Source organism: Equus caballus, chromosome 15 (genome assembly GCF_041296265.1).
Source record: "Equus caballus isolate H_3958 breed thoroughbred chromosome 15, TB-T2T, whole genome shotgun sequence".
In the NCBI taxonomy this organism is placed as follows: Eukaryota; Metazoa; Chordata; class Mammalia; order Perissodactyla; family Equidae; genus Equus; species Equus caballus.
Window position 1 is genome coordinate 59,723,126 of NC_091698.1, and position 1,144,953 is coordinate 60,868,078.

The 1,144,953-nt window shown below is 38.2% G+C and overlaps 10 protein-coding genes, 2 long non-coding RNA genes and 5 other non-coding genes across 90 annotated transcripts; 10 read left to right on the forward strand and 7 right to left on the reverse strand.

The window, feature by feature from the left end:
* Window positions 1-808: 808 nt before the first annotated feature.
* On the reverse strand, window positions 809-180,766 carry CCDC85A (coiled-coil domain containing 85A). Of its 17 annotated transcripts, none has more exons than XR_011426058.1 (7): window positions 179,660-180,659; window positions 171,781-172,742; window positions 39,899-39,975; window positions 13,860-13,994; window positions 10,575-10,694; window positions 6,862-6,960; window positions 809-2,678 (listed from the first exon to the last, which is right to left on the reverse strand). XR_011426058.1 is itself a non-coding variant. In XM_014731157.3 (7 exons), exons 1-7 carry the CDS (start codon window positions 179,921-179,923, stop codon window positions 2,589-2,591), a joined length of 1,743 nt encoding a protein of 580 aa, XP_014586643.1. In that variant the 5' UTR covers window positions 179,924-180,766; the 3' UTR covers window positions 809-2,588. The 17 variants fall into 17 exon arrangements, 8 of the variants coding, with proteins under 8 accessions (XP_014586643.1, XP_014586645.1, XP_014586644.1 ...); XM_014731157.3 differs by having other exon boundaries at window positions 171,785-172,742; window positions 179,660-180,766; XR_011426059.1 differs by lacking the exon at window positions 13,860-13,994.
* An 11,401-nt stretch (window positions 180,767-192,167) lies between these two features.
* On the reverse strand, window positions 192,168-192,262 carry LOC111768259 (small nucleolar RNA SNORD66). Its single transcript, XR_002800438.1, has one exon. It is a non-coding gene; the product is annotated as a small nucleolar RNA SNORD66 (small nucleolar RNA).
* Window positions 192,263-244,105: 51,843 nt separating this feature from the next.
* Window positions 244,106-633,249, reverse strand: LOC138917691 (uncharacterized). 7 transcript variants are annotated; one of them, XR_011426069.1, is made up of 5 exons: window positions 632,936-633,249; window positions 604,002-604,102; window positions 490,267-490,483; window positions 471,033-471,156; window positions 330,448-334,272 (listed from the first exon to the last, which is right to left on the reverse strand). It is a non-coding gene; the product is annotated as an uncharacterized lncRNA (long non-coding RNA). The 7 variants fall into 7 exon arrangements; XR_011426068.1 differs by lacking the exon at window positions 330,448-334,272 and adding an exon at window positions 426,986-429,860; XR_011426072.1 differs by lacking the exons at window positions 330,448-334,272; window positions 471,033-471,156 and adding an exon at window positions 244,106-244,253.
* MIR216B (microRNA mir-216b) lies at window positions 325,423-325,508 on the forward strand. Its single transcript, NR_032946.1, has one exon. It is a non-coding gene; the product is annotated as a microRNA mir-216b (primary transcript).
* On the reverse strand, window positions 325,438-325,493 carry MIR1461 (microRNA mir-1461). The gene has a single exon (NR_032944.1). It is a non-coding gene; the product is annotated as a microRNA mir-1461 (primary transcript).
* On the forward strand, window positions 336,023-336,080 carry MIR216A (microRNA mir-216a). Its single transcript, NR_032945.1, has one exon. It is a non-coding gene; the product is annotated as a microRNA mir-216a (primary transcript).
* Window positions 343,214-343,270, forward strand: MIR217 (microRNA mir-217). Its single transcript, NR_032947.1, has one exon. It is a non-coding gene; the product is annotated as a microRNA mir-217 (primary transcript).
* Window positions 403,289-462,850, forward strand: EFEMP1 (EGF containing fibulin extracellular matrix protein 1). 7 transcript variants are annotated; one of them, XM_001917597.5, is made up of 11 exons: window positions 403,289-403,528; window positions 404,753-404,842; window positions 409,236-409,284; window positions 409,451-409,852; window positions 443,888-444,010; window positions 448,834-448,953; window positions 449,932-450,051; window positions 451,543-451,662; window positions 455,593-455,716; window positions 455,801-455,996; window positions 461,221-462,850. In XM_001917597.5, exons 2-11 carry the CDS (start codon window positions 404,762-404,764, stop codon window positions 461,380-461,382), a joined length of 1,497 nt encoding a protein of 498 aa, XP_001917632.2. In that variant the 5' UTR covers window positions 403,289-403,528; window positions 404,753-404,761; the 3' UTR covers window positions 461,383-462,850. The 7 variants fall into 7 exon arrangements, with proteins under 7 accessions (XP_001917632.2, XP_070091576.1, XP_005600028.2 ...); XM_005599971.4 differs by having other exon boundaries at window positions 403,421-403,592; XM_023619660.2 differs by having other exon boundaries at window positions 403,442-404,189.
* Window positions 564,607-610,976, forward strand: PNPT1 (polyribonucleotide nucleotidyltransferase 1). 2 transcript variants are annotated; one of them, XM_005599973.4, is made up of 28 exons: window positions 564,607-566,751; window positions 570,620-570,680; window positions 571,269-571,343; window positions 572,013-572,118; window positions 573,457-573,506; window positions 574,521-574,584; window positions 574,676-574,723; window positions 575,670-575,783; window positions 580,897-581,083; window positions 581,943-581,994; window positions 584,989-585,046; window positions 587,054-587,150; window positions 587,589-587,691; window positions 591,493-591,563; window positions 593,628-593,664; window positions 595,629-595,695; window positions 595,779-595,868; window positions 597,131-597,184; window positions 601,719-601,825; window positions 602,287-602,358; window positions 602,449-602,512; window positions 602,922-603,005; window positions 603,543-603,626; window positions 604,481-604,587; window positions 604,675-604,730; window positions 606,324-606,402; window positions 608,297-608,344; window positions 609,712-610,976. In XM_005599973.4, exons 1-28 carry the CDS (start codon window positions 566,591-566,593, stop codon window positions 609,868-609,870), a joined length of 2,355 nt encoding a protein of 784 aa, XP_005600030.1. In that variant the 5' UTR covers window positions 564,607-566,590; the 3' UTR covers window positions 609,871-610,976. The 2 variants fall into 2 exon arrangements, with proteins under 2 accessions (XP_005600030.1, XP_023475427.1); XM_023619659.2 differs by having other exon boundaries at window positions 566,466-566,751; window positions 571,273-571,343.
* On the forward strand, window positions 629,731-697,145 carry PPP4R3B (protein phosphatase 4 regulatory subunit 3B). Of its 2 annotated transcripts, none has more exons than XM_023619652.2 (16): window positions 629,731-633,816; window positions 635,177-635,232; window positions 644,601-644,699; window positions 650,017-650,640; window positions 656,605-656,682; window positions 658,273-658,389; window positions 659,841-659,957; window positions 671,846-671,977; window positions 673,062-673,164; window positions 675,938-675,979; window positions 677,638-677,796; window positions 681,504-681,673; window positions 683,458-683,597; window positions 684,001-684,185; window positions 685,926-686,128; window positions 695,482-697,145. In XM_023619652.2, exons 1-16 carry the CDS (start codon window positions 633,675-633,677, stop codon window positions 695,587-695,589), a joined length of 2,475 nt encoding a protein of 824 aa, XP_023475420.1. In that variant the 5' UTR covers window positions 629,731-633,674; the 3' UTR covers window positions 695,590-697,145. The 2 variants fall into 2 exon arrangements, with proteins under 2 accessions (XP_023475420.1, XP_023475423.1); XM_023619655.2 differs by having other exon boundaries at window positions 684,022-684,185.
* A 2,378-nt stretch (window positions 697,146-699,523) lies between these two features.
* Window positions 699,524-728,969, reverse strand: CFAP36 (cilia and flagella associated protein 36). 2 transcript variants are annotated; one of them, XM_001496377.7, is made up of 10 exons: window positions 728,591-728,969; window positions 725,467-725,531; window positions 724,724-724,825; window positions 714,107-714,221; window positions 707,155-707,242; window positions 705,369-705,420; window positions 703,618-703,720; window positions 700,558-700,697; window positions 700,218-700,364; window positions 699,524-699,691 (listed from the first exon to the last, which is right to left on the reverse strand). In XM_001496377.7, the coding sequence occupies exons 1-10, from the start codon at window positions 728,703-728,705 to the stop codon at window positions 699,590-699,592; spliced, it is 1,029 nt and encodes a 342-aa protein (XP_001496427.1). In that variant the 5' UTR covers window positions 728,706-728,969; the 3' UTR covers window positions 699,524-699,589. The 2 variants fall into 2 exon arrangements, with proteins under 2 accessions (XP_001496427.1, XP_005600031.1); XM_005599974.4 differs by having other exon boundaries at window positions 705,348-705,420; window positions 728,591-728,952.
* Window positions 728,970-798,239: 69,270 nt separating this feature from the next.
* Window positions 798,240-921,408, forward strand: CCDC88A (coiled-coil domain containing 88A). Of its 14 annotated transcripts, none has more exons than XM_070235454.1 (33): window positions 798,240-799,378; window positions 799,475-799,575; window positions 826,184-826,292; window positions 835,049-835,118; window positions 837,017-837,075; window positions 844,847-844,930; window positions 846,480-846,620; window positions 851,899-852,071; window positions 861,573-861,654; window positions 863,800-863,958; window positions 865,419-865,565; window positions 866,166-866,310; window positions 869,301-869,485; window positions 872,763-872,900; window positions 874,138-875,208; window positions 876,917-877,044; window positions 880,244-880,385; window positions 883,580-883,744; window positions 887,373-887,534; window positions 888,511-888,788; window positions 889,015-889,158; window positions 891,937-892,123; window positions 895,826-895,971; window positions 899,758-899,850; window positions 899,978-900,192; window positions 903,536-903,619; window positions 904,609-904,809; window positions 905,404-905,475; window positions 906,463-906,543; window positions 908,392-908,660; window positions 908,855-909,317; window positions 912,888-912,987; window positions 919,795-921,408. In XM_070235454.1, the coding sequence occupies exons 1-32, from the start codon at window positions 799,316-799,318 to the stop codon at window positions 912,950-912,952; spliced, it is 5,622 nt and encodes a 1,873-aa protein (XP_070091555.1). In that variant the 5' UTR covers window positions 798,240-799,315; the 3' UTR covers window positions 912,953-912,987; window positions 919,795-921,408. The 14 variants fall into 14 exon arrangements, with proteins under 14 accessions (XP_070091555.1, XP_070091556.1, XP_023474848.1 ...); XM_070235455.1 differs by having other exon boundaries at window positions 908,395-908,660; XM_023619080.2 differs by lacking the exon at window positions 919,795-921,408 and adding an exon at window positions 913,519-916,810.
* Window positions 917,301-920,758, reverse strand: LOC100052533 (prolyl-tRNA synthetase associated domain-containing protein 1). Of its 2 annotated transcripts, XR_011426066.1 has the most exons (3): window positions 920,620-920,758; window positions 918,679-919,475; window positions 917,301-918,001 (listed from the first exon to the last, which is right to left on the reverse strand). XR_011426066.1 is itself a non-coding variant. In XM_001496684.6 (2 exons), exons 1-2 carry the CDS (start codon window positions 920,701-920,703, stop codon window positions 919,041-919,043), a joined length of 519 nt encoding a protein of 172 aa, XP_001496734.1. In that variant the 5' UTR covers window positions 920,704-920,758; the 3' UTR covers window positions 917,301-919,040. The 2 variants fall into 2 exon arrangements, 1 of the variants encoding a protein (XP_001496734.1); XM_001496684.6 differs by having other exon boundaries at window positions 917,301-919,475.
* A 12,759-nt stretch (window positions 921,409-934,167) lies between the features above and the next one.
* On the forward strand, window positions 934,168-955,655 carry MTIF2 (mitochondrial translational initiation factor 2). Of its 13 annotated transcripts, none has more exons than XM_070235467.1 (16): window positions 934,654-934,787; window positions 935,130-935,324; window positions 936,324-936,423; window positions 936,549-936,774; window positions 937,150-937,261; window positions 939,901-940,072; window positions 940,767-940,927; window positions 941,807-941,983; window positions 944,081-944,220; window positions 946,469-946,593; window positions 948,279-948,483; window positions 948,853-949,105; window positions 950,016-950,156; window positions 951,316-951,480; window positions 953,735-953,875; window positions 954,488-955,655. In XM_070235467.1, exons 4-16 carry the CDS (start codon window positions 936,556-936,558, stop codon window positions 954,658-954,660), a joined length of 2,184 nt encoding a protein of 727 aa, XP_070091568.1. In that variant the 5' UTR covers window positions 934,654-934,787; window positions 935,130-935,324; window positions 936,324-936,423; window positions 936,549-936,555; the 3' UTR covers window positions 954,661-955,655. The 13 variants fall into 13 exon arrangements, with proteins under 13 accessions (XP_070091573.1, XP_005600036.2, XP_070091567.1 ...); XM_023619083.2 differs by having other exon boundaries at window positions 934,674-934,787; window positions 935,059-935,324; XM_070235466.1 differs by lacking the exon at window positions 936,324-936,423 and having other exon boundaries at window positions 934,503-934,787.
* RPS27A (ribosomal protein S27a) lies at window positions 955,651-958,779 on the reverse strand. The gene is made up of 6 exons (XM_001496791.6): window positions 958,253-958,779; window positions 958,087-958,151; window positions 957,554-957,608; window positions 957,059-957,144; window positions 956,268-956,399; window positions 955,651-955,834 (listed from the first exon to the last, which is right to left on the reverse strand). Exons 2-6 carry the CDS (start codon window positions 958,132-958,134, stop codon window positions 955,685-955,687), a joined length of 471 nt encoding a protein of 156 aa, XP_001496841.1. The 5' UTR covers window positions 958,135-958,151; window positions 958,253-958,779; the 3' UTR covers window positions 955,651-955,684.
* CLHC1 (clathrin heavy chain linker domain containing 1) lies at window positions 957,787-1,020,866 on the forward strand. Of its 17 annotated transcripts, none has more exons than XM_070235479.1 (13): window positions 957,787-958,178; window positions 964,085-964,343; window positions 974,253-974,440; window positions 977,485-977,618; window positions 979,252-979,453; window positions 979,568-979,680; window positions 980,043-980,127; window positions 981,543-981,649; window positions 1,001,243-1,001,417; window positions 1,014,833-1,015,035; window positions 1,015,912-1,015,953; window positions 1,018,965-1,019,144; window positions 1,020,550-1,020,866. In XM_070235479.1, exons 2-13 carry the CDS (start codon window positions 964,167-964,169, stop codon window positions 1,020,744-1,020,746), a joined length of 1,803 nt encoding a protein of 600 aa, XP_070091580.1. In that variant the 5' UTR covers window positions 957,787-958,178; window positions 964,085-964,166; the 3' UTR covers window positions 1,020,747-1,020,866. The 17 variants fall into 17 exon arrangements, with proteins under 17 accessions (XP_070091580.1, XP_070091583.1, XP_070091589.1 ...); XM_023619088.2 differs by having other exon boundaries at window positions 957,830-958,007; XM_023619087.2 differs by lacking the exon at window positions 957,787-958,178 and adding an exon at window positions 958,631-958,737.
* A 17,861-nt stretch (window positions 1,020,867-1,038,727) lies between these two features.
* On the forward strand, window positions 1,038,728-1,039,172 carry LOC138917749 (uncharacterized). The gene is made up of 2 exons (XR_011426194.1): window positions 1,038,728-1,038,852; window positions 1,038,941-1,039,172. It is a non-coding gene; the product is annotated as an uncharacterized lncRNA (long non-coding RNA).
* Window positions 1,039,173-1,144,953: the final 105,781 nt, after the last annotated feature.

Below are 1,144,953 nucleotides of genomic sequence, written 5' to 3' on the forward strand. Positions count from 1 at the left end.
CACTTTTATTGATCAACATATTGGACAATATCAATATTTAGCCTCTGGGCTGTCCATCTACTATGTCATTTAAAGTTGAGAATAATGCTAAGTATAGGAAGCCTTATTCCACAGTCTTATTAGTGATTTCCAAGAAATATGTGTACTCTCTGAGCATGTGTGTATGAGACCAAGTTTTCCATTTCTTCAGTATTTCCCTTCCAGTATATTTCCTTCTGATGACTCATGTTTTAATAATAAATAATCAAATTAAGTTTAATTTTAATCTATATGAATTAAAAGAACAAGTGAAAGATTTTATAACGCAAACTAATTTTAAAATATTCTTAAATATCATTCTAAATTTTTTGTGTATGTGACAAAGACTAGCCCTGAGCTAACATCTGTTGCCAGTCCTCCTCTTTTTGTTTGAGGAAGATTGTTGCTGAGTCAACATCTGTGCCAATCTTCCTCTATTTTATGTGGGATTCTGCCACAGCATGGCTTGAGGAGCAGTGCTAGGTCTGCGCCCAGAATCTCAACCTGGGCCACAAAAGCATGCAAACTTAACCACTATGCCACTGGGCAGGCACCCTCATTCTAAATCTTTAACTACACTGTAATAGAGAATGGTGTGAATTGAGGCATCTCTGAATATTAAATCCCTCATTATGAGAATATTTAAAAACATGGCTTTGTGTTATATTTGAGATAATGAATCATCTGTATTAGTATCATTACCATCATCATACAGGAGCACTAGGATATTTAGTGAACATTAGAAATCTACTCAATTTAGGAAAAATATTTTGAAAAAGAAAAAACACTATGAGATTAAATAATTTATTACCATTGCTAAGATGAACACATATACTTGATACTCAATTTTATGCAGAACTTTAAAAAAATAGTTTTAATACAGTATCAAAATTTACACAAGTATTTTGTCAAAAGACCAGTGTTCCTTGTATTAGCTTCTGCAGGCTCTATGCAGGCACAAAAACTTGTTTTCAACGTCTTTCTGGTGTAGGAATACAACAATTTAAGGATAAAAGCTTTTCTATGAGGGAAGGTGTAAATAGAGCAAGCAATTTTCTTTTACAGAGTAATAATATTTTAAAAATATATAACATTTTAAAAGAAAGATAGACTTAAATGGTAACCCAATTACAATAATTAGAGAGATAATTCTATACTAAATTAATTCATAAATATTTTCTGAAAACAGAGGGCTGGCTTTTCATCACAGTAACATTTAAAAAAAGTATAATGAAATTTCTTCACATTCCTTCTAAATGACAATTAATACACTGTATAATGATTCTGTTTAAAAACGACAATAACAGCAACAGAGAATATCTGCTATGAATAAAATCTTAGTAATTTAGAAGAAATCTGAAAACTGGGAATTGTTGCATTCCTACTTTTATAATCTTAAACTACAGTAAAAACTTAGCATTCTGTCACAGGCCTCTTGCACATTCATACAGGAAACTATCATTGCATTTGGATAAACATAAAATACCTATCATAGCATTTCCAATACACACAGTCTAATATTTTATATATATATATACCAAAAATAAGAAAGAAACTAAGCAAAGCTAGCACACCTCTTTTTCAAACCTCAAGCAATCTGAACAAGAGCTTTTAGCCTCAATAATGGACATGCGTCAGCTTCATAAAACGTTAGATAGCTGCTGTAGGCAAAGAAAGCTTTTTTCATAAATGCAGTGCAATATTTTAAAGTTTACATAAAGTTTATTAAATATAACAGCATGTCTAGAAACTAAAGTGTAGAAATTGACATCTCACAGCTGGAAACACTTAGAAAAATTATGTTTGCTTCTTCTTTAATTGAAATTGTTAATATTAACATCAATGGATATGCTGAATGAATATGGAGGTTGATATGTCCCCAAGATGTGTCTTCATGAACAATACATCAAGATTAAAAGAAAAGATATATTTATTTTGATCAGCTGAAATAAATGGTACTCTCTGATAAGCACTCTATAAAGTCTTGCTACCCTTCTAGCTGGTAAGGAGAATTTATGTGGCATTTTTAGCACCTCAAAAGTCAAAACAAAACAAAATCCCAGAAACCTAATCTTATCTTGCATCCAAATTAATTATGTAACAGGAACTAGTATTTTATTGACTAAAATATAAGAAATAGGTGCCCAACTCTCAAACTTGGGAAGCTGGAAGACACCTCTTCTTATCTTCAACACAACATGGTAGAAAACTCCCACCGTTATATGCAATGAGTCAACTCTATCAAAACCACTGAGGCTCTACTAGACTCTCCCAATCATGCAGGTTTCCCAATAACAACCTTAGATCTGAGGAGTCAAAAACGTTTTAGTTCTAATGAAAATATTAGTACCAAAATGGTGATCTTCAAAGCTACCTTGAGATTGACTGTCCTAGACATTGAAGTGAGAGACATTAAATACAGCTTTAGTTATACTAAAGGTTTTAAAGGGAAAATATGTGCAATGTACAATCACTCCATGTTATTCCATGAGTCCAGGTTTGTGGAAATCCACTCTTTTCTTTTCTCTCTCTCTGGCAGTGGTGATCTCATGTTTGAAAGAGAGTGCTTCTCACATTGGTCCTTTGTACTGGTTTCCAGACAAATGTTGCCTAATTCCAGGACAGGAACCTGCAGCATCTCCAAGTTTCCTCCATACAACCTTAAAAAAGATAAAAGGAAAAAAGAATAAGTACCTTTATTGTCCTCTTCCACAAAGAGATCTGTGGTTTTCTTATGGGGGATGTATGAGAGGTGCAAAGAGGAATGCAAAGACAACAGACAAAATATCCACATGAATAAGCTCAAACACAAACAAAATGAAATGTGATGCAAGCTTCTAAATCACAAGAATTGGTCAGTAGATGGGACTACTACCCTTGTTAGCAACCAGCGTCAAAATTAAAGAACCATATGCCAACTTAATCTAGTTACATGAGTGGTCCTTAACTCTGGCTGCACACTATGCATGCACTTGGAGAACTAATCTTAAACAGTAACTCCCACCCTCAGAGATTAACTGCATTGGTGGAGGTGAGGCATGCTCATCTGTATTTTTTTTACAGCTCCCAATGTGATTCTAACATGTAGCCAGAATTAAGAGGCCATGAGCAAAATCATCCCGGTTCCTATATTATACCTCCATAACAAGGGATACCAAAATGTTTAATCCACTAAGAACCAAGAAGGAGCTTTTGTTCTTGAGCCATTTAAACCCAAGCTGGCAGATTAGGGCCAGTAGTAAATTTCCCTGGTTTTCCCAGGCACAATTGAGGGGGCCTCAATTGTCCTAAGTCTTAGCTACCAAACAGTATGATCTCTAAGATTACCAAAACAGAAAGCATCCAAATGCGGGGAAAATATAAGAATAAATTCAAGCAACAGTGAGATAGATACAATTACAATATGTTAAAAATTGGGCCATTTTAGAGGAACAATAGCAAAAGGTGAGACTAAGACTAATATAAGTGTAAAATAAAACCACTGAATTCACCAACGATATACCAATATACTAACATTAACTGGAAAACACAACACATACACAGAATAATAGTCATAACCCTTCTAGAGTGTTTCACTATAAGGATTATGTTCAGATTGATAAATTCCACAAAAATTTACATTGCTTTAATATGAACACAAAACCAGTTGGTTCTTTAATTATTCATAGATTGCGTTTCTTTCTTTTTGTTTTATTTTTCTTTTAAATAGAGCATGAACTCCAGGGAAACCCAATACTATTCATAGTAATACACAAGAATATAGGGTTCTGTCTACCTTCATTTCTAAGCCAATGGAACTATTAGTCTCTGTTTTAGCAGACACTATTATGCGGTAGAAATGTCCCGTCACATTTGAAGGGAGTTATAGTTGTGGTCCTGAAATATTTGGAAAGTAATGAAATAGCGATAGATGGCTCAAGCTGTACACAAGGGAGTTAGGAAAGTCTCATTTCTTAATAATTGACTGTGAAGAGGTACAAACACTTAATCAGGAAGCCAAGGGATGCTATGGACTTCCCTTTTCTAGTCCTTAAATGGCATATACAATTACTTCTACCCAGAATGCTGTGAATGCCTGGTTTAGAAGCAGAGAATGACTCAAAGACCTCAAAGGATGATAGACACAAAGCATTAGATGGTTACAACTCAAAAGTGCAACTCCTCAAGTATTCAAATATAGGATGCAATGGGCCTTAACCCTGAAATAACTTAACCCTGAAACCACAACTCAAAGCAGGCAGAACTCTGAAATAAGCTGATGATACTAAGGTGGACACAGAGTAGTGACTTGTTAATAACTAAAAGAGCAGAACAGATGGGTGTCTGCGATTGTGGCTAAAATGACCAGTCAAGTGCTTCAACGGTGCTCAGGAAATTTACAAGAGCCAAAGAGACACACCTAAGATAAAACCATTACTACAAAAAGATAAATTTATTGTTTCTTAGAGGGCAGTTTATTGATTTCTGTGGCAGTTTAGGAAGAGAATAAAAGGACTGTGTGCTTACTAATCACCACGATGGTGCTGTGAATAACAGTCTTCCTTCTACAGATATCAACAACTCCTCTCCAAGAGGAATATTAGAAACTGAGGCAAAACTATTGTCTTAAGCTCTACCCGAGTCTTCATATTGATCTCACATTATGAGAAAGCTTTATACTTCTGTGACATTTTTATAAAGGCACATAGTTCCTCCAATAGGTTTGATAATCTTAGTTTCTAAGAAATTACTTATCTATGAAACTGTCTCACAATCTGTGGTTTTCTTTATTCTCCAGTATTTGCTATGTGTTTTTAATGTTCGTATAATTTATAATTGTGACACAAATATTTTAAATCAACACATTTTTTTCCTGGCTTTCAAATAGTTTTCAAATATGAGTACAAATAATCAGATCTAGGCTGTCATGCATTTTTCTCAAATTTGGGGGATTAAAGACAAGAGTGGACAGTTAGAAAAGCCCTAGAGAACTTTTAAAGGTGAACAAAGAAGGCAAGCTTTTCTCTTTCTGAACATATAGAGAAAAACAACAATACCACTGCATGTGGCCTTTTAAGGCATTTTTGGAAATACAGGCAAACAAAAAGATCAACGCAAAATGAATCAAGATCTAATCCATTAGTGGGTCCCTATTGTGACTTTGAAATAAATTTTCTAATGTCCAGAAATCTTTCATCTAAAAAAAAAATAAAGAAAAGAAATAATCTGGCATTTTGTACGCCATGGAGATGGTCACCTCTGTAAGGTGCATTGGGAAGTCCCCAGATTCACCACACTTAGGAAAGTGGAAAGAGCCGATCCCCAGAGGAGATCTGGGCATACTCCTGACTTCACTGTTCATTAGAGAATAATCTGAGCAAGCAACAACTTTGGGATCCTAGTTTCCTCAAACACACCATGTGAGTATGGGGTTCTTAGCCAGGGGTTCCTATCCAAATCACCCAGGGTCTAGGGGGAAACCCATACACCTGAATTATGAAGGAGCTCCACATACTACTCTTCGGAGAGCCACTGGGGGATGACCACTATGATCCCTTCTAGTTTGATACTTCCTAATGTCTGAACTTTATTTCTCATTCTATTGCCAACAGAAGAGAAGCAACAGGCATTCCTAGGTGTGTGGCTCAACTTTTAAATTTATCTGAGGGAAATATTCAAATTGCAAACCTTAAGGACAGGCTGAAAAGCTACAGAAGGTGAACAGTGATGCATTAGGAAATTATGACATCTAGAAATAACGACCTTTTGAAAACAGACAAAAACAGATATGCAGGAAAGAAAAACAACTGGGAAAGGGTTGCAAAAGAAAAACAGCCACAACATAAGCAAGTGGGAGACTAAAACCCTTGCCCCAGCACATAGAAAATGCCCATGGGATCTATTATGTAACATTTACTGGATTCCAAGAAACTTAAAGGTAAATAAGTGAGAAAAACCTAATAACCTAAAGCTTAAAGGTATTTCTACAGTTCTCATATCCTAATGGACAAAGAATATGAGGATAAAAGTACAAATATAAAGCAAATTAAAATCAGTGCTTAATATAATCTACCATGAATTTTTGCTTTTAACAAATGCCTTCCTTTACAATGTTCTATTTAGCTATTAAGCTTCACTAACTATATTCTTGATTAAATGATACATCCATGCATATTACTCAAAAAATTAAAATTTAGTCAGAGATTAATAATAAAATCCAAAGCACATTAATGATTACATAGAACATGTACCATGAAAATGGCATGTGAATTGTTTCCTGTCTTCCTTCTCTGACTTCATAGACAGATTTCTATCTATCTCTTAAGTTTATATCTATCTCCTCTTAGTATTATCTGAGTTTGTGTCAAACACTGAAAGGTAACTACTTTGCATGACATGAGGCACACATACGATATGCATGAAGAACTAAGCAAATATTACCTATTAAGATGGTGACTTTTTTGCCAAGTACAGTTAGAAAGAAATCCGAAGAAGGCTTTGTTTTCTTTGTTTATCACAGGTTTTTAAACACTGATCTTAAAAGTTTGAGGCAAAGACCCATTTATCTTTATCAAAACTAGTAACATTTTAGACAATAAAGTGATTATTTAGAACTTTCATCATTCATTGTGAAATACAGAATTGCCTGATTATCACTTACCTGAATATTTTATAACATGATTATTGTGTTAATAAAACTGCAATAAAATATACTCAAGATAAAAACAAAGGGAGTTGGTTTTATTTTTATACAAAAATATGAAGGCATTTGGCCAGCATTTTAAAAGTAGGTATTCACAAAGCAGTGACTAAGCTACGATGAGGCTTTAACACAGAATACACAATAAAGCACGTTAAACTTACATTGCACATTTCTCTGACTATAGCTTTTTCTGTCTCACTAAGGTCATGTTCATACTCTTTACCCTGTTGACGATCTATAGTTTCCTGAACATCCAAGACCTGGATTTGTTGAAAAAGAAAAGCAAATTTCACATGGAAAAAAACTTGTTAGTTATGAATAAAACCATCAAGGAGCTCCACTTTGTAAAACCTTTAGTTTTCTCCGTGTCTGCATATCAGAGTGGATTAGTATAAGGCAAAATCTTTTAAAATAGTTGACTGTTCTGAAACCTATCTGGAATCAATTCTGCTTGATTTTCAAATGGCCATTATAAAGCAATCTATTGCATTGTTAATAGTCAATTGTATCCATTAAAGTCTAAAATAATTAGCTACATTTGGTTAATTTGGTGATTAAGATAACCTGTGTCAACCATTTGGAGACAGTCAATAATTCTTGCTCCATTGTAAAGATGGGCAATATAATTAATTATATGCCAAACAGTCCAAATGATATGTAGACATGGCCTAGAGAAAAGATAACTAAAAAAGATGATAGTGATAGGTGAAACTGGTCAGAACCCAGGAATATGTACAAAAGAACTCTTGTTAACATTAACACTACTGACGTCACAGCTCTTGCCTGGACATGTTCCCGGTGCCTAGGAAAAGACTAGAGAGACAGCTTTTTGATAGTAGCAAAGAGAAACACTGGTTCCTTATAGAGAAAATATTTGAGCAACACTTTGAACATTTTTCATTACAGCAAAGTGTCTGGGGATGAGATGCTTTTAAACAATTTTAGAGGCTTATGATTGCACTTCTCTACATTATCCCTAAATGGATTGAAAATAATATTTCTTTAAAACTGTCTGTAGAGTTTACATGTCAATACTTTCTATGGTAAAAGAGGGACAAAATTTTGGCTTTGAGTGCTGTTTGTTATTTTTCTATCAGTTTATAAACCAACATTAATGTAGCACAAAATAACTGATGCTTTTCCTAAAAGCTCCTGCAGAGTTCACACTGAACTGTGACCCTACTCAACTCCTTGGTTCTGTTGTCATCATGGTCAATGCTGATGGCCATGTCTAAAGGTGTCACCTGAGAATTTGTACCAAGAAGTAGTTGAGCCAAAATAAATTACTTAAGCATGCAGTGGGACCTTCATGTCAAGTTCACAGATTCTGAGACTACGTTGATATTTACTAGAGATCAATCCTGTAATAATCTAATTCACAAACTACTCTCTTGTTAACTCAAAACTTCTAGCCATTATTATTATATAGATACCACTTCTTTAAAGTAGAATACGACAGTAGTAAATGAAAGGCTCACCTGGCACTCAATTCAGTTAGAGTAGTTTACAATCTTTATACACTTAGACGACAGCATTGACTACGCTCCGTGAATATTCACAGAAAACTTAAAGAACTCCTGGAACAAGCTCATTGCCTACAAGTTCAACTCATAATGCACCTTAGAAAAGGGTACTTCAAATCAGTTAATTTCTACTAAATGAAGTGGTGCTCCAATTAATAGTTAGAAATTTTAAAGCAAGAAAAATGTGCCGTTATTGCAAGTGGGCTAATTTCTGACACTGATTTACAACACTTCCCCCAACCATGACCATAAAGTTTATGAAAGCATAGAGATTTTTTTTGTGAAATCCATAGATGAGAAACTGAGCTATTGTTCTAATTATTCCTTCAGAACAGAAAAATCTTAGGATACAAATCAGCTCTAGATTGGTGACTTTCAAAAACAAAATATGTTGGGCGCCTACATCTCTTTTTCACGTTGTCACATTCTTAAGATGCATTTCCCATAGGTTATGTTTGCACATATTTCTGTTTCACGACACAGTTAACTAATGGAAGCAAAGACATCCTATATTCAAGAGCCTCCAGTTATCCAATAAAGACACTTCAGTTGCTCAGTATTACCCATTCTGCCAAGCAAGGACACTTACATGCTCTGATTATAACATAATATCTTCCTCTCTCGAGATAAAATTTTATATGAAAATTAGAAAATGAATCCAGAGAAAATTGAAGAGCTCTTCCCTGCCCTCCCTTTCCTCTTAGGCCATACTAACACAGCTGCACTGAGAAATTTAGGAAAGACTGCAACGTGACCCACTATGCTGATCTGATTCAAACTGCACTTCCCATTTAATAAGCAACAGGACGTAACAACCTTCAATTTGAAAAGTAGGGTAACGTGCTGCTTTTGGAGTATGTGCAGACACTAATACTACAGGAGTGAAGTCACTCTCTGGTCCATTTTTCATTGCTAAAACATTTTTCAGATAGCTAGCGCCTGGTTTATGCTAAAGTAACAGCATGTTAAACAGGCTGTTCATGCTAAACAACATCCCAAATGCTGTTAGAGAGAGCAAGATGGTTGTCATTCGATAAATCAGCAACTACCAGACGCAGGGCAGCACCCCTCATTCTGGTGTGCCTTCTCACAAATTCATCTAGGTTGCTCATTTTGTGCGTTATCTCAGCCAACACAGGAAATGCCAAGTGCGTTGCCACCAGCCACCAGCATGGTTCTGCTACCTTCTCTCTAAAATCAGTATATGCTTGGGAGAAGCAAACTCATTTCGTCTAAATTACAGCAAAATATAATGAGGGAGCTAAATCTTCTGCTAAAATCTAATCATCCCAAATCAAATAAATATTTTGAAGTTCCCATCTACTTCATTGCTTTATGCATGCCAAGGAAAGTGGGGCCCACTCCGCAAGAGAGAATCTTCAGGCTGTTGATAAATCATTCTGAAACCAAAACAATTTTAGAAAAGTTGTGAAACTCACGTGGCAAGTACAAGACTGAAGCACTTGACCTACTCTTTGGCTCAGCAAGGTTTGATCACGGCTATGTGTTAGGAATTACACATAATTTAAAGGACAGTGTTTCATACTTTGGAATTGATGAAACTTTAAGGAACTGTCTTAATTTTTAAGATGATTTTTATTGCCTACATCAGTTTCTTCTCTTAGATGGGTAAACATTTATATTGCTTATTTATTATTAATTTTACCTATTGTGCTTATTTATTAATTTTACTTATTGGAAAGCTCATTATTGGTAAAGAAAAATAAAGGATAAATTTCAGCCAAATCTTTTTTGAAGTCATTGCACAATCTGAAGTAAAAGCCAAAAATAAAATAGCCTTATGAATAAGACCATATATCTATTTTCTAATACTTTAGAGAAAGGAGCATTAACTAGAGTTTGAATTTCTATTTAGTGGAGAATAGAGCAGGTTTTTGTTTATTTCAATACTTTCTTTTAGTAAGTTGCACAATGTACCTTCAATTGCATAAAAAAAATATGGTATCCTTCCTTATTTTGGCCAACTATTAACTCCCTATATTTGAAGACATCCCTGCTACAAACAGTGCACATAAAATACCTATAACAATATTTTACACACATGTATATACATGCACATCAGACTTGAACTTCGATGCAGATAGATATGAATCACATTACTCAAAACAAAATGGTAAAACTAGAGATTCAACCATAAGTACTCAAACCCACTGTTAGTTTAAAAAAAATTAAAATCATACTTCAAAAATTAAGATAAAAAAGTTATAGCAAAAGGGGTCAAAAAATAAAGTATCTGTGGTTAAAACAAGACTGTGAGGACTACCAGACTACAGCGAACAAGCCACAACACAACTGAAGTTCTGGATAAACGGTTGTACACAGTTGGTTACCTTAAGAGAATGTACCACGGGTTCAGGCTGCTGAGAAGGTGTGGCATGTCCACTGAAGCTAGCTGGAGAGTTGGGTGAACTGTTACTCCCATCAGCCCCTGATGACAACCTAAAAGAACCCTTAGTAGAAAATCAACAACTTTGTTATTAAAACAAAAGTCGTTTATAACTGCATAGATGTCATTCAATATTCAATTTCACTGCCAAATAAGAATTAGCCACTGTGTTAATTTTTTTCTAGCCTGTCCTAAGATGCTGTCCACCTGTTAATTGAAATACACTTGCTGCTTGACCAGCAAGAAAACTTAACCAAGAGCCATCCCTACACATATCCAGATGTCATTTCTGATTTACCACAGAGAGCAATGCCCCCTAAGGAATGCCCATTAAGAGCATTTCAAGAATGACTTTTGAAACTTAAAGATACTCAAGAGTAGGGAATTTGTGAGTTACTCCACAGTGGAGTTAAACATGCTCACTCAGCAAGACAAATGCCATATTCCATATGTCTCAGAAAATGCAGACACATCACATTCTTGCATTGGAGAAACTGTGTCTCTTATAAAACCCTTCTTTGAGGGAAAGCCCTATAGCGGAGCATTTTCCAAAGAGATTTAACTAAATTCAACACTTTCTTTAAGAAAGAATTCTCTTATTTTCTGGTCTTTTTAAATATGAAAAACAAAATAGATCACAAATTACGTATTTGTAGCTTAATGACTCTTCAAATTAATTGCTGAGAAATCAGAACCTGGGCATGATTAATGTGACTATGAGTGAGTCATAGTCACTCATACAGGAACTGGGGAAAAAAGCAAAAACTGCACTTTTTCTAGGGGTTGCTTGGGGAAAGACTAATGGATCAGGAAAGAAGAAGAGCAGTAGTTATCCACCCTCCTAGAGAAAACAGTCTAACAGGAATTTTCCAAACCTGTTTTTATGGAGATCATTACAGAGAGCCTGAGAGATTTTAATTTCTGTTCATCAACAAATCTAATTTTTTTCAGGCCTAATAGATTAATAACTGCTCTATTTCACTTGATCCTATGAATCTAATCCCCTGAGAAGGAGCCACTGAAGGTGCATCATGTGTGGATTCACAAAAAGAAGAAAAAACTGCAGTCTGGGACATTTATTATCCAGCATCTACAGGAGAGTTTCTAGGGTGTGCATTTTAGGGATAGGCGGGAGGAGCTGAGCACAGCAACTGTTATAGGTATGGGTTTTATGCAAACCATACTATTTGTACAGAAATTGACAATTCCCATTGATTTTTACAGATATTATTATTTATGCAACTTGGAATATCTTCTCTCTTCCCTTGTTACTGCCATTTCTTCCTAGGTCCTGGAAGGCTATCCTTGCTACCTCACAAGCCAACTGAGGTCATGTTATCGTCCATACTCAGAGTTATGCAATCAAATCAGGTCCTGCCCCTACCTTCACTAGCCATCAGGGAGAGGAAGCCGTGGATTATGACAGTTAGGTGACCTCTCCAGCTTCTGTCCTCCATTGCTACTAATGATTACATTAATAGCTGATGATAACACAGGACAGCCAACTATATTAGCCCCAACCCTCTCTGGGAAAAAATACTTATAAGATTTGTCCTCCTGTACTTGTAATTCAGATCAAATCAGACATAATAATACCCGATACAAATAATAGAAGAGAAACTATTTGAAGTTTAAAGATGGTTAACACCCATTCCCCCAACCCAAGCACCAAATTTTGGACTCCTCTTCCTCTGTGGAGAGCAAGTGTTTCCAAAACGAAGGAGTTATAAAGGAAGCTCTTCTTCCCTGAATAGCTCTGCTCCTCTACTGTTCTCTTTCCCTACTGGCACCACCCATTTGAACTCTCTTGAAAAGGCTTCTGAGGTTACACAGAATTCACGTCACTTCTTGGGACCCACCACGGCACAGCCGTTTTCCCTCTGACCAGTAATCTAACTTGGCAGGCAATCCTCCTTCCCCTCTGCACTACCCTCCTTCCGGTGCTTCCTTTCAAACCCTTTTCTGCCCAGCCCCTCTGTTTCAAATGTTCCTTTCCCAGACCCAGCAAAATGGTAGGCATATCATTGCCAGCATGCTTTTGCTTGGACATGGGGCCTCCAGCTTTCAGGGCATTTTGGTTTAAAAGAATTTCTAAAATCAATGATAAGTTGCTTTCCTAAACCAAGTCCTCTGGGAAACTGAGCACTGTTTAAACTTGAGGAGAGTCCTATTCTACTCTTATCTATTCAGAAAAAAAAAACACTCTTATTAAAGAAGTTTCCTTAAAATAATAATAATAATAATAATAATAAAAGGCTACAATAGGAACTACACAGAGGGGAAAAACATCATTCAGGGATTAAAATTCTACTACAAATTTATTTTGCAAGCCATGGACTAGTAATCACCAGAAAGACCAAGTTTCCTTTTCATGTGGTTTTTGTGAAGTCGCAAAGGTAACCAAATGCCTGGTAAAGTTTTACACCAACAGGTGCTAAACAGTTTTCTACATTAGAACAAAATCAAGCACCACATTCTATCACATCTAATTTATAGTTACTATAAAATAAAAGGTTAGATTTCTATGTGCTTAGTCGAGTCAGAATATTTAGAGAATTATCTATGTTCAATCAATATATACTCTCAGTTGACTAATACATTTTCACTAAAGTATTTTTTTAAAATATGCTACTGAGTGAAATAGCAGTACAACAATGATTTTAAACAGTCCCTTGGAGTTTATTTGAATAAGATTAAGCCCATTTATTTAAACTGTAACTTGGCTGGCTCAGGAGACAGGGAATTTTAAAAAAAGGGAAATCTTAATAAAAGTGGAAATGTGATTCCCAGCTTCAGGGTGGCTTGTTTTCAAGCTCCACATGGTCACATGGTGCACGTACCACCTCTTGGGGCAGCAGGCAATTTGAAAGGGCAAGAAATATTTCTGGGCTGGTCTAGAGACATTTGATGGTGTCTAACAATCCATTTTCAAGGCTTCTATTCTTTTTAAACTCCTTTCTATGAAAGGTGCAGGGTACCTTTGTGCTTCTCCAATGTTTGGGGTTACTCAATTTTCACCCCTCAGGTTCAGGAAAGAAACACCGAAGGTGACTGTTAAGGAGATGAGAGATTCTACTCCCATCTTCCCTCCCCAGATTTAGATACAGAGCAAATTTCTTTCATGTGTACAGACTTGCTCTCTACCCCCCAAGTATAACTTTTCCTCTAGCAATAGAAGTCATCTGGTTATGCACAAGACAAATGCAGCAGCTGACTCATCTTCACTCACCGGGAGAGTGGGCAGGCATCGTCCTATTCCTCGGCACCCTTGCCACCACTGCAAGACCCGTCGGGCTCTGGGCCCCCAGCCTTTCTCCATATTTGAGCTGTTTCTAGTTGGAGGTTGCCTTCTATTCTGGGTGGCCTTATATTTGGAACAATATAGTACAATCACTCAGAAAAATACTGTTTCCCAAGTCTCAAGAAAGCAGATAGAACAAGAAGCTTAGTGAAATGAACCACAATGACCACAATGGCAAGCTATAACATGCACCTCTAACTAGGGAAAAAATTAAAATAAAAACAAACTGAAGTTCTGTATATTAGAGCTAAGATCGATTTTTTAGAGTTTTTGACAAAGATGTAACTAATTCTCAAGCTATCAAAAAGGGGTAGACGGTACTGCCAAAATTCCAGAAAAAACAGAAGCTATTAAAACAACTTTATTTTGTTGGTTTTATTTGTGAGAATTATCAGAAGTCTTCGAAGTATTTAAAACTGTACCTTCAGAACTTAACAAAATTATTTGAAATGCAACTGGAAGCACTATGCCCTTTTGTTAGGAAACACAGGTTGGGTAGATTATATTCAATAACACTCAGAAAAACTTACACTGCATCAAATTCTCAGCAAAATGTCTGCACATTAAAGAGTATATAATGAACTAAGAGGTCACTATTGCATTAAAATAACTATTTTACATGAGACATAGACATAATTATCAAAATTTCTATTAATAGGTTAATTCTCAAATTTCTGTATTGGTTGGAACTAGAGATATCACATAACTGGAATAAAAAGAAAATACAAAAAAATTTTTTCCCTAAATTTGTTTTTTCCATGACCAAACTGTGTAATTCTATTAAAATGATTGGAAGCAAAATAAACTTATTTGAACATAATTTCTTCTCCCTGCCAACTTTCACTAAGACCTTTATCTAACAACGCTATGTCCTAAGGAATAAAAAGAAAATTGTAAATATAGAAAGTTCACAAAATAGCCCAAAAATTCCAGTGTGTAAATGTTTATGTAAATTTTAGGAGATTAAAAAATGAGAAAATTTTCTAGTTCTCATTGATCTGTTTTCCTAGAAGTATGTGCTCTATTGTGAATAGCACAGTCTTATTGTCACTATTCTCTGACTTTGGGAGGCTGAACAATAAAGAAAATGTACCATGGTCTTAAGTGAAGTAAAAAAGAAGAGCAATGATGACTAGCAGTTGGTACCCACAAAACTCTCTTCTGAATCTATGAACTCAGTACCAGTCACCTATCAAATAAATAAGTCACACATATTCCTCACACATAACAGAGAAAATTACGTATTTCCACTTGGACCATAATGATCATTTCATCATAGCAACACTGATTTGATTTTAATAATCATTTCATAAGTCAGTGTCTAATTTATTTTTATAATCAAAAAAAGTATGTCCAATAATTGGTAAAACGACTGATGGCTTAAAATTCACCTCTCACCTCAATCTGGATAGCTCCATTTCTGAGATGATCATTGACAAGTAATGCAAATTTTTTACAAATGAGTTCTATCTTCCAGATTTGGTTCTCTCCATGATTTACATATCTTTCAGATCTTACGTTTTTTGGATTCAACAAGTGAGTAAACCATACAGGAATTCCTACTTTCATTCTTCCTTAATGTGTAGTGAGGTTCGATCCCAATGCCTCTCCACTTTAACAAAGTTTATCATTATCATACCCATGAAATCTAAGATCAAATCCATAACCATTTAGAAGCCTGCTGGAAACAGTAGCTAAATCATTTAGCTAGAATGTAAAGAATGCACAATATTTTCCCATTTTCAGGAAGTAGATAGGACACAAAATAATAGCTATGCCTTTAAGCATCTTGTAAAAGGTTCTTTTTAAACATATTAAATATAGATTGTATAGTGTAAAATCTCATTAGAGGGGACAATAAACGTGAGCCAGATTTTGGAGGAAGAATAAACTACTTGATAATATAACCATTTTAAAAGAAAAGGTGATCTTCTAGAATCAAGATTATTGACTTTCTACTCATGCCAGCAACTTCTTTTTTTAATTCAAGTCATGGAAAAATGTGTTCTGGATCAGCTATCATTTTTGACCTTCAAGTAAACTATATATGAATGGTATTTATACACTAATGAAAGCTTAGCTCTTGGCTAGCTCTACAACTGTCAATCATGCTACTTGATAAAGAGAGCTTCATAAAATATAACAAGCCTTCAGTAACTCAGTGGTTGGAGTTGTTTCTGGCAACTTCGGAACTCAAAATGGGGGAACCCAGATTCTGGCTGTCAACTGGGAGAATAATTCCAAATAACCTTAAGAAAGTCAGCTTCTATTTTCTGAGGAATTCTGTTTTGCTTAGTTTTGTTTTCTGCAGTTTTTCAAAATTCCAAATTTATAAAAAAAGAATGCCTGAATGACCCTACCATTCCAATAGAAATCTGTACTCGTCGGCCATTTTATATAATGGTACAGAGAGTAATTTGCAAATTATTTTAGATATCAGGATGGTCCACCCTCAATGTTAATAGTAATGTTCTGCATCAAGACTGTGTAGGAGATAAATTACAGATTACTTACTATGTGACTATGTGGTAAGTACTCATTATAGAAATCATGAATCCTAATGCTGTTAGCAAATGCCCTAGATCAGGAAACAAAAGCATGCCTTCATATCAAAGAAGATAAAAATATAGTGGTATTTCTATGCCACCTCATATGACATCTGGAAGACCTTCTTCCATAAAAATTGAGCTTTGGGACATTTTCTAGTGTTGTCCTTAAAATAATTGACTTCTCCTTCAAAATTAAGGGGAAAAAATGAAGCCATTCAAATTTTTAAAAGATCATCTAAACAAAAAGAAAATATACTACTCATGGTCTCACTGAGTAAAATTATTATAATTCATAATATGAGTTTTAAGAGAACCGGCAAGATGAAACTATTGTGATTGAGTTGTCTTATTTTGTGGTTATATTTTATTTATTGCTATTTTAGTACAATTATTTTAATTAACACTCTGGAAGTTTCCATTCTTTTGCCTTACAGAAGTATACATTTAAAAAAAAAATCTTCTAAAAGAATAATAGAATATCATGTTGCTATATTTTGTCATGCAAAATATAGCTTCCCATTTAGATATTAGTCAGATGTAATGCATTTGTCACAAACTTTAGAGCCCAGCCCTCTTACCTATTATAGGAAGCCAAATACGGAAGTCTGAAGATTGATCGGCTAAAGTGGTTTCCTGTTAGTTAAAGATGTTTAATTTTTCTAAGTCCTCAGGCTAGGTCAAACCATCATACGGTGCATGATACCTTATTAGAACACATACCTAGTTTAGAAGGGAGGATGAATTCTCTCTTCCCTTATTACAGGGCAAGAGCAGATCCTTTGCTTAATCTCATCAAGATAATAATATTTTGTTCAGTTTGACCAGTCTTCATTCTGACATACTGCAAAGGTAAACTAGTATACAAACAGAAGCTCAGATTAGAAGAGATTTTAAAGTTAACTTTGACAGACGTTTTCCAGAAGATGCCTGTGAATGGGCTTAGAAATGCCAAGAGACCCTCAGCTTTGCTCTAATAGATAATAGTGAGTTGATTACATTCAAAGAAAAGGGCAGTTTTAAATTTAAATTAAGAATCTATTCAATACTGATTTAAAATATCAAATAATTTCTTTTATTTATAGATATTCATTCATTTATTTATTTAACAAATATTTACTAAGCACCCACCTGAGGTAATATCCCATGCTATGCCAGGTAGGTATCTATTCCAACAAAGTTTTTGAAAGAGAAGCAGAGTAAGGCCAAATCATTAACTCTAGGGTCACCTCATCTACGTTCAGATTCTTGATCTGATGCTTAGCAGCCATATGACCTCTCTGTGCCTCAGTTTCCTCACCTATAAAACGTGGGTAATAATGTCCAATGGGACTTTACTCTACGGGTTTGGGTACTTATATGAAAAGAGCTCTTAAAACAGTGCCAGGCTCACATTACATGCTCTATCTATAAGTATTGGCTGTCATTATCATGAATGTTTTTGCTTTGCTTGTCAACCTATTTTATAACTTGTTTGTCAATCTACTTTCACATGTTTATTATTTAAAGCAATACTTCTCAACCCGGGGTGAGTTGGCCCTCCAGGGGGAACACTTGTCAAAAATGTCTGCAGACATTTTTAGCTGTCAAAACTATCCGGTTTCCATTGGCATTTAGCAGGTGGAGGCCAAGGCTGCTGACACTGCACAGGACAGCCCCCACAATGACGAATGATTCTGCCCAAAACATCAACAGTGCTCAAGGTGAGAAACCCTGATTTAAAGAAAGAGATCTATGCTGGAAAACTGAAAAGCAAAATTTCTGGTGACAACTCCGTAGCAGATTTTTCATATGAGGACAAGTTGCCCACATGATTTGGAGCCTGTGATGATTTTCAAGGAAACTCTCTGAGCTTCAGCCCTCAAGTGGTCTGAGTGTAAAGCTATCCATATCTCCACCTTCACAAAGGAAATTACTCTAACAAAAGGAATAGAATTAAAAATACCCAAAACATCCTACTGTAAGAACAACTCAAGCAGAAACAGAATACAAAATGGGCAGGCCCAGTGCAGTGGTCATAAGAACAAAGAGCCCTACGAGCGGGGACAGACAGCAAGTTGCAGCACCCTGAAAATCCAGACACCACTTCCACAGAGGATAAAACTGGCAGAAGATGTTTTGTGGACGTGACGAAAGAAAATAAAGCTCCTTTGGCAATACAACAGGTAAAGAGTCTGCACTTAACTTCAAGCAGTCACACTAGGAAAGAATAAAATTGCCAGCAAATAGAAACGAGGGCCCTGACGTACGAAACAACATCCCAGCGAAGATGAGACCATCTTTTGACACGCAGAGGGAAATCAGACAGAAATCTGGACCAGAACAGCGACCATCCTCTCCTTCACATGTGGCTAAGGGCTGTAGTCCATTTAGACGTGGGTCTCCTCAGAAGGTAGGGGACTTCTTGAGGACATCATCTTAGTCACAACAGTTTTCCTACTATATGTTAACACCTATTAAGGCACTAACTGTTGGCCTGGTGCTATTCTCAATAATTTATACTCCATAACGATTTTTTTGGTTTGCGGTCCTAGAAGTCTCCTTCTATTCCATGTACTCATCATTTAGCTCCCTGGGCTGCAAAGAGATCCTGGGGAGGATCAAGATGGTTGGGATGACCCAGGGGTCTTGGGGGGATCAGAGCACAAGTGTGTTAATATTAATAACTGATACAGAAGAACTGGTGCACACAAGCTGAACATCAGCTCTGTGCTCATTTGACTTTCTCCACTTCAGGCACAACTGTGACCATGACAGTTACCTAAAGTCTGCATCTATAATAATAACCCAAGGATTCAGAAACTTGGGATTTTACAAAGTAGCCTGAAAGGTTTGTAGGAATTGTTGATGACTCACTTTGGAAGATTATATGAGTCATGCTATAAATTAACTGTATTGTAATAGAGTTCCAGCTAAAGACAGTTATCTGATCAAGAGAATAGGCTATCTCCTGTTTGATTTAACTTTCTTCTTTTTGGGTTTGGGTTCCAGTGATACTTTTCTGGATCCCATGCTTTTTTTGTCCCACACCAGTGTGATCCAGGATGTCACTCTCTTGATTCTGGTCCCTTATTCATATTCACATTCTCTCTCAAGTCCTGGAATAGATATCTAAAAAAGTTCTTTCAATCCTGGCTCTCCTGATGAACTAGTCATGATCATGCGAACTTTACTTTCATTGACGGATGGAGGTAATTACTACCCTGACTATCCACCTTAAGGTGAGTTGACTAGACTCTTTCATAGCTCAATTTTAAGCCCTATAACATTTTACAGTTAATATTTCCTATATCCTGGAGTTCACTGATGTCTCTGCACTTGACTTTTATTATCTCTGTAATCACGATGACTGGCACTCTATCTGCACATAGTAGTTGCTCAATAAATACTGACTTACTATATTAATGGATTATCAAAATCTTTGTGAGACTGTGGTTTTCCCTGTGTCTCAAAAATGATTGTGTAAATGCTTTGTGTGCCTATGTACTTTGTAATTAGTAGATATTCAATTATTTGTCAAGTAACTAAAGCACACTTTAATGCTAAAGTGGATCAAAATAAGCAAAGCTGACATTTTTCTGCAATGGTCCATATTTGGCAAAACCACACAATTTAAACACAGACTAAATTCCCTCCATTCTTTCTCTCATTAGCCAGTTACTATTACTTGAGCAAAACAAATTTATGCTGAAAGTTTCGAATCACTTCTATCTATTTCTAGGGCTACAGTGAAGCTCAAGTATATTAAAACAGCAATGAAAAAGAGTCTAGGGATGGTTAGCAGATCAAAAGTAGAAATAGACCTTATTATTGGGACATCTAAAGTATATGCTGATTCCCATCAAAATCATTATGTAATAGCAAACATTAAGTGGTGAAAATAAAAAATTATCAAAAGGGATTTCCCAATTTCATTGAGGCCAATCTATAAGTATCAAAGTGTTTACAGCTAAGGAAACTAGAAGGTAATATTTATGCACTCACTCATTTATTATTGTGCCACATAATGGCTAAGACTAAGGTCTGTGGGGTCACAGTAGAGGTGGTAACAAGTTTCAACTCAGAGAACCTGAAGTTGTAGACAATTGTCATGTTCAGGGAAACAGAAGGAGTCCAGAAGAATGTGAGCCTAGGATGCAAGGCACAGTGTAGCAAGAGCTGAGGTTGACATGAAAGGCAGGAGTCAGATCGAGAACATTCTACACCATATGAAGAATTTGAAATTTATTCTAAGCTGAGGCATGAGCTGTGACGAGACCTCATTTGTGTTTTACAGATCACTGTAATAATAATGTGGAGAATGATTTGGGTGGGACCAGGCTAGCTGGGATGAAGTCCAATTAGGAGATTAACAAAGACATTCAAGTGAAAAATGATTACTCATTGTCTACACTGGACAAAAGCAGAAGCAATGAAAAGGATGATATTAATGGATAAAAGGGCAGGACCCTGTGAGCCTTAATGTTTATTTGAATGAGGCAGTGAGGTTGAAAGAGGAATCCAGGATGGCTCCCAGCTTTTTGGCTGGGTACCAGCTAAATGGGCATGCCATTACCCAGGATAGGAAATACCAGGGGAAGTAATATATCTCACTCCTTCATCAGGTTTTTATAACCAAGATCAAAGAGGTAATTAGCAATATAAAGCCCAAAAGCATCTTTCTTACAGGCGCCCCAACAAAAGGTTTTCTTCTGACATGTAAAAGGAAAGAGTTTGCAAAATATTTAAATTGTAAATGATTTTAACTTCATGCCAAGATGAAAATATCTGATCAAACAGTACAATGTTCTTGGAAGGAAAATAAAATAATTTTGAAATATCTGCAACTCCAGGTGAAACCTGCAGATACCTAAATATAGTTCCTAGAAAAAAATAAGTGAAAGTAATTACAGAGGTTAGCAGGATGCCTTTTTACAAGAATTAGGGAGGGCAAACCCCAGGAAGATAAGAATTAATATCTTGAAAGAGCTAAGACAGAAAACACCCGTATCTCTGTAGCCAGAGTGACAGCAGACAAAGAACAATGAAGGCCTGGTAAAAAAACAGCTGTTAAACAATAGGTAGGAAATGGGGACAATTAGTTTACGTACATTCTGCTTCTAGGTGATGAGTTTATGTACTTGATTCTTATCCTTTATTAACCATACAATTCCCAGTCAGAAACACTGAAATTTCTAGGAAAAAAGGAGAATGATACATCTAAACGGCTTTCCAATCAAAGTTGACATTAAATAGCAAAAGTTCATGGCTGAGCGAAGCGTATTTGAATACTTTTAGGTCTTGGGCTTATATCAAAGGGGGCTCGGAGGGGGACGAGAGTAGGACACAGTCAGGGCATGGAACTGACCTGCCAGTATACATGGAAAAGCAAAAAGTCATGCTAATCACATTGCATTTGGCTTGCAGAGCAGAGCCCATTAATGACTGTGTTAAATACCTCAGCACTCCATTCGAGCCCAAGGGAAGATGAGCACAGAGCTAGAGCCCCAAGGACTAAACAGCTATTTAAGATAAACACTGTTGAGTTGACTAAGAAATATTACACCGTGAGGTGGGGTTTGCTGCCCTAGCTTTAGCAAAAGGAACGGTCTTCAGTTTCCTCAAGGAGTCTTCCAGTACACAAAGCTCCCACACGAAATGGGAAGGTCAAGATAAGAGAGGCTGACAGGGAGGCAGAGAGAGTCAGCTTCACCACAAGGGCAGCTACCACTCTAGGCTACATATTAATAATACAAATAAGTGCAGCTGCTTGTTAGACTGCAGATCCACCCATGCCATTGTTGGAAGCCCTACCTTGGCGCATTCACAATGATCTTATGCTTAAAGGTTCACAAAAACAAGAGAGGCCAAAATGAATCTAGGCAGTGTAGCCGCTGCACGCGTGCTAGGAATAAAATCACCTGCAGGGAGAAATAAAATCTCCCATTAGTGACAAGACCATCTGAGCACAAAAGCAAGCATCATGAAAGCGTGAGCTCTATTTTCACAAACGACTCTTACTAGGAAGGAAGAAAATAAGTGATTTAAAAATACGACTATTTGTGCTCTACCTGTTAACATAAATAATTTATGATGGAAAACAAGATTTTTTGATTCAAACTGTTTATGCTCATTTAAGTAAATAATGTTCAAAAAAGTAAGTCCAGGACCCATCAGAGTTAAAAGGAAATAAAGTATAAAACAACTTTGCAAACTTAGTACATGAAGTAAGTTAAAAAATCATCCATAATTTGGGGAGATTCAAAAAGCTAAATGGGCCTCTCCTTACAGTCTGCACTGCATTCCTTTCTCTTCCCTATCTTCAAATCTCAGGGTCCCAGGGCACAGTCCACAAACCTCGTCTCTTGTTCTCTTAACACTCATTCACAAGAAGTTCTAATTCAGTCCCATTGTCATGTAAGCTTCCAAATTTTTATCTCCAGCCCCGATCTCTCCCCTGAGGTCCAGATGTATATATCTAACTCTGTCTGTGACATCTCCTCAGAGATGTCCAACATCTCAAATTCACCATGCCCCTAATAGAACTTGATTCCTCCGCACCTCCTAAGCTGTTCCGCCCACTCTCTCCCTTCTTAGTAAACAGCACCACCAATCATACAGTTGCTTAGGTCAAAATCCATGGAGTCCCTTGATTCGTCCCAGGGCTGCCACACTTAACCACCCTGGGCTGCCACTCGCTGCACAGTCTATGAGAACAGTTCCTCCTGGGGTTGTCAGTGCCCAATCCATGAAGCCACGAGGTCTCTTTCCCTTATACTCCACCATTCAATCTGTCATAGTCTCAGCTCTACTTCAAAATATATTGTGAATCCAAATCCTCCCCACCATCTCCACCCTACCACTTAGTTCAAGCTACTATCATCCCTCTTAGACTACCAACTAGCTCCCTACTGAGTGTCCCTATGTCCCCTATCCCTGCCTCTACCTTCTTTAATCGGGTCTCTACCCAACATTGACAGTGATCTTTTGAAAATGCAAATAGATGATATGGCACCTTTGGCCAATTCCTCCAATGGCTTTTCATCAACTCAGACCCAAATCAAGCACGACCTTAGTCAACAAAGCCCTCTGGGTCTGCTCCCTCTCTGTCTCTGACTTCATCTCCTGTTACTCTCCATCTCACTCACTCTGTTCCAGCCACACTAACCTTCTTGCTTCTGTTTCCTCAAACATGCCTAGCTCATTCCTATCTAAGGCTTCTGTCCTTGTTGTTCTTGCTTCCCACAATGCTCTTTTCCAGCCATATTCCGTTCCTTCCTTCAGGTCCCTTCAGATGTCACTTCTTCAGAGACACCTTTTCTAACCCCATGTAAAATGCCTCTCATTCCAGTCACTCCCCAATTTTATACCTTGCTCTTGTTTTCTTCACAGTGATTATCACTTCCAGATATTACATATTTATTTCTTTAAATAATAATCTATTAAATCTAAGTTGCATGAATTGCTTATTCAAGGCTGTATTCCCATTGTTTAAAACAGTACCTGTACACAAGAGAAACCCAAAAAATATTTGACAGGTAAAATATTGAATGAATGGCCAACACAAGACATCATCCTTCCATGGCCTACAGAAATCCCACTCCATAATTGTTAAGGGTTATTTCCGTTACACTAAGAAAAGCAGTGGAAGCCCACTAATTACTTGCCATTAAACCAATCTCCCTGTACCAATCTAATGATAAATGTCAACATTTCTCCTTCCAAATGGCAAGGTCACTGCTTTTGTCTATCCTATATGAGATTCTGAGGATAAAAGCAAAAATTACTGATGTACAAAGTAGTTCCTCCTCATCCCCCCTAATGACACAGACCAAGTCTGTCTAGTTAAAAATTTTTCTTTTCCCTGAAGTCTCTGGGTGAAGAACTTAAGAAGAAAAAAAGAGCAAAAATTCTGAGAGCATTACCCAAATAAAGGACCTGGCTAAATCTTAACATGCACAGCTAAAATTTTCCAAAAAGTTGACTGAAAAATTCTGAAAAAGTGACACCGTAAAGCTTTAGGAAAAGCAAATTTTAAAAATGAACTGCTTAAAAATTGGAATTCTTGCAATAATATGATCTTGGATAACAATCAGGTTAACCAGTAATAATAAGTTTTCCGTGGCTGGTTAGAGCTATCTTTAAAAAAAAAGAAAGAAAGAAAAAAGTAAAAATGTAAAGATTTTGCTTCCTTAAGAGAGAAATGACGAAGTAACAAATGAGCTCCATAAGCTATTCAAGACCTGACCCTCAGCAAGTCACATGTCCTCAATGCTAAAATAAAGAGGCCCATCAATTAGCTTCATGTGGTGGTTGTGAAGGGTGACTAACAAATCTGATAGTGAGGTACCCTGAGAACATTAAGTGCTGTAGAGAGGCTTGATAAATGCCAGGTTGCCATCAGGCACCATCTAAGCATGCAGACACATTTGGCTCTGTTTAAGCTCTCTGCCACTCCTTGGCTCTTCTGATGTCAATTCCTAGCAACAAAGACAAAAAGACAAGTAAGTGAAGATTCTTCTCACTTTCCTACGGTCTCATCCTGCTCCACAGGAAACATGCTACAGACCAGAACTAGCCTTGCTCTTCTCTGTTCTTTCCAGAGCACCTTCCAGATCCCTAAAGAAGAGACACTGCATGCACAGCCAACTGAAGGCTTTTCCTTTCTTTCCTCCCTTTTCCAAGCACATGTACATAGTAATTAAAACCCACATATTTGACAAAGATCATAGGAAAGAAAAATATTAATATGAAGAACCTGAAAAATACAGAATTCACTTAATTCTTATCAATGATCTTCTGGTTTTTCATTCTTTCATGACAATGCCCTCACTTACGGGAAAAGGGAGATTAACTGGCTTCTGACCTCCTCCTAAACTAGAAATAGTTTTCCTCATTCACTGATAAACATTTAGATTTTCAACTTTAGAATTAAATTTAAAACTAAATTTAGGATTTAGAATTTCACTTATCTATGAAGGACTATATAGCAATTCATGTTCTTTCCAAGCCGCCAGCCATGTGGTATCTACTTTAAAGACAAGCCTGCCCCATCTTATCTTTCCAGCAATCTCTCTAAGACATGCAAGAATAGCCAGGACGCAAAAGTAATATAATCAATCAATCACTAAAGGACAGCTTCAGTCACCATACACATGTGTTTCAGAAAAGTACAAATTTCCTCCCTGCTAGTACCACAACAATTATCCCTCCAAGAGGGGCGGGTCTTGACTTTTCAAGTCAAATGCAAGCATCCTGATCTCCAAAAAATTTTCATCGTAAAGCTAAGTGGTTTGTTAGATAAAAATAGCTTTGCCTCTTGCTCAACTACTCCTCTGGTTCAATCACAGAACATTTCAAATCCCAGATACTGATACTTAGGGCAGGTTTGGGGATGATAAGACAAAGGAACTTAAACCAATAAAAAAATAAATAGGGGCCAGCCTGGGGGAGCAGCAGTTAAGTGCGCACATTCTGCTTCTGTGGCCTGGGGTTCGCTGGTTCAGATCCTGGGTGCGGACATGGCATTGCTTGGTAAGCCATGCTGTGGTAGGCGTACCACATATAAAGTAGAGGAGGATGGGCATGGATGTTAGCTCAGGGCCAGTTTTCCTCAGCAAAAAGAGGAGGATTGGCAGCAGTTAGCTCAGGGTTAATCTTACCCCTCCCCGAAAAAGAAAAATTGAGAGAAGTATTTGTGTATGATTAAATTCTTTATGTACAAACGAAAATTTAAGTAACAATATGAGACCAATTTTTTTTAAAAAAACCATATTAAGTGATAACCCAAGTAATTGACAAACAAATGATTTTAGTGTAGAGCAGAGGTCAGCAAACTACTGCCAGAGTTAAATCCAGCCCCTTTCATCTGTTTTATCAGTAAAGTTTCTAGAACACAGCCACACCTATTCATTTAGATATTCTCTGTGGCTGTTTTCAGCTGTTCTGGTGCTACAATGGCAGACATGAGTAGTTGCAACACACCATTTGGCTCACAAATTTGAAAATGTTCACTATCTATCCCTGTACTAAAAAAGTGCCAATCTCTGGCATAGAGGGTGAAAAGGTACTTACAGATGGGAATAGTCTGTGAAGTGTCTGGAGAAGGAGGCAAACAGCATAAAGAGAAACCATAATTGAACCAGAAGATTAGTGATAAGTAGACAAATACTCTTTCCTGAGTAATTATTTATCTAGGCGCTAGAAATGTCCTTAAGACTGATAAAAGGATGAGATCTTTCCATGCTATGAAAATCATTACTACAGTGATGAAATCTCTCAGTGAATAGCAAAACAGATGGACTAGAAACTAAACTGGTTTTCTTGGCTAATTCCCAATTCAGACCCTGATGATACCACACCAGAGGTTTGTTTTGGATGATGGTGGCAGTGGTGTTTTTTTCATAACGATCTTGCTTCAAGAGAAACACACTTGCCCCATGACAGGTTTCAGTAAAATGGGAAAAACACTACACTAGTGGTAACAGAAAATCTGGGTACAAACCTTGCTTCTGCCCATTAATGGACATTCTCTCACCTGCAAAACAGAGATAATCTTAGGGACCAGGGTCTGAATGGAAATCAGTATCAAGGTGGACTCAATGTTGGTCCATATCCAGGACCTCAGGTGATGCCAGCTTGCGACTAGCACTTGTGACAAAAACAAACCTCCAGGGAGGAATGGGCAAGTCAGCCACCCCATGCTGTATGCTATCTGCAGCCTGAGGGAGACCCAGCTGCAAGGCTTACAGATTCTTTAAGTCATCCATCCTGCTGTGGCCCAAGCTGTGCTTCTCAGAGAGAAAAAGGTCCATTCAGACTGCAATCCATCATTTACAACAATTGCACACTATCCTTTGCATGATCTAAAATGTCTCTCCTTGGGCCCTAAAGACTTAATATTCTGAACACTTAAGAACAGTAGGATTGGATGCCTTCAGAAAGAATTAACGTAAAAGATACATCTAAAATAAAAAGCATAATCTAATATGGCAACAAAAGATTAAAAATCAATGTGATAACAACATTGAACACTTTCTACTGGTTTAAAGACCAATTAAAGTCCTATTGATTCACAAATCACCATGGCATCATTTATAACCCTGAGAAACCACCTAGAACACAAATATGTCTTATCACATTCTTATGATTGATGCTGAAGAACTTTGCCAATATCAAGATCCTGAGCAAGGTACTTATTTTAAGTGAAGAAATGCTGGAGGGGCAGCTGCCCTTACCTGCTCTCTCACGCCCATCTTAATCTCGTTGTCAAAGCCTCATATAACCGGTTTCCCTAACCAAGAGAATCCTCTTCAACAGAACGAATGTCCATGCGGCCACAGGAGCCACTTTCTTCACAAGTGACTATTTAGAGAGACCAGTGTTAAATCGACCTCTCCAGAGTCCTTTTCAATTGGCAAAGAACCTGAGCTGCCATCACCCACTATCTTACCATTTGCGGAACTTACTGACAAAAGCATGTGAGTTTTGCTGGCACTGCTCCCAAACAAATTTCAAAATGCAAAATTGCTAAAGCCCCCTTTGTCTAAAACTCTTTGTCATCCAAATTCTAACTGTAGCTTCTGTTAACTTTTGGTACTCGTTATATGCTTGGCACTCAAAAGGATAAAGACCCATAATTCCCACACAGCTTATTTGTGATCAAATTTATTAAAGTTATGATTTGTTTCTGAGTGTGCATTTTGTTTTTCTTTTATAATATTTCTGTAGTTATGAATACTAAACCTCCTAACCTACGAAAATATCTTTTTTTAAAATTTTCTGTTTTTGACATGAAGATACACCTGCCTTGGGTGTCAAGAACAGCTGATATATCTTGGCTATTAAAAAGCCTCCCTTCTTAGAGCCAGCTTTTATGTGAGTTCAGGATGGCTCCCATCTGGTCCTGGGTTTATTAGTTATTTGTTATCTGTCAAACATTAGAAATTCTGCCTCGCATGTTGTTCAGTTGCAAATGAGAGGTATTTTAGGCCAAGAAAAGACAGTTACCAAATTCCTTTATTTGCTATACTACATTTGAGTCAGATATGCATTTCTTTTGTGATTCTTACCTTTCAGTATCCAATCTTCCTCCTAATAAAGCTGCTAAGAGCAGTAGCTACATGAATAGAACTACCAAAAGAATTAGTCCAAGGGGTTAAGTGAGCTTAGTTATCTCTGTTGTTATATTTTTCTCATGTTTAAAAAATAATAATTCAGAAGTTGCTTCTACACCACTGACCTATATTATAGACGAGACAAAAATCTCAGAGTATAAAAATCCTGAAAGAGGGCTTGATTGTTCGTGAGCCTTGACTAAGCACTCCTGAAAGCACAAATTTCTGAGGTAAGTCGATTTTTGTGAAGTACTGAGAATGACGACAACTAGTTCTCTCAGAGGAAAGAATTAGACCAGGTAGGCACACTTGCATCAAGAATAATGGAGTATTTTCAAAAGGGAGGAACATTCTTTGAATAGATTGTCCCTTTACTAACTGTTCCTTCCTACCTCCATTTCTGGGCTTAAACTAGAACTCTGCGGTGAGGAGCTACTTTTTCTGTGGGTTTTGGGCCTGGAACAAGGCAGAACCCAAGTAGGAGTGAGGGATTTTCTCAGCCCAGAGAATGTTGAGAACCCTGATCCCAGGAGTCACGGGGAATGGCCAGGACATCACGGTAGCAGCCAGTCAACAGCCAAAGTCAGGACCAGGCTTGGAAGAATAAGTGAAAACCTGTATACTTGAGGAGGGAGCAGCTCCCAAAGGTAGGCTCAAAAGGCCTATGAGAAAAGTGATTCCATCTCTATAACTCCAATCTGGGCTGGTGTGGCCTGAGGCAACAATCCACTATAATTTTCAATAACGCCACATTTACAAATGTGGGTGGGCTGTTTTTCAAAATACTCCACTGCTGATTATGTAGAAACTACTTTGTAGAATTTCTAGAATAAACTCTAAAATAAACCCTAAATCTTCTCCCACTAAGAATTACTTACCTAGCCACTAAAGGCCCTTACATCATAAAATAATTAAGGCAAAGCCTATAATTTATTTCATATGCTTTCTTCATACTCTTCCTCTACACCTGCTTGAATTAGCTGCATATGTTAACATGCTACCAGGGTCACTGGTACGCAATTTGAAAGATACTATGTAAAAGCTCTTTGTAAACTATAAAAGTGACACTGATCATAGTCTTGCAACATACCTCCTACAATTCCTCTTTCATTCTCTACGTCGACATCAAAATCTAAAGAAAGGCCCCGTCCACTTCCTCCTGGCTGTTATTTCAGATGCTTTAGTCTACAGAATGAATCCAATAAATCAGATATCCTTTGAAAAAATATGGTCTTCCTCTAGACACTCTTCTTTCTGTGTATCACAAGCACAGGGGACTTCGATTTATATGCAGATCCTCTTTCTAGTCTCCTCTGTCTAGTTTCACTGCAAAAAACTAACGTATGATAGCTCATGTTTCTGTCGTCTCCTTTTCACAGTAATGAATTTCGGCTTATCTCAGAATTGAATTCCTGAAGAGTATGCTACATTTTAAAATAAGGACCATACATTGTTTAGGTATGAATTAGAGGTAAGTAAAAGTTAATTTTCTAATATTTCCTATATTGGTATTCTCTTTCATCCTAATTTAAATTCTCCCTGTGAAATGTCATATCTCCATTCTATGAAATCCTTTGAAATATTTTTGAATATGATCTTTTAAAAAATGCTTACATGAGTTTATGTGCTTGGGAGAGACTATCCTAAGTTCAGGTGATCTTTAACTACCATTTGTACCAACTTTTAAAAGATAGTTTCTTCTCAAATAATATTACCTAATAAATAACACTGTATTTCCTAAAAGCATTAAGACTGTTCATAGTTTTGGGCTCTCTTTGAAATGCTGTGTTCACAAACTGGATGTAAAGTACAGGTCAATGATGTCTGTAGGATACCACAGAGACCATGGCAGAGCAGAGTGCTGAGCTCACTGGGCGATGAGTGATCCTCCATCCATACTTCCTAGGGGCTCCTCTTTACCACTGGAGAGAACCAGCTCACTCTTCACCGCATTTCTCTACCTGTTCTTGAATAAAGACCCATTCATTCCAGGGTATGGTAACTTTGCATGGGTATAAGACATGGACACAGCTTTTATTTACCCTTGGGCTCAGAATGTTCAGGGCCAGAAGAAACGACACTTACCAAAGAAGAAACAGAGACCTTTGCACCTGACCAGAGAGAAATCCATAAGCATTTATTACCCTCATCTTGTTTATTTTTAAATATGTATATTGTTAGGAAAAACTAGTGTCTTTATGTTCATTACAAATGATTTTATCTCAACAAAAATAACCATTAAGGGAATTTCACATTGTCTCTTAAAATACTCATAAGCTAACTCTGCTCAGACTAGGATGTAAGCCCCACTATACACATATTTGATGTAATATGAGCCTCAAAGACATAAACCCTTGACTGTATGTTACTTAAATTTAACAGCTATCAGATGAAATTTTACTAACTGTAGACCCAATGAGGTAGAATCATCCACAATGACATAAATATGCACCTGTAAATAAAAGACCCAGTATGGCGTAAAGTTGTATTTTGAGGGAATTTTATATCAAAATAATAAGGGGCACACCTATTTTGTGTATACATCACACATAAATACAAACTTTCTCAGGCTAGAGAGTCTGGATTTGCAGAACTGTGTAGAACCTTCCATACCACCCAGGACAACCCTCTTTTTCAGTCAAGGCATATAAGGCTTACAGAGGTTAGAGGATCATCCTGGTCTGACAGCTAATTAGGGAAACTCCTAGTTCCTGTAATTCCTATTCTGTTTGTTCTAGTATATTCACAGTGACTTCTTTAATTATTTGATTACTAACAGAGTCCAAAGTCACTGCTGACTATGTCTCAGTTTTCTAAAAATGATGCAGTTATGTTCTGCTTATTTTTCACACAATGATAGCTTTTTAAATATAATTTAGGAAAGTCTCAAATCAAAAGTTTATTTACCTAAACTGTCTTGTCAAAGAATACAATTATTTGCCTATATTACACTTATATTTAGACAATATAGACATTGCCTCTATTACGTTTATAGTTGCCTACTTTACATTTACAGGATACAGGTAACTACCAACTATTAAGAAGCACTAACTTTAATTTTTAATGTGTTAAAAGCATGATCACTTTGCTTAGGCTACAGCAAAGAAAGAAACTGAGTACAAGACTTTTAAATGAAAAAAAAAAAAAAACCCTAAACCCCACTGTAGGAAAGGTGTGAACCAGAGAGAGGAAGACAGCGTGGTTTAGAGTCTTTGACATCAGTCAGAGAGGGAGTGACCTCCAGCAGGAGATGGAGATCAACCTGAGACTGTGCTCAAATAGGAGTCGTCACATCTTTTTTTTTTTTTTTTGAGGAAGATTAGCCCTGAGCTAACTACTGCCAGTCCTCCTCTTTTTGCTGAGGAAGCCTGGCATTGAGCTAACATCCGTGCTCATCTTCCTCTACTTTATATGTGGGATGCCTACCACAGCATGGTGTGCCAAGTGGTGCCATGTCCACACCTGGGATCTGAACCAGCGAACCCCAGGCCGCAGAGAAGCGGAACATGTGAACTTAACCGCTGCACCACCAGGCCGACCCCAGGAATCGTGTCACATCTTTACAAGCTTGAATTAAGCCAAGTTTTCATAATTTACTATTGTGGGTTTTTTTCGAGTAAGATTAGCCCCAAGCTAACATCCACTGCCTATCTTCCCCTTTTTGCTAAGAAAGATTAGCGCTGAGCTAACATCCATGCCCATCTTCCTCTATTTTATATGTGAGATGCTTGCCACAGCATGGCTTGATAAGTGGTGCAGAGGTCTGCACCCAGGATCTGAACTGGCTAACCACGGCTGCCGAAGTGGAGAGCATAAACTTAACCGCTGCCCCATGGGGCCAGCCCTTTAATTTACTGGGTTTTTTTTTTTGCTATCCATATTCCAATAGTATTTACATTTAATTAATTTAATTTCCAAATCAAACACCACACAGTATTTTCCATCACTTTCCATGAGCCTGTTTCCTTACCCTATTAGAAAAGGGAGGGCCAGCCTGGTGGCACAGCAGTTAAGTTCGCACGTTCTGCTTCTCGGCAGCCCGGGGCTCGCCGGTTCGGATCCTGGGTGCAGACATGGCACCGCTTGGTAAAAACCATGCTGTGGTTGGCATCCCACGTATAAAGTAGAGGAAGATGGGCAGGGATGTTAGCTCAGGGCCAGTCTTCCTCAGCAAAAAGAGGAGGATTGGCCCTCGTTAGCTCAGGGCTATCTTCCTCAACAAAAAAGAAAAGAAAAGAAAAAGAAAAGGGAAGACTGTTTCATCTTTAACTTTTTAAAGATTTTTTACTTTATTTTGGATTAAAAAGGGGAAAAGAGTAGAAAGCCATTTCTGCAAGGCAACATTAATTTCTCTTACAGTTCCATCTCAGATTTTTCCCAAATATTCCTCTATATTGCTTCTCATTAAAATATCTATGCTTCCAATTGATGTTACTACACAGCAACACTTTTTACTGAGAGTCCTATAATTTTTTGTGGCAAATTCTGCCAAGGATAGGTAACAAAAATGCTACTATTTTTATGGCTAATTATAAACAAAAAAAATTTTTTTAATATGCCCTAGTGATAGATTAATATGAAAGTATAGATACAAAAAGATAACTCTGTTAAATATGAATCATTGTTACCACAGTTCCTAATAACCTTTTAAATGCAATAATTCTATTAATAAGTTTAATAAGTAGCATAGCTATATTTTCTGTTGCATTTTTATTTCACCTATTTTCTCTCATTAGAATGAAGATTTCTTACATATCAGACAGAGATTCTCAAACAAGAACTCTCAAGCATGAATGGGTCACAGAATAATGTCGTAAATCCCCTACTTTGAGCCTCCCAGTTGTCTTAGATATTTTTCCTATGAATTTCACTCTCTTCAACATTTTCTCTGACAGACTTCAGCTTTTCCCTTAATCTAGTCTCCATTTACTTAGGTTCTCCAACACAACTTTTTCCCCATAAATTTATTTCCATATCTATTTGCCTCTTTTATTCCAATACACCCACACCACTTGTGTAGCTCCCATCTGTCCTCTGAAAACTCTATTGAACTATACATAAAAGCTTTTTTGTTTTCTTCAATTATATAAATCATGGTGATTTAGAGAAAATGGTAATGCACATGTACTACTCTTCTGGCGGAGTCCATTTTTTTTCTCAAATATGACTCCAGCAGCAACCAACCCTTAATGGATTTAACTAGTTTCTCCTATCAGTTGCATCCAGATTCTACTCAGGTTGGGCAACATTAGAGTCGCTATCCATGAAAAAAATTGTTTTTGCACAACTTACTCCCCAGGAGTGCCAGAATAGCAATTTCCATGCAAATAACAACTGAAGAATACCTGCACTTGCTTTAAACATCCTGGAAAGCATTACTCTGTACCTGTTTTTTTGTGCAATAGCTATTGATATATTTTTTTTTCAGAGAAATTCCAACCCTAGAAGAGCCATATATTTATGGCCCTATAAGACAAAAATGACTTGCAAAACATAAAATCAGAAAATGAGAAAAGGCAAAAAGCAACAACAATAAATATCTCCATAGCAAAAAAGGAAAAGCACATGAGGGAAATGTGTGTGTCAGGCCATGTCAGAGCGACTCCTCCCATCTCTGCCCAGCATGCTGGTAATCTGCATACACACACAGGTGAGGGAGCTTTGCAGAGATGTGATGCTGGACCTGGGGTGTGTTGCCATGGAAGTGAGAAGCTTGATTTCTTTAGCTCCTGTGTACTCCCCTCAGCACTTCTGGCAATGGTGACAGGTTCCTTTCCTTTGTTCGGAAAATGCTCTGGAATTAGCCCTGCCTCTTTCCCAATGCACTGAAAGGCTGCATTGTGAGGCCACACTGTAACCAAATTATATGAGAGGGAGATTTTTCATTTCTTTTCCTAAAATTAGACTCTGATGTGTGTGCTAGCACAACAGAAATAGAAACACTTGCTGAAAGGGGCCCAACTCAGCGGTGATCCGAGTTGCCATGCCTTTCAAACACAGTCGCTGAACCCACAGCACACTGGCAGGCCTATGACACTAGGCAGGTCACGGCACCTTTACTGATTCTGGAAATTGCTCTAAAACGTTGGTCTCGGGAGGTGGGCAGTTTGTATTGGAGAGGATCTCCGGGGCACAAAGGTGTATAGCGCTTTCCAAGCAGATGTTTGTGCCAGAGCATTGATGAAAGGGAACAGATTCCCCGGTAGGACTTTTAACAAATGACTTTGGAATCACAGCAAACTGCTTGTTTCTTGTCTCTAGCTCTCTTCATGACACAAAATCCAAACCCAACACAGAATAGGTGAGAATAGTTTTAAAAAGTAATAGTTTTTACCTCATGGTTATGTCTGACTAGGTACTGATATCTTCAAAAGGCAGTCTTATTTATAATAAAATCATCAGATAGGTATTCTGTATCATCCACTTTAAGGTATCTAGTTAGACTTCATTGCAGTCATAACATACAAACATATGGGCTAGGTCTGGACTGAAAATCCCTGTGACCATAAAGAAAAGGACAATGGAATGAGTAGAGAGATCTAAGCAAGGTGTTTTGAATTTGGGCTAAAATATCAAATTCTATGGGTACATACTTTGAAAACCACTACTGTAACTGTCTGTTCCCCTCCCTGCCTACTTCTAATTCACTCTGAAGACAAAGGCCCTCTCTGACCACATTCTGTGAAGTATCAATTTTTCATGCAGATATTGGTATATGTGCTTGTACAATAAAACTTCACGATTCTGAATTATTTCGGAAATGTGTCCAGGGGAAGAAGATTCTGTAAAACACATTTTTTTTTATGATGGATACTATGGCTTTAAGAAAAATTGAATATTTCCCTTAAAGCAGGAATAGAATAAACATCTAACAAATCTTAGATGGTTATACAGATCCAATGTTAATTTTTAAGTTTAAAGAAGAATTTGACAATAAGAAAAACATATTTAGCAGTTTATTACCTTGAATTGCATTAATAGTATGAAATGATTAAAGGAAGCACTGTGCATATGCTAGAAAGAACACTCAACAGGCTTACATCTTGGCCTGAGTGTCCTTAATTAGCTGCCTGACCAGAACTATACCCCTAATCTGTGAACATTTATATGCCTTTACTAAAAGAGCTTGTCCTCAATGTGATACGTAAGGTTCTATCCAGCTTTGAAAATCTATGACTCTATCCAGAGAAAGTTTGTCTATGTGTAAATGTGTATATGAAATAGGTATGCTCCTTTTAAATTCGATATAACATTCCTTACAACCACAACTTTACACCCTATTGAGTCTTTTATTTATAAATGCCTACTTATGTCATTGTGGGTGACGCTATCTCATTGGATTTAAAAGGTAACAAACGTTTCATAGATAGCAGCTACATTTACTTAAGTAACAATCTTCATTTAGGGTTCATATCACATTAAACATGCACATAGTGAAGCTGAAAAATCAGTCTGTGCAGTTTTAGTGTCATGTGTATTATGAGAGTTTAGACGCAATCCTTTGAAATATTTTTAAATATAATCTGTAAAAAATGTTCACATTAGTTTGTTTTCAAGGAAGTATATCCTAAATTCAGGTGATCTTTAGTGATCATTTGCGCCAACTTTCATAAAAGCATTTTCAAGTTTCATCCATGTTGTCACATATTGCAGGATTGCTTTTTTTTTTAAGGCTGAATAATATTCCATTGTATGTATGTACCACATTTTCTTTATCCATTCATCTGTTGACGGGCACTTAGGCTGCTTCCACATCTTCGCTACTGTGAATAATGCTGCAATGAACATAGGAGTGCTAATATTTCTTTGAGATCCTGATTTCCATTCTTTTGTAAATATCCAAAAGTGGGCTTGCTGGATCACATAGTAACATTATGCCAAGTGAAATGAGCCAGTCACAACAGGACAAATACCACATGATTCCACTTACATGAGGTATCTAAAATGTCAAACTCATAAAAGCAAAGAATAGAATGGTGGTTTCCAGAGGCTGGTGGAAGGGGAAGATGGGCAGTTACTAATCAACAGTATAAAATTTCAGTTATGCAGGATCAATACATTCTAGAGATCTAATGTAGAACATTATACCTATAGATAACAGTACTGTACTGTACACTTAAAAATCTGTTAAGAGGGTTGATCTCATGTTGTCTTCCTACCAAAATAAAAAGGCACTTTTTTTTTCAAATAATACCTAGAAAATAATACTGCATTTTCTGAAAATAATGAGACTGTTCTTACTTTAAGATGCCTTTGAAATATTGTGTTCACAAACTGGATTTAAAGTACAGCTCAGTGATCTTTATAGGATATGGTAGAGATCACAGCAGAGCAAAGAGCTCTGGCCTTACTGGGTGATGACATGCCATGGTGTCTGCACTGATATTTCAACCATGCTTCTTGTGGGTTCCTCTTCACCACTGGATGAAACTAACTCAATCTTCACTGTATTTTTCTATCTTTTCTCAAATAAAAAACTCTTCATTCTAGGACTCGGTGACTTTGCATGGGTATAAGTCTGGACCCAAGCTTTATTTACACTTAGGTCTACAGAATGTCAGAGCTGAGAACCTTCTTATTTACTAAGAAGTGGAAGCCTTTGCAACTAACCAGAGAGAAATCCACAAGCATTTATTACACTCATCGGTTTATTTTTAAACATGTATTGTTAGGGTGAAGTTGCGACTTTCTGTTCATTATACACGACGTTATATAAAGAATAAAAATAAGCATTAAGGAGATTTCTCCTTCCAGGAAAATGCTTTACATACTAGTCTAAACACTAAACTATCAGTAAAAGACCTAGCTACAGCAATGAAAGATATCTGATATATTTGGAATTATAAACTTTAAAGTAAAAAAGACTATCTTCTAATTAAGGCACAATGAACAAGCTCTAACAACTGAAAATCAAGTGTTCAGATACTGAGACTACGTTATGCAGGGATGTCAGCTTGTTGCATTGAATTGACCTTGCAAATCAGCTAACATCATGCAGTCAAAAATAGCCTCTGCAGGGAAATCTCATAACTGTTTCTTATAGCATGCATAACGTCTAAGAATAAGTTGCAATGCCTTTGTGTTATCCAGCCCAAGCCTCAGTCTTCCACAAGGTCTCCCTTTAAATGATTCTCACTGCTCTGAAATCCATCTATTGTCTTCCATCCTTAGATCTCATCTACTGTCTATGTTCATTTCAGTTGTGTTTATACAAGCAGTTGCAACTGGTGGTTCTATCACATCTATCTTAGCTGTATATGAAGCCAACACCCTCAAATACAGAAATTTAACAGAAATATTGTTTTTAAACTGAGACAGATCTATTGTATTCTTTGCATATGTCCAATAGCATATTTCAAACAATGGCTTTTCTTTGGATTAAAGTACTCTGGACACATAAAAAGTTGTTTAATTCTAAAACATTGTTTTTCCATTTTAACATCTCTGAAATCAGTAAGAATCTGACATGGTAAGATTGACATTTTTTTCTTTCTTAACGGTACATATGATAATATACATCCCACATCAATAACGTCTTAGATTCAATAAAACATGATCTTTCCTAGCCCTTTCTCGTGGAGAAGAAAAACAATCTTCTTGATAGAAAATAACAATGTATTTAAAAACATATGATTGAACACTAACTTGAAAAGTTGTTTAATCTTCTCCACTCTTAACTACGCAACTACTATGTACTTAAATATGCAGGCACATCAAGTATAGTTGAGGACTCTTCTGATTTCCCTTCAAGACGTCTAACACTCAGTTTTACAGATTTTTAAAAACCTATCTTGTAATCATTTTCACATTTGTTGTGACTTTTCCAATGGTAGCATACAGGCTAGTGTTTCAGTGGTGGATTCAATGGTGGATTCAATTCCCACTCAAGGAAACTAAGAAATCTCTCTCTTTTCCTCTTTTTCTTCATTTGCATTCCCAGTTGCCTCAGAGATGATATAACCATACATAACATTCACAATAAACTAATTATATTTTTTAGGTTTCTTGGAACAAAGACGTTAGATGTTTTCAGTCAAGGGTCCGAGCACAATCATACTGTGAATCCAACATAAAAGGAAAAATGGCAAAGAAAATTTTAAAAATGAAAAGTATAGAAGAGCAAACAAAAACTCTACCAGCGGTATTTTATTTCATGATGCAAACAATCCCTTCTGTCACCATGAGTATTGATATATGTATAGTATGAGAGGGAGAGAAATAGATTCATTTCACTTAATCTCATGATTTCTAGCCAGATGGTTGGCCAGTAGAAGAGAAAGGCATTCTTACATGCAGTACCTGACAGACCAAATCATCGTTAACAAGCAAAAGTAGTTTAAAAACAAAACAAGATTAAAAAGACCTAAAATGTCTTCCCAAAGCATCTTTGCATTAATGTTTACATATCTTCTCCTGACTTACAGCCAGTTTTTGTCTTTTCATTTAAACTACTGTTTACTAGCTGTTTGAGGTTTAATTTTTCCTTAGTCACTTATGAACTAGAAATATCACTAGAATGTGAAAAGAACACTAGTGACTAAATGCTTAGAAAACTCCTTTTTATGAAATATTAAAACATATTACTGTCTACATGTCTGTAAAGAAAACCAACCTAGAATCAGTAGATTTGTTCAACTCCTCAATAAAACATTTCCAAGAATCACCACCTCAACCAACATCATTCTGACCAAGATATCAGCCCTTGGAACTCATTTTATAAGTAAAACATACAGCAAAGCATTAAATCTCAGAAAGAGTGCCACTTTACATTCACCAGGGAAAAGAAATTTTAAGCCCCAAAGTAAAAACTGTCAAATACTGTCATCGCTTTGTTGCACTGAAAGAGTTCAATTATATCACAAAGAATTTTAGAAAGTACTAATTTAATTAAAATATGAAATCTTCAAACTACCTACAGCTTTCCCCAGCTCATAAATTAGCAAATTTTCCATTTAAATAGGAGTCCCTTCTCTATATTCACCAACTACATGCAGGATGTATATGAGTAGTACCATCAAAGTTCTTCCTGCTTCTTTTCATTTTCTTTCTCTTCCCTTCTTCCTTTCAACATTATTTTACATTCTTATTTCAGACATCTGCATCCTTTAGTACTACACTTAAGAATCTGCATCCTTTAGTATCATACTTAAGAATCTGGATATGATGGTCATTATGGAAAGTAATCATACTCCGCACTGATGAATGGCTATTTACAAAATGATTTCTATCATTTAAAGGAGAAAATGTAATCAAGACTTTAAATTCCAAATAAAATGCTACAACTCAAATGACACTGACTAGCTATGAGCTTCTGGAAGTCACCCACCTGGGGCAGCATGCGATTTTCTTCCTCCAGCTGTCTTACTCTTGCCTCCAGCTGCCTAACATAGGACAAGGTTGATTCTAAAATTAAAAAGAAAGAACTCACATTATACACACAGGTCTTGTTTGCTGCACTGTCAGGATATTTCTGGCTCTTTTCATTCAAATCAGGTAGTGACTACTTTTTTATTTAAGAAAAAAAAAGATTTCTTCCTAGAAAATCTGTAACAGAAGCCATTGAAACTACAAGCAGTTTGAACAATTGTACAATGTTAAGGAGAATCAGAGACATGTACAGGTGGTGAGCTGTTGCAGGCTTTTGCTTACCATGCAGCCCTCAGAACATCAGACATGTTGAACTCGAAGAGAGTTATTCTCTTTTTTCTACTTATTTTGTGCATTTTGAGCTTTCAATGATTTGCTCCACACAAGAGACTTTTTTGGTAAAATTATAACCAAAATAAATTACAAGGTCATATTAAAAACAAAAAATACTTCAAATATCCAGCTCCCTTCATTTTCCCAATATATATTTCATGACTTCAAATCTACAGATATCAAGCCCATAATTCAGAGAACTGCTATGAAAGGGCTAAATAAATAGAGTTAGGCTGAATTTTGACTTTGATTTTGGCTGAGTGTGACAGAGACCCAAGTTTTCCCCAAATCTTCATGTAAACCAGGGTCAGACTTGAAATTCCTTCTTGTTTTCATATCTTCACAAGCTCAGGTAGGTGTATGCTGAAAGCTCAGAATCAGCATCATGCTTAGCGTCTGTTCCATAGTGAAACTCTGAAGCGTATAACTTTATGTCAGGAAAGGGGTCACACATAGGGGAAAGTAGAGTTTCATTCTGAGGAACAAGCTGATGGTAACTCTTCTTCATTAAAGTAAAAATATTCAAGCACATCATATAGCAACATAGTTGTAAATCATTCATTAACCAAAGACAAATATATTTCAGATATAGTGAAATGTACATGACAGTAGAATCGCTCCAGAGCATATTTCCACAGTTAATATTAAAGCAGCAGGTCCTCCTCAGTGCATGTTCTTCAGCCTCAGAAAGGCAAAAGAGCAAGAGGTAAGACCAAGACAGTAGTGCATTTAAGAGGTAAGTATTTGGAGCCCTTAACAATCTGAAGTTAGGATGGCTATTGATGTAAAGTAATACCTTGATCTGAAATTCATCATGGAAACTCTACATTTTTTGCAGGGAAATTGGTTATATGAACAATTTCATTTTTATGACCTCCAAAGCAACAAAATAACATTTTCTTAAAATACATAAACAGCCTCAGTCCTTAATTCACAAATGTAACAATAAAGCTCATCCCGGACCAGTTTACAGCATGCTTGTTTTCACAAATGTTTGCAGAAAGTCCCCATCACTGCCATTAATATAACCATCCACTGACCTCACATCAGTGAAGAAGACTTAGCCTTGAGCATTCCTCACAAGCGAGAACTAGAAGGTAAAGGAAACTGAAGACATTTGCCAGAAATATAGTCTCATTTTTTAGCTCAATGAAATGTTAAGCACTTGCTTTATGGACTCTTCGAAATGGGGAAAAAAAGTACACAGCATAAATGAATAACAAACATATTGATTTCATGAATCTGCTTTACTCTAGCAAATGAATAAGTGATTCGCAGATCATCAAGATGTGAATGTAGATTGCCTGATTTACACAGTTTTGCAAGCCCCACTCTCCACTCTAGAAAAACAACCACTTGATAAGGGCTATCTAAGTGAAAAGCTGCTCAGAAATATTCTGTTTAAACCATCGGTAAATACAATTCTTTTTCTTTTTTGGTCACAATTTATATCTTTATCATCCCTATATTGTACCATCCCTAAGACTGTGATACTTAAAGTGGCTGAGATGACTCTATACAGAGTGATTCAGGAGACATTTGAAAAATGCCACTGAATGGATTTTAATTAACTATCTTCAGTCACTTTAATCAATTTCTCTTTTAGATCTTTGCGGCTTACATATTTGATGGTTTCACTAAGTTTCTACTTATATTACGAAAGTTATGTCATGTCGGTATAAAGAAAAGGGTGTAAATTCTTGAATTTGGAAAACATTCCTCAACTCCAATTTTTAAGGTCAAGTTACATTACATGAAGACCAAATCTTTGTTTCCAAGCATTCACTGTAAATATGGGCTAGGACAGGAAAAGGTAGGGAATATTTTTAGATGGATAAAATAATGAAAAAATAAGCTTTATAGTGAAGGCAAAGCTAAGGAGAGTTTTGAGTTTATCCATTCAACAAATATTTATTGTGTCAGATTTGGATCAGCCAGTGTTCCAGGGTTGGGATGAAGAGAAGACCAGTTATTGCAAGTCTTATGTTTCTCATAATACAAATTGTTTTAGGATTACATGCCCATGTGCTGTGTTCCAGAAGGTCCTGTTGTTCCAGGCTCAGTCTCTATTGTAATTATTACTTAACAATGAACGGATACAACAAATGAGAAAACTCCCTCTGGTGGGGGGCTGCGGGGGAGGGAGACAGGAGGAAGAGCCCATCTGCAGGCATAAGTAAGAGAAGCCATGCTGTTGGTTGTTTTATTCATCAAGAAACTGACTGCATAATCCTTTAACGGGAGTGAGTAGGTAAACATTTTTCTGGAATGTACGGTAAGATCATCACTGGGTCCCCAAGTTCCTATATGAAAAGCCATTGAAGAAACCACTCAATCCTTCAACTGTGACATGAGAGGAAAATAAATATTTGATTTGTTAAACCTTGAAATACTAAGGCTTGTCATTGCACCATAGGCTAGCCAAGCCTGACTACTAGTACATAATCGATAACGGAAGAGGAAAATACGTAAACATTTTAAAATAAAACATAAAAGGATAAAGCATAAGAAACTCCATACTTTTACAATATTCACATCACAATCCACGTCCCAGTCCTAGTTGATTATTAGAAAAAAGCTGATGAAATTTTCTTGTAAGAAAGTAAAAGAAGCCCTGGTATGCTGGAGCCTATTTGGCCATGTCTGCAACCCCTTCACCACATTGCTTCTTCCTTTTTCTTCCTTACTCAAGGGACTTCCAGAGTGGTGCCAACTATAAAATAAGCTGGGCTTCCATTACACCCAGGGAATGTGGAGTATGGTTGTGCATTGACCTAAGAGGAATGTCTCACAAAAACTGGCATTCTTTTTATTTTACTATAAGGTGACACATGCACACACACACAACTGCATTGGAATGTACTATAATTTGAACTGATCATTACATTTTATACTAGTGACTGACAGCTGTTAAAACTGAGATTTCAGAATGTCATTTTGGCTTTCAGACCTCCGAGAATGAGGCGCCAAAAGAGCATCAAGGTGCCCCTTGAAAAGGAGCCAAATACTCTGCTCTACTCTACACAGATATACAACATATTAAAGAAGGATCCTATCTGCAAGAGGTGTATAACCAGTTGGGGGGAGATGAGAGGGAAAAAGTAAAGATAACAATAAGGTAATATGAAATTCAGTGCTAAAGCACATGAAACAGGAGTACAGAAAGGTCAATATTGGCTGTAGTTCTTCTGAAGGAGAAATTTGAGCTTAATGGATCAACACAGGTTTGATAGGCCGGAGAGATGCGAGTGGAGCTACAGGATGGACAAGGACCAGCAGTCAAGAACGATCCTGTTGTAAGCAGGGAAGAGGGAAAGCAATCACATGAAGGAAGAGTAAGGGACCTATGGTGGAGCAGAAGGAGGAAAAGTCAAGCTGCATCCCACAGTCACAGATCTGAGAAGCCAACATCAAATCACAGCTGCACTGATGGTGATTTGCTCTTACCCTCCCCAAAAGGTATTTTACTTCTCTTTCCAGACTGGGAAACTCTACAGACATCTTCACATTAAAAAAGCAAGGTTAAGCAAACACTACCAACGTGAAAATCCAACAACATTCTCAACATGTTCTGTGGGTACGTCATTGGCATATTTTCGAAGCAGAAACTATTTCTTTCCACGTAGCTCACTTATCTTTGAACCTACATGTAAAAGTTCACCGCACCTCTCGCAATAAAATAAGTGTAAGAAATAGTCATGAGAACTCCACTCAGTTCACATCTTCTAAGTAGCTCCAATTTTAGAACTGGAATGTACCTTAGAGACTTCCTAATCCAACCTGCCCCAGATCTCCTGACTCATTTGGCAGATGAGAAAATAAATAAAGCCCAGAAAGTAGTGAGCTTGACTTCTAACACTAGGGACTAATCAAATATATTCAAAAGATTTTGTGTCATTGCTGGGCATCACAGTGACTCCTATCTTGGATCTCTAACCATTGAGTGATGTCAAGCTTCTGAGTTCTTTTTTCTTTTTGATTTTAGATATTCTGGATGGGTTTTTACCTTTATGATAAGTCGATATTTTCCTTGGACAATATCCTGGACTTGATTTCACTTCAATTTACCTGAAATGCATTAAATCATATAAAGTAGCTCAACTTTTTCCTCTGCTAGTTTGAAAATACTCTGATCAAAATATTAAGCCCTCTTATCTCCCTTTAGTCTCTAAAGCAATGTTTTTCTCCCAGGGAAATACTCATCCTTGAAATCACTCATGAATTACTCTGATTATTGTACATAAAAGGATTATCATTGGTAGTTGCAACTGTCTAAGGTTTGTCAAACTTCTAAGAGGTTTTGATCGGACGTAGTGTCGTCTGGTCTCCAAAATTTCAGGGCAGAAAATAAAATCCGGTCCATTTTGAAACAAATTACAGCATTTGGAAGAGTGTACAGGAGGAAAACTTTTTAAAAGACTATTATGGCGATGGTTTTACGGGTTAGCTTTCCTGTGGCTAAGAGTTAGTCTCCCTCGGCCAGAAAAAGTTGAATAACCTGGAGGCAATCTCTTCAATAAATCCCAAGCTCTAAAGACACTGCTTGGATTAGTTCCAAATTAATCCCACCATCCACAGGCTTTTACATATTCCTAAGGAAATTACTTCAGAACTATATATTTAAAAGATTTTTGCTGTTCTGACTAAAAGTGTTTCTCTTTCTTCCTCAGGCAAGCAAAGGCCATCCTCCTACTTAGAATTCATATTAGCTCCAGAAATATAAGTGATTACATTTCTCACTATAATTTGATGTGTTTCTTATTAAAAAAGAATCTTGTTAGAATCTGCATTTTCAGATCAGCCTGGATATTTAACTCAGAATGCTTTATTGGCAGAGAGAGAATTCTTTTTTAATGGGAGCTTTAACTGTGCTAAGTAAAAAATGATGTCAGGTCTTGCTTGAGTCCATTACCTATAAAGCTAATTCCAGTCTTCTCAGACCCTTCTCTCTGTGCCAACCTGAAAGAAATATGAAAGCTATTTTCTATCCTATTTCTCCCATGGAAACCTGTTCACTGTTAGTCACCAGCCCCAAGTTCTCTTAGCTCTGGGTCCCTGCCCACACCTTCCCCTGGTCAAATACTCATTCCACTCTGCCTAATCCAATACTCCTCATTCTTCTATGCATGGTATGTGAAATAGCTTTCCAATAATTAGAATATCCAAAAATCGGAATATGCTGCTTTGTATGATAATGTGCTTCATGCTTATTAGAGGTGTTTGGAGAAAGCTCAAGGAGATGCTGCAAAGATTGCTATCTGTAAGCGCTACTGGGCTGATCCCTTTAACTCTGAAGTTCAATAATTCTACAATTTAAAATTCTTCCCACTCCATGAATCTCTTTCAAGTTTTCCTTCTCAACTCATTGAGTGTCTTGTGATTTCCCTTCACCTACTTTCTTACGTTATTTTTCATGCCCAAATATGCTACATGCAAATATTCCCCCTAAACCCTACACAGGGACTGTTGGCGTTCCTTGCAGGGTTTAATACGTACTTGTAATTTACTTCAATTTCAAGACTTCTTCACCCAATAATGATTATTTGCTGTGTGCCAGACACTGATCTAGATACTGAGGACACAGCAGCAAGCAAGAGCAATAAGGTCTATGTGTTCGTGGAGCTCACATTCCAAGGGGGAAGACAGACAATGAAAAGCAAATACAATCTTTTGCGAAGGCGACAAGTGTGATACAGACAAAACGGAGTACAGCATAGAGAGTGGGGAAGTATAGCTTTATTAGGGAGCAGACCTGGAAAGAGCTCTCTGAGGACTATGACCCGCAAATAAGCCAACTATGCAGAGAGCTTGGAGAATAGAATTCTAGGCACAAGGAAAGGTGACCTGGCTGGGAAGACTGGATTCTGGAATCTAGTCAGGAAGGGAGAAGTGACAGCAGCTTGAGAGGGGGATCTGCCTGTCTTGTCACCTTCCTCCACTGCTTAAATTTTTAAAACCTTGTGCTCTTTTTAGCTCTTTACACTTAGACCTAGACTTCAGGCTTTGATTATGAGGCTTTCCTTGTGACAAAAGCCTTATTAGCATTACGTTTGGCTCTACTCTTTCACACACCCCACGTCCCATCCATTGGGAAATTCTGTTGACTCTTCCACCAAAATATCCTGAAAATCCAACCTCACAATTGTCTTCTAACATGTGTCCCTGCTTCTCTTCTTGCCTCCTCTCTCAGGTCTATTTTCATTTAGAGTCTATTTCAAACCCACAGCAGCCAGGGTGTTCTTTCCATAATGCTAAGTCCAATCACGTCATTCTCTATTCAAAGCCCTGTAGTAGCTCACCATTTTGTGCCACAGAAGAGCCAAAGTCCTTAAAAAGTCCAGCAGGGTCCCACATGATCTGGCCACCTGGCACCTCTCCAACTTCATGTTGTCCCACTTTCTGCTCCAGCCATGCAGCTTCCTTTCTGTTCCTGAACACCCCAGCCCTGCTCTTGCTTTAGTTGTCCCTGCTTTCTGGAATGCTCTTCCCCTAGACAGTTGCCTGGCTAACTTCCTCACCTCCTACAAGTCTTGGCTCAAATCTCAGCTTTTCAATGAGTCTCACTGAGTGCACCTCATTTAATCCTACAACCTACCCCGACCTCCAACCCGCACCCCTGATCTCCTTTAGCCTGTTGTACTTCTTCAAAATACCTTACCACCTTCTACCGTATAAATTTGCTTGTCCATATGTTATGTTTATTGTATGAGATCTGTCTCTTCCCATCAGAGTGTCAACTCCACAAGGCAGGATCTTTGTCTGTTGTGTTGAATGATGCACTCCAAGTGCCTAGAGTTGTGTTTGACACAACAAAAACTGAATGAGTCAACCAACCAGTTATGTAGATTGAGCCCTGAAAGGAAGTTATTTCACAGTATAGGTCTACACTTTTCAGTCACTCCAGGCAAGACAGGATTTGTATTTAAATGGAGCCTAGTATCAATTCTGTTGTGCCATTTGAAAAACATTCCATGAAACAAACTTTGGATGGAAACTTTGAGGTTTGCAAATTAGGTCAGATCTAACCAATAAGAAAATTTGAAATGTACTTTCACCAGGCTCAAACAAATGAGCGTGTGTGTTGGAGGGAGAGGGAAAGCGGAAAGGAAAGGGAGAGAGTAGAAGTCAGGGAAGAGAGAAAGAAAAGAGAAAGAGACAGAAAAACAGTTGTGGGGAATGTGCAAAATATGGACCATGTCTACCACTAGTATCTTAGAATGTAATGTAAGTGCGCTTCAGCTGCAAATCTGCTTAAGTTAATAAGCTTCCCCTTTGGTTAGAAATAGTCACTGGTAGGAATTTAAACTTCACCTGGACATTCTCCTCCCAGCCCCTCCCTGCAAGGGGTGTACAGAAGGCACTGGAGCAAGCACGTTTGTGGCGGCACCCGGCAGGTGTCAGTTGGGTCCAGTTCTGAGCCGTCAGAGAGCAGCCTGTGGAGGGCAGTGGGCAGTGGTCCATATCAAAACAGGCTATGTTTCTTTGTGAAGAGAAAAATCTGTCATTTTGAAGGAAAAGAAAACAGAGCAATGCGCTGTCCTGGTTATCTTAATTAGAAGGAAGCCTGGAAATACTACATCATTTCTAAGAATGCTTTGACAAGAAAAAGTCATGAGTGCTATTCTCCTAGTGCTGTGCAAGTGCTCTATTTTTCTGAAACAGTCCAGACTTTGTTTCTTGTATCACTTTCTATAAGAGTAAATAGTCAAATGAATATTGAAATCCAATGATTTGTATATAAATTAAGAAATTAAAAAAACCTATCAGGGTCTATGTGCTAGCTTTTGACCCAGAAAATAATTACCATACATTGTTAAAGTCTCTCCACTTTCCAAATGAAAGTGTTACTAAAACGGGAGAAAATGGCACGTTGTTGCATTTTTGCTAGCATCCACTGTACCTATTCCTTGGGAATTTGTACCTCGTTGTTTCAGCTTCCATTTCTTTCTCTCTAACCTGGAGGCTCCATGGGCAAGCCCTTGCCTGACAGCTCTTTTCTGAGCTGCCCGACAACTAGCACAGTGCTACACGCTAGAAGGTGTTCAACAGCTTATTGTTGAAGGAATGAACGAACGAATGTCCTTGTTGTTCTGTTCCCAACTGTGCTGGCTGCTACTCAAAGTTTTGTGCTCCCCGGACAGCCTGAAGCAGTTAACTCAAAAGGCACTCAGATTTCCACCTAGAAAACACACTAGCAAGCAATCTAAACTGAAGTCTGGCTCAGTGGAACTTTTTGTGTCCCCAAATTGCCTTCACTTCTACTATTCCCTTTGAAAGCAACAGCTTTGCATAGAAGGTACTAGGTAAGTAGCCACAAATTGGGCTAAAGGACAGGGGACTATATGGAAAATATTTCAAACTCTAAGGAGCTGTTTAGCACTAGTGCCATCTTTACAGCTATTCAGGGTGGAAATGTGTCTTACTTTCCACCGTTATGTTGCTGCTGTTTTGTTGTCATTTCCCAGAGAAAATAACTGCCTTTTCCCAATGCCAGAGGATAAAAATTGAAGTCATTTTAATAAACATAACAATTTTCTTCAATGTATGTGGCCCCCTTGAAAGTACACCTTGTCGGTATTGCCAACAAATGCACAAGGAGGTAAATCTGTAAAAACAAGTTTTCAAAAGACAGTAAATCTATAAAAATGTTATTTCCTCTTAGGATAATTATTTTGACTTTTTATGTCTATTTAGATGTTTTCAAAAGCCTACATATAGTTGCTTTTTTACTGTCATATTTTTCAGCAAAATAAAAATAATTTTGTCAAATTATACAGCAAAGCCTCATTAATTTGGCTTTTCTCAATTGGGAATTCACAAAAATTTTGTTCAATTTAGCCAATACACATTCACTGCACTGGCGATGAAACAATATTGGGCAAAACCAACTCAATGTAACAAGTAAAAAATAGTTCCCTTAAATAAGAAAAGCAAAGTTTTCACGATGTTTTAGCATTATTTATCCACACACAAAGTGATACAGATAGATAATGGATGAATCTAGTTAGATAATGAATGAATTTAGTTAGTGTAGATAAATGAAATTGGAAAGACCACAGACTTTGGAACTTTTTTGGTATGTTGGTTATTTTGGTATATTTATCAAACACTTTGTAATCATAGTCAGTTAACATACACTTATTGAGCATTTACTATGTATTAGACATTCTTTCATGTGCTACAAACATTTCACTGAAAACAAACAAAAAGGGCTCCTCTGCTCAAGGGACATTCTAGTAGGGAAGACATACAGACAGACACATACACAGACACACAAATAAGTGCACTGCTCCCCTACATGCCCTCCATCACTTCAGCTTAGACCTAGATGATCAGAGAAGATCTGGAGCATCTAAGTTGAAACTTGAATGTAAAGATCTGGGAATGAGCTTTTGAAATAGCAAGAATAGAATTTGCAAAGTCCCCAAGGTGGGAATGAGCCTGTGGCACTCAAAGAATGGAAAGAAGGCTGCAGCGGCCAAAGGGAGGTGAAGCAAGTGAGGAGAGACGGGAGACTATCAAGTTGGAGCATAGGCAGGGGGTGAGACCCACGGTATCAGTGAACCAGCGTAAGGAGCTTGGACTGTTGTACTGTTTGGAGTGGGGAGCCATTGGGGAAGGGAGGAGTGGTACATTATAGTGACACCATCTGACTTACACTTTAAAATAATCATCCTAGCTGCTCTGTAGAAGGCAGAGAAAAATGGACCAAGAGTGAAGGTCAGGTGATCATTGAGGGAGCCTCTGCAGGAGGTGGGCTGACAGATGGCTGTGGCTTGTAAATGAGCCACTGCAGTGCTGCAGAGAAGTGGCCACATTCAATATGCCTCCTGGAGGAAGAGCCAACAAAACACATGTATGGAGTAGATGTGAGGTATTACAAAACAGGAATCAAAGATAACAGCCACATTTTTGGCACGAGCAACTAGAGGATGGTGGTGGTAATTGTGAGATGGCTTGGAGAAGCAGCAAGACTGGGGTTTGAAATCGAGAATTCTGTTTTGTTCATTTTAGACTGGACATCTAGGGTGAGATATAGAGCAGGCAGTTACAAATATGAGTCTGGAGCTCAGAAAAAAATCAGGGGTTTCGGTTTAAACATGAAAGTCAATAGAAGAGAGCTGTTGTTGAAAGGAAGCATGGGGGTTGGAATAGGGTCTGAACACAGCAGCCTGGTGGAGGAGGAAGCGCCACACGACAGACACCCACACAACACCCTCCTCCCCAGCACCCAGCCTCCCTGGTAGACCTGGCACAGGTCTTGAGTTTCTTCCACTTGGGGAAATTTTGATGCGATTTCTCTATCCTTCCTCACTCTCACCTCTGTTTCATTCCTAAATTCAATCCTCCTATTTTCTGGTTTCTCTCCTGCTGCTTCCTTTTAGCATGCCACTCTCATTCTTCTTCATTTGGGACCTCTTGTTCTCCTACAGTCATTCTGGAAGGAGTGAAGTAGAGCACATGACTCAGAGTGCTGGCTCTATGGGTTTTAGTTTTCTCTTGTCAAACAAGAATATTGAAGTAGAGGATCTTTAAGACTCTTTAAGACCCACAGTTCCTGGGTTACAATTATCATGAATTTTACAGTAATCCTTATTAGTGGTTTAACCGCTACAAGCGGCTAAGACAGAATTTCTAACAGTGTACGTATTTTATGTTGTTATTCTTTCAATCATTCATTAAACAAACATTTACAGAATATCTATCATGCACAAGGCCTTGAGGAAGCAGAGAATACTTAGGACAGTGTTGTAATGTTCTGAGAAAGGGAGTCAGGCACACCCATGTGACAGCTGCACACCAGTTCTGATTACGGCAGTTAAATACATTTCTCTGAGGCTTGTTTACAGTTAAAAATACTATTCTTTACGAATATCTTCTTACAGATTTTTCTCTTAAATTCTGTATACTTAAAAACTCCTTTCACTAAAGAAAGTTATCACAATAAGGAAAAAAAAACCTTAATCTCAGTATAAAGGAATATTAGTTTATCATTGTTGAGAATGAAATACTGAATGATTGCAAAACCAGAGACTGAAAAAACTATAAATTAATCTAAGCATTTTATTTGACAGTGGTATCCTAACTAAACTTAAGATATTAGGGTTTGTTTTCTGCCATTAATAAAATTATAATAGGAAATAAATCTCAAAAGTCCTCTTAAATAAAGCCAACAGATGGCAACCTGAACGTGTTCACCCTATTTTTCATGCCCTTTGGTTTTAGAGACACTTTACAACAGTACAGTAGGGAGAGTGAGTTCTGCCCAGGAAAATTCCTGCTGACCTTGAAATTCATTTGGGCTCGTCTAGATTCACAAGGATTTGACCATTTGGTCTTCACTGATCAGTTACTAGGCAACAATAGACTAATCAATTTGGTCAATCAAATACATCAGATGATACAAATAACAGCTAATAACTTTAACATGATTTATCATCTATCAAGCACTTCGCTTAAAAGGCATGGGCATTTTTCACATGCATTAATACATTTAATCCTCACTGCAAAACTAAGAAGCAGGTATTATTGTTCCCATCTTAGAGATGAAAGACCGAAGGCTTAGAGATGTTGAGTAACTCCTCAAAGGCACAGGATTAGTAGAGTGCAATTCTGGAACTCAACCTGAGGCCTGCCCCAGCAAAGCCCATCATCGGCAACATTAAGAACACTCCTCACTGCTGGAGAACACAGACCCTGTGGAGACACAGAGCGAAGACGAGATTAAGCAATTATCAAAGAATTTGATCAGCAGCAAGAGTCTGATTTAAATTCTCTTCCTTATCATTATACTTGAAGTACCACACCAGTCAACTGATGCATTTGTTGAAAGAGTGATAACTGTATTTTTACTAAGATGCAGATAAGTGCATCATCTCTTCAGTTCATTTATTGGTGCCTCCAGGTAAAGAAAAGTCAGCCAAAGTGAAGACTTTATTTCAGGCAACAACCAAACCTCCAAAGCTAAGTGCCTGGATCTGCTAATTCATTAGTGGGCTTAATAAACACAGATGCCATTCACAATGCAATCTTTGGAAAGTTTCACAAACTTCTTACAACCCAAGTATCAGCAATCTATAGGCTTAGAAGAAAATGATGGACAAAGACAAAGGGCAGTTTCTTCTGGCTTTTAAACGTCTAATTTTAGTTTTCAAAGAAGCTGCTTTCCTGAACCTCTCCTGGATTCTCTTCTGGACAGCTGGGGAACCCAATAAAATGTTCACTCTGCTATCACTGCTGTTAACATTCTTCCTGGTGATAACGAAACAGAATTTGATGTATATCACATAACAGAAATAATCACATGCATTTGGACAGAAGTTGGTATTCCTCCAAATCAAATATCTCAATACTCTATTTTTAAAGTAATCATTTTCATCCACAAAATCCTATAGACTCCAAAAATATGCATCAATACTTATGACACATGAGAAAGTAGGGTAGGTACAATAAACTTCTATATCTAAAATAAATGTAATCTTCAAATAACGGTTTCCCAAGCTCCATACAGCCTGAAATTACACACACAATTGAAAGAATGTTTTAAATTCATTTTGGCCATACAATGAATCTATTAAATTCTGTTCTGCTTACATAAGTTTGAGATTGATAAATATTACCCTAGAAATGTTATGTGCTATATAATAAAATGGCATTCTTAAAGCAATGATTTTTATTCACCCTCCCCAAATATAAGAGTGCTTAACTTTCAAAGCAGATGGAACTGAGAATCTTTAAGTTTTCACTTGAGTTACCTCTTGTCAGTGCATAGTCATTATAATTGTTTAGGGAAAACTTTAAATTACAAATAAAGAAATTTATAAATCAACAAGTAAAAGAAGGAATAAAATAGACTGTGAAATCCTGAAATAGACTCTGAACTCCATGATCCTTAGGGAAAAGACTGTATTTTATTCATCTTTATAACCCAAAGTCTGGCACCAATACCAAATCCCAAATAGCTGTTTAACTAAGATGGATACCTCTTCAACATGAAAATAATGACCTTTGCGTATTTTAAGAGTTAAAAATGTCTCTACGAAGTTCAAGTCTATGAGAGCTGAAAGAAAATGCAAGCAGTTGACTTTAAGAAAGAAACATAGTTGTGAATAAAGTAGAAGTGCAAATAAGGTCACAATAAAAACATTCCCCTTTAGAGCACATTAAGACAAAAAAAAATACTGTATACCTGCTCCCAAATGGCTTGAGTGAGGCATTCTAATTAAAAAATAATACTAATAATTAAATAATGTTTTTACACACTTGGGAAAATTCCATTCTAACAAGATACCTCAGGGCCTGCTGGGTGGAAGGATGCTGGTCAAAGCGTATCTCCTGCCTGTGTGTTTCTTCAATTAATAATTAACGTCATTCTATCCCAGATCCTCTGGGAGTACACAGCTATGCGGGCACCATCATTGTGTAAAGGGAATTACAAGTCTATTCTCTTCCTGAGAATAAACAAATTTGCACAAGAATTTAAAACAATGCAGGAAAGAGGAGCATCTGCCAAGAGAATTGCTTATAAACACATCCTTCTGCCCTCTGTGGACAGCTCAGCTGTCTGCCGTTAGCACCAACAATCCAACCAGAGCTTCTGTCTGGAGCTACTGGCTTAGTAGATTTACTGAGAAAAGGCTTCTTAAATCAGCACATTAGACCCAGGAACGGGACAAGATCAATTGTTTTTAATTTGCCATCTGTCCTTAAGAAGTACCCAGGAACATTAAGGTAGGATAAAACCACAGGCCCACGGCCCACATAAATTCAAATCCACGGAAAATGATGGACACCTCTTACACTTACAAATGTATATATCTCTTCATAATGACCATTTTAACAAACTGATCTATAGATAGATTAATCTTCTCAGTCTAAATAGTAGCTCACTTGAAATTTATTTTCCTACTGCCATCTATGCAGGGGTGACTGAGAAGTCAATCTCTCATAAAGAGACACAAACTATCCTATGACTGCTATCAAGCTAAGAATTTAGCTCCTAATATATATGGGGAAAAATGAATTACTTAGAAGGACTGTGCATAATAATTCTGAAGATAGTACTCAGTTCTATGTAAATAAGATTAAATCAACATATTTTTTAATAGATGCCTAGAAAAATACTTGCTTTGTGATCACCACCATCACTGCATATTTGATACATATGTAGACAGGGAAAAAATGTTTAGAAGCTTAGCCAAGTCCTCCATATCAGCACAGAGGTTCTACTCCAGGAAGGGAGTATCAAATGGAACTTTCTCAAAACCACAGAGTCAGGAACTGCCTGTTACTATCTTCTGCTCACTCTGATCTAAAAAGCGAGCAGATGGTAGAGTAGCTCCAAAGTTAACTTCAACACAGAATCTCCCCAGAGCTCTCAGTCTCCTTCACAGTAGTTGGGTTCAGCCTCCATTTTTACACTTTCAGAAGCTAAGTTCTGTCTTGCTTTTCAGTCTCTCAGCACCTGGGGTCTATGCTCACTGCCCACTTTGTGTGTGAGGTCCAATGAATTCCGTAGCCAATTTCCAGGACATTTCACAGGGTCCTAGTCTCTGGTGCTTGGGTCTTCTGCATGATTTCAGCATCATAATAGTATCAGCTGTCCCCATTGTTTCTTAATTTATTCCACGCTCTTTTACATATATTTTATTCCACTTTCATCAGCACCCAGAAAATGCATGCAATATTTATTTCAAAACAACGCTTACCAAGAGTTAATGTATTCTTTTAAAAATCTGTTTGGCCTCTTGAAAGTTACTCTTAATAAAAGGTTTGTACCCTCTAAAAAATCTCTTAATTTATGCTACTGCATTATATACTTTCATACATTGCTTTTATAGTAAAATGGAGCATGTCAGGATCCAAACTCAGGATATTCTTTCTTGGACAAAGGATTATGGTCTAGGGCCAGAAGACTCGGCCTGACTCATCCCAACCTACTGTACTCTTGAGAAGCTACACACTGTGGATGCTTTTAATCTGCTCTGAGAGTCTAGATTCTAGCTCAGGATCTGGACCCAGACTCAAACCACAAATCCAGTCAGGTTGGGGAACGGAGAACTCTACCTTTAAGGAAACCAAAGGCCAGGTAGGAAGGCAGGCACTAAATCTTCAAAGGAGGCACCTTAGAAACAAAGCTCAGGCTTGGAGATTACTGAGACTCCCTGTGCCTGACTTCCAGGACTAGGCATCTTCCTCTTTATTTGCTTCTACTAACTTTAACTAGAAATCTTCCAGACTTTTATCTGACACTGCTCTGTCTGTGCAATGTTTCTCTTTTTGCTACTGTAAGAATCAACCCCCTGAAGACATTCATCTGGGACCTGGTATAGACTAGTGGTTAAAAGCATAGATGCTGGAGTCAGATTGCCTGGGTTTGTATCCTGGCTCTGCTCTCTACTCTGTGGCCTTGAGCAAGTTATTAAACTCCTGTGTCTCAGTTTCCCCATCTGTAAAATGGATTAATAACAGTACCTATCTCATAAATGGAGAAGTGAGTTATTACGGGTAAGGTACCTAGGAGAGTGCCAAGCACTAGCCCTAGCTTTTATTATTACCTGCCTCCCTTCTAATGCTAAATATGGTTTTGATACCACCACCACATCTTTGGCTCTCTCTAGTGGAGCAGATTGCTTGCTTTGCTCTGCCCTCCTCCTCCAGGGCTATGACGGCAGAGAGGACTATGCTCAACATTTGTGTAATCTTCTCCCCACTGCAATCCACATGGTCTTCGGTCTAGCTTCCTGTCCTAGACCTTCATGGGCTGCTCTGGCTCAGGCATCCATACATATTTGTCAAGTAACACCAGCCTTCGTGAGTGTACCCTGACTACCGCATCGAGCACTGAATATCAGCAGAGGGAATCTGTGAAATGGGAGTGAAAACCAGATGAATACAAATGGATAAGAAGACTCAAAGGAAAGTAAATACCTTGTTCTGGAGCAGCATTGACTAAATGACTAAATGTGACCAAAATTTGTTTGACTAGTCTTAGTAAACTGATTAGTCACATTCTGGCCGTTAATAAACACTGAGTTTAAGCCAAAACAAAGGTCACGTACAAACAGTATATTTATTTATTCAACAAATATGTGAATGTTGCAGATATTAGGATTCTAGATATTGGGAGACCAAAAATTAGATAAAGGTAAGAAAGAAGAAAACAAAATCTTCTCAAATTTGTGAAAGGGGATGAAGGAACAATTGGATGGTCATGGAAGGTCTCTTTGAGGAATGGGCATTTAAACTGATAAATGCTGAAGGAATGAGGGCTAGCCATGATTAGAGGTTGAACATTCTGGACAGAAAAGGCAGCACAAGCAAAGGCCCTATTGTAGAGATGAGCAAAATATTTTTTTAAATACAGAGTCCAATCAGAAAGAAGAGTGGAAGAGTGTTAAGCATCAAGTCTATATCTGCCTCAAACCAGGCTGGTGATTAAGGTCATGTGATCCCTTCCAGCTCTAAAATTACATAAATCTCTGCAGAAAGTGATGTGTCGATAGGCAAAGATAAGGCAGGTTATATTGGCTCTAGCACTTTGGACTGACTATCAAAACTGCCAGAGGAAGGCGTTTCACTAGATGACACGCATAGCAGTCATCAGCCTTCATTACAAGAGTAAAGATGATGGATGCAATTTTAGAAACTTCATGGTGACCTGGTTAGTCAAAGAAAGAGTAAAGTAGTCATGGATAATCCCTCAACTTCACATCAAAAGGACTGCAGGACTTAAGGATGGAGATGGTGTGGATAAAGTGGGAACTGGAGATTACACAGAAATAGGTAAGCAGATCTACGAAAAGCTTGGAATTTAAAAAATTATTTTAATTCCTTTTTCTAAATTGAGACGGAGATTTTAAGAAGTTTAAACTCCAAAGACTGTTTCAAGAGCATCAAACTACACTGCAGGGGGCTTTGAAACAAACACCCTTTTCAAGTCCCTTCTGAAAAACTCATTTCCAATTATGAACATAACTCCAGTATTTCAGGTAAAATTTCCTGTTAATGAGGAAAGACAAGAGTCTAGGGACAGATGAACTGGGTTACCCGGCTAAGTATTTAATTTCCCACTTAGTTTTGCAAGTCAAGATAGACAACCTTAGTTCAAACATTAATATTTATGAAAAATGGCATAATGTTTCATTTAGGGAAAACAGTGCATCCAGTGATGCCAGTTTAGACTTTTCGGACTGCTACATACTGGTGTAGATGTGTTCCTTCATGGAGAAGGTAAACCTCCAATTAACGTGCAATTTATTTTGTGAAAATATCTTTATAGATAAATTGCTCAAATGGATGACTTGGAAACCATAGCAACTATATATTTTAATTAAAGTTTTCTGCTTGAAAGGAAAATCTTAAATAATTGGTACCTCCAAGTCTTTGCTGAATTGGCTTAGCTATGGGAATAGAGGCTTTTAATAATAGGAAAAGAAAAATCTTCCACTTTACCATCCTCCATTCACTATGTGCATCTTTCATAACACGAGATACCTGAGTTAATTCTCCAATATACGAAGCTAAAATGTGCCCTATAAATAGAAAGCCCACTTGAACACAAAATAGAAGAAAAATTATAACTCTGGTTTAGGAATGTTTTTCTAGCCATGGATAAGACACAAAAAAGACATTTTAAAATCCTTTGACAACTATCATTAATATTTCCAATTTACTGAACATCAATGACGTCTGTTTACATAGAAAAGTGACATTTTGCCATTTTGTGAATAACTGTCTGAAACAGAAGTAGATTATTCAACAAACATTCATGAGCAGTCAACCATGTGTCTGTACTGAAATTCTCGCAGGTCCTATACAACCACTGGCCACCTCAAAGAGGGAGTTCTAGTTATCATGCCGGGATACAAAGTGTGCTGCCTACCACACGGCAGGGTTTCTAAAGTATTTTATTTGAGGAGATTTGATTTGCTTATGCTTTTGCCCATCTAAACATTGTTCCTTTTCTTTGCAAAATCCACAAATCCCACCTATCCTTCAATAGCTGGTCTTCACGCCCTTCCATCTCAGCAGAGCCTCTGTTGAGTAAGTTAGCCCATAATGGTCACTCTCATCTCTGAATTCATACCACACTTTCTCTTAACTCAATGAAATACTATGTAGTTTAACACCGGATTCCATTCCAATGTATCCATATGGTGGTTTTACCTCCCTAGTTGCATACATTCCCTGAGGGCAGGAGCTTGGTTGATACCCTACAGTGTCTGGCACAATGTTAGACATGTGGTATAAACTGCATAAATACTTGCTATTTGAGCAGATATTTTCAATCTTAAAGTCATTACCATAACTAAATTAAATCACCAAAAAATAGTCACATTTACTTCCACCAAGTTTATTTTATGAAATTTCCCCCTTGCCAAAACACTACTGGGGGAAAAAAGTCAAGCTGTTCTTAAGTTATTTATGCAAAACACAGCCTGACAAAACAATTAGTATTTTTTCCTACTCTTGATTACAAAACATTTAAACAGATTGCATTTAAGGAATTACCTCAGTCAACCCCATGGGAGGTGGGGTAGATGGGCAGAATTCCAAAAGTTTACTTGTAAATCAGTTGTTTGGAAAGAGGAAAACACTTTCCCAGTGATATTATTCCCAGAAGTAATACCCCATGTGGGGGTTAGTTTTCCAGAAGTCTGCACCACATGAAGTAAAAGGGGCTGGGAGGAAGAGAAGCAGATCTGGGGAGACTGACTTCACACCCAACATCAAGGTTCTGGGAGGGGAAGGAGGAACAATTACAGGCACTCTCCACACCCCTTCCTCTATGATGTGATCTGGGAATCAGGGACCAGTGCTCCAGTGCTGGGGGACAGGAAATCCCAAGTAGCAGCTGGGTCTCCTCTATAACTTTCAAGAGGAAAAAGAGAAGAAAATACCAGGTGAAAGTTGAAGGGAAGAGACCACATGTTGCTACTCAACTGGACAGGCCATTTAACAGCCTCATAAATGAATAGGAGCGTACTTGAGGGTAGGCTCAAATGGCAGACATCTGAGAAATCACTGAGCCCAGTCTTTCTTAAATTGTGTGCTTCCAAACTTTAGATTGCCACACCAAGTCAACAGCTGCTCTATGGAAAAGACCTTCCATGGTCCATCAGTTTGAGAACTACTAGGCTAAATAAAATCAATCACAGGTCATCACTGGCTACTTTAAGAAAATAATGAACGTTGTAAATCTTGGCGATGTTGGGGGAAGATATGGTATGCAACATGTCCAAAACTATTTTAACACAGAATGGTTTTTGCAAAGGACAGCACTAGTTGGAAAATGCACATCAACCCATCCTCTACATTTTACAGATGAGGAAACTGAGGCCTAGAGAAGCAAAATAATTCCTTGAGATAGCTGGGTTACCATGTGGAAGAGCAGGGACTAGAACTCAGAATTTTCCTACTCCAGGTCAGTACTCTTTCTACTATAGCACCACACAGCTTCTAACTCCAGCTCTGAACACAGGTGTCATTCTGTTAGGCAGCTCTGCCTTAGTCCCACCTTCTTTCATCATGATCCTGAAGTTCTGCCTTTTCCCACCCTCCGTGGCTAAGCGCCTAAGCTTACTTAAGACTGGCCTTGACTCCCGTCCCTAATCTAGTCTACTTAATACCAGATCCAATCTCAACTGCCAATCTCAACTAGATCCCTGTAGATTACCTGCCCCTTGAATCCCCATCACAACATGGCTGATCACCAGCGAAAACACACCTGCTCCCCTTAATAGACCTCTTCCAGTGCTAATTACTGCCTGCAGCAACACCATCTCCTGACATCACACACTCCCTCCACAGGCCCAGCCCTGACTACCCGACTAGAATACCATCCATAGTCTCTGCTAGGTCCAAACAAAGTCCCTGCCCTCCCTGTGAATACCTGGTTCTCACATCCCATCCCTATTCCTGTGCCGCCCACTGAGCTATTTGTTGCCACAGGCAACATCGTGTACCAGTGCCTGTAGGACAACCTTCTGTCACAGGAAGTATCCATGGCAACCAGATGGGGCCAACAAATAGAATTAAAGTCCAGAGATAATTCCCCAAAGTTAGTTTAGCCAATAGATGATTTATCAGAGCAGTGAACATTTGGCAAAACTGAGTATATTAGGCTCCAAACCCTCTTTGTTGCACCATGGTCTGCTGGGCAACCACATGGCTTAAAGCGGGAGCCTGGAAAGGAGAGGCAGCAGTCCCAGCCGTGACTGGCCTCGAGAAGAAACACTGCCTAGGAAATGAAACAAATGAGTGCAGGATGCAAATCAGGATGTCAGTCCTCCTTACTCCCGCTTCAGATTCAGCTAAATTTATGGAGGGCTTATGATGTGCCAGGGAATCTAAGGAATACAAGAAATATAGCACACATGAGACTTGCACAGGCTAGTTGGGAAAATAAAACTGAAATGTATAAAAAGATAAATATGATTTAAGTGACTGTTAAGATAAAAATAGAAGAGTTATCACAAAAAGGATTATGATTAGTTGCCAACTGGATTGTACAAACAATAACAGCCATGAAGTTTCAGAACAATAATATGACAATTCCTCATTTGGGGACATAATAAAAGGTGTTCAGTGTGCAAAGGGCGATAAGATCATCTGACTCATCCATCCTTCCATAAAATGGGCATGGTAAGACCTAACCCACGTGAGGATTCAATAAGATGGGGTATATGCCTCATTTTGGAATCATAAAGAGCTCTACAAATTTAGTTATTATGCTTCTGTATTTCAGGGTCAGAACCTAGACTAACAAGTCTATCCTTTTTATATAAAACTCCAGAAATATTATATAAAATCAGTTTCAAAATTTGTGAATTTTGTCAGATTTTCAAAATTAGAGACGTAACTAGCACACAGTAGGCGCTCAATAAATATCAAATAAATGAACGCTAAAAGTGCTGTACAGATATTTCCTTTTTCGCCAAGTTAAAATCCTTAAAAATCACTTTATAAAGTGGATGTTCAGAAAGCAACTCATGTTTTCCCATTGAGACTATACTGTAATTGGGTGTTTGTTTCTAACCAAGGATTTGGCATTACAGCTGTCACAAATATGATCTACAACGTCATAAAAGCAAGGACAAAATAATCATAAATCTTTATAATCATGTAAGTACTAAAGATATTCTTCAAACCCTATAATACGATCATCATGCATGGTACTCATTGATTACACAAAGGGCCCTAAAGCATCATAAATTATACCTACATCACAAAATATTATAAATTCAAACCCAAACTACTGTGGTAACTATAATCAACATTAAACATTTAATTAACAATGATTTTCTTGCCTTTTAGCACTATCTCCCAGTGTTCACCCATAGTCTAAGAAATTCTGATTTAGGCTCCCATATTCTCCTGATAAATGTCTCTTGTAAAAAATGAGACATTCTAAATCATTTCATTATTTTTTAAGAGTTACCCTTAAAAAAAAGGTGCTTGGTAGATGTTTAATATTGATAATGATAGTGATAATAGCGTTTCTACACCTCAAAAATTAGTCTGTACGTCACTATTAATGCAACACTTCTTGTCATTTTCTATGATCTCCTGCTTCAGTTAAAGCAGAAAAGTAGATGTCCAACAGCACATTCAAACAGTGCCACCAAGAAGCAAGTGTCTCTCACCTTCTTGATCTATGCAGTCTCAAGTTTATCTCAACTTCTCAGTGCTTCTCAAACATTAACGGGCATTCAAATCACCTATGGAGTTGGTTAAACCTTAGCTTTTGGTTCAGTGGGTCTGGGCTGGGCTGGCACTCTTGTCCTAGGCCGTGGACGACCCCCTGAGAGGCGAGGTCTCAGAGCACTATGGATGCTTGAACCCCTGCTCCACCGTGCATCAGCTGTGAAACCTTGAGCAAGTTACACAGCCTTCAGAGCTCATTTTACATCTGCAAAGGGAAATTCTATTGCTACACTTTTGGAATTATTGTAAAGGGAAATTGAAACTCACATAAAAGCTCTTAGTAAGGTTCCTAACAGCTAGATTCTCATTAAATTTTAGTTACCTTCACTTTATTGCAAAGTCATTAAGAACATCCACAACGACCACAACAATGATTAAGAGATCATTAGCTTGAGCCATCAGAGGAGTCTCAAAAAAACTCTCACCAGAACTTTTAAAGGCCAGCAAAAGCCAAAATCCTGTTTAAGCATTGATGGAAACCATCAAATGGAGTAAGACACTGAGACCTAAGAAATGGTGTGAATTATGCACTGTGAATGAGGGGAGGAGGGAAATAGGAAGCAACTGAAGAGGAAGGCTGCCCCAAATGGAATGATTGACTACAGATTTCCAAACATAAACGTTTGTATTCTCTCTCTCTCCCCCTCCTTCCGCCTCATCACCAGAGAGAATCAAGAATTCCTAAGAATTAAAACTGGAACAAAATACAAATCAAATTTATTCTTCTCCTCCTATGTCATAAGTCAAAACACCAGCTTGTAAGGAGAATACATCCGTGGGAATGTCTAAGAACACTGTCACAGAACTTATGGGAAATTTGGGTGGAAAAGGTCATATTTTACATTTTCTACCTAAATTAAAAGTCACCAGCATTGCAAGGATCAAGAGTTCCTTGAGTGTCTGAATTCAAGAGAGACAAATGACTCGAGCTGTGGGAGGAATAGGGATTCCGCAATCTTCATGTTTCCTGTCTATTCAGACCTGTAAACCTGAAGTGGGAAATCAGGTGGAACTAACCCTCTCTTCCTGAAAAGCACGTGCGGTTGTCCATACAACCTTGCTTGCATTTTGCTTCCTGGAAGAATTCCTGGCTACTTCTTTTTCTCAATGGTACAGAGTGTTGTAGACCTTACACAGAAGTGAAGAAAACAGTTCTAACAACAGGAATCCCATTTTTCTTTTCCCATCTTTGGGGCACATTCTTAAATGGGCATTCTTATTTTTAAAACAAAATTTTTTGCTAATAATCACAGTAATACTAAGTCCAGAGAACATAAAACCAAATAAAACTGTATTCAGATACTCCAATAAAGCTGAAATAGACCAATTTTTTTTGTTGTTTGCTTGATCGGTCTGGTTGGATGGATTTGGTTCTTAACATATAATCATCATGGTGGTCCAACTTTGCAAGAGGCTTGTTATAAGTTTAAATAGGGGAAATCTATATGGTCTAAAAAGAATTATTCTGAGATTCCTGTTGCATCCTAGGTGAACACTGGGATTTCTTGTCGCTTTTGGTAACTGCAGTTGACAGGACTGAGTAACAGAAAGTTCAATTTCAGCAAGAATAGGTGCCAACCAACTCAGCATCCTAAACTAGTCTTCAGTCAGTCAGAAGCTGCTTCCTATATTTGGACTTCTCCCTTTCATCAAAACAGGCAAACATATACTCAACAATCACTTCCATCAGTGAACATGCTTATGACATTTCACCCAGGGCATGTCCCTGTCTCCCCCGAGATTTTAAGGGCAGGTTAAGCAGTGGCTGCAAACAGAGACAGCAAATGACTCCAATCCTGTCCAAATCAGATGGGACCTGGAGTATGTAGTTTCTTTAGGCCTCTGGGTTTTCTTAGGTCGTATAGGACAAACTGAGGAAAAAGTTGCTGGGTCTGAGTAGTGTGACTTCTCCAGGGCCTTATGCTAATGGATAAAGGGCCAAGAACTGAAGGAGAAAGAAAAATAATCTTTTTCTCTATTAGGCAAAGTGCACATTATAACAACTTAAGAAGCAACCATAAATTCTAGGCATGGAGATGACATTCTGCCAACCACGCAGTCATGAAGCCAGACAGAAATCCCACTGCCAACACCCCAGCGCCTTCTCGGGAGCATTCAGTTGTTCAGCTAACAACCTTTCGGGCCCTGTGCTAGCAGGAGAGTCAAAGTCAACGACAACCTTTCACAATGGAATAAAGGATAGCTTCTGTATTTGTTCAAATCCTTGCTAAATCTGTTTTCTAAATGTGGTGGTCAAAAGACGAACCATTAACAAGTAGACTCAGACCACCAAACTGCCCCAAAGTTTATTTTAAAAATCCCTTTTATCGTTAACCAAATGTTACACACACAATCTTGTTACCTCTCATATCAGCATCGCCATTACTTTCTAAGCAATATTTTACATTGTGGCATTACCTAAGCTATCACTATACCATAAAACATTTTAGAGATCAAGCCTGTAATGCCAACTAGGGTCTATGAAGCTTTTATGATAATTAAGCTGGCAGTGTCACTTAATGTGTCGCAAGCTGAAGCTCATAAAACATGTTTACAAAACTGCTATGATCCGCTTAGCTGCCTATCAGGTTTAAGAGCTGGGTCTGACGTCAAGAAAAAAATTAATTTTAACCATTACAAGGACTCATGTCATAAACCACTTTTCTTTCTTCTGAACAGTCTTTGAACAAGAAATAAAATTTAGAATTTTACTCTTTAGTTATGTTCTTATGAAAAAGTTTCATTACATAAGTTCATATATTATCTTTTTTTCCAGAGGGATGCCTAAATTCCCATCTGACCAAAATAAATTATTAATTCTCAAAACAGAATTATCATATTAATATTTTCATTATTTCTATAGGAAACCATCTCAAGGTCCAGTTGAGAGTTTAGAACTTTAGAAGCTGGGAACCCATCTTTCCTTTCTACCACCAAAAGAGAGTTCTGGTTTCTAAAGAAGACTTCCTTCACTCTTCCCAAAGGTGCATCCTTCTCTCTCTCTCCCTGCAGTAGACTGTAAGCTGCAAGGCTAGGATTCCACCTTAAGTCTGTGTGACCCCAAAGCCAAAGAAGCTGGAGTGTAGAGAGCATGGTGTAACAGATTAAATGAGACAGTACGTGCCATAGACCTGCCAAAGGGCGGGGCTCAGCAGACATCCAATGAATACGAGTTCTCTTTCTTCCTGTTCATAAATAAATGCCATTCAGGTTGAAGCCCCCTTTTTGCTTTCAGTGAAGGGTAGCATCAGTAGAGATAGAACCTTAAAGAAAACATCTATGGTAGGTATTATTAGGTTCAATTTTCCAGTTGAGGGAAACTGAAGCTCAGAGAAATTAAATCTCCTTTCACTCCCCACCAACATTCACACAACTAGAAGGAAGCACAGCCAGGATTTTAATCTAGGTCTTTCTAAGTCAAAAAGAAAGCTCAATCTTTCTAACTCTCATCTCAAGTAGATCTCACAGTTCCATAGTGCCCGAAATAAAACCCATTCCCTCAAACAACACTGGCTGAATCCAGAACCCTTGGATAAATCTATTGATGACAGTTCCTCCGACTGTCCTCCATTTTGTCCAAAATAATTTGGGCAGGGGACACAGTGGGTAGTTCTTTCTACAGAGGTATAGACAGCTCAAAGAGTGGGCTTCAGAACAGCAACATTAGGATGAACATCAATTAAACACCTCTCTTGTGGAAGCAGCCGAGATGTCCCTCAGTAGTTGAATGGATAAACTGTGGCACATCCAGACAATAAAATATTACTCAGTGCTAAAAAGAAATGAGCTATTAAGCCATAAAAAGACATGGAGGAATCTTAAATGCATACTACTAAGCGAAAGAAGCCAATCTGAAAAGGCTACATATTATACAACTCCAACTATATGACATTCCAGAAAAGGCAAAATGATGGAGACAGTAAAAAGATCAGTGGTTGCCAGGGGTGGAGTGGGAAACGAATAGGCAGAGCACAGAGGATTTTTAGGGCAGTGAAAATAACCTCTATGATATGTTAATGATGGATATCTATCATTATACTTTTCTCCAAACCAAGAGATTGTACAACACCAAGAATGAACCCTAAGTAAACTATGGACTTTGGGTGATTACGATGTGTCAATGTAGGTTCATCAGTTGTAACCAATGTGCCACTCTGGTGAGGGATGTTGATAATGGGGGAGGCTATGCATATGTGGGGGCTGGGGATATTTGGAAAACTCTGTACCTTCCACTCAATTTTGTTGTAAATCTAAAACTTCTCCAAAAACTAAAGTCTTTAAAAAGAAAAAAAATGTCTTACTTGAAACAATGTCTGAAAATGGTGAACTACACTGGCTTCCCATGACTAGTTCAATGAAATGTCAAGATTTGCCCAAGATACTTTGGGCTGCTGTCAAACCACCAGGTCACCAGAGATCCTCCTCAAATGTCTCTTCAATGAGAGTACAAACAGGATGATCTTGGATTGAACGAACTTCAGAATGGGAGTGACTCATGTAAAATGTACTTCGTAAAGACACTTAAGTGTTTGCTATTGACAATTATGTCATCATGGCTGTTAAGAACCAACTTTCTTTCCTGCATTGTTACTCACAGCCAAGCTTACCCTAACAGTCAATAGCCACTGCTCAAAGCACTCGAAAAGTCAGTCCTATACATGAATCATATCCACCTGCCTGTATATAATAGATGCGTTCGGACAAGACTTTTTGTCTGTGTAAATCAACATTTCTATATGTCAAATCATTTTCTATCAGGTTTGCTTTAGTCATGGGTATTACATCTTCTGCAGCAATGCCGGAAGCAGGCAGGAAGATCCTGTCACTGGAAGGAGTAGAATTAAGTAACAACCATCACAGGCTATTCTGTCAGCTTTGCTTCATTGCAGGCCAATGATGCAATGCCCTTTGGCTGTGTGTGCATTCTGTTCTTTCAACCTAAGCCATCACTGGACAAGGTGTGGGCTGTAAAGCCATAGAGACATTCATTCTAATCCCGATGCTGCCAATCACTGGGGACACTAGTTTGGGCAGTCTTTCAGCTCCCTGAGCCTCAGTTTTCTCACCTGTAAAATGAGGATAACAATATTTTGTAGAATTGCTAGAAGGATAAGAAATAAATAACTGGAACAAAATAACCATTCAATCAGTGATATGCTATTATTACTTTTACATGCATATATCAATAAAGAAGAGCAAACTCAAAGTCTCTTTTAAAAAGGGGCCACTTATTCAACAAATATTAGTTCATTAAATTTCTATACTACTTCTTATCATTGGGTTAGGTACTAGGGTTCACTCCTGTGAATGAGAGAGGCCTGCATGGAGCTTGGCTCCAGTGAAAAGATGATCTGACTGTGTTGGACTTGAACCCAGTTTGTTTTTTTTAAATATAGATGATAATTTCTGCATTATGGAATAAATACATTTCATCATGGTAAACTTCGTTATCTACCATTTTTCTTGCTTTGCATACTTAAGTATGTTTTGCATACTTAATGAAGAAAGAGTTGAAAAATATTTATAATAAACTGTTTATTTACAAAGACTCCAATTTCATCTATTCAAAGCACATGAATTTATAAAGATAACCCCCTAGATTTCTTTGGTTTAAGCTGTAATTCTAGAAATTTTTAAGTGTTTAATCTTATCACCAGTTTAAAGATCTAAAAACTTTGAATCGCCACATGCAAAACCACTCATTCTGAATTTTCAATCAACCTGAACTAGGTATAATGTCTTCCTAACGTAAGAACAGCTGGGAAAGGAAAAATGTAACCACTCTGGACAATAATCTTAGTGAGTCTAGCAACATCCTACTAGATCGTCCTGTCCAGAAGGACAGGTGCTGCACCTTGCTCACTGCTGTAACTCAGCACTCAGCCTGGGCCTGGCACACAGTGGTGTTCAGTAAATATTATGGCCTCACCAGTGGCAAACATGCCTACTTGAAATTTCAGTATACCTGGCAGATGTCCAGCTAGAAACAGGTGGGCCATGCTATGGACTGAACGTCTGGGTTCCCACAGACCCTACGGTAAAGCCCTAATCCTCAGTGTGATGGTATGTGGAGGTGGGGCCTTTGAGAGGTCATGAGGGTGGAACCCTCATAAATGGGATTAGTGCCCTTAAAGAAAAAACACAAGAGAGATGCTCTCTCTCTCTCTCTCCCTTTCTTTCTCTCTCCCATGTAAAGATACAGCAACTTGGCAGTGGGCCTTCATCAGAACTCAATCATGCTGGTGCTCTGATCTTAGACGTCCAGTCTCCAGAACTGTGAGAAATAAAGTTCTGTTGTTAGGCCACCCAGTCTTTTATATTTCAGTTAGAATGGCCCTAGCTGTCCAAGACAGGCCACGACGTGGGGTTACTACATGCAATAAACACAGTAAAGAAAGCATTTCTAATTTATACTTTTCAGTGGCTTAAACTTACACACCCACAATTTCTCTGACTTAATTAAACTGGATGTGTGATTGTGTAAGTGGTTACATAATTAATTAAAATTGGAGTATTTCTCTAAAATGTTTTGTTTAGGAAGCCGTAAGCTCCTCTTGCTCCGTAAGTCTCACAGAGCTTACAGCACAGGGGGAGAGGACACGACCTTCCTGTTCCTGTTCATCCTTGTAGCCGTATCCTCTAGCACAGCTCTGGCACCTGGCAAGCATTTGATAAAATTTTTGTGAAGGAACTGAAAGAAGGAAGAGAGCATGAGACAAGAGGGAAACTCTTCTTGGAACAAGTTTGTCGTTCAATTAAAACGAAATGTGTCAATCTTCAAATTGTCATTTTTAGTATCTAATGTCATTATCTGGGAAACAAGAGTACTTGATTATTAAATCAGCAATGCTGATTACAGGATCAGAAGTACTCCACGCTGAATTAAATTCAGCAATTAATCAAAGCCAATGTGCTTACTTGTAAATATCAATATTGAATTTTAAGCATATAAGCCAGACAATCAATTAAAATCAAGACCATGACTTTAATCAGTGAATGTTGAGATACACTTTGCTCACTCCTGCAGGTAATCAAACTTAAATCATTGTTGAAGTCTGTTAAAAGGTAAACTGAGGCACATTAAAATTTAAGAGTTTGAGCAAACATTGATTCAACTGGCAGCGCCAAGCTAGAAGTGGTTAGGAGTGCTCCCCCGACAGGAGCCAGGGGAATGGTTTTTATAGAGAAGACTGGAAGCAAAGCGAAACAAGGCAAAGCAATCATTCGATTGGTTATACCTAAGCCTCTGCCTTATTTGGGAAAGCCTAGCTGGCTGTTTGTGATTGGTTGTTCCTAAGTTTCACTTTCTTGGATTCAAGTGTATTGACTCTGGCTTAGGTTTTGGTTTGCTTAGCAGGCTGCCAAGCATTAGAGCCACCTCAGTTAATGGTCTCCTTGTTTAAACACTTTAGCAAGCCTACTTTTGCTGTCTTTGAGGCAGATACACAAATTACAGAATCTTTTGAAGTTCTTACCTACTAGCTGTGCCCTTGTCTTTTGAATAAACCTGGTAGCAGAGGTTGTATACTATAAAGACTGCTCTCCCAACTGCAAACACAGAGAAGTATAATGTTTAATAGCACAAGAACTAGAGACTGCCCAAGTTCAAATCTCAACTCTGCTCCTTACCAGCTGTGTGACCAAGGGCAGGTTACTTGACCTCTCTGTGCCTCAGTAAAATAGAGATGATAATAGTACCTACTTCATAGGCTTGTTAGAAGATCAAATAAGTTAATACCTATGAAACACTTAAAATAGTATCTGCTAAATTGTAAATGTTCATTAAATGTTAGTCATGATAAACATATGCATTCACCTCCCTTCCTTAAAGTGGCAATGTGTCAATAGCATTGTCTTAAATATATTTATGACAACCATTATTAGTCTTTATTATTTTACTAATAATCCTAAAGATAATCTTCTGTGGATTATTAAATATTTTTAAAAATTTCTTAAACATTTAAAAACAATTTGTGTGTGTGTGTGAGGAAGATTGGCCCTGAGCTAACATCTGTACCAATCTTCCTCTTTTTTTTTTTTTTTTTAATGTGGGATGCCAGCACAGCTTGGCTTGACAGAGCAATGCTAGGTCCACACCCAGGACCCCAACCTGAGAACCCTGGGCCACCTGAGTGTGTGAACTTAACAACTATGCCACTGGGCAGGCCTCTAAAAATAAATATTTTGAAAAGAAGTTTACTGAAGTCAGATATTCTCTTTAAAACATTTGGGAAATGTTTACCTCCCAGATTCCCCCATGGATAAAATTTAGAGTGAGCATCAGGTGATTAATTTTTTTTTTTTGTACATTTGCTATTTCAAGATTTCTGAGTTTCACTTATCACAATATTAATGTGGGTGGCCCAACAGTTCTTCCCATAATTTGAATTTCCTATTCTGCCACTAGCACAGATGCAAATAAAAATCACCAAGTGTTATTTCACCTCCTAATTAAGTCTACTTGGCCCGGTGAACTCTCGTATAAATGCACCAGTCCTAGAGGAAATTATCGATGCCACTGCACAAAAGTCAAATCTGCATGCATATCATATTTCTCAGATTTAAAATTCTGCTCAGGACCCATCTTCAGTGCCACTGTTCAGTGTTAGCATGAGTGTTTCAAAAACATTGTGTTTGAAATGTCAGGTCTGTGAATTCTCCTTAAGTCCAGAAAGCTCAAATAATAAGTGCTATATTCAATTAAAACTACAGAATCAAAGGTGAACCCTATTGTCAGTGGCACTGGTGATGAAATGGGATGGGATTTCAGATAACACATATTTCCTAATGAGAATGCACTTAGAACAGCTCAGCTCATAGCAACGTAAGGCACAATCACAATTGCTACCTAATTGAAATAACTTATGTGACTGCTCTCATTTGATGAAAATCACTAAGACAGGGATCCAACATCCACTCTTTCCTCTTTTTGTTCCAGTCTTTATCTCTTTCACAGCTCCTCCTGGCTTTACTTGATATGATAAACTTCCTCAACTCTTAGTGTCAGTTTCCAAAGATGCCCTTGCTGACTGTTAGCTCCTAAGCAACCTTCATTAGGAGATGCCCACATCCACCAACATATTGCTTGTCTATTAAGATGCCAGAAACTAAGAGTCTAAACCATACTTTATACTTATCAAAGAATTACTCCTTGCATTCACCAAAGACAATTCAAAACGTTTATGGGTATCATAATTTTCTTCCCTTAAAAAAAAAAGTGCTTGGTAGTTTCTCATCTGCACTATAAACACAGCAACCACTCAGAGAGGCAAAATAGTGATTCAGCTCTCATAAAGACAGACTCCTCATTCTCTAAGTCTGTTGCTCACAGCAATTACCAGCCTTAGAATGCCTTTCCTGCTTGGCGTCCTTCAAGCAAGCCTACTTATTCTGCCAGGTTCAGGGTTCAAATAAAGTTCTTTCCTACTTTGTGATAGTCTTTGCTGACCTTCACACACAAAGGAGCAAAGGCAATGCCAGGAAGTTGGGCACAGGCCAGGTGATGAAGAACCTCTGCCCGCCTTTACATGTCCTCTGGCCAGGGCAATGCAAAGTCACTGAAAAGAAACAGAAGACCAGGTCAGATTTGTATTATAGGAGGACAGGGATGTAACAAGTTACAAAACTAGTAAGTAGTTAAGAGGACAGTATAGCTCTATAAGTACCTGCTGGAGAGAAAGAGTAAATTTAAAAAATATTCAGAGAACTGATGGAAATGAAGACAGAGTCCACATGAGGAGTGAAGAAGGAAGATGATGGATACAAGACACCTGTATTCCCATCTATACTTTACATTCCTTGACAGTTGGTGCTACACTTCAAACTTCTTTTGTATCACAATACTTTTCTACTGCACTATAGAGCACACAGGAGAAGGCATCAATAAAATTTAGCCTATTGATCCTTTGAGAAAACAAATCAACAAAATATTTATTTTAACTGGTTTGAGCTAAGTCCAGAGGAAAACAAAAGAAGAACTAAGACATGTCAAAATAAAAATGAAGAAAGTCAAGTCTACTAATAAAATACTGAATAGTAATATCACTTCCAAATGTTTGTAATTTTACTTTAAATGGGAAAGAAATTATCCGCTGGAGAGTTTAAACCTCACTCTTTATTTTCAGCTCCACAACATACACATTAAGATGTTATGGTAAGCTTTTTGGGACCCATGATTTACAATCCTATATATGCCCCAAATGCCTTGTACGTGGAAGTTAGTAAATAAAAAATGAAATATTTCTGTGACACTGCAATTAACAGAAGTCAATCAGAAATCTCTAAACCTACTAAATATCATCCACTTTGCAATCATCAGCATATCCCATGAATTAGATACTATAATCAGCGTCTCAAAAGACAGCACACTTCAGAGTCACGGCGAGGAACGAAGGCCCATTAAACGCTCACTTTAGCAACATTTTATTCCAGCCTAGATACCCCCCAAACAAACTTTTTCTTGGCTTTCTTTGCCCCCTGAGCAATCTTAAGCAAGTTACTTATCAATTCTGTGCATCTGTTTCTTTATCTCCAAAATTAGGATAGAAATAGTTCTTACTTCATAGGGTTAATATAAGGATTAAATAAATCAATATATATAAAGTGTATAGAAAAACAGTGTAACTGTTCAATATTTTTTTCTTATTATTAAGGATGGATCTAAGTCTATGACAAAAATCTAAAGAATGTTCTAAGTTTCCGAATTCTAAAGAATGTTCTAAGTTTCCGAATTTTGTGAGAAATCTCTAACTAGAAAGCCAACCACCATTATTGCCATTACACTTGTGCCAAAGTCAGAATTTCCCGGGAGTTCCAGAAAAGAAATTGGCAGGTCCATTCCATGGAGGCCTGGCCTTTCTCCTCCCTCACTCAGCTCTGCCTGACACTGCACACAGGGCCTAACTTCTCCCTCACTCAGGTTCTCAGCTTAAATCCCCTAACACAGTTTGTCTATTTCATCTGTCTCACAGGGTTATTATGAGCAACAAACTAGAGGAAAAAAGAAGGAACTGCAATTTCCTAAGACCCTGTTCTCAATTCTTACACTAGGCTGGCTGTAGAGAAGGGGATGAAAGGAAGGCTTGTTAGAAGAGCTAACCTAACACACACTGATAAACATAATGCACATGCACACAGTGAATCTGACTTGATAGCTGTAAAAATGAGCTTTATGTTGAAATTACAATATTAATCTAAGATTAGGTTCACCTCAGGAACAGTGGAAACAAAGATGTCTTTGTATTGGAAAAACAGTATCTGGGCACACTAATCTCTGTCGGGATCTCTTTGTAATAAGAAAATAGTACAAAACCAAATATATTTCTCCCACATAGTTTTCCTCCCATAATCACATAGTTTTTCTGGTTCAAAATTCTGGAGGCCATGACTATTTCATTTTCTGACAGGTGAGCTACAGGAAGGAAACTTATGTGGGCCAAAGTATGCCATGGTTCTCTCAGTGGTTTTACAACCCAGTCTTGCTCCTGCCCCTCAAGCTCGACATCAGTCAGTTTCTCTCAGAAGCCCCTCATTATATCTTGCCTCATCTCACCCATCCAAATGTCTTCTTCCACTGCCCCAGGCGAAACAAAGCTTTTCATCTGTTGAAGCAGATATATTTACTTTCTTTTAAACTCCCCTTTTTGTTTAAGCCATTCTTTACGCATAAAATGCCTATCGCCTGCCTTAGCACCTAGAAAAATTCAGATTCCACATCATCTACAAAGTTTTTCTCAACACCCGAACATCAGGTCCAATGACCTTTCCCTTTCTTACTTCCTCTTCATTTGGTGGTAGTCACATATTGCCCCAAAATCATTATTCTGCCTGATATCCCCCATGTATCAGAATCATGGGTAGCGGGGGTGTGCTTCTTTAAAATCGAGAGTCCCAGATTCCCCAAGAAATTCTGATTGGAAAGGTGTGGCCGAAGAAACTATATTTTAACCAGCACCCAGGGTGATTCTGTCTCAGGTGGTAGAAAGGTGATACTCAGAGAAAGAGGCCTGCCACAAAGCCATCCTATAACAGAATGCTGCACACTCACGTGTGCACACACCACCCCCATCCCCATGCACACACCCCGTCCATGCCCCCACACACACACACCCACATCCAACACACAAGCACACACACAGAGGCCACATTTGGTAACCACTGAGTAATTTGGTTTGCCTCAAATACTTTGTATGACACAAATACTATATTGAGTGGGAAAACATTTTAGGGTAGACCTTGTAATTAGTTCAGTAAAAGCAGCATCCAAAGTCTAGAGGCTGATTTCTTTTACAAAATTTCTGGTGTAAAAATTTTATTTGCAGTTTGGACAGATTTAAAAAAAGAGGCGGCTGAATATCACTCTTTCCATTCATTGCTTCTAATAAAATAAAACCAAGGTTTCAAAATCCGGATTACTCAGATGGTACTTTAGACTAAACTTTGCAGTGTGTGTTTGTAAGAAAAATTAATGCGATTAAATGTGTCTCAAAATAGACTTGTAAAGCGAGATTCACTGACCTTCCAGGGCAAACATCTCAAATGCAATCATACTCAGAAAAAACACCATCCCCAGATGGGAGATGACAAGAGTTGGCCAGCACATCCACACTTACTGGTAGGCCTAATACTGTCATCTGTTTTTATCACACCAGGTTATGTTGTACTTTAGAGAGGTTCCTTAAATTCTCTGCAAAAAAGGAAGAGTATTAAGTTCACTGAGTTTATAGACTGAAAGGAGTTCATCCTTAGAAATCAGGCAGCGGTGTGCTAGAGTAACCCATGTTTTCCTCCTCTGTATTTCTCTTCCACCCAACTAGGATCACTTGATCAGACTCTAGTAAGCTCCCTTCCCCTCAACCAGGCTCAGCCTTGCTGCCAGGTGACTAAAGCTGCCCTTATGGGAGGGAGAGATGGGTGAGGGGACTGCTGGGAATGTCTAAGTCAGCTGACTAACAAATCAGCATTAAATTACACTTACCCATGGACTACACCTGAGTCTATTTTCAGCAACAAGAAACAGTTTTCTCCATGTTCATTTGCCTATTCAACAAGCATTTATTTAGAACCTACTTTGTATAATACATGGTATTTACTCTGAAGGGTCTTAGGATCTTGATACTAAAGCCAAAATCCACCTATCTCTTCCCACTGGAGAACTGTGTCCCATCTCATTCCCCTAATATCTGATACTGTGTCTTGATAACTTGTCCTACAAGCCAGTTCCTCTAGGTCCGGGAGCCACGGAGCCCTTTCTGTGAATCCCAGTCACCTTGAAGGGGCCTGGTCTGCCTGGATCTATGTCCTATCTGTTTCTGAATGCTGGCTTTCCTCAGGCCACCACTAGGATACACATTTACATCACTTGGGTGCCTCTCTTATCTGCCACCATTCTCTCCAGACACTATACTCCTTTCTTCCCTAGAACAGGAGTCTACTGAACACATCAAAGGTCAACTCTCTTGTCCAGCTGCTCACCTCTTTCAGTTCTTCCCAGCCTGGTCAGGTTAACTCTTCTAGTCCTTATTATGCCGTTAGAGTCACCACACCTGGGCCCTCTAAGAAACATGTCCTTTTTGTACTCTTACTTGAAATAAATCACTGCAGGTCTTTAGTTAGTAAAAACTCAATCTCTAGCCCCAAGTGAAACGTATAAATACAGCTGTAAAATGCAGTGGGGATGGGGCAGGGAAGCATCAGCTCATATCATGAGGACAATGGCAGGGAATCACAGCGAACATTATTTCAGGGATCTAATGTAGTCTGTCTGCTTGCTTATAATGACCTGTTCCTCACCCTACCCCAGTTTCTTGATTCAGCACAAGTGTTCCCCGGCCCTTGTCCTTTCTAACCTACACAGCCACTGGAATCTCCTGAGTCAGACTGTAATTGATCATCCTCCATTCCTAGTATTTTCTTTCTCATGCTGCTCATCCAACCACCAGCCAACTTGTCAGGAAATTTGCTTCCAGTGGCAAAGCTAGGAAACAAAAGACATCTGGGCTCCAGAATAGAGTACAGCCTCGGGATCCCAAGCAGAGATGATGAATTTTAATTCTCTATTACAGTACAGATGCGCCCAGGCAAGAACATTAGAAAAGACTAATCAAGGAAGAAATCAGCAGGGGGCATCCGTGCAGCAGATCACTGACAGCACTCTAAACTTAGCACAGTCAAGGCTAATAGCCTCCTTATATCCTCTCCTCCCATTAAGGATGCCCTGAAAACAAGCTACCCAAGAATATTGCTGCAGTTATCACAGTTACCGAATTGGCAGGCGATATTCTCTAAGTGCACTAGGCCAAGAGCTGAGGATTTCCTGTGCACCCTTTACTCTTTCCGACTGAGTGCAGTTATGAGAAGCAAGAGCGGAGGTACAAGTGATAAATAATGCATGAGAACTACAGGTGCGGAAAGCTTTATTCAGACCTGCCACGCTAATGCATGCCTAAGTCTGGCATTTGCCACAATGTGACTGGATTTGCTCCTCTCTGTGTCCGAAATGGTAATGAGAATGGCAGAATTGAGGAAGAATCTGTACCTTTGATCAGGCCTTTAGCCTCTCTGCAGCTGTTCTGTCCACTTTGCATTGCAACCCTCTCCCAGGTCTCTCCTCGCAGATGTTTGAAATTTGGCTAGCTAATAAAATCACAGCATTTCAAAGGCCACAAAAGTATACAGAACTGGTGAGCATGGTAAATACTCTATTAGTCAGACCCTAAATTTCTAAACTTGCAAAGCTGTGTCTGCAATTAAATTAGCTGCCTCTGCTCATTTCCAACTGATCCCTACTCTTTGGATTAGTGATGTCACCACAAACCATTCAAGTCATCTCTTGGACTCCAGTTGTCCTAGAAAGAGTTGGAGAAAACGTGTAACTGGAAAAAGGATAGTAGGCTTAAAATACTCCCTAAACTTGGGCCGACCCAGTGGCATAGTGGTTAAGTTCTGCTTTGGCAGCCCGGTGTTTGCAGGTTTGGATCACATGCATGGACCTAGCACCACTCATCAAGCCATGCTGTGGTAGGCGTCCCACATATAAAGTAGAGGACGATGGGCACAGATATTAGCTCAGTGACAATCTTCCTCAAGCAAAAAGAGGAAGAGTGGCAACAGATGCTAGCTCAGGACCAATCTTCCTCACACACACACACAAAAAGATTCCCTAAAGTCATCAAGTCCTCAGGGAATGCATGATACCATATATATTGAAAGATTTTCCTTAAGAATTTCTAAATTAAGAAAAGTCCAGCCAAACCCGGAAACAGAATTCAGGATCTAAAAACTTAGTGGAGGGGCCGGCCCAGTGGTGCAGCAGTTAAGTGCACACGTTCCGCTTTGGCAGCCCAGGGTTCGCCAGTTCAGATCCTGGGTGCAGACATGGCACCACTTGGCAAGCCATGGTGTGGTAGGCATCCCACATATAAAGCAGAGGAAGATGGGCACAGATGTTAGCTCAGGGCCAGTCTTCCTCAGCAAAAAGAGGAGGATTGGCAGTAGTTAGCTCAGGGCTAATATTCCTCAAAATAAATAATAAATAAATAAAAACTTAGTTGAAGTGTTAATATCTGCCTAACCAACTGTGGAACAAGATCACTTTTTCTCCATAATGCAGCCTAACATGTTGAAATGAGGGCTCTCCTGCATTTAGGTTCATGTCAGATCTGAAATTCCATGATGCTTCTCAGGCAATACAGGCGTCTGACTATAACTTATTCACACACAAGAACTCTCATTTCTGCACTTACTTCAGTATCAAACTCTGAGCACTGAGTATTATTTCAGTCTTGGCGTATTCTCTCTCTCGCTGCCATTTCTCAACCAGTATTACTCTGTCAGCTTCAAATTACCCAAAGATACCTCCTTGGCACAAATTGCCATTTAGCTAGTGCATCCACAAACAAGGAATCATCGTTTCTCAATATAACATCAACCCCAGGAAAGTTCTATGTCAATGCAAGACAGCTCTGGTGCCTGGGGCAGGAGCTTGTAAATCTCTTCTGCAGTCAGTGTGGGATGGCACAGCCAGGGAATAACACCTCAAACCTTTCCCAGAGATGAATATGTGGTTAATAGCAGATCATAGTGTCTCAAACATAGAACAGGTTAGAAGGTACTACCATTTCACAGCCTTTTTTTTTTCCAACAGCCCTAAACACTACCAGTGGTTGGTGCCAAGCTCTTTTAACCATCTGCGAAGTGCCACCCAGTCTGGCCAAATGGCTGAAGGAGAATGAAGCTCTGGACCCAGTTCCATGCACTAACATCCAAGTCCCCCAAATCACCTCGAGCAGCAAACTCTGACCTTACCTGAATTTAGCAAGCAAATATTTTTCCCACTGCCCCGTGCTACTGGAATTGACCAAGAACAGGGCACACTCTGGTCCTTGAGACCTCACAGTTTAACACAGAAAAACCTACCAACGAGGAGCAACTTTCCATGACCCTGCACTGTGATTCCACTTGAAATCTATCAAGACTAACTCTTGCTTATTAAGTAGCAACATCATAAATGCCCCAAATCTTGGCCCTAAAACCTGATCATATAAACATGCTGTGGGAACAGCAAAATATGCAAATGTCACATAATGGGAAACACAGGCTAATATGAGGACTGGTGCCCAAAAAATCTAAGAGAAGGATGTGGTTTTCTAAACACCGAGCTAGAAGAGAGTCATTGCCTCTCCACTGTCCCAAATAAGTCTCCCCAGCTCATCCATACTCCACTTAACATACCATACCGGTAAGAGCCCATATCAGGGAAGCAACCTTACCCAGTTCGCTTCTCACTTCCTCCGACCATTTTAGTGCTACTGTGGGAAGCATTTGTAATGTGCTTACAGACACACGCCCCTACTTCTCAACAAATAAGTATTTCCTCAGTAAACCCCATTGAGAGTGTACTCCAGAAAGAGCAGTGCTAGCAAAACATCTTGTGTTCATTTTTCATAATTCAGAATGAAGTGACTAACCCCTGATATACAATAAAAATGATCAAATGCAAACTCTGAGCCTCTATAATAAATATTTTATATATTAATATATTTTCAAAAGTCTTAGTTCATTTTTACTGCTTTTCTGTATGGCATTATTCTATTTTAGTACATGCAATGAAATAATCTTCCACAGAAAAAAATAGGCAGTTTCTGGTCCAGTTTAAATAAGCAAATGGATAATTATTGTGCTATTAATTTGCTACATAAGTTGTTTAAATTGCTAACTCTTTCCTCTTCCCATTATTAGAGACGGTGTGTTCCTTCCCAATGAAAATAGAAAATTCTCTTCCAAAGTAAACTGTTTCCTCCCTCATGCCCAAGATACACAATCCAGGTGCTCTGTCTTATGATTCTTTTACAAAACAAGCTATAACCTCAATGAAAAGTGTTCAGTATAATGCCTGCTTACTACTCATTCAATGTCAAAATCCACCAAAATTCCCTTCCCTACTCTAGAAGCTATCACCTTGCTTTAGGAAAAAACACACTGGTTGGGGACCACTTGAATGACCCCATATAGTAATAACAGGCTGCCTGGTGACAGTGAGGCTGCCTTCTCCTTTGACAGGCTTAGGTATGCTTCAATAGTCTCCTTTTCTTGTTTTCATTTGCTGTTTATGGAAAAGGAAAAGAAGAAAACTGCCATATTCCAGAGACTTCTCAGTAGGTATGTTATAAACAGTTTTTTAATTTATTTCACAGCATCCTGGCACAGTTCAGCAAAAAGAAATCCTTTTCTAGATTATTAATGATTCTTTGGGATAAATCTTTTATGCAGGTGCTGTTATGGTAGCCAGAGAGGCACACATGGCCGTTAGACACACATTTAGAAGCTTCTATTAAGTGGGAAATATTGAGGAGGAGAATAAAAAGAGGTAATGAAAGCTATACCCATGCGATCTTGCCAATGTGCTCAAGTTCCTGATGTTATTTTCACATAGAGGAAAGGAAAATTGCTGCCTGTAGATTTCACATTTAAAAAACTGACTTCTTTTTCATTTTCAGGGCTGCCTGCCTTCCCTCTCCTTATTGTATATGTAAGAAAGATGTCAACACTTTACAGACTTAATTGGAAAGTAGTAGAAATCCCTGTCAGCTAGATTTGCAGAATCCTAACACGGAAATCCTCAGGCACATAGCACCTGGGCAGTGACACTGGTGCCTCTGCACCTCGTCCTCTCACCAGGCCTTTGCCTGAAGCCAAGAGCTAGTACAGTGTGGGAGGAAGAGGGACTCCTCCAGGCATGTCCTTCTCATTCTACCCCCCCCACCCCCGAGTATCCTGACATTAGATAATGATGCTAAAGCTCATGGGAACAAGTGACTACACAGACACCACCTTCTTAATTTGGACAGAAATAACCTGGAACAAGACTGAGTGGCAGCAGAATCCCACACTTCCAGAGAGAGGGGTCATTTCTCTTTATTGGAGCCAGGCATTGCCACCCACACCTCTTGTCAGTCCTCCAAGGGCCCTTAGGGTGGACTCCTGCGGTATCCTTTCAGAAAGTCAACCTCCTTTCCATTAACCATGTTTCTGCATCACAGAGTGAAAAAGCTATCAGCAGGCTGTTAGCCAGAGCTATGCTTATGTCATGACCCATATGTAAAATGCGGCCCTTTGTAAAGAAACCAATCTATCTTGGAAGATCACAGTTTAAAAAAGGAAACCTTGATTTAGGTCTCACTACACAAAAGAAAAAAAAAATCTTAGGATAAACTTCAGAAACAATGATCTAATGATCTTAAAAACAAGTGTGAGGAAAAAATAAATAATAACTCAATAAATATACTCGTCAAAAGGACTTCTTTCTTCGAAGCTATGAGTCAACTTTTTGTTTTTTTGAGTGGGAGGCATTTAGGGAGGTGACTGATTCATTCAAAAAAAAAAAAAAAAACCAGTCAATTCAAAAGAATCTGAGCAGAAAAAAGATAGCCACTAATATCTGGCACATGCCTTCAGCAATCTAGCACTTTCCTTCTTCAGATACGGGAAATACAATGCTTTGAATCCTACACTCACATCAGGTAATTCATACAATTCAACGACTCAAGCTTCTGCCATCATGTGTCTAGTGCTTGTGACTTCCAAAAATCACAGCTGTAATTACTACTATTAACAACACCAACCGATCTTGGGTATTTCAGGTACCCAGCAAATGGAGGTCCTGGCCTTATGAACCGCCATGTACTTCCTCACAGCTAAAGCTCTCTTCAAAAAAGCAAGTCTTACATTGGACTCAGGGAAAATGTGAACTTGTGTTTCCACAAGTTCTTCCCTATAGCCCAACAATGTGGAAACATTATTTCCTTTTCATACACAAATTCTGAGGCTGCTTAAGTGTTTTATCCGTCATCATCAGTCAGTCTCTACACCATCATAGAGCAAGTGACTGAAAAAAAAGGTGAATCCTCAATTCTGAACAGAGTTATCCAGTTGACGTGGTCAAGAAAATAAACTAATTCCAAGAGAGGCCGGCCTCGTGGCTGAGTGGTTAAGTTCGCACGTCCCACTTCGGCGGCCCAGGGTTTCGCTGGTTCGGATCCTGGGCGCGGGCACGGCACCGTGCATCAGGCCATGCTCAGGTGGCGTACCACATAGCAGAGCTAGAATAACCTACAGCTGGAACATACAACTATGTACTGGCGGGCTTTGGGGAGAAGAAGGAAAAAAAAGAAACTAATTCCAAGAGGAAACTCCCAGACTAAGAGTGTCAGTGATTGCATAACGCTGGCTGTAACTATTCCTACAGAATAAAAAACAAACACCATGACCTAGAAAATCAACTTTAAAAGTCCCATCTCTGGTATATCTTTGGCTTTTCTCTTCACAGAATCCTCCAGACTAGAACGTTCCAACTGGTACATCTGGTGGGCAGCAAATGGGTCACTAATATGCCACAGATACTGCTCCCTTCCCTGACTGGAGCAGCCATCCAGGGCCCAAGAGGGCCGAGCCCTCACTCTGGTCTTGTCCAGCTGGGAATGGTCTGGTGCACTCACTCCACTGTGCTACACAAACGCTAGCATCTTTTTTTGTGTTTCGTGACATGAAAAGGCTGGAGTGCTGTTCTACTCTGCCCTCTTCTCCTCCAACTTGGCTATTCACTGGGTTCATAGGATTATCCACTCTAGAATATCTGGGAAAAATTACACCTATAGAGTTTGCATACTACCTTATTTTCAGCTTCCTTTTATAGACAATCTCATCAATGTTAGCCATAATGGGATAGGATGATACTTAGCCAGGAACCAAAACGCACAATGCTGAAATCCTGTCCTGTAACAGTCACAACGCCTTCATGGCCTCTTTGGAAGATATTTATAAATGGCATTATCCAAGAGAATTGTGCACTAAGGTAGACCCCTGGTAACCCAGAATGGATCACATGGAGTATTTTTTCATTTTCCTGCCTAGGTTTGAGGTAGGTAAAGTGGCCTACAACACTAAAAGCAGGTCACACTAATCTGTTATCCCTCTCCTACCTTAAATCCAACAGATTATTCATATCACCCTGTCTTCCCAGGGGACTGAGAGAGGGTTGTGGAAGATAGAGAGGTCTGTAGCCCCCTCTGAAGGCCAAAATGAAATGGTTTGGACCAGAGAAAACTAAGAGAAAATGTATATCCTTTCTCAAGTTTAGAATTACACTGCAACTCAAATTGTGACTTTCCTGCAATAATAAATGTTTTTATTGAACCATTGGTTTTACTGAAGCGTATGTCTCAAATTTGCCTAACCCTCTCCATCTCCATAAATATCAGCCTAGTCCAATCTAGCCTTCACCATCTCTCACTCAGGCCTGCACCAGCCTTCAAGAGGCCTCTATACTTCCACTCTTTGCCCTGCAATTCTCTCTACTCCGGAGTCAGCATGAGCTCTCAACATGTAAATCAGGTTACATCATCTCCTCCTTAAAATTCCGCAAAGGCTTCCCGTCTTTCTTTGAATAAAAGCTAAACATGTAACTCAGTCTGCACAGCCTTATATATAGTCTACATTTCCGACCTCATTTCATGCTATGCACCCAGTAGTCCGCAAAGCTCTAACCACACTGGGCTCTGACAGCCTCTCAAACTTTCTTTCCCACTTCAAGGGCTTTGTATTTACTGGTCCTCTGATCTTCTCCCAAATTTTCAAGGGAACAGCATCTTTTAATTTTTTAAGTCTCAGCTTAAACGTTATCTAGTCAGAGAGGCCTACTCTGACCTCCCCTAGCCAGAGTAGGTCCCACTGTTATTCTCTCTCACAGCCATTGTCACTTACTTGATAGCACTTACCACCAGCTGTTTTCATTGTCTATCAAAGTGTTCAGCCCTTTATGACTTTATCTCACTCATTAGTACCGTCTTGTCCACTACTGTGTCTCTAGTGCCCAGCACAGTGCCTGTCTCATAGTGGAGGGCTCCATCAGTACTTGCTGAGTGACTAATAAATGAATCAATGAGAATTCACAATATGGCTGGATCCATCTATGCATATTTAGTTGTTGTTGAGCCTCTACTCAAAGATTAATACATCAAGATTTTCTTAATTCTTTCACTATACTAGTTGTACTCTTCAATATTTATCTCTAAATGAGAAAGCAATACATTTAAATTCTCCAAGATTAGAGTTTCCCAAAACACCATCAGTTGTGCTAATAGTGATTTCCCATACAACCCATATTAGTTCTGAAATTATCACCCAAAGAGAGTTACATGGTCAAAAGAATCTGGGAAACACTCCACATTCTTTTCCTGCCTTGGATATTCACAATGCAAATTAGCATATTAAAAGCTCTAGAAGAATTATAGTAAAGAAGCCTGATTAACTTTAACCCAAGATTTTTCATACTTATTTGATAAACAGAACCAATTTTTCTACCAATGCTAATTAACATCCGTAAGAACCAGTATTTCACAGACTACACTTTGGAAACAATTTTCTAAATAAATGTGTAGAAGAAAATGCCAAATGTAGTTCTTAAGAGAAATTCACTGGGTTCAAGGTAAAGATGCTGGTGATACAAATTTGAAACCCTAACAATGGTAGTAAAAGTTAATGATCTATAGACCAGAGGTTAATTATATGATTTTATAATTATCTGCACCATTTCCTCCTTCTGTTTGTTTTATGGATAGTTACCTGATCACCATCAGTGATGTTACTATGAGTTCAACCCAAAGCTGAGTAAATCTGGAAGAATTAAATAGCGAATTTCACCACAGAGGCAAATATAATTCATTTGACTTCATTTGCCACAGCTGAGAAGCAAACAATCAAGAATATTTAATCATAAACACAGGAACTGACAAAAAGCTGTTCTTTCCCCCCCCCACAAATGAGGAACCTTCATAGGGCCCCACCCACTAAAATCATGAAAAAAAGTAGACTGGGAAAGAAAAAAAGAGAGATGGGTCGATCATGTTAGCATTGGCAAAAAGTTATACCTCCAGCATTTACATGGATTATATCGTTAATGGATTAAATCTAAGACTGATCTTTGAGTGATTATAGACAGAAAGACTGAGAATTCACTACAGCTGAAATGCCAGCACTGATGCAAGAATTAGAGAAGACAATTGTGGAAGCATGTAGCCCACAAAAGTGCTTAGCAGAGACACAGTAGGGAGAGTATCTCAGAACTAGATCATGGCAGGGAAAGAAGGTCAGAACAAGGACATTCACCACCCCAGCCTCTCTCGCATAAGGTCTGCCTGAAAGTCTAGTACCAGAATAAACTCTTCAACTTGATCTGCAGTTGAAATATAAAATATTAAAACAGAAAGCACCTGAAAAAGTGATTATATCTTTCTACTAGCATGTTCTTATATGACTAGAATGTCCCGGTGGGCTTTAACTGAATCCCTCAAAAATAATAACATTAAACTAAGCTTCACTAATTGAGAATTCACGCCAATTCAGACAACAGAGCTGAAGTTTACATACTGTGTAAAGAGTATGCAGTAAACAAATGAACAGGAGAAGAGAAGATGGCAGAGGTAACAAATGAGAGGGCTCTTCAAGATCAGGAGTGTGCCTACCTCTCCAGCCCCAACTCTCACTGCCAGCCCTCTCACCTCTACCCTAACTGTTTTGGACTCTCTATTCCAGGCACACTAAACTATGTAGTTTCCCAAGGATGCCATGTTTTCTAATGCTGCTCCCTCTGCTTAGAATGCCTTTCTACCACACATATCACCCCCTCTTTGCCCACATAAATCCTACTTATCTTTCAAGACTTGTCTCAGATGCTTTCCATGAGCTCCCCTCCTTTTCAGTCTGGGTTAACTGCATCTCCCAGTGCTCACACAACTATGACACAATCTTTATACTGGGTTGTATGGTCTATTTACTTGACAATTTATTTGTCAGGCTTATGTCCCCAGTGAGTGCTATAGTAAACAGTAAGCAGTGATTGGTAAATATAGGTAGAATGAATAAATACAAGACAAAAATCCACACACAAAAAGAGACTAAAGAGTGATAATCTGAAACTGAATTCAGAAATAATCAGATATTATGGATCCTGGTGTTGAGTGGATCCATGGATCACTGGATCAATGACTTACGAATCTCTATACTTTCATTTGATGTGCTAATTCCAGCTTGGGCAGTTCTCCCTACACCCAGGAATGCTGGTCTGCATCCCAGGCCCCTCCCAGCGCTACTCTTATACCATCCCTGCTTACACTATGAGACACTTATTGCCATCTTAGTGACACTCACAGCAACTAAATGGTCACCATATACTGGCACAAGGCTCTCTGCCCACAGACCTTTAGAAATAATTATCACTTTTCCATTGCAGAGAACAGATGTGATTGCCCCTCACAAGTCATTTGAACTATTAGTGCAGACACCGGAGTACAAATTTGCAAGGTTCATTGATTAGGAAAATGGTGTTAATTGTGGTGCTCTGGTCTTGGGATCTACAATTTAGGCACAACCAGATTTGTTTTAAAAAAAAAATACTGACTTGACTTTAATGATGGTAGGGCAAAGCAGAAACAGGGCCCTAGGAGATGAAAGTTATTTCTCTACTGGTGTGTTAGAAAATATACCCCTAACTTGGTTCTGGAAATGTCATTTTCATGCCATATTAAAGGTAAACATAATTATGTGTAATACATCAAAAGTACCTAATTAAAAACACTGAGGCTAAAATATGCAGACAGACATAACTAATTCTGACTTATTTCATAATAATATCATTATTTATTTATTGAAAAGTGTCAGTCAAAAACATTAAACTAGTTTGTGCTTAGAAGAAGAGCTTAAAAACTGGCAGTGATTTTCATTGTAATTCATTCCTGGTTTTCTGCTTTGGGAAATATGTAAGCATCTGATTATTTTGATGCTCAAAGGGAAACAAAAGAACAAAGGAAATTTTAAGCATGGAGAGGTGGCAAGAGAAGATAAAGCCTGAGGAGTTATGATGAGCTCCATGCAAATAAAAATGCTGGGATTGTGACCAGATGTAAAACTATTCATCACACTGAAGACCTCTCAGTCCACTCTGTTCCTCTGCAATGAATAATTACCATGGCATTAGGGCTCTGTCCCAGCAGTGGGGAGCGAATTGTCGATCATACCCCAAAGCATTGTGTCCAGAGGTGAGGCTGACACCAGGCTCTGTAAAGGAGCCTCCCAGAAGGTTTGGAAGGAGATAGGCCCCAAGCTTCCCCAGACAACCTCTGCCACGATTCATGGCAACTCTCTGGGGAAAAGGGAAAACCTGAGGATAACAGGGAAGGAACTTCAGAGGTCCTGCTCCAAATTGGGAAAAAAAAGGTCACACTCCCAAAAGTAGTTCACGTTTATATGCACAGAATGTTGTGTGCTAGATGTTACAATGTCCCATTTCTTAAAATCAGGCAAACAGTGAAATGGGAAAGAATTCAAACAGGGTAAAGGTGAGAAAATAAAGGATAAATAATAGCTTTAGACCCAAGAAAGAAGAGCCACATAAATAATGGATCTGAAAGGCTGAGCCTGGCATGGCAGAAAAAGAATGTAGGATGACAGAGAATTAAACATTCAACAGCGAATGTTACTTCTCCTTTTAGTCGTGACAGAATCATTGGAACTGGACTTGCCCTCCTGGCATAAACTAAAAAGCTGGATAAAATGTTGACAACTGTTTTCAGACATTAGACAATAGGCAATGAAAAACAGTAATTTTTGAGAGCAGGGAAGCCCACAACAGCCCATGTTTGCACAATGGCTTTCTGCCTAGGAGCACTTTCAGAATTGCCACAGGGAGGTGGAGCCCAACCAGAGCACTGTGTTCTTGAGCTGAGGAGATGAAGATTGGAGCTTGCAGCCACTGAAGCAAGTGGACTTTGTGGGGCTGGGAATTGGGAAGGAGAGAGCTCCCTAGCGTATTACCCAGAAGTTTGGAGGTCTACCTCAGGTCCTGAGTAAGGATTGGGTTGTACAAAGCTAGACTGAGACTCTGTCAGGCTTAGCAGAGAGCAGCTGTTGCAAGGTTGAAAGATGAGCAAAGATCCCAGAAGTTGCCCTATGCTGAGAGACACTGGAGCTCTGCTGTAGCCAGAGTGGAGAGACCTTACCAAATCCCTCAGCATTCAGTTAAGACCACAGAAGGGCCACATTTTGATAAAACATCACTCCCTAAGTAAGGGTCATCCCCTAGGACTAAGAACAAAACCTAAAATAGAGCAGTCCTAACAGAGAATAAAACCAAGTCTGACAGTATCAAGAGGCTCTACCACTAATTTAACCACCAGCCAGAAGAAAATCCAGTCTCCTTCAAAGAAGACAATATAATTCAGATCCCCTACAAGGATTAACCTAGATATCCAACCCATAATGAAAAATAACAAGTTATACAAAGAAGTAGGAAAATGTGACTCATAATAAAGAAAAATAAACATCTAACACATAAAGACACCAAGAGATGACCCAGATGTAGAAATGAGTAGACAGGATTTTAGAATAGTTATTTTAAATATGTTCAAAGGTTTAGAGGAAAATATGGACATATGAGTGAACAGATGGAAAAACCTCAGCAGAGATATGAAAAATATAAAGAGAACCAATTCTAGTACTGCAAAGTAACAAATTAAAAATTAAAAATTCACCAAGCAGGCTTAATAGCAGATTGGAGACTCAAGAATAGGGGACCAGTGAACTTGAAGACAGATCAATAGAAATTATCCAATTTGAAGAACACGGAAAATTTTAAAAGCTAAAAAAGAGCCACAGTGAAGAGAATCTCAATCATACCAATGGCCTAACGTGCAATTATTGGAAGAGTAGAAGAGAAAAGAGAAAATGAGGCAGAAATATATTTAAAGAAATAATGACTTAATATTTCCCAGTTTGATGAAAAACATCTACGTACAGATCCAAGAAGCTCACTGAACCATAAACAGATAAATACAAAGAAGATCACCCACTAGCCATGTGATGTCACACTGCTCAAAACTAGAGACAGAGAAAAGTGAAACGCAGTAAGAGGGAAAAAAAAACCCTACAGAGGAACAATGATTAAAATTACAGTTGATTTGTCATCAGAAACAACAAAGACAAAACAATAATAAAATAGCATCTTCATACTGCTGGGGGGTGGGGGGGCAGAGGACCCTGTCAACCCCTAATTCTATACCTAGTTAATACATCCTTCACAGTTGAGGCAAAACAACATCTGCAGAGAGACAAAACCTAAGATTCACCTCTAGCAGATCTGCACTACAAATAGATATTTCTGCAGGCTGAAGGAAAACCATGCCAGCTCAACACACACAGCACAGGAAGGGAAGAGCACTGCCAAGGATAAATATGTGGGTTAATGTAAAAGATAAGTTTTCCTCATTTTTGTTAACAGAAAAGTTACTATTTAAAGGAAAAAAACAACATTACAGTGTATGGTATATAATGCATATAGAGGTAAAATATATGACACAACACACAAGGACAAGGGGAATAATTATATAGTCAAGTGTACAGTATAATTTCTGAGGATATCAGTGATAAACTCAATATTCAGCATGTAATTCTCAGAGCAATGATTTAAAAATATAAAGCATTATAAATATATTTGATTAATCTAACAGTAAAATAATCTAAATGTTAGATTAAATAAATATGAAGTAAAGGAGAAAAAAAGAAAAATAAGATGAGGCAAATAGAAAACAAATTGTAAAAAGTCAGACCTCAACTCAATCACATTGACAATTACATTAAATGCAAATGGACCTAATATGCCAACTGAAAAGCAGACTGCCAACTAGATAAAAAAGCAAAATTCAACTATATACTGCCTAAAACAGACTAATATAAAGACACAGACTAATATCAAGGCAAAAGGGCAGAAAAATGTATACCATGTGAATAATATGCATAGGAAAGTTGGTGTTAACAAAAAAATAGACTTCAAGACAAGGAGTCTTATTGTAGATAAAGGATAATTCATAACAATAAAAAGCTTATTTTTCAGGAAGATGTAAGAGTTATAAATATTTACGTGCATAATAACAGCACTGCAAAATAAAAAAAGCTGCTAGAATTAAAGGAGGAACAAAACAAACCCAGAATCATAGCTGAATATTCTAATACATCTATCTTAGGAACAGACAAAACAGTAAATCAAAAATTAGTAAATTAGGAGATTTGAACAACAATATCAACTAATGGACATTAAGAAACCACTACATCCAGAAATGTCAAAACTCACCTTCTTTAAGTGCAAATGGATTATTCAAGAAAGAGCAATAAAAGTCATAATAAATTTTAAAGTGTTGAAATAGTAAAGTATATATAAAAACAATGGAAGTAAATCAGAAGACAATAAGAATATCTAGAAATCAAACAATTGTAGGGGCTGGCCTGGTGGCGTAGTGGTTAAGTTCGTGTGCTCCACTTCGGGGGCCTGGGCTTCACCAGCTTGGATCCCAGGCACAGACCTACACACCACCTATCAAGCCATGCTGTGGCAGGCATCCCACATATAAAGTAGAGGAAGATGGGCACAGATGTTAGCTCAGGGCCAATCTTCCTCAAAAAAAAAAAAAAAAAAAAAAATTAAACACTTGCAAATCTATTTATCAAAGAAAAAAATCACAAGGGAAACTGAAATAAATTAACAAAAACAATATATCAAAATGTACGAGATGCAGATAAGAGGCCTCATACTGTGTGATTCCAACTATTTAATATTAAAGAAAAGACAAAATTATAGAGACAGTAAAAAGATCAGTGATTGCCATGGGTTGGGATTGAGGGAGAGGGATAATAGGCAGAGCACAAAGGATTTTTAGGGAAGGGAAACATGTTAATTTTGGTGTAGCCTTTTCAGATTGGCTCGTTCATTTAGTAATAAGCACTTAAGTTTCCTCCATCTTTTCAAGGCTAAATAACTTTTTAATGCTGAATAATATTCCCTTGCCTGAATCAATGAAACAGAGCCAGTTTTTGGAAAAGATAAACAAAATTGAAAACCTTTTAACTAGACTAAGAAAAAAGAGAAGATGAATAAAATTAGAAATGAAAGAGGAGACATTCCAATGGCACCACAGAAATACAAATGTTCATAAGAGACTACTATAAACAACTGTACACCAAAAATTGGATAACCTAGAAAAAACAGATAAATTTCTAGAACATGAAAACTACAAGGACTGAATCATGAAGAAACAGAAAGGTTGAATTAATAGACTAATAGTGAATAAGGAGCTTGAAATAATTATCAAAAACCTCCTAACAAAGAAAAGCCCAGGACCAGATAGCTTCACTGGTGAATTCTACTAAAGATTTAAAGAGAATTAATGTCAATCCCTCTCAAATTCTTCCAAAAACGTATAGAGGGAACACACTCAAACTTATTTTACTTGGCCAGCATTACCCTGACACCAAACCCAGAAAAGGCCACTATAAGAAAACTACAGGCCAATATCCCTGATGAATATAGATGTAAAAATTCTCAAAATACTAGCAAAGCAAATTCAACCCATTAAAGAATCATACGCCATGATCAAGTGAGATTTATCCCTGGGAAGCAAGTATGGTTCAATATATGCAAATCAAGAAACGTGATATACTACATCAACAGAAGGAAAGATAAAAATCATATGATCATCTCAATAGACGCAGAAAAAGCATTTGACAAAATTCAACAGACTTTCATGATAAAAACTCTCCACAAAGTAGGTGAGAAGAATAAAAAATTAGACCATGTCACTCCCAAGCCAAGCCCCTCAAACCAAGCACTAGCATAACTGGTGACTTGCCCATGAGAGTAATGCCTGCAGGGTGTCAGGAGCCCAGAGGTGGTCTCTCAGAGGGCCTTTGGAAGCTCTGCAGTCTAAGGCTTCCTCTCTTCCAGTCTGCATCTGTAGCTCTATTATGAAGAAATCATTTTCTTGATTTTTTTCCTCAAAAAAAGGGAGAACAGAGTAAATACTCAAGCCAATACAGAGGATGTAGAAACTCCAGCACAGTGGAAAGACACACAGGTTCTAATGACGCTTCTACACTGACAATCACCTACCTGTGCCTCTAGCCAGGACTGATGTCCTGAGCTCCTGACCTGCATCCCAAGTGCCCACTAGACATTTCACTCAGGTGTTTTGTAAGCTCCCCACACTCAGCAAGCTCAAGATTGAGATCGGAATCATCTACGCTTACCCCACATTCACCTCCTATATTCTGAGGTGACTCAACCATGCAGTTCTGGAGCCCTTGCTCACCTGCATCAGCTCTCTCACCTGGACAGCTGCTTTCCTTGCACACCTCCTCCCAGTTGCTCCTCTCTAAGTCATTCTCCATGCTACTGTCACGCTGATCTTTCCAAAAAGCAAATATGATTACATCATATTTCCCACCAATCCTTCAAAAGCTTCCTGGTGCCTTCTTGGGCATTCAAGGTCCTGGAAGATATGGGTCCTGCCTACCTCCTCAGTTGCATCCCCGACATGTCCTCACCTGCTAAACTAGTCCCAACCATGCCAAGCAGTTTGGAACCCCATGACCTCTCCTGAGTTACTTCTCCTGCATGCTATTCTGTCAGGTATGTCCCTGTCTAATATCTTGTCTGAGTTACTCCAACTCATCTTCCTAAACTCAGAGCAAGAGTCACCACTTCTCAGAAACCTATGTGAGGTAAATGCTACTCTCACTACATTATGGTGTTTCCTAAGACGGAAATATTAAAGGGCAGCTCCTTAGGAGACTCTGAGCTGACAATCTAGAGACTCATGTTAACACACCCTATGCTGAGCAGAGTGCCTTGAAGATATGGATTCTGTCAAGGATTTCTTCCAGAAAATTCTAAAATGTAATGTATAAAGCTATCATCATATTGCAAATCAAACTTTGAGTACCGCCCTAAGACTTTAAACAAGTCATGCGAATTTTTTATGCTCCCATGTCTCCATTGTCAAATGCAGAGTTTGGCAAAATAATGTCTAAAAAATTCTTTTCAGCTCTCAAATTCTATGGTGGTATGATTCTTCTGTGTTAATGTAGAATCAATAAGGAACGGGGCTTAATTGAAAGCAGGTGAGATTTTAGTTGGCCCTAAGAGAGAACCTCTTAACAAGGCAGAGAAAGACGGTTTTCTGTTCCCAGAGTTTCCAGGAGAAAAACAACCAACCATCTGCTCTAAAAGGTTCAGTCATGCTCCCCAAACGAGGGGCCATGCAAGATGATTTTTAAGTTTTACCTCCTTTCTCACTTCTTAATTTTTAGAATACAAATCAAAGGCACAGGTATAAGCTCACCATTAGCGGACTTTTTTTAATCAAAGGGGAAAATTTTATCAAAGAACTGCCAACTTGGGCTCAAGATCCAGCTTTCTCATTTAAGCTGCTGAGCTGTAGGGAAACAATCAAAATAGTCACTGAAGGCAGAAAAGTCAAAATGAGAGGACTCTGCGGCCTCACAGAGATCTAGCAACTCAGAGCATCTGAAAACTTGCCTGCTCTTGGAGGGTCTGGAGACTATGTTCTCCGCTCCTCGGGTCATGTAATAATTCTGAGACCTATTAGGGTCCTCTGCACGGACTAGAAGCTGAAAACAAAGTCAGCTGCCGAAGCAGATGATGTTTGCCTAATTGATCACTGGTTTGCATTTTCAATCCAGATGGACATCAACCTTCAAGTTAAAATACACTCACCAAGACTTAAAAACTGCCCCAGGCCACTCTAACTAGTCGTCCTCAGAAAGCAGTGTATCAAGAGCCAGTAAGCAAAATAAGAACCACTAAAGAAAAAAAAAAATCCCTAGGTCAATAACCTTGCTACCCAATCCAGACATATTCCTGGGAATAATTCTACATTTACACCCAATAGTTCCAGTAGGTCAAAAAAATTAATGAGTTTCTAAATTTACCTAATAGGAATATAAGGAGGGGAGATGCCCTATATCTATTTCATATAGTGTGAAATTCTCTCCAAGCTATCAATCTGACTAAACTGATTAAGTGTGAAATCTTTCTTTCTTATAGAGGATGAGGAAACACGAGGCTAGCCCACAAGATATTAATTTTTCCAACTCATTGTCTCAGTCTTTTATTCTAAATAGCAAAACTAGACCTACAAAAGGTACCAAAAGGACAGATTTACTCAGACAGCTTGCAATGGACTTTTGCCTCCTGTTTTCCAGAAATGAGAGCCAACTTACATTTTGTTTGCTGCAAACTCAATTATGCCCCACCAAATTCCTAGTTGAAGCCCTAACCCCTACTGTGATGGTATCTGGATGAGGGCTTTGGGAGGTAATAAGGTCTAGATAAGGTCATGAGGGTTGGGCCCTCATGATGGGATTAGTGCCCTTACAGGAAAGACTCCAGAGAGCTTGATTCATCTCTCTCCCCCCACCTGCACACACCCCCCCGAGGAAAGGCCACATGAGGACACAGTGAGAAGGTAGCTGTCTGCAACCCAAGGAGAGAGCTCTCACCAGACACTCAACTCTGCTAGCATCTTGATCTTGGACTTCCACTCTCCAGAAACATGAGAGAGAAATTCCTGTTTAAGCCATCCAGTCTATAGTATTTTACGTCAGCCAAGCTAAGATACAGGTTATGCTCAACAAATTGCGATGGTTAAGTCCACGTGTCAACTTGGTTGGGCTATGGCACCCAGATGTTTGGTCAAACACTAGTCTAGATGTTTCTGTGAAGGTATTTGCGAATGTGATTAATATTTACAGTCAGACTTTCAGTAAAGCAGGTTACCCTCCACAATGTGTATCCAGTCAGCTGAAGGTCCTAAGAACAAAGGCTGTGGTTTCCCAAAAAACCAGCAATTCTGCCTCAAGACTACAAAACAGTAACTCTGCCCAAGTTTCCAGCCTGCCAGCCTGCCCTACAGTGTGACTAAAAATGGCAACATCAACTCTCACCTAATTTCTGGCCTGCCGGCCAGCCCTGCACACTTTAGACTTCCCACCCTTCCTCAATTGTTCCTTAAAATAAATATCTCTATTTCTGTGTGTGTGTGTGTGTGTGTGTAGCATATATATGCTATTTGGTTCTGTTTCTCTGTAGAACCTTGTCTAATACACAAGTTAAGCGAAATGGTATAACACAAAAATGGAATATATCAAATAATCAGTGACCACAGTGGGGAAGGAGGGAACAATGGGAAAGAAAACATCACACAGGGGGCTGGCCCCGTGGCCGACTAGTTAAGTTCGTGTGCTCTGTTGCGGCGGCCCACTGTTTCGCTGGTTCGAATCCTGGGCACAGACATGGCACCGCTCATCAAGCCATGCTGAGGCAGCATCCCACATGCCACAACTAGTAGGACTCACAACTAAGAATGTACAACTATGTACCGGGGGGTTTTGGGGAGAAAAAGGGAAAAAATAAAATCTTTAAAAAAAAAAAAAAGAAAATACCACACAGATCTTTCCCAAGTTATCTACAAAGGTTGGGGTAATTTACAGAGATTATTGCTATTTTAGATTTATCATTAAATCATAAGTCTAAGCAAATATAGTTAAATTAAAACTTTTAGTATTGTCTACTATGCTCATGTTTACTTTAACTATGTATTTTACTTAGTGATAATAATGGCCCAGTGCTCTCACTTGCATAGTTTTCAATCCATTCATCTTTAATGTTTGCCATCAGATATGCCATATGCCTGACAAAAAAAATTTTTCCCCACAATGAATAGATATTCTATCAACTCCCTTTTTTCTGGAAACTTCCCTCAGTTACTTCCAAGTCATCCTACTCCTAGACACAGCTCTGCTACACAGCTGTCATCCTGAGACTTCCCTTTCCTCTCTCTAGTGCTGCATTGTCTTTTTTTTTTTTTTTTCTGGAACGCAGATCATCTTCTTTCTTGGTTTACTCACTCATTTTGTTGCAGCACACCCTCTGGTAACTTTCCAGGAAACATCAGATGGAAGGTACATTTTTAAACACTTTTATTTCTGGAAATATTATTTTACTTCACACTTGATTATTTGCTTGGGTATGAAATATTAAGTTGAAGATAACCCCCCCTCAATTTTAAAGACATTATTTCTTTGTTTTCTAGAATCCAGTGTTATCGTAAAGTCTGACTCAGTTCTTTTCTGTTTCTTTCTTTTCCCCCATGTTGTGAAATTCTACAATGGTTTTCTATTGTCTAGGTTTTACCCTCGAATACTAAGGCAATCAGCGTACCCTTCAGAAACACATGGCTTTATGAATTTTGATGTATTCCAAAACACATCTGGATTTTTTTTTTAATTACTTCTACATGAACTTCCTGTCCTCCTTTTTTTGTGGTAGCTCTATAATTCACATTGGATTTGAACCTCACAGATTGATCTGCTAGTTTTCTTATCTTTCATCTCCTGTTTTCCTCATTTGCTTTTTATTTACTTTCTAGGAAAATTATCTTCCAAATCTTCCTTTGAATTTATTTTGGCTAAGCATGTTTTCATTTACAAGACCTCTTGTCTATTTCTTAATTGTTCCTTTATCATAGCATCCTGTTCTTAATTCATACATGCAATACCATCCCAAATCTCCTTAAGAATATTAAATATGGTTATTTTGACATTTTCTTATCTCCATTTCTCAATTTGTTCATATCAGTGTTTCTTCTATTTTGAAAGCCTTCCCCTAATGCCTTGTGACATTTACCTGCATATTCACATTTACAAGTTAAGGCACTAAAAATCTCCATGGAAGGTTGGAATGTACGGGCTGGGCATGTTGCTTTGTAGGATTCACTGAAGAGCAATCAGCCAGAGAGAAGGGCTTTTTTTTTTTTTGAGAGAGAGAAAGAGAGACTATCAAATGTAAGGATCCGGAAATCTTTTCATCCAGGAGTTATTCTGTTTCTCAAGACACTAATTTTCTGCTGTCCTGCCTCAGGAGCACTTACTGTGTAGATTTATTGAATCTCCTTCTTTTTAGCCCTTTGATTTATCTTTGCCCTCTGCTATATACATGATACATGAGTGTGGAGCTTCCAAGTTAATTTCTTCAAAGAAACCAACCTCAGTTCTATGAGAAAGGAATGGGAGGCTGGTGAGGCGAGTATCATATGACATGTCAGGTAGAAAGGGGGCCAAGGATCCAAAAACTCCCTGTTCCTTATGAATTTCTGAATAAATGTATTTTGGTGGTTTTCAGACCATGTCATGGCCACCTTCTGTGGTATGTGCTACTTCTAAGACCATCAGAGTTTCTATAAGATCAATCTACTTGCTTCTTCTGGTCAGTATACCCCTCTGCAAGATGACAGGTGGTAGCTTCCTCTGTTTTGTTAAGTTGTTTACCACTCCTCATTCTTTTTTATCTTGCTAACTTTATTAAAGTCTATTACCCACTGATGCCCCCTAAACCATTTTTTTAGCCTTAGGGATTAATATCATTTAATAACTTCATTATTTGGTAGTATTTGGGGTGGAGAGGGAGAGGAGAAAAAAGCAAGTGGTCAATTTGTCAAATTAAATTATGTCCAAAGCCCAGGACTGTCTTCTTAGTCTCACACACACACAGCTGGGCTAACACATTTGGAGATAACCACCACCAACCCCTATCCACCCCCACTCCTCTTAGCTTCCAACCAGGGTTCTTGCTCTAGGCAGAAATTGGAAGAAGACTGGAGGAAAGCTCACAAATCCAAATGGTGCAGAACTTGAGCCTTTTCCCTCCATCTCATCAATGCCATCATTTGCCAAAGACAGCAGAGACCTGTCGAGGTACGGCCAGCCACTCACAGGAATAGCCAAGATCTGATGTATTTCTGCCCCTTAGCTTACTGTCTTTACGCTATATCTGAAGCAGGCCAGCCCTTAACCTAGCTTCCTGATCTGAGCCCTCTCTACTCCCCAGACACAGAGGAAATGCCTGCCCTTGTCTCCGTGCCTCAGCTTCCATCAGGAAGAGAGAATTGTTCAGCAACAGAAACCTCTTAATTTGTCCAAACTTTTCAGATAGAATGACGGATCAGGAGGAGCCTGACAAGAAGGGGAAAAAAAACTCAAGGATTTAGTACCACTAGCCTGTGTCTTTATAAGGCAACCCCCAGCATCTCTGCCCTGAAACTCACCTGCATACCTCTGACACCTGTTGTGTAGTGTCTATGGACCCAAAACAAACAGGCTGTATAAAACAGGGCAGGGAGCAGCTCTAGCTCATATACAATGCCTCCCTTCTCCAGTTAGAATTCTTGCCTTTCCAGAGTCTGAGCCCTGCCAGCCTAGCCAATGACACTTGCCTGCTCCTTTCCTACGGAGCTTAGCTGTCTGGATCCAATCCTGTGCTTGTCTAAGCACACACAACCCTCCCACTGTGCTCGGTCCAATGGTAATTCATTACTCAACTTGCTCTTATCTCTACTGAAGACCAGTTCCTGACCAAAATCTACAGCTCCTCAGAACTGACCCACACCTGACCCCAATCTGACTCTAGCCTCATCACTCCAGTTTAGTAAATCCTTCAGGAGAGATGATGTAGTATACTAGTAACAGATTACACACTGGAGCCAGACAGACCTGGGTTCAATTCCAGCTCTGACACTGACTAGCTGTGGGATCTTGGACAAGTTACTGCATCTCCTTGAGCCTGTTCCCTCATCTGGAAAATGGAGATAATAATAAATCCTAATATAAAGAGTTATGAGGATTCAAAGAAATAATACAGCAACTATCAATTAGCAGAGTACCTGGAACAGAACAAGCACTTGATAAGTATCAACCTGTCCTATCAAAGCTGGCTTGAATCAGCAATAAATTCAATAGTTTCCCCATGGAGGGCTGCATCAACTGACTAGGAAGCATCCCATGGACCCTGTCTGTCTTGAGTTCCTAAATTAATCACCTTTATCTTTGGTGTTGATTTCCGAATGCTTCTACATCTCTCGACCTTCAAATACACAAGCAAAGTCAGTATTTCAGATTCATTACAATCTAATACACGTTAGAATAACAAAAAACTAAAATGGAAGATTAAAATTAATTTAAACTTATAAAAATAACTCCTTTAGGTTTAACAGTTATTTAAATGGAAAACAAACTGCTCATGGGTACCCAGTAATTGATGTAGTATTGCAGTTATCCACAAAGTATTACTTTTCATCCCAGGTGTTTAAATGGAAATGGTAGGATACTATTCCATTCTACTCTACTCATCTATTTAATAATTCAATCCAAGGACTATTAAAAATCAGCCTTCAAAAGTATCTAGTGAAATAATAGGAGAGCAAACTAATTTTTTTTTTAGGTATTGTTCTTCGCTATCAAAATTATGAAATTAAATGAATAATACTTAAGAAAATGATGCTAATTCTTGCACAAGTCCTGAAATTTTGTCAGTTTCTCATCACTAAGATAACTCATCAAAGCTTTCTGGATCCTACCACTAATTAATGTAATGGAAAGGTACAAATCAGCCAGTCTACATCGACATAAACACATGTATACATTTACCCACCAAGACCTTAATAATTCCTGCAGTGGAATGAAAACAGGTGGGGCATACTTGACAGGCTATTTCTGCACAAAATGAATCTGACACTCACTTAGCCTGACGATGCCATTACTGTGAGAAAGCATTTAGCAGACAAGACTCCTAACAGCAGTCCAACTGACAGATATGCATACCCCATGTTGAGTATAAAAATCAGCAGCAAAGCTAATGTGGAAGGAAAATATAATAGAGCTATTTATGGTAAGGGATCATCTGAGATAACAAACATTCATTCCCTTGGGTTAACTCCACCTTATACCCAGAGTCAGCCTAACATTTGCAGACCCTTACTTAAATAAAATGAGGGCTTTCTTTCCAAGTATTTTTTAGCGAGGGGGAGGGTGGTGCTAATGGGAGGAGTGAGACAGCAGCACTTAAATACAAGGAGATTTTAAACCACGTGCTTAAATTATAAGAACTCAATGTGACCCTGGGGTTTGGAGTTTCTGGTGAGGGAAAGTGCCATAGTCTTTCTCTGGAGAGCACTCTTGGTGATGGATTTGATGAATCATCAATACATATTAGCAAAGGCAGATTTACTGTGACAATAATGAAGCTTAAGCTTTAGGACTCTCACTTGCATGGGCCTCTTCCAAGGACTTGGGAGAAGCCCTATCAATGTGTTCATACAGACTTACGTTTTTGTAAATTCTGCGAAAGTGAGATTTTTCACTACCATTAAAATTGCTTCCTGCTACTCCAAGTTTTCCTCCTTCATACACTCTGTCAAACACTTACATCCTGCCACATGGTGTGGTAACATCTATGGGCATTTTGGGGCTCAGCTAAGGAACAGTTGAGTTGGGAATACATTTAAATACTTGGGATTTAGTAGGAGACTTTTACGTGCTTCTGTGTAAGGTAAGTTATTACCTGGGGTCCTGGCGTAAAAATGATTCCCAGGAACACTCCTGCCACACACTGTCCTAGTCCCCCTGCATCATGACCCAAAGATATGGGCCAGAGATTGCAAAATAAATGTAGCCTACATTGCCCAGCATCAAAAAGGAATGGGGTGAAGGAGAAAACAAGTCTTTAAATAAACATTCAGAGCCAGAAATCTGTCTACGAAAAAGTCTTCTAAATCTTATAGAAAGATATTTACACTGAAAGAAACTGAGTTTCCCAAATTTGACAGCAATGCTAAAAATGTATATGACATTAGTAATAAAATCTAAAATTTTTCTAAACTAGTAATAAAAAAAGTCCAATCAACCTTGAAAGAAGACAATTATGTTTCTAAGCTCTCTGTAGGAAATATTACAAAAATCATCATTGTATGAAATGATCAAAGACTATGCAGCCAAAAATTTTTTCAAAAAACTGGACAATGGAGGCAATTAGGTAATATGTTACATAATTTTTCTAGACATAATGATAATAATGGTATTTGCTTTTTAAAAGTCTGTAATTTGTTATGATTTCTTTTCTCATTCTAAATATTCCATTTGTTCCTAATCTTGTTTTCCTTTAAGAGACCCTCCAAAATTTTATGTTTCAGGCCCCATAAAACCTGAATCTGTCTTTGCATATTAGATCTTTGTCTTCAACATTCCATAGGATAATTGAATATCATTCCTGATGTATATATAAAAGCCCCAGAAACTTAGAAACTTGACTTAGTGTTAACCTGAATAGCTCATGTAAATCTTCCAAAAATATTGAATACATTAATCTGAAATGTATTAAAAGCATAATTTGGTCTAAGATTCTTTAATACGTACGTAAAGCTTCAAGGCATCATTTAGGCATCATACAGAGCAGTCAACATAGAGATTTATCCTTATAATTGATTTTTAGGAAAAATTGTTGATATAGGCTTTCTGAGCCTACCAAACATCACTAGCTCTACCATCATGACCAATTTAGCCTGTTTCTTTAAATTATGTTTAAGAAAAATTCCAGATATTTCTGAATCCTGGTAGTTAGATTTTGACTAATTAAGTTTGTAATGTAAGTTTCTGGGGGGAGTTCAAAATAGTCCTGAATTACACTGAATCCCACTTACTAGTGTTCCTAGTGAAATATGGGTCTATTTAGTTGTCTTCTGAGGTTAACTGTATAAAACATAGCCAGTTTTATGCTCCATGAGGGCTGTGAGGACTCAATAAACCTGCTCAAAAGCCCCCTGGGCTCACCCTGGGTGCCAACATGCCCGAGCCACGTTGGCATCTCACATTTACCCCATCTGGTCCCAGTCAGAAAGAATGTGAAGGTCTGTGCACTATGACGGATACACCAATTACCTTTTTGAAGAAGCATCACAAAACTGCATGGATAAAAACATAGTTAAAATGATTCAGGTATGCACCATATGTAAAAAGGCAATGAGCACTTGAAACTCTATCATTCCCAACAGGTGGTTTAATCAATCTTTTCACAGATCTGAGTTTTCGCTTAAAAAAAAAAAAAATCAAAAATAGCAATACTGGTTGTTAAAGAGATCTGCCCAGGGAGCTGGCTTGAATTCTGTTCGGTAGCCTTGGCTGGGAATGGTGAGTGGAGAACTGGCAGGAAAGCTGGGTCTGGAGGCTGGAGGAGGAGGAGTTCATCTCTATTTTTAGGGGCAGTGAAAATTGTTCCATTTTAGAACAGCTTCTACTTCTCAGTTGGAAATACCACAAACCAAGCCCATGAACATATTTCATTGTCCATAATTACATATTACACTATCTCCACATTGCATATTTTTAAAAAAGATAAGGCTGCCTTCATGTGTGCAAGCACATGTAGATTCACAAATAGAAAAATCTTCAAAGATCTTGTTCTCAATAGGGAGTGGGTCTTATAGCTACACTTTCTTCAAAGCCAACCATACTCCACTGCCCTCAACCTTAATGTTAATTGTCTTTCATCCTATTCTTCACATTAACAACAGTAGAGAAGCCTTAATTAACTGGTAACATATTTGAAGCATCCTTATTTGTACAACTTGCTAATAGTCCTTCTTAATGAAGAGGACATAACTCAGGGTCAGGGGGCTATAATTAGTTGACAATATCAGCCACAGAGATGCCAAGGGACAGAGAAGCTTGAGTAACAACAGGAATCAAGAAGCTGTTAACCCATGCAAGACTCAGTGAAAATTCAAAGCCGTGAACCCTAAATTCTAAATTTCAAGGCCTTCTTCAATTCATTTCATACAAATCACCATTAATCTTTACTGGTAGCTGTGTCACTAGAGCTGCTCTCCACAGAAGAGATTACTATGGTAAGTTGGTTCAAGAACTGCCAACTTGGACACTGGTGGCAAAGTGGCATCAGAAGGACATCTTTTCTTTCTACAGCTTGTCTTTCTCCTTTCAATGCCTCTTCCTTTCTCCCTTTCCTCTTCCTACTCCTTGAGTCAGACTTGGGAGTGCCAGTAGCATCTACAAGCAATGCCTACTCTCCCCAACCCCACTCTCAGGCGCTCTGGGTGATTATATCATACAGTCGTTTGTGGTATGGAGAAAAATAAAGGCAGGGAAGGGGCAGAGGTAACGCTAGGATGAGGAGGTTATTAGTGTGTTTTTCACTATAGGCAAGTCCAGGAAGGCCTCCTCAAAGAGGTGACATTTCACCAGAGATCTGAATGATATAAGGGCCTAAACCAGGCAAAATACCTGAAGATGAAAGACAGAGGGAACAGGAGAGCAAAGGCCCCAAGGCAAAAGCATAGTGGTGTGACTGAAGAGCAGAAAGGCAAGGATGGCCTGGAGGGCAGTAAACGAGGTGAAGCTGTTGGGAGGGAAGGTCAGCGAAAGCAGGGGCCAGATCAGAGAGGGTCTGCCTTTTCCCTTTTCGGTCCTAAGAACATCTAGATGCTTTCAGACTCTAAGAAGGGAAGCAATTAGGAGGGTTGTGAAGAGAAGGGTGGTATGACGACAGATCACTCTGGCTGCTATGTGAAGAACAGATAGTATGGAGCAAGGGTGTGTGCAGGGAAACCAGTGAGGGAGCGACTGCAATAATCCAGGAGAGAAATGATGGGGACTCAAATCAGAGCGCTAGTAGGTAGGAGGGGAAAGTGGATGGATTCTGGATGTGTTTTGAAAGCAGAGGCAATAGAATTTGCTGGTAGTTTGGATATGAAATTTCAGAGATTGCTAAGATACGAGAGGGTCAAGGGTGACTCGTAGATTCTTGGTCTGGGAAACAGAAAAGATGGCATTCCTGTCTATGAAGACTGGCCAGGCAGTCAGAGGAGCAGGTTTTGGGGGGATGGGGATATTAGAAGCTTGGTTTTGGACACGTTAAGTTTGAAAACCTACTAGATATTCAAGAAGAAATATCACACAGGCAGATAGATATAAGAATCTGGACTTATGGAGAGAGGTTCACATTGTAGATAAAATTTCAAAGTCGAGAGCATAGAGATGATATGAAGGCTGTATAAACACCATGAGACTGGATGAACTCCCCTAGGGAATGAGTGGAAACAGAAAAGAGAAGAGGGTCAAGGATTGAAACCCTGGGCAGACCAATGTTTTAGTTTGTAAGTTGGGGGAGATGAAAAGAAATTAGGAAAAGAGACTGAGGAGGAGTCCCTCATAAATTATCCTATTTGCCCCATTGTAAAAGGAGAAGGAATCCATTCACAGTTCCCAAGAGCCATGCTGCTAAAGAAGGCTGCTCAAGTGTCCACACCACTCCACTTATCTCTTTTCAACACACATTCTTCCTATACACACAAACACACTCTCATACTCTCAAGAACACACATTCACACACACCCTCACATCCAGGTTGCACATCCACATGAGCAGCCCAATACACAACTAGAGTGCAAACTTAGGAGAACATACTTGGGACAATCCCAGCCAGGGCTCCATGGAGCCACAGACTACCTCAGGGCATCACTCCACTCACCTGAGAAGGCAGGCTGGGTCGGGGGAGGGGAATGGAGGACTCACTGTGGACTTCAAGGTCCTGTGCTGATTCAATTACACAGAATCTGCTCCCAAAGGGAACAAAATCCACAAAGTAATTTATTCTACTTGTCTCCAAGCATGCATTCGAGTTTTAAAGAAGAATTTATTTCTTAATCAAGTTTTAGTACTTACAGACACTCACACTATGGAAGCTCTCTGTAAGTGTGTACGGCAGTGCAAGACCAAGAGCCCAGGATATCAGCTCCCCTTACGCATCAGGACCACAGCAATCCTAGGGGTGCTGGGCTCTCTAGAGAAACTTTGCACCTCTGGATTATACTGCATTTCCACACGATGTCATAGTGGCAGAGAAAGGTCAAGTTTTACACACTCTAATTAAGTACTTTCACTTGCTTTGTGCTGCTTGCAGTATTTCCAGTGCTATTGTGAATGAAGTATTCATTTGGTCCCTGCTGGTGTCTTTGTTAATCAACACTTTAAGTGGTCCTGAAAAAAAATGTGCTGAGGCGCCTCTTATTTTCCAAGCAACATAATTGAAGCTGTAGTTATAATTTGCCAAAGTAATGGAATGATCCAGTGGGGGAAAAAGTAGGCAAACCAAATGCCCTGTTTCGAGACTCATGGCTGAGTACTTAAATTTTCTACTTGTGAGCTGTTGTGCTGGCATCATATGGACGTTCTCTTTGCTGTGCAGCTTGCCTGTGGTGACTCTACTGAGAAGCAAGATGCAGCGAGGCTCCGCCGAATCCTTGCTTTGAACGTGAGGTCTGACCCTGCTGCTGTCTCTCACAAACACAACTACTACTAGTTACCAGATACCACAGAGAATCTAAGGAACCCTTAGCAATGTGTGGATTGTTTATTGATGGCCACCACTGGGGATGAGCATTTCCCAGTGAGGGAAAGACAATTCTTGATTACCTGGGGGCACTTGGGTTACACGAGTTTATCCAGCAGTACTTAATGACCCAATTCCGGCTGCCTCATGCAGAAAACCCCTTAGAAACCAAGGAAAGCTGGGTGAAAGCCAATTTTATACTAGACTAAAAGAGACTTACATTTCCAGCAATTAGTTGCAGAAAGAGTGAAACAACTCTTTATGAGCAAATCTTATGCTGTTTGAAATAAATCCCCAGAATATCTGAGGCATTCTTATTATTATCAATTTCTTTAAAAAAATCCAAAACCAGTAATAAGTCAGTTCTGAATAACCTACCCTTCAGTTATCCGAACCTCAGTCAAGACTTAAGTAAAACAATCAGTTTAAAATATAGGAGAGGTAATTGCACAGCTACAGGAAATTAGCCCACACCTCTAATACCCTCTCAAATTTCCTCTACAATTCTATTCCTAGCATGTGAAATTTCAACATTTGAATGAAACTGGGCTCATGCACAGTTGTCTCCTCTTAGATTCAAAATACTCCAAAGCCTGCAATACAACATGTGGCAGATGTTCACCAAATACATACTGAATGAATGTATGGTTAGTTGATTTCATTAGCTCTTTCTCAGTTGCCAGAGGAGCTAGGATAGTGGATGCTAAAAAGGGGTTAAGGGTGAAGGGCTAGCACATGGCTTGGACTGGGCCTCTGGGCAATTGAGAGCTATAGTACATGAGTAAAAGGGCATGTAAAGAGGCTCCAAAAATTCGTTTCATCTACAACACAATTTGCCTCAAATCACTAGCAGTGCTTCTACTTTTCAAATAGCAAATATGTAGTTAGCTTATTCTCATTTCACCAGATGGTAAGTCCTTGAGAACAGGGGCCATGTCATGCATATGCCATACACCATACCTTGCATATATTTGATGCTCACTCATTAAACACTGGGTAAATAGAACTAAGTAAAATGAGGCATAGATTTTTGTGAATACAACCAGAACAATCCTACTGGGGTGCAATGTATGCAGAATTTCAGATTGGCTCAAATGAGGAAAATCTTAGCATATGAATTTGGTTAACTGATGTATGAATGTTCAAAATGGCAGCAGAGCTGTGCCAGAATCACTTTGGATGCAGCAGGATGTGCACACAACATCCATAAAGGAAGGAAAGAGGATGGGAACACCTGAGTTTGTAAACTACCTATCTTGCTGCCCTATTTTTTTCTCTGCAAGGCTTAGGGTTTTAGTTCTAGCCCAAGAATAGCACTGTGTGTTTATATAGCCCCACAGTTTTCAGTGTGCTACGACAGGTTTCTTCACAATCTCCCTGACTCATTTCATTATCCTCATTTAAGAGATGAGAAAACCGCATTTCCAATAGGCTTTGCAAATTTCCCAGCATCAACCAGGACAAGACTGATCTAGGATGCATATCCAGAGTCCTGATGCCCATTCAGGGCTGTGTCAACTTCATCACTAAATCAGATTTTTTTTTTAAGAGATGAAAACAGAATAAATTTGGACAAGATGGTTTTGTAACACCAAGGTGCATTTTTTAAATCCTGTTAGTTCTTGTGAAAGCAAGATCTATGAGAAACAGATCTAATAATCAAAAGTTAAATGCACTGGAACAATAGAGACAATTCAGGCTAAACAAAATATTCAACCAACAAATTGAATCACTAGAAATGTTCTAAAAATGACACTCTTTTATATGTCCAAATGACTTTTCCCTTACACTAAAGTAATAACCTGGGCAGGTATCGTATATATACTTCCAGAGCTTAGTGGAGTTAATGCCAACTCCAGGCAACCTCACCCCCAAAAGATGCTTCCTGGCAGCAGCACCTAGAGAAGAGATTACTCGGGTCATGAATGCAACATGATTACTAACGCAGCCCTGTCCTGCTCATTAGGCTAAACTACAGAGCCACAGCACACTGCTACTCCTGCTGGCAGATAAGCCACCATGACATTAGAGCAGCTCAAGAAAAATTGGACAAATTTATCATGTTCATGTAAGCCCAGGTTTGAATAAATTAGTTCCACTAAAGTTTATTTTAAGGATGACTTCTCACATTATGGACAGTGGCAAACAGCTTCTCAAAGAGAGAAATGATCAAAGGAAAGATTCTTGTGATTCTTTGTCAGAATCTACCTTTATTTATTTGCTTATTTATTTTTACCACTGCCCCCCCCACCCTGATTCTAGCTGAAATTCCTAGGAAAGCTAGAGAAAAATGTCTTCTCCAGCAGGAGGCTAAACGGTGTTTTGGGGAAAGCATGAGTTACTGATCATCTTCTTTTATCTATTGTCCTGTCCATTTTTCACTATTTTTTTGGTTCCATACTATCTTCCCAGACTTCAAGATGCATGCTGATTTTCACATTTGTATTTCTCTGCCTTCTGTTCTCTCGACACTCTGGTTCCCTTCACATCCTACTTCTCTTCTCTTGTTTTAAACAGTAGTTTGGTTGCTAACCCACTACCTTAAATTCCCCTAGTCAACATAAACATTTGAGCAGGTTTGTATTGATGTCTTACAGCAACATAGACTTCTAAGAAAGCAGGCCAAGTTGGGTTTGATGCAGATGATCCAACTATCAGACTGGACCCCAAGATGAAGAAGGGGAAGTTCAGCATTCAGTGTCCAAAGAGACAAGAAGTCAGATCTGACCTGTGCCATCATCAGTATCTGAAGAGGCCCAATTAGGCAACAAGGATACAAGAGCTCTGCAGTTTTTAGTCCATTAAGGGCAGGACTTCAGCCAATGGCTAGGTTTCTAGTCCCTGGAGAATAGGCTCTAGGAAGACCTAGGAAGGTGACAGAAAGTTAGCCACGCAGGCAGTTTCAGATGATCGCAACCTCAGGGAGGAGCACTAAGCAGAAATTGAAGCAGAGGCCCAGACAGAGTCTTTAAATGCTGAGAGGATCCAGTGAAGGCTCCAACTCCATGGACATCAAAGGGCCAGGATTCACCACATCTATATCAGCCTATTAGCCACGGGAATACAGAAGCAGAACTCCACCTCCACCCACCAGTGGACTGGAAGCTCCCAGTGTGCACATTCCCTGCTGTGCTCAGGACAGTCAGGGGTTGGATGGGCCTGAGCAGAGAGAGGGAGGCCTAGGAGGCAAGGCTGGGGAAGAGATGCTGGGGACACCAGGGCCACTGGCTCTGTGGCACAGCTTTCTCTCATATCTCCTCTGTTCTCTACCATCTTAATATATTAATTCCAAGATGTCAGCCTCTAGGAGTACGGAAGAATGAAGCAATCAGTGCACGTGATTTTGTCCACAAAAAATGAGCCACATCTAAAATTAATAATATACCCCTACCACCCCAGGCTCCCCAGTCCCTATTCCTCAACTTTCCTGCTCTGTTCCTCCTCAGTACTAGATAACCTTAACGGGTAGGCCCAGCATTGTCCCCCAGTTGCCAAACATTGCAGGAAAAAGCCATAACCTAGGTAACTAAAAATACATGATGTGCATCCTTGCCTGGCCCTCAAGGTTGCCCAGTCCTTATTCACCTCACATTGACCCTGAATCACTCAACCTACAGCTATTACTCTAAACTTTCGCAAAGGCCTTAGCACCACATCTTACCCACCATTCACTCTCGCAGAGGACTTTGACATGTTACTGAAAAAGTTTAATAAATCCAACTTAAAATGCTAATTTCCTTCCATTCTGCTTCAAAATGTCTCTGTATATTTACCTTCCCTTTCACATCTCAGGAAGAAATATCCCATCTCCTTGCCAAGCCAAATCCAGACCTGATCTCTTCCCCTCTGGACTTTGCAAAGACAACTTGATCAGTTAGTTCTTTTCTCTTGTAATTCAATATCATTTTTTCTACTGACTTTATCCCTCTCAAACTCATATTCAACCCTCTCTTGGCCTAGATTCTATTTTCCCTTTTAAACTACCACTTTATTCTACCAAAATTCTGGATGGAAGAGTCTATACCAGGATGTCAAACAATCTCATCCCTCAGCCACCACTAGTAGAGGCTGTTCATAATTCTCTACTTAGAAGGACTCATCCCAAGGCCAGGCCATGGCCGATGGTTGAATAGATGGAAGGGGAGCAGCATCGAGAGTGCTAAACACACTGCCTTTATCTTCCCACTACCCACTCACTCTTGAATTTCTTACATCCTGACTTTCCATAAGATCCTAATGGGTAAATCCACATTTTCTCATTCTTCATTTTCCTTGGTGTCCTCCTCCTGCAAACTCCTTCTTCCATTGGTCCTGCATCATTCCATTGGCTCCATTCTTCTTCTCCCTCCCTGGCCACTCCTCCTCTGTCTCTTCCCACAGCTATGCTTCCTCCCTCACCTCTTAAATGCAGGTGTGCTGCTGGACCCTGCTGTCCACTTTCTTCTACATCCTCATACTCCATCCTCAGAAACTGATTCACTCCTTCAATGTCTTATCCATGGCTCCCAAGTCAACATTTCAAGGAAGAACATCTGGTAAATTCTAACATGTCTATGATTTAAGATGGAGAAATCCAAACTTGTCACTTCAGTTGAGCCCAAATAAAAAACAACCCTTCCTCTTGATTTACCTAATTCTGTGGATGGAAAGGATATCAACATCTTATCATCTTCAATCTCTTTTTCTTCCCCTCCATCAGCAGCTAATATACAAAAATTTGGCATCTATAGCATCTTTTGTATCTCCTTCATATGATTCAGAATGGAATTCTCCTTGTTTAGATCTTTACCATTTCTCATTTAGATCATCACAATAGCTTCCTAACTCATTTCCCTGTCTCCAGTATCTCTTTCTCTAATCCATCTAAAAATACTTGAATACACACCTGATTAAATTTCTTAAATATGTTTTATCGCCTCACTCTTCCACTCAAAAATGTTCCAATTCCTCACTCAGAGATCTAAGAGTCTCCAAATTATGCCCAAACCTACCTTCCTCCCGATTGTTTTTCACATGGCTTCTCTACCTCTCACTTCTGCAAGACGGCATGACTACATACCCCTCACCTTTTCACTACTCATGTTGTCCTCCCACTGCTGTCTGCCCTTCCTTGTACCCTCACCCCCATCTCCCCACATTCCCCTTTCACCATCCAACCATAATTTAGGTTCATCTTATAATTTAGGGCTCACTTTAAATTCTTCCTTCTTTATAAAAACTTGTCTGGTCCCCTAATTAAAACCATTACCTTCCTTTTTTTGAACTCTTATAGTACTCTGGGTCTCATTTATGCCATCCTTTACATCCTGGTTTGCGTTATAATTATTTATGCCTTGCTGTCATCTCCCTGATACATACACACAGATGGTAACATGATCCATGAGCTCTCTTAAGTCAAGGATTGAGTCTTAAATTTGTGCTTCTACTCTGTACATACCACAACACCTTGCACACATAAGGTACTGATTAAATGCTTTGAAAACTGAATAAAAGCAAACTGAGATCTATCTATGGTTACTGGTAAGGTCATGGGTCACTTGAGTTATTCTACATTCAAGGTATTGGAAAGGTGGCATTATGTAGACTTCAGGTACACATTCTCGCTACAAATGAGCTCTCTTCTTTCCCTTTTGACAAGTTGAATCTGTTTGAGACTACTACCAGTTATTTTTAAAACTCCCAAGCACAAGATAAAAAATAAACGGCATTCATCCAGCAACACTTTACAACTGGTGTCTGAGTTTTTTTTAATCTTTTCAGATGAGTCTGCAAAGCTGTTCACTCTTTTCACAACCTCTGAAGTCACAGGGAGTTTACCAAATGTACATGGCAGTCATTTACCCAGCTCAGTCACTGGGCTAGAAGGTCTATATTTATCTGGCTGGGCAAGAGAGTCAAATCCAGCCAAACAATACCTGAGTCAGCTGCAAGGCTCTCCAATTAGGATAAAAATGGCCTGCCCTACTTTAGTGAACAGTGAAGACCTAATCCTCTAAAAAATATCTGACTTAATACTGCAAATGAATTCTGATGGGTGTAATTCATTCCCTCCTTATGCATGAGTTATTTTAGTCAACCAATTTATAATTGAATTTTCTTTAGGCAATTCTCAGCTAGGTTGACTGACACGTTTTAAAGTGATAACACTGATCAATAGGCCACCAAGGACACGTTGTACCCACTTAATAAATAGTAATAATAAACAGGTGCCTGACATCTGAAAGATATTCTCATTAATTAATTCTTATACCCAGTCCTACAAGGTATCCTGACTCCCCTTAAAAAGATCTGTAGTCAATTCCACCCAGAAATTTGGCTCTATAGTCCCATAAAAACAGCACAATGATAAATGCACATTATTCAAAATGCGAAATTTACTACTGTTTTTAACTTTCCCAATAATAGCCCTTTCATAGGGTCATCAGTATTTTGGCCTGAAATTGAGATATACTTGAATTCTGATTTTTGTGAGCTAACCTGAATATTTAGTCCTGACGTGCAACTTACTGTACATTTCAGGATTAGGAACAGGCAACCTGAAGGATCTTGAATTCTATATAGCTATGCACGTCTTTTGATCTCCTCAAATATTTCTCTATTTTCAAGGTCTCCTTCCATCTATTGCTCTTATCTCTAAGAAAGAAATGCCCCTGCTTGTTACCAAGGCTAGCTCTGTATTCTGTCTGCTCCTGTCTTCTCTAAATCCTATTCTTCCTGTGTTTTCATTTTCTCTTTCTCCACATAATTCATATTCTCTGCCTATCATCATGTCTAGGATTCACTCCCTCCTCCCAAAGAAACCCTGACCCATGACTTTAATGATCTTCCATGATTCCATCATTTCTTTCTCCTTCCTGGCATATCATCAATGATATCCTCAATTCTCCAACCTAATGACCTGGTCCCACTCTCCATGTTCCGTAATGTCTACAGCGTTTGACAGTGCTGGCCACTACTTCCTTCCGAAATGTCCCTCACCCAGTCTACTGTAACTCCATGAGCTATCCTTTGATTCCTCCTCTTCTGTCTCTTTGGATGACACTTTTCTCCTGGTGCCATCTGCATAAAAGTGTTCCCCAAGGTATAGTTCTTACCATCTTCTCTCTACTTTAGTTTAACCTATCACTCCTTTTTGTACTTCTCTCAAAATGCCATCTCCAACTCTCACTTCTCCGACAAGCTCTAGTCCTGTGTTTCCAACTGCCAGTTGGACATCATCTCCTAATACGCCCAGACTAAACATGACCTCAACCAGACTTATCTCCCCTCTCCCTAAAAGCCTCTATCATTTCCTTAACTTTATGAACTGTGCTTTAGTACTTTACTTCTACATTCACCCAGGTACTAAAGGCCACCTCCTTCTCCTTGACTCCTCCCTCTCCTCCACCCACACATCATCAGCCATGCAATCGTTCTGAGGCATCATTTGAATGGTCATTGAGAGGCTTTACTCCTTCGACACAGCCATAATCATCACTTCAGTGAATGTTATTATCACCTCATATAGAAACTATACCTTCCAGTCCCTTGCAGTTAGGTGGGGTCAGGTGATCAGTCTGGCCAATGGGCAATGAGTAGAAGTGATGTATGATACTTCTGGATGGGAAGAGAGAAGAGCAAGGTGTGAGAACTCCATGTGTTCTCCTCTCATGCCACAGTGACCTGAAATACTCTAGAAGGGGAAGCCTCCATCAGCTAGGGTTCCTCATGACCCATGAAGATTAGAACCTCCCCACTAAGCTACATCATTCATGTAAGGAGAGGAAGAAACAAACCTCTGTGATGCAAGCCCCTGGAATCTGGGGGTTAATCTGTTCCTCACACATAACCCAGTCTGCTTTTTCTCTCATCTTTTCAAACTGCTCTATTAAGACAAAATGCTTTTCTCACCACCCTCTCTTGTCCAAATGAGACTGTTCTTCTTGCAACTTTATCATCACTTCCCCAGGGAAGCCTTTGCTCATGTGCTAGATCCAATCCCTATTTATATGTTCTCATAACATCATATATTTCTCCCTTTTGGTACATATCACTGTTATTCATTTGTTGTTTCTTTAATTAATGTACACCTCCACTACTAACCTACAAGCTCCATGAGAGCAGGGACATCATGCTTGTTTTAGTTCACCATTGAAACCCGATGTCCAGCACAGCATAAAGAAATAAAGAAGCACTTGTTAATTGAGCTAATGTATCTTTGTATCTATAGCGGCTAAGACAGTACTCGGTACAATACTTGGTTTTTAATATGAAATAATCAATATAGCACTATCATACACAATAGACATTGCCATAAATGTCTTATCTCTATTCAACTGTTTACAGGGCAGGATCCACATTTCTATCCTTGACACCACTGCTGCCATCACTACCCTAAGTACAGGGAGATAGCATCAATAAACTTTGCACAGCATCACCAAAGGGACTGCTGGAGCCCATCTGAGAGCTTGCTAAGAGTGCTTTCTGAGCTGCGAACAGGAGGTAGGTATTAATCTTTTCACATTCAAATTCAACAGCCCTTATCACTCCTTCAAATACCATCACAACTACTCCAATGAACTCCTACCTGCTAAAACGGAAAATACACATAAACCACACACTGAAATACGTACATACACATGTGTATGTATACATGTGTGTGCACGCACATGTGTGTGTCTCTCTTCCTCAAGAGTAGAGTTGAGAGGAGTAAGTTAGGAGATACGAGTAAATGTGGCACATTCTTTTAACATGTGATGTACCAAACTGACTTGCTTTGATAGGCACAAAACTAGTCTTTACGCCCTGTCTTTTGTTCTGCCAACTCTGTCTCAATCTAAATTCTGTGGAGCTTTTTTAGTTGAGCTGGCAGCCAATCTTAGCAGCTGGCATCATTATTCTTTTATGTTTCCAAGCTAGAAACACAGAAGTCATCCTTGACACCTTCCTCTTCTGGTCTCCATAGATCCATCAACAAGTCCTATCAATCTTTGCTCTTAAGCATCTCTCAGATCCACCCATTTCTCTGCATTGCTATCACCACCCTTGACCAAGCCACTTTCTCCCCAGCTTAGAATATTGTAATAACCTCCTAGCTGGTCTCCCCTGATTCACTCTGATTTCTCTTCAATCCATTCTCCAACCTGCATCAAGAGTGATCTCTTTGTAAAACATATCTGATACTCCCTTACGCCAACTCCACTGCTCTTAGGATGAGTCAAAAACCCAGTTTAATTGCCCATGAGACCCACTATGGTCCAGCCTTATCTTCCTCTCCAGCCTCACCCTGTACCAGGAACCCTCTCTTTCCATACCTTGCTTGTCTTCTTTTAGTTCCTCAAATGCTTTCTGTTCTCTCCTGTCACAGGACCCCTTGCCTGGAAATTTCCCTCAATCTTTGCCTTAATTCTTATCCTCCTCCTCCTTCAGCTCTCAGCTCAAAGCAACACTTCCTCAAGAAAGCCTTCCCTGGCTTATTTGATCCATTCTCCGAACCAACCTGCAGTGTTAGAAGCTCCGATGGTAGCTGTATCCTTCAACAGGGAATAGGAACTTGAAGGGTACACCAGGGGGGTTTCTAGGTGCTGGTAATGTTCTGTTTCTTATCTGATGCTAGCTGCACAGGAATGTTGTGTGTGAAAATTCATCAAGCCGTGTGCTTATAATATGTGCTCTCTCCTAAATGTATATTATACTTCAATGAAAAGCTTTTAAAAATACCCAGAGCACTCTGATCATAACGTATTTCTCCTTTTATGTATTAAGTCTTTGCACAGCTGCAATTTTACATCATTAGATTAATGTCTAACACTCTCCCATTAGATAGCTCCATGGAAGCAGGCTGGGTTTGCTCACCATTAACCCTGCAATGCCTGGCCTAGGTAAGTACTCAAGAAACATCAGATGATTCAGTCATCTGATGGAATGAAATCTTATAGAAATAAAAGAATAGGTCAAATTGAATGGCACCGACTACCTGCCGTAAGAAATAATGGTCACTTTCTCTCCCGCTGTGGGCCTTCTACCCTCTCACAATCCCTCCCACCCCAGCGTTCATCTGGTGTGATGAAGTACAAGCTCCTTCTTACAGACAGGCCAGGACCCATGTCGTTCAGGAAGACAGAATGAAAGAGTCTATAAAGGCACCAAAAAGAGAAGGAAGTAGAGAGATCTCAATAATAAGGGCAGGAATAGCACAACGAGGCAGCACTGGCAAAGAGGGAAAAAGGAGCTGGCACTGAGACAGCCATGAAGGTAGGCGTGTACACAGCCCAAGTGAGGTTAAGCCAAGAGGAACATGCAACTTGATATAAAGGACATTAAGAACAGAGAGGGGAAAAGAAACGGCAGAATCCACTGAAAGTAAACAATTATGAAAGAAACAGAGTGCCAAGACTAAACAGCAACCAAAAGGGCAAAACCCCCTTACCCAGAGGCAAATGCAAATGAAACCTGCCAACACGCTCCCCAAGAGCAATTCTTATTTTCCACTCCCAATGGCCCCACTTTTTCAGAGAATACAGCTACCTGTTTAATAAATAGTCACACTAAGCACCTAATACGTGCCAGGCAATGACTGACTTAAGCACACAAAGCATTTGCTACCTACCAGGAGGAAGCAGAGCCATCTCAAGGCGGAACTCCCCGAGGGAAGGCCTAATGCAGCCACATCCCGCCCTTCGTTTCCCAAGTCGACTAACATATTGCAGCATTACTTACAGGCTCCAGGGGATGCGCTGAGGAGGCACACGGCACATATAATATCAGATGCGCAAGAGTTCTTGACCAAAAAAACATCCAAAAAGGAAAATAAAAGGCGGGGGGGGGGGGGGGGGGGGGAGGGGATAGAATTAAACTGAAGTGGAAAGAGAACAAATAAAAAGAGATTAGAGTGAAAAACAGAACAAGAGAGAAGGGAGGTCAGGCAGGCGTATTGGGAATCTGGCAGAAAGAAAAAAGATGACATTTACAGTAAGAGACCTCTGCATCTAAAATCCTTCAAATGCACTTCTAATATTCCTCCATCCGCTCTGGTTCAACAGACTCTCTGGCATTGATAAATGGTTGCTCAATGAACAGAGACCTGATTTTTTTGAATTAACCAAATAACTCAATTTTTCTGGATGCTTTGATTTTTTTTTAAAACAGCATACATTAGTTGGGCTGGCCCCGTGGCCGAGTGGTTAAGTTCGCGCACTCCGCAGCAGGCGGCCCAGTGTTTCGTTGGTTCGAATCCTGGGCGCGGACATGGCACTGCTCATCAGACCACGCTGAGGCAGCGTCCCACATGCCACAACTAGAAGAACCCACAACGAAGAATACAGAACTATGTACCGGGGGGCTTTGGGGAGAAAAAGGAAAAAATAAAATCTTTAAAAAAAAAAAAAAAAATAGCATACATTAGAAACTTGAATCACATTACAATCCTTCCCCTAATACATTCACTTCTCAAAACCCTGAGAAGAAACCCCTATTCACTGTTTCTCAGGAAACCTGGAATTCTTAGTCCTCAGGTTGAATGTTCTGGCCTGGCTGCTCCTACCTTCCCCTGACTACCTCCCTCCTTCCTTCTCTCCCTCCCGGTTTCTTCCCTGGTTAGGTTGACTGCCAGGTCAAGAGCCACATCAAACACTTAAGGAGTGCTTTTCCTTACTTTTTTTCTGGCCAAGTCTGTATCATCTTATTCCTCATAGACAGTGCAATATTTTTCTCAACAATGTTCCCAACAGAACAATTACTTTGTTTTTCAAAGTTTGCATATACACAGGCCTGGGTGCATGGAAATAATTGTAAAAATTCCCTGTAGTCTCTTGTGCCAATTACAGAATAGGATCCAGGGGACGTTTCAATTGCTGATGCTTAGAAAAGTATTCTAACTTAAAATCTTACTATATTTTCAGTGGCTTCCCAAAAATCAAACAAATACCAAGCCCTTAAATGAATTAACACTTGCTTCCAGATGCTTCCTGCCATCCCACAGGGCTCTTCCCATCCACCTCACTCTCACAATAACCCCACAGTCCTTGCCTGCATATCACAGAGGAAACCTGTGAACACAGACCTCATCTATGAGCCCCACCTGCCCTTCACAGCTGCCCACACGCTGAAGGCATTTACCACCTCAAGATCCTCAAAAGCAGAGGCAATGCAAACAAGGAGGCAATGAAACCACTTCAACAGAGCTATGGCTGGGCCTGGCAATGTTACAGCAAATTAAATTTTAATGAGACACTGAAAATGCTGAACCTTCGGGAAGTTTATCAGAGGAAGGGGCATCTGAAGGACAGAAATGCCCCAGGGCCCAGGTGTAGACACAGAATGATAACTACATGCCAGGGCCACACAAGGTCAAGAATTTGCAAGCTACACAGACATCTAGATGCGTGGAGAACAACCCTCTGCAAACATGCTGGCTTTTACTCAGAAGGCAAAGCAAACTGACGCAGGTTTCTTCCAGAAGGCTCAGAGAAAACTGATATGTAACAAGGTCAAGTGAAAGATGCTGGATATACAAAAGCTGATCTAAAAATACAGCTGCTGACCAACGACCCAGTGGCCTGGAAGCTGCACAGTGCGTCTTCTGAGGTTGCTCTTCAGGGACGGATTCACAGATGGGCTCTGAGCAAGATTTTTTCCATGTGCCCCTCTGGATTCACTCTACCCTCCTTCACCCTGCTCTGTGCACCAGAAGACTGCATCACCTCAGCTTCCCCTGCCTTCTAGAGCTTCTCACTGGGTTCAGCCAATAAGAGGCCCGGTAAGAGACGGGAATAAAGAAAGAGAAAAACAGGGGTTCTCTCCCCAGCACGCTGTGATTTGGCAGTGGGTACATCCCTCTACCTAAGGCAGAGCTCGTGTCAGCGGACCCCTCTCCCATGGCAACTGCCACCTCCTCCCCCCGTCCCTGCAGGTCTGATCTATACCGATTGCAGCAGTGGGTTCTCCTGGCATCTGGATTCCCCCTGGTCTCAGTCAGCAAGCAGCAACTGCAGGACACTGGACAGAAGGAAGAGAGTGAGGTCCTGGTATTTATTCCCGACTGCTCCCTCCAGTGGCACCTTGGGCTGGCGAATTTATTTCTTGACTAAGGGGTACAGCCCCTGTCCTTAGCTTTGCCAAGAGCACTACCTGTTCTCACGGGGCCCCGACTGATACAGATACCCACCCGGTGTGATCTTCAGGAGAACTACAATAGCTAAGAGTATGGGTTTTAGCATCCGACTCCCTGATCTGAATCTTGATTTTGCCAGTCATTATCTACGTGACCGTGACCACTGATCTGCCCTCTTCAAGATTCCTCACCTTGGGGATCCTATGGAATCCAGCTCAGAGTGTTGCCATAACAATTAAATCATGTACGTGGCATTTAGCTTAGCCCTAGCCACATAAAGGTGCTCGATAAATGTTAGTAGTCATTATTATCACCGCTATTATTTACGATGATCACTCCCTAGCTCCCCCCTCACTGACTGCTACTATTGCCCGAAATCCCCACTTTTGTGATGAGTGGCTTCACTGCTAGAAGATATCTGTTAAAACAGAAACACCTTGGGAGTATATGGGAAATCTCTGTAACTTCTGCTGAACGTTGTTGTCAACCTAAAAGTGCTCCAAAAAATAGTCTATTAACAACAAAAACACACCTTAGGTAGACATGACACATTCAGCAGCTATGACCATTTATCACTCTAAGCAGGAGTCCACCCAGAAGTGATCAGCACGTGGGCCTAGGCAGGCAAGGACTGAGTGGACTGTCACAATGGGAGCCCTGGATGCCTCTGAGTAAAACCTGAGGCCTTGAGAGACAGACTGGCCACAAGGCAGAGAAGACAGGAGGTAGGTGGGGACCAAGGGCCAGTGTCATCTGCTTCCTCCTTTTCCCAAGGGCAAGCCATACCGGTCCAATGAGCATGTGAGTCTCCTTGATATGCCGCCACATCTTAGCAGCAGATCAGGAGGCCAGGGCTGCCCCCAAAACAGAAGTCACCAAGGCCGGATACCTAAGCAAGGGAGCCCCTTCCAGGAAGAGCCATGCCTAGAATACGCCCTTCACCCTAAATTCATCATTCTTCCCGCCAGCTGGCAAGACATCCTCCCTCCAGAGCTGATGATTCTGTGGAATATTTAGAGAGCAGAAGCATTTATCACGGTGATATATCCTGACTTCTAGAAATTGAGACATCTAAAAACAGCCATCTGAGTAATATCACTTATAACCCCCATCACCTTCTGAAATGATCCAGCGAGAGAGAAAGATAAAGTTGCTGTAACTTTCTGCCAAGGAGGTAAAGCATGAGTACACCTGACATGTCTCCCTACTCCCCAGCGAGTGAGTGGATATTTCGGAAGCATTCTCTTTCCTCTCTGAATGGCTTGTCTCTAAATAGCTTCTGGTGCCAGCAAAACAGTGGTCCCAATTCCAACGTCCCCAGATTTTCCACTTGTTCATTGAATCAATGCATCCCTCCCTTTTTCCTGTGATCCAAAGGTGAGAATTCAACAGGGCTGTATTTCACAGGGCTGTCTTAGAAGGGAAAACATATCTTTTATCTTCAGTGTCCTTCATATCCTCCATGATGTCTTTTCATTTGTTTTGTATTTTTTAATGATCTAGTCTTTTCCATGTCATATTTTTATCAAAGCACAAAAGGTGACACCTATTAGTCGCCATCAAAACAAGGCACCGTTTGGAGATACCCAAACAAAAGACTCCAAATATAAAAAGGTGGCTTCAAGAACCCCATTACTCTTTGTGGGTTCCTACTGCATTAAAAGCCTAAATACGCTCGTGAGGAAAAGTAAGACAACACTCTAACTACTTTAAGATTGTATACGAACACCTTTTCCTAGTACCAGGTGCATGATCTATGCAAGGAAGAATTACAGAAAGAAAATGTATCTTCCAAGTTTCTTTCTTCTTCCAAGAACAAAAAATATACCTGTAATGTTCCATGTCTGTAATCTCCAGATAAGTATTAAAATAAATTTTAAATTTCTCAGTCTTCACTATCACTGGATACCAGTGGGTTGCTGTTATTCTCTCAAGCAACGTATTTTCATTGCAACCCAATGTCAGCAAGCCCCAGTGTCAACCCAAGTAAGGGATCATGACACAGATAGGAAAAGATCTACAAACCCACTGTGTTCTGGTTATCTTCAAATTACCCCAGAATAGGCAGTCATCCTCTTCACACACCCAGGCCAGTCTTGGTCCCCAGGCAGAACCCATACTATGGCACAATCATGTTTTGCGAGGATATCATTTAGCATGTAGTATATCTGAATCCCTGTAATAATAAAAATATTATCAAGTAGAGCTTCACTGAATTTCATAGGAAAATATTGTTGAAAATTGGAATAACTGCAACTTCTTCAAGTCCTTCACACATACTTGGGTTGTAAGGCTGACTGGAATGAATTATTCTTTCTCAAAATAAATATATTTTCAAACCATGAAGTCAGAAGTGAAAAGTCCTGAAACTGTCAACCTTCAAACAAACCTCTGTCCTTCTTTCTCCAAATGTCACCACTTAAAATTTCAAAGGTGCATACAGATTAGAAGAGGAACACATACATACACACAAACACACGCACACACACACATACAAGGGAAAAGTCTCCTGGCAACAACACAGCTTCTCTCCACCTTCAGCACAGTCTGGCTTTCCAGTGACTCAACTTCTCTAAAACCAGATGAAGCAAGGATCTTCTAATGGCTACCCAATGTGGATGCTACAATTTGCCTTCCAATGCCAATTCAGATCACACACCTCCATCCTCTCTGATTATAGCCCAAATTTCACCAAATTATGTTAAAAATTACAGAAGGCATTCCAACATAAAACCTTTTCTTCTCAAGACAGTAACCTAAACACCAAGTTGAATTTAAATATAAAAAGGATCATACACCATGAGCAAGTGAGATTCACCCCAGGAATGCAAGGTTGGTTCAACATATGATAACCAATGTAATACACCATGTCAATAGAATAAAAGACAAAAAATGCATCTGATAAAATCCAATAACGTCTCATAATAAAAACACTCACTAGCAATAAAAGGACATTTCTTCAACCTGATAGAGGACATCTATGGAAAAACCTACAAGTATCATCACACTTAATAGTTAAAAGCTAAAATTTTCCCTCTAAAATCATGAAAAAAGAAGGATGTCCCCTCACTACTTCCATTCAACATTGTACTGGAGGTTTTAGCTAGGAAAACTGTGCAAGAAACCGAAGTAAAAAGCATCCAGATTGGAAAAGAAGGAGTAAAACTCTCCCTTTGAAGATGACATAATCTTGTATATAGAAGATCCTAAAGAATCTACAAATAAACTATTAGAGCTAATTAGTGAGTTCAGCAAGTTTGCAAGATACAAAAATCAGTTGTATTTCTATACACTAGCAACTGACAATCCAAAAGTGAAATTAAGAAAACCATTCCATTTACAAAGGCATCAAAAAGAACACAATGCTGGGGAATAAATTTAATGGAAGAAGTGCAAAATATGTACACTGAAAACTACAAAACATTGTTGAAAGAAATTAAAGACATTCTAAACAAATGAAGATATATCCCATGTTCATCGATCAGAAGACTTAACATTGTTAAAATGGCAATATTCCCCAAACTAATCTCCAGATTCAACACAATCCCTATCAAAAATCCCACCTGGCTTCTTTGCAGAAATCAACAAGTAGATATGAAAATACATATAGAAATTCAAGGGACCCAGGACAACCAAATAATCTTGAAAAAGCTGGAAAACTCACACTTCCAAACTTCAAGACTTACTGCAAAGCTACAATAATCAAAACAGTGTGGTAGTGGCATAAGAACATATAGATCAATGGAACAAAATGGTCCAGAAATAAACTCTCACATTTATCGTCAACTGATTTTCAGTACGGGTGCCAAGACAATTAGTAGAAGAAGAACAGTCTTTGCAACAAATGGTGCTGGGACAACTGCACATCCACATGCAAAAGAATGCAGTTGGAACTCTATCTCATACTATATATAAAAATTAACTCAAAATTGATCAAAGATTCGTAGTAAAAGGCAAAAATTTGTAGTATGAGGCAAAACTACAAATGTCTTAGAAGAAAACTCAGCTGTAAATCTCATGACTATGGATTAGACAGTAGTTTCTGAGCTATAACACCAAAAGCACAAGTAATCAAAGAAAAGGTAATCTTAACTTCATCAAAATAATTTCTATTGAGCTTCAAAAGACACTATCAAGAAAGTGAAAAGACAGCCCATAGAATGAAAAAAAGTATAGCCAAATCATCTGCTAAGCACCTTGTATCCAGATTATGTAACTCTTATAACTCAATAAAAGTAACCCAATAAAAATGGGCAAAGAATTTAAATAGACATTTATTCAAAGAATATATGCAAATAGACATTAAAACTTGAAAAAATGTTTATTAGTTATTAGGGAAATGGAAATCAAAACTACAAGAGATACCATTTACTTACTAGAACAGAAATGATCCAAAGGACAGACAATAACAAGTGTTGGCAAGAATGTGGAGAAATTGGAACCCTTGCATATTGCCAATGGGACTGTAAAATGGTGCAGCCACTTTGAAGAACAGTTGGCAGTTCTTCAAAAACTTAAACATAAGAGTCACCATATGGTGCAGCAATTCCACTCCCAAGAGAATTCAAAACATATGTCCACACAAACACTTATACACAAATACTCATAGTGGCATTATTCATAATAGACAAAAGATGGAAACTCAAATGTCCATCAACTGATGAATGGATAAATAAAATATCCACACAAGGGACTATTACTCGGCCTTAAAAATGAGTGAAGTATTGGTACATGCTAAAACATGAATGAACCTTGAAAACATTAAGGAAGTAAAAGATGCAGACACAAAAGACCACATATTGTACGATTCCATTTGTATGAAATGTCCAGAACAGGCAAATACATAGAGGCAGAAAGTACGTAAGTGGTTGCTAGAGGTTGAAGGAAGGGAGAGATGGAGAGCAACTGCTAATGGATATGATGTTTCTTTTTGGAGCGATAAACAGGATTACATCTGGGACTAGATAGTGCTGGGGGTTGCACAATTCTGTGAACTTAAAATCATTGAATTGCACATTTAAGAAGGGTGAGTTTTATATATGTGAATTTTATCTCAATTTTTAAAAATTCAACATTAGTGGTATGTAGATTTTAAGAGTCTGCAAATCTTGATAAAAATCAAGAAATTCTATTAAAATCTTACCACAGAACAGACATAAATATATAAAATGACAAATTGATAAAAAGATCTCAAGTTACGATGGTCCTTAAAACTGTGATTCCAGAAGCCTTCCAAGGGAATTCTCCAATAAATCATCACCTCACACTGCCAGAAGTTGTCACTGAAGGGTCAGGACAATGTGCTTTCTGAATGAGGCCACACCATGCCCTTTCCAAAACCCAAAACCTGGGAATCTTCAGCCTGGTCTGAAGAACCAAGTTCACTAACTGTTGATGAATGTCCTTAGTAAAGCAAAACTCACTCCAAAAATATTGTTTAATGAATCTTCATCATAAAAATGAATACCTCCAACTTACTCCCCAAGTGTATTTCAGAGCTGTTTTACAAGACTCCAGACCCTAACCTATTATGTGATTCAAACTGAAATGCACTTGGCTACCTCTCAGCAATGAGTAGTTCCCTACAAAGTTATTCTGAAGAGGAAATAGGAACACGTCAGCTAAAACCTCAGAGGGTAATTTGCCAGCCAACACAAGGCATCAGTCAGCCCAGCTTCATAAGTATATCATTTTAAGCCATTTCTTTTTTGGGCTTCATCATCCAGAATTTTCTCTCTCCTGCCCACTTTTAAACAAAGAGAATAGTATGACATGTACCTTGAGTGTGAGGACATTTAATTACCTCTTTTTCTGACCCAAACATGCTGTCTGTGCAGACTCTGCAGTCATATAGTGACCTTGACATCTGGCTCAATAAAAAGACAGTCAATGTCTACTCAGGGAACCTCAAAAGGCACACTCTTCTCTCTTCAACATTTTGAATTTTAGGACACTTTGAAAACGAAACCTGTCTCTCTTTCCAAGCTTCTTTGCACTTATTTTCAGCTGCCAAGGAAATTTTTAAATATAAGGATCCATTTTGCACTTGGATAAGTACCAGTCATACGAGAATGATGCTCCATCCCATGGGGAAATCATATAATAAAAAGTAAGATATAAAGTAGTTAAATAATCTTTAGCAAACACCCATTTCGGAGCCATACAACTAAGATTACATGTGTACACGATGCCTATCAAATGAGTCAATCCTCCGTGCAAAGGACTGGTTTTCTGTAGACTGAGCCCATGATTCAAAAATAGTATGAGTTTTTCACTCTTGCATAGTATCTAAATAGGAGGTCTTATATTAAGAAAATGATCAATTCTTTGTGGAGAAAACAAATCTCTGATTATGTGAACAAACTGCACGCTTTGGCCACTCCAATTAACCAGCAGCCTCAATAAAACAAAGCCTCCAAATAATTTTCAAAGATTTTTTTTCATATTCTATTTTTTTGTACTACGTTCAACAAATGAAAATATGGGCTACATAGATTGTGCCAGGAATGAGTCAAATAATGAGCCCTATTTTTAAGAACAGGATGTATTATATATCATCTTTGTATTTTTTTAATGAAAAAATTGAAAGCTGAGTGCTGTTTTTATGTCAACCTGCTGCCTCCTGGCAGCATGACACAGAAGAGCAGAGATAAACAGGACAGTGAGGCAGACCTGGGTTCAAAGCCCAGCTCTGTCACTAACTGGCTGTGGGTGATCTTGAGGAAGCTGCTTTCCCTCTTCAAACCTCAGCCTTCAATTCTGTAAAATGGAGGTAACATCTACCCCTTTTTTGGTTTTTTTTGGTGAGGGAGATTGGCCCTGAGCTAACATCTATTGCCAATCTTTCCCCTTATCTTTCTCCCCAAAGCCCCAGTATATAGTTGTATATCCTAGTTGCAAATCATTCTAGTTCTTCTATCTGGGATGCTGCCACAGCACGGCCTAATGAGCACTGCATAGGTCTGTGCCCAGGATCCAAACCAGCGAACCCTGGGCCTCAGAAACAGAGCACAGAAACCCAACCACTCGGTCACCGGGCCAGCCTCATATCTACCTTTTAAAGTTGCCATGAGAACACACCAAGAAAATAAGCATCTCATGCATAACACAGCATGTGACACTTGAGCCACCAATCCGTATTAGGGCACTCACAGTAGGAACCTAACCAATTTTTTCTTCATTTACAAAAGAAATAACACTTTATTAAGCATTCTACCACAACAAACTCTGTTCTTTTTATTACTATAATTCAACAGTTAGAGGTAGTATAGCGTCACAGTTAAGAGTTCCAGCAAACCAACGAGGAGACTTGAATCTGTATCTTAGCTCCACTGCCTATTAGTGAGTAGATCTGGACTAATTTCTTAACCTCCCAAACTCAATCTCCTTGTCTTTAAATTAGGGATGAGACATTCGTGTGAATTGCTTAACATAGTGCTTGATACATGTTAGGGATTGTTGTTATTACTTATCAAGATTCTTATATAAATTTTTTTCCTACTGAATCCCTTTAGACATAAATTTGCTGAATCTCCATCATATTACACAAAAGCAACATCATGACAGAAACACCTGCAGACACCTGCTTTCTGCCTCCTGCACCCAGCCTTCTGGCCAAATGAACTAGGCCTGCCTGTTAATTGAGTTTTAATGATAACTGTAGCAAGAATAAGCTTGAAGAACTAATTGTAGCTTACATGTGCTAAGTCATGCCAGCGATCTAAACAGGACATCTGGCTTTGGTGAAGTGCACAAGCCATACCTGAGCAGGAGGCTCTCCACCCCAGGCAAGGTCTGCGGTTAACCCCACTGAGAATCCCAATATAACCAACTGCTAAAACAAGCACCACTTAGAAATGCCCCTCTGCATCAAAGCAGCATTTCTCATGGATTAGCAACCAACTAAACCCCATTTTGACGAGCCATGTAAATAAGTTCATAGGAAAGCTGGACCAGACAGAATGTGATAGAATCAATATTCTTGCGGGTAAGGGGCCCTATTTTGTTACTTCCGCGAAAGATAATCTAGCACCTTCTGGGTAACTCCACATTACACTTGGGCATGAGAATGGGAACGAGAATGATGGCAACACAAGGAACCTAATAAATTTGCAAAAATGTGAGGCCAAAATGCTGAAGCAGCCATTTACAGGGAGAAAGGGACTCATTTAGAAGATCTGAGGGGCCGGCCCCGTGGCCGAGTGGTTAAGTTTGCGCGCTCCACTGCAGTGGCCCAGGGTTTCACTGGTTGGGATCATCGGCGCAGACATGGCACCACTCGTCAGGCCATGCTGAGGCGGTGTCCCACGTGCCACAACTAGAAGGACCCACAACTAAAATATACAACTATGTACTGGGTGGATTTGGGTAGAAAAAGCAGAAAGAAAAAATAAAAAGAAGATTCGCAACGGTTGTTAGCTCAGGTGCCAATCTTTAAAAAAAAGAGATCTGAGGTCTCTTCATTCCTCCACTAGGTAAATCAAATGCTTATTTTATCTCATCTGCCGAGTCATCACCCCTTGTCCTGACACTGTAGGACATTTTTAGATTCTAAAATGGAATGTGTAAAATGAGGGTGGAGAGTTAAGGAAAAAAAAATGAATTTCTCATAAAAGGTCAAGAAGTGTGAGGTCTCACGCCGCCTCTATCCTTCATTAGTTGCTCTTCCCCTTCTCTCTACAGTAAATCTGCCTCTCACCTCCTCTCTCATTATCATCTGCCCTGACTTCCACCGCAAGAGAGAGGCCAAGTCCAGAAATGGAGGCTAGAAATCAGGTGCAGGTCATACCTTGTTATCTCCCCTGGTCTCCCAGCTGCCTCAAGTCTCTCCCCACTCCATTCCATCAGGCACAGGATAACGTCACTTCTCTGCACAAACACTGGGATCAGTTTCCTACCCTTCCCCCCGCCCCAATACCAGTCACAGCAACTCATGGAATGCATACTCGGTACCAGGTACTGCACAAGGACTTTTGCTTCATTATTCTCAATGCTCACAATGACCCTGGAAGGAAGTTATTACTGTTATTGTTATCTTCAGTATTATTCGAACTCCATGTTTGGTCACACCTATACTTCCAGCATTGCTCCTTGAATCCCAACCAAACTGAACTTCTCACTGTTCCTAACTAAGCCTTGTGGTTCTTCCCCTTTGGTTCTTGCTCGTGGCTTTCCAGCCAACAGGAAAATCCTCTATTTACCATGCACCCCCTTTTAAAAGCTGGTCTCAAACACACCTCTTCCACAAGTACTTTTCATAATTCTTAGACAAAAATATTTTAATTATTACAGATTTTTTTGTGCCACCATCATGGGACTTCCATACAATTTTATGCTAGACTGTCCATTTTTTTTTAAGAGACAGAATATCATGATATCAATGCCTGTGGATGGAATTTGGTATACAACACACCCTTGCTCAAGGAATCTCTTATGGATAAACACAAACTTTGAGAATAAAACCTAATCTCTATTTTTAGTGTCTTATACATTCTGCTTCTCTCATTGATTAGTTTTGTCTTTCTCTAATTTACCTTTTTCATTCATGTGTAAAAACCAATATCAAAATAAGCCTCCTACAGTATTATTTTTTCAAAGTACATTTAATGATGGTTATTTAATCAAGGCTCTGGTTGGTTCTACAGTAAGTGGACCTTAACGAGAAATTAAGGGAAGAATCTATGCAGAAAACTTTCTGTGCCTAACTCTATTTATTGCAAATAATGAGATCATCCACATTTTCATTCAGACAAGCTTTCAGATTAGGAGTTTTAAGTTAGTATTTAGTTTCATTCTTTTCCCCTATCACATCGCACACCTTTGAAGATGGCACTTCACATAATTCACTGAACGTATTTTACCTTGTTCATAGGTCTCCACGGATGTTTAACAGAAATTAATGACCCCAAAACCTTACACCTGTTTTGATTTCTTTGACTTTAGTAAACTGTTTTTCACAACCTAAGATGAACTCATTCATGCCCAGGCTTATAGGTATATGAGCACATCTCCTAAGCTATTTCTATCAGCAGAGATAAAAACTGTTCAACCTTTCATAATGTGGTAATTATTATCCAGCAAATAATTAAAACATAGTGTCTTCCCTAAGTCAGCAAACAGGCAGGACAAGAAAAGAATGTGTAAACACCCAGGTGAAGGAAGATGAATACAGAATCAAGGAGTTATAAAGATTAGATCAATTCTGAATATCTTTAAGAAGGGTCTAAGCTGGCTCTGGAGGACATGCATATTTGAAAGAGGAATGAAACCCAGAGAGGAGAAAAAGGTAAATGATAAATATATGAGTGACTGAATGAAACAGGCAAATCTGAAAAAAGACTGAGGAGTTAAAGATGAACCAAGATGGGAATAAGCATGCAGTATGACAGAAAATGAAAATCCAAGGAAGTTTATTTTTTTTTTTAAAATCATAAAAATTATAGCCAAGACATTTTGAAGTGATAAGACCAGCAGATAGAAATGAAAGGCTAAGCAAGTTCAGGGGGGGGCTGGTTCAATTCAAATTTTATTTACTGAGGTCCAAGTAAGGGCAAGAGGCCATGCTAAGAGCTGGTGAGCTAACAACCCAGAAAGATCCTGCCCTCCAGAAGCCCAGCGAAATGACAACAAAGCTAGCACTACACCTCAGAACGATGATGTATGGCAGATTGAGACGACGGCCAGGACAGAAGCACCCAGAGACAATGAGAAAAGGAGAAAGCTCCCTAGTCAAAGGAGTGACTCATAAGCATGCTTGAGCATGGGTGCTATTCTCATTCATGGAGAAAAAAGAGCTCACTACACATGCAAAAAAAGTCTTCTATTAATAAATGAGTAGTAGACTTTCTCATTTTAATGAGGTTAGGCTTAGAAGCAAGAATTTGGAAATAAAAGACCAGAACAAGCTCTAGGATCACTGAGTGTTAACTATACGGACAGATAGCCTCTCTTTTAAATGCTGATGAACAGTATCAGCAGACGAAGAATGTTCCAGCTAGCCTTAGTGGACAGAGTATTTTTCAGGTGCTATACCACTGAACCTTTAGAGTAAATTTTATCAGTCAAGATCTTAGCTCAGAAGTTTAAAAATAATACTTGAAAACAACTCAGCCCTTGGTACAATTTGATTATGCATCAGCTGATTTTTTTCCTTTTTTTGACCTAAAATGTAAGGAGCACCTTTTTTCCACAGACTGCAAAACAGTACACAAGAAAATGGAATCAACTCAAACAAGCATCAGTAAAAGAATGTGGGGAGAAACGCAGCATAAGGGCCTGCCCTCAGAGAGCTTACAGCAGCTGCAACGTGGGGGTTAGCCACAAAGGCCATTCTTAGATTCACAAATAGAGCATGGGAACTCTGATGATATCCCCTAGAGCAGGGTCAGCAAAATACGGCCCCGGGGCTAAATGCAGCCCACTGCCTGCTGTTGTAGAGCCCATAAGCTAAGAATGAGTTTTACATTTTTAAATGGTTGAAAGAAAGTTTTAAAAATATTTTGACATATGAAAATTATATAAAATTCAAATTTCAGCATCCATAAATAAAGTTTTATTGGAAGACAGCCACATCCATTTGTTTACTGTTGTCTGTGGTTTCTTTGGCACTATAATAGCAGAGTTAAGTAGTTATGACAGAGACCTTTTGGTCCAGAAAGCAAGCCTAAATATTTACTATCTAGTTTTTTACAGAAAAAGCTGGCTGACTCCCACTTTAGAGCATGCCAGGATTCCTCAACACGAACGGTTAGATGAGTTCCCTTTGCTCTTTTTCAGGGGATGAGACAAGGAAGCGGTGCAGTCTCGTCCTTACAGAACAGCCTCTGCAGTCAGAAAGCGGCACCTCAGCCACCAGCTATGTAATCCGCCAAGTGATGTAACCTGCCAGAGCCTCAGTTTCCTCGCCTGTCCAGGACAGTACGATCAATCCACACCAGCCAATCAGCAGCCTAGGTCTACCAGGAGCTGGATAGGCTGGTGAGTTCTTGGCCTTGTCTTGTTAGCTCACAAGCAAACCTTTCTTCTTTCACGTGGACATTTCTGAGATGTTTATATTTGCACAACACAAAAGGCATTGGTCATACAATGGCATAAAAGAACTAAATCCCAAACCACAAGTCAACTGTTTTGCTGCTATCAGTCATTCTCAATGCCTTTTAAAATCACAGATCCCTTTGACCATAATCACGCGTCATTCATTCAACAAATAATTGAGCTCTCATGATGTGCCAGGCACACTGCAGACAGTGAGGACAGAGCACCACACAACTGACAGTCTGTGGGAGAAACAGATAACAAACACAAATGTGAACCCTAATTCACATTCATATATATATAAATTTACTATATGTAGTAAATTGATAATAAAAAAATAAACACAAAATCCCAGAGAACAGAAAGTGCTCTCTGAAGAGACGACAGTTAAGCTGAGATCTGAATGACAAGAAGCAATAGTCATGCAAGGGCCTGCCAGAGGAAGAGCTTCCCAGGCAGGGGCACTATCTAATGCAGGGCCCTCCAGGGGCAATGGGATCAGTGAGTTCAGGAAAAAAAAAACGAGGACCGTGTGGGCTGGGGCATTGCAATCAAGGTAGAATCCTGTAGGAGAAGGTAAGGAAATTTTGATACAATTATAAGCCACCATTAAGTTTTAATCAAGGGAGTGATCTACTGTCATTTGTTATATAGTGATGAAAAAGTGGCAGTTAGGAAACTAGGAACTAAAAACTGTTCAGGCAGCAACAATAGTGGTGGCTTGGACTAGGATTGTAGTAGAAAAGGAGAAATATGGGAACATTTTAGAGGCAAAGTTAAGAAAATGGATTTGCCGATGGACTGGAAGTGTAGGGGAGAGAACGCAAGAAATCAAATGCAACTAGTCGATTTTTGGCTTGAGAAACCGCTACCATTTTCTAAGATCACCAATTCCATGGGAGAATTCCATGGGGGAAGCAGCTATGGGGAAGAAATTCTAGAGTCTGGCTTTGGGCAAGTTTCAGACACCAATTAGACATCTAGTGGTGATGCTGAATAAGTATTTAGATATAAGAGTCTGAAGTCCTGCAGAAAAGTGATGGCTATATGCATAGATTTGGCAGTCATCTCTATTAAGATGGCATTTAAAGCCATGGGACCAGATGGAATTACCTAAATATGCAGGTAGAAAATGGAGGTGCACAAGAGAAAGCCCTGGGACTCTCCAACACTGACAGTCAAGAAGAAGACTGAGATCCTGTCTACACGAAAGAAGAGCCAGAGAAGTAGGCAGGGGGAACGTGATGCCACAAAAGCCAAGAGAAAAAGTATTATGAGGAGAGCATGGCCATCCCTGTCCAATGCTGCTGAGTGGCCAGTAGGAGAACAGTGCCTTTTGGGATCACCAACATGGAGGTGTTTGGTGACCCTAACGGAGCTGTCTCACTGAAGCGGGGGGAACTGAAGAACTACTGGAGTGGGATAAGAAAAGAATGTGAAGTGGGGAAGTAAAGGGACTACAAACATCACCGATGAAGCCAACAACATTTTTCCTAGGAGAAAAAAAAAAAAAAGCATACTGACACATGAAGCATCAAATATAGGAAGGACTACATGACAGCCAGACCTCTCTAAAGCCATGAGCTCTCTGAGGTTCCAGGCACTCCCATTAAAAATCCTTGGTCTATAGTGAAAACGTACTGCCAAGGCTAACTTACTTCACTCAACTGAAACCAAGATTCATGAGTCCAGACACAATTCTGATTTTTCGTGGGGTCTCCTGTCTTTCCCATGAAGTTCTTTCCCTTTATAAAGTGTCTCTTCTTCATAAAATGGAGTCACCTAAATTCAGAAAGAAGCCATAGGCTTACTTATGGAGAGTCTAGTCAGATTTACTCCAGCTGTTTCACTGACGTCTCTAAGAGACACTGTTAGAATGAGGGGCCATGCAGAAGCCTAGGTCCCCGAGAGACTATTTCAGGGCTCAAACACATTATCCTATTACCGAACTTTCTTTTCCTCCCATTGCAGGCTGGGGAGACGATGATGAACACAAGGTGTTTTACCAAGAAGGCAGTTGAGATGTTATTTTTCCAAATTCCGCCAGAAGAGACTAGCGTCATGCTGACTGAATGAGCAGTTAGGATATCGGAACATCAGACCGCACAGAGTCTTAATCTGAAAGAGATACAGTAGTATTCGAGGAACTAAGTTTTATACCTTTCGTTTGCTCCTAAATCTACACTGTGGTTGGCATGCTGCCCTTTAGTATAAGGGAAAGATACCAGCCTGATGACGGGTTTACTGAATCTCTTGCAGCAGTCCTGAGATGTACAAAACAGGTAAGAAGGGCTTGTCTGCATCGTGCTTCTGAAACTCACTTAAACGTCCCTAAGCAGACTTTCAGTAGCAAAAGACAAAAGCAGTTATCTGAACTGGAAGCAGTTCATTCTTGTTCTCATTTCCTCCACCATACCTTTACCTAGCACTTACTGTGCCCTTTTACCAAAGGCCAGTACAGGGCGAGGGCCAAGAACCAAGCCCTGAGTAACAGCCACGGTCCCCGCACTCATGGAGCTCCCATTTTAGCAGATGGAAGACAACCAACAAGTGAAAATAAATAAATTTTCGAATGCCAATTATTGCTTTGAAAAAAATAAACAAGAGTCCGAAGCAGAGAGGCTGCTCTAAGTTGGGTGGTGAGTGGAGGCCTCTCTCAGAGGAGGTAACGCAGGAGCTGAGACCTGAATGATGAGGTGCCAGCTTCAGGAAGAGCTGGAGAAGAGGGTTCCATTTATGCTTTTAAAATCTCATTTCCAACATCGAACTTAAAACCACTAAAAAATAATCTAAGCTTTGCAGTTTAGCAGTATTTCTAATAACAGAAAATAAATATGAGCTCCTGGGCTCGCCTATAAAAAGGAATGAGTCATTACTACTTTTATGATGTTTTCAATGACTAATTAACAGAGTTCGGAAACACAAAAAAATAACTGCTTGGACTTTTACTGCCTGTGTCCAGGAATTTTATTATCTGTCCTAGGTATCTTTCCCTAGAGAAAGTCTATGTTCCTAAATTATCAGTCACGAGTTCCTAATACAGTAAGCAGAGAAGGGTTTGGCTCCATTAGTCTAAGTAATTATGCAAACTTCACCCAGCCTCAAGAAAATGTTTGAGACACAAAAAATGAAACTAAATATGAGATATAGAATGTGGAATATTGAATATGCTGGGCTGGATGTTGCCAAATACCTGCTAAATTTCACTGGCTCGTTCTTCTAACAAGACTGCTCAGAACTTTTTAAATGTTGGCCCAGCATTACTCACTTGAGCATAATTTTACTGACAACATTAATACCCGTATGAACCTCATCAAATCTGAAAATAAACAAATTTTCCTAGTGTAACATCAGAGTCAAAATGCAGACACACTGTTGCTGCTAAAGCAAAGTGAGCTCGAGGTGGCGTCGTGTTGATTCCCTGGCGAAAACGCGTTTATTGGGGCTGAGTCACCTTTGCCTCAGATAAAACACAAAGACAGTGTAAGCTCTTTATGCCTAATTTGTATCATATATTGTTTGGAAAAAATTGATCTCTTTTCATGTTTCATTTAGAAAAAAAATCTAGACTTGTAGATTTGGCTGTTTGTAACTGTGCTTCAATACGGTTCTACCTTAAAAAAAAAAAAAAGTGTATGCACCTAGAGCAAAAGGTCTATGATCCCAGCAAATGCGCAGCTCCTTGTCTTCTTCCTTCTGCTCTCCTCTCCTTTTCTTCTCTTTCCCTCTCCTCTTCCCTATATTCCAGGCTTTCCCTCAATACTCAAGTTTTACAAAACTTTGAAGAACTAAGGTCTAAAATGACTGGAAATCACTGACCCATAGCTTTTGCCATAATTACTAGCTACAATGTCAGTAATCTTACCTAAAAAATGCTTCCTTAAGGTCCTCTATTAAAAACCAGAGAAACTATGACACATGTCCAAAAAACTCAGTCAATCAAAAGGAGGAAATAAAATGCATAAGAAATACGACAGATATTCAGAGACATAAGCCTGTGTCTTGATCATGTAGGATTAAGCATCTTATAAGCTAATACTGGGAGGGAAAAAAAAACTGCGTATGAAATGACAAACGATGCTTTAGATACATCTATCTCTACAAACAGAGGGGACAGGTCTTAATTCTGCTATCAAAAGTACCCATGGGATGGGGGGAGGGCACAAAGGGTGAAGTGGTGTACCCACAACATGACTAACAATAATGTACAACTGAAATTTCACAAGGTTGTAAACTATCACAATCTTAATTTAAAAAAAAAAAAAAGTACCCATGTCCCAGCAACCCTGGACTATGGTAGGAAAATCCTGTCATTGGCTTCATTTTGCATAAAAAAAGAGACTCCTAAGCAGGAAGAAGTTTAGGGTCTTCAGAATCATCACAGGTATCCAGTTCTATTTCAGTTGTGCAATGGGAAAGACTTGCTGTGAAAGCCCATTATTTAAACATATACTGTCCAATGAACATAAAGTTTAGAAGGTAGATAAAACCTTATCTTCTCTCATCTTGATTTTGAATCTTAAAATGGTCAAAGAGTGGAATTAGAGAAATAGGAGCAGGACCGAGAAGATAATATGTAGGCTTTCATTGCTTTTAAACGGTTATATCAATAATAAAAGCAAACATTTATTGTACACTTGCCTTGCGCCAGGTAGCATGTCATTTCATTTAATTCTGAGAACAGCCTTACAAAGGTGGGTACTATTATTACCCTCAGTTTGCAGATAAAGAAATCGGGGCACAGGAAGTCAGGCACTTTGCTTCTATCTCAGAGCTTGTCAGTAGCAGAGGCAGAAAGCAAGAGTGGACTAGCTGGCTTTGCAAGCGAAGTTCTTAGATACAGTTACTCCTTGATGCTCAGTGGGAGACCTTCAGTCCTCAGCTCTACTGCCTGTCGTGTCCTTAAGAAAAGTATCTCAGACTCTCAGCAACTCAGTTATTTTCTGTGATTCCAAAATATGTCACATCTACCTTATAAGTCACAATGAAGGCTCACAACAGAGTGATAGGTACCGTGTGGAGAGCACTGGCAACCACAGTACTGAGTCTTTCACAAGTCTTGAAATCTAAGTGAGCATACTTCGAAAAGGCAATCAGATCATCAACAAACCTCATAAGAAACCCAGGGGGTGAGCGGGGGTGGGGGGGTGGGTTTCTGAGAAAGGCCATTAAGTACCTTGAACTCTGACAGGGGAGAAAGGTTGACCAGTAGGTAGTCACCATAAATACACAACTATTAAAATACACCAAGAAGATAAGGCAGGTCCTGATGTGTCAGACAAGGGGTATGGTTAGGTCCAGGAAGGTTTCCTGGAGAAAGAGGGCCTGTGGGCTGTAATTTTTTGGAAGGGAACAATGAAAAGAAAAAATAAATATATTCCTCTGCGCATAACGGGGTGGACTGGGCAAATCTTCAGAGTATGAGCCTGAGTTCCCACCAGGTTATCTATACAGCTCAAATGGATAAAAATCAACTCCTGCTAAAAACATTTCTTAGAAGACAAATAAGATGACAGATAAGAAAGACATTACTGCCATGGTCTGTTTTCTTCTCCCTCCAGGCTATTTTTCCATGAATAATGAAATCATTTTAATAAAAAAAATGAATAAAACCCTGAATTATTTTTAAAATCTGAAAACATTATACCTTTCCTTCTGTTGCCAAGCAACACACTTTTGCTATGATACAATCTGAGACCTTGATTAACATTCTCAGTTGTATAGAAAGAATACAGAAACAGGATATCTTCATTACAGAATGAAGTTTTTAAAAATAAATAAATGAAAGAAAAGTAAGAAAAATAGCACTCACATCAAATCACTTGATCTTCACACTGGAAACAGAAAGCCATGGATTCTTCAATTTCATAAAACTCAGTATGTAGAGCTAATAATAAAGGGGGATTCTATGCAGCTCCTCAAATTGCTGAAGCCACATAAAAACATAGCAATGTCACTCTTACCACATTAGCTATAATTATGCATTTTCAGTTACTCGATGGCTGTCATTAGCTTTTGCACCTTTTAGTGCTAGAATTTGCCTGCTGAAATTAATCAGGATGCATCCCCATGAATTAAGAATTCAGCTAACAAAGAAAAAGTTACAAATACTCAATTACAAAACTCTGAAGTTGCAGACCCAGTCCATCCTAACAGCCTTCCACTTGAGGTAGGAACTCAGATATCAAAACTGTGGGCAGAAATTTCAGATAGAGATTCTGCAGGTGTGACTACCATGGTCATTGAATTCATTCATCCTATAAAGCTGACAGGGAGAGTGGGAGGACTGGGGAATGGTTGCCACTAACACATTCGGGAGATATAATGAAGATGCAAGAGTCCAACAAAACACAAGGAAGAGATGAAACTCAAAATATTAAAGTTAACACCACCAAATGTAATGATGTGCACTGAGGTTAAAAAGCTCGAACCAGGAGGGCCGGCCCCATGGCTGAGTGGTTAAAGTTCCATGTGCTCCACTTCCGTGACCCAGGTTAGCAGGTTTGCATCCCGGGCACGGACCTACTCCACTCATCAGCCCTGCTGTGGAGGCATCCCACATACAAAGTAGAAGACAACCGGCACAGATGTTAGCTGAAGGCTAATCTCCCTCAAGCAAAAAAAAGAGGATTGGCAACAGATGTTGGCTCAGAGTGAACCTTCCTCACAAAAAAACCCCACAAAAGCCCTCAAATTGGAAAAACATGATTTAAAAGAGTTCATGAGTGAAAGATCATGGACTTTTAGTCCACAATGGAGGTTTAATATGAGATAAAGTGTCAACTGTTGCTTAAAAAGCATTTTAGGGGCCTGCCTGGTGGTACAGTGGCTAAGTTTGCACATTTTGCTTCAGCAGCCCATGGTATGCAGGTTTGGATCCCGGGCGTGGACCTACACACCACTCATCAAGCCATGCTGTGGCTGAGTCACACATATAAAGTGGAGGGAAGTCTGGCACAGAAGTTAGCTCAGCAACAATCTTCCTCAAGCAAAAAGAAGGAGATTAGCAACAGACGTTAGCTCAGAGCCAATCTTCCTCACCAAAAAAAAAGCAAAAGCATTTAAAAAATGACTGAATGCTTACTAAGTTCTGGGCACTGTGCTAAATGTTTTCAATTATAGTAAGAGTTCTAGGTGACAAGCATCCATTCTCTCATCCATTCAATAGATATTTACTGAACATCTACTATGGTCTCTGGAGACTGTACTAAGAACTGAGTAACTGATGGTAAGCAAAGCAAAACAGATACAGTTCCTGCCCTCATGAAATCCAGTCTAGAGGAGCTCCCGTGCTTATCATCCTTATTTTACAGATGAGGAAAGCAAGGCACATTCAAGTAACTTCCCCCCAGAGCTAGTAAGTGACAGACCTGGAATTTTAACTCAAATCTGTTTGTCTCCAGAGCCTAGAGCCGTAACCACAGTTCATTATATGTGCCCTGGCTTAAGAGGTGGTAATTCCATTGTACCTTGAAATGATAATCACACCTGGAAAACTGTATTTGGTTCTATGTGACTCATTTTAAGAGGAGCATTGAGTTCCTCTAGACACATTCCAGTTTGTTAATCAGGTTAATTGAATATCTGGAAAATTCTCCGGATTGAAAAATCAGGAATATTCTCCAGGTCGTTTAACCAGGGGAGAAGATTTAGGTGGAGATGTGGTAAGCACCTTTACGTAACAGAAAGATTTTTACATAGAAAAAAGTATGTGATTTACTCTATAAAGCCTTGAGACAAGAGTAGAACCAAAGAGAGGAAATAACAGGAGGAGGATAGCAAGGGGCTGACTTTAGTTCAACAAAAAGAGCTTTTTGACACAAAATCTGCCCAAAATTCATTGAAGAACTAAAATTCCTCAAGTGGAGAGTAGTCAATAAACCATTTATGGTGATATGGATATGTGTGATCTGGAGGTTGGATCAGTTTCTAAAAATGCACCCAACTTTAACATCCTATCATTCTAGAAGAAATTCATATATTTTATTTTCTGACACATACACACGAAATTCAGGTAGCTGGACATATTTCTACACATAAAAGAGAAAACTTATTTTTAATTATTTTTTAAACTTATGTTGATTTTATCAAGGAAAAGAGCTCAATTAGGTGCCAATCTATTTTTAACAACTCTCTTTAACACTTGCTGCAAAAACAACAATAGCCAAGAAATGGCAAGAGTGGGCTGAAGCCAACAACACAAGCACTAGAAATGTAAGACGAGTTGATGAATACACACGAATATTCAAACTGAATTCTCTACCAGAAAATCTAAAAGGCTTCCAATTCTGACCCTATATTTGTAATCCTATCACAGGACCACTGAGCGTAATCGTGCGTTTTGGAGTCTATGTGAATTGCACCCCCTAGAGTTGTTCAGTGCACAATTTGCCAGGCCATCTGCCCCGACCCTGCCTGTCCTTCATAAACCCAGAGAACATGAATGGCCCTCTCCCAGTTAGAGTAGACATGCTGAGTTTCATTTCTACTGGTGCCCATGGCCTTGTAAGCTCAATTTACCTTTTCACCAGCACCTCATGACACATGATGGTACATATTTACAAGACTGGCTACCACAGTGATCAAGTTAATGATCCTGATCTCACTGGCCCAGTGCTCCAAGTAAATAACATAAGAAAGCACCTTTGTCTGGTTATGACCGAAAAAAAAAAAAACCTCACACGCACAAAAAAATCAAAAAACAAAAAAGCTCACCATTAATAAGAACACTTTCTTTTTAAATGCTCTCACTACTATTCTGACCTTGGAAACTTTTACAAACCAGCTACAAAAGATAGAATGTTTACTTTTCAACCTCTCCTTGACTTTCAGTTAAGGTTCTGGTAATGCAAAATTGCTTGAGGTTTCCCCACACCTACAATATTATTTATCCCTCTGACTTTTTGTCATCCTAGGAGATCTGCTAACAGCAGAGGGTACAGCTGCTGGGAAGGAGTCTTTACTATGGTGAATAAGGTTTGAAATAGTTACAGAGGGGAATGAAGGGTGTTAACTGATTCTAACAAAATAGATTCTTAAAATGCCTAATTTGCAGATAAGATCTCAAATAAAGAAAATTCTAAGGAATCCAACTCTCAGGACTAATAAAGGAATTCAGCAAGACTGCAGGATACAATAAACAGAAATCATTTCTATTTCTATACACTAGGCATGAACAATCCAAAAATGAAATTAAGGAAACAATTCCATTTACAAGGGCATCAAAAAGAATAAAGCACATATGAATAAATTTAACAAGAGAGGTATAAGACTTATACACCAAAAACTCCAAAATATTATTGAAGTAAATTAAAGAAGACCTAAATAAATCGAAAGACATCCCACGTTAATGAATCAGAAGACCTGATATTGTTAAGCCTGGCAATATTCCCCAAATTGATGGGAGAGTCACTGGAAATCCTATCATAATCTCAGCTGCCTTTTTTGATGAAATTAAACTGGTACTAAAATGCATGTAGAAATTCAAGAGACCCAGAATAGCCAAAATAATCCTGGGGAAGAAAAACAAAGTTGGAGGATTCACATTTCCCAATTTCAAAATTTACTAAATAGCTACAGTCATCAAGACAATGTGGCACTGGCATAAGCACAGGCATATACATCAATGGAAGAGAACTGAGTCAGAAGTAAACCCTTGGATTTATGATCAATGATTTCTGACACAGTTCCCAAACCTATTCAACATGGAAGAGTCTTTTCAACAAATGGTGCTGGGACAACTGGATATGCCGATGCAAAGCAATGAATGCAGACCCTGTACCTCACACCACACCCAAAGATAAACACAAAATGGATCATAGACCTAAATATAAGATCTAAAACTATAAAACTCTTAGAAAACAAACAGTTATAAATCTTGATGAGGTTGGGTTAAGCAGCGGTTTCTTAGCTATGATACTAAAAAAGCACAAGCAACAAAAGAAAACAGGTAAACTGGACTTCATCAAAATTAACGACTTTTGTGTTTCAAATGACACTATCAAGAAGTGAGAAGAAAACCTACAGAATGGAGAAAAATATTAGTAAATCTGATAAATATCTGTCTATCTGATAAAGGACTTGTATCTAAAAAAGAATATTTACCATTCAATAAAAAGACAAACCAATTAAAAAGGGGCAAAAGACTTGAATAGACATTTCTCCAAAGACAACATACAAATGGTCAATAAATACCTGAAAAGATGCTCAACATCATTAGTCATCATGGAAATAAAAAACAAAACTACAATGAGATACTATACTTTATACCCACTAGGATGGTTATAACAAAAAAGGCAGAAAATAACAAGTGTTGACAAGGATATAGAGAACTGGAACCCTCATGCATTGCTGGTGAAAATGTAAAATGGTGCAACTCCTTTTGAAAATGGATAGCAGTTCCTCAAAATGTTAAACATATATCACATGGGTGTCATATGACCAAGAAATTCCACTCCCAGGTATTGCTCCAAGAAATATGAAAACATATGTCCACACAAAAACTTTTACATGAACGTTCACAGCAGCATTATTTCTAATAGCCAAGATATGGAAATCCAAATGTCCATCAACTGATGAATAGATAAAAATGTGGTATATGGATACAATGATATATTATTCAGCAATAAAAAGAAATGATGTACTGATACATGCTACAAGATGGATGAACCTTGAAAACATTATGTTAAATGAAAGAAGCCAGTTACCCAAAAAAAAAAAGATCTAATTCCATTTATATGAAATCTATAATAGGCAAATCTAAGACAGAAAGTAGATTAATGGTTTTTGGGGGGTTGCAGGGAAGGATGGGGATTGACTATTAATGGGTATGGGGTTAAATACAAACTCGTTTGGGGGTGATGAAAATGTTGCAAAGTTGTTAGCAGTAATGGCTGTATGACTGAATATACTAAAAACCATTGAACTGTACACTTTAAATGGGTAGATTTTATGATATGTGAATTATATCTTAAAGATATAAAACGGACGGAGAATGGATACAGGGGAAAGGAGAGGAGGAGGCAGGGAGGAAGGAAGGAAGGAGACAAAAAACACCAGGAGGCAGCTAAAGTGGATTCTAGAGGATTATTTAAGGAAATGGAAAGACCAATCTCATTACATCTTAAATCCCTGATGTAGCCATTCCAGATATCTGTACAGCCAGTTTTGAGGCAGCAACAGTGATGGTCCAAATAATACAGTGGTAATGAGCACTTTTAGCAGATTAGATACAGAAGTAAATTCCCCTTTAGACTTCTACTAAAGCTACTGGCTAAGACTATCAGATTGTAATTACATGTAGCATGGTCAGAAACTTTCTTCCCACCTTTGATGTAAGCAGTTGTCCTTTAAAATGGTAATTATTGTATCAAAGATGGAAGAGATGATTCTATTCTGTATTTTCAGTGGATGAGATTGAGATAGAACTATGGAGGGTCATTCATTTTTCAGGACTCTGTAGAGAGCAATGGTTGACAAACTATGGCCCAAGCACCAAATCCAACCTCCTGCCTGTGTTTGTAAATAAAGTTGTCATGAAACAGAGCCATGCCTATTCATTTACATATTGTTTATGACTGCTTTTGTGCAAAGTTGAATAGTTGGGACAGAGACCTAAGGCCCACAAAGTCTAAACTATTTATTACCTGGCCCTTTAAGGGAAAAGTTTACTGTTTCTGCTTTGGAGCAATATAACTAATTTGACTTTTTGGCAAATAATTTATACATCCAAATTAATAGTCTCCTCTTCAAAGCACTCACCTTGTTAGATGGTTTTTACTTCAGTAGTGCCACCAGTGCTCAAAGCGTTTTTGAAACTCGCCTTTGGGATCGTCTTTAAGACCTGAAATGCATGCTTTTTAATATCCTATCAATGGAAAACCTCGGCACTTATAGGTAGACAAGTAGCTATTTGGAATCAATATGGCAAATCAAGGTAGGTAAAATTACAGTTGGCTTAAAATCAGGTACGACTCAAACAATTCAGCTGGTACTCCCAGGAAACAAGCAAATTGTCTTCAAAAGCAATTTTAAATGAGTTCCAAAAATGATTTTTCAGTCGAGACAGCATCTTTGGAATAATTGTTGAACCACCTACTGTCATTATTCTGAAAAAGAAAGCTCAATTGAGTGTATAAATTATGGTATATTAGTTAAATCTGTCTCTTTACTTCCCAGTCACATCCCATATTGGGGACTCAGGATACATTTATAATCAATGGGTGGGAAAATGTGTCTGATATGCCCCTGAATATTATGCGCCAGAAAAACAGATTTACAAAGACATGAACTCTCTGTGGTTCAATTATCCTTGATGGGCTCCCTAATAGCTGGAGGGCCTGCACATCTCCTTCCCTGACTAGGTCCAGCAATTTATTCTTCTATAAAAGAGAAGCGTTCCAGCCTAATGGTTCTAACAGGGAATACTCCTCTTTGCATGATTGCACATAAAAAGGGGGTCTCCTATATTTCAAACACTTCCCAAGTCTTTTGCCTAAGATACAACAGGGATTATCCCATTAATTTCAAAAGTTGGGAATTATTTTTTAAATGATATAGGCAAAGACCTTTTCTCAGCCTATTCTGTAATCCTCACAAAAGCCAATGCAAAATTCATCACCTAGATTTTCTAGTTCTGCTTTCTTCTTTATAGTGATATTAACACACATACATTTAGAAGAGGAGTGAGAAGTCTATAACCTCGCAAATTTTTCTAAATTTTTATGATTCTGTTTCGAAATATTTTACCATCTTCTTGCCCATCTCTAATTTGACAGCAGTTTTGTTTTTTTTTAAAGATTGGCACCTGAGCTAACGACTGTTGTCAATCTTCCTTTTTTTTTTCCTGCTTTTTCTCCCCAAATCTCCCCAGTACATAGTTCTATATTTTAGTTGTGGGTCCTTCTAGTTGTGGTATGTGGGACGCTGTCTCAGCATGGCCTAATGAGCGGTGCCATGTCCATGCCCAGGATCCGCACCGGCAAAACCCTGGGCCACCAAAGCGGAGCACAGGAACTTAACTACTTGGCCACAGGGCCGGCCCCTGACAGCAGTTTTCATTAAACAACTTACATTTACAGAATCTTTCCATAGCATGTGATTTACTTTTCAAAGAAAAATAACTCTCATTTTACTGTTATAGTTCAATCTGTAAATCTGTATAGTTTTACAGTTACAGATCAATCTACACAATAGTTCTTTAAATTTCAAGATTATAATAACAAGTACAACTGATATAAACAGGTTTGGGAATACACACAGATAACTCCTGGTAAACAACTCAACTAGTGGGACAAATGAGTTTCCTTCTAGCTGCAAAATCTGTAGGCATCAATGTTGTACGGCAAAAATGAAAAGCCTCAGTCTCTTAAGTAGAGTAAGTGGAAGATAGTTAAGTGCACATCCGCTACACAGTAAGTGTGTATGTGGCACAGCTTCATGAAGGGACATAAATGACTTGGCCGCTGACGGTTTAAAATGCCAAGAGAAACCTTGCACACAGGTTGATTCTATTCCTGAGTAGCCATCTACAAGCCCAAACTATCTTAGACATTTCTGTGAAATGATCTGTGGCTCATCTCTTATTCATAAGCTACTGCTTGTTATTTGTGTATCAGGAAATGAAGTAAGAAAAGCAAAGAACCACAGAAAACACCAAGAGAATTAGGACCTTAAATGCAGATGTTTTCACAAAATAGAAATTTCTCTTGAAAAGAGGGAGATGCAGTCCAATCCAATGGGCCAAATGTCGGGAGTGGGGGAGGAAGGAGGCGGCGAAGGCTTTGGTGGGAATGAAGAAGCCATATTCAAGTCAATCAAGAAACCCTATGTCCCTGGCCACCTGCATATTTCTTTCCTTCTAGATTCATGGAAAAATTTATTACATGCTATTTTTGGTATCCAGGAGACAAAAGAGAAGAGGTTATCAATGGAGATCAACTTTTATTGCTGTTTGGTTAGGTAAAGCCAGTCTTACTGAGCTTTTAGACAATCCATTTGTGGTTTGTCCTATCATTAAGCACACTGACATTTCTGAAGAGCAATCTTCCAGAATGCCACTTAGCTACTGAGAAGAAATGATGAAATACAAGCTGCCTTCTCAGAAATGTCTGACCTGCTAAACTGTCTGCAATGAAAGGAATATTAAGCGATAGAGTTTCTGGAAAACAAAGTACCACTCCCTCTATGTTTTCTGTTTTGTCCTAGTTTATTCTTTGAAATTACATTTGTCTTTCTTCAGAATTATTATAAAGGTAAGCTGTTTTCAAATGGTTGGTGATACTTTACTGACTTGTTATATAATCACATCTTATTCTCTGATATGCCAATCGTGTTTTGTCTTTATGTTATACAAGCTTGGCTTCATTTTCTAAAAATCCCTAACATATTTATTCAGCACATGATGGGTACCTGACTTACCAGCCTTTTAAGGGAATACAAAGGTGAGCAATGGAGTTTAAGATTAAATAAAAATGGAATCAAAAGGTTTTACAGAAGGTAATATTTGTGTCTGTGCCGATAAATACACTCAAATGCAAAAAAGGATCTTCCGAGTACACTAACATTTCAGATTTCCCAGAGTACGTCCTGACTTCAGAACACCATGCTTCTCTCCACACTGTTCCCTGTACTCTCATGGCCCTCCTCTTCTCTAGCTAGCAAATCCCAGAATCTTTAAATCTTTAGCATTATCCTCAGTGAGGCTCTCCTCCCCAACATGGTCGATCACTCGCTACTTCTTGCTCCTGTAGATCACAGCACTTCTCTTTTACATTCATCATACTGTATTATGATTGATTGACTCTGTCACCCCTACTGTACTGCAGTCCCAGGAAGAAAGGGACAAAGCCTTACACTTTTTCACCTACCCCAGCATCTAGCATTAAGCCTGCTATACAATGGAAACTGGAAAAATACTCAGAGAATGGATGAGATAGAAAAAGGAAAAGAAAAATCATTGTTAACAGGAGGCAAAAGTAAAGATACCATTTGAGTGGAGGAACATTATGCAGACACTTTCATTAAATGGTGTTACACACAAGGATCTCTGAGAGCACAGAGGAGGGGTGAAGAGCCAGGTGTGAGGCTAAAGGTGCAGGAGTGAATCTTGTCAAGCAAGTGGGGTGGACAGCATTCCAGAGGAAAGCAGAAAAGGCACAAAAAATACTCACTAGTTGGAAGGGCAAGGAGAAGGTGGGATCTGTGAAAGACTTTACCAGCAGTTTGTTATTGCAGCTGGATGAAGCAGGGGGTGGTCAAAAAAGGAGGCAGGACACTTAAAATGGGTGCATTTTACTATATGTCAGTGATACCTCAATAGAGAGGATTTTAAAATGCAAGGTCATGGAGTATTTTTAATGCCATCTTGTTTAATGCCTCATGCGTGTCCTCTAACATTGCATTTATTTATTTCTTCATGTTTCTGATAGATCTTTTCTCCACAATTATTCTAGAGATCCCGGAGAGAAGAGACTGTGTTCCTCATCTTTGCGTGATTCACATTTACCTCCCATAACAGCTAACAAGGCATGGTTCACTGTAGGTACTCTATACGATTGCTTTTAGAAGAGGGCCTCACAGCCCAGAAAAAAATATACACCTGTGTGTGTGCACACATGCACATACACATAAAGTCAGTGTGAAGGCAAACAGTCTAAACAAAATCCAACAAAGGCACTCCTGCATTACCATCAACTTCTTTAGCATATTGATGGTAAACGATCGGCCTGCTTAATATAGTAAGAAAAAGAGGATGGGCTTGGTGAATTCAGAGCTTCACAATTTGGGAGACAGCATCTCATAGACTAAACATGTAAATAAATAATTAGCATACCCTTGCAGATAAAAGGATTTTCTCAGTTAAGTACTATACTTAGGTTTACCTTCCCTTTACTCTTGCTTCTGGTCCTCCTTAAACCTTACAAGTAGTGAATTTTTAATGATTCAAGAAGTTAAATACTATCTCCAAAACATTTAACATTAAAAATCTATGAGCACAAGACAACTTGGCCAGTTTCTTCCTGTCTAGCCTCTTCAGCAAGTCAGTGTGTTACAGGAAAGGTGGGGACTGTGCTAGATGAAAGAAACTTAAAGGAAATAATAACTAGATGCAAAGAGTGGACTAGAATAGAATCCTGACTGCACAGACAAGCTCTAAAGGATATTTTGGAGACAACTCGTAAATGTCAAATGTGGATCAGGTAATATCTAAGATGTAAATTTACTGACATGAAAAGCTGGTGATTACTAACTGGTAAAAAAGCAGATTACAAAATAGCATGTAAAGTATGATCTTTTTTGGTTACATAGATATACGTGTACACAGAAATGAAAATAAAAACACATACAGTGTTAACAGTAATGGTGGTATGAAGACGGTGTTTTCATTCTTATATTTCCTAATTTTCAACAATATATACTTATTGCTATTCTAATGGAAACTTATTTTTAATTTTAAAAATAGCAGTGAACTACTTTTCTGCTTCTTTAACATGTCTAGTTTTGATTTAAATTATTTTAGATTACTATATTAAGACCATAGTTCCTATTTTCAAGTTTGTTTTTAAACTCTTCTTTCTCACAAATAGCAGATATTTAGTACCGTTATCCACAGTCACAACGTACGACATATTTGCTGAAATTACTTAAAAGCATTTTGACTACGGAAAATTTTACGTTGCTGAAGTTTCTTATTTTTTGTTGCTTTTGTTTTGGTTTCTAAGCAAGATTTTTCACACAAGATGTTGTATCAGACAAGATGCCATATGTCCTCAACCTCAGCAGGAACAACTCAGTCTGTGAAACAAATTTAATGATGCTTTTCCATAAATTGACTTCCCTATGATCCTTAAAATATGCACATATTTTAAGAAACCAATAATCAGCCAAACCTAATTAAGGAAGAGATAATTATGACTAACAAAAAAAGTTGGCAAATCACATTCAGGGATGTATATTCGGATGTTTGCCATGATTTTCATGTACAATTAATATAATAACTGTACATCATATGCTTTAATCCTTGGATAATTAAGATATACTACATTAAGCTTTTAGAAAGAACATCATTATTTTGAGCATTTTGCTTTTCTTCCGTACAGAAAAACGGCTTCTTCCATTCTAGATGTTTATGCCTTTGGGAAGAAAACACCTTACAAATGCTGGCTTTCTTTACATGGAAACAACACATGTGGATAAAAAAGTGAACTAATTATCCACTTATTTTTGTCTACCATCAAACATTCACATATTTTACAGCACCAAAAAGATATGTCACGACTTTCAGTTAAAAATGGCTATGCAAAGGAATTCCTCTCCTTCAAAGACAACCGAACAAATATAGAAGAAACTTCTTTGGAACAAGGACACAGTAACAACTCTAAAATGCAAACTATGAAGCAATCTAAACAATAGAAGGGATGTCACTACCCATACCTTCTCCCATGTTAGTGGAAACAGGTTACCCTAAAAGCTCAGGTCAGACTAGGCCTCCAAGGCGGAGGCCTATACAGTGACAAGGGCAACCAGATAGAGAGGTGCATGTCTGTGGGGATGGTTATAGGGAATATATCTGGAGGCAATAAAATACAGAAGGAGCCACAAAACATCATGGGAGATACAACAAACAGAAACCCTTTTTCACATCCGTGTTTCTATTACCTCTGACCTAAGTTTAGAAGAGGGTGACTGCCAGAGGAAAAGGACCCAGGAGAATCCAGACTTCAGTGGCTTTGCTGTGAGTCCATCATCCATTAAAGGCTAAAATCTAAGGGAAGACAAACTCATAGGGCAAAGAAAATAACCTCCTTGGCGAGAGGAGTTGTGAAACAAAACCAAAACTCAAACTTCAGATTGTCCCAGTTCACACTCCCCTCACCCCGAGAGCAAAAGATGAAGAACATAAAAAGAAAAACGCCATGAATCAGAGGAAATTTCCAGGCAAACAGTTCCCCATGTCTACAGAGAAATTTTAGATAAAAGAGCTCATACAAGGAGAAAGAAGTTTCAAAAAAATAAGATGGCAGAGTCCAGATAAAAAAATGAAAAAGTAAAACAAAAATATTACTGAGACAAAAAACATTAGGAAGAAAAATAGCTGTAATGAATACAACTAAAATCACACAAAAAAACCAAGGTGGACATGATTGAGTAATTCACCAAAAACCAAGGTGGACATGATTGAGTAATTCACCAGAAAAGTAGCATGAGGGGGGTAAAAAAACACAACACATACAATTGATATTTTGGAAGAAGAGAAAAGGAATTGTGAAATAAGAGAAACATCAACTAAATTGGAATCAAGAGGCCTATAGAGGGATCTCTCACACCCTATCATACATCATCAATTACACCAAACAGGAAGAAAAGTATGCTTGATTCTTTGACAGGAAGTTAAACTACTTTACTACTGAAGGAAGATTTCTCTCCCCAGCCGGCAGTAGCCCAGCCAATGAGAAACGCCACGACTCACCCAATTAGAAGGTGTAGCTGCCTTGAACTGTTCCTCTCCCTTAATGGGCTTTCATTTAGAGCAGCTCCTCCCTATTCTCCCTTTTTCTCTATAAAAACAGTTCCCCTCCTTTGTTTTTGGATTTGCCTATGGTTGACCATAGCATGCACATCCCGAATTGCAATTCTTTTGGTTACTACTGAACAAATCCATTTTGAGGGTAAAACAACAGGCGAATTGGCTTTTTAAGCTGACAGAATTAATGCAGAAAAATACTCAGAACTGTAATAGGCCTCATTGGTGGTCAGGAAGGAATAAATTAACACCCAAATGAAATACTAGGTTACAATTATCAGACTGAGTGACAAAAATTTTGTCATAAAAATAGCGATTATCGGTGGGCATATGGAGCAATGAGGAGTTTCACCCACTGCTGGTGACAATGTAACTAGAAATATCCACTCTGGAACATGTGACATTATCTAGTAAAGCTGCAGACAGACACACTCCATGACTCACCAATGGCCACGCCCAAGTACACACCCAGCAATGGTACGCACACTCACATGCACCAGTATACACATACAGATGTTCATGACAGTTTTCTTCATAATTGCCAAAAACCAGTAACACCCTTAAGCCCATCAGTAATAGAACAGGTACATATTTTGTGGAATACTCATGCAGTGGACTACCAGTCAGCAGAAGTCAGCAAACTTCTTCTATAAAGTGCCAGAAAGTAAATATTTTCTCACTTTAAGAGCTATGATGTCTGTTGCAATTACTCAACTCTGCCATGGAAACACAAAAGCCATAGACACTATGTAAATGAATGAGTGCGGCTGTATTCCAATCAAACTTTATTTCTGGACAATGAAATCTGAATTTCATAATTTTCACCACAAAATTATTAGAACTTTTTCAATCATTTAAAAGTATAAAAAACCATTCTCAGCTTGCAAGTCATATAAAAACAGGCAGCAGGCTAGAAATGGCCTGAGGCCAGAGTTTACCAACCCCTGCTGTACAGCAATAAAAATGTACAAAGCACAACCACCTGCACCAGAGTGATGAATCTTCAAACATAAGACTGAGTTTAAAAAAAAAAAGGGAGCAAGTTCAAAAAGTGCACTAAAAAAATTATATGTCCATATGAATATAGAAAAAGCATTTAACAAAATCCAACACCCATTCTTGATAAGAACGCTAAGCAAACTAGGAATGGAGAGGAACTTCCTCAACTTCATGAAGAACATCTTCAAAAAGCCTACAGCTAACATCATACTGGCTCCTTTGCCCCTAAGATCTAGAACAAGGCAAGAATGTCCTCTCTCATCAATCCCATTCATCATCATATGGAAGTCCTAGCTAGTACAATAAGAAAAAGCATACAATTTGGAAAGGAAGAAATAAGACTATCTTTGCTCACAGATGAAATGATTCTCTATGTAGAAAATACAAAAGAGAAAAAAAATCCCTCCTGGAACTAACAGGCCAGTATAGCAAGGTTGTAGGATACAAGGTTAATACATAAAAGTTTATTGCTTTCCTCTATACCAGAAATGAATAACTGGAATTTGCAATTTCAAAGACAACAGCATTTACAATAAATGGAGAGAGAGTCTGTGTTCATGAATTGGAAGACTTAACATTGTTAAGACATCAATTCTTCCTCACCTGATCTATAGATTCAATGGAATCCCAACCGAAATCCCAGCAATTATTTGTGAATATCAACAAACTGATTCTAAAGGTTATGTGAAAAGACAAAGATCCGGAATAGCCAGCACAGTACTGAACAAATTTTGAGGACTCACACAACTAAATTTCTATAATTACAAATGTGCAGTAATCAAGACAGTACAGAATTAGCAAAAGAAGACACATCAATGGGACAGAATAGAGAGCTCAGAAATAGACCCACATAAATACAGTAAATTGATCTTTGACAAAGAAGCAAAGGTAATAGAGAAATAGTGCTTTCAAGAAATGATGCTGTCCATATGCAGAAAAAAAAAAAAAAATTGACACTGACCTTACACAAAAATTAACTCAAAATCGATCACAGACCTAACTGCAAAATGTAAAAGTAAAAAACTCCAAGATAACATTGGAGAGGATCCAGGTGACTTTGGATTTAACCATGAATTTTTAGATACACCACCAAAAGCATGATCCATGAAAAAAGAAAATTGGTAAGTTAGACTTCACTAAAACTAAAACATTCTTCTCTGCAAAAGATACTGTTAAGAGAATGAAAAGACAAGCCACAGACTGGGAGAAAATATTTGCAAAACACCTGTGATTAAAGGACTTGTATCCAAAATATACAAAGAACTCTTAAAAATTCGATATTAAGAAAAACAACTCATTTTAAAATGGGTACAAGATGTGAAAGGACATCTCACCGAAGAAGATACACAAGTGGCAAATAAACACATAAAAGATGTTCACCATCATTTGTAATGAAATACCTACAGTACGAGTTCAAGAAAACTAAACTATACCATTTCAGGAAGTGAACGCTGGTGCTGAGACTATAAAGAAAACGGTAACTGTCAAAGTCAGGAGAGGGATGTCACCAGGGAAGGAAGGGGTTGTGGGGGGGGGGGGATGACAGGGAGTTTCTGGGGGGGGGAGCAGTTACGATGTGTGTCTTCACTCAGGTCGCACTTACTTGGAGATTTGCTTTATAAACAATTCTTGGAACTGTACAATTTAATTTCATTTTCTCTGTTATGTTACAATAAGAATGTTAAATATTTTAAAGATATAATAGAAGATACGATCCTAAAATTAAAAAGTAACCACATCCATAGGGCCCACGCCATCCCAGGAAAAGGAATTCTGAACTATCAACAACAAGACATACATGGAGTAAGTCTACAGGTCACATTCATGGGGAGGAAAAAGCCAGATTGGCTTTCTATTTCTCCACAGTAACCCTCAAAAAAAAAGGGAGGGAGGACAGATTTCTCTCAGTTCGTAAACCGATTTCTATCCATCGACCTTTCTTGCACGCTATGCACGAGAAGATGTGAAGAAGGCTCACAATGGAATGATGTTTATTTCTGAGTGACACAATGTTGGCTTTTTCTTGCTTTTTTCTTTCTAATTTTCTGGGTTGCTTAAGTTTTTTATTATGATCTTGTGCCATTTTTACAAAAACAAAGTCATTACTCTTGGAGCTTGGGGAGGCATATCACTTTCCACTTTGAGGAGGTTCACAGTCCAGACTCTAGACTCAAACTGCCCGAGTTTGAATTCAGGTCTGCCTTTGACCAGTAAATAAATTCACCTGTTAACCAGGATTTACACATTTTCTTCCTTTCCCATTTTTTTTCTTTAATTGTACCATCTTCAGCTCATCTTCAATACCAGCATTTATCTAGGAAATAAATACAGGAATTTGTCCAGCAAGGTGAAGGAAAATTCACCCACTAGGTAATCTGCCTCACCTGTTACCACTGATCCTCACCTACGGTTTCCAAGTAGTGTGGCAATCAATGGAAGATCCTAATTCATCTTAGACATTTATGCAACACTTACTATGGGCAAGTATCAATCTAAATGCTTTATATATATTGACTCTCTTAACACTCAACATCCCAAAAGAGAAATTTTTACTATCCTCTTCTTATAAGTGAGGAAATTGTGGCCCAAAGAGGCTAACATAATGTGTCAAAGGCCACAGAAGTAGCGAGTGGAGAGGCCAACACTCAAAATCATGTCTGGCCCCAGAGCTGATACCCCTAACAAGTTTTATCTACTAATGTCAACTTTTTCCCTAGGAGACTGTGCTTAACTGTGTAGTGCTGTCTCAGGAGAGTAATCAAGACCACCACCTACTATCGTGCATGCCCAACCGCCAGTGTCTATTCAGCCTTATTGGACACATCTAGTGTGACATCTTGGTCCTCCACCCATCTGCCACATCCTGCATCTGACTGTGTTCCCTTCCCACCAAAACTGCAACTCACTGCTAAGGGTTGCCCTACCCAAACCAGGCCATCCATCATCAGGTCATGTTAATGAGAACAGACTGGTTTTAGTTGTTCTATTTTCAGTTATTAGACTTCGCTTCTATGCCTGAGTTGAGGCAAGGGAGAAAAGATAATCACTTCAACAGCAACTTTTTATACTTGAAATAAATACTCCTTAATATCCAGTCATTAAAAGTGCATTAGTCTCCTTTCAAGGGGTTCCTAGAGTGCATAATAATAAAAAATTTTAAGAGGCAGCTCAATCCCTGTTTGGCCTACATCCTAGAGTCTGGGTATTCAGACAAAAGTCATCTATCTCGGGGGCTGGCCCCGTGGCCGAGTGGTTAAGTGCGCGCGCTCCGCTGCAGGCGGCCCAGTGTTTCGTTAGTTCGAATCCTGGGCGCGGACATGGCACTGCTCATCAGACCACGCTGAGGCAGCGTCCCACATGCCACAACTAGAAGAACCCACAACGAAGAATACACAACTATGTACCGGGGGGCTTTGGGGAGAAAAAAGGAAAAAATAAAATCTTTAAAAAAAAAAAAAAAAAAAGTCATCTATCTCCCCTCTTCTTCCAACCTCCTAGAAAAAGGCAGTTCCCAGAAAAAGTCCTTTTGTTTGAAACATGGGTAATTTTAGCTTCAGGTCTTGGCAACACAAAGAACCTGCTGCCAGTAACAGCCAAATCTAAACTTTCCATTAACAAGACTGTGGATCCCAACTGCTGCCGTATCGCCTTGCCACCCAGCCATCCTGAGCTTGTACCTACAAGGCGGGAATGAAATACAGGTAAGTGTGAAATATTGACCTAATACCCTAACAGCAGGCAACAGGGGCCCAGGGCTAAGCAGAGAGCTTGAAACTGAAATTCTGAACACACTCAAAGCACACTGAAGTGCTTATTCCTCCTTATGCAAACAATAGTGAGCAAGCAGCATCATTTGCAAGCTGTCAGCTGATAAGTGTGGCACCCTAACCAAGGCCATATAGCCATGGAGAGCTCTCCACCTCTCATCCCTTGATTCCGTGATGTTATATTCTCTTTACACAGTTAGTGACAGATTAGCTTGCAATCTGAGGTTTACCAGCTTCTAAACTGCTGAGATTAAAATGACAAAATAAGGAGCTAAGAGGCGAAGGAGACGGCTTTATCTAACTGTCAAACAAACATAAAATCAGATGCTCTACTACTTCTCCTCCTGGGGAAGAGAGGGACCCAACGTTTATCAACTGCCACTAGTATTTGCTACCTACATTTTCTAAGCAAAGTGAGGTTCTGAGAAGTGGAGTAAGCTGTCCTCCAGGACATGCAGCTTAGGAAGAAACCAGAACCAGAATCTGCAGCGTATCTGGCTCCAAGCTCATGTCCCACCTACTATACAGGGATGCTTCTGACAGAATGTGTGTGAAAATTCAGGCTGCTCACTGAGGGAACCAAGAAATACGCAGGTACACACAAAGGAAAGTTTTTCTTGACATTTACCAGGGAGAACTAGATTTAATACTTTCTACTTTAATAATATACACAAATCTATCATCAGGATACACAGATTTTAGAAAAACATCTTTCACCATTCCCCTCCCAAACTTTTATTTCTATGTTCCCTTCCAGTGTGAAGAGCACATAAAATGATTCCTTCCCCTCACACACCCTCATCAAACACCAGTAGGATCCTCTAGCCCATTAAACATACTCTCAATACTGCTGTTCAGCAAGAGTAATATTGGAATGAAATGATTGGTGGGCTTCTGTCAGCTAGCCATTCCATTAACATTTACCAAAAGCCCTACTTAGGCCAGGCATTGATATATAGAGACAAAGGATGGTTCCTGCCCTCAAGAAATCTAATGAGAATAGGAAAGACAGGTAATAAATAGTTATTATACTGAATAAATACTCTGGGATGCTCAAGAAACCCAGAGATGAAGCATTTGACACAGAATGGGAAAAAACCACCAGCAAAGGCTTCCAGTGTACGATTTTGGCCAGGAGTACCTGGAAAGTACTTGAAAACAAGTGGCCAGTTATAACTAGAGCATCTTAGGGTGTGAATGTATCGGAGGGGACAGAAGCACTTAGATACGAGGTCTAAGAGCTAAGCTGGGTGCAGATCCTGTAGGACCTCCCATGCCATTTACAAAAGGAGAATAAGTTTTAACCAGAGGCATAGAGAAGCAACTGTCAGGTTGTTAGCAGAGAATTAACATGATCTGATGGAGATTTTAGGAAGATCAGTCTAAAAGAGGTCAGTTCAGAATGGGAGATATCAGAGATAAGGGGAACACCTGTGTAGGCAGCCTACTGCTAGAAGTCTTAACTATGTGGGTCTGAGCTAAGGAGGTAACAGTGGGAACAGCAGACAGTGAAGGAATATTTAGGAGAATAAACTGCCAAATTTATTGACAGTCTAGGATGATGGACAAGGAAGAGACTGGGATAACACCAGTATTCCAACCAGGACAGCCATGATACCTTCACTGGAAGAAGAAAATTTGGTGAAAATGAAAAGGAAGATGATAATACTAGCACGAGACTTTTTCTCAGTTGTTTTTTTAAACTGTGGTTGCTTTAATTCTAACATTCCTAGTAGGGTAGCACCACTAAATAAGATTTCATTATTTACAAAGATATTTCATATTTACAGGATATTTTAAAAATAATACAACAAATGGCTTGGCCCATATTCCCCAGAAAAAAGAAATGAAGGAGGATATGCACATACCCAAGAATAAGAAAATGAATACATGAATAAGATAACACATCTCTGCAAGTGCAGATACAGGACATGACAAGGAGCAGCACGAATCATACCTCAGTGTATTGTCTCCCCCAGCCAAAAATCATACAGCTTCCCAAAAGGAGTGTGTAGTGTGAGTCCATGTTGCCTTCCTCTCTTTTCCTCAAAGGGAACACTTAGATTTATCATTATGAATATTTGCAAAAGATGAACTCTAAATTCCACTGAGTGTTTATCAAAACTTGGAAGTACCAAGGAAGAATAGTAATCCCTAACTCAAATGCCCTCGGGGCAGTCAGATAATAGAAACCAGTAAAGCAGCCTGGATGTAATGTAATAGGGAGTGGTGAAGACTACAGCAAATGGAAACGCGTTTGCCCCCTTTGGTGGTTTTAAAACATATTGCAAATTCCTTGACACTTAGCTTGTTGAGAGGTGGGGTCTACAACCCTTCTCCTTACCTCTTGGTGGGCTCGATACTGCTTCAACCAATAGAGTACAAGAAAAGTGACATTGTATGACTCCTGAATGCGGGTCCTAAAAGGCCAGGTGGCTTTTGCCTTGTTCAGTGGGAACACTGGACTTCGGATCACTGAATCACCACCATGTAGGAAGACTGATTATCCTGAAGCCGCCATGTTGTAGAAGGCACACAGAAAGACCTCATGAAAAACCTGAAAGCTGTACAGAGATTTGGGGGGATGCCCAAGGAGCTTCAAGTCATCCCAGCCCAGGCACATGATATGTAAATAATGACTCCTCCAGATGATTCCAGCCCCCAAAATTTAAGTCTCCTCAGCTGAGGCTCCAGACACTGAAGTAGAAACAAACCACCCCCACTATGCGTTGTCCAAATTCCTGACCCTCAGAATCCATGAGCATAATGAAAGGGTTGCTGTTTTACAATACTAAGTGCTGAGATGGTTTCTTACACAGCAATAGAAAACTAGAACACCTCCACTAAAGAACCAGCCACTGCTCTCTCTGTTCCTACTGACTGTTGCTATGTGGGGGTGCAGGGCCAGTGTCAGAAGACCCTTCCATTCATTAAGAGAAGTCAGAAACTTAGATTTGTATGTGACTTTTCCAATTGTTAAAACACTAAGTGAGCTAAATAAAACATGCTTGTGACTGGATTTGGCCCTTAGATCACCAGTTTGCAGCTCCTCATGTAGTATATAGATTCTCTGGATGCAAACAGATGTGACCCTGATGACAGCCACTTTCAAAGAGCACACTGTCAGTAGCTCAGACCACCTTGCCATCACCACTCAGCACCACACCAGCTTTTGTTTGTGCTTTTCCTTAGACATTAGACAAGAGTCAGCTCTAGTTAAGGCTGAGAAATTCCACAAAAGATTCCTAAAAACACTCCAGGATTTGCTTTGGTTTTAAACCTCCAATGGATTTTAAAGACCGTATTTCTAAGACTGCAAAGCCATGGTGATGAGAAAAGAAGTCAAGAGCCAGTAAGTTTGCAAGTCACACATATGAGCTCAAGTGGAGCATGGAATCCATGACCTATAAAGCAGAGCAGAAACTCAGTTGTGGACTAAAAGGTGAGCACAGAGCCTAGTATGCAATAGTAGCTCAGTAAGAGAAATGTATAAATGAATGGATGGATAAATAACAATTTCAACAGATGACCTGTCTGATCTTCCCTTATGTCACTGTATTTTGGCATCTCCACAAAAACAAAACCAAGATCTAATCTAGGTGTGCTTAGGTCTTAAACTGATGCCAACTGTTAAATCTCTAAAACAGAAATGACAAATTCTCCCGAGTTTCCGAATCTAACGGAGACCCCCAGTACAGCTAGTTCTTTATAGTCCACTATAGTTTAAACTCTTTGCCCAAAATAAAAGTATTAACCAACCAACCAGAAAAGGCCATTCTCACTTAAACTATTAAATAGGGAGTTTCATATACAAGTCACCATTTAGTTCTGAAAGGGAAAAAAAAAAAAAGAATAGATTCCTATTTGGATCTCTGTAATTTTTACCAAATATCACTCAGGCCTGAATTAATCTTCTTGTAAGTGGCTACAGTTTTGTTTGTTTCAATTTTCTTTTTAAGGAGCAGAGAAAAGTCACATGAGACTCAACGAGAATGTTTACTTTCAAATAGGTTGCATTCAACAAATTAGCATTCTATTTACTTTCTGTGAAATCACAGTACCGCAGCCATCTGTAGAAGGGAGCCATGATATAAATTATCATATCAAGGCTGAATGTTAAAGAAGACTTGGATATGAACTCAGACAGCAAATTCCAATCTGCCACCATTCTGCGATCTGGTCAGGAGGCCTTCAGAGAAAGATGACTCAGAATGGTCCGACTTTGACACCATGGCCAAAACGTTTCCTCCTTTCCTTTCTGCCTGTCTGAGTTAGACAGACCCCAGGCCTGTGTGCACAAGAAAGCCCCTGAGACAGGTAAAGAAAGCCTGCTGCCTCCTGTCTGGGTTATAAACAGCGCATTTTTGAGATTCAATATGGGGTACGAAAGGAAATTCTGGCTGTTTCTGTACTTACGAGCGGATGCTGAAGACCACAAAGTGCCAAGAATTTACAATCAGATGAGAGGAAACACCTGAGACTAAGAGCCAAGGCTGCCAGCTCTCCTAATAATGTTCCCTTCTCCCCTGCATCCTTACATCACATGTACTAGGTGAGCCTGGAGGAGCAGAATGAGGTGGAAGCTTGAAAATATTATCATCTTGAAGCCTATAAAATCACTGTGAAAGTTTCTGTCTGAGTTAAGCTGGGCTCAAGACATTGCTTGACCCCATGGCAAGTGATTCACCATGTGCCCAGTAAATTCTAAGGTTCCACTCACCAAACCAGACTCTTCTTGATTTACATTAACCCAGGATTCCAGGAGCCACAACGGCACGAAAGGAAAGGATCCTGTGTTGCTCTAACATACACCACTGCTTCAAAATACTCTGCTACAGTGAAGCTATATCATCAGTGAGTTAAAGTTGCTGTTGCTAAAAGACCAGGCATATATTTGTGTGTGTGTGTGAGACAGAGAGAGAAAGAAGAGACCTACAACAAAACTGCATTTTACAGATGAAATTAGCAACTCTGTTTATTTTTCCTGAGCTAATAAAATTTAATATCTTGAATACTATAAGCTAGCTCTTAAATAAATAAATAATCTTCCTATAAGAACTCAGAATTGAGGTAGAAAATTACAGAAACCTAACACGCAAACTCAACCTTTTCGAATGGCAACCCAGTGACGTCACAATAAAGATCACATTTATCTAATCAAAACATTAAAATATAAATTCTGCCCAAATAGTTCCACAGTAAAGAAAGGGAAATAAATGGGAGGTTCCAACAGGAAAAAGCCATGTGCTGGCAGATTCGAGGATAAACATTAAGTTACGTTTCTCCAGAAAAGTTACTTCTTATTAATAAAAACATTAAAAATTATCAGCACCTCAGCAGCACCTGAAAAGCTTGGTTTCCATTACAGAATTTATATTTTGTTTCCTCTCCGGCCCCAGAAGGCATCACAAAATGAAGAACAGATGGTGGAGACTAAAGGAGAACTTGAAGGTGGAAGTTTTCAAGAATGCTCCAATTTAAACGTCTACCTCAGAAAAACAAAATCCCCACGCCTATACATTAACTCAATTGTTTGGTTTCATAACTTGTCTGTCATCACAGCTGAGACCAAGCACACACACTCAGTGACAAGAAGAATCAAGAAATGGTGCTATCTGGAACCACGTATTCACTGCTCCAGAAATCTGGCTGGTGTTTCCAAAATGTTTGCTTCTTTTGGTGTTTCTGGGTTAGACCAAAGGTTTTCAAACTTTGTAAAGTCACCTTTGTTCAAGTAAAAGCTTAAGCAAAAGTGTGAACAGGGAAACCAGTTGAGTACAGAGTTGCCCCAGTTGAAAGGCACCCGCGATGGCAGAGCCTGCCTACTTTCCCCTCCTCCCCGCACACCCCCTGCCCCAAGGAGGCCCCACAGTCCTGAGGAGTCAGTGGAGTGCAGTTTAAAAACCACCTGAGACTTAATATACAACACCACAGGCTAAAGTGAGGTCCAATACTAAAGTGGAAAAACATCAAAATGAATGAAATTTAAAGGCTAAATTAGGTTAATTTTACTATACTAGATCAACCAAAGGGTCAACAGGTTCCAGGATTATTTTTCTCCCTTTATTGTTTTAACAGAATTAGTTTATTGATTTTCACTCAGCAGTATATTTCTGCCTTCCGGGCAACCAAGCCATATTTTCCCCGAAACCTTATAATATCTTCATTACTGACTCAGAAGATATTAGTCAGAAGATGGATTTTCTTAACTGATGACCCCCATTGTAAAACTTCCCCACTAAAGAAGAACAGTAATTCAGCATAACCTTTGCTAGAAAAATAAAACAAAATAATGGAAGAGGATTAAATGATGGCATAAATCTGCGTATATAAAGCCCTCAAGCACTGATCCTTGTAAAACTTTTATTTCAGGAACCCTTAAAAAAAGGAATAAGAAAACAAACTATTAGAATTAAACTGCGTTATAAAATCCTAACAAGAGATTTTTTTTTTAATGCTAAGGAGCTGGCTTTCCTGGTCCACTTAGTTTAATCATAAGGTCTGAAGAATGGAGACCATTTTACATTCTTCCCTATATGAGAAATGAATGTCACCATTAGGAAACACTCTCAGATAGCATTTAACACCCCATGTAATCTAACCTCTATCTACTTTCCAAAATTATCTGCCACAACATAACAAAGTCCTCAGCACAGACCTACTCGCATCCTTATCATTCCTGTAATGCCATTTGCTCCTTTCCTCCTTGACGCCATCTCTCCCAGGCATCCTCACGTCTCCTGCCAGCCTATCCAAATCCAACCACTCCCCAGGACTCAACCACAAAACATACTCCTTTGAGCAGCCATCCCTGCCAGTGCAGCCCATGAGCCATCTCCTGGGCACCCATAGTTCATTCTGCTCTTAATCATACACCTTCACTGTTACTTCCCTCCACCCATGGCCATGTCAGACCACGAAGTCCTAGTATGAAGGGCCTGTGGCTCACTTTTCTGTTCTACCTCATATGGTTTCTATCACCAGGCTGCACCCACATGGAACATACAACAAATATTCGTTGAACAAATGTGTGTTTACACATGTATTATTCTCAATACTCTCAATTCACACATGGAACAGAGCAGAAATTTATACAAAGTGAAATAAGTAGTTTGGTTTTCTACTACTACCCATACCCATGAGTCTTTTACCAGCTCATGCTTCCCCTTACTGTCATTTATGTTTGTTTTACTATATTGTTTGTCTCAGGACACACTCTGATTAGCCTTTAATTTGTTATAATAAATCTCTATTATCCCTGACACTATTTAGAACTCATGGCTGCCTGATGAGTCAAGGCAAATGATTACAATGAAATTGCTATAGATTTTGTCCTTCGCTTCAGTTGCTACCCTCCCAATTTCACTGCAGAGCCTCACTGCAAACTCATTCAAGCTCCAGCTGTAAAGTAATAGGATTAAAGTGCCAAAGAAGAAGTGAATGTCTTACCTTCTGCCCAACAGTTCCAGCAAAAGAGACCAAAATGTGGTAAGAATGGACATAAAAGCACATGAAGGTCTGGTGCCACTGCCATGTCATTGGCTTACTCGCTTCCAAACTTTAGTCGATAAGCCATACTTTCCTATCTGGTGCAGGGATGGCAGAGAGACTTGAGAAAATCTAGTCTACCATGGAGTAGAAAGTGAATCCTTCACTCTGATTTTCCAGAGCACTATCCCACCAAGCCCCGTGGGAAAATAGGTAAGAGTCTAGACACAGAATGCACATGGGCAGCCCATTTGCAGTCTGACATCTGAGACCTGCCCAAACAAAAGTCTGACATCAACTGGACAAATTCCAAGTTAGCTCCACTATAGCCTCTTTAGCTCCCTGTTCACCCATAAGGTGTTCATACTCACCACTTCAAAGGGGACGGGGTCTATTCTGACATTGCTAGGTGAACTACTGCAACTCTGATAAGTTCCCTACAAGGCACAGCGGTGCAGAGGGGACTTAGCTCAATGGTTCTCAGGTCCTGCCACAAACAGTGAACTTTCCAACTAACCACAGAATCTCTCTCAGATAACGTCCTCACTGTTCCCTGCTAGGAGCCCAGGCCCAGCTGAACAACCTCTGGAGAAGTCCGGTGGGGTGGAAAGCAGGGAGAGGAGCCCCCATCCAAGCTGGTCAGTGCTCCACGCTATGAATCTCCTTTCTTCCTGTCCTGGTGAGAGGAGGGGAAGGAGCTGGAAGCCGTGCATGAGTTGTGATTCCTGGCTTCTGTCAGCAGCCCAGAAGCTGCCTAAGTGAAATTAACTTAACACTGGATTCTAAGTTTATCAGCATACAAACTTGTGTGAAACCAGATTTTCTACACTGCGTGGGATAACATGTTGGACACTAGAAATGCACTCTGTATAGTATTGTTGAATCTGAACCCTGGGCTATGTGTTGTTATTATTCCAAAAATTTTTAATAGAGATGTAGAGACGTATCAGTACAATGTTGCCAGCTGTTTCACTGAGGAGAAAGACTGCCTCTTAATAAATACATATTTTTTGTTTTTAAATGTTCAAATGATCTTTCATGAAATGATAGTATCAGTAGATGAAGACTGTTATTATTTTATGGTCCATATCTAACAAAAGGAAAAAGTTGGCAATCCCAGGTTTATTCTCAGGTTTTAAATATCTGTGAAATCCAAATTCTGGGACTACCGACTTAGAAAATCTCTACTCCAAGCCTCTTACCAGAGGGATAAGTTATTTTGCCCACAGAAGTTGATGGTGTGCTAAAGGTCACACAACAAGAAAGCAGCAAAGTCAATTCTACATACAACTCTGCAGGCGGGCAAGCGTGCCACGAGGCCCTTTGCAAAGTTAGTGCATCAGGCTATGTTTTTTAACTCCATGAAAAATTTAAATCACTTTTAAATGCTTTAAAATACATTTTAATAAACACTTTTATTCACAATTAAAAGAATTTGGCTGGAGGAGATTTATAAAATTGTTTTAAAGCTATAAATAAAGCTTAGATGCCATATGCCAATTTAAGGATGGGTATCTACATATCACTTTAACATATGGGTGAAATTCCAGATACCTACAAATGGAAAAATAACTAGATATGCTTTGTGAATAGGTCTAACAGTACCAGCCTAGCTCTCTTTTTTAAATGAATGCCTATTATATACATGGCTGTAGAGAATCTGGCAAGAAAAATGTTTCCATCAAAGGTTTATGTGCGAGGCCAATAAACCCCAAGGTGGGTAATTTTGAGATTGCAACAGGAAAAAGCAAAGAAAATCAATGGCAAAAACCACGTGGCATATAGTTTTAGGGTAAGAAGGCCTGAAGTATTGGTCTCCATTTAAGTGCTAAAAAGATAAAACTAAAAAAGCAATTTTCAGTCCTGTTCTTCCATGGATTTTGAAAAGCTTGGTTCTAAACTATTTCACATGAAAGTCACTATACTGGGGGAGCTATTCATGACAAACCACCTGGATAATGTTTATTTCTAGACCTCTAATTGATCATAATTGTAAATGTATTCTCTTCCAAAGTACCCTCATATGTAAAATAAACAGCTAAATTCAGCCAGTTCCCCCCATGGCTCCATAACCAGGACAACTCTGGTTGGTTCCTACAACAATCAAGAGACCTGCCCTGCCAATCAGCCTAAGACAGGCACCCTTTAACAGCGTGCACCGCCACAGACAGATCCTTTGAGATTCTTCATGGCATCCCCCTGACACCGGTTTTGTCTATTTTCATTCTCTCTTCCTTACTGTAAGTTGACTCTTACCCCACTTTCCGGTTAGTCACGTCTAATCCATCATCTGCAGATATGACTAATGACTTGTCTTTCAGGGTCTTATTATTCTGTTTGGGTGAATGGGTGATTTGGCACTTACTATCTAGGGAAAGAGAAGAGATGCCGAATTAATGAGCATGGTTAATTTGAATTCTCAAGAGTGGTTCAACAGACCAGGCTGCTTTGAACAGAAATCTGCAACTCAGATATTTTGACCTTTTAAATGCCACCAAAAGTGTAACATAACTGTACTTTACTTCTGCTTATAGTAGCATAAATCAGAATAACTGGCTTAATTAGTTTTGTTTGCAGTAAGCTGAGTTATTAAAAAACACAACTTCTTGAGAGCAGTTGGTGTTGCCATCTGGCCCATCCCTTTGCTCCTGGTCTCTTTCCCTGCTGTTTCTTGCCATCCAGAAGCTGACAGTTCTCCAGACACACAGCATTTTGGCTGTGAATAAAAGTGGATGCTTGAGGACAGGACTAAGGTCAGTCCATCTTCACAACAATATTCATCTAGAAGTAATGTGGTCTTGGGGTGAGGACAGTCCATGTAGGAGGAAAAAGGGTAGTAAGGCCGTTGGCCTCTTAGGCTAGGAGCAGGAAGACTCCTTCTACTAAGAATGCATTTCAGCAGCTGTCCATCCAGCACCCCACCTGGCGGAATCAGAGGTTCTCAGGCAACAGATCCAAGCTCACATCCTAGATTACCAGGTCTTCTCTGGTACCTCTCTAAGCCAGTCTATCAATGTTCACCTTGTCTCACTCTCATCATTGCAGGTGTCTGGTTTTCTGGAATTTCCAAAAGGAATAGTGGAAGAATGGTTCCTATTCCATTTGGGGCCTTAATTATTAACATTACCCCTAACTTCAAGTGGCCTCCAAGTCTGGAGGATTAAATATCTTCTTCATAAAACTGATTCAGTGCCCTGGGAGTCAGTTTTGATTCTAGTCCTCTACTAATTGGCAACTAGCCTTGGGCAATTCACTGAACTTCTCTGAAAGTCAGTTTTCTCATTCAGAAAATGGGAAGGTTGAACTGGATAAAATGTCGAGTACTTTCTTATAGCTCTATGTTCTATTATTCAGTGACTTCCTGAACCAAATACAAATATAGTGTCCTAATTTCTTTCTATTCTTTAGCATTAAAATCCATTATCAATTAACTGAATAACAAAATATATACACACATTTGTACATATATACACACAAATACTCACCACTAACTGGTTTTTTTTCCTACTGGTAAGAAAACACATGTCCCCAAATCCAATTCATACTTCTCTTTTTTAACAAACTAGCAATTATGGACACTCAAGAAGCTGTAGTCACACACAACGCCTAAGACCTCTCAATGATTGGAAGAAAGATGAGAAGACCTTTCAGTTTCCTTTAGAATCAAGACTAGAAGACAGAATTCCGAGTTTAATGTAACAGTTAATATACCTGACTAGAAAAGACAACTTACTCAAGAAGCACCAGAGAACACCTCCAAACTCCTGCTCATCAAAACTTAACCAAAACACTCTATCCCTCACACAGCAGTAGGCATGATGGTGCTATAAATATTTTTTTTGCGGATTTTAAAATGTAAGGATTTACATTCCTTTATGTAGTTGAAAATGAAAGTGGAAAAGGTATTTAAAACATTAAATATCTTCAAATCCAATGCATGTATGTTCTATTAAACATACATACAACACTAAATGCTGTGGGAGTGTATGTGTGGGTGTGTGCAGAGAAGGTAAATAATTAAAATAGTCTTTGAGCAATCATCAAACCCAACCTTTGTGCCTAACATATCCTGTGTCGTAGACAAGCCTACAGTAGGCCTACATAACTAAGGATGTGAAGACAAAAAAACTAATAACTATGATTCCTGAAGATTTCATTTCCATGGTAATTGGATGTGTGCCTAGTTTCAAACCAGGGCCAAGACCAAGTCCCAAGACTCTTTACACCTTTCCGTAATGAGTGAAGTACAGAAGCTCTAGAATACATAACTCTTTGTTACGTGAAAACTGTCAATGATTGTGACTGTGTGAATGACCCAGTAATTGCCTTTTATCTTGGGGAGGACAAACCAGTATTGCTTTTACAAGGATGATAATGCAACCTGCTGTTCCTCTGCCGTTTTATCTTTTCTAAACACCTCTCCTGCCTCTCCAACGAGTAAGGATCCTCCACCTCAGAAAGAGCAGCCACTTCTATATTGGAAACTCTTGAATGGCACTCTAACGAGGAGGCAATTTATGTCAGGAGCAGCAGTAATCTGAACCTCCTCAATCTTTTGCAGATTAGAGACTTATAAATTAGAGCTGAGATTTCATGTCTGTGTTCTCAAGTGTCCCATAGTCTACGCTTGATATTGAATCTCAAATTTCCTAGAACTCTTGAAAGCCAGCCCATTTCAGAATAGGAAACTATTCTTAATATTTCCCAGAATCAAATTCAAAATAAGTAATTTTCTCTCAAAGATGCACAATGCTAGCACTAAATATTATGTATTAAAGTACTGTGAAGGGCAAGAAGGGCAACTTGGTTGAGCCAAAGTACCCAGAAACCAATATTTCTGAACTCTTACAGTATTACAGAAATACCTTAATTCTCTGAAGCATAGTCAAGACCCAGAAAATAAGGAAACATGAACCTCGAAAAGCCAAAATACTTATAGATGCATGACACAGGGACCATGCACTAAAGCTCATGCATTTTACTCACAGAACGACACTTCAAGGCCATTTACTGACTCTAAACACAGTACTAATCAGCATGGTTATGCACTTTCCCACAGTATGACCAGCCATTAGCAACAGCAGAACTTAGAAACAACAGTGAGAAAATGAGTTAAAGTCAGACCAGCTGAGGGCAGCAAGGACTAATACTGACAGCATGCTGGTACCTGAAGTGACTGAAAATCTCTTATTTTAAAAGCAGATATTGAAAAGAAAAATAGCCATCTGGTAGCATTTAATATAGGCACTCACAGATGTAACAGTCCCTGAGGCCTCCAAGCATCAGAAGTTGCTAAAATTTGAGAAGTTTTAGAGCCTAAGGTCACAAATTTCAGTCTGGAAAACATATTCCATCTAACAGACACTGGTCCAGTGATGCTACACAAGTAAAACCTTCTCATTATTTTAAAAACTTGGGCAAAATCTGACTTCACACTCTTATTTCTGACCAATGGAGCTTGACTAAGATCCCTACACCAATGCCTCCAGAATAACCCACTATGAGTAAATGTATATCTTATAGCAAATCACCGTATTTGTACTCATTTGACACTTGTGAAAAGTTATCTGATGAAACGGAGTACTCACCATAACTTTTCACTTCCCCATGCTTTGTTCTAAATTATTTCAGCTAAAAAGATAAATGCATCACTAACTCAAGAATCATTTTTTCTATTATATCTTTCAAAAAGTTGCAATGAATCAAAAAACATACACACTTAATTGATTTCAATTGGGTCTAAAGGACACAACCATAATCAGCTGAAAGGGATTCTTGGTTGACTTCACAGCCGGACCTGGCTTATGTCACACATTTGAATATTTGTTTGACTAAAGAGAATCAATCAACCGAATGTTAGGCATGGTATAGGTACAATATTAAAGTTACTAAAATATATATATACACTCATAACACAAATTATAGATATAGATAATCTCCTTTGGAAAAAGATGAAAATGGTTCCCCAGATTTAAAGAATGTTTATTGCTCTGTGCTATTATTGCTAGTGGAGTTGGAAATCTTACATTCTCCTAGAAAATACCTTTCTAAGCCATTTAGGTTTACCAGTAACAGTTCAACTCTCAGATTACTTTGCAATTTCTTAAACTGTATTTCCAATATTAAGCTTTCTATGTCATTAAATCAAAATGTATTCTTACAAATGTATTATCAGAAATGCAATTTGTACACACAAGTACAGTACAATAATCAATTCTATTTTTCAAAACTTCTCAATTTGGTGTCCTACCAAAGTCTATATAAGGCGATCAGATTACCACATTGAAGCTTAAAGATCAAAAACTATTATCTAGTTCTTTAACCATGTATGTGTCAGTTCACACGATAGAAAATATACTGAGTTCCTCAGTGAAAATCAGTTCTAATCTATAACTGTAACTGTTGAAATTTTTCTCCCAGGAGACATTCAATTTCTTTTATCCAAATTCATTCATAAGCGATATTCTGATTCTTCCTAAGCAAAATAAAAGATTTATGGGAGCGATTATTCGGGCTATAGTGCATCCCTACTCAATTCACAGACAACCCTGCTTCAGAGAAACCCTGCTGGGCTCCTCCACACACAGCTTATCTTACCCCACGGAGACAAGGCCATTTTGTGTTATCAGCATTTTTTTCATTCACTCATTAATAACCTCAACAGAGAATAGGAGCAATCTTAAAACTCAGGGTAAAATCTATAAGCTGGGAGATTTGAAACGCAGTATTCTCTCGTGGGAAATACTCATTAGCACTGCAGGCACCGCATGATCGACATACGCCATTGGTGTCTACCGTAAATGGGTTAGGCACTCATGTGCTTCTTTTTCCATCTGGATGTGAAGCTTTCAAAAGTACTTTCAAATTGCTCATATGCCGGGGTCTCCCCAGATTAACCTAACAATCCCATCCACCAAAAACTCACATTTTCAACCCATACCCAAAGAAGTACTTTATCAGAGAGCTTGGTCTGGGGTTGAGAGGCGTCAAGTTTCACAATATGTGCCAGGGTCAGTCCACCTTAGTCCTGGAGCTCAGCAAAGGAAGGGAAGAAGTTAACTTTCTTCCTCCCAGGAAGCTTGGGTGCTTGAGAGCTTCACTCACACGAACCCATCTTATACACCACTCCCTCACCTAGAGCAATGGTTTTCGCTGGTCTGCTCATTAGAATCACCTGAGAAACTCTTTTTGCAACATTCCCAGTGCCAGACCAATTCAATTTGCATCTTAGTGTGGGCCTCAGACGCTGGTTATTTTTTCAAAGCTACCACAGTGATTTTAATCTGAAGCCAGATTGAAAAGCACTGCTCTAAAGCAGTGGTTTTGAATCAGGGGCAATTTTGCCCTCTCCCTACCCCCCTGGGAACATTTGGCAATATCTGGAGACATTTTTGTTACAGCTGGGGGTTGCTCATGGGTAGAGCCCAGGATGCTGCTAACCCTCCTAAAACACACAAGGCAACCCCTCATAACAAAGAATTATCTGGTCCCAAATGTGAACAGCGCCACTGTTGAGAAACCCTGCTCTAGAGAAAGAGCTGGTGGGAGAAACAGCCTGCTCTTCCTATCTTTAGAGATACTCTGACAAAATAAGAAAAGCAGCAAGAGGCAACTTTCAGGAGGAAGACTTATAACCCTGACACTCCATCCAGAAAGACCAAATGTAGTTCAAAGTGAATCTTGTCTAACACAAGTGAATAATTCCCTCATGTGTGCTCTCATTGGCTAGGGTGATGCTGAACGAGGGCATGAAGCTATTGTTCACTGGAACACACTCTAAAGCAAAGAAAATTAGACCCATCCAGATAAGTAAGAATTTTTTAGAAGAAAGATAAAATAAAGAATAATGTTTCTTCTATTTGTTCTTTCTCAGTTGCTGGTAACCAGCAATATGTGCCTCTAGAATTAAAATAAAACATTACTTTTTCATGTGGATTCATAATGTCCAATGGTAGACTATTTGTAAGGGCCTCTGATCATCAGAATCATCTTTGTCTGGAAGGTCAACAGCAAACAAAGCTATTGTTAGAAGAACCTGACTCATCCACGACATCCATGAGCTGGCCTAAAAACTTATCTGTTAAAAAGCAAAGATCTGCTAGCTGGTATCTGGAAGCAAAACCCCTTGGTTTCATCGTGGAAGGGAACACTTTCACCTAAGAAAGTTCGCCCCAATCTTGGATTTCAATGAAATCAGGCAAGTGAATCCTCCATTCTCAATAGTTGAGGCTGTCAGTTTGCGTATATTTCTAGCTAGAAGTGGCTATTCAATTAGTTAACTTACAAATCTGGAATATAGCTAGTAATTGAATAAACAGACAAATATCTTCGTGTTTAGATGTGATTAAGTGTTGAATCCACTTCCTCTTTGCAAATGTTACTCTCTACAAATTGAAAAGAAATAGTTGAATAACTCCTAACGAAGTAAGTTCCCTTCATGAGCATTTTGTTCAATTTAGAAGGTTTTTTTCTGTTTTGTCTCTGCTTTTGTTGTTTTTTAAGCAGCTACTAATTTAAACATGTTATACAGGCTTAGATATTTTGAGAGAGGCCAAATACCTAAAATTCATTTTTGCATTACAGTTGGAAATTAAGCCAACTGTTTTAACCAAAAGAAACTCTTGAACATCAAGTTCATCAACTACTTCATTCACTGACTTTGTAATTGAAAGCACAAGAAGATTTAAATATGCCCAAAGCAGTCATCCTTTTCACTGATGTTCCCTCAGCACGTATGTATGTGTGTGTGTGTTTGGAAGGAATGCATATCTTTGCAAGGAGGACAATATCCCGCCAATACAGATTTCATCTCCACTGCATTCTACCATAATGTAGACACACTTTCACTTGCTTTCACCTGCTTTTAGTTCATACAAAAACACACAAGTGCTCATCCAAAACACTCAAATCTCACACCAACTCCAAAAAGAATGACTGTGTAAATGACTCAGCAAATCTATAATTTGGGATTTACCTCCCTATTGGTTCCTATCAGTTTATAAGCCAATGATTCAACCAAAGTGTGTGGGGATTTAAAAATATGAAAAATCATGTCTTACCATCCATATCAAAAATTAATTTGTAACTGCAAGATAAATACAAGCTACCGATATCCAAGTTTACGAGCTGCTGATCCATAAACATCTCATTGTGCCATTTCATTTTCCAATTGATTACTGAAATAAAAACACAACGCAAATGTACTACAGATATACTTTGGTGAGATATCAACTGTCAGAAGATTTGTCACTTAAAAGAATGAGAAAACCTGAAGTAAACACAAGAAAGAATTATACTACAGTGTCATTCTAAATCATGCATCTATGTTACATCAAATTTTTAACTAAACAAAATTTTTAGATTTTAAAAAATATTTTGCCTGACCCACTATGTTTATCTGACTCCAGGCAATAATAAGCAACGATGTAATATCATCCTTATCTAGTGATATATCCTACTTTATGCAAGGTATTGCTTCAAAGTTGCACCTAAAATCTTTTCTTATAAGTTAAATGACACGTTGATTAAACTGGACAAGTTCTTTATTTAAAAGAGGGCTTTTGGAAAGAGAAGAATTGCTTTGTAAGCGGAGCACCTGCCCCTAAATCATTTGTTTTGGTTCAAGATACAAGTTTCTTTAAAATAGTGCAAACATTCCCTTCTGATGCTCATTAAAAAGTAATCAAGAAATGGAAAAGTCATTAACTTTACCTTCCCATTAACCCATTACCCACTGAAGACAAGCTCCATGGCCAATAACCCATCTCATAATAACACAACCAAAATATTTTTTAAATCCCTTTCATCTCTCGTGAAAACTGCACGGCCAAGGCTGCCTACAGCATTCAGGGCAGCATCTCTGCCTTTCCTGGAAAGAGTGAGGGAAGGTTCAAAAACGTGGCAAAAGCCCCAGTCAGTCAGGAGGCCTCAACACAACAGATGAACTGGCTTCTCCTGGCTTGAACCTTCCAACACAAACAACCAAGAAAACAGCAGCATCCCAGCTTTCCCACCTTTTCTTAGGGCCATTTGCGCTTAAAAGAACACTGGATGCATTGGAAGCCAACCTTCAGGAGTCAATTTTCGGCACTATGAGACAAGGATTAGGATGAAATGGAATCCAACAGGTAAATCCCTACGTACAATATTGAAAATTTACCCCTGTGTGTCACTGCTAAAATTGGCAGCCTCCACCACTGCTCACAGCTGACTGCAGGAAGACTCCGGAGTGGCTTTCACACAAAGCGAAAAACTAAGATATTTTGAATTTTAAAAACCCCACAGTTTACAAAACCAATCATTTTAGTTCTACTCAAGCATAGGTAACATAAAAGGATTGTGAGAGTTTTCTGGGGTTTTTTTTAAGAAATGATTTTTTTCTCTCTTGAGTTCAAAGTGGTTTCAGAACCAAGATGCAGAAAATTAAACCTCTTCCAAAAGGTTTAAAAGCTGGGGTTTAGAGCTGCCTCAGCAAATGCTGCGGATGTTACACTCTGGAAACCAAAGGAGCGTCCAAACACATCTGCACATTTTAAAGAGGAACATTTAAAGGGCCAGGAAAGATGTCTCGAGACGTACAAGAGCTTGCTATTCAGAATGTTGACGGAGTTTGGTGAGAGGGTTGGGTGGGTTTTGAGTGAGTAGGGAAGGGAATCATTTGATGCATTTTAGATGCAAAGAAGAGTCACAGATTCGTGCTAAAGCCCCCAACACAATGGAAAAAATCCTCAAGGTAAAGTAAGGCATATTTATAGGCATTCAGGAAACCCAACATCAAGCCTGTTTAGGGACACCATATTTTTTTTTCATGTTATTGTTTTTCACAATAAATATTCATTTCTTCCTGCACATGGTAAGCTGAAATCAAAAACCTGTTGGTCAACAGGTTCCACAAGTGCACCCCAGTAGAAACTGCACACAATTAGGAAAACGCTCAAGTTCAAGATGGAAGAATTTGAGAATGGTTCCATTTTTATCTTCAATACCCACAAATCTCACCCTGATTCCTCAGGGTTCCACGGAATTACTGTTCCCTTCCCTCCCCTAACCCCTCATTCCTAATCTTCTCCAGGCTTACTTGACTGATTAACTGTATAAACTAAACAAACCGAGGGGAAGAAACACGTCACGATTTGGAGGCAAATGTTTTCTCCTGCCCACCTCACCTCCCCAGCCAGCATCTGCACTTTCTAATCCGGCTGGAAAGCCCTTCATCATTCAGAACTATCTGAGCTGCCCCAGCCAAAGCAGTTCCCCAGCACATACTGACCCACCATTCATGCCACTGTAGACATTCCGGTGATGGGGTGACAGGTCCTCTTGCGCCTGCCTTCGCAGGGTACCCTCCCTGCTGCCTCCGCCGCTGCCTCCGCCTCCTCCGCCCCCGTGTTTGTGATCAGGGCTCCCTCCAAAATGCTGTTTGAGGTGCTCAGGGCTGGTGCCCCTGGCTCTGGGTAGATGCTCCAGGCTCCCACTCAGGGCATGTTTCTGAAGATGCTCGGGGCTCCCTCCACTGTGCCGGGTGTGTTCAGGGCTGCCCCCAGGCCTGTGCTTCTGGAAGTGTTCAGGGCTCCCGCTCAGCACGTGCTTGGGTAGCGTTTCAGGGCTGCTCCCTGGGTGCGGGTGCCTTTGCTGTTCAGGGCTGCCTTTGCCCAAGGGTTTGTGGTGCTCAGGGCTGGGTCCTTTGAGTGCTTTTGGGTGATCTGGGGTCCCAGAGGCCCTGGGTTTCTGTAGGTGCTCAGGGCTGGTGCTCCTGTGCTTGGAATGCTCCGGGCTGCCCTCGCCCCGGGGCTTCTGCAGGTGCTCGGGGCTGCCACTGCTGGCGTGGTGCTTGTGGTGGTCCGGGCTGTCGGTGCTGCCCGTGCTGGAGGTGCTGCTGCCGTCACCCACATCCCGCACATAGGGTGCTGTGCTGGCAGCGAGCTGGCACAGGCTGGCCTGGCTGTCGATGGAGCAGCGGCTGCCTGCACAGCCGGTGCCCTTCTCCTCATCCAGCAGCACACAGAGCTCCTTGAGCTCCATGTTCTCCTTCACCACCTCCTCCTGCTTCACCTCCAGCTCCTTCAGCTTCTGCAGGTATAAGGCCACTTCCTTGTGCATCACCCCAGCCGTGTAGCGGCCCAGTCTCTGCCACTCCCGGGACACCCTCTTGCCTTTCTGCCGGTCATCATCCAGGAAACAGCAGAGGTCCCTCAGTTCCTGGTTGTCCTCCTGGAGTTTCTGGTTGATATCCTGAAAAAATAGAGACACAACCATTCAAGGAAGGTACACATATGAGGTGTCACCAGGCTGACTTCCTGGGAAAGCGCCTGGAACTGGTGAATTCTCTGTGATGTTAGGGGAGGAGACGAGAGGAAGCTGAAGGTTTGTAGCTGTCCATAAAAATAAAAATAATAGGTACTGCTTATGCTCCCTGCCCAATGCTTTACCTGTATTATCTTATCTAATTTTCACCAAAACACTTAGGGAGATAAGGATTATTATCATTCTTTTACAGAAGGGGAAACTGGATCTGTCAAAGCTGCACTTGTCCAAGGTCATCCACTCAATACTTAGGGAACCGCCTGTTAATTAACAGGAAATCAGTAAAAACAAGGCTCCCCTACCCCACCTTCAAGGAAGAAAGATGGCTGCTAAGGCCTGGGAAATGCTCGAGAGCTCTGAGGCTACAGGCCTTTCATCAGCGCAAACAGCATTGCCTAGCTTTCCAGCCCATGGTGCAGGATGAGCAGCCCCAGTCCCCCCACAGGGAACAGCACAGTTGCTCTCTAGTGGTGTTTCAGTCCTGCACATCCCACCCCTACCTCCCATACCTCCTACACGTCTCCCAGGCATCTCACTCGGAACACAAGCAACGCTGAGCTCTTGTGTTCAAACTCCCCTCCCCAAAACGCACCTCTCAGCAAATGCCACCCCCCCCCACCCCCGTCCTGTTGCTCTTTATAAGAATCTACAGCTATGCTTGGCATCTCCTTCTCCCTCACCTTCCACTTCCTAACTAAACAAGTCTTCTGAGCTCTGCCTCTGAAATTTATCTCATCATTTCCAAGCTTAAAACCCTTAATAGAGTCCGGCTGCCCTTAGGATCAAGTGCAAAGTCCTTCAAGTCTCACAAGGCCCCCAATCCTCCAACCCAGCGTACTTCTCCAACATGAATGGTGATTCATTTGTCCATTCACAAATATTTCGTAAGCATCTATTATGTGCCAGGTACCAGTCCACGGATATATCAGTGGACACAGCAAAGACCTTGACATCCTATGGCTTTCATTCTGGTGGGAAAGATTAGCAAAAAGTATAGAACAATGTCATGTAGTGAAAAGTGGTGGGAAGCTAACTAAAGCAGGTTAAAGAATACTATTTTTTAAAAGAAGGCACCTCTTCAGAGAAGGAAAACATCTGAGCAAAGACCTGAGTGAAATGGAGAAGCATTTCCCTGAGTCAAATGAGGAAAATGACCCCAGGCAGAGAGAAGGGAAGCATAAAAGCCTGAGACCAACGTGGCTCAAGCTGTGGCGAGGCCAGCGTGCCTGCAGCACAATGAGCAAGGAGTGAGAGTCAGGAAAGGAGGTCTGAGAGGTGTCAGGGGCTAGGGAATGCTGGCCTTGTCAACCACGGGAAGGACATTGGATTGCTGGTGAGCTGAGGATAGAGGAGTGACATGATATTATTCATTTTGTAAAGAATCACCATAGTTCTGTATGGAAAATAGACTGGTTGTGGGAGTTGGGAGGGTGGACAGAAGAGGGAGACAGGATAAAGTGGAAGCCAGGAGACCGGCTAGGAGGCTGCCAGGCTGGTCCAGGCAGAGGGAGATGATGGTGGCTTGGACATATAACGGCAGGGGAGAAGATGACAATATCCCCTCCCCATCACACACTGAGCCCGACCAACGCTGGCCTTGTTTCAGGGCCCAATGGACAAGCCTTTCCCCTTTCACTTGGCATGCTTTCACCACCCTTCTACATAACCTTCAGGTCTCACTTGATGTCACTTCCCCATAGAAGCTGTCCCCGGCCACTACCCCCAATCTAAAGGAGGTCACCTTCTGTGCTCTATCATTCTTCCTTAGACTTCCCCTCAGTGGCACATATTACAATTTGTAATCACATATGGTTGTGTGGCTATTAGTCATGTCTCCATCCTTACTAGACTAGAGCATGAGAACAGAGACCCTGTCTACTCTGTTCACCTCTGTGTATCCAGAACACAGCACCCCCCGCTATGAAGACCTGAAACCAAGGAATTTTAACAATTGTCAAATCCCCATTTTTTTTCTCCATTCGCACATATAGTAAAGGGGCCAAGTGTTTTTTGAAGGACGGTGGCTTGTTGGGGGTGAAACAGGGGCAGCTACCTAAGATTTCCCCTGCTCTACAAAGCCTGAGAATCTCTGGTCTTGTGACTCTGTCATTCAACCCAGAACTTGAGGTACTTAGAGAGGGGATGTAATTCTCTCAGACTCAGATTGATTCCAACTCTTCCCCTGAAACTGACTAGCAAATAAACTATAAAACATCTGCGAGCCACACCCTGCACCTCCCAAAAGTCCTGAGGCCTAAGATGGCAGTGATTTTCAAGGCCTGAGGAGGAGGAGGAGGATCTGTGCAGCTTGGTTTCAACTCCAATTCTGACTCCCAGCATTACCAACAACTCTGTTTCCTTGTCTGTAAGGCCATCTCTTCCTTTTGCTTCTCTTTGCCACTTTCTGATGTCAGCCCTGGCCATTTCCAAAAGCTTCCCACCCAGCCCCCCTGCCTTGCTCCGCCCCATCCTCACCTTTCCTCGCCCACTCCAATCCAAGCCCCCTTTGGCCAGACTGATCTTCAGAACACTCCCTGCGTGTTATGTCTCTCCTGCATATCAACCCCTGTCACCTATGCTTTGCCAGGGAAAAGGAGTAACGCCTTTGGCCAGAACTGAAAGGCTTTCTCCTGCCTTCCCACCTTTAGCTCCCTCTATATCAGCTAATTGCAAACCCTGATTATGCCCAACTTTCCAACTAGAAAGTACTATCTTCTCCCCTACATGAACTTACCTAAGAGGAGAGATTCCTCAGAAGCCTCTCCCAGCACTAGGATAGCACTGGCGTGCAGCAGCGCCATGCATGAATGGATGAATGCATGAATGAGGTAAACCTCCCACTCACTGCCTAATGCCTATAAGACACATTAGCTGGAACACTCATTGGGCATCTTTTTTATTCTTTTCTATTGTAGATATCTTAGCTTCTGGGGGGCAGAGTCCGTTCTAATGTCTTTCTTTGCATACTCAACACACCCAGCAGGGTGTCTTGCATACAGTAAGCACTTAATATGTGTTTATGGACTGACCAACCCTTCAAAGCCCTAGGCCTGTGGCCAAAACAGCATACAACTCTAGCTGCCGGAAAGAACTTCTTAATGTTTTCAGCAAGTCCCCACTACGTTGGAGTCTACAGTAATAAAGGACTAAATTACCCCTTGACACTGATGCTTTAGGGGAAATCGGAAACTGTGGATATTCTGAGAAAACAATACTAATCAAAATTAATCTTTCTAAGCTTCAAAAATTATTCTACAATTAGTTTAATCCTGGCATTTCATAGAAAGTCCAAGTCATGTTCTTCTTCATTTAACTGAATTTCCATCTGAAAATACTTACCTGTGACTATACTACAACTACTCCTGATTTCTCCAGAACTGGAAAGTGAACAGAACTTGTGCTACCGAAGGCTTCAAGGAGTTAACGTGCTTTCTACACGGAGCGAAACGTTACTTCTCAGATTCCAGTTGGGGGGGAAGGGGCAGGTGTCGGCCCATTCGGTTTTCTTCATTACAGCTCCTTCTTCCTATTATTAGTTTTCTTGGTAATATTATTTACTCTCCAATTCTGAGCTATTTCCGTTGCCTTCTGGTGAACAGCTAAGCAACCAGCTTGACAATAACCTTGTGAGGCAGCTTCTTCAAATCTGCCACCTTGAGACTTGGGCTTTCTTTTTCAAAACACTAAGTGTCCTTTTAACACTACCACAGCCACCTGATGTAATCCATCTGTCTAAAGTGGACTTGTAAAAGATTAAAGCCACCTCACAGCATACCCCCCAAAATGTCATTCATGAGACTCTCAAGCACCGTACCTTTGGCCGGAGAAGAACTGTTTTATTTTTTCATCATTGCAGGGCGGGGAATTGGTGTGTTGGGGAGCCAGGAGGAAAATTAATATGCTGCAGATAACAAATCTACAGAGACTCAGTTCCCCCGAATCCAGCCCCTACCTCCCGAAATTCCTGGTCCGAGCAGCCTGAGTGTTGGCACACGCTCAGCAGTGCACAGCCATGGTTCTCTGGGCTCCACTCCCTACACCATCAGAACCCTAACCTGAATCTCCTTTCTCCACCCACTTCAGGACCACACATTCCGACCAGAGAATGTCAAGTAGCCCAAAGAAAAGATAGTCGGCCTATTTCGAACATTTTATATCTCTGTGACCTTGAGAAAGCTGTTTAACCTCACTGGGGCTTCTTGATCTACGTATCATTTAATTCTTATCAAATCTCATGTGGAATTAATATCCCCATTTAGCAGATGAGAAAACTGAGACTCAAAGAGGTTAACAGTTTACCCAAGCTACCCAACTGTAAGACTCCAAATCCTTTATCTTTCCACTGCCCCACACCACACTACCTCCTAAATGTTTACACACAAACAAGGCAGCCCGTGCTTGGAGTCACAGGCCCCCCAAAGAGAAAGAACTGATGCTCCCATCTCCCCATGTCTACAGCTGCAGTACCATCTAGTAGCTTTGAAAATATTTAGATGCAATTTCAAAGGCAGTTCACAGAAAGGGGAATAAAAAAGAAAAATGTCATGGGCTTAATTTACAGTCCTCAACTGAGAGTCCCAAACCATCAGAGGCAAAAAAAAAAAATCCCTTCCTTCCAGTTAAGCCAAAACAAAATAAATGTAGCTATCATTTATTCAGTCTTCCACTTCTAAGGATCACTACGGTGTCCAGGGAAGCGCTGAATCGAGACAATGAAGAGAAGGGAGAAGGCTGGCCTCTCAGCAGGCCTTCACCACAGCCCCCTCAGGGGTGGGCCAGGGGCCTTGGAGGTGCCACCCTGCAGCTGCCCCCAGATGAAGGGAAGGAGAAGTAGAGGCTGCCTCAGAAAGTACCCAGCCCCCACTATTTCTGAACTTGATAAGGACATGGACTGGAAAGTCTTTTAATGCCAGGTCATGAACCTAGACCACAAGGAGACTCTCCTAGGTGGAGTGTAAGCACCCTTAACTGGCCTAATAGGTATTTCTCTAAATGAAGCTACTAGAAGGAAGAGCAGGCCCCACACACACACACGCAATCCATGAAACCTGAAAGAACTTAAGTATTTCCGAAGTATGATGTCGATACGCCATACTATTAACATCTCTAGGAAACTGATTAATTAAAAACTTGTCCAAGACACATTATAGTTCAAACCATTGAAGACTAAATTGGAGGGTACTTTGGTCCAGCTGTGCCTAAGAAACCCACATCCAGGAGATGCACAGCTATATGTTTGCGCATCCTCTCCTGACGACCATAACTACCATTTTTTGCAGCCAAGTCCAGTGGTTAACCTCCCCCTACATTATCATAACTTACTGCCACACCCCCCTAGGAGATGCTTATTATCATTTGCATTTTATCGATGAGTAAAATGAGGCTGAGAAATTAATTATCCAAGCTCACCCTCCTGGCAAATGAGGATTCTAGATGCAAACCCACCTCTGAGATGATCTTCCCACTACACCAGCCTGCCTCTAATCCCCCAAGAGTCTGGTACTTAATAAAGACTCCGTTAGTAATGAATTAAGCCAAAAGAGAGAGTAAGCCTTGGGATTTTTCTGACTGCGGGATCTTCCTAACTGCACCCGTGCTAGGGAATACATGACAGCCAGTTGGGGCCTCGGGGGAGAGCCATCTCCACCTGGATTGGACCCAGCACCCAGGTGAGCATCTAGCGTTCTGCCCCTCCCACTCTTCTTTGCACCAGAATCCCAAAGGTGAAGCGCTGAGGCAATTAAGAAAGTGTCTACTGCCAGAGAAGTGGGGTGGGAGTGGAAAGGGGACAAGAACAGCCTGTGCCTGCGGGAATTCGCCCCCTGAGATCCCTGCAATGATTTCGTTCGTGTCTGGCTTCCTATAAACAAAGAAGAACAATGAGAGGAAGGAATACCAAGAGGCACCAGCGCAAGCGGTGAGAAGTTTGTGGTGCACGCAGGCAGGGCGGTTCCCGGCCCTGGTCTGCTACAGTCAGGCACACTGAGAGCTCTCCAAGGAGAAAAGAAAGTTGTGGGCGTTTGGGATTTTTGTTGTTTTTCTTTTTGCTTTTTTCTTTTCTTTTTCCTGATAGCAAAGAGGGCTGGAAATAAAGCATCACTGGCTGACACCTGGGGTACCCTTTAAAAAGCCTGCCTCTCCCATACTGAGTCCCTTTGCCCCCTCTCATGCTAGATGAAATTAAAATCAAACTGGGGGTGAATGGGAGGATCGGGTAACCCAGATGACGCCATCCGAACCTGGGGAGAAGGAAAGCAGAGGAGCAGGGAGAAAACGCCAAGGCAGACCTCAAGCTCCTGTGCACCGGGTAACATACACCAGCTCCAGGGTGGCGCCCCGTCAACCTGTCTCCCTAGCATTGGCGCCCTTTCCTCACTCTCTGCCTGTCGGTGAAGACGTGGCGCCAGAGCAGCCGTATCCCCAACGCCCTAGGGCAAAGATGCCTTGGACTTGCTCCCTTGCTCATCTTTTCCCTGGACTGGCTGTAACCCGGCTCCCCAAAGCACTGATTTTCCAGGCTCCCTAGGAAATTAAATGTTCCGCGTGCCCATTACCTCCCTCCCTATCTTTCAGCATCCTAACCGCCCGCTCCTCAGGCCCAGAGGACCTCGAGTGAGAGCTCCACGCTGGCGCGCCCCGTATGGGGAAGAGGAAGGGACCAAAGGAGTCCAAAGTTTAGAAAAGTTTCCAAAGGTCTGAGGATGGAAAACAGAAGACGCTGACCAGGAGAATGGGGAGGATCACCTGTTGATGGAGGGAAGGGAAGTTTGCCTGGCCCCACCTCCCCGGGGTGTCCCGCTCCCCGTCCCGACGGGCCGAGCCTCCCCACCCGGCCCAGCGCTCACCTTGAGCCCACGGATCTCGCCGAGATGCAGCTGCAGGCGGCGGTTCACCTCGCGGATGAGGTTGCTGTGGTCCAGCATCGCGCTCACCTTCTCGGCCTCGGCGCGCCGCAGACTGCGGATCAGCTCCTCCTTGCTCCACTGCAGCAGCTCCTCGTCCGACACTTTGGACAGGTCCTCCACGGCCGCGGCCGCGGACGGGCTGGCAGAGGCTGAAGGACAACTTTCCGCCGCCGCCGCTGCTGCGCTTCCAGCCGCCTTCGACATGGTATCCGCGTGGTGGCAGGTGCGAGTGGGTGGAAGAGGCAAAGCGACTCCCGAAGGCGCGGGCGCGGCGGGGCCGCCTCCGCCCACACCCCTGTGCGCTCGGCCGAGTCAGCTGCACCGCCCGGGGGCCGCTGGGTCGGGGCGGCAGGGGTCGCGCTGGGCGGCCATCCTACCTCGCCATCCCTGAGCGCGCGCCCGCGCACCCCCAGGGCCGGGCCGCCCCCAGCGCGCTGCTACCGAGGCGCGTCCCAACTCGGCGCAAGTCCATGGTGAGGGGTGCTGGGGATCGGCCGCCGCGGCTAGAGAACCTCGGGGACCAGCGGGGGCCCCGAGGGGGCCGCACCCCGGGTCCCCTGCCCTCTCCTCCGCCCTAATTCGAGACTGTCGCCCCCCCCCCCCACACTCCCGCACACACGCACTCACACGCGCGCACTTTCCTCCCCCTGGCCCAGCTGCAGCCCCCGGCTCCTCTCCTCTCCCAGCCCCGCGGCGCTGCCGAGGCTGCTCCAGCTGCTGCCCGAGGGCTCGGCGCGGCCGGTCGGCTGCGCTCCTCCTGCTACGTTCGCTGCGCCCGCCGCCGCTCCTATGCTGCTAAGGGAAGCCTTGCATTGCAGAGCCGACCCGAGGAGGGGTGGAGGCTGGTGGGTAAAGGCTGGACCGGCAGGAGGAGGGGCCTGGAGCCGGGGACACCGCAGCCGCTCGACCGCCTCCCGGTCTCCGAGGCGCGCTCCCCACTGTCCCGCCGGGGAAGGCCGGGGGCGCGGCTCCGTCGGCGCCGGGGCGCGGGCGGGGCGGGAGGGGGTGCAGGGCGGGAAGCTGTGGCCGCCCGGCTCTGGGAGGCTCGCGCGCGCCACCGTGTGGGGGAGGAAGCTCCCTCCTCCGCCCCCTGCACGCCTGGCTCGTTCCCAGGCAGGGGCAACAGCTGCCCACCCAAAAGAGAGACGAGTATCTAGAGGTATTGGGGCTCAGGAAAGATGCGTAGGAGGACCTGTCGGGCAACCGTCTGCTTGTACTTTAGAGAATGGAAGAAGAGGTCGTTGGGAAAAAGAAAAGGGGGGGAGGGGTTGGGAAAGGAACGTTTAAGAAAATCCCAGTGCTCCGAAAAGAGGGAAGACAGGCTTGAGGCGCGGCTCTTTAGGGACCCCCTACCCCCCGCCTAGGTCTTTGTCTTTTCTAAAAATCCACTACTTTGTGAAGAGGGTTCAGGGGAAGGTACTGGATCTTTTAAATTTTTATTTGAAAAATATCGAAGACTTTAGGGGAAAATAAAATACCTTCATCTCCTGCTTCCCGAGGTCTGGATTTTAAGGTCAGCACAGTCACCTCCCCTCTGAGCAAAGCGCGGCCCCTTAGGCAAACTAAAACGCCAGCCAAGGAGATTTCCGTTTTCCGCTGTGCCGCAGGCGGCCAAGCACTCACTGGTTTGGCTCTTTATGATGGTAATTTCTGGAAGGTGGTACTCTGTCCCTGGTTTCCGTCTTTGGGCTACAAGATTCTCTTCCCCCCTCCCCGATACTACCCTCTTGTCTCATGGAATCATCTCTGAGCTGAAAACGTGTTTTTCGCCTGAAGAAGTGGATGCATTTGGTCCTGGGCATGTCATTTAGGTGAATGTTCTCCTCTCCAGGATGGAGATGGGGCCAGAAAACTGCAAGGATCTACACCCACGGGGCTTCAGAAAACCAGGCTGCAGAGGGAATCGTTTCCACCTGGTTGGATGAGGCTGGAAGTCAGAGTCCCTTCGCCAGATGATCGTGAGGTCCCCCGCTGTTAAGGGAAGATCAGTTGGAGACTTCTGAGACCTGGCTTCCTGGAGAGCAAGGAAAGGCCGGGTGGTCTGACCTAGATGGCCTTGGAGTTCCCCTCAGCTGGACTACTCTTTAGACAGATTTCTTCCTAACATAAGTCCCTGAGCGCCCTCTTCTTACAGCGTTTACTTTAGAAAACTTTCCATTGTAAATTCTTTCTCTACTCCCTTGAGATGTAAATCATCTCCCAGCTTCTCACCAGTTTTCCCGCCCAGGAAAGTCTTTCTCAAGGACCTGGGAGCCATCCCTTGGAAGTGGAATCATCAAGGAAGAGAGCACCTCTCTCTCTCTCTGCAAAGGTAGAAGCCAAACTACAATAAGCACCAATTAGCAAACAGATGGCCTAGTCACCTTGACCAACGCCCCCTCCCACTCCCATCATCATCCAGGACTTTTCCAGTAGCTCACCCCAGGGCTTAAAAAGCCTCCTGCCTTTTACATCAGTGGACTTGAGTTCAGTCTCTGTCTGTCTGTCTGTCTGTCTGTCTGTCTCTCTCTCTCTCTCTCTCCCCCTCTCCCTCTCCTACCGCAACGTCTTGAATGAAGTCTTCCTTGCCTGTTGAACTATGTCCAGTGCCACTTTTCTTTGACCCTCCCCTTCTCTCACGAACACGGGAGGCTCTCCTCAGCACAATTCCTAAGACCACTTTTGGCACAGGAAGGGAAAATATAAGTGAGAAAAATATGAGTCTTGTCTCTGTTACTTGTTAGTTCTCCTTGACTCAGTCCTCTAAACTTACTGGCCCTCAGGCAGCCAGTGAGATAATAATGTACATGAAGTGCTTTATCAAGTTACCTGCAGAAATGAGACTTTCTTCCTACTGATATTACATTTGGGCAACCCCTTATCTGGGAATGGAACCACCACATCTATTTTCTTTCTCCATCACAGGTTTGTTCTTCAAGAGTGCACTTCACGGCTAACTCTCGCAGATCAGTAACATCTAAGTAGATATTAGGAGACAGATAGATGGCTGAAAGGAGGAATTGGACTTTGTTAGGAGGACAAGGAAGAAGGAAACCAAAGAAAACTTTCTCCACAAATTTATATACACTAGCAGCTGCTTACTGTTGGGCTAGGTCACCTAGATGAGGTTTTAATTTTTCTGTGTTTGGTCATTGATTCAGGATAATTATTTCATGAATTATGTGGCTTCATGCTGCGAAGGTTATGTGTGGTGTTGGGAGCTTCACTTGGCTGCTAAAAATGAACTCAAGAAACAATCACTAAGAAGGCATTTATTTTCTCTCACATAACTGATATTCTAAAGATAGGTGGTTGAGGGCTGGTACGGTGTCTTTATGACAAAGACAGGTACCTTCTCTCTGCTCAGCCATCGTTAGCATGGTTGCCTCCTGGCCACAAGATGGCTGCTGGAGCGTTAGCCATCCATCTACATTGGAAAGAGTAGGAAGATAGAAAGAAGCAAATGCAAGAGGGCACAGACCCCTTTAAAAAGTTTTCTTGGTAATTTAACCGAGTGAATGTCATTTATATCCTAATAGCCAGGGCTTGCCATGTGACCACCTACCAGCTGCAGGGGAAGCTAGGAAATTTTTTTTTTTAAGTAAAATCAGAGTTTTTTTACTAGGAAGTGAGAAAACAGTTATTGGATGGCCAACTAACAGTTTCGTATGCAACCTCAGCAGTGGACTCTATGTACAGTAAGTAAATGGAGGTATCTAAAAGCCAGCCATAAATGACTCTAAGTCGTTAAGTCCTGATGGTGTTATCTCATGTGCTGTTTTTTTGTTTGTTTTTGAGGAAGATTAGCCCTGAGCTAACTACTGCCAATCCTCCTCTTTTTGCTGAGGAAGACTGGCCCTGAGCTAACATCCGTGCCCATCTTCCTCTACTTTCTATGTGGGACACTTACCACAGCATGGCTTTTTGCCAAGTGGTGCCATGTCTGCACCCTGCATCTGAACCCGGAGCCACCAAGAAGCAGAAGGTACCAACTTAACCACCCCACCACCAGGCCAGCCCCTCTCATGTGTTGTTTTGAACTAACTCTGTTCCATCGCAGCTCACCATTGCCCAGCCCAGGATCTCACTAGGTCTCACCTGACTCTCCTCACTGGTCCTCTTGACTTCAGTATCACCTCTCTTGAATCTGCTTTCCACACAACTGCCCACATGAACTATCTAAAAAGTCAAGTCCAGCTGCTTCACTCCTAAGGCAGACAGAATCATTGCTCATCATTCTTCACAACCTCCCTGTGTAATTCATCCCACTCTCTGACATGTGACTTTGCAGTAGCTCCCACTGCGGGGGCAGAGTTTACCTCCCCTCCCCAATGATATTGTACTTGGCCATGGGACTTGCTGTGCCAATGGGATGTGGGTGCTCGCAAGGGTGTAAACCTCCTCTGATGAGGCCTCCAGAGACATCTGTTTGTCCACTCACCTTCCTGTACTTCCACCCTTCACTGGGAGAAAAGCTAACCTTGGGTAGCTGGTATTCCTTCGGTTGGCCCCACACACAGCCATCCCAGGCAACCTGAAGTGGACCTCTGAAGTGGAGCTGCCCTCCTGTTGCAAACTCACAGATCTTTTGCAAGAATATGTGATCTCTGTTTATGCCACTGAGTTTTGGGGAGATATGTTGTGTAGCATCAATGCAGTCATTAGCAGATAGCACTCCCCTGCCTAAATCCCTTCAGGGGCATCTCAGTACAGCTCCACAGAGCAAAGCCACATTCCTTTGCAGAGCACATAAGATGGGCACAGTCCGGCCCTTGCCTACTTCTCCAGCTCCACCCTCCGCCATACCTTGCCTCATATTTCATACTTGACCAGTACCAAGCTGCTTGTAGCTCCCTATTGGCATTCACCATACCTCTGTGCCCTACTGATGCTATTCTCTCATGCATGGAATGCCTTCCCTATCTTTTTCCCCTGCACAACTCCCACTGGATCCTTCCACAGGCATCATCTCCTCCAGATCCCTGGCATCAGCCCACACTTCTCCAACAGAGGCAGAGGTGAGTCCCTCTTCACTCCCATAACATCCAGTGCATACCTCTAACCCAGCACCTAAACCAGAGTCTAGAACTATAGGAAATTATAGGTGGAGGTTCAGACTAATCCAGCCCAATACCAACAGAACAGTTTAGCTCCAGCTAGAATTTAATACTATCTCTTTTTTGCTTGCTCCAAACCCTATGGATTTCTGTCATGCCCTACTGAACTCCTTGATGCAATTAGAAATGCTATTGAGGATATTGCTGAGTATATCCCATAATGCCTTCTTATGACACTGCACTCTATATGGTTTCTTGGCAACTCATTAGTTTTAATCTTACAGACATTGTGGATTATGCAATTGGTGTGTATTCCTCTTTGCACTGGCTGCTGGGGTGTCAGGTCTAAACTTGTGTGCCCCCTCAGCAATTTAGATGAGAATTCCATCATTTTCTGACTTTCAAATTTCTCCCTCCTAATTTCTTCTTTTTTGCCTTGTTCCTTATGTATGTTTGTAAGTTACCTGATATATATTCTCACACACATGTATATATGAATGTATGTATGTATATGTAAGGCAGAAAAGAGAAGAAGGAAGGGGCAGAAAGGGAAGGGAGGTCTGGTCTCCAATCATAGACGCTATAATGTTTTCTCTCTCTCTCATTTACTTTGATGTCTTCTCCCTGTGTTAGCCCCTAAAGTCCATGAAGACAAGGACCACTTCCTAACCTAGAGTCAGCTCTCAATACAGAAAGGAGGGAAAGAGGGGAGGAACAAGCTTGCTAAAGACCTTTGTCCAAATTTTTTTATCCCACTTGTTTGGAGTGCCTCACCACCCACAACACATATACAAGGCCTCTTCCTTTTGAAAATATTAATCACTGTTTAGTATATGCTATTTTGGAAGTCAGAGGAATGCTGTGCAGTTTAGAAAATTTTTCAAAGTTGTTTAAATGTGGGATAATATGATGCTTTAATGATTTAGCCTCAAATCGCTGCAGAATACACTCAAGTGATGGGATTATTCATTGATGATGCCAGATGTAAGTAATCGTACTGCATGAACAAGGCTGAGGCTTATCTCATTGTATCTGTGTTGTGTCAAGTAATACAAGCAGCTACAGAAACATCCTATCTTGCTCCACCACGAACCAATTTCCCAGGCAATACTTCAAAACTCAATGGAAGGGCACTGGATTTTAACTTTGTTACCTAATTCTCAGTCTGGAACCAGGGAACACAGCCCTTGTGCAGAGCTGGGAAGTAGCTGGGAGTCCCAGTAGTAACAGGAACCTCTGGTGGTGGTGGGTATTACTGATGGATGCCTCCAAAACACGCTCGCACTGTGAACCATGGCGGAAGTGCTTTGCCTCGATTCAGCCCCACAAACCAAACATTCAGGAGCTTGCTGGCCTTTGTCGTGTTTTGTTCTGCCAGATACTATGGCAGAAACTGCTAGGGAAGGATTGGTCTTACTGCCAGAAACACCCAAGGGAGAGAGGTTCAGCCAGCCTAACCCTCAAAGTGTTGAGATCCCAGGTGTCTTCTGACTCATGGAACCAGATGCTTTGCCCCGGCCCACCCCCCCACACCCCCCCGCCGCCCCCCAACTGGAAGCTGCACTCTGGGTGGGGTGAGGCAAGCCTGAAAGCAGAGAGTACTTCAGAAGCCCGCATTTTCTGTTGTTTGTAAAGACACAGGCATACGCGTTTGTGATCATCCCTGGACCATTAATGCTATTTCCACTATTACCCCTCCTCCAGGTCTCTGCTCCATGGATTCTCAACCCTGGCTGCATATTGGCATCACCCGGGGAGTTTAAAATATGCTCATGCCTGGGCCTCTCCCTAGAGATTTCTGATTTAATAAGTCTGGGTGCAGCCTGCATATTGGGGTTTTTAAAACTTCCCACATGATGCTGCTGTGCAAGAGTTTGAGAATTAATGTTGTAGTTGACATAGAACACTGCCTAATAGAAATATAGTACAAACCACAAATGCAAGCCACAGATACAATTTTAAATTTTCTAGTAGTTGCATTTAAAAAGTAAAAAAAAAGAGGTGATACTAATTTTAATAATATATTTCATTTACCCTAATATATCTGAAATGTTATTTCAGTGTGTACTCAACATAAAAAATTATTAATGAGATATTTTGCATTTTTTTGTGGTACGTCTTCAAAATCTAGTATTTTACACTTGCAGCACAACTCAAGTCAGACAAGCTATATTTCAAGTGCTCAATAGCCACAGGTGACTGCCAATATTGTGGCTACCAATAAGTGGCTACTGTGTTGGACATCACAGCGGTAGACCATTTGGTTGGGGGAGGGTGTAGAAGAATGAGTGGCACCTACAGTGGGCTGAATAATGACCCCCCCGAAAGATAGCCACATGCTAATTCCTGTGAATGTTACCTTATATGGTAATAAAGGACTTTGCAGATGTGATTATGTTAAGCATCTTGAGATAGGGCAATCATCCTAGCTTATCCTAGTGGGCCCTAAATCAATCACATGTATCCTTGCAGGAGGGAGGCAGAGGGAGATGCCACCAATGGAAGAGGAGAAGGCGACGTACCCATAGAGGCAGGGACTGGAGTGATGAGGCCACAAGTAAAGGAATGCTGGCAGCCACTAGAAACTGGAATAGTCAAGGAATGGATTCTCCCTGGAGCCTCGGGAGGAAACACAGCCCTCCCTACACCTTGATTTTTGCCCCATAAAGACTCATAAAAACTTCAGATTTCTGGCCTCCTGGGAGAGAATAAATTTCTGTTGTTTTAAGTGCCAAATTTGTGGCCACAATAGGAAACTAATACAACCCATTTGTAGCAAAGCACTTCCTTTTTATCTGTATTGCTGTAGTTATGACAGTCTTTCTTCTTTTATAGCTAGTTGGATACTATTGATTTTTTAGTTTTTCAAGCGCAGGGACCTGTCTTATTCATCAGCAAGCCCTCCACCGCACCTGGCAAGTAAATTGTTTGTTGTAGGAGCACAAAAAAGGTTGTTCACATGCATCAGAAGTGCAGTCTCCGAGGTGCCCAGATTCTGGTGTGCACTCAGGAAAAGAATGAAAGGAAGGCTGCCTCCTGAAGAGATCTCTGTATGGGAAAGCGACAGATCACAAACATCCCAGACTTCCATTGTAATGCCTGCCTGCCCTGCTCACTTGAAGTGTCTTTGAGAAGCGGTAACCCCAGGAGTAGAGAAAAGGAAGAAAGTGCGCAAAGCTGGGACTGCCTACAGGTCTGATCCGCGAGGCAAACTCCTGTGGAGCTGGCCTACCCCTGCCCATCCCATTGCAGACCCACCTGACTGGATCTGGAAATTTTCAGTCCCTCTGCTAAGCTGCCTGAAATAGACGTAGCTAAGAGTCTCACAAGTGAAAATGCCTCTTCACACATTTGCTCTATAAGATTGCTTTTCTCCTAACACAGAAATCAGCTGCCACGAGGGTGTGTGAGTTTCATTAGGAAGCCTGCTCTCAGGCAGACGGACAGTATAATAGCGCAACCCTGGCAGCATCCATATCACCTGGGATGTTGGCTTATAATGCCCCCATTAAGCAAAAATGATAAATGACAGACCAAAAATTGAGGTACATTCAGTGCCTTTCAGAATAGAACCTTCCAAGGTGCCATAGTCACATGGTGGCTGGACAAGAACTCTCGTGGATGAGGCACACGATCTTATTGAATCAATATGGGACAGGCATTTTGATCCCATTTTACAGATGAGGAATCTGAGGCTCAGGCCAGTATGTATGGCGTATCATCCTGACGACCACCTCCACCAGAAGAGAAAGGAGGAGTCTGAGGGCTCCCCAGGTGGCTCTCAGGACCGCAGTCTTCCACGCCGCCTTCAAGGAGTGGCATGGGGGTCTTCAGTGGTGTATTCGATGAGACTCAAGTTTTTGACATTAGCAGTATAGCAAGCAAAGAATGAAATCAGGCTCTGAAGCTCACAGAAAGGGAGTCCTTATGCCTTTGGCACCTAGGAAAGGAGTCCTAATCACAGAATAATTTGCAGGGAAGGAGTTGTAATTGTTTCTTTGGTTTGGTGGCATCTACAGAAGTTCCTAAAGCTGCTCTTTCCCGCAGGGTTGTTCACATATGACGCTGTCTGCCTAAGCACCCCTGTGCCGCTGGATAATTCCTACCCCTTCAAGTCACAGCCTAATGTCACTGCCAAAGAGACACCATCGCTAATCAGGTCATCTAAAGGACCTACTCCTTCATTGTGAGTTTGTCACCTTGTTTGTTTCCTTCATAACACTTACCGTTTGCAATTATTCTTATTTTGTTTGTTTACTTTCCACTTTCAGGTGGAAAGGCACGAAGGGAGGAGCTGGGTTTGTGTTATACATGACCTGCAGTGGGTGCTCAGTGGCTGTTTGAGTGACTGGATAAATTGCAGGTGTTGGATATTTGCTGATCATCACAGCAAGCCCCTAGGCACTGTGTGCTTTATAACAATAGAAATTTCCCCAGGGACACCGATTCAGTTGGTCAGGGGTGAGGCTGTGGAAATGTGTTTGAAAGCTGCTTCTTGGCTGACTCTGATGTAATCAGGAAGTAGAATAGCATGTGAGACCCCTGTGCCTGCCTCCCTCACACAATTTGTGTTTGTTCTCTTTGCAGTGAGAGTCATGGCAACAACCTAATTCACACACTCATTTCTGGGGGTTTGGGATGCCTGGGAGTATCCTATGAATCCCATTTGCATTTGTACCACTTGTCTACCCACGAGAGGCCATGAATTAGATTTTTAGGCTAATGTTACCTCCTGTATACAGTGAGTTAACACTCCCCAGCAAGAAGAAGAGACAAAGACCACCACAGCCTTTGAGGGAATATTGAGGGCAGTGGAGGAATTTCACTTTCTGGGAAACTCACTCCAAGTTCTTTCAAACCTGAAAGTAATTGATATCCTTTAGGGGCTTGTAAAAGAACTAGAAACTAGACCATTTAACATTGGCCAAATGAACTAACTCTAAGCAGGCCTGAGTGATGGGAGACCAATCTTAAACACTCTTAGCAATAGATGGGGAATGAGGCTGGAAATGGCAGCAATAGGGAGTAGAGGCCCCAGCTACACAGTAGTGGCATCAAAAGAAAGAGCAGAAAGGAACCAAGTACCTGAGGAATTAACTCCACTCTGGGCCTTTACTATTCATAGTGTGGTCCATGGACCAGTAGCATCAGCTTCACCAAAGACCGTGCTGGAAATTTAGAATCTCTGTCCCCGCTCCAGAACTACTGAATGGGAATCTGCCTTTTGATGATCTCCAGGCTATTTCTAAGAACATCAAAGTTTGAGAAGTGCTGCCCTAAACCAATGGCAAATAGAGGGTTGGGGAATTAGAGGAAATTCCTTAATTTCCTCTAGAATTTAGGAATTCCCTGGCTTAGAGGAAATTCCACTGTGGATTTATTCAAGCTTCAGTCCTATGTGAGGACAGGAGAAACAGGGAAACAGGGCTTACTGCTCTTCCATTCCTGGATGTCTCGTCTCTTCCTGGAGGGTATAAGTAAACTGGGGCCAAACAGTGTTCGCTAAACTCCTTTCTGTCCCTCACAGGGTGCAGCCTTGGGAACTAGAATTAGATTTTTGGTAAGCAGTGACATTAGGTAAAGATAATTCTCAGGGTTGACTCAGATCTGCATTTACCATTTTCTCTCAAACATTCTCAGCCTAGAACTTTAGCCAGCCCTCCTAGGATGATGTGTGTATATGAAGATCACAAAACTTTAGAAGATGATTTAGGTATTTGTTATGATGCTCAGAAACATAATGTGCCATTCCTCAGAGGTGTTCTTTCCAAAGTTGGAAGTGTGGCTGACTGTGTTGCTTTAATCTGCATTAAATGCTCCAGAGGGCAGGTTACGTAACAGTGCAAGAAATCATGAAACCAATTTGGGTAGCAGCTGAAAACAAAACAAAAACAAAACACTGGTTCTCTGGTTCATTGACTTTCATCTTCTCCCTAGGGCACAAAGAACTCTCAACTGCGTGGCGATATCACTGCTACTCTTTCACACCCCCTGTGGCTGAGCACCAACAATAATTCTTATTCTGAAGGCAATATGTCAGGTACTGCCAGCATGACCTCACATTTAGCCTCTACTGCAGTGTTCTGGGTGCTACCACAGTGCCCTGAGTATGTGCAGTTCGAGTCCTCTTTTAGAAAATTGCTGAACAAAACAGTCCTGAGATGTGTGTGTGTGTGTGTGTGTATGCATGTGCGCACATTTGTGTATGTGTGGATTCTTGCCTTCACAGTAATTGAAAGAGAAGAGACTTTGGACAGTGAAAATAGAAAACTAGATTAAAACATATAATTACAGTCCAAGTAAACATGACCATTTTCTCAGGAAAAAAAAATTAAATCTGCACCAGCCAGGATCTCTGGTGTTTGTTCTTTAAGGAAAGTATGTTCTTAATCAAACTATTGTATTTTTTCTGAGAAATAAAATGCTTAGGAAGAATGTGCTAGTGTTCTGAGTGTTCCATCAGGCCTATGAAGAAGGCTGGAAAGAGCCCAGGAGCCTGGACAGCAGCTCAACTAGAGAAGAAACCTGACCTCTAGCTACTGTCTAGCCACAGGGACATCCAAATGTCCCCTTTGCAGCTGTTTCTGCACTTTACAATGAGAATGATAACAAGCATCAGTCATATCTCTTTGTATTAAAACAGTGATGGGAACATGTTTTGAAAAGTACACATTGCCCCACCGAAATGCAAAGTTTGAGTATTTTTTATGGATATTACTCATCCCTATTTTGCTCTCTCTCTCTCCAGCCAGCAAACGTATTCTCAGGGTTCACCATTTAAGAGAGGAACCAAAGCTCTTAATTGTTTCCATCCCCTTGTAGTTGTAAGAATCACCTATATTATGACTCATGCTGAGACCAGGAACTTTGAACCACAGCCAAACTCTAAGCTACATGGGAGTGAAGGGGAACACAATTCTTCAAATTATACATGTCAGCCCCCTTCCTACTTCTTCACACCCAACTCCACACCCACTGCCAGAGCCTTGGTTAGTCCACAGGGAAACTTTATGCGAATTAACAAAAGCCATCTCTTCCTTGAGTGGTGCTTCAAGTAGTGTATTAGTGTGTCTCTTTATCAGGAATTAGCTCATACAGTTATGGAGGCCGAGAAGTCCTAAGATCTACAATCCACAAGCTGGAGACCCAGGACAGTCAATGCTGTAGTTCCAGACTGAGTCCCAGGCCTGAGAACCAGGAGAGGTGATGGCATAGGTTCCAGTCAGAGTCCAAAGGCAGGAGAAGATGTGGATGTCCAAACTTGAAGCTGGTCAGGCAGAGAATACGTTTTCACTTACTGGCCGCTTTATTCTATTCAGGTCTTCAGTGTTGATTGGATGCAGCCCACTCACATCGGGGAGGGCAATCTGCTTGACCCAGTTTACTGATTCAAATTTCATCTCATCCAGAAATACCCTCGCAGACACACCTGGAATAATGTGTAGCCAAATATCTGGGCACCCAGTGGCCCAGACACGTTGACACATAAAATTAATCATCACAAGTAGGGTACGTGGTGGACCACAAGCTGCATTCCAGGCCCCATCTGCCCCTCAGCTGAGCACCGTAGTGTAGAACACAATCTACACAAGCATACACAGTGGCCCTGCCCACCAGGTTAAGAACTCCTCTAAGAAATGGCCTCTTCTCCTCTAGAATCAGGGACCTTGGAGTCTTGCCTTTGTGGCTCCCTCAATCCCACTATAGTTTCTTTGGGCTCCATATACTCCAACAAAGGGTATTTCCCGTTACAAGTTTTTCAAATGAAGTCTCCTATTAATTTTTTACTTGGGGCCACACAGACAAGCATCTGAGTTACATGACTTACATAGGTCAAGGGTACAATACTGAACCCTTCCTTTCAGTGGGAGAAGCACAGCTTTCCCCAGGACTGGCATGGCAAGTATGTGCAAAACATTCAGTTTCTCTTCAGTGAGGAATAAGAGAACAGAGAAAATCAAAAGGGAGAACAGCAGGAAGAGGACAAAAAACAAAATGAGTCCACAAAGTAAGGAATTATGTAAATGAACAGGGAGATAAACAGAAATAACAACTGACAAAGCATTCAATGAGTACTACCTCCCAGAAATGACACTTGTGCAGAGCTACAGCATACGGAATGAATCACTATTTACCAGCCATGGACAGGGTGCTGTCAAGTTCAACACATGTGCAACAATTAGGAGTGGAATGTGTGGTGCCTGGAGAACAGTGGTGTAGGTCTGGCATCAGAAAACAAACAATACCTACCTTTAATCATTTCTCCAAAAAGAAAGGAGGTGGCATGGAAAATCAATACATAAATGTTTCATGAAGAAAACGGTTGGAATAAATGGCAGTTCCAAGTGAGTAAAATAAAAGGTTTAGATGTTGTTGGTTAAGAAATATAAACAATGCAACCAGGGAAAGCTGAGGAATATAGTTCTTGCTATGGTAACAGATTTAGAAACCAAACATGACTTTGATGTGGAAATGCAATTTTTTACGCTGGAAGAATAAGCATAAATTGCCTTGCCTTAAAATATACTTTCAGTGTTCATCCCTGAGTTCTGGAAACCTGGAAATGAATCCCAGAGTCAAGGAGGCAGAGGCTTTGAAAATAGTGGTTTTAGGTGATTTTTCACACAGAGTGTGAAATTCTGGCCTTTTGGCTGCCAAATGGATGGCTCTCATGTGGAGATGTATTTGCTACTACATCAACAACTAGTCTTGTAGAAATTCAGCTTAATCCTAGTGATTGGGAAACTCAGTTCCAGGCCAGTCTACCCAATAGAAATCAGGGATTGGGCTCCCAAATGCGCTCAGTCTCCACTTAGAGAACCTGGACCTCCATCTCCTAGGTAAAGAGTGTCATCATCCCTGTCATTCTCACCAGTCCAGTCTCCTTGCCAACATAGCCTGGTGTAGTCTCCCTTCATCAACATGTGCATATCCAATGGGCATCTCAAACCTAACCCATCCAAACCTGACCTCCTGATAGTCCCCCAAACTTGCTCTTCCTACAGTCTTCGCCGTCTCAGTGAATGGCAACTCCATTCTCCCAGTTATACAAGCCAAAACCAGGGATTCATCCTTGACTTTTTCTCTCATACCCCTCATCTAATCATCTGCAATTCTATTGGTGCTACCTCCAAAATATACCCAGAATTTGACTGCTTCGTACCACTTCTTCTTTTATCATCCCACTCCAAGCCACCACCCTCCCTTGCCTGGAATATTGCCGTAGCCTCCTAACTGCACACCCAGCCTCTTCCCTTTGCTGGCCCTGATCTATTCTCAACATAGGTTAAATGTAATCAATCATGTCACTCCAACATGCAAAACTTTCCAATGCCCCCCATACCACTCAAGGTGAAAGCCACAGTCTTTATAATGACCTGTGAAGCCTTACAATCTGTTCTCCCCCACCTCCGGTCACCGTCTGGCCTTATCTCTATTACTTCCCCTCTTGTTCACTCTACTTCAGCCACACTGACTTTGTCCCACTTCCTTTAAATACCAAACTCCGTCCCATTTTGGAGCCCTTGCACTTGCTGCTCTGTCTGCTCAGACTGCTCCTATCCCAGATGCTGTACTTTCTCACTTCCTTTAGGCTTTCAGGTCGCCACCTCCATCTCTATCATGGCTTCCCTGGCCACATTACTTAAAATGCAACCCCCTCTTCCCACATTCCAAACCTGCTCCCAATGTGGATTGGCCAGGGTGTAAGGTGGTCTCTCTCCACACAGTCCCAAGGCTGTCTGTCTAATGTTTGCCATCTTATAGCTGCACAATCTGGAATGTTTGACCTCCTAGGTTGCCAGAGAAGAGAAGAGAGAGCTTGGAGGTGGCACACTGGCTCCTACATGCCTGAATGTAGAAATGGCAAGTATCAATTTCATGCATATTCCATCGGCTTCAAGTGTCAGGCAGTTTCATCCAGTTGCAAAAGGGCTAGAACATGTAGCACCCTAAGTGCTCAGAAAGGAAAGAACAAGACATGGGTGAATTACCATGAACTACAAGCTGTTTCCTTGGAAGTCCGTCACTACTTAGGCAGTAGGGATCCTTGTCTCCCGACCTTATTGCTCTAAGATTCATCTTAGGCTGATTCCTTTTCACTCAGCTATTCAACAAATATTTTTGAGTGCCTCCTTGAGTGCCACAGTATGTGACACCAGCTGCCCCCAAAGTCAGTGGCATGCTGCACATGCCCCACTGGATGTGCAGGATAAACAGATCAGCCTTACTTCTCCCAGGAATGTTGATACTCTAGGGGTGCTACCAATTTAAGCTTTCCTAAAACTTCACGCAGCCCTCTCCAGTGGTAGACATGTGTAGTCACGTAACTAATCATGATCTCTCTTATTCAAGAAATAACACAAAAATGTTCCTTTGATCCTCCCAGAATGATGCATTGAGCACAAATGTTTTCCTCCTTCTTTGGACCTCAGGTGTACACCATGGAATTTTTTGTACAATTAGAAGTAAAAGTCTAAACATGCTCACAACAACAAGGATAGAGTTTAACTTTTTTTTTTTGGTGTAGTGTTTAGTACTGGAAAATGTAACATAATGCAAGATTTATGAATACAATTTGTGTAAATTTAAAATGCATACACCGAAAACCACAAAACACTATATATTCTTCAAGGAAGCATACATATCCAATATATATGTTAAACATGCCAGAGTGGCTGCTTATGAAAGAGATCAGCTTAAAAGGAAGGATCAGGATGAAAGGCGGGGAAATAATAAAACAAGAGAGCATCCTGGCATGGACAGTCATGCTAATGTGCCATCAACTGAGGAATATAACTAACTTGCCAAATATAAAATTTTACCTTCTAAATTCTTTTTTTGAAGAAGTACTCAGAAAACATTTGTTGAATGGATCAGTGAAAAGGCATCAATCTAAAATTAGTATTTAGAGCAATAAGACAGACTGACAAGGCTTCCTTCTCTACTTCTGTGTTCTGTGTTCTGATCTAAGGCTAGAGTTAAGTCTATAAGTAGATAACAGTGATATATCATACTTTTTGTCCATCAAATTGACAAGCATAAAAAATTGTAACACTCTGTGTTAGCAAAGATGTGGAGAAAGGGGCACTTTCAAATTATTAATGGGAACATAAAATGGTACATTTTTCTGAAAAGCAATATTTATTCTAACCCATAAAAATATTTATAGCCTTTAAGCCAAGACTCCACTTTTAGGAATTTATCATAAGAAAAATAATTTAGGTTCAATCATATTGATATAAGATGATTTTTTGAGGTAATATTACTGAAATAACAGAAAATTGCAAATGATGTAAATGTTCAGCAACAGGGATTGGTTAAATAAATTATGATATATCTATATGATAGAATTATATATAATTAATATGTAATGATATAAAAAAATGTTCATGATATATTATTAAGCAAATATAGCATTCTAAAATATGCCATGTAATGCCAATTTCGAGAAGAGGAAGGAGGTACATTAAAATGTTAATAGTACATATCTGTGAATACTTATTGAGTCGTTGAATTCTGTATGGTTTTTATATTCTTTGTTCTGATCTAACGTGGATATGTATTTTAATGGAAAAATACTATAATAACAAACATCAGTGAATATATCAGATTATAATTTCACCCAGTATACTATATTATGTCTCAAAGGCATGAAAAGATTATTTCCATGCTAAATTCTTAAAATATGTCCTTGCCTATTTACAGGATTCTCAGATCTTTTTCACGTGTACATTTCAGTCATTACTCAGTCATACTTGACTGTGTCACCTTGAGCCACTGCATCATTCCCATGTTAATAATTAAAGAGAAAGTCATTTTGAGATAAGAATAAGGATAAACAAAATATTCCCTGTAATTTTCTAGACCTTAACCAAGAATTCATTAAACATTTTATGAAGGTTCTGTTTGTGATTAGAACCAGGGGAATCCATGTTATCAGCAACGTGGGTGTTCTACAGTTCGGTCATGTCAGGACAAAAGAGAAATGACAAGGCATTATGACCCATTTGAAGCTAAGAGTTATATTAAAACCCAGGTTGGCTTTTACTTTAATAATAAAGAACAAATGTTATTTAATTTTCTTGTTTTTTAACTCTGAAATATAAGACCCTGGAGGGGTGGAGAGATAAGCAAGAGCTGGATGGTGTTGAAATTCAAACACTGACATATTTTCTATGTTTCTATGGGTAAGAGCTATTTCTAGTATCTTATCACTTTTATAAATGAATCTTCTTGGGGGAAGATAAAAAACATCACACACAAAACAAAAACTAGCCTAGATTTAGATTTAAATTCACTGAGAGCAAATGTTACCTTAAGAAATCACATTTTTTAATTCCACTGTAATGTATATAGCCGTAAAAACAAATGTAATATGTTCTGTCTGTTAAGCACACACCAATACAAAAATGAGGCATGTTGGTAGTTAGAGGAAGGGTGGCATATTCCAAGTCAAATAGTGTGCAGTTAACATCATTTGGAGGGTGTATTTTTAATGGTTAGTTATTATTTTCAGGTGTCACTAAGATTTAGATAATTACCTGATTTTTTATTAAATGTACATTTGCAAACCCATCTACCACCTGTTACTTTGAACTATTGGCTTCGTTGATATAATTTTTTTAAATTGTATTATATACGTTACTTGAGTTACTATGAACAACCTATAAGATCAGATGTATTTAAAACTCATAAAGGCAGCAAATGGGAAAAACATTAATTAAGAAATTGATTTTGATGTCTTGCTTTTTTAAAAATTATAATCCTACCTAGTTCTGTAACTCCTATGCTATCCCCTTCTCCAAATAGGAGACATAAACCTATCCTTTGTAGCACATATTGCTATGGACTGAATGTGTTCTCCCAAAATTTATATGTTGAAGCCCTAACCCCCAAATGTGGCTATATTTGGAGATGGGGCCTCTAAGGAAGGAAGGTTAAAGGAGGTTAAAATGCTGGGGCCCTGATCCCATGGGCCTTAGTACTCTCTCTCCTAGAGAATACAAAAAAGAGGTCAATGTGGTACAAAAGGCAGCTGTCTATAAGCCAGAAAGAGAGCCCTCACAGGAACTGAACTGGCCAGAACCTTGATCTTGGACTTCTAGCCTCCACAATTGTGAGAAAATTAATTTCTGTTGTTTAAGCCACCTAGTCTACTGTATCCTGTTATGGCTACCCAAGCCAACTAATATATAATTATTTCATGTAATTTATGTATTTGTTTGGTACTTACTTTATACCAAACAAATTTGATTAAGTTATTGATTGATTGGATTCTACTAAATATAAGCTTCTTCTACTATCTAGACTTTGAATTCATTCTACAAATGGGGGATTGTGGCACCCATGTTACCATTCTCCATTTCTAAATAAATGGTAGACATAACTAATTGATCACAGCATTCTTTCCTGCTGAATCTAGACCAGAATTCATAACCCTTGTCAGCAATCCAAGCAGCCACCATCAATTGATAGAGGTAAACATTAAGTTGACATCTATTCATCATTCATGTTTTAGACTATAAGCTCATTGAGTCCTTGGATACTATCTTATTTATTTTTTATAGCCTATAACCCTTCATATGATAGAAGCTCAGTAAATATTCACTGAATTAAATAAACTGTATTTTGAGTATAAATCTTCTATAAAGAAAGTTCCCTACACAAGAGCTTTGGGTGTTTAGTCAAGATAAACTTGTCTTGACTCTACACAAATGCATAAGAAAGAAAGCGTCATGTGTACTTATAACTTTGACAGAATCATCATCAAGTATGAATAACGAGTCATAATAAGGATCATAAGAATAATTCATAACAATAATGCATAATTCATAATAATGAAGGGTACATTATGCATCATTAGGTATGAAGTTCAAAGCTGGAAGACACAAGGACACAAAGGAATGGAAAGCCCAGCCCCTTGCCTTGAAGAACTCCCCATCCAGTTGAGATATCAGACTCTTACACATGAAAATTTCGCTCGCAATATGAAGAGAATGTGACAAGTGCCACTGCTAAATGAATGGTTTTGACAACAGGAGCATAAGTGTTCAGAGAAGGAGAGGAAGATTTTTCTTTAAAGCTAAAAGGAAATTCAATAGATAAACCAATGCTCCCCTGTGGTCTTCTGTTGATTTATCAGATTAGCTATTCAGAATAGTTGCATATTCCCCAATAGGTACATACTCTCTCCACTGCCCTACCCCATCATATGCAAAGCAGATAGAGGAGAATGATTTTCTAAATCCTTGAGCAGCCTGGGAGATGCAACATGTCCTCCCTTTGGTGACTCAGTATCCTGTGGTCAAAGTCTTGCCATCCTGATTTAAGATGTTCTCGTCCTCAGTAGCAAATTCACAACAGAAAAGTTGTGAGGCTCCCAAAACATCTGTGAGGCCAAAATTTTAAAAACCAGCAAGTTGTTTCGTTTCCACCCTCAGACAGGCGCTTAGGGCAATACCTAACTTATTAAGTCAGGAGAGCAGAATTTAAACTTTTAACTAGAAAAGAATTTGGTCTTGCTGGACCAGTGGTAGTGAATCATCATTATCCTTAAAATTACCAAGAAAGTAGCCTTTCATCCATCACACAGTAAGCAATAAGCAAATCACCAGTACATTTCACTGATGCGGATATTTATTAGCATTTGATTACAGAGAAATTCTAGATCATTCTGTGAGTCTGTTAATTTTTTTTAAGTGGAAACTAGATGGAGAAGACAAAGTATTAAGCTTCCCATGCATGAAGAGTCGCAATACGCTTTAAGACCCTGAAACTCGTACTGCATGGCAGCCCAGAGTTTTCTGAGTACTTCACTATAGGAGGCATTAAGAATCATCGTGTCCCAGATTTTTTTCCCCTGGCAGTCATCCAGTTTATTTATAGAATGAGATAAAAGAAAAGAAATATCCCCAGGCTCTATGCTGGGTGTCATAAAGAGGCATTGCCTATTTTCCTCTAAATTTAAAAAAACAGAGTCTTGTTTTCAAGACATCGAACCACATCCTCCCACCTTCAGTCTTTTACTTTTAACCCCACTGCCCTAGGACCCCTGGCTCTTAGGATAGGAGGAACTCAGAATTTGGTTGGTGGAGCCACATATTTTTAAGAATGAAGGTTAAAATGACTTCATTCTTGATAAGAACTGGGAATTGGTAGGGCTTTCCCTGCTTTAAAAGGAGAAAATTTTATATTATCAAGTTAATCACTTTCTCCAGATGTAAACAAACAGCTAAACAGCACTAAGGACAGAAATATTGCAAAAGAGGAGAAGGAAAAGGTGAGGGCTATCACTCTTGTTTTTGAGGAGGTAAATAGGCACAGGACTCTTTCTGGTCCCCTCCCTCACGTCTCCCAGCCCTGCAGTGGGCAGACGGGCACAAGCGGGGCTAGCAAGAGAAGGTGTCCTCCACACCACCAGCTTTCCCTCCCATCACCTGCTTGGCTGGAGAAATCATCGTGTAAGTGGTTTTCTGGCTCTTCACAAAAGAGAAATCCCCACAGGAATCCCCGAAAAATGAACAGTTATTTGTCTGTAGTCCCAGGGGTGAGAAGGAGGATGGAAAAGAGAAAAGAAAAGAAGAGGAAGAAAATCAACATTATTAAGCTCCTAGTCAACGCCAGACATGTTATATACTGTTTAATTCTAGCAATCAGATATGAGACACTGGATTCAAATTCAGATAAGACCTAGATTTGAATCCCAACTCTGCCACTTACTAGCTATAAGACTTTAACCCCTCTGAAAGTCAGTAGTCTCATCAGTAAAATGGAGCTGCTAATAATAATCTTCCAGTGTTATAGAAAAGATTATGTGAGGTCATGCATGTAAAGTACTTAATAAAATAAATGGTAGCGACAATTTATTAAAAATTAGCTCTACTTTATACATGAAGGATATCACTCTGAAGGGTAGGTAACTCTCCCAACAAAGTAATACCCAGAAGATGACGCATTTCCTCCTGAGATGATGCTTGACTAGTTAAAAATGTTACATAAGATGCATATGGCTTTTAAAAGCACATGCATTCTCTATACATTCAGGAGTCACTTATTAAACTCCTTTCGTAATAGTGTGAAACAATGATCTTTGAAAGTGACTTTCAGATCCTGCATGTCAGTCCTTGCCCCAGGCCATCTAGTGGTCAGAATGAGAACTCAGCTTGCTGAGGGCTCCATGGAACTCCTTCCCGCGAGACCAGGCTCTCCTCTTGCTTTCCGCCACCTCTCTTTTGGATGGGTGCCCTTGCACTTTCTTCCCCAACTTCTGACCTGCACTTCAGCAGTAGCACCCCTGCCTCACTACTTCCGATGAGATTCTTACCCATGGATCTTGTGGTAGAAGCAGAATTCTCACCAAATATACTTACTCTCCTGCATTTCCTGACCCCCTTAAAGTTACAGGGCTATCTGACTGGTTCTAGCCAATAAAATGTGACCAGAAATGACATATATCACCTTTGCACTGAGGCAGTGAAAAGTTCATGCCATATTCTTCAGTCCCATTTCTCCTTCTGTGGAGAATAAAGTCTACATGACCCAGATGATACAGGTACTAAAACAGCAGAGCCTTGGTTAGCTTGGATCCCTGAGTGACTGTGTGGAGTGGATCATCACACCATACCACGCTGGATACTCTATATAAGAAGTAAAGTTTCATTTTGTTAAAATAATGATTTGGGCATCTGTGTTATTACAGCACAATCTAGCATATCCTGATTTATATAAAATTTAAGCCCTGCCTGTAAATTAGAACGAGGTCTCTTGCTCTTGGCCACCTCTCCAAGACACCCATATTGGCTTTCATTTGGCCTTTTTGATCCTAGCGTGCTTTACAGCTAGTGTATAACCTGAAGTTCTAGACATCTCCCCGGAGTTAATTATCTGAATCTCCCCTTCCGTTTTCTCCCCTAAATCTTACCTCAACCCCAAGGAGGTGAAACACTGACCCAGCTAGAGATTAGCTAAGTCGCTAGAATACAAAATGGAGCAGGGAGAGTCACAGGAGCAAGGAAGGGAAAGAAGAGAGAGAGCTGACCCAGGGAGCAGGGGTAAGTGCGCTAAATCTGAAGAGGTCACTCAGAAGTAGGAATTAAAGTCAGAGTCTTAGAGCCAAGTGCTTCAAGATGGAAAAATGAGGCCAAAGGGAAAGTGAGTCATAATCAAAGGTTGGATGGTCCTGGGTAATTTTCTCTAGCCCTGGTTGGTATAGATGGCTCACCCCTACTGGGTCAGGAGATAAGTTTGCAGAGGTAATGCTGGCTGACTTCAAGGATCAGGTATCTACTAGCACAGAAACTGACCAATCCACTGTGCTAGGTGATCTGTTAAATGCTGTCATGCTCATTAATGCACTGGGCAACTTGGTTTATTCCATGCTCCTTGGTACAGGGTTCCTCTTTTCCCAAAAATCCAGCAATTCTTACATCTCTCACCAGTGGGCTCCAACCCAACATGCTTAATAATTTGCTTCATATTCTAAAAGCTTACAATATTAGTCACTTGTGTAATGCAATTTCCTCAGAATAAGCACAGAGCTAATTGAAGAACTTAATGACTAATTTCTCAAGCCAAACAAGATGTTCACATTACCTTTTAACATTCAAGTTTGTGATCAGATTCTCTAATTTGGCTATGAAAGCAATAATCACACCTTATACCCCAAATAACATTAAAAATCAATGTGCAGTGGAAAAGTTAATTAAGATTATGAAATATTAATTATCCTTTTTGATCTTTTCATTTAAAAAATCCATTCTTCTTTTACTTGCTCTATATTCAAAGCCGAACTGTAGATGTTGTATGTATGAATTTACAAGGCTATAACCAGTAATATTTACAAGATAAATCTTCACATCACGCACTGAATATTCAATGAGAAGCAGCACACTGCCTGGTAGCTCCTCCATGATTGATACCCTGCATATCTTGAGAGATTGTAAATCTTTGCATATAGACCAAATTAAGTTTGTGATTAAATGAAAAGTCAAAAAATCTGTATATTTCAGGCCTCGGGAAGTAGTGAGAGACGATGTTGTCCCCAAGAAGATTTCTAAAATGATCCCTTTTAAACCAAGCCAAATGCTTTTACCATGAAGGAATATTGAGTTCACCTCTGGAGTGGCTCCCACATCACTAAATTCCACCTTGCTATATTTAAGAACAGATTCCATTGTTCAATTCTTTTACCTTTCAAAAATTGTTTTTCACTTTGTGCATATGGGACCTCATATGTCCTATTCACCTTCTACCAGCAAAATACTGTTCATTCCTACTGAAACTGGGGAAGGCAAGAGTTTATGAAAATGTGTGCATTTAGAATCTGAAATTTTAAGATATCTTCAAATTCTAAACCCCTTTCTTTTATACAAAAGCTGGTGCTACAGTTAGAATCTGTGGAGGTGGTTTCAATTTAATTTTTGTTGTGCTTCAATTTAAATTTTATTGTGTACTTTAATTTTTATTCAATTTAATTTTTAGTATTTTATTTTAATAATAATTATCATTATTCTGAATAATAATTTTATTATTCAGAAGACACAAAAGTTTTATTTGATGTTCTTGGTACATTGGATGGTCAGTATTTTATTAAACAGACAAACCAAGTTGAAATGGGGTAGCTTACCAGAGACATGGCCCTTGCCCTAGATTTTCCAGTTGTAGCAGATGCTACTTCTCTTGTGAGAAACTCCTGGGGGTGCTGTCTCTAGAAGAGGAGGCCTGAGCACCCCAGAACCAGGTAAACTGATAACCATCATTTCCCATAATCGCTGCACTTTTTCACCTCTGAACCTTCCCTGTGTCTCCCCTACACCACCTCTTTATCATTTTTGCTTAGGAAAATCTTTCTCTTCCAGACTTAATTCAAACAATCATTCTAGGAAACTGTGTTATCAGGAAAATAATTTGTAATGTAAAGCTAAAGACACCATTCATAACGATGCTTCCTAAAATGATCTCTAATATAGTGTGATACCGTCATGCCAAAGTACAGTTCAATGAAGGCCATTCTATGTGGGCCAAGCTATGATGCATTCCTAGTCTAATTCTCTGATAGGCCTAAATCAGGGACAAATTTTAGAGTGTGGGTGGATGAATTACATAGGCTTCAGGTTGTTTTCCATTAATATTCTCTCTCTCAGCTCCACTTTTAAAAGTAAATGAGTACTAATGAGTGCTGACAGGTACCCTTATTCCATGTTTCAGTTAAACTGAGCTGGGAATAGTATTGATAAGTTTGCATGAAATCTGAGGAGCCTGACTAAGACTACTGTGGACATAGAAGGACAACTCCCATTCAGTGATAATTCAGTGATAAGAGAGCCCATCCTTCTATCAGTCTTGATGAGGTGCTGTACCTAGGATACAGCAATCTGTCTACTAAAAGCATTTTTAGTTCATCATCATAAAACCTCGTCATTTGCACAAAAGAGAATGCTTCAGTGTCTACTGCCTGTTGCTTCAGGGTCTACATCCAGTTTATTAAAAGAAACAGCAAAGTATTCCCCAAAACAGTTAAAAAGGAGGAGGCCACAACACATTTCTGTTGTGTGTGTGCCTGCCCCCCTCCCTTGGTTCACAGGTAATGAATACAGCTTCAGACTGCTATTGCTTCTGAACTGTTTACTCCTGAGTTTATTATTGACAAGAACCCCTAGAATTTTTTTTATGTTGCTACTCACCCACATCTTTCTGCAGTGGTTATTTTAGGACCCAGGTATAGGAATATATACACACAAATACAAACATACCCAAATTTTGTTCTCCCGCTGCTTTATGTCAGGTGTGAATTTTATAGGTAAGGCTCCATGGCTTTATTCAAGTCATTTATGACTGTTAAACCAAACAAGGGCCAAGAGAGCTTCAGCACGCCTCTAGTCTCTTCCAGTTGACATTCATTATCAGTCAGTTGCCTAATCATACCTCAACAAGCTGTTGGCCATCGTATCCAGTTCTTTGACATGAAAACATTAGACAAACAATATTGAGCTCCTACTATGTACAAGGCATCTTGCTAGGTACTGAGATTTCAGCAAATAAAAAGAAAAAAGATCATTTCTAACCTCATGAAGTTTCTAGCGAGGCTATAAGGATATCTATTAAGTAACATTTAGTGGATCAGGCACTATTTTAAGCACTTTAGGAATATCGTATCATTTAGTCCTCACAAAAACAAAACAAAACCCTGAGGAAAGTGCCATTATTTATATAGAAGGACAAGGGAAACTGAAATGTAAGGAGATTGAGTAATTTGCCCAAGTGCACACCTCTAGAAAGTGGCAGAGGCAGGTTTCAAACTCCAATGGTCTGGCTCCAAAGACAGCACATTTAACCCTTCTGCTATTTAAGGCCATGGTGTCTGGCCGTGTAGGTTGTACACCACACAAGTCAGAGGAGCACGTTCAAATGGACTACAGCCCGTACAATCTCATACAACAGCCTGAAGCCTAGACACACCACCATATTTCCTTGACCTGTCACTTTCTACTGCCCAAGATGAAAATAAACACACAGATGGAGGTAGGTGAAATGGCCCAATGCCTAGAAAGACACAAAATACTGAAACCAACAAAAAAGAAATGGGAACTCTGAATAGACTTATAATAAGTAAGGAGATCAAATCAGTAATTTAAAAATTGGCCGCAAGAAAATTCTAAGCCCAGATGTCTTCGCTGGTAAATTCTGCAAAACATTTAAAGAATTAATACCAACTCATCACAAACTTACAAAGAATAGAGAAGGAGGGGACATTTCCCAATTCATTCTGTGACACAAAAAGTATAAGCAACCACAGAAAAAAGTAAACTGGACATCTTCTGTGTTGCAAAGGACACCATCGAGAAAGTAAAAAGATATACAGAATATTTGGAAATTAAATAACTGATAAGGGGCTAATATATATATAGTATATAAAATCCCTTGCAACTCAATAATAAAAAGACAAATAATCCAATTTAAAAGAATAGACATTTCTCCAAAGAAGACATATGAATGGGCAACAGGCATATGAAAAGATGCTGAGGCGGTGTCCCACATGCCACAACTAGAAGGACTCACAACTAAAAATATATAACTATGTACCAGGAGGCTTTTGGGAGAAAAAGGAAAAATAAAATCTTTAAAAAAAAATCCCAATAAAATAATGAGAAAAGAACTTTTTTAAAGGCCATAATCCCACATGGACAAATAATATGGGAGAAGAGACTACAGCAAACGGGAGATGTCAACACAATTTTGGATGCTGGAAAATAGATGCATGAGTGTCTCCCTGACCTAGCAGACTCAGGAAAGCTAAAAACCAAGCTTTTAGGGGGAGACAAAATGGAATATTTGCACTCCGGAAAGCTCCAGAAAGGCTCAGAAATTAAGGCATCAGTTACTTCTGAAGAGTGGGGTATGGGATGAGGCTGAAAATAGCAGTGTTGGTTGAAAGTTTATTTAAGGAGGAGTTAAATCTCCTTCCTAAACCCATGGAGCTAGACTACACACCCCACCCCCACCCCACTGCCTTAGCTGGAGAAAGACAGGTGGTTTCCTTTCTGCAGAAGTGGTGGGTCTCAGACTCTGGGCTCAGGACTTAGGCGCTGGACCCAGAGACCCAAGACACAGATGAAGGAGGAGGGAGATAGTCAGCTAAAACCAGCAGAATTGAATCAAATGCTATGTATTGAAAGATAAAGTATAGGAAATCTCACAGAAAGTAAAACAAAATGGCAAAGAAATGAGAAATCAGAGAGAAAAGAGAAGAACATTGGAGGATCAATCCAGATGGTCAAACATCAGAATAACAGAAGTTCCATGGGTGGGTGGGTGAAAAATGAGATTAGAGAAAATGGAGGGAAGAATATTACAAAAGAAATAATGCAAGAAAATTTCCCAGAAAGTAAAAGAATGCGTTTCTAAATGGAAAGGACCTACCAGTTGTCCTGCAAAATGCCCATCATTGTGAAATTTCCTAACATGGGGATTCTGGAAGACAGTGGAACAGTTCTATCAAACTTCTAAGAGAAATTCTGTTCACCACAGAATTCTATACTTAACAAAATCATTAGTTAAGTATGAGGGTAGAATGTAGACCAAGAAAGAAGAAGTCATGTAATCCAAAAAGTTGGGATTAAACACCAGAGAGAAGTAAGCAAAATTCCCAGGATGATGATGAAGGGGAGCCTCTGGGTGACAGCTGGGCTGCAGGCCTGGAGAGCAGCCGGAGAGATGGGAATGTGGGGTAGGAGAATTCAGGAAGTCATGAAAGGTACGTCTCCAAGATCCAAGGTCAGAGAGGGGTGAGGAGTGGGGTGTGCAAGAGATTACTTGAAGTGATGACCTTATAGAGAGTTTTCAGCCTTCAGGAGTTTAGGGATGAGGTATAAGAGTTCTACAGGAAAAGAGGGGTACATTTAGAGGCACTAAATTATACTTGTTGGGTCCTTCCAAGAGACCTGGTAAATCATTTTCCTCTTGCCCAGCCAAGTTTTGAACAATTTGATAAGTAAAACTAGGGAATTTAGATGAAGGACAAAATGTCACCTGTTTTTTTTCTTCATGACAAAGGCTTATTTGGCTAATGTAGTTTAGTTGTGACAGCCACGTGGGCTTTGAGACCCAGAATTAGGCAGCTTTTCCCACTCAGCCAGGGCAGTGTTCCCGGGAAGCTTGCTTCTTGAAGACAAAGAGCTTCCAGGCAGGCAGAAGGAAAAAGGGCGGATCCAAATTTACCACCGAAGTTAAGCCACTCCTCCCCTAGGGAGAAGCGACTGAGTAAGTGAGTAAAGGGGTAGAGAAAACACAGAAACGTGAAGAGGAAAAACCACCTCATGGAAGAAAATATTAGGAGCCAGGAGTGTTGTGCCTCCCTCTGGACATAAACAATGCCAGCGTACGGAGTGAATGCACCAGACACTATCATAGAGCAACGTAAGAAGAGTCAGGGACTCCAGATATTTATGACAGCAGTGGAGTAAGAGAGCTAAATCCCCATCCTCATAACAGAAATCCAATAGATAGTCTTAAAATGGAAAGCCAAGAAATGACAACAAAACATATTATGAAGCAATAAGCAGCCAAAGAAACAGCTAAAAATGCTCTACGAGTTGCATGTGGCGGCTTTGGGGGGAAACGTCAGGGCTGGGGAGATGCAGAGCAGAGAACTCCTGCCCTTTCCACATTAAGACTTGTTTGTCCTGTTCCTGGACTTTCAAGACTTTGGGTTAGGTTAGATGATATGAAATTGCCAAATTTGATCATTTATGGCCTACAAAAACCCAGCAATTCCATATGTTCATATAGTTCAACCTAAAATTTTAACAGAAATTTAATTTAAAAAACCTTTTTAATGAAAGGAAAAGAACACAATTTCCCAGGAGCCTTCTCTGCCCCTTTCTCCCTAGTCCCCTTGGCGTGCCCCCCAGGGCCCCCAGCACCTGTGCTGATGTATTTGTACCGAGCAGCGTTACAGTCATCTGTGGCCCCGTCTTCCCCACACGGGTAATGACTACTTGGGGGTGGGGGTGGGGGCGGGCACTGTTTATCAGGGTGCCTGGCACAGCAGCAGGCACAGAGTGGGCCCCCAGTATTTTCTAAACGGCATAGCCTGTATTACCAACCCTTGCTGGGTGCTTGGATCATTGTTTCCTTTCCTGGGTGTTTATAATAACCCTTTTTCAGTCTATCTTAGGATTTTACCCAGAATCTATATCAAGCTCACTAGTACTTTTCAGTTTGCAGAATCTATTACAGTCTCCTTTTTTTAGGGAAAAAAAAAGTTTACAAACAGAAACCTACTTTCCCATCCTTATATCTCCAGCTGCTCACCATGGTCCACAACATCTATTTGCAAGTTCTGTCGGAAGCTGGGAAGTGGTGGGTCTGCACCAGCAGACCTGACCTCCCATAGGAGCTCTGGAGGCGGGATAATTGAGTAGCTCAGCTCTCAGGCTCCAGATCAGACGGCAGGATATAAATTGTGCCCCTTCCCTTCCCCTAATTACATAAAAATTAAACCAATAGCTTCACCACTCTAAGTCTAAGCCTCCTAATAACTAAATAAAATAGTGCCTAAAACCACAGAGTTATTGTAATACAGGTAAATGAGGTGACGCAGGTAAAACATTGAATGCAGGAAGCATTCAAATATGTCTGTTACTGTCTGACATGGGTTTCCTCCAGTCTGGACTTCCCTTTCCCCTTCATCAGTGTTTGTTCTGTGCCTTTCAATCCAAAGATCATTCTTGGTTGCAAAAACTGGAGGTGAATGGAGGTGGAGGAGCTCTGATTTTTTTGTATTATTGGTTGGCACACAAGAATTGCCCACTGCTCCACTCCCACCACTATCCACCCCCCGCCCCCGCCTCGTGGGACTTACTCTGAACATAATTTTATGGGTTTTCTTGCCCTGAGCATTTCTTACAAGCTCATGGGAATTAAAGCCTGTGTAATACTGTTCCCACAGGTTTTGCCTGTGGCTCCAAGCACCCATTTCTATCTTTTCTAAATGTTCTGTTGAAGTCAGAACTCATCAGAGAGCTCTTGCATAGCCACCCTGGCTTCTCTAAGCACACACTCATTTAATTACCCCTCATTGGGTGAATTTGCAGTTGCGCAGTCAGAGCCCAGTGGTTCTGAGAGCTCCCCATCCCTGGTGCATGATCTTTCCTCCAAATACCTGCTTTTCTCTGAACTCTAGAGCCCAGGATCTGTCTCCCCGGCCTGGCTTTCCTCCCTGGCTCTCACTGCCTCAGGGATGCCTGGCCATTTCTCACAAGATTCATCTCACTCCTCATCACCCTCTCTTGGTTAGAGTTAGATCTAAAGCAGCAATTCTGCTGGTTACTTTCTACATAAACAGGGAAATAAGGCTAATCAGAAAAACCCTATTCACATGAAGGTGTTCGTTGGGCGTTATAGTGCAAACAAGCAAGGACCAATTTCCACTCAAAGGAGACACTCTAATGATGAGACTTTCTAACAGTCTGTGTAGCCAGCAAGAGAGGTGATGGTTTGGGTTCTGGATAATTTCTTGGCATCCCTTAAATCATAATGTTTATCCAAATAGTCACTAAATCTAAGTGAGGACCATATTGGTGATGAGAGAACCCAGTCCTCTGCAGTTACCTAGCTGGAGAGCGTGGACTAATCCCTTCTCCCCTCTGAGCCCCTGTTTCTCATCTGTGACATGAAGGGGTTGAACTGGGTGATCTCAAAGCTCTCATCCACAAGAAAGTTTTGGGATTCTAAGTATGGACTGAACATTTTTCCTGATATCTAATGTTTGACCTAATGTTAAAACAAAATATTATATCAAAGAAGTATATTAGAGTTCAAATTAAACTTTTCCAATATTAAGCAAAATGTAAACTTCCCATCTCTTTCCATGTTTTCTTTTTTACATATTCATCAAGTTCTTTTTCTAAGTATTTACTCTTTTGCGATGAGACCCCATCATCAATTTTGATCTATTGTTCTATTTCCCCAGTAGATGGCACCACGTTACAACTTTCAGTTACCTTCTGCCTACAAAGTGCAGACCTTCCAGAAAATAAATGGAGTGATGAGAATGTGAGGAGCATTTGTTTATCAAACAGATAAATAAGAGGAACTTTATATTAAACATACATCTGATATTAATTGACTTTTCCAAAATTTAAACAATTAGGTTCTACATATAAGGTGTCATAAAGTAATTATAATGTTTTGGTACAGACACGTCGTATATTAGACCTGTCATATATTAGAATTGAGTGCTACCCTTCAAAATGATAAAACTTTGAGATTATAGCGGATCCAAATGATGCTGCCACATTGCTATTTAAAAAACATTTAGAAAAAAACATTTTCTGGAAAATACTCCCAGGATCAATTTCTAGCCTGCATGAGAAAAATAGTCTCAATGCCTCCTTTTTGCCATTCCCTCTCCAAAAGCATCATCTTCCTTGATAATCCTCACATTCAAGAGCTGCTTTTTTCCCCCCTGGGAACAGCTATTTCCAAATATTGCACACTCAGTGAAATTTGACCAACCACTTTTAATAATTTTGGAAAGACTAGAACTCAGCAAAGCATTGCCACATTTTCAGCCCATGTGTTCTGTGTTCCAGCTGGCTGCTTTTGCCATAGTGGGTGGAGCATGGCCCATATTGTAGGAAGATTTATTCTGGTATACTGACAAGCAAAGAAGCCAGTAATAAAGGAGATGGGAAAGGACTCCAGCACTGGGAAATGTGAGCCTTAAAAATACAAGTAAGAAGGTAAGCAAAGATCTCACCAGCCTCAGGTCATGAAGAACCAGCCCCAGCTTCACGCCTGGCATGGATTAGGAACCCCAGTTCTACCCTTATAGGTCTTACCAGGATTGGTCTTGCTGCCCTCAGCCCAGATGCAGAGTCCCTGGCACAGGCCTGGCTACCTGAGACCCCTGGGGCTAGAACCATTCCCAATCCTTAACTTAATGCATTCCTGTTCCCCTCTTGAAAGGGAAGACCTAAGATTTGAATTATACTCTAAAACAACTGAGCCAACTTAACTCTGAAGATCAGTTGCAAGATCTTCTAGACTTCTAGTTACTTGAGAACGAAGTTTCCTGGTTGCTTAGTCCAGTCTGGGATTTTTGTGACTTGCTCCCACAGCTCCCTCTGGTGGTCGAAGCCGCACCCACAGGAGACCACACAAATTAGTAGCTTTGAAGCTCTGCTTGTTTATGGTCACAGTTTAGGGGCATCCTAAGGATATGAAGATACATATTTTAGTTAAGTGGTACCGGAACTATCCCATCTGATTATCAGGTTAAGTTTCCTTAGGCGAACCTCACCGACTCTGAATGACTTTCATTTTAATCTTCAATATGTTTTCTCCACAGCCTGAAAATCCTCTGCCACGGGAACATGCAACCTAGGATGGCAATGACGATTCTGTCAACAGCCTATATGTCTATAATGCTATTTAAGTTTATCTTTTTCCTAGTATTTATTATTTATTATATGCTAGTTCCTGTTCTAAGCACTTTTCTTATATTAACTTACTTAATCCTCAAAACAACCCTCCGGGGTTGGTATGATTGTTATCCCCCTTTTTTAGAAGAAAAGATTGTTATACATTGTCTCACATGCCACAGGCCAGAGAGAACAACAAATATCAGTCTCTCAGATTCATCCACACAGCATCAATCAAAGGAGCTGTTGAGTCCATAAGGGGGCACCAGGCTTAGGGCAGTGGCCCAGGCAGGTCTTTTTGCAGGAGCTAAGGAGCCCAAGGAGAGATGTTTGGCCTGTGGGGAACACTACCATCAAACTCTACTCAGAAATTTCAAATCAGGGTCCAGCCCCATGGCCAAGTGGTTAAGTTCATGTGCTCTGCTTGGGTGGCCAGGGGTTCACCGGTTAGGATCCTGGGCACGGACCTATTCAGCACTCATCAAGCCATGCTGTGGCAGCATCCCACATAGGGGAACTAGAATGACTTGCAACTAGGATATACAACTATGTACTGGGGCTTTGTGGAGGGAAAAAACAAAAAGAGGAAGATTGGCAACAGATGTTAACTCAGGGCCAATCATCCTCACCAAATATAACTAAAAAAAAAAATTTCAAACCAGAACTTTTAGGAGGCTAATCAGTAACACATGGGTAAGGGCCAGCTTCCAAACAGACTTAGGAACACAGAAGAGAAAGGATCTAGAGATACATATGACATCTGAGATGGGCCAAAATTGTAATCTTCCAATAGCGTGATCAACTGTCCCAGTTTGCCTGGGACTGAAGGGTTTCCCAGGATGCAGAACTTTCAGTGCAAACACCAGAAAGGTTCCAGGAAAACTGGGACAAGTTGGTCTCTCTGTCTTCCAAAACACTTAGTTCTACTTTGAACTATTGGCGACCCCAGGTGTCTCCTTTCTCACCTCAAAGTTCACAAGACTCCTGATTTCATTGGCTTCCATCTCCCTCTGACATTCAAACAGCGATGGGGTCTAAGTATCAAGTTCTACATCACCTTCTGAGGGCTCTCCCAGCTGTTTTAGTACAAAGGAGGAAAGCCCTGCTTCATGGAAACAGTAATAAATTTGTGGAACTTATTGTCCCCAAAAATAGAACTGGCAGGAAATATTAAAGAAAAATGAAAAAAGTTTGATGTGAAGCAGTTTAGGACATGCTGGCCCAAAATATGGCACTTTGGCATATTGATTATTTTTAGCTAAAGGCACTTTAAAAGCAGTAGATTCAGCAAGGGCACTCTGAGCTTCCTTTTTCTTTCTGAAAGCAGGAGATAAAATTCCCATGCGAAGGGTGCCTCCCTGTAGTAGAAGGAAGAAACATTCTTATCAGCAGAGATGGGGAGATGAGGACGAGAGAAATTTGTAAAAACAGATCTTGTCAAAATGACTCCTATCTTTCTTTAGTCTCCCCATATGTTGTAGTTACTTTTCCACAATTGCCACTCTTTGTTCAACCTAGTATATAAGCACTTAGGCCTAGTCACTTCTTTGGGTCTTCATTTTTCTTGTGAGAGCTCCCACATACATATGAATAAAATTTCTTTGCTTTTCTCCTGTTAAGCTGTAGGAGACCTTAGGAGGATGGAGGAATATTTTCCCTCCCCTACAAGTGAACTAATGGAATTCAGATCTTTAAAAGATTGGGAACATTAAGATGAGTGTAAAGAAAGGAAGTGATGTCATGCTACGAATGTCCCTCAGGCCTCTGTTAGCCATTAAAATGGTAGCCCAAGTGGACCATGGGTCTGAATTAGTGCAGATTCTTATACACACCAATTCTTATGGGTGTTTTGGGGGAAAAACAAATTTTATGAAAATAAACACATGACTGAAAGAATTCAGAAAAAGAAAAACAATTTGATATAGTCAAGTGATTTTATTTATCCTTTCTTCCATTTTGCCAAACTTAAAATATTCACAAAAACCAAAAAGAAAAATAATAACTCCAGTCTCTGATTTTCTTATCTCCATCTTATTCCTTAACTTGTAAGACTTCAAATGACAAGCCTTCCTGAGTTTGGGTAGACACATAAAATCTTATAGGTGAAAGGACCCACTGAGGACTTGCCTCCTAAAGAGCCAGCCCTGGTCCTTTGGTAAGCCCTACCACCCAAGTCCCACCCAGTTGCAGTTTCAGACAATTGTCCTGGACACTGAGCATTTCCAGCTTGCCATATTCAAATCCATCTTCTTCTAACTCTTACTTTTGGCTCTAAACTCTGCATTTAATTCCTGCCTTTAGCCCCTGTAGACATGGTGTTTAAATATCTTCAATCAAGATTTTAGCCACAGACTTTGTCTGGCTTGTCCTTTAGTTTCCTGGGGTCTTCCATGGGCTCTGATAGGAATTCATAGGCTTAACCTTAACCCCACAAAACCTAACCCACTCCCCAGTTACTTAGCTGGGTAAGAGTGGCCACTCCTATAGGGAGTGAGGCCTGAGATTCAGGAGGTCTGGAATGTGGTACTAAATCTTCTACCCACTGGGCCTCTATTTCCAGATTAAAATTAAAATTCCCTGCCCTTCTCCTTAGGACACTTGGACTCCTAAGAACAACTTCATAAACCCATGAGAAAGAACATTATGGTCCTAAGAACCTCTTTCTACACAACATTGCCCTTGACTGTATTTAAGATAAGCCCCATGTTTTCCAACTTTAAATAAAACAAAAACAGATAATGCTGACCCAGACGAGCAAAGTAAATAAAAAGATTTAGGTAAATGCTTTGAACTGTTAAAAAGAAAGACACTGTCTAAAATTGATTCCCAGGCTTGGTTTGTATTCACGTCTCCAGCCTAGAACCAATCAGCAGTATAGCATTAGGAAACCATCCTAAACCCCATTTGGCATAATAAAATGATGACCATTATTATTACTCCAAGAGAGAAGACACAGGTAGTGGAGACATCCCTGCCTAGAAAATTGCTAAACAGGGTTAATAGAAATGATCCGGGCAATTCCAGTTTTCCAGCTTCAATGAAACCATGTCTCTTGCTCAGCACTTTCTTCAGAAGCGTCTGAGTCAGCGCTTTGGTGTCCAGGAGGTCTGCTTTTGTACTAGTGCTCAGACTCTCAGGTTCAAAAATTAGATTCCTAGTGGGGAGGGTCCTCATCCCAGCAATGTACAAGCTTTCTGATTAAGCACTCTTTGCATCCTCTGGTGCCTTTTTCATTTGCTCTGCCTTCCTTACACCTCTCTGGGATAAATTTCGTTCAATTGTTTCAAATAGAACACATCTGCTTAATGCTGCCCAAAATAAATTTCCACTGCCCTATTTATTTTAATAGCCACGTGATCTACTAATGAACTCTAAACAGCAGAGATTAAACAGAGGAAATCTCTCCCCAGTCATGCTTTATCCATTAAACATGTGTGAATCTGTGATGATCTTAGCTTTCCTTGTGCCTGATGACTAATTGAGTTTGAGACAGGGGCTGTCAAATGCTGGAAAAGGAATGATTTATGCTAAGGATACTTCTGGTCTCTGATATACCCAGCTTCAGAGGGAATAAAATAAGTCATTACTGTATCAGGATTGTGACAATAGGCAGTTTCCAACAATGGACTTGCCCTCCCACAGCTGGCCAGTCTATTAACTGAAAGCTTTGAGTTTCTGTATTTGCTTTCACCCCTGCTCCTGGACAAGTGATCCTGTGGATTTTTACTTGCATTTATTTCAGTGGCAACATTTATTCCATTCCCAGTTATCCTTCCCCGAGATCTTATTGAAGCTGCCCTGGGAACAAGGGAAATAAGCAGCAGCCTGAGTAAAGAACCAGCTGCGGAGCCCAGCCCGCCGTTCAGATGATGCCTGCCCAAGCCTGGCCCTTCTCTCAGAAACAGCAACTCAGAAATACTCTGGTTACCACGGAGGAAACCCATTTCTGCCCCGTAATCTGATTACCATTGTTCTCACGTGGGACTGTAAACTGGGTTTATAATACTGCCCTCCTGGAAAAAAAGAAGGGTGGAGAAGGGAGATAGAACTGATTTTTAACATAGAGTGCACAAGTCATAAATGAAACACATCAACCTGTAAGCTTTAGAAATGTCAATAACATGTAAAGGCTGAATTCTGGTGACTATATATTTGCCTGACTGTTTTATCACAGGAATAATTTAATCGACTAGCTAGATCAGAAAGACTGGCATGGATCACAATGCTAAGAGACTTTTGACTTTTTGTGACATTGCTTCATTGGATCTTCTGCTGCCCCTGGGAGTTGGTGCTCATGGATCCAGGAATGGTATCAAGGTTTTCCCATCTGCACTCAGCTCCCAGCTCCATTGCCCTTATGCCATCAGTTCTGGCCCAGGTAACACTGACAGAGCACTCTCCAGCCAGTCCACTCTCCAGTTCCTCAGAGGGGCCCTGAGGACAGTGAGGAATTCAAAGGATAGGTGTTCACATCTTAGGGTATCAGAGGGAAACTGTTTTCATCTCATCTCCCTTCTTGTTCCTGTTCTGCCCCCTTGTCCCCCATCAGGTGTCCAGTACCTTCAAGCTGCCTCCACAGCTCTGCAGCCCCTCTCAATCTTGTTTGCTTCTCTAGGGAGGGCCCAGTCTTTTCTCTTTCCCCAACAACCCTGCTCAGAAACTTCATCAGCAAAAATCATGCAGTGATTGGGCTGTGACTCTCAGCGGTAACAGAGAGAAATTCAACTCACACTTAAACACAAAGGAAATTTACATAGATGGGAAGTTCAAGGGGTAAACTAACTCCAGAAAGAGCTGAGTCCAGGGTTTAGACAATGTCCTCAGAAATCTATTGCCATTTCTCAGTTCTGCCTTTTTGGTCTTGGCTTCATTTTAAGGCATGGTGTTCTTATGTGATGGCAAAGAGGGCCACCAGCAGCTCTAGATTTACCTCATCCTTACAGCTAGTGGTCCCAATAATTCCAATAAAAATCTCAAGATGGGCTCTGATTGGCCCAGCTTAATCATATATCATCCCTGAATCCTTTACTATGGCCAGGTGAATTACGCATACTCATTAGTCAGCCTTGGGTCCTATACCCACCCTAAAGCACTGGGAATGGGCTCCCCACTGGAAATAGGGGTTTTGTTACCACAAGGAGGTCAGTCAAGAGGCACAAAGGGCAAACACAACCATAGCTATGATAACATTCCTGTATACTGATTAAAATGCTTCAGCCCAGATCAATAGGTCTATAATGGAGAAATTTCCTTCAATAATAACAGGCTAGTAGGAATCAGGGCCTTTTAGAACCATTCTAATCATATTTCCTGCATGTGGTTGTTTATTGCAGCCATAGTTCACTCTCTCAAAATACAATTATAAGTGTGGTATGTGCAGTATTCATGCTGTAATTGGCCTTGCTTGGGCATCATTCTCTCAACCAACAATATTCAAATCTGTTTTTAAGCACCATGACTTTCTTCAAATAAAATTGTATGTAAAATTCCAATAGATAAAATAGATAAAAGTGAGCTGCTCAGTTTACAGCTGAGAGTTGGAGATGATGAAGAATAGAGGGGCAGACACAGATATGGGGGCCCAGAACTCTCCCACTTGGTGGTCCCTGGAGTACATCCTTGGAACTCCTGGGGTTCCTGAAAGACAGTTTGAGAACAATAGATCTGATTACTCCAGGCACCAGGCTCTTGGCTACAAATGTTAGCTAAAGCCTACCTGCCTGAGTTTCCTTACCACAACCAAATGCAAAGGAGATCAGTGATCACGCCAATTCAGCAGGGAAACTGAGTCTCACAAGGGTTAAGTAGGCTTCCCAACGTCACACAGTTGTGTATATAAGTTGGAAAGCTAAATTCAAACCCAGCCCTGCTTATTCTAAACCAATCCTCTCACCTCTATCCCATTAGAAACTCAGCACATAGGGTAGAATATTAATTGAAAAAAGCAGGGCCCAAAGTTGCGTATGTCTAATGTGATCCTGCCTATTTAAAAATATAAATGCATGATTAAAAGATTGAAAGGGAATATACTAAAGCATGAATAGATCATCTGAGTTGGTGAGATTATAATGATTATGATAATAATAGCTAAAATCTAAGTGCTTACTACATGTCAGGGACTTTGACAAGGACATTACATAACTTGCCTCATTAAATCCTCATAACAACCACTTGGGGCAGATATGATTATTCTTCTCATTTTATAGAAGACAAAGTGGAAAATGACTGGTCCAAAGTCACAAAGCTTGTGAGTTCTGGGCTCAAACTCAACCTCCCAAGACCTTGCTCATAACAATACACTCTGGTGCCTTTCACTAATAACAGACGTGTACTTATTTTTTAATTAGACAAAAAATTAAAGGTTAAAGTGAAATCAGACCTGGAATTAAGTTTTCTTCAATGCATGGTTACCTAACAGGACATGGGAACCTCCTGGGCTTGGCCCATTGTCCATATAAAGATTAATCTAGGCTGCAGGGCCTTTTAGCCTTACCCCAGGACCCACCACCCTGCAGTCACCTTCTTCAGCTGGCAGAAGCACCCTCGCTCATGGTAGGTCAGCTCATGGCCTCCCTAGGAACCCTTGCTGGGAGATCTGCTTCAGAACCCGCATTATAGGACAGGGATCTAATCATTGTTGGTCTGACCCGACCTGTTTTCCTTGACTCTGATGTCCTGCCTGCCTCACCTCCATCTCCCTTTTGCTGCCAAGTCTCTGGTTCACCTGCAGGCAGAACCTACATTGCTCACTTGTAGGTAGCCTTCAAAGGAAGGGCTGCCAAGGTATACAGATCAAAAGTTGGCAGAAAAGAAGGCTAAACAGCCAGCATAATTTCCCCTTGACCAACTAGTCAGCTCCTCCCTGTCTCCTGAACTCAGGACTGCGCCCTAACCCAGGCCCCGGCACCTCTTTGCTCTTGTCTATTTCCCTGGTAACATGTCTACTCCAATAGCAGGTGGCTGGTGAGTGTTCCCCAATGCCTGCCTCCCTCATGGCTCTTCCCTGGCTCCACCCTTAACCACAGCAGTCCTCATGTCTTCAGTGGGACGTTGAGCTGACTGTCCCTCCCTGGCACACTCTACACTGTACTTTAGGCTTAGCAATTCTGAGAACTGAACTTCTGCGTCCAACAGGAGTGGGGCTGACACCCACCCTGTCAGCCACTCTGCCAGCCAGCTCACAACTATTCCTGGCCTGTGGGTTCCTTCTCATGGGAATTGGTCACCTTGGTCCACCTGGAGTCCAGTGTGGCAGTTTAGGTGTCAGAGGTGGCTGGTCCAGAGCAAGTATATGTGAATTCATATCCTTCTGAGGACTCTAGTCTTTGGTGACTGTGGACTCTCTCTGGCTTATCTCAGGGCAACACAGTGTCTTACAGCAATCCCCCTAACAGTTTTCCTTAGAATAGTGTCCACTGAGATGCCAATATGTTACAAAAGGAGGGAAAGTGTCTGCTATTAAATGAGTTTGGAAAACTCTGCCTCCATAACCTCTATTGGAGCGTCACAATTTGTATTAGAATATCCAAGCATCTGTGAAATCCTGCAGCAAAGAAACCTGCTTAACTTGGCTACGTCCAGTGTTTCCCAAACTTATTTATGAGGCCACAGCTCAACCTTTTGTCCCCCAGAACACCTATTGACCTCGCTTTGGACACTGGTGTTCTAATGAACACAGTTTGGAAAATCTCAGTGGCCTGAGAACCAGTAGAGCAGAGTGTTCATCCAGTTATGTCTCTAGCCAGCCTTAGGCAAGTCACGTCACCTCTCTGGGTCTCAATTTCCTCATCTGTAAAAGAAGAGTGAGATTAAGAGTGTTTTCAAGTGAATTCTGAAGGAACCCTGAAGTGTCCGTGGATCTACCTTAGGAGCTTCCTCAAGGGATGAACTAGAAGTGCAGTCCGCTTGGAGCTCCCCAGACCCCCTCAGCCCCAACTGGCATAGATTTGCCAATAGCTGTTTTACGTAAAATAAAGTTTCCTTGTAAGAGATCTTTTAAAGAAATTCCTTTTGTAAGAGAAGGTGGTGGGAAAGGAATAGAAGAAGCAAGGAAGAGTGTGAGAATGTAGATTGCTGTCTTGTTTTCCCTGACTCCTGCGCTACTCTCTGACTCCCCATTTGGGCATCAGTTTGGCACTGCCATGCAGCTCCTCTGCCATCCAAAGGCTGGATGTGACATGGTCTAACACCGCAATACCACCAGCAAACCTCTATTTCTCAAAGGAAGCATATGGACTACCCGGGACTACCCTGAGCTCCACCTCAAACCTACTGAATCAGAATTGGAGGCAAGAGGGGCCGGCCCGGTGGCGCAGCGGTTAAGTTCGCACGTTCCGCTTCTTGGCGGCCCGGGGTTCGCTGGTTCGGATCCCGGGTGCGGACATGGCACTGCTTGGCAGCCATGCTGTGGTAGGCGTCCCACGTATAAACTAGAGGAAGATGGGCACGGATGTTAGCTCAGAGCCAGGCTTCCTCAGCAAAAAGAGGAGGACTGGCAGTAGTTAGCTGAGGGCTAATCTTCCTCCAAAACAAACAAACAAACAAACAAAACAAAAAACAAAAAAAAAGAATTGGAGGCAAGTGGAACCTGAGAATCTGCATTTTAACAAAGCGCTCCCTCCCCCCACCCCCACCCCCAGGTGATTCTTAGGTACTCTGAAGTTTTAGATCCAGTGCCCAGATCTTAGGAGCTGGGAAATTCCCATCACACCAAGCATTTGATGCCCTCTCTCCTCCGGTAATGTTGGTTCTTCCAGGGAGGTGCTAGAACTCGGTGACATGCCCTCCCACAGATGTGGTGCATGGGCCCAGGGCAAACCCCATAAACATGCCCAGAAGACACCAAGAGTGAGGCCTGGAGATGAAGCTCCAAAACTGGTATGCACATAGGAAGCCACAACACTGTAGGAATGGGGATTGGAGCTGGAAAAGCAAAAAGCAAGCTATGGAAAGTCTGTGTGGCCAAAACTAGAGAGCAAGTCTAGCTGAATTCCAGGGATAGAGGTCAATGCCTGGCTGGGTTTGGTTTTGTCCTTTTAAACTTATTCCGACTGGGTATCTATGTATTACTAGCTTATGTTTACAGGAGCAGAACAAATCTATTGGCAAGATGTCAGGAAAGTGACAGACACAGATAGGATTAGAAAGAATTGTTTTATCCTCCTTTCCTGCACCTCTAAAGTGCAAGTTACTCCATAGATTCCTGGGAAAATACAAACAGTCTTTTGGATAGTTCCTCCCTCATCTCCAAGCTGCACAGGGGGTCGTGAGGTGGACAGCCCCCAGAACACCCCACAAGGATGGTGGGACTTGCATTCTGCTTTCTAAATCAGCAAATGGTAGCTGTCTCTGTGGGTGCTGGGAAGTCTCCTCCTATAGCAATGGAAACAGCAGAGCCCCCATCTTAGAGAAGTGGAGCTTCTCTGTCTTTGTGAAGGCTAAACAGCAGTCAGACGGACCCAGTCCACACACAATGGTTAGAGAGAGCTTTCCCGGGTTCATGAGCACGTGACTGAGCTGAGGGCAGATCATGATGAAATCACCAAGCAGAGTCTCTAATCCCAGCATCCAGTTTCTCTCTAGAATCCCTGAGCAGCCGGTTCTGGCTTTTCTACCTTAATGATGTCAGTGGCCTCAGATTTCCCTCACTCCTTCCTCCTTTGTCACATAAAGCATGTGGCTAAGAGAGTGGGCTTTGGCATCAGACAGACGTGGGCTTGAATCCTGGCCCTGCTGATCACACACTGGCAGGTTAGGTCACTTTCAAAGCTAAGGGTGGGTAAGTGTCCTCATTTGCATTGGGGATAATAATGAGAGTACCGCCTGCCGCACTAAGACCATTACGAAGATTCAATGAAGCAATGACTGGGCACCCCATGGCACTGGGCTTCATACACATTGAGACTTTTATTGTAATTTTTATGATATGCTGCAGGCCTCCAACAAGGCCCTTTCAAATTCCTGCAGATAGAGTTCAAAACCATCCTAGATGCAGAAGTTATTGAACTGAATTGAATGACTACGAGAGGACAACCTGCCAGAGGGGCCAGCAGGAACTGACATTTGTGGTATAAATTAAGGAGAACATGGATTTGAAAGAGACTTGGGTGCCTTTTATACTAGTTCATATGCAATTCAGAGCAAGAAGGGGTTTCTTATTTATTCCATTGGAACCTGTAACACAAACTAAAAAACAACAGCACAAATCAACCAATTTTCCTCTTAAACAGGAAAAAATATACACAGAATTCCAAGATGAATACTGGAAGAAATAGAAATCAAAAAAGTTTCAGCAAAGGCACTCACGCTTCCTTGACGGGGAGGTGCCTTCTCTAATTTCATCAGGTCTGCCCCCACTTGGTCACAATCTCACTCCCGCACTTCTCCTTGCCCAGCCGCTCTCCTTTGCCTTCTGGCTTGTAGTTCGGATAGTTTAATGCACCTCAGAATCACCTGGAGGGCTTGAGAAAATGAAGATTTCTGGGCCCACCCACAGAGTTTCTGATTCAGGGTGTTGTGGGTGGGGCCTGAGAATTTGCATGTTTTACAAGTTCCCAGTGATGCTGCTGCTGGCAGGGCCCTCATTTTGAATAGCACTGGCCTGACTCCATCCCTTATGAGTTACTGAACCTCTTTACGCCTCAGGTGCCTCATCTATAAACTGGGGATAAGAACCTTTACACTGTAGAGTTTTTGTAAGGATTCAGTTAGTTACTCCTCATAAAGTGCTTAAGACACTTTCTGGAATTAAGCCCTCAATAAACATGAGCCGTATAAGCCATAATTTCCAGAGAAGGGGTGCAATAAGGACGTACTGTGCTGTGAAATCCTCCACGCTTGCTTTCTAGAACTCAAATGCTCCCTCAAAATGGATCCTTTTCCCCTCCTTGTATTCATCATCACATCCTTTCAAATTGTATCAAAATAACACATCTAAAATGTATTGAGTATCCACTATGTGCTAGGAATACTAAGCAATTTACATGCATTCTTTGCATCACCTTCACAACAATCCTTCGAGATGGGACTATTATCCCACTTTTGCAGATAAGGAGAATGAGGCTGCAACATTACCTAAATATTGTAAGTATCTTGCTCTATGTCCCACAACTTCTAAGTGGCAAAACTGGGATTTGAACCTCCTAAACACATTTGCCTGCAAAGCTTATGCCCTTCACCACCCCAGACACAGCAAAGAGGTTTCATCATTCAGTCGTCCCATCTGCTAACAGCTGCCTGGGGCACAGGACTCTGAGGCATAAATATCCTGGGTCAAGAGGAAGGATTGCTGGAATTGATTAGAAATGTCTAGCTAGAGAGGGCAGTGTCAAAACATAGACCAGATATTTGCTGCCCCTGTACTTTGCTATGGCAACACAGATGGTGGTAAAGGTTTCCTAATTTTATTGAAGATTATATTCAAATACACACAAATCAGGTGAATGCTCCCAGGAGTTGCTAATGATTTCAGATCTGTAGGTCAGCTCCCCTGCCCGCTGTAATTTAATTCACATGGTATTTCAGTGCACACCAATGAAGGCTAATAGTTATGTGACTAAGCCACATCTGTAGATGATCCAAAACCATTTTGAAGGAGAGGGTTTAGAGTTCCAGCAGAGTGTTTTAAAATTGTCAGTAGACTATCTGACGTGATTGATAGGTGTTCTAGCAAGTTTCTGGACAGTATGCAAGGATTTAAAGAGGAAAAATATATTCCATCTTCACGTAAGACTTGAAAAAAATAAAGCTTTAACCATCTGTAGCTGATACCTGATTGTGTGAAGGTCTTTTCCAATTTCCTTAAGCCCACGGTTCTCAAATTTAAATGCATGGGAAAACTGACGTTAGAAAGTTTGTTTAAAGATCAGATTTCTAGGGGCCAGTCTGGTGGCATAGTGGTTGAGTTTGCACACTCTGCTTCACTGCCCTGGGGTTCGTGGGTTCAGATCCCAGGCACCGACCTACGCACCCCTTGTCAAGTCATGCTGTGGTGGACATCTCACATATAAAATAGAGGAAGATGGGCACAGATGTTAGCTCAGGGCCAATATTCCTCACCAAAGGAAAAAATGAGAGCAGATTTCCAGTTCCTTACCTGGGAGATTCTAATCCAGACAGTTAGGGATGGAGCTGGGAAAACTGCACTTTCAACACGTACCACAAGGTCTTGGGACCACACCTGGGGAGCCTTGCCTTAAGCGATGCTATCGCACAGCAGCTCCCCCTGTTTTTCAATATAAGGAAAACTTTCCTACTCAAAAAACTTCTCAGACATCACTTGTTAGCAGTTACAAACCATTTTGTAATTATTATAAATAAATATGTGTTTTATTTACCAAAATAGTGTGTATATCAATATTTGAGAAAGAGTAGGAACTCAGTGTGAAAGTTTAATCCGTCTATATGCAATGCTCAGCGCGCATATAGATTTAAAATCTTTTGCAGATGACTCTGCAAACCTTGCCTCCACCCCTCCCCTAGCCCTGCCTGCCCACCCCGCCTGCAAAGGTGCGCAGGCCAAGGTGGGGAATCACTGAGAGCAGTTTCGATTTCTGCTCATTCTTTAGTACGGTTGTCCCTTGGCATATGGATGAGCCATCACTCAACCGAGGAGAGGAGAAGAAAAGTCACATTCCTAGGGCACTTACGTGACAGGAGTGGATCCATATTGGTTGCTTTACATATATATATATATGTATGTATGTATGATTTTGTTTTCATTTAAAAGTAGGAGTCCATTTCTTTCTTCCATCATCTACACCAAGTAGAAACCCAAATTTGATTAATAAATTCTCATTTTACTGTAAAATCAGATAACCCTACCTCTTATATCTCCATGCCAGTTTTTATGCTTTTTGTGGCTAAAATTCACATTTGTAAATAATACTGAATCCAAAAAAGGTGTTGGGCATCTACTATGAGCAAAGAACATAAAGACCTCATCAAAATTCCGCATGGGTTGAATACAGGGGATTCTCATCACTAGCGAGGTATGCATTTGGATATTTTTGGATGGTCCCTATTCTGTTTGCCAAACTCAAAACTCTTCTCAACTTTAGAAACTGAGAAACACGAAGGCAGGATTGTCTTCCTTAGGAAAGAATTACGGGTTCTAGCAGACGTGACTTAAATAAGGTTATGTCCCCAGTTGCCTTTAGTTGAACTCACATTCAAATTATCTTGGGTTTTCTGAGAATGTGGTGGGAAATGCTGATCTAGAATTCAAAATTCACAGAGAACACAAATGATGAACGTACGTAAAAGACAAAGGAAAAGGCACCACAATTAACAATAACCAGGAAGTGTTTGCCCCGCGTCTATCTCAGTCCTGCCTGGCTCTGAAAGACGGGCTTCACATGACTACATGTTTGTTTGATATTGTCATAAATAGTAACAGTGAGGACTTGAATTGTGATAAAAGCCCAAATTTAATAACACGGACAAAAGCACTCAGACACCTGGCTTAATCGACTAAGTTCTGATCATTTCTAGTGAGGCTACCCTTGGACTTAAAACCATCAGGCTCATAGATAATTGAGATGTAGTTCATTAAGAAATGCTTGGAGGGTGATGAGAAAGGAGAAAATGAGAACTGCTTCATTGGGAGAATTTTTTTTAACGCTATTTGTCTTCATGACACCAAGGAGAAGCACAAGGAGATTCAGCAGCTGCATTTAGTTTGTAGTGACCTTTCACCTCTGTTGATCTCTGACCCGGCTGTTTCAATCACGCAGACACGGAAGCTTGACAAGGAGATGTTTTAGGAGACGGTTTTCCTTTGTCGTGCACTGGGAGGGAAAGAAGTTGAGAAGAAAATCTCTTCAGCAAGACAAATTGCCTCTGTGCTTTAGCTGACAAAGGGTTAACAGAACCTCAGGTCCAGTTTCCTGCTCAGCAGTTTAATTGCTGCAGGCCAGGGAGACATTTGAGGGAGAGAGGACCCTTACTGGGGACCTCATTTTTCAAAGACCTGTCAGAATGCTGGTCCACTGAATGGGTTTGATACAGAAACCAGGAATTGGGTCTCTTTACCAAATTCGAACCCTATTGACTAGTCCCTCAGCAGGAATTCTCTAGTCGTTGGCTAGGATGGTCCTTTCATCTGTTAATAGGTTGTTTCCCAGAAGAGATATACCTACCATACAGTATAAAGGGGGCAGGGGTAGGGGTGGTGTGCCTGTGTGTGATTTTCAAGCCGGGTTCCAAAAATTGAGACTGTATCAGAATCACCTGCAGGGCTTATTAAAACAGATGGCTGGGCCCACTGTTAGAGCTGTTTCTGTAGAGCTGGGTGGGGCCCAGAAACATGCATTTCTAGCAATTCCTATACGATGCTGCTGCTGCTGGTCTTAGGACAACTGTGTGAGAACCACTGTTCTAAGATATACTTTCCACTGTCTTCTTTCTGCCTTAATAATTACACTCACACACACACACACCCCAGCATAATAAATGTTACATATTATACATTATAAAAATGCTCAATAGGAGCCAGCTGGGTGGTGTAGTGGTTATGTTCGCATGCTCGGCTTCAGCGGCCCAGGGTTCCCGGGTTTGGATTCTGGGCACAGACCTACACACCACTTATCAAGCCATGCCACGGCAGCATCCCACATACAAAATAGAGGAAGACTGCCACAGATGTTAGCTCAGTGACAATCTTCCTCAAGCAAAAAATAGGAAGATTGGCAACAGATGTTAGCTTAGGGGCAATCTTCCTCACCAAAAAGAAAAAAAAAGCCAAATATTATTATCACTAATAGCTACTTTGAGTACTCGCTGTGTGCCAGTGCTCTTAATCCTCCAAGGCAGGTATTATTGCCCATTTTACCAAGTAAGTCCTGATCCAGCCCAAATCTGACTCTTAAGCCCATCCTTGTAACTACTTTAATATTTTCTTAAAAAGTAATAAAACAATGAGTCAAAATTAACCAACCTGCAAGTTTCTTTTTGAGGAAGATTAGCCCTGAGCTAACTACTGCCAATCCTCCTCTTTTTGCTGAGGAAGACCGGCCCTGAGCTAACATCCATGCCCGTCTTCCTCTACTTTATATGTTGAACACCTGCCACAGCATGGCTTGACAGGCAGCGTGTATGTCCACATCCAGGACTCCAACCAGCAAACCCCGGCTGCTGAAGCGGAACATGTGAACTTAACCACTATGCCACCAGGCTGACCCCCAACCTGCAAGTATTTTTAATCAGTCTTTTGTATATTCTAATAAAATCTATACTAGTACTAACTCTAAGTGGAAGAGTATAAACTTTATTTTTCCTTGCGTGACTTAGAACCAAAAAGGGAATATCCAAGGAATGTTGCAAAATCAAGCAGTCAACAAATGTGTACGTCCTGAGTTCTTCCTGGATGCTTTAGGACCACAGGACAAGCCAGCGTCCTAACCCAGTGCACCTGAAACACTTAGGGAATAGTCTAAGATTAGTGTAAATGTTGAATATGAGTGCCACAAGTTTTTGGGGTTTTTTGCCTTGACAAATAGTAGTAAGTGCAAAAGATAACATGGCACCAAAACAATGACTTAGAGCAGTGGTTTTCAAGCATTAGCCAGCATCAGAGTCACCTGAAGGGCTTCTTGAAACAGACATGGCTGCCTCCCAGTTTCTCATGTAGCAGGACTGGTGTGAAGCCCAAGAATTTGCATCTCTAACAATTTCTCAAGTAATACTGAAGCTGCTGGTGCAGGGGCCCCACTTTAAGAGCCATTGTTTTAGAAGAAGCCTTCCTAGATTAACTCAGCCTCTCTACTCCATTTTCCATTCACTGATTCAGCAGACATTGCTGGAGTGCCTACTATGTGTGAAGCTTCCTTCTAGTTCCAAGCATAAAACTGTAACCCAAAGAGAAAAATCTCTGCCCTCCCAGAGCTCACTATCTAGGAGGGACAACAACTGGAAATAATAAATACGTAGTGTTAACAAGTGATGCAAAGAAAGAAAAACGAATAAAATTGGGCTGGTGGAGAGATGCTATTTCAGTAGTGTTCTCCTCTCTGAGGTAATATCCATCAGAACAGATACCTAAAAGGTCAGGGAGCAAGGCAGTGTGGCTATCTAGGTGAAGAGGGTTCCAAAGAGGAAGTGCAAAGGCCCTGAGGCAGAAACGTGCTCAGTGTGTTCAAAGAAAAGCAAGGAGACTAGTGACAGAGGGGAGTGTGCAAGAGGGAGAATGGTAGGAGATGGTATGACTTCTCAGATGTGCTTATTTCTGAAGCTCATCCAACTTTTCTCAACTCTCGTGAACACTATTTTGGTGTGGGATCTGAGAGTAGACACATCTCTGGAGCACAAAACAAAGGGTCCTCATAGGGTAAGGTTTATTGGGCATGCCCAGGAACTAAGCTTCGCATAATTTTTATTCAAAAAAAATCATTTCTCTCTCTTAAACAATAGTCTGAGCCAAGCTTATTTATATATTGAGTGTGGAAATGGAGGGAAAAGCCTGAATCCAAAAAGGAAGGGGTGGCTCTGGGTGACAGACAAGATATGGAGGGCAAAAGAGGGAATTAATGGAAACGCATAACTACGAATGGAGATTTAGAGAAGGAATGGAATTTCCATGGGGATGACAATGAGTTTGGTTTTATACATCAGTCTATGTGAATCAAATGGAAGTGTGTGTGTGTGTGTGTGTGCTGGGGAGTAGGGGAGATAATAAGATTTGGAAAAAAGGTCATGGCTGTATGTAAACAGGTGACAAATGAAGCCCCCAAATTAAATAAGTTCTCTAAAGAATTCAGTGTGGAGGATGGAGATGGAAGGCCAGGACTAGGCCCTGGTGGGGAGAGATGACTAGCGGAGCAAGGAGAGATATGGAACCAACAGCAGAGTATAAGAAAAGCAGAGCACCCCACCAGCCTCTACCCCAAATTACTGTTTCTGACAGAGCTGCAGCAAACACAAAATGGGCAAAGGTCAGTTCTCCCGTCCTTCAAGCCTATGGGTACGTAACCAGCTGCCTTTGTAAAAGGGATCTCCCCTTATGGAGAGCACCTTATCCCATAAATAAGTCAGACTCAATTATTTTATATCAAAACAATATCTTAGCTTTTAACGAGCTCATCTGCCAATACCCAGAGTCATGCATTATGAATCACTATTTGCTCCTTCCTACACTTTCTAATTTCCTGCTAAGGAGACAGGGCTGAATGGGGTCATTAATCTGAATTAGAAATACTGTGACCCGCTTTGCACTTTGCTTGCTAACACTGTGTGGCAGAGCTGGATCTGTGGGGCTTTGACTTGCCATACAGTTCTGAGAAAGAGGTGAGATGAGAGGGAGGTACTGAGCTAGTTTTAGTTTTTAAGCCCTTTTTAATTCCAGATGTTATTTGGGTATCTCACATTGGGCTTGGAAATCATTGCTATTGTTTCAAAGCTTTTACTGGAGCTGTTGTCAAATGACAAGCTTTGCTCAGCCTCTGTCTGGAACTCTAGAAGACCCACCTAAGCAGCCTGAAATAATATGCCACCTTTATTGGAAAAGGGAGACGTGTATTTTGCTGGCTAAATTGACATAACTCAATAGATGTTCCACTGGTGATGCCATGAAGGGAAGAATCTGAATGAAGCAGGAGCATCCGTAAGGCAGTTAGTTCAAGGAATCTGTCTGACGACTGCCTGCTTACTGCAGAGGAAATACAATGAATGGCCCTTGGAAAAACATAACTGCAAACCCATCATTTATAGCTTTCAGATATTTATTTCACTTGCATTAACCACTTACTGTGTGGGCTGGGAAAAAACACAGGGAGAAAACTCAAGTTTATTAATTTACCTTCTTGTTTAGGACTCGAGTACGGATTTTGATGGAATTGCTGGAGCTAATGGGAGTTGGGGATTATCTTCAGAGTTACACCAGTCTTGTTTTCCCTAGTCCCCTGAAACAGAGTCACAGATTATAGCAGACACCTAGTGCAGCAACCTTTGGCCTAAAGATGCCTTTCTTGACCTACCCCACCCCGCTCTGACTCCTAATGGGTCACAGACCTTACTGCTAACAATACTACCAGAGGAAACTCACTAGAAATAAAAGTAGGTTTCAAAAGGTTTGGATAAATCCCCAGCAGGCTGGTCTGTTAGGGTCTGTCTGCAAGTGCAGTCACAACCTTCTGAAGTCATCAAGGAGCACAACAGTATTCCCTCGAGTTAATTCTGGATGTCTCTCCCAGACCTAGAAGGCAGAGCTGAAGGAAGCGTGGATCTGAGCTGAGGGTCACTTATTTGTCTGTCCTGTCCACTGGGCCCTACTGCACCAGTCCAAAGTCTTTGAAAGCTGCCAGGATGGGACCCTCAGATTTTCTTTATGGCTTGTGCATGAAAAATTTTCCCTTGCGGACTCACCTCCTGTCTCCCACACTCCTTCCGCAGTCCTTGGTGGTTAGGTCCCTGAAACAGCCCCAGCTGCAGCTTTCTCCCGAACCTCTCCAGCTGGCCAGCACCCCACTGCTCCCTCCACGTGCCCCACCTCCTCCTGAGAGACCCAGGGGTGACTGTAGACAACTTGTTTTGGAGCCTTGGGCTTTGGGGTTTTGTTGCCGCTCCAGGGCTGTGGAAAACTCGAGTAATTTTCTGTGGTCACAACCCCAGGGTCCCCAGTCAGTGTAATTATAAGTCAATCACTTCCCTTCCAACTCTGGCTCCTCTTCCCTTTGGGCAGGTAAAATCATTACCCTGGCTCCTTTCTCTCTCAGTCGGACATGTGTACAGGCCATTTACCTCACGTCTCATGAATCTTCTCAACTGAATGTTTTGGGGGGAGGGGTTACTTATTTATTTAACTCAGAACAGCAGAAGGCCTGTCATCGATTTCCTGCCCTCCACAGCCTCTGGCTGCCTTCTCTTTTCCAAAGTGAGTGCAGGGAGGATGATGGGGAAGAAACCTTCCTGAGGCACAGCCCCAAGGGCCCTCAGTCCACCACAGCCTGGCAGGAGATGCCCCCGGGGCATAACAAGGCTGAGGAAGCAACATTCTCTCCTCATGAGAGGCACTTGGGGCAGGACAGGGAGAGACAAGGCTTTCTGTGCATTGAGAAATGTGAAGAACCCCTTCCAAACAGGTCCAAATCTCCCTTACTACACTAACGAGAAAAAAGCGAAGGAAATGCCTTCTTGAGTCAGGTAAAGCAGTTCCAAATACAGGACGGTCATTTATGAGAGTTAGTTTTGTTGACCCAGAATTGAGGGGGCTGTTTAAATTCTCCCTGGGACACTCTCCAGTGGCCCTCCCCCTCGCTGCTCCATCAGCGATCCCATGAAACAACCGTGCAGAAAGCCTTCCTGTGAAGGTGTCTCAGGAGGTAGAAGGGGTTCCCCCCTTGGCCTGAATCCAGCTCACAGAGCTCAGAGCTGGGAAAGCTCCGTCCCTGGAAGGCCCCTCCATCTCGGAAACTTTAAACTTCCCCGAGTGACGTGCATATCTGTGGCCCCGGGCTTGCAGATTTCCTTTCTGAGGGTGTGAATTTTGCAATGGAACCTGGAGCTAGATTCACTGTCCCTTCCTGCCCCTGTGGCACGTGCTTCAAGAGGCCTTGTTGCATTTTTAATTATGTAGTCTAGCTGTTGTCAGCATTCCCACAATCATTTCTCATGCTCCTTCCCTCTGCATTTTACAACGTAGCAGCAATTCCTCAAAGAGGATGACGATAGAGCAGCATCAAGTAGAAGAGGAGTGTGCTCATAGAGTCTGCGGCACATGGCTTCAAATCCCAAGTCAGCATCTTAACTGCATGGCCTTGGGCAAGTTATTCAACCTCCCTGAATTCTAGTGTCTTCCTGAATACATTGGGGTTGATAATAGTACCTACCTCATGGACTAGTGGTGAGGCTCAAATAAGATAATGAACAGAAATACTTATCCAGGATCTGGAGCAGCACCATCCAGTAGGTACATAATGTGAGCCACATATATAATTTTAAATTTTCTAGTAGCTTCATTTTTTAAAAAAGAAAAGAAACAGGTGAACTTGATTTTACTTATATATTACAAAGTATTATCATTACAAAACAACATCAAAATGTATAAATGCGATGCCTTTAAATATTTTTTGTTGCACTAACTCTTAGGTATTTTATACATCTCAATGCAGACTAGCCATCTGCCAAGGGTTTGTGGAGTGGCTACGATGTGGGGCCGCACAGGTCTAAAACATGGTAATTATTAGGTAAAGGCAAGTTCCTCTCTCTAAGACTGTCTTTCCATGCCTTGAGTTCAGAGATATTTGGAAATGAACTCTGAAATCACCTTTAGCCCCAGTACTGAAAGCCGTTTCTGAGTTCAGTGCTAGTCTTTTCCTGCAGGAGAACAGGCAAGGACTTGGTGTCCAGCCACCTGAGCACAGGTAGAGAGTTCTGTGGGTTCTCTATGATTCTGCTCTTCACTCAACAGGCAGACATTGATTTCCTGGAACCCTACACCTCAGAATTGCAGGCACCTCTGGTGGTCTAGCCTAAACTCTTATCGGATGCTTGAGCACCTTATACAACGCCCATGCTAATCCCTCAGCCTCTTCTTGAATGCCCCCAGCGATGAGCAGCTCACATACTTCCAGGAATGCCCACTCCACCTTCAGGAGGCTTTGGTTCTAAGGAAACTCCTCCTTTAGAAACCTGTCCTTCTTCTCTCCCCCTTCTACTTATTGGTCCTAGTACCAACCTGTGGGGAGAGAGCAAGTCAAACCCATTTTCTGTTACAGCTCTACCTATGTTTGACGCTGGCTCTCAGGTACCCTCTAGGTCTCTCTGTGTGGAGGATAAACAGCCCCGGTTATTTCCACAGTCGCTCGAAATGATGCGGGGTCGGTGAGCCGAGGAGTCGAAAGAAAGATTTCTTGGACTCTTAAGATCTGGCAGTAGTGCTCTTTTATTTAGAGAATAGTGTGGAACAGCATGGGGACAGGACCCATGGGCAGTCAGAGCTTCTGCTGCCGCTTCTGCTGCCCCCGCTGGCATGGGGACAGAGCCCATGGGCAGGCAGAGCCGCTGCTGCTGCCCCCGCTGGCATGGGGACAGGACCCATGGGCAGGCAGAGCTGGTGCGTGGTGACAAGACCCACGGGCAGTCAGAGCTCCTGCTGCTGCCCCGAGTTGAGGGTTAGGGCTAAATTTAAGGCATGGGTATGTGAGTCATCTCTTTACAAAACAAAGGAAAAAAAGTTAAAATGGTACCAGTGCCGGTAGGGTTCGGCCATTGGGCGGTCTCACAACTTTTAGATAAGAATCAAACCTGATTGAGTAAATGGCAGAAGTCACCGCTCAAATATTATCTTCAGCTAAAGACAAAGGAGGATTTTGGGGGGGGGGGTCAGTTACATGAGGTTGCCAGACAGTAAACAACTTAAGTTCTTGCCTTCCCCATTAAGAGTTTCCAGAGATAAAGCCATCCCCCCTTCCTCCTGGCGCAGAGAGGGAGGCATGGAGATTTCCTTCACAAATGCAATTGTCTCTGATCAAAGGGCAAACGAATTCCACTCCTCGGAGCCTGCTTCTTATCTGTAGTTTTAAAAGTAACCAGCCTAAAAATCCTCATCATAAACTGTTTTAAAATTAAGCAGCCTATAAATCCTCATCAATATGACAGTGTGAAACACTCTCTCCATACCATGTATCTGTAGCAGTTGTTATGTGTCCTTTGCAAAGTGCAGCCCCCAGAAGTAAACATAAAATGTGCAGTGTGGGCCTTGAAGACAAATGTTGCTGATTACAGGCAGCCTCACCACGACTGCCATCTTACCCACAGCCACACTGCACCCTAAGTGCCTGGTGGCAGGCAGCCTGTCAGCCCAGATGAGGACCCGCATGCTCAGCTCCATGTGGGATGCCAGGCTCTCCCCACCTACCAGCCGGAGTGTGACCTTGAGGCTGGCTTCTCTCCCTTTCAGCCCAGATGCAAGGAGGGCCAGGAGTGCCACTGCCACCTCTCCCGCTACATGCCAGGGTCTGTGAGCCCTTCCCAGCCCCTTCGCAGCTTCAAACACGGACGCAGCGGGCTCAGAGCTGCCTTGGCCTGTCCTTTCTCGGGGGGATTCCGGTGGCTCCCCTTGTGCCTTTCTGGCAGTGGGAAATCCTTTGGCCAGCTTTCCCCTTGTGGGATAGGGAGATTCTTGCCCTGCCAGGAGCCCAGCACTGGGGCTGCAGGTTTGGTCCCTCCTCTTTAGAAGCTCTACATGTTTCTCTGCCACTGATTAACTTCACACCAAACTCCCATTAAGGCCCAGTTCAAAAGAATGGGGTGGACAATGCATGGGGACGTTGGGCGGGGCCGAACATACTTCTCCAGAGATGTGGAAGGAAAGGAGCAGCTGCAAGGGAAGATTAAGCTCGGCCTCGCTCACATTGATCAATAAATCAGTCAATCTTTATCGAGCTCCTTTGCCTGCACATGCTCATTAGTCAGCATGGCCCCAAGAGTTGCAGCTCTGAGTCTGGGATTTGAGGGGGAGAGAAGAAGGCCTTTGGTCAAAATATTTTTACCTTGCAAAGGTCAGTGGTTTCCCTGTAGGGTCATTAGCTAATTTACTCTAAGGTGTTAATGACTTATCAGCTTTCATTCTTTCTAAAGGGACTCCAGCCAGGATGGGGGGCCTGGATAGGGACCACCTAAAAGGATAAAAGATGGAGAAGACAATACTAAAGGCAAATGTCTCTATCTTGCCATTTTCCCTAGGGCTTGGGATGCTGAACGTTAATTAGGGTCAAGATAGAAGATAGGAGCAGGGCTGTGGTGACAGTCCTGCTTTCATTCCCCGGCTCTTCCTCTCACCAAATGTGACCTACAGCTGGTCACTTAGCCTCTTGAGCCTCTGCTCCCTCACCAGTAAAATAGGAGTGTCCACCATATAGAGTTGGGAGAATAAAACACTTAGCACAGCTCTCAGTTTAAAACAAAACAAAACAAAACAAAACACATGGTGGATACTTTTGTTCATATTGAATAAACCCAGAATGACAAGAGCTATGACTTTCGAAAAAGAGGATGGATAGTGGCTCTTCCTTGGCCTCCGCCTCTGACAATTCCTCATCCAGGCCTCATTTGGTGGCCCTTTATAATGCTGTCATTTGCAAAATTGTCCAAACCTTTTTGACATTCATTCCCATTCATTTATATATCCTCCTTAGATTACCTCTTAATTAACATCTCGCAAGTTTATTTTTCTAAAATCACCTCCCTGAAATGTCAAAGGCAGCCTCTCCAGCCCAGTGTTTTGGGATTTGGTGACCAAACTGCATTTTCCTTTTGATTTATAGATTTGTAGTTTATAGATTCTGACTGTGTCTTAGTTCAGGCTTATCTCTCTGCAGAGCCTGCAGTGTATGTTTATGCCACATTCATGCCTGCTTCACATTATTCATTCATTCATTTGGTAAACATTCATTGGGTTCCCTCTAAGTGCTGCTGCTAAGGGCAGGACCACAAAGATGGCCCCTTTCCTCAGTCATTACATACTAGTAGGCAAAGACAGACAAGAAATAGGTAAACAAGCAAATGAATAAAATAATTCCAGTGTCATGAAGTGTAAATAAGTGTAACGAAGAAAACGAACAAGAGGCTGAAATGAAGACTACTAGAGAGAAGGTTGTGTACCTTAAGGAAGAGGTCCTCAGGTGGGAAAGAGCTCAGAATGAGACACTGAAGTATATAAGTAGGGTGGCTACAGCCCAGTGAGCTCAGGAGAGAAGGACAAAAAGAGGCAGTGAAGGGCTAGGCTGGGATCAGGTCCCAAAGAGCTTTGTAGCTCATCAAAAGGAGATCGAACTTTATTTTAAACTTGTTGAGAAGTTGTTGAAAGGTTTTAATCATGGCAGTAACATAATCAGATGTGTGTTTTGAAAGATTAGCTTTGCCATCAAGTGGAACATGGCTTAGGTTTGGGAAGAAAACAGATTTTAATTTGGAGACAGTTGCCTTAATCTAAATGAGAGACGATAGTGGCCAGGAGCAGTGGAAAGAAGTAGATAGATTCCAAGAACATTTACGAATTAGAGGAGAGAATTGACAGGACTTGCTGATGGCTCAATGTGTAGAGTAGGAGGAGGGAAAGAAAGAATTATCAAAGATGATTCCTAGGTTTCTCTGCGGAGTAATTGGATCCACGTAGGAAGATATCACTAATGAGATAGGGAAAATACAAAGCAGGGGCTAGAGAATCAAGTGTCCCGTTTCGGACATACATTAATTTTGTGATGCCTATGAGGTGTCATGTGTCAACTAGGTGGATGAATATGTGAGCCCCGAGCTGATAATCCTGACCAGAGATGAATTTGGAAGTCACAGCACAAAGATGACCTGTAATCCATGGTGGTCGATCTACTCACCTCCCTCCTGCCAAGCGTTCCAGTTCCTCTCCTGGAGACACGATCTAGTGCTATTGTATTGGTTGGGCAGCCACAAAGTCTGGGCCCACAGATTTCCAGTTCTGACCAGGGAGTCCCAGAAAACAAAAACTGAGAGAAGCAGGAGCAACTGCTCTTTCCTGGGGAACGACATCCTCTCATTCAGTTCCAGGGAACTCTGCTCATTGCCCTGTGTTGTTCTAGGAGAGGTTGCTTTTCTCCCAAAGTTCATTACGGGTGTTATTTTATGTACTATTTGGTAAAATGGCCATCTCAGTAGGTAGTCCATAAAATACGTGTTATGGTTTTGAAAGTGAAAGTAAATCATCATTCCTATGTGTGAAATCCTCATACTCTAATTGGCACTACACCCTTTTGGGTGGATAAATTTATTTCCCACTACTCCTGGCTTGTTGAGACAAACATATTTTAGGCATTACATAGGCCCGTGACTAGGACGTCAAATGAAAGGAAATATAAAGTTTAATAAACACAAGAAAGGGCAAGAAAAGAGACTGGGGCATCTTTTACTCTGAGGATGCATCTCTGGAGGCCCAGACTGCCACAATGCTTCTGAGTGAGGGGCTCCAGGAATCATGAGCTGCCAGAGAAGAGAAACATTACTTATGACTTCTAGTTCTTTCTAGCTCTTACATTTCTCTCATTTTAGCAACTAAAAAAATGTGGGATTATTTTCCCTTGTGTATAGAATTGACTCCTGGGCAAAGTTTAACAAAATTTAAATTTTATATTTTCTTAAATATTTCCAGAGGGTTGGGATTTATAAAGGAGATTCTGGTGAACATGCAGTTTGAGCAAAAAAATCATTATACTATTAAACATTTTGCATACTGTTGTAATGTTTTTCATATAAGACTACAAAAATTATGTGCTCTTTACCTGCTTGCTTTCAGCCTAAGGAGAGAAACAAAGCCATCAGCATATGCCACGCCAGCAACTTTTTTCTGTTTTAAACTGCACTAGGGAGCTTGAATTTGCATGCTAAAATAAATGAAACAATTTGATTATACTTGCTGAAACAGCCCATTACTGTGTATCATTTCAAAAGACCACAAAATTTAGCACATGTAATCGAAATGGATTGTCTTCTTCTAACTGTGAGAGCATTAAGGAGAAACTATAAAAACACTGATATTATGATGAATTGAGTTCTCTAAAATGAAACCGGTTACTTTTCTTACCACTTCTCTTGCTACTACTTGAATACACTTCAAATACCATGTAAGTCTTAAGTCTTTGCATCTTCCCTATGAATATGCTATTGTTTCCCTTAGAAAGATTTAACTCCACATTTATTTCTTTGTACTTATTCTTCTCGGCCAATTAGATTTCTTTTAGCTTCTGATGCCAAAAGAAGTATTGTTGGATGTGATAAGCTGCTTACTCTATTGAGAAGATTCTCCAGCATGTAACAATTTAAATTTTAATTTAGAAGTTTCTACTGTATTCATTTTCTAGTTAATATACAAAGAAGATGTGGGTTAAAGAAAGGTTTCTTAATCTTTCTTCATGGGAGTTCATGTGCCTAAGCAAACCAGCAAGCTAAAATTAGAAATGTTCTCTCACTCCACAAAAAAGCACACAAAGTCTCTGAGAGGCTAGGAATTGAACAGAGTGGGAATAAAAAACTAACAAGTCATGATAGGGAGATGCTTATGTGTTAGCTTTCTGTGCAGATCTTTGTGTTCACCTTGTAGAACTCTCTTTTGTTCTCCTGGTTTCTATCTGAGATTTTGATTAAGAAATCATCATCAAAACAAGCAGGTGTCTCAACATAATTCTGGGCTTTTCGTTTGAATTCAGTTGGGGGAGGACTTTTTTCATGATCAGAGAAGGAAGCATACCGTCCAAAACATCCAAAACAAACAAAAAAATCACCTTGATAAAACATGTCTCAAGAAACTTTTCTCACAAATGCTTCTTGACACAGAATACCTTCACAAGAATATGAATTCAGTATTGGGCCAAAGATAAAATAATGAAACAGGAGTTTTATGAAAAGGGAAACTGAAAACTTATGGAAACAAACTGAAAAACCAAAGCAGCGTCACTAAAGAAATATCAAATAAGTTAGAACAGCAAGGAGCAGAATAAGTACCACTGACAATCAAATTATTGGCATGGAATAAAAGCTTGAGATAATTAGAGTGCATGCATATTTAAAAGGATAAAGTATTGAGAAAAAAGGTAATTGATGTAAAAGACATAGTAACTAAAGTTCCTGAAATAGCCTACTGCATGGAATAATGTATTCAAAAATATAATACAGGAAAAGTTATCTGAATTGAAGGAAAAATTTTAAGTTATCTATAGTTGGAAAGAACGTGTGTTCTGAGAAAATTTAATACAAGATTCTCTACACTGAGACACATTCTAGCTAAGCTCCTGAATTTCAGGGATGAAGCAATTTCAGGCATCTGGACAGAAAAAGCAAATAACTTACAAGGAGTTAAAACCAGGCCACCTCAGATCAGTCAAAGCTGTAAGACAATGGAATGATTGTTCTGAGGTGAAAACAGCATGACCCAATAATGTTATACCCAAGATGGCAATCAAGTCTAAAAGCATTATAAACCGTGAAGCGACCAAGGGCACATCACAGCCATGAGCATGTCTGAAAAAAACTAGACAATGAAAACCTGCTGATCCATTTTTAATCAAAATAAAAAACTTAGAAACAGAGAAGGTATGATTTTAAAAGAAGACTAACAGTGAGCATTCAATTCACTTAAATGTTGACCATTAAACATATAAATTGAAGTTAAAGAATAAAATGCAATATTATAAACCCAAACAATGTAAAAATAATATAAAACATATAAAAATCGGCTTTGAAGGGGAGAGAGAAGACATGAAGTGTGTGGCCGTGCTGATGCCGGCCCTGATATCAGTTCCCCTACATTAAACCCAGCATATGTGGGGTTAAAACCAAAGCTCTCATTCCGTGCTTACTCCCTGTCTCCCTGGCTCCAGAATCCACTATGCGTCGTGGAGACAAATGGCCAAGGTTACCCACCTGCACATTCCCTTATCCTCCTCCCTGTAAAAAGCTTCCCAAGGCTTAATGCAGGCTGGTGGGAAGCTCCGACCAGCAAGGCCATTGACTTCCCCCACTCCTATAAGCAGCCACATTCCTCACCAACCTTTAAAAACCCTCCCCTGGCTGATGTCACCTGAAATAAAAACGCTTTCCTTGCCATAAGCGTGGCGTTCCAGTTTTTATTTGGCCCCCTTGGGTGGCAGGTAGGGAACCTATGTTTGGAGGCAGTGACTGCACTAGGGCCTGGTCTTTCACAGCAGGGAGCAATGGTAAAATGTTGAAAATTAAAATATACAGCTTTAAAAATTTGATTCCAACATCAGTATTTTTCACGTTTTCTTAAATTTAGAAAGCCCTTTTATGAAATGATATTTCCTGAGATAAGGAAATACGTATTTGAAGTTTAATAGCTCCTCTAGTCTTCTATAAGTTCAAGGAACATTACATTTATTACTTTTTATTTCAAAATAGCATTTATAATTTTGTAAACATAATGATAAACTCTTGTTTTAAAAAAGACCGAAGCATATATGCCAGGATATTAACAATGGTTCATTTTAAGTAATGGACATAGATTATTATAATTTCATCTTTGCTCTTTTCTGCAATGTTTAAATTTCAAAAAAATAAAAAAACAAGTTAGGGCTGGACCAGCAGAATCTGATAAGAAATTTTTCTCAGACTTTCCAGATTCTACGTAGTTCTTTAAGAATTTTTGTCGTGAGCATCCAAGGACCTGTGTAGCTGTTTGTAGACTAGTCATGCACATATTATAATATGTATGTGTGTGTGTATGAATGTTTTTACTGCCAGAAAAGGAAATAAGTAGCCACTTCCCTTTTTCATTCTATGTTTACTCTTCCAGCTCTCCCCCCTTCAGGCCCTGGCTCTCTTCTGTTCTTCCTGCTCAGTGGATTAGAGGAAACACGGCAAACACAGCTGTAATGAAAAGATCGGTCCTACTTCGTCGCTTAGCCTCAAGTTAGTAACTTCATTTCCAGGCCTTGCTGCTTCATCTACAAGACATTATCTCCTGCCTGATGATAGGACTTTAGTAAATTACTCTGCGATGACACTTGGACTGGAATTGGGGAGCATGGAAGAGGACTGAGTGGTCCCATTTGGACTATATTTCCAACAGCCACAGCGGGAGGCCCCAGGAGGACTGTGGTTAGAGAGCGGTAGCTGGTTTGTGGCTGCACCAAGATGCTCAACCTTGGAAGGTAAAGGCCAACAGCACAAACATACGGGTTAGTTTTCTCAATCCTTAAACTTTCCTATTCTTTTTCACAGATTCAAGAGGAGGGAAGGTTGGGAGGAAATAGTTCAGAGAGCAAGAAAGCACATTCCATAAGTTCGTTATTATGCAAAGAAAAGAGGGTTGGGAGAGACAAAGATGCAAAGCAGCTGTATGGCAGCTCTGGCAGTAAAATGTTTGCATAGTTCGGTGCTTCACACCTGTCCCTTCCTTGTCACTCCCAACCCTGAGAGTTAAGGAGAAGTGGCAGCACCACGGTCCCCACTTTGCACTCAAGAGAGGCTCAGCCCAGTCAGGGCTTTCCCCAAGGTCCCAGGTCAGTGAGTGGTAGAATAAGGGTTCCAAGACAGATCTGCTCCCCGCAAAGACAATGCTCTTTCTAGTACTGCACACTTTCAAATATAAAGCCATCACGGTCTTCAATTCATTTAGCAAACAAAGCAGAAAACCTGAAGAAATGCAGTAAAGCGTCAAAAAAACCACCCTCCAAATTTCCCTATCTCAAGGCGTGAAACCTCTTTCTCCTGACTTGCCCTGTATCTTCTCCATGAACGGCATTCCATCCACATAGCTCAGAGTTCTCCACACACAGCGCACGGGCTCAGCTAAAGCCCTATGGAGAGGGAGGGAAATTGTGTGCGGGCAGAATTTGCGCGTCACATATGAACTCCTGAATACTCCAGTCCCCACATCCTTTCATGTCCGTATGTATACAACTTTATTGATCTGCTTACAGCCTCACAGGACTAACTGGAAGGTACCAGCAATTTCTCTTTTATCTAAAGAAGAGAATAAAGTTTTTAGAAAATATTGACATGCTATGTATTTCTAAGTCCCTGAGAGACTGCAGTTCTGTCAGTCCTTCTAATATCCCTTTTAGACAGGACTCCAATGCCTGCTTTCCTCACTTACCTTCATTAATGTAATCTTTGGTAGTTTGAAGCAGGATTGTAGTGTAATAATAATAGCTCACATTTCCTGAGCACTTACAAGCACTGTGCTAAGTGTTTTGTTAGCATTATCACATTTAACGGAATTATTATCTTGATATTTTAGATGATAGAATTAAGGATCAGAAAAGTTAAGGAACTCACTCCTGATCACACAGCTTTTATGTAATGAGGATGAGATTCAAGTCCTGGTCCGGCTGATTCCAGAGCAATATTCTCAACCAGTAGACCAGCATCCTACACATGTCCTCTGGTTGGCACCACAGCTGAAGAGCGCACAACGCCCGCTGAATGCCTGAATAACCCCTGAGAACAGGCGTGGGAAAGCTTTATAGCAGCATGGCATTGTGGCTAAAAGTTTGGGCTTTGGAGTCAAGAAGGCTCAACTTTGAATCCCGGCTCTGACACCTACAACCTTGCCATATATTGGAGCTTCAACTTCCTCGGTGAAACAAAGATAATGACAGCGGCAGCATCATGGTCGTTGTAATGATTAAATGGGGTAACATCTAAAACATATTTAGCTTGATGGCTGTTGTGTTGCAGAGTCTCAGGAATGTTACTATTATTCATATTAAGTCAAAATAGAAGCAAATACTCCTTTCTGTCAACCTCCATTAGCAACTTATTGAGAATAAAACTAATGAGTTCGCAAGTTTTAAACCTTTTGGCTGAAATGAATTAATCACCTATCAGAGATTGTATCATTCTAGTAACACATTTTAATATCTACCCTAAAATGGCAATGCAAAGACTGTCCAGTAGGTAAATCAACCAACTAATATTTATGAAACACCTAATATTTGCAAAGCATTTTGAGACACACAAGCGAGTATAGATCTAAGAGCCTGCCCTCAAGGTTTTCAGGCCTTGTTATATAACAATAGCATGTTAGATAACAACATTAACAACAGCACAAAAGACAATCCAACGTAGGTGACCTTGCAAAGCAGTATTTGATAAATCCTACCTGAGGGGTCAGAATAATGACACACTTAGCTTAATGTAAGGTCTTATGAGCCAGAAAATTTGTTAAGGTTAAGAGGGAAAGAGAATTTTTAAAAAGAGCAAAGACAGTGAAAAAGAAGACATAGTTCCTGGTGGTGCAGTCAGGGAAGGGGAGAGAGGTGGGCCGGCAGTTTGTAGATAAGTAGCTGTAATGGGGCATGTCTAAGGAAGGGGTAGAATAAGAATAAATAATGAGGTTCTTATACCCCTTCTGCCCTTTACTCACAGACCTAGCTAAAGAGCAGGAAAAAAATCAAAGCCCTATCATAAAGGGAAATTCTAAAAATAACTTTCTTTGGGGAATCACAGCAGCACTGTCTCTTGGAGGAGTTTTAAGGTGATGACTGCTTGCCAACCAAATCTGTTTTGAATTTGGAACCCATTAGGAGAAATTAGACACAAAAGCCAAATAGTCAAAATACAGTATTATCATCTCATAAACGGATAAAGCTTGGTAAAAAATGGGGTTAGGTCTTGGACTTTTTTTTTTTTTTTTTGGTGAGGAAGACTGGCCCTGAGCTAGCATCTATTGCAAATCATCCTCTTTTTGCTTGAGGTAGATTGTTGCTGAGCTAACATCTGTGGCAGTCTTCCTATATTCTGTATGTGGGACACCTCCACAGCATGGCTTGAGGAGTGGTATGTAGGTCTGCACCCAGGATCCAAACCCGCAAACACCAGGTCTCCAAAGTGGAGTGCGTGAACCACTATGCCAGCCAGCCTACCCCAGATCTTGGTCCAATTTTGTAACTAATTTATTGGCCCAATTAGGGACAAAATTGTATAACCACAGCCTCCCCCCAAGGTCTACCCCCAGTACCCATCCAGGGCAGGTCCCTGCACATTGCAGAAAAGGAGACCATATGCACTCCTTGGGCAGGTGGTTCTGAAAATAAGACAGAGGATGGTCTCGGTGCTCTTATCCTCCTCCTAAACCCACCAGTCAGATGTAGAGTGAGGAGGAGAGGAGGAGAGACATTTCTCTCCTAATACTGGCCCCTCTTGGGGAGAGAAAAGTGTATTTATGAGTCTGGTAGAAATGCTAGGAGGTAGAAAAATGAGTCTTTCTCTCTCTGTCTCTCTCTCTCTCTAAATATGTATATATATATATATATAATATACACACACATACATATATAAAAGTTTTAGATTGCAATAAATAAAAACTAAAGTAGACACTTCACTTTCCGTATTTTCCCTAGGAATTTATTACTAAGATTTTATTTTTATCTGTTATCTAGTATTTTTTTAAATACCCTTCTCTGTTTTAAAGGCATTGCGTCCATTTCTGCAGTTTTGAATAAGCAACACGATTTCACTTTCTGGGAAAACCAAAGTAACTGGAATTTTAAGGGCCATTTTTTATGCCTTAGTTTTTGCAGATTTGAACACATTGAAATTTGGGATAAAATATAATTTTTGTATTTTATAAAGAGACACTGGAAAATAAGTTAAGATATATTTGAATACTGATAGTATTTGAAGGCCAGTGTCTAAACTTGAACCAAATTCCATATCACTTCTGAAGAACTAAAGGAATGAAATCTATCAGAGGGAGCAAGCATTTCAATTGTTTTATTTTTGTTTAGGTTTTGCAATGGAAGACTTGAAAATGTGACTAGTTTCAAAGGACTATCTGTTTCTCTCTTCTTTTTCCTTCCTTCTCCCGATACAATTTAAGATTCCAATGTCTTAATTACCTAAGCTAAGTGTTGATCTGATTAAAGCTAACAGTATCAAATGGACTGACCAATAGCCCCAAATGTCCCAATGTGCATTTATACTCCAAAGATGCGCTTACTCACTCAAGTGACTCTGATGGATGGAACGCGGGTTGCTCAGCAAAGTTCCCTCCCAGTCTAGAGCACAGTGACGCTTCTACTCACAAATCCTCCAGGAATGATAACTCTTTCTTTTTAATGTTCCAGTTGCTCAGGTCAGCTCCATGGTCAACTAAGGAAGAGAGATGATAGTGCCACTTCAGCCACAGGAACTGCAACCTGATGCCCAGGGGGTCTAACCACCTGGGAGGGGATGGGAAATTCCTCATGGTTTGGTACAAGTGAGTTTCAAGCCTCTAAATATAACCTGAGAAATTCAAGCATTTCAGGTGCCTGAGGGTAACCAAAAAATTACACCCCTTGGGAAGAGGCCTTTATCCAGTTGGCTTGGATCTCTGGGTATCCTAAAGAAGTCACAGAAGATCACATCCCTGAGTTGGTGAGCTCAACATTAGTACTGACATTCCAACTATGATATGACAGTAAGAATTGCTCAGTCTCCACACACTCACACACACACACTCACACACACACACACACACACACACACACAGAGCAGAAGACATTCAGTATCAGATTTGAAATTTTTTCTTCAAATAGCCTTTTTCTATTTCTAGAAAGACCTAGTATCTCTCTGATGTTACAGACATTATCACCCTAAACCAAACCCCTCTAGACACAACACTTCCACATCCTCTCTCAAACAGAGCACACATTCATCATCTCTCCTAAGTTTTCTCACACTAAACGCTCTTTTTTTCCCTCCTATGTTACCAGGCACCTTTTACAAATTATCTCACCAACTCATTCTGAGCTCCACAATTATACAAAATTGTTTAAACAAAGCACATGCTTTATTAAGGTCATGGGGACACCAAAAAGATGGTCTGTTCATCTTCCAGACCCCTTGTTGGGCACAAGCGTCCTTAGTTCAGCAATGTCCCAGTTATTAGTGCCCTTGATGGTGTCTTGTGGACTAAGAGCACAGGCAGCCTGAAAGCAAATAGACTCTACTCCTCTAGAAGAGGAGCATCAAGGAGGCACGGCGTGTCTGATACGCAAAGGGAACCATCTGCATCTTAAGACAAAGCACTAAAAAACAGAAAAATGGGGAAAATTTATTGGTACTGAAGTACTGGCATACAAATGTATCAACTTTAGTCATTCTGTTGTTATAAACAGCTCCGCTTCTCCTCTCTCTCTCCTTTTCAAATCCCCCTAGACTTCAGAGCAGTGGTTCTCAGTGGTTTCCCAGACCAGCAATATCAGTCTCTGCTGGGAACTTGCTAGAAATGCAAAGTCCTGGGTCTCATCTCAGACCCACTGAATCAGAAACTCTGGGGATGGAGCCCAGCAACGTGTGCTTTAAGGAGCCTTCCAGGTGCTCTGATGCTCACTAAAATTTGAGAAGCGCTGCTGAAGAGCATCTTCCAAGCATCCTCCAGTTTCTCCTCAAGCTACGGTTGACACCACCAGTCAACAGTCCTCTTCCCCATCCCAAACCAGATACTGTCTTCTCTTTGGAGAACCCTGGAAGCCACAAGTGAGAAATACTAGAAAGGTTTATATTCAGGGCAGAGGGGACTGGGAACAGGTTTTTACTTCCCCTTGGGGTTTTTATATACAAAAGAATAGGCCCTAAGACTACAATACCAAGCCTCACTCACACCGTGGCTTTTGGAGATTAAAAATACAGCTTAGATTAGGTTAGACTTATTACAAATAAATTATTTTAAGGAACTAAATATCCATTATTTAATTTCTGGTTGGATCCCAGGTGAACAAATGACACTTGACCTTGATTTTAGCCCCTCTACCACCATGACACAACTAATTTAAATTGCACAATTTTAGAAGCTCATTTATTCTTCCAAACATTACCTGAGTATTTAAAAATCTGATCAGTAAAGACTGTTTTACTTGTCCTTTCCTTCCCTCTACCTTTGTCTACCTTGTTTCTAACTTGTGGCCTCATCTCTCAGCCAGCAAACTGTCTTATGCCCTCAAACACCTGGAAACAATGAGAGTTTTCACTTTGTAAAACTTTGTAAAGTTTGTACTTTAAAAACTTTGTAAAGTTTTTACAGTGGGTGAGGGAGGGCCAGCTGGAAAAGGAGATGAAAATGGAACTCAGAGAGGATGGGTGAAATTCTAACTCAGGAGGGTGAGGAAGACAAAGTTCAAAGACAGGCATGAGCCTTGAGCGAGGAATTTGGGGTCTCGATGTAGCCCTTCAGCTTAGTGTTGTGAATTAGCATCATCAGTAAATTGAGCTGGAGATGAGTCAAGCTGCTTAAAGGTCTATTCCAATGCAACTTTTTGCCTTCTCCAGATAAGCATGAGCTGGTTGAGATTGCTAGGGGCTAAACAGATTTCCTTGCCTCCACTTCTCATTTTTTAGGTAACTCCCATCTTTTTTGAGTATATTTCTGAGGACTGCTTTGGGCATTTTCAGACAGGAAATGTTGTGCCACTGAGTCTTATCCAGCTTTTCTATAGGTGCGTTGAAAGAAGAAGGACTGGTCCAAAAGGTAGAGTTTGATTGACCTGGAGACCTTGGACACACATTTGAGACATTTTGCTCTGTGTGATGCCTGAGGAAACAATTTTCTCTGACACAACAAATGGAGCTTTTCTACCTTTACTGGATGTGATTTTCAAATGCCAGTCGTACATAGGGTGGCTAAAGATTGGGGCTGATGAACTCTATTCTCCTGTGACCAAAACAGTAGAGTATTGATAACAAAAAGTGCAATTTACAAATGTCATTTACTAGAAATATCTCATCCTTGAAGAGTAAGAAATGAACAATGCATCAGAGCTCTTTATTTCTTCTCTTATCATTTCTTTCCCAATCTTCAAGTGTAAAAAAGACTTTCACCTTTGTTTTTGCCCCCTTATTGTCCTGATTTGGTTCTAATGTCTACCCAGTTCATACCCCCTCCCACACACAGCATAAATATTGAGAGGAAGTTCTGTTACCTTTAATCATTTAGAATGTTAACTTTTGGTCTCCACTGCTGCAGTATTGCATAGATGACCCCAAATATGTGTCTGATATAAGAGAAAAACCACAGAGAAAGACCACTAGAAGAGTACACAGTAGAGATACAAAGTCAAACAAATCTCTTCATTTCCTCTTTTACTTAACAAGCAAATGTTTTGCAAAGTTATTGTTCCCTTGGATGGCATTGGCAAGCTACATATTCAAGGAGAAATGCATTCGTATAATGTGTGGTAAGAGGTTAATCAATATTTCATTTCTATCTCATAGCAACCAAATGCTCACACAGGTTATTTGCTTGTTCTTTGGCACTTTATTAGTTAAATGAAATTAATTTATTCCACAAATATTTATTAATGCCTACAACCATTCTTGTTATACAATAGGAATTTAGTTAACTATTGATGCAGAAAATATTTCTTGAGAACTTACTATAAGCAGATTCAGTACTAAGTTCCCTGACTCAAGTGATTCATAAGCAGAGATGGGAATTTTTTGCTCTCAGAGACCTGAGTCTATGACTGTGAAATCGTTTGCATACCAAGCATCTCTGGCCTCTTCCTTCCTCTACCCCTAGCCATTCCCGCCACTGCTAATGAGATAAGTAATCTAAGAGCTTGAGCAATGTGCCCGTAAATCCATCTCTAAGGCTCTGCTCAACAATATGTCCTCCCCTGGGCCCATTGCAGGAAAATATGCACCATTTGAAACCTGAACCATCCGCTGCCATAGAAAAGCATATGAATCAAATGCCCACAGCAAAGTCTGATGCTCACTGGCTCATGCTCTACAGTAACCCCAATCACTGAGGTTTGACGGCTTGCCGAAAAGAGTAGACTCATCAAAAGTTACTGCCCAAATAGCTCTTGCACTACTGGGGACCTTAGAGATGAAAATAATCCTAGTCCTCCCCTCAAGGATCTCCTCACCTGACACCAGGGCCTTCCCTGACACCCTACCCCCTTTTCTTCAGCAGGAACCCCTCTGTTCTTTGTGCCTCCCCCTGTACTTTGAAAAACCCTCAGTAATACCAATTATCACATTCTACTAAAATTACTTGTTTGCATGCTTCTTGAGAACGGCACTCTGGTCTCTTCATCTCTGAAGCCTCAGCACTTCACACGGATGGTGGTGAATAAATGGTTTTCAGGTAGATTTTCTTTGTTCTTAATGAGTCAAGGAACAAATATTATTTTGCTGGAGCCCACAAGACACATAAACTTTGGAAGTGTCTATTCAACCTGCTGTCTGCTGCCTAACAGTCCTGAAAGATCCTTACCGTAGTTCATCATTATATGCAAAACCTAGGAAATATTTTGCTCCATTATTCTATTAAAATAAAACCACATAATCTTTGAATGGGCATGACCTTGGAGATCTAGTACAAGTCTCTCAATTTCACAGATGAGGAATTTGAAGCTCCAAGAAGTAAAGTCAAGACGATACAGCTAATGAATGGCAGAGAAAGGATGGAATTGAAGTGTCCCTGCTCCCTGCCCAGGGCTTGGTTTACCAGTCCACAATCCAGATTCAGCTTGTTGAGGTTCCATTTCTTGAGAAGCTCATGAAGGGGTTTGGGGAAGACACTGGCAGTTGAGCTGGATTCAGAAAGAGAGAGACACCTGCCACCAGCTACTCTATTTCTTTTTCCTCTCCAAGGAGGAATGTCCAAGACATGAACATTGGCCAAAAAGCTGTCTTAGTACAAGGAATAAGAAAGAGAAGAAATGATGGAAAGCTACATAATATGCAGCTAATGAGATATAAGAAGGCCCTGAAGGGCAGTTTCAGATTTATGACCTCGTATCAAGAGGGGCTGCCCCCAGGTCAGATTTTCTGCAGTAACTGAGCTCCAGAATAGAACCTTCAGGCCTGCCCTTGTCTCAATCTGTGTCCCTAAGATGGATCTAGAATGTGAATAGCCCATGACTTTAGACAAAAGCTTTCACCAGGCAGTGCTTCATCCATTAACTCACCAAATTTAGCATGTGCTAAATGCCAGGCAAGGAGCTGAGAACTGCAGCTGCAGAGATGAACGAACAGAATCCCTGCTCTCAGGTGCTCACTGTCTGTGATACCTCCCACCAAGAGCACCTTAGAGGGCCTAGTATACCACACACACATGCACACACACTCAAACACTCACACACACCCACTACACGTATTAGAGACACATGAGCATCTATCACACCTCAGGATTTGACACTCTGTACTGGCGTAGTACCATCCAGAACCCTAAACTTTCTGTCTCATGACTAACACCATTTAGGCTTCTCCTTATCTCTTGTCCTTTGTCCTCAAAACAGAAGGCAGCTGTGTCTGAATGCTGGGAAGCTTTGTGGATTGTGCCACCACTGCAAAGGTCAAAATGGACGCTGCTTCAGAGCAGAGGAGAATTTGAGCAGAAAAGGTGCTTAGGCAAGAGAAAGGACAAATTACTTCCCTTATCAAACCGCGCCTCTCAGAGAGAATGAATTTGATAGATTCTCACATAACCAAGAATTATTGCTTCTCTTCAGGTACCAATCTGTGATTCGGGAGATACTCACAGTTAACACTATATTCACTATAGTCGCAGAAAGAAATTGAAGAATATTTCACATTATTAAGCAATTCATATTACTCTTAAGTTTATTTATCTCTCTGTAGATATAGACATAATATATGTGAAAAATAATAAAAATTCTTTATATTGTCAACCAGATGAACTTTCAATATTGGAATTGTGAATAATTTTATATTTATAAAAATAGTCAAAATTTAAAGTAAATTTTAAGTACCAGCTTTATTTAAAAATTGTTATATTCATAAATTACAACTTATATTTTACCTCTTACTTTTAATAAGTCTTGAATATTTTAAGATAAATGTAACTTTTAAAATCTATATCATAAATAATTTTATCTTTTTATTTTCACATTTACTCTAATTTGTATTTGACAAAATATAATCAAATTGTATACTTTTGAGTACAAATATATTTTGTTTTTAATCCTTTAGCTCATTTCTCTAAACAGCACTTGAATTATAGAAAATATTAAGTATAACAATATAAGTAGTGATTTTGCTAAAATAAAGAGAAAAATATATCTTACAGAATAAATACATAACTGATGAAACATGCATGTATTTTATTACTCATGCAAATGTCGCTAGCCCATAACAGAACACAAAGTATGCACAATAATAATTAAATTTAGTCATCTTTAACATTTGCCCACTTTCTATCACATAAAAATCATGGTTTTACCCACATTATTTTTGTTTTGTCATTATGAAAGTATATCTGTCAAAGTAGAAAGAAAGATCATATTTTGTTTCACAGTTTGTTAGCTTGCTTTAGAACCTTTATGTGTGTAGACATATGGTTTGTGGGCCTCCGTTTGTCCTCTCATAGCAGGTGCTGAAATGGTAGGGGCGGCCAGTGTATGAGTCACCAAAAGTTAACATAAAATGATTGAAGCCCCAAAGTAAGCCAACAAAGTAAGTAAGAAAATAAGCCTCTTCCCTTTTCTTGAAGTCAGGACTCTTTTTTCTTGAACAGTTTCAGCTTCAGGTGGAACCACGCAGGGACACACGGCTGTGGAAACTGAGTTTTACCGTTCATGGAGCAAGTATCAGAGAAAGACCGATCTGGCTTTGTCAAATGATCCTGGGAGGACTGATCTGTATGGATAGATGTAGTTTGTGTCTATGTTGAAGGGCTCCATAAAGTATCTAGGATGCAAAAATAACAAAGGGACTTTTCATGTTTAGAGGCCCTGCCAGTGGCTGCCATGTCCCAGTTGTGCTGGGACTTGAAAGTGATAATCCTTGTGAATTCTCTGCTTGGCCATAACTGAATAGTCTCTGTGTGTCTGATTCATTGCAGTGCGCTCACAAGGGTCTAAGTAAGGCTATGGTGAAACACAATTATTCTATTTTTAGTTTCCATTTCAGAGCTTTTGGAGAGAAACACATTAATCTTTCATTCATACATTATTGTCTTACTCTTTCTTTACCTTTGGTGAATCTTTCAACATTTTTTGACTTCTCCAGTTAATCTCCCAAATCAACCTTATTCTTGGATTTTATCTAATTTTTTCATAAATAGACATTATTACCATCTGGTAAATTTTCTCTCTTTGGCAATTTTTACACAGTTATTTTGAAGTTGGCTAAAATGTCTCTCATTTGACCCAGGGCTGCCCGTGTCTGTCTTTACACCTTAACCACCTTTCACATTGTATAATAGGGTCCTATATTATCAAGCACCCATCGACCTTAAGAAAACTTAGATAAACAAAAGACGAAGAGAGTGACAGTGTGAGCAAGAAGGGAATCCTATTAAATAGTGCAAGCAACCCCCACACTACCCCTTACTCCATCCCACCCAAAGAGTGCATGCTGAGTGAGTCTGAGTTGAGAGCCTTGAATCTGCCATGTCCCGTGCACTGAATATAATTCCGGTATTTAAAGACATACCTTTTTCAGGCATTATCCCTAAATGCAAGCCAGCCACATGTGAGACTCCACTGCAGAAGCAGCATTCTGTTCCAAAGTTGGAAAAAAACGGTGCTAGATGTGTTGAAGACATGTTGGTCTCCAAAGTGTTGCCCTCCTTAGTGATTCGACTAGTTATGACTTGCACCTTATAAACCAGTTTTAGAAGTGAATCTTGGTGTAAGCTATGAATTGTTTAATGTTCAGCCATATCTGCCTGTAGGTTCTTAGTGAATAGCACCTATGTTTGATTCATCCTTTGTATCTCCTGCAGCCCCAACACAGTGCCTTAAACCGAGAGGTGGTAGGAAAACTCTTTTGAATGAATAAATAACAAAATAAATTTCCAAGTATTGAAAAGTGTGTCTCTGGTGGCCTCTAATCCATGTAATGAAGTGGTCACCAAATGACTACTACCATATTGATACTAGCTGTCTTTAAGACACTATTAAAAATAGTGTTTCTTGGGGCTGGCCCAGTGGTAGTGGTTAAGTTCGTGTGCTCCGCTTCAGCCACCTGGGGTTCATGGGTTTGGATCCCAGGCATGGATCTAGCATCGATCATCAAACGACGCTGTGGGGGCTGGCCCCATGGCCAAGTGGTTAAGTTCTCATGCTCCGCTTCAGGTGGCCCAGTGTTTCGTTGGTTCAAATCCTGGGTGCAGACATGGCACTGCTCATCAAACCACGCTGAGGCAGCGTCCCACATACCACAACTAGAAGGACCCACAACGAAGAATATACAACTATGTACTGGGGGGCTTTGGGGAGAAAAAGGAAAAAATAAAATATTTTTAAAAAAAATTAGAGTTTTAAAAAAAAAAACCACGCTGTGGCAGCATCCCACATAAAGTGTAGGAAGATTGGTATAGATATTAGCTCAGTGACGAGGAAGATTGGCAAGAGATGTTAGCTCAGGGCCAATCTTTCTCACACAAAAAAACAGACAGTGTTTCTCAAAGTGTGGTCCAGATCACCTGCTTCAGAATTAGTCTGATGTACTTAAAAGTAAACGTAAGGGCCCAGCCACGTCTCTTGATTCAACGTCTCTGGGAGTGAGGTCCCAGAGCCTGCAGTTCCTGATGCTCTCCAGGTGTTCCTGGTGCACTCCCAAATTAGGAGACCAAAGGTTCTCAAGAGTGTCTGTGCATTAGAATCACCTGGGGAGATTTTGTTAACTAAAAATACCTGCCTTGCCCCCCCAGATTAATAAATCACAATCTCTGGGATGGGCCTGGCCATCAGCATGTCTCTAAAACTCCTCTGGTGATTCTAATGTGCAATCAGGCCTGAGACCCACTGCTTCAGATGTTTCTTTCTCCCACGGTAGCCCACTTACAATCTGCAGCATCAGCTACACTCAGCCAACAGTGGGCATGTGGAAAAAATGAGATAGGATCAAGGAAAACATACAAATGCCAGGGTCTGTGGGAAAGCTAAGCTCTGGGCAAACTGCCTCACAGAATGGCTTTCAAAAGCAGCAGCCTCACAGTCAAAATCACTGGCTCTCAAGCCAGTAAGAGAGTGACATTTGATGGAGGCACCATAAAGAGGCTCTTTGCTACCTTATGTGTGTTACCTATTAATAATTAAATTGAATCCAAGTCACTATTCCTAGAACTGGCCCATGGAAACACTTCATTGGAATTAGAAGAGGAGAAATTAATCTCTTGTTTTAAAGAACAAAATATTTATTCTCTGAAAGAAATAATGCCTGTTTTGCATAAGCTGTTTATGAAAAAGTGTAGCTATTGTCTCTTATGAGCCTCCCAATAACTATGTGCTATAAGCAGGAAAAGTACTATTGTCCCCACTTTGGAGACGGTAAACCCAAGTGGAAAAGGTTAAGTGGCCTGTCCAAGGCCACATATATAGTAAGTGTAAGAACCAGGACACAGTCCAAGCCTTCTGATTCAAATCCAACTTTTTTCCCACTCCATTCAAGTTCATCAGTACTATCTTCCCCTAAAAAAGAAAAAGATTCAGATTATATGCAAGAATCTCACCTGCATGCATCTCTCTTATGATACTTATTGCTTTCTGCTTTATATTTTTAAATTATTGACAGAGCTAGAGCTCTCTTACCATTCTACTTAAAGAGGAGTGGTATGTGTGTGATTCATCTTTATATTGCCCACAATGCCTTGCTCTGAAAAATGGTAGGCAGTCATTAAATGTTTCGTGGACAATTAGATGAAAATAAGATCTGTTTAAATTTTCAAATTGTTAAAACCTTCAACCCGAAAGCAAACATAAGCCTGCTAATCACCAACTAACACACTCTTTTCTTTAAGAACTTTCCTGTGTCTTCCTCTTACAGTGGCAGTATAACTAACACCATTACTAACCTTATTGTCAGCCCAAATTTTAACCAAAGTGGGAATTATACACCAGGAGTCAATGAAGGTTTAAGAAATCAATATTTTAATTCCAGACCAAAGTGTTCTTTCTTTCTTTTTTTTTTCAGTTTTATTGAGGTATAATTGACAAGTGAAATTGTAATACATTTAAAGTGAACAACATGATGATTTCATACACATGTACATTGTGAAAGGATTCTCAACACCAAGTCATTTAACAAACGCGTCACCTCAGATGTGTACCTTGTTTTCTTTTTTGGTGAAAACACAAGTTCTACTCTTTTAGCAAATTTCAATTATACAGTACAGTATTATCAACTATACAGACTATCAACTATAGTCACTGTGTTATTCATTAGATCCTTAGACCTTATTCATCTTATAACTGAAAGTTTGTACCCTTTTACCAATCTATTCCTACTTCCCCCAGATCCCAGCCCCTGGCAACCACCGTTCTACTGTTTCTATGAATTTGACTCTTTATTTTTTAAGATTCCACATATAAGTGACACCATGCAGTATTTGTCTTTTTCTGGCTTATTTCTCTTAGCAGAATGCTTTCTACGTTCATCTATGTTTTGCAAACGGCAAGATGTCCTCCTCTGTTTAAGGCTGAGTAATATTTCATTTTATATATAATGTATATTCTATATTATAATATACATCGACCTATATATACTTATATATAACACATTTTCTTTATCCATTCATGCATCAATGGACACTTAGATTGTTTCCGTACTTTGGCTATTGTGACTAATTCTGCAATGAATATGGCAGTACAGATACCTCTTTGAGAGAGTGATTCCATTTACTTTGGATATATACTCAGAGGTGGGATTGCTGGATCATATGGTAGTTCTATTTTTAACTTTTTGAGGAACTTCCATACTGTTTTCCATAGTGGCTGAACCAGTTTACGTTCCCATCAACAGTGTAAAAGTGTTCCCTTTCCTCCACATCCCTGCCAGCATTTGTTATCTCTTGTCTCTTTTAGAAATCATTCTTTTTTAAAGATTTTATTTTTCCTTTTTTCTCCCCAAAGCCCCCTGGTACATAGTTGTGTATTTTTAGTTGTGGGTCCTTCTAGTTGTGGCATGTGGGATGCCGCCTCAACGTGGCCTGATGAGTAGTGCCATGTCCGCGCCCAGGATTTTAACTGGCGAAACCCTGGGCCACCACAGCAGAGCTCGCGAACTTAACCACTCGGCCATGGGGCCGGCCCCTAGCTCTTGTCTTTTTGCTAATAAGCACTCTAATAGGCAGGAGGTGACATCTCATGGTGGTTTTGATTTGCATTTCCCTGATGATTAGTGATGTTGAGCACCTTTTCATGTGCCAGTTGGCCATTTGTATGTCTTCTTTGGAAAAATGTTTAGTCAGATCCTTTGCCCATTTTTTAATTGGGTTATTTGGGGGTTTTTTCTATTGAATTGTATGAGTTATTTGTATATTTTAGATACAAACTCCTATCAGATATGTGGTGTGAAAATTATTTACCCAATTCCAGAGGTCGCCTTTTCATTCTGTTGATGGTTTCCTTTGCTGTGCAGAAGCTTTTTAGTTTTCTGTAGTCCCACTTGTTTATTTTGTTGACTTTGCTTTTGGTATCAAATCCAAAAAATCATTGCCAAGACCAGTGTCAAAGAGCTTACCCCCTATCTTTCCTTCTAGGTGTGTTATGGGTTCAGGTCTTATGCTCAAATCCTTAATCCCTTTTGAATTGATTTTTGTGTGTGGTGTAAGATAAGGATAGAGTTTCATTCTTTTGCATGTGGATATCCAGTTTTTCTAGCACCATTTATTGAAAGGACTATCCTTTTCCATTGTATATTCTTGGCTTCTTTGTCAAAGATCAATTGACCATATATGCATGAGTTTATTTCTGGGGTCTCTATTCTGTTCCATTGACTACATGCCTGTTTTTATGACAATACCCTCACTACTTTTTTTTATTGAGGTTATGATAGTTTACAACCTTGTGAAACTTCAGTTGTACATTATCATTTGTCAGTCATATTAGAGGTGCACCACTTCACCCTTTGTGCCCACCCCCACATCTCTTTCCCCTGGTAACCACTAATCTGTTCTTTTTGTCCACATGTTTGTTTATCTTCCACGTATGAATAAAGTCATACAGAGTTTGTATTTCTCTATCAGGCTTATTTTGCTTAACATAATACCCTCAAGGTCCATCCATGTTGTTGTGAATGGGACGATTTTATCCTTTTTTATGACTGAGTAGTATTCCACTGTGGGTGTGTGTATATATATACCATATCTTCTTTATCCAGTCATCAAGTGATGGGCACTTAATTTGCCTCCATGTCTTGGCAATTGTGAATAATGCTGCAATGAACATAGGGGTGCATGAGTCTCTTTGAATTGCTGATTTCAAGTTTTTTGGGTAGATATCCAGTAGTGGGATGGCTGGGTCACATGGTATTTCTATCTTCAATTTTTTGAGAAATCTCAATACTCTTTTCCATAGTGGCTGCACCAGTTTGCATTCCCACCAGCACTGTACAAGGGTTCCTTTTTCTCCACAATCTCTCCAACATTTGTTATTTTTTGTCTTGGTTATTTTAGCCATTCTAATGGGTGTAAGGTGATATCTTAGTGTACTTTTGATTTGCATTTCCTGGATGATCAGTGATGATGAGCATCTTTTCATGTGCCTATTGGCCATCTGTATTTCTTCTTTGGAGAAATGTCTGTTCATATCCTATGCCCATTTTTTGATCTGGTTGTTTGACTTTTTGTTGTTGAGTTGTGTGAGTTCTTTATAAATGATGGAGATTAACCCTTTATCAGATATATGATTTGCAAATATTTTTTCCCAGTTGGTCGGTTGTGTTTTGTTTCATTCCCATTTTCCCTTGTCTTGTAGAAGCTCTTTGGTCTGATGAAGTCCCATTTGTTTGTTCTTTCTATTGTTTCCCCTGTCTGAGAAGATCCTTTTAAGACTGATGTCAAAGAGTGTAATGCCTATATTTTCTTCTAGAAGGCTTATGGTTTCAGGTATTACCTTTAAGTGTTTAGTAAATTTTGAGTTTATTTTTGACCCTCACCACTTTTATTCAACATAGTATTCACAGTCCTAGACAGAGCAATTAGGCAAGAAAAAGAAATAAAAGACTTCCAAATCAGAAAGGAAGAAGTAAAACTGTCACTATTTTTGGATGACATGATATTATATATACAAAATCCCAAAGATTCCGCCAAAAAACTGTTAGAATTAATACAAATCCAGTGAAGTTGCAGGATACACATCAATATACAAAAATCTGTTGCATTTCTATACATTAATAATGAATTATCAGAAAGAGATATTAAGAAAACAATTTCATTTACAATTGCATCTGTTTCTCAATTTGAGTACTAGGTACAGGGTGTACTTACTTTGAAAATTTATTGAGCACTTTTCTTCTATTTGTGTTAAATGTAAATAAAATGTTTACTTAAAAAAAGAGTGAGATTCCTGGCGCCATTTAACTAGTGGTGCACTGATTCAAATAAACTTATAATTGGCTAGAGGTGGGGGTTATTTCTCCACAAATGGAAGATTTTAACAGCAATGTTTCACATCTAATCAGAAATCAGTTACCTTGATTTGGAATTTTTATAAATTCACACTTCACATTCATCTGGCTTTTACTTATTACAGAGTCTCTTGATACTATCCACATTCAGCCTCTCATTGCTCCCACTCACCCACTCAGCCACCAAACACTCCTCAGAAATCTTCAAGGGTGTGACAAGGATCTCTATCTGTACAGGGACTTGGTCCTCTGTACCTAGACAGCCCAGAGAGAGGCATATTTAGGAGCAGGCACTTCAACATCATTGATGGTTTTTACTCCAAAATCTCCTTTAGCCTCTACTATCATTATCCTCTAGAACCATCACAGTCCAGGGAACATGGTCATCAATAGTTCTTTCAGCTTTTCCACAGCAGCGCAATGCATTTTCAGAATGGGCAAATAAAAGAGCTCTTCCAAGAATGCATAAAGAATATTCCTAATCCAGTGGGTCTTGGAGCCACCTTCCATCACTTCTATTTTCTGGCTTGGCTGCCACACACAAACTTTGTCTCCACACCTCCCTAGGCATCATTTCAGTCAACTGCCTCTCCTTTTAGGAGACAGTTTTTATACTCGAAGGTGGAGGAAAAAACATCTTCCATAAGTTTGAAACTCCTTCTAGAAACTGCCAGCAGCAACACATGCTCCTTTTTCAGTAAAGACCCTCTACTCCTTGGCCCCATGTGGTGATTTCCAGAATCCAATAAATTCATATGTTGCAATTAAAGTCCCTATCAGGAATTGTACTCTGTCCCCAGACAACTCTTGAGTTGTAGCTATTGAATCTCTTTTGATGATGAAATAAGGACCCATTCCCAGTACTTAGGATAAGGATACCTGCATGGGGCCAATGCAATACTAGCAATTTTTGCAGCTCCATTAATTTCAGGTGGTGGCTTAATTCCAAGTAGGTTATGAAATCAAATATGCAGAAAGAATATTCCAAATTCAAAGCAGAACTCTCGTGTACATTAGAGTAAATGCTTCCTCTCTAATTAAGTTCTGGGGATGTCTTTAAATTTTAGATGTATATTTTCTCTTTTGCTATCAATGTCTACCAATAAGCCAAGAATTTCAGGGGGGCTCCAATTCAATATTTTTGCCCAGAAAATATTTTTACTTCCTTTTCTTTACTCCTCATTTAAATGGGTTTGAGAAAGAAAGGATAGGACATGAGTAGGCCAAAGATTTGGGAAATATCCTAAAGATGAATGGCATATGAAATTACACTAATAGATAAAACAGAAAAGAGAAAAAGGCACTACTCAGAATATAAGAGAAGGCACAAGAGAAACTACAAGAAAAGTAAGAGCTGTTACTCCACAAAACGACCCCTGGAACTGGGAACCCGGAAGGAAGCAGACACTAATGCAGCTCACTGAAGAATCTGTGGGCTGATTTTCGGATGGTACATAAAGAGGAGGTTTATGTTTCTGATGTCAACAAGAAAAATTAAAGGAAACTGGAAATTCCAGGAAAAATAAAATGCTGTACAGAAATTCACGGCAAAAATATGAAGCATGATTATAGTAATTTATAGAGTCTAGATAATCTTGAACTTGGAACTTGAAATATTCTACTTCAAGCAGACATGGTTTAAGAACAAAAATTACGTCTCCTCTACAGTCACACTCTGGATCTGCAATGAATAATATTGAGCAATATTACAATATTGTCAGCGATGTTTATTTCTTTTTGGTTTTCAGAAACAATGTATAGATAAAGCATGGAGGATTTAAATAAAGTTACCATTTGGAATGTAAATGCTTTAAACCTTGGCAATGTAAAAATAATGGTAGAACTGATCAACAGTAGGTGTTAGAGGTGGGGAGGAGAGATGGGAGAAAGTATAGGGGTGATCAACTTCACCACATCTTATAACATGGGTAGTTAATCACCTAATCTGTCTGAAGTTGATGGAACCAGAAATAAAAGCTAAACATATCATTAAAAGTATAACCAATAGAAGGGCCAAAAGCAAAAAAATTGGGAGTACAAAGAAAATGGAAGAAGTGTGGTAGATGTGAGATGAAATAGTCATTTTTTACAGCAAGGAGTTAAAAGACAGGCTTGAACTTATGAGCCAAGAAATAGATATTTAAATTTCTATAGAATAGATATTTAGAGTTATAGTGATAACCATTGGAAGAACTAAAAACAAAAAATAACATGGATGGTAGCCTCTTGGGAATAGGGCTATGGATAATGGGAAGAGACATAATTTTCATTTGGCATCGTATCTTTGACTGAAATTTTATTTCCATGAGCATGTACTTTTAAGATTCTCATTAGTATGCTGAATTATAGCATCCCAAGTTCTCTACCTTTTCCATTTTCTAATCCTCAACCAGTGAAGCAATGACTCCAAACAATGATCAAAACTTGACAGCCGGCTAAATTTTCATGGTCTTCAACTCTAAGGTCAGTAGCCATTTCATGGGAACTCTCCAAGTCTGCATATATTACCTTATGGACTGTAGAAGCAGATACTTCTGAACCACCTCCAACTGTCTGCTTGTTTTCCTGGCCAGATTCACCAGTTTTCTATGGATGTCATCTTATCTTACAACCAAGCATCACAAATCTCTCAGTAGGTCTTTTTAATAAGGTGCACTGGTTAAGTCCATGGTTTTCTCACTTTTGAACTACCAGAAAAGAAAAAGCTGCCAGAACTGAAATCCTGACAAAAAGATGTTCCCACATTGAGCTCTAACAGAGGATACTATTACACTTCCGGAGTATTTGCAATCTTAGAAACTTCTGGATCCTAATATCAAGAATGGAAACCACAGCTATTAAATCCTAGAAATATTCCCTCTGCCTACATTACACGCCAAAGCCAAATGCTAAATAACCAGAGGATAAAATACAACGCTGTGCAATCTGCTTTGGGAGGTACAAGGCCACCATATTTTTGCCTCTACTCTTCATCTACGTCCACCCTCTAAGCAGACAACTAGCAACAATTTACTTGGTTTAACATGTCTTAGCATCACTTCATCTTATTTGGTTTAACACAGGATATAATACTGAGAGAAGAACAAAATGGAAACTGTAGCTAAAATGATCAAAACTTTTTCTTTAAGGTATGCCTGTTTTTTTTGGTGAGGAAGATTAGCCCTGAGATAACATCTGTTGCCAATCTTCTTCTTTTTTCCTTTTTTTTTCCTCCCCAAGGCCCCAGTACATACTTGTATATCCTAGTTGTAGGTCCTTCTAGTTCTTCTATGTGGGACGCCACCTCAGCACGTCTTGACAAATGCTGCTAGGTCCACACCCAGGATCTGAACCAGCAAACCCTGGGCCACTGAAGTGGAGCACGCAGATTTAACCACTACACCACTGGCCCAGGCCCCTCAAAACGTCTTAAAAGAAAAGATATTCAAGTTTGGCACAGTTGAAAAAAAAAGCATGTAGGTGTTTAAGTAATACAAACCTATGGTAGGGTTTCAAATCAAAAATTTACGTGAGTTGAGTAAGGTTATACAGCTTGCAAATGTTAGAGTTCAGCCCAGAATTGTTATTTTCTTAGCAAAATAATGATTAGACATGAGGGGAGATGATAATCCCCAAACCTGTAAATCTAGCAAAAACTTAATGAATATTGCCTGCCTTGAAAACTGATGATGGTACAAACATTTTTCTATGCATTGGCAAATTTCTACTGAGGTTTATTCTAAGATTTGAGGGGCTACTTAAGTCCAGGGAAATCAAAATTTGGATTTGTCCCTTCAGATAAATCACAAGGAGTTTTGGACAAAAATCATTCCATCTGATTATACCAATCTCTGAGAATATTAAGCAGTAGAGTGTTTTATTTCTGAATAATAAAGATTTTTAAAAGACTAACCTATTTTCATTCCAATACTGCAGAATTAGCATAAGGTATCTTTTGGTATCAACCTTTTTGTCAAATTGTTCTCCTCTTAAATGGCTAAATTTGAAATGTAAAATGTTTTAATTATTATGGACTGCAGTCAAAAAACTTCTAAGAACACTGCCCTTAATCTACACAGCCACTTCCATAACATAGCTCCTCCATTTTACCTTTAACCTAGGAACTTACATTGCTTGCTAGAATTAACTGAAAATAGGTTACTTTTTTGGAGCAGGGAACGATTTGCCCTGAGCTAACACCTGTTGCCAAACTTCTCTTTTTTTCCCCCTCCCCAAAGTCCCAGTGCATGGTTGTATATATCCTAGTTGTAAGTCCTTCTAGTTCTATGTGAGCTGCCACCACAGCATGGCAACTGACAGACAGGTGGTGTGTTTCCGTGACCAGGAAATGAACCCAGGCTGCCAAAGCAGTGAGAGATCCAAATGTCAACCACTAGGCCATCAGGGCTTGCTCGAAAATAGATTACCTTTTACCAAGCAATACCAACTGTTAATAGTTGCTTGGAGCACTGTGTTAAGAAGGATTCTGATGTCGTATCCAAGTTCAGTGGTCAGGGAAATACTAATCAATTAACATATTTACTATGGAAGCAAAAAGAGAAAATCACAGTATGTGCTGATTCTCTCAGTCAGGTGCTCAAATCTAGCACATTTTAAAACTCTGGAGGGTTTTGTGTTTTGTAAAATAAAAATTTCATAAGTTGAAATTCTGTAATATAAAACTATACCAAGTCTTCAGAAATTACCAAAATTCTCAAGGTTACCCAAGCTGCCCCAGGAGAAGATAGAAATATCCCAATATAAATATCAACTTGTCTTCAGAGTCCTGGGTGGTAAGGTCATAGAAATCGAATGACTTGATGACCTAGGACCTCCAACTTAACATCATCCTACCCCAAATCCAGTTGATTTTTCTAGGGGTCATCACTGTCCATAGACTAGAAATATTTTCTTTTGAATAAATAGACTAGATAGCCTAGCAGACTCGTGTGAAATATATATAAACTTAATCAAGGAGATACCACAAATCAGTGGGAAAGAGGAGGATGATCTGGGACAGCTGATTAGCTATTTGCATTTTTAAAAAATGCTTCAGGTGGCCTAGTGGTGAAGTTCAGCACATTCCACTTGTAGCTTATTTATTTTTGTATTGAAGTAACATTGATTTATAACGTTGTATAAATTTCAGGTGTACACCATTATATTTCACTTTCTGTATAGACTACATCATGTTCATCAAAAGTCTAGTCACCATCCATTACCATACATGTGACCCTTTACCGCTTTTTCCCTCTCCCTACCTGCCCTTCCCTCTGGTAACCACCAAACTGTTCTCTGTATCTATGTGTTTGTTTATCTTCCACACATGGGTAAAATCATATGTTGTTTGTTTTTCTCCATCTGACTTATTTTGCTTAGCATACTACCCTCAGGATTCATCCATGTTGTCACAAATAGCATGATTTTGTCTTTTTTATGCCTGATTAGTATTCCATTGGATATATATATATATATATATATATATATATATATATATATACCACATCCTTTTAATCCATTCATCTGTCAGTGGGCACTTAGATTGTTTCCAAGTGTTGACTATTGTGAATAATGCTGCAAAGAACATAGGGGTGCATAGATCTTTTCAAATTAGTGTTTTCACATTCTTTGAATAAATACTCGAAGTGGAATAGCTGGATCATATGGTAGTTCTATTATTAGTTTTTTGAGGAACCTCCATACTGTTTTCCATAGTGGCTGCACCTATTTACATCCCCACCAGCAGTGTACGATGGTTCCCTTTTCTTCAAATCCTTTCCAATAATTTGTTATTTCTTGTCTTTTCAACAATAGCCATTCTGAGAGACTTGAGGTGATATCTCATTGTGGTTTTGATTTGCATTTCCCTAATAATTAGTGATGTTGAACATCTTTTCATGTGCTTGCTGATCATCTGTGTATCTTTTTTGGAAAAACATCTATTCAGATCCTCTACTCATTTTTTAATCAGGTTGTTTTTTTGCTGTTGAGTTGTATGAGTTCTTTATATATTTTGGATATTAATCCATTATTGGATATATGATTTGCAAATATCTTCTCCCATTCTGTAGGTTGTGTTTTTGTTTTGTTGATGGTTTCCTTCGCCATGCAGAAGATTTTTAGTTTGATGTGGTTCTATTTGCTTATTTTTTCTTTTGTTTCTCTTGCCTGAGGAGACATATTTAAAAAGATATCGCTAAGACTGATGTCAAAGAATGTACTGCTTATGTTCTCTTCTAGGAGTTTTATGGTTTCAGGTCTTCCATTCAAGTCTTTTATCCATTTTTGAGTTAATTTTTGTGTATAGTATAAGATAGTGACCTCCTTTCATTCTTTTGCTTGTGACTGTCCAGTTTTCCCAACAGCATTTGTTGAATGGTGTTCTTTCTCTATTGTATTTTCTTGGCTCCTTTGTTAAAAATTAGCTGCCCATAAATGTGAGGGTTTATTTATGGGCTCCCAATTCTGTTCCATTGATCTCTGTGTATGGTTTTCTGCCAGTATCATGTTGTTTTGATTACTATAGGTCTGTGTTATATTTTGAAATCAGGGAGTGTGATATCTTCAGCTTTGTTATTTTTTGTCAGGATTGCTTTGGCTATTTGGGGTCTTTTGTTGTTCTATATAAATTTTAGGATTCTTTGTTCTATTTCTGTGAAAAATGTGGTAGAGATTTTAATAGGGATTGCATTGAATGTGTATATTGCTTTAGGTAATATATACATTTTAACTATGTTAATTCTTCCAATCTACGAGCATAGAATATCTTTCCAATTCTTTGTGGCTTCTTCAAGTTATTTCAACAATGTCTTGTAGTTTTCAGTGTACAGGTCTTTCACTTTCCTGGTTGAGTTTATTCCTAGGTATTTTATTCTTTTTGTTGAGGTTATAAATTGGATTGTATTCTTGATTTCTCTTTCTACTAGTTCATTGTTAGTGTATAGAAATACCACTGATTTTTGTATGCTGATTTTGTATCCTGCAACTTTACTGTATTCGTTTATTATTTCTAATAGTTTTTTGGTGGATTCATTAAAGTTTTCTATATATAAAATTATACCATCCACAAATAGTGGCAGTTTTACTTCTTTTCTAATTTGGATACCTTTTATTTCCTTTTCTTGCCTAATTGCTCTGGCTAGGACTTCCAATACTATTTTGTATAAGAGTGGCAGGAGTGGGTACCCTTGTCTTGTTCTTGTTCTTAGGGGGACAGCCTTCAGTTTTTCACTATTGAGTATAGTGTTGGCTATGGCTTCATCATATATGGCCTTTATTATGTTGAGGTATTTTCATTCTGTACCTATTTTATTGAGAGTTTTTAAAATAAATAGATGCTAAATCTTGTTGAATGCTTTCTCTGCATCTTTGCAATGATCATGTGATTTTTATTCTTCAATTTGTTAACAGGGTGTATCACATTGATTGATTTGCAGATGTTGAACATACTTGCATCCCTGGAATAAATCCCACTTGATCATGGTGCGTAATCCTTTTAATCTATTGTTCTATTCCATTTGCTGATATTTTGTTGAGGATTTTCCCATCTAAGTTCGTCAGCAATATTGGCCTGTAATTTTATTTTTTGTGTGTCATCCTTGTCTAGTTTCAGTATCAGGGTAATGTTGGCCTATATAATGAGTTAGGAAACATCCCCTCCTCTTCATTTTTTGGAAAGTTTTGAGAGGACAGATATTAAATATTCTTTGAGTATTTGGTAGAAGTCACTGGGGAAGCTGTCTGGTCCTGGACTTTTTTTTGGGGGAGGTTTTTCATTACTGTTTCAATCTCCTTGCAAGTGATTGGTCTATTCAGATTCCCTATTTCTTCTTGATTCAGTTTTGGAGAGACAAAGATGGACATTATATCATGATAAAAGGGACAATTAATCAAGAATACATAACATTTATTAACATATATGCACCTAACATAGCAACACCAAAATATAGAAAGCAATTATTAACAGGCCTAAAGAAGAAATTGACAGCAACACAATAATAGGAGAGGACTTTAATACCCCACTTACATCAATGGATAGATCATCCAGACAGAAAGTCAACAGGGAAACATTTGCCTTAAATAAAACATTAGACTAGATGAACTTAATAGATATATGTAGAACATCCCATTCCAAAGCAACAGAAGAATACACTTTCTTCTCAAGTGCACATGAAACATTCTCAAAGATAGACCATATGGTGGGAAACAAAACAAGTCTCAATCAATTTAAGAAGACTGAAATCATATCAAGCATCTTATCTAAACACAGTGGTATGAAACTTGAAATAAACAACAAGTAGAATGTTAGGAAAGTGACAAATATGTGGGGACTAAACAACATACTACTGAACAACTATTGGATCAATTAAGAAGTCAAAGGATAAGTCCAAAAATACCTGGAGACAAATGAAAATGAAAACACAACACACCAAAATCTATGGGATGCATGAAAAGCAATACTAAGAGCAAAGTTTATAGCAATACAGGCCTACCACAAGAAACAGAAAAATCTCAAATAAACAATCTAATATTTAACCTAAAGGAACTAGAAAAAGATCAAACAAAGTCCTGCATCAGTAGAAGGGAGGAAATAATAAAAATCAGAATGGAAATAAATAAGAGACTAAAAGGACAATTAAAAATATCAATGAATTATTTACAATAGCCAAGACGTGGAACCAGCCTACATGCCCAGAAACTGATGATTGGATAAAGAAGATGTGGTATATATACACAATGGAATACTACTCAGCCATAAAAAAAGACGAAATTGGCCCATTCACAACAATGTGGATGGACCTCGAGGGCATTATGTTAAGCGAAATAAGTCAGTCAGAGAAAGACGAACTCTATATGACTCCACTCATAGGTGGAAATTAGCATATTGATAAGGAGATCTGATCGGTGGTTACCAGGGAAAAGGGGGGGTGGGGGGAGGGTACGGAGGGGGAAGTGGTGTACCCACAACATGACTAACAAAAATGTACAAGTGAAATCTCACAAGGTTGTAATCTATCATAACATTAATAAAAAAAAAAAAAAAATCAATGAAACTAAGAGCTGGTTCTTTGAAAAGATCAACAAAATTGACAAACCTTTAGCTATACTCACTAAGAAAAAAAGAAAAGGCTCAAATAAATAAAATCAGAAATGAAAGAGGAGAAATTATAAGAGATACCCCTGAAATACAAAGGATTATGAGAGCATACTATGAAAAGCTATATGCTAACAAACTGGATAACCTAGAAGAGATGGATAAATTCCTAGAATCATACAACCTTCCAGCAGACCAGTTTTGAATCCTAGCTCTGTTACTTACTAGTTGGGCAAATTGTTAAGCTTTTCTGAGCCTCAGTTTCCTCATCTTTAAAACGGAGGTGACAACATCTTTCATGCAGAGTTGGTTTGAGGATTAAAGGTAAAAGATATAAAGTGGCTGGCACATAGTAGGGATTTAATAAATGACAGCTATTATTCATATTAGGATTATTAACTTGATTGATGAAATAGGTAAGAAATACCCAGAGAGTTGTGTACTCATGGAAAATACATGCTATTTGAATTATTTCTCAAAATATTAAAAGGGATTTCATCACCAAAAATAACTAGCATATTTATAAATGTATAGAAAATCTAGAATGTACAGGACTGGAAAAATTATGTGAAATCTTAAAGACATTAGGATTCACAGGGGCTATCTGGTCAAATTTTAGCACTCAACCCACCATTTCAGACAATGTTTTTCAGCTGAAAGGCCATTAATCCATTAAAGCATATTATTCAGAACAAACATCATCTTGTCAAAGTCTGCTATTGCATGGTCCTAGTAAGTGGGGTCAGATTTTTCCTGTTTTCTTAGCTGTGACCATTACAAAGCACAATGGACTACTTATCAATAAGAACACTCTAAGAAGAAGGAACAGGCCAAGCCATCTAAGACAGAGAAATTCATCTCCTGACCTGGTGTATGATGTGCCAAGGAGAGAGACACAATAAGAAATTCTGATTCTGGGTCAAATGGAATCCTCCCAAAGGCATGGTTCTGAGGGGACAGCACCTGCTGTAGGTGCACTTTCGTGGGAACCTGTGAGTGGAGATGGAGTCCATTTGGTTGGGTGCTAAATACTTTGTGTTTTATTATATTTATGCTCTTTTTAAATATATACTTACTGAGCACCTATTGTGTGGAAGACCCCACAAAGGGAAGTGGGCAGGATACAAAAGGAAAGATAGGGTCCATGTCACTAGGGAGTTTCCACTCTACTAAAGAAGCATGACAAACCCACAAACAGGTCCAACATAAGATCGTACAGCACATGTGTCACAATACTTACATTTTAAGTACCCTGGAAACATTACACGGTTTCAAAGGACTCTTGTTGTCTCAAAGACTATCGTATAAGAAAAAAGTTCAGAACACTTACTGAAAAGTTATTCAGTAACAAACACAGCAGTCCTAGGATTGGATTAATAAGATTTTTATAGCAAATGCTTCCTAAAACTTATGCATGCAGTAAATATTTTCCTCTACAAAGTAGATGCATTTAGGGGCTCTGCAATTACTCAAAAAGTGCTAGACTTGATGTTGTCTATGTTAATGATTTTTTATTACAATAGTTACATAACTCCCCTTCTTGGGGTCTTTGTGCTTAACAATCCTTCTCCTGAAAGATCTCCCTCCAGATTTCACATGTTCTGCTCCCTCATCCATTCAGGTCTCTGCTCAAATGCCACCTCCTTAGAGACACTTTTTCTCCCATCTCTTCAGTCTCTCTTTCTCCTCTTCTCTGCTTTGTTTATTTTTCCTGTGATATATACTATTACTTGATATTTTATTATATATATAGTGTTTGTTTATTTTCTGTCTCCCTTTGCTGAAAGACAAGAGCACTTCTATCTAGTTCACCACTGAAATCCAAGACCTGGAATATTACCTGCTCATAAAAGTCACTCATAAACATTTGTTCAATGAATAAAAGAAGGAAGTGCTTTCTTAGGAACATTACATTCCTTCAAATATCCTCGAAAATGGAAAATCTTCATCTGTGGGATGTGAATTTGAATTTTGGAATCAGCCAAGTTTACTTAGAGCTTTCTGGTTAATAAGATGGGTGGATGAGGCTAGATTCATTCATTCATTCATTCAACAAATAGGTATTGAGGATGACTGTGTACCAGACATCATTTTAGGGGCTAGATTATCTAGTTGGTCCAAACTGAAATGGGACTATAAAGTAAGATGATGGGCTTTATTATGTGATGGTAAACTGATTCTGAAGAATTCCAAAGACACTTCACACAATAGCACCACAACTGAAATAGAGGCAAAGCTTTCAAAAATGACCACTCATGACTTTAATGTGGAGATTCTGGTATGTTTGTTTTTAAAAGATGAGTTTCAGCCTTTTATGTTTCCATTTTCTAGAAATAGGTTCTTTCCGGTGCCCACAGTGAGTCTTGTGGAGGCAGGACAGGGAGGCATTGTAGTGAGGTCTCCTCTACATTATTCTGGACATTCCAGCGTACGACAGACTCACCTTCCACAGCTATTTGTGTGTGGAAAACGTGCCAACCTGCAAGTTGAAGCTTAGACATTTTGAGTGTTCACAAATACAGAAGAAAGTATTTTCAGATGTAAGTAAAAGTCCTAAAGACATACATGCAAATAATATAAGCAAACACACATATCTTGTTTTGTTTTTTATTTTTGCCCCAGAATCCAGAAGAGAAATTACTTGGTAAGTTATCCTGGCTTATAATAGGGTCCCTTAGAACAAGGATATCTAAATCCAATCCTCCTGGTATCGAAATGGTGCTAAATATTTGCCTACATCTAACAGTGCTGGAAGGTTCTAATGTATTGTGTATGTGTTATATTCTAAGCCAGGCCACCTCAGCATTTATCAATAAGAAATTGTGAAGCACCAGATTTTGTTTGCCTTTCTCTAAATCACTATCTGCATCAGGTTCTTCGTTCTCGACAAAACTTTGCACTTTGTGTCTAGTTACAACAAATATTTTCCTGAAAATCTCCACAGGATAGCCTTCTGGTAGAAACTATTTTCGGTGTCTTCTCTGCCTCAACAACACTTTGAGCGCAGCAGATCCTGGAGAGCTGGACGTCCAAATTAAAACAGTTAAAACCACATGGCTGCAGGATCCATACAGCTGTGGCTTCTGTCAGCTCTTAAATAAAATATTAGATGTGTGCCTATTGTTTGTGAGCTGTCCATGGCCCCTTGTTCAGCTGGCTGGGGTTAAAGGGTATGTAGATTAGTTGGCCAGCTGTTTGGCAATTGTCACAGCCAGTCACTTGGTAACCCATAGAAAAGCATTCTCTGGAGATAGGGTCTTTGTTGCTAAGCAATAAATTCAGGTAAAATAACCTTTCCCTGGTTCTTATCGGTCCAGTTTTAAAACACAGGGTATAGGTTGGGTTGTCTCCCCCACAGGCTGCCCACAGCTCTTTTGTTTTTCATCCCAGGCCATGAAATGAGGGCTGGTAACTTGGACAGCCCTTGTTCACTGGAACTAGTCTACTGCTGACACAGGCCAGGGAGCAAGCAAATGGCTGGAAAGCAGGGTTTATCAGGGTGTGCTATCAGGTTACCACTGTCATAATGTACCTTCCAGACCCAGTTTTTGGATTGGCCAATGTATCAGTCAGATGGGCAAAAAAAGACCAAAAACAGTGACAGACATTTAATGGAAAGGAAGGAAAATATATGCCTGACGATGTTTTTTCTACATTATTGGCAACTCTATAATAATAATTATTATTATTTCTTATGTTTTGAAACATCTCCTTGCCTTCAATACTTGCATAAAAGCTTTATAAGTCAGTCACTCTATGTTACAGAGACCAAGAGCACTGAGAAGGAGGGCACTCAGGCAGGAAAATGTCACTTTGGTCCCTCCAGGACAGGTTTGAATGGGCTTCCTCCTCTAAGGGATGGTTGCAAACGAGATAATCAACCTGCCCCACAACTACACTTCTCCCTGCCTCACAATCTTTGAAGAGGTCAGGAAATAATGTTAGAGGTGAATATCTCAGGTGAATTCCACTCACTATTTTTGTTGTCTCACCTGGCAGTGTTTGAGTAGAAGAGAAATAAAAAAGATGGTACTTTGGTTCCCTTAAAAACCTGTGAATTCAACTGAGCGTACTTGCCACTTGCCATGGAAAGTCACTGGTCCTCAGAGGCAGTGTTTGGATTCCCATTGGTCAGGCCTGCCACTGTCACTTCCACAGTGAGCCTAACCTTAGGTAAATCCCATTCACAAATATCCAGACTTGTTCTAACAGATAATTTAATAGGTAAACATTTTCCTTCCCAAAAGCTATATTCATGGTTAATAAGGGTTCACAAGAAATTCCTTCCAATAGCAATCTCCACCAGTAGATTTAAAATGTTTCTTTCTTTCTTTTTCATAGTGAAAGTAGACCCATAGGTTGCAAAAATTATGGGATGCGACCTACATCAGGGTCAGCACAGAAGCCATTTCCTCAGTGACACCCTTTCTCAAGACTCCCAGCTGGAACTAAAGGGCCTCTGACAGCTGCCACTGCTGTTTCACACTGGGTGATGGTTAAGAGCCCCAGGAGTCTGAAATTCGATTCACCCATTTATTATCTGGGCAGCCTTGGGCAAGTGACTTGACCTCTCTCCACCTCAATTTCCTCATCTTTAAAATGGGCATAAAAATAAGGCTACTTAAAAACAGGGTTGTTGTGAGAACTACATGAAATAATGCATGTAACTCTTTACCACATTATAATTGTTAGCTTTGACTATAATTACCTCTCTTTTTGGGCCCACATCATTCTAAACCAACAGTAACAAATGCCAGTTGAATGTGCACTGTGGGCAAGGCTCTGTGCTGGTCACTTAAAATCTTGTTAGAGTTAATGAAGATAAAACATTAAAACAAAGACCACTCTGGGTATTCATTACTCAATGTAATTATATGATTTTTCTAGAGAAACAGGCCTATAATGAGCAGGAAGGAGCAACACAGCAGAAGGCCCACCACAGGAGGGTCACTCCTCCGCTTGGGCAGTGGCTTGGATGCCTTAATATCTGCTCAGCAAGTTCCCTGTGCTGGGAGAGGGCATGGGCATTTAACTGTGCAACTTCCTGTCGGCCCAGTCAATCACCAGCCCAGAGTAAGTGGTCAATAAACATTTGCTCAAGTTGTTGAATCAGGAAAGGATGAGGCAGAGAAAAGGAAGTGGTCAGGTTCAAAGGTTTCCTATAGCTTTTGTTGTTGTTCTCTTCCCTGTTTCCTTTTTAAATCTAAAATGCTCAAAGTCCTTTATGGACTCCTTCACCAGGCGGTTAGATCGAGAGGCATCTTACTATCCCCAGTACATGGATATGAGATTATTCAGATAACATGCAACTGGGCTGGAGCCCAAAACTATAACAAACATACAAACAAAACAACGAAACATTAATTTCGTCAAAATTCCAAGTAGGCCTTCTCCCACGTCTTCACAGAGTTTTCCTTGAAATGGCAATTTAGATAAACCAGTACTTTTACGCAAAAAGAGATGCTCAAACCCTATGTCATTAGTGGAAAAACTGGTGAGATTTGAATAGAGTCTGTAGTTTAGTTAATAGAATTGCACCAATGTTAATTTCTTAGTTTTGATAAATGTACCATAATTATGTAAGATGTTAACATAAGGGGAAGCTAGGGGGAGGTATATGGGAACTCTCTGTACTATCTTAGTAAATCCAAAATTATTTCAAAATAAAGTTTGTTAAAAAAAGTAAAAAGAGAAAAGAGATGCTCAGAGTCTTTCAATAAAAAGATCTAGACAATAAGAAGAGAGAGAAGTATTACTCTGTGCATGGAAGGGCCAAACACCCAGATGGGTAGCCCACAACTCTGCATATGTGCCCCATGTAGCTCCACTCCAGAATCTTCTGTCAGGCAGACCCTATCACAAACAGGAAGCAAAGACCAAGGGCCACAGGGCAAATTGACAGACCAGATGAAAAAGACAAAAAAAATTCCCCAGCACAGCTTCTGTGAGGCAAAAGAGGAGAAATCCCAGTCTGACTTCTGTGGTCAGTAACATTTTAACTTAATAGAGTCTGTTTACGTACAGAGTAAGTGTTTGGGGTTAAAAGGAATTATTTTAAGCCATAAAGTAGGTTAAAGAAGCTGTTACACTTCTCATCTGCAATTTGTACGTAGTAAATTTGCGAGTTGATGGCTCTAAGCAGAACCCAAAAGAAAATATCCTGTCACCTGTATAACATGCTCAATTGCTTTTTTCTCTAAACTTCACCCTTTGTTAGACTGATAATCAATTGTCACAGAGGTTTACAAAATTAAAAATGGGCTTTTTACCATCTTTTCATGCCTAATATTTGCACTATAACCTTTTTATGACGATTTCCCCGTTATCACAATCTCCTTGTATATTGGGACTATCCTTGGATAGCATTACCTGATAAAGAAGTCATTTTGATATTTCAGAAATAAAACCCCTTAGGACAGAGTCCAAGAGCCACTACCACTTTAAACAAATTGGTCTTTGTGACAAGTCATATATTAAGACTCCTGTGTATTTTAACTTTGGTTCTGAAGAACACTTTATTTCTGATACTCAAACGTCAGAATCTTAAACCAAGACATATTCACTTTTTTTGCTACGTCCTCTCTCTGAGTATTAAAAGACAATATTTGGACAGCTGAGGCACATTCTATATTTATACTTCACACAAACAAGGCACACTTGTACACTTTATCACCACAGAAAATAAACCTAAATAAACATCTCTTTCTTCCTGTCCTGTATGTGTCTTTTGGCGGTGAGGCATGATTTTTGCTTCCTTATCCTCGTTTTTTGACCGAGTTGTGTTCTAACTAAACTTTCTTTTTTTTCTGGAGTTGGCAGCGATCAATTAGATGTCTCCTTGCCTTGCACAATTAGAGAGTGTCTCCCTCTCTGTAAATTCTCCCTACTTCCTGAACCCAGAGCTCTTCGCAACTGGGAACAATTGTTTTTTATTTTGAGTCAGGGTTGTCTATAAGCATATGCAAACAGACAGTAAAGGACCTCCCAGAAGTATACTCTTTCTAGAACATGCTATCGTTAGCATAGTACAAATCTGCTTGATTATTTTTTATCTAGACAAAACTCTGGTGAGGATTTTTTTGTTTGGTTTAGATTTATTTTTCTTTTCTGTCTCACAAAAACCAAGTGTTCTCCAGCAATGAGGCAATGGAAAAAATCAATACTTGCCATGTACCATGTAACCAATAGAATAAGGGGAATGATTTATGTATGGATGGATGCAGCCTGAATCAGCTGGGGCCTCGCACAGAGAGCGAGAAAGAGAGAGAGGAAGAGACAGAGAAGGAGAGAGAGAGAGAGGACAGGGGGGTGGGGGGTGAGCTGAACTGCGGTGATTATCTCTACAGTGTGGCCAGATTTTTTTTTCTGCAGCAATCATCCCCTTCTCCAGCACTGCAGGACACAGGGAAAGCCTGCAATTTGTGGAATATGTGATGGCTCAGCTCCCTCCTTTCCTCAGAGTCATGATGCCATGTTCATATTAAGGTACTCTGAGAAGGGCAGAATGATGTATGGCCTGCAGTCCTGCAACCTCCCAGTCAACTCCACCCTAAGAAAGGCTAGTGATGGGTCGACAAGCACTAGTTGACAGAGTCAAATTATCAACAGGATTAAAAAAATAAAACGTTCCAGCACCGCTTCATGAGAAGACCAGCGGGAAGGGCTTACAGACAAGAACTACTCTATACCTCAGGAGTTTCTGCTGGAAATATAGTTTGGTTAACTGGAAATCCAGGGCGCTGCGCAATTAAAGGTATTTAATCCTGAAGGTAACTTTCAGCGTAGCTGATACTCCTGTGCAAAGCTTAGATATTAACTGTAGTTACGAGCTTGTGATGTGAAGATGCAAATAGACAGCACCAAACCCAGCTACTTCACGGCTGGATACATGGTACTATTGTATATTGAATTCTGGTGGTTGTGACTGTAAACTGGGTTAATCATTTACTTTAGAATGACATAGTATATACCTTTACTTGACATGTTTTGTAAAATTCCTACTCTCTGCTTCAAACTCAGGATGAACCGTGTAAGACTTTGTAAAAGGCAAATTGGACCATTTCTTTGGAATATCTTTGTTTTTTGAGATGTATTTCAATAGATCTAAATTTATTTTTGTAAGTTACCTTCTTTCTACATGTGCCTGAAACTGTAGGAAGCTTGACAGCATTAAATTTCCATCATTCTGTTGAAGAAGACTGAATTATGTCCTTTCATGAGGAACACTGACGCTATACAAATTTTTATAATGTTTTTATATCTTTGAACCCAGATACAGTGTTGACGTCACAGTTAGGTATTCCCCTAAAATATCCTGTATTCTATATATGACTCGTTACACTGCACATAATACCTGAAAAGATATTTTAAATACTGAGTGTGGCAGAATAATGCCACATGGTTAGTGTTTGCTTAATTTGGAGCTGGTAGCATTAACACCCATAAGCTATTAAAATGGCTTTTTTCCCCTTCAGCTGAAAGTATCCATTCAACTCAACGTTATCGTAAACTCTCTTGACAAAATGCTATGTTATTTTTAAAACATATATGTTTACTTTATACAAATTATGTTAAACTCTGTTGACAAAATGCCATGTTGTAAAATATGTGTGCTAACCCCATAAAAATTGTCTTAAACTGTTTTAACAAAATTCTATATTGTTTTTTTGAATACGTATATTCAAAGTGTATTGGATGGCAATTTTTAGCCTTTTTCCACATATATATTTATTATCTAATTTTTTCTTTCATTTATTACAAAATTATCTTTTTGTTTCTGGCATATTGTATTTAGTTCCTCATTTACATTTCATGGTTTGTGCATTTATTTAGTAGTTAAGTTTGCATACACAGGATTAAGGATTAGAAGTAAAGTATAGATAGCTAGTAAAGAACTATTCTCAGTAGTCCTCATCTTTTCAATAACTCTTAATACTTTAATACCATTTTTTATGGATGTTACTAAAAGCAGTTAGGTTGAAGTACTATTAGTTATAAATCAGCAAATACTCTCATGTTTTCATTTAAATATCTAGTTATTGACAGACTTGATCTACCCTGCTCCTTGCAAAATTATTTTGGGAAGATTTCTATAGAAACTAAATAAATACAAATGATGTCTTTCCTCTAAACATTAGAACAGTAAAAATGTACTCCACAGGTAAACTACATGTAGTGCAATATTTTTTTGTAATTATAATACAGAACTGATTACTCAAACCAGCAGAAACTATGCATAATCGTTTTGAATGGGGAAGACCAAGCAGATATCGGTTGCCTCCACATAAAGATAGATGAGCATTGCTTTGTACATTTTGATCTTGATCATCATTCTCCCTCTCACTCTTCTATTGGCCCAAACAGGTAAAACAAGAGAAACCCCTTACCGTCTTCACTTTCGGTTCAGCTGTCCAGCTGAGGGTTAATAAACACAGAAAACCTGGAGATGATCCAAATATAGTGAGGACTGTGAAGACCAAGCTCAGCACTGCAGGTACCTCAGCCAGAAGGAACATTCTTAACACCCTACAAGCAGGTATGGGCTCATTAAAAAAAACTAAAGCACATGGAAATGAAGAAGCATGATCACAAGCAAGGGGCTGCTCACTCTAAGGTAAGAACAACTAGAACCTTGTTGCAGGTTTATTTTTAGAGATGTGTTGCTACCACTTAAGAAAAACTGTTATCTATAGCAGAGAAAAAGGTTATAAGCCTGCCAAAGGCCACAGAGAATGTTTAATGAGTCTAGCCATATCTATTATATGATTTGAGACGGGGCCTTACAACCACAGGACCTGGAGTGTTAGCAAACAGAGAATCCTGGCCCTAACAATAGGAGATACACACAAAACGAGTGATAAACTAACCGTGGGCAGGAGATGGATAAACAAGAAGCCCAGGACCTGGATTTCATTGTCAGTTAACAGAGTGCCAACAGCATCCTTTTATTTAAAAAGTTTATGTCTATTAAACATAACTTTACAAGTTCTAAAGAAAGCCGAATAATCCTTCTCCCCAATATGAGATTAATTTCCTATAAATATCTGGAGTTAAAATGCGTAAATGAAACTCATGTCGGTGTCTCATGTTATGACAAAAAAGCAAATCTTCTCATTGTGAACAGGGCCTTCAGTGAACACCTGCTATAGTTTATGCTCCTTCATCGGTGGTTACAATTCACTGATGAAATACCCATTAAAGAGAAAGTCAATATCTGAGCTTAACCGCCTGCTTTGTTTTAGTACCTCAAATTATTTTAAAAACTGATTAATATAAATAACTCACTACTTAGGAAATACAACAAATGAACGTTTCACATTGCTAATCTAGCATCCACCAAAAGAAAAAAAAAGGAAAAAATAAATATAGGTTGATATCCAGTTCTTATTTACTTAACAATTCATTAACCCACTTAATAAAAATAAGTAAAAGAACTAATAAAAACATCCAAGTTTTTATTTTTTAAGTCTAATTTCATTCTTGCATTAAAACAAAACAAAAATGAAAAATAAAATGAATACAAATGAAAACATTCTAAGGTTAAAAATAAATATTGTTACTTCTAAATAAGTCTGCCTATACCTAAGAGGGAACTTGTGGACTCTCCATAAAAGATTATTTCTTGCTTACTCTATTTCTTTTTCCTTCAATTAGTCTACAGCAGCGGAACATCTTGGGTTAGTCTAGTTTAATCTGAACATAATTGGATGGTAAGTGTCTATCTTCTACTCTAAACGAGCTCACCTTAAAAATGCATAGAACTTGGATTCTATTTAACAGAAAAGTTAAATAAGGACAACGAAATGTGAAAATACATTTCTGTTCACTGATCTACTGTTAAATATGATTACCTATACTTTCCAGATCTTGCCAAGGCAGAGAAGCACAGGCAATAGTCTACTGAAAATATTAAGAGGTGAATGAATGTCCAAACCCACACCTCAACAGATTCGCCTGTTAGCATGAGGTTCCTTGGCTCTCATCCAGGCTGTTTATATTTGCATCTTTATAGATTATGAGAAGATATAGATCCTTTCATCTCTCAAAAAGCTGTCTAGTTCTAGTCACAACTTAGATGGTTTTACTGTATGGGCTGCTTCATTTATTAGAGCAGAATTTTTCTCTTATAAAATCTAAATGAGAGCACATCTTCCTCCCCACCCCAAGGGAATAATCCAAAAGATGGGAGGTTCTTAATAAAACAATTAATTGTGATAAATTTCTGATTTTAGCTCCTTCATCCAGGCTATTACCATGGCAACATCCTCTCATCCTATTGTTGGGTTGTTCTTCATTCACACAGCAGGTTAAGCCCAGGGCAGCCAGGGCAGGCTGTTGGTCAGCCTTTATTTTCTCTGGCCCTTCAACAAAGGTTAGTTGAGGTCACGAGAAGCCAAAGGGTAATTACTTTTCCTCTGCAGGGTTAAAGGTACACAGATTGCTATTGGGACAACTGTATGGATGACCTTCAGCTTTTAATGTTCAATCTTCTTTGCTTTCATCAGAGTGAATAGGTATGATATAACAGTGCTGATGCGCCCCCATGCCTGAAATTCAGAATGTCTTTTTATTTTGTAAAGCTACTATCTACTAGGGTAATATACTCTTGGAATCAATTTGGAGCCTCCGATGCATAAAAGGTTTCCTATCCCTTAAATAGAAAGAAAAAAAAAAACCACCTCATGGCAGAAAATTGCAGCTGTTCACTGGTTTTCTTATTCAGTTAATCCGATATTCATAATTTCCCAGGCTTCAATCATTTTCCTGAGGGTATGTTCTTTAAGGCTGAGAAGCAAATGGAAGCTTTCCTGGCTCCATGAAGCATCTGGGTCTCTATTTTATCCCCCTTAAACACCAATTGCGGACCTATCACTCTAAACTCACTGAGAGTAAGTCAGATTAAAATGAGTTTCCTCTCTTTGCTTCTCTATTCTTAAAGAAAGACAGCCTCTAAAATAATTTGGGGGAAACGGTCTTTTGAAACTGAATACAAAACTCTTTGTCCACTCATTTGAAGAGTCGCTTTGAGATTTCAGCTCTTTATTTCAATCTGGAATTTTAAAGAAATGATTGTTATGGGCTCCAAAGTGGAGCCTGCCACCAGCCCAATGCATGCATTTGCCATTGTTCTACCACGAGACAAACAGATTTTCAGCTCCTTGGACATGATGGCTTTGCTGATGGTTCATCACAACAGAGATGCGCAGAGGGAGCCTGAACCCCTTTTCAGGGGAGGGGCTAAAATCATCTGAAAGAGCCACTTGACCCACGTTGCAGCCTTAGCCAGAGGCACCTATGCCTCTGAGTCTCATCAATTCTGTCCAAGAAGTTGCCTTGATAAGAGGAGCATTGGGGGAACTGAGAGCAGACTCCCACTCACATCCCCAGAGCGAGGTGGAGACATTGTTTCTGCTCATTTTCTCAGATTCACCCATGTGTGATCTGAAAGCAATCAGACACTTTATTTCCCTCCAGTCCTCTGTCTCCCACGCCAGCACTGACCTAGCTGCCTCTCCAGCCCTTCCCTCACACTCTCCATATTAAGTCGTCCTTCTGCTTGAGCTTACTGGGAACCCTCCAGACCCACCTCCCACAGCTACCACTCTGGGTTGCTTTATCAGTTGGTCCCTCCACTTGGCTTGAACTTACTGTCCCAGCCTCCCCTCACTGGCCACTCTGCCTTAGTCAAGCAGCTTGTAGCCGCCTGTGTGTGACTTCACCTTCCCTGGGCTTATGCCATCCTCTCTAAATGCCAATCCGCCCTTTCAATTTCTATTTCTTTGAAAAGTTTGCTTAAAATTTAGTTCCTTCCGGAATTCCTCCTTATTTTATCCTCTGCTACATCTAAATAAATAAATGCATTTAATAAATATATATACATATTGTATAGTATTCTATATATACTATTATACATAATGTGCATAACTATATAATGAAACTGTAGAAAATGCATCCAGATTTTGAATCTTACTGAATAGCCATTTTTTAAAAACAAGAAGCCCTAAATTTCCCCACTTGCAAATTTTGGAGCCTCTTAAAACACTGCTGTTTTACGTAAGACAATGTATTACATAGCTGCCCTCAGTATTTATCTCGGCAAGTTCTATTTTTTTCTTCACTTTTGTTTATTCTCTATATCTCTACAAAGTGCTCATGGCCGTCATTCTTAAGAGTGAAACATTTTGGCACCATCACATCACAATCTCCCCAAATAATCTCCTTCTTGCTCTCAATGACCATCAACTAAAATTTACTATTATTAATTGATAACTAAAGAGATAGAGAATAAAACAAAGTATACACACACCCAGGGATATTTTATTTTAGAAGGGTTGCTGAAGTCTTGCAGACCTGTAGAACATGAGCTCTAGCTGTGGAATGGTCAGTGGTGGAGACAAGATTTGGAAAAGGAGACAAGAAACCTAAGGAGGCCTGTGTCAGGGTCTGGCATGTGACCTGGCTGCATATAACCAGGGGAGGGAAGAGAGGGGAAGATCCAGGCCTGCCCACAGCTAGTTGACAGCAATGCTCCCCACTGGTCAAAGAAATCACCCTTTCTTCAGTTACAGACTAAAGCCAAAGGGACCACTTGTGTTCTCTGTTCAGGATTCCCTGGCCAGTGGCATGCAACAAAGGTAGGGCTGTCAACTCCTAAAGCTGACTCTAGGTTAGTTAGCTGGGGCTTAAAAGAGTGAGAGGGAGAGTGATGGGTTCTCATGAGGTAAACCTTAGGAAAGCTGTTCTTTTCCTTTCTGCATAATTTCTCCCCTTTCTAATTCCCTCTCCATTATCCCCAGATGTCCCAGCTCCCCAGAGTCTTATCTCACATGGGAGTTTTAACGTCAATAGGCCATATTTTCTCCAGATCTGTTAAGAAAGATTCCTGGATGAAATACTTAGCCATAAGCAATGCATCTCTAATGATGGCATTTCAGGCATTTTGGATTTTGGTGAGGGAGATATTTAGAAGTGAGTACCACCTTTCACCCTTTGAGTGCTCTCTGGACCAAAATTGAAGGTAAAGTACTTAGGATGTATGGGGTCAAAGCTTCCTGCAGCACAACAGATCACACACTTTCATTCATTCCAAAGTGGACACAAACATTCTTCCTCTTTAGGCAAGAAATTCAAGCACTTGTCCTCAGCTGCTTCTTACTACTTCTTAAAGCTCTTCTATTTTCTCTTGAAATACAGAGCCATTGGTTTCTCTGTCCTATAATAGCTTCTCTCTTTGCCATTTTGTAGAGAAAGTGTTACTAAAAGGTTCAACGGAGGGACATTTTCACAATTACAATTGGTTCTTCCTCATGTGCCAGAAATAGATGTTGATTTGTCATCTCTTCTAATTGGTGTCTTCATATGTAGGATGTAAGGCTGTCTCCTCCAGAACCTGCAGCAGAAATTTCTCTAGAAATTGTTGAGTAGTTACAGGGAGTGATATGGAAGTGCCATGGTCCAGAGCATCAGGCCTCAGTGCCAAATAAGTGATGAGTGTTCAGGGTTATGGCGTTGACTGCCTGGCATCTCAGGGTGATGTGGTGTCCTAAAGCTTGGAGCACTTCCAGGGCTGACATGAAATGGGACCTGGGAAGAAGACTGTAGCACAGTGCTGCTCAAATTTAACATGTGTGAGGAAGAGATTTCTGGATCTCACTTCTTGAGAAGCTGATTCAGTAGGCCCCAAATCAGCATTTCTAACAAGCTGCCAGATGATAATGATGCTTCCCAGCTGTGGTATCCAGTCGGAGTAGTACTGTGGTAGATTTCCCTTCTCTAGACTTCACTCATCGTACCTCTAAAATGTACCACCACCTTTCCATTGGTCAAAGGGTTTCTCACCTGTTCAAAAATGCTTGTGATTTCTAGATACCACTCTTCCACTTTCCTGCTCTTCTGTTCTGGTTTTCACTTCATTTTGACATAGCCTTTTAGTTTGTATGGATTATATGGGCTTTTAAGAATAGCACTTTTCTTATTTTTTTTCAACTACAAGGCAACTCCAGTTTCCTGCTATTAAGTCAGGAGAATATTCTTGCCCTCCACCAATCCTCTGTATCTAGAGAGCCCATTTCCACAAATTCCAAATCCTCACCTCTCTACCAACCCTAAGGTGATCCTTTCCCTTCTACCATTTTAGATGACTAAGAGATTTCCAAGACATACAAGGAGACATAATCTCTTTCCCAAGAAGCTTGTACTGTTAGGGGGCAACTTAGGCTAGTGGTGAAGTACATGTCCTAGCGCCAGACAGACAAGTTGTGTTTAGGTCCCCACTATGCCTTTTATTAGCTGTGACCTCAGACAGATAATTTAACCTTTCTTAGCTTCAATTTACTTTTCTGCAAAGTGAGAATAATAATAATAATAATACATACCTCATAAAGGTTATGTAACATTGAATAATATAATGCATACAAAGAGCTTAGGCACAGTGCCTAGAACACAGTAAGACTTGAATAAATGGTGGTTATTATTTGTATAAAGCCCACATTATGAACAGATGGCACAGGCTTTAAATTCCAGCGCAGTAGCTCCCTTTTTAGGTAATTTTGGGCAAGCTAATACATCTTTGAGCCTTAGTGTCTTCATTTTTAAATAGGGATAATTCACCCACCCTCTTGCCCTTTATCCAGCTGGAGTCAGAACATAAGTTTTGCCTTTGACTTTGAACTCCAGGCTCTGAAGGGTTCCTTGAAGACCCTCTCACAGCTTTGAGCCTCCAATTAAAGTAATACTACTACTAATTTTTGTGTTCACAGAAGCCTAGACAAGCCATTTCCACAGATTGTCCCCAGATTTTGGGATTTCACAGACCAGTAAATTTATATTTTATTTTTTTATCATAGGGCTCAAAATAGGGCATCAACTTTTTTCCCAGTAAAAAGTTTTTGGCTTTTTAAAAAATTTTTTTGTTTCTGACTACCATTTATCAACACTGTCATTTCATGAAAGAAAAGATATTTTATCATTAAGAAGTGGAAACACAAATCAAGAGGAAAAAAAGTCCACCTTGCACACACACACCCACACCCACACACACATACACTGTGTTGTCTTCTCGATTTACTGTTAACGTGGGAAATGTTACCATGGAGTGCCAAGTGGTCCACAAATGTGCATAGGAACCCCTGACTCCATTATCTTGGAGGTGACCTCACCTGCGCTCTAGAGTGCTTTCATGCCGTTCCTCAGCATAGGTAAGCAGGACAGGGATGCGCCTCTTCCAGGTCCAGGACCCCTTTGCCACCTCCTCTTCCTGAGCCTCTGAGGAGTGGAAGGGTTGAAGCCCCACTGGAGCCCCTCTAGCTCTGCAGCTGTGCAATGATCTCACATCCTCTGAGGCTGACTGCCAGGTGCCCGGGTGCAAGCAGCTCGGTGGTGCTTCCTGCTGTTTTACTCCCCCTCCCAGCATGTCTACCTCAGGTGGTTACACATTTTGCAGATAGATGCTCATTTATCTGCCGGATGTTGTGCATATTACTATTCCCCTTTCATGAATACATAACTTGAGGTCCCAAGAGGTCAAGAGGCTCTCCCCAGGGACCCAAGAATGACCACCTCGCTACATCTTGTTTGAGTCCCAGGACAGGGTGGAAACAACATGAAATGAATGTCTCTACCAGGCACAGTGAGGCTGCAAAAATAGAACTTTTCTCCAATGTCACAAGCTGAGCACTATTTTATTCCATGTCAATTCAGTGGACATTTACTGAGTCTCTATTAGATGCTGTACCAGGTGCCTAGAACATGAGCATGAAGAAATGTAGACTCCACACTCAAGGCAACAGTCTACAATTTATTTCCTCCTATAGCCCAGGGAGAACCTTGTGTAATTTGCATTCAATATGCCAGAGACCCAGACCAGCAGGTACGATGTAAGTGCCTCAGGCAGGGGAGAGACGCCAACCACAGGGAGTAGTTCCGTGTGAAGGGCTCTGGGGAATTTACATGATGTTAATCTCCATGTAAGGACAGATTCTACACAGTTCTTCCTGAGAGGCTCTTCCTTCTCCCTGTAGATACTTGATTTGTTTCCCCTTGGAAGATACTTGAAAGATTTTGGCAGACTTTCTCTTCACTTCAGAATTTTCATCAGAAGCCAATCTTGCTGACTGAGTAAACAGAGGACAGTGGGAGGAAGTAGAAAGACACTGACCTGGGGTCATGTAAACATGTTCCAGTCCTGGCCCTGCCACTGAGGAAATAAATGCCTTGAGCAGTCACTTCACCTCTCCAGGCCTCAGTTTCCTCATCTGAAAAATGGGTCAGTTGACCTAGCTTTGACGGTGCACTGACGCACACAGGTTCTCATGGTTCTGCATGTATTAACTCACTTAATCCTCACAACAATTCTATGAGATAGAAAGCATTTTTCGTATCCACTTTACAGAGGAAGAAACTAAGGCACAGAGAAGTTAAAATAGTCTCGCTCAGATTCATGTAGCTAGTAAGTAGCAGAAATGGTATTTGGACACACTCCATCTATTTGCAACATCTACACTCTTGACCACTGTGGCATGCTGTCTTTCAGCAGGTGAGGAGAACTAGATGGGACTAAAATCCCTTTTAATGTTTACAGTCTATCTATCTATCCATGAGTTTAGAATGAACTGTAAAGGCTCAGATTCTATATTTTAGACCAGTGTAGTAAAGAGCTTATAAAAAACAATTTATAATTTATGAATCAAAACTACCACCCATACTAGCACTAAAAATAAAAATTTTTGAAGTGCTTTCACAGATATGATCACTTTACATACTAATTGGATCTTGTATACACAGGGAAGGTAATACCACCATCCACTAGACCAGGAAAAGGAAGCTCAGAGAGGTCAGGACTTGATTACGTCGCTCAATAAAACCAGTGTCTAAGCCACGGGATGAGTCTTACTTCTCTAGCAAATCAGAGGCATCCAGGCTGGTGTCCTTGGGCCCATCCAACCTGAGTCACGCGTTTCCTCTAGGACTTACTCTTGGATTCAAAAAGACCTCCTGAATTCTGAGTAGTGACAGAGAAAGGAGCCGTTCTCTCTGAAGCTCTCCTCTGTGCCCTTCCATTGCTGTCTCTCAGAGGGACACCAAGTTGTCTGGCCCTGCAGTCAAGGGGATCAGCTCACACCACCCTTCAACATTCGGATGCATATGGGGGTCACTGCAGAATGAGCTTCTCTGGCCTTGAACTCCATTTCAGGCCTTCCAAAGAGGTGTCTAACCTTGCAGACTCAGCTATCTCTGCTCCTCCTACTTCCCCCATGTTTACAAGGTAGCTTCTCCCCTCCACAAGAGGAAACTGAGCTCCCAAACGTCACCTGTGACTTCCTAGTCCAAGAAGCAGCTGCTTGTTCCCTTAACACAGCTGGTGCTTTCCCAGGGACGAACTTCTGCTCATATCCTTGCCTCCCCCTGGAATATGCTTCCCACCATCCTATCTTCAAATCTTACCCTCGTTAGCAAGACTACCTCACGTGTCACCTCTTCCAGGAAGCCTCTCTTAGTCCTTCCAAATCAGATGTGATCTATTTTTCTTTGATCACCCACAATACTTTTCCTATGCCTTTCTCATGACACACTCAAATTCTGCCTTTTTACTGCAGTTGAGCTTATACTTTCTTATCTCCTTCACACTCAAACTGCTTTTTACTTCTTGGCAATGTCAGGAGAGCTAATAAATATCTGCTTGACCTTAAATTAATCTCCCATTCTGTAGAAGGAGTCACTCAGCAAAAACACATGGCAAAGAAAAGGGATCATTAGACTCTGTCTTTCTCAGATTTCATCAATTGCTTCTTTTTTTTTTTTTATCAATTCTTTCTGACAGAGCTCACCCCCAGAGGTGAGAACATCTTTTTAGTAACTGCCACGTACCCTGTCTCCAAAGAGGTGTCCAAGTGTGAACATGTCAGTCTGAGACTCTGTTAATTGGACCTTCAGCTGCTCAAGGTCCACACTGCACAGCTGCTGTTTTACCCCAGCAACAGAAAGCTGGGGATGATGTAAGCAAGGGAGGTGGGATCAGGAAAATGTCCCTGCTGCTCCTCCAGGGCACTCAATTTTCAATTAAACTTGTCCTTACGTAGGGAGAGGCTGGGACTAAGGATAGACTAGCTGATGTGTTTCATTCTCCTTTTTCCCCTCCCATTGTAACATATTAGAGAAGGGGACCCATTATTTGGAATTTTGACATTTACAAAGAGTTTAAGTTTAAATTATTCTGGTAGAAATGAAAAACCCAATCCTTTCCTCTAAAGTCAGCAAAACTGGCCAACAGAAAAATGCTCCCAAGATTTTCAAGTCTTTTAGGGTCTCTCCTTATGAATAACTCCGTGTAGCTCAAAACACTCCAACTAGTATTTGACTGGTTTTTCAGCCCACCAACATGTGGATCTGGAGAACTGGAACCAGAGGACACCATGTATGGACAGTGCTTTGGGGATTAGGTTTGGTGGAGAAGAGAGTCACCCAGGCCTCTCCCCATCCCACATCAAGGCAAATACGGGGCCGCTCTGAGACTTAGACACAATCCACCAGCAAATGGGCTTCCGTTTGTTCAGTTGATCAAATCAGGTGCTTTGGAAAGGTTGAGAGAAAGGCAAAAAGGGCCTGCCTTCCTCTTCGCAGATCAGTGTTTCTCAACCTTTTTTTCATTATCACCTCTCCAAGGAGTCTCTTTAGATGTTTTTTCCTAATTCCTCCCCCTTGACATTTTAATGCCTCGAATATACTGTATATCTGTTTGTGTACTGTTACCCTTTGGAGGCCACAAGCCGTTGTCATGACGCTTAAACACTGATCCCCTATACCCCCTGGGGGCGCAATACCTTTCCCTTAAGAATGCATGTCACACACCTGCTCCATGGGTTCAAAAGAAACAGGACACTTCCAGGGCACCGCCTCTCGGTTCCTTTTTCATCTTTTCTCTCACTCTCCTTCAGACTCAGTATGAGCCTTGCGGGCAACAGAGCTAGACGGCCCAAGGTGACTGAGTGTCTGCTCTATGGAATGCCATGGCAATGTGAGGGCATTGGGGCAGAGAGAATGACATGTCCAGAGAAACAGTGTGTTTCATTCAGTGAAATCTTAAGTTCCACAGTAGCAAGTGTTGAACTAATAATTACAACACATGGATTAATGGGTAAAACTTTCTGAAATAAAATTATCCAAAGAATAGCATTACAGAGTTCAGGAATTGGTTATTCCATTGCCCCTTTTACCAGCAAAAGGGTATGAAATTGGATTTTTTTCTTCCATCTAATTCACTTTTCCAATATTATAATTAATTAGAAAAATAGACCTCAACTTCTGCACCTTCCCTTTTGCCTGCACACTTTATAGGCACAACACAATGACTCTAGTTATTAGTTCACTTCAGGCTAAAAATACGAGGGCTAACAATACATTAACATTTCCATTATCAATCAGAAAATTGCACTTCAGCTCCTTGAATGATATGTTGCTCAGCACATTAAATCCTTGCACTCAGCAAAAATGTATAAATACTTTTACTCCTGAAATTATGTTTTAAGAGAGACGTGTGGTAGGGTAAATGGGAGACGAGGACGATAATCAATTTAGATTGGTCTAAATGGAAGAATAATGGATTGCTATTTTTTTTCCTTTATCTACTATAGAAATTGAGCGTCCACGGTACGCATTTGGATACTCATTTGATACCCATTTTGGTATCAAAGAGGTGGCAGTGAGTAACCAATCAAAAATAAACTTCTCAGCCTTTGGCTCTGTGCTAGTACTTAACCATCTGTTCTACACACATCTCCTTGGGAGAGTGCCATGAACATTTATCAACTGCTATCACTAAAATGGGGTTATTCTCCTTTAACCTAGGCACCACTGGACCTGATTTTTCTGTTTGAAGCTAGTGCCAACTCTGTGTGCCAGTCACTTACCGATTCCACAGGTTTATTACTAATCTCCTCCTAAATATTCATTACTGCCAACATTTTGAGATCTCAGTAGTGCTTCCAGGTGAAACTCCTTCATAACACCAGCTTTCTTCACAAAATAAAGCAAAAAATAATAATTTTTTTTTTGGTTGACATTTCTATAAGAGGGGTAAGGAAACTAAGGCCTGTGGGCTAAATTTAGTCATGCCCATTTGTTTCCATATTGGCTGTTTTCTCCACAAGGGCAGTGCTGAGTAGTTGAAACAGAAACTGACTGGCTTGCAAAGCCAAAAATAATTACTGTCTGGCCCTTTACAGAAAAAGTTTGTTGACTGTTTTGCGACATGAATTTTTTAAAATAAAAATGAAAAACAAAAATTAAAACCTTTTACATTTATAGTTTTAGAATTCAGAGTTTAGGATTTTTTTTTAGAGCAGAATAATATATGGTTGTTTTTCTATTCCTGGGAAAGAAATCTGGAAATATAAACCCAGAAATGTAGTAAAAAACGTCATTGATAATGATATGAGTTGGTTATGTATTGGCCAGCTGTTGTTTTCTTTGAAAAGCAATAGTAAGTTTTCTCTGAACAATAACCATGGATGCTCATTATAGAACAGGCTGACACTTTCCCAAAATATAGACATTCTTTTCTTAAGCAAGGAAGCATGTTTGAGAAATGGACATCTATTAGAATTTCTTTATACATGTGTAGAAAGTTAATATTGATATCTCAAATGATCTCTTAAAGAATATCAAGGCAAAAAATACAACGCAATTAATGTATATTGTTGCTGAATGTGATATTAGTTAAGGAGAATCAGAGATCTGAAAATATGAATATACCGATCAATGATTGTTTTCATCTGCACAATAGTATGTTAGCATCTAAACTCTTTGAGGATATCAATACACTCATTATATCTATTAATGTTTATTAAATATTATATTAAGTATATTAAATATAAGTATGTTAAATATCTACTAAATAGTAGTAAGACACAAAGTTATAAAAGACACGCCTCTGCCCTCAGAGAACTTAAAATCTAATAGAGATGCTCAGATTTGCAGACTCCCCAAATTCAGTTTTACATACATTTTTAAATTTCAGCCTACTGAACACACAGAGGTAAGAAAAGCTTCATGCTTGATTTAGGCAATTGCTTGGTTATCATAACTCAAAGAGTATGAAAAAAGCCAACCGCATGCACCCTGAAAAAAGTTCTCTTTCCTTCCAAGGTGCTATAGTGACCGAAATTCCATTGTATTTTAGAAATTCATTCCTTTAGGTTAAGCATTGCCCCAATTTTCTTCCAATATCAATGGGTCATTATTTAGATTTTTCTAGGCATCTTTAATTTCTGACATTTTAAATATGAATCACTTAAATAAATTACTGCAATAGATTGCTTATATTTTTTCTGATAATTTCTCTTAAGGTGGAATTGGACATAGATGATTTAATATGCTGTCGTTATTTATTTACCAGATCACTTTCCACTATAAGAAATAGGACCCCAGCCCCATGAAGGCACTGGGAATTTTATGTGAAGGATCATTAAAAGGGAGACAAGATACACGAAGGGGAAGAGGGAGAGAATCCCACAAAATAAGCTTAAACTCCTCACAATCTATCAAGACTAAGTATGTATAGGGAGTTAATGTTACCAAGAAAATCAAGAGTCAGAAATGGAGAGAAAGGTGGTCTTCTCAGTTACCCCCACACTCCTAAAAATCAATCAGAGTCAATAGTCATATCGAAGTGGGATGGTGGTGATAAAGGGAAAGAGAAAAAAGAGACATTTCCCACAAATTCTGCGTAATTGATGACTGACCACATAGAGGCTAATGTCCATAACAGGAACAAGCTTCTATAAATTTGTACATTAAAGCTCTGTTCTATTCTAATGCAAAAAATAACCCTTTGTTAACTTAAAATTCTTGATCATAGGCAGAGGCACATGAAATTATTGACTAAGCCAGAAGCAAAATGCAAGGTATTGAAATTATAACTTAGTTGTAGGGAATTCAATGCATTATCATTCATCAATAGGCACTAAAAACTTTAATAAAGCAGAAGACTTCAGTGAACATATTTCAGTTGACATTGAGTGTAAACATGACTTGACTAAATGACTGTGTTAATTTGCCTGTCCAGCCACAGCTAAGAAGGCTACTCCAAATCTTAGCAATGCGTTTTTTATTTACTTTCTACTTTATTTGTTGTATTTATGCATATTTGACTTAACATATAACACATAATCATCTTACTGGGATTGTTTTTCTTTTTTTCTTTCTGTGTGTGTGTGTTTACTTCTATGAAATGTTGTCACATGTAAAGATTTGTGTAACTTCCACCACAATCAAAACAAGAACTGATCCATTACCACAAATTGTTGCCTGTCTATCCCTTCATAGTCACACCTGTCCCTAACACTTGGCAACCACTGATCTTGTCTCCACCTCTATAATGTTGTCATTTTGGGAGTGTTATATGAATGGAATCATACAGGATATATCTTTTTTTGAAGATTAATTTATTTTTTAAAGTACATATAAGGCTCGTGTATATATATATATATATATATATATAAAATCACATACGTATATTTACTTGGTATGATCTTGCCTCAAATTTTATAAGAGTTTTTAAGTTCAATTTGATCCAAACTACAACAGGACATTAGAGACAGCCCCGGGGATAAAATTGCCAGAGTGTGGTCTGAAGGGTGAATCATTCCCCAACAGACAGCAGAGCTCTATGCTTCGAAAATGGCTCAATAGCTCTGAGAGCTGGATTCTATGATGAAGTGCAAAAGCACCTAATATTAGAGTATCTGGAGCAAATGTCCACAGCCTAGAGTGCTGTCTTTGGGAGGGATCATTGGAGAGAATGCACTACTAAAAGAAAGGCAGCTTTGCTTCCCAAGTGCAATGTTCATCCTGCCTTAATTCGGATTTTCTAGCAACAGAAAAGCTCCATAAGTGATTTTGCTGAACAAAGTGAAGACGAAGAGTTAATGACTTCTAACCAGGCCATAAATTCACCTGTTTTTTACAAAGTGAAGGAAAAGGCACTCAGGAGGACTAATGAACACACACATCTAAAAATAACTCCTCATTTAATTAACAGCACGCTACACACTCACTCTAATTAAAACTGCTGACTAGGCTGAGGACTATCAGTTCCACTTTTTTTCACCTTAAAAAGTTCACTGAAACACTGAAATCATTTGAACTTCATGCAGAAATAGCAGGTAGGTGACTGAGGAGAAGGGTGTGAGAGAGGGAAATTAATTTCATTTTAAGCAAAGAAGAGGCAATAGACTGGAAATCAAGCTGTGCAGAAGATCAGGGTGAGAAAGAGAGGGACAAAGATGGAACCAAAGTGGCAAAAAGCCAATCTCCAATTCCAAGCAATTTCCACAGACAGTCTGTGAAGGGAAGAGGGGCCACCTGGCACAGGAAGCATCCACCTCTGCTTTTGGGAAGCTGAGCCCAGCCCTACCCAGAGGAAGAGTAGGCAGCTGTTCAAAATGGGAGGATTTCAAGACTACTCTAAATAACGACGACAGCCAATATTTGTTTAGAGCTCGTTTTGTACCAGGAATTGCACTAACTGTGCTAACATATATTACCTCACATAATACTCACAATAAACCATTTTACAGATCATAAAACTGAGGATTAAAAAAGTTATGTTACTTGCTCGAGGTCCCAGAGCAAGTCAATGGAAGAGCCAGGAAATGGACCCAGGCAAGTTGAGACACTGTGCTGCCTTACTAAGCAGGGACAATACCTATTTCCAGAACTGTTGTGACAATTCAAGAGGGCCTTACAGCCACTAGGTGCTCAACACATAGCCCCCAAAAATCTCCTCCAATCACCTATGTCAGATCCTAAAGAAATCTACCAATGAAATTTGTTCCTTTTGGGTAAGACTTTGTATCTCCAGCAATACCTGAAAAACAAACAAACAAATACAGGCGGGACATATTATATGCATAAAATGTTCCTGAAAACTTCTACCAGATTTGAAAATGGAAAAGTGGAACCATATACATGTGCTCTAAGAGTGCTTCCATTCTCAGAAAGCTAAAATATTTGTAAATACACCTCTTATTGTAGACCTGGTTTTTGATGATATCTTTTCTACATTTGACACATGCTCTTAAGTTTCCACCTTAAATCCCAATCAGCGGCTGAATGAGCAACTGGGATAACTTCTGAGAAATTACTTTCTAGTGACATTAAAAAGTATTGCACTGAATGATTTCAAACTTTATAACATCGGCATTAGTACTTTTATTGTCTCCATTAACTTTTACAACATTTCAAAGAGAAAAAGTAAAAGTTAGACGAAGATTCATGTGTACCCAAATCCTGATATAGGAAAAGATAGTAATACTCTTGAGTCTAAACTGGCAGGCAGTATCATTATGCATCAGCTTGAAATGTCTGTTAATCATGCTAATTCGGCATGAAAAAAGCAGTTCATCTATATCGATGTTTAATACACGGGGAACATGGGCAAGTCAGGTATTTCATTAAGCCATTCCACCAACTGCTACCTTTTGGGATTTAAATTTGTTAGGTTACAGAAGCAAATGACTGTAGGGTCTGGACAGGAAGGCAAATAATAAAGCAGACCAGGTAAAAGGCTTTAGGGATGCTTAGAGACCACGGTGAACTTGGGCGGGACCTAGCTATCTGAAGAGGACAGCTGCTATGCAGCTAGTGACTACCATTAGGAAGGGTGGGCCCAGTGACACATACCATTCCTTGGCTTTCATGTGAAATTTCCTAACTGTTAAAATTTACAACTAATAGTTTTCTCAAAAAGTCAAACACTGTGCTGACCATAGAAAATACTTCTGAGGCTGGATCCAACCTGAAGACTACAGACTACTACATCCTCTAGGGGGAAAGCACCTAAGGATAAATTTTGATTGATTGAAAAGAAAGAAGAGTCCAGAGGGTGGGGGCCTAGGTAAGCAGAGGGGGTGGTGCCAGAGACCCAGGAGTGAGTGTGAGCCCCTACCTCCCACACTCAGAGCATCTCTAAAGAAGGGCAGAAGAAATACAAGGTGAAAAGACAAAGGAAGGACGTTATCCCTTCTTCACACTGTGTATATTTTTAGCAACAGCTGGAGCTGTGGAAAGAAAAAAAATAGATGGAAAAGGCTGGGGATGTCTGTGAGCATGTTCAATACTGTGAAGCACAAACCAGATGAGTGAGCTAAAGCACTTCATTTTCACCACTCTTGAATGGTGACCTGATGACAACCACAGCAGCAGATGTTTCTAGGCATCACTGTGTCCAGCTCCACACTATGTGCTTTATAAAGATTATCACATATTTAATCCTGACAACAAAAACAAGTAGATATTATTCTCTCCACTTTACAGATAAAGAAACTGAGGGTTAGAGACATTAAGTGTCTTGCCCAAGTTCATAAAACTGGGAGGTGGCAGAGCAGGCATTGAACCCAGGACTATATGATTCCAGTGGTTGAGTTCTGAACCAGTGTCCACTGTTGTCCCACTTGCTGGTCTTGAAATGGGGCCAGAAGATGGATGAATAAAGTCCTTCTGAAATGTTGCAGGTGCTCAACCCTTCAGGAGCTTAGCTATCTGGAGAGAGCTAAGGAAGCACATGTTCTCCTTTTCTTGACAATGGTATTTTTTGGGTGGCAGTATGAGGTGGTGCTAAGAGCAGTGTATCACTAAATCAGCATTTCATTTGCCCTCAGCTGCCATTTCTGTGTGGTGTGACAATGGCAAGGTCACTGGAGCGCTCTCTAAATTTCTCTGGGATTCAGTTCCTCCTCTGTACAATAAGAACAATACCGCTTTAGCTGCCAAAGAAAGGAGGCCCCAAGAGGATTTCTCAAAGTCCCTCCCAGTACATTTTCAAAAACAGATTTCCATCAAATGCCAGCATTTCCAAATGCCTTCAGAATTCTATTACTCTTTAACGCCGGGGAGAGTTCACTGCCATGTGCCAATTCTCAGGTCCCTACGGATCCTGGTTACTTCAAGAGGCCATAACCCAGTCAGTAATCACCTCCGAACCTGTGAGTTTTTAGCTTTGCCTGCTTTTAACCAGAGGAATGGTAGAAAATTTTACAGAGAATATAAAATTCCAAGGTCCATGACCCCTGATCTAAAGATGAAGGCAAATGATAAAGACATATAAATTGGTTTTCAAAATTCTGTTACACCATCCCACACCAAAATATTCACTTAGGCACCCTTTCTTGAGGTAAGAGAATAAGATTTTCAGAGAAAATCACTTTTAAAACTTCACAGCTGAAGACCTCAATAGTAACCTAGTATAGTGACTTACCTGAGTATCTAAAAGTAGGAGAAGCTTAATAAATGTAGGTTGATGGTGATTAGCATATCTAGCACTATAGTTCAATTAATATTAATGTATTTTATTGTGTTTAATCTTGTTTGAGTGAAAGGTATTGAGGGGAATTACATGAACCACTATGAGATGACCCATCCTAGCCCTGTCTGTGAACTGACTCCAGTCCACCTGTATGCTTTGCGTTTGGGAAACCTCCCATCCTGCGGGCACCCTTCTTCTGACACATTGTAATACACAATTGTGCTGCTGAGTTTAGGAATGTATTTCCTTGACTCCTACTCTCCGAAATTCTGAGACACTGGCTTCTTCAACAGTACCTGCATTTTTTGAGAGCCAAATGTATTCAGTGCTGAAATTTAAAAAAATTTTTTATCCTGGTTTTTTCAACAAATACATTGAAAGAAAAAAGGAGAGAGGGGAAGGGAAACGTACATTAAAATAAACTTTGAGAGACATATCAACAGATTGCAATGTATGAGCCTTATTTCCATACTGATTTCAATAAATTATAACTTTTAAAAATTATGAGGCAAGGAAATTTAAATGTTGCCTGGATATTAAGGAAGAAATATTAAGGAAGGGATATTAGATGGGATAATGATATTGTGCTTATTTTTTTTTTAAATAATGTTTTATCTTTTAGAGATACATGCTAAAATATTTATGGATTCATTAATATAATGTCTGAGATTTGCTTCAAAATAATCCTAAGAAAGAGGAGAAATAAGTGGGAGTGGTTTAGGCATAATAAGGTTGGATATGAGTTGATAATTGGTAAAGTGAGGTGATAGTAAATGGGGGTTCTTTACATTATTCTCTCTTTTTCATGTATGTTTAAAATTTTCTATTAAAAAAAGACAAAAAAGACTCTATGTATCAGCTTCCGTCAGTTAGAAGAGACATTTGGGAGTCAGGGAACTCCTATAAAAGGGGATGCCCACACACTCCATGTCATCTGTGGCTGATTTCTCATAATTAAAGAATGTGTTAATTTTTTTAAATTTTTAAGTGGCTTTAATGCACAGATCCTCTCTTTGAGTAGCCAAACTCTTATGTGTCTGAGGTATGGATCTTCTTTCCAACAGCCTGTTTGTGCATCCCCACATGAAGGATGGTCTGAAGACAGAGAAAACTAATGTCCAAAACAGAATTTACTAATTTTCCAACTAAACCTACTTCCTCATTCCATATCTTAGTTATTACAAGCCCTATCTACTCAGTAGCCCAATCTATAAACCTAAGAGTCATTTTCAATTTCCCCCTCTCCCTCCTCCTCACATCCACCTACCTGTCATGTCCAATCTATTCTAGATTAGATAGGGTTCATCAAAATGAACTAGACTTGACTCTGAGAGTTGCAGAACTGAAGGAAGAGAGCAAAGGGCCTGCTGATCACCCAGTCACACCTAAACAGTTCAACCCAGTGTAGTCAGAGTTTAGGTGCAAGAGCACATAAACACAAGGAAGAGCAGTAGAGATAAGAAGCCTGCTGCTTTGTGTGAAGGTATCTCTAACCTCTTTGAGGGCCCTGATATTGTGAGAGCAGACTGGGCATAACCCTATAACCCATCTACCAGGGACCTCAAGCACACGATGAAAATGATGAATAAAACTATCCCAAATAGGACCAGACCACAACCTACAGAATACCAAAATGGAAGAATGAGAAATGCTGAGCTGCTCAAATGGCAAAAGGAGACATTAACAAAATATAAAAATAGCAAGGAGAATAATAGAATTTAACTGCTGTCTATAAATAGTATCTGAATCTATGTGACAATGCTACCCTTTATTCATCTCCACAAGTCAAACTTGGAGCCAAATGAGCAAAAGAAAAAAACGGCATTTGACAGGAAAGATGCTTACAACACATTTAATTTTGCATAAAGAATGTAAATTTTCCAAGGATTTGACCTAAAGCATTAAGCCAGCCCGTATATTGTTCTAATCAATTAGGCCTTCCTGCATCAGTACTTTTGCCGTGCAAACAACCAAAGACATCATGTTCTCTAATCAGGAGAAAAAAATTCGTACAGATTGATTTAATTCCATTTATTTTTTGTTATATTTCTAGAAAAAAAGAATAACTTCTAAAACAGGTTTGAGGATCTCTGCAAGCGAAAAGGATGAGCTGTCATTTGTACCACTTGAAAGGGAGAAATGACCAGATGCTACTTAGTGTTTGTCTTGGGGCTTCTCAACATTATGAAATTTTAAAATGTAGATTTCTATACATGAGAGATATCATTTAAAATTATCCAATTCCGAAATAGAGAGCCTTTAACACTGTTCTGATACTTACTACCTTAGATTTATCAAAATTACCAAAGTGTATGTTTTATAGCTAGAATGAGTTTAGAGATAATCTGTTCCATACTTTTAACATCCCTATGGAAGTACAGCAACTTCTGTGGTAGGATCTTTATCAATACTGTTAATAATATTAATCAAGTATTTATTGAACACTTGCTATGTGCTAGGTTGTATGCAAAGCTCTCTCTATACTTTAACTTGTTCAGTCCTCACCAAATCCTGTGAGACTGTCGTGATTACTAACCTCACTTCATAAATGATAAGAGTGTGGCTACCAGTTAATGAACATTCTATTGACTCCTTCTGTAGATATGAGAGTATAAGAGTAATGAATAAATATCCCAACACAAAATCTTCCAAAAATCACTTTGGTCCTATACCTCAATGGAATGACGACTTTCAGGTTTTCACTTCTTAAGCCTTCAGAAAATATCTTCATAAGGAACAAAAGTTCATATCCAAGTATTTCCCTATGAAATTTCAATTATATCCCCCTGAGCTTTATTCAGTATCTTCTTCAGCATTTAGGTCATTTCATTGCTCATTATACTCTCCAGAATGTACAGTTACAAATTAGACTAATGCTTAAGGGTTTACTGTGTACCAGATATTATGCTAGATACTTTGTAAATTATTTTATTTCATTTTCACAATATAACTATGAGATAATATCTTTCATATTCTACAGGTGTAAACCCAGAGCGAAGAGACAAAAAGCTGATAAGGGTTGTGACTGGCATTTAGATCTAGGTCTTCTAATTCCAAAAGGAGGGTAGGAGACTGGGACTCCAGTTAATTGGCCTGCAACTGTTGAAAAAAAAATATTTTGTGACAAAAAATATATTGAAACAAAGAGCCAAAGGGTGGATAGTTTATTGAAGGGTTTTAATTATTTACTCAATTCCTGGATCTGAATGGCAATACATAGTATGTTGTCCTGGTCCCAAGTTTCTCTTGAAAATTTCAACATGGACCACATAAGACATGATTTTTAAAAACTGGCAACCCAACGCTCTTGCTTTCTACAACATGGAGTCGTTTGATCCCCATATTTCCATGCTGATCAGCATTAGGAGACATAAAAAAGGTGCGCAAATCTAGAGCAAAGAAAAAGGGAAATGAGAAATCACACCAACAGGAACACTCAGATTCCACTGATCGTTTTTCAATCTGTACTATGCCCGATACTATTATCGTGAACTTATAATTTAACCAGTGAGGTCAATAATGCTAGATGACCTACATTGTTGACATTTTATGGCAACTGAATTCTGCATTCTGCTATTCTAATAGCAGTAGCAACAAATACTCAGAAATGTATAGCATGAAATGTGTTCACCAGTGTCTTCTCATTCTGAATCCCCTGAATTGATCTCCCAGTTTCAAAAAGTACCCCTGAACCCCAAATACCAGGTGAACCATACAATGCAGATCAATAGCTTTTTCGAGTGCAATAATTGTTTCTCTCTGGGAGATTTCCATTAGTCCCAGAAGGAAGAATACTTTGATTGACCTCAAGGAACACAGCAGATGTGGATAAGCTGTGTGTGCTGCTGACCTTATCAGAAGAAAGCCAGGCCTTGAAAATCACAGGGGAACACCCTGGGCATGTGCATGTTGCTGTGAGAAACCAAACAGCTGGTAAACTGTGTGCTCTCTTTAAAAACCAACCAAACCAAAAAAGGCTGACCATAGGAGGGAAAAGGAGAAAAAGGAGTGTATGAATCAACAATATCTCTTTATGTTTAAAAATATTCTCAGGAAATAATACAAATGGGGGAAGAAAAGGAGGTATGTTTAAGCATCTGGGAATATTTAACTTACTAGTAAAAAAGATTTTCTACATAAAATCCTGGAGGCGCATTTGCTTAAGCTCTGGGGGACAAAGGAGTTTACTCTGTTACCTTTGAGTGCCACATTTCCTGCTCTGTTTAGGGGCTCTGTAGCCGAGTAAGATGGCAGGAAGAGGGTGGAGAATCAGAAAAATTAATTTCTCATGGATAGTTCCAACTCAAAAGAACAGGATAAAACTAAGAGAAAGTGAGGGAGGGAGGGCAGGAGGGAGGAAGAGGAATCTAGGAGACACTCAGGGAAGTCTTGACTTCAGAATGGGAGGAGTTTTTAGCTCCACTGAAATCCCTACCCAACACCAATGAGGCCAGATCTGCCTGGCACAGAGGCAATCTTTTGTCCCCTGCCATGAACTGAAACACAAAATTGAGCACATCACTAGTATAGAAGAATCACGAGCCACTGCACCCTGACATCTCTGAGAAACCAGCATGTGATCCTGGGCAAAGCACAGCAACAAGAGTTCATGAAACAAGCTTTTACAACCTCAGCTTAAAATTATTCCAGTTGTGCAGCAAAACCAGCACACTATTGAACAAATAGAACAGATGCAGGGACATGAAAATAAGCCCTGATCCATGTTTCAGGAGAGAACTTAAAGGAAACCCAGAGATGCCTCCTAAGGACCCACAGCAGCTATGGACTAAGGGGGAATTTAAAACCATCAATGTCCGTCTTATAAACTCAGAGATTGGTAAAGGCCTAAAAAAATTTTCATTCATTCATTTATCCAGCTAACATTTAAGGCAGGTCTACTATGTGCCAAGCACTATATTAGGTGCTAGAGAGACAAGGACAAAATAAGACAAGGAGCCCTCAGAGAGCTCACAGCTTAGCAGAAGAGAAAAACCACATTAATTCACTACAATACAGTGTAACAGGTAGACCATGGTTAAAGGAAAGGGTCAGGGTGATGGAAAAGAAGAAGGGGCAGATGGAAAAGCAAAGGCCAGGAGGTGGAAGGGGTGATCCTGACACAGTGAAGGAGTTTCAAGGAGCTAACGTCTGTTAAACTTTGATTTTGCTGCCTTTTCTCAAATTCATTCATCCAGGCAGTATTTATTGAGAAACCATTAGATGTAGGCATTATTCTAGGCCTGCGTGAAGATAGCAGTGAACAACAGAAGCAAGGTCCCAGCTCTCAAGGAACTTAGAGTCTAATGGGGTGAAGGGAAGACAGATAGATAAAAAGTGAACAACAAAATAAAGATGAACAAAATTGTTTAACCGAGCAAAAAATACTGCAAAGAAAATCAAACAGGGTACTAGGCTAGACAGTGATGAGGGAGGGGTGATGAAAGACAAAGGAGCTTTTGCATTTTGAGGCCACAGCACCTAGGTTCATATCCTACCTCTGCCATTAATGAGCTGTGTGACCTTAGGGGAACTGTGTCACCTCCTTGTGCCACAATTTCCTTGCCTATGAAGTGGAAATAATATTATATGCTTCACAGGGTTGTTTTGAGGGCTAAATGAATTAATAAGTGCTTTCTATAAGTGCAAAGAATAGTGCCTAGCATTAATTAAGACTTCAGCAAGTGTAAGCTACTGGTCCACTACTTCTGCTACTATCCTCATTATTACTTACATTGCGTGGTGGAGAAAGGCTTGTCTGAGGAGGTGGCATTTGAGCTAAACCTAAATGATGAGCAGAAACCAGATGAGGAAAGATTTGGCAGAAGATCATTTCAGGCTGAAGAAAAGCCAAGGTGGAGAAGAGCTTGAGAGGGTCTTAGGAATAGAAGAAAGGGCAGTGTGATGAGGCATGATGGAGGATGGCGAGAATGGTGAGAAATGAAGTCAAAGCGGTAAGCAGGGCCAAATCAAGTGGGGCCTTATGAGAAGATAGAGTGCCTCTCCATTTTGTAAATAACTGAAAAGTTTTCCCATCCACATGGATTTTAGCAGGCTGTTGTCCCCACAAAGGCAACTCACACCATAACATAATCACCTGCCTTTGCACAGAGCTTTGCGTCTTACTGACAATCATAAAATACTAGAGAGGTGGTCAAGGGACTCTGATGTGGTCCTTACCGGTTAAGTGAGAGAAGACAAGTGACATAACTTCTCTACGTTTGTTTCACAAACTCCAAAATAAAATGGATTGAATTGGATGATATTCAAGGTCATTTCCAACCTACAATTTTATATCTCTACTCTTACATTTCCGCTAGATACGAACACAGACGTAGGCCAGTAGGGTTACAGCATACTTTACATAAAGCCATATCATGTCTTTGCTTTTCTTATTAATGGGTCTGTTAATTAGAAAATAGTAATCTTCTCAAGCTATATTGCTATGTAAAAGTAAAAACAACCGCAAAATCTGCCTCCTTTAAGACTCTGATTTTACAAGAAAATCTTATCTTCTGGCAAATAGGAGATTCAATCGGGAGATTGGTCGCTCCTTTCTGTGTGCAATTAACAGCAAACACCTTGTCATAAATGTTTTTGAAAGGTCAGAGATGGCAAAAATTTTGCTAAAGAGATAAATAGTCGAATAAAACACTACCCTGGTAATTCCTAGGCTTCAAAAAACAGCATAAGTCTGATCAATAATGAGACACACAAACAGGATTGTGGGATAAAGGGCGGGTCCAATTTGAGGTATTAAAAACTTGCCTAAGTCATTTCTTTCCCCAATGCAACACATGTTGCAGCGGATACTGAAGCTATTAATGGTAAATTCAGACTTACAAAGGTAGAAAAATAAGATTCTGACTGTGAAACAAAAGATTGTTTTAATTGAAGAAATAAATAATAGTAAGAATAAGGAGTTTTGCAAAAGTCAAGGTAAGAATATTTTCCCTCTGTAATAAATCAATTATTGAGCTCAAATTTTGAATGTTATTTTAATCATATTTATTATTAATGCGTTTACCCTTATCCTAGCACAAACTACAAGAATTCAAAGGATGATAACATATTGCTAAATGTGTATGTTTATATTTTAAATATGCTTTAGAAATAGCATGTTTTATTTATATGTTCCTATCTATTGTTATTGTCTTAAGAGTAAATTTAAATTTTTGTACATTGAAGAGATAGGTTTCCTTTCTAAATTTTTCATTGTAAATTTTAATTTTTTTAATGAAAGCATTTCCAGTCCTTATGACAGATTTTATATTCCTGGCAAAAGTGTTTTATCACTTAAACTGCATTACACATTGATTATCTATTATCTTCTCATATTAAGAAGCCTCTATCAGCAGCTGATGTTTACTAAACAATCAATAAAATCTAAGTGAAACCAGAATAAACTCAAACAAATAAGTGGGCTGAAATTCAGAGAAAATTGAGACCGTGTCCACTTTAAAAGGGCAGCCTTTGTGAGAACTCATTTCTGCCTAAAAGATCTAATATATCTTTTTTAATGTCTTCAAAGTTAATAATGGATGACATGTCTTATAGCTTCAGTGATGCAACAACTTGTCGATAACACAGAAAATTTAGAAACCAATTCAGCAATTCATGATTTTTTAATTGGACCATGGATGTTTAATTTTAAGTCATTAGACTCTCCAATAATAAAACCCTAGAAAGAGAGAGTTAATTAATACAAAAGCGGGTAGCTGTCCCCTATCTCTTCTGCTTCACAACAGGTGGCACTTTTCACTTCAAGACTTTTTGGGTGGAGTGGGGATAAGGTATGTGGAGTAGGAGGAAGTGAAGTGGTAAAAAAAAGAGGGGCTTATATAGAATGTATATAATTATATATGTTTGTATAGTTACAGGCCTATATATATGTATAATTGTATATATATTTGTGAGGTATTTATATGTAATATATTTGTATTTATAAATTTATATTTTTCTACATTTATTTACACATAAATATATTCATATTGAGAGGTATTTTGTTACATGTGCATATACTTCACAAATACCCCTCTCTCACCCACAGTAAGTCCCATATATTCTGGGAAAATAGGAAGGAATGCAGTTTTCCCTTATTCCCTTATTCGGAAGGGAGGTCGAGTGGTTAAAGGATTTCCTCATGTCTCACACCGAGGCTTACATATTTGCATACTGATATTTCATTATCCCTTGAATGTGCACCCTGGAAAGGACGTTGGTGATTATCTGGTCCACCTCACCCCCTTCACAACTAGGGAACCAGAGGCTCGAGGACATTAAGAGATCTGTCCAAGGTCACACAGACAGTTAGAGATAGAGTCAGTCTTCCTCCCAACTCCCACAGCCAGCAATCAGTCCACTCTACCAAGCTTCTCTGGTCTCCTCTACCTAAGAACACATCTTCTGAAGCTCACAGTGGAGAGATTAATGAGTCTGCAAGTTAAAGATTTGTTTTAAACAAATTGGTTCATTATTGTTTAATTGAGGAGGCTTCAGAGCAATAAAAGCTTTGCTAACCAAAACCAGAGAAGCAGTTCATGAAACACTGAGCTCAAGAAATGCAAAAACTGTCACAACTCAATATGTACTGCCTTTCTGTTTGATAAATGCCACCCAATAGCTTCAGAAGTATCAGAAACTAATGGTGTTCTGGCACTCTGTAGGCATACATTAATGGCACCAGGAGCATAAAATATAAACAATAATGTGTGTATCGATTGTTCTGGACACTTGAAGCCCAACAAACGTTTGAAAAGTCAGTCACTTCACTTGCATCAAATTACAGATAAGTCATTTGCTTGAAGCTGGAAACTTGGCTCTCCATGTAAATTTATCTCGTGACCCATAAACTTAATCATGCCATACCTCTGTTAGCTTCCTTAGGTTGTCTGGTATGAAAAATATAGCAGAAGTGCTTAACCCCATAAAACATACACAAATAAATAACAATTCACACATTGCTAGAAAGGATATTGTGTGGGAGAAATCTATTCCATAGGCTGAACAAATATCACGAAACAGCATTTTATTCTGACAGAATATTTTCAAAGGTTTCTGTAAGTCAATTACTACATGAGCTTACAAATGAATATGTATGCTTTCAGGATGTTTCAAAAACATACAAGTTTAGGAAGTGCAATGTCATAATTATCTTTTACCTAAAAACTAAATTTGGTTTGAGCAGTTCACAACTAGAGTTTATCTTTAGGCAATTTTTCTGCAACGAAAGGTTTACGCCTTTTTAGAGCTCCTCCAAAACAGAATTTAAAAGCTCATTTGAAGTTTGTGTGGCTGTTCTTGTAGAGGAGGCGTCTTTTTACTGGCGCTTTCACACCAAAGTCACCTCTCTGGGCTTCTATCGAGCAGTCTCCCTGGTGCTCCCAGGTCTGGCAAACTGGATAGGAGAAGGAGAGAGTTCCCCATCCCCCAGCACCAGTTCCTTCCCTGAAGGGATAGGTTCCTCTTTGGAGTAAATATCACCCTGCTGACTTTTTTTTTAAGGTCAGCACCTGAGCTAACAACTGTTGCCAATCTTCTTTTTTTCTTCTTCTTCTTCTTTTCCCCAAAGCCGCCCAGTACATAGTTGTATATTCTAGTTGTGAGTGCCTCTGGTTGTGCTGCATGTGATGCCCCTATGGCCTGATGAGCAGAGCCAGGCCCACGTCCAAGATCTGAACCAGCGAAACCCTGGGCTGCTGAAGCAAGCAGGGTGAGCTTAACCACTCAGCCATGGGGCCGGCCCCACCCTCTGCTGACTTTAAAAAAGGGCAAGAAGGACTTTGAGAGGTTTAAAGAAAGACTTGTAATTTATGCCCCCTTTATGAGAAGAGGCAAGAGTTGGAAGTATTCCACCTCGCCCTTGACAAGGGCTCCTGTTATCCTGAGCTTGGAGAGTTCCCCCATTCACTGCTAAGGAATGTTTGTCAGGGTAAGAACCAAGCCTCCAGCGATGTCTCCCACCAAACAAGGGGATAAGGGAAACCAAAGCAGAACAACTTCCTCTGCAAAAGGCCTTGCCAAAAACATACTAGCATTTCCTCTGGCAGAAGACATTCCTCTATCTGTAGAAGAGTGTGTGAAAATACACCTGCTTTTAGGTTGACAGTTTTAATCCTAAGCATTTTCAACTGGTTGCTTTGGGTAAGGTGACTAGATTTTCTTTTTCTGAATTTGGATATACAGATCTTTTACACTGATTCATCCAAGGTTGTACAACAGCTAAAACCAGCCCTTTTGAAGACTAGATGTCCTTACTCATGAATCATACCAGTTTTAAAAAGACTTTCTAAACTCTATTACATTCATTAGTAGTTGATAACCATTGTAAAATCATATATCTGCAATTTACATTAAAAGACCATAATTCTACTAATACACAAAATTAAAAACCCCAAGGGAAAATAATGGTAATTTATTTGGTAGCCAAATGACCTGATTTTAATGTTAAAGACATAATTTTATAGTTTTTTAATAAAATAATCTATGAGAGATTATCCTATTTTAAAATATACATAAAACCTTACGACTAAATGGACTAAAGGAATTACTGAATATCAGTTTAACCAAAACCTAGTTATTATACTTGCTCAAAAAGGGAAGAACATTTCAAAGGCAGACCTTTTATTTCCTGCTTAAAGCAGATTCACTATGAATATAGTTCCTAAGTGTAAATTGCATTCCATTAAATAAATTAAATAAGCTTGCCTTATTGTTTTCCTATTATTTAGATTTTAAAAGGCTCAAAAAACCTGAGTAGCTCAAATATCTCTTATCACAATCAAAACTCAATTAAGTCAATCATGTTAATATTTTGAGTAAAGAAAATACAGGACCCTGATAGTAATTACATTTTTGATAAATTATATTCTGAAATCCAGGCCGTAACTTCATTTCATTCTAAAGTCATTAGGATGAGGGATATTCATGCTAAAGAAAGGCAGCAGCATTTAATTGCAAACACTATCTTCTAGCATGTCAAAAATGTATATTTTACACAGTGAATTTCTAATCACATAAGATCTGCTGGCTAAGCATCCCCTTAAAGGTAGTCCTCTGTATTTCAGAAATTATTTTCTGCCCTTTAAATTTGAAACTGAGACATTGATGACCAATGAACAAGAAGAAAAACTTTTAATTTGAAACAAAAGAATTCTATTTCTCCACTGCTTATAATAAGATGAATACAAAAAATGTTGAAAGTCATGTCTTTATTATATCAAAAACTGTTCATATGTTCTAAAATGCAGGTTTATAACAGCATTTAAGGACAGAGTTCCTTGCACTATCAAGGTAAAATAACTGTGCACTTCTACCAAGGAGGTCTTCAGAGCAAAAATTTAAAAATTAAAGAACATTCATCATATCCTCCCTCTGAATGAATCCTTGAAAGCTACGTTAATCTTTCAAAGCTCAAGTGTAATTTACAGATGGACGACTTTTCCTGTACTCTCAACCTAGGAATCTTTCCTTCTTCTTGAAAATGTACCATGCAACTCTCTAGGCAATAACCTCCCAGGGCCTGATGGCTATGTACCTCCAAGTCCTACTAATGGCATTTCAGTTTTAGAAAAATGAAACTAGGCTATCAGCATCACCTGAGTTTCAAAAGATTGTTCTCTGCTGCAGTACCTAAACTCAAAAGATTTCCTTTTGACATGAGGCTCGTGGTGATGTGAAAAGGGAAATGAGAGTCCCTACTGGGACTGTGAACATCCTCACATTTGTGAGGCCAATTGCCACACTCCCGGCTTTTCTTGTTCCCTGACAAGTCTTGTCCCAGCCCTCTCCTGGGACGCTTTTGACAGCAACAGCAAACAACAGAAGCCAGCAGGAATGTGTAAGAACAGGTGCTGGAGCCTCCTGGGGCACTCTGCCTGCAGAGAAAGGGCCTCCTCAGAGCAGCGCTGGGACATCCCGCATCAGAGATGCCCTCTTGCCCTCAGCCATTGCAGGATCTTCCTTCTTTTCATGCAGCAGATGTTTGGAAAGATTTGTAACAATGCATTAAGGCTTTTAAGTTGCTGCTGGCAAATTTCCTTGGTCAGCTTTTAAGGGGACTTTGGTGGAATCTCTGACAATATAAAACAAGGATGGAAAAGGTGGTTCTTGGGTTTGTGTTCAGATAAGGGATATGATAATAATGAAAGGCTAGGACCTTTTCCTATTACTCCATTATTCCAGGTTACTGCTTTCCACATCCTACCACATCTCAGGAAAGGGGACATTCCTAGGTTCAGGGGATCTCCAGCATTCAAGAGGAAACAGATCAGATAACACTTCCTCAATAAACAAGTCGGGAATGTTCACACACTCCAGCATATTAGACTCCATTTCAGGAGCATCTAGCCAACCACTTTTAATCCTTATCCTTTTTCACTTATTAAAATTGCTCCCCATAGTGCAGGGTGCTCTGCACCATGAGGACAGTCACCTGTGCGAGTGAACAACCACTCAGTGTGGCTGCTATGTCCTACTTCTCAGAGTGTGGTCCCATGGACCAGCAGCAGGAGCAGACATCACCTGAGAGCTTGTTAGAAATGTAAAATCGTAGGCCTACCCCAGACCTTTTGAAACAGAATTTAACAGGATCTCCAGATGATTCATATGCAGATTCAAGTCTGAGAATCACTATACTACAGCTTCTTAGAGGAACTCAGTGCTCAGGATTCAGAGAGAAGATGTTGCCCTACACCAATGCAGTGATCTACACTGCTCCAAGAGTACTCAGGTGCATTATCTAAGCCTAAAACTCCCCTGGAAATATGGGCAAGAATGAATGAATCTATGTTACAGTTGAAAAGACCAAAGTCAAACAGTGGATGATTGGTGGTAGAAGGACTCGAACTGCCAACTCCCAAATCCTAGACTTCTGCCCTTCCTGATGCCTCAGCTAGTCTGTAAGGAATGGCTAGCTCTTTCACATCTGGGCTGTGAGAATTTTTTCCCCATTGGCTTCACTGGTTTAGCAGAAAGTAGATTTCAAGTCTTGCTTCTGCTGTTACTCACCCCCATGACCTCGAATAAATCACTTCTTTAAAAATAGGTTGGAAGCCAAATAAAACAAAGGACATTTATAAAATAAGGTTAATAAACTAAGAATAGAAAAGCAGAGCCATGATTTAGTAATAAGTAGCAAACACTACAAAAATATGCAAGTTCTAATCTAATTTATAATTTCTGAAAACGTATCCTAAGAAAATACTCTCAAAGAAAATGTTACATGTACTAAAATGGTTATTAAAATATTATTTATAATATAGAAAAACTGAAAGAAACAACATATTTTCTGTTCAGGATATGGCCAATAAAATTATAGAACATTTACTCATTTAAAATGACATTCACCAAGAATTGGCAGCAACATAAAAAATTCTGGTATAATGTCAAGAGGAAAAGCAGGTTATAAAATTGTGGTACAATTCCAACTATGTAGAAATAAGCACACTTCTAGAAAAAAATGGAAAACATTTGTGAAAACTATCATAGTCTATCCAGATAAATAGGATATAGATGATTATTTTCCTACTTTTCAGTAGTTATTAAATTGCTTTTACTATTTCTTTAAAAGAAAGTAAGTATTATGAAAAGGAAATGAAAAAAAATACAGTAACCAAGAGGTCTAACGTAGCAACTATAAATTATCTCAAATCTGGCTCTGAATTCCATGGATAATATTAAAAGACAATGAACAATTACTGATTCATCAGCATTGCTCAGTAAATCCTCTGAGGTCAGTAATATTATGATCCCCATTTTACAGATAAGGAAACTGGAACACACAGCACTCAGACTCTATGAACCTCAGTTTCTTCTTTTGTGAAATAGAGACGTTAATAATACCTACTTTCCAGGTTTCTTATGAGGATTAAACAAAATATTGGCTTGCTAACCTGTATGGTTCTATATAAAAGTCACAGAGAGATTGAAGCTAAACTGGGGGGAAGACTTTCCACTTTTCTGTCAAGAGGGAGACAAAAATAGCTCCCCAAATGTGATGGCCCCTACAGACTGTCACCACACCAGGCTGCCTGCCTTGTATAAGTACATGGATTCAGGTGGCATCCTCTCAAACATCCCTGAAGCAATATTATTTTCAGGGCACACATGCAAAGGAACAGAAATCTGTGTTACATTTAAAGGTGGGATAGTTCTGCCAGCAATACCTGGCCTAGGAATCAGGAGACATGGAATGATGTCATTTCTTGAGCCTCAGCTGCCCCATCTGTACAATGGGGACATGTGTTGGTAGTGCTCACCCAATGAGCAAGTCAGCTCCTCCCAGCCAAGTCTCCACTCTTGCCCAGCCAATGCTTTTCCCACATGGCTGCCAAAGCAGTGATCTCAAAACCCAATCTAATCACGTCACCATACTTCCATGTTGCTTCAAACCATCCATTTGCTTCCATTTTCTCTTAGGATGAAGCCCAATAATCACAGCCTGGCAAGGTCTTCCCCACTCGTCACTCTCTACTTTGCATTCCAAGCTGCCCTTACACAAGCTTTCTTTCAGGTCTTCACACTGGTTTGTGCGCCCTCTGCCCTTGCACACACTGTTCCCTCTGCCTGGGTATCTCTCTCCTCTCTGCCCTTCCCCAGTTCGCCTCAGTTCAGTCATAACTTCTCAGGGAGCCTGGCAGACCTGTTTGCCAGGAAAAGCTCACCCTGTGGTACCCACTCATAGCTTCATATCTCTCTCCCTTATGCTACTGAGAGTGGCTGTAGTTTTATAATATTTATGTGATTCTGTAATTAATGTCTTTTTTGTGTCCTGTCATCATCACCCTACCTGCTAAAATGTAGCCTCTATGATTGCAGGGCCTTTTTTTTCAGTCTCCCCAATTCTTAGCACATAGCAGTACTTTGATAAATCTTTGTTGAATAACTGAGTGAATGTTATTCTTCCCGCCCCCTAGATTACCACAGAGCTGTGTAACTAGCAGATGCTCAATAAAGGACCTGCCTCCACTGTCTTTCGGAAACAGCTACATTATAAATATTTACATAAAATATAAAATACAGGGTATAATATTACTGACAGACTGTCGAGCAAATTATTAAGTTAAATTCTCTGGAAGGATTTAAACACGGTTTAAATGAAACACGGCTTTTTTTGTTTGTTTGTTTACCCCAGTTTGGATAAACCGGAGTAGACTCGTCTGGGTCTCAGTTTCTTCATCTCTGTAATGAAGGGTTGCACGAGATGATCCTTAACATCCCTAGAACTCTGAGATTTTGACAATTAACAGCATGACATTGAGAATCAAGAAAGTCTACACATGCATGATGCAAAGCAAGGCTCCTCTACGGACACTGACCAGCCCTCCTTACGTGAAATCCAGAGGAAGCGCGAGCTTGCCTCCCCTGTCTACACTCCTTCTCCATCTGAAAGTGTCTCCCCTCCTGCTCCTCTCTGCTTCTCTTTGCTCTCAGAATAACTGTCAGCAAGATTAATTTAAGTCCACGTGCTTCCTTTCCCTCAGGGCTTTTGCCTTTGAATCTTCTCTCTCAGTGTGGTAAAAGTTGTTTCCTGCCCCCAGGAGAAAGAATTTCAGGCATTAACACACTGGTGGAAGAGGTGTTTACTGAGCAGGGACCCTGTCTGCCAGCAAAGGCAGCTTCCTTCCTCAGCCTCTGAATGAGATCAATCCCTCCTAGGACAAAGGGCAGGTGAGGGAAGCTCAGAGAAGGGGCAAAGCCCCAGCTCAAATAGTACCCATTCAGACTTTACTCAAATGCATTTATGTGTATATTCATGAAAATATGTAAGGCTGATGTGTCTTGCAAAACTGATACACAAAAATCCTATCTTATAATATTAGAAACTATTAGCTAGTTTTGACATTGCAAAATAAATCACCTCTTGGTTGCTCTAAACAACAAAATCACCTTCTGGGTGTACAATTTATTAAAAATATTTTACATAAAGCATTTCAATCATTTACATGTAAGGGCTCTCAAATTTCTGTAAAATTTTTACATATGGCACATTGAATAAAATATAAAAAGTATACACTTATGTAAATATAATCATCAATTAACTAAAATACTTCTTCACAATGTCTTCTTGTGACATTGTGTTATCCATTAAACAATGAATAATTACTTGCTATAGTATAGTATATCTAGTACATATAATATATATAGTATTATTCTCATGATATAGTATTTTAAATAACTATTTTTTAGCATTGGGGAAAATTGGAGGAAAGATTAGGCAAAACAAAAAAAGTCAGAATAAAACAGAATTTAACTGAAAAATTCAAATTTGGAATAATTATGCTAAAAGAAGACTTCACTTTCTCTAACGTTTAAAATCTAAACTTCTATATTTTATAATTCTGTATTTATGGAAATGTACTCTAAATTTCTGAGTGAACCATGTGCTAAAAATGATATTCTAAATTTAAAGATTTTAAATAAATAATTAAAATTATTCATTAAACGTAAAAAATTTCAAAATGTAATGCAAACTAAAGTTGCTCTTAAAAAAATATGCAGCATTTTGGTAGCACTTAATCAAAAGCAATGCCATTTCTAGCTCCTCTGTATTATCAGTTGATATACTGTCTTCTACATAAGTGCAGCATGAGCTATACTACACTTGATTTAATTGATTTTCTTATGATTAGGCTTGTTAAATTTTTAAAATTGATTATGCTAGAGAGGGGGCAAGAGAGAAAGTGTTATGAGTGAAACTTCATTTTGTAAAGCAAGAATTTAATTAATTAAAATCTCTATTTTTGGAAAGAAGCAAATTTTGTTGTTTTTATACGTTTAATTAAACTATATTAAGAAAAAAAAAGAATCTTTAGAGTTGAGAATTTCCCAAACCATTCATGATTTTAGCTACAGAGTTGGCAAAACCATACCAAACTATGTGCAATTTCCTCATTTTGTAGTATTAGTTGTTTGGACTGTAATTACGGAGTTCCTCAACCCACACTTTCATCTTTTGATAACCATTAAGAAAGAACATAGAATATCTAATTCAGTTCACTCAAATTTGGTAGATGGCAGAGTGAATTTCTTAGCACAACATCAGTGTTACAATTACAAGTTTAACTGTAGTTAGCGACTTTCATTTATCCCTCTTTTTAGCATCTTCTGGTAAACGCGTGGATAAGAAGGAGGGGGGAAATAAAGCTTTGACAGATGGTACTCAGCGTTTGACTCCTGCTGAGCTCAGCAGGACCTGTGGTTTCTAAGGTTAGGGCTGTCAAAATGGCTCTGTCTATCAAGTGAATAACAAAGTGTAGACTGCCTGTCTGTTTCCTATACAAATCTTAGATTTCATGTGCCATTATTGTCGGTCTTTCTGCTGATTTAATAACTTCCAAAGAGAAGAACTGAGGGTTCTGATGCAGCCTCACTATTTAGGAAACTACTTGGAAAGGGAATTCTCAAGGGCTGAAAGAGGTAGGCCGAGATCTGATCTCTTTTTCTTTAGTTTCTTTCTAAGGTTTCACGACTTGAAAAGGATTCAAAAGCCACCAAACGTTCACTTTTGGCTAACAGCTAAATGTGAAGTTTTCAAAATGAACTTGATGTCTGCCTCTCAAAAATGGTAAAATGTGTTTATTAAGAATCTCGGGGTGGTGGGTACTTATTCAACTAGAGATTGAGAATGAAAAAGAAAATGTTTCTATTATGAAATACATTGACGTGTGTAGATGTGTTTGTCAGGGCCCGTTTCTCACCTTTCGTAGCTCTTAATATTAAAATCATCCCGTTTTTTTCCACTACATCTAGAGTCTTCAGATGGTCAGAGAAAGTACCTGATGCTGAAAGATAGAAAGCTGAATAATGTCATCAAAATTTGCCTTTTGTCTTGCGTTGTTACAGCTATTTTTCTTGGTAAGTCTTACATTTTTCTTTATGCATATTTTGTGATTTCAAAATTGTTATTAACCTCCTGAGATTCTAATCAAAGGCCTGTTAGTGGATTTTAAAACCCAGGCTTTTTACTAAGATGATGAAGAAATTAGGTTTGTGGTAGTGCCCCTGAATAAGCTAGTAATTGTATTTCAATGTTTAATTTATGAACATTTAAAGCAAAACTTCTGATTGTTATTTCAAAAGGACGGATAAAATTAAAATGTGGCGTTTTGAAAGTGACAGACTTGGATACATTTTAATCCTATCCTGTTACTAAGCATTTTCATTGCTACTTTTTTGACAAGCTGATAAAAGATAAAAGATTCTTATCTTGTCTCTTTTTTGACGCTGGCTTGAGCAGATACATCCACCAGTGTGGTGATTGTTCCCTACTAACATGTTTGAAGGAACACATTCCTGTTACAATATAGTTGGAGAATTTTCCTCTGCAAATATTTAGTTTATATAAGTCCCATGATCAAAAAGGAAATGTTATTTGGAAGTATAACAATTTATTATTATTCCCAGTATATTTAATTACTTTGAACATTAAAAAAAAAAGTTTTGAAGTATTTACCTTCTTTTAAACCTTTTTTTTTAAAACTCCAACCAAGCAGTCTCGTCTCTGAGATACAGGGCTTTCACTACACAGTAAATATTCAGTAAATGTTATTGAATTGAAATAAAAAGGATATTCAATATTGAATAAAAGGAATTCTTGCATTGAAATAAAAGAGATACAACTTTTACAGCAGCTTGTTATAAGAAATTATCAAATTCCAATTTAGCATAAACCCTTTTCTAGTTGTGCTTGCTTTTGGTCCTGGAAATGTATGATGCTTTTAACCATCTTTGTAGACAATAATGATAATTAAACAGAAATTTGAAAAAAAAAAAAATCCTAAACCAAGATGAAGTTTTCTTCTTTCTTCTTCTATACTTCTTTGCTTGCTTTGTTTAATAGGGCAGTTTCTAAGCTTCTTTCTAACAGCCTACGCCATTCCCCCCAAAGGAAGTTTTATTAATTGTAAAGTTGCTGAATGAAATTTGCTTTTCATGTGTTTTCATTTTCTGAAGAGTCTCTGTGGACTTTATTCATGTGTCTGTGGGGAAAGTGCACTTCTGTAATTTCATCCAAGTCCGTAAACTATAAGGCCCTGGAAATTAAGTCCATCCTTGGCAGGAAGTCGGCAATCCTAGAGGAAGGAAACAGAACTAAAACAGATACGATGTTCAAGAACTGCTATCAGACATTTACCACCCACCAAAACCTTTTTGGTTCTAACCCACAGCACTGGCCCAGAACTCTGGGATCAAGAAGTCAAAATGTCTAGGGTTAACTAATAGAACTAATATGCTCTAACTGCATTGTTTATTTTTTTAGAATTTTTAATTGTAGTAAAACACATAAAATTTACCATCTTGGCCATTTTTAAGCATACAGTTAAGTAGCGTTAAGTACATTCACATTGTTGTGCAACCAACCTCCAGGACTCTTTTCATTTTTCAAACCTCAAACTCTGTACTCATTAAACAATTCCCCATTTTCTGCTCCCCTCAGCCCCTGCCAACCACCATTCTACTTTCATTTTCTCTGAATCTGACTTCTCTAGCTACCCTATCTAAGCGGAATCATACAGTATTTGCCTTTTTATGACTAGCTGATCTCGCTTAACATAATGTCCCCAAGGTTCATCCTATTTGTAGCATGTGTCAGAATTTCCTTTCTTTTTAAGGAAGAATAGTATTCTATTTTACATATATATAATATATGTAATATACATATATATGTATCTCACACTTTATTTATCCATTCATCCGTGGATGGACACTTGGGTTGCTTCCATCTTTTGGCTATTGTGAATAATGCCGCTGTGAACATGCAGATACAACCTTCAGTTGTTTTAGATGTGATTACTATATGCCACAAAGTAAATGAAGACCACAGCACACACTGGAGGAAGAGTGGCAGAAAATTACAATAATAAAAATAATAGCCAATGTTTATTAAGTGCTTACGCGGTGCCACGCACATCACTGGTATAGACTCTATAAGAGATGCACTATTATTATCCTCATTTCATAAAAGTGAAAACTGAAACACAGAGAGAGGTTGGTTAACTAGCCCAAAGTCACTCAGCTAATATGTCATTGGGATGCAAATGTGGGAAATGGGGGGCGAGAGTCTGTGCACTTGGAGGAGAAAAGAAATCACAGAATCCATATTTATGGAGCCACAGCCAAGTAGTGAAGAACTCCTTGACCCCTGCAAAGGGTGTGGCCTGGCCAAAAGAGTGCTCAAATAGGACTCAAAAAAACCATTTCTGTCACCACCTAACTGCAGGACCCTGAACAAGACAACTACCCTCTCTGGGCTCAGTGCTATGAAAGGGGAAGTTGAATTGGATGCGCTACAGTCTGTGGTTTCCAACAATCCCTTATTCCAAATGAGATTTACTGTCTAATACTTTATTACATGGTTTTTCACCTACTTAGAGATAAGAAAGTAATTATAAATTTTCAAATGTATGCTTAAGTCCCCAAATTTTGATAATGAATAGTTTTCCAATTCTTATTCCAGTATATTCAAGTTATTCCTTGTAGCCCTTCAATGAAACTAAAAAGAAAGAATACAATGACACAGTACCAACAAGAGTGTTTAAGGTAAAATATGGCTTCTGTTTCAACAAAAGCAAAGCAGAGAATTGTGAACAGTACTCATTTAATATATATTCACATAATTAGGGTCACAGAATCCCAAACACCCTGCACTAAGAGAAATGAGAGGGGTGAGTTTGAATGAATCCATGTTTTCCTCTTCACAGTCAAAATTTATCATTTAAGGGGCCAGTGCAGTGGTGTAGTGGTTAGGTTCACACGCTCTGCTTCAGCCTCCTGGAGTTTGTCAGTTCAGATCCCAGCCATGGACCTACACACAGCTTATCAAGCCATGCTATGGCAGGCATCCCATACATAAACAGAGTAAGATGGGCACAGATGTTAGCTCAAGGCCAATCTTCCTCAGCAAAAAAGGGGAGGATTGGTGGTGGATGTTAGCTCAGGACTAATCTTCCTCAAAAAAAAAAAAGAAAGAAAAAAATTATCACTTCATCACATCTCTAAGAACAAAGACGGTAAACAAGCACTCTCATCATCATAAATAGTTTTATTAGCTTGTTTGGTTCTATGGTTATGAGTTCAGGCTCTAGATTTTTTTATGTTCATTTTCAGAGCATAACCCTAACTCTTGCTGTAGTGATTAAATGGGACCCAAGGAAAGAAAGGAAAGATTTAAAAACAAATGTTTTTTAAGCATTTAAAAAATTCTAAGGTCCTGGAGGAGGGCATTTGAATGCCACTGATCTAACTTATAAGTAGGTGCATGTTTGAAAACCCATTAAGAACACTTAACAGAAAAGACTTTGCCTCAGGCTCATGAGAAGTCTTGACTTGCAGTATTGTTTGAATTCTGTGCAAATCAAGTGACAAATGCTTATTTGACCAAAGTCAGGGTATTTCAAATAGAGTTTGGGATTGATCAGGTCAGCATTTTTTTCAGTGATATCTATAGATAAAATTCAATACTAACTTAAAAGAATGTTTCCATTTACTTTCAGCCAGTATTTACAACAGGGTTCATGATTTTATTTTAAACCAAATTATTACAATGGAAGCATCCTCCATGTTTCAATTCATAAATTTGCTACGATAGTAACTACATTCAACCTTCAGCCTAGCTAGCGAGTTCTGTGATACATACTGCATCTTCCATCTGTGGTTTCAGAAGATGCAAATTCTGCAAACCAGACAGAAGAGGGAGCTATCCATCTGGAAATTAACTGATCCTTTCAAAAATATGTCAAATGCAGAAGGAAATTCTAACACGATCAAGTCTTATTTGGTCTTGTATTTTATAGCAACACTATAAATTTTCTGATGTATTAAAAACAAGAAAGAAAACTACTAGTAAAGGCAAAAATATTGAGCTAAATTAGTTAATGAAGAGGCAAAATATACAAACCATTAAAAGGCCAATTAAAAATACATTCATGTTTTATGGTTTGATCTCACATTTTATGGCAAAAATATAGAACCAGAACACATCCCCAAAAGACCAAAACAATATTCTGCTACCATACACATCACTAATGTTACCTTCCTATTAATCCTGATCATAAAATGAAACTGACTTTAAAATTGATAACATCTGGAAATAATGGCAAAATAGAAAAACTGCTGGGCTGCATCTGTCTTGAAAATGCTACGTAATAAGATTTACTTAATATATTTGAAAGAGAAAAAAATGTTTTGTTCCCCAATTTGTTGCAACATCTGAAAGTTCATGAGGTTATGACCCCTCTTTAAGAAAGCATCTCCCACCACCTGCAAATAGCCCAGGAAAAGCAGTTGGAAACAATAAAACACGTGCTAGTTAACTGTTACCAGGGTAACGGTTCTGGTTCACCAATCCGAGTGCCTGCACTTCCCAGTGGCTTTGTCCGAGGGAGACATGCGCCAGCTGTTAGTGAATAACCATTGTTATAGATCATCAGGAAACCACAGTCAGCAGGCAACCCAGCCCCACTGGAAGTTTATTTCTCGTATTTGTTCATCACCAGGGCAATCCTCCACCTTTAAAACATCCCCTAAGGCTTAAATAACACCCTGCACCAGCAGGATAGTTTAAAGGAGGCAAGTTGCAAAATGGCCTTTTTGCGCAGCAAACAGATTTCTAACTTTGATTCCAATTTCATCACCCTCCTGCCCCCTTCACTTGCCAGCGGCAATTACAGGGCAAATATCTGAAGTCAGTGCCCCTTTGAGTGCTGTCCCTCCTTGTCCTGATTGGCCACCCAGATACACACGCATCCCCACCTCCAAGAACTTCCAAAGATCATTGGCTTACCCCATGCTGGAGAGAGCAGTATGATTAGCGAATGAGGGACTCTGCAGAGGCAGTTTGGGGCTGCACCAGGGGAGAGTTTGAGAAGATAAAGCTCTGGATCCCTGCCTCACCAACACACACACTTCAACCAGAACAGCCCCACTTTTACCAATTTTATATATTTTTTTATAAATTCATAGATTTTCTTTGAAATAAGATGGCATTACATTTTTAAAGTTTAAAAGCCAATTAGCTCTAAAGCCATCCAATCATCAGATTCACCTTGAAAAAGAGACTTCTAGACTTCCAGCTTCCCATTTGGCATGTTAGGAGCTCAGAAGTCACCACTCCGTCTTAAAAATAAGTGAAAAGCTAAATAAACTGAAAAATCAACACCTCTTCTTAGTTTCGTCAGACAAGTGGGTTCACCAGGTAAACCACTGCCGCAAAATATGGAGAGACAAGTGGATACAGAGAATTACAACTTACTGGAGCAGAAACCTCCACCAGAACCAGTGCCAAGGTAGGAAAACCTGAACTGCAACGGATGAATTGCTGGAGGCTCAGTATGGACAAGTCTGAGAGTCAAAAACTCTAGTCATAGAGAGGGACTCCATGCTTTTGTGAGTTTTACCTTCAGGAGCTTGACCGGGTCCTCACAGTATATATCAGAGAAAAATCTCCTCATGCTTCCAGCAGGTGCAAGATGAAAGGAACCATTTTGAAATATGCCAGAGCATTCTGTTCTTCTTAACAAGGCTTGCCCTCAGGTGAAACTATTCTATCAGAGCCTGACCTGCTGGAGTTTTATCAGAGCCCAACTGACTTGGGGAAAGGGAAATACCCAACTCTAGCTCCCTCTAGCCATCCTATCCTACCTAAGGTGGGGGAATAGGGTATAGCAAATCACTGGTGAAGTTCACAGTCTAGGGACACAGGCTCACCACAAGACTGAAGCCTCATCACAGGACTATAGAACACTTCCCCTTCCCCTGCATCTCACCACCATATTACTAAAGGCCTATTTATCACAGTTCCTTTTACCCAGGACATTATGTCTACCTTCCAACAAAAAATGGCAAGGCATACTAGAAGGCAGAATACACAGTTTGAGGAGACTAAACAAACATAAGTACCAGAGTCAGATATGGCAGAAATATTGGAATTATCAGGTCAGGAATTAAAAAAGAAAAAACTATGACAAGGGCATTTCTGGAAAAAGTAGACAACATGAAAGAATAGATGGTTAATGTAAGCAGAGAGATGGAAATTTTAAGAAGAATCAAGAAGAAATGCTAGAATTAAAAAAACACTGTAACAGAAATGAAGACTGCCTTTGATAGGTTAATTAGTAGACTAGACACAGCAGAGGAAAGAATCTCTGAACATACAGATATAACAATAGAAACTTCCAAAACTGAAAAGCCAAGAGATAAATGACTGGGAAAAAAAAAGAATAGAATATCCAAGAACTGTGGGATAATTACAAAAAGTATAACGTATGTAATGGGAATACCAGATATAGAAGAAAGAAAGGAATAGAAGCAATATTTGAAGCAATAATGATGGAGAATTTCCCCAAGTTAATGTCAGACATAAAATGACAGATCCAGGAAGCTCAGAGAACACCAAGCAGGATAAATGGAAAAACAAACCAACGAACAAACAAAAACTACAACTAGGCATATCCTATTCCAAACCCAGAAAATCAGTCATAAAAAAAATCTCAAAAAAGCCAGAAGAAAAAAATCACTTTATCTATAAAGAAGCAAAGATAATTACATTAGTTTTATCCCCAGAAACCATGGAAACAGGACTATAGTGGAGTGAAATATTTAAAGTGTTAAGAGAAAAAACCACCAACCTGGAATTCTGTACCCTATGAAATTATCCTTCAAAAGTTAAGGAGAAATAAGACTTTCTCAGACAAACAAAAGTTGAGAAAATTTGTTGCCTTGCAAGAGATGTATAAGTTCTTTGAGAAAGGAAAATTGATATAAGCCAGAAACTCAGATCTAAACAAAGGAAAGAAGAGCATCAGAAAATGGATGTGAAGATAAAATAAAAACTTTTATTTTTATTATTCTTAATGGATCTAACAGATAGTTGTTCAAAATAATAATAGCAACAATATATGAAATTATGTATGCTTATGTGTGATATATCTATACCTAGGTCTATCTATATAGATGTATGTTTATGTATAAGTGAAATGAATTATAACAATGATACAAGGGATGAAAGGGAGGAATTAGGAATATTTTGTTATTATAAAGTACTTATACTATCTGTGAAATGGTATAGTGATATTTGAAAGTGGACTTGGATTAGTTGTAAATGTATATTGCATACTCTAGGGAAACCACGAAAAAAGTAAAAAAAGAAATAATCTATATGCTAAGAAAGGAGAAAAATGGAATCATATGAAATGCTTAATTAAAACTACAAAAGGCAGAAAAAGTGTAGAAGACAAAAATAGGAACACAGAACAGGGCAATGAACAAAAAACAACAGCAAATATGGTGGATATTAATCCAACTATATCAATAGTCACTTTAAATGTCAATGATCTAAATACACCAATGAAAAGAGACTGTCAGAGTGTATCAAAAAATAAGACCCAATTATATATATTGTCTACAAGAAACCCACTTTAAATATAAGACACCAATAGATTAGAAGGGATGGAGAGATATAACCTGCTAACACTAATCAAGAGAAAGTCAGAGTAGCTATATTAATTTCAGGCAGAGCAGAATACAGAGCAAGGAAAGTTATCAGGAACAAAGAGGGATATTATGTAAGGATAAAGGGGTTAATTTTCCAGAAGACATAACAATCCTTAAATGTGTATGCACCTAACAACAGAGCATGAAAATACATGAGACAAAAACTGATAGAACTGCAAGGAGAAATAGATGAACCCACTGTTTTTGTTGGAGACATTGACACCCGTCTGTCAGAAATGAACAGATCCAGCAGCCAGAAAATCAATAAGGACATTTTTTAACACAACAGCACCATCCATCAATTGGAAATAATTGACATCTATAGACTACTTCATCCAACAACAGCAAATTACATTCTTCTCAAGTTCACGTGGAACATTCACCAAGACAGACCACATTGTGGGCCATAAAACACACCTTAACAAATTTCAAATACTAGCAATGGGTACTCAGACCACAATGGAATTAAACTAGAAATCAATAACAGAATGATAAATGGAAAAATCACAAAATACACAGAGATTAAACAACACACTTCTTAATAATACATGGGTCAAAGAAGAAATCTGAAGAGAAATTTTAAAATATTTTGAACTAAATTAAAATGAAAACGCAACTTATTAAAATTCGTGGGATGCACTGAAAGCAGTGTTTAGAGGGAAATTTATAGCACTGAATGCATACATTAGAAAAAAAGGAAGCTCTAAAATTAATCATCTAGGCTTCCACCATAGAAAACTAGACAAACAAAAACAAGTTAAATCCCGAGTGAGCAGAAGAAAAGAAATAATAAAAATTAGTGCAGAAATCAATGAAACTGAAGACAGGAAATCAATACAGAAAATCAATAAAACCAAAAGCTGGTTCTTTGAAGGGGCCGGCCCCATGGCCAAGTGGTTAAGTTCACGCGCTCTGCTTCGGCAGCCCAGGGTTTCACCAGTTTGGATCCTGGATGCAGACATGGCACTGCTCATCAAGCCATGCTGAGGCGGCATCCCACAGGCCACAACTAAAAGGACCCACAATTAAAAATATACAACTATGTACCAGGGGGCTTTGGGGAGAAAAAGGAAAAATAAAATCTTTTTTTTTAAAAAAAAAAAAGCTGGTTCTTTGAAAAGATCAATAAAATCAATAAGCCTTTAGTCAGACTAGTGAAGAAAAAAGAAAGACTCCAATTACTAATATCAGAAATGAAAGATGACATCATTACAGATCCCATGAGCATTAAAAGGATAATAAAGGAATATTATGAACAACTCTATGCCTACAATTTGATATTCTAGATGAAATGGACCAATCTTCCAAAACTCACCCAAGATTAAATAGACAATCTGAATGGACTGTATCTATTAAAGAAATTGAATCAATAATTAATAACCTTCCAAATAGAAAGCACCAGGCCCAGATAGGTTCACTGGAAAATTCTATGAAACATTTAAGGAAGAAATTATACCAATTCTCTACAATCTCTTCCGGAAAATAGAAGGAGAGAGAATACTTTCTACCTCATTTCATGAAGCCAGCATTACGCTAATACCAAACCAGACAAAGACTTACAAGAAAATAAAACAATAGACCAATATCTCTCATGAACATAGGTGCAAAAATCCTCATCAAAACATTAGCAAATAGAATGAACACTGTATAAAAAGAATTATACACCATGACCAAGTGGAATTTATCCCAGGAATGCAAGGCTGGTTCAACATTCAAAATATCAATGTCACCCATCACTTCAACAAGCTAAAGAAAAAATCACGTGGTCATATCAATTGATGCAGAAAAGCATGTGGCAAAATCCAACACTTATTTGTGATAAAAACTCTCAGCAAGCTAGGAATTGAGAGGTACTTCATCAAGTCTATAAAAAAAATCTATAGCTAATATCATACTTAATGGTGAAAAACTTGAAAGTTTCCTGCTATGATCAGAAAGAAGGCAAAGAGGTCCCCTCTCACCACTCTTTTCAATATTGTACTGGAAATCCTACCAAAATAACTCCTGGAACTAATAAGCAATTACAACAAGGCTGAAAGGTACAAAGTTAATATGCAAAAGTCAACTGCCTTCCTATATACCAGCAATGAAAAAGAGGAATTTGAAATTAATAACACGTTGCCATTTACATTAGCACCTGAAACAAGTGAAATACTTAGGTATAAATCAACAAAAGATGTACAAGATGTATATGAGGAAAACTAGAAAACTCTACTGAAAGATTTCAAGAAATAACCAAATAAATGGAAAGACAGTCCATGTTCATGGATAGAAAGACTCAAGATGTTAGTTCTTCCCAACTTGATCTATTGATTCAATGCAATCCCAATCAAAATCCCAGCAAGTTATTTTGTGGATAGCAACAAACAGATTTGAAAGTTTCTATGGAGAAGCAAAAGATCTAGAGTAGCCAAGTCAACGTTGAAGGAGAAGAACAAAGTCAGAGGGTTGACACTACCCAACTTCAAGAGTTACTATAAAGCTACAGTAATAAAGACCGTGTGGTATTGATGAAAGAATAGACAAATAGAAAAATGGAACAGAATAGAGAGCCCAGAAATAGACCCACATAAATGCAGTCAACTGATCTTTGACAAAGGAGCAAAGGCAGTACAATAGAACAAAGAGTCTTTTCCACAAATAGTGCAGGAATAATTGGACATCCGTGTGCAAAAAGAATTTAATCTAGACACAGACCTTATACTCTTCACAAAAATTAACTCGAAGTGGATCACAGACCTAAATGTAAAATGAATAACTATAAAACTCTTAAAAGGTAACATAGGAGAAAACCTAGGTGACCTTGGGTATGGTGATGACTTTTAAGATATAAGGCCAAAGGCATAATCCATAAAAGAAATAATCGATAAGTTGGGCTTCGTTAAAATTAAAAACTTCTGCTCTGCAAAAAAACAATGTCAAGAGAATGAGAAGACAAGCTACAGACTGGGAGAAAATATTTGCAAAAGACACATTTGATAAAGGACTGATATCCAAAATATGCAAAGAATTTTTAAAACTCAACAATAAGAAAACAATCCTATTAAAAAATGGGTAACAGACCTGAAGAGGCACCTCGCCAAAGAAGATATACAGATGGCAAGTAAGCATATGGAAACATCATATGTCATTAGGGAAGTACAAATTAAAACAATAATGAGAGACTGCTACATACCTATTAGAATGGCCAGAATTCAAAACACTGACAACCCTAAATGCTGATGAGGCTATGCAGCAACAGGAACTCTGGTTCATTGCTGGTGGGAATGCAAACTGGTAAATTCATTTTGGAAGAGAGTTTGGCAGTTTCTTAGAAAATTAAATATACTTCCACCATATATCCAGCAATTGTGCTTCTTAGTATTTACCAAAATAAATTGAAAATTTTTGTTCACACAAAACCTGCACATGGATGTTTATAGCAGCTTTATTCATAATTGCCAAAACTTGGAAGCAATTACGAAGTCTTTCAGTAGGTGAACAGATATTCACCTACAATAGGACAGTGGGATATTATTCAGTGCTAAAAAGAAATGGGCTATCAAGCCATGAAAACACACGGAGGAAATGCATATTACTAACTGAAAGGAGCCAGTCTGAAAGGGCAAAATACTGTATGATTCCAACCTTATAACTTTCTGGAAAAAACAAAACTATGGAGACAGGAAAAAGATCAGGGGTTAGGGAGAGAGAGGATGAATAGGTATAGCACAGAAAATTTTTAGGTCAGTGAAGCTATTCTGTATAATACAGCAGTGGTGGATACATGTCATCATGTATTTGTCAAAATCCACAGAACACCAAGAATGACCCTAATTTAAACTATGGACCTTGAATGGTAATGATGTATCAATGTAGTTCTTCAATTGCAATGAATGTATCACTGTGGTACCTGATATCCATAGCAGAGGAGGTTGTGTGTGTGTGGGAATAGGGACTATATGGGAATTCTCTGTACTTTGCACTCAATTTTGCTGTGAACCTAAAATTTCTCTAAAAAATAAAGTTTATTACCTTTTTTTTAACAGAGACTTCTCAAATTCACATCTTGGATGTTCAGATTCAGGACGTCTCAGTTGGGGCTTGGGAATTTGTTCCATAGTTGAGAACTCCTTGGTAGATCTTGACCTCCTGATCTTTTAAAATATACTGTACTGTCCGATTTTTTTCAGACCTTTAATCTCTGCTAGGCATAGTCTTGTAAATGCATCTGTTCTAAATATGCTGATGTCCGATAATGTTTATATATCAAATATTTGTATTTATAAAAAGGTCTCTCTCCATGGAAGTGTTTAAACTAACAGGAGCCCTGTATTATAGGTTGGCTGTCTGTAAAGAACCTAGTCATAGAGCTAAAATGATGATGCTGTTCCAAAGCTCTGTTCCATCCATGCTTTCCCATGGAGCAAAGAAACAAACAAGATATCAACAATCAGGGACATGGCAACTATGATTCCATCATTCAAAAGTTCAATTTTCCTTCAAAAGAACAAGTGATACTGTTAACCAGGCCTTGCAAGCACATATAAAACAAAAAGCATGATTGGAAAAGAGAAAATGAAAAATGGCATAAGGAGGCTTATCTTTCTCCCATAACCAAAGTATACTAGTCCCACCCTTTGGAGCTCAGAGGACAATAATGAGGGTCATAGAGTTCCTAACATTAGCCCCTTCCTTCTACATAATTCAGGATGATGTAGCTCTCTATTTAAAAAGCAGTAAAAAGGATGGAAATGTTCTCCCTTGAAACCCAGATGTTTTCTATCTTTCTAAGCTCCAATTATTTCAACACATTATTTAGCTCCACTCACGTCATATCAGGGCCACCTGTTATATCCTCTACGCTTAGATTTAATGTTAAGTTTGTATTTATGGTTTATCTAGAAAAGTCAGAATGCAATTGAGAGGATGCTTTTAAAGTCATCTTGAGGTCAAAGGATGTGTATACGGCAGATTAACAGATAATCAAGACACTGTGTTGTGCAGTGTAAACACAATCAAACCTAATTTTGTGATTCATTATTACACAAATTTGGATACAATCCAGGACTAAAAAACTCATCATCTGAAATAAAACTACATGCCAGAAAGGCACAATATAACTTTGTTAGACTTTAAGGAAATTATTTTTAACAGTTTCATTATAATGCATTTTATTATAAGTATATGCTTCATTACCAAGATGGATTTTTCATATTTAAATATTCTTTTATCTTGTCTGAAATTAAATATATTCACTCTGATATCAATAAAATATGTGACTTTATGTATATGTATTACCCTTCTAATGGTAAACAGGAATTGCAAAAAAATATCTTCAGTAAATTAATGGCCATTCAGTAAATAAATGTTTATTGAGTACCTATTATGTGCCAGGAACTGTTCTCTGTGCTGGATACAACAGGAACAAAATACACAAAGTCCTTTCTGCAGTCAAATGTTGAAATTAAATTACAGTTAACATGGAGAAACAACATTTTTTCTGACAAATGAACAAAAACAAAAAGAACATTGTAGAGTTAATGATATCACACTATTCACAAAGTAGATTATTCTTGAACTTCTCCTGAAGTAAAATGTTGCTTATTATGCATTATTCCAGCACTTTAAAATTAGCAGCTGGTGATGTTATTTATCATAAGACGGCTAATAGGGAGAAGAGAGATGGGGAAAATTGAGAAACACACTTCCTCCTACTCATCTCTCTTGTGATTAGTTAGGCCTAGGGTAAATTAAGAAAGACATTGAGAAACCTAATTGCAAAGTCTAACCTTTAGATAAAATTGCTTGAAACTCAAGGGTATTACTTAGACTGACCATAAGATGCTTTCAGTATGGGTAAAACACTGTTACAAAAGAAATCAGTGGTGGTTTGGGAAAGCTTCACTTTTCCCATTTTCCTTCATTCTCTATGGAGATGTGTGGCAGAATTAGAGAGTATCCATTCTCATTTATCTCCTATCTGAACCCCAACTATAACTCCTTTTTCCCCTTCAATTTTAACCTTGGATAAATATAGTTTTAAAATCTAGCAGTCCTGGAAAGATCACTGTAGAAAGAAGACAACTTTTTTCCATCTTAAATACAACTTCAAAGTGGCAGACTGGAAAATCTCTGCAGGCAAATGTGATGTCACTAAAGAAATCACACACTTACCCGTAGAGATTCTACAGTCTGACATCTTCAAGCTTCGAACGGTTTCATCAACCTTGCTTTCTCTGTGCAGTTCTTTGATTTGAAATAAATCAGGAGTGACCAAATAATCAGACTATAGCTAACACTTAACTTTGGTTTCTTGTAAACCTAAGGGGCATATATGCCTCAGGATGGTTGAATCCCACCAAATTAAATTGTAAAATAAGAAGACTAAAATGGCTTAAAGCTGTTATCAGCATCATCTGAGAAGCTATTGGAAATGCAAATTCTCATGCCCAGCGCAGTCCTCCTGAATCAGAAACTCTGAGCATGAGCCCCAGCAATGTGGCTGAACAAGCCTTCCAGGTGATTCTGATTCATACTCAAGTTTGAGAACCACTGGTTTAAAGAAAGCAAAAGATTATTGCTGGAACACTGAACTCAGAGGTCTTCTAATGTTATATAACATATGAAAAAATAGGACAAAACAAATGTATTCATTAAAATATTATTGTTTAGGATAAATTTCTTTTCTAAAGTGCTTATCTTAATAATAAGCATAAGCATTAATAAGGGAATGAAACATCTTCCTTTAACTCTTACTTTGCTGATGCAATTGCAGAGCTCTGTTTATTTCCTTAGAAATAAAGAGTTAAGAAATCTTATTTAGGAGGAGAAAACGTTTTCATGTTTGGGAGGATTAAAAGGGTACTGACATCATTCAAGTCATGAGCCATAATTCTTATTAGATTTTATTGCTACATTCTTTACACAGCTTTGGAAAGTTATTCCTAAGAGCACAAAATATGCACTTAGACTGCACACAGAGAAGGAAAATGCTCTCACAATGAAATTATTTTAGCCTGACCCAATAATATTTGAAAGAGTCAAGACTTGTCCTCTATGTAACATATTTTTAAAAAATAAGAGATGAGATTATACAAATTTGTCTTTTTCAATATCCTTTATAATTTTCCCTCTTAACAGTGGAATTTGGCTATAAAAGATCTAATTTCTGTATACTAAAAGAAATTATTTTTTTTCTTTTCTGGTAGTATAAAAATTGGATGGCTAAAGGGTAAAAAAAATTATAAATTGTAATTGAATTTGGCCTTTAATGACAGTGAATAAAATATACACTTTAGTTCTTATATATCAGAATGTAGTATCTGAAATGTTGGTATGCCTGCTAATCAATAACTTGTGGTAGCATGCTAAAAACTCATCTTCAGTTTCGTTCTTAATGAATTCATTTTTGTTATTTCTGGACCACATCAATTTCCCATGATGCAATGGAAAAAATTGTAACATTGAAAAATTTGAATTAGATCACACACAAAATGTCAACTCACTCAGATTATAATATTAAGGGTTGGCTTATTCATTGAAAAGTGAGAGCCCAACTATGTCCAGAATCTGCAAAGACTGTGTTGGTGATCAGCAAGATGTTTTAGACAATTCAAACAACCTGAAGGAAGTACATTTACTTAGATAAGGATGGAGAGGCTTTCTATCTATCAAGTTTCTTTGCTTTTATTGAAATTAAATCAATTCAGTATTGATGCAATAACAAAATTAAAAAGTTATTAACCGATATATGCGATTTAATATACAAAATCTTTCAAAACATGGGGTTCATTGGAGGAAACAATAAAAAGTCATGCTAGGAGTTTAGTATCCTCCTAGGCAGTAGAGAAGCTCTCACTTATCTGACAGCAACAACTAACAGCTACTACTGCACGAAGCACTCTATACATATTACCCAGTTTAGCCCTTGCCATGAACATGGTGAGGACAGTATTATTAACAGCCCCATTTTATGAACAAAGAAAATGAAGCCCAGAGAGACATAAATGGAAAGGAAAGAAATGATCTGAATCTACACAACTATACATCTGAGACAAAATAGTATGGAGGAATAAACATGGCACTATGGGCCAGGAAACCTGGGTTTTGAATGTTTGACTCTCCCTCGACTTACGCCTTCCTGGATCTCAATTTCCTCTTCGATGTTGTTATGCTTGGAGTGAACTGGGCAAGTTTTGGGGGTGGCCTGATCTCCTGCTATCTCCCTCCACCATAGCTGTGGAAACTGCAAGCGAGAGGATGCTGATGGGAATATTAATTTACCCCATCATTGGCCCCTCCCAAGGACACCGGCCTCTATCTTTGATCACTCTCCTTCCCAGGTCCAGACATGCTCCTTGGTCCCACTCTGGTGAGCCCAAAGCCACTAATCCTTAAGGCAAAGCAAACAGCTTCTCTTGAAGCACTGTGCCAAACCAGTCCACATGGTCTTTCCTCTTCTGACAGGGTAGCAGATTTCCTCCTCTTTCCTTTCAAGGAATGTCAGGGTTTTCAATAAATGTGTAACTTAAATATACCAATGCCCGAGGGCGATGCGGAAGTAAAGCTTGGCTACAATGTGCCACCCTTCAGGAACTTGAAATTCCTAACTGGATACAATCCTGACAGACACTTCAGAAACTCTATCATTCACAGAATCCTAACATTTCAGATCTGAAAAGGAAAATAGTGACTACTTATTCCAACTCTAATGTTTATTAAGCACTGACTGTGTGCTAGGCATTTTACATGCACTGTCCCATTTAAGCCTTATAACAACCTTGTATGAAGTTGAATTATTAATGGTCTCACTTTGCAGATGAGAAAACTAAAGCTCCTAGAGGTTTAATAAGGGACTTGAACTAGATCTGTTTGACTGCAAAGCCCATTATCTTAAACACCATCCAATTTTAAGGCCCAGAGGCTAAGTGGCCTTGGGTCATACAACTGGTTAGTGGTAAACCTGAAACTGGACCTCAGGGGCTTTTTGCACCATATGACACTTATTCCTACTTGAATGGTCTATATTCTTGTAAAAGTGCCCTAAAGAATTATTCAATTTGTCATATAAGCCAAATGGCTGACTCAAAATCAAAGCTGCTAAATTATAATCTACTGGCTAGAGTGAGCACCAGTGAAGAAAGTTTATGTAAATTCTGCATCTATTTATAGTTTAACCCCAACAGGTAAATGCTAAAATCGTGCCTTACTATTGCTGAGGACATGACAAACCAACAAATTCACACATCATTATGAAACAGATGCCTCATCCTTTCCTAATTTCTGCTGACAACCTAAAAATGAAGGCAAAGCAAATCATTAATATACTTGTAGCACAGTGGGGATCACTTTATGGTTTTGTAAGACCTGGCTTGAATTAGCACTCATAAAGAGGTAAATGTTATCAAATTCATTGCTCATTGTCAAATTTACACATCGCTTGTCAACCCCGTCTTCTGTAAAGTTTCACCTGAAGGGCCCATTAAGGATATTACAATATATAAAAAATAGATAGCTTTTCCATTTGACAAAAGGCTTTTAATTTTGTCCTAGTAGTGACGAACCATGGTGGCTGCCATGGAGAACTTCCTTCACCTCACAAATGATTACCCACCAAAATAAGAGTAGTACCCAATAAAATCTGATCTAACAAAATATATGGTGAATTGCTATGCTAAATTGTAGCATTAATTCCTTGAAACAAAAGAAAGTACAAAGGAGCCTTTCCTCAGTGGCTTTAACTTGGCATTTGTTCTCCTCTCCCATACTTCTGCTCCTCATCGTCTTGCCTCTTATTTTCTTTCCCTCCTTCCATTCTCTGCCTCATCTCTACAAAACTCAGAGCTGTGTTTGGTTGTGGGAGGGGTGGAGGTGAAGGGAAAAATCATTTCAACTGGTGTGTAAAACATATCATCACTAATTCACATAGATTGTTCTTTCCCCTGAGGTTCCAACCAGGAGCTTCAGAAGAACTAAAAGTCCTATTTCTTTGCCGCAGGTTATTGCTTTAGGGAAACCAGGAATCACCATGTATTATATTAAAAAGGTAACTTATCACCATTATGATTATTGACAAATATTTGCTGAGCTCACCATGTGGTTGGAACAGTGCCAAATGCTCTATGTTCTTGAGGGCTTTAAGCAAGGAAAATGAGGTATTCCTTTTTTTAGTGGGGATTCCGCTCTGAATCTTAATTTTCAGTGCCCTAATAAGTTTGGGAGATGCATAAAATTATCCCTTATTTCAGAAGTCAATTGTACTTTATTCAGATTTTACTATCTCACTTTTATGAAATGTTATGAATTTTAAAGTGTTTTTCCCAACAAGAGAGAACAAGCCCTCCTTTCTCACTTTATATATAAACTATCCTAACTGACCACATTTGACTTTAAATATCCATGTTAGAAGGACACAAATTCATTTAAAAAACTAAGCATGTGAAAACTATGAGGAGTAAATATTTATAAAGATGGTAATATTCTCTTTCTTGACCTGGGTGGTGGTTACATGGGTGTGTTCACTTTGGATAATTCATCAAGCCATAGACTTATGACTTCTGCATTTTTCTGTAAGGGTATTTACCTCAATAAAATAATTTTATTTTATAATATATATCTATGAAGAGTCCTGACATCTCCTCCCCAAACACATGCAAGCCCACAAACAAAATAACTGATTTCACACAGAGTATTTACTCTCCCTCTCCTAAAGCCCTTACTGCTTGCCCTAGGGACTTTAATTTTTCAGTTTCAATCCTGAGATTTTTTTTTATTTGATTTTTTTTTCCTATTTCTCCCCAAATTCCCCCAGTACATAGTTGTATATTCTTCGTTGTGGGTCCTTCTAGTTGTGGCATGTGGGACGCTGCCTCAGCGTGGTTTGATGAGCAGTGCCATGTCCGCGCCCAGGATTCGAACCAAGGAAACACTGGGCTGCCTGCAGCGGAGCACGCGAACTTAACCACTTGGCCACGGGGCCAGCCCCCTAAGAGATTTTTTTTTTGGGGCCTCCCTCTCATCAGATATTCTCTCTATAGGCTTTTTTCTTAATGGGCTTTCTTCTGTAGACTGGGCATCTATCTTCTCTAACAGGTCCCAGTCGTTTCCTAATATCTCAAAAGCAATGCAAAAATGTTTCCTTTATTTTTTCCTCACAGTCCTATCTCGGTCCACCCTTGCACTGCCCACAAAGCTCCAGGTGTCCGTTCACAAATGCTGGCTAGGTGGCGTTCTCAGGCTCCTCTTCAAGAAGGGCTCATATAATCATAAAATGACTACGCCTCCTGGTATCTCTCTCTATCTGCCTCTATCTCTCTTTCCTTTTCTCACTGTACCTCTGGAACTTGTTTTTCCAGAAAATGAGTCCCACATTTCTTTGCAACTTTAAGGAAAAGTACTGCTATTGGACATTCTTCCATTTTCACTTTGATTTTTATGAGAATTTTCCTGCTGGGTTGTTGTCAAGATCAAATGAAATAATCTACATAAAATACTTAGTACAAGGTGAGGCACATGGTAATCACTCATTAAATAGCAGCTTTTTATTATTATTATTAATAGTAGTATGCTTAGCTAATGTTGTTTTTTGTTTGTTTGTTGTGATAATAAGGTCAACTCAAATTCTTAACCCGTACAAATTATTGTAATGCTGAGGGAATAATAAAATAGCAGCTACAATTTCTTGTGTTCTGTATCAGGTATAAATTAGGCACTCTATAGAAATAGTCTTATTCAAGCCCCTAGCAATCCTATGAAACAGAAATTGGGATCCTATTTTAAAATAAGAAAACTATGCTTTTGTAGGTGTTAAGCCAATTTGCTGGGTCAAGAGCCAGTTAAATTGACTATGGGCATACATTTCCTTCTGAAATAACCACCTTCTTGCAGGAGGTGAATCTTGCCAGATTGTGGCATGACATTCAACCCATCAATAAGAAGCCACTGGCCCCAGTTGGGTACTGTGAGAATTACAGAAGAATCTCAAACCAGACCCAGCCTCAAAGGAGCTGACAGTGGGTAAGTCAACCCTGTTGCAACCTTGTCCATTTTGTCATTCAAACTTAAAGGTTTGCAGGCTTCAAGTACCTAATCTTCCACTATTCTCTGTTTGTTGCCTTTAGCATCTCCTCCATCACCCCAAACCAAGTATCATCGTAGAAAACTGTGACAAACTAACAGACTGAAGTTTATTCTCTCTTGCAAGAATCTTCAGAGGTCTGGGATTCTAGACACTCTCTCCTAAAAATTTCCAGGATAAAATTCCCTTCTTGTTCTACTGCTGGTGTACTCTACAAAAGATGGTAGGTTTAAGCTGATTCAGCCACTACAACTATAACTCCATTGAGCCATGATCAATGCCTCATGTCACTGAAACTAGTTATTGCTATGTCTCTTGTCTTCTGAAAGAGGACCTTCAAAATACTGTTTCTTTTTTAAGAAAGTGAAGGTGGCATATGCCAAGTCTTAAGGGTTACAATCCAATTATACATAGGCAACCCTTAATGACTGTTCTAATAGCAACTACTTCATTTATTTCTCTCCAATTACTCATGTTAGTATCATTATCCAACCTGCTAATGGCTTTCCATGAAGAGGTTATTTATTCATCTACTTGGCTCCAGTTACAGGGGATGCACTGTGTCCCTTGAAGTAGAGCTGGCTTCTTTTTAAGGCTTTGTAGAAGCTTGAACTAGAGAAGGATAAAGCCTTTTTTATGAGAACCATCCTTTATATCAGTTACACTTCTGCTCTGTGACTACCTATTCAAGAATGTCTCCACCATTCAGAATGTGGAAAACATGCCAATGGGAAGCTCAGCTCAATGGCAGTTCTGGCTTTTGCCTTGGGCTGGACACCCACTTATGCACAGTATGACTCAGACTCCCTTCTTGTAACGCCTTATCTCTGGACACCATTCTCCATGAATCCTTTTCTCTATTCGTAATCACTTCTAATCCTTATGCTCCTCTGTCTGACCTTCTCTTCCCACAAAAATCCAGAAAGTATGCACTTAATAAACAAACAAATCCATTGACAAGGATAGATGTATTCCGAGCAGCTTTACCAAAATTCAGCTTCAAACTGGTATTTAGCAAAATTCCAACCAAAATGCTTATTTGTAACTCCAGCCAACTATTTTATTGAAACCAATATGAAGCCAAACATTTTCTGAATGCCTACAAGGCTACAAAAATAATAAATAATGTTTGGCAATCTTTCAAACCTTGGGGGATTCAGAGTCCCAATCCCAGAAAGAACAAGAAGATAAGGTAAAAGGAAGCAGACCTGAAAAAGGTTATTGCTTGCAGAGTGACTCCTACCCAGAAAGCAAAGAGAGGAAATTTGTTTGGGGAACCTTCAGGTGGTCATCACAACTGCTAGGAAATTGGGATACAGAAGCAAGTCATGTTGGAACAGTTCTTATAAGTCCTCTCATCCACCAGCACTTTTTTAGTTGGTTTTTATCGATTTGCTGCCTTTGTTTTGAGTTAATTTCCAAAAGGAGTATTGCAAAAGACACCCAAATGTGACCAAATTAGTACTACTTCAGTACCAGTGTGAGTTTGAGTGCCCAAAGACCTGAGATGTTTCAGAATTTAGACTTGAAGGCTGAGGGAGGACTAGATTTCTAAACATGTCTCAAATGATGGAGTGCTCATATTCATAAAGAAGACAAAACTGCATTATAAATATGCTTATATCAACTCTAGATACCATGGGGTTTTGAGAAACCATAAACATCATGTAAACTCAGAAGCCCCTGACTGTAGAAATAGATACACCTCTTGACCTACACCCTAGTACACTCTGGTACATCAATAATAAATGAGTAGCTTAAGAAAGGTACAAAAAGCAGATATGAAAAACTTCTAGAAAGGAGGAGGATAACAAAGAAGATACAAGCATGAAAAACAAGAGTGGAATTTGGGTAACTTTTTTAAAACCTAGAGGTTGGAAATTTGAAAAAAAATAGAAAAAGTAATTTAGTTAATCATAGCACATGGTGGTAAATTAAAATAAAACTAGAGTTTATTGAGTATCAGATTCTGTACTAGGTAGACATTTTCTCAAATATTATCACATTTAGTTCTTAACAATATCAGACACAAGTATTAACAACACAGAAACTGAGACTCCAAGAAACAAAATAATTTGCCTTAAAGCCCACAGCCAGTAACTGGTAGAACCAGGAATCACACCCATGTCTACCTCGCTCCAAAGCTCACAAGCTTCCCAACACCTTGTGCTCTGTTCCACAGTCAAGCTTGCAGCAGGAAGGATAAACCTTCTAAGTTTTCAGAAGATATCTAAATAATTCCAGTTTTGAATAAATGACACTAGTCTTCAAGGAAATATTAAAATTGTCACTATTTGAACAGATTCAACGACCTGACAGGAATTTTTTTGTTACATCCAAGTACAAATCTATAGAACGTCTCCAGTAGAACTAAGATCACAAATGCATAAATTGCAATGCCTCAAAAGATGCCTGTAGAAACATCTACTATGGATTTAGAGGCCTCCTTCCTTTGGTAATCTCCCTAAAATCTTTGAATAAGATGTATAGATAGCGTTAGAAAAGGCTTACTCCTTGATACTTTATTCTGTTACTACTTTTTTAGTTTATCTGGCCCATTGACTATTTAACCACATTGGCATAGCTTGGTTACCAAAACTACCCTATGCTAGTTTCATCCTTTTTCTTTTTAATTGTCCAACAAAGGCAACCTGGTAAGGTAGGCAAGGTAGCAATGTGTGTGTCTGTGCTTTCCCTTCAGAGCCCTCCCCACTACAGTTGTGGGCATGACATACCCTATTTCAGGTTCACCTGCAGCTATCTCATCTTCCTCATCAATGTATAGTGTTTCCTTTATGATCTTCTTTTTCTATGTTTTCCAGTAGAGGGAAGAAGAACTACATCTTTATTCTTGCTATCTCTTTACAGTCACTTTTCAGTGTTAAACCTAGGGAGAAAGGAAAACCAAACCTAAGGTTAAGAGAAAAGAAAAAATGAACCATCACGCATGTTGCTTTGCAGTTGTGTCATTCATCCTAATGCCTTGAGAGGAAAGACAGGAGAAATGACAAGCCAATGGTTTTTTATTAGGATAAAATCCTCTATTTATTTTCTATTCTGAGCAATTTGACTCCAGAACATAAACTTAGAACTATATTTTAAATGTTAAATTCCAATAAGCAGACATTTTTATTTTTCAAAGAGTATTCTTTTACTTAGGAATTCATATGAAAAACAAGATTTGATTCACTTGTGCTTTCTCACTTGTTTTGTAACTTTATAACTACCTGATTTTTTTTCCATGAAAAGCCATTTTCTAACAGCAAATTATCACTATTCTAATTTTGTCAAGTCTCAGTTATTTAAGGACAAGTTATGAGCTGGAATCGATAATTCTTTGCTTCAATGAATATTTGATTTAGTTCAACAAATTTTATTGAGTACTTGCTAAGTATTAGATGCTATACTGAGAATTGTATGGCTGGGAATATAAAGATGAATAAGCACAGTCCCTACATTTAAAAGTTCACAGTCTACTGATGGAGACAACATGTAAGCAAGAAAACACCATTGTGTATAATGGGTGCCAAAACAGGAAGAGTAAAAGTCGAACAGGATGGCAGAGAAGGGAGACTGAAGAGAGAAAGCAGTGTCTGATATGGGTCTTAGATTCAGCACGTGTGTCAGTCACACAAGGTGTGTATGGCCTGTGCGCATGTGGGTGTATTGGAGGAGGGAGAGAGGAAGCAGAAACCATTCCACATATGGACAAGGCATAACACAGCTCATTGGATTCTTGGAACTTCACGCAGTTTGTTATAGCTGGAGCCTACAGTGTAGGGAAAGAAATGTAGTATGAAATGATGCTAGAGAGAAAGGCAGGGAAAATCCCCGCCAAAGTGTAAATCCCAGCCCCTAACCCAGACCTGCTGAATCTAAATCTGGACTTTCGTCCTGGGGAATCTACATTTGTAACAAGCTCCCCTGGTGCTGCTTATGCTCACTGAAGTTGAGAATCTCCTCAGCAGATGGTGGAGAACCTCTGCAGGCGCAGGCGTCTCCTCCTCCCACCTTTCTTGATTCCTGCCACTGATTGCTCCCTCCCAGTGGACTGAAGGGGCTAAGGCTCATGGCCCAATCAGATGTAGCTATAATAAAGCAGCATGGGCAAAGGGAAGGACACAGAAACTACCATCTAAAAAAGATAGAGACCTGGACCTCCGTTATCACACCTGCCCCTTTGGTGAGTACACGGTCGTTACTTTTTTCACTTATATAATTACTGGTTTTCTTGAGATAAATAAATATTTTAGGATGTTTGGCTTTGGTAGTCCCAAATTCTTTACAAAGCTCGTTTTAAAATGGTTTTCAGATGATTGGTTTTACATTTACCTATACTCCAACTTAATTGTGTTTCACATTACGTAAGGATTAAGTAGAACAAATCCTTTCTAAATGCAAAGATTGTACTTTTATGACATTATATGAAATGCTGCGTATGCCAGAAATGTGTGAAAATAAGGTTCCCATTCAGCAAGAAGAGTAGCTTGATAATGTCTCATCAAGAAAAAAGGAGGAGACAAGATTTCAATGCCAGGTCTTCAGCTGATGCACTCAGTGAAAGAAGCCATGCACCCATATGCCTCTGCTCACAAGATTCTTCTTGCAGATCTAACCTGGATGGCTGTGAGTTGGTTTAATCTCAGCTGGCAACTGTGAGATGTTCATAAATCCCCACAGTGGTCTCTGGGATTATGCTAAACAGAGCAATTTCCTTGCCCTCAAGGACCAAAAGACTTGCATGGCTCCAAAATTAGAGTATCAAATTTCTATTTCATGACCAAGAAAAAAAAAGCTGTATAGTTACTGTTTCTTTCTCAACCTCTTTTAATCATATGCAAATCTTTTTCTCAAGTCCTGTCATAATGGAAAGGCACCCAGCCTTGGGAATTAATTTGCCATTATTAGATTCACATACTATTTATAGTACTCCTTCAATGCTACTTGGTTTGTTTTTGTGCTTTTTTTAAATTGCAACCAAGGGAGTTTGGGTGTTAGAAGCTGAACCTAAAATGTTTTCCTTCTGAAAGCTCCTCCCACTCTATATGTGAATGCTACTCTGTCAAATTCCAAGGAGTTCAAAAGAGGAGAATCTCCTGCCAGGCCCTCTCAAACTTTGCTGCCCAGATTATCACATTGAATTGCCCTTCCTCATTCCTCTATGAATGTTTCCCATTCAACTGTCTTAATTAATATTGAAATTTAGTATCAACTGTGGCTCAGGCTAAGGTTGCCACAAGACTTTTGAGCTGGACCCAACTCCAATTCTTGGTGACCCCTGGAAACGGGCAGAAATCCATATTCTGCAAAAAGAATGAAAATAAATGTAAGGTATTACTGCAGGGTGAAGAAATCAGGGCCAGTTATCTTCCTCATTCACCCAGCAATACAAAACAAATTAGATGGAGCAAATTTGTGATTAAATATAAGACTAACTTTAACAAGAAAAATTATTAAAGATGCTATTTCAAAGGTTTTGACTGACACATAGCTCCTTGGGTATCCTCGGGAAGAGAAGCCTGTGTCTGCCTGATTAAATTACGGATATTTCTGCTACTGAGGCAGATTAGTATAGTATGACCTATTCAGTTTTCTTGCCAGAAATTGATGTTGGGTAGTACGAGGTCATTTTGAAGATTAGTTATCCCCAGAATAACAGTAAAAATATGGAACCAAACCAGAAAATAACACCTCTGGTAAGAAGAGGGCTTCATATTAATCTTCAGGGCTCATTAGGGCCCTTTAAAGCTGCTGAAACTCTCCAAATGTCATCAATATATTCCTGCTAGTTGAAATAACCATTTTTTCAAACATTAAAAAATTCCCAATTCCAATTCTTGGTGACAAATTTTCAAAAAGGATAGAAAATTCTTGTTTCAAAAGGGAAGAAAATGAATGTAATTCAAGAGGGTAAGAAATATTTTTAAAATAGTTGAGTACATGCTATGTGTCAGGAACTGTGCTTGTTGCCATGCTTGTACACGCGGTAAGTATATTGTTGCTGTCTGTAAATGTTCGTACTACCCTCTACTACAAAGGCACCAGGGGAGCTTTTAGAAATGCCAGTGTCAAGGGCTCCACCACAGACGAGTTAAATCAGAATGCCTTGGGGTGGGGCCATCAAAGAGCCACTAGGGGATTCTAATGTGCAGCCAGAGGTGAGAATCATTGTATTTGAGCCCAACAAGAAGTCTGTGGATGGAGTGCACTGAGAGAAAAACTAGTAGGAAATGGGATTCGAGGGTAGCTGGGTGGACCATGATAAGGATTTGGGGTTTTAATGAGAATGGCTTAAGAAGCAAGTGGCAAGTTTTAATTAGAGAAGTGGCATGGCTTGTTTATAGGTAACATAGATCGAATAGGATTTTCTGAGAACCTAATCATTTATAAACTCTCTCTAAAAAGAAATACTTATCATGGGTTCCAAACAACTTCCTTGCAATTAAACTTTAGGAGTGTAGACCACAGGATAAGCTGGTTCCTACCAAGAGGAGAGCTAGTATGAGAGAATAAAAAGAAAACTGGCTCAGGAATCAGGAGCCCCAACTCCTTTGGGCAACTAATTAGTTGTGTTGCTGTTTTTAGAAAAAAGTCACCTATCTTTTCAACCATATAGAATCTGACCCTCTTTTTTTTTTTTTAAACTTAAAAATTCCAGAATTGTATCTTGGTGGTAATAAGCATCAAAATAAGGGATGGATTTGGCATCTCTGTCAATGAAACATTCAAAACTCTATTGTTAGATGGGGTTTGTTTATGCCAGTCCTAACTGAAGATGGAGTACAACAGCCTTTTAGTAGTGAGGCTCTCTCTTGCTCCCTATCTGAGATCTTGTTAGGGCTCCTAGGAACTAAGTCCTCACCTCAATCACCAGCATCTACAGAGTGGCACTTGTTACTCCTCCTCCACCTACACCAGGAAGACTGTGTAAGTCAAAGTGGAATCTGCCAGCCTCTCTCCAAGAGCAGGCAGGCAGAGCCTATTGCCAGTCTATAGGTCTGCATCTTAGATGTGTACTTAATCTGTGATTGTAAGCTGTTACAGTAAGCTTGAAGTCTATTTCTGCTCAATACAGGTGGCCATGTTCCCTTCATCTGTCAGCCTATGTGTTCCTGTTTGACCATAGATCCCAACTCACTGAGGCTCTGAGCATTGCTCATGTCAGATCTCACCTCTAGGCCTGGAGTTGGCTTTGCCCTCAGGAGCCACAGTGACCATGTGCCTCCCACATCCCTTAGGTATTTGGGGTCCCATGCAAAGAGCATCCCAAGATTGTCTCTTTAGATGCTGCCTGATTCTGCCCTGATCAGGTGTCCTAGCACATACTGCAAAACAACCTGTGGTGCCCAAAGCTTGTACTGTGAGTGTTCTCTAAGCATCCTGACTTCCTCTCCAGGTATAGACTTCCAGCCCCCGGGTGCCCCACCATCACCCAGCCCAGGTGCCTACCAGAGTGGCAGAAGTCCAGAGGTCAAATGATTTCTCCATTGATTTCCTGCCTTTCCATACTACCTGTCAGTTTCCCAACTGAGAAAAGTTCCCCTCCTGAGCTCATTCCCACAGACAACTCTAAACTGTGCCTCCGTAGTGCTAGAAATCAACATTTCTCCTGGACTAAAAAGTCAAGTAAGATTTCCAGCCCTGTCTAAGGCTGGTGCTGGGGGCTCAGCTGGCTCAGGAGGCTGACCTGGCACTTCAGTTGTTGTAGGGAGCCTTGTGCTGCGGGGAAGCCCCAACTTGAAAGCAGGTTTTACTCCGTTATTGAGAAGAAGCTAGCCGGATGGCACCCTTCTGCCTTTGAAGGACTTTATTGTCCTCTGCATCTGAATAGATGTGGTAAGGAATATGAGCAGGCTCAAATCAGGTCAGTAAAAGTTCCATCTACGACCAAGAAGGCCTGTGAAGTCACTGAGAGTCAAAGCAGCTGGGGACATCCTAGCAGCACCCCCATAAAAGCTGTGAAATGGCTCCAGGCTCACAGTGTCTGTCTTCCGTAGACATACAGATTAGAATTTTCTGTGACCCTCCCCCATGCTGTACCACTGCAGGATGAATAGTTTTTGAATGCCCAGAAAGTCGATCTTTGTCTTCCTTTTCAAAACCCCACTCCAAAAAAAGAGCAAAAATCGAAACCAAAACAACAAAACTAATAAAACAAAAATGGCTTATATTTTCAATGATCATTGCAAGGTCTCCAAACTCTAAAGCAGACCGTCTTACCCAAGCCACAGCTGTCTTCCATTAAGGTAGAGCCTGATTAAATAAACCTTTCCTGATTACAGACAATCTTGTATCAGCTAGAACCCCTCATATTGGCAACCTGGCTAGGTACACAATTTGTGCCAATATTGCCAATTCCTCTGAGTAATCCTCAAAGCCCAAACTTCTAAATAACCACACTCTCCTTTGGGGGTTATGACATTATTTAATTCATATTCTCAAAACCTGCTGCACCAGCACCCCACACTCTACTAGCAATGAACATGGTGGCCTGGAGTGGGTAAGGATGGGGAAGGTGCTAAGCTCAGCCAACATGCTTTACCAAGAAGAAACCCTAGCTTTAAGTTCTGCTCCCCATAAAATAGAGCTGCTTTTCATTTTCCATCCAACAAGTACTTAATGCCAATGAGGTACCAGGCTCTGTACTGAGAATATAGCAATGAACAAGCCATCCTTGCCCTCAATCTAGAGGAGGAGTTGGTCAGTAAATTAATCATGTAAATATCTCCATTGTGATTACAGGTGGTTAACTGCTATGAGCAAAGGATAGGGAGACCTCATCTAGACTGAAAGTGAGGTAGAGACTTGAAGAATGAGTAGGAGTTGCGTGAGCAGAATGGTGAAAATCTTGGGAGAAGGGAGGAGTTTAATTAATTCTAGGAACAGATAAGGCTGCACCCTGGTTGACTGACAGTCTTGTCACCTGGAATGGACATACCAGAAGAATCTCTCTAGAAAAATCTCTGGGAAATACTCTGGAAAGGGTGACCTTCTGCTTTTTAGTTCTATTACAGATCCTTCAATTACTGGAAGATGCCTTTAGCCTATATAATACTCTAAAGATTGCTCAAAATTGTGACCTGGATTTTAGGATTCTCCTGTTTTATGGTGGCCTATCTCTGAGTTGTCTTCCCTTACTACCATTTTGTACTGTCTACAGGCATACTAGCCATATTTCCAGACTCAAGTAATACAGAGAATGGCAGAGTTTCTATTCTATGATTTTTCTGGGGTGAAAGGAAATGAAAATGGGAAGTTGCAAACGTACTCCTAAAAGATCTCTAGTAATATAACGATGTCTAACAAGCAACATTCCTGAACTCCAATAATTATTACTGGACGTGCACTTCTCTAGGTGCTTCATTCTGGCCTTTTTCCTTTTAAATCATCACACTTACTTATCACAGTCCTGTTTAAGATCACCTGTTTCCAATAGGCCACATAGTCTAAGACCAGGCTAGAGCAGTGGTTCTCAAATTATCTCCCTGGACTACATCACCAGTGAACTTATTAAAAATGCCAATTCTTGGGGCTGGCCCGGTGGTGCAGTGGTTAAGTTTGCATGCTCTGCTTCGGCAACCCAGGGTTTGCTGGTTCAGATCCCAGGCACAGACCTACACACGACTTATCAGGCCATGCTGTGGCAGCAGCCCACATAAAAAATAGAGGAAGATTGGCACAGATATTAGCTCAGTGACAATTGTCCTCAAGCAAAAAGAGGAAGATTGGCAATAGATGTTAGCTCAGGGTCAATCTTCCTCACCAAAAAAATATAATAATAAAAGCCAGTTCTTGAGCCCTGTTCCAGATCTACTAAACCAGAAACTCTGAGTGTGTGTCCCAGCAATCAGTATTTTCACAAGCCCTCTGGCTAATTCTCCTACATGCTCAAGTTTGATAACCACTGGCCTATATAGGTCCTTTCATTCATCTCCGTGAATCCCTCTTTCCCCACCTGATTCCCTGCAGCAGTTTGTAATGAAAGATGATATTGCCATATCTAATCATCCCAACCACCATATCCCAGTCCTCAGGTTTTCCAAAAAACTTGTTGAATTCTTATATTAGGCACTCCAAATAGTCAATAGAAGCTTAGAGTCATGACATGGGGGAAGTTGGGCTCCTTTCCTGTTACTTTTGGTAAATGACACTACTTAGAGAAAATCCCACAGAGCATATCTGCAATAATCAAATCTTGAGGGAAGAACCCTGTTCTTCACCCACTTTTATTTCCTTATCACATTCTTCCCACCTCACAAAATGACACATCACCAACTAATTTTCCAGCCACTGCTAGAGTTGTTAACTCAGTTTCCTAATCTGTCAAATCTAGCTGCAAAAACAAAAACTATACCTACAGAGACCATGAAAGCTGTAGGGGAATATCATGGTGGCTGACTTTTCAGGTACTTCTCCTGGGGTTCCTCCTCTAACAGAGGTCTTTAGGGTCCCCAATACCATTCTGCTTACAAGTCCTCTGGCTTTACTGAATTACTCTCTGAAAAGCATATAAACTTTAATAGAATATCTAAACAATTGAGATAACACACTTGATCATAGATAAGAACTCTAGAAAGAGAGACAATAAGCTGGAAATTATGTCCCTGGACTACTTTAATGTATTCTAAAATTTTGCCATCTGTAAAATAAAAAATATGGTAAAACCTTAACTCTCAGGCCTACTTGAGATCCAGATAAATGAAGACAGACAGATACCAATCAGTGGACTTTCCAGTCTCCATTCTGTGATCTCCACCTCTCAACTCCAATTCCATTCCACTTCCAAATTCCCTACCCAGTTATTTCCTAGCCTTTATATCCAAAATAGCCTATGTAAAACAGAAGTTCCATTGAACAGAAGGGTGGATTTGCTAATACAAAAGCCTTTCATTCATTCTATATTTGGGAGTATTCTAGAGGATTAATTACAATTTCCTAATTAATCCAAAGCTGACCTGCAAAATGATCAATAAGGTAGAAAACCAGTAACATTCTTGGGATTGTGTGGTTGGCCACTAATTCTTCTTGGTGTCATGTGCCTCCTATATCTACTAACTCTAATTCTAACCTTATCATTTCAGTGAGCTGAAATTCTAGTGTGGTTAAAAAGACATGATAAACTTGTCTTGAAAATGTAGGATAAACATGAAGTTTATCCTAATCAGTTAATCTGAATCTGAAATTAGATGACCATCAGATTGTCTCATTCAAATCTACCTTAGGATTTTAATATTTTTAAAATTATCATCAGAAAACAGGAATAAGGGGCTGGCCCAGTGGCATGGTGGTTGAGTTCGCATGCTCCGCTTCAGTAGCCCTGGGTTTGCAGGTTCAGATCCCAGGCATGGTCCTAGCATGGCTCATTGGGCCACACTGTGGCAGCATCCCATATAAATTAGGGGATTACTGGCACAGATGTTAGCTCAGCAACAATTTTCCTCAAGCAAAAAGAGGAGAATTGGCAAGAGATGTTAGCTCAGGGCCAATCTTCCTCACACACACACACACACACACACAAACCAAAAAAATAGGCTTAAGGAAAGCTATTTGTAAAATATGCTTTCTAAAAAATACTTTTATCCATACTAGTTTACCATGAAATAAATGATTACAATAATTGAGTCTTACACATATTATATTTACAATGTCTCTCTTGATAAATTGGGGAAATTATTCATTAGTGTGACTTCGGATTGATTTATTACATGACATGTTAAGAGTTACTTAATTGCAAATTTCATATGTAGGAACAAAAGTGAACAAAGTTGCTTCATTTGGAAATAAATTATACTTAATATAAATTATTACAGTGTTTTTGATGTCGCAGATACTGCATCAGGAACTGATTGGATAAGAATCAGTCACCATCAGTTCCTAATGCATTGCCTTCAGCATCTAAACAAGCATCAGTTTTACTGTGATGTGATTATAGTTATAGAATAAAATAAGCCTAAGAGAAATGTTTCTAAGAGATGTGGTCCCAAGATGCTAAAACACCTATCATTAGCCTACCACTCTTACTAATTTATCACTGATACCAGAGAAGTTAATCTAGTTTCAAGTTTATGCCTCTAATACGCTTGTATCTTCCTTGCTAAATATATTACTAAATAAAACAGCATTAAAGTTGCTGATCAGTTTTATAAATTGGAAGAAAAATGAGTAGACTTTTTTTCTTTGCTATCTTTTTTTCCTTTCTTTGCTATCTTTGCTTATCTTTTTTTTAACTTAGTTTATGGAGTTTAAATAAGTATTGTTATTTGAATAGAGATTATTTCCTACTATTACCACTAAAATAAATGTTATAAGAAAAAAATGCTACAAAGCAATTACTATAAAAGATAACATGTTGGTTAAATTCTGCTTTCAACTGGCCTAAATTCATTTGTACTTTCAGTATTTTTTAGTTGAAGGGACAAGCAAGTTCATTTTACTGCACTTCCTAATTCATTAATCAAACATTCATTGAGCACCTATTATGTGCCTGCTGCCATTCTATGCACTTGTGATACAGCAGTGAGCAAAGTCGCCAACCTAATGGGGCTTACATACCAGTGAAGGGAGCATGCTAAAACCCAATTTATAATAGTCTGTGTGAAATCAAGAGTTTTCAGAGGAGCAACAGTCCTGAAATAGATATACTTTAACATGGAATGAACATTATTGTGTACAGGCAATAATATAACTTTTGTGTCTACTTGTAAAATAAATTTAATAAACAATTTAAGTTAATTACAATATAGTATATACTATGTATATTTTCGTAGTCTCAGCTGAATATGTTCCCCAAAGGGAGAAAAGGCTACTATGCAGGATCTCTAAATAGTAATTCCTGCAGGTAATATGAGACATAAATTTAATGATTATTAAATTTAAATATAACCCAAATATGCACCATATGGCCTAGTTCCAATAGAGTTGTTAGATCATAAGAAACACAGGCCAATGACCACAAGTAATTGTAAAAAATAATCCCCACTTCTAGTCATATCTGACAAGGATTATTAAAGGAAAAACAATTCATAAACTTCAGCAATACTTCTAGGAATCTCCTCTCTTATTCTTAATGCCCCCACAGTTGCTCTGGAGCCTCTCAATCTCAATTCTCTAACCTTTGCCATCTGTAAAAGCCCAAGCCCACCAGGCTTTTCTATATCTTTTTCCCTCTCCTCTCCTTCTGCCTCCCCCATTCTCTGAAAACTCTCTCTCTCCCTCTCTTCCCACCCTCTAAGACTCTACAGAATCAGACCCTAGCTTTCCTTTCAGCCAGTTTCTTCCATTCTTCCCTGTTTGCCATACCCAAATCTGCTCCATTCTCCAGACATTCATATAACTAATTTTCTCACTTAAGTCTCTGCTCCTTTTCAGAAACACCTTCCCCAACTATCCTATTGAAAATAGCCCCTCAATCTATCACCCTCTATGCCCTTGCCTGGCTTTATTTTTCCTCATACTACCTATCACTACTTGGCATTGTGTTGTGTACGTGTTTGTTTGGTTTTTTTATCATCCGTCTTCCTCACCAGAATGTAGGTGCCTTGAGGGCTGGGACTGTGTAGTGTTCACTGTGGTATCCCTAGCACCTAGAAGATTTACTGGCACATAGCAGGCTCTTAGTAACTGTTTGAATAAATGAGTTGTTTGTACTAGAAATCATTATTTTAATTTTTCTTTCCAGGGCAATAGTGCATACCTGAATATGAAAGTTTAGAAACCTTCCTAATTACATCCTCAGGCCTTTTCTCTATCTATGGTCTCTCCTGAGGGGATAGGGAGTTTTGGTATCGAGTCCCAGATCTTTAAAAACTATCTATATGCTAATGAATCAGAAATTCATATCTCTAGCCTTGACTATTCCCTGAGCTCTAGACCAATATACCCAACTCTTGGATTGGATTGATTGGAATAGGATCCTGAAAGTTGAAGTGGGGACGTGTGGGAAGACCCTGATGAAGCTGAGAACCTCGAGCCCCTAAATTCTAAAGAGTCTTCTTTGCCAATGGGAGTGGCCTCTCCACCCTACCTCCCACCCCCATCTGAGGCAATTAACCCTATACTGCCTAAGGAATCTGTAACGGTCTCCACTGAGGCAATTTCCATGCAAGACAATTCTGGGTCTCTTTAGGACCTACTCCTCACCTAAGATATAACTTTGCTTCTAGATCTATAACTAGATACAAGTACCAGAAGGTTCTAAAGTTGAAATACAAAGTGTGACCCATGAGGAGGCATGCTAGACTCCAAAAGACCTACTTGAGTTTTCTAACTCATACAGACAAAATCCAGGGAATATGTGTGGGAAAGAATAGTAAGAGTGAGGGACAATGGTGGAAGGAATATAAAGTTGAATCAGGCTGAATTTACTGATATGGGCTCACTGAGTAGAGATTCTGCATTTATTGTGCAGCGTGGAGAGTTAGAAGGGGCTCTAACAGTCTGTTTGGTTGGTTGGCCAAAGCATGGACCAAAAGGTGGTCCACAGTAAGCGAGTTTTGGCTTAACGTAGAGGAAGGGATTCAAAGACTTAGGGAGATTGGAATGTTAGAGTGGATTTGTCATTTAAGACCTGCTCATCCACCCTGGGAGTATCCAGAGAAATACTTTTCAACATGACTATGAGAAATAAACTCATGCAGGATCCTTGAAGAACTCTGTGATCACTCTTATCTGTAGGCCAGACCTAACTGTGGGAACTGCAGTCACTGAATTGGGAAACCTAAATGTGATGGGAGTAATTGGATCCCCAGGTGGCGGGGGCCAATTGGCAGCACTCAACCACAAGAGGCAAAGTGAGCATGATTACCATAAGGGACAGCAGAGTCAAAGCAGCATTCAGGATAGCCTGACTCTTGCAGACCTATGGTGTTGGCTACTTAATCATGATCTTCCTAGAAATGAAATAGATAGGAAGCCTACAAATTCTTACTTATCTGTATACGCAGAAAAGTTCTAGGTCACGTGAACAAAAGTCTAACCTGAAACATAAAAATAGAGAGTCATGACCCTCAATCAATTTCCAGAGTTGAGCCAATTTACAGACCCAGAACCCGTTGAATGAAGGAGAGGCTAGGTAACCTTGAGGAAGAGCCCCTGTATTCTGCCAAAAATTTATACTGTTAATCTTTCTCCCAGCCATACCCAAAGCCTTTTACCAGGGTAACTGTGTATTGAGGAAAGGAAATAATCAGACCTTTTGAGGACTACTGGACACTAGCTCTGAACTAACACTAATTCCAGGAGAATCAAAACGTCACTGTAGGCCCTCCAGTCAGAGTAGGGGCTTATGGAGGTCAGGTGATCAATGGAGTTTTAGCTCAGGTCTGTCTCATAGTAGGCCCAGTGGGGACCTATCCTGTGCTTATTTCCCCATTTCCAGAATGCATACTTTGAACAGATGTACTCAGCAGCTGGCAGAATTCCCATATTGGTTCCCTGACCATAATTGGCTATTATGGTGGGAAAGACTGCGTGGAAGCCACTAGAACTGCCTCTACCTAGGAAAATAGTAAACCAAAAGCAATGCCTCACTCCTGGTGGGACTGCAGAGATTAGCGCCTTCATGAAGGACTTGAAAGTAGCAGGAGCGGTGATTCCCACCACATCCCCATTCAACTCACTTATTTGGCCTTTGCAGGAGACAGATGGATCTTGAGGAATGACAGTGGCTTACTGTAAGCTTAACCACGTGCTGACTCCAATTATAGCTGCTGTATCAGATGTAATTTCATTGCTCAAGGAAATTAACACATCCCCTGGTACCTGGTATGCAGCTATTGATCTAGCAAATACTTCTTTCTCCTTCTCTCTCAATGAGGATCACCAGAAGCAATTTTCTTTCAGCTGGTAAGGCCAGCAATACATCTTCACTGTCTACCTAAGGCGTATATCAACTGTCTAGCCCTATGTCATAATTTAGTTCACGGAGATTTTGGTCACCTTTCCCTTCCACATGATGTCACCCTGATCCATTACATTGATAACATTATGGTGATTGAGCCCAGTGAGCAGGAAGTAGCAACTACTCTAAGCTTATTGATAAAAATTCAGGAGCCTTCCACCTCTGTGAAATTTCTAGGGGTCCAGTGGTATGGGGCATGTCAAGAAAGCTCTTCTAAGGTGAAAGATAAGTTGTTGCATCTGGCTCCTCCTACAGCTAAAAAAGAGGCACGATACATAGTGGGCCTCTTTGGATTTGGAGGCAAATATTTCTGATTTGGGTGTGTTAATCCAGCCCATTTACCAAGTGACCTAAAAAGCTGATAGTCTTCATTGGAAATCAGAACAAAAGAAGATTTTGCAACAGGACCAGGCTGCTGTGCAAGCTGCTCTGCTACTTGGGCCACATGATCCAGCAGATCCAATGGTGCTTGAAGTGTCAGTGGCAGATACGGATGTTCTTTGGAGCCTTTCACAGGCCCCTATTGGTGAATTGCAGTGCAGGCCCTTAGGGTTTTGGTGCAAAGCCCTGCCATCCTCCACAATTACTGTCCTTTGAAAAATGGCTTTCAGCCTGCTACTGAGCCTTAAAGACTGAATGCTTAACCATGCGCCATCAAGTCACCATGTGACCTGAGCTGCACATGATGAACTGAGTATTAGCTGATCCACCAATCCATAAAGTTGGGCATGAACAGTGGCACTCCGTCATCAAATGGAAGTGGTATGTATGTGATCTGGCCCAAGTTAGGTCCTGAAGGCACAAGTAAGTTATATGAACAAGTGGCCCAAATGCCCATGGTCTCCTCTCCTGCTACACTGCCTTCTCTCTCCCAGCCTGAACCTATGTTCTCATGGAGAGTTCCCTACGATCAGTTGACAGAGGAAGAGAAGACTCAGGCCTAGTTTACAGATGGTTCTGCACCATATGCAGGTACCACCCGAAAGTGGACAGCTGCAGCACTACAGCCTCTTTCTGGAACATCTTGAAGGACAGTGGGGAAGGGAAATCCTTCCAGTGGGCAGAACTTCAAGCAGTGCACACTTTGGTTGGAAGGGGAAATGACCAGATGTGCAATTATATACTGATTCATGAGAAGTTGCCAATGATTTGGCTGGATGGTCAGGGATTTGGAATGAATGTGATTGGAAAACTGATAACAAGGAAATTTAGAGAAGAGGTATGTGAATAGACTTCTCTGAATGGGCAAAAAATGTGAAGATATTTGTGTGCCACGTGAATGTTCACCAACAGGTGACTTCAACAGGGGGTGATTTTAATAATCAAGTGGATAAAATGACTCATTTATGGATACCAGTCAGCTTCTTTCCCCAGCCACTCTTAACACACAATGTGTTCATGAACAAAGTAGCTATGGTGGCAAGGATGGAGGGTTTACATGGGCTCAGCAACATGGATTTCTACTTACCAAGGCTGACCTGGCTACAGTCACTGCTGAGTGCCCAATCTGCCAGCAGCAGAGACCAACACTGAGTCCCAATATGGCACCATTCTCTAGGGTGATCAGCCAGCTATCTGGTGACAGGTTGATTACATTGGACTGCTTTTGTCGTGGAAGGGGCAGTGTTTTGTTCTTACTGGAATAGACACTTATTCTGGATATGGACTTACCTTCCCTGCATGCAATGCTTCTGCCAAAAGTACCATCTGTGGACTTATAGAATGCCTTATTCACCGTTATGGTATCCCAAAGGGATTTCTTCTGATGAAGGAACTCACTTCACAGCAAAAGAAGTGCAGCAATGGGCCCATGCTCATGGAATTCTTACCACATTCCCCACCATCTTGAAGCAGCTGGCCTGACAGAATGGTGGAGCGACCTTTTGAAGACTCAGTTATAACACTAGCTAGGTGATAATACCTTGTAGGGCTGGGGAAAGGTTCTACAGAAGGCTCTATATGCTCTGAATCAGCATCCATATATGGTGCTGTTTCTCCGATAGCTAGGATTCATGAGTACAGGAAACAAGAGGTGGAAATGGGAGTGGCACCACTCACTATTACCCCTAGCAACCCATTAGCAAAACTTTTGCTCCCTCTTTCCATGACCTTCTGCTCTGCTGGCCTAGAGGTCTTAGTTCTAAAGGAAGGAATGCTTCCTGCATGAGACACAACAATGATCCCATTGAATTGGAAGTTAAGACTGTTGCCCAGCCATTTTGGACTCCTCAGCCTCTGAATCAACAGGCAAAGAAGAGAGTTTCTGGGTGGATGGGGTGATTGATCCTGACTATGAAGGGAAAACTGGACACTACTCCACAATGGAGGTAAGAAAGAGTATGTCCAGAAAACAGGATATCCCTTAGGGTGTCTCTTAATATTACCATGTCCTGTGATAAAGGTCAATTAAAAACCACAATTCAATTCAGGCAGGACTACTAGTGACCCAGACCCTTCAGAAATGAAGGTTTGGGTCACCCTAACAGGTAAACAACCATGATGAGCTGAGGTGCTTGCTGAAGGCAAAAGAAATACAGAATGGGTTGTGGAAGAAAGTAGTTATAAATACCAGCTATGACCATGTGACCATTTACAGAAATGAATACTGTAATTGTCATGAGTATTTCTTCCTTATTTTCTTATGAATATATTTGTGTGTATTAACATGTATATATTAAGCAAATATTTTTATTTTCTTTCCTCTTGTTCCTTTATCACGTAACATAAGATGTATTGACTTTAGATCATATTATTTAAGTATTGTTAATTTCACATCATAGTATTTAAGTTACAGGATATTAAGGAGAAGAATAAACATCACTCAAGGACCTACCTCTTCTTCTCGAGAAAGGATTAGTGCATTTTTGTTGTATGCAGGATAATTGTATCATGTTATGTGGAATTATGACCTTGTTATTGTATTTATTTGGAAATTAAATATGGATTAGGGAGAGGCATGTGGGTGGCCAAGTTGACAAGGAGTGGACTTGTGGTAGTTAATTTTATGTGTCAACTTGATTGGGCCAGAGTACCCAGATATTTGGTCAAACATTATTCTGGGTTTGTCTGTAGTGGTGTTTTTGGGTAAGATTGATAGTTGAATTGGTAGAATGAATAACGTGGAAGTGGTCCTCTCTTGGACACTAGGACCTCCTAACCCATCCAGTCCAGGTTTTGAAGGAAAGAAGGTCACTTGCCTTCTATAATTCCTTAGGTAGATTATTAGGTAAAATGGTGAGAGAAGGAAACCCCACCTTCACCCCTCAAACATGAAGAGTGCCTGTAGGGTCTGATGGATGAACACCCTGCTCTAGAATGTTCTTTCCTCAATCTTTACATGGCTTGCTTCTTATTTCTGGACTCAGCTCAAATGTGACTTCCTCAAAGACCAACTGTTGTCTAAAGTAATGCACCCTCCCCACCCCTACAATCATGCTCTATCTTATTACATGTTTTATTTCCTTCCTAGCATTTCACATACTCTGAACTTTTTTATTTCCTTGTTTAGTCTATTTCTTCCCCCACTCCCAGAAGCCTGCAACTTTGTCTTAGTTCTTCAGTATCTAGAACAGTGCCTGGTGTATGGAAGATGCTCCCAAATTACTTTTGAATAACAAGAACCGATGGCCTCCAAGGACATAAGGCAAGAGGAAACCACATGCCAAAGTTCAAGTGTGATCCTGAAGATTCCTGGAGATGGATTCCTTTTGCTACAAGGAGAAACTCGGAAGTATATTTCTAGAAGTGATGAGAGCATTCTAAAATATTCTGTAATTATTTGTACTCTCTATCTTAAAGTGTTCATGATGGTATAAGGATTCAGAAGGGAAACCTTTAAGCCTAGTGCTTTGATTTAATTATGGGGACAGAATGAAAATATGGATTTTTGAGAGAAAGAACACTAAAAGTGGCCGATATTGGCCCTGGGATAGCCCCTCTTTAAAGAGGCAAAATGCAGTTTGGAATATGTAGTTTGAGAAGGACTTGCTGCATTGTAAGGACTGTGAAGAAATTTGTGAGGTCTGTGAGAATGACACTGTCTTATTCCTCTATATCATGCCATCACCCAGCAAAACTCCTGGCAGTAAAGATGGGAGGTGGAAACATTTGAGGAACTTCATGAAATGCTTTAGCATCCACATCACAGAAGTGAAGTCAGGCCAACCCAGCAACTACCTGCCACTGTGGCAAATGTACCATCTGAAGTGACTTTCATTTTCTAGGAGGCAAGTGACAAACCACAATGCTGTAATTTCTTACTCATTTGACCAAACAATCCCAATCGTGTTGTGCTAATTTGGACCAAAGGCATAGAATGGGCATGTCTGCTCCCTATTCCTAACTCACTGAACTGAGCTTAGGAACAATTTGGGAATGGGGACTGTGGCCCATATTGTATCTGTCACAGACAAAAAAAAACACACACACACATAAGTACCCTAGTTTATAAATAATAGGCCCTCTAAGAACCCACATGACACCCTGAGCACTGGATAGTACTTCTGAAAGTTCTGAGACAGCTGAAAATCACACACAGGCAAGCAAGTCCCTGCTTAAAACATATCTAAGGATCTGTGCATGCATTGTTTATTCCAGCAACTTTACGGAATAAATTACACACAACAAATTAGTTTCAGATGGTAGGATATGAATAGCTTTGTGCAGTATAAGGGAAAGTGAACTCCCTCTTTTGACCCAACTACTTCCCATCTCGAGCATCTCAGACTCAGAATCCAGAGGTAATTCATTTTTAAAAATGCAATGGAGATCATAAAGTTAATAAGTGGTGAGGATTAAAGATTTCAAAATGCAATTTATGAGTATTGTTAACTCATTATGCTGTTCTATGATTTCTGGTTGTTGTTATATGCAAAACCATGCGTAAAATTGAACCCCTCCTTCCTCCTTCCCTTCCTTTGCACAACAATCAAAAATAAATCTCTTCCTGGGGCCGGCCCCGTGGTCGAGTGGTTAAGCTCGTGTGCTCCACTTCAGCGGCCTAGGGTTTTGCCAGTTCAGATCCTGGGCGCAGACATGGCACCGCTCATCAGGCCGTCTTGAGGTGGCATCCCACATGCCACAACTAGAAGGACCCACAACTAAAATATACAACTGTGAAACTGGGGGGATTTGGGGAGAAAAAGCCAAAAAAAAAAAAAAGAAGAAGAGTGGCAACAGTTGTTAGCTCAGGTGCCAATCTTTAAAAAATAAATAAATAAATAAATCTCTTCCTGACATTTCCTACCTGTACAGAAACTCCATAAAGGATTCAACTGAATGCACATTTTAAAATCTCTCTGCATACCCCACTGAGACAATCATTTGTATTCCAGAAAGAGATATAGTCTCTTTTTCCCTACCAATCTTTTGTTTGTTTGTTTTTAATTAACACAGTAAAATTGACTTCTTTTGGTATATGATTTTACCACATGTATAGAGCTATGGAACCACCACTGCAATCAGGGTACAGAACAACTCTATCACCCCCAAAATTCTCTGGTGCTACTACTTTATTATCCCCTACCTACCTTTAACCACCAGCAAACCACTGATCTGTTTTCTGTCGCCATGATTTTATCTTTTCAAGAATGTCATATAACTGTCATGTCACTTTCCACTAAGCAAAATGCCTTTGAGATTCATGCAAATTGTTGCTTAATAGTTTGTTCCTTTTCACTCTTGAGTTGTACTCTATTGTATGAATGTATCAGTTTGTTTATTCACTCACCCACGAAGGATACTTGACTTATTTCCAGTTTGGGGCAATTATGAATAGAGCTGCTATAAACATTTGTGTACAAGTTTTGTTGTGAATGTAAGTTTTAATTTCTCTGGTGTAAATACCTAGGGTTGGGTTACTGGGTCACCTGGTACATGTATGTTTAACTTTATAAGAAACTGCCAAACTTTTTCCAGAGTGGCTGTACATAAAGTCTTTTTCATAAGTAAAATAATAAAAATTATTAGAAGTGATACCCTGATAGCTTGTTCACTCATGTTTAGCTGATTCCAATAATGTTATTTACCATAATAAAATATTGTCCCTAAAATAATAAAAAGCATTTGACTTCATTTTTTTTTCTTTTCACTTTTAAAGCTTCAATCAAGTCTTTTAGGTTTTAACATGATTTTTTAAACAAAATTAGATGCTTGACAACTGTAGAAACATAAAGCCTGAGTAATCTACTTATAAATGAGGAAATTTTAATGAGAGGAAGAACCAGGGGAAAGTTTTCATCACAGCTAAGTTGGAGCAATTTAACCCAGTGTCATATGCATCAAGTCCAATTTTCAATTCATAAATAGGCCTCCCCCTCCCTTCCTCCAAAAACTTCCACCCCAGGCTAATTACAGAAGAAAACAGACCATGAGCACCAGCCAGAAAAGATTCACAGTTGCCACTCTTTAGTTGCTACTTTAATGAGAAACACATGTGCAAGATACCACCCAGGAGACAACTGACCAGTGTGCTCTGAAAAAATGAACGTCACCAGAAAATGAGCCACACAACATGGCTTATTCTCTTGGACAGGCTGAACTTAGAAACAAGGTTGATAGCATTTCTGTTCTTATATAAATATGCGCTGGTCCAAAGAAGAGATTCTGAGACAGAACTTAATCTGCAGCAACAAAGTTGAAAGGCAATGACGTGAACTAACCCTCACGACTTATCATCTCATCCACACACCCCGGAATCAGTTACCATCAAATTTGGGAAATTCGTAGCAAAGTTAACATGAGGAGAAATTCTGCAAAGGAATTGGAAGAAAGAGCATGACTGTAATTATTAAGTAATAATGCTAATACTCATTAGCTGCTTCCTACTACAGGTAGCCAGCACTATCCCAATTGCTGTACACACAGCATCGCATTATATCCCTATTTTATAGGGCAGGTATTATCTCCACTATATTTGCTCAGGCTGCCATAAAACAATACATAGACTGGGTGGTTTAAACAACAGAAATTCATTCTGGAGAAGAACAAGATCAAGGTGCCAGCTGATTAGGTTCTTAGTGAGGGCTTTTTCCTGCCTTGCAGACAGCCACCTTCTTGCTATGTCCTTACATGGTGGAGAGAGAAAGAGAGAGACAAGAGGAAGCAAGCTCTCTGTTCTCTTCTTAGAAGGAGTCTAATCCCATCACGAGGCCCCAACCGAAAAGACTCCATCAAAACCTATCTGCCAAAAACCCCATCTCCAAATACCATCGCATTGGGCGTTAGGGCTTCAACGTATGAATTTGGGGGAACACAATTCAGAACATAGCACCTACTTCACAAATAAATGATGTTTTGAGAAGTTACAGAGTTTACAATGGATCACTCAGTCAGCAATCAGCAGAGCTTGAACTTGAATCCAGAACTGTCTGACCCTAGAGAATAATATCTACTATTTATTGATTGCCCACTAAGGGCCAAGTGCGTCTACACAACATCTCTAATCTTCACAGAAAATCTTCCAAGTCAATGTTCTTCCTATTTATAGATATGGAAACTCTGGCCCAACTCTGGAACCATCTGAACCTAATTTATTGCACACAATGTATCCTAGTGGTTCTCAAAGTATGGTCCTCAGACCAGCATAATCACCATCTTTACTTGGCAACTTGTTAGAAATGCAAATTCTTGGGCCAAACAGCAGACCAACTGAATCAGAAACCCTGGGAGTGGAGTCCACAATCTGTGTTTTAACATGCCTTCTAAGTGATTCTGATCCATGTGAAAATTTGATAACCATTGGTTCCACAAATTTATTGGAATAATTAATACATTAAAAAATCAATAATAAGTGGTATATCCAAGATTCAAATACAGATCTGTCGGTGCCAAAGCTTGTGGCCTTTTGCTTTACTATACTGCCTCATCCCAACTTTACCAAGGGAAGGTCTTGGGGATGGGATGTTTTAAATGAACTGTAATTGTAGAACATGATTCTGAATTCTGCTTTGCCACTATAATGTTGATCAGTTCTCCTACCTACAATAGCGTAATACAGGGAAATGTATGAAGGACAGTCTCTGAGAATTGACAATGGTGCTTTCCAGTGATCCAAAAAACACCTCGTTGGGGGCTAGCCCAGTGGTGCTGTGGTTAAGTTCGCATGTTCTGCTTCAGCGGCCCAGGGTTCGCCAGTTTGGATCCCAGGTGCAGACCTATGCACCACTTGTCAAGCCATGCTGTGGCAAGTGTGCCACATATAAAGTAGAGGAAGATGGGCACAGATGTTAGCTTAGGGCCAGTCTTCCTCAAAAAAAACCACCACCTAGGGGCTGGCCCCATGGCCGAGTGGTTAAGTTCGCGTGCTCCGCTGCAGGCGGCCCAGTGTTTCGTTGGTTCGAATCCTGGGCGTGGACATGGCACTGCTCGTCAAACCACGCTGAGGCAGCGTCCCACATACCACAGCTAGAAGGACCCACAACGAAGAATATACAACCATGTACGGGGGGCTTTGGGGAGAAAAAGGAAAAAAAAATAAAATCTTTAAAAAAAAAAAAAAAACCACCACCTTGTGGTATGAACTAGAAAACCAAGCTTTGTGAAATGTTTATTTGGGCCCCACAATTTTTTATCCCATTTAGTGAAAATGAGAAATAACCTAGCATATGGAAACAGTAAGTATGGAACAAAGTTACTTCTTAAAAAAAGTGAATTTCACCCCCTTTGATTTATATTTGAAAATCATGTTTAATTCATGTAATCAATCACTGCATTATCTATAGATAGTTGCTGTATAGTTACACCATTTTTTCCCCTCCAAGGAACAAGACAATATTACATCCCATTTTGGAAGTCTAGATAATTTACAGAAAGGGATAGAAGTCTGTCTATAATGGAAATGGATAATTTTCAGAGAGTGGTGAATGAAGGTGCTTGATCTCACACCAAGAGCCTTTTAAAATTAGTTACAAAGTCAAAGCACATTTAAATAGGTTATTTCCAATGCAACTATGATCACTTGATCTCATGATCAATATCACCTCTAAAACAATTTATTAATATTAACGTTATTAATGAACATGTGCTAGACCCTGTGCTCAGCCTTTTACATGTGGTAAAACTCATTTAATCATCACAAACATGTGAGGTGGGTTCTAGGATTATTCCCATTTCACAGATGAGGAAATTGACCCAGAGAGGTTAAGAAACTTGCCAGAGCTCCTTCAGGCATGACTCTAGATTAAGCCTATTAAAAAGTACTTGAGGGGCTGGCCTGGTGGCGCAGCGGTTAAGTGCGCACGTTCTGCTTCAGCGGCCTGGGGATTGCCAGTTTGGATCCCAGGTGTGGACATGGCGCTGCTTGACAAGCTATGCTGTAGTAGGCATCCTACATATAAAATAGAGGGAGGTGGGCATGGATGTTAGCTCAGAGCCAGCCTTCCGCAGCAAAAAAAATAAAAAAGGAGGATTGGTGGCAGATGTTAGCTCAGGGCTAATCTTCCTCAAAAAAAAAAAAAACAGCACTTGCTGAACATTCATTCAGACATGAACCCTTGGCTCTGGATGGACTCAGTGTTGCTCTGCACCTGGATTAGTTCCAAAGGTCCATCTGTGAGGCTGCCTGACCCCCAGGGTGGTTCAGCACAGCCTTCATTGCTTTGGCACTCCATCTGGGTAGAATGAAGAAGAACAGAAAAGTGATGATGTGGTGGACCCAACAGTACCCTCATTCGCATGGGAGACAGAGATCAAAGTGATATAAAGAGACAGAGTGGGAACTGTAGTTCTATTTGCCTGTTTGTTTTCCACTTGGTTTTGAAAACAGGGCTATTAATCATTTAGTTTGTGGTTTTGGTAATTTCACTGACTCCTAATACATTTGAGTCAATGAGGCAACGATTAGCAAGATCTGTGAACATTCAAACTTATATGAAAGACGAATTTTTCTGCTTCAGAATTGTAGATGGATGTGACTTAAGCCCTAATTGGGAGAGACTTTATGTAATTTATAATAGCAGATATTCTTTTAAGTAAACTTCTCCTGCTTTTTAATTCCATCTACCAAAAACAAAAGCTGTTTTCAGCAGAGCATGTTGAGGTGAAAAGGGCTTTCCAAAGAAACTGTTGTGTGTGAATTTTGATTCTGTCCTAATTTGGGAAGTTCATCTGAGCCTGAGATCATTTTGTGCAGCTGACAGGAAGTTTGCTCAATGCCTTTTGCCTTTCACATCCACCCCCTCCAGCTCTCTTTATCTCTACAGACAGATTTCCCACTTTCATTCTTTTCTCCCTTCCTTCTTCCTTCACTTCACACGTGCCTCCACTCCTCCCAGCCACTCTGACTGTATTCGTTGACACCATAAGGAACACTGTTAGCAAAGTAGGAAAGGGTTTTGTAACATTTTGAGAGCTTTTCTTGCAGTAATTAAGGGCTTATACCTGGCCTGGCTAGACTTGTCATCGCATGTCATGTCCAGACTCTCTAACACTGTGTAGACTGAGAATCTTAATTGAGTCTCTCTTTCATCATTCCTTTGTAAGCATTTGAGCTCACTGAATACACTGAGAGCTTCAGAGAGAGCAAAGTTCCAGTGTCTGCTCTCAAGGAGCTCATACCCACCTGGGGCAGGGGCAGGGGTGGGGCGGGGGGAGCACTAGGTGTATTGGTAACAAAGCTCTCCATAGTTAATCTGGACCCAAGTTGATTCATTTAGAAGGTGATTTTCTTTAAATTCCTTTATGAAAAACGTCCTGTTGGGCATCAGACTCACAACAAATCTCCCTGGGTTAAAGGTGATAAGTTATTGGTTAAATGATGGGTTTTGGAATCAGATCTACTTAAGTCCAAATCCCAACTCTGCCTTCGACAAGTTACTGAACCTCACGGAGTCTCAGTTCTCTCTACTGTAAAATGGAAATGAAACCTGCCTCAAGAGTCTGCATGAGGATTAAATGAGAAAATGTTATTCAAAGCACCTGGCATAATTCCTGGTACACAGGAGGTGCTCAATAAAGATTTGTTTCCCCTTGTTTTCCTCCTCTCTTCCCAGGCATCACAGGAAGAGGGGTGTGACCTCTTAGTGAGAGGACACAAAAGAGGCTCTAATAATATTAAGCACCTCAGTGTCACCTAATCCATCCCAGGCCCTATTGGAAGCACTTAACTCACTTGATTTCCCCCAAACCCTATGAGATAAGTGCTATTATTATCATCTCCGTTTCATAGATGAAGAAACTAAGGCACAGAGATGCCAAGTAACCTGCCAAGGTCTCACAGCTAGTATGTGGTGGGACTGTGATTTGTACCCAGGTTATCTAGCTCTTAACCATCATGCTATTAGGAGGCAGATCATGAGAAAGGCACTACCTACAGCTGGAGTCTGAGTATACAAACTGGCAGTCCTCAGATAATGGACTCTGATTTGCATGGTATATTAAAAATCAGAAGAGTTCCCATTAAAACCTATATTTCTGACTTCTCTCAAAAAAAGTTGGAAGATATGGCAATACGCAGCACACATCCTCATGGAAACAAGCCCCTGACTAGTGACTATTCTCTGGACTGAGCATATGCTCTCTAGATCACCACAGTTGCCAATGTTCACAGTTGTATTAGGCAGGCCCTGCTTTACTTCTTATCTGTGCATGCGTTTGAGCTTGTGATCCAGAATTAGGCAATGCTCTAAACGTAGTTTTTTCCATAAAGACACAAGAACTATGTTCAATAAAGTACGCCCAATTATTGAAATGTTTGAATGACATGAAAGAACAAATGAATGTAGGAAAGAGGTCTGAGTACAAAAGCAATCAACAACCAGGTTCAAATCATAACCACTTGCTTAAGCTTGGATAAGCCTTTGAGCCAAATGTGCAGGAACTGTAAACCTCTGCTGTTATTCTCCACATCCCCACACCTAAACAAAAAGTCAAAAATGCAGGTTTCCTTATAGGTCATGGGACTGAGACCCATTTACTGTCAATGTTAAAAATATCCTTCTTTGTTCAGCATAGCTAGAAAAGGCAGTTTAAATTTTCATGTACTGCTTAACCTGAACAACATCATCTAAACACTTTTCTTCTTCTAGCTCTTTAGGCCTTGCTTATTGGCATAATCTTGGACGGCAGACAAAAATTCAGCAAAACTCTCCTAGAAACCTGGAAAACGTAGGGAGGGAAAGGCATGGAACCTTCTCTGGACAAGCCTCTGAGATAAGAAGAATCAACTTGATTTACAAGTAAAGAAACTGAGGCTAAAAAGTTACCCAAGACCACACAGCCAGCTGACCCAGCATATTCTGAACTCAGTCTGTGTTCTTTCCAAGACTTCACACTACCTTCCTCAGAGCCTATCTATGTGAAAATCATGTTTAAAGAAGGAATCTGTAGTATCACCATTTGTACCAAAATGATATCACACATCCTGTATTTAAAAGTCTTCCTGACAAATATATCTTTGGTCAAGAGAGAGCTCTAATATTACTTATCAATGATCCTGCCTTTGTAACATGTGAATTATTTTTTGTTTTAGCTTCTCAGTTTTATTAAACTGAAATCAGGAAAAATCTCATCTTTTTACCAATTTATGATCATTTTTTAAATTATGAACCTGCAGTAATGCTTATTGTATTTACAAATTCTCTAAGTGAAAATTTTAAAACCATTTTCCTCCTCTAATCTCTCCCATTCTGCCTTCTTAGAAGTACACAAAGCATTTCAACCACTCCCAAATTCCCTCTTGTAATACCCTTAATGATTCTGAAATATTTTGTTATTCCCCAAACACCGCCCTAAAGACAAATCATTGGACTCCAGGCTCTTTACACTGCCAAGTTGAATAGAGTTCAAATGTTCTATCTAACCAAACTCTAACTTACAACAAAGACACATATAGTAGATGACGTGTAAGATATTCCGAAAATACCAAGGCAACAGGAAAAAAAAGTCTGTGTCATCAAGATGTCCTCCCAGAACTTCTTGTAATCTGGAATAATCATTTGTATCAAGATCCTATAAACTGATCATAGCACACATGTGTATATCCATATAACTAGTAACACAAATTGACTTTCATTTTAGTAATGTGTAGCTTAAGATTTCACATATCCAAAACAATTAATATTATAAAATTTATGACTGTTTCTCTACTTTGGATATCAAAGCATGCAAAAGGACTTGAGAAGAAAGCAAAACAAGAAAAATAATCTTAGCCTGATGAAATAAAAATTTTAAATAAAATTATAAATGATTGAAAGTATAACCTCGCTTTCCGAATTAACCATTCCAAAGCATGGTATGAAACAGAACACAGAAAAGACATTTTCCAAAAAGATGTGGGACCTACTAGGATTTCCTTTTATGTTAAAAAATGATTCATGGAAGAAGAGTTTTCAGAATGACCAAAGCATAGCCAGGCACTTCTTCCACCAGAATATCCACCAAAAGGCACACTTCCCCTGACCTGGAAGTTTTATTTCAGACCCAGTTCTTGCCCAACCTGATCCCACCTAGAAGATCTCTGGAGACATTTAAAGTTTATGGTAAGTTCCCTTATTATTTTCAGAACCATATGAACATAAAAGCAAACTGTGTAAAGCCACATAAAGTGATTGAATTTAAATTTCTCCAAACTATAAGCACTTGAAAACCAAGATTCTCCTTTTCCCCATCACTGTTGTACTGCTTGCACCTAGAATAATGCACAGCACATAGCGATACTTAATAAATTCAGTACTTGTATGAATACTGACAAATTCTCACAAGACCAATGGGGCAGTTGTACAAACCTCCCTGCAGCCCTGCTATTTTCAAAGGTTTCATCATACACTTCCCCTAATGGCTCTTCAGTTCACTAATCATAAAGCCACATAGCCAGGAAGGAAAGAAATCCCAGAGACTGAAAAGCAGTTTGCCCTGTCCATCAACTCACATATTTATAGAGTTTTAAGTTAAAAGGGATGTTGGAAGTTGCCTTTGAACTCTCCCCTTTTCATATGAGGAAACTGAGGTCTAAGCTCTGGGGTTAAGTGACTTGGCCTGGATTATCTCGCTGAGAGCTGCCAAAGCTCTTCCTGTTATTTCCTACATCTACCTCTGCAGTTAATTCCCACCATTTCCCCCAAAAAAGTATTTGTAGACATGAGGATTTCCTCTTTAAAATCCTCCCAGAAATCTTCCCTGGGGCATGGTAGAAGGGGCCACAATGTTAATATAATCTACCAATAGCCGGGGAGGGGGTTGCTCAACTGAAAGGTATGTGTTGACTGACCTGCAGGGTTTCACTTTTTGGGGTAAGGTCTTTTGAGTCCATCTGAAAACTTGAAATGTTTTATTACTCTTACATTATTTTGTGAATAACTCCAAGGGGAAAAAAATACCATTGTTTCCTGCAAGTATTGAGACAGAGGCAAAAACCTCCCATTTGGCCACAAGAGGGCAGCTACAACATTTCCTCCTTGATCATTGCAGTTCCAAACCATGACAAATGGCATTTTAGGGCGCAGCCTGCCATAGAATCACAGAGAGCACCTTTCAAGTGAATTCTCAATATGTCACAAAACATTCTCTCACGGTGTTTCTTGGGACTTTTCTTGTTTTATTTTTAAACAAATTATTTTCCAACTTCTTTCTAGATCTAGAGAGCCCTCTTTTAGAACTCTATGCCAAGATTACCATCTACAAAGATCTTTGGAGACCAATAAATCGTTAGGCTAATTTGGAAACCCACAGAAAATGTTTTATTTTAATTATGTTTGACCCCAGATAAAAATAAAAAACAGTAATGATCATCTCATTCTGCCACACTTAATAAAGTTTGTTCTAAGCGCCTTACAGGATTTGCCAAATATTTGCCTCGTCTCATAGCCTTCATTCGTCATTTCCATTTTCGTGATATCCTGAAATCTTTCAAGTCAAAATTTACTGTGGAATTTTATCACTGAGCTAAACAGTGGGAGGTCTGCAAACAAAAAGCAGAGATTAGTGAGAGCTAAATTCCATATCCTTATAGTTCTACAAAAACACAAAATCAAATTTATTTCATTTTTTAGGTGACTAGAGTAGGGAGTTAAATTGAAAAGTAAATGCTAAGTTTTGCATGTGTGTGTGTACTCACTAATAATTATTGATAGCTAGTTTGGATGTTTACTAATTTTTTAATAGTTTTTGAAGATGTACATAGAGGTGTATTTCCTTCAAGTTTTCCATGGGGGCCTTCCCTAACCATCTATTTAAAGTTGCAACCCCTTGCTTCCCCCACATATCCTGTCCCCATTCCCTACTGCATTTTTCTCTATAGTATTTATCAACATCTGACATACTTTATATTTTGTTTGGTTTCTATTAGTCTCCTCCACAAACACCCCCTCCTCAACTAGAACAAAAGCCTATGACAAAGGGAATATTGTCTCCTTTTTGCCATGATCTCAAAGCTTAGAATAGTGCTTGGCACATGGTAGGAACTCAATTCAGCAACATGGTGAAATCACAAAAATTGAAACATTTTTACTAGAAACTGATATTTCTAAATCTCTGGTATTGCTAATCTGCTTTAGGACATTTAAGGAGGCAGCCTTAAAATAGATAATAACCCACTTAATCAGAACTGAATCTATTTCTTAAAGCAAGTAACTTAAACAATAACTTGAGTTTGTCATTATTGCCGAGAGTATCCTCGTGAATGCTCAGACTCAGCTGGGTCCTGTTTTCCAGAAGTCAATCAAACTTGGGCTGAATTCTCAGCGAACATGGTCCTCCAAGAGCTGTCACAGCATCACATTAGCAAAGCAGGGGCATAAGGGAAAGAGTAGTGACTTAGCAATAGATCGTAGTTCTAGTACTGCCTGTGCCACTAGCTAACAAGGGGTGAGGAGATCTATTTAAATTGCCTGTGCCTTAATGTACTTATCCAAAAAATGGGTATAATACCATCCTGGCCTATATCACAGAATTCTGGTATCTCATGAAATAGTGAAATGTGAAAGTGTTTTGGTAAGTATGGAGTATTTTTCGAGTGCAAGACATTACTAAAATTAGTGTTCTTGTTCTCCGCTATGTAGTGCCACCATTTGGTATGGCCAATCAACTATATTTAACAGTTTAATGGACAGCAGTAGGCTAGATGCAGTTCTATCAGTTAAGAGATATTTGTCAGGCCCTTCTTGGTGCCCAGCCCCCAGACCTCTTCTCATCACAGCTGGGTTTATTTGACCCTGAAAGCTCTGCCCTGTCTCTAGGATAAATCCTGATTGGAAACAGAAGGCATTTAAGAGAGTTGTAGCCCTATAACAAGGAATTCACATCATGTCACAGTAGTAACCATGTGCCCCAATGCTGGTAACTAAGCATCTTTTTTCTTTTCCTACTGATAATCAGATCAAGAATTCAGCTCCTGGGGGCCTGACTGGTGGCACAGCGATTCAGTGTGCACATTCCCTTTGGCAGCCTGGGGTTCGCCAGTTCGGATCCCGGGTATGGACATGGCACTGGTTGGCAGGCCATGCTGTGGTAGGCATCCCACATATAAAGTAGAGGAAGATGGGCACAGATGTTAGCTAAGGGCCAGTTTTCCTCAGCAAAAAGAGGAGGATTGGAAGCAGTTAGCTCAGGGCTAATCTTCCTCAGAAAAAAAAAGCATTCAGCTCCTCTTGGAAGTATTTTCACAGTAGGTATTTGCCTTAGTCCATTCAGCTGCTATAACAAACTACTTTAGACTTGGTGGCTTATTTACAACAGAAATTCATTTCTTATGGTTCTGCAGGCTGAGAAGTCCAGGATCAAAGAACCGGCAGATTTAGCATCTGATGAGAACCCGCTTCCTAGTTCATAGATGGCTGTCTTTTTGCTGTGTCCTCTCATGGGGTCTCTTTTATGACATTAATCTCATTCATGAGGGCTCCACTCTCATGACCTATGCACCTTCCAAAGGCTCCACCTTCAAATATCACCACCCTGGGAATTAGGTTTCAACATGTTAATTTGGCGGGACGCAAGTATTCAGTCTATAGCAATATTCAATAAATATTTGCCAAACAAATGAATGATAAATGGCTTTATGCCAGTCTCCCCATAGGTTTGGAACTCTACTAGGCCCTTGCCAGTATTTCCTTCACATACACACCTCTTACCTGCTGACAGAATCCCTAATGCTGTCTGACCAATCAGCAAATTACACTTCTGAGAATCACTTCTTCCTCAATTCCTACCACTATCCTCAACCACCTTTGGGACTTCTCACTTAGTCCATTAGACTCTGTAAAGCCACTGCTGCCTGATCTGTTCTTGGTTGCCACACCCAGGGGATACCATGTTCTAATTGCCATTCTGTACTCCATCAGGACAGCTACAACAGGTCGGTATTCTCAGGGCCTGCCTCACTTTGTTCCTGTTCCAACTCATGGTTTGTCTCAGACCCCACGACCCTCATTATGGTTAACTAAAAGGAAGCTGTGTAGTCACGCCTATCATGGGCAGGGCCCTGAGAACATACCAAACAGTGCAAGTGATCCCGAACTTCAAAAAATGTTATGTTCCAAAAGTTTGTTTGTAAATAGGTTCTCTAGCCCCGGGGAATGCATTTCCCAAGCCATCACAACAACTCATCTATTTTAATAGTCATTCCTTCAAAAATATTCATTGAATATTTCCCCATGTGCACTAGTCACTGTTCCTGGCAAAAGAGAGACAAAGAGAAATGAGACTCAGTCCCTTCCCCGCAGAAAGTCACAGAACAACAAAAGAGACAGTAGTAGAAGCAAATATTATATATACAATGTTGCATGTGTGAAAATAGAGGACTGTCCACAGTTCAGCAAGACCAAGAAAGAAGAGGTGATCCCTCTGCCTAGGCCAATCAGGAAGGTTCCACAAAGAGACATTCCTGCTGAGGCCTGAAGAATGAGGAAGTGCACCAGACAGATGAAGGGAGAAGGGTGTTCCTGGTATGTGATTGTCAGGCTGCCAGACCAACACCCAAGCATCAATTTAACCCCTAATGTAGCTCTGCCAATGCTGCAGCACTGTCAGAGACAGACAGAGAACAGGTTTCCATAGGCTGGCCTGGGAAAACTTGTTTCTGCTGGGAAATTAGTTCTAAAACCTTCAATAAAACAGAATTGGCCCTGGGCTCATGCCAACACACACATACATGCACACACCCCACTACCACCACTCATCATCTGGGGCAAAAAAGAAAAGTGACTCAGTGACAGCAGCAGCAATTCTTGTGCCTTTGCTTTCTTGAAAAATACTAGCTGATCCTGTGAATGCAAGGTCATGAGTAAGGCTTGGTAGAGACTGCAAATGCCAGACAGGTCCACACCCCGAGGAGCTTAATAACTAGCTGTATAGGCAAGACTCACGCATATAAAGTAACTAAGAGCTTAAGGCAGTAGCTGCCAAAGGAATGACGCATGCTATAAGCACTATACTCCTAGTCATCACTGCTTTCTTCAGAGAATAATTCAGTTTAGTTCAACAAGTGTTTTATATTAATGCCCACTGCAGGTCTGTTGATGATGTAAGGCTGCACTCTGAATTTCACAGGGCAGCATCCACCAAGTTCTGTAAATGCAAATAAGTTTTCCTCCCAAAAGTATTAGGTTAAGTCAACTCTGGAAAGACTGTGGGGGGCCTAATTAATCGGAATTCTGTTTTACTCAATACGGTAAATACATCAACACTGAATAGGTATGAGAAAGAATTTCCCACCAGTTGGAGCTGTCAGAATTAGAATGAACCGCCTTGGGAGGTAATAAGTTTCCCGTCAGCCTAGATAATTACTTGGCAGTGATTTTGTAGGGGTGACTCAAGCATTCAATGACCAGTAGGCTCCCTTCCAATCCTGCGATTGTGTGAACTTCTGCAGCTCCCACGTGATAGCACAATAGACAAATCTGGGAACCCACACTGCAGAACTGTCACAATGTTGAAGATTAGCCATGAGTTAGGCTCATTTAGGGTACAAGAGCCCAGTCTGAATAGTGGTGAGGAAACAGAGAGAATGGGAATGTATAACTTCTACCAAGAGACTGACCATATTCCTGGGGTTAGAGTGTCTGGGAGAGCCTCAGACTGCCAAAAGTCATTAGTACTCAAAGTGGATCATGGATATTACATAAGGAGCATCCCATGACAAAGACTAAAGAACTAAATATGTAGCCCCTTGAAGAAGATATATGTAGGGTTCTAGAGTATTTTGAAAGGCTCATCAGATGTGAGCTCTCCTGGTCCCCGTAGTGAGAGGCCATCCTGGATGTTAGGACATTCAAATTCTTGGGAACATCCAAGCAAAGGTGTCGGCAAAGATGTGCCCAAGAAGAGATCATCTTCAAAGTGAAACAAGCAGGGGGTGAACAAGGCCAAGTTATACAGGCCCCCTGAGTAAATGATATAATCATAGGATGGTGGTTGTAAAAGAGAGGCAACAGGGTGAGGGTCCTGCACAACCAAGGAACAAGCTGCTGAAAATCCTGGTGTCATGTGGCACATCAGAACAAACTGGAAAGAATGGAATTCGCTGGGCTCCAGGTTTCCTGTATCTAAAGCAAGGCAACTGCATCGACGCAAGCATGTTGGCTAACATGCTATCAAGTAAGAAAAAGAGCCCACATTTGGATCCCTATTTAACCAATTCCAGGTTCTGTAACTGAGAGTGTTTAAATCCTGTGAGCTTCAGAAAGTAGGGGACTGAATTAGAAAATTTTCATGAAGTCCCTTCCAACTCTAAGATCTATAATCCCAATTCACAAAGGAGAACATCTTATAGTAGAAGAAAACAGTTATCAAACAGATCATCACAAAACATTCTGGAAGACTCTAAATAAAGCCAAAACCTTGATTCCTGAATTTTCATCTGTGACTTCTCCTTTTTATTCCTGTTTGGACTAAATTGTGGTTTAAATAGTTAAGCCAAATGAATGGAAGTGAAACTAATACACCGCACACCAGCAGCATTCTTATTTTTGTGGGGAAAGAAAGCAAATATGTGTTATTTGATCATGTAGGAAAGATCAATCTACAAAGCTCCCAAGGATAAAGCCCAGTTAAATCAATAGGGGTTCTGCCCAGTGCCCAGGGAAACCCATCAAGAGGAGCCAAATTATTTCTTTTTTTAAAAAAGCTATCAACTAACATTACAAATCATTTTCTATTCTCAAGAGAATTGCCTAGGATTGCAAAACTTGATAATTACTGATTCATGACTGATTTAGGAAAAACATCGGCTTAAGTAATCAGGCCAGAGTACTGCTGCTGACCGCAATGCTGGCAGGAAACCTATCCTTTCTTTCATCATTCCTTTCATGAATGTTTAACATTCTACAAAATTTAGCTTTTAGCCTATTAACAGTGGTTTGATTTTTCCAAAAGTTGGGAATACAGAACATACTAGTTCCGTGTTATCAAGCACCTATATATTCTCTGACTTTTATTCAAGCATCACTAAGCAGAAACCTAGGAAGTTATGGGAAAGTGATTCCAGAAATCAGACTTGGTAAGACATGGACTGTTTTCTGTAACATATCAGACCTCAGACTCTTTGAAAGGACTCTACAAACACATAAACATCTCCTCTATAAACTGACAGTACGTTCTGTATAAACCAGCAGGAAGAATTTAATTAATGTTTTGAGCCAACCCTACACATCACAAGCTGCACATACCTACACCAGGGTAATGCACGCTTCTCTTATATAAGCTTTGCTAAACAATTACTTCATTTGGTGGGCAGATAACACGACATCAGAAAATGTTCATCTGTATATGCCTCTGGGAAGACGTTTCCTATAAGGATAAGTGAATCTCATGTCTGCAGAGAGAAAGTTATTCCCTCTCTGTTGGAATTGTTTTTCTGCTTAAAATTAAGAAATTAAGAATATTTTCTTTTCTGCAGAAGAATTACAGAGAAATTCAAGCCAAAAGACTGTCCCACAGATTCAAAGAGACTGCCTCTAAAACCATATCAAATTTTCTTTTCAGATCTTTTTTTTTCTGAGATTCTGCTTTCCAAGTAAACACTTTCTTGTTAGTGAAAAGCAAATCCTTGTCATCTACTAGTTTCTACTATCAGTCCTTAAATGCATGTATTAAAAAAACATCTGAATTGTGGGTCTATCCACTAAGACACACCATCAGTGTTCTTGGAGGAAAAAAGTCAAGTATCTAAAGAGAAAATTTAAGTAAACATTTTAGCAGGGTGGTGTAAATAGGTAGTCTTATAGATTGCTGAGGTGCAAGTTGGCGAACTCTGTTACAAGAAACTGGACAAAATATATTAAGGTTTTAAATGTTTATACCCTGGATCCAAAAAGTCCATTTTGGAGAACTTATCACTAAAAAAAAAAAATCTAGACTAACATAAAGCTTTGTGCACAAAGATATTTACTGCAGCATTATTTAAGAAAAACACAGAAACAACTTAAATGTTGAACATAGGAAAATGATTAAGGAAAAATTAATATAATCTCTCAACAGAATATTTGAGAAATATTTGTGAACATTAGTAATAACAATAAAATGCTTATATTATAATATTAAACTTAAAAGCAGAAGACAGACATATTATATATTATAGATACATACACATACACATTTGCTTTTAATTGTGCTTATAAAAATAAACACTAAATCTCTACCTGTAAAAAAAAAAATGAAAGAAAATACTGAGTAAATTTTTTCTCCTTTCACCTTCTCTATATTTGAGGAATTCTAAACAGACACAGATTAGCATTGATGCTCAGTATTCCTGACCAAAATTAGATTAGACCTGAGGGAAGTCAGATATGAAGAAAAAATTTGGTGGCATTAATATGTATTGAATTAATTCAGAATTAATTCATTCAATGAATAGTTGTATGAATTGACTGTGGGAGGGAGGAAGGGAATTATAGAAGTCATAGTTAAACCAAGGGAATCATCTAGTCCACATTATGCAGCAGCAGGAAGAATGAACCTTGGGGAGACCAAGATGTAATTTAAGAACTGGAATAATATAGCAGCAGAGAATTCATAGGAAGAGAAACTTTCAACCAGGCAAAGAAGATGACAAACGGTAATGCTGCAGAGATGCGGTGAGGTCAAGGAAAACAAGGAGAGGGGGAAAAAGGCATTAGATTTAATAAGTTAAAGGCTAATGGAGAAACTAAGGAAAGAAATCAAATCGCAGAGGATGAGTGGTGAGGAAATGGAGGCAGTGGCTGCAAAAGGAGATGAGAAGGGGCAGCAGATTAGACCCAGGGTCATTTATTTTATCCTTTACAAAATGAGAGACCAGTGTTAGTTTGGAGGCAAGAGGGGGATAGGCCAACCATGAAAGACAGAAGACTCCTGTCCCCTGCCTGCCCCTAACAGTCAGAGGCTGCCCACATACCTGCGTCTGACACAGAAATGCACCTCAAACTGGTTCTAAGTACATTTGGGACCCTAAACCAGCCATTGACACAGATCATCCCTTCTAATCAAACCGTGCTTGTGCTACTCCACATCTGTGCTCACATGGCTCTTCCCTCCCTCTGACACTGTTCCTTCTCTGCCTCTTTCATGGGTTCTCCTCCTCTGCTCCCCTCAAATGTCAGGTTCCATGGTCCATCTGTGCTCCTTGTATTAGTCTCCTAGGACTGCCATAACAAAGTGCCACAAACCGGGTGGCTTGAAACAACATAAATATATTCTCTTAGAATTCTGGAGGCTAGAAGTCTGAAATCAAGGTGTCATCAGGGCCATGCCCTCTCTGAAGGCTCTAGGGGAGGATCCTCCCTCATCCTGATAATCCTTGATGTCCCTTGGTTTATATTGGCATGACTTCAATCCCTGCCTCTGTCTTTACATGGCCCTTTCCACTCTGTGTGTTTCTTTTTTCTCTTGATAGAAGGACACAAGTCATTGGAATTAGGGACCACTCTAATCTAGTATGACTTCATCTTAACTTAACTGATTACATCTGCAAAGACCTTATTTCCAAATAAGGTTACAACCTGAGGTTCTGGGTTGACATGAATTTTGAGGGAACACTATTCAACCCCATACAGTCCTCATGCATTCCTCAGCGAATGGCCATTCCAGTGTGGTCTCATCTACCTCCAATCCATCTACTCTCTGCTCATGACTCTGAAATCTGTATCCCAGGCTCAGTCTCAGCCTCTCTGTCCAGGCTTGTATTTCCTGTGGCCTACTGAACATAGTTGAGTGAGAAATCCACAGGCCCTTTAGACAAAACATGTTCACTTCCAAAAGAGAGCCCATTGTGCCTCTTGCGTTTTCTGTTTTAATTTGTGATAAATCCATCTGGTCTTCCAAATGAAAAATCTTAGCATTATCTTCAACTTTCTATTCTCCCTAATCACCTCCCACCACATCTGATCCAGCAATAGACCCTATGGATTCCATTTCACAAACTTTATTCAAATTTGACCTCTACTTTCCACCTCCACTGCTGAGGCCTTAGTCTGGGCTCTCAATCTTTCTTTAGACTATTCAGGCAACAAATGGGTTCAACTCAGTAAAATAATTATAGGGCACCTACCATGTGATAGTGTTGGGAATACCAAGAGGGATTAAACACAACCTTGCCTTTGTGTAGCTTTCAACCTCAGCTGTTCTCCCTGCCACCAGGCTTAATGTATTTTCTTGGAAGAAATAAGAATCCAAATCTGAAACCAAATCTGAGAATGTCACTCTGGGGCTTACAACTCTCTTTTGATTCCCTTTTTCCTACAAGATGAAATGTTGGTCCTCCCCTAGTCGTAAAAGATGTTTCATAATCTCCTTCTCCATGTGCCACACCCCTCACCCCCAGCCCTCTGTCACTGCCATGGTAGCATCTTGCTCCTTCTAGATCCATGCCTAGGAGGAGTGCTTTCTTTGATCTAAAGTGCCTTCTCCCTTTTGTGCCCTGGCAGGCCTCCGCCTAGCTTTAAAGTGCAGTTCAAATGACCCCTTTCTTCTTACCTCCCATCAAAATCCAACAGAGTCCGTGTGCCTCCACAGGACTTTGTTCCAATCCTTATATGAGCACATTTAACACACTGTGTTTAAATTTATCTTTTTATCTGTCTGTCTCCATCACTAGACATGAACTCACAGAGGACCAGTACCAGATAGTACTCATTTATCTTGGTCTTAATGAATGTGATTATTAATGCATCCCAGCCTCTGCTTTATCTGAATCCTACCCAAGATTCAGGGTAGGACTGACTCAATCCCAGCCCCTTCCCCAGACTTTTTTGGGCCACTCACTCCAGGCCATGAGTCTCTCTCTCCTTGGAATGGCCACACCACTTACCTTCTGTTTCACTAGCTTGGCATTTAAAACATGGCGCTTTGTGCTATTAGTTGTTTTCCTTTCTGATGCACTTCAGAGCTTCTTTTCCAAAGCTTAGTCCAATACTTCTCATTGTAGTAGGTGTTCCTTAATATTTGCTGATTGATAAATCTTTTAGGGGATGGAACTTTAGAGGAAAGGAGGAGAGGGATCCAGGACAGGTGGTGATTTTAACTTATAGAAAGATAAGTTATATTTCCTCCCATGAAACTAAAAGGATGAGAAGGATGATATAGGAAAATGATAAAAGAGAATACAAAAGTTCTGAATAGGAAAGCTTCAATCTTATAAAAATAATCATGAAAAAATAATATACTAAGCTAATCATTCCACACAAATTTTAAATGCAGCCAAATAAAAACAAATCATAATATACTATCTATGGCTAAATAGAGAAAGAGATAGCAAGACTATGTTAACTTATATACAGTGGAACATGTCATACACATTTAACTTATGTAAAGTCACCTCTAGAGGCTTGCTAGAAAGGAGAGGGTGAGAGAAAAAGAACTGTAAAGTGTGGACAATTCTACCTGCTATTCCATTAAAGGAGCAAGGGATGCCAACTCAGTCAGATCCTCTTCCTATGCATCCCTCAAAGTACAAACAGCTCGTGATGCTGAGGCTGATTGTAAGGTCTGAAGATAAACTCAAACCAGTTTCTTCAGCAATCTATTTGTACAGTAAAGGAAACACTAACCATGCAGAACTTACTGAGACAGAGTGTATTTCAGTATCCAGTGTAGCACATATTTGTGACTACATATATTGATATTTATGGGTGATTTAAGAGACTTTCGAGGTTATGGACTTCACATAGTTTTTATATTGTGTATTGATTTTGATACCTAACCCCAAGGAAGATGTGACTCCCCTGGTTAAGTCAAATGTCTTCTACTGATACTTAACTCCCATTAGGAGCTCTTATAGTACCTGCTGTTTATACTGCTTATTTTGACATTTAGTCGTATGCTATCTTATACCACTATTTAATTGCTGAATGTTCAGATATTCCACACTCTAAGTAAGCTGGTGACAGTAACCACATCTTACGCATTTATACCCCACAATCTATATGGCACAGTACCAAGGACAAAACAAAAGTGTTTAATTATTGAAAGGTCATTTTATCAACATCACTTTCTCTGTAATCCAACTCAGAGTCTAAAAGAAATAATAACTCAACTAAATGGATGAGTTTCATAGTCTGTGTTGTGCTTTCTAGGATAGACTTACAGCTGTAAAATGACTGGCAGAAGGAGAAAGGCTCTTGTTTGACCCAAAATCATTCATTAAATATTAAGTAATTGACTGTTACCATATTCAATAGAGAAGGCACAAAGAGACTCAGTATAAACGGTAATAAAAAATGACTTTGTCATCAGCATTTTTCTGGAGGGATAATAAAAAAAGACATTTGGGAAAGAGGCCACCTTTATGAGTGGCTGGGAGGGAACATCAGATCAAGCTAAGACCCACCCATTCCTTTAGAGAAAATAGAAAACAACAGGGTAAAATCTCCCAGGATTAATCAACAAAATATAGATATATGAAGATATTAATCAGGATTTCTTCAGGCTTAATAAATTATCATGTATCATCTCTAATTTAAAAATAACACTTTTAAAGTAAAATGAGCCTTTTGCTGCTGATTCCTGACATACTATTTCCTTAAATCCTTTCATTTTATTAATATAACTCTGTCCACAAGGCAGCAGGAATCTGATGAATATTGAGCAATTACTTAGTATCATGGGATTATAAAGATAAGCTATTTGGATAATTTAAACTAAAAAAAATAACTCTCCATTATCTCCAGCATGGGTTTTGGGACCTGGGTTATTCAGACAATTTGGCCAACCTATGCTTCATATTACCAGAGTAGACATTCTAAATGTGCTTCTAATGCTAGAAAATTATTTCAAACTGTTTTCAACATGTTCTGTGATGAAGAGATGTAAGGTTAAATACCATCCCAGTTAAAAAGTAAGTTTGCTGCTATTTTTACTCTATTGGTCAGCTAGCTCCTTTTAACTCTTGGGTCAAAGTTTTGGGACATTAAAACAAATAAATTCACTCTGTTTTTTCAAGCATAAATGATATGCAGTAAGCCTCAGAGAACAGAGGTTACTCATTCTGGTTATGTTTTACTTTCTTGCAAACACATACTCATGTTCAATTGAACTGCCACCAAGTGATTTTTAAGTATTAAAGGTGAACACAGCCCTCCTTTTTCAAGGCTATTTTGGGGAACTGTTGTGAAACAAAATGCAAATCACTTTTTAAAAAAACTCATGTTAAATAAAAAAGTGCTAGTCAAGAAATCACTCAAAGTTTAAGCTCATATAAAAACAAGCTAAAATTAATGATGGGTAAGCACCTCATAATGTTAAACAGGAAAAACATTCAGAACTCCTGACAACGGGTTCGAATTTCCTGACCTACTGGACAACCTTCCTTTTCCACTTCTTTCCTAGATTCCATCAGGTCATATTTTTCTCTCTACAATAAACTGTCATTTATCTAGAATGCAATCAACCGGAAAGTTAAAATAAACAGGGTGATGTTTTCCTATGCTCCCTTTTGAGTTAATTTACATGTGTTTATTGAATGCCTACTGTGCTCATAACACTGTGTTTCATTTGCCATGGGCATACAAAACATGTCACAAATGTTGCTTAGAATTGTGTAACTTCTCTTTTACGAGGAAAAGATAATAAGTAAACAAGCTTGCAGAAATGTAGTCCATAAGCAATTTCCAACACATCAAAAATGTAATTCTGATTCAATCTCTAACTGCCTTGTTCGTCTATAACCACAAGGCAATAATAGTAAATGCTCTGACACTAACAGCATTACCACCAATAATTGTGTCACAATGAGGAATTTAATATAAGCAAGATTCTGATTTTAGAAAAACAGAAAGAATCTATACATGAGGTCAGCAAAAATTTTTAGTTTCCCAGGGTTTCCTGTTTTAATGCCCTATTTGAGGTTATCCTGGGAATTTTTGAGGAAAAAGCTATCTTCCACAGTAGGCACTGTCAAATAAAACCAAGGAACTGGAAGTCCTTCCTTTTTCCAAGAGTACAAAGGAAATTAATATAATTTTAAAAACATTAAACCATTCATTTGATAATTGGTTTTCCATGATATTCAGCTATTAAGTAGGGTGAAAATAACTTCAGCCTTTCTTATTTCATATTTCTATTTTTTGACAAATTACCTAGATGTTGGGACAACAAGTTAACTATTTGGGAAAAAATAAAATTAGATTTCTACTTTTTGTGTTTCATCAAAATACATTCTAAATGAATTATATAATATTTAAGACATAAAATGACAAAATAAAAATATATGTACATATTTGAATATTCTTGTATTTTGGATCAAAATATCCTGTCCACAGAAGGAACACTCTGGATTTTAGGTTCTAGATAAAGGAAAAAAAAAGAAGAGAATGCCTGAAAACTCATAACCTCGTCAATTATCATTTGCTTTAGTAACAGAAATCACACTATCTATGTAGCCTGTTAAAAAAAAAAAAAAAAGATTAACAATGAAAGTAGACTAAAGTAGCTCTTGATTTCGTAGTGTCCCAACTGGCATGCCGAAGCAAATGAAAATTCTTTTTGTAGAAGGTACCTGTAACCCAAGCTTCATAGACTTCCCACAGATAGAGTTCCAATGATTGTGAGTTCACAAATACAAATCATAAAACATATGAGGAATGAAACTACCATGAAAAAGAGTCAGCATAAAAACCAAGAAATTCAATCAGGCTACAGAAATTGCTGGTGTTGGAATTCATGAAGAAATAAAAGACTATAAAAAAATGGACAGGCTTAAAAAAATTAAATGTTACTTCTAGGAATGAAAACTATAATAATTAAGATTAGAAACTTAATTGTCAGGTTAATCATCAGATTAGACAACCTGAAAACCTGAAGAGAGAACCAGTGAATTGGAAGATAAATCTGAGTGCTCACATGCAGCAAAGAAAATCAAAGATTGCCATATAAAAGGGAAGTCAAAAGAGTTGGAGGAGAGAGAAGATAGAGACATGTTTAACAGGACAACCAAAAGAAAATAATAAAGAGGATGCAAGAGAATTGCTAGAATTGTGGAAAGGCATAAATCCTCAGATATAGGAATCACAACAATGATAAGAAGGACAAATGAAAATAAATCCTTACCTACACCTCATGAGAAACTGCAGCATACCTGAATTTAAAGAGGTCATAAGAGAAGCCAGAGAGAAAAGAGAGATTATCTACAAACGAATAATTAAAATGACTGCTGACATCTTGAGAGTAACCACAGACGCCAGAAGATTACAAAATACCTTCAATATGCCAAATGACAATGCTATCAGCCTGGAATTGTATACCCAGCAAAGGTATCTTTCAAGATAAGCATGATGAAGATATTTTCAGACAAACAAATATGGAGAGAGTTTACTACCAACAGATGCTTACTAAAGGAACTTCTAAAGGAAGCACTCTAGGACAAAGCTCCAAAGAAAGATGTGAAATGCAGGGGGAAATACTGAGAAAATATAGTAAGCATGTTGACAAATTCAAAAAACATCGATTGAAATGATAACAATGTTTAATTTGTGGGGTTTTAAAATGAACAAAAATAAAAGAAAATGATAGTACAAAACATAGTTATCAAAGTTAAAGTGTTCTAAGGTGCTTATATTGCTCGAAAGGGTGAAGACAATGATTATCTTTTTGAACATTTTTGAGTAAAATATGCATGCTAAAATTTTTAAGATAACCGTAAAATCAATAGAAATCGTCGTAATGACCAAATACATATTTCTTATAAATCACAGTATCACAGTAAGACAAAGAGAAAATGAAGGTTAAGATGGTAGAGACAAACTCAAAAGCAACAATAATCACTATAATTGAAAATGACTAAACTCTCCCTTTCAAAGAATAAAATTGTCAGACTAGAATTAGAGGAAAAGAAGATATGCTTAACACATAAGGATCACAAAATAGGTTGAAAGTAAAATGATGAAAAAGGTACATACTAGGCAAATACTAACCCAAAGAAAACCAAAAGACTAGAGACATGACTATATAATGAAAAGAGAGACAATTCCTTTTCCTGCGATGGGGGGGGGGGGGGTAAGAAGAAATTGGATCAGCATTTGCATCCATTAACTATTGTTACAAACCCAGTGGCTTAAAGCAGCAATGGTTTGTTACCTCTGACAAGTCTGTGAGTCATCTGGGACTGAGTTGAAATCAACTGGACTCAGCTCAGCAGCTCGGCTTGGGTAGCTCTCCTCCCTTTGGGACTGGTGGACTAGCTTGGACGTTCTTCTTATAGCAATGGAAGAAGCAAAATACACAAGAACTCTTAAGGCCTATGCTTGGAACTGATGTCTCTTCTGCTCATTCTGTTGGCCAAAACAAGCCCTGTGAATGATCCGAAGTCAAGAACTGGGGAAATATCATATAACTTTGTGGGAGGAACTTGAAGCCACATAACAAAGGGGATACAGGAAGGGGTGAAGAATTGGGACTAATAACGCAACTACCACAGCACATGGAACCACTCACAAATATCAATTTCAGATGTGTAAGAAACACAACTATGAAAGCCAAAATTTTTTATCTTCAAAAAAAATAGAAGAATATCTTTATGTCCTCAGAGTAGAAAAAGATTTTAAACAAGAAATCAAAAATCACAAATCATGAAAACAAAGCTTGATAAATTAAATTATGACATCAAAAGATACCATAAAAGGAAGTGGGAAAAATGTCACAAACTGAAAGACAGCATTTTCATAAATAAAACTGACTTAAGATTAATATCCAGAATATATAAAGAACACCTTGGAATCCAAAAAAGAAAAAGAAAAACAACCCATAGAAAAACGGTCAAAAGACATGAAAAGCCCTACCTTAGAGGAGCATCCACAAATGACCAATAGACATATGAAAAAGATGCTCATCCCATCAATAATCAGAGAAATACAAACTAAAACCACAGTGAGAAACCATTTTACAGGCACCAGTGATTTTAATGTCTGACAATATCAAATGTCAACAATAACATGGAACAATAGCAATTCTTAAACACTGCTGGTGTGAGTATAAAATGATGCAAGTCTTTTGGAAAACAATTTGGCTTTTTTAAAAGTAGAAAATATGCCTACCCTGTGACCCAGCAATTCCAATACTAAGAACGTATTTTTTGCACATAAGCACCAGGAGATATGTACAAGAAGGTTTATGGTAGCTTTTTTTTTTTTTTTGGAATAGCAAAAAACTAGAAACAACAGAAGAGTAAATCCATAAATTCTGATATGGTCATATAGTACAATACCCATATATGCTTTAAAAAGGATACATCAACATGGGTGATTTTCAATAGATAATGTTAAATAAAATAAATAAATAAAGGAAATCACAAAAAAATTCAGATTCTAGTTATATATAGTTCAAAAATATACAAAACTAAATAATATATTATTTAGGAGTTGTCCATATGTGACAAAACTATAGAGAAAATAAGAACAAAATTAAGGAAATTGGTTACCTCTGGAAAGGAAGGGAAACGTGATATAGTAGGCTCATACAAGCTTCAAAATTTTGGAAATGCACTATTGTTAAACTGGGGTGTGAGCACAGGGTTATTTGTTTTATTACTATTATTCAAACAATATATGTATGGTATTTACATGTTCTTTTGCACAAATGATATATTTAATTTTTAAAATAAAAGTTAAAGGTTTAAACTATATGTCAAAAATATCACAAACATTAAAAGGCAAATGACAAAGCAAAAAAAAAATCTTGTATTATATCAAATAGACAGAGATTTATTATATGTTTTAATTCCTACAGATAAATTTAATAGAAAAATAAGCTAAACACTGAAACAGACAATCCATTTAAAAAATTACATATGTATAAGTAAACATAAAAAAAGGCATTCCACCTCACTAGTAATTAATGAGATGGAAATCAGAGCAAGCATGTGATGCCATTTTCAACCGTGAGAATGTCAAAGATTAAAATGAAAGAGAGGATAGGATAAAAGACCACTCATATTCAACAAGAGGGACTATATATTGATGTAACATTTCTGGGGAATAATTCATCAATACATGAAAAAAGCCTTAATATGTGCTTACCCTTTAACTTAGGAATTACACTTCTAAATATTCATCCTAAGAAAATAATCAGTTAAATGCACGAGATTTATGTATAAGCACACTGATTGGAAAACTCTTTATAACAATATAAAGTTGGAAACAATTTAATGTATAACAATTAGGAATTGGTTAAATAAATTATAGCAATCTATACAACATCACATTAAATGATCATTAGATGATAGTAGATACCTAATTGTGGACAGGAAAATGTGTTGATAATAATATTAAATGGGAAAAAAACAGTTGCAATATAAGTAGGCCTTGTATGACCCCATTTAATATATATTATTATTATTATTATGTATGTGTGTGTATGTATGTATGTAAGTAGAAAGATAGTAAACGATATATATCAAAATGAAAATGTTGGGGCCAGCCCAGTGGTGCAGCAGTTAAGTGTGCACGTTCTGCTTCAGCGACCAGGGGTTCGCCGGTTCGGATCCCGGGTGCGGACATGGCACCACTTGTCAAGCCATGCTGTGATAGGCATCCCACATATAAAGTAGAGGAAGATGGGCATGGATGTTAGCTCAGGGCCAGTCTTCCTCAGCAAAAAGAGGAGGATTGGCAGCAGTTAGTTCAGGGCTAATCTTCCTCAAAAAAAAAAATTGAAAATGTTAACACTTGTTACCTCTGGATGGTAGGATTTAAGGTGATTTTAATTTACATTTTTTGCTTGTCACTATTTTCTTATTTTCTACAATAATCATGTATAACGAATAATTTTTAAAGAAAATTAAATTTTGCAATTAGAAAAATAATATTTCGTGTAAACAGCACCAGAGGAAATACCATTACAGCTTTTTAAAACTTTGCGCTTTTCTTTAGGGTTGATCTGGCACTTTTTGAAGGGAAGATGCTGAGGCTCACGAAGTACTGTGGAATCCAACACAAGACCATTAAACTACAGAATATAATGGAAGTCACTAATGAAAAGATTTTTAAATGCCCCATTGTAACACTGCCACAATTTAATACAACAGAGTCAGGAAGTCACAAAAATTAAAATCCAATATAAGGGAAAAAATTAGAAAATCTGCAGAAATTTAACAAATTTAAAAAAAGTTATCTAGAGTTCAAAGACGGTATATATTAAATTTGAGAACCCTACAAATAGAAAGAGAAATTGTCTAAGTTATAACTTGTTTATACATTGTGCTTCCATTATGGGAGTTTGATATATCCCCTGACATTATACAGTTAATGTAATGAGAAGAAAAACAAAAGGAACCTAAGAGACTGTGGGGATTAGTAATAGGACCTAGGGACTTTCACCTCTAGTTCATTGCTTGGAATTTAGCCTACATCAACACATGACTAAGAATTATAACCTACACTTCATTCCCAGTGGTTACATGGTCCTCCTTGCCCGGAAAAAAAGGATTCAATCCAAAGAGCAACCTACTGAGGTGCACTTCTACTAGGACCCAGCAGACTCTGTAGAAAGTAAATATCAATCCCGATTTTTGTCCATTCTCTAAATAACTGTGTGTCTATGAAAAGACGAAAGAGAGAGTGAAAAATTCAGGGATACAGGTGGCTTAAATTCCAAGTAAAATCATTCAGCTCTAATTTTCACACAAGTGCTTGATGTTTTCATTAAACACACAAAACCATACTGTAATTAGAAGACAAACTTGATCAGTCCAAAAATATTTCAAATTTCACTTTAAATTTGACGCCCTGGCATCAGAAGTCCAAGATTTCTGTTACATTTAAAGATGGTTAAATCTGCCAATGAGTGCCTCTTGGTAAGGACCCCCAACTCACACATTTTATATTTTCATAGCAAAACATTTTCCCAACAGAGTTAAGAGTTTTCTATCAGATAATGAACAATTATGCTACAACTTGCTAACAAATGTTCTTTACAGTGAAGACCCAATTAGCTGTGTCTGTTTGACTCATGCTGGCTTTCATTCAGAGACTGAATTTATGTGGCGAGACCTGTTCTTTCCTAGAGATATGACTCTGGTGATTGAATAATGCTAAGTATACATGGCTACGATCCCAAAATCTGACAAACTGGATTATTGCTTGTAGAAATTTAAATTCCAGTTGAGAGCATCTCACAGTTCCCAAAGGCCATCACAAATTGTAATCATAAACGTTATTTATTCATGACTAAATAAGACAAAATTAGTAGGTAGGGAGTTAGAGGGGCAGGGGTGGGAGGTTATTGGAAGGATAAATCTGTCAGCTATTTAGGTTAAATATAACATGCAGAAGCAGCTCTTTCAGCTATAAAATGATTTGGTAAATTTCTAAGAGGAGATTTTTTTTGTAATTTTACCAGATAACAGAGACCCTAACAAGCGTTTTATGGTAACATTATAGAGCGACAAGAGCCCTCAAAAATTCACTTGTTTCAACCCACTGCCTACCAAACCTCTGAAGAAAATTTTATAATCAGAAAAGAATAAGAAAAAAGACAAAACCAACTAAAAAAATGCTACTAAAACTAGCAGATTCTAGATCCCAGCTGTTGGATTTTTTTTCTTTCTAAAAATCAGATTTCAGATTTGAAACGTGAAAATAAACTATGCTCAGAGTACCAGGTGCTCTTTAAAAACAAAACATTGCTGGAGTAGAAGGAAAGTAAGGGAGGACTTAATGGTCTGGGAAAAGCCTATAATAAACAATTAAACCCCTTCCAGGATTCTAGAAAGAATTGTGAAGACCAGGGACCAGCCTGAAAACACAATCACCACAGGAGGATTCAATTAAACATATTCTTGGTTCTATGGAATAACATGACTCCATGTGGGTAATACGAATGCTTTCATAGCTGGGTAAAAAAATAGGATGATCTGTTCTTCAGCTACTCATGGATGGCTTTAGAAGAGATGAGATTCCTGACTCTGGTTATGTGTACCATAAGCCACATGCACAGTGAGTATTTTAGCGACAAAATAAATCTTAGCTGTTTGTATGACAACAGGTATCTGGGTTATATAAGAGAGTATTCAAGGGGATTTTTATTAAATGTTTTTATTGACTGTTTCTTTTTTCCCATGGACATAGTTAACTTAGGTCCATCTCTTTCATTTTATTTTGTCAGAAGACTATATCTTTACCCCTCCTTTCCTAAAAAGTCAATTTCTTGATTAGCCATTCAAATGTCCTAAAAAGTTTCTGATATGGACAACTGGTGAATTTTTGAGTGGTTTAATGCTCTCCTGGGGTGGAAAATCAACAAAATACTTTAGGTAGAACAGCTATCTAAAATATGACAAAGTAATAAGGCATCATTCATATATGCTAATGATACCACAGACAGATGCACTCTTGAAGAGACATGTGCTTGGAGTCCCTTTTCCTGTGTGGTCATGAGCCAGCCATGGCCCCTAATAATTCCCTATGACCAAGGGCATTTGCTTTACGATATATTTCTCCGTGAAGAGTTAAGTTTGTTCAGGTATCAAACAGGCAGATCTGACCCCTGGAACAGTGTGTATTGACCATTTGAACAATACGTGGAAGAGTTAAACACATACTTAAGAGAGTTTCACCTCTCTATGCCTCAGCTTCCTCATCTATACAGTGGAGACAGTAATAGATCCTACCTCATAGCTAGCATTGCTGTGAAGATTAATTTAAGCCTACGTCACAGTTAGCCTCAAAAATTATGTCCTCTTACTACGTCACAAAGCCACACAAAGATGGAATAAAATAACTTAGTTGTAGGAATTTCTTGCTTTGTTGGTTTTCAAGAATATTCTCTACTTATTAACACTTGTTTAAAATTTAAGTTTGTGTGTTTCTCCCTTCAGTAGTCTGCTTTTCCAGTTTTCTTGATAAAGTTCAAATTAGAAGCTTTAAATACTTGCATTGAAGGTTCTTTATCTAGGGAGTATCTATTATAGAGAAATCAGGGCAGACCCAGACTTTTGTTGGCTTGAAACTTATACAAGTTGGGGGCCCTCTTTAAGAAAAAGAATGTGAAATTATGAGTACAAAATTAGGTACAAGGCTTAGAAGTTAAAAATACAAAATTAGGTAGAAGGCAGTGCAAGTGAGGGGCCTCTGAAGTTTCATCAACTTCATGGTAAATCTACCTCTGATAGCAGTTTTAACATCAAAAGCTTCATCTATTAGTTTCATTTTTAATGCTTATAGCATGAAAAAAATAATTTGTGCTGAAAGGTAGACAACGTGGTACTTACAGTACAGGTGGGCTGCTTTGCATAACACTAGGAAAGCAGAATTCTTGTTAAACAAACAATTTAATATGTACAAAAGAGCCAAAGAAATCCAAGAGCCAGTGTCTTTTACTATGTCAAGAATTTTTGTATGAAATGAATAAGCTGTTTTCAAAAATTAGATTCTTGTGACCTACTTTGTTTATAGTAGGAACTATAATTACTTTTAAGTTGTCTCAATTAGGCACTGAGACAGAACTATGTAGGAACTTATCAAATCTCAGATACACCATGATTCTTAAGTAGTAGCCATTAACTGTGATTATAAAAAGACACTTCTTTTTGAAGGAAACATTTTTATCATCTAACATGATTTTTTTCACAATACTCTTGGAAAATAAAATTAGCATACCTCAAGAGAGGTTGATGGTGGTAAACCTATCATCTGTTATTGTAGCCAACTATAATTCCATACTAATCCTATACATTTAATGACATACAAACTTTAAATGTTTCATAAATTGAAATAACTTCTTGACTTGACAGCAAGTCACTGTCTCTAGGTCATGATTTTTTATTCACTCTTCAACTTACTGCAATCTGGTTTCTACTTCCATCCCTCCCATTAAATTGCTCTCATCAAGGTCAAGTATGACCTCTGCTTCTAAATCCAGTCGACACTTTTTGAGACAAATATACTTGAAATCCACTTAGATACCACCATGCAGACCCCAGATTGCCTAGTCTGGCAAACAGGGGCTTCATGACTCAACCCCAGTTTGTCACTGCAGACTCAACTCCCTTTTACCCCCTCCTTGACCTCTTTACTCCATTCCTACAAAACTGCTTACAGCTCCCCTGGAGCCTTCCTGAGCCCTTGTGAAGGGCCATTTCCTCCCTTGTCCTGGCTAACTTTATTTATCCTCCAGGACTTACCCTTACATTCCTCTCTTTCCAGGAAGCCAGCCTTCTTTGACCTCCTAAGGTGGAGTTAATCGCCTCTTCCTCGGCTTTCTTGTGCTGTCCCATCAAATTGCATTATAATTGCCTGCCTAGAGGTTTGCCACCCCTCCAGACTGTAGTATTCTCAGGGGCATGGTGGTAAACCCAATGCTTAGTATTTAGTATGTGTTCTACAAATATTTGCAGAAAAACTGAGGAACCAATAAAAATGTTTAAAATAAACAATTTTTAAAATAAATAAATAACCCACATCCACACACACAAACTATCCAGATGATTCTACATAGAAATTTGGCTAAGTTTTACCTTGTATTCATAGGATTCAATTATAACAACTAAATCTATTTAATAATTTCAAATAAAATGCATTACCAGTTAATCATCACATAATCACCTAATTAAATCTAATCACAAAATTAAACACTTGTATCTCTGTACGGCAGTCTACATTACTACCCATAATTTAGTCTACATTACTTCCCATAAATGGTTTGGCTATTAGGTTTATTTTTCACAGTTTACTGACATAACAGCCTACTTGAAGAGCAGACAGTCACGATTTTCTAGTGATTTTATAATTTAGGAACAGTCTATTAATCTGTTTCAACTATATGACTAAGAGCTTTCTCAAATAAACATCATTTCCGTCAATTGGAAGCTAATCAGACTTACTGCATTACTGCTTACAAATAATGGAAATACACGTTCACTTCTATTTACAAAGGACTTTTGAGTTTGGATGTATCTTAAACATTCTATTTGTTTTAAAATCTCACCATTGTCCAAATAAAATAGTGAATCAAAAGAATGAGACATGAACCTTCACCTTTACAAATTTGCACTTTAAGAAATCTAATTGGAAAGACTAAAACATACATAAATTAATTCTTCCGTATTTCCGAGATCCATTAAGCAAGCAGTCCCTTCATGTTTTTCAATATTCTGAAGAAAATCGTAACAAAACAGTCACAAAAGAAAGCTGATAAACATTTGTTGAAGCCAATCACTCTTGATCAGAGGGTGGGAGGAAGGGAGCCATATTCTTGACAATATCCACATGATGTTGTGGGGACCTGGAATTGGCCACCCCAAGATATGTCTCTTTGGCATCAGGATTATTTGAGGCTGATTGCTTTTGATAAACTGGGACAGGGAAGGAGGCTCTGAGGAATGGAACTTGCCCTTTGTTAGGACACGTTTACATTTGTAAGGTAAATCTCTATCTGTAAAAGGTGGCTCCCTCTCTGTACCAGGAAGAAGAAAGGAGATGACCTTCTCTCTAAAAACTCTTAATCAATACCAAAGGCAAGAACTTAAAATCTGCATGTTATTGTGCTTGTCTGGTAACCTCCTGTAACTAACTTCCCTCCCCCTCCCAACGCTGGCATTTCTTTAAGGATTAAGCTTCTTTCCTTAGGCTAGGAACTGATTGCTGCGCTCACCTGTGACCGCCCAGCTCCAGAAAATCGACTTGCCTCCGGCTACGCCCTCTGAGACAGCAGACCACTACCTGCTGTGTCCATCAAGCACTGTGCTGACAGGGCAATCTTGTGACTATTGTGGGAGGGACATTTCAATCACATGTGAAACACCCTGTTTGGGGGTATATAACCACTATGTGCACCCCACTTCTTCAGTGCCCTTTCTTCCGTCGGGAAGAAAGGCCCCGGGCCATGTTCCTCATAAAGCTTTGTTTAATTTTCTCTTGTTATTCTGTCTCATGTGAATTTAATTCGTTCTCCAGCCAGATGAACCCACAGTTGGGAAGAGGAAAAGTCTTCCTCCCCTACAATGTTCTACGAGATTATTTAACTAAACCGCAACTTCCAAGAAAAAAACTAATTATTCATTCAATAATTCACCCAACACATTTTTCTTGAGACTCTATTCCATGGCAAGCATTAACACAGAACTGAACAAGCAGAAAACAGTCCCTGCCCTCATGGAGCTTAGATTCAGATGTAATGAATGTTTGACAGCAGTTTATTACTGGGGAAAAAAAATCTGAATCTCGTAACTCTTACCCCAATAATATGCCTTTATAATTTTACTCTGTATTACAAACCACTTCCCAGACCTGGATAACTACCTTACAAATGTGTAGTATGTATCTCAAAAACTACCTTTGATTCCTCCAGAAAGGATTAAGTGTTATATGTCTCCCCTTCCAAATTAGGGTGGGACAGAGACTAAGCTTCCTTCTTTGTATCCCAACACCCAGTTCAGGGCCTGGAAGAAAATAAGTCCTTATCTTATTATATAGGATAAGAATCAAGAAAACAGGATTCCAGACCTAACTCTGCTATTAAATGTGAGTGTGTGCACGGGGTAGTGAGGCAAGTATGTCTGTTTTCTGGTAAATCTCTTCATCTATAGTATAGCGGAGTGGGATTAAACTTCCAGCTCTGAAATATAATCATAAAAAGAATATGAATGGCATAGGAGGTCAAAGAATTAAAGATCTACTGCCTGTTTAATGTTGCAGGACCTTTGATAAATATGAGAATATGGGAATAAGAAGGGTCTAAAAAATGATCCTCAGGCTGAAATGTAGAAGACAGGAATCCCATTCCTTTTACATGACTCTGAAATGTTTTCTTTCACTTAAACTAATTCTTAACTTGTTCAACTCCAATTTCAAGGCTATTTGTAGAAAAATGAGTAAGAATGAAAAGAATGAAGGCACCCTTATTTTCTGTGGCCCAGTTCTTACTTATCCCTTGTAAAAATGCAATGATGTTGGTTAAATGAATCTAGCTTTCCTCAGCAGCTAATGGAAAAATAAATGAAGAGCTAAAAGATGGTAGGAGGCAGGTGCAATGGGGAAGAAGAAAAAAGGTAATAGTAATTAGGCATAGCAATAAAAGCCAGCACGTAGCAAGAATAGCAAAACTTTTCAAAGAAAATCCAAAGGAAGTCTAGAATTAGCAAGTGTTCAAAGGTTCTTCACTCTGTGGTAGAAGTTCAAAATCCTTTCTACCTTCATTACCAACCAACAGATCACCCTTGCAGACTAAAGTATAATTTGATATAAAGATATACATGCTATGTTCTCCCTTGTAATTTAGACATAGGAGTTTTTCTGGTGAACTGGTAGGGTGGGCCTGTTGAAAGGTGATTTGCATTGGAAAACTGAGGAGCCTCCTAGGAAAAACCTAAGCTTGATTCAGGAGCAAAGACACACTTGTTGGGGAGGAAGTGAGGAGCATAGCAGTGTGTCCTGAGGGTAGTTTCATCACCCAGATTTGTCCCCTTGGCCAAAACCTCACACAATTATTCCTAAGGAAAGGTACTGATGAATAGACTCAAAAAGTTGTTTTTGCTATTCACTGCATAAATGTTGATGTCCAATGCAATGCCACTTTTGTGCCCATGTGACAAAATGTAGCTTGAGAGGGGGCAAGAGATATTTTCCTCACTTCTACATGGGTCCAGGGTGGTGTTAGAACATTGGAAACTCCAGAACACAGTTTACTTTGGAGTCTTGAGGCTTCCAGCACAACCATGGGAGCTGCAGTGCCCGATGGAATATTTCACACTGTGTTTCCCAAGACAGTTACACCATTTTGCAGGCTCAGCAGCTCTCAGCTATCAGAAGTGAGAAGGACTCATTCATGAGCTCATGTGAGATGCCCCCCCAGACCTTCCCTGCCCAGAAGGAGAAAATTTAATATCTCTTAAATTAAGAATTAAGACCACTTAATATCTGGGCCTCCATTTCTTCATTTTTCTTTAATAAACACACATGAAGTACCAACTACAGCCACACTACTGAGTGCTGAGGGCATCAAGATTAATGACCTGGCCCCTTAAGGAGCTTTTGGTCCCACAGGAGAGACAGACAAACAAAGACACATACATGCAGAAATCATAGATTGTAGGTCAAATGTAATAAAAAGGGAAATGCATGTGGTGCTGCTATAGTGTAGACAAGTATTTAATCCAAACTGTAAGTGTCATAAAAGGGGAGAGGTAATTTTTCTATGAAAGCTAGTTTTTCAATCAACTAAAGTGGAGCATGGTTATTATCCAGGAAATTATGGTAGTCCAATTCAGTAATGACCAGAACCTAGTGCTAGAGATTGTTCATAGAGAAAATCAAAGATAAAGTTTACAAAACATTACACAATATGAGGAAATAATGTTGAGAAAGAAAAAGCAATATACAAGATCTTGTACATATGTATAATGTATATACTCCAAAATAACAACAATTGTCTACATTTGCATATATACTTAGAATAAATACAGGTGAAAGAAAGAAAGCGAGAGAGAGTGAGTGAGCATATAGAGAAGTCTGGAAAGAAATACAACAAAACGTTGTCTCTTAGGGTGATAATATTTAAGTCATTTTCATTATGGATAATTTTAATTTACATCTTTATATTTTTTTATATTTATATTCCTTTAATATACTTCTGCAGAATAAAAATAAGTACTCTTTTGTCTAAAATATAGCTGATTCATACATTATTTTCAAATTGCTAGTTATTAGTTAGCTCCATGCCAGAATTTCTGAAAGTGTTGGAAAGAAGACTAAGTGAGAGAAACACAGCATGACATACAGCACAACACCATTTTCTTCACTGATTAGATAGTTCCTTAGAAGAGAAAATAACCTCTTAATATAGCACAAACTTATATCTAAACTAAGTCTTCACAATACACAGAGAAGGAGAAAAATAACCAATTACACTGACAATTTGCCAGGTATTCAGACCAGCTATCTGGAGATTCAAGGCTAAGAGTAGGTCTTATTTATGTATCTGAGTGTGATCAATTGAACTAAGAGTCATTTTATATCACATACGGTGCTTAACCTCATCTCTTCAAGCTAAATATTCAATAAAAAGATGAAAAGTTACATCCTTCTGTTGGATTGTTTCCTTTATCATTATGTAAAGCCCTTCTTTGTTTCTTGTTATAATTTTTTTGTTTTAAGTCTATTTTGTCAGATACAAATATTGCTGATCTAAGTATTGCCTGATATATATTCTAACACTTGTACATATCTATGCACCCAACATAGGAGCACCTAAATACATAAAGCAAATGTTAATAGACATAAAAGGAGAAGCTGAAAGTAACGCAATAATAGTAGAGGATTTTAACATCCCACTTACATCAATGGATAGATCATTCAGACAGAAGATCAATAAAGAAACACTGCCCTTAAATCACACATTAGACAAGATGGACTTAATAGATATATATGGAACATTCCATCCAAAAACTGAAGAATACACATTCTCTTCAAATGCACATGGAACATTCTCCTGGATAGATCACATATTAGGCCACAAAACAGATTATGAGAATGCTATGGAAAGTCACCAAATCTCAATAAATTTAAGAAGATTGAAATAATATCAAGTATCTTTTCCAATCATGACGGTAGGAAACTAGAAATTGACTACAAGAAGAAAACTGGAAAAGTCACAAATACATGGAGATTAAACAAAATGCTACTGAAGAGCCACTGGGTCAATGAAGAAATCAAAGGAGAAATCAAAAAATATCTGGAGACAAATGAAAATGAAAATACATCATACCAAAATCTGTGGGATACAGCAAAAGTTGTACTAAGAGGGAAACTCATAGCAATACAGGCCTACTTGAAGAAACAAGGAACTCTCAAATAAACAATCAGCATTATACCTAAAGGAACTAGAAAAAGAAGAACAAATCAAGCCCAAAATCAGTAAAAGAAGGTAATAATAAAAATCAGAGCAGCAATAAATGAAATAGAGACTAAAAAGACAATAGAAAAGATCAATGAAACTAAAAGATGGTTCTTTGAAAAGATAAACAAAATCGACAAAACTTTAGCAATACTCACTAAGAAAAAAAAAGAGAAGACTCAAATAAAGGAAATCAGCAATGAAAGAGGAGAAATTACAATGGATACCACACAAACACAAAGGATTATGAGTACTATGAAAAGCCATATACCTACAAATTGGATAATCTAGAAGAAATGGATAAGTTCTTTATCCTTTATAGAACCTAAATTATACAATCTCCCAAAACTGAATCAAGAAAAAATAGAGAATCTGGATAAACCGATCACTAGTAAGGAGACCAAAACAGCAATCAAAAACCTGCCAAAAAACAAAAGTTCAGGACCAGATAGCTTCCCCAGTGAATTCTACCAAACGTTCAAAGATGTAAAACCTATCCTTATTAAACTCTTCCAAAAAAGTTGAAGAGGAGGAGACACTTCCTAACTCATTATACAAGGCCAAAATTACTCTGATACCAAAACCAAAAAAGGACAATACAAAAAAAGAAAATTACAGGCCAATATCACTGATGAACATAGATGCAAAAATTCTCAACAAAATATTAGCAAATCAAACACAACAATACATTAAAAGGATCATACACCATAATCAAGTGGGGTTTATTCCAGGGATGCAAGGATGGTTCAAACTCTACAAATCAATCAACATGATACACATTAACAAAATGAAGAATAAAAATCACATGACCAACTCAATAGATACAGAGAAAGCAGCATTCATTTATGATGAAAACTTTAAATAAAATGCATATAGATGGAAAGTACATCAACAAAATAAAGGCCATATATGAACAAACCCACAGCTAACATCATACTTAATGATAAAGAACTGAAAGCTATCCCTCTAAGAATAGGAACAAGACAAAGATGCCCACTTTTGCCACTCTTATTGACCCCAGTATTAGAAGTCCTAGCCAGAGCAATTAGGCAAGAAAAAGAAATAAAAGTATCCAAATTGGAAAGGAAGAAGTAAAACTGTCACTATCTACAGATGATATGATTTTATAAGCAGAAACCCCTAAAGAATCCACCAAAAAACTACTAGAAATAATAAACAAATACAGTAAAGTTGCAGAGTACAGAATCAACATACAAAAATCAGTTGCCTTTCTATACACTAACAATGAAATAGCAGAAAGAGAAATCAAGAATACAATCCCATTTACAATTGCAACAAAAAGAATAAAATACCTAGGAATAAATTTCACCAACTAGGTGAAAGACCTGCACACTGAAAACTATAAAACATAGTTGAAAGAAATTGAGGAATTCACAAAGAAATGCAAACATATTTCATGCTCATGAATTGAAAGAATTAATATAGTTAAAATGTCCATACTGCCTAAAGCAATCTACAGATTTGATGCAATCTCTATCAAAGTCTCAGGGACATTTTTCATGGGAATAGAACAAAGAATCCTATAATTTATACGGAATGACAAAAGACCCTGAATAGCCAAAGCAATCCTGAGAAAAAAGAACACAGCTGGAGGCATCACATTCCCCAATTTCAAAGTATACTACAAAACTGTGTTAATCAAAACAGCATAGTACTGGCAGAAAAACAGACACACAGTTCAGTGGAATGGAATTGAGAGCCCAGAAATAAACCCATACATTTATGGACAGCTAATTTTTGACACAGGAGTCAAGAACATACTATGGAGAAAGGAAAGTCTCTTCAATAAATGGTGTTGGGAAAACTGGACAGCCACAAGCAAAACAATGAAAGCAGACCACTATCTTAGACCATACATAAAAATTAACTTCAAATGGATTAAAGACTTAAATGTAAGACCTGAAACCATAAAACTTCCAGAGGAAAACATAGGTAGTATGCTTTGATATTGTTCTTAGCAGTATCTTTTTGAATATGTCTCCTCAGGCAAGGAAAACAAACAAACAAAATTAAAAATGCTTTTAAAAAACTAAAAAGCTTCTGATAAAGGAAACCATCAACAAAACAAAAATACAACCTATTAATTGGGAGAAGATATTTACAAATCATATATCTGATAAGGGGTTAATATCCGAAGTATATAAAGAACTCATACAACTCAACAACAAAAAAACAAACAACCTGATTAAAAAATGGGCAGAGGATCTCAACAGACATTTTTCTGAAGAAGATTACAGATGGCCAACAGACACACGAAAAGATATTCAACATCACCAATCATCAGGGAAATGTAAATCAAAGCCACAATGAGATATTAACCCATGCCCATCAGAATGGCTATTATTAAAAAGACAAGAAATAACAAGTATTAGAGAGGATGTGGAGAAAAGGGAACCCTCATACACTGCTGGTGGGAATGTAAACTGGTGCAGCCACTGTGGAAAACAGTATGGAATTTCCTCGAAAAATTAATACTAGAACTACTATATGATCCAGCTATTCCACTCCTGGGGATGTATCCAAAGAACATGAAAACACTAATTTGAAAAGATATATGCACTCCTATGTTCATTGCAGCATTATTCACAATAGCCAAGACTTGGAAACAACCTAAGTGCCTATCAATAGATGTGGGGATAAAGAAGATATGGTATATAAATACAATGGAATACTACTCAGCCAAAGAAAAGGTGAAACCTTGCAATTTGCAACATAGTTGAATCTTGAGGGTATTATGCTAAGCGAAATAAGTCAGAAAGTGAAAGCCAAACACTGTATTATTACACTCATATGTGGAAGATAAAAAACAACAAATAAACACATAGATACAGAGAATAAATTGGTGTTACCAGATGGGAAGGGGGGGTGGGGGTGGGCAAAAGGAGTAAAAGGGCAAATTTGTACGGTGATGGATGGCAACTAGACTTTTGGTGGTGAACACGATGTAGTCTATACAGAAGACAAAAATATAACAATGTACACCTGAAATTTATATAATGTTATAAACCAATGTTACCTCAATAAACAAACTAAGTTGAAAAAAAACAGGAAAAAAAAAGAGGAAGGAGGGAAAACTTGAAGAATCAATTTTAAGACTAAAAGAAAAATAACCATTCCAGAGAAATATTCATGAAGTGTTGATCGATTGTTTTGCACAGTAGAAAAAAAGATTAATCTCTACACCTATACTCATAACCCTCATCAAAATCAGCTTTCTATGAGAGATAGCTATATCCATGTCTGGCTTCCTGAGAATGTGAGCTACTTTGGGCAAATTCTGTCTCATCCTTCTTTTTCTGTATCTGCTACTTTCCTGACATAATACCTCACACTCAGGAGGCTTTCCTAGATATACTCTTCTAATTTAGTAGAGACAGAATAAAGAGATATTTTTGAAGGTTGCACCATGAATTTATAAAGAACTAGACTGTAGAGAGCCAATTGAAATCCATTTGTACCCATTCAGAGGGAGTATTTGTAATATTGAACTCAAGATTCAGTTGACTAATGAGTTCAGTAATACGTTAGGAGGAAAGAAAGAAGAAAACATTCAAATTAAGTAGCCATTAATCTGATCCAAAACCTTTTGAATCTTAGAATTTCAGTGTTGAATGTTGGAAATCATTTGAGTGATGAAAATGTGTTTCTATGTTTTCCTGGTAATTATTTTATAAAATGTTTGAAAAGGTTTCTATTTTAAAATTCTTTATAAGGAGACAAACTTACTTACTATGACAAAGGCATATGTATTCATGTAAACTTAAAGGCCCTATTCTTTGTCATAGAAATATCACAAGTTCTTGGTTCAGCTTTGTATGACATTGTACATGCTACTTAACACCTTTGTTTACCACAGTTTATAAAATGGGAATAACAGATATCTTATACAGTTTTGTGATACTCAAGATAACTTACCTAAGAAATATTTTCTATTGGATATTTGAATGTTTTAGTCTTCCTACCTTTCTAACTAGAAAGTAAAGAAATTTTCTAAGTTGTATAAATTTTTCTTCTTATGTCTTCAATTTTGTCAAAACAAATAGAAACAAAAATTTTATATTTAAAAAAATAAAAAGAGGAAAAGGACAGAGATGACACTATGGAGTGCCTTTACTGTTTATTCCACAAACATCTGTTGAGTATCTACAGGTACCAGGTTATCCTCATTTCCTCAGCAATACAAAGATAAGACTATCAATTTCAGCTCCCAGAAAGGTGGAGTCTCAGCATTAATATGGGCTGGGGGCAGTGTCCTGGGAGCTTACAGTAGGGACAGATATGGGGATCACTTGTCTAAGGTCTGCAGAGGATAGTGTTAAGCAAAAATAATATAAAAGGTATCCTCTAGGAGAGATACCAAAATCAAAGTGAGGTTGAACAAGTAAATTGTCAGTCCAAGGGAAGTATAGGCTGAGAGGAGGACTCCTGGTAGGAGGCAATGGGACAGAATCAAAACAGACAAGAGGATCCATAGAATTAGGACAGGTGCAGAAATTTCCTGAGGTAGAGTGCATTCTGCATAAAGCTTCAAAGAGCATGTTCTGCAATGTGGGCTGGAAAGGGAAGTGGACAAACACAGTTCCTTCAAGATCACAGCCTGGCAGAAAAGAGAGATAACACCCATTTCATTCTGCACACATACCTGTCAGCTCCACACAACAGCTCCCTAAGCCTGGACACATGCCTCAGTAAAATGCTCAGTTTGTGTTGCATGGATGGATGATAATAATGAAGATTATGTCAAACAGACAAAAGAGGCTGTTGATGAAGAGATAGGGGAGGGAAGCGGAATGCTGCAAAGACAAAAAGTCAGGACACCTGGTTCTAGTCCTTGGCTCCGCCACTAACTAGGATTAACTTGGACAAGTCGTCTAAGCTCCAAGTTTCATGAAGGAGTTGGAGCAGAAGGTTGCAAAGATCCCTTTTTTCTTCTTTTTTCTTTTCATCATAGAATGAATTCATCTACCTTAAATCAGATTGGAAAGTCCTTTCTGATCCTGCCATTCTTCCAACTGATTTGAACAAATTTAAGTGTTTTATAACTCTCGGCCCTTTTAAAAATTAACTACAATTGAAGCATCTGCTTGAACAGAGTTATTAAAAAAACACACTTAAATCTAAGCAATATCCTTACAATATCTCTCTTGTGGATATGTAAACTTTTAACCTCTTACCTTGAGTAGAGTTTCCACATTTGCCCTATTTAATCAACAATAAAAGTCAGATATGTCATTCCTTATATTTTTTTTCATTAGCAGCATACTGTAAATTGCAAATAGAAAGAGGTGGGGTTTTTTTGGCCTTTCTACATTCTACAATGAGAAAGAAATTAATGCTAGTTTATCAAAATAATTTATGCTTTAAAATTCCTCAAAGAGCAGAGAGAAAATAGTAACATCCATTCCATTTTAGGCTTTGGTTTCAGCAATTACACTGGTATAGGATATGACATACTAAGGGAAAAAATCATAAATCAGTATTGCCAATGCTATTACACCATTTTGTTTTGTTTTGTTTTGTTGAGGAAGATTAGCCCTGAGCTAACTACTGCCAGTCCTCCTGTTTTTGCTGAGGAAGCCTGGCCCTGAGCTAACGTCCATGCCCATCTTCCTCTACTTTATATGTGGAACGCCTACCACAGCATGGTGTGCCAAGCAGTGCCACGTCCACACCCAGGATCCAAACCGGCAAACCCCAGGCAGCTGAGAAGCAGAACGTGCACACTTAACCGCTGAGCCACCAGGTCAGCCCCTATTATACTGTTTTTTTGATTTTAGATTTCAACATACACAATATCTTTGATTTTTGTTTGAACCATTGCTCCCTCTAAAATTAACTTAAATATTTTCAAAGAGATTTTAAAACCTACTTTATCTGTAATCAGCATCAAGATAAAAGATTAGTATTCATAAAAGGACAGATGAGGAGAATTTTTTATTTTAATAAAAATCCACAAAGTGAAGGAAAAAATAATTCAAGTAAGGTGAAACAAAGTTGGAAAATAGAACAAAGGAAATTCTAAAAGTCATCAAAATATTATGGAAAGATTCCAAACTGGCAAAAGTGGGAGAGTGATGATCCATTTCTTTTACATATCGAAATAAAATTACTGATTTTCAGGGGGTATTATTTCTAATTCCATACTCCATAATGCAATCATCTTGAAACCCCATCAGCCTTGATTAGCCAAACGAAGTTTCCGGAAAAGCTAAGTTTGAAAGGAGAGAAGGAGGAACTTGTAGCCGAAAACAAAATAAAGCTTCACATCTGTGTTCGCATCTGAAGTTGCTCTGTAAGATCTGATAACTTGCTAGAAAGCAATCTTTTTTGCAAGGCAATGGATTTACATCATACATTTTATCTCTCCAAGGAAATTCTAATTACTGGTTCCAATCATTTCTGATTGATTTGCTTTTTATTCATCCAAGGTATTCTCTGCTCTATGATGAAATCAAGCCTTCAATAAAATTCCAAAAATTTCAGAACAATTTACAAGCTCCAGATGACTGAAAGTTTTCTCATGTCCTTTTGGCATTCAGAAAGAGAGTTTCACCAAATATATTCCGCAGAAAAATACATCTGGCACTCACTAAAACAAAGAACTAACCAATGACATACTTGAAGCAAATTAATGTCACATAAATGCAAATTTGCCAATGTTCTTTGAGGCCAAAGCTGCAATCCAAACTCCGTGTATTTCAATGAATCCTCTTCTTAAGCACAGGCCACCAGTCACAGGGGTTAATGTTTGAGTGTATTTTAACAATCAACTTAACAAATACACATTCTCTTCTGTGTACAAGTTTATAATGGTTTATATCTCTGCGTGTGTGTATTAGAAAAGACTTAGCATCTGCTGAAAGCCCACTTAAATTCATCTTTTCTCTTGGCCTGAGGCTGACTCAAATTCAGTGACAAAAGATGAAACAGAATCAAAGAATTTTAGCACTAAAAAGAATATTAGAAGCTATCTCTTCCAAGGACTTGTTTCAGTAATGGCAAGTATATCAGAAATCCATATGTGTATTCATCATGAGACTATTTTCATGGATAATATGGTAAATCTAGCTATTTAAAAATATTGAAGTTTTAAGCATCAATATGAAAGCAGCCCAAGAAAATAAATAATCAACATTATTCTTGCAAGAGAATGTTACAGGGCTATCAGTAATCAGTGAGCAATTTTTATCGGGTCACTAAGAATATTAATATTTAACAAATAAGCTCTTTCTATGAAAGGAAGAAGCTTATACAGCCAATTCTGGCTCCAGCGTTGGCTTCTCCTTCAACAGCTTTCTAAGAGAATATACTTTTACAAACCAACTGGACCCAAACATTGCCCAGTTTGGCTACATGGCCAGAAATTGTAGGCTAATTCTGTGATTCATGTTTTGGTCTCTAGAATGCCAGGAAAACCCAGTGTGGGTCCTTGTTGGGCACAGTTAGCCTACATCTTCATCAGCCACTCTTAGAAATGAGTCACACTGATAGGACATCTTTGATTCAGATAGACACTCCAAAGCACATGGAAATTTAAAGCATAGTCATCAACATCTGTGAATCTCTTCTGAAATTGTGATTTTTTTTCGCCAAACAGATCTTCAAATCTTTAAAATTTCAGATTCCTCTGAGCTCATAGCAATTCAGCAACGTGAATTTATTGCAGTCTCCCACTGTAGTCTGCTCAATCTATGCATCCAGTTTGAATCTCTGTAACTGCACTACACTGAAGAAATCATCCATGCCTCTGTGCTGTCCCTGCAAGCTTAAATTCAGTTGGTTGAGGGTAGGGAACAACAGAGAGGAGCAGACAGCCTGCTTTTGAACTCTACTCTGCTGCTCACTAACTATATGACCAGGGTGAGTTACTAAACTACTCTGTGCCTCAATTTCCTTTTTAGTAAAATAGGCATAATAATAGTGCTGTTGAGTTAACACATACTAAGTGCTTACTAGTTCCTGACACAGTGTAAGTACTATATAAGTATTAGCCATTACTATTTACTATCAGTAAGGAAGTATAGTTTTATAAGCCACTTGCAATTCAAAAAATTAGGTATCTCAGAGCCATTTATTCAAAATTACCATCATCTCAGGATGTTGCTCAGTATAGGGCCACACATGTCCACGACACACTCATCAAACTGCAGTGGACTAAGTATGTGGACCCTATTTCTCCTAAATATCCCATAAACTAGAGACAGTTACACACAAAAATATTAAGAAAATTTTCAACCTTAATCATTTGTTTTATCCTATCATACACTGAATCTGATTCACTAAGCTCACGGCGTAAACTCATGAGTGATAGGTCACTGTGATTAATAATCACAAGAGCAGCTAAAGCTATGTGCAAGGAATTATACTAAGGACTTTATGTGCTTTCTCTTATTTAAAACTCATAAAAACTCTACAAGATAGTAATTATCATTTTCCCCCTTTTACATATGAGGAAACTGAGGCCCAAAGAGGTTAAGTAACCTTCCCAAGTTCACATAGCCAGTGATTGGCACAGTCAGAACTTGAACCCAGGCTCTCCAGACCCAAGCCCAAATGCTACCCTGTTCTCTCATTGGGGATTATCTTAGGGTGTGTCTATCATTTCTGAACCAATCACTGTGGCAATAGGAGAACTGATGCTATGATTGACAGAGGCTAAGCCACATGCTCACCCAAAGAGTCAAAGGAAAAGTAAGCTTCATGCAAATCATATAGACTGGAAATGGTCTAGGTCAAACCATGGTGTCTGGATTCAAGGATAGTAGGGATCAGTAGGCAAAGGATATAAATGAAATAAGAGCCCAGGGTGGATGCCCCAGCTTGCAGCCTGCCTTGTAGTTCACAGAGGCAGGCCTAAATCTAGAAGTCTTGACAGCCCATGTAAAATGGGCTGTCTTCCAGTCAGAGAAGCCTGGAGTTGTGGGCCATTGCTCTTTGTATCCTCAGTTTCATCAGCACACAGAAACAACTTAAACCACTACAGAAGACAATAATTCTGCCATATCACCAGGCCTAATAGCCAGGTTCTGGGCCTTGACATTCTTGTTGCACTGGCACGGAGCCATTTCCCCCAATTTTCAGGACCTAGGAGTTTTCCCTTTGTGTATACTTAGGGCATTCTATGGGCAGGCCTGATCATGGCCAACCATTATAAGAGTTGGTTTCTAAAGGAAAACCAGGATATTATTACTAGAAGAAGAGGGAATAGATGAGGAACAGGCAAAAGCAATGTGATAAATACAAGTACAATATAATAACTACACATAAATACTGTTACCCTGGTCAACGTTTGTGCAGAACTGACTCAAAGAAGCTGAGTGACTGCCATGGTTACCCAGCTAGAGCAAAGCAAAGGCCAGGCAAGAACTCCTGGCTACCTGTCCTGTTTTCTTTCCACTACACAAATCTTTAACTTTGCCCAGGACTGAGGGGTTTCCCAGGACCCAGAACTTTCAGGACAAAAGTCCTGAGCAAACCAGGATGAGTTGATCACCCTCTTATTAATCCCCGTGTAATTGTTCCATCTTTACTACCTTCTTACTGAATTCATTTTTTCACAGATTTAACCTCCCAATTACACACATACCAGTGAATATTCTTATTCATGTTTTAACCACAGAACTTGTTGACTCCATTAATTAAAAAAAAAAACCCATGTGGATCCTTGAGACCTCTAATTATTTTCAGGAATTTTTTTTAAAAAGAAATATTAAAGAAAACATAATAATGTAACTTTTTCTTTTTGACACATATAGTGTAATAGCTGGCAAACTGGGAAGCAGAGGGTTCCCTTATAAAAGTGGGTCACTGGTTACCTTTTAAATCACACAAAGAGAAACCAGAGTTGTGTTGCCTTCCTGAGGCAGTGACTCCTACAGGGAGTATTCAAGTCTTAAATCTTTGAAAATCACACTCACACAAAAAAGGCAAGGAGGTAGTGGGGGGACTCAGAAGCTGATCCAAGCAGAAGTGGCTGAAATGCTCAGCTCACCCAAGGAGAGAAAGGCTGAGAATCTCACCCAACAGCCTCTCCCAAGAAACACTTAAGGGCTGCCACTCTGGAGTGCAAGACAACAAAGGCCAAAGCTCCCAGAGTAGGAGGCTTCCTCACGCTAGCAGTGACCGCATTTTCTGCTGCAAGTAACTGAACACCTGACTCAAAACTGGCTTGATCCATGAGGAAATATATTGCCTTATAAAACTGGAGTGCACAGGTAGAACAGAGTCCACATTTGGCTGATTTGGAGGCTCAACCATCAGGGCCACATTATAACTTTCATGGTCCCTAGGCACTTTTGCCTTCATGGGCCTCTTCTTCCATAAAAAATTATATTTTATGACTGCAATGGTATAAAGACAAATATAATTCAGGCTGGATGACATTTATTTTTTCCTTCTGACTCTAAAAGAAATTAAAACTTTGTGGAGGACTCCTAAAAGTATCATGGGTCCTAGGGTCAGTTGGCCTTATGAACAATCCATCAAGACTCCAGGTTCTCTCCACGTGCTGGCCACTCACAGCATGTATCACCTTTGTGTTCAGGCTGGCTTACCTCCAGACTGTAACATGGCTCTCAGTGGCAACTGAGGCAAATGGCTCTATTGTTCCCCTTCCCTGTGAACTTGGAAGGCCTTTCCCCTAACTATGGAAAAGAAATACTTCCTTTCAGTTCTGATAGGTCCTAAGCAGGACAAAGGCCTACTTGGTAACAACATCCAGAGAATGCCATTGATGATTTCTTTTTTGTTTGTTTGTTTGTGTTTGTTTTTTTTTTGTGCTGAGGAAGATTCACCCTGAGTTAATATCTGCGCCAATCTTCCCCTATTTTGTATGTGGGTCACTGCCACAGCATGGCTACCGACAACTGGTGTAGGTCCGTGCCTGGGAACCAAACCCAGGCCACCAAAATGTAACGTGCCGAACTTAACCACTAGGCATGGGGCCTGCCCCCATTGCTGATTTCATTATCCTTGGAATAGTCAGGACATAGCCTATTGTTAGGAAGAGGAATCATACCTAAATAATACTGGGTGATGTTAGGATGGAGGAATGGTCTAATATAGCCCCCCACATGATACATTCTAATATCTCAGAACAATCATTCACATGTGTTGGATATTTGCTATGAGCTTCTCACTTAGTCCACAACATTAAGAAGTAGAAAGTATTATTCTCCTCATTTTACAGAAGCAGGAACTGAGGTTTAGAGAGCTTACAAGATTTGCCCATGGTAAGATTTTTGTAAATAACACATAAAAAGGAGAAAACATAAAAGAAAACAATAATAAATAAGACTTCATCAAAATGAAAAATGTTTGCTCTCAAAAGAACATTAATAAAATGAAAAGGCAAAGCAAAGTCTGGGAGAAAATACTAAAAAAATATATATCTGACAAAGGACTTTCTGGAAGACTATATTTTTTAAAAACTCTTACAATTAATAAAATAGCAAAAAAAACAAACAATAAAGAAATGAATTAAAGATTTGAATGAGCTCTTCACAAAGGAAGCTATATTGATGGACAAGAAGCATATAAAAATGCTCAGTATCACTAGATATCACAGAAATATAAAATAAAACCGCAATGAGATGCCACTTACACACCCATCATAACAGCTAACATTTTAAATGACCAATAATACCAGGTGTTGGCAAGGATGCAGAGCAAATGGAATCTCACATATTGCTGGTAGGAATGTAAAATGGTACAGTCATTTTGGGAAACAGTTTGGCACTTTCTTATAAAATTAAATATACCCTGACCATATGACCCAGCAGTCCCACTTCTAAATATCTACCCAAAAGAAAGGAAACATATGTCTACACAAAGACTTCTACGTGAATGTCCATGACAGCTTTATTCATCAACAATCCAAATATCCATCAACAGTGAACAGATAAACTCAAATCAGGATTTATCCACACAATGGAATACTACTCAGCAACAAAAAGGAATGAACTTCTGATATACCTAACAACAAGGACACATCTCAAAAGCGTGCTGAGGGAAGGAAGCCAGACATAAAAGAGTACATACTCTCAGATTCCATTTATATGAACTTCTGGTAAGAAAAGCCTGCAGGGGAGCAAGGGTGTAAGGAGGAAGACCAAGTAGGAGGCAGTTGTACTAATCCAGATGGAAGATGGTGGTGGCTCAGATCAGAAGTGGTGGCTCATCACAAAAGAAGTGATGAGAAGTGGTCCAATTCTAGACATATTTTGAAGATGAAGCCAACAGAGTTTTCTGAAGAATTGAATGCAGCCTGTGTGAGAAAAAGAGAAATCAAGGATGATGCCATGATCTTGGACCTGAGCAAATGGAAAGAAAAAATTGCTATTGATTGAGATGGTGAAGCAGGTCGGTAGCATAGGTTGGGAGAGAGGGGGAAATCAGCAGACCTGTTCAGTTTGAAACGTCCTTTTAGGTGTACAGATGAAGATAACAAGTCAATGGCTGGATATACAGAAAGATTTCCAGGCTGGAGATAGAAATTTGCGAGTTTTAATCCACTTTCTCCAGGGAAAGGGCTGAGGAATGTAGAAAGAATTCAAAAAGAAATAGAAGAAAATGTTTGGACAGATCTTTTTATTATACAAAAGCAAAGATCCATTTTTTTAAAAAAGCTTGGAGGTCATTAATGATTGGGAAAACAAACATTTGAATTTTGGTAGTAAAAATCTTCAATACTACTGGCAAAATCCCATATACTCAAGAAGGTTCGGGGTCATGAAGCTCTTCTGATCTTGTCCAATATTGTGGCTTGCAACCAAAATGACAAGGTCTGGGCAATCCATTGCCTACCCCCAGATAAGGGGAGAAGCTTCCACCTGACTGCTCTCTCTCTCTCTTCTCGCACTGTCTACCACATTCCCTCTATAGTAAGCAGGGAAGGGAAAGGAGCTATTCCTCTCCCTCCCACCCTCTGTCTCCTTCTCTCTGTTAAAGTCTTTAACACCTTCAGTTTGCACATTGTCTCATTCATGAAATTGTATTTGGCTGTTTGCTTCTTAGAAGACATGACTGCCTTGGAAGCAAACTATTAATCTGACTTTAGAGTTGGAGACTTTAGAGATAACTGCAGTCTGTGTGGGATGACTTAAAGAAGCCAAGAAAAAAGAAATTTTTCTCTCCAGATTCCTGAAATTCCACCATTAGTGTGAAAGGTGGGAGTAAAATGCCCAACTTGGAATGACCAGTATTGGGGACTCCCCTAAGTGAACCAGTGGAGTACAAGCAAAGCAGTAAATGAGAAAAGGGGCCCATAAAAAAGGGAGGTTTGAGAGATCAAAAACAAACCCAACCTCACAATTTTGTTAGTGTGAGTTCTACTTGGCCCATTCCCAACACTTGCCATACAGTAGGTCACAAATATTTGTTAAATGAATGAATTCTCTTTTTTCTACATTTGACCTTCCCCCACTCCAAAAAAAAAAAAAAAAAAAAAAAGGACCTGAAAGAAAAGGCAAAAGAATCAGTTCTTTGAATGAGGTTAATTTACTCTCTTAGCGTTGACTTACTGGGGGAAAAAAATTAAGCGACTTCTCAGGACCCTCAGAAGCTCTCTTCGAGAGATGTTTTCCCCTCTGCCGGGCACGAGAAATTAATTGCCCGGGAGGCTGGAGCATCACCAAGGGTAATTCAAACCCCAGACATCACACGCCAAATGTGCCATCTTCGGCCTGGGGTTCCGGCGTGTCTGGGAACTGGGGGTGAGGTGCTGGCAGGGGAGGGCAGGCGGGGTAACGGAGACCGCCCTAGGAAGAGGGATGCGGCCAGAGCTGCGCAGTGCGCTCTCCCGACCGGCTTGCAGCGCTTGGCTCAGCCGTTGCGCCTCCCTCAGCTTTCTCCTCCGCCCCCCTCGCCCTCCCCCTTTCCCTCCCTTTCTCCTCCTCCTCCTGCCGCCGCGGCCGCTGCCAGACCTCGCCAGTTCAGACCCACGGGGCTGCCCTACCCTGCGCTCTCCCCTCGCTGCCCGGGCCCGGAGCGCAGCGCGGCCGCGCAGGTAGGAGCCCCCGACACGGGGGTCGCACCAGTGCGTCCAGTGCCCGCGAGGCCGGCGCAGGGGAGTAAGTGGGGTGACCTGAGGGGTGCAGTGTAGAGAACTACCTCAGATTGTGCAGGATCTCATAGGCAAAAAGGGAGGTAGAGGTGTGCAGTCTCGGAATGCGATCTGTCAGCATGTGCGAGTACCCGGGTGACATCTGTTTGGATGGGCATGTGTGTGCGCGCCGACAATCACCCGACCGGGCTTTGCCCATAAACGAGGTTTTGAAAGTTTCAGGGGGCCAATGTGCGAGATTTAAGCCACACCTGAATTCCACAGGAGCTGGTTAGAAGCTGCAGCGCTGAGTAGCTCCTGGGGACTGCCGCCTGTTAACTGTTCAGGAAGGGGACCTCACCTCCCTGGGGGCGCCAGGCCGGCCGCCCCGAAACTGGTACCTCAGGTTGCGGTATGGTCCCCTGGTTCCGCTCTTAGGCAGCCGCGATCCTGAAGGTAGCAGGCGAGGACCGAGACACTGATAGGTACAAGGGAATCAGACGCTTTGGGCGACTGGCCCCACACAACCTGGAGCTTTTAAACAAAGCTGCGCGCAGAGAACCGCGTGGAAGTGCCACTTTGAGACTTTGTGCTGGGAAATGTGAGAAGGAGCTCCGAAGGGCAGGTATTCTACTAGGGGAGGAGATTGCTCCCCGAGTTTTGTTTTGGTGTTTTGTTTAAAAAAAAAAAAAAGTTTGAAGCCAAGGTAATTCATATTGGTTCACAGGTATTTCTGCTGAGTTGTGCAACGAACTTCCCTAGCATATAGGGAAAGACTTAACGTTCAAGGGAATATGAGATTTGCTGCCCCGCCTCCACCCTCGCAAAAAAAAAAAAGCACCATCTCCTTTGAAATTAATTGCCCCCTATTTTTTCTCTTCCACTCCCTTTCTGGAGTCTGTTGTGTAGATGCAGTATAAAACGCACGCTGTACATCCCTTGTATATATTCAGCGGAGCCGGATGGACTAAAGTGAAATGTAATCCTGCAGCCGTTTTTTCGTGCCTCCTTTGCCCACAGGAAGGTTGAGGAGGGGGAGGGGAGGGGAGATGAGAAAGTAGACTGGAAGTTGGATATGATGGAGCCTCAGCCTCCCCCGCACTCCCTTCCTTGCTTGTTACTTCACGGCTAAGGTTTTATTTCCCCCGCAGCAGATAATAAGCATTGGTTTGTGTTCTGTTTTCTTAGAGGTTCAAGATGTTGAAAGCCCTTTTCCTAACTATGCTGACTCTGGCGCTGGTCAAGTCACAGGACACCGAAGAAACCATCACGTACACGGTAAGGGGCGATGGAATTTGAGATAAGTGCGGTTCAGCGGGATTCCGCGACACAAGGCAGACTTTATCCACTCCTGCCAGTGCATGCGGGCTGTACTCTGTGGGGGGTAATAAATTAAACAACGTTTTAGCATGGCTCACGTTTAAGATTTGTTGTAAAGTGCCAGTGGTCCTTTCAGAAGTTCATTTAGATCATTAATTGAGATAGGGACCAAAATGTCCCTTGCACAAGTGGGATTTGTGCAAGGCCAAAAAAGGGAACCCTTTTAAAACAAAACCCAAAGTAAGCTACATGTTTCCAACACGTTCAATAAATTAATGGGTATAAAAAGTTGGAAAACCTGGATTCCTATATACATGCAGATGAAACCAAAACTTGCAGAATAAGACTCAAATCAAGTAAGAAAGTTAAACATCAGAAAAGCACATTGCCTCATTTGTGCATGTGTCTTGTGTTCTCATGTAAGTGGCTTTTATTGACTTTATAAAGGCTATATATTCATTTATAGTATAACTGATAACTCATAAATGCCTTTCAGATAGACATTCTGTGTTACCAAAACGTGGTATTTGCTAAAATGGTTTTAAAATGCACTTTTTAAATTTGGTTTTACAAATAAGTATATCTGATATTTTCTAATTAGCATATCTGACATTTCCAAGTAATAATCGATTAATTAGTTAATTTCATGGGTATAACCAATGTTTAAAAACTAGTGAAAGTATCCTCTGGCCCCTCCCCCTGCCAGGTGTGGATGTGGTGAGGACAGAGGGCAGTACTCACCTCACTTCTGGTGAGTTTGTCTGCACCTCTATTTTGTGTTTTCTAGTCTTTAATCAATGTGAGGCAAATGACATTTGTCCTGGATCAGAATATGAAAAACATATTTTTCTACTTGTTCCCAATTTAAAATTAAGCAATTTACTCAAAAGAATGTGAAAAAATTTTGAAAATAAAACTCAAAAGTGAGCTTATGTCAATTACTGATAATAAACATTATCTCACTTTTTGGTACCATATTATCCCTAGAATGCTAGTATTCATCTGGCACATGTTCTTTGTTGTTGTTCAGATCAACTGTAAATCAAACAATGTTTAATATAAATATTTTGTTAACTTAATGGTAAATCTAGTTGCTTCCTCTGCTGAAGATAAATAAAGCAAGAGAAATGAATACATGTGTTGTTTATCTTCAAACGAAAATGTTTTGTTATTCAGGCTAAACTTACTACTTTCTTAGGGAGCTAAAATTAAATTAGCTACCCACTTTTGTGTTCATCTAATAAAAGACTTTATTGCTTTTACAATTGCTTATCTTATACCCCCTTCCATTTGCTCATCACCTAAAGCTTATTCCTCTTTAGCAGAGAAAGTTCCCTGTGGATTCAACACTATAGTTTTAAGACCACAAACTAGGGTTCACTATTATTATAACATATTTCTCAGATATGGCACCCTTTTTGTGCTAAGATTAGGTCTATTCTCTTTTGAATTCTGTATGCCTATTAATTCATGGTTAAAGGACAAGATGTAACTATTTTTTGAGTACTCCACTGTGGAGAGACTATCTCCTTTTAGCCTCACAGTAAAGTATGAGGTCAGTGACATCATCTTCCTTCTGCTGACAGTAGAACTGAAGATCAGAGAGAGTAGCTAACTTGCTAAAGGCTACACAGCCAGCAAGTGGTGAAGCTAAATTCAGTCTAGACTTGTTTGATAGTAGATTCATATTATATGTACTGGAACTAAATACCTAAAACAAACTGCAAGTCTTCTCTATTTAGCATAGGGACTATTCACATGAACTGTTATTTTGCTTGGCTTGAAAGATACTTTTCAGAAGGATGGGCTTATATCCACAAGATAGCCTTATAGTCCCCTTCCATATTAAAGATGGGGTCCATTAAGCTATTTACTTGCCGAGTATCTGCCATGTGCAAAAGCAATTCTCACCACTATCAAAAGAATTTGTTTATTTGTTTAAGAAAATTCAGATCTTAACCTCAGGGAATTTACCCTGGGAAAATGGTGTTGAAAACTACAAAGTTCCTAAGCAAATGCAAATATTATTATTATACAAATTATAATAAAGTTGCTAAAGAAATAGAAAAGTAAGGGGGTAATTAATGTCAATACTGGCATGTTGGAGGAGGTAGAACCTTGTGCTGGTTCTTGAAGGAAGTGATAACTTTGGATTAATCTGGAAAGTCTGAAGAGGAACCTGAATCAGAGAAAGTGGCATAATCACAGGCAAAAGTAAAAACAACCAAGTCAAGTCCAGGAGGCGACAAGTTCAGATGGGCTGGAGTTGGGTAGTGGGGAGAACCTAGAGATGATAATAATGGGAGATGAGAGGTCTGCAGGCTGCTGTGAGTGCTTAGATGGAGGAACAACATAACCAAGAGAGCAAGAAAGATTGTCATGGAGGCTGTGTGCAGCATGCACAGATATGGACCAGCTAAGGAGCCTTGCGTACTCATGAGGCCAGAAAGTCCTTACACCAATGTGGTAGATACAGAAATGGACACAAAGTCAGCAGAACTTGAAGGAAAATAATTGGAAAAGTTGATGTTAAAGTTGTAATCCTGGGTCTTAAGAAAAGTGGTAGTGCCTTGGGCAGTGTTGGGGAAACTAGAAAGAATTAATTTGGGAGATAAAGTGAGTTTAGTTCCCCCCCAAGTCTAAGATATCAGTAAAATATCTAAACTGATCTCTATCTCCATTCAGCTATTCACTTGCCAAGCATCTGTTGTGTACAAAAGCAACTCTTGGGTCTAGTAAAAGAACTTAAGTTCATTTGTTTGTTTACTCTACTTTTGCTCAATCCTTCCTGAAGCATCTTCCTCAACTCTGCATCTGATCAAATGTTTTCTTGAGCTTAAAAATTCCTCAGGGTCTCTTATCATTTAAAGCAGCACTTCTCAAGAAGTAACCCGTAGATGACCTGTATCAGAATCACGTGGGATGCTTGTTAGGCATTCAGATTGCAGGCCTCCTCCCCAGACCTACAGAATCAGATCTTTTGGGTGGGCTCAGGAGTCTGTATTTTAATAAGCACCTGAGGTGATTCTTAAGCATAATAAAGTTTGAGATTCACTCATCCTCAAAGTAGAATTCAGTTCCTGCTTGTCCCAAAGAAAGGCTTCCTAGATTTGGCCCTTCCTACCTTTCTAACCTCAACCCCACCCACCCAGGAGTACTTGCGGCCCCTTCCTTCTTTAACGGTTTTGTGCCTTTGATCACGTGATCCCTCATCCTAGAGTTCCAACATCTGCCTAGAAAGTCCTGTAAGGCCCAATTCACTTGTGACCTCCCCCATAAAGCCTTCCTTTCCATCCTGCCACACCCACCCACAGCCTCAGGCAGAGCCCATCACTCTTTCCACATGCATACTTATATCAGGGCACCTGACATCTTGCTCCAACTTATCTACCTGTCTGACTCCTCTTCTGGTCTGTGAGCTGCTTGAGGACAGGGACAAGGTCTTCACATCTTTGCATCCCAAGGGACTAGGATGCTGTCTGGTATGAGAAGGTACTCGATAGATGGATAGATGGTTTGCTCAGCAAGTGAACTAGGGAGGAGCTGTAGGAACTGAAGCTAGAAGGCAGGCCAGGGTGTGAGAGGGAGGCTGAGCATTCAGCTGAATAGGAATGATGAGGAAAGCTAGGTGCTGGGATGCTCTAAGAAAATTTGGAGGGGCCTGCCCGGTGGCGCAGCAGTTAAGTGCGCGCATTCCGCTTCGTCAGCCTGGGGTTCGCCGGTTCGGATCTCAGGTGCGGACATGGCACTGCTTGGCAAGCCGTGCTGTGGCAGGCATCCCACATGTAAAGTAGAGGAAGATGGGCACGGATTTAGCTCAGGGCCAGTCTTCCTGAGCAAAAAGAGGAGGATTGGCAGCAGATGTTAGCTCAGGGCTAATCTTCCTAAAAATAGAGTTGTTGATTTAAAAAAAGAAAGAAAGAAAGAAAAAATTTAGAGAGAAAGACAAGAGTCAAGGGCTGAAAAAAAGAACTCTATTGAATTTTTTTTTTTTTTTGGTAAAATTTACAATGTGGAAGAAGGAGCAAAAAAAGAGTAGTCAGAGAGATAGGAGATTAACATCAAGACAGAGAGAAAGGAATTCCAAGAAGATGGTTATGGGCCGCTGTACCAAACACAACAGAAGAGTTGAGGCAGCTGATGATTGAGAAGGGTCCCCTGAAGTAGTCCAATGCACAAATTTATCTTAAAAAAAGAAAAGCTAGAGACTGTTAAACTACCCATCTCATCATCTATCAAGGACTCCAGCACAAGTATTGTTGCCACATGTGTGAAGCTTTTAGAGGGACTTCTTAGGGAATGAATACTCAATTAACTGTCTCCTGGCCCCATCTTGATGTTCTCTTCACAGCAATGCACAGATGGATATGAGTGGGATCCTGTAAGACAGCAGTGCAAAGGTGAGCCAACTTCAAAGACTTCCCATCTGAACATAGCTTTCTGTCCCCACCTCATGTGTCATTCTTCATGTCCTGTTTATATTATACCAAAAAGGCATAAGCATATATTTACATGTTCAGTTTCCTCTCTAAGAAGATTCCTGACTTATTTTATTACTGACCACAGATATTGATGAATGTGACATTGTCCCAGACGCTTGCAAAGGTGGAATGAAATGTGTCAACCACTATGGAGGATACCTCTGCCTTCCTAAAACAGCCCAGATTATTGTCAATAATGAACAGCCTCAGCAAGAAACACCAGCAGCCGAAGCTGTAGGTGCAGCTGCAAATGCAGCCGCAGCCTCGGGTGCAACCCCTGGGAGTGTAGCAGCCAGTGGCATGGCAGCCACTGGAGTGATGCCTGGGGGTGGTTTTGTTGCCAGTGCTGCTGCTGAAGTGCAGACTGGCCGAAATAACTTTGTCATCCGGCGGAACCCAGCTGACCTTCAGCGCATTCCCTCCAACCCTTCTCACCGGATCCAGTGTGCAACAGGCTATGAGCAGAGTGAGCATAATGTGTGCCAAGGTAAGCATGACTTACAATACTAACAAGAAAGTTCTTGCCCAAGTGCACATCTTAGTGAGAATGATAGCAACTCACATTTATATAGAGCTTCCCACTCACCAGACATCGTGCTAAGTGCTTTGCCTGCATTATCATATTTAATTATCACAATAATCCTAAAAGGTAGTTGCTGCTGGTATTATCATTTTACAAATGAGGAAACCTTGGCTCAGAGAGGTCATCAGTGGTTCTCAACCTTAACTGCGCATATTTAGAGTCACTTGGGAGCCTTTAAAACTTCTCCATGTCCAAGCCACACCCCAGCCCAATTAAATAACAGTCTCTAAGGGTGGGTTCCCAGGCATCAGTATTTTTTTAAAGCTCCCGGTGTGGTTCTAGCGTGCAGCCAAGTTTGAGAACCAGAGGTCACAGAGGTGGTGAGTGTGGAGTCAGCCTTCAGACCCAGGCAGGTGGGGCCAAAGTCACAGCTGTCAGAAGGAGCAGTCAGGTTCTTCATTTGGAATTTGAAATTGTGCTGTCAAGCTACTCCATAAATATCCCCCTTTGGATTCTCAAGCTTCCTTTTCATTGAACTTGTCATTGACTTATTTTCCTCAGTGAGGAATAAAAAAATAGGACTTCTGCTTCTCATTACCTTTGAGGGAGTCTCCTCCGCTCACATTTATCTCTCTTTTAAGCTCCCATTTGAGCACATTTCGCTTATATCACTTGCACTGTGGCACCCTCTGCCTGGGTTTTTCTGTTTATTTTCACAAAGAGTACACATCACTGTGTATTCTAGAAACAGCTGTAGACTCATGTTAGCAAAGTGATAAGAATCTAGGGCTTAGAAGACGCGTACGATATTAACTAAATGGACTGTCCTAAGGGATTTTGTTTCCCTTTTCCTACTTAGCAAACACTTTCAGATTTGCCTGGTATGGAGATTGTGTTACTGAAATGGGCCACAAGAGCCCCAGACTCCTTTTTCACTGCCAGGGGTTGACTGGGTAGATCCCATATTACACCATAAGTGTCTGGTACACAATGGCCAATGGAAAGAACCCAGGAATTCTTACTTTCTACCTGCCCATGAATGAGGAAGAGAGAATCTTCCCCTCTCAACACTGAGGGGTTCAATGAGGATCACTTGGCTCCTGCATTTAGTGAAAGAAGCATCTTCAGGTCCCCTGAGATGCTTATTCACCAGTGTTGAGTTTTATCTTCTGTATAAAAGATAGGAGATTTTAAGTGGCTTATAAATGAAGTCAGGAAACCTATCATGCTCTGAGTTTTATGATTTTATATTTTCCGTCCAAATTTTAAGTACCCCACATCAAGAGCTATCCCATGCCGGAATGGTGTCACTTTTCAGAGGGTGCATCATATTAGCATCTGTTTTCTGTTACTGTCATGAGTCAGAATTCCAATATGGATGATAAATGCTTCAGCATCTGCTTGATATTCCAATATTTAACTTAAGGGTTATGTTAAGGAGATAACCTCCTGAGGTTATTTTATATGCATGTATTTGAGTGAATATTGATAAAAAAATCTTGAGTTTATTTAAGATATTGACTTTAATTGTGTTATTTAAATATATAATTAGATTGGATAGATTGGAAGCTTTTGTGGTACTTTTCCTGAAACTGAAAAGTTTTGCTGAAATTTTTTTAAGTATTGACTTTTATGTGCTGAATTATTTTTCACATTTCAGATGTATATTTTAATAATACTTAGGAGAAAAGATGCAGATAAATAAGTAGGTCATTTCCCAAAGTAGTTTATAGTCCATCATTGACTATAATGTCCATCAATAGTGGTTGAATTCAAGAACAATGCCTAGAACTGAATGAAGTTCTAGAATAAAACATATTCAGGACTTACAATACACATTAGTTACAGCAGGAACTATAATAAAAATGAAATCTTAATTAATTTTTCTTAAAAAGATTTAGACTACCTTACAAAGAAAGTTACTTTTCACATATTAAAACATTTACAATTCTTACTTCTTTGGGAATTTTTTTTAGTTATAAGCTAAAACTATTAAATGCCTTGCTTATGGTAGATGCTAAATACATACTTACTGATTGTTTGCACACAGGGTATTTCCAACCCAAACTGTTCTGTATAATTCAACCAATTTCTAAAATTTGGGATTGGGGGTCTGTATCATTGAAAACAGGGTTAAAAGTTTTTTGGATGACTTAAGGCTTAAGTTGGATTTCTTCCCACCTCCCAATTTTGCAAAGTGCCCATAAATGTGGATTTACTTAATTGTTGATAAAAGGGGGTTATTTCATATGATAACAACAGAATAATCTGTCTAGGGAATCTGACTAACATAAGTCGAGTCACACTTGTGCCCGTTTATTATTGAGCTAATCAAACATGCAGTCCAGCTTCTTCTAATTGCCTGCAGATGTATGACATTCTCATTCCAGGCCAGCAGCACAAAATAATGTTTTATAACCAATATGAAAGTGTAGGGACCTCCGTTTAAAACAATAATGTGCTCCAAGGACCTATATTTCTGACATCATTGTGGAGTTTCAGGAGCCTTCTGTTTTAATAAAGATCTCCACTCCCTTTTAAATGTTACGTACTTGTCCAATAATCCAAACACATTTACCATGGTTGCTGGATCGAAATAAATGAATGCCTGCGGATGAGTCATATTTGTATTAAAATTATTTCTTTTTTCCACATATATTTTTGAACAGGTACAGTTTATCATTACATAACCTAAAGCTGAGGACATTTTTCATGTAATGGCTGAATCTGTACTGTGTTTCAGTGTTAAAGCCAACTGTGCCTTTGAATGCACTATTACCAGTCACAGATGGCACCTAATGATTTAATACCACTAGATATTTTTTAATATATTCTATTTTATAAATATATATTTTAACCAGTTGTCTGTGTTTTAACATTTAGTGAAAGCATGATCCTTTTCATGTATTTGTCCAGAGTTTTTTAATTTTGTGCAAATACAAGGGATTTAAAATGCAACATAACATCCAAGTATCAGTTCACAGTCAGCAGGTTTTTTTCAGGTAATTTTTGCAACTGAGGCTGCTGCTGGGGGAGCCATTTGCACTGAGAATTTCAAATGTCAGGTGCCATCCTTGGCAGCTATAAAATTACATGAAGACCACTTTGGTGTAACATACCTGGAGTTATGTATAAATAAAGTTTCAGAAATTAATTGTTTCTCAGTGAGATATCATCTACCTCAAAGACAAAGGATATTCATCTGCTCCAAAAAGAAGTTGGATGAATGGGGCATGTTTTATATGTAACCTATTAATGGCTTACTTTATTTTTCTACATCTTTATTGCATAGTCTCTATGTAATCTTCCTCAAAGGAGATGGAGTTAGAAATCACTAATTCAAGTTGAGAAAGGAATTTTTTATCATATATAACTTTCTAATAGCCCCATCCTTATAGGAAAAAAAATCATTTGGCAACTAGCAAGTAAGAGAAAGCATCAAATGTGCAATTTGAAGGAATTTGTTCACTTCATTGAACTTTCAAAAAACTCAACATAGGGTATTTTGTATAGCTGGTAATTAAGCCAAGACTAAACTCAGTCACGACTTACAGGTATTATTTCTAACTTGCTAAAGAAATTACACCATCAAAAAATGAATTCAGTACAAATGCCTAATGAAGCTGATTATGGAGCCAAATCCACAGTGCAGTACCTGGCTTCTATTCCATAAGGTGTAACTGAGAGATGTGAAACATAGCCTAGGATTTCCAACCATCCCTGTCTATCTGAGACTGTCCTAGTTTTAAAACTGAAAGTCCCACATCCCTGGAAACGCCTGAGTCTTGGGCAAATGGGATGGTTGATCACCGTAGCACACACCCAATAACCAAATCTCCTGCACCTCACAGCCAAGAGTGAGAAAGTCCCAATGTTGGAGCCACTTTTTCAGGTTAAGGCATTGTTTTTCCAGTGAGACTGTTTTTTCCTGTTTGTTTTGAACTTTCAAAAACCAGGCTTCATTGATTTGTTTATATTTGGACGGAGCCTTTCTTTGCAGTTGTCAGGGTCTCACTTGCCAGTTTGTCATAGAGCTGGTTTCTACATTGTTCTAGATCAAATGTGTAGGATATCTGGACATTAGCACCTACATAATAAGATACATGTCATACTATAGTTAGCTCATCTTTCCACATTTCTGCTGGGAAAAATTTTACCACACAGCCAAATTAAATACAAACCATGTTTCAACTATAAAGCTTTGTTGCCAAAATTTTTATTTTTTTTTCTTTTCAGCTGTATTTTCAACGATTTGATTTGATTTTTATCATTATTACCCATGATGCAGGAGCAAATAAAAAGCTAAAACGAAAAAAAAAATCCTTTTATAAAGCCTAAAGGAACAAAAAAACCATACCCAGGGTTAAAAAGCTCTACAGTCTTGGGGACCATCTATTATCTTCTGCACATTTCTTTATAAACATAAGGATAACTAAAATACTATTTTGAAAAGGAAAGAAGTTATTATTTATAAATCTACTTAAAAAAAGAAACTTGAACTAACATGTACAGATTCTCAGATGCCAGGGACGTCTTTCTTTGACTTCTTTCATTTGAAACTTAAATGATCTCATATTCTAAAGAGGATTTATAAATTATAGTGTAATAAGTAGCTTAGCATAACTGGCATTGTCATTACTAAACAGCTTTCAAACACTACCCTTTTGTAGATCCTCACTAATGTCATTAAGGTCTCTGGTTGCTTCAGTTAGTTTTGTGAGGAAATGTCTAATTTTTTGCATGTAATTATATAGCCCGTGAAGAGCTTTGATCTCAGAAAATAGATATTTTGCAAAAGGAAGACTGTAATTGAGTAAATTATGATATTAACAGAAAAGAATACTTCCAGCAGAAAGTAAAATGAGTATTTAGCCTGCTTACAGTTTTTCATTGTTTTCAGTTGTTAATTACCTTTGAGTATTTGAAAATTCTCAATAGGCATACAGATGGACAGGAGTTGAGTTTATAGAGAAAACCCAATCATTTTTTAAATAAGCTGATGTAGTGTAATAGATATGATTGATTTCCTCCTGAAAAATCTAGCATTGTTTCATAATTTACTTTTCCAAATACTGGAACCATCAAATTACTAGTTAATTTAAGACTCGTTTTTAATACACATTTATGAACAGTATGTATATGTATCTGATTCATGCACAGTCAGGAAGTGTCCTTAAAATTTCTTCATAAAAATTGAATGACAACTATTTGAGGTGGAAGGATGGAAGAGGTCAGTATGATCACTCTTCTGCAACAAAAGACTCTACTATGTAACTACCTAACTCAATGATTCCCAAAGTGTGGTCCCCAGACCAGAAGTATTAGCATCATCCAGTAACTTATTAGACCTGCTAATTCCTGGGCCCCATCAGACTTACTGAATCAGAAACTCTAAGGATTGGGCTCAGCAATCTCTGTTTTAACAATCCCATGATTTTGATGCCTGCTCAAGGTTGGGCACCAATGCCCTAATTTAATCTTAACTTCAAGAAGCTGCATTCAGTTACAAGAATCAGAGGGCAGGGTCATAACACTTTACATGGGATATGGGAAATAGTGAAGAGAAAACATCAAAAAATATACATTCTGCTTCTAAGATAGAATAATATTTCTGTTTTACATCTCTTACCTTTCTTATTGTCATCACCAGTACTCTGATCCCTAAACATGAATGGTCATGAGTCCTGCTTGGGACTATGTCCCTGAACCAAGGATACGATATATTCAATCTAGAGGATATGCAAATGTGATATACTATAACTGCCTGTATTGTCAGCAGGTGAAACTCTAAATTATGTTCTGGCTATGGTAATGATTGATGCTAAGAGATACCCATACCTTCTATAAGCATCCCCCTTACACTCATGGCACAAACTTGTGAGATGAGGAAATGCTGGGTTTGGAGGTTCAGTTCATGTAGAGTCACAAAAGAGAAGGAGGTTGACTCTGACTTTGGCCTTAAAGTGTCTTTCAGTTACCAAAGTGATAGGAGATCCATCCAATAGCAGATGCACAGCTGACATCTCATTCTATTTAGACTCTGTGAATATTATCAGATATTAGAAAAGTTTCACATAAGTGTCTTCTGTTCAATTTAAACTTGATCAAAGATTTACTTCCCATCAAAGACAAGGAGATTCTCGTTAAAACTAGTTAACACTTAATCTGTGGAATGAATTTCCTTCTCCCCATAGAAGCAACAAGAAGCAGATTAAAGTAGAATTGCAAGCCTGGGTAACTTCAGGAATGTGCACTGGTACTGGCTCATTATTTCCTTCTCCAGCAGAAAGTCTCAAACTATATTCTCTGAAATCAACAAGTTGCCCCATTTGTAAGGATTGCCTTTGCACTTTTTGAATTACTGGCACAATTTTATTCTTTAAAACCAAAGAGTAAACAAAATTTGTCCCAAATGTGTTTGATTTTGCACGAATGTACAAATAAGTAATTCATGCCACATCTGAAATTCATTAGCATACTTCTTTTTCCAGGAGGTAACTGCAAATTGCATACTCAAAAATAAAACTGATCAAGAAAACTGCATTCAGATACTGGCAGAAAAAAATGGCTGTCATTGCAAGCATTTAGCCACAATGGCAGGCTTGTAGCTTGAACCTAAATGATTTGCAAACATTTAATAAAGATGAAGTGAAATGACATGAGAGGATGGCTGAGTGCCAAGATACTGGAAGCAGCATGGATAGCTTATTGTTGTCAATTTCATATGACCACAGATTAAAAGGAGGGTGAGACAGGGAATCAATGTTATATAAATGTGTACTAAATAGACTAAAAAACTTGAGATTTAGGCTGAATTAAATTCTAAAACTTGGACTGCCTTTCAAATACTTGCACATCTGTACTTGTCAAGGGTAACCAGGCAATATCACATGTGAAATTGACCAAACAGAACACAAAACCCTTCAGTTAGTGTTCAATAAATTCAATCAAGTTTGAGAACCACTTTCTGTTGTAAGGCACTTTGATAGAATCAAAGTAGAAGGAAGGAGTGGTCATAGTCCTTAGGGAACTTGGCATCATCAACCCATGAGTTATAAAATAACAATAAAAGAAACAAACAGCAGTTCTGTAAAGTAACACATAGGACATCACAAGAAGTACATAACGAATTGCCAAAAGTAGAAGTAAAACCAGTGTGTGATACAGGTATCCTTGAAATTTACTAAAATTCATATTTAGACAGAAAAAGAAAACATGTCTCCAGAAATGTGGTCAAGAACAAAAGTTTGGTTCCTCCCTAGAACTGGTCATTTAGAAGAGAATGATGAGGGCAAGTCAAGAGGTCTGATAAGGAAATTAAGATTCAGGCAGCAGAGGAAGTAACCATCCTATAGCCAAGAAGAACAAACGAGAAGCAGCACTGTGTCCATGTTCCTTCTGCCCTAGAGTGGCTTCCCTGCACAGTCCCCCAGAAGCAGTGTGCTGCTGATAGGAATGCTAACGAGGTAAGGAGTTGGGGTACTTGGAAGAAGACCAAATCAGAAAGTATACATGATGCTGAACCACTGCACAGCAAACATCCATGACTGGTTCTGTCCTCAACACATGTCCCCAACAAAATACAAATGTGTTCTCTGGCTCTGTCTAAATATCTTCCTGAACTGTGTCCCATTTTACTTATTATGAGTAGGTACTAAGCAAATGTTTTGTGAGTGTATATCTGTATGTGTTTGTTTGAATAAATGAATGGTTTTTAATCAACAGAGAACTCAGGCTTAAAGTTTACTCTGAGTTCTAAAACCATCCTTGAAAATGAGCTATTGAATACGATAGGTATATAAAGTATATTTCCCAGCTATATGTGTTATCAAATTTCTCACTAATAGTAGAGGTCTTAGATATCTTGTTCCCATTTTAAACTTAAGCCACCTGAAAGAAGGAGCTATAAATTCTATTCACTATATCCTGGATAATTAAGTTTTTAACAAACATTGGTGAATAAACAGGTTGCCTTTATTCCTAGAGCAAGACTAAAGTTGGAAATACTAGTTATTTTTACTTTCTGTCAAGCTGTTTAAACAGCAAACTCATCACTTTATCAAATATATCCTTCCTCAGAAATCTAATGGGAAATAATGAAAATACAGTTGAGTTTGCAGTGAAATAATCACAAAGCTGGAAAATACTTATGTGAGCTTTGTAATATCATGAAGAAACTCAAGGTACTTTATGAAGCTCTACAAAATAAGAGTAAGAAAGGAAGAAGGGGTCAGAGCAGTCCATCTTGGTCATTTCCCTTGACTGCAGGCCAGAAATTACCCTTTTAAAATCTACTTTGTTTAAACGCTAAAGGGTAGACTCCAGGAAAGTCACTTAGTTGGGCGTAGGTCACTTAGAGAAGCGCTGTTCTGATCTGGTCCCAAGGCATAAAGAGCTGAATTGCTAGAGAAGTGAGAAGGAAATCCATAGATCCCAGGGGGCCAGGAAGAAAGAACCCAGCTTACTGAGGGCCCCTTGGGAGCTGATAACTAGCTTATACTTTAACGGTAGGTGACATAAGAGTGTGAAGTAGGGAATGGATCCAGAACTGACCATAAAAGCTGTGTGTATAGCTTTATGTCTGCCCAGCTAAAGTGAAAATCATAATGGGAACTGGAACCGCCTTTGTGCATATAGTTAAACCTCAAAAAGCTCCAGGGACTGTAGTGAACTAAGTTTTGTACTCTAAACAGCTACGTGTGCTGCAAGGAATCTAATCCTACTCCCCTGAGTGGAGGTGTGGAACACAATCCAAAATGGGAAACAACTCAAGGGGTCCTAGTCAGTGTCCACCCAGGAGACCAGGTCCGTCACAATCTAGATTAGGGAAGAATTTTTGTTCAATGGTGATTAGTTAGATTTCACTTGTGAAATATTTTGTAGCAAAGCCCTCCTATACATACATTCACAAAACAAGTATGCCATTAAATTGTCATTGACATTTCTACTATTAACTAAAAAACTGAAGTGTCTCAATATATTTTAATATGCCAAAATTATGAAGAGCAGTATAAATTTTTCAGAATCTGTGATCAAATCCTTCAAATTTTTGTTGACTTGCAGAAGCTTCTTATAGAATTAGTTCAGCTTTAATCATTCTCCTAAAATATGTGGGCAATTTAGGTATCTGGCATCATTCAACTTTGCAAAACCCCCCAATGAACTTTTTTCTAATCACTGCTTTTCCCAATTTGAGGCCTGAAGAGATACTGTTGTGTAAGATGGCTTTTTCTCCTTATCCATGTTCTTTCCTGAGCAGTTTGTGATATCAGAAGATACCTCATCTAAAAAAGAGAAAGACATTCCAAAAAAAGTTGTTAAAAGACATCTTAGAAACCTGCCTATGCAGGCTAAATGACCTTTTTCTTGCCTAGATTTAGTTTATTCCAGCTATTTACACTCACACGGGCACACATACACATACCCACTCAAGTTCATGTCCATATACACACATGTGCACAAACATATAACACACCATTATTTTTGGTAGGAAAGTAACATGTATGGAAGTTAAACTGATCAAAGCTGATAATTCCTCTAAAATGTTCCCCTATCATTATTCCCATAAAATCAATACTGGAAACTGCTTTCTAAATTCATGTGTTTACCTATCACAAGAGAATGGGGCACCTTGGACAGCTACTACACTATTTTAATCAACAAAGAATTTTGTTAGATGGAATATAGAAAGGGTCAACAAAATATGAGTGATGGTGTTAAAGTGTAACCTCTAAGGCTCTTTGTCTTACACTTTGGCAGCATCCTGGTCATTTCTTTACTAATTGTTCTTAGAGATTTACCTGGATTCTATCCCAACCCACCTTCGTATTCTATAATGAGCAACTGAATTTTTAACAAAATAAACTTTTTAGATAGACTATCATAGAGTGGATTAGGAAATAACTTATCTGGGATTGACATTGAATTCCTAAGCTCCTTCATTCTTCAGACGTTGGTAAATTATATAGTCAGGAGGTAGCCCAGAATAAAACTTCACTCAACAAGCAAGGCAGAAAATTCCAGTCATTCATGATTAATTAAACTTCCTGGTAAAAGCTGTGGGCCCTTTCTGTAAAAGTAGTTCATGACCTAGCACATCAGAAGAACCCTAATCCAGGGAGTGAGCCAGAGAAAAAGTCCTCCCGCACAAGCTGGGAAAGATGCAGGGCTTTGTCCGGAACCTCAATTGCATGATCTCCCTTCTTAAATGATGAAAAAAACCTAAACTAATGATAAAAAGAAGCTAAATAAAAGAAGCAAATTTAATTGTGGTGCAATTTAAGTAGCTAATGATAATTCTAAAAAACCAGGGAAGATTATTTGGTGAATAGCTCATTCAAAAAAAAAGTTAAATAGCAAAGCCATTGTAAATTAGAGTTCAACTCTTAGTAAACTAAAAAATCTTCTCATTGATTTTTCAATTTAGGCAGAAAAGTGGATTGTGTAAGCAGACCAGAGCAATAGTTTCCAATAAACCAAGTTATCACAGATGGTTCGTACCCCAAATAAACTGTCAGAATATCACTCTATTAGAAAAAGAGCTTTAGCTATTTAGTTGTCATTGTAAAAACCTGCCACAAACAGCATTAGGATTCTAATAGAGAGTTTTAAAGAATTATTAGAAAATCTAGTTATAATATCAAAGTCAGGAGTAGGCAGAATTACACATTACCAAAAGTATTATGAATTTGTATGCTTTTCTTGGTAAAATACAGTTTCTGGTCTCATGTTAAGGGAACAGCTTATAGTGACGGGGAAAATAAGAAAGACCTCAGTAAAGAAGATTTCATGAATTATTTGATTAAATATGAATGGTGTTTTGAATATTCTCAAGAGCTTAAAAAATCAAATAAAGGTCCTGAAAAGTGGGCAAAACTAATTGCAAGCAATAAGCCTGCCTATTCCTCAGTGTAAATCTCAAATTAGAAAAGCAGAATCAGTGCAGATTCAAATTCAGACCAAGCCTTTGCAGTTGATTCAAAGAGCTACATTTAAAAGTGATTCTAATAGATGACACACCACTGTTATGTCAACTCTATTACTCAGCAGAAAGAAAACACCATTTCTCTTAAAGGAGAAGAAATCATTTTTCTTCTCTGTTACAGTTAGGTGAACCTTTTAACCACAAAAATCACAACTGGGTAACTGTAGTCACTGAAAATTCATGACTTAAGTGTTCTTTGCCCATTGATCAATTTTAAATAAATATCACATATTATTAGAATGAAGCAGTGAAGCTGGTTATGAGACTTCCCTGGCTCCTCTGTTGAGTGACTCAAGTAACGGTGCCACTCGCCCCCTAACATCACCTACCATCACCACACACCACTCAGTCTGAAAATCAGTCACCTAAGGAAAAGCAAAAATGCAGTGAACATCTGTTAGGGTAGAGGCCAGGACTGTATTCACACATTTGTGGAGAAAAAAGCAAACTAGAGCAAACAGCTGAGTCATATCCTTTTCTTCCAGGAACTTCTTCTTACCCTGAGAGACAGGTGCAGCTGTAAGAGGAATGAAAGTCAGAAAAAAAGAGATGTATGATGGAACTGGAAGAAAGATAAAAAGAGAGCAAGATAGGAGAGTAGAGGACAATGAGCAAGTGTAAGACTATACTAATCGAAAATAGGTTCTACTGAAGTATCTCATAAAATAGTATTACAATTAGCAACTTTCCACCTATGTATATATGTATAAGTGCATATTTCCCTCAAAAGACTGATGAAAGAAAAAAGAAAAAGTGGCACTTTAATAAATCAGTTTTACTGTTTTTATAAAATTGGCTAGAGGAATCTTTAAATTTGGGATTCAGTTGTCTAATATGTTTTTGAGAATCTCCTACTTCTGTGTGTGATAGACCAGTGCTTCTCAAACTTTAATGAACACACAAATTACCTGGGGATCCTATTAAAATGAAGACTCTGATTCATATGTCTGGGGTGATATCTGAGATTTCACATTTCTAACAAGCTCCCAGATTTTGATGGTATATACAGATCCTATCTTCCAGTAGCTCACACTTTGTGCTTCCCATCAAGAAGTTGATGTCTAGTGATTCTTCATTTTCTATTTTCTGCAGTTAGCAAAATGTGATACAATTTGATAGAATCAGATTTGTGTGTGGTGGGTTTTTTTTTTTCAAAAAGATATTTTTTTCCTCTGTTTAGATACTCAGTCTCTCCAATATAAATTCCATTGTAACAGCTACAGCTGTAATACATAGATATTTCCCTTGCTTACTAATTAATAGAATTTTCTCCTGCAGTGGAATGTTTTTATGCTTGAATGCTCAGGAGGATCCCAGAAAGTAGTCTTTGGCAGCAAAGAGTGGCAGAAACCCCATGAAACTCAGCAAGAGACAAAAGTTCCCATCTGGGTCTTCCCCTAAGAGAGTCTGACTGTATTAAACCAGTTAACCTCTCTGGGCCTCAGTTTTCTCAGCTGTTAAAATGAAGAGTTGTCCTTTCCAGCGCTTATTCAAAATAATTTTAAAAGAATGAGAGAAAGAGAGAGGTGGAAAGAGTGCACTTTGTCTGGGTTACAAGCCTTGGAAGTGTGGTCACTATATGGTTCTTCATTGATACGTGCCTGGCATTTGAACTGTTTCTATTGATAGGAGTTCTTTGCCTTTCAGATGGCATTTTTATCAGGAAAACATACCAGAGCGAGTCAAAATCTGCCCTGGGAAGAATGCAGGTGCATTCTGTGGTTATAATAGCCTTAATGACTCAGAACCAAAAAACCAGACAGTTCTAATGACTTGAAGCTTTATTGACAAAACAGTTCACACCTAGTACTGGTTGTTTGCTAAAAGTCTGGACCAAATCACTGAAGCTTTAAAAGCTTGCTCACTGAACTCTTTTCCCCAGGCACTGACGTGGGTAATTATTGTGGTTCATGCCACAGTCCTGGACTCCATTTCAGTCCTAGCTTGGAAAGAAGTTATTTTTATTTTGGTGCACAGTACGTATACTTTTTGTGCATATTAATATAAACTCCTTTAAAGTGTAAAGGTGCCAACACTAAATGTTACAAACTTTTTGTTATTTTCTTGATTTTGAATTAAGATTTTCTGCCTCATTGGGGTAAATGAGTACCTTTCAGCAAAGAACAATCTGTTTAAAAATCTATACTTTGTTCATTTTACATTTTGGGATTTTTTCAGCCTCAGACTCAAACCAAACTTACAACCAAAGCAATCAGTCTTTCCTGAGCTTATGCATTATTATCCATCACATAGAAACCATAAGGAAGTCTATGCACTAGTTATCTGTTGCCACATAACAAATTACCCTAAAATTTAGTGGCTTAAAACAACAAACCTTTATTATCTCACAGTTTCTCAGGGTCAGCGATAGAGGTGTGGCTTAGCTGGGTCCTCAGGCTTTGGGTCTTTCACAAGGCTGCAGTCATCTCCAGGCTTGATTGGGAAGGATCCACTTCCTAGCTCACTCACTAGTGGTGTTGGCAGGATTCACTTCCTGCCTCCGTTCCTCATGAGTTCTTCCTCCTTCAATTCCTTGCCACATACACCTCTCCACAGAGCATCTCACAACATGGCAGCCTTCTTCATAAGAGTAAGCAAGTGAGGGGGCAAGAGAAGGTGCCAGCAAGAGAGAGAGTGCTAATAAGTCTGAGGTCACAGTCTTTTGTAACTTAATCACAAAAGTGACAACCTATCACTTTTGCCATACTCTGTTCCTTAGAAACAAATCACTAGAGCCAGCTCACATTCAAGGGCATGAATGCCAGAAGTCTAGGATCATTGGGAGCCATGTCAGAAGCTGCCTACCATAAGCTATAATTAAAATTCCCCCTGAATTGATTCCAACCAGGCCTTTAGAGTTAAATCTAGAATTTTAAATGGTTTCAAAAAGCAAAATATGAGTTAAAAAGCAAAACGCACCCACCTCCCCAGCGGTGCAGAAGACTGGATGACTCATTCAGATACACAGCCTGAAGGGTGTGGTTGAAACAGGCAAAGTACTGTGCAAAAGAAGAACCTCACTGCTTCTACAGCTCCTTTTGAATGAATGTACCCTTCTCTTCTTCATGGACTTGGGACTTCTAAAATGCTATCAATCCTCACCAAAACCACTCCAAAGTAATTATGACTGTATCCTTTGATTTACAAATTTCTGTATTAAATTCCTTCTTTACTCCACTCTACAAATAAATAATATCCATGAAGCAAATAATTTATCAACAAACACAAAAACTCCCTTTACTTTTGCAGATTAGCATGTACCCAGATGCCAGTTACATAAAAGAAATTTAATAAACACTGTTCTTGCTTCATGTTAACTTTTGTCCTAGACATCTATATTAGTGTATTTGTTAGGGAATCGTAGAAAATGTTCTCTGTCTCTCCTATAGAAATGTCTGGTCTGTTTTGGTCACATTTTCCTTCCTACAGCCTATTCAAAAGCCTACTCCTAGAATCATCATATTTATGTTTAAATATGTTTAAATCTTTTCTTTTGCCTCAAAAGTCTACTAGGAGACATGTGCTGAACCTATCTTAAGGTTACAGTAAATAGGTTTGTAAAAGTCAAAAATTCAGCCATAAAATTCAATATGAACTTTCTTGGGATTCTAAGGAGTAGGTGTCTTGATAAGAGGCAGAATAGTGACTTATTTTTCAACAAGAAGGCAATAGTCAAGTAGAGTAGCACTGTAAGGAAAAGGAAGAAGAGGAAAAAATATATGAGCAAAAACAGAAAAATCAGTGAAGGTGGAAACCAGGAAATCGAACAATGTATAGAAGGATCTATAAAATCGGATGGTGACATGTAGGGAAGGCCACCAGCCACATCCAATCTCCCCTAGAAGAATTTTCTAGTAGCCAGATTGCAAATGAACCAGAGGGAAAGAATAGAGAAAAAGCTAATGCACCTACTAAAAGGAGTAACTAAAATCCAAAGTAAGGGCTTTTTTTTTTTCTTTAAAGAAGATGGAAATGGACCAAATATTCTTAAATTGCTTTTTAAAGTACATAATACAGCTCTGTATGGAGTGCAATACACTTTCTCTTTGGTTCACTCTCCCCCAGACTTATTTTCCAGATTTGCCCAGGTGTCTCTGATGCCAATAATAAAACCTCTGTGGGCCTGCTGTGTGGGCAGTAGGATAAATGGGTGCCTTGGCAGCCAGGTGGAGGCCAGCCTCTGGCCTCCGGCCTGGAGCATCTTGGGGAGGCTGGTCTGGTCCATGAAGCAGGCAGTGAGAGCTGCGGCAGCCCTCAGCGGGGCTCCCAGTCAGATCTGGTTCCTTTTACTGTGAAGTCCAGAGGGAAAAAAAGCATTACGTTCATAAGATTTCCTCATATTCAGCCATCCATTTGCTAATACACTCTCTTGACATAAGTAGCCCCACTAAATTCCTCTTTCCTCATCACTAACTCTAAAATGACAGTTTAAGGATTATCCTTTCTGCCACTTACCATGAAACATGGCTCCAAACCAGTTTGTTATAGGTTTCTGAGCTTAACCACATAGCTCACAACTGAGTGGATAATCAATCATTTTATGACTAAATCCATCTGGAACAAATTTGAAGAAGTAGCCATGTAGGTTTCTTTTGGAAAAAAAAAAAAAATTAAACTGAAACCAGAGTTGATCTTTTCAAAGGTTCAGAAGAAAAAAAAATTACAAAACTCAACAATAACTTTTCCCCCCAGAACTCATGCATGTTCTCTGAGTAAGTTTGGTGCTGTCCGGTCCCCATTTTACATTTCATTTAATCTTTCAGAGAAGCAGTCCTGGAATGCTTTGGAGGAGAGTCCATTTCCCAGAGAATGAGGTCATGATCCCTCCTTGGGTAGATGGAAAGGGGGACATTGTGTGGTCAGGTTGTAACCATAACTTCATGCTGATCTTAAATTCCCAAACACGCAGGGCTCAACTGAAGAATTATGGAACCAAAAGAGACTGTTTCTGGCCATTCTTGCTGGACCCACTACTTTTTGCCCTGTAGGCATTAAAGGATAATTTAAATATCAAGAGCCTTAGCTTTTAACTGTGCCTTTCTTTCCCTCACGAGACCCCAAATTGTTAGTGTAAATTTGGATATATTTTTCAATGTATACCCTGAAATCCACACCATTCATGCATTCATCTTTTTCAATTTTTAGTCACTTATTCATCAGTTTATGCCTGAATGCATTCAGTTAGTATGTGTTCAAACTGCACTAGATGCCTAGACACACCACCTTTCTTGCAAAGACTTTTCAGTCTATCTGAAGAGGTAAGATAGAGCCAGATTTTAAAAAATTAAATGATAGAAATAATTCAGCTCAACAATTAAGTCAAAAAAGCCCAAGTTGAGATCCTCCAGTCCCCGTGTAGTCAATGGTAAATGGTGGTTACCGAAAAGCACTAGAAGAGTCAAGAGGAGGGATTGGTTGCTGCAACCAGGGGCCAGTGAGGGCTTTGTGGATGTGATCTGGGTCATGAAGGATGAACTGTATGTGAATAACCCTGAGAAGAGAAAGGGCAGGCATTGCTAGGTGGATGCCCTGTATATAGAATAATGGTGACAGTACTGTGTCGCTGTTTGGGGTGAGGGAAAGGAGGGCTACTGTGGGGGGCAGCAGGAAACAAGATAGGAAAAGTCATTGGAGGACAGTTTATGTAGAACCTTGAATTCTTGGTTAAGCCATTTAGATTTAGTACTGTCATAACTAGTGAAAGATTTTGAGCAAGGAATGACATAATGAAAATGCTACCTCCAGATAGTTGTAGGATGAAGAGGAAAATATGTATACATATATGGTTAAATGTGTTAAATCATCCTAATAGGACTGGGGTGGAGTTTGGGGTGGAGAGGGCATTTGTCAATCTGCTTTATAGAAAAGTGAATGAGTTTCTCAAGAAAGAATTGCACTAACTTTCAAGTACTATACATACAGTAATGATGCTAATAAGAGACATAAAAAGAGAGTTTGATCCACAAGGACTATTTTCAGGATTAAAATAATTTGTTTAAAACTATTTCTAACAGATATATTCATTATTTTTGCATGCAAGTGCTTCTCCTGTCTCAAATGATGATTCTAAATAAGTTCCACTCCAAGTAGGATAAATAATTAGGTTCCAAAAATTTAAAAGGTAGGGTAAAACTTTAAGTTTAAATAGTAGGTTTATAATATTGTTTAGCAATATAGTTATTCATAGGTATTACAAAGGTAAACATCAAATTGTAAGTTAATAAGATTTTGGTATAATTTCAGCTCTTGCACCCCATGAAATAACCAATTAGGAGCTAAATAAGCCCTTAAATGATCTTCTGAACAATCAGCCTTTCTGCCTTGTGCCCACAACCATTAAACTGTAGAATGTTCATTAGTCATAATATATGGCTGAAGGAATATGGAGCAAGTCTCTAGCCATAAACTATGTCTAAACATAGACCTTTAACAGCAATTACTCTTATTTTAACATGTTTAAGACTGTGATGCTGCAAAATGCAATGAACGCAACCTAAGCAGAGTCATGCCCTGATTATAATAAAGGTTTTGCAATTATAGGAAATTATGGCAAGCGGCAATTATCCATAGGCCCACTCTCCCTTAGGAGTCCCCTACCTTTTACTTTGCAAATAAGCATTAACTAAGGAGTAATTTGGTTATAAATAGAGGAGAGCAACAAGTTCTCCCAATATGTCTAGAGGAAATGCATTTTCCACTTAAAAATTATCTTCATTTAAAAATAAGAATTTGGGGGCTGGCCTGGTGGTGTAGTGGTTAAGTTCACACACTCCACTATGGCAGCCCAGTGTTCGCAGGTTCAGATCCTGGGCACAGACCTATGCGCTGATCATTAAGCCATGCAGTGGTGGCATCCCATATACAAAATAGAGGAAGATGGGCACCAATGTTAGCTCAAGGCTAATTTTCCTCAGCAAAAAGAGGAAGACTGGCGATAGATGTTAGCTCAGAGCCAATCTCCTCACCAAAAAATAAAATAAAATAATAGAAATAGAATTTAAATGGAGTACAAAAAGGGGAATGGCAGTTTGGTAGTGGGGGTGAGGCTGGACTACTAAACTAATAAAGTAAGAACTTAAGAGCATGTGAACATATAATTTAGCTTATGGAATGATCTACAGGAATTTTAACTGGATTTAATTTCTCTTCACTAAGTCATGATATTGTTTTGTTTTGTTGTTGTTTTGAAGACCTACCCACAGAATTTTGCAAAGGTAAAACACCTGGTTCATCTGTTTATTGGTTTATTTGAGTTTCCATTCTGGAACTCTTCATAAACAATCGTCATGCCTGTACTTTTCCTTTTTAAGAATGGGGTCTGCTGGAGATGATGTATTAGTTGTCTGGATTTACTTTTTTATTTTATATTGGATTTGGGAATAATAAGATGGGAAAAGAAAATTTTAATATTTGCTTTGCTGCTTACAGTTTGGGAGATGGCACAAAACCATAGACTAGGTATCCTGTAGCTGGATCCCTAAACACAATTTCAAAGTGTGAGATTATTCAGCAAGCCTGAATTGAGTAAATACTGTATGCAAAGCACAGTAGCTGCTGAGAATATAAAGATAAAAGCTTATAGGGCCTGCCCTCAAAGAGCTCACAGTCTATAAGGAAGTAGACAGTAATTACAATGTGGCATTCTGAGTCCCATTTTAGAGACTTCCCAGAGAAGGTGACACCAGGTATCAGTCTTAGAAAGTTGTGGAATTGGCAGAAAGGAAGGAGGGAAGGCAAAAGATTGGTACATGCAAAGGGAAGTGCTTTTGCTAAGGTTGTAAGTAGAAGACAAAAACAGAGAACAAGTGTTCTGTATGATTCAGTATGCAGTACACGAGAGTAGGAAAGAGATCATGAAGGGCCTTCCATGTCATGTTAAAAAGTTTGGATTTCATCCTGAAGATAGTGGGAAGTGACAGAATCAGCTTTCCTCTACACCAAGTGAACAATGCCCTATACCAATCTGAAACTTACTTATGCAAATCTTAATGAAGTACACTCTCTTTGCTCATACAAGAAGTAAATAATACATCATTTTACCTTAAAACTTATTTCTGAATTCTAAATTTGTTAAGCCAGCTACATAGTTTTTGTAACTACTTAGGACTGGATTTATTCTCCATTTATAACAGTATTACAAAGGCAAATTAAGCATGGATTTCATTCTAAAAATAGCACATCTCTGTTTGTAAGCTTAAATTTTTATCAAATATAATGCAGTAGGGAAAATGTCTTAGCTCAAGGTAAAGCTACCAAAGTCAAGTCTAGCCTTAAAAGTCCACTTAGCATTTAGTGTATTGTTCCAGGCCGTTATGATTTTATCCACACAGACTATAATTGTAACTCTTAAAGGATTTTTACTACTTGGGGTTTGTTCCATCTTAGAGTTTGTACTAAAACATATTGGAAGACTAATGTGAAAGTAAAATTATAACTCAGGCTTTGCAGAAGCTACAAGAGGTTCTATACATCTACCTTATTTGGCACAGCATCCTTTAGTCTATAACAAAATCGTTGTAGTGACAATATAATTATATAAATACTATGGAAGCTTTGAGTGTTATTTATCTTAAGTGTTTTTCCACCTTATAACAGTGCTTGAATTTATACATCAAATCTAATGAAGAGCTCAACTGGTACCTTCAACAAATTGGGGCTACAAAATTATAAAGGCCACTGATGTGTGCCCAGGGTTATCCAGTCACTGGTTTCCTAATGGAGAATGTCAGAATTCTGTAGTTGGAACAAAACTTGTTTAGGACCCTGAGCCAGACAAAGTGCCAGGGACACTCCTTCCTCCTTAAGGTGGCTCTAGCTAAGGAGGAGGTGGGGAGCAGCCATCCAAGACCTCTACAAGGCAGTTGACTCCAGAGATAGCAGTTTGCTGCTACCCCTCTTTCTTAACAAGGATACTTTGTGGATACAGCTGTCCCAAAGGTCAGTTAGACAAGCTGCTTTCTGTAGTGATCTTCCATTGGCCAAAGGAACCTGGGAAAAGAAGCATAAACAAGGTGGGTGTAAGCCAGACCTTGAAGAGGAATCTATCCTGTTAAGGTAGAGGAGTTGGAGAGAGGCTCATGGGCAAAGGCAGATAAGTGGCAAAATGTGTGTTGCACATGGCAGTAGGTAGCCTGGCTAATGTGGAGGGTTATATAAGATGGCATTGATAAGTTGGAATCTAAGGGAAAGACTAGTTTTTATGTGAAACCACCTGTTATGTTGCAGTAAGTTTCAAAACAATCATACAGGACCTTCTGCATTTTATCGACATCTATGTACAAGGTCATAAGATTAGCTAGCATATGTTGGAGTCTTGGGGGCCTGGACAGCAGCCCACCATCACTGAGGAGATGAAGATGGCCCTGCTGAGCTCCCAAGGGGTGCCCTGAAGAGCCACACTGCTGGGCCAGGGAAACAGCATTCACAAACGAATGCTGAAGCAGCAGTGCCCAAGGTCTACAGATCAGTAGGAGATGGCCCTCATACTACCTTGGATGTGGCAGCAGTCAGAGCTGTCAAGTTAAAAGAATGGTCTGTCCAATCAGGGTGAAATAGAGAAAGGGCAAATGGAAAATCAAATATTTAAATAGGAAGGAGTCAGAAATGCAGGTTAGAGAAAGGTAGGATAAGAAGACAGAGAAAGAAGTCAGCCTAGCCACCTGCTGATTTGTCACATTGTCACCTTAAGCATAGAGTTCTTCCTCAGGCTTTAAATTCTTTTGATTTTCCTGTTAATTCTCTCTGTTATACCCTTAATATGTGCACAGGACTCTTATCATATACACGTATACAATTTACCTATGGCTATAATGAAACCATTTCGAGGAGGTCATTTGGTGTTTGAAAAAACCAAAATTAATTTTCCAAAAGAATATTTTTCTAATATGCCACGATTTTACTATATTACTAGCATAGCATTTAAAAAACAAAAATTGGCTCCAAATCACACTCTCCTGTGTGATATGATTGAATGGATGCTTCATTACTTCATTAACTACAGATGATGTAGGTCACCACTACGTTTTGTGGACCCCTTAGCCCTGCTTATTTGAAAAGTCAGGCATCCAATGTTTTCATCTTAGAGTTTAACTCTGAGCCTTGTTCTTATGAACAAACAACCAGAAATATTTGTCCTGACTTTATGTGCAGTTATTTCCACTATGTTTGAAAATATTCCCCATCTGTTCTCTAGTTCTGATTTATAATTTCATTACTGCTTTGAAAGATGATGACCATAGTGTCCTTGACAAAACAATTATTATAATAAAAATTGCTGCTGAAATTTACATTTTCATATCTTTTTCATAGCTAGAACTTGTTCACACAAAATTTCTCTCTCAGAGTTACATATAGGTTCTAATTAGAGCTCTAGTTAAAACTATGTTTGCTAAGTAGGCTTTATAAACACTAACACTCCATTGCTGAGAAGGGGTCCTATAGCCATCAACTGCCCTTTCAGATCACAAAATAGTATGAAATGCAAAAGATGTTAGATTCTTTTTGCTTTGCCAGATCCCTTTTGTTTGAATGTTTGCAATTTCCCTAATGAGAAATAACTTTAAAAGGCTGATTTTGCCTGTTCTTGTATCCATTCATCTGGAATATGCCAAAGGAAGTGAAGTCATTCAATGCTATGGTGTTCCTCCTGATTGGATTTCAGTTATGATGGACCACATTCAAATATGAGCAAGGAAACAAACATAGGATGTGTAATTACATGCAAGTACATGGAAAATTATATTAAAAGCCCTGACTTTTCTACGGTTTTCTTTCCTCCTTCCATCTGTGTACAAAAGAACTACCAACCTGATGTACACCAATTTATAGTAATTTCACAAGGTTTACTACACTTTATTGGGCACTTAGTGTCAACCAGGTACCATTTGGGGTCTGTATTATGTCAGTTAGTTCTCAAAATAACATTATGGAATGGATATTATCCCTACTTGACAGATGGTGCCAGTGAAATTTAGAAAGGTTAAATAACTTTCCCCAGGCACATACCTAAAACATGGTGTTACTTGGATTTGAACTGAGACCTATTTGACTCTGAAACCCGTGATCTTACCCACTCTTCTGTCTCAGTCATATTTCATATCTTTCTGTCAGCGAGTTGCATAATAAAAAAAACTTTTCTGCAGTTCTCAGACTTTCTAAAAAGATCAACAAGTCCTCCTGTAAACTCTAATTCTTGGTATAATAAATTCTTGGTATAATAAGGCTAGAAAAAAAAGCTAGCACCAGCAACTAAAGAAAGATACAATCTCAAATAATATAATTTAGAACTTAAAAACACTGCAGTGAGAAAATGGTATGATTGTTCTAATTCTGGAAGCCATGGAAAGAGATCCATAGTTGAAGGTCACTCACTGACAGGTGACCTCCTTATACCTGTCTGGCAGCCTATCAGTCATCCACACTAACCACATATGTGCCTGAAGCCAAAGGTTTTCATTTAAAGATTTCCATAAACAAATTATTACATTTCTAGGGAAAAATAATTCTAGGCTAATTTTAAAATTAACAATATGAATTGCTCAACTTTTCCATTTTCTTCTAAAATGAAAACTTGGAATATGATAGACTCCACGGATGTGCTCCATACAGTAACCATTTTAAGTATATATAATACATCTAAGAACATAGACTGTTTTTCTTTTTCATCTGTGTTTATTCATTCCAAGAAAATCTCTTAAGGACTGACTGAGTTTGGTGACTACCTTTAATACATCAACTGCATAACTGGCGTGGGGCCATCTCCCTTTGTACTCCACAGGCATAGAAACAGTGTACGGGGTGTTTCCCCATGAGATTTTTTTCAGAGTTTAAGCCACCAAACAGGCATAAAGCTACTCTAAATTCCTAACTTTACAGGTACACAGTAGTGCATTTAAACATTAAGGAGAACTTTCTATTCATTCCAGAGCCATTTAATCCTGTCCAGAAGGATGAGTCCATTTTTAGACCCTCCTTTGATTCTATACATTAGAAGGAAGGAGAAGTGACTGCTGAGAAATGAAAAAGAAGAGAAGAAGAAATAGAGACCTATGATCATGGCCCCCAAAAATCAAGAGCAAGTTATTTAGGTTTCTCAAGATCCACCATCCTAAATTAAAGAAGGCAGAAGAGATAAGAGCTGGAAAATGAATACTTTTTACAATAACATTCAGGAAGTCAGCAAAGTGAGCTTTAATTTCAGATTTTTAAAAATGAAAGACATCTCAGAGAATATATGGTCCAAATGTATTTTTGCCTCCAATGGAAATGTAAAGTAAAATGCCCCAAACTCATTTAAGAGTCTAAAGACCATTTTATATGCCAGCTTGAGAAGTCTTTAGAATTGAAACACTCACAGGGTCAGTAGTCTTACTGAACAGTATTTTCTTTTGTCCCCTATTGTCTTTAGGTACTCCTTGAATTAATACTCAGGAGTTATTTGAATGCCATTGCTTCAAAACACTGAAAGTGTTTTAACAGAGTGGGGGATAAATCCCACAGCCTACATATGTCAAACACAATCTACCAGCAAATTAAATTCAAGTATGAATGATAATTCATGAGTAACTTGAGGAAAATGGTAACTGGAGTATCATTTTGGAACAAAAGCAACAAGTCAAATCTCACTTGGTTTAATGGTACATGAAAGATTTGGGCACAAGCTGATAGTTGCTTACATTTAACATTTTCATCACTGAATATTCCTATGCCTTAAAATGATGAAGACTTCAGAGTCTTCCTTCCTGAAAAATCCTTAATATGGGACAAGGAATAATAAGTCTAGGATTTCTTAACTGCTTCCTTGCTCAAGGAAGAGGGAGAGAATAAATAACCACTTAAGATGAGATCTGTCCTTGCTGCATTTTATCATAGAGCAAGTTTTTCAGACATTAGAGGATAAATTATAAAAGTATAAAAGTAAATGTCATAATTACAAAGATATATGTATGTATACCATGTGTCAAATGAAAGTATAGATATTCAATTTTGTTGACTCCTCACAACTTTCTCTTTTTTTTTATTTTTTCCTTTTTCTCCCCAAAGCCCCCCGGTACATAGTTGTGTATTCTTCGTTGTGGGTTCTTCTAGTTGTGGCATGTGGGACACTGCCTCAGCATGGTCTGATGAGCAGTGCCATGTCCGCGCCCAGGATTCGAACTGACGAAACACTGGGCCGCCTGCAGCGGAGCGCGCGAACTTAACCACTCGGCCACGGGGCCAGCCCCCCTCACAACTTTCTCTTACAGTGGATGCAGCATATATTTTTCAAAATTTTTATCAGCATTTTCAAACTTAAATGTACAATACAATGAACATTGAACACTCATCATCCAGATTCAAAAATTATTAACATTCTGCTATATTTGCAGGCAGCACCTTAACACTATTTTTAAAAACAGATGACTGGTCACATCCTCACCCACTACTGGGATCTCACATTGCACCATTTGCATATTCCCAGTGATAGGAACCTCATTACTTCCTAATATATTAAAATGTCCAACGACGACAACGTTTTTTTCCTTACACTGAGCTAAAATCTGCCTTCCTTGAATTTCTACCCATTTATTCTAGTTCTGCCCTTTGGAAAGTCATGGTCAAGATCTTTTTCTTCTTCCCTAAGCAGCCCTTCAAAACCCTAAAGTCCACTCCCATAGCAGACTATCCTCAGATACAAATCTCATCCATATTTTCTGCTCTTGTAAATTGAGCTCAATGGGGAAAAAGGTAAGGATGATGTAAGGAGAGAAGGAGGGACTGTACGCCTTCTTATGGGCTGGCATTTTTTCCCACAAGTTTTGATTTGTAATATTTTAATTTTCATTCAGTTTAAAGTAGTCTCAAATTTCAATTTTGTTATCTTCTTTAAACCATGAGTTGTTTTTGAAGTGTACACCTTTTCCAAAAGAAGGGGATTTCTAGTTTTGTTGTCATCATTGTTGTTTCTATCTTATTTGCATTGTAGTTAGAGAAAATAATCTGTATATTGCAATTTTTGAAGCTTATTTAGACTTGCCTTAAGGCCAGCATAAACTAATTTTCTTTTAATATTCCCTTATTACTTGAAAAGGTTATGTATTTTGTACAGTGTTATCAATTAGATCAAAGTTTTTAATCATGTTATTTATATTTTCTATTCATTTCTGAAAATGTATGCTTATTCTTTTAGTTACTGGGAGAGGTATGTTAAAATCTCTTACTGTAATTATGTTTATTCATTTTTCCCTTTAGTTTTATCCATTTTTGCATTATCTGTATTGAAGCTAAGTGATTAAATTCAGTTAAATTTAGAATTTCTACATTTTTCTGATGAACTAAAACTTTTATCAGTACATAGTATACTTCTTATTCTCTAGTACTCTTTTTTCCCTTAGAGTCAACTTTGTCTGATATTAATATTGAAAAGCCAACTTTCTTTTGGTTAGTGTTTGCATCGTTATTTTTTCCATCTTTTTTCTTCAATGTATCTGTGTTCCTATATTTAAATTGTTTTTCTTGAAACAGCAGATTCCGGTTTTGTTTTTTTAATCAATCTGAATTTTTGGTTTTCAATAAGAGCATTTAATCCACTTACATTTAATGTAACTATTGATATGTTTAGGTTTAAACTACCATTTTACTATTTGCCTCTATTTTTTCAGCACATTTTAGTTTCCCTTTCTTTCCTTTCTTGCCTTCTCTCTAAAATGATGAACTATTTTGTATTATTTCATCTCCTGTATTAACTTTGTAGTTTTATACTCTTTTACTATTCTTTGATTGTTTTTCTCTAGGGATTACTTTAACATGCATCCTTGACTTATCAAAGTCTAAAATAAATTAATATTTGTACCTCTTCCCAGACTATGCAAGGACCTTAAAATACTTAAACTCCATTTACTTTGCTGCCAACCTATGTGCTATCATTCTCATGTGTTTTAATTCTAAATATTTTATAAATCCCCAAAGACCTTACTATTATTGTTTTATACAGTCAGTATTTATTTAGATTTACCCACATATTTATCCTTTCATTGCTTTTCATTGTGCTGGAATTTTGAATCAAAAAGAGAAAAGAAAAAGGAATTTAGTGCAAATTTGGTGAGTCAGCCCGCCCCCCCACCCCCCCCAATCCTACCTCTCTGCTCCATTTGGAATTCAGAAAAACATAAGGGCCCTGAGGCATATGGGGAAACATTGTACAGAAACATCATAAGTAAAATGTAATGAAATGGTTAGGAAAATACACACAAGAAGGTAACATGCTCTGAAGGCAAGAGGCACAAAGGTATACTTTATTTAAAAGCCTTAAGCAGTTGATGATTTGGGGAAGTATTGCCAAATTACACTCAGCAAATTTAGTAGTAAGCCTCAATATAGTGGGCACGAAAGCTGTTTACTATTGAATGAACAACAAGTATAATGAGAGTGGTCTCATACAATTATGAGGTCACCAAGCCATGCTTGTTATAATTGGCATTGCCATAGCCAGGGGCTTATGCGACTTCAAGTGAAGATTGGCCTAAAGGAATAAGCCAGGAATGTGTGTGCTTTGGGCTATGGAGACTGACTAATCTGGCTGTGAGGACTCAGGGAGGGGGGCCAGGAATCAAATCACAGTGCTCAGGCAGGGCAGCGTGGACTGAGTTGAATGTAGTTAGTCTCCATTTAGTTCCTCACTCTCCAAGGATTTAATCTGGTGTTGGGGATGGGAGGTAGGTGGGAGGGGCAAGGTGAAGCTCTAGGGCACTAGGCAAACACAACTGATACACTACTGCAAAGGCATCCCCTAAGATGGGATCATAATTCCTCAAAAAGCCATCCAGCATGAGGCAGGTCCCCAGCTTGTACGGGATGGGCTTGAACTTTCACACGGAGGGTCTTTAATTCCTGGTACTGAGCTACCCTAGAGCAAAGACTGATGGTGCTGCTTGTTTCAAAATAAAGTTTTACCTCCACAAGGTTGTAGATTGATGATTGGGTGTAATATAATTCCAAATACCAGGGTCATCTTTTCTCAATTTTTTAATGGATAGTTAAGTTTAAGAAGAAAAAAAGGGAGGTTAGCTGGGTATGACATATTCACAGAGATGTTGAAGAACACCCTTGACAATTAACAATCATTTATCAGTAGATAATGTTTTTTCTTAAGATTCTAAAAGCAATAACCCTCATTTTGCCAGTGTGCAAAAAAGGGCTGAAAATGAGAATTAGGGCCTTTGTTTCTTTTCTTGTCCTGTTTTAGCCTATGACCGACCTGTTCATTTGGTTTGTGTATAGTACAGATGAGTCAGGAGTTGATTGTTCACATGCACCAGTTGGTTTTTCTCCCCCATGTTCATGAACTATATGTCTAACCTAATCCAATCATCTTGCAAATGAACACCACTAGCCACAGAGGAGACTGGGTGAGAGAGGATTGATTTGCAGTGTAAATCCATCATCATTGCTGGAAAATCAACTCTAAGTACATGTAGCATGGTTTTTCCATATGGAAACAGCATGTTTCAAAGTTCTAATAGAACACAGTGCAATGCCAAAGACACTTGATTCTCCACTTCTCCACTCCTAAAAGAAAGAAATGAACTATCAGGGAGGCTAATATTTGTTGATTTTGGTGTTATTTTTGTTTATCATTTAAAGCACACCAAATTATTAACAATCTGTTTTGCCAGAACAGATAAGAATCTAGAACTATAAATCTACTGCTGGCCATCGATGAAGACAGTTCTCTTTTGTTACTTAATATCAGTATTTATTTTCTTCACTAGAACTGCTTAGCTTGGGTGAATTCTAGCTGATAATTTCAGAAGGGTGAAAAGCTAACTAGAACTGGGCGTTTAGCCCAGATAAATCTGATTCCAGTACTATGAAAGAAGCAGCAAGGGAAATAGAAAGTCTTTGACAAAAATTGTTGATAATTGGCTAAGGACTAGGGAGGGAAACAGAAGACTTGGAGAGCTATGAATGTTATTCTAATGTAGAAGAAAGACATAAGGGAGGAATCAAGGCGCTACAGATTAACAACACTCTCTTTAATTCTAAGAAAAATTAAATATATATATACAACTACAGTAAAACTTCTGTTATCCAGAACTCTTAGGAAATAAGTCTTTCTGGAGACCTAAATTGCAGAGGCAAAATGGAAATCTTGGGTTTGAATCTCTGTTCTGTGTGACCTTGGGCAGGTCACCTCACCAATCTACATTTCAATGACATCCTCCTGCCTCATGCATAAATTATGGATGATGCGACCACTTATTCCACAGGGCATGATTAGGATTAAATCAGAAGCTTGTAGATCTGATTTTCTAATCCAATAGGAGAAGTATAAATATTGCAAAGCATTTACCTTTTTTTACACCAATGAATTTTAGAATTTTAACAAATTTCTATATGAAGTTATATAAACTTAACTTATATAGAAAGTTACACACTTTCTTCTTAATCAGATTTCAATCAACATAATTTAATGTCATGATTACTCAGATTATCATTATCAATAGCCATTAATGGATGCAGCAGTAGTAAGACAGCAACGCCCTCAGCTCTTGCTGAAATAATTCCTACCTTCCAGGATTATATTGAAAAGTAGGATGAATATCCAAAATAACTGTAAGATCTTCATCCAGTGAGTCCCTTTTATTTAAAGCTTCATAAAATAAGGAGAAAAATTACTTTGCTGGAAACTAATTTATTGGCCTTCACTAGAAGGCACTAGGACCAATCATTCTGAGCAGATGGGTATCTATCCAAATCGTTAAGAATGTGAAGGGAAAAAAAGCAAGAACAAAAGAAAAGGAAAGCAAGAGACCAGGAGTAAAGCAGCTCCTCCTTACAGCAAACACAAATGCTTGACCTTTTTTTCCCCCTACTTTACTCCATTTATGAGATTAAATCAGTATAGTTGGGGAAGATACAAATAAGTCTTAAATCCACATAGCAGCAACTTGAATTTAACCACTGCCTTTTCTTTAATCACAGGATTTCAGAGGACAGCACCATCAAATAATATTTACAAGGCATACACAGTGTCCCACACAGAACTAGTAAAGATGTTGTTATTTTATTCTAAGGGTTTTGCGATCTGGAAACAAAAAGATATATTTTGATGTTTCTGAACACTTTTTTAAATCTGTGCATTATCATTAAAGATAGACAGTCTGTTTTACAGATGGAGAAACAGAGAGAAAAAGAATTGATACCATGGCTCTGACAGAGGTCACATAGGCTGTGACAGAATCAAAATAATTTGAATCCTCTTCCCCCTATTTCAGTGCATTCGTATTACTGGTCGATGGTGGCTTATTCCAAAGTAGTTCTGATTATTCCTTAAACCTAAAGCAGCACAAATTAGAAAAGTCTAAGTGATAATCGACAGCATTTAAGGTACAGAAAGTTTTTGCTCATGAAAATACACTGAAGTGACTCCATGTCGTGGTAAGTTATCAAATTATGGAAAGAACATTGCAGAGATTAAAATGTTGCATAAGAGAGAGAAAGCAGCATGAGTCAGGGGTTTGGGAAATATGAGTCAGACTGAAGGGAAGGAGCCAAAAACATAGCGAATGAGGGCCTAAGCAGGGACTTAATGGACACCACAAAGATGTGGACACAGTTGCCTCCATTAACTTTGAGAGAAAAACCAAATATGCAGTTCCATAGACTGGGGGTCAGTGTGATAAAGAGGCTAGGAGTGAGAGCTGAGCGAAGATCAGACTGGATTATTTAAAGCAATGATGGTGCCAAAATCAGCAAGAGAGGGACCTACAATAGTATAAATCACTAGGAGGGAGAATGTGGGCACATTTTTGAAAAATGAGGGAATCACCAAATATTGCCATTAGCTATTCTTAACTCCTTAGAATGATGAAATATGAGTTGATTTACGTGTTGTGATATTTTAGGAAGCACATTCTATTATTTTGTTCTTTGGTAATGTTTACATTAGGCTATGTCTACATAGTTCAGAGCTGCTCCCTGTGGTGTTCAATCCAAACTTTAATCCCACCTTTAAGGCCCTGAATTTTGCTCATAACTTGAGCTACCATTTTATGAGCGCTTTCAACCAGGCACTGCACCAGGCTCCTCATACACATGAGGGAGGCCCCTCCATGCTGATTCCAGCTGTCTGCAATTCTCATGCAAACCACTTTTGTCTTATCATTGTTTCCTAATGTGACTTGTCTTCTGCCTAGAAATAGCCTCCTATTTCTTCCAATCCATGTACCTCACCTTCTTCAAAATTCAGTTCAAAATTCACCTCCTCAGGCAAACCTTCCTGGGCCTCCCACCTCTGATGCTGCCTTATTCCCCCTATCTTCTGAACTTCCCAATTCCATTGCTTTCTATCCATTTCCTTTTGCTGACGTCTTACTGGTTTTGCCATGTTTCTTACATCTTGCCTGTTACTCTGCCTTGTAAATGTTTAGTTCCGTGAGATAAAACACTGATCCTGCTTCCCTTAAACTCTAGGTATCAGTTCTCAGCAAACAATCATGATTCATTCATCTATTTATTGAACAAATATTTGTTGAAAACCTATCATGTTTCATATACTCTGCTAGGTGCTGGGAATATAGGAAGAAGTAAATCATAGACCCCATCCTCAAGGAGCTTGGGTCCAGGGCCCAGGGAGTGTGTTAACTGACTGCCTAGAGGACCTAGTGAGCGTAACTGTCACAGGTAACTTATAGACAGTTTAAAAACAAAACAAAAACTCCTCTCCCCAGAGTACTTTTTCCTAGATTCTCAGGAAAATCATGACTGACCTAAGTAATTTCCCTTATGAATAAAGCATTTCTTTGACCAGTACAGATATTCCCACCACAGAGGGCTTTCATAAACACACCTGGGAGAGCTAGGTCTTCTGGTGCATCTGCACAGGGATGGATATTCTGCTCTGAGTTTCTGACATAGTTGTATATTTTAGTGATTTTCTTATCACATTGAACTTGCTGATATTTAAGAGAAATATAAATGCATACAAGTAGAAAAAAACAAGCATACAAACGTTTAACAATGTATAACAATTCTTATATGACTTTCTATAGACATATGAATAAGTAATAATACTATCTCAAGGGGCTGACCCCATGTCACAGCAGTTAAGTTCACATGATCCACTTCGGTGGCCTGGGGTTCACTGGTTTGGATCCTGGGTGCGGACCTACACACTGCTTGTCAAGCCATGCTGCGGCATGCATCCTCATATAAAGTAGAGGAAGATGGGCACAGATGTTAGCTCAGGGCCAGTCTTCCTCAGCAAAAAAAAGAGGAGGATTGGTGGCAGATGTTAGCTCAGGGCTAATCTTCCTCAAAAAAAATAAATAAATAAATAAATAATAAAAATAAATGTAAAAAAAGGATCTCAAAGCACACTTTCAAAATAATAAAATTGTGTATTTAAATAAACTAATAAAATTGATGGTACAATTGAAGATAGTTCAAAGAAATTCAGTCTATCTATATATCCTTCAGCATTAGATAAGCTGCTAAGGGCAAAGGAGAGGATAAATATTCTAAACTCGAGTCAGAAAAGCCATAAATCAAAATATAGTCAGTTCATTTACTAGTAGATCCAGCTCAAGGCATACGATGAAGCATGCACTCAACTCCTTTGGAATAATTTCTTGAAAGAGGATTTCACGCAACTGTGTTTTATTGAATTTCAGGAGGTTTCCCATCAGAAAGAATTAAAAATAAGTGAGTCTAGGTAAGTAGAAGAAAGTGTATAAAGTAGAAGAAAGTGTATAAAAAACATCATTCTAGGTGAGGTGAGTCCTATTACAGTTTAGATTGTTTTTTGATAGAGAAATGGAAAGAATATAGCAGCAATGGAGGCAGTGGTATTTTATTTTTTGTTTATTTTTATTAAATTACTCTAACTCATCTAATATTTTAATTAAATAACCTTTCTCAAAAAGTAAATGTAGCTGGTTCTTAAGAAGGAGTAGATCCAGGTAGCATGGTTTTCATGTTTAGAATCTATTTAATGATATATTAATTTCACTGGAAATGTTAGCTTATTTTTCAAAGCGACTTAGAATTGAACGACAAGAAAGTAGGAAGGAAATTGTAGGACATCAGGAATGCAATGGGGTGGAGGCAGTTTGCAGAGAGATGTCTCGGGAAGAAAAGCCGCACTCACTGGTGAGGCCTCCCTTAGAAAATGCAGCAGCCAGCCTGCGCCCTTGATCTTCCGCCAGCATGTACTGAGGAAACTTGCCACATCTGAATCTCACATTGCCATATCTCTCAGGGCTGTTATCACCGCAAATGCTGGCAAATGTTCTTGACATAAAACAATAGGAATTCTGTTGTCATTTCTGCATTAGCGAGTCATAAAACTCTGAAAGAAACCCCAGTAGAAATGTTTTCATCAAGCGTATATGAGAAAATAATAAAAGACCAAAAAAAGAGCAGATAATTTTAAAGCAAGATGACTGCACCTTTTCATACTACCTAAAATGGACAGTTATAACTACTGATTTGAAAATATTAATAGATTTCAAAACAAAAAATAAAAAGCAATGACAAAAAAATTCACCACAACTTTAAAACCAGGTTCAAAGAATTATGTAATAGATGCTTTTATAGGTTATCATCCAATAAACAGCCATACGTCCCTAGAGTATTTTTCATCTTCCCTCCCTCTTTCTTTTGGAAAGAATGCCTCTTATCATTTCCACACACAGCTAATTGGAAGCCGATATCTGAGAACAACTTCCTACATTGTTACACTCGGTAGTGTAAGTGCAGCAATTCTTCTTGGGAATATAGAAAGATGAAAGGCAATACACCAGGAGCCGCTGCTCTCTGAGCTTCTTAAAGGGAAGGCAGGAACTGAATAAATTCTAATGGCTCATTTTTTCTATTGATTCTTGGCCCATTATATCTTCCAAAGCACCACTGTGGGTCTACCACAGTGATGATCAAAGGCCCTCTAAGCCTTCCTCAGTTTTATGCAAAATTTCTCATCTACGAATTACGAGTTTTATGATATTTTTGAACAAAGCTTAGTGTCTTCAGTTGTTGAAGAATGCCAGAATACATAATCCTTTCATCTGTGCTATTTAACTTCATAATATGCGAGATCTGAATGAATGCAAAGGTGGTGTAGATAGGGCAAAATTAAATTTCACTTATAAATTACTGTAATATGAATGCACACATACAGATTCACATCAGATTTTGATCCCAAATAAATTTGTTATAACAGGTTCATTAAATTATGACTGAGCATTTTTTGCTTTTCTAGAACTATAATCTACCTACTCCTTAAGGCACAGTTAGTAAATTATCCCCAGAAATGAAATGCTTTGGGAAAATATGTACTTTAAACTATACCAGATTCTCTCTCCTGGAGGATTATGATCAAATTGAATCCTTCGCATTTTGAAATTTGCAATGAAAGGTTTATACATTCATATTACACTAAAGTAATGCAAAAGTTTGCAAAAAAAAAAGGGAAAAAGAACAGCAATAAGGAATGCATAACATTAAAGTTTGATTTATACCCAGTTATTAGGCAGATTTTTAGAGATTTGCCAATAGAAATTATCTCAAATGTGACATACTGGGTGAAAAAGCAAATATCATACAATTTATTTACATTTTAAAACAAAACAATACTGTATATTCTAATGGGTGCATATCTGTATAACAGAAATATAAAAACATCTCACGGAAAGATTCGTCCCTCTGGGTTAGTGGAACGTGGTAAAGGGATGAGGATAGAGTAAGGCTTCAGCTATATCTCAGATGTTTCATTTCTTAACAAAATTAAATGATCTGAGGCAAGCATAGCAAAATATTAGCATTTGTTAAATCTGAGTGGTACACACTGGTATCTGTGAAATTACTTCCCCAAACTTGAAATAATTTATAATTTAAAACATTTTCAATATATCAATATTATAATGTTTTAAGAATAAAGTAAAAACTTAGTTTCTTTAAGAAAAGTATGACAGCAAAACAGAGGAAATAACATCTTCACAACCGACTCAAACTCCTTCTTTGCTGCATGTCTTTAACAGACATAGATGAGTGCACTGCAGGGACACACAACTGTAGAGCCGACCAAGTGTGCATCAACTTACGAGGTTCCTTTGCCTGTCAGTGCCCTCCGGGGTATCAGAAGCGAGGAGAGCAGTGTGTAGGTAAGTACAACAGTGCAGTAAGCAAAGTCCTATCTTGAGCATCTTAATTGTTTAAACCTCAGGCAATCAAAACAAAGCCATCACATTTATTTGAAGAATAATAGCTAACAACAGCTTATTCTTTCATTGACTACCAATCCATTTTCCACATTAATGAGAAAGAACTAACCTTAAATGTTGAGCATATTCTGGATATAAAGTGTTGGTTACATGTTAGACTAAGCAAAAGCAGAAATTTGGGGTATGAATGGGACCACAAAAGCAACCAAGAAAATAATTTTAAATTAGCTATTTGGGGGCCATAGCACTAAAACACCAATGAAATGGTCTTCATTCACTTGTTCATAGCATAGCATAGTTTATAGGGCAAATGGTGAGGTTCAAATCCCAGCTCCATCCCTAACTCACTTTGAGGCCTTGGGCAAGTTATTTAAATTCTCCGTCTCACTATGGAGATAATACTAGCCCCTACCTCAGGAGCTCTGTGTGGGAATGCTTAGAACAGTACCTGGTCTTGGGCTGAAGAGCTGTGTGCTATCATTAGGTAATGAGCTAATAGACTAGAATTTATGTTGCCAGCTGGTGCAGTGCTAGGACTGCAACCCTAAGTGCAGCATGTGCCTCTACTTGAGAGCTCTACTTGAGCTCCCTGAGGGCAGGGGCCAGGTCTGGTTTGTGTCACTGCTGTCTCCCCAGTCCCTGAAGAGTGCCTGCCAAATAGATGCTCTGTGTGTGTTTTTTTTTTTTTTTTTGAATAACTGAAAGAACATGGTATGGGGACGCTGACGGGCAAATAAGTAGTAATCTAAAGTGTTCTTGGCTCAATCATGATGCCCAGCACTAGGCATGAAATCCTCTAATTGACTCCTTCTGTCCACTGATTTACATAACACCTTATACCATAGATCAGTAAAAAGTCCTTGACATCAGGATGTCTACACTGAGCTCCTCATGGGCCCCAGGTCAGTTCTGCCTGACACAGGTCTGCGCCTAGATGCTGGGGTTAGTGCCCAGCCTCCAAGGAAGGCCAGGGGTTTGCAGTGACTGAAGCTGTGATTTAGGAGAAGATTGTGTGGAAAACTCCACAGGCACCAAAGTTTTGCCCCTGTATCAGTCAGGAAAGTAAATAATTGAGGGAATAAAAAGTCCAGAAAAAGAACTAACCCAACCTACTGTGGGAAGAATCAAAGAGAATGGAATATGTGGATAGAGCCTTTCAGATCTAATCATGTGGTTTCCCTGTTATTTCCCTCACCAATAGAACCAATTCTCAACAGAGCATATAAGGTCTTCCTTAATTTGATCTTTGCCCAGCTCTGTTGCATGAAGACCCCTCTCCCCATATAAAATTACACTCCAGCTTTATCCCACTAGTTATAGTTCTCCACATACATCACACCGTCATACTTTGGTGCTTCTATATGAGCTCTTTTGGCACCAGGAACATGCACTCCTAGCAAACTTCTATTCAACTTTCAAATCCCAGCTCAGGGGGCACTTCCTCTGGGAAGTCTTCCATGATTTACCCCAATATAATTAGTCACTCCCTCCTTCATCTCAGTACTTCTCAAACTTTGATGGATCCTTTTTGTAAATTTCCAATCTGTTGCAGATCAATTCTTTTGTAAAGTACGATAAAAATATTCCAGTGACACCAAATTGCTATTCCTAAACACATACTGTCAATTTCTATACTTATTCATTGCAGACTGGTCCAAATAGTCCATGGACCAGCAGTGGTCAGCAAGCCACATTCTTTTTTTTTTTAATTTTTGAGGAAGATTAGCCCTGAGCTAACATCTGCCGCCAATCCTCCCCTTTTTGCTGAGGAAGACTGGCCCTGAGCTAACATCTGTGCCCACCTTCCTCTACTTTACCTGTGGGATGCCTACCACAGCATGGCTTGTCAAGCTGTGCCATGTCCACACCCGGGATCTGAACCAGTGAACCCCGGTCGGCTGAAGCGGAACATGCACACTTAGCTGCTGCACCACCGGGCCGGCCCTAGCAAGCCACATTCTGAGTAGTACAGTGCTCCCTTTGCCCTTTATACACCTTTCTATTGTCGATCTTATCATTCCATGCAGTAATTCGTTTTCATGCCCATCTTCCATACTTGACAGGGGTAGAAAGTATCACTTTTTCATTAAATATTTATTGAAGGCTGACTGTGTGCCAGGCACTGCTCTAGGTGCTGGGTTATCATGGTGAACCAACAGATTTACAGAATCATGGCCCTTATAGAGCTATTAGAAAGTAACATTTATACAAATTAGCTATTGATACTGACACCTGGCTGTAATACTTGGTAGTAGGAAGAAGCATGCTAAAATTGCTCTTAATTAATATGAAGTTTCCATTCATTCAACTAATGCTTATTGAGCACCCACTATGCCAGGCTCTGTTTCAGATATTAAGCATACAGCAGTGAATTGACAAAAAAATACTCTACCTCCACCTCAAGAGGAGGAGACAGGTCTTATTTGGAATGCATTATAGTGAGGGAGACAGACAAGAAGCAAACAAACACATAACACAATGTCAAGGAGTGTCAATGGCTACAAAGAAATACAAAGCAAGATGAGGGGATAGACAGGGCAGAAGATGCTATTATATGAATGGACAGAGATAGCCTCCCTGAGGTGACATTTGAGCAGACTCCTAAATAAATGAGGGGGGAAGCTATGTGAATATTGTCATTGTTTATTTCAATACAGTCATGTGCCACATAACAACATTTCAGTCAATGATATATCACATATACAACAGTGGTCCCATAAGATTAGTACCATATAGCTTAGGTGTGTAGTAGGCTACACCATCTAGGTTTGTGTAAGTACTGAAGAGGAGGAAGAAATTTTCTTCTACCCTTCTAGGTTTCTCTGGCCAGTCTAAGAATTAAATTGACATGAGACAGATTAACAGGAGAAAAACAAACAAAAGTTTAATAATGTATACACATGGGAAAAACCCAGGAAATCTGAGTTGCTCACCAAAATGGCCAAAGCTTTCATCTTAAATACCATCCTCAGCTAAAGACAAAAGAAGATGTTGGGATGGGGAAAGTCAGGGACTTCAAAAAGAAGGAAGGCAATTCACAAGAAGGTAAAAAGGAGTAAACGTTTGGAAAACAAATGTTTGGCTGCACAGAAACAGAAGAACACAGAGGGAAGCCCAACAAACAGGCTTTTCTAGGTTCCTCCCTTTCTATTACCTTGTTCATATTATGCTAAGATGATAGCTCGTTTTCTGAGACAGGTTTTTTTCTTTGAATTCTTTTAGGCAGTTAAAGGAGAGGTAATAAGAAAAACTTTCTGAGTCTTTTGTTTCTTAAAAATAATCAGCCTAAAATAATCCTCTCATCAAAGAGATACATTTTGGGGTGGCAAATTTTGTTCCCCTTCAGTATACTCTATAATGTTGACACAACGAAATCACCTAGTGACGCATTTCTCAGAACATATCCCTGTCGTTAAGTGACACATAACCATATTCAAGTTAAATCAAATGTATTTTGCAGCTTAGTAAAAATAGCTCCCATTTACTTTTACCTGTTTTGTTCAAGGAAGTTTGCCTATGTAATCCTCCAAACAAGTCCACCACATTGTTGTATTATTATTTACAGAAAAGGAACTGGAAGCTCTGAGAGGTTAAGACCAAGCTAGTAACTGGCAGATCAAAGATTCAAACTCAGTTACCCTGAGGCCACTTGAGCACACTGCCTCCCACACTTTTAATTATGAACGTACCAGAAGAGCTCAGCATAAAGTTTTGTTTTCTTTTCCTTTTTTACCATAAGATAGTATCATTACACTGTCTTACATTATACATGCAATTATTTCAAATTACGCATGCCATGTTGGAGTTGTCACAAAGTGTAGAGTTATGAATTAATGAAATTTTATTATGCTTCTAAGATGTTAATCCTACCCTGCAAGTTCTCAATTGAGCGTTTTATAGTTGGAAATATTTATATGAGAAGGACACGGGCTGGAATGCTTCATCAATGTGTCAGAAGAGCACTGTCAAGAGGTAACTTGTTCAGCATCCTATTCCTTCCACAGTGTTCGTCCATTTGATTCTCACAGAAACTTCATAAGATACACATAGCAAGGATTACTGTCTACATTTTACAGAAGAAAAAATCAAGATACTGAACTTTTAAGTAGCTTCACCAAAGTCACCAGCTGAACAGCAGCCCATACCTCCTTTCTCTTAGTTTTATGCTACATCATTCAGTTCTTCCATAGTTCTTTTTTAGTTCTGTCATTATAAATAAGCTTTAGATTCCCAAACTGAATATTCTCATGTATATGTGAAATAGTTTTAATTACTTTTCTGTCTTTAAATTTCAACTCACCCAATCAGGTTTATGAAATCTTTATTCTTAACATCTCACTTAACTGCAGAATGCAGACCAAAGTATATTTAAAACACACATATCTTAATTTGAAAAAAAAGAAGAGGAGCCAACCCAGTGGCATAGTGGTTAAGTTTGCACACTCCACTTCAGCAGCCCGGGTTTCACATGTTTGGATCCCGGACGCAGACCTATGCCTGTGGCGGCATCTCACATACAAAATAGAGGAAGACTGCCACAGATGTTAGCTTAGCAACAATCTTCCTCAAACAAAAAGAGGAAGATTGGCAACAGATGTTAACTCAGGGCCAGTCTTCCTCACCAATAAAAAAAAAGAAAGAAAAATAACTACTTTTAAAATGAGGTCTTCTCTACAAAGATCTCCTAGATAATTTTCTGCTTAGAACTTGAGAGTGGATAGTCAATAATTTTGTTCTTCTTGTGTGTGTGCCTGATAACCTAGATATAGATGAATGCACCATCCCTCCATATTGCCATCAAAGATGTGTGAACACACCAGGATCATTTTATTGCCAGTGCAGTCCTGGGTTTCAGTTGGCAGCAAACAACTATACCTGCGTAGGTAAGCCTTTTCGGAATTGCCATCCTAACTGATCTCTGTCTTCAACAAAAGTAAACCTCATGCCATGTCGCACTATTTCCAGTTTTCTATTTTCTTGAGTGAACTGGTTTCCATCAACATTCATGCAGAAAGCTTAAATGACAATGACCAATCTGTTTCTTAAAATACATCAAGATGTGAGTGGAAAACTTTGTTAACCTTGGTTTTAGTTCTCCTCTGTGGGTATATCAAAAAATAAAAAGTTATACATCAATTGACATACACACACCAATTAGTCAGCAATGTGTGATATAAATGCTGAAGGTGCCAAAGGGGTTACTGTAAGTTCAAGTACATAAACTTTCCACTGAAAGGGCATCTGATTTTTACATGCTTCTTCTCCCCTTTCAGAATGCAATGTCATGGCACACAGTTTCAAGATTGGCATGACATGGAAAGCGTCTAGCACAGGAAAAATGCTTTTTCACAATATTTTCAGTGCCTCAGAGCATTGCAAAACTCTGTATGGGTCTCAAAGGCTTATGTTATAATTGTAATGGAATTTAACAGAGCCCATTTAAAAAGTAATAAATAGCACAGATAAATCTTCACTACAGCATGCTGAGAGACCATATCAGTATGAGTGTCTTATATCAATTATTTATAGACTTGGCATTTTGCATCTGAACAACAATAAAAGAAAATAGATACTGGAATGTATATTTATTAGAATCATTAAATTCTTTTGGAAAGATTCATCAAACACCAAACTGTTGTTCCCAGAAAAAAAATACTCTGGTATTTCTAAAAGAAGTATATGACAGATATTTGAAGTTGTTCCAACAAATATGAAACCTGAATGGATGTTCTCCAATGAGCTTCTGCAGGGCAAAGAATCCAGCTAGGATATTACTCACATCATCAGGTGACATAAGTACAAAAGAACAAGAATATGTTTAAAGACATAGGTATATAAATGTATATAACCTTTCTTTTCAGACATAAATGAATGTGATGCCAGCAATCAATGTGCTCAGCAATGCTACAACATTCTTGGTTCATTCATCTGTCAGTGCAATCAAGGATATGAGCTAAGCAGCGATAGACTCAACTGTGAAGGTAAAATATTTCCCAAATAATTTGTATTGAGTGCAATCTCTGTGGTTGCTGTGGTTTATCTGATTATGTATCTGTTTATGGAAACAATTTTTTTTGAAGATTAGTCCTGAGCTAACATCTGCCACCAATCTTCCTCTTTTTGCTGAGGAAGACTAGCCCTGAGCTACCATCTGTGCCCATCTTCCTCTGTTTTATGTGGGATGCCTGCCACAGCATGGGTTGACAAGCAGTGCATAAGTCTGCACCCAGGGTCCGAACCGGCAAACACCAGGCCACCCAAGTGGAATGTGCAAACTTAACTGCTGTGCCACCAGGCCAGCCCCCTGGAAACAAATTTTTATCCACTGAAATTCTATTCTAAATCCAGTTAATTTAGTTCAGTTGCAATATTGGCTTTTTAGTATGTTATCAAGAGAAAGGAGAAGAAACAAAATAACTGAAATATTAGATACAGGCTGGGTCTAATAATTAGGGTGCTCTAGTGTCTTGCTTTTCAAAGTGTGATCCAAGAACCAGCAGCTTGTGAGAATGGAGAATTTCAGTCCCAGCCCAGACCTACTGAGTCAGATTCTGCATCTAACAAGAACTCCTGGTGAATGGTGTGCACATTTAAGTTCTAAAAGAGCTAATTGCATGTCAGAAACATTAGAATAGAAACCAAGAGACCTGGCCCTTAATCTTATTCCTGCCGCTATGTGACTTGGGCACATTTCTTAAGTTACCTGGGTTTCACTTTCCACATGAGTAAAAAGAGGTCCATTTAACTGAATGGATGACCCTCAGAGTCTTTTGCACATGTACATTGCACTGTGTAATTCAGAAAGCATAAGACATCCTGAAGGGGGTGCCATCAACATTTGATGCCCCTGACTTCATCATGAACCCTCTCAGCTTTACTTGGGGCCACAAAAGTCATACCCCATCCAGAGAGGCCTCCCATCATGCTACTGTGCTCAAAACTGAAAGAGGCTGGCTCTGGACAGCTGCCTCTGCCCTTATGAGCAAACTATAAAGACATCACCATTGAGAAATGCATTCTTCCCCTGAAGGCCAGACCCTGTCAGGATGTCACCTCTAGAAGCTAGCACAGGGATGGGACTTGGAGTTCAAAGCTCAGATGAACTTGGCAGCAGAGCCACCCATATCTGAGAAAGCAAATTTGAATCTGCATCATGGGTAGGACTGCAGAGCCCAACATGAAGAGCATCAACCATAAGCCAATTCATTCAGTCTGGACAGCTAGTATGGTTAGGTCCAGGATTCACCAAACTGTCAGCTATGATTGAGTAAAACTTATGGTAAGAAAAACTCTTCATGCTGTGAAGTTCTAGGGGAAATGAGCTGATTAGAATTGTCCTTGAGTTTCTTATAAAGTATTTCTGTTTCAGAGTTTGCCATGTTTTTACTTTCTTACCTCCTAAAAAAATATTACCAAAGTAGTGATGTGTCAGTTTTTTACCTCTGTGTTCTTGCTCTTGCCTTATTCAACAGACATTGATGAATGCAGAACCTCAAGCTACCTGTGTCAATATCAATGTGTCAATGAACCGGGGAAATTCTCATGTATGTGCCCCCAGGGATACCAAGTGGTGAGAAGTAGAACATGTCAGGGTAAGTCTATTGTTTTCATATCTGTTAAGTGTTCCATTTTTAACCAGGAAGAGCAGGGAGGAAGTGATAGGATTCTCTACTTTCATCTTGTCCAGCTTGAATATACAATTTGAGCTCTTTTCCCCTGTTCATCATGAGACATACACATCTCATAAAGACAGTATTCAGTGTTAACGCTGACTTTCCTTGAAATTCCAAGTAATTGTTTTTCTTTCTTAAAATACAATTTTGATAAAATAGTGATATCCCTTCTATATAGCCTATATAATCTCTATGATATACATCTTCTAATTATCCACCAGAAAAGATTTACTTATTAAAATATTTCACGAAGAGTTTGAGTCTAGAGCATAAGCTTAATATGTTGGTTAGGCATACCTCAAAACAGTCTTAATTCTCTAAAACACTAAGTTTACAAATTGGTTAGTAGTTTCAGTGCTGAGAAAATCAGCTTCAAGTGTCTTAAAATGTGCTTGAATTCTTCAGCAAAAACCTATTGATCTGAAAATAGCTAAGGGCCTTGGGTCCAGTTGTAAAATAAACATTCAGGTGATCTTCACTCCTACACATAGGTGGAAGAAGCTGCTCTCTATGTGGAATGATCTCAGAGTCTCTCCAAAAAATCAGAAAATACACACCATCTTCTCCCTACCTTCAGTGCTACATGTAGCTTAAAATTTCTTTAACAGGGAACAAGACTGCTCAGATAAAACCAAAAATGTAGATGATCCTGGAAAAGCTACTACAAATACTTACATTTACATAAAGCAATGAAAGAGTGAAAAAAAATGACTGAACTCAAAGACAGAAAATCTGTTTGAGTCCTAGCTGTGCTGCATTCTATCTGTATAATCTCAAACAAATTATCAAATTTCTCTGAGCCTCAGCTTTCTCATTTGGAAAAGGAAGCTGACGGAATGAAATGGAATAATGTACATAAAAATGATTTATAAACTATAAAGCTGTATAATTCAAGATGTTTTATGAAATTTACATAGTAATGTAAATAACTAGTAGGAAATCTTCTCCAGAGAATCCTTTTTAATCAGAATTGAGAGAGGGAACACAAGGGTAGTAAAATTCTGGTAAGAAAGGAAAAGATCAAGGAGAGGAGACACTGGGGATTGTCAGTCTACGTCGTGATTTTACAGGAGAATATTAACTCGGAGGAGCATCCATGACCTTGGATTTTATGGTATGCATATGATCATTCTACTAGACTCCAACCACTAACTGTGAGCATACATAATCAAAATACTGATAATTGCACAATGAACATCTTTATACCCCTTTCCAGGTTACTAGAGACTGTAATGTTAATTGCAGAAAAACATTTCATTCCAATGGTTTTACTTTCTGAACCTTAATTGAGACTTTTACATGAATATTACATGCAGGAAAATGTTAGCAGTGGGCTATCCTAACCTGGAGTCCTTCAAACAAATGTCTCTGTGTTTCTGATCATAAATGGAATTGATACCTAGCAAAAGACAGAAACAAATTAACATAGAGTGGAATCTTACCTGCCTACTCTCTCTCTCTATAGAAACATTTATATCTGTTATAATTAAAGGTGGAAAATGTACTGGAATTGCAAATAGGGGATTCACGAGTGTTATGTCTTGAAGATACGCAGCTTCAGAATGTTTGGTTAAGCCAAAACATTTTTGTGAGACATAGCATTCTGTTAAGGTACAAGGCAATTTGTTTCCCCCATTGAAACCATCCCTTCTCAACCTCATCCACAGACTAAAGTCAAATCGAAAGTTTGGATTCTTACCTTCCCCTAAAAGGCTTATTTTGGGAATGAAATAACTATTCTCATTTCCACAGTCTTGCAAAAAATGAAAACTCTGTTGGCGTCGGGGGGAGTGGAGGCAGCAGGGAGAGAGAGAGACAGAGAAACAGAGACAGAGAGAGAATACACATACACACAGACAGACACCCATCAAATATTTTAATACTATGAATAATTTCTGAAAAACCTTCCAGAATGATTAGGGTGTTGATTATGCTAGGCTCTAAATTACTGGAAGTAATAAATGAAATTATTACATAAAGTTTCCTTTTGCTCCTGTTGGACTCCATGTAACAAAACAGTCTTAGTTTTCCCTGTAGCTAAACACCATCTTCATTTTCCAAAAAAATGAAAAATATTGAAAGGACAAGTCAATTGTGATTTCTTCTGAGGAACCTAAGTTCTTTTTTTAGCTATAGCCAGTCTAAAAGAAGACACTTCTTTTAACTGACTCTTGGAAACTGCATAGCTTTTCCAGTTTCTTCTGGGGTTCCAGATAGCTTTGGCTAGTTTGGAAGCTAAAAGAGAAATTTTTCCTCCAAAGACAAGGCATGGAATTATTCTCATTTAGAGGATGCAGTACCTTGCAGTGGAAAGATGCCTGTCACTAACTGTATGAACTTGGGTCAGCTGCTTAACCCTTATTTGCTTTTCCTCCATGTCAAATAGAGATAATATCTTTCTCACCTATCTCCACATGGTTTGTGAGGAGCAACTTAGTTGAATTTAATATCTCTTAAAAGTCAGGTGCCCTAGTGCATTACTGCTAGGTGATGAAGGGATAAAAATATGGGTATGATAGCCCTTGCCCTCAAGGAGTTTACAAACTAATAGAAGGATTAAGACAAACAGGCAGATTTCAGTAATGCAAAGCAGAAAGCAATAAAGTCCCCAAAAGAAGAACATGAGGTGTGAGAATTCATAAAGGAGAAAGAGATCATATCCCAGCAACTAGCCTATGCCTGACTTTCAGCAAGGATTCAGTAAATTACATTTGGAATAAGTAAATTAATGAATGGAAATATCCAATTGTAGGGAAAGAATATTCAGAAAAGGCTTATATTGGATAAAATCTAAATCACTATCCAAATGTAAAGGAAGATAGACATAGATAGGGAGGTGGATATTGACATAATTTTTACTGTTGTTGTTGTAAATGTAATAGCTCTCTAGTGAAACTGTTCTCTCGGATGTCATCAGGCATCTCCTAATTCCCAAATCTAAAATCAGTCTTTGTCCAGCCTGGCCTATCTACAACCCTCCTTCCCAGGACTCTCTCCCCCTCTGACTTTCTTGCACTGCCTTTTGCTGGTTGCCTCTCACCTCTGACAGCCTCTTTCTTCATTCCTCTTCTTCCACACTGTCTTTAAATAGCTATGCTCTACAAAGTGGAACACTTCCTAGCGTCATTACTATGCTGTGCTTCCTCTGAACAGTATAATCCACTCCCAGAGCATCAACTCTCCACCAGCGTGTTACTGCTTACCAAAACCACATCTCTAGCCTTTACCTCTCTCCCCTCTCTCCAAAGCTCCTGAGCTAGACAATAAATTGCCCTCTGCATAGTTTTTGCTTGCTGCTTTCTCAGTCTGGAAGGCTTTCCCCACCCCAGCCATGAAAATCCCATCTAACTACCACCCTTCAAGACCAAATTGAGATGCTCTGTCCTTCCTTCAGCTGTCCCTAATCCCCCAGGCAGAATTAATAGGCTTTGCTTCTAATCTTCCAGTGCACTTATCTATCTCTTATTTAATTCTATCTTATTTTATAATTATCTGTTGCCATATCTATATTCCTAACTAAATTACAACCTCCCTGAGGGCAAGATGTGATGTCTTTCACTTTTATATATGCAAGGTCAATGGCTGACATTTGGCTTTCAGTTCAACAGATGAACAATAGGTGCTTTATAAAATATCATGAAATGACACATATTAATCTGTTTAGAATAATTCAGCTACTTCCATCTGTCCTGAATTAAATACAATGAACTCAGGTCCCACCCAGTCTTCTGTCTAAAAGCAAATTAAACACAGTCCAGATTCCCACACACCTCTTTCCTTGCAAACCTGAATCTGCCACTTATACAATTCACTTAGATCAGTAAACTCTTTGACCCCATGTCTCTATAGATATAAATGAGTGTGAGACCACAAATGAATGTCGGGAAGATGAAATGTGTTGGAATTATCATGGCGGCTTCCGTTGTTACCCACGAAATCCTTGTCAAGATCCTTACGTTCTAACATCAGAGAAGTAAGAAAAATCAGAACTTTTGAAAGTGAGACTCTTCTTGTCTTACCAAGCCAAATTGGTGAATATTATTGTTTGTCTCTGCAGCCGATGTGTTTGCCCAGTATCAAATGCGGTGTGCCGAGAACTTCCCCAGTCCATAGTCTACAAATACATGAGCATCCGATCTGACAGGTCTGTGCCATCAGACATCTTCCAGATACAGGCCACAACTATATATGCCAACACTATCAATACTTTTCGGATTAAATCTGGAAATGAAAATGGAGAGTTCTACCTAAGAGTAAGTATCCTGAGGGCAGCCTTAGCTAAGACAGGTTCAAGTTTGTTGGTGGTATTGTTTGTTAGTGTTCACCTGGAAAGAAAGCTAACATTTAAAGAGTTTTTATTTGCAGACATTGTGTATGGCCTTCCTATGTTCATTATCTCATTTAATCCTCTTGGTAACACTGTCAGATATTAACATTTATCTCCATTTTTTACAGAAGAGGAAAGTGAGACTGAGAGAGATTGAGTAGCTTCTCTAAAGTCATTCAGACACCAAGTTGCAGACTCTAATGGAGTTGTGTGTGACTACCAAAACACACAGCCTACATAAACACACACACACCAAGCAGATACCACAAATCAGTGATAGTTATTGAATTGTAAAGAGAAAAAAATAATTCCTGATGAGCTTTTTAAAAACCATGAATTCCTTATTGTTACATTCCCAAGATTATTTACATTTGCACCAAAACTAAAATCTGGAAGTCTCTGAGAAGTAACTCCAACCCCCTGCACTATATGTGTCAGTAGTTGCACCATTCTTGCAAACTTCCAGGCAGACAATGTGAAGTCACCTTTGAGTTTTCCCTTTCTTTCAGTGCTTATATGAAATCTTTATCTGAATTCTGCGTTTTCTTTCTCCACAGTGTCTCCTGGGTTATCTTTGCTTCACCATGCCTCTGCCTCTCTTCCATTAAACTGTCTCTTAGCATCTCCCTAATCCCTCCAAGGGCTTCCAAGCAGATCTCCCTGACTCCAAGTGCCTCAGCCGTCCAGCACCCCCTTCCCTCCTGCAAAATCTCAGCAAGTTCATTTTAGGTTAAAATTCTGACATATTTTAAATAAGGCTCACCACTTCATGTGAAAATGATGGCACCCCACCAAGCAGTTTGCAGGGTTACGGTAACTGTTTCATGCTAAGGATGTTATTCATCCAGTTACGATTTTCTCAAAACTCCTTTGGGCACTTTTCATTTCTAATCAAATTTTAAAGTTAATATTTCACTTTGAGAATATGAAAAGTTAATTGGGAAATTCATCCTTGTGGTAAACTTTACAGATTTTTAATGTTTACACATTTATCCTGTTCCTTGATGTATTAAGTTCTCTTCCAGCTCCAGAATTATGTGATTCTGTTTCTTTGCCAGTAAATTGGAAATGATTAATTTCTCATGACCAGCTTCTGAAGAGAAAAGTCCAACTCAAAATACAATCTATTTCTAATAGCTAAGAATAAACTTCTTTAACATCTGATGCTTTAAATTTGAGATATACTAGATATTTGTAAGAAGTTTACTCTAAATGAATTTCACACAATTCAGATAATACCAATTTAATAATTCTAGCCCAAACAAATAACATTATTTGTAACCCATGGCAATAAAATAGGTTCATCTCAAAGTCTTCTTTAAAAATAATTTTCCATTTTGAACTCATAGCCATAATTTAAGAAAATTAAATTTCCTAGCAGAACCAACCATTAAGCAAAGTTCCAGCATGTTTTTTTCCTCACAATAAACATGGCACTTAAAAAATTTTATGATTCATTATCAGTGCATTTATCAACTTGATATTTTCAAATATAAATACAGTGTGTTTCTCAAGTAAATCCTTTTCTCTCGTGAATGATATAAAACATTGCCAATTTTGATAATCCCAGAGTTAAATATTAAATTATTTGAAACAAAAAACTATTTAAAATAAAAAGGTATTTCAAGACTATTTCTTATCACATAATTTAAAAAGTAGTCAGATCAAATCCTACAAAATTTCGCCACTGAAATTCCACTTGTGCAGAGGGCATTTTAATGCATAAGAATCAATCAAAGACATTAATTAAGCACTTACTGTATGCTCAGGTCCATGCTAGGTGCATGTAATGCACAGTTCCTTATTTCAAAGAGCTTTAACTATTACTGTGTGGCAGAAGTTAACTTTTATTAAAAAAATAAGGGGACAATTTTATGTTTAATTCCATGGTCCAAGACATCAAAGAACTAATGTGGGCTGGAATAGTCAAAGAATGTTTCTTGACGGTCATGAGACTAGACCTGATCCCTGAAAGGATCTGTGGGATATAGGATTTTATTTATATTCCTTTTGGGAGAACACTGAGAAAACCTTCTCTCTAGAAAAGGGGACATATTGTAAAGAAGTAGTACATGAAACTGAAGGTAGAATACCATCCCCTCACCCCACCCAGCATCTATCCTCTCTTACTGAGCCTTATTTTTCTTCATAGCCCTTATAACCACCTTGCATAGTATTCATTGCTCTGTGTTGCCCACTAGAGTGTGAGTGTAATGAGAGCAGAGACTTTACCTGTCTGTTCATTCTTCCTGCTCAAAAAATATTTTTAAACAAATAAGTAATTCAATCAACACCTTCAAGGTATGTTACCTACAGCTATTGCCTACAAGGGGCGAGCACTATGCTAGGTCCTAGAGACACAACAGTGAATAAAACCAAGTTAATTCCTGCTCCAGTGGAGCTTATAGTCAAGACTTTGAACAGGGGCTCACAAGAATGCTGAGTATTACAACAGAGAGTTGCAAGTTGCTCATGAGTGCATAACAAATTGACCTAACCCAGACAGGAGTGGTATGGGAGCCTCCTGGAAGAAGTGGGTTTAAGGTGAAGACCAGAAATTAAAGACTAGCAAATGGAAGGAATAAAAAGCGGTCCAGTTGGTCTTGAACTCCAAGTGCTACAAGCAGAGTGCCTTGAGAGGAGCCTGGAGAGATGAGCAGGGCCTAGATCATACAATGCCTTACAGACCATATTAAGGGTTTCAAGTAGAGGAGTCGCTATCAGATTTTCATGTTAAAAAGATGCCTGGCTACGCTGTAAATCCTGGATTCGAGTAGGGCAAGAATGGAAATGGAGAGACCAATAAGCAGTTCAAGAAATGGGGGATTAGGATGGTAGCAGTGAGTCCAAAAGAAGTGGACAGACTTGTGAAGATATAGGAAGAAGTATATGACTTGGTAATCCATTTGCTATGGGGAGATGGAGAAGGAAGCATCAAGGATAACTTCCAAGTTTCTGTCTTGAGCAACATTAAATGGTGGTGTCATTTACTGAGATAGAAAAGGAGCCAGTGTGGAGAGGAAGGTGGAATTCAATTTGGACATATTGAGTTCTGGTCCCCATGAGACACTGAAGTAAAGATGACTAGAGAAACGGATAAGTGGGCTTGGAACTCAAAATATAGACTTTCAAGTCACTGGCAAATACATGATAATTGAAGCCATGGCTATGGATGAGCTCATTCAGGGAGAATGTATAGGGAATGGGTGAGATTACTCAGAAGAGAAGAGGGCCAGGGATAAAGAGAGGCTAGATTATGAAGAGTTTTCCTTTCTGTAACCTGATCTGAGCACTATCATAATCATCCAGTGCCTTAACCTACAATTGCCTGGCCATCTCATCTCCCATGACCTTCAGCTTCATGCCACGCTGCCACCAACCCCATAGCCAGACCCTGGACTTTGTTATCATTCAGAACAGTTCCACATCAGAATCTTAGTCTTCAATGACCCACTCTCCTTCCTCTCTCTCATGCTCTCACTCCCACTCCATCTGCCCTTCACCTTCAAGTGATGTTAGTCCCCTGACCCCTCACCCCCAGCATTTTCTTCCAGTCTATCAACTGCTTGGTAAACCCTTCAACTACTCTGTCACCAACACCTCAACTCCCTGCCCAGGAACCCTGGATCAATCCCATAATCCATATCTATTTTCATACTCAGCTTGTCAGCACAAATTGACACTTATAAGTCACCAATTTCAGATGGGTCCTCAGTATGTTCAACAATCCTATTACTTTCTTCTCTTCAGCCCCTGATCGCAAATGTCCCCAAACTCTTTAAGTCGTTATACCCTTCATTTTCAGTAGGTGACCTACTCTAAACCACTGAAGCCAACAGGCATGGATTTCCTGAACTTTCCATCCCACTGTCTGTGAACTTAAGTCCATGTGTCCCCCTTCTTACCTCCTCCCTTCAGTTTTCCAAAGACAAGATTCCACTTCTGTCAGTCAAGGCCAACCTACCACTTGTATTCTTCACTCCATCTTCTCTGGAAATTTGTTCCATTAGACTCCCCTCTACCTTCTACATATTCAACTTGTTTTTTCCTCTAGATGTTGCTCTCTCTCTCCTCTTCCTTCCCCACCAAAGTTCTTAAAGCACAGTCTGTAATCACGGTCTCTGTCTTCTCACTTTAGTAGTGGGAGCAGAAGACAGAGTTGCTCTGGAAAAAAGCCACTGATAACATCCATACTGCATTTTTCAGTTCCAGTCACCCTCAGCCTCCCCTGCTCTGTTGGTCAGTGCTGGCCGCTCATCTGCTTTCCACTTAATCATCTATTTTTTCTCAGCTTCCTTCAGTGGTTTCTTCTCTGCTCACTCCCTAAATGTTGACTTGTCCCAGACCCAGCCTTATCACATATACATTCTCTCCCTTGGTTTAATATCCACCTATTGAAGTGATTGCTAAGTCCTAATCCACTTCTTTATCCCCGCCCTCTCCTTGACATTCAGATTCACACATCTACTTACCTGCCCCTCGAATCTCATCTCTCCCTACTCTCTAGCACCCATCACATTCTTCATCAAAATGAAACTACATCCAGTTTTCTCCTGAATGTACTTCTTTACAAAACCTCCATTTATCCTGGTGCTTCCCCTCAGGCATTCAAAAGCCTTCCCTCAATGCTTCATGGTTCCTCCTCTTTTTCACTGTGTATACACACTTTTATGTATCTTCATGTATACCCTGCATATACCCATATATCTTAGCATTTGCCACATACTATTGAAATTAATTATTTACATGTCTCTTCATCTACTAGAATGTAAACAGATGCACAATGTTGAGACTGAAAGATGACAACTTTGTTTACCAGTTCAAAAATTATCAGGTTCTCACTTGAACTCCAGTCTCTATAAAGGCTGGAACTATTCAATAAAGGTGAAGAGAAACATTAACATAGAGGGGAAGAATAGAAAACAAACAATTATCAAAAAAAGCAAGTCCCTGTTACTTGGAACTAATGACTATGTGTGGACAAGGGATAAGAACCATGAAAAGTTGGAACCAAGAAGGAACTAGGAAGTGACTTTTATCCCCCCTCAAAATTGTCCCCTGAATTCTCATAGGTCGTATACTCACAAATAAAAGAAACTCCAATCCAAGAAAAATTGTTCTCTCTCTACCTCTTTTTTCTTTTATTTTAGCAAACAAGTCCTGTAAGTGCAATGCTTGTGCTGGTGAAGTCACTATCAGGACCAAGAGAATATATCGTGGACCTGGAGATGCTGACAGTCAACAGTTTAGGAACCTTCCGCACAAGCTCAGTGTTAAGATTGACAATAATAGTGGGGCCATTTGCATTTTAGTCTTTTTAAAGAGTTCACTATAGGCTTTTAAATCAGCCAAAGAATATTGTTACCTTAAAGCACTATTTTATTTATAGACATATCTAGTACATCTACATCTATATACTGTACACTCACCAATAATTCAAACAATTATACCATGGTATGAAGTGGGCATTTAATCTGTAAAGATTCAAAGTTTGTTTTTATTACTTATGTAAATTAGACATTAATCCACTAAACTGGTCTTCTTCAAGAGAGCTAAGCGTACTCTATGTGGTGAAACTTGGATTCTTTTCTGTAAAAGTGGGACCAAGCAATGATTATTTTCTGCGGTGCTTAAGGAAACTTACTAAAGCTCCACTGACAGTCTTATAAGGAGGCAGCCATCATTAACATTGAATAGCATGCAAGTTCAAGAATGAGTTTTTTAACTGCTTTGTAAGAAAATGGAAAAAGTCAATAAAGATATATTTCTTTAGAAAATGAGGACCTGCCATATTTGTTTTGGGTTTTATTTTCATGATCAATCTAAACGTGGTTGTTTATTACATAGTAATACATCATTACTGTATAATATGCTGGTTTCTGTAGGATATTTTAAATTTTGTCAGAAATTTTTGACTATGAATGTAAAGAAACAGTAAGCAAAATTCCCAAAATGAATAAGGTATTCCCTAGAAAATTATTATATTGAGAAGTTTACAGGGAGGAGGTGCAAAAACAAAGTCTTTCTAAACCACATTGGAGTTGACCTGAAGAAGCAAACTCAGTGTCTTAGTCAGTTTGAGCCATTATAACAAATACTGTAGACTGAGTGGCTCATAAAACAAAAGAAATTTATTTCTCAGTCTGGAGGCTGGAATTCCGAGATCAGGGTGCCAGCATGGTCAGGTTCTGGTTAGAGCCCTCTTCTGGGTTTCAGATTTATATCCTCACATGGTAGACATCCTCACATGGTAGACAAAGAGGAGAGAGGTCTCAGGGTTTTCTTTTATAAAATCACTAATCCCATTCATGAGAACTCCACCCTCATGACCTAATTACCTCCCCAAGGCCTCAGCTCCTAATACCATGACATTGGGAGTTAAGATTTCAACATATGCATTTTGGGAGGACACAAACACGCAGTCCATAACATTCAGTAAATGTAATAACATCCATGAATTCAGAACTTCCACAAGATGTGGAGTAAAATGAAAAAAGGTATTTTACTAAAAAGAAGTTTCAATTTCTGAATAAAATTAAAACCCTAAAACTTCACTAACTTATAATTGAAATTTCTCATCTTTGTATTTGACACTCAGAGAGGAAGAAAATGGTGGTGGGTCTTACTCCTGGCATACAGAGTGACAGTGAACTAAAGCAAATTACCCTCCCTCCCAAGACTATGAAAAGGTTTTATGTCTTCTTATTTGTTTAAAGTGTAACTGCTTCACTTCTATGTATCACATTTTTAAATAAAAATAAATATTCTTTTGGAAGATCACCCAATCATTGGAGGTTTTTTTAATGTAGCCAGTAAGAGCCAATATAATTTTTGTGTCTGGGAAAAAAATAGTTATAGCTGCCAGAGCAAGAATGACCATTTGATTTTTTAAAAAATAAATAATCTAGGAGATGAGGAAACAAAAAGACTGTTAAAATCATGCCAAAAAAGGTGTGCAGCCAATTTTCTCTTAAATCCAGTTTCAAAGCACATATGAATAACCTCTGACACCAGGTAACCTTGCCACTGAAAACAAATGTTTTTCAAAGAGTTGACTACATGTGCAGTAATTGTCAAAAAGAAAGTTCACCAAGAGACCAAAGAACAAAACACAAACTACTTGTGTGAGTAGAGCAGGGAATGGGCTTTTAAAGGTTAAAGGGGCATAGAAACAGTGATGAGAGAATGGGTCTAACCAAGGACCAGGCAAGGAAGCAGAGTAAACAACCAGCCACAACACAGCAGAACGGCTGAGTGCATTACTGTCACTCCATCCACGATTACTTATACAGTTCAGATAAATTAAGACTTGATCGAAACGTTTTTGTTTTTAATCAGTCTAGTGATTTTTCTATATATAGACACAATTCTCAAGTCGGATCTGAGAATGATAAGAGGTAAAAAAAAAGGCCAGGACCTTCTTTTAACAGATTTCCCATTCTCAAACAGGAAGGCAGGGTCTTATCTATATCTTCACAGAGGATAGTAGAAGAAACAGGAAACTCTCTGAAATATTCATATATAAGCCCTGACCTCCACCTCCACCTATAAACGTATATGTTATTATATAATTATATATAGTATTATTACTTTATTATATATCAAATATTATTATATATTAATATAATAATTACATATAATATAGTTATATATATTTTATATATAGTATATAAGCAATAATTTATATATGTAATTATATATTTATACACTATATAAAATTATATATAATAATTTATAATATATAATAAAATAGAATAATATGTAATATATATTTATATAGTATATATGTTATATGTTACATATAGTAATTTATATGTTTTTATAATAATAAAATAATAATAAGTTACAAAATACATATAAAATTCACCACTTTAAAGTGTACAACTCAATGGCATTTAGTACATCACAATGTTACACAAATATCAGTACTATCTAGCTCCATAACATTTTCATCACTCAAAAATAAACCTCGTACCTATGAGCAATCATTCCCCATCCCCCTTCCCACAAGCTCTGGTGGGAGTTACCACTAATCTCTAGTTTCCGTCTCTATAGATTTGCCTATTCTGGAAATTTCATATAAATAGAATCATATAATAGGTGGCCTTTTGTGTCTGGTTTCTTTCACCAATAATGTTTTCAAAGTTCAGCCATGTTGTAGCATGTATCAGTACTCCCTTTTTAAGACTGAATAATATTCCTTTGTAAAGATATACCACATTTTGTTTATCCATTCATCACTTGATAGACATTAGTTGATAGGTTGTTTTCACCTGCAATTTCTTTTGATCTTCAGTGTCAAAAAGGAATCTGATTCCTAGACTATTCATCCACTAATTTCACAGCCTAAATCATCCATTTTTAGTTTCATTTTTAACTACAAAGTATAGCAAGTGAAAAAAATGTCTTTTTTTCATTCACAGAAGCAAAATCCTGGAAAGAAGTCTGAAAAGCTAACACATGAGTTCCTTTACAGGTCCTCAGTAAACATAAAAATCTCATGCTCTCTTTCAATGTAATTTGAAATTCAAAATAAAGTAAATATCATCACTAAAAACAAACCAAAGCAGTAAGACAAAGCTCTGCTTTGTTTTCAAACCACACATGATTCTCTCCTCCACTCCTCCATTAGAATCATTGATTTAAACCAACTCCTATAGATGGGAATTATGGGAATAATTCATTGTGAGAGTCATTATTATTCAGCAGCAAATATTTATTGAGCAACTTCTAAGGTAATCTCTTCTAACATCTGACAGTATGATGTAGTTAGAAGAACCAGGGTTCTAGTTTCAGTTCTAACATTAATCAGTTATGAGACTTGGCTTCATGGGACCCTAGTTTCTTTATCCATAAAACTGGGATATGGAAACAAGGTGTTTTTCCAGCTGTAAAAACTGTAACTAATCCCTACCTAGGGTTGCATACAGAGAAAAGATGGCTCCCTTTGCCAAATTTTTGAAAGCATGTGAGTATTCTTGGTGTGAAGTGGCTGTTGAGAAGCATTGAACATTGTGAAAGAGAAAACTAATATTTCCCACCCCAAAACAGGTCTTCACAATGTGGTTCATTATTGGGGCCAAGGACATGATAAATAATCCAATTTAGCTGTAAATTTTTAAAATTATAATTCAAAATAAAATTTTTTTAGTGTTCACTCTGTTAAATTATGCATGTTTTTGCTCCTTTCCACTGATATTAACTGAAATATGGTTATTCATGTTAAACTGAAAGTCATTTTAGCTTGTTTCATCAGTGAAAAAAGCCCAGCCATGAGTTCCCACACTTCCAAACATGCTTCCAAGGATTTTCATATGTTTTACTCAGTAAGCCTCCATAATGAGGACTGAACTAGTCATTTCAATCACTTTACCATTCTAATGTGTGTGCCTGGGCTCTAAGACTTCCATACTCTCTGGCTAGACAGACTTGTTTTCTGATGGTGGTTAGGAAAGGCTTCTTGGTTGTTAAGACTTATCAAAAGGAGAATAACTTCCCTTCTACTGCCAAATTTCACTCAAATAGTTTCTTTGACAACTTGCGATTTCCATCCCATCCAAAAATAAAATCTTCTATTACATACCCTTCTTTTTAATAATAGGATTCTAAACTTAAATGTCACCTAGTCAAACCAACTTATTTTTAAGACTTGCTCAAGGTCACAGTCTGTTGAACAAGAGCACTGTGCCTAGAACGTAGGTCTTACGAATTAGATTAGGGCTCTTTTCATTGGCCATGCTCCAAACTTCAACACCAATAAGCAATCCCTTTCCTTCCAAGCTTCTTCCTGCAAAATGTCCACCCCAAATCATAGACCAGTTTTGCTGGTTGCCATGACCAGTTGTCACTCCTGCTGTTACATACAGTCGGGTTGAAATAACACAGATACCAACCTGAATCTTATTTACTCTCTTAAAATTTAGCTGATTTGTTCTCTTTAAAAACTCCAAAGAGGCAGAAGTAATTGTGTTACACAAAATACTCCTGAACTCTAGAAACTAAAACTCAAGGACCAATCATGTAGACCTTACTATACTTGAAAGGACAGCAACTTCCAAAAGAAAAAAAGCCTATTACTAAAGATCCAAATGGAGCTCTCTGCATGTGGGAGCTTTAGAGCAACAGTGGTGAAGATGGAGTGGGCCTAATACTCTCCTGGTTCAGAAGCTGGACCAAAAGGCTTATAGAGTCCTTCCTTCCACAGGATTAGAGTAAGTGGTTAGTGTAAGGATTACTGCCCTTCCTTGACATTGGTTAATATCCATTAGGTGATTTTTGAAGGGGCAAACAATGAACATCATCACTGAAAAGATTCTTGCTTTAGAGGCCTGGAATAAGATAAGATTCCACATTTTATTAACAACTTAGTCCTTAATGGGGCTTTTAGTTCTTTCATAATATGTTTAAGAGAAAATGGCAAAAACAAGTAGGGTTTTTTTTTTATTTTGATTAAAAAATACAAACACTGGAAGGTAGAAATCAGCTAGAAACAATCCCCATATCTAATAAATGTAGTCATCTCTACCACTCTGCCTTTACAAGGGAGATGTTTTAGTGAATCCAAATGATAGAAATAGATTGTTCAATACTCTACGACCACCTGAACACAGCCCAGTGGGATTATTATTTTTGGGAAGCTTCACAAATACAAGTTTATTGTTGAATCTTGTTTCCATGACTCCAAGCAGTTGCTTATGTTTTGAATAGCCATGTATGCTTCTAACTTTCTAACTCTTTTAAAATATATAACAGCTGCTGGTCTGCTCATATGTTATGTATAAGAAGCCCACAAGGGACAAAGCCCTCCATTAATATGTCGAATTATTTTTAACACACTTTTATTTCTACCCTGAATCATCATCTCAGAAAGATGGCAAGTTTCCATCTTCCCAGCTGGGGGGAGCACCTGCAAAATGCAAACCCAAACTGTGACACATCTGGTACCAAAAAAACCAATCTTGTTTCATCTGGCCGGCAGACTAAAATATCAAGATTGTTGAACAGAAACAAGGCAAAAAGTTAACTGCCATTTATATGTAGTCAACACAGATGTCTAGTTAAGCTGTTTATATTATAAGTGCACGTGTATGTTAAATGGAGCACAGACTCCTTTAATAAGCCAGAGCTGGAATATAAATGCAAGAGAATTTTAAAGACCTGAATGCAATAATTCGGTTCTTTTTTATCTTCCCATAGAAACTAAATTAGTTTCTGCAAAATCTCAGCATTATTTTTAAACAGATGCATATAACACTAATAAATAATTTTGTTATTTGGGTATCTCCAGATTATTTATTTATTTCCTTTAAAAACTATTCCATGTTTTTTATTTTAACATTTAGATTATGTTTCTTTAAGTGGTAAATTACTTGCACATGACTTAAACCAGGTGTCTTGGTGTGTGTTGCCCCAAAAGCAGATCCTGACACAAGAATTGAGTGTGGGTAGTTTGAGAGTTAACTCAGGAAGTACAGGTGAGGAAGTGGGGAAAATGAGTCAGGGAAGGGAGAGATGCCAACAAATGAGTGAGTTAATGAGTGGGTCACTTATGTGGGCAACTGGCTCTCAGTTCCTCTGGGGAATCCTCTGAGAAATCATGTGGCACTCACCTCAAAGGCATCCAACCAGAAGCTGCTTAGGCTGGGCCATTTATCTACCAACTCCCATCCCTGTGGTGAAGGCTGTCCCCAGAGGCACTAATGCCACACCCACTTATAACTGCCTGAGGGAGGGCAAGCTCTCTGGCACTGGAGAAAGTCCTCAGGAAGAGAGGAAGAGAGACAGAGGCTTGTTGTAGGGTGCTGTCATTGAGCTAGAAATTTCTACTGCAGCTCCCAATAAACTCATGTGGCTGAGGGGATGTGGGTTGTGGCAGGCCTGGAAGTGGCTCATCTTCCTTTGGACACACCTGCGAGGAAGGCTGGGAAATAGCATCTAGCTGTGTATTCAGGAAGAAGAGCAAACAGGTTTTGTCGCTAGCTAGCAGTCTTTGCCTCAATGGGGAAGCTAGAAAATGACTATATTCTTTATTATGGAATGGAATTGTTCCACTAGAGCAGAGAACAGTTTTCTAACTCCCAGATTTATTTTTAATGTCACTTATTTTTCTCTGTATCCCTTTTCTTAATGTACTTCTTGTGTTCAAGGGTAAGTAGAATTCTTACTTAGTTCCACACTTCCATGTATTAATTTTTAATGAAGGCAAATCACCTTTTCAATGCCTATTTATCCATTCAATAGATATTTAAGTGTCTACAATTGTCTCAGCCTAGTTGTTTCTTTAGGCTTGTTGTCTCACTCCTTGTCCAAGGATGGCAGAAAGAAAGAAAACTGCTCTTTTACTCCTAAAAGAAGGGTATTAGAACAGAGTTTTAAATTTATAAGAAAAATGTTGATGCACAAATATGATTTCTTTAGTGTCATTTCTAATAACCAAACAAATTAAAACAGTTTAAATGTACAATAATGGGGGAATGGCTTAGTTAAAACTATGGCACGTCTATATGGTAGAATATTATGCAGTGATTAAAATGCTTATAAAGAGATTTTTGTAGAGTGGGGAATGTTTATGATATAGTGTTAAGTGGAAAATGCAGGAGGTGCTATCTCAATTACATAAATACATGCACAGAAAGAAGAAAGTACATCAAATGTTAACTGTAGTTATTTCTGGGATAGGATTGAAAGAACATTATATTCCCCTTTTTGTACTTTCTTATATCTGCAATTTATTATTATTATTTTTTACAATGAGTTTCATATCAGATTAAAAAGTTCTCTTTTTTTAAAGATTTTATTTATTTTTTTCTTCCTTTTTCTCCCCAAAGCCCCCCAGTACATAGTTGTATATTCTTCGTTGTGGGTCTTTCTAGTTGTGGTATGTGGGACGCTGCCTCAGCGTGGTTTAATGAGCAGTGTCATGTCTGCACCCAGGATTTGAACCAACAAAACACTGGGCCGCCTGCAGCGGAGCGCGCGAACTTAACCACTCGGCCACAGGGCCAGCCCCTCAGATTAAAAAGTTCTTTTTTAAAAAAACTCAAAGCAAACTCAAGGAAGACATAAGAGACTTGGGAATATGATAGGTAATCAAAGCCAGGCCATATTAAAGCTTCCTAAGCAAAATGGTCATTAAACTAAAGCTGGGAGGCCAAAATCTGGGAGTGAGTTACTAGAATCGTCCATATGAGTGCTTGTTCAGTAGTGTTTTAGTATAGAATCCACCAGTCCCATTAAGTGAGGGCTTAACATCTTGGTGTCCAATATGCAGCCCAAGGGACTGGTCCATCCATGCTGACCTGGTAGGGCAAAACCAAAAACACAACTCAGGCCAGAGGGTCAGACTTAGAGGTGGGGTAACAAAGCCAAACCTCCTGATAAGAGAGAATCAGGGGGAAAGGCCAGACTTTGGCTACTACAACAGCAGAGGCAAGAGGTTCCAGACGTCAAACAAGTAGATCAAGAAGGAAAAGCTGTGGCAACAGTTTGGATTCAGAAATGTTAAGTGAAGTTCAGCAGCAATGATTCAGGTGCCAGGCAGTTCACATTAATCTCCTAGGATGGGATTTAGGCTGGGGCCTTAGTTGAATATGTAAGGCATGCCTTTAACATCTTAAAGTTATAGCTTAGTGTCAGCAAATATGTGTCAGCCTTTTCCGAGAAAGGCATTTTCAATGGCTAGATATTTAAACAGCAATAATGAGAGCTAACGTTTATTGAGCACCTATTATATGCCATATAGTGTGCCTTCACACCGTGCTAAGCACTTTATGTGCTTTATAGGTATTATCTCATTTTAAGACATGGGCATTTCCATTCCATTTGCAAGATGAAGAGACTGAGTCTCAGAGAAATAAGAAAGTGCCCTAGTCACACACAGGTAGAGCCAAGTCTGTAACTCAAGTCAGTTTGATTCCAAAGCCCATAGCCCTAACTATCTCATTACTAGTCAGTGGTTAATTCTAATGTGGTCTTGATATTTTCTGTGCTTCTTTTTACAAATATGCCAGTAAGCTAAAAACCCTTTCTATCAGGAGTGAGGCTAGTAATACCACGGGTAAGTAAAATGCATTAGGATCTTTGGTGCCTGCTAAAGGAATATTACTAATAAAAAATGTTTATGAGAGTTAATTTGGGAAATAAGAAAGTCTCAGCACCCCTAATGTCACACCATTGTGTCTGGAGATGACGCTTCTTCATCTCTAGTAAATAAGGAGGAAATGAAAAGTTTATGCGAGGGAAGTCTAAGTCAGCCTTGAAAATTAGTCTGTATTCAGGAAGGATCTAAATGGAGTAAGTAAGGCATTAAACAATTAAGATTTCTATTTAAAATTGAAAATATAACATACAATCCATGTGATTCTTCTTTGGATCACTGAAATGTACCCCCTTTGAAACAAACATCTTTGATTTAACATTTGTTAAATATAAAATACAAATATAAAAAGAAACCTTGGGGCCGGCCCGGTGGTGCAGGAGTTAAGTGCACATGTTCTGCTTCGGCGGCCCGCGGTTTGCAGGTTCGGATCCTGGGTGCAGATGTGGCACCGCTTGGCAAGCCATGCTGTGGCAGGCATCCCACATATAAAGTAGAGGAAGATGGGCACAGATGTTAGCTCAGGGCCAGTCTTCCTCAGCAAAAAGAGGAGGATTGGCAGCAGCTGTTAGCTCAAGGCTAATCTTCCTCAAAAAAAAAAAAGAAACCTTTACAGTGCAGTAAACATCTCTGTGGATTAAAGAATAAAATCAATTGTGCAAAGTTGAACAATGGGTAAAAAGAGTAAATACTCCTTTGTTGGCTTCTTAGAGAATAGCATAGAGCTGTTGAATATCAGTTGCAACTTAATAACATGCTCAGGTGCTTTTTTTTTAATTGCCCAAGATTTGACATGTTTTCTTCTTTTGAGTGAAAGTTTGTGCAATTAGACATGCAGAAAGCTACTGACATGCTTGGGCACTTTACCTTAAAATAAGGTACATCTTCAATTGCATACTCATCAATTGCGTACTCTCCATCGCTGGTCCTAAATCTAGCAGGCCACCCCAAAAGTAACCATGGGACTTCAGTACATATCATTCACCAACTCCTGTTCCGAAAAGAAAAAAGATTAGTCCCTTCAGTAGCAATTATTTTTTTCCCCAAGAGATGTTCCAAGCACTGTGTGATGAAATTATGCAAAGAAAATAGAAAAGAAACGATGCTGGGAGGGTCCAGCCCCTTGGCCGAGTGGCTAAGTTGGAGCACTCCACTTCAGCAGCCCAGGGTTTTGCCGGTTCAGATCCTAGGCATGGACCTACACATGGCTCATCAAGCCATGTTGAGGTGATGTCCCACATAGCTCAACCATAAGGACCTACAACTAGAATATACAAGTATCTACCAGGGAGCTTTGGGGAGAAGAAGAAAAGAAAAGAGGAAGATGGGCAACAGATGTTAGCTCAGGGCCAATCTTCATACAGACACACACAAATAGTAACTTTAAAAAAAAGAAGTAACAATGCTGTGAATGTCACAAAATGGCAGTGGGGAAGTCTCATAGCAGCCCATGATCACCTTAGAGAAGGGAGAAATTAAACATCTGTTCAAAGACACTAAGGAAATTTCTGTCTTATTTTATTTTTTAATAGTCAAAGAGCCAATCTAAAGATTCCATTTTGAAGTCACTGCACTGATATCAAGATAGCCTTTTTAGTCTATGAGGCTTAGAGGAAGGTGGGGCAAGTTTCAATGTCAAATAAATTGAAGTAGAAGATAAATAAAAAACAAGAATTGAAAAATGATGTAATACAAAACTATTTAGCTCTGCCAGATGCTTCTGTAGCAAACAAGGGATCCTAGCAAGTCAAACACATGCCCTGTTATCTTCCCAATAGCTTCACTAATGAGCTATTTGGTGTAGAAGCAATCTTCGGTCCCAGGTCTTGACAGTTTTATAGCCCTTGGTCAAAGTTTTCAACAGCATTTGAGCAGGCGTGACTAGGCAGCTAGATTACACATACTAACTTTCCACTTACAGATACACAATATTTACTTTTCAGGGTGAGCCAGTAAACCAGCTGACCAATTAGGCCACAGATTGTTTGAGCTTCATGAAAGCTTAGCAAAGACTGTGACTATAAAAGCCTCAGGAACACATGCAGGCTGTACTTCCTTTTAAAGCGTCTTCATATAATCTCCATGAAAAAGAATGCCAGTGACTAGTAGTCTTCTACATCAGAGCCACTTTGGTGTAAAAAACACTAAGAATGTCTTTCAAGTGGAAAGTTCTAGTTCTGTCGGATTATGGAGACCCATACTCAGGCGGTAGACAGGATTAGACTTCAGAAATAGAGGCAAAGTTTTACAAGAAATCTCCTGAACTTCTCTAACCTCCCTCTCATTTGGTCTGTCATCCATGTCCCTCTACAATAAATTTTCCAACTTTTAAACCAATATTTCCTTCAATGAATCCTCTCTTCTAGCCAAATTGATCTTTTCATGGTCCCCTAAACATGTGGTGTGTATTTCTACCTCTCTGCCTTTGCTCAAAATATTGCTCCAACTGAGAATGTCATCATTCCTCCATCCCTATCTCTCCTTCCCAGTCATAGATCCTACACTTCCATCTAGACCCCACTCAAATGCTACCTCCTCCATAAAGACTTCTTGGCCACAGTGATTTCTCTCTTCTCCGACCTCCCTTAGCATTAACTGTTTATATATCCATTTGATACTTATATGCTGTATAACCATCCTTATATCATTATATAAGTTTTTATTTATATGTATTTTGCCCTCCTGAAAAATTGCCCAGCCACCTGTAGGCCACTTCTACTTGAGTGGCAGCCAAACTGAAAATTCAACAACTCTCCCACCAAGCCTGTATCCTTCTTAAATTTCTATTACCAGCACCACCATTCTTACATTTCAGCCAAATTTAAAAACTTACAATCATCTTGAGTCTCCTTCCTCTTCCATACTTCACATATTTAATCAGTCCTCAGGGCCTGTGAATTCTAGCACTGTCATATCTCTCGCAATCAAAACCCTGCGTTTTCCATTTCCACTGTCAATACCTTTGCTCAGGCCTTTATTCCCTCACCTGGACTATTTCAAAAGTTTCCCACTGTCTTCTCAGCCTCTAATTTCTCTAGCTCCAATCCATTCTAAACACCTCAGCCAGATTAATCTTCCTAAATAGAGCTATGAATCACATTACTTCTCTGTGTAAACACCTTCAATGGCATCCCAAAGCCTATTAAATAAATTTTAAATTCCTTAGTGTGGCATAATCTAGGCCTAGTGTCGTGGATGCTGTAATGTGCCACCCAGATCCCCATTTACTACCAAGGCATTCATTCCCCTGATGCCAGTAGTGTTGACTTTTGACAGATCATAATTGAACTCTTCCCCAGAAAGTACCATTGGCCAAAGGGAATTGTTTGGCCCAAGTTTTGCCCCCTCTCCAGAGGCATTCCACATCCAATGACTAATTGCTATGAGAATAAAAAGGCCCATCCTCCTTGTCTCAATTCAGGACAACTTTATAGGGTTATGCTATCTTCTGTATGCCATATGGGATTAGCTGAGGGCCCTGTTGCAATCTCATTTCAGTTCAACTTCTCCCTCTGCCATACCCTGCTTCCCTAAGTCCCTCACAGGAGTTGACCCCAAGAGCATTCCCCAATAAACTTCCTGCACTGGAATTTTTATCTCAGAATTTCTGTTCAAGGAACACAATCTAACACACCCAATGATCTTTCTTTCAGATCTTTCACTCCCGTCCTTTATATATCCTACATTCCAGTCAAACTGGATGATCTGTCATTCCTTAAAGACATCTCATACATGAGCATCACTCATTCATCCAAAAATTATCTACTGAACATCTAAGTTGTTCTAGAATCTATAAGAGGTATTGACTGACCTAAAGGGATATAGGTAAACAAGCCATTAGAATACAGTATGAGCAGTGATTTCCCAGCTGAGACCAGAGGAAGAGGAAGAGAGAAGAGTGTTAGATAGTCCTGGAGCTATGGAAACTCACCTGGTGTGTCAGTGAACTGCAAGTTCACTCCAAAATGGCTGAAGCTCAGGAAGCTTGAGTGCTAGTGGCAAGAGATGAGGCAAGAGAGGTCAACAGGGCCAGAACAATAAAGGAGAGTAGCCTTAGTTAGGGAGCTATCAGAGGGCTTTAAAGAAAGAAACAACACAATGATCACATTTGTGCTTTAGAAAGATTCCTCTGGCTACAATGTAGAGAAGAATTAGCTAGAGGAAAGATTGAAAGTAGATGGCTACTTCAGTCATCCAAACAAAAGATGATGGAGAGCTGAGGTGGCAATGGAGATGGAGACACCTGAACACATTCAGGAGATATTAAGAAACTACAATATAAAGGGTGTGATCACTTATCATATGGAAGGTGATGGGGAGGGAGGGGTCAAAGATTATACCATATTTCTGACTTGACTAACTGGATGTACATTATTCACTAAGATAGGAAACACTGAGGAAGATGTAGACCTGGAGAAAAAGATAATGAGTTCAGTTTTAGACATGCTGGACTGAAGGTATTTAAGTAAGAGTTGAACATGTGAGTATGAACAGCAGACAGTAGATATATAGGTCTGACCTTCAAGACAGCAGCCTGGCTAGAGGCACAGGTGAGGCATCATCAGCATATATATGGTCATAGAAACCTGGGGTGAGTTTGAAAAGAGCTGTCAGAAAAGCAGGAGAAAACCCAGGGAAATGTATTGTTACAGAAGCCAAGGGTATCCTTCAAGATGATGCAAGTGGTCAACAGTGTCAAATATTGTTCAGGCCATATAAAATAAGAACCAAAAAGCAAGTCCACTGATTAGACACACCTCTGTGCCTTTGCTCAAACTATTCCACAACCAGAGACCATAGATATGTTTTCCATCTTTCAAGGTTCAGCTCAAAATGCCTCACATTTGCATAGTGACTTACTGAACATGATCATACATTACCTCATTTACTGACTGTAAGATTTCAAGGGTTAAAACCATCTCTCACATATCTTGGCATACCCCTCAGCTCATTAAAATGTGGATGCCATAGGTTCAGAAAAGGAGCCAAATTTGCAGGGAAAGCTTCATGAAAGAAGAGACTCTACAGATGGGAAGAGCTGGTCCACAGGCCAGAATATTGCTTGTCCCTGTCAGCAAGATGGCACAACTAAGGCAAGGCCATGGCCATGTGGAAATAGTCATGAAAAAAATGCCCTTGATTGTTTAGAAAGGAACATCAGCCAGTATTCATCCTCATATACAAACTTAGTAAATGAAATGACAGTGACAAGGCCATCCTGCCTTTTCACTGTGACATTAACTTCATATACTGCTTTAGTGCTAGATCTGAAGCAAAACGCCCACATCTTCCTGACTGTGACTGACCTCACTCACCCCAAAAGGGAGTCCATGAGCAGCCACTGATAAGGAGGCATTCATCTTCTGACCATTCTTTTTTCTGGAGTGTAAACATCTAAAAAGGAAAGTCTATTTGAATAGGTGCAACTGCCAACTTCACTTGCCCCTTCATATTTAATGAGCCTATTTTGCTTTATAGGTGCTTCAAAAGAGCTCACAGAGAAGAGGCAGCTATGAATGGAAAACATGAAACAACTTGCTGAGCCCTTATTGTGAGGTCCATGGCTTGCCTTGTCGTGCCCTTGCAGACTTACGTTTCCACAATTCCCTTTTCAAACACAGATCAAAATCCAAATGAGAAGAGAATTCTTGCCCTCCTCCAAAGTGTTGACATGAAAGAGCATTTCAAGGCAGCTTGAGGGCAGTGCAGCCACCGACACAGTAATAGTTAAAGCAGTAGTAATGTGGTACATTGTTTGGAAACATTCAGCCCAGACCTCCAAAATTGACTGCACAATGTCAAGGCCAGGAATTATTCTGCCTTTCTCCTATCCCTGCCTAAGCAACATTCCTTTAAAGTTCTCAAGAGGCTCTGGCATTTAGAACATTGGCAAATATTTACTCAATGCCCAGAAGAGTACCTTGAAAATGGTGCCTCCTTGATGGTGGTGACACTCAACATCAGTAACAAATAGCCCTTTAAGCAGTAGTTTTTTATAAATGGAGAGAGGACAGAGTAAGGAAGATGAAAGTTTAAAGCCAAAAATTCCCAGCAGCTTCTATCTGGAATATGTTGGCTAAAGAAACTTCAGCTCAGTAAGAAGTTAGTAAATGCCTATTAGAATTAAGCAATGCAGGAGTTAGGGTAGCTCCCCCTTTTCGTCACATCATTTCGTCATTCAGCACTGCCTCTACATTATTATTGCATACTTTACTTCTGGAAGTCTTTACCCTTCATACTGTGGTTTCCACTGAGTGGGTTAAAAACAGATGATTCACTTTACACTGGTCCATCCTACAGGTGTCCAAGGATACACGGCATGATTAATGTGAGACCAGCTGTGCAAGGAGAGCATTTATAATCTAAAGCTTAGGAAGGAAATTTGGGATTTAGTCCAAGCCAGCATTTTACATGATTTTTAAAAATTTTTAAACAAGCCAAGACATAAGAGAAAGTTTTTTTATCAAGGTCACATAGTTATATGTATCTTCTCAGAATTAGTTTTATTCTATGAGTGATCCCACTGTTTTAATACCTGCAATATTAGATTCCTTCACAATATAATAGTGTGCTACATTTTATAATCATAATGACCACACACATGTGTGCACATCCACACACACAGATGGCCCACAGCTGTCTAGAATGCCTTCAGGAAAAAATATAGATATAGAGGTTAAGAAAGATTTAGGTGGAGAAAAGGGGACCATTGTACAATACTGGTGGAAACATAAATTGGTGCAGTAACTACAGAAAACACTATGATGCAGCCACTATGGAGATTCCTCAAAAAATTAAAAATAGAACTACCATATGATCTAGCTATCCCACTTCTGAGTATTTATCCAAAGAACATGAAAACATTAATTCAAAAAGATATATGCACCCCTATGTTCATTGCAGCATTATTTACAGTAGCCAAGACTTGGAAACAACCTAACTACCCATCAACAGATGAATGGATAAAGAAGATGTAGTAGCTATACACACTGGAGTACTACTTAGCCATAAAAACAGATAAAATCTTGCCATTTGCGACAACATGGATGGAGCTTGAAAGTATTACACTAAGCAAAATAAGCCAGATGGAGAAAGACTATTACTGTATGAATTCACTCACATGTGGAGAATAAAAAACAACAACAACAACAACAAACGAACACATAGATACAGAAGATAGATTTGTGTTTACCAGAGGAGAAAGTGGGTAGGGGGAGGGCAAAAGAGGTAAAGGGGAACGTTTGTACAGTGACAGATGGAAACTAGACTTTTGATGGTAAACATGATGTAGCCAATATGGAAGTCAAAATACAATGATGTACACCTGAAATTTATGTAATATTATAAACCAATGTTACCTTTATAAAAAAATAAACAAAAAAAGAACAATTTAGGTAAGAAAGGATATTCTCCAAACACCAACTATATATTAAATTGAGAACAAGGCTATTTGTAATAGTCCAGAAAATTCTCTCCTGTGGCTAGTAATAATAATAATAACAGGTAGAATTTTTTAGATGTATTAACACATCTAATCCTGACAGTGGGATTTTTTTATCCTATGAAGTGGGATTTTATTATCTCCACTTTAGAAGTGAGGAAACCAGGGCTCAAAGAGGTTAAGCAATTTTCCCAATTGTTCACAGGTTCTCTAGCTAATAAATGAGAAAGCAAGTATTTGAACCTAAGCTGTCAGGCTCCAGAGGCTGCCCTCTTAACCACTATGCTGAACCGACTAGGCTTAATATACACAACCATAAACAACATGCATGAGACTTGTTTGCAAATGGATTTCCCAGAGTTTAAAAAAAAAAAAGTTTCATCTACATACAAAATTCAAGATTTTTCTTCTTTTATAGTATGCCCTGGAACTGCCGACCTAAAACAGTAGAATACGTCAACATCTCACAATTCTTAAGCTGCCCTTTCCACTGATAAGTTGCATTTCATTTCACTAACTTTTATAATGAATTGATGTAAGATTGCATCCAGTTTAAGAACTATAGCTATGCACTTATTTTAATATTTTTCAAGAACTTCAATTTTTTTCTCTAGAAGATTGCTTTTTTTAAGTAAACATTTAGCATCTTATCTTTTGATCATGACTTGTTCCAGTTCTTATAATTTATTAATGGAAATTATGCTTTGTTTGGGAAGAACCCACGCAGATTGTTTTAAGTAACGTTACTTTTCACTAAAGGTAAATGAAAAATTCCAATAGTTACTACATATTTTACCAATGGAAAATTAACTCCAGTTTCAGGTGAATCTTTTTTGAAACAGAATCTGAATTTTTTAAAAATGATCAAAGCAGGCTATGGCTTTTCATACTTTTAAGCTGATTAGAATTCTCCAAGCTGTCAAATTATAAATCACTGTCATAAATTACAAATTAAATTCACTATCAACTTACAAAATAATTTAATTGAGTGATTATAGTTCAACAGAATTTATTAGGTGACTAATGTTACTAAATAGTTAGTAGCAGTCCCAAACAAGTACCCATACTATTTACAAGCAGAAATAAAAGCGTTATTTTTTGATCAAATGTGAAAGATCAACCTCTTTTTAGCTCTTCCTTTCCAAGTAGCATGTGTATCCCAACAGTTAATTTTTCACTCATTTTCCAAATATGATAAAGCAAACATTTGATTTGAAGGAAAAAGAATGAAAAACTAAGTATACCTATGATGAACCCTATATTAGATGCACCTAATTCAAAAATTCAAAAACAGGTCCAAAATAATTTTATGCCACTGTTTTGATCTTGTCATTTTCACCCTGGGCTGTTTTGATCACATTTTTATGGAGAAAAATAATCTGATATAACCTAACTAAGGAGGTAAAAGATTTATATACCGAAAACTACAACATATCAATGAAAGAAATTAAACAAGACAGAAACAAATGGAAAGACATCCTGTGTTTATAAATTGGGAGACTTAATATTGATAAAATGTTTGTAGTACCCAAAGTGATCTACAGATTCAATGCAATCCCTATCAAAATCCGAAAGACACTTTTTTACAGAAATATAAAAACAAATTCTACAATTCATGTGGGACCACAAAAGACCACAAATAGCCGAAAAAATCCTGAGAAAGAAGAACAAAGCTGGAGGCATCACATTTCCTGATTTCAAAATAGATTATGAAGTTACAGTACTAAAAATAGTATCATACTGGCATAAAGACAGACATATAAACCAATGGAATAGAGTAGAGCCCAGAAATAAATCCACATACATACAGTCAATTGATCTTTGACAAGGGTAACAAGACTACACAATGTAGAAAGGATAGTCTCTTCAATAAATGGTGTTGGGAAAACTGGATATTCATGTGTAAAATAACGAAATTGGACCCTTATCTTGCACTATAAACAAAAATCAACTCAAAGACAAGACCTGAAATTGTAAAACTCCTAGAAGAAAACATTGAGGAAAAGCTTTATGACACTGGCTTTGGCAATGATTTCATGGATATGACACAAAAGCACAGGCAACAGAAACAAAAATAAGCAAGTGAGACTATATTAAACTAAAAATTTTCTGCATAGTAAAAGAAATAATCAACAGAGTGAAAAGGCAACCTAGGGAATGGGAGAAAATATTTGCAAACCATGTATCTGATAAGAGGTTAATCTCCAAAATATATAAGGAACTCCTACAGTTCAGTAATAAAAAAAAAAAACTTACAATTTGATTTCAGAAAATAGGCTAAGGACTTGAATAGACATTTCTTCAAAGAAGACATACAAATGGCCAACAGGTATATGGAAAAAATGCTCATCATCACTAATCATCAGGGAAATGCAAGTCAAAGCCACAATGAGAGATCACATTATACCTGTCAGAATGGCTACTGTGAAAAAAACAAAAGACAACAAGAGTTGGAGAAGATGTTGAGAAATTGGAACCCTTTAATACCGTTGGTTGGAATGCAAAATGGTGCCGCCACTATGGAAAATAGAATGGAGGTTCCTCAAAAGAATTAAAAATAGAACTAACACATGATTCAGCAATGCCACTTCTGGGTATATATCCAAAAGAATTGAAACTAGGATCTCAAAGAGGCATTAGCGCTCCCACATTCATTGCAGAACTATTCATAATGGCTAAGAGGTGGAAACAACCTAAATGCTCGTTGACAAATGAATGGATAAAAAAAAAAAAAGTGTTACATTCATACAATAGAATACTATTCAGCCTTAAAAAAAAAAAGAGAGAGGGAATTCTGCAGTATTTGACAACTTGGACAGACCTTGAGGACATTATGCTAAGTGAAATAAGCCAGACACAGAAAGACAAATACTACATGATTCTACTTATATGAGATATCCAAAATAGTCAAATTCATAAAATCAAAGAGAGGAATAATGGTTACCAGGAGCTAGGGTAAGGGAGAAATGAGGAGTCATTTATCAACAGGCATAAAATGTCAGTTAAGTAAGATGAATAAGCTCTAGAGATTTGCTGTACAATACTGAGTCTATAGTCAGCAATGATATATAGTACTCTTTCTTTTAAACTATACCTGTCTTTTCTTTTTTTTCTTTTCTTTTAAAGATTTTATTTTTCCTTTTTCTCCCCAAAGCCCCCTGGTACATAGTTGTATATTTTTAGTTGTGGGTTCTTCTAGCTGTGGCATGTGGGACGCCGCCTCAGCATGGCCTGATGAGCGGTGTCATGTCCGCGCCCAGCATCTGAACAAATGAAACCCTGGACCACCGAAGCAGAGCATGCGAACTTAACCACTCGGCCATGGGGCTGGCCCCTACCTGTCGTTTCTTAATGTTTTATTATTTTTATTATTTTTTTAAAGGTATGCTTTTTTTGGTGAGGAAGATTGGCCCTGAGCTAATATCTGTTGCCAGTCTTCCTTTTTTTTCTGCCCAAAGTCCCAGTACATAGTTGTACATCCTAGTTGTAAGTCCTTCTAGTTCTTCTATGTGGGATGCTGCCACAGCATGGCTTGATGAGCCGTGTGTAGGTCCATGCCCAGGATCCAAACTGGCAAACCCTGGGCCATCAAAGCGGAGCACACGAATTTAACCACTATGCCACTGGGCCAGCCCCTACTGTACTCTTAAAATCTATTACGTGCATAGATCTCATGTTAAGTGTTCTTACCACAACAGAAGAAAAACAGAAAAAAATCTCAGTTTTAAATGTTTGAGGTCTTCTAATAATTGATAGGATGCTTATTATAATATCCAAATAAATATTTTTGACATGTAAGTTTGATCACTTCTCCTACTCTATCCCCAAAGCATTTTTATAGCTTCCCATTGTTCTGAGGATTAAAGACCACAATCATCCATAACATTGCCTTTGAGTCCATGGATGCTGGCCCCTGCTGCCCGTCCTCATATTGCCCCTTGCTGGTGCCTCATCTTCACTCTACTCCAGCTGCACGGGCCCCCTCTCTCTATCTCTCCTATCACAGAGCTTTGGCACTTGGCCACTGTCTCTAGGGAACTTCTCACCCTACTTTCCAACCATGCAACTCCTCTTCTTCCTTCAGATGTTGTCCCAACTCACATCTATGTCAAACCCACTTATCTTATGCTCTGTAGAACTCCATGTACTTCCCTTTTTAAGTACTTATTACTGATACCATTTTAAATGTATATATGTGATTGTGTGATTACTGTTTGTCTTTCCCACTGGACTCTATACTCCCTGAGTGTGGGAGCCCCATATCTGGCTTTACTCACCATTGTTCACCACCATTTAACAGTGTGCCTGGAACAGAGTAGGTGCACTATGAAACAAATGAATGAATATTATTTTGCCTCAACAAAATGAGTAGATTTGTATTTATGCTTATCACTTGAGACATACAACTTTGCAGCCTCCCTTTTTAATGGCTCCCATATTGGACATGGTTCCATACAGGCAGCAACGTTTTCACCCTAAATAAAGCCCTCACCACAGGAATCCAAGGGAGGACATGGAATGCTACAGATATCAATGCCCTCTAGTTCCCCTGGAAGGATTTAAAGTTATCATACAGGTGAGGAGAGCCAAGGTGTACCAGAGAACGACCTTTTAACAGCATTAGGAGTTAATCCCTCTACACTCTCCCTTCTGAGAGCTCATCTCCTTTCAGATATTATAAGGATTGCTAACCATCTGACAATATTGATCTTTTGGCCTCTCTGAAAAGAGCCAAATTTTTTTTTTGGCTTGGAAATTTTTTTGTCTGTTTGTTTTTCAGCTCAGCATAACTTAACTTCAAACTATAATATTTGAGTTGGAGACTCTAAATGCACAAAAAATGTTTACCTGATCCACCAATCCCAAGAGCATTTCTTCATGGAATCATGGCATCCTAAGGGTGGAAAGGACCGAAGGGAGATCATAACCCATCACCTTTCACACCCACAACTCCAAGTCATTCCATGCCTCTCACTGGAGTGTTCCTTGAACTAGGACAATCTGTTCCACATAGTTTAAGGAGACTTGGAGCAGAATTTTATGAAAGTTCTAAGATAAAAAGAGCAAAGAAGGTTGTATCTCTTCACAAAGGTCTAGAGACATAAGAAGAGATGATGCAGAAAAGGGAGGATATATGGAAATAGGAGTTGGGGAATGAATAACAGGAAAAAGAAGAACTAGGGAAAACACTGAAAATTAAAAAAAAAAAATTCTGGAAACATGCGCAAATTGAGATAGCCCAGGATATGAGTCAGAAGAGGCTTGGTAAAAAAAAGACAACCAAAGAAAAATAAGGAAAATGAGGATGGCTTTGCTGTTTTTGTTGTTGTTTTTCTCTTACAAACATAAGTTTACAGTGACTAAACAAGCAAAAATTAAAGTTTTTATAATGTACTGTATGTGTAGGGAACTAAATTTTTGAGGTAAAACATGACAGTTCAAGGATATATGCAAATCAGATGACAAGACTTAAGATGAAAAATAAAGCATACTTTACATTTGTTTTTAAAGAAATCACATTGAGCAGTGAAGAAGATCCCTTCCAAAATGTTTAATTTTCCTTCACTTCACCACGTTCCTCACAGTGGGTTGACCCACACACCCAGGATGTTAGTGGCACATAAATCAAACCTTTCATAAAAATCAGAAATAAAAAAATACATGAGCACAGGAGGTTCCTGATATTGGCAAGACTCCAATCCACATATACTCCTGGGCCTGATCCACTAATATTAAGAAGCTAGTTTGTTCTTAGTTCAGTATGGGGAAAGTGCTACCAGCCTTAATTTGGATGCTCTAATGTACTCTCTATAAGGAGCAAGATGTCTCCAACAAATTACTTCAGAATTGTCATACAAGATATTGCCACAAGGTGTGTAAAGTCCTCCTGACTACTAATTTGCAACCAGGCAGTGAGTGAAGTATTAGAATATTTAGAAAATCTAGCTCAATGTATTTGTGGCCATGGCAGTGTAAGGAAAGGATGCACCATTGCGTGGGTGTGGCATCTGTAGTAGGGAAACCATCCCTTAGGACAAGAAATTTGCATGCAATACAGGACATTCCACAAATCAGGAAGATCTAGTGCTGATCAACAATAAAGCAATAAATGTTCTCTCCAAAAAACAAACAAAAACTCTTCAAAAGGGACAAGCTACAGATCATATAGAATAATCTTAGCTGAAAAAATGTCAAAAAGGAGGCACAGTAACTCCCTTTCAGCCAAAGTCTGACTCCCTGGGAGGGGCTCCCAGAGCAGTCTTCAAGTCTGTTGACTTGTTTTTTCAAGCTATTAATGTAACTTGAAGCTACGTTGGTTTGTTTTGTTGTTGTGACATGGTCTCCATAGATGTGCATTGAAATTGTGCCCAGCTGCAGTGAAGCCAAGAACCATGCAATCTGGAGGTTGTGCAAGCGAGATTACAAGGCTCCAAGGTATCCAGTGCCTGTGTTGCTCATCTCTTCCGCTTACCTCCAACCTTGGCTTGTCTAGCCCAGGCAGCAGAATGCTGCATTGGGACCAGATCCAAATGCTTTAGGAAAGTGGCTACATTTGCAGAGAAGGAACAGAGCTTTAACTTCACACAAGGGCTTTATTTAAATGTCTAGGGAATAGTCAATGATAACCAGGACCAATTTAGTGCCTCTTTGTTTTTAGTTGTCCTTCTTCGTTTCTGTATATAGCCCAATTTGCTCATCTTTATTCCTCTCAGGAATTCATTACCCTCATGTTTCCTTCAACTCCTGTCCCTCTCAAGAAATAATTTATTCAGCTCATTCACACCAGACTTAACAAATAAAAACATAGGACATGCAGTTAAATTTGAATTTCAGATAAACAATGAATAATTTTTTAGTGTAATTATATCCCACACAACATTTGGGACATATTTATACTAAAATTATACTAAAAATTAGTCATTGTTTATTTAAAATTCAAATTTAATTGGTTGTCCTATATTTTATGTGGCAACTCTATATTAAAGAGTAAACTACCTGTGATTTTTTCACCTCTCCCAAGGATATCAACTGAATTTTAACTTAGGGTCAAAGTCCCCATACCTTAAACTAAATTAATAATTAGGAGATTTTAGCAACAAACTAGAAGAAAAATATATTATATCAGGTAACCAATCACTTATTAGGGCTAGCCATAAGGAGTCACCTTTTTTTAAATTGCAAAGACTACAATCCAGAGATAGAAAGTATAGCTCAACTCTTACCCACTTGGACGTAGGGCTACTGATCAAGGTTTATTTCAAATCAGACTACGTGATTATTCATAATAATTGGTGCTCCATTTTTCTAGATAGAGAAAATATGATTCAAAGACACAAGTCTCTGCCCCAAAATATCTATTCCCACAGCATTTTGAATGTCTAGAGATACAGGTGGTATTGAGTATCCTAGGCCTCAGCCCACATCTCACCAACAAAGATTTTTCATGTCATGTCTATTGAAAAAGCCAAGTATGAAATACATAAAAAGTGTTATATAAAAAAGATATAAAAGGGGCTGGCCCAGTAGCACAACGGTCAATTTCACATGCCCTGCTTCAGCAGCTGGGGGTTCACCGGTTTGGATCCTAGGCACAGACCTACTCACCGCTTATCAAGCCATGCTGTGGCAGGCATCCCACATATAAAGTAGAGGAAGATGGGCACGGATGTTAGCTCGGGGCCAATCTGGGCCAATCTTCCTCAGCAAAAAGAGGAGGTTTGGCAGCGGATGTTAGCTCAGGGATAATCTTCCTCAAAAAAAAAGATATAAAAGCTGTAAATGGTGAGTGAAGAGGACACTTGGGCCAACCTCAATTACCTAGATTGGACGTTACCTAGTGGTGTAAGTTAAGGATCTCTGGAAAGAACCTTGTGGGAGATACGAGAGATGAGGTCATTCAACATCTATTCCAACCTCCTTCTGGAACGGCTTCCTGTGTAGTACAGAGGCTGGTAAACTAAAAACTGCTTTTTTTCCATGCTTCCTGTGTATTACAGAGGCTGGTAAACTAAAAATTGCTTTTTTTCCATGCTTCCTTATAACTAGGGTTCTGGGTATGATGTAGGCTCTGTCATCAGGTTCACTTTCAGAACATGAATTCAGACTGAGTGAAGCAAAGAGAGAGGCTGGACACGAGGCATTGTTGTGCTGCTACCGATGGAGTGTTGACTCCCCAGTTTAGCAGAAGGGGCTTCCCGACCACAGTTTCTCCATTTGACAGGCAGCATCCAGATAAAGGCAAGCACAGCAGTTCTTTTGATGGCTCAGTTGTGGTGTGGCTTCAGGATTCATTTCTGGAAGTTTACCAGCCTAGAGTCTGTTTCTTCAGCCCACAGACTTGTTCTGTAGACCATTGAACATCCTGTCATTAATATATTTCAGCTTAAGCCAGCTAAAGTGATGTCTGTTCTCTGCAACTGAACACTAACTGATACAAGCTGCTCCTCCAAAAATATCTGTTTCACCAGCCTAATAGTTCTCAACTGGGAATAATTTTGCCCCCTGCCCAGAGGACACTTGGCAATGTCTGGAGACATTTTTGGTTGTCACACTGGAGGGATACTATTGGCATCTAGTGGTAGAGGCCAGAGATGTTGCTAAACATCCTACAATGCACAGGACAGCCCCCCACAACAAAGAACTCACCCAGTCCAGAATGTCAATAGTGCTGAGACTGAGAAACCCTTCCCTAGCCCAGAATCTAATTTGAAACTTTATCATTAAAAATGCAATATTTGGTTTAAAAAGTACCCTCATTCACAATGCAAACAGCCCTCAAAAAATTAGAAGTAAAATTTTGTTCTCAGTCAATATAGTACTAAAAACCATATTCTCTTTATTCTAAGATTTACATGATTTCCACATTTTAATATTGCTGAAATCATGTCATAACTTAAAATTAAGGTATGCTTTTAAGGCAGTGATATTTTTTCTTGTTTTTTTTGTTTTTGTTTCTTGCTGAGGAAGATTTGTCCTCAGCTAACATCAACTGTCAATTTTCCTCTTTTCATATGTGAGTTGCCACCATAGCATGGCCACTGACAGACAAGTGGTGTAGGTCTGTGCCCAGCAACCAAACCTGGGCCACTGAAGCAGAGCATGCCAAACTTAATCACTAGGCCACTGGGGCTTGCCCTTGGTGTTTTTTTTTTTCAATCAAAAAGCTATTGTTAAATCTATAGTATATCTTAGGACTGGTAGCATTTTGAATCAAAGAATTAGGATAATTTAAGTAGGTACATTCTTGAGGATGAGCTTGACAAACTGCAAGTGGTGAAATACTGTCAGTGGGCAAAGGGCACCATAGTCTCAACCCTAGCTACACAACAGAATCACTGCAGTGGTTTTCATTGGTTTGGGCTTGAGGCCCAGACATCAGTATTTTTTCAATGTTCTTTGCAGCCAGGGTCAAGAACCATTAATTTAGTGCACCTTGAAGAATTTAGACTCCTGAAGATAGAGAAAAGGGAAGAAAAGGGTGCCACTAATAGGAAAGATAAGCAAAAAGTGATGTCAGATAATCAGACAGACTTCAGAACTCACTCTTCTGCCCAGGACCAGACCTCATTACCATCGCCAGGCAATTTGCTAACACTCCAGCCTTATATCTCTTCAGCAACTTTCACAAGCTCTCTTGGACCCAAAGAAAATCACAACTGGAGAATTTAACTAATAATGGATCCTGACAAAAAGAAACAGAAGATGCTTTCGTCTACTCCAAACTCAGCACATTTCCAGAAGCAAGATGTATCTTATAAATACATTTCCTGTAACATACAAACGTCTCATTTCCCTATAAAGTCTAGCTCCTGCCTTGAATGAAGAGGTGCTCAGTAAATACTGGCGAAGTTGAATTAAATCTACTCCTTAAAAGTGCTACTGACTCAAAATGTTTGAGGAAGAGACACAAGTCCCTTTCGTTGGGGAGAGCAAAAACTCAAGAGAGAACAGTAAGAGGAGACAAAGGAACTAGTACATTCCAATTACCTCCTTTCTCCAGCAGTAGGAAGAGATCCATACTGGTCCAAATAAATGTTGTCTCAGAAATTTGCTACTACTGCCAACCTAACATCCCTATTATTTCTTTATTATTTTTTTTAAAAAAGTCAAAATTGACACAACAAATTCTACAGGGTCCCCAAGTGCCTTAAGACCAAGAGTGTAGACTTTTGAATAAGATCCTGAAGCCATAATCTGTTATACCCAAAGGGTATGTTTAGGTGACAGCCCACAATATTGCAGAGGAGTTAGTCTAAAGCAGTAAAGTCTAAAGCCTTAATCTATCTTTTTAGAAACAATCACTCTCATCATTCCAGCAGAGTCAGTTTTCCCTTGCTTTATATTTATTTATTCAGAGACTTCTAAATATATGCTGGTCTGTCGAAACAGCCTCTGGGCCCAAGTACAATAAAAACATTAATTAAAACACATGATTAGAAACACCCAGCAGTGAGCCTGGAACAGCATCACATGAGCTCTGCCATTTAAGTATTGGTCATAGAAGATAAAGCCACCTACAAGTGACCTGCACCTTGCCCCTCTGGCTTCTCTGTGGATTCCTGACCAGCTGATGCTGAGGCAGGTGTTCTCTGCCAATGGATGGACACACTCATTATTCCATTTTCCCTTAACTCTTGATTTGGCACAGTCTCTACCTGCTCTCCTTTTAATCTGCAATGGGCTAATGAGAAATTCACAGAATCCCCAAATTTGGCAGAAGTCTGGGCATGGGAATCTTACATAACAGTTGGGCTTTGGTAGGGGAGGACCTGAAGGGCTGAATGTCCCCTGCTAAAATGTGTCCTCCTCTTTGTGGGCAGTGTAACTCTCCCTGAGATGGTCTACCCTTGGTGCTGGTTCTGAACACTTCTGAATGCAGAAGCAGCAGCAGAATTAACACAGAATATACAACATAAGAGTCAAAGGGAGTACCATAGGGAATAGTGTGGATTTCAGATAGTGTGGACACTTCAAATTTGGGGGGATCCATCTATGAAACAGACCCATCTACAAAACAGGTAATTAATCTTCACTCCCTTGTGATATACAAAATTCCCTAAATTCCAAATTTGTTTACACAGCTAATTATGGATGAAAATTTTGAATCTACCACAGGCCTATTAAGAAGATCTTGTTATATGCAGACATGTTCTGTCAAGGGCATATATCCAGTCAGGGATTCCTTCAATGGGTGATATGACTTTATTATAAGCTCTATCCTTTTCTTAAATGCTCACAAGTAAAACAAAAGCAAAAGATTTTGGCCTCCTTCTTTTATGTATGATTCTCCCACAAATCCCCCATGTTAGAAAAATGAGAAAAGAGATTCAAAAGAAAATAATAGCAGATCAATGCTAGATAGGAATGATATTTCAAAAGTGGTGGGAACATATTATTTGCTGTTCCATTGGATTCTGTATTATTCATTCCTCTTTTTTTTTTCTTTAATGACAAATGCGCCCATATCTTATTACAAAGAGGCTACCACTAAAGAAGATAAAAATGCCTTTTATCATGCATCTGGCCCAAATTATATCTCTTGAACCCCTTTTCAATTAGCTGTGGTGTTTTTCACAATTTTGCGACTTAGTCAAATTGGCTAAATCTCATGTGCTGCCTGCTACTACATTCTGAAGTGCCAGGCTGGTACCTAAGAAGAAAAATAACATTTTCCTTCACTCTTAACCCACATTCTGACTTCTCCTGCTGAATTCAATCCCTAGCTAATTAGTTCAAGAGCAAGCAACTTTAACCGAGATTTTGTATCACTTTCCTGTTTCTGAGAGCTGGGCTTTCCTCAAATGTAGCTCTCTTGTTACTCTTTGCATTTTAAATAAGCCATTTTAGAGCATGGCTCTTTCTTTTTCTTTAATATATGCACCCCTTGGGGCTGCACTGAAGCTTGTGATGGCTCTCTGCCGGCAGTCAGGGCAACAAAATGGCTACAAGATCCGGCTTTATCCTACAGTTGGCATCCATTGTGCAGCCCCAGTAGAATGGGGAGATTGTAAGTCAATTTCTCGGAAATGCAGGGTCCCTAGTATTCCAACATAGAGTCCTGAATCTCACTTCGTTTTTTCCATTTTGTTTGTTTTAAACATTCAATAACATTTCCCATATTAATAGTTCCTAGAATAAAGTATTCCACAGAAGTCAATTTCTCAGATAACTGAAGACTTGTTAATGTAAGAGTTTGATAGAAACTCTTTCTAAAATGTTAAATAGTTCCCTTGGGTCTCAGATAAGGTATGCTACATGTATTTGACTTTCTCTTGATGATTTAGGGTCATCTTTAAACTATCAGTTATTACATTGGGGTATAAAACAATAACAGATGCATGGAATTATTTGCCCCTATATTAAATAGGCCACTAGGCTTTCTTGGTTACTTTAGCAAATTTTCATATTTTTATTTCTGTCTCCTTTCATTCTATTGACCTGTCAGTCTTCACTTTGCACTAATGTTCATATGTCAGTCCCTAGAAGCAAACTTTGGGTTTATTGGGTTTATTGGCTTCCAGCTTGCAGATGGCAGGAAACCCAAACAAGTTTGTTGTAACAACACCTACTTTAAAAGTAAATCAGTTCTAGACGGTATTCTGAAGCTCAGCCTTCTGATCTAAATGCATAAGCATAAGTGCATGAATGTGGGTCACCTACTTGTTGCTCAAAGCACTTTGGACTCTTCATCAGCTCTTCATCTGTATCTCATCGAAGAGAAATTACCAGATACTTGTCTTTGGGTATTGCACAGTCAAGTTCAGCAGTCAATAATCAATTTGTTCACTCTCAGAGTTCTCTGTCCTTCTTCTTCTTGTCTTCTCTTTGTCCCTCTGACTCCTGCTTTGAGCCATTTCAGTAAGCATTAAGTCATCCACTATAAGGAAAGAAATCATACAGGAAAGAGCAAAACATTTTAATCTATGCAAATTGAACTCTAATTTGGGGGGGGGGTGGAGCAGGGATTGAGGGATTGGTGGAAGAAGGATGAAAGTACATTGAAATGAAATATTTTACTTTTTAAATTTGCCTGTCATCAAAAAGGAAGCATGAAGTTTGGCTATAGTCATAAAGGTACCTGCCACTTGTATGTGGTTGTTTGCCCCAGTGTCTATGTGGATATCCAAGAGCCAGGGTGCACTGGGCTCAGAACACTAGAAGCAAGAAAGTCATACCAAGTAAATCCCTATGAGAGCAGACTTTGCTCCACAGCTAGTTGAAGGCAGGACTGGCTGCATGAGAAGGGAAAGGGAACTGCAGTAGCAGAAACTGCTTGTGCCATCCTTTCCGCAGTTCACAGGTTCTAATTTGGAAAGCAGTTAATATTTTAATGTATGCATCCCTTAAATGCAAAGACAACATCTTATAACTCTCCCTAACCCCCACACCTAGCACAATATGTAGTCAATAAATATTTGATTTAAATAATAATAAAATGTGCTCCCATGTTCTAAAGGCCATGAGTGCAGGAAACCATGAGAAGGTTACAATGATTCCACTTCTTTTCAGGAAGTCTGGAAGTCATCTGCCTGGTTGAGGTTTAAGATGCACTAATCAGCAAGTTCAGGGCAAAGCATCAACTCTTCTACTTCCTTTTGAATCTTAGTTCAAACTCTAAGGACAAGAAAAAAAAATAACAAAACAAACTACCATTCACCAAGACTGCAAACCAAACCTCAGACCAAAAATATCCTCATGTTTTCATGCTATAGTGTTTATTAGTACTTGAAGTTCAACCAGAGGGAATGAAAAATTGATCTAGTTCAGTTTCTCAGCTTGAGAGTGTTCAGCACACATGCTAGATCACATCTTGAGCAAACTTCATGGTATGTTCATGCTGAGAATCCTTTTAAAATAAAGTCTTAAAAAGACTTTGCTAAGAATATATTTTTCATTCAATAACATTTAGGGAAAAAAGATCCAAGCTAAAATGCAGGCCTATTATGTTAGCTTTATAAATGCAATCACCTTTCTTTATTCACTGATTTATGAAGTTCCTTGAGTAAACAGGAAAAAAAAGTGATATTTAAGATTTAAAAATAATGTACTATTGGAAATGCCTCAAGTGAGAGCCTTGTTTTAAGTGCCAAAGGAAACACCTTCCACTATAAAAGCAGGCGACTGTATTTTGTTTTCAATAAAAAAAAAAGTGTCAAGTGTAATTTTGGAGAGTGTCTGAAGGGAAAAAAAAAGGAGAGCTTCAAAATGATCTCTGATAGGAATCTTCATGACATACATAATGCTGGAAATATTATTCACCTGAAGAAAGTGACTACCCTAAACTTCATAAATCATCTAAACCAGGATTTCTCAATCTTAGCAGTATTGACATTTTGAATCGGATAATTCTTTGTTGTGGGGGCTGTCCTGTGCATGGTAGGATACAGCAGCACCTCTGGCCTCCATCTACTAGATGCCAGTAGTGGCCCCCACCCTCCACCAGTTGTGAAAACCAAAAATGTCTCCAGACATTGCCAAATGTTCCCTGGAAGGCAAAATTGCTCCCAGTTGAGTACCACTGATTAAACTAGAGAAACTGTTTTTAAAAAGTGAAGGATCTTAAAACAGCAGACTTGGAAAGACACAGCAAAGAATCAGTGATGCCAAGGAAACACTACACTAACAAGATAATTAGCTTAGATAGGTGATAGAAACAATGCACAGGACTAACCGTACCTGAAAAATGGAACCATAATCTAACCAAGAACAATAGTATACTGAAGAAAACCAGAAAGGCCAGGATCAGTGAAATAGTTGAAAAACATTTTTCTTAAATTTTTATCTGAAAAAAAAGTCAGTCTGGATAAAGAAAGTCAATCAGTTTCACTCAGCTCCCCCAGCAAAAAAACTGTACCTGTCAAGTATTTATCACTTAAAGGATAAAATTTTACAAACTTCCAAGGAGTCAGTACTAATTTGGAAAGCTGTTGATATTTTTATGTGTGCATCCTTCAACGTGAAGACTAGCTTAGGACTTTCTGTATCCCTCACACTTACCAATATAGGTACTCAATAAATATTTGATTTAAATCATAATAAAATGTGCCTTCACGTTCTAAAAGGTTTTAAAGAAGACTTTTTGAAGTGTGGTGGAATGAATGATTTTGGACATCTCACTTGGAAATAAGAAGATCTATATGGAAAAACCAAGATAAAGCTCGGCAGAAATATTAGAGTGGGAAAAGCAAAGGTCGGAGAGTTGAAAAGACCTGAGTTAAGTCCCAGCTGCTGCATTGGTCCTAGACATGCGACTGGGTCCATTTACTCTATTGTACTCTATAGAATGAGTACAATAATCCCACCCTGAAGGACAGTTAGGGTAATTACACAAGAGTAGACATAGTAAGAAAAAAAATCAGCTCTTTTGAACACCCTCTCCAAGAGAACATAATTCTACCACAAGTGCAATATCTACCCAAATTAACTTTTCTCTTTGAAGTCAGTAAAAGAAGAATCTCAAATCATTGCAGACCTAAAACAAAGTGTCAACGAAGTCCCATACCAAAATGATAGTGCAAAAAACCATCAAGGAGTACAAAAAGATGACAGACACTTGAGAATAAGTACATACAATATTAATAGAGTACTATTAATATAAAGTCAATTAGTAAATTTGGTAATATTTTATGGAAACTCTAAAGTATGAACAGAAAATTACACCTAAACAACACATAATGACTTATCTTTTCTATAAAGTATTTAAGTTTACTTAGTTAACTAAAGAATTCATTAATTTTTTCTAAAAACCAGTTCTATATGTCTGTGTTAAATTCTTTTCAAAAAAAAGAAGACATTAAGCTGAATAGGTTTGGTTAAAATTATCTTGCAACTTTGTTTTTAAAAGCTTTTAAACTGAAATTTCTTTCTGGGGTCATGGAAATAGTCTATTTCTTAATTGGGGTGTTGGTTACACAGGTGTATATATACATCATAACTCATTAATTGTTCATTTAAGATCTCATGTTTTACTATATGTGAAAAATGTTATGTGTATATATTTGTATATATGTATTTGTGTATATATATTTGTATATATACTTATGTACATAAAACTTTTAAATTTTTAAAAAATATAGCTGTAAAATTTATGTGATCCAGATCTTTTTCCTCTCCCTCAAACTGGTCTATTTTTATAAACCAATTTTAATTGTCAAAGTAATAAACAAATAAACTTTGAAATAAAGAAAGAATATTAGTTAGTTCACAGATACCATATAAATAAAAAGTAAAGAATGAGCACAAAAGCCTTAACTCCCAAGATGACCACTTATATTATAAGATAAAATTTCACTTTTGTTCTTATTGTTGTTGTTGTTGTTGTTTTATTTTTATTGTTGTCTGCAAGAGAGACACTTACATCCAAGTTACATTAGCAGTGATTCCTACATATTTTGGAGTTAGATTAGAGACCCTTTGAGTCAGAGTAGGAAATGCATATCAGCATATACACATAGAAAAATTTGGAATACAATTCCAGATACCATATAGGCCAGGTTAAAAACCATTCAACTAAAAGTTACCAAATGGTTAAAGGCGTATCATGTCTGTATGACTATAAGAGAAACATATGTTATTATCCTGGTAGTCATAATGGTGATTGCTTAGCACACATCATCAATAGAAATAAATATGGCTACTACATGGTGAAAACATAGATTAACAATGAAACCTAGTAATACTGAATGTATGTATCTGAAGCTGCATAGCAAGAGCACACATAAAAGAAAATTTGACAAAAATGCAAGAAGAAATTAAAATGAAACTGTAACTCCCAAATAGTCAAATAAATTATTTTTTAAAAGAAAATTAAGGAATAAATGATCAAGGGAATGAGAGTGAATGTAAGACATAGTCAAATTTAAAAATTAAACATTAGTTCAAGTTCATATACTTCACAAGAGATTTAGAGGCAAAACAAACAAATGAATTTTCAAACGGAAAGTTTAAAATCTCAAAGATGCAAATAAACAAAATTGAAAAAGAACAGAATTGAAAAGAGCAATAGTTGGCTGCTTGAAAAGAGCCTTTCATGACCCTTCTTCAAGTCACCTCAGCAGCCTCATTGCCTCCTGCCCCAATCAAACCAAGTACCAGAAACAGTGAACTTTTAATGCCTTACTCTTAAAGATGAAGGAATAGCCAAAGATTGCCAGATATTTGAAGAAAAGTTCTAACAAAGAGACCAAAACAAATTTTGAGGAAAAATAATTTTCAACATCAAACTATGTGAGGGTAAAATAAAGTCATTTCCAGACATACAAAGACTCATGCAAACTCCTAGGCACTCTTTCTCTAGAAACTACTAAGAAATGTGCTACACTAAAATGGTGGAGTGAACCAAGAAAAGGGAAGATTAGGCACAGCAGAGAGAGAATTTTTAACATGGTGTCAAAATTAATACCTGGTAAACGGATGTGTGACATTTAAAAAGCAACCAATCTTGATTAAAAAAGAAAGATAAAAGGTGACAATGGATTTCTCTACGAAAGAAATAAAATGTAAATTTCAGATTATCTTACAGCTTTTATCATGTGAAAAGCTGTATGGAGAGCCACTTTATAGAAAAGAAAGCCATAGATTCAAAAAATATGAAAACTAAGCAAATGAAAATTGTTAATAAAACAATTAACTCAAAGAAAACTTAAGAATGGTATAAGAAACGCAATTGTGTTATAAACTATATATATATACACTATATATACATACACACACTGTTTTACTATGTTTAAAGATTATAATAGTATATATATACACTATATATAGTATATATAATATAGTTTATAGTATAATCTATATATAGTATAAACTATATACACAATATACATAGTAGAAACTATGTATATAGTATATACAGTGTAAATATATGATTATATATACACTATAGAAACTATACATATTTCATATATATATATACATAAATTATATAAATAGATAACTACATAACAGTTATAATAAATCACTGAATATAGATTTAACTAAAAATTGTGATTTTACTATTTTGGAAGGAATGGAATGGGGAAAGGAGCTGTAAGAGGGCCAAAATAAATAATGTCTAAAAATGTTCACTCAAACAACAGCAGTATATGCACAGTATTTTGATATGAGAAGTAAATATTGGATTAACAGTTGAAGATTTTGAAAACGGTTACCTGAGGGAGGTGAAGGAAGCCAGAAGGACAAGAGGCAATTTAGGGTGGAGGAATTAAGAGAATATTGGTTTTTGCCTAAGCCTCTTACCATTATTTGACTTTAAATTGTATGCTCATATTATTTTGATGAAAAAAGGAAAATATTAATTTTTTGTAAAAGGAACGAAAGAGGGGAGGGAGAAAAGAATGAAGTTATTCCCCTTAAAATAGATTTATGTACACGCTATAGTATTACAAAAATATTTACACAACCATCGTTCTAGGGACTGCAACTCTAGAAGAAATCCACTGTTCCCAGCTTTTCAGTTTGTAAAAAACTTACCCTTAGGGTTGAGGTATTCAAGTTCAAGTTTAATCAAAGCAGTCATATTGAGTCCAAAAACACTAGTTGATGGTTAGCAGGAAGGAACCCTGTCCTGTGAGACTTTGGTCACAGTTACTTCCTCACATCCTATCCCATGTGCTTCATGAGGGCTTGGGTCACATGTTCCCAAAGGGAATGAGGACCTAGGACACATCTCCTACTGCTTTGGCAACTCTCATATCACAGTATACATAGTAAATAATCCAAAAATTTAATTACAGTTACAAGAGGCTTTGGACAAAGCTATTTAATTCATGGGGATGGGAAGATGGAAATTAGTATCTTATTCATAGGAAAAAGGAAGAAAATCATTCATAAAGTAACATCATGGTAAGCATTCCCAAGGATAAGTATTCATGCTCACTATCAAGTAATCCAGGAACCAAACAAACCCTCTGTTATCTAACTCTTATTTTACCTTTCTTAATCTTTGAGTAATTAACATTGAAAAAAATTTGTTTTCTGGGCTACTCCACAGACAAATAGTTTCCCAACAGAAACAGACAAGCAAATAGGCCTGAGCATGTGATGGACTTGGAAAGCAATGAATCTTAACAAATTTGCCATTGAATTATCGAACTGTTAAGACTACAGAGTTAAACAGAAAAGATTTGGATGGATAAATGAGATTTTGTTACCTTTGTTTCTTTACTAATTTTGTTTGTTACAGCTGCTTGTTGCCATGAGCACCAAAAGTTATGACACTGCAATTCACACTGAATATTTCTATTTGGAAAATAAGGTTTCACTTACATAGTTGAGGTTCATCAACCACATGAACTGAGAGTGGGAGGTTTACACACACATCATAGATCTATTTGCTAAACTACTGATCTTGTTTATTTTTAGATGAACTGCAAAATGGAATGGTGCTTCTTCAGTTTAGAGGATCTTTTCACTGATTCATCCAACAAATATTTATTGAGTTGCTACTATGTGTTCTGTGCTACTATGTGCCGTGTGCCCTAGGCTCTGCACTAGGTGCTAAAAATTCAGCAGTGCAAAACAGAATTTACAATCCAATGGGTTAGTTAGACAATTAAGCAATTAAACAAGCAATTTTAATAGGATGATTTAAGTGCTTGGAACACATGTCTAGTAGGGAGTTAGTACACAAGGTCTGGGCTGCAGATACAGATTTGGAAGTCATTATTTCAGAGCAGACAGTTGAAGCCATGGGTTTAGATTAGCTCATCCAGACAGTCTGTAGAGTGGAAAAAGTAGGGGCCAAAGGACAAGCCTCTGGGGCCTACTGACCTGTAGGGAACTAGCCAAAGAAGAAGAGCAAGAAAGAAACCTGAGAAAGGATAGAATGACAAAGTAACAGATGCCACAGTGGGGGCAATTCAATTCAACATATATTTATTGAGCACCTGCTATGTGCCAGATATGTGCTGCTGGGTAATGAGAATAGAGTAGTGAAAAACACAGACCCAATCATTATAATCAAAAGGAGAAAAAGTTTGCATGGGATTTGGGATTGTAGAGAACTGTGTGGCTTTTGCAGTAACAGTTTCAGTGGAGAGAGAAGGTGAGAAGCAGGGTTATACTGCATTGAGGAGAGACTGAGAGATGAGGAATTGTAACTGGCAAATGGAGACAACCCTTTCAAGTTGTGTGACCATGAAGAGAGGCAAGAATAAAGAGCAGTAATCAGAGGACACAGGGAGCTGAGGATGAGGAGTTTGTTGGTTTTGTTTGGTTTTTAATTATGAGGCTTGAAAATGCTTATATGCAAAATGAATGTGCTATGGAGAAGAGGAGGTTAGTAGCACAGAAAAAAACAGCATGACTGGTGAAGATAATTCCTGGAGGAAAAACAGGAAATGGCATAAGGAAGTATGTAGCTCATCTTACCCATATCATCTCCTGTTCTGTCCTAGCCCCGTGACAGCTCTGAAGGGAACATCCAGCAATGTAAAGAGTGGATGCTCCTAGAATTGCTCCACTCCTAGAATCATGACCAAGAGCTTTAAATCCCTAAACCAGTAGAATCTGGAAATAATTGGTAGAGCTCTTATGCCTTAGAGCCAAAGACTCCGGCATTTCCATGGTGCTATCAGTAGCACACCTTCTTTCCCACTCTCACCCATCACTAAACTATAAGGTGACCAGATCACATTTCTGCTCCCTTCTGCCTAGCCTGCCTTGGGGAAAGAGAGGTTCCTCTGTTTTTCCCTCATCCCCAGGGCACTAGAACAAAGAGTGAAGGCAGGAAGGTAGGGAGAGAATCCTGCCTTACATCCCAGGTACCTGACTAGGTACACACACGCACACATAAACCTGTGCCTTGAGTCTGGAACCTATCCTATTCCCCACCTTATTTTGACTCAGGCTTCCTAGCATAACCCTGCTTTGCCTGGTTCCTTCACCATTGCTATTCTGCAATTTAAAATCATCCCCTATGCCTGTCCCCTCAAAAGAAGCTCTTGGGCCTCCAGTGCCAGTTTAGAACTGGACTACATTTACCTCACTCCTATTTAACCTTCATCCACCTTTCCTCTAACTACCCCATCCCCATTCTCACTCTCCTAGGTTTTCAACATGCCTTAAGTCAAGGCTGTGTGGCACTTTCAATGGGATACCATGGCTGATAAGGAAGTTTGCAAGGCCTTGACTCTAAAGTCAAAACATAAACTAAGGCTCAAGTGAAATCACTTCCTTTTGCTAGCCTAAAATCTGGATTACATACTGTCTGTGTTGGTAGTGAGCTGGGATTTGATTAATTCTTGACTGGTATAGAAGAAAGAACACTGAGTCAACCACAGCTCAGGTTTCCACTTGCCATTTATTACTTCTGTAGGTTTTGGCAAATTGCTCAAGTTCTCCGAGTCTTACTTTTCTTCTCTGCAAAACAGGGATGATTACAGCCAGCATTTGTGTGTTTACTATGTTCTAAACACTTTATGAATGGCCTCATGTAATCCTCACAGTTACCTCAAAAGGTAGGTTCTATTATTGACAATTAATACTTGATGGGCAAAGTTTAAACCAAATAGCCTCATTCCAGAGCCTGCCCCATTAACCACCGTGCTCTGTTGAGCTAATAATACCTTTCTTCCCACTTTCAGGACTATAGAGAAGGGCTTGAAATATGGAATAATGTGTGAGAAAACAGTTGATAGATTATTGGTCAATGGGTCCAGAGTTTCAGTACTGCCGGTTAAGAAGAGTTATAGAGATGGATAGTAGTGATGGTTGCACAACAATATGAATGTACTTAATACTACTGAACTATACAACTAAAGTGGGTAAGATGGTAAATTTTATGTCGTGTGTATTTACCACATTTAATTTTTTTTAACTTCTAAAAGAGAAAACAGTTGGTAGATTAAAAAGTACCATACATATCCAAACTATTAATGATGTTTTTAATTTTTTAATGTATAATTGGTAGGTTCCCTAGAAGAGGATTTTGTGTGACTCGATTTTAATCCTTCTTAGAATATCTAGAATAAATAATATAAAAGGGGAAGCCTACTGTAAAATGGCAGTATCTGCATTTCAGCAGCCTTAATGGCAGAATAGAAATGAGGAGGAAAAAGTGAGTCCAGGTTGGTTTTTACGTGACATTCTAAAGGTTCCAAGCCTGACTCCAAATACATTCTCTGGCCAACCTCTGTGTTGTCCAATAGAGAATAGAATATTCTTTCAAAAGTTAGACCCATCTTCCAAAAGGAAGGATCAAAGCTGAGGCATGATTGATCACATCAGTGTAAGTCCTGGTTACAAATCTGCTCATTCATGTCCATTGCGCCTCAGGCTGAGGCCTAGAGCTCCAGTCATGCATGGGTGCCTCCCAGCAGTGTGTACATTCCCTACTCTCACTTCTACCGCGACGGGTTCTTGTGTCATTTAGTATACTTATGCCACTTATGCCATTCTATTCCCTGTAACGTCTTTCCTTTCTTCTAAAAATATTTTTTTCTTAATAAAAAGGACATATTCATTATAGAAGATTCAGAAAATATAAAAATCAAGTGCTCTTGGCTAAGTATTGGACATTGACACAGTAACTCCAAAAAAATTGTTTTCTGGTTCTCCCGAGAGAATAAAAAAGTGAAATCTTATTTTGAAGGTGAATTGACTTCTGAAATTTTCCTTGAAGGTTTACTATCTGGCACTCTGGTTGCATTCCTCCTTTAAAACAATGTCATGAAGGGCTATTAGATTTCCAGATCAGCCCATAAAATTCTACTTAATGTATAATGGAGCCGAACGATAGCATGGATAGAGCTTCACACCAAGCCACAAGACCCTAGGCTCCTTCTAGGAGGCAGGGACTTTGCCAGCCATCTCTGAAGCAGCACTGGCACATATTGGGCACTGAGCAATGGTAATTTCTAACTGTGACTTTAGAAAGACAGAGGAATTGGCTTTGTGGGCATCTCCTTCCTCAAGCAGCACTAAGAACATCCAAAGTTTCCATAGTTGGAAAGAAGATGAAACCATGTGGTTAAAGAAGGGGACAGTAATCTTTAATGTGTAAAGGTCAGCAGGTAGATTGAATGCTCACAGATTGGAGACCTGCTTACTAGAATGTGTTGAAGAATGATCTCAGCATCTCTGATTTTATTGGTGACGCATACAGTCAACAGCCAGTCATATTTATTAGATGGTTGTCTTCTATTTGTTAACCAAAATATTGGTGCCAGGAAGGGACACAAAGTATTTCTGAAGGCAACAAATCACCTGACCTCAGTAAACTTTCTCCTTTCTGGATCTACAATAGTAGGCACAAAAGAACTAGAGAATAATAAATGTACAAAGCAATACAATTTAATATAAGAATAATTTAAATAACACCCTTGGCAATGGGTTGATTTCTAATAAGTTTGGAGATCACTCAATAATGAGTTTTTTTTAAATTCATTCAAAAAATATTTGCCTATAGTTTCTATGTTCAAAGTGCTGGGCTAGGTTCTAGGTACACAACCGTAGTCTCAGTCCTTGATGGAGTTGCAGACCAGTAAAGTCAGGAGAAGACTAGCAGAGAGCAAGTACTAAACAAATAAATATATATTTCCAATTTGTAATAGATGCTGTGATAGGAAATAACAGGAGGGGATGAATGAAAAGCCTTGCAGGTACCTGCACATTTACTCAAGAAACTGAGAGAAAAACAATGTGGCTGAATAAGTGAGCAAAGGGGCAAGTGGCATGAAACAAGGGACACGTTGGGAGGGCCAGATTATGCAAGAACTTGCAGGAGTCTGGATTCTATTATAAGCACAAGAGAAGCCACTGAAGGCCAAAGTCAATGGGGACATGATGTGGCTTATGTTTTAGAAATAATATTTTGGCTGCTGGATGAAGGATAGATTTGAGGGCTTCAAGAGTGAAAGCCAGGAGATCAAATGGAAGTTGTTGCCTATATAGGAACCAAGCTTCCTTGAAAAAAAAAATAGAGCCATAAACAATATAAACATCCTGTCAAAATACGTCCAGGCACTGGGGTAAAGGGGCTTCTTTGTATTACTTATTATTGTCTGACATTATATGTTTATTAATTTATATAATTGATTATCTGCTCAGTATCTATCTCTCCAATTAAAAAGTAAACTTGATGAAGGTAGGAAGGTTGCCTTGTTCACTCCTGTACCCCCAGTGCATAGAACGATGTCTGTCACATAGATTCTCAATAAATATTTGCTGAATGAATGAATGAACCATGTATTTAATACTTTTTTGAAGCAAAGGACCCTTCTGTAAAGTAAATTATCATCTTCTTTCTTTTCAATTTTGTAAGTCTGGATCTTTAAATATCAACTGAGAGGAACCTGAAGGAAGAGTAAACTAACTCAATTGAAGTTTATTGTACTGAATAAAATGTAAATCCCAGGAAGACAGAGACTTTGAAAGTTCTTATTATATATTTTAATGAATAAATTAATGAAATCAGAGCTCAGAGCACTTGTCTGCGGTTTCCAGAATTGTGCTCTTTTATCAGATGATTGAAGCTTTGTATTTTAAGATGGTATTTAGGACTTATCAAAGCACATAAACTCATCTGATTTGACAGCTATCATAGCAAGCTGGTTGGCATGAGTTATGGGAAAAAAAGGCTTCCACCCATTTCAGGAAAAAAAAATGGTATCATGGCATAGTCTGCAATAAAACTGGCAAAATGATCCATTCATTCATCCATGTCAAAGCTCTCTGCTCCCTTAGCCCCAGAAACCCAGACTTTAGGAGCGAATTGTAGAGAATCACCACCAGATACTAAGGGTCAAGAAGTTAGCACATTTCTGGACCCCTTCAACTCAAATTCCTTCTTGAGGCAAGCTCTACAAGGCTGTATTAGTTTTCTGCTGTTGCCGTAACAAATTACCACAAACTTGGAAGCTTAAAACAGAAATTTATTGTCTCACAGTTCTGAATGCCAGAAGTCCAAAATCATGGTGTCAGCAAGTTTTGGTTTCTACTGGAGGTTCTGAGGGAGAATCCATTCCATGTCTCTCTCCTAGCTTCTGGTGGCTCCCAGCAATCCCTGGTCTCCAGACATATCACTCTAGTCTCTGCCTCCCTCTTTACATTGCCTTCTTATCTGTGTCTTCTCCTCTCTTCTAAGAACACTTGTCATTGCATTTAGGGCTCATTCTAATCCAGGATGGTCTCGTCCCAATCCAGGTTGGTCTCATCCCAAGATCCCTAACTTAACTGCATCTGCAAAGACTCTCTTTTTTTCAAATAAGGTCTTATATTCACAGACTGTAGATGGACACATCTTTTGGTAGGCCACCATTCAACCCACTACAAGGACCAAAGCAAGGTTAAAGTTAAAAAAAAAATTGTGCAATTCCATTGAGGTGGCACTCTGAATCAATATGACCAGGATAGATGTTTGCGGGGGAAGAGGGGAAAGATATTTTGTTTGTTGTGAGGTCACAACTCTGACTTTTTTCCTGAATAGAGAAAAACGAGGAGAAGTAGATGCATAATTATTTAATTAATTTTGATGCATCAATCCATTGATGGGGTACCCAAGTTAAGGGGAGGGGGCCTAACCATGGAAGTGGGTAAGTGGTGGAGGAGGCCTTACCAGGTATTCTAGGCAGCTCTTTGGGGCCTGTCCCATGCATCAGCTCTGTACTACATTGCTTCCCCTTCCCTCATCTCTCCAAACTTAGTGGAAAATCCTTCTCCAAACCTCGAGCTTTTCTCTAGATCCTCAGATATCCAACTAGCAATCATATCTGACTCTGATGTTACCTCTTGTCTGGCCACTCATTTTCAGTGCTTAATGCTGAAGTGTATCCCTCTTGGGATAAACCCACTATAGCAGCTTAAGGTGAAAGACCTAATCCCTTTCCCCGACCATCACTCACAAACCCCATCTTTTCTCTTTGATGTGTAGACGCAACAGATTGTCCCAAATTCAACAGATGCTTGGGCATTGCCAGAATCCCTTCCTTTATACACTCCCTGGTGATCTGGTGTGGAAGAAACAGTCAGCCTTGGCTGACAGCTTGGGCGACATTACAAGGCACCATGAGGCAAGAAGAAGCACTGCCAAGATTTCGTTTCTGTTTTTGCTGGTCTCTACCATGGTTTCCAATGAAAAGAATAGTTCTAAGAAGGTACGGTTGGCAGGGCCACACTGTGTCAATGGGCTACTTTCAACTTTGAGGAGCACAGCTTTTTTTCTTTTTCTTGGGGTACAGTCTTCTGGAAGGTTGGAATTTATTTCTGGCATAGTTCTTCACTAGAATCAATTGTACATCTTTAAAATTGTGCTTTTAATATTACTTTAAGTACCTATTTTATAATTCAATAAACTGCTCTCAAGCATGATGTAATGCTGATTAATGACACTTCCCTGGTACACCAAGAGCTCTCAGTTCTGCCTTGTGCTTCAGTGCATACCTGAGGCATTCCATTAATCACTGCTATGCCACAGTCTGTCCTATCGTATTGCTTAATTACCATTTCTGTTATTCATTCATCTACTCTATTAATCCCCACAGAACAAATTCATCAAACTCTGAGGCCTTGATGCAATGGTGTTCCTGGGTCTTGCCAGAACCTAGCCCTAGAAGCAGCTTATCCATAAAAGATGGAATGATCGCAAATCTCTTGATATTCAGGAAAAACTAATCTTAACATACGTAGTCTACAAAGGGAATCTTGTCTCTCTTTCCTCTTTGCAGACCCAAACTTTACCCACCTTTCAAGGTTCAGCTAAATCCCTGCATCCTCTATGAATTCCTCCTAAGTTATAGGTCTTAATTGACAATATCACAATCTAATTATTCAATTTTGTTATTTTATTCTGTTCTTTGTGGTTTGATATATGAATATTAATTAACCTGAACTGTGACTTTCCTGAGGACAGGCTTCATGTTTAATACGGTTTACTAATGATGAATAATAAGAATTATAAATAATAATAATAACATCTATTGACTATTATGTACCAGGTACTGGGCTCAGTGGTTTACAAAATCCAAGTGCTTGACCACTAAGCAGGGCTGCCTCTTCTCTTAACCTTCACAGTGCCTGGCAGTGTACTAGGCACACAATTAATTAGCTTAGTTGTTTAATTAATTAATTTTTAGCTTGGATGAAAATTCTATATTCTTCAGAATGGAAAGAAGAAGAAAAAAATGTGCTTCCAGATTAGAATAAGGACAATAGAGAAGAAAAATCTAAACCTGAAAGACAAAAAATGATTGGCAGGTATTTGGAGTGGGAGAAAAGTATTCAGAGATCAGGTGTACAGAGTTCTACATTCTACAAAAGATATTTCCATATAAAAATTTAAGTAAAGTTGTGAAATTTCAATAGGGGTATGGTGAAGCCATAATATAGTTTCATGACAGTAAATTTTGTTCTAGGAGACATAATATTGACTGGACCAATTGACTAGAATTGTAGATGTTTCTAGTCACTTTTTCACTGACTTATACCTAACATTTCCTAATCCTTTTCCCTCATGCAGTCAATAGCAACCATATTTTCAATCTGTCCTAATGGAGAACTAACGGCAAAAACGCAGGTTTCTGTTCTCTCTACCAAAAACCGTGCAGTAAGATGTATCAAAATAGGAATGGACTTTCTAGTCATAACTTAAATTATTTTCCAATATGAGAATCATCAGAAATAATCCTTTGCATTTCAGAATATTTAAAAGAGAGATATATCATTAAATCATAGAGGATAATTGGATACAATGTATTTTAAGTTACAGCCCTGTTATGCTAGGTGTCTTACCAGTAGGCAAAACCAATTACATAGTTGTTGGAATATACTACCTGCTAGAGGGCTTCAATTTTACCACAGCATCTCATATCCCATTTTTGTGCGTATGTATGCATGTATATACAGATAAGGAAGAATTTTCACCAATGTGTTTGCAGTGGTTATCTTCGGGAGATAGAATTTGGGATGTAATTACCTATGCCATTTAAATTTTTATAATTACCATGTATACATTTTTACAAAAAGAGTACATCTATTTAACTTTATATCTTTGGCTTAGGAGGTGGTAGAAACAAGTTAAAATTGAAAACTTGGTGGATATCAGGAATAATTGAGGCCAAGTGAGGGGAAGAAAACAAGAAGACTTTAGCTGCTGGGAGTGAGCTGAGGGTAGGAATACCACCCAAAGTGAGAAAGGATCCACCATGCTGCATCCAAGAACACCAACAATTAGCTTTGCCTACTTCATATTATTACATAAACCTGAAAAGTAACATTGTCAGGAAAAATGAAGTTAACATATTCAAACTCTAATTCCGATTCCAATACTCTCTATAAAATCATAGGATTTTGAAAATTAGAGACAGCGATGCCAAAAAGCACACTCTAGGTGAATACTGGAGGAACATTTACCATCTCCTTCCTCAATTCAACACATTTTTGTCTATTTAGTGTATATGATGGTTGTTTGCACATGCTCACAGCAGAAGCACTAATTCACATAATCACTCAGTATTTTGGCTTTATTTTGCTTCTTCTGTATAAGATTTTTTCTTCTTAGCTAAATATTGTCTTCAGAACTGAATTAGATCACAAGAGAGAAGATTTTCCTAGGATTCCTCACACTGGCTAATAGAGTGCTGGTCAACCTAAGAGACACTGGGTAAATACCACTTTTCCTTGACATCTTAGGAAAGGAGTTTACAACCCATCTAGGGATAAGAATGAGAAAAAGAAAATCAAGTGGGAAAATTCAATTCCACAAATAATTGCTATAGCCTTAACAAGGGCAAAGCATTGTGCTGTAGCACCATCCTACAGTGGGACATAAAATACTTCCCAGATATCATCTTATAGGTCTTCAGAACACCCTGGTGAGGTAAAAAATTAGCAAATGCCATGAGGATCCGGAATAAGTGACATAAACCAATAGAGAGAAAATTTGTCCTGAATATTTGGGAACTCATGGAAAACTGAGGCTTCCTACCTCCCAAATTTATATTCTATCCACTTCAGAAAGTCTTCTCCAATTCCAATTCTTATCCCAAAATCTATCCCAAGAGTCATTTATTCCTAGTGACTCCTAACATGGGCAGAATTAGAGAATTCCTGGGAAAACCTCCAAACGTTTACCTCTTGTACATAAAGACTCATTCAGAAGACTGATTATAAATGCAAGGAGATTTTGCTGATAACATGTCTACTTTGTTTAAATTATTATTCAATGCTCCCGTTTTCCACAAACTTTTCTTGAACCTTCTATAATTACTGTAGCTACAAAACAGAGTTGGATTAGCTGACTTGTGCCATCTAAAGGCTATAGTGAGAACCTCTTTGACCAAGAAAAATAAAATTAAATAAAAAATATTCATATCAGGGTGTCTGCAAAAGGAATTCAACAAAATTGTTCCGTGTGAGGTTAAAACATAAAACAGATAATAAGGGCTTGGGCAGATATTATTGATATTATTTCAAATCAAAATAAAGGAGAAAATCAAGAAACCTTGGAGCTACAGTCTTAGCTCTGTCGCCTACAAGCTGTGGGACCTTAGGCAATTTCTTTAACCTCTCTGGACCTCATATTTCTTATCTATAAAATAAAAGAATTGAACATGATTTCAAAAGTAACGACATAATTTTTTACTTTTATGAAATGAAAAACAAATTTATAAATATTTACATGAAATTCAAGAAAATGGGTAGGTTTAAAAAATGATTATTGAATTAAGCGAGAAGTTGAGTAAGTCAGAGGATTTCGCAGTCCTTCCCCCTTTTCAACTATTTCCTCTTTTTTCTAGACATATAGTGGTGTACATTCTCCAGGCTCCCTCACAGTTAGGTTTTGACTATGTAACTGAGTTCTAGTCAAAGGAATGTTAGTAGAAAGATAGGTGCCACTTCCATGTCTAGCCCATAAAAGCCTCACGTGTGTGACATCCTGCATGCTCTTCCCTCTTCTGCCAGCTTGATGTGGACGTGTGCAACACCTTGTGAGGAACTGGGCATCTGAATTACCACTTGAAAGAGACCCATTTATTTACTAGAAACATCCATTTGGGATTTTACATGAGCAAGAAACAAACTTATTTCAGGTTTTCGCCATTATGTATCACTGAGTTTGTTACACCAGTTAGCTATACTCTAATTAGTACAACAACATTTTTTCACTCAAATTGACCAGGGCAGATTTGTGTTCCTTCTTTCTGAGATTCCTTAAAAAATGGCAAATCAAAAGTCATGTGAGACATATGACTTCCGATTTTTGTTTGTACTGCGAACTTAAATAAGAATGTGCAAACTTTGGTTGTTGCCTCAAGAAAAAAAAATAAGAAAAGAAAGTACCATGAGCCATGATATACGGGATGACACAATCAGAGCTAAAAGCAAGGTATAGACAGCTTCCAAAGGTAACCCTGAAGTGGCTCAGTGCCTAATACAACGTCTTCTTGCACAAAACTGATGCTCAGTTTCTTGAATGAAACAATGAGTAAATGAATGCATGAATCGACCACAAATCTAATGACTTCTACAGTGGAGTATGAAAAAAAGGATTTATTGCCCATGCCATAGAATGGCTAGATTTAATTAATTTATGACCAGACTGTTGTCAGCAATGTCTTCAGTGCAAGAGAAAAATTCTAATCATAAAGTGTACTCTACCAACTTCTCAGTTCACCAAGAAATGGGATTTTGAATATTCATTCAAACTCAGCCTAGGCTTCTACCATGAGCCAGGCTCTGTGTTCTACTCCCACAAGGGACATGTCCTCTGCTTCCACTATAGTTCTTCACTCAGGACCTGGAGATTTTCCATGTAGCCTCAGCAGGCTCCCAGCCTCCTCTGACTTTCTCAGTATTGTCACCCTCATTCACAGAGCAGGACTAGCACAATGATTAAGAGCACAGTCTCTAGAGTAAGAATGCCTGGGTGAGAACCTGCCTCTGAAATTTTTAGCCTTGGGAGTTTGGGGAAGTTACTTAAGCACTCCTCCTCTATAAATGGGAGCATTAACAATATCCACTCCTCCTGTTGTTGTTAGGACTAATTGAGAAACTCCAAGTTTAGCACACTGCTAACACACACTAAGTTAATTCTCAATAAATTTTAGGTATTATCATTTCTCTTCCTTAAGGATATAAGGTCTTAAGATGGCAGGCATCAGTGGAAAGAACATCATACAGCAAGTCAGAACTCCTAGATTGTAGTTTCAGGTCTGTTGTTAAATAGATATTTTAAAGTGAGCATTTCACTTAACCTCTCTGAGTGTCAATTTTCTTGTCTTTCATATGAAAGGGATGGCCAGATGAGTCGTATTTTCTCTTCCTTACTCTATGATTCCATGCCTTATGTCTTATTCAAGTCTCTGTAACATAATGCTCAATACTTTGTTCTGCACATAAAATACAGACAGACAATCCCATAACCTTCCTCTGACACCTACTCCAATTATTTTAGGCCATGAGAGTTCACTCCTGGCATCTTTGCCACATGGTAAAGTGTGTAACAAGAAAGACAGGTGGAGTCAAACAGGACTCAGATGCCCTATCAAACACTCTGAGGGCAGATGTTATGTTCAAGAGTATGGGATCCATAAGCACATCTGCAGAGAACATCAATAACCAAAAGAGGCTGCCCCACTTATCCCCTAGCAAAGCACCTCAGCGATAAATAGCAGAATCCTAAGCACAGAAGACACTCAAGAAATATCTGTCGCTTTGTTTATTTATGTAGAACATTCATTTCCTGATCCTAAAGAACTGAATTTGAAGAGACAGAAAAAAAAGTATGCCTTTTGCTTCAAGTAAGAGATTATATATTTTGATTCCCTAGGGTCAACACATAGTAGATTCTCAATATATGTACGTTTGATGAATGAATCATTCTAGATCTTCTAGTTCTGTGTTCAGGAATGCAGGCTACTGGAATCTTTTAAGTTAATATTTATAATTTCTCCTAATGAAATACGTGGTCCTCCAAGGAATCACTTCTCCTTGTGCCCATGCCCCTTTTGCAATGTGATGCTGCTGCTTCTCCACTAAAGAAGTGGGGTTCTTTCTTCACCCCTTTGAATCTAGCCTGGCCTAGTGACTGGCTTTGACCTTTAGAATGTGACGGAAGTGATATTGTGAAAGTTCCAGAACTTACATCTCAAGATTCCTTGCAGCTTCCACCTTTGCTCTCTTAGGCCTCAGCCACCATGGAAAAAAGCATCGGTTTCCATACTGTTGAGAGACCACGTGGGGAGGTCCTGCTTTCCAGTCATCCCTGCCAAGGTCCCAAACATGAGGGTGAGATCATCTAGACTCTCCTGCTCCAGCAGATTCACTGGATAAATGCAGTTCCATGAGCAAGTCTGGGCAAGACCAGCAGAAGAACTGCCCAGCCAACCCACAGAATCATGAGAAAGAGTAAATTGTCATTGTTTTAAAACAATGAGTTTTGGAGTGGTTTGTTATGCAGCAACAGATAGTTGACGCAAAACTATTTTTGGATCAGAATCAGAATAGCCACACAATAAGGAGTTTCATGAAAATAAGATTATATCAGCAGTTTTGCCAGAGGGGAAAAGAGAAAGAGGAGAGGAAAAAAATTTAAATACCATGTATGATAAACGATAAAATCCCAAATTTTATCAATATGCAACTTATGCAGGAAATGTGATACAGGATTAAATCTATTCATTGGTTTGAGGACCTGCAGAAAACAGTTTCCAAACCATAGATGCTTTTTTATAATTAATTATTCATTAGTAATCACTCATTGCATTATCTCTCTATTTCTGCATAACAAATCACCCAAAAGCTTACTGGTTAAAAGAACAGTCATTTATTCTTCTCATGGCTTCTATGGATCATGTAAATAGGAGAAGCTTGTTTAGGCAGTTGTGTGACTCAGAATCTCTCATGAGGTTGCAGTTGTGGTGTCAGCTGGGTCTGTAGTCATCTAAAGGCTTGATTGGGGCTGGAGAATCCACTTCCAAGATGTATTGCTCACATGGCTGGCAACTTGGTTCCTCTCCACTTGGACCTCTTCTTGTAGCTCCTTGTGTGTCCTCATACCATGGTGGCTGGCTTCCCCCAGAACCAAAGATTCAAGAGACCAAGGCAGAATTTGAAATGTCTTTTATGGCCTAGCGTCAAAAGTCACACATCATCACTGCTGCCCCTATTCTATATGCACACACACAGCAGCTTTGAGTTGATATAGGAGGAGACTACACAAGGGCAAGGATTATTATGGGTCCTCTTGGAGGCTGGCTTCCACATCCCTATTGCCAAAAAAATTGAGAGCTTATACTAAAAATACAGATGCAGCAGGATTACTAAGAATAAAATCATGTTAGAAAGTGAAACTAGAAACCATAAAGAGGCAAGAAGAAAGCTAATTCCATCTGGGCCTTTGGGTAAGATATTTATTACAAGTCCACAATCCCTTAATGGAAACTCTTGAGGCCAGATACATTTCAGAATTCAGAATATTTTGGATTTTAGAAGGGTAAGGAGATAAGGAGGTACATACACCAGATATTATACAATACCCTCCAGTATTGTGTGAGGAACAACTTAAAATCAACTACATTGTTATTTGTGCAGCAAAATGTATGAATTTCAAACTAAGTGGAACAAAAACTTTATAAATAGTGTCACATCTCAAAATCCATCAATTTTGACAGCAAATTTTTTTAAAGTCTGGGTCTTTAGAGATTTTTGGATTTCAGAATTGCAGGTTAGAGATAGTAAGCCTGTAGAAGTTGCAAGTTCACAGGATCGGACCCTATGGCTATAGATTCCCCTAGATTGTGTGCATCTATCCCCATTTCCAGGCCTTGCCTCCCCATCAACTTCCCAGCACTGCTGATCAAATCTGTCCCACAAACTCAGATTCTCAGAGCTGCCCATTCATATTTGAGGTCTCTAATGTCCTATTTTCCTGCCTTGGATTTTGATTTAGGGGCTAGGTTTTCATACTTGCCCAACTTACACCCAGCCTCTGTTTTCAGGTTTATAGCTACCATTTTAGCATCAACAGCTCATAGTAACTGTTGCATAGCCTAAGAAGTAGGATAGTTATCACACTTGAACCATAGATTTAGCTGTTTCCTGCCAAAGCAAAAAAGCACAGAAGTTGTTTGAGAGAAACCATTATTTTCTCGATGTCAAATTCTCATAGGAATGTTGTCAAATGTGCTATTATAAAGGATATACTTCTGGCGGCCAGCCTGGTGGTGTAGTGGTTAAGTTTGCATGCTCCACTTCAGTGGCCTGGGGTTCACTGGTTCAGATCACAGACACAGACCTACATAGTGCTCATCAAGCCATGCTGTGGTGGCGTCCCACATACAAAATAGAGGAAGAATGGCGTAGGTGTTAGCTCAGTGACAATCTTCCTCAAGCAAAAAGAGGAGGATTGGCAACAGATGTTAGCTCAGGGCCAATCTTCCTTCCAAAAAAAAAGGATATACTTCTAATCTGAGAGTGGAGGCATCCAAAACAAGACACAACACCCCTAGAAGTCAAAAGTAAAAGAATTTTAGTTTGTCCAAAATAAAAATATGAAATTTCTAAACATGGCTAAAAGACAAGTGTCAGATTGGTTGGAAACTTTGCAGCATATAAAAAAGAGAAAAGGTTAATGAGAGTTCCTACAAATTAATAACAAAAAGACAAAAAAGGGAAATTAATAGGAAATTCACAAGTATATTTAAATATCTAATAAATATATGAAAAGATTTCTGACATCACTAGGAATGAGGAAAATACGATTTTTAAAAGTGAGACTATTTTTTACCCATCAGATGGGCAAAAATTTTAAAGTTTGATATTATAAAGTTTTTACAAGAGTATGGGGAATACCACTATCATATACTATTAGTGGAAGTAGAAATGGTACAACCTTTGCAGAGGGTAACTTGGCAAGACCTGTCCCAATGTTAAATGCAAATGCACTTTAACGATTGATTCCACTTCTAGGATTCTATCGGCACACATGAACAAAGACATAAGTAGTAGGATTTTTAACTACAGCATTGTTTGAAATAGTGAAAAATGCAAACAACCCATCTATTAATAGGGGACTGGATTTTTTTTTTTTAAACTATGGTATAGCCCAGGAGTTTGCAATCTATGGGTCCCTGGGCTGAACTTGACCTCAGCCTGTTTTTGTACTGCCTGCAAGCTACGAATGGTTTTTACAACTTTAGAGGACTGAGGAGGACAAAGAGGAGAAGGAGGAGAAGGAAGAGAAGAATATGCAACAGAGACTTTATGTGATCCAGAAAGCCTAAAATATTTACTATCTGGCCCTTTTCAGGAAAAGTTTGACATAACAATATTATAGAATACTTATCAGACCATGAAAATGATGAGAAATAAGGGTGGCAATGGTTGGATCCCAAAAGTGCAAGTGACAAATTTATCCTCTTCCTATCATCCCTCAGACCTCTGTGCCAATATCCAATAGCACTTGAAGATATAAAGCTCCCAGTGCCCCTTTGAAACTTCATGAGGCATTTACAAAATGAGCCCCATTAAAAAAAAAAAAAACCCAGTAATTTAAAGTAGCTGTCTACATTGATCACTATCATTGGCAAGTGGTTATCTACTTCTCTCAACTGACCAATGTTGATATCACAAAATCATAGCTTTACAGGATTGAGAGAGTCCAAAAATTCATCTAAGTCTTAATCTGATGCATGGATCCTCTCCACAGCTTCCCTAACAAGCGGCTGTCAAGAACTTGCAGTGATGAGGAGCATTCCAGCATAGAGCAACACTACGTGTTGGCATGGTGCATGGAGATACATACACCAAGTATAACCAGAGACCTGCAATTTTTTTTCACATTTTAGTTTATTGAATGATAAATAAGATAGCAGGCTCTAAACACCTGAAGTGAAAATAGTGGCTGCTAAAGGAAGTTTTGTTGAAAAGCAATGAACAACCTGTTTCTGAAACCAGAGAATTTATCCAAGTGTTCTAGATGTGGTGATCTGGGGCCAGCAGATGCAATGCAGATGTTTTAGCATCTGTTAGAAGGAATTGTTATATAAGATGCTCTTACTGCAGAGAGTCTTAGTTATCATTTTAGATTGAACACGGTGGTTGATTTAGAAAATGAGGGGACAGGGAGTTCCCTGGTTGCGGAATGCAAAACTAAGGGCTCCCATAGAAAAAAGAAACCTCCAGAACAAGGACTTGCTTTGGTGTTTTGCAGTAGGAAAATCACTGTACTCAGAGGTAGTTCTACTCTCTCCTCCCTCTCTGTGGGACCCCTCTGTGACCTTGGGCAAGTCGCATAACCTCTCAGCCTCTATTGTTTTATCCATAAAGTAAGAATGAAACCTTGCCTGCCCAAAAGTAAGAGCAGATCAATTCAAGAGGACCTGCCTAGCAACAAGATCTATGACCCTGAACTGAATCCAAAAGTGATGACATTTTTTTTTTTTTTGCCACAAGACAGGATCCATTTTTATTCTTTCCTACTTCTACTAGTTCTACGGCACTCTAAGCAAGGCAGCAGACATGAGCTGTGCTGACTATCCATGTCTTCTTCATTCATGTAATTGTGATTTGAACAGTAACCACTCTCAACCAAGAGTAGGGGATTAAGCAAAGTGAGAAACAGTGGGAGGGACCGGCCAGTTGGTGTAGTGGTTAAGCTCATGCACCAGACCAGGGTTTGCGGGTTTGGATCCCAGGCATGGACCTACATACTGCTCATCAAGCCATGCTTTGGTGGAGACCCACATATAAAATAGAGAAAGATTGGAACAGATGTTAGCTCAGGGACAATCTTCCTCACCAAAAGAAAAAAAAACAAAAAAAGCAAACAAATTTTAAAAAAATTAAGTGAATGACAGTGGGAAAACTCAAAATCGTGTTCTTATTATCCCACAAGAAAACCAGGGCTGACATTTTGTTATTCAATAATAGCACCTTGCCTGAAATCAGTGCTTTACAACTGACAATGTCCAGGCAAAAATAGCAGCTGTATCTGTACTTTCACACGTAGAAACTAGGGCAAGCTCTAGAACCCATATCTCCTGACACCTAGGCGAGCTCTCTCTCCATTATTTTTACCTCCAGACTTCAATTAAATGATCTGGACTACTGTGAATAAGAATATGAAGACTTTCATAGAAAAAAACTCAAAAACCACTCTAGCTATAGTTGTACTGAAAAGAGCATAAACCTTGGAGAAAGACAGATCTGGTATTGAATCCTGGCTTCCTCACTCCCAGTCATCTTTGATACTTCTAATTCTGGCTCCTCATTTTATAGATAAAATGTATAATACCTCCCTCATGCGGTAGTTAGTAGAATTAAATAAGATGATATATGTAAAGTGCAGATACACAGTGGACTCTCGATCAATGCTAAATCCCTTAACAACCTCAGCATTCAAGAAATTCTACCTTATTTTGAGCTTAAATCTTTCCTGCTACATTTTACCTCATTTCTTTTCACACTGTGGAAGATAAATATACATATATCTTTCGCACATATATAAAATCTTTAGCGCCTCAGTGTGCTATGAATTTTAGATGATAAAAGGGGGAAAATATAAATATAAATCCTACATCGAGTTAGTGATCTCGATCGTTTGCCTAGTGTAGACAGTATGGTTCTATATAACTCTTACAGAAAAATATCTCTCAAACACCACAATTAAGGGAGCCTATCAGTTGTCCCACTTGATTACCATGAGTACACAGGGAGAGAATCCCATTTCTGCAGCTGAGGAAAGAGATTACACTCTGAATAACCAAGAGACAAAGAGAAGTGACCCAAATCATTTGGTTAAATAGGAAAATAATGTCTTCTTTATTTGTTTTTATATTTGTAGCAGAAGAAAAATGGTAGGAGGATTCCAACACAGGCAAAATGCTACCCATTTGCATTATGTATAGCATTGCTTTTACTCTGAAACAAGGATAACTGATTCATCTTCCCAGATGTCCATGATAGCGGCAGTTTAAAGAAAAAGAAAGAAAAAACAACTGGACTTGACTCTCACAAAATATTTTTCTTAAAAGCCTTGCAAAAAGATCCTAAGGGTTTTCAAAGGCCAGGCCTGACTTCCTAAAAGCAAAATGATTTTGCAAAGACCACTCTGATTTTGTTAAAACAACCACAGCCAAATGAAAACTCCACCAATCTTTCAGGAGTTAAAGCAGCAGCATACCAAGCAAATGGCAAGGCTACGGTAAATCCACTTACATTAGGAAAATAATGACAGTTCAGATTTGAAGGAGTTCAGAGTCAAGCTTTATCCCCAAACAGAGACTCATTAAGCACATAGTGTACTAACCACGGTGTACCCTACAGGGATAAATTCAAAACTCTTGGCATATGAGATGTTAGGGCTGGAGCAACTCTGAACTTCTTTTATAAAGGCATGAAAAACATGAGAAGCATGTCTCTGAACCTGAGCCAACTCATAAGGCTGCCATGCCCTCCTGTTTTGGCAAGAAATTAAAAAACACTTAACCTTCAAGTGGTTATCTGTCCTCATCATGTTATTCTAATCTGTAATATTCCGAAGTCAGAAAATTAAAGATAAAACTTGAGAAAATGAGATTAGTCACTAAAGGTGAGGAAGATCCTAAATCTAAATCCAGATTCATATTGTCAATTATTTATCACTAATTTTACTTCTCTACCTCACTTAGCAATAAACTTCAGCAGGTACTATAGATTTACTTGCAAAACAATTGATTGCATAGTCTGCTTTGAAGGGAAATACTGTGTTTGAGGAATAGATGATATAAGGCAACAATGCTTGTTGGGAAAAATACAACGAAAAGAAAAAGTAAGAGAGCAATCCAAGGAAATGGAAAAACCAGGGTAAAGTGAGTGATGAAATCATATAGTGGTGAAATCCATAAAGCAGGTTTAGGACATGCAAATAGAAAATAGAAGAAGAAAGGGAAAACCAAAAAGTAGACATAGGAAAGAAAAAGAACACTGAAGAAACGAGAAAAGGGTGTAGGAAAACAGTGTTACAGGAAGTGAGGATGAGCACTCACAGGATAAGAACAACACACATGTAATGATCTCAAAAAGCCCCCGGGTAATGGGGTAAAGTGATCTTGGAAAATGTTTGCCTCTGAGATGTTTTACATTTGCATTATTTGATCCTATATTAATTGCAGAGGATAAGGTATCTTTGTGTACTAGGCAATGTACGTCAGAACTTTTAAACTATCAATGCATAATTATGCTTCCGAACTCTTCCCCCAATGAGTAGATAAGAAAGCAGACAAAGTCAATATAAAGGTACTATGATGGGAAAATATGATAGGTATTAAGGTGTCCTGTGCAGGTAAATGTGCACAAAGGGACACAGAAACACCTAAGATGTCCTTTAGAGAAATATAAGGAATTTTAAATAGAGGAGAGCACAGTCTAAGTGTGAAGCAAGCTTCATATCTTGGCCTATGCATGATAGAACAAAACTAGACCCATACCTGAGTAATTCTTTACAACGTTATTCTTTCATTCATACTATTATCTGAAACTATCTTAATCATAGAAATTCTAAACAGATAAACTCAGAGACTGCAGCCTATAATGTGAACAGATAAGAACATATTACAACGTCTCATGATGTCTTCCTAATACAAATTTTGAAGCCAGTATTTCTTTTCTTATTTAACTTCTAAAACACTGTGATAGGCAGAATTTTGGCCTCCATGATCTTTGCCCCCTGGTATTACTTCTGTGGTCATGTTACACTGCATCGTAAAAGGATGTTGCAGATGTAAGTAAGATTACAAATCATATGACCTTAAAATAGGCAGATTTTTCTGGATTATCCACCCAGACCAAAAGTAAGCACACAAGCCCTTAAAAGCAGAAGAGGAAGTCAGAGAGATACAGCAGAACTGGAAGTCAAAGGGACTCAAAGCATGAGAAGGACTTGATGTGCTGTTGCTGGCTTGAAGGTAAAGGGGTCACATGGAAGGCATGAAATGAAACTGGATTCTGCCAACAACCTAAATAAGCTTGTGCTTTAAAATGTAGGTTTTATTATTATTCAGGTATGGTGAGGCCAACAGATGAAGAGACCACTGCCATATGAAAAGATAGTTTGTTACTCACAGTTGCCAAGAGGAGGGGGTATGCCATACCACACGGGGCCACACAGGGAAGCACCAGGATCAGGAGGCAAGAGTGGGTGAGGAAAATGTCAGTGATTGTCTTTGTTGTGGTTTCCATGGGAAGGAATGGGCAAGGCCGGCTAAGCAGGTTTAGGATTGGCTAGTTCAACTAATTTCAGTGGGCTCTGGGGCATAGGGGCTGTGTTTAGTTGTCTAGAATCTGGCACTGGGGTGACTAGAGCAGGGAAATACTGGACCTGAGTGTGATAACCCAAAAGAGGAAGTGGTAGGGGAATAAACTCTGGATTGGTTAGTTTGCATAAGAAAGGCATGCTTGTAGGCAAGTCATTTACTTTCTGGAGGAATTAGCTAACCTTGGGAGGGTTAGTCTCTCTAGGGTCAGCAAGGTTCCAGATGTCAAAGCATCAGAAGCACAGAAAATAAAAGGGCATAATTAATGCAACTTGGCTATGGATTCTTCCCAACAGCTTCCAGAAAGGAATGCAGCCCTACCAACACCTTGATTTTGGCTTTGTGAGACCCTGAGGAGAGAATCCAGCTACGCCATGCCAGACTTCTGTTTTGCAGATCTATGAGATAACAAATGGACATTGTTTAAAACTTCTACATTTGTGGCAATTTGTTACAGCAGCAAGAGAAAACTAATACATATGCCAAATTCTCCTTGGTGGCATGTTTCTAATTAATTCTCTGGGCATGTCATATTCTGCAGAACCTTCCACCACTTTCAAAAGTACAGTCTTACAGAAAAAAGCTAATTAGACAAGCTGTCTTCAATGACTATTTTTGGCAGTTTTCCATCAAGCTAAATATAATATGAAATTCTTAATACTATCTACCATTAGAGCATGGAAGAAAATTAAATCAAGCTGTGCTTAGGAAATTGGTTAGAGTTTGTGGAGCTCAAATTCTTAAAAGTTTAAAACATTTGGTGGTGTGAGATATAATAAGTACTAATAACTGCAGGATGCACTATTCATCCCTATTAGGCAAATGACTGTTTTAACATATAAATTTGACCACACCTTCAGATCAAGACGTTGTAAATGAATGCTTTGAACCACTCTCCACCCCAAATAAGCTCATAGCAATGAAAGATGTAGCCTCACAGTCAGGACCTGGGCTGAGCTGCCATTGGCTAAGTGATTGGATCTGTGCTATCTACAAATCACCAGTGATAAGTGCCCTGAGATGTCCCTATAAAACTTGATTCTGAACAGGGGGCAAAAGGAGCTATGTACAGACAACTGCAACAAAGTAGAGAAGGAGGAGTGAGCAAACAAAGACAAAGAGAAAAAAGACTTGCCCTCAAGATGAGTCTGCAATCAAAATTTTATAACACATGAGGAAAACTAATAAGCAACCAAATGAAAATAAAAAGGAAATTCTGACATGACCTGAGAATGCTCAAAGAGATAGAGAAAGGAATAACACTTTCATGGAAAAAATCAAGAAATTATAAAATAAAATAAGCAGAAATAAAATGAGAATATGCATTTTAAAAACTCAGAATTCCTGGAAATGAAAATTAGAATTTAATTTTTTTAAAACTTGGTGATAGTGGTGAGGGAATCAATAAAATGAAAGAGCAGTGAGGCATTTACCCAGAATACATTACAGTGAGATAAAGAGGTAAAAACATAACCATGAAAAAGCAGTTAAAAAATATGGAAAATCAGGGGCCGGCCTGGTGGTGCAGTGGTTAAGTTTGCACATTCCACTTCAGCAGCCTGGGGTTCACCGGTTTGGATCCCGGGTGTGGACATGGCACTGCTTGGCAAGCCATGCTGTGGTAGGTGTCCCACATATAAAGTAGAGGAAGATGGGCACGGCTATTAGCTCAGGGCCAGTCTTCCTCAGCAAAAAGAGGAGGATTGGCGGCAGATGTTAGCTCAGGGTTAATCTTCCTCAAAACAAAAAAAAGAAAGAAAATCAGTTGGGAGTCTCCAGCATATATCTAATGTGAGAGCCACAAAAAGAGGAAATGGTATAAACTTCTCCAAAATAGAAGAAATACGGGAGTCTTCAGATTAAAAGTGCTCACCCAGTGTTACACAAGATAAATAGATGTATTCGGCCTACAATTGTTCCATTACAAACAAAATGCAAAAGTAAAAACTCCACCCTTAGAATGCACTATTTATTTAAAAATCTTTAAAAGTCTAAACATAAGAATTCATACCCTGAATGAAATGTTCCTCAGCAGCTCTAAAACGCAATAGAAGACACATATAAGTAAATTTGGAATTTTTAGTTAAAACTATAGTAAGAATTGTACCTAACAATATTAAATTACTATGTCTTCCTAAATTGCCTTCTCCATTTCTGTGGAGTAACAGAGTTGAAATAGCCCAAAAAGTGAAAATGGAGGAAAAAATAAAGTTGGGGTTGGGGGAAATGAAATACTAAATTGCTGTATTATGTGGAAGAAGGATAAAGTTTTTATTAACTTTCGACTTTGATAAGTAAACTATGCATGTTGTAATGTATAGATTAATTACTAAATGAATAAAACTAAAGTATGTAACTACCAAGCTAATAAAAGGCAAAAACGATTTTTAACAATCTACTCAATCTGGAAAAGGAAATGCAGAGAGAAAAAAATGTACAGCAGGAGTGTCAAACAGAAAAAATAAAGAAACAAAATGTTAGAATGAAATAAAATATATCAGTAGTTACATTCAGTGTAAATAGACTAAATGTTCCAGTTTAAGAAATAAAAATTTTCAAACTGGATTTTAAAAGGACATTGAAAAGTTGAAAGCAAAGAATGCAAATTCATATACCATGCAAATAATAACCAAAATAAAACTGGTGTATATATATTAATATCACACAAAATCAAACTTAAGAGAAGAAAGTATTAGAAATAAAGAGGTTTCATAATGATAAAATATTTCAATTCACCAGGAAGACACATTTTGAGAACTGTATGTACCTGATAACATGACTTCAATATATGTAGAGCAAAAACTGAACTACAAAGACAAATAAACAAATCCACAATTATGCTGAGAGAATTAACATACTTCTCTTAGTAAATGATAAAACAATCAAAAAATAAGGACAAAATATTTAAACACAATTAACAAACTGACCTACATAGAGCACTGACTCTAAGAACTGTGGAATGCACATTTTTACCAAGTAGGTAGAAACATTTACAAAAAATTGACCATATATTGAGCCATAAAACAAGACTCAACAAATTTCAAAGAATCAAAATCACACAGATGTTTTCTGACCACTAGGTAATGTGGAAAGATAACTTTAAAAATCTCCATTTGTAAATTTAAAAAAACAAAACAAAACAAAAACCTCCATTTGTTTGAGAAATTATGAAGTGGGTTAAAAGGGTCATAAAATAAATAATGGGAGAAGTTGGAAAATAATTTGAACTGAATGATAATGTAAAAACCTGGATATTAAAGTTTTAAGAGGCAGCTAAAATAGTACTTAGAAGGAAATATATAATCTAAACTGCATATATTAGAAAATAATGACTGAAAATTAGTAAGCTAAGCATTTATTTCAAGAGATTAGCAAGAGAAGCAAAAGAAAATTAAAGTAAGTAGAAGGAAAGAAATAGTAAAAATACAGGACAACTAATGGAGAAAAACTAACAAAGTTAAGCTTCTTCTTTGAAGAGACTAACAAAATTGACATAACTTTGGTGAAAATAATCAGGAAAAAAAGAGAGAAGGAACAAATAACAAATATCAGAAGTAAAAAAGAGAACACCACTGCTAATGCTGCACACAAACAGATAAGAACATATTATTGACAACTTTGCCAATAAATTTGAAAATTTAGTTGAAGTAGAAAAAAATCCTAGAAAAATACAATATATCAAACCGGCCTAAAAAAAATAGAAAACTCTAAAGTCCTATAACCATTAAGGAAATTAAATCAGTAATAAAAAATCCTGCCCACAAAGAAAACTCCAGGTCCAGATGACTTTACTCTTAAGTTCTACTAAACATATCAAGAATAAATAATTCCCATTATACACAAACTCTTCCAGAGAATAGAAAAATAGGAAATACTCTCCAAATCATTTAATGTAGCTAGCATAAATTGTACCTACCAAAACCTGACAATGACAATAAAGGAAAGGAATATTATAGGCCAAACTCATTTATGAGCATAGATGCAAAAATCCTCAACAGAATATTAGTAAACCTAATCTAGCAACATATAAAAATAATAACAGATCATGATCAAGTTGTATTTATCCCAGAAATACACGGTTGGCTTAATATTCAAAAATTAAATAATGCAATTCACCACGTTAACAAATTAAAGCAGAGAAATCCCATGATCATCTCAATGGATGTAGATAAAAGCACTTAATAAAATTTAACATCCATTTATGATTTAATCAAATAAAACTCTTAGTAAACTAGAAACAGAAGGAAATTTCTTGATTTGATAAAGGATATTTACAAAAACATACAGCAACTATACTTAATAAATGCTGAAAGTTTCCCATTGGGGATCAGAAGCAAGACAAGGAAGTCTGCTATCACTGTTTTTAGCCAACATTGTACTGGAAGGCCCACTCATAAGGAAAGAAAAAGAAATTAAAGCTAAGGAACTAAAGTAGAGGAAAAAAACAAAACAATAATTATTTACAGATGATAATGATTTTATACAAAAGAACCTACAAATAAACTGTTAGAATTTGGAACAAGAAAGTTTAGCAAAGTCACTGGATATTTAATCAATGTACAAAAACCTATTTTATTTCTCTATACCACCAACAAATAGTTAAAAATTTTAATTTTACAAAAGATATCATTTAAAATAGCATCAAAAATTACCAATTACTTAGGAATAAATCTAACAAAAGATTTTCAAAACCTCCATAGAGAAAATCATAAAACTTTGTTGAAAGACATTAAAGACAACCTAAGGAATGGAGAATACCATGTTCAAGGACTGGAACATTCAATATTAAAAATATGTAACTTCTTCATAAATTTATTTGTAGATTCATGCAATCTTATCAAAATCACAAGTTTTTACGGGACTTGACAAACTACTTCTAAAATTTATACAGAAATGCAAAAGGCCAAAAGCAGTCAAGGCACTTATATTAGTTTCCTACAGCTGCTGTAACAAAATACCACAAATTAGAGGGCTTAAAACAATAAATTTCTTGTCTCATAGTTCTGGTAGCCAGAATTCTAAAATCATGGTGTCACCAGGTTTATGATTCTGTTGAAATCTATACATAGAATCTTTTCTTGCCTCTTCCTAGTATCTAGTGGTTTCCTGACAATCTTTGGCTTTCAGTTGCATAACTCCAATCTCTGCCTTCTTCATCACAGACCATTCTCCCTGTGTCTCTGTCTTTACATGGTCATCACCTTATAAGGATATCAGTCATATAAGGATATCATCTTATAATGATATCAGTAGGGGCTCAACCTACTTCAATATGACCTCATCTTAACTAATTACCACTGCAATGACCGTATCTCCAGACAAGGTCATATTCTGAGGTATTGGAGACTTCAAGATATCTTGTTGGGGGGACACAATTCAGCCCATAATAGCACTCTTAAAGAGAAAGAACAAAAAGAAAAATTTGTTCTACTAAACATCAAGACATACTACAAAGCTGTAGTTTTAAGACAGTGTGGTGTTGGCACAGGGACAGAAAAATAGATGACTGGAAAGGAAAGCTCAGAAACAGAATAGAAATAGACTTGTGTGACACTTGATTTATGACAGTGAGGATGGAATGGACTTTCCAAAAGAAGGTACTGGGACAATGGAAAAAATGAAATTGGACCCCTCTTTCACAGCATACAAAAAAAATCAAATACAGTAAATTTTAGAAAATACAGGATGATCTCTTCTTAACCTTGGACTAGGGAGGGATTTCCTAAACAAACACAAAAAGTACTCATAATAGAGAAAATGACAATTAAGAACTCCTTATACAAGGCAATACAGAAAGAGTGGAAAGTCAACCCTTAGAGTAGGAAAAGATATTTGCAATACATATTGTGAAATGAATAAGAAAAACCTCAACTAAATTTGAATTGAGAAGCCCTTTTTGGAGTAGGGAGAGATCTCACACCCTATCATATCTCATCAATTACTCCAAACAGGAAGAGACAAATGCTTGCATCTCCAGCAAGAAGTACAACTACTTTATTACTGAAGGAAGATTTCTCTCCCTGACTCAGCAACCGTGCAGCCAATGAGAAATGCTGCAGTTCATCCAATGAGAAGCCGTTGCCGCTCTAAACTGTTACTTTACTCCTGTAGACTTTCGTTTAGAACAGCCCCTCCCTACTCCTCCTTTTTCTCTATAAAAGCAAGCCCCTTGCTCTGTCTCTCTGGATTTGCCTATGATGCATCATAGTTTGTGGATCCCACATTGCAATTCTTTGGGCTATCCCCAAATAAACTCATTTAGAGGGTAAAATAACTGGCAACTTTGCTTTTTAAGTTGACATATTTGGTTTCAGAAGTGGGATTTGAAAGAGGCAACCCCCCCTACCCCACCCAGAGGGATGACAACCCCAGAACTGAGCATGGTACTTACAGGGAGTCCCTTGCATTCATCGCTTCTAAGAGTCGCTGCCTACTTTTGGTTTGGTGAGTCTCCTCTCAGATTTTGAGCTCTGCTCCCTTTGTGTTTTGAGCTCTCTGACTTTATTCGGGATCAGGATTGTCTTTATCCTCTCAGGGGAGGTACTTCGTCCTTCTCAGTTCAAGGCTTTGTCCTTGGGTTCAAGGCTTTGTCCTTGATGAGTACTCAGTTGTTTTCTTAAGTGGTAGCAAATTCCTTCTGGGACTCAGACTTCCTGAGAATCTAGGAGTTTTCTTTAGTTTTCAGATTCCTTTTGGAATCAGGGTTGTGAATCTGGCAACTTTCTTTTGTTTTTAGATTCCTTTGGGGATCAGGGACAGGACTCTAGCAACTTTCTTGGGTTTTCAGAGGAAATTTCAGAAATGGGATCCCAGTCATTTAAATGTTCTGAGGGAAACTCTCCTTTAGAGACCCCAGTCATGTTTATGTTTAAGAACTATGGGCCCCCTATGTGCACATTTTTAACTACATGCGCCAAACTGACCAAAAGCAGTCAGAAATTACAATGGCCAGTATGGGGACCTTTCAATCTCCCCAAACTTGTTTTTCTTAAAACCAGATTGGAAGACTGCAGCTCTAAAATTAAGCAGAACAAGTGATACATTTATTTTAATTGGTACCTGGAGGCTCCTAAATGCACACAAAACTCTCAAATCACCTCACTACAAGATTCCTTATCTAAATTAACCTAAAAAGCTAAAAAACTAAGGAAGAGCAAGACTTCTGAAGTTTCGCATTCCCCTCCTTATTCTTCTTTGTCTCAGGTGACATCTTGTTTCCCTTCCCAGACTCCTTTTTCTCAGGCACCACCCTGGCAGCCATCTTGTGCTCAGGCTCCACTCCCAACACCATCCTTGTGCTCAGGCTCCACTCCCAACACCATCTTCTTCTTTCCCTTGCACTGCCCCTACCTTTTCTGTATCCCCTGCTTCCTCACTCTAATCATCTTGCCAAACTTCCTTTCTCCTCTGAATCTAGCCTCACTCTTTCTTCTTCTGAACCTATCAGAACCTGCCCTTTTAAACTTAAACCTTCTGAGGACCCAAACAAACCTCAGATCACTTCTTTTCCCTGGACTAAAGCTGAATTGTGAGCCATTGTTAAGGATTTTCCAAAAGCAACGATGATCCCCACAGATATGCTGAAAACATTAATACAGTTGTTCAGACATACCAGCCGGGGTTTTCAAATTTATATCAGCTAGTTCATATGCTTGTTGGGGAAGGCCAGGCCCAAAATTGGATGAAACTAGCCTGATGGAAACATTCTGAAAGGGATTTAGAAAAACAAACTCCTAACTTTTGGCAAGAGGCTAGAAATCTCGCTAAAAAACTCCACCAAGCAATCCCAGTAGCTTTTCCCAAGCCTGTCGATTGGAACAAAATTCAGGCTTGCGTGCAAAAGCCTGATGAACCTGTTCATGGCTATTTTAATTGGCTTCAGATCCCTTTCAAAGAAAACTCCGGCCTCCCCATGGAAGCTAAATCCACTGTGGTAGTTTTTAGTTCTATGTTTGGTAATGGCTTGGACTGAGATCCTTCCCTCTTAGGGAAGAGGATCTGGATGGAGTGGGAGACCATGTCTACTCCAGATTTGGTCAATTTGGCAAATCACCTCACTTGCACCCCAGAGGATTTAACTAGAAAAAAGCACACAAAAATCCTACATTTTCAACTCCAACAAATGGAGGCCTCTGGACAGAACCAGAAGCTTCCCAGTCTCTGTCACTTTTGTAAAAAGCCAGGACATTGGAAAAGGGACTGCAAGCTAAAAAACTCCAGGGGTTTTCAGCCCCCCAACCAATTCTTCCAATGCCCTACCTATCCCCAATGATGGGGCTCTGAGGAACCACAGGGGCTTTTCCCAATCCTTTCCCTTAATCAACTTGGGGAATTCACTCTCCAGATTGGGAATGAATCTTTCCCCATATTTATTGACGCCAATGCTATTGGTGCTCAACCCACTGTTATGAAAAAGCCCCTGCCTTAGGGTACTAAAACAGTTTAGATAGTGGGAGTCTCAAACAAACCCCAGCAGGTCCCTGTCTCTAAACCCATTCCCTTTTGTTTAGGCCTTCTGAGAGACACCCACTCTTTTCTCCTTAGTTCCTCCACTCATTCATCTGCTAGGCTGAGATTTCCTGGAGAAATACCTTGCTGGTGGTTTTTTTCTCCTGAAAGGGGGAAATAATTCTACAATTTGATAGCAGCAGTAAGAGTAGTCATCAAAATAGCCAACTGGACAAATTAAATGACTCTATGACATCTTTCATTTGTTCTATCACTGATGGTATTAAAGATAATTTTAAAGACACTAGCTATTTATCTCTCTTAGATCAGCTGCTGCCCTCCTTATGGACAAAGTCCACAACTGACATCAGCAGACTCCACAGTGTACCTCCTATCAAAATTCAAATAGATTCTTCAAAGCCTCTCCCTAAAATTAATTAATACCCTATAAATAAAGAAGCTCCCTGGGCATTAGGCCAATAATAGAAAATTGTAAGGCCCAAGGCCTCATTATCCCCTGTACTAGTTCCTGTAATACTCCTATTTTACCAGTAAGAAAACCCAATAGCTGAGAATGGAGATTAGTCCAGGACCTTTGAGCAATAAATAACATTATCATCCCTAGGCACCCACTGTTCCTAACCCTCATATGCTACTGGCATATATCTCAACAGAAAGCAAATTCTTTACTATGATTGATTTGTGCAGAACGTTCTTTAGTATCCCAAATGATAAGGACAGTCAGTACCTAAAGAGGTACTGACATTCACTTGGGAAGGAAAACAATTCACCTGGACAGTCATGCCTCAGGGCTTTACTGAAAGTCCTTCTTACTTTTCACAAGTTCTGAAGACTGATCTGGATGATGTATAGTTTCCTAGAGGTTCTACCTTGTTGCAATATGTAGATGATTTGCTTCTTTGTTCTTCCTCTCAGGCCTCCTCACAGAAAAACAGCATCCACTTTTTAGGCTTTTAGCCCTACAGGGATACAAGCTCACCTAGGAGAAACAGCAGATTGTCCAAATTGAGGTTTGTTATTTGGGGTACCTGATATTGGAATAGGGCTACACCTAGATCCAAATAGGCTCCAAGCATCAGCTACAAGTTGTTCTCAGGCTGGCTGCCTATTGTCGAAATTGGATTCCAAATTTTTCTCTTATGACCAAACCCTTGTATGTATTACTGAAAAAAAAATAACCCTGACCTGATCTTCCAGGGAGAACAGTATGACAAAGCCTTTAAAATCTTAAAGGAGAGTTTAATAAACCCCCCTGCTCTTGGGCATCCAAATTACCAGCTTTCCTTTCTCCTTTTTGTGTATGAGAAGGAAAGGAGTGCCGTTGGGGTACTCATGCGAAAGACACAGGAACCACCATCAACCCATAGAGTATTACAGCCAGCAACTGGACCCCGAAATAGAAGGATACCCTCCCTGCCTTAGAGCCACACCTCCCACTGCCCTTTTGGTTAAAGTCACTGAAGGAAATAGTTGTAGGATCTCCTTTAACCATTTTGGTACCCCATGCAGTGGAAGCCCTCCTAAATTCTCACCATACACAACATCTTTTGGCTAGCTGTCTCACCTTTTATGAGATTCTCTTACTAGCTGCTCCTCACATAACTTTTTCTCACTGCAATAACTTTAACCCTGCCACCATTCTCCCCTCCCCTACCGATGAAGTCCCCCATGACTATTTAACACTGACAATGCACCTCCTGACCCCTTGTGATGACCTACAAGAGACTCCTCTGAATAACACTGACATCTCATGGTTTACTGATGGGTCTTATTTAAAGAGTCACAATGGTAAATACTGTTCTGGATATATGATACCAAAGTCTTTTGAAGTAACTTAAGCAGCACCTTTGTCCTTAGCTACTATGGCCCAGCAAGCTGAATTATATGCACATACGTAGGCTTATACCCTAGCCAAAGGCACAACTGCCAACATTTATACTGACAGTATTTATACTACTGGAGTGCCCCATGACTATAGGATGTTGTGGAAGCAACATGGTTTCCTTACTTTCAGCAAAAATAAAACTTAAAATGGTCCTTACATTCAGGAACTATTGGATGGAATATTCTTATCTGCTGCTTTAGTTATTATTAAAATCCCAGGGCATTCTAAACTTGACTTTCTAGAAGCTAAGGGAAATCACCTTGCTGACACTCCTGCAAAGAATGCTGCTCTTAAAGGAGCTAATAGTAGCCAAACTTCTGTCGTGGTCCAGAAGGATACTTCCCCAAATGATAGCTTGGAAAAACTGGTTAGAAAAGGCCAACAATCGGCCCCAGAAAAGGAAAAACAAGATTGGAAATTTTACAATTGTCGGTTTGACAAAAAGAGAAAGCTCTGGTTTGGGCCAAATAACAATCCCTTTCTACCAGAGACTCTAAAATTCTCATTACTAACCACGGTACATGCCTTGAATCATTGTACTGAGACAAAATGATAAACTTTATGCACCAATACTAGTGAGGAAATATCAGTAAGACTCCAAAAATTGCCTATTTACTTGCCCTACTGCCCAAAATACAATTCAGGAAAACCTGTCTGCACTGCTCCTGGACACTTTAAATCGCCCAATGGATCATTTGAGATTTGGCAAATGGATTTTATACAGCTTCTCTCATCTCGTGTCTTGGTCATGGTCTGTATGTATTCTTACTAGACTGAAGCTTTCCCTTGTAGACAAGATACTGCTTCATCTGTGGCTAAAATTCTGTTAGAAAAGATTATCTCTACCTGGGGGACCCCCTTCAAACTTCATAGTGACCAGGGGACTCATTTCACAGGTCAAGTGCTTTGACAGGTCTGTGCTGTTTGGCTGGTTCTGCAGCACATTCACTGTGCTTATCATCCTCAATCCTCTGGGCAGACTGAAAGTACTAACATTATTAAGACTCAGTTAGTGAAGTCTGTAGAAACCCTCCAGATACCCTGGCCTAAAGTGCTGTCATTGGTCCTCCTAAATCTCAGATATACCTGTTTTGAAACTCATAAATTCTCACCCTTTGAAATAACCATAGGTTGCCCAGCACACTTGACTCCTGCTTCTTTCAACCCTTAATTGGTAAATGGAAACACACTTCAATATTGTAAATGCCTACTTGCTTCTGTTAAAAATAACCATGCTTTAGTAGAGCAATCTTTTCACAGTGTGTCCCTGGGAGATGAAGACCTCAAACATCATGCTCTACAACCTGGAGATTTTGTTTACTGCAAAGACACCTCTAAAAAAGTTCTCTCCAGCCTCACTGGAAGGGCCCCTATCAGGTACTGTTAACTAACACTTGTGCCACCAAACTCCAGGGAGTGGACTCATGGATCCACGTGTCACACCTAAAGAAGGCACCAAACCCCAAGTGGACCTGTACTCCATCCAGTGATCTGAAGATAAAATTCACCAGGATTTGAAGCAGCTGATATCTGAGGCAGACGGCTTTCCCAGGATGATTGGATCAGGCCTGTATACCCTCTTCTCACTGTTGTTTCTTCCTTTATTTTCTCTCTTTTCTGGAAGGACAATCCTCTTGTCTGCATTTCTGAATCCCTTGAAAAAGGGGGAAACTTCTCTGATAGTTGGATTTGCCCTCAGAAACTTCAGTCTGTCTAAGATAACAATGACCCCTTAGTTCACCCTGTAAGTAACTTTACTGGGATTCCAGATGCTGTTATTTGTCTAAATTTTTCTGCTGTCCCAGTATACCGAGTCAAGGTGCTAAGCCCACCTAGACTAGTCCGTTGCTTTAATTTAACCCAAGCTTGGAAGGGGAAGACAAGATCTTTTGAATATTTGTATTAAAAAGTTTGTGGGACCACCAATATAAGCCAAATTATTTGTAATTTCTTGATATGTCCATGTATTTAGGCAACCTCTTGGTACATAATAACGTAGTATCTGAGCCTTGGTTATATAATGCTAATGCCTCTATGCCAATGAATGAGTCTATTGACAATATCAATTATGTGGGAGTCTTATATACACCCCCTGGTTACATCTGCATTTATGGAGGTTTCAGTAATAACCCTTATGCCTGGGCACCTCACTGACTTCCCAGCTGGAAAATACAAAGACAGTGTGCCCTTGCTGTGTTCACTGTTCTATTCTCTCTGCATAACCAGAGACCTCTTATTGGTCTCTCCCATTAAATCTCCATAGTCACTGTAAATAAGAAGTTCCAGACACGTATGTGACTCTGGGTTTCCTTCCTTGGGAAAAGCCTTCTTTCCGTGGATCAGAGTGAGTGCCAATGAACAAATGATCAGGAATTTCTCCCTGACGCTAGAAGAGCTGGCAAACTCCACAGCCCAAGAAATTTCAGCTCAACAACGGTCACTTAACTCATTGACCAAGGTAGTTTGGGATAATCATATAGCTCTTGATTATCTATTTGCTGAGGAAGGCGGTATCTGTGCAGTGGTGAACACTTCCTATTGTACGTGGATAAATGCCTGTGGGGAAGTAGAAACCCAATTGCATAAGATTAGATAGCAAGCACATTAGCTAGAACAAATTTCACCTAGTAATCCACTGTCTTTTGATCTGCTCAGCTAGTTACCTTCAAGGTCTGGGCTCCTGGTTTAGAACTATCCAGCAAACTGGGCTTATAGTACTGCTCTTAATCTTATTCTATATACTTGTTCTGAAGTTCTGTAATATGTTATACTATTGTCTGTCAAACCTTTGTAAAAGTGATATGCCCAGTACGGTGATGCTAGCTCAGCACTTCAAAATGATCTCCACCATCTATGACCTTGGAGACTTTAGATGGAAAATGCCTGAGATTTCTCCCACCTGGCCTTCCTTATTACTCAAATGTGGACTAAATGGCTTCCAACCACTATGCACTTTCCTTCAAACATGGGACATGACAACCAGGAAAGATCTTTCTTGGTACCAAGAACAAAATCACCATGCACAGAGAACCTGACTCTTGATCAATCATGCTTTCAGGGAAAGATCTTAATCAAAAGACCACATCTTCCAAAATGTGAAATGAATAAGAGAAACCTCAACTAAATTGGAGTTGGAAAGGCCTGTATGGGAAGCTCTCATGCCCTATCATACATCTTCAGTTACTCCAAACAGAAAGAGACATTCGCTTGCATCTCTACCAGGAAGTACAACTGCATTACTACTGAAAGATTTCTCTCCCTACCTGGTAACAGCCAATGAGAAATGCTGCAGGTCAGCCAATGAGAAGCTGTCACCACCCTGAACTATTACTTTCCTCCATAGACTTTTGTTTAGAAGAGCCCCTCCCTACTCTCCCTTTTGCTCTATAAAAGCAAGCCTCTTCCTTTGTCTTTCCTGATTTGCTTATGATTTGCCACAGCATGCACATCCCAAATTGAAATTCTTTTGGTTATTCCTCAATAAACTCACTTTGAGGGTAAAATAACTGGCAAATTTTCTTTCTCAGTTGACAATATAACTGACACAGAACTAGTATCTAGAATATAAAGAAACTCCTAAAAATAACAAGGAAAAGTACCCAGGAGTAAAAATGGTGAAAAGATTTGAACACACACTTCACAAAAGAGGAAATCCCAATGACTAATACCATATTTTAAAATGTTTAGTGCCACTATTTCTTCAGGGACATACATTTTAAAACCATGACAAAATACCACAACTCATCCATCAAATGAGAAAAATGTAAACGTCTGACAATATTAAGAGTTAACCAAATATAGAGCATCAGGAACTTTCATAGTATGAATTGTATAAATTGGTACAAATTCTCTGAAAACATTGTGCATTATCTGGTCAAGTTGAGGATAACGCATACCCTATGACTCTGCAGTTCTACTCCCAAATCTTTACCCTAGAGATACACTAGGGTACCATGATACATGAACAAGAATGTTCATAGAAGCATTGTTAATCATTACCAAAAAGTGTAAACAATTCAAATGTCTAACAGCAATAGAATGGATAAATAAATTGTGGTCTTAATCAGCAATGAGAATGAACGACCCATAGCTACAAACAACAATATGAATAATTCTTAAAATAACGTCAAGACAAAAAAGACAAGTACACAAAGAATACACACAATAATGATTTCATCTATCTAAAGGTCAAGAACAAAGAAAGGCAAACTGTGTTGTTCAGGGGCGCATACCCATGTGGTAAAATTATAAAGAAAAGTAAAGAAATACTTCTATAAAAGTCAAGACAGTGATTATCTCTGGAGGAAGAAAAGGAGCTTGGGATTGAAAAGAGGGTAATTGGGAAGACATACACAGATGGCTTCCTATATATCAGTAATGTTTAATTTCTTGACCTGGGTGCTGGTCACAGGGGTGTCCACTTTACAAATATTTGTTACACTATACATATAATTATTGTGTACTGTTTTGTATCCTATATTTCACAATATTGAAAATTTTAAATTTTAATATAGGTTTTAATTTTTTTAATCTAACTTTAAAATATTAAAAATTTTAAAAGGCCACATGGGCTGGAGAGAAAGTGATTGTGCTCAGTGACTGAACAATTTTAAATTACCTTAAAGAGAGTGGTTTCAGTAAATTGTTGAGAGCAGAAGTTAGGCTACAAACAGTTATAGAAGTTCTGGATCACTTTAAAGCAGAGGAAGCAAACATTATTCTTTCAAGACTTTTGGTAGTGAAAAGGTGAACTAAAAGAAAGCAATATGAGAGTAATAAAGTCAAAAGAAAGGACCTTTTTCAGATAAAGAAGACTACTATGGTTTCAGACAGATAAAAAGACTACAAAGAAGAAATATTAAAGACGCAAGATGGTGGTCAGCGTAGATAAATGAAGGAACAATGTTCTGAGAGCTGGAAGAGCACAAGTGCAGGAACCAGTCTTTGAAAGGAGAGAGAACATACCCTGTCTGAGGCAGAAGAAGCTACGAGACTAAAGTGTGCGATGTGAAAGGAAAACTCAGAGACAAAAGCAGTAATAAAAGAAAAGAAAACCTTTGTGCACTGTTGGTGGGAATGTAAACTGGTGCAGCCACTATGGAAAACAGTATGGAGGTTCCTCAAAAAATTAAAAGGAGAAATACTATTTGATCCAGCAATTCTACTTCTGGGTATTTATCCAAAGAAAATGAAAACACTAACTTGAAAAGACATATGCGCTCTCATGTTCATTGTAGCATTATTTACAATAGCCAAGATATGGAAACAACCTAAGTGTCCACTGACAGATGAATGGATAAAGAAAATATAATATATATATATATATATGAACATTATTCAGCTATGAAAAAGAATGAAATTTTGCCACTTGTGACAACATGAATGGACCTTAAGAGCATTATGCTAAGTGAAATGAGTCAGACAGAGAAAGACAAATACCATATGATCTCACTTATATGTGAAATCTAAAGAAAAAAAAACAAAACAACAAGCTCTTAGATACAGAGGACAGATTGGTGGTTGCCAGAAGTGGGGAGGGGGGCGGTGTGGGGGGTAAACAAAATGGATAAAGGGAGTCAAAAAGTATAAACTTCCAGTTATAAAATAAATAAGCCATGGGGATATAATAATAGTGTAGGGAATACAGTCAAGAGAGAAGGACTTAAAAATAAAAAGAAAAGTACTTTTATTTCTAATGCCTTGTAATGGAGTCTAGTCATTAAAAGAGTTGACTCCTCCAATAAAGAATACAGCAGGTATTTAAGAAAAAAAACAGCAAAGTTACCAAGATAACAGTAAATCTGTTTATGGTGAGCAAAAGCAGCCATTTCCCCACAGGGTTACCATATGGGCAAGGATCACCATCTACCGTAGGTGGCAGAAGTCGGGGTAAATTTGTTTTTATCAGAGACTTCTCAGAAATGACTCAAAAAGGCCTCATCATTTAGGAGCTCATGTTAGACAAAGTCTCCTTGCTTTTTGTTTTGTTTTTACTGTGGTTCATCATGTGCTATTCATGTTGCTCTCAGAATTACAGTTATCTGCAGTCAGTGAATGTGTCTATGATAAAGTGCAGACCTTGAGGAAAATGCAAAATGCTTGAGATGGACAGGGTAAGAAAAATGAGAGGAAGTCAGTTGTAGGTTGTATTCCAAATATTCCAAAATATCAAAGAGGATGAAAACAGGAAGGACATCCAATCCACCCTCCTCAATGTGTTTGAGGGAAAATGAGGCCTAAAGAGAAGGGTTAATGAAAAGCAAAGTTTGGAACATAGGGCTATCAACCTGTAGTCCAGTGCTCTTTATGCCATACCATATTGCCATGTAAAATCAAAGTCCTTTGGAGCCCAATTCTTTCTTTGTGAGTTATGTAATATGTGCACAGGAATGGAATCCTAGCATGAACAGTAAAATAAAGTACCCAGACATTCAGATGCATGGTAGGTATCTTCATTATCTTTATTCTGGTCTTTGTCAGACTCTCTGCTCTAGGAGAGAAAAAAAGGCACACAATATATATTTTTTTTAATTGCTAAAGTAAGTTAGAAGTACTATAGGGATAAATTTAGAATAAAAAGTTGTCCAATAGTATAGAATTTTATATTAAACTGGTATTTTTTTTTTTTGAGGAAGATTAGCCCTGAGCTAACTACTGCCAGTCCTCCTCTTTTTGCTGAGGAAGCCTGGCCCTGAGCTAACATCGTGCCCATCTTCCTCTACTTTATATGTGGGATGCCTACCATAGCATGGCATGCCAAGCGGTGGTGCCATGCCCGCACCCGGGATCCAAACCAGCGAACCCCGGGCCGCCGAGAAGTGAAACGTGCGAACTTAACCACTGCACCACCGGGCCGGCCCCTAAACTGGTATTTTAAAAAAATATTTCCAGTAGCTTCCTAATTTCTAAATTTAACCAAGAGCTCATTTAGAGTGAGATAAATTAATCTGAGGAACTATTAAAATAAATGTACTTACTTGAGCACAAAAGTTATTAAAATATTGAAAATTTCTAAATCTCTCCTTAATATCAAATCACATTATTATGCTGTTCTAAAAATGATAAAAAGTTTAAGTGTAGCTTGAAGACAAGAATAAAAGGGTAAAGAAACACTTCATTAGTCTTCTACCACATTTTAATCATTTCAGAGAATAGTAAAATGTTAGTACGTGTAAAATCACCAAATGACGCTAATCAATTTATATAAAAATGAGAAAGCCATGGAACATGTCTTTCTATAAAACTGTCGTACTAGTTTTAAAATGATCAGTTTCTGTTCTTCATTATCTTCTAATTTGCAGAACAGCAATCTGAATATATATACTCCAAGAAAAATCATAATTAGATAAGGCCTGTCTTCTTAAAGTTATCCATTTTAGATTTGCATTTGAAGAGTTGTCAAAAATCATCTCAAAGCAGCTGTTTCCAATTATACTTATTTTGACAACTGAAAATGAGTAAATAAAACAAAAATAGTTTAATATTTTGATCAATGTAGCTCCTTAATACTAAAGAAAATAATTACGCTTTATATTAATATAAAATTTAAGAAGGATATTTAAACAGGAAAGAATTATTTTCTTAAGTTCTGTAGAAGTTAATTATTATACAAACTCAGGTATATGGTATACAAAGTACATTTTATTATACGCAAAATTACAAATAAATCATGCCTAGTCTGTAACTCAGATATTCCAATCCACTCAACACAAGCTTCATTCACAAAACGTTTCTACCATATTTGATGTTTGAGGGATAAGTAAAGTACAATGCCAACATCAATAATAGTATAAATGTGACTTGGATCTCCTAAATATTTTCCATTCTGCCAAAGGTAGATCTAGACCTACATTCTTTAAAAAAAAAAACAAAAAACAAACAAAACCCCACAACTTTTATAGGAATTTCAACTATTTAGAAAGAATATTTTTTCATGTATGATAACAAAAGTATAAATAATACAGATGAGCCAGAAAAAGGAAAAAGAGAGGAAACATGAACAAGAGTTGTCAAACATACAAAAGTCCTAGAATATTACAGCAAAAACAGTACAGGAATCTGGGGTTTCTTTATCTAGGTTGCTGTGAAATATTGGGGACACCATTTAATCTTTGTATTTTTTTGTTGTTGTTAAAACATCTCTAAAATAAGGACCTATCTTCCTTCACTACAAATCTGCATTTTTCTTTGAAGCTTTCATTAAGACCTTTCAATGGAAGTAACAGGGATTTTTCTCAACAGAAAACAACCAAAGATTCAAAGGCAGCTTTGACCTTATGCATAAGATCCTACAGGACACTAGAAGGCCTGCTTGTTCCCAGCTATCTGTCCAATTACTCTGACATTTCTGAAATTTCCACTAATTTGTTGTATATTCACAGAGTTTCTTTAAGGATGAGGAATTAATTCTAAAAGATTCCTATTGGTAAAGTGCAAAATGTTATATTAATGCTAATATTTTTTCAACCAGCTAGCTAGCTATATGTGGCTGGGAGCAGATGTGAATAAGGTAAAGGGACACTAAATTACATCTGTTCAGGGGCTATCCATCCTTCAGTGGATGGTAAGGGTGAGGAAAAGATCCAGGGCATGGGGTACTGCCTAAAGGCAAATCTGCTCTGAGGCTGGGGTCCTTAAACAAAGCCATGTGGTAACAGTCAAGTTCTACCAGACACCTGGGGATAGTAGGAGAACCAAAGCACCACATTTTCCTACTTCATCATTTGATCTCCTAAATACTTTCCATTGCCAGAGATAGATTCATTCACAGTATAATAGCACATTGAATGTACCAGAAGAAAGCAGCATGTTACAGTACTGTAAGATTTATGCCTTTCCACATTTGGTAAAAGGGGCTGTTTCTTCATCTGAATCTGTGCCCTGCTTTCTGCCTTTGAGTATTAATTCCACTTACCCCTATTTCCTTATCTGCCTAGTCCTGCAGCAGGTCAGGCATAAAACACAGGACCAGTCATGACCACTCCACCTTAACAATTAAACAATTCAGGTCAAGGGCAGGAGGGAGTGGGGAGTAACCATCCTTGTGTATTTCTAAAATGAAATTCCACGACTTCCCTTATTGGAAGTGTCAAGCATCCCATGAACTAACATTAGGATCAAAACCAGATGATTATCCTGTTTAAAAATAACCCTGTTTTTCCTAAGAAAAAATACACCCTCGTTAGCTTAAAAACCAAAATCTAATTTTTATCTTTTAAAAAAAAGCTCTTTAAAGTAAATATTTCCCTGAAAGAAAACCACCATAATTTATTTTCGTGGAGGGGAGGAGATGGATAGAAAAGGAAAAGAGAAATAAATTGAGGTTTGCGTGGAGCATAAGTAATTTGAACTCTGGACATGGACATGGATCTTTACCATTAGTAATTGTTCTGCTATTCCGGGGGAGAGGAGAGATGAAGCTAGGGTTGAAAACAGTTCAGAATTGACCAGAGATGAAAGCACTAATTCCAATGCGGGTGGGGGATAGGATTCAGAAATACTGGAAAGCTTTGTTTTCCTCACCCTGTGTCTTGGAACCGCCAGATCAGAAGTTGGCAACTCTAGATTAAACATCATAACAGCTGGGATGAGGAAACTCTTCACAGAAGGGCCACCCCAAAAGTCAGGAATGAAAAAATGCTAGAGGAATAAACACAACAAAATCCCTCAGGAAAACATATCTGGCCACTGGGTGGGTATCAGCCTTGTGTCATACTTGGTATGCACTAGAATTTTCTTCCTTTAAAATAAAGACTCTTTTCCTTTTCAGAAAGTTCCTTGTCTTTTAGGTATTCACCCATCTTTCACAGAGAACTTTGATTCTAAGTATATACTGCTCATAAGGCTTTATTTTTAGGGGAACTATTAGCCCAATCCCTTGATCTAAGGTTTAAAAACATTACCTATAAGAATCTATGGATAGGGAAAAAGAAAGAAATGCTGGATAATTTCCCTTCTTGGGAGAAGCAGGTTGGTTTTCTTCAACGTCATTTACCCCAAAGGACATACAAGACTATTGTCAAGTCCTAGGATGTCTCTTGGTAGAGGCACAATCGTTACCTTAACTTCACTCTGCATCATTTCTCTGTGTCTCAGTCTACTTAAACTCCTTCCCTTGATGCCTCAGCACCCAAATTTGTCATCTTTCCCCCCAAAAAGGTTGCTTTTTTTAACCATAGAAAAATCTATTTCTACACAAGAGAAGTTGTTCACTAAATTTAGCCCTAAATGTTTATACTTTTGCCTTTACATTATTTAATTGACACTCTTCTCACCTTCCTGTGACTTCTTATGCCCTTCATGTGGTATGAAAACTGAGGGCATTTAAAAACCACAACAAGGTGGGACTCTAACCCATGAGCAGGCAGTCAGAAGACCCTGGGAAATAAGGTTGAGACAAGGATCAAAATCAAGGGCAGAGAGAGTATCTAAATTGACCACAAAAAGAATCAGATCCTTAACTTTTTAACATCGAAGAGAAATCAAGAAAAACAAAGCTTTCATATACACTTTGTCCTTTTCTTCCATTGAACAATGAATTCTCTAAGTAAATGTAAGAGAAAATACAGGAATGTATTGACTTTAGGCTGCCCCATGAGTAGATACGTTTTCTTCTCTATACAAAGGAAGAAATAGAGTTCAAGTGCAAAAGATGAGATTTGTGTTAGATTTTTCTTTTTCTTTTTCCTAATTGACTTAAGGGGAACAAGTCACTGGAATATGGCACCAAAAGACCTTCTCTGGAAACTTTGAAGAATCTAAGCTAGTTATTGGACAGGGCTTCCTGGAAAAACTAGGTGAGAGCTCCTGTAAGCCAGAGTAATATATTTGAATGCTGGCTTGGCAGTCAAGCATATTCTGGGTGTGAATTCTGCTACTACTCGTCATCATATCGGTGATCTCAGGCAAGTTACTCAGCCTCTAAAAGCCCCATTTTCTCAGCTATAAAAACAGAGGTAATACCAACCTCCTCAACAGAGTTGTGAGAATTAAATGAAGTAAGGGAAGTAAGTTCTGGCACGTGAAAAGCAAATAATAATAATAGTAATAATAGTTAAACTGTATCTAGTGATTACCAAGTGCCAGGAGCTGTTTACGTGTATTACTTAATTTAATCCTCACAGCAATCCTATGAATTACATACTATCTGTAGCCACATTTCACAGATGCAGAAACTAAGGTTAAGTAATTTGCCTGTGGTATCTCAGTTAGTAAGAGGTACAGGTAGGAGTCAATCCAAGTACTCTTATCCACTATGCAACTTATTACTACTCTACTACTATCGCTGCTACTACCATTCATTATTCATCAATATATCCCCAGTACCTAGCACAATGCCTAGCATAATAGGCAGTCAATAAATACTTCTTGAATTGAATTTAATTTCTCAGCATTACTTAGACTCAGACAGGGAAGAAGTGAACAAGCCAGTCAACCAAATAAATTGTATTCATTTTCAAAATATCTATCAAAAAGTATGGCTGTCATTTTTCATTGACTTCACTTGTTTGTATTAATCTGAGTGAACTGAATGGGGATTTAGATACATAGAATATACTTTAATATTCATGAATGTCACCAGAAGATAAAACTACAGACCAATATCACTTATGAAAATGGATGTAAATATCCTCAACAAAATACTAGCCAACCAAATCCAGCAACATATAAAAAGAATTATACACTGTGGCCAAGTGGAATTTATTTCAGGAATGCAAGGATGTTTAACAGCTGAAAATCAATGTGATAATCATGAGTGGGCTTGAAGATATGACATGCAGCATTTTGTCATTTTACATTTGTCATTTACAAATTTGAATCACACACACAACATGAGACTGGTATGTGAGGATCAGTTGCAAACATGTGCTTGGTGTGTGCACTGGGCAAGGGCCTGCTGAGAAGGCAAATTTGCCTTTTTCTAGATCATTATCTTTGTAGTAACTCCTATAAAGTTGTGGAGGAAAAGCCTTCCTCATGGGAAATTGGGCCCAAAAAGTCAGCCCACAGACAGAGCTATAGCAGTATTCATGAATTTGGGAACTCTGGGACAAATCCCTAGTAGATATCAAGGCTATACCATATAGAATGTGATAACTGTGAAAACTAAAATCTGATCACATCAAAGCTAGCCAGATGGAAGACCAAACAAATTCTCAGAAAATCAGCAAAAAATTCTGGGGCAAACTTTCAAAATCCAGTTCATCTTTCATCATTTTTCTAAGTTGTGATATGTTCATGATTTCCTACTTAATTATCTTCAGGAACTTTTCTAAAACTTTTACAACATTTTCACATTTTCCAAAATAGTACAAGCAATCAAATGTCAAGCCTACCATAATAAAATTACTTAAAATGCACATGCAGAAAATATGAAATTGCTTTGCATTGTTACATTAACTTAACTACATTACAGAGTAAATATTATGTTCTTTTAACATCATAAGAGTAAAGTAATGGCTCAGAAACATGTGTGATCTGACCAAATTAGTGTTACTATGGAAACTTGATATTTTCAATTTCCTGACCCTTAAGGTTGATTTCAACACAGCAATATGCTTTGTTTTCCATTTTGCTGCTATAGTTTACTACAATAGAAAAGCATGCTGCAAGTCCCATTTATTAAAGACTCTAAACTAAAACTGGGAAATAAAAGTAGGAAAAACTATATTCTTCTCTTAAAAAGTTCAGTCATATGTCATCTATGGTTCATTCCATAACACTAGTCCTCATCTGGCTTGTCTTTATTTTTCCCAACAGTTTGCTGGCAAATTCACAGACTCAAAATAAATAGAATTTTTCCACTATCTAATTCTGAATTTGGCAGAGAAACTCAATGATGAATCTATTCCCTACCTCAAAAAATGTTTTCTTTTATACATTTCACTCACCCATACTCACTCAAGTCTGTAGACTAGAGAAATAACATGACTTTATTGTAGGGGTATTTCTATCACATGTTTCTCAGGAATAAATTAAATACAAATTAAATCCTAATATCTGAAATATCAAATAGGAATAATCATTTTTTCTACCACTTTCCATCTTGGATTCCTTCCAGGCCATCTGAGGAGAAGTCCCATAGGCTTTATCACTACGAAGAGGATATTCCTTCATATCCGGAACCAGTAAAGGCCTCTCACAATAGCAAGTGATGCTGTAGGCTTGTGGCTTCACTTACACCCAAACTTGATTCTTTTTTAAAATAAAAATTCTTCACAAGTTACACAAATTTTTAACCAGCTAACTTGTAAAGGACTTACAGTAGTAAAATAATTTAAACAGTAATTTTTATTATTTCCTTCATCATGCACAGGTAAGTGAAGGGTTATTGTTATCTAAAAATGCTTTCCCTACTAATTTTTTTCTTACTTTTTCAACTTAAACTTAGTTCCAGCCACTCTCAACCTACCAACCCTACCTTCTACTACAAACCTTTTCAAAGGAGTCTTAAAGCTCATTTATTCTAGTTTGGAATTAATGCCAGAGAAGTGACACAATGTGACCCACCCTGTTTGTTTCATGTAGGTGCCTAGAAACAACTTATAATTTCTATTTGGAAAGAGACAAACCTGGGTTATACATGGACTGTTACTCTGAAGTCTGTTAGCATTTCTTTTTCAAGCATCACTTTCAGTTTATGTGAGGAAACTTGTCCCCAGGGCATTATTTTAAGGGGATTTGTGAATTTTTACTGCATAGTGCCTCCAAATTAATTTACCAAAGCAATTTTGATCATATCACCACTCTACTCAAAAACTTTCAATGATCTTTCTTTCTCCACTGCCTACAGGCTAAAGTTCTAAAAGGCCCTCAACAATCTGACAGCAATTAATGTCTGAGATCTTACTTCCTACCCTCTCTACCCAGACTCTTTGTTCTAGCCAGGGTAAGGAGAACTTAAAATTCCTTTCCAGTGGGATGTGACATGTGCTGTAGACCAGAGAAAGCTGCATATTGTATTCTAGCCTCCCTTTTTCCAGTGGGAGTTTTATTAAAGTTCTCCTGTTCTTTCTCCACAACTCCATATTGTTTATGTTGGAAGTGAACACCTTAGATGGTTAGACTGTGAAGAGTTGTATCCATACCTAATGGAGAGGAAGAGACTACACTCAGAGATCCTGGACTTGAAGTTTGAATTAGACTTTGGATTATCTCCCTTTGGAGAAGGGTTATAAATGCATGTAACAGTGTATGGATAGAAAGGACAATATGTGTGGATGCTGAGCACCCAGAGATAGACTATAAAGGACTCCCCAACATACTATCCACCTCTTTCTGTGGAGCAACCATGCTGTTTGAGTGGAAGCAAACCACATCTCTAGCTCTAGGTGGACCCCAATATGTCTAAGCCAATCATTGTCATCCCAAGCCCCTTGAAACAAACATTAGCTCAGTAACCCAGTCCTAAGTCATTCAGTAGCTGGTATTCTCCTGGCCACTGTGATTGGGTTAAGGATGGTACAATCAGAGCAAATCTGAGAACGTTTTTCAATGGCTAAAGGAAGCAACTCTCTTCTCCTGGATATGAACAAGGAATCATATAGGCCAGATGTGGTAGCCAGACTCCAAAATGTCGTAGCCAGACTCCAATGAGTCCAGCCTCCTGATATTCACATCTTTGTATAATCCTCCTCTCACAATGTACTAGGGTGGTTCTATATGACCAATATAATAGGGCAGAAGTGATGGTACGTCACTTGTGAGATTACATTATAACATAACATACTGGGTTCTCTCTCCTCCCTCCCTGCTCTCTCTCTTTGTTTTTCTCTCCAGAGGAAGCCAAATGCTGTCTCATGAGAAACCCACAGAGAGGCCCATATGACATGGAACTGAAGCCTCCAGCCAACAGCCACATGAGTGAACTTGAAAGCAGATTCTCCACTCCCATTGAAGCCTCAAAGGACCACAACCTGACTGCGATCTTGATTGCCACCTTGTGAGAGACTCTGAGACAGAGCTACTAAGCTAAGCCATGCCTAGATTCCTATCACACAGAAACTGTGAGATAATAAATGTTCATTGCTTAATCCGCTAAGTTTTGGGGTAGTTTGTTATGCAGCAATAACGCATACACTTGAGGAATTATCTTGCAATCAAGAAGAACACCAGGCTAAGGTAAAGAGAGGGCTATGAGGATCACAGAGAAATGGAGCTACAGCCCTAATTAACACATTCCTGAAGCCCACTTTACTTCTAGTTCTCTTCAGTTACATAAGGCAATAAATAAATGCCCTTTATTTTTTAAGCCAGCTTGAGTTAAGTTTTCCAGTACTTGCAAAGAAAAGTAGGCTGATGCAGAATTTGTTTGGAAGGACTGAATGTCTCCAAATGCGACTTCCAAACTACCCTGATCTCTGCCCATTTGCTCATGTAGCAGCCCTTTAGTCTCTGCCCACTTTATTCTTACCCATCCGCCATGGCACTGTTTAAGCCTCACCTTTTCCAATCTGGTGACCACTGCAAGAGTGTATCTAGGTAATCTAAATTAATATGGTACTTTAGCTGTCACTTCCATTCATTTGGCATTTGTCATATACTGTTCTATCTGATGAGTATATGTTCATCCACATTGTAACCTCTTTGAAAGTAGAGACCATTTTTATATATTTTTAATCCTTATGGTATTTATCATAGAAGACAATCATTAAATATTAACTGTTTGATTGACTCTATTAATCAGGGTTTTTTATGCAAAAGTGAACTACCTGGCTTGGAATCACAGATCTTCATTCTGACAGGTCAGATGCCAAGATAGCTACAGTGGCAAAAGGAAAAAGCAGAAGAAAGGAGGGGGCTGCCTGTTTTGCTGGCCCACGTTTTCTTGATTTCATCCCTTGGACATGCAATAACGGAAGATTTTAAAGATGCTACTTGGTTCCTGACAACATCATCCTGTAAAACTTTCTCCATATTTTAAAAGGATGCAAAGCTGTCCAGGTAAGCTACGGTTATTACATACATTTTTGAAGCACATGTAATATCCATTCTTACCAGCCCAAACTCAGTAGAGTACAAACATATAATGTCTTTTTTTCCCAATTCCTACCTTAATCCTACTCTGCTGAATCTCCCTTTCCCATCCCTCAACAACATACTGGGAAATTCCCACAGCTTTGAAGTGACTATATTATTAGGAAGTCCAGTTCAATTTAAAACTTAATTGTCAGCTCCTCCCTTCCTGCAGCTCAGGCATTTGTGGCCAGGGCCTGAAATGGGGAAGGGGCTTGGTCTCCTCCTTCACTCCTCTTCCCTTTCCTCTTAAGGGGGTGGGCTTGGGGCTAGAGGATTGTAGTAGAAGCAAAAATAGAAAAGGACAAGTGTCTACTTCAGTGCTGCACTGTGGCCTTCTCTTGGCTGATGCTGTTTATTGGCCTCTGTGTGGAAGACATCCCAACACTGGGTCTTCCATGGGGTACATATGTGAGGGTTCTTTAAAGACTTGTGAGGGGCCTCCCTGGGGTATAGTTTCCACCTTGCTCTTCTAATACCCCCTCAGTTACTACCCTTGGCATTAGTCACCACAGCCTCTTGCATAGGGCACTGGCAAGTCAGCTCAAGTCAGCTGCTGTCCATGGAGGGTTCTTGACCCCCGGGAAACTCACACATCAGTGCCATGCCACGAGGTGGGTATAGGCTGCTCCACTGCCTCACTTCTCTCTGCCCCATTATCTCACTTTGATTCTCTCTTCTCTTACTCACACAGGCACTGGGGTCAGATCAGCTGGTTTGATGACTAAGAAATAAGATATCATTCTCCTCTTTTAATCTCAGTCTCTTTAGGTGTTCCTCAGAGAACTCCCTCTGGTTTCAAAAGAGAAGCCATAGTACTTTCCCCTAGGCCAAGGATTCAGGACTCTAACAAGATGTCCCTCTCCCCTTGTCTAGTCAAAAGTTTAAGTGGATTGGGCATAAGGAGTGGTTCAGTCTCATATGATGATGGCCAGGTGGTGGGGATGAGGGGGGTGTGCAGAGTCAGTTTGTCTGACTCTTATTAAATTCTCAGAACATGGAGTATTTGGTACTTCTTTGTCATTAGCTTTGACTCCTAGTCACCAATTGCCCACTCAACACCCTGATACACACTGCAGAGAAAGGGAACCTGGTTTGTGAGGAAGAATTGGAGTCTTGCCTCTGCTTGTCAGCATTAGCTAACACAATCTTATTATGGTCATCTTAATTCTCCATATTTTCTCATCTGTAAAATTAGAATACTTTTTACCTGATCAATTGGCTTCATATATACACAAGCTAAAAACGTAGAATCACATTAAATTTATTCAATATTTAGGTTATGTCTATAGAATAGTATTCAATGAAAAAATAAATCAGTTACACCAGTTTCTTAGCACTGATTTATAATCCCAGTTTGTCACATATTATGCATGAAGTAATAGGACTATTGTGAGAATTAAACACGGTCATGCATGAGGAAGCCTTGGCATAGAGTAAGTGCTCAATTAATATTATCCATCATTATTATTATTACCTCTGTGACCTTGGACAAGTCACTTAAGATCTCTGGGTCCCCATTTCCTCATTTTTAATTGAGGATAATAATAAAGTCTGAAGATTCTATGAAATCACGTTATCTGGAAACAATTGTAAATTTTTTTGTAAAGGTTTGATATTATCTATGAAATAAGAACATTGGACCTTTAAAGTATTTCCCTCTTCTGAAGTACAATGCATTTATTATTTGGTATTATGAAGAAAGAAAAGAAAAATGTTCACTTTTCAACAGAATGTGTTGGAGTCACTAATAAATAAAGTCAGCAAACACTGCCTCATTCTATCCATGAAGTCACAACTTCCAGAATGTAAATGACTGCTCTTCCTATCATACTTTCAATTCTCATTTGTTCACCGAAATGTTTCACCTCCTCACTGTGTACATTTCAAGCACCACATAACTTAAAATGGAAAGGAAATGACTTAAGATGCAATGGAAAACTACCAAAGAATCAGTCAATAAAATTTAGTCATAGAGGTTATTTATTCCAATCCCTGACATCTAAGTACTGGTGGGAAATTTTCTTTATTCCATCCTGACTTCAAATATGAACACTAATCATATCACAGAGATATTAACTCCATTTTGGAAATTCCAAATCTTACCATATTCCTTGCCTGTTAAATAAGGTAAAAAATATATTCAAAAACTAAGAGTTTTTTAAAATAACCTATGTAATTTATATTTATTGGCCAGTCTGTCAAAAATATCTTGACTGCATCAGCCAATTGAAATTTGAAAGAAACATAAATCTAAGTTTCTGTTGTCACTACTTAGCATAATTATTCATTGCAATCTTTAAGTACAAAATTGAAACACACTCTATGTTGGCCTTTAAGGAATAAAATAGTAGTTAATGTCTTTTGGCTACTTAAGACATTCAGACTCACAATTATTTCTAATCGTTAAGCTTTGAAACAGGAGATTCTCTTAGGAAGAGAATCAATTTCAAGTTTGAAAGTTGGAGCCTCACTGCAAATTTGCAAGCAGCATTATTTATAAATCAAGCAAAATATTTTTTGAAAGGTCTGCCACATATATATATAGCCCTTTACAATTAGAGAAATGTTTTTACATGCATTGTTTTATTTGATGTGTGAAATTCCTTGGGAGAGAAGCAGAGCAGAGAAGGAAAATGTGGCTCAGTGAAGGCCAGTGACTTGCTCAGGATCGCAGGAACTGATAGAGCAGAAAGGAGAAAGCAAGCCTCTTGATTCCCAGGCCAGGGATCCTCCCACCATAATGGGCTGGGAAATCCATAGAGTTTTTCTTAAGAAATCCATAGAGGTCTTTGAAATCCTGATAGCACATCTCACCTATCACCTTGCTATCAACAAGATAAAATCATGCCAGTTAAAATCAGCCATTTGAAATCATGTCTAGCATGAAAAAATGCTTACATTTTTCATTTATTCATTCACTCATTCAAAAACTATTGGCTGAGGGCACACTCTGTGCTGGCACTTGGAATGCAGCCATGAGTAAACTAGACATGGTTCCTACTCTCCTGGAGCTTATAGTTTAGTCATGGAGATAGATACTACTCGTGTAATCACACAAGTAAATATACCACCAAGAACCAGGAGTAATGCTGTCCAGAATGAGTACAGCATGCTTTAAAAGTGTCTAACAGAGAGACCTACCCTCATCTGAAACATCAGGGATGGCTGGGATAGGAGGAAGGGGTGGGGAAATAAGGAGCAACCCAAGCCATGGATGGACATGCCAGGCCAAGAGGGTCAAATCTATAGAAGCGCTGAGGCAGGAAGGAAAATTAAACATACTTTATGATCACAATTTTACTTAAGCAAAGGGAGGAAAGTCTAGCAGGAAATACACCAAATCATTAACGATGTTTTCTTGTGAAGAGGAATTGGCGAGGTTCATTTTCTCATTTATGCTTTATCAAATGTTCCAAATTTTCTACAACAAAAAATATAAGCTTTGTGATCTGAGGAGAAAGTCAGCTTAAAGAAGTGGGAAAGAGCTGACTAGAAAATCTAGCCCAAAAGACCCCTGTGTGAGAAGAAAGGGAAACAGAACTCTCCCAGTCACTGCAGGCCAGAAATCAAGGAGCTGAAGTGTGAAGCTGGAAGTAAATGGTATAAGAACATAATTAGCTTTGGTGATTTAACAGGTCCCTGAATACTCAAAATGTATAAAGCTGTGAATGAAAAGGAATTAATGTGTATTGAGCCTTCTTATGTGCCAAACACTATCCTACACTCTTTCTAGCATTTCCTGGAACAGTAATATATAGATAATGGTGCTTTATTTCCACAACTTACCCTCTGATTGTATTCCTTTATCTCACACTAACCCTACAAGATATATATTTTAATTCTCTTTAAGTGGGGAAATGAAAAAGAAAGTGAGATTTAAAAAGAGGTCAAGTAATTTGCTCAAAGTCAGACATCTATTAGGTGGGAAAGCTGAGATGAAACGAAAAGGTCTATCTGACTCCAAAGGAGCTCCTAGGACTCCTGTCACCTATATAAATATGATAGGGATTGTTTACATTAAGATTTTCCCACAGGAAATGGAAAAAGATATGATTATGGTTGCTTTGTTGCTAGCGAAAGAGGATAGGATTACGCTGATAGGATGGTAGAAGACCTGTGCAAAGCACAGTATTTCTAAACTCATATATAGTGCCAGGGACTGTTTTAAGTGCATTAGAAATCTTGTCTAACTTAATCCTCATGACAATCCTATGAAATAGGTACTATTATTTTCCCTAATTTGCAGATAAGGAAATCGAGTTACTGAGAGGTAAAATAACTTGCCTAATATCACACAGAGCTGTTACTTGAAGCAGGCAAGATGGATCTAGAATCTCTAGACCTAACCACCAAGATATACTTCATTCCTAAATTCTTAACTGACTATCTTGGTCCCCTCTACATGTAAGTGATCTATTTCTAAAACTTCCTTCCATGGGCTGGTGCCCCTGCTCAGACTGGCAAAAGACAAGTTCCATTAGAAGCTTGAAGCAGACAGAAAATCACTTTGACACTGACTACCCCTGGGAACTAAACAATAATACTGAGACTCTGATTGCCCGAAAGCAGCTTGTCTTGTAAAAACAAAAGTGTCTAGCCTAGTGGTTCTCAAACTGTAGCATACATCAGAACCACCCAGAGAACTTGTTAAAATGCATATTGCTGGGCCCCACCCCCAGAAGCTCTGATTCAGTAGTCTGAGGTGGGGCCCAAGAATGAGCATTCTAATAAGTTCCCAGGTGATGCTGATGTTGCTAGTGGTCAGACCTTGAGAACCACTGGCAGATCCTAATGGGAGGCAGGACCCTACTGGGAAGCAGGACTCACAAGAGTGTCAGCACCTTGCACCCAAACCCTGAAACTGAGAGTTCCTTTCATCCTGGCCCCACCCCACACTCAATAACCTGGTTCCAGAGAAGGTGAATGAGATGGAGAAGGAACTGTGGCTCTCAAACCTGCAATGAACCAGGACTGGAAGTGTTTGCTAAAAACCAAAAACAATGGATTTTTAGATGGTGGAAGTTTGATTTTTTTTTTTCTGTTTTTTGTCAGGGGTTCTGTTTGCTATGCTATTTGGGTAATTATTTTTAATCTGAAAGGAAAAACAAGATATACCTAAGCTTTAAAATGTTGGAGTTATATTAATCTCAAAATTGCTAATTAAGTTCACCTACAAATATAAAAAATAAAAAATTCCATTTTACGTTTTGAGTTACATAGGAAGTTGTGAAACCCAAAAACGTGACAACACCTGAGCGCCCTCTGGTGGGCACTGAGTTCTCCACTGTCCAAAGGCTGCAGGAGTATTTCCCACACTAAACAATAAATGAGATCTCCATTATTTTTTGAACCGTTTGAAATCAGTGAATGTTTTGTATATTGAGGACAAATACAAAGAGAAAGATTGACTGGAGGAGAGAGATTTTGCAGAGCACTGTTATGAAAATAGAAGAAAGCTAAATTTTAGATCAGAGATTGATCTAAATCAAATCTGTTACTCCACAAATTTTTACCCACTAGTTTTAGCTCCATTGATGATTCTTGCCTGAATAGTTATTATGACAACAGAAGATATTTTTACTCACATTATACATTCCAAAGCACTTGAGCCATATGTTAATATACAAAACTAGAATTATAGTAAACTTTGAAATTATCTCAAGTTATGAACCTTGTGCTGGTCTCACTTGAAAATGCCTATGACTTCTGTTGAAGTCACTAGCCTTGTCTCCGTTTACCTGACATTTTTGTAAAGCTATCTTTTATATTTTGGAAAGTGTCCTAACCCACTGCATGGATCTCTCTGAATTACATACCTATAGGTTCAAAGCCAGGCCTTAAGGATTCAGCTCAGGACATCTTCAAAATATTAAGTCCAAAAGGTAATCTCTAGCACTTGCAAGATTGCTAGTAACCACCAGCTGGATTAACATAACATGATATCAATGTTTCCTTACCAATCCTTCAAGTCCATCAGAAAAGCTGATGAAAATTTTGAACGAATTGTATTTTTGAACATAGTAACTGAATTAGACTTACATTTTGTAGTATTTCCTTCCTTTTAGAATTCTAACACTACTAGCAGCTAACATTTATTGAATGCTAACTATGTGCTATTCACAGCCTTACTGGATGAGCACTCTGGCTGTTTGCATGTTACAGATCAGGAAATTCAGACTTACAGTGGTTAGAACACTCACTCAAGTGCAAACAGCTAGTTAAGGGCAGAGCAGAGATTTAAACCCAAAAATTCTAACTACAATCTTAACCAGTAAGACATACTGCCTCTCTCTATCTTTTTTTTTTAATCTTTTTACCTGTAATAAATAGAAAGACAAGTGGGGACACAGGTAGTCTTCTATTTGAAGGTGCCCCTGGTATTTTTACCACACCTTATCTTTATAACCCTCTTTCTCTATTAGATTCCTTTATGTCTATAGAGGAAGCACCACCATCTCAATCCCTTATATTCCAATCATCTATAACCTTTGGCCTGAGCTCCACTCTCAAATGCAATGAAATGCCCAATCTTTTGCATCACTGGTCCCCTCTTCTCCATTCCTGTTTCTAGCATCCTGGTACTGTGTCCTGACACTTCTCTCTACCTTCAATCTCTCTACCTCTATTTTATCTAATATAATACCTGAGATTATTCTTCTCAAAGCATGGCTCTATTCAGATCATTGCCCAAGGCAAAGCCCAACGCCCATTGCACATAAAACCCAAAGGCCATTCATGACTTGGCTCCAACCCACCACTCCAGCCACATCCTCCTCATCCAGCTTTAGCAAATTCTTTAGTCACAAACAAGAAGCCTCAGTTGTTCTCAAACAATATCCTGAGAGTGTACATGCCTTCACTTGGACATTTCCCTTCCATCATATCCCTATATCCAGATCTTACTGACCCTTCAAGGCCTAGATTAAACACTTCCTTCCTTTTGATTCCATCCTTCTTGATTCTGCAAACTAGAAATTATTTCTGCTCCTCTGAGTTTTATTTCTACCTCCTCTGTGCCTTGTATTATTTTCAACCTTATGTTACAGGACAAGTCCACGTGGGTTGTTGTCAAGCACCTCAAACTTCGCATGACCAAAACTGACATCGTCGTCTCCCATACTGCAATCTTTTCAGAAACCTGGGAATCATCCTAAGCCCTCCTCCCTCACCCTCACCCATTTCTTTGAATCAGGGGCCAAATTTTGTACTCCCTGAACATCTCTAGCATTCACTCCCACTCAGTCCTCTGGTAAAGCCCTAGTTCATGTCCTCCTCATCACTCACGGAACTATAGCAATTAGTCTTTTTTCTCTTTTCTTGTTGTCTTAGCTTACCCCCTCAAATTCATCCTCCACACCGCCATATATAAGACGCCTCTTGGAAATTCAAATATCCACATCACTCCCTTGCTTAAACCTAAACCCATCTATAGTTCTCCACTGCCTACAAAGTGCAGTCTAAGATCCATAGCATAGAATCATCCATCCTCTACTATGTGTCCTACCACTTTCGACCTTCATTTTGCAATCTAGTAATATCAAATTGATTCCACTTCCCTGAACACATAGTTATTTTAAACTTCTCTCCCTTTGTTCTGCCTGGATTAATCTTTGCCTCAGTCTCCCCTGTTCCAGGGCTTCTGTGTTGAATTATCCCTGGGTATATCACACAGGACACACTTAGTTGTGGCAGCAGAGGCCCCTGGCACCCTCAGCCCCACTTCTGTACCTAGTGAAGTCATATCTGTTATTTTGGCTCAGTTTGAAATTCATCTCTCCCAGGAAACTTCTCTGGAATTCTTCAGTAGTCTGTGCACATGGCTTCTATTATAGCACCTTGTCATATTTTTTTAAATCATCTGGTCACGTGTTTGTCTCTCCTACCACCATACTTTAGGACAAAGACCATGACTGACTTAACTTTGTAGCTCTGACTCCTAGCCCAGTGTCTCATACATTTACTAAATGTTGGTTAAACTAAAATGTTATGTTCGTGCCATCTCACCTTCAGGACTGTGATATGCTAGAGAGGAAGAATTCTCGCTTACAGTGCATATCTTTACATTCTCCATAGTCATCATACACAGAGCTGACTAAATATCAGAATCTCCTGAAAAGCTTTTTTTATTTTTTTCCTTTTTCTCCCCAAAGCCCCCCGGCACATAGTTGTGTATTCTTCGTTGTGGGTCCTTTTAGTTGTGGCATGTGGGACGCCGCCTCAGCGTGGCCTGACGAGCAGTGCCATGTCCGCACCCAGGATTCGAACCAACGAAACACTGGGCCGCCTGCAGTGGAGTGCGCGAACCCAACCACTCGGCCACGGGGCCAGCCCCCTGAAAAGCTTTTTTTTAAGTACAGTTTCTTGGAATTGAGTGTAGTACAAAAGTGGCATTTCATATCACTGAGGGGAAAGAATAGCAAACATTTCTCCAATAGTGCTCATTTTTACAACATACATATGATATAACGTGATCAATAGTTTAATAATTTGATTGTGGTAGGGAGCTAATGCTGAATGAGCAGAGAAAATGTGTACAAAGCATAGGACACAGAGCCACTTTGCTGGGATGGCTGGCTACTCTGTTGGCATGTCCAATATTTATTTACCTGGGCATACATTTGCTCTTATGTTTACCTTTGGTGTTTACGAGGTGTGCTGCAAGCAAAATTGCCAGATCAAGGCCAAAGATTAAAGAGGAGAATCAGGTTCAGGAGTGAGTGGAATATAAAGAAAATGAAGAAGGTTTTTGTTGTTGTTGGTTTTAATATAATTTATTATTTTTAGCATTTAATAACTAAATATACTTATATTCAAAATTCCTTTATTATTAAAATCCCTGAAGCAAAAATAACTTGGTTATTGCCAACCTAAAACTCTCTAACTCCTAATTTCCTTTTTCTACTGAAACAACTGTTTTGATAACATACTTTATGTAGTGAGAAGTATCTTAGGAATGATACTATTGAGTTATAACAGAATAGATTATATTGAATAAATGGTGTTGAGACAACTGGCTGATCAAATGGAGCTTACAGACTAGGGGAGAAGGAAATCATTAAACAATGTCAAGATGACCAAACCTGAACTCATCTTTTGTCCCAAATCTGGCCTTCACATCTCTCCAAAAGAGGGACAATTGCTCACACCTCTCTACGACAGGCATACCATATCATATTTGACTCTTTCCATGCCTGCTCCCCAACATTCAATATCATTTAGTATTATCAATTCTACCTCCTAAGCATCTTGTGAATCTGTCCACTTTTCTCCCATGAACTTCTAACACCCCAGTTTAGACCTCCATCACCTCATGTCTAGATTTCTGCGATGGTCTCCTCGTGAGTCTCCCTCCTTACATTCTTGTGCTTTTCCAATCCTTTCTTACAAACCACAGCCAGAGCGGTCTTCCCAAAAATAAATTCAATCAGGTCACCACTCTGCTTATAACCATTCAATGGCTCCCCACTTACTGTAGGATAAAGAGCACACTCCTTAACATGGCTAACAGAACTCTGCCTTATCAGACCCCTTCTCTAGCTTCATCTCTTGGCACTTTCTTCCTCAAACATTCATATACAGACACAATGAATTTATTTCACTCTTCTCTTACTTCATAGCTACTATATATGTGTTGCATTTGTATTAACCATTCTTTTTCTGTCCCTTTGCCACTTTCCTATTTATCAAGCAACTCTTTACTTCCTCTAGGAAGCCTTATGTGATAGCTCTCTCCACAAATTTGTGTTGTATTCTGATCTCTCTGTTCCCTATGTCGTCCTGTACTATGCCCATCATAGTTGCTACCACACTGAATTGTATTTATCTGTTTACTTGTCTCTTTTATCTCACCAGACTATAAACTCACTGAAGGTAGGGATTTTGCCTATCATATTTACTCTCACATCTCTCAGCTTACCACAATGCCTGGTACATGGTAGGAATTAGTAGTTAATTTGTCAAATGGATGGATGGATAAATTAATGAATGAACACAGTGTCATAAGTGTTATAACAAAAAATCATCATAGAGTATTAAGATCACCTTCAGGTTCTACGATTTGCTACAAGGACCCATAGGACACAGAGAAGCTGTTATGTTCACAGTTATGCTTTATTACAGCCAAAGATACAGATGAAAATCAGCAAGGGAAAAAGATGCATAAAGTAGAGTCAGGAGAAACCAAATGCAAGCTTCTAATTGTCCTGTCCCAGAGGAGTCTCACAGACAGCACTTAATTCTCCCAGCAATGATGCTGTGACAGTACATGCAAAGTGTTGCCAACCAGGGAAACCCACCTGAGCCTTGGTTCCAGAGTTTTTATTGGGGGGGTCAGTCATGTAGGCATGGAGCACCTGTATGACTGACCTTAGTTACTCAGTCTCCAGCCCCTCATCCAAAGGTCAAACTGATACAGAATAGCCCAAAGCCTAAGGCACAAAAAAACAGGCATTTTACCGCAAATCACACTGTTAGCATAAACTATCTGGTGTGGCACAAAGTCTCAGGTATACAAAGACACTCTTGTTAGGAAGGATATTTCAAGGTCTCAGAGGTTATCTCCCCAGGAGGTGGTCCAGAGCCAGTACCGAAAAACCTTTAGAATGTGCAGGGTTTGGGCAACCTAGGCCTGCTGAGTTAATGCTTTACTTCTTATAGAAACTGGGGTTAGCTAAGGAAGACCTCCCTAGAGAAACAACACCTGAGATGCATGTTGAAAGAAAAGTATCATCCAGAAGAAATATAGGTGGGAAAATACCTCAAGCAAGTGTAGAAGAAGCATGAGCAAAATCACCAAGGCATAAGTGAGTATGGTTCTTTAGGGGACTGAAAATAGTTCATATGACTGAAGTTCCTCTATGCACGGATCCTCAAGCTTCCTTGAAGTTCCTCTTGTCACCATTCTCCCACCTGTATTTATCCTCTCTCTAGGATATCTTTTCATAAACTGGAAAAATGATTCTTACATCATCATATATTCTTCCCAATCTATTTTTTGTGGGACTTTTTGCCGTAAGTTTCACAAATAATTTCTTTCAAAGTATTATCTGCATCTATTTTGAAAGTCCAAAACTAAGTATTTATTATTTTCTTTCTTTCTTACAACAATCTTTCCTAGGGACAGTGACAATACTATACCTTAGTTATTTCCTGAGTAGGGGAGAATGATAGGATACCAGAAAATACTGGAAAAGAGGAATAAGTTAGTAACTCAAAATATAATCTCACTATATTTGTATGCCTCCTTGCAAATTTCTCAGGAGAGGACAGTCTTCCATATCATTTGAATTTCCCACAGCACATAGCTCATGAATTTATATTAGGCCAAGTCTGCATGGACATGCTCCCCTATTCTCAGCAATTAAGTAAAATAATAAATGTGAAAATAGTACAGTGCCTATACTCCACAGACTCTATAAATCATTGTTGAAATTGAACTCTAATATTTTAAGTACTATTTCCAAATACACCTCTTCATAAAAAGGGTTAACAATTTTAATGTGTATAGAATTCAAGGCTTGAATGAAGTATACCTTCTTAACAATCAAAGCAACCAAACTTCATGAAAGATAAAACTAAAACTAAAATTTTCCACAAGAAAATAGTGGGGGAATGGAAAGAGTTGAACTTTGATGGGAAGAATGGAGCAAACCAGCTGAAAAAAATTAAACTAAGCTATGTATCTAAGGCCAAAACCAAATTAAAAGAGACCTAATGAGAACTAGGCAGCAGCCTAAAAGAAATCTCACATGCCCTCTTCACCCTAATATTGCCATGTTGGGAGTCCATGGGGTCTGTATTTAAATGGGAAAACGTGCAGGCATTTGCTACAGAAATTGCTGTTTTCTCATGTAATGGTATAAGCTCCATTAATGTTTAGTGGTAATGAGAATGATGCATACTGGAAGCAGGAAAAAAGACAGAGGGATTGTTTAAAGGAAGAGAAAATGCAAATGTGGGTGCCCAAATGGAATTTTTGTGAACTTACTAATCTTTGAAAGCTATTTGAAAGACTGAAAAAGACAACGAAATGTTAAAGCTAATATTACTGCTCAACTTCAAAGCCTCCTCTCTCATAAGATTGACGCATGTGTAAAACCACAACAAGAGAAGTTTTATTTTAAATGTAAACATTTCAAGGAATGGTGCATGACCTTGAACATCATCTCTTCGAAAGATAACAAGCTGTGAGAAGCTAAAGGTTTGTGATTTTAATGAGGGTTAACAATGATAATGTAAAGCTACTTTGCACACAATAGTCCATTTATTAGCAACAGCTTGTGCCTGTCTGCAAAGCCACCTGTTTCATATCTAAGACACAGTAAGTATATTTTAATACAAAACTTTAAGTTACTCTAAGACATACTAAATTTGGATCAACGTTGTCATCTTATGCAATGAGCCAAAACTCGAATGTATGGATTGCTTCTCTCCTGATCAGTCTTTTGCGTGAGTTATCAAAGGGAGAAGGAGAAAATTGGGTAAGGGATGGCTTTACGCTGTTCCTAAGCAAATATTAAAGTTAGCCTAGTCCAAAATCAGATCAAAGACATAATTATTCTGTTAAGAAACACAGAACAAATTTAAAGAGTCAGAGAAAATGTTAATATGGTCTGAAATTCCCACTAGCATAATCAACAAAAAACAACTCCAAAAATCTCCTCCAAATTTTAATCCACGTTAATTACAAATGACAAACACAGTTAATATAAACTATAATGGTCTGACTAACTTGACTGAGCATGCAATTCAATGTTGGCAAGGTCAGGCTTTTATGCTCAATTACTGTTCCTTCATGCTGACTTTAAAGAAACTGTTTTGTGAGAAGGAACAATGATCCCACTATCCTAAGAACAACTAACCAACGTGAAAATTTAAATAACAATCCAGTGGGGAATTGCATTTAGTTTGAATCCTAAAGACACACAAATATACACAAAAGTCTATTTGTAAATTGATTCTATTTGTCACAATTCTGTAAAACTTTCTCCTAGCCAGTTTGTGGCAATGAATGAAGGCATCAGGAGTGTGGTCAAACACAGGAAAATCTATCCACTAGGCAAAATGACAATGACTAGTGGTGGTAGACGTAACAAATAACTAAAGTGGTGATTGGAGGTGTTATGACACAGAGGAACACCCACGAGACTCAGCATCCGGATAACGAACCTAGCTGTTTTAAGGTGTGGAGAAATTAGAGGTGATCCCATCATTGAGGCAGACTTCTTTTTGATTCTCTTTTATTGGGAAGTAAATTTCAGTACACCAAGAGATAAAGACAAGCTGAAAGGGTTTTTACTATCCCTTATTCTCCTCCAAAAAAGTAGCAGCAAGTATTATCCTTGCATTACCTAACATGCTCCTACCCTCTGTTTTAAGATGGGAGTTTTTAGTTATCCAAATGATCCAGAGCCCCAAAACTGCTCAGTTCACTTTGTTCCTGGGGAAGATACAGAAGAGATGATTGCTACCTGCACCAGCAAGGCTGGATGACCATTACAAGGAAGGGAAATGTTCTAACCCCTGTTACTGCTTTCTTCATAGCAGAAAATGTGGGTCAGTGGTGGTACCAGTCACAGCTTTCTTTTTTTTTTTTTTTTTTTTTTTTATTAATGTTATGATAGATTACAACCTTGTGAGATTTCAGTTGTACATTTTTGTTAGTCATGTTGTGGGTACACCACTTCCCCCTTTTTGCCCTCCCCCCACGCCCCCTTTTCCCTGGTAACCACCGATCTGATCTCCTTATCAATATACTAACTTCCACCTATGAGTGGAGTCATATAGAGTTCGTCTTTCTCTGACTGGCTTATTTCACTTAACATAATACCCTCGAGGTCCATCCACGTTGTTGTGAATGGGCCAATTTTGTCTTTTTTTATGGCTGAGTAGTATTCCATTGCAGTCACAGCTTTCTTAATGAATCGATGACAATGATAATGGATGACAATGAGGAAAAGGTATTTTCTTAAACTTTTCCTCTATTGTCTTATCTTCAGTACCTGAGGCCTATGAATTAAATTGACAAAAGATGGATTAACAGGAGAAAAGGTATACAAATTATATTGATGTTAACATTTTTATGCGCAACAGGGGCTTCACAGAAAAGAAGTGAAAACTCAAAGAAGTGCTTAGATTCAGGGGCTGTACCATTTTAACAAATGGTGATAAATTATACAGAAGCAACTAGACAAAGGAAAGGGACTTTTGGGCTTCTAGGGGGAATAAACTGTGGGAATGTGACTACGAAATAGAAGAGGGAAACTAATGGAAGATAAGAGTTATTTTAGTATGGTTTGTTTATGCAGACTTATCTGGGTGCCAGCCCTCCCTCTCCAGAGTCACTCTCCTCATCCTGGTATAGGAGAAGGAGGTAAATTTATGCCACCTTCACAAAAAGAAATTTATGCCCTGCTTTTAGGCAGACAAGGGGAGGGCAGAGAATTTTCCTGTATTTGGTGATTCTCACTTTCCTTCAGCTCAAAATAATCCGTATGCCAAAGTGGAATATTTTAGGGTGGCTTTTTTTTTTAAGATTTTATTTCCTTTTTCTCCCCAAAGACCCTCGGTACATAGTTATATATTCTTAGTTGTGGGTCCTTCTAGTTGTGGCATGTGGGATGCCACCTCAGCACAGCTTGATGAGCAGTGCCATGTCCATGCCCAGGATCCAATCTGGCGAAACCCTGGGCCACCACAGCAGAGCACGTGAACTTAACCACTTGGCCATGGGGCCAGCCCCAATAATTTTTGTCCTTTTTTTCTTCTTTTTTCTTTAGCCCTGAGCTAACATCCACCACCAACCCTCCTCTTTTTGTTGAAGAAGATTGGCCCCAAGCTAACATCCGTGCCCATCTTCCTCTGTTTTATATATGGATGCCTGCCACAGCATGGCTTGATGAGCAGTGCTAGGTCTGCATCGGGATCTGAACCAGTGAACTCAGGCCATCAAAGCAGAACATGTGAACTTAACCACTGCGCCATCCAGCCGGCCCCAGGGTGGCATATTCTAAATGGCTTCATTATTTTACTGATTTATACATACCAATCATATATTATCTGCAACTTTTAACTGCAAATGTCAGAAGCCAAAAACAAATTCACTCAAAAAAAATCTACTGATTCACTTACCTGGATAAATTTTGTTAGAAAAATAATCCGTCTGACTGAATAAACCAGTTTCCCTTGAAATTCATGATCGCAAACCTCAAAGAGCACACAGCAATGCACCAATGTCTAGAAGTCCCTTCATGCTTCCTTAGTAGATCCACTTTTCCATCTCCCAAAATAACCTCCTTCCTAAACTTCATATACTTTCTCTTCCCCCGCCGACTCTCAGTGGCTAGACTTGCCTCAAACTTCACTAAGAAGATTGAAGTCAAACAAATTTCCTTGATCCTCCCTTAGGCAAACCTTCAAACTCACCCGCATCTGCTCATACCCTCACCTTCTCTCCCATTACAGTGAAGAAAACTTTCCTCCTGCTATGTGTAAAACAGGATGTTGAATGAGGACTTTTCCTCCTGTACCAAAATTTGGGTTAAGGCTCAAAAACTGAAAATAATGAGTGATAATTACCCCAACATTCTATACGATATAAGACATCACTTAAATAGAACCAGTCCATAATTATTAATTTCCTTCACCCATTCCAGCCAAAATAGAGAATATTTGAAATTTGGACATAGAATTGAAGAGAGTCAATGAGGTAGAGAATTGCCAGCCTAATCAGGAATGATGTGGTATTTTCCCTCCCCTCTCCATGGAGGAAGACAGAGCCTCAACCAAACCAAGCAATGGGAGCCCAAGAGAACCACTGAGAGAGAATGAGGGAAATGTTGGCATTTCCCTCCCCAAGTGGACATTTATTAAGCTGTAGAATAGCCCTGTGCTGACATGAAACAGGAGCAAACACAGTAAAAGAGCTTTCAGGAAGGCTTGACATGTCCCATAGAGCTGAAGAATTTGAATCCATTTTTTGATATTTGATTGCTGATAACTTTTAACCCTCACACTCCCTCATCTCCTTGTGCCCTACATCTTGGCAAGCTGATGAGAAAGCTTGAGTTCTCTCTCCTTTGGCACTAGTGGGAAATTCAAACCACATAAGCCTCTGCCCACCCACACATAGGGACCCTCACTCCAGTCCTATATCATAACCATATTAAAAACTCCAGGCCAGCATCCTTTCCTTGCTCTCTCAAGCCATTTTCAGACCAGCTTGTGAAGTCTGACATACTCCCTCCAAAAAGTCTCATTATGCAAATAATAAACCTTTTCATACCCACTTGGGGCATGTGTGTGTGTGACATCAGTCTTGACATCCAAAACAAATTTTGGTGAGGGTCCACCCTGCTACTTCTAAGTGGCCACACAGGGACATTTAAGATATAGACACTAGTGCTTGCTTCCCACATAAGAGAATTTGGAATGTAGAGACTTACTGGAGCCACCTGCAATGACAAGGCAAGAAAAGAGGTCAGTTTGAGACAAACTTCAAGTCTACCTATTTGGAGGGAAAGGATGTGTGGGTTTGTGGGCAAAGAGAACCCAAGGAAGCCATTTTGATGGTACTTCACCCAAGAGGGCTAAGAACCAAAATAAGAGTATCTCAGCGTTGAGAAGCTGTGCAACAGACAACAAGGAGCAGAAGCTGAGAAGATCCCAAAAGGTCACCCAGAGAATACCTAGATTAGGAAACTGAGCAATTTGGTGGTCCCAGCAGAGGTCACCAGACAACCCCCACACACACCCCATAACAGAGCTAGCTTTGGGATGTCTGTAGTAATGGTTGACATGAAAACCAGCCAGTGTCAAATAAGAACACCATTGGCTCCAGAAACTGAAAACTTTCATCCCTCTTCTGCTCCCTCCTCCTGTGTCCCAATCCTGAAAGAGCCGTAAAAATTATGGACGCAGGAGGAGGCTAAAAAAAAAACAGTGAAAGAACAAATTATACCCTTTCTTCACTTCTCTGGACTAGTGGAGAGGAGAGGTTTTGAATTGCATGTGAGACCTGTGGTTTCTGCTTAGGATGCAGAAATCTGGAAAAAGTATCCCACCCTTGTGACAATAATAACAATAACAACAGTAGCAACAAAGCCAGACAATCTGAAAATTCACAACTCTCCTAGAACCCATCAGAGAGCTAAGAGCATCCAACTAATCTGAAATCTAAGAAAAGAAAAGAGCCTCCAGTGAGAGAAGAGGATGAGCCATTGCTTACCTGGCACAGTCACCAGCAGACATTGGTAAGAAGAATTCAACTAAATTTTTTAACCAATTGCTAAAGGCCAACTGTGGGCTACGGAGAGAATATAGAACCCCTGGGGGTTGCAGACACAAAAGGAATTGGCAACTACTCACAGGATCTTCTCTGTAGACCTCACTGGGCACTCACAAAAAAGACTAGGGTAAGATCAAGAGTCCTGAGAAAGTGTCCCTCATGATGCAGGCTTGGGGAAGAAGGACAGAAGCCACTGCAGGAAAGGTGGAAGCCCCACTGGATCCTTCTCCCCTACCTCTCCTATATAAGGAATAAAAGCCTTATACACTGTGAGAAGGTAGCAAATACTATCACCCTAAGGCACTGGGAAAACCCCCAGGTGAGAGAAGGAATAGAACATAACCTTTTACACCCTGCAGAAGCAGCAGAATACATGCTGGGCCCAGAATTACAGCTGGGAGAGGGGCATGAGCACAGAGATGCTACTCCCACCCAAAAACCAGGGACACAATACCTTCCTAAGACTGAGGGTCAATTAGAACAGCATGGCCCCTCAGCTCCCATCTCCAGGGTAACAACCTTCTAGGAACAAGTAACAGTGGTCTACTGCTGGGAGAGTGTACAGAAAGACCCTCTCTGAGGAGCAGTGCACAGGGAAGCAGGAAACAGAGGGCATACTCAGATGAGTTCTGAAGAGAATTTAGTGAAAGGGCTATTTACAGACTATTTACTAGATTCTGAAACTAACAATTAGAATGCTGAGGCACAGAGGGATAAGCAACAGTGGGAAACTGTTAAGGCTTGAAGTGGCAAGGAGAAGAAACAGTGTAATTGGAGTGATAGCTAGAGCCAAGAAAGCTGGGCCACCTGGCAAGTGCTGTAGTGACAGGCGGATGCAGTCAATGCCACACCATAAAGAATTATGGTTCCATATTTTTAGTTTCTCTCTCTTCTTGCCCTCTGATATCCTGCTGGTGCCTCCTGTTGGCTGACCCAATCAAAAGTCAGAGGGCCAGGGAGCTGGGGTGTTTCAATCCATATATCAGCCACTTGGGGCACAGAGCAGAGCTGAGAAGGGTAGTGAATGGATGGAGTGGGTGCAAATGGAAAATACCCAAAATAATACATCCTAGCTTTCCTCCTGCATCAACACTGGCTCCATCTCCACAGCCTTGGCAGCCTCTCCCTCCTCAGGACTTAGACCCAGGCCTTCTTCTCTTTTCTCCCTACCATCTCTCTAGGTGATATCAGGCATTTCCATGGCTTGTGATGTCATTGGTATGCTGATTACTCACATATTACTCTAGTCGTCTCCTTGAGTCCTACGCTAAGATCCAACTGTCTTGACAGCTACTCTTGAGTACCCCAGATACTGCATTTCTGACCCATCTAAGCTTATTAATAGCCTTAATTCCCCTCTCCCAGTATCCAATTCACCAGCAAGTCCTATCAATTCCAACGCTAAAATATATTCCAAATCTGTCCATCCTTTCTCCTTGTCACATTTGCCACCCTATTACTCCTAATCTTTACGCTTCTCTCTTGTCCTCCTCCAATCTATTCTGGACTCAGCAGCCAGAGGGACCATCTTAAAATGTAGACTAGATCATGCTACTTCCCTCTTTAAACTTTCCAGTGCCTTTCTCTCCTACTCCATCTCTGCAATACTCCTACTTACTGTTCTCTAGCCACACTGGCCATTCCGTGTCCTCACAGAAGCCAAACTCTTTCCTGACTCAGGGGCAACCCTCCTCCCTGCAAGTTGCTGCTCCCACCTGGCCCCCATGTTTCAGAAGCTGTCTCTTTCTTATCCTTCAGAGCTGCTTAAATGTCTCCTCGTCAGGAAGGCTTTCCCTAGCCATCTTACTTGAAGTAAGTTCTCCCTCCAACCTGTTATTCTCAATCTTCGCACCTAGTTTATTTCCTTCTTAGCCTTAATCACAGTCTAATTTTTCTGTTTATTTGTTTGGTTGTGTTTTTGTCAGACTCTCATTCTAGACTGCAAGCTCCAAAAAGCAGGGATTATTATGTCCAATGACTGTCTCAATACCCCTATATCCCCTAAGCCTAGCATAATGCCTGGCATAACTCAGGTATTCAATAAATATTATAAAACCTTATTACGTTTTCCATGTGCCAGGGACTATGCTTAGTTCCATAAAAATGAGATTGCATTTAAATCTGCATAATAATCCCAAGAGGTAGGTACTGTTATCATTGTCATTTCAGAAATGAAACTGAGGCATAGGAAGGGTAAGCAACTTACCAAGAGTCACATGTTTAGGAGGCGAAAGAGGTGAGATTCAAACCTAGACAATCTAATGACAGAGCCAGCACTTTTAATCACTATGCAACACCTACTCCCACATTCACTTCCATGCATGAAATATGACTATATGAATTAATTAAGTGGAAGGACAGACATAAATTGTACCCATAAGTCAGCCTGGGGAAATCAGAATGGATAGTAATGAAGCTGAGACCTGAAAACTGAGTTTGACAGATTAATACATGGAAGGGAATGGGTGCCAAGCATCGAGAATCCTACATGCAAAGACACAGAGGCAGGAGAGAGGGTGGTATGTTTGAGCAGAACAAGTAGTTCAGTTTACCTGGCAAATAAAATGAGGAGAGGGAGGGAGGGAAATAGGGTAGTAAGTCGAAATCGATGAGGCTAAATAGGAAATACTTAGAACCCACACAAGCAGTTTAGATTTTATCCTGTAGATTAAAGATTTAGGAAGCCACTGAAGAAACAATCAGGATGGAGACACAATTAGATTTACGATTCAGAAAGATCCCTCTGCCAATGGTGTAGAGCAGTCTTTCTTAAAGTTGAGTAGGTTACATTCTTTCCAGAGAAAAAATTTTCAGGGACTCCTTCAGTGTCTGCTGATACTTCTTATGTTGCTTAAGTACTTGGAAATATATAACAAGACATAAACTCCTTATTCTTGTAGCTCTTAGACAGTCATAAAACTAAAATAAATGTATCTACTGTCTAAACCAAACTGCAAACCAAATTAAATTTCAATTAACAATAATTTAATGCAATGATGTTTCACTTAAATGAAATTGTTACTCAGAGCATGTAGTGGTATTAACTTTTTTGATGCAGGTTCATTGGAGTTTGAAGAAAAGAGAAAAGGAGATCTGAGAAACACTGCTGATGAATTTAAACTGGATCACTTTTAATGTCCTTGAAGACTTATAGGTAAAGAAATTCCTTTTAAATTACACTTTGGCTGTCAAACAATACTGTGCAGAACTATACTTCTAGAATGTCACATTTCAGATTGAACCTCACGGATCATAGCTTCAGTAATTAAAACCACAAGAATTTAAACTTTTTATATTTTTATTTCTATGTTAATCTTAAAAAGCTTAGTATAAACTCCTGGATCATCTGTATGACTACTTCATAACAAAGCTACGCCACAAGATTTCAGAACCCACTTTTGCCTTTGAGTTTCTGATCCACTTACTACCATTTCAATTATTTTGTATTGGTGTGAGGAAACAGGTGGGCTTAACATGTAAATGGTGCCTTCTAGCATTAGCAGCTGGATGAAAGCTAACTGATCCATGTATTCTAAAGGAAAGACGGTTGTTTGGTATTTCAGAGGAGATTAAAGAGAAAATTAAGAAACGGCTGGATCAAAGCTGGATCTACCATTTATAGTTCTGACAGTGTGCCAGATACTGTGACAAACCTCTTACATCCTCTATCACACTTAATCTTTACAAAAACCCTGTGAGATTCACAATATTATCCATTTCTATAGACAAAGAAACTGAAGTTCAGAGAGCCAGGGTCACATAACTAGTAAACGACAGAGCCAAGATTGGGACCACTCAGGACTAACTGCAAGTCTATGCTCTGAACTATTAGGCAATACGCCTGAATGAAAATGATGATATGGTACTTAAGCACATTACCAAAAGGTGATTTAGTATTCCTTTTTTTGTAAATCCAAAGTCATGTTGTATTATGGCAAGTAGATTCTGACAGACTTGTCATCATGATAGGTTTCAATGGGTTGGTCTTGAAAACACAGTGGCAACATAAGGTAAACACAAAGGTGGAGGAAGAGGCAAAGACTACTTTAACACTAAATACCCATAGACAGAGTTGTCGTAATCCCTTCAATTGGCATGGAAATTCCAAATCAGTGATAATAGCTCATGAAAGCAAGGAGTCAGGAAAGCAAAGGTGGCTGCCTTGCCACCAAATCATTTTTCTGTTTGGAGTGCCACATTTTTAGTTCTTAAACCATGCTGGAGTGTGTGTTGGGTTTTGTTTGGATATCTTTTGGGAAGGGATTTATAACCTTAAAAGAGAAATAAGACTCTCATAATAGAAAAATGGTCATTGGTTCATTCAAAGATTTTCTAACAGACTGGATTAAGAGGGGTGGGAGAAATTTATCCACCTGCTAACATTTTGTCAAATTCCAAAAACATTTTTTTCATTTTCCAAAACATTTTTTATATAAAGCTGACATTTTGCATTTAAGAGTTGGTCTAGAAAATATTAACATTTGACCAAAAAGGGCAGAGAAATGAATTTTTAAACATTAACAATGGAAATGATGAATCAAAATAACGATAAAGATATCTAAAATAATGATATAGGTCAATAAGAAATGAAATCAACTTACTAGAAATAAATTAATGCAAACCTTTGCAGTAAAATATTTGTTGTGTGAAATTCATAAAATAAAAACCAGGGCCGAGGAGGGCAGAGAGAGATCTCTTTCCATGATCCACCACACAAATTCTCCTAATTCTTATCTCACAGAGGCCATATAGTAATAATGTGTTGTCTGATGACTTCTATTATTACCATATTTACTCTACTTATTAAAAGCATTCTTCTAGGACTTTCTTTTAAACTACAATAGCAAAAAACAAACAAAAATACCCGTTAGTTTTATAACTGACTTTCATTGGCAGATACTGAAAGAGGAAAGATACGGTGTCACAATCGCGTTCAGACAGGTTTGACCCTCTCTAGTCTTCGTAGAAAACGGCCAAAGTTTCCGCTTCAGCGGCGTTCCCCAGAAGCACCACGGAAACGAAACTGCATCAAGCTCCGCCGCACTATCTGCAGAGTGAGCCAATCAGGGCGCAGCCCGGGTTGATCGCGTGCCGGGTGTCATGGCGGCCTGCAGGCATTGCTGCTCGTGCCTCCGGCTCCGGCCCCTGGGTGATGGTCCCCTCCGTCTGCCAGGCCGGGATCGGGCGCTCACCCAGATGCAGGTGCGAGCACTATGGGGTGGCGCGGGGTCTCGAGCCGTGGCCGTGGACTTAGGCAGCAGGTAAGGAATGGCGTGCGTTCTCTGTCCTTTCACGAGGCGTCCTGTCTGGCCAGCCCAGGTACATTCATCTCCTAGGGTAGGAATCAGGAAACCCAGATCTCTTTACCCCAAACTTAATTCCAAGTTTTCCTTTCCTGGTTTGGAGTTTGTCTCCTAGCATCGTAGCCCTTCCCGCACTGTCTCAGCCTCATGTCCTTTGCTTCTTGGCTCTCCCTCTTGCCCTGTTCTGGGCTTCCATTCTCTAGCTGAGTCTGCCCACCTGACTTCCATTCTCTTTACTTCCGGGGACTCCTGTACTCTGAAATGGGAAACGTCCCACCTCGGGATAATGAGTTGACAATGGATGCTAGATCATTCAGTCTAATTTATTGCCCAAAAGCCTGGCCAGTATGACCCTGGATAAGAAGGGAAGGGAAACGTCAGTTTATTGAACACTAGTTATATGATACTCTCTTTTTAAACCTGCAGTAAAGGTTCTATTAACCCCATTTTATAGTTAAGACTACAGAGGCTCAGAAAAAGTTAAGTAACTTTCTCAGTCATCAAAGGTACTACTATGAAACTAGGTGGATTTTGAACTTGTGTTTCTCTGTTACAAAACCCATACTTTTTCCAGGGGTCTGTTTGCCTGAATTCACGTCTAAAGTCACTATTTAAAAACTCCTACTTGAATCATTTTTAGAACAAATAAAACTAACGCTTACTTTATATATGTACATGTTTAACATGTACTTTAGAACAAATTTGACCCTAGTTCATACAAAGAGCTGGAAAATCTAGCTTTGGATCCAGGCCTTCCTCCCTAACTTACTGACTGATCTTGGACAAGTTACTTCACCACTTTTTTCACAAAATGAAGAGACTGGATTAGATCAAAGGCCTGCAAACTTGTTCTGTAAGGGGCTAGATAGTAAATATTTTAGGTTTTGTGAGCTGCATACTGTCTGTCACATATTCATGTGTGTTTACAAACCCTTTGAAAGTGTAAAAAACATTCTTAGCTGAAAGGCTGTACAGAAACAGGCTATAGTTTGTTGACCCCTAGACTAGATGATCTCTAAGGCTCTTTCCACCTCTGGCATTCTTTGATTCTGAGTTTTTGAGGGAGTGGGTATCTCTTCCATTCTTCAAGGACTCAATAGTCTTCGTTGAAGAAATGCACCAGAACATTTCATTCAACAGACACCTACTATGTGCTAGGGACTCAAAGTAACAAGATCAGCCCCTGCCCTCCAAATTTCCCATAAACAAACTACTTTGATTAGTCAACCTGAACCTTTTTTGTAACTAGTTCTTTTTAACCTGTATCATGTGTTGTAACAACTAGATTCATAAATATCATACCTGCTGAGTAAATCAATTCTTTTAGCTTTGTCATAAGTTTGTTGTTTGGAGCATTTGAGTGGCTACTATGTAACATGCACTTTATATTTGTTATCATATGTATTCTTCACAATGCCCTAGGAGGTGGATACATACTACTGTGGTAAGTGTTTTTCAGATAGTGTATTTAATACTCACAGTAACCTTTGAGGCAACTATTTGATTTTCATTTCAGCAAGCTTTTATTGAGCATCTACTTTGAACAGGGCACAGGAGATAGAGTCTGATGAGGGAGTAAGATAAACACAGGTTCAGTATTGGGAAAATCACTGTGGGAGAGGTCTGGACAAGGTGCTAAGGGAGCACAAAGGCATACTTATCCCACCCTAAAGCTTGCCATTGGAGGTGAATCTTGAAGGGCGAGGAGGAATTAGCAAGGAGAAAGCAGATAAAGTGGCAAGTATAGTTACAGAGAAGTGAGAGAGTGCATTTGAGTAGTTACAAATAACTCACTGTGGATGGAGCAAAAGGTGAAATGTGAGTTTAGCAACATATGCGAGGCTAATCTTAAGGGTAGGTGTTTGTTTTTGTTTTTGTTTTATATTACTGAATTTTTCTTGGTAGAAGTTGGAGGAAGGTGGTTACATTCCCTATCATTCTGCAAATATTTCTAAAAATGTTCATTAAGCATCTCTCTCCCTGGAGTTCTACTTCCTGTGGCAGGTGGCTCCTCTCTTCCCTTTCTCTGTTTCTCAGTTACCTCCTCCCAGTCTTCTCCCTACCAATAGGATCTCCCTGCTCATCTTATCCTTTTTATTATTTATTTTTTCGAAAGTAGTTTTTAATTAGGTATTCACTTACATGGTTCAACATTTAAAAAGCCCAAAAATCTCCTCATACAGTTCCATAGCCACCCAGTTCCAATCCCCAGAAACTACTGATGTGTTATCAATTTTGTACGTATTTAGAGCTATCTGATACATAAAATATAGGAGAGTAAATTGGTAAGAGGTAAAATCAACCATGAAATACAAAAGTACTAACAATTTTGCACCAAAAACAGAACTAAAAGTGCAGGGACAGAAAAAAATTACATAGGTTAGTTAACATCAGCTGAAATCATGAGCTATAATGGAGAGTAGCCACCTGGTTCTTTGCATAATATAAATTGCAAACACCTGGAAGAAAAACAGTTTGAATTAGGGCAGTCACCAAGGCAGGACCATAGAACTATCTGGTGAGTGACCTAGGACCCCTAAGGAGACACTGGGTAGACTCAACAGAGGGAACAAAGAAGGTAGAATTTGGTGTTTGAATAAATATATAAATCCAAGAATGCATGTTTGAGAACATCTTGGGTACTGCAGACATGTTTGTTTTTCTCACTGATTTGATCAGTCCCCATTGTAGATATATTCGTGTTAGAAGCTTAACAGTGCTTCCCTGGCTCCACTTCTCTGCCTGTTGATACAAGAGGGCTGGTTCTTAGCCAGGGAGGGGATAGTCCATTCCTTGGCTCATGCTGTTGAGTACATGTGCTCTCTTCTTTGGGACAATGCTAGTGCCTACATATAGATGGGGCCATGTACCTGGTTTTCACCAGTGGAAGCTGAGAAGAAGTGATACATGTTATCCTCAGACCGAAGTGGTCAGAATATGCCACTGTGGGCAATCCCAAAAATTCTGGGTCAAGATCCCCATCAGTGGAATAGAACTGTAGCTTTCAGAGCTCTTCTCTGTGTCTTGGGCTCACTTCAATCTATTTAGAGATACTACCCACCCCATCACAGGTATCACTCAGACATTCATAATTCACATTAGTAGATGGAATTCCAATTCCTGGTATGTCTTGAGAAGTACTGGTAGCATATTCTTTTTTAGGATCAAACAAAATTTCAAGACCCCAAATTTACGTTTGACCACATAAAACCTTAATTTAATACAGTCATGAGCTGCATAACGATGTTTCAGTCAACAACAGACTGCATATATGACGGTGGTCCCGTAAAATTAGTACCATATAGCTTAGGTGTATAGTAGGTCATACCATCTAGGTTTGTGTAAATGCATTCTATGATGCTAGAATAATGACAATATCACCTAATTATGCATTTCTCAGAACTTGCCCCCATCCTTAAGCAGAGCATGACTACTGATTTCAGCAGTAGGTGGGTGGTGATCTGATGCTACTTTCTGTCTCTGTACATTTGCCTATTCTGGGCATTTCATATGAATGGGATCATATGATATGTGTCTTTTGTGACTGCCTTCTTTCATTTAGCATAATGTTTCCAAGGCTTATCCATGTTGTAACAAGTATCAGTAGTTCATTTTTTTTTATGGCTGAACAGTATTACACTTTATGTGTTATACCACATTTTGTTTGTTCATTCATCAGTTGACAGACATTTGAGTTGTTTCCATTTTGGGGCTATTATGAATAATGCTGCTGTGAACGTTCGTGTGCAAATTTCTGCATGGATATGTGTTTTCCTTTGTACTGGTGACCTAAGTCCTTTTGTATTGAATTTTTATTTTTAAACAGAAAATTAGAAATATCCTCTGGAAAACTGGCCAGATTTGCAGATGGCTCTGCTGTAGTACAGGTAAAAAGTCTAGGTTTTAAAATTTTCGTCTTAAAAACGGTTATGGAGACCAGTACTGACTATCTTTATAACATAATGTAACTTAGAATTGTGGTGCTGGAAATTAATTCAGACCATTTCTAGCGTCAGAACCATTCCAGACAACTAGGGAGTCAGAGGGCTGGATATATTAAGATCTCTTCCAAACTTGGGGTTCTCTTTTATTCTGTTAATAAATTGTAATGCTTTTCTAGAGAAAGTGATTTTATTGTTTTCTTTAATACTAATATTTAAGAAATTTTTCTTTATATATAACCTAAATTTCCTCATAAGAAGTAGAAAATCAATTGGATGTAACTAAGCTATCAGTGAACTTTTCTCCTTTTAGTTCTATTGCTTTCGAAAAGCTCAGTGACTATTCTAATATAGATCATGATCATGTAAAAGAGATCAAGGTAGGACTATTTGTGAATTATTATTTTCATTGTCATGGAGTCATGGAATAACAGTTCTCTTTCCTTGGGTTTAACTGGAACGAGGTTTCATTCAGTCACTACTTATATGTTAATATGAGTTTAAAGGAATTTACCAGTGTTGTTTATATTTAAGTCAGGTGACACTGCGGTGATGGTCACAGCAGTCAGTAAAACAAAACCTTCACCTTCCCAGTTCTTGCCTTTGGTGGTAAGTATTTACTGATTTACCTGAACTGTAATATAGCATAAATGTAGAATTTGTGATATTTTTGTACAGTGTAATGGGTGCAAAATGTAAACTTCATACAACAAAGGATTTTCCTTGTTTGATACTGAGTCATTAAACGAATTTAAATTGATTGCTTCATAACCACTTCTCATATTAGCAGTAAGCATAGTTTAGAATGTCCAGATGCATTGAGTTGACAAGAACAGTGGAAGTGCATGAGTCCTTTGATGTTGAGTGAACATTGCTTTCATAGGTTTTCCTTCAGTATGATTCTGCAAGTATATGTTTAGTGAAGAGTTAGGATTTTTTGGCTTCTTTCTATTATGAAAAGGGGAATGCAGTTACAATTAACAGAGTTTATACAAAAAAGGCAATGTTTGACTTGCCCAGAATAAGCTACTGTGGGAAGTAGTGAGGCTAGATAGTCATCTGACTGCTAAGTGAAGACTTTTTTTAAAATCAGTTTGCTGAAACATTTCTCCTTTCCCCAAGAGATACAAAATGCTAAAAGTAAATAAAATCCTCTTAGTCTGGAATGTGTTGTTAGCAGCCTCAGGAGAATTAGTATCAATATAGTAGTTCTTGGGGGATAGTTTGTTATTACAAAAAGGAGTCAAATGAATTTCATTTTTTTCATTGCTACTTCAGGTTGACTATAGACAGAAGGCTGCTGCAGCAGGTAGAATTCCCACAAACTATCTTAGAAGAGAGATTGGTTCTTCTGATAAAGAAATTCTTACAAGTCGAGTAATAGGTAAGATATTAAGATAGAGGCATTAACCGTCTTTGATATTCCTGTGTTAGCATCTCTTCTCTTCCATCTGTGTTCTACAGTCTCTCTTGAATTTTTCTTCATTACATGAACACCACCTGAAATTATTTACTCTCTGTATCACCTCATTTAAATGTGGGCTCCATGAGAGAAAAACCTTTCTGTTTGTTCACTACTGAATCCCTTGTACCTGGTATACTACCTGGCACAAAACAGGCATTCAGTAAATATTTGTTGACTAAACAAATGAATCTCTATTGAGCATATAAATTCTGTGGCTCACGGCTCTCTGTTGAACCTATCCCTAGTATTTTTCATTTTCATGTTCCGTATAGTAATTCTTTTTTTTTTTTCCTGCTTTATCTCCCCAACCCCCCCCCCCCCCCCCCCCCCCCCCCGCCCCCCGTACATAGTTGTATATCTTAGTTGCAGGTCCTTCTGGTTGTGGGATGTGGGACACCGCCTCAACGTGGCCTGATGAGCGGTGCCATGTATGCGCCCAGGATCTGAATCCTGGGCCGCCACAGCAGAGCGCACGAACTTAACCACTTGGCCACGGAGCCAGCCCCTTATAATTCTTGAAAGCATTATATTCATTAACCACTGAAATATGTCTATAATCTTTCAAATCTTTGATATCCTTAAATATTGTAGGATCATATGTAGTTTATAGCTCTTCTACACATAAATTGCTAGTGTGTGTAGTTATATGCATTTGTCACACACAGAATGCCAAGGAAGGATTTTCTTTTGGTCTGCTCTTAATCTTTCCTATTCTTTTTTTTAAGATTGGCCCTGAGCCAACATCTGTTGACAGTCTTCCCCTTTTTTTCCCTCCCCAAAGCCCCAGTGCATAGCTGTATATCCTAGTTGTAAGTCCTTCTAGTTCTTCTATGTATGATGCCACCACAGCATGGCTTGATGAGGCATGCAGGTCCGCGCCCATGATCCAAACCAGCAAGCCCCAGGCCATGGAAGTGGAGCACATGAACCTAACCACTAAGCCCCTTAATCGTTCCTGTTCTCTCCTCTACTTATATATGAAAAGTTGCTCCTCAATTTTAGAATTGTGTTTTCTTGCCCTAGTAATTTTTTCTTGTTAGGGCATGGTGTGTATTAATTGAAACACTGACATTCATCTATGTCCTCTCAGTAAATCAGTCCAAGGGATTTTTTTATTTTTATTTTTACTTTTTTCTTGACATTGAATAGCTAGCTGTATTATTTTTTTAGCCTGGTGTTTAATGGGGAAAAGTTTTGAACTGTAAAACAACTTCTGTCAGTACTAGTTAATGTCTTCTCTTTGTTTTGTTTTGGCAGATCGTTCAATTAGACCTCTCTTTCCAGCTGGCTACTTTTATGATACACAGGTAGGTTCTGCTTTAGGTTTATTTGTTTCCACTTCAATCAAAACTAACTTAAGGAATCTCTATAATACCTCCTAGGCTAAACATTGTAAAGAATACACAGTAAGAATTTTTGGTGATGCTGCTGCATTTTATATTGTTTTTTTAAAAAGATGGCTAACATTTACTCAGTGTCACTTTGTGCTGATACCTGAATTATGAGTAGGCATTAGCCAGCCAAGGAGTTTGGGGAAAGCATTGCAGACAGATGGAATGGGAAGTATGAAAGCCCTGAGGCAGGAAAGAAATTGGTGAGTCTGAAAGAAGGAAGGTCATTGTGATTGAGGTGGGTGGGGATAGATGAGGCTGGGCCATACAGGTCATATTAGTAACAGTGGCTAGAATAATCAAAACAACTTACCTTCATTACCTTTCTTTATTAATGGGTCCTCTAAACCTCTGCTTTGTTATATTTTAATAATTTCTGAAATTATTTTCTTTCAGAATAATGACCCATATACACTTTATTTGATAAAAAGAAATATGCCCTGCAAATAGGCCTTTGCAAGGATGTCACAGCCTCAAGAAGTTATTTTCTTTAGTGTATAACGTAGGCTTATTATTGCAGTGTAAAGTAATTCATTGGTTTGTTTTCTCTATGCTTACAAACAGAAGACAAAAATACTTTTATGTAATAGAAATAGCCAACATTTACTGTGTACTTGCAACATGCCCAGCATTGTGGTAAATGCTTTACACACAATATTTCCTGTAATTTTCCAGGAAACTTTTAGGAAGACGCTGCTATTGTTTTTCCCTTTTAAAGATGAGGAAACTTTTGAGGCTTGATTTAAGGAATTTGTCCAAGGTCAAGCATGTAGTTAAATGATAGCCAGAATTCAGGGTTTGACTATAAAGCCCATACTTTTAACCATATAGTGCTGCTATAGTTTAGGCCAAGATGTTCACGTAAATGATAATCCTGCCAAAACAAGTAGTTTTTTTTAAGCACTTTGAATTTTTTTTTACCTTCTACAGGTCCTTTGTAATCTGTTAGCAGTAGATGGTGTTAATGAACCTGATGTCCTAGCAATTAATGGTGGTAAGTATAAAAATAAAGATTAAAATGATCACTTGATTTTTTTAAAGCAATGAAATATTTTATTTCAGCTTTTGTCTTTTCTTTTTTTAAGCTTCTGTAGCCCTCTCATTATCAGATATTCCTTGGAATGGACCTGTTGGTAAGTTAGGATTTGAACATAAACATTTGTGTTTTTTCAGAAAATGCTAGTGAGCATGCTAACACAAGGTCGTAGATTTGTTGACTCCAATTTATCATCTCTTAGGGAGTTGAATTAGATGACAGACATTCTAAGACTCCTTTCTGCTCTTTGAGACATTTTCATCCTTGCTTTGGGTTTCATTTCTGATAGCAATATGTTATGGTGTTAGAGATTTTATGTCACTGGATATTTTGACTTCTTAGTTACCTCTTCTATATGAGGAGTTTTTTTTCTTTTGACTGGAAAATTGTCAGAGTACATATTCTCAGAATAAAACAAACGTGTTTGTAATTTACAGCTGTTATAAGTCATAATCATGCAATGTAAAAATAATTCATAAAGTAAATAATTATTGTGTCATAAATGCCAGATACTGACCTAAACACTGAAAGAACAAAGGCACACTAGGCACTAGCAATACAAAGATGAATGAGGCAGTTCTTGCTTTCAGCGTAAGTATGGGAAAGAGACAAGTAATTATTTATAAACAGTATTATAAAGGTATAGCAAAGTACTAAGAAAATGATAGAGAAGGTCGAGTTTACCCTTGTAAGGTCAGATTGTGAAGGAGGGCTTCCCAGAGTAGTCAACATTTAAGCTGAACCTCAGTAGAATCAGATAGTAAGCATTTGTTTTGGAGAAAGTACATTCTAGATCAAGAGAAGAGCATGAGCATAATCGCAGAGGTGTGGAAGAAACGGTGAAATCTGAGCAACTCAGAGTGGTCCAGTGAGGCCAGAAGGTAGGGTAGGGTAGGATGCCCTGTGGGCCTTAAATACCGTGGTAGAAATAGGGATTTTATTATGGTCATAATTGAAGATAGGGATTGAAGCCATTGCTGGAATAATGTCTTGCAAAGTGAGTTTTTACTAAATAATTGCCAACATTTCATTATATATTTTAGGGGCAGTACGAATAGGAATGATTGATGGAGAATGTGTTGTTAACCCAACACGAAAAGAAATGTCTTCCAGTACTTTAAATTTAGTGGTTGCTGGAGCACCTAAAAGTCAGATTGGTAAGTAGTTTAAGTACTACATTCTGGATTATACTTACAAGTTCTGGCATCTTAAAAATGCATTTAAACTCTTTTTGGTATGTATGTTTTGTCAGTTAGCCATAAAGATTTTTGTTTTGTTTTATTGCTGCCCTATTTTGGTAGTGCTCTTACTTCAGATCAAACAATACCTAAGATTATAGAATGTTGTACGACTTTAATTGAAATATACAAAAATCTTTACCAAGGGATTTCTTTTTATAAGAAATTCTTTTTAGACTGGTAAGCTAGTCTAAAAATTAAAGTTCTAAATCTGGTAATAAATTGTTTTTTAGTTTAAATATGTTAATTCAGCTAATTCAGTCATTCTAAGCCTGTGTGATGTCTTCTGAGAAAGAAGTAACCTATTTCCAGGAGGTGGAAACTAGTAATAAAGTAGAAGAAATGCACTCACCATGGGTCACCTTCACTCCTTGTAACAAAAATGTCATAATTGCACGATTGAAAATCAGAGGCTGGTTGTGTTAAAGGAGAATAGGCTCTAGCAGTCAGAATGACCTGGGTTTGAAACCCAGCATCTGCCACATACTTAGCCATGTGACTTTGAACAAATTAATTAAGGTCTCTTATCATCAGTTTATTCCACTATGTGACATTTGATGTCTGGGACTTTTTGACATGGGATCTTCTGATATGGGAACATTCTGATGATACGTAAACTACTAACCTTTTAGTGCTTTTTTGTACAATTAATGTGTGAAACACATTTCTAGCTTTTTCTTTTGGAATGTTGGTAAGTTAGAATTAGGTACTGTATGATAGATAAAACACATGTAACAGGAGTTGTATGTATATCTACATATTAGTTAGAGATTATGTTGTTAAACTAAATAACAAGGCTTAGACAAGATGGGAATTTATTTTTCTCTCAGGTAAAAGAAATTCGGAAGTAGTGAGTCCAAGAGAGTTATAGCAGCAACATAGTATGTTTTAAGAAATCTTGATTCCTTCTAGCTTTCTGCTCTGTTATCCTCAAAGTGTGGCCCTCATCTTCATGCTTATGAACAGGCTATGAACTCTGGCCAACTTATCTGACTTAGAGGTAGGAGGAAGAAAAAGGAGGGGAATAGCAAAAAGGTGTGTGCCAACTAAGTGAGTCACCCTCCTAAGGAGCTTTCCCAGAAGTCCCCACACAGCAGTTTCTACCTAAAATCTCATTGGGCAGAACTGTGACACTTGACTGCATCCTTGACAACAAGGGAGGCAAGGAAATGGTTTTTGGATTCTACCTCTAGAAGGTGGGATTCATACTGTGGGGAACTATCACAATTTAGAGAGAGTATTCCAATGATTTGGGGAAGCCATGAATAACATATGACCCTTGCATCATATTTGAGTATCTCATTAAGGGCCCTGAGCAAAGTATTGGTTTACTGTTTTAAGTTCACTTGGTCAGCATCTGAAATTTTCTTTTGCTTAAAGTTACAGTGTTGATTTACTTTCAATCAGTAAACTGATTTGGCTACTTTACAGGGTTGTTGTGAAGATTAGGGTCAGGGCTGGCCCCATGGCCAAGTGGTTAAGTTTGCGCGCTCCACTTCAGCAGCCCAGGGTTTCACCAGTTCGGATCCTGGATGCGGACATGGCACCACTCATCAGGCCATGCTGAGGCGGCATCCCATATAGCACAACCAGAGGCACTCACAACTAGAATATACAACTGTGTACCGGGGGGCTTTGAGGAGAAAAAGACAAAAAAAAATGATTGGCAACAGATGTTAGCGCAGGTGCCAGTCTTTAAAAAAGAGAATGATTTCATCTTAAAAAAAAAAAAATTAGGATCTAGGTTTCTAAAGTATCCAGCATAATACCTAGTACTTAGTAGGCATACCGTTAATACCTGCTATTATCATTAAGACACAGAAGTACACTTGCTTCTAAACAGTCATATAGCCTCTATCTGCCTTAGAGCTTGAACCCTTCTAATTTTAAGTAGACACTGGAGGAATGAACTAAGATCTTTACTGCATCTATGCCATGCCATAGAAACCCAGTAGGCAGGCTTCCAGCTGGCTGGTCTCCCGTTTTGCTCTCTAGATGGAAGAATGAGACTCTAGAGACTGCATAAACCATCAGAAGGTAGTCTTGAGTAATTGGAGGGAGGCTGAGAGTGATTCAGAACCAAACTGTAAGAAGACTGGTTTCAGAAATTACCAGCCTCCACTATTTCCAGGAAGATACTCAGCTAGCTCGCTGTGCTTTTGTAAAGGTGCACCAAACATACATTTGACCCCATGTTTATGTGTTAAAGTTAATATTGGGCCCAAGTCAAATACCACCATTGTGGAACTTCTGGGATACAAAAATACAAAAGAGTAACTGCCACCATTTCATTATAAAACTATTTAGTAATCTGAATCTTTAAAGCATGACCTTATAGGGCAAGAATAGTTTCTTTGTGCTGTCAGCTGCTAGATTACTTCAGCAACCATTATTCTGCACAATGTTATTTAGATGCTTGTTTTCAACTGGTGCATTTAATATCACTAATCTTTCTATGTATGCTAGGATATAATTCAGGAAAAAGTATACCAGTAACAATTTTTAAGAAGAAATTTGTATCTAGAATTCATAGCTTCAACTAATCTTAAAAGTCCTTTATCTTCAACTATTGAAAATGGTTAACAATTTTGAGCAATCATTTTGACAAGCTTTTTTGTTTAAATTTTTAGCCTCTATAGTAGTGCTCTCCAGTGGAATTCTCTGCAATGAAGGAAGTGTTCTATATCTGAATATGTGGCTACTGAGTACTTGAAATGTGGCTAGAGGACTGAGGAACTGAATTTTTAATTTTATGTAATTTTAATTTATTTAAATGTAAATAGCCACACAAGGCTAGTAGTTATCATATTGGACAGCACAGGTCCAGACACTCAAAACTATAAGGAATTTTCCTTTAAAGCTTTTTTAAAAATGAATTGCTTTGAGGTTTAATTGGTGAAAACAAGGTTTATTTGAGGAATATTCATTTTCTTGACCATATTCCTTTAATATTCTTTTTTAAATCAATTTATTGAGGTGAAATTTACATATGTTACATACATTTTTTTCAATCTTAAATTTAATTCTGTGAAAGTGAGAGGGATGTCATGACATTACAGATGAGAAAAAGAAGATAACCATCTCAGTATCATGGTGTCAGAGGAAGTTTCTTCATACCTCAAGTGAAGTGTTGAAATCTTACTCTCTTTACCCTCCCCCATTTACACTATAATTGTTTTAATATTCCTTTACATTTAGAACCACAATAGGCATTGTTAAAATTTTTGCTTTGCTTTAACCATCAAACATAATTTAGAAAACTCAAGAGGAGACAGAAAATGTACTGTATTTACTCATATTTTTGCTTAATATGTTCCTAATATGTTTTCTTCCTTTATTGTTTCCTTCCTGTTTAGAGAACTTCCTTTAGCCATTCTTCTAGAGTAGGTCTGCCGGTGACAAATTTTCTTAGTTCTCCTTCATCTAATATCATGAGTTCCCCTTCACTCCTAAATATTTTCACTAGATATAGGATTCTGGGTTGACAGTTCTTTTTTTCATCACTTGAAAAATATCACACCACTTCCTTCTGGCCTCCATGGTTTCTGATGATAAATGTGCTGTTATTTGAATTGCTTTTCCCATATGGGTAAGGTATCGTTTTTCTCTAGTTGGTTTCAAGATATTTTGCTTTATCTTTGGCTTTTAGAAGTTTAATTGTGATGTGTCTTTCTGGTGTGTGATGTGTCCTAAGTAGGATTCCTTTAGCTTCTTGAATCTGTAGGTTTATGTCTGCCAAATTTGTTAAGTTTTCAGCTATTTTGTTCCCCAGTACTTTTCAGCCCTGCCATCTTGTTCCTCTCTTTCCAGGACTCTGATGACATGAATGTCAGATCTTTGGTATAGTTTCATAGGTCTGCTTCAATTGAGTGATAGAATTCCAAAGTATAAAGAACATAAGGAGATTTTTTTTCATTCTAGATTATACCTAGATGCCTCAGAAGTGACTTATTGGATAATAATAAATCTTAACCAACATGATTGTGGTTAAACATATTACATATGATGGTAAATATGCACTACTATGATCTTTTACTTTATGTAAGTTGAGAAATGCCAGAAATAACACACAAGTAGGCAAGAGTCATTCAGCCTTGCAGAAACCAAAGCCAAAGCTGAATAGAAGATTTTAGCTAGATACCATACTAGAACCCTACCTTGGAGCTTCCCTGCTTTACATAGGAGTTTTACTATTACAAAACCAATAAAAGCAACCTTTTTATGGTAGTAGCTGGGGCCTTCTGGTTGGCTTATTTGAAACAGTATCACTGCAAAGATTTCCCCACCTGTCTAAGCATTAGACATTGTGACAATGACAGAATTAAGTGGAAGATCACATTAAATAATTGTTAAACAGGAAACATTTATTGGATAACTACTGTGCTGATAGTTTTAAATTTCATTTCAAATACAGATTAAAAATAAATGCAGTTGTATATTTTAAAAGGTGGTATTTTATGGTATTTAAATTATATCCAATAAAGCTGTTATAAAAAATATGTAGGGGCTGGCCCAGTGGCGCAGCGGTTAAGTGCACATGTTCTGCTTCAGCAGCCTGGGGTTCGCTGGTTCAGATCCCGGGTTTGGACATGGCACCGCTTGGCATGCCATGCTGTGGTAGGTGTCCCACATATAAACTAGAGGAAGATGGGCACGGATGTTAGTTCAGGGCCAGTCTTCCTCAGCAAAAAGAGGAGGATTGGCAGCAGAAGTTAGCTCAGGGCTAATCTTCCTCAAAAGAAAAAACAATATGCATAGTTTATTTTCTTTTCTGTTTCATTTTTTATGAGAAATCCCTCATTAAATTTAAGAAGAATATAAACCTAACTTCAAATATCAAGGTTTCTTTATTCATCCTCCACTGTTCACATTTTGGAAGTATGTTGATTCTGAGGAAAGAAATCAAAAAGCTGTATATACCATTAATAAACAAAATTGATCTGTAGTATTTATGTCATGTCATGGTACTTGAAAATACTATATTGGTAAAAGGTTCAATGGCAATCTTTTTTTTTTTTTTCCCTTTAAATAGTCATGTTGGAAGCCTCTGCAGAGAACATTTTACAGCAGGACTTTTGCCATGCTATCAAAGTGGGAGTAAAATATACACAACAAATAATACAGGGCATCCAGCAATTGGTAAAAGAAATTGGTGTTACCAAGAGGACACCTCAGAAGTTATTTATCCCTTCGCCAGAGATTGTGAAACACACTCATAAGTAAGAACATTTGTACAAAAGAAAATATGAAATTGTCACCAGAGTTAATGGAAGCACTGTCCATGCATTACCTCTTAAGTAATACTCTTCCACATTTTAAGAGTCATTGCTATAAATACCAATTTAATGCTTTCAAAAGGATAAACCCACATCCCTCTTTAAGGGCCTAAGTGTGAACCTGTAATGAAAGGGGGAGTGAGTTTATTGTTCAATGTTCAGATAATCTGCATTTCTCTCTGTGTCAAGGAAAAGGAGAATAAAGTGTAAAATATTTGAATATCTAAGGAAATTGTTGAGATTCTCCAAAAGAAATCAAGTATAACCACCACTATATGCCAAGTGCTTAGGATAGTGCCTGCACATAGGCAGGCACTCAGTAAATGTGAATGATCACCAGAAAGTTATTTCATTTTATTTGAAATAAATTGAAAAAGTTAGTATTTCCCTTAGTATCAGTCTTAGAGCCATCAGAAATTAAAACGTTATATAAACTGTTCCCCATAAAAGACTTGCCTGCAATAACAACCAAAATGGATAGAAGAAAAAAAAGCAAGAGGTTAAAAAAAGAGAGACTGTGTGGAGAGAGAGAGAATAATAAAAATCTAAGGTGAAATTAATTAAACAATTAAGAAGGGAGGGCATAGTACCATGTGTGAATGATTCCCCTGAGAGGGAGGGAGAAAGAAATTTATGTTCTATAGCATATTATTATGTTCTATATCATATTAGCAATGTTAAAGAGCAATACATATTTCTAATTCTTTATAAAATGTTTATTATTAAATAGTTCAGTGTTGTTTGTGATAGACACTGCTTTGTGTTTCCAAATATGCTGACATTTATTTTGTGCTTAAAATAGACTCGCCATGGAAAGACTCTATGCAGTTTTTACGGATTATGAACATGATAAAGTAGGTATACCTGAATTTTCTTATATAATTGTTCTGGGAATTTTTTTAATATATATTTAATATATTTTTTTATTAAGGTTATAAAAGTTAACATCCTTGTGAAATTACACTTGTACATTATTATTAGTCATGTTGTAGGTACAACACTTCACCACTAGTGCCCTCCCTCCACCCCCCTTTCCCCTGGCAACCACCCATCAGTTCTCTTTGTCCATATGTTAACTACCACCTATGAGTGGAGTCATAAAGAGTTCATCGTTCTCTGTCTGGCTTATTTCACTCAACATAATACCCTCAAGGTCTATCCATGTTGTTGTGAATGTGACGACTTTGTCCTTTTTTATGGCTGAGTACTGTTCCATTGTATATATATACCACAACTTCTTTATCCAATCATCAGTTGCTGGGCACTTAGGTTGGTTCCATGACTTGGCTATTGTGAATAATGCTGCAATGAAGATAGGGGTGCATGGAACTTCTGGAATTGCTGATTTCAGGTTCTTAGGATAGATACCCAGTAGTGGGATGGCTGGGTCATAAGGTATTTCTATTCTTAACTTTGTTTTTTTTTTTTTTAAAGATTTTATTTTTTTCCTTTTTTCTCCCCAAAGCCCCTCTGGTACATAGTTGTATATTCTTTGTTGTGGGTCCTTCTAGTTGTGGTATGTGGGACGCTGCCTCAGCGTGGTTTGATGAGCAGTGCCATGTCCACGCCCAGGATTCGAACCAACGAAACACTGGGCCGCCTGCAGCGGAGCGCGTGAACTTAACCACTCGGCCACGGGGCCAGCCCCTCTATTCTTAACTTTTTGAGGAATCTCCATACTGTTTTCCATAGTGGCTGCACCAGTTTGCATTCCCACCAACAGTGTATGAGGGTTTCCTTTTCTCCACAGCCTCTCCAACATTTGTCACTCTTGGTTTTGGATATTTTTGCCATTCCAGCAGGTGTAAGGTGATATCTTAGTGTAGTTTTGATTTGCATTTCCCTGATGATTAGTGATGATGAGCATCTTTTCATGTGTCTATTGGCCATCCGTATATCTTCTTTGGAGAAATGTCTATTCATGTCCCCTGCCCATTTTGTAATTGGGTTGTTTGATTTTTTATTGTTGAGTTGTGTGAGTTCTTTGTATATTATGGAGATTAACCCTTTGTCGGATAAATAACTTGTGAATATTTTTTCCCAATTAGTGGGCTGTTTTTTTGTTTCAATCCTGTTTTCCCTTGCCTTGAAGAAGCTCTTTAGCCTGATGAAGTCCCATTTGTTTATTCTTTCTATTGTTTCCCTCATGTGAGGGGTTATGGTGTCCAAAAAGATTCTTTTGAAGCTGATGTCAAAGAGTGTGCTGCCGATATTCTCTTCTAGAAGACTTATTGTTTCAGGCCTAATCTTTAGGTCTTTGATCCATTTTGAGTTTATTTTAGTAAATGGTGAAAAAGAATGGTTGATTTTCATTCTTTTACATGTGGCTGTCCGGTTTTCCCAGCACCATTTGTTGAAGAGACTTTCTTTCCTCCATTGTAGGCTCTCAGCTCCTTTGTCAAAGATTAGCTGTCCATACATGTGTGGTTTTATTTCTGGGCTTTCAATTCTGTTCCATTGATCTGTGCATCTGTTTTTGTACCAGTACCATGCTGTTTTGATTACTGTGGCTTTGTAGTATGTTTTGAAGTCAGGGATTGTGATGCCTCCAGCTTTGTTCTGCTTTCTCAGGATTGCTTTAGCAATTCGGGGTCTTTTGTTGCCCTATATGAATTTTTGGATTCTTTGTTCAATTTCTGTAAAGAATGACATTGGAATTCTGATTGAGATAGCGTTGAATCTGTAGATTGCTTTAGGTAGTATGGAGATTTTAACTACGTTTATTCTTCCAATCCATGTGCATGGAATGTCTTTCCGTCTCTTTATGTCGTCGTCGATTTCTTTCAAGAAGGTCTTGTAGTTTATATTGTATAGATCTTTCACTTCCTTGGTTAAATTTATCCCAAGGTATTTTATTCTTTTTGTTGCGATCGTGAATGGGATTGAGTTCTTGAGATCTTTTTCTGTTAGTTCATTGTTAGCATACAGAAATGGTACTGATTTATGTATGTTGATTTTATACCCTGCAACTTTGCTGTAGTTGTTGATTGTTTCTAATAGTTTTTCTAAGGATTCTTTGGGGTTTTCTATATATAAGATCATGTCGTCTGCAAACAGCGAGAGTTTTACTTCTTCATTGCCTATTTGGATTCCTTTTATTTCTTTTTCCTGCCGAATAGCTCTGGCCAACACCTCGAGTACTATGTTGATTAAGAGTGGTGAAAGTGGGCACCCTTGTCTTGTTGCTGTTCTGAGAGGGATGGGTTTCAGTTTTTGTCCGTTGAGTATGATGTTGGCTGTGGGTTTGTCACATAGGGCCTTTATTATGTTGAGGTACTTTCCTTCTATACCTATTTTATTGAGGGTTTTTATCATAAATGGATGTTGGATCTTGTCGAATGCTTTCTCTGCATGTATTGAGATGATCATGTGGTTTTTGTTTCTCATATTGTTAATGTAGTGAATCACGTTGATTGACTTGCAGATGTTGAACCATCCCTGTGTCCCTGGTATAAATCCCACTTGATCATGGTGTATAATCTTTTTGATATATTGTTGTATTCGGTTCTGGGAATTGTTTTTTGTCATAAATCACATAATTATGTTTATGAATGTTAGTCCTATTTTTATGAAAAATCTCTAAACAGAAAGCTAAATAAAAGCCTGTTTGCTTCTCCATTCTCCTTTTGTTGATTAATACAAGTTTTAGGGAAGTGTGTAAATATATTTGAATGAATTAAACAGGTAATATTTCTTGTAAATCAATAACCAGTTCTAATCTTTTAAAGAATACTGCCATTAGAGAGATCTGACTACTATTACAATATGTTAATTGTATAATAATTTAAAAATAGAAGTGTTAAACGTTGCCATGTATATATAATAACTAAATCTCAACTTTCTTTTAGATTTCCAGAGATGAAGCTGTTAACAAGATAAGATTAGATACAGAGGAACAACTAAAAGGTAAATTTTTTTTTAATTTAAAAACATCTTTAAAGGAAATAATAGATGTTTAAATTTTAGTTGTGTGATTTGGAGGAAATCAGTTATTCTCATTGCTCCTTAGTTTTATCTTCAGTAAATTTGCAATAATGATATGTCCCAAAGTTAGTGTTAAATTAACTTCTAGGAATGTGGTCAGCACCGCACCTGACAGAGTGGGCACCAGTAAATGTTGAATGTGAAATATTCCTAATCTAGATCAGACACTTAGACTCTAACATGAATATCTTTGTATCCTGTCATTTGAAAACCTGAAATATATTCTTTAAAATTCTTAAGTTCTTAATCTGTGAAATTGAAAAACTAGTAATATCTAGTTCATGGGGAGTAAATCATTTACATCTGTGTCTGGCATATAGCAAGTGTTCAATAAACATTAACCGTTATCATTGTTATTGATATTATGTGGAATTGTGAAGTTTAGATTTTAGAGAATTTCGCTCTCTAGAAATTATTAAGCAAAGGATTTTATTGTATAATATCAATCACACACAAACTGAATGTCTACCAAGCATGACATATAGTTCTTGTTAATTTTTCTGCTAATGGACGAATATCCTCTCACCTGAGTATCCTGTTTTAAGATAAAAACTCTCCTGTTAGCATTGCTATTTAAGGCCATTACTTGTAACTGCCGTTGAAAGAGGTTAGTCTTTTTTCACTATATTTCATCCTGTTAAGCATGAGAAGTTGTATAACACCTGTTGCCTTATTTAAAAAGAAAAGTGATTTTGTGTTTATATCATACATAGTAGAATATCTTCATTTTTTTTTTTTAAAGATTGGCACCTGAGCTAACAACTATTGCCAATCTTGTTTTTTCGGTTTTTGGGGGTTTTTTTCTGCTTTTTCTCCCCAAATCCCCTCAGTACATAGTTGTATATTTTAGTCGTGGGTCCTTCTAGTCGTGGCATGTGGGACGCCGCCTCAGTGTGGCCTGACGAGGGTTGCCATGTCCGCGCCTGGGATCTGAACTGGTGAAACTCTGGGCCACTGAAGCACAGCGCTCGAACTTAACCACTCAGCCACAGGGCCGGCCCCCATAGGATAATATTTTAAATGTTTTGTTACTAATTATTTTCCTCTCCAAGTGAACCCAGTTAAAGCATAAAAGTTCATGTCGAAGTATAATATTTAAAATTATTCTTGCCTGATGAAGATACAATACTTAATATATCTTTCTGTGGCCATTTCTAATGTTCTGATTACTTTAAAGTTATATTTAATAAACCAAATGCTTGAGAGAACAGTGCTGAAAAACTTGGCATAAATCAACTGATAAAGTAGCTTAAAATTTTTAAAAGCATAAGCTTAGGCAGACAGATCTGTATTCAGATCACAGCTGTGTCAGTTACTGCATGTGTGATCTCAGGCAATTTATTCCACCTCTTAGGCCTATTTTTTCTTCTGTAGAATGGGGATAATAATAGATATTATTATATCTAATAATAGAATTTATTTCATAAGTTGTTGTAAAGATTAAAGGCATTAAAAAAGAAACATGTACCTGGGTCATGAAGGAACCTGATAAATGTTAACTAAAAAAACAGTCGTTAGAGATTTGTAATATATAAAGAAAATTATTCCTCTATTTGCAGACTAAGATAAAAGTTCCTAAAGCAAAGAGTGAAGGTGATTACTCTTTAAAAGTATCACTTAGAGCTTTTCTTAATATGGTTAGCTGAATTTCTCCAGGTAACATACAATAGAGAGCTGATTTCAAGGAATTATTTGTTCTGGTAGAAAGCAAACTAAGTTCCAATAACAATACATTGGAGGTGTAATACTTGTGTCTCTCCTACTTGAGGAACATTTGATTTATCTGCTTTGTTTGCCTGAGGACTTAATGTTCAGAGTCAGCTCCCTTGGTTTACTTCCATAGTTAATTCATTTGATACTGTGAACTTAAGAGAAATTGTATCTTCCAAAAAAACAAAACCTTTGTTTGGGTTTGTCTTTCTTCTATAGAAAAATTTCCAGAGGTTGATCCATATGAAATAATAGAATCCTTCAACGTTGTCTCGAAGGAGGTTTTTAGAAGTATTATTTTGAATGAATACAAAAGGTAAATGTATCCTTTTTTGATGGAATTGAAGTGTGTGCTTTCTTTGTTAGGTTGCCTTGAAAGTGGCAACTTGCTCAAACTAAGGAACTGGGTTTTTTCACATGAGAAGAGTGTGTGGATTTTGTGGATGTGTTTGTCGCTCTGTGGGTCTCATGTGTAGAGCAGTGCTTCCCAACCCTGACTGCACATCAGAATTACCTGCAGAGCTTTTTAACAATACAGGTATATGGGTCACAAACCCTGAGATTCTGATTCACTGGGACTTAGGGTGGGGCCCGGGCCCAGGTATGTGTATTATTTTTTAAAGTTCTTAAAGTTCTACAGGTGATTATGATTTGCAACTGGGGTTGAGAACTTCCTGGTAGGGATAAAAAGAAAATATGTGATTTTTCTGATTTCCAACACTGCTTTACATGCTTATTTCCTTTATTACTATAGGTGTGATGGTCGAGATTTAACTTCACTTAGGAACATAAATTGTGAGGTAGATATGTTTAAAATTCTTCATGGATCAGCATTATTTCAAAGGGGACAAACACAGGTAAGATATATAAAAAGCTACAATTGTTTGCTGATTCAGGATTGCTTGATTAGATCTAACAGAAGTACACTATGTAGACGCTATAGGTTTTTATCATATAGAATGTATTATCTATTCAGATTAATATCTGATTTTTAACAGCTTTTTTGAGATACGATTGCCGTACAGAAACTGCACATATTTAAAGTGTATGTTTAATAAGTTTTTACATGTATATAATTGGGAAACTGTCACCACAGTCAAGATAATGAACATACCAAACACCCCCAGAAGTTTCCTTGTGCCTCTCTATAATCCCTTCCTCCTGCTCCCCTCCCTTTCCTCAGCCAACTACAGATCGGCTTTTGTCACTATAAATTGCTTTGCATTTTCCAGAATTATCTGGTATTTTTATTGTATTTTTCTTTTAACCTTAGGTGCGGAAAATTGAGTCATTCATACTCCTGAGTTTATGGCATATTGTCATTGTTGGTCTATTCAGGGTCTTCATTTGTTTTCTCCATGTAGCCTGTACCTCAGTCCTGTTCTTTTCCCTTAAATAGGCACCCATTCTCTTCTATTTAACATATATCTGTATCCATTGTTTTGTGTATGGTATTATGCTTATACCTCTTTCTTTTTCTTATGTTAATTGCTACTTTAATTTTGTCAACTAATGGGTACAAAATGGTATGTCTTTGCTTTCATTTGTATTTCCCTGATTACAAGTGAGGCTGAGCATCTCTTTATATAATAGCCAGTCAACATGGTCACTGTATAAAACCATACACTCAGGTCTGTACACCTCCAGGGCACTCTTTTCATACAGTCCCTGGAGTTGAACAATGTGATGGCCCTGGTTCATGTTTGCTCTTTTGTAAATGATCTGTTCATATCCTTTGGCCAATTTTTTTTCTTTTTTTAATATGATTTACTGTCTTTCCTACTATTTTTCAGTTATTTCTGTGTTTTAAATATCAATCCTTTTCTGTAACCAGAATTTGTATGTATCATCTCCCTCTCCATCATATGCCTTTTAACTTTGCTTGTGGTAGTCTACAATATGATGGAGTGAACTTGAAATCTTTAGTTTTGATGTAGTTAATCCTTCCCTTTTTTACTTTTATGGTTTGTATTTTTAAAGTCTTATTTAAGAAATCCTTTCTTACCCCAAAGTCAAAAAATTATGCACATACTTTTTCTATTAACTTTCTATTTTAGCTATCAAATTTAGACTATTCATCTATCTTAGAGCTTATTCCTATACACAGTGTGAGATGGAAACCTCCAGAGTGAGCCAATTTTACAACATTATTTAGTAATAATTCATTTTTCCCATTGATTTGTAATGTCACCTTACCATATTCAAAGTTTATAAATACTTTTTTTAACTATATTCTCTTGTATTGTTCTGTAAGTTTCCTGGGCCAGTGTGAAACTGTTTTAATTATTATGGATTTGGGGTATGTCTTAATATCTGAGAAGCAAATCCTCCCTTTTTTATTCTCCCCCCGACCCCCAAAATTGTCTTAGCTATTGTGGTACATTTGTTCTTTCATTTGAATTTTAGTATTGTATCAAGTTATGAAAACATATCTCTCTAGGATTTAGATTGGTATTGTACTGAATTTATGGATTAATTTGAGAGAGAAATGATATTTTTACAGTTTAATTAGTCTTTACAATGACTATAGTCTATCTCACCTTTGATTCAGGTTTTCTTTTATGCCTTTTAATAAAGTTTTCAAAGTGACTCCATTAAGATATTCTGCATACTTTTGTTAGCCACTCTGATAATCTCTGCCTTTTAACTGGAGTGTTTAGTCCATTAATGTTCAATTTAATTATTGATGTGATTGAATTTAGGTCTGTCATTTTATTATTTGTTTTTGCTTCCTCTGTTTTTTGTTTTTCTATTCTTTCTGCCTTCTTTTTGGATTTATTGAATATTTTTTTAGAATTCCATTTAAAGTTGTTTATTTGCTTTTTAGCTATACCTCTACAGTATTTTCCAGTGGTTACTATAGAGAATATAGTATACATCCTTAACTGTTCATGGTCTTTTTGGAGTTAATTTTGTACTACTTCACCTAAAATGAGGAAAGTTTGCAATCATTTAGGTCCATTTGCCCCTCCTTCCATCCTCTATGCTGTAGTTGTCTTATGAGTTACATCCACATTGTTATAAACGCCACAAGGCAATGTTATAACTTTTATTTTTAAGAATCACCTATATTGTAAAGAGGAGGAAAAAGACAGTCTTTTATTTTGACCTGCATCATTTCTCATGCTTTTTTTCCTTCCTGAATATCCAAGTTTCCATCTAGTATTATTTCCCTTCCATCTGACAAGACTTCTTTTAGTATTGTCCTATGGGTCTTCGGACAACAAATTCTTATTTTTCATTTATCTGAAATGTCTTTATTTTGCCTTTACATACAAAAAATCTTTTTGCTAAATATAGATTCTGGGTCAATGCTTTTTTTCTTTCAGCACTTAAAGATGGTTCCACTGCTTTTTTTCTCCAGTGTTTCTGATGCAAAATCAGGACTCATTCAAATCATTGTTCCTTGCATGTTATTTATTGTTTTTGTCTGGGTGTTTTCAAGATTTTCTGTCTTTAATTTTCAGCAGTATGGCTATGAAAAGTGTGGTTTTCTTTGTATTTATCCTGCTAAGGGTTTCCTGAGCTTGAACCCATAATTTTGTGTCTTTCATTTAACTTGAGAAATTTCAGCCAGTTTCTTGAAGTACTTTTTCTACCTCATTCTCTCTTTTCTGTCCATCTGTGATTGCAAGTACATATTTTAGTCCTTTTGATATTGTCCCACAGGTGTTGAAACTCTTTTCCTTCCTCCTGCCCCTCCGTTTATTCTTTAGATTGGGCAGTTTGCATTAATCCATCTTCATGTTCACCGACTCTTGTCATCTCCTTTCTATTATAAGATAATGTATTTTTCAGTTCTAGAATTTCCATTGGTTCTTTTTTATGTCCTTGAATATAACAGTTATTGAAAATCTTTGTCTGGGGCCGGCCCAGTGGCAAAGCAGTTAAGTGCGCACATTCCCCTTCGGCGGCCCGGGGTTCACCAGTTTGGATCCCGGGTGTGGACATGACACCGCTTGGCAAGCCATGCTGTGGTAGGTGTCCCACATATAAAAAGTACAGGAAGATGGGCACAGATGTTAGCTCAGGGCCAGCCTTCTTCAGCAAAAGAGGAGGATTGGCAGATGTTAGCTCAGGGCTAGTCTTCCTCAAAAAAAAGAAAAGAAAATCTTTGCCTGTTAATCCAACATCTGAATCAGCTTAGGGTCAATCTCTAATCATTGTCTTTTCTCTTGAGAATGGGCACCATTTCCTGTTTTTTTGTAGGTTGCCTCCTGAACATTGTGACTAATACATTGTAGAGTCTCTGGGTTATGTTATATCTCTCCAAAGAAGATTGATTTTTTTTTTTAATTTTAAGCAGACAATTTTATTGGCTCAATGTTTATTGAGGCTTCCTTTATGGTCAGGTTTTATAAATATTCCTTCCTCTTCCTGTCCTCTGCCCCTAGTACTCCTAGTATAGTGCTTTACATTTGCAGTCTATGTGTTGTAGTCTGTGATACGTAGTTTACTTTTGGATTATTGTTATTGAGGTTTACATATAACTTTATAGAATGAACAAATGTTTATTGTATTAAGTACCATGGCAAGCTTTGTATAGACTGTACTTATTCCATTTCTTTAAGAGCTAATTTGGTTCTTCAAATATTTTTAGTGTTCATCTTTGTTGTTAGTAAATTAAAGTCTGAGGAATTCTTTTTCTTCTTTTTTAGGTGCTTTGTACCGTTACATTTGATTCATTAGAATCCAGTATTAAGTCAGACCGAATAATAACAGCTATAAAGTAAGTTATTTTTGGTTATGATGTTCTAGTATCTAATTGAAGCTCATATGGTATATTATTCATTACTTTTCAAACTTGTATCTCTGTATTTCATTTTTCTGTTTAAATAATAGTAATTTCAAGGGGTTTTTTTTTTTTGCTATGTTGTCTTCTAACTCATTGGTTGGAACAAATATTGGTAAAGCATTTAATTCTTTTTTTTGTAGAAGGTTTTTTTGTTGTTGTTGTTGGGAAAGATTTGCCGTAAGCTAACGTTTGTTACCAATCTTCTCTCCTTTTTTTTTTTTTCCCTCTCCCCAAAGCCTCAGTACATACTTGTATATTCTAGTTGTTGTAAGTGCTTCTAGTTCTTCTTTGTGAGCCTCTGCCACAGCATGGCTACTAACACACAAGTCATGTAATTCCATGCCTGGGAACTGAACCTGGGCTGCTGAAGGGGAGAGCACTGAACTTTAACCACTAGGCCATCAGGGGTGACTCCATTTAATTCTTTATATGACTATATTTAGCTCTGTCTCCAGAACCATTCCTCAGGCCAGATTTCCTGGGTAATCTTAAATGGATAGGTTTTTCTACTGTAAACAAGAGAGCAAATAAATAAGCAAGAGTCCCAGTTGCTAAAAAGAATCTGGAAGCTGTTAGTAAATGAAAAAACTTTGTCTAATCCCAAGCCACATTTGAATTTGTGTTAAAAAATACTTAGCTGTCCTCCTCTGTTCCTAAAAAGTCAGCAGTAAAATCATGTTGATCAATTTTAGATGATGAGAATCTGTATTACAATCCCCACCAAACATTACTGCATCAGAGTCCCGGGACTCACAGCCACAGTTCATTCTTTCCACAGTGCCTAAGAGTGTTGCTTCCCTTTCCCTGGTTAAGGATCTTGGAAGACCACAGGACCTCTGCCTCCCTCTTCCTACAGCCAACTGATGAGGATAATCGCTAGTATCTTCAGGATAGCATCACTAATTGTTTTTGATGTATCAGATAAAATTGACAATGCAGCTGTGTGTATAAGGCTGGACTGCTCATCATAATCAAAATGCTCTTTGGGGTAGCTCTTATCCTTTGTCTGTATTTTTAATTCCCATCTGGGCCAAAATTTAGTTGTCCTGCCCTTCTTCAGTTTGACTCCTTTCTTTTCTAGGAGGCAACACAGCTTCATAAGAAAGAGCACTGGGCTTGGCTAGGGCACTTCTTTATGTTCTAGTCTTAGGACTGTAACCTATGTAAGTGAGGGGGCACATGTCACTCAGCCATGCTGGTCTTTGGTTTCCTCATTTTGTAAAGTGTGGGTAATGCGCTAATGATCCCTATCCTCCTCTCTAGCTCCCCAAATCTATGATTCCTTTAGTCATCTGAAGGAGTCTAGTTTTTAGATTTCTTTTCCCAAGGCTGCAGTTTATGGTTATGCAGATTCAGTCCTAGCCCAAGACTTTCTAAATCCTCTGCACAGAGAGGTGCCTTTTGTAATCTCACCAAAAGGGGACACTGTTTGTGCTAAGACCCTTCATGTGCCTGTCTTTTCGTCAGTTAATGATAATCAGGTTTCCTGCTTCAGGAAAGGAATTGTTTCTTCTCATCCTTATCTTCCCCATTGTTCTAGATATAGTCACAAGAGTTCTGTTTTCAAACCCTGAGAAGATCTTTGCCTGTTAGATCTCCTGATTGCTCTCAGCTATATCATTTCAGTTACTGATCTTCATTTCACATGTTGACTGGGAGAAAGATCATAACTCTGAGATTTAATGTGTTTGTAACATTTAGGATTCTGACAGTTATTAATGCTTAAAAAATATGTATCTACTGTCTTAATATTCAAATCTGGATATTCAAGTGCTTGTATTTGAAGCAAAGTTGTTTTCCTAAATCTGTATAGAATTCATTCATAAGCCCTAGAAAAAATACTGTCTCTGACATCCTTCTGATTCTCCTGGTTTTCAATTTCAGACCAACTCTCTTTAATACCCCATTGTTTTTTAAAATCCCTTTAAATCTTTTTTGGTTGTTTACTGAAATAAATTTGTATCTGTATGTTTTTAATATTATGCTTTTTGTTTGTAGTGGAGTAAATGATAAAAACTTTATGCTGCACTATGAGGTAAGGTGAATTTTTCCCCCAACGTTTTATTATGAAAAATTTCCAGGATACAGCAAAGTTGAAAGAACTTTACAGTGAATACCCATATACCCACTACCTAGGTTCTACCATTAACATTTTACTATGCTAGTTTTGTCATATATCTGTTAAGGTAGATTTGCAGGCTGTCTATTGCATACAGAAGGGATTTAGAGACAAAAGTAGTAGCTTTCCAATCAGCAACTTCCTGTTCTGAGCCATACATAAGAAGTTAAAATATAGTGGACAATATTGTTTTAGTCAAGAAAGAGTTTTATCTGTTTACATGTGTGTCAAACAAAAGTGGGGCTTTTCAAATACCTCAACTGGGAAATCACCTTCTCCCTTTAGTTCATTGAAATGTTCATATTTTTACTCAGTTGATTAGTGGTAAAAGTACTGAGGTATTTAGTGTCAGCTTACTTTATCTGAAATCATTATATATAGTTGAGTTTGTGATTGACTTTATTCACAACTAATCATAAAGGACCAGACACAACATATAATACTTTAATTTTAGTATTTGAAGCATCCACACTGGAAGGCTAGGGTAAAACAGCAAGTTGCTTCACCTTTGAGTGACCATTGTTCGCTGCCGAGAATCTTAAACTTAACATCTCAATTTTGTTGAACCTGCTATAATTATGGAGAACATTTCATGGAATATTCTAGAGAATATCCAGAAACCTGGAGATTTTCATAGGTCTTGAGTCCCTTATAAATATCCTGTTCTGGATATACCCAGAAGTCAGAGAGGAACTGTAACTAAGTAAAGTTCATCCTTTGTCATAAACTGAAGAGCACATGGCAGTCTTTAAAAAGGGTAGCTATGGCAAACGCAGCTCTAGCTGATTATTGGGGGGAAAGGTGGAGGAGACGGCAGGAGAAGGATATGGGCTGTTACTGCCATTATCATTACCTTTTTTTAAACATTTTTAATGTAAAATAAAGATATTGAAAACTATATAAAACAAAGGATGGTTTAATGAGTTTTTATAAGGCAGACAGCCTTGCACCACCCAAGTCAGAATAGAAGGTTGCTAGTCACCCCAGAAGCTCCTCTGTGTTTTTCTTCCCAGTCTCAACACCCTTCTTCCCCTAAAAGTAACTACGCTCCTAAGTTTTATAGTAATCACTTTCTTGCACTTCTAGTGTACATCCCTAGATACTATAGTCTTGTCCATTTTTAAAAATCTATTATTTCTTTAAGTCTGTCTTAATCTACAGGTTTCTCTTCCATCACATTCTTTTCTTTACAGTCTCTCTATTGAAGCTCCAGGTCCGTTTGACCTGTAGAGTTCCCCCATAGTCTGGGTGCTGCTTATTGCACACTCATGATGCAGCTCAACATATTTCTCTGTCCTTCTGTCTCCTGCAAATGGAGCTCTAGATCCAGAGGCTTGATCAGATTCAGTTCCATCACTCCTTTCAAAAATTATTTTGTTAAACTGGAATTCCAGATTTTTAAGGGAAATTTCCCAATTTTTTAAATGAGCGCAACTAATTCATATTTCTTTAAGAGAACATATTGGTCACATAAAACAGTTTGCAACCTCTGGCTAAAGTAAAAGCCTGATTGGAAGAGATCTCTGTTTCCTCAGTGTGCATTTCTTTTTAAATATGTGTATATTTTTTCTTATTACAAAAATGTAGTATTTTGTTATTGTTAATAATTTAAACATTATAAAAATTTATAATGTAAATCCACATAACTATCCACTTCCACCCTGATTCACCTACACACTAGAAATAGCTACTTTTAGCAATCTGGTCTATATTTTAGATGTCCAGACATTTTTTGTATATATATGAATGTACTTTTTTTTTTTTTAACAAAAATGGGATTCTCTGGTTTTGTAACTGTTTTATTATTTTGGTAATATATCTTGGATATTTTTCCATGTCAGTTGTATATATGTGTGTGTGTGTGTTTTTTTTTTTTCAAGTTTCCTCCTTACGCAACAAATGAAATTGGCAAAGTCACTGGTGTAAACAGAAGAGAACTTGGGCATGGTGAGTACAAATCTGTAAACCTATATGGTATTCTTACAGAGACTTAGTACATTTTTTGCTTATTATTTTCTATTCTAATTTAGGTGCTCTTGCCGAGAAAGCTTTGTATCCTGTTATTCCCAAAGATTTTCCTTTCACCATAAGAGTCACATCTGAAGTCCTAGAGTCAAATGGTATGGTATTGAAATGCTTATCCTAGTCAAAAAGACCAAACTCCCTGTTATATATTCTTAACTTTTCATAAGCAATGTTACATTGTTTATTACTACAGTGCCCAAGCCCACTGCAAGAGAAAAATGTGTTTAATCATATACTTGTTTGAATCTCTGTTCTTAGCTAATGAATTGTTTTGAAAGCAATATAAAACAAATATTTCTCTTTACATATCTGTTATAATAGATCCAGTTTGGGTTATTTCTTTATTTTTACACACATGCCATAGAACAAGCCCAGCCTGGAGAGAAGAAGGGCCAAAATAGAGTGATCCATTAGGCAGGTGACACCTGTCAGATGTCACAGATATAAGCAGACACCACAGAGAGGCTAGGCTAAAAGGTCAAATTTAAATATAACATCAGTCCTCAGGTCAAGGCAAGATATGGTCATTAAAGGCAGAAAGAGTACAGAGTTCTCAAAAATGTAGCAGACACAGATCAGATGGTCATAGATACTTAAAAAAAAAAAAAATACCAGAGTAAGCTCAGAATTTAAACTAGACTTTCTGTTCTCTACTGGGTGTGACTAGGCTATAGCTTATGGCCTAAGGAGAGAGCCAGAGCTCTGTATCTTTAACTGCCTTCTGATTAAGCAACAAAAAAGGCATGCTGGTTCTTCTGGGAGGTTTCTTAGAATCATAATCTCTAGCAGTGCTGTCCAATAGAACTTTCTGTGATGGTGGAAGTTCTCGATCTCTATGCTGGCTAATTAGGGGACTGAATTTATTTCAATTAATTTAAATTTAGTAGCCATATGTGGCTAATGGCTGTCATATTGGACCATGCAGCTCTGTATTTTGTGGTTTAGGAGAGATTGCCTTAAGTGCTTTTAAAAAGAAAGACGGAAAAAATATTGAATATTTATATTACAATTGAATATTTGTAAGGAAATAATCAATAGTAACAATTTTCTACATTTTTTTTTTTTGAGGAAGATTAGCCCTGAGCTAACTACTGTCAGTCCTCCTCTTTTTGCTGACGAAGACTGGCCCTGAGCTAACATCCATGCCCATCTTCCTCTATTTTATATGTGGTACGCCTACCACAGCATGGCATGCCAAGTGGTGCCACGTCCGCACCCAGGATCCAAACCGGCGAACCCCGGGCCACTGAGAAGCAGAACGTGTGCACTTAACCACTGTGCCACCGGGCCGGCCCCAATTTTCTACACTTTAAAAAATCAGAATATTATAAAACAAGGTTTTTTTTTCTTTCTATAGGATCATCTTCTATGGCATCTGCATGTGGCGGAAGTTTAGCATTAATGGATGCAGGTAAAAGAATTATGTCTCAAAACTACTAATGCTTTATATATACTTGATTAGTATAAAATACAAGATTTCTTTAAAACTGGGTTTTAGTAAGACTTGGAGAAGCCAGATTACAGATTACCAAACCAGGCCAGAAGCAAGATAGCTACAAACTGCAGCTTCAACTATAAAGGTATTTGCTGGAATTCTTATTTTTGGCTAAAAGCAGTAGAATAAAATTATTTACTAGCCTTGGTTACCCAGTGAGCTTTCTCACCTTCCAAAAGGTGGCGAGATCCACAATTGATTCCATTCACCAAGGAAGTTTGGATTAGCAAGCAGAAGTATTAAGACCCAGGAAAGTAACCATGTAATATTCCAGTTGATTTATGCAAGCCATAAGAAGAACAATGCCCCTCAAAGAAGTATACACAGAATTTTAGAAAGGAAGACTGCAAGTAGTTCAGGATAATCTCTGGGTCTGAAACACCAAAAGGGAAAGTCAGTATGTTAAGAAGCTCTGAAAACAGTTTCTGTCAAACAGTCACCAATGCTGCTATTCAAGAAGAAAGAGAAAAGGAACCTACAGGCACTCAAGAGGCCATTCAAGGAGTTCCCTATAAATTTACACATTACGGTACAGGTATGGAAATACAGAAAGGACAACATAAGCAAAGATGAAATAAAAGAATGGTGGGAATGTATAAAAACATTATCCAGAAAGATTAAAACTTAAGCCAAAGCAAAAAAAGCTAAAGGCGATTAAAGGCACTTTCTAGTTGTGTTCAGTGGAAGGAAAACATAATCTGATATTTAAGGTACCTGGTAAAATAGTATTCCTTTATTCGCCTTCATACATTCTTTCAACAAATCTTTATGCCCACTCTGTGCCAAGTACTGATCTAAGCTCTTGCGATGCAAGTGAATAAAAATGAAGCTCTTGGGACACAAGTGAACAAAACAAAGTCCCTGTCCTCATGGAGCTTGCATTCATTAGTCTTCCAAGCTCACACTGGAAAACAGAACAAATCCTGAGAAAGGTGAACTGAAAGATAAAATTAAAGGAGATCATAAGAGAGTCTTTAACTGCTTTAAAGGAAGTCAGATCTCTTGATCTAGACAAAATCCGCCCTAAGTAATGATGAGAACTTCAGAATGAGATAACTGAAGTATTTGAGAAATCACAGAAACTAGCATACCAAGGACATAAGAAATTCTTACTTTTGAAAGATAGGTATTTTCTGTAAAGTATAACCCAGTGAACTTGACAGTGACCCTTGGCAAGACTCTTAAATAGATTATAAAAAGAATGGTTTATAAGTATTTTAGAAGAACGGAAGGGGCTGTGGATAGAAGGAAGCAGAAGGGACTCAAAATAAGTCATGCCGTAGTAAACTCATTTTTGTTTTTGAAAATATTACTAGGTTTGAAGTGGACAAGGAGGATGCTGTTAATGTAGTATATCTAGAGTTAAGCTTGGCAGTTTATGATCCTTGTGTAAATGATGCAGAAATTGAGACTGTGTGATAGGCACACCAATCATATCTGCTTGTAGGACGAGTACAGGGGATTGGTTAATCTGATCGGTAGGTAGGAGAGGGGTCTCACGTGGAATACTAGAAATGCTTCATCCTAAACCCTGTCCCTTTCAATGTTTTTGTTACTGAGTTGACTGAGAACATGGGCCTGCCAATATAAAGGAGTGGGTGACTGATATGTTAAATGATAACTTTAATCTCTAAAAAAATCTTAACAGGATAAAAAATACATGAAGCCAAATATAAAAAAATTAAATTTGACAATGTCAAGTCCTGTGGGAAAAGCCAATAAACATATGCAATTCAATTCAAATACATGAGTGCTTGCCATGCCCTACGTCAGGCACTGTCCTATATCCAGGGATACAAATGGTACCCTTTTTTTTAAAAGGTTACATGTGCAAAAACAAAGATACTAACAGATCAGAGAGCGAATACAAATACGTACAAGGCACAAATAGGTACGATATGGGTGAAGAAGCAGGTTGAAGGTAATTGGCTTTATAGAGAGCTACATTTCATCTGGTTTTAAAGGTTGAGTAGTTGTTGACCATGCAGATTAGGATCAGGGACTGTATTTCATGTGAAAGGAATAGCATGTGCAAAGTTATGAAGCAGTATAGTAGTGTGTTTCTGAAATGTATTCGAAAGAAATGATTAAGTAATAAACTGGGACCAGATTTTTTTTTTTAAAGATTGGCACCTGAGCTAACAACTGTTGCCAGTCTTTTTTTTTTCTTTCTTTCTGCTTTTTCTCCCCAAATCCCCTCAGTGCATACCTGTATATTTCAGTTGTGGGTCCTTCTAGTTGTGCCATGTGGGACGCTGCCTCAGCATGGCCCGACAAGTCGTTCCATGCCTGCGCCCAGGATCCAAACCAGCGAAACCCTGGGCCGCTGCAGGGGAGCATGCAAACTTAACCACTTGGCCACAGGGCCAACCCCTGGGACCAGATTTTAAAGGTCATTATTATGCTAAGGAGTTTGAACTTAGAGCTAGTATTTTCCAACTCAATATTCCATGAAATAGTGTTCCACAGAATGTTGATTATTGTATGGAAAAAAGTATGTGTTCTTAAAGTACATTTCAGTAGGGTTAGGCAGATTTATTTAATATGGGTTAAATAGACCTTAATATGCTAATATGAATACTGAATCTCTAGGAAAAGTATGTGTATATTTTCCAAACTTTTTTGATCACAGAACATGTATAAAAATTTCCTGAAAGCAGATAATGGGGAATTTGAAGGATTTTATGTAGAAGAGTCACATGATTTGAATCTGCCTCCTTTTTTTTGTTGAGGTGGTTTTTCCCAGCTTAGATGAAGCACTAGGGGATAGAATGGGAGAGAAGAGGAGCTGGGGGAGAGACTAAAATCTGGGAAACCAGACAGGGAGACTTTGCCAGGGCAAGAAATAATGTGGACTTGGACTAAAGGAGTGGCAATAGATATTTCAACATTTAGGGGAAAGGACAACTTTCCAAAAAGACTGAAGGTAGACTAATCAGATCTTTGTGACTTGATGGGATATAGGAAATGAAGAAAGAAGTGTTGATTCTGGCATGAGTGTCTTAGTTGCTTTCAACCAAAATAGGGAATGCAGGAGAAAAAGGATTTATTAGGGGTGATTAAATTTTGAATATATGGGGACATTTAGCTGATGATATCCAACAGGCAGGTTGGCTATACAGATCCAGGCCTTAACAAAGAGAAACTAGGCAAGAGAGGTAGATTTTTAAGTCATTAGCATTATAGGTGATAGTTAAAACTGTGGGCGTAAGTAAGATTGTTTAGAGAACATGAAATAAGATCCCTACCACACTCCTTTATACCAAATAAATTCCAAATGATCACAACTTAAAACTTTAAGAAGTGAAACATGGAAGATTTTATCAAAATCTTGGAGAGCAAAAATCTTTCTAAGCAAAATCCAGAATCCATGATTGCATATAACCTTTAAAATTCTATACAGGGAAAAAAACTCAAAATAAACAAAGTCAACAGACTAGGAAATAATATATTTCATATTTATATTTGATTTACTGTAATATTCTACATTTATATTTAATGAAGATCTGCCCATATTGAAAGAGCTCTTACAAATAAATCAGTAAGAAAAAGACTAACAACCAAAAAGGAAAATGGTTGAAGTCCATGAATATAGGCAGTTCACAGAAAAAGAAATATAAATGTTTATAAACATGAAAAAAAAGTTTAGCCTCACTCATAAAAACAGGAATCAAATTAAAAACATTAAGCCATCTTTTTTACCCTTTAGATGGTCAAAGGTAAAAGATTTGACAAGAATTAAGAATATGGACTGCTGATAAAAGTCTAAAATGCTACACTCTTTGGAAGGCAGTTTGATGGTATAACAAATGTAAATCCACACACCCTTTGACTCACTAATCCCACTTCTATTGTGTGGCTGATAAACACATAAGGGGAGTACTATGCAGCCATTCAAAAGAATAAGATAGAGCTTTGTGTGGTGTCATATATCAATACCCAACATGTTTTTAAGTGAAAAAAGCAAGATATAGAATAATAAATGCATTTAGTATGCTTCCATGAGTAAAGAAAATAAAAGATTACACTTAGATTTATACTTGTGCAAAGAAATTTTCTAGGAGGATACACAAAAAACCTAATGGTGGCTATCATGGGGAGGTAGACTGAGGGGCTCAGGCTGGAAGGATTTACCAAATACATGGTTACTTTTCAAAAAAACAAAAAGAAGGCACTAAAAGCAAAAAGGCAAAGAAACTGATTGAGTTTGTTATTATTAAAGAGGTTTTTGCTGAGAACAATGATTACCTGTTAGAATTGTTTTCAGGGGCTTTTATTGTATGTTTAAGAAGAAATGAGGTAGATAACTTACTAAGACCTTTCCAATTTAGTTTTGATGGTTGTCAGTTTAGAACACCATCCACTTATATTAAAATAAATGTCAAGAGAATGATAAATATGTGTGATAGGCTGATGTACACATGACATACGTTCTTTTTCTCAACTATAGGGGTTCCAATTTCAACTGCTGTTGCAGGTGTGGCAATAGGATTGGTCACCAAAAACAATCCTGACAAGGGTGAAATAGAAGATTATCGTTTGCTGACAGATATTCTGGCAAGTATATTCACATTTTCAAATATTTAATGGTGAAGATTATACATACTTTACAAGCATCATATGCTTAGAAGAATGCTAATACTTGAGAAATAGAGGTCCTTGTTCTTACTTTCCCCCTCTGCATATTTGCCTTCGATTTCATAGGATGTAAGTTAAAAATATATATTACAGTATAATATCCATAATGGCTAACTTTAAGATGATCATAAATTAATCCTTAATGCATTTATGGGGGGAAATGTGATCGATCTAAAATGAAGTGATTTTCTGATGAGATATTTGTAACTTAAAAAAAGTCACAAATTGAAAGCAGTAGTTAATGTAGAAGATATTTCTTTGTGTGTAGTCTCAGAGGACACAGTTTACTTCTAAAGCTATCTTTTTTTAATTCCTCTACAATGACTGGGTGAATTTTGCTTTTATTTAAAACTACATCATAATTTTTTAAATTCCTTAAGGGAATTGAAGATTACAATGGTGACATGGATTTCAAAATAGCTGGCACTAATAAGGGAATAACTGCATTACAGGTATTTTGACACACGTTTTGTTTCATTTTGTAGTATTTAAATAACGTCATGAATCAATATTTATGTAATTTTTTGGCTTTTCCATATTAGGCTGATATTAAATTACCTGGAATACCAATAAAAATTGTAATGGAGGCCATTCAACAAGCCTCAGGTAAACCAAGCCAGTGCGCCTGATTCTCCTTTTATCATTGTTTAGTTTGTTAATGGGAATTAAAATTCCCATTAGGCTTATTATAAAAAGTAGGCTTATTATAAAATATTGCTTTAGAAAATGAAACTTCATGATCAACCAAAATCAAGATTAAGTTATTGGGCATATGACTAACGACCAAAGTGGGAGACCAGTGAAAATTCAATTTTTACAAATTCAGTAACTCTCTAAGATAGGATTTATGGAGAAGGAAATTGAAGTAGAATTGTCAAGGTAAATGAGATGTAAAGAGCTTTGATTATTAAGCTAAGGAGTTTGGATTTTACTCCATAAAAACTAAGAATACTGCTATATCTAATCACATTTATTTTATGTAGTTATAATTTTTATTATGCTTTATCTCTTATAGTGGCAAAGAAGGAGATACTACAGATTATGAACAAAACTATTTCAAAACCTCGAGCATCTAGAAAAGAAAATGGACCTCTTGTAGGTAATATATTAAAATTACTGATTTCAGGGTCAGTCCTGGTGGCCTAGTGGTTAAGTTCAGCACACTCCACTTCGGCAGCCCAGGTTTGTTTCCCAGGTGCAGACCTACACTGCTCTCTTAGCAGCCATGTTGTGATGGTGGCCCACATACTAAAAAATAGAGGAAGACTGGCATGGATGTTAGCTCAGGGCAAATCTTCCTCAGCAAAAGAAAAAAAAAAAATCAGTGAATTCATGATAAGGTAAACATTAATATATGAAAGTATATTACTATTTTTACATATTTTTTAACTCCATACACAAAACAAAAATATTTTAAATGCCTTTATAGTTAAAATACTTTAAATTTAGGGGGACATTCTTAGACATGAGAACTTTCAATAATTTTAGTCAAGTAACAAACTGTTTTTGTATTTCATACTGAAATAGTTTTACATGTGTCTAGCCCAAAAGAAAAAATCCTGAGTGACCAGGACATGTTTTAGCTTCATATATATATATTTGAACTATTTATATTTTTCTCTGTACTACATTTCAGAAACCATTCAGGTTCCATTATCAAAACGAGCAAAATTTGTTGGACCAGGTGGATATCATTTAAAAAAACTTCAGGCTGAAACAGGTAAGAGTTGTATGAAGTTTAGGTTTTTTATTTAATGCTAGACCATGTAAGTTTGCCATTTTATCCCTGTTGTGTTGTTCCAAAAATATATGTTTGAAAAATGAAAGACCAAGAGAAAAGGATATAACACTGACATGTCTCTACTGTAAGTTTTCTGTATGCTTCTTAATAAATCAGCAAACAATCATCCTTAACTATATTCAAGAAGGATGACATATAATTCATCAGTGTTTTCCAACATTTTAAAATCGAACATTTAGAAAAATGTTTCCTTTTTCACTTAGTCTTATTTAGACTCTTTTATTTAAACAGTATATGTAGAAATAGCATCCTTTGTTTTTTCTGGAAGCAACCTTTGGGTCATCTAGTACTTACCAGCTTTGAGGTTATTGAAGGATAATGAGAAGCAGAGTTGCCTTAGCCAGTTCTTAAGATTGAGAAACTGACGTGATTTCGTCCCTCATCTGTTTGCCACTCTAAAGGGTAAGAGGGAGAAAGAAGAAAAAATGAGGAAAGGGTTCTAGTATAGTTTTTACTCATAATTAAGAGAGCAAAACCAAACTTTCCAAAATTGGAACTTGACATACTTTATGCCACCGGATTGTGGACTCTAAGAAAGCAGGGACATTGGCTCACTGTGATATCCCCAGGGCTTAACCCAATGTTGGATACATAAGAGGTGTGCAATGTGTATTGGTGAATGAATCCCTTCATTCCTAAAGCAGTGATTAAACACAGCACAACCATGCTCAGCTACTTCCAGGTCACTCCCCTGCTCTCATATCTGCTTTTAAGACTAGTCTCAACTGGAATGAGCAAGTTAACTTTAATGTGTTAAATTATCTTTTTAAAAGGTGTAACTATTAGTCAGGTGGATGAAGAAACATTTTCTGTATTTGCACCAACACCCAGTGCTATGCATGAAGCAAGAGACTTCATTACTGAAATCTGCAAAGATGATGTAAGTATAGGTCTTATAATAGTCACTTTTTTCTACTTTTTGTTTCTGTTTTCTTTATGAATCTTATGGCTTATTTTGCACTTACAGCAAGAACAGCAATTAGAATTTGGAGCAGTATATACCGCTACAATAACTGAAATCAGGTAATACCAAGTAATATGCAGTGCTATGCTGGTTTTTATGAGATTTATATTATAAGCCCTTGGTAACTTCATGTTTGCTTTATTTACTTTGAACTTGTAAGGTGTTTAGATTATACATCAATTACCATATAATCATTATTTTTAAGGTATAACTTTATTTTCTACACTAGTTTGTAGATTTTCAGTAACATCAGGTTCTGTGATTATAATTATACTAATAGATTCATCTAACTGAATTTTCTTTAACCAAATTTCCAACCATTTTAATTTTCCCCAAAAACAGTAAATAGGCCCAAAATAGATTTAGCAATATTTCCTATGTCTTTCTTTGTTTTTTTGGTAGTTTCTTGTTGGTTTATTTTAAAAATAGTACTACTTAATGCCTAAGTAGCACATTTTTTAAATGCCAGTTTCAACCTCAAAATATTTTTCCCAGTTAAAAAAATTGGATTTTCAGGATCAAAAAATCCCCCCCCCCTTTTCTTTAGTGAAGAAGATTGTCCCTGAGCTAACATCTGTGCCAATCTTCCTCTATTTTTTGTATTTTCTCCTGGGCTGGCCCCAGAAAATACTTTTTTTTTTTAAGATTTTTTTATTTTTCCTTTTTCTCCAAAAGCCCTCTAGTACATAGTTGTGTATTTTTAGTGTGGGTCCTTCTAGCTGTGGCATGTGGGATGCTGCCTGAGCATGGCTTGATAAGCGGTGCCATGTCTGCATCCAGGATCTGAACTGGCAAAACCCTGGGCTGCCGAAGCAGAGTGCACAAACTCAACCACTTGGCCACGGGGCCAGTCCCAGAAAATCCCCTTTTTAAGAAAAAAAAGAAAGAAATTAAGAGATGTAGCATGAATGTTCAAAGCTATTTGAAATGAAAAATAAAAGGCAGTGGGATAATTTGTTTAATATCGCAGGTGAAAAGTAAGAAATGAGATGGCTTATTTTATTAGACTAGAGAAAAAAAGAAATTGTTAATGAGATAAGTATCCCGTTTTCTCTAACTTCTTTCCGTAATCACTACTACTTAATAGCCTGATGAGAATTTTACACTATTTTAAAATATTTAATGTCGTTCCAGAATTTTTGGGAAAATATTATTAAGAGAAATACAGAAGAAGAATATATATTCTAGGGGCTGGCCTGGTGGTGTAGTGGTTGAGTTTCACACTCCACTTCGCAGCCCAGGGTTCATGGGTTCATGTCCCAGGCGCAGACCTACACACCACTCATCAAGCCATGCTCTGGTGGCATCCCACATACAAAGAAGATTGGCACAGATGTTAGCTTAGGGCCAACCTTCCCCACCAAAAATAACCACGTAAGTGTATATATATATATATATAGTCTAAAAGCTTTTCACTGCATATTTTTCTTTTATCTTCTCTGTCCTTTGTTTGACAAGCATTTAAATAAAGGGCATATTTTCAATTGAAAAAATAAGTATCCCTTTTAGATAATCATACTTTTTACAGTTATATTGTACTGGAGGTTATTTGGGTTGTTATTTTGTTCTCCTATGAAAACATAATCACCCTTTGATTATCAGTAGATTTACAGATACTTATTATTTTAACTAGGCTTATTTCCTTTTTGTAGAGATGCTGGAGTAATGGTTAAACTATATCCTAATATGACTGCAGTACTACTTCATAACACACAACTTGATCAACGAAAGGTAAAAAAAAGACAGATTTGACTATTTTTAAAACTACTTTAAAATAACCATAGTTAAATTACCTAGGTTAATGAGAACGGTACACTTTGTCTACTACTAGCCTAATAGAGAAAACCAAAAATGACAGAGATGCTGCTGACAAAAGGTTGTACATTGTTTACCAGATATTTATGTTTCTCCTTCCATGATGGACTAGAAATAGCATCTAGAGTTAACAGACAGCAGTTACTAAAAATATCTAGCTATAGCCCTGTTTTCCCAATTTTCATGACCAACCAATCATGACAAGATAATTCTTAGGATGTTTTTTAAATTGATTTAATCTTTGTTGTAATATATACATTTGGAAGACTAAGAATATGCAACTATTCAGGAAAACTGTGGCAGCAGAGGATTAATAGGAATGTCTGTTTGACCATGTATTAAAATATATTATAAAGCTATAGAGAATAAAACAGTGTATTACTGGCCCAGAAGTAGACAATCCATGAAACAAGAAATAGAGACCAAAAATAAACCCAGTTACATACATGGGAATATAATACATGCTGAAAGTTGCATTTTGAATCAGTGAAGAAACAAAGATTATTCAATAAATCATATTGGTACAGCTGGTTATCATACAGCAGGATCTCTACTCTTTTTATACCAAAAGCCCATTTGGATCAAGGAGGTAAATGTAAAAAAAAAATTTTTTAAGGTGGTAAAAGAAGAAAAAGAAAATCCAGGCATGAGGGGGTGGAAGGGTTGAGGTAGGACACACATTTTCTTCTAAAAACTATGGCTATTTTAATAATCTTGGGACTGGGGAAATCTTTTTCAACATGATATCAAAGCCAAAAATGTAAATAAATTGATTAAATTTGATTTCATAATTTTTAAAAATCATATGGCAAAGTTACAATAAGGTTGAAAAGACAAGGAGCAGCTTAGGGAGAAAATGCTTATAACATATGACATGTTATCTATACAAAGGGCTTGTATAGATCAGTAAGAAAGATGAATATCAATAGGAAAATGAGCAAAGAACATAGACAAATCATTTTTTTAAAAAGCCAACCAAGATATTCAATATCTACACCAATTTTTTAAAATGAAAATAAAACCAAGTTATCATTTTTCAACTTTCAGATAGTTGAAAATTTCTAATGTGGGTAAGAGTATAGAGAAAAAATGGACATTCTCATACACTGTTGATAGGAATGTAAATTGGGACAAACTTTTTGGAGAGTTTGGTCAATGTGTATGAGTACCTTTGAACCTAGAAGTTGCACACGTAGGACTTTGTTCTGAGAGGATAATTAGAGTAGATGAATACATAATCATTGCAACACTGCAATTTATTTTTCCTCAGCTTTTTATTTTCAAAAATTTTAAACCTACAAAAAATTGAAAAAATAGTACACTGAACACTCATATATACCTTTCACCTACACTCGCCAATTATTAACATTTGCAACACTGGAATTTACAACAAATTAAATGACCATCTTTAGGAGATTGGTTATACAAATTATATCATTTGGATATTCAACTGTAATGCTTCATTTATTGATATGAAAAGACATCCTCAACACATTATTGAATGAAAGATCAGCATATTATAAAACAACAGGCTCAGTAAGGTCCGTTTTTACAAATGCAGTACACACACAAAATAGACATTTGTAGGGATGCTCATTAGAGTGTTAGTAGTAATTATCTACAATTAGAGGGGTTTGGGATGATTTTTACTATCTGAATACTTCTGTATTATTTTAAATATTTATAATTAACAGATTTTATAATCAGAAAAACCAATAATACTGTTTTCCACTTGGGAAAAAAATGTGTACTGCCATGGATATTAGATAATTATGCAAGAAAACTAATAGATCAACATGTTCTCTTTCAGATTAAACATCCCACTGCCCTAGGATTAGAAGTTGGCCAAGAAATTCAGGTACTTGTATCCAACCTTTTAGCCTTAAAGTTGTAAACTGTAATTGAAGTTTCAGTTATTTCAAAAAGTAAGCTAAATGAGGGGGCCAGACCAGTGGCATAGCGGTTAAGTTCGTGTGCTCTGCTTCAGCGGCCCAGGTTTCGTGGTTTCGGATCCCAGATGCACACCTAGCACCACTCATCAAGCCATGCTGTGGAGGCATCCCACATAAGATAGAGGAAGACTGGCACAGATCTTAGCTCAGTGACAATCTTCCTCAAGCAAAAAGAGGAAGATTGGCAACAGATGTTAGCTGAGGGTCAGTCTTCCTCACGAAAAGAGAAAAAAACTAAGCTAAAAGAATCGACTCAACATCTGTGATTTATATTATTTATATGCTGTGCTTCTTTTTTAACCTTAGGGTTGCTTAAACAGATTCTTTAAGGATTTAAGACACAATTCTTTGTCTCAAGGAGCTTACAGTTTAGTTAGAACAATAGTCCCCTTTAGAGCTTTTAAAAATACTTGAGGAGGTCAGTGATGGCTGGTTATGCAGTCAGTGATTTGGAGACAGGACGTGAGAACCCTGATAATGTAACTTTGTTGAAGGCCTTGAATGTTGTATTTGGGAATTTGAGACTTTAATTGCTTCTACACTGCTTGAGGCTAAAAGGTTTTGAGTTTATTGAAAGCCATGTTGTTTAGTTCTAGAATTCTGATAATAAAATTGACCTTTTTTATAGTCCTTTATGAATAGATGAAAGAACTCATGCTAGTCTGGATTTTTTTTCTGCATTCTAGTTATACCTAATACCCATGGCCTGAGTAACTAAGGCTTCTTTCTAGTTTATTCCCAATCAGTAGTCTCATTATTCAAAATAGCCTCCAGGGAAAGATGAGAACTAAGACATAGTATCTCTGTATAAACTTGTTTTTTTACATCAAAAGGGACTTAAAAACTGCCACCTTTCCCCCTGACTCTTTGTCTAGGCTCAAGTCAAGTAACCTCCAGTGTGATAGTCCTTTGAGCAGTAGTCTGAGTGATCTAAGAGTAGTCCTGCATAGTTTGTAGCACAGTTAGGCTTAGGAAGCCCTTGTCTAGAATCATTCACCATGGCTTTGACTGTTCTTCCAGTATAGGACCTGGAGAGGATAAGGCGGCACAGACGAGTCTGACAGATTATAAATGCTCCTGTCTCTTTTTTATAAGCACTACTTAACCAAATTATATTTATTAGCATATACCTCCACTTAGCACTGAGCTATGCTTTCAGTGAACAAGTAAAAATATTAGTCATTGCCTTATTTGGACCATGTAAATTTAAATATCTTTTAATCTGGATGTCGGTCAAAGTGCTGTTAACTTTAAATTTGGTTCTTTAACACAGGTGAAATACTTCGGGCGTGATCCGGCTGATGGAAGAATGAGGCTTTCTCGTAAAGTGCTCCAGTCTCCAGCTACAACTGTTGTCAAAACTCTAAACGACAGAAGTAGTATTATAATGGGAGAATCTATTTCACAGTCATCATCTAATTCTTCTCGGTGATTTTTTTTAAAGAGAATTCTAGAGTGATAGTCTGTAGAGGAAAATTTCAGTAATATCTTCTAATTGTAGATTTATATATAGTATAAATATATTCTAATGATTTGTATTAAAATGTTTATTTTATATGTGCCATTTTTTATTTCAAGAGTTACCTATATTCTCTTATTCTTATTTACATCATAAATCAAATATTATTAAAGTAAACCATTTATATGTCTTAGAAAAGATCATCCTTTAGTTTCTATAATTCTGAAATATCTGGGAAACTTAGAAATAATAGATCACACTTGCTACTATAATGGCTCTCTTCCTACACATCTTATTTTTCTTCTTTATATATAGTAGTGACAGTTTATTCTTAGTCCTCTTATAGCTTACATCTTTGCCCAAAAGCTTTACTTGCCTACAACTATTTCAGAAACTGGAACTTGCCATATTCAAAGTCAATCCCTATTCCTTTAGTATGGTTACCAGATATAGTAAGGAGTTGAGGGAGCTAAATTGATCTGTTTTTAATGATATACCAACTTTCAAACTGATCACAAAATCATAAACATAGTAGAGCAAATATTATAAATGGGATCCTCACAAGAATGAGGTAGTATGTTTTTCGAATTTAGAAAATATAGAAAAATCATTTACTCGTCAAATAGAACTAGATCATTTTTTGAGTGTGTATGTTGCTAATTATGGATGTTCTTGGTATAAGGGATGGAAGAATCATGATTTTCAGTTAATAAATAAATGTTTGAAACAGTCATGCATAGAGGCTGTTGATACAATTAGTAATAGCTTCATTCTCATCATTTAATATATTGTATTATAATTCCACAAAGTAAATGGCTCATGGAAGTCATAATTTAGAGTATGCAATCCTTTTATAAATCTGATAAAATATTGGTAAATTCATGATTCAGGGCTAACTAGCTCATAAAATATTAAAAATTGAGCTGGCCAAAGATGTTTTAAATGTGTGTATTTAAGCCAATAAACATTGATTATATATCTATAGTGTATAAATAGCATGTTAGGCAATGTTGATATACTTTCTGAAATACTAAAGATTAGTTGAAAATGAAGATTAAATTTAAACTAAATGCTTTGTACATTTGATTGTTCTATTTTATAATGACAGAAATTTTTATTCTCACTTTGCCTTCTCTTTAAGACATAATCCTTAATGGTAGAATTTCAAAACTATAATTTGTTTTTCTTAAGTTTTCTATTTTCTTTTTCAAAGGGACTCCCAACTGCTAATAATATGGAAAAATGAGACTGGTAGCACCACAAAGTGACAGTATAGCTCACTAATCACAAACCACCAAAAAAGTCCCATTTCTAATTAAACCAAGAGCCTATACTTTGAACTTTTATTTTTTTCTTCCTTCAAATCTTGGTAATTTGCCCTACTTTCCAATAAAGTTTTTCTTTGAGGGTTATTATATGCTAAAAACTCTAATTTATAATGACTCAAATCAAATTGAGTGCCCATCTTTGGTAAGTAGTGCAATATAGGTACTTAAAAGACTTTTTCCTCCATATTCTTTCTATTGACACCCTGTTACCAAACCAGGCTCGTTTTGCCCATTACACCGTATGCCAGTCACCAAGACCAGCAGAGAAAGGGTTTATTCACAAGGCTTGCCAAGATGGGAGACTGAGTCTCAAATCCACCTCCTCAAAAATGGGGATTAGGGATATTTATGGGATAAAGAGGCAGGGTGGTCTGTAGTGTGGGGATAGATGATTGGAGGTAAGGAAAAGTGAGGTAACTGATGATCTATGCAAGAGTAGTCGAGCTTCATGGCTCTTCATAGGACACATGTTCACAAAATGGTGGCATCAGCGTGATTTGAGGGTGGAGTTTTTGACCTGCTGATGTCAAAGGGTCACCTACTGGACATTTGCACAGGCCCAGTTGATGGGTCAATGGTCTCAACCAGCCTGAACTGGACAAGGAGTCAGCTTTCAGTTCCTGAAAAACAACTTAAGCACCCATTACCATGGTGACCCAAGAGTGAGAGATGTTATCTATAAGAAACCTGGTGGGATTCTGATAATATATTGTTTATCTACATGACTTTTAAGAATAATCATTAATGGCTATTGGGCCACCAGTTTCAATCCCCCTATTCTTTGATTATTCCTCATTCTTAAGGGATTTGGGGTGATGACCAATCTAGCTAATTCCTACTGAATTAGGGCATAGATCTGGGTTAGAGGAATGGAACTGTTTAGCACTCAGTTGGAAATATTCTCTTGTTCCTGGCTTGAGGTTGACATTTTACATTATTAGAATTTTTGTATCTTGTTCAACAGTTTTGGTACGTCGTCTAAAAGCACATTTTGTAATCAAGTATCCAACCAGAAGGAGAAGTATAGACAACCGAATTTTGAGAGTCCTTGCAGAATAGAACTGATCCCCTGGGGAATGCAAGAGAACAGTCCTGAAAATGAGTTTGGACTCAGCATCTCTGGGGATACTTCCTGTAGCCAGGTAGCCTGTTCTCTGATTTTCTCTACGTAAGTCTCAACCTCTGATGAGCTGTTAATATATATGCAACATGATGAGTTAGCTATTGCGCAAACTCCTTGTTCAGCCAGGATATAGTCTGAAGCTATCTGACTGTCCAGGATGACCCCTCCTGATGAAAGCTAATGCTCTCCGCTGGGCTGCTATTGCCTGTGCAGTTTCACTGGTGAGTATCCCTAAGGTGAGAGAGAGATTCTCTATCATGTGCTTGTGGGCTGCAACACCCCACCAAGGCAATAAAGTTTGTCCAAAGAAATATCTGGCATCATCTTCTTGAAAATTACTCAGGTAACTGGTAGCAATATCTGGCATAGACCACTTAGTTCTGGAAAAAAGTTTTAAAGAACTGATCCTATGCTGGGTCTCTACTGAGCTATACATAGATATAGGTGTAGCCAGGTACTCCAAAAGACAGTACCACTATATGAGCCAAGTAGCCAGGCAACTGTAGGCCCAACACTGATGATCAAACCCACAAACAAAAATATAACCAGGTGAGGTACAGATTTAGATTCCTGATTCCTGATGTAAGCATTTGAACTTTTATGTTATTTAACCATAAATCTGTTGCTTCTTTAGAGCACTCAGGGAAACTTTCCTTTGAAATTATGGAAAGATTTGAATTTGTTCATGATATTTGAAAGATTTCTTAGCTACGTAAAATAAGCTGTCACTGTGGATATGTACATGCAGGATATGGGGGAGTGAGGATGTAGCAGCCTCAGTCTATAACTTGTGTTTGTTGGTGAGCTGGAATAATTAGTTAATGTTTGGTATGCTGGTAAAGTTTGTTACGGGGATTACTATAGGGTCCTAATGTTCATGTACTGAGTGAACTTTTTGATGACATATCCAACATTCAGTGAGGTTTCCTGCTTTTGCCAAAGACTGGGAGATTCTCACAAATGAATTATCCTTCCAACAGTAAAGAGGGATGAAATAATTGATCAGGGAAAAGATGAAACCATACCTCAATAAAATCATGATTGTTAGAGAAGTAGTTCTAAAAGATTAGCAATAGGCTATGGAGTTACTTATCTGGTACTTGCAAAGAAAATGGTTCAACCCTCATAGTGTGCCAGTGAATGCACAGCTGGTCTGTAAGAAATGGAGAAATATGAAAAAGAGAGCAATTAGTAAAGTGCGGCTAGGATGTAAGAACCCTAATCGACCTTTGGCACGTCTCTCATTACCTAAGACTTTGGTTGAATTTTCTTCCATTTCCTGAAAAGGAACTTTAAGTCAGTCAAGGGTTCACAAGAATAAGAGGCAGGTAGTAAGGAGAAATCAGTGTCTGGAGTATGGAACCAGCCAAGGTTAGGATGATCTTGGCTATGATGTTCTTCCACAGCATGGTTCCCATTTCCCATGGTATTCTAATAGATGGGACGTGGTGGGTCTGATGGTTCTCTTGGGACCAGCTTAACTTGAGTATGGTGGATCCATGGCTTAATTCCTTTCAGCTTTATCAAGCAGTGGGTTACCAGCAGCACTTCATAGGGCCCAGTCCAGTGGGGGTGGAGCTGGTCCTCCAGATGCTTATTTCTCCAGGACACAAGTGATGCAGAAGAACATCTATGGGATACATTAACCTGCTAGAGGCAAACTCATGAATAGCAGTTAGAGTAGCTCTCAAAGACTGTACATACCTGACAGTGTCTAGTTCTTTAATCTGAGTTCCGTCCAGATCCCCCAAGGCATATTTAAAATATAGGAAGCGTCTCCCATATAACTGGAGCTTGCTTTTAGGGGCTACCCTCACACAGAGCAGGGTAACTGGCAAGGCTTTGTCCCAAGTTAAATTAGTCTCTTGGTAAATTTTAAAGACTTTTTAAGGGTGTGATTCATCTTTTCTGTTTGGCCAGTAGACTGTGGCCACCAAAAAGGCCCATGTAGTTTCTAGCAAATATTCAAGGTACCAGCTATCTCTGGTGTAATGATTGCTATGAATGCCTTTCCGTTGTCACTCTGAATAGACAAATGTAATCCAAACCTAGGAATTATTTCTTTTATAGGGCTTTAACCACTTCAGAGGCCTTTTCAGACCAGCAGGGAAGGGCTTCTACCCAGCAGTAAACATGTCCATGAATACCAGAAAATAGCTGAAATTCTCAGTGGCTCTTGACATCATTGTGAAATCAGTCTGCCAATCTTCCCCAGCTCCGGTTCCTCTGTATTGGACTCCTTTTAATACTGGTGGGGGTCCCACCTTTGGGTTATTTTTGGCACATATCATACATTTCTGAATCACCTTTGGAATGGTCCTTTGCATATTTGGTCTTATAATGAGTTTCTGAATCCACTGGAAGATGGCATCCCTACCATACAGGCTGCTCTGATGTATGTGACTTATTACATCTTCCATAAGATGTTCAAGGACAAGAATTGTTCCTTGCCTATTATAAATCCATCCTTCTTTGGTGTAGTGGTAGTCGGCGTCCTGAGAATGGGCAGGACCCCAGTTAAATCCCCATTCATTGGCCCTATCTAAGTCTTCAGAAGGGTATTTTGGGTGGCATTTCATCAAATCCACTTCAGGAATGAGAGCCATTATCGGAGACCTAGGTGCTTTTGTGCTGGCTGCTAGTTTTGCAGCCTTATCTGCCCAGTTGACTGCCCAGTTGGCAGTGAGACACTCAGATTTCTGGTGTCCTAGACAGTGGACAATGGCCACTGCTTTTACTTCTGGGATAGCCTCTAGTAAGTCCAAAGTTTCTTTGGCATGTTTAATCTTTTTCCCTGCAGTTAATAATCCTCTTTCTTTCCAGATGGCTCCTATGGGCATGGACCACTAAGAAAGTATACTTGGAATCAGTAAAAATGGTCACTGTCCTGTCCTTACCTAAATGGAGGGCTCTCATCAGAGCTCTAAGCTCTGCTTTTTGGACAGAGGTACCTAGTGGAAGGGCTTCCACTTCCAGAGTTTTGATGGGTTACCACCACATATCCAGCTTGGCGTTGTCCTTGCTCCATGAAGCTGCTCCCATCCATAACATCTCAAGGTCTGGATTTTCCAATGGCAGGTCTGTCAGATAGGGACAGCTGGAAAAAACTTGTTCGATTATCTGAATACAATTACGTACAGGTTCTTCAATACCAGTGGGAAGTAGAGTGGCTGGATTTAAAGTTGAGACCACTTTCAGAGCAACGTTAAGATTGTCTAGTACCATGGCTTGATACTTGCCTAGCCTCCAAGTAGCCTCCCTTTAGTTCCAAAAAAGGAAGCACACAGTGAGGAGTGTGCACAGTGGTGGGCTGATCCAACGTAAACTTCTCTGCCTCCTGCAACAAGTCACAGGTGGCTACTACCACTCTCAGGTAGACAAGCCATCCTTTAGCTACTATATCCAACTGTTTCAAGACAAAGGCAACAGACTTTCTCATGTTACCCAGATTCTGGGTGAGTACCCCGAGGCCTCTCAGGAACAGGTCAAACAGCTTTCTAATGTCTCGGAGGCCTAGAGCAGGGGCAGTTAGCAGCTTCTCTTTAATGGTTTGGAAGGCTTTGGCATTTTCCAGTCCAATTGAGGGGTTCATTGTCTTGTCCCTTGGGAGCCTCATACAGGGGCTTGGCTATCAGTCCACGGTTGGGGATCCAGATAGAGCAGAATCTTGCTATGCCCAGGAATCCTCGCAATTGTCTCCTAGAAGTGGGCACTGCTACCCTAGTTAGTGCCTCTCTCCTGTCAGGGAGTAGTATGCTTCTTTGCCCCTTTGACAGCTCAAAACCCAGATATTTAATAGCTATAAAATCTGGACCTTTTTCTTGGAGACCTCATAGCCACATTCGGCTAGGAAATTTAGTCAAAATCGTGTTTTGGTCTGGGGCCTCTTTGGTCTTACTAGCAATCAGAATGTCATCCACATACTGGAGAAGAGCTCCTTCTCTCAGCTGGAAATTCCTCAAATCACTGGCTAAAATTTCAGCAAAGACAGTAGGGGAGTTTTTAAAGCCCTGAGGAAGGACAGTCCAGCAGTACTGTCGTTTGACTCTTGTCTCAAGATCTTCCCATTCAAAACCAAGTAACTTCTGAGAGTAGGAGCTCAAGTGTATGCAGAAAAATGTATCCTTGAGATCCAGAATTGAGAACCAATTGAAATCTCCAGACAGGTGGTAAGCAGGGTATAAGTGTTGGGCACCACTGGGTGGATGTCTTCCACAATCTGGTTAATCGCCCTCAAGTTCTGCACAAAGTGGTACTCTTGTGTGCCTGGTTTCTGCACTGGCAAAACTGGGGTGTTATACAAGGACAAACAAAGGTAAAATGAGGTCATATTCAAGAAAAGCAGTCAATAAAGGCTGAATTCCCCATCTGGCATGTTCTTCTAATGGATATTGTCTTAAGTTTAGAATGTCCGACCCAGTACAAATTCTGACCTGTACAGGTACTGTAGTCTTTACCAGTCCTGGCCTCCTATCCACCCATACATCCCGGCTTACCTCTTGTAAGACTTCTAGAATTTCTATTGGAGGCTCCCTAGCTTGTTGCAGTAATGCTGCCTGGAGGACACAGCCTGTTCAGGTGGTACCCTAATGTCCATTCTTCCAGGTGCAAAGGTCACTTCGGCATTCAGTTTGGTCAGTAAATATCCCGATAATGGAACAGGACACTCAGGCATGTACAAGGCTCTATGCTTTAAGTACATTTTTCTCATTTGACAGTCCAGGGGTTGGAGAAATGACTTACTTAAGCTTTCTCCTGAGACTCTTGTCACTAGCATTGTCTTTTCAGAGGCTGGAAAACCAAACGTTCAAAACTGAGTAAGCAGCCCCCATAAAAGTCCAAAAGTCTATTTCCTACCATCCTGGTTATCCGGGGCTCTGTGTGGGAAATCTGTCAAGTGAAACTGGGAGGAGGCCCTGGGCCTTGTCATTCTTAATCACAAGTGGTGATCTCAGGCATTTGGTGTGCTGCCTGTTGTCCCTCTTCTTGAAGAGTCTTATTTCAACTGGGGCATTCTTTTTTCCAATGGTCCCTTGTTTACAGAAGGTGCACTGATGGGGTCCCACCATAGGGTGTCGCTTGCAGCTTGGGGTTTGGGGTCCAGGGAGGCCTACCTTAGGTTAGGTTCTTCTTTGTGGTAGTGCTCAAGGTGGTCCTTGGGACAAAGAAGCAGGGTGGCATGTTGCTTCATCTTCCATTGTTCTTTGCTTTCCTGGGCATGGCCCTGCCATTGAAAACTTTAAAGGCAATCTCAACCAACTGGAACATAGGCATTCCCAGGGCTCTTTCCACTTTTTGTAACTTCTGAATGTCCAGGGCACTCTGACCAATAGAAGTCATGTTTACCATTTTTAGATTCTCGGGTGCCTCTGGATCTATATCTGTGTATTGTCTATATGCCTCAAAAAAATCTTTGTAAAATTCCAAAGGTCCTCACCAGGTTTTTGCTTTACCTCACGGACCTTATTAATGTTCCTTTGCTGTGGAATCCCTTTCTGGAGTCTGGCCAGAATGGAATCCCGGTAATGTTCCAGCTTAGCCCTGTCTCCGGCATTCACATTCCAATTGGGGTCAACTGTGGGCATGGCAATAGTGGCATTGGCCCTCACAGGGTTACCAAGAGTCTATGTGTGCAGCCGATTTGCTTCTTCCCTAGCTTCCTCCAATACCATTCAGCATTCCTCAGAGGTCAGAAGGATGTTCAACAGATTTTGTACATCTGCCCAGGTGGGGTTACGAGTGGCAAAAATTGATGAGAATAGATTTTCCATTCTCTTCGGGTCATCCCTATGGGTGTGCATGTTATTTTTCCAGTTAAACAAGTCTGAGGTTGAGAAGGGCAAGTGTACCTAAATCAGACCCACTGGCTGTCCTATAGTGGCATCCACACCTCCAATAGGGACTTGCCTTAAAGGAAATTACCCCGGCTGGGTTTGGATGTCTCCATGGCCAAATTGGGTACCCTGCCAGGTATGAGAAGAGGAAACCATTCCTATTTCTCGACCCTTGGAGACTAGAGATGTTGGAGCCTAAGGTTGGAGTTCAGACTGGGGCAGCAGAGGAGCAACAGTCCCACTGTAGGGGATGGAGGAGGAGTGTCACAGTATTTGACTGAATTAGCAGTAAATCGTCCTCCTTTTCATTAGAATCAGGCAAAACAAGTTTCTTTATCTTTCCCTCTTGTTGAATAAAAATCTTACATCATCTTTGCAAAGACTTATTTTGGTATAACATAAAAGACTGAACGTAAGATATTTCATACCATTTCTCTTCCCATTTACAAAACAGATCTAATTGCAAGATTGTATTATAATTTAGGGATCCATTTTCAGGTCATTTCTGTCTGGAGTCTAAAGAATATTATGGCCACATGGTGTGACAAAAGAATATCATCTTTTTCCTTTTCATGGGCTCATAACAAAAAGTCGCCCACTTCAGGAGAATGCACATCAAAGCTGCAGGTGGGGACGGAATTAACATTTCCCAATGTTTCAGAATTTAGACATGACTGGTCATAAAAATACTTATGTTATTCAAGGCCGCAGCTAGAACCGGAACTCAGACACCAGATAGTACCAGGAGATCTCCAAAACCAGATAGTACTAGGAGAATTTCTGGAGCAGAAATTCTCTAATTCTTCCCTAAACTCAGGGCATCCTAGAAACCAGGGCCATCACAAAGAAGGTCAAACCAAAGGGAAGACAAAACAAAAGTCCAGTCATTTGTACTGAAGTTACTCACTGAAAAGATGTCTTCCAAACCCAGAAACGGTTTCTCTGCTACAAAAAAATAAAATTATGTGCCAGAGGTCAGTGACACTGAGCCAAGGAAAGTCCCAGGACAGTCCCTAGGATAAGTGGTCCTGGCAGCTGCTTGGACTTGTCCACAGGCTCTCAATACCAGCAAGAGGCTGATGAACCATGAGCAAAATGTCTGTCTGGACTTTTTGCTCCTGACTGGCTCGCCAAATTTTTACCAAACCAGGCTCATTTTGCCCAATGCCAGTCACTGAGACAAGTTTTGCTGCAGAGAAACAGTTTATTCACAAGGCTGCCAAGCAAGGAGATTCCATCTCAAGTCTCAAATTACCTTCTCAAAAATGAGGATTAGGGATATTTATGGGATAAAGAGGCAGGGTGGTCTGAAGTGTGGGGATAGATGATTGGAGGTAAGGAAAGTGAGGTAATCAACGATCTGTGCAAGCATAGTCAAGCTTCATGGCTCTTCATAGGACACATGTTCACAAAATGGTGGTGGTAGCATGAACTGAGGGTGGAGTTTTCAGCCCCCTAACATCAAAAGGTCTCCTATGGGACATTCACACAGGCACAGTTGATGGGTTGATGGTCTCAACTGGCCTGAACTGGACAAGACGTCAACTCCCAGTTCCTGAGAAACAACTTAAGCACCCCTTACCATGGTGACCCAAGAGTCAGATATGTTATCTATAAGGAACCTGACGGGATTCTGATAATATATTGCTTATATACATGACTTTTAAGAATAATTATTAATAGCTATCCAGCCATTTCACCTCTACCCATAAATTACAGTTTTTATACAATCATTTTTTCTTCTCTTATAGAATACCTTAAATTTCTGGATCTAAGATAGTAGTATGAATTTCAGTATCTTTCTTAGTTCAGTTCAGCCAAGCACAGCATTCATTTATGTAACATTTACTATGTGCCATATACTATAATGTGTGCAGGGAAATCACCAGTAAACAAAACAGAAAAAGTTCCAATGCTCACATTCTAGTGGATGGAAACTGACAGTAAATAAGTACACAACATGTTAGGTAGTGATAGCTTTTTTAAAGAAAAAGAACTGGGTAAGAGGTTAGAGTGATACAGAAAAGGTACTATTTTATATAAAATCATCCAGAATGGCCTCTCTGAGTAGGTAACACTGAGCAGAGAACTAAAAGAAATGGAGGAAGATATGCAGCTATTTGGGATAGAGAGTTCCAGACAAAGCGACTAACAACTTCATTTTCACTTGGTGTTGTATGTTTAGAACATAGAGCAACCTTTTCATTTTTAAACCAATTTCACAATATCTTTTATTCCTTAATCTTGTGCTTGTTCTTCACTAGAATTAGAAAGCAAATTTTATTAAAGAATATAAGAGGAGATGGCCAGCAATATTTTCCAAGCATTTAATCAGGCAAGAATATGCTTGGTTACTTGCATGGAGAAGGTAGACACCCAAGATCGTGTGAAAGTTTAACAGGCATTTACAAAATTCCAGGCTCATGAGAGTTGAGACTAGGGTGGTAGGCAGTGAAAATGGAAAAGAGAGAATATGTCTAGATATCAAGGAACAGAAACCAACCTAAGTTAAGCTAAAGTGAAGGGGGAAATTTATCACAGGACCATGAATTTCATTTCAAAGAAGCCAAATCACACTACCTGTCACAGACTGGAACCAGGACTGACAAGTCATCAGGAACTAAGGCAGTTCTCCCTCCCTACTTGCCTATGGAAACTCATGGCCTCATTTGCGCTTCTTTCCACATAAGAATTTTATTCTTCTATGCAAACATATGTTCACAGCATGGGGCAAAAGATGGCTGTCCCAAAGGAAGTTACCTGTCTTCGCGTTTGAGTTCTCCAGAAGGAGAAAAGGATAGGCTCATCTTAGGAAAGATGTCAAAACTGATTAGGATTGCCAGATAAAATAAGAGAATACCAAGTGAAATTGGAATTTCAGATCACCAAATGTTCAGTGTAAGTATGGCCCATGCAATATTTGGGATATATTTATACTAAAAAAATTATTCCTTGTTTATTTGAAATTCAAATTTAACTGGGTGTCCTGTATTTATTTGCTAAATCTGGAGGCGTAAACCTGGTATAAGCAACTAGTCAGAGAACTGCCAAGGGCCCACTCCTGGGAAAAGACAATGTTCAGAAAAAGTGGGCTGACCTTATACCAAGACACTGCAGAGGAAATATAAAAAGAAAATGGATGGACTTAGATTAACTCAGATAGAAGGGAGTGTGGGTCGAATGTGGAGAGAAGAGAAAGAAGCAGTTATGGCTGAGGATTTTGGCTTGAGGATTGTGAAGACAATAGGATCTGTGACATGAATAGTAAACCTGGAGGGGCAAAAGAGTTTTGAAGAGAAAGATGTCCTACTTATTAAATACAAGTGTGAAGTCACCAACCAACCTATCAGCTGGATATTCACCTGAATATCCTAGAAAGCAATTGGGGCATAAGTGACTTTTATAGAGGTAATATTTAAAACAATCCCAGTTTTACTATCTCAAGCATATCTCACATCACTGCAACAGGTTTCAAAATAACTTTGCAACTTACTAAATTAATTTAAAGGTAATTAAAACTACCTATTATGAGCTCAGTACTAAGCTATACAATAGTTTGTTTCCTCCTGGGACTTACATATAGTCTAATATAGAGTTACTAACTAATGAAAGGCAGCTTGATAGGCACCCTAGTAAAGGTTTTAAAAAAAAGTCATGTTATAAAAAGATGGGGAGGAAATAGATTAATTCTAACTGGAAGAAAAAGAGAAAGTTTCTAAGAAGTGGAATTTGAATTGGATTTCAACATGGAAAGGTGATACTTGAGCTGGGCTTTAAAGGATGATTATAAAAGGAAAGGCCACCTATGGAGTGGAAACAGTTTAATCAGTGGATGAAGAAGATAGTAAGTAGAGGTCAGATGGTGGAGGGATTTAGCATATTAGGCTTAGAACTCTGAATTTTATTCTGCATGTGTTGGGAAGCACTAAAGAATATCCAATGTTTCATGAAAACTAAAATTTCAAAGCTGGCTATAGTTTTTGATATTGTGGCTATATAATTTAATGCAATTGCCAAGGATTCATAAATTAGAAGAGATGATATTCAAAAAAAAAGAAAGCATAAAAATATGCAGACCATTATCATTTATGAAAACAAATAAATTGCCTTAATAAAATTCTGACAAAAGCTATTAGGATCAAGTAGATCCGTGGGAATGCAAGGATGGGTAAAATGACAATATAATCCATTAAAGAGATTATAAGAGAAAAACCAGATGATCACCAGATGCAAAAAGGCAATTTATAATATTCAATGTACATTTCTTAGAGACTTTAGAATATTAGGAAATATCCTTAACTTGGTAAGTGGTATCTATTGGCATCTATCAGAAATTAAGAACATGTATGCAACACTGGAGACATTGCCATTAAAGTCAGAAAGAAAACAAAAATCACCACTATTACTCTCATCAACCTTCTGAGGTCCTAATCAACATGATGAGATTAAAAAGAGGTAGAGAGGAACAAAAATATTTGCAGATGACCATCTAAAAAACACTTCAAATTGTTACAAAACAATTAGTTAGAACTAATAAGGGAGCAGTAACCACACAAGTATGCCAAAATAAATATCTTCTCCAGGGGTCAAAAGCCGCCATGATCTGAGTTCATTTCCACATCTCTCACTTTTTCCAGGCTTCTAAGAGCTACCCCAGCAGTGAGTTTGCCCCATCCTCTGAGGTCCTCGCCAGAGTTAAATCTTCTGTCCCAAAGGCATCCCAAGTCAATGAAATCTTGATTACCCAGTATTAACCTCCATCCCTCTTGATCAAGCACCCTCAAAATCCAATCCTAAGTGTACTCCTCTGGCTCCTGCTAGTACATGCTACCTTATTATTTCCATTCCTTCAGCGTGTAATCTGTTTCCTCCATTATCAGGCCCAGCAGTCCCCAGGCAGATTATGCTGAGATTTAACCCTAGTTACCAGAACCTCTCAGCTAGAATAAACAGGAGCAACTGTGGAAGAGGTCTTTCTGCAAGGCAGGAAGTGTTACCTCTTACTAGGAGAAATGAGCCACTTCTGCAAGCCTTATGGGTTCAAGGGTATTTACAAAGCCCAAATCTTCAGAAGCACCTATCCCATGTTTCAAACTTCAAGCTTTCCCAACCAGGGCCCTAACTGCATAGCAGACCTCCCTAGGCTGAGCGTTCAAATATCTTTAGAGCTCTGTAAACTGTCAAATCCCAATGTCTGTTCTTCCACTGTAGGAAGTAAGGGCCTCTTTGTGAAGCTCCAAGGAGGCCTCCTGGCTCCCAAACTTAGTTTTAACTGTGTATTAAGTGCCCTCAACTTCTCACTATCCCTCTGCAAGGCAGTACAACTTAATTGGCCAGCTCTGAATTCTTGTAGGCATTTTTCCCCCCTATCGTCCAATGCCTGAACGTATAGGCAACAGCATTCCCCTCTTCTGGGATGTCTTCCTAGGTCATAACTGGTGAAATCAATAGTCAAGTAGCCACCTCGTGCCAGGCACTGAGTAAACCTTTACCCAAACCCCCATCTTACTGCTTGATTTCTTGCACCACTCCCTGTATCACCTATGTCAGTTCTCGTCCTCAGAGAAGTAGATGCCAAGAAGGGCTTAGATACACAAGATATTAATTGGGGGAAATGTCTGTGAAGGATAAAATATGCAGACTCAGGAACTGGCAGGGAGAACCTGCAGATCATAGTGTAAGTCTGACCTCTGTAAAAGGAGGGAGGAAGAGAATTACTGGGTGAAAAGAGCTTCAGATTACAGTGTAGGTTGAAGAAAGTTTCATCCAGGCTGATAAGAAGTTCCCCAAGCCAAAGGTGCCCATTAGAGGAGCTTTGCATTGGGCAGGAAAGGACAAGTTTAGCACTCCTGCTATGTTCAGTCACTGGCTGAGAGCAGCTCAAAGTATTTGTGGCTTCAGCACAAACACAATGGTAGATCCAAAGGAGTGGCAGCTGGCTGTCAGCCAACAACAAACCCCAGAGTAGGTTCTTTGGAAGGAGATCTGAGTGGTATACTTATATGGCCACCACAACCAACCAAATATCAAAACAAACTATAGAACTACAGCAATTAAAACTAGGGGGGCTTGGTGGCATAGTGCTTAAGTTCTTGTGCTCCACTTTGGCAGCCTGAGGTTCACAGGTTTGGATCCTGGGCTCAGACCTACACACCGCTCATCAAGCCACACTGTGGCAGTATCCCATATGCAAAGTAGAGGAAGACTGGCACGGGTGTTAGCTTAAGGACCATCTTCCTCAAGCAAAAAGAGGAAGATTGGCAACAGATGTTAGCTCAGGGCCAATCTTCCTCACTAAAAAAAAAATTCTTTTTAAATTGTCATACTAGAGTTGGCCAAATAAAACAATGGAAACTGAGTAGTGAATTCAGATTCAAATCCAGATATATATATGTATATGTGTGTATGTGTGTGTGTGAATTCAGTAAAGAATATGATTAAAATAGCATTTCAAATTATTTCATCTATGAATGATATTGATAACTGGCTCTCCATAAATTAGCACCCTACTTCATATATACAAAAAATTCCAAGTGGATTAGAGAACTAAAATGAAAAACCGATAAAAACATATTAGAATACCTTGGTTAAATAGGGAGAATTAACCACACACAAGCATCCCATCTCTTTGACAGTTAAATACATTTTTTAAAAAGTATAGAGTCCAAAGGGCCAACGAAATAAAAGAGACAATAGCAGACAAAAGAGATTTTAACAAATGTCAGTTGCATGACAAGCAGATAGAAGAGCAATAGTGGACTTAGCAGAGTAGAGGAAGCTACAACCTAAATGACCACAGAGGTAATCAGAGAAGAAAAGAGAACTAATTATCTCCACATAAAACCAGAAAGGATCAGGGGTGAGAATGTGAGGGCAGGGTGAAAGTCTATATAGAGAGGAGCTATAAGCCTGGGTCCACCCCTCAATCCCACATAACCAAAGGACTACCATCCCCTTCCACACACACACTCATACCCATACATACTCTTATAACATTGCCACCACCACCTCAGGAGACTGAGATTTATTTCCTAAAATGAGAGAGACTTGACCTGGAGACTTTTGTCACAGTAGATGGTAGGAGATTATGAAGCAGAGTTAAAAGCAGGGATTAAGTGAAAGCCTGAATATCAAACAGTTGGTTGGGCCTTTAGCCTCCTTCCCTGCCTTAACCCAAGCAGGATATGGGGGAGTACTTAGAGAAACTAGACTCCCCCAGAGAAAAGACCTCTAAAAACATTTGGTAAGGAATGGTGGAGGGGCTATGATTGAAAAAAAATCACCCCAGGAAATGTCAGCAGTCTATAGCCTTGCTCTTGAGAGTAGAGAGCCAGAGTTTGGTAGGGGCCAAACCAGAGGAGCTTTGTATGCCACCTAAAGAAATTTATACTACAAGAAATCAGAAACTATTGAAAGACGTTAAAAGAATATAATATGCTCAAATTTGTTTCACAAATAGCATGCAGTGATGTGTCAAGAATTGACTACTTGGAGATAGAAATTAGTGATACCAGCCTGGAGCTTTCAAAGATGTAGTCTAATCTCAATGAGCTGATGGGGTAGTTATTAAATTACCTGCCAGGGGGATTGTAAAATTGAGTAGTAAACTTCTAAAGCAAACTTCAATCTTTCAATAGTTATTGAATACCTACTATGTTCCACACCCTATGTTCCATACCTACTATGTTCCACACCCTATGTTCCACACCTACTATGTTCCACACCTGGAAATACAATGGTGAGAAAAAACACAGCTCCCTAGACTAATGGAAATTTTTCATCTAGATGTAGACAGTTATTAAATCAGAAATCACACAAATAAAGCTACAAGTATGACAAATCCTGCAATGGAGGGGTGCATGGTGCTATAAGAATCTGTAATAGGAAGATAAAATGGATACTCTGGTTGTCTTCCTAGTATCAATTTTACCCATATCACATAGTGTAACATCCACGGGATTTGGGTGGGATTAACCCCAACCCCAGCTCCAAGGATAGACCCTGATTTGCCTCAGCCAATCAGTGCTTAACATTCCCTGACAAAACTTGAGGTTCAGGAGTGGGCATGTGACCTACGTTAGTCTAATCACAATGCAACTAGGGATATGTGAAGAAACTCTCTTTTGATGTGGATTAAGAACTATGTACCCTTGGGAACTCTTGGTTACCACCTTAAGATACAAAAGGAGTCAGGCTTAGGATGAATTTGACAGAGCAGAAAATAGAATTCAGAGGCAGAAAGAAATCAAGTTCTTACTGATACTGTTGAGTCACTCAACCAAATCAACCCTGAGGTTCAACTTATCTCCAGACTTTCCAATCACATGATCCAATAAATTCTTTTTATCATTTAAACTAATTTCATTTTTTTGTTACTTGTAACATTCTAAGGGGATTTGAACTAGTTAGGGGAGTCAGGGAAGGCTACATTACGGAAGTGATAAGTGTGGCGACATCTCAAGGAGATGATTGGAAGGAAGAAAGTTCAAACAAAAAGAACACCTGTACAAAGACACTACGGCAAGCAGGGGCATGAGGGTCTGGAAGAAGAGTACAGTAGTCCCTCGGTATCCACAGGCGATTGGTTCCAGGACCTCCAGAGGATACCAAAATCCACCCATGCTCAAGTCCCCTGGTTGGCCCTCTGCATCTGGCGGTTCCACAGCCATGGATTCAACTAACCACAGATCATAAACATATATGTGGAACCCGTGATACCAAGGGCCAACTGTATTTGGGCTTTTTTTTTTTTTAAAGATTGGCACCTAACAACTGTTGCCAATCTTTTTTTTTTGTCCCTTCTTCTTCTGCCCAAAGCACCCCAGTAAATAGTTGTATATTCTAGTTATGAGTGCCTCTGGTTGTGCTATGTGGTACGCCACTTCACCATGGCCTGATGAGCAATGCCATGTCCACGTCCAGGATCAGAACTGGAGAAACCCTGGGCTGCCAACACAGAGCGCATGAACTTAACCACTCGGCCACAGGGCCAGCCTCTGTTATGTGGGTTCTAAGATGTAGGTGGAGAGATAGGCAGAGGCAGGACCAAGAGGGCCTTATCAATCATATAAAGGATTCCAACTATTGAAAGATTTTTAGCAACATAAAGGAGTAGGACACAAGAGGAAATGGTGACTGACAACATGATCAAATTTCCAGCTTAGCGTGATCATCTGGTTGTACAGTGGAGAAGAGATTGGGGGAAGAGGGGTAATGAACTGTTCAAGTAAATTCAAAGAGCCTAGCAGGAGACTATATTGCAGTGGTTCTGGTTAAAGACAGTGGTAGCCCCAGAACTTCTCTATGAGAAAATTTAGAGCAATAATTTTGTTGGAACGGTGAGGTAGGAGGCTTAAAAACTGTTCATAAATTGTCCATTTCAAAGAATGGGGAAGGGGTATGGGGTAGGAGGGATGATTGAGATTACGGGGTCAAATACCATGCTTCCCTACAGGCACTCTGTAGTGCGGATAGAGATAATGGTAGCTGGGAAGAAGATGGTGCTGCTGGAAATGAAGAGAAGTGGATGGATCAACAGAACTTGGTGATGACTCGATATGGGTGGTTGTAAGTTAAAAAAAAAAAAGACACCCAAAGCACTTAAAACAATGGCTAGCACATGTCAAGTTCTCAATAAATACAAGTTTAAAACAAAACAAAGAAACTTTATAAACTTTTTTTTGTATATTCACTCATTTTTTCCTTATGGTGATTAATCTTTAAGGCTTCTCTATTTAAATAAACCACTAAAACTGATAACCTGTATCCTCTTCAGCTACATGCCTATTTCTTTTCCTTTTTATAGCCAAACTGGATGACATCCAGGTCGCTGACTTGAATAACTTGCTATTCACTGAAATAGAGAACACAGAAGAGAACCGAATGCGAAGGAAGAGAAAAAGATTGAGTTCAGTTCGGGGCATGCTGAACTTGAGCTACCTTTGAGCCATTTCAGGTGTTCTATAAGCATGTGGATATAGTAGTCCGGAGCTCTGAAAGAAGGTCTAGGCTGGAGATATAAATTCATGAATCATCTACATATAAATGAAACTGAAGCAAGGGATGTAGTTGAAATCACTTAGGGAAAGAGTCTAGAGTGAGAAGAAGAAAAACTAAGACTGAGCCTTTGAGGAACTCCTGGTATTTAATGGTTGGATAGAGGATGAGACAGCAAATAACACAAAGAAGCAGTAATCAAAGAGCTGGGAGGAAAGGCAACAGTTATTTGTCAAGAAAGTAAAGTGAATAGTGTTCCTAGAAGGAAGTGGTCAAGGTGTCTATTTTAACTTATATCAAGTAAAACGTCCATTGGCATTATCAACATAGAAGTCTTTATTGAGTTTATCAAGAGCTTCTTGGTAAGGGCTGGGGGTTGCTGGAAACCAGAATGGGTTCAACATAGAAATGAGTAGAAGGTGAGGAAATGAAGGGAGTATAAACAACTTCAACCCTTGAACAGTTTGGCTATAAAAAGGAAAAGAAATAGGCATGTAGCTGAAGAGGATACAGGTTATCAGTTTTAGTGGTTTATTTAAATAGAGAAGCCTTAAAGATTAATCACCATAAGGAAAAAATGAGTGAATATACAAAAAAAAGTTTATAAAGTTTCTTTCATACAAATATCTAACAGAATTGGGAAAGGTAAAAACAGAAAGCCTCACATTTTGAGGACATGAGTCAATTAGACTGAGAACCCAGTTCACCATGTAGATGTTAACAATATATTTTTTTAAATTCTCAAGAATTAAAAAGTGTAATGTGGGGGCTGGCCTGGAGGCACAGCAGTTAAGTGCACACGTTCCGTTTCGGCAGCCTGGGGTTTGCCGGTTCGGATCCTGGGTGCGGACATGGCACCGTTTGGCAAGCCATGCTGTGGCAGGCATCCCACACATAAAGTAGAGGAAGACAGGCACAGATGTTAGCTCAGGGCCAGTCTTCCTCAGCAAAAAGAGGAGGACTGGCAGATGTTAGCTCAGGGCTGAGCTTCCTCAAAAAAAAAAAAAAAAGTGTAACGTGAGGGCCAGCGCAGCACAGCAGTTAAGTTTGCATGTTCCATTTAGATGGCCCAGGGTTCACCAGTTCCGATCGCAGGTACAGACCTACGCACTGCTTATCAAGCCATGCTGTGGGAGGCGTCCCACATACAAAGTAGAGGAAGATGGACAGAGATCTTAGCTCAGGGCCAGTCTTCCTCAGCAAAAAGAAGATTGGCGGCAGATGTTAGCTCAGGGCTAATCTTCCTCAAAAAAATAATAAATAAATAAAAAATTTAAATTAAAAAAAATGTAATGTGCCCTCAAGTGACATTTGGCAATGATGGGAGATAATTTTGGTTGTCACAACTGGCAGAGGGGATGCAATACTAAAGGCTGATTGGTAGTATTCTGATGGGTAGAAGCCAGGGATGCTGCAAAACATCCTGTGATGCACAGGACAGCCTCTCACAATGAAGAATTATCCAGTCCAAAATGTTAGTGATGCGAAGACTGCAAAACCCTGCTCCAGGAATTTAACCTACAAATATATTCGCACACATGAAATAACTTCTGTATAATCATTTATTGTTTGAAATTGCAAACCACTGGAAATGACACATATATACATAAATAGATGGTTTAAATAAACTGGTATACAACTGTACAACAGCATGCACAGTACTCCATTATTTGTGTTTTTTAAAAAGGTAATAATGTAATTATACACACACACACACACACACACACACACACGAACTCTTGGAGTGAACTTTGATGACGGCCTGAAGAAAAGAACTTTTGCTTGGAAAACACATTGTTGCAGTGCAGTACCGCCCTCAGACCCAACTTGGGCCCTGTGTTTTAGAGGGTCCTCTGTCTGTACTTCTCTCCTTGAGGTGATAAGCCCATGGAACCAAGGGACATGTCCACCTGGAACCCAGTCTCCCCTTTCTAGACCACGCTCTGGGCACTCTGGAATCCCCTGCTTCCAGGGTCTGCACAGTCCTCTTCTCAAGTTCTGTCCTCATGTGGAGTGGCCAAGGGATAACTACATTCAGGGACTGTAGACAGGGCTTGGACAGGAGGCTGGGGTATTCCATGTGTGCACATAAGGGCTATCAAAGTGCAGGACAGAGCTGAGGTGTAAGAAGAAAAGGAAGGCAGGCTAAGGGCTTCAGGGACCAGAGAGAGACTCTGGAACTCTGAGGAGCTCAAGAACTCTAGATTTGAATCTGGCTTCCAGGTCATTATGAAAATATATTTGTCAAGGTATATCAAAGGTAAGAGAAGAAAATATGTTTTATTTAACAGTTTGTTAGCTTGACTATTAACTAACTTAACTAGTCAAGTTTGTTAACTTGACTAACTATTAAATATTTAGACTTACGGGGGCGGGCCTGGTGGCGCAGCGGTTAAGTGCGCACGTTCTGCTTCTCGGTGGCCCGGGGTCCACCAGTTCGGATCCCGGGTACTGACATGGCACCACTTGTCAAGCCATGCTGTGGTAGGCATCCCACATATAAAGTAGAGGAAGATGGGCATGGATGGGATGTTAGCTCAGGGCCAGTCTTCCTCAGCAAAAAGAGGAGGATTGGCAGCAGATGTTACCTCAGGGCTAATCTTCCTCAAGAAAAAATTTAGACTTACAGTATATGGTCTTGCATTTGTATACTTGTCCTGAACCTTGCAAATATCCATCCCTACAAATGTTAGAGATGGGTCGATTGCAGTAGAATAGATTGAGAGTAATGGCTGTGGCCTCGCAGAAGGAAAAAAACAAGGAAGAACGTGTGCCTGAGGATCCAGCAACAGGGAGAGATGAGTCCTAGGAGTTTAACTCTGTTCTCTTTTTCTCTGGGTCACCAGATCTTAGGGGATATACCAGAAGAGATACTGAAGAAAAGATGGGAGGGATGTTTTGAAACCTTAGTCAGATCATTTCACTCCTTAGTTCAAAACTCTCCAACAGATTTGCAACTCATTCAAAGTAAAACCCAAGGCTCTTCAAAATAGCCTTTCCCCCACTCTCAACCTTATTTCTCACCATTTTCCCTGTTTCTCACTCCACTTCAATCACACTGGTTTCCTGAGTGTGAGTGAGTGTGAGAGAGGCTTTCCCTCTCACTCACTCAGCAGGCTGCAGTCTCAAGGCCTTTGTACTTGCTGTTCCTGCTTCCTAGCTCTCTCTTCCCCTGCGGAAATGGCTGGCTGACTGCCTCTCTTATAGAGGACTTCCTCAATAAACATCATTATACTTCCCAAACTCAATCTCTAACCTTTTTCTACTCTATTTTTGGTCATAATATTTATGAGTACCTGGCATATATTTGTTTATTGCCTCCCTACACTAGAATGTAAGCTCCACGAGAAAAGGGTCTTTTTCTATTTTATTCACCATATAGAACTGTGCCTAGCACACAGTATATGCTCAACAAACATTTATTGAATGATTGAATAAATACAGGAAATGACCCATCTTATTTCACAATTATGTCCAGAGTTAGATCTATTTGTAGGATATTAACCTCTTAACATGTATAGTGTTAAAGTGACTTCTGTATAGTTTCCATTCCTTTAACTCACATATAAGTTCTTTTAGGTCAGTAACACATTATGACTTCGTTCAGCCTGTCCCCTCAGCCTCAAAAACCTTTGCAAACCAAACTCCCACTCAGAGATCCTCTGACATCAGGCTCAGAAGTTATCTATCTGAAGCTTTCTCTGATCCCGGATAGAAATGCTACATTTCTCTGGGCTCAAAATGCACTTTGTCCACATCAGTTATATCAATTAATGGGCTCTATTGTTATGTATTTTATAACTACTTAATTCAAATACATTTTCTGAGGTCCTCTTTAGATTAAAAACTCCTACCTATCCAGAATTTTAAATTAGAATCTATTTTTATCATGCATCTGCTCTGTGTAAGACATTATCTCACGTTATGTGCACCGCTGAAAGGTGTCCACGCACAACATCTGGTCAAAACATAACCACGTTTTGACCAGACCATTGATAGGTAATGACTACAACTCCCAAGATGCGCTGCAGGGTCAACGTGTGCATCTCGCCTGGTTTTCATCTTTCAGGCTAACGGATGTAAAGAACTGGCGGCTGAACAAGCTGAGGGTGTCTTAAAGAACAAATAAAAGGATTCTACCAAGATCGAACCGGGAATGAAACCAACCACTGCCCAGTGCTCGCCCTGTGTCCACCGGGCTACGTCTGACAACGTGAATGCCGAGAGAATTCCTCGCTCGCTTATTCAGCGCCGAAGACCTCCCGATAGATAACGCAAGAAATACCCGCCAGATAAACTGAAAAATATCAAAAGAGTGCTCTTAGAGGTGATAGGAAGGTGGCTTCCCGCCACTTCCCTAAACGTATCTGAAGACTTATTTTCCGAGGTTACAAACACGGGAAGGGCAGTGTATTTTCATGAAACGGAAAGTATGCTTTTCAATGGCCAGCTACCAAAAGCCTAACGGTGAAACGCTCTGGCGGGAAATAGGAAACTGTCAACACACTTTTTTACGACGTTATAATCGCCTGAAGATCCAAAGAACACTGCCTGAGGAGAGGCTTAACTGTAACAGACTCCATAACGAGCTTCAGTGGGCTCGGGTCGCTTGAAAGGGCTCAAAGTTCCTACGTCTTCACAGAAACAGGTTTAAAATTATTTTTCTCACATAGGCTGAGAGTGTGAGCTTCTGTTAAGGAATACGAGCACATTTCCTTCCTTTTTGCACAGGGTTAGTCCTGTCCAAGGATGCGTACCTCCCAGGGTGGCTTTGCTTTTTCCTCAGAGCTGGGTCTCACCCGTCATCGCACGCCGAGCGCCGCCAGACAACTCACGAAGCCGGAGCCACCCCTCAGCTGCTGCAGCCAGCACACAGAGGAGTCTCGCGGCACCTGCGGACGGGGGCTCGCGAGAACCGCCCACTTGGCCGAGATCCCGCGCCAGCAGGCGGGGCCGAGAGAGGAGGAAGTCGCCCTTAGGCCCTCCCACCAAAGTCCAGCACCCCGCATCGCGAGAACGCCAAGCACAACTGGGCCGGGAAGTGCATGTAGAAGTGAGGGCGCCGCGCGTTGGACTCGTCGGCCGCCGTAGCCCCTGCTAGGACAGCCCGTGCGATCCTGCTGGAGGAGGAAGAGAAAGGCAGAGAGAATCGGGTTTCAAGATGGCGGACCTGTAGTAGTTACCGCGGCGGCGGCGGCGGCGGCGGCGGCGGCGGCGGCGGCGGCGGGAGACCGAACGAGCTCTGGGCGAAGAAGGGAGGGGAGGGTGGGTGTGTGCGGGGGTGAAGTAAGAGGTAACCGCGGTTGTGGGCGGAGAGGTCTCGGTGGCTCTCGTTGCTCATTCCCGCGGCTGAACCTTGATAGCCATGGTGAACTCGGGCCTCTCCGGAGCCGCCGCCGCCGCTGCCGCCACCGCCGCTACCGTCTCTCAGGAGTGAGGGGCGCGGACGAGGTGAGCGAGGAGGCGGCGGCTGGAGCGGTGAGGATAGCAGCCACCATGTCGGATACGCGACGGCGAGTGAAGGTCTATACCCTGAACGAAGACCGGCAATGGGACGATCGAGGCACCGGGCACGTCTCCTCCACTTATGTGGAGGAGCTCAAGGGAATGTCGCTCCTGGTTCGGGCAGAGTCCGACGGTAAGGTTATTGGAACGGTAGGCTAGGGGACAGTGCCTCCGGTTTGGGCACAGCCCTGGGGTTTAGGCCCTGGGCCGAGTACTGTTACTGCCACCTTTTGGGACAGCGCGTTGGTTTTGTGCCTGCACTTCTGTACGGTAAAAACAAACTACTTTGCCTGGAAAGCTCCTCAGTCCGACGCCGATTCTCCGTTCCCCCGCCTCTTAGCCCTATTAAGGATTTGACCCCTTCCTCTCCAGTCAGTCCTCTTTTGAAGAGGGGAAGTGATAAGGGAGGAGGTAATGAGAGACAAGTTAGTGATCTGCTGGTCCTACGGAGCTGATCGCCTCTGTTGATCTTTTATTTTCTTATCCATTGTATGTCCAGTACAAAAGATTTAGTGAAACTTTTCTTTCTCAGTTTTTTTTTCTTTAACCGTTGTTACCAACGAGCCCCTGTTGCCACAGTCGACAGGTGCTGGGGAATACCAAAAGCCATCTCTTTCTGGGTCTGTTGCGGACTGTTGCCACGATACGTGCACGCACAAGCACATACACATCTCTACTCTGGGATCCCTCCAGGCTGTTTTTGTAGAGAGTGCTGTGAAAAAGTGGATACTTTACACCCTAAACAAGTTAGGACACCAAAGCTGATTGTAAACTTCTGTTCGTTGATTTATTGTAGGAGTCATATGTGAGGAATTTTTAAATTATAAAATGTAGAGCCGTAGTTAAAACATTTTTCTCATTGTAATCTGAATGCCTCATTTTGAGCGACTGATATGTGCAGACAGTAGAAAAATAACAATCTTAGATTTATTCTTGAGATATTTGTACTCTTGCACTTTCCCTTTTACTTTAAAAAGTCATGGACCTTTATTTCTACATGAGATATCCTTCCTTGTGTTCTTAAGCAAAAAGGATAAATGCAGTTCTGTAATTTGTGTACTAAGTACTTAGATCCCTGTTGTGGTCCTTTGCAATTTGTTTTATTTGTCAATCTGGAAATAACAATAAAATAACTTTGTTAAAAAGAGTTTGGCTTCAAGTGGTGGTCATTTAGACCGTAAAACTTTCATTTCAATAAAACTTTAATAGTCACCTAGTCTCCTTATATTCTTGGTCTGAATGCTGATCTTAGATGGATTTTTTCCTTTAAGTGTGTATGGGGATAGGATGATAGGTTCTAAATTAAATGTGAAGCCTGGATCTGGAGAGAAAAATGTTAATTCGAATACAGTTGATTACTTCAAATGTCTAGTTGGGTGAAGAGAATATGTTTTTTTGGTTTGGTAATTGTTTTGTTTTTTTAATGTGGATTCTGATTTTTTATTCAGGGTTTTGTAAATTGAAACTTAGAAATATTATTTTGTATCTTTCAGGATCACTGCTCTTGGAATCAAAGATAAATCCAAACACTGCATATCAGAAACAACAGGCAAGTAGTTGTTTATCTTTAATTTGAAAGACTTCATCTGTGATCAAGGAAGTATTAATCTGACAAAGATGGGAAATCTTTCCTGACCAGAAAAAAATGTTTGGTAAACAGAGTTACAGACCATATGTATTTTCCTTGCAGGTTAAAAGTTTCAAACTGGAAAGTGAAAGTTTTTGTACTGGCAGTAATTTATCTTTGAATTGAGCTGCTCTTAGGTTATATTAGAATACTATGTATTCATTAATCTTATTTAACTACAGTTAGCCAGGTCTCTTCTATATCCTGTACACTAAGCCTTTTATTCTCAATCACATTTAAAGGAAATGGCATAGAAGAAAATTCAAAGGGGTACCTTTAAAATCGAGGAAAGCCTGTTCGTGGTGTAAAGTTAGATCCTTTGACTCAGGCAAAGGATTTTTGGAGTGGAAGCATTTAAATCCTGTTCTATAATTGTTGTATATTTTTATTATAATAATCAATGGATACTTTACAAAAGTGTACATTGCCAATTTTGTAATGTTTTCTGTTAATATTTATTGTCTTATTTGGGAAAAGAAAACCTGTGTTGTGCTTTACCATGCCTAATTATTTAATCTGGAAATGGCAGCAGTGATTCAACCTTTTCTTTATTCTGTGAATGTTTTCATTTTTATTATGAAAGATTTCAAAATCGAAAAGTACGAAGAATAATCTAATGAATGTCTGTGTAACACCACCAAATTTAACAATGTTAACATTATACCATATTTGCCTCTAATCTTTTTGTAATGTTGAACATTGTGGATAGAGTTAAAGCCCCCTTTGTACCCATCTCATTCTATCCATTCTCCATCCTCCCTGTAGGTAACCACTATTCTGAAGTTGATGTGTATTATTTCTGTACATGCTTTTATACCTTCTCTGCGTATGTATGTATCCATAAATACTGTGTAGTCCCTCATGTGTTTTTAAACTTTGCACAATTGATCTCGTACTCTTGAATGTATTCTACAACTTTCGTTTTTCACTCAAACGTTATTTTGAAGATTTGTTTATGTTAACAATGTAGATCTAGTTGATTTTTTTTTAAAAACTCTGTATAGTATTCTGATGTATGGTATATACCTTTTGTGAGACATTTGGATTATTTTCAGTTTTTTCTGTGTGCAGTGTGTAATGTAAATATAGCAGAAAATTTTGAAGGCAAAGATAAATTATTTTAATATTCTATTTACATCATCAATGCCTATTTTCTTCAAGATCAATGAAAATTTGGATGCCCCAAAACATACCACACAATCGGAGGAATGAAATTATGTCTATCGCATAGTGCATTATTAGTAAAATTGTTAAACAGTTGTTTTGTGTATGCAGTAAATTCTTAATCAGTTATTTGAAATATTTTTAAAATTTTTAATGTTCAATTAATAGTTTTTTCCTCTACTTAGAAAATATTATGTCTTTTTTGGTGGAGAATCAGATTAAACATTTGTTCTGTATTGCACACTTAAAGATGTTTCCTATACCTTAGACGTTTAAAGTAGACATTTAAGTAAATTTAATTTTTGAGTCAGCCAGGCAGGTTTCTCTCTGTCACTGCTCTTAATTTTGCCAGATAGCCACTTTTGGTTTGTTTTTTGTTTGCGTGCTCATTTGTGGGGAAAGAAATGCTAATATTACGTGATCATTTTTTTTCCTATCTGCATGAATATTAAATTCTCAGGAACTGTGTTTTTAAATGTGACTCCCTACATTAGTTATAATTTGTATTCTTCTCAAATCGTGTACAAGTTCCTTTAGCTGTTGTTACTATTGGAAAGATCACATTATGGCAGAGGTTTGTGTATAAAATAGTCCCCCAGCATTAGTCCAAAAATACACAGTGGATGTGTAAATACTTTAGAAACTTTGGGACATGTGTCATGTGTAATGTTCCTCTGCTAGAAAATTAATGTATTGGAGGAAAAAGTCTTTATTTAAAACAAAATTTTTATGCCATTGGGAAAGTGTTTTCTATAATTAATCATATTTAAATAATATACTATTGGGCTTTTTTAATATATATTTTTCTAATTGAGGTGCTTTTTACTAAACATTAGAGTATAAGAGAACTTTTTGGCAATGAGAATAATGGAAAAGCTTTGTATATAAGAATGAAAAAACGTGCGTAAATGGAGTCACCTGTTTTCTTTATTTTTGTTTAAATTGAGTGCACTTTTCTAATAGAAATCAAAAGCCATTTGGTGGTTGTGTTAAACTGTTTTTTTTGTAATACATATGATTTTTCATATTTTCACCAAAATCTTGTTCAGTTTGCACATTTTACCATGTTACACAAATTGGGATTTCCAAACACATGGATATTTTTCTATGTTCGTTAGAATTATCTTTTTTTATGTCATCATTTAAGTTATTCAATAAATTAGTCTAGAAAATCATTCATTTCCAAAATTTATATGAAGTATATTGATCATTAGTGGATTTCTCATAAAAACCTTGAGTGAATGAATAAGACATTCATAGCTCATAGGATATCTTGACATTAAAATACATTGAATAAATTCATTCTTTAACATCACAGTTCTAAAATGAGCTAAGTACTGATTTGTGGGCTCAAAATACATCTTTTTAAAATTTTCTCCAAAGGCAAATTACTGAATTGTGGGCTCAAAATAAGTTAGAATGAGTTGAGTTGAATGTCAAACGACTCAATATTGATAGGTCATCGATTCACATCACTTCCTTCTTACTTACAGTGGGCAATATTGAAGTAGTTAATGGGAAAGAGAAGATATACTTAGCCTAAAGAAGCCCGTAAACTTAAGTGTTTTAAACACGTTGGAAAGAGAAGAGAATGATTAAACAGTGGAACATGAAATAAAGTGCCTGATACATGTGTCAAAATTTTAAGTTATTTAGAATCAGTCCCACTGATCTTGACTAAATCAAAAGTGGAGTCATAGGGATATGTACCTTTTATATTTAAGACAATTGTGTGTTAATTGGGTTTAGGAAAGAAGTATAAGGAAGTTCTCATCCTCAGTTTTATTGGAAGACAAGACATAACAGGTGAAACAATTATAGAATGGTAATAAAATAGCTGATAAAATGTTTTAACCCAGTCCTCATTGAAAGCCCATGAAAGTATTTCACAGATAAGGTAACTAAGGCACAGAAAGTTTAAGTTTCTTGACTGAGCATGTACAGCAAGTATACGCCAATGCAAAATACTATAAAAAGCAGCTTGTATTCCACAGACTTGGGCAGTAGAAAATTTGAAAAGGGAGAGATTGTTTAGAGCCAGAATCATTAAGAAAATCTTCACTTTCCTATGTGGTGTCTGCTGAAGGAACTGTAATAGGGAAGGGAGTAGTACACCTGATACAAAAGGTACTAAGCCTGTTTGCAGCAGAGGTTTTTTTATTTGAGAACTTGCTTTGCTAAACAAAAGGAGAGCCATTATAGGTTCTTGAGTAGGGGCCTCACATGATGAAAGTGATACTGCTGTGTTTAGGAAGTCAGTGTGGCAATGTCATGAATAATGAGTTGAGGGTGGAGAGGAAAACAAGAGCTTTAGGTAGCAAGACCTTTTGCAATAATTCAGATACAAGAAAATGAAAGTCTGTTCCAGTGTAGTAAATGTAATTAGGAAGAAGGAACAGAGCTCCAGGATATTTTCAAGAAAGTGCTGAAAGATTTGGTGAATGATTAAATATGAAAAAAGCAGTCAAAGGTCACTAGTAGTATTTTTGAGTCTCAGGACCAGGAAAATGATTGTTCTCTCCGGAAACTGGGAAGTTGAGAAGAAAGCAGGTTTACATTAATAATTTGGGAAAAGGCTTTGTTTATTTTGAATAGATAGTACATTCACATTGTTAAAAATTCAGAAGGTATTTGGTGAAGTCTCACTCCTACTCTGGACACTGGACTCTGTCCATACAGTTTCCCTTGCTGGAGGTCACCAGCGTTAGCAGTTTATTGTACATTTTCGTAGAGGCTTTATGGATGTGTAAACAAATATGCATGCAATCACATATATATTCTCCTTTTTATTGGCATAAATGGTAGCATGATATATACTGTTCTGATCTTGCTTTTTTTTTCATTTAGGTTTGAAGCAATAGTAAAATGAATGGAAAGGTCTTATAATGAACATCTTAGACGAGAGATACAGTAAGAGTTTGGTGCAGGAGATTCCAATTTGAGAATCATTGAGTGCTGTTTTTAGCTGCAAGAGAGGACCTCCTTTGAGAGAATAGATATGAATTGAGAAAAGAGCAGAGGTTAAGACTGAGCCTTGTTGAGTTATCCACATTTATCCATTCATCCAATAATACTTGATTGATTGCTGCTTAGGGGTTGATCACTATCTTTAGTTTGAATTTTTGAAGTGCATTTGAAAGCTTTTGAAGAGTTTTCAGCAGAGGAGTGACATTATCCAAAATAGTAACATCAATCTGGAATTGAAGAGAGACAATAACTGAAAGACTAGGTGGGAGATTGCAGTATAGCCCAAGCAAGAGATAATGTTGGATTGGGTTAGGGTGATAGTGGAGATGGAAAGAGATGAATGTATTTGAGATATAAATTAAAGACAGAATTGACAGGGCATGCTGCTGGATTAGATGTTTGATAGTGACATAAAAGGAAGATCCAGTAAACAGGAAGAGTAAGCAATTGGGAAATGTAGAGAATCAGGAAAATGTGTTGTCTTCAAGGGAGAACAGAATTTCGGTAAGGAAAGAAGAACCAATGGGTCATCACATGGCTATTTAATATCCTACAAGAGAAAAATTGAGAATATTCTAGGTTTTGGTTAGAAGAGCATCCACTGAGATGAAGGTAGAGATGAAAAGGATCATACTTTATTGTATCTATCTCTTAATTGGCAAAACAATCTAATAAAATTGAGGGTGTTGGGGTTTAGCCTGAGAGTCGTGGGGAATGGGCTAATGAGTATACAAGAGAGAAAGAGATTTCTACAATTTTGAATGCTGCATTAAAATGACAGCATGAATTTGTAATGAATAGAGTCCACTCTGCACTTTGGACTAAAGATCAGGTGTGTGAGTAGAGGACGTGAGTGATTAGGTTTGAAAGATTGGGCAGGATGATGGATAGAGATGTGTTCTGGATGGTGGTTTGAAAGGAGACCAATGAGGAATCTTTGGGAATCAGATGGAGGGGGGTGTCTTTCTTAGTTCGGGGTCTAGACAGATGGGTTTAGAATTGGACACGCTTAAGTGTTTTAATTCCATATTTCTAGCTATGTGATTTTGAATAAATTTTCTCTGAACTTCATCTTTTAAATAGAGTTGCTACCTGTCTTATATAATATTTGTAAATTATTGTTTGAAAAATGCTTTGACACAGTGCCGAACACGCAAGCTCAATAAGAGAACTATATTCATAATAATCTTATTATAATCCTGATGTAGGCAGCATTTTCCTCTTTTCCAATGAGGAAAGATCAAAGTACTTTGCTGAAGTCACAGAAATAGTGGTACTCAGATCCTAATTCTAGTCAAGGGTTATTCCCACTGTATCCAAATATATCACAGATTTGGGGAAGATAAGATATCACTACTGTTTGAAAATAGTATCATGTCTGTCCTGGACTGTATGTTATACCACACTATATTTTAAAAATCCATCTCAGAAAGACTAGGTCAGCTACCATTAGGAACTACTAGAGAGTTAGGTGCTGCATTATTTGTCTGGTTAATCTTACTCATTTTCAGATTTTTAATTGATTTTGAATCTGGAAATGGAATTCTATAATCTATTTATATTTGTTTTCCCTTTTTTAGAAAAACAGGTATTCTTTTTGAAAAACTTTAGCTCTGTATTGAATTTTGTCAGAGTCATTAGGGGCAAGGATAGGATTAGTCTGGCAAGCAGTAGGATCTCAAATATTTCATGACTCTGGATTTTATTCATGTTAATTGAAGTATCAGTTCAGGGAGGAAAACTAAAACAGAATTCGTTGGTTTGTTAGACCCTGTTAAGTATGTCACAGATACTTTGTGAACATGATATGAAAACTAGAGACACTTTCCCCCAATTAGGTGTTATACACCAAGTTTTAGATACAATTTTCAAGTGTAATTTAGATCCTGGATTAAGAACCTCTGATTTAAACAGTATCCAGCTCAAGAATTTTTTTTAATATATAAGATTGAAAATAACTATTTCTTACAATAATACTGCAGTGCGAAAACCTGATTCAGTAAACGCTAAATTCTCAAGCTTCTTCAGCTCATGTCTTACTCCCATCCTGTGCTTGGACATAATCACCCAGACCAAATATAATTGATTTTTTCCCATTCTCCTTGCAAGCTCATTTTAAATCTGATTGCCATGGGACATAGTGGTGACTAAATATTTTAGTTAGTAGAAGAGAACTCAAAGCTTCTCGTGGTTTAAACAGAGGCATTAATATCCCAAAGATATGTGTGCCACACACAGATGAGCAAAAATATACTATCACAAAGCACAGTGGTTGAAAACGGATCCTACTATGAAAAATTGAGCTTGACTGTATCTAGGCTTCTTGGATATACAGGAAACCCTGCCATTTGACACTTTTCATTCGTTATTTTAAATATTCTTGTGCCAGCTCTATGTTCTCTCACCTAGAATCTTTTGCTCTGACCCTTGGAATAAGCAATTCTAAGAAGTGTTTCTTCCTGGTACTTTTTACTGAGACAGTAGGGTGTGGGGAAGGGGGAAGAAAGAATGGTGAGATTTGTCACCCATTTGGTATAGATACATAGAGCTGGAAAGTGCCTACTCTGATGGTACTTCCCTATCCTCTTTCAAACAACTAGAGATACACTTAGGTCAGGTTCTCAAATTTGACTTATTGAAAGAATTACCTGGGACCCCTGTTAAAGGTAAGGATTCTTGGGACTCACTCTAGACCTGTCCCCAGGGGAGAGGCATGGGAATCTGTATTTTTAACCATCATCCAAAGTCAATCCTCTTTGCATTGAAGAAGGATTCTGAATATAAATCCCGTTTAGTTTCTGATGTTTTGACTGGCTTAGGGAAAAGACTTTATATTAAGAATGTGAAGGAAAGAACAAAAGAAAATGATGATGAAGAGGAGGACTAAGTGACCTTAATTCAGACTTTGTTGATTACCTCCACTTTCTCTTGGAAGGTAGTTTGGGACCAAAATAGAAAGAGCCTTGGATGCCTGGATAAAGGGCTTTGGATTTCATTCTCTTGTACTAGTAATCTCCAAAATGGAATGCACAGGATGAAGCATTGAGATTTGAGAAGAAACTTGTTTATAGATTCTATCAAAAGAAGAAATTGAGTTTTGCTAATATTTAGTAAAGTCAGGTGATCAAGAGTCAAAAATAAGCATGGTATTCTGAGAGAAGAGTAAAATTTCCGTGAAAGGTATTCCCCACCTGTTGTGAATTATTGTAGCCTATGTGTGCAGATAACTGTTTACAGATATTTTCCCATTTTAACCAATCTGTAACCCTCACAAAATGAACAAGAGCTCTAAAAAGGATTGGAAACAATAACATAAGTGCAATTAAACAAAACAGTGGTCAAACTGACATTTTCACTCTAGGCTAAGCTGTCACCCAAGTGATAAAGCAGAAACAGTGATAAAATAGATCTTACAAGAAGTTGCCCCTCCCAGAAAGTTCAGAATTATTAGAAAGATGGCATTAAGTATGGATTTGTATCTGTCATCACTTATGGGTGTGCTGTACCCTAAGTGTATTATTGGCTCTTAAAATGCTAATTATTAATGGTATAGAGCCATTAAAATTCAAACATTAAAAATATTGCTTATTTTAGCTTTATATAAATCTTTTTATTTCTATTTTAGTGATGTTTTATAAAGTATTGCTATACTAACATTATATTTTTGTATATAATATATAAGTAATTTGAGACACACTGTTAAAAAAGTTTTGGAAATCACTGTTCATGAAGCTGTTTTGAGGAGAGCTGTAAGACAAAGGCTCAGGGACTGAGGAAAGTACACAGTGCTAGTGCTTTAACCTGAGTAACTCTGTTTTTATCCTTTTTTACTTGGAGATTCTTAGTAAAATTTTATTTGTAAAAAGAGATCTGCTGGGTTTTTTTAATAGAGGTTTCAAAACCTCTTCTGTAGATGGTGGGAACCCCTGAAAGCTTTTAAAAGAAAAAACAACCTAATAAAATTTTACAATACCTGGTAGTTAATTTCCCTTCCAAGAAGCATCATGTCTAGGCAGAAGCTAGAAAACAGATTTCCAGTTCTTCTTACCTGGTTACACAGCAAATAAGTATTAATCTGAGGCTTGGATTAATTAAAGGATATTTTTCATTTACTGGTTAGAGCTACCAAAGTATTGAAAAGTGTTCATTTTGAAGACTTTGTCTTTATTAATCTGGGGCTCACTTTTAGTTTTATATTTTTTAATATCAGGTCATACTATTTATAAGTACTAGTCAGATGAACAATTATTAAATATAAGGTTTTTGTAGGTTATATTTTTGGTAATTAGAGTATAAATTCAAAGGTGCATTTTGTGAAAAATTAAAATTTTAGCCATATTAAACTTTCATTATTATGTATCCTTTAAAAAAGTGTCTGTTTCATTTGAATGTTGCATAGTGATTTTAGTACTTAAACGTGTGTTTTAATTTAAACCCAAACCTTCATTTTTAATAAAGGGGTTGACAATTTTTTCGTCAAAGCATAACCTTTTGGTAGGGGTATAATTAAGGACATTCTAGGAAAGCACTTAGACCTGAACTGGGGATTCTTCATTTTTCTATGACCTAAGCTGCTCAACTAGGCGCCATTGGTTATACTAAGAGTGAGTATCTTCATTTCATCATTGTTTTGCATTCCTTAGTACCCTAAAGGCGTTTTAAAGGCAAAAACAGAAAGAGTTAAAACTTAAGATATTTTCAGCTATTAGTCAGCCTATACTTGCAACCAGTTGACAACCAGCTTAAAGGGAAAGATAAACTTGTAGGTGGTGGGTGTTTAGTGAGTGAAACAGCTGAGTTTCTGGAAACAGTAGGAAGTAGATGATTAGACAGTCTACATTACACTTTGGCCAAGAATGGCTAGGCTTTCCATCTTGGTAACATGAGCCAGAGCCTGCTAACCTGTTTTAATAATTTTTGTTTTAGAAAATTGCTCAATATCATTTTTAGTACCAAAGCTGCTATTTCATTGCCAGTATATTACTGAAGTTGCAGAGGATAAAATATAGTTATGTGATGTCAGTTGAATGTACATTAATTGCACTTATCAGAGGGCATTTGTCATTGCTATGCTGTTTTCTGTCCTCTTGATTTTTGTTTATATTTTGTAGTTATTTCTTTTCAAGTGTGATGATGTAGGAATCTTTATTTTTAAACAGGATACATTAATTGTTTGGTCAGAAGCAGAAAACTATGATCTGGCTCTAAGTTTTCAGGAAAAAGCTGGCTGTGATGAGATCTGGGAAAAAATTTGTCAGGTAAGTTTCTTTTAAAATAATTAACTTATATTTGCATGCGTTCTTAAATTTTCTTTTTTTCTTTTTACCTGAAAGATGTATGTTAGAAAGTGGAGAGAGAATGTCTTTGAGATTTTGGTAACCTAACCTGGAAATTTCTCTTATGTTCTACAGCAAATTCTTTTACTTAAAATTAAAAAAAAAAGTTGTCATAATTTTGTTTACCACTTTAGATTTTGATAGCATATATTCATAACTAATACCCTACAAAATGTCAAGATCTTTTAAAAACCAAAAAGGATTAAATAATCATATTCTAAGGCTTTTGGATTTTTCTTTAATATTTGGTCACCTTTTTGCCTAATATTTGTGAATACTGTGTCCCAGACACTAATGTTATCAAAAGTGCTCAGAACTTTTCGTGAGAAACCTATAGTCTAGCAGGATATAGGATAGCTAGTAACTCTCAGGTAACTAGAACGTTTTTTAATAAAGATTTTTTTTAGAAGTTTCAGATTTCCAGAAAATGTGAGCTGAAAATACAGAGAGTTCTTATATACTCCCCTCCTTGAGGAGTATATACACTTCCTCCCCCGCAAAGTTTTCCCTATTATTAGCATCTTAGATTAGTATCATACACTTGTCACAATTAATGAACGAATATTCACTATTATTATTAGCTAAAGTCAGTACTTTATTCAGATCTCCTCAGCTTAAAACCCAGTGTCCTTTTTCTGTTCCAGGATCCCATTCAGTATACTACATTATGTTTATGGCCCCTTGGTAAATCTTGGTCATGACAGCTGATAACTAGAATTTTAAATTAATCATAACATTCATTTTAACTACCATTTTCTGCAAATGGAGATCACTGTGTTTCAGTGGTTGCCTAGTATAATTATTCTATTAGAGTGTTTTTTGACTATTGTCATTCTCATTTATATCAGCTTTTCCTTCTGGTGATTCTTATCACTGAAGATTCTTGAGTTAGTTTTATGCATCTGACCATAGTCATTTTTTTTCCTTGGCCCTCCCAATAGCAGTGCCACACAGTATAATAAAGTGGTCCGAGAAAGTGTAGTGTGAACCTTCGCATTCCATATAAGGCATATGGCGTGACATAGCACTCTAAATCACTAAACTTTTCTTAACTGGAGTAGATAATTTGTTTCTTTTCCACCTCGTATCTTACTATGCATCATGTATTGCTGGAGCATTATTAGTATACATTATTAAATAGAAGAATTCCACTTGATGAACAGCTGAAAACACTAGTAAATGTGATTTTGCTTTAATTTGTACAATATACATAGAATATACTCCAGATTGTTTTATTATTTCTGTTTATGTTTTGCCAATTTTTAAACCTGTGGATGGTGATGGCAAGAAGGTCCTAATTTTTCCTCTTTTTTTCTCATGTGCTCGCTAAGGGTTGAGATTGAATTTTGTTGGCAAAGTTTTCTGTAAAGTGAGATTTAAGACCTAAAGGTGACTTCTGTTGCAGACTTATGCAATCCACAAATATTTGCCATTCTATTCTCGATTCAATAAACTTGAATCATTCATTCATTCATGAGAAGGGGAAAAAAACTGGTCTGTGAAAATAATGAAAGCATACTGAAGGATGTAAAATTTTAAAAATATAAGATAACTTTACCATAATATTTATAAGGCTGTTCAGAATATTAATAACAGTATATAAAGACTAATCTTCATTTTTTATAAAGTCCTGAAAAGTGTTATTTTGTATTCTTCCTCTTCTAATACCAGCATGGTAACTGGCACATTTTGTGTATGTACTCAGTATATATTTAAAGAGTGAATGAATAAAACAGAAGACAAACATCTTATTTAGATATACGGTGTTGATTTACACATCTGCCAGAACATAAATTTATCTGGTAGATAATATTTTCCAGTGATCAGCATATTAGATTATACCTTGCCTCATTTCTCCCCTCCCCACACCTCAGCACCTACTGTTTAATATATGTTCTTGGATATACATAAATTCTTGAAGACTTTGTACATTTGTCCTAGAAATTTTCACTGAAATTTGTTTCTTACTCTTTTCACTTGTACACTTCAGGAGGTCCCCAAGACCACTCTCAGGTTTACTAATTCACTAGAACAACTCACAGAACTCCAAAAAGCTGTTATATTTGTGGTTACAGTTTATTATAACAAAATGGTACAGATTAAAATTGTCAGTGGGAAAAGGCACACAAGACAGGGTCTCGGGAGAGTTCCAGGCATGAGCTTCCAGTTTTCTCTCCCAGGATAGTTGTGCAGACAGCAGTTAACTTCTCCCAGCAATGATGTGTGGCAACATGCATGGAGTATTGCTGACCAGGGAAGCTTACCCAAACCTTTGTCCAGCATTTTCATTGGGGGTTATTCATATAAGTAGGCTGACTACCCATGTGGCTGACTTTAGTTTCCAGCGCCTCCAGGGTTAGACCTCCACCATAAACCATGTAGTTACCCACGCATAGCATATCTGGCATGGGCCAAAGCCCCCAGATAAGCAAAAACACTCTTATTAGACAGGATATTCAGAGTGCTTAGAGGTTACCTTTCAGGGGCTGGCCAAGGGCCAAACCTTTCTTTGGCAGGATTAATCCTTTACTGCAAAGGCACCCCTTGGACCTTGGCCCAGACTCTCTTACAGCAAAATGATCATATTTGTTCTAGCATCTGCTTTTAGCATAGCATTTATATGACAGAGTAATGAGTATCAATATGAATATGCCTAACATTTGGAGGAGCCAGTCTGAATAGGGATAGATTTAAAGAAACAGCTATAAAGTCATGATTTACTTTTCGTATTTTTGTACTAATATGATTACTCATTTCTGTCCTTGATCTACTGCACTTTATATTTTATGGTAAACTTACACAGAACTGTTTAGCATAGAAATTAGCTGATGGTTAACAAAATCTACTTCTTCCTCAGGCCAGTCATTTTCTATCAGCATTACATGCTGAGGGAATGTTAACTTAATCTCCCAATATATTTGATCATCAATATCAGTATTATCATAAGGTTTATATACATAAGGTAGTTGGATCAACAATGCCAGTATTATACCATATTGCAGTGTGGTGGTAGGTAGAACCTGAAAAGTAAGAGTCAGTAGATACTGGCACATTGCTAGAATCCCATGTAGTTGTTAACGGTTGGTCCAGTTCATCATCATATTGTATGACAAAATGTCTCCTTGAGTAGTGTCACTCATCAAGTTTATTTACAGGCTTCCATTCGACCTTGTCAAGTTCCGAGAGCAGCAGTGGTGGTCTTGGTAAACATGTGGCTTCACCCTTATATCCCTCTGGTATAACTGAGCTAAGAGAATATCATCTCTTGCTCCCAGTCGCTCCTGAGGCACCAGTGTTAATGCTGGATTTCCCTCTTATTACCCATGTATTCATTCCTTTGCCCTTAATTTACTATTTCTCCTCCCCATTTGTCATTGATTTTCACCCAGACTTTTCCACGTTTGGAAAGAATGTGAGATTTGGCCACTCTGCTGGTCCAGCAAGGTTAACTTTTACTCACAAGTCAGTACCATACTTTTAAGATCTATGCATGTTGCTGAATATGCATTTAGTTTATTGCTCCTAACTACCGCATGGTATTCCACCGAACCATACATTATACATTTTACTTTTCAAGTCTGGGAGGTCACTGCTGACGTTTGAAAGAACAATTTCAATTTCAATAAAAACCATTTTACTCAGTCATTTCTTAACCCGTTATAATGAGAAAGGTGAACTCCTCTCTGAAAAGTGTCACAGCTCAGAGAATAAGTATCTTAAGGGGAGTGGCAAATGATAGAACAGAAAGAACCATTGGAGAGGAAAAAATTATAAAAAAAGAGTTAAAGTGGTTGATATATATTGAGCTTTTACAAAGCATGAAATCAAAAATACATATGGAAGTGTTAACCTCAGAAAATGGTAGAGATATTTTCTTTGAAACAAATGAAGGAAATAAGTGAAGATAACTCATGAGATGGAGAAGATGAGTGTTGGAGGAAGTTGAGTACTAATGACCACTTTTTTCAAAGGGGACAAGTCTCTCTTCTGAGACCTAAAGAGAAAGTAATAGTCTTTGACACTTGAAAAGGGAAAAAATTTAAAGCAACAGCTATAAGGTACTAGGATAGGAGTGTAGGATAGAGAAATTTTCATTGAGAGTCTTATTGATAGTGTGGATTTGTTGTAAACCCATTCAGCACAGTTAGTTGACTGAATTTAAGAATGTTAAGGTCAGATTATGTTGTAGTAACAACATCCTAAAATTTCAGTGATTTATTAAAACAAAAGTTTGTTTTTTACCTAATGCTGTTTGACTAGTGAGGGGCAGGCTTGGAGAGGAAGGGGCTGTGCTCATCAGAGCCACTCAGGGACCCCAATTGACAGGGAATTCATTTTAATACTTGCAAGATCAATGCAAAGTGCGAAAGAAAGGTGGCAAATAAGAGCACTGGCTTCTAAAAGTTTCTGCCCAGAAGTTACAAATAGCGCTTTTGAAGAAGAGAGGGTAATTGCACTCTCATGTTAGGAATTAGAAAAATTTTATGGAAAATTCTAAACTTTTTTTTTATGTTAGAGTAAATTATTAAAATTTGTTATAAGGTAGCCATGCTCTTCTTGAGCTATCAACCTGAATCATAAAACAGTTCTTTATTCATTATATTGTAATTTTTATCTAAATATTAGAACCTGGAGGCTTTATCACAGATGTTCCATGAATGCCAATTTTTAAAAGAATAGAGCAGTTTCAGGCTCATAACAAAAGCAAATATTTTTCCAAAAGTGAATTTCAAAAGTAATTTGAGGAAATCTTATTTTCTCACTCTTGGATATACAGGCATTGGGTTTTAATTTGGTTTGACCTCAGTAAAGTCCTTGCCAGACCAATGTGATGGTGATTTAAGAGTCAGAAGAGTTACCTTCTGCAAAATTCAAAATTGCTAGATATAGTGAAGTTATTAAACAGCTGCACATGGTTATTACATAATTTGACATCACAAATCTACAAAATATTAGCTGAAATATTCAGGTTGTCAGGGATCAGAGTTCACCATAAGTTCTAAGCTGGGAAATTTAGAGGTGAAACGATCTGCAGTGAGTAACTTAGACTCAAAAAGTGACTCTAAACTACGTGTGTTTTCCCCTTCTAGACTTGACTTTTAATTAACAATGACTGTATTGCTAGTATTGATTTTTTGCAAGGTTTTTTTAACTTAAATCCAATGCTCAGTGATTTGATTTCCAAAATTTTGAATTCTTTTGTATTTTAAGGTAACCCGCTATACTTGGATATTTTTAGGTTCAGGGTAAGGATCCATCAGTGGAAGTAACACAAGACCTCATTGATGAATCAGAAGAAGAACGATTTGAAGAAATGCCTGAAACCAGTCATCTGATTGACCTGCCCACATGTGAACTCAATAAACTTGAAGAGATTGCTGACTTAGTTACCTCAGTTCTCTCCTCACCTATCCGTAGAGAAAAGCTGGCTCTGGCCTTGGAAAACGAAGGCTATATTAAAAAACTACTGCAGCTGTTCCAAGCTTGTGAGAACCTAGAAAACACTGAAGGCTTACACCATTTGTATGAAATTATTAGAGGAATCTTATTCCTAAATAAGGCAACTCTGTTTGAGGTAATGTTTTCTGATGAGTGTATCATGGATGTCGTGGGATGCCTTGAATATGACCCTGCTTTAGCCCAGCCAAAAAGGCATAGAGAATTCTTGACCAAAACTGCAAAGTTTAAGGAAGTTATACCAATAACAGACTCTGAACTAAGACAAAAAATACATCAGACTTATAGGGTACAGTACATTCAGGACATCATTTTGCCTACGCCATCTGTATTTGAAGAGAATTTTCTTTCTACTCTTACGTCTTTTATTTTCTTCAACAAAGTTGAGATAGTCAGCATGTTGCAGGTAAGTCAGCTAACGTGTTCTTCACAATTCTGTTTTCAGATATTTAGTTCCCTTAATAGTTCAAACTGGTGTTCAGTCTTTCTCTTTGAAAGATTTCTTGTTTACTTTAAATGTACTATTAGGCATAGAAAACAGGGCTTTGTCTCATGGTTTTCTGAGGGAAAATCATTTCTTAATGTGACCTTTTATATTTTTAAGAGTCCCATGATGCAGCTGGGGTTTTTTTTGGTTTTTTTAAGATTTTATTTTTCCTTTTTCTCCCAAAGCCCCCCGGTACATAATTGTGTATTTTTAGTTGTGGGTCCTTCTAGTTGTGGCATGTAGGACGCCACCTCAGCATGGCTTGATGAGTGGTGCCCTGTCCATGCCCAGGATTCGAACTGGCGAAACCCTGGGCTACCGAAGCGGAGCACGTGAACTTAACCACTCGGCCATGGGGCGGGCCCCAGCAGCTGTTTTTTAATTTTTTTGTTTATTTCACTTTTTGCATTTTAAAAATTGTGGTAGAATATACATAAAATTTGTCAATTTAACCATTTTTAAGCATACAATTCATAGCATTATGTACATTCACAGTGTTATGCAACCATCACCATTATCCATTTCTAAAACTTTTTCATCATCCCAAAGTGAAACAGCTATTTTTGAAAGTATCTTTTGTTTCATTTTATGAAACCTAGTTATTATTGAGGTATGTGTGAGTGTGTGTGCTTAAAGCTTCCCAGATAATTCAAATGTGCAGCCAGGATTGAGAAACATGCATTAATTTTCAGGAAATGATGCTTAGATTATTTGCTATATGAGATTGATTTTATTCTGTCTCCTTGAGTTGTAAAATAGGAGTTTTATACCATGTTTATCATGTTAATTCTTTATATCGTAACAGTGTAGTAAGCATGATTTTGAAAATTTTGCTTTACTTGTGGTAGTATACTATACTCACGGTATCCAACCTAACTGCCTTTGCTATTTCCATATCAGTAGTCACTAAGTTTATTGAGCAGCTACTGTATACTTAATGTAGTGGTTCTCAAGTGTAGTCTGTGGACCATTGGGGGTCTCCTAAACTCTTTCAGAGAGATCTGTAAGATTTTCCCTTTTCCAACTTGATGTGAGTGTGAGGCTGTAATTTCTTCACATACTTCACCCAAAACAACATACCGCAACAGGTTTGAGAATCTAGCTGTCTTCTGTTAAGCCAAACATTAAAGGGAGTTGGAAAAATGTGTAACAAAGCACTCTTCTTTCTAAATTTTTAAAATTTGGGATTGTATATTTGTTTCTCATAAAAAATATTTCTATAAACATCTAATAGCTTATTTTTTAGAGTTAGTATTTTTAAATGTCTCAGCTTTAATTATGATAAGTATCAGTCAACATAACCCACATAATAAAACTCTTTGGGGTCCTCAGTAATTTTTAAGAGTTTAAAGGGATCCTGAGCCCAAAAAGTTGAGAATCTCTGACTTAGTCCTTAGCTATGAGACTCTGTTTTGTGATACTTCCAACCATTATTCACCTTTCTATTATTGCTACTCTACTGTTTGTGTAGGGTTTACTTCTTTAGGTCATTCTTTAACCTGTCAATTTTTCTTTATTCCACAATAATAAATGTGAGGGAAGTTAGACTTACACATTAGGTTCTTTCATAATATATGGGGACTGCTTTTTAAAAACCATACTATACACTTCGTTGTGCCATTTCACTTGCTGACAGGAAAACAGTTACAGTCTCAGGAGACTGGAAATAGACCCACAGTCAATATAGTTGATGTAAAGGACCCAGTGACAGAGGCTCAAGTGTAGCTTTCAAATGACTGCTTTTGACTTCAGAAGGGTTGCCAAATCCATGATAGTAAATCATAAATGCTTTCCTATGTTTTAAAAAATAAATTATGCAAACTAATCTATAAATATTTGTAACACTCTGTATGTCATTTTGTATATTTTGCCTTAGGTTTATTTGTAAAGACTATAATTATATAAGTCAAGTGTAGCTTTAAAAAAAGAAAGTCTTACTCATTTCTGGTCCATGAGATGCATTTTATGAAATAGCCAGATACTGTGAACAACCTGTTGTTTACCTAGGGTTTACCACTTAATTATCTCTTATGTGCCAGCTGTGATGCTGAATTCTATTTTCAACAATGTATGAGAGGGAAGTAATTAAGATTATGGCCTTTGCCCTCTAAAGGTTCATTTCCTAAAGCCCTACTCTGAGTTTTCCATGTAGAAGTGTTTTGGCTAGGTGTTAGGTGTTTCCAGATAGCTTTCTGGCTAACTAATATACATACCTGTAGCTTCTTAAATGAATATTAACCTGCTGTTGCGTGAGTTACATAAAGCAAGTGAAAATAAGAAATTTTGTCTAACTGGACCAAAATGAGGTGGTACAAAGTACATAACTCAACTCCTAGCCTAAATTAGATTAATTAGCTGAGAAATTATATGAGAGCACTTAATGTGGTCACTGGCTCCTAGTATATACTCAAATACATGTTGAGATTCTCTTAAGCATGATAGGGGCTTTAGATTTTAGTTAACCTGAATTTTCTAGCTAATTGCAGATCAAAATCCCTCGTGCCCAGAATTGAGAAATATGCTTAAACATGTTTTATAAATTAAATTCCTGAAAGCCAATAAAGTAAACTTATTTCCACACAAACAGCTACAGATTAAGATCCTTTTCAGAATAAAAAGTTTTAACATTTCTCTTCACTAGAAATAATGGAGGACAGGTATCTCAAATGTTGATATTTTAACATATTACATATATTTCCACTGTTTCATAGATAAGAGTTGAGGTAAAAACAAACCCAGTAGGGTCAGTGGTTTAGTTCTTTTTTGATATATATTGCAGATAGCAGGATTTCAGCACTGAAAGAAAAATTTCTAACCTTTCATCCCAATTACTAATTAAATATGTAAAATCTTCCAAAACCTTTTAAGAAAACAACTGTTTGCCTAATATGGTTCTTTGTTTTGTTTTTGAGATTTTTGTACTCAAATGTAGGATTTAACCTGTTGCATTTTATCTTATATTTGGCCGATTCTAGTTTGTTGTGTGTATTTTGCTTTGGTTTGTTTTATAACTTTGAACTACTTAGGAATCTATCCTGTTATGTGTGGTTGGAGTGACAAAAACCTCATTATGCAGGAGACTTGGATTCTAAATCCATCTCTCACTAGCTAGTGTCAGATAAGTCCATTCTTTGGGCCTCAGTCTCGTGAAATTTAGCATTGGATTAGGCAGTCTATAGGTGACCTCTTAAAGCCTCATCTAATTCTAAATTTCTGCATTTACATGATTCTAAAAATGGTGAATGGGTTGTGGGTTTTGGTACTTTGGTTTTGTGTATGTGCCTATTTTTACATTATTACAGAGGAAAAAGTTTGATTCAGACTTTTTAGAAGCAGCTCTTTCCCCATAAGGTTTTGTTCTGTTATCCAAAAAAGCAGACACATGCAATTTGATTCAAAATAGTTATGTTTTGTTAAAATAAAAGCTCTTCAAATGAAATGGAGGGGCCGGCTCCGTGGCCAAGTGATTGGGTTCATACGCTCCGCTACAGCGGCCCAGGGTTCAGATCCTGGGCGCGGACATGAGACTGCTCATCAGGCCACATTGAGTCGGCGTCCCACATCCCACAACTAGAAAGACCTGCAACTAAGATATACAACTATGTACGGGGGATGGTCTGAGGAGATAAAGCAGGAAAAAAAAAAAAAGAAGATTGGCAACAGTTGTTAGCTCAGGTGCCACTCTTTAAAAAAAAAAATGAAATGGAACAGAAAAACTAAAGTGATCTAAAGAGACTGGTTTAATTACTGGGAGAACCAGGGAACTTAGGATTTGGGGAGAAACATTCCATCTATATTTATGATAGATTTTAAGCTGTCAATCAATTGCTTCCTTAATATGTACATTGGAACAGAGTGCTTTTGTAAAATATTATCAAGTATAATGTTAGAAATCAGAAAAAAAATATGTACTAGAAATCAGAAAGCATTCTCCTGGCAGACTGTAATACTTGAAATTGCCTCTATAATACTTCATGCAGTTTTAGCTGTCAGCCCACAAATAATGAATCATGTAAGAAGGATTTAAGTGGGAAATTGCATTTATCACAGAATTGGAACTATTTTCCTGTAAAAATATTCTGAAAAAGTTAAAAATTTTTTAGACAAGAAAGGAAGATTTAATCTAGGAGAGATGCAGAGAGAGAAAAATTTATAAAAGGTGTAAGTAGAGGTAAATGTGTACTTACCAAATCTAAAATATTGAGATAAGTATTTGGAAGAAGTGATTTGAGGGATAAGTAGGTTACATATGCAGTTGAACTCCCTCGAAGGTGGATAGTTCAGGCTATAATGCATAAGGTCCAAAAGAAGTCAATGAAATAAATAACAAAGGAAACACCATTCTGAGTGAGACTGATGAAAGGGGTTGTCTCTCAGTGTTGTGTCTTTGAGTAGCAATAATGGATGTTTTAGTGGGAGAGCATGTGGTATTTTCTGTGATCATACCTAGTGGTTTTCATTGGTTTATTTTTTCATATACTCCACCTTATTTCAGAAGGGCTTTAAGGGACTGATTGCGCTTTGTGAATGATCCACAGTAAGGAAAAGGGCAGGTATTTGAGATATATCCTTTACATGTCATGGTTTGATTTTATCATCAACCATCAGGTATCACTATTACAAGCATTTTTAGAACATGCTACTTTAATTAATTAAAATTGATATAAGTTGTATTTCATAAAAGTGAATTTGGGAGATAGCTGAAGCTTAAAACACAATTTTCTTTTAGCAAGTTTAATGGAAATCTTCTCTAAAGTAAATTTCAATATTCATGTCAGTTTTTTCCTTTGTAGTTTAATAGTCCATGCTCATTATAGAAAATTGGAAAATATAGATAAGCAAAAAGAAATCGCTCATAATCCGTCACCAAAAGGTAGTTAACATTTTAATGTTTATGCCTTCTAGACTTTAGACACACGTTTATATTAAAAATAAAATCAGAAGGTACATACTCTGTTTTTCTGTTTGTCTTTTTAAACAGTGCTTAGAAAAATTAACACGTGTCATTTAATACCTCAAAGTCATCAGTATGAAAGCTGTTATTGTAGTGTTTTGTCATTTAGTTATATCCTTGGGGACCACAAGAACATGTAAGACTCTACTCCAAATGGCCCTAGATTACTATATTTCATGAGTTCTTGTGTTTTAAAAAGCTTTGTAATCTTATCGCTGCCAGAATTCGGTTTCCTTTACTGTCATCCCTGTGCCACCTTTGTAATTTAACTTTTCTAATCTGCTATTTGTAATTTAAATTTTTCTCACTGACAATGAGATCTTCAAGCTTGCTTGAATTATGTTTAATAGACCCTGAGAGGGAGCTAGAGAGGCTCTGAGTTTAAAGTAGATGAGTTTTCAGGCATGACATCTGGAACGTCTGTTTTTCTTTTCTTTATAGTTGATTTTTCTGGTTAACTGGGGTATTAATGTATATACAACATTGAATGATGTAATTAAGTTTTGAAAATTATGACATAAGTACACCCTAGATTTTTTGTTTTGTTTTTGTTTTGAGGAAGATTTAGTCCAGAGCTAACTGCTGCCAATCCTCCTCTTTTCACTGAGGAAGACTGGCCCTGAGCTAACATCCATGCCCATCTTCCTCTGCTTTTTATATGTGGGACGTCTACCACAGCGTGGCCTGCCAAGCGGTGCCACGTCCGCACCCGGGACCTGAACCAGCAAACCCCGGGCCGCAGAAGCAGAACGTTTGCACTTAACCACTGTGCCACTGGGCCAGCCCCTATACCCTGGATTTTTTAGGTTTCATAATGAAGCTGCTATTAGGTTTTCAGCTACTTTAATAATAATTTATGTGAATCATATATATGAGTGTAACTTTATACTTTTGTTGATATTTCTTACTAATTATTTCTTCTCGTATAGGAAGATGAGAAGTTTTTGTCTGAAGTTTTTGCACAATTAACAGATGAGGCTACAGATGATGATAAACGGCGTGAATTGGTAAGCTGTTCTTGAAATTCAAACCCTTAAAGAGTGTTACTCTTTTGGCATACACAGCTTTTAATAATGAATTTGTTAACTTGAGAGAATTTTTTATAGTTAGTATGAGATGAAAGCTATCTATTTAAATTATGCTGTAAGAATGATTATTTTCAAAGTTTCTAAAACTTGCTCTTTTGTATATTTTAGAAATTTCTTAAGGTATTTTGATGCGATTATCTCATCGCCATGCCCGCCCCCCCATGAGGGAATTTGTGTGCCTTACAAACCCCAAAATCAGATATGTGGTTTACGTTAGGACAGAACTGCAAACTCATACATTTTTCTGGTTGTAGATAATAACATTATAGAGATACTTTGCTTTTTAAACAAGAGGTAAGGAAGATGCTTTATTAATAAATGAATGATAAATAAGTTGGTTCTTGGAAATGTTTTTTTCTTTTGAATGTGTTTATAATCACTTTAACCATGCTTTGGAAAAAGAGAATGATGATTGCTGTTATCAGCAGTTTGCCATTTTCTCAAACATTATAATTAGATAATTGGGTTTTAAAGAAGTAATGAAAAATTGCTGACTTAAAATCAGCCCAGTCTGGGGCCAGCCCCATGGCTGAATGGTAAAGTTTGTGCACTCCACTTCAGCAGCCCAGGGTTTTGCCGGTTCGGATCCTGGGCGCAGACATGGCACTGCTCATCAAACTATGCTGAGGCAGCATCCCACATGCCACAACTAGAAGGACCCACAACTGAAAATATACAACTATGTACTGGGGCACTTTGGGGAGAAAAAGGAAAAATAAAATCTTAAAAAAAAAAATTAGCCAAGTCATCTTTAGTTTATTTATTAATAGTTCTCTTATTTAGAAAATTAGTCCTTTAGACTAGAGAATCTCTAATGTTCTTACCAATTCTTAAAAATTGAATTGTGGGGCTGGCCCATTGGCACAGTGGTTAAGTTCGCACACTCCGCTTTGGCGGCCCAGGGTTCACTGGTTCGGATCCTGGTGTGGACCTGCGCACCGCTCATCAAGCCTTGCTGTGGCAGGTGTCCCACATATAAAGTAAAAGAAGATGGGCACAGCCAGTCTTCCTCAGCAAAAAGGGGATGATTAGCAGTAGATGTTAGCTCAGGGCTAATCTTCCTCAAAAAAAAAACTGAGTTGTACTTTTGAGGGCTCCCTGGGAACCCAGCCACCATTTATTATTGCATGGTTTCTATGAAAATATGTGCTCTCATTTAAAATATCTGCTTTACCATGGGATTTTTACACCTTAATCATAAATTAAGAGTAGCATACATATATGTATGCCATCTGAGATTCCACATACAAGGTGTACACTGCAATGTCTTTAGAGAGTTAATTGTTCAGTATTTGAGAAATAATACACGGCTTACTTTTGGGATTTTTTTAGTTTTAGTTTTTTAGTTTTTAATATGTTCTTTAATGTAGGTTTTGAGGTACCAGAATACCCTGAAAAGTCAAGGTCTTTGAGAAGGGTGAATTCTGCACTGTGGTAGATCACATTACAGTGTGCCTCTAGTTTTCTTTTATGTGTGTCAACTTCTAACTGTACTTTCTAACATTACAGGTTAATTTTTTCAAGGAATTTTGTGCATTTTCTCAGACATTACAACCTCAAAACAGGGACGCATTTTTCAAAACTTTGGCAAAGTTGGGGATTCTTCCAGCTCTTGAAATTGTAATGGTAATTATACAGTTTCTTTTCATATTTTTGAATTTGTGAATTTGTAATAGATTTATATTATAGGTGGGAAAGTATTTATTATAGTAATGCATATTGAATTTTATAATTTGGTTATGATTCACTTGATAGTGAATTATTATAAGAGTTTTCAGTCTTCAGAATTTCATTAACTTAAATTTGTAATATTAATATGTAATTACTTGCGTATAATATGGCCTCAAGTGAATAAAAATCCCACATTTTTACAACACTATTATTTCTCCTGTAATAATATTATGTTTCATAGTAAAATAAAATATCTTTCCTTTTTAGACCAGTGAGTGAAGTGAAAGCAGACTGGATCAACATGGCTCATGCTGCAATCTGGGGTTAGGGCAGTGGTTCTCATACTTTTGTTTATATGAGTTTAATCCATTGGTATTTATTTTATGAAAAATTAAAACTGAGAAGATTAAGTGTTTAGTAATTCATTTAAAAATAATAAAATCAACCCACCATATGTTAACATAAATAATATAACTTCTGTGAAAAAATAATTTTTCCAAAACAAAAAAAATTGAGTAATAAAAGTGGCATTGTTTCACATTTTTTGCCAATCCTTTTAATGTCTAGCTTAATAAAAGATAGATTCTCATAGCAGCTTCTGCGTTTAATTTGTTGTGATATCAACATATCTTGTAGCCTGTGGAAAACTCCACTTTACTTGTGATAGACTAAGAAGAAGGCCAGTATTGCGTTAGTGTTATTTATTATTATGAAAATAGTTTTAATCTCATGCACTTCCTGGAAAGACCCCTCTCCAAGATTTCCTGGACCACACTTTGAGAACTGCTGAGTTAGAGAATGTTTTCAGAATCACCTGGAGATTTGTAACTCACAAATCATGTGTCCTTCACGTGTTGAAGGAGGGGAAACATTCAGGATCGCTACCTTAGAAAACTAAGTTGTGGGGAAGTGAAAATACCCAGTGTGTTTTCAAAGTGTTCTCTATATGAGGATGAGTCATGAACGAGAGAATCCGGTTACTAAGGAGTAACTCTGGCAAATCCAGGACCAAAGACAGATTCTGGAAAGTTTTGAAGCCTTAGCTAGGAGGCATCATTCACATTTTTTGCATATATTGAAATCAAGAATCCTCTTCCCCCAAAAAATTTTTTATGGTGTTTGTAAAGCATTAGTTTATAATCCTGTGCTGATTCTTATATATAAATCCTCTGAATATTTACCTTTGTGGTGGTAAAAACTGACAGAAAGCAATCATTGAGCTGCCTGAAAGTTTTTAGTATTTGTAAAAGCAAAGGAAGAAAAGGATGGAGAGGTTATGTATTTTGATTCCAGTACAATGTCTAGTTCCAAAAAGTTGAAGGTGTGCATAGATTTGGGAAAGAAAATAGTAACGCAAGTATAACTTTGTTAACAGTCTCTTAGTAACCTAATTTTCCTTTTATCAGGGCATGGATGATTTGCAAGTCAGATCAGCTGCTACAGATATATTTTCTTATCTAGTAGAGTTTAGTCCATCCATGGTTCGAGAATTTGTAATGCAAGAAGCCCAGCAGAGTGATGACGTAAGTAGTAATGCTCTGTTTCTATGAAAATTACCTGTAGTGTAATGTTTGCAAACTATTGAGAGAAAAGGCATAACCATAATCTTAATCTTTGCTGAAGCAAAATAATAGATTTCTTCTGATCAGTCGTGACTTTGGCAAGCCCAGAATATGTGGCAGTTGATTTGTTTCTTGTAATAAACACATATTCAAACTAGTATTGAGATAAATAGATTATGATAGAATGAAATTCTTTGATGTGGGTCTTAAAAAAAGTTTCAAGTGCTCGTGAAATGTAATTTCAAGCCCTTAGGTCAGCATAGCTAAGAAGTTGCTTTCACTTATTGAAATGTGTATATTTTTTTAGTGAGGATGAACGTTTAATAATGAGATCAATGTTGTATTTTCCCACTACAGAAATATTTAGACTTTCCCCTTAAACTGTTTTAAGAACAAAATGAACAGATAGCTGTAATTTAAAATACCGTTTCTGATGTGAAATAAATTTTAATGTTAAGTAGAAAATAACTCAAATGTAATTATATCTCTTCTTAATAAAGATTTTGATTCCCAATGTTAATTTGATTCTTGTATGAGTCACCATTGAGTTAAACTGTATTTGTTTTATATGTTTCATGTTTAACTTCTTAATATCAACTTAGGTTTTTACATTCTATCTTTGTTAGATATTTCCAATTTTTGTAAGTAATTTTATTTTAGAATCAGTTTGAGCTAATGCTGTAGTTTATATATTAGAAGAGAAATGGAAGAAATATTTTATGTTAGGTATATTTTAAGGTTTATTTTTAAACCCAAATGATGCTAAATCTGACTTTGAAGAGATATACCTAATTTATTAATCAGTTTGTAATTTCGCTGTTGATATTCTTATCTTAGTGACATCTTTTACAAAAGATAACTTTTAAAATTAACACTCCTATTGCTCCACCTTCAGTGATGTGTGTGATTAAAGGCATTCATCATAAAATCTCTCAAGTCATGAGCATAGTAAGCTACTAACTTTTAGAATTCTTAACTCTTAAAGCTTTTATTTCTGTTTTCGTTAGATCCTTGTTTACATTTAATTGATGCATGAAACTTAGAGAAGCAATTACTGATTTTTTTTTCCCTTTTGTTTTGGTGAGGAAGATTGGCCCTGAGCTAACATCTGTTGCCTGTCTTCCTCCTTTTGCTTGAGGAAGGGTGTCACTGAGTTGACGTCTGTGCCAGTCTTCCTCTACTTTGTATGTGGGACACTGCCACAGCATGGCTTAATGAGCAGTGTGTAGGTCTGTACCTGGGATGCAAACCCACGGTGTGCACAAACTTAACCACTACACCACTGGGCTGGCCCCAGGGAAGCACTTACTGATTTTTAACTATGAAAAGTCTCTTTCTCAATTTCTCTCTTTTTTATAATCACAGTCTTCAAAGTCTTTCATTTCCCTGAATTTCTGAGATCTAAAATTTTACAATTTAAAAATTTGGTTGCTTCAAAATAATTGAGTTAGCCCACAAAAGAGGATAAGTTATAGTTTTTTTAATTTTCAAAATTAAGGATTTTACATGCTGAATTGTACTACTGGGTTGATGGTAACCTTCAAAAAGAAAAAAAATATAGCTTACCTGTGTATTCAGTATGTAGTTGATATTTTGATGGCCTTTCAAAAGAAATGGATAGCATTCAAACTTTTCTTTCTAGTATAATGGAGCAAATTTGGTTTTAGGAACATGGACTACAATATTAAAATATATACTGAGAGCCAGCGCTGATGGCCTAGTGGTTAAAGTTGAGCAGTCACTGCTTTGGTCGCCCAGGTTCACTTCCCAGTCACAGAACCACGCCACCCATCTGTCAGTTGCTTTGCTTTGGTGGGGGTTCACATTAGAAGAACTAAAACAACTTACAACTAGGATATACAACCATGTACTGGGGCTTTGGGGAGGAAGAAAAGAAAACGAGGAAGATTAGCAACAGATGTTAGCTCAGGGCGAATCTTTCCCTGCAAAAAAAAAAAAGTATGTTGAGACAAAGAAATATTAACATTTGTCACTGTAGTCATTATTTCTGTCGAAACTGGAAGGCTGGATAATTGCTGTCTTTTTGTTATGCCACAGATTTCACACTTTTTTATGTTAATGGCCTTTGAAACATTTAGTAAAAACTTATTTTAGTATCTGACTGGATAAGTAATACAGCTATTACTGAACTACTTATTTTGGCAGATATTTTCAGTTTATTTATCACTTAGGAATAAATTCATATGTTAATTTTTAGATATGATAATAGCATTGAGGTTTTTTTTTAAGAGGTCTTATTTTTTAAAGATTCATACTGAAATATGTATAGAATTATATGTATGGGATTTGCTTCAAAATAGTTCCAGAGGTGAAATTTGCCATAATAAGAAGTTAAAAAAATATATAAGCTAATCTTTGTGGGTTGACTGTTCAGTATTTTATGTTGAACATATCCCATTTCATTTCTTAAAATTGTGTCAATTTTTTAACTTGAAATAATTTTTAATTTTTACAGAAAAGTTACAGTAATAGTACAAAGAACTCCCATATACCCTTCACCCAGATTCCCCAATTGTTAACATTTTCTCTCTTATTTGCTTTATTATTCTCTTTCTTTGCTTGTATTTGTATATATACATTTACATATATAAATAATTTTTTTCATTCTGGACCATTGAAGAATAAGGTACAGACATAATGGCACAATGTCCCTTTACCCCTGTTTACTTTAATGTCTTTGTACTAAAAGCTATGTATACATAACCAGAGTAGAATTGTCAAAATTGAGAAATTAACATTTTCACAATATCTAACTACGGCCCTAATTTAGATTTTGTCAGTTATCCCAATAATATCCTTTTTAACCAAGACAAAAATGAAAAGTTTCTAGTCCAGTATCCAGCAATTTGAATTTGTCTGATGTTTCTTCATGATTCTATTTAGGTTATTTCTTTGTGTCCAGAATGGTATAGAAATAACCTCCACTTCAGTGCATCATGTTAAGAAATTCCTCTAACTTTAAAAAATGAGCTTAAGTTTTTGTTCAGTCTCTTTTGCCATTTCACAGACTTAGGGAATGGGATCATTATGTTCTGTAGAATTTGAGGAGCTATTGTTGCTTTCTTCTAACATGTCAGAATGGGTTGAAAGAGGTATTGGTTCTATAATACTTGTATCCTTTATTCAGGTTGCTGCAGAGCAAATTTCATATGCATGACTTTTTTTTATTCTTACATTTATATTAAGAAAAAAACTGGAAAGGTTTTCACAACATCCTTCAGTTATTTTTATTCTACTACTTCAGAATATTTTTCCTGCTCTTGCCATTCTTTCTTTCTTGTCTTACTTACTGTATTAATGGAATCTAAGATATACAGATGCTAATATTTTCTTGATGTTACCAGAAGTGTCAGTGGAAAATTTTCACATAACTTTGTCATGATTGCCACTTGGCTGATAGTGACTCTCTTATGCAATAGATTATAAAATATATCTCAATATCAAGAAATTAATATTTCTAAGAAATCTATGTTAGTAGCAGTGAAATTAAGCATGTTCTTTATCTTTCCCAATCAGAAAATAAAGATGCCAACTGATAATCTGGATAATCTCTGAATTCCGTTTGTAGACACCCAGAACTTGCACTCTGTTGCTTATTACTTTTGGCAATGTTGCAAAATTCTTAAACCACTTAAATGTCCTTTAAAAACAAAAGTATGTGCTTCTAAGAATGGTATGAAGTGAGTGATGAAACCAACAGGAGTATCTTTTCTCTAAAACTTTGATTTAGAAACAACTACAACTTTGAAATATCTCCCAGAAGCTTACTTAATGTTGTAATCTTACTTAAATGTTGCTATTTAGGTGAGGGATAGCAAACTTAACGTACCCAAAGGTAAATAAGAATTGGTGGGCTGTGGTCTCTGTTGTGACTCTTCAGCCCTTCCACTGTAGTATGAACTGTCCATAGACAGTTTGAAAGTGAATAGATGTGGCTATGTTACTGTAAATGTTTTGCTGTAAAACTTTGTTTACAAACTAGGCAGTTGGCCGATAGTTTTGTAGTTTGCCAACCCCTGACTTAGACCCTTTTCTCAGAACATTGCACGCAAATGATGGTGGCATTTAGGTGCTGATTCTGAATTGAAAGTTATAATTGCAGAAGCTACTATGCAGTGTGAAAGAAGTAAAACAAACAGACCATAGGAATAAGCAGACATCAGTGGGGAGGAAGAGGTTGGGCTCTCTTAAGGCTATGAATTTAAAATGGTGTTCTTTGGAATAGATTTTGGTGCCCTAGCATTGGAATAAATTCACTGGGGTTACTCTATAATGGTTTATTTTCAGATCCACCGAAAGAAAAAATTTTCTGGTAGTTTGTCTTACATTTTCATTGTTTTGCCGCAGTTGTTTGAGAATGAGTTTTCTAGCCTGAGTAATGCCATTGTTGGAGAAGCAGGTTAAGGAAAATTGGATTTGTACTTGTAGTGTTTTAATGCCAGGGAACAACTTTAGGAGACAATTAGAAATGCTGACTTGAATTTTGAGAGGGTTGTCCAACTTTAGTGATCTTCTGTTCCATTCCCCTTGTGCCATTGGAGAAACTGACATGGAAGAGTTAATAAGGTCACTTAGATAGCTAGTTATTGGCAGCACTGCAGTTAGAGGCTGGGTCTTTTGATTTAGCTATTTCTTCTGCTTGTCAGGCTTGCTCTGTTGTGTTAATTAAGAAATGAAACATGCCTTACAGACAACTTAGAATGCTGATAATACTTTTAGTTTATTGATGAATATTCAACCATTTATTATATTCCTTAGCAACTATTTGTTCATTATCTGTGAAAGCACATTATTACTTTTGAGTGGATTTAGTCATGCATTGTAGTAGACTAGTTTTAGTTGTTCACTGAGCTGAGGGTACTTCTGGGATAGGACTGCATTGCTAATCCATACTGTTCTATGCAACATAATCTCTAGATCCATGGTTAATTCCAGTATTTTAGAAGTTGGCTTTTACTTTAGCAGAATCCAATAATTCAGTACTACTACTACTACTACTACTACTACTAGAACCTAACATGTATCATAGGACTCATCTCATTTGTTTCTCATCTCTTAATGTCTTTCATTGCCTGATGTCTTCTGTATTACCAGTTGCAGTTTCATATATTTTGTCCAGTTTTTTATTGTTGTTTCGGGGCAAAGAGTAAGTCTGTCACTCCATCTTGGCCAAAAGCAGAAGTCTGATTTGATTTTTCTTTTCAGAGCAGATTTTATTGCAAATGACTGGCACTTACTCAGAATTGGACATTTTCTGGATTCATGTCTCTTTTGTGTTATTTTCTTTAATAATTATTCATGTCTCATTAAAATGAGACTTCTGAATGTTAAAAAGTAAACCTATCTGACAGAAGGGTTTAGAAACCAACTTGTTTTAAGACTTTCGTGTCATTGAATGTGGCAGTTGGTTATTGATTGTGAGAAATCTCCCTTTTTTGCCCGTTTTTTCCTGCCTCTTTTTTTCTTTCTCTGAGTCTTGCTATCCTGTTTTTTCCTTTTCCCTTCTTCAACAATGAACCTGTAAAAATAGGCTCGAAGAGTACTGTTCAGTTTTTATGATGATGATAGGAGTGTTTATTCTGTAGCCATTCAACATGATGGCCACTCACTACCCATGGCTACTGAGTGCTTAAAATGTAGGTAGTATGACTGAGGAATTACTAAGTTTAATTTAAACAGCCTCGTGTGGCTGGTGGATATCATATTGAACGGCAGAAGGTTAGAATAATTACCACCTATACAATCAGTCTAAGGAGTTAATCTTTTATCTTCTAACCATTCTAAGCAAAGGATTGTCTTGATCAGATCTCTATTTTATAAGGATAGTTCTAATGGCATTCTGGAGAACAGACAGCTGGAAAATGAAGGCCAAACCTGTGACAGGAGAAAGGAAGGAGAATGAGGAATTAATATATCACTTAGGAATGGTTTTGGCTTTATTTACCAGAAAAACCAGGAGTAACATCAGCAAGATGGCAGAATAGAAAGTTCCAGCCCTCATCCCCCCCCCAACAGAAACACCAATTAAATAATCATCAACAGACAAGAATACCTCCTTGAGATTTCCAGAGTCTTAGCACCTTGGTGGAGCACAGAAGTGAGAAAGGATGCATTGAAAAGTATAAGAACTGTGTCACTTTAGCCATGTCGTTTCTTCTCCAAGCCAACACAGCACAGTGCCAAGAGAGATCCCCTGGGCCCATGAATTCTCCCATAGGGTGAAGAGAGAGCAAAGTGAGAGTCTGACAACCCTAGCCTTTCAATATGCTACCCAAGAGGGCCACTTCTTTCATGCTTCATCCAGAACACTGAGGGAATCACCTTGTGGTAACTAAAAACAAAGAAAAGGGGCAGGGGTTCTCAACACCATTGCACAGATCCCAGTGGCTGGTCCATTTATCCCAGTAGTGGACCCCACCAGCTAGCAAAATCTCTGGCTACTGGTAAAGGGCTTTCCCTGCCAAAGCCACTCTGTAAAGACTGGAAGAGCTTACTGGTTCTTCAGATGCGTAGACACAAACACACTGCTACAAAGATCATGAAGAATCAGGGAAACTTGACACCACCAAAGAAACAAAATAAAGCTCCAGTAATTGGCCCTAAAAAAAAAGGAGAACTGTGAACTGCCTGACAAAGAATTCAAAATAATTGTGTTAAAGATGCTTAGTGAACTAGAAGAGAACATACTTAGATAACTAAATGAAATCATGAAAACAATACATGAACAAAATGAGAAGTTCAACAAAGAGATAGAAACCATAAAAAAGAACCAAAAGAAATACTGGAACTGAAGAATGCAATGACTAAACTGAAAAAAAATCAGTAAAGATTCAACAGCAAACTCAATCAAACAGAAGAAAAAATCAGAGAACATGAAGACAGGCCATTTGAAGTTTCCAGTCAGAGAACAAAAAGAAAAAAAAGAATGAAGAAAGTCTACATGCAGTATAGGACACCCTGAAACAAAACAATTCATACATTATGGGAGTCTCAGAAGAAAAGAGAAAGAGTAAGAGGCAGAAAGCATATTTAGAGAAATAATGGCTAAAACTTCTCAAATCAGGGGAGAGAGATTGTCCTCAGGTGCTTGAAGCTGATATGTCCCCAAACAGATTCAACCCGAAGAGATCTTCACCAAGAGACATTGTAATAAAACTGTCAAAAACCAAAGCCAGAATTTTGAGGGCAGCAAGACCAAAAAAAGCCCATCACATCCAAAGGAACCCCCATAAGGCTATCAGTGGATTTCTCAGCAAAAACCACTCAGGCCAAGGGAGAGTGGGTTGATATATTCAAAGTGGTGAAAGAAAAAAACTGCCAACTAAAAATACTTTACCTGAAAAAGCTTCAGACAATGAAGGAGAAAGACTTTCCCAGACAAACAAAAAACTGAGGGAGTTAATCACCACTAGACCTGCCTTATAAGACATACTAAAGGGAATTCTTCAAGTTAAAAAGTGAAAGAATACTAAACAACAACACAAAAGCATATGAAAGTATAAATCTCATTGGCGAAGATAAATATGTAGACAAATACAGAATGTAATGCTCTAATTGTACTGTGTAAGTCATTTTTAACCCTACTATAAAAGGTAAAAAACAAATATTAAGAATATCTATAACTTTGTTAATAGATACCCAATATAAAAAGAAGTAAGTTCTGACATCAGTAACATAGTATGTAGGTTGGGGAGTAAAAGTGTAGAGTGTGTATGTAATTGCTAATAAGTGCTTAATATCCAGTGTGTCAGGAACTCCTACAACTTAATAGCAAGAGAACAATTTAAATGTGGGCAAAGGAACTGAATAGACATTTCTCCAGAGTAGAAGTACAAATGGCCAACTGGTATATGTAGAGGTGCTCAGCATCACTAATCATTAGGGAAATGCAAATAAGACCACAATGAGATATCACCTCACACCTATTAGGATGGCTGTTATTGAAAAATCAAAAGATGATAAGTCTTGACAAGGATGTGGAGAGAAAAGAACCCTTGTACACTGTCGGTGGGAATGTGACTTGTTGCAACCACTACGGAAAACACTATAGAAGTTACTCAAAAAATTAGAACTGCCATATAATCCAGTAATCCCACTTCTGAGTATAAATCCAAAGGAATTGAAATCAGGATCTTAAAGAGATGTCTACAGCTCCCATGTTCATTGCAGCATTGTTCACAATAGCCTAGAACTGAAAGCAACCTAAGTGCCCATCTACAGATGAATGGATAACAAAAATTTGTCATGTACATACAGTGGAATATTGTTCAGCCTTAATAAAAGAAGAAAATCCTACCATTTTTGACAGCTTGGATGAACCTGGAAGACTAAGTTCTAAGTGAAATAAGCCAGACACAAAAGGACAAATACTGCATGATACTATTTATATGAGGAGTATAAAATAGACTTATAGAAGCAGAGTATAATGATGCTTGCAGGTATGAGAGAGGGAGGAACGGGGAGGTATTAGTCAGAGTACAGAGTTTCAGTTATACGGGATGAATAAGTCCTGGAGATCTACTGTACAGCATAGTACTTATAGTTAACAATTTGTATACTTAAAAATTTGCTAAGGGGGTAGATATTAAGTGTTGTGTTTTTATCACCAAAAAGAGAGAGAAAACAACTTGTAATAGTTTACCTAACAAAGGTTTTATTTTATTCGTGTCACAATAAGTCAAGGAGCAGCTTCACAATGCCCTTAGATATCCAGCTCCATGGTGCCAAAAGACTTTCATCTTTTGCGTCAGTCACCCTGAGCTTCTGGTTTTAATGTCTGTTATTTGAAGTTGCAAGATTGCTATTCCACTTGTAGGCAGCAAGAAGAGGAAAGACAGAGGGCAAAAAATGGAGAGAGCTAGATAGCTCTTCTGTTTCGTTTTAAAGTGCTTTCCTAGAGATTCCATTGAGCAGTTTCTACTTAGATTTCTTTGGCCAAAAGTAAGTTACCCCCAGCTACAAAGGAAGCTGGGAAATACAGTGTTTTAGTTGAGTACGTTGCCTCTCTGAACAAAATATGGGCTCTGGTAGCAGGACAAAGAATAGAGACTAGATTGGCTTCTAGTAGTATTAGCCACGGTCCATCTCTATAGCTACCTAACGTCCATATACACTTTTCTTTCCTCACCCACCCTCTCCTCAAGGAAGACAATCAAGTTTCCATTCACTTCTGTATCCAGCACCACATCCACAATATTTGGATGTTATACAATCCTCTTCAGGTCCAGATAAGTCTCCTAGTGTTTCACTGACCTATATACAAAAAGATAATTTATCTGCCCCCAACATCACAATTAAACTTTTGTTTGGAAAAAGGGAGGACATGCATACAGCGGTCGTTCATTCACATCCGTGATGCACTAGTCCGTCAAATATTTGTGGAAGAGCAGTAGCTTAGACCCCTTGTCCCTGTAGGTCCTCCATCAAACTGTCTGTCCCTGGTTCTGTATTCTGAAGAATCTCCCTTGCCCATTTTCTTCCAAAACCTAGGTTCCTTTCCTCAGGACATTATCAGCTGTAACTACATCTGAGATAGGCAGTGAAAGATGCCTTTCCTTCAGGGCTCTATATAATCTGTGTTGCCTACTTACTGTTGGTGTGAGTTCTCTAGCCCAGTGGTGGTCTTAGAGATGGAACAATCACAGACTGTTGCTTATTCTGAAACTTTCAGTTAAGCTTCTTCAGCTATTTAGTAGGCTTCTAGACTGTTTGCTTCTTGTGGATTTTAAAGATCTTATCTAAGCATAGTCTTTAAATCTGAAGATTCCCTTTTACCTACTGACCTCTGTGCCCTTCCTGTCTCAAACTTGGGTACCTTAAAAAGTTCTAAAGAATAGCACTCAGTGGTGCATATACCTTTGTCTGGCAGGAAAGTCTTACAGGACTTGGAGAAAGGCAGTTCTTTTTTATTTTTTTAATCTCTTGAAAAGGCTGTAGTTTCCTGTAGCAGTCCGTTTCACTGTGAAATATGTAAGTTGGCTTTTTTTTTCAGTGAGGAAGATTGGCCCGGAGCTAACATCTGTTGCTAGTCTTCCTCTTTTTGCTTGAAGAAGACTGTCCCTGAGCTTACATTTGTGCCAGTCTTTCTCTGTTTTGCACGTGGGATGCTGCCACAGCATGGCTTGATGAATGGTGTGCAAGTCCACACCCAGGATCCAAAGCCATGGAGCGTGCAAACCCAACCACTGTGCCATCCGGCTGGCCCCTAAATTGGCTTTTTTCAGTTCCAGGAGTCACCAAATTTTGGGACTCTCAGTCAGCACAGGTCATTCCCCTTTTATCTCTGCTTGTAGACCAGCAGTTTGGCATTGGTACTTATGGAAGCAGGATTGTGAGAAACTGCGTTTGAGAAACAAGACAAGAGTAAAGTTTAAAAAGTATATATTGAAATGACATTTCCGTGTATGAGCCATACATTAAGTCTTTATTGTTACTCTTGTTTTTATTTAGATGTAACCTAAATTCATCAGGGTTTTTTTGCCTAGTTTTAAATGAATGAACTTATGTAAGAGAATGATATGTAGTTGAGCAAATTATCTGAGGCCGTAACTAACTGGTAGAATCCAAGTAAACATTGACATAAATTTAAAGTAAATGCCATAACATTGTTCTGAAGATAGCTCACTGGCTGACACCTTTTTGTAATATCTTAACATTTTATATGAAGTATGCTTTGCTGAACATACCAGAATAAGAAATAGCAGCAGATTAATGTGGAATCTGCTCTTTGCTCTCTAATTGAAATAAGGCTTGGGTCTGGATTTATTAATGTAATTCTGTGATTTTTATTTCATAATTCCTCTTTGAAGAAATTTTATTGTTTCTAATGCCATAGTGGAATCAGTTCATTGGTGTTCAAATTTTAAAACATAATAGAGAGTAGGGTTCTAGTTTTAAGCAGTTAAGATGTTCTGACATGGTTTTGTTGGTTCTGCATTGCATTTAAGATCACAAACAGCTTCACAGGGAAATACTATTTTTGGGTAACACATCATGTTAAGTTTAGTGGTGGGCAGGCAAAACAAAATAATAAAAAAAAGTTTCTTTTTATTACTTTGCAGAATTCTCCCAATTTAAGACATTTATCTTCATTTCATGCAGTTCCCTTATTTCATCTCCTTCAGTTACTACCTTTCTTTCCCAATAATAAACATATTCTCACATCTACTGAGATGATGTCAAAACTTTTCCTTTGACATGAACAATCACTTTGTGTCCAACTTTAATGTTCAAGACTTCTGCTTTAAAAATAAAGACAGAAGGCAAGTAAATTTTGTATCTGCAAGCTGCTTTGTGGCTCTTTATGTTAAGACCCAAGAGCTGTTACTAATCTAACAACAGGTCTATTTGGCATTGGATCATTGTATAACATAATGTGTGCCCTGTTACCTCCTGTGGAGAGTTGAGTACTGGGTTATTTTTGCTCCTTCCCCACCCCACCCAAGAAGATTTTCTAGTTAGAAGCTGAGATAATCTATATGTTGGGTCACATGATGTATGATCTTGCTTGTTTAGTCAACTTGTAAATTTATACCTGAGGCTGAAACCTAGAATCTCTTAGAACCTCCAGTGAACAAGAATTTCTGGCAAATGATTTTGTTTTCCACTTCTCTATATCGATGGTATTCTAAGCTGTGATATGCCCCTTTTTTTTTTTTTGAGTGGATTTCTTTCACTCTGTTTATGGAACTTTGAAAAACATTAGGAGCAAAAAAGTTTGAGTTCATTCATTCTTTTTTTTTCTCCTATATAATTCTGATTTTGTTCTTTCAGCTGGTATATTTCTCTTATATTCAAACCGAGTGTAATGAAAACATGTTTTCTTTCAGGATATCCTTCTTATTAATGTAGTAATTGAACAAATGATCTGTGATACTGATCCTGAGCTAGGAGGTGCCGTTCAGTTAATGGGACTTCTTCGTACTCTAATTGATCCAGAGAATATGCTAGCTACAACTAATGTAAGAAATTACTCTGAGCTAAAATGTTTGGTCTACTCAGTTTTAGATGATTTTATATATAATAAATTATGTGTAAATATATAAATTATATGTAAATTGAAAATTTGTACAATTTTGTGATGTAATAAATACTTAAGTATTTGTACCCTCAGTATCAAGTTGCAATAGTGTTCCTATAGCAGTTCATTTGTGGCACAATACAAGATTGTGATCTGTTAAAATCTTACAATGTTAGCACTTCTATTTATGGCCCTTGGCCTCTGTATGTTAACTTCTTAAAAATTGATACACATTAATATGAATACGCTTAACAGTACTGAACTGTAAACTTAAAAATGGTTGACAGTAATTTTGATGTTGTATTTTTTTATCACAATAAAAAAGATTAATGTGTACTGAATGATCTCAGATGCACAGTAAAAGAAGTCATAAAAAAAGAACTTAAGGAGGTATTCCAAAATACTGATAATGGTTGCCTCAAAATGGTGGGATATTTTTCCTTGATAAGATTCCCTCCAATTTAGAGAATATGTATCTTATTTTTAAATCATTACAAGTTTGTTGGACTAGTTGTGTAAAAAATAGTGGCCAAAAAATCAATAGGCTTTGTTTTCCAAATTTCCAAGTAACAGATTTTTAAAAATAGATCTAAATTCTGTCTTTTTTCTAATGGCTTCATAAGTTGGTTTGGTTGTTTTTCAAATTTGGATAGACTGCAAAATTTAGCGTTTCAAATTTTAAGCGGTTAAACGTTGCTCTCACATTGCTTGATAGATTCTTCATTGTATTTCAGATCATAAGCATATTTGAAAATAAATTGTTCTGAATAATTTTCCTCAGAAGACCTTTTTATAGTACTATCTAGTCTTTTTCCTCCTTTCACATTTTTTCATATGTAATATGAAATAGATTTGATTTTTCAATTCTGAAGAAATGAGATTCAAGTGAATATAACTAGTTTTCTAGTTCTTTCACAGTATCTTAAAATATCTGTTGTTTGTGTATGACCTGCATTGCTAATTCTTGAAGATGTTTTATTAATCATAAAGGTAATAAAGTCTTTTTTTAATTATGTATGTTTCAGAAAACTGAAAAAAGTGAATTTCTGAATTTCTTCTACAACCATTGTATGCATGTCCTCACAGCACCGCTTTTGACCAATACTTCAGAAGACAGATGTGAAAAGGGTAGGATCTCTTATTTATCTCCTCTGATTTCTGTTTTTAAAGAGTGAAATAAGTATTATAACTAACAGGCTGTTTACTTGGTGTTTTATATCACAGGGAAATTATTACTAAAAAATTTAAACCACAATATAAAATCATGATTTTATTTCTGAGTGTCTTTGTCAGAGAATAGTATAGAAAATGTGGAAAAGAAGATTACACCTTGAGGAAGAGAGACGTAAACACTTAGCAAAAGAAGGAGATTGTTCCCAAAGTTGTTAGAGTTAATATCTAGAGTGAATAAGAGCAAACAATATATTGCCTACATTAGAAAATCCAAGAGAACCATCATTTTGGAGAACAATTTGGAAATATAGTAAAAGCTCTCTAATTTCACAATATAAGAATCAGAAGCTGATGGGTTCATCAAAAATGTTGGTTAAAGCAGGGAACAGAGTAATAAACTCTTTATAAACATTTGCTCTAAAATGCTAACTCATTTGCTGATATTTTGTAGAGGGTCAAGGCTTTTTTTTTGTGGTATGTGTTTTTTATTGTATTTCCATATTATCTTTCTTGTGTAAACTACGCCCCTAATTCATCAGCTCTAATTTCTCGTTTCAGTTTATTAAAGTAGGATGAAAACCTAAAGATATTTTTGAAGCCATCTGAGTGCAGAATCCTACTATGATTTTAAGTATTCATGGTTGTATATGTGTGATTTGGCAACAGTTTTGTTTTTATTGAGTTCTACTGTATTCACCTTAACCATAGATATTACAGTTATATGACATTTCATCAATCTGTAATATTTAAATTACATAATCATACTACCACAAATAACTAGCATAAACAAGGGACTGACTCTTTGACAAGCATACAGCTCAACTGCTGAAATGACTACATGTATGGGAACATATTCTCTGAGATTGTGGTTAATTTTATGAGTCACTTAAGAGAATGTTTACGAAACAAAGTTGTAGAATGGGCACACCCTACGTAATACCATCACTTCCATTTCTGAGTATGTATCCTAGGGAACATTTATACGTATGCATGACAGGTATAAGAATGTTGTTTTATTTTTCGTGGTAGGAAAATGATGAAAGTATCATATATTTGTATAATGGTATACTGTTAGCAGTTAAAATAATTGAATTTTGATCTGTCAACTCACTGGTTCTCAAAAATAAAGTTGAGGGTAAAACACATTGCAGAACATTTTATTGCAGAATGGTTCCATTTATATAAATTAAATACATTTTTAACATTCATTTTAAAATAAAACACTTTGAGCGTACAGAAGTATAGTAGATAATAGTGTAACAGACACCAGTATACTTCCTATTGGCTTTATCAAAACTAACCTGCCGTTTTTTTTCAGGTGTTTTTAAAAGAAAATAAATTACAGATACTGTTGGAGTTTCTTATGTACCCCTTCACATTCTCATTCTACCCCACCCACCCCCATCTTTCAAGAAATGCCACATTTGGAGTTTATTACTTCTATGTTTGTTTATATTATTATGACATGTATAATATAGTATTATTTTTCATGTTTTCAAACTATATGAATTGACTTGTACATATTATGAAATTTTTTTTCTTTTTGGCCAGTGCTTTTTTTTTGAGATCTTTATTTTTCATATTTATTCATTTTTATTCATATTCATTTTATTTCATATTTATTATTCATTTCATATTCAAAATATCATATTTATTTTTAACTCTGGCATAGTATTCTCCTGTCTGAGTGTGCTCTAATTTAGCCATTCTGCTTCCAGTGTACATTTGTTTCTAGCTTTTTGCCGTTACGAACAATGCTCTGGTATACATTCTTGTGTTTCCCTACACAAATGTGCTCTAAGATGTGTGCCTAGAAATCAGAACTTACTTATAATGTTCTCCTTATTCTATTTTATTATTTTTGCATGTATGTGTGAGGAAGATTGGCCCTGAGCTAACATCTGTTGCCCATCCTACTCTTTTTCTTGAGGAAGATTGACACTAAGCTAACACCTGTGCCAATCTTCCTCTATTTTTATGTGGGAAGCTGCCATAGCACAGCTTGATGAGCGGTGCTGGGTCTGCGCCTGGGATCCAAACCTGCAAACCCTGAGCCACTGAAGCAGACTGTATAAACTTAATCACAATGCCACAGGGCTGGCCCCTACTTATTTTATTTTTTAAAAAATTCAAAGCATAAATGACTAATTGTTGATGTATATGTTACTGTGGGGTTTAAGAAACTCCTATATGCAGAGACATATCTTAATTGTTGGTGGATGACTAAGATGAGCTAAAATAAGATATGACAGTCAGTCTGTAGTTGTAATCTCATTTTTTATCAGAATATTTATGATTTGTCTTTTAAAGATTTTATTTTTCCTTTTTCTCCCCAAAGTCCCCTGGTACATAGTTGTGTATTTTTAGTTGTGGGTCCTTCTAGTTGTGGCACATGGGGTGCTGCCTCAGCATGGCTTGATGAGTAGTGCCATGTCTGCACCCAGGAGTCAAACCAGCGAAACCCTGGGCCGCTGGAGCAGAGCACACGAACTTAACCACTCGACCATGGGGCCAGCCCCAATGATTTGTCTTTTAATAATTCTGCATCTGCACCCAATTCTGTAAAAGTTGCAGATAGAGGTATAATATTTGACTGAAGCAACTAATTATTAATGGTTATTCTGGAGGTAAAATGAGATTATGATCAAAGACATGCTTTGAATATTGTAAAGTGCTAGGAAAATATGAGATTATTACTGAAGTAGCTGATTTTAATTTTTTTTATTAGATAATATAGTTGGATCTAACAAAAACAGCACGATTTGTCCTGGTAAGTATGAATTCTTATTTTATGAACTAATACAAATTATAACCTTTTCCTACTCAGAGTATAATGCATTTATACAAGGCTAAGAAAGGCATATTTTTAATAAAAATCCAAAAATAGATTTACTTTTTCTTTACTATGAAGAAAAAAATTCCATTTTATCCAATATAAAAAATGGAAACTCATTTGAAATTTTGTTTTTCTTTTGTTCTATAAATTTAGAGCTTGTTTTCTGACCTTTTTGAGAAAATGCCTGAAAGTTGAGGATTTAGTTACTTATTTTTGAAATCTAGTAAACTAAGGCAGTTAATTAGGAATTCATCTTCATGACAGCCTTATGCTTAAGTATTGTTTATGAATCTGAGTGTAAACACTGTTTCTTATACTTGGACCATGCATACCAGGTATGGGTCTGGTAGTATGGAAAATATGTTGTGTGTACCTAGAATTCTGTCTTTCCTATCAAGCTCATCAAAGCTCTACTGGAGCCATTTTCAAGTAAGGAGACCGTTCAGAGATATAATGAGTAATTTCATGTCTTAATTTGGGAAAGAGAAAACAAGACATTTAATTAACACTGTAGATCAATGTTAAAATCTTTTATAAGTATAATTTGGAAACTGAGAGATAAAGATAATTTGTTTTTAATGGTGAGGGACTAGTTCAAATATTGGCTGTGTTGTTAGCTGTTATGCAGATTGGTCTGGAGCAAGTAAAACTCTTCACGTGCATTTAAAGTAGAAAAGATTTTGAAATACCAGAATTGTATTTTGTCTATTTAATGGCTATTCTGTTATTAAAAAGATGCTAGTTTATTTCTGATAGCATCATAGTTCCACAAAATATTTATGTTTGTAATCTTGAAAAATAAAATAGTTGGACTAGATGATGTCAATCATTTTTTCTGTTCTATAATGTGCTTCCATAATTTCCTCACAGTTTAATATTTCCTTACCTAAAGCATTTATAATAGGTGTAGGTAATTACCTGTATGAGCCCTTGTCAGAGATCCACTTTTGATGTTCAGGAAGCAATTTGAAATCATTCCATGAATGTATAAACCAAAGCCACTTGAGGAAAGAAAAAGCTAGTTTATTTCAATAGACCTTTCTTAGGTCTCATGATTTGATGTTTAAAAGATTAGTGTTGAGAAACCTTGGTGTAATATTTTTCACTTGATATTCAAATACCCAAAAGTGTCCTTTCCTTAAAAATGTCTTCAAAGAAAGCGTATTAATTTTCTTGGGAAATTTGCATGGCGCCATGTTAGGCAAAAAGTTTGAGGTACTTCCTGTTTACTGTGGACTCTTAGAGATTCATTAAGATTAATAACGACAGCACAAATTCAGGAAACATTACTAAGAAAATCTAAATGCAGTGAGAGTTTTTATTGTCATGTTTGTAGATTTTTATTCAGGCTTTTTTCCTCTTATTATTATTAAATATTTTATATGAGAGCCTTAGAAAGTATCTATTTAGTTATCCTTCTGGAGATGCTGCCTAATGGCAAAGTAAAAATCTATAGCTTCTTTAGTTAATATAAACATGAGGAGGAAATAGAGTTTTACTTTTGCTCTAAAATATAGGATGTGATTTTATTCTCTTAATTTAGATGTATTGCAATATTTATTTTTGTTTTCATATGATGACTTTCTTTGTAGATAATTATCAAACGGCACAGCTGCTTGCCTTAATTCTAGAGCTACTCACATTTTGTGTGGAACATCACACATATCACATAAAAAACTATATTATGAACAAGGACTTGCTAAGAAGAGTCTTGGTCTTGATGAATTCAAAGCACACTTTCCTGGCCTTGTGTAAGTAAACTAAATGAAAATTCTTGTAAAACGTTTAAAGGAACAACATTTTTAATAGAGATAAAAGCCGAAGTTACCTATGTGAATTTACTTGTTTTTTTAGCAGTGTATATGCTATTAAAGAGATGATTATGAGAGGCACTAATCTTTTATTTGAAGGACAAGAGGAATAGGTCACAGTGCTTCCTCACCCATATATTGCTCACATTTAGATTCAGTTAGCTTAACTGTTTGAGAGAATACCATGTGCAATGATAACATTTCACTAATAGATCCAGTACTGCTGTCTTTTACATCTGCTTCGTCAAATTGTCGTTTAGTAGTAACTCTTTTTATATTTTGGAGATAGAGGCCTTGAAACATTTTTGTGTAACTCAGATTATTTATTAAACTTGTAAAATAGCTTAAGGGTAGTCCCCTAGTAGACCGCTTGGACCTATAGTAATCAAACTTAAATGCTGATATTTGCTCCAGTGTTGATTTTTGGCAAGCTATAAACTTTCCTTTCCTCTCATAATTTCTCCTGCAAATAGAGGTGAAGAAGCTTCCTTCTCCCTCCAAATAAAGAGAGCTTTATGGGTTACTTCTTTTTTTTTTCTTTTCTTTTCTTTTCTTTTTTGTTTTTGTTTTTGTTTTTGGTGAGGAAGATTGTCTCTGAGCTGATATCTGTTGCCAGTCTTCCTCTTTTTGCTTGAGGAAGATTGTCCCTGAGCTACCATCTGTGCCAGTATTTCTCTATTTTGTATGTGGGATGCCGCCACAGCATGACTTGTTGTTAATGTCTAGGTCCGTGCCCAGGATCCGAGTGCATAAATCCTGGGCCACTGAGTCAGAGTGTAAGAACTTAACCATTATGCCGCCAGGCTGGCCCTGGAGGTTATTTCTGAGCATAAAAATTATAGTTAAAATTTAAACATTTAATTAGAGAAAAAGTTCATCTCTCTTCTACTTCCTTTATTTTTTAAAGACCTTAAAGTAACCACTGTTAACTGCCTGCACTATTGTTTTTCCATTCCTTTTTCCATACCTGTACAAATTTACATAAACATATTCATATGTGTATAGGGTTTTTTTTATTTTTACAAAAACAGGATTATACTAACACACTTCTCAGTCTCTTAATATTACTCTAGGTCACTGAATATGGTGTGAACGAATTTTTTTCCTAAACATAACTGAGTAATATTTCATATAGTGGCTCTTCCACAATTTATTCTACCATTCTCCAGTGCATGGATAACAAAATTATCTGGATATTTTACTATTCCAAATAACACCGTAGTAAATAGCCTAGTACATAAGTATTTTAAGTGCTGGTTTATTTATTTATTTCCATGAGATAGATTCCGAATAATGGGATTGCCAGGACAAAATGTGTATATATTTTTAATATATTCTTTTAAAATTTTAATTTGACATATAGCCTCTAGATTACTTTCCCAAAAGATTGAAGCACTTGACATTCTTCCAGCACTCGATGTTACTGCTTTTTAAAATGTTATCAGGCTCATGATGGAAAATGTGGTATTCCATTTGTGTTTTAATTTACTTTCTTCTTGACAACATCTTTTCATATTTTAGTGCTTTTGCATATTGTCTGTTGCAAACTGCCTGTTATCTTTTTCTTAGAGCTCTCTTTATACTGAAGATACTAACAATTTATCAAGTTTTGGGGAAAAAATGTCCCAGCCTCATATGTCTTTGCCTTTATGGTATTGTTTTCCATGTAACTGTTTTAAAATTCTTAATGATGACAAATATGTCTCTTTTCCTTTTATGGCTTTTTTCTCTTGCTTAGGAAAGTCTCCTGAGATTATACCAATGTTCTCCTCAATTTTCTTCTAATATTTTTGTTTCATTTTTTTGTGTTTATATATGGAATACACTTGAAATTTTGTTTTTGCATATGGTTTGAAGTAAGGGTCTAGCTTTGTTCTCTTCTAGATGAATTGCCAATTGTGCCACCACCTTTATTAAATAAACTATATTTTCCTTAGTGAATTAAAATGTCACTTCTTTTATGTAGTAAGTTACCGTATATACTTGTGTTTTATTTCTAGACTGTCTATTCTTTCATTTCATTAGATGAAATAAATGGGAATGTTTATTCTTATGTCATTATAGTATCTCTGTTGTAAAGTTTAATATCCACAAAGTCCCTCCTCATGTATATTTTTCATAATTTTCTTGGTTCTTGTACATTTGTTGTTCCACGATAACTTAAAAATAATTTTATCCAGTTCATCCTGATTGAATTTACTTTAAATTTGTATATTAATATTAGAAGGATCAGTGTTCTCATGATGGGTTTTCCTCTCTGGCTTTCTATAAGTAGTCCTTTTTGGTGACTGCAGAGTAGTCCCATTTATATGGCTATATCATAATTGAACTGATCTCCAGTACTTAAGTGTTTATATTGCTTCAAGATTTCCATTACTGTATTATAAGAAATGCCATTTAACTATAGCTTTGTGTGTGTCAGTTCATTCACCAGCAGTGGAAGAGCATGCCTGTTTGCTCAAATCTTTGCCAGAACTTCAGTCTTTTAGTTCTGCCACAGAATGAGGTGATATTATAAGTCTAGCACTTCTCTCCACATTGTTTAGTGTTAGTTATTAGAAATTTATACTTTATGTAACCTGTTTTCTGTTTTATTCTCAGATAATGTTTAGAACCTCTTTTGACAGGCACAACTTTTAATGACTTCCATCCATGAACAGAGAGTTGAAATGAGAGACAGACATTCAGAAACCTTGTGTTTTGAAAGATTTGGCTAGTGGTGTCAGTAAAATAAATTAAGCTACTTAAGGAAAAGATCACAAGTTAAAGGATCAACAAACATAAAAATAAGGGATTAAAATTATAGTCTTTTGTGTTTCACAAAAATTTTAGCAATAATATTTAGCTAAGGAAAAGACAAAAGGAAAATTTCTTTTCCATATTCTAAAATGTGGAAAGCCAGATTATACTATTTATACATTACTTTATCATTCTTTTACAAATACAGTATAATCTGCCACAGTACATCTTTACCCAGGGCAAAATAGCTCATAAGCAATTGGTAAACAAAGGAATGATGTTATTATAATGTGGAGGTACTGTTGGTTCACAAATGATTTTTCCAGGGCAAAGGGAGCTGTAATAGTGGGAGTGTAACTATAGCCTTTATCAAAAAAGTGAACAACCTTTAGCTCTCCTGTGAAACTGACAGCAGGAGCCCCTTTGGCTGTATTTTCAGAAAATTTAAAAGTAGCACCTACCTTGAAAGCTTCCTTCCCCAGAGAGATAAGACAATCTTGGCTCTTGGCAGGTTGCACCATTCCTGTGCCCACCTTAATGACAACCCCCCACTGATTCTGAGCTGTCTTCACTGCATTGTCTCAGCATCGACAAGCATTGCTGCTAAATATGGCCAGAACTTGCGTTCTAAGGTCTTTGTGTATTTTTTAATCTCTCTGCCATGGAGCTCCCTGCCTGGGTAGTTATTTATCTCCCAGATACCAATTATTGTAAAGCTTTGGCAACAAAGTTGTACGGGTTTTAAGTGGTCTTTTCCTAACTCTGTTTTTCTCAAAGCCCAATTATTTTTAGTGTACAATTTTGCCTTTTATTCTAGAAGAACATATACATTGCTCTATCCAAAAATACCTGCGTAATAATTAATATTAGTAAGATCATCAACTTATTCCTGCATTATTTTTAATTAGGTGCTCTTCGTTTTATGAGGCGGATAATTGGCCTTAAAGATGAATTTTATAATCGTTACATCACCAAGGGAAATCTTTTTGAGCCAGTAATAAATGCTCTTCTGGATAATGGAACTCGGTACAATCTATTGAATTCAGCTGTTGTTGAGTTATTTGAATTTATAAGAGTGGTAAGTTTATATTAAAGAATTCTTAGTAGAGTACAGTAATTTTATGTTTAGTGATGTTAATGTTTTAAATTACAAAATTCAGCACAGTCCTTTAACCCATATTTACTCTATTCTTCTCACTTCAGTTTTTATTGGTCACATGTTTCAGTATCATGTCTGGCACATGTGGACATTTCATTGAAGCATGCCATTTATGTGATCTCTGTGATCTGTTGTAAGGATAGTAATAAAAATGAATGGAAAAGCTGAAAAATAATTCCTTTGGTAGACATCAATATAAGATGCATAAAAAGTAGGATTTATCATGAATTTAAGTCAAAGAGACCTGAAAGTTAGGTGGACTACTCCCATTGCCTTATTTTACAGATGAGGCACATGCGACACCCAAAGTGATTAAATGACCTGTTCAAGAGCATCCTGTTACTTAGGAGCACAGTCAGGGTTTGAAGATACGTTGCAGCTCAGTTTTGGGCAAAAAAAAGATTTGTCATAAAAAGATCTGGAGAGGGCTCTGTGTGAATAACAGGGATAAGACAGATAACTGTAGAACCGGTACAATAAATTTACCCTCTCCTATACACTGAAATCATTCCACTAGGGGAAATGGCCACATGGTTAGAAAGAACTTGAAACAAGAAAGTCAGATATAGAAATTTGTTCTCTAGTTTTGTTTCTTACAAATCAGATTTCTACTGATGGCAGACTATTCTCATATGAAGATTATTTGGGTGACTGAATTGTTTTCCTAATAGTGGTCAGTTGCCAAGAGTATGATTTTCAAAGAGGATACAAGTACTGTCTATAGCCTTAGAAAAGAAGCAGCATAGTTAACTAGCTCACCAAGTCTCTGAACCCAGGTTCACAGTACACTGTTTAATGACTCAGAGATTAACTTATATTGTTATACCTTTAAACTTTTTGGTGAGATACTGATAAAATGAATTGTAGGATTCACAACCCCATCCCCATTCCTATGATTGAATTTGTTTTTCTGAAAATAATTAAAGAAGTGGCTTGTGTATTTCTTACTACTGTTAAAGTCCTGAATCACAACTTTAGTTATTTTTAATAATGAGTCTGCTTTGTACCCATGGATTTACAATGATAATTTAGAATGATTCATTTACAATTTAGAAGTTATTACTGTCAGTTTATTTCACAAAGATTATACCACTGGAAGATGTGGGAATAGACAAGTACAAATCGAGTTTATCAGATCTGTATATGTAATATAGTCGGAGGAATCCATGTTTATTATTTAGGTAAGGCTTATCCCATTATGATAGCAGTTAAATGAGGAGTCATTAATTAAAGCCTAACATTTGTTGAAAATATAATTTCAAAGTCTGCTTTCTAATTAGCTGTGTGCTCTTAATCCAGCCATCCAATATCTCTCATAGCCTCAATTTTGTTTTTCTGTAAAATGAGGATAATAAAATCTATTTCATAGAATTGTTATGAGGATCAAGTGAAATTGTACGCGAAAGTCCTTTTTAAATTGTAAAGTGTTATGTAAATGCAAAAAGTAAACAGAAGACATAAACTAAATCCATTTACTTTTCAAATGTTCCTTATAGTGCCCCAAAAGGGCTCCAGTGAGTTGCTTTTTTCCAAGTTTTCTGTGGAGTCCTGGCTCATGTATAAAGAAAGTAGGACATTAATTTTTGGAAAGTCATTTTCAAAACCCTCTTTTGTTCAGCTTTGGAACTATAAAAAATTTTTTTAAGTTTTTTTCCTCACAAGCATTGTGTTATATTTGAAATGTAAATTTTGTGCTTATACAGGAAGATATCAAGTCTCTTACTGCACATATAGTTGAAAACTTTTATAAAGCACTTGAATCGATTGAATATGTTCAGACATTCAAAGGATTGAAGACTAAATATGAGCAAGAAAAAGACAGACAAAATCAGAAACTGAACAGGTATTATTTAAGTATATTGCATTTATAGCTATAAAATTAAATCCGAAATCGTCTGCAGTTTGGATCTTACATATGAAATTTACCCAGGAATTTTTTTCCATCATTAGGTAGGACCGGGTTATATAAGAGAGTAGAATATCTTCCCTAGCCCAAATCTTTTATATGAAAAATTACTGCTCCATATTGTAACTCAAGATAAATTTTTAGTTTAGTTTACAACATCCTTAAATATTTTGGAGTGTTCCCTGGTTACATCTTGTATCATGATTTGAGGTGATTATGATATAAATTTTACTCAGTTAAAATTACTTCAGCTCCTCTTGGTTATACGTATTTATTCTCAAATTTAATCTGGTTGTGAACTTTAGATCATTACTCAATATTTGTGATATGTTTCTTACAGTGTACCATCTATATTGCGTAGTAACAGATTTCGCAGAGATGCAAAAGCCTTGGAAGAGGATGAAGAAATGTGGTTTAATGAAGATGAAGAGGAGGAAGGAAAAGCAGTTGTGGCCCCAGTGGAAAAATCTAAGTCAGAAGATGATTTTCCAGATAGTTATGAAAAATTTATGGAGACTAAAAAAGGTATTAAAATTTTGAATTTTCGAATTGTGCACCCTCTTCTTCATTACAGAAACTATTAAGTTGCGTGAAGGTGTCGTCATAGTTTATAAAGCGTGAAAGACATGAATTTCATACTGAATCCTGTCCTTTTAAAATTACACACTTTTTCTAAATCTGTTTGGGAGCTCTTTTCATGTTTAAAATGTTTTTTCTTGAAACTGACCATTTTATGATGCTCTCCATTTGCTATTTAGAAGTTGTATTGTCTGCTTATACCTTGCCTCCTGTGTACAGTCTTGTTTTGTTTTGTTTTGTTTTTTTACTGAAAACTCCAACAATAATAGAGACCACATAGATCCATAGAAACTTTCTAGAGCATTCCATCTTTTACAGCTAAGGAAACTAAACTCAAAGAAATAACTTTGCTCTTTGAAATTTTAAAGTCATTATAAAAGTTTCATAAAGATACAATATCAAGAAAAGAAGTAAGAGTAAAATTTCCCTTGTCTTGCAAATATGTTTAACTTGTATATAAAACTAGGATCTTACTAGTATCTTTCAAAAGAACTAATCACTTTAATTCTGTAGCCTGGAAAATTACCATTATTGGAATACTGTGCTGTCTATATCATTTAAATGCTTAATAAAAATACCTTAAAAGGAAAAAGCATTTCCTGGACTTCACGTAAGTTTGTGATTTTGAATATGAGATTTTCTAAAGGCATTTCTCATTAGTTAGTGTTTCACTGATTTCTTATTACATTTTCCCTGAAACTGTTGTTCCCAGCCTCACTTATTTTCCACTCGTTAGTGCCGTAAGTTCTATTTACTTCAGCCTAGGGGAGCAAATAGCGTATTAAAATGTCCTATGGAATAGATGTGTTTGGTAGCCAAATTCTTCTACCTTTGCTCATTACAGGCACTGCCCTGACTACTGTCCAAAGAGGCAATGAGGCCATACTTGAAGTACTGCATCCAGTTAAGAATCATATACAAAAATAGTAGCAACCAGATGTTAAAGGATAGTAGACACCTATGTCATAAAAGAAACAGATAAAGGAACCTAGAATATTCAGGAAATAAGATACTGATAGATATGATCTTATCTTTAGGCATTTGGAATAATGACTTGTGGGAGAGATTATTAGGTTTTTAAGGAGTATAGAAGTATAGAGTCAGTGAGTGGAAGCTGCAGGGAGACAATCAAAGGAGGAGTCAGCTGGCTAATGAGTCCTTGGAAGTGTCCTAGAAACAGCAATGTAGAATTCTATTAGAGGGTGGCTGATTGGTTTTCTTTTTGTTTTTTTTTTGTTGTTTTTTTCTTTTTTGAGGAAGATTAGCCCTGAGCTAACATCTGCTGCCAATCCTCCTCTTTTTGCTGAGAAAGGCTGGCTCTGAGCTAACATCCGTGCCTATCTTCTTCTACTTTATATGTGGGATGCCTACCACAGCATGGCTTGCCAAGCGGTGCCGTGTCCACACCCGGGATCCAAACCGACGAAACCCAGGCTGCCAAAGTGGAATGTGGGCACTTAACTGCTGCACCACCAGGCTGGCCCCAGGGTGGTGATTCTTAAGGCCCTTTATAATCCTGAGATTTCTAAGATTCCAGCTAATAAAGACTTAATCACCATACACATCATGCTCTACTTTTATCTCTCTTAATAAGTTTTTAAATTATCTTTAAATTATTGTTTTTTTCAAATACTTTGACTTTGCAATATTTACTGATAGAGGTTCAAAATTTTGCTTCTGCTTTAGCAAAAGAAAGTGAAGACAAGGAAAACCTTCCCAAAAGGACATCTTCTGGTAGCTTCAAATTTACTTTCTCCCACTCCACCAGTGCTGCTAATGGAACAAACAGCACAAACAGTAAATCTGTAGTGGCTCAGACACCACCAGCAAGTTCTAATGGATCCTCTTCCAAAACTACAAACTTGGCTACATCAGTGACAGCCACCAAGGTATGTGAAACTGCTCTGCACACAAACTTTGCTTTTTCTATCTGTAAAATTACTTCAAGTTTACTGAAGAAAAATTGGATAATAAAAATAATTTTAAAGGAGAAAAAGTTGCGTGCATTGTCATAGAACATGACTGCTAATGTTTGATTGATTTTAGATAGATAGATTTGTTTATCTGACACATAATTGAGGTGGTTCTATAAACACAGTTTTGTATCCTACTTTTATTTATTTCTTATAAGAGTTTTTCTCTGTTATTAAAACATTGTTGATGACTGTAGAATTTCATGTATTTGGCTGTATCGTAATATTTGTAAGCATCCCCTCCGCACCAGTAATATTTTGGAGCACATAAGTTGATTCTAATATTTCACTGATGTGACCACATCTGTTGTTGCATTTTAAATTATTTTCTTGGCTAGATGAGTAGATGTTTTCACACATATTGTCAAATTCCTCTCCAGAAAGTCTGTACCAGTTTTTGTTACCGTAAGCATTGTATGAGTGTGTTTGGCTCACTGCAGCTTTACCAGTGTTATTACAATTATTTGTAGTCTTTGCCAGTTAGGTAAAGAAGACAGTATGTATCCCATTTTCAATTGTGTGTCCTTTCTTAGTAGTAAGGTCGAATAGTAGCCTTTTGAATTTGTTCTTCTGAAGGTTGTATCTCCATAGTCTTGCCTTTTTAAAATTGGCTTATGTTTTTCTTAATATAAATGAATCTTTAGTTAAGAATATTAGCCTTTTTGTCATTCACATAGCGAACGTACTTCCCATTGGTTACTTTTTTTATAAACAAGTTTAAATTTTATATGAAAGTTTTTTCTTCCACATACATTTTTTATATGTAACCATCGTTTTCCCCAAAAAGGAGTGGCTTAAAAAGGCATAAATTATAGGACAACTGTTAGTATAAAGGGAGAAGGACAAGCGGAGGGAAATGCCATGGTAGTAGAAAACCTAACTGAAGTGCTGGTTCTTGTTTTGAACACAAAGTACAAGTCTGAGTTCATTGTTTTACAAAAATGTAGAATCTTTATTCAATATTTTGTAGTGAGGCATGGGCCTCTTAAAGATCACAGAAGTAGCATTTTCAATGGGATTCTACTATCTTTGAAACACATTTTATGTTTTTAACTAGAAGTTTTAAAATTAGTTTTTACTTTATGATAGGACGATTTAGTTTAATATTGTGACAGTACTAAGAATATTTGCTGTGGAGTTATATTGTTTGGGTTCAAATCTTGGTTCTGCCTCTTTCTAGCTGTTTGATCTTGAATAAGTTTTTTACTCTCTGGGGCTTAGTTTTCTCATTTTACACAGGACTAAAATAGGCTTGTGAAGATTAAATTATTTAATAAATGTGCAGAGCTTAAGACACTATTTGGCATCTTCTCAATATATACTAGCTTTTCTTTCCTTTTTTTTTTTTGGTGAGGAAGAGTAGCCCTGAACTAATATCTGTTGCCAGTCTTCCTCTTTTTGCTTGAGGAAGATTGTCACTGAGTTAACATCTGTGCCAGTCTTCCTCTGTTTTTATGTGGGATGCCTCCACAGCGTGGCTTGACAAGCAGTGCTAGGTCCATGCCTGGGATCTGAACCTGCAAACCCCAGGCCCCCAAAGCAGAGTGCATGAACTTAACTACTACGCCACCGGGCCAGCCTCTCTTTTTTGTCTTAATCAAAGTAATATATGCACTTAGTTTCAAAAGTCAAATAATATTGAAGGTACTAAAAAAATCCATCTTCTTTTCCTCTCCACAGAGATAGCTTTGTACTCCTCTAGCTGTTTCTTCTATTTCAAAATAATGTGTTAGTACTGCTGTATTATTTTGCCAAGTTTAGACGTAATTTATTAAATTCTTGTTATAGTAGATGAGAATTTAGCACATGTCAACACTCTGTACCACATCCTCACCCACATTTCTCCCTGTAGCACAATTTTCTAAGACAATATTTGATAATTTTGTAGGTGTAATGACAATACAGTCATGCATTACGTAACAGCACTTCCGTCAATAATAGACTGCGTATGTGACAGTGGTGTCATTAGATTAATACCATGTAGCCTAGGTGTGTAATAGGCTATACCATCTAGGTTTGTGTAAGTACACTCGATGATGTTCACACGACAGAATCACTTACCAATGCAGTTCTCAGAACATATCCCCATCGTTAAGCAACGCATGACTGTATAAGATATTCTTCATTCATGAATTTCTTCCTGCTCTTTTTTCTATACTCTGTTTTTCTTTATAACTTTTCTCTTTTTCTAGAGTAAATAATTGCCACCATTTTTTTCATTGGTTGCAGTAATTGTGTCTCTCTCACTCATTTTTTCTGTACCTCTCAGGTTAATTTCCCCATAGTCTGCCCGTTGGAGACATCTGTCTTGAAGTCTCCCATCCTGTTCTAGCCTAGATTGTTTGCTCTGTGGACTTGCTGAACAGCTGTTGTCTTAAGGCTGCCTCTGCCATCATCCTAATACTTCCTTTTGCCTCTTTTTATTTTTGAGGAAAATTAGCCCTGATCTAACTAATGCCAATCCTCCTCTTTTTGCTGAGGAAGACTGGCCCTGAGCTGCCCATCTTCCTCCACTTTATATGTGGGATGCCTGCCATAGCATGGCTTTTGCCAAGCAGTGCCATGTCTGCACCCGGGATCTGAATCAGCGAACCCCAGGCCGCCGAGAAGCAGAACGTGCGAACTTATTAACCTCTGTGCCGCTGGGCCAGCCCCATCTCCTTTTTTTTTTTTTGACTGTTTCCTGGATCTTATGTCTCTGTTCTCTTTCTTGATTTTTCTCTCTCATTTTAGTGGAGCAATATCCTCTAATAGTTCCCTGAGAGAAGAATTCCCTAAGATGTAAAATTTGAGACCTTGCATGTATGAAGATGTCTTTATTCTTTCCGCCTACTTGATTGACAATTTAACTGAACATAGAACCAGATTGGAAATAATTTTTTAAAAAAAATTTGCTGTTATTACTGCCAAGAAATCCAAAGATATTCTTATTTCTGATCCTATGTGTTGATTTTTTCTTCTTCTTCTTAGAAGCATTTGGGAAGTTTTATTGCCTGCATTCTGAAATTTTAGGATGATATCACTGGGCATTGTCAGCTAAACAGTCATGTCCTTCAGTTTTGGGACATTTGATGCTCTTTCACTATAACTTATTGTTTGGGTGTTGAGCCTTCTATGGATTGATTTTAGAATTTTCATAGTTTTTCTCTCCTATTACTCAATTTTTTGTCTTCTATTTTCTGCGTTTTATTTCATTGATTTTTTAATTTATTATCCTTCCAGATAATTTTTTATTTCTGAACAAGCATAATCAAGTGCAAGCACAAACACGTTTTTCACACTCAGAGCAGATTGCTGGATATTTTCATTTCTACATCTTTTTGGGGGATAGGGAGAAAACAGTGGTTATTCTTAGAAAACAAATTAATTGCTCAATCACTCTAGACTATCAAAAGATTTTAAATTAAGCAGGATAGGAATTCACAGAAGTAAAGCACTAGTTAAATTGGCTGTCAACCTTCTTTAGCAAACTGTGGCCACATTTCTAAGTAGCATTAGGTTCTTTATTACAAATGGCCATTTAGCCATTTTCACCATCAATGTTGATTGCTATGGTGGAATTGATTTGTTCTTTAAAATTCAATCGATCAGATGTGAACTTGTCTATTTTCCTTTGCAAGTCATCCTAAAGTTCTAACATACTTTTCAAAACCACATTCTTCAAAAATTTTATTGTTTTCCAGGCTGGTGAAACATCAGCTACTAATGAAATTAAACAAAAGATATTCTTTAAAGATATGAATGCTATAGAAACACAGAATACTGCTTTAGTTGTAGAGCTGTAAAACATGCACATTTTCCTCGAGGAAAAATACAAACAAAGTCAGAATGAGAAAAAAACTTTTTTTGCCGCAGATTCATGGAAGAGAACACTGCATCTTGATTTTTCACGTAACAGACTTATCTGGGTGAGCTTTCCAAATCACGACATAAAGGAACTTCCTTCACAGAATTCCAAAGAATAGATAAACTTATTTTATAAATAACCCCTATTGATGGATTTTAAAGTTGTTTCCAGCATTTTGCAGTTAAAACCACTCATGTGACCTTCCACATATATCATTTCACATATATATGTATTTCTATGTAGAATGTACGTTTACAGTTTTGATAATTGTTATCAACTATAAACACTCAGTAAAATAGAATGAATGGATAATTTCTTAATATGATATATATGGCTGATACCAAAAGCTAGCTTTATCCTTAAGGAAGAAATATTAGAAGCATTCCCACCAAATTCAGGAACAAGACAGGCTGCCACTATCACTACTATCATTTAACTATTGTTCTGGGGTATTGATCAATACAAATAGGTGAGATTAAAAAAACGCTGTGAGCATTAGAAAATATCAAAACTATCACTTTTGCTGATAATTAAAAAAAAATTTTTTAATCATGTTAAGGAAGATCTATCTTATTTCGTTAAGTAGAGGATAATTCTTGAATTTGATTTCCTTAGATTTGTTAATATGACAAGTTATATTAATAGCTTTCTAACTTATTTGTTAGCTTATTGGTTTGGTTCAGGAAAAAAGTATCATTTTTTTCCATAGGTTTTTCTTATTGTTATCATTTATTTTCATCCCCTCTTTCATATTAGAAACTTTCCTCAAGTGTCTGGCAATGTACAGACTTTCTTTTACATTAAAAAGTAAGGCAGATTTTCGATAAGAGTGCCATGACAATTCAATGAGGGAAAGAATAGTCCCTTCAGGAAATCGTGTTAGGATGATATTCACATACCAAAAAATGAAGTTGGACTTTGCCTCACATCATGTTTATATAACTTAACGTGGGTAAAAGATTTAAATATAAACATTAAAACTGTAAGTCTCTTAGGAAAAAATATAGGCATAAATATTCAAGGCCTTGAATTAAGCAATGACTTCATAGATATAACACCAAAAGCCTAAGTGTTATAAAAGAAAATAATAAATTGGACTTCATCAGAATTAAAAACTTTTGTGCTTCTAAGGACACTATCATAAAGTGAAAGACAACCCAAGAATAGGAGAAAGTATTTGCAAATCATGTATCTGATAAGGGACTGGTATCCAGATTTTTTTAAAGATTGACCCTTTGGCCCTGATCTAACATCTGTTGCCAATTTTTTTTTCTTCATCTTCTTCTTCTTCTTCTCCCCAAAGCGCCCAGTACCTAGTTGTATATTCTAGTTGTAGATCCTTCTAGTTCTGCTGTCTGGGACGCCATCTCACCATGGCTTGATGAACAGTGCCATGTCCATGCCCAGGATCCGAACCAAGGAAACCCTGGGCCACCAAAGCGGAGCATACAAACTTAACCACTGGGCCACAGGGCCAGCCCTCAACAACGAGTTTTAAAATGGGCATTTGAATAGACATTTCTCCAAAGAAGATATACAAATGGACCATATAAGCACATGAAACAATGGTCAGCATCATTAGTTATTAGGAAAATGCAAATCAAAATTACAATGAGATTCTACTTCACACCCACTAAGATGGCTGTAATAAAAGGGGGGAGAAAAACAAGTGTTAGGATGTAGGGACATTGCAACCTTCATGCTGTTGATAGGAATGTAAAACGGTGCAGCAGCTTTGGAATACGGTCTGGCAATTCCCCAAGATGTTAAATTTCACTCCTGGGTATATATCAAAGAGAACTAAAAACACATGTCCACACTAAAACTTGTACGTGAATGTTCATAGCAGCATTATTCATAATAACCACAAAGTGGGAACGGTCCGAGTGTCCGTCAACTGATGAATGGATAAAATGTGATATATCCATAACAATAGATATTGTTGGGTCATAAAAAGGAATGAAGTACTGATACATGCAACAACATAGATGAACCCAGAAAACATTATACTAAGTAAAATAAGCCAAACACAAAACACATATTGTATGATTCCATTTATATGAACTGTCCAGAATAAGCAAATCCATAGAAACAAAGTAGATTAGTGGTTGCCAGCAGCTGAGAGGAATGGCTAGTGACTGTTATTGGGTATGGGTTTTTTGTTGGGGGGTAGGGGTGTTGATGAGAATATTCTGGGATTAGTGGTGGTGATTGCACAACTTGGTGAATGTACTAAAACCATTGAATAGTACACTTTACAAGGGTGAATTTTATGGTACATGAATTATGTCTCAGTTTCAAAAATGAGGCAGTTAAAACAGCGAGCAGGGCCTATTGATGTGGACTTCATAGAAGGACTTGAGCAAGTGTCCTGCTTTTTTCAGGGATTCTTAGTTACCTGTAGTTTTGATTAGTTTGTTTTTTCCTGTGGAGCCGCCTAGCTTTACAGGTGTAGCTAGTGTACTATCCCTGGCAAGTATAAGCTTTCCTGTTAGTGTTCTGAGAGCCTTGATAGGAAAGAGAGCTTAGAGTGGGGGGGTGGGGTGTCTCTACTCAGTATGCAGAATTTAAATTTATTCTTCCATTTTCAACCTGGCGCCTTACCCTTGCTCTTCACTGTGCCTGAAATCCTGAAGTGCAGATCCTTTCTGGTTCCTTTTCTTTATAGTTTGTGGTGATGGAGGAGCAGGAATCTCCTGGAGGTGCGGGTGGGGGTGGGCAAATGGATTGTGAGGACTCTGTTGTCTCTTTTCACTGATTTAACTGTCTTCCCTGCTTTCCCCAGAATTTTGCTGCCTTTACTTACTAGTCCTTTCAGGGGTTAAGACAACTCAGTTTGATTCTCATTTCTGTTTCCCCCTGCAAATACTTCATTATTGACTTTCTCCTCAGTTAAAAATGTTACCTTGCCTCTGATTTTTCTTTTCCAAAAGTGCCTTGACAGCTTTCATCTGTTATTTTCTCCTTTCCTGTTTGTCTTTGTTGGATACACCTTTTTTAATTCCTTTACTGTGATTTTAGTGAGGTTTCAGGAGACAGTGGAAGTAAATGCATTTATCCGTCTTCCAGCAGCTTAGTCAGCTTGAGCTCTTCTCTATTTATACAAATGAAATACTTTTTAAAAATTAGCACTAAAAAAGAAAAACTGTACATGAATTTTACTTATGAATACAGATACAAAAATCTTTAGAAACTTAGCATGTCTTATCCATCTGATATTCCATGTTAAAAGATGGTTTTCAATTTCATTAATAGACAAGAAAAGCTATCATCAAAAACAAAAATTTTTAAAGAGAATATAATACCCTAGGAAAGCAATCTAAATGTGCAACAGGGAATTTAGCTATATGATGATATAGTCATACCATGGAATATTAGAGTTTAAAAGAATGAAATAGAACTTTGTATACTAACAGTGTATTTTTAAGTGAACATAATTGTACAAGGGTAGGTATAATTGCAATGATACTTGTTTAAAAACAGCACATAGTTGGGGCTGGCCCCGTGGCCGAGTGGTTAAGTTCACACGCTCCGCTGCAGGCGGCCCAGGGTTTCATTGGTTTGAATCCGGGGCGCGGACATGGCACTGCTCATCAAACCACGCTGAGGTGGCGTCCCACGTACCACAACCAGAAGGACCCACAATGAAGAATATACAACTATGTACGGGGGGGCTTTGGGGAGAAAAAGGAAAAAAATAAAATCTTTGAAAAAAAAAAACAGCACATAGTTGTATATTAAAAGTCTGAAATCTGTCAAATTCTTCACAGGGTACATCTCTGGATTACAGGCCTTTTTACTTCCAGTATTTCACATTTTGTATTTTTAGTGTTTTTACAGTGAACATGGGTTTTTTAATGTAATTGAAAATTGTTTAGCTGAGTGTTTCAGATAGAATATTTATTAATATTAAGCAAAAAGATCACTTTAAATGTTAACCATTTGGAACTCGAATGTTTGTACATTATGATATAGGATCCTAAGCTTAATTAAACCTTTTCTCGATAACTTGCTGTCATCTCTGTGAATATCAGACTGGTGCCTTTTTATACTTTACTTATGTCTTCTATCTCCTCTTATCCAACTTGTTTGGCTTAGAAACTAAAGAACCAATAATAATGATATTAGTAATAGCAGCTAATAGCAGTTATTGAGCACTATATGCCAAGCACTGTGCCAAGTGCTTTACATGTTTTGTTTTCAACTTAATTTTCAAAATAAGTTCGATGAGGTCTAAGTACTTCTATTATACCAGTTTTATAGATAAGGAAACTGAGGCATAGAGATAATAAGTCACTTGCCCAAGGTGATGCACCAAAAACGTGGTGGCATTGGAATTTTGTCAGGCAGTCAGACTACAATCAATATATTCTTAACAATTTAGCCATACTACCTCTTGCTTACCAAACTTAAGAACTGTGTGTTATTGAGCTGAGAAAGAAGCAGAAAGTCTCTCTCATAAATACATGTTTTATTTAGTTTACAGACTTTCTGATAACTATTTCTAGCTGCTCAGAGGCCTTTGTTGATTAATACTAGTGTTTCAGTTATATTCTGGTGAAGTGTTAATGACAGACGCCTGGATTCTTTAGGTATGAAGTTACATAAGTTTGAAATATGAGTTATTTCAATTGTGTGTGTTTTTCCCCTAGAGGCCTTAAGGGTTTGAACTAAATACAACATTTACAGTGGTCCTCGTAACCTGTAGGACATGTATAAATTTCATGGGATTAGTTCAAAATGAATGCAAACCTAAGGACTTTAATTTTCTGGGTAGAGTGTCCAGAGCTTAAATAGGATTTTCAAAGGGGTCTATTATTCATAAAAGACCAAACACCTGAATTAACTCATCCTTACTTTTCTTTCACTTAGAGAGCTAGCCCTAAATTTTTCAGTCACTAGGTTTTAGGAAGCATTTCATGAGTTTATTGTCGTCAGCCATTTTAAACTGTTCTTCAAAAGCAGAATGAAAACAATGATGTATCCTACTTAGTGAAGAAATGTATACATGAGGGACAGAAACTAAAAGGAGACTTCTTATCACTAACTGGCTCTTCTCTCTAGTTCAAAATGAGAGAAATGAACCAGTTCATCTCCAAGGTCCTTCTAGTTCCAAATGTCATTATTCTTTTTGAGTGCTGCTATTTGGAAATATAGCTATTTTTCCACAGTGAAATTTTGCTGAATTAAATTGTGAAGTATCATTAAAAATCCCAAAGCCAGACAGGAAATTTGAGAGTAAGAGTGCTACCAGTTGTACTCACTAAGTGTTCAGAATTTCAGGCAGTTCCTTTATCAAATTCAAGTATATCTGGTTAGGTAGTTTGGAAAAATGATTTCTGATATCTTTAAAAGTGACTGTACTGATAAGCTTTTTTTATTTATTTACATATGTTAAAAAAATTTTTTTATTATTCAATAGGGAAGTTTGGTTGGTTTAGTGGATTATCCAGATGATGAAGAAGAAGAAGAAGAAGAAGAAGAAGAAGAAGAAGCATCTCCCAGGAAAAGACCTCGTCTTGGCTCATAAAATATTAACTGGGGACCCTCAACATGTGGTCTTACTAAATGCTGCAACTGTTTGATGAGCTGAAAATCTGAATCAGAAAGCTTTCTCACTTGAACTTATAATTATACAAGGAGTAGCAAAAGCCACTCACTGTATCAGCTAGGAGAGTTTAGTTCTGTAAAAAAACAGGCTTCCCAGGAACTTGATCACTTGCTAGTAATTAAGGGGTTTGCCTTTCAGGCTGTCAAAAAAAAGGTTAGTAACCAGAACCTGGGAGATAGCTTCTCAGCAAGGAAACTCAGGTTTTGGGACGGTTTGGGGGAGGGACAAGGTTGATAAAAATAATATTAATGCAGGGTTGCTCCAGGGGGGGGTATCCGATCTAGAAACAGTTATAAAACTTCAGTTGCAAATCCAATAACATTACTTGTATAATGGTGCTGGCCATGTTGTTCTTTTAATCACTTGCCTCTTTTTAAAAGAAATTTTTATGGAAAACAAATTCAACTATCATAAAAAAGGAAGTTAAACTCTTGGGACCATTTCTTTGAAGATTTAACAGAAATTCAGCCTAATAGGTAGTTGGAGGGAAATACACCCTGTATTACAGCACATATTGAGTTTTCTACACCTGGAATTTTCAGTATGTATTTTGATGAAAACAAACTGGATTCAAAATGGACAGTTTTGTTAATATAACTTTAAAATCAGCACTTCTAGAGGTGACAAATGCCAAGAATTAGTAAGTAGTATTCCAAAATGGTTTTCTCTAGGAAGAGGAGTGGATTAAACAGAACGTTTTCAACCACCTACCAGTACAATCTTTTGTGGAAGATACTTTGAAGTCACTTTCTGCTTTGTTAGTAAAGTTGTCTCTCTCCAGAGCTACAGACAAGTTTTAAAGTATAATTTCTATAAAGACTAACTTACAAAGAATAGTGCTGAATTAAGTGGCATTTAATATCTAGAGGCCATTTTGATCCAAGAAGTTCTACACTGTCAAAGTCAACATGCAACACATGAAGCTTTTCCATAAACAAGGGTGTAACATGAAAGCTGCTTTTTTTAAAGAGTAAAAGCACATTCCGTGTACGTAAATGAATTTAAAATAATAAATTGAGGCAAACAGTTAAGACGTTTTATTTTTAGAACAGCAAGTTAACTGTAAATATTTTAATGTTAGTTTGCTCATCTATGATCTGAGATCATGCTGAAGTGAGAAAAATGTCCCCCAAACTACAATTTAATGCGTTGGGAAAAAAAAAAACTAAAAATAGTAATTCCAGCTACAATCTTCGGATCACCCTTGTAATGTGTTATGGGTCCATTTTTCCTGGAATACCTTAAACCGAAGCAGTTTCCCCCATTTTGGAGATTTTGTAGTTAATTTTAATTTTGGCTATTGTTTGGAAAAGATGGGCTGTCTGTGTAGATATGAAGTATAGTTTTTCCATAAAACAGATGTTTATTTTGTATTAAAAATACCACTGTACTTGTTTTACACCATTTGTATACATGTGGTGATATTAATGCTGAACTGTAAAATTCAGGAATTAAAATGTGACCCTGTAATTCTATGATTGTTGCTTTTGTTTGGTTTATTGTAAATATAAGTTAACTCCATTTGGAAATATGGCCATTTTACAGTATCTTTTAAAAGCGAGTAAATTATCCATAGATGTTGATTATAAACCACTAGGTCATACACCAGTCTGAAAGAGTTCTAAATAAACGGGGCTCAACTGCACTTTAAATATCACTGCCTCTAATTTTAGAAGGTGTGCCTTGAGCAAATAAAGTCCCAGCACCAAAGCATCAGAGTGTGGGGCTGTTATCACCTCTCTGATTAAAGGAACATATAATGAAAAAGACCTTCCACCTCATAAGGCAAGTGACTCAGGATACTTTAAACGAAGATCAGTAAAGTTGCCATATGAATACCTTTTCTTTCAAGCAAGTTTTATCAAGCCCCTTCACTCTTCTTAGCTCTTATTAAATTTCCTCTTGTAATCTAAGAAGCCCAGGCCTAAAGCATTTCTCTGTTTACTCTTGACTCTTCCTGATTAAGTAATTTTAGGTTCCAGGAAGAAGTATTATCTTTATATCTTGTGAAAAGTTTAATTTTCCTTTCTGAAGAACTGCCATGTGTCTTAAACATTTAAACCGTCATCATCATAGGAACCTTTTCTTATAGCAGAAATGTGAGTACTTTGTTGAATTATAGGATAACAGTTTTCATGGAACATAAGCTCACCCACAATGATATCACAACAAGACTTAAAATAGCCCCTGAAAGAATAATATTAAGATTCTACATGTTAGCTGCTGTCTTAAATGACTACCCTCAGGCAATCAGGTTTTTATATCTTTATCTTCACTCAGTGAAGCAAGCCAGAGCCCACATTTGTATGCCTGAGGTTCTCTTAAAATTATATCTGTAAACATGTATCCAATATAAAAACTATTTTTAATAAAAAGTTACATGAAACAGATTTCTGTGTTTTAATCACTAGTTTTTCCTCTTCTCCTAAGTGATGAAAATGTGACAAATGTAAAGTAATACTGATTTTTTTCTCTGCAGCTTGAAGGTTGGAGGTAATTTTGGTATCCTTGTGAGAAAGTTTATAACTGTAGGGGCCAGCCCAATGACATAGTGCTTAAGTTTGTGCACTCCACTTGGGCGCCCCAGGTTCGCCAGTTTGGTTCCTGAGTGCAGACCTACATACCCGTTCATCAAGCCATGCTGTGGTGGCATCCCACATACAAAAAAATAATAGAGGAAGATTGGCAACAGATGTTAGCTCAGGGCCAATCTTCCTGACCAAAAAAAAAAATGTATAACTGTAAATTTAAGGAGATAAAATGGAATTTTAAGGTAAACTACAGGAATGGCCCATAACCAGAAAAGGGGGTGCTAGTGAGATGACCCAACACAGGAAGTTTCTGAAAGAAAGTTCTCTCTCCTATTCTGGTTATCTTTACGCAGACTACTGTACAGAAAACCATCCAGGATCACTTCACATACAAAAGACCTACACCCAAGGCAGCATTCCCCTCAACAGGCTCAGCCAATTTATCTGTTTTAATGGTAGCTTTTCTAGAAAGAGTAATTGAGTATTTTTAACATCCCCCACATCTATTTTCCAAGTTTTGTTTGCTCCTGCCTCAAGTGTGAGATGCTAAAATCTATCTTACCACTGCCCCAGATAACTCTTCTTTTCAATGGATTACCTTATACCTAATATACCCACAACTACTCTGACTCATGCAACAGTCTCCATACAGCAGCCACACATCTTTTTTAAACGAACACTTTGATATGTAACTTCCCTGCTTTAAAACTTTTCAGTGACTTCCCACTGCCATTATAAAATTTAAAAGGCTCACCTTCCCTACAAGGCCCTGCAAATCGGTACCCCATCTATCACCAATTCAATATGCTAACCCTCTCCCCTCACTCTCTCTACACTAGCCATCCGAACAGCTTGTCGGTATGTGCTTTCTTCTTTTCCTGCTACAGGACCTGAGTTGTTCTTTCCCATTTCTCTCTGCAGTTAGCCTTCCAATCAGCTTAAACACTGCTTTCTCAAGGAGGCTTGGCCAGCCCTGATACAACACGGCACTTTTCCCTTCTCCCAATTTGCTCTTTGGGCCTTCTTCGCTAACCCCATGAAGGCAGGGACCCTGTTGATCTAGTTGACCACTGTATGCTAAGCACCTAGCACAATGCTCAGCACAAACGCTAGGTAAGCAAGTTTGAATGAATGAATGCACTATTAATTAGTTTTCTGAACCTCCTCTCCAAGAGACAACATTATTCGGAAATTTGTGTTAAACTGGTCAGCATAAATAGCTGCCTTCCCCACTGCCCTTTACCTCAAATGTTTAATAAAATAGTAATAATGAGAACATATTTGTATCTACAAACACAAGTATTTGAAAGTAACAGGCTCAGTTTAAGGATTAGATAATTTATTTTTAAGAAAATTTGAACTTCTGTTTTGCTAAACTGTTTTTAACATCACTTATTAATAACTTCTTCTTTAAGTTTCTCTGCAAGCAATCTCCTCTTTAGTAATGTTTGCTTCTCCTCTGCTGTCATTTCTGGTTTCTCTGTCATCTCCTTAAAAAAGAAAAAAAAAAAGAAATTGGCTACCATATAAGATGGGTTCATTTATCTAAAATTCCCAACATACTGCCTGGAACAAAGATTATAGAGCATTTTCATTAAAAAAAAAAATTTTTAAAGCCACATATGGACTGAGTTCCCTAAATATCTTCTCTGTAACAATCTCTTCTTGGGAAAGCCTCTTGGAGGTGGTGGCTATGATACCGACGCAGCTCTAGGATAGAATATTTCAAAAGTCTCAGGTCAAGTAGATTGCTGACCCTTAAGCACTCAGAGCAGGGCAAATAAACCAGAAAAAAATGTATCCATGAAACTGCTATCATTTCTGTCTCACAAAATCCTCATATCACAGCCATCTCACTGCCTAGAAAAGATGTTAGCAAGTGCTACCCTAGCAGGGAGATTAATAAGAATAGATCTGTGAGCAACATTCATTATTGAGGCTTTCTTGCACATAACTCTGATTTTGAGAATACATCCCCTAGATTTGCAGATTTTGACATACTGAGGCTAGCCATACCTCTACCTCCCCAGGCTTTCCTTTCTGCTCCAAATTTTGTATCTGCTTAGTCCTCATCTCCTTTCTCATGGACATCAACTTATCTCTCTTCTGCTTGAGATAGTGTTCTCGTTGCCGGAGCTCTTCCGTTCCAAGAGTTGATAAATTCTGGGTCAAAAAAGAGAACTATTTAAATTCAAGTTTGTATAAGTGGCACAGATACCCACTGATTGATCTGATTCAATAGGAAGTTTGAGTTCAAGATCATAACGAAAGCCAAATGTATGGCTGTTTACATTGTTTGTTCCCAGTACTTTGTCATTTTGCTCATAGTTCTTAGAAAGTAATGTTTCTTACTTACTGCTATTGGTCCTTCAATGCTTGTATGTTCTAAGCCAGGAATCTTCAGGCCTTTTCGTGGAAGGGAGGAAGTTTCAGGCAACATTTCCAGCTTTCTTGCCAAAGGTTGTACTGACTGATTACCAAAATGCACTTTAACCTCTGGCAGTAATTAGAGACAAATTAGAATATTATAAGAAATATTAAATATTAGGCTAGGTTCACCAAAAACAGCTAGTGTTAATAATACTTTTTTTTTTCACATTCACTCAATCAACACACATTGATTCAGTGCCTATATTGTGATAGGCACCGGCTGAGAACAGTAAACATGGTCTCTGTCCTTGAGGAGCTTGAACTACAATTTCTTATGAATAATGATATTTCAACAAATACCAAGCTTCTGCTATTTGGTACTATAGCCACAAAAAGATATAATTCTTCTCTAAAGATTAGAACTAACTACACTATAATACACTACAAGGTTGCCACATAAGCCAAATAAACAGTACACTAAAATCCCTTACTAGTAATGTAATTGATTCCCAAATTTTTGCCTGCAGGTAAAAACTGTAAGTGACCCTTTATTTTCAGAATAATTAATATAAAGCTACAATTTTTTGTATTGGAAGAGTAAGTGCCAGTAATATTAATAATTTTTGTTTGTGATACATATTGAAGATAACTATGAACCTACCAACAGATTAAAAAAAAAGATTTAAAGTAAATAGAACTTGGAAGGAGATATAACATGAGCACTCAGTACTTTCCAGTGATCTGGTGACTGTGCCAAGAGACAGGATTAACATGCTAATTGCTTTTCTGAGCCATTTTTATTATAAATTAAGGTGATTCTTTTTTTAAGATAAAACATTTTCAGTGTAAGTACATGGACTATGAAGGACTGCAGAGTGAGACAAGCAAAGACTCACATAAAAATGATGCCAAGAACTAAAAGCATGATGGAAGAACATGATTTACATGTCTCTGAATGATTAAAAATCTTGCCAGCATAGTAAAACCAGAAAGAGAACTTCGCGTGAGCAAGAAATTTGCCAAAGGACCACTGCTCTTGCATAGAGTGCTAGGAGACTGAAAGAAGAAAAGCTCTGAGGCTCTTGGACAGTAAGGGGAGTCTCCACGGCAGAGATGAGGCTAGAGATAACATTCCAACCAACCTCGACAGGAAGCTACAGGACTAACTCAAATAAAGATGAGCTTAAACAAGCTGGTCGTAATATGCAGACAGAGTTAAACATGCAATTCTTACTGATGGTGCCTTTAAGCAAAGGTAGGCTTAGCCCCCAAATATGGAACTACAGAGCTGGAGAAGGCACAGTTCAATTCATTTCTGAGGAGGGGGCATCCCAGGCACATAAGCATTTATATTCAATTTATGTACTTGCTCTGGATAGTTCTTGCGTTGAATTTGTTGGTCATGAACATCTTGTATATTCTAACTCAGATCTAGAAAGGAAAGTATTTGAAGCCAATATACTTAGCTTCTCTGATTTCTAGGAATGAAAAATCAGAAAGCCAGCAAGCCCAAAGAAAGATCATCTCATCTCTGGCAAGTCTTTGTGTCAATTTGAGAACAGATGGTGTCCGTTTCTAGCAGGAACCAAGGAAAGACATGAGCAAATGGATAAACAGGAGGTCGAACACCTTTATGATTGTTCCCAAATTAGGTATTCATACCGGGCTTCTATCACGTTGTATGAAGTGATTTCCTGGAATATGGGATAAACTCATTTTTAAAAAATAGAATAGTTTTTGAAAATTAAAATCATTACTTTTGAAATTATCTGCCATTTCTTCTGTGCCACTAATGTGCATAATTGAGTTACATGTGGTTTGAGATTGTTTTCTACAGCTTCACTGAATAGTCAGATAAGGAACTAGATGAAGCAAGTTTATTCAAATTATGTCAGACACAAGATTTAAACAGGGTATGTGTACTTAGGTCTGTATATACAAAGCTAAACTTGGGTCAGCAGATTAAAAAAAAGCTCAGACAAATCTAAAGCAGGTGTTTTCATAGATATAATTCAAATGAGGTTATTCTACTGAGAATCTACAGAATATAAAAAAAGAAAAGAAATGGTTAGATTTGCTAGGAAGAAAGAAGTAAGGTAACTTCATAAACCTGCTTCTGTTTCATATGCCCCACTGTTTATCAACTAAGAATATAGTTCCTTAAAATCAATGGGTAAACATCAAACCCATCTTTTCTCAATTACAGAAGTTCTTCTAAAGCGTAGAAGAACACAAGATTTGGAGGCAGAAGACCAAGGTCACAGTTTCACCATTTAAGAGCTCATGATTTTGCACAAGTCACTCAACTTCTTTGACTTTCTTGCAAAAAAAAAAAGAAAACTAAAGATCCTAATATCTACCTCACAGAGTTATGTTTTTTTAACTGAGAAAAAGACATTGATTTAAAACCATAGAAATCCATGATAAAATGAACTGAACTCACAATCATGATTCAATTTGTTTCAGAATTACTTGTTCTCTCATAAAGAAAATCAGAGTATACTGAAAATAGATTTGACACACTGAACAAGTTTATCCACTACCATTTCCCACAAGGATTCTCACTGTTTTTGGTTTCAACAATAGTTTCTGACTAAATATCTAGATAAATTAGCGACCTCTTATTTTCTACCTGTGCTTTAATTCATTAGGAAAATGACTTAGTATTATCTTTCCAAGTTCAGCTTCTAACTCACAAACACCATATAAGTGTGGTCAAGGAAGAGAACACCAAATGTTACGTGAACATGTCTTGGATGCTGCAGCCGTGGCAGAGAGGCTGGTGGCTCCCTCAAGGAATTTTGCTCACTGCTCTGGGTTCCAGGCTTCACTTAGAAATTTGGGGACTACACCTTCTCTGTCAGCTGGGTATTTCTCCTCTGCCACCTCTTTAGCTAAATTCAGAAAGAACTTTAAGTACCAATAGCCTTTCAACAACTCCCTCCCAGGGTTTTTGAAGCTTAAGTATGTATGAGAAAGTAGCACACTATTTACAATGTTTATGTATTCGAACTAGTAGAGAAAGCTTGGTCAACTTCAACCTTACCTGTGGGTGGGTGTGCAAAATGTTCACCATCCCCTTGGGAATTATTCATTTTTGCAATTTCATTAGCATGCACTGGGGGCTCTTCTGTTTTAGCCTCTGATAACTTCAGGAATCCATAATACAATTAAAAAAAGCATTTTAGATTAATTTTGACTAATTCATTGCTTAAGGGATCCAAAGACATAAGTTTAAAAAAAATTACTGTATACTAAATAGATAATGAACAAAATATTCTATTTCTCCAAAGTTTTTAAGATATTTCCAGCATTTTATATCTTCCACTTTTTGAGGTAAGTAAACATTCTCATTTCAAATCACGCAGTGCTAAGAGTCACTAACTAGTATAGTTAGGACTTTGGACTTAGCAAGAAGTGGGTTCAAACCTAGATTTCACCCTTACTAGTCACGTGACCTTGAGCAAGACACTGAGAAATACTCTGAGAAATAAAACCACTGAATTATAAGGTGCTTTTCCATTTAAAATAATCTATATACCACTACTATGATATGCCCGAAGAAGCTACAAATTGGTTTATTTCCATTTCTAAAATGTGATAGTATATTTAAACTAAAGAAATCGTTTAAATCTTAGAAAGAATTAAACAAGCTGATAATTCATTTTTCCTTAAAAACAGAGGAAAACCCAATCATATGTAGCTTCTTAGGTAATTCATGGATATCCAAATCATAAGCCCTATATGCTGGGTGACGGATACATGAAGATTCATTATTATAATCAGCTCTTATTTTGTGTGTTTGAAAATTTCCATAGTAAAAAGTCTAAAAAAACTCATACACCCCTAAAACATATTACTCAAGAAGCCTAATATAGTTCATTTATAAATCAGAGTGTTAATACTGTCTTCTGACAGCGGTTTTGAATTGGTGTCTGTTCTGTACCCTTATATTAAAAAAAAACTTTATTAATATCTGTGAGTTTCACCTCCACTGACTAAAAGGAGATTTACTCAAAGATACATAAATCACCTCTTAATCCTAAAACATCTCTTTCTTCTGCTCTTCATTAGGTACCTTGGAGTAAAATAGGTTTTTCAAAGACAGTGAGTGATACAAGCACCTATCATAGTGACTGAAGGGAAGAAAGGCAAACGCCTTTCAAGTGACTGAGAGAGAGTACATATTACGTTTCCCTTTCCCTTCAGGGAGATGCAGGAAAACGGGGAAAGAGAGGCAGCTAGAAAAGGAGAGAGGAAAGAATAAATATTAGCTTTCCTCCCCTCAGCCAAATACATGTTTAATTATCCTTACGAAAAATTAGGCACTTTACAGAAACAGTTCTTAATGTGTGCCAGCAGATGTGACACCGTGACACTGAAGCACCCTGCTTCAAGCTTATCACGGTAAAGCCTGCAGGGAACCCTCGGTGCTAACCGCAGTTGCTGCTTCAAAATAGTAAAATAATCAAGGACAGTGGGAAAGCAAAATATTTTTCTTAATCTTCTTTTATTCATAAAATTAAGGGGAATTTTTTATAAGTATCCCCCCAAATATAAATGGTATTACATTTTTTTGGAGTTAATAATCTCAGTCTTTACTGGGAATTAAAAGGTAGACTGCTGGATGAATTATAAAGTTAAATATAAATGCTTAGAATTGACAAGAAAATATGAATACTCTGAGGAGCTGTGTAGTCCCACGTAAGCTTAAACTCTAACGGCAAAAACAAGGTGTAAATTTTAGGAATAATAGCAATGAAATACTTCCGTTACATTAACATGTTCTGCAGGCACCTGCTTTTTTCTCTTCCTTTCTTCCTCCTGGTCATATTCCTCTTTTGATTTTCTGAAATATACAAAATAAGGTAGAAAAGTAAATTTTGGTCAAAGAACAAATACTCAATAAGCAACATGCTAACCTAAGATTACAGTGTGTGGAGGAATCTGGGAAACAAAGATGGAAATAATCAGGCTTTGCTTAAAGCAGCTTACAATCAACTGAGAAAGACATACATAGGCATATACAGCATAATATAGTTAGTGACATAAGATACAGGTTTACCCATTTATTCTAGAAATGTGAATAACCCCTGCCTGAACAAAGACCAAAAGGCTTGAAATCCTAAACCCAAATTTGAATGGCAAATCCCATTAACACAGACTTTGATCTCTCGAAGAGAGATCAGGTACACCCCTCCGATAAGATCCATTTCTCCCCTCATTCTAGTTTTTCCAATGGCATCTGAGTTATCACCAAGTCCTCCTGATGCCACTATGCCACAGCCATATCAGCTTTTGTAAACTGCTCACTGAGGCAGTCTGATTTAGGAAAATAGCCAAGGTAACTCTTGTGCATGTTCATAACTAAGCTCTGCTACTTATACTGTAGTACACCCCCCAAAAAAACCCTGAGAAAATAAAATCTCAAAGTACAATGCTGATCGATTTTCAGGCCACCAATCAACTAACAGAAGCAATCAGTACCAGTGAAAACTTTACCAGTCCTCTAACCCTATTACCAAGTACACTCACCTCTTCAAACCTGTAAATTCAAAGCATTCTGTGTTGTCTCAGGCTCCCATTTGCCCCTCGTGGGGAAAGTAGGATCTGGCAGGAAAGGGCTGGGGTCACCTGCACACCTGCCTCCCCGCCCCAGAAGCACTCCACTTCCCTGAAATCTAGAGCACTAAGTTCTGGAGCTCCTTCCATAGTTGCCCACTAGGCCCATCCTCCCAACCACCATCCTGCCCAGCCTCCCTTCTGCTTTGGAGCTGGGGACAAGCTGGGTAGGTCGGGGGACTACAGGATGCTAGAAGATGGTCATGTGTATGGTTATAGCCCTCAAAGGCCAAGGCCCCATTCTGCAGGTGACACAGTGGCTGCAGGTATCCTTTTGCCCTAAACCCATACATTATCACAGGAGCTTTAAAAATGAGGTGCTGCAATTTCCCTTCCCTTCCAAAACTCCCAGAGGTCAGGGGACAACAGGCCCAAGGGGGAAAAAAGGCCTTTTTTAGTGGGCTGCACACTCCATGCGAGGCATTTGGCTGAGAATCATATAACTGAGACAAGGAAGAAACCAGCAAGACAGTCATCTGGGATGGCCACAGATGCCTGCAGGTTACTGGCAACCCTGTCAGCTATTTTGTCTGTAGGGTCTGGATGTCCAGCCTCCTCCTGAGAGATACCTAGCATGAGCCACCTCCAGTACCGAGATCCAGAAACCATGGAGTTTCCTGCTCAGCTCAGGCCATTATACGCCTTTCCAGGCACCAGGCTGAGTCTACTGCACCTTGTTCCCAGTGGTGGCTAATTTCTATTCCCATCATGGGAGTGGAAGAAGACGCTCCCATTTGGGCTGGTTTGATATGAGTCATCTGAAAATAATTTTTTCTGTCCATTAAAAAATGTAATATACACATAGTTATAAACAAATAAAATTATAAATAATTTTCAAGGTCTTCAGTAGAGAATTTAGATATTTTTCTAGTTCATAATATTTTGGAGGTAAAAAGCATGTAAACAGATCATATTACAACATTACTAATGATTCATTCAAAACATAATTAAAGAAGGATACCTGAGAACTTCCCTCAGGATTTTCATCTCTTCCTGTTCGAGGTCACTGACCACATCAGAACCATCTGTTAAGCAGTCAGGTAATACACCTGTTCAAAACCAAAGACCACATGGAAGAACATCAACTCAACTGAAAACATTCATTTCTCACTATTCTAGTTCATCAAGAGGTACTAATTAGTTCACTAAGATCTATCACTTAAAAAAATGTTCTAAACTATTATCTTTTTAACTGTGGTCTTTTTAATATTTTCTTGTTTTAGGGAGTCAGCCCCACCAAAAAAACACAATTTTAACTTGAAACACCTCTTAGTAATTATTAGTATTGCCTATTAAAAATAACAATAATAATATATGGCAATAAAAATTAATTAACATAAGCTATTATCTTCCATAATCATATACTGTCTGAAGATATACCACTGAAATCATTAAGCTCCTAATAATAAAACTATGCTCTCAAATGTATCTCTTAAGTGGGAAAAGAATTTACAAAACAAAATATGAAATACTTTGTTAATGGAAACTGCATATTAATACTCTTCATTCATACTACAACAAATGCTACTGAAAAGGGCCCTGCTTAGTACATGCAAAAAAGCATGGTGCTAAGCACTTAGGGGGAATATAAAGATGAAAAAAACCATCTCTGCCCTTGGAGCTTCTATTCAGATATTGGGCTAATAACTATAAACCAGGACAGTACCAACTTTGGCCCAAGGTGAATAATAATTCATGGCAAGTAATTTTAAGCATTGGTTTAATTTACTTTATTACTTATATCTTCCTGATAAGCAGGTACACTGGTAATAAGCATTCTGTTCATATCTATAATTATTATATTCCCATGACATTAGCAGCATGTCTCTTAATTTTTACCTTCCATTTCTTTATCCCCATATGACTATGGGATTTTAGATCTGCTCTAAATTAAAGTAGCTTTATTATTCTAATTCCCTTGATGTTTAAACATATTCTTTTAATTAAACTTTTTATTTTGAGATAATTGCAGATTCACATGCAGTCATAAGAAATAATACAGAGAGATGCTATGCACCCTTTACCCAGTTTCCCCAATGGTAACGTCTTGCAAAACTACAGTACAGTATCACAAACAGAAAACTGACATCTATGCAACCCATTGATATTAAGTGCGTTTTTGCTCAGTCAAAAGATAGAAAATTAGTGTTCTCCTAATAATCTTTCCAAGAAAAAATAAAAGAACTAAGAATAATGCAACAGTATGCAAAACTTCAAAATCATCAGAATAATGCTCTGATTTGCATTTCTTCCAAATTCTTTGATAAGATACAACCAAGAATCCAGAGATCCTTTGAATTTTTCTCACCACAAAGACAATTTTCAAATGGTCTTCAGTTTTGAGTACAATCAACATCGTTCTAAGGTACTCACCCCTGGCTCTAAGTTAAGAAATAGTCTTAAACACAAGTATTAAAAATTCCGTGGCAGAAACTAAGTATTAGTCTATGTTTAAATGTAAGCAAACTGTCCCACCCTGTGGTTTGACAGCAGCATTATTCAGCATCATTCCCCTTGTCCTCACCTACTAATATAAGCCAGGTTTGTGAAGTTATCAGGCAGCCAAGAACTTAGAGGCAGGGCCCTACCTCACCCCACAAGAGTGACTCATGTTTGGTTTAAGCCAACCATAATGGTCTTATTCCCCCTGCCAGAGGGTTTAAGAAAGGCATGTGACCCCAATCCTGACTAAGAGGACCAGAGGGGAAAACTCCAAGGGGCATTCCATGACAGTGTTGTCTTGCTAACAAAAAGAGATGTACAGTAAGAAACATTTCTTCATGAGACACTGTTGAGTCTGCATTTGATGTAGCCAGAGTTCAATCATGAGAGAAGAGCCTGAGAATGGAAGAGTATAAAGATGGAAAGTGTCAGCATCCTTGAAAACATCATTGAGCCACTAAATTCATCAACCCTGGACCTATCTTCCTTCCCTCCCTTCCCCTGGATTTGTTCTGTGAGATGAGAAGTGCTTATTACTTAGGCCATTTTCATTGAGGTTTTCTGCTAATGGCAGCCTGAGTCATCCAGCTGATACAAGCTATATATACTAGTTCCTCTTTAATTAAAATCTAAGTGAGTTTCTAGTTAAATTCCAAACTGAAACTACAGAGCGCCAATATCAAGTTCACTCTTTGTTTTATGAAAACTGATGCCCCTAAAACAATTTTAACTAACATAATTATTCAAATTCTCTATCCTAGAGGTCAGAATAAAGTATAGGTTCAGGAAAATTCAGAGAAAAGGATTTTCTAAAATAAACCATGGTAGAAAGACAAGAGAAAGAGATTCTTTTCCAAACTTATTTACATCAAAGCAACAGCACAGTGTCATGCATTGTTCAGAGTTAGGGTGGTGTTATCTCCTACCCACAGACAACAGCTCTCTTACTTGCTATGAAAAGCATCTTTGAATTTGAGGGTACAGTTATGATGGTGGTTGGCTCTAAGGGATAGAGTCTCTACTCACATCACTCAAATGAGAGAAGAATCCACAGGGACCCTGCAAGATTCTAATGTTTGCCTTGCAACAACAGAAGCCAGACAAAGACACTACAAAAAAAAAGAAAATTACAGGCCAATATCCATGGTGAACATAGACACAAAAATCCTCAACAAAATATTAGCAAACCAAATTCAACAATACATTAAAAGGATCCCACCATAATCAAATGAGTTTATCCCAGGGATGCAAGGATGGTCCAACATCCACAAATCAATCAACATGACACACCACATTAACAAAACAAAGGATAAAAATCATATGATCATCTCAATAGATGCAGAAAAAGCATTTGAAAAAATTCAACATAAATTTACGACAAAAGCTCTCAACAAAATAAGTATAGAGGGAACATACCTCAACATAATAAAGCCCATATGTGACAAACCCACAGCGAACATCACATTCAATGGTGAAAACCTGAAGACCTTTCCCCTAAGTTCAGGAACATGACAAGGATTCCCACTTTTATTCAATATGGTATTGGAAGTCCTTGCCACAGCAATTAGGCAAGAAAAAGAAATAAAAGGCATCCAAATTGGAAAGGAAGAAGTAAGACTATCATTATTTACAGATGACATGATACTATATATAGAAAACCCTAAAGACTGCACCAAAAAACTTTTTTTTTTTTGCTGAGGAAGATTAGCCCTGAGCTAACATCTGTGCCAAAATTCTTCCACTTTATATGTGGGTTGCTGCCACAGCATGGCTGATGAGTGGCATAGGTCTATGCCCAGGATCTAAACCCACAAACCTGGGCCACCAAAGCAGAGCATGCCAAACTTAACCACTACACCACAGGGCCAGCCCCTCAAAAAACTATTAGAATAAATGAACTCAGCAAAGTTGCAGGATACAAAATTAATATACAGAATTCTGTCATGTTTCTATACACTAATAACAAACAATCAGAAAGAGAAATTAAGAAAACAATCCCATTTACTATTGCATCAGGAAGAATGAATACCTAGGAATAAATTTAACAAAGGAGGTAAAAGACTTGTACTCTGAAAACTATAAGACACTGATGAAAGAAAGTTAAGACAACATCAATAAATGGAAAGATATACTGTGCTCATGACTGAAAAAAATTAATATTGTTAAAATGTCCATACTACCCAATGCAATCTCTATCAAAATACCAATGGCATTTTTCACAGAACTAGAACATAATCCTAAAATTTACATGGAATCACAAGAGCTCCTGAATAGCCAAAGCAATCTTGAGAAAGAAGAACAAAGCTGGAGGTATACTCTCTGATTTCAAACTATACCACAATGCTGTAGTAATCAAAGCAGTATAGTACTGGCAAAAAGCAGACACAGAGATCAAAAGAACAGAACACAGAGCCCAGAAATAAACCCACCCATATATGGTGAATTAATCTTCAACAAAGGAGAGAGAACACAATCTCTTCAATAAATGGTGTTGGGAGAACTGGACAACTACATGCAAAAGAATGAAACTGGACCACTACCTTACACCATATACAAAAATAAACTCAAAATGGATTAAAGACTTAAATGTAAGACCTGAAACCATAAACCTACTAGAAGAAAGCATAGGCAGTCAGCCCTTTGACATCGGTCTTAATGATATTTTTTCAGATATATCTCCTCAGGCAAGGGCAAAAAAAAGCAAAAATAAATAAATGGGACCCTATCAAACTAAAAAGCTTTTGCACAGCAAAGGAAACCAGCAACAAAATAAAAAAGAAACCTACTGAATGGAGAAGATATTTGCAAGTCATATGTCCAATAAGGGGTTAATATCCAAAAGAACTCATACAACTTAATATCAAAAAAACCAACAATGTGATTAAAAAGTGGGCAGAGGACCTTAACAGACATTTTTCCAAGGAAGACATACAAATGGTCAACAGGCACATGAAAAGATGCTTAACATCACTAATCCTCAGGGAAATACAAATCAAAACCACCATGAAATACGACCTCATGTCTGTCAGAATGGCTATTATCAAAGAAACAAAAAACAACAAGTGTTGATGAAGATGTGGAGAAAAGGGAATGCTCATGCACTGTTAGTGGGAATGTAAACTGGTGCAGCCACTATTGAAAACAGTATGGAAGTTCCTCAAAAATTTTTAAATAGAATTACCATACAATCCAGCAATTCTACTTCTGGGTATTTACTGGAAGAAAATGAACACACTAATTCGAAAAGATACATGCACCCCTATGTTCACTGCAGCATTATTTACAATAGCCAAGATAAGGAAGCAACCTAAGTGTCCATCTATTGATGGATACATAAAGAATACTATTCAGCCATAAAAAAGAATGAAATCTTGCCATTTGCAACAACATGGATGGAGCTATAGAGGTTATAATGCTAGTGAAATAATTCAGACAGAGAAAGACAAACACCATATGATTTCACTTATATGTGGAATCTAAAAAATACGACAAATGGACAAACAAAACAAAACAAAAACATACTCATAGATACAGAGAACAAACTAGTGGTTGCCAGAGGGGAGGACGGTAGGGGCAGGGGATGCAAAATAGGTGAGGGGATTAAGATGGAAAAACTTCCAGTTATAAAATAAATAAGTCATGGGGATATAATATACGGCATAAGGAATATAATCAATAATATTGTAACAACTTTTGGGGGGACAGATGGTAACTAGACTTATCGTGACGATCATTTCATAATGTTTATAAATATCAAATCACCATGTTGTAAAGTTGAAACTAAGAGAATGTTGTATGTCAATAATACTTCAATAAAAAACAGAAACCGAGGGGCTGGCTCCGTGGCCGAGTGGTTAAGTTCGCACACTCCGCCGCGGCGGCCCAGGGTTCGGATCCTGGGCGCAGACATGGCACCGCTTGTCAGGCCACGTTGAGGCAGCGTCCCACATCCCACAACTAGAAAGACCTGCAACTAAGATATACAACTATGTACCGGGGGTTTGGGAAGATAAAGCAGAAGAAAAAAAAAAAAGAAGATTGGCAACAGTTGTTAGCTCAGGTGCCAATCTTTAAAAAAAAAAAAGAAAAAAAAGAAACTGAGATGTTTTGAGTCAAGATGTCAAATGTAGTTCAAGTACACAAGAAGGGAACAAAAGCAGTAAGAGCTAAGAGAAACTGAGATTAGACAGAGTCAGGGAAAAGATAAAGCCTAAGAGGGTTCCTAGGACCTGAGTTCTGTTTTCTTTTCCACCCGATGGTGGTGCAATCCTATCTGCCCATGGCCTAGAACAGCGGCTCTCAGTGCAATCTCAGTACCACAGCTTTAGTATCGCCTGGGTACTTGTTAAAATTGCAAAGTATTCAGCCCCATTCCAGACCTACTCAATCAGAAACTGGGAGACAGCCATAGGTGTTTCAACAAGCCCTCCAACTGCTTCCACTGCTCACTAAAGCTTGAAAACCACTGTCTCCTACAAAGGCCCTGATGAAACCAGCAAATAGCCATTGATGATTAAGTATCTAGGTACTAAGGTTCTTTCCTTTTTTGCAATTACTGATTATAGCTTTTGGCTGTTTAACCCATCCAGCCTTAACTGTGCTGTTTAGGCAATATGCTATCTGACTCCCACTAGGTTCCTATAGATAACATCTCCCTGGAGCCTGGGTCACCATGGTAATGGGCGTGTGAGCTGTTTTTCAGGAATCACAACTCCTTGTCCACTTCAGGCGGGTTGAGACCACCAACCCATCAACCGGGACTGTGCAGACGTCCTATGGGCGACCTTTTGACATCAAGAGGCTAAAAACTCCACCCTCAGATCATGCTAATGCTGCCATTTTGTGAACATGTACCCTATAAAGAGCCATGGAGTCTGACTATGCTTGCACAGATCATAATTACCTCACCTCTCTTCACCTCTGATCACCTACTTCCACATTTCAGACCACCTTGCCCCCTACCCCATAAATATTCCTGAGTCCCTATTTTCAGGGAAGTGAATTTGAGGCTCACGCTCTGGCTTCCTCATGTGGCTGCCTTGTGATTAAACTCTCTGCTGCAATCTCGTCATGTCGGTGTCTGGCTTTCTCAGTGGCAGGCAAAAACGAACCTGGTTCAGTAACACTAACAATGATAAGCCAGAAGGAAAAGAGCAGTCATCTATCTTCTCACTGTAACCCCTCAGAAATACTGAATTCCATACACACACTGGCTAGGCAAAAAAACTGAGCTCTCTGAAACCTAAGGCATCATTAAATCAAATTGTAGTCTGCTTTCTTTGAGATGTCAAACACATAGTGATCAGGTAGTTTATACTCTTGAATCTCTAAAGTCAGCCATAGAGTTTCACGCTTGAAATAAATTTATGCAAGGTAGCTACATTTAAGACCATATTAGAATCAGAATAGTCAAAACTGCAACAACAAAAAAAACGCATGTAGCATTTAGATTTCTAAATTCAACATTTTACCATTTCTCTCTTGAATTATTCGAATGGCTTGCAGCTGCATTTCAATGTTTTTCTGGACCATCATTGTTTTAAAGATAGTAAAATCTTCCGCTGCCAACACAGGTTGCAAAATGGCCTGTGGAAAGAAGTCTCAAGTTAAACAAAGATTCAAATTTTAAAACTATTTTCTACACACTCAAATCATTTCCACTGTAAAAGGTGCATTAATTCAAGAATGCTGCAATATTATTTATAATTAGATGACTCAAAAAGACAATTTGAAGATTTTATTCTAAAAGCCTTTAAAGTAGGGTTCTTAAGAGACTGACTCTCCCAACCCCCAGGCCTCCAGGAAGCTAAGGCTGACAGTGATACATTTTCCAAATAAGCAAGTGATGAGTTACTCTGAAAAACAACACAGGAATTGGCCTTACTTTTTTTAAAGTTACCGCTTCAGTATCTTGATTTGTTTTTCAGCCAAAATAATGTAATCTATATGCTTTATATTCTGTCACTTGAAATTTACTGTTTAATGATAAATCAGCAACTACAAAATTATCCCTTAATTAATTAAATAAAAGTAATAAAATAAAAGTAAATACCAAAAAATGGAGTCTGGAAAATAAGTGTAATGAGGTATCAGTAACACGAGAAGGCAATTGTAGTTATTTATATGTAGAAAGTTTTGTGGAAGAGGTAGTTAGAAATTATGATGTAAAATCATTTTCTGGATGGAACAGAAGTCTAACAAATTAAGAAAAAAATAAAGGTATCTACTCTAGAGTTCCCAAATTAACACTTCCTTAACCACAGACAACTACTGCTATGTCAAAAAGCAAACCAATTCCCAAGCTGATTAAAAAGAAGTAGAATAAGATTTGAAATGTGTGAAAAACCAAAAGATAACACTGATATCTTATCTGTCTTACTAAAATCTTATTTCAAACTTTACATGATATTAATAGAAAAGGTGACCACACAAAATCATGCAGAGGCAACCAAGGGTGTGCCATTGTTTACCAGGTGGACAGCAGCAATAACGTCAGAGAGACATCTCAACAAAAGCTCCACCAAAGAGCTCTAGGCAAAGAGGAGGAAGCCCTTCCCACAACAACCAGCTCACATCCTAGACACCCGCGGTAGAGCTAAACAAAATAAAGTGGAAAAGCAGCTCTCTGTGACAGGAAGTCAACTGCAGGGAAAAAAAGCTGGAAAGTTTCTTTTCCTTTAAATTCACATAAACTGTTCAAAAGGCCCAGGGCAGGGGATGGCAAATAGGCTTTATCTGTTTTTGACTGAAAGTTGCAGCCCAGAGCTCAGTATTGAAAACATTTCTGGGCAGCCTCTGTGATAGATCAGTGATGTCTGCCAGGACCTCTTTATGGGATTATGCCACCACGTAACTTTGGTCTGGGGCTTCCTAGGCTTCTTACTAGTAATATCAAGTACTTTATCCTCATCACCAACAAACACTTGAAGGGCTTACTGATGACAATGTGTCGACAAGAGCTTCTATCAGCAAGTCAGAGTTTGAGTTGATACTTGAAATTATAGTTCAGGGCTTCTCAAAGTGTGTTCCTTGACCCATCTAAGAAATGCAGGAAAGAGGCATTGTTAAATGCATATTCCTGAGCTCTGCCCTAGACATAATGAACCTAAATTTCTGAAGGATGGGTGCCCATGCACCTCCTCAGATAATTCTCATAACATTAAAGTTTGAGAACCATTGATACGTTGGGGAAGAAAATGAGCCCTTGATATTAAAAGCCTACTTCCAGCTTAACCATGCAGCAGCTGTATGACTCTGGACATACTATTAGTCCTCTGAGCTTCAGTTTCTTCATCTGCAAATTAGTATAATAATAATAGTAATACAGTATTTCACTGAATCTAAGACTCCATAGACTAGTAAAATAAACCATTATTTCAAGTACCAAGAAAAGCAAAAAAAACCCTGCCAATTAAATTAAAACATGCCATCAATTATAAAGTGCATTCTCATTTCAGAGATATTATAATATGAAAAATTTGCATTTTAGAATGAAAGAAATATATTAATAACTTTCTGGCTGGGTGTCAGAATTAAACAAGATGAAAAAGCACTTTTTAACTGAAAAGTACCTATAAAAGTAATTGCTCTGGCCCTTATTGAGGCTGGTTAAATATCAAAATAGTGTTCTACACCTAACAACTTTACAGCAATCTTCTGGTTCAAGATTCTGGGCTCTTCTGGTCCAAGGAAATAGAGCACCCCTCTCCTAAGAGCTTCCAATAAGGGCAGTTAGAGGAAGTGAATACAAGAGTTACTCCAAAAAACTAGCAAGTAGTTTAAAAACAACAATCTTAAGAATCCTTTAAATTAATTGAAATGTCAAACTACCTTGAAAAATTATGAGGTAAAGCAAATGTGATATCTATGTTTGAGAAAAGCACATTAACAAAAAAATGAGCATTGAGTCATTAAAATCTGACTTAAATGAGTTTAAAAGACATTCAAACATGTTCACACTTAGCCTAAGGTAACCCTATTTTTATCTCTGTTTAGACAATCACACTGTAGTTTTGAAAGGTACAATCATGCATTTATGCTGCTCCATTAATAGAAGTGCAACAAGAAATAGATGAATTCATTATTATAGTTGGAGACTTCAACACCCTCTATTAGTAATGGACAGATCCAGCAGGCAGAAAATCAGTAAGGACATAGCTGAACTGAACAGCAACTCCTGTCAACTGGATCAAATTGACATTTCTCCAACAACAGAAAAATATACATTCTTTTCAAGCTCACATGGAACATTCACCAAAACAGGGAACATTCTGGGCCATAAAACACATCTTAATAAATTTAAAAGAATAACACTCATACAAAGCATGCTCTCAGACCACAACAGAATTAAACTAGAAATCACTAACAAAACAATAGCTGGAAAAGCCTAAAATACTTGGAGATTAAACCACACACTTCTAAATAATATATAGGTCAAACAAGTAGTCTTAAGAAAAATTTTTAAAATACTTCTAACTAAATGAAAATGAAAATACAACTTATCAAAATTTGTGGGGTGCAGCAAAAGTAGGCTTTGAAGGAAATTTATAGCATTGAATGACTATAGTAGAAAAGAAGAAATATCTAACATCAATAATCTAAGCTTTCCCTTAGGAACTACAAAAAGAAGAACAAATTAAATCCAAAGTAAGCATAAGAAAAAAAGTAGATATTGGAGAAGAAATCAGTGAAATTGAAAGTAGAAAATCAACAAAAGTAAAAGTTGATTCTTTGCAAAGACCAATAAAACTGATAAATTTCTAGCGAAGTTAACTAGGGAAAAAAGAGAGAAGACATAAATTACTAATATCAGAAATGAAAAAGAGGACATCACTAGAGATCTTATGGACATTAAAAAGATAATAAAGAAATGTCATGAACAACTCTGTGTCCACAAATTTGATAAGAGAGATGAAATGGATCAATTCCTTGAAAAACACAAGCTGCCAAAACTCACACAAGAAGAAACAGACAATCTGAATAAGACTGTATCTATTAAAAAAAGGAGTCAATAATTAATAATCTTCCAAAACAAAGCACTAGGCCCAGCAGAGTTCACTGGTGGATTCTACCAAATATTTCATAAACATATAAATTCTCTACAAAAAAAAGATAAAATTTTGAAGTAAGTTATAGATTCACGTTATTTCTCAAAAGAGTAATGATCAAATATGTATTTGCAGAAGTTGAATAGCATAGCATATACAACTGAAGTGAAAGCTTTTCTACCGATTCAAATTATTAAGGTGGAAAAAAGTATGATTTTGAAGCCCACTATCTCTCCTATGACTCAGTTTGTATGCTGTTTTCCCAACACCCTCCCTACAAGATTCAGATTAGCATTTACATGTATTTGAACATGTATGTGAAAAATTGCCCTAAGCTAAGAATCCTTGGGGAAAAGAAAGAAATCACACCATTTCTCTACAATCTCTTCCAGAAAACAGAAGCAAAGGGAGTCCTCCCTAACTCATTTTATGAGGCCAGCATTACCCTAATACCAAAACTAGACAAAGCCATTACAGGAAAGGAAAACTACAGACCAATTATCTCTCATGAACAGAGATGTAAAAATCCTCAACAAAATATTAGCAAATTGAATCCAACAATGTATAAAAAGACACCACAACCAAGTGGGATTTATTCTAGGTATGCAAGTATGCAACATCCAAAAATTAATTCATGTAATTCATCACATCAATAGGCTAAAGAAGAAAAATCATATGATCATGTCAATAGACACAGAAAAAGGATTTGACAAAATCCAACACCAATTCATGATAAAAACTATCAGCAAACTTGGAAAAGAGAGGAACTTCCTTAACCTAATAAAGAATATCTATTAAAAAAACTACAGGGGCCAGCCCCGTGGCCAAGAGGTTAAGTTCACGCACTCTGCTTAGGCAGCCCAGGGTTTTACTGGTTCGGATCCTGAGCATGGACATAGAACCACTCGTCAGGTCATGTTGAGGTGGCGTCCCACATGCCACAATTAGAAGGACCACAACTAGAATATACTATGTACTGGGGGGATTTGGGGAGAAAAAGCAGGAAAAAAAAAAAAGAAGATTGGCAACAGTTGTTAGCTCAGGTGCCAATATTTAAAAAAAAAAAAACTACAGCTAACATCATATTTAATGGTGAGAAACTAGATGCTTTCCCATTAAGATCAGTAACAAGTTCCCTCTCACCATTCCCATTCCACATTATACTGGAAGTCCTAGCTAATACATTAAGAAACGAAAATTAAAGGTATAAAGATTGGGAAGGAAGAAACAAAACTGTTTTTGTTCAGACAACATGACTGTCTACAGAAAATTCCAAAGAATCAATTTTAAAAAACCCTCCTGGAACTAATAAGTAATTATAGCAAGGTTTCAGGATACAAGGTTACTATACAAAAGTTAACTGCTTTCCTATATACCAGCAATGAACAATTGGAATTTGAAATAAAAAACACACCACCAATTACATTAGCACCACAAAAAAAGAAGTACTTAGGAATAAATCTAGCAGAGTATGCACAAGATCTATATGAGGAAAACTAAAAAACTGATGAAAGAAATTAAAGATGATCTAAATAAATGGAAGTATATTCCATGTTCATAGCTAAGAAGCTAAGTTAACATGCCAATTCTTCCCAGTTTTATCTTTAGATTCAAACAATCCCAATCAGAATCCCAGCAAGTTATTTTGTGGATATCAACAAACTGATTTTAACATTTACATGGAAAGGGAAAAGACCAAGAATAGCTACACAATACTGAAAAAGAACAAAGTCAGAGGACTGACACTACCTGACTGCAAGACTTACTATAAACTACAATAATCAAGACAATACAGTATTGGTGAAAGAACAGACAAATAGATTAATGGAACAGAATAGAACCCAACAATAGACCAATACAAACACAGCCAACTGATCTCTGACAAAGGAACAAAGGTAAACCAATGGAGAAAGGATCATCTTTCCAGGAAACGGTGCTGGAACAACTGAACATCTACATGCAAAAAAATGGATCTAAACACTGACCTTACATCTTTCACAAAAATTACAGTAGTCGCCCCTTATCCATGGGGGATATATTCCAAGACCCCCAGTGGATGCCTGAAACCACAGATAGTACTGAATTCTACATATACTATGTTTTTTCCTAACAAGCTAACAGGTGGGTTGTGTATACAGGAGGGATATGCTGGACAAAGGGATGATTCACATGCCAGGCAGGATGGAGCAGGACAGCTTAAGACATCATCACACTACTTAGAACGGGCATGCAATTTAAAACTTATGAATTATTTCTGGAATTTTCCATTTAATATTTTCGGACCACAGTTGACTGCAAGTAACTGAAACCATGGAAAGCAAAACCACAGATAAGGGGGAACTACTGTAACTCAAAATGCATCACAGACTTAAATGTAAAAAACAAAACCATAAAACTTCTAGAATGTAGCACAGAGAAAATCTAGATAACCTTGGATGTGGCAATGACTTCTTAAGATTCAACACTAAAAGCATAATCCATGAAAGAAAACTGATAAACTGGACTTCATTAAAATAAAAAGCTTCTGTTCTATAAAAGACACTGTTAAGAGAATGAAAAGACAAGCCACAGAGGAAAATTTTGTGAAATATTTGCAAAACACATACTGTGATAAAGGAAACGTATCAAAAATATACAAAGAACTCTTACAACTCAACAATTAGGAAACAATTAAAAATGAGCAAAACAATGAGATACCACGACACACCTATTAGAATGCCTAAAATCCAAAAAACTGACAATACCAAATGATGACGAAGATGTGGAACAACAGGCACTCTCATTCATTGCTGGTAAAAATGCAAAATGGTACACTACTTCAGAAGAGAGTTCGGCAGTTTCTTACAAAGCTAAACTTAATCTTACATATAATCCAGCAATCTACTCCTGTTTACCCAGATGAATTGAAAACTGTATGTCCATACAAAAGCCTAAATACGATTTATAGTGGTTTTATTCATAATTAGCAAAGACTGGAAACCACCAAATGTCTTCCAAAAGGTAAATGGATAAACTGTGGTATATCCATATAATGGAATATTATTCAGCAATAAAAAGAAATGAAGTATCAAACAACACAAAACATGGAGGAAACTTGAATTCATATTGCTTAGCAAAAGAAGCCAGTCTGAAAAGGCTACAACTGTATGATCCCAATTGTATGAGATCAGTGGTTGCCAGGGGCTTGGGGCAGTGATGGAAAGGATGAATGTGTGGAGCACAGGGGATTTTTAAGCCAGTGGAATTATTTTGTATGATATTGTAATAATGGATCTATGACATTATGTATTTGGCAAAATCCACAGAAGCATACAACACAAAGAGTGAACCCTAATGTAAACTATGGACTTTAGTTAATAATAATGTATCAATATTGGCTCATCAATTGTAACAAATATACCACACTAATGAGAGGTGTTTATAATAAGGGACACTGTACTATCTGCTCAATTTTCTGTAAACCTAAAACTTCTCTATAAAATAAAGTCTATTAATTTTTTGAAATCTTACTAGCACTCATACAAAATATCGTTAACTATCCTGTTTGTATTTTTAGAAAATGAAAGTTTCACCGTATATGTAATCTTTTCAACAACACAAGTTATTGGGAAAAAGTGTGGTTTTCCCAAATTACTATTATTATAATACAAACGTTTCTGAAAGTATTAATTTCTATGTTATAAAAGTCAAAGCAAATCAAGTAAGAAACAAAAAGAAAAGCAAAAAATACTGATTGTCTCTTGCCATATAGAAGTCCCCGGCTTTTGCAATACATAGAAATCAATGAGCCTTACCCAAAGATCACATAACAATGAAGCAAGTCACTTTTGCCTATTTCAATTGGAAAAGACTACAAAATTACAAATATTAACTGAAGACAACTGAATTAATAAATATATCAGTATTTATTATCATTTTCTTCTGAACTGTTTAGAAAGATATCCTAATTCACAAGCATTTTTTAAGAAAGCACACATACATAACAGGAAAACATCCTCTGAAAAAGATTTTATTGTTTTAAACTAGAGTTCTTCATCTGATGCACTCCTTGCCACTCCTGCTGACTTTAACACACAAGAGTATGCCAGGACACTGGTCTAGGTCTAATGATGACCAAACCATGTAAAAAGAATTTTGCAAGTTGGCTTTTAGCAGTACAATTCAATGGGATCTAGCAGCTAGTGTAAAAAATCAAAAGCAAACCAAAACAAAATAAAAATTACCTCCTAAATTACTCAAGGCAAGCAATTGGTTTCTTGAGTTCATTTTTAGGTACCCCATATTGGCATAATACAATCAGCATTCTGATCTTTATGTACAAAGATTAGATTATTACCGCAAAGTAGTACATAACGTGCTTTGAGCTGTTTTTCTGGTAATGGTGATGGCCTTGTGCTGATTCAGTCATGTTGCTATTCAGTATCTGGTGCTGAGTTTGCTCCAGAAGAGAATAAAGCTAACTAGTCCACATGGGGATTGAATCCATGACCCTGGCCTAATTAGCACACTGCTAATCAACTACCAAAATAGCTACTGTTAATTAAGAAGTGCTTCCATTTATAGACCACTTTATATATGTCAGGTATTGTGCTCATGTTTCATAAAAATTATTTCTTAAATTGCACAAAAACTTTTCAAAGTACAGGCATACCTCAGAGATACTGCAGGTTCAGTTCCAGACCACTACCATAAGGCAAATATCACCATAAAGCAAGTCACATGAATTTTTTGGTTTCCCAGTGCATATAAAAGTTATGTTTACAGTGTACTGTAGTCTATTAAGTGTATAATAGCATTATGTCTAAAAAAATGTACATGCCTAATTAAAAACTACTTTATTGCTAAAAAATGCTAACCATCACCTGAGCCTTCAGTGAGTTATAACCTCTTTGCTAGTGAAGGGTCTTGTAAAAAACACAATATCTGCAAAGTACCATAAAGCAAGGCACAATAAAATGAGGTATGCCTGTAGATACTATCCCTATTTTACAGATGTGCAAACTGAGAATCAGAATGGATAGGAAAGGAAAACTGTAAAACCACCTTTGTCCGAGGTCTTACAGCTAGTAAATGAAAGATCTAGGACTCAGATCTAGGTCTGTCTGTGTGAAAATGCTTGCCTCCTTGTACATAACCAGGCTGTACTACAATCAACTCCAAACAAATCAAAAGGTGTTGTATGATAGAAAAGAGAAAGACGTGTTACTGTTGATCTGAAAACATTTCAAAATTCTGAACATCTTCATTCACAAATAAAGTTATCCTGATACTGAAAACAAAAGATGGATGTGTCTACTATTAAACTGTGAAAATCTTTATTCACAAAGTAATTCAGACTCATTCACAATGGCTTAATTAATGGGGTTGACAAATATTAACCGAAGCAGAAAATATTCCTGGAAAACAAGGAAAATAAAAACAAATACCAATGTATTAAAAGAAATTTAAAGACTAGTTAATAATTTTCAAATTCTTCCTATTGAACTAAAAAGGAGAAGAAAATAATGCCTATTATTATTCCTTAAACTAAAACTATGGTATATATAGAATAAAAGCTATTAGTGAACCATAAAACAACTTTTGCTTTATAGAATTATTAACTAATAAAATCAGATGTTTGTTACATTAGTGTGGGCATATCAATAACATTTAAATATTTTTTTAACTATCATGTTATATTAAAGATTTTCTATCTCTGGAATTAAAGGTGATCGTTAAATAAGCAAAAGCTGTACAAAAAAGAACTGTAGCAGGAAGTACAGGATCAAGTACTAGTCAAAGCAACCTCTTCTGGGCCACAATAAGAAGATAATTTAAGTAAACATTTATTGAGAACTACACCTACTGGGAACTAAGTTCTCATCTCTGTGCTAGATGCTGGGAATGCAAAGATACTAAAACAGTTCAAAGGACTTACAGTCTAATAAGGCAAACAGATTTGTAAGAAACTGTAATTCAAGGTAGAGTACCAAAAACGTAAAAGTAGCCAGTGAAGTAGAATGAGCACTAGTCTGACTAGAGAGATAGGAAAGCTGCTGTAAGAACTAACACACTAGCCAGGCCCTATGATGAGAACGATTTCTCTGGGTAAGGAAAGGATGGTGGGTGCAGAGGTAGGGGATGAACGTTCTAGGTTAAGGGAATAATAGCATGAGCAAAGTCAGGTGCAAGGATGTTGACAAGAGTGAGTGGTCTGGAAGACTGTGGTACATAATGTATTGGAGAACTATAGCAGAAAAAAAAGAGGCTGAAAATATAATTTGGGGTCACGTCACAAAAAATCCTCACTACCATCTCGTTAAGGAACTATAGTTTATTTGATAGAAGACGGGAAAGCTAAAGCAAATTTTTAGAAGGCTATTTGGGCTGTAGTAACATAGCCCTGTCCTCACCCTCTAAGCAAGGGCTCTTAGTTGGGGTTCCTGGGCTGGTATCCTGGCTCTACTGCTTACTTAGCTGTGGATCTGCACTAGGTGCTTAATATATCTGTGCATTAGTTTTCTCATTCATAAATGGAAGTAAAATAATACCAATTACTTAAAGGGTGTCAGGAAGTTTAAATGAGATAATATATGTCAAGTGCTTAAATAGCAGCTGGCATGAGCCGTCAGTAAATATTAGTTATAGATACATGTAATATCAACTTCAGTCCAGTACTGCACAACTAAGGAGACAATAAAAGTAGTTCCAAGAGAAGGAAGCCCCAGCAACTGTGTAATTTGGATCTGCTAACATTAAAAAGGGGGCAAGGGCAAAACTGTCAGAGATCTATATAAATAAAACAGTAGTTTGAATAAACCCTGTGATCTATTATAGATCTGAGTTTAGAAAGTTCCTTTTTAATTGCCTCAGTTCATTAATGCCTCAAATTATCATTTCTCAAGGTAGTTATAAAAAAGAACCCATATGTGATGAGTTAGCTTTTCACTCTTACAATGTCAAGAATATTATACTTTGATAATCAAACATAGAAAATTTAAGTGAAACCCTGGGCATTTTTGTTAAAACTATATGTTAGCAGAATAACACAAAAGCAAAAACCTGTGAAGTATGGGTCTTTGCAAGAGGAGAAGTGCATGCTTCTTGAAATTGATCTTCATTAATTCCAATTTCTTTGAGGTAACTTTCTAACAGCTTTTCAACCTAAAAAGAGAAAGTTTAACTTTTATAATTTACATAGAAAAATTCCAAATGATAGTTTTCATGTTAAGTATCGAGTTTAGAAAAGTGTAATCAAAAGCATGCTTGCAATTATTAATCTATATAAAATTATATTACGTGGCAGTGACAATGTCCTTCACTGAAAAAACAAACAGCATAAAGTTAAAATTTTTACAGAGAATTAAATGAAATTTTATTTCTTCTACTAGAAATAACGGAAGTCCAGATTATGACATTCAATACGGTACAACTCTTCTGCTACCCAGAGGCATTTTTAAAAATCACAAGACAACCATGGCTAAATAAATAATTAACACTTGCCTGAATGCATCAGCAGAAGAATAAGAACAAAATTTAAAGATTAGATGCAAGATTAGTTGCATTTTAAGGGTAAAATAGTTGTCCTACACCCATTCCTTAGATTCTAGGGTAAAAGAGATAAGAAGTCATAAGGATGAGATGTTCCGAGAACACTTGGAGGCTGATGCAACTGGTAGTTATTAGGGTAGATCTGATTTTTTTTAAGCAAAGAATTTTAATGGAAAAAATCTATTTTTTTAATTTAGAAGAACTAAAATTATTATTCTAATTACCTTTAAAAATCGGTGAAAAAAAATACTCACCAGTTCTTTGTATTCCTGATGAATCTCTGTATAAGTCAATTTGCTTTCTTCTTCATCATCAAAAACTAAATTTAAAAGAAAAATATTTTTAGTGTAAAAAAAAATCATTTCATTAATGCAAATATAAAAGCCCACTCTTTACATCTTACAAATAGAACTCTTATTTTTATAACGTAGCTCTTCAACTTTGAGTTCTTGGGTTTAAAAAGAAAAAAGTATATATATGTTTATATATGTATATAAAGTATATACCTACACATATATACACATATATAAAGTATAAAAAGTACATATATAAAGTATAAAAAGTATGTATATGTTTATATATATATAGCGTTCACTGTAAACAAGTTTTTTCCTACTTAAGATCTACTTCATATATAAGACAAACACTAATTTTCTACTTTTCAATCAATAAGACAACAATGTCTTTATAAACTTTTAATGGAATATTATTTTTAATAGTTTTTAAACATTAATTCCTTTTACAACAGGCTCCAGATTATTTTACCATACTGAAACTCTGCTGATGCAAACTTTACTGAAAGTGACTAGGACATTTTTTTTACATATAAATTAATAATGAAGTTAAAATAAATAAAATCAAAACAAATGTGAAACAACGTAGCTTAGAAAGAAATATATTCCCTCGAGAAGCTACAATCTAATTAGGGAAACAGGACAAATACATGAACTGTAAACAATAAACTTTTTTTTTAATTCCTGCTGAATAAGCTTTCTAAAACGTAAAATTAACTTCTGTAATTTTTTACTTAAAACTCTTAACTGACTGCTCTTTGCCTAGAGAATAAGTGCAAAATCCTTAGAAGGCCAGACAAAACCCTCCAAGACTGGATCCCAAGTCTCATGTCCCACCACTCTACAACCTAAACTCTGCATTCTTAACAATACACAATTACTTGGAATACCACCAAACATAACACAGTGTTTCAAAGCCCCATGCCTTTGCTCAAGCCATCTCTCCCTAGATCTTTTTGCCTTTACTCCACCCCTGTTCTCCCAACCATTCTTCCAGACATTGCAGGTGGCACATTCTCCGTGATCTGCTACCCACTCCCTACTCCTAGGCTGGTTAGATCCCTTCCTCTGAACTCTTATACTACACAGCACCACGTGCCTAGCCTTATTATAACATTTGCCACTTTACACTTAAATTTTATTTACCTGCCTGTCTTTGCTAAATATAAACCTTTGAAGCACAAGGAATTTGTTGTATTCATCTTTCTATCCCCAGCTTCTGGCCCAAGAACACTCAATAAATGTTTGCTGAAATAAATGCTGATATCACAAAGTTGTACAAAACTAATCTTCAAATTACCTGAGGTGGTAAAGTCAGTGAAGCATATAAACACTGTTATTTTAACTGTCACTGGGATGTTACTTCCATAACTGCTGGCATCTGCTCTATATAACACTGGGCATACACGCAATACAGCAACTACCTAAGCTGTTTTCAGTTAATTCTGAAATCAAATTACTACATTCCATCTTCATAAAGCTGAGGATTACTGCTTCCCTGTAAAATTACACAATCAGGTGTGTTACTACTGAGATGCAGCCCCTTTTGATGTTTGGGGATATAAGGAAGAACAATGCTTTAATTTTTTTTCCTTTCAGCAGTGAGGTAAATGGAATCAAAACGTAACAATTTCTTTCTTCTCCTAAAGGAGGTCAGAACTCCATATTTCATCAGTCTCATAACAGCATTTTAAATTCTTTAAAAAAAGCACAAATAAGTTATTTCGAACTTTTAAAAAATTACCTGTAAAAACAATACTTAATAAAAACTATTTGAATTTTGATTACGGCAATGAGAATATAATGAAAAGCTTCAGTGATCAAACTAAATTTCATCTTTACCAGATTCATGGAATTTTAGAGTTGAAAGAATTCTTAAAAGGTCCTCCAGGATAACCAACCATTTGATAGTTTAATTCCCCTCTATAACATCTCCATTAGGACCCGCCCATGGCCAAGGGGTTAAGTTCGCGCGCTCTGCTTCGGAGGCCCAGGGTTTCACCAGTTCGAATCCTGGGCCCTGGGCGCGGGCATGGCACCGCTTGTCAGGCCATGCTGGGGCGGTGTCCTGCATGCCACAACTAGAAGGACCCACAACTAAAAGTACACAACTATGTACCGGGGGGCTTTGGGGAGAAAAAGGAAATATGAAGGCTTTAAAAAAAAGATCTCCATTAATTTGCGGTCACATCCATTCAAACACTGCTAGTGCCTCGGGACGCATTATCTTCGGAGGCAGGCTAACTCATCTGGGATCCATTCTGTTATGAAACACTTCCTTAATAGAAATTTGTTTCCCTATAGCTTGTACCCACTGACCCTAGCTCTAGCTCTATCCCACTGAACCTTACAAAACAAGTCTAATCCTTCCAACATAAGACAGACATTCAAATGATTGATGGATATTACTACCCTCCAAGTCTTGCCCCGCTAAACCACCGCGATAACAGCCGGCCTTCATTCGTATGACGTGATTTCTGGTTCCTTTTCGGTGAATGGGCTCCAACTCGTCTCCTCAGAACCTGGAGATGCCCTTCCCTCACAGGGAATTTTATGCCACGTTTATATACCTCATTTGTTAGAAGATACTCCCCATTTTTGGTACAGCCGAGAGTCAGGGAGCTCAATAAAGGGAATACATACAGGCCACCCGGATCACCAGCTCTGGGCCTGCTGGAGTAACCACATGCCTCCCTTTGCAGTCAACTGTTGGGATCAGAAGGAACTCAGGCAAACTGACGCCTCTCCTTCCAAGTCTCCGGGAAAGTGCTGAAGCCCACCCAAACAGTGCACCTGCCCAGGGCAGAAACGTGCAGGATGGGGTCCGAGACTCAACAAAGGACTGAAGTCTAATGTTGTTGGCATGTGTGCTCGGGCCCGGGGGAGGGAAGTCTCGGTCCCTGTTTTCAGTTCCACTAAGGGATCATGGGCGCAGCGACAGCAATACCTCCTACAAACCGGCTCTAAATCTGGCGGACAGGGGTGGAGACGCGGCAGATGAGACACGGTGAGTGATGACCACCTCCCTGCCGACTGCTGGTGTGAGAGGCGAGAAAGGATTGTTGGTTCGGGTTCTGGGTTTTACCTTCACATTTCTGCTCCACAAAGTCCAAGATGGGGATGGACCAGTCCGGGCCTCGCAGGAACCCGGCGATGCTCTCCACCACCCATTCCACCTCGTCCTCTTCTTCCGCAGCCATCCCACCCCCGCGGGGCGCCGCGGAACCCTAGACAAGACCCCCGAAGCGCACTAAAGCCTTTCGGCCGCAGGGAGCGCAGAGAGAAGGGGAGAAGAGCTGCCCCCGAAGTCTCCCGGCTACCTGGACGGAAGCTACAAACCAGTTAACGTAAAATGGTCGCTATGGCAACACGCGTAGCCGCCCGTCGCTGCCACCCGGAAGTGAAACCAGCTTCCCTGGGGCCTGCGCACCTCGGAGAGGGGCATTTGAAGAACGTTTACGATTGGCTGGAAAAGAACAGTGGCTCGAAAGATAACCTAACGCCCATTGGCCCGGAGTTGCTAGGGCTGAGAGGAGAAGTGTAGCCATTGGCTGGAGGTCCTAGAAGGACTGTCGAAGTACCCTCTCTGAGAAGTGCGTGAGAGCCAAGGCGCAGAAATGTCGCAGGATGTCCCAGTGACTAGGCCTTTGACTGGAAGACCTTCGGAGGCTTCCGTGCACAGTTGCTTCCCCTGCAGTCCCAAGCATCTTCACACCCACTGCCCCCGACACGTTTATGATTCAAGGATTGTTTGAAAATACAAAACCCAGCAAAGTAGCTCTGTAAGACTTGCTGATTGGCTCTGCACTTTGCATTGTGTAGCTCCAGGCGGGTCTTTAACCTTCCATGCATAAATAGAAAAAGTACAATTGGGAACTATTCAAGGGCAAAATCAAACTTAATATTGCTTTAAATAAATGTCTATGTAACCAAATCTTATGTCAAATAACACCAACTCAACTTTTAGATGGGGGTCCATTGTGGAATGGGTCTTCAAAGGTCATTGTCAACGTACTTGGCGTCCTGAAATATCTCTAAACAACCTTATATATATTTACATAAATGGGGTCATGTTCTCTTCATATATGGTCATATTTTCATATAAAAATATAAAACTATCCTTTACAGCTGCGCAGTATTCTATAGACTACCACTTTGTTATTTTTATTTCATGTGTGTATGTACACACAGTATCTTACTTGGATGCATAAATGTGATCATTAGCATGCAGGGTTTTTTTGCTCCCTTCGTGGTGTGGGTGTCCCATGCCATTTTTACCTTGTACAAACTGCTGAAATAAACATCTTTGTGTCTCTAAGAACTGTTGGTTTTATGGACTATCCCAAGGGGTAGATTCTAGCAGAATTGCTAAGTAAAAGAATGTATATACCTTGATTTATTTGACCAATCCCCAATGCTAGAATAAATAACTTCAATTTTTTAAACTCATAAACAATTCTGTAATGAACATACTTGCACATATGTTTTTGGACCCTAGTCTTGTAATTTCCTTTGAATTAATCCCCAAAGGGAAAGTTACTAAACCTATTTTTTAAAATCTTTTTGAAAAATATCTTTTCCAATCTTCTAAGTTAAAAATGATACAGAATTTGTGTTTTTAAATTTGAAATTGAGCATTGCTTCATTGATTAGCCTTTTGTGTTTCTTCATGTGATATCTTTTCATATCCTTTGACCATTTCTTATTGGGATGGTCTTTTTTTTCTTATTGATTTGTAAGAACTTTTTATGCATTATAAGAATTTTAACTCTTTGTTACATTTGCAATGACATGTTTGTCATTTGTCTTTTAATTTATTTCATTGTGTCTTTTGCCATATTTTACGTGTTGACTTTAAATGCGAGGTAATAAGTTAACTATTTTTCTTAGTGGTTAGCCATACTCCAAACACCACTTGCTGGAAATGGGTGTGGTAAAGCATTGTGATTTTTTAATTACTGAGAAGAGGTAAAAGGAAATAAGAACATCATCATTCTTAGGCTAAACTTTTGTGACGCCAGAGTGGATTACTGAGGTTTATTGTTCTGCTTTTCTGTCTTCTAAACCAGCTGAAAATAGAAATCCCATGTTTGTTCTGCCAGTTTCCTCCTTTCATAAAGAAGTTGCTTGTAGGGTTTCTAATGAGCCTCATAGGCCACAAAGTACTATCCAACTATACTTGGCGTTACTTGGCATTAGAGTCTTTATCTTCAGTCTCTTCCAAGTACTTTCCAGTTCCACCTGAAGCAGATGATAACTGGGATGCACAAGCTCTCCTTTCATTTATTTTCTCAGCATTCTTCCTGAATTGGGCAATATGGATTCCCTAGGCCTGCAAATTCTCTCATTTATTTCAGAACAATTTATTATTTCAATTTTCTTCTCAAAACTTGTCTTTTCTTTTTACTCACTGCTTGAGATTCTTTTTAAAAAAAAAAAAAAAAGATTTTATTTTTCTTTTTTCTCCCCAAAGCCCCCCGGTACATAGTTGTGTGTTTTAGTTGTGGGTCCTTCTAGTTGTGGCATGTGGGATGCTGCCTCAGCATGGCTTGATGAGCGGTGCCATGTCCGCGCCCAGGATCCGAACTGACGAAACCCTGGGCCACCAAAGTAGAGCACGCGAACTTAACCACTCGGCCATGGGGCCAGCCCCTACTTGAGATTCTTATAACCAGGATGCTGATACAGTTTAATATTCAATATGCTTATCATGAAATAAACACAAAAGAACAGTGCACGTACTCTTAGGGCAATGCGTGGGGTGCGCTGGAGTAAGAGTGAGAAGACGAGGTGGGTGTGTGTTGTGCATTTTACCATAGGCGCTTTGTTCAGTCAGGTAGTGCTTTTCACGTTCTGCAGTAGTGCAAAACATAGTCATCTCTTGAAAAACCATGACTTCTCATTTTGGCAATTTTATTACTTTTGGTCTACTACATATGAACAAATTTTCGTATTGAAGGTATGTGTTGTAATGGAAGAGACCAAAATAGATAACATACACACACTCACACACGCAAGTAAACATATATATATATATATATATATACACTCCCACACACACACACACACATACAGCTACAATACTTTTACCACAGCGTTGATAAGAGATTTAATTAGAGAACATTTATAAAAAGTACTTGAGCTCAAGCTTGGTAGTTAGTAAGTGCTCAGTACATATTAGCTATTATTATTATATGTAGTTTAGGTATTTTTTTTAAACAACTTGCAGCATGGGTATAAGAAACCATTCTCTTTATTTTGCCTCTCCCTTTCACTGGCAAGTTACTGTGTTCTTTCCTGCAGTCTTACTGAGATCGCCTGCTTCTGCCCATCCCCCATATGGGAACAGAGCCTCTGCCTTACTAAAGGGTTATAAAGCTCACTCTTAACAAGATGACTGCATTCCTCCAGGTTTGTCAGGAACCATGTGAATAACAACTACTCACATTTGTGTATTGCTTTATAGTTTACAAAGGGATTTACATCTCTTTGACTCAGTGCAACCTTGAAAGCTAACTAAAGATGGTATTAAAATTTTCCCGATCTTATAGATGGTTGATTAATTTGCTAGGACTGCTGTAACAAAGTACCACAAACTGGGTGGCTTAAACAACAGAATTTTATTTTCTCATAGTTGTGCGGACTAGAAGTCTGAGATCAAGGAGTCAGCAGGGTTGGTTTCTTCTAAGGCCTCTCTCCTTGGCTTGTAGGTACCACCCTCTCACTGTGTCCACGTGGTCTTTCCTCTTTACCCGTCTGTATCCAATTTCCTCTTATAAGGACATCAGTTGAAGGGGATAAGAACGATATCCCAAAATATGCCACTGATTATTTTGAGCTGAAGGCAACTGAGAAATGACGGACACAGAAAAAGCTCTCTGCTCTCCCCCATTTGCATAAAAGCAGGGCATAAATTTCCCATGAGAAAGGTACTCTCCCTGTACCAGGAAGAGGAGAAGAGAGCACTCTGATCACTGGAGACAAGGAGTCAATGCTGAGATGAGTCTGCATAAACAGACCTTACTAAAATAACTCTTGTCTTCCATTAGAACATATCTTACCCCCATATATTTCCTAGTCACTTCTCCACAATTTATTACCCTCTGTTACAATGGTATATAAGCCCCCAAGTCTGTCTGCTCTTTTTTTTTCTCTTGTTTTGTTTTTTTTTTTAAAGATTGGCACCTGAGCTAACAACTGTTGCCAATCTTCTTTTTTTCCCCCACTTTTTCTCCCCAAATCCCCCCAGTACATAATTGCATATTTTAGTTGTGGTTCCTTCTAGTTGTGGCATGTGGGACACCACCTCAGCATGGCCTGATGAGCACTGCCATGTCCATGCCCAGGATCTGAACCAGTGAAACCCTGGGCCACCTAAGCAGAGCGCACAAACTTAACCACTCGGCCATGGGGCTGGCCCTCTGTCTGCTCTTTGACTATTTCATTTCTTTTTTGTGAATCCCCTATGTGCATAAAATTTTAAGTATTAATAAAATCGCATGTCTTCTCTCCTGTTGATGTGTTTTTTGTCAGTTTAGTTTGCATGCCCCAGATACTAAACATAAAAGGGTAGAGAAAAAGTTTTTTCCTTCCCTACACAGTTGTACTGGATTAGGGCCTACCCTAATGACCCATTTTAATTTAATTATCCCTTTAAAGGCCCTATCTCCATGAGGTACTAGGGGTTAGGACTTCAATATATGAATTTGGAGGACACAATTCAGCCCATAACAGATGGGAAAACTGAGATTGTATGAGGTCAAGTTTCTTGCCCAGAGTCAGAACAAAGTCACGGCTTGCATTTCCCTGTACTTGATACTTAAGCAACAAGGTAACTTCCCATTTTCAATTTATAAGCTATTACGAAAATTTTTCCATGTCAATGAAGATATTTCTACATGATCCTTTTTAATGTTACCTGGCATCTAAGCTCAGACTGCTATGACAGAATACCACAGACTAACTGGCTTATAAACAACAGAAATTTATTTTTCACAGTTCTAGAAGCTACGAAATCCAAGATCAAGAAGTCAGCAGATTTGCTGTCTGGTGAAAACCCACTTCCTGGTTCATCGACAGCCACCTTCTCACTGTCTCCTCACAGCTGGAAGAGGAAGGGAGCTCTCCAGGGTCTGTTTTATAAGGGCACTAATCTCATTTATGAGGATTCCACCTTCATGACCTAATCACCTGCAGAAGCCGCCCAGCCCCCCACCGTTACCATCACATAGAGGATTAGGATTTAAATATATGAGTTTTAGGGGCACATTCAGTCTATAGCACCTACTTTTCCATTGTATGAGCATAACAAAATTATTTAAACAATCCAAAATTGATCTAGGCTGTTTCTTGTGCTTTTTAAAAAATAATTCTACATGAGTATCCCTGTAACTAAATCTTTGCACCTAATCATTAGAAGAATTCCTAAAGGTGGAATTGCTAAATCACACAGTATGCAGTTTTTAAAAACATTTGTACCTATGGGGTTTTCTTAAAAGGAAGTATTGCGTGTTCTGCAATAATCATAGTTAAATGTTAAGCAATACTTATCCTGTTTATTATTGTTTTACATCCATGAGTGTACACAGCCATACACATGCACAAATAGCTATCAGGTACTTTGGGATAGCTAATTTAATCAAGGGAAGACTATAGAGAAATGATAGTGAATTTCAGAGGAAGCAGGTTCTTTCGTTTTACAAATGTATCTCCAACTCCAACACAATGGTTGGCTCTAAGAGACCCACAATGAATGTTTGATGAATATGTGAATGATGATCTGAGGGTCCAGTGTCTCATGTTTGCCTAAAAATAATTCATTTCTCTTTTCTGCCCCTTGGGGAGAGAGCAAAGGTGTGACAACTGGCAAAGCAGATTTTTTTTTAACTTTAGCAAAGCATACTTGCATTCTAGATCAGATGATTTAAAGTTATTATTAGCAATAGGCTTAAAAATACCACTGCAATAGAAGTGTCATTTCATATGTAATTTATAGAACATATAAAACATCACTAATGAACTACCTAATTGCTACTCTAAATGGTATGAATTCAGCTTTCAAGTAAAGAGAGGAGAAGAAGGTCACCGCTTTAATCCTATAAATTGCTTTTGTTCTGGCTACAGAAAGACTTTTTAGAAGTTCTAAATTATAGGTTCTTTGCAAATATTCTTACTTGGTTATTTGGTTTATATAACAGCTAAGGGATGGAGGAGGTTTCCATGGGTTGGCAAATAAATAATTACCTGCCATATCTTCAAATTCTCCAATGAATTCTTAGATTTCTATTGCATTTGCAGACGTAGCATCGCAGACTTTCTCTTTTCAAAATCTTGTTTTTTATTCCTTGTAAACTATAAAATATTCAGCAGCTTGATTTAAAATAGCGGCAAAGAAATAACAAAACCACAATAACTTTTCAAATCGTGGCTAAGCATATTCACACGATGTAAAATGTCATAGCTTAAAATCCTTTCTTTAGTCACTGAGTGCACACCATGTGCCAAGCACTATGCTGGACATCCAGAATAAAGACCTCTGGGTATGGTACATTCTAAATTCCAACTGGAGGATAGTTCACTGATTTTCATTTCATCTCTAAATGTTCAGGGCCTTTTGTGAATTGTTTCTTCTTTTTATTTCATCTCCCTTTCTTTATTCGTTATGTTTTTTTTTCAATGTTTTATTTGACTATCTCTAGATCTCTAGATAATTTTCTTGTTTTACTTTCTTCTCTTCTCTTCTCCCTTTTATTACCAAGTTGACTCTTACCTTTGTCTTCCATTGTGTTTTCTCACCTATTTTCCTGGGTTTTGTTTTGTTGTTGTTGTTGTTGTTGTTTGAGGAAGATTAGCTCTGAGCTAACATCTGCCACCAACCCTTCTCTTTTTGCTGAGGAAGAGTGGCCCTGAGCCAACATCTGTGCCCATCTTCCTCTATTTTATACATGAGATGACTGATACAGCATGTTGATAAGCGGTGCACAGGTCCACGCCAGGGATCTGAACGTGCGAACCCCCAGTCACTGTAGTGGGGCACACGAACTTAACCATTATGCCACCAGGCCGGCCTTGGTGTTTTTTTTCTTTTAATTACTGTATTGCTGACTTTGGTGAGGATGACTAATTTATGAAACATGTTTGTATGTGCCTTAGATCTGCTTTTAGTTCTCTGAAAAGAAGCTGTACCTATCAATGGCCTCTAAATTTTTTTTTTTTTTAAAGATTGGCACCTGAGCTAACAACTGTTGCCAATCTTCTTTTTTTATTTTTCTTTCTCCCCCAAATCCCCCCAGTAGATAGTTGTATATTTTAGTTGTGGGTCCTTCTAGTTGTGGCATGTGGGACACCACTTCAGCGTGGCCTGATGAGTAGTACCATGTCCATGCCCAGGATCCAAACCAGCGAAACCCTGGGCTACCACAGCAGAGCGTGCGAACTTAACCACTTGGCCACAGGGCCAGCCCCTACCTCTAAATTTTTTTGACCAGATACTCCATCAGTAAAAATTTTTTTAAATACTCCCCTTAATATGTGAATATATATTTACTAATGAACTACATACATGTACATGTACATATATGAATATAAATAATTATATAATATATCATTTTAAAAGCAAAACTTGAAAAATTGAAATTAACAAAGGGTGAGATAAAAATAATAAAGTTGAAATCCTGATACTGTTTTCCTGAGTGCCAATGGTTCGTCTTGTGCACCCACTGTGGAGGCCACTAGTTTGGGCTTGATGAACTTGATGGTTTAGGCTTCTGGCATAGTAAGGAAGCCACTGAGTGTCCTATATGCTCTAGTTTCCTTTATAATATTCTGGGATAAATGGTAAAGAAAATTTTGAGATTCATATTTGGAGCAAAGGTCACTGAGATCAACACTGTCAAACAAAAAAGGATGACAAAGCTTCTTCCACCTTCAGAAGAGGCGGAACCATCCTGGCTGGGAACCATCCTGATGGGGAGGCAGTAGGGAATTAGGCTTAATAATGGAACATTTTTTAAGGATGGCAGGGAAACACCCTTTTATATATGCACTTTTAAATTTTATCTTTATTGCTTTTTCTGTTGGAAAAGTAATATATGTGCATTCGAAAACACTCAAACATTATGGAACTATACAATGAAGAAAGCAAAAGTCTCTTACTTTTCCTACCACCTAAAGAAAACCACTGTAATTCTGTGATTATTCACCTCCAGATTTTTTTAAGATGCACATATTAACATATATTATTATCTTCTTTAACCAAAATGAGAGCATTCCCATTTATACAACTTGTTTTTACTTCATTTTCCCAAGGATATCTTTCAATATTAATACAAAGAGACTGTGTGGTTTTCTGTTTTGGTTTTTGTTTTGGTGAGGAAGACTGTCCCTGAGCTAACATCTGTGCCAATCTTCCTCTATTTGTATGGGACGTCATCACCACATGGCTTGATGAGCAGTGTTAGGCCTGTGCCTGGGATCCAAACTTGTGAATCCCAGGCCGCTAAAGTGGAGTGCATGAACTTAACCACTACGCCACCAGGCTGGCCCCTAAAAGGCTGTTCTTTTAAATGGATGCATGGTACTCCGTTATATAAATATACCTTTATTTAAGGAGTATCTTATTCATCCTCATTTCCAATATTTTGTTCTTATAAACAATGCTACAGTAAACATCAGTGTACAGTATTTTTGCATTCTTGCCTGAGCAATTTCTTAAAAGAGAAGTGCAATCCTGGGTGGAAGGATATAAAACATTTTTGGAACAAGAAAATTTTCCATCAGTATTACCATATTGCCTTCCAAAAGGCAGTACCAACTGATACGCTCACCAAAAGACCATGTGTTTATTTTGCCACACCTTTTCAACAACTAAAACTATTAGTGCATTAGTGCTTTTTTTTAATCTGAAAGGTAAAAACTATTTACTTGTTTTACTTGCGTTTCCATATTTGCCTACATTTAATTGTTAATGAGATTGAGAATTCTTTCATATATTAATTGGCCATTTATATTTGTGAGAGCAATGATTTTTTGTTCTGTTTCTATTTTTAACTTTTTTATTGTACAAATTTGCAAACATAAACAAAAGAAACACCATATTTCAACAATGATCCACATTTTTGCCAGACCTAGACATCATGTCATTTTACAGAAGAGTGCTTTTAAGTAAGGTTGGAAGATGTCATTTAGTGCCCTTTGACCCAGGCCCTCACATCTAATTCCTTGACTACAGATGAAGTGTACCAAACAAAGAGCAGCGACAGCCAGCCGAGGCCTCTTGCAGCAGTGGAAACGCAGTTGTGGATTCAGGCCACCAGATGGCAGACCACAGGGAAAAAGAAAAAGCAGAAGAAACCTGCACCTACCAAGAGGCAGCTTCATGATGGCCCAGGGGTCTCAGGAAACTTGGTTTCTTATCAGCTCTGGGGGCAGGGGAGAGTAGTCAAAGGCACTGTTTTAAAGCATAGTAAAGTATTTAATTATCTGATGGGAATGTAGTTTATGATTCGATGTATTTTATTATCAGATAAAATATCTTTTTTGTTTGCTTTTTCTTATAAATTTTATCATTCTTAAGGCGTCCAAAAATAATGTTTTAAGTGGAATTGCATCAAATCTATATGTTAATTTGAAAAAAGTCAAAATCCTTACGATATCTATTTTTGCCGTGAAAGAACATGATGTTTCCCCCATTTATTTGTCTCCGTTTACATCTCTCAATAAGGATTGCAATTTTCCTTATGAAGATCATGCACATCACGCATTAAGAATTTAGTTGGGAACAGGCTTATTTTACATATATTTTAACTGGATTTTGATGATTTTACAGAAATATATTGATTTTTGCAGAGTTAATGTTTAATCTCTATATTCTTTTATTGAGAAATAGCTTTAAGTTAGCTCTTTTTAATTTTCTTGCACTGCAATTATATAATCTGAAAAATATATAAAATTCTTGTGTTGCCTTTTCACTGTTTATTTCTCTTATTTCTGTGTCACACTTCATTACACTGGCTAAAAATGACATAAAAATCTGAATGTATCTGTACTGTGTATAGTTGACTTTTTATTTGGAATACTCATCATGTTTATTTTCATTTTATATAATAATTTGTTTTTATTAAGAATATAAATGGGTTTTGAATTTCATCTGGTGACCTTTTAGCATCTACTGAGAGGATCATATGACTTTTCTTATTTAATCAATTGATGCAGTTATTTTATCAATATTTCCTTATATTGTCAGTTTTCCAGTCTCAAATAAATTCTCTTTGACCTCAATGCGTTGAAGTTTTAATATATTTTGAACAAGGTTTGCTGGCATTTTATTTGTTTTGTGTCTAATATTCATGAGTAAGGTTTGTCTATAAATTTTTTTTGGTGTGTCACATCTTTATTGGATTATAGTGTCAGACCTATGTTTAGCTCATAAAAGAATTGGATAACATCCAAACATTTTCTATATTTTATGTTCCAGAATAAATATGTAGTGATTTTAATCTATTTTATTATTATTACATTCCTAAGGCAGTTCTAAAAAGAATGCTATTTTTAAAATTTAAAAATGAAAATAAATAAATGCTGTATTACAGTAGAGATGTTTTATAATTCAAAACCTTAAAGAACGTAACAACAGTTATTTTTTCCACCCCAACATGTTAAAGAAATGCCTGCCAAACCCATTATAAAAGATTATCTCTGTCTGGGTGTGCTATGGATTATACTATTACATAAAGCAGACAAAATCCTTTATTTTTCTCAGCTGTTCTGCTCAATCATGGATAGAATAAAATTATGCCTAGTGATTCAGCATCTGAAATGTTATACCAAGTCAAAAATTGCTGCCTATATATTTTTCACAATAAGCTATTGCATTTCTTAGGTGCTGGTAGATAATAATATTCCAAGGAAGTCTTTATTGGGGGAAAAAAGCAGTAAAAAATTTGACCCTTGTTTTAGCTAGTTGTATATCTTGCCTCCAGAAATAAGTCAAAGCCTGGATAATAAAAAAGTATTTATGGTAAACTTCCAGACAAATAATATTGATAAAGCTTCATTATGACTCTGTTCCTCATCATGGATCACAGCATTGTCAAACAGAACTTTCTGCCACAATGGGAATGTTCTCTTTCTGCGTGTCCAAGGTGTGCAAGTGTCTACTGTGGCTCTGAGGATTTGAGATGTGGCTAGTGCAAATGAGGAACTGAATTTTTATTTTTATTTAATTTTAATTAATTTAAAAGTAAGTAGCCACATGTGGTTAGTGGCTACCATATTGAACAGCAAAGCTTCAAATTATGACATTTAATCAGTATGGATACATTAAAAACCCAGACTGTTTTCACCACTGAACGTTTCCTTATTACGCATAAATAAATTTCACTTTCCAGTATTTTGCCAACTGAGAATCAATATCAGTCTCTGGTCACTTTTACAAAATTATTTATACTTGCATTTTAAAAACTTGCTTTAGGGGCCGGCCCCGTGGTCGAGTGGTTAAGTTCCTGTGCTCTGCTTGGGCAGCCCAGGGTTTCACCAGTTCGAATCCTGGGCGCGGACATGGCACCACTCATCAAGACATGCTGAGGTGGCGTCCCACATGTCACAACTAGAAGGACTCACAACTAAAATACACAACTATGTACCGGGGGGCTTTCGGAGAAAAAGGAAAAATTTAAAAATCTTAAAAAAAAAAAACTTGCTTTAATACATACTTACCTCCCGTCTGAGCCCCCTTGTTTTGCCATTCCAAGAAGCGTCTGTTTCTCCTGTCATTGGCATTTTGTTGTCGTTGTTTCTCTTTGTTTATATGCTTTTAGCTTGGCATTAGGTGTCTTTGTAATTTTGCATCCAAACCTACTGAATTTTTCTTAGTTCCTTTAAAAAAAAAAGTGATTTGTTTTAAATATCGGACATGAACACGTTGCCATGTATAATTATGGATAATTATATCAATAAAATGATCATGGGTGAAAAATAATCAAGAAGAATTTGCAAAAAAAATTTTAATGAGAGCTTCTATGAGAATAGAATTGGCACTTTAGTATGGAAATTGCAGCTATATCACTGAACTGCTTTTCAAAGATGAAGCCATTTTACTGAATCCATTAATGTAATTACACTTTGAACTTGCTAAAAAGATGCACTTCAGCATGCACCAGTTTTACATGTAGTCTCCACATCCAGCTCCATTATTATTAAAATTTTACGATTTGGTGGTATACAATTGTAACAACATTGCATGTGTTGCTTCTTGTATTTCTCTAGGAGCAATTTGAATGTATACTTGAAAAGTTTTATGGTTTCAAATGACCTAATAGGATCAAGGAAATATTACAGTGAATTATCTCTTGATTAACAGATCACAAAGTACTATTTTTAGAGAGATTGGAGTAACCATTCATTTGAAGCTAAAGCTTCATCATTTAATAAGTTAATTCATCAATCAAATCATAATTGTCAGTAATTGAGAATAATGGTAGTGGCCTAAATATAAAAAAACTAGAAGCCATTTTTAAATGAAATCTGTGACTGGAATCCAGATATTGAAAGCATTGAAATATTGGACTGGCTGGATTCTTAAAAGAAGAACTCATGTCTTGAAATATGTTTTTCTATCTTAAAGAAAATTGCTTATAAAAATGCTGAATCTGGTGGTGGAGGCCATTCTAAGTGTGGCAAGAGGGGCAACTCATGAATTCCTCAGGAAGGAGTGGGCACAAGATACTACTCCTCACTCAGATCAGTAACTGAGATTAGTCTAGCATCTTGATAAAATATAATCTTATTACCTTGATCCCTGCTAACTTACAATTTATAATATAAAATTCAACTTGCATTTTTTCTTGGGAAAACATTTTGCTAACCAAATAATATAAACACAGAAAATAATATAAAACATGAGACAATCCTTTTCATTTACTTATTTCTATATGATTGTAGTTTTAAAATTAATGTAATGTTAGATCATTTTTTATGATAACTATTTAGGATATTAGCAATTTTTACCTATTTATTCTTTCAATAAATTTCAAAATTATTTTGTCAAGTTCTTCCAAATTATTTTTTATTGGGATTTTGCCTGATTGCTTTAAGTATATTAATTAATTGTGGGAGAATGACATTAAAACATTAGTCTTCTAAGGGGCTGGCCTTGTGGCATAGTGATTAAGTTTGCGTGTGCTGCTTTGGAGGCCCAGGGTTCACAGGTTCAGATCCCAGGTGTGGACCCACACACTGCTCATCAAGCCATGCTGTGGTGGCGACCCATATACAAAATAGAGGAAGATTGGCACAGATGGTAGCTCAGTGACAATCTTCCTCAAGCAGAAAGAGGAAGGTTGACAACAGATGTTAGCTCAGGGTCAATCTTCCTCACCAAAAAAAAAAAAAAAGTCTTCTAAAATATAGTACCACTTTTCTTGAACTTAATATCTTTCAGGAAAATCTTCTAATTTTCTTCACATTAGTAATATATTTTCCACTCACAGTTATTAACATATATTCATGTCTGCTGCTATTGTAAATTATAATTCTTTTTTAATTACATAATTCAAATTGAGTATTGTTGGTATATAGGAATGTTATTTCAATTTTATATATTTACCTTATTTCTAAGCATTTTACTGAACTCTTTAAAGTATTCTATATTCCTCTCCCCAAAATGGAAGTTTCTTTTGTTGTCTATTTTCTTAAAAGTAATACCTATTCATATCATACATGTTATGTTCATTAAAGTTTGAGACTTACTAGAGTTGTGAGCACTGGGCTATCAGATATAGATAAACAGCTCTTGCCAATAGATATGGGAGAACATAGGCAAATCACGCTCCAGAATATCTGCAAATCAATTTAGAAATAGCAAGTTCTGCTTAGACATTCAAGGATGCATATGGAAGATTTTGTTAGAAGAAAAGTCACCTTAAGAGTGTTCACGTGGCCGGTGCAGTGGTTAAGTGTGCACGTTCTGCTTCGGTGGCCCAGGTTCACCAATTTGGATGGCGGGCGTGGACATGGCACTGCTTGGCAAGCCATGCTGTATAGGCATCCCACATATAAAGTAGAGGAAGATGGGCATGGATGTTAGCTCAGGGCCAGTCTTCCTCAGCAGAAAGAGGAAGATTGGTGGCAGATGTTAGCTCAGGGCTAATCTTCCTCAAAATAAATAAATAAATAAAAGAATGTTAAAAATTTGTTGTCATATACTTCTGAAACTTTTGAAGAGGTTATTGTCATGTTGGTGTGTTGGCAATAAAATAGGCATTTAATGTTAATTGAATGAATGAAGGACTGACTGAATGAATATATGTAGCACTTTGGTTTACCCTGAGGGTATAATGATGAGCAAAAACAGATCTCAAGGGGGAGAGAGACTTTAAATAAAGACTCACCCATATATATGCATCGTCTGATCCTAGAGGGAAGAATCTGAGGAGCCAAGACATCATGGCAGCCACAAGAACCCTCTCCAATGTGACCTTAACCACCCAGAGGAAATCTAACCCTAATTAATATCATTCTCTTTGGGGTTTTGCATCCCAAATCCCTGATCTGTGAAACAAAGTCTGGACATAGGCTTTGAGAGGGTCCTACTGGACATGTTTGTCAAACAGATGAAAAATTAGGTGGGACAGCACCTAAACCACCACTCCATCTTCAGTTAGGTGCCTAAACCTTCTATTGCCTGACCAACATCCTTCCCCACTTGCAAATTACTAAATATTTTCAATGAATTTTCAAGGAACCACCAGAGCCTGAGACCTCAGGCTGAGGGGTCTCTGAACAGCAGATAAACCTAGCTATTTGTATTGTTTACAGGCTAAAGACTTTCACTGCTGCCCATGAGCACTTTTCAGGGTGTCCAAACCACACACTGAGTATTCCATTTGTACCCCTGTAACAGGACTCCGTCAAAGTCCATGATCCATTGCTTTTGGGTGGATACCCATGTGCTTGGGGCTAAGAATGGCATAAAACGTACCTGATAACAATTTGTGGGAAGGAGTGGTTTCCAGAGAAATGTTAAACTATTTTCACTTATAAACATCTTGATTTCCCCAAGCTCTGGAAGTTTAGGGAATAGTTTGGTCTATAATCAGTCCAATCATTCCAGTCAGGAAAACAGAAACCACCATACCTAGTTCAAACACAAAGGGATTTAATTCTGGGAAATGGTTACAAAGATGTTGAAAGGGCTAGCAGAGAAAGGGGGAGAAAAGAAGGAATGTTACGCAGAGATGTGAAAGCTGCTACCACCATTCTCAGGCTGGAGCCCTCCAGCTGCATTTGCTGCCCGAGGTTACTGTATGGTCAGTGCAGGAAATCCACCTTCACAGAAGGGGCACCATGTGGTCAGTGCCAAATCTGCCATTGAGACACCTCTACCACTGGTACCAGACTAGAATGGCTTCTTCTTTTCTCCCACCAGTGAGTCCCATTGGCCAATCCTGACCAGAAGCTAGTTGGTAAAGGATTCTGGGGAATGAAGTTACAGGCTTCCAGCCCCTGCAATTATAAAGTAGAGAAGGGAGAGTGTGACGTTGTGCCAACAGAAAAATAACTGGCATGATAATATTATCAATTAGGTAGATGATAATCCTTTTTAATCAATCACATCTGATAAATTTACTTCTGAATGGATTGGGTAAGTGTATAGCACTAAACACTTTCTTTCCAATCATTTCTTGGGAAAGCTTGCTTGGGAAATATTAAGATGGCAGTAGCACAAGACTGAGAAAAGGAGCCAAAGATGGTTGAGAAAGAGAAGAATGGACAGGGCAGAACAGGTCCAGGGGCAGACACATGGATAATTAACTTGATGAAAGGCCAGCATGGATTCTGAAAAAGATGCATCTTTCCAATTAGAAAACATTTTGTCTCTAAAATTGAGGGTGGAGGTAAGGGAACAACAATAAAAACTTTTCTTTTGCCTAAGTAGCAAAAAACAATGAGTTCATAAGAAGAAAAAAATCTGACTTACTAATTATATGTAAAGTATGCTTTATAATGGAAGGAAAAGGAGTCACCAAAAGTAAAAAAGGTACGTAAATTAACATTCTTCAATATCTTTAGCCAACTGAGTGAAACTGCTTAATAGAGTTATGTGCCCGAATTAGCTTCTTTTCGTATTCCACCCAGGCATATCCACTAGCATTTGTAAAAGGCTCAGGATACCATCAGTTGATACCTGATGTGGAATTTTTTTTAACTTTTTAATATTTCCTCCACTCTCACTCTGATTCACAAAATGCTTTGTTAGAGTTCACTGGGGTTCTGAGGCTTATATGATTCAAAATGAGTTAATTCCTATTTTTTTCGTTGGCAGAAAAAACATTTAGTGAGCAATACTGAACAGGATGATTACTGAGTGGGTAAACGTGTTTGGATTATCTCCAAGATTGTTTTGAAAATTCTCTCTACTGTAAAGTACATTTAATTTTAAAACTTTTATGAACCTAAAACATTAACTTTTAAAATTAACTTTACTCCTTGCCAGGGTGTATATATATGTGTGTGTGTATAGACATTTTAAGTTTATGACTATATATTGTGGGGTACCACTCTGAAATTCTGTTCTAGAGACTTCTTTCAGAATTATGAAATGATTTAGAATTATAAAAGTTGGAATGACTTTCTGGAACTTTATGTTTTTAAATCTGCCACTTGCTGTCATCATGAAAGGCATACTATATACCCAATGAAAATTAATTTAAAAATAATAAATTCATAGATATGCATTTAAAATTTTCACGTGTGGTAAAAAAGAAGAACATCTCTATCAGAAACTTTTCTTAAGTTTGTGCACAATTCTCTTATAGTTCTCCTGGGTCTGAAGTAGTCACCCCATTTCATAGTTAATTCTTCTAAGAAAACACTAGAGAGGGAAAAGCAGTGGATTAATTTATATTGGTTTGTGTAGATTAAGCTTTCCCTTCTCTCCTTGTGGGGGTAACAAGGTGAACAGTCAACACACATTCACAAAGTACTGCATAGAGACTCCAATGGGGTCATTTCATGGACAACCTGTATTCAGTTCCATTCAGGTAGTAGGCATGTGTGTGGCCCTGCTGCTTGTTCAAATAGTGAACCATTTCCATTCCCATTGTGGTAGGCAGAATAATGGTCCCCAAAGGTGTTCATTCCTTGCATTTCTAGAACTTGTGAAAGTGTTACCTTACGTGGCAAAAAGGACTTTGCAGATGTGATTAAGGATCTTGAAATGGGGAAATTATTCTGGATTATCCAGTGGGCTCAGTCTGATCACAGGGATCTTTAAAAGTGAGCTTTTTCCCGGTTATGGTCAGAGGGATATGTGACTATGGAAGAAGGGTGAGATGGAGATGTAATGTTGATGGCTTTGAAGATGGAGCAAGGGGCCACAAGTCAAGGAATGTGGGCAGCCTCTAGAGGCTGAAAAAGACAAGGAAATAAATTCTCCCTTGAGCCTCCAGAAAGGAATACAGCTGTGTCAACACCTTGATTTCAGTCAGTGAGACCTGCCTGATTTCTGACCTACAGAACTGTAAGACAATAAATTTGTGTTATTTTAAGCCACTAGGTTTGTGGCAATTTGTTACTGCAACAATAGAAAACTAATATACCCGTGAAGCCGCTGCCCCAAGGCCACTGCTGGCTTGGCCATCCTAACTCGTTCTTTGGGACTCTGAATGCAGTAATAAAAGGTGTAACCCTTGGCATAGCAGAGTTCCCTGTTCCAACACTGCAGTCAGCTCTAGTTCTGACTGGGCTGCTCCCAAGCTTTACCAGTTATGAAATATTTTGAATGTTACTTTTGATTACAAAGACCTAAGTCAATGACTTTCAAACTTATTTGACTCCAACCCACCTACAGCAAGACATACATTTTGATATCAACCTAGAACACACACACATTCCCACCCACACATATAATATAACTGAAACCAATGTTTCACAAAGCAGTATTTATCTTTGCCACATGCATTGCACGGACATTTTCAATTCTGTTCTCTTCTATTTTTTAATGTAAATTTCCACTCGTTAAATTGACTTCATGATTCACCAGTAAGTTGAAACACTCAACTGAAAAACACTGACTAGATCATGACACCTCTACGGTCAAGATGTACAGTTTCTGATGGAGAAGATATTGTTTTATTTTAAAAAGAAGTATAAACATCTGTTCAGAATTTAAACAGTTTCTCTATATAACCTTAATTCATTGTTACTAAATGTTACTTGTTAATGTACTGAAAATTTATTAGTTTTATCAAAGTGAACATCAAACCCATAACAGTTTGTAAATTAAACCTCGTAGTAAGAGGGAGAGACCACAACGGGGAGGGGGAGTATCCCAGAAACAAGGTTTAAATAAATCTGTGGAGTCACTGGGTACATGTATTTAGTGTTCTGTTTTTCTATTACTCAATTTGTTCATTTCTGCTTTTATATTTAATGTTTCCCTTTTTCTTGCTTGCCTTTAAGATATTACCCATTTCCACTTCAAGATTTTTTAGGTTAATTTATTGCAGTTCTCTTTTTCTTTTTCTTATTACTGTTTATAGCTGCAGCATCATTTCAAGTGCTTACACTTTATTTCAGTATCCTCTTAATTTAGAGGTCCTGGAAGAGTTTAAACATGCATTTAAAATTATGTTTGTTATAATTCAACTAACTTTTCCAGGTGTTGGTAGCAAAAGGGTTTGAAGATTATGCTATAAATTAGTTAGCTTTCACTAGGTTACTCTGTGGAACAAAACCACCCCCTGAATCCCAGTGGCTTACAACAGCAAAGGTTTATTTGTCATTCACTGCATATGTTGGCTGAAGCCGTGTTCTGAGATCTTCATTCCAGGATGTAGGCTGAAGGAGCAGCCTCTATGTGAGAAACAGTGGTTCATAGCTGAACCACAGGCTGTCTCTTAAAGCTTCCTCTCAGATGTGGGGCATACATTACTTCTGCAAACATTCCACAGGCCAAAGCAAGTCATAAGGCTAAACCCGATGTCAATAGGGTGATGAACATAATCCTTTCATAGGCAGGGCAGCAAATAATATGGAATAATAGTATAATCTACTCCCTTGTTATCCCCCGTAATGCTGCAACCAGAAAGGTTTATCCTTGCATCTCTGTCAGTTCAAAACTCTGTTTTATTGTTGGATTATGTCTGAGACTTATCATTACAGCATTCATGTTTCCATTTTTAAATGTATCTTTAATCATAATATAATACTGTTTGTCTCCCTTAATGCTTTTTGCCATAACATCGGCTGTGCAGATCATGCTTTTATAGGCCACACCAGGCTATGGCTACTATGGGTTATAATAATGTTAAGAAAACAGTATTTTTCTAGCTTAGCCTATACCCACAGAAACGCAAGACCTCATCTCTCTCTGAATTCACCAGGTACTGCATGTGCTTCTGCAAGGAGTCCTGTGAGGCCCAGGAGACTCCTTCGTGGTACCTATCCAGCTGGTGTTCCTATACTGCTGAGAGGAGAGCAACGTTCCCCGCCTCCTCCAGGCGTCTACAGAGCAGCGCTGCTCTGTGCATTTCACACTTCAGAGACTCCAGGCATTTCACTTTTTAAAAAAATTAATAGCAATCTTTCCCCAGAGCTTTGGCTCAACTTCCTAGTTGCTGGGATACCATTGGATAGAGAATAATATCATTAATACACTGTACCATACTCAAAATTACTGTGACAGCCAGACCTTATATGTTTCAACAAGCTTATTTCCCTCTCTCTGTCTCTCCTCCCCTTCTCTCTCTCCTCCCCCTCCTCATTCCCTCTCCTCCGTCACCTCTCCCCTCCCCCTCTACAAGATGCTCCTCTCTTGTTCTCACAGCTAGATCCTCTAATAACCAATCCTACCCTGGAATCTCTGGGAAACTGATACAATTTAAAACCGAGTTTTTATTGTGCTTGTACAGGCACTATGAATCGTAAGCCCTTCCCCTTGCTTTACTAAAATTTCCTATTTTGAAACATTTTATCACAATAATCACACACATGGAAAAAACCAATATAATAGCCTTTATGATGAAAGCCATAGTCTATTGCCCCACCGCCTCCCACTCCTAATTCAATTTCCCAGAAGGAACCACTTTTAACTATTTCTGTTTCAAGGCTTTTTGATGGTTGCTTTCCTAATTCTAAACAATGGCCTTTACTGCTCTTTCTTGATTTACTGCTAAATCACTGTATTAGGTGAGAAGATTACTTCCCCTCTTCTTCCAGCTTTTCTCCTCTTCCTCCTGCTTTCTGTGCTTATACCTTCACTTTCGCATTATAAAGGTTGGCATTTATATTTTCTCTAGTAACCATAGTTAAGTTTTCCCTGTTTTGTTCATGGGCTGCTTCTAAAAATTGAAAACCACTAACAATCATTGACATTAGAACAATGTAAATATTGTTGATAAGAAAATTAGATATTAGGATCTCATTTTCCTTTCCACAGGGGCTGTACAGATCATGTAAAAGACTGTCCAAATTTAAGATTATAGAGTTTTATTTGGCTGGTTTCCTTTTATATTTTCATCTCTTTTCACTTATGCTGAAAATCTTGGTTTCAACGACAATAATATGACAATCAGAAATTGTTAAATCTACAGAAAAAGTTGAAAGACAGTAAAAGCCTGTATCCCTTTTATCTAGAGTCACAAATGATTAAAATTTTTTGCCACATTTGCTTTACTTCTCTCTTTTGTTTTTGCTGAGTCATTTGGAAGCACATTGTAGACAGCATGACAATTCACCACTAGCATGTTTCTCCTAGAACAAGGACATTTTCTTACAAAACCACAATCTATTATCAGACCCAAGAAATTTAATATCGATTCTAAAATACCTCTGACATAACCCATACCCAAATATCCCACAAAATGTCCTTTATAGCTTTTTTTCTATTCAGAATTCAATCCAGGCTCACTCTTTTCATGTAATAGAAATATCTCCTTTATTGCCCCTTGCTTTTTTTTTTTTTTATCTTTAATGACATTGACATTTTTTAAGAGTCCAGGCAATTACTTTGTAGAATGCCCTACATTCTGGATTTATCTAATTGCTTCATCCTGATTAGATTCAGCTTAAACATTTTTTGTAAGAATATCATAGGAAAAGTGTGCACTTCCCACTGCATCACATCAGAAGACCCATAATGCCAGTTTGTCTCATTGTTGATGATGCTGATGATCATTTGTTTCATACGGTGTTGGCTAGATTTCTCCAATGCAAAAGTACCCTTCCCCTTTGTAATCAATAAATAGTCTACCGAGTGATTCTTCCAGACAGTGTGAATATCTAGTTTTCCAGCCACCTTTCACTCAGTGGTGTTAGTATCCACAAATGATCCTTGCTTAAATCAGTTACATCGAGGTTGTAAATGGTGATTTTCTGAATCATTCTTTTGTAATGGCTGTGTAGTATGCCAGCCTTTAGAGTCATATCATAATTTATTCACCAGGTCCTCTATTGATGGATGTTTAGGTTGTTTCTAGTCTTTTGCTGTTATAAATAATGCTGCAAAGAACTCTCTGGTATCTTTTATGCAAATGTGCAACTTATAACTGTTAGAAGAATTCTGGGAAGAAAAATTGCTAGGCCAAAGGCATTTAACATTTGGTAGATGTTTCGATGTTGCCCCCCAAAAGAATGATACCAACTTACGTTCCCACTATCAGTGCACAAGACTGCCTATTTTCCCATTCGTTATTTTTTAACTATGTATTTCTGCTTTATATCTACCACCACCTCCTATTTTTTCACTCACTCTTGCTGTACCTTGATGCCCACAATGCTCCTTCTGAAGCTTAGCATCCATTATCACCTTTTCACTGCTCATTACTCCCCTTCATGTTCTCTCTTTTCTAATTCCCCAGCTTGTGTTCCAGGGTCCATCATTGTAATTATTCTTTTGCGTACACTCTCAAATCCTTTACCCCTCTCTCCCTCCACTTTACCTTACAACCATGCTCCAGCCTAGGTAAATCTAACTCTCTTCCTGTGTCAAATCCAGCAGCTAAATGTGACTGGAGAAAAACAACCATTTAGAAGATACGCACTGCAAATTCATGGCCTCAATCTCAAATGGGCCTTTAATAAAGTCCCAGTACATTCCCTAGGCCATTTACTCTCCAACTTTCCTAGAGGGCTATTTCATTCCTTTTCTACTCTCTTCAACTCTCCAACACCTCCTGATACCTCTGCTAATGACTGCTATTTACTTCCCTGAACAGACAACTTCCACATCTCCCACCACATCTACTTGCCTACCAGCATCAGTGCCCACATATTCTGCCTTCTCCCCTGTAACCATGGATATACTGTTGGTCTTCCTGTCTAAAGCCACCTCCTGCATTTGTACACTGGATTCCATCCCTGTCCACAAACTCAAGGCCCTCTCTCCAACAATTGTTCTCTCTCTCTCCTATATCATCAATGTTTTCTCCCTACTGAATCATTCCTATTAGTATCAAACATAATGTAACAGCTCCCATTTGGAAAAAAAAACATCCATTGACTTTGTCTTTTCCAGCCAATGCCCCATTTGTCAGCTCCTATATGTAAAACTTCTCCACAGAGTTGTCTATACTTACTGTCTCCACCCCCTCTCCCCCTCTTCTCTCCTGAACCCATTCTAATCAGGCTTTCATCCCCACCCCTCCACAAAAGTAGCTTTGGTCAACATCCCCAATGACCTCTATGTTACCATATCCAAAGATCAATTCTTAGTCCTCACCTTACTTGTAACCTACCTGAAGCATATTACACAGCTGGCCATGTCCTCCTTAAAATGCTTTATTATAATCTCTGTTCAAATGTCACTTTATCTGAGAGGACTTTTCTGAGCACTCTGACTTAAATAGCCAATCAACTCGTCCCCTCCACTTTGTAGTGTCTACCCTCCTACTCTGCAGTATTGATTACTACCTGATATATTTCATATTTATTTGTTAATTGAATTTCTCCTTATTTCAAGCCTTATTTGAACAAAGCAACTGTAAAATGACATCTTTGAGACAATTAGGGACATTCGAATATTGACTGGTTATTAAATGATATTAAAGAATTACGTTAATTTTGTTAGACATGGTGTTTATGTGAAAAAAAAGTCATCAGTTAGAGATGCACAATGAAGTTTGTGTGAATGAATTGACATAATGTCCAAAATTTTCTTTAAAATACTCAAGAATGAGTCCAAGATTTTTGGCTTTAGCAACTGAGATAGTGGGGCTGTAATTTGCTGAGATTTTTGAAGACTGCAGGAGGAAGCAGTTTATCAGGGGATGAGAGTGGGAGAAAATTATGGGTTTGGTTTGACATGTGAAGTTTGAGATGTGTGTAGATACCCGAGTAGAGCTGTTGAGTAAGCATCTGAATGTACCAGTCTGGAGTTCAGGGAAGAGAACCAGGCTGGAGATAAACATCTGCGAGTCATCAAGGTATACGTGATATTTAAAGCCATGAGTCTGGATGGAAACATTAGGAAATGAAAGTAAGGTTTTTAAAAAACAAAAGGAAGAGATCTGAGGACTAAAAGTGCTCCAAAATTCAGAGGCCACAGATGAGAAGTCATCAGAGGAGGCTAGGAAGGAGTGTTGAGTGAGGTAAGAGGAGAACAAGTATGGCAGCCTGAGAGCAAAGTGAAGCAAGTGCTCCCAAGCCCAGGGTTCCAAAAATGGTGTTATAATTAAAATGTTTAGCAAGTGAATATAACACAATAATTTATTTCCCTGCATCAAAATATACAACTGCAGATAATTGATAAAAAATGCCTGAACTTTCTTGGTAAAGTAGTATTCTCTTAGCCAGCCCTGGTGGTCCAGTGGTTAGGTTTGGTGCCCTTGGCACCACTGCCTGGGTTTGTTTCTCCGTCAGGAAACCACACCTCCTTCTGTTGATTGTCGTACTGTGGTGGCTGAGTGATGTTGAAAGCTATGCCACCGATATTTCAAATACCAGCAGGGTTACTCATGGTGGGCAGGTTTCAGCAGAGCTTCCAGACGAAGACAGACTAGGAAGAAGGACCTGGCTGCCCACTTTCAAAACATTGGCCATGAAAACCCTGTAAATAGCAAACAGAGCATTGTCTGATATAGTGCCAGAAAGTGAGAGGAGGGCGCAAAAAGACAGGGCGGGGTTCTGCTCTGTTGTACATAAGGTTACTAGGAGTCGGAATCAACTTGCCAACACTACCAACAAAAAATATTCTTTTAGACTTTGTAAACAAAATAGCCGTTATTATGCAAATTATGGGTTGAATAGCAGCTAAGTGTCACTAGTAATCTCAGGACTTAACTCTGTTTTACATTATTGTAGTGACTACTATTGTGTTCCATCGAGAGTCCTTCTTCAGGGTCAACATTGTCATCCTCCAGCTGCCAAGAATATCAACTGCTGTTGGCTCACAGCTGCATGCCTTGCTGGGAACATCTCTTAGCTGTAAGGAATCGCCTTTTCTAAACTTATACCCACTACTGGGAGGGAGCCCATATTAAATGACTGGCCAAGGCAGAAGTACAAAGCCTAGCCCCTGGCCTCCATTTGGGACAACTCTGAAGGGTCATCCCCACTCCAGAACTCCCCGTTGGATGACTGAGGCTTCACTTGAAAGCTTACTGGGGTCAGCTTCTCCACTGTCCAATCCTACCTTCCTCTCTTCCTCAGAGGTATCTCTCCAATAAACTTCTGCATGCCACTCTCTATCTCAGAATTTGTATGTCAGCCTAAAACAATGTTCTACCAGATGGCACTATCCTCCAAATGTAATTGTGGCATTTACAGTATAATTTTAGAATTTATTATTTGTTGAAAAAGCAGGTCATTTGTTCTGTAGAATTTTCCATCTTCTGGAGTTGGCTGATTGTATCCCTGTGTGCATTCTTTATCTGATACTTTCTGTAAACTGGTAATAATACGAGAGCCTTAATTAGATTCACTTCCACCCATTTAAATGTGATATTCTAAAACCCTTTTTTACTTCTCTTCTTTGACCCCATAAAATTTAAATATTGATCTGATACTAAGAAGAAGAAAAATCAAAGCTCCCCAGTATCAGGAGAGATCCTTTATTATTGCACCCTTCCCTTCTCCACTGGAGAATGTGCTTCCCTAGGTTTACAGCCTTAAACTCTAAATACTTTCCCCGCAAAGAGTATGATTATCTTATTCTCATCTAAGAAGTGAACCAAAGACAGCAACCCCATCTCTGGATTATTTGCATGTAGAATTCCGTGTTGTTACTAATTTTAAAAGCCATCCTGGCTTTCTTCTGTCAAATGGTTTGATTGTGGATCACATTCTTTCACCGACAGCTGGTATATTCTAAGTCAATTAATCAACATGCATTTATCAAGCACCTGCTGTGTGATCAACGTCATTCTTGGAGAATTCATGCTGATTAAATTCTCTGTAAAACAATTAGGAAGCTGTATCTTGTTTCTACTCTGCCCCATCTCCACCCCCCAATTCACATAAATGCATTCCAAAATCAAATAGATGCTCTTTTTGTATCAATTTACTGCTTTGAATTATCTACACCCTGCTCCATTCTGTTAGGAGTTGATAACACCCTGGACAATTATGATTTTTTTCTAAGGTAGTCAAAGCAATTTTGCATAAGTGTCTGCCCTTCTGCATAATTATGTCCTCTTATGTATCTCCTTTTAAAGAAAATTTGCTAAAATTTTTTGTTCATTTTATTTTTTTTATTATTGTCATTACAAATAACAGAAACCAGCTTGAGCTGGCTCAAGGGAAAATGAAAACTCATTGGAAATATATTAGACTCTCTCACAGAATCCAAAGTATTGAACCACCAACGAGGCCTCTGGAAAGACGGAAGACAAAGAAGCTCTAGGGACCCTGACAACAGCTGCTCACAAACCTTCCTTTTGGAATTCTGCCACTAACAATACTCAGAGCCAAAATTCTCCTGTCTCTGTGTATCAGTTCAGAATTCAAATTCCTAGGAGGGATAATCTGATTGGTTGAGCTGTGGTCAAAAGGCTGCTGCTGCTCCAATCAAGTATGACCAGGAGGCAGGGTCAGATGCTCTACATCCGCACTGTCCAATACAGAAGCCAAGGCCCACATGTGGCTATGGAGCACTGGAAATGTGGCTAGTACATTGAGGAATTGAATTTTTCATTTTATTTAATTGTTATTAATTTAAATTTAAAAACTGAAACAATGTAAATTATTTTTCCATTACATACAACTTTATTATTTTGGTAGAACTATAGCTCACTATCAAATTGTCAAAATTTACCATCTGAATTGAGATGTGCTACCAGTGTAAAATGCCATATTTTGAAGACAGTACAAAAAAATCATGTAAAACATCTCAATAATTGTATTTATGTTGAAAAGATAGTATTTTGGATAGCTTGGATTAAATAAAATATTAAAATTAGTTTGACATTCTTTTTACTTTTTAAAAATATGGCTACTAGAAGATTTTAAAGTACATATGTGGTGCACATTATATTTCTATTGGACAGCGTTCCTCTGTATAGCCACCAAGGATCTATTTCTGAGGACCAGGGGCAGTTCCAAGATACTGGATAAAAGTTGTGAGCAGATGAGACACCCTCAAAAGGATCAAGTACACAGTACAAAACAACAAATACGGAGATTCCTGGGGCAACTTAATGTACTCTACAGTGGGATACTTCAGCATTTTTTAACTACTTCACTGCAATAGTCATCATTATTAAGGAATATTGAAAGCTGTTGTTGAAACAGGCAAACAGCCATTGATGATTAAGTAGCTAGGAACTAAAGTTCTTTTCCTTTTTGCAATTACCGATTTTAGCTTTTAGCTTTTTAACCCATCCAGCCTTACTGTGCTGTTTAGGCAATATGCCATCCGACTCCCACTAGGTTCCTATGGATAACATCTCCCTGGAGCCTGGATCACCATAGAAATGGGTATTTGAGCTGTTTTTCAGGAATTAGAACCCCTTGTCCATTTCCAGCCATTTGAGACCACCAACCCATCAACCCTGCCTGTGCAGATGTCTGATAAGTGACCTTTTGATGTCAAGAGGCTAAAAACTCCACCCTCAGATCATGCTAATGCTGCCATTTTGTGAACATGGGTCCTACGAAGAGCCATGAAGTCTGACTACGCTGTCACAGATCATCAATTACCTCACCTCTCCTCACCTCCAACCACCTCTCTCCACACTTCAGACCACCTTGCCCCCTACCCCATAAATATCCCTGAATCCCTATTTTCAGCGAAGCAGATTTGAGACTCATGCTCTCACTTTCTCAGTGGCTGCCTTGTGATTAAAACCGTCTCTCTGCTGAAGTCTCATTGTCTCAGCGTTTGGCTTTCCAGGCAGTGGGCAAAAACGAAACTGGTTCGGTAACATTGTCTCAGACTTTAATGTTTGACGCTGCAAATTTCCAATACTTCTAACCCACATTTATTGACAAAGACCCTGTCCTCACGGAGCTGAAAATCTGGTAGAGGGGAGAGAGACAACAAGCCGCTAAAGACATCATGCCCAGGTATTAATAAACGCTCCATGTGAAAGAGACAGTGAATGACAAGGGATGCTCTTTAGCTGAATGATTATGGAAGAGCTCCCTGATCAGGTGACATTGAACTAGAGATTGGAATGAGGGGGAAAGTGTGAGTCATGTGACCCTCAGGAAAAGCAGTCCTCCCGGCAGAAGGAACTAGCTCAGCATGTTTCAGGATCCACAGGGAAGCTTCTCAGGCTAACGAACAGAGAGAAAGGGGAACAAGGTAGAAAACGAAATCAAAACAGGTGGTCTGGAGCCAGACCCTCAGAGCCGTCAAGACAACATAAATGCGAGTGGAAGCCCTTGCAGTGTTGAGAACAAAGAATGACATGATCTCATTTACATTTTTTCTTAGCTCTGCAAATCATGCAGGGCAGACCTGAAATTTTATGACCCAGTTTTTTCTGTAGAATGCTTTCCTCATGGTTTTATCAAAAACTATCAACTTTTAACTTCATTTCTTCACTCTTTATTTGTCTCATGAAAAAATTAAATGAATTATGAAAAAATTAAAAGTTTATGAAAAATTAATTGTATGATTAAATTCAGAGCTATTTATCTCCTGAATTAATTTGAATCCTGAAAATTTTCTATCCCTTTTATCTTAATAAAATGTTTGTACCATTGAATTGTAGAACTAAATTATTTGCCTCAGGGAAACAATTTTATCCATGACAGAAATCTTCGTAATGAGTAAGAATCCTTTCAAAATTTCTTGAATGCAAAGCATTAAAAAAATAATTCAGTCAATTGCCTAACACACAAAGAAACAGATACCCGTAGAATCTAAAGACAACCATAAAGGAGACATGAACGCAGAGGCACATAAATTCCTAAAACTTGCTAAGGATATGCATAAATAATCTATATAAAAGAGGTATATATATAATAATGATAACTACTGATCATGTCATTTACCGGTGACCATCTGTATGTGTTTGCTAGGGCTGCCATAACAAAATCTCACAGACTGGATGACTTAAACAGAAATTAATTTTCTCACAGTTCTGGAGGCTGGAAATCCAAGATCAAGGTGTTAGCAGGTTTTGTTTCCTCTGACGGCTCTCTCCTTGGCTTACAGATGGTTGCCTTCTTGCTGTGTCCTCACATGGTCTTTCCTCTGTGCATGCACGTCCCTGGTGTCTCTCTGTGTGTCCAGATTTCTTATAAGGACACCAGCAGATTGGGTTAGGGCCCACCCTTAAGGCCTCATTTTAACTCAACCACCTCTTAAAAGACCCGATCTCCAAACACAATCACATTCTGAGGGACTGGGGGTCAGGGCTTCAACATACGAATTTGGGGGAGGGACATACAATTCAGCCCATAACACTGCCACTTACCTATGAAGATAAAAGTTTGAGTAAGATGCTGTCCCTAAAAGAGGTGACGATGTTATAGGTGCTACATTAGAAGGACGTAATATTGGTCATTTATCTTGGGAGCACAGAGGAAAGAGTGTAAGGGGCTGGGAGCAATCAGAAGGCTTCCCAGAGGAGTTTACATTTAAAGTGGCTTCAGAGGACAGTTAGACATTGTATACTTTGTGCCAGTGCCCAAGGCAGCTGTGCCTCAAATATAACATCACTAGTTAACTGTTCAATATATTATATACATGCAAGTGCTTAGGAAGCAATAAGGTGCTATGTAAATATTCAGTTTTCTTTCCTTTTTTTATTAATTAGCTAAATTACTATACTCCTTATTTCTCCAGAAGCAAATTGCTAAATAAAAATCTAAATACATAATATCTTCATTTGCCTTCTTTTTTTATAGGCTAATGCTTGGCAAAATATTTTGTTGTTTCTCCTTGCTTTTCTCATCTGTCTTTGCTTGCTTTGGGTTTTACAAAATGCTTTAGATAAGTCTTGAATTTTTTTTTTTTCTGAGATGGAGAAAAAGAGAGACTTCTACGTCTTTCTTGGGGCTGGCCTGGTGGTGCAGTGGTTGAGTTTGCAGGTTTCGCTTTGGTGGCCCGGGTTCGCCAGTTCGGATCCCAGGTGCGGACATGGCACTGCTTGGCAAGCCAGGCTGTGGTAGGCATCCCACATAGAAAGTAGAGGAAGATGGGCACAGATGTTAGCTCAGGGCCAGTCTTCCTCAGCAAAAAGAGGGGGATTGGCAGCAGATGTTAGCTCAGGGCTAATCTTCCTCAAAAAAAAAAAAAAAGAGACCTCTACAGGAATTTTACACGTCGTTCCATGACTGATGACAGCACCTGAGGATAATTATTAATTATGGCAGGAACTAGATTGACTATACACTTAGCAAAGTTTTGTATTTCTCTTGGATTGGATAAGTCTTCGAATTGACTTCAAGTAGAATTCTTTGTAGCTCTTTTGTTACAATACTTAAAATACTATTCTCTTAAGATCAAAGACAATTAAAAAAGAACACGTCTTATATCAAGATAGCCTCTATAGGTCTGAAAATATCTGTATTTAAAATTTCAAAGTAACTTTCACTTTCCCCCAAATCACTCCAGATATTACTCCTAAAAAGCTTTCTTTTCCTAGAGAGAACTTTTGGGTTTTTTTGGCAAGTGTCCTTCCCCCTGGAGAAGTTGGTTGAACAAGAATCTGTTTCTGTGGTCTTTTGTGGTTTCTGTGGCTTAGACTGTGATGATTGGATCAGACCTGTAATGTATTCATAAATTATATTCCCACTACCTTTATAGCATGTCACTGGAATAAAATCCTGACCCTGCTAATGATATTAGGAAGAATGAGATTGTTTTCCACTAAAAGTTAGAATGCTTGGAATTTTATTTTCTTTCTCTCAACTCTTAATGCTGTGAAAACTACATCCTGTGGAGAATGTATGAAACTAAATATAGCTAAAATGTGCCAAGTAAATAATAGAGACTCTTTCCCGGAGGAGCTCATAATCAGAGAACAAGTAGCATCTTGACAACTTGTGTTGTTTTTGCTAACGAATAGTTTATCTTAAATATTAAAATGCCATACTCTTCATAATTGTCATAGCTTAACTGTTAAAGACTTGAAAAATAATTTGCTTTAAAATGTAGCAGTTCAAATGCAATGTGCTATCCTGGATTGGATCCTGGGACAGAAAAAGAACGTTAGTGGAAAACTGGTAAAATCCACATACAGTATGGAGATTAGTTAATAGTAATGGACCAATGTTAATTTCCTAGTTTGGACAAAGGCACCCTGGCTAGGTAATATGTTAACATTAGGGCACATCAGATGAAGGATATACAGGGACTCTCTGTACTATCTTTGCAACTTTTCTATAAATCCAAAATAACTCCAAAATAAAAAGTTTATTTTTTAAAAACAAAAAACTTACCACAATGTTGAAGTTATATTTTCCAGTCTCTCTTCATGAATAAAGGGGCCAGGTCCACAATTCCACGGATCTATATTGGACTTGGGGCTATGGGGAAAAACAAGACCAAGAGCCAAGATGCAAAACCAAAAGGGCTGGGACCAAGAGAGCTTCTGGGTGAAGAAGTTCAAAGCTGGTCGAAAGCTCTTGACTGAAGGGGAAATCCTCTAGGTTGTTAATATAGGTAGTCACTAAAGCTCATATAAACCCAAAAAGGTGATTTTAGAAATAGACAATGTTATAAAAACAAAATGTTTATGTAGATGAGAATGATAGATATAATGCTGATTAATGCACCCTCTAAAAGTACCTTTGAAATTTGGACTCTACCTGTCAGACATTTGCAAGCTGCCAGTTGACACAAGTTAAGGAAGTTGCTGAATATTTACAGGATTGGCTCTTGCGTTTCTGCTTGTGTGAGACAAGGTGACAGTCTTCTGTTGTTTTCCTTGTTCTCTGGTTCTGGCTCTTTCTCATTCTGTTTGAAAATCACCTTGTAATCACCTTGTAATTTTTAAACATGAAGATGTGATCCTAAGAATCTTTTCTACCCATACATTTTCAGTTTTAGATCTGATGATTTTTATATGAAGTGCTAATGTTTTTAAAAACAAAGGTTAGGGGCCGGCCCGATGGTATAGTGGTTCAGTTCTCGTGCTCCACTTCAGTGGCCTGGGGTTCACAGGTCCAGATCCTGGGTGCAGCAGACCCTCACACCGCTCATCAAGCCAAGCTGTGGCGTTGACCCACATACAAAAAAATAGAGGAAGACTGGCACAGATGTTAGTTCAGGGCCAACATTCCTCACCAAAAAAAAAAAAAAAAGTTACATTGTAGCTTGTAGTCTACCTTGGCACAGATTCCCATCCCTCTTCCCTTTCTCTAGTAAACCCCACCCTCTCAGAGGTGGGCACATGACAGGTCCAATCAAGCATGGTACCCCATTTCTCTGGATATACTGAAAAACTGGGATGATGCAAACATGGAGATGCTAGGAAGAAGCCCTGCTAAGCTAAGATGAAGGGACAAGCTTGAATGCCAGCTCATCTGTCTGAAAACAGAAAGGCAACAGCATTCTGGGAGGCCCCTTCTGCCTCTAACCAGCAATCCAGGACCACTGAGGGTCTAATAATAATTCTTCTTGCTGATTTGAAAAAGCTTAACTCTATGCTCCAATCTACAATAAATACAAAGGAGGGAGGAAGGAAACACACCAGAAACTCAGTAAAAATTTGGGAATGCTGTTTCCCTCACCCCTTTCTCTTAAACAACTATGCTAGTCTCTGACAAACATAATTAGAAATCATGCACATGGCCAAACACTACCCACTGGGTTACAGCCTAGGGGCAGGTTAACCATAATGGGAGACAGTAAATTGAGAGCCTATAGGATGGGCAAAGCTAAGATCTGTTGCTAAGAGACAGAAACTTCGAGGGTGGGGTAAGATTTCTGATATTTGGTGCCTAGTTTATAGAATCCCCAGGTATAAAATTGATAAAAAGCCAGCTGAGATCTGAAGGGCATTGCGTTGCCAGAAACATTCTACTCAGAATCAAGCCTGTGATTGTTCAAAGCCTAAGGCAATACCCAGGCTCCATAATCAGGCCAACAAGTAGTCGTGGCTAAAGTGGTTGCCATCCTGGAATACGATGGGTGAGGGAGATTTACTTCTCACGTGTGCACACTGGGGCAACAAGATTGAATCACTAAAGAACTTACTTATTGGAAGGGAAGCAAATTAGATGATATTTGCATTGTAGGACCAGGAGGAACCCCATTTCCACCTGACCAAGAGGAAAGCATATGGCCCAGAGATCCTAGACTTTAAGACAATGTGGTCACTGGACAAGACTTGGGGTTGTCTCGTTGGGAGATGAACTGTACATGGAGGTGTTACATTAAATTCTGTATGGGACATTTTTGGAATTGCACATTCAGAAAGGCAATAGTATAGATGATAATAGTGAACTACAATGGCATACTGTGCTGCCCAATATCTTTCTTCATTTGGCTGACTACCATGCTATTTCTCTCTTCTAGTACCAGATCTTCTCTTTTGGAATAGACATGGGCATATGTCACAAGCCCACCCAATCTTAATACTCCCTTCCCCAGATATTGTGATTAGTATAGAGGTGGATGTGTGGCCCAAGGAGGGCCTATGAGAATCCCTCTCTGGAATTGATATGTAGACACTGGGGGAGAGAGGTCTCCTTCCACTGGGATTCCTAAAGCAGATGATGTAAGCCTAGAGCTGTGGGCAACCTAATTCTCTGGCAGCCTGGAAGATGGAAGAAAATGAGGTCACTACACAGAGGAGGCTGAACTGAGACATTGGGGGAGGGTGGAAGAGCCAGACCTGATGATAGAATTTCCACCTGGCTTGAAGCCAAATCCTTCCATGAACTTCTCTCTCCCTGTTTCTCTTTTTCCCTTCAACTCGTCTCCCTTTTGGGTTTAAATTAATTTGAGTTGTTTTTCTGTCAATTTCAACTGAAATTGTCTTTATATATTTTTGCTTTTCTAAATATAAAAGTAATATATGCTCATTGTAAAAGAGATTTGGAAAATATAGATAAGTATAAAGAAAAAAGAAAATTATCTCTCAAGCTTCAAGTATAACTAGCTTAGCATTTTAGAGTTTTGCAGTATTTTAAATGGTTATTTTACACAATTATAATCATAATAAGCATTCAAGCTTAACCTACTGCTTTTGCTATTTAACATTATAACATTTTCCTATGTTTTTAAACCACCTCGTAAATATAATTTTCTTAAATTTCCTCTATTATTGGATAATTTTGAAATATCATAACCATTTTGGATTACAGCCCTAGCATTTATTTTCAGAAATATAATTAGTGGGCCTAAATATTGGAACATTTTAAAGGCTCATGATATGTTTTAGATATGATTCCTTATTTAGATGAATACAAACATACACGTATGAGAAATTTGTCCTTTATGGGCAATCAGGATTAACTGAACCAAATATATAGTGTTAAGAGGAAAACAAATCAGATACCAGTAGGCCTTCAACGAATAGTTCCTTTTAGGGGCAAAAGCTATACTGAATTAACCTAATTCAAAATTTAAGCCACATACAATTATAGAAATTAAAAGAAATAAAAACACTGATATTGAACCATGGCACCTGGATACATGCCTCCCAATTGACATAACCTTTTAAAAATGTAACTTTAGCGTTTTTCCACTGTGAAAGTAATATAACAACACAAGATACTATTGACAGCTTTTTTTAAATGATAATGTTCATTGTCATTGAAGTACAAGTACAATGCTGGAAAGGGTGCGAATTAATATAACACTCTGGGGATAATTTGGCAACTATTTTATTTTTTGTATGAATAAATAAGTAACCAGTCACTTAAATTTCTTTATAATATTCAATAAGTACACGTATTTACTTAACCAATACTCTATTTTTAGACATTTAGATTGCCTCCAGTGTTTTACTATTACAATAATGCTATATATATATATGTACATTTTATATGCATTTGACAATATATAAATTTTAATAGTTTTAGTATATTATGCATTATTTGCTTTATATTGACTCCTAGAAACGAGATTACTGAATTACAGTCACTGAACTGAAATTATAACTCAAACATTTTTTGGCTCTTGATGGAGAGATTAGCAAATTACTTTTCAAAGAGAGTATATCAATGTGCCATGCCAACAGCAATAAGTGAGAGTATGCGTTTCTACTAAATTATTTTACTGTTTTGCTCGTTTAAGAGGTAGAAATTACCTGATTTTAATTTATATTTTTAAATTACTAACAAAGATGAATATTTTCTGAATATTTGTGTAAGATTATGTTACTCTTCACTGACATAATCTTTTAAACAGTAAGAAGGCACCCTTTTTTAGGGTTGCTTCTGTCATATTAGGAAGAAATATACCAGACTCTTCTGTCACTTTGCCTAAAGGAGGCTCAGGGGGCTGACTAATCAGTTGCCACAGACTATTACAATGGTCCCCAAATGCTTATCCAAAAAATTGTGTCAAGAACACTTCATACATAATAGCTGGGAAATCTATTCAAAATGAGATTACTGGATTCCACTTTCAGAGAATCTGATTCTGTGGGCCTGCAGTAGATCATATTTTGTAACAGTTCTATAGGTGAGCCCAATATGTTGTCAGATTTGGACACCAATGCTCTAAAGCAGAGGTTCCTAAAGTGTGGTCCCCGAACAACACTTGGGAACTTCCTAAAAATGCAAATTCTCAGGACCCCATCCCAGATCTATTGAATCAGAAACTCTAAGGATAGAACCCAGTAATCTGTGTTTTAACCAGCTCTCCAGTTGATTCTGAGACAGAAACACTGCTCTAACTATTATTGTGAGACAAAGAGTTGAGAACTATCCAAGGCCTACCTCCTTCTGCTTGGAAAGTCAAGGGAGATGACATCTAAAGGATGAGTAGACTTTCACTGGGGACTAGGGGCAGAGGGACCTATCGGGCAGACAGAATGACGTGTGGAAAGACACGGAGGCAAGAGAGAGAGGATACATAACACAAGGTGGCTGGACTTGCTGGTGTGCAGGGTGCAACACGGGTGACAGGAGAAGGAGGAAAGTTGATAAAGTGCCCCATGTGTCATGCAAAGGAGCAGACATTTGTCATTATTTGGCTACTCAGTCACCATCCCTTTTACTAATTGTCCACTGGCGGAATTATCTCTTCACTACTGTGTCTCACTGACAGGATGATAAATCCAAGTGCTCTCCTGGTACATAAACCAAAGGAGTGTTCCCCGCAAAACCTTCCTCTCGCCTCTCCCTGGCATCATCAAGGGGTGATCGTGTGACCTAAACTAGACCAACTACACTTTCTGTCCTGGAACTTTGTTTTTTTTTTTTTTAAGGATTTAATAAACTTTTTATTGTAGAGAATTCAAACACGTATGAAAGTAGATGGAATAGTGTATTGAATCTCCATGAACCCAAACTCATCCTCAGCAGTGACTGATCATGGCCAATCTGCCTTATCTATACACTTCTCCATTTCCTCCAGTTCCTAGGGTTTTTTTGAAGCAAATCTTAGAGATATAATACTGTATCAAGAAATATTTTTCCAGTAATACTAATTTAGACTAATTTAAGTTAGTTTGATGAAAATATTGCTTTGTGCTAGAAATGATGCTTTCTAAAAGTCCTTTCAGTGCCAAGTACTAAAACTGACAACACCTGAAAAAAGTGTTTTCCTCATTGGAGGAAAGAAGAAATGTCAACGTCTGGTCACCTTCTGTGTTTCTCTGACTCTTTGTCTTTCTCTCTTTGCTACCTCCAAAGTCAAACACGATTGCATCAGTTTTATTTAACTTGAGCACATTTATTTAATTCCATATATGATCATGTGTCATTCAATCCCTAAAAAGATTAAAAGTTACATATGTGTTTCATTGCTCTAAAATTGCTTTCCTGAAAATTTTCAGTATTTGGTTACATCAAGATCACCACTAACTTTTTGTTTATTGTGGTAAAATGTATATAATTTAAAATTTGCCATTTTTGAGTGCACAGTTCAATGGCATCAAGTACATTCATGATGTTGTGCAACCAGGGACTTTGTATGTTGAGCACTGTAACATAAGGAGAGAGGGGGCAGATAGAGTCCACTCATTGCAGCATAAGTACCCAAACTAGACCGACCAGGGATCCCTACTACTGAATCCCTCAGGACTGCCTCATTCCAAGTTGGTTTTTCAGTCCCCGCTTCAATCCTGTAAGCTCCTGAAACCACCTTAAGATGATCAGTGTCAGCTGTTTCTCCACCAAAGAACCCTAAGTGACACAGAACTGTGAACGATTTTAAGCAAAGAAGTGACATGATCAGCTTTGTGTTTAGGAAAGATCACTTGGACTGTAGTGTAGAGGTTGCTATGGACTGAATTGTGTCCCCTCCAAACTCATTTGTTGAAGTCCTAACCCCCCACCCCAACCCGACCCTGGCAATGTGACCGAATTTGGAGATAAGGCCTTTAGGGAAGTAATTAAGGTTAAATGAGGTCATAAGGGTGCTGCCCTAATCTGATAGGACTGGTTTCCTTACAAAAGAAGATGAAGAGACACCAGAGAGATCTCCCTCTCTCTCCATGTACACAAAGAGGACATGCGAAGACCCAGAGAGGAGGTGATCATCTACAAGGAAAGAAGAGAGGCCTCACCAGAAACCAAATCTGCCCACACCTTGATCTAGGACTTCTAGTCTCCAGAACCGTGAGAAAATAAATTTCTGTTGTTTAAGCCACCCAGTGCTTAAAACCACTGTGGTATTTTGTATGGCAACACTAGTAGACTAATACAGAGGTTATTGCAAACACATAAAAATGCATCTTTAATTCATATGTTTGCCTAACTAAAACAGTGACAGTGGAAATGGAGAGGAAAGGATGAATTTGAGCCTTATTAAAAGAGAGAATTAGAGGATTTAGTGACGAATTAGAGGCGAGGACTGAGTCTAGATTATCCCTAGGTTTCTGATTTGAGCCCGTGGGGACCAGTTGCTAGATGAATGTGAGGCCAATGGTCCTTCCCCCTCTTCTCTCTCTGGGGAAATCCTACCTATCTGTATCCGGAATCTCAAAGAAAAGATCTGTGTAGCTGACTCAAATTCAAACATATCCAGGCACGATTTGTGGGTAAATGAGAGGACCAAGATGGGATTTATGTACATGAGAGCCCGTGAAGCTTCTTTGAAAAGATGATGCAGAGGTTGGCATCTGAAGCCACGTAGACACCAAATTCCACCCTTATATTGTAAACTCCTTGACGGCAGATACCACTGGACCTGGGCTTCTCACATAGTGGCTGATAGGTAGTAAATCTTCAATAAACATTTATTGAATGAATATATATCAAATAATGCTCTCATCAGTTTAGCCTGATGTGGAGGGACAGGACTTAATGGTACCATCTTGGTTTGAGGACAAGGATAAAGAACCAGAAGGGAAAGAGAAATTAAAATGTATCGTGATCTATGTCCCTGAGATTGTTTGCCAGTGCAACCATCATAAGTCAGCATGTAATTTCTTTGATGTTGGGGGATGCAATTAAAAACAAGCCAACTGAAAGATCTGTATTATTAGAGGTGTCATAAGAAGCTGAGCACATCAGGCAGCTGTCTTATGGGGTCTTACAGGCATAACACAGGCTGTGAGGTGGATGATTTCCTCCATATTAGTATGCTGACTTTCTGAGTGAAACAGAACAAGGGGCTCCATTGAGTACTGTCACTTTGCACAATTCCAGGAGGTGCCATTCAAATAGACCATAATGTGAATGATATCCCTGGCAACACCCATGAATGCCCTGGAAGGATGAGACAATCATGGGTAGAGCAAAAATGTAGTCAGGGCTGTCACCTGAATCCAGAAGCCGAATTGCTTGATCTCCAAACCTCACAAAGTCTCTTCTGAAAACATGAGACATCCCTCAAGGATTGAAACAAGAATGGAAGTATTTTTGAGTGGAGATTTCTGCACGTTGCTTTGCTTTACTATTTTTGTCGTTGTTTTGTTACCTCGCTGTAACTCTGTTGAAGTGTGGTCTGGGGAAACATAAGTTATCTATCCTAAACTCTGTTCAAATGCTATCTTCCCCTGTCCTTTTTTCTACTGCTCCAAATCTCTCAAAAAGGCTAAACCTATGGTATATGGGTAAGTGGCAAAAGATGAATCTGGAAATGCAGGCTGTGACCAGATCATGGAGAATCCCAAAAGGAGAATCTGCAAAGATGAAATGGCATGATCCCTGGAATTAAGTGAAATTGGATTTGAATTCTCGCTTCATGAGTTTCTGATTGTGTAATCTGTGTGCTTGATCTTCTCAGTTTTGTCATTTGTAAGATGGTATACATTAGGATTTGATTTAGCTACACTAAGAAAATTCCAAATAGGATTGGTTTAAACAAGATATAATTAATTTCTCTCTCAAGAATCCAGAATTAGGTCATCTAGGAATGGTATGGTGCTCCATAGTCTCAGGTGCCCAGGCTCCTGTCTTGTTGTCCTGCCATGCTTGCCTTCTATTCCTAAAGTAGAAATTATCTCATGGTCCAGGTCAGCTACTCTAGAGACACATTACAGCCAGCTGGAAGGAGGGAAGGGGAAAGAAGGAAAAAGGGACAAAGCACTCACTAGTTCTCTCCTCAGGAAGGTTCCCAGATGTTGCCACATGACATTGTAGTTTTCTATAGTTGGCCAGAACTTAGTCACATGGCCACAGCTAGCTGCAAGAGAGTCTGGGAAATGTTGTTTTTATTTTGGGTGGGTATCCATTCAGCTAATAATTCTAACTCTGTGGAAATACAATGGATATGGGTGGGGAGGCAAGACTAGTACTCTTTGCCATAGATGGGGATGATAATTTTACCTCTTAGGATTATTGTGAAGATTTGAAGAGAGGAAGTGTATAACCATTACTCACTTAAAGTTGTCTTCTTAACTCGTTTGGACTTTCTCCTGAAAGACATAATTGCTTCTTCCCTTTAATCCCTATAGAATTTTGGTTATAAATCCCTCAAGTTTCTTATAACATTAAAGCCTTTATTTATCCTGTATGTCTTGAGCTTCAGCAGCTTGAGAGTACTGATGTCATCACATTAGCTTTACAAAACACAATGTTCCAGTTTGTGCTTCCACTTGAATATGTAAGAGCCATTTCCCCTTGCATAGTCTAGAAGCCCTCAAAGAGGAGGACCACATATGGTGACAAACAACGGCTGAACTACAGTCACCACATGGGATCCATCATGTTTTTCTGGTCTACTTTTGCATCTCTTAACTGATTTCTGTTTGCCTAAGAGTATTTCTTTAACAGAGGTGAAATTCACATAACATAAAGTTAATCATTAACCATTTTAAAGTGTATAATTCAGTGGCACTTAGTACATTCACAATGTTGTGCCACTGTCACCTCCATTTAGTTCCAAAATGTGGCCTTTTGTGTATGGCTTTGTTCACTTAGCATAATGTCTTTGAGGTTCATCCATGTTGTAGAATGTAATGGTACTTCATTTCTTTTTATGGCTGAATAATATTCTATTGTATGGATATACAGCATGAATGGATACTTATCCATTCATCATTCAATGAACCTCTAGGTTGTTTCCATCTTTTAGCTATTGTGAATGGTGCTATTATGAACATTTGTGTACAAGTATTTGTTTGAATACCTGTTTTCAATTCTTTTGGATATATACCTAGAAGTGGAATTGCTGGGTCATGTGGTAATTTTGTGTATGATTTTTTGAGGAACTGCAAAACTATATTCCGTAGTGGCTGCACCATTTTACGATTCTACCGGCAATGTAAAAGCGTTTCAATTTTTCCACATCCTTGTCAATACTTATCTTCCATTTGAAAAAAAACTATGGCCAACCTCAGTGTGGAGTGGTATTTCCTTGTGGTTTTGATTTGCATTTCCCCAATGACTGACAATGTCGAACATCTTTTCATGTGCTTATTGGCTATTTGTATATCTTCTTTGGAGAAAAGTATGTTCAAGTTCTTTGCCCATGTTTTAGATGGGCATTTTATCTTTCTGCAGTTGAATTCTGAGTTCTCAATATATTCTAGATATTAAACTCTTATCAGTTATATGATTTACAAATATTTTCTACCATTCTGTGAGTTGTCTTTTTACTCTCGATAGTGTCCTTTGATGTATAAAAGTTTTAATTGTGATGAAGTCCGATCTATTTTTTTCTTTTGTTGCTTGTACTTTTAGTATCATACCTAAGAACCCATTGCCAAATCTGAGGCTACTATAGACTGGATGTTTGTGTCCCCTCAGAATTCATGTGTTGAAACCCAGCCCCCAGTGTGATGGTATTTGGAAGTGGGGCCTTTGGAGGTGATTATGTCGTGAAGACTGCGCCTTCACTAATGGAATTAGTCCCTTTGTAAAAGAGAACACGGAGAGCTCCCTCCCTCCCTTCCACCATGTGAGGACACAACAAAAAGACTCTGAACAATGAAGCAGGCCTTCACTAGACATTGAATCTGCCAGCACCTTGATCTTGGACTTCCCAGTCTCCAGAACTCTGAGAAATAAATGTTGTTTACAAGCCACCCAGTCTATGGTATTCTGTTATAGCAGCCCCAAAGGACTAAGACAAAGGCCATGAAGCTTTTTCTCTATGTTTTCTTCTGAGAGTTTTATAGTTTATAGTTTTATAATTCTTATATTTAGATTTTTCAAACATTTTGAGTTAATTTTTGTGTAAGGTGTGAGATAAGAGTCCAACTTCATTCATTCGCATGTGGATATCCAGTTCTTCCAGCCCTATTTGCTGAAGAGACTCTCCCACATTGAATGGTTTTGGCACCTTTGTTGAAAATCAAGTGGCCATAGATGTATGGGCTTATTTCTGGACTATCAATTCTATTCCGTTGATCTGCATGTCTCTCCTTATGCCAATACCACAGTATTTTGATTACTGTAGCTTTGTAGTAAGTTTTGAAATTGGAAAGTATGTCTTCCAATTTTGTTTTTCTTTTCCAAGATTGTTTTGGTTGTTTGTGGTCCCTTGAGATCACATATGAATTTGAGGATTGGCTTTTCTAGTTCTTCAAAAAAGCTTTGAGATTTTGATAGGGACGGCATCGAATCTGTAGATCAATGTGGGGAGTATTGCCGTCTTTACAGTGTCGTTTTTCCCATTTATATTTAAGTCTTCTTCAACTTCTTTCAGCAGTGTGTTGCAGTTCTCAGTCTATAAGTTTCACTCCTTGGTTAAATTTATTGCTAAGTGTTTTATTCTTTTTCTTTTTCTTTTCTGCTTTTTCTCCCCAAATCCCCCCAGGACGTAGTTGTATATCTTAGCTGTGGGTCCTTCTAGTTGTGGCACGTGGGACGCCGCCTCAGTGTGGCTTGATGAGTAGTGCCATATCCTGCCCAGGATCCGAACCAGTAAAACCCCGGGCCGCCAAAGCGGAGCACACGAACTTAACCACTCGGTGGCGGGGCCGCCCCCTGTTCTTTATATGACACTAAAAATGGAATTGTTTTCTTAACTTCTTTTGTAGATTATTCGTTGTTAGTGCATAGAAATCCAAGTGATTTTTGTGTATTGGTCTTAATTTCTATTACTTTGCTGAATTTTTTAAATTAGCTCTAATAGTATATGTGTGTGTGTGTGTGTGTGTGTGTACTCTTGAGAATTGTCTATATATACAATCATATCACCTGCAAATAGAGATAATTTTAGTTCCTCCTTTCCTGTTTGGATGACTTTTTTCCCCCTTTCTCCTGCCTTGATTTCTCTGGCTAGAACTTTCAGTACAATGTTGAATAGAAGTGGTAAGAATGAGCATCCTTGTCTTGTCCCTGATGTTAGGGGGAAAGCCTTCAGTCTTTCATCATTGAGTATGATGTTAGCTGTGGGTTTTTCATATATCCCCTTTAGCATGTGAAGGAAGTTCTCTTCTATTTAGTGTTTTTATCACGAAAGTTTGTTAGATCTTGTCAAAGGTTTATCTCTGTCAATTGAGAGGATCATGTGTCTTTCCTTTGCTCTATTAATATGCTATATTACGTTGATTGATTTTCTTGTGTTGTACCACCCTTGTTTTCCTGGGGTAAATCTCACTTGGTTGGTCATGGTGCATAATCCTTTTAATATGCTGCTGAATTCGGTTTTCTGGTATTTTCTTGAGGAGTTTTGCATCCCCAAATCAGAAGGGATATTGATCTGTAGTTTTCTTGCGATGTCTTTGTTTGACTTTGGTATCAAAACAATGCTGCCTTCAGAGAATGAGTTGTTAAGTCTTCCCTCCTCTTCTATTTTTTGGGATGGTTTTGGAAGGACTGGTGTTAATTCCTTTTTTGAAGCTGATAGAATTCACTGGTGAAACCATCTGGTTCTGGGCTTTTCTTTCCTGGGAAAATTTTGATTACTGATTTAATGTCTTTATTTGTGTTGAGTCTATTCAGATTTTCTATTCTTTCTTGAGTCTCTTTTCATAGTTTGTGTGTTTCTAGGAGTTTGTCCATTTCCCCTAGGTTATCCAATTTCCCACTGTACAATTTTTCTTAGTGTTCTCATATAATCGTTTTTATTTCCGTAGGTTGATAATAATGTCCCCACTTCTGAAAAGGTTTTTTTTAACTTTAAAAAGTTTAGTTGCAATATTTTTTATTATGGAAATTTTCAAATACACAAAAAAAGTAAAGTAGATAGTATAATGAACTTCCAAATTCTTATCATAAAGATTAATAATTATTGCATAACCAGAAGGACCTACAATTAAAATATACAACTATGTACTGGAGGACTTTGGGGAGAAAAAGAAAAAAAAACATTAATGATTATCAAGAGCTTGTCACACTTGCTTCATCTAGTCTTTATCTTTTTCTCCCTTTCTCATGCAGCCTAAAAGTATGTGAAAGGCGCCAATCCAGTTCTGTGTTAGGGAGAGAGAAGACAGTTAAAAAATGTTACAAGCCAAACGTGTGCATGTGAGTATCAATTCTTTGCTGGCACTGAGAGGCTTCTCTCCCTCCCAGATGTGCCTCTTTGCTCAAGATTGAGTCCCCTTTGCTAGAATGTGACTCTCAGCCAATTGGAATCACCTGGGAGCTTTAAAAATATTGATGTCTGGTTCCTACCCCCAGAGATACTGATTTAATTGGTCTGGGATATAGGCTGAGCATCAGGAGTTTTTAAAAGGTGATTCTAATATACACCCAAGATTAAGAACTTCTGCTCTTGGGGCCGGCCCCGTGGCCTAGTGGTTGAGTTCGCGCACTCCGCTTCGGTGGCCCGGGATTTCACCAGTTCAGATCCTGGGTCAGACATGGCATGGCTCATCTGGCTGTGCTGGAGCAGCATCCCACATGCCACAGCTGGAAGGACCCACAACTAAAAACATACAACTATGTACCAGGCGGCTTTGGGGAGAAAAAAGAAAAATAAAACAAAAACTATAGGACCTGGCCTTTCACTTTCGCAGGTATTTACAAATATATAACCAATTTAGGCAAGGATCTAAAATATGAAGTCTAGCCAAGGTCAGGAATAAGTGCAGGAGTCAACTCCAAAATCTGCCAGAGAGTTACTAGAAATCTTACCTGAGGGGAGTATCAGGAAGTGAAGAGTAGAGTCAGATGTGAGAAGTGAAGACTTGGTAGACTGGGAATTCTACTGAATTCCTGGGGCTTTGTCCAAGGGTAGGGGTGGCAATGCTCACTGTACATCAGAATCACCTGAGATGATATATTTACTCACGCTTCACCTCAGAGATTCTGATTTAATTTGTCTAGGTCATGTGTACTTAAAGCTGAGCATGCATTAAAATCACCTGGAGGGCTTGTTAAACCACGCATTGCTGGGCACCAACCTCAGAATTTCAGATTCAGTAGACCTGAGTTGGGGCCCAATAAACTGCATTTCTAGCAAGTTCCCAGGTAATGTCGATGCTGCTTGTCTGGGGACCACATTTAAGAACTACTGATTTAGGGTAAGACTCAAGTTCAGACTGTTGGGAAAAAATTCTCCAAGTGATTTCAGTGTGCAACCAGGGTAGAAAAATCACTGCCCTAACCCTGTTTCCTCTCTAATTGTGAGGAAACAGAATACAGAAACCTGACCCTCCTGAAGTAGGACCTTCCGTTGAATGAGAAGGTGGGTACGAAAGAAGGAAGGAAGGAACTTCAGATGGAGTCACTGGGTGAATCAGATACTCTAAGGTAGATCTGATCTCCATGGAGGGAAAAGAAGGACTGAATTAAAATCTTCAATTTTACTTGTTAGTTTCTGAATTTTACTTCTGTTCAGCCGTTAATCTCCACTTTTCTATGATTATAGAACTAGAAAAAATAACTGTTTCCTGAAATACCTTTACTTGTGGACAGAAGTGCTATCTAGAAATTTTAGAGTCTCTGATTCATAGGAATGTAGATATCTTCTGGGCTGAATCTTGTTTTTACTCTGTCTGCTCTTCCATATGATAAAGTATTTCTTGAATTTACATAGCAATTGTTTAAAATTATGTGGTCAGTAGGAGAGATGCAGCTAAAGAACATTGTTGCCTTTTGCATAAAACATTACAAATCATATGAACCAATGTTTCTCAACACAAATGGCTCACATAGAAATGATAATACAGTATTTGTATGGCACACTGGGGCAAGAGGAAGAGGCTCTTTGCAGCTGAAGACAACCAGTCAGGGGTTCACCAGCTGCCTCAGGGACTGAGGGCAGTCAATATCTCAGCTGGAACCAAGCTTGCTCATTAGAAATCTCTGATGTAGACAAAGTATATGTCTACTTCATGTAGATGCAGCCTTCCATACTATATAGTTATCCTCAAGAAGCAATTGTTGGCTTAAATATTTTGTAAATAGCTTAATCTAGATTTATTTCCTCGTGCGTTTACTCATGATAGGAGTGAATTTGCTCCATGATACAGTTGTGCAATATACATTACCACAATCTTGGGGTAATACTGGAAATGAAGGGGACAGAATTAGAAAGTCTAAAACATTTAGAGAAGACCATTGTGGTGACCAATTCAGTGCTCCATAACCAGGAATGTTCCTCTGAAAACAGATGGCTCCACTCCCTCCATGCCAAGCTTGGGCTTGGGCAAATCTCCCAAGCCAAAGCACCTAGTATCCAACTCCCTTCTGGGACCCCATGCAAGCATCTCCCCGATCCACACACTGTGTATAAGAGGGACACAGGTCTCTGCCAAAATCAGACCTTTTTCCTCACCCCCTTGGGGAGCTCCAGTTTAATTTCTTGTTGGGTCCTATGTATTTTTCTTCAGGCCAATGCAAAAACCTTGGAAATACCCTCTGGTAAGTGAAAAGAGCCCAAACGTAATTTTCCAGCAGGGAGTGGAATTACCTTTCTATTCTTTTCAGTTTCCTAAAATGAGTGGCTAATAACTGGGCAGAAGATTCTACTATATCAATATATTAGGCTGCCTCCAAAGAAAAAGGTCTCTGCTCCAAGAACACATACTCACAGCTGAAGCTCAAGAAATTACATGGTGAAATAGTATTTAAGATTAAAGACTATTTTAGTCATATAAATTCTGCCTTTATGTAAAAGTGCAGGATACTCTAATTATGGACTGATTATTGTTAGTGGTACATACAGCAGTAAAGATTTTCCATATTCAAAGTAGAAATGAACACTTTCAAGCAAAATGAAAGAGGTTTAAGGGGAGGGATAATCTGTGCAGTGTTCAGATGTGGGCGTGAGTTGGCCTGAATCTAAAAGCAGAGGTGGACTGTAAGCAAACATGCAAACTAACACCCAGGAACTAAACTGGATTAGACCAGGAAGAAGAGATCACAGAAGTGTGACTCTTGTAGCAGCAGTCAATAAACCTAACTGGATAAAAACCCAAGGGATGTTTGAAAATCTAGTCATGAGAGGGCATGGAGTAGCTTCTCACCATTGAGATCTGACCTAAGCCAATTTGTTGGTTCAGAAATTGTCAGCGTCTTCTAGTCAAGATACCAGTGTCTACCAGAGATTAGAGGTGGGTAGGAGCCATGCTTCCTCTTCTTCCACACTGTTACTATGATTTATTACAATAAAACCTAATCTCAGACCTAAATTTTCCACAGATCCCAAGATGTATTATGAACAAACAGGCCAAAAGAAAATAGTCATTATAAATGGTTTCTCTAAGCTCAGTGAAGTCCACATTGCCTGTTCTTGGCACTCTAACAAGCTAGCTTGCATGGAAGATTCATGTGGATGCCAACACAATCGTATTCTGACAGAAGAAGTCTAACCTTCCAACCAGCTCAAGTGAAAGAATTCTGCGTTAAGAAAGGCAACATGGAAATAAACAAGTTAAAACTGGAGACTTTCGATGCTACTTCAAAGGCTGTTAGGCTTCTGGGCTGCCAGACTCTTATACTCCATTTATGCAAAGTGGAAGTACCTGTACAACATGTTTTGACTAACACTCACTATAAAAAAAACCTCTCTTACAGTGCATTTCAGATAGCAATATGTAACATGCTGCACTAGCCTCCTTGGAGGGGTGGACTACTGATTAGGGCCCTTCAACTGCTAACTAGTCACCCCTGCCTGGGGTGTGGACTACTGATGGGGCTGTTCAGAATGTTAAATCACCATCCCTGGGATGTAGGTTAATTTGTACACACATTTACATCAAACTAGTATGTTCTCAAGCAAGTTCCAGAGAAAATATCAGACACATTTAACTAATAATGTTTAAATCTAATTTTACTTCCCACAGTATTTTTTTTCCTCCTAGGGATAGAAGTGAGATTGATTTTAAAAATAGTCGTCATGACTCAGAAATTGATTAAATGTAATATGCTTTACTATTAGTTAAGGGGCAGAAACCCAACTCAAATTAATTTAAGCAAGGAGCTGAATTTAGTGGATCATGGTCCTGGGGATGACGGGGAAGGATCTGATTATAGGCACCCTGGACCCAGGGACTCAAAGGTTATTGAAAGCTCTTCTCATTCTCTCTCTCTCTCTCTCTCTCTCTCTCTCTCTCTCTCTGCTTTGTGTTTCTTCCTCACAGTTCGATTTTTCTGTTTTGGTCTTCTCTTCTATTTCTGAGAAGATTTTTAACGGGACACGCAAGCCCCTCTAGCTTCACTTCCATTTAGCTCCATGACCCCAGAGGCAGGGGCCCCTCCAATACCTGATGGGAAAGACTTGGATTTTCTCAATTTGTGTCACCTCTTCTGCATAATAATCCCCGGATAGTCCCTCTGGTTGGAGGACTCTAAGTCTGAGTCACTTGTTCTGTGCTTTGTGGGTGGGAGAGGACAGTTATCAAATGAAAGGGTGGAGCCAAGCTGCCCCAAGTTATAATGGTCATGGCCTCCCCCACAAATTCCTTCCTGCTCTCCTTTCCCTGCTTTTCTTTGGCTTGTGTGTATTAAATTAGATATTATGACAAACAAGAAAAATTCAGCCTTCTATATCTTAAGATTTTGTGGCACATAACCTTTGATTCACTTCCTATTTTTCTGTAAAAGAGACCATGTAGAATAGTTAGCACAAGAACTTTCTGGAATGTTTTCCCCCCAAGTAATACCATTAAAATGGAAATCTAAAGGTTTTTATAAGCAGAGGCGGACAAACATTGATCCCCAAAAAAGTGCCAAGATGCCATAGCAACGACTATCATAACCTAAATAAATTTCCTTAGTCATTGAAATTAATTGAATCTGGGACTAGGGGAAACAGCCTGTTTACACATTTAATTGCTGTCTACAGGTAAGAAGCTCCTGGTTTTCCAGGTGAATGATGTTCCTGATAAATATCTCTCTGTCTTGTAGACAATAAAATGATTCAACAAATGCCATATGTAGTATTTAGCTCTCAAGGAGACCTACGGCCTAGTTGGAAAACATCCTATTTGCTGTGCCTACTGGAGGGCAGAAGGAACAGATTGCTGGTAATAGCTCACTCCACATAGTGTCTGTCAGACATAAAATGCCAGGTCAAAAACTGACCGCATGCAATGTGGATACCAATGTTTTTCCACTTCTCTCAGTTACTAGGAAGCTTCAAAGAAGAACAAAGAGAGCAAATTGCAAGATCGCTATTCAGACAATAATAGATTGTAGTATGATATCTGATCATTGTATTATGATGACTAATTTATAACAGTGTTGATTAAAAATGGATGAATGGTATCAGTTGCAATTTTAAGTGTTAACAGCAACACTTTGATGTAATTATTAGCAACCTTCTAGTATGAAATTCTATTATAGAAAATATTCTGAAGAGAAGTGCCATTGTAGAAAAAATATATACTACTATTCATATATGAAACATAGTGGCCTCATTTAGGTGGATAAGACCAAAATAAATGTGGAATGGTGAATGATTAAGTCTGAGTTCTGGACCTACTTGGTTGCTGAGAATTGCAGTTAGGATACTGAAAATATATACTGTCATGTGTGCACGAGTGATATGGTACCTTGATACTCAAGGTGTGATATGTGGACCTGCAGCTTCAACATCACCTGGGAGCTTATTTAAAATGTAAATCATTTGGCCCTACCCTGCACCTACTGAATCAGAAATTCTGGGAGCTGGGCCAGCTGTCTGTTTTACAAGCCCTCCACATGCTTCTGGTGCACCGTAAAGTTTGAGAAGCACCATCCTCTCCTGGCAGCTTGTGCAACTACCCAAGCAATAGGACTTTACACTATACATGTAGGGGATGCACAGGTCTCTCTTGTCTAGTGTCATTACTTGCAGCAATAAACCAACTTAGTACACCTCCAGGGTTGCCATGACTTCTTTCACCTAACCCTCAGACTTTCACATTAGGTGGGTTGAAACAGTCTCATTTTTCTCATCAATTTTTTTTAAGTCATCAACAGGAACATCTTGGTTTACTTTCACTTCTAGAATTCTATTCTCCATTGTCTTTAATCAGTGCCATATAACATACATACTGCAGTCTCTAATAGTTAATACAACAAAGGCATTTCTTCTCTATAATGTATGTTCTTTAAAAATTCATTTTTCTTTTTAATTATTTTTTTACAAGACTGGAAGTCTTGAATTTTCTTATGTCGTTTAGTACGAGGGCAGACTCCTTTCAGCATAAGTGCTAGCCAAAGCTGCCTAATCCACTCCTTCTATTCATATATGAATTAAAAATTAAATTGTAGGAGGGTACTTTTTGAACCAGTGATTAATCAGCATCAACTGATATTTATTAAGCATAAATTACAACCAATATTCTGTTCTAGGAGTGGCAGAATATATGTAAAGTGGCCAAGACATGACTATCTGTTAACATCTGTTAACATAATGGAGGCATTATATAATTAACTGTAAAATAAATAAATGGAAAACAGTGAAAAGGAAGAGATCACTGGATTGAATAGGTCTGGGAAGGCTTTACTCAAGATTGTTTCACCAAGCATGTTTAGGAAGTACCTGCTCCAGGAAAGCCTGGAAAGAATGTAAAACTTGAGCTAGGCTCCTGGGAAAGGCAATTCAAAAGGCAGGAGCAGCATAAACAAATGTATGGCATGAAAAGTTAATATAGTAGGTCTGGTAACCCTATGTTTTGCATATCTTCCAGGAAGCCTAGACCTGTGATTGACCCTTGCCAAATCCCAGGTGTGTGGTCCTTGGAAGGTGCTTTATGGTAATTTTGATGAGTTTGTTGCATATACCTGGAGCCCTGGGCTATGCGTTAGCAGCTTGTCAGAATTGCTTTGCACAAACATCGATTGTTGATGTGCACTGGTTTCATTGTTAGGGTCTTGAGTTTCGGTTGCCATGAATAATCATGTACCAGAATGTGCCTAAGTGACCAGACCTCCATAATAAGCCTTGGACCCTGAGACTTGAAGTGACTCCCCTGAGTGGAGACATTCTGCACATGTCCTCTGCTGGAGAGAAAGTACATTCCATGTGGCCCTTGATGCGGAAGGACTCAAAAGCCTGTATCTGATCTCTCTGGATTCTGTCCAATGCATATCTTTTTCCTGCTCCTTTTGCTCTGTACCCTTTGCTGTAATAAACCTCAGCCATAAGTATAAACTGATATTGAGTCTTATAAGTCCTTCTAGCAAATCATCAAATGTAGGGTGGTCATGGGACCACTGAAACATATGGCATGTGGTAAGATTCAAAATGCACATGATTTTTGGGAGGTAGACTATAAATATTTAAATCTGACAGGAAATTCAATTCTTAATTGCTGAATGTAAGTGAAGGGTATGTGGGTGTTCATTGTACTATTATTTAAAATTTCCTATAGGTTTGAAATTTTTCAAAATATCAATTTATAGAAAAATTAATAGTATACTATATAAATTAATACTAAGAAATGTGAACAATTAAAAGATCAGTTATTTTATATGTGCATGGATGTGTATATATATATATAGAATCATAGAATTGTATGCTGTCTTGAAGAATAGAAGGTTTATTCTTCACTGTTTAGTCAAATCTATCCATCTTTTCTTGTTTGTTTGCATCTATATTTTCCATTACTTTTTCACCACAGACTGCTGTCTTGGACAGATGGGGCCTGAGAGGCGTGGTAAAGCCCTGAGTTCCTGGGTGAGAAGTGGGCATGAGGCTGCAGTAAATAGAGCCAAGAGGATAATTATCAGGTCAGTTTCCTACGGAGTTACTGGGTCGGTAGTGCCAAGACCAATAGTCTAGGGTCAGGATGCCAAATTCAGACTGGACAATGAGAAGAGGAAGCTCAAATTCGAAGCTGATCAGTTGACAGAGAAGGCAATGCAAACAGAGCTCAAACAGGGAGGAAGGCAGACAAGCCAAGAATGATCACTGAGAAAAAAATACGCAGAGCTACAATTCTTTTTTTAACCTGGTTCATGCCACACTGAAAGAGGGGGTATATCCTGAAGTGACTGATGCAGCTAGTGAGTGGGCACTTGTAAGGTCAGAGTTCTCTCTCATTCTGAGACTGAATAAATATTCACTTACATTTTCTTCTAGTTTTACTATTTGGGATTTTACACGTAATTTTTTAAAATTTCTCTGGTTAGACTATTATATCCTCATGTATGGGTGAGATTGGTTTATATTGTGCTGGCTTCCTCACGTTTTATTAATAGGATGAGCATAGTGGTCAAGAACATGAATTCTGGAGTCAGACTCCTTAGGTCCAAATCTTGGCTCTAATACCTAATAAGTAATTAGCAGTATTACTTAGCCTCTTGATATCTCACTTTCTTCTTCTATAAAATGCAGGTAAAAATATTACCTACCATAGGGTTGTCATGAAGATTAAATGAGCTATGTAAGTAAAGCACTAAGTGGAGTTGATAGAGAGTAGGTACCCAATAAATTTTCATTCTCTTAGTATTTGCGGCATCAGAAGAAGGAATTACAAATAAGGAAAAGAGGAAGACTAGAATGACCCCTATGATGCTGGATTGGAATAAAAAGTATCAGGAGCAAGAGGACAGAATAGGAGTTTTCCGCTATCATCCCACCACTGAACATCAATTTTGACAGTCACTCACAGATGAGAGTACCCTTGTGGAGTCTAGGTGTCCAGTGGAAACGTTCCAGCATGCCGTTAGAACAAAAAATCTGAGCATAGATGCAGTGAAGAGGGTGAGAAGAACAGTTTCAGAACCAGCCCTGATGGCCAAGTGGTTAAAGCTCAGTGCGCTCACCTTCAGCGGCCTGGGTTCAGTTCCTGGGCAGGGAACCACACCACTTGTCTGTCAGTAGCCATGTGGCAGTGGTGGCTCATAAAGAAGAACTAGAAGGATTTACGACTATAATACACAACTATATACTGGGGCTTTGGGGAGGAAAAAAAAAGAGAAGAAGATTGGCAACAGGTATTAACTCAGGGCAAATATTCCCCAGAAAAAGAAAAAGAAAAAGAAAGAACAGTTTCACTTTATTTGCATAAGTTCTGGGGATCTAATGTACAGCATGGTGACTATAATTAACAACAAAGTATTGTATACTTGAAATTTGCTAAGTGAGTAGATCTTAAGTATTCTCACCACACACACACAAAAATATAATTATGTGAGGTAATGTATGTGTTAATTGACTTAATTGTGGTAATCATTTCACAATGTATACATATATCAAATAATATTGTACACTTTAAATATATACAACTTTATTTGTCAGTTATACCTCAACAAAACTGAGGAATAAAGTATCAGTGTGAACTAATGATTTGCATAAATATAGAAATGAAGAAATAGAGGTGTGTGCACGAGTATACTATATGTAAGTAGATATTAATGTATGTATATATGCATATATTTCTCAGCTCTGTCTGCTGAGAGGGACTAGAAGCAATGATATCCCAGTAATGGCAAACACACCTGGTATACACATTTTATTCTGCAAGCACAATTTTCCAAAAAATAAAAAGAAACCAAAGCTCCTTAGAGAAATAGCTGGTTATAGGGCTGGAAAATGGAGAGAACAAGAGAAGCCTGGAACATCTTATAATGCCAAAAAGTAAGTGGTCAAAAGAATTATGGGGCACGTTGGAAGAACATAGGAACCAATATGAAGGGAGTCCCAATGGCCCAATCTGAGACAATTTAATCAACAAAATAAATAATGACAGTAATATGTTATAACCTATGGAATGAAACCAATGTTCATGAGACCATATGAACTGAGTAGCAGAGATAGTTGTTAGGCAGAGAAATGAGAGTTAAACAGAGAAGCAGAGACAAGGTACGAGAAGGTATTTCCTGGGTTCCTGGTTGCTAACCATTTTATTATCCCATGCTCTTTCGGAGGTACTTCTGCCCTTGGATTCCACAAGACACATTCAATCCTTATAATACATTCTCCTTTTAGGCTCAAGCCGGGTGCCAAGAGGCAGAAACCACAGTGGTTATTTTTACAGAAATAATTTGATGTAAAAAATTGCTAGGGGCCAGCCCTGTGGTTGAGTGGTTAAGTTCACATGCTCTGCTTCGGTGGCCCAGGGTTTTGCTCGTTTGGATCTTGGGTGAAGACATGGCACAGCTCATTAGGCCATGCTGAGGCGGCGTCCCACATGCCACAACTAGAGGGACCCACAACTAAAATATACAACTATGTACTGGGGGGATTTGGGGAGGAAAAAAAAGCAGAAAAAAAAAGAATTGCTAACTAGTAACAGGTATTAACTGCTATGTAATTGCTAATTGATGAACTGAAAAGGCAAAAAGAAAACAGTGAGGTATCATGGAGGTAGCAATTCCAAGAAGCAAATACCACCAGTAGGGCTGGATGGAACAAAGGGACATAGTTGGAACTATTAAAACTTAAAGGCTTGGAAGAAGAATCAGAAAGAAATGGTTGGAGTGTCCTAGCCCCAGCACCACAAGGCACACTATGGAAGGGTGGGTTTGAAGCAGGCATAACTGACGCACCAGCTCAGGTCGTTTTCCGTTACTTGCAAACAAAGGGTTCTCACTAACAAAAGAATATTTTATGAAAATTTTGCATGACAATATATACACTCTCCAAGATGATTTCAAATGATTGCATGGTACTTAATTGTATGCACGTACTGCAATGACTCAGATGCTTCTGCTTTTAAATCCTTAGGTTGTTTTTAGTTTTTCACTATCATGTACAACACTGCTAGGAACATCCTTCCACATTCTTCGTTGCACACATCTTTTGTTCTCTGAATAAATTCCTAGAACTTGTGGGTCAAAAAGACGCACATTAAAAAACAAAATTTTGTCTGTTGAAAAATTTCGAATTCACAGAAAAATTGTATGAATAGTAAAAAAGAACACTTGTTTACCTTTCAACTGGGTTCACCAAATACTGACTTTTTCCACATTTGTTTTCTCTCTCTCTCTCTTTGAGTCACATAAGAGTAGTTTGCAGATAATAAAAGGATGCACATTTTAAAGGCTTTTGATTCATTTGGCCAGAACGCACTCCAGAAAAATGATACCAATTTACATCTATTAGCATAGGAAATTGTTTCCTCCCCTGTCCCCTCTTCTTCCATTCCTGGCCAAATACATAGTTTTAATTATGGTAGCTTTAAAATATAATATGTTTTTATTATCTGAAGGGTCAAGTTCCCCCTTATTTTTTTCTTTTTAAAAATTTTATTGATTAATTATTCAGATAAATTTAACCATGTTCCTTTTCCTTTTCTGTTTCTTCTCTTCCTCCTCCTCCTTCTTCCACAAATAAGCAGACACAGATACATTTTATTTTCCCTTTTCCCTTACATGAAGGTAAATACTCTTTTTCACTTTGCTTTTTACACTGAAAAATTTATCCTAAAATTAGTCCATCCTGGTTCATGGAGATTTTCCTCATTCTCTTTTACAGCTGTATAATATGCCTTTGCATTGTTGTATAATAGTTTATTCAACTATTCTAGCAGAAGTTACTTTTGAACTACATACAGTGTTTTTTAAAAAAACTTTTTATAGAAATATGCACATAAACTATATACACGTGTCAGAGTGTACAGCTCATGAATTTTCACAAACTGAACACACAAGGGTAACCAGCACCCAGGTCAAGAAAGAGAACGTCATTAGTACCCCAAAAGCCCCCCAAGTGCTTCCTTCCTGCTGCTATCCATCCCTACCCCACCCGCCATGGTAACTAACCACTATTTTACTTCTAAGAGTAAAGATTAGTTTCACTATTTTTGTTCTTAATACCAGTGGACTTATACAATATGCATTCGCTTGTGTCTGGCTTCTTTCACTCAACATTATACTGTGAGAATCATCTATATTGTTCTGTGTAGATCATTCATTCTTGTTGCTATACAGTATTCCATTTATTTATCTATTTTACTGTTGATGGGCATTTGGGTAGTTCCCAGTATGGGGCTATTACAAACAGTGCTGCCATGAACATTCCAGCACATGTCTCTGGTATACACAGACATACATTTCTGTTGGATATTTACTTAGGAGTGGAATTACTGTATTATAGGACATGCACATTTGGTTTTAGTATATGCTGCCAAACAGTTTTCCAAATATCAATTTACACTCCCACCAACAATATGAGAGCTGTTTGCTCCACATCCTCACTAACACTTGGTAATTTCATTTTAGTCTTTCAGGTAGGTGTGTAGTGGTATGCCCTGTGATTTCAATTTGCATTTCCCTGATGACTAATGAAGTGGAGTACCTTTCATATGTTTATTGATCATTTGGATACACTCTTTTATGAAGTATCTGTTCAAGTCTTTTGCCCTTTTTCCTATTAGAGAGTTTGCATTTCCCCCCCTTTTTTTTTTGAAGGACTTTTATATATTTTTGTATCCTGGATACGAGTGGTTTCTTGATGTCTTAGGTTGGGTTCCCTGGAAGGAGACCTTGAGTCGAGGATTCTAGTGCAAGTGATTTGTTGAGACAGTGCTCCCTGGAGAAATAGTATGCGAGTGTGAGAAGCAGGATGAGGAAGGGAGAGAAGCCAAGTAAAGGTGCAACCTCAGTCAAAGTCCTGCTGAGGGTGGCTTCAGCCTGATCCTACAGCGGAACTCTGGGGTGTTAGTTTTACCTCAGAATTTGTCCCAGATTGAGACAAGGGAGCTGGGCTTTCATACTCCTGATACATAATTCTGACACAAGCTGCAACATGGATAAACTTTGAAGACATTATGCTAAGTGAAATAAGTCAAAACAAAAGGACAAATACTGTATGATTCCATTTACATGAGGTACCTAGATTAGCCAACTTCCTAGAGACAGGAGGTAGAATAGTGGTTACCTGTGGCTAGGAGGAGGGGGAATGGAGAGTTATTACGTAATGAGTACGGAGTTTCAGTTTGGGATGCTGAAAAAGTTCTGGAGGTGGGCAATGGTGATGGTTGCAAGCAATATGCATGTGCTTAATGCCACTGAATTGTACACTTAAAAATGATTAAAATATTAAATTTTATGTTATTTACATTTTACCACAATAAGAATATTTTTAAAAATTAAGAGAATCAGGGCCTGGACCAGTGGTGTAATGGTTAAGTTTGTGTACTCTGCCTCAGCAGCCCGGGGTTGGCAGGTTTAGATCCCAGTCACAGACCTAGCCACTGCTCATCAAGCCACACTGTGGCAGCATCCCACATAAAAGAGGGGAAGATTGGCACAGACGTTAGCTCTGAGCGAATCTTCCTCACCGAAAAAAAAAAAAAAGAAGAAGAAGAAGATGTACAAATGGCCAACAGGTACATGAAAAGATGCTCAACATCACTAATCATCAGGGAAAGGCAAATCAAAACCACAATGAGGTATCACTTCGCTCCTGTTACAATGGCTATTATCAAAAAGACAAGAGATAAGTGTTGGTGGGACTGTAGAGAAAAGGGAATAATTGTGCACTATTGGCAGGAATGTAAATTGGTACAGCCACTATGGAAAATAGTATGGAGGTTCCTCAAAAAATTAAAAATTAGGGGCCAGCCCAATGGCTCAGAGGTTAAGTGCTCACGTTCCACTTTGGCAGCCTGGGGTTCACAGGTTTGGATCCCGGGTGCAGACATGGCATGGCTTCGCAAGCCATGCTGTGGTAGGCATCCCACATTAAAAGTAGAGGAAGATGGGCATGGATGTTAGCTCAGGGCCAGTCCTCCTCGGCAAAAAGAGGAAGATTGGCAGCAGTTAGCTCAGGGCTAATCTTCCTCAAAACAAACAAACAAACAAGTAAATAAATAAAAATTAAATTACTATATGAGCTAGCAATCCCACTTCTGGATATATATCTGAAGGAAATGATATCAGGATCTTGAAGAGATACTCGCATTCCCATGTTCATTGCAGCATTATTCACAATAGTCAAGACATGGAAACAACCTAAGAGTCTATGGATGACAAATGAATGGGTAAAGAAAAAGAGATACACACACACACACGTACACACACACACTGGAATATTATTAAGCCATAAAAAAGACAGAAATCTTGCCTTTTGCAACAACATGGATGGACCATGGGGTCATTATGCTCAGTGAAATAAGTCAGACAGACAAAGACAGACACCATATGTTTCTACTAATATGTGGAATCTAAAAGCTTCTTGGAAACAGAGAATAGAAAGGGGGTCACCAGGGCCTGAGGGGTGGGAGAAATGGAGAGATATTGGTTAAAGGTTGCAAACTTTCAGCTATAAGATGAATAAGTCCTGGGGATCTGACTTACAGCATTGTGATTGTAATCAACAATACTGTATTATATACTTGAAAGTTTTAAGAGGGTAGATCTTAAACGTTTTCACCACACACACAAAAAACGGTAATTACGTGAGGGGATGGAGGTGTTATCTAACCTTATTGTGGTAATCGTTTTGCAATATATGTATATATCAAATCATCATGCTGTACATCTTAAAGATTTTTTTATTTTTCCTTTTTCTTCCCAAAGCCCCCCACCCCAGTACATACTTGTGTATTTCTAGCTGTGGGTCCTTCTAGTTGTGGCATGTGGGATGCTGCCTCAGCATGGCTTGATGAGCCGTGCCATGTCTGGGCCCAGGATCTGAACTGGTGAAACCCTGGGCCACCGAAGCGGAGAGTGTGAACTTAACCACTTGGCCACAGGGCCGGCCCCTGTGTTGTACATCTTAAACTTACATATGTTATATGTTAATAATATCTGAATAAAGCTGGAAAAAAATTTTAGTTGGTTTCCATCTAATTCAAATTATATTCTAAAAACTTTTTATTAACATGTAAATATAGTCCTGTATATTGTTAAGTGGGGAAAAATGGGTAATATATATTGTCTATAATATGACCCCACTTGTACGTGTGTGTGATTGTGTGTGTGAGTGGTGTGTGTGTGACAATTTGGAAGCAGGTAGGTAGATGGGAATGTGGATGGAATTTTTCCCCAAGTTTTTCTTTTGTTTTTCCTTTCTTTTATCCTTTTATCCTTTTTGGTATTTATCTGCAGTATCTGATTTTCCTGCAACGAAGACATATTCTTACAAGTCACTTTATATAAACATAAGTTATAGTGTTTGTTAATGTAATTAATACTGAATACATTAAGATGTATAATAAGTATTCAAGACACAGATGTGAATTAGCAGTATTATCATAGAGTATTTTGTATAACACATTAATGTTATTTATGCATTGAGACCACCATACTAATAGTATTTTAATTTTATTCTTATAAACTGCCCCTGATTCTTTTTTTTTTTTTTGAGGAAGATTAGCCCTGAGCTAACTACTGCCAATCCATCTCTTTTTGCTGAGGAAGACTGGCCCTGAGCTAACATCCGTGCCCATCTTTGTCTACTTTATATGTGGGACGCCTACTACAGCGTGGCTTTTGCCAGGTGGTGCCATGTCTGTACCCGGGATCCAAACCAGTGAACCCCGGGCCGCCAAGAAGCGGAAAGTGCAAACTTAGCTTCTACGCCACTGGGCCGGCCCCCTTGAGATTCTTTTGGTATCCTCTACTCTTAGCACAGTCACTGGCACACAGTTGCAATAGAATTTATGAATAATTTCAAGGAAGGAGAAAACTTTGTACATAGTTGTGTTTAATAATTTGGGGAGAATGATTCAAAACCTCAGTGGTGGTCTACATATATATTTGTAACATAATGCTGGCATGTGTTTTTATATCACCAAACACAACAAACATTGTTTTAAGGAAATTGAAATTCTGTCGGCAAATGAAATAAAGCCCTAGACAGTAATTTCTTTTCCTTTCTGCCAATAGAGGGCAACATGAACAAGTTGCTGGATTGGTGGTAGTGTTCATAACCTCCAGTCTATCAACAAAGGTCCAGAAAGTCGGTGTTAAACTTGCAACAAATAAAGCAGCGTAAGTTGAATCTATAAAACTTTAGTAGGAGGAACTCCTGTCTGGTTTCTCTGCCAGCCCTGTCACCTCTTTACACTCCCCCGTGCTGCTACAATTTTCTTTTCTTTTTTTTTTTAAATTGGCACCTGAGCTCACAACTGCTGCCAATCTTTTTTTTTTATTCTTCTCCCCAAAGCTCCCCAGTACATAGTTGTGTATTCTAGTGGTGAATGCCTGTGGTTGTGCTATGTGGGACGCCGCGTCAGCATGGCCTGATGAGGGGTGCCATGTCCACGCCCAGAATTCGACCTGGCGAAACCCTGGGCCGCTGAAGTAGAGTGTGCGAACTTAACCACTGGGCCATGGAGCCGGCCCCTAGAATTTTCTTTTTTAAAAGGGAAATCTGATATCATTCCTTTTTTTTTTTTTTTGAGGAAGATTAGCCCTAAGCTAACATCCGCTGCCAATCCTCCTCTTTTTGCTGAGGAAGACTGGCCCTAACATCTGTGCCTATCTTCCTCTACTTTATATGTGGGACGCCTGCCATAGCATGGCTTGATAAGCAGTGCCATGTCTGCACCCGGAATCCAAACCTGAGGCAGTGGAACATGAGAACTTAACTGCTGCACCACCGGGCTGGCCCCTCCTTTTTTTTTTTTAAAGCTTCAATTGATCCCTATTGCCCATAGTATAAAGGCTAGTTCTTTAGTACGATGTTTCAGTTTCTTCACAGTATGACTTCAATTTTCACTTCCCACCACTCTCCACCCCTGCGAAACTGTGTTCTTTCGCCACATAAAGCTCTTCATGACTCCCCAAACGCACCATGCTCTTCTGTACTTTGATGTGTCGCTTCTGATGTTCTTCCACCTGAAATTCTCCGGACTTTCCCTCCCCTTTGAACACCTGCTTTTCACTCAAGTCTTGGCTGAAAAGTCACCTCTCTGTGAAGCCTTTCTTGACTTCCCATTAAAACCGAACCTTGCAGGGCTGGCCCTGTTGTCAAGTGGTTGGGTTCCCATGCTCCACTTCAGTGGCCCAGGGATTCACTGGTTCGGATCCTGGACACGGACATGGCACCACTCATCAGGCCATGCTGAGGTGGGTCCCACATAGCACAACCAGAGGTGCTCACAACTAGAATATACAACTATGTACTGGGGGGCTTTGGGGAGAAGAAGGAAAAAAAACAACAACTGAACCTTGTGTCTCCCTACATATCAAAATAGAGCAAATATTGCACTGTTTCAGAATAGTCAGTTTGCCTGTATTTCCTAGCTAACTGTAAGGTCCCTGAGGGTTCGTGTGTCATAAGGAAATATCTTATTCATGTTAGTATCCCCAGCGCATGGCATGTAATAAATACTCAAAATGTGTATTCACTGAACAGACAAAAGGAAAGGAACTAAATAGGAAGTTCTCATATTGGACAAAGCACCTTGGATAAAATTTTAGACTGACAATACAGCTAAGGTGTGTGGATGGTTCTTCTCGCAAGTTCAGGAAGCATCAGATGTTACTGAAAAGATTATTTTTGAAATATATAGGAATTTTTTGGTGAATTTTAATTTCTTCACCACTTCTTAGTGGCCAGTGTTTTTCTAGTATTTGTCAAGATGGGGATCCTTTAGGACAGAAGTACAGGAATATGATGGCTTTTGTAATTGGAGAAATCCTGATAGCATCAGGTCACTTGATTTTTAGACCAGGTGGAATTCCACTTTCGTGCTTCTCTGGAGACAGGGGATGGTCTACAGTCTGTGTGTACTCGGCACGCTCAGTAACAGATTCCAGTCTCATTTACGCCTTTATGCTGAGATCAGCATTCAGGAGTGCAATGAGGGGAGAGGAAGCATTCCTTTCATGATTCTACCTCAGGCTTGAGCACCACAGTATGTTTAAAAACACATGATATATAACCAGTAAGTAGACACAGATGATGTTTTGTAGAGGTGATCATTGCTATACCATCTGCCAGGTTCTGCAGTTGGTTAAAGAAAAGAAAAGAAAAGAAAAGAAATTAGTTTGACAGGATTTGCTCTTCGCAAAACCATGTTGATTTTTGCCAATTCCATGTAATTTGATATGCCCTTGCAAAATGAGTAAGAGAAAAGTGCTTTCACATTGAACCACAGGAAAAATATGGCCATTGTTCTTATGACCCTTGTTAAAAAAAAATCAAGTATGAGTTAGATAGGGCTGTAGCAAATAAAAGAGAAAATAAAGGAGACAGAGACAGTTGGATAACTAATTCAGGATTACCAAAACTCAAAAATTGTTTGCAGCTGTTAATATAATTGATATACCAGTGCCATGTCTTAAACTAAAAAGAAGGTGGATGAGATCTAAAGCTTTTTGGGAGCAATATGCCCAATCCAAGACTTGGAAACCTGTGTTTTTAGATTTATCCTAGTAAATTTCCACAGAAGGTGTGTACGAGTTTGTGAAAGGTAACAATTACACATAAATGATTTCTTTCTAACTTACAGTCAAAGTCTTCACATGATTAAGATATTGTGACATATAGGAGATCTAGTTGGTATTACCTACTAACATTATTTCAGTTACCACCAAGGCTGACTACCATGTTGATTTCACAATGATTTTGGAAGAGGCTAATTAAACTTTGCTAAATATAAGTAAAGGGCATAACTCTGATTTGTTATCCATTTTGCTTTTATTAAACAAAATGATGACTAAGTAATTTTGAATGGGGATACATTCTAAATAAATGTTGAGTGAATGGATTTTAGTGAAAGTTGGTCTGTGTGTAGAGCTTCCAGATTTTGCTGTGAGGGACACAGACAAGAGAATCACAGTGCCCCATAGTCACATTAACCTAATTTTGTTACATTCTTTTAAAATAATCTCTTTTAATAAATTATATTTATTGTTACTTAAAAATCAAGTCCTTAAATGAAAGTTGTAAAAAAAATATTTTAACAAATTTATTCATTCAACTAATATAGAGTGCATACTATGTGCAAGGGCACTGATACTATATATTTGTCAGTTAAAAAAAAAACTTGTTTACACCTTGCATTAATAGATCATATATGTCAAACTACATGCCACAAACTTCATGACATTTTGTTGTTAACATACTTATCAGCTCCCTCTGTTTCATCATGGCATTCCACCAAAGATTTAAGTTTCTGTTAATTTGAAAAGAATTGCCATTTTGTATGGCTATCAAAGAATCTATAGAAATGGTTTGAGGTGTTATCCACACTTTTCATATGCAGCTCTGTGCTGGATAGTCTTCTCTGGGGGCCCATAGTTCTAATATCTCTCTGCCTTTCTCTGTGCTTGGGGGCTAATGGCTATGGACTGCATCATCCAGGTTCTCTTGCTCTCTGCTTCTCATGGGCTTCAACCATGGGGAGTGAGAAGAACTGAGAGACTGGGATATTCTTTCCCATTTTTTCCCCTCTGCATCATGATGACGGCAGTGGCCTCTCTTTCTGTGGACACAGCTCTTATCCAGTGGCTCCTCTTCTGAGACTACAGTCTTTCAGGGTTCTGGTAACCCAGTTTCCTCCTCTTGCCCCTTCAGGCCTAGAGATGGAAGTGCTCCCTGCTATTGCTCACCCCTGGGTGCTTTGCCACCCTCTATTGGTTCACTTAACTCCCCATACCTCTCTAAGTCATCCCTTCATTAAATTCTCTTTACCTAAACTCTTCAAGGGTGCCCCCTGTTTCCTTCTGGAACTCAAGAGAATTCCCCCCAAAATTGTTTTATATCCAGGAAAAAGGTTTTCAACGGTAACATGATCAGAGATTGAAAACAATTTGAACTATATCTGGCACGCTAGAATAACGGAATTCAGTTTCCAGGCAACTTGTGGACCAACTCTTCTGCACTTCCAGAATATAATTATACAATATAGTTGGATGGTTAATTTTATTATTTATAATGTTAATTAATTAACTGGAAAAAAATTCAGTCCTTCTTTTTGTTTTGCTTGCATCCGGTCTAAAAACAGTGAATACTGGTTTAGAGGTTGACAAACTATGGCCTGGGGGACAAACCTGGCCTACCATCTCTTTTTGTAAACAAAGTTTTACTATAACACAGCAACACCTATTTCTTTTTTTTTAAATTGAGGTAACATTGGATTATAACTATATGAATTTCAGGTGTACATCATTATATTTTGACTTCTGTATAGACTACATCGTGTTCACTGTCAAAAGCCTAGAGCAATGCCTACTTCTTTATGCATTGTCTATGTCTGCTTATGCTACCACAGCAGAGGTGAATAGTTGCAACTGAGACCTGATGGCCCACAGAGCCTAAAATATTTACTAGCTAGCCTTTTACAGAAAAAGTTTGTTGACTTTTGCACTAATTGATTAAATGATATATTTTCCATGTTATTTCTTTTGGCCTCATTTAGATACAATGTTCTCTGTGTCTTGTATGCTCAGTATGCTATCTCACACATATGGTAGCTCAATAAATATTGATTAATGAAGAAGGTGAGAAGGCACTGACAAATATAGAACTCATAACTTCAGTTTTACTTTACATTCAGAGAATATATTTTTATTCTTTTGCAAGATTTATTAGTCAAGTTTTAGATATGGTTACGGGAATTTGGGGTTTGATGTTTTAAAAACTGGTAAACTGGCAGTTCTACACACTTAAAATATGATGAGTATCATTATTAAAAATACATTAGAATTCTATTTATTGAGTAATTTAAACTGAGAGTCATGTTCAAACTTTGATCATTGCTACATTTTCTAATGGTGTGATGAGAGTGGTAGAGTTTTTTAAAACAGTATGAAATAAATGCAGCAATATATTAACCTCTGAGTGGTAAAATTATAGGTTTGATTTTTTTTGTTTCTTCTTTATGTGTTGCTGATATTTCCAAATAGGAAAATGAAACATATTATTTTCATAGTAAGAAAATAAAATAATTTTTAAAATATGAAACACGTTTAGTTCCATGTAAATGAATATTTTATATTGCTATTTTAGTTTAAGAAACCAAAGACAGATCTTTCGATTACAAAATTCATGGAATAAAATTGAGTCTGAGAACACTTCTCAAGCTAATATTTTAAGAAAATATTCAACCAGTGCCTGATGATTGAAAATTAGGAAATAAAAACTTTTACATTTAAAATTTTTTGTTTCATGTGAATTTTAACTTTCAACAGCAGAATATCAGATATGTATCTTTGATGTTTGTCTTTTTAACCAGTATACACTTTTCTACATCTCTTCCTATTATCATTCAACAGAAGGAAATAAAATGTCTTCATATTTCCTCATTTGTAACACATCATCATTTGTAATTTGTATTTTTGATATAGAAGAAAATCTATATATTTTTTCTGATTAGAAATATTTAATTATTTTAGCCCATATTTATTTTCAGTAGCCTAAAAGCACCAGTGGTGCTTCATGTGGAAACCTACTTGCTGACTATCTTAAGGGCAATGCTGTGTGGCAAATTCAAAGGATGCCCTAAAAAATGGTATTGTTATACCCAATTATAGCCAGTTCATGTTTAAGTTCTCAAAGGGCTTAAGCTTTTGTGTCACAGTATATAATTTATCAATCATATTTCTGTTATCTTCACTGTGAGGGTATTGCCAGCCCCATGGAATTTTTGTCTATTTTACTAATGATCCAGCATCTGGTCTGACTTAGGCTAGGTTCTGTGTTAACTAGGTATTGCTAATGTCTGTCTTCAGGATATAAATGGGTAAATAGTAGATGTTAGGAATAGTCTTACAGTCAGAATAGGGAAGTGATTTTTTTCACCTTTTAAATGTCCATTTTACAATATTTGTCCTTTTCTACACATGTTTTTATTTCCTCCTCTATCAGGTTTCCATTTGCTTAGTATCTTTCCATTAGCAGCATTCTAAGCACGAATGAGTCACCGCCCGTTGTCTAGATATAAGGAATTAAAGGAGGAACTATGTAAACCCAAAGAACTGATCACATGCTAGGATAGTCATACCCTGGAAATACCACTAATTTACAAGATTATTTCGTGTCATACCACAGCAAACTGGTTAAAAGAAATAGATTAGCACCACCTTCCCTAAGTAAAGACCAGGAACTGAAAGTAACTGAAAACATTACACCAAGAGACACTTTGGGCATGTCACAAATTCATAGACTTTACGCACAGGAGAGCCCATAAGGTCCTCACACAAAAATTATTAATTCTTTCAGACTGTTTTAACAATCTGTGTACTCCTGGCACACGGAAAATTAGAAGCAGCAAATTAGAATAGGAATTATCGATAGAGATATGATCAGCAACAAAAACCAAGAGCCAAGAGAGAAGATAGAAAAACTCTTCAATTAAAATAAAAACTCAAAACATAGTTGTCTGGGGACTTGAGTGTAGCTCAAACACCCTTGCACTTCTTAAGAGCTTCTGAACACATCATCATATTAAAAGCACAACACAATCATTTAGGTCAATTGTGATGATGTATTTCTTTAAGAAAAGGTTAATGTTCAGAATTAGCTGTTGAATAAAGCTTAGAGAATTGTAACACCTTTTAGAGGATTTCCGTTAAAATGATAACAAATAAAGACAGTTTGGATACTGAAAAGGATAAATATCATTATATGCTGTCTGAGAAATAAAAGATTATGTGATGTTTATGTATTCCTCTAAGCTTTTCTCTGAGAGAAAAATGTCTTTTTAGTTCTTCAAATTCACTGGCAAGCAATAATTGCCAGCTAACACATCCTCAAGGTCATTAGGTCATTTGAAATCACTTAGTCATCACTTTGTTTAATAAAAGCAAAATGGATAACAAACTAGAGTTATGCCCTTTACTTAGATTTAACAAAGTTCAACTAGGCTCTTCTTGGAAGTTGCTCTGCTGCGAACTCTTGTGGATTGTTAGGAATTTAAACTGGTTACCGTGGTTGAAGGAAGACTCTTTGACATACTGACGGAAAGTACCCATAATAGCTAGGCATTGCTCTAAATGCCAAGGATACAAAGATGAATAAAACAAGGTCACTCTCCAGAAGTTCCCCATTTACTCAGGAGAATAGCATTCAGCAAATACATGCCATTGAGAGCGAGTTACAGAAATAAAAAGAGATTATATACTATGCAGGCACAAAAGAAGGAGTGGTCAACTCAACCCGAGGAAGAGGAATGTCACACAGAGAGGTGATAGTTGAATCCTGAAGGATGAATGAAGTTGACCTGGTTAGAAACTAGGCAAGAGCATTTCAGACGGGGATGGTAGCATGGAATGTGATGAAGAATTTGAGATGGTTGACTTTGTTTCGAACACAGCATTAGGGCATTTGAGAGGAACAACTGAAGACTGGACTGAGAGGAGGAGCCTTCTCTCTGCCCAGTCATCTCTTTCCAACTTTCCTTTCCTTTGCCCAGTTGAGAGACAGGACAGAGCAACATGTCCACTGTGTAATTTCAGCTATCCCATTATACAGCTGAAAAAGCTGGTGCTCAAGGAAGTTAAGCAACCTGCCTAATTTCTGTCCGTTTCTCTCTCATTGTATTATATTTCTCTTAAAACTATGGTGGATAACTAAAACATATGCTTCTATGTTTTTAGGTGAGTTCAAAATCTTATTCATTAGATGAAGAGGACTTTTGTCAAGTCTATGTGAGACGAGTTATCTTGATGGCATTTCTTTTTAAATATTCATGAGGCAATGGTGCCATTCTTTTTTTTAAACAGCTTTTTTGATAAATAATTAGCATCATACAATTCAGCCATTTAAGTTACACAGTTCAATGGTTTTTAGTTTCTTCACAGAGTTGTGCATCCATCACCACAATTAATTTTAGAATATTTTCATTTTCTCAGAAAGAAACCCTGCACCCCTAAGCCATCAACTCCATTTCCTCCCAACCTTCCCAGACCCAGGCAACCACTAATCTACTTGCCATTTCTATAGATTTATCTCTTCTGGACATTTCATATAAATGGAATCATAAAGTACATGACTGGCTTCTTGCACTTAGCATAATGTTTTCAAGGTTCATCCATGTTGTAGCATGTATCACTACTTCATTTTTTTAATTGCCAAACAATATTGTATTGTATGGATATATCACATTTTATTTATTTATTCATTCATTAGTCAACAGACATTTGTGTTGTTTCCACTTTGGGGCTGTTATAAACAACTGTGCCATTCTGCTTCTATATTTGTGTTATTTTTATTATACTAGTTTCTGGATGTGGTTAGCTTTGGAAATATTTGTGACCAAGAAGCCCGGCTTGGAGTGAGTCTATCACTTCCCATAGTGTAGATCAAGACAGAGGTAGACATAGGTGCTTTTGGTATGCAGGTAGCGTTATGTACGTGTAACCTGCAGAGACAGTCTCAATTACAATACTACATGAGCAAGAATCTTTCTCTGGTGATTCCTAAATGGGATCACGGTCTATTCCAACCATTTAACCTCTAATTAGAAGGGAGCGGAGCAAATAACCTACATCCAGATGGGTATGAATTTTCCAAAGTCCTTTCCTGCTGGATTTAACCATCCAAGAAACTGTGAATTCAGGACAAATAAATGACTACAAGGTAGAAAACTAAAGTACTGTGAAGAAATCTTGAGAAATCTCTTCCTAAGTGAAAGGAGGATAGGAGGAAACTTTCGGATTTAATCTTACAGGACGTTGCAATTCAAAGACCATTAAATTGTGTATAAGGTACAAGCCCTCTTTTGCCAGACAAAGAAGTTTCCTGATTGTACTCTTGAGATATTATAAAGCATTTCTAAGGCTGCTGTTAAAGTAGAGAATTGTGAATTGGTAGGTTTCCAAGTAAGTTACTCCAGACCTCAGTCTGGTCTAAAGCTTCCTGTTTTTACAATTAACTCCTCATGTTTCTTTGTTGAGTGTGTGTGTGTGTGCGCGCATGTGTGTGTAAAACCTAAAGATAGACCAGGAAGCATCTGGGGCCATCTGGCTCTAGAGGGGAATCCAGATTTCTGTGAAAGCTAGCTACCAAACGTAAAGTGGATAAACAGTGCTATCTTAATGTACAACTCCTGTGCTAACCTTCCAGTCATCACTGTCCAAAATGCCCTTAACTTGTTGTACTTGGTGTCAATATTTTATGGGTTTTTCGTCTATGAATGAAGCAGGTTGGTCTGTCTTAAGATAAACCCCAGTATAGGCCTGAATGCTTCCATGTTGTTTAGTCAAGCTTCTGAGGGATTGTGAAGAAAAGTGGACACGTCAGGCATTGGGCTACTCCTGAAAGCAATGCTTCCTTCTTGGTGTCTGCTCTCTCTTGGTCTGCATTCCCAAGCAAAGGATTGTGATGAAGCGTCATCAACAGCAGAAGGAAAAGATTGCTACCTTGTCTACTGGCCAGGATAATGCAAGGTTCTATTCTGTACACTACCTAGCAAAGTGCCACATGAATGCATTCTGATTTTAATGAAGATGATTTTGGAAAGGCATTTTTCTGCTCTCCAAAGCAAGATCCTTTCTCCTCTAAGTACAACAAAGTAGGAGAGGTTACATTTCAAGTTTTTTCTAAAGATTCTTCATTTTGGGGGAATAATGATCAAAACAACATCAATAACATTTATAGAGCATTTACTATAGGTTGCCATTTAATTTAACTCTATTATTATTCCTGCTTTACACCTGAAGAAAGTGAAGCGCAGAGAGGTTCAGTAGCTTGCCTAGGCTCACACAGCTGGTAAATATCGGAGCCTGGATTTGAACCAGGCAGGGAAACTCTAGAGCGCAGGCTCTCAACTACCTAATTAAGAAATTGTGCTACTTCTTAATTCAGTGTTAGGACAAAAACATTTTTACCGCTAATTTACAATATAAGTACTTAAAGTAGATATTTATGTAAATGAAAACAGCACACATTGCAAAACTATAATACTATATTTATTTTCTCAAGAAAATGTGTTTTACATGTCCCAGGGAAAAGGTCTTTATTTTCCTTTGAAATGAAGAGGAGTAACATTTCATTTTGCTGGGGGACTGTTAAAATTACTTTGATGGTTCCAGTCGTGTATAGCATAGAGATTTATGACAAATATGTAATCTGTTTATTTGTCACCCAACTTGGATGACTTCCAAATGTTTCCTCTTAGTAGCTCTTGATTTTGTTTGGATTTTTTTCAATTGCCAAATAGTCCAACACGTCTAAATCAAGTTTGCTCCAGTCAAGGAATACCAACGTGTTGAAAGACAGCTTTGGTTATTTAAAATCCTGCCACATTCACTTGCAACTTGAAGAGAATTCATGCTTTAGTGCACTGGATTTTAAAAGGAGAAGAAGGAAAAAGAAAACAGAAACAAAACCAAAAACAAACCAAGTTTGCGGCTCAAGTCATTCCTTTGCTATTTGCTGCAGTGAGATTTTCTATTCCGTTTTGCCGGCAAAAGCACGCTTAACAGATCAAATCAAACTGTCCGAAAAAGGCCGTCTGCATCCCTCATGTTTAAAAGAGAAAGATTTTGTTCCCTTTCCTTCAGACATCAAAGAAGGCACTCGGGGAGGAAATACACCATCATTAGGCAGGAGCGAGCGAGCAGACAGACCCCTTCCTCTGCCTTCCCCATCCCCGCCCCCAGGCCCTGGCAGTCGTCCGGGGCGCGAGAGAGGCGCCGGCCACCGCAGCAGCTGCAGCGAGCGCGCGCCGGCACCCGCGCCCGCCGCCAAGATCTGGGCGGCGGCGGGGCCGGCCCGGGGGCGCGCGCTCTCGGGAGCGCGCTCATGCAGCGGTTTTCTTCTCCCACAATCCAGAGGCTGCGGCGCGGGAGGGGCGGGGAGTCGGCGGAAGGATATGGGCGCGGAGGGAGCAGCGCGCTCCTTTGACGGCAGGCTCGCTGCGCTGGTTGGGCGGCGAGGAGCGGGGTGTGCTGCGGCACTGCGGTTCTGAGGCCGTTACTCTGGCTCCTCCAGAGAGGGCGGAGGAGGCTGGAGCGCGGCGGTGATTTTGTGCCAGGGCCTGCCAGAGGCGCTCTGAAAAGGCTGGCGGGGCTCAAGAAACGGGGGGATTAGGACACCCATGCAAGCCCCCAGCCCCCGGGAGGGGAAGGGGGCTGCAGGCGAGGCTTGAGGGCGGCGGAGGGATGGTGTCTGCCGGGAGGGAAGGGGCGAGCCCTGCCTGTCGGTGGTGAGGGGCTGCGGGCAGGGGAGACTGCGGTCGAAGCGGCTCCATGCCCACTGGTGGGTGGAACGTGTTGAGCAGAACGCGGAGGTCAAGCCTGGCGGCCGCTCGGAACCCTAAACGTGGTATCTAACGTGGTGTTTCATTTAGCCCACGTTGAGGTTAATTCATTAGGGGCAGCGTCTCTGGTCTGGCTCCTCCGGGAGCTGGGCAACCTTGACGGGCTTTTTGTCTTGTTGCTCCAGCCCCCTTTCCCTTCCTCCTCCTCCAGATGCCTTTTCTCTGCCCCTCCTCGCCCGGTACAGACATTTCCAGCGCAGGCTGCCGCTCGTGGCTGCTGTCGAAGCCACTTCTCGGGATTTGGGCTCGTTTGCCTCTGGGGTGTTTTTTGAGAAGGGAGAGTTTCCCCTCGCTCCACGATGGGATTTTCTTCCCGTGCCAAAATGGACTTTTATTGATTTCTACTTACTTTTTCAACGTTTAGTGACCAATTCCCCAGGCGTATTTTTGTGGTAGTTCCTTTTTTCAAATACATTATCTGTAAAATGGAGAACGAGATTTTTACTCCGCTTTTGGAGCAGTTCATGACCAGCCCCTTGGTCACTTGGGTAAGTGGGGTGTTCTTTATTGTATATTTTACTGCATTATTTGAGGCTGCAGAGATGGAGGTGGGCGTTCGTGTCGTGATGATCGTTCTGTTCTAGGTTAAAACGTTTGGACCCCTGGCTGCAGGAAATGGGACCAACCTGGATGAATATGTGGCTTTGGTGGATGGGGTATTCTTGAACCAGGTCATGCTCCAAATGTAAGTGTTCTTTTCTTCTTTTCTATGTAATTTGTTTTCTTTGGAAAATTGGATACTGTGAATTTAGAGACTGTGTTTGAAGCTCGTAATTTGGTTCTTTGGCCAGAAAAATTCAGGTGGTTTAAGAATTGGATCTTGAAAGGAGTGATAATCTTACATGCTGAGCCCATTTATCACAATCCAGTAATTATACCTGTTAAAATCGTGAGATTTTAATTTTTGTTCTGCAAACACTGTATTGTCACTTATTGTCTTCAATGCTGAAATCCAAACCACATTGTGTCCTCTTTGATAATTTGGTAAAATGAGAGAGAGAGAATGAGAATAGTTTCCTAAGGGCGGGGGTGGGGTGAGGGGGAAGTCTTTACTATGAAGTTATGCACATTTGATGCAGAAATGTTTCTTATTAACCTTTGCGTCTAAAAATAAATGGCTCAAATTTTGAAACTGGTGAAGTAATAACAGATTTCAAAAGAGAGAATTTCAAACAACAGTTCTGATTGGTGAGTACTGTTAACTGTAGCAAGTAATTTAAATGCGTGTAATAACTGAAGTCTGATTAGATGATTTATTGTGCGAATTATTAGAATAATATTTGGGGGATCATTTTAAGGTATTCTTAGAGCTAGTTTTGAAATGCAAATAACTAAAATCTTGATGGCAACTAAATAATAATTTAGTAGGCAAATCTTTGTTTTTTATGTTTTTGATATTGGATTTGTATTAATTAGGAAAGTGTTTTTGAGATGCGAATTGAATATTGAAATCATTGGTAGCTGGATCGGTGAAATAACTCCATTTTTATCACTATTAGTATTGTAACATATAGGCATTGCGAGTACATCAGTGTAGGTTATCAAACTCGGAATATTGCAGTTGTGCTCAAAATAATGTATATTTAGCCTTATTTCTCTCGAATAGAATCTGATTATGAGTAGTTTGGCACTTTAAATTTTAAGACACTCTTACCTTTTATGTATGTGAGAATTAGTGCATTACTAATAAATAATTGTTACTAAAGAACGTCTTCTATTAGTAGACTAATAACCTAACATATAAAGTATCAATAATGTATTTTATTGGAAATTATTTTTCTGTTTGGATTTTTTTAATGTAAAAAAGGGTAGAAGTCAAATCCATAAATAATTGTTCCAGTGGTAATTTCTTAGTCTGTGTGCTCAAAGAGATTAGTGTGCTGTTTTTCATGCATTTGTTGGTCCTACAGGGAAGTATTATACTATTATACATTTTCCAAAAGTGTGTTATTTGTGGAGACACCCAAAGAAATATATATGTTATCTAAGTGTGTGTATATATCTTTTTCCTGAAGAAAGGAAAAAAGAATGTAGACATTAATATTTCCAGGGATAGTTAATATATTTTTGGCATCTCTCCCATGGAACTATTTTTTATCTTTGAAATATTCTACTATATCCTAAGCAAAAGGGTAGAATAATTAAATTGACTTCTATTTTAGGCAATGCACATGACAGGAAGGGTAGCCATTACAGCAGATACTCGGAACTTACTCCCCTATGTCTCTTTTTTTGCTTGTTTTTAGACAGAAAATTTTGAATTTGTATGCTGAACCCTAAAAAAAGGTGTGTTCACAAAAATAGGGAAAAACATTACTTTAGTTTTCCACTTTAGTGGCTTTTACTTGAATGATTCTTTTTCCAAAAAATATTTAGATTCTTTTGAGTCCTCAATAGTTCACCGAAGTGCTAAAAACAGACACTTGTAGCCACTTTCCACTTTGAGTACGGTTTATACTTAAAAAAATATATATGTATATTTTGAAAGTAATGCTGTTCCAAAATAGTGGTTGCCAGGTTGTTTTTTTGGGAGGACTAGCTCCATTCCAAACCTCAAATCTGCTTCTGTTTTCAGTTCCACCTCTCAGTTTCTTTAAAAGTTTTTTCAGTGTCCTAATTCTGTTCTGAATGACCTATATAAATTAAAGGAAAAGAAAATTAAGAAAAAAGGGAAGAAGTATGATTTGGCTTTTTAAAAAATAATTTGCTAAAATAAGATCAACACAAATTTATTTTAATAAATTGTTTACCTAATGGGGCAACAAAATATTCATTGTTTTAAAATCTGTATTTTGCTACTTTTGAAATCATTAAGATTTCTGTTAAGCACTTTATTCAAATTAATGTTTGATTTAATGTACTTGATTAAGTTGTCAGTTGAAACTGTGCCCAGGGAGTTAACCTAAAAGTTAGCCTTAGTCTAAGTAATTTCTGTATTATATTTGGTTATAGAATTTGTGAGTGAGAACCCTTTGCAAATGTAACTTTATATATTTTTCTTAATGTTTCTTGTGCTTGGAGTTTGTTGAGCTCTTGGATCTGTGGGTTTGTAGTTTTTATCAAGTTTGGAAAATTTTTGACGTTATTTCTTCAAATATGTTTATTTTGCCCTCTTTCCACTTTTTGGACATCTGATTACATGTGTATCAGGCTGCTTGATGTTCACTGATGCTCAGTTCAATTTTTTTCAGTCTTTCTTTGTTTCATTTTGGATTATCTTGCCATGTCTCCAAGTTCATTAATGTTTTCTTCTGAAATATTTAATCTGCTGTTCACCCCATCCAGTGTATTTTTCATTTCAGCCATTATACAGTCATGTATCACATATTGACGTTTCGGTCAACAATGGACTGCAAATATAATGGTAGTCCCCTAAGAGTAGTACCATATAGCCTAGGTGTGTAGTAGGTAATAGCTTCTAGGTTTGTGTAAGTACAGTCAGTGATGTTCACATGATGACAATTGCCTAACAACGCATTTCTCAGAATGTATCCCCATCATTAAGTGACACATGACTGTAGTTTCATCTCAAGAAATTCAGTCTTTTTTATATCTTCCATGTCTATAGCTTTCATACCTTGTCTTTTCTCTAGCTTCTTGAACATATAAAATACAGTTATAACTGGCTTAGTGTCCATGTCCTTTAATTCTATCTCTGTCATTTCTGGGTTGGTTTTGCTGATTGATTTTTCTCCTCATTATGGATTGTGTTTTCTTGCTTTTGCATGCCTGGTAATTTTTGATTAGATGCCAGACATTTGGAATTTTACCTTGTTGGTGAGTGCTGGATGTTTTTGTATTTCATTAAATATTCTTGAGCTTTGCTCTGGGATGCAGTTAAGTTACTTGGAAACGGTCTGATCTTTTCAGATCTTGCTTTTATTTTAGGGAGTACCACTTTGTTGCACTATTCAGGCAGAACCCTTCTGAGTACTCTGGCTGGTGGGAACAGAAACTATTCCTGGACCTGTGTATGCTCTGGGTGATGTTTTCTCTAATCCATTTTGATGGTTCTTTCACTTTCTTGGGTAGTTTCCTCACATGTATATACTGATAAGTACTTAGCTGAAAACTTGAGGGATACCCTCTGCAAATCTCTGGATCTTTCTGTGCAGCTCTCTCCTCTTAGGTATTCTGCCTTGCACATGACCTTCACCTTGCTGTCTCCAGACTAAGTTGCATCCTCCCGACTCAGGGAGACCACTGTGCTCTGCCTGGGTTTCCCATCCCTGTTCTGTGGGCTAGAAATTCTTTCAAGGCAGTAAGCTGGGGCAGTTGTAGGACTCATCTTGTGTGTTTCCCATCTATCCGGTCTATTATCCTTTGTTGCCTGATGTCCATCGTCTTGAGAAACACTTCATATATTATGTCTTTTTTCTTTTTCCAGTTTCAGGCAGGAGGGTAAATTTGGTTAGTCCATCTTGGGCAGAAGTGGAAATCTGTTCATATTCTTATAATTACATTTTTTCCCTGTCAGTGTTGTATTCTTGCTTTCAGGTGTGACATAGAATTTTTTAATAGGAGCCTCATGGTGGAAAATGTTTTTTCATCTAAAGTGTTTATTAAGAGTAAGAATATTGATTAATTTAGCGACTCCAGATTTGCCGTTTTTGATCTAGAATGTGAAAGGAGAGAGTTGACTTCTTCATGCCAGTTTACCATCTCTGCCTTGCAATTTTGGAGTCTGTTCACTGACTTGGGATTCACTATGTTCAGAGATGAATCCCGGATTTCATTGAGTAGCTCCTTGAATCAAAGAATCTCTGTAAGAGCTTGTGACATGCCATCAGTCCTCTTTAACTAATGGGAAGGGGAAGCTATTTAGAGATCTGGAATGATGGGCCAGCTCTTCTGCATGCTGCAGGGCATTTTCCTACTTCAACTGTGTAAAATCTTTTTTCCTCAGTGCTAGTTATCAGACATAGGGCTTGGTGACAGTGAAGTAGAAATAATCATTTTCATGGTTGAGATACCATGCAGTTCTGTAACCAATTTTGAATATTACTTGCTGTAAATTTTTAAGGAATTTATGACATTGTTAATTTCATAATTCTAAAGTTTAAAAAGTATGCTATTGGTATTACCTAAGTGGTTGAAAATATGGATATGTTAGGGTTTTAAGTATTGAGAAAATTTGTTAATAGTATCAGAACAATATTTAGAATTATTCTCTATGATTCAACTCCATTAGATAGGTATACAGATCTGTACTTGAAATACTTGGTAAATGTGATATACTTGTTATGACTTTTCTTCTTTTAGAATCTTGAGTTTGAAGGGACTTTAGAAGTCATCCACTATGAAAATCATTTTTAATTAAACCCCTGACACATGGTTATCCAACTTCTGCTTAAGTATTTCCTGAGAGGCAGCTTCATAAAGTGTACATAAAGAAGCTGCCTATCTAATAGAGGAAGTTGACTGAGAAATGTTCCTTATTCTGTCAATGCTTAAGATTCAAAAGTAGATTGTGCTAGCTTAGGACTATAATAACCCTAAAATGACTTATAAAATGTATAGGTTGTCTTACCAAGTATGGCATTGACTCTGAATTTTGGTATGGTCACTGTCAGGTTTTCTCATTGGGCCTCATAGTTTTGTTTAGTTTTGTTTTTGTTGCTTCTAGTTTTGTTTTTGTTGCTTCTTTAAAAACACACTCATGATATAGTCAGAGTTTCTATCTTATTCTGCAGTTTTGTGATTTACCTCCCAAATATTTCTCAGATGTGTCACTGACTCTTGGATTAATGTAGTAGCTGCTTTCTGATTTTCTTACCTTTGGGCTTGCCCCCTTCAAGTTGTCTTCTCATCTGTGATCATATGAAACTTTCTAAAACACAGATTTTATCTCGTCACTCCTATCTTTAAAATGGTTCAATAGCTTTATTCTGCCTTGAGAGTAAACACATTGCTTAAGCATCCAGACTCCTTTGAGATCCTGCTCCTGCCTGCTTCTCTAGTTTCATCTTTGCATAATACCATTCCTCAATGCATAGCCTAAAATTGAGCGAACTCATAGTTCCCAAAGACAGGCTATGTTCTTGTATGTTTCCATGCCCTTCTCCACACTCATCCTTCTCTAGAACACTCTTCCACCTCCTCGCTATTGCTTTCTTTAACTGACTTCTACTGATCATCATTGCTTCTTTGCCATTCCCTAGCGCATCCTTGGCTTAGTATTCCTTGTGCTTCTATATGACCTATAAATACTTGGCGGTAGCATTTCTCTCATTGTATTGCAGTTCTTGGTATGCTTGACTCTACCAACTAAGCTGTGAATTTCTTGAAGCCGGGGACCATATCTTTCATCTCTCTATTCATAGCATAGTGCTTGACACACATTGGGTTCTTGATACACTTCTGTTGTATGAATGCGTCATAGAGAGGCTGTGTGGTGAAGTAAAATGAATTTAGGGTTTGAGTCTGACAGGCTTGGGTTCAGTTCTCACTGTGCTACTTATTAGCATGTGACCTTAAACAATTTACTTAACATCTCCAGATCTCAGTTCCTACGTCCATAAGATGGGAGATAATATTTCCTTCCTGGAGTAGACATAATCTCTACTAAGGCAAGGATAGTATCTATTTTCTGTTTTGTTGACCACTTTATCCCCAGTGCTGGTTGCTGTCATTATTTTTGTCCTGTGCTATACTATACCTACCTATTTATGTTTCCTCAAACAAGTCAGGATTGTTCACAGCTTAGTTTTGTGTGATCTCTGTTGCTGTCACCTCTGTATAGCTGTATGATCTTTAGCACGTTACTTCTCAATTTCCTCATTTATAAACAGGATAAAAAGAGAATCACAGGGTTATTATGAGAATCAAATAGGATAATTTATGCACAATGCTTAGCATATAGCAAGTGTTCAATAAATATTAGCTGTTGATATCTTTACTGTTTTATTTCTGTTATTATGATAATCATTTCCCCCTAGACTGGCCTTCCCCCTCTTTTTTGCCAAGCAAATTCCTACTCATCCTTTAACACCCTGTGAAGTCCCTTGGCAGAGTTAATTGCTCTCTCTCCTGTGATCCTTTATCTACCTTACCAAATTGTTAAAGTGATGCGACTACTAGGTAATTAGCATTTAGAGGCTAGAGACTTTGTGTTATGTATTACTAGCACCTGCATAGATTTGGTGTGTTGTAAGTTTTCAGTAAATGTCAAAGGAATGAATGAAGACATTTTATAATTTTATTAATTTTCAAAATTTTCAGCACGCTCTCTAGTTTTAGTATTGTAGAATTCAGTTTGCTTTACTTTTTTAGTTTGTCTTCTCTTTCTCCTTTTGTTCTCTGTCTCTCCCCTTATTTGTTTTAATTACCTTTATTGGATATTTTCCCCACCTGTGTTATGTTTTGCTTGCGATGAGGTGGTAAAAACAACAAATCATAGTCCATGGTTTTGTGTGGTATTAGAATATCCAGTGCCTTCAGTTTGGTTTCCAGTAACTTTCCTGATGATGTCCATCTTACTGAGGTTTTTGTCCACAGCCTTACATTGGCATGATGTCTTCAAGAGCAGTCCATAGTGATTGTCTGATTCTCAGTATGATTCATATCTAATTAAGCTATAGAACCTAGAGAACAGATGAACTAGTTGCTACATATGGGAGTATCTTCAAATTTTTTAAACGAAATTTCTCTCTGTAATATGTGTTAATTATGGGAAATTAGTCCTCACAGGATAGATAGAAAGGAAGACCAGTTCTTAACTATACTCTTTCAGAAGAACACCAGTTGACCTTTTTTCAGGATTTATGAAACAGATTGGTACCACTCTAAGAATAAAGTTTGAATATTTTAAAATAATATTTGAGATTTTAATTTATATTAAGAGGTGTCTTCTATTTTTTCTTTTGTTTCCCTTTCCCGGTCAGACATGGGACTTGAAAATATGCTGCTCAGACCAGTGTCATAGAGCGTACTGCCTATGTTTTCTTCTAGAAGTCTCATGGTTTCGGGTCTTACATTCAAGTCTTTAATCCATTTTGAGTTGATTTTTGTGCATGGTGTAAGGGAATGGTCTACTTTCATTGTTTTGCATGTGGCTGTCCAGTTTTCCCAACACCATTTATTGAAGAGACTCTCCTTTCTCCATCGTATGCTCTTGGCTCCCTTGTTGAATATTAGCTGTCCATAAACATGTGGGTTTACTTCTGGGCTCTCAATTTTGTTCCTTTGATCTGTGTGTCTGTTTTTGTGCCAGTACCATGCTGTTTTGGTTACTATGGCTTTGTAGTATAATTTGAAATCGGGGAGTGTGATACCTCCAGCTTTGTTCTTTTTTCTCAGGAATCCTTTGGCTATTCGGGGTCTTTTGTTGTTCCATATAAATTTTAGGATTCTTTGTTCTATTTCTGTAAAAAATGTTGTTGGAACTTTGATAGGGATTGCGTTGAATCTATAGATTGCTGTAGGAAGTATGGACATTTTAACAATGTTAATTCTTCCAATCCAAGAGCATGGAATATCTTTCCATTTCTTTGTGTCTGCTTCGATTTCTTTCAACAATGTTTTATAGTTTTCAGTGTACAGATCTTTCACCTCTTTCGTTAATTTTATTCCTAGGTATTTTATTCTTTTTGTTGCAATTGTAAATGGGATTGTGTTCTTAATTTCTCTTTCTGCTACTTCATTGTTAGTGTATAGAAACGCAACCAATTTTTGTACATTGATTTTGTATCCCGCAACTTGACTGTAATCCTTTATTATTTCTAAAAGTTTTTTAGTGGACTCTTTAGGGTTTTCTAGATATAAAATCATGTCGTCTGCAAAGAGTGATAGTTTCACTTCTTTTCCAATGTGGATCAACATCATTAGCTATCAGGGAAATGCAAATCAAAACTACAATGAGGTTTCACCTCACTCCGGTCAGAATGGCTATAATTAACAAGACAGGAAACAACAAATGTTGGAGAGGGTGTGGAGAGAAGGGAACCCTTGTTCACTGCTGATGGCAGTGCAAACTGGTGCAGCCACTATGGAAAGCAGTTTGGAGTACCCTCAGAAAATTAAGGATAGATCTACCATATGATCCAGCTATTCCACTGCTGGGTATTTATCCAAAGAACTTGAAAACACAAAGGCATAAAGATACTTGTACCCCTATGTTCATTGCGGCATTATACACAATAGCCAAGACTTGGAAGCAACCTAGGTGCCCATGAAGGGACGAATGGATAAAGAAGATATGGTATTTATACATGATGGACTACTACTCAGCCATAAGAAATGACGAAATCTGGCCATTTGTGACAACATGGATGGACCTTGAGGGTAGTATGCTGAGTGAAATAAGTCAGAGGGAGAAAGTCAAATACCATATGATCTCACTCATAAGTAGAAGATAAAAACGACAAAAAAAAAAAAAGCACATAGCATTGGAGATTGGACTGGTGGTTACCATTGGGGAAGGGGGGAGGGGGGAGGGCAAAAGGGGTGATTAGGGTCATATGTGAGGGGGGGCAGTATAATTAGTGTTTGGGTGGTGAACATGATGTAATGTATACAGAATTTGAAATGTGTACATCCGAAAAAAATAAAAATTAAAAAAAAAGGTGTCTGTCTAGTATTCAAATTCGTCATTAGTAAACTAGCACCTTTTAGAGAGTCAATATGGTATAGTGGAAAAAACATGGACTTGAGCATTTTAAGTTTAAATCCTGGATCAGCCATTTAATATGTTGCTTAACCAGTATTGAAATTAGGAAATAACCTTAATATTCTCTTTATTCCTGGTTTTATTTCTATATTAACTCTCTTTTGCTAGATCATTAATAAAACTAGGTTAATGGAATTCATCAACTTTATTCTGAGTGAGAGGAGGCCTGCCCCTGACATTGGTGAGACCTAGGGCAAGCATTCATTTACCACAATAGGCCTAAGTATTTAAAGGTTATAAACCAGGATAAAAAATTGTTAAATATATTCTGGTCTTTTATCTTGATAAAAATACCTTGATAATGACTTAAAAGGAAAGATTCAAGTTTAGAATTTGTGGAATTTAGAATTCATGAACTCATAGTTTCATGTCAGAATGTGGCAGGGCCCAAACTCCTCCCCCCATCCCTAGCTCTGTGTGGCACCACAAAGAAGTCTCACTGCATGACTGTGCACATCCTGTGTGCATGCTCGCGGTCCAAGCTCTTGTACTCTCGCCTCCAAATAATGTCTCCGTGGCCCAAGGGGGTATACATCTAGAGCATAGTCCATCCTCAGGACAGACCTGAGAGAGAGGCCTGTGCAGGCCCTGAAATTGGTTTAGAGGTGTTTGGGCAAGAAATTCCAGAGTTCCAGGTAACTGCAGTGTCATCTAGAAGAGGGAGTGTGTAGATACAACTTCTTGTTTCCATGAAATCCTTGCCCAGGGTGAGGGACATGGCCTGAGGAGGGCCAGAGTGGGACTCAGGGCAGAGACCTCTTTTGCCAGGATCTAAATACAGTATTCAGTGAGAGGGATGAAAGGATGGTTTATTCCAAGATCAGTTCATTGAGTGAATAGTTTCTGAGTGCTTATTATATGACAAACTATCTGTTAGGTGCTATGGATATGATGCTAAATAAGGTATGGTCTTTGCCTACTAGTAAGGGGAATGATTTGTAAACAAATTGCAATGTGATATATGTGTTATTTATGGAATTATGTTCTTGATATAATGTTGGCACAAAGAAGTGATTATTTACTGGAGGAAAGGCTTCTTGGATGAGGGAACATTTGAATCGGGATGTGGAAGTTAAGAGCAATTGGGTGACTAGGAGTCATAAACAGTGGGAGTAGGAGGAAGGACATTTTAAGCAAAGAAAATAGCATGAAAAGAGGCATGAAGATGTGAATAAAAGTGGTGGAATCAGGGAACTGTAAGGTATTTTGTATGGCCAAAGCAGAGATTATATGCTTCTTGCACATGGGAAATGAGTTCGAAGAGAGGGCAGTTGGAGACTGTCCTTAGATATCATGTTAAGAAGATTCGGTTATTTCCTGAAGAGACGTGTATTAGTCGGAGTCTCTGGAGAAACAAACACCAAGATGCGTGTATATTTAGAGAGAGAGAGATTTTAATCAATTTTAAGCAATTGGCTCATTCAGATTCTGGAGGCTTGGGTGGTCCAAAATCTAATGGGGCAGGCTGGAGATTCAGGGAAGACTTGCATTGAGTTTAAAGGCAGTTTGCTAATGGGAGGTCAGTCTTTGTACCATTAAGGCCCTCAAAGATTGGATAAGGCTCACCCACATTATGGAGGGTAATCTGCTTTACTCACAATCTGTTGATTTAAATGTTAATCTTATCCAAAAAACACTTCACAGAACATCTAGATAATGTTTGACTAAATATGTGGACACTATGGTCTAGCCAAGTTGACGCATAAAATTAATGATCACAACTAGTGATTCTTAAACTGGATAAGCATATGTTATTGGGGTTCTGTGAGTACTTTAGGAATTTCAATTTCTGTGTTTTCGTTTTGGTAATTTAAGTTATTTTTCAAGAGATAATAACAACGATATTCTTTTGCAGTGATAATTCACAATTGAAAGATTTTTTTTCATAGACTAAGACTAGTTTCTTAAGCCTTTTTCAAAAAACTAGGTCCATGGACTCTTGGGATGTCTGTGGACAGATCCTCAATAATTTTCTTTCTTTAAAAGATGTCACTACCTTACTCCAGCTTGAAAAACAGTAGTATAGGCTATAGAAATCATAGCAGGAATTGAAACAGACAGTATTTGCCTTTTAAAAGGATAGATGTTGGTGCTGAAGAAGGCCAGAGCAGAGTTAGAAACTGCGTTGATATGGCAGAGATAACCCGGAAGTGATGGGACTTGATTACCCATTTGACATGAACAATGAGAGAGGGATGGGTCTAGGATAATTACCAAAGTTTTTCCTTGGCTGAAGAGTGGATGGTAGTTCACTTACTAAGTAAGGCATCACAGGAGGATGAAAAGTTGAGCGGAGGGAAAGTGTAGAAAATAAGTTCTGGGTTTATTTTGGAATGTCTGGTGAATAGTGAGAAACATCTTCTGGGCAGGTAGATACTGTAGGTGCTCAGGATAAAGGTCTAGAATAGAGATAGAATTATGGAAGTTAGCTTTTAAGTTTGTAACAGAAACTAAGGGAATGGGTGTCCGGAAGAAAAAAATGCAAAAGAGGGTGGGTCAGTGACAGATCCTAGGAAACAGCAACATTAAAAGACTCGAAGTTTGAGGAAAGTGGAAAAATTTCACAGGGCTGCTGGGAAGAAGTCACAAAGGGAGTCAGTTAAGGATGAGATTACAAGTATTGTCATGCAGGATTGATGGTTTATGTGAGATTTGGAAACCACACATTTGTAGTGGAGCAATCAGCATGGTTGAATAACTTACCCAGTTATGCTTAGCTGCTCAGAAACTGACAAAAAGATCTGTAGCGTTTAGTTAGAATTGGGAATTGCTGTGTAGATGTGGGGTGGAATAGTCTCAGGTGAATAGTTGAAGTGAATAGAGTGTGAGCATTAAAGTGAGGAGGAAAGCAGGTGTCAGCAGGAGGAAGCTGATAGACTGGAGGTTGCAATAAGGACAAAGAAGTTTAGAGGGAGTGGGAGAGGGTGAAATAGGAGATTGAGGTCAGAGGGGACTTTCAGATTTGAGATTTTGGAGGTTGCAATTCTGAATGGTGATTTAGGGCCAGGGTTGGACCATGCTAATGGGTGGATAAAATGGAATAGAGTGAAAATAACTAGAGTTGAAAAGGAACTTCCTTACTCTTCACGAAGCTGTGATCTCATGATTACCACTAAAGGTAGAAATGAGTATTTTGAATTAAAATAGAAAGCTGGGAAATAAATAGCTAATTTTAACAGTGTTGTAAAGAGAAATGTAATAGTGGAGAAGGAAGTAGACTGGTAATTGTAACTTTATTTTAACGTAATCCTTGTATTAAAGATCAAATTTTGTGGAATATCTCAATGGTTTTTCAGGAAATTTTAAAATATGGTGTATTCTTGATGTGACTTACTTTCCTAGTGATGGCTACAAAAATATTTTGAACTTCACATTGTTATTGACAACATGACTGTTTCCTTTCCCTGGGGGGTAAAGACCCAAGGAAGATGGTTTTGTTTTAGATGTTGGGTCCTAGTCCTTAATTAAGACTTGGATTATTACAAAATTGTGGAAGATGAGAAGTTGTGGAGAAAGACCAGTGGAGGCAGTACTTCAATCCGTTTTTGCCGAGGTTGATTAAAAAGGGTGAACCACAGTAAAATCTGAGTTAACTTGAATGTTCAGGGAAAATGGAGTGTTGTTTTCTCATAATTGAAGGTTAACAGTTTTTTCCAACTTTTTGTTTAAAATCTTTGCAAATGACTTAAACTATATGTCTACCTTTGTAAATGGAATATACACGTGATGATTCAGAATCTTCTAGTATCTCATTTTATTGTTTTAAACTTAAGCATTAAGTGTTGAATGTAAATAACTGATGAAGATGCGTCTATAGTAAATGGTGAATGATCCCAAGCATGTATCTGAAAACAAACGTCTGGTTATTAGTTTGGTTTTTTTCTTTCTTTCTTTAATTTGTGTGAATTTTATACGTTTCTTTTGAGTGTGTGTGCATGTGTTAGTGGGGGTAGGTTAGGTAGCCCTACTGTTTAGAAGTTAGTCAGAAGTCCCATTTGGCTTCTAGGGGTATAGATAGTCAGGGAAACCTAGATAGGGAGGAAGTTAGATTTGATTCAAACCTTGAAGAATGGTTGGACTTGGGTAGCTGAGATAGATGAGAAGAGGAGGGTATTTTAAGCTAGGGAAGCAGCTTGAGGAAAAAGCATATTGTCTTTATGATTTGGGAGATGGTGAGGGGACTTAGCTATAGTACTGGATTCAAGTTGGGGAATAGTAGAATATAAAGTTGCTTAGGCATATAGTAGGTCAGATTATGGGAAAATGGAAAGTTAGTATAATTTAGACTGCATATAGGAGGCAGCGGAAAGCTGTTTAAAATTCCTTATTAGGGGATTAAAAGTATTATTTTAGAAAAATCATTTTGGCATTAACTTGCAAAATAGATTGAGTATGGAATTCATTTGTTCATCCAGTATTTACTGAGCATATACTGTGCACACTATTGTAAGTACTGAGAATGCATCAGTGAATCAGTGAAACTTATATTGTGTTAGTGCTTGAAACAGAGGTGGAAAACAGGCAGAGACAAGTAAGGAAGACAAATGGATAATGATGAATGTTATCTATGCTTGTGGTGAGATCCTAAATCAGGGTGGACTGTATGATTGAAGAAGGAGCAAATTCAAGAACTGTTGCAAAAGCATTGATGGAATTCTAGATATAGTGTTTGAAAGGGAAGAATGAAAGATGATGCCATGATTAAAGCTGAGCAGACAAACTATACTTAAAATTATGTATTTATAGAAAAAGTGATGTGGAGTTTGGATACCTAATTTTGCATGAAAAAATAAGGACATTTAGTTTCTTTTTATTTTTCCTAACTTGCAGCTAAGAACATTAATGTGTATAATATAGCAATATGTTTTGGCAATGATGCCTAATTTTGTATGAGAAACATTTCAATAGCTGTGTATTTGTGCTCTTGTTTAAATTCTCATGACTTTTAGATAGTGCATATTTCATTTTTGAATTTATTTAGTAAAATAGTTTTGAGGATGTGTTATTTCAATTCTTTTGTGCCATTGGAATGCTTTTAAGTCTATGTTTTTAGGATAAAACTTATTTAGGAGATTTAACAATTCTCTGAAAACTAAGTTGTGTTTTAATTACTCAATTGTTAGAATTTAGCCATCTTTGTGACATACTATTAATTGTAAGGATTCAAAGTTTTGTCTGTGCTAGTAGAAAGAGCTCAAAGCAGTATTTCAGAGATTGAGCACTGCTGTCCTCAATAAATTTTTCTGTTTTCTGAGAATATCCATATAATTACTCTCTTTTACACATTATTTTGAAGACATAGCCTGTTACTGAGTTATTAATTCTAGAAGAAAATCTTGGTTGTCTTTACATAGTTCTCCAGAGGGTTTTTTTTGTGGGTTTTTTTTTTGTGGTTTAGTTCTATAATGGAGAAATTAAGTTCAGTATTAATTGAGTATTGCACATTTTTCTTCTGAACATCCCATTATCCATCAACTTTGCTGTTCACAGCTCCTTTCAAAATATTCTAAAATCTTAGGTCATTTATTCCTCTGTCTTTTAAAAACTAGTGACCCATTTAATTAAATTGGAGGTCCCCCAAACTGTTTATTTCTCTTGGGCCATTTGTAGACCATGCTGCAGATTTCTTTACCTTGTCTATTAATAATTCCTTACCTCCCTATTTGTGTGCCTTCCCTCTGACTTGGTTTTCAGCTCATCACATCTGTTTCAATACTACACTTGTTTGTATGTGTGGCTGTTTTTCCTCCTCTGTTGTTCAAATAGCAGTGCTTTTTTTAAAATTCTTTTTTCTTTTTAAAGATTGGCACCTGAGCTAACATCTGTTGCCAATCTTTTTTTTTTCTTCCTCTCCCCAAAGCCCCTCAGTACATAGTTGTATGTTCTAGTTGTAGGTCTTTCTGGTTGTGCTATGTGGGGCACCACCTCACTAGGGCTTGATGAGCAGTGCTAAGTCCACGCCCAGGATCGGAACTGGCGAAACCCCTGGCCGCGGAAGTGAAACCCCTGGCCGTGGAAGTGGGGCGTGTGAACTTAACCACTCGGCCACGGGGCTGGCCCCAGCAGTGCTTTTTTAATAGGCGTCTATTATTTTGCCTTTAATTGGTGGGCTTATGATGAAGTTAGCTTGTGATCTTTTGGGGCCCTTTTATGGTACACTGAAAAGGGCAAATTAAAACAATATTGTGGCAGTCTTATTCTGCTCTTAGTAGAATTCATATTCTTAGAGTTATCTTGTATGGGGACTTTTTTTTTTGGTATTAGAGAAACTGACGATGAAAAAGGATTTTCTAATTGAATTTAAAAACTTCTTACTTGAGGTAAGTTTCTATGACTATATGTTTTAGTTCATTAATTAGAAGAGATTATACTTTGGAAAATACTTTTTAAAGTTTTTCCTCATTTTGGAGGTCTTTATTGCTTCTCAGAAATGACAATGAGGGGCTGGCCTTGTGGTGTAGTGGTTAAATTTGGGCGCTTTGGTGGCCTGGGGTTCATGGGTTCAGACCCAGGCTCAGACCCTGCAAACTGCTCATCAAGCCATGCTGTGGCAGCATCTCGCATACAAAATAGAGGAAGATTGGCACAGGTGTTAGTTCAGGGACAGTCTTCCTCAAGCAAGACGAGGAAGACTGGTGACACATGTTAGCTCCAGGCCAATTTTCTTCACCTAAAAAACCCCGAAAAAAAGACAATGATACCTGGCATTGCTAATTAAGTGAACTATTTAAATTACCCGTGAGAGTTTATTGACTTCAGGTTAAGGATCCTTACTCTATTGAATTGATAGTATGGGAGTGAAAGTGATAGTAGTTAAGTCTGTCACTGATCAAGGAAAATAGCTATGTATACATCAGCTCAGTTTGAGATTTCTTGAGTCTCTAGGACTGTCTGGATCTGGAGCAGATACTGCCCTAGAATACTGATCAAAACAAATTAAAACAAACTTCTCTGACCCTGTCTTAAGGTTTAGGGACAATGGGTAAGGTTCCATCACAGATCAGTGATGTTCACTGGTGCTATAAACAATCTTTGTTTCAGTTACTGGCAATGTGATTGACTTTTCATATAAGTGAAGATTGCGTTACTTTATGAAGGTGCTGATTAGCGTAATATTAAGTGCTCAGGTCTCCATACCAAGAACAGGAATTGATTTGCCTAATACAGTGGTTCTCAAAGTGAGATCAACAGACTCCCGGGGTCTGGTTGTCTGTCCGGTCAAAATTATTTTCATAATACTATTAAGATATCATTTACCTTTTTGCCTCTGTTGCGAAAGCACTGATGGTACAAAAACAAAGGTGGGTAAAACTACTGAAACCTTAGCATGAATGAAGGAGTGGTACCAAATTATACTGGTAGTCATTGTATTCTTCACACTATGTACTTGCAGTTAAAAGAAATCCAGTTCCACTTAAAAATGGCCTTGATGAAGCAGTAAAAGTTATTTTATTGAGTTTTGACCCTTGAGTACATGTCTTTTTAACATTCTGTAGGACAAAATGGGAAGTATGCATAAAACATTTCTGTTGCATAATGAAGTGTGATGATTATCTTAAGGAAAAGTACTCATGAATTTTTTGAGTTGTAAGCTGAACAAGTCTCTATGTTGTAGAACACTGTTTTTACTCGAAGGAACAACTGATAAGCAAACTTTAGTTATTTGGACTTGAGTATTGGACAAGAGACATTTTCTCAAAAATGAACAAGGTGAGCCTGACGTTTCAAGGAAAACAGCTGACAGTGTGTGTTGTCACTGATAAAATTTGAATTAAAGAAAACACGAACATGGTAGCTTCTCAGTACTTAAAGACATTTCCGATGAGATTGGAGGTGATATTAATCAATGTTGTTCTTTTGTATTGAATGATAAAGTGTACAACATTTGGAAAAATCTCTATAACTCAGTGAACCAACATTTTCAAAATGAGCAAGGCATGATAAGAAATCATGCATATGTAAAAGATCTATTCAACATGCCAGATAGACCAATGGATTTTAATGTGTAACAGTAAGAAAAGTTCATCGATATGGTTTCAGATTCCACATTGCAACTGAAAATAAAGTACACATTACTGAATTTTCATGGTATCAAAGAAGAATATTAGTAAGTATCTGAAAAGGCTATTAAAATACTCTTCCTTTTTCTGATTGTATATTTGTGAGAAGTCAGTTTTCTTCATATACTTCAAGCAAAATAATGTATCACAACACATTGAATGCAGAAGCAGATTTAAGAATCCAGATCTTCTGTTAAGCCAGACATTAAAGAGATTTAGTAAGTTGTAAAAGGATGTCACTCCCCACTAAAATTTATCATAAAAATGCTCTTTGTGTTAACATACAATGAGTTTGACATTTTTAGATGGATTAATAAATTATTTTTTAATTCTTAATTTTAATTTATAATATAGTAAATATAGGTAGATATAACTCATAAACAAAAGCTCTTTGGAGTCCTCAATAATTTTTAAGAGTGAAAAGGGGTCTTCTGACCAAAAAGTTAGAAAACCGCCAGCCTAGTATTTGAAGGGCTCATGTTGGCTTATTCTAAGAAGTAAAGGGTAGATCTTCCATCATTTTATCCAATTCAGATAAAACCGAAGTTAAATGTATGTATAGTATTAGATTTTTATTTTTTGTGTCCATTTGCAATTTTTAAATCAAAGCATTAGTTCTGTTTGTTAAACCAGTGAATATCATGCTGTACTGCTAGCTCTGTCTTGGGCTAACTAGAGAACGTCGTAGATATTTCTTCAACTTTTGAAGAGGTAACTTAATGTATCTTAAATTATGAGAAAGTACACAAAGGGAGCTGTGTTGATAATCTCTATGTGGTAATTATGTGTCACTTACCTCTCTAAGAATGACTGTTCAGTCATTGTGAAGATTAAATTAGTTAATATACATGAAAATATTCTGTAGGTATATAAAAGATTATATTAATGTTAGATTTTATTTTTGGCCATCATGCACAGTAATTGAGTTTGTGAGAAGGGGGAGAAATTAAGGTGAAGGGATGCGTTTTTTTAAAACTACTCATTTCCTTGATTATACTCAAGGCTGAGATAAACTTACTATTTAAATAACCCTAAATGGTGATGATATTTAGCCAGTTAATTATTTTTCATAAAACAGTCATTCTGATATATGAACATTTGAAGTTAGATATGCAAATAACTTAGTTATTGCAAATGTTTCATAGTGATATAATGTTATGTAATTATATGCTTCCATATAAAATATCTCAAAAATGAAAAACTTTCATATACAACTAGTTTTAAATTAGTGGCATGATGAAAAACATGAGCACATGTAGTTATTAAGCACCAACACTAAACAGATGGTGCAAGAGGATACATAACAGGTTTGCAGTCTGGGTAGAAGAGCATAACGCCATTAAAACTATCAGATATCTGTTTCTCATAGATATTAGTTAATGGATAAGTAAAGACATAATCCTTGATTATATAAGGACCAAATCTTAGAGTACTAGTGTTGCAGAATTGCTAACTTTTCCTTCATCTTTTACCCTAATTTTAAAATTACCGTATATAGTGGTAGATAATACTATTTCCTGTTTGTAGAAATTAATGCATCTTGTCATAAGTAGGTCATTTATAAATGTGAAATTGCTTGAGGCACTTTTTTACTGCCATGTTGCATTTAACTTCTGGCTGGACAGATGTGAACTATATTGCTAGGATATTTGCCTCTGAAGCATTTTTCAGTTTTCATCTTATAAAAGGAAATGGTTGATTTGAGATTATGTGGGCTTGGAAATAGCTATGTGTGATTAGAAAGGTACTTGCTAACATATCACGTGTATCGTTCAGTAGCTCATCATTTTTTTTAGAAAAAGGGCTTTCCAAAGATAAATACTTAAAAAAAAAAAAAAGATATGCTTTCAAAAGGAGTTTAATCAAGACGTCATTAATTATGACTCTGTCTATTCTGAGTTAATCTTTGTTTAGCATTTTAAGTATTAAACATGAAGGAAAGGCAGAATATTTAGAATACTTAATAATCAATTTCCTTTTAGAGAATTTGGGTTCATGCTATACCCAGTTTGTTTAAATTATTGTACTGTGACTTTTATTGTATAAAGAAATAAGCCTTAAAATACATGCAGGAATGAAGTGCTGTCTTTACATAGAATGCATACTTTTTAGAGACTTTTTAATATTGTTTTATTTTTCTTATGTTTATGCATAATCTCACACATGTCTTATGACTCTGAATCTCTAGTGTTGAATGGACAGGCTGCATGATACAGAATTTTTTCATGGGTATATTTCCCCTCTTTAAAAAATGTTTTATATGGTTAAAAGGATTAGTTAATACCAAAAGGTTCATAATGAAGAACGGCAATCGCCTGCCCTAACCTTATCCACATCTCAATTCTGCTCCCCAGAGTAAAAACTTTTAACTTTTTTTGAGGAATTTCTTCTGTCATTTAGCTCCATATATAGTGATAATATGCCTACCCTAGTATTTCTTGATTTATCCCTTTTAGACATTATCTATTGACTTCCTGATAATGGTAGATGAGATTTTAGCTTTTTTTTATGCCCCATCTCTATTTCTTCTTACCCTCTCCTCCTAACATATTTATTACAAGTTTAGTTAAATCAGTAATCAGTATTTACATTTGTATAACTATATACTGTTTCTTGCAGAGGCAAGTAGTGTATCATTACATTTTTCTTTTTAAAAAAATACTATTTTTCCTGAAGTTACTAATTTTCTTGTTTGCATAATTTTCAGTACATCTATCCTTAAATATTCAACTGTTTTTCATGGGAGTGGAGATTAGGACTTTTCAGGCAATTTTACCTGAGGGTAGTCCCTCTCACATAAAGAGATCACATTCTTGGGGTGACAGAGCCTGTTTTCCATGATCCTAACATATGTCAGTATGACCCTAACTCAGATTAGACATGCTTCAAGTGGGAAACCCAAGCCTTGTAATTGCAAGTTTATTGCTCTCTAGGTCCATGCCTAGTGTGCTTAGCGGTTATTCTGGTCTCCAAGTCTGGAAAGTTTATAGATAGACTGTGATATAACATCCAGGGGCATCAGCCTGTTCTAAGGAACTCCACTATTCTGTTGGATTTCCTAGTGAGTTTACTAGATTGTAGTAAACCCATGTAATCATAGCAAACATTTGTAAACACAAAGCACTACAGTATTATAAAAGGATGCAGAAAACTTTCATTCCCCTATCTTTAAGATTCCTGTTGAATATGAGGTTAATTTTAGGTGTTAAAGAGCTTTTCTGTAAATTTTTAAAAATACTTTCTCTAGCTTATGTAAATTGCATTTTTCTCTTTTTCCCAAATTCCTGAAATAATTTCATCTGATATCTTTAGCACATAAAAACTAAACAGTTTCCTGTTTTTATGTTTAGAATTGGCTTATTGTTACAAGCAGTCTTTCTCAAAGGCTGGAAAAACTTAATATAAACATTTTTTTTTTACAAAAAACTCTTAAAAGATTTTGAGCAGACCAAAATTCCAAATTCTTATAGCTTGATAATTCTTAGAAGAGCTTTATGCAAAGGAGACTATAAGGCCTTTCTGGCAACTGAATAAATTTCAAAATATCATATGAGGAGTGTTGGACATAAAATTTAAAAAGAAACTTTAAAACTTTATTTCAAAAAATTACTTTAAAGAACACAGAGAAACTTGGTAACAACTCTGTCAGGGAGAGAGATGATATTTACTTTATAAAATTTGTTAAAGTGGGAATGAAGTCACACATGTTTATTAGAATATTATGCATCTATCCCAAGATATAATCCAGATTGTATATTGTCATGTAAAAATGGGTTTGCAGTATAAATTTGTACAGTTTTTTTTAGTTTATATACACTTTCAGTAGTAATGTTGAAATCTGTCTTAAATATTTGCTGTCAGAAATAAATACCTAGGTTTATAATAAGTATCACTGTAATGAACTGAGGTGGGGAATGAATCTTCATTAGTTTATTCACTGTGAAAACAGAAATTAGGAATGTGCTCAAACAATACAATAAAAACAATTATTCATTGTACACATGGTTTTTGTATATAGCATTGCTGAAACCTTTTTTTAATCAGTCTTTTCTTAGTTTTCCTGAATGATCCTATAAGAGAAAAGGTTGAAAGAGAGTAAGGGAAAAAAGCTGTAAGATCTTAGGCAAATTACTACTTTGGACTGCGAGTTTCTGATTTATAGTAAAAGTAGGTAATCTCTAAGGTATTTTTTAGTGCTAAATGTTCTCACTATATGAATAGGAGACAGTCATGGGTGAGAGGTATGTAAGAATTCGAATATAGAGTAAAAAGAATAGAAGTAAAAAGATGGAAGAAGGCTAGAAAGGAATGATATTTACTGAATGTCTGTGATTGCAAATGAAATTCACATAACTGTAGATATACCTAACATTTATGTTACTAGGGTTGTTCCTGCTCTCTTCTCCCAATTACAGCTATACTTTTCTTCACAATGATACCGTGGCTAGGCTTTTATATGTTAAGTAACATGGCCACAGTAGGTACTCGATGAGTATTGAATTCACTGACTAAAAAAGTATACCAGAGTTGATTATATAAAACAATATTTTCCGTTCAGCTCTCTGGGTTTTTCGTCATGATTTCCTGACCATGCTGCTGTTTGTCTTTGTCTGCCATGACACATGATCTGACTTTTGTGATATAGTCTCCTTGTTTTTGTAAGTAACTAGTTGTGACTTGTGCTTTTTCCTCAGAGACCTGCGTTTCCAGTTATGCTCTCATTTGCCTTGGGCTCTTCATTATTTCATTATGGCACTAAGCATAAATCAGTCACAGGTCAGATTTGGCCTGCATTACTACTATCCTCCCTTGTTCTCTAGATCTCACATTGTAGTTTAGGACTCTCTTATTCAACTGATCTTTGGGACACAAACCTTAGTAGGGAGTATCTGTTCCAGATTAACAAGTGAGTTGTTAACTTGGAGAATGTCATCTCATAACTCTAATTAGAAAGCAACAATTTTTAAAACACTGTGATATGGTTTGTCTCAGGTTGCTTATTATTTTTATTTGTTCAGACAACATTTGTGTTAGGATGTATGCTAATTTTTAGAGATAAAAATGTGAATAAAATATGGTCCCTGCTGTCAAGGAGCTTACAGTCTAGTGAGAAAGTGAGAGGCATAAAATAGCCAGTTATGTATTAGAAGACCGATGAAAGAATTGTATACCCAAAAAGGGGAATACTTGTTATAATAGGCGAGGGCTGATGGAGTAAATAGACTAGGATTGTGAGGATTATTTAGTTATGATATAATTCACTACATTACATATTAAAGGAGAAGAATCAGATGGGAGTAGATAGTACAGGAAAAACTGGATAAAATTCAGCACCCATTCAGATACTGAATAGAAACAGGAGGGAACTTAACTTGTAGGAGAGGTATCCATCAGAAAATTATGGCAAACGTTATGCATTAATGGTAAAACACTAAAAGTAGTCCCATTAAATTTGAGAACAACATAAAGACAGCTCTTATCTCCATTATTATTTGGTAATACAGTAAGTAAAGAAATAGAAATGAGATGTAAGATTGGAAAGAAGGAGATAAACTATTTGCTGATGATATGATTTTTTTACCTAGAAAACCCAAGAAAATGAACTTAGTAAATTAAATTTTGAAAGGTGGTTAATAAGTGCAATTTACAAAAACTACAATGTTCCTATTATACACTAGCAGTGATCAGTTAGACAATGTAATAGAAAACAAATCCGTTTCACAAACAAAAACCCAAGTCTTTATCAAATTAATATTATTAATAAAATCTTAATAAATCTCAACAAAGTTTTTCATAGAACCTTATAAATACCCTAGAATTCATAGAAAAGAGCGGTATGTATGACTAACCAGGACAATTTAGAAAACCAAAACAAAAGAGAGGAGCTTGCTCTAATAGAATCAAGATAATAATAAAGCTATAGTAATATAAAAAAAGTGGGGTTTTTTTGAGGAAGATTAGCCCCGAGCTAACATCTGCCACCACTCCTCCTCTTTTTGCTGAGGAAGACTGGCCCTGAGCTAACATCCGTGCCCATCTGCCTCCACTTTATATGTGGGATGCCTACCACAGCATGGCTTGACAAGCGGTGCCATGTCTGCACCTGGGATCTGAACCGGTGAACCCTGGGCTGCCAGAGCGGAACGTGTGCACTTAACTGCTGTGCCACCAGGACGGCCCCTAAAAAGAGTTTTAATGACACGGGAATAGACAGATGGGTTAATGGGATAGAATAGGCTCCAAAAGTAAGCCCACACTTAAGATGGGAATCTAATATATCATAGAGATCAGTGGGAAATTATAAACTCTTTTGTAATTGGTGTTGGGATAGTTAATTATCAATATGGAAAAACTACAAATTATGTTCAGGAAGACCTCCAAGAGCACCAACAGATTAGAATTAGAATTAGAGCACCAATCTATTAGAATAAGAAAGTTTAGCATGGTTTCTAGAGATGAGAGCAATACACAAAAATTGATAGCATTCATATATCAGTAATAATCTATTAGCAAATATATTTTTAAAATATTATATTCACTCTAACAGTAAAAGTTAGAAGGCACTTAAGAATATATCTCATAAAAGGCCTTCTTAAAGAAAATTATAAAGTGGTTTTTAAGAAGAACTTAATGACAGATATGACCCCAAATGCACAGGCATCAGAAGCAAAAATAGGCAAATAGTATTGCATCAAACTAAAGAACTTCTGCACAAAAAAGGAAACAACCAACAAAATGAAAAGGCAGCCCATAGTAGTTATCAAGATAATTCTAGTAATAGGTTATGATCTATCCCAATCAGAATCCCAAGAACATTCTTCACAGAAATTGAACAAACAATCCTAAAATTCATATGGGGCAACAAAAGACCGCAAATTGCTAAAGCAATCCTGAGCAAGAAAAACAAAGCCGGCAGAATCACAATCCCCGATTTGAAAACATACTACAAAGCTACAGTGATCAAAACAGCATGGTACTGGTACAGAAACAGGTCCACAGATCAATGGAACAGAATTGAAAGCCCAGAGATAAAACCACACATCTATGGACAGCTAATCTTTGACAAAGGAGCAGAGGGCCTACAATGGAGAAAAGAAAGTCTCTTCAACAAATGGTGCTGGGAAAACTGGACAGCCACATGCAAAAGATTGAAAATTGGCCATTCTTTTTCACCACACACCGAAATAAACTCAAAATGGATCAAAGACCTAAAGATTAGGCCTGAGACAATAAGTCTTTTGGAAGAGAATATAGGCAGTACACTCTTTGACATCAGTTTCAAAAGAATCTTTTCGGACACTATAACTCCTCAGTTGAAGGAAACAATAGAAAGAATAAACAAATGGGACTTCATCAGACTAAAGAGCTTCTTCAAGGCAAGGGAAAACAGGATTGAAACAAAAAAACAGCTCACTAATTGGGAAAAAATATTTACAAGCCACTTATCCGACAAAGGGTTAATCTCCATAATATACAAAGAACTCACACTGCTTAACAACAAAAAAACAAACAACCCGATCAAAAAATGGGCAGAGGACATGAACAGACATTTCTCAAAAGAAGATATGAATATGGCCAATAGACACATGAAAAGATGTTCATCATCGCTAATCATCAGGGAAATGCAAATCAAAACTACACTAAGATATCACCTTACACCCATTAGATTGGCAAAAACATCCAAAACCAAGAGCGACAAATGTTGGAGAGGTTGTGGAGAAAAAGGAACCCTCATACACTGTTTGTGGGAATGCAGACTGGTACAGCCACTATGGAAAACAGTATGGAGATTTCTCAAAAAGTTAAAAATAGAAATACCCTATGACCCAGCCATCCCATTACTGGGTATCTATCCTAAGAACCTGAAATCAGAAATCTCAAGAGTCCGTTGCACCCCTATGTTCATCACAGCATTATTTACAATAGCCAAGACGTGGAACCAACCTACATGCCCAGAAACTGATGATTGGATAAAGAAGATGTGGTATATATACACAATGGAATACTACTCAGCCATAAAAAAAGACAAAATTGGCCCATTCACAGCAACGTGGATGGACCTCGAGGGTATTATGTTAAGCGAAATAAGCCAGTCAGAGAACGACGAACTCTATATGACTCCACTCATAGGTGGAAGTTAGTATATTGATAAGGAGATCTGATCGGTGGTTACCAGGGAAAAGGGGGAGTGGGGGGAGGGCACAAAGGGGGAAGTGGTGTACCCACAACATGACTAACAAAAATGTACAACTGAAATCTCACAAGGTTGTAATCTATCATAACATTAATAAAAAAAAAAATATTTGGGGACTACTGAGTATCATGACAACAACTTATTCCTAAGTGGTTTAGGAAAAAGATTCTACTTGTCCTTGCAACTTTTCTCTAAGTTTGATATTGCCCCTAGGTCACTTAGTCTCCTGCATTCATTTCAGCTTTTTTTTTTCTTTCTCTTCTTTGGATTTTTTTTTATCGCTCTGTCTTCAAGTTTACTAATCTTTTGTTATACAGTTTCCTGTCTACTGTTAAATACATGCAGTGAACTTTTCAGTTCAGATATTGTATTTTTTAGCTTTAGAAATTCCATTTGGTTTTTTTTTTAATAGCTGTCATTTCTCTCCACGTGTTTATTTTTTCCTTATGTTGTTTAGTATATTTATAATAGCTGTTTTAAAGTCCTTGCCTTCTATTTCCATGATCTCTTTTATTTCTAGGTCTGTTTCTGTTGACTGTATCCATTTTCTTTCCTGGTCATGAATCACATGTTTTTGCTTCTTTACATGTCTAGTAGTTTTTTGTTGTTGTTTTGAGAAAGATTGGCCCTGAGCTAACATCTGTGCCTATCTTCCTCTATTTTCTATGTGGGATGCCTGCCACAGCATGGCTTAATAAGCAGTGTGTAGGTCTGCGCCGGGGATCTGAACCGCTGAAGCAGGGTACATGAACTTAGCTGCTATGCCACTGGGCTGGCCCATAGTAATTTTTTTTTAAAGATTGGCACCTGAGTTAACATCTGTTGCCAATCTTCTTCTTGTTTGTTGTTCTTCTTCTTCCCAAACCACCCCCAACCCCCAGTACGCAGTTGTATATTCTAGCAGTAGGTCCTTCTGGTTGTGGGACGCCGCCTCAGCATGGCCTGCTGAGCGGTGCCATGTCCATGCCCAGGATCTGAACCGGCAAAACCCTGGGCCACCGAAGTGGAGCACATGAACTTAACCACTCAGCCATGGGGCCAGCCCCTGAAAACAATTATTTCATATGTTTTGTCAAGTTTTCTAGTTCTTTATGGCAAGAGCTCAAGCTTAGTACTAGCTGTTCCTTCCTATTTGGTGTTTTAGCTTAGTTTGGTTGTATTATTTTCTCACCTAGTGCTGTGAGCAATCTCGGTGTAGACGGTTGAACTGATTCAACGTTGGGGATTGACAGTGTGAGTGTGGTCAAAGGACGAAACGATCCTTTGGGAGTGCTGGCAAGTGAAGTGAAGAATAACTTCTGTATTATAGGTTGATAGATATATTTCAATGTAATTTTAGTTTAAGGTATTTTTTCTTTTTGTTTCTTAACAGTAATCCTAAAGCGGAGAGTCAGCGAGTAAATAAAAAAGTCAACAATGATGCCTCACTTAGAATTCATAATCTATCTATTTTGGTGAGACAGATAAAATTTTATTACCAGGTAAGTGGTCTTTTTTTCATTCTAGTATTTTGATAAATGCTTACATATTCACATTTTTATGTTATTTGTTATCAGTCACCTAACGTATACTAAATACTTATTATATGCCAGGTGCCAGTCTGTTTGCTAGAGATAGAACAGTAATAATCTAGTTTATTTCTTATGCAATATTAAAAATACAAAGACTACATAATTATCTAACTTTACAAATAATTATTGTATTTTATGTGTTTTTAAAACCAGTTCTCAGTTTCCTGAGTGTTTGTGTAGTGCAATACTTTGTTAGCCTACTTGAATTATGCCTTTGAAATGTGTACTTTTTATTTTTTTCACTTAAATTGCACAAATTTTTCAGAGTTTAAAATATGAGCATTCTTAAGGCTGTCAGTATACCTCTAAGAACTGCTATAGCTGTATCACACAAATTTTAGTGTGTTGTATTTTTAAAATGCTTGTTTCTCTGCCTTTTCTAATTCCTGTTATGATTTCTTATTTCACTTATGAGTTATTTAAAAGTATGCTGATACAGTATTTTTCAAGCAGTCCCTTGGTTTTGATTTTTGGTCAAAATTTGTTTATTAATCATTCTTTTAATTTCTTCCTTTATGTCATCAGAAATTTAAAAAATTTCTTGTGGTGGCAGTCGTGGCAGTGATATGTGTGTGTGTGTGTGTGCACGCACGCATGTGTGTGCATGTGTGTTTTTTAATTGTGAGCTCAATTTGTTTGGGGGGGGAATTTATTTGTGGGAATACCTTTGTGTCTGGGCCAAGGATGCATTACTTCATAAGGGATTTGTTTCCTTTTGTGTAGCCAACCCAGGACCACTTTTAATTTAATTTGTTTTAAGCAGCTTATGTTATTTTAGAAGCAATACTTAGAAGCAATCTTTTTATGCGTTTTTGTGTATGTAAATCATGTATTTATGTGTTTACATGTGTATATATATATATATATGTTTTAACTGGGACTACATTATTGCAGATCCTTAGGGCAGCAACCCTCCTCAAGTTCTACCAAAGGACCAAGGAAAACAGCTTCTTTCTTCTCTTCCTTTGCCTGGTTCACTTTTTTTCTTGTTTTATCTTTTAACTGAGGATTATCTTTTTACTTTCTTTAGAGCTCAATCATTCATTTTAAAAGATTTTTTAAAAAAATTATCCAGCATTTTTGGATTCCTTCCTTCCTTTCTAATTTAGTAAGACTCCTTGGAAAAAAAAGACATAAAAGGCAAAGGGATTTCTGTATCAGAATCTTAAATTAGTTATCAATGTAATGTAATTCTGTATTGTGTACTACTGTTTTTTTGTGTTTTTTAGCAGCTTCATTGACATATAATTCACATACTATACAATTAACCCATTTAAAGTGTCCAAGTCAATGGTTTTTGATATATTTACAGAGTTGGGCAAGCATCAACACAACCAATTTTAGAATACTTTTATCACCCCAAAAGAAACCATGTATTCATTATCAGTCACTCCCCATTTCCCCCAACCATGTGCACACACGCACACACACACACACTACCACCACCCCAGACTTAGGCAACTGCTAATCTGTTTTCTGTCTGTATAGATTTACCTGTTCTGGACATTTCATAAAAATGGAATCATACAATATGTTGTCTTTGTTCCTAGTGTCTTTCACTTAGCATAATGATTTCAAGGTTCATCCATGTTGTGGCATGTAGTGGTATTACATTCTTTTTTATTAAACTACTGCTTTCTTGTTCTTTGTCTTGCTCCTGCCCAAGCCAGGGGTTGAAATTATCTTTGTATTAATCATGTTTATCTAATAATGTTAGAGTCAAAAGAGATTTCGAGAGGAGGGAATTGTGAAATCCATCATTTCAGCAATTTAGATAAGTGGTACTCAATGGAGGGTGATTTTATCCCCTAGGGGACGTTTGGCACTAACTGGAGACATTTTGGGTTGTCACACCTAGCAGTACTACTGGCATCTAGTGGGTAGAAGCCAGGAATGCAGCTAAGCATCCTACCAGGCACAGGAGAGTTGCCCACAACTAAGAATTATCCAGCCCAAAATATTACTAGTGCCAAAATTGAGAGGCCCAAATGTTAATAGTGCCAAGATGATATTATTACTAATGGTTTGATTTGTCTTGACTGTCACCATTGTTTTTTCAGACACATCTGAAAATATTTCATTAACATTTGCTGGGTGACCACTTATGCCCTTTTCTTTTCATTAATCTAAGTTGGAATACCAATAGGCTGATTCAGGCTAGAAGTGGTTGAACATCTTAACATTTTGTCAATATTGTTTCAGATATTTAAAATGAAATATTACTAAGTGTTGAAATTTCCCTTGTACCACCCCCGTCTCCTTCCTTTAGTACCAGTTTACCAAACCATCTTTGCCTCCACCCCCAGTGCTTTGTATTCTTAGATAAAATGCTTCTCAGGCACTTCTAAAGTATCTTCAGAAATAGATCAACTATCTTATTTACATGATTACTTGACTTAGTGAAATTATTTTTTATTCTCTTATATTTAATCGAGAGAGACATGGCCTGGTTTAATATATGACAGATTTTAAGTTAAAGTCCAAATCAATACAGTTCTTTTCACCTGTTAAATTACCTATCTGTTGGAACAGTGAGATTTTTCCCTGAAAGTCCTTCTAAAACTATTTAAAAAATTTTTTATATTGCCTACACCCCTCAGAAAAAGTATTTGAGGTAAAACATTTTAGAACATTTTGATTGTTCTGACTCACAAAAAAGAAAGTGAATTTGGGTAGGTTAAAATTCAAAAGTATATGTATGTCTCCAAAAAAATTTTTTAATGAGTTGGTAAGTATCAAAGTCATCTTACAAAAATGATTCCCAGGGAGAAAGGAAAATTGACAGATTTCTCTGAGATGCTTGTTAGTGAAGGGAATTATTTCAGTGTACCTTTTCAGCAATGAGAGGTAAATGTAAGTGTTAGTATTCTTCCCTTTTTTTCATTTTAATAATTTAGAATATGTAAACACTCAGTAAAAATTATAATATCATTTGCATTTCCCCCTTGTTCACTCCCTTTTATTGATTGCCAAGGCATTGGGGCCACAGTGGTGAACAGGGCAGACCATGTCCCTATTCTCATGGAACTTTCAGTTCTAATAGAGGGATAATAGGCAAGTAAATAACTAAAGAAAATAATTTTGATTATAATTAAGTAAGAACAATGATGTAGTAATGTGAGAGGTCTTGAGAGAAGTAACTGGTAACATTAGATTATCAGAAAATTATTGAATGTCTACTCATTATCTTTAAGTGGCAATTCAAACCTTTTCAGGTAACCACTTGATACATAGCAAGCATCTTTTTGTCTTGCAAATAAATAATTAAAAATTTTTAAATCATAAAATAAATAAATTATAGCTGTTATGTAAAATTACCTAGACTCTGATTTTTTTAAACACGTTATTTTTATTCCTGCAAACGAGGGAGAGAGAGTGAATTTGATTATCAGAGCACAGTTTACAAGTAAAAATCTTAGTCCGTTTTTAGAACTCTGTCAACAGCTCGTATTTGGTATGACTACACTGGCTGCAGTTTAAATAAATATTAAAGAAGCAAGGTGATTCTTCATCCACTATTAAAATAATCATCTGAATCATTTGAGGCCCAAAAAAGGAAAGAACACTTTACAATTAGGAAATTTAAATTTATTAGGAAGTTTTTGAATGATTGATGTCACTAATGTTAAAAACAAAAACCAGGTCCAGTACCATTAATCTAGTTTCCAAAGAAAGCAGGTTCTTTTTAAGGTTTTTCTTTAACATCTGTTATAATAGGCAACATTTGGAGTATTAATAAAATTCAGTAGCTAAGGAAACAAGACCCTTTGTTTGTTACACAACAAATACTTTATATTCCATCATATTTTTGACACTTTGGTGAGATGTTCTTTCTTTTTAATGCTATTCATTTAATTTTTTTCTATAGCCTACTAAAATATGGTTAAGTAGTCCTAATTCTTTTCACTGGTAGCACAGATAAAAGGACAAATACAAATAGTATGATAAATGTAATTATGTTCAAATTTTTAAAATAGATTATAAAAGTCTCAAAGGAGAGACTGTTATTCTAGTGTATTTTAGAAATTGTTGAAACCCGTATTCGGTACTACAGAAATGTGCAGTTTTAGCACCAGCATTTTGCTCAGTGTGTTCAGGAAAAGGAAATGAGCCCAGACCTTTGCCAGAAGTGTTTAACTTCTTACTGTGAAGGAAGTGTTATGGATAACTTATAGGAATAAGGAGAAGCCTAGTTTATCTTTAAATAGTAACTAAATAATGTCTGTTTCTGGCATAAACTTGAAATAGTTTTTTTACAATGCATTAGCAATGTGACCTTTAATTCACAAAAATTTGTAATATATATTAATAAAAAATTTTTTCAGATAAAAATATAGTTAATATACCATTTTTTATAGAAAAGTTGTACAAAGGCAACTAAAAGTAATAGTAATGAAATTACTTATAGTATCTTTCAATGTACCTCTACTGTTATTTTCCTGTTAACATAATCTCTGCCAGTTCTTTCTTGTTCTTTTTATTGAGTGTTGTCCATCTCCAAATCTTTCTGGACTGTCTTCATACCAGGATAGAATTTCTACCTATTCAGTGAAACTTTGATTTAGTTGTCCTGAAAACTCTAAGATTCTCTATATTTATTTATTTATTTATTTTGAGGAAGATTAGCCCTGAGCTAACTACTGCCAATCCTCCTCTTTTTGCTGAGGAAGACTGGCCCTCAGCTAACATCCATGCCCATCTTCCTCCGCTTTATACGTGGGACGCCTACCGCAGCATGGTTTTTGCCAAGCGGTGCTATGTCCGCATCTGGGATCCAAACCGGCAAACCCCTGGCCACCAAGAAGTGGAACATGTGAACTTAACCGTTGTGCCACTAGGCCGGCCCCTCAGATTCTCTGTATTAGAGAGCCATCCTAGTGGCGTAGTGGTTAAGTTTGCATGCTCTGCTTCGGTGGCCCGGGGTGTGTGGGTTCAGATCCCGGGCACAGACCTACATGCTCATCAAGTGATGCTGTGATGGCATCCCACATAGAAAATAGAGAAAGATTCGCGCAGGTGTTAGCTCAGGGCCAATTTTCCTCACCAAAAATAAGTAAATAAATAAATAAATTCTGTATGTTGGAATACTTGCATAACTTTAAAAGTTACAACCTTCACCTCATCTCCACCTCCACCAATACTCCTTCTCATTCCCTGTGTTATTTTTATCCTTAGCATTTATCATCAGAAACATTTACTTATTTTCATTCTAGTCCTACTAAAATGTAAATTCCATGAGAGCAAGGATTTTTGTTTGTTCGTTACTGTGTCTCCAATGTCTAGAACAATGTCTGGCAGATAATAAACATGCAGTAAATATTTGTTGATGAATGAATGTTGTGATTTTCTCAAAACTTTCTCCTCTTTCAGTTGTATTGCTAAAGTTCTTTCTTTCTCCATTTATTTTTTACAGGTTTCTTAGCACTTTAGTAACAAATTGAAGTATCTTCATTAGTTAGTATACATATATTATCATTCCCCTTCAATTAATTTGTTCCTCCTACTTAACAAAGTCATATTTATCTTGGGCTCATTTATTTATTCTTTTTCCATTTCTTTAGCATTTTAATGATGAACATCTTTAGAGCTAGGTGAGGTGTGGGAAATGTGAGGATGATATAATAGGGCTGTAACGGTAGCAATCACTTTTTTAAGCCTCTGATCTCTTTTGTGTCTTGTGTATTTTTTAATGTCACTTGTAAGATTAGATAGGGAAATAAAAGGAACTTTTACAAAAAGTGTAGCTAGAAGCCTCTGGAGAACCCATGGGGCCAAACAGAGATTTTAGAATAGTTTGGGTCTTTTAATTTGTATAATTTTTAGCTGCCTTATGTAATATTAGTGTCTGCTTAAAATTAATATTTGGAAGCAAAGTAAAAGGTAAATTTTTTTCCCCATTAACTCTTGTGTTTAATAGCCTTCATCGTTTATAAAACTTTAAACTTCTGTTTCACTTCCTACCTTTCCCAACGAAAGTCACATACTTACTAAGTCGTGGAGCTGAAATTTAAGCCTACGCATTCTGACCCTACTCTACCAGAGTACGCTATATTAGGCGTTCAGATTTCAGTGTATTGGAGTATATTTTTGGATACATGGAGGTAAATTTGAATTTATCAGTTTACGTTAGCAATTTGCGTCATCCAAATATAATCAAACTTCGTAGTGTAAAGTCAAACTGTATTAACATATGATGTCATTGATGATAACCATGTAGTGAAAGGATATATGAATTGCTTTCATCTTTATGGAGAGACTGAGTTAGCGTGAGAGCATGGGGTGACAGGGTGAGCAAGAGGTGGGGAGCCAGCTGAGGAAGAGGATAGAGGAAAGCGGTAGGAGACCATATTGAAGGTTGCTGTTCACTCGGACAGTTTCCTTTTAACCGTGTATCGACATAGAATGTTACATCATAAATCAATAAAATAAATTGCCTTTGAAATAGAAGTTGATGTTTTCTGGTTGATTCATCAATTTTGACTCATGTTACCTGCAAATAAGTGGTGTAAATGAGAATTATCTTTTATCTGTGATGTTGTGATAAAGATTTTTTCTAATAATTTAATATCAGTTAAAATTTAAAGCCTCTCTTTATGAGAGTTAATTTGAAGGGTCTTTGTTCTGACTTAGATTATCTCTACTAAATAGGATATTTAAAAAAGTGATTTTTCTAATATAACTCTCTTATTTATGAGTTCTTTTAAATATGTACGACTATACAAAGATAATTTTGCTTCAAACAAGGAAACTAAAAATTAGAATGAATTAGAAATTTGTTCCTTTAAGTCCATTTGGCTGTTACGTACTTAGCTATAGCATATTCTATCTCAAGGTAACTTGCTTTTAACTGGAAAATTCATTTATTAAATAGCTGAATTCAGGGACTGGCCCTGTGGCCAAGTGGTTAAGTTTGCATGCTCCACTTTGGCGGCCCAGGGCTTTCCCAGTTCAGATCCTGGGCGTGGACATGGCACGGCTCATCAAGCCATGCTGCGGCGGCGTCCCACATGCCACAACTAGAATGTACAACTATGTACTGGGGGGCTTTGGGGAGAAGAAGAAGACGAACAAAAGATTGGCAACAGATATTAGCTCAGGTGCCAATCTTAAAAAAACAATTAAAAAAACCCGAAACCTGAATTCAGTATTAATTCTTGAAGTAAGTGATTTTAGCAGTTTTTGACACTTACTGTTCTTAATTGTATTTATCTAACATGATGGACATATTGAATATGTTCTTTTATTTAAATATATGTATATTTTTGGTGATAGTTTTTTTCTTTTCTTTTTTGATAAGGATTTGATAAGGAAAATTGGCCCTGAGCTAACATCTGTTACCAATCTTCCTCTTTTTGCTTGAGGAAGATTGTCACTGAGCTGACATCTGTGCCAGTATTCCTCTGTTTTGTATGTGGGACGCTGCCACAGCGTGGCTTGATGAGTGCTGTGTAGGTCTGTGCCCACAAACCCCAGGCCACCAAAATGGAGTGTGCAAACCCAACCACTAGGCCACCAGGCCAGCCCCTTGGTGATAGTTTTTTAAAGAGCTAATAAATACAGTGCTGAAGAAAAATTTTTGAAACTTTCTAAAACGTATCTGTAAAGAATTATAGATAAAAGATTAATTTTAATTAGTTTCTGATGTCATGCCACATACTGGCTATGGGAAAATGCCTCAGTGGGTCTAGAATTACACATCTTTAAAAAGCAATACTAGTTAACTTTTCATGGTTGTTCACTTCCTCATCATAGTATTAAGTAAAGAATGATTCAGAAAGAATTGAATACTTAGAAAAATTCTCTTCTCAGTAGCTAGTTATATCTGAGTATGTAGTGAAAGCCAAATTGTAAAGAGACTCACAGTTATTTCTATAATCTTGCAAAGATTCAATAATATCACATGATGTCTATCAATTCTGTGGTCTGATTCATCGCAAATCCTTTGTAGCATGTCATTGTTAGTGGTTCTAATGACAGACACGATGTGTCCCTTCATTTCCTCAAAGAAGAGGTAGTATAAACAGAAGATGCAAACTCGAGATATTACCTAAAATGAGTAATTTGAAAGTGTTCAGTTCTTTCTGAATAATCCCGTACTATCAGAATGTGTATATATTCTTGTCACTAAAAGTTTCACAGAAGTCAAAGGAAATAAAACAGCTATTGTAAATAGAGGAAAGAAATAATGATTTACTGAGCAAAAGCTCGCTTTCATGAAATGATCATAAGACAGGATTTTTAATGAAGTAACTAGCTTTCTTAATTTTAATATCAGTTGATATTTTTAGTTCCCTCAGAGAGAAGTAACAACAGAGTACACATGCTTGATCTTTTATTGAGGAATCTCATTTAAGTATCTAACACCTAAAACTCAGATTTCCAAATAATAAGTATTAGGCCAGTTCAACTTGGGCACTTTTATTTTGTGGGCATTTGATATATTATTAACTTAAGTCTATCTGGCATTATAATTTTAGTTATTTGACTCATTAACTTAAATTTACAAAAGATTTAAAGACCTTAGATGTGTTTTTTCACGTTTTTTTAAACTTTTTAAATTGCACTATAGCATACCTACAGAGAAGTGCACAGTCATAAGCTCTAGCTTGTTGAGTAATTGCCCAGTCAGCATTACCCATATAACAAGGTTGGGTATCTTTTTACAGGAGACTTTGCAGCAATTGATCATGATGTCATTGCCAAATGTTTTAATCATTGGCAAAAATCCGTTTTCTGGTAAGTATTAAAATTAGCATAATGTGATAGTAAAGTCTTATCTTTGTGTAATACTCTAATGCTTACCAAGGTTTTGCCTATGTACATTAACATACTAGGTTTTTCATGACTCTATAGGGAATGTTAGAAGTGACACTCCATTTTGTAGAGAGAAAATAAACTTAGACTATTTGTAAATTGTAGATGAGATCAGACCTAGGTTTAACGTTAAGTTCAGTATTTTTTTGATTCTACCAAATTGATACTTTTCTGTGATGAATTTTAGTGTCTCCTTATAAACAAGTATAGAAGGTAATATAGTTATAAGCTTAAAGGACCATAATCTTAGAAAAGAAGTGATTTTGAAATAATTTCTAGGTTTCTGCTCAGATATCTGTTATCTACCATTGCCAAAGTTGTTTGAGTCTAAGTTTTTACTGATTGATATGTTGTAATTTATATTAAACTACTTCTGAATGAGAAACAGTTTCTTAAACCATTTAAATTATTTTCTTCAGAACTTTCTGCGCTTTACCACATTTTAAATGTGACATGTTCAGAGTTTTAATTTTTGAACAATTGGGGAAACTAGCAGCTACCTAACATTTTCAACAAAGACTTATTCTTACATGCTACATGTAACCCAAATCAAGTTTATTTCTCCAAACCCCAGCCCCACCCTCAGTCAAAACAAACAAAAATAAAACCAAACTGAAAACTGAAATCAAACAGGTGTTTTTATTAAGGAAACTACCAGTTAGATGGGGTGAACTAGGAATTTAGAGAGAATTTAGAGAGATTCTGGGATATTTGATTGTGAGTAGAATGGAATTATTTTTGATTCCACATTCATTTAGTAATTACCTACCAAGTTATAGGAACCAGGAATATAAAGAAAATGGTCTTTGCTCTGGAGGATCTTGTGTTTTCGTGAGAGATAAACAGATTACTGGGAAATCAGGTAATAATTAGTATAAAATAAAGATATATAAAAATATTAAGGCATATAGAATATGGAGCCATTAATAATTCTTAAAGTTGACAGATTAGTGAGGGTTGGTGATCTTTGCCGGTTGGGTCAGGGAAGACCACAGAGAGATGTTAGAACTGTGCCTAGGGTTCTGATTAAAGGAGTGTGATCTATGCGTGTTTGGGGAAGGGTGATTGTATGGCTCAGTGTGGCTCAGAAAGTAAGTTGTTTCATGGAGGGTAGGAAGAAATGTTTGAAAAGAACATTTGGACTTTATAATAGACAGATTGGCCTCATGGTAAAATTCTGGCTCAAAAGAGTGACTTTTTTTTTTGCCACCTGAATGTAGGAAAATCTGAATCAAATACTGTTGGATGGTGAATGTACTTTCTAGTTCTGTTATAGAACATTAACTTCATCCACCTTGTTATATACCTTTATTTTGCTAGCCTCACTGTAACTGACATTTAAGGTTTTGATCCTTATGAATCTACACAGTTGAAAGGCATTTAAATTTTATAGGTAGATGAATCGTGTAAGATAGGTGTTTTAGAAAGAAAACATTAATAGGCCTAAAAGAAGCCAGACGTATTAGGAACCATTTGGGTGACTTTGTGACAAGTCCCTATATTAGCAGTTGTTAATTAGTGTTCTGGTATAGTATAATCATTCATGGAAAAGTAGTAGATTTATAGTTAGCATACTTTATTTCACAGAGCCTTGAAGCCTATTTTATTTATATGGCAGCCTTTCAAAATTGAGATCCTTGCTGGTTTCTTCTGCTCTTACCACATTGTGCACACACACAGCTGCTTTTTTGAATTCTCTATTATATAGATTTAATCCTTTGGTCAAGTTGTTGTGATTGTTACCTCTAGAAGTGATTCTGCCAATCTAAGAGAGTTGAACTAAAGTGAAATGTTGTGCTTAGTGATTGTTTTCATTGCAGAACAAGGCACAGAAGAAGTTAAAAAGTTGCTTTTGCTTTTACTGGGTTGTGCAGTTCAGGTAAGTTAAAACATTTCTTTATTTTCATTTTAATAACTTCTTTATATTTTTTTCAGGCTCTGGTTTCTGAAAGACTTAAGAATGGGCCATTAGTTTTCAAAGTCTATGTTAGAAATTTTTAAATAACTGTATAACCTATGGAGATTTTGAAGAAAAATACTTATTATGTTATTTTATTTCAAACTGTAGTTATATTGTCAGACAGTCATGTCATTTAAAATCTTTAATTATTTTCTTTTATTATGAGGCTTCTAATCGCCCCAAGTTTTTCAAATTTCCTTAGGGTACCCTTGAAAACCACTCTCAAAACATCCTTATGATTTATGCGTGCATGTGTGTGTTATAGAAGAGAAGGAGGATTAACAATAAGAAGGATGCAGAAGTTGCAAAATGTTTTACGAGTCTAGTTTATTATTATATTACCCTTTTGATCGGAGATTATAATAATACACAGCTATTATTTATTGAATGCTTACTTTGTGTCAGATATGATATCTTATATAGGTTTTCTCATAATATCTTCTTTTCAGAGAAGGAGATTGGCGTTTAGGTAGAGTGATCCTACCTAAAAATAAGTTATCCAAATTAAAACACTTGTGAGAGTCAGAAAGGGTGCTATTAACAATCATAGTGGGACGGCATTTGTAAACTGGTCCTGTCACAGACAAGCTAAGATGGTTGCTCTAGATTTAGGTCATATTGCTTATAGGCCAAAGAGTCGAGATTCAGCTCTGGTCTGACTTCAAAACTTATTATACTGTGTTGATTTTTCCTTTAATCAGCCATTGTTTGGATGAGTGATTACAGTGTTCCTTCAAACTATCTCAGTTCTTTGTGGAATAAAGTTATCTGTGAACAAATAAATAATGTGACTGCTAGTAATTATACATACCTATGTCAGAAATTATATATCCAAGAGAGTGTTAGCTTTTAGAGCTGACTACTTGGGAGCTATATGCTTATACAATGTATGTTATCAAAGTTTTATACTGTGTAATACAGGTGTTTACTTCATAGCTGAGTAGATATTAAGTTAAATATAGTGTTCGTGGTCATTGCTGTTCTAATTTGGTCATCAGATCCTGAGTTAGAAACACAGTCCTTAATTATTTAGAGCCTTTGTATACATTTGCTTTTTAAAATACCCTCTGTTGATGAATGTTATGTAAATTTAGATAACATAGTGATAACAAATATTTGATTGTTATTGCTGGTTACTAAAACTGACAGTGGGAATGGAGCAGAACCGAGGAGTTTTAAGAGAACAGTCCTAAAATCTTAAAGAAACCATCATTTTAACCATCTGTAAGAACAACAGAAAAAGACTATAGACTCTAAACTGCTTCCCTCTATCTTACTATTTTCTATAACTCACATAACAGTATCCCAGTTGCTGGAAAATGAAAAGGGTATCATGGAAATAACATTCCTTTTTCCAACATGCTAGAAGTTTTGATAGGTTAACCAACCCAGCTCTTCTAGTTCTGCCAGTGGGTGTTTCCTAAAGAAATTGACCAAGAATTTTTTACATTTTAATGACTGTTGATATTCAAGTTTTAAAACACCTTGTATCATTTTACTTTACCAGTGAAGTAAAGCAGAGCTATGAATTGGGCATATTTTTCTTAAAACTACTTAATGAAGCTGTGTAAGAAATCATCAATTAACGTAATGTCAGATATGTATATTTCTTCATATTGATGCATAGAACTAAATGCTGCATAAGTCAAAATAACATTTACATAGTTGTCCCCTCGTAAGGAGCCTACCTTCTAAAATAGTTTGCATTAACGTCATCATGCAATTAAAACAAGAAGATTTTCTAGCAATGCTAAGTATTCTTAATTTTTCCTATTAATCTATTAGCTGGTTATGATTACTTGTACTTTAGAGTCACATAATATGGAAAGGGTTTGTAAGATAGATATTATTTGAAATGATTATTGGAAAAGAGAGGAAGAATATTTGGATTAGGTATAAGAAAAGGCACAATGGGAAAATTGTTTAAAAGAATAATTATATAAATAGACATCGGTGTAACATTGTAAAGTGAGCTAGAAAATAAAGGTGATTCTGAGATGTTTAGAGAGAACAGGGCAATGTGAAGGATGGGGGAGGAATTTATTAGTTTTATAATTTTTTTTAACTTAAGGGGAATAGTTCAAAGAGCACATTAATGAAATATATTAGCAATGTGGCAGAGTGACTTTAGGAAAGTGTGGCTAGTCAGTGAAGAGTAATCTGTAGCTAGTCAGTGAAGAAGATGTCCAGAACCCGTAGCAGCAAATTTATGTGATAATAAAGAAAGAATAAATATAGGAAAGTTTATTTTTTTCATAGTAAGAGAGGATAGGTTTTATCAATTGTAGAAAACAAAGCAAAGACACAAGGAGACCATCATCCTAATCCTAACATGTGTCAACATCGTTCACAGTTTCTATGGAAGTGAGGAGATGGCAGGGTTGTCACACTTTGGTCTTTGATGTGAAATGAGTTTATCAAGAAAACTGTAGACCAGTCTTTGTATATACTTTAAGTCTTTGTAGTCAAAGAAGACTTTTTTTTTTCTTGAAAGCCCTTGAGACATGCATCCATTGTGGTGCCAGCATGGCAGATCTACCAAGAAAGGAGGAAGGATCCAGTTTTGAAAAATATTTGTTCATTCTGTATTTTTTAAATGTTAATGACCTGATTTTTTTAATGCTTACTATGTGCCAGGTGCTGTAAGAAAGGACAGGAACAGGAAGTTTTCTTTTTTTATATATATGTACAAAGCTCAAGGAGTTTCCATTTTAGAGGCGCACAGACCAAATAATGACAGTACGAGGTGATAACTACCATAATGCAAGATACATTGGTGCACGGAAGAAATAATTTCATAAGTCTGCTAGTAGTGTCAGGGAATGCCTCTCTGAGGAGGTAATATTTGAAATGAAAGCAAAGATTTTAGGTAACTTGTCAGGGAACATCAAGTATGACTGGAATGTAACACACATGGGGAGAATGGCAAGCGATTAGACTGAAGAGTTGACAGGGATTGGGTCACAAAGTACTGGGTTTGCCATATTAAGACAGAATTTAGATTTCATCCTATAGGTATTTGGGAGCCACTGAGGCTAACAACATCAAATGTGTAACAATCAAAATCTCCTGTCAGCCTTCAGCTGTGACTGTATGAACAATTAGAAATCTTTGTTGATAGTGAAGAGCCAAAATGTACCTCAGGACAAGAAACTGTTGATGGAAGCAATCAGCCAACAAGTATTGTTGGAACACTTTCTAGAACATAATCTCTATTACAGAAAATCTGTTCATGTAGTAGTTGAACAGGTTAAAATTCTGATGTTTAGTATAATAGATAAGTGTCGTAAATATGTTTTTCCACATCAGGATTAGTTTCTATCTGTTATACTTGTGATTTGTAGATGGAAGTAGCAAGTTAAAGTTTGCAGATATCATACCAGAGTCCAAGAATTCAGTGGGTCATAGGTTTTAAAAGATGTTGCATTCATAAAAAGAAATAGAAAAGGAAGCAAGCATCAGGAAATGGAAAATTTTTTTCTTCTTTCGAAGAAAAAATTGTGAAATTCTTAAGGGGAAGCAGCATTCAAAAACAACAAAATTAGCCACCATGCTAGGATCTTACCTCACAGAGTAAGTTATAATAAAGACTTTTTATTTTGGATTATACAATCAAGGATATAAGCCACAGGAATAACATTGAATAGAAAGAAAACTGTTGAAGGCCAGGGCTTGGGTATTTTCATTATTGACTAAACCAATCCAGTTCCTCCAGAATCTTTTTTAATGGATAGCACATCTCCTGAACCACTTCTGAGCATCAGCGAGAATTTTCACAGATCTGCATCCGAGCCCTGAGATAGTTGAGAGATTCCCAAGCAAAATCATCCCCCACAGAAGGAAAATGTTTGCAATGTGTGTTGTTTGGGAATGTCTTTCTTCGAAGACCTTATAAAATTTACCCCTTTTCAACAGAATTTAGGTTTTATATCATTGCTGGCTATTCAGTAACCAAAAATGTTACTTATTTTGGTCTTTGGCCAGGTTGTGTAGTACTGAAAGTAACTGAGTGTCAAGTGTAGATAGAATTACAATTTTGACCCTTATGTGTCCCCTTATAAGAAATTCTAACGTTAGTATTTGGTTCAGAAAACCAATTTTGAACTTGGTCAGCTTGAGGGCTACAATCTATTCTTTTCCTACCAGTTTTGGTAAAGCATCTTAAAAATGAGCATTTTAGGGGCTGGACCAGTAGTGTAGTGATTGGGTTCGTGCGCTCTGTTTCGGCGGCCCGGGGTTCATGGGTTTGGATCCTGGGTGCAGACCTACACACTGCTCATCAAGCCATGCTGTGGCAGGGTCCCACATACAAAATGGAGGAAGATTGGCACAGATATTAGCTCAGGGCCAATCTTCCTCACCAATTAAAAAAAAATTAGAATTTTAACACATTAATTATTGTATTACATTTTTGGGAAATAAAACAATACATAACTTCTAGCCAAGGCATTTCTTTTTCTGAGAAGATGTGATAGCAAACGTAACAATTTAAAGAGGTAATTTTTTGGCTGATATTGTTTTTAAAATTTTTATTTTTTTTTTTGTAGTTGTGGAAAAATATACAAAACATAAAATTTACCATTTCAACCAATTTTTAAGTATGCAATTCGTTAGCATTAAGTACATTCACGTTGTTTTGCAGCCATGACTGCTGTCCATCTCCAGAATTTTTCTCATCTTCCCAAACTGAAACTCTATCCCTCTTAAACAATAATTCCCTATCCCTTTTGCTCCCAGCCCTCGGCAACCACAATTCTACTTTGTTTCTCTATGAATTTTATTACTTTAAGGTCTCATAAGTGGAATCATACAGTATTTGTCCTTTGGTAACTGACTTATTTCACTTAGTGTAATGTCTTTAAGGTTCATCCATATTGTAGCACATGTGAGAATTTCCTTCTTTTTTAAGACTGAATAATATTCGATGGTATGTGTATACAGTATTCCCTCCTCCCCCCATCTGCAGGCAATACGTTTCAAGACCCCCCAGTGGATGTCTGAAACTGTGGATAGTACTGAACCCTATATATGCTGTGTTTTTTTCTATACGTATATGCTTATGATAAAGTTTAATTTATAAATTAGGCACAGTAAGAGATTAACAACCATAATAATAAAATAGAACAACTACTACAGTATACTGTAATAAAAGTTACTATAGATCTTAGCAACCTCAGCATACAATTTTTTTTCTTATTAAGTGGAGAACTTTCACCTTGCACTTAAAGGAGGCACTTTACGGCTTCTCTTTGGCATATCTGAATTGCCAGCATCACTACTCTTGTGCTTTGGGGTCATTTTTAAGCAAAATAAGGATTACGTGAACACAAGCGCTGTGTGACAGTCGATCTGATAATCAAGACGGCTGCTAAGTGACTAATGCTGGACAAAGGGATGATTCATGTCCCAGGTGGAATGGAATGAGAGTCCATCACGCTACTTAGAACAGCTCACGATTTAAAACTTAGGAATTGTTTATTTCTGGAATTTTTAAATTTGGTAGTTTTGGACCACAGTTGACCATGGGTACCTGAAACTGCAGGAAGCGAAACCAAGGATGAGGGGGAACTACTGTGCTATATTTTATTTATCCTTTCATCCACTGATGGACACTTGGGTTGCTTCCACTTTTTGGCTATTGTGAATAATGCTCCTATGAACATGGGTGTACAAATAGCTGTTTGAGTCTCTGCTTTTAGTTCTTTTGGTATCTATCTGAAAGTGGAACTGCTGGATCATATGGTAATTCTATTTTTAATTTTTTTAAGAACTGCCATTCTGTTTTTCATGGTGTCTGTAGCCATTTTACATTCCCACCAACAGTATACCATGAGTTCCAATTTCTCCACATCCTCGCCAACGTTTATTATTTTCTGGGGGTTTTTTTGGTAATAGTCATCCTTTAAAGAGGGAATTATTGGCTCTAGGGCTTAGAAAAGGCAAGTGTATCTGTTTAAACTGAAGGCAAAGATTTGCAGTTGAATTGGAGGACCCTTCAGTGAGACATAGTCATTATAACCCTACCATTTTATATGCTCGTTGGCTCAGAAACTAGGCATAGGTCAACATTTTTTGGAAGCATTGAAAATAAAAATTGAGGTTACTGTACTTAAAAAGTTAGTTATTTTATATATGCTACAAATGTATATCAGAAAGTCATTCTTTTTTCTTTTTTAAAGGTATGCTTTTTTGGTGAAGAAGATTGACCCTGAGCTAACATCTGTTGCCAGTCTTCCTCTATTTTTTTTTTTCCTCCCAAAAGCCCCAGTACATAGTTGTATATTCTAGTTGAAAGTCATTCTAGTTCTTCTATGTGGGATGTCACCACAGCATGGCTTGATGAGCATTATGTAGGTCCGTGCCCAGGATCCAAAGTGGTGAATCCCAGGCTGCCACAGAGGAGTGCATGAACTTAACCTCTCAGGCACAGGGCTGGCCTGAGTCATTCTTTTTTTTTTTAACTCATCCCATCCTCCCAAAAACTCTGACTTGCTAGTCACAACTAGGAATTGTACATTCCCAGTAATTTAATTTTAAATATTATTATGTGATCCTAATAATTTTGTTTTTGCAGAATATAGAACTTGCTGCCCTGATGGGAGTGTGTTTAATTAAGTTAAATTGTATGGCAATAGAAATAGAGTGTTATGATTTGATATAATAAATGTGTAGAGTGTAAATCAGAACCTTGCTAAGCTTCTTAATGATCAAAGAGCCGATTTTTCTTTTTGTTAGTGTATTGTCTTCACTAGTAGTTCAGTAATTGGCCCAGGAGATGCAACTAAGCTAGACAAGGCAGTGCTCTCTATTTTGTATGCACTTCTCATTTGGTTGCTGCAAGAATACAGTTATACTAGCAGTTGGATTACAGTATAAGAGATGTAGATGGGAGATGGAGATTAAGATGCATGTTAAACTGTTATTCAGTACTGACTGGAAAGAAAAAGGTTGTTTGTATTTTAATATTTTTAATTTATATAAAGCTTTTAAGCAGTTGCACAATAAAGAATTGCTGCCTTTATTCCACTTGATACATGTGTACTTGTATATCTTCTTAAATTTTGCCCCTGGTAACTTTGTTATTTTAAAAACAAATCAAATATTTATTGTATTACCTTATAAATGTTGAACTGGGCCACAAACATAGGTTTATTTCATTAGGATTAATAGGATGAAGATGTGAGAATGAATTATAAGCTTGAAGTAAAAATTGCTTAAATTTTTTTTTCCAAGAAGAAAGGCTGTGTTGTTTGATAATAGCCAAACACTGACTGAGCATTTTGGCTGTATTCCGAATTCTGCCACTGACTCACTGTGTTTTTTGGCAAGTAACTTATCCTCACTGAAACAAGTTCTTGATTCTTTACTTCTCTGTTTGTAAAGTTAGCATAATAATATTGTACTGACCTCAGATGGGGTTGTGTAATGGTTTCCCGCTTTAGAATTTTCCAGCATAAAAATAATATAAATTTTCAATGCTCTGCTTTTTAAATAAATATTTCTAAATTGTTATCTTTTTATTAGGTAAGTATATTCGAGAGACCGTTTAAGTGCAGAACAAAACAAAACGTTTATTGTACTGTTCAAAACGTAGCCAAGCTTTTTAGCCTGATGAGTTTTTAGTTACTTACAGCGTATTAAGGACTATACCCTATAAAGTATGAATGACTGTTTTATTCATTTCTTTTAGTGTCAGAAAAAAGAAGAATTTATTGAAAGAATTCAAGGTTTAGATTTTGATACAAAAGCAGCAGTTGCCGCACATATTCAAGAGGTAATAACCTGTATGCAATTTCTATATACATTTTATGAAACTCATGGTGTGTTTAGTTGTATATCTCCGTGAATACTTAAAGTCATAGGATAAGCAAGAACAGATCAAGGTCAAATATAGGTGAACCGTGCTTTTAGACAATCTTTTTCTCTTTAGAGAGAGCTTCTTAAATGAATCATCTTATACACACGGCACAGTGCTAACTACACATGTACCGTTGCCTTTTCCATAGGGACATAGGCAGGAAGGGTTATTTGAGGAATGAAGTATATGTCTTTGTTAGCACAGAATAAATAGTATAGTTAAATGCAAGCAGCCGAAAGTGGATCACTGCCTGTAATTCAAAACTAAAGTGAGGTAAGATGATAACTTTAGTGTTATGTCATCCCAGTGATTTTCTTTTGAATGAATTGACACAGCATTATTATAATTGACAATATTGCTTGAATTATAAACTCATTAATTTGCAACATCCATATAGAAACTTAAATACAGGACATATGTTGCAGTGTCAAATAATTGAAGTTGATATAATTTATTTGTTAAGATTGCTTTTAAAAGCTGCTGTTTCTGTACTATCTAGTCTTGGGCTTTTAATCTTGTGTGCTTAGTAAGACTTTTTAGAACTAGAGCGTATTAAATTTTACATGTCGATTAGAAAGAGAACTAAGGAAATGGAAAGGAGAGAATTTTTAAATAGCGAAAATTGGTAGTGTTTAAAATATTTTCTGTTTAATGACTGTGTTCCATATATCATCTTTTCTCTTAGTGAACATTTGTAGAATCCAGCTTTTTTGTCAGTAATATTATTGTCAACAGTAAGCATATCAGTACTCTACAAGATAGAGTTTTATTGGTAGTTGCTCTTTTATATATGTTTGTTTATGCTAGCTTTGTATTTTGTTTTGAATAAATGCTAACTATTGCAAGTTACTAAATTTGCCACCATCTTGAAAGTGTTATTTTTGCTGTTTATTGTCAAAGTTAAAGCAAAATATCAGAATCACAGCAAGAAATGGAGAGCAAGAAATAAGTATTTCACTTAGAAAATTTTTCCATTCTTTTAAAAATCTTTATATTGAGATTCCTTTTGTCCTAAAGTTCCGTGATAGTGTCATCTTCAGAATCTACAGACTTAGCTTGTCAAGTATAAAAGTGCAATAACATATGTCCTATAGGAGTAAAAAATTTTTGCTTTTGAGTTCAAGTTTGATAAATTTAGTCTTATCTAAAGAAAAGTTCAATTGATTTTGTTAAAGCAGTTGTCAGACATATCAATATTACCTTCCCTTAGGAATGTCTTCGATTAAATATTTTATGTTTTAATTGACTGGAAAATAAATATAAATTTATTTAAAGGTTATATTTAGTAAAAATTTTTAGTAGTAGCCTCTTCCTCACTCCTGAATCTCAAATGTTCTTTAGACATCATATTTGCTTTTCATATTTTTATTATATGGGGTATTTGAGTTAATTTTGTGCTAAAATGAAACAGATTTTTAAGGACTAGTCATTTTTTAAATTGTTTATTTTGGTTGTTTTTCTAAAGGTAACCCATAATCAGGAAAATGTATTTGATCTGCAGTGGATGGAAGTGACTGATATGTCTCAGGAGGAAATAGAACCACTCTTGAAAAATATGGCATTGCATCTAAAAAGACTTATAGATGAGAGAGATGAACATTCAGAGGTTTGTAAATTTGTTTCAGTATATTATGAAAGTTTGCTTTCCAAAAAAGAAAAAAAATTGATACTCTGTTTCTTAGGGACAGATAGTAAAGTACTGTATGTCTTTTTTGTGCAACACAAGAACCAGAAAGGGTATATAAAAGCCCCAAATTGCTAGTAAACAGATTGCAATTAGGTTTTCTTTTCTCCTTTCCTTTTAAGTTATTATTCTGATTTTGTTCCCATGTGTTTTTTAAGTCATCCCCATAGTCTGGCAACAGTACAAAAGTGTGAAACTGAAAATATCATTGATGTAAGTGGAAAAATCATTGCCTTGAAGCATAAGAATTTGCTTAAGCTTAATTTCTTAATTTTATTGCCACATTTTGAGGTTGGAAAAATAAGTGTTAATAAAAGGAGAATAACAGGTGTTCTGAATCAAATGTCCCACAAAAGGTCTCAAATTTTTGTAGTCAGTATAATGAGGTGTGATTTTAAAAAAGAGAGTTATTATAAGTGCCTTTAAAAGAGTACTTTGCGTTTTAAAAAAGACTAAAATTGCACCAGATCTTTTGCCTGCACTCTTTGAAAGCAGCTTATAATTTTTAGAGGAGTCTAGACTTCAGTGCATGTGGTAGTGAGTAATATTTTCTTAATAGCTGACCAAAGTACTCTGACATTCAGGAGAATGTATGGCTTTGATCTCTTGTTTCATTTACATGGGAGAGACAGTTTTGAGCTTATTTATAGAAAATTTGATTACTCCTGGGACTTATGAAAGACTACATAGAAGAAATTCCTAAATATTTTTTTCTGAACAAAACTTTCTTGTCTCTATGGAGTATATTAAGTTCTGATGGGGATTTTCAGTTTTTCTTCAGGCCTTAAACGAGAAGAAAATATGGAAAATAAAAAAATATTTTAGAGTGACAAATTTTTTAAAAAGCTAAAGCAGTAAGGCTAAAGGAAGAAAAGAGTGAATTGAAAAACATCCCTAGCGTATGTCAAACTTATTCTGAGATTTAGGTCATTTCATTTTCAATCTGATTTTGGAACCATATGCTGTATCTTCTTTTTATTTTAGTGTCTATTCACTACTTTATTCATTTTCTAGAACTTCCCTCTATTTATATTTCAGGATATTAAAGGTATTTTGAAAGGTGTCCTCCAACTTCTGAGGAATTACTTCTATAAATCTATACTTTGGTTTCATGTGACTGATGGACATGTATGAATTGTTTGATCTCTCATGAAGTGATTAAATGTGAACAAAATACTTGTCCTTACATGATCTGTGTCAAAACTAAAAGGGATATGAAACACTATATAGAGTGATTGTTTGAAAAACCTCTTAAAATTTATTATCCTGCCTGATTAAGCATTTTAGTTGAATTTGGTTTTCAATTTGGGTCACTAGTAGACTAATTAAAAAAGATAATTTAAAATAATTGTGAAAAATATTAGACACATCTAAATACAGTATGTAAATAAAATAATTCTGTATCATTCAAGTGGATTGAAACAAGTTCTTATTTAGATTTTCCCTTTAACTTTTTTCTGTTTTGGTTGATCCTTTATCATAATTGTTTCACTTTAATCTAGGAAGTTTAATTTAGTAACCCTGTTTTTAATTGCTCTTTACTTTTTTATTATTAATGCTGTGGAACAAGTATTTCTTCAGTTCTCTCCTTTTACTAAAAACCAAATAGGAGATTTAATGAATTTAAGATCTTTTTTGTTGTCACTATTTATTTTCTGCCAAGCTTTGTGGTATAAGTTTATCACATACTATCTTATTAAGTCTGCACAATAACCCCCCATTTGATAGATACAAATACTTGATCTCAGAGAAGTTGAGTAACTTGCTGAGTCTAACTCCAAAGCTTATGTTCCTAACCATTATAATACCTTTGCCTAAATCCGTGACTGCGCCGAGCACATGTCTCCTTCTTTTCCTTAATAATGAGTTCCGTAAGTAAAATTACTGTTACCTGAACGTTTTTCTTAGCATTGATGTATCTTTTTATGTTCATTTTTCAATGTATATTAATAAATGCCTGCTTTTTGCAAGATCTTGTGCTAGAGTGCTTGGGAGCAACAACTGACAACTTTCGAAAGAGAACCAAAGATGTTACAATCTAATAGGGAAGTTATTTTAATAAAATAATTAACTATAACAATAAATTTTGAAAGTGTTAAGTACCTTAAAAAGACATATATATAAAGCCTATAGGAATTTAAAGAAGGAAGATGTTACTTGCAGCTGTTAGTGGAATGTCTAGGATCAGAAGGATCAGAGAAGGCATATGAAATGAAAGTTAAGCTTTAATGACATTTCCTGTCAGACTTTTTGGAAAATATTTGGGGGTCTTGAGCTCAAGAAACTGCTGCCACTAGAGAAAGGTCAAACTGTCTTTAATGGAAAATACCTCTGAATACTCTTAATTCTTAGTACCTGGTTTCTTTTTTAAAAATATTTTGCAGCCCATAGTTCTTTTGTGCTCTGTTTGTTGGCATTGGAAGCCCTTGATATGTCTATTTCACCACCTGCTAAGTTCAAATGTAGTGTGTGTCTTCAGTACTTTCCTTCAGTTCTCCATTTTGTGAGTCACTCAGTGAAATATTTTTGAGCAGCTCTTTTTGTGTGCAGTACACTGCTGGATATGATCAGAGATACAAAGGAGGCGGAACAAAGATTGTATCTTTTTTATTGAAAACAAAAACTGTAAATGAAAAATATAAGGTAGAATATAATTAAATTCTAATTTATTTGTGTGTGAAATAAATGTTTATTAAATACTTAGTATGTGCAGGTACCATTGTTAGAGTCGGGGATGTTAGAAGGCAAGATTAAAGATAATTGAGGGGCCAGCCCCGTGGCCGAGCGGTTAAGTTCGTACGCTCCTCTTCGGCGGCCTAGGGTTTCACTGGTTCGGATCCTGGGCCTGGACATGGCACCGCTCATCAGGCCGTGCTGAGGTGGCATCCCACATGCCACAACCAGAAGGACCCATAACTAAAAATATACAGCTATGTGCTGGGGTGGGGGGTTTGGGGAGAAAAAGCAGGAGGAAAAAAAAGTAGCATTGAAAGAGAAATAGAAGGGTAGCAAGAGAGAAATGTGATTTTTTCTTTCTGAGATAGAAGAAACTTGTATATCTTTGAAGAACAAGGAGAAAGAAGCTAACTGAAAATGTTATAGAAGTAAGGAATTTGTGTTGGGAGAAAGGGATGCATAAAAATGGAGGCATTCATCTCAGATGGTTTTGTTTCTTTGATAAGTTGGAGGAGAGGTCATTTGTTGGAAGTGATGATACCAGTTTGCAGTTGGAGGCTTAAGTAGAGAGAAGAGAATAAATATATTTACAACAGCCAAGGTGGGGAAATTTGCCAGGAATCAGCAAGATTTCAATAAAAGGATTGATGGGCATTGGAAAGAGCTTAACTGGAAATGAATGGCAAGATCTGTAGTAGGGCTATGTATTTTTTTCTCTCTCTCTTAGAGTTCTTTATCAGCTTGGAGTAGGAATAGAAAAAACTGATGGTAGGTAAGGAAAATGACATACTGTTAGAGTCAAACTTGAATTCCTGTTATACCTATCATTAAATGTGTGACTTTGCTTAAGTAATGTATATGAGCCTCAGTTTCTTTATGTTTAAAATAGACATAATAACTTATGTTGCTGATAATAGTATTGGATGAGATCTTGTTGGAAAATTCCTTAGCTAGGAGTTCTATAAATATTAGTTCCCTTTTCGTTTTCCCCCAAAGGGTGAGCTATAGTCAAAGATGGCATGGTAGTGTTAAATTAGAAAGTACGGGTGACATTTAAGGGCCTAATTATAGTTCCAAGCCGAGTAGGAACTCTAGAGTAGCCAGGAATAATCCATTTGATTGAGCGGAAAAGGGGGAGTCGGATGATGAAAGCTTCAGGCATAGATATGGTGACTTGGGAGTAATGCTAGTAAAGAAGGGACGGCACAAAAGAGGTATGCTTCCTTCACTGGAGAACCCTGTGTATATGGAATAGGGAATGGATATGGAATTGTAGCAAGAACAGGAACTGGCAAGTCACATTCTGTGATTTCTCAATAGGCTTACTGGAATCTTTGAAAGTGATAGGTGGACAGACCTTCATTCAGGTGCTGAAATATATCCCAAGGATAAAGAAATGAGTTCTGATGGTGGTTTGAAAAAAAAAAAGAAAGAAAAGTAGTGATTAAGTGAGGGGCAGTATAAGACTTGGTGATGAGAAACAAAGTGAGGATGGTGATTCCATGGTTCCAAGGTGGTAATTCCACCTATTCTGTCTGGAATAGAAGGACAGTTGAAATTGTTATAGAAGATAATTTCTGCTTGCCTGAGAAGTTTTAAAGAAAAGCAGAAATTGGTTTAGAATAAGAGAATTTTCCAATAAATTAGTAAAATGGAGAAATATGATTGAGTGAGGTACATGTAGGTTAAATAGCTCTTAAAGTTCAGGTTTAGGATAAGTAGAGGGAGATTTGTGCCCCATGGAGGGTCTCTAGAGAAAGAATAAAAGAAACATTGAGATGGAAGCAAATTGAAACTAGTATTGTAAGAGAGCATAGTTTATGGAGTCAAGAGACTGGCCTGGAGTCTTGGCAATGCTGCTAGCTACTAGTGTGATCATGGACTATTCAATCTCTCTGCTTCAGTTACCGGCAGAATTAAAAGATTGAGGGATCTGTTAGATCTCTCTGAGGTCCCTGTTTACAATTCTAGAGCAGTGTTGTCCAATTCTGCAGTTATGGTAAGATTGTATTTCTGCACTGTCCAGTACAGTAACCATTGCTACATGTGGCTGTTGAGCACTTGAAATATGGCTAGTGTGACCAATGAACTGTATTTTAACTTTTTAAATTTGTAATTAAGTAACCACTTGTGTTACTGTCTACCATATTGGACAGCACAGTTGTAGACATATCACTCTTGGGTTAATTTCTTTCCTATGTGAAAAAGTCTCTCATGCCTTTCCAACAGTTCCTATCTGGTCTAGTTATTTTACCACAATTGATTTCTTTTGTTAAAAAATTAGAAACAGAAAAATACTAAGTTTTGTTCTAGTGTTATCTACTAAATAGCTTACCCATGAACTGTTGAATGAAATTTTTAAAAATGACAGCTAAATATGACAAAGTTAAGATATTTTTGACCAATGAATTGTTTTTGATATTGTAGTATAGTACTTAGACTCGGTATATAGTGTTGATGTGTTTAGTTCTCTGATATGTAGAATACTAAAAGTGATTCTGTGGTTATTTCTATATTTCCTTAGACTATAATAGAGCTCTCTGAAGAGCGGGATGGTCTTCATTTTCTGCCCCATGCCTCTTCATCTGCACAATCACCCTGTGGATCTCCAGGCATGAAGCGAACAGAAAGTCGACAACATCTGTCAGTGGAACTGGCAGATGCTAAGGCCAAGATAAGAAGACTTAGGCAGGAATTGTAAGTTGCTAATTTTCAAGGCTCACTGAATTTATATGGTTGTAAAGGTGACCTAAACAATATTTTTAGGCTTATGGAATATAGATTAGTGGTTCCCCATTGCTAGCCTGTTTTCACTAGTGTTTGACAAAATGAGAAAAATAAGGAGACTGGCATGGGGTTTTCCTAATGCTAAATCTTACCAATTTAAAGGGTGCCCTTTTTTCTGAGTTATGTCCTTCCTATCTTTCTAGTGTTAAAATATTCTTTCTTTTATAAAATAGTGTTCTTCCTTGGTAAATTGGGGTCTCCTTAATTTTTTTTATTTTTACATTCCTTGAAATATGAAATACTGGCAGCCACTGGTACAGAGCAGTAAGTTTAGCTCTTTTAAAATTAGTATTATAAAAGACTGAATTGTTGGTATACAGTATTACAAAAAAATAATTTTGTGTATCTTCTGCACTGAGTAATTAAAGTGCCTGAGCCACGTACTAAGAAATGGTAAATATTCAGATTGGTTAGTGCTGATGAAATTATATTTATTTAACTTTCAAAGATTATTGCACAAGTCACTAAAAATATCACATAGGCATTCCTTGGTGAATCATATGTAAAGACAGGACCGCTATCTCCTGGGGATCTTTTATTTTGCATTTTAAAAAGAACAAAGGATTTTTGTGTTTGGGTTTTTTTTTTTTTTTTTTGGTTTGTTTTCCTGGAATTTGGGCTTCAGAATGTAGATTTTAAATTTAAAGCTACAATATAGCAATTAAGTTTATTTACTGATTATTTAAAGCAACTGGTTTAAGAAAGTGATTGAATATGCAAGGTAGAAAAAATATACGGTCTATAGGAAAATTTGAAAACAAAAAGATACAGCTTTCTTGGTAGATGTCTGCATTATTATGTATCTATTGAAATGAACACGCCCAGGATATTCTATAAACAGCTGCACTAGGAAAATTAGGGAAGAGATTGCTGTTATTAGTTTGACTGACAGTTAATGGATAGCCTAAACAGTGAACACTAGCTTCTTCCATATAATTTAGTACAATCTTCTCCAGTCTTTAGATAAAGCATGCAATTAGAACTGCAATGATGGCTGTGAATTCATTTAACATTTTGCATATTAGAATTTGATTTTTAAATAAAATTTACTTGGCCATGGAATTTATTAAGATTCCAAACAACTTAAAGAGATGATACAGTTTATGCTCTCATATGCTGATTGGAAAATGTAAATATGAATATTTTTAACGGGTAAATGAATATTTTTAACAGGTATATAAATATCACAGATACAGCAGGTATTCCCGGTAACTAGCATTGCATCAAATATCATCTAATAGCTTTGATGTCCTTTGAAAAACTGTTCCTTCATGGATTTCTTCTAGTAATATTTGTTTTAAGTCATTTTCTTAGGACTAATCTTTACTAAAGTGATGAAGTGTGGAAATCATGGTGGATAAAAATAGTTCAGGTTGGGGCCAGCCTGGTGGCGCAGCAGTTAAGTGCACATGTTCCGTTTCTGTGGCCCAGGGTTTGCTGGTTTGGATCCCGGGTGCGGACGTGGCACGACTTGGCAAGCCATGCTGTGGCAGGTGTCCCACATATAAAGTAGAGGAAGATGGGCATGGATGTTAGCTCAGGGCCAGTCTTCCTCAGCAAAAAGAGGAGGATTGGCTGCAGATGTTAGCTCAGGGCTAATCTTCTTTAAAAAAAAAGTTCAGGTTGCCATATACCTAGTGAAAATAAATAATTGTAATGAGAACATGCAAATTAACTAATAACATACTTATGGGTGATACATCATAATATAACTGCTTTTGATTTATTAACATATAGAGCAAAAGTATAATTTGCGATTTGGATGTAAGAAGTAATTCCTTATACATTTCATTTTAATGTAGTAGTTAACACTATCAAAGACTTTCTTTTAATAATTCTCTCTGCCTCCATGGATCCCATGTTTTCAAAGAATTTTTCTATCATATAAATTATTCTTTTTTTTTTTTTGAAGATTTTATTTTTCCTTTTTCTCTCAAAGCCCCCCGGTACATAGTTGTGTATTTTTATTTGTGGGTCCTTCTAGTTGTGGCATGTAGGACGCCGCCCCAGTGTGGCCCAATGAGCCATGCCATGTCTATGCCCAGGATCTGAACCGGCGAAACCCTGGGCCGCCGAAGCGGAGCGCGCGAACCTAACCACTTGGCTACAGGGCCAGCCCCTATTCTTTTTTTAAATAACAGGTTTATTGAGATATAATTTATATCAGAAAATTCATCCTTTTAAAGTGTACAATTCAGTGATTTTTAGTATATTCGTTTAGTATATTATCACACACTAATTTCAAGACATTTTCATTATCCTAAAACGAAACTTCATACTGATTAGCAGTCATTCCCTCTTCCCCTTTGCCTTTGGCTCCTGGCAACCACAAATATACTTTTATTTCCATGGATTTGCCTATTCTGGACATTTCATATAAATGGAATCATACATTATGTGGCCTTTTGTGGCTGACTTCTTTCACTTAGCATAATGTCAAGGTTTATGTTACTGTAGCATTTATCAATACTCCTTTTTATGGTTGAATAATATTCTATTATATGGATATGCCACATTTTGGTTATCCATTTATCAGTTGATGCACATTTGGATTGTTTCCACTTTTTGGCTATTATGAATAATGCTCCTGTGAACATTCGTGTGCACATTTTTGTGTGGACATATGTTTTCAGTTCTCTTGGGTATATACTGAGGAGTGGAAATGCTAGGTCATATGGTAGCTCTACGTTTAACCTTTTGAGAAGCTCAAAATATTTGGCTACACCATTTTGCATTCCCACCAGCAAAGCATGACGGCTCTAATTTCTCTATATCCTCACCAATACTTGTTTTTATACACTTTTTTGATTATAGCCATCCTGGTGTGTATGAAGTGATCTCTCACTGTGGTTTTGACTTTCATTTCCTGGTGACTAATGATGTTGAGCATCTTTTCATGTACTTATTGACCATTTGTATATCTTCTTTGGAGAAATGTCTATTCAAAGCCTTTGTCCGTTTTTAAATTGTTGTGAGATAAACTTTTAAACAGATCAGTGAAATAATGTGAAACTGAAGGTGTATTAGAAGTCTGCATAGCCTGCAGTTGAAACCCAAAAGAGTTTTGATCATTTCTGACTTGAGAGAAAAAAAATGGTGTCAGGAAGATTTCATAGAGATAGTCACATTTCGGTTGATGATAGGCATTAACTAGGTTGAAAAGGCTCAATTGGTTATTCTAAGCAGAAGAAACTGCAACAGTTCAATAGGATATAAGGAGGGGCGTGGCAAAAAATGAAGTTGAAAATGATGCAGTGGATACGTGGAAGGTCACCTGTGCTTTATTCAGAAGTTGGGACTTTGAAAAGTGGGGACCAATTGAAGACTTTTTTGCATAGGGGAATAACAAGATCAGATTTATGTTTTACTAAAGAGATACTAGCCTAGTGGCCAACTCTTAGTGTTCAAATTGAAAAAGTGAATTCTGGTGGCAGTGTGAAGGTGGATTGAAGGACAGTCCAAGCAAGAAGTGGCATAGGCCTGATCGAAGGTTGTAACAATGAGGTTGAAGAGGAGGTAAGGGACAAGGCAGGGTCTTTGTATAATTCCCACTTTCCTGTAATCAGTGTCTATCTGGATGGTGAATGTCATTCACTCAGGGAACATAAGAGAAAGAAATAAGACTAAGATGAAAGGCAAGTTTAGTTTTTGACATATTCATTTTGGGGTACCTTTGAAATATCTCTGTGGAAAGGCTCATTGGATAATTGACTATCTGGTCCACAATGCAGAATGGAGATTTGAAATCACTTGCTTACTGGTACAGAATAATATGCAGCCTATAAATAGTAGTTGAAACCTTGGGAGTAGATAAGACTGCTCAGGAAGAACATGAAGAATGAGAAGGATGTAATCTGAAGAACACAAACATTAAAAAGGGGTTTAAGTGGTTAAGGGCAGACTTCACCATTTATTAGCCACATTACTCAGTTTCTTCATCCATAAAATGAGACTTCTGAAAATAGATACTCTAGAGAGATACAGCATTTGATCAAGTGTGTGAGCTTTAGAGGCATTCTGCCCAAGTGTGAATCCTGGCACAACACATCTTAACTGAGTGGCCAAGTTACTTAATCTTTCTAAGGCTGCTCAGTTTCCTAGCCTGTTAAGTAGTGGGTTGTTGTGTGAGGTAAATATGTAAAGTGAACAGTGTCTAGTACATAAGTGTTTAATAAATATAAGCAGCTATCGCTGCTACTATTTCTTTAGAAGGCTCTTGTAAGGATTAAGTGTGTGGCGGAGTGTAAGTGCTTAGCCTGGCATAGGGGCTGGCGCAGTGGCACAGCGGTTAAGTTTGCATCTTCCGCTTTGGCTGCCCAGGGTTTGCCAGTTTGGATCCTGGGTGCGGACCTACGCAACACTGGTCAAGCCATGCTGTTGCAGGCATCCCACATATAAAGTAGAGGAAGATGGGCATGGATGTTAGCTCAGGGCCAGTCTTCCTTAGCAAAAAGAGGAGGACTGGTAGCAGATGTTAGCTCAGGGCTAATCTTCCTAAAAAAAAAAAAAAGGTGCCTGGCCCAGATAATGAGAGCTTGATAATTGTTAGCCAAAAGATGGGCACAGAACGTGAAATCAACAAAAGGCTCAGAGAGACCTTGCCTGTGCCTGTGCCGAACCAGCGGTTCTCCACACACCCAATTTCCAGTGTGACATGTCGCACACCGACGGAGTGGACATGGGCAGAGCACTGGTGGCCAGGCTCGGACTGGGGCTGCTGCTTCTGATGCTGCTCCTACCCACACTGATTTATTCATATCAAACAACTGTTGCAACAACTTCAAGTAACTCCTCCCAGAGTACCTTGGCTGCCCCAAATACAGCTAATGCCACCACCAAGACAAGTGGTGGTGCTCTGCAGTCAACAGCTAGTCTCTGTGATCTTGTTCTCCCTTCTACATCTCTACTGTTAAGAGACTCAGGCCAAGAAACATCTGTACTTCCCCGTCTTCTAAATATTCTAAGCCCAATCAAAATGGCATCTAGATGTCCACTGTGGCAAGGAAAAAAAACAGGACTTCATCAAATCTGCTAATTCTACACCTTATTTTATTGACACAGAATATGTTGAGGATCCCAAATTTGATTGGTTTGAAGAGCATGTGAAGGGTTTGACTAGATGATGAATGCCAGTATTAAATTTCCTGGAGTTTCAGGTACAAGAAGAAGAGAGACAACATCTAAAAATTTTAAGAGATGATTTCTTGAAATGTGGCTTAAGAAATATGGACACATAAAACTCTACCTTGAAATAAGAATAGATTTTACCTTATCTAGAGATAAAGGATGGGATGTGGAACAGATCCAATTTTCGTTTGGTTCTTTAAATTTATAAGGCCATAAAACAGGTAATATAAAAAGCTTCCATGATTCTATGTACATTAGAAGGAACTTCCAGGTCTTACTGTAAATCCTCAATGTTTTGTTTCAGCAGTACTAATTTAATGCCAATGTACTCTAGATAAAGTTTTACATTGTTAAGCTATCACTGTTCTCTTGAGAACTGAACTCTTTCCTCTCAGGCTTTGAATTTGACATTGCATTTGACTATGTAGTAATTGGCATGTGCCAGACTAATGATGGATTGGAATCTACCCTAAATCCAAGCATAATGAGTAAATTTTGCTTATATACTAATCACCTATATTCAATAAGAGCACCAGATTCATTTAGCTGAACTGATTCCAAAGAGTAGAAGTGCATTCACCTCAGCTAATTTCAAAATGCTTTGTATTTAGCATATCTTGGATACTTTTTACAATTTAAAAAGTGATCTGTTTTGAAGGGAAAATTGACAAATCTTGAAATTAAAAAGGCAAATATATGAAGAAGCTGAAACTGTAAATCAAGTATTTAGCAAGTGGAGATTGGAAGCTTAACTTGCATTAAATTCAGAAAAACTTTCATACTCTTTTCTTTAAATACTTTTTTAAAAAACTATGAATCCGAATAGCCACATTTGGAACACTTTCTGTTATCAGTCAGTATTTTTAGAGTTCGAACCTGTTCTTAAAGCCTTAACGTGGGCTTGATTCTGGAAAGTAAATATTTTCACAACTGCCTCGATGCACGAAAACTTTTTTAAAAATAGACACTCCCTGAAATATTTTGTTTGCATTGTTACACACTGAAGCTTAGATGTTCCTCTATCTAATATGACCACAGTAGTCTTGATAACTAGTCATTTTTTTTCCCCACCTTTAGAAACCTACACTGGAACAACAGTCTCCAGCAGATCTTGAGCTACTGTGTATGTGAATGAACATTCCCTTTTGTTTCACATCTGAATGCTATACCTCTACTTTGGATTGTATATTGTGTTTGTGTATTTATGCTTTGATTCATAGTAACTTCTCATGTTATGGAATTGATTTGCATTGAACACAAACTGTAAATAAAAAATGGCTGAAAGTGCAAAAAAAAAAAAGAAAAGCCTCAGACAATTAATATGTAGAGAAGTAGAAAAACCTTTAGAGTGGGGAGTCATGGGAGCCAAAGGAGAGAGAGCGTCAAGAAGAATGGAGTTAACTGTATTAAATTCTTCAAAAAGATGTGAAAATAATCCATTGGATACAGCAATAAGGAGGTAATCAACTTTATGAAAAACAGTGTCAGTGGGGGGGTGTGGATGGAACCCTCACTGCTGTACACAGAATGATCAAGTAAGTGCAAAAAGGAATTATTTTATTAATGAGGCTGGAACTCCTGGATAACTCTTTTGGACAAATTATTCAAATTCATCACATACACCAAAGTGAATTTCAAATGGGTTAAAGAGCCAGATGGAAAATGAAATAATGCTGAAAGAACCAGAAAGAAAAATAGAGAATATGTATATGTTCTCGAGGTGGAGAAGAGCTTTGCACGAACGCAAAAGAAGTGTTTATAAAAGGTGATTGTGGGGGCCGGCCCCGTGGCTGAGTGGTAAGTTTGCGTGCTCTGCTTCGGTGGCTCAGGGTTTTGCTGGTTCGGATCCTGGGTGCAGACATGGCACTGCTCATCAGGCCATGCTGAGGTGGCATCCCACATGCCACAACTAGAAGGACCCACAGCTAAGAATATACAACTATGTACCGGGGGGCTTTGGGGAGAAAAAGGAAAAATAAAATCTTAAAAAAAAAGTTGATTGTTCTGTTTGTATAAAAAATGTTAAATATGTAATCATCTGGAAAAAATAAGTGAATAACATTTGACAATACTCCTCAGAAATTTAAACATAGAATTTTCTTGCTTTTTTTTTTTTTTAAAGATTTTATTTGTATTTTTTTCCCCAAAGCCCCCCGGTACATAGTTGTGTATTTTTAGTTTTGGGTCCTTCTAGTTGTGGCATGTGGGATGCAGCCTCAGTGTGGTCTGATGAGCAGTGCCATGTTCACGCCCAGGATTTGAAGCAGTGAAACCCTGGGCCGCCGAAGTGGAGCACGTGAACTTAACCACTTGGCCACAGGGCCAGCCCCTTAAACATAGAATTTTCTTATGACTCCACAAATTCACTCCTAGGTATATACCCCAAAAACTGAAAACAGGAATGCAAACAGATACTTGTATGCCAATGTTCATTGCAGCATTATTCCCAATGACCAAAAGGCTGAAACAACCCAAGAGTCCATGAACAGATGAGTGGATAAACAAAATGTGCTATAGGTATACAATGGAATATTATTCAGCCATAAGAAGGAATGACATTCTGATACCTGCTACAGCATGGATGAGCCCTGAAAACAATTTGCTAAGTGAGATAAACCAGATACAAAATGACAAATATTGTATAATTCCACTTAAATGAACTATCTTTAAAAGGCAAATTCAGAGAGACAAAGATCAGAAGTAGTGGCTGGGGATATGGGGGAATTGGAGAGTTATTGTTTAATGGGTACAGAGTTTCTGTTTGGGATGATGAAGACGTTTTGGGAATAGATAGCAGTGATAATTTAACAACATTGGAAATGTAATTAACGCTACTGAATTATACACTTAAAATGGCTAAAATAGCAATTTTATATATATGTTATCACAATAAAAAATAAAATTTATTTTTAGTTTTTAAAAAAGTGTTCAACAAATCCATAAAGAAATATTTGTAAGAAATATCTTGTAAATTACAAAAGGTAATAGCCTTTTATCAGAAGAAATTTTAATGGCACAAACATAGGAAAACAAAATTAGCCTTTTCTAAGTATTCAAATATATGTAAATTAGAACAATAACATTTTTCAGTGGTTAAATTGTTTCACATATGGGCACTTTTATCCTCTGTTGGTTGCATTATAAATCGGTAATGACCTTTCTGGAGGGCAGTTTGACAGTATATATCAAGTACCTTTAAGCCTGTAATGTACTTTTAGACATTACAGTCCTGAAATATACAGTGTTTTATGTATAATAAGGTATTTACCAAAACATTTTTATAGTGGAAAATGGAATCCACTTAAATAAATAAATTATGGTTCCTCTATCAACGGAATTTTTTCCATTAAAAATTATGGTTTTGGAAAAAATGTAAAGATAAGGGGAGATGTGAACAACAGATTGTTTTATACAATGAACATTTACCTTTTATTAAAGAACAGAGGTGGGGAGCCAGCCTGGTGGCTAAGTTCGTGCGCTCTGCTTCAGCAGTCTGGGGTTTGCAGGTTTGGATCCCGGGTGTGGATCTACATACCGCTCATCAAGCCATGCTGTGGTGGCGTCCCATATACAAAATGGAGGAAGACTGGCACAGATTTAGCTCAGGGACAATCTTCCTCAAGCAAAGAGAGGAAGATTGGCAACAGATGTTAACTCAGGGACAATCTTCCTCACCAGGAAAGAAAAAAAAGGACAGAAGGTGGAAAAGTAGAGATAGTGAGTGGAGATTTTACTTTGAGGAACTTGGCTCTGAAGAGGAGATAGAAAATGGGAGTTAAAAGTAAAGCAGTGTACAGAGGAAAAAAAGTAATAGTTGAAATGTGAGGATGTTTTTAGGCTACAGGGAAGAAATCAGTAGAGAAGTAAAGATTTTAGGTATCTGCGTGGCAGCATGTAATTTCCTTTAGGCTATTGTAAATGTTGAAAATAGTTTGGAGATACTTATAAGTGTCAAATCCAGATAGTATTGTCTTGCATAGAAACTCTTCCAGCTTATTTGTCTTTGGTTGTGCAGAGAGGGGGAGGGGAGAGTGGGAATGGGGGTGGGAGGAAAGATGAACTGTGAGGGCGTTAGTCATTGAAGTTAGCCTCTGGAAAACTTGCAGGAGTTTGACTGATGACAGCTAATCATATAAATTCCTGATAGCCATTTCTTTGTCTTTTTCCCCTGGGCCAGGGCTCAAATAGATATTTAGTAATGACAGTACATTTGTATTAATGCAGATGATCATAGTTTTTGAAAGTTGTAAGCTTATTCTTTAATAAATATTTTTTGTATTTAAGGGAGGAAAAGACTGAACAATTGTTGGACTGTAAACAAGAACTTGAACAAATGGAAATAGAACTAAAAAGGCTGCAGCAAGAGGTTTGTACCTGGAACTTTTAGTATATAGGACCACTAAGTAATTAGAAATTGATTTTTCTCCTTATAATTTATAACCTTTATCTTAATGCTTTATGAGGTTACTTTATGAGGCTTAAAGACATTTGATGACTTTTTCAGTGTTTCTCTCTTGCAAAATGCCAAAGCCAAAACTAGAAATCAAGGTCTTTGGACTTTTCTTCTGTATCAGTACTATTCAAACTTTGCTAAGATTCATTGGAGCCTTTGGGACTGGGGCAGTTCCAAGTTTCTCTTTTTATGTATTTGCCTTTTGTGGATTTGGAGGCTGTACTGTAAACTGTGCTACTTATGTCTGTCTTCTAGGTCTCTGCTCTCTGCTGGTGCTTTATGTTAACTTATATATGACAGAATGCTTTTAATTCTTCACTCTTTTCCTATTAAATAAGATAAAAACTTTTTAAAAATTATTTTTACTTTACTAAAGCTTTATGTTTTTTCATCTTGAACCAAGATTAAGAATTCACTTCTTTTAATCACTCTGTAATGTTTCATTTTCATTTGGAGGTAGTGCATGAGGTCTTCTTTAACCCATAAATTGTAAGGATTGGGGTAAGACTGAACAGTTGTTTCTTCCCCTTACCTGCCATTTTAAATTCAGGGAATATTCCACTTGCAGGATCATAAACTGGGAGCTTTCTAGATGAATGAGACTGGGAGTTGTAATCTTTGTTTTTAGCTATGGCTGTGGCTGCTATTCCTCTTCTTGGTAGCAGGATTTTTTCTATGTGTGCTCCCTCTAAAACAATGGTCTCAGTCTTTTCGGTCTCAAGATTTTTTTCCACTCTTATAAATTAATGCAGATTGTTTCATGTGGATTATATCTACTAGTATTTACTATATTAGAAGCTAAGACTAAGAATTTATTAATTCCTTTAAAAATAATAATCCATTCCATGTTAACATAAAAATTATATTTTAACTAAATAACCGTTATTTTCCAAAACAAAAAAGAAAATAGAAGCTTGGTACTCTTTTACATTTTTTAAAGTCTCTTTAATGCCTAGCTTAATTAAAGACTACTAGATTCTCATATTTATTTCTGCATTCAGGCTGTTAAGATACTGCATGCCATGCAGCCTCTGGAAAACCGCATTGCACCCTCATGAGAGAATGAGAGTGAAAAAGGAAATAATGTGTTAATATTATTATGAAAATAGTTTTGACTTCATGAATTCCCTGAAAGGGTTCCAGGGAACCACAGATGTCCTTAGATCACACTTTGATAACTGCTGTTCTAAAGGATTATGAGAAGGTTTTTAAAAGGGTGAATTTTAGGGCTGGCCCAGTGGCTGAATGGTTAAGTTCACATGCTTCGCTTCAGCGGCCCAGGGTTTTGCTGGTTCGGATCTTGGGGGCAGACATGGCATGGCTCATCAGGCCATGCTGAGGTGGCATCCCACATAGCACAACCAGAGGCACTCACACCTAGAATACACAACTATGTACTGGGGGGCTTTGGGGAGAAGAAGAAGAAAAACAAGACAGAGAAGATTGGCAACAGATGTTAGCTCAGGTGCCAATCTTTAAAGAAAAAAAGGTTGAATTTTAATATATGTCTTAAATGGCACTAATCATTTTACTTGGAAGCATTATAAAAATCAGCAGGCCGGCCTGGTGGTGTAGTGGTTAAGTTCACACCCTCTGCTTTGGCGGCCCGGGGTTTGCAGGTTTGGATCCTGGGTGTGGACCTAGCACCACTAGTCAGGCCACACTGTGGCAACATCCCTTATAAAATAGAAGATCGGCACAGATGTTGGCTCAGGAACAATCTTCCTCAGGGAAAAAGGGGAAGATTGGCAACAGATGTTAGCTTACATTTCCGATAGAGAACATTATATAAAAATTTATATATAAACATGTTTTTATAGTTGTATATAAACATATATGTTTAAAATACTTTTTATTCTTGGTAAAATAAAAAAGTCTTTTTATCTCCCCATTAAAAAAAACTTAATTGAGGTATGATTTACCTACCATAAAATTCATACTTTTAAAGTAAAAAAATCATTGATTTTGTTTAGTAAATTCATCAAATTGTACAACCAAGGATTATCAATTTGAGAATAGAAAATAATATTTAAAATATTAATATTTATTTGTATTTAGAACATGAATTTGCTTTCGGATGCTCGTTCTGCAAGAATGTACCGAGATGAATTAGACGCACTTCGAGAGAAGGCAGTCAGAGTTGATAAACTTGAAAGTGAAGTCAGCAGATATAAAGAGAGGCTACATGATATTGAATTTTATAAGGCAAGAGTTGAGGTATGTTGTGTAATTTGTCGTTCACAATTTTTTTCTTTAAAAGTGTTATGATTTTCAAAATGCATTTAAAGTACACTTAATAAATGTAAGGGAGGGACTCTTAAATGTTGGGCAAACTGTAAATACCTTCAGGTGTTTATTTTATGATAGATCAGCATATTCCTTAGACTTTCAAAAAGGGATTTTTGGTTATTAATTTTATTGAACTCTTTGGGGCTCTTCTTTCATTCCTTTATTTAGCATTATAGGTAGGGCAGACTTTTGAAGTCCTTGCCTCATAGTCAAAATAAAGTATTTATCTCTACTAATTTCAAATTTGTTTCTAGAAGTGAAAGCAAAATATATTTCTGATCACTACTCAACTCTGAATACTAGGTTAGGATTAACGAAGGTGCTTCTCTCCCTCTTTATAAGTATAAACAAATTTATATCTCTTTACATATGTATATAAACAAATTAGAGAAAACAATTTTTCCTACTTAATGGTTGCTGTTCAGTGTTACATTTAGTTGAGTTTGACAGCAAGAATTGGACAGTCCTTGCCGCTGCATTCTTTCTTGCTTTCTCAGTTAATTTCCTCATTGTCTGTAAACAGAGGAGATTTTGGTCAATTTCAGAATGCGGATAAGAAGGAAGGAGTAGTCAAAATCAAGAAGTGAAAACATTATAAGAGAAAGTAGTTAGAAAATGTTAGCCTGAAAGTTACCAGAAAATAGACTCGATAGACTGCAAAGATAAGGTATATATTAATTCTTTGCCAATTATTTAAATGAGCATATGCTTGGCACTGTTAAGGGATCCTTATAGATGCCACTGTTTTAATATACTTTCTCTTGACTTAAGTTTATAAACTGCAGGTATATCACTTAGCAAGATAGATTTGTAGACCTATATCATCAAAATATATGTAGGGGATTTAAGCATTTTCTCAAGATGCTTATGTAAAATATTTATTGATAGAGCCTTGGTTTATGATTTATATGAGTCTTGGTTCAAGTCTTGATATTTTACTCAAAAACTCCAAACCTTTCCCTTTCAAGTTATAGTTTAAATAGAGAAAAATTTTTAAATCTATTGGCAAATGAGTTAAGCCCAGATTCTTGGAGGTTTGTGTCTTGAATATCTGGAAGACTACTTATACTTAGTTCATTATCCTTGTGACTAAGGAATTCAAATATACCCAGACAATTTTATGCAGAATTATTGTAGTATTACTCATCCTAATATAAGTACAAGTATTTAGTTTACTTAATAGCTTAAATTCTAGGGGAAAAAGTGAAGCCAAGAAAACATCAACTGTATTGCTATTACTCAGTAGCTGTACTCTTGCATAGAATAGTTTATAAAGACAGTTAATGGCTTATTTTACAATAAAGAATTTTCATGCTTTTCATAGCTTAAAAAAACTAACAGATATTGACTTATTTGTGATAAATAAAGCCTATTTGAAATTTTTCTAGGAATTAAAAGAAGACAATCAAGTTTTATTAGAAACAAAAACTATGTTGGAAGACCAGTTAGAAGGAACTCGAGCTCGTTCTGATAAATTACATGAATTAGAAAAAGAGAATTTACAACTAAAGGCTAAACTGCATGATATGGAAATGGTGAGTATTTTAAGGTAGATCAGTTACATGGCCTCTAAGGAAAAATTCTAAGATTCATTTGATTTCCCTTTAATGACAAGGATGGCTAGTGTCCTTGAGGCTTTAACAGGGAAGAGATAGCTAAATAAATTAGACACTTCCAATTTTATACAAATACAAGAACAGTAGAATTTTCTGCTTTTGTTACAGAAGGTTATTATTTATTAATTTTGTCTTCTACTTTTCAGAAAACCCTAACAAGCCATTGTGTAAACATGCCTTGAAAATACAGAAATAAGACTATTTGTCTAAATTTAGCATTGGGTCAGAAATCTTTTGTTATATCACTAAAATAATATATTGACTCGGAAGATGAGTTTTCAATGTCCCCAAAAATCACTTTAAAAGAGTGTCAGACACCTGATCATTATAATTGACCAGTAGTAATAATTATAATAATTGATTATTGCCTTCAGACTGTGAAAATTTTAAGGAACTAACAGTTTGTCCTCATATTATTCAGTTTCCAATAAACAAAAGTTGTAAGTAATAAAATATTAGCTTGAAATTGTACTGTTTCTTAGCTTTCTTTTCTCTCCCTACTCCCTGCCAATAAAAAAGGAACGTGATATGGATAGAAAAAAGATTGAAGAATTAATGGAAGAAAATATGACTTTGGAAATGGCACAGAAACAAAGTATGGATGAATCATTACATCTTGGCTGGGAGCTAGAACAAATATCTAGAACTAGTGAACTTTCTGAAGGTATTCCCAGTGTTGTTTTATTTAAATAGATGAATGTATAAATGCAATTGTATTTTGTATGAAGTTGTACATTTTATTACAGTTCTTTATTTTCCCTAGCTGGAGATGTCTCAGAAGGCCAGCTGTCTCCCTAGATATAATTTCACAGAGTAATATGTTATTTTTCACACTTCTGGGTCTGGTCCTTATCTTTGCATGTCTTACAACTCAACTTTATGAGTGCAGTAACAGATTTCATCAGTTGTTTAGGCACTACTTCATATTAATATCACAAGAAGCTGGAATACTAGTTTATTAATTTATTTTGAGAAATAATAGCCATCTACTAAATAGAACAGAACAGTTATATTAGCTAGTCACCATGTTCTTTGCCTATAGGCAAACCTAAATAGGAAATCAAAACATAGTGGGAAGATTCTTAGGTGAATATGCAGCCAGAATAACGCAAATTAAGGATCTTTATGGCTACTTTCATCAATGTATGTAGTCTCTACTTTAGGATTATACCTACTAACCAGTCTAGCACAGTAATACCCTGGAGATAATGAAAGACCCCAGAAATGTTTTTAACTTTTGGGTTTTTTCCTAGGCTCCATATTGACTTGTCCTCTTTCTTAAAGCTGGGCCTATACATACCATACAGTTATTTGAGTTATAGCTTTGAGTATGCTAACACTGATATACTTTATTGAAATTACACTCAAGTCACATTTATTTGAATTAGATTGGTTCCATAATTCCTCAGTTACCCAGTATTAGAAGATTATTCCACCTGCTTTTCTTCCTTCAGCAGATATTTATTAAGCACATACCATGTGTGAAATATTATACGAGGCCCTAAGGACATAGTGGTGAGGTAGACATAAGGTCTGACAGAGCTTGTAGACTGCTGCTTACAGAATAATTACTTCTACAGATGACTCGTCATATTTATTACCATTGGGCTTTTCCTAATTTTACCTTGAGAATCTAATTTCAAATTCTGGGATCCCATGTAAATTCACTACATAGTAAATGATCATATTCAGCCAGTGAAATTGTTGAGATGTGTTACTGAGAATATTTGTGGAACTTTTTTTATTATATTCGTTGTGTATTGAGTTACAAAAGAAAGCAATTAAGACTTCAATGTTTTCTGCTACTAAAGTAGTTGAAATTAGTCAGGAGTTACTTCATCTGTTAGGTCTGAACAATAATAGTAAGTACCTTGTAGGGTTGTTGTCAGGATTGAATTTGTTAATACTTATGAACATGCCTGATAAAGAGTAAGCATTCGAATGATTATGATTATGGTTCTTATTACCTAGTAAATAGTAAGCATTTGAATGATTATGATTATGGTTCTTATTACCTGGTAAATAGTAAGCATTTGAATGATTATGATTATGGTTATTACCTGGTAAATAGTAAGCATTTGAGTGATTGTTATCATCATCATCATCATCATCATCATTTTATCACAGTTTTTTTGTGAGTGATCTTAGCTGGAGTCATGGACCTCAATATTTGTTTTAATGTGGCATAGTTTTTGGTTTTTTTAATTATACAAGGGACTTTCAAGAAAATTTGCAAAATGTGGAAAAAGATAAAGGAGAAAATTAAAGTCATTGATGATTTCTAAATCGCTTTTATATTTTAAAAAATTTGCTCCCAGAATTTTTCTACATGTGCATCGGTATTTTAGACATCATCATATCAATATGTATATACAATTCAGGTTCCTTTTTTCACCTAAGATTATAACATAGGCATTCTTCTATGTTGTTAAAAATGTGTTGTAAGCATCCTTTTTAATTCTTCATAGTTTGACCTGAAGCTTCTTTGAATCACAGTCATAGTATTGAAAGTATTATTAAGGTATATCATGTATTGTAGCCTGATCTTATTTATTTGAAAAGCATGACTACAAATCATGAATTAGAGTTTTACTAATGAAGACTTGGACAACTAATGAAATTTAAAAAGTCAGTGACTATCTAGTATACCAGCTTCTAATAAATGATGAACAATATACTGGACTAGAACAAAAGCTGGAAATAAGAATTGAGGCTTTCTTTCCTTAAAATCTGGGGGATATTTTAGCCTACTTAATTTTGAAAAGAATGTATAGTTGTGGGGATATATGTTGTGTGTCTGTATTTCTTTGCTTTTTATGATGGAGAATTTCAAACATACACAAGAGTAGACAGACCTAGAAATGCCTTCGCGTACTTCTATCCATTTCTGTTCCTGAAATTTAGGATTTCAAAACAAATTCTTGGCATCATATTTCATTTTTAAACCCAGTATTTTTATATCAAAATATTTAATGTCTGCTATAGGGTTATTAAAAGATAATTATTTTGGTTTACTGGAGAGCATCATTTACAGAAGCAAAAACTGAGATTTCTTATTTTAAAAAATGTAGTGCTGAAATCTACTTAGATGGTTTCCCTTGACAAAATGGAGTAGATGTCACTCTTTACACTTAAGTTTAGCAGGTATTCTTCATTTACAGAAAGACTTTTTCAAGGTGACTAGTGTATACTGTCTTGCCTTTCTCAGAATCAGATTAGGGCTTTTTTTTCCCCTCAAACTGTCTTCCTTTAAATTTTTGAAGGTGTGGCATAGGATATGCTTTATATTTCTTATTTGAGTCACACAATGACTTTATGAGATACACAGGGCAGTAACTATATTTTGTACGAGTAATCGAAGATTAGGTTAAAGTGGTTTGGATGTTGCTGAGTAGTTAATTTTTCATGGAACTAGAACTGGAACTCTAGTCTCTTCAGACTAAATTTTGTACTTTTTTTCACTAGAATGCTTATAGATGCATTACAAATTCAAGATTTTCCTTTTATCTGTTATTTTTTTCATTGTATCCATTTTGTATAACTTTAAAAATTTATAAAGTTAAGGACCAGGTGATGTAATGCATTGACACTCAATATTTTAAAAAGTAAAAAGTAAGCATAGATTTACCAATGACATATTTTTGAATATTATAGCACCACAAAAATCCTTGGGCCATGAGGTGAATGAGTTGACATCAAGTAGGTTATTGAAGTTGGAGATGGAAAACCAGAGTTTGACAAAAACCGTAGAAGAGCTTCGGAGTACTATGGATTCTGCAGAAGGCAACACTTCTAAAATCCTGAAAATTGAAAAAGAAAATCAAAGACTGAGTAAAAAGGTGAATAAAATTAATGTTTAATATAATGTTAAAAAATATATGTAAAAGTATAAACAAATAGCACCGTGGTAGAACATTTATTTTCCAGTTTTTAATATACCCTCAATATTATTTTAACTTATTATGGAAAGTTTCAAACAAACATACATTATTAACTTATAGTCAGTCTTATTTCTACCCCTTCTCTCCTCACAATCACTAGATGATTTTGAAGTAAATCCTATACATGGTATCATATCAGTAATAAATTTGTCAATGTATATCTCTAAAAAGTAAGGAATTTTTTTAAAAACAAGAACAGTGACATTATTACACTTAATACATTAATAATTTTTGGTCAACATTTCAATTTCACCAATTCTGTTATGATTTGGTTTTTTTTTTTACATTTTGTTTGAATCTGAATCCAAATAAGATCAGTACATTCAATCAATTGATGTGTCCCTCAAGTCTTTTTTAGTCTGTAGGTCTACTCTTTTTTTCCTAGCACTTTGTGTTGAAGAAACCAGGTTGTTTGTCTAATAGCGTTCCCCACAATCTAGATTTTGCTGACTACATCCTTTTTTGTCACTTAGCAAGTTCTTTTGTCCCCTTATTTCCTGTTTTACCTGTAGGCTTAATCAGGTTCAAATAGAGTTTTTAGTAAGAATATTCATAAGGAATATATATATTTCAATCAGAAGGCACATGTCTGGTTGTCTTTTTGTGATGTTAGTTGTCATGGAAAAATCATTTGCTTAAATCCCTTAATCACAGGTTGCAAAATCTTGATATTATATCATCCCTTCTTAATTTGGTGGCTGGAGTATTTCTATAGAGAAAAACCTTCTTTTAAAAACTGTTGGTTTAAAAAAAAACTACCATCAGTTACTCTGAGCAACAGCCTTCATAGAAAAAGCAGGATGATTGATTGTCTCTTTATTTACCAGTTTCCTACTAATGAATTGGTTTTCTCATATCCTCCTGAGATAATTAATGAGTGAGTTTGTTGTTTATTTTAGTGTCATTATGAACTCATGGATTTAAAAATATTTGAAGTGTTTCAGTCCACTGCGTTTATCTTCCTTACTGTCCTAGCTCTTTAAGCTGCTTCCTAAATCCTTATGAGACAACCTTTAAACTCCTTGAGAGCGTCCTCGCTTTCTACCATGACAAACTTGTCTACGCTCCTCATGAACATTTCTGCTTCAGGCCTGGAAACAGACATTTCTCCAGAAAGCTCTTGTTCCTTTTAGTAGGAAATGGTATTTAAAGACCACAGTTTAGGCATTATGAAACCTGAATTTTAAGTAGTCTTTGGTTGAACAGAAATATTCCAATTGTGCGACAGTGAGACCAAGTAACTTAACTTTGCATATCTTTGCATACACGTACAACACACACAGACACACATTTTACATAAATAGAATTGTATCACAAAGATGTACATGATGTTTTTTTCATGAACACCTCCATCACATCTACTCCCCCAAATGTGCTATCTCTTTTGTTTCCAGTTTTTAGTCACTGTGAACAATACTGTAAGAAATATTCTTACTCATATGTCCTTATCAATTAGGTTTTATTTCTATATGTAGTCAACCATGTCTAGTTTTTCTTTTGATAGATTCTGGGTTTCTAGACTCGGTTATGAAAATCTCCCTCTCCTTTAGACCAGTTGTTTTGAATTATAGTGTGCATCAGAATCACTTGCTGGGCTTCTTAAAACATAGATTGCTGAGCCTCATGCCTGGAGTTTCTGATTGGGTAGGTCTGGGGTGGAGGCTAAGAATTCTCATTTCTAAGAAGTTATTAGTTGATGCTTATCCTGCTGTTTTGGAGCTGTGCTTTGAGAACCACTGTCTTAGGTAATGCAGATAGACTTGATTTTCTTGTAAGCTTTTTACTCTTATAAAACAGTTTTTGTATTGTCTTTGATCCATTAACCAAATAATCTTAATAAGCATTTAACAATCAATATATTGTTAAAGTAGGAGTGGCCATTTAGAACTTGGTACAGTTTTATTTTGATTGTCATTGTAATTGGATCTGTAAGTTATCATTTGATTTTGAAATTAGCTTTGAAGTCTAATTAGTAAATTCTTAGTAATTCTAGCAATTTTTGGTAAATTCATTGTATGAAAGATTTCCTTTGTAAATTGAATGAGTCACTTGAATTCCATTGATGTAAAACAACAAATGAGTTTAATGAAATAACTATTATCCACATATTTCAATCTGTAATGGAAGAACCAGATTACTTAGTTAATAGCTAAAAGCTTCTTGGACATGTAAATTAACGTTGAGTTGAGTTACTGGATAAGGTTTGTGACTTGATGCTTTTGAGATATGGCTGGAAGATTGTTTCCAGGTGCAGTTATCTTCCATTGATGTTAAAATAGGAAAATTCAACTTGCTTTATGTAAAACTATTAGAATTCTTAGAATTCTTCACTTATTGATATAAGGATTTAAGTAATATTTAAACTTGAAGTGGAATATTATATATAGCTAAATCTTTATTTTTTTATTACCTGGTTTGAATGTTACATAATAAGGGAAAAATCAATGGTGTGGCATGTTTTGAACTTGAATTTGCTTTTTCATTCTTAATAACCAAAGCAATGGTTTGGCATATTTTGAACTTGAATTTGCTTTTTCATACTTATTAACCACATATTTTATTATATCTTTAAAATATGTAATTGAAAGTAAATTTAAATGTAGAATATAAATATTTGCTGGAGTTTTGTTCGGCCCTTTTTACTCTAGTATTCTCCTTTTTTCTTCCTTTTTCCTTTTTATTTTAAGCCAAGTCCCTTCTTGGTTCCTTGTTAAACTTATACCACCATTTCTCAGCTTTTCCTTCATGCTTTTTGTATTCCCTTCTTCTTTGTTGTTCACTGTATTCCTTAACTATAATTAAAATTTTACTTTACAAATCCACTCAAGCCAAGAGTCTTTCAGTAAGATTTGAACAATCTTCACATAGCACATAATTATCACATTTTCTGTTGGGTTTGTCTTTGTGTTTAGAAGTAGAAATTTGCTCTCTAAGATGCAGAGGATAAGAAAGACAGTCATGTTTGCATATTTTGTACAGCTGCTAAAAGTAGCATGGAATATTACTAGAATTTCTCTACTGAAATCTGAAATTTCACCATTTGGGTATTAAAACTGAGATTACCCTTTATTCATCAATCTTCCAGCAATATCCTTTATTATCTTTTGTTTTGATGGTGTTTCCACTGTTGTAAAATATTTAATGATATATTGTTTTATGATTTAATTTTCTCCAGGTTGAAATTCTTGAAAATGAGATTATTCAAGAAAAGCAAAGTCTTCAGAATTGTCAGAATTTAAGCAAGGATCTAATGAAGGAGAAAGCTCAGCTTGAAAAAACAATTGAAACACTTAGAGAAAACTCAGAGAGACAGGTTCATAAATTTCCTATTAAACAATGTATTTTAAAATTTATTAACAACCTTATTTTAAAGTTTATGCAAGCAAAATGTTCATATAACACTAAAGGGAAATATTTTAGAATTTTTTAGATTTTAAAGTAACTATAGTTTTACCTTATTTTCTATCCCATGTATTTTAGGAAAGATGAAGGGAGAGCTTAGAATATTTTAAATTGTTAGTATGGTTAATAATTATCTAGTATAAAATTTTGTAGTAGCTGTGCTGTCAAGTGTCTGTGGAATAGGGCTCATTCCATAGAGCTAACCTGTGGAAATTCTAAAGTCCCTGAGTGAAGCTGGGGAGAAATTGTTGGGGAGAAATGCAGCTGTACTCTGACCCTGCTAAAGAGGGAGATGTGATGGCAGCAACGATCTTGGATACTTTCAAATTTATTTTCAGGTGTTTTTTGATATTCTCCTTTTTTGCTTGAGATAAATGAGACCTAGATAGATTGAGTGACTTGCTATTTTAAAATCTCTATTAATGTTTTAGAAGTAAAACAGTTTTTTATATTATCTAGGTATAGTCCTCAGGCCACCTGTAGAAATACAGATTTCTATAGAAGTACAGAACAAAAATTCTAGAGCTAAGCATGAATCTGTACTTTTACAAGGTTCTCAGGGGATTATTTAACACACTAAATTTCGAGTGTGTTATATTAGGCCATATTATAAATCTGAAGGATTCGCTTTCAAACGTACCAGGGGATGTTGTTATTTTGATGTTTCCAAATTAGAATTATTTTGGGAAATTAATACATACACACCCATATATATATTTACACACATCTAATACAGCAAATATTAACTGAAGAACCACTGTGTATAGGCATTGAAAAATTTATTTAATGAAAGTAACAGCTTATATCCTCAAGGAGATGTGTGTGTGTGTCACCTATATTCATATTTGTACTTGACACATGTAACTATAAATAATCTGAAGATCATTTCAGTTAATATTAAATACACCTCTCTAAACCATTCCTTTATGTTATGAACTCCCTAAAGACATGAACTTTAATGACCTGGCAGTACATGTATGCAGTGGCCTCTCAGTAAATATTTGTCAAAATTAAAAGTAACATAGACATGTTAGCACCCTTTTATGTTCTATTTTCTCAGTTTTTGGAAGGGAAAAACTACGTAATTTAAAATATTTAGTTTTTGCTCAAGTAAGTTTTTAATTTTCTCCTTTCTTTTTAAAAATTAGATTAAAATACTGGAACAAGAAAATGAACATCTGAATCAAACTGTGTCTTCCTTAAGGCAGCGCTCCCAAATAAGTGCTGAAGCAAGGGTGAAAGACATTGAAAAAGAAAATAAAATTCTCCATGAATCTATCAAAGAAACAAGTAGCAAGCTAAGCAAGATTGAATTTGAAAAAAGACAAATTAGAAAAGAATTGGAACATTATAAAGAAAAAGGAGAACGAGCAGAAGAACTTGAAAATGAGTTGCATCATCTTGAAAAAGAAAATGAATTGTTACAGAAAAAGATAACCAATTTAAAAATTACTTGTGAAAAAATTGAGTCCTTAGAACAAGAAAATTCAGAGCTAGAAAGAGAAAATAGGAAATTAAAAAAAACATTGGATAGCTTTAAAAATCTTACTTTTCAGTTAGAATCCCTCGAAAAAGAGAATTCCCAACTTGATGAGGAAAACTTAGAACTGCGAAGGAATGTGGAATCTTTGAAGTGTGCAAGCATGAAAATGGCTCAGCTGCAACTAGAAAATAAAGAACTGGAAAGTGAAAAAGAGCAACTTAAGAAGGGTTTAGAGCTCATGAAAGCATCTTTCAAGAAAACAGAGCGCTTAGAAGTTAGCTACCAGGGTTTAGATACAGAAAATCAAAGGCTACAGAAAGCTCTAGAAAACAGCAATAAAAAAATTCAGCAGTTAGAGAGTGAACTACAAGACTTAGAGATGGAAAATCAAACATTGCAAAAAAACCTAGAAGAGTTAAAAATATCCAGCAAAAGACTAGAACAGCTAGAAAAAGAAAATAAATCATTAGAGCAAGAGACTTCTCAACTAGAAAAGGATAAAAAACAACTGGAAAAGGAAAATAAGAGACTCCGACAACAAGCAGAAATAAAAGATACCACATTAGAAGAAAATAATGTGAAAATTGGAAATTTAGAAAAAGAAAACAAAACCCTATTCAAAGAGATTGGTATTTATAAAGAATCCTGCATTCGTCTGAAAGAATTAGAGAAAGAAAATAAGGAGCTTGTGAAAAGAGCAACTATTGATATAAAAACTTTGGTTACATTACGTGAGGTAAATATAATTACCTGAATTCAAGGCAAATGTTTTTTACATTTTTAACTCAAGGCTTCTTTAAATTTCACTGGAACCCATCAGTAATTTGCATTATCTGTTTATGGTTCAAAGTAGAAACTTGAAATTAGAACTAGAAGTAGTTTCCAAATTTCCTACTTTTTGTTAAACTAAGAAGTACCTGTAAGTTGTGTTTTTTAAGAAATTGTAGTAGTAAGGTTTCCATGTAGTATCTGACTTACTACATTAGAATTTTATACTTTTGTTTCAAAATAATATTAAAATACTTGATTAAGACTCTTACTGAATGCTAAGTATAACAGGAAGCATGGTAGCTTCTATTTATTGAATGCTAACTATGTGCCAAGTACTGGACTAAGGACTTCATAAGTTGCATTTATGTATATTTATATAATTTTTATGACCAATCCTTTATAGATATTATCTGCATTAGATTAGAAATCTGCGCTTCAGAGACATCAAATAACTTACTTAGGATCACACAGCTAATAAATGGCAGAGTTGGATTGCTAGATTCAAATTCAAATCTTTCAGACTCCAAAGCCCCATGAATTCTGACCTCTAAGCCAGAGCATGTAAATCAGGTTGAACTTAAAGTTCAAGACTGAACAATTGGTAGTTGCTTGGATCTATGTTTTGAGAAGAATTCTGAGATTTATAGGAATGGATTGGCAATAGGTCCTGTGAAAACATGGTTGGTGCAAATCAGAAGATAGCGTGCTTGGCTCTTTTTTGCTGTCCCTGTGCTATACTATGTGCCATAACCCTTTAAGTTCAATTAGAAAATATCTTAGTTCCCATTCTGGCAGAAAGTGACATTGGGAAGTCTGCATTTCTATTAAAGAGGCATTGAGAGGGAACATTATTAGGCTTTCATTTTTTTTCTTTCTGTTGTTCTTCAGTCTTACAGACATAAACAACAACTTGTGCCTGATCTTCTAAGAATTACACCTAGTTCTTTAGATCAATATCTTAAGCCTTGAGCCAGCCCTGATGGTCTAGTGGTTAAAGTTCAGCACGCTCTGCTTCAGGGGCCCAGGTTCAGTTCCTGGGCACAGAACCAAGCCACTTGTCTGTCAGTAGCCATGCTGTGGTGGTGGCTCACATGGAAGAACCAGAACTTACAACTATACATAGCTATGTAATGGGGATTTACAGGGGAAAAGGAAAAAAACAGAGGAAGATTGGCAACAGATGTTATCTTAGGGTGACTCTTCCCCTGCAAAAAAACCAATTCCTTCTCTCTCTCTTAAGCCTCTTCCACTGGGAGAGGGGTATTTGTGGAGAGAAGGGTGTCAAATCCAGCATGTATTCATAGGAAGAAATATGCACTGAAGTTCTAGCTCATTATTAAAAAGTTAGTGGATATGTGTTTTTTTTGCCCTCCACGGTTCTCAAATGTAAGGTTTGTATTCACAAGTAAAGGGTTTATTCTTTTAGTTTTTAACACTAAAATGTTAAGAAGTATTAGCAAAAAAAAAGAAGGAAAACAATTCTGTTTGAAGTAGATTATAGTTTTGTTGCTTAACTACTTTTTAATGATGAAGGAAAAGTTCAACAACATTCCTGTCTTGCTGGGTTCAAATTATACATATTTCTGAATGGTGATAGTTAGAATCTTGGCTGAATTTCTTAGATGTTTATGTTCTTGATACTTATGTGAGTTTTGTATACCTTTTAAAATAAGGATTTGGTGAGTGAAAAACTGAAGACTCAACAAATGAATAATGATCTTGAAAAATTAACTCATGAGCTTGAGAAGATAGGGCTAAATAAAGAGCGACTGTTACATGATGAGCAAAGTTCTGATGACAGGTGAGCATTACGTCTGTTTGGCAGACAGTTGAAATAATATTTTTTTTCCCTCAAACATTGATTCTTTCCTTTCCCCTTTGCATTGATTCTTACCAGCTACAAGAATACATTTATGTATTTCACCCTGTTTCTGGTTCCTTTCTTCCCTTAAGAGAAAATTCTGTAAGGAAAAAAAGTATAAATCAGATAAAGACAACCTAATATTGATAGAAGAAAAAAATGCTAAAATGTTATTATATAAAAACAGTTATGTAATAGGAAAACAGGATGCCACTCAGGTAGCAGAAGATCAGAGGCTATAATTGGCCTGTGAAAGTAGAATGAGATATTAACAAACAAACCCCTCTCTCATGAAATGTACAGTCAATTTAAGCAAGTTATTTCTTATTTGAATCATGCTTAAATGTCTCAATTCTTTCATTGATTTTGTGTGCCAAAATGTGGACTTAAAGAGAAATGGAGGAAAAGTATGAAGCAAAGAAAAATATACCAAGAAGAAATTAAGGAATAAAAATAATGTGGAAAACTAAGGCTTGACAAACAAAATAAAAAATTAAGTTAGATACCCTTCAATTTTGAGAATGATCAATACAAGTTTAAAGAAAATTTATATTCTCCCATGGTAATTACAGTCTATCTCGAACAGTTAATCTAATTTTTAAGTAGTCTATTAGTGAGCATCTAGTTGGCCACATGATTCTAGCTAGAATAGAAGCGAATGTTGTTATGAATATTGTTTTATGTAGACTAGATTTTAATTCATTGGAATTTTTGTAATTATATAATTGGTATTTTATCATCTACTCATTGCTGTTCTAATAAGTATTTATAGTCTGTATTAAATGTATATAGGAGAAATTAATGCTGATTATATGGGATTTGTTTATGTAATTTTGAGAATATTCGAAGTTAATAGAATAGATTGATACTTTTAAAGGTTAGTTCTGTAATAACAAATAGAAGTAATTTGAGGCATTTATTCTAGCAATCAATTCAAGCAACCATAATTGAATTAATTATACAGATATTACATGAGAAAATGTTTTTTATTTGAGTTAAACGTATAGTTAAGGGCCAATTTTGTTGACTGTCTTTTAATATAGATACTGAATATGCATCACTTCTTAATTCAAACAGATTTATTACCTGCCATGTGTAAGACATTTAAAAAGTAGAGCAGAAAAAAAAAATTAGAGTAAAGCATGTAGCTGCCCTAACTGACCCTGTCACAAGTTTATGAACCCAGCTCCACATGGGCCCTTCATACTGCTTGGCGCCTCTTCCCAAACCTGAATTCATATAATTAGTCAGTGTTAACTGAGCTTTTATTATCTGCTAATTGAGTTCTTGTTATCTGCTAATCATCAAGCATCAAAGAAATGATAATGCTTCAGCTAAACCTTGAAGAATGACAGAAATTTGCTAGGTGGAAATGATGGGGAAGGGCATTCCATGCAAATAAAGCACAAAGATGTGTTGTGCAAGTTAGAGTGACATGAAAGATGAATTAGAAAAGAGGCAAATTTGGAGGCACAGAGACCAGTTAGGAAGCTGTTGTAATAGTCTAGGCAAGATGTGATGCATTTATTAATCCATGCATATTTATTTATATAGTGAAAGCATTAAACATGGAGATAAGGGTATATACTGAACTAACACTTTTAGGAAATGGAATTGAGAGCAGTTTATAACTATGATCGAATCTGGGGGATCAGGAAAAGAAGTGTCTTAAGCCACTAAACCAGCTTCTTTCTCACCCAGTAAGTTAGCCTAATGTCACAAAGAAAATAAAAGGTTGTAGACATAAATTCCTTTTACATTCCATCCCCTCCATCTTGGAATTTATGTATATTTGCATCTGTCTTTACCCCTAATCTCAGATGGTGTCCCTAATTCCTTTGTTAGTCTAACCTTTTCATCTTTCCAATTGATGTCATTCTCTCTGACCTCCTTTGAAGATACAGTTAAGGTATTTATTCTTGCCATCAAGGAATGTATAGTCTACTTGTGGAATTGAATGTATAAATATATTAAATTGCAACCAACTAAATTTAGTGGTAGAGTTGTAAACAGAGTGCTGTGTCATCACTGTTGGCTCTTTTAACGGTTCTTTTCAAACGTCTTCTCTTTCAGTATAGTTTTCTAGGGTTATATTCTCAGACCTCTTATTCATTCATTCTGAGCACTCCCATCCATCCTCTCACCTGATATCCATATTATTCTCTGCTTACTAGACATCTTTATCTGGACAGTCCAGAAGCACCTCAGGCATCACAAAGTCAACGTATCCAAAGTCAGACTCATTAAATGCTTTAAAAACGTTTGTTGACTCAAGCCAATACCAAAATGAGTAAGATTTGTTCTCTGTTCTCAATTAGCTTAAAATCTGGTTGAGAAGAAAATACATACATAGAAATTAATTACAGTAAAAGGCAGAATGTGATAAAATTTCTCAAATATATACTGTAGGTTTTTATTTTGTTTAGTCACTGTTCTCAGATGTAAAAAATAGATTAATCATAATCTCTAGTTTATGATTCACTCTCAAACTGTGTTCATGCACCATCCTTTTTGTAAAGAAAAAATCTTAAGAATAAATATAATTAAACATGACTCCCAATTAAAAAGACAACTAAAATACTGACATTCACATCTATCTGCCTTTTCCTACTCTGTCACCAGTGTTCTGTGTCTTTAGTATATCATTCTCTTTTTAAAATATTCTGCAAGTACTTTATACCCTGAAGACAAAGTCTTAGTGAAGACAGTCTGAGTTTTAGGAGTTAACTATTCGTATGTCCTTGTATAAATACTTTTACACATTACTATCAGAGACAAATTCTTGATAATATAATAAATCCATTCACCACTTCTTTCTATAGATTCTATTTTTATAAAACTAAAAGGAATATTTTGAGACTTAAATCTTTCAGATTCCTTTTTTGAGCATTAGTATTTGCTTTTGAAAACCTAGACTGTATTCTGGAGCTCTGGTTACGCAGTGATTGGTTTCTTTATGACCAGGGATAGTTTAAAAGGCGGACTGGGGCAGTAAGAGGAGGATAATTTAATTTGCCTCTTTAAAAAAGATTATTTTAGGCCACCTATTTATGGCATCAGTATCTGTGTTCATAAATTATCTTTAAAAGTAATTTTCTGACCTCCAATGATGAATTGTATTATTTTTACACTTGGATAGTAGGTACAAACTTTTGGAATCAAAGTTAGAATCCACTCTAAAGAAGTCACTTGAAATAAAAGAAGAAAAAATTGCTGCTTTAGAAGCTCGATTAGAAGAATCCACAAATTTTAACCAGCAGTTGCGCCAAGAGCTTAAAACAGTAAGTGGTTTCCTTGGAAAGAATTTTAATTGTCAGATATTTGGACAGAAAAATGTAAAGTAGAAAATAAAAATGTAACATCATTTTATTAATAGTTTATTTCTTCCTTTTTCTTAAATTTGAGAGTATTCTTAAATTTTTGTCATATACTTCTGACACACTGTATTTTGTCTATACACTATAATTTATTCAATCCTGTTTCATGTGTGTATGTCTGTCCTCCATGCAGTTAGGGACATATCAAAATTGTGGGTGTAGCATAGGGAAAAGGCAGGCTTATTTCAATGGGAAAAGCTCTCAATGCGATACTGACACTTTGACAGTCTTTTCTATTGAGAATCCAGGTAAAAGTTTGATAGGCAAGACCTGGTTATGAGGATGCCAAGTAGAGGGAAATCATATGTGTGGTGTAAGAAAGCACCTGATTTCATAAATCTGAAGTCTTTTCTGTATCTGTTTTCTTGTCATATTTGGAATTATCTAGTGAAGTAAACAAGGCAGGGACAACTGTCTGTTTTCCCTACATGAATAAATTTAAAGGGGCTTGCCCATCCCATAGGGTTAGTATATGGTAGATTGGTAGAATTATGTTCTGGTTTATTCTCCCTTTTGTCATCTCTGCAGTGCTGCCAGGAATGGTTTTACAGTCAACTAAACATTCAGGCAGACGAGATTACTATAGGCCACATTTAGAACCATTTGATTCAGAACACTATAGGAAATACAAGTAGATAGCAGGGCACTGTCAGTTGTCCATCTTTACATACTTGTCTAAGAGTCATCTTCCCACCAGATGACAGTTGAAGTGCAAGAAATGAGATTCACATTGGGTGTGTGCAGGAGCTGCCCTGACTTTGAGATTTCATGTTCCACAGCAGTCATCATCTCTTACAACAACTCCAAAAGCATAGATTTAGGATCTCCACAATGGATATACGAGTTTTAAGAGTTGCTGTACTCAGAGAACTTCAAAGATACGGCTTTCTGTTAGATATTTATAGTTCTCCCAGTCCAAGAACAGTTTCAATCAGGGGTCATTTTTCCCTCAAGCAATCTTGCCTGGTAATGTAGATCATTCCAATTTTATTAGGTTTACAGAGAAACAGTTACCCAAAGATGAATTTCTCATGCAGAAAGGGAAAAAGATTTTGTTCTCCTATTGCCCTTACCATCATTGCTGGTATTTGTCTTAGACATTACTGTGGAACATATATTGTTACAGAAGAAATTCTAGAACTTTGCTTAGTTAACATATAAAGGATTATCTAAAAAATAAAATAAAACTTGGCGCCATATTTCATTAATCTGCTTTATTTCCTGAATATTTTACCCTATTCAGCAGTATCACTAGGTTGCAAATAAAGTCAGCTTCATGAACCTACTCAGCCAGGAAATAAGTGGGTTTGGGAATATGTTGGTATATGTGTATTTCAAGTATAAAACGTAAAGATTTAAAATTCCATCATTGTCTTCCAATTCCAGACATTTTGGCATAAATATTGAAAAATAAATAAATAGAAAGCTTCCTGTTATAAATAACATGTGTTCAACTGGACTTATACTGTCCTAATTTTGAGTACTATACACGAAGAGGTATATCACTTGAAGATAGACTATGAAAATTAAATATGAATAGTATAAGGCCTAAAATAACCACTAAGGTAGCATGGCAAAGAAGTATAATTAATATGCCATTATCATAAAAAATCCAAAAGACAGGAAAAGGAAAAAGGGGAAACAAAGTACAGATTGGACAAATAGAAAACAAATAGCAAGATAGCAGTTTTAAACCAAACCATATCAATAATTGCATTAAATATAAAAGTGTAAACACCCCAGTTAAAAGTTAGAGATGAATAGAGTAGATGAACAGGCCACACCCACATCCATGCTGCCTCTAAGAAACCTTGATGGAAACTGATGTCCTTTTCTGTGTGAACATAAATTAGAGATTTTGATTAATGATACACAAGGTAAAGGAAGCATTTTTGAAACTTAGTTGTTAGAACAATAGGCTAAGAATGAGAAGCTCTGAGATTTACTCTCAGCTCCCCTTGTTAGTAATGGCATATGTCTTATAACCTTTCTAAGTCTAGAAGTAAGACCCTGTGGGAAATTAATGTAAAATAGGAGACTAGAAATGATGTCACTCATCTATATTATTAGGGTACTAAAAGTAAAAAAAAAAAAAAAAAAAAACCCTGGAAAATCCAAATCCCAAAACACCTGTTAGATCACTTGCCAAGCTTTAAATTACATTCTATCTTGGCATCTTTTTTCTTTAGTCTCACGTCATTATTTTCTAACTCAAAAGTAGCTAAATTTATTGTTGAGTTATAAGCTTTCTTAAAGTTTGCATTAGACATTGAATTATTTTAAACATTTATGTCCTTAATAGAAAGTTTGGGGTTGATTTATAAATTTATGGTAAACTTCTACAATAAACTAGTGATTCGGGATAAGTATAATAGTAATCAATTTAAATTGAAGAGAGCTGGTAGGTAATTGGCAATTTTCCTAATACCTGATGACCAAGTTCGTTTTTAGTTGGCTCTCTTAAAATAGGATTTGGTTGTAATTATACCAGAAAACACTGGATAAGATATATCTTGGCTTATTCCCTCTTTGTAAAATGAGTTACGATAATTATATATGGATCAAGAGCTGAATAAAGAAGTCATTAATTAACATAACTCATTCTGTATGGCATATCCTTCTTAAAAGGGCAGACATATATAGATACCTCCTCAACTTTAAGCATTTTTTTAAGAGGACTGATTACGTGTGTCAAGTCTTTATTTGTTCTTTACATGGGAATCTCTGAAATCTCTAAATCAGCTATAGATAGCTCTAAAAACAATTGTTAGTATTAGCAACATGTCTGTGTCCAGTGAATCTTGTCATTTGTTTTCATTTTCATCATAAACAATAGGATCTGAAATTACAGAAATATACTGTAGAATCGTGGCACATAAGCAGAGTATATTTAATATTTCTAGGAGGAAAAGATTTGCATTTTGCAAAGCATACATTGTGATCATGGTAATAATGATAATCGTATATATTATTTATCACATTTTTAAATAAAGTGTCTCTCACATTCACCAGACCAGTGCAGAGTCAAATTAATTGTGAGAAGTATAACTTTGGTGATTTTTTTTCTCCTGATTAAAATATTTTAAATAAAATCTTAGGTGAAAAAGAATTATGAAGCTCTCAAACAGAGACAAGATGAGGAAAGGATGGTACAGAGCTCTCCTCCAACTTCTGGTGAGGATAACAAATGGGAGCGAGAAAGTCAAGAAACTACTAGAGAGCTTCTGAAAGTTAAAGATAGATTAATTGAAGTAGAAAGAAATGTAAGTAATTTAAAATTTTTAGTAGAAATAAAGATTTTTATATAAAGGATTATTAGATATGTAACTCAGAAAATTAATCTGGTTTTGTAGCTTTGTTCACTTTATACTTTCTTGGCTGATTTGTTCTATACTATAAAGAAAGACCGAAGAGCTGAGTTATCTTGAAAATATAACCCAAACCCATCTACTTCTCTCCATCTCTGCTGTTACCACTCGAGTCTAAGGTGCCGTCATCTCTCATCTGGACAAATAGAATATCCTCCTAACTGGCTTCCCCCACTTCCATTCCATCCCTTCCAATCTAACCCATTCTCTGTGCAGAAGCTATAGGACTGTGTCCTACAAGATCCTTCCTGACATTGCCCTGCCTATGTCTCTAACTTTATCCTATACTACTCTCTTCCACTCACCCTGTTTATTTATCTGGGGGTAATATTATTATCTGTGAATATCTAAAAAACACAAAACGACACCTGGTGAATAATAAGTAAATTAATTCTAGTTATATTGACCTCTTCTGTTTGTTCCTATCTCAGGGGCTTTCTGTTTGCTTCCCCTACCTGGAACACACGGCTGGCTTCCCTCCGCATGCAGCTCTCGTACCGTGTATCTCCTGCAAGCAGTCTTCTCTGACCCCTTACCCTAGTAAAGTAGCTGTCCCCAGCCAAAACTCATATACGAGCACATCACTGTCTGTCTTAGTTTTGTCACAGCACTTTCACTAGTGAAATTATATTTTTTATTCATTTATTTGTTATTGGTCTACTGAAAAAAAGCTCCTTGAGAGCAGGTACCTTGTCTGTCTTTTTCACCACTGTGCCTTCGGTATGTAGATAATGGCTGATAGATAGCAGATACTTAATAAACATTCGCTGAATAAGTTCAATAAATATTTAACAATAATCAAATGAATTCAACAAACATTTATCCTTCAAAAATGAATGAGCTGAAAGAATCTACATGCTAACAAGTAAAATAGTTGTGGTGGATGTTATTTTTTAATTTAACATTCGTCAAAAACTTTAAGCCATAGAGCCAGAAATTAACCTCTGACACCATTGATTCCTACTTCTCATCCAAAAATAATCACCGTAAACAGTTATCTTCCCAGAAAAATGTTTGTGACTTATCTGTGTATAGACATATATTTCTCTTACAGATTTACACCTGTGGGATCATGCTATACAATATTTTTATTTGCATTTTTGATTGTTATCTTGGAGATCTATTTTAGCAGATACAGCTCTATCTCATTTTGTTTAATGACCATGTATTATTCAATAGTGTGGATGTTACCATAATTTATTTAAATAAATTCCACATTGATAGACATTTAGGTTATTTTCAGATTTAGCTGCAATGAAAATCCACATATAACATGTATATAGGGTAGTAAATTCCTGACATTGAAATTGATAGGCCAAAGAATATATTCATGTCTGTGTTTATGTTTAATTTTAATTGATATCATTGTATTAGACTTTCAAAATCACATAAATTTTCAGTCCCACTAATAGAGTACTATTTTTCCAGATGAACATTGGGTATTACCAGCCTTTTAATTTTTGTTAAAGTGATAGGAGAAAATATTTTAATTTGTATGTTTTATATTATTAGTGTGCCATTTTATACCTTTTCATACATTTATTAGCCATATACGAATAGCTATTTTTGATTATTTAGTGATTTATATACATATACACACACACACACACACACACACCTCTATCACTTGGATTAATAATTACATTTCAGAAAATTTGGCTGGCATATAACATTCTCTAAGGTAAATCTTTTTTCCCGTTGATTTCCGTAGTGAATTTCTGTTCAAAAAAATTATTTGATTGTCATATTTTAGCCATTTTAGATAATGGGTTTATAAAGATGGCTAGCTGAATATTAGACTGGTAATTTTTGTGCATTTGCCAGTATATTTGCTAAGCTCATACTTTTCCATCTTAATTTTTTTTCTGTTCTGAGATATCCTTTCTACTCTCAATTATCTAGTCTATTCATTATAGACTATGGGAATTTTTCTTATTCCTAGGGATACCCAGACTCATCATTAGAGTTTGTACATTTTGGTTTCTAATGAGCTAAACTAGAGTAGTACTTAACATATGTGAGTGAAACATGGTTCAGTTGGGTGTGCCAAGATGGTATGTAAATACATCAGTATTCTGAATTACTTTTCCAGTGTAAATTGTCATCCTTTTTATTTGAACAAATGAACAAAAGAGAACTAGAATATCAAAACCCATGTTATAGCATTTTGCTTCCTCAGCTTTGATTTTATGGTATAGTACGTGGGTTAAATCATGACTTGTCTTTTATACAGTGACGTGTGGTGTATATAGCATGAAAGCCTGTAAAGTGAATGTTATCTTTGTTCCCTATTAGAGATATAATAAAAGTGATTTTTGGGGACTCAGTTGTAACTTTTTATGCATATTGCAATTACATACAAATTCTGGCCTTGTTGTATATTAAAGTTTTATTTCAGTTTGCTAGAGGGTTTTTTATACTTTTTGATGCTTATTTTTTTTGGAAATGTTGTGTAGAAATAATGCTGAAAATATAATATCCATGACAAATATTTTAATATGTATCACAGTAAATACAGTGATCTGTGATTTGCATAGTAATTCAACCATTTAACTATAAAATTGAAATATGGTCATATGTACTGGAAAAATTGAAAGTGGTATGTTCTGTTTGAATTTGCTCCAGAAGTTCTATAAATGAAATACAATTTTAGTGAGTGTTTTATACCATGAAAAAAATCACTAAGGAGAATATGTAACATCTGTTAGGTCCATTATGGAGTAAATTTTTTAAACAGATGGTTAAGATTGTTCCTGCTTCTCTTCCAAATATTTGTGTTTATAAAATACTTAGTTTTGCTGCTACCCCTGGGACCACTATTCACCTATATATATATACATATATGTATTTGCCTTTGGGCAGTTGGAAAAGGTACACTTCATTGGCTAGACACAGCCCCCCACACACTCTAGGCACTTTAAAATAGCAGAAAAACCATACAACTGAAAATCCCATTCTAGTTTCTTGTGTTAATAAATATATTTAAAATATAATATTTTACTTTTTGGACTTTATAAAGCAGACAGACAATAGCATATTAAGGTTTTAGTATTATTACTTTCTTTTTCTTTTCTTCTTTTCTTTTTTTTTGGTGAGGAACATTGGCCCTGAGCTAACATCTGTTGCCAATCTTCCTCTTTTTATTTGAAGAAGGTTGTCCCTGAGCTGACATCCATGCTAATCCTCCACCACTTTGTATGTGGGATGCCACCACAGTGTGACTTAATGAGCAGTGTGTAGGTCCACACCCAGGATCTGAACCCGTGAACCCTGGGCTGCCGAAGTGGAGCCTGCGAACTTAACCACTACACCACCAGGCTGGCCAAATTTCTTTTTCTTAGATTAAATGTCTATTTACAACTTGGGATAGAGGGGAAATGTTTTATCTTTTTCTCTTTTAAGATTGTTAGGATTTGTTTGGATTGTAATGGTAATAAATACTCATACAAAATTCTAGTACCTGTTAAACAGAAATATGTTTGATGTTGCTTTTATCCTTAATATGTATGTTTTCTTTATTAAGAATGCTACACTGCAAGCCGAGAAGCAAGCACTGAAAACTCAGCTGAAGCAACTTGAGACACAGAACAATAACTTGCAGGCTCAGATTCTTGCACTTCAGAGGCAGACAGTGTCCTTACAGGAGCAGAATACTACTCTTCAAACACAGAATGCCAAACTTCAGGTTGTAATGTAATACTTTGAGGAGATGCAACTGAACTCTTGAATAATGCTGTTAAAATAAGGATGACTAGACATAGTAACATTGTTTCTTAGTGAGTGAATTTAACAATTAGTTGAAGATAAATTAAAATATTTCTTTAGTGCTATACCAAACTTTGAGATATCAATGTTTTTTAAATGTCAGAGCCTTTAAATATTAATAAATTCAATCAACAAATATAAATAACAAAAGATAATTTCACTGATGTGGCCTTTCACCCATTTCAACAAGTTGATTATATCAGGTAGAAATCCTTGCTTTAGAATATGGTTGCAACATACCATCCCTTGTTGCATTTTTACAGCTTTCTTATCAGTTAAGTTAATGGAAAACAACACAGCATGAGAATTTTGTCTTCAGACTTGTCCTTAGTTCGAAAGATCCATCTTGCACTTAACACTGCCAGTATCTTTTCAAATAGAACAGTTAGGTGGGGGAAAGTGCAACTCTCTGAAACCTCTTAAAGAGCAGAAGAAAAGAAATTACTTCTCTGAATTTATAAGTTCTTTCTGCAACTGTTTTCCAAATGGTAAAGCAACACTAATTTAATTTAGGCTCTGGAGAAAATTTCCTATTGAGTTTTCACAAGTAATTTTTCAGTTCTACCAACTCTCAACTTCTAGAAAATGATAAACTAGTGTTTCAAATTCTGTGCTTTTTGATGAGTGGAATGCAGAGTGTTGCTATTCACCTTCATTTAAAATAATTCAACCCAAAACATATGTCTCATAATATATATTATTAAGACCTACCAAAAGTCAAAATTAAATGGTAGCCTTGTTCTTTGGGATGCTAAATCCAAATTTTCTCAGTATAATATGAATATATCTGCTATGATTTATTTAGAGCTTCCTAAAGTTAACGTAATCTTTTATTTTGAAAAAAGAACAACATACACTGTTTTTCTTATGTCTGATAACAGTATGCATTCTTTTAGGTTGAAAATTCCACCCTTAATTCCCAGAGTACCTCACTTATGAACCAGAATGCACAACTCCTAATCCAGCAATCTTCCTTAGAAAATGAAAATGAATCCATAATCAAAGAGCGAGAGGACCTGAAATCTCTCTATGATTCTCTGGTCAAAGATCATGAAAAGCTGGAACTTCTTCATGAACGGCAGGCTTCAGAGTATGAGTCTCTCATTGCTAAACATGGAACGCTAAAGTCTGCCCACAAAAATCTTGAGGTAGAACATAAAGACCTCGAAGACCGGTAATTTATTATATTTTCTTATGTTGTTAATTTAAAACCAATCATTTTGGGTAATATAATAAATTTTATGAGTTAAACAGATCTAAGAGATAATTTATGGAGGAAATTTATATAAATTTACATGTTTTATGTCATACTTATTAAGTATTACTCTTGTTTCCTTCACTTACAAAATATTTTTTTCTAAGGAAATATTATAAACCGAATACCTAACTTTTTTTTCTAGTTATAATCAGTTACTAAAACAGAAAGGACAGTTGGAAGAATTGGAAAAAACACTGAAAGTAGAACAAGAAAAAATGCTACTTGAAAACAAAAACCATGAGACTGTAGCTGCAGAATACAAGAAACTTTGTGGTGAAAATGATAGGTAATAAATATTTATATATTTTAGTTTTGTATTATTCATTACATCCAAAGTATATACTGCCCCTTTGCGGTACCATCCATTACTTAGAATTTTATTAAAGATCCTAGAGCAATAAGTAAATTACCCAACAAAATCATGCACCTGGTTATAGAATTGCTCAGACAAAAACCTAGATTTCCTGTTTTCTCTCATTGTTTCTCTCTTGATTTATTCAACTAATTACATTTTGAAGTCACATTAGATAATGAAATTTCTGTAGCTTGATAGTATTTACATACTTTATTGAGATAGAATGTAATGAAACCTGATTCCGTGTCTTTTTCTCTTTTCACTAGTCTGGTATCCCAATTCTTATCTTTTGAAGTTGCTACAAGTGAGCTGCCTTATAATTTCTTAGCTGATTGATTTGTGACTTTTAACTGTCTTAGGTATTAATGTTTGCATATTGGCATGGGGCAATTATTTTTTAATTTGAAGCCTTGGTAAAATCAAAACTTGCCAACTGGTAATCACACTGCTTCATAAGGATACATTTTCAGAAGTTTTTTAGAAACTTTTGAAAAGTTCAGACAGCCTAAACATTAGCACTTCACTTACACTGCCATAGCCAAAGTGCTGAAAGGCAGCACACAAAATTCAAATGGGGGTCATTTATTGAGTGTCCTCTTATGAATTTAATACAACCCGTTCTTAGAATTAAACTTTTCTTTCTTTTCCTTTACCAGAAAATCCCTAAGCGTCTGGAGCCCTTTTCATTTTCATGCTCAGTAGTTTTTAATTTAGTGGTTGTTACAATTAGAAATTCTGTACTGGGGGATTTGAACTTCAACAAGCCCACCAACACGCTAGAATGAAGGATGTATTGTAGAGTATGTGCAGTAGAAGACCAAATTGTAACAAGCTATAGAATACAAGGACAGGGTCATTTCTATTACGTACATAACATTGGGGAATGCATTTACTGTGAAGTCTCATCTTGAACCTAACCTTTTTTCCGTTGTTAGGATTCAAACCAAACTGGGACAGTTTGTGAACCTAGGTAGGCTTTCTAGGAATCTAATGTTATGTTACTGAGGAGCCTCCAGAGAAAGAACTCAGCCTAAATGAAAAGGAGAAATTGAGTGTGATGAGCTTGAACCAGAAGATTGTGCAGCCTTGTGAGGGAAGAGAGATCCTGAGTAGAATATTTTCTGTCTTCCAAAGCTGTTCTTACTCAGCTTTTATGCACTCATGTCTGTGTTCTAAGGGAAGAAAAGGCTTTAAGTCAAACCTGAAAGAGCTCTTTCACCAAAAAAAGATAATTATGAAGACTTGTCTGAAGAACAATGGTTTATCCATTCCTCTAAATGGCCTAAGTTTTAATCTTAGATAATGCCAAACTGAGAAAGTTTCTTACATGGACTGGGTTGTCTTTGGCCTTTTTAGAATTATTTTCACTGAATTGCATTTTGGTGTTAATGTTCTCGGCTTTGAAGGACAGTGTAAAAAACTCTCTTAAAGAATTCAGTTTAGCATTTGCCACAGAGATGATATTAAGGACATTATATATTATCTCTCTTCATATCCTGCACCCCCCGAAGCAGCAGTAGGAAAATCTTTGATATCTATAGGTATTGATATACTGTATAGCTGTCTGTATGTCTCAGTGAGGTTTGACCAGCTATTATACTCATGGCATGTGTTCCTTCATGGATTCAACATATATATGGAGCATTTACTGTATGTTTCTGGCCTTTTGTTGTATATTTTTACTTAGTCTTGACTTTTTAAATGTATTCTTTTATTATTTATAATTCTTGTAAGCTGACTCAAATTCTTTGGGGAATGAGTTGAAGTAAGTTGCTAGATGTTCTGAACAAGTACTACCCTGAGCAAAAATTTGGGTTTTTTGGCTACCTCCTCCTTTTGTGGGTTCCTGATCTTAATGGTATAAGATAAAGGTTGGTAAACTATAGTCAGTCACCTCAGCAGGCCACATCCAGCTTTCAGATTTGGTACAGCCTCCAAACTAAGAAACAATTTTTACATTTTAAAAGCTTATGGAAAAAACAAAAGAGAAGAGCATGCTATAGAGTAGATGTGGCTCACAGACACTGTGTAAGGTATTTACTCTCTGGTCCTTTACAGAAAAAGTTTGCTGATCTCTGCTCTTGGAGATCATAGACCTTGGTCTGAAGGTATAATAGTGGAAAGAAACAGAAAAGGCTATACTTTGATTTTTACAGAAAATCCAAACTTTATCATTAATAATTGGGAACTGCATAAATACGAATAATTTGCCACAACTGCAGAAATCTCAATAACTAAAATTTTGGTTTAAGCCTGTATATTCAGTTATCTGGCACCAGAGTGATAGACTATCATATCTCACACTAGATTGATTAATTCTCTCCATCTGATCTTTCTTGAATTTTCATGTTGAATTTTAGAATCTTTGAAATCTCTATGAAATCAAAACTGGATTGGTAATTTTTTTTATTCTTTAATCTAAATATTTTCTTATTCATACTTTAAATTTTATCTGATAAAATTATGAGTGTCTTTACATCTTCAATGTGTTTAAATGCCTAAGGATTTCTTTTCAAGGGAAAAGTACTCAACTTTTTTTTAATCTAGTTTTTGCAAACTAGAAACTGATTCTTCATAAGTTTAGTAACTGGCAAAAGAATCTTTTATATTCTCTAAGTATGTCTGAATGTGATTTACAGCATTTCACACTGTGTAAATTACAATGAAAGCTATTAAGAGAATCTAATTTTGTATGATTTCTAATTATAGGCTGAATCATACATATAATCAGCTTTTAAAAGAGACTGAAGTTTTACAAACTGACCATAAAAACTTAAAAAGTCTTCTAAATAATTCCAAACTGGAACAAACAAGATTAGAAGCTGAATTTTCAAAGCTAAAGGAACAGTACCAGCAGTTGGACATCACATCCACCAAGCTAAATAACCAGTGTGAGGTGAGCTTTAACAAGTTTAATCACTATTTCCTTCTTCAGGCATCAAGACATGGTGAAAAAATAAACGATTATATTGTAATGACAATAGCAGTATATAATTAGTGAGGTATTTCTAAAAGAATTGGTGAGGGATAATTGAAATTCACAAGTAATTCAGAAAAACTTCCTTTATCATTAATTTGAACATTTTTTACCATTAGTTTAAACTTGTATGTGCAAATACTTTGAAAATTGTAAAATTGTGTCCTTGTTTAGTGAAAAAATGTTTACTGACCACCTGGCATGTACTAGTAAAACAAAAAGGTAAGAATCTCTCCCATTATGGAGTTTATATTCTGGTGGAAGGAAACAGACAATAAACATAATAAGCAAGTGAAATATGTAGTGTTTCAGTGTTGTGTTACATATGGCTACGTAGCAAATTACCCCAAAACTTAGTGGTATAAAACAACCATTTATTGTACTCACAGATTCTGTGGGTTGGAATTTGGACAGGTACAGTGGGGCCAGTTTATCTCTGATCCACTTGCAGCTGGGCCCTCAGTGGGAAGATTGGAAGGTTGAGTGCGTATTTGCTGGTTGATGCTGGCTATCAGCTGGAGGCATCAGTTTCCTCTCCACGTGGTCTCCCCATGGATTGGTTTGGGCTTTTTCACAACATGGTGAGAACCAGACAGAAGCCATCTCTGATTTTATGATCAAGCCTCAAAAGTCATACAGCATCATTTCCCCTACATTCTATTCATTGAGGCAGTCAAAGTCCCTTCCAGGTTCAAGGGGAAGAGAAATAGACTCAGCCTCTTGATGGAGAATGGCAAGATTCTAGAAGAACACATGGACTGGAAATACTGCCGTAACCATTTTGAAAATTAGTCTGCGACATATGGTATGTTACAAGATGATAAGTTATGTGCAAGTAAAAATGGAGTAGGGTAAAGAGGGATAAGGACTGCCAGGGTGGATGAGGGAGTGTAGATTGAAATTTTAGTTAGGCATCACTGAACAAAGATTTGAGAAGGAGATTAGGGTACTACTGTGTGGATATCGAGGGAAAGAACATTCCAGGCAAACAGCCAATGCAATGCCCCTATGGCCAGGGGAATCCTGGTGTGTTTGAGGAACAGAGGAAGCCAGTGTGACTGGAGTGGAATGAGCAAAGGAGAGAGTAGTAGGAGATGAGATCAAAGATGTGCTTGGGCCAGATATGTTGCCTTTTAGGTGAGTGTAAAAAAATTTTGACTTTTATTCTGAGTAAAATGGGTATGCCATTGGAGGATTTTGAGCAGAAATTATATCTGCCTTATGTATACAATTCTGTTAATTCCATGCCTCTCGCTATGATGGCTTGATAAGTGTTAATAGTTTTGAAATATAAAAAGGATACTGATAGCCTTAGATAATCCTTAAGTTTTGTGGTTGGTACCTAAATCATTAAAGTTTGAATATAGCTGAACAGCTGAATTTCACGGAACTTTTAGGAAACCAGCACTTAAGCAAACCCTTAAATGAAATTAGGAATAGACAGTATCAGAAAAGTAATACCTAAAAGCTTTTTTGTCTGAAATTATAAACCAGTAGAAAGAAAAACTGGTTTGAAATCATATACATTTAATTATCCAATGAAGCTCAGAAAGTATCGAACATTCATTCTGCCAATGATTTATAAAAGTCTAAATAAAATATAATTGAGGTAATGGATTTACAGAATGGTAGAGTGAGGAACATGACAAATCAGCTCCCCAAGAAACAATAAAGTTGAACAAAACCATCAAAAACAACCATTTGGAAATCTGGAACTCAAGCAAAAGCATACAACAAATTGAGAAGCATTTATTAAAAAACTAATCAACTTTAGGTAGGAACATTGGTTGTCTGAAGCATTTTATCTATAACTCTTCCCATTCCCATTCTTCTCCCCCTTTCCCACTTCCAGTATCTGGTAGTTCTGCCAGGGTGCAGAATAAGCCAAGAAAACCAGCAGCTTTGCTACTGGAAGGGACTGATTTGATTTGAACAGAGCACAGAAAAGTCCTATGCCTGGGAGGGTTGTTAAAGGCCACCTCTCAGATGGCCTGAGGTTGGGATATTGGTTGGGGCGGGTAACAGACCAGCAAACTAATCAGAAATTTAACTGGAAGATCTGAGGAATTAGACAGCCAGTCATAGTGAGTCTTCATAAGGTCCCACATTGTCACTGGTGGTCTGGAAGGCTGCTTAGGAGAGACCAGAAAGGGCCCTAGCTACCTACTTATCCATACCTGGTTGTGCCAACTCGAGTCAACTGTAAACCCTTGGCTCGGGGCTAAGTCATGTAATAAGATGATTTGGAGGGAGTGGAAAAATGAATCCATAGTAGAAGAGGTCAGGATAGTAGTTAATCTTTGTGGGAAGGGATGGTGATTGAAAAGAGCAGAGTGTTTCTGGAATACAATTAATGTGTTGTTTCTTGATCTGGGTGCTGGTTTCACACATGTGTGAAAGGCCTAGGCTTGGAACTGTCACACAATCACTTTCCTCCTCCTTCTCCAAAGGCATTCCAACTTCAACAAGAGGGGAAATAGATTCTACTTCTTAATGGGAAGAGTGAGAAGTCACATTGCAAGAGGATGTGTAGATACAGAGAGGAGGAGAACTGCATTCAGTTTTGCAGTGAATCTGCCACATATGTTACATTTCAGTTTAATATATAGATAAATAAAACAAACATAGCACAATATTGACAGTAGTTACATCTAGATGGCTGTATACGGGTATTCACAGTATTATACTATCTGCTTTTCTATGTACCTTTTGAGAATTTTCAAAATGTTTGTTTCCCCTTTTTTTGGAGGCAGGCTTATTCTTGACTTTTTATTTTAATGCAGATCTCTGGGCTCTACTTCAGACCTGCTGAATTTGAATGCTAGGACCCAGAAATCTACATTTAAAAATATATTCTACAAGTGATGCTAAATTTTGAAAATGACTACTTTGGGCTTTCTGACTTGTACTCAAGCCTCTGGCCTAACTAAGGCATATTTCCAATTTCTACTAACCTCAGAGAAAAAGCAGTCCACTGCTGCTGGTAGCCCAGTAATATCATCTAGTAATACCAACCATTGATACGGTTACCTGACTCCCTTAATCAAGCCACAAAAACTATATACAAACTTTTAAGGTTCCTTGGAAACAGTAGTTGGGGGAAGAATGAGGTATATTAAGTACCTACTGTGTGCCATAGGCATGACACCAGGTCCTTTATTTACATATATTATTTAATCCTTGCAACAGTCTTGGGTGGGGGGTGTGGGGGTTACTATCCTCATTTTATAGATGAGGTCATTGATCCTCAGAGAATTAACTAACTTGTCCAGCATTTCATAGCTACTTAAACAGAAGGCCGGAGATTTGAATCTAACTTTCAGACTGTAAGTTAAATAGTTTTGAAGAAAGCAGTGTTTGGGGCACTAGATAATTTATTATATGTTAAATCCAGTGTTTATGAGAATCAAGAAAATATGTATGAACAGCACATAACCCTGTGCTGTAGCTGTCATTATTACTAAAATAATCACTCATATTCTAATCAAAGTTCAACCATCTACTTATTCAAATAGCAGAAGACTTAAGTCTTTGTGAAGTATTTCATATTTTTCAGATGTTTTGGATTATTTATGTTAAATGTAAATGTTGATATTTAAAAAAAAGTTTGTGTTTAAACAGTTGCTAAGCCAACTTAAAGGAAATTTAGAAGAAGAAAATCGGCATCTACTAGATCAAATTCAGACATTAATGCTACAGAACAGAACACTATTGGAGCAGAATATGGAAAGCAAGGATCTTTTTCATGTTGAACAAAGACAATACATGTAGGTACCAAATAATTTTGCACTCTGAAATATTACTCATGATTTTATCATTGCCATACTTGGTGGCAGAGAATACTCAATGCTAATTTTTCTTGCTTTTTACCATTATTATTTCAACATATATTTTTTGAATGCTTATGTTCCAGGAACTATGCTAATAACCAGAAATATTAACATGAAAACACATGGGTCCTGCTCTTAAGAAAAAAGTAATATAAAGTGAGAAATATAAATAATTCCTATAATGAAGGTATGTGTAGGAAGCCGTAGAAATATAGCAAATATAGGAGAAGGAGTACCTTAGTCTGGGAGAGGCAAGGTGGACTTTCCAAAGATGATTGCTTGAGCTGAGACTTAAAGATTCAATAGGAGTTCACCTGAGGAAACATACCAGGCCAAGAGAGCAGCAAACACAAAAACATGGCGGTGTGATGAAAGTGTGTTATGGCATAGGATCTAAAGATTAATTCTTCATGCTGGAGCAAAATTGAGGAAGGAGGAGCAGCAGAGAACTGGCTAAATCCTCAGGAGCCACTTCACAAAGGGTTTTCTATGCCATAAAAGGAGTTGCTGAAATATTTGAGCAGGGGAGTAATATGATTGCATTTACATTTTTTTTTAAAGCCACTAATGACATTTTAGAGGATGGATTGGAGGTTCTGAAAACAGAGACAAGGATTACATTTTAAGAAGGCAGTTAGAGTAATTTAGCAGAAATAATTCACAAGCAGTGGCAGTTGAGACCATACACAAGAAAGATGTGTGAGAGAGAATTGACCGGGCTTAAAATTATTGGTAAATTGTGTCTCTGTTGAGAGTGGAGGAATCTGGTAAAAATCAAGCATTTTGGCCTAGACTGCTCGGTGGGTAGTCTTTGTATTACACCATGGATTCACCTTTACTAAATTATTCTCTTTCCTTTGTTCCCTAAATGACAAGCACCATAGTATAACAGAAATGGCACAGATGTTGAAATCAGACAGCTCCTAATTCAAATTCAAATTCTTCCAGTCACTTTCTATGTGACCCTAGACAAGTTATTTCATTTCTTTGATCACTGGTTTCTTTTTCTCTAAGATAGAGATATAATACCTGCTCCCAGGATTATCCTAAGGATTAAATGAAATAACATGTCTGTGCCTTTCAGACATGATGTACATGATGGTGAGCACATATGAAACCAGGATACATCATACATTTTTGAAGCATCAATTTTAATATAAAATTTGGGGCAAGGAACAGTTTTATATTAATACACAGGGATATCATGGAGCAAAAGGCAGAGTTTTCATGAACTTTTAAGATAAATGCAAACTTCAAAGAAATTTTACATTTGCGCTGGCCACTTTGGACTGCACCTTCAGTCCTTTCAGGAGTATGTATGCCTTTACTCTCTGCTTTAAGAGGTATTTTAGCGTAAGAAGCAGTGAGTGTATGTAAAGCTGTTGGCATTTGAAGTTCCTTTCCCTTAAGCAGAGGCATTATTACCCAAAGCTTTATCTTAAATTCTGATCCTTGGTGAATACTCCATTTCCAAGGTTTCCGTGATTGTATCTATATAGTTGACTTACAAATATTAGTGTCTATTCTGACTTTTTGAATTTAAATTAAAAATATCCATCTTACATGTCACACATTTCTAGCTGAATGCTTCTGTCACATGGTCCTAGCAAGAGTGACAGTGAACAGCTAGGACTGAGAATTTGGAGGTTCCTCATATATTTCAACAGGTAAAAAGAGAAAAGAATTGGGAGGTATAGGTCATCTGCTATTGGCACTGTGGTATAAGTGTTGACAACGTCTGTTCACAAAGTATCTTCTTCCATAGAATCTCTCAAGTCAGTTCCTTGTAGTTCCCACTACCCTAATTCAGTCTTAATAGACTACCCCATTACCGTCCTGAATGCCTTCTTTACCTCCATCCTTTCTGATATATCCTGTTCCATCACTGAGTTAAGGTACCTAAAGCAAAGTTTGCATAAAGTCACTTTGTAATGAAACCTCCAATACTTCTGATTTCCTATTGGACAAAATCTAAACCTGAAACTCCCCTCACTTCTTCCCCTCAGCTGAACTGCTTAATTTAGCATTCTTATCTTTCCTTTTCTGTCTATCTAATATGGCTTTTTTCTTCATTAGGCTTTCTTTTCTTCATTAGGCTTTCATCCGAGAGGGAAATATTTTCCCTTTTATAAGTTCCTATTGTACTTCCACAGTAATTTTATTTTGGCATCACTACTGCCTTGGATTATAATAGTCATTTATATATATCTTCTTTCTCCTACTATATATATATTTTTAAAGATTTTATTTTTCCTTTTTGTCCCAAAGCCTCCGGGTACATAGTTGTGTATTTTTAGTTGTGGGTCCTTCTAGTTGTGGCATGTGGGATGCTGTCTCAGCATTGCTTGATGAGCCGTGCCATGTCCGCGCCCAAGATTCGAACTGGCGAAACCCCGGCAGAGCGCGTGAACTTAACCACTTGGCCACGGGGCCGGCCCCTCTCCTACTATATTAAAAGCAAAGCTAGGCTACTTATTATTCATCTTTATATACACCTCATGCCTTCCTCATTGTAAATAATCACTAAATGTCTGTTGAGTAAGTATTCTTTGGCATTACATTTTTTTAGAAAGATCATTTTACTTTGGTCTGTGATCGTTGATGTTTCCTATATAACATATGCAATGATGCACCACATAATGCCATTTTGGTCAACAACAGACTGCATATACAACAATGGTCCTGGAAGATTATACCATATAGCCTAAGTGTGTAGTAGGCTATACCATCTAGGTTTGTGTAAGTGCACTCTATGATGTTTGCACAACATTGAAATCACCTAATGAGGCATATTTCAGAATGTGTCCCCATAGTTAAGCGATAAATGACTGTAATACCAAGAACATAAAAATGAGACTAAGATGTGGTGAAACTAGTATATTCATGCATTGCTGGAGGCAGGAAATAATTCTCTACTAGTAAATTAAGCCTAAATAATTCTGCCATAAAGGAAAAAATTTGGTTGCATCAAGATGTGGTTGCAAGATTATTTATTATACTTGTAATTGTAAACTATCCAATATTTTATTTTATTTTATTTTATTTTTTGGTGAGGAAGATTGGCCTTGAGCTAACATCTGTTGCCAATCTTTCTCTTCTTTTTGCTTGAAGAAGAGTGGCCCTGAGTTAACATCTGTGCTGATCTTCCTCTATTTTGTATGTGGGGTGCCACCATTGCATGGCTTGATGAATGGTATGGGTCTGTGCCCGGGATCCAAACCCATGAACCCTGGGCCACGGAAGCGGAGCACACTGAACTTAACCTCTGTGCCACCAGGCGGGCTCCCAACATGTTAATTTTTGCCTATATAAATCATAATAAATTACCCTTCATTCCAAAATTGATTTGCGATACTAAAGATCCAAAAATAGGAGAAAAGTCAATGTTGATATAATGTTTAATCTCTGTAAAAAGATGTTCAGAAAATTCCTTTGTCATGATGAGATTATACTATGGAAAATTTTCTTCAAATAAATCCTATTGAAAAATTAAAACTTTAAATCCTATATACTTTTATTTAAGTAAGTGGTAAATTTAAAGAAAAGGAGAAACTTAGAAACCTAATAATTGTTACTAACCTAATAAATTCTTAGTTGTCAACTATGATATCTGGATTTGTTTATGTTTTGGGGAGAACTTAGATCATAGTCACAAAATAATTTAGTATCATTCATAACTGTACAAAATATGTATGTCCTAAAACATAATTTTTATTCTTATAGTGATAAGTTAAATGAATTAAGACGACAAAAGGAGAAATTAGAAGAGAAAATTATGGATCAATATAAATTTTATGACCCATCTCCTCCTAGAAGGTACTATTAACCAAATTTTATTCATTTTTATTTTGAAAAAGGAAAGTTATATTAAGACTTCTAATTTTGTGAAGAATATGTATGTTGAATTTTACACTGATAAGAATTTTTTAAATTATTCTATTAGGAGAGGCAACTGGATTACTCTAAAAATGAGAAAATTGATAAAGTCTAAGAAAGATATTAATCGGGAACGTCAGAAATCTCTAACATTAACACCTACCCGCTCAGACTCCAGTGAAGGATTTCTTCAACTCCCCCATCAAGATAGTCAAGATAGTTCTTCAGTAGGTTCAAACTCTTTAGAAGATGGCCAAACTCTGGGAACCAAGAAAAGCAGCAGTGAGTGCTTAAACTCTTTAAACGTGTGATCTCTAGTTTGATTTAGAATCCTTTCTAAAGATTTGTTTTAAATAACTTCAACTGTCCTTTGGGGTAATAGTCTGATGAATGCAGCTCTTAATAACTCCATATGATTATAAAATTCATTACATCCTGCGGTAATGCATAATCATCTGATTTTCTGTATTATGTGTTTAGAGATATACCATACACAGAGATATCATAACTTGGCCAGGGAGATAAAACAGTGCAGAAACAACATTGAAATAAGAGCCAGAATACCTCTGCCACTTGCTAGTTCTGTTAATATGAGCAAGCCTTTTACCTTTATATCATACTTCACAGGGTGATTATGAGGAGCAAGTGAGAAATATTTATAAGAGCTCATTTTCATAATTATTTATAACTAAATAGTATAATAAGGCATTTTATAATGAGGTTTTATATTTATATACTTCGATGGTGTCAAATTGGAGCAAAGTTACATTGGGAGGAAGCAAAGATAAATAGGTGTGAATTTGAGAGAATGTTATTCAACAAATTAGGAATAATTGAACATTATGAAAATTATTGAGGGATTGCTTGGTAAAGGATCAATTAAAACAAAATAGATGTGAAGATATAAGTTTGTGTATAAACTTGTGATTTAACTTTTAAATTACAGATGTGGAGGTACACATAATAACATGCCCTATACAGTTCATAATCTCTTTATTTCATTATTAGTGTGCTTAGCTAAACAAGAGCAAAGTAAAAGCCTAAAGAAGTGAATTTTGAGACGAAGAATTCAATGCTATGTCCTTTGAAGCTGTCTAAGAAGTTGACTGCTATCAATGTTCTTATAAAATTTATAAATAGGATACTTTGAATCCACTCACACTATCACCAAAGTCACTAAATTTAAAAATATACATTTATAAATTTACATATTTATATAAATATATATTATGTGTATTATATATATATACGTATTTCATTACTATTCTTTTGAAGTAAATTTCAAAAATGGCTATGCTTCCACCGCGGTTAGACTCTCCATATGGGCACCTCAAAACACTCAGAAAACTATAGGCAGTGTTTTGGCCTCAGGAGAATTATCTTTGAAAAGACAATATTTTAGGGCATAGGGGATTAGACATTCATTACAGGGTATATTTCAGAATGCAATATATATGCATATCTATTTCAGAATATGCAATTACTCTAAAAACTGGGATCCATAAGCAACAAAATACATCATGCACACACATATGTACATATACATATGGGGGATGTGTGTGTGTATACATAAGTCTCAAGAAAGTGGTTTAATTCTGTATCCCCACATAATATTTTTTGTTACCTGGGTCTTTTGCTGTCTAGTCATGTCAGCCGAATCTAAATGAAACCTCTGAGCATTGTTATAGAAATCATCAAGTTTTCTTTAAAAAGATGCCAGATAATTCAATTTTATCTGCTACTTTTAGACGTAAAATATCTGACATCTTAATAAATGAGAAATGGTAATCAGTATACTTAATTTTTTTAATTAAAGGAAGATATTTCAATTCAAATATTAGAACATACACAAGAGAGGCATGACAAGTCTTTTTTGAGGTCATCTTGTTTGTTTTAAATATAAATCTGACCTTCATACTCTGCTGAAACATCTAGAATAAAAATCAGAAGTAATATTCTCTTTTCCTGCAGTTGTTCACTTTTAGAATTTTTTAAATAAACACAAAACCCAATAATGCTAACGTTCCCTTAATTTCAGTACAGTTTGGGAAAAAAACATTGTGTATCTACAAACTAATTGCTATAAGAAGGATCATATTCCTTCACTGGCAAATTTAAGATTCCTTTTATCCTCTCCATTTTGGAAGAGTGTCTGTCTGTCAGTAAAGCAGTCTTTGGAAAACAGTTGAAAACAGAAAAAGTATCTAAACAAAACAACGTGTGCATGCTGCAACCACTCAGCTTTGTTTTAGCTAAGTGTCCATTTTTACATTGCTTTCAGTTTGTTTCTTTTTAATCATTGAAAACAGCTGTGTTTACCAACCTAGAAAAGAAATAGGTCAAATTAAAAGCTAAAATGAATTGTGACTATTCCTAATAGCAGTCAAATAAGTTAAAAAGCTGTACGTCCATTGCCTTCTCCTTAATGAATGATACTTGTCAGTTTGCCAAAAAAAAAAAGCTTTGCTTATTTACAAGATGATGGCAAACTCTGAAAGAGAGCATAGTTAAGGCTGTGTACAATATGCTTTTAAATCTTTATGCAGGTTGTTTCACTAGCTGCTAAATTGCAGTTCCAGAAAGGTGTAACAATTTTTTATGTTCAAATCTTATTAAAATATAGCTTAAAGATGTTAGTTACTCTAGTGAACAAACGTTTTATTTTTATGCTAATGACTCCTACTGTAGTTATAACCCCAATTTTCATTCACAGATTTTTTTTTGCACAGTGCAACCTTTGATTTTTTTTAATAAACTCACCCCAAAAGCCCTTCAAAATATCTAAAAATGTTATACACACATATTTTTCTGTCATTTTTGCTTGCTTTAGAATGCCTCATCAGAGCTTCATGCGAGCACTTCCTATTACTGTCAAAATACTTTTTTTTCTTTTTCCCCGCCAGCCTTTGCAATATGAAATTAATATTATTGCTCATGTCATCTTCTGAAAGACTTTTCTCAAAAGAGTGTATAATTCCATGGTACTGCTAAATAATTCACCAGAATTCAGTTTAAACCAAGAAGTAATTTCCTATTTTCTTTATTAAAGATTATGAAAATAATGAAAGTTTTAAAAGTTTCTCTAGATTGTTTTAAACATCTCCTGGGCACCCTAGTTTTTGTTGATGTATATTTCTAAAATGCTCTTGTAGGATATACATTTTCCTACAGTATTTTTTTCTAAAATAGAGCCTTATAATTTAAAACGTTAAAGAAAATAAAGGATTGAAAAACCTTGTACATTTTCATGATGTATACTCTGAGACCCAGCAATAGCCCTAATCTTAAAGGTATACCTTTACTACTTAACTAGGAAAATGGTTCCTTCCATAAGTAATTCTAATCAGTTCTGTGTTTATAGGACTTTAGCCAGTCCAGGCTTTCAAAGTATATGTTCCTCATCATTGTCTTCAGTGCTTTTTCAAGTATTTTAAAGTATCAAAGTACATATTTCATATTTCATTATCACTCAGCAGCACGAGAATAATAGCTTTAGTATAGCATACATAGCTGAAACTCAGACATTCATTTCTGTCCTTAATTTCAACATTTAACTCCCATCTGTTCTTCTCCCTTTTTTCTTTCATTTTTCTGTTTCTGTTTCCCTCATGCTCTGACATTAAAGTGGTTGCACTGAAAAGACTGCCCTTTTTGAGGAACAGACCGAAGGATAAAGACAAAACGAAGGCCTGCTACCGTCGCTCCATGTGTAAGACTTCATGGCAGTTCAGCTTCTCTCAAATGACTCCACTGGCTTCCGCTACTAATTTCTTACTAACCTTTCTCTGGACTGGTTTTCTTATTTTGAAAAGTGCAGTCTTCCTCTAATACAAGGAGCTGGAAGAATATTTTTTTCAAAACTGGCACTGAATTTGCATTATATGTATGTTCACTGATACATATACATGCATATGTTTAGTCATACATGTAATATACTTGTAAATTTCCAGTGCTTTCTAAAAGTTGGCAGAAACAAAACCTTTAATTTTATATGCCATAGAGATTTTTTTCCCCAAAGAAATTTACTTAAAGAAAATATAATAAAACCTTTAGCATTAGGAATTTATTTCCTTAATGAAGTAGATTAAATAAATAAATAAAATGGCCTGTAATCTTTGAAAATGTTTGTCATTCTTTATATAATAATACTCTGGTTTTCGTTTTTTTTTTAGTGGAATGGGTATTACATAATCACATTAAATGTCTGTCACTTTGGATATCATCTCTTTTAGGTTTTTATTGAATGGTATGCTTATTTGAGTCATAAAATGAATAATTTCTTCAGTAACCTGCTCTGACCAAGGACTCGTCATTTTCAATAATGATGCTGTATAAGAACTGCTCTCCATCTTCCCTTTATTCATTCCATTTTTGTCACCACAAAACAACATTATGAAGGCTTGTAATTATATTGTACATGACTGCACAAAAGCATGGCAGTTGTACAGAGTAAAATCCTTTACCTAATTTTAAAGGGGGTGGAGGTGAGATAAAAATATTTACAGAAATTTATCAGCCTTTGGCCTACTCATTTCATTCAGCTGAATGCATGTCATACTTCAAGTGACCACGTGGTTATAGTTTTTGATATTCATTGCATTAGTCCATAGACAAAAACCAGATCATTTATAATACAAAATACAAATAAGAGCAAATACATTAACCATGCTGATTCATTTGCTTTCATTTGCATCCCAGCCATGAATGACCTGGTGCAGTCCATGGTCCTAGCAGGACAGTGGACAGGTAGTACTGAGAATTTGGAGGTTCCTGATGATATTTCAACGGGTAAAAGGAGAAAAGAATTGGGAGCTATGGCCTTCTCTACTACAGCCATCAACTTTTCAACTGTCAACTCTTCTACAGGCTTCAGATCCAAGCAGTTGGTTAATAATAAAGGTATAGGCTATTTGCACTGTGGTGTAACTGTTGGCAACAGGAATTTTAATTTGACTCTCCCACGTGTACTTTTTTGACAGCATCAACCTGAAATAATTATCAAAACAATCTGGATTTGATTTGAGGGAGTTTTCAAATTATTTCAGAAATTTAAAGCATCATATAAATAACTAAAATCTTTCCTAGGCCTTTCATAATAAACGGCTAATGAACTAACAAGAAAAGGAAAAGGAAATCAAGCAAAGAGTGAGAAAAGGAGAGAGTGATAGAAGCTTTTAAAAAACCTAAAAACACTACCACTTCAAACAGAGAAAACCATGTAGAACAACCCAGGCTCTTGTTGCTTTGCAGGGTCACAAGGGAGATTGTTTCATTGCTTCTGGTGTTTTCCCTAAGCGAGTCAAGTCTCATTAGAGCTATTTTCTTTCTTACTCCTAGTTCCAGTTTCTGGTTGAGTCTATGCAATATGTTAAATCAAGATGTATTATACATGATTGAAAAAGAATTTTCATAGTCTATGTAAATAAAATTTTATGATGGGATTTTTTTTGTTGTTAAAAAATATTTTTATATCCATTTTACTATTTTATGTAGATACTACATCCTTTGAAGATATAAGTCCACAAGGTATTAGTGATGATTCTAGTACGGGATCAAGAGTTCATGGTAAGATAATGAACTTTATTTAGAGAGTACATATTACATACAGAATGGGAATGCTAAGACTCTTGCATTGAATTGGTGAATGTGGCCTTGCCAGCAAGCATGTTTTCTCTAACCTGCATCTCCTACCTACCTCTGCCATTTCTTCAAATCTAATACTCCCTTTTGCCCCTTTTAAGGTTATTGCTTCATCTAAATAGTCTCTGTTTTAGTCAAGGTCATTTATAACGTATGTCTGCACAATGCTCAAAGGTAATTTTTTGCCAGTTTGGTATAGAGTTAAAGCTATGAGAGAGACATTTTACCATTGATTTAAAAAATATTTACTTTGGTAAAGGATGAACTCTAAGAAACTACATTTTCTATAATGTTGAGCACTTCACATTTTTGAATTTCTATCTAGAAAATCCTGTCTTACCAAACTAAATTATTAACATTAAATGGATAACATGTTAAAGGAATGTCATATGTAAGCAAGATTTTAGGAAGTAGGACAGGACCGCATTAACTGTGCAGTTGTTTCCCTTGTACGGATAGGAATATAGGACATTAACTGTGCAGATGCTCATATTTCTCCTGGCCATGGCATCTCTGCAATGTGCAGGGTTCCTTGTCTGATCTGTTGTAAGTGACCTCACTAGCACTTTTTTCCAGGGTGGAGGGGAGTGGGGGGGGGAGGGGATGTCATTCTATTCAGCTAAAATAGACCTAGTATCCATCTAGAAATCGCTTCCAAATCTAAATATGCACTTTATCTTCTTTTCTTTAAATCTCAACTATTGTTTCAGAAGTGTCTTGTTCTGAAGTGTCTAACTGAACTATCTAGAAATGCCTTTGCTCTCGGATCCATAAGATTCAACTTTCTGTGGGCATGCTCAGCCTGTGAAAGTATGCATGAGTGCTTCCTCAAAGCATTCTGTGATCAGAATGTAAAGTTCAGTGTCATCAACTGGAAGTTTTATCACGCTGTCTCCTGATTTTTTCATTTAGCTTCGAGACCAGCCAGCCTTGATAGTGGCAGAACATCCACTAGCAATAGCAATAATAATGCTTCAATCCATGAAGTAAAAGGTATGCTGTAGGTAAATTTATTAATTGCTCCATCCATTTCCAGATTTAGAAGTGGGAAACTGATGAAGTTTCTGGGGTAAAGTATGAAATCCAAATCATATACATTTGGAACATGGTTCCTTAGAACATTTTGTACTTTTCACATTGTAATACAAATCTATTTCAATGTATACAAATGTAAAAACAGGAGCAGTTATTTTGATTTCCATTTTTCATCTTCACAGATAACATTTTTATTTTAATCTTTATACTTCAAAAATATCTGTAGGTCCTTTTTTTACATATGTTTTGTCTTTGTCGTGAAAATGGTTGTCCTTAATTTTCTCATAATGCATGTACATTGAACTCACATTACAGAAAGTGTTTTAGAAATACTTCTAGCTTAATTTATCCATGAAATAAAGGGAAATTTTTTTTAATTTGAAAAGACAAGTGTGTATGTAACAAGAGCCAAATGGATGCATATAGCTCATATAAAGAATTATTTCAAGATATTTTTTCCTTAATTTTTTAATATCCATTCCAAGGTGAGGTTTTTATGTAAATGTCTGGAAGCCTTCACTACTACCTTTTTTTCTTAAAGATATACTGCCTATTCAGATTCTGGAATTGTTTAATAGATTATAAAAGTTGGTTAAAGTAGTTATTCTCTATACTCCAGGATTGTCCAATTATAGTAAATGCATTTGTTCAGTTGCTTTTTGTATTATAAAATCATTTTGTTTCAGTTGTAATTTTATTTTATCATTAATGCTATGACTTTGTTGCAGTGATCTGAAAAATCTGATTTCAAGGAGGAATTTTTTTTCATTTTTGTAATCGTGTTCTTATATCTAGTAGAAAAATGTCTGAAAATAAGAAGTGTTTCTCTTCTGATTTGAAAATTTAAGAAAATCTTATTTCTATAAAACGTTACATAACTTGAGCCAGATTCTTTCATGACCCACTTTACTCTCTGTGATTAAGAAATCGTGGAAAGTGGCATTTTTTGTCTCAATATATCTATATTATATATCTAATGTATCTATACAGTTTGGTATTGATCAAAGTGAATCAGCACTCTTAAGGAATAGCATAAACCTTAGGGAACTTTCTTTCAGAACTAGTAATTTGCATTCTATACAGTTGCTCAACCTCAGTGAATCTTTTAAGGTTATGTGGCCACCATACCAACAGTGGAAAGCAGGAACAATCAGATGATTTAGACATTAAATAAAGAATAAAATACTATATATTTGATTTTATATCTTTACTGGAATTTTCTAAGTAATTACACGTCTCCATTTGACTTTCCTTTATATGCCTGCTATTTAAATAAAAATGTTTTTCTCCAAGGTTATTCATTTAGGATGAACAGAGAAGCCTTCAAGTAAGGAATAAAGACTTCATTAGAAAGGCAAAGAATTAGAATTTTTAGCATTTAGAACAGTTTTTGGTTTTAACATTCTGAAATAATTTAAAATTCATTTAATCATATTTTGTTCTAAATTGTGAGATGTTTTACAATTATTTGAACCTAAATTTTTAAAAATGTATTATTCATTTAATTACTCATCAAATGTATTGTGTGCCTGCTTTGTATGTTTAGGCTCTAGGTATGGTGATGAAAGCCAAATCTTTGCCTTTGCGGAGCTTATAATATCTGTCAATTTCACAAAATGAGAAAGCAGGCTATGGTAGACTATTGTTAGACTGATGAAAGATTAACATGGTTTACTAAGCCTTTCTAAATAAAGGTTGTAAGTCAGTTTGGCTATTCATAGGAATCCAGTCAACAAATGTTATTACTTACATAGTTTTAGTCTCATTTCTATTATTGAACTCTTAACACACCATGTACTCCAAAAGCAGGTGCAGTTAATATCCAAAGCAGGCCACAAAGCCACAGCAGTGGAGAATTTAGCCTGCTTCATGATCATGAGGCTTGGTCCAGCAGTGGTAGCAGCCCAATCCAGTACTTGAAAAGACAGACCAGATCAAGTCCAGTGCTCCAGCACAAAATGCCTGAAACACTAGAGAGTCGAGCACATCACAAGATCAAAACTGGTTCCCCTGGAAGTGAAGTTGTTACTCTACAACAATTTTTGGAAGAAAGCAACAAGCTTACCTCAATACAGGTTAGTTTTATCTGGTGACCTTAATTTAGATGGACACCACAAGTTAAATTACTAAGATTGAACTTCAGAGTGATTTTTTAAGTTAAGGAGTAAAGTTTAGAGATAGTAGTGATTTTATATCATATAGTCTAATATATCAGGAGAGTAAAAGCATGGCTATATTCACTAATCTGTTTTGATAATTTTTTTTACAGATGAAGTCCTCAAGTCAAGAGAATCTTTTAGATGAAGTAATGAAAAGTTTGTCTGTTTCTTCTGACTTTTTGGGAAAAAGCAAACCAGTTAGTTGTGGGCTGGCCAGGTCAGTAAGTGGAAAAACCCCAGGAGACTTCTTTGATAGACGGACAACTAAGCCTGAACAATTTGTGAGACCTGGTCCTCGAAAGACTGAAGATACCTACTTCAGTAGTTCTCCAGGAAAACCTACAGCAGGCACTCAAGGGAAGATAAAATTAGTAAAAGAAACTTCTCTGTCACGACAATCAAAAGACAGTAATCCTTATGCCACTTTACCTCGTGCAAGCAGTGTGATCTCTACTGCTGAAGGAACTACTCGAAGGACAAGCATCCATGATTTTTTGACCAAGGACAGTAGACTGCCTATGTCAGTTGATTCACCACCAGCTACTGCTGATAGCAACATCACTGCAGCATCTAGTGAGTACCGTTTACACCACTGGTCCTCTGAGACACTTCACAGTCCAACACATGCTGTAGGTTATCATGCACAAAATGCTTTAGCTGCAGATAAGCCAGAGTCTCTCTATGCTCAGGCTAGAAACTCAAGAACAGAAAGGTCACAGTTTCAAAACCAAACTTTTGCCACTATTCATGTGTCTGATGATGCATTTGGAATATCAGCTAAAGAGAGCATAGAGTTATTTACTGTGGCTCATCCATCTCAGCCATTTTTATCCCTCAATACAGAATTAGTTAGTAACATAAGCGGGTTACCTCCCAGGCCAGTCACCAGAGTAGCTGACCAGGCTTCTACCTCTTTGGATAAAGCTGCACAGAAAGATAATGAACAGTTTTCTGATAATCAGAACCTTAATAACAATAACCCACAGTCTTCTGTAGATGGCAATAGTCTTATCACTCCAGCATGCCTCTATCCTGATGACACAGAAGCTGCATTGTTGGTTTCTGAGGATAATCAAACTGTTTGGTATGAATATGGTTGTGTATGATCAAAACTGCACAATATAATACTGATGTCATTTGATATGCACTATGCTGCTCTAATCTGATTTGAAGAGCTGCTGTTGAAAAGTATCATTTGGCTAGGTTTATATTTTTATTTTTATATTATGGCATAGTGTTCATGTATACATAATGGCATGTGTATAAATGTGAATGTGTAACTGCACCAAAGCCTGCATGAATGGAGTGCATTGTACATTTTCTGCATGACTTTAAAAACCTTAGCAATACATGCTCCTCTTTCACATTTCTTGTTGCCTGATATTGTTACTCTGATACCTAGAAGCATGTTAAAATAGTTGCATGCTCTAATTACCAAGAAGGCATTTCCAAGTCATAGTTACTTTGCTGCTTCCAAAAAAGAAGGCTCATTTTCTCCCTCCCTCCCTCTCACTCCATTTTTTTTTCCCCAGAATGTGCACTTCATATTGCACACGTACAGTATTGGTAAGGAAAATATGTAAAAAGATGTCATTTTCTTTTGTCATTTAATTATGCCTTCTGTCCTGCTGTTTTATTTTCATAGAAATAGCTAATAACTCAATTAATACTTTATGTAGAGAATATTAACTACTTCCCATATTTATAAAATTGTTCCGATTTAAAACATTGTTAATACTCATAAATTTAGTGTAATTCTTAAAAAAAAACCCATCAAATTTAAATGTGACTTATACAGTGACTAGGAACATTTGTATTAATTCTATTTCTTTTCTGCACTTTTCTTTATCTGATAAATATAAGAGCTCAAGTACTATCTTTCTTTCAAGATGACTTCTTTACTTGAAATCAGTTAACATAGTAGTTTTTCCAGTTCTTTTTTTATATAGAATCAAAGAGAAATAAACCAATTCATGCTCAATGTGTTGGAAATTTGCATTTTTACTTCTGTTCAAAAAGGGTAGCAAGTTTATAAAGTGGTGAAGATTACTTCTAGAATTCCATAATTTATTATTAAATTATATATGTCTGTCCTTAAAACAGAATTTTCTAAAATGAGTACACAAATAAAATGTAAAATTAGGATTTGTAACTATTTAAACAAACAAGTATGTTTTTAATAGAACATATTTTAGAACTAAGAATAAATACAAACTCTTAGCTGAAAAATAACCATGTAAGATGCAGAAAATATTTGCTAACTCTGACTCCAGTGTCATAAACTTTAAAATTATCTTGCTGTGGTCATAGCACTTTTAAAGCAAAATCAGCTAAACTTAAATCTCTAACTCCCAGAATAAAACAAAAAAAATCCCCAAAAAACCGTATAACCCTGATTCACTTACTTCTAGAGGAGTATATCTTATCTCTGTCTCTCAAGTGTTTTTGCTATTTGCATTCAGCTGAAATATTACTGATAGTAACTCAACCTGGCATCTGGGGAGTGTTTTAAAATGTAACTAAATGGGGAAGAACTTAGTATTTTATACATGTTATATTATTGTTATTAACTGGGCCAAAGAAAACAGAATCTATAGAGAATCTTTGCTTAATGAAATTTGATCCTCTGTGAATTAAGCCTCCTCTTGTACTTACACAAGGTCATTTCATAGGCTAGGCCCCTTCCATTTATATCTTTGACCATACTTCTTTTCTCATAGCTTGCTACTGCTGAAAATGGTCCTAGTGCAGGTAATCAAATGAACACAATCAGAAAATTTTCATATTTTTTAGTACTACCTATTTTCTATATGAATACATCAATCTATTTTAATGTCACTTGTTTCACAGTCACTCCTAACATTTCAGATGTTTTTGGTGTCCCTTTTATTTTTTCATAACCTAATAATAAAACTTAATGGTAAATATGGGTGAGATTAGATGGGTGCCATATATGATACAAATGTAATAATTAGTGTTCTTTCTTTTCCATATTGAGTCAAAGATTATTTCACAACTATTTCAACTTTTTAGATATTATAAATCTGGCCATACAATTTAAATTTAAAATAGTAAATATTTATGCAAAATACATTGAGAAATCATGTGCTATTAAAAACTGTGTGATGATTTTACAAAATTAGACTTACAGAAAAGAAGTATTTCTAACCCAAACAGCTATAGTTAGATGTATAGCATGTTTTCCAAAAGAACATACACACTGTGCTTGTGAGACAGATACATACCGTGCCCATGTGTCTTGAGGATTGTCTGAGAATACAGGCTAGATCTCCTCCAGAAATTATCATCAACTATGGAGTCATAAAATTCCCCCAAAACACTAGCTTCTAACCTGTGTTTCCTCATAGCACTTGGAATCAAATTTTTAGCACTGGGAAGAACCTTAGAAATCATATAAAGCCAGTGTTTCCCTAACTTTAAACAATCAACATAATACTTTCTATAAATGAAATCTTACAGAGATGGCCCAATTTTTTTTGTTTTTTTTTTTTTAAGATAAAAATGAAGCAACTCTGACTCGATCGAGTAGCTGCATTTTTTTCCTTTAAGACATCTCTATAAATATCCTCCAGCTTCACAAAGGATTGAGAAACTATTTGGAGATTCAGTACCCTAGTTTTAGACGAAACTGATTAGCTTTCATATTCCTGGCCTAGGTTTCTAGAAATGAGACCCTTATTATTTGTGTGACATTGTAAACATATGCTGTTGGGCATTGGGTCCCTTCTGACCAAAGCAATTTTAGCTATAACACTGTAAGTAGGTATAGTATTTGCCTATAAAATATGCCTCAGGCCCTGGTTTTCTTAGTAATACAAATATTTCATTGTGGATGTTTCTGCTGCTGCATGCAAGATTATTTTTTACTTTAAAACTGTATATGACCATTTAGTAAATAAACATGGTAAGTAAACCTATCTGACACTTAGAAGGCATATTATTTATAGCTTTTAAAATGTAAAAAGAAGTCTTTAAGTAATGAGATGTCTATCAGATTAACAAATTTCCCAGAGTTGGATTCCTTCTCCTGCCCTGCACATTAACAGCTCTTTAGTTTATCTTCATGAATTGTATTATGGTTTAGCCTTTGATTAAATAACATGAAATGCTTTTCTCCTGCAGATGTGGACAAAGTACAAGAAAGCAGAAATTCAAAAAGCAGGTCTAGGGAGCAACAAAGCTCCTAATTCTATTACCCACTACATGACATGTGGGCCAAGTGGTGAGTTTCTTGCTTAAAATGTAAATGAGATTAGTCTCATTTATACAGACTAACCGAGTTAAATATAAGAACAAGTGCAATTGCATTAACAGATGTAAATATTGCTTGCTTAATTCATGACCTTCTGTCTTACTTACTAGTAAAGCAAGATTAGTTGATTGCCCTAAGTTTTTGCCTGTCAGTGCAGGAAGCAAACCTTTAAAAATTATTTTTCTTTTTTTTCCTCAATTTAAGTTTGATTTTACTAGTGAATAATATTTTAGGAATTCATTTTTTAGCTTGAAGTCCTTTTTTGTGATACGAATACAACTTTCCCAGAATGTTCTTAATTAATTGAGGAGAATAAATGCCTTTTGTATGAAGAGCCACTCAAAGAAAAATTGTCTCTGACTTTCTGTCATTCTCATTCCTATAGAATACCTGTATCTTGTGCATGCTGTTCTTATATGGCTGCTCTGTATTTTATATCTCTCTTATCTTCAAGCTTTTCTTATATTTTCTTTCTTCTTTCTACCTTCCAACTAAATACAGAGAGAAAAGTGTCCTTCAGTTTCTCAGTATGAAGCCTTTATTTCTGAAGTAACAAGACACCCAACTATAGGAATCTTTTAAAAAATCTTTAAGGAGACTTTAAACAATCCTTCGTGACTAGAGCAGGCAAGAAATACAAACCTTCATTCCTTCCTTGAATCAAGGAGCACTTCTGGAGTCAACTGCCAAAATTTTTAGAAGGTTTTAGGACTTACTACACATTGTACTGTTAAGATCTACTGCATAAAGGATGTTCTCTCGATAAGGACCAAGTGTTTTAAGGTTTCAAGAAGTTCTCCAAGAACAATCTACTTCTTTCATCATTTGTTTATGAATTTATCCATGTTTGCTTAATGCTTCTGCTAAGTATTAGCCAAAATCTAGCCATTTATATTTAGTTGTGTAAATCTAAATTAAATGCTGTAGTATGTTGTGGAATGTACTATATATCAAGATACAGAGAACATTGTATTGGCATGTCAGAGCCTTATTTGGTTAGCAGGCTGCATGTGTTAGTATTTGTTTTTTTTTTTTTTTAAGCCAATTATTTTGATGCACTGCAAAAGAACTTCAGTTTATGAATCTGGAGAATCCATAATGAGATAGGAGTTATAAAAAATTTACAGTAATATTAATCTTTCCATATTTCCCATTAAGAAACACTAAGCATTCACACATGGATCCAAGGAAGTTAGTGTTTTTCTGAGACTTTTTTTAGTAGGGTGGTTTTCCAGCAAATGGCATTCCCAAGATAAAGCTGGTGTGTTTTAACTCATTTCCCTTCTTTAGTATTGGATTATGTGTGTGTTTGTTTTTTTAACTTGAGAGCTGACTGTTGCTTAAGAAGTTTTCTTATGGCAAAAATAATGTAAATAACTTACTATGATCTGCATTTTGCCAAGAACTCAGTTATTATTCTTAAGGTTATCACTTATTAATAAGAATTTTTGTTTTTGTCCTTTATAATATTACATTAAAGTTGGTAACTGTTATTGGTACTTTTGAAATATTTGTATGCATTTGTTACCTTATACATTTGAAAGAAGCACAAAAAAAGTAGATTTAGTTAACCCAGGGAAACATCAATTTTTTTGTAGTTCCAATTTTATATCACAATTTTATTTTCTTATGAAATCAAAAAATGCATTGATACTTATTAATACAAATTCATTATTTAACATAAATATCAGAATAATCTTAAAGGTCTGAAATGAGGAAGATACTGACTTTTTTTATTTTAACAGTATACTTCTTAGGCTCTCATTACCAGCTCTAAAAAATCTTTTTGGAGTTATTCCATAGTGTGTAGTTTATGAACTATGTATTTCATCACTAACCTGGTTGCCATGAGAAATGTGTCTCTCTCTCCCTCCCTCCCTCTCTTCCTCCCTCCTTCTCTCATCCTCCTTTTTTTTGGTAGGCCAGTAGCAGTGTTGTGTTCATAGTCTACTTTTAGAAAGACCATTAATGAAAAGAAGACAGCATGTATAGTTGACCAGAATTGAAATGGAAGTTAGAGAACTTGGACTTAGTTAACTTAATGCCACCATTAACTTAGGTTTTGCCACCAAATAATGCTGTAAAGTTAAATCACTTTTAAACTCTTGGATGAAAGGTGCTATGTAAATGTAAATACAAAGGATTCTTACTAAAATACAAATATTGCACAACAGACATATTTAAAACCTATTCTCTAGGCTTTGAAACATCTCTCCATCATGACTCCCTAGATTCAAGTATCAAATTGATAATGGGCATCATGGCAGTCTAGAGACACTTGCATGTAAAAATGTAAATTCATTTTTAGGTGGATAAATTGAAAGTAAATATAGAAATTATGTTTTAGCTAAATACAGTAAGTGGGTAACTTAGATTTATATTAACTAGCATCTAATTTGCACAACTAGGACACAACCCAGGACAATTACTGAAAGTTGAAATTTAATGAGTAGGTGGCCCAGTGAGGGTGAATGCTATCACAGCTTGACCTCTCCAAGACACTAATATCCTAAAATAGAGAAAATGCTTAAGGGCAGCCTATAAAGTACTGAATCTGTAGGCTGACCCTGAGAAAGTGTAGTTCAAGAGACAACCAAGGGACACACTTGAGACTGCAAAAGTATGAACATTCTCAGTCATATTCATCACCTTTCTCAACCATTTCAAGAAAGAACTAAATAATAACCACATGAATATTTTACTTTCTCCAAAAGATACTGTCAGAAGCAAGCTTAGTAGGAAGTCACTCCTTTCGCTAAGATAAACTACTTCTGCCAAACAAAATAGGGCCAACCAGAAACTAACTGGGGCCATTTTCTGTCTGGGGTCTGACATGCTTTTAGTTATCTGGCTCTATTCTAAAGCAACACCTAAACCCCCAAGGAAATGGAGGAATTCAATTTACAGGGTAATAGCTTCAGCCCAGAGCTCCAATTCACATCTGGCCATGTAGAAATGTTTGGTCCAAGTTTTTGAGCTGGTGGTTACCAAAGAGTTCATGAAACAGGTTTGTATGTAGCACCTTTCATGCAAGGCATGGTAAGAGCCTATTTAAAAATCACTGTGTGTATTACAGAATTGCAGCCACCTCACAAATGAAGTATGACAGCTTGTACTGTCTTAAGAGTTTATGTCAGGAAGTGAAAGATACTGTACCAAATCTGGAATTACAATGAGGAGTAGTAATGTACCCTAAATGACTTTTGTATTTTAAGTTACATTTTATGAGAAAAGTGAATTTTTGTCTTTTTATTTTCCACTACACTTAGTCCTGAGATGTATTTTTTTCTTCAAGACTTGAATGAATACAAAAGGAGCCCATTTTATAATATAAACCTTGATGTACATGTTGAGATATTTGGACAACAATGAAAATGCCTTAAAAGGAATGCTTATGGATAAAGTTGCACTTCTAACACCCTTTAACAAACCTGATTTTAAATTGTCTTTTTCTTTTCTACTAAGGGTTCTCTTTTTCAATGTTTGCCATTGTACTTATAACTGTTATTAAATATGAAATCAAATAATATAAAAGCTGTAACATTTCCTTTGAAAGCAATGCTACTGAGGAATTTGGAGTTGAATGGCAAAATGTTTGTTACTTGGCAATACTTAACATCAGCCACAGAAATCCAGGTTATAACAAAAGAGACACCATTGTTTGGTTGATTTGTCTTCTTTAAAACATTCGTATTTTTCACTTTATTTCTCCTTAAAAAAAACGTTAAGTTTGTTTAACATTCACTTATCAAACTGATATAAAAAGAAATAAAGCAAAGAGGTGTTTTTATAACAAGTAGTAATTATTTTAAAATTCTAATATGCAATTTCAGCCAAGTGTTATTCCTTTTCCTTTGCCCTGGAAAACCTATTATCAGACATAACCCATAACCTTGTTTAGATGATTCTGTCCTAATTATTTTAGGGTTAGTATTAGAGGTTTTGGGAGAAAGAAAAGAGAGTCTATCGGTTCTGTCAATTCCCAGATAGGTTTAAATACAATAATAGATTGTACAATCAATCTCTTTCACTTTCACTCACAGTCTATGGGAGGCAGAATGTTAGAGACAGCAACTGGCCTTGTGTCCCTGGGCAGGTCCGTCTTGCTGGGCCTGTTTTCACCAGGAGGGAGGGAGGGCAGTGTTAGGCCAGTTATCTAAGGTTCTCAGTGTCTTTGATTCTATTCATTAAACCTTCATTTTATATACAAAGCAACCTAAAATTGCCTCTTTCTTAGAGATAGAGAGTACAGAGTAGGTAAAAACCAACATGGCACCCCAGAATAAGGTTATCATTTATGGAAAATATTTATTAACTCCACATCTTTTCATAAAAATTCTGCCATGAGCAGACATGTAGTTTCTGATCATATATATCAAGAAATGACAAGTCTTTACTTTTAGTAACACAAACCTAGTACAAATTAAGTACAATATCTCTCCCGGATGTAAATTATTTGAGTGATCAAACTTAGGAAAATATGTTTATCTTACAAATATCCCATTTGATTATACTACAGGCAAACATGAGAATTTTCATGATGAGACTCTAGACTATTTTTGTAGCATAGTGTATGTCAGGCCCTCGACTAATGAAGGGTTTTGTTTGAATTTAAATGAGGTTTAAAAATGTCAATTTTCCTCACTCTGTTTTTTAACTAGCTTCCAGATGACAACTGACAGTACATTATCCTGGGTTCTTATACTGTTTTAGATGCTGTAATTGAAAGGGGATGAGTAAAATTTAATACAGCTTAGAGGATAGAAGAAATTTGTCCAAGTATGTTCACATTTCTAACCTCTGAACAAGCACTAAACAAATCCTTCTTAATGGCCTATGTATATTCTGCTACTTAGTTTTAAAATGTAATTTTACAGGGCCGGCCCAGTGGCACAGTAGTTAAGTTCGTACGTTCCACCTGAGTGGCCTGGGGTTACCCGGTTCGGATCCCGGGTGCAGACATGCCACCGTTTGGCAAGCCATGCTGTGGTAGGCGTCCCACGTATAAAGGAGAAGAACATGGGCATGGATGTTAGCTCAGAGCCAGTCTTCCACAGCAAAAAGAGGAGGATTGGCAGCAGTTAGCTCAGGGCTAATCTTCCTCAAAAAAAATAAAATAAAATGTAATTTTATAAGCATAATGAGTGACATATTTTCCATCCCTATGTTGTTTTTTCTAGATTAAAATTTTTGAAAGATACACTTTTATATAGAAAGTTAATTAGCTTATTTTCCATTGGAAAAAAATCACTAGTTTAAAAACAGCCAGCCAGTAATAGAAAGCTTTTGCCCTTACCCCCATGTTTGTTCTAGTAATCTTCCTAAGGACTCCCATTCCCCAAAGATAACCACCACAAACAATTTAATATATTCCTATGTTCCTTTTGATTTTTTTCCCTATGTGCACACTGTCATGTATAATTTTATATATGCTGTTTTTGCAACTTGCTTTTTTCAAGTATAATAAACACCCTAAAGGAGATGCAAGATAGTTAACTAATCTTAGTTTTGTTTTTTTGAGGAAGATTAGCCCTGAGCTAACGTCCACCGCCAATCCTCCTCCTTTGGCTGAGGAAGACTGGCCCTGAGCTCACATCCGTACCCATCTTCCTCCACTTTATATGTGGGATGCCTCCCACAGCATGGCTTGACAAGCAATGCCCAGGTCCAGGCTCAGAATCTGAACTGGCGAACCCCAGGCCACTGAAACGGAGTGCACGATCTTAACCGCTACACCACTGCGGCTGCCCCTAACTAATCTTAGTTTTGATGTTAATTCTTAATTGTTGAAGGCATCCTTCATGAGTAATTGTCATGGGGAATGGCGGGGTGGAATCTCTGAGCTGACTAAAACTACCTCAATACATCTTTTTAAAAACAACTTTAAGATGAAACATTCCTCCTGAAATGATTTAAGCTGTCACCAAACCAAGGAGCTAAATAGTCTCCTCAATTGTAATGCTTTTTGTAAATTACAAATAAGAAAAACTGCTTTCAGAAATATATTGTAAACATTAGCCCAATTAGTTATTTTTATCAAAATTTAGTATTATGGGATCATGTCCTGTCTTCTTCACAAATGTGAGAAAGTCTTCAGGGCTCAATCCCATGGTTGCAGCATTGGTCATTGGATGAAAATACACCTTTTCATGTCCACCTTCCAGAAAAGCAGAATCCAGAACAAATTTCACATCTCCATCATCACAGAAGAGTGCCAAGGGTGTGGCACAGCCTTGACCAACTTTCAGTTTTTCTAGCATGGCTGTTTCATCAGCAAACCGCAGATTTCCACTCCCAACACCTAACTGCTTGGCAAGATCATTTAAATTAATTTGTCTATCATGAAGAACTGTCACCAGCCAATAGCCTTTTTTCTTTTTGTCTTTAAGAAATAAGTTCTTACTATGTGCTCCTTTCAAATGCTGGATATGAGGCATCATTTCTTCAACTGTAAACACCTGTAAAATATCATGAGAAGTTTAAAAATAATATGCATGTATATACACACACTGCACACATGCACTGTTATATGCATTTTGCTTGCTGGATGAAAATAGCAAGGTTAGGGAGTACCTAATGCCTTGGATTTCACTGGTAGAGACCCATTCCCAGCCAATTACCAAAAAATTGTAAGTCTTTGCCATCTCAATTCCTCATCTCATGGGACCTCCAGTAGTTTCTCTTAGGCCAAGTCTTTATTCCAGTGTGCTAGCCAAGCCCTCACATTGCTAAAATGCTGCTTTTTTTTTTTTCTTTTTTGACTTTTGGTACCGGAAGTTTATAGCAGCCCAAGATCCTATTCCTTAGCATTCTATTACATCCAGACCATGTGACAACCTCCACTCTACAAATACGTATGTATATAAATAACCACAGTGAGAGGATGAGACCTTGAACAAACATAAAGAACATCACAAAAGCTGGCAATATGCACACGTAAAGAAGGGAGGGAGAGTGTGTGGACTCTACCGGAGGAAAGAAGGTCAGAGAAAATGATAGTTTTGATTTGTAAAGGTGAGCAAGACTTGTAATGTATTTCTCTATCCTTTTAAGATCACCATGTTTAGCTATTATCATTAGCTGTTTCTCAAGCCTTGGGTAAAAACTTTATGGCCCCACATCTCGCAAGTTACACACTGGTTCCATTAAATATTTGCAAATCTTCACATCAATACACTAAATTATCAAACTCTCTAACCTTGTGTCCTGCTGTATGCATGATGACCGACACATCACAGACACTGCAAAGACGGTTTACTGCTTCCTAACATTTTATCTACACCTAATGTGGACATACCAGCATCCTACACCAGTTTAAGATGCGCACGTTCTAAATATGGTGCGCTAGTTCTCAACATGAAATGTGATCGAATCGCTCCAAGAGGAAAACAAGTTTTCGCGCAATAACATCATAGTCCCGAGTCGAGAGGCCTTGGATATCCCTATCGGGTCCCTTTCGGACTCGAACCCGAGAAATGCCCTGGAACAGACCTTTCTGCGGCACATTACTCCCGGGACGTATGGTCTTAGTAACCTCGCCCGAGAGACGCTGCAGCAAAGCCCAGGCCCTCCGGCCGGGCTCTCCCGGGGGAAGCGCCTCACCTCGGGGTGCTCCACGACCTCCGTGCGAATGGCCAGGGCGTCGAGCCGCTGCTCGAGCTCCGCCCGCATCTCTGCGCCCGCCATGCTGCTGTCGTGGCGGCGGCGAGAGACAGAGGGAAGAAACTATGCTGGACCTTCCGCGTCTGTGCCGACTGGAAGCTGAGACGGAAGCGCAAGGAGAGAGTAAGGCCGGCGCCGGAAGTCTAGTGCCGGCGCCTTCCGGAGGCGGGGCTGCGCCGTCCTCTGCCACCTCACCTGGCGCGTCCCTGAAAGTCTTCCGCGGAGACGGCCTTGCAAGGTGTGCGGGGTTTCTTACCCCGGGCCCACAGCGCCTCCCTCTTGTGGCGCCTGCGTTCTCATAGCCTACGTTGATCCGGCTGAAGATTTCCTAGTTCCAGCATATTTTACATTTAAACTGAATCAGAACCGCTTAACAACGTCCCAGCTTAGGGATTGTTGGAGGAGATCATGGAGAAGACATAACCGCCAGTTGACCCGCTAAATGGACTCCGGCAATCCGAGGCTCCTCACCCTCTCCCCTGTCCTCGGAATGTACTTTCCGCCCACGGTACCAGGGCTGGGAGCAACTTGAAGGGTGCAGCCTTGAGACAGCAATGTGTTATTGAAACCGTCTGGACTGTATGCGTGGTGAGTCTCTTTAAAGCCTCTATGTGAACTCTTCAAACTCGAGATTCTGGCCAGCGGGCATGGAGATCTACTCGTCTTGCAGCCACGCAAGACAAACCTTTTCTGTAAGTTCCCTTTCTTATTAAAACTGCCACCTACCAATCTGGAGTGGTCTGCCTCTTTCTTTAGCTTTTCCTTGCCCTCTGTGTAAGAAGGCCACTTTCGGCTTTCACCCAGGAACCCCCAAGGTTGTGAACCAACTAGGAAAGTGGAGGAAGCCAAAATCCCTATTATTTTAAGACTTTTCAACTTTTAGTTTGTAAATTACGTTACATTTTACCTTTTCTTAGTTTTTGTTATTATTCATCTACGAACAATTAGCCGAGGCAACCACGACTCACCTTTTCTCCGAGGTAGTTTGCCTGCCTCTTGGTGGGATGTTTGCCCCTGTCCTGTGAAACCCACACTCACCCCTTGAATGAAGCATGAAATTAATTCAGCGTTAGGATTTCATTGGTGAATTTAGATTAAGCCTCAAATCCCAAATGAAACATAGGTATTCCTAAGGACGTTTAACTCTAGTGTGAATGAATTTAGGTTATGTCTGGAGCGCAAATTGAAGTCCTGAAGAAGAAAGCCTCTTAATAAGACACAGCAAAGGATCTGAGTCCTCACTCCTAAAACACCCTTAAGAAAGCTATGAAAGAGGAGGAAATCAGAGTCGGCTTCACAGTTTCACCCAAAATTGGCCCTGGATAGCGCAATTTTAAAATGCAGCTTAACTCACCTCTTAAAACTATTAAGCCATGTTTCCCTTCAAAGACTCCATCCAATTCTTGGATCTCTGATTGTAAAACCAACAACAGGCTGCTACCCTTGGCCTGGTAAAATCAGGTCAACATCAAAGCAACATATACCACATTACAGAGTGTTTAGAAAACATAGACAAGGGGCAAAGGATCACTCAGAACATTTTTTCCATGTTTATTATCTTATTTCCCCATTTGAGAATTAGCTTTGTTACTGTCTTAGCTCATTTAGCCACTGAATGAATGTTAATGCGTTTCACGTTGATTTATATGAGCTCTTTATATAATCAAGTTAAGTGCCTTTTTGTCATATCCTCAAAATAGTTTTCATTTTTCCCATTTAAGGAGAGTTTTGTTGTTTTTTTTTTTTTTGGAGGAAGATTAGCCCTGAGCTGACTACTGCCAGTCCTCCTCTTTTTGCTGAGGAAGCCTGGCCCTGAGCTAACATCCGTGCACATCTTCCTCTTCTTTATACGTGGAACGCCTACCACAGCATGGCATGCCAAGCGTTGCCGTGTCCGCACCCGGGATCCGAACCGGGGAACCCTGGGCCGCGGAGAATCGGAATGTGGGAAATTAACCGCTGCACCACCGGGCCAGCCCCAAGGAGAGATTTTGTTTGTTGGTTTGGTTTTATCTAAACAAGTTACTCGTTTTTGTGTAACCAAATGTCATTCTTTCCTGTTTCAGTTATTCTGATCTAAGTTTAGAAAGCTAACCTGCAGCAGTAGAATATTCCATCCATTTTCTTAAGAATATTCAATTCATTAATTTATTTAAAATTTACTTTGGCATATAAGGTATGGTGGGGCTCACTTTTTTCACTAGGTTTCCCTCTAAGAATGAAATTATAAAGCATTAAAATAGCAAAGATCACCCATTTGAAGATATTGCATATCCCAAATGATTGTCATTAAATGCTTGAAGACTTTCAAGAATACCCAAATCCAACCATGGTGACCTGAGAGTAAACAGGGGAAAGAAGAATTGGAATCTGATTCTAAGAAGTGTAAATTATGTCCCAAAGTAGGAAAACACTAACCAAGGGTAGGATCTCCATGATGGCTACAAATAGGAATTCAAAGAGGAAAAATTGGTAGTGGCATCCAGCACTTGATCTAGGCAATAGGATGTTCTTGATGCGGGGTCGGTGAGCCGAGGAGTCGAAAGAAAGATTTCTTGGACTCTCAAGGTCTGGCAGTGGTGCTCTTTTATTTAGAGAATAGTATGGAATAGCATGGGGACAGGACCCATGGGCAGTGAAGAGCTGTTGCTGCTGCTGCATGGGGACAGGACCCATGGGCAGTCAGAGCTCCTGCTGCTGCTGCTGCAGCTGCATGGGGACAGGACCCATGGGCAGTCAGAGCTCCTGCTGCTGCTGCTGCTGCATGGGGACTGGACCCATGGGCAGTCAGAGCTCCCGCTGCTGCCCTGAGTTGAGGGTTAGGGCTAATTTTATAAGGCACGGGTACGTGACTTATTTTTACTGGAAAAAGAAAAGATGATGTAAAAAGTCATTAAATGATTTCAGTGCAGATGGGGTCTGGTTATTGTGCGGTCATATAACTTTTAGATACAAATCTGGCCATATAGATCGGCATGTAGGTGAGGATGCCCTGGACTTCTCTCCCTGGGGCAGCCCTAATTCATAACATAAAAAAATCCACCGGGTCATGTAGTTTGGCATGTAGGCCAGGTCACCTTAGGCTTCTCTAGCTGGGGCAGCCTTAATCCACATCATTCTGACCTAGAAATCTCTTTGGAAATGAACTGCTATCCATCAGTTATGCAAGGCATGAAGCTCTCTTCCCTTCCCCCACCCTCAGCTAATCCATCTCAATTCAGTTTCTCAAATCCTTCCACTTCTCACCACTCCATCACCCTAGCCCAAACTATTTTCCCCCAGTCTACACTAATGTTCTCTGTTTTTTTTTTTTAAGATTTTATTTTTCTGTTTTCTCCCCAAAGCCCTCCGGCACATAGTTGTGTATTTTTAGTTGCGGGTCCTTCTACCTGTGGCATGTGGGACGCCACCTCAGCATGGCCTGATGAGTGGTGCCATGTCCGTGCCCAGGATTCGAACCAGCAAAACCCTGGGTCGCTGAAGCGGAGCACACAAACATAACCACTCGACTACAGGGTCAGCCTCTACACTAGTGTTCTCTTAATTTTAGTCTACGTGTGGTTGAATGACCAAGTATCCTGCTCCAAGTGAATCTTACACCCAAAGATTTTTATTATAAAATAGAACTAAAATCTGTCTATGGTGAAAAGAACCTTGTATTGCTGTTTAAAAGCTATCCTAATTCAGGTTTAATGCAGTATTTATTTACCAAACATATATGTCAGAACTATACTAAATACAAAAGAAATGTTATCCTTGGTGTGGTCCTTGGTCCTCAAAGCAAATACAAATTTACTTTGGAAACAATAACATGAAACAAGTTAAATTCAAAATTAACAGGATGAACTTGAGGAACTAGATAGCTAATCACAACTTGAATATGAAATCTCATGTTTCTAGGAGAGGGGAAGCATCTGGAAGAGGATTACCAAATTATTTTACAAACAGGTAAAGACCTCATAAGTGCAAAGTCTTGTGGCATTTCTACAAGAACACGTGGAAGGAAAGACCCTTGCTATCATTAGGAAGGGTACGGGAACTTGGCAGGTAAGGACAGAATCTGGAAAAGAGAGCTGAAAGATGGCATGCCAAGGTCCGTGAAGAAGGTACCTTCATCTTATGTGTGCTCAAAGCAAAGAAACAGCTACAGCTGTACCCTACCTGGCAAAGGAAATGAAAAGGCCAAAATTGTAAAATATTTATCAACACCATGGGGACTGGGCATCGTTGCACTTATTAGGTGAAGAATGTTAGAAATCGTCATTATTGAGTGAAACAAAGGGCAATTCCAGGACAGGTAAGTTGAAAGCCATCCTAAGAAGCTGTGCATACTCAAAAAGAAAGTGAGACAATAGGAGAACATAATGCTTGCTGCAATCTGTGTCTCTTCAATATATCTTTTGGAACATCTCTATGTGCCAGATACACTATGGTGCGTCTATATGTACCATGTTTTCTGCCCTCCAAGACCTTAAAATCTAGCAAAGAGGAGTGAAACGTTCAGAGTGGATAAATCCAAGAAACCGTGCCTAATGCAAGGATAGTGGCATGAGGAGGCTGCTTTGGGAGCCCGGAGGCATCAGGGAAAGCATTAGGGGAAGAGGATGGTGGTTTAAAGGATACGTAGGAGTTTGCCCAAAAAATCTGCTCCAGCTGAGGAAACTCTGGAAGTTGAGGGATGGAGGTGAAAAAGCACAATGTGTCCCGGGGCATTATGATTTGATGTGATAGTAGAGCAGGAAGAGAGGCCTGTCAGCAGGAGACGGGCTGGAGCCCGGCACATAGGATCCTACATTCTGTGCTAAGGGACCAGGAATACCCTCCATAAAGGGACATGTTAAATAAACTAGGTGACATCTTTCTAAGGAATTCTATATTCTCAATTGTATTCTCAATATTTAAGGATAGAGGGAAATACAATTTAGTAAATAGGGAACGTGAATTATAGAAGAGTATAGACAATATGGCACCAATTTTGCTTCAAAATACACATTCCTGTATAACAGAGTAAGCAACTTGAAAAAAAGGCTAATATTAGCATCTTCTTTCCCTAACCCCAGTCCACAAAAATTGGTTTCTAAAGTCCCAAGGAAGAGGATTCATCCCAGGACAGGAGATGATACAGGTTAGTTCCTAGAACAAGGGAGAGGAAAGCAGTTGGATCTAGGAGGAAATTTAAGTTTCCTCAGAGTCAGCAGAGAGCGTGAGGACTGGGGTGGGGAAGCTGGGAGGGTGGAGAACCATCCTCCTTTGGTATTTTGTCCCTCCCGTGGGTGGCAAGATGGAAACCTGCTGTCAGTGGAAGGCAGTCCACTTGGGGCAGCCCTGCCGAAGCTGGTGTGGCACAGGTGCCCTCTGAACTTGATAAGGAGCCCTGATGAAGAGGACAATCACCCCACAGTCCAAGGCTCCACTCAGTTCCTGGGCTCCCCCTAAGTTTCAGGTTCCTGCGTGGTCCCATGGAGATGGGAGGGAATCTCGACAACAGCCTCAGGTTAACCTTCCTTCCAGCTCCAGCACGTAGGGACTTGGGCCAGATTCAATTCAATTCTATAAAATATGACTGAAGATCAGCTAAGTGCTGAAGGTACGGTGGTGAGCAAAACCAGACAGAGACCCTGCCCTTGTGCCTTGTGCCTTGTGCCTTTTTTTTTTTTTTAAGAGAAATAGAAAATTGTATTGTACATATATAGAAGGGTTACTTAGTTGTCTTCTGAAGGGAGACAGTCTATTGGAAGAGACAAATATTAGTCAAATAATCACAAAAACAAATGTTAAATTGCCTAGGTGGCGAGTGCGAAGAAGGATCTATATGCTATGAGAGGCTATACTAGGGGAATCTCACCTACTTTGGGGTGGGTACAGTGGGTCAAGGAAGGCTTCTCTGAGAAAGTGAAGCTTAAAGTGAAATCTGAAAGATGAGTTTGAATTAAGAGGGCAAAGAGAGGAGAGGGGAGTGTGCTAGGCAGAGGAAACAGCCTGACGCCACGTGCAAGGGTGAGGAAGCAAACAAAGGAAGAGGCACTGAAAGATGGTCAGTGCAATTGGTGCACCAAGAGCAAGGGGGCAGGGACATGGCTCCACTTCCCACACACCAGAGCTGGCAACTAAAATTCTCACCTGCTACAAACACATTTCTTGAGGCGGTTGTCACTGACTGATTGAACTGTGGGTATTTTTAAATATTTCTATATATTTTCTATCTTCTGAAAATTTCTATGTTGAGCATATATTTTTATAGACAAGAGAGGGATCAGTAAGTTATAAAAAATAAAGAAATGTAAGCCAAGTCTTAAAAAGATCAAGACCAAAATGTGATTTATTATTTTTTTAAAAAAGATTCTATTTTTTTCCACTACTGGGTATCTATCCAGAGAGCTTGAAGTCAGCAATTCCAAAAGTCCTATGCACCCCAATGTTAATTGCAGCATTATTTACAATTGCCAAGATGTGGAAGCAACCTAAGTGCCCATCAACAGATGATTGGATAAAGAAGATGTGGTATATATACACAATGGAATACTACTCAGCCGTAAAAAAGAACAAAATCGTCCCATTTGCAACAACATGGATGGACCTTGAGGGAATTATGTTAAGTGAAATAAGCCAGATAGAAAAGGACAATCTCTGTATGACTGCACTCATATGAGGAATTTAAACCTGTGGACAAAGAGAACAGATTAGTGGCTACCAGGGGAAAGGGGGGGTGGGGAGTGGGCACAAAGGGTGAAGGGTTGCACCTACAACACGACTGACAGACAATAATATACAACTGAAATTTCACAAGATTATCACCTATCATTAAGTCAATAAAAAAATTTTTAAAAAAATTCTATTTTTCCTTTTTCTCCTCAAAGCATAGTTGTGTAGTTTTCGTTGTGGGTCCTTCCAGTTGTGGCATGTGGGATGCTGCCTCAACATGGCCTGATGAGTGGTGACATGTCTGCACCCAGGATTCGAACCGGCGGAAGTGGAGCAAAGCAAAGCGTGTGAACTTAACCACTGGGCCACTGGGCCACGGGGCCAGCCCCTAGATCAAAATGTTATTAAACAAACAAATAGAAAGAAATGTAAATCACATCTCCACAACTAAGATCACTTGAGGGTATTCTCAACAAAGACTTCAAAAGAGAAGAAAGTTAAGATGTAAAAAAGTTAAGTGGCAAACTGAATACAATTACCTCCAAATTAAAATATGAAATGGGTGACGACATTTCGTTTTCTTGCCTGGGAAACGGGTTTCAAATCGCGTGTGATAGGCCACAACTTGGTTAAGCAGAGAAGTAGCATGTTTCTTTCCCTTTTGTTCCCTTTAAACACTCATTTAAAAATTGCACGGTCATAAGGAAGCTTTACTGTGGACACAAAACTGTTTCCAGATGCTGCTTTGAGCCCCAGAGTGTGCTGTAAACACCTGGTGAGTAACTGCGGCCTCCTGACCCCACACAGGGTGGAGCAGCAATCACTGTAACTCAGGAACCGCTGCGGAAGGAGGCCAGGCCAGCAAGGCTCGCTCTGAGCTGCTCTTCAAGCCAGTCTTAACTTTCTGGGCCCAGTGGACCCTAGACCACAGAATTAATGAATGGAGCCTTATATTCAGTGCTATTACAGGGTCTGTAGGTCGTTCTCATAGCAACCCAAGAAAACTGACTTCTATACAAAAGAACTATAACATAGATTATTTTTTCCTACTTTGTGTATGGACTAGAGATAGCTTCTTTAAGTCTAGCATTTCAAAATAATTAGTTTTGATTGGATTAGGTTTATGGGAACTACTTAGGAATTTCTGTCCTAGACTTACTGGTTAACAAGAGAAATTTCTTGTGATTTTAATGCATTAAATTAACTTGCAAGTGGAATATGTTTGCATAAGTTTTAGCAAAATTATAAGACTGAAACCAGAAATCACATATTATTCCTCTACTCCTGCTGATTTGATTTACCTATTTATGGTAAATGCTGATTTGAGTAAATATTAATAAATACATTTTTTGAAATGTGTTGGATGTAATGTAAGAACAAAAAAGGCCAATTCAATAAGAAACAAACTCACATTCAGTATTTCTCCAAAATGTAAAATAGTTTTCTTTTTCCGAGTATAAAAATATTGTTTAGTGTTTTTTAACAAGTTGCATGAATTTATTCCTTTAAATAAATATTTTAAAATTATACTTTAAAAAGAAATACAAAAATTAAAAACATACATGTTTATTGTAAAAAAAAAATCAGACCACACATAAAGACATAAAAAAACTTGTCACAGGTGTATACATATATTCACATTACATGTATGTTGTGTATGTCTGCTCTATATAATGCTGCATATTTCTTTTTTTTTCTTGCTGAGGAAGGTTAGCTTAGAGCTAACATCTGTTACCAATCTTCCTCGTTTTTTTGCTTGAGGAAAATTAGCCCTGAGTTAACATCTGTTCCAATCCTTCTCCACTTTATATGTGGTTTGCTGCCATAGCATGGCTGATGAGTGGTATAGGTCTGCATCTGGGATCCAAACCCAGGCCACCAAAGTGGAGCATGCTGAACCCAACCACCACACCACAGGGCCAGCCCTTAATGCTGCTTATTTCTAATTTTATCTGATCAAGACAGAATTATATAACATATAATATTTTATAGTTTACTTCTCTTTTTTTCACCCAATACGCATCTTTCCATGTCATTAGAGATCTACATTATTACTTATAATGGCTGTATAGTATTCCAGTTATTTATCCAACTCCAAATTTGGAAATGTCCAATGACTTACATGTAATAATGTCCAAATTTTATGTGTTATTATAAATAAGGCTATGATAAATATCTACATTTCTGTATCTATATATTTTTGCATAATTATTTTATATATTCTTTAGAATAAATCCTGAGAGTCTTCGAAGTTACATGGTTTATACATTTAAATTGATAGCTATTGCCAACTGCCCTCCAGAAAGGTTTCATCAACTTACATTTTGAGAGTGTTCTATTCTCCACATCTTATTAGCAATTATTTGATTACCAGAGTTGAAGCTGTTAACTAAGCAAACATGCTATTGCATTGTGTTTTTAAGATTTAGGAAAAACACTAGTATCACTTTTATGTTCACTGATGTAGGATAATATATCTGTTAAATATCAACTTAATACCATCAAGATAAAATATAAACATCTCCTCTAGACTGTGAGGAGAAGTGCAGGAGAGGGCAGGGATTTTTGTCTGCTGTGTTCACGGACATCGGGCTGGCTCCCCAGGGAAAGAAAGTGGAGCTGAGTGTATGCTCAATCAGTCTCAGATTTGGTAATTGGATCCATCTTCTCAGAATCTGACAGAGTGAAGAGGCGGAAAAAGCCCCAAAATTGCATGAAATGAGCTCATTTCACAGAAAACAACTTCAAGAATGGGGCTGAAGCATTCCCAATTTATCCCCTTAATTCATCACGTACTGCTAATGTTTTCCAAGCTGAAACGTTTCTTTTAATTTTGCTCTTAGTATCTTGACAGTACAGACATTTAAAATATTTATGTAGTCTAATCCAGGTGCTCAAATTGTATTCCCCAGACTAGCATCATTGTCATCACCTGGGAATTTGTTGGAAACACGGATTCTGGCAGCCCACCTCACACCTACGGGATCAGAAACTCCGGGGGTGGGCCCAGGAATCTGTGCCTCAACCAGCCCTCCCGGTGAGTCTGATGCCCGCTCAAGTCTGGGAACCACTGTTGTAATCCAACAGCTTTTTCCCCTATGCTTTCTGATTTTGGAATTATGACTAGAAACCTCTTCTCCACCCAAGTTTATGGATGATATCGTTTCCATTATCATCTAATTTTTATTTAACATTTAAATATTTAACCCATATGGAATTTCCCACCACCAAAATATAATCTCCATCAGGACAGGAGTCTTCGTTTATTTTATTTCTCTGTTTTATTCTAAAACTGTGACTGGTATATGATGGGCTCTTAATATATATTTATTAATTATTGAATTAACTACTTAATTTTAGTATAAGATGAGACGCATCACTTATAAAGCTTTCCTTGAAGCAATAAATAACAGGAAACTACAGTTAGCCTTTCAATTAGCCTGGGTGGTTTAAACTGACAATTGGCAATCCTAATTATAATAAACTTAGTCAACGTGCGCTCCCTGGTATTGTACTAGAGTTGTAATCTTAGTGGCATTGCATTTTTGGTGCTAGTTCCTAAAAGCGAATTTTAAGACTCAAAGAACTCTTAGTTCTGTTAAGAAAAACTATCCAAAACTTGGAAATAAACTAAGAGATTACTGTTTGCCCTTTCAGTGTCCTGCTGGGTTGTGTCTAGCAGGCACTCCTGGGGATTATCTGATGTCCAGCAATGTGCACCTTTCCTTGAATTGGTATTTATTATTTTTTAGTATACAGGTATTGTACAACTCTGAAAGGATAGAGCTTAACATGTAGAAAACTGATAGTAATATAAATGAATTCTGTCCAGTAGAAGAGCAAATCATTTTTGTCCCATAAAAAAGATAACCCCAAAAGTTATAGCTTTATTGTGCTGCAGGATATTGACCAATTTTGTATCTATATTAGCAATCTTATTGATGCATTCATTCTTTGAGCCACTGTACATACTTGGCACTTCCCAATTCTCTTTGAACAAGGCTAACCATCTTGCTCATTCTCTCATTTATGAGTTAAATACATCTTTGGACACATGCTCACTTTATATTTATCTAAGGGTCATATTTTTAAAACTTTTCAAAAATAATTGAGTTTAACTTCCTTAATTTTCTAATGAAGAAATTGAACACTAGAAATTTTAAGTGTCATATTCAAAGTCTTAATACAAGTTAGTGGAAGAGATGGGACAAGAATGTAGGAATAAGGAATGTAAGTTGGTAAAAGGGTACAAACTTTCAGGTATAAGATGAATACTATCTAAGTGTCTAATGTATAACATGGTGACTATAGTTGATAATGCTGTATTGTATGTTTGAAATTTGCTAAGGGAGTAGAACTTAAATGTTCTCAGTGAAAAAACAAAAAAGGTAAATATGTGAGGTGATGGATGTGTTAATTCAATGGGGGGAATCCTTTTACAACATATATGTATATCAAATCATCACATTGTACACTTTAAATATCTTACACTTTTGTCAATTATACCTCACTAAAGCTGGAAGAAATGAAGCCAAAGACTTTATAGTGAACATTTTTTTAAAAGATGTAATTGTGTTTGAAGAAATCAGCGAAGTATAATTTCTTGAGACTTGAGAGGAAATCCACAGAAAAGCTTTGTGTAATTTGGATGCCAGTCGTAAAGAAATAACTATCTCATTGCTGATGAAAAGCCAATGAGGTATCTTTAATGAGTATTGGTATGGCTTTTATGAGAGGTTACTGGAGATTAATGTCACGTTTTTCTCTAAGAATATACAAAGTTGTTACTCTTGTTTTCCATAAAGAGAAGCATTGCCTTACTAGCAACTGCAATACTAATGGAAACACAAAGATTTACCATATGTCATGGAGTATAGATTGATATCAAATTTAAGCTAAAAAAATGCTTATTATCATATAATCAAAAGGTAAAATCTCAAAGCTGGATAAACAATATAAAAAGCCGCATTTATAATTTGAATCTCATTTGTATAAAATTCTATATGTACATCTATTTATATATAGGGAGAAATGGAATGATGTTCACCAAAATAATAAAAGTGGCTACCTCTGGAGAGGTGGGAGTTAGGATTCGATTCACTTTCTTTTTTAAAAAATAAACTTTTAATTTTAGAATAAATTTAGATTACAGAAAAGTTGCAAAGATAGTGGAGAGTTCCCAAATGTCCTTCACCCAGTTTCCTCTAATGTTAAGATGTTATATTTACTATGATACATTTGTAAAAATTAAGAAATCAACATTAGGGTATTACAATTAACTAAACTGTACACTTTGTTCAGATTCCATCTCTTTTTTCACTAACGCGCTTTTCTGTTCCAGGATTGTATCCAGGACACCGCACCACATTTTGTCGTCATGTCTCCTTAGTCTCTTCTGGTCTGCTATAGTTTCTGTCTTTTCTTGCTTTTCGTGACCTTGACAGTTTTGAAGAGTTCTGGTCAGGTGTTTTGTAGAATGCTCTTCAGTTTGGGTTTGTCTGGTGTTTCCCCCATGATTAAAGTAGGGTTGTGGGTTGTAGGGAAGGATACTACAGAGATGAAATGCCCTCATTACATCATTTCAGGGAGTACATGATATCAACACGACATCGCTGGTGATGCTCACCTTGATCAGTTGGTTAAGGTGGTGTCTGCCAGATTCCTCCACTGTGAAGTTACTATTTCCCTTTCTACTCTTTGGAAGTGAGTCACTAAGTTCAGCCCATGCTCAAGGGGAGGGGAATTAAGCTTTATCTCCTAGTGGAAGTTATACACATATATATTATATGGAATTCTTCTGTAAGGAGGAGTTGTCCCTTCTCATCCATTTATTTATTTATTCAATCATTTATTTCTATCAATATGGACACATGTATATTTATTTGATACTTTGGGTTGTAATCCAATGCTATGCTATTTTATTGTTCAAATGTTTCCAGTTTTGGCCATTGGGAGCTCTTTCAGTTTGGCTCCTTTGTTCCTTTAATTGCCTTCATCTTTTTAAATTTTTTGCCACTTCCTTTCTATTTTTAGTGTATTGCTTGAATTTTCTATATTAGCATGTATTATCTTCATGATAGAGAAATATCAGTTATTTTCACTTTAATATTGGAGGGAAAAGATATGATTACTACTTTGATGTTCTACCAACCAATTTCTGCTTGTTTCTCAACTGCTTGGCAAGGCAAATAGAACAAAAAACAATTTCTGGCAGAAATTGCACTTCAGTGGATGTTTGTGAACAGTAAGTAAAATGATAGTATTTGGAACGAACTTCAATAGTTTTCAAGTGTGTGGGTGTTGGGTTTCTTAAAAAGATTTCCCAGTGGAGGGCAGGGTGCCATAATGGTTAGTTCATGCAGGCTGCTTTGGTGGCCTGGGTTTAGGGGGTTCAGATCCTGGGTGTGGACCTACCCACCGCTCATCAAGCCATGCTGTGGCAGTGACCCATGTATAAAATAGAGGAAGATTGGCACGGATGTTAGCTCGGGGACAATCTCCCTCACCAAAAAAAAGAGATTTCTGGGACAGAGGTTTCTGTTCAATCATTCAGTAACACTGACTGCACACCTTTGTGGTAGCCACTCGGGAGACAAACATAAAAAAGGGTAGGAGGCCTGAGTTAGGAGGCCAGACTATGGGAGGGACATAACTGAAAGTATGCTCTTCTATACCATATCATTAGCCTAGGGTAGAGTTACACCTTGAGGACAGAGATAAAACAATGCTTACACTCTTGACAAGTCGGGTGGTGGTTGTGGTCAAGGGGATGGGCCAAAAGACACAGTGTCCAATCAAGGCGTGGAAATGCTCTGGGAGGAGGCTGTAATACCCTTATTATGAACCAGTGCGATTGTAGACCTTACTGCTGTTCTATGAAGTTGCCGTATTGCAGAACTGAGGCTGAGAGTTTACATGACGTCCTCAGGTCTACACAGCCGGGAATGAGCTGGGATTGGAACCCACTCTGGCTTTACTACTTCCAACGCTACCCACACGAGGCGCCTTTTGAAAGAGAAAGCGCTCCTCGCCCAGCACTAACTGCTGTATCGCCTTTTCCCCTTCTTGTTGGGTGTGTGTCTTTTAAGGCCGTACCATTTCTCCCACATTTCCGTTTAATTTTCCCTTGAGGGCAGGCGCCGAGGCCGCTCACAGCCCCAGAGCAGCGAAACTGACTTCCTAGGAAGGGAAGGAGCTGCACAAGCGATCACCGACGCGCGCGCTCCCCGGGAGGAGGCCACCGCGGACCCAGCGGCGGACCGGCGGGACGCCCAAAGGCAGCACTCCACACCGCCCCAGCCCCGGCGGCAACGGGGACTCCGCCGAGAACCACTTCCGGCGGCACCGGAAGCCCGGCGGGGACTTTTTCGGGGACGGAATGACCGGCCGGCACTTCTCACGGGTCCTGAAGGCGGTCCCCGCCCGGCCTCAGAATCCAGCCGCCCCGTGCTTTATGTGAGAGCTAAGTGAGTGGGGTCCTTGAGCCGGGTCGTCCCGGGTGGCGTATATTATTTGGCCTCAAGTGTCAGTGGCACCAATCATGATGCCTGCGCATTCGGCAGGCTTTCCGGGATGCATTTGCTCCCTGCGTGCCGCCACCTTAGGCATAAGGAAAGGGTTATTCGGCCAGAAGCTGCCGGCTTGCTTCCTCTCCCCGGTGCCCAGGGCTTTCTGGGCTCGGGTTCGAGCCACCGCAGATCCGTAATTGTTCTACAGTGTCTTCTTTTTACCTTTCAGCTAAATTCCTTCCAACTCTTGCATTCAGACGTTTCCACCAACGCAACTACGTTTTCAACATCCTTTTTCAGATTCCGTGAGAAGAATATCCTAGCGGCGAAAGAACACCGAATTGGGAGTCAAAATCCTGGGTTCTAGTTCTCACTGTCTTTACCTGGCGTTGTGACATTGGAGAGGTCCTTTTGACCTCTCTGGACTCCGGTTTCCTTTTCCGTAAAATGAAGAGGTTGGAAAAGTAGGAAGTTCCTTCCAGTTTTGACATTTGGGTAATTGCCCCAAGTGTGTTTCTAATTCCTGCCTCGATTACATATCTGTGTTTTGGTTAATCTTCATGTGGGGCCCTTCCTTCCTCTCCATTAATCTGTGTCCTTGTCAAATCTGGTTTTAGACTCATAAAAAAAACTTTCCTAAGGAATCCTGTGCTTCCTGAGCAGTCTGTTTTTTAGTCCAGGGACACGTACCTAAATAAGATTTTTTTAAATATGCTTTTCTTGACGTGTTTAATGGTCTTGAGAATCATTATATTTGAACACTTTAAAGACAGTGAACTCTGAAGGAAGGGACTCTGGCTTATTAAACTTAGAATCCACAATCTCAGACGCAACGCCTCGAGGATGGTGCTCGGAAAATGTTTGCTGAGGAGAAAACATGTACTTCTCACATTATTTTCGTTGCTCTGTCCCTTAAACACTGAAAAGGAAAGCTGTAAAACTGCAGTCTTGAGAGCAGAGGGAATAGAAGACCTGGAGGAAAAGAACTATACTACTGGGTTCTGAACTATACTATGGAGTCTGTTGCAGTTTTCTCTCAATAAATTCTTCCAAGAATAATATTCAAGAGACATTATTCAATAGATATTTATTGAGTGTCTTCTTCCCACTCTAAAGCATCTTTTGTCGGGGGGAGGGCAGAGGGAAAAATGTTGAGAGTTGAGAGTTCCAAGAAGAGGGAGCGTATGCAAAGGTGCAAAAATCAGGTGTCGAAGTATTGGAGATTACAAGTGGGTCAGAATAACAAAAGCTTGGGAGGTGGAAGTGAGGGCACTATGAGAGTAAGATTAACAGAGGGCAGATAATGAGTCCTTGTTTAGCATGTTTTGAAGTTGAACATTAAACTGGGATAATGGGGAGCCACTGGAAGGTGTTTAGCAAAGCGGTGATAAGTTCAAATTTGCATTTTAGAAAAATCACTCTAGTTGTGATTTGGTTAGTTGATGTTTCAAGAGTGAAAAAAGAGCCTTTTGTAAGTCTATTATTGTATTTCAGTTCGATCACAGTAGGAGCATTAACAATAATGGTAGTTAATATCTAGAGAGTATTTAGTATGGAATCCCATCTCTCTGACTAGACCGTGGACTCGTTCAGGGTAAGAACCCCATTTTACTCATTGTAACTCTAGACAATGCTTTGGATATAGTAGATATCCAATTAATATTTGTTAATTAGATTTCAATATTAACCAAACTATTATTTGAAAACTCTTTTTTCTAGGAGAAACATGAACCAGAAGATACTGAAGTTGGAGAACTTGCTACGATTTCGCACTCTTTGTAGGCAGCTGCACGGCCTGGGTCAAAGAAGACCGTTAGCACAGTGGAGACACCTGTTTTCATCTGTCTACCCAGTGTGGACGGCTCAGCTCTGTGTCCGACCCTGGCAGACAGATGTGCTCATTGGGGCTGCTTTGTCTCAATATAGGCTTCTAGTAACAAAGAAGGTACTTACAGATTTTTGTCCATTACTGTATTACTTGGTCTGTGGTGAAAGTGCCGACAGCCATGAGTAGGAATCCATTTTGAGTATTTTGTCATTTATGGAATCTTTATTCCTTAATGCTACTCTTTAGGCAATAGATCTTTGTGAGGAAGGGAAATTCTAGTTAGTTGTTCAGGATGCTGATGCATTTGGTTACTTGGAAATCAGTATATAACAGTGAGTTAAGGATGCAGATTTTTTTATTTTAGTCTAAGGTTTAAGTACTTAATAGGACTGATAGTAGAAATAGGAGGAGTGATTATGGTAGATGTTGCAGAATAAATCTAAATTGTCACTTAAAGTTTTCTCTTCTTTATGCATTCTGAATTTTTAATAGGAAGAAAGATTACGGAAATCTCAGTTATCTTCAACAAAATCTAAAAAGGAGGTAGAGGTATGGATTGGAATAACTGTTGAGGAGCTGGCCAGAGCAATGGATAAAGACATAGGTGAGCCAGATAATTTAAATTTTAATTAAATTAAATTAAATTTAAATTTAAAATATAAATTCAATCCCACAGATTAGTGCTCTAAACCTAAAACTGATTTTGTCTGATTAAATAAAAGTTATCTATTTGAAGCTTTTTAAATATCATATTTACATCTCTTCTGAATTAAAGATAGTTTTAATAGGTAAATTTTTTTAACTACTACATTAGCAATGTGAGTACTTTTTTTTTCCTTCCCAGGGTCAATTAAAATAACTTGATTTAGTATTTCTGGTTGAAATGCTGTGGGCACTTTCCTACAAGTAAATATTTATTTAAGTCTTGGGTAAAGATAAAATAATATGTCAATACTATATGTATTTAATACAAAGGGAAAAAGATTATTCCTATGTATAAGCTACCTCTCAAAAGTTTAGGATAACATTGGAAAATTGTAGTTGCTGGATTATTAGGGATTTTTAGCATTATTAGAAACAGAATTGTACTCATAATTTTTGTGTTTTAGAAAGTTTTATTCTGTTAGAGCATATTCACTTAGAAAATTTGCATTGTATCCTTCTTAAAATGTGTTTTCTTGGGAAAGGATGTGGGGGAGAGATACATAGGAAAAGGTTTCTTGGCATTATTGTTGAGTAGGTTCAGTGCTGTGCTGAGGCTGGCTTGTACCAGCTTGTGAGCTGATTGCTAAATTATAAGGAATTGTGAGCTGGTTGTTAAACACAACTGTTTTAAAAAATTAAATCATAAACAAAGGTATTAAATACTCATCAAAACTCTTCACTTCCTAATTATTTTACTACATGTTACTGTTGTCTAGTTTTTGAGGTTATTTATGCGTATTGTACCTATATAGTGGAAATACCATGTAATAGTGTGCTGCTGTGCATCTCTTTCCATCTCTGCATTCAGTGACTTCATGTTAGTAGCTTGAAATCAACCATTGTGGGAGTACTTGCACCATGGAAATTGGAAAATGCTATAAATCAGGAATTTTTGTTTGTTTGTTTTAATGGAGAGCTGTGTAAGTAAACATTTACTGGCACACTAATGATTAGGATGTTCTTTTTTTTTTTGAGGAAGATTAGCCCTGGGCTAACATCTGCCAGCAATCCTCCTCTTTTTTCTGAGGAAGATTGGCCCTGAGCTAACATCTGTGCCCATCTTCCTCTACTTTGTATGTGGGACACCTGCCACAGCATGGCTTGACAAGCGGTGTGTAGATCTGCACCCAGGATCCAAGCCAGTGAATCCCCGGCTGCCGAAGCAGAATGTGCAAACTTAACCACGGCGCCAGTGGGCCGGCCCCTGAAAAGGATATTTTTAGTGTTATGTTCTGCTTACCTGAGAATGCCTTTCTTTATCTGTCTCTCAAAATATAATTTATAGTGTGACTGAAATTCTGGAATCAAAACTACTTACTTCATTATCATCACAGATAAATTTTTTTATCATCCACAGGAAAATATGACTGAAATTAAAACAAAGCATATTAAATAAAATGAAAAAAAGAACAAGTATATGTTTTTCCTATGTTTCAAGACTTTTTGGATACCCTAAATAGATATATAAATAAACTAATTGTGTGCATGTATTCTGAGATACTGTATATAATGTATGTGTGTATATGTATATGTGCATATAGTCAATCCTCATTATTTGGGGATTCTGTATTGGCAAATTCACTTACTCTCTCAAATGTATTTGTGGCCCAAAAATCAATACTCACAGTGCTTTTACAGTCATTCCTAGACATGTGCAGAGTGGTTGAAAGTTTGAGTTGCCCGATGCACACATTCCCAGCTGAGGCTGACCAGGGCAACACTCTGCCTTCTTGTTTCAGCTCTCAAGCTGTAAACAAGTGTCATTTTTGTGGTTTATTTAGTGTCGCATTTTTCACATCTTTGTGCTTTCTGTTGTTTAAAATGGCCCCTAAGCATAGTGCTGAAGTGCTATTTAGAGTTAGTAACTGCAAGAAGGCTCTAATGTGCCTTATAGAGAAAATACGTATGTTAGGTAAGCTTTGTTCAGGCATTAGTTGTAGTGTTGTTGGCTGTGAGTTTGATGTTATTGAATCCATAATATATATTAAATAAGATGTCTTTAAACAGAAACACATAAAACAAGGTATGTATTAATTGACTGATGAATATTTTGTGACCAGAGGTTGAAAGAACCTAACCTTGTATTTCCCTTTGGAGCAATGGTTCAGTATTTGCCAATTCAGTATTTCCGGTGAGTTTATAGAACATAACTACCATGAATGATAAGAATTGACTGCACATACACACACATTTGTGTATGTATGACATATAACTACAAGTTTTCAAAGAACTAGACCATGACAAACTACTCAATCGTAAATGTATGCTACATGCAATTTAATGTTTTGTTGATGGTTCACATGGTACATAAATATTCAAATATTTGTGAAAATGCAGAAATGTCAGTTATAAATGAATCCTATTTTAAAGATTATTTTCCTTTCAGCCAGTTTGTGATTTGTTAACATTAGAGAAGCAGATAGCTTATATAGTTATTCCTCTCATTGAATGTACTTTTATGTAAATGTTTATTAATAGAGGAAACTTTCTTGAACATTTCATTTATGATCCTAAAAGGTTTTCTCTTATTCCAACCAGATTATATATATGAAGCTTTAATGAACACTGCTATTGACATAGATTCACTAGAAGCAAACTCACATTTAGATGAAGTCTGGATCAAAGAAGTGATAAAGAAGGCAGGAATGAAGATAAAATGGAGCAAATTAAAACAGGACAAAGTCAGAGAAAATAGAGATGCTGTAAGAAGGTAAAACTTAACTATACATGGTGGGGGAGGGAGACCACGTAGTTTTATTCACACTTTTTTTTAAGATTTTTATTTTTCCTTTTTCTCCCAAACCCCCCCAGTACATAGTTGTGTTTTTTTAGTTGTGGGTCCTTCTAGTTGTGGCATGTGGGACGCCACCTCGGCGTGGCCTGATGAGCGGTGCCATGTCTGTGCCCAGGTTTCGAACTGGCAAAATGCTGGGCCGCCAAAGTGGAGCATGCAAACTTAACCACTTGGTCACAGGGCCGGTCCCATATTCACACTTTTTAATGGAGAGATTTGTCTTAAAATTCCTTGTGGAGTTAAAATGATGTGTGAATGTAGGTTAAACTTTTCTTAAAGTGCTTAAAGCATCAGAAAATATATTTGGGTTATTATAAAACTCTAAGGACTATTTTTCTTAGTTTGACAAGTGTGTGTATTGATCCTGAATTTTAAAATTTTATTCAGTTCTGCTTGATGTTATGAAGATGTCAACTGTAGGTGGGTAGTCATTATATATTTTGTCATAAGTCATTGTATGTATAGGAGAGGAAAATAGTTATGTCTAATCAAAGCTGAATGTTGAGTTTTATTGTTAATGGTAGTTTACAGAGATAGCTGCAAACCAATTCACTGGCTATAAAGTGTTTCTGATATTTTAGGAATGAAACCTCTTTGCTGTTAATTGTAGGCCCCAGGCAGATGCAGCTTTATTAACCCCAAGGTCCCCAGTTGTTACTATAATGGGCCATGTTGATCATGGAAAAACGACGTTACTTGACAAACTGCGAAAAACTCAAGTGGCAGCAATGGAAGCTGGAGGCATCACTCAGCACATTGGTGCCTTTCTTGGTATGAATACAAATCACCTTACAGTGTGTTTGGGAACCTCACATATTATTTTCTTGAACTAAGTATCGAAGTATGAAATATACAAATTCAAAGTAAGACGAAAGGCTAAAGCTTAAAGCCATTGGTTTGATGAAATGTAGAGTAGGTGGTTATTAAAGGTTATTGTGTACATTCTGTAAGAAGAAAATTATATTGCCTTTTTTATTCTAGCACAGTCTTAGTTTGGCTTAATGCACCTAAAATTTTTCAAAGCTAGGTTGTGATAATGTTGCTAATAATAATTAAATAATGGCTACCATTTACTGAGCACCATATATGCTTTATCTTTTTTATCTTCATAACAACATCTTGAGGTAGGTATTAATGTTCTTACTTACAGATAAGGAGGCTGAGGTTTGTTTAGGTTAAGTAACTTGCTCAAGCTACACAGCTAGTAATTGGCAAAGCCAGGGTTTAAATCCAGGGCTGTTGGACTCAGAGTCTGAGCTGCTAACCATATACTAAATTGCCTTTGTTGCTCAAGGCAGCTGTGCAGCTGATATTTGCTAATGTAGGGGTGGCTGCCTATGCAATTATTGGTCTGTTCTTGCTCCAGAATAGATATCAATTGGTACATGTATGAAAGTAGTTATATTCTAGAAATATGAAGAGTTTTAATTTGAAATTATTACATGAAAAGAAAACCCTAAAGGTCTCACTGGTATGTTACCACATTTCATTGTGAAATGATGATCTGTATTATTCTGATTAACATTGATGGAAAGGATAAAATGATTTTAAAGAATTAAAGATTGTTTTTTGATAATGTTGCATATGTTTCTTCATATTAAGGAAGTACGTATATGAGTCCTTAGTGTTTTTGGATTTCTGTTTCCACAGTTTCTCTGCCTTCTGGGGAGAAGATAACCTTTCTTGATACTCCAGGACATGCTGCTTTCTCAGCGATGAGAGCCAGAGGTGCTCAGGTCACTGACATCATCATATTGGTTGTAGCTGCAGATGATGGAGTGATGAAACAAACTGTGGAATCTATTCAGCATGCCAAAGATGCTCAAGGTACTGTGTGGCTGCCTTACATGTATCAGGAAGCAAGTTGCTTTTTTTAGAAAGGATCTACTACGTAGGGTCATTGTTCTGGAGTATTTATATACAGCTCGTTTAATCTTCCTGGCAGTCCCAGGGTTATTATACCTGTTTTGCAGATAAGGCTCAAAGACAGTTGAATTGTTTTCTCACAGACATAACCTCTAAGAAGAGTGTAGCAGGATTCAACTTGGGACTCGTGACCACAAGTACAGTTCTTCCTCGACTGGTTACTTTTTTGGCATGGTGTGAGAATTTAACAGTCTGTAATGACTTTTTTAAAAACTTTTTATCATGGAAATCTTAAACAGATATAAAAGTAAGAATAGAATGATAAACTCTATCTACCTGTCACCTGAATACATTAGGAATTGCGAAGTGGTGATATTCTAATTCTGTTATTCCTTGTTCATTTATTAACTGGAATTTTTCTCTAAGGAGAAATTTTCGCCTCATCTACTTTAAATAACTTCTTATTTGGTCAAATGTATAAAATTGAAACTTTTGGAAAATCAGTTGGCTAATTCTCCATTATTTCTCCATTTAAAATTGTAATGATAAACACCGCATGCACACATACTCTGTATGTTCATTCTTATTCTGATATGACCCTAGATCTGCTGAGAAAATACTCTTGTCTTAAGAAAATGTAGCTGATGGAGTGCATCATATTCTACTAGGTTTGTTGGCAAGAAAAAATAAAAGATTGAGAGTTACTGATCTAGTCCAATTCTTTCGTCTCACAACATGAAACTAAGACCCAGAGAGTAGCAGAAACTACCCCCAATTACAGAGTTAATTTGCAACATGTCTGCATTTGGAATCTTGTCTTCTAGCTTCCAGTGTCGTTCTCTTCCCTTTTTACTTCCTCAAAACTGTTTTTGTGGAATGGACTATGTCCTTAATGATTCTAGGATATGTGAAACAAAGAAGGGAGTGACAGATTTGCCAGGCTTTCTCAACCAACCAAAGAAGTTGGTTGAGATAGGATAAATTCCTTACATCATGCTTTCTACGCCTGTTCTCTTGGTCCCTATTAAGTTCCAGCTCATTGATATGGAATATACTTTTTCATAAGAGTAGGTTGTAGATTGCATAGCTTTTTTGTATCTATTTTCAATTTCTGTTCATTTGATACCTGAGGAAATTGCACAGTTGGTGAAATCCAACCAGGGAATTATCTCCTAGAATTTTGTGTGCTTTCTCTGTTGAGAGGCTATGTTTCATAATGACAAGTAGATTATGAGATTATTTGGTTCATTCATTAAGTAGATATTGAGGATCTATTATGTGTCAGTCACTGAACTAAGTGTATGAATAAAGAGTTGCTATAGGGATTGGTCTGGTGGCGTAGTGGTTAAGTTTGCGCTTTGGTGGCCCAGGGTTCACTGGTTCAGCTCCTGGGCGTGGACATACATGCTGCTTATCAAGCCATGCTGTGGCAGGCGTCCCACATATAAAATAGAGAAATATGGGCACAGATGTTAGCTGAGGGCCAATCTTCCTCAGCAAAAAGAGGAGGATTGGTGGCGGATGTTAGCTCAGGGCTAATCTTCCTCCAAAAAAAAAAAAGAGTTGCTATAAATCCTAAAAGAAAGTTTACAGTAATGATACTTAGTTTCAAGATGAGATGTTAGGTTTTAACAATGAGTTAATAGCTCCTAGAAAGAAGAGGCGAATGATCTAGTGATATTAGAATTGAATTAGAATCTGCTCTTGATTGTTTTCCTGGACATTATCTCCAGTGTAGCTGCTGATCTTGCTTTCAGGTTTGAGGATAGGCCTTTCTCTACCCAAAATACTATGGTTTTTTGTTTTGTTTATCATTTTAGGTGTCTATTCTTAATTCAGAATCTGCTTATAATTACAGTTTTGACATCTCACATCTGGAATCCTTTACGTGGAGAGAGCAGAGTAGGGTAGGTCTGAAGTGGGTCTTTTTAGGTCTTTTGTTAGATAAGCACTTCCACTGAGTAAAGAAAAAGCCAGAAAAGATTAATGTCTTTCATTGTGAATACCTAGAATTGAAGGTGTCATCATTTGCATTCTTCTTAACTCTGTCTCTGCCAGTTCCTATTGTCCTTGCCATAAATAAGTGCGACAAAGCTGAGGCGGATCCTGAAAAAGTGAAAAAAGAACTGCTAGCTTATGACGTGGTGTGTGAGGATTACGGAGGTGACGTGCAAGCAGTGCACGTCTCTGCTCTTACGGTAAGTACAGCACCTCAGAGATGACCGTGTTCAGGTGGGAACGTGACACTGTCCATAATGCACATGGTGCCTTATAACTGAAGGACATTTTGACATGCCTAATTTCTGTTGTTGTTTAAAAATTCTCTGGGTACTAGGCAATGCTGGTGTCATTATCCTGGTTTGGCAGGTTAGAAATTAGGCTCAGAAGGGTCGGTCACCAATCCAAGGTAACATAGGTGATGAGTGGGGAACCGGGTCTAAACCCAATGCTTTTGTTCTTATGAGATACTTAGAGTGAGGAGAATAAATGGTGAATGAAGTAGGGGATAGGGTAATAGGAGGCTAAAGATTGTGTTAAGCAGAAATGAAGTCTATTTGGTAGTAAAAAGTGCTTGTATTTCATGCCTTTTATGCTGAAAAACTATGGAATAGGTCTTAGGGCATTTAAGAGAGATTTAAACAGAAATTTAGGTTAATACAAAGATGACTGTTGATTGACTCAATGTTTCTATGAATTGCTATAAGTTTTATGTTGTGATGAATTCCATTTTCTTTTCAATATCAATTATTCTTTTCTGGTTGAAAAACACCAAGGAAGCTCAGTACTGGCTTTGTGACAGCATTTTCCAATTCTCTTGTCCTACACAGGTTACTGCTAAGTAGCAATTTCCTTTTTTGTCTGTTTTTTTAAAATCACATCCCATGGTTTACTCATGATACAGCCTTTTTTTCTGATCGTTCACTGAAGGGATGGTGCTGTATTTGGCTGCCTTCTTCCAGTTAAGTCTCATTTTATCTTTACTTTTCTTAAATTTGTTACCACCAAGATTCTTAGAAATAATGCCTCCTTTAATGGTAAAACCATGCCTCTTTTTCTCTGAAACTCATAAAATGCCATCTTACTTTCTTACCTTTCCACGTACCTTGATTGCTATTGCATTCTGAAAGCCAGATGGCAAAATTAAAATGTTTGAAAAGATGGCTACCTTTTCTGCCCAGATACCATCAGATGCATAGACAGATGTAAAGCTCCTGAGGCAGACTTGGAGGCATGGCAGAGGTGATTCCTGGGGAATGGAGGGACTTGGGAGAGAGTGGCAGGGAAGAAAGATGAGGCCTTCTTTTCCAAGAGGACTACTTCATGCAAAGAAACAACCCCAGCTCTGCTTTTCAGAGCAGCATTTTGTAAATTGGAATAAATACTAGGAATAAGTGGCTGGGTAAGGAAAGTATTTAGTCAATTTTGTTTACAGTTGTCTCTTTTTTTTTTTTGAGGAAGATTAGCCCTGAGCTAACTACTCCCAATCCTCCTCTTTTTGCTGAGGAAGACTGACCCTGAGCTAACATCCATGCCCATCCTCCTCTACTCTATACATGGGTTGCCTACCACAGCATGGCTTTTGCCAAGCGGTGCCGTGTCCGCACCCGGGATCCGAACCGGCGAACCCCGGGCTGCCAAGAAGTGGAACGTGTGAACTTAACTTCTGCGCCACCGGGCCAGCCCCTCTGTTTTATACTCTGTAACAACTGTGAGCAATCTCTTAGCTGACATGGGAAAAATCCCTTGCCCATCAGTTCCAGTTCCATTACCGGTTAATCAGCTGCGTGATCTTGGAGCCCTAGAAGGCATAGTAAACAAAGATCATTAAAGGTGAAAGGATCATCTAATCTAGCTCCTTCATTTTACAGTTGAGGAAAGGAGATCCAAGGAGGTGAAGTGATTTTTCAAGGTTGCACAGCTGGGTAGTTACAGAGTGTGGCTTAGTGCCTGGGTCTAGTCAGTGCTTTCTCTCCTTATTTATTTAATAAGAGTAAATAATGCTTGACTTACTTATTTTACAGGATTATTGAGTGGATCAAATGAAGTAATAGATGTGAAAGCTTGTTCAATTGGATAGAATTTCAAATGTAAATTAGCATTGTAAAGAAAGTGAGAGGAAGAAAAGACAATTATAGAGACAGATGGAGGAGAGAGAGAATGAGTGAAGCATGTGTTTATGAAAGGGTATTAAGAAGAACCACTAGTGATCATCCTTTAAAAAAAAATAGCCGCTGTTCCTTGCGGGATCTGTCCCTGGGCCAGGTTTTCTTGCTTATCTCTTCTTTCCTCTGTCCTTCTAATTGGATAATCCATGCTTTTAATGCTTACAGAGAAAAGTATAATGTAACTGTCAAGGATTATTTGGCTTTCTGACCCTGATATTTACACTTACAGATAATATTTATTAATGAGAATTAACTACTTTTTTTGTTGTCGTTATTGAAGGGTGATAATCTGATGGCTTTGGCAGAGGCAACAATTGCTCTCGCAGAAATGTTAGAATTGAAAGCAGACCCTACTGGTCCAGTGGAAGGAACAGTAATAGAATCTTTCACAGACAAAGGAAGAGGGTAGGACTGTTAAAATGCTTACTTTTTAATAATTTTGTTCCATGGTTTTTGTGACTTGATAACAATGTGTTCTTTTTATTGCATGTTATTGTTAGTCCGTGAAAAACATGTAGAGCCAGCATACACAACACAAAAATGCAGTTATTATCAGTAGGCCATAGCGACTATCTATATATATCTAGTAATCATATTTAGATGACTTAAGTAGTTCAGTTTGTTTGATTTTTTTGCCCACTAACTTAGCTGAATTGGTAAAGCCACATAGACTAACACAAATTGGAATAAAATAGAAATTATTGCATTTTAGGGTCTCTAAATTCTTTTTTTTCCTGCTTTTTCTCCCCAAGTCCCCCCAGTACATAGTTGTATATTTTAGTTGTGGGCCCTTCTGGTTGTGGCATGTGGGATGCCGCCTCAACATGGCCCAGTGAGCGGTGCCATGTCCGCACCCAGGATCTGAACTGGGGAAACCCTGGGCCGCCGAAGCAGAGCCTGTGAACTTAACTACTGGGCCACGGGGCCAGCCCCTCTAAATTCTTTATGTCCTTATTCGTTAGTATAATATATACAAAGGCCTTTGAAATGGTGTTCTATTCTTTAATTTCCCTCCCTATCAGCAAAAAAAGTCTTCTCACTGCTTGATGAATTAGTTCTAGAAAGGGGATCAGAATTCTGTTAGAACACTCAGCTATCTGCACCCTCCACTACCATAATCTTACCAGAAAAATTTTTTTATTGTGGTAAAAGACATGTAACATTAAACTTACCATCTTAACAATTTTTAAGTGTAGAGTTCGGTAGTAGTAGGTATATTCACATTGTTGTGCAAAAGATCTCTAGAACGTTTTTATTTTGCAAAACTGAAACTACACCCATGAGACGCTAATTTCCCCTCCCTTCTCCCCTCAACCCTTGGTAACTATCTTTCTATTTCCTGTGAGTGGAATCATACAGTATTTGTTCTTTTTGACTGGTTTTTTCACTTAGCATAATGTCCTTGGGGTTCATCCATGTTGTAGCATGTGATAGGATTTCTTTCTTTTTTAAGATTGCATAATATTCCATTGTATGTATATACTGCATTTTCTTTATCTCTTCTTCTGTTGATGTACGTTTGGATCGCTTCCACCTTTTGGCAATTGTGAAGAAATTTTTTTTTCTTATTTCTTTTTTCTTTTTTTTGTTTTTAAGATTGGCCCTGAGCTAACATCTGTTGCCAATCTTTTTTTTTTCTTCTTCTCCCCAAAGCCCCCCAGTACATAGTTGTATATTCTAGTTGTAGGTCCTTCTAGTTCTGCTGTGTGGGACATTGCCTCAGCATGGCTTGATGAGCGGTGCCAGGTCTGTGCCCAGGATCCAAACTGGCATACCCTGGGCTGCCGAAGTGGAGTGTGTGAACTTAACCATTCGGCCACAGGGCTGGCCCAAGAAATGTTTTTATAGTATGTAAAACTGCTTGAGAAGTTGTGAAATTAACCCTGTGTGTACAAATATATATATTTAAATCTCATATATATCTAAATCTCATATGTGTTTACATATATATATTTAAATCTCATGATATATATTTAAATCTCTTAAATCTCTCATATTTAAATCTCATAATCTCATGTCTTTGCACTTAAGGAAGTGCTGTTACATCCTGATTATGGCATTAAGAATATATACTTTTATTTTCATTTTAGTCCTGTTACTACAGCTATAATTCAAAGAGGAACTTTGAGAAAAGGCTCGATTCTGGTTGCTGGAAAGAGTTGGGCAAAAGTACGCTTAATGTTTGATGAAAATGGTAAAACAGTCAACGAAGCCTCTCCTAGCATGCCAGTGGGAATTACAGGCTGGAGAGACCTTCCTTCTGCAGGAGATGAAATTCTTGAAGTAGAATCTGAGGTATATCAAGCTTAATTCTTATATATTATATATGAAGTAATGATTTTAAATATCAATCTATAATGTTATACCAAATAAGTATGTTAATGTTAACAAATATTCTAGACTATAAGGGGCTATGAGGGGGCCATTTTAGAATTTGGCTATATAATTTTTAAAAATTTGAGATATGATTTTTTAAATTAAAAAATGTTAATTATACACAAAACCCCCAAATTAAAGTTTTCTAAGCTTCTTGAAACTTATAAAATTAGTAGTTTCATATATGAGTTAAGCTAATTTCATAGTGGAGGAAAAACACGAAGCTTTTAGCCCACCAGTTACTGGTTTCTATTTAGTTAAATAATGCCCCCTTTTTTCCCTTTAAAGCCAAGGGCACGTGAAGTTGTTGACTGGAGGAAGTATGAGCAAGAACAGGAGAAAAATATAGAGGATCTGAAAATGATAGAGGAAAAGCGAAAGGAACACCAAGAAGCACATCGGAAAGCTCGTGAGAAGTATGGCACTTTGAACTGGAAGGAGAGATCATTTATGAAGTACCAAGAAAAAAAAGAACAAAAACCCTTAAAGTCAAAAGAGAAAACAGAAAGAGATTCAAATGTACTTCCTATAATTATTAAAGGTGACTTCTTAAAGATTTTATTTTACAGGGCTGGCCCAGTGGCGCAGTGGTTAAGTTCACATGTTCCACTTCAGTGGCCTGGGGTTCGCTGGTTCAGATCCTGGGTGCAGACATGGCACACTTGGCAAGCCATGCTGTGGCAGGCGTGCCACATATAAAGTAGAGGAAGATGGGCATGGATGTTAGCTCAGGGCCAGCCTTCCTCAGCAGAAAGAGGAGGATTGGCAGCAGATGTTAGCTCAGGGCTAATCTTCCTCAAAAAAAAAAAAGATTTTATTTTGCAACTCATTTTAGTAATATATGTATGTCTTAATTTTCACAATTAACTTGGGCTGTTAAATTAAAGCCAAAATTATTTCAGTATTTTTGAGTATTTTTTTTGAGGTAATTGACATATAGCATTAGATTAGTTTCAGGTGTACAACATAATGATTCAATTTTTGTATATATTTTAAGTGATCAACACAATAAGTCTAATTAACGTCCGTCACCATTCATAGTTAAAATTTTTTTTCTTGTGATGAGAACTTTTAAGATCTACTCTTTTAGCAACTTTCAAATATGCACTACAGTATTATTAACTATAGTCATCATGCTGTACATTACATCCTCAGGACTTACATGTTTTATAACTGGAAGTTTGTACCTTTTGACCACCTTGACCCATTTCACTCACACCCCACTGGGGGAGGTTTTCTTAGTAAACCGTTTTTCTTGCTGATTTTGTTGTAAGTATACATTTGGTTCATTATTCTTTATTAAGTAGATATTTATAATGCTAAACCTAAATAAAAGTGGATTTAGTGGTAAATGCCATTCTTGTTAAAGCTTTAAATGGGTTCTTGTCATTTTTGTGTCTATTAATGCCTAACTCTTAACACCAATAATTTTAAACTTTTGCTGCATTTAGGTGATGTTGATGGTTCCGTTGAGGCCATTTTGAACATTATGGATACCTATGATGCTTCACATGAGTGTGAACTAGAATTAGTACATTTTGGTGTGGGTGATATTAGTGAAAATGATGTTAACCTTGCTGAAACATTTCGTGGTAAGGATTCCATTTCCTATTTGTCTAGCTGTGTTCCCTAGGACACACTGAATCATTTGCTTCTGTCTTTTGTCGCTTGGCTAGTCATGCCTAACGTTTCCCTCCATCGGCATCAGCCTTCCTATTGCAGTAGAGCCCCAGCTAGCAGCTGGGGGGAGTGCGATGTGCAGCGTTGGAGCCACAGCTCCGCTTGTCGTCATCATACTGCAATCTTGGGGAACTATTTCCAGCCCAGTAGTGTTTCTTGATTCCTTTTTGAAGGCACCGGTACTGTCCCTTCTCCCTCCTCCCAGTTCCTCACCTGGCCTAAAGTTGGTTCTCAATATCTTTCATTTAGACTTTTGTATGCTAACACTATAATCAGCCTATTCAGTACTTTTCTTCACCTTTTATTTTTGGCTACCTGTTTTTGTTCATTGGTAATTTTACAAATCTTATCTTTCTTAGATCAAAAACTCCTTTTAGCTTTAAATGCCTAGAAGGCAGGGGGACTGTTTATTAGTCAAACTTATGATACACAAAAAGGAGACTCATGACTGTCATTTTAACTAGGTCTAACACCTAGGAAAGCACGAACATTATTGAGTGGTTGATGGATCATTTAGGAAGGAGGTACTTCATGACCTGACTTGATTAGAATTAGATATTACCTTTACTACTGAAAAGATATTGTCAGTAATGCTGGTTAATTCAAAGTATCTTATAGGTACTGCCTGGCCTAGCACTATACTACGTAATGTAGAGAGTGTATTGAATGTTTTCTTAATGATAAGGCTTTTAAAGTGGTTGTTTTTCTCTTGGTTAAGCTGTTTGCATTAATTTTTTTCACTTGTTACTTCTCTGGTATAAAAACCAAAGCTTTGTTTAGCATAGTGCCTTGCACATTATGGGCACTTAAAATAATGTTTCTTAAATGAATCAATTTAAAAATCATAAAGAAATTTTCCTTGTTAAACAAGCCATAATAGAATTTATAAAATCCTTTAATTTGAAAATTTACTAGTTTTTGTGAGAAAAAATTATAGAATTTCTTGTCTCCCCCAATGCTTTTACTTTACAAGAAGTAAGTAAAACAATTTAGATTTGAGTTTCTGCTTGAAAGACAAACTGTTTAATGCAATAGTTGAGCTACTTTATTGATTGTATTTCTGCTTGCCAGGTGTTATATATGGCTTCAATGTGAATGCAGGAAATGTTATCCAGCAGTCAGCTGCAAAAAAAAGAGTGAAAATTAAACTTCACAAAATCATTTACCGTCTTGTTGAAGATTTGCAGGAGGAACTGAGCAGTAGATTGCCCTGCACTGTGGAAGAGCACCCAATCGGTGAGTGTGCACTGCCTGTTACTTTTTTTTGAGGAAGATTAGCCTTGAGCTAACATCTGCCACCAATCCTCCTCTTTTTGCTGAGGAAGACTGGCCCTGAGCTAACATCCATGCCCATCTTGCTCTACTTCATACGTGGGACGTCTACCACAGCACGGTTTGCCACCAAGCAGTGCCATGTCTGCATCTGGGATCAGAACCGGCGAACCCCAGGCCACTGAAGCCAAACGTGCGCACTTAACCACTGCACCACCGGGCTAGCCCAGCCTGTTACTTTTAAACATTCATATCTTAGGCGCTGTAAATAACACTTGAAAACAAAGTTTAGGGGAAATGTATTTCATTACTGAAATACATTCACTGTTCCAGTACATAGCATGTTCTAGGAAAAATGACTACAATTGATAAGAATTCGGTGTAACTTCATATGTGTTATGAACACCTGCCCTCTGCAACATATTGTGCTTCGGTCCTGAGGATACAAAGGCAAACAAGGCAGCAGGAACTTGCCCTCGAGTTTAGACATGAACAACTAATTGTAATACAAACGAGACAGGGATAGGAGGTGTAAAGATTATTAACAGCTGTTGTGGAAGGAACAGAGAAATCCACCATGAGAAGAAAATTTACATGTAAATATTAAAAACTTAAAAATATTCTTTCTATCATATCCCTTGGCCAGATTAAAGGGTAAATTTATTTAAGGCCAACTGAATCATTTTATCTTTTCTTTTTCTTCCCCACATACAGGTTTTCTTGTTAACTTTTTATTTTGATAATAGTTTTAAATTTCTAGAAAAATTACGAGAAAAGAATAAGGTGTTCCCTCCCATATTCCTTTTACCCAGTTCATGAATTGTTTACATTTTGCCCCATTTGCTTTATTCCTCCCCACTCCATAGACACACACACACATGACTTTTTTCTGGACCATTTGAGAATAAATTTGAGATATATCCATTTTGCCAGTAAATACTTGCATTTCTGAAGCACAAGGATGTTCTCTTATACAACCACAGAAGAAATATCAAACTCAGAAAATTTAACATTAGTTCTATTATCTAAGCCACAGTTTATATTCAAATTTTGTCCATTGTTCCAATAATGTGGTTTGTAGGTGAATACTTTTCCCCCATTCCGGGATCATGGGTTACATTTAGTTCTTTAGCCTTTTTTGACCTTGATGTTTTTGAAGTGTTTAGGATAATGAGTTTGTAGAATGTACTTTAATTTGGGTTTGTCTGATGTTTCCTCATGATAAGATACAGTATTTGCATTTTTGGTCCACGGTACGGATTTATTTTAGTCTTTTCTGAACCGCTAAACATGATTATACAGAGATTTGTCTGTTTTGTGCTAAGAGCAATTTGGAAAACTAGAGTCATATGAGGATTTCTAGGAGGAAGCAAGCACCAGTCAAATGATACTAACCCTAGAAAATTGGTACATTATAGTGTGTAATACCATGTCATTATCGGAGTTTGTTGTAATTTTCAGTTGGTGAACAAATGAAGCTCAGTTACAGAATTAGTACTCTTTTTTTTTCTCCCGCCTTCTTCTTCTTCCCAAAGCCCCCCACTGCATAGTTGTATATTCTAGCTGTGAGTGCCTGTGGTTGTGCCATGTGGGACGCCACCTCAGGACGGCCTGATGAGCGGTGCCATGTCCACACCCAGGATCCGAACCAGTGACACCGTGGGTCACCGAAGCAGAGTGCGCAAACTTAACCATTTGGCCACGGGGCCGGCCCCATCCTTTTATTATTTTTTTTAATTATTTTTTTTCTGCTATGAATTAGTACTCTTAAGTGGATATAAATTACCAGTGGTGAGATTAACAATAAATCACGTAACAACAGATGATCTATTCTAGAAAATATATTGAGGGACAGCTGAAAACTAGGTTTTCATGGAGCAGACAGGAATTGTACTAATCTTATCATCAACTATTACCATCTTCTAGTGCATTTTATTCAGCCAAAAAAGTGAGTTCCATTTTTCTTTTGTTCATTCTTTTGGTAAGAATGTGTATTTTTACAATTTTTTTCCAAGAATACCCACGGATTTTCATAGGTTTTTATTTCTAATATTGGTCAGGCAAATAAAGTTGGTGGAGTCACAGAAAACCAGGACTTCTTTATATGCATGAGTTTGTATTTTTCTCACACCTTTAATTCTTACCCTGCAGAACGTCAGAAATCATGTATTTCTCAGAATCTGTTTTCGGTACACTTAATGTTCTCTTCTTCCTAAAGGTGAGGCTTCTATACTAGCCACGTTCTCTGTAGCCGAAGGGAAGAAAAAAGTTCCTGTGGCTGGCTGCAGAGTCCAAAAGGGACAGTTAGAAAAACAAAAGAAATTTAAATTAATCCGTAATGGACATGTTATTTGGAAGGGTAAGCAACATCAAAATCTTTTTCTGTATCATATCCAGTCACCAAAATCTGATCACTCTGTGTTTCCATCTGAAATCTGTTTGTCTTTCACTCCGATAATCCTAGTTCAGGCCATTCCTTCTTGCTAATTTATAACTGGCCTTTAGTTGATGGGCTCCCTCTCTTACTAGCCTTGATGATTCCTCCAGCATTGTTCATCTCCCAAACTGATTTCCTAAACTTCCAACAATTGGCCCCAAAGTACCTTTGCTGCCATGTCTCCTACACTTCATCTATATCACGCTTGCTTACTTCCTTTCTTATCTTGACCTTTTGGCCTGCAATGTCTTTTATCCTGGTTTATCTTTCTTCAAATCCTGAGTACAATCCCGTCCTCTGCAGTGTTATTCTACCTTTGAAAAATGAGATTTTATTTTTTGCTGCAAATCAAATCTTGTTTACAGCAAACTTCATTTTGCTTTGGTTTCCTTGGTATTTAGTCTCACCATTTAACATGACAGGACTGTAAAATTTGTAAGAATTTCAGTGTAGTTCCTTTTAACACCAGATACATGGCATTTAGTGGGTCCTTATTAATATATGAATCTTAAGTTTCTCTTATTTTTTTTTAAGGCTCGTTAACCTCACTGAAACATCATAAAGATGACGTTTCAGTCATCAAAACTGGAATGGATTGTGGTCTCAGTTTGGATGAAGAAAAGATAGAATTTAAAGTGGGAGACGAAATTGTTTGTTACGAAGAAAAGGAAGTTCTAGCCAAGACTTCTTGGGATCCAGGATTTTAAAATTGTATTAAAAATGTAAATGATAAATGTCTTGATTTATTATAGAACAACTAGTTTTGCTTTACTGAAGGTAAGAATTCACCACTACTGGTCAAAAAGTACCCAAAGAGTTCAAGTGTTAACAATGCATTAACTGTCAAAATGCTACAGAAAAAGGAAACCTTACTTAAGGATGCCGTACTAGAAATCCTGGAATTGAAAAGAACCATATATTAAAAGGGAATTGTTAATTATTGGTATATCATTGAATGTAATAATCAGAGTTTAACAAACTTCAAGTGTACGTTTTAGTTAAGAGTGGTAGCAAGAGAAGCAATTCTCCCTGAATTGAGCTCCAGGGGCAAAATATGGTGCCAGTCAAATACTGCTTGAAACCGTATTTTTTAGTGTCACTAGTACTGATGAGAAAACATTAAATTCCTGAGTTGATGCTCAACAACGAACAGTAGTCTGTTCCCTTGTACTACAGACAGCAAACATTCCAGCCAAACTACCTAAGGACTGACGATGAATTTTTCAATTGGCAACTTAAAGCTTAGCCTTTAAATTTCCTATCTTAACAACTTATGTTGTAGCCTCTTTAGGCAAGGTCCTAACACCACTTTACACAAACCAGTTTCTCAGACTAGGGGAGGCAGTTGCCCCTGCCCCCGCCCCCGCCCTGGGGTCATTTGGCAATGTCTGGACAAACTTTTGGTTGTGGTAATGGGGGTTGGATGGTATGCTACTGGCATCAAGTGGGTAGAGGCCAGGGATCCTACGATGCACAGGACAGCCTCCACAACAAAGAGTTATCTGGTCCAAAATGCCAATAGTGCTGAGGTAAAAAAAGCTGACAGAAAGACAAACTGGCTTCTGTCCAGACAGCTGATATTAAATACAACACAATTCTTCTAACAAAGTATAGATGGTTTATCAAAGAAAATGGTGTGACCATCAATTTGACACTTAAAAACCACTCAATCAATGGAATAAAATTCAACAATTAAATGTTAGTTCATGTCTTTTATTAATCCATATACCATTACTTGTCTTCTGGTTTGTTGAAACAATAGGTCAGACAACATTTGCCACAATAATGTCTGTCAAAATGGCTAGCCATAAAAACTCCAGCACCACATTCATCTGAAGGGCACTCCCGACGAAGGCGACTGATTTTGCCATTCTCATCCACCTACAAGAAAGTACAAAGCTGCTGTTAAGATAATTTTACAACATATTGTAAAGTCTAATTTAAGTAACTCAAAATATTTAAACTTTTAATCACATAATTGTATTACCTTTAGTACTTCTAAACCAAAGCACCCCAAATCCTTACCAGTAATTACTAAAACAAAAAAGTTCAGAGTTAATTAAAATCTAGGTTTGCAAGTGGATCTAGGTTTGCAAGTGGTGGACAGAGTTAAGACCCAAGCCCAGATCTCACTTAAAAATCAGAACCTTAGCTTGGAATAAGCAGCTAAAGGTAAACCCTATGATATAAAGCTGGTTCAAATACCAAACAGGAAAAAAACCAAACTTCTATGTTAAAATGAGTTTGAAACTAGAGAGGCTAACAAAATGTATTACTCTATAGGTAAAAACTTATTTTTAATAAGTTATCTTACCTTATAGTACTTCAGGACAGCCAGCTTAACCTTCTTTCTCTTATGCTTATTCTTCTTGGGAGTGGTGTAAGACTTCTTCTTTCTTTTCTTAGCACCACCACGAAGTCTCAACACAAGATGAAGAGTGGATTCCTGTTAATGGAACAGAAGATGAAACAGGCTTTAAAAACGATTACATTAATGCTCATGCTCCATTAAAAATGGACAACTAGGGGCTGGCCTGGTGGCATATTGGTTAAGTTTGTGCGCTCCGCTTCAGCTGCCTGGGGTTTCCAGGTTCAGATCCCGGCTGTGAACCTACATATTGCTCATCAAGCCATGCTGTGGTGGTGACCAACATAAAAAATAAGAGGAACACTGCCACAGACGTTAGCTTGGTGACAATCTTCCTCAAGCAAAAGCAGAAAGTGGCAACAGATGTTAGCTCAGGGCCAATCTCCCTCACAAAAAAAGAGAGAGAGAATGGACAACTAGCATCACACATCTTTTAATTGAATCCGATAGGAAGTACACAATACCACAGATGAGGGAGTCTTGGGGGGGAAAAAGAGATATCTGATTATTAACTACTAGTTTATAGGGAGATTAAAAAACACTAAATTACACCATGGGATGCAATCTGCAAAATCCAGAATGTGACAAAGTACAGTAGTGTTTCTCAAATGTTAGTGTAGGAGTCACCTGGGAATCTACTGCTAATCTAAAGCTATTCTCCCTACTCTTGTGTACTGGTTAAAATTTCAAAAATAAAACATTTATATATAAAAGGCTGTTCTTTCCCCCAAACAGACCTTTTGAATGTTGTAGTCAGACAAAGTACGTCCATCTTCCAGTTGCTTGCCAGCAAAGATCAGTCTTTGCTGATCAGGAGGAATTCCTAACGAAAACAGACAACAAATAAGTCACAGCAGAACTAGCACAAATGCTCAAGATTTACAAACGAATAACCCAGAGTCAAACAAATGGTACTAAGAGCTGTCACTGAGTTCTTCCTACAGGCTAGGCAAGGTTTTAACTTGACGATTCTTACTAGTATTAATATAATCTTCATCTCACAGATAAGGAAACAAATGTAGAGAGTTAAATAGCTCGTGCAAATTCACAGATAGAAAATGCACTGCAGCTTGGCTCCATGCTCATAAACGTCTGCCTACCGTGTCACTCCGAAAGCACTTCACTTTGTCAATCCGATCTCTTCCCGCCCCACCAGAACAGGCAAGTCCAGCTCCCACTGGCAGGGTGGAGCCTCCACAAGTTAATATTTCTGAATTGGAAACAGTACTTACCTTCCTTATCCTGGATCTTGGCCTTTACATTTTCTATTGTATCTGAGGGTTCAACCTGAGTTTTAGAATGCAAACGTATTGGTAACACAGTAAGAAACGAAAACGCACCATCAGTTTAAGGGTCACCACAGAACCGAGGCGATGGGGGCTGAAACCCACCCAACAGGGCTGATCACTCCACCGCTGGGCAGGCCGCCTCCCAGGGCTGCCGCGGCGAGCACACATCCCACCACAGACTGGGGCGGGCGGCGCTGCCGGCCACACGTGCCCGCGCCCAGAACGCGGGGAGCGCCGCCCTCCACCGCGGGACCCCTGCGTGGCTACCTGGCCGGAACCGCTGGAGAGGGGACAGGCTCAGACTACAGACTTCGAAAACCAGCACTCAGCCCCCGCTCAGCTAACAACTCCCAATTCAGGGCCAGGCTTCAGAACCCCGACTCGGAGACATTCTAAGGCAGAAAGCAGCGCCGGGCCCGAAATCTACCCCAGGCTCTTCGTCAGACTCTGGCTTCCTCCCGCCACCTGGCCCGTACCTCGAGAGTGATGGTCTTCCCCGTAAGAGTTTTCACGAAAATCTGCATCTTGGCGGCGGTTGCACCTGAGGTGGGGGAAAAGGAAGAGACAGGTTAGACCTGGGGACACACGAGAGTGCGACCGGGAGGCCGACGGCCGGAGAGCGGCCAAACAGCACACACTCACCGCAGATGGCGGATTGGAAAGGAAGGGCCCGGCGCCGGCCCACGGGGTCTCCTGGAGCCCTCGCCGGAGGCCCCACCTCTTAGGCCACCATACCAAATGCCTGACCGCTGTCACAGCGGCTGTCTAACCACATGCCAGACTAGGTCGTGAAACTCATTTCTCCTCCTCCTAGCTTTGGCTTATTTCTCACTTTAACCGTCAGAACGCTCTCGAAATAGTATATTTAAATAACTTAAAAGTGTCTTTAAAAGGCTTTTCCCATTCAGTCGACGTAGCTAAGAGGGTCTTTAAAAGGTGGGATGGGGGGCGGAGAGGGGCCCTCATTGAGGAAAAGGGAGGAAATGGAAGTGACTTCTGGGAATTGTAGTTTTCCGCTGCTTTCTTTTAGCTAGGACTACTTATCCCAAGATGCAGTTCCACACCCCTAGGTTCCCCTAGTTACTATCTTAAAACGCCGGAGTCGGTGTTTGGAGGAAGGGATTAAGGTGAGGAGGGAGGAAGGTGAGGCGAGCAATGGTTTCGGGAAAAATGGAAACGGGTCGGAAATGACTAGGAGGGAAAGTTAAGAGCCTGGAGAACGGTAGGGGAACGAAAGTATCGTTCGCCCACTGACAGGCGGGGAGGGGCGGAGGATCAACGATCTACCGCCGGACGCTCCCTCGGCCTGCGATGGAAGGGAATTCCTGCGGTCAACTACGGGCCAACTCAAAACCTCGGGCTCATCCTTTCCTCGCCCTCTAGCCCCTCCCGCCTTCAACCCCCAAGTCTCTACTAGTCTAAGGAAGGTCTGGGCCTTGTGTGTCAGTCTTGAGTGTGAAACCGTTTAGTATGTTGAAAATCTCAGGAATTTTCAAATTTTAAAATGAAGCCATAGGGGAAAGAAACCTGCGAAATGGTTATTTAGTTGTAGAATTTCCAAGTTTGGACGTTGGGAGTGGTGGTGAAGGTCCTAAGATGAAGTTTTTGGGGTACTGTGTAGGATGCTCTGGCAAGGTGGGCCAAGGAGAAGCGAGTTACGCCCTTCCCCTGGCCTTTCTCCACTGCGCAAACCGCGGCATCCTGTCTAACGTACCCTCCTAATGTCTCCTCTATTTCTCTCTCTGTGCCCTCCCCTCTGCATCCGCGTCCCCACATTCAGGCCCTCCTTACTTTTCTTCTGGAAGGGTTCAGTATCTAACTTCTAACCTGTCTGCAGTCTTTCTCCTTTTCTAACCCACCTTCATTTTTGCCTCCAAGATATTCAAAAAAGTAAAAATGATTATTATTCTACTTCACCTTGAGGATAAAATCCGAATTTCTTAGTATAGTATTCAGCCTCTGCCTCCTTTACAGCCTAATCTGCCAAACCCATTATTCACTTTACACTTTAATAACATTGAGCTAACTGAAATTCCTGACTTATGCTCTCTTATGCTTTGGCACTTCTGAAGAATCCATTTCTTCTTCCTGGAACACTCTTCATCCCATATTCTGCCAACTAGTCTCCACCTTTACCACAAAACTTGAAAGATTTGTCTATAACCCTTGTCTCCAATTCTTCCCCTTCCATTGACTGAACCTACTCCTGTCAGGCATTTGTCCCTACCATTCCAGTGGAATAGCTCTTGTGGTCACTAATCACCTCTAAGTTGCTAAATTCAATGATCATTTAATTGTGTTTGGTCTGTCAGCCGCATTTAACACAGTTGGTCACTGCTTCACTCTCTGAAACACTTTCTTCACCTGACTTCCAGGTTGCCCCTCTCGCTTCTCCTACCTTCCTGGACACTATTCCAGGCTCTTTTGCTGCTTCCTCTTGATTTACTAGACATAGAAATTTGGAGTGCCCCAAAGACCCAGTCCTTGGACCTCTGCTTTGTTTACATTTCCTGGATTATTTTCCTTCTTTCTCATAACGTTTAAACACCATTTATATGCAGGTGACTTACAAACTTCTCTCTCACTCAGACCACTCACCTGAACTCCATCTTCGAGTATCTGGCTGTCTAACCAGCATCTCTAATAGGCAAGCCTCAAACTCCTGATCTCCTGAAATTGCTCTTCCCATCTCCATAAATGGCAATCCCATCTTTCCAATTGCTAAGGCCAAAAACTTTATGGTCATCCTTGACTGCTTTCTCATACCCACATCTAATCCCTCAGCAAATCTTTTTGGCTTTATTTCCGGTATATATGCAGAACACTTCTCACCGCCTCTATTGTTAACACCCTGATTCCAGCCACTGTTATCTTTTGCCTGGATTATTCCAGTAGCCTCCTAACAGTTCTTCCGGCTTTGACCCTTATCTTCACACAGCAGCAAGATTAATTCTTTGAAAACATAAGTCAGCTGTCACTCTTCTCCCCACAGCCCTCACCTAATGGCTTCCCATCTCACTCAGAGTTAAGCCTAAGTCCCTATAAGCAAGGCTGTTGCTCCAGCATAGGAGTGACTGGAGGCCACCATCCAGCTTATTGCTCTTAATTTCCAAGTCTGCCCAGAGAAAGGGGCACGTTTTTCTAACCTGCTCAAAGCTTCTTCATGGGCTCGTAATGATCATGACTTAAAGGCATGATCCGGCAGCCACGTCTCTGACCGTATACCTTTCTTCTCTCTCATTCTCTTCTGGCCCCACTGGCCTTCTTGCTATTCCTCAGACATGCTGTCCTGCCTTGAAGCCTTTGGACTTGCTTTCTCTGCTTCAGTCACTCTTCTCCCCGGGAATCTACACGACCTACATTTTTTAGATTCCTGAAATGTCACCTTATCAGTGAGGGTTTTCCTGTTTGCTGACTTAATGCCTTATATAAAATAGCACCCTCTCACCTTCCTTACTTTCTATCCCCTATTCCTTGTTTTATTTTTCCCCATGCAACTTACTTCCATCTGTCATACTATATTTTTACTTGTGTGTTGTCTGTCGCTCTACTTGAATGTAACCTCTGGGAGGTTAGGGATTTTGTTTTATTCAATGCTATGTCTCTAGTGTCTAAAATAGTGGCAGATGCATGGTAGATGCCCCCAAAATATTGAATAAATAAATGCACAGCTTAAGCATTACCCTGGATGGTTTTCCATTAGATGTTTTCCCTGCCCTCTCCCACAGCCTAGTGAGATGCCCCCCTGGGCTTTTGTAGCCCTTTGTGCCCACCTCTGTCAAACTGCCTTCTCTGCTTTGTAGCAATGGCTCATTTAACTAGACTCAACAGACTTGGAACCCTTGTAACCCTAAGTGTCTAATATGAATGAATGAGTGAAAGGTAATCTGAGTTGGTTTATGTGACTCAGTGGCATTTTGTAGATGCTCAGGAACAATGACTTTAGCTGTCTTCTGGGTTTTTTTTTAAGATTTTAATTATTTTTAACTTTTTTTTTTAAGACTTTATTTTTTTCCTTTTTCTCCCCAAAGCCCCCCGGTACATAGTTGTATATTCTTCGTTGTGGGTCCTTCTAGTTGTGGCATGTGGGACGCTGCCTCAGCGTGGTCTGATGAGCAGTGCCATGTCTGCACCCAGGATTCGAACCAACGAAACACTGGGCCGCCTGCAGCAGATCGCGCGAACTTAACCACTCGGCCATGGGCCAGCCCCTGTGTTCTGGTTTGAGGGCACCACAAATCATGTCTTCTGAGCAGACCAGATTATTACTAAGTGGTTATCGATTATTAAGCAAATATTTTTTTGAATATGTACTCTACTAGAAACTGTAGTATCCACTGGAATGCATTTGGGTGGGGAAGTATAGTGGGGAATGAGAACATTTTGGTTCCTGATCTTGTCAAATTTACAGCCTACTGGGAGAGACAGAGGATATAAATAGAAAGTCTATAATACAGTGTGGCTGAGTGAGAATACCATGATAAAGGAAGAACACAGTACCATGGGAGAATGTGGTAGTCCCTTAAACTTGATCAAGTTTAAGGAAATCCAGGGCAGCTTTCCTGGAGCAGTATGGGCTGAGATCGGAAAAGTAAATAAGAGCCAAGTGAATAAGAGGAGTAGTACCTGTATGTCTTCTGGGGGAGGGAGGCAGTGAAGATAGGGGGAGGGTATACAGGGATGGGGAGAATTATTCAAGACCCTCAGGTAAGAGAGCAAGTTCATGGGAGTGGGGATGAGGGTTATGAGGATGATGGGGCCATGAAAAGATGAGATATGGTCAGAGAAAAAGAATCCCTGGCTCATATAGGGCATTATAGGCCAAATAAAGGAACTCGGATTTTATCCTAAGGGTAATAGGAAGCCACAGGTGCTCAGATGTGACCACACACTCCTGGTTGATCACACTCATTCCTTCCTCCTTTGACTTTGTCTTTTACTATGTGAAATTACATTATTTATTTATAATCTGTCTTCACTACTAGATTTAAACTTTGAAATTATTTTAGTGTCTCCCTGCTCCTATATATGGCCTATGGGCAGTATTTGTAGGCCATATATGTTATTTCAGATAACCAGCTATCAATTATGTAGCCAAAACATGGTAAAATTGGTTTAGACATTTATTCATCACAACATTATTTATAATAGTGAAAATATCCAACATTGGGGGAATGATTAAGTAAATTACCATGTATCTTACCATGCAATACCATGCAATCATTAGAAGTCATGTTTTTGAAAACTATTTAACAACATGGAAAAGTGCTTTTAGTATCAAGTGAAAAAAATTAGGATACAAAACTGAATATAGAGTGTGATCTTAATTTTTGTAATTATAAAAATTAGGAGGAAATACACCAAAATACTAAATAGTCATTATCTTTAGGTGATGGGATTCTGGATGATTTTTGTTTTTTCATGAATTTTCTTTGGTTTATATGTTCCAATTTTTTTTTTTTTGAGGAAGATTAGCCCTGAGCTAACTAGTGCCAGTCCTCCTCTTTTTTGCTGAGGAAACCTGGCCCTGAGCTAACATCCGCGCCCATCTTCCTCTACTTTATATGTGGGATGCCTACTACAGCATGGTGTGCCAAGCGGTGCCATGTCTGCACCCAGGATCCGAACCAGCGAACCCCGGGCTGCCGAGAAGCGGAACATGCGAACTTTACCACTGTGCCGCTGGGCCAGCCCCATATGTTCCAAATTTTATACCATTGTTATATACCTCTGTGATGGGAGCCGGTGGGGAGTTAAAATGTTTTGCCTTGCCAGACGTTTTTAAGCATGTCATGGGTTCTGCTTGATGTTAATGTGAATAGGTCTCAGGAACCAACTTCCGTATCCAACTCTAGTTGGATAATGATTCTTTACTAAAAGAGCAGTGGAATGTAGCTGCTTGAAAACTGTACTTAGAAAGGTACTGTTTGTTGTCTTTGACATCATTGATGGATGGAGTTTAGCAGAAGATCTGGCTTCCTACTTTTCGGTTAGTGCATTTATATTAAAAATAAGAATTATAATAAATTTTATCATAAAAATAAATTCATAAATTATTTTTAGCTATTGTGTGCTGGACGACTGTGACTGGGCCAGGTAGGCACTTGGGTAGAGATGTATTTGACCTTGTTTTTGTCATCAGGAGGCTTCCAAACTAGTTTTCCACAGGAAACAAAATGCCAAATGTTCTGTTAGAAAGTGTTGAGTTAAACACAGGAAACTATCCAAGCATATGATACATATGCTTTGTTAGTAAGAAAAGAGCTCTTTGTTGACTGATGTTTGGTATTTCTATCCCAGAGATATGGCACATGACAGTAGACTAGATTAGACCTTTTAATTCATAGGTTGAAATATTTATCTCAGATGTCCATGGGACACTTTTTTCTGAAACAAACATAGATTTTTTTAGATCAATATTTGACTTCATTTATTTTAAGCTTTAGATTAATTGACGGTCTTTTTTTCTTTCAGGTTTATCAAAGTTTCAGCTTTGTTGCAAAAGCAAGCCAAGACTTAAGTTTTCTCTGGTGAACAAGCGTGTGGTGTGTGACATATGTCAGTCCAAGAAATAAACAAACATGCAGTTCTCCCTCCTATCATTAGTAGAAGTGACAAGGAATTTTTGGAAAGTATGCAAAGATATATAATTACAGAAACTGAAAGAGTGGGCTGTAATGAGGAAGGACCTGCTGATGACTATTACATCATATACCGAAACGTTTTTGATAAGGTATCGTAATGCTCATAAGACCATGGGGTTTTCATGTGGTAGAAATCGTCTATCTTGACAACTAATATTCCTGCCTTAGTGACACCACTGCTTGTTTGACTACATTCCGTTTGTCAATTTTGAGAAGTTTGTCCATTTCTTGGAAAGCGATGAATGGGGAAAATGCAGTGTCAGATTTATATTACTAGACAGTTAATGAGTGTTTCAATTGTTTTAGCCTAAGTGCAGACTGTCAGTTGAGCAACAGTCTAGCTGTGCCCTCTAACATCATTCTGACCTTCCATCTGAAAGCATTACTTGATTTGTTAGGAATTGGACAGCAAGGAAGAACCTGGTAGCTCTTTGTTGTTTTGGGTTTGTTTGTGGTATTATTAAAGTCTTGGTTTAGATTTGATCTAGCATATTAAATGGAAACCCCTTGTAGATTAGAGGTCTAGATAGGCTCGCTAAACAAGGGGTTTGACTGAACTAAACATTGGAAACATGGAGATCAGATTAGAAAATGCTATGGCTTTATGTAATATTTGATTTTAGTTTTCAAGGCTTTAGAAATACCTGTTTTTCCTTATAAACAATTGCAGTTTGCCCACCGATGCTAATTTTTCTTTATTGCAGTAGCATTGGTTTATAACATTATATAAATTTCTGATGTACATCATTATATTTTGATTTCTGTGTAGATTACATCATGTTCACCACCCAAAGAGTAATTATGATCCATCACCACACACATGTGCCTAATCACCCTTTTCACCCTCCCCCCTCCCTACTTCCCCTTTGGTAACCACCAATCCAATCTCTTTGTCTATGTGTTGCTTGTCATCGTTTTTATCTTCTTCTTATGAGTGAGATCATACGGTATTTGACTTTCTCCCGCTGACTTATTTCACTTAGCATAATACCCTCAAGGTCCATCCATGTTGTCACAAATGGCCATGTTTCATTGTTTCTTATGGCTGAGTAGTATTCCATTATGTATATATACCACATCTTCTTTATCCGTTCGTCCCTTGATGGGCGCCTAGATTGCTTCTAAGTCTTTGCTATTGTGAATAATGCTGCAATGAACATAGGGGTGCATGTATCTTTATACATTCGTGTTTTCATGTTCTTTGGATAAATACCCAGCAGTCGAATAGCTAGATCATATGGTAGTTCTAGTCTTAATTTTTTGCGGAATCTCCATACCATTTTCCATAGTGGCTCCACCAGTTTGCTCTCCCACCAGCAGTGTATGAGAGTTCCCTTCTCTCCACATCCTCTCCAACACTTGTTGTTTCCTATCTTGTTAATTATAACTATTCTGATGGGAGTGAGTGGTATCTCATTGTAGTTTTGATTTGCATTTCTCTGGTAGTTAATGATCTTGAACATCTTTTCAAGTGCCTGTTGTCTTTCTGTATATCTTTGGAGAAATGTCTACTCTTATCATTTGCCCATTTTTCAATTGCGTTGTTAGTTTTTTTGTTGTTGAGATGTATGAGTTCTTTGTATATTTTGGATATTAACCCCTTTTCAGATATATAGTTTGCAAATATCTTCTCCCAATTGTTAGGTTGTCTTTTTGTTTAGTTGATGGTTTCCTTTGCTGTGCAGAAACATTTTAGTTTGATGTAGTCCCATTTGTTTTATTGTTTCCCTTGCCTGGTCAGACATGGTACTTGAAAATATGCTGCTAAGACTGATGTTGAAGAGCGTACTGCCTATGTTTTCTTCTATAAGTTTCATGGTTTCAGGTCTTACATTCAAGTCTTTAATCCATTTTGAGTTAATTTTTGTGTATGGTGTGAGATAATGGTCTACTTTCATTCTTTTGCATGTGGCTGTCCAGTTTTCCCAACACCATTTATTGAAGAAACTTTCTTCATTGTACGTTCTTGGCTCCCTTGTCAAAAATTAGCTGTCCATACATGTGTGGGTTTATTTCTGGGCTCTCAGTTCTGTTCATTGATCTGTGTATCTGTTTTTCTGCCAGTACCATGCTGTTTTGGTTACTATAGCCTTGTAGTATATTTTGAAATCAGGGAGTGTGAGACCTCCAGCTTTTTCTTTTTTTCTCAGGATTCCTTTGGCCATTCGGGGTCTTTTGTTGTTCCATATAAATTTTAGGATTTTTTGTTCTATTTCTGTGAAAAATGTTGTTGGAACTTTGATAGGATGTGTTGAATCTGTAGATCGCTTTAGGAAGTATGGATATTTTAACTATGTTAATTCTTCAGTCTAAGAACATGAAATGTCTTTCCATTTCTTTGTGTCTTCTTCAGTTTCTTTCAACAGTGTTGTATAGTTTTCAGTGTACAGATCTTTCTCTCTTTGGTTAAGTTTATTCCTAGGTATTTTATCCTTTTTGTTGCAATTGTAAATGGGCTTGTATTCTTTTTTTTCCTTTTTTTTTGAGGAAGATTAGCTCTGAGCTAATTGCTGCCAATCCTCCTCTTTTTGCTGTGGAAGACTGGCCCTGAGCTAACATCCATGCCCATCTTCCTCTACTTTATATGTGGGACGCCTGCCACAGCATGGTGTGCCAAGCGGTGTCATGTCCACACCTGGGATCCGAACCAGCGAACCCCAGGCTGCCAAAGTGGAACATGTGCACTTAACCACTGTGCCACCAGGCCGGCCCCGGGATTGTATTCTTAATTTCTCTTTCTGCTACTTTGTTGTTAGTGTATAGAAACAAACTGATTTTTGTATGTTGATTTTGTATCCTTCAAATTTACTGTATTCATTTATTATTTCTAAAAGTTTTTTGGTGTATTCTTTAGAGTTTTCTATATATAAAATCATGTCATCTGCAAAGTGACAGTTTCACGTCTTCCTTTCCAATTTGGATCCCTTTTATTTCTTTTTCTTGCCCAATTTCTCTGGCTAAAACTTCCAATACTGTGTTAAACAAGAGTGGTGAAAGTGGGCCTCCTTGTCTTGTTCTGATTCTTAGAGGGATAAGCTTTCAGTTTTTCTCCACTGAGAATAATATTAGCTGTATGTTTGTCATACATGGTATTTATTATGTTGACGTACTTTCCTTCTGTAGCCATTTTATCCAGAGTTTTTATCGTAAATGGATGCTGTATCTTGTCAAATGCTTTCTCTGCATCTATTGAAATGATCATGTTATTTTTCTTCTTCATTTTGTTAATGTTGTGTATCACGTTGATTGACTTGCAGGTGTTGAACCATCCCTGCATCCCTGATCGTGGTGTATGATCTTTTTAATGAACCATCCCTGCATCCCACTAGGTCATGATGTATGATCTTTTTAATGTATTGTTATATTCAATTTGCTAGTATTTTGTTGAGGATTTTTGCTTCAATGTTCGTCAGTGATATTGGCCTGTAATTTTAGGTATTAAGTCTTCTTTGAATGTTTGGTAGAATTCACCAGAGGAGACCTCTGGTTCTGGACTTTCATTTTTTGGGAGGTTTTTGATTACTGTTTCAATCTCCTTACTGGTGATTGGTCTATTCAAATTCTCCATTTCTTCTTGATTCAGTTTTGGAAGGTTGTATGATTCTAAGAATTTAACCATTTCTTCTAGATTATCCACTTTGTTGGTGTATGGTTTTTTGTAGTACTCTCTTATAATCTTTCCTATTTCTGAGTGTCCATTGTAATTTCTCCTTTTTCATTCCTGATTTTATTTATTTGAGCTTTCTCTCTTTTTTTCTTGGTGAGTCTAGCTAAAAGTTTGTCAATTTTGTTTATCTTTTCAAAGAACCAGCTCTTGGTTTCATTGATTTTTTTTCTATTTTTTTTAGTCTCTTTCGTTTATTTCTGCTCTGGTTTTTATTATTTCCTTCGTTCTACTGATTTTGGGCTTTGTTTGTCTTCTTTTTCCAGTTCCTTTAGGTGCACTGTTAAGATTGTTTGAGATTTTTCTTGTTTGTTGAGGTAGGCCTGTATTGCCATAAACTTCCCTCTTAGAACCACTTTTGCCGTATCCTGTAGATTTGGGCATGTTGTATTTTCATTTTCATTTGTCTCCAGGTATTTTTTGATTTCTCCCTTGATTTCTTCATTGACCCAATCATTGTTCAGTAGTATTTTGTTTAATCTCCGCATATTTATGGCCTTTCTCATTTTCTTCCTGTAGTTGATTTCTAGTTTCATACTTTTGTGATCAGAAAAGATGGTAGGTATTATTTCAGTCTTCTTAAATTTATTGAGACTTGTTTTGTAGCCTAATATGTGATCAATCCAGGAGAATGTTCCATGTGCATTTGAAAAGAAAGTGTATTCTGTGGTTTTTGGATGCGATGTTCTGTATATGTCTAGTAAGCCTGTCTGGTCTGATGTGTCTTTTAAGGACAGTGTTTCCTTATTGATCTTCTGTTTGGATGATCTATCCAGTGGTGTAAATGGAATGTTGAAGTCCCCTACTATTATTGTGTTACTCTCCATTTCTCCTTTTATGTCTGTTAATAATTGCTTTTTATATTTGGCTGCCCCTATGCTGGGTCCATAGATGTTTACAAATGTTTTATCCTCTTGTTGGATTGTTCCCTTTATTATTATGTAATGCCCTTCTTTGTCCCTTGTTACAGTTTTTGTTTTGAAGTCTATTTTGTCTGATATACGTATTGCTACCCCAGCTTTCTTTTCATTGCCATTTGCATGGAGTATTTTTTTTCCATCCCTTCACTTTCAGTTTGTGAGTGTCTTTAGGTCTGAAGTGTGTCTCTTGTATGCAGCATATATGTGGGTCTTGTTTTTTTATCCAATTGGCCACCCTATGCCTTTTGATTGGAGCATTTAGTCCATTGACATTTAAAGTAGCTATTGATAAATATGTTTTTATTGCCATTTTGTTACTTTTTTCTGGGTGTTTTAGTAGTTCTTCTCTGTTCCTTTCTTCTTCTCTTGCTGTCTTCCCTTGTGGTTTGATAGCTTTCTTTAGTATTATGTTTGGGTTCCTTTCTCTTAATTATTTGTGATTTTATGATAGGTTTCTGGTTTGTGATTACCATGAGGTTTGTATATAATAACCTACATATGTAGCAATCTATATTGAGTTGATGGTCTCTTAAGTTTGACCTCTTTCTAAAAGCTCTACTCTTTTACTCCCCTCTTCTCAGATTTTATGTTTTTGATTTCATATCTAACCTCATTTTTTTTGTGTGTGTATCCATTACCCTCTTATTGAAACAGATAATTTTAGTATGTTTGTCTTTTGACCTTCATATTATCTTCATAGGTGGTTGATCTGCTACCTTTGCTGTATTTTTTCCTTTACTGGTGATTTTATTGCCGTTTTTTTTTTTTTTTTTTTTTTGATAATTTTCTTATTCCTGTTTGTGGTCTTCTCTTTCCCACTTAAATAAGTCCCTTTAACAATTCTTGTAAAACTAGTTTCTTGGTGTTAAACTCCTTTAAATTTTGCTTGTCTGGAAAACTCTTTATCTCTCCTTCCTTTCTGAATGATAACCTTGCCAGGTAGAGTATTCTTGGCTGTAGATGTTTTCCTTTCAGCACCTTAAATATATCATGCCACTCCCTTCTAGCCTGTAAGATTTCTGCTGAGAAGACAGCTGATAGCTTTATGGGGCTTCCTTTGATGTCACTTGTTTCCTTTCTTTTGCAGCTTTTAGGATTCTCTCTTTATCTTTAATTTTGGACATTTTAATTATAATGTGTCTTGGTGTGGGCCTCTTTGGGTTTATCTTGTTTGGTGCTCTCTGTGCTTCCTGTACCTGGATGTCTCTTTCTTTCCTTAGGTTAGGAAAGTTTTCAGCTATTATTTCTTCAAATAGCTCCTCTACCCCGTTGTCTCTCTCTTCTCCTTCTGGGACACCTGTAATGTGGATGTTAATGTGCTTGATGTTGTCTCAGAGTTCCCTTAGACTGTTCTTGTTTTTTTAAATTCTTTTCTCTTTTATCTGTTCAGCTTGGGTGATGTCGTCTAATCTTTCATCCAACTTGCTGATCCATTTTTCTGTATCCTCTACTGTGCTATTGAGTCCCTCTTGTGAATTTTTCATTTCCAGTATTGTATTCTTCATTTCTGATTCATTCTTTTTTATATTTTCCAATTCTTTGTTGACATTCTCACTGAGTTCATCCATTCTTCTCCCAAAATCAGTGAGCATCCTTATGACTTTTTGTTTGAACTCTTTGTCAGATTGTTTATTTCTGTTTCATTTAGTTCTTTTTCTGGGGTTTTGTCCTGATCTACTACTTGGAACATATTCCTTTGCCTCCTCATTTTGCCTCTTTATTTGTGCTTTATATCTATGTATTAGGTGGGTCAGCCATGTCTCCTGATCTTGGAGAGGTGGCCTTATATAAGAGATACCTATGAGGCCCAGCAGTGTGCTTCCCTCTTGTCACCAGTTCCAGATGTTCTAGGAGTGACCCCTGTGTGGGCTATGTGTGTCCTTCTGTTGTGGCAGGGTTGCTCTTGCTGCAGGTGCACAGGAAGGTTGGGCTGTCCCCTTGGCAGGCTGGTTGCAATTCTCAGCTGCGTGTGGCTGCTGTGGACCCTTCAGTCACTTTATTGGGTTTGTGGAGCCCCAGTGCAGTTGGCTGCAAGGTCTAATAGCCCATTCCTGTTGCAGTTTTTCTGTTAAGTGAGTAGGTGCCAGCATGGCCGGTTGCTAGGTTTAGGGGCTTGTAATTGCTCTAGGCCTCTGACCTGCAAGGCTGTTGTCAGTTCTCTCAGTATTGCAGCTGAGTGTGGCTGCCTCCAGGCATGGGAGCACCCAATTATTTCAGGCTTTGGATGCTGATGTTTTTACCTAGCTTTTTTTTACCCCTCTTGGAAGATGCCTTGACAGTAAAATAAGTGAAATCAGCATCTTTTCCTCCTTATCTATAAGAAATAATTACTTACCTTAAGACTTCTGTAAACTATTGGTCTCAGTAAAACAGCCTCAGGCAAAACAGGAACACAGTCTTTTGTTTAATTTTTAAACGTTACATACTATGAGTCTTATTTCTCCTCTAAATAAAAACATAGTGCCTCACTCTAAGGAAAAGTGAGTGCAAAGTAGTGATATATACCTACCAGTGGAGTTAAGAAAATTGATACATATCGCTAAGAGTATAAAATAGAGAAACAGAGTCTTTTCTTCTTTTTAAGTCATCTGGAAAATCTATCTTTTAGAATTGGTATATTGGCAGGTTAGCTTCATTTTATATGTTGCTATGATCAGTGATATCGCTTTTGGTGTTTTACTCATTAAGGAATGTATTAGATGAATGTTTAAAGGTAGTGTTTTGAATAGGTTTCATAAGTGTCAAGAATCATGCTGAGACTGTTTGTGTGAAATCAGCAAAGGAAAGTTATCATAACTGTGACATGCTTATTTTTGCATGTTCAAATGTTAACACTTGTCAGGAATTTTCTTACACGAAGAGCTTTCTTCTTTAAATTAGTATCATTATAGTGAAGTCATTTTAGAAATGGTGTTGGTAAATTTAAATCTTAGAGAAAAGACATATGGTTAAATAAAAATAATGTCTGCATCTATGGTCCTTTTCTCCTTACCCCTCAAGATTTCCATTTGGACTATTTGTATATTGTACTATTATAAATTGTACATTTGTACATTGTAAAGAATCCTATTCTTCAAGACTGAGAGGGGATCTGAAATAGAAATCATCTGGTACTTAGAGAAACTTTTCTTCCAGCTTCTCAATAAGATAATCTGCCTTTCCATTTTCTTGTCACTCCTGTACACTTGACTGTTAGTAAACGATTAATGACTGCCTTCTCTAATCTTCCTTCCCTCTTGGAAGGATCTAGTTGGGCGGAAGATGAAAGTAGCAACTTGTGTCTCTGAGTACTTGGAACCAGAGAACAGTTACAAAATTCTGTTTAAAATAAAAAATAGAGGATTTGACCTGGAGAACCACACCTGAATCAAATCAAGGTGGACCTGAAACTCATACACCAAGAGTTGAGAGTAGATTGTAGAGAGTGCCAAGGAGTTAGTAAGTGAAGAAGACCAAAGCTAGGAAGAGTGAGCTTCTATATAAATAGGTGAATTATGGAGGCCACTGGACTCTGGAAAGTGGCTGGTCTTTTGTGTTCCTGGTAGCATGTTGTACAAATAATGTAGATCCATATATAGGAGCTAAGGTGGAATGGATCGATTCCTCTTCTCCCTCAGACACCTGTACCTGGTAAGTGTAGCTCTAGTTTTCTTGGGTTTAATGGAAGTCTTTTTATAGGAGTCTCAAAGTTGAATGCCTGCAGAGGTCAGGAAGGTTATATAAAAGAGTTAAGTGGGCTGGCTATAAAAGAATGAGAAATCATGGAGACTGTAGATTGGATGAAGAAGCAATCCAATCTAAAGCTCCAACTGATTATTGTCATTAAGGAATGGCAGTTCCATGTTGGTAGATTTTTTCAGCTTTTTCGAGAGAAGCTGGAAATATGGTTTTTGGGGGGAATTTCCTAAATTTAAAAATATTTTGTGAGTCAAGCAAAACTGTATTTTACCTGTGGCATACCAGTTTGCCTCCTTTACTTTAATGCATATTCTATGCATTCTTAAAGGTTCCCATGAGTGTTCTTCTGAAATCTGTTTCTTCTAGCAAACAGAGATGGGAGCTGATCATGGTGTCACTTTCAAGTCTTATTTTCTATCCATTAATGTATCTGAGTTGTCTTAGGTTGCTGTAGCACATCACAGAGGCATGTGGAGTGGAAGATGGGGAGGAACAATGGGGTGTTCAATTTGGAAGACCATAGATTAATGGGTTCTGTTTTATTGAAGGTTTCTGGGTGTCAGTCCTCCTGATTTGGATAACTTGGTAGCATGGTCATGTCAAAAAGACAACTGGTATCTCCCACTCAAATATCCTCTCCTGCTAGTTGCCATTGATCAATAATCTTCTTACACCATTTCCTGGTAGACCAGATTTCTTCCTGGATAATATTTTCTAGATATTGTCTAGCTAACAGAAAACCAGTGGGGGATACCAGAGACTAGGGATGCAGTAGGAATAGAAAGCATAATTATAGCTTTCAGAGAAAATTATGGACTGATCACATCTATTCCCTATATATGTTGATCCTTTCTGAAATCCTCATGAGCAGAATTTTGAAACCATAAATTAGAACTTTCTTGTTTTTTAATGTATTTAAAATGTTCCTTAATTATTTATCTTTGCATGGGTAATGCATACACAAGATTAACGAAGGAAGGAAGAGGAAAGAAGGAAGGAAGGAAAAAAAAAGAACTAATAAAGAAGAGTATACAATGAAAAGTCAGATCCTTCACATCTCAGACCCTACTTTCCTTTTCCTTCTCTGCAGGCACCCGCTCTTTCTATTTTCTTCCATTATCCTTCCTGAGATATTCTATACTTAAATACCATTGGAAACCATGAATGTATAGTGATGAGGGTTTTCTACAGTTGAGCTTGACATCCTGGGACTAAGAAATGCAATTGGGAATTGAGAGTATTGATCAGCAAGTAGGCACTGATAGGTTAGAAAAACAGGGAGGTGAAAGGAGTCCAGGATTTTAAGGTCTGACTGAAGTAAGAGACTAGACTTGGAGGTTGTAAGGGATGATATTAATTATATTTAAAAGATCCAGAATTGGGATAATTAGACCTGGTATTGGGTTTAACTGGCATCATATAATGTATGTGTTCATACTAAGTAGAGCAAAAATGTGGCCTTTTTTTCTCTGTCATGTTTAAGCTCACAGTATTGTAATGATTCACAAAGAGTACATATTCGGTAAATATTGTCTTTAATACCCAGTCATATTTGGGTATTAAAGTGTTAAAGTATTAAAGCTTACTAAAAGGAAGCTCAAATTTGTAAAATTTTAGACTTCTAATTGTTTATCATGTTTCATTTTTAAAAAAATCTGTAATGCTATTTGCAAGGCTTTGATCCATAGTCTTCTAGAAAAAAATTCAGTGCCATAGGCAGAAAAATCATATTTCAGGTAATAGAGTATGTCACTGCATACAAATCCATTCTTACTTCAATCAAAAAAGAATATGATGCCTTTATTGAAACAATAAAGAAAAGCCAAAGAACTGCATTTTGTCTTCATGGAAAACTTAAAGTTTTGGCAGCAGAGCCCACAGCATTGATCTATCACAGGAAAAGAACAATTCAACTTGAAGCAAAGTAAGTATGTCAGTAAATAGCCCAAAAGGTGATCATTGTTACCTGGTTATATTAACTCGCCAGATGTAACTATAACCAGTAGTTCTCAGTCTTTTTGAATTTCGATTTTATTTTAAAGCCATGTTTCTATGTTACCCTTTCTACCAACTTGAAATTACTATACTTTTTATTTATTTCAAGTAAAAAATATTAATTCCGCTTGAGAAATTTATAATATCTCTTAGGATAATTGGAGGTACATTGTATTATTATAAAATGGGGGATACAGATAATTACTCTAGGTAATTTCTTCCATGGAAGATTTGATAGTACAATTTCATGATTACTGTCTGAATTGGAGCACTTAATATTGTGAGGCACAAAGGTAAGTAACCTACTGAGACAGGATTAAATGCTCACTTTTGTTGAATTGTCTCATATTTTCAGTGTTCCATTTAATAAATGATGGGTAAATTATTTTTATAGATAATTTCAAATCAACTTGGAAAATTATGTAAAGTTTGACCTACATTTCTGGTAGTATGGCTGGCTAGATCTTGGGATAGATCTTTCTATTGGGGAAAAATGCTGCATAAAATATTTTTTTAAAAAATCTTTCCAAAAGCTACAGGAAGCTGACAAGATAGTAAGAGATTATCAGGGCAAAATTGTAACAGAAGACAAAAGTCAAGAGGAGCATAAAGCTTCTTTGCCCTGAGAGCATGTGTTAAAACTAATGACAGTAAGCTTAAGTTGTTACTGTGGCACAGGGGCACAAGACAGAGCCCAGGATCTGCCCAAGGGGTATAGTCTACCAGGAAATCCTCCCCTTATAATGCTGGGACAATAAAGGCCTAAACCCTTGTAAAGTGAACCAGAGGTAAACTGCCCCACATGGAGACTGCATAGAAAAGTGCCTCTGCTCAGCAGACTGCTAACATGTATGAGGCTTATTTTTGGAGTGATGAAATGTTCAGGAATTAGAAGTGGTAGTGGTTGCGGAACCCTTTGAAGATATTGAAATTCAATGAATTGTACACTTTTCAAGAGTGAATAAAGCTCAGTAAAGCTATTATTAAAAAAAATGGAGGATAACGTGAGAAAGTCATATTATTATGTCTAATCACAACTCTAAAAGAGAAGAGCATATGGAACAGAGACAATATTTGAAGAGATAATGGCTGAGAATTTTCCAGAACTGGTGAAAGATACCAATTCACAGATTCAAGAAGCCCAAAGAATCCCAAGCATTGTAAATAAGAAGAAACACTCAATTAGATTCATTGTAGTAAAATTGTCAAAGATAAAGAGATCATAAAAGTAGGTATAGAAAGGAACAGCAATTAGATACCTTCTCATCCATGTTGTAGCATGGATGTATTGGAACTTCATTCCTTTTTATGGCAGAATAATATTTCATTGTACATATATACCATATTTTGTTTATCTACTTATCTATTGTTGGATGCTTGGGTTGTTTCTACCCTTGGCTATTGTGAATAATACCACTGTGAACATTCATGTACAAGTATCTGTTTAAGTCCCTGCTTTCTTTTGAAAGTCTATTTACTTTTAACATGCCTTTCTTCCACAGGCATAAGTTTATTTAGATGAAAGCCAGAGGATATTTTATTTCCACAGTCCCTCTTTCATAAATACTGCAAACTTTTACTCTGAGCTGTCTGTAGTTTCCAAGAACTTTACATAAGAATCAGACACAGGCAGCAGTTATCTGCTGACAAGCTTGTTTTTAATTTGCCAAAAGACCCATGAGATTTTCTAAATCTCATTTAGAAAATGTATCTAAATTTATTTTAATCAGTTATTTCCTCCATGGGCCAACATATCAGTGATTATTTAGGAAGTAAACTTCAAATAATGCTTAAAAGAAGTTTATATCTACTTCTTGGTCTTTAAGATCCCCATTTCTGGATGAATGCAGTTTTATCCCAGAGAAGTGCTATCATTTCTCTAGCTCTAGGATCAAAATTACTATAAGGGGCCAGCCCCACGTCATAGTGGTTAAGTTTGCATGCTCTGTTTCAGTGGCCTGGGTTCACGGGTTTGGATCCCAGGCATGGACTGCTTGTCAAGCCATTTTGTGGTGGTAAACCACATACAAAATAGAGGAAGATTAGCACAGATGTTAGCTCAGGGCTAATCTTCCTCAAGCAAAAAAAAAAAAAAAAAAGAAAAAAGAGGAAGATGTTAGCTCAGAGCAAATCTTCCTCACCAAAGAACAGTTACTATAGTAGGCTGAATAATGGGCCTCCAAAGATATCAAGTTCTAATCCTGAACCTGGAAATATTACCATATTTGGAAAAAGGGTCTTTGCAGATGTGATTACAGTAAGGATCTTGAGATAGGGAGGTTGTCCTGGATTATTCAAATGGGCCCTAAGTACAATCACAACTGTCCTTATAAGAGAGGCAGAAGGAGCTGTTGACAGAGCAGAAGGGGAGAAGACAATGTGACCATTGAAGCAGAGATAGATGTGATTCGGCCACAAGGCCCGTGGCCCCCAGAAGCTTGAAGAGGCAAGGAACGAATTCTTTCCTAGAGCTTCTGCAGGAAGCACGGCCCTGACAACGCTTTGATTTTGGCCCAGTGATACTGCTTTTAGACTTCCAGCCTCTAGAACTCTGAGAGAATAAGTTTCAGTTGTTTTAAGCCACAGAGTTTGTGGTAATTTGTTATAGCAGCCACAGGAAACTAATACATTTACTTACAAAAGTAGTTTTTAAATTGCAAAAGTAATTAAAGAGAATAGGCATAGTAGTTTGTGGCCATATTTTTATGTTTAACACTTAAAAATTTCCAATAATGTTACGAGTCATGGTCAGTGTAAGATTTTATTGATACTCTGAAAGAAAAGTATTCCTTACTGTGAAGTTAGTTAACTTTTTCTGGGCATTGTTTTGTAAACTTCCACCTAAGTCCGTAATAGTTCAAAATTATAATCAGCCAAAATAAAGTAATGATTTAACCTGTTTTATGATTTTGTCTTATGATTAAATAATCAAATTAGTTGAAAGAAACATAAGAAAGCCTTTCTGTCTTTCAGAATGAGGGTTATTGAAAATAATTCCTCAAAGATTCAATTGCAAATAGACAAAATGAAACAACTTAGGGCAGAGTATGACATGAACGAAGTAAAATATTGTACTTTCTCCAAAGATCCTTCAAAACCTATTCCAGGTACTGTATTTTGTTTAAAATGTTTCAGAGAAATTCTGTTTCCAGTTATTACCTATTATACAAGTTAATATATATGTGCTGCTATGTGTATATAGTGTGCACTATACACACAAGTGTACTAGGACTTTAGCCATACTTTACAAACAGCTTTAGCCAGGACTCTAGGTAGGTGCAAGGGAATGAGAAAACTTAAACAACCCTAAAAGATGAAAAGAGTTTCAGTCCGGCTGGATTATATAAAGTATGATGCAGTGGCTCTTAAAGTGTGGTCCTGCATCAACATCAGCATTATCTAGGAGCCTGTTAAAAATGCAGATTCTTTGGTCTCACAACAGACTTCCTGTGTCAGAAACTCCAGGGGTGGGAGTTGGGGTAGGAGTGGTGATGATGCCCAACAGTCAATGTTTTAACAAGTTCTCCAGGTTATTCTGATGTACTCTAAAGCTTGAAGAACCCATGGTATAATATATGGAAAACTATACATAGAGTATTAAGTTCTGGTGAATATTGTTCATTTATATGGATGTCAGCATTCACTGGTTCCTCATCCTTAGCTAAGCCACATTTTAAGGAACTGGAGTATATCCTGGGACGCATCCAGGATGTTGAGAAGTTTGTATGATGAATGAGTGGATGGAGGTATTGCAAATTTGCGAAAATTTGCCTGCTGTAAATATTCATTCTGGGGAAAAGAAAGAATTTGAGAATAGATAACTGTATTTAAAACTTTTGAGGATTTCAACTACCATTTACCCGGAGGCAGAATCAATAGGTGGAAATTTTAGGAAGTCAGGTTTGGTTTCGGTGGAAGAAGCTCTGTCTTGAGATAATGAGCTACTCCATACCAGAGGATTTCAAGTGAAGTTGAATGGTCATCCTGTGTTTGGTGGAAGCAGGGACTAGATTCACTTTCAGATATAAAATTATGACTGGCAAATTACAAATAGGATACATATGAATAAGTACAGAATAACTGATAAATTGACTAAATGCTGAGAGGATTCAGGGTAAAAGAATGATTAAAATCAAGTAGGATTGATCCAGGGTGGTTTCTGAAAGAGAATGTTGAGGTATGCCTTTAAAGGCAACAATTGGCCTAAATGAGAAGGGAAGTCATTTGAAGTGTGTGTGTGTGTGTCTGTGTTATGTATAATGAATCGAGAAGACAGACGGAGAGAGGACTGAAGATTTGGCAGGCATTTATAAGCTTTGCATTGGAGAGGATAAACAGATTACCCTGGGGTTAGCCATAGTAGATTAATGGAAGATTTAGTTAAGGAGAAATCATTGGACAGCAATCCTGAATTGTTAGGCAGAAGCCCTTGGTGTTATAGTGTAGCAGTGATATTTAGTGGTTTGCAAGATGTGGTGATGAGGTCATTAAAAATGGTTTTTCTTAAGATCCTAAGGTTTGGACAATCAGTCTTCATGGATGATATGTTTAAAACTGCTAGCCAATTAAAATTGTATGTTAATTCTGTTTATGTTCAGTAAGCTACAAGTTCATGCTGCCATTTATTTCTTATTTCTTAACATGGTTGACTATCTGACCTATTTTGCTAAGACTTGCTGTTTGAGCACAAGAGTCCCGCACATGGCTTGACTTGTTTGATTTGTTCCCTTTTTCACATAGGCATGACTCTCCAAGAATCTGTCAATTTAGATGCTCTCACGAAATATCGGAAACATCTTGAAGATAAATATACAGAAATTAAACAAGTTATGTCAAAAAAATATGTACCAGCTCAGAGGAAGGTGGAGTTAGACAATGAAATGATTGAGATATTAAAACGGCGAGATTTAGCTGAAAATATGAACAAAGAATTACAGTTTCGGTATGAAAGTTGATTTTATATCTTTCAAGTTTGAAGCTTTTGTTTGTGTTTATTCTAATATTCCACTATTTGATTTTAGGTTCAGTGAATTGTTGATTTTTTTTATCTTTGTAGTCATCAAAGACTGCAGACTGTTTCATATGCACTTACTTCATGGGTAAAATCTGATAAGAGCAGCTCATTTCAAGACTTTGTGGAGCAAATTCAGAAAACTAAAGATATACATGGTATCTATATTTTTTAATTAACACAAATAATAGAAAACATTATTTTTTTTCCCCAGAGCTAGAATGGGATTTTCCTAGGCTGTGTTTAAAGAAAACAAAAATGTGCTTACTTCTGTTAGATCCCTGTTACCCTATGGGCTTCTTCCTTCAATAGCTGACAGATAATTGTAAAGAGTAGACTTGGTGAGCCAGAGAGAATACCTGCAAATAAGGAAGAAAGGGACAGGGAGCCACTCAGTGTAGAAAGGGGTTGGTGGTGGTAGAAAGCATAACATTAAGCTGTTGGTATTAAAGATATGTATGTTTATTATTTTCTGTTGATAACCTTAAATATCATCTGGTGGTGCTTTCAATATTTACAGGTGATCAAGGCATTGTTGAGGCACTACTTGAAGATGATCCAGGCAAGGCAAAAGAAGCTGAAATTTTGCTTTACTACATTGAAAGGCAAATATTTTAAAAGCTTTGATTTTCCTTCTTAAAATGCTTTAGCATTTATTTAATATTTGTTTAGCATTTATTTAGCATCTTGATGAGCTATAGTCTCTAGCTTTTGTATCTTTAAAATTCTACCCTAGTAGAAAAATTAGAAAATAAACTAGAATTTTTAAAAATAGATTCTTGGTGGAAAAAATACCGGGTTGGGAGTCTAGGAGATTTTCCAGAGGATATAGGTAGATTGTAGTATTGATTTAAGTTTGTATTTATATTTTTCTTGTATTCCCTAACCATCAACCTGATGTTAGAAAGTATTTATAAGAATGTCTTCTTGAATCAGATTACCTTAGCCAATTCAGTCTTTTTTTCTCATTGTTTCCATCCTATGACATATTAAGAAGGCATATTTCTCCCTAATACGTGTTAACTTATTATATATAGTGTATAATAGAGGCTTAAAGAGATCTAAGACTTTATTCTTTAAAAGGTTAATTCATAGTCTATGAGGCCAATATATAATGAACATATCTAATAATTCTAGTCTTATATGTTAAACAGTTTTCAACCGTTGATTTGCTTGTTGACATGGTACAAAGAAGGGGTACAGATCATTTTAGGGGGCACCAAAGACTGTGTTATTTCCTTAGACTGTGTTCTTCTCTAAGCCTACCAGCTGTAGATATGAGAGAAAAATCCTTGTTGAGGTTATAAGTTTTATGTATTTTCCTTAATATTTCTTTGGTGTTTTTCTCCTCCGGGGTTCCACATTTATTTGCAACACTAGGTAAATCTTGTTTGCCATAGTTTTATTAATTATGAGGTAAGGCCTGATTTGAAGACATTTGGCCTTAGGAAGAGGTGTAGAGGCTTAAGTTATCTGAACTCTTGTCTTTTCTTCTTGTGTTAGTTTCATGTTTAATTGGGACTCTTATGCCTGACAGAGCAACATAGCTTCTGAAATACCAAGGATACCTTTTAATCTCCAGCTTGGCAGCCTTTGTGTTCAATTACTATTTCCCCTAGGCTGAGCCTCTAAATGTATTGCCCTTCTTTCCCTGATACCCCTTTTCATCTGCAGATGGTATGAGGGCAAAAAATCTGATCTTGTTGTAAATGCACTTCAGGTCCTTTTTTTCCCATTTTTTATGGCTTACTATAAGTACAATAAGAATAAAGTACAGGATCAGGTTCAAAGTCAGCTGGCAGGTGAGCATTTCATTCTGAGGCTACAAAATATGACAGAATGTTAGGGAAAGAAGTAAAATAACATCTTACAGAGTGAATGAATCTAGATATAGTTTATTAGAATTGCTTTTCTATATTACTATGCCACTATGTTTAGTCTGTATTAGACATTTCTAATCAGTTTTCTTTTGTTTTTTTTGTGTACTATTATAATGTGTAATGAAATGCAATGACTGTAGGTTCAATGAATTAATCTCACTTGGTGAATATGAAAAGGCAGCTGATTTTGCTGCAAACAGTCCTAGAAGAATTCTTCAAAACACTGGGACAATGAATAAATTTAAGGGTAAGCATTTTTCTCTGAACCTCACATATGTGTACAAATTATACTTTTTTTCCCTGATAGAATGGAAAGACTATTGAACTAGGAAGCTAAAGATCTAGGGTCCAGGCCTATCTCTACCATTTACTCAGTTTCCTGAGCTGTAACATTAAGAGGTTTGATTAGGTTTCTAAATTAAATTATGAAATATTTCAAATATACAGAAAAGTATGGAGAAACACCTAATAGCCATATATAGACAATCAAAGTTTCATAAATGTTAATATTTTATCAAATTTGCTGTACTTCCTTTTACAAACAGCTTTGTTGTGGTAAGTTGACATCCATACAAGAAATTGTACATATTTAAAGCACACAATTTGATAAGTTTTGACATACGTATCACCCAAAAGTTCCCCCATTCCCCTCAGTAATCCCTCTCTCTCACTGCTCCCCAACCCCCCTTCTCTCCCTCCCGCAGCTTCCCCACTCTCCCGAGGCAACCACTAGTCTGCTTTCAGTCACCACAGATTAGTTTGCATTTTCTAGAATTTTATATAAATGGAATCATATAGTAGGTATTCTTTTTTGACTAACTTCTTGCACTCAGCATAATTATTTTGAAATTCATTTATGTGTTGCATCTATCAATAGTTCATTTTTTTTTACTCCTGAGTAGTATTCCATTATGTGAGTACAAATCCTTTTCAGACATATGATTTGCAAATGTTTTCTCTCAGTCTGTGGCTTACCTTTTCATTCTCTTAACAGTATCTTTCTTAAAGTAAAAGTTTAAAATTTTGTTGAAATCCAATTTATGAATTTTTTTCTCTTATGGATTGTGATTTTAATGTCATACCTAAGAAATCTGTGCCTAATCTGCAGAGATTTTTCTCCTATTGTTTTTTCCTAAGGATTTTAGTTTCAGATTTACATTTAGGTCAATGATCCACTTTGAGTTAATTTTTATATATGGTGCAAGGTAGGGAGCAAAGTTTATTTTTTTGCCTATAGCTATTCAGTTATTCCAGGATAACTCATTAGAAAGACTTTCTCCTCTGAATTGCCTTTGTATCTTTATTGAAGATCAGTTGTCCATAGGTATGTAGGTTTATTCTATTTCATTGAGCTATTTGTTTATCTTGATGCCAGTACTACACAATCTTAATTACTGTAGCTCTATAATGTCTGGAAATCAGATAGTCTTCAAACTCTGTTCTTTATCAAATTCTGTTTGGCTATTCTAGGTCTTTCATATTTCTGTTAAAATTTTTAGGATCAGCTTGTAAATCTCTACAAAAAAGCTTGCAAGGGATTGCATTGAATATATAGATCAATTTGGGGAGAATAGACACTGAACAATGTTGAATCTTCTGATCCAATGAACCCATAAACGTAGTGTATCTCTTCACCTATTTATGTCTTCTAAAATTTCTTTCACCAAGGTTTTGTAGTTTTCAGTGTTCACGTCTTTTTTTTTCTTTTGACATTGAAAAAATTTAACATTTTACTCAAAAATTTTTAGACATCTTACAAATACCCAGGAACTCTTTCTTTGGATGTGCCGTGAAATCAGTGTAAGTTAAAAGCGATATTAGTATATTCCTGAGTTTCTTTCTCTTCTCCCCTTGACTTGGTCTGCTCAAAGTATGGATTGCAAGTTTCAGTAAAAATCAAAGCTTGTAATTAAGGCTTAAATAGGCATAATTACCAGTGAAATTGGAAAATAGCAAACTTTTATTAATTTTCTAGGTATGTGAATCTTATGCTGAGAAATTCACCAATATTAGACTGGTGCTACTTACTGAGTTTTGCTTAGAATCATAAAATGTTCTCTTATTTTAAAACTAACCTACACTTTAAAAAGATGAGAGACTCAGGAAGGAAATGCAGAGGTATAAATAAAGGAGAGGTAAACTCAATGGAGCTTATAAATATACAGATTAATTTTTCTAATTATTTTCATTCTAAGTGGAAATTTTTGATGTCAGGTATATACAGCCTATTTTTCATAAATTTCTCCCAATAAAACCCTTTAAATTCAACAACTTGAACAAAAAGTTCTTTTGCTTTGTCTGAACACAGAAAATCTGTCGCCATACACATAGTGCATATGAACTTGTATATTTATAGAGATTACGTGACTGTGAATTGTGTGCAAATGGCCCATCTCATATTTTTGCATGCACAATTTTCAGGATTCTATCCTAGTGGATGGTAACACAGAATATAATTTTTTTTTTAAGATTGGCCCTGAGCTAACATCTGTTGCCAATCTTTTTTTTCTTCTTCCTCCCAAAGCACCCCAGTACATAGCTATATATTCTAGTTCTAGGTTCTTCCAGTTCTGCCATATGGGATGCCGCCTCAGCATGGCCTGATGAGCAGTGCTAGGTCCGTGCCCAGGATCCAAATTGGTGAAACCCTGGTCCGCCAAAGTGGAACATGCGAACTTAACAACTTGACCATGGAGTTGGCCCCCAGAGCATAATTTTATAATTTTTACTTAGTTGACTTGAAGTTAAGAAACCTTCCCAACAATTATTTGCAGTTTAATAACTGAATGATTATCAGATCATGTTATACTACAAAAGTATTCTTACGTCATGAATGCTGATAGTGTGCATTTTGGGTGTTGAATTGGTAACTTTTATAAGTCAGAGGTTTAAATTGGCATTTACAAAAGTAAGCCAAAGCCTGAAGATTGTGGTAACCAAAGAGATTTCTACCACAGAGCATTTATAGTTTCATAAGGGACACAGAAGCACAGAGAATTAAGTGAGTTTTGATCGATGCTTAGGTCTTATATGTCTTTTGTTAGATTTGTCTCTACATATTTTATACTTTTTATGCTATTATAATTTTTGTTTCAATTTCTGAAATTGTCTGTTGCTAGTATATAGAAATACCATTGAATTTTGTATATTGGTCCTGTGACCTCTTTAAACTTGTTGATGAGTTCTAGTACTTTTATTGTGGATTTCTTAGAATTTTCTACACAGGTGATCATGTCATCTGCTAATAGAGAGTTCTTCTCCCTTTCCAATATGGATACCTTTTGTTTTTCTTTCCTTATTGCACTGGCTAGATCTTCCATTACAGTCTTAAATAGAGTGGTGAGAGCAGATATCCTGGCCTTGTTCTTGATCTTAGAGATAAAGCATTTAGTCTTTCATCATGTATGATATTAGCTGTAGATTTTTCATAGATGCCTTTTATGAGGTTGACAAAATTCCATTCTATTTATGGTTGGTGAGAATTTTTATGAGGATTGGATGTTAGATTTGTCAAATACTTTTTCTACATTTATTAAGATGACCATGTGGTTTTTGTCCTTTAGCCTATTAATATAATGTATTTCTTTCCTAGGGAAAACACAAAATTTAATAATTTTACTATACTTACAGTTTTGTAACCATTACCATAATTTAATTTTAGAACATTTTCATCTTTCCAAAAATAAACCTTGTATCCATTAACTCCTCATTCTCTACTCCTTGTTCCCCCTCCAAATCCTAGGTAACTACTAATCTACTTGCTGTCTATATAGATGTGCTTCTTCTGGACCTTTCTTATAAATAGGATCATACAGCAAGTCGTCTTTTGTGGCTGGCTTCTTTCACTTAGCATAATGTTCTTGAGGTTCATTCATGCTGTAGTATGTATCAGTTGTTCATTCCTTTTTGTGGTCAAATAATATTTCATTGTATGGATATACTGCATTTGTTTATCTGTTCGTCAGTTGATGGTCATTGGGTTGTTTCCACTTTTTGGCTATTATAAATAATGTAGCTATGAACATTTGCGTACAAGTTTTTATGTGGACATATGCTTTTATTTCTCTTGGGTAGATACCTAGGAGTGGAATGGCTAGGTTATATATATGGTAACTGTATGTTAATACTTTGAGGAACTGCTGAAATGTTTGCACTGTTTTCCATTCCCATCAACACTGTATAAGGGTTCCAGTTTCTCCACATCCTTACCAACACTTGTTAATGTCTGTCTTTTTAATTACAGCCTTTCTAATCTGTGTGAAATAGTATCTCATTGTGGTTTTGATTTGTATGTCCCTAATGACTAACAATGTTGAGCATCTTTTCTTGTGCCTGTTGGCATTTGTATATCGTCTTTGGAGAAAAGTCTATTCTTTGCCCATTTTAAAATTGTATTATTTGTGTTTTTATTATTGTGTTGTAAGAGTTCTTTTTATATTCTGGATAAAAATTCCTTATCGGAGGGAGTGTTCTCAGCATCATGTCAGAGTGAGCTCTTCCCCGAGACTCTCCCCACTAAGATACAATGAAAAGGGCACATTCATATACCAACAGAGGACATTCACACAACACAAAAGATGTCTGAGAGACCCACACAGCCATACATCTGAAGGTGGAGGTGCTGGACCCCCTGGAGGAAGTGGAAGGAGGTAAGGGGATCTCCTCTTCCTCCCCGAGTGGCAGTGACCCAAGGCATGGGGCCATTGGTGGCTCTGAGAGGAGAAGGGGGAGGGGCAGCCCTCCCCGGGAATATCTTTGCTCTCCAAGTTCCTTCACAGCCTGTGGGAAAGCCCCACACAGAGGTGACTAAGCTATTGTGGGGGGTGTCTTCATCAAACCAACACTTCAGGAGAGCAGATAGTGAGGGCAGAGCAAGGACACCCCCCTGGATTATGCAGGGAAAAGAAAGCACCCCTCCCCATGCCTGGTACTCCAGCTCAGCTGGTTGGCCAGAATGCCTGCGCATACAATGGAAAAGTGGCAGCTGTGAGTGAGCAAGCCAGGGTTGCAGCAGGCTCAGAATACACTACTCTTGACCCCCACCCAGTGGCAGCAGGTGGAATCTGTGACCAGATACTATCACTATGCAGAGGCACAAGTCCATGCCATCAAACAGTATGAAAAAATATATTAATACTCCATACCAGGAGGAAAATGACAAGTACCCAGAAATCAGTCCTGAAGGCATAGAAATTTGTAATCTAAATGACAGAGAATTCAAATAGCTATCATAAAAAAAGCTCCATGAAGTACAAGAAAATACAGATAGTTCAATGACATCAGACACTTCACAAAAGAGATTGAAACTATAAAGAAAAACTAATCAGAAATGTTGGAGGTGAAAAACACAATGGATGAGATAAAGAAAAATCTGGACTCCCTGAATAACAAAGCTGATATTATGGAGGAGAGAAACAGCAGTCTGGAGGACAGAAGTATATAAATGCTTCAGATAGAGGAGGAAGGAGAGCTAAGACTAAAAAGAAATCAAGTTCTCCAAGAAATATCCAACTCAATTAGGAAATGCAACATAAGGATTATAGGTATTCAAGAAGGAGAAGAGAAGGAGAATAGAGCAGAAAGCATGTTCAAAGAAATAATAGCTGAGGCTGTCCCAAGCCTGGGGAAGGAGCTGGAAATACAAGTGAAAGAAGCAAATAGAACTCCTAATTATATCAATGTAAAACAACTTCTCCAAGGCATATAGTAGTAAAGCTGGCAAAAGTCAATGACAAAGAAAAAATATTAAGGGCAGCAAGGCAGAAGAAAATAACTTACAAAGGAACCCCTATCAGGCTTCCAGTGGACTTCTCAGCAGAAATGGTACAGGCTAGGAGAGAGTGGAATGATATATTCAAAATTCTGAAAGACAAAAACTTTCAGCCAAGAATACTCTATCCAGTGAAAATATCCTTCAGATAAGATCGAGAAATAAAAACTTTCCCAGATATACAAAAGCTAATGGACTTCATCATCACAAGAACCCCCTATAAGAAATGCTCAAGAAAGTCCTCACACCTGAAAAAAATGAAAGGGTTTACAAAGCCTTGAGCAAGGAGATAAATTGGTAGACAAAAATCAGAAAATTGCAATTCCCTATTGGAACAGGTTAGCAAACAATTATAACATTAGAGATAAAGGGAAGGAAAACATCAAAAATAAATATAATCTCATAATTTTAACCACAAACTCACAATACAAGATGGAATAAGTTGTGACAATAATAACTTAGAAGAGGAAGAGGATAGGGATGGAATTGGCTTAGTCTAAGGAAATAAGAGCCTATCAGAAAATGGACTATCTCATCTATAAGACTTTTTTATACAAACCTCATGGTAACCACTAAACAAATAATCAGAACAGAGACACAAGTGATAAATAGAGAGAAAACTAAGAAAACTATCATAGAGAACTACCAAACTGAATTAGTAGTCCAAAATACATGGGACAAGAAACTAGGGAACTGCAGAAGAAACGGAAAATGAGTGATAAAATGGTAGCTTAATCCCTCATATTATCAATAATCACTCTAAATGTAAATAGATTGAATTCTCCAATCAAAAGACACAGAGTGGTAAGATGGATTAAAAAACAAGACCCAACAATGTATTGCCTCCAGGAAACACATCTCAGCTCTAAAGACAAACACAGGCTCAGAGTGAAGGGATGGAAGACAATACTCCAAGCTAATGGCAAAAAAAGAAAGCAAGTGTTACCATACTTTTATCAGACAAAGAAGACTTCAAGACAAAAAAGGTAATGAGAGACAAAGAGGGGCAGTATATAATGATAAAACGGATGCTCCACCAAGGAGACATAACACTTATAAATACATATGCATCCAACACAGGAGTACCAAAGTACATAAAGCAACTATTAACAAGCCTAAAAGGAGATATTAACAACAACACAATAATAGTAGGGGACCTTAACACCCCACTTACATCAATGGATAGATCATCCAGACAGAAAGTTGAGAAGGAAATAGTGGATTTAGATGAAAAACTGGACCAGATGGACTTAATAGATATATATATCGAACACTCCATCCAAAAACAACAGAATACACATTCTTCTCAAGTGCACATGGAACATTCTCAAGGATAGACCATATGTTAGGCAAAAAGGCAAGCCTCAATAAATTTAAGCAGACTGAAGCCATATCAAGTACCTTTTCTGACCATAATGCTATGAAACTAGAAATCAGCTGCAAGAAAAAAGCTGGGAAAGTGACAAACATGTGGAGACTAAACAGCATACTACTGAACAACCAATTGATCATTGAAGAAATTAAAGGAGAAATCAAAAAATATCTGGGGGGCGGGCTCCGTGGCCGAGTGGTTAAGTTTGCACACTCCACTGCAGCAGCCCAGGGTTTGGATCCTGGGCGCAGACATGGCACCGCTTGTCAGGCCATGTTGAGGCGGCATCCCACATCCCACAACTAGAAGGACCTGCAACTAAGATATACAACTGTGCACAGGGGCGGTTTGGGAAGGAAAGCAGAAAAAAAAAAGATTGGCAACAGTTGTTAGCCCAGGTGCCAATCCTTAAGAAGAAAAAAAAAAGGAAGATTGGCAACAGTTGTTAGCCCAGGTGCCAATCTTTAAAAAGAAAAAATATCTGGAGACAAATGATAATGAAAATACTCCATACCAACTCATATGGTTTACAGCAAAAGCAGTCCTAAGAGGGAAATTCATAGCAATACAGTCCACCTTAACAAACAAGAAAAATCTCAAATAAGCAATCTTAAACTACACTTAAGAGAATTAGAAAAAGAAGAACAGGGCCAGCCCTGTGGCTGAGTGGTTAAGTTGCACGCTCCACTTCAGCGGCTTAGGGTTTCTCTGGTTCAGATCCTGGGCGTGGACATGGCACCGCTCATCAGGACATGCTTAGTTGGTGTCCCACATAGCACAACCAGAGGAACTCACAGCTAGAATATACAACTAGGTACGGGGGGGGGGGGGGGGGGGGTGGGAAGAAAAAAAAGAAGAAGAAGAAGATTGGCAATAGCTGTTAGCTCAGGTGCCATTCTTTAAAAAAAAGAAAAAGAAGAACAAACAAGGCTCAAAGTCAGCAGGAGGAGGGAAATAATAAAAATTAGAGCAGAGATAAGTGAAATTGAAACAACAACAACAACAACAGGAAAAAACAGCAGAAATGAGCAATGAAACAAAGAGCTGCTTCTTTGAGAAGATAAACAAAATTGACAACCCCTTAGCCAGACTCACTAAGAAGAAAAAGAGAGAAGCTCAAATAAATAAAATGAAACAAGAGAAATTACAATGGATACCACAGAAATACAAAGGATTATAGGAGAATACTATGAAAAACTATACGCCAACAAACTGGACCATCTAGAAGAAATGGATAAATTCTTAGAAGCATACAACTTCCCAAAACTGAACCAAGAAAAAATAGAGAATCTGAATAGACTGATCACAAGTAAAGAGATTGAAACAGTAATCAAAAACCTCCCCCAAAAATTAAAGTCCAGGACCAGATGGCTTCTCTAGAGAATTCTCCCAAACATTCAAAGAAAATTTAATACCTATCCTTCTCAAACTATTCCAGAAAATTGAGGAAGATGGAGCACTTCCTAACACATTCTAAAAGGCCAACATCACCCTGATCCCAAAGCCAGACAAGGACAACACAAAGAAGGAAAATTACAGGCCAATATTGCTGATGAACATAGATGCAGAAATCCTTAACAATATATTGGCAAACCAAATACAGCAATACATTAAAAAGATCATACACCATGATCAAGTGGGATTCATACAAGGGACACAGGGATGGTTCAACATCCTCAAATCAATAAATGTGATACACCACATTAACAAAATGAGGAATAAAAACTGCATGATTATCTCAATAGATGCAGAAAAAGCATTTGACAGGATCCAACAGCCATTTATGATAAAAACTCTCAATAAAATGGGTATAGAAGGAAAGTACCTCAACATAATAAAGGCCATGTATGACAAACCCACAGGCAACATCATACTCAATGGGGAAAAGCTGAAAGCCATCCCTCTCAGAACAGGAACAAAACAAGGGTGCCCACTCTTGCTAGAGGTATTCAATATAGTACTGGAGGTTTTGGTCAGAGCAATTAGGCAAGAAAAAAGAGATAAAAGGAGTCCAAATCGGCAATGAAGAAGTGAAACTCTCGCTGTTTGTAGATGGCATGATTTTACACATGGAGAACCCTAAAGAAATCCATTGGAAAACTTTTAGAAATAATCAACAACTACAGCAAAGTTACAGGGTACAAAATCAGCTTAAAAAATTAGTTGCATTTCTATACTCTGATAGCAAACTAACAGAAAGAGAAATCAAGAATAAAATCCCATTTACGATCGCAACAAAGGGAATAAAATATCTAGGAATAAATTTAACCAAGGAGGTGAAAGACGTATACAATGAAAACTATAAGATGTTGTTGAAAGAAATTGATGATAACATAAAGAAATGGAAAGATAGTGCATGCACATGGATTGGAAGAATAAACATAGTTAAAATGTCCATACTGCCTAAAGCAATCTACAGATTCATAGCAGTCCCAATCAAAATCCCAGGGACATTCTTCACAGACATAGAACAAAGAATCCTAAAATTCATATGGGGCAACAAAAGACCACAAATTGCTAAAGTAATCCTGAGAAAAAAGAACAAAGCTAGAGGCACCACAATCCCTGACTTTGAAATATACTACAGAGCTATACTAATCAAATCGGCATCGTACTTGTACAAAAACAGCCACAGATCAATGGAACAGAATTGAAAGCCCAGAAATAAAACCACACATCTATGGACAGCTAATCTTTGACAAAGGAGCTAAGTACATAGAATGGAGAAAGGAAAATCTCTTCGATAAATGGTATTGGGAAAACTGGACAGCCACATGCAAAAGAATGAAAGTAGACCATTATCTTTTGCCATACACAAAAATTAACTCAAAACGGATCAAAGACTTGAAAGTACAGACCTGAAACCATGAAACTCCTAGAAGAAAATATAGGCAATACACTCTTTGATGTCAGTCTTCGAAGGATCTTTTCAAATACCGTATCTACTCAGATAAAGGAAACAAAAGAAAAAAATAAACAAGTGGGACTTCATCAGACAAAGGAGCTTCTGTAAGGCAAAGGAAACCAGGAACAAAACAAAAACACAACCCACCTCTGAGAGAAAATATTCACAAGTCATATATCCAAAAAAGCATTAATCTCCGAAATATATGAACTCACACAACTGAATAACAACAAAAAACAACCTGATTGAAAAATACGCAGAGGACAGGGCCCCGGGAAACCAGAGAGCAAGAGCTGATTGGAATCCAGGTCGGCACGCGAGGGAAAGTGCCCTTCCTCCCCCAACCCGCGCTGTACGTCACCATCACAGCTGAAGGAGGAGGGCTCAGAACACGTGGCTCTCAACCCCTATCTAGTGGGGACAGGCTGTAACTGCAACTGAATAATAGCATCATGTGCAAAAAGTGCTCCTCTACCATCCAGCAATTTATAAAAGCTCCAGACCACAAGGAAAACAATAAAAACACAGAATTAAGTCCTGAGGACTTGGAAATAGGTAAACTAAGTGAAAATGAGTTCAGCGTAGCTATCATCAAAAAACTCAATGAGGTAAAGGGAAATATAGAGAAACAAGTCAATGAGTTCTGGAGTTACTTCACAAAAGAGATTGAAACTATAAAGAAGAATCAAACAGAAATGCTGGAGATGAAAAGTACAATGGATCCGATAAAACAGAATATGGATTCCCTGAATGCACGTGTAGATACCATAGAGGAGCAAATTAGCATAATCGAAGATAGACAGGCTGAATGGCTCCAGACAGAGGAAGAAAGAGAACTAAGAATTAAAAAGAATGAGCAAAATCTCAGACAAATAGCGGATTCAATGAGGAAATCCAATTTAAGAATTATTGGAATCCCTGAGGGTGTGGAAAAGGAAAATGGAGCAGAAGGAGTGCTCAAAGAAATAATTGAAGAAAATTTCCCAAATCTAAGGATTGAGGGAGAAATGTGTGTGGAGGAAGATTGCAGTTCTCCTAGATTTGTCAATGTAAAAAGACCTGCTGCAAGGCACATAGTAGTACAAATGGCAAAAATGAATGACAGAGAAAGAATACTCAGGGCAGCGAGGCAGAAGAAAATATCCTACAAAGGAACTCCTATCAGACTTTCAGCGGATTTCTCTGGAGAAACCATACAAGCTAGGAGAGAATGGAATGGCATATTCAACACTTTAAAGAATAAAAATCTTCAGCCAAGAATACTCTATCCAGCAAAAATATCCTTCAGATATGAGGGAGAAATTAAATCTTTTCCAGACAAACAAAAGCTAAGGGACTTTGTAACCAAAATACCTCCACTACAAGAAATCCTCAAGAAGGTTCTCATGCCTGAAAAAAGAAAAATGGCAGAAAGGGGTCACAAATCACAGAGTAGGGAGACAAATAGATAAAATCAGAATAGGATAGCAAATATTCAACTATAGCATTAGGATAAAGGGAAGGAAACCACCAAAGCAAAGACAATCTTATCATGCCAACCACAAACTCACAACACAAGTTGGAATAAGAGATGAAAATAATAATTTAGGAGGGGAAGAGGAAAGGGACTAAATCGGTCTAGGCCAAGTAAGTAAGAGACCACCAGAAAATGGACTATATCATACACGAGATTTTCAATACAAACTTCAGGGTAGCCACTAAGCTAAAAAACAGAACAGAGATACAAAACATAAATAAGGAAAAATCTAAGAAACCCACCATAAGAAACTGCAGAAGTCAATGGGTAGACTAAAACACACAGGACGAGAAACAAAAGTAACACAGGAAAACCAGATAACGAGTGACAGAATCACAGCATTAAGCTCTCTTGCATCAATAATCACCCTCAATGTAAACGGATTGAACTCTCCAATAGAAAGACACAGGGGGCAAAATGGATTAAAGAACAAGATCCAACAATTTGTTGCCTCCAGGAAACACACCTCAGCCCCAAGGACAAACACAGGCTCAGAGTGAAGGGGTGGAAGACAATACTCCAAGCTAAAAGCAAGCAAAAGAAAGCAGTTGTCACAATACTTATATTAGATAAAACAGATTTCAAAATAAGGCAGGTAAATATAGGCACAGAGGGACATTATATAACGATCAAAGGGACACTTCATCAAGAAGAAATAACGCTTATAAATATCTATGCACCCAACAAAGGAGCACCAAAGTTCATAAAGCAACTATTAACAAACATAAAAGAAGATATTAAAAGTAACACAATAATAGTAGGGACCTCAACACCCGACTCAGATCAATGGAAAGATCATCCAGACAGAAAATCAACAAGGAAACAGTGGAGCTAAATGAAAAGCTAAAACAATTGGACTTAATAGACATATATAGATCACTTCATTCAAAAACAGCAGAATACATATTCTTCTTAAGTGCGCATGGAACATTCTCAAGGATAGACCATATGTTGGGAAACAAGGCAAGCCTCTACAAATTTAAAAAAATTGAAATAATAACAAGCATCTTCTCCAATCATAATGCTATAAAGCTAGAAAGTAATTACAAGCAAAAAGCTGAGAAAGGCACAAAGATGTGGAGACTAAACAACACACTACTGAACAAGCAATGGATCATTGAAGAAATTAAAGAAGAAATAAAAAAATACCTGGAGACAGATGAAAATGATAACATGCCATATCAACTCATATGGGATGCAGCAAAAGCTGTATTAAGAGGTAAATTCATCACAATACAGACACATCTCAACAAACAAGAAAAATCCCAAATAAGCAATCTTAAACTACACCTAACCGAATTAGAGAAAGAAGAACAAACAAAGCCCAAAGTCAGCAGAAGGAGAGAAATAATAAAAATCAGAGCAGATTAAATGCTATTGAAACAAAAAAGGCAGTAGAAAGGATCAGTGAAACATAGAGCTTGTTCTTTGAGAAGATAGATCAAATTGACAAAACCCTAGCCAGATGTACAAAGAAAAAAAGGGAGAAAGCTCAAATAAACAAAATCAGAAATGAAAGAGGAGAAATAACAACAGACTCCGCAGAAATACAAAGGATTATAAGAGAATACTACGAAAAACTTTATGCCAACAAAATGGATAACCTAGAGGAAATGGACAAATTCTTGGACTCCTACAATCTCCCAAAGCTCACTCAAGAAGAAGCAGACAATTTAAACAGACCAATCACAAGGAAAGAGATTGAAACAGCAATCAAAAGCATCCCAAAGAATAAAACCCCAGGACCAGATGGCTTTCCTGGGGAATTGTACTAAACTTTCAGAGAGGATTTAATACCTATCCTTTTCAAGCTATTCAAAAAAATTAGGGAGGATGAAACACTTCCTAACACATTCTACAAGGCCAACATCACGCTGATACCAAAGCCTGACAAGGACAGCACGAAAAAAGAACTACAGGCCAATATCACTGATGAACATAGATGCAAAAATTCTAAACAAAATTTTGGCAACCAGAATTCAGCAATTCATCAAAAGGATCGTACATCATGATCAGGTGGGATTCATACCAGGGACACAGGGATGGTTCAACATCCGCAAATCAATCAATGTGATACACCACATCAACAAACTGAGGAATAAAAAACACATGGTCTTCTCAATAGATGCAGAGAAGGCATTTGACAAGATCCAACAGCCATTTATGATAAAAAGTCTGAACAAAATGGGGATAGAAGGGAACTACCTCAACATAATAAAGGCCATATATGACAAACCCATAGCCAACATCATACTCAATGGGCCAAAACTGAGCGCCATCCCCCTGAAAACAGGAACGAGACAAGGATGCCCTCTATCACCACTCTTATTTAACATAGTACTGGAGGTCCTGGTCAGAGCAATTAGGCAAGAAAAAGGAATAAAAGGAATCCAAATAGGGAGGGAAGGTTACACTCTCACTGTTTGCAGACAACATGATCCTATATATAGAAAACCCCAAAGAATCCATTGGAAAACTCTTAGAAGTAATCAACAACTACAGCAAAGTTGCAGGGCTTAAAATCAATTTGCATAAATAAGTAGCATTTCTATACTCCAATAATGAACTAACAGAAAACGAACTCAAGAACACAATACCATTCACAATCACTGCAAAAAGAATAAAATACCTCGGGGTAAATTTAACTAAGGAAGTGAAAGACCTATACAATGAAAATTACGAGGCTTTTCTGAAAGAAATGGATGATGACATAAAGAGATGGAAAGACATTCCATGTACATGGATTGGAAGAATAAACATAGTTAAAATGTCCGTTCTACCTAAAGCAATCTACAGATTCAACGCCATCCCAGTCAGAATCCCAATGACATTCTTTACAGAATTAGAACAAAGAATCCTAAAATTCATATGGGGCAACAAAAGACCCTGAATTGCTAAAGCAATCCTGAGAAAAAAGAACAAAACAGGAGGCCTCACAATCCCTGACTTCAAAACATACTACAAAGCTACAGTAATCAAAACAGCATGGGACTGGTACAAAAACAGGTGCACAGATCAATGGAACAGAATTGAAAGCCCAGAAATAAAACCACACATCTATGAACAGCTAATCTTCGAGAAAGGAGCTGAGGGCACACAATGGAGAAAAGAAAGTCTTTTCAACAAGTGGTGCTGGGAAAACTGGAAAGCCACATGTAAAAGAATGAAAATTGACCATTCTTTCTCACCATTCACCAAAATAAACTCAAAATGGATCAAAGACCTAAAGGTGAGACCTGAAACCATAAGGCTTCTAGATGAAAACGTAGGCAGTACACTCTTTGACATCAGTATTAAAAGGATATTTTCAGACACCATGTCTTCTCAGAGAAGGGAAACAATAGAAAGAATAAACAAATGGGACTTCATCAGACTAAAGAGCTTCTTCAAGGCAAATGAAAACAGGATTGAAACAAAAAAACAACCCACTAACTGGGAAAAAATATTTGCAAGTCATATATCTGACAAAGGCTTAATATCCATAATATATAAAGAACTCTCACAACTCAACAACAAAAAATCAAACAACCCGATCAAAAAATGGGCAGGAGACATGAACAGATATTTCTCCAAAGAAGATATATGGATGGCCAATAGGCACATGAAAAGATGTTCATCATCACTGATCATCAGGGAAATGCAAATCAAAAGTATACTAAGATATCACCTTACACCCATTAGAATGACAAAAATATCTAAAACTAATAGTAACAAATGTTGGAGAGGTTGTGGAGAAAAAGGAACCCTCATACACTGCTGGTGGGAATGCAAACTGGTGCAGGCGCTATGGAAAACAGTATGGAGATTCCTCAAAAAATTAAAAATAGAACTACCATACGACCCAGCTATCCCACTGCTGGGTATCTGTCCAAAAAACTTGAAGTCAGCAATCCCAAAAGTCCTATGCACCCCAATGTTCATTGCAGCATTATTTACAATAGCCAAGACATGGAAGCAACCTAAGTGCCCATCAACAGATGATTGGATAAAGACGACATGGTATATATATACAATGGAATACTACTCAGCCATAAAAAGGAACATAATCGTCCCATTTGCAACAACATGGATGGACCTTGAGAGAATTATGTTAAGTGAAATAAGCCAGATGGAGAAGGACAATCTCTGTATAACTCCACTCATATGAGGAAGTTAAAAATGTAGACAAACAGAACAGATTAGTGGCTACCAGGGGAAAGGTGGGGGGGGGGCGGTGTGGAGGTGTGCACAAAGGGTGAAGGGGTGCACCTAAAACACGACTGACAAACAATAATGTACAACTGAAATTTCACAAGATTGTAACTTATCATTAACTCAATAAAAATTTTTTAAAAAATAGGCAGACGATATGAACAGACATTTTTCCAAAGAAGATACACAGGTGGCCAATAGGTACATGAACAGATATTCAACATCACTATTCATCAGGGAAATGCAAATCAAAACTACACTAAGAGATCACCTTACACCCATTAGAATGGCTATAATCACCATGAAAAAAATAACCAATTTTGGAGAGGATATGGAGAAAAGGGAACCCTCATACACTGCTGGTGGGAATGCAAACTGGTGCAGCTTCTATAGAAAACAGTATGGAGATTCCTCAAGAAATTAAAAATAGAAATACTGTATGACTCAGCTATCCCACTACTCAGTATTTACGCAAAGAACTTGAAATCAACAATTCAAAGAGACTTATGCACCCCATGTTCATTGAAGCATTATTCACTATAGCCAAGAAGTGGAAGCAACCCAAGTGCCCATCAACTAATGATTGGATAAAGAAGATGTGGTATATATGTATATGCAAAGGAATATAAATATTCCATTTATATTCAGCCATAAAATAGACAAAACTCAGCCATAACATAGACAAAATCGTCCCATTTGCAACAACATGAATGCACCTTGAGGGTATTATGTTAAGTGAAATAAGCCAGACAGAGAAAGACAAACACCATATGATTTCACTCGTATGTGCAAGATAAAGTCACATACAGACAAGGAGAGCAGTTTAGTGGTTACCAGAGGAGAAGGGGGTTGGGGGTGGGCACAAGGGGTGAAGGGGCACATTTATATGATGACTGACAAGTAATGTACAACTGAAATTTTGCAATGTTATAAACTATTATCACCTCAATAATAAATAAAAAATAAGTTAAAAAATTCCCTATCAGATAGGTGATGTGCAAATATTTTCTTTCAGTCTGTGGATTGTCTTTTCACTTTCTTGATGGTGTTTTGTTTTGTTTTTTTTTTTTTTCCCATTCAGATATACATTTACTTATTAGTGTGTGTTTTTAGTTCTACTGAATTTTTTTTTTCTGCTTTATTTCCCAAACCCCGCCCAGTACCTAGTTGTATATCTTAGTTGCAGGTCCTTCTAGTTGTGGGATGTGGGATGCCACCTCAAGGTGGCCTGATGAGCGGTGCCATGTCCGCGCCCAGGATTCAAACCCTGGGCCGCTGCAGCAGAGCACGTGAACTTAACCACTCGGCCACGGAGCCGGCCCCAGTTCTACTGAGTTTTATCACAAGTGTAGGTTCGTGTCTAGAGCACCACAGTCAAGATACAGAATAGTTCCATCACCGCAAGGATCCCTTGTGCTGCCCTTTTGTAACCATACCCACTTCCTTCCCAGCCTTGCCCTGTCTGTGCCTCTTCCTTATGGCAAACTCTAGGGGCTGGCCTGGTGACATAGCAGTTAAGTTCATGCTCTCCACTTTGGCGGCCTGGGATTCACCAGTTCGGATCCCAGGCGTGGACCTATCACTGCTCATCAAGCCATGCTGTGCAGGCATCCCACATACAAAATAGAGGAAAATGGGCATGGATGCTAGCTCAGGGCCAACCTTCCTCAGCAAAAAGAGGAGGATTGGTGGCAGATGTTAGCTCAGGGCTAATCTTCCTCTATAAAATGGAAGCATCACCGTCTTCTCTGTGATGGCATCAGGATGATGTCAGCATTAAATGAAATCATACATATAAGTTCCTAGAAGGTAAATGCTAACGCAAGCTGCAGTTGTGATTGACAGAAGCCTAAGAGTCTCCAACTTATTTGGCTGTGGCTGTTATTTCAAGTTGAAACAGCATCACTAGTTTTGCTGTCTTCAAGCATTTTGTTTCTGGAAAAAAGCTTTTCCAGATTCATAGGTACTGATCATAACAGCACAAGCAGGAGCAATTTTAATTAAACGAGGATTTAGGCCTGTAAATAATCCAGAAAACCTACTCTTAGCGACAATGTTCTTCATTATAGCCCAGGTTGACATATGCAAAGGCACAGAAATTTTATGACTTTCATGTATCCAAAGTTGTGTCTGCTTTTGTGTTTTTACCACATCAAACGGCAAAGTTGCAACTGCTGCAAAAGAACCAGACAATGCCCCTGAAGTAAAGTTGATCATAAATATTGGTTCATACAAACCAGATTTTGCACACAACCATTTCTTTAAAACTTCATAGTTATACCAGTACATTGAAGGTAGGGGGAAGGCCACTCTACAGGGATTTAACACCCTCATTTTGAATGATTTTCAAAAAGGCATCAGTTCCAGAGGCTGGAAGTCCAAAATCAGGGTGCCAGCAAGGTCAGGTGAGGGCTCTCTTCTGGGTTGCAGAATTCTCATTGTATCCTCACATAGTGGAAGGCTTGATGGTGTTTCTTTGAAGCACAAAAGTTTTTAATTTTGATGAAGTCCAGTTTACCAATCTTCTCTTTTATGGCTGAGCTTTTGGTGTTGCATCTAAGAAATCTTTGCCTATCTTAAGATCCTGTGTTTCTTCTAATAGTTTTATACATTTAGGTCTATGATCTACTTTGAGATAATTTTTGTGTATAGTGTGAGGTAGGAGTCCAAATTTATTCTTTTGCATTTGTATATCCAATTTTCCCAACACCATTTGTTGCAAAGACTTTTCTTTACCCATTGAATTATTTTGGCCCCTTTGTCAAAAATCAATTGACTGTAAGTGTTTATGGTTCATTTCTGGACTCTTTATTCTATTGCTCTAGATATCTACCTTATCTAGATTATTGTCTTCCTGTCTTGATTACTATAGCTTTGTAGTAAGTTTTGAAATTGGAAGTGTGATTCCATCTTTCTTTGATTGGTATTCACATGGTATATCTTTTTCCATACTTTTACTTTTAATCTATTTGTGTCTTGCCTTTTCTTCTAGGCAACATATACTTGGATCCTACTTTTTTGGGGGGGGGGAAGATTAGCCCTGAGCTAACTACTGCTAATCCTCCTCTTTTTTTCTGAGGAAGACTGGCCCTGAGCTATCATCCATGCCCATCTTCCTCTACTTTATATGTGGGACGCCTACCACAGCATGGCTTTTGCCAAGCGGTGCCATGTCTGCACCGAGGATCCAAACCAGCAAACCCCAGGCCACCAAGAAGCAGAATGTGTGCACTTAACTGCCGCGCCACTGGGCTGGCCCTGGATCCTACTTTTTATGCATCTGACAATCTTTGCCTTTTAATTGGGATATTTAGATCATTTACATTTAATGTGATTGTTGACATGGTTGAGTTTTATTTGTTTTCCCTTTTTTCTCATCTCTTCTTTATTACTTTCTTCCTCTTTTTCTGCTTTCTTTTGGATCAGTTGAATTTTTTTATGATTCCATTTTTCTCCTTTGTTGATTTATGAGCTATAACTCTTTGTTGTCTTGCTTTGGTGGTTGCTTTAGGGTTTATGGATTATATCTAACTTATTGCATTCTACCCTCAGGTAGTATTATACCACTTGATGTATTGTATAAAAACAGTATACTTCTAAATACTTATATTCACAGCATATACCATTTCTGGTCTTCATTTCTTTGTGTAGATCCATAATTCTATCTGGTATCATTTTCCTTCTGCTTGGAGGACTACTTTTGACATTTGTTATAGTGCAGGTCTACTGGTGGTATATTCTTTCAGCTTTTTAAAGTTCCTTTCGGAGACTCTGAGGGAGATTCCATTCCATGTTTTTCTTCTAGCTTGTAGGTGGCTGTCCACATTCCTTTAGCATTGTTTTGGTATTCCTTGGCTTGTAGACACAGCACTCTAATCTCTGCCTCGGTTTTCACATAGTATGTGATATTTAGTCATTATCCAAAATATAAAGTTTAATCCATAAGCGTTAGTTAAAAATTACAAATATGTAGTTTTAGATGAAAATTTTTAGAAAATGTAAAGAGATGAAAATAATAATATAAAGTAAGAAAAAGCAAACTGTTACTTAAAGTATTTGACTCAAGAACTTTTCTTCCCTCTGTAGCTGTTGGAAGAATTAGAGGAAAGCCTTTTCCATTGCTCTTATTTTTTGAGGCTATCTTTAGCACAAGTCATGCTTTTAGACGTCCTATTGGTGCAGAACTAACCCTGGAAGGAATCAAATGTGGATTATCTGAAAAACGTTTAGATTTAGTTATCCATTGGGTCACCCAGGAAAGGTAAGCAAAGTTAAACTTTTAATTTTGATATTTGGTTAATAAAGTTATTTGTTCTTCTCAAACATTTTAATAGTTTTCTTATCAATAAATTATTTGAGCATTTATTTCAGGCCCCTATTCTGACTAATCAGTTTGAAGATATTTACTAAGCATTCATGGAGTAATGGGGCCTAGTCACGATGAGCCCAGATCATGAGTTGACTCACAGCAATTTACAAGATGATTCATGACCACTTAGTGGTGGTTGGAAGTTTATCAGTATAGCTAGAAAAGCATTGATCGGTATCATGCTGCTTGGAGGGATAAATCAGGAACCTAGTTCCAGACAGGCTATGAGCACATGTAAAGGATAAACCCAGGAGAAAACTTACAAGCTGGAGGGATATGGACCAAGGTAGCATTTAGAAGAACATACAAACCAGCAAGGATAGGCAGGAGGTGGCTTCTTGGAATTGGGTCTCAGCATAGATTGGTGGATTTGTACCAGGGCTCATCTAGGTTGGGTTCCCTAGAACCAAAGCCTGAGACAGGAATTTGGGTGCACGTGTTTGATAAAGGGAGGGCTTCTCAAGAAAAACTTATAAGGGAGTGAGTGAAGCAGAATAGGGAAGGGGAAAGAGCCAAGCAAGGATGTGACCTCAGGCAAGTTCTAACCTTGGCATTGTTTATAGAGGGGTGGCTCTATAAACCACACCACAGAGCTGTTCCTCCTTGAGGTAAAGGGCCAGCCTTTTGTACCTCTCTATCATTAAGTCAAGGGCTGCAGGCTGCCTGGATGGAGTGTGAGCCCATGACTTCTTGGGGACAGTGGCTCCCACCAGCCAAGGGCAATTCACTATAGAAGGGAGGGACCTGTGAGGCACTGGCAGCCAACACCCAGAGCAGCTGGGGAGGGGTATACTAGCCCAGTCAGAAGGATTTGGGCAGGAGACCAAAACAGCATCTATGTTACTCACCCATTTGCACAACACAGATCTATTTGCTTCTCCCATTAAGTTCACTCCATCCAGGCACAACTTCTCCAGGATTCTGTGGTCATAATTCTAGGAGAAACTTACAAGAGAATGGTTAGTGGCGTGAACTATAGCCCTTGGTCCTAGCTGTAATTTGTTTTTTACAACTTTATTGAGATAGAATTTACATACAACAACCTATGCATATTTAAAGTGTACCATTTGATGAGTTTCTAAAAAATAGCATAAAATATAGCCAATGGCAATATAATTGACATAAATAAACTGCACATATTTAAAATGTACAATTTGAAAAGTTTTGATATATGTGTATACCCATGAAATCATCATAATCAAGATAATAAACATATACATAACCCTCAAATGTTTCTTTATGTCCCTTTGTAATGCCGTCTCTGTCCTTCCACCATGTGATTGCACTCCCCTCCTCATCTCCAAGTAACCACTGATGTGCTTTCTGTCACTATGGATTAGTTTGCATTTTCTAGAATTTTATATAAGTGGAATTATATATTATGTATTCTTTTTTTCTTCTTGGTCTGGCTTCATTCACTTATAATTATTTTAAGATATTAATTAGTACTTATCTTTATCTTCTATCACCCATTTTACGTTCTTCTCACTCTTATACTTCTGTTGGTTTTGATCGCTTGTCTGGTAGGATGACTGTGGTTACCATGCCTGTATCAAACCATGGTTATTGATTTACCCACTAACGGTTTTCAATTGGCATGGGACTACCCAGAGATATCCCAGTAGATTATCTGCCACCTGTGACAGACAACTATATACTATTCAAAAAACATCTACTGGGTCCTGCTAAAGTTGGAGCAGTTATCTGTGGAACATCAATGACTGTGAAACTAGAACTGCTCATCATGAACTGGATTCTGACAGACTAACCAAGTCATAAGGTCAAGGGGCTCAGAAGAGTCCACCCAAAATCAGGTACAACCAAGATCATGATCAGGCAGATCCAGAGCACACAAGTAAGCTTCATCAATAGGTGGACCAGACCCCATGTCAACTACCATTGACTCACTGATATTGCTTGCACAACTCTTCCCCTATGGCCTCATGCAGGAGTGGAGTTATGTAAGATCGGCAGACAGAGAAAGAAAAAAACCCAAACTTGGTTCATGGATGGTTCAGGTGGTGTCCAGATGATGCAAGCTTTGAAGATGTAGTAACATCCTTCAGGATGAAGTGTACGCCTTAAACCAATAAATAATTACATGGTGCTGGCAAGGGGCAGAGCAAAATGGCGGGGTGAGCTGACCCGGGATTCTCTCCCCTCCAAAATACAACAAAGGATTGGAAAAACTGAATTTCAGAGAATAAATCTAATGCCAACACGTTAGAGACCTACAATACCAAGAAGGCAGAGAACATAGACCTTGCTGACGGCCTCGGAGGCGCTGGAATGGGTAGGAGAGAAAGTCGCTCCCTCCCCTGGAGTCTGCGATCCCTCCTGCCCGGTCAGGGAAGGAGCAGGGGAGGGGCTGCATGACTGGGGGATCATCCAGGACTCCTGCTGCTGGTTCAGTGGAAACCTGGTGACAGGGGAAAGGTTCTGTGTGTGGGGACCACATAAACCCAGGGCCTTGGGAGACTAGAGAACAGAACTGATCCGAATCCAGATTGGCGCGTGAGAATAGCAGCCCCTCCCTCACAGAAAGCGCACTGGGCGCCACCATCTTGCCCAAAGGCAGAGAGCTCAGAACACGTGGCTCTCGACCCCCATCTAGTGGCGACAGGCTGTAACTGCAACCGAATTCTACCACCATGCAAAAAAACTGCTCCTCTACCATCCAGCAATTTATAAAAGCCCCAGACCAGAAGGAAAACAATAAAACCATAGAATTAAGTCCTGAGGACTTGGAATTAGGTAAACTAAGTGATAATGAGTTCAGAGCAGCTATAATCAAAAAACTCAATGAGGTAGAGAGAAAGATAGAGAAATAAGCCAATGAGTTCTGGAGTTACTTCACAAAAGAGGTTGAAATTATAAAGAAGAGTCAAACAGAATTACTAGAGATGAAAAACACAATGGACCAGATAAAACAGAATATAGATTCCCTGAATGCCCGTGTAGACACCATAGAATAGCAAATTAACATAATTGAAGATAGACAGGCTGAATGGCTCCAGACAGAGGAAGAAAGAGAACTAAGAATTAAAAAAAATGAGGAAAATCTCCAAGAGATAGTGGATTCAATGAGGAGTAAGAACTTAAGGATCATAGGAATTCCCAAGAATGTGGAAAAGGAAAATGGAGCAGAAAGTGTGCTTAATGAAATTATAGAAGAGAACTTCCCAAATCCAGGGATTGATGGAGAAATGTGTGTAGAGGAAGATTTCAGATCTCCTAGATTTGTCAATGTAAAAAGACCTGCTGCAAGGCACATAGTAGTACAAATGGCAAGAAGGAAAGATAAAGAAAGAATACTCAGGGAAGCAAGAAAAAAGAAGAGAATAACCTACAAAGGAGCTCCTATCAGACTTTCAGTGGATTTCTCTACAGAAACCTTACAAGCTAGGAGAGAATGGAGTGACATATTCAAAGCTTTAAAAGATAAAAATCTTCAGCCAAGAATACTCTATCCAGCAAGAATTTCCTTCAGATATGAGGGAGAAATTAAATCTTTTCCAGACAAACAAAAGTTAAGGGAATTTGTAACTAAAAGCCCTCCACTACAAGAAATCCTCAAGAAGGCTCTCATACCTGAAAAAAGAAAAAAGGGAGAAAGGGGTCACAAACCACAGACTAGGGAGACTGATGGATAGAACCAGAACAGGATAGCAAATATTCAACTACAGCATTAGGGTAAAGGTAAGGAAACTACCAAAGCAAGGACGATCTTATCACTCTAACTACAAATTCATAACACGAGTTGGAATAAGAAATGAAAATAATTATTTAGGAGGGGAAGAGCAAAGGGTCTAAATCAGTATAGGCCAAGTAAGTAAGAGACCACCAGAGAATAGACTATATTATACACGAGATTCTAAATACAAACTTCAGGGTAGACACTAAACTAAAAAATGGAACAGAGGCACAAAACATAAATAAGGAAAAATCTAAGAAACCCAGCATAAGAAATTGCAGTATTAAATGGGTAGGCTAAAGCACAAAGGAAAAGAAACGCAGGAAAACAAGATAATGAGCGACAGATTAACAGCATTAAGTCCACATGCAACAATAATCACTCTCAATGTAAACGGATTGAACTCTCCAATAAAAAGACACAGAGTGGCAAAATGGATTAAAGAACAAGATCCAACAATTTGTTGCCTCTAAGAAACACACCTCAGCCCCAAGGACAAACACAGGCTCAGAGTGAAGGGGTGGAGAACAATACTTCAAGCTAATAACAAGCAAAAAAAGGCAGGTGTTGCAATTCTTATATGAGACAAAGTAGATTTCAAAATAAGGCAGGTAAAGAGAGACACAGAGGGACAATATATAATGATTAAAGGGACACTTCATCAAGAAGAAATAACACTTATCAATATCTATTCACCCAACACAGGAGCACCAAGATTCATAAAGCAACTATTAACAGACCTAAAGGAAGATGTTGAAAACAACACAATAATAGTAGGGGACCTCAACACCCTACTCACATCAATTGACAGATCATCCAGACAGAAAATCAAGAAGGAAACAGTGGAGCTAAATGAAAAGCTAAAACAATTGGACTTAATAGACATATATAGATCACTTCATCCTAAAACAGCTGAATACACATTCTTCTCAAGTGCACATGGAACATTCTCAAGGATAGACCATATGTTGGGAAACAAGGCAAGCCTCTACAAATTTAAAAAAATTGAAATAATAACAAGCATCTTCTCCGATCATAATGCTATAAGGCTAGAAATTAATAACAAGCAAAAAGCTGAGAACGGCACAAAGATGTGGAGACTAAACAACACACTACTGAACAAGCAATGGATCATTGAAGAAATTAAAGAAGAAATTAAAAAATACCTGGAAACAAATGAAAATGATAACATGCCATACCAACTCAATGGGATACAGCAAAAGCTGTATTAAGAGGAAAAGTCATCGCAATACAGGCATATCTTAACAAACAAGAAAAATCCCAAATAAGCAATCATAAACTACACCTAACTGAACTAGAGAAAAAAGAACAAATAAAGCCCAAAGTGAGCAGAAGGAGAGAAATAATAAAAATCAGAGCAGAAATAAATACTATTGAAACGAAAAAGGCAGTAGAAAGGATCAATGAAACAAAGAGCTGGTTTTTTGAGAAGATAAATAAAATTGACAAACCCCTAGCCAGACGTACAAAGAAAAAAAGGGAGAAAGCTCAAATAAACAAAATCAGAAATGAAAGAGGAGAAATAACAACAGACTCTGCAGAAATACAATGGATTATAAGACAATACTACAAAAAACTATATGCCAACAGAATGGATAACCTAGAGGAAATGGATAAATTCTTGGACTCCTACAATATCCCAAAGCTCACTCAAGAAGAGGCAGACAATTTGAACACACCAATCACAAGGAAAGAGATTGAAACAGCAATCAAAAGCATCCCAAAGAATAAAACCCCAGGACCAGATGGCTTTCCTGAGGAATTCTACCAAACTTTCAGAGAGGATTTAATACCTATCCTTTCCAAGCTATTCCAAAAAATTAGGGAAGATGGAACACTTCCTAACACATTCTACTAGGCCAACATCACGCTGATACCAAAACCTGACAAGGACAGCACGAAAAAAGAGAACTACAGGCCAATATCACTGATGAACATAGATGCAAAAATTCTAAACAAAATTTTGGCAACCAGAATTCAGCAATTCATCAAAAGGATCATACATCATGATCAGGTGGGATTCATACCAGGGACACAGGGATGGTTCAACATCCGCAAATCAATCAACGTGATACACCACATCAACAAACTGAGGAATAAAAAACACATGGTCTTCTCAATAGATGCAGAGAAGGCATTTGACAAGATCCAACAGCCATTTATGATAAAAAGTCTGAACAAAATGGGGATAGAAGGGAACTACCTCAACATAATAAAGGCCATATATGACAAACCCATAGCTAACATCATACTCAATGGGCAAAAACTGAATGCCATCCCCCTGAAAACAGGAGCGAGACAAGGATGCCTTCTATCACCACTCTTATTCAACATAGTACTGGAGGTCCTGGCCAGAGCAATCAGGCAAGAAAAAGGAATAAAAGGAATCCAAATAGGCAGGGAAGAAGTGAAACTCTCACTGTTTGCAGACGACATGATCCTATATATATAGAAAACCCCAAAGAATCCATTGGAAAACTCTTAGAAGTAATCAACAACTACAGCAAAGTTGCAGGGTACAAAATCAATTTGCATAAATAAGTAGCATTTCTATACTCCAATAACGAACTAACAGAAAAAGAACTCAAGAACACAGTAGCATTCACAATCGGAACAAAAAGAATCAAATACCTCGGGGTAAATTTAACTAAGGAAGTGAAGGACCTATATAATGAAAATTACAAGGCTTTTCTGAGAGAATTGGATGATGACATAAGGAGATGGAGACATTCCATGTACATGGATTGGAAGAATAAACATAGTTAAAATGTCCGTTCTACCTAAAGCAATCTACAGATTCAACGCCATCCCAGTCAGAATCCCAATGACATTCTTTACAGAATTAGAACAAAGAATCCTAAAATTCATATGGGGCAACAAAAGACCCTGAATTGCTAAAGCAATCCTGAGAAAAAAGAACAAAACAGGAGGCCTCACAATCCCTGACTTCAAAACATACTACAAAGCTACAGTAATCAAAACAGCATGGGACTGGTACAAAAACAGGTGCACAGATCAATGGAACAGAATTGAAAGCCCAGAAATAAAACCACACATCTATGAACAGCTAATCTTCGAGAAAGGAGCTGAGGGCACACAATGGAGAAAAGAAAGTCTTTTCAACAAGTGGTGCTGGGAAAACTGGAAAGCCACATGTAAAAGAATGAAAATTGACCATTCTTTCTCACCATTCACCAAAATAAACTCAAAATGGATCAAAGACCTAAAGGTGAGACCTGAAACCATAAGGCTTCTAGAAGAAAACGTAGGCAGTACACTCTTTGACATCAGTATTAAAAGGATATTTTCAGACACCATGTCTTCTCAGAGAAGGGAAACAATAGAAAGAATAAACAAATGGGACTTCATCAGACTACAGAGCTTCTTCAAGGCAAATGAAAACAGGATTGAAACAAAAAAACAACCCACTAACTGGGAAAAAATATTTGCAAGTCATATATCTGACAAAGGCTTAATATCCATAATATATAAAGAACTCTCACAACTCAACAACAAAAAATCAAACAACCCAATCAAAAAATGGGCTGGAGACATGAACAGACATTTCTCCAAAGAAGATATATGGATGGCCAATAGGCACATGAAAAGATGCTCATCATTGCTGATCATCAGGGAAATGCAAATCAAAACTACACTAAGATATCACCTTACACCCATTAGAATGACAAAAATATCTAAAACTAATAGTAACAAATGTTGGAGAGGTTGTGGAGAAAAAGGAACCCTCATACACTGCTGGTGGGAATGCAAACTGGTGCAGGCGCTATGGAAAACAGTATGGAGATTCCTCAAAAAATTAAAAATAGAACTACCATAGGATCCAACCATCCCACTACTGGGTATTTATCCAAAGAGCTTGAAGTCAGCAATCCCAAAAGTCCTATGTACCCCAATGTTCATTGCAGCATTATTTACAGTAGCCAAGACATGGAAGCAACCTAAGTGCCCATCAACAGACGAATGGATAAAGAAGATGTGGTACATATATACAATGGAATACTACTCAGCTGCAAAACAGAACAAAATCATTCCATTTGCAATAACATGGATGGACCTTGAGGGAATTATGTTAAGTGAAATAAGCCAGCGAGAGAAGGATAATCTGTGTATGACTCCACTCAGATGAGGAATTTAAAAATGTGGACTAAGAGAACAGTTTAGTGGATACCAGGGAAAAGGTGGGGTGGGGGATGGGCACAAAGGGTGAAGTGGTGGACCTACAAAATGAATGACAAACATTAATGTACAAATGAAATTTCACAAGATTGTAACCTATCATTAACTCAATTAAAAAAAAGAAAGAAAGAAAAGTAAGATGCAGGGGCTGGCCTGGTGGTGCAGCAGTTAAGTGCACACATTCTGCTTCGGCAGCCCAGGGTTCACTGGTTGGGATTTGGCACCAGTTGGCACACCATGCTGTGGTAGGCGTCCCACATATAAAGTAGAGGAAGATGGGCACAGATATTAGCTCAGGGCCAGTCTCCCTTAGAAAAAAGAGGAGGATTGGCAGATGTTAGCTCAGGGCTAATCTTCCTCAAAAAAAAAAAAAAGAAAAAGAAAAGTAAGATGCAGAAAAGTGTGTACAAAATGATCTAAATGCATACAGCAAAGACAAACTACTGGTGTAAATGTAGATATATTTTTATGATATAAGCAAGAGAAATATAGGGAATATATATCTTGTACCCATGCTTCCACAGAGTGATGATGATAGAAGGGAGAGACAAGAGTAAGCAAAAGAGGAAAAGATAAAAGATTGTGCTAAAAACCAGCAGTTAGGATGGGTTCTCCCTTATGCCTTTAATTATAGGTGTATATTTCACTGTATGAACAAAGTAATTTTTTAGAGATGCATGTTTAGGTGATAAAACAATCAAGAAAATCAAGGCAACACCTTACTTTAAAACTCAGGATAGAGCAGATGGAATGACTAGTAGGCCACAAGCGGGGCTGCAGGGCGATGATAGTGTTCTTCATCTGGTTTGTGTTTTGTGAGTCTTTGACCCGTGAGAAATCATTGAACAGAATGCCTTGGTTTTATGCACCTTTCTGTACTTGTTATATTCCATGCTTTTAAAAAATTTAAATTAAAAAAAAGGTAGGAAAAAAAATTACATGGTGCTGTATCCCCAACAAGCAGAATACTTGGGTCTGGGAGATAAAGAGTGGCTCTGCTCAACTCCTAGTAGCCTGCTTAGGGAGTATATTAGTTAGAGTTCTCCATAGACATAGAATCAATAGGGGATATGTGTATATATCTCCATATGATATGTATATATATAAGAAATTGGCTTATGTGATTATGGAGCCTGAGAAGTCCCAAGATCTGCAGTCAGTAAACTGGAGACCCAAGAGAGCCAATGGTATAAGTCCTAGTCCAAAAGCTGGCAGGCTCAAGACTCAAGAAGAGCCAGTGTTTCTGTTTGAGTCCAAAGGCAGGAAAAGACTGATGTCCTAGCCAAAGTAGTCAGGCAGGAGGGAGGAGTTCCTCCTTACTTGAAGCAGAGTCAGCCTTTCTTTACTATTCAGGCCTTCAGCTGATTGGATGAGGGCCACCCACGTTCAACAGGGCAATCTGCTTTACTTGGTCTGCTGATTCAAATGTTACTGTCATGCAAATACATCTGCACAGACACACCCAAAATAATATTTGACCAAATATCTGGGCACTCCATGGCCCAGTCAAGTTGACACATAAAATTAACCATCACAGGGAGTTTGTGCTTTCCGTGCCTGCAACTTTAGGCTGAGTCTGGAGGCCCTGGTTGACTTTGATTGTTGTGAGAAGGCAGGACTGTTGCTACATAACAGGGCAGAGAAGAATATGTTTGGCACTCAGGTTCCGTATTCCTTTGAAGAGAGCATGACAGTTGGATTTGGGTACATGTCATTTACTGATAGAGCCCTCCTTGGGAAATTTTGTAAGGAAGGAGTGAGATAGGATAGGGAAGGGGAAAGAACAAAGCAAGGATGTGACCTCAGGTAAAGTTTAGTATTAGCCAATATTGCGAGAGAGGGCTATGGACCGTAAACTGTACCACAGAGTTGTTTTCCCTTGATTATGGGACAGGCCTTTTGTATCCCTTATTAGTCATCAGCTCTAGACTACTAGGGGGTTGAAAGGCAAAATTTTCTGGGCAGGGTGACTCCAGTCAGCTGAGGGCAATTCTTTGGAGAAGGGGGCAGCTGTGAGCTGTTAGTAATCAGCTGGAGAAGGGGCAATGGTCCAAAAAAGAGGACACTTGTTTTGAGTCTATCAGCTTATGAGGATCCATCTGGGGATAGATACCAGCTGCTTTTGCTGGGTCTGTGTGGACATGGGTTGCACTGTGAGTATTGGAAGGCAGAGTGAGGAAAGGCCTCCTTGTCATCTCTCTAGTAGCCATGACCTGCTTATTTTGCAGCCTAAGGGCTATGCTTGCTTGGCTCTGAATGCATAGGGACATAGGATATGTATTAGAGAGTAGTTAACAATTCTCATCTTTAAGAAGTGTTTCACAAGGGAGATTGATGAACTAATGTAAACGCTCTCTAAATAACAAATCCATGACTTAGAAATGTCCCAGCCATAAAATTTGCAAGTTTGCATACTACTGCATACTGTCATCCATTCCAAAGTCATCATTTCCCTTGCACAATTCTAGATAGTCATAAAGCTGTCATAGATTGATGGCATTGTTGTTTACTAGTGCAAAGTGTCTTTCTCCCACTCCCTCTTTATTGTACACCTATTAACATAGGTACCTAGTTATTTTTACATGTTTTGGTCATTTTTAAAATTGTGAATAAGAATTAAAAGTGAATTTATGCACCAAAATTACATTAATACAGGTTACTGTGTCTTTCTCCCACTCCCTCTTGTTATGGCCTTCACTTACTGTTCACATAATAGTTAATTCTGTTTTAGGAAACTTCATAGGTATACCCTTCTTTTCGCTCTTTGCCTCCTTCTTTCTTCCTCTGCCTGGTCACACTTCTACACCCACCACAGAAAGCACTTGTCAGAGAGCACCGGAAATGATTCAGAAGTGAGGACGTCATCACAAAGTGCATGTTCACTACTAACACCTCTTATCTAGTGCAAAGACGCTTCAGACAAGATTAATTTCCTTGCCTATAGAGATGGTTCTTGGCCCATTCTACCTCTTATTTGTAAGAATTTAAGTTCTTATGCAGTTCCTTGACTGCATAAATTAGGAACATACCACCACCTTTAAGGATCCTGAGATGATATAACAGAATACTCAAGGCAATTCACATTCTTTATTCTTAGCCTCTGTCCCCTGATCTCTGACTCTGATGACCTGGCCTCTACCACCTACCTTAAAAAGTTCCCCTAAACAAAAAGTTCTCCAATTCTTTCTCTGAAGCTCAGCACAGAGTCAGCCCTAAAGCAGCCTCGGTTATAGACTAACCTTGGCCCTCTTAATCATTCTTACCTGGGAAGAGTATAATCACTTGACCCACAAAGCCAACATTTCTGAAATGATGCTTTACTGGTATTAGCTCTCTAACTTGCAGACATTGCTCCTTCCTAGAAGAGGAAAAATATCTTCTGAAAATTAGCTTTACAAACCCAATCCTATAAAATGACAGTACATAAATATGCATAATTTTAGTGATTATATATTACCTTCATTTTGACTTTTAAAAATCTACAATCTGGTTTATAATCAAATATGCCTTAGTTTACTAATGGAGTTAAACATATTTTATTTTATTAGTCGTTTGCATTCTCCAGAGCCAGTCTGGTCTCAGATCCACTTTTAGAAGTCCCTCAAAGAGTCTTAGAGTTGGGAGTAGAGGTGGGGAGAGCCAAGAAGGGAGCTTTAGGAGAACAGAAGAGGGGCCAGCCCGGTGGCGCAGTGGTTAAATGCACATGTTCCCCTTCAGCGGCCTGGAATTTGTCGGTTTGGATCCCGGGTACAGACCTGGCACCCCTTGTCAGGCTGTGCTGTGGCAGGCATCCCACATATAAAGTAGAGAAAGATGGGCATGGATGTTAGCGCAGGGCTAGTCTTCCTCAGCAAAAAGAGGAGGATTGGCAGCAGATGTTAGCTCAGGGCTAACCTACCTCAAAAACAAAACAAGAAAACCCCCCAAAACAGAAAGAGGATTATGATGAGGTGATTGGAGGGAAAAAAGCAGAGGGAGTTTCCCAGGCTCATTTCTCCACCTGGTCTGGGCTGCTTGACTACCTCCCTTTCCCCCAGGGCTCGAATCCCTCTTTTTCTTTCCCCTTTTTTCTGTCAAGGCCTATTCCATTCTTTTGGGGCTTGACCTTCCTCCTCCCTTTGGGTAATTTTTCTTCTTAATCATACTCTTCTTTCCTGATCATCCTTTTGGAAAGTGACAAGCCAAGAGAGAGCAACCTCAGTCCTCAACTCTGGCCTCCTCTCAGGTGGAACAGCATCATGATGGTGACCACGTAAAAAATTAAAACAATGGTGTTAATAAGAGAAATAAATACTAAAATACTGGTATTATTATGTTGCTCTGATAATGCAGTCACTACAAAAACAAAAATAGTTACTTTTTCAGCCTCAGGAAACATGGCCGTAGCTACCAAAACCTATATTTTGGAATTAAAATATGAAAGTCAGGGAATTGCTTACTAAATAATTGACTTTTACTCAGAAGCTGCCTTATGATTTTAGACCCACCTCTCTGCTGTCCACTCTAACAAACACGGAGGGTTTTATTTACTAAATTTTCAGTAAAGAGACATTTTATAAGAGCGTCAGGATCTCATTTTAATATTATTGGCAATCCGTTTCATGTATACAGATGCCAATATGATGTGATTGCTATTATTCTGTAGCTATTAATTAAAAATATAACTAAAGCACAATTTCCATACAACCAGTAATTAGAAGTGGTATCTTTAATTATGCCCAAATATTTTTTGGCTTATGCTGATAGCTTCCTAGGTAGAGATACTGTGATAGTACAGATGGTCCACTTCAATTGTGTATGAAGATAGCACAAAATATGATGACAAATGAAATCTTTCAACTAAGCCGTCTCAAAAGAACTGCTTCTTCAGTGTCTCCTAATAGACATAGTTATGTCTATTTTTTTCCTGTTGTTTCTTATAAATCTATAACAATTTTAAAAATAACTTTCTTTGTTTTCCTTTCAGCACAAATGCTTGTAAGATTTGTCCCTAATTTTGAGCTAATAATTTGGTGTCATTATCTTTAACCAACATTTAATAAGTTCTTACATTCTACAGGGTTTGGAATCCAGATAACCACTGATGACATTGAGACCCTTAATTATGAGAGAATTTTTGTTTACCTTGTAATTTTAAATCCCACCAGTGTTTTCAGGAAAGTTTTAACCTTGTTTGTAGATTTTTTAAAAACTAAGGAGTGTGTGCTGATTGTTTTTGTTCTTCTTATTGTTAAATCTTAGATATGTTTAATTTCTCCTACATCAATTGCCTATTAACTTGGAATTCTTACAGACCATAGAAAATCCAGTTCTCCTGTGCTGAATTTTCAAACACTTCATTCTCATCCCCAGCAAGAACTCTGTAACGTATGCCTTATTGATCTGCTTGCTCTAGGCTGACGTTTTCTGAGGAGGCTGGGGATGTGCTTTGTGATTATGGGGAACAGGATACTTATAACAAGGCCAAGTGCCTGGCTTTAGCTCAGATCATCTACAGTGAGTGTGGCCTGCACAAGAAAGCTCTTCTTTGCCTGTGTAAACAGGGTCAGATTCATGGGGCCATGGAATACATACAACAATTCAAGGACTTTACTTCTGGTGAGTAAAAACGTCTGCTTATGTGTATACATTCCATTTCTGGACTTTAATTGTGAGAGCATCCATGATAGTAGGCAATATTTTGGATTTACATTATTAAGTCCGTTTTACATATACTGATAAGTAGATTTCTTTTGTAATTTTCAGTGAAAACAGTTAAACTGGAGCTGATTGACTTTCATGCTAGACTTTCAAATGTATTACATATTTCCTCAATACATAAACATTTATAACTGGATAGTCCTGAAATATACAGTTTTATAGATAAATTTTGCGAATGTATTAGACCATGCTACTTAAAGGATTTTTAAAAAGTAACTGAACTTATTTTTTATATATGATCTTCTAAACTATGATATAAGCATTAGAAAGGGAGAATTTGTGAAATAATGTTGATTTCAAAATTTTGAAATGCCTAGGTTGCCACTGGGCTCTGATCTGAGAGAACTGTGGCCTTTAGGGTGACCCCAGCTGAATGACTTGAGCTCTGACTGTGAACCTGGTTCAGCAGTAACCTCAATGCACAGGCAGACCTGACGGCCTCCCATATCCAGGCCTATGTCAGTCCTCATTTACAGGACGTGTACCTCGGTTCTAAGAAGTTTCAAAATGCAACAAAACACAGCACTTTTAGATTACATTTTTCCAGGAAAAAGGATCTTTTATGGCTGTTGAATCTAATCATTTTCAAACAATAGGTTGATTTGTACTCAGAATCTATTTTTTAAAGTTACTAATTTCGTCATTTATTATGTAAGCATGCCTGGTACTATTAGTGTAATAATAGCTAATAGTTTGGCTTTTTACATGCGTTATCTCACTTAATCCCTATATTAACTCTATAAAGTAGGTTTTCTTATTATCCCTGTTTTATAGATGAAAAATTATGTTTCCACAGAGAGGCTAAGGCACAGAGAGGTGAGTAATTTGCCTATACACACACAGTAACAGAATACAATCTGGCATAGTAGGTACTATTCGATTAATATTTGTTGAATGAATTATGTATTTTATTATTATTATTATATAAGCATACAGATTTAGTTTCTGTGTTAAGTATTATTTTTCCATAGGTAAAAATTATTTTAGTTAGTCAGGGTTTAATCATGGAATATAGTTTTTAATTACTCTCGTAATTTTTATTAAATGAAATGTGAAGTTTGTTTTTTGTTTGCAAAATTTGCCCTCCCATAAGTACGTTGAAATATGATTGACTCATTAACGTATTATTCTTTTCCTCTAGGGGTGCATTACACTCTAAAATAAATATATATTGTATTAATTTAAGAAGTAATAACACTCCTATATAGTTAGAACCTTGATGTTTACCCTCAGAATTTATTTAACAGAACATCATAAGATGAAAATAATAACCTGATAAAAATTAAGCTTAGAAGATAGAAACAATGTTTGAAAAGTTCCTTTGCTTAGTTTACTTTTTAAGGAGAAACAGCCATAGCTTTCCAAGGTGTCATCTTTGGCCTCAGTGGACAGATTCAGTTAATGCTTTCTGGCTCCAGAGAAGAATGTTCTCGCTCAGATTTAGACTATCAGCTTTATATTTACAAATTTAAAAAACCCAGAAACGAATTAACACAAAACAGAAAAGTCCTAAAAAAGTCTTTTGTTCCAAAAGTGTAAATCTGACTAATAGAGCATCTGCTTTAGAATTAATGACTCTTTTTGTTTTCTTCCCCCCTAATAATTTCTAGAATAAAGCCCAAAATGATTTCTTTGTTCACCTTCCCCAACAATTGAATGTACTTATCTGGAAACTGGATTATTCTAGATCTGAGGCTCTCACACTTTCTGGTCTCAGTCTCCTTTACACTTTTAAAAAGCACTGAAGATCCCAAAGAGCGTTTATCTATGTGGGTTATATCTATTGATATTTATCCTATTAGATGTTAAAACAGAAAACTTAAAAATATTTATTTATTCATTCAAAATAACATTAAACACATCACATGTCATGATAAATAAAATATTTTTTATGAAAAATAACTTTTCCCAAACCATACAATTTCTTGAAAAGAGTGGCATTGCTTTATATTTTTGCAAATCTCCATAATGTCTGCTTTAATAGACATTTTAATGCTGAGAAGATAGCCGGCTTCCCATTTCCGCCCCTATATTCAGTGTGTTGTAATATCTCATGTCATGTAGCCTCTGGAAAATACCACTGTATATTTGTGAGAGAACGAGAATGAAAAAGGCAAATAACCACTTAGTAATTTTATGAAAATAGTTTTGACTTTATAAACCCTAGACCATACTTTGAGAACCACTGTTTTAGATATTTGTGAGTTAAACAGATACCATAATTGGTGTATAGACTCTTATAATCTTATTAAAACAGAACATACATGAGATAAATAATGATTAATAACATGTCAGAGCAAGGAATAAAGAAATGGATTGTAAGCAGAGGGTGGAGGTCATAGGATTTGAATTTGTGTCCTTTCTAATTAGTCAGAGACCATATCTTGCACATAATTGAGTAAATATTGGTTAGTTAGTCAATTCATGCCATAGGGGATTTGAGTACCTGATTGAATGAAATAGAGAGAGAGGGGTGAGTTATGAAATGTTGGGGGCTGGGAGGTGCTATATAAATAGCTTCACCTTAGTGGAGGCCAGTTTGAGTGACCCAAATTATAAACTGCTACCTCTTCTCTAGGAAAAAGTTGTTTTAATTGTTTGACTTCAGTGATATAGAATTATATTTTGCTTTTCCTTGTTTCCCCTTTTACCGTTTCTCTCTCTGTATGTATGTATGTGCATGCATGTGTATATATATACATACACACATACAATGCACACATACATATTTATTATTTTGGAGAAACAGCTCTATAGATTGTAAGGTCATGAACTCAGGGGGTCAGATGAACTGTTCTACTTTATACCATTTGTATAATTCTGTGAAAATTAACTTCCCTAAGCCTGTTTCCTCACTTGTAACATGAGAATAATATCTCACTTATACTGAATGTTAAATGCAGTGATTTAATGTACGTAAGTTCCCAGTACAGTAAATATGTATTTAATAAACACTAGATTAACTTGTACTGCCTTTCAGAGTATAAATTATGTTTATGATAGTTTTTGAAAGAACTACCACTCAGAAATTATTCTGAAAATGAACTCTGTTGTGGCCCAAGAGGAATATTTTTACTTTAAAAAATTTAGGAAGTTAACACAAAGTTTACAAATTTAGTAATATAAATCGTGATTATAGCTTTCGATTACTTCAATGGTTAACTAGTAGATTAAACCATATGAAATTGCTTTTTTGGAGTAAAAAATAGTCAAATGTAGGCAACTTCATATGGCTCAACCTCTAGCTACTTAGACTAGCTAATGGCTTCCTAAAATCTTCATTTTTTGTGTTTCTAAATACTTGATATTTTTAGGAAAAAAATTACTGAGCCCCTTTTTCTGTGCAAGGCAAAGAAAGAAAGACATATTCACTAGCAGTTGGCCCAAATATGAGCAACAAGATATAGACAAACATAGCACAGTATTAGATGGAACCTTAGAAATTGGAGATACTAATTCTAGCACTTTCAAGATGCAAAAACTGAGATCCAAAAGAGTAAGTGACTGACGAAGCTATGATTAGAAATAGGTTTCCTGATTGCCAGTCTAATCCTTTTTGTTTAACCACATTTCTTTTCTTTGACATGACAGTTTCTTTGATAAATTTTTTTCTAGTACTCTTTGTTATAAACAATTTTCCTTTGTTTTTGCTGTGCTGAGCATGATTTTTTTTTTGATTGAGGATAGTACTATTGAGTTCATTGAAGGCTTTGGAAGGATTGGAAAAAGAAGTGTTGATTGGCAGGTATAGACATTAGCTGGTCCCAGTTTCTAGTTGATATATCATATTAGGATGTTGAGACATAGTTTTTCATTTTTGCTTTCAGATGACTTGATGAAGCTAATAAAGTTATGTCCCCACACTGAATTAATTCAGTGTCTCACTAAAGAATGGAATGGGAAGCCACCATCTTTATCCTTTGGTCTTGCTATACTTCATCTGTTCTCTACAGATATGAAAAAAGTTGGCATTAAGCTACTTCAAGAAGTAAATAAAGGTGGAAGAGGTAAGCAGAGTAAAATGTTGTAGAAGAAATAGTAGTGGGTTATTTAGGGAAAGGTTCAAGATTACTATGTTTGAGCTAACTTGGTCTACCTAAGAGTTCCTTCTTGGCGAGAGTTAACTTTAGGAAATTATAAATGTAAAGATCACCATGTCAATAGTAATCTGTTGGTGATAATATATATTTCTTGGGGGAATTAGAATGAAGAGAGAATCTTTATGAAACTTGAGGGGAATGTCATAATTTTAATAGCTAACACTATTCAAAAAACTTTGTTTTTAACATATTTGTATATTTAGTAATTTTTAATATATATTTTAAATGTTATTTAGACATAAACTGGAATTTTTATTCCTAAACCAAATGCATATGTAAATATCATTTACATGTGATATTTACTCTGAACTTAACTTGGCAGTAGGATGAAGAGTAATTAGATCTCACTTTTTCCTTTCTTTTCTCCAATTTAATATAGAAACTTGAGCAGACAACTTGATTTTAAATTATTATATGGTCAAAGAATGAATAATAACTTAAATGAAAACATATTTGGGAATGTTATTTTGAAATTATCACTACAGATATCAACTAAAATATTTTATTTGATAGAAAAATAATAATCATGGTAGAAATAAAATAATAGTGATGACAGTATTCTAAAAAGAAACCATCTTCCATTAAGTATTGTAAATATTGCAGGTAATGGGTAAGAAATGAGTTCTATAAATAGATATATACCAAAGAGAGTCACTATAATTGATTTTCAGAAGTAAATAATACCATTAGTTTTCTTTAATAAACAAAACCTTTCTTTTATTTCTTTTAGAAAAATATTTGTTATGGAAGTCCCACCATTAAAAGGTCTCTAGAGATAGGATGGAGGGTTTGCCAAAGAGTCTTTAAGCCTTTGGGTTAGCACTACTAGGACATTTATAAAAGTGTTTGAAGGATCATGACCTATAAGCCTAAAACCTAAGACCTAAAACCTAAAACTAGACCTATAAGCCCTCAGTTATTTGATAGTTTCTAGTGGTACCTTATAGACTCTCTGAATGAGCCTGAGCCCACATTCTTCACTTTATGAGCTCCCTCCCTGTAGCCTGCAACATCTGCTAACCTTACCAAGAAGGAGATGAATGGAGGGGTGGGGAATGTGAGAAATGGTAGCAGGTGAATTGAGGCATAAAAAGGTTAATGAAAAAGGAGGAGGAGAAAGAACAAACACTTGAGTACTTACCATGAACTGGACTAAGCACTCCACATTAAACTTATAGGAATCAGGTATGAGAATCAGATTAATAGTAACTGAGTTGAAAAGATATCCTTTTCTATTTTTAAAGAATTGCTAAGTCTGAAGTGTGGATTATCAAATAAGTGCCATAATATAATATTGTATTTTTTCCCTCAGATGCCATCGAATACCTTATGATAAATGATCCATTTTGCTCCCTAGAAAGGTGGCAAGAAATGGCAAATGTATGTTTACAGAATGGCTTTGACAAATTATCTAATAACATCATGTCCATTCTTCGATCTCAGGCTGGAGTTACAGAAATTTCTGAAGAGGATGATACAGTCAACTTAATGGAACATGTTTTTTGGTAGTTCTGTATCTTTACCAGTTGAAGGAGCTTGTACAACATTTTATGTATGTTGGTTGGGCAAATTGACTTTGGGATAACCAACTTATGAATAAATCTAGAGTATGAAGATCTCAGAAATAAATCATGCTTCTTTTGTTATGATGACATTGAGATTTGTCCTTGAAACATTTATACCATTGGTTCCTTTTTTTCCATGTGATCATTTCTTATATTGAATCTTGATAAATCCAAGAATATAACTTTGTATAAAACTGAGTTTAGGCATTTCTATCTAAGGACATAAGCTAATGTCTAGATATTTTCCTTTCTGGTGATCTCATTTGATAGCAAGAACTGAGGAAGGTGTGCATAGTATTCTGTCTGTTAAACTGATTTCCCAAATATCAAATGCTACAAACCTGATTTTTAACAAGGCAAGATGTCATTTGAAGGTTGGACTCACTGGTGAAAACCTAGAGCATATAATTTTGTACTACTGGGTTAAAGATGTGTCCCATTCTTTCCTGTATAAAAATGGCAAATGTTAGGCTTCTGCTTTAAAAGTTGGGAATCTTAGCATGTTCTTACCTAGAGAGAGGATCATCCAAATTTTGCATAGAAGAAGAGCTGGTATACCTGTAGACATGGAAAATACGTCATAAGAAATGCTTTTGGATGATTTCAAGTGTCTGAATAAGTATTTGATTGAAAACTCAGAGTTCTGTGTCATGGACAGGTATGATACTCAAAATATTTAATGAGCAGTATGGCACAGGCACCAAGCAAACAGAACAGATACTCAACTAATCAGAACAGCTTTCAGCCCTTATGCCACAACAAAACCTACCAGACGAATGTCAGCCTTGATCATGGAACATGGTAGAAATGAGCTGCTATTAGATAGAATAAAAGTAAAGAGCATAAGTTTTTCCCTCCTAATTTTAAATTGAATGTATATTTTTTATTTTGTAGTGGAAAGAATATAAACTTGGAATCAGACAGCCTCGTATTCAAATTCTGGTCCTACCTCTTACTCTCTGTAAAATATGGGCAGAAATACCTCCCCTAAAGGTTTGTTGTGAGAGTTAGTGATATGTATATATAGTATAAGTATATAACATAATGGAGGAACTTAGTAGAAGATAACTGGTATTTCTATTGATACCGACCCTGATATCAGTTTCCCCACATTAAACCCAGCATATATGGGGTTAAAACCAAAATGCTCATTCCCTTCTTACTCTCTGGCTTCCTGGCTCCAGAATCCACTATCCTCCACAGAGACAGACACTGTCAAGGACAAGCACCTGGACCATCTCCTCCCGCAAAGAGATACGGGCTGGTGGGAAAGCTGCTGACCAGCAGGGTCATGAGCTCCCTCCTCTCTGCAAGTGTCTCAAGGCCAAAGACAGGCTGGTGGGAAAGCTCCGACCAGTAAGGCCATATACTCCCCCTCCCCTACCTAAAACCCCAAATAAAAACCCTTCTTTTTAGCTTTTCGGGGAGTTTGGGATTTCAGCATTAGCTGCCCTCTCTCCTTGCTCAGTGCTGTGCAAAAATAAAATTCCTGCTTCCTTCCACCACACCCGGTGTCAGAGATTGGCTTGCTGTGAGCGAACTCACTTCAGGTTCGGTAACACTATGTAATAGGTTCCAGAAACACATGTTCCTCTACTTGGTTTATACTTACTAAATCCCACATATCTATCCATTTGTATTTATATAATTATCCTTCTTTGGAGTATTTGATATATTGACATACTTTACTGCCTATATTAAGGTATTTGTCTATGCTAATATTAGATTGCTAGGCTTACTTATAAATCCAAAAAAGTACTGACTGAGTTCTCAATTTTTCAGTATATTGTTAAACACAGTATTAGATAATTATAATTCGGTTTTCTGAAACGTGTCGGTGTCGCAATCCAATGTACACATCAGGATAGATGCTGAGAGGGCTGATGGCCTCTCTGAGTTTATTATAACCAGCGTTTCAATATATACATAGCTTACAGCTGTTAAACATACACAGGTGTTCTGGATGAAGTAATTAGCAAATGCCAAGAATTCTTAGTGATTTCTCAAGGAGCCCTCTCTTGGCCTCTGTTTTGATATTATCATGTTATTGGTGTGCTCGTATATTTTATCTCAGAGCATGCAAGGCCTCCTAGGCAGCAACCCCTCCTGCTCCCGATATCGTGTCTCCTTCTGTGCCCCCGGGCGACCGATGCCTGTCTTAGGTTGCCTCCCTCTGGAGGTCTTGCCGGTCATTGGCTAAGCAGCCTTCTCACCTCTGGGTCACAGTTTGTTGGCAAGCCTTTTCTAGTGATTATCAACCCTTCCTGTGTCAGGGGTGGCTACAAAACGTAATATTTTTTAAAGTAATATATGTGCACAATTTAAAAAGCAATATATTGCCAAAAGGCTTATAATAAAGAATAATATTTTGACTTTTGGCTTGTGATTTTTGAAAAGAAAAGCTGAAGCATAGAAAAAAGGAAGAGAAAGAGAATATTTCAGCAGCATTGATTCTTTGTGTACCAATGGCTTAAAACCTTTTTTCTCTGACACTTGTATGATTGACAGAAAGCTATTATGTGTCCATTGACAGAACTTAGAAAAAAATGTGTCCTTGAAAGCCAGGAGGAGGGAGTAGAAACATAACTCTGGAAAAAGCTTGGAACTGCAGCTGTTGTTGTTACTGTTAATTTTACTTTCGTTTTAAAATGTTTTTCCTCCCTCATTATTCCTTCTTTGTTAGCATTACTTCTGACAGTTTTCCCAAGGAAAGTAAACCTTGTCAAGTGAATATAAATTAAAATGCCTGGAGGTGGAGTTGGGAGGAAGAGCAAGAATATAAAGTCAAGTGGGGGCAGAAGAAAGAGTTGAGTTGTGACCTACCTAGGGCTTGGAAGTGGTAAGAAGCTCCCTGTGAGCTGCACCGAAAGAGCTGTAACTTGAGCTTCATGACTTGGGAGCCTGCGTTCTAGACCAGCTCTACTGTCATCTAGCTTTGTGTCCTTTTCCTCATGAATTTATTTTGACTAGATAATTCCTCTTGTCATTTACAACTCAAAAATTCAGTAATTCCAGAAAGGTACAAATAATTTTCCAGCACTTTTTGACCTTATACCTAAATTTTAAATACCAAGATTCAACATCAGCATCAACGACACATGCTGAATACCTATTTTATGTATGGTCTCTGCTATAAAAATTACAGCTTTAGTGGGAAGACAGCTTATTTTTTAAAATAAGTAACAATAATTCCTTATATCTAATATCCAGTCCATATTCAAACTTTACCAATTGCTTAAAAATGCTTTTTTACAGTTGAGTTGTTCCAGTTAGGATCTAAACAAGGTTCATGCATTCTATTTGGTTATTTTATCTCTGCATCTAGAGAATGCCTCCTCCCGTCTCCTTTTTTTTCTCTTGCCATTGACTGGTTGGACTGGCTTGGTGGTTAGTGAGAATGTTCCACATTCTAGATTTGTCTCATTGCTTCCTTATGGTGTTTTTTAACTTGTTCTTCCATTTCCCATATTTCCTATAAATGGAAGTTAGCTCTAACGACTTAACTAGATTTAGATTCAACTATTTTGGCAAGGACACTCCATAGGTGATGATGAGTACTTCACATTCCATCATATTGTGATGCACTAAATGTTTGGTTGTCTGATCTCATTGCTTTTTTGGATAAAGTCCAAAATCCTTAACATGGCCTAAAAACCTCTGCATTATCAGGATTCCAGCTGCCTCGCCAGCCTCATCTCCTACCAAACTCCTCACTTTCTTCAAGCCAGACACTTGCCTTCTTTCTGTTCCTCTTGTAAAGGGCTTTAAAATATGCTATTTCTTCTACCTGGAAGGCTCATCTCTTCCTTCTTATCTAGTTAATAATTTCTTTTACTTCAGTTCTTAGCTTAGTTAAAACTTGCTCAGGGAGGCCTTTCATGACTTCCTTAATTCTGCCAGTTTTCCCTCTTATAGGCTGTCCTTTATTGCCATTATCATGGTTGTAGTCAGGGACAATATATATATATATACTTTTTCCCTAGTGTTCTTCTTTTATTTCTAAAATGAAGATTTTTTAATTAATGTTTTGTTTTAAAAATTTTTTATTGCAGTCTAAATAGTTTATAACATTCTGAAATTTCAGTTGTACATTAATATTTGTCAAACACTATATAAATGTGCCCCTGCACCCCTTGTGCCCACCCTGCCTCCTTTCCCCCTGGTAACCACTAAATTGTTCTCTTTTTCTGTAAGTTTGTTTATAGTCCACATTTGAGTGAAATCATATAGTATTAGTCTTTCTCTGTCTGTCTTATTTCGCTTAACATCATGCCCTCAAGGACCATCCATGTAGTTGTGAATGGGACGATTATGTCTTTTTTTATGGTGAGTAGTATTCCATTGTATATATATACCACATCTTCCTTATCCAGTCATCAGTTGTTGGGCACTTGGGTTGCTTCCATGTCTTGGCTATTGTGAATAATGCTGCAATGAACATAGGGGTGCATAAGTCTCTTTGTATTGTTGATTTGGATAAATACCCAGTAGCAGGATAGCTGGGTGATATGGTAATTCTATTTTAAGTTTTTTGAGAAATCTCCATACTGTTTTCCAAAGTGGCTGCACCAGGTTGCATTCCCACCAACAGTGCATGAGGGTTCCCTTCTCTCCACAACCTCTCCAACGTTTACTATTTTTGTCATGGTGATTATAGCCATTCTAACGGGCATAAGATGATATCTAAGTGTAGTTTTGATTTGCATCTTCCTGATGATTAGTGATCTCGAGCATCTTTTCATGTACCTCTTGGCCATCTGTATATCTTATTTGGAAAAATATCTGTTCATATCTTCTGCCCACTTTTTCATTAGGTTATTTTTTTGAAGTTCAGTTGTGTGAGCTCTTTATATATTATGGAGATTAACCCCTTATTGGATATATGATTTGTAAATATTTTCTCCCAGTTGGTGGTTTTTTTTTTCATTTTGATCCTGGTTTCCTTTGCCTTCCAGAAGCTCTTTAGTCTGATGAAATCCCACTTGTTTATTTTTCCTTTTGTATCCCTTGTCTGAGTAGACATCGTATTTGTAAAGATCCTTTTAAGGCTGATGTCAAAGAGTGTACTGCCTATATTTTCTTCCAGAAGTTTTATGGTTTCTGGTCTTACCTTCAAGTCTTTGATCCATTTTGAGTCTATTTTAGTGTACGGAGAAAGATAATGATCTACTTTCCTTCTTTTGCATGTGGCTGTCCAGTTTTCCCAGCACCATTTATTGAAGAGGCTTTCCTTTCTCCATTGCATGTTCTTGGCTCCCTTGTCAAAGATTAGTTGTCCGTATATGTGTGGTTTTGTTTTTTGGCTTTCAATTCTGTTCCACTGATCTGTGTGCCTGTTTTTGTACCAGTACCATGCTGTTTTGATTACCATAGCTTTGTAATATGTTTTGAAGTCAGGGATTGTGACACCACCAGGCTTGTTCTTGTTTCACAGGATTGCTTTGGCTATTCAGGGTCTTTTGTTGCCCCATAAGAATTTTAAGATTCTTTGTTCTATTTCTGTGAAGAATGTCACTGGGATTCTGGTTGGGATTGCATTGAATCTGTAGATTGCTTTAGGTAGTATGGCCATTTTAACTATGTTTATTTTTCCAATCCATGTAATGGAATATATTTCCATTTCTTTTTGTCATTATCGATTTCTTAAACTAATGTCCTATAGTTTTCCTTATATAGGTTTTTCACCTCCTTGCTTAAATTTATTCCTAGATATTTTATTCTTTTTGTCGCGATTGTAAATGGGGTTGTATTCTTGAGTTCTTGTTCTGTTAGTTTGTTCTTAGAGTGTAGAAATGCCACTGAGTTTTGTACGTTGATTTTGTATCCTGCAAATTTGCTGCGGTTGTTATTTCTAATAGTTTTCCGATGGATTCTTTAGGGTTTTCTATATACAAAATCATGTCATCTGCAAAGAGTGAGAGTTTCACTCCTTCACTCCCTATTTGGATTCCTTTTATTACTTTCTCTTGCCTAATTGCTCTGGCCAAAACCTCTAGTACTATATTGAATAAAAGAGGTGATAGTGGGCACACTTGTCTTGTTCCTGATCTCAGCAGGATGGCTTTCTGTTTTTCCCCATTGAGTATGATGTTGCCTGTGAGTTTGTCATATATGGCTTTTATTATGTTGAGGTACTTTCCTTCCATACCCATTTTATTGAGAGTTTTTATCATGAACGGATGTAGGATCTTGTCAAATGCTTTCTCTGCATCTATGGAGATGATCATGTGGTTTTTTTCCCTCCTTTTGTTAATATGGTGTGTGAAATTGACTTATTTGCGGATGTTGAACCATCCCTGTGTCCCTGGTATGAATCCCATTTGATCATGGTGTATGATCTTTTTAATGTACTGCTATATTTGGTTTGCCAATATTTTGTTTAGAATTTTTGCATCTATGTTCATCAGCAATATTGGCCTTTAATTTTCCTTCTTTGTGTTGTCCTTGTCTGGCTTTGGGATCAGGGTGATGTTGGCATCATAGAATGTGTTAGGAATATTTCCATCTTCCTCAATTTTGGGGAGTAGTTTGAGAAGAATAGGTAATATATTGTCTTTGACTGTTTGGTAGAATTCTCCTGAGAAGTCATCTGGTCCTGGACTTTTATTTTGGGGGAGGTTTTTGATTACCATTTTAATCTCTTTACTTGTGATTGGTGTATTCAGATTCTCTATTTCTTCTTGATTCAGTTTTGGGAGGTTGTGAGAGTCTAAGAATTTATCCATTTCTTCTAGATTGTCCGGTTTGTTGGTGCATAGTTTTTCATAATATTCTCTTATAATCTTTTTTGTATTTCTGTGTTGTCCATTGTAATTTCTCCTTTTTCATTTTTTATTTTATTTATTTCAGCCTTATCTCTTTTTTTCTTAGTGAGTCTGGCTATGGGTTTGTCAATTTTGTTTATTCTCTCAAAGAACCAGCTCCTTGTTTCACTGATCCTTTTTACAGTCTTTTTTGTTTCAATTTCATTTATTTCTACTCTAATTTTTACTATTTCCCTCCTTCTGTTAAGTTTGGGCTTTGTTTGTTCTTCTTTTTCTAATTCTGTTAGGTGTAGTTTAAGATTGTTTATTTGGGCTTTTTCTTGTTTGTTAATGTGGGCCTATATTGCTATAAATTTTCCTCTTAGGACTGATTTTGCTGCATCCCTAATAATAATAAGAGGTGGTATGATGTGTTCTCATTCTCATTTGTCTCCAAATATTTTGTTATTTCTCTCTTTATTTCTTCAGTGACCCATTGGTTGTTCAGTAGCATGCTGTTTAGTCTCCACATTTTTGTTCCTTTTCCAGCTTTTTTCTTGTGGTTGATTACTAGTTTCACAGCATTATGGTCAGAAAAGATAGTAGATATGATTTCAATCTTCTTGAATTTATTGAGGTTTGCCTTGTTTCCCAATAGATGATCTATCCTTGAGAATGTTCCTTGTGTGCTTGAGAAGAATGTATATTCTGCTGGTTTTGGATGGAGAGTTCTATATATGTCTATTAAGTTCATCTGGTCTAGTTTTTCATTTAAGTCCACTATCTCCTTGTTGACTTTTTGCCTGGATGATCTATCCATTGATGTAAGTGGGGTGTTGAGGTCCCCTACTATTGCAGTGTTGTCATTGAGATCTCCTTTTAGGTTTGTTAATAGTTGCTTTACGTACATCAGTGCTCCTGTGTTGGGTGCATACATGTTTATAAGTGTTATGTCTTTTTGTTGGAGAGTCCCTTTTATCATTATATACTGCCCCTCTATGTCTCTCTTTACCAGTTTTATCTTGAGATCTACTTTGTCTGATATAAGTATGGCAACACCTGCTTTCTTTTGTTTGCCATTAGCTTGGAATATTGTCTTCCATCCCTTTGCTCTGAGCCTATGTTAGTCTCTAGAGTTGAGATGTGTTTCCTGGAGGCAGCATATTGTTGCATCTTGTTCTTTAATCCATTCTGCCACTCTGTCTTTTGATTGGAGAGTTCAGTCCATTTACATTTAGAGTGATTATTGATATATGAGGGCTTAATACTGCCATCTTAGTGCATGGTTCCTGGTTCTTCTGCATTTCCTTTGTTTCTCATCCCATGTATTTTGGACTACCAATTTGATTAGGTAGTTTTCTCTGTTGGTTTTCTTCTTTTCCTTCTTGTTTATCATAAATGTCTCTGTTATAATTATTTGTTTAGTGGTTACCCTTAGGTTTGTATAAAAAAATCATAATTAAGATAGTCCATTTTCTGATAGCCTCTTATTTCCTTAGACTATACTGATTCCATCCCTTTCCTCCTCCCCTTCTAAGTTATTTTTGTCATATCTTTTTCCAACTTGTATTGTGAGTTTGTGGTTAAAAAGATGAGATCATTTTTGTTTTGGTGTTTTCCTTTTCTTTATCCTTGATGTTAGGGTTGAGCATTTACTAACCTGATCTGATAGAGAGCTGCCATTTTCTGATTATTGCCTACCTACTCATCCCCTTGCTTAGGGCTTTGTATTGCCTTTCCTTTTTTTTTTTCAGGTATGAGGGCCTTCTTTAGGATTTCTTCTCGGGGTGGGGGGGGGTCTTGTGGCAATGAACTCCCTTAGCTTTTGTTTATCTGGGAAAATTTTTAATTCTCTGTCATATCTGAAGGAGATTTTTGCTGGATAGAGTATTCTTGGCTGAAAATTTTTGGCTTTCAGGATTTTGAATATATCATTCCACTCTCTCCTAGCCTGTAAGGTTTCTGCTGAGAAATCTGCTGAAAGCCTGATAGGGGTTCCTTTGTAGGTTATTTTCTTCTGCCTTGCTGCCATTAGTATATTTTCTTTGTCCCTGACTTTTGCCAGCTTCACTACTATATGCCTTGGAGTGGGTCTTTTTACATTGACAAAGTTAGGAGATCTGGAGGCTTCTTTCACATGGATTTCCAGCTCCCTCCCCAGATTTGGGAGGTTCTCAGCTGTTACTTCTTTGAGCAAGCTTTCTGCTCCATTCTCCTTCTCTTCCCCCTCTTGAATATCTATAATCCTTATGTTGCATTTCCTGATTGAGTCAGATATTTCTCTGAGAGTTTCTTCATTTCTTTTTAGTCTTAGTTCTCTCTTCTCCTCCCTCTGATGCATTTCTATAGTATTATCCTCTAACTGGCTGATTCTCTCCTCCATATTGTCAGCTCTGTTGTTTGGGGAATCCAGATTTTTCTTTATTTCATCCATTGTGGTTTTCATCTCTAACAATTCTGATTGGTTCTTCTTTATGGTTTCTATCTCCTTTGTGAAGAAGCTCCTGAATTTGTTAATTTGTCTTTCTGTGTTTTCTTATAACTCATTGAGTTTTTTATGATAGCTGTTTTGAATTCTTTGTTGTTTAGGTTATGGATTTCTGTTCCTTCCGGTTTTGTTTCTGGGTATTTGTCACTTTCCTTCTGGTCTGGAGCTTTAATATACATACTCACACTGCTTGATGGGGTAGAGTTTTGCTTCCTCAGGTTGTTTTTATCAGGTTGCAGCTGCCACATTCCACCACAGGATGGGGATCAGGTGCTGTGTATTTTGGGCCTGGCAGGAGCAGAGGCTCTAGCCACTGACTGCTTTTCTCTCTGAGCGACTGATCAATGGTAGATCTGGAGCACCGGGTATGGGGAGGGGTATTCTCCTTCCCTGGTGCTTCCCCCAGCACCTGCTTGTCTCTCTGAACAGAGCTCTCGGCAATTGCAGCACCATGCACTTTCCCTTTCTCCACCACCACTGCCACACTCTCCGCACCAAGCTCTGGATGATTCTGGGGTTGGATTACCAGGTTGGGGCAGGGTGCCTCTCTCAGCTGCACCCTTTCCCCCCACGGGTGCCACTCTCTCCTCACCATGCTCCAGATAATTCTGAGGCTGGAGTACCAGGCAGGGGCAGGGTGCCTCTCTTGGCTGTGCCCTTTCCCCTCCATGGCTGCCACACTCTGCACCAAGCCCCAGACGACTCTGGGTCTATGCACTTTTCTAGCCACTGCCACCAAGCTCTCTGCTTCTTGCTCCAGGTGAACCTGGGGCTGAAGTGTCTGTGCCTTTTTCCCGCCACCACTACCACGATCACCGCACCATGCTCCAGACGATTCTGGGGCTGGAGTACTGGAAGGGATGGGGCACCCTTCTCGCCACCACAGCCTGTCTCTCTCCACGGAGCTCCTGTGGATCAGCTTCCACTTCCTCCAGAGGATCCAGCCCCACCACCACCTTCAGGCATATGGCTGCGTGGGTCTCCCAAATGCCTTTTATGATGTGTATATGTCCTCTGTTGGTGTATGAATGTCCTTTTGGTTGTATCTTAGAGGGGAGATTCCAAGGGAAGAGCTCACTCCACCATGATGCTGATGTCACTCCTCTGACAGGTGATGGACCTGCGGAAGCCACACGTGATGGCCTGCTCCATGAAGCACATTCAGCCCAGGTAGCACCAGGACAATACTTTTTTTTTTTGGAGGAAGATTAGCCCTGAGCTAACTACTGCCAATCCTCCTCCTTTTGCGGAGGAAGACTGGCCCTGAGCTAACATCCATGGCCATCTTCCTCTACTTTATATGTGGGACACCTACCACAGCATGGCTTTTGCCAAGTGGTGCCATGTCTGCACCCAGGATCTGAACTGGCAAACCCTGGGCTGCCGAGAAGTGGAACATGCGAACTTAACTGCTGCACCACCGGGCCAGCCCCCAGGACACTTTTTACTTTTTACTGAGGAGAAGGATAATACCTTTTGAGGGTGTGGGAAATGGGGGAGGGGTACTGTATTAGTTTTCTAGGGCTGCTGAAACAAAGTACCATAAACTAAGTGGCTTAAGCATCAGAAATTTATTGTCTCATTGTCCTGAAGGCTAGAAGTCTGAGATCAAGGTGTTGGCAGGATTGGTTCCTTTGGAGGACTGTAAGGGAAGAATCTGTTCTAGCCCTCTGCTTCTCTCCTTGGCTTATAGGTGGCCATCTTCTCTATGCCTCTTATGTCATCTTCCTTCTATGCGTGTCTGTGTCCAAATTTCATCTTATAGTACACCAGTCATGTTGGATTAGGGCCCACCCTAATGACCTCATTGTAACTTGATTACTTCTGCAAAGACACTATCTCCAAATAAGGTCACATTTTGAGGTACTGGGAGTTAGGGCTGCAACATATGAATTTTGGAAGGACTTGACTCAACCCATAACAGTTACCATTATATCACCAAAATCAAACATGGTACTAGGTACAAAGTAAATTCAATAAGTAGTCGAATGAATAAATACCAGGCTGGACCTGGTACCTTTCATATTTAGTGCAATTTTGTGAACTAACTTTACTCTTTATTTTTTTGGTAAATTTTATTGGTATATAAACATCAATCCATACATAATACATTCTGGAAAATGCACAAATTATAACTGTAGAGCACAATAATTCTTCACAAAGTCAACACCTTTGTGTAACCAACTCCCAGATGAATAAACAGAACACCCCTGGAATCCTAGAAGCCCCCTTCCAGTCAATATTATGTCCCTCCCAAAGATAGTCGCTATCCTGACTTATCATTCCATAGGTGAGTTTTACCTGATTTTGAATTTTGTGTTAATGAAATCATAATGTGTGTATTTTTGTGTGTTTGGTTCTTTCACTCTGTATTATTTTTGTGAGATTCTTCCATGTCATGTGTAGTTGTAGTTATTCATTCTCATTACTATTTATTATCCCATTGTATAAGTATATCACAATTCTACCTTAAGTTTCCAATGTGGGGCTAATATACATAGTGCTTTCATGAACATTCTTGTACATGTCTTGTACATGCATATATGTGTGCATTTCTCCTGCTTTGTTTTTTAGGTTGATATATACTAGTAGCTATAATTTTCAAGGTCAGCACTGCATTGATACCTGATTTATAATATTATTCTCCTCTGACTACTATAATGAAATAGCTATAATAGCAATTCTGCATTGGGTTAGAAGTAGCCAAAATTAGTCATATTTTTCTAAACGCATGGCTTTTTAAAAATGAATAGGTTTTATTTTTTGAGCAGTTTTAGGTTCACAGGAAGAGCAGAATATTGAGCAGAAGGTACAAAGATTTCCCATATATCCCCTGTCCCCACATATGTACAACCTCCCCAGTTATCAGCATCCCCCACCTGAATTCTACATTTCTTACAACTGATGAACCTACATTGACACATCATCACACAAAGTCCATAGTTTACGTTAGGATTCACTCATGGTGGTGTACATTCTATGGGTTTGGATAAATTTATAATGGCATGTATCCACCATTATAGCATCATAATGGTTTTACTTCCCTAAAAATCCTCTGTGCTCCACCTATTCATCCACCATGGTTTTTTCCATTTTTATATAGGGTACTTCTTTGCCTCCCATGTATGAAGAGAACAAATATTTTTAAAGTGCTCTCTGTGTGCCAGACACTGTGCTAACTATTTTAATATGTATTCTTATTAAGTCTTCACAACAATTTTGTGAAATAGGTATTATTATCCCTATTTCTATAGGTGAAGAAAGGGAGTTCAGAAGGCAAAGTAACCTGCTGAAGATCGCATAGCAGGGGCCATGATGAACTAAGTTTCTCTGACTTCAAATTAGGTGTTCTTCCCACCACACCAATGGAAGAGAAGAAAATGTTTGTTCTAGAGTCTGAAAGATTTAATTGTACTAGTTACATTTCTGTTTTATTATTGTAGTCAAGCATTTATCAAACTTAATTTTCATTACTTTCATTCATTTGGAAAGCTTTAGAAATTTTCTGAAACAGAAATTTAATCTAATGAATAAATTTTCTTTACAGGACTTTTTCTAAATGCTGGATTAATTAAGAAATAACCATTATATACAAACACTTTTTTAACCATAACAGATGAAAATGTTACTTTTTAGTTGCCTTTAATTCTGTTAGGTTGCTAAAACATAAGTTAAGTTAAAAATCAAAGTACAGGTCTCATTGGTTATTTTATTTAATTTTATCCATTTCATGAAAAGCTCATAAATTTCTTCCATTCCTTTTCAGAAAAAACAGCATTTTAACAAAGTTAAACCAGTTATAGCACTACTGAACATATAAAGTTGTCAATTTGCTAGTAGTTATAATTTTTTGTGTTCTTGGATTTTAAAAAATGTTAGATACAAAATAAAAATACTATTATTTATGTAGCTATTTCCTTTTGTTTATTTTTTATTGTCAATTATCTATAGGTACTCTCCATACCTTGGGAATCTGTGTCAATATCTCCTTCCTGTTCTTTTCTTAGACTCCAAACAAAGGATCACCCTCGGGTATCTATAGAGGCCTGGTACAACCATAAATGAGTGAAATGTTTCACAGTTAGGTGGAGGGAGATCTGGGGACTTTTTGAAAGGGACAATAATGGTAAATTCCAGCCAATTTTTTTAATGCAGGATCGTGGACTTAGAATTACCCTATCAGAAGCTAGAAATGTAGGTTTTGATGTGAGTAGTCCTGATTTTCAGAGTACTATGTAGGCCAAACAAAACACATCTACAGACCAAACTTGACCTATAGGCCACCAATTTAAAACCTCTTTCCTAAATTCAGGAGGCCAGATTTAATTTCTTGTTTCCAATAACCTTAAATGAAGCTTTGTGAGTGGATAAAGGAACTAAAGAGCTACCACATTTTCTCATTCATAAAAAGTTGCTGCAGAATGTCCAATTTACTGATGCCCTGGTGATAGAAGGCAGGATTCTTTAACCTAAAACGTAGAGCTATTTTATATATTGTCAGTCCAGAATGGAGGCTATTTTGATTTCCTATGCAGAGGAACTTGAAAAGCAGCACAGGTATAATTTGTGTGTAGAAAGAGGAAAAGATACATGTACCTTAAATAATTTTGACAACAACTTCTCTCGTGCTAAAGAATCAATCTATCAGTATCTTTCTCCAACTGTATTGCCATAAGGATGGTAAAGAAGCAGTATTGCATTTTTTAAAAAGAGGTTACTAAGATATATTTTGAAGATTTTCCTAAATGGATTCTTGTTTCTATTCAGATAGCTCTTTACTGGAAATTCCATGTGGCTGGTGGGGCCGGGGGGCAGGAGAGGGGGGCTGCTATTATCATGCTGTATTATCAAACTGCCTGCAGAAATAATCAGACCAAGTGCTTTCAGTCCTTCATTGAGTATAAACTCTACCATCAAGCTTCCATGTGTATTGATGTGTTAAGGCCACTGAGGAGGAACATCCATCCGTCCAAGGAGCAGTCGCATGAGTTATATTCTGTTGTCTTGTTTTCTTAGGTCAGATCATACGATATTATAAATTGGACATGCATAACATAAAGTCCAAGTCACCCTCAAACTCTTTGGTTGTACACAGATCAAGATGGCTAAATACAAACCCCCATCCATTTCCTCCTGAAATTTTCCTTACCATACACACGTTCACACAGTTTGAAAGCACAGAATCAATGTGAGAATGTATGTTTTGAAGGCAGCCTCTACTAATGGGACTGAATTATCAAAGATTTTTGCCAAGTCGCTTAAAGATTTAGGCATTTAAGGGTTAATAGTCATGTGTTTTGAATTGCAGGCCTTGACCAATCCAAAGAGCAAACAGTCTGCATTTAAAGTCGGCTCTCTATTTTTGCCCAGGTCCTCTGGGTGAATGCTTTTATTGATCGGTTCTTGAACATGATGTGCAGAAACAGGTTTGTGCTGATACTGGGATCAATAAGGAGGGTGGGAAAAACATTGGCAGAGAGACTCCAGTGATTAGAGTTGAAACTGAAGCATATGCAGTACAAAGACCTTTCTTTGGTTAAGATTTACTAGCATATAGTACAAATTTAACTCAGTAGATGGCAGTAGAGATGCCAGCAAGACCTCACCTCTGCTTCAGCAAACTGAATTGTTTTTAACGGAGAAGTGAGGCTGGTCCTATTGTTTCTAGTTATATTTTAAAATATAGCACTCTGTTGGCAAGCTTGGGTAATATGAGGACCATTTTTTTTACTGTGGTGAAATACACATAACAAAATTTACTATCTTAAAACCATTTTTAAGTGTCCAGTTCAGTAGTATTAAACACATTCATAATGTGCTACCGTTATCCCATCCATTCCCATAACTCTTTTCATCTTGTAAAACTGAAACTCTATCTGCATTAAACAATAACATTCTCCCCTCCCCCCAGCCCCTGGCAACCACCATTCTACCTTCTGTCTGTATGATTTTGACTAAGTACCTCATATAAATGAAATCATACAGTATTTGTCTTTTTGTGATTGGCTTATTTCACTTGGCATAAAAATTAAAAATAGAATTACCATACGATCCACCAATTCCACTTTTGAGTATATACACAAAAATGTTGAAAGCACAGTCTTGAAGAGGTATTTGTACACCCATGATCATAGCAGTATTATTCACAATAGCTAAAATGTGGAAGCACCCCAGGTGTCCATTGACCAATGAATATATAAGCAAGATGTGGTGTATATATATCCACAGTAGAATATTATTCAGCCTTAAAAAAGGAAGGAAATTCTGACATATGCTACAATATGGGTGAACCTTGAGAACATTATGCTAAATGAAATAAGCCAGTCACAAAAAGACAAATACTGTATGATTCCATTTATATGAGGTATTTAGACTAGTCAAAATCATAAAGACAGAAAGTGTAATGGTGGTTGCTAGGGGCTGGGGGGAGGGGAGAATGGAGAGTTATTGTTTAGTGGATACAGAGTTCCAGTTTTACCTGATGAAAGAGTTACGGAGACGGATGGCGGTAATGGTTGCATATTATGAATGTATTTAATACCATTGAACTGGACACTTAAAGTGGTTAAGATGGTAAATTTTGTTGTGTGTATTTTACTAAGACAAAATTTTAAAACTCTGCTCCTTTAACAGCTCTGTTCCTATCCCTTTTGGTTGTTGATGTCACAAAATTACATCTTTAAACACTGTGTGCCCCAAACCATAAACTAATAATTCTTTTAAATGCATTATCCTGGGCCAGCCCCAGTGGCCTAGTGGTTAAGTTCAGTGTATTCCACTTCAGTGGCCCAGGTTCAGTTCCTGGGTGTGGATATACACCACTTGTCTGTCAGTGGCCATGCTGTGATGGTGGCCCATATACAAAAAGAGGAAGATTGGCAGCAGATGTTAGCTCAGGGCAAATCTTCCTCAGCAAATAAGTTAATTAATTAATTTAATTTAATGTTGGAAAAAAATGCATTAGTCTCAAATTACATAGAAAACAAAATTTAGAATTACAAATGAAAGTTACAATAATACTAGATTTTAAGCTAATAATTTAAGAAAATGTATTAACCCCTTAAATCATGAAAGTGGAGTTACAAACCATTGTTACAATAGTATTATCTTTTATAATTTCCTATGTGTTTCTTCATATGGCTTCAAGTTACTGTCTAGTGTCCTTTCATTTCACCCTCCCTCGAGCATTTCTTTCGGGGGGGTCTAGTGCTAACAAATTCCTCAACTTTTGTTTATCTTGGAATGTCTTAATTTCTCCCTCACTCTTTTTTGTTTTTTATTTTTTGCTTGAGGAAGATTGTCCCTGACCTAACATCTGTGCCAGTCTCCCTCTATTTTGTTTGTAGGATGATGCCACAGCCTGGCTTGACGAGTGGTGTGTAGGTCCACGCCTGGGATCAGAACCCGCGAACCCAGGGCTGCTGAAGTGGAGTACGCAAACTTAACCACTATGCCACCTGGATGCCACATTCTTCAAGGACAGTTTTGCCAGATTTAGGATTCTTGGTTGACAGGTTTTTTTTCTTTTTTCAGTTTGAATAGTACTGCCTCCTGTCTTCCAAAGTTTCTGTTGAGAAATCTGCTGATAATCTCATTAAAGATCCCTTGTATATAATGAGTGGCTTTTCTCTTGCTGCTTTCAAGATTCTCTTTGTCTTTTGAAAGTTTAACTTTGGTGTGGGTCTCTTTAAGTTCATCTTTCTTGGAGTTCATTGAGCTTCCTGGATGTTTATTTCATGTCTGTCATCAAATTTGGGAAGTTTTCAGTTACTATTTCAAATATTCTCTCTGCTCCATTCTTTCTCTCTTTTTCTGAGACTCCCACAATGTATATATTGGTCTACTTAGTGGTATCCCACAGGCCCCTTAGACTCTGTTCACTTTTCTTCAATTTTTTTCTTTCTTTTCCTCAGACATGTTAATTTCCATGGTCCAATCTTCAAGTTTGCTGATTCTTTCTTCTGCTGCTAAAATCTGCCTTTGAATCCCTCTAGCAAGTTTTTCATTTCAGTTATTGTACTTTTCAGCTCCAGAATTTCTTTTTGCTTTCTTTTAAGGTTTTCTATCTCTTTATTGTTATTTCCATTTTGTTCAGACATCATTTTCTTGTCTTTCTCTACATTTTCTTTTAGGTCTTTGAACATCTTTAAGATGGTTGTTTTAAAGTCTTTGTCTAGTAGATCTGCTATAAGTTCTTTTTCAGGAACAGTTTCTGTTGATTTGGTTTTTTTCCTTTGAATGGTCCGTACTTTCCTAGTTCTTTATATGCCTGTGATTTTTTGTTGAAAATTGGATATTTGAATCTAATAATGTGGTTACTCTGGAAATCAGATTCTTTCCCTTCCCCAGGGTTTGCTGTTTTTGTTTTCTCTATTGTTTTTCTCCTTTTTTGATTGTTGTAGGCTGTCTCTGTGCCAGGGGTCTGCCTGAGGTATAAACATACGGTCTTCTCAAGGTCTTTTCTGAGCCTGTGCCTTTCCCTGGATATACACAATGACTTTCTAATTTCCCCTATATATGGAGTTGCTTTTGAATGTCCTACTATTTTATGTCGGGCTTCCAAAATGAGAAAAAGAGAAAAATGAAGGGAAGAAAAAAGAGAGTACTGGCCCTTTAAATCCCCTGGAAGTCGCTTCAGCTGGAAGGCGGAAGGCCTTGTAACAATGCAGGGAGGTGCGACAATGGCCAACTGCCAACTGCATCTTTGTTGGAATCTCTGAGATCAGAAGGAGCAATCTGAGCAGAGCACAGATGCCCTATATTTGGAAGATAGGGTCCTCTTTGCCCACCTTGGCTCCTGCAAGCTGCTCCAGGAAGAGGTGCACAGCTGCCTGCCATGGAACTGAGGGTGGGGGATGGGTGGCTGCTGCTGCACTCAGAGCTGAAATTCACTGGTATTAACTGCAGTTTCCTGTCCAAGCCTTCCCCTGGAAGTTGCAAGCCTTCTGTAGACTCCGGAGTCCCGAGATGGTTATGTCAGACGGATTCTACCAGTACAATTGTTGTCTAGGTGGCAAGATGGATTCCTGGTGCTTCCTTCTCCTCCATCTTCCCAGAATCCTCCTTGAGAACCACTCTTGGGGGATTTGTATTCTTAGGAAGATGGCATTTTAAAGAAAAAAGTTATTCAACACTAAAATGTTTTAAAATCCCAGCACTTTTTCTTTTTTTGAGCTTTTCAGTTGAAGTAGGGATGAGGGTAGGGTGAGTTGGGTGAGTTGGGGCCTGGGCATGAGGGCTTTGTTTTCTAGACATAAGATTTCTTTTCAAGACATTTCAAAGGCCGTATTGTAGAAGGATCCTGCCCGCTATGCAGCAATCCCACACTATTATATGCTTGACCAGGCCCTCGGGGCTTGGCTGACTTTTCTGTCTGTGCTACTCCAGGTGGAAGCACAAGCTGGCTGCAAAGTTATTCTTATACCATAATGTTAGCTTCAAAAAATTTTGGCATGCCCAATCTATTCTTCAGAAAGATAAGAAATGTATGCACAAAAACATCCAAGGCTAATCAGTTCACTGCCAGATTTGGGGGAGTCTGTTTTCTCAGAATTATTGAGATGGCTTCAAAACCAACTGAAGTGGGTACCTGGTTATTCTGCTTACACAGTGTTCAATTCTTGATTCAAAGTGGGGAGATGAGATTATTACAGAGTTGAAAGCAAGAGGCTTCTCTTTGTGCCTCTGAACACAACCTTGGCCTAGGAAGTAATTCTGAGAATTCCTTGTTATTTTATGGCTCGGCCTGCCTGCTCACAGATTGCTACATAACACACAGCTTTTGAAGGGAGCCCGTGAGTCAAAGTCAAGCTTGCTTTCACCTCACAATTGGGGTTCCACTTGTGGTCTTTGTTCCTCAGCTCTGCCTCCATCATAAACAAGACAGAGAGCTTGTTGGTCAAACAGCTTATAATTTCTCCAGGCCAGTTGAGTGTTGAAGGGAGGAGAAACAATGCCTGAAGCTTCCTGAAGAGGTGAATACATTTAGAAGGACACAAAATTATTTGCAAGTCAGGGTTTCTCAATCTCAGCATTGTCAACATTTTGTACCAGATCATTCTTTGTTGTGTGAGGCTGTGCTGTGCACTGCGGAATGTTTAGCAGCTCTCTGGCCTCTATCCACTAGATGCCAGTAGTGCTCCCCACTCCCCACCCCAACTAGACATGACTAGCAGGAATGTCTCCAGGCCTTGCCAAATGGTTGGAAACCACTGGTGTAAGTGTTCCTAATGAGTATAAAAACTCTCCCAATCCACAGTTAAACATAATAATTACAGGGAGCTTCTTCTGCAAACAGGACCAAAGATAGCAAAATAAGTGAACATACCTCATTTCTTTCTTTCTCCTACATAAATCGTTATTTACCATGCAAATGCAGAAAGTATCCTGAGGTAGGCGCAGGGAAATAAATAAAATAGGGCTTATTTCACTTTTGATGCATAACTCAGAAATCGAAATATCTGAAGGATTCTTGGCAAGAAAGATGTAACTACTGCGCTCAGATTTCTCTCCTAAGCAGAAGCACATAAGCTCCAACATGAACTCCCTGCCTCTGGCCAAGTTCTGCAGAATCCTCCCCTCCCGCTCAGCTCTCGGGAGGCACGGTGGCTTCTCTGTTCCTAGGAACCATGCAGCCTCAGGTTTAAACTTTCTTCCTCCCACCTCTTGAGCCCTTCCTCCTTCTTCAGTTAGCTCTGTTAGGATGAGAATGCCTGCTTTGAAGAGTGGAAACCAAGAAAAGTGCCCCTGCTGGCTTGCGGTTGGTGACTTGTTATTGTACTGGAGTACCATTTGCTACACAAGTTGATAAAATTGACTGTCATAGATGAGAAATTGGTATAGCCATTAAATTGACCAATACCCAAACCAAGATTTGAAAGAGGAACTTTCGTGGCCTTTACAGAAAGCCACAGCAATGATGATAGGATTGAAAGCATGACCTTTCTCTGAAAACTGGTAGAAATGGGATCATTTACCTTGAAGAAAAGATTGAAGATGAATCATAAAGAGTCATTAAGAAGAAGCTTATAAGCTTTTCTACCTCTGCCTAAGATAACAAAAAGACATTAATACAGGGTGTGAGGAATTTAAATTATTGCAGGGGAACATTTCTGATAGTTAAGGGTTATCAATTTTACAAGAGGTATCAGCACCGAGGGTCATTTTAGAATCCTCTCTAAAAGTCTTTTAGAATTGCCTGAACTGTTTCTGACTGGCTAGCTCAGGTCCTGAAAGGGAAGGAATGGCCTTTCAGTCTTACTGCTCTGGAATTTGGAAAGCTCAATAAACATGTTGTGGTTGGCAGTGAGGTGACAAGCTGTCACCTAGGCAGAGCCTTAACTTCATTCTCTAAATCAGGACTTGGGCACTGTTCTTTCACAGGTGTGAGTTACTTGACCAGACTCAATGGATAAAGATTTTCTCCCTGCCTTCAGTGGGGCTTTGTGTATTTACTTAGATAAGCAGTGCTCCGATTTGGGTTTGCCCAAAAGCCAGCTCTGAAATGGAGATTTGTCTGCACACAGTTCATTAGGGAGGGCTCTTGGTATCAACACTCTGGAGGGGAGGGGAAGAAAGCAGGATTGGGCAGACAGAGAAGTTAAGCTCTGAAACAATCCCTACAGAGCGCTCAGCTGACCACATGGAAAACTCTGAAGCTCAGATGGCCCCTCTGAGGTGTCCCCAGTTGGGGCAAGAGGGCTGGGCCTTTATACTCCTGTGAATGAGTCACTGGATGGGGGCTGCCACCCCAAGAAGGCATGACCTTGGGTGGGGCAGCTTCCTTAGCCTGGACACTCCCCAAAGAGGGCTGACAGCTGAGGGTCTTCCAGTAGCATTTCTATCATGTAGGGGAATAAACCTTCATGCAGGAAAGGAGACCGGGGGGCACATCATTGGGTTCACCATGAGCAGCCTTCCCTATCTTCTACTTGCGTCTGAGACTTGCCCTTACCCTTTACTTATTTATACAAGAAGCATTTCCCTCCTCTAAGGACATATTTCCTGTACCCTCATTCCCACCCAACTCTTGCCACCCTAGTACACAGAGTAAATGCAGAGTCACAGATTCTGTTTGTTCTGAAATGTATTCTTTCCTCTCTCCCTCCCTCCTTCTCCCCCTTCCTCACTTCCCTCCATCAACTCTCATCAGGCAGATTCACCTGCTTCCAATTTGAGCCTCGTGACAGCCAGCCTAGGCAGCAAGCTAAGTGTCAGCTGATTCCTTCCTCTTTGGAGTTTTTCCATTATTTCCTTAGTGGCCACATATTCCCCTCTCTGCCCTCTGCCAATACCTTGTGCATGAATGCCCAGGGCAGCAGTGCAGCAGACAGAATGCTGGAATGGAGCCTGGGTTAGTTCAGCCAATAACTTGTGGAACTTTGGTCACAGCCTGTTTTCTCGATTAGCTCTCTAAAGGAGGAGAGGCTGTTGGACTGAGCGATCTCCAACATCTCTTCTAACTCCAACATTCAATAACCTTTTTTTTTCGGTGAGGAAGATTTGCCCTGAGCTAACACCTGTGCCAATCTTCCTCCATTTTGTATGTGGGATGCTGCCACAGCATGGCTTGATGAGCTGTGTGTAGGTCCAGGCCCAGGATCCAAACCCGTGAACCCCAGGCTGCTGAAGAGGAGCATGAGAACTTAACCACTAGGCCACTGGGCCCGCCCCTCAATGACTTTTTGATTTGATGGATTTTCACAAAAGGAAATGGGAACAAAAAGGGATGCCAGATTCCCTATTTAGGTTCGCTTCCTATCTCACCCACATAGAATATTTGAGCTTCCTTTCCCAAATAAATGCAATATGAGGTATTATGCATAGTCTGAAGTGTTTAGGGGAGTGAAGGTTTAGAATCTCCAGAACATTTTGGGAACCAGTCTGAGATGAAACCAGAGGTCTTAGCAGGCCATCTTGCTGCTGCACTTGGCCTCTGTGAGGCTCTCCTGTGAGGTGAGTGAAGGTGAATCAGGACTTGTTCTGAGCTGCATTTAAAATGCTCCCGGGAGTCGACTGCAGCGAGAGAGGTTTCCCGCTGGTTTCACTCTCCTGGCTTCGCTCCTGCTTTTCTTAATCCAAATGGATTTAGCTGTCACTGTTGGTGTTTTCTGTAGCAGTTGTCTTTTGTTTGCTTTTTGCATGAGACTGGGCCAGGGTAAGGTTGGCCCTTGAAAGGAACTCGGGCTCAGGGAGACCAGGTAGACCTCTCTCAAACTGTCCATTCTTTTCCAGCCTGGTTGTCTCATTCAGTAAGACAGACCTTGATAAATGAGTTGCATAGAGTAAATATAGCAAAGATGGTGGAAGCTCGAGAGAAAAGGCTAGTGGAAAAGTGAACTGGCTGTTCAGAGAGCAGAGCTGAGCTTATTTGCATAGTAACTCGGGTGTGGTTACTTATTGATGAAGCACACGCAGTTCCTCTGAGGTGTGGAGAGTCGGCTGGCTGTGAACATGATCCCTGCGGTAGAAGGCTCATGGTCAGGAGGCAGAGCCCGGGGGTCCCCCCCGCCCCAGGTGCTCCTGTTAACTCCCTGAGCTTTTTGTTGTCTTCCCTTCTTGCTAGACTGGGAGGTCCTGGAGGGCAGGGACGGTGTGTGGTTACATGTTTCCCTGTGCCCAGCGTCTCCCCTGGCACATGGCAGGCCTTCAATAAATAAATGTGTAATGAATGGCACTTGGCAATGAAGCTTGCAGCCACCTGGAATTTGGAGGGAGGTAAATATAAAAGAGGAGGAGAGGTCTCGGAGCTCCCAAACTAGACATTCACCCTGAAGTGAGAGGAGGAAGAAGTGTTAGAGACTGAGGGACAAAAGGAGCACCTCTTGAAGAAAGGGTCAGCTGTGCGCCTCTTGCAGGAGAAAGTCCTGAACAAACTTGACCTTCTTGCAGGTACTTGATTTGACTTCTCCAGAGCAAGGGAAAAAAACCACATAACACCCCCTCCACCCAAAAAATGCCTACCCCAAACAGCAATTCCACTAAACTCTTTATGGTGCCCTAGTTACACAGCAGAAAGAACAAAGAAGTGATTTAAGCATCTTGAAATTGAAGTAGCTATTGCCAAACCAAAGGATCAGCAGAATCATTAGATTCCAGAAAATGTAGAACCTCTGAGGCCTCTGTATTCTTCCATCCTGATGTCAGATTGCTGGCAGCCCACGCTGAGCTGCTTTGTAAGAATGTGCAGCTAGGCCACTGCCTCTAGAAAGAAGGGAGGAAGGAGGGGCAAGATCGCCTTGCTTGAAATTTGGAAGCTCTGCACTGAAGACAAAACCAGTATTGGACACTAGTGTCTCTGCTCCCAGTGATGAATGAGGACAAGGCTGACCGTTTCAGCTGGTTAGACACAGATGTGCACATCTGAGTTTGTCAGTCAGGGGCCTGACAGGAAAACAGAATTTATCCCAGGTGATTCGAATAAAAAGGCTTTAATAAAGGGATTAACAGAGATGCGGGCAGGGTTAAGGGAACAAATACGGAATGCTGAGGTACCAAGAGACTTGCATCAGTGACAGCCATTACCTCCCTAGGGCTAAAGGACAAAAGGAAGAAGGAAATCTTGGTGCCTGAACCAGTGAACACTGGAGCTGGGGAGGAAGCCTCTAGAGATGGGGCACCAAAGCAGGCAGGGTGAGGAGAAGAAATCCCCACCCAGTTTTCCTTCTGGGTACTTCCCTTTGGCTAAACCAGAAGACAGCCAGCAGGGGTGCCCGGGGTGGTGCCTTCCTCAGCGGTCAGCCTCCTCGGGCTGAGAACACATGGAGGTGAGTCAAGTGGAGAATAACCGGTACACTGACAACTAACCTGATTACCATATACCACATGTATTTTAAACATTTCACATGGCTTCTTATGTTATCTCATTTAATTCTTGACATCGCTGTAAAGCAGACTGAGCCAGGGGGTCTTCAGAATACCACAGGCTGGTGGGCATAGCGCATGCTCACGCCTGATGGCATGTTCAGGCTGATGAGCTGAGAAGAGGGGAAGTGTGCTGAAACCCATCTGCCTTTGTAGTTTCCCCACGTTTGTGCTTTTTATCCTGAGTTTCCCAATAATAGGAAGGTTGTCTTCTGCTTAACAGACGGCCCCGTGGGGAGAGAATCCTATGGGATCCTGTGGGTGTGACAGCATTCTGTGGAAAGAAGAGCAGTCCGGTTCCCTGGTGCCATCATTGAGGAAGGGATGCAGAAAGGCCAGCAGCCAGATGGTCCTGAGGAGGGGGTCTGGCTGGGGGTGAGGGGCTCTAGGGCTATGCTCTGTGTTTCCAGGAGGTACGAATCTCCTGTCACTTGTTCAGCTTCCCTGCCTGAGCGGGTGGAGTAGGGAGTGGTTCTCCATGGCTCCTGTGCAAGCTTGAGTGAGTGACCCTCTAGCAACTCAGGCCGCAGGCAGCAGACACTGACATTGGGTCTACTTTATTGTAAGGTAATCCAGGTGAAAGCAGCCATTTGATCTGAAGGGCAAGGTCTTATCACCAAATAAATATTTCATCATTCAAGGCCCGAGTGAGCTGAGGCATGGACAGGGCTTCTGTGCATGCCTGAGCCCCCTGCCCCCTCTCAAATATCCAGCAGCTCCTGCCCAGGAAAGGAGGAAGAGGTCCTGTGGCTGAGCCGTTAGAAGAGGTGGGAGAGGAGTTCCCCTCCCATGACCTTGACCAATGTGCTGAGTCACTCGACTAAGCCACCTCTCTGTGTCTTAGTTTTCTCAGCAGCAAAATGGAAATGATTTCCCAGCAGCTCTAGGGCCCTTTCTTGTTGCAAAGATTAGATGTGCTAATGCATGAAAGCATTTTGGAAGGCAAAAAATGACATACCAATTATTAGTACCTACCATGTCTTTTCATAAAATGTCCCTCAAGAGGCCTAAACCACAGTTGAGCTGCTTTTATTCATTCATTTACTCATTTAACAGATATTTATTGAGCACCTGCCATGTGCCAAGGGCTTATTTCCTGCCTTATGGATTGTCAGGGTTCTTTGTATATTCTTTTCCACTCACCAGTCCTGCCCTTTAGAGGTTTTATTTTAACCTCTGACCTCTAGGGTTGACAGCATAAAAGGAAGTCGAATGCTTGTGGGTGTTGATGAGGAACATACTGGCTGAAATGAGATTTCAAGGTCCCTGCTCATTACCTCTAGTCATTGACGGTCTGCCTTTTTGCCTAAGGAGCTTCAGGCTGGGTCTGAGTAGGGAGCTGAGGGCCCCTGCAGGGTGCCATGGCAACCACACAGGGATGCCACCAGAGAGTTCATGTCAGGTTGCGCCTGGAAGCTCATCAGCTGTGGGCTCAGCAGAAAAGAATCCTTTCCCATTGTGTGAGGTGCAGAAAAGGAGAGGCAGGTGTGGTGGATGCAGGGCACTATCAACAGGGCTGCATTCATCAGAGGGGATTGTTCACTTTCAGTGGAACCTCTGCTTGCTGGGAGCTTGGGAGGCCAGGCCCCAGCATGAAGAAAGGCACAAATACCGGACTTGGGTTATTAAATACTGGGACACCCTCTCAAGACATTAGTCTCAGAGCAGGAAGCATAGGAATAGAGGGGCCCCCACGTGGTGGGGCAGCTCAAGATTCACTGCTTTTTCTGAAGGGGAACCCTCCTGAGCTGGTCCCAGATAGATCACATACTGCCCCCATATCCCAGACCCTTGGCCTCTGGGTGTGTAATATTTTGTTGTTTCTTTCTTAATAAATCAACCCTCCTGCAACCTTCATTTCCTACTAGGATAGGGTACCCAGTAAGTGCCTGGATTATCTGATAAAACCAGCCCTGGCCAGAAGAAAATTGTCTAAAACTATCAATAAATAAGCACAAAATAGTGTCCTTGCTGAAACAGAAAAGGGAAAGAAATGTGGTACAGTGTTGGGAGCTTGGTGTCGTACTTTCAAAATATGCTCCAACTCAAGGATCCCAGGGAGCAGGTGCTGGGAGGGGAGCAGATGGAAGCAAAGCCCTTGCATTGGGCCACCCTACCTGGAGAATGAGCAGAGTCTCAAATACTTGGTGGTAGGCTTTTTCTGCTGGGAATTTGTGCTTCTGCATCTCTCTCCTTTTACCCTGCTTTCTTGTCATTCCTAAACCAACATCTTTAAACAAATCTAGCCTCCTTATATGCCTCATCAACCTGCAGGCAGGCACAAAGACTGAGCAGGTGTGTCCAGTGGTGCAGGTGGACCATTGTTGGATGATGAGAGTGATGATGATGACACGATAGTCTCCTCCTCCTTGTCACTATCATTAGTTAATAGAGGCGCAAATGATGATGACACGGTTGACAGCCCTTCAGGAGATTTATCTTATTTTAGCTTCTCTTTGCAGAGGTGCTTTAGGACTTTATGAAAACCTCTCCCTGAGCTCTAGAGACTTGACTTTGATTGCTTCTCAGACCCAGGATACTATTTTGGTTTATAAAGCTGCTTGTTTGTGCCACAGGGGGTGGTGGCTGCCAGATTCTCAGAGGAGAGGACACAGTTGTTGTCTGTTTTCATAGATGCTGTGTTGGCTGCCCATTCAATATTGATTTTTAGATTGCTCCCTGTAATCACACTGCATTATGCTGCACTGGGCCAGGGCCTGTGTGGAGATTTTTAACTCGAAATGTCTTGGTTCATTCTCTGGAAGCTGCTGACACTCTCTCCTTTGGCTGCTTTCACTAGGTCTGCTGGGGCCCCCAGCTTGTCACTAACATCCTTCTTGCTATTGAGTTTGAAAAGATCTGAGAAGAGAGGGTGTCCACATTCACAATTTGCTAGGCACAGCAGTCTGGCTTTGGCTTTTGAAGTTGCTTCCATCTTGGAACGTGTGGAGGGAGGGACTGAGCCAAGGAAAGTTCTTAAAGAAAGACACACTAACATCAGAAATCTGCAGAGTAAGACTTCGAAAACACCCTGTGAGAAGACATACACTCTATTTGGAAATAGAAATAAGGGTTGGCAGCCGAATTTTCCTTTTCAAAATTAGCACCTCCCAGATGCTGTTGGGAGCATTAGATGGAAGCTGTGATAATTAAGAGAAAGGGCTTGTACCCAGGGCCTGTCTCCTGCCACCACACTGCCCCAAATGCTGTGTGAATCTTCCCTTTGTACTCCTCCCCTAGTACAATTTGTGCGGTCACTTGAGAAACTTAGATTTGTAAAGGTCTTAGAAGAGTGCTGGGTATGTAGTAAATGCTATGTGAGTGCTTGATCAATAAAATATACAGCAGAACTGAGGGCCAGAAATAGGACTAAAGGAGCAACAGATAGGAATATGCAGCTGGGATAGAAAGAAATGGGGGTGGGGTTTAAGGAAAGTTGTAATTGATGATACAGAACAAGATCTATGAGGGGCCGAGGCTACAGGAGAGTTCAGAATTGCTGCTGAGCAGAAGGGACAAATGTCTCTTAATTGAGTGGTCACTATGTGTTGGGTGCTTCACATACATTCTCTCATTCAATCACCACAGTATTCTCTGAAGTAGGTGTTGCTGTCACTTTTTTACAGATGAGGAAATTGCTCAGGGTCGCACAACTACTGCAACACAGCTACTGTCTCTGGACACTGGGTGGGGGGGGGGGAGGGGCAGCACACCCTCCACCCCCTTCCCCAGTAGGCTTAGGGCTAGGCTGTGGGAAGCGTGTCTCTGCCCTGCAGGGTGGAAGGGGAGCAGGGCCACAGTGGCCTTGCTCTAGCATGAGCTCAGAGGGCCTGAGACCACCCTTTCCCTGGAGCCCTCGAGCCTCCATGGTGGGGACACGAGTTCTCTGCGGCTGCCACTGATGCCTCACTCTTCCTCTCTCCAGAGACTTCTTGGCCAGAGGCCCAGGCTCTGCTGATAGAGAACTGACAGATTTCCTAAAATAGGAAGACTTGTCACCCACTGGGTGGGGGCTCCTTAGTAGAAATCTCTCTTTGTAGAGTTGTTTTACCAGATGAAGCTTTGGCATAAAAGAATGTGGCTGAATGGATACCTTTGGTTTGAGGGCCAGCGTACAGCCATCGGAAGTCTGTTGAGCCTGGGGTTCACTGGAACAATAGGGCAGATGGGGGTTGGACAGGAGTCTATGCTCTCACTTCTTGTTTCAAAGGGGCGAAAGAAGGTCATGGGACCTCACTGACTACCCAGCTGAGTTCCTTCCCTTCCTGCAGAGGCCCAGGGCCCCATGGGACAGTGCAGGGAGCTCTAACCTTGGCATTAGAACAGCCAAATTCAAGTTCTGGTTATGTTATTTTTTGAATTAGAAGACCTAGAGCAAATCTGCCTGGGACTTGTTTTTCTCATCTGTAAAATGGATGCAAGAGTCCCTGTCCTGCCTACCCACAGAGTTGTAGTCCAGGTCCAGAGGGGGAGGCTCTGTGTGTATCAAGCGCTGGGTCAAGACAGTCAGTGCACTTGGGCTGATAAGAAATAAGCTTTTGATTGCTCAGAGATAACACACAGGGCCTGGTACAGGAAAGGTGAGCCCTGGCACCTCAGAGAGCTGCTTCTCTGTGGCTGTCACTGGGTCAGCCCCTCTCTCCTGTAGTCCTGCCTCTCTTTCACGTTGATTATAAAAATAAGCACGTGCCTCCCCCATTTTGCTGTTTGGATCTTGTTTGACTGATTTAAGTCACTCTTCTGTCACTTGGGCTTTTTTCTCTTTCTACACTCAGTTGATCTGAAATGTGATTTCACCAAATAGAGCAGAAATTCCCATTCTTTTGTTTCTGAGAGGTGTGGGTTTTGTTTTTTAATCCTGTTTTGTTTTTACTGCTTAGAATTCCCCTGATATAGTTAGTTTTCTAACTTTGCATGTGATTAGAGGGAGAAACCATTGTAAGAACAGTATGACAGTAACTTTCCTTTCCCCTGGTGTGACTCTGCCTTGAAAAATAGGAGGGAGACGAGGCAGATCAATCTTAAATCCAAGTCTGCCGGGTCCATTCTTGGTGTACCTGGTAGTGCTGAGTTGGCAGGACTTGGACGGGTCCTTAATTTGGACGTAGTGTTTGGCCCCATCTCTTTGCTGATGGCTGTGGGAAGACTCATGAGGGTACAGTTGTCCCACACCCCCCCAATAGGGAAGGCTTTTCAGAGGGGACTCTGTTCCCCTCTGGGCATGGTTGGCTTTGGGTGTTTTGGGTGGGAGTGGAGAAAGAGATAACTGTGGGAAACTAGACAAAGGCAGAACTGCTGAACCTACAGAGGTGCCCCAGTTGCCCTTGCTTAACTGGAAGCAGAGTCTTGCTCAGAGTCCCTGGTGAGCAGTGCGGTGAGATGCCCCCATGCCCACCTCAGAATGGGGAACCAGCGCCTGTTCCTCAGTGGTAAATACAAAAAAGAACAGATACAGTCCTTGTGCTTAAGGAACTCAAAATCTACCAGCGATTAAAGCAATCCCTAAAGTGTGAAAGATGTGGCAATTGCCGCCAAACAGCTGGGTGTGTGGGTGAGTGTGAGTGGGTGGGTATGAGGATGGAAGTTTAGCTGGGCTTACTTTGGCCTTCTGAACCAGCAGAGGGGAGTGGACTAACAATCTGTTTGTCTCCCTTCTTCCCTCTTTGCTTCCCTTTCTTCTAGTGGAAAACCTGCTATTTGTATAACAGCGCTAGATCCTGGGTGGGAATGGATGTATTATAATAACGGATTCAACAGTTCTTATGTGGGAGTGTCAGTGCCAGAGTCAGAGAGTAAGACTTTAACAGCCAAGTGTAAAGGGCAAGATCTGGACTTTCAATATCAGCTTCAGGGCAAATGAGCCTTGTCCAAGGGCGTCACACTGGACTGACCACATCCTAACCTGAGCTTCTTCACCTGTTCTGTTCCTTTGCTCCTGCCGTTAATACTAAATCCTTCACATAGATTCCGCCTCCATGTGGGCGTCTTTCATCTGTTATCCCAGTGTCTGATTTGGAAAGACCCCTGACATCACCCCTGAGGCAAAGCTTTGGTACTGGACTACCTTTCTTACCTTGGCCAGCCTACTGGTTTTGGTTCTGGCAAATTGCTTCAGCCCAGATGGAGCATACAGGACTTCAGAGTAATTGAGAAGACAGGACCCAGAAACAAGAGAATTAAAAAAAACATAATATGTTAATTCCCAAGAAAAGTGGGTTCTGTGAGATCTCAGAGGGCTTGATTTTGGTCCTGAGGATAGTCAGTATTTGCATAAATGGAAAGAAGCAGAGAGTGCATTCCTGGCAGGAGGCAAGGCTTCAGCAGGGGCTCAGAGATGGGAACGTGCTTAATGAGTACAGGGAGCAATGAGTAGACCAATTTGCTAAAAATATTTATCAAGTGCCTCCTGTGTTCAAGGCATAGAAGATACAAAGAAGGGGTGACGAGTGATCTTCGTCTTCAAGGATTCTGTAGGTCTCTGACTCTGAAATGCCCCCTTCAGAACAGAAAGGCCAGGGGGAAGTCTAAGGAATGAAGCTGGAGGCAAGAACTGAGGGTGCAGGCAAGTGTCAGCTCTCCCAGCACAGAGATTCGGATGACTAAAAATGTGTGCTCAGGATGTAATCTTTGTAAAGCCGCAGATTATGTTTAAAGCAAACATTTACAAAGAGGATCGGTATGAGGAATGTGCAGGGAGAGGGAGCAGTTCTGCCATGCGGAGCTTCTGAAGTGCTGCAGTAGGACTAGCCAGCAAAAGTGGAAAGAAAAGACAGCAGGGGCCGGGCAGGAATGTGTTTTATAGCAACCTCTCAGCCTGGGCTGATGCCCCTGATGTTTGTTATGTTGCTATTGTCTTGGTGACCGTGGTGGCAAAGTCTTACAGGCCCCGGGAGACCTGTCTAAATTGATAGATTCTTTGGCTTTTTGAACTTGTCGCAAGAAGTTGCATCGGTTTCTTCTCCCTCAATGCAGAGGAATGCCTGTAGTCCCCGAAATCGCGTAACAGCTGACCGAGCACTACATCATTTTAGGAGGAAAAATTACTAACAAGATAGATGATTTTGGTCCTTGCATTTTCTCTCATGGATATGTTCTAACATAGATAAATTCTAGTGGTTTCTCTAAAGGAAATTAATTTGAATTTGCATTTATAAAAACTGGTATATCATCACTTCAGGTACAATTAAAAAGTAGCAAGACATAAGAGCTTAGGAGTGCCGATAAAATGGACATTCATTCATTCATTCATTCAACAGATATTTTTGTCCCTGCTATGTTCAAGTCACTCTGCCAGGCACAAAACTAAGTGCCTGTTTATAAAAGCCCCACTTGTACTATCCTCCTAAATGCACAACATCAGGACACGATCCAACTACATGAACAAGGAATTCCAGGTTCTAGTTCCTCCGGGGGAAGCATGAACTGTCCACCTAACAGGAAAGTCATGGAGAGACAGGACTTCTTCAGTGATCCCTGGAAGCCGTTTGGCCAAAGATTTCAACCTTATCCACCTTGGGACTTTGTGAGGTTACCAAGTTTCAGAATAAAAGGCCCTTGTCCGGGAGTGTGCACGCAGAAGGCATTAGATCAAGAGATGGGGGAGAATAATCTAACCAAATGGGAAACTAAACCCAGAGTGGAGTCCCGCAAAGAGGTGGAATCTGGCTTGCCTCTGATGAAGCTGGTTCCTTTCACCCAACAAGCAGGGGTGCTTTGCCTGCTCTCAGCCCAGGCTCGGTGAACCTAATCTGAATTAGCCTCCTGGGTGGGAAGCTGTGTTCCCAAGAACTGGTGATTGGGGTACAAGATCTGAAGGATAGGCAGCTGCCCGGAGTGGCCACGGTCCCCTGTGGGGCAGGGTGAGCCACTGCTGGTTGAGTTCAGAAGGCCTAGGGAGGAAGGTGTGCTGAGGGGGTTCAGTCTGTTTGTGCTCCTGCTCACTTCTTTGGGAAGCAGACGCAGCCAAGAGAGGAGAGACTGACACAGGATGGTGCTGGAGCATGTGCTGTGGAACACCAGCCCGAGGCTTCCTCAAGTTCACTTCCTGGTTGCCAAAAACAGAGGGCTCTACATTGTAGGACTAATCTTTATTTTTTAATTGGGATTTCTACAAATACAAACCATTTGTTAGAACAGTTCCGGTCCAGAAAGAGTGGAAACTGTGATGCCCCAGGGTTTATTTTTGGGTGGTCCCTCTGACTCCCTCACACGAATCGGGTAATTTTTGGACCTCGGTTTCTCACACCCGAAGAAAACAGGATGATACTTGCCTGCTGCAGATCACAAGGCTGTGGGAAACTTCCTTAACGAGAATGAAGAATATTTACACACTGTTAATACCTTTGAGGGAGGCAGGATTATGGCCTGGTGAACATTTTCTATGGGGGAGCTACATGGTGGTCTAAAAAATCTTTCTTTATAAGTGAAGCCCATTTCATTGTTTGTGCCAATATCTCTTTTTCTTTCTGCTTCCCATTCCCATTAGTAATGAGCCACATATGATAACTTATTAGTAACCAATAGTAATAACTACTATTTATTGAGCAACTTCTATGTGCCAATCACTCTGCTTGATATTATATCATTTTGAATTCTTAAAGCAGATATGAGAAATGAGTATTATTAGTCCCCCTTTACACTTGTGGAAACTGAGGCTCAGAGAGGTTAGTGGAAAGGATAGAGGTGACCCAGCTAATAAGCGGTAGAGCCAGGACTATAACTCAGGTCCACCCGGCTCCAAAGCCATACCCTTTCCACTACATCCCACCGGCTCCTGGCCACTCTTCTCTGTTTTCTGAGGGCAAATGAGTGAAATCTGCCCAGCAAAGGCAGTGCCTAGCAGAAAAGGTGAGTGCACAGTGTTTGGTGCTGAGCCCAGCGCTGGCAATGCCAACACTCAACCCCAGGATGTGTGCGTCGGCTGGTTGTGGTGGGTACAACACAGAGACCTTTCCTTCTTTGTCTTGGCTTTTGGCTGAATTCTATCTGAGACCAAGCCTACCCTTTTTTTTTTTTTTTTTATGGAGGCCTGCATATTCCTGGATTTCAGCTGTGTGGAGGATGACAAGGCTAAGAAAAGGAAAGAATTTGTCTGGGGCGTACTCATTGCTCACCCAGGTCCCTCTCCTCTCTTGCACTTTGGGGATGTGGCAAGTCCCCTACATCCCTAGCTGACCACTCGTTCGGAGAAATAAACGCAGATGATCTCACTGGGTGCTGGGGATCAGGCATCTGTCCCGCTGCTTCCAGAAGGCCCAGTTTTCTGGCACTATAGCTTACCTGGAAGCTGTTAACCTTGCCTTAGTTCATTTTATCACATGCTTATTGCATACTTACCCTTTCTGCAATGCTTTCAGACACTGGGTGTGGTGGCTGATGAGTTGAAACTCGTCTTAATTATGCACTGAAGCTGGCTTTAGGAGTGTTATTACTTGCTTCATGATAGCAGCTTGCAAAACAGTTTCCATGGCTCTCAGCACAGCCAGGCCTGCATTGTCGTACATCTGCTCCTGAAAAGGGTTTGCCATTTGGAAATGCAAGCATTTGGCTCTGGCAAATGGCACCCTAACATAATCATTCTCATGCTTGATGTGCGCTAAATGTCCTTGTCTGGTGGTCAGTATTGATTTTGGTAGCTCTTTCAGAGGCTGGGCTATCAGCAACCCCTTTGTGGGGGATCATGGCCTTTGATACCTGGAGAGTAGCTGCTGGTTTTATTGATGCATTGCCAGGACCAGAATTCCCCAGAGCCTATCATTATCTCTTCAGAGGAGTTTTTATATACAACATCCAGAATACTTGTGAAATTTCTGTATTATGTAATCACCATCAATACTGTACAAGTAAGACTTTTTTTCTTTTTCCTATTTGTGGTAATCACCACCTTGGTACTTTGTTGTTTAGGCAAGGATGCACAATAAGGCAGAAATTTGGACCCAGTTCTTACATACAGTAATATTCTATTTTTCCAACTTTCTAGTCTTCTCAGGGAATGATGTATTTCAAATAGCACTTTTTTCCAGTATCTACAGTTTACTCCTTGAATGAAAAAATTTAAAGACTTAAAACTTTTGTAGTATAGCCTTGGTTTCTTAAATATTGCATATTTAATGTAATATTTTTATTTTAATGACTTGGGGCAATCGATTTGAGGATTGTATATTGCTATAACTCAGTGATACTCTCTCGAGGCAGTTGAGATACATGGAAGTGGCCCTTTCTCCCCCAAAGAGCTATACTGTGCTTTTATTTCCCTGGACCCTTAGCACTCTCCGCTTTCATTTCTCCCTGCTGCCACATGCTCTGTTGCTTCTAATCCACAGCCATATTTCTCACACAGTAGGAGTAAGAACCTGGAACTGGCTCTTTTTTCCTGGAGAAGTTAAGCATATGGGTTTTGTGAGAGCAGCCTGTTGCTCAGAGGTCCTCTTCATTTATTCCAGAATTCACAGCTTTGCTGTAGGTAGTGGTGGAAGACAGAGCCTCTAGTTCTCCAAGGCATTGCTGGCATTGACATCGAGCAGAGATGCCACTTGGGAAAATGCATCTCAGCCTGTGTAAAGACCTTACAGGTTATAGATTCACTGTTTGTATGATAAGGCTAGTGTGCTTTATGGCATGAGGCCTGCCTTTGACGGAAGCTGCTACTCTGTTTCTACTTTACCCAGTAGCTGATGGTTAGTGGAGCAAGCTAAGCTTCCCCCTCCAGTCTCCAGAGGGAAGTGTGACCTTTTGCCTTACGTCCTACCCCTTGGATGGGTGGGGGATGCCAACACCATACCATAGCAAAGAACTGACCACCCAGCTTCTAAGAACCTCTGAGGATCCTTTGGTAACCCTCATCACACACATAATTTCTCCTTTAATGCCCATCTTCCCCACTAGACTGTGAGCTCCAAGAAACTGGGGACCGTGTCTCTTCTGCCTGTACCCCCAGCACCCTGCAAAGTGCCTGACACATAGCGGACACTCAGGGAACAGTTGCTGGGTTAAGTTCGAAAGGGCCCTTCATTGACTCTTACGTCAGAACAGCCCTGCAAGAATATTAGTGGACAGGGATATCCTTTAGACTAGCTGTTTGGGCTGAAAGAAAGGTTTTTAGGGTGGCACAGTTTGTGCTCTCCCCTCAAGTCTGATTGGAAGGTCACACCATCTTTCCAGTTTTCGGTCTGCGATTGCAGTCTGTTGAGTAAGTGGCTAGCGCACAGCTCTCTTCTAGGTGCTGTGATGGCTGGAGACCCATTGTGAGACTCCACACTTGCCAAGAACAAGTTTATACTCTAAGCAGAGAGGCAGCCCCAAATCCATAGGTGAAGTGTATTAAGTACTCATAAGTCTAGTGGGATTCAGAGAGGACAGAGAGATGGACAGAGACCAGAGCTAAGACTAGGACCCCGACAGTGGAGTCTCAGATGTGTGAGTGACTCAGCCTTTTACCTACTGCATTTTAGAGGACAGAGTGATTTGTGCAGAAATCCCACATCATTTTCTTACTTGTTTATATTGACACTTCTCTATCCTGGTCTTCTCTGTTGAAATAGCTGCAGCCTGGGCAAAATAGATATTTGGCATCTTCCCACCTTAATTTCTTCTAATCCATTTTGCAGTGTCATTGTTTCCCTCTTCCACACCCAATAGTTCCATTTTCTTCACATGCCCTTTCCCACCTTCCCAGTTCTCAGGCCTCCAGCCTCCGTTTCCCCTACACGCCTGTTGCCTGTCTGAACATGCACTGCCTAGGCAGGAGCTATTCACCTTTCCTTCCACTCACTTCTTCCTACATACTAACTACCTTCACTTCTGGGCTTGGCTTTGCATTTTGCAAGATAAGAGTGAATTATCTGATACAATTATTTGCTTGTCAAACATCTACCTTCTATGGTCAAAGTGCTGTGGTAGGCACCACAGAGAAGTAATGTATTGAAGATTCGCCCTCCCAGGAACTCAAAACAGACTGTTGGCTCTTATCTTTCCCGGAGAATCTCCTAAGACTTTCAGATAAAAAAGATAAAAGCATTTTGGGACTTAAGTTGAACCCTAGTATGATGAAAATTTCATTTATATTCATGATTATTTATTAGGAGGGAAGGCAGTGGGTGATCCTAATACCCTAGGATCAGGAAGTTCCCTCCCCAGGAAGTTCCTTCCTGGAGAAGGAACTTAACATGGGGTAGGAGAAAATTTACATTCCTATCCATCCTGACCTTAGACATTAGCTCATGGTTGGTGGGAGTAAGACATTGGAAGGTATTATTCAACACCCTCTGGTCTAGCCCTGGGAATGCCTCCTCACCTTCAGACAGAGCTGTAAATGGAGAATATTGGATTTCCTTCGAGGTGGGAGGAGTCTCATAGAAACTCTTATCAATGGTGAAGAAAGAAGCTTCCCCTTCTGTGATGAGAGACAGAAGCAAAAACTGTGAGAGGACAAGTAGTGAGAAGAAATAGGCCAAGCAGAGCAGGGCCCTGGTCTCCTGCTACTGGCAGCAGTGAGCTCTGTGGACTCCTCTTCCACCAGCGGTAGCAGTGAGGAGTTATAGATGAGGACCATCATCTTCTTGGGCAGTAGAGTTGGGGGCATGTTTGAGAATGGGGGGGTGATTCAGTGGGGAGCTTAGACTTCCAGGAACAACTCTGGGTGGAGAATAAGGAATCAAAGACATTACAGTTGAGCCGCTAATTGTTTCCCCAGGTTTAATGGATACAGAAAACAAAGATTCGGTAAAGAAGAACAAACTATGGCCCTTGCTTTCAAAGAGAATAACAATGTGAGGGGAGTGGTTAGGGAAACTGACACATGCACACATAATACAGGGGAGCAAACAGAGTTGGGGTGATGGGTAAGGAGAGAAAGCGTTGAGTGTGAGCAGAATATGAGATTGGCCAACCCTGGTGATCTGAATGGGAAGAGTAGCATTGTGGCCTCCTTGGAAATTCCTTAAAGTGATCGATCGATGGTGTTGGTGTTTCTTTGTGGTATAAATGCTGTCAATAATGCTGACAAGGAGATGAGGACTGAACCTTCTTCATTCATTCTAGGTACTCTAACCAGATCATTAGTTCAAAGAGATCATTTCTCAGATCATTTTCTTGTGTATACTAAAACTTCTCCACGTTGGGCTTCTCTGGCCAGCACAGAGGTAAATGCCAATGGCACCATGGAATTAAACTTAGGAGGATTCAGGTAAAACCAGCCGTTCGGGGGGATGCTGCTATGACCACTGCTCAGGACACTCTCATTCCATAAAGCTGGCTTCAGCGCAGGTGGCGCCAGATCACTGAAGACCAGTGTGGCAGGGATCATACACACAACCAGCTACAACTTCCCTTCTCTTCCACATGAAGAATCAGCTGAGGCCCAGAGATGATAAGATCTTGCCCAAATTCAGAGTTGCAGAACCAAGGAAAGAAGCCAGGTCCTCCAATTGCCAGGTCATGTGGCACCTCTTCTGCAGTGGAGCCTCAGAATACGACATTCTCCAGCTGGACTGGATTGAGGCACCTGGCTCTAGGAGCCCCTCAAGAAAACATAAATTAAAGCCATGCATTAAGCTCTAATCATCAGTAATACTTCAGTATGGATGGTGATAGCTCTTTCCTATATCAACCAGGCCAATAGAATAAGATTTAAGACTAATTTACTCCCATCCCTACTATGGGTTGAAAAACAAAAAACAAAAAACTCCCTCCTTCTTTCCTCCTTCTGTCCTGTCCTAAAGCACACGCCCACCTTGATCAAGGTAGCATCTTTATTAATGATCAGCTGAGAAGAGCATGCTGACTTTCCTATTTGAGGGTAGGTCATGTCAGAATTTCCTAGACAAGGCAGATCTTTGGGTCTTTCCTGTGTTTTTCTAGTTGCCATTTCTGTGATGGAAATGAAATTCAAGATATTTCAAAATAAATCTCATAATCCTTCATTCCCTCTTCACACCTAGGTGGAGGAAAAGCTATGAACATTCCTTCTGCTAGCCAACGAGGTCATTGATGACTAACAGGATAAATGTCTTCAGAAAAACTGACACTAAGAAAATGCACTTTTTGTTAAAAACATCATTCTAGAGCTATATAAATGGCATGCTTTATCTGGTAATTTAAAAAACTTTTTTTTTGCTTTTTCTCCCCAAATCCCCCAAGTAGATAGTTGTATATTTTTGGTTGTGGGTTCTTCTAGTTGTGGCATGTGGGATGCTGCCTCAACGTGGCCTGATGAGCGGTTCCATGTCCGCGCCCAGGATCTGAACCTGCGAAACCCTGGGCCGCCGCAGTGGAGCACGCAAACTTAATCACTCGGCCACGGGGCCGGCCCCTAAAAAACTTTTCATGTTTCATTTTTCTTCTATGAGGAACATGGGTTATGTGGTTCATCTGCCTTAGTCCCCATTGACAGCTAGGTGAAAAGGGAGATGCTCTGATCAGATCTCACCACTGAACATATACGTACTGCCTGGACTAATTCCTTCTCTTACAAATTCCTTTCCTTACCTATCTCACAGAATTATCAGCTCTTCAAATTGGTCAGTTAAAGACAGTAAACACACAGCTCTGACCACTTTACTTCCCTACTCAAAACGGTTATCAGCTGCTGAATGATTATAGCAGTGGTTCCCAAAGAGTGGTCCCTGAACCAGCAGCATCAGCATCACCTGGGGGCTTGTTAAAACTGCAAATTCTTGGGCCAGCCTGGTGATGCAGTGGTTAAGTTCACGTGCTCTGCTTCGGTGGCCCAGGGTTCGCGGGTTCAGATCCAGGGCATGGACCTACACGTCGCCTATCAAGCCATGCCGTGGCAGGCGTCCCACATATAAAGTAGAGGAAGATGGGCATGGATGTTAGCTCAGGGTCAATCTTCCTCAGCAAAAAAGAGGAGGATTGGCAGCAGATGTTACCTCAGGGCTAATCATTCTCAAAAAAAAAAAGCCAATTCTTGGGCCCCACCTCGGACCCACTGAATCAGAAACTCTGCAAGTGGGGCCCAGCTAGCTGTGCTTTAACAGGCCCTGCGGGTGATTTTGATACAGGTTTGACAAGCACTGGACTACAGCATTAAGTACTCTGGAGCTCGACATCAGAGAGACTTCATCGTACAGTCCCAAGCCACCTGTTCAGGCTCCTGTGCTCCCCTGCACACACTCTGTGCTCTAGTTAAACAGAAGGGGCCCTTCACTTTCATGGCTTCCCGCCTTTACTCAAATGGCTCCTCTGCCCGGAATGCTCTCCCCTTCCTTACCCCATATCTGTCTGCCCAATTCTTTACCTAAAGTCTGTTTGCCTTAAATGCTATTAGGCATGTTTCTGATGAGGGATCTTTTTCAGTTTTAGAAGCAAAGATGGCCATCTCCAGTTATTCACAGGCCCATTAATCCACTCTAATAGAATCCCAACAAACTGGAGGGTTTCTCCAGGTGACGGTATCCTCTAATCAGCCCATAGGTTAACTAATGTGTGCATGTTGTTTTCCTTCCGGGAGCCTCCAAAGGCAAGTGTCATGACAGAAGAGGGCATGATTCAGTCCAGACCTGATGGGAAAACAGGATGTAAAATCCAATAGCGCTGATGTGAGCAATGAGCAATAGTGACAACCTATATTTGCAGAGCATGAGCCTGGATAATTATCTCTTGCAGTATCTAGCCTCCCAAGCCGAATGCATCCTCAGGATGTGAAACTCATTCTAATAATTTAAGCACTGGAAAGTGCTGGCTGGTAGGCTTGTAAAAGTATATACCGCAAGTACTTGATGTTCTGAGCAATGTATTTGCTTCTGCCAGGTTCCATGTGCCAAAATGATCACCTTCATTATAAAAACCACAAACAAATTTTAACTAACAGTCCTGAACTCAGCTAGCCTCTGTGGGACATTGATCAAAATGGTGTCTACCATCTTGATCCCTACCATCTTCGAGGTGTCACTCATTAGGTCTGTAGCAGTTTGCAATTGTGGGGGGAACAAGCAACCTCTTACCATATGAATGGATGATAATGACTAACACATCTTGCTTCCTTTGCAGGGCGATTGTGAAGATTAATTGGATCTTAGGTCCCCCCGTAAATAGCAAAATTTATTGTAAATATCAGTTAACATTATCTTAATCACCCACTCCCTGCTGCCTACTCCAAAGCCAGAGACCTTAGAGTTTGACTTGATAAACTGAAAATTCATTCTTCTTATAGTTATATCATAAATACTTGATTAGTCCTACATTGTGACCATATGTGACGGGCTTGGTTGAAAATAGGCACTAGCTTTTAGTGAGATGTTGTGATTAGGATGTGGAAAGTGTTGGAAAGAGCAAATTTGGTTCAAAGCTCTGATTTCCCCAGTGTGGTCCTTAGGCTGCTCTCGTTCACAGACTTGTGGGCTCCTTGAATTGGAGGGGACTGGAGAGGTGACCTAGCCTAGCCTTTCATACTTTTCAGAAATCCATGCACAGCATCCTTGACAGATGTCTGCAGCTCTTGCTTGGACACCTCCAGAGTTAGGTGGGCTCATCATCTCAATAACTCATTCCATTGTTAGATATTTCCAATTGCTGGAACATTCTCTCAACTTTTGAGCCAAAATCTGCTTCCATTTTACTTCCAACTATTGGTCTTCATTCTCAACTCTGACAGAACACACGGAAAGCTGCTCTTCTCCATCTGGCAGTGCTTCCTGAAGAAATAATGCAGAGCTAGCACGTTTCCATCAGGTCTGGTCTTCTCTGAACTACATCCTCCAATCTTACAACTGTCCTTTGTTGATGTGGTTTCCAGAACTGCCTCATAGTCCTGGTTCCCTCCTCTGGGTGAGGAGCATGAACATTTGTAATGTGATTCTTGGGGTTATAATAAACTGGCAGGGAGCAACTAGGTCTTCGACGGTCTTATAATAAAGCAAACTTTCCTCTGAATGGTGCCCCTCCTCCCTGCACCCTTACTGCAGCATCCAACTACAAGAATTGAAAAAGGGTAACTGACCCTCCAAGGCACCAACACAGTGACGTTGGGCTATGGGGCCAGCCTGATACTGGCTGTTGTGCAGAGTGAATTCACTTGGCATAGATCCCACTGATCATCTCTTTATCCAAAGTGATGGAATTCTTCTTAGTAATTCTATAGAAACAGTAAGCAGCAGACAATGTAGGAAGTTGGATGCAGTGATAAATTACACAGACAGGCAGAGCTAAATTCATATATGGCACTGCTACTTCAGCAACTTACTTTACATCTCTGAATCCGTGTTTTCTCATGTGTAAAATGAGGGTGGTCATTCCTGTCTCACCAAGTTGATGTGACAGCTAAATGTAATGATATTTCCAAAACAGAGCCGGGTTCACAGTAGGTGCTTATGAGTGCACTCTGATGTTCTCAGCACAGGGAGTTTTTGTAGGGGTTTTGGCCCTCCTCCCTCCAAGGCAGTTCAGGTAAAAGTGTTTGAGCCATTCTGGTGTGGTAATAAAAGCACTGGGGAATCTAAGGCAAGGGGTGGCAAAATTCTTTTTGTAAAGGGCCAGATGTAATTGCTTTTCATTTGCATTTAAATAGCCACAGGTATTTAGTGACTACCTCAGTGAACACGGCAAGCTTGGAGCATGTGGATTAGAATTGTGGCAAATGTTGCTAAGCCCAGACTGTGGACTGAGTGACAGACTAATAGGAAGTAGAGAAACGTTTTAAGTTTTCCAGTAGGAGAATATCCAGAACAGAAATGTGGAGAATACCAAGATGACCAACAGCTGAGACCCTTGTGCGGGGTAGTCAGGAATTTCAGCTCTGTGGGTCATGCAGTGTCTGTCACAACTACTCTGCTCTGCTGTTGTAGTGTGAAAGCAGCCATAGACAATACGTGAATGAACGAGTGTGGCTGTGTTACAATAAAGCTTTATTTTTAAAAACAAGCAGCAGGCTGGATTTGACCCGTAGGCCATAGCTTGTCAACTCCTGTTCTAAAGTCTTATTTTCTTTCTTTATTTTTATTGAGATAAGAACACTTAGCATGAGATCTACCCTCTTAACAAATTTTTTTTTTTTTTTTGAGGAAGATTAGCCCTGATCTAACATCTGCCACCAATCCTCCTCTTTTCGCTGAGGACGACTGGCCCTGAGCTAACATCCATGCCCATCTTCCTCTACTTTATATGTGGGACGCCTACTACAGTATGGCTTGCCAAGCTGTGCCATGTCCTCACCCGAGATCCAAACCGGTGAACCCTGGGCCAAAGCGGAGCATGTGAACTTAACCACTGCACCACCGGGCCGGCCCCCCCTCTTAACAAATTTTGAAGTGCATAATACAGTATTGTTAACTATTGTCACGATATTGCACAGTAGATCTCTAGAACCTCCTTGTCTTGCGTAAGTGAAGTTTTATACCTGTTGAACAGCAGCTCCCTTTTTCCCTTTCTTCCCAGCCCCTGGCAACCACCATTCTACTCTCTGCTTCTATGAGTTTGACTATTTTAGATACCTCATATAAGTGGAATGTGCTTTTTGTCTTTCTGTGACTGGTTTATTTCACTTAGAATAATATCCTTGAGGTTCATCCATGTTGTTTCATACGGCAGGATTTCCTTCTTTTTTAAGGTTAAAAATATTCCTTTGTATGTATACACCATATTTTCTTTATCCAGTCATCCTCTAATGGACATTTAGGTTATTTCCATATCTTGGCTATTGTGAATAATGCTGCAGTGAACATGGAGGGCAAATATCTCTTTGAGATGCTGATTTCAACGCTTTTGGACAAATATCCAGCAGTGGAATAGCTGGATCATAGGGTAGCCCTATTTTTAATTTTTTGAGGAACCTCTATACTGTTTTCCATAGCAGCTGTACCAATTTACATTCCCACCAACAATGTACAAGAGTTCCGATTTCTCCACATCCTTGTCAACATTTGTTCTTCTGCTTTTTTGATAATAGCCATCCTAACAAGTATGAAGTGGTTAAGTCTTATTTTCTGACCTCATCCCTGGGGACCTGCTTCTTTCATCTTTCCAAGAGCATCTCTCTCCAACCCTGAGGGGCTCTAGGATCCCCTCGGGGCTCACTGGGCACACAACCCCAAAACCTGTCTGAATATTTGCTTCAAATTTTTGTAGCTCCTGGACAGGCAGGGACCTCCATCCAATATCTTCAAGAGAGATGGAGAGAGAGTGTATAAACCCTTCAGAGGAGACCCACTGGAGATTTCATTGTCACTGGGGGCAAAATACCTTTCTTCTGTGTTTCCATTTAAATCATCTGTTAGGTATGCAAAGTGCCCTGTTGTATGCTTCCATGACACCCCTATTCTTGCTCTGTAGCATTTAGCTCAACTACAATTATTTGTGTGATAGTCAGTTTAATGTCTCCCTTCCTCCCTCTCTATAAAGGCAGGGCCAGGTTTGTTTGGCTATATCCCTAGCATCCAGCAGAGTGACCAACACAAGGTACACACTCAACAAATACCTGCTAAAGTTCAGCCCCTCAAGTCATCCACAGAACTTTGTCACCCACATTTGCCAGACTTCCTCTTCCTAGCACTGTGGGGAAAAGTTTGACTTTCAACTGTTAATGGACTCCAGGCCTGACAAACAAGACCTATATTATAGACACAGCTTTGACCAAAGGCCTACCATCTCAGGCCTCAGAAGTTTTCTCAGTAACGATCACTGACACATCTTCTCTGTTTATTTACACAATTGGCAGGGATTTCTTAGAGGGATGTGACATTAATAACTTAAGGAACTGTTCCTTTGAAACTTGGGAATGGTCATTCATTCAATATTTTCTTCCCTGGAGAAAAGAACTTTTAGAATTTTATTAAAATTCTTTCAAGTTTATTAAAAAGGTACCTGGTGTGCCTTTTTCTGATCCTTAAATTAGATGTTGTCAACTAAGTTTTGTAGAGCTTTCTGTTTTGTAAACATTAACAGCAACAGAAGAAAGTTTAGTGCTGAAGCCTGTGTTCACAAACCAGTCGTTGAAGTGCAGTCATTTGAGCAGTCCCAGAGTGGACAGAGTTGGCTGACCTCCACAAGGCAGGCAGGCAAAGTCCTGGACAGACAGGCTGCTGGGAGAGTTTCCAGGGCTCAGCCCGGGCTGCTGCCTTGCTCACACTCCCAGGAGGGTAAAAAGCTCTGGGTTATCCATAGGTTACCCAGCAGGGGTAAGTGAGCTGGGAGGAAAGGGGTGGGTGAGTGGGGAGAGATACTGATGATGTGGCTCTTTTCTCATGACTTTGTCATTCCAGCCACCCAGTGCCCTCTATGGGTCTCAGTGGAGGACAGATCCCAAGCTAGTGCCCCTTACTCCCTACTACAGCCAAGCTGAAGGCCTGTTCAGTATCCCATGGCCCTTGCTACCATAATTTGGCTGAGCAACTCCAGTCCCCACCTCATCCCATGAATTCTTACAGATTTGAATAGAGGCTCAGTATGGTTTCCTCATCTTTTCCCTTCCCCTTTGTTTGGGTGCTGTAGTGGGTTGAAGACTGGTTCCCCAAAAAGATATGTCCAAATCCTAACTCCTGGAACCTGTGAAGGTGACCTTATTTGGAAGAAAAGATCATTGCAGATGTAATGTAAGGACCTCAAGATAAGACCCTCCTGGACTAAGAGTGGGCCCTAGGGTCAATGACAGGTGTCTTTATAGGAAGAGAAGAGGACATACAGACACAAAGGAAAAGTTTATGTGAAATTGGAGGCAGGAATTAGAGTGATACAGTCACAAGCTAAGGAATGCCAAACATTGCCCTTGTGGAAGCCTGGAATGGATTCTCCTTCAGGGCCTCCAGAAGGAACCAACTCTGATTTTGGACTTTTGGCCTCCACAAGTGCGAGAGAATAAATTTCTGTTGTTTTAAGCCCCCAGTTTGTGGTATTGTTATGGTAGCCCTAGGAAGTTAGTATAAGTGGTGATGTGAGTATAGTTCGGAAAAGACTTTTAAGACCTGAGCATATCAAACCCACATTATCCTTTTAACAGCATTGTCTAGGCTGAGGCAGCTACAGCTTGGAAGTGTTAGGGAAAATAGTGCTGGGTCATGTGCTATTAACCATCAGCCCTGGGGTCCTCCCTTAAAGCCAGGGCCTGTCTGTGGCAGATAACACCTCCTTTATCCTTATCAGCTGGGAAAATGAGAGAATAACCATACAGCTTAGTGCCCACCCAGCAAGCTGGGGAGGGTTGGAAAGGGCAGGCTGGTCATGGGACTTTCATATCTCTCTCTTCTTTCCACTCCTCCCTTACTTATTAGCATATAAACTGGAAAAGAACTGTGCCCCTGTCCACAGCAGCTGCCACCAGTTAAACTACAGCACAGTTCGTTTTCTAAATGATGGAATCTTCCCTAGAGGGGCAAAGTAGAGCAACATTAAAGATAGAGGAAAGAAACTCTCCCACCCTCATTGCTCTCTTTGATCTGTCCCTCTCCGAGGCACCAGCCCTCTCACCTGGCATCAGAGCAGTACAGCCGGAAGCATAAACCGGGTGAAGCAGAGAGTGAGTATGAGGCACATGCAGGTGAGACACTCTGGGCAACCATGAAAGGGCCACGGTGAGAGATGGTCTGCTTTGGCTGTTTTGGCTTCAATCATTTAAAAATGTTAGAAGTTCATTTTGGTGTTGATGTACAAGAATCTTCATTTGTCCTATTGGCTGAAAAAAACCAGTTGTCTCATTTCACAATAAAGAGAGAGATTTTTGGCAGTCACTAAATGGTCCAGCACTATAGCCTCAATTAAGACATTTCTGTGATTACCTGTATGCCACTGATAACTGCTTTCATATTCTTCATTTCATTTGAGTGTCCCAATAGCCCGTGAGATGAGTAGGGCAAGGATTTTACCCCATTTTAAAATGAGAAAACACAAGGTTCATGAGACCAAGAGGATGTAGATGGATAGCAGGGTAATAGTAGGGAATTCCAAGCTTGGGGAGGAGAGTGGGTTGAGAGCTGAGTGTAAAGGAATCTGGGACAGTGCAGAAATCTTCATGGCTAAACAGCAGGCCATGTGGAGTGAAAGAGCCAGTTGGAAAGCTCTGTCACTTGAGGAGGTTCCTGGAGTGGTATGGCTGATTAGGAATGCCAACCAACTGTGAAGAAAATGAGAGAAACTTGTGGTTTGTGAGCAGAGGTTCCCACCTGGAGCCTGAATGTTCAATAAGAGGTGGATTTTAGTAAAGCTATGTCTCCTCACCCCAGTGACTGCCCACCATAATGATGCTTCATGATAATAGTACAATGAGTGAACTCTGTCCTTTAAAGAACAGAGGCTGCTATGGTAGCAAGCTGTTGCATCATGGACCTGGCTGTTGAATGGGGTCCCCCTACACAAGGCAGCATTTTGGGAAGTTGGCTCTATCGGGCACTGGGAAGCCTGGGCTGGTGGATGTGACCGTTGGGTTGTTATCTGGCTGTGGTGAGCTTTGAGAGGAGGAACTTGGCAACTCCAGAATCCCCAGCAGGAGGCCTGTCTTCAGCTGGTCTGACACATCACATTTACTTTTAGATTTGCACACATAAAATGAATCTCCCCAACGACCCTCTCCCCAGAGCCTCATCAATTAGAACTGCTTTTGTCCTTAGCCTCCTTTTGTTGACCAGCTTGGAAAGTGGTTAGAAGGGAGAAGAAAGGGAAGCTGTCTTTGTGGGCAGTGGCACTGGAGAGCTGGCTGCTAATGAAGGAGCCCTGAATGGTGCGATTGTGCTGCTGTTTATATAGTTTTTATTTTAATTTGCATCCGTACCAGGCTCGGATCCCAAGAGTCATTCTGCTGTGTTTGGAGCTTTTATCTCCTTCCATAGAGCCAAACCTGCCAGCTTATCATTTGCCTCGAGGAAATTACTGTGGGTCCCCCCTCCCTTCACTTTTATCATGTGCTGTTGAATTGTTTATACATCCATGGAGAGAAAGAAAGACTGCAGAACTACAGAAGAAGGTTTCTTTCCTCATATTCATGGATCATCTAACTTAGCTCTCCCATTAAAAGGCTTCTAACGCTAAGGACTCAGAGAGAAAGGCCTGGATTGAGGCAACAGGATGGAGGGAAAGAGATGAGGACACAGCCTCAAGGAGCTGAGCTGAATCTCTAAAGTAAGAAGTGAGAGAAACTGTGCTCCATTCCCCTTATCTTCTGCTTGGATGTATATTCCTTACTCTTCTACTTTTCCTCAATGTGTCAGCAAAATTTGACTCAAGAACCCACCCCAGCTCACTACTCCCTTTTTAGATAAATTGCAGCTCCTCAGCGTGGCATTTAAGACTCTACTTAACTTAGCCTCTTTTGGTTCTTGCCACTGACTGATAAGAATTTTCACTTTAAGCTTTTGGACTTCCTGTGCCTGTGGTTCTCCTCACCTGTGAGCTCCCTCTGCCCCAGGGCACTGCTCAGGCCATGACCCCATATTGAATGCCCCTCTAGCCTGTCCAGTCCACGTGGCTTTCAGTCCCAGCCATGCCCTCCTGTTTATGGAGATTTCCCTGAATGCTCCAGCTCACGTGGTTCTCTCCATTCACTAACATCCTGGCTACTCAAATTGGACCCCAGGCCAATAGCATCAGTCTCTGTGAGAAATGCAGACTCTTGATCTCTACCTCAGAACTACTGGATCAGAATCTGCATTTGAGCAAGACCCCTGAGTATTTCATAGGCACAGTAAAGTTTGGAAGCTGTGTTGCAGACACCTATGACATTTATCAACTGGTCCTCCCCACCTAGTGATTGATTTATTCCCAAATGTTTTCATGTGGGTGAATCTTGCTTCTCCAGGAACATTAACACCTGGAGACAAGGACAAGTGACTTAGGTTCACTTATGGCCTCTTTTACAGCTCAAGGACAATACTGAGAATGCTATAAGAACTCAGATACTTGATTAATTCCATGCTTATTTGCCCCATAAGTGACATTGATTTATTGCTCCTTTTAAAACATGGGACAGCCAATGTTTTGATGTTCTTTTACATATGCTTATTCTGTCGTCTTCATCTTAATTATTAATATATTAAGGCAAGGACCTCTTACTATTTTTTTCTCATCTCCATACAGCCTTTTTTCTCCCCTTGACAAAACAAGCCTTCTGTAGGACTTTTCTGAGTAGAGGATAGAGTAACTATCCTATCTGGAGTGATCACCTCTGACCCCCTTTCCACACTGTGTTGGGTCAGAAATCCTGGTGCATGCCCAGAGCGTTGTCCTTGTGGTCCTGCCCTCAACCCTTTACACACTCTCCTTATCTCAGCTTTCCTAGGCAAGTCATGCCAGCATCAGATATTACTCTCAAATCTTTCTCTCTAGCACTCCAGTTCCAAAAATGAAAGACTTAGACCCTGCCCTCAAGAAGTGACAATCAGTGGGCATGAAGGAGGTGATAGATGGTGATGCGCAGTGTGTGTTGGGGCACCGGGGGAAGAGCTCATGGGTCTGAAGTCCTCAGGGAGAGCTTCTGGAGAAGGACCCTGAAACCACGAAAGGGGAGGAGGGTTTTGTGTTCAGTCTAGGCTGAGCCACGTGACAAGGCACACAGGAAAGGGAACATGGACATGGAGAGCCAGTGCACTATTGCACCGTGTGTGTCTGTGTCTGTGTCTGTTTGTCTATGTCGAAGGGAAGAACTGTGGGAGTGTTTAGGGGTGGCAGGATGAGGTGCACAGGCCGGTGGGTGGGCCCAGATTGCCCTGGGCTTTGGCCCATTTAAGGGAAATGAGATTTCATTCACTAAGTGGTGGAAAGCCTTGGGGGAAACTGAGCTGGCAGGAACCATTAGGGAGTTTAAGTCTCTCTTTGCCAACAGTGGGGTGTGTGGCAAGAGGTCCATGTGTGGGCAAGCTGTAGCCAGAGTCTAGGCAAGAGAGGATGACATCTACCCAGAGCGCAGCTGTAAGGGGCCCCAGATGTGCTCTTCCACAAGCCTCACATCAAGTTCGTTGCCCCCCAGACCAGCCTTTTGCAGGTACTGCCTCAAGGCACTGGCCATCTGGGAGGGGAGGCAGATGCATAAACAGTCACTTCACATTCCACATCGGAAGCCAGAGAGAAAGGCATAAAGGCTCTGGTGACACAGAGGAGGCAGCACTTACACCTGTCTGGGGAGCTCCAGGAGGTTTCCCCAGGAGATGATATTTGAACTGGGTCTTGAAGAAAGAGTAGAATTCACCAGGCAGAGTTGGGAGAAGGCTTTCTAAGGGCAAGAGAAAGCTCTGAAATTCTCCAGAGCAAGGCGGGTTCCAGGAACTGGGAACTCTGAGCAGAGAGGAGAGTGTGAGATGGGGTCAGAGGGAGAGCAGGCTGGAGAGGGACTGGTGGGCCAGAATGAAGGGCGTGCTACACCACAGTGTATACATGTTAAAACTTAAATTGAGTGCCTTAAATATGTGTAGTTTATAGTATGTCAATTATATTTCAATGAAGTGGTAATAATGAAACAATAATTAATTTTAATAATGTATTTTAACCCCATAAATCCAAAATATTAAACACTTAATCAATATAAAAATTATTAATGAGATTTTTTACATTCTTATTTTTGTACTTTCTCTGAAATCTGTGCGCATTTTTACACTTCCAGCGCATCTCCCTTTGGCCCTGACATTTCACGTGCTCAGTAGCCGCATGTGACTGGTGGCTGCCACGCTGGACAGCACTAGACCCTCTAGTGAAACCCCCTCCGCCAATCTAGAGCAGTTTTCTCCTCACATTAGGCAACTCTGGGCAAACAACTCCTCAAAGCTACACCTAGGATAGTTTAGAGCTGCCTCTACTCTAGACTCTCTGGAGCCGCGCTCTGACCCGCAGCCCCAGAGGCCCCAAGATTTTCAGGACCACAGGGAGGAGCTCTCAAGGTGGCTCAGCATCAAGACAATAGGTACATCTGTCACTGGAACAGGCTAAAGACTTGGTACCAGGGCTGTCCTTTGCACACACCCATCAGTCTTTTTTTCTATAACAAGACTTTATTAAAGAACCTGCACTTTTATTAATGTGTAGTTTCTATTTTTAAGCCATATAATGCCTCAAATTAGAGTCAGGGTCAAAATAAACAAACAACGAGTACAAGTTTAAATAATGTGCTACCACTTAGCTGTTATAAGCTTTCTTACCTAAACTATTTTCTTTTTAAAAAACAGTTATGTGAACTGTTTCAAAATGTAAAAGACCTTTTCTACCTTTCACAGACAATAATATAATGAATACGGTTGTACTCATCACCCAGCTTAAGAACTAGTATAATAGAAACACAAACTGGAGTCTCTTAAATGGCTCGTTATGCAGCCTCCCTCCCTCCCTGCACAGGTTTTTCTGTCTCTCCTACGTGTCTTTACGCTGATGCTAATTTGTTTGTATTGAAAAACAATATATATCAATATTAAATAGTAAACATCCATAAATATAAAAATGGAAAATATTTGAATGTTTTCAAATGTGCTAAAAATAGCATCATACAATATGTAGGGAATTAAATACTTGATTTTCTTTATATAGTGAAGACAAATAGGGGGCCCAGGACTTTTGTGTGGCTTCTGGACATCTCTGTTCCAACCTGCTATTCAGAAGAATGATACTAATTACTTTCTTAATGCCTCTCTATTGTTACTCTTACTTTTCTCTGTCCTGACTAAACTTTTTGAGTCTCTGCAAACCACTTCCCTTCTTGGTGGCTCTGGAACCAGCTAGACTTGGACCAAAACCCTTCTGTGTTACTTGGTAGCTCTGTGACCTTAGGCAAATTACTTTACTTCTCTGAGACTCAATTTCCTCATCTGTAAACCAGATAATATTAGTACTTGTAAAACAGATACTATTAGTACTCAGAGTTGTGAGATTTAAAGAAGACAATGCATGTTAGGGGCTTAACTCTGGATCTGCCAAACAGCAAGAGTTCAATAAATCAAAGATTTTCAGAGCATTATGTCCTTCTGAATTCTTCCTTCATTTTTGCAACCTGACATCTTTGAAGGAATCAGGTCCTTTATTCTCCCCTCTTCCCAGCTCCTGTAGTGATCCAGAACTGCCAAATAAAAGCATAAGATCTAAACAAGGGTATGCAGTTTTCTTCAGAGTTTGTGGGGAAAGAGTAAGTATTTCCTCTGTGGCTAGGAATGGCATAAGAATAAACATTTCCGTGCTAGTAACTGTGGGTCCTTACTGGGCTCAGCTTTCCAGGATGATGGAAGTCGCTGATTGTCTACAGAACACAGACTTCATGCACAAGGGCCTGAACCAAACAGGCTGACGGGACCAGGATGGGAGAGAGCCACTGGGCTTAATTCCAGACAGCTGAGATGTTATCAACAGCACAAATGCAGAGTTCCTCTTCTCATCTCTTTACTTTTCAAGCAATGGATCTGATTTACTATAAATTAAACTCTTTCAAGATATGTAAGATGAAATGAGATAATTACCAGGGCACTTAAACTCAAAACATTGCTCCCTATTTCTGGTCAAAGCATTTTCTTCCTTAATAATTTATATTTTTTTTCTTCAAAGCATGCTTCATGAGTCCTAAAGAGGGAGTTGACACAGGTAAGCCTGATAAGCAAGACCTCGGCCTAGGCGTCCAGTTCCATGCTTCCGTCGTTGATTGACTTCCAGAACATATCAGAAAGAACTTTGTTTCTCCATCTGCAAAATTGAGATAAAAATGTGTACCCATTCCTCATTTCCCTCACCCTCAGAGATGAATGCTTCCTTAGCTCCAGATTCCTCTGGACATGGTGAACTTACCAGATTCCCCTTCAGGCTGAGGTGCTCATTCTCCCAGCTGCTGCCCACAGCTGAGTCTCTCCCAGGACTGGTTCTCAGCCGAAGCAAGTTACTTTGGCCAAAGTTACACTCCCTTCCCGGAAGCAGCCCACATCCAATGACTGGTCCATGTGGAGGTGCAAAGGCCCAGCTCCTCTCCTCGTTTTGGAACAACTCTGAAGGGCCATCTCAGCTCAGAGCTTCTTTTGGGATCTGCTGAGGCCTTCGTTGTGACTGCTTCACAGCCCAGCTTCTTCCTCTGCTCGATCCTGCCTTCACTCCCCGAGAGCTGTTGTTCCCCGGAACTCTTCCCAGTAGACCTCTTGCATGTCAATCTGAATCTCAGAGTCTGTTTTCCAGGGAAACTGACCCAAGACACAGTGGACAACAGAATAACATCTTTCAATTCTTGGAATTCATTAGAAGTAGGAATCTTGGTATATCATGTAATGGACACATGAATTTCCAAGTCATATCTATAAAAAATATAATTTAAGGAATACAAATTCAGAGGGGAGATTGGCCTGATTCAAATAAGTTAACACAGTAGAATCAAATCAGGAAAGGGAGGGAAGACACACGAAGGGCTTTGTAGGAAAGGTCCAGGCTATAGGGAGTGTCAGAAAGTCAAAAGACTGACTGGCATCCACGTGGGGGCTGACACTGGGAGGTTCCTTCTCTCTACTGTGTCCTCCTCCCCAGATCCCGCTCAGCTACTTGTGTGCTCAAAAGGGAAGGCAGACCTTATGGGTTTTATAAGTCTGTCCTTGAGCAGCCCCGAGTCTATGGTAGTTTTTCCTTTTCATTTTAAAATTTCACCGTAATATATGAATACATTCTTCTTGTGAAAATGTCAACCAACAGAACACTCATAGCAAAATCCCTCCTTTGCTGCATCCCTAAGCTCACTGCTCTACCCAAAGAGAACTATTATTGCCAGTTTAGTACGTATTTTTCCGGATGTATTTCTATGCTTTTACGCATACATATATGTACATATAGAAATGTGTGACTTTGTGGGTGTACATGTTTAAAATATAAATAGATTATACTATGCATATTGTTAATTCACTTTTTTCACTTCATATGTCTTGGAAATCTTTCCATCTCAGGGCTCAGTGTACCACATATTCTTTCTAACTGCTGCATGATGTCCCTACTATGACTGTCCCATGCTTTATTAAGCCATGCCTTTAGTAGAGGACATTTAGGTTGTTTCCAATGTTATGCTTTTACAAACAGTGTTGTAATTAACATTTTTGTACATGCTTCTTCACTTACAAGTGCAAGTATTTCTCTAGGTTCCCTGTTGGAAGTAGAATGCTGAGTCAAAGAGCATGCACATTTTAAAATTTGATGCAACCTAACTGCCCTCCTAACTCCCAACACTGGATTTTTTTTTCTCTTTTCTTCCAGCTTTATTGAGATATAATTGACACATAAGATTCTGTAAGTTTAAGGTGTACAGTGTGCTGATTTGATACACGTATAGTATATTATGAAATGATCGCTACAAGAAGATAATTAACACATCCATCATCTTACGTAATTACCACTTTGTTGTTGTTGCTGTTGCTATGATGTTAAGATCTACCCTCTTAGCAACTTTCAAGAATACCATACAGTATTATTATAGTCACCAGGCTGTACATTAGATCTCCAGAACTTACTCCTCTTATAAATGAAAGTTTGTACCCTTTGCCCAACATCTCCTCATTTCCCCACCTCCCAGTCCCTGGCAACCACCAGTCTACTCTGTTTTTATGAGTTAGGCTTTTATAAATTCAACGTACAGGTGAGATCATACAATACTTGTCTTATCTCTTGTCTTTTTGATAATAGCCATTCTAACAGTTGTGAAGTGATATCTCATTGTGGTTTTGATTTGCATTTCCTTGATGATTCGTGATGTTGAGTGCCTTTTCATGTACTTCCTGGCCATTTGTATGTCTTCTTTGGAAGTCTATTCAGGTCAATTGTTTGAAAGAGTTTGAGAAGGATTGGTATTAATCTTTCTTTAAATGTTTGGTAGAATTCAGATTTTCTAATTCTTCATGATTCAGTCTTGGATTCTAGGCTGTCCAATTTGTTGGCGTATAATTGTTCATAGTAGTCTCCTATGATCCTTGTATTTCTGTGGCATCAGTTGTAATGTCTCCTCTTTCGTTTATAATTTTGTTTGAGTTTTCTTTGTTTTCTTGGTAAGTCTAGCTAAAGGTCCAACATTGGATACTATTAGTCGTTTTTAATGTTTGCTAATTTGATGAACAAACAATGATATTTTAGTATTTCTCTGTTTACAGTGAGATTGAGCGTATCTTCCTTTGCTGTTTACCATTTATATTTCTTTCCTTATGGAGTGCTTCTTTATATTCTTTTCCTCTTTTTATTAAATTGTTCGCCTTTTCCTTATTGAATTGTAAGAATTGTTGATGTACTGAATATTAATCCTTTGTTATACATGCTGCCGATATTTTAGTATGTCACTTTCTTTTAACTTTGTGATATATTTTATTGTTCCAAATTTTGTATTATTATGTTGCCTAGGCTTTTAGTCTTTTTTTCTTTGTGGCCTCTGTGTATTTATACCTTGAGTAGGCATTCCTTACCCGATGGTTATAAACCTGTGGAAACCATTTCTTAAAGTTGCAACGAGTCGGGACAGTCCTGTAGGCCAGACTCTGCTTGGCCCTAGATGCCTTGGAGGGAGGCTCATCTAGGGTGGCTGTGCTCCGAGGCCCACCATTCCCCATTCTCCTCATCTTAGGAGGTCAAGGAGCAGAAGCCATGGCCTGTGGATAGACACTGCTGCCATGGAGCAAATCTAAACAAACTGCTTTAAGCTGCTGCTGCTGCCCTCTCCACCCGAGAAGGGTGCAGAAAGTGCGAGGCCACCTCGAAGAGCTGAGTTTTAGAGCATTCCATCCCCTCCTGCCCAAAGTCCTTGACACACTCAGCAGCTCCAGAACAATGCAGATGGGTATGTCAGACAAGGTAATTTTCAGATGTGCTGCCGTGTAGCAGAAAAGTTGTGGTTCTGATACTAAAAGTGAAAACACCTCTCATCACAAGGTCTTGCTGAGATATCTGCATTTGTAATGCACTGTGCTAAGTAGTGTGCAGACAGGGCGATGCCTCCCCCTTTAGAGATGGCCCCTTCCACAAAGGTGCAGTCGAACAGAATCAGACGGATCTGTGATTGAGTCCTAGCTCTATCCTTTAGCAGCTGGAGAACTGTGGGCAAACCGGTGACCTTCTCAAGGCATGGATCTCCTCCTCTGTAAAATGGGCATTATTCTGGCTGGAGGGGCTTGCGCTGTGAGGACTGATGAATTAATGAATGGGAAAGTGTGTTGTGGGTGCTCCAAGAACTATAGTATTGTTGTTATACTTGGAGTCTGGGGGACACATGAAGAAGAAGACAGGGTCTTTGTCCCCACGGAGTTCATGATGTACACACATGGAAACACAGGAGAGCAGGAAATGATCAAGTTGTCAAACCATATGGTAGTGGAAGTTGGAGAAGGGTCCAGTGTTCAGGTGACCCAAGTACAATCTTATTTGTGGTTATGTTTTTACGAAAGTTGCCAAATGTGTTTTGTGTGAAATGAAATTAAACAATCCAAAAAAGACTGCTTTGTCAGCAGTATCTGTCCTGCCTTGTTCTGAAGGACAGTGGAATACCACCTGGGGCAGCTTCTGTTCCCAGACTCCTCACTCTAAGGCTGACGTTAGCCTTAAGTACCTGCAGGGCTTTTATCTATTGCCGAGACTCTGACAGCCTTGGTGAAGTGACCCTGTGAGAGCTTCTGGGTACCTGATCAAAAATCACCAAATAGGATTCAGAGGGAAAGGCTGAGAAACTGGCCGTTGGAGTCTGAATAATAAAATACAATATATCGTATGCTGAGTCCCCTCAGTAGGAATTCAGTCTTGTTCCATGCTGTGTCCCCAGAGGAATGCAGATGTTCATCAGAAGGAAAGACATTGATGAAGGAGAGCTGATGGGGTGACGCTTTCAGCCATAACTTGCCTCAAGGTCTATGTGTCAGGGTTGGCAGTTCCACTGTGGCCGACAGAGAAGAGACCTGTGTGTTATTTTGCCTATGCTCAGCTGTGGGCCAGTGCAATGAGGACACAAGGTCCCCAGTCCATCTCTGAATGGGCCATTTTACTTCCCAAGACCAGCTGCCTAATAGACAGATGTCTGACCTTCTTTACAAAGGGCAGTGGTGGCTCGATCACCGCTGGAAAATGGTCCAGGGTAGGGCTGGCTATATAATTTTCAGAGCCCAGTGCAAAATGGAAGTGCAGGGCCCTTGTTCAAAAAGTAGGAAAGAAACGTACCGTTAAAGGTACTAAAACATAAAACTTTTTCTTTCGAAGAGATCTTGTTCCTTATAAAAATAATAGGTATAGTCATGTTACATAAATAACAGCATAAACTTACAAATGCAAAAAAGTAATGCTCTTGGTGTCATATAATATTAGGTAATACAATAAATGATAATACTTTATTAATGTGATACCTTGATCATAAGACTTTTCTGGTTTTTTTGCAAATTCATTTATTAGGTCAGCAGTTATACTTTTAGCAACTTCATTTTCAATTGATATAATTGAAAGTGACATTAGTCACTCTTGGCAAATGCAAGATCTCAAATAATTTTTGCTAATTGTTAATTTTGAGAAGGATCTGTATGCTGGTACAGCTGTTACTGGAAATGCTAGGTACATTTTATAGGCTGGGACAACATTGTGGTAAATTTCTGGTAAATTATTTCAAAATGAAAATTTTAGTACAGCTTTATGTAGGTCTGAATTTAATTTTAAATGTGTATTTATACAACGGCATTTAAATGTTTCCTCTGACATTTCCTGTAGCTTTAACAGGTCATTCAAGACGTGGAAAGCAGTTTCATAATTTGCATATAATTAAAAATGCTTATTTATGCATTCTATTACTTTTATCTTCCATTATAAGAAAAATTAATTTTAAATTGTCTTTCTTGTTAATACCTGGCTTGTCTGAAGCTTCATATGAAAAAATATCCTTTCTGTTGAATGCAATGGTCTTTAAATTAACTTTCTACTTCTAAGCCTGTGGCTATTTGTTTTGCAGTGCTGTAACAGTTTTCAAAACCAGAGATTCTAAACTCTTTAAAGAATTCTAGTTACTCTCTGATAGGCTTTATTGCAATGTCCATGTGCCCAATTTTATTTTGTAGTAATTTATTGACAACGTTTACTATCTGCGCACTGGCAGTTCCTGTCCCAGTCTCGGACTGGAGAGGCTGCAGTGATGGGCTCTGGGGGTGGGTGGCATGCTGGTTTCCCACCACTGTCCTGACGCTGCTTCCATGAGGAGCCTCTCCCTCTTCTGGGGCTGTGGCCACCTCTGCCATCAATGCTTCTGTTGCTGCCACCACCACTGAGCTCAGGTCTAGGCTGTCCCTTCAGCATGCTGCCTGCTGTGCCCACAGGCCTGAAGACGTGCATGCATACACTGCTGTTAGCATATCTCCTCTGCTCACACACATGCTTTGTTGTCTCATCAGACTTTGCTTATAAAACAGAAATTCAAAGACAGAATTATTCAGAATTTCAGGATAGTGGCCACAGAGCATTAAATCGAATCTGAGAGTGGGCCCTGTGCAATTACACAGGTAGTACACCCATGCAGTCAGCCCTGATTCAGGGCATGTGTGCAAAACCTTGGTGGGGAAGCAGTAGCATCTTTGTGCCACAAGCCAGAATGTTCTCTAAGTTAGGGGACCCATGAAAATCAGGACCATGTTCTAAAAATGGATTCCCAGCACATCCCAAGTTGTAAACAGGGGCACCACACTGATAAACAGCTTGAAAGACTTATTTTCCCAGGGGTAGGGAGGAAACCACGACTAAGTAACTCATGTTACTTAATCTTCCCCAAGATCTGGTGACCCAGGCCTAGTGAGAGGTCAGCCGAGCATAGGGGGTGACCATTGCCAGGTGCTGAGGTAGGAGATTTCTCACTGATACTTAACTGCCTCATACAGTGCTGGAGAGCAGTGGGTACTGTCCCCAAGCCCTTGCCCAGCCAAGGAGAAGAAGTTTCACTGGATGGAGAAACAGGAGACAGAGGAGCAGACCTGGTCTTCCATCTAGGCAAGGTGACTGGGACCGGTTTTGACCCTGGGATGAGCACTTTCCTCAGGATGATGTGAGATCTCTGAAGATGGAAGTGGGATTGATCTCTTCGTTCAAGATTCCAACAGTAAGACATGTTCAGTAGGTAAACGGGTGCCTTGGAAAGTTTAGGTAACTTTGTTTTCACATTAAAAATAAACTCCAATTTTTAGAGGTAGATATTGATTTAGAAGATACAGATAAGTAAAAATAAGAAATCCACCTAGTACAAATAACCACTGGTGAAATTTTGACATATGCTCCAGTGATCTTTTTCTTTGTTTATCTGTATGTATTTCAGAAAAAAAAATTTTAATTATAGGAAAGTACACTGAATAACATGACAAACACTCATGTACCCAATGCCCTGAATGAATATGTATTTACATTTTGTCATATTTGCCTCAGATTATTTTATACCAAAGAAATAAAATATTACTGATAAAGTTCAAGTCCCCTTGGTGCCCCACTTAAATCCTCTTTTCCTTCTTCCTTCCCCAGAAGCAAGTTCTATTGTGAATTTATATATACCCTTTCCATATTCATTTTTATAGATTTACAACATATCTGTATTAATATTTTGTGAGGAACTAAAGATTTATCTGAATTGTACATAATTTTCCTGGAATTTGTTTTTGTTATTTTTTGTCTTTAAGACTTACTCAAGTTGACACATATAGACCTAGTTGACTTAATTGTTATAGAAGGGTTTGGTAAACTATGGCTGTGAGCAAATCTGGCTAAGAACAATTTTACATTTTCAAAGGTTGTTAAAAAAATCTACAATACAGACTTAGGTGATCTACAAAGAGATCGTCTGTGGACCTCCTCGCACGTGTCCTCCTACCTACGTGTGTGAGAAGAGCTTGTTTCTTCAGAACAAGTGGAAATGCTGAGTTGGATGCTGTGTGCGTTTGCAGTCTGATGGCTAAATTCCCCTTCACAGTTGCTATGCAAAATCAGACCCCAACTAGTGGTAAAAAAGAGGTCTCATTTTTTCAACATTTTTTCTCCATTTAATTTTATCAGATTTTCAATTGTTGCCAATCTAATGGAGGAGAGTGGCTCACTGCTTTTATTTATGTCTCCCTGTTTACCGGTGGGGTTGGGCAGCTTTTCCTAAATAGATTAGCCATTCAGGTTTCTTCTTTTGTGAATTGTCTTTCTGTTTCCTTTACCCCTCTTTCTACTGAAATTTACCTTTTCAATTTTGTAGGAATTCTTTATAGATTCTGAATTCTAATCTTTTGTGAGGTCCATGTGTTGCAAATCTCTTACCCTACTTTGTTAGTTTTGTTTTTGTTTGTTTTTACTGTTTATGGTATCTGTTTATGGTTGATGTACAGAAGTTTTAATTTTTGTTGTTGTTAAATGTATCAATCTTTTTCCATATGGTTTGTGCTTTTTATCTAAGAAATTTTCCCCTGGAGCAGGCCTGGTGGTGCAGTGGTTAAGTTCATGCCTTCTGCTTCAGTGGCTTGGGGTTCGCTGGTTCGGATCTCAGGTGCGGGCCTATGCACTGCTTGTCAAGCCATGCTGTGGCAGGTGTCTCACGTATAAAACAGAGGAAGATGGGCACGGATGTCAGCTCAGGGCCAATCTTCCTCAGCAAAAAGAGGAGGATTGGCAGCAGATGTTAGCTCAGAGCCAATCTTCCTCAAAAAAAAGTTTCCCCCATCTTGAAATCATAAAGATAGACCCCCGTATTATGATTTGAAAGTTTTAAGATTTCACTTTTTATATCTAGAATTTAATCCATCTAGAATTCACTTTGGTGTGTGCTGCAAGGTAGGAATTGAATTTTATTATTTTCTATCTGGAACAGCAAAAAGCCCATCACCATTTATTGAAGTTTTTCCTTTCCCAACTAATTTATCATTCATTCAGTGAATATTTATTGAGGTTCCACTATGTGCCAAGCACTGTTCTAGGCACTAGAAAGCAGTGGGAGGGGGGACAAAAAAATCTCTCTCCTCAAGAGCATTCATTCTAGCTGGAGAGACAGACAATAAAGTATATAGTGTCAGATAGTGATACCATCTATGAAGAAAAATAAAGCGGAGAAGGAGGAAAGGAGGACAAGGATTGTGGAGGGAATACTGCTGTCATAAATAGGGTGGCCAGGGAAGGTGTCACTGATAATGTGACATTTGAGCAGAGACTTGAAGGAAGTGAGTGAGGATGTGATATCTGAAGAAAGTTCCAAGCAGAGAAAATGATAAGTGCAAAGGCCTCGAGGAAGGAGTGTGCTTGGTGTGTTCAAGAAAATCAGCAAAGAGACACATATGGCTGATGCAGACTGAGCCAGGAAAGATTAATAGGAGAGGAGGTCAGACAGGTAATGAGGCGCTGGATCATGTAGGGCCTGGTGGGCTATTGTCAGGACTTCAGATTTTAGTCTGAGTGAGCTGGGTTTTGAACAGAGGAGGACATCATCTGACCTACATTTTAAAAGGTTCACCCTAGTTGCAGAGCTGGGGGAAGTCAGTGAAACTTCTCATCACCTCACTTTTCTTGTCTTTGGGGTGGAGGATGTCTAACACATCCTCTGCTCTTTGTTGATGTGAGGCTGCTTATAGGATGCCATAAAGGGCTGGACCTCCTTGGGGGAGAGGCTCCTGGTGATTATCTTTGTCAGGGGAAGAGTGAGAATAATGGTAGATTATAATAGCATGCTGATTATACGACCTAACTGGATAAAGGGATCTGTCATGCTTCCCAGAGAATTCTGGATACTTTGATGGTTGCTCTATGATTCTAATTGTTTATTCCCAGAGCTTTATGTTCAAGGGACTGGTAATGAATTAGAACAGGCGCCAGACGGGTAGATATTAGCTAAAAGTTTGATTAGCTAAAGAAAGAAAGCAGAGACAGCCCTAGGCTGACATCTCTCGGGACCCTAAGAGTTTGAACTTCACAGTATCTCATCAGAGACAGTTTCCCCATCAGGGCAACTCCTTGTGATCAGTTTAGAGTTCCCCCACCGTGTGCTCTTGCTCTTGGCTTCTTGAACTTACTCTATCAAAACACTCATCACCTAACAACCAGTTTAATTGCAGGTGATTTCTTCCTAACTGTCAACTCTATGAAAGCAGGATTGGATTGTGTCGTTCACTGCTCCATTCCTAGTCCCACGCCCAGTATCTGCCAGAGAAGGTGCACAATAAGTATTTGGTGAAAGAATGTAGAACTCTTTGAATGAATGACTGTCTCGGGGCTTGAAGCTGTCATGTGGGATTCTCTGCTGGTTTGAGGTTCTTGGGTTTTTTTCTGTTTGGGAAGGCATTGTATGCTGCACTTCTCTATTGGGAGTGTTTGGTGGGGTGGTCCCATGGGAATTCTCCCAGCTGTCCTGGTGGCCTCCTGGGTTTCCTTGTTGGTTGAGTCATCCCTGAGTAGAGACCTTGGGGACCCTTGCAGTCGGATGCAGTGTCTAGAGCAGCCACTGCCTGCACCTATGGGTGTGATCTGGACACCAAGTTTGTCTTAATCTCTGCACCAGGCGACTGACAATAAACAAGCTTCCCTCCCAGCAGCTGTTGACAGTCGCCTCCCACACAGCCCACGGGGGCCCTGCGCAAGATGGTATGACTCCCCCCAGTCGCTCTAATAATAACACTGTATTCTTAGCCAGAGCTCCGGGGCTTCACTCAGACGTTTTTCACTTGCCTTAGAATGGGAGTGAGAGGAGGCTAGAAACAGAAAACTCATTTGGACATTTATTTAACCATCTCCAAGTTAATTTGCCCAGGTTCAAGTTCTCTAATTTCCCCTACTCGTCTTCTGGCTGCTGAGCAGTGGAAAGGGGACAAACAGAGTGGAGTGACACTGAGAGGCCTGAGTGTCGGCTCCAGGCTGTGAGGGAGGCCCCTGGGGAGGCCTGCGAAGGAGGGAGGCCGGCGGGCAGGCCCGGAGCCGGAGCCGAGCAGGGGCTCTCGTTTCCCCAGCGGTTCATTCCTGTGTGCACCCACGCTCGGACCCGAGGATGGGGGAAGGCCTGCTGGGAGAAGCAACCTCACAGAGCTGAAGTGAGAGGGACAGGAAGGAGTGCTTTCCCTCTGAGAGCCTTCTGTTCCCTTCTGCCCCGGCCTCTGCTCGTCAGAGATGTGGCCGCGCTGCCCCGCCCCTCCCCAGGTGCTGCCCGGGCAAAGCCCGGCGCCCGGAGTGGGTGTGGGAATCGTTCCTCACCGGCCTCCCTGCGCCACGGGCCAGTCCAGGCCGCACGCAGCCCACACCGAGGCTGGGGTTGCATTTTACAGCCGCCTGCGCTGACTGTAATTTCTTCTGGCTCCTAAGAAGCGAGCGGAGAGACGCTCTGGGAATCCCATCCACATCCTCCTGCATCTGAGGCTGTGAACGGCTAAGAGAGGGAGAAATGAGAAGCCGACTAGTCAATGGCCTGATTCCTACGCCCCTGCATAATTACGGGTTGGCCACACGTTCTGTCTCATTTTCGCAACAGCCCTGTGGCATGAGGCAGGAGGAGGCAGCTGTTGAAACCACATGCCCTGGATCTTGGTGGTGCTCCACCTGCCTGGGAGCAAGGCTGGCCTGGGAGATCCCTGGGGAAGCGTTTACTTTTCTCCCTAATTTTTCGTTTTTGTTTTTTTGCTCCCTTTAATACTTCATAATTTTCACTATGGCTGAGTGAGATTTCGAGTTGGGCTGGTTGCTTTGCGCAGAGAATATGGGATTACACTATAACTAGGAATGCCTGAGGTTCTGTGAAGATAAGTGCCCTATAAATCCAAGGCATTATTATATTTAATTCCACTTTAAGGCTTTTATATTCACATCCAGCAAGGTTGCGTTCCTTAGCTGAGGGATGAGGCCAGCCAGCTATCACATGTGAGCTCTCTCTTCTTAAAAAGACTCAAGGCTTTGCTCAAAGCTTTTCAGATGTATTCATTTAAAACTGCAGTTTGCCTGCCACTTTAAGAAATTCATCATACCCATCATCAGCCTGTTGAGTATATTACTACTATGTATGGAGACACAGATGATAGATAATAAAACTTTAGATTGGATAATCATAGAAAACTTGATTACAATTCACTAAGAATGTGTTTTGATGAACAAGGAAACAACGCTGCAAAAGAAGGTCAGGGCGCTTTTAGGGAGCTCAGAAAACAGACAAGGATTCTCTGCAGGTGTAACAACTGGGCGTTCCGAGCAGCCTCCTACCTCTGTCCGCCTTCCCTTATATTTCTTTTCCATGCTGTGACAGCTTGGCAAAGGCCCCAGGCAACATTCCTCTGAATCCTTTCCTGTGACATCTCGTCTTTGCCTTCTCTCCACACACATCAGCTGCACTAGCACCTTGACTTCTAATTTTAGCTTCTGTTTTGCATTTTGTGTAGCATACAAGGGAATATAATGCAGAATTTAGACAGGAGAGAAGTCAGGCTGTTTGCTTCCTTATAATTTGGCAGTGATCCGTATTTGATGGCTGAAGGCAGATAGCAGTAAGGACAGGGAACAACAGAATGGCTGTGCCCTCATCTACATTAGGGAGCAGTCTCTCTTCAGATCCCATGAGCTAGAACCCTTCTCCTTTCCCTCTGCCCTGATGGCTGGTTGCATGACTTTAGAAGCCATTAAACTTACTCCTGGCTCTGCAGAAGTTCAAATTGACACAAATAATTATGTTGAGAGTGGGAGCATATGTGTGTATGTATTTGGGGGTCAAGAAGGATTAGTTCACATAATAATACTAATTAGATTCAATAATCTCTCCAGACTAGAAGCTGGATAGATCTGCATTGTCAAACAGATAATAGGCAGAGGACCATATCCTACATCCTATATCAAGTGGACTGTCTCCTTGGGTGTCTTTTAAAGGATGGGGCAAAACTTTGGAAGCAGGCTAGATCAGTGCTTCTCAAAGTGTGGTAGCATCAGCATCATCTGGGGGGGTCACTAGTAATTCAGAATCTTGAGTCCCAGACTTGCTACTTGCTGAATCCCAATCTCTGGAGGGTGGGACCCAGGAAGCTGTGTTTTAACATATTCTCTGGGTGACTCTTATGCATGCTAAAGTTTAAAAATCACTGAGATAGATGGTCTCTCAAGGTCTCTCCAGTCCAACTCAACAGTTGTTTAGTTCATGTAGGTTTTTCTGTCTTCTCAGGTGTGGCTGCTGCAAATTTCATTAGTGAAACAAAACTAACTTTTATTATTGTGAAATATAACACACAGGAAAGTTCATAGATGACTTATATAAAGGGAACACTGTAAAACTAAATGAATTACAATGAAGGTAACCCTGTGTCATTTCCACCCAAGTAAGAAACAGAACCTTGCCAGCACCCTTGGATCACCCTTCCCAGTGGAATTCCAACTCCCTGCCCCACCCCAAAAGTAACTGCTCTCCTGACTTCTGTCGTAATCACTTACTTTCTTTCTTTTATATTTTTGCCTTCTAAAAATGCATCCCTAAATAGCACAGGGTAGTCTTGCCTGTTTTTGACCTTTATCTAAATGAGATCACAAAGTACATACTCCATGGTGTCTGGTTTCTTTTGTTCAACCTTTTGTCTGCAAGATTTCCTCGTGTTTTCAACACAACTCTTGCCCTTTGTAGAGCTGCCACGCCCTCTCATTGTTTGGATCCATAGCAACACAGCAGAGAAGCACACATTTTCCTTTAAAATTACAGCAATTTAAAATTAATGTGGTCAATGAGTATTTCATGGTGCTCCTTGAGCCAACCATTGATTCCCCAGGATGTTGCTGAATGATGACGGGAATTACTGCTCCAGGGCTCCAGCTACGTCTTCTCAGTGCCAGGGATGAGACTGAGGAGATGGTCAGGAGATCCTTCAGGAGGGAGCACCTCCCAAAAGGAAATGCTCAGAGCTATGAGCTCCCAGGGGCCTCAAAACCCAACATTCAACCAGTGTGTGGCATTGGATCAGGGACAGGATGACCCAGGGCTGTTTCAAGGCCACTCATGTCTGTCTTTGTGCTAGTTTCATTCAGGTTTTCTGATCCATCACGCAAGCAACAACTGTGCATAAGGCACGTGCTAGAAAGTGTAGAAGAGATGGGCCATCTAAGGCACAGCTGCTGTCAGTCTCTCCCTCTAGACTCGTGCTCCCACAGAGCTTAAGAGCATGGCCTTTTGAGTCAGACCAACTGGGTTCTGGTCCTGGCTCTGCTCCTTACCAGCAATGTGACCTTAAGCTCATCTTCATCTTAAAAATGGAGATTATAATAATAGTACATACCTCATGGGGCTATTTTGATGATTCATTAAGAAATGCTTGAAAAATGCTTAGCGTAGCATCTGGCTAAGAATAATTCCAGCTGACGGTGAATGCTTCCGATGTGCCCAGTTCTGCAATCCTATGTGATTGGGTCTATTGTTACTTTCAATTTCAGAAGAGAAAACTGAGGCACAGAGAGGTTGAGAAACTTGCCCAGGGTCCCATGGCTAGTGCGTGGTGGAGGCAGTGTAACACCAGAGTCTTTGCTCTTAACCACTCTGTGTATGGCTCAATAACTGTTAGCTATTTTTATCATTTTATGTCTGGGCTTTGGTATTCTTGGTGTGTTTCTCTCATTATCTGTTTCAAACCTCTCACGTGGCTTCTAGCAAAGCCTGGGTCCTATCAGCTGCCTGTTCCGGATAATCCTGATGAAACAAATGAGATTGGCTCTGGAACTTGAAGATGATGCTCTCTCCTTGTTATATGATCCTCTTTTTGGGTTGTCCCTCAGCAGAAGCTGGTGATGACAATGGAAGCCATGTTAGATGCATACCAGAGGATCTTAGCTGTCACTTTACAAAGCACTAGCTTGCACCAAAGCCTCATGCCTCCCTGATCTGGGAATCTGCAGCAGTCAAAATGGTTCAAGAATTGGAAACTGGTTCTGGAAGGATGGTTTAAAGGAATTGGCAGTAACTTGGTAGTGGCACATTAGTGACTCTAACTTTGAACAAGATATGAAAGTTGACAGTTTATCCCCTGCCCACATGTGGTAAGAGAAGAAGCCAATGTAGAGAAAGGGATGAGCTTGACAGAATGTTTTTCTTCTATTGATGACAAGGACTTAGTGGCTTAGAGTAGAATATTGAGGGGCTATTGGGGACAGACTCTGCTTTCCTGGACAGTAGCGTTGGAAGCTTAAGATAGGGGGGTGGACTTCCTCCCTTCTTTTCCCACAATTTTGTGATAAGGACATTATCTCTTTATTCTCAAATTTCTAAAGATCTTCCACAGTACAGTAGTCAGAATCATGGCCTCCCCAGAGATGTCCACATCCCCATCCCTGGAACCTGTTTATATAGGAGAGCCAACAAGTGTTCTTCTAAGAGAGGAGGGAGGCAGGAGTCAGTTTCAGAGAGATGTGATGTGAGAAAGACCTGACCAACCACTGCTGGCTTTGAAGATGAAGAAAGAGGACCATGAGTTAAGGAATGTGGGCACCTCTAAAATTTGGAAAAGGATCATCCTCCAGAGCTTCCAGAAAGGATTGTAGGCCTGCTGACACCTTGAGTTTAGTGAGATCTGTGTCAGACTTCAGACCTACAGAGCTGTAAGATAATAAATCTATGTCATTTAAAGCCACTTTAGTTGTGGTAAGTTGTTACAGAAGCCATAGAAAACTAATATAAACCGTTTAACCCATCTGGCAAGAATATAGTTTGGTAAATCAAATAGATTGAGAGGGAAATTTTTATTTTCTCTCATAGCCCTGGCTTCTATATCCCAGATTCATGGGACTTGTAAGCCCAACTGTACATGTTAGTGTGGCATAAACGGTGGTAACAGTGAATAAGTACCTCTATTTCTTAAGCCGTCTTTAATGTTACCTGTTGGTTGATGCACCCTCTGGTGCCCCCTGGAATTGACAGGAGGAGGTGAATGGGGACCACTACTCTTCATGGTATCACCACTCCCTGAGCCTCTGCAGCCAGACAAGCTTCAGAGGAGAACGTAGTAGGACCACTTTTCAAGGGCAGCCAGAATGGGTGTGCTAACTGTCTGTGGTTCTCTGGAGTTATCTTAATCAATCATGACATCAGTCGTGACCTGGACTTTAGAGGCTCCTTGTCCTCTTCCAGCTCCAGCCCCTACCTAGAGAAGTGAGTTTTCTCTTTGTGCTGACTCACCTCTCAGACTGCAAAGTGGAGCCGCAGAGGAGGGAGGCAGAGCAAACCGGTATCATCATGTGCAAAAGATGCACCAAGACCCAGGAGGAAGAGTGGCATCACAAAATGTTCTAAGTGTTCCTGTCTTATTATAGATTAATGTAAAGACAGATCATTCTAAACTGCTGACTGGAAAAAAGAAATCTAGCTCTATTTTTCTATAAATTTTATATTTGGCATTTTAAAAGGAAAACAAAACTTTTAACAGGTACAGAGGAAATCAAGTTTTAAATAAAATATGGTTTCCCAAAGCAAGTTTGGGAGGCCATTGCGGGGGCCAATAGGCCAAGCAGAGAGGGTTTCTTTCACAACCTGGCTTAGTTGGTCAAGGCCCAGGGTTGGTAGTTGATTTTTTGTTTATGGCCAGCGAGGGGTGGCCAAGAGCATTCCCAGGGACAGAGAAGCTCCTACATTTGACGTTAGACTGTTAGGCAGAAGACTCCTTGGCCTTTTGATCCCAGGCGTTTCAGTAGTGGTTCCCAATCACTTTGGACTGGAAGTCACCTCTCCTTCACCCTCCTGCAGCTCTCGGGTGGCAGGTGGGGCAGTGTGAGTGATGAAACCAGATGATGAACCAGTTTACCTAGATTGGGGCCCATGGGTCCTATAGGTCAGGGTGAGAGGTCACCTGCTGAAGGGAAATCCATAATATTGTCCAACTGCAACAAGGACCACTGCAGCAACTTCTCCCCTCAGAGCAGCTGCCACCACCACTGAGTCTTCTCTCCCCTCTGTAGACAGACTGACAGATGTTTAGGGAAAGGCTGAGCAGGCGGGGATACTAGTGAGAGGCAAGGTAGCCTCGCCTGAGATCCTAGTCTGCTGTCCATGGGTGTCGATGAGGCTTTAGTTCAATTCCACACTGGCCTGAGTGTGCCCTGGACTTTAGGAACCCCAGTGCTGGGACCCTGAGAGATAGGGATCCCCTTCTATAGCTAAGCAAGGCTCCCACCAACAAAGGAGAGAATACACTTTCCCCCATGGCGGGGAGCCTTGGCCCAAGTCGCTTGCTCTCCTCCCAGACGAAAGGGGGCGCGGATCTCTTGGTGGTGAGCCATTTTTATTTTTCTAGCCACAGCACAGGACAGAGCCTTTCTTTCACTGTCAGGTCACCATCTTCCTCCTCCTCATGCCAGCCTTGAGCTTTCCTCTGGGCCCTGGAATCACAGCATGGCCAGGCCTGCTATCTACGGACTGTCTGCTGAGCTCCTGGCTGCCCACCTTGTTCTGGGCACAATTTTTCATTCTACAGCTTGTTCTCCAGAAACCAGTTTCCTCGTCTTTCTAAGCACCAGAATCTTGCCACTTCCCTTTTTTGCTTTTAGCTGTTTTATTGCTCTACACATTCCAGTTGAGGGTTTGCAGAAGAAATCAAATAAGGAAGCCAGAGTTCTGAGCAGCTCTGATGAATTCTCTAGCAGAGGAGAACTTCGATTCTGCTGTCGTCAGATGGGAGTTAGGGCTTATCTGTTAGAATTGTCCTTGCCACTTCAACCCCAGTTTACTTGGCTATAGAAGTGCAGGCCCATCCCTGAACCTCCAGGGTTTATCCATTTCGAAATCTGTTTTCATCAGACGGCTGCAAGGCTGGGCCCGGAGCCAGAGGCAGCATGGAAGCAGGGAGCTGCAGGGTCAGGTTCCGGAAGAGCCTCTGAGGGCTGCTACAGACACAGCCTAGGCAGCCCAGCTCTGAAGTCGCCGGAGGGGCAGTGCCTGGGGAGATGCTGCTCTATGAAAAGCTCAGAGGTCAATTTGGAGCTTCCTATTCCTTCCCCTGGCCATACTTAGATTTAGAATCATGCTGGTGTGGATAGCGCAGCTTTCCTAAAACTAGTAGCGTTGAAGTGGTTGGTCTGGGCCCAAATTCTGCTTAGTCACCACTAGATTTTAGGCTCTGTGAACCCTGGTTTCTTCATCTATAAAGTGAGGATTTTATGGTCTACCCTCCAGGATTGCAATGGGGGGCAAATGAGGCAACATCACCAAGGGTTTAGCAATAAGCATTCAGTCACTGGCGTTTTTATTAGCAATAGTGTTTGTCATCATCACTGTCACCATCACCTCAGCCCAATATCATCAGCCCGTGAGGTGGGCTGGTGTAGTCCTGAGCAAGCTCACCCCCAGAGGAGCCTCTCAGAGCCGGCCTCTGAGCTCTGTTACAAAGGTGAGGTGCACTCTTCCTTGATTTTAGTAGATTTAATTGGAAGGTGGTACCTGCCCCCCCATCAGAGTTCACTTCCTTTTGATTGTCATCGTTGGAGCAGGGGCTCCAGAGGCCCGTGGCAATCAGCTGCCTCTGGTAGTTAAGGCAGTGTTTAGAGCTGTACTTGCCCACAAAGCCAAACTTGAGCAGCTGAGTCATACTGCAGGGTCTGCCGGCCAGCCAGTCCCCAGACAAAAGGCAGGCAGCAGTCGGGAAGACGAATGGCCGTCGTGTACAGAATATTTTTCAAGGGGATTTTAGTGAACGTTTCTGTTTAATGTGTCTGGCTGAAGGAAGGGCAGGGTGGGTGTCAGCAGCTATTAAACCCTCACCACCCACCTGGCCTTTACAATCAGCCTTTGATTTTGTTAAGCTCCACTCAAACTACGCAGTGGGTACTCCCTCCTCTCCAACAGCCCCAGATACCCTCCTGAAGTGGGTCCTTGAGGGGAGTCTGTGACACACAGCAAAGGGTGGGAGGCGGCTGTGAAGGGAAAGCCCCGTGCATGGGCCTGAACGGGAGAAGCGTCCTCCCTCCCCTCCCCCCACCCGCACACACATTCAAGGTGGGGTTATGGGAACAAGAGTGGAAAGCAATTATTTCTGCCTGAGGTTAGTGAGGTGTCACAAAAGGAAGTGACTTGCAATAAGGACTATGCCATGGGATCTGTTTCCCACAGTTGCTATGGATATTTAGTTGTTTCTGTTAACACCACCATCTATTTGGGCCTGGGATGCAAGGCTGCCTCTAAAAATGCTTCGTCATTATTCCTGTATTTACTCTCCATTTTAAAATCTGGAAAGAGTGAGGTTAAAGTGGTCTCTTTCATGCAAATATTCTAATGAGCCTCAGAAAGTATTGGAAAATAAAAAGCAACTTTGTAACTAGCAAATTTCCCAAGCTTAGCAGGCAAGGGAGTAAAAAGAAAGAGGATTTTTTTTATAATATATATTTTTCCTGATTTGAGTTTGGCTTTTGATTTTATTTCTAGAGTGAATATATTTGGCATTTACTTAAGAATGAGACAAATAATAATAATAAAAAAAAGGATCCAAATGGACGCATATGTCCCTTAAGATAGATTGACGTTGGTCTGCATTATTGATAAATAATCTGGAACTACCGTTTGGGAACATTTGTTTTCTTCATCAGCAAGAATTTTTCGAGTCTTTGTTGGCTCTGTTTGTCACAAGGTATTCCTGATTGTTCTGCTTCTTTTGCGATTATTGTAACCTTGGGTAAATGTCCATCATAACAAAATGGACCGTGAAAAGCGATTCTGAGAGGTCGTCTGCCCTATCCCCCTGCTTCATTTATAGCAACAATTGAATTTCTGTTGATGTGAGAAACCCTCTGAAATTGAGATTCCAGAATTTTTTTTTATATTTGTTCTACTATTTAACATCTTTTCTTTCCCCAGAGTTTTCCCTTACTGCTTATGACTGTCAGCCAAATGCTTCTCTCTCCAATGAAGAGACAAACAGCTGTTCCCCAGGAGATAAATAATATCCCTCCGCAGGTCTAAGATTTTATTCAGGTGCCCCTTCAGTCTCCTCTTTCCTTGATTGAGTGATCCTCATTTTCAAACATTTGGAGGATATTTACTTTCTGCCTGGAGGTCATGTGTACTGCAGGGTGCCCTGGCCATCACGTGCACTGAGTCACGAGCTGTTGTTGCTTTTCCCTGACAAACCCCTAACACGATGCCCACATATTTACATCCTCTTGTTGCAGAGCATACCAGCAACGTAAACATCCTGCTCAAGTTCTTCCTTTTCTAGGTGTTTCAGCAGAATGGTTGGTGAACTGTAAGTGAATATCCATAATAGTTTCAGAGGGCAGGATTCCAGGGACAAACATTCTTATCAAAACTATTATCTCTTTTCTGTTCAAGGCCCACCTAGCTACATGATCCTGCACCTGTTGGTCCTTCTACAGCATGGAAGAAATGTGAGGAATTTGCTTTTAAAAGCACAGTTAATACCAGAAGTGATCAGTGGAGTAGAAGCTGGTTTGAGTCACCCCGAGCAATTAATTGTCAGTGTTGACATTGCCCTAACTCTGTATCTGTTATCAAGGGCTCAAGCTGTTCAGGGCCTTTCTCCCATGCAGGCATCTGCTTGTTGGACTTTGCATTATGGCTTGTGATTTTTGGCTGTTTACTGCGATTTTTAAAGGAATTTAGCACTCCTTTCATATATAGCTGGGGTTTTTTAATTTCAAGATTTCTGGAGTTTATAATCTATCAATCTTTAAAGAATTGTGTTTGCAACATTTCACAAGTGGGTATATTTAAAAGTAATAATTCAATTTGTGGATTTAAAACAACTTCACTTCTCATAATTTAGAAATGGTACTTAGAGCAGTAGTCGACTAAGCCTGCTGTCACTAGAAAATGCAATGGACTTGAAAAAGCTTCTGACTTGACCTCCTCTTGGCCTTTTTCTTAGGAGCGTGTTTAGCACCAAGTGCCTGGAACTATTCTCTGAGGAATATAACCGTTAAGAGTTCTTGAGGATCCTCTATTCTTCCTGTTTTCTGGGACGTTAGTCATGAAAGTTGGTCCATTATTTATTTCCTTTGGAGGTCAGAGTAATAAGAGAGGAGTGGTAGGTAAGGACAGAGAAAAGGCGTAGTGGTTTTTTTATTTCCAAATCCAGCACGGTCAACTTTTATTAGCACCACTTCCCCAATCCCTCCACTAGAGCCACTCCAGTGCTGACTCAAAATACTGTACAAAGAAACAAAAAACAACAAAAAAATCCCACTCACCTATGGCTAGCAAGTGGCTCGCTGCCCCTAATAAATCCCGGGTCTCAATATAACACACACACACACATATACACACGCACATGCACATACATACACACACACGCACATGGAATTCCAGGCCCATCCTCCACCCCAGAGCCCTCTCCACCCTGGCAAGAGATGGACCCTCAAGTTACTAAGTGCTCTACAGCTTAGAATCTCTACAGAGAATACAACTGAAACAGGCCAATATTTTAAAATGCTTAATCACACTTCCCTAAAGCTATATATATAAAATATATAAATATATATGTAAAACTAAATTTAACATAATGGGAAAAGTGTGATTTATAGTGAAAGCCCAGTCTCTAAGGTAGTGAAGGGCACAATGAGGTTGCCCAGCCTCTAGACTATGTTTCTTTACACGCACCACACATAGCCTTTCCTGAGCCACTCAGAAGTATCTCACAATCTCTGTTTTTGTAATTATAACTGGTCAAGGGTGAGAAATCCTGCCTCGGGATGCCTGTTTGTTCAGGGAGTGGCAAGGACATGCCTGATGCTCATGGACGGGAGGGCTCTGGCTGCCCAGAGTGCCCTTTATCTACCACAGTCTGACTGGCATCTCTGCTCACTTTTGTATCTGCTCAGCTGGGAGTTCGTGACCTTGTTCTATAAATACCAGCCTTGTTTAAATAAGAGCTGCCTTGGCCTGGTGGCCACCACAAATCCCCCAGATGCCCAAGGCAGGCAGCCCCATCCTCGCTGTGAGGTTGGATCTGCCCTCCCTCTGTGAGTGGGACAGAGGCGTCGGGGGCGGGGCTGAGAGCTGCCATCACGAGCCCTTTCTTTCCACAAATGTGTGAAGGCTTTGGGGGAGACAAAGATGAATAAAACTCAGTCCCAGCTCTCAAGGAGCTTATAGTGTGGTACAATAGAAGAGAGATGCACAGATAATTATAATATGAGAAAGAAAGAAAAAACACATGGGAGGAGGGAGGAGGGGAGCAGATAGGAATTGAGAGGAGAGGGCGCTCTCTCCCAAGTGGGGGATCCTGAAAGACTTAAGATTCAGCAGGATTTGAACATAAGAAAGTAGGTGAGCTGTTTAGAAAAATATTACTTTGGATCCCTAGCTTATACACCAAACTAAATTCCAAATCCCAACTGTTTAATGTAAAAAAATGCAACTCCCAAAATAGCAGAAAATATAATTGAATGTTTATGTGATCTTGAGGTGGGAAAGTTCATCTTAAGCATAAGAGAAAAGAAATAAAATGTAAAAGAAAAGACTGCTTTTGACTATAATAAATGAACTATCATAGATGTCCTACACAAAACATCAAGAGAGAATGGAGAAATATTTGTTACTTATAAGAGTAGATAAAGGAGTAATATCAATACAAAGAGCTCACATAAAATATATTAGAAAAATAAATATCCTAACAGAAAAATGGGCAAAAGGTAATGAGCAATTCACAAAAAAAGAAATATAAACAGCTTATGAACATGAAAAAATTCCATATAATTAGTAATCAAAGAAATGTAAATGAAAACAACAGGATGTTATTTTTCACCTATTAATCCAATTAAGGTTTTATTTTTGTTTTCATATTTAATGGTTATTCCCCCATGTCCAGCAAGAAAAATAGGAATAGACAGCTTTCTCATTCAGAGCTGCCTTTTAAAACACATTGTTTCTTCAAATGTTTTATAAACTTGGTTTAAAAATGTACTTTGTGATAGTATATTCTAGGATTAATAAGGAGGCTTAAATTTGTTTTTGGAACAGTAACACTATGAAGTTTTGTTTCATAAACCTCTTGGATTCTTTCTCCTGCTCCCCACCCTGGATTTCAGAACTAAAGAGAGGAGGCAGGTTCTGAGCATCAAGCACTGGCCTGGAGCAGAGGCCAGAAACCCATACCCGTGGGGAAAGCCTGCCTACCACCAGACTTTTGTAAGGCCTGCCACCTAAGAATGAAGTTTACATTTTTGAATGATTGAAAAAACTCCAAAGAAGAATAACATTCATGACATGTGAAAATTATGTAATATTTAAATTTTACTGTTCATAAAGTTTTCTTGGAACACAGCCATGCCCATTTGTTTATGTATAGGCTATGGCTGGTTCTGTGCTACAATTGCAGAGTTGAGTCATTTTGAAGGTAGGGGAGGCAAAAGTTTTCCTTGATCCTTGACTGGGTCTGAAAATTAAACTCACAAAGACAGATTAACAGGAGAAAAGCATACAAATTTGTTGAATTTTTACATGAACATGGGAGCCTTCACAAGGGCATGAAGACCCAAAGTGACCAGAACAGGAAGCTTCTATAACTTTTGACAAAGAAACAATAAATTTGTGAAAAACTGACAAGACAAAGGAGTCTGGGTTGTGGTTAGTAAACGGTGACGAAGTAACCAAGAAGAAAAGGATTAGTTTAACAAGCTTTGTTTATACAGCCTTCTTGGCCCTAAATTCTCTGCCTTCAGTGTTGAGAATGTCTACTTTCCTCCTGGTACAAGGAGGGCACCTTTCAGGTGGGAGCTTTGTGACCTGTTTCAGGGAAGAAGGACGAGTGGGGGAGAGCCCAATGACCTTCCTGCTGCTGCCATTTTTTAAAATTCCTTCAGCTTAAGATATTTGATATGCGAATGTGCCATATTTTGGAGTACTTTTCTGAACCCCATCAGGACAGAGATTACATGGTCCACAAAGCCCAAAACAGTTACTATCTGGCCCTTTAGAGCAAAAGTTTGCTGACCCCTGGCCTAGAGGAATAGTCGATATGGCGTCTTCAAGGAATTTCAGTTGTACAAATACAAATTCAATTCTGTTTTGCTTGACAGTTTTATCCTCCCTTCCCTTTCCCCCTAAATCGTCATCTGTTACAAAGAAAGAACTAAAAAACATGGGCATGATTTGGACCAGAGTTTACAAAATAAGAACATCTCATCTTTAAGGAAGTTGATATTAATGATTTTTGAAAATTGACTTAACTTTAAAATTCAAAATAAGACCAGAGACTAATTCGGATGTCACATCTAAAACTGAAATACCAGTAGGAAAGAAAATAAGCTTTCTCATCTATTTGTTCTTTTTATTTTATATTTGACTTAGAGGTGTCAAAATATATGATAATATATCCTACAGTGAGAGATAATTTTGTGAAATTTGAATATGCTGATGAAATATACATTTTTAGTCACTTAGCCCTTATCAAAGGAAAAATTCAATTTAGCAGTAAAAATTTGAGCAGACATACAATTATTTGCTTATTATTTATTCACATGCAGTAATTCTTCTAGCATATTGATGATTTTGATCCGCTCCAGGATATACACAGGGTTGGTTCATACCATAAGATGAGGACAGAAACTGATTTATCTTTTTCACCGCTGTATGGCTAGTATTTACACACCTAGCACATTGCCTGCTACATACTATTATTGGAAATATATGTTTAATGAATAAATGCGGTTTGTTCCTTGTTCTCAAGGTATCAAATTTTAAATTCCATTTGGTTTTGTATATGTATAAAAACATATACTAAATTATTTTGGATTTATTGAGGGCTGGGTATACTGTTTTCTAATACATCAGCTATTATATTAATAATAACTTCTATTTTCACAGATATTATACCACTCAACTGAGAAGCTACCGTGAGAAATCTCACTAATATTATTACAGTTGATAATATATTCTCAAAAATGTGTTTCCATGTCAATACTTAAAAATCCACTTTATTATTTTAGCAATTTTAGTATTTAGTAAATTTAATATTTTAGACTGAATAGTTTCCATTATATGAATGTACTGCCATTTATCCATAGCCACTTCCCTATTGACAAACTTTTGGATTATGACTGCTATTTTTAAAGTGCATTAAATGTCATGTCATCTTATGACAAACAGCTACTTCAAAGGAAAAACCTCCCGGGGCTGGCCCTGTGGCATAGTGGTTAAGTTCGGCATGCTCTGCTTTGGAGGCCCAGGTTCATGGGTTCCAATCTTGGGTGTGGACCTACACCACTTGTCAGCCATGCTGTGGTGGCAACCCATGTATAAAGTGGAGGAAGATTTGCACAGCTGTTAGCTCAAGGTTAATCTTCCTCAAGCAAAAAAGGAAAATTGGCAACAGATATTAGCTCAGGGCTAATCTTCCTCAGTGAAAAAAAACAAAAAACCTCCTAAGAGTGCTATCAAGATACACACACACACAAAGAAAACAAAGAGTAAAACAAGTGAGTAAATTTTTATTTAAGCAATGATAGACCTTAGTGCATCCTGGGAATTTCTGGCTAGAGCCCTTCAGACAACTTGGCATAGCTGATGCAACGACAGTGCAATGATATGTCAGTGATGCAAGCAGTGAAATTACAAACAAACACCTTTGTTTTAAGGAACCCATGGCAGAACCACTTTAATGACTGTTCAAGCTAGGGCTCTGTAGGGGTTTCAGGTTTAAATAGGTCCCTGGAGGCTTTGTTGAGATCTAATGGACCACCAAGGAAACAGCCTCCTGAGCTGCTGCTTCCATTTCACTCTCTATCCTGAACCATTCAGTGGTAGCAACCCTGAAATCTTTTAACCCCTCAAACCTGAAGAAAGAGTTGCATTGCAAACAGCTGAATGGGTCAAGATTTGATAATATGGACGGGCTTCTAGGCAGGACCAGTGTTAGTATTTACATAATCTGGGGCATGTCTTGCAGCTGTACCAGTTTGATTAGAAAGAGAGCTGGAGGGCTTTGGGGAGTGCCATCCCTAAGAGCTCCCTGTTCTCAACTAGGTAAGACCAGACAAATGTGGCTTGGCAGTGACCCCAGTGCAAAGTAAGACCTTAACTCCCTGGTTGGGCTACTCCCAGCCAGGCTTCTGCCAATTTACCCCTTTCCAGACAAATATGAAAAGCAGGAAGTATGCTGGTGCTTGGGGACCTTATGAATACCATTTGGCTTTGTTGAATTTGGATTCCTTTATAGGAAATGTTCTAATATGTGTGAGTGTTGCATCATTTAGAGCTGCATATTACTGGGACAAATGTTGCAGATGGAACTTTAGAATAGTTTTTAAAAATAAATCAATGTGTCACTAGATGTGAATAAAATGTAAGTCTGTATTGCATACCAGATGACCCACAGTGTGAGCAGGCAATGATGACAAGGCTGGAAAGAGACTAGTAATAGGAATAATGAGAGCCAAGCCTTACACAGCCCTGTGTGCCAGGCTCAGTGCTTTACATGAAATACCTCATTCAAATCTCACCAGGATCTTGTGAATTTAGGTAATGTTATCCTCATTTTGCAATTGAGGAAGCTGAAGCACAGCTAGGTTGATAACCTGGCCCAATGTCACATACCTAATAAGTGATAGAGCAGTGATTCAAACCCAGCCAGTCTACCGCTGGAGCCAGTGCTGTTAGCTACCAGTATGTCTGAGAAATTTAAAACTTCAGTCAATGTCAAACCAACTAAGGTGCATTGAGCACCCCAAGAGCCCTGATGCAGGTCTTAAAATACTATCTCCCCTTAAAAGGAGACAGGCTGATTCAAGGTCTGGGGCAGAAAATGAACGAGAGAACTTGAAGCATCTTGTCATATGGATAGCGAGGAAGCTATTGAAGACTACCAGGGTCGTTCCGAAAGGACTTGAGTACCAACCTAAAGAAAGCTTCCACCGGCCAAAGATGTGACAATGCGAGCATCATTGGGGATAATAATGATGCTCAAAAAATTGGTCATGTTTAGAAGATGATTAAGAAGGAGTTTATTATTGATAAGAAAATTGGTAAATAAATTCTATGATTTTTTCTATATTTCCTATGTGAACTATATCCCTGAGTAACTGAGCAATACATGAGGTGAAGCTCCTCCTTATAGAAGTATTCCAGCTGCTAAATGACAAAGGAATGGTAAAATTGGAATACCACCTTTCTGCAACCCCTGAAGAAGAACTAATGGATCCAGACCTTGAGCATGACTGATTGCTAACATAACAAAGAGAGGCAACCAAACAATGTTCACCTCCTGATCGAAGGAGAAACACACCACCTCCCATGAGAAAGTCCTGCCAAAAATTCCGAGTCTCATCAAGCTTCTCATTCCAACTACCAATTTCAGAAAATACAGAGGACAGAGGAACATGTTACACTACACTGTGGGGATACAAAAAGCCAGACTGTGGGAAACTCTACAGGACAGATGACTCTATTTCTTCAATAAATAATTTGCAAGAAAGAAAAAAAGATGGGGGGAAACGTGTAGATGAAAAGAGACTCAAAAGGCATTTTAGCCAATGGCAATGTGTGGACCTTATTGAGATCTTAATTTGTTCAAACTGTTAAGGAAATTACATTTATGAAACAATTGATAATTTTAATAGTGACTGAATATTTGATGATGTAGGAACTATTTTTAATTTTTTTAGGTGTAATAATGGTATATATATATTTTAAGTTTTCTCTTTTATGATGAAATGACGTGCTTTCTGGGATTTGCTTCAAAATAATATGCAATGAGGAGGGCAGTAGAGATGAAACAGAATTGGCCCTGGTTGATAATTATTGAAGTGGGTAATGGGCACAAGGAGGTTTATTAATATTCTTTCTACTATTGTATATGTTTGAAAATTTATCATAATAAAATGTTTTTTTAATGAAATAACTAATTTGGGGGTTGCGCAAGGTACACACTGTTTCTGATCAAAGAATACATAAGTAATTTGGCCCAAAATACTTCAGATATTAAGATGAAATGAACCTTAATCTATCACTCATGACTTTAATGCATGCCCTTTCTGTGCTATGCAACACTATGAAAAAGATAAGTTTGAGTAGCTATTGTTAAAATAAAATGTGAGAACCTTGAACTAGAAATAGGAAGACAAAAACCAGATGGTACCGTGTCAGGAAATATCATCAGCGATAATTTATAATAGTTTGGTAGCTATTGTTTGAGTAGATTCATTTACAATTTAAACACTGGAAGTTGAAGTCCAAATTAATGAATTATCCTTAAGTCTTCACCACAATGTCACACACATTTATTGAGCACCTACTCTATGCTAGGTGCTGGGAATCCAGACTCGTTTCTGCCTCTAACAGGAGAAAAAGGAAAATGGGACAACACAAACCCTAACCCAAAATAATTGGAGATATGGTAGAGGAGAGTACAAAGATACTGTGGGCAGTGCTGGAGTTAAGTCCATCTGGGGCAGTAAGAGGTAGAGAGATAATGTTTGATAAGATTATGTTAGGCAGAGAAAGGGATTGGGGGAAGGGACATCTCATGGTGGGAAAGGACATGGGGAAAGGACATGAGCAAACAACATGAGGCTGAAGATGGATGAGGATGAGCAGTAAGTGCTGAAGCCCTCCACGTTACCCTTTGCCCCGCAGACCCCACCCGCTTTCCTGGAGAATCTCATATTTCATGTTCTAACCTACATGCTAATGATTCAGAAATTCTTATCTCCAGCTTTGACCTCTATCCTGAGCTCCAGAACTGTATGTCCAAATACCTACTCTTCATTATGGATTTCACCACAAATTCAACATGTCCAAAAACTGAACTCATTCTCTTTCCCCGAAACCTACTCTTTCTTTCCTACTCCCAGTGTCTACGCAGGCATCCATGATACAAAACCTTGGAAATCTAGGTGCCCCTATGTCCTGCACATCCACATCTGACAGTTGCCTTCTACAGGTCTCCTGAAGCCGCCACCTCCTCGTTTCCCCACTGCTCTGGCCTTGCTTCAAGACTTGCCATCTCTCAAACAATAGCAATTGTCTTCTAACTGCTCTTCCTGCCTCGAGTTTCTTCTCCTCCTAGTCTACTTCCTATTCTGCTGTCAGAGTGTCGGTGTTCCCAAGCTTCCTTCATAAGAAATACCTGGGTGCTTATTACAAATGCAGATTACCAGGCTTCCCCCTGGGCATTCTGATTCTCTGAGTCTGGGTTGGGGCCCAGGAATCTGTGTTTCTAAAAAAGGACCTGAATTATCATCCGGGAAGTTTGAGAAATATTGTTGGAACACACGTCACTGCTACATATCCTTGCAAGACCTCCATATAGCAGTGTTTTTAAAAACTTATTTCAAGGTGATTTCTAGTAAGAAACATAGTTTACATTGCAAACCAGGACATACAAAGATTTACGTATGAAGTAACAGAAACAAAATGTTCACAAAACTAATTTTTTCTGCTCTATTCTATTTCACTTTGAAATAATGATAGTCAAGGACTCACAAAATTGATTTCAAAACCCACAGCTTGAAAGCACTGTCCTGTGGGTTTACATCCAAGTTGCTTTGTTGTTTTTGTCACAATCTAGCTCCTATGCATGTTTTGCAAATCCTTCCACATTAACTTGCTTAATGGCCATGGCTTACCCAGTACATGATGTGCCCTCTGCCTAGACATTCTCTTGGCGTCTTGCCCACTTGGTGAAACTTTTTCTTTCTTCAAGTCTTTGCTCAGCTATCACTTCCCTTGTGTAATCTCCCCTAAGTATGGAGCCACCATGAGGGGCTTTGGCCTAGATGCTTTCTTTGTAATTTGTACTTGCCTAAATTAACACCTAGCACTACCTCTCAACCCAGCGATTATCTAAATACAATGCTTGTCACTCTAACTACAGCACACTCCTCTAGTGTAGGAAAACTTTTCTTAGCGGTTTTTGTATTCCAGAGCCTAGAACGCTGACTGTCACGGAATAGAAGCTTAATAAACAGTAACCCACGTGGCATGGACGAAGGAATGAGCAGGGGAGTGATCTGTACCCAGAGCTCAGGGCAGGAGAAGAAACAGGAAAGTAGCTTGTAGTTAGATTGAGAAAAAGACCTAAACACGATGCTGGAACACTTAGAATTTATCTTGCAACTAAAACAAAGCTTTTGTTCCTAAGTGGGGTTATTTGAGCAGAGACTGAATATGACTAGAGCTTTGTTTTAGAAAGACAGCTTTGAAGGGGTGGCTCAGGATGCTGAGAAGGGAATGGGAGCTTAGACTTGAGGCTGTAGGGATAATGCTAATGAGGAGTAGCGTCTGGGAGAGACCCCTGGGATCTATATTAGGTGAAACCTGGTGACTGGTAGGATGCCAGGGATGAGAGACAGGGTGAGGAATCAAAAATAACTTGGAACCTCAGCCAAGGGATCAAGGTCAACATCAATAGTGATAAACCATGTTGATAGTATGTACCCTTCATAGGGTGTGAAGAAAATGGCACTTTGCCTCTGTGGTCTTTCTTCCAGTAACCCATAACTTCAGTCTAATCATGAGAAAAACATCAGACAAATCCCAGTTGAGAGATATTCTACAAAATACCTGAGTACTACTCCTCAAAACTGGTCAGCAAAAACAAGGAAAGTCTGAGAAACTGTTGTAGACAAGAAGAGCCTAAGGAGATGTGACTGAATATAATGTGGTGTCCTGGATGGGATCCTAGAACACAAAAAAGACATTAGAAATCTGAATAAAGTATGGACTTTAGTTAGTAATAATTTATCGACCTTGGTTTGTTAATTGTAACAAATGTACCCCGCTAATCTAATAAAACTGCCTTGGAGGCTGTGATGAACATCATAATGCTGTACGGATGTTACACGTTGTGTGGATGGTGGATAACGATGATGCAGCAAATACAGGGGAGGACTTGTGTGGAGTAGGTCATCCTGAGACCATTGTTAGTTCATTGGTATTCAGAATCTGAAGCTTCCTATATGAATTTTCTTGCTGTGTATCTCTTCCTTCTACTTCTGGATATTAATACTCAAGTCTATCTCAAGTCTATTCTTTGCCTGCTGGAACTCAGAGGTAATGATAAGGTCTTACCTGGCACAGTGCTCACACCTTGGTTCCCTGTGCTTGGAACTTATTTCACCAGGTTATCTCCTAGTTGGCTCTTCCCTATTCAGCTCAAACATTCCCTCCCCAGAAAGCCTCCTCTGACAACCCCACCGGATCTCAAGCAGGCCCTCCCCAGCCACCCTGCATTGCCTTGCCCTGTTGTGTTTTCTTCATGGCTCTTATCACTGCCTACAATGCACATGTTTATTTACTTGTTTGTTGTCTGTGGCAGGTCTCCTCACTGGAATCAAAGTCCCCTGAAGGCGGAACTTCAGCTGCTTTATCCCTGCTCTATCCACAGCCTTGGAACAGTGCCTGGAGATGCTCAGGAAGTATCTGCTAGACAGATTCAAGTAAAACCCTGTCTTAGTCAGCTCAGGTTGCCATAACAAAACACCACAGACTGGGTGGCTTAAACAGCAGATATCTATTTCTCACAGTTCTGAAGGCTGGGAGATCCAAGATCAAGGTGCTGGCAGATTCAGTTCCTGGTGAGAGCTCTCTTCCTGACTTGCAGATGGCTTTCTTCCTGCTGTGTCCTCACAGAGAGAAAGATTGGCGCTCCATCTCTATGGCTCCATCTCCTCTGCTACCCAGATACGTTAGTGTAGGATATTAGTGATTGCAGGAAAATAGACTCTTTTATGACACATCTGTGTCCTCTCATATTCCCTTTTTTAAGAATAAAAGCGGGGTCGGCCTGGTGGAAGAGTGTTTTAAGTTCACGTGCTCCACTTGGGCAGCCCCAGGTTCACCAGTTCAGATACCAGGCATGGACCTATGCACTGCTTATTAAGCCATGCTGTGGCAGGTGTCCCACATGTAAAATAGAGGAAGATGGGCACACATGTTAGCTCAGGGCCAATCTTCCTCAGCAAAAAGAGGAGGATTGGTGGTGGATGTTAGCTCAGGGCTAATCTTCCTCAAAAAACAAAAAAACTAGCATTCAAGAATAAAAGCAAGAAATTTTTTTTTACTTTATAATTCCTTCCCTGCTTCTTTTTTTCCTTAGACAAAGCAAACCATGCAGACAACAGAAGCATATCTAAGTGAAATGCATTTTTTTCCTTGGCAAATGTTAAGGGGAAGTTAATTGAAGGGCCTTCAGGCTGCCTTCTTCTGGCTGGAATCAGGGGAGGGAAGAATCAGCCACATTTACCCCTTTATCCTTTTCCTCTTACCAATTTTTCTTTCCCTCCTTTCCTCCTTTATCTTTGAGTCTCTCCTCATTCCCCTGGTCTGGTGCTGGGAGAGCTGTGGGTGTCCTTGCATACTCCAGATCTTAGGGGAGATGCAGGAAATGATGTGGGGCTTGTTCCAGGAGAAACATCACCTCTAAGCTGAGATGGGGGATCACCTAGGGATTATGGGAGACAGGACCTCCCTTAGCCACAGTAAACACCTTTCTGGCATAACAAGAAAATGAAGAACACTCTCTTGGGGCCCAGGGAGGTTATTACTTAATTTATTCAAGCTATGTGTATGTGTATGTGTATGTGTATGTGTATGTGTAAATAAAACAACAAATATTTACGCATGCTGTCAGCCATTTAGAGTTCAGTGGCATTTCAGTTGTATTTTTGAACATTTCAGCCACAGAATCTGTTGAACTAGGTATTTACAGGTATTTGCTAAGAACAAATACAAATTCTGTATTATATGAAGAAAACATGTGCAACATCCTTTCACTGCAAGAGCTATTCCTACAGTTTGCAGGCTCATGAATGTGCATCACGAGCTGTCAGAACACAAGCATTTCAACCACCCGAAACAAGGCAAGGCCCTCATCATCTGCTGTACACACACACGCGTGCACACACACACACACAAGGCTATTTATGTCAGTTTTCAGAAGTCAGTAAGCAACATGGAATTGGTAAATGAATAAGTGAATTTTTCAGTCATTCTGGTTAGTGACTAAAAGTGAAACTTTGGGGAAAGGTCTGAAGAGAAAAGAAAACGTCAATGAGATTATGAAAAAGGACAAAATCAGATACTTGGTAAGAATGAAAGTTCCCTCTGGTGTGAATTTTCCTAGGGCCCCTGCCAGCTCCAGAGGCCTCTGCCTTTCCCAGGGGAGACCCCAGGGCATATGCACATACACGTGGTCCATTGTACCTGACTTAGGGGGAACTGATAATGACAGAACTCTAAGGAGTGAGGCGTTTAGCAGCTGCCGCAGTTTTGGGTGGCCTTGGATAGAGGGGAAGCAGGAAAGAAGTGAAACTCAGATGCGTCATTCCACAATGTTTTATTGAGCACTATTCTGTGCCAGGTACTGTTCTAGGAGGTGGAGATAAGAGTGTCTCCCTTCAGGGAGCTTACATTCTAATGGGGAGATAAAGATGAAAAGTATCTGATAAAACAACAAATAAGTGTAATTAGGAGATAAAACAAGGTAGAGTGTAGAGAGTGACTGGAGGGTAGAAGTTTGCTGCAGCTCTGCAAAAATTTAGGAGAAAAGCATTCTAGGCAGAAGAATAGCAAGTACAAAGGCTCTGAGATGAGATGGAGCATGGGGGTGTGTGTGTGTGTGTGTGTGCGTATGTGTGAGTATGTGAAGAAGGGGACCAGTGGGTATGACGTCCCATGAGTGGAGGAAGAATGAAGGAAATGAGGTCAGAGAGGAGAGCAGGGCCAGGTCGTGTCGGGACCTATAGACCATGGGGAGGAGTCTGCATTGCAATGGGAAGCTGTGGACGACCTTAAAGGGCAGAGTGGCGTGCTCTGATTTAGACACACACATACACCTCAATCTGGCTGCTGCTGCTGTGTAGAAAAAAGGCCATTGGAGCCCAGAGCAGTGGTGGGATGACTAGTTAGGAGGTTCTTGCACTAGTTCAGGGGAGGAATGGTGGCTGATACTTGGGTGGGGTCAATGAAAATGTATGGAGAAGGTGAGAAATGTCCAGACTTGGAATATGTCTTGGAGACTGGGCTGATAAGGCTTGCTGATGGCCTGGATGTGGAGGATGAGAGAAAGAGGAATCAAGGATGACTCACAATTTGGGACTTGAGCAACTGAGTGGATATGGGGCTGTTAACTGAGATGAGGAAGATTAAGGGAGGAGCATATTTAGGGGGTGGAGTTGAGTTTGGTTTTTGGCCATTTTAAATTGGAGTTACCTATTAGATATCTAAGAGGAGAAATTGTGTAGACAATTGGGTCTAAGGTCAGGGCTGAAGACAGGTCATTGTGAATCATCAGCTGTAGACTCCTTGCCCCTTACAATAGGCTCAAAGCCATAGTCTGTGTTTCCTGGTATGCCAAAACCTTCAAAATGAATTTGGGGAATTTCCAGGTAGACAGAGGGGAGGAGGTGGCATCACTCTCATCACCTCTAGCTCCATCTTCTGCTACTGTTATACCTATGCAATTTATGGACTGTTTCTTCTACCTCTGCAACACTGTTCCCCAGAATAGGAATTCAGCTGTGTCCTTGATTTCCATATTTAGTCAAGCTAGTGAGTATGCAGGAAACTGCATGATTTGCAGGAGACAGAGGTGAGTGCGTGTTTAGGGAGAGCGTGGGGTAATACTATAATAACACAAATAATGTGAAATGGAATATTAGTCCTCCCTGTTTTTTAAATGTCGTGGGTTAATCTACCTAAGGGATATTTTGGGATATTTCTATGGCCTCATTACACCTCACATTCCCAGCTATTGGACTTCTCCAGGCAGAGGAACTCAGCTGGCTCCAACCCTGCCCCGCCCTCCCCTCAAGAAGGCTCCAGGCCCATTTTTACATATTCAAATCTACCAAGAACTCAGGGGAAAAGAATGAACTTTCATTAAGTAAATCTCTCTTTTGAAAACATTTGCTGTTTATAAAAAGTAAGCCTGGGGCTGGCCCCATAGCCAAGTCGTTAAGTTCCTGGGCTCTGCTTCGCTGGCCAAGGGTTTCACCGTTCTGATCCTGGGTGCGGACATGGCACCACTCATCAGGCCATGCTGAGGTGGTGTCCCACATAGCACAACCAGAAGGGCTTACAACTAGAATATACAACTATGTCCTGGGGGGCTTTGGGAGAAGAAGCAGCAGAAAAAAAAAAAGATTGGAGACAGATGTTAGCACGGGTCCTAACTTTAATCTAAAAATCTAAAGATTTTTTAATCTTTAAAAAAAAAAGTAAGCCTTTCTCAACTTAAAAAATCCCTGAAGAGTCCTTGACCCTTGTGCCTATTCTGATAGTCAGTTTCCCAGGGACAGGGAGCAGGTTCAGTCTAGCTGCGGGTCCCCAGTCACTGATCTCAGTAATGGGGAAGATATTCCTTCCATGTTTCAGGTATCCCAGGAGGTGACTTTTTACCACATACCTGGAGAGGCCAGTGGCAAGGAATCAGACTCCCTCAGCACCAGGACCACGGTGATTTGCCAAAGAGTGGTGACCAGCGGAGGGCATTTTGCAGAGTGAGCTTGCTTTGGAAGAGACTTGTACCTCAAGTGCTTCTGCAATTCACAGATTTAGGAATGACAACTAGAAACAGAAATAGCTAAAGCACTAGAAATGCAGTTGACAACATTCTCTTAGCTGTAGCAGGGCATCTCTGTTCTTTCAACACTGAATTTCAAGTACATCCAGACAAGGAGACAGATTTTTCTGTCATTGATATACCCATTAATGCAGATAATGCAAGAAAGTGGCTGGGCTGACCAAAATGGGATGTGACCAGAAAGAACTGTAGAGGAGGACAAGGTACATTCAGGGTTCTGTGATCTCGGAACCAAGAGCAGAGACCCTCCGCTAGCCCCAGAATGAAGGGCTAAACAACTGCTGTCCTGGGAGGGGTGGGTATCCTGCCACCACACTGAGTATGTTAGTACTGGCTTTCAGCATTCATACTGATGCTTAAGTTAATGATAGATTATGTGCTATGGGTTCAGTTTTTCAGAATCCTCTGTTTTCTTTGTAGTATCCTGAGATAAAAGAGCTCTAGAGATGACCTTATTCTTGTGCCGTCAGTCTGGCCAGAGGGTGGGAGACCAGACAAGCTGCCTCGTAAAAAAATGTTGCCTACTGAGGACCCATTCCTCATTGATGGTCCTGCCCTTGTATAATATCCGCCTGTGAGCCCTTCCTCTCCTTTCCCCGTCTCTCCCTCTGTCTCCATCTGTCTCTGCTCCTCTGCTTTCAGATGATTCTTTTCTTTCTGCATTTACCCAAATCTAAGGAGTCATTTTTAGCCTATTTTGCTTCCCAGACTCTTGAGGAAAGTAGGTATAGGAACATACATTGTCAGGGATACTAAAATCTACCCATGGGTCCCAGGTTAAGGACTCAGCCCTGAGGGGCTACACCATGGTTGAAGGAAGTGGGAAGGGAGTTACAAACTCTGGAGTATAGTTGTGAACTATTGCTCGCTTGCTGCAGCAAGGACCCTCGCATAGGAAGACATGGTCTGGCCTCTTCTTTCTGCTTCACTATCTGTGATCACAGCAAGTCTTCCTATTCCCTTTCTGTAAGATGAGGTGTTTGGTTCAGGTCATTTCTAAGTTATCTTCTAACTACGCTTCCCTGTTTGTCCCTCCTGACAGCCCCATACCATGTGCTATTAGTTATTAGATCCAGGAAGTGCCCTGCTCTGAATGTTTTCTGTATAAATTCCTCCTGAGAGAACATATGCCATTAGTTAGTCCAAACTGAAAACTATTTATTTTAATGAATATTGTCAAATCACGTAACAATTAATCCAAAAGAATGCATGTGTGGTTTGCATTTTTAAAAAAAGAAACTTTATGTCCCCAGATATTTTAAGCTCTGATGCAAACCAAGCAGGGAAAAAAAATGGTCATTCTCACTTCCCCTTCCTTCCCTGCATCTTTGAGTACACATCTGTGGCCTGGGCACTATGCATAAAAAACTGTGCATAGAATTTGTCTCTGACTCCCAGCAGCTCGTGTCCTAGCTGGGAGAAGGTAACATACACCACCAAGTCCCCCAGAGAGAAGTGCTCTAGCTGCACGGACCAGGCATTGAGGCAGGATTCTCAGCACAAGGTCTTCAGACATCTGCACACACAGTCAGGCAGACTCCCGGGCCCCACTTAGATGAGGAGCACTAAGATTCTGGAACCATAGCTCTGCGGGAACAGAGAAGGAGAATTAGCCGTCTTCCTCTTTACAAATGTAAGTGTATGTATTTATAAAGTATTTGGAAAACTTATCTGAGTATTAAGAATATTACACACCTATCTGGTTGGCAACATTTTTAAAAAACCTGACCATATAAATTATTGGGAAGAATATGGAGCAATGGACACTCTCAGAGGCTGCTTATAGCAGTGTAAGGTACAACCATTTTGGAATGCAATTTCAGCAATATCTAGTGTGAGTGAAGACATGCATATACCATGACTCAGCAGTTGCACTCTAGAGAAATTCTCATGCATAGGCGCAAAGATACATTAATAAGAACAGTCTTTGCATAATCGTTTGTAATCAACCGAAATGAACATCAACAGGACTCACATTTGAAAAATCGGAATGTTGTATAGCAGTAAAGAAGAATAAATTAGACTATAAGTATCAATATAAATAAATCTCAAAAACAAATTGTGAAATATTTTCAGCATGATACCACTTATATGAAATTTTTAAATATGCAAACCAATGTTTATTGTTATGAATATATTCATATGTTGTAAAAGTATAAGGTTGAAAAGACAACAATAAAAAGTGCTCATGAATATGTAGAACAACTGGAAATCTCATCAACTGCTGGTGATGTGTAAATTAGCACAACCACTTTGGCAGCTGTTTGGCAGTATCAGTAAAATTGAACGTATACAGACATATGACCCAGAAATTCCAATTCTAGGTATATACTGAACAGAAATACATACTACACAGATGGACCAGGCCTCACAGACAAGAATGTTCATAGCAGCACTGGTCATAGTATCCCCAAACTGGAAACAACTCAAATTGTTGCCTGGATGACTGGATGAACAAATTGTGTTACATTTATATGACAGGATGCTACACAATAGCAACACAACTGGACAAAGTAGAGGATTAATCTCACAGACATAATGCAGAGCAAAGGAGGCCAGACACAAAAAAGCACATACAATAGGTTTCCATTTATACAAAGTTGAAAACCAGGCAAAATTGGTTGATGGTGTTAGACATCTGGATGGTGGTAAACTTTATGGGAAAGGTGGTGGCTGGGAGGGGGTCCCTTAGGGGCTTCTGTGATGCTGGTCATGTTCTATTTCTTGATCTCAGTAACAGTTACATGGGAGTCTTCATTTTGTGCAAATGCGTTGAGCTGTAAACTTATAATCTGAGTAGGATGCTATACTTTAATCAAAGTTAAAAAGCAAACAAACCAACCAAACACCTATTTGTGGACGGTGATCAGTTCCTGAAATTGGTGTGTAACTTTATATTCTCATCCTAGGGAGTAAGGTAGGCACCTTGACCTTTGTGTGTTTTCATTGCAGGTTAATTGGGAAATAATAAAATAGCTGCTATCCTTGAGGACCTGTGACATTTCAGTCCATGGCTTATGTTTGATAGCAAGGGGCTTAAGTCAGAAGACCTGGCTCTTCTTGGGTCTATCATCTATTAACACTATAATCTTGGACACATCACAATATTCTCTCTGGCTTGATTTTTGGCCAAATGAGGACTACAACAAGGGCTTGTTGTGAAGATTACACAAGATATATTGAACATATTTTGTAAAGCTTAAGGAACTACAAATTCAATTTATTATGATTCAACAAATGTGCAGCAATATGATACTCATGTCTCATAATGCCTGATGTTAGAAGGGGGCTGGGGCCTTTAATAATGTGTATCAAAGGATGGAATGAGCCTGGATAGGATCTGAAATACAAGTTCTTTTTTTTCTTTGTAGATTGGGGAAGAATTGTGTGATGGTTAATTTTGTGTGTCAACTTGGTTAGCTATTGTACCTAATTGTTTAGTCAAACATACCTAGATGTTGCTGTGAGGTATTTTTTAGATGTGGTTAACATTTAACTCAGTAGGCTTCGAGTAAAGCAGATTACCCTTCACTGTGTGAGTAGACATCATCCAATTAGTCGAAGGCCTTAAGGGAAGAGACTAAGATTCCCCAAGGAGGAGGAAATTCTGCCCCTAGACTGCCTTTTGGAATCTAGACTACCTCAACTCTTTTCCTGGGTCGCTAGCCATGGGGGCAGATTTCAGACTTGCGAGCCTTCACAAGCGCATGAACCAGTCCCTTAAAATAAGTCTCTCTCTCTCTCCATTTACATCTTATTGGCTCTGTTTCTATGGAGTACCCTGACTAATAGGTTAGGTGAGGGGAAGAGGGCAGGAGGGTGAGAGGAAATTTTTTATGACTGTTACGGAAAAGAGGATCTAGTGCCCCTATTAAAAAGTGATTTCTGCAGGCTTAGGTGAACTGTTTTCTCTGGCTTACCTGGGAAAGAATAACTTTTCCTCCTATAATTCCCCTAAATTTTGTACTATTTAAGTGAAGGTATAGGTTTGCCTGTTTTTAAAAAGATGGTATTTTTCCTTCCAGTGTATGTGTATGTTTTAAACATAGTTTAGATCGTTCTGCATAGACAAATTCACATCCTGCTTTTATTGTCATATTCTACACAAACATTTTTCTGTGTTGTGACAAACTGTCATAGACATGATTTTAATGACTGCATATCCAACCTCAATAGGTTGTATTAATGTGTTTACGTCACTATTTATTTATTATTAACGTATTAATGTATTTGTATTAATGTATTTACTCCTCCTTCTATGATATGTTGATGATTGCTTCTGTTGTTTTAAATCATAATGCAGCAAGGTTTAATGGGTAAAGCACATTTGGAGACCTTTGGACTTGGGTTTGAATTTCAGAAATTAGAGTACCTGGCATGTGGTAGGCATTCAGTAAATGATAAATATAAAATTTCCAGTCAACTGTAAAGACTCCAAGGGCAAGCAATGATTTTGTTATTTCCAACATCTAACCTGGTTTATGATGCGTAGTACTCAGTACAGTACATATTTGCTGAACTGTTGACTGCTCTAGTGAGCTTTGCTGAAATTTAGGATTATTTTCTAAAGTGGGTCAAAGGGTATAGACAGGTAAGGCTCTTGAAACATGTTGTAGATTGGTCTCCTAAAAGGTTTGCCTCAATTTAAGTGGTTATTGTGCAAACAGAGTCTATTTATGCATGAAAGCAGCAGGCCTCATGTGTCATGAAGCATGACTCTTGTCATAACCAGTGGGCTTGGCTTTGAGTCCTGCTGGCACCAAAGCAGTCCCATCCTGTAGGGAAAGGAACAAACACCTGGCCAGGGGTTGGTGAAATTGGACTAGTCACCAAGATGGGGCTTGCGAGAGCAGCTCCCCAGGAGACCGCCTACTTTAGGAGCTTATTTGGAGGGTGGTGGTTTGGTTTTTGGTGGCTGCTCCTGATTTGGCTATCCTTGAGGCCTTGAGATTTGGAGGATAAACCTATCTCCAACAACATTTCGGTAGTGATGTAACTTCTGAGTGTGTAGGAAACAATTACAGTGGTGATTATTTACTATTGTGTTATGGAAAACCAAGAGAGACCAAGGCACCAGGCAAATACCTCTTGGTTCCTATATTGACAAACACTGTGGATACAGCTTTCTCAGCCTGATCCTGTGCTCCAAACCAGGAAATGGTGGAGCCAGTGAGAGATAATTGCCATAGTTTTAGAGATGACAGATATAATCTTAACAGATACACATTTTTGCCCATTTATGCTTAGTGATTACGTTAAAGATTAAATTTCAGTTTAGGCCTTCTTCCAAGTAAACTACCTATCTACTGGGAAAAATTAAATGGCTGTAGTATTTAAAGGGTGGTCTAGATTCAGCACTTTTATTACCACGGCCCAGGTTCATTTCCAGTAAGGGAAACACACCACCCATCTGTCATTGTCATCCTTCGGTGGCTGCATGTTGCTATGATGCTGAAAGCTATGCCACTGGGATTTCTAATATCAGCAGGGTCACAGGATGGACAGGCTTCAGCAGAGATTCCAGACTCGGAAGAAGGACCTGGCCACCCACTTCCAAAAAAATTGGCCGTGAAAACCCTGTGAATAGCAGCAGAGCATTGTCTGACATAGCACTAGAAGGTGAGAGGATGGTACCAAAAGACCAGGAAGGGTTCCGCTCTGACTAGAAGTCAGAATCTACTCAACAACACTAACAACAAAGTGCTTAAAGGCAGCATGAGGGAAAAAGCAGAAGCTAAGTGTGTGGAGGGCTCCTTTTCCCCATACTTGGTAAAAATGAATTGGCAATCTTGACTCACAGAAAGGCAGGGGCATTCCATTGTATTTTTTTCTATCTCTGGGATGAAATAAACTCTCTGGATTTGCAATTAGTACAATAATTAGGAATGTCTAATATTCAAAATGTCATCTGTCTATTTGTACATATGTAATGCTGTGTTGCAAATACGCCATTTAAATTAGACAATGGGTGAGTTTTGGGTTTATTTTCTTATGGGTAGTAGCTTAAAAGAGGATAAAGACAGTCCACCCTTTTGAATATAGAAAAAAAAGTATAATGTCATTTCCTACCAAAAGAAATTGTTTTCCTTCTTTTTCCTTTTTTTTTTCTTTGAGGAAGATTAGCCCTGAGCTAGCATCTGTTGCCAATCCTCCTCTTTTTGCTGAGGAAGACTGGCCCTGAGCTAACATCTGTGCCCATCTTCCTCTATTTTATGTGGGACGCCTGCCACAGCAGGGCTTGACAAGCGGTGTGTAAGTCTCCACCTGGGATCTGAACCAGTGAACCCTGGGCCGCCAAAGTGGAACATGCAAATTTAACTGCTGTACCACCAGGCCAGCCCCCACTTCTTTTTCCTTTTTAAGACCAAAAGATTTTATTGAAAGATCAGAAAATCTGGCAACACTACCAATGTTTTCACTGGACCATCACTGTTTTTATGTTCAGCTCTTTACTCATCTAGGTTACCTGACAGACTCAGTAGGTCAGACTTGAAAAAACAAAGGTCGCTTATCCCTCTTCTGGGACAGGGAAGGCTGGCCCTCAGGGACTCAAAGCCCAGTATGCTGCCCCAAGAGGTGGAAGAAGAAATACTACTTGTTCCTTCGTGATGAGTCCACCACCCAGACACAACTAATTTCTCATTGCATTGGTGTAACTTTTTGTTTCCATAAAGATTGAGATTGGTTTGGGTTTCCCCATCATCTCCCCAGGCACTGAGATTTGAAGCCTTTTTTGGCTCTTCACTTGTCTTTCTTTGTTCTTCTTTAACCAGTTCCTTTAGGTACACTGTTAGATTGTTTATTTGAGATTTTTCTTGTTTATTGAGGTAGACTTGTATTGCTATAAACTTCCCTCTTAGAACTGCTTTTGCTGTATCCCATAAATTTTGGCATGTCATATTTTCATTTCATTTATCTCCAGGTATTTTTTTATTTCTCCCTTGATTTCTTCATTGACCCAGTAGTTCTTCAGTAGCATTCTGTTAAATCTCAACATATTTGTGCATTTCCAGTTTTCCTCCTGTCGTTGACTTCTAGTTTCATACCGTTGTTGTCAGAAAAGATGCTTGGCATTATTTCAGTCTTCTTAAATTTATTGAGACTTGTTTTGTAGCCTAATATGTGGTCTATCCTGGAGAATGTTCCATGTGCAATTGAAAAGAAAGTGTATTCTGCAGTTTTTGGATGGAATCGTCTGTATATATCTAGTAAGTCCATCTGGTCTAATTTGTCATTTAAGGCCAATGTTTCCATCTTGATCTTCTGTTTGGATGATTTATCCATTGGTGTAAGTGGAGTGTTAAAGTCCACTACTATTATTATGTTACTATTTCTTCTTTTATGTCTATTAATAATTGCTTTATATATTTAGCTGATCCTATGTTGGGTGCATAGATATTTATAAGTTTTATATCCTCTTGTTGGATTGTTCCCTTTATGATTATGAAGTGCCCTTTTTTTTTGTCTCTTATTACAGTTTTTGTTTTAAAGTCTATTTTGTCTGATATATGTATCACTACCCCAGCTTTCTTTTCATTGCCGTTTGCATGGAGTATCTTTTTCCATCCCTTCACTTTCAGTTTCAGTGTTTTTAGGTCTGAAGTGTGTCTCTTGTATGCAGCATATATATGGGTCTTGTTTTTTTATCCAATCAGCCACCCTATGTTTTAATTGGAGCATTTAGTCCACTGACATTTAAAGTAGCTATTGATAAGTTTGTACTTATTACCATTTTGTTACTATTTTCTGGGTGTCTTAGTAGTTCTCTGTTCCTTTCTTCTTCTCTTGCTCTCTTCCCTTGTGGTTTGATGGCTTTATTTAGTATTATGTTTGGGTACCTTCCTCTTACTATTTTGTGTATTTATTATAGGTTTCTAACTTATGATTACCATGAGGTTCGTATATAATAATCTATATAAATAGCAATGTACATTAGGTTGATGGTCTCTTAAGTTTGACCTCTTTGTAAAAGCTCTGCTCTTTTACTCCCCTCCTCCCACATTTTAGGTTTTTGATATCATATCTAACCTCTTTTGTTTGTGTGTGTGTCTGTTAACCTCTTATCTTGGAAATAGATCATTTTAGTACTTTTGTCTTTTGACCTTCATATTAGTTTCATACATGGTTGATCTGCTACCTTTACTGTATTTTTGGCTTATCAATGATTTTGGGGGTTTTAAAAATAATTTTCTTATGCATATTTGTGGGCTTTTCTTTTCCACTTAAATAAGTCCCTTTAGTATTTCTTGTCAGGCTGGTTTATTGGTGATAAACTCCTTTAGTTTTTGCTTGTCTGAAAAACTCTATCTCTCCTTCCTTTCTGAATGATAACCTTGCTGGGTAGAGTATTCTTGGCTGTAGGTTTTTTCTTTTCAGCACTTTAAATATATCATGCAACTCCCTTCTAGCCTGTAAGGTTTCTGCTAAGAAGTCAGCTGATAGCCTTATGGGGTTTCCTTTGTATGTCACTTGTTGCCTTTCTCTTGTGGCTTTTAGGATTCTCTCTTTGTCTTTAGTTCTTTTTTTTAAAAGATTTTATTATTTTTTTCCTTTTTCTCCCCAAAGCCCCCAGTACATAGTTGTATATTCTTTGTTGTGGGTCCTTCTAGTTGTGGCATGTAGGACGCTGCCTCAGCGTGGTTTGATGAGCAGTGCCATGTCCGCGCCCAGGATTCGAACCAACGAAACACTGGGCCACCTGCAGCGGAGCACGCGAACTTAACCACTCGGCCATGGGGCCAGCCCCATGTCTTTAGTTATTGACATTTTAATTATAATGTGTCCTGTTGTGGGCCTCTTTGTGTTCATCTTGTTTGATACTCTCTGTGCTTCCTGTACCTAGATATCTGTTTCCTTTCTTAGGTTAGGAAAGTTTTCAGCTATTATTTCTTTGAATAGGTTCTCTGCCCCTCTGTCTCTCTCTTCTCCTTCTGGAACACCTATAATATGGACGTTAGTGTGCTTGATGTCATCCCAGAGGTCCCTTAGGCTGTCCTCATTCTTTTAAATTCTTTTTTCTGTTCACTTTGGGTGATTTCCTCTAGTCTTTCATCCTGTTCGTTGATCCATTCTTCTGTATCATCTACTCTGCTATTGATTCCATCTAGTGAATTTTTCACTTCCATTATTGTATTCTTCAGTTCTGATTGTTTCTTTTTTATATTTTCCAATTCTGTGTTGAAGTTCTCACTGTATTCATCTATTCTTCTCTCAAGATGAGTGAGCATCCTTATGACTATTAGTTTGTACTCTTTATCAGGTAGATTATCTCTGTTTCATTTAGTTCTTTTTCTAAGGGTTTGTCCTGTTCCCTTATTTGGAACATATTCATTTGTCTCCTCATTTTGACTATTTCTCTGTGCTTATATCTATGTTTTAGATAGGTCAGCTATCTCCCAATTTGGAGAAGTGGCCTTATGTAAGAGATGACTTATGAGGCCCAGCAATATGCTTCCCTCTCATCACCAGTTCCAAATGTTCCAGAGTGTCCCCCCTGTGGGCTACATGTATCCTTCTGTTGTGGCAGGGTTGGTTGCTCTTACCGCAAGTGCATGGGAAAGCTAGGCTACCCCCCTGGCCAGCTGGTTGTGAGGCTCTGCTGTGTGCAGCTGCTACGGTTCCTTCAGTGACTTTATTGGGTGCAGGGAGCCCCAGCACAGTTGGCTGCAAGGTCTCATGGCACATTCCTGCTGCAGTTTTTCTGTAAAGTGAGTAGGCCCCCAGCATGGCTGATTACTAGGCTCAGGGGCTCACAGTTGCTGTAGGCCTTCAGCCTGCAAGGCTGTTGTATGCTCTCTCAATAGTTCAGCTCAATGGGGCCAGCCCTAGGCATGGCAGCATACGGTTGTTTTAGGCATTGGAAGGTGGGATAGATCCCCTATATGGAGGTTTGAGAAGCACAAGTCTGCTGCAGCTGACAAGCCAAACTACCTGCAGGTCCACACATCCTGTCCATGCAGTCCTCCCCTGTGCGCACACCCTGCCAAGGTGAAGTGGACCCACTCACCCTGCTGCAGAGGCCCCACACACCCCACCTTATGCAGGCCTAGAACTTGCCCGAGGGCTTGCTAGCGAATAGGGCCTCTCCCTAGTGCAAGTTGCCTGCCCTGGCTGAGCTGGATTAAATCAGTGCTCTAGTAGGTGGGGCAGAAGAACTCCAATGGTTCCTGCCAGTGTCTGTGTCAGGATGCCTGTACTAGGTCGTAATAATGGCTGCCACCAATGTCTCAGTCCCAAGGGAGGTGGTCCCAGCCTGAGGAGGTCTCACTTCTCACCAGGATGCACCCAGAGCCTATCAAGTGGGGCTCTTTTCACCAAAGGATTATGCACCTTTCTTTCTGGTGGTTTTGTGTTGCTTTCCAAAATGGGTGAATTTGTGCGTGGGCCCTTTAAGAGCAAGTTTTTCTTTCTCTAACGTTTAGTATCTTTTCTGGGGGTATTCCCTGTTCTCCTTAATAGCCAGCAAAGCAGATATTATGATACTCGTCTCGGTTGTGCTGAGTTCAAAAGCTGCTTATTGTGGCAGAACTCTCCTGCTCAGATCCCCGACTCCTCCAGGGAAAGCTTCATACTTAGGATTGTCCCCAGCCATGAGGCGCTGTGGTTAGAAGGTGGCTTTTTTCCTCTCCAGAAAGGTATTTCTGACTCTTCCACCTCAGTTAGCACTGTCCATTGTTGTGGGGGCTGCTTTTATCCAGTTTCTGCTTCTCTCTCAGGGGTAATTATTCGAAGAGTAGTTGTAAATTTGTTGTGTCCACGGGAGGAGGTGAGTTCAGGGTCTTCCTATGCCACCCACCACCTTCCCAGCAATTGCTCAAGATACTACCTTAATGTAGACTCTCCTCGCCCCTTTCCTGGATCACGCTAATCTGTGACCTCTTACCATGTCTAGTGGCTCCAGTTTATCTTTTTTACTTTATTTTCCATTTCCCATCTCTCGTCCTTATCCCCAGTGCTCAGATGAACTCAATCTCTGTTTTTCCTAGTACCTGCCCTGGGTTTTTCTACTTCTGTGATCCTTCCATTTTCTCAATCTAAAATTCCCTCCCTCTCCTTCCACTTACTCAAATTTTATCTCTCTTTCAGTACCCTTAAATTTCACTTTCTTCCTGAATCTTTCCATGATCCCACCTGGAAGTAATTACCCCCTCCTTTAAATTCCCGCAACACTTTACATGTACCCCTTTTAATGCACTTACCACTTTCACTCTGTGTTTACAAATAATATCCCTACTCTACATTAAATCTTTTGAAAGTAGAGTTCATTTTTCAATCATTTTGTATGCCCACAACTCTCAGAATGATATTTTGCAAGTGTTTCTGGCAGGTTTTCAATATTTGTTGAAGGAAGGAAGAAAGGAAGACAGGCTAAAGTCTCCTACAAAGCAAAAATGTATTTAGTCATAGAAAATTGCTTATTTTTTGTTACTGTTTCCTCCCCTCTATAATGTAGAAGAAGAACTGGAATATCATTTCTAAATCTGCACTATTCAGCTAAGAATAATATGGGAAAACTATTATTTCTACCTTGATGTTTTGCTATTTTATCATATTCATCTATGAGCTAGCTTTAGAGTCACTGCCAACTTCCACAACATCCTGCAAAGCAGCAAGTTACTGAACCACAAGACCTTCAAGAATGTGAATGTCTGAGAGAGAGGACTTGAAATTTATGCCAAGGGTGGATTGTGCTTACTAGTCGCCACCTAATTTCATTGATTGGGTTAGGCATGTGAACTGCTTTTGGGACATGGTGTGGCTTTGGCTTAACCTTACAATTAATGTAACCCTGTGGTGTGCCTGGGGCAGGTGACCCTAAGGGAGTATGATGATGTGGGTGGTGCACCAGATCTCAGGTCAGAGGCTGAGACTCTGGTCCTGGTGCTTCCACTTACCAGTGAGGGATCTGGACAAGTTTATCAATCTCTTTGCCTTTAAGTGAAGAAAATTGTGCTTTATCTCTAAAGTTCTTTTCAGTTCTCAAAATCTATGAATCACGCTGTTAGATTATAATTTACAGTACATAAAATCAGCAAATGTTCCCAGAAAGCCATTGATGTGAGCAGTCTGAAGACAAATGGGTGTTCTAGAGATTATATTTTAAAGTGGCATCTAATAGATCCCTGGAATTTTGCACACTGACATAGTGATATATGTCAGCAGTCACATATTAGCATGCTGTTGTAACTCCCAGAATTCTTCCCAGAAGATATAGGGGCGGTCATTAGCCATGCCCTTAGTACACCAACTTGCTGCCAAATTCCCTTCTCCTGCTGCTCTTACCCCTATAGACAACACATGAAAATTGAACTACTGCTACTGTTTCTTCTAAGAGTGCAACCAAATGTTGTGCATATTTATGTTTTCTATAAAGCTATTTGTGGACACTACCGTAAATAGTTAAATATGATGAAATGCACATTGGATGATAAATTAATTCTTTTGGTGTTTTGATATTTATGGAGAGAAATAAATAATGAGATTGAGGTAAATGTTAGCCCTGGCAGGAAAGAAAAATGTCACTTAAGTTTACGCATAGCAATAAACTGCATTTAAAAATGGTTTCTGTGGGAAACTCGGCTAGTTAGAATTGTCTTGTTTTTTGTTGTACGGTGAGTACAGTAAAACTTATTCTATAATTTATTTTAAAATATGTAATGTCCAGCCCAGCCTTTTAAGAGAACTGCCTAATAAAATTGCAGAAATAAATAATTGTATTGGGGGTTGGAAGCTAGAAGAAGCAATTGAATAAGATGAAAGAATGATGAAGCCCAGAAACTGAAGAAGCTTGTTTTCAGGCGGTAGAGTTACAGAAAGAACACTTCACAATTTCTCGTTTGATTATTTGAAATAAATATGGCACATTTAAGGAAGTGTAAAGCACAAATGGTAATCCTGAAAAAGAAGACAAAAGAACAGTTATAATTGTGATCTTTATATTTAGATTTTCCAATTTAAAGATCATGTAAACATTCCTTTGGACAATTTCAAAATTAGAATGTATATCAAGTATCATTAACCAAGTGCTCAACCTAAGTGGTTACAGATTAACCTAAGTGATACAGATATATCTAGAACAGTAAGATGGCACCATGATAATTAAAGAGAGAGAATTTCTCAAAAAACTTATTATCAAAAATGAAAGCTTCAGGGGTCCGTCCCTGTGGCCAGGTGGTTAAGGTTCCATGTGCTCTGCTTCAGTAGCCCAGGTTCATGGGTTTGGATGCCAGGTGTAGACCTATTTCACCCCTCAGCCATGCTGTGGAGGCACCCCACATGCAAAATAGAGGAAGATTGGCACAGATGTTAGCTCAGAAGTAATCTTCCTCAAGCAAAAAAAAAAAAAAAGAGGAGGATTGACAATCGATGTTAGCTCAGGGAGAATCTTCCTCACAAAAATAAAAAGAAAGAAAGAAAGCTTAAAAAATATGTATGCCTCTTGATGTAGAAACTTCACAACCAACATTGTATCGTAAGGAAATGTAGATACACATACTAATTTTCTTTGATGGTGTTTACTTGGTTTTATTTATAATTGAAAAAAAGAAAGAAAAACTGGAGACAACTCACATTTCCATCAACTGTTTACATAAATTGTGCACACTCATACAAAGGAAAAATATTTTAATGATATGGGATAGTGACATGGGCCATTTAGTGCAGTAAGCAGGGGGAGGAAGATGGTGAACCTTTCTACTTTTTTGTGTTCTGGAAAATTCTCAAATAAATGAAATTTATCTTAGCAATCTTACAACTTTCCTTTCTGCCTCCTTTTGGATCCTAAAATTCTTGAGCTAACTCAGTCACCTCTACGTCACAAAGTTATTTGGACTCATCTCTCCTAAACTGTTTATATCTTTTACAACTTCTTACCTTCTTTCATTAATAAATCTACAGAAGATCTCAAAAGATTCTGGATTTTGTTCATTTGGGTTTTTTTCATTACAACCACACCGTGGCAGCAGGGCTGGGACTATGGTGAAGGGTTTGGGCTACTGTTTGCTGAGAAGAGCTGATCTACAAATTAAGCATCTGAAGTCAGTGATTGCCTGTAGTATTTTTTATAGAATCAGGTCACATTTGTTCTCTGCACTAGCAGCAGCAAATGATTGGTATATTTAGTGGTGAATGGTCCCACTCCTACACTAGCAAGGCAAATCTTATGCAGTTAAAAGTAAAAAAGGGCATCAAACACTTTAAGGTCGTTTGTTAATGTGTTTTCACTTTTACGAAGACCATAAAGACTTAACTATGTCTGACTATGTCTTCTCTTAACTTTCAAAGCACTTTCACATCTCCTTTCATTGTATCCTTATAATCACCTGTAGAAAAGGTAGGCAAGGTACTATCGCACTCCTTTGAGAAATGATGAAACGGAGACACAAGGGGCTAATTGTAGGACCCAGGATGACTGACTCTGAGCTAGGCATTTTGTCTTGCAGATCACAAGCAGAAGCCCCCTGGTAGCCAGTAAATTATTACTGTAGAAGCTAGGTAGCATTTGCTACTACTCCCAGGAACTCAGCCTGGGCTTATAGTTTTGAAGTTCCATTTTTTTTCTTCTTCTTCCCAAAGCCTCCAAGTACATAGTTGTATATTCTAGTTGTGAGTTCTTCCAGTTCTGCTATGTGGAACGCTGCCTCAGCATGGCTTGATGAGCAGTGCTAGGTCTGTGCCCAGGATCTGAACCGGCAAAACCCTGGGCTGCCGAAGCAGAGCCCGAACTTAACCATTCAGCCACGGGGCGGCCGCTGAATTTCCATTTTTAAAAAAATGAGAGCAGTTGTTTGTCCTTGAAAGGAATGGAGAATTTTATATGTTAAGATAATAATACATCTAGACCAGTGGTTTTTAACCAGGAGTAATTTTGTCCCCGTCACCTCACCTCTTTCCCCAAGGACATCTGGCAGTGACTGGAGACATTTTTGGTTTTTGCAACTGGGAGGGAATATTACTTTTGTGGGTAGCAGCTAGGGATCCTGCTAAATATCCTACAATACACAGGATGGCCCCCATAACAAAGAATTATCCTGCTCATAATGTCACTGGTGCTGAGGCTTGAGGAACCCTACTCTACATGTCTGCCTTGTTCATGGTGGTTGGCATGCTCTCAATTAGTCACGTGTACAGTCTCTGATATCAGAATTATATAAACTACTGACTGGCAAAACTTTTAAAGAGAGAGTTCAGTAAGTTGTTCCCTTTCTACCCTATATTTGGTGCTTCCTCTTAATTCTTCATCCCTTTTCTCAGTCTTTGCTCTCTATCTGTTATCCTCCCCACCTCCCTGGCTTAATTAATATTTTTGTGTTTCCCTCCAATGTTTTCCTCTGACATCAAACTGAGCACTGAGTCTGGGCAGAGACTGGTGATGGGTGGAGCTGTAGGCCCTGGAGGCACCACCAGGAATGTTGGCTGGGCCTCTCTTGAGGACTGCCTATCTTAGAGCTTCTGTTATTATTTTCGGAAGAATGCTTAGGTGGGGGAGGCAACAGCCTTCCTTGAGTGCCTTGAAGAAAACCTGCAGGCTAATTTTCCTAGAAGTAAAGTAAATTCCTACTCTTCTCCTGGGAGGAGGGTAAACAATTGCACTCCACACTCCCCTACACATTGTAACTCTATTTGCTTAATATTAGTGAACTAGGCATAGATAGTCTCTGACCACACAGATATTATCTGCCTGCTCTTAGACAGTGGCAGAATTGAATGCACTAATTAAGAGAAGCACTTAGAGTATTAGATGGACTTTCTGATTTCAGGGGTAAGGAGGTACAGAGGACCAAGTAATTTTGATATTTTATTTTCCAGAAAAATGCTGACATTATTCGCATCTCAGTAATAAAGATTAGAAGTACATATCCTAAATAACTGATTTCTTGAACATGATTGGGCTAACCATGACTATTTTGATGAGGCTCTTTAGGATCAGCTCTGAGCTAGGTAGAATGTGTCAATCATTTCAGCTGAATTATCATCCTCCTCAGCAGTTCTCAAAGATGGGCCCCAGACCCCTGGGGGCTCTGGAGATTCTTTCAGAGAGTCTGAAAAGTCCAATTTTTTTTTTTTATAATGATATTAAGATGTTATTTGCCTTTCTTTTTTCTGTGCCATTCTCCTCACTAATTTTGCACTGATGATACAAAACTAATGGTAATGAGAACTCCTGGTGCCTTGGTACAAATCAAAGCAGTGGCTCTAAAGTATACTAGTTATTGTATTTTTCACCTCCATGCATTTATAATAAAAAGAAAATTCCGTTTCACTTAAGAAGGTCCTTGCTGAATCAGTAAAAATTATCAATATTGTTAAATCTTGACCCTTGAATACCCATATTTTAAATATTCTGGGTGACAAAATGGGAAGTGCACATTAGCACTGTGGCTGCACACTGAAGTCCAAACGTGTGGTGGTTGCCTTGAAGAAAAGCACTGTGCAATTATTTGAGTTGCAAGCTGAACTAGCCACTTTTTTCCATGGAACATCATGTTTCCTTGAAAGAACCAGTGAAATACAAATTACGGTTATCAAACTTGGGTGTTTGGCAGAACTTTTCAGAAAAATAAATGAAGTGAACCTGTCATTTCAAGGGGAAAAAAACCTACAGTATTTTCTAGTTAAAATTTGAGTTTTTAAGTGAAAATCAGAATTTTGGAAAACTTGCATCCAACACTGAGTTTGACAGTTTCCCAGTTCTAAAAGACTTCTAGTGAGATGAGTGATGATATTAATTTATGTGATTTTTTTAATATTGTCTAAGGAAATGTGTCCACATTGGGAAGACCTGAATAAGTCTCTGTACTGATGTTTTTGATGTGACCAGTGAATAATGTTACTAAATCATGGATGGGTGAAACATCTGTTCAAATTGCAAGGTAGACCAATGCATTTTAATGCAGCCAAGTAGGAGAAGTTCATTGATAAGAACTTTTTGTTCACAGAAAAGCAATGAACCAAGTTCATTGGTTTCAAATTCAATCTGCAAATAACCTTTAAGAAACTTCCACTTACTGAGTTTTGATGTATAATCAGATAGTTATATCAACAATTATCTGAAAAGGCTATTAAAATACCTCTCCCTTTTCCAACTGAATATCTGTGTAAAGCCAAATTTTCTTCATTATACTTCTACCAAAACAACATGTTGTAACAGATGGAATGCAGAAGTAGATGTGAGAATTCAACTGTCTTATTTTACACTAGACTTTAAAGAACTTTGCAAAAATGTAAAATAATGTCTGTCTTATCATTGTTCTTTGTTTCAGAAAAAAATAGCTATTTCTCATAAAAGTTATTTATGTCAACATGTAATGAGTTTATTGATATTATTTTAAAATTAATATTTAAAAATGTTTGTTTTAATTTATAATGTATTAAATATTAATAGCTAAAATCCACATCACTAAGAGTGTAAAGAGGTCCTGAGATCAAAGATTTGAGGACCACTGATCTAGAATAACATAAATTGCAACATGGGTACTGCAAACTTGACCTCTTCAAAGCAAATATGGGCTCTTTCCTTTCCTCATTTAGAACAATGATGATTTCTTTTGGATAGTGCTTTATACTTTACAAAGTGCTTTTACATGCATCCACAGTTAATCCTTTGAGTAACCTTGTAGGTCAGGCATTATTTTCTCCATGTTGTACTAAAGAAAATTGAGGTCCAGAGCAATCAAGCAGCTTATCTGAGGTCAGAGAGCCAGTGGAAGAACTGAGATCTGACCCCGGATTTTCCAATTTCAAATTTCATCATATTTCTGTAACACTGCTATTTAGGTTCACAAATCATTAGAAATTATTAGTATCTGAAGAGTTCAAATTATAATCAATGTGAAAAAAGGGGTTTTTAAGTTACTTTCGAGTAACAAATATTAAAGTCAAATATGTAATCAAACCACATTGGGTTTAAGTTATGCTCTTTATGTTGACATGTAAATTATTTCAAATTCTGAATTAGGACATCTAAATGAATGTTTTTATATAACCTTTTTATGTTTATTCATTGCATTAGGCAGAACTATAGGAAATTGTCAATATTCTCTCATTTTTTGACTTACAAAAATGACAATTTCATAATGCTCAAACTAATGCAATTTAAAAAACAGAGAAAAAATTAATGAAGCCTTTTAAATTAGGTTAAAAATTATATAAAAAGTATCAAAAAGTATCAGCTGAAAAAAACAGCCTATGTAAAAACCCCAACCCTTAGTTCCGCACCCCAATAGTCCGAGGTAACTACTATCAACAATTTCCCATATATCCTTACAGAAATCGTCCATGCATATACAATCGCACATATATCTATTAAAACACACACACACACACAAGTGGGATCATACTAAACAAACTACTCTGCAAATCGATTTTTTTTTTTACTTAATATGTTTGGATATCATTCCATTCAATTCATACAGTTATATTCCTTTTTTAAAGTTCTATTAGTCTATTGGAGGATGTACCATAATTTACTACTGAATTAAAAAAATTATTTATGTACAATATCCATATAGTAAAATGCACTAATCTTAAAGTTTATTTTCTACATGTGTATATACACGTGCATGCACATTAATTTCTACATGTATATGTACCTGTGTAACCACCACCTAGATCAAAGTATAGAACATTTCCAGCATCTCAGAAGGCTCCATGAAGTTGCTTCTCAGACAATAACACTTCCCCATCCCAGCAACCATTGTTTTGATTTTTATCAACATAGATTAGTTTTGCCTGTTCTTAAGCTTCATGTAAATGGAATCATACCATATGTTTTTGGTGTGTGTGTGTGCCTAGTTTCTTTTGCTCAACATCAGTTCTCTGAAATTGATCCATATTATTGTGTATAGCAGTAGTTTGTTCTTTTTATTGCTGTATAGGATTCTATTAAATGAATTTATCCATTCTACTGTTAATGGACATTTGGAGGTATTTTTTATTTTTAAAGTTTTAGATACTATGGATAAAGCTTCCATGAACATTCTTTACGTGTCTTTTGGTGGACTTATCTATTCATTTTTCTTTGGAATATTTCATTTTGGTTTAAATGTGTGAATATGCCTATAAAGGCATCCTTTTACAGAGGAAGGACAACATATTTATCACACTGGCAAATAGTGGTAGAAGGCAGACGAGTGAAATATAGAAATTATGAGTGAGATTTAAGAAAACCTCTACTTTAAGAAATGTAAAGAAAATGTGGAATAAATAAAAATAAATGTTCTGGTAAAATACTGTTTGTGTGAGCTGGATGTGTGGTGATGGATTCTGGTATGAAAGAATGCTGCCAATAGAATGCTAGATAAAGAAGACATTCTATAGGAGTAGAACTAGTGGCTTTTTTGGGCTAAAGATATCAATCAATAATATACGAGCTAAACTTATCTCTGTGATTTCATTTGTATTCTACGTGGCATATGCTTACTGGTTTATTTTGCCACACTATTTAAAAATCCATATAATGGAATATACATATTCAAAGTGGAAAAACTAAAATTGTTCATCTGTAATATTAATCTAATTTGATATCAAATCACTTTCAGATAAGTGATTCTTCCTTAAGAAGGAAAATTAGGAAATAATTTATATGTTTAGTTAAATACATAATTTAAAATGAGAAAAATCGCAATTAATTGGAATTGTACATTACAATTAATTTGATTTCTGGTTAACTAAAGATTAACCAGAAACCTCTTTTTATTTCTCACTGATGAGCCTTTCTTAAGTAAATTATGACATTTCCCAGTCTTAGTATTTTGGTATAGGAGTCCAGTTTATTCCTTGATGATTTAAAATCTTGTGTTACAATTTTTAATATTAATGGTTGTTTCAAAAGTGCTATAGATGGTCAAAATCTGGGATGACTCTAGAAGTTTCTTTGAAAAATAAGTTTTTGCAGAGGCTGGCCCTGTGGTGTAGTGGTTAAGTTCCGTGCACTCTGCTTCAGTAGCCTTGGTTTGTGGGTTTGGATCCCAGGCATGGACGTATACCACTCATCAGCCAAATTGAGGTGGTGACTCACATATAAAGTGGAGGAAGATTGGCACAGGTGTTAGCTCAAGGCTAATCTTCCTCAAGCAAAAATAAATAAATAAATTTTGAGGTCATGTGTTTTCTTACCATTTGAGGGTTCTAATTAATGGTTTATCTTTAATCAATATTTTACCTCATTCAGATCTTTTAAATCAAGTATTAATATTTCATGTAGCATGTCATAAGTAAAAAATACAAAATTTGAAATTACTGTATCACTTCATTTTCTCAAAATGACACTAAAAAGTAATTATTAGCAAATTATTTTTTGATTTAATTTTTAAACAAACTGCCATAGAACATGTCCTTAACATCTAGAACATTCTGATATCATCACCTGTTTCTAAACATAAACATGGTTCTGTTTATCCATTGCTTGAAATCGTTGTTATTAATAAATTTAATGTTACTGGAAATAGGTTTATTAGCGTGGTTTCTTTCTTTTAAGTACTGGGCAACCAAAGTATATTTTTAAAATAAAGCATCAACTGTGGTAATTTATGGATGGGGAGTTTTTTAAAGCACTAGAAACCATACATTACTCTCATGCTCTAGACGTTTATATCAAATCACGTACTTGACACCTCCGCTTCAACATCTTGAACTCAGCGTGTCTGAAATGAAATCCTGACTCCCCACCCGTTTCTGCTGTGCTGCTCTCCTCTCCACGCTTCCTACCCGTTGCTCTCCCAGTCTTCCTCACTTCAGAAAAAGGCACACCCACCTACCCAGAGCTTTATTTTGTATTCTTTCCTCTTCCTACATCCCATGCATCAAGTTCTGTCATTTCTCCCTCATAACCATCTCTTAACTGTTCTCTCCTGCTCCTCCCCAGTGCAACCACACTGGCCCAAGCCACCTTCTTCTCTTGCTCAGACTCCATAATAGCCTCCTTTCTGGTGAGAGTGCTTTCCTTTTTGATGCCTTCTATCTGTTCCCCACACAGCAGCCAGAATAATTTTTAACAACATAAATCAATGTTATTCTCCTGCTTACAAGTCTTACTGTTACACTTGAAAAAAAATTCAACTCATTAACATGGCCCACTAATTCAGGGTGATGTGGCATCTACTAACCTGTCCCACCCCATCTGGTACCATTAAGCTCTAGCTACATGGCCTCCTTTGAATTCCTTGAACACGCCAAGCAAGCCCTTTCCCACCTCATCACTTTCCACATGCAGTTTCCTCCGCTTAGGATCCTCCTTACCACCTCACATGGTTTACTCCTTCTCAGCACTCCACTCTCCACTTAAATGCAACCTCCTTGGAGTGGCCTTCCCTCATCACCTGATCAAAGGCGTCCACTATCTTCTATTCCCCTACCCTACTTTTTTTAAATAGCATTTATCGAAAATTGTAAATATATATATTTTTTCCTATTTGTCATCTTTGTTGTATCAGTTAGGATTTGGTTCAACTGCTGAAAACCAAAAATACAATGGCTGGAAAAGGTAGTTGTTCATTTATCTCTCATATAAACAAAGTTTAAAGGTAGGTAGATCAAGGTTAGGATGATAGCTCCGTGATCATAAGAGACCTAGGTTCCTTCTCTCTAGCTGCTCCACCAAATTCTGCATGTGGCTTCCACCTCACAGTGGGAAATCATTGCTCAAGCTCCAACCATCATGCTTTTGTTCCATCCAGCAGGAATCAGGAGGGTAAATGTGGTCTTTATTCAAGGTGGGGAGGTTATATACACAGTTAAAAATTATGAGTTCCTTAATGAAATTATTGGTTCGAGCAAGAATTATTAATTTGTGTTAAAACTATTAGGTAAATGGCTGATGAGAAAAGGATCTTCATAAAATGCCCCCAAAATCCACACAGATTACTCTTTGTCCATAAAGGAACAAGAGTAGCTTTATAGTGGAGGAGTCAGGCTGTCATCACCCTAATTGAGTAGTCAAATATGCTCTCTCCTGATATGATGTGATATGAAGTACACAACACCATCTATGGTGTAATCGTGCCAAACATATTTGAGTGTAATTGGGCCTTTTGTCATAACTTCCAGTTTTATAGGAATTACAAAGAAAAGAGAAACAAACTAAATGATACTGAGCAGGCAATCAGATTGAGAAATTGGGACATTCTATAGGACCATCATCTCTGTCTCTGTCTCTTTAACATTTTAATATCATGAATTTAGGGGCTGATTTATTTTAAGAACACTGAGGAGAAAGAGCAACCAGCTGTGAAATATAGTCCTCAATTGTATCCTGGTTTGGACTAACCAGCTGTAAAGGACATTGTGTGGACAACTGGAGAAATATCAATATGATTGGGTATTAAAATATGATAATATGGGTATTAAAATAATTAAGAAATTATTAACATTGTCAGTTGTGATTATGTTATTTTGGCTATGTAGGAAAATGTTCTTATTTTTAAAGATGGATACTAAAATTTAGGGGAAGACATTATGAAGGTTATTTACTTAAAATTCTTCAGCATACACATTGGGGGTCTATTTCTAAAGAAGAAAAGAATGCGGGCCCAGCCTGGTGGCATAGTGGTTAAGTTCACGTGCTCTGCTTCAGCAGCCCAGGGTTCATGGGTTAGGATCCTGGGCGCAGACCTACCACACTTCTTGCCAAGCCATGCTGTGGCAGTGTCCCACATATAAAGTAGAGGAAGATTGGCACAGATGTTAGTTCAAGGCAAATCATCCTCACTGAAAAATGAAAAAGAAGGGGATAATGGATATTGGGGGCCAAGAAGAAGTCTTTGGCATACTCTACCACCAGACTAGAAGCTGCACCAAGGCAGGGACTGTGCCTATTTTTGCTTCCCGCTCAATAACCAGTGCTTAATACAATGTCTAGCATGGAGTAGGCTCTCCATATATATTTGTTAAATGGAGGAATAAATGGGAATGGGAAAGGAGTGCAGAAATTACCCATGACTTCCACTGACACTGAAAATTCAGCAGATATCGCTTAAGAGATCATTGTACTTGAAAAATAGGTACAACTGAAACATAACAACCATGTGCTATAATTATAACTAAAAAGACTAAAAAACTGAAACTTCACAAAAATAAAAGGTAGAAAACATTAAAATGGTAAAGTAATAATTAGCAAGATACTATTATTAATTTTATTGCCCCATAGCCATTCCTTTTGGAGTCCAGGACATTGTACTGGCTTTTTTTAATAAAAGAAAAATAATCAAATATAAAAAACTAAATTCTGTGTGTTTTTCAGGAGACTGTTAGAAATTCAAGTAACTGTTTTTTTCTCCTCCTCACTCTCCACCTTCTCTCTTCCTCCTTCTACTGCTATGCTAAGAATCAAGACACCCATTTGCTGACTATGGCTCCTATTAATTAGCCAACCACACTCCAAGAGACTTTTCCCCTTGCCTGCATTTTTAATCAAAAAGTGGTAATTAAATTTATACCATATGTAGGAAGTGTTTTTTAAAAAATGGCAAAGAGAACCAATTAAGCCTAAACCATAGATCTTGTCTTTGGGGAATCAGTATCAACATAGGTAAAACAAAAGTAAAAAATCCCAACAATAATCTTATTTTTCTGTGGTGCTTGACATTACAAAGAGTTTTGAGAACAAAATTTTATTTATTTATTTATTTATTTTTAAAGATTGGCACCTGAGCTAACACCTGTTGCTAATCTTCTTTTTTTTCTTCTTCCTTTTCTTCTCCCCAAAGCCCCCGAATATATAGCGGTATTTTCTAGTTGTAGGTCCTTCTAACTGTGGCATGTGGGATGCCGCCTCAGCATGGCTTGATGAGCAGTGCCTTGTCTGTGCCCAGGATCTGAGCCTGTGAAACCCTGGGCCACCAAAGCAGAGTGTGTGAACACCCGGCCACAGGGTCAGCCCCAACCAAATTTTATTTATTCTCCAAAAAGTACCTTGCTGCAGGCTGGGCAAAAAAAGATTAATTGACTTCCTCAAGGTCATCTCCATAGTTAGAGATAAATCTGGTATCAGAACCCATGTTTTCTGACTCCTTGTCCCGTGTTACTCACATATTACACTACCTTATGAAATCCAAACTTAAACCAATATTGCATTTTTGACTCTACCACATACCAAGGACAACTAACTGAGCTATCCTATGATTGAATGAAGTACACCTTGACCGTAGAGATGATTTCTAAAACTTTCTGTTATTTCTGTGATTTTTTTTCCCCATTTTTCTTAGCAACCAAGAAGCACTGCTTTATTTTCCCTTTCTCTCTGCTGAGCTCCAGCAGCAGCAGACCCAATGTGATCACCGAGAGAGAAAGAAAACCTCCAATTACCGTGAGTCGTGCTTAAGACAGTAAGAGAACGTTTTGGATTTTACTACGAGAACTTCATCTAAAATTTCATCTACATAGTAGAAGCTGTGAAAAGCATAGACAAGGCTGAAAGTGGCTGGGAGCTGGCATGTATACCATAGAAATTCCTTATGAGTAAAACAGAATCTGTGATTCTATGTGGTACATTTAACATTATCACCACCTACACGTTCCGTTAAAAGCTGTTCGTGGCTGAGGAGAAACCCCTGATTCCCTCCCACGTCACATCTCAGCTTACTTTTGGTGTGAGCTGTGGGCAGCTTCATCGAGAATGTTTGTAGCCTTTACCCAGAACAAACATCCCAATAGTGCAACACTCGTAGAGTCTATAAAATAGAAGATTAATTTAGTAATATTTAATAAGTAAATAATAATAATATAATAAATTGAAAAATATTTTCTCTGACTCTTCCCTCTCCTATATATCACTAATCAGTCCCTGAGTCTTCTCCATTTTTTAAGTCTCTCAAATATATCCTTTATTTCCATCCCACCACCCTTGTTTAAGTTCTCTTTGCTGTTAGTACTACAAAAACCCAAGGAAATACTACTACCCATTCTCTCTTCACTTTCTCTAAGCCATTCGTTACGTGCTCCAAATAGTCATAGTGAATCAAGTTCTTTTCCTGCTTTAAGATGTACAATGACTTGTGAAGTCTTAGCTACTCTGACACTCAAAGTCCTCTAGAATAGGGTCTCACCCTTTCTATGCGACCTTATCTCCCACTTCTAACAATAACAAGAATAATAATTACTACTAATTGAGTACCTTAGTCCCAGACTCTGTACTGTGTGCTTCCCATATCCAATTTGCTAATGCAAACTCTTGCTCCAGCTAGACCTGTGTCCTTATGGTTCCCACAATGCTTTGCTCTTTTCTATACTATGTCTATGCTCTATTTTCTATACATTCTATGTCCCCAAATCCTACTAATATTTTGAGACTGAGATCAATTCTCAGCTCCTCCCAAAATTCTCTCAAATTACATCAGACCCATCGACCTCTTCCCTTTCTGACTTTGTAACACTCCTTTTCTATGCTACATTCTAAGATATTTAATACCACCTTATGGTTATTTAGTCATTTCAAGCATGTAAATGTATCTCCAGTCATATATTGGCATCTAATGTATTTACATGTCATGATGGTGCTAAATAAACTTGTAGATGTTATATCTTATCAATACTTTTCTTACCTGTGAGCTGAGGATGGTGTGAGTAGAAGCTATTTGAGAAAAACAAAAGGGATATTGTCTCTTTAGGTGAGATTTTCCAGACAGAACAAATATTAGCAATCTTCCTTCTTTCCCTGCTTCCTTTCCTCCTTCCTTCCTTCCATCCAGCATAGTAGTACCTTCTCAGAACTTCCCAGGACAAGTACTGTCTGAATTCTTATATCACTGCATAAAATATCCTCAATAATGTTTGTGAATAACAACTAACCTGTATAGTGTGCTTCTGTGTGCCGGGCACTCTTATAAGTATTTTATGATTATTCAACTAATCCTTGAAACCACCCTATGAGGTAACCACTATTATTATCCCCATTTTACAGAGGAGGTATGAGGCACATAGAAGACAACTGCTCAAAATCACAAACCTCATAAGTGGTAGTGTCAGGATTTAAACCTAAGAAGTTTGACTTTATCATCTATATTTTAACCCCTACGTTCACTATCTCAAACTGAAGGCTGTTCTTCGAAATAGCTATGAAACTGTTTAACATGTTTTAGAATATACACTGCTGGCATATTTAACAGGATTGATAAATCTGCTGGTGCAGTTCGTTTGTGAGGCTGCAGAGCTAAGTGTGTCTCAACTGATCTTGTGGACCTGGTTGTCGTTTATCTCTCCAGCCATTTTTTTAGGGCTTATCTTTGGTAAATGCCATCTTTCTCACAAGCTTTACATTTGGAAACTATTTGTGAATAAAAAATTCTTTAAGAGAATTGTAGCTACAAATTGACATACTATCTTCTCTTCCAAGTTTTTAGTAGTCGTAGTAGTGGTAGTCTTGCTCATTTGAATGCTCCTATCCTCCTGGGTGGTCAGCCCTGCTGGATACAACAGCAGAGCTCTGCTTGGAAATGGCAAAAGAGATGAAAGTAAAATTGATAACTAAGCATCGATGAGACTTGAAAATGGAATACAACAAGATGGTTTATTGTTTTGGTGAGATTTGTTTTAGATATGGAGAGTGATTATGAACTGTTTGCAAAGCTTTCAAGAATCAGTACAGCCTTGTAAAGACAACAGGCAGGAATGTCAAGCTTGAATCTTAAGAACCTGCAGGTCACATGACTCCCTAAAAATTTTCTCAAGGACTTTCCAGTAAAATCATATACACGATGTGGTCGACAGCATCAGGGTACACTTGAGACTAGTGATGATGAATATGAAGTCAGATGGGTCAGCATAGCTGTGTGTTTTCCTCTAGCCACATTCAGCTATGATGGTGCAAGAATAGAGGAAGCGGAGTTGGATTTAACTGGGGTTGTGGTTTCGCCAAGCTAGATAGGGGAAGGGAGTTGAAGGAGTCTTTGCTATTGCAACTACTTGTTCTATGTAAATTTAGAAGCACCTTGTCAAGTTTCCGGTAAAAGTCTTACAATTTTGATTTGAACTCCCTTCACCGTACTAATCAATTTGGGACTGATTACCTCCTTTATGATACCGAGTCTTCTTACGTCTCTTTATATCTTTGTCTATAATATCTTTCAACGAATTTTTAAATTTTTCTTTAATTTTTCATTTTTAAATTAAAAAATGAAATCACACATAAATAGTAAATCTAGTACCAATAGATATGAAAAAAATTGTGTATCTATCACATCCTTGCTCAGTGTTCTCATATTTAAAGTTGTCTTATGAAAAATTTCCATCTAGATTTCATCATAAACTATGAAATAAAGTATTACTGCTGTCAAATTCTTATTTTGAGACTCAAATGGTTTAGTAAAAACACGTGCTGTAACATGGCTGTCTATTTAGAAATCGTTCTCTTGTAGCTGTTTTCCTTGGAGTTTTTATCCTTTGAGTAGGCTGTCTTGCCTCTCTCAAAGATATTGTATTGTTTCTTTCTTGGAAATGTACACTTTTTCTTTGCAGCTTAGTTCTCTTATACCACAAAAAAACTAGAAATGCAATGTCTTAAAGAGATTGTGTAAATGTCATAAGGCATCATGCGTTACTATAATTAATTACTCAAGGTCACACCCCTCAAATTTGATGATTGTGTTAGATTTTTAGAAATCTTATAATTTGATTGAAATGGGAGTTCTCTTTCCATGGTGGGGTGTGTGTGTGTGTATGTGTGTGCATGTGAGTAACATTTGGCTGTATGTTTGTACCTTTTGTATGGCTGCTGTAACAACATACCACAAACTGGGTGGTTTAAAACAATAGAAATTTATTCTTTGACACATTTCGAGACTAGATGTAAGAAATCGCTGTGTTGACAGGGCCATGCTCCCTCCAAAGCTTCTAGGATACAGGCTTGCCTCTTCCAGCTTCTGGAAGCCCCAGGTGTTCCTTGGCTTGTGGCAGCATTACTCTGATTTCTGCCTCTGTCTTCAAATGGCCGTCTTCCCTGTATGTCTCTGTCTTCCAGTCTTCCTAGAAGGACTATAGGCATATTGGATTAAAGGCCCACCCTACTCCTGTATGATCTCATCTTAACTAACTACATGTGCAACGACCCTATTTCCAAATGAGGTCATTCTGAGGTACTGGGGGTTAGGACTTCAACATATCTTTTTAGGGGATACAATTCAACCCACAACAATACCTAATTACTTACTAAGAGATCCCATGTTAGTGTTTTAGGAATATCGGCACATTCATTTAAAAATGTAACTTTAAGAAAATAAAAAATAAATGGAAATGTAACTTCAACTCATTATTTAAATAGAGAAAAGACACAAATGAAATAATATACTATTAAAATCTGTGGTGATAAAATTTTGCATGTCAACCAGGCATTTATGAGAACTCTTCATTTTTTACTTCAATAAAATCTCTGCAGATAATATTTTCTATATTTTTGATTTAGATATTTGACTGAATCACTGACTTTAATATGATTTTCTTGAATATATTTCCAAGTCTATTCAGCTTTCTACATAGTTTTCATATTTGCTTTTAGAAAGGAGAAAGATAGAGAAAAGCTCGTCTAAGTTCAACACACTATGTGACTCTCCTCTTTCTCTTTATTTTCTTTGAAATGTATCAAAGGAAACTGTCTCCTTTCAAGAAAGGCTCTAAAGAATCTCGTTACATTTATAAAGCCTTCCGAATGTTGTAATAAATCTGCCGGCACCAACTTTAATCCAGAACATTGTTGTAACTGCCCTACTGTAAAATACAGCTTTCTGAGATGCTTATGTCAATATTTGGTGTTGGCGCTAAAGAGAAATGAAACGTTAAAAAAAAACAATAAAAAATGATCTTGAAGGTAGATCAGAGCTGGGGACTGAGCAGTCCTCTAGTTTAACCCCCTGATTTGCACTGAGGATATTGAGGCCCAGAAGTCCCTGAAGGTCACCTAGCTGGGGCCTGGTAAAATTGGACCTAGATCTTGCTCTACTGTCTCATGTTGGCTTTTCTTCCATATCTTATTCAAAACTTGTACAAAAGGTGAAGAATGGCTAGCATTGAGTTGTACACTTAAAATGCATTAATTGTATGGTATGTAAATTATATCTCAAGTGGTTAAAAAAAAAGATGAATGCCTGGTTTCAGAGGTACAGCAATGAAAGTACAATATGCTTAAAAAATATGCATTTTAAATAATAGACTCTTTTAAAAAACTTGCACAGTACATAGTCACCTGAAAACAGCAACTAGCCCCAATTCTAAGATCTAAATAACAACTTAAGCTAGACTTAGATTTTATTTACAGCACTATCAACTTCATAGAGATAGAGGGTGATTTACAGAAGGAAAAGTATTTAAGAAATAGTCTTAAAACATTTCTTGACACCCAAAAAATCTGCACACATTTTTAGGGCTTAGTTAAAATGTAAATCCTTGAATAATGCTCTGTCATGGAGCATGAAGTACCAAACTGCAAGTTCACCTTTCTAGAGGACAAATTAGATTATTAATTAGATTATTAATTAATTAATTTTTACGAAACTTACTGTTCTCTCTTTCTGGATGTCTTATTAGTGATTTCACAGGCCTCTCAAATTGAGCATCTAATTTTTTTATCTTTTGTCTTCTAAATTACATCTCTTCGTCTTTTTTTTTGTAATCAGCTTTATTGAGGTATAACTTGTATTCAATAAGTTCACTCACTTTTAGTGCACAGTTCAATGACTTTTGATAATGTGTATTGTCCTGTAACTATCACCACTGTCATTCCCAGAAGTTCCCTCGTCCCCTCTGCTGTCACCTCCTCCTTCCCCCGACCCCTAGCAGTTTCGCCTGTTTCAGAATGTCACGTCAACACAATGATAGTATGTAGGTTTTTGTGCCTTGCTTCTTTCACTTAGTATAAACCTTTTGAGTGTCTTCCATGCTGTGTATATCAATAGTTTGTTCCTTCTCATTGCTGAATAGGATTCCAAAGCCACGATATGTTTATTCATTCACCAGTTGATGGACACTTGGGTTGTTTCCAGTTTTCATTTCTTTTGGATAAATATCTAGGAGTGAAATTGCTGGGTCATATGATTAGGTATGTTTAACTTCACAAGAAATTACCAAATTATTTTCCAAAGTGGTTGTACCATTTTACACTTGCCACAGCATTCATTATATATCCTTGCCAAGATTTTATTCTAAGTTTTCTTCAGAAATTTTAGTTTTGGCTGTTCTGTTTAGGCCCGTGATTCATTATGAGTTAGTTCTTTTGAATATGATGTGAGATAAGGATCAAAGTTCTATTTTTGGGTTTTTTTTTGTTTTTTGCATATGGATGTTCAATCATTCCAGCACCATTTGTTGGAAAGACTATTCCTTCCCCATTGAAATACTTTGGCACCTTTGTCAAAAATTGACTATATGTGGACCTATGAGTCTATTTCTGGACTTTCTAACCTGTTCCACTGGTCTATTTGTCTATCTTTATGCCAACACTATGCTGTCTTAATTATTGTAGCTTTATTACAAATCTTGAAGTCAAGTTGAAGTTCTTAGAGTTTCTTTAATTTCTCTCAGCAATGTTTGCAGTATAATGGTCATGGGCATATTTTGTTAAACCCATCTTTAATATTTCATGTTTTCTGATGCTATTGTAAATGGTATTGCTTTTTAAAAAGAAAACCGTCAATTTTCACTTGTTTTTGCTAATACATATTTTTGTTTTTTTTCTTTTTCCTTGGAGATTTTTAAAATTTATCTTCCAACACTTCTGTTAATTTTTAAAAAGTGCAATTACAAAAATTTCAGTGTGGTAAAATATACATGAAATGTATTTTATTCATTTAAACTAAGTGCACAGTTCAGTGGCATTAAGTCCATTCATATTGTTGTGCAACCATCACCACTATCCATCTCCAGAACTTCTTCATTATCCCATACTGAAACGCTGTACTCATTAAATACTAACTTCCCATTTCTACCTTCTCCTAGCCCCTGGTATACCCACTGTTCTACTTTCTGTCTCTACGTAGTATTTGACTATTCTAGGCACCTCATATAAGTAGAACCATATAATATTTGTCTTTTTGTGCCTGGCTTATTTTACTTAGTCTAATATCTTCAAGATTCAACCATGTTGTAGCAGGTGTCAGAATGTTAGGGCTGAATAATATTCCATTGTATGTATCTACCACATTTTGTTTTTCCATTCATCCACTAATAGACATTTGGGTTGTTTCTACTTTTTGGCTATTGTGAATAATGCTGATATGAACATGCAATTAGTTTTAATTTATGAACTCTTTAATGTTCTCTGATGTTTTCATTTTTATTGTTTCTGTTTTTGTTTTATGGAGTGATATATTTTATCACTCTCTAAATATTATAATTTCTTTGGTGTTTTCTTCTGTTCTTTGTATGTCTCTATTCCTTCAAGTTTCTTTTTCTGTTTTTTCATTTTAGCTTTCATTCAAGGCTTTTGTCAAATGTCTGGTGGTTCTTGTGTTTTGTTTTATGTTTAAGGGTGAAGTATTAAAGAAAACGGACTGGAAGCTCTGTAGGGAGAAGGCAGCAGGCGAGGTTGATCAGGTCTTTTTACTGGGGTACTCCAAATGCCAATACTTTGAGGAATTTTCACTGGAACCATTTTGTTTCTTCACAAAAGAACTATCCAATTTCCTCTCTGGGGGAGAATGAGGTGTAGGGGAGAGCAGGAGCTGGGGGAGCAGTAATGGTGGGGCAGCAGAAACATGTTTAAGGCTTGCTGGAGGATTTGTGGGAGCCGGGAGGAAACATGGGGGCCAAGGGTTCCACTTTTACTTAATCCACTTGTTTTCAATCCTGACACCTCCAAGGGCTGAGCCTCTCAAGGGTTCTGTGGCACAAAATGACTTGCTTCTAGTTGATATCGCCCCTTGAGAGGTATTTAGGTTGTAACTTCATATAGTCTGCTAAGTCAGTAACTGCTCCTCTATCTGCTTTTTGTCTTCCAAAAATGTGCTGAAATATTTTATCCACTGTTGTCTCCTCTCTTATTCTCTTTGTCCTTGTTGGTTAATACCATTTTTATTGCTTTCCTGACATTTTAATGGGGTTTTTGGATAAAGAGGAAATGAACTCATAAGACACTACATTTAACTCATTAGAGTAAATAGCATTTATCATTTGTAAATGATTTACTACATTTCTTTCACTACCTGACAGAAAAAATTTCCACTCAGGACAATAAATAAAACTCAGATAAAATGGAAATGCTAGATCACAATAAGTTTGTAGTAATAAAGGGAAAATGAGTTTCAAAAAAGACCCAGGCAGGGTAATATACTACAGCACTTCTGGTGATGAATGTGTTCCTGGATTCTCTGGAAAGTAGAAAACAAGTTGAATATGAGCAATATCGATCTGTTGATTTCTTAAAAAATCCTATACCTCATAAATACAGGTCGTATATAAAAGAATCATTTACTATCTAGTTAATTTTGTAATTTAATGGAGCTTGCTTAATCTCTTACTGCTTTTTTTTCAGCCATTTCTTTCTCTTTAGCATCTTCATTAGTGGATGGTTAGTTACAGGAAGAGGCAAAAGTCTACCAGGCAAGTCTACTTGTTATTGGCTAAGAGGCTGGAGCTACCAGCTTAATGCGGGTTTAAGGATTATCTTGGCTTAAATTATTGGTGCTGTTCCTGTAACTATAGATTATTTAGTGCTAAATATAATTATACTGAGTGCTTACTGGAATACTATTTTGAGTTCTAAGTTTAATATTTAAGGTGAATGGAGAAGATAAACCAGCACTTACTTAAAAGCTAAAGAACTGGACCTGTGAAGAAAAGCTAAAGGGAGTTTTTTGGTTTTTTTAAAAATCTGTTTTGCCTGGAAAAAGTAAAGTTTAAATGGAAATAACGTTGTTCAAGTACATCCATAGATGTTTCATGCTGATATTTCCCAAGGCCTTTTCCTCCCATGGGTAGCAGACAGTATCCAACAACCTGCTTGGCTATCCTGCACCCCACCATTTTTCTCAAACCTTTACCCATGAAACCCAAGCGTCAGGGTTAAGTATCTGCTCTCCAGTCTAGATCTAAGCTCCAGCCCTAGTTTTCCATCTGCCTTCTGATTATTCTTACTCCAATGTTGTGCAGGCAACTCAAGATCAGAGTATCTAAGAACGTAGGTCATTATATTCTCCCTTCCATTACTCACCTATTCTGTGCTCCTCTCCTGACTTTTCTTTGATAATGGCAGCACCAATTTACCTTGTCATCTAAGCTCAAACCTTAGAATCAGTTTGTCTTTCTTCTTTTCCATCAGCCCCTCCATCCTATTAGTTACCAAATTCTATGAATTCAACGTAAATGTTTTTCAAATTTATCTTCTCCTATTTCCTATGCTATCAGCTTAGGCTCTCATCAACTTTTGCCTGAACTATAAGCAGTAATTATGTTTCACTTAAACCACATTTAGCTGTAATAAAGTTATTGGGCAAAGATTACCTGAAATATTGTAATTTGCATCTCAAATATTCTGTTTCCTTACTCTAGCAGCCATAATCCACCCTCTATCAGTGTTATTTTTGTAAATTAGAAATCAGATCATCCCACCATCTTGCTTAAAGACCTTTAATAAGTCTTTATTTAGAGAATAATGCCTCCACTCTTTAGCATAGCATTTAAGACCCTTCGCAGTCTGTACTTAGCTTATTTTTCTGGTTTTAACCTCAATCACCTTCTACCTCTCCAGCTATACTAGAGATCTCTCTATGCCTTGAATCTGTATTGGAGTTTTACTCCTCCTTGCCTTTGTAGATGCTATTTCCCCTTCCATAGATGCCTTTCCTTCTTTCTCTATCTTAAAAGATTAAGTATTAACTCACTTATGAAGACTTCCCCAAATTCTGCTGGAATATGTCCATGTCTATGTCTGTCTATCTCTATATATAATATACATATAAATATTCCTACACATACTTACATATATACATACATATATACACACATATATGTATATATACCTATATATTCTTATGTAAACTAGATGATATGTTCCTTGACATTAGAAAATGTGTTTTATTTACTCTTTATTACCAGAGCCTAGGTGCTCAATAGATTTTAGTTGAATAAATAACGTTTATTCTAAAGATACTGACCACCTGATTTCTATTAGATGATAAAACAACAAAATTTATACTTCAATCTTTAGGTATTAGAAAGAGTGGGTTATATCCTGGAACCAGCTATTTATAACAGATAATTTTGTGAACTCTTCTCTGTAGTTCTTTTCTCTCACGAGGGCAGATTTTTCATTTGTCTAAGATGGGTTTAGGAATTTCTTTGCTTGGATTTGTGCTGCTAGATCAAAATTAATTTTCTGCTGGATCGAAAATAGTTTTTCTGCTGGATCAAAATAAATTTCACCAAAGAAATAATGTATATTGAACTAACCTAAGGAAAATGTTCAAGCACATTTGTGTCTGATTTGTTCAGTGCTGTATTCCTGAGTCTTGAACAGTGCTTGGTACAGAGTAAACACCCAAAAAAGTATTTCATGTATGAACGAATAAGGCACAAAATGGAAGCACAAAATGATGATGTTTCAATCAGCTTTTGCTGTGTAATGAACCATCCCAAAAGGTAGTAGTTTAAAACAAAGATTCATTATTTTTCATGATTTTGTGTGTTGGCTGGACAGTCTGAGATGGTCTCACATTTCTGGGATGTCAGCTCTATGGCTGGGATGGCTAGGTCTTTCTCTTTCTACATGTCTCGCATTTTGAGCCTAAGCATTCCAAGAGCGAGAGTGGAAGATGTAATGCCTTTGCTCGTTAGGCTTGGAACTCATTTCCAGGGCATACTATTGGTCAAGAAATTTACAAGGCCAGCTCAGAAGAGGTAGGGAAATTGACCCAACCTCTTGATGGGAGTTGTTGCAAAGAGTTTGAGATTATTTTTAATCTACCACAGATGACCAAGTTTAAAAAACTTTATGTAGGGAATTCTTGTAATGGGAGGGTGACTGGTCAAGCTGACCTCCTAGAGTCCTTGCAACTCTGAGATTCTCCGATTCCACCAGGCTGAATGGGTCTCCTGTAGTGTTGTAAAAGAGAAGAGTTACTAACCCATGCTATCTGGAAACTTTAATCTTCTACATCTTGTAAGATAATTTCAAAGATAACTCATGGAATAATTAATTTCTAACTATTAATATGATCTAGAATTTATATTCTTCCTTTAGCCATTTCAAATACTAACCAGAATTTTCTTGTTAGTGAGAGCGATCCTTACATCTAGTTACACCAATGTGTAACTATGTCTACTTTTAATTCTGGTATAACAGCAACATTCTCCTTTCCTTATGCTTTGTTGACCATTCTGTGAAACTGGGTAAATTCTTTACTGTTATTCATCCATCAAATACTCAATTTTTTAGAAGTCGCTGAGATCAATAATATAAAATTCTTATTTTTCTTCTGTGTCAGAGGACTGTGCTTATATTATTGCTTCAATATTTACCGCTATTTACTATTAAAGTTGTAAATCTACCACTTTTCTGTAATCATTCTTTTATGACACTTTTAATAAAGATATTCCCTTGTGACTATTTTAGTAATAGAGGATACACAGATATATGGATGCAGAACTATCATATAAGCAACTGACAAATAATATAAGAAGATCCTGTGAAACTTTCCATTAAGGAGTTTCAGAACAATCATAGTGGGAAAACCAGTTTGGAGAAGATTGAACTGCTGATAGCTAAATTGTGACTTAATAGAAAAAGTTCATACCATAAAATTTTGCCAGTATATTTTTGTATGTGTATGCACTTAGTTGGAAATTATGTACACTTTGATAACTTTTGACAAATATTTGACAAATACTTAAAACATGACTATTTTAGTTATCATTGTAGGAATCTGTTTTGTTTAAAATTTTTAGTTTGGCATTAAACCTCCCACCCCAAAATTCTTCACTAATACTTCTCTCTTCCAACTCTTCTAAATAAATAAATAAATAAAACCAAACAAGCTCAAAGCAGTTCACAAGGATTTTGTAGAAATAAAGCCAGTTCCTCTCCATGGCATTGATATGCCAGGTCTTGAATGTATTGCTGATAATTAACCTGATCAGGTAACATTGCCAGGAAATCTTGTTCTACCTTTTCTTTTTTCATTTTTTTAAAAAAACTATTTCTTAGAGTGGTTTTACATTTACAGGAAAATTGAACAGAAGAGAGTTTTCATAAACTCCCATGCCCACCCCTAACCACAGCTTACCCTATTACTAACATCTTGCATTGGTGTGGTATGTTTGTTACAACTGATGAACCAATATTGATATGTTATTTACTAAAGTCCTCAGTTTACATTAGGGTTCTTTGTGTTGTATGGTACTGAGTTTTGCCAAATGCATAATGTTATGTATTCATCATCACAGTATCATACAGAATAGTGTCACTGCCCTAAAAATCTCCTGTGTGCCCCCTATTCATCTCTCTTCCCTCCTCCAGCTCCTACTTTTTTTTTTTTTTTAAAAATACTCTCAATCTTTTGTTTTTTTTTTTAATGCTTTATCCCAAATTAAAATGCTTTAATCCCAAAGTCCCCCGGAACATAGTTGTATATTCTTCGTTGCGGGTCCTTCTAGTTGTGGCATGTGGGATGCTGCCTCAGCGTGGTTTGATGAGCAGTGCCATGTCCATACCCAGGATTCGAACCAATGAAACACTGGGCCGCCTGCAGCAGAGTGCACGATCTTAACCACTTGGCCACGGGGCCAGCCCCCTGCCTTTCCTTTTTAATATCCAAATTAAGCCTAGGGTAATATTAATTAGTTGCAGCTAAGAATTTGCTTAAATAACTGGTGATTCCCCACAGCAATCAAAATTTCTTAATCATTAATTTAGACTAGCACTGTCCAATAGAAATATAATGTGAGCCATGTATGTAGTTAAAATTTTCTAGAAGATGCATTAAAAAAGTAAAAAGCAAGTGAAATTAATTTAATAGTATATTTATCTCAATATATCCAAGATATTATCAATTCCAGTATGTAACCAATATAAAAATTAAGATTTTAAAATCTTTTTGTACTCCCCAAATCCATAATGCATTTTAAACTTACAGCACATTTCATTTCAGGCTAGTCACATTTCAAGTGCTCAGTAGCCACAAGTAGGCAGTGACTAAGGTATTGGACAGTGCAGGCCTAGAGTGTGAGCAACTTGAAATCCTCCTCGCTTCAGAGCCTTCAGATTAGGCACCCAGTGAATATTTTTGGAAGGTATATCAGAAAGATAAAAGGGTTCTCTAAACCTCTGGATGCTGATACTTAAATGTTCTGCAACCACTTTCTTTAAACTCTCCCTGCAGTTTTGGAAAAGGTGGAATGGGGATCATGCTCATTCTAGCATATCAAAGAAATGAGTACTGGGCTTCCTTACTCCCCGAAAGCCTGAATCATCTGGAATGTTGACTCATGAGCCTAAGGTGACTGAAATGTAATGGGAATCAAATTTGCCTTCCAAGGCACCGTTCTGTTTCCACTTTCCTCTCTCCCCTCCCTTTCTCTTTGGGTGACTCATCCTCCCACCATGTGAGAGTCCAGCAGTGGGCAGATCCCCAAAACCCTCCTGAGGAGATGAGCAGACTTTCAAACGGTCTGTCCCAGGCCTCGGATCGTCTAGTACAGTTCTGTTTTGCCTACCTTATCCAGGGTCTGCAGTTTACACTGGGAGTGATCTTAAAACCGTCAAAAAAACCCACAACTTTTTAAGGTGGTGATAGTAGTAGTGATGAGGTG

Bases quoted from the DNA above. Each gene is read 5' to 3' on its own strand.
- PPP4R3B (XM_023619652.2), top strand. From the start codon at position 633,675: ATGTCGGATACGCGACGGCGAGTGAAGGTCTATACCCTGAACGAAGAC. The intron at 650,641-656,604 runs GTAAGTCAGCTA...CTTCTCGTATAG, and splicing joins AGATAGTCAGCATGTTGCAG to GAAGATGAGAAGTTTTTGTC. The intron at 681,674-683,457 runs GTAAGTTTATAT...GTGCTTATACAG, and splicing joins TATTTGAATTTATAAGAGTG to GAAGATATCAAGTCTCTTAC.
- PNPT1 (XM_005599973.4), top strand. From the start codon at position 566,591: ATGGCGGCCTGCAGGCATTGCTGCTCGTGCCTCCGGCTCCGGCCCCTG. The intron at 597,185-601,718 runs GTAAAAGAATTA...TCTCAACTATAG, and splicing joins TTTAGCATTAATGGATGCAG to GGGTTCCAATTTCAACTGCT. The intron at 608,345-609,711 runs GTACTTGTATCC...TCTTTAACACAG, and splicing joins AAGTTGGCCAAGAAATTCAG to GTGAAATACTTCGGGCGTGA.
- CFAP36 (XM_005599974.4), bottom strand. From the start codon at position 728,705: ATGGCTGCGGAAGAAGAGGACGAGGTGGAATGGGTGGTGGAGAGCATC. The intron at 705,421-707,154 runs GTATCCTTCTTT...TGTATATTTCAG, and splicing joins ATCCTGAGGGAAGTTCTCAG to AAAATCAAAAGAGGAATATG. The intron at 703,721-705,347 runs GTAACGGAAGTA...GGATTCCTGAAG, and splicing joins TGCCTGCAGAACATGTTAAT to TTATCAGAGGCTAAAACAGA.
- RPS27A (XM_001496791.6), bottom strand. From the start codon at position 958,134: ATGCAGATTTTCGTGAAAACTCTTACGGGGAAGACCATCACTCTCGAG. The intron at 957,609-958,086 runs GTACGGGCCAGG...TCTAAAACTCAG, and splicing joins GGAAGACCATCACTCTCGAG to GTTGAACCCTCAGATACAAT. The intron at 955,835-956,267 runs GTAAGATAACTT...ACTTTCTTGTAG, and splicing joins CTGTCCTGAAGTACTATAAG to GTGGATGAGAATGGCAAAAT.
- CLHC1 (XM_070235479.1), top strand. From the start codon at position 964,167: ATGTCAGTCCAAGAAATAAACAAACATGCAGTTCTCCCTCCTATCATT. The intron at 964,344-974,252 runs GTATCGTAATGC...ATCATATTTCAG, and splicing joins ACCGAAACGTTTTTGATAAG to GTAATAGAGTATGTCACTGC. The intron at 1,001,418-1,014,832 runs GTAAGCAAAGTT...TGCTTGCTCTAG, and splicing joins CATTGGGTCACCCAGGAAAG to GCTGACGTTTTCTGAGGAGG.
- MTIF2 (XM_005599979.4), top strand. From the start codon at position 936,556: ATGAACCAGAAGATACTGAAGTTGGAGAACTTGCTACGATTTCGCACT. The intron at 940,073-940,766 runs GTAAAACTTAAC...TGTTAATTGTAG, and splicing joins AATAGAGATGCTGTAAGAAG to GCCCCAGGCAGATGCAGCTT. The intron at 950,157-951,315 runs GTAAGGATTCCA...TCTGCTTGCCAG, and splicing joins CCTTGCTGAAACATTTCGTG to GTGTTATATATGGCTTCAAT.
- CCDC85A (XM_014731157.3), bottom strand. From the start codon at position 179,923: ATGTCGAAGGCGGCTGGAAGCGCAGCAGCGGCGGCGGCGGAAAGTTGT. The intron at 172,743-179,659 runs GTGAGCGCTGGG...CTATTTTTTCAG, and splicing joins GCGAGATCCGTGGGCTCAAG to GATATCAACCAGAAACTCCA. The intron at 6,961-10,574 runs GTAACCAACTGT...CAACAAATCCAG, and splicing joins CCGTGGTACATTCTCTTAAG to GTCTTGGATGTTCAGGAAAC.
- EFEMP1 (XM_001917597.5), top strand. From the start codon at position 404,762: ATGTTGAAAGCCCTTTTCCTAACTATGCTGACTCTGGCGCTGGTCAAG. The intron at 444,011-448,833 runs GTAAGTACAACA...CTGATAACCTAG, and splicing joins GCGAGGAGAGCAGTGTGTAG to ATATAGATGAATGCACCATC. The intron at 455,717-455,800 runs GTAAGAAAAATC...TTGTCTCTGCAG, and splicing joins TACGTTCTAACATCAGAGAA to CCGATGTGTTTGCCCAGTAT.
- LOC100052533 (XM_001496684.6), bottom strand. From the start codon at position 920,703: ATGGCGGGCGCAGAGATGCGGGCGGAGCTCGAGCAGCGGCTCGACGCC. The intron at 919,476-920,619 runs GTGAGGCGCTTC...GATATTTTACAG, and splicing joins AGGTCGTGGAGCACCCCGAG to GTGTTTACAGTTGAAGAAAT.
- CCDC88A (XM_070235454.1), top strand. From the start codon at position 799,316: ATGGAGAACGAGATTTTTACTCCGCTTTTGGAGCAGTTCATGACCAGC. The intron at 844,931-846,479 runs GTAATAACCTGT...GTTTTTCTAAAG, and splicing joins TTGCCGCACATATTCAAGAG to GTAACCCATAATCAGGAAAA. The intron at 883,745-887,372 runs GTAAGTAATTTA...TTCTTTATTAAG, and splicing joins TAATTGAAGTAGAAAGAAAT to AATGCTACACTGCAAGCCGA.